Raw genomic sequence first — 979,202 nt, forward strand, 5'->3', positions numbered from 1 at the left:
GAGCTAAAAGATCATCGTTAGTGTGCCCATCTATGTACAATGCTTATTTTGTTCTTTCTATTGGACGGCAACCTCATCAAGACACACAGTTTTTGTACTGGAAGGCAACCCCATCAAATTCAATTTACTGCCGGCACGCCCCAGGCCGCCCCAACCCTTCCCACAAAGTGAGCGCCCAGAAAAACTATCTGGAATTAACTAGATTAGTGAATGAACGCACACACAGAGAGAAGTCGCTCTGGGGTCTACAGAAATTAGTAAAAATCAGGCTCAGGGGGGGAAAAAAGTAGGGGTAGAATAAGAATGGAAAGCGCTGGAGAGAAAGCGGACATCAAACTGCAGACTCTCGAAAGAGGCTGGTCAAAGCCACACCAGCTCTGTTGTCAGTAGGGTTTTCTAGAGCTGGAAATAAAGCACTCTTGTGGCCTCTAGGAGGCGTGTCTCACTTACAAAAGTGGCCGAGCAAGGCTCTAGTGAAGGCAGTCACTAGAAACGAAGATCACATTGAAATGTTCAAGTTTTGGAAATGCAAAGTATATTGAAACAACACCAAGTATCAACACCTACCTAGCAACGGCCAAACTGTGAGTGGCACTGATTTTGTATCAGGATGTGTTGTTCTAAGTGATTTACATGCCAACTCATTTTATTTGCAATACCACGTGAGGTAGATTCTATTATTAACCAATTTTACAGATGAGGAAACTGCAGAATGAAGAAGTTAAGTGACTTCAAAGATCTCAACAAGTGACACAGCCAGCTTCCAAGTCAGACAGACTGTCTCCAAGCACCACAACGCTAACTATCACACTTATGATAGCTGTACCTCTCTGTAATTCCTCCTTGTATCAGACAAATAACTGATATCATCTGGCCCAAAAAAGATACCTGAAAGCATGAAAACTGCCTGAAAAAATCTAGAGCGCAGACCATAGGAATATTTACATAAATATCTGATCTCTTGATAGGAAGGAAACTAAATATAACAAGTTACAAGGAAAAATCCAAAGATTTGACTTTAAAATTATAAAATTTGCATCTAAAAAATTACGAAAATTTTTTCGGTCATCAAACTGTAGGAGATGTTCACCATAAATATATATCAAAAAAGCTAATACTATCAAGATGTGAAATATTTCAATTAATTTGAAAAAATCCTAAAATACAAATTGGAAAATGAGAAAAGAACAACAGATAACTCATACAAAATAAATAATGATAAAATGTGAAAAAATGTTTATCACTGACAGCAAAGAAATTACTCTCTACAAAATTGGCCCAAATAATTACAGTGAATACTCAGTGTTGGGAAAAGTACAGTACAATAAGCTCACATAGGAGTTTATTGTGGTGTAATTCCAGAGTACAGTATAGTAATGTGTATTATAATCCCTAAAAGAATTTATACACTTTGACCAGATAATTTCATTTATATAAATCTGTCCAGAAATGGACACCCAAATTTGTGTTCAAGGAACTTCATTGCACCATTGTAGGAGTGAAAACCCAGAAAAAAGAATAGATAAATTATGGTATATTCATACCATGGAACATTACACAGCCATTCAAAAAATATTATGTTTTGAAGAATATCAACCCGCCAAAATGCCCAGAATACTTTAAGTTAACAGAACAGAATATATAAAACCACATATGCCATATGATCCCAATTTTGTAAAAAAAAAAAATTACTTGACAACATTAATTTTTTAATTATTTTTTCTAGTAAATAAAAGTACTATATATCCATTGTGGACATTAATATCAAAAAGAAAATCCAGCTACTGTGCTGCTATCCACTGACGGCTTCACCCAGTGACACTGTTAACACTTTGCTTCCAGCAACAAAGCTTCATGGTTGATGAGAACTAATGGAAGTTCCCATTATTTACATTTTTCTGTGATGCTTCTGACTACCATGAGGAGGCTGCCCTCTGCCACTCCTCCTGTCCAAACATTCACTAATCCCTGACCTCCCCTTATTTTACAGTCTCAGCAGATGTTATTCATTATGATCAGAATTTTAGGTGCAAGACAGCCCCTCTGATCTATACTGATTTTTATTTAATTTTTCTTGGCTTTATCCTCAGTCTGGCCTTTCATTGTCCCACCTTTACTGCAAATGCCAATGCCCCTTTCTCTACAATAGTTAATGTCTACTAAATATTTCTTTGGACAGTTAAAAATAGCCTACCACAAACAAAAATGCTTACATTAGTGGCAACTAAGACACTGGCAGTGGAGTAGAATATATGAGCATTTTATGATATTTTTAAAGTTCTATTTTAATCATTCAGCAAACATCTGAAGGCTTCCCACCACATGGTACCAAGGTTTGGTGACTTTATTGCCTACTCATGCCCTTCAGCTTGACAACCAGCTCTTCCCCAAACAAGGCCTTGCACTTCCCTGCCTCTGTCTCTCTTGACAGTGGTCACTCCACATCAGGAGATTTACCCCTCCCTACAGTGAGACTCCCACCTGTCCGTCAGTAGCCACATACTGCCTTCATCCTATTGAAAGTTTGCCATGCCAGCCGGGTCGCTCCTTGTTTACACCCCATGTTCTTTGTAATTTCTGTACAGTACAGTTTTTCTCTACTGGTATTTCTTTACTACATTCGTTCTTAACCTTTTGGGACGATGAACCACCGGATGATCTGATACACACACCCCTCAGAAAAGTGCACCTGCATACCAAGTTTGTACACTACTTCAAAAGGTTCACAAACACACATGCAGCAAGTTAAGCATACTAGCACTACTAGCTTTTAAGGTTTTTTCCACCAATCCTTTTGTTTGCCTTTGTGATCCCGAAAGTGCCTGCCGTACAAAGTATCTTCCAAATTAAAAGGTGAGGTAATGTCGTTTTATGACCAACTCAGAGACAACTGGAAAAAAATGCTCATGCTTAACATTACCAATATCTAACTAAACATGTCTCGTAATAGTTGCCTTTCATCATTTTAAAAATCTATTTTAAACCTCAGAGAACAAAGTCGTCTTTGTGCATAAGCTATTCCAGCATCTTTAATGTTTGCTAAATGCCAGTTTAGTCCTCTACCTGTGAAGGGGGTTTTCCGTACCTACAGGCAATTGCGGTATGAATCTGCAAACTATAGTACCAATTATGCACAATGTTATATGTTTCGGTAGCCATATTTGGTAAATCACTGCAAGCTGTTTAGTGTATTTCATCAACAAAAGTGGGTTCACACGATGGTCACCCCTGGCAACCAAGATGTGCATAAGTTACAAACCCTGACCACACAACTGAGGTAAAAAAAATACATATAAACTAACTGTTACTTCCACTAGGCCATAAGAAGCAGCCCCAAAACAGGAACCACTGTATTGTTTATCTTTGTAACCCCAGTGTCTGGCACTCTGTAAGCCCCCAACAAATATGTATTATACTAACCTGACGTAAAATGTGAGAGAGGTATGAGAGAAGTGATGGGTTCAGCTTGACAATTCAACAGATGGTTTTAATCAAATGTGACTCCAACCTATAAAACTTCAAGTCCTCATCTGAAAATTTCATACACATTCCTTCCAGAATGGCTTGGCTCCTTGGTTTATCCTGTAATAAAGCACAGAGTATCTTCTCTGACAGAATTTCCATGAATCATCACTGCTCAATTCAGGCCTGCCCTGGGCATTACTCAGCTGCAGACAGTCTGTCCCACAGAGCAGGCACCTCAAGATGACTCCACAGTTCCAGGAGTCCTGTCCTGTAGTGTGTCACACTTACAGGTGGGGTTTTAGTTGCCATGCTTGGTAAATCAAAGTGAGTGTCCATTTCACCCTAAAAACCAAAGGCAAGGTATGTTTTTTAACCCGGTGAGGATGCTAGAAACTCTAGATCCTGCCCACTCTGCTTGCCATGGAAAGCAGGACAGGGGGCATTTCCAGCACAGTAGGTACCCATAAAAGCTACTGTACAGCTAACCAGCCACTGGCCCCTCCACCTTTTCTATCCCACTGCCCAGCTCTGGGACATGGCTAGGGAAGACACCTTAAAGAACACATCATTCTTTCTTCCTTTGCTTCAGATTCCTTTCATTAATATAACATCAAGGAGCAAGAGAACTAGAGAAAAATCCTATTCTTAAAGGGAAGGATAGGGAGGAAGGGTGACCCTCCCATTATCAACATTTATTGATAATTTATTGTAATTTATTCCAGAAATACTAATTGAGCGCCTTCTAAATCCCATGCAATGTTTTCTGTGCTGGGGATACAAGAATGATGAAATAGCCCCAAATTTCTGACCTCATCAACCTAATGTTCTAGTAAGAAAGAGAGACAATAAACAAGAGAAGTATATACATTACTATGTTAAATAATGGTTTTCTTATTTATGGGTATTTTTCTAGAGAGAGAGAGAGAGAACATTGATTTGTTGTCAACTTATTTATGCACTCATTGGTCGATTCTTCTATGTGCCCTGACTAGGGATTGAACCCACAACCTTGGTATGTCAGGACAACACACTAACCAACTGAGCATTCCAAACAGAGCTGTTAAATAATAATTTTGAAGAAGAAAAAAGATCAAGCAGAGAAGGAGGATATAAAATTTTTGGATCAGATATTGATATTTTAGAAAGAGTGGCCAGGAAAGGCTGACTAAGGATATGACCATGAAGGAGAGACCAGAAGACAATTAGCAATTTAGTAGTGTGTATATTTAGGAGAATAGCATTTCAAGTACATGAAAGGCTCAACATAATTGCATAGTATTTAAGACAATGTGATGTTGGCACAAGAACAGCCAGATAAGCAATGAAACAGAAGAGAACACAGAAATGGACCCACGCCTGTGAAGAAACGTGGTACATGACAGATCCACTGTACAAATCAGTGGAGAAAACATGGACATTTCTAAACGGTGCGGGGACAATTGACTATCTATATGGGGGTGAAATATGTTTCCTACCTCCCGCTAGACACAAAAATCAATTTCAGATGATTTAATGACTTATGTATGAAGGTAAAACTTTAAGAATTTAGAATGAATATGCAGATGCTCTTGATATAGCAAAGAATTTCTTAAACAAAACATTAAGAAAAAGTACAAGCAGTTCTGGAGATGATGGTGGCAGTAGTTGCACAACAATGTGAATATAGTTAAGGCCACTGAACTGTGCACTTGAAATGATTAAAATAAGTTATGTATAAATTACATCAATTTTTCTTAAAAATCACATAAACATACATTTTTACAAGATTTTATTTATTTATTTTTAGAGAGGGGAAGGGAGGGAGAAAGAGAGGAAGAGAAACAGCAATGTGTGGTTGCCTCTCAAGCACCCACTACTGAAAACCTGGCCCACAACCCAGGTATGTGCCCTGACTGGAAATTGAACTGGTGACCCCTTTGGTCAGCGCTCAATCCACTGAGCCACACCAGCCAGGCACATACATTTTTTAATGAGCCACAAATTGGGAAAAGAAAGTTGTCAGTTATAATTAACACAGGAGTAATATCAGAATACATTCAAGTGAAAAAAAGATAAAAACATAATAGAAGAGAAGGAGAAGCCTGAATAGATATTTCACAACAGAGAAGACATAATGGCCGAAAAATATATGAAAGTATGTTCGACCACATTAGTAATTGAGAAAATGCAAATAAAACCACAATAATAGCCTTGGCTGGTGTGGCTCAGTGGATTGAGTGCCAGCCTATGAACCAAAGGGTTGCTGGTTTGAGTCCCAGTCAGGGCACATGCCTGGGTTGCAGACCAGGTCCCTAGTAGTGGGCACGTGAGAGGCAACCACTCATTGATGTTCCCCTCCCTCTTTTTCTCCCTCCCTCTCCTTCTCTTTGAAAAATGAGTAAATGAAATCTTTTCACAAATCACAATAATATAATATCCTGGATCCACTAATAGACAAAATTTTAAAGTCTGAAAATATCACATATTGACAGGAACTCATGTACTCAGGTAGAAAAGTATTAACTGATGCCACTACTTTTGACAACAGGTTGGCATCATCTGGTAAATGTGACCCTTTGTCTCAGTGCAGTCAATCTACTCTAAGTATATTCTCTAAAGAAATTCTTGTGCATAATGATCAAAAAACATTCATAAGAATGATTACAATCATATAAAAATAGTAAAACATTGGAAACTACTTATCATCAAGAAAATGGGTAAGTGAATTGCAGTCCATTCACAGAGGAATATGAAAAGAACAATGAGAATGAATGAACTACAATTAATGTTAACATAACATGGATGAACCTCCAAACAAGTTAACTGAAAAAGCAAACCACAGAAAAGTACATCTGTGTGCTAGATATCTTCCATTCCACCCTTTACCTACATGCCCATCCTCTCCCCTGCTCTCTGCTCCTGACTTGTATGAACCATGCGAGGTCTGTTCAGTAAAAGTCCAACCATTGTTAATATAACAAGAATGTTTTGCTCAACATTAGTGTAACTTGGCAGCCAAGGAGAGTGGACTGGAATGAGTATGAGTGAACAATGATGACTTCACTGTACTTGTCAGTGGAGGTGGTTGACACCACTGAGTGCGCATGTGTACTGTGTGGCCATCACATTCAAAATGACTGAGTAGAGCAACAAATCTGCATCAAATTTTGAATTGAGCTTGAACATTCCACTGTGGAAACTATTTGCATGATTCAGAAGACCGCAGCCATGGGCAACTGGTAATTGGCAGCTTCATCACAGCAATGCACTGACTCATGCATCACATCTTGTGCAGAGTTTTTTGGTGAAACATCAAATCACCCAGGTGACTCAGCCCCGCTACAGCCCAGATCTGATGCCCTGTGACTTCTGACTTTTCCAAAACTAAAATCACCTTTGAAAGGGGAGAGATTTCAGACTGTCAATTAGATTCAGAAAAATATGACAGGGCATATGCTGATGGCAATTGGGAGAACTCTGTGAGGTCCCAAGGTGCCTACTTTAAAGGGGACTGAGGCATCATTGTCCTATGTACAATGTTTCTTGTATCTTCTTCAATAAATGTCTCTGTTTTTTATACCCCAGGCTGGACACTTTCTGGACAGACCCCAATATGTCTTCCTGTGCTATCTGCTTCCAGGACTTCTAACAGTCACCTAGGGGCCCCAATAGGAAATGGGGAGGAAGGAAGGAAGGGAGACGAATGTATTTACTCCCCTAGCTGCCTCTCCACAACTGGCATTGCTCCTCTGATGGTGACTGACTCGGAAGGAGTCCCTCACTCTGGGTCTGCTAACAGCTCCCTTCACTCTGCCTTTCAGGTCTCGACACAGTGTAGACTTCAATGAAACCCTAGTTGATCTAACTACGAATCCTTATGGTTCCTGACTTCTACACCTTTACAGATAACTTCTCCAAAAAAAAAAATCCACCTTTGAATTAATCTATACTGAGTGTGCCACCTGTCTTTTCTTAGATCTTGATGATTACATTCAGTATTCCTATATAATCTTTTTTAAAAAGTGAAATAATATATGGTTCACGGATACATACTACAGGTAGGAAATTACAAAAAAAAATTCAAGACAGTTAATGCTGAGGAATGGAGAAGGATGCACTGTTGGGGCACATGAAGCCTTGAAAGTTCTGGTAATGTTCCAGTGCTTGTGCTCAATTGTGAGAACATGATCCTCTTATTCTTCTTTAAGCAGTACATAATGCCTAGTGGGAATTTTTAAAGGAAAAAGAATAAACACAGCGTGACAGCCCAAGAAACAGGAAAGTCCAGTTATTCTTCCTTCCCTTAGTATCCCATTGGAAAGTGTTTGAAATAGTTTTCACCCTTATTCCCTCCCCCTTTCACCCCACAACTCACCTCCACTTCTCATCCCCCCAAAGCCCTCTATCCTCTCCTTTCTCTCCCTATAAGACCCAAGACAGACCTGGTGTATGATAGGGACCCAGACTTTTTCAGAGCATGGACTGCTGACAGCTCAGTGTGGAGGTGTCCTGCAGACAAACATACACATGAGGACCCCTGCCACTTCCGCCCTTGGTCCTGGGACCAGGAGCTCACCCTGACAACAGAGGTCCTCTTCCTTGTCTGTCTCCCTTATCTCTGAACCACTAGGTGACAAGATCCAGAGGTCCTTTTTACCAACAGCTACCAGCCAAGCCTAAATTCTCACCACCCCCCTGCCAGTGCAGTTCTCCCTTCACTCTAATGACCTGGTAGGGGGATGGCCTGAACCCCCACACAGCTTGTCCTGCCTGGAGCTCCTCAGCACCCTGCACACCTCTGGGAGGACATGGTATGGTAGATGCACTAGTCTGGCCTTCTCACTTGGGGTAGCATGGTGTGGAGCTGAGCTCAGAATCCTGAATCTGGGTGGGCCCAGGAACTCTATGAAGTTTAATTCGATACCTTTGCTTCAAGTTTATCCATGTGTTGTATGAATAGGAGGGGCGTGTGAAGTGAATCTCACAATGAACATACTATTGAGTAAAAACTGTTGTTCTTGGTATATATATCATATGTATGTATGTATAAGAAGCACAGAAAAAGATGACTTTGGGTTGGCCATGTGGAAATAACCTTACTTGTATTTATGAGCACCACTTATCATTGATGGATAATTACCCTATGCACCATGATTTTAGGTATTTCATTACTCTGTTAAATTAATTTTTTGCCCAATTAATTTTATTATAGTACTAATTCCATAAGCTAGCTCAGAACATCCAAAGACTGTAAGAAATATCTATTTTAGGTAAGTACACAACAGTGCCTAACAATTTGGCAGACTGTCCCTGACTGTTTTTTCCCCTATTTAGGCCGACTGGAATCCACTGTGCTAGACCCGCATACTTAGAACCACCTTACTGATGCTAAAAGGAATTTATCTGAAGGAAGAGATCATGAGAAAAGAATCTAAGCAATTAAGGAACTGCCCTCTAATGCAATTTTAATTTGTTCTCTTCATTAATGACATTTTTAATATACTGTCTATATAACATGACAAATGAGAACTCCTAAAGTGAATTGGTTATTTTACATGAATTCAACAAGATCTCAGCAACATCCATTGTCCTATGGGCCAGAACTACTCTGAATACTTGAGTTTTTAATAGGAGATCGGTTATTAGACCATGCACCCCTGGAAACCAAGCTACTGCCTCACTCATTTTCACACTCCGCCTCTACCACGGCTCCTGGCGCAGGACGGATGTTCCATAGTGTCTGCTGAACTGGACTGAACTCTTCCTGTATTGACAGCCCACTCCAGATGGGCTCTCATACGCTTCATGATGTAATCCTTCCTGGAAGATGTGTTTTCACTTTAGGTTTTGACTTTCCCACTGAAATTCCTGATCAAAATATTTTCTTTCAGTTGGCCGATTTTTAGAAACTGAAGTAGGTGTAAATATGATCCTGTTAAAGGGCCAAGATTTAGTGCCAACCGGACTGACAATAATGTCCAATATTAGGATTTTTAGAAAATCATTTTAACATTTTAGAAAACGGAAATTAAAAAATAAAAGTAAATCTACCTTCCTCTGACTAATCTAAACATTTCAGGATCCATGTTCAGGGTTATCCTAAGCAGAGAGAAAAAGGGAACTTCCTAACACATGTGGAATAATCACCTTATCTGCACATTCTTCTCCTTGAACAACAAAACGATCTGTCAGCCATGGGCCCATGTGGTAAAAACTTCATCCATCTGGAAGGAACATGGTTTTTTCCTATGAAGTTAACTATTTTAGGGTCAGTGCCCAATGTAGCAGGTACTTGGGACTTCACTCTAAATAGGCTTCTCACCTACTGCTCTCTCCCCAGACCTCTCTGTCCCTTGGGGGATAAGGCCATGAGCCCCCAAATCAACTGCTACAACCTCTCTCACAGAGACAGGCTCCTTTTCCTCCCCGCTCGATACTACCTTCCCTTCACCCAACACACACACACGTGCTCAGGCCGCACAGGCAACTCTTCGCACCGAGCTCGGTCTTCCCCAGGGTACATTTATGAAGGAATTAGGTTGTTTTGTGCTCTTTCCAGTGGGTTGATAGGAGCAGATGTTTTCCTGGAAACTCTGTTTAATGATCTCCACTGTGGGAATATTTTGTCTGCTATGTAGAGTTAATCCAGTTGTTTTTATATTAACTCCAGACTTTTCCAATTATCTTTGTTTCCTAATAAAAACGGTATTGGCATTTGTGGAGCACGTTATAGTTTTCAAAGCAATTTCATTTACGTGCTCTATCCAAGGATTTCTCAAATCATTTGAATCTCTAGGGTCCTTACTATGCTCTTTATTCAACTATAATTTCCATTTTTTCTTTCATTTTTATGGTAAGCTTTAAAAGTTTAATACAAAGCACATCCTGGGTCATCTGTGAGACTCTGCTATTTCCAAACAGTGGTACACGACTTCAGTGATCGCCTTTGCAGGTGACGCCAATCCCCCTGGTGTCGCATAATCATCTGAAAACACACAGGGTGGCTTGTGTGTATCGGTAGATGCCCTTAGATTACCAGCAGGTTCTAAAGGCAAAGTGTCAGTCATCACCCTGCCTCACCAGTGTTCTTAATTGGATTTTTTTAAGTTATAAAGACAAAACTAGCTTTTATCTTGCAGTCATAATTTGTCATTGCAAGACATTCTATTCTCATGAATAAGCCTTTAGTTTCTTAAGACATTTGATAAGTTGCGGTTTGGTTTGCTATTGTGAAAACAAACCAACATAGAAAAATAAAGTACTATTGAAAAGGTGAACTTCAACATGAAAATGATTCCTTAAAACCAAATAAGATGAATAATACTTCAGTTCATTGAACAAACCGATTTCATAGTAGTTGAATAGATATTTGTGGTAGAACGCTTGGCTTTTCACCAGGTTTATAACTTAGTGATTCCAAAGAACCTGTGGAGCCCGTCCAGCCAGTACTCATGGTACTGCAAAGTGGGAGGATCCCTCCCATTCTGCCTTTGTAAATGCAGACTTGCGACAGTGTACCATCAGTATAAAACTTTTGTTTGCATTTTGCAGGGAACGATTAAATTGATTGACCCTCTCATCCATTGTAGTGGTTAGAAACAAATTCATTTTTTAAATAGAAAAATAAATAAGCAACCATGGTAAAGACAATGATACAGAAAATGAGTTAACTGTGATCAAATAAAAAATATCAAGTAAAAAAGTGACTAAATCTGCCCTGGCTGGTGTAGCTCAGTGGATTGAGCACGGGCCTGTGAACCAGACAATCGCGGTTCGATTCCCAGTCAGGGCACATGCCTGGGTTGCAGACCAGTTCCCTGCAGGCCAATTCCCAGCAGGGGACGCATGAAAGGCAACCATACATTGATGTTTCTCTCCCTCTCTCCTTCCCTTCCCCTCTAAAGATAAATAAATAAAATCTTAAAAAAAAAAAGTGACTAAATCTTTCTATAATTAACCTCAACATCATATGCTCTTTAATTTTAGCAAAACATCATCCAGAAAAATGAATTAATACTGTTAATTGGAATTGTATTAATTTTACAATTTTGTGTTTAACATATAAATGTATTTAGATTTTATGTGGGTATCTTTAGTAGACACATATAAAAACTATCATAATGGCAATGACGTCAAAATGAAATACATCAACTCTGGATATTCTCAATTATTTTCTTTCTATTAAGGGCTTATTTACATTACTCAAGTTTGAGAAATTCTAATCTAATCATAAATAAATTTACAGTAAATATTTTGATTTATAGTGTTTCTCAGTATAAGTGCTACCCACAGTAACTTAAAATGGTTTTTGACAAACTTAGAAATTTGAAATCAATTTAGATTTTAGAAATTTAAAAAATTAATCAGTTCTTACTTTCTCCTTCAATAATTATTTCATTTGAATTACAGAGCACGGACTTTTATAACTGAGTTATTTCCAGAATGCATTGGCTTGAGAATAAAAGTACTGGGGCTCTGAAGTGTTTAGTTTGTGGGAGGCAATGCTGTTTTATAAAAACACTCTCCCAGATGACTCAAGGTTGTTTAGAACATCCACTAACCCTAATGGAGTTACAAAGTATTAAGGAAAAAATGTGTTTTAGTAGGTGTATCTTTGAGAGCTGGAGATAAAACATTTTATATATTTATTCTTTAGTTGTGTGTGGATAACCAAGCAACAAATTCATATCTCGGTTGGGCATACAATTTTTAATGTGCTATTTAAAATTCTACAGCTACTTTGAATTCAATGAAGCATATGGAAAACTGCTGGGAAAAAATTGAAACATCAAAAATGTTTGCTAATGATTCAAATATGCACTTAAAAACTCAAGAGTTAAATAACCTACAATGAATATATACTTATATATATTCAAATGTTAGTAACTCTGCTAAAAAAACTAAACTCAATATTAACTAAATTATGTGGCAGATATTTATATTTAAAGTATGTTTTTTCCTAAACAACTTCATATTATAAAATGCCCAGATGAGGCAATATGTCATAGTTGGTGGTTTAAATTTGGAATTAAAATTAATTCAAATGTGGAAGCAAGAATTTTCTGACTCTTCACCGCTCCCCCACCCCCACCCCCGCCAAGGGTAGAGACTGAAAGTTCGGTCTGAGCTTTTGACCTCCCAGCCAGTACCTGGGAAAAGGCCTCTGAAGTATTTGTCTTGATGGGCGCTGCAGAGAAAGCAAAGGAAAGTAGAACCAGAGTTGCTCTAGGGTTCAGTCTTAACTCATTCTTAACTTCAACACTCATGTAATCAATAATTCATAAAAGTCTTTTTATGTAAATGCTCATTAGTGCACGTGTGCAGGAAATCAGAGTCTGGCTGGCAAACTTTTCCACTTTGCTCTTAAGACTAATCATTTCAAGGCATCAAGTATAAAGCTTCTAGGTCTGTTTCTCTCATTCTTAAGATCACCAAGACTGACAACAATTTGAGCTCTGGGCCACCATGAGCTTTAGCTCTGGCAACAGTCTTTCAAAGGAGAGGTAGGAAGGATAATAACACACAGAAGAAAAGGGTTCTTGTCCACACCAGGTACTGAAACAATTGCTACCCTGTGCTTAGGGTAGTCAGACATTACTTCCATTCTTGCAAAAAAGAAGAAAAAAAAGACCTTTAAGGGAAAAAAAGACCTAAAACATGTGTTTGAAATCAACGACCCATTTCTACAAAATCAACTTCTTTCACACCAACATTAATAGTAGGGTGGAAAAGAAAAATCTTCCCTACCCCTATAAGAGGGAAACCCTTCAAACCAGGATACTTTTGTAAAGAGTAGCGTCTTGCACAAGGAGAGACAGAGAGCATTAAATGTCCTCTGTGCTGCTGCTGCTGCTTCCCTTGGGTCAAAACTGGAAAGAAGTCTGGCTTTGCCTCTCAGCATGATGATTAGGACTATTGTTTCTGGAGGTAGAACCACAGCAATGCTCGCTGGGAAAATAGCAATATGGGTGTAAACTAAGATTTATCCAGAAAAATTAATGTCTGTCTTTAAGAAATATACTCATTTGTTGTCAACAAATCAAGAAAACAGCAGCCCTATTACTCTTACTGAAGGAAGACTGAACTCCAACTGGAAGACACACATTGAACGACACTCAAGGGACTGGAGCCCATTCACTTCCCAGAGCCCAGACCTAACACACACACACTCACACACCACATTACAGTATTGCACAGCAACTATATTCATACTTACCCAGCTCGCATACCCAGATCTGAAGCCCAGGTGTTATTCTAATCCAAATCTCATTACATGCAGAAAGGCTTCATTTTCCCCAGAGGAGTCAAAGTTGCTAGGCTGAGATACATGAAGCTGGAGGTGCTTGTGAGGATGGAAGGAGTACAGGGTGCAGTTGCAAATGTAAGAGCCAAAAAGCCAAGTCCGAAGTGGAGGAAGCATTGGCAGGGCTCAGCTCCTGATGCAAGAGAAAGTCCGAGCTGGCTAAAAATGTAACATTCCTCCCTCATATATTGTAAAGGCCTTTTGAAATTACCCTCACCCTTCAGTAAAGGACTTCATATATAGATATACAGGGTTAGCTGATAAAAAGTGTGTGTGCACATGTCAAGGTATCTACTCTACCTCACTCCCTCCTGGGCTTCGGTAGAGAATGGGTAAGGATTTGCCAAACAGTGCTTTGCAGAGAAAAGACACTCACACACTGTACCACCACCTTCACTGTCTGCAGAATGAACTAAACCTGTGCAGACCTGAAGACCACCTCCCCAGCAAGGTTCTGCTACTTTCACCACATATCTCTGGCTTAAGCAAGGTAACTGAACAGCACATCAGAGAATATGGGAGCAGGGCAGTGGGAAATAGATTCTCAGATATCTTCTCTAGACCAAAATTTAAGAGCATCCTGGCTTATCTTTGGCCTCCAACAGTTTCTCCCTTTAATTAAATGCAAAGGAATCAGCCTCATTTCTTCACTGGACTCAAGACACGTATATCTATCTATTCATTTACTGATTCATTTCACAAAAGTTTGCTGGATGCCAAGCATGGGTGGCTGGGAAAGAAGGCAAGACGGATACGAGGAGCTCAGAAAGTTATCACTTTGGACAGGTTAGTCCAGTACATTCATCCCCAGATGCTGGTCCTGGAACCACTGATGGTTTGGAGCCAGTCTGCAGACAAATGAAAAAACTAAGGATGAGGTGATTTAGAAAAGTAAGTCAGTACAAGGTTAAGAGGGATTGTTTTTCATGCTGACAGTATGTCCTTCAGCACTTTTCTGTTAAAATGTCCTGCCTTTCATGAAATGGTGTAGTAAGGAAGATGTATCTCTTTATTTTACCAAGTGGAAAATTCTGTCATTTAATCAATTTTTTTAGTTTCATAAAATCATAAAATTGGGGAACTGCTCATCAAAAAAATAGATAGTGAAGCCCTGAATAAAACCCTGCGTTTTTATAGCACCTTACATTTTACAAAGGGCTCTCATGTGTGTGATTTCAGTGAAACTTACCCACTCTCCTCCCCCAAATACACACGTGCACACACAGAGGAACGCGAGCACTGAAGGAAACGTCCAGTCCTAGGACTAGTAAACACAAAGTGAGGATGAGAACCCAGGCCTTCTGATGCCGATCCTAGCAGGAGAAATCGTGTAAGGATGGAATTGACAGGGCCTCGCGCAAACGGGACATGGAGAACAGGGTACGGGAGGCAGGGAGGAGAATGCAGATCAGAATGACTCAGATTTTTGGTTTTGGTTTTGGTTTTTTACTATTCTCAAGTGCAAAGTAAAAATACATAACTTTTAACTTCTGTAGCAATGCACAAGTTTGGACAGCTTGACAGTCATCTTACACAAATGAAACTAACTGAATAAAATGACTATTTTTACTGTTTAAAGGAAGCCAATGCCTCTCATAATTTGGAGGGGGAGGAGAGTAAAGGGGAATACACTGCTTTGCCTGAAGGCCCAATTCTGCAGCTGTTAAAACTGCGCTCTCCTTGGCGACATTTAAGTCCTCTCCCACCCGCCCCCAGCCCTGCTGTCCAGGGCCATCCCCCTCCCCAGGTGCCCTGTGGGTGCCCAGCATCCCAGCTTGGGACGCCCTTCCACTCCTCGTCCCTGTGGTCTTGTCGTGCTGTTAGCACAGAGAGCCGGTCTGCAAATTGACATTCTTTTTTTTAACTGATGTTTACATTTTTTAACTTTTTGCTTTGAAATAACGCAGGCTTATACACAAAGTACAAAATGGCACCCCAAATTGCCTGTCAGCCTTCATCAGCTGACCCCAAAGACATTGTCCCACTGATGTCTTTCTTCCTCGTCCAGGATCCCACATCACACATGCAGATCATGTCTCCTGCCTCCTGTATAAAAGCCATGTCCCAAGACCTTTTTGTCCTTCATGTCCTCTCTGCTTTTAAAGAGTATTAGCCAGTTATTGTGTACATGGCCCTTGTTTCCTCATGACGAAGTTCAGGCTGGACAGCCCTGGCAGGAGTGTGTCCTCCCAGGAAAAGGTGAGGGGCCCATTCACCCACTCCCTCCACACAAATTCACATGTTATTTCACTCTGGGTGTGGTGGGGTTTGCTCTTAGGTATGTGAAGAAACCAAGGGACAGATGGCAGGCACGTGGGAAGAAGGTAATGTCTTCGATTTTGCGAATGAGGGGTTAAGGTACCCGCCTGTGGTCCTGTTCACGTGCAACGAACATCAAGATTTCGGCGATTAAGGTTTACCCCTCAGAAGAGATTTAGAACAAAAAGACAAACAGTCCTTCCTTTAGGTCCCTGGAAAATGTGTATTTTCTTCAATCCCTTCCATATATTTTCTTTTTATTTTCCTGAACCAATCATTCATTAAGAACAAAGCTCTAGATTATAATTCTATCTCATTAAACTACAATATGTTATCCAAGAGACACATAAGTGGCCTTTTTTCATGCCAAATACTTCCTTTGGCAAAAGAAAGATTTAAGGCTATTTTTTATTGAATTGGTGTAGACTAATTCATTTCAAAACAAAATAGTAGTCGGCTACTGGTTAAATCTCTAGGCACTGGATCAGATATTCTGCATCTAAACTGCTATTAATATAAAGCCCAACTCTTACTGATTAAAAAAATCTTGCTTTGGAATGTAGCTGTATTTGTTATGTAGGTGTAATTATTGGCACCAAAAATGTTTGCAGCATTTCCTCACCCCAGCTGGGGGGAAGGAAACAAATAACTCTTAAATGGATGACTTAGAAGTGAAGTTTGAAAACTGGAATTCTCCTCCCCCCCCCCCTCTATATTCTTTCTTTTTATTCTTGATCATTATTTGTCCTTCAATTTTTTAAAACAAAAAAATGTTTCTTTTTTCTGATTATAAAAGTAATATACCTTTACCAAAAATTAAATTGGTAGAGAAAATATGACAGAGTAAAAAAATTCTAAGACTCTACTATTTAAAAATAACTATTATTAACTTTTAAAAAATGTCCCTTCATGTATTTTATTAGATACACATAAATAGTAAAAGTTATTATATACGTGTATGTGTTAACATATATTTATATGTATAACCTACATATATAGAAACATATATGAATGTGATTATACTTTAAAACTGAGCCTAATTTTGTTCATTTAATGACATGTTGTGGACCTCTTTCCATATCAATAAAAGTAGTGCTAATACTGTCATCTTTAATGACTCCATATTGCTCTATTGCATGACTGTACCATAATATATTAAACCAATTTTCTACTAATAACACATTAAATCATGTCTAGATTTTCATGACTATAAACTACATTGCAATGACTATCCTTGTATGTACATCTTTGTATGATTACCTATTTCTTTGAACTGAAATTGCTGAGTCAAAAAATATGCATTTAATATTTTGTTTTTGCCAAATCGTCTTTCTGAAAGATTGGACTAACTTATTACGATTATAATTTGTTGCATTTATAGAATGTTTTAATATTTATAATTTATTTGTGCTCTTTATTTTATGTTTTTTTTAATTTAAATAACAAATGTAAATTGGCTTACATATGAAAAAGTGAGATTGGATGGATAAGAGGTGATGGAGGGAGAGGCATTTTTACTCTCTTCAATCCAATATCATTTTTTTAAATATTTTATTTAGTTATCTTTAGAGGGGAAGGGAAGGAGAGAGGGAGAGAAATATCAATGTATGGTTGCCTCTCATGCATGCCCTGCTGGGAACTCACCTGCAACCTAGGCATGTGCCCTGACTGGGAGTCGAACTGCGATCCTTTGGTTCACAGGCCTGCACTCAATCCACTTAGCTACACCAGCCAGGGCCTAATCCAGTATCATTTTACTTAGACACAACAAAACTATACACATGTATAACTTGGGTAATTAAAAACAAACACTCTTTCAAATCAGAATATAGACTACATCTTTAACTTTCAACAGCACACATTTTAGTGGTATGATTAATAGCTTTTCAAGCTGTCTAGCATCCAAGTGTATCTGCCAAAAGTTAAACTCAAAGACTAAACTTGGCAATGTTGTGGTGAAGTACAGCTGGTTTATCTTATCCAACATACAACTATTTAAGGAAAATAAATTTACCCACAGGCTTGATGATGTCCATTAGCAGAAATATTTTCCCAAATAAAACTTTTCCTTTTGGGTTCAACTCTTTTTGTCTTCAGACTTTTCTTTCTTTAGAGAAAGTTTGCCTTGTGTCCCTTATGTTTTCATGAAACAAACTACCACGGTTCTATTTAAGCAGGGTCACTCACTGGGAGAGTGACCAAATATATTTTATTGTCCAAATAAGCAGACTTCTGAGAGGAAGGGAGGGACTACAATAATTATGCTGGAATAACAAGAGTAAACCAGAACCATCTCATGCAAATTAGATTGAATAATCACCCTACTGGTAAGTATTTCTAACTACCGTGACTTAAGGGGTTGGCTTTTTTAATTTTTTCAAAATTCAATAAGCAAAAACCAGGTGCTGTAGGAGTCAGAAATAATATATGACCCAAGATCTGGTCCTCCAGGGAAGTTACCAGGCACTTAGGAACACAGGACCAGTGGCAATAGAAGACATCTTGGCAAATGTAAAGAGGGTTGCTTTCACCAAATAACACCAAATGCTGCTTTCTTAGTGCCTTACCAACCCCTCGGATACTGATCTACCTTTCTTCATAATACACAAGTGAAATTAAATATTATTACTTTCACTTTAGAGTTGAGGCTGAAAAAAGCCATGCCTCTCCCAAAGACACAAGGGTAGTATAGATGGGGACTAAACCCAAAACTCTAACATGACCCAACATTAATCTTCACTACCAGCTACCTGTATGTATGGTATACTATACGGAGAAGCATCTCTTTGATTGCAGGGCTTACAGTGTTGGTTATATATTTGAAACTATAGCTGATGTAGGAACAGAGCAGAGAGACAGGTTAGGAGGTTGAAACTAAGGAAGTCAAAGATATATTCCAAAGTCAGAAATATAGGTCAGATGAGAAGTTGGCAAAAAGGCATGCAGTTATACATCTAGGTCCACAAATCACTAATTAGGTCTTAGGAAAGAGAAGCAAGGACACTCCCAACAAAGGCAACAGTATGGACAAAAAAGTGCTCGAACTGTCAATCGTTCAGTATGATTTGCACTCAGAGTTCATATGGGAGATCATCATAAAAGATAACTCAGATACTGAGATCTGTGTAGAAAGAGAATTGTGTTCAGCCTTTTAAATTAGAATCACAATTGAAGTAGACTACCCTTGGGTGGTGTGGCTCATTGGGTTGAGCATCGACCTCCAAACCTAAGGGTCACTGGTTTGACCCCTAGTCAGGGCGCATACCTGGGATGTGGGCCAGGTCCCTAGCTCTGGGCATGCAAGAGGCAACCGACTGATGTTTCTCTCTCACATCAATGTTTCTCTTTCTCTCTCTCTCCTTTCCTTCCCCTCTCTCTAAAAATAAAATAAATAAAGTCCTTTTTAAAATAAAAAGACTTTATTTTATTTTTAGAGAGAGGGAAAGGGAGGGAGAAAGACAGGGAAACATCAATGTGTGGTTGCCTCTCATGCACCCCCTACTGGAGACCTGGACCACAACCCAGGCATGTGCCCTGACTGGGAATCAAACTTACAACCCTTTGCTTCACAGGCCAGCACTCACTCCACTGAGCTACACCAGCCAGAACTAAATACAATATTTTTTAAATGTTTCTTAAAATTGAGGTAGACTAGAATAATAGCAGTGCTGATAAAGGAATGAAAGGAAACAAAAATATTTAGTCATGATAAATGGAGTTGAGAGTATTGAAAAAAGACCTCCAAACATTTATGCCTGAGAGAACATTGGTAAGTGACAAAAATGTAGAGGATCACTGGTAAAGCTGGCCACCCACTCTGTGGTACTTTGAGGTGACTGGGCTACCATAACAGTACTGCAACCTGGGTGGCTTTTGCTTTCTCGCCGTTCTGCAGACTAGAAGTCCAAGATCAAGGTGTAGACTGAGTTGGTTTCTTCTGAAGCCTCTCTCCTTGGCTTGTAGGTGGCCATTTCTCTCTGTGGCTTCACGTTGTCTTCCCTCCATTCCTCTCAGTGTCCTAATCTCCTCTTCTTATTAAGACAACCAGTCATAGTAAATTAGGGTCCACCCATGTGGCTTCATTTTGCCTTAATCGCCTCTGAATATAGTCACACTCTGAAGTCCGTGGGGACTTCAACATTAGAATTCGGGGGACACAGTTTAGCCCATCACAGTAAGAGACTAAGAGGAAGGATTACTTTAATATCAGCTTTCTGGAATTTGCAATGAAATTATGTTATTGAAATAGAACCATGTAGGAAGCATTTTGTGATACCCAACAGAATTTACATACTGAAAGATATTACTTGAAACTCTGAGACTCCATGGTTTCTACAAGGGAAAGGACTCATGGACATGGACCGCAGTGTGGTGATTTCAGTGTAGAGGAGATGTAAGGGGCATAAATAGTCACGGGAAAATACAATAGAAAGTAAACTTAAACAGTTAAATAAATTTTCAAGTAAAAAAAGAAAATTAGTAAGTTTTAATTTAAAAATATTTATTTAGCACGTAATAAGTAGCAAGGCATGGTACTGAGAACTGTGCAGTACTTAAAAATGAAGAAGATACAGCATAAGTCACAGGAAATATATGATAGAATAAGAAATAAACAGCTCATGCACACGTGAAAGGCATAGCACAAAAATGGCCCTAAGAGAAGAGAAATAAGTATTAAGGATGTTTTAAAAAGAAAGAAACCATATCAGATGGTAAAAAGGAACAAGCAGAGGATCAAGGACAGAGGCTTGGGGATAGTTTGTTTCTATCATTAGTGATGACTCTTGCCAGCATTTGATGTTTTCCTTAGATGATCTGTGAGGACCAAGTGATTAACCCAGTACTTTAGAACTGATCATAAATCATTCAGCATTGGCTTTGAGCAATGCCAGTAAATGTTGGATCACACTCAGGGTTTAAACTACTCAAGATAAAGCAGAAAGTCACTTTTATTACTTTTCTTAAATATAAAAAGAAACATCTGCAGATCACTTATCAATATCTTAGTGAGTCAGGATTCATCTGGAAGTAGGACTCACAGCTGCTCCCACGTGCAGGCTGAGCTGTAGGGTCCTGAAAGTCCCCTCCCTGCCCAGGAAGCTGCTTTTGCCCGGAATTTCCACTCTTCCAGGTTAATGGACTGTGACTCCCCGAGTACAGTTGTGTTTCAGGCTGAGGAAGTCCATTGGCTCACAGTACTATGGCCAGTTTTCCAGTTTAGTTAGTAGTCACTTTAGAAAGCTCAGTGGAAATATAATAGAGGTAAGTACATTTTCACCGAGAGATGAGGAGATAGGAAATAAAATGTAAAATAAACATCAGAGAGCTGGGTGAAGGACACACAGAAATGCTTGCACTCTCTTTGGAAAGCTTCTGTAAATCTCCAGTGATTTCAAAATTAGAAATTTATAAATAAAAATAATATAAAGTGAGAAAATGTCCAGGAAATAATGTTAATGTAAAAAGCAAGCTATAGTATTATCTATAAAATGATCACAAACTTGCAAATAGATAATACACCAAACATGCCAAAATATTAGCAATGGTTGTCTCTGGGTGACAGAATTCAAATTAATCTTCTGTTTTCTGTTTATACCTTTCTATAAAACTTCTAAATTTTCTTTAATGAGAACTTTTAAATTTTGTAAGTGAAGTAAATAAAGATGATAGAAACAAAAATTTTTTTAAAAAACCCTCTTTTAAATGCTCACAGCCTTAGCTGGCCCCTCAATGTCCCTGTGCAGTGTTGAGGAGGCCGTTCAGCTTTCTCAGCGTAGTGAAGGAAGGTCTCTACTTCAGCCTCATCTCTTGCATTCTTCCCTTACCATCCTGAACCACTTACAGGCAGGCCCTCAACCTACCTCGTGCATGTGGAATGTCCTCGATGTGGAAAGCTCTTCCCCAGACCCTCTCCTACTTAGGCACCGCACCCTCAGGGTTCAGCCCAGGACCTCCCTGAGATCCACTCAGCCCACACTACTGCAGTACCGTACTTGGACTGATTTTAGCACTTCCCACACGCTGATCTGTCTCACCCGCTTGTCTGTGAGCTCCTTGAACACAGGGCTCTTTGTTATTTTCCCCCTTGGAGCGTAACAGTGCTGACACCTCCTAGGGACACAAATATTTTTTAAGGACGCTAATTTTATTCACTACATTCCTTATCTCTCCTCTAGCCTACCGTGACCCACCTTCCTAAGTCCCTATATGCAAAGAGAAACTTCCCTCAGTCTAGTCGTACGGTTCTCCAAAAAGGAGGTGTTTGCCTCCCACCTGGGGGAGATTGATCCAACATCTTGAATTCCTGGAAATTCTCCCAAGGGCACCGCAGTTACTGACCCACAAAAGGTTACTGTGTTCAAAATGCTGAGTGAATTTTTGTCCAGTAGTTCCCTAGGCTATTTCCCTACAGCTTAAAAGCAAACTAGCCCTGGCTGGTGTAGCTCAGTGGATTGAGTGTGGGCCTGCGAACCAGAGGGTTGAGGGTCGATTCCCAGTCAGGGCACATGCCTGGGTTGCAGGCCAGTTTCCAGCAGGGACCAGTTCCCAGCAGAGGACGCACTAGAAGCAACCATACATTGGTATTTCTCTCCCTCTCTCCTTCCCTTCCCCTCTAAAGGTAAATAAACAAAATCTTAAAAGAAAAAAAAGCAAACTAACCCACCTGGGAATTGAAAATAGAAAAAGCAGGGATTTCCTTTTCCTACCAGACTTAGCAAATGCAGTTTCCAGAAGTTAATATATTTTTTAAAATTTTTAGATGAAAGGAGACCAGTAAAGTAAGCAGTCAGATCTTCCATCTCTAATGTGCAGTTTCCCTTACATAAAACCTTAACAAGTACAAGTCCTTCTTAAGACTGGACGTGGAAACAGGATTTTAAGCCATTTTGACAGCCAAACCTCAAGCACCGCGCCTCCGGTGAGTTGGGTTCAGGGTTTCACAGAGCACAGCTTCACTCCGTTTGGTCGTGGAACACACACTCTCAGCACGCACAGCCCACTGCCTTCACTGCAGCTGCAGGCCCTGCCCTGGTGCCTCCCACAGTGCCTGGCGCACGGAGGGCAAGGATAGGCACATAAAGTCATCACTGAATGAATAATAGTCTCTTTTTCCTTATGTGTTTCATTGTAACACCATAATTATCACTTGGAGAGTGGGGAATATTCCACAAAGTTCCAGAGCAGCCTCGATGGAAGAGGTCTCAGTTTGTAACTTGGTTCACTTCCACACCCCCTATTCCCTCCCTAACTGCCGGACACCCTTTCCCACCTCCTTCACGGATCCTGTCCTGAAGCCACTCCCTCATCCACAGCTCCTCTTTTCCCTGGGGTACTCTTCAAGTCTTAGAAGACTTGCAGAAGCGAAAGAAAGTAAGAAAGATCATGGATACATCATGTCCAATTTTGTATTGTATTGTATCTCTCAGAATATCACAGCTCTTTATGTGTTACTGCCAACAAAACATTTGGGGACATAGCTCTTGTCAAAATATTAAAGCTACAAATTAGATTATGAAGAATTTATTTATAAAATATCTTCCAAAACAATAGTGTGTTATTCAAAATAATAAAAATGTGTTGAGGCAATGGAGTGGATTTCTAACAATGACAAACTGTTGCGAGGAGAGCAGATACAAAGGTGAGGAGAGACAGTTTGGGATAACAGGCCCTCCCAGAGCCCTAGAGCAGGCCTCTCACCTGAGGCATATGCTCCACAGGCAGAATCTTGCATCCGTGCTCACGAACTGAGGCTGACTCTGAATTCCCATCATGGCCCTCAAAGGTCATCAACTCTATGGCCAGGCAGAAGCAGAATCCCAACACTGCCTGCCCACCACGTCCTCTGTGTTCCAAAGGTCCCTTGCGCCTTCCTCCAACACACTGAACTGCAAGTATATGTGTGGCTCTCCTCACTGAATTATGCGCTCTTCAAAAACAAGGATTCAATCCATATCCCTAGCATCTAGCAGTGTTTGCCATCTATGAAATGTTCAACACATATTTGTAGAATGCATCAATCTCTCTCCTCCCCAGGTGCCCAGCTGGAAAGTTCACACACAGACAGATTGCACACTGGAAGAATTTACCTGCCAAACATCTCAGCTCCATAAGGGCAGATTTTTGGCTGTTCTGTCCACTGCTGCATCCTGCACCAGTGCAGAGCACATATAGTGAACAAATACATTTTGAATGAATGAATCTGCTCCATTTTTATCCTTCTGTTTCATCCGATTTTCCTGGCAGTCACGCACAGACCTCAGATTCATCCCCTCCGTGTTCCTTCCTTTTGCACTGAGTCTCCATGGTGGTGACTCCTTGCTAAAACCGCACGCCTCCTAGAGGTCACTGGCCTGCTGCTTCCCACTGCTGCTCCTTCCCACGTGGTCTTCACCCTCTTCCTTTCCTCTCCTCTTCTCCCTTCCTTTTGTCCTCATCCTCTGCTCTCCTCCTCCTCCTTCTCCCCTGTTCTCCTTAAGATCATTTGAGACATGCCAAAAATACATATATTATATCTTTTTTCTTTTTTATTGAACCTTTATTGTATTTTCCCATTACCATTTTGCCCCCTTATATTCCCCCAGCAATCACCACATTGTTGTCCATGACTCCTTTTACCTTTTTGCTCAGTCCCTGCACCATAAATTATATCTCAATGAACACATCTCCACCCGCCATTAGCTCACATATTAAGATATTACAGTAATAATTGAAGCCCCTGTAGCTTTTCTCTTCCTAAAAGTAGCCACCATCTTTTTAAAATATATTTATAGTATTGTTTCCCAGTTTTTAACATTATTATATACACAATGCATAAATGCATACTTGTTTACATGTGGCAACATGGAGCTATAACTCCTTCTTCATCAGTGCTGTATGATATAATATTCATTGTACAAATATATCACAGCCGATTAATTTATATTGCCACTAATTGATGTGTAGGTGGTTTTTACTTTCTGCTCTTAGGGACACTATTGCTATGGACATTTTTGTTACCCTTTAGGCGGGAGCAAAGTTGGCCCTTGGGGAGAGAGTCCAGTTGGCTTTTTCGTGAGGACTCGGACAGAGCCAACACCCTCTAGCCACCTGAGACTCGGGACCTGGGAGGCTCAGGAGAGGGTCTGACAGGGACAGTGAGGAGGAATGCATACAAGTTGCCATCTTTTCAGAACCTCCACCGTCTACACAAAGCCTTGACTTTATAATAGCACCAAACTGTCCTGTTACGAGATGCTTCCTTGGCAGCCCGGCAGTTCCAGTGTATGACTGGAGAAAACAAATTTTTGGATTGATTCAGGACTGGGGTTGTAAGAAAAAAAATATTTTAAAATTGTGCCTCAGACAGTTTTAAACCATCCAGTAGCGACAGCATCTACTTTAAACCGTAGTGTTGCTTTCTTACCTCAGTAATTAGTATTTCATTCTGCTTGTCTTTTATTTCCCTTTCCCCCCAAATCACTGCTTTTGACAGAATTATCAATCCATATCTTAAATACTTTGGAGAAGACATCGAAGGATGAGGCATAAACATGGAAAAACAACTTTTTAACAGTATTGGCACCAAAAGATATAATAATATAAATAAAAATCCTCATAAATGACTCCAAATCTAGTACATTAGAATTCTTCTTAAGCTTAATAGAAAAAATGTGGACAGACATTTTAATATCATGGGATATTTTAAAAACCATTGATAGTCCTCTCAACATATGAAATCTTTATGTGTTGAGGCTAAAATAGTTTAATACATTCTGCTTTTTGGTTCTAAGAGTGCATAGCCTTATATCCTCCTGAAGTCATGGAATTCTACACAGTCATTTGAGCACCACCTAGTGGTCACTCCGACTACATTTTTGACCTGAAGGAAACTAATAATGTGGTTTAAGGTATGTGGAGCCTAAGAAGGAATGTGAGTAGCAAGATGCCTCCCCTCCCTACTTCAGGAGACTGAAGCAACAACTTACATAATGCATAGAACCTTCTATCTCTCCACCCCCAACACTTTAATAATGATCATAGGCTCTTCTAAATTCATCTTACTTAAAATGTAAAGCCAGAAACCAAAGCCATTATTCTTTTAAGGCCCAAACAATGCTGGGTGGACTAAAAGGATTGTGCTTCTGCTCCCATATGCTTGACTCCCACAGTTCAGCAACCTGTTTTTACAACAGGCTTCATCTTGTGCCTCTCTCAGATCTTTTCTGGGACACAGATCAGCACAATCTGTCCTGCATTTTCTGTGTCTGGACTTCATTATTGTTTCCATTTCTAGCCTTTAATAATTTACAGCCTTTTCTTGCTTGATTTTTTAAATCACCTCTGGTTCTTTTAACTAGTATTGATTCAAACAGCATATTTTAATATAATTAAAGATAAATACTAACAATGAATGCTTTTAAACAATTAACAAAACAGTTTTATTAGTATCAAATCAAAGGTATTTCAAAAACACTTAATGGCCATTAAAATTAACAAGAACTTAAATTCTTAATTTAAGAAATGAACAATTATTAAATTAAAGGTGGCGCTGAGGGTTTAGCAGATGACACTTACCTCACAGTATTATGGCATGAAAGCAGAAAGCTTGGAAGTCATTGTTCTTTACCATGACATACGGATCCCTTTGAATTTTCAATTGAACACCAGTCACTGCTTGAACACTTCCTGAGAGAGAGAATAATCAGGTCTGAAACAAAGAAAAGAGAATGGGTCCCAACATCAAACACAATCAAGTCCTGGTCTTTGCTCTTGGCAGTCCAAGCTTTGCAACCTTGGGTGAGTAGCAAAACCTCTGAAATGTCCCTTTTATGTTCTGTAAAATAGTTTGGTTGGGGGTTGAGGGAAAAAGTCAAGATCCTCATTCACGTGATTATTACAAGAATTAAATGAGATACTGTGCTAGGTGCTGCTCTTCGCAAGCAGTCTATTTTGCTTTGAGACAGCTCTGATAAAGACTTCTATTTGCCTCCCTGTGTTTTTCACCTATTCATACTGGTTTTACTGGATTTCTGTTTCCTGGACAGTTTTTCAGTATACAAAGACCCCAAACTCCAACTTCTGACCTCATAGTCTCTGACCACACTGCCTAACTTACAGTTTCCTTTCTCATGTTAGGTCTGCACTTTTCTCTCAAAGATTCTTTATCGCAATGCTTCCCCAACTTTTCATGTGGTAACACTCTTAAAAGGCAATAAGATTTGTACAATACTCAGTTACATGCATGAGGTTGCTCAAAGTCAACAGGTTTCTGCTATCTCTCAGAGGGGCCCCATCGGGACAGAGATCACAAGCCCACTCTGGTGGTAGCCATCTTACCAGGGTACCTTTAATGGCACTCTGCTCTTGCAACTCTTACTCTCCCATTCCAGGTTACGCTTGCTGGGATCACTTCCCAAATAAACCACTTGCACCCAGATTCTCATCTCATCATCAGAGATAATGAGTGCCTCCCCCAAAACATGACAATAAAAATAATATCCAAGCAAAGTGAACCTTTGTGCATCAAGCTCGGATAAAAAGTATTTATCAATCAGTAAGGTAAACAAAGTCTCGAGTAATTAAGGAAGGTAACTGTTTAAATTCTATACTTCACTTTATGTGTAGAAGCACCATATTCATTTTAAGTACATTTTCAGGCTTATATCAAGATAATTGTCTTTCATAACTAAAGAACTATACTACAAAGTTTTAATGACTTCCAAATACACATCTTTAATAGTAAAACTAAGAGAGTTAAGATTTATTGAGCATTTACTATATGCCAGGCCGTGTGTGAAGTACTTTGTACCATTCCACTAATTATTGCAGCAACCTTATTATTATTTTAGAGGCATTATTTTATCCACTCTGCACATGCAGAAATTGAGACTTAAAGAGATGGTCTAAAGTGGCACCAATCAAAAATTAAAGAAAAAGTTTTATACAGGTAAATGGAGAGATGTGGCATGATAAACTATCTTCAACCTACAAAATGTTATTTTGATAAAGTCTGCACAAACATCCAGAAGTGAGGTGGAAGATCGAGGTAAGTAACTAGATAACACAAGAGCAACAGATTATTTCTTTCCTTGCCAATTTATGAAGAATAAATTACCCCAGGGGCTAAACCATCCATGTGGTTTAATCAAATTTGTACTACATATTGTATGTTTAACTAACTTTGGACTTTGTCTTAAACAAATAGTCACTTTCGGCAATTTCATCAGCAACTATGGCTACAAAAATTGTCAAGATGATTATTTGATTAGATGGATCTGAAAATTCTGATATTGTAGAGCTGACATTATTGACACTATAGTAAAATGAGTTCTTCATTGTTGACTTTGAGGGCTGCCTAGGTTTATTTGCTAGAGACAGAGAGAGAACTTGTTTCAAAAATCTAAATATAGAGAAATAGGCCTGAGCATATGGCCAAGTTTTCATGCTAAGTTGCCTAAATACTTGTGTGCTCACATGAAACTTCTGTTGTCTTCCATAAAGCCTTGGTTTCTCAATTTATTTATACTGCCTCACATTATAACCACTTGATACTGAAAGTGAAATGGAAATTCTGCTGCATTCTACTCAAAACCATGCAAATTGCAGCTTTTCCTTTCATTTCTGGGTATTTCATTTATTTAAGTGTCTGATAATAATAGTCCTGAGCCTGAAAATTAGATTTCTAAGTGTTCTGGGTTGTTTTTTTTTTAATTTACAAATTAGATCATCATACTTCATCTACTTTTGTAAGTGGGCAGAAAGTCTGTTTCCTGTTAAGGATGAGCTAACCATGTTCGGACCACATTTTGAAGAAGACTTGGACAACCTGCTGGCAAGAGAGAGTGAACTGAGGAAAAAAGTATATTTGTATTTGGAAAATGAGTCAGTGCTAGAAGCCAACTGCATTCGACACAAAAACATTTGCTAAAAATGAGCAAATTGAAAAGGATTCAAAGAAACCACTAGAACTGATAAAATAATTCAGCAAAAGAAGCAGGATACAAAATTAATGTCCAGAAATCAGTTGCATTTTTATATGCCAATAAAGAACTACCAGAAAGGGAAACTAACAAAACAATCCCATTCACAAGTGCTACAAAAAGAGTAAAATACCTAGGAATAAATCTAACCAAGGAAATAACAGACCTGTACTCAGAAAACCATAAGACACTGAAGAATGAAATAGAAGAAGATCCAAATAGCTGGAAGCACATACTGTGTTCATGGATAGGAAGAATTAACATTAAAATGTCCATAGTACCCAAAGGAATCTATAGATTCAATACAATTCCTATCAAGATTCTAATGATGTATTTCACAGAACTTCATTAAAATATTAAAAAAATTTATATAGAACCACAAGAGACCCTGCATAGCAACAGCAATCCTGAAAAAGAAGAACAAAGTTGGAGGAATCATGCAGTTAATATCAAACTCTACTATAAGGCCATAGTAATCAAAACAGCATGGTACTGGCATGTAAAGAGACATGTAGAACAATGGAATAGAATAGAGAGCCCAGAAATAAACCTACACCTTTATAGTCGACTAATATTTGACACAGGAAGCAAGCACATACAATGGGCTAAAAATGGTCTATTCAATAAATGGTGTTAGGAAAATTGGACAGATATGTGCAGAAACATGAAACTAGACCACCTTTTTACACCACACACAAGAATAAATTCAAAATGGATTGAAGCCTTAAATATTAGACCTGAAACCATAAAAATAATAGAAGAAAACATAGGCAGCAAAATCTCAGACACTGCTTGTAGCAAGGTTTTATTAGATATATCTTCCCAGGCAAGGGAAACTAATGAAAAAAATAAAGAAATGGGACTACATCAAACTGAAAAGCTTTTATACAGCAAAGGAAATCATCAACAAAATAAAATACAACCCAAGAATGGTAGAACATATTCACCAACACATCTATTAAGGAATTAATGTCCAAAATTAATAAAGAACTTACAAAACTCAACTCCCAAAAAACAATCCAAATGAAAAATGGGCCATGGCTGGTGTGGCTCAGTAGATAGAACGCCAGCCTGTGAACCAAAGGGTCACTGGTTCCATTCCCAGTCAGAGCACATGCCTGGGTTGTGGCCAGGTCCCCAGTTGGGGGCATGCCAGAGGCAACCACACAATGATGTTTCTTTCATTCTCTTCCCCCTTCCCTTTCCCTCTCTCTAAAAATAAATAAGTAAAATCTTTTTCTTTCAATGGGCAAAAGACCTGAATAGAGACTTCTCCAAAGAGGACATACAGATGGCCAATAGACACATAAAAAGATGTTCAACGTCACTAATCATCAGAGAAATGCAAATTAAAACCATAATGAGATACCATCTCACACCTCTCAGAATGGCTATCATCAATAAATCAATAAACAACAAGTGCAGGTGAGGATGTAGAGAAAAGGGAACCCTTTACATTGTAGGTGGGAATGCAGATTGGTGCAGTCACTGTGGAAAGCAGTATGGACCTCAAAAATTAAAAATGGATCTGCCTTTTGATCCAGCAATCCCACTTCTGGGGATATGTCTGAAGAAACCCAAAATATTAATTTGAAAGAACATAGCACACCTATGTTCACTGCAGCATTATTTGCAATCACCAAGATATGGAAGCAGCCCAAGGGTCCATCAGTAGATGAGTTGACAAAACAACTATGGGGCATTTATACAATGGAATACTACTCAGCCATAAAAATAAGAAAGTTTTACCCTTTGTGGCAGTATGGACCTGGAGAACATTGTGCTAAGTGAAATAAGCCAGTCAGAGAAAGACAAATATTACATGATTTCACTCATATGTGGACTTTAATGAACAAACTGAACAAATTGAACAAACGAGGAAAATGGGGACAGACTCATAGATGGAGATCAGGATGATGGCTGAGGGGGTGGGCAGGTGAGGGGTGGAGGGACTGAGCAAAAAGGAAAAAGGACTCATAGACATGGACAACAATGTGGTAATTGCTGGGGGAGAGGCTTTAAGGGGACTAAATGTATTTGAAAAAATGCAATAAAGATTTAAAAAGAGTAAAAAAAATAATAAAATGCTTCAACAACCAATGTCACCCAAAAAAATTGAATAAAAAGGAAAAAAGAAAAGAAAATGCTTCAAGAGAAACTGTGTAATAAGTATATCTAGACATGTCAGGCAGCAAATTCTTTATTAAGAATTCTGTTTAATCACAATGACATCCATTTTTAGAGCATCTCCAGAATAAATTAACAGAATTGTAAAACTAATATATATACATCAAATCACTGAGTGTATTCAGAACTTTGCCCTAGAATTTTCCAAGTCTGCACACCTAAATGGGTTTTAGTAAGAGATTGAGTGTCTGCCCTAAACCAAAGTCCATAAAATTTTTTTGAATGAACAAAATTATAGTAGCATATGCCAATATGCCACAAAAGAATAGATTTATCAGAGGGACTTTATTTCATTTTTATTTTTTAAATTAATTTATTATTGTTCTCTTTTTGAATTTTTGAGGTGTCTCCATAATGCTTTCCAGAGTGGCTGCACCAGACTGCATTCCTACCAACAGTACATGAGAGTTTTCTTTTCTCCACATCCCCACCAGTACTTGTTTGTTATTGGTGATGGCCATTCTGACAGATGTGAGGTCATATCTCATTGTTTTGCCGGAGATTGTTTCTTCCCATGGTCACCCAGGTCAAAGTCACATAGGTCAAAGGCAGAGCCAAGACTATTAAGATTCTAGTTGCTGTGACTTCCGGCCAAGATGGAGGAGTAGGTAGAAATACTGTGCCTCCCTGCACAACCAAATTTAAGGACAACAAAGATTTAGAAACAAAAACACAACCAGAACAGACAGAAAATTGAACTATACCCAAGTCCAACAACAACAAACTATTTATCCAGACTGATAAGAGGGGTAGAGTTAGCAGCCAGTGGAGAGGGGTCGCAGCAGAAAAAAGCGGTGGCTGGCAGACCCAGGTGCGGGGAGGAAATGAGCAAACCCAGTATGGTGTGCAAGGTGCTTGGCTGACCACAGACACACATTTGCGTGCAGATAAACCAAGCAGAAAACAGGCAGTGAGACAGACCATGCAACCCAGGGCCCCAGCAATGGGAAATAAAGCCTAAAAGCACCAATTTAAAAAAAACTTGCAGGGTTGAGGTGCTGGGAGAGACTCCCAGCCTCACAGGAGAGTTCGTTGGAGAGACCCACAGGGTCCTAGAAAGTACACAAGCACAACCCACCCGGAACCAGCACCAGAGGGACCCAGTTTGCTTGTGGGGAGTGGCAGAGGGGACTGAAATCTGAGCGGAGCAAGTGCCACTGCTCCCTCTCTGACCCCACCCCCACATACAATGTCACAACCCAGCAACTGGGTTGACCCACCCTAGTAAACATCTAAGGCTCCACCCCTCATATGCAACAGGTGCAAACAGACCAAAACATTATGGCTCAAACAGAAGAACAAATCAAAGCCCCAGAGCCAATACTTTTAAGTGACCAAGAGATAGTCAATCTATCAGATGCATAGTTCAAAACACTGGTGATCAGGATGCTCACAGAACTGGTTGATTTTAGTCACAAATTAAATGAAAAAATGAAGGCTATACTACATGAAATGAAGGAAAATGCATAGGGAACCAATAGTGTTGGAAAGAAATCTGGGGCCAAGTCAATGGAGTGGACCAGAAGGAAGAAAGAAGCAACCAAACGGAAAAGAATAAAGAAACAAGAATTTTTTTTTAAATGAGGAGAGACTTAGGAACTGCCAGGACATCTTTAAACATTCTAACATCCGAATTATAAGGGTACCAGAAGTGGAAGAGGAATAACAACAAGTGGAAAACTTATTTGAACAAATAGTAAAGGAGAACTTCCCCAATCTGGCAAAGGAAATAGACTTCCAGGAAGTCCAGGAAGCTCAGAGAGTCCCAAAGAAGGTGGACCCAAGAAGGAACATACCAAGGCACATCATAATTACATTACCCAAGATTAAAATGAAGGAGAGAATTCTAAAAGCAGAAAGAGCTAAGGGGACAGTCACCTACAAAGGAGTTCCCATCAGACTGTCAGCGGATTTCTCAAAAGAGACCTTACAGGCAAGAAGGAGCTGGAAGGAAGTATTCCAAGTCATGAAATCCAAAGACCTACATCCAAGATTGATCTATCCAGCAAAGCTTTCATTTAGAATGGAAGGGCAGTAAAGTGCTTCTCAGACAAGGTCAAGTTCAAGGAGTTCATCATCACTAAGCCCTTATTATATGAAATGTTAAAGGGACTTATCTAAGAAAAAGAAGATAAAAAATGAACAGTGAAAGGACAGCAAACTCACAGTTATTAACAACCACACCTAAAACAAAAGCAAACTAAGCAGACAGCTAGATCAGGAGCGGAGCCACAGAAATGGAGATCACATGGAGGGTTAGCAACAGGGGAGTGGGAGGAGAAGGGGGAGAAGGTACAGAGAATAAGTAGCATAGATGGTGGGGAGAAAATAGACGGGGGGAGGGCAAGAGTAGTGTGGGAAATGTAGAATCTAAAGAACTTATGACACATGGACATGAACTAAAGGGGGAGAATGTGGGAAGATGGGGTGTGCAGGGTGGAGGGGAATGAAGGGGGGAATGGGATAACTGTAATAGTATAATCAATAAAGTATATTTTTTTAAAGATTCTAGTTGTTGTGATTCACAATGACATTTGTGAGCATTTATGGCACCATATAGCTTACAAATTGCTTTCCCATGCATTAATCACGTGGCCTTTATCACTATCCCATCAAGTAGGTGGCACAGGTATTACTATTACTGTTTCCATTTTACAGAAGCAAACAAATCTAAGTCTCCCAATAGCACAGTTTTCTCTCATCCCATTACTCAGTCTTGATTCTGAAATGGTACATCCTTAAAAGATTGCAAGAGCTCTGACAAGCCTAGATCACCCCTCACCACACTGATACCGAAGGACGGCACCCACTTACTGATTTACTCGGTGACAGTATGGGCTGGCCCTGCCATTATATTCTGTGAAATCATGGCTTGATCATATACGAAGGTGACGAGCACCTCAGAGCCAACAAAAAGGGAAAAACAAACCAGTGTGATAAATGAGGCAACCAAAATAAACGCATATCACACCCCTGATGACAACTAATTACTAAGCCACAAAACTAGCAAATGCAACCCACGACTTGAGCATCATCATAAATCTGCACTAAAGCAGGCTCCAGGCATCACCCCGCCCAGCACTGCAGGGAACTCTAGAGTACTTCCATGGCAACTGTAACTAAGGACATCATCAGGATGCTGAAAATTAAAAAAAGGAGAAAAAAGAGCCATAAACTGGAGGCAAACAAGATCGTTTCCCTGGTAGAGTGAAGTCTGCTGTTCACTCCCAGAAAACATAAATGTTTAACTACCTGAGTCAGGCAGCAGCCAGATATTTCAGCCAGCCAGACCCACCCTCCTGATCTATATTCTTTCAAGAAAGAAAAATGAACCAAAGAGCTGAAAACACAAGGAACTCAGAAACGCATATACCAAGCAGGCGGCAGCATGTTAAAGTCTAATGGATTGGCTGTGAGTCGGGAAAGAAGCCCAGTGATTTATTAACTATGAAAGCTTCATGGGCAGGCAGGTACTGTCGGGGCAAAGAGAAAAATTAGAAGTAGATTCTTCCCTAGGGGGGTCGTAAGGAGAAATAAAAGATAAATTACTTAAAAAGAAGCTAAAATGTGATGGGTGTCGAAAGAGAACTAGGTTGTTGCTATTAGATTTTAGATTACTGAAGGGTATTATGAGTTCAGTTATGTACCTCAAAAAGATATTATAAAGTCCTAATCCCCAGGGCCTCAGAATGTGACCTGATTTGGAACCAGGGTCTTTGCAAACATAATCAAGCTGAAATGAGGCCCTTAGTGTAGCCCTACTCTGACAGGTGTTCTTATGAGAGAGGAGAACACTGTGTAAAGATGAAGGCAAACAGGGAGAAGATATCCACGAGATAATGCAGATAGATGGGGTGATGCAGCTACAAAGCAAGGGACACCAAGGACCGCAGAGCACCACGAGAAGCCAAGGAAGAGGCAAAGAAGCATCCCTCCCAGAGCGGGCAAGAGAAGATGGTTGTGCCAACACACTGATTTCAGACTGGTAGCCTCCAGAACTGCGAGGGCGCACATCTCTGTTTGTTTCAGCTGCCCAGGGTCTGGTCCTCTCTAACTGCAGCCCTAGGAAACTGACACAGAGGGAGAGTTCACTTTCTACTAAAGAGTTTACAGCCAGGCTTCTTGTAAGGACTGACATCTAAATTGAACCTTGAAGCACTTGTAGCATCTGAATGCTAAGAAATGAGGTTCCTTATTTATATGATAATGCCATCTACCATTTATTGAGAATATACAATTTCCAAGTATTGTTGCGGGAATCATTCATGTGTAACTGGAGTGATGCCCTCTGACTCATACACAGAGGACATCTGGAGCTCTCCTCCCTCGGTGAGCCTGCTTGTTCCATCCCACAATGGGTGAGGTATACAGAAACTTCAGTTTGGACAATGGATGAAGCAGCAGGGTGCTGGGGTTGGGGGAGAACTCGAGGGGAAGAGGAGAAAATGGAGCAGATGGCAAATTCCTATCTGTCTCCATTCTAAGCCCTGGCCACGACCACCCTTTAGAAGAGAAAGTGGAAGCAAGTTCTAGAACCTCTGTGGGTTGTTTCGTTTTCATGTGGAAGTAGGTGAGGAACAAGTTAGAGTGACTCTCAGAGGCTCTGCATGTTTGGGACTGAGATGGCTTAGACCCATCCCCCATCCTCTCCACAGAAACAGGCCACATGGAGGCTTCCCAAGGACCAGGCTCTTTGGGAGCAGTAAGAGTCAACACCCTTGGCACGGGCTGTGTTCTCCTGATGGACAGTGACCCTGGATAAACTTCAGCCTTGGCGAAGCCTCAGCAAGTGGCCTTGCAAGCAGATGCTGGCCATGTGGGAGTTGGGGCAAAATAATAATAATAATAACAGGACAGAAGCCCATGGCAACTGCAAAAAAAAAACGTTAGCAAGGGAATTTGTGGGAATGGAATCAATTTCCTGAAGTCAAGTATGATGGAAATTCATACCACAAAAATTGAAATATAAAAAGAATTTGAGCCTGGCCTTGTTTTGTGATAACAGGCTGATGATGAGGCCTGGAACACACAGGCTAGGTCCAGATTTTCCCCTTTAACCCAACTAAAATTCATTATTATCCCCACTTGGAAGGCAAGAAAACCGAGGCTCAGGAGGTTAAATCCTTTGCCCAGCCAGTTACCTAGTCATTAAGTGATTCAATCAGAAGTAAAGCTGCGCCTCTGTCTACCACAAAGGCCGGGGCTCTTTCTGCGGTGCACACTGCAGATCTAGGAAAAGGAAAGTCAGGATGTTTGCAAGGAGTTCGGGAAAGAGTGCAGTAGGTCAGGGAGTCAGCCTGTGACCTGGCAGGAAACAGAATGCAGCCCAAGTCGTTCAAATGAAGAGACTTTAATAAAGATACAACTGACATAGCTGTGGGCATAATTAAGAATACCAACAAGGGCTATTAAGCCCCCCTGAGATCAGCAATAAATAAAAAGCTATTATGCTCCTAGTGAGTCCTAGTGAGACCTGGAGCGGTGATAGAGAGGCCGCCAGCAGGACCTACAGTTGTGGAGTGACAACACCCCTGCCAGAGATGTGGCTCCACAGCAGAGAGAGAATAAGGAAGAACAATCGACCTTGGCTCTCATCTTACAGTGTCCTTCTGGTGCCACCTACCAGCTGTGCCCAACTGTAAACCAGCTGTGACGAGAGCCTGGGCGAGGCTGGTGCAAGGATCAGAGACTCGTAGAGATGGAAGAGAAGGAAGATATTTCCAAGGAGAGGAAGGTAGTTGAGGCCGTGTGCTGGCCTTGACTTATTTTTGCCCTCAGATGCATCCCCTGCCCTACTCTGTCCTGCTCTTTATTGAAAAGAATTACTTTTCCCAGCTTCCTTTGCCCTCTGCTTCCAGCATCAATTCAGCCAATGAGAGCGGCCAGGGGAGTGAGGGGGGCCACAGGGTAGGTATTGAAGGAGGACGTTAGGCCAAAAAGGGAGAAGCCGGGGTGTTTCTGTCCCTCTCTTTCTGCTTCAGGCATTGTCTGTGGCAGAGGCTGTCTCTTCCAGGGACCCAGTGCTGCCACAAGGACCGCTGTTACCCCAGCTTCTGCTTGGTGGCCCTGGATCCTTTCTTCCCTTAAGCTTTAGGCAGTGGTTTCAGCTTCTGCTCTTAATCTCAAGGATTTCACACTGTCCCACTTTAGACTCTTAGCTCTCTTGTCTCCTGTATAAACAATTTCTTGAACTAAATTTTCTCTGTGTAAAGCATCAAGAATATTTCCAGGACCCTGGCTGATACAGTAAACGTAGCAGAGAACCCCAACTCTCCCAGGAAAGTAGAATGACAATGAATATAAACAAGACTTGCATCTCACACTATTGTGAGCCTGTTCCTTCCTGACACTGGGGCCTCCAGGCCCCCAGCCACCAGTGTTCTGACTGACTTTCTGGCCTGTCTCGCCATTTTCACTCCTGGAGCTCACGAAGAGCGTGGAAGCAATCTTCAACTGCGGCCCTTAATTCTCTTGCTGACTTGTTCTTCTGTAGCTGTCTTACGAACACCCATCCCTGACTAGGACAAAGTATCTTTCTCTATTCTTGCTTGTTTAGTGCGGAAATACTGCTTGGCCCAAAGTTTCTTCTCCTGGACTGTCTGTCTGTTCTATTCATTATTTGCATAGTACCCATTTCCAACAATGCCACACCCAGATCTTTCCAGAATCCCTTGAATCTGCTAAGGTGCATACTGGTTTAAAATTAATGCAAAAGAAATCCACTAAGAATCAGAGCCCAAGAATAAATTTATCACAACATGCTATAATTCATACATGAAGTTGTAAAAACCTGAAATGACTTTATAAAAATGAAGTAAAATACTGATATATGAAACCTGACATAGGAAAATCAATGTGTTTACAGTGATTATCTACAAAATAAATTCACTGCATGTTTTACTTTAGAATATCGACATTTGGAATTTAATTCAATTTACAAAATTTCTATTTGCCCACAACTCTGCCTTTACAAACTGAGTTTCATCTCAAATACATAGCACTGACTTAAATACATATAACAACATTTCAGACAAAGACTCAGTGTTTTCTCCAATTCAAATTTTTTGTTCCAAACTGGGATGCAGTTTAGCCTAGTTGTTAACTGCAAAGTTGTGGTAAATTGCATTATCGGGTGTGATTCTTTCCTATACTCTATCCAGTCCTTGGCTGTTGTCTTTGGAATCCCTCCCATGTGGAAGGTTAGATTTGCAGGTGATAATTATTGAGGTGTGCTCCTAGGAACACAAGATTCGGCAGAGAGAAAAATCTAATATATTGAAGGCTTAAATATTAATAGAACAAAAGCCAGAAGAAGAAGAAATTCGCCCTTTTTTCCTGCCTCACTACTTGACCTGGGACACTTCATTTTACCTTCTCCTGCTCTTGGACTGGAATTTACAACATCGTCTCCTCCGGTTCACAGGCCTTTGGCCTTGGCCTGAATTACACCACTGGGTTTCCTGGGTCTCCAGCTTGTGGATGGCAGGTATCTTCTTATGGGACTTCTCAGCCTCCATAAATGTGTGGCTCAATTCCTCATAGTAAATACCTCTCTCCTGTTCGTTCTGTTTCTCTGGAAAACCCTGACTAAGACAATGATCTACCTGTGACCTTAAATAATTTGCCCAGCTTTTTTTCCTAAGCCTCAAGTTTACCTTTGATGTAGAAATAATAATGTCTGCCCTACAATGTTTGTGAGTTTAGTACATAGCAGCTCAGAGGCACTCAGTTACTTTGAGTTATGGTCAATATTTGTATGCTTTTATTTCTAGTTACAAAACCCACAAACCTAGAAAATATTGGTTGGTGAAGTGGGGGAGCAAAGGCAGGATGAGTTCCCACTGATCTCCAGTTTCTTAGGCTGCTCCTGTCCTGACCTCGGTTCTCCAAACATTTATATTCTGGTGGTAGAGGTGATGGCAGAGTTGGGTCCAGCAATGTGATGGTAACCGGAGTATCTGGCCTCTGATTCCTGGACCACTGAGCCAAAGATAATATCAGATGGAGGAGGCAAGGAAGAACAGGGGACATGTCCCCTCTAGTCCTACACCAGCGCTTTCCTGTGCCTTCCAGGCACTGGAACTTTCTCATCTTTACATAATATGATGTTCTGATGCCGCAAGAATAGTGTGTGGGGCCCTCACTGTGCAGCTACTTCAAACATTGCTGTAGGTGGAAAATTTTTGTTCACTGAAACTCTTCAGCCAGGTTTCGGCAGGGTGGCCGGGTGCTTTGCTTTTTTCTCTTCCTTTTAAAGCTGACAAGGAAAGCAAAGTGCAGAAGTAATGTTAACCAAATAAAGAGACACTATGCTTTTTTTTTAAACCTCACTGGCGTCAGAAAATTTATTCCCTAATGAGCCATAACCAGAGGGATGAGGCTACACATATCCCAAGTCTTACGAGAGAAAGTTTTAATTACAGACTTGATGTTTTATGAAGAGTGGACCAAGTCTAGTTCCTGAGGAGAATTGAGACCTTCAAATCCTTCACTGTACCTCTGAAATCCTAACTATTGCACTCTATTTCCACTTAACAGGTTATTTTATTTTAAACATGAATGAAAACCCAGAGTCATTCCTCCTCACTTCCTAAATTCCTAAAACAGCTACTCTCTGTTTTTAATGGTGCTGTGAAAAAAAAGAAAAGAGAAAAGAAAACAGTGCATTCCTGAAACATTACGAAAGATCCACAGAAGAGAGGCAAGCGCAGCATATCGGAGAGGATCTTGGGGAAGAGCTTCTCAAATGTTTTATGCCAAGACACCTTAACAAAAGGGGAAAGAGAAAAACTGCCCCTGGAATGTCAGGAAGTATAAATATAAATGCAAACAGATAACATTAGTGGGAGCTCACTATGTACCCGCCACTGTTCCAACACTTAACATAGATTTATAATTTATGCTCATAACCCTATAAAGGAGATGATATTATTATTTTGTTTATAAATATGGAGACTGAGGAACTGAGACCCAAAGAGATTAAGCCACTTGCCCAAGGACACACAGTTTAAAAAGGGTAGAGCTAGGATTTCAAGTCTTGCTCAAAAATTTGGCTTCAATCACAAGTTGCCTCAATGGTCTACTACCAGCTCCCAATTTCACTGAGCTTTACCTTGAAAATACAAATGAAGATCTCATTCAATTCCACAATAGTTTCAAACTTAATTTAATATAAAATACTCCTTCAAAAGATTCTAATCTATATTTTCAGTGTCCTACTTCGTCAAGTAAATCCTCAAGTAAAAGTGATGCTGCAGGAAGATAGACCAATTATTTGAGACGTTGTGCTCAGTGTGAGAAGTGTTGGCCCAGGGTAGCTAACTTGCCCAAGAAAAATGAAAACACCTTTATTGTTTCCATCAGGATTAACTTCTCTAATTAACCAAATATTTAAGACTGAACCTTAGTTTCTTCCCCAGTGTAAAGGCAACTTATTCTAAAGGGTTGTGGGTAAAATGGAATTGAACAGAACACATGAACTGAGTAAATCAACAGGAAAAAGGAGACTAACACAGTTAGACAGATGAGGTTTACCAACTCAAAATAAGCATAAGACTTGACATGAGGCAGACCATCTTATTAGCAGGATATTTTTAGTCTGTGCTGAGATGAGGAGCATGTGAGAGAGAAGAGAACGAGAGAAAGAAAATGTGTGTGTGTGTGCATGTGTAAGAGGGAAAGAAGGAAAATTTGGAGAAGGAGCAGAAAGTCTGGTCTGCTTTTGTAATAAAAGATGATGCAATTTGAAGGGGGAAAAGTACAGGATTTATAGCTAATTCAGCCACGAATGAGAACATTATATGTAATATTTAATAATAGTGCAATTTATCTTATTTTATTGAATTCATTCAAATTTCAAAGATTTAAAATCTTTTTTTAATTTCATCTTAGAATTGATGAAATGCAGTAATTCTCTGAATTCCTTTCACAAAATGAAGATAATTCAGCCCCACAGAATGATGGTGAGAGGTGAGGCAACACAGGCCTAACTAATACAGGTTCTCAGGAAACATAGAAGGATTATTATTTCCACCCCTTTTTGCCAAAAGCAAGTTAATACCATGCTTCCCCAAACTAACATTTTATTTTTTAATGCAAAAGTTTAAATTACAAAAGGGTGCATTAACCTCATCATAAATGAAAACAATATGCCAATGGACAAAGCAAGACAATGTTTCTCCTCCCCAGGGTTTCCTGTGCTTCCAGAACAAATACCTGTGGGTGAATATCCACACATAGAATGTGATACAGCTCTTTAAAATATACTTTTAAACATATTTATTTGAGCACCCACAGAGTTTTTCACACTGCATAATAAATAAAGAAGCACATTAGAAAAGACATGATTTATTAATTCTTTTTTTTAAAGTACTAGGAACTATTAGTGAAATGAATATACATTACACCATGCCTGTACTTAAAGAGCTTTAGAGGCTAATAGCGTTTTATTCATATTTGTGTCTCCCATAATAGACTTGAAACTTTTTCCTTTTCTTTTTTTAAAAGATTTTATTTATTTATTTTTAGAGAGAGGGGGAAGGAGGGAGAAAGAGAGAAAGAAAAACATCAATCCGTGGTTGGCTCTTGCACGCCCCACACTGGGGACCTGGCCTGAAATCCAACCATGTGCCCTGATTGGGAACCAAACCAGTGACCCTTTGTGTCACGGGCTGGCACTCAATCCACCAAGCCACACCAGTCAGGGCAAAACTTTTTCTGATCATCCTAATTAGATGTAGTCTTTCTCACCTTTACAAGCTCAAGAATTTCTGTATTATGCTTATCATTTTTCATCAGAAACTACTGCTTACTGTGGTGCCAGACCAGTGGTATTAGCATCACCTAGGAACTTTGTAGAAATGCAAATTCTAGGCTTCGCTCCAGATCTACTGAATCAGAAACTGAGGGTATGGCTCAGAAATTGGTATTTTAATAAACCCTCCAAATGATGCTGATGCTTGCTGAAGTTTGACAGCCACTTGTTTAGAAGTTGCCATGGAAAAAACTGAACGAGTCAGCACCCACACATTTTCTATTACAACCATATTTCAGCCTACTTTGAGATTTAGATTTCAATCGATACTAAGCACTGGAGGAAGCATTACAGAGAAAGGTAGTGGATAGAAGAGATTGTTTACAACGGAACAAGAGTTCCAGAATCAGGTGTGGATGTTGACTTCCTGCCATCCTATTCTAAGCCTTTATGTGACTCACTATCCTAAGATTTTGTGTGGGCTCAGACTTTCTTTTTTTGAGAGAGAGAGAGAGAAAGAGAGAAATGGAAGGAGAGAAACATTGATAAGAGAGGAACATCAACTGGCTGCCTCCCATACACGCCCCACCCCAGGACCAAACCCAAAACCCAGGTCCTGACCAGGAATCCAATTGCGACCTCTGGGTTTACGGGACAATGAGACACACCGCTCAAATGAGACACAATGCTCAGGGCACTCAGCCATCCTTTTATTTTATTTTTATTTTTTTAATTTTAGAGAGAGGGGAAGGGAAGGAGAAAGAGAGGATAAGAAACATTGACATGAGTGAGAAACACCCATTGGTTGCGTTCTGCCTGCAACCCAAGAGACCAAATCTGCAACCTTGGCATGTGCCCTGACTGGGAATTGAACTGGCGACCTTTAGGCTCACAGGGCAATTCCCAAACAACTGAGCCACACCAGCCAGGGCTTAGCCATTCTTGACAGAAACTAGTGACTGATGTGTACAAGGAAGATATCTGGATTAATAACTATAGTATTAATATTTTATAATAATAACTATATATTTAATAACTATTAATCCAGATTCAATGCTAAAAACCAGCAAAAGGACAAGCTCCATGGTCTCCCAGTTCTGATGGGCGAAGCATCTGTTTGCACAAGTCTAATATCAGATGGAACAGATATGGCCAGATAGACTAACAATTATTCAGTTTATTCTCAGACTAAGCAAATCATAGGATATTAAGCCCACAGTACCTAAGAAGCACTTAAGTTCACAGAGGATTTTATTTATTCATATGGGGAAGGGAGGGAGATAAACACTGGTTTGTGAGAGATACATACATTTGTTGCCTCTTGCAGACCTCCATAGCCCCAGCTGGGAACCTGGCCTACAACCCAGGCAAGTGCCTTGACCAAGAATCAAACCAGAGACCATTTGGTCCATAGGCCAGCACTCAATCCACTAAGTCATAACAGCCAGAGAGAAACTTTTTGATTTATACGCCATGCTTGTACTCATGGTCTTTCCTTTTCTGTGATGCAAACCCTTCCCAATCTACCACCAAGAGCATTCTCCAAATGGAGCCAACTATACCACTGGTGGCTTCAGCCCTAATTATACAGGTTACTTCACACTTACTACTGTTTACGTCATTTGTATTTCGTTTTTCCTAAGAAATTGATGAGGGGATCCTGACACCCAGACAGCTGGCCTGTTATAGTCGGGCCCTCTCCCCTGCCTAAGCATCAGCTTTGTTCTTGGCTCTCAGTGCTCTCAAGTCACAGGAATGTAAACACTGGGAAAACTCATCCTCTTTATCTTGTCTCTTACTTCCTATGTCCCCCGAATTTACTGACCTAACATATTTCATTTATAATAACTACTAAACCAAATACATTTCCTCCGTTCAATAAAATACATCTCCTTTTTGATTAAAACAACCCACAATGGACAAGGCAAGAAGGTGGGCCAGGCATCCATAATGAAAAGGGCGAGAACTGGGAAAGTAAAGAGCTGCCATGGGAATGCAGGCTTAGCCAGTGTTTGAATGTGTGTCAGTACAGAGTTGTGGCTGATGCAAGAGCTTGGCAACTTAGACAGACTTGGACTCCCGAATTAGATAAGCCAGTTTTCGCTGTGTAATCTGGGAAATAATAATAGCAGGCTCATAGGCTTGTTGCAAAGATTAAATGACAAGAAATGCACAACAGAGTTTCCAGTACAGCGTGAACCTCAATAAATAGTAACTTGGAATTTCCATTTCTTATGAATAAACTACACCACTTCTGAGACGAGTTAAAAGACAATGCACAATGCAGATTTAAATGATAATTGAGTTTTTATTGGTTTCTATAAACATAAAAGTATTCCTGAGGAGGGAAGTATTATTAAGACTTTGGATAAGATTCAGGAAGGAATTAGCATTATGCTGTAATGGATTTAAAGGGAGAAGACATGGTCTCCAACTTCAATGGGGCAAGACATGGAATTTTTCAAAACTTTGGTTTTTTAAAGGAATTTTAGGTTTACAATAAAATTGAGAGGTATATATGAGTTACGGAGATTTCTGATATATTCCCTGCTTCCCCTCATGCAGAAACTCCCCCTTTTCATCATTACTCACCAGAATGGTTTTTTCGTTTCTTTGTTTGTTTGTTTGTTTTGGGCCAAGGATGAACTTATACTGATACATCACAATTACCCAATGTCTGTAGTTTACTATGCAATTCTCTCTTGGTCATTCTATGGATATCAACTAAAGTATAATGACATACATCCATCATTAAAATATTTAGAATAGTTTCATTGCCTTAAAAATTCTTTATGCTCTGCCTTCCACCCCTGGCAAACTTTGACCTTTCTATTTTCTCCAGAGTTGTGCCTTTTCCAGAATTCCCTATAGTTAGAATTATATAGAATGCAGCATTTTCAGATTGGCTTCTTTCACTTAGTAATGCACATTTAAGGTTTGTCCATGTCTTTTCATGATTAGATAGCTCATTTCTTTTTAGCACTGGGTAATATTTCCATATTCTGGATGCATCACAGTTTATTTATCCATTAACTTACCGAAGGACGTCTAGTTTGCTTCTGAAACTTGGAAGTTTTGGCAATTATGACTAAGGCTTTTATATACATCCATGTGCATGTTTTTGTGTAGAGAAAAGTTTTCAACTTTTGGGGGCAAATACCAAGGAGTGAGATTTTGCTGGATTGTATGATAATAATATAGTTAGTTTTGTAAGATATCACCTATCTTCCAAAGTGGCTGTACCATTTAGCATTTCTACCAGCAATGTATGAGTTTCTGTTGCTCTGCATCCTCACCAGCATTTGGTGTTGTCAGTGTTTTGGACTTTGACCATTCTAATAGATGTATAGTAGAATCTCATTGTTGTCTTTTTTTAAAGATTGTATATAGTTATTTTTAGAGAGAGGGGAAGAGAAGGAGAAAGGAGAGAAACATCAATGAGTGGTTGCCTCTCAAACACCCCCCACTGGGGACCTGGCCTGCAACCTAAATATGTACCCTGACTCGGAATTGAACCAGCACCCTTTGGTTGACAAGCCAGTGCTCAATCCACTGAGCTACATCAGCCGGGGCCAATTTTTTTAAAGATTTTATTTATTTACTTTTAGAGAGAGGGAAAGAAAGCAAGAAAAGAAGGGAGAGAAACATCAATGTGTAAGAGATACATGAATTGGTTGCCTCTCACATGTCCCCAAATGGGGACCTTGCCCACAACCCAGGCATGTGCCCTGACTAGGAATCAAACCAGCAAACTTTTGGTTTGCAGGCAAGCTCTCAATCCACTGAGCTATAGCACTCAGGACACTGGCCCAATTTTTAATTGAGCTGTTTTCTTATTCTTGAGTTTTGAGTTCTTTGTATGTTTTTGGTTAATATTTAGCAGATGTGTCTTTTGCAAGTATTTTCTCCCAGTGGTTTGTCTTCTACTTCCTTTGATGTTGTCTTCCACAGAGCAGAAATTTTTTTTTATTTTAATGAAATTAACTTTGTCATTTATTCCTTTCATGGATTGTGTCTTCAGTGTTATATCTAAAAAAGCATCACCATACCTAAGGTCATCTAGGTTTTCTCCTATGTTAGAGTTTTAGACTTTTGCATTTTACATTTAGATCTATAATCCATTTTTAGTTAATTTTTATGAAGGATGCAAGGTAAGACTTGGAATTTTAAAAGGTAAAGATTAGTGCATTGCAACTGTACAAGCAAGGTTAAGGGTTACTTGGTTAGTGAATAAAGCCATGCAGGAATTGAGAAGTAGGAAATAATTAGTAAAGACTGGAGTTAATTAAGAATGTCTTTCTAGAGGAGGTAAAGTTTGAAGGAAGACATAATTAAAACTTTAGGAGGGAAGTTGATGAGCTGGTATAAATAACCCAGATTGTGCAGACTCTAGAAAGCATACAGTGTTCACTCTGATTTTAAAAAATGAAGCTGGTGGGAAAACAGAAGATGGTTTTCTGCAAATATATAAAGATCTATCTTATGAAGTACAAATGGCTGCCTCAACAACACCTAGTCTGATGGTACCTGCCCAGCTCATTTCCCCTTCTGTATAAATGGTTCCAACCCACAAAAATGACGACTGCACCCCTTAAGTAGTTAACTGCTCCACCATGGCCCCAGGTGATTGAACAAAGATAGCATCTAATCCAAGTTAGGCATTCAGATCCTTTTCTAGAAATTTGGGATGGGTCAGGGGATAACTGAGCCACCAGATGAAAGTGAACCAAACCACTAAATGAATGAATGGAGCAGAGCACTCTCCTGACAAACCACATTAGACGGTGACCCAGTGAGAAATGAACATTTATCATATTACACCACCAAGACTTGGGGAGTGATTGCCCAGTGGTTCACCTACCTGGGCTAAGAAAGTAATTTGACTATATCACCTTTAAATAGCTGTTCAAACTCTTAGATTTCTTAATAAAGTAAGACTTTTAAAAAATCTAATCTATGGATGACCAGAAAGATGGATCAAAGGGAAAGAGAAAATGGAAGTAGATCAAGTAAAAATCTCATACAAAAATTTAGCATGCACATGTTAGGGGCCTAAATCTGGGACTAGGGTAGGGTAGGAACTAGGGTAGGGTAGAAACTAGGGTAGAAACACAAAAATAAAATATAGCTGAGAAGATTACTAGAGAGAAATCAATAATAACTAATTGTATAATCATGCCTTTTTATTTCCTGTATTTCGGATGATTTGACATTTGGGGTCTTACTGACCCAAGGACAATGATGCTCCCAGGAATACCCAATTCCTAGGGGTACTTGCCTATGAGCACAACTCTATATGCAAACTAACCAACCCAGATCTTACATTCCAACTACCTCCTTTATAGGGTGCTCGCTCACAGGACTCTCACACTGACCCATTACCCGCTTGCCCTAATCACCAAAGGGCCAGATAGTAAACAACTAGAGACAGCTCCTGTGCCCCAGAGCCTGCTGAAATTATTCAAACTAACAAAAGCTAAGCCTGCTCACTCTGCTTCATTCATTTCTTCCCTTGAAAACCACAATAGAGACTCTTACCCACATTTCCCCCTCACTCCCACAGCCTCCTGACCAGCCCTGTGCTTCCCTATATGGCCTGGTCTGGCATGGCGTGCCCCTCCTTTTGCAACTGTGAGTAACGAACTAACTTTTCTGTAACAGTTGTCTCCTGGTTTGTTGGCCTTAACATGCCTGAATAGTAATAACACCCACATTTAAAAACACTCATTGGGTGAGATGGGCAAGAAAGAAACGGTAAAACACTGCCTCATCTCATATCACTCTCCACCTGCCCACTGTACTTCAGTGGGGTTTTAGTACCTTGAACACACTAAATTGTTTTCCATGTCAGCATATTAACACGTAACCTTCGTTCTGGCTAGAATCTTTGTCCTTTCTCTTCCTGTGGCTAACTGCTGGCTATTTCCATGTCCTTATTCAAACATCATTTCGTGAGAGGCTTTTCTTGATTCCTCAATCTAAATTATGTTGCCCCCGACATTGTCTTTCACATGCCCCTGAATTTTTTCTTTCATAGTATTTACTACAAATTACTATTTGATTTATTTGTATCTATTTAATTGTACCTATTTAATTATACACATATAATGTATATATACATAATATGTATATCTGTAAGTGTTTATTTAAAGTCAGTCTGTCCCCCTGAATTATAAATATCATGAGGACAGTGGTCATGTCTCTTGTATTTCAACATTTTATACCCAGTTCCCAATATAGTACCTGATACTAGAGTAATAAAAGCCAAATAAATATTTGATGTGTGAGTGAATGAATAAATTCCCAGATTTCTAATCAGAAACATTGGAGAAGTGATACACATTGTCTGAGTCAGTATTCCCATATTAAATAGTAGTATTTGTAGAACCAAATAATTAAAGACTTAGGGAATAAAAACAAATCAAGGAATATCAACTGTCTGGCTCAGTATCTGGTCAATCAACAAACAGTAGTTATGTCTCTTTATCTCTTAGGATTTATACCCCAAACCACCAGATGCTACAGTGGAACTTGCACTGAAACAGAAAAATACAGGGACCAGCAGAAGTAAGGCCTGCTTTAGTGTGCTTAGAAGAGTAATAATATGGGTGTAATAATTTATAGTTTTAATTTAAATATTTCTCCTAAAATGTCATATGGTGTGCCTAAGTATGATAATGTTATTACAGAATTACATGCTTATGGTTTTATAATTAAAAATTTTGTAATAAAAAAGGAGCATTGTTTGTTCCAGACCCCTGTATAGACTTTTAGATACTGCTCTTCTTAATACCAGAAAGGGCAATAAATACTCCAAGCAGGATGTAACAACTTTAGAAGCATTAGGCCCATAAAAGAGCCACAGTCCACCTGGTCAATAATCAATATTCCATTTAAAGCCTTCCCATGCATCTCAGTTCTCATACTCATTGTGCCACCTCTAATCTCTGCCAACCTTTTGGCTCTAAGCCTTCAACCAGCACATTAACCTGAGCATTCCTATATCTATTTAGATAACATATACTCATCTTGGCAAACTTCACCCTACTCTGACCAAGTGGACGTGCTATTCTTACTTCCATCTTTGAGAGATCTGAGCTTTTAAACAAGTAATTCAACTAGAGAAAGACCTCTTTCTTCCACAGCTGACCCATTTTTTTATAACAAACAAAACTTACTAAGCACATTGGAGACACTGAATTTTCTACTTGAGAACTACTTTATATTTTACTGTAATTAAAAAAACCATTTTGATATGTTTGTTTTTATGCAAAGAAAATCATATTTACAGGTGCCTTCTTGTCCAACTATATTTCATTGATTATGCTATTATAGTTATCCCATTTTCCACACATTGCCTCCCCTCCACCCAGTACCCCACACACCACTGTTCATGTCCATTAGTCCTACATTTAAGTTCTTTGGCTACTCCATTTCCTATTCAGTACTTTACATCCCCATGACTATTCTAGAACTACCTATTTGTACTTCTTAATCCCCTCACCTCTTCACCCCCACACTCCCACAGCCCCTTCCCATCTAGCAACCACCAAAACACTCTCCATATCCATGATTCTGTCTCTGTTCTTGTTTCCTTAGTTCATTTTTTAGATTCGATGATAGATTGCTGATAGATTTGTATTTATTCCTGTTTTATTGTTCACAGTTTTTATCTTCTCTTTTTATAAGTCTTTTTAACATTTCATATAATAATGGTTTGGTGATGATGAACTCCTTTAGTTTTTTCTTATCTGGGAAGCTCTTTATCTGCCCTTCAATTCTAAATGATAGCTTTGCTGGATAGAGCCATCTTGGCTGTAAGTTCCTGCTTTTCATGATTTTAAATATTTTTTGCCACTGCCTTCTAGCCTGCAAAGTTTCTTTTCAGGAGTCAGCTTATAGTCTTATGGGAATTCCCCTGTAGGTAACTAACTGCTTTTCTCTTGTTACTTTTAAGATTCTCTCTTTATCATTAACCTTTAGCATTTTAATTATGATGTGTCTTAGAGTGGGCCTTTTTGCATCTATCTTGTTTGGGACTGTCTGTGCTTCCTGAACTTGCATGTCTATTTGTTCCACCAAATTAGGGACATTTTCCTTCATTATTTTTTAAATAGATTTTCAGTTTCTTGCTCTTTCACTTTTCCTTGTGGCCACCTCTATGAGGCAAATGTTGTCTTGCAGTTGTCCCAGAGGTTGCTTTTACCATCCTCAGTTTTTTAATTCTTTTTTTTCTTGTTATTCTGATTGGTTGCATTTTGCTTCCTTATGTTCCAAATAATTGATTTGATTCTCAGCTTCATCCACTCTACTATTGCTTCCCTATAAATTGGTCTTTATTTCAAGCAGTGTATCCTTTGTTTCTGACTGGATCTTTTTTATGCTGTGGAGGTCCTCAGCATATGTTCCTTGAGCATCCTTATAACCAGTGTTTTGAACTCTGTATCTGATAGATTGCTTATCTCCTTTTTGTTTAGTTCTTTTTCTGGAGTTTTTATCTGTTCTCTCATTTGGGCCATGTTTCTTCGTCTTCTCATTTTGGGAGGCTCTCCGTGTTTGTTTCAATTTATTAGGTAGAGCTTCTCTGACTTCCTGTCTTGGTAGCATGGCCTAATGTAGTAGGTGTCCTATAGGGTCCAGTGGCACAGCCTCCCCTGTCATCCAAGCTGGGTAATCATGGGTGCACTCTTCATGTGGGTCAAGTACACCCTCCTCTTATAGTGGAGCCTTGATTTCTATTGGCAGGTCAATGGGAGGGATTTACCCAGGCCAGTCATCTGCAAGGACTGGCTATGACCACTGACCATCACCCCCTACCCTCTGGGAAAGATCAGCTGTGAAGACATAGGGTGGTGGTGCTCTGACGTTGTCTGTAACTCTCCACTTTTTGCTCAAGCTCTGGAGTTTCTCAGATCATGCAGACCATTGTCAGCTGCAACTCCTCACTCCCAAAATATTCCTCCTGAATTTTTATCCACCACTCTTGGGGATGGAATCCATTTGTTCTGTATCTCTGCATCTCTGCCCCACATCTCTGCATCTCCACCCCTCCTACCAGTCTGGATGGATGTGGTTTCTTTAATTCTATACTTGTCAGAGTTCCATTCTACTTAATTTCTGATGGTTCTGAGTGATGGCTGTACTATAGTTTAGTTGTAATTTTGATGTGGTATATGAGGAGGCAAGTTCTGTTTACCTATACCTCTATCTTAACCAGAAGTCTATAGGTGGCTTCTTTTAAAACATATAAAGCAGGAATGTTTGTGAAATGTCACATTTTATTGTATTTGCAGAAAATTAGCTTTGAAATGGAATAAATATAGCTTTTTGTAGTTTTAAAATGCCTTATCGGTATCCGTTAGAAATTTCTTCTATTTTTTTATATACTTAGAACTTTTAGAGTATAGGATTTTACATTTACATGCAAATGTATTTATATGTGTTCTATGTGTGTAAAATAGTATTTTCTCCTGGAGGGTGTTGACTAGAATAAAAGGCCTGGCCTTTTTCTCATTCCTATGATGTTGCCTACACTACTAGACTATAGGTTAGTATTGCTTTGTATTATGAGGCTAAGAAATTCCATGTTGCTTATGAATAAAATAATTTAAAAAGCAATTAACCTTTATTGAACAAAAGAGAAAAATTGATCAGGAAACATGTGGTGGCAATGTGCTCTTTTTTAAAAATATATTTTATTAATTATGCCATTACAGTTGTTCTATTCCCCCCTTCATTCCCCTCCACCCTGCACATCCCCTCCCCCACCATTCCCCCCTTTAGTTTATGACGTGTCTTAAGTTCTTTAGATTCTATATTTCCCATGCTATTCTTGCCCTCCCCCTATCTATTTTCTACCTACCATCTATGCTACTTATTTTCTGTACCTTCTCCCCACTTCTCCTTCTCCCACTTCCCTGTTGCTAACCCTCCATGTTGCTGTCCTCTTAGCTTTCTTTGTTTTAGGTGTGGTTCTTAATAACTGTGAGTTTGCTGTCCTTTCACTGTTCATCTTTTTTATCTTCTTTTTCTTAGGTAAGTCCCTTCAACATTTCATATAATAAGGGCTTGGTGATGATGAACTCCTCGAATTTGATCTTATCTGAGAAGCACTTTATCTGCCCTTCCATTCTAAATGAAAGCTTTGCTGGATAGATCAATCTTGGATGTAGGTCTTTGGATTTCATGACTTAGAATACCTCTTTCCAGCCCCTTCTTGCCTGTAAGGTCTCTTTTGAGAAATCTGCTGACAGTCTGATGGGAACTCCTTTGTAGGTGACCATCCCCTTATCTCTTGCTGCTTCTAGTATCCTCTCCTTCATTTTAATCTTGGCTAGTGTAATGATGATGTGCCTTGGTGTGTTCCTTCTTGGGTCCAACTTCTTTGGGACTCTCTGAGCTTCCTGGATTTCCTGGAAGTCTATCTCCTTTGCCATATTGGGGAAGTTCTCCTTTATTATTTGTTCAAATAAGTTTTCCACTGGTGGCTGTTCCTCTTCCCCTTCTGCTAGCCCTATATTTCGGATGTTGGAACGTTTAAAGATGTCCTGGAGGTTCGTAAGCCTCTCCTCATTTTTTTGAATTCTTATTTCTTCATCCTTTTCTGTGTAGTCATTTTTTTCTTCTTTCTGGTCCACTCCTTGGATTTGAGTCCCAGTTTCCTTTCCATTACTATTGGTTTCCTGTGTATTTCCCTTTATTTCAATTAGTTTAGCCTTCATATGTTCCTCTAATTTGTGATTAAAATTAACCAGTTTTGTGAGCATCCTGATCACCAGTGTTTTGAACTGTGCATCTGAAAGTTTGGCTATTTCTTTATCACTTAGATTTATCGGCTCAGGGTCTCTGAGTTGTTCTTGAGCCATGTTTTGATCTGTTCATGCCTGTTACGTATGAGGAGCAGAGCCTTAGTTGTTCGCCAGGTTGGGGCTACCCAGGTCGCTGGTTTGTGACGCTGTATGTAGGGGCCAGGCCAGAAAGGGACAATGGTGGTTCCCTCTGCCCCTTCCCACCACTGGGTCCTGCATGGTCCGTCTCACTGCTGGCTCCTTCACCGGTTTATCTGAGCACGAATGTGTGACCGCGATCAGCCCTCAGTGGGTCTACCACCTTGCACACTCAGTGGGTTTGCCTGCTTCTCCACACCTGGGATCCACCCACGGCTGCTGGCACACTTGGGTTGCATGCCTGGGTCGGTCTGGTGGATCTTTCCTGCCCGACCCCACTCTGCTGCTGGCTCTGCCCCCTTACTAGTTTGGCTGAATGGTTCGTTGTTGTCAGACTTCCCTGTAGTTCAATTTTCTGTGGTTTGGCTGTGTTTTTGTTACTAAAACTTTGTTGTTTTTAAACTTGGTTGTTCAAGAAAGTACAGTGCTTTCACCTACGCCTCCATCTTGGCGGAAGTCACAATGTGTTCTTATTTAAGCAGAGGAAGAAAAGGAAATACTAGTTTTGATTTTCCTAGAACATTTCACTCCTTGCAAAATGTTCACTGGAATAGGCGTCTTATGCTCAAGCTTCAAACATTTTTGGAGGACAATTTTTTTTTCGTTAATAGCATCATATTAGATTCAGATTCACATTTCATAATTGTCCTTTAATTGTTGTTCAAAGCTAACTGAGGTTGTTTACCCAGAATATTAGGGTGGCTTCAAAAAAGGAAGGAGGGAGTGGCGGCCATCAGTTCTATAGAGACCAACGCGTGGAGCAAATTGACATCAGCGCTGTTCTGTGAATTCTGCCATTTCAAAGTAATAACTTAAGGATATTAAACAGAAATCACTAATTCACTGTAAGACATCTTTTGAATATTGTATTCCACCTCAATGTCCAATTAAATGAAAGTTAAAGGAGTACAAGGCTGAATATCATATTGCTAGCTAAGGACAATTAGGTAAGGTAATAGGTAAAAGTGATTTATTTTTCTCCATGGATAGCAGTAATGAATTTGAAGATTGCTTAGTAATATAAAGATCTTGGCTCAACTTCAAACTGCTTCTATCGTTATTTTCAGTGTTAATTTGCTGAATATCTGGGACTGCCCTTTTCTGACCAACTCTCTGCAGTTACAATTCAAAACCACACATAAATACAATTGGATACTGTCTTATGCCATGCAATGTTTATAATATATGATTGGGATATGCCACATGATATATATGATTTATATAATTAAAGATTTTATGTACATTCCTTAATTCCCTCCTTGGTCGCATTCTAACCATTGGTCCCTATAAAGGATCCAATTCTTTTTTAGTTAAACTCAAAATTTCCAAGGATAAATTGCATTAGATGCTGTGGTAACTAGTGTTATTACACCCAGTGTCTTGCTTTTTCTTTAATCTCACTATTCTCTAAAGATTTCAAAATAATCTCATTTTAAATGTCATATTACACCACATTTTCCTAATAGACATTTTTTTAACTTGCAGGTGACACATTTTTCTTAAGTACACATGGAACATTTTTCAAGGCAGACCATATATTAGGCCATAACACAAACCTTAATTAATTCAAGAAGATTGAAATTATATCAAGCATAATTCTTGACCAAATTAGCATGAAACTAGAAATTAACTACAGGAATATACCTGGAGAAAACACAATTGTGCAGAGATTAAACAACAGGCTAATAAACACTCAGTGTATTGATGAGAAAGTCAAACAGAAAATCAAAAACTACCTTTAGGTAAATGAAAACACATCTTTACAAAATTTATGGGATGCAGTAAAAGCAGTTATAAGAGGGAAGTTTACAGGTATACATGCCCACCTTGAGAAGCAGGGAAAATTCCAAATAAACAATCTAACTTTGCACATAAAAGAACTAAAAAAATAAGAACAAATAAAACTCAAACATAGAAGAAAGGAAATAATAAAGATCAGAGTGGAAATAAAACGAAGACTTGAAAAACAATAGAAATAATCGATGAAACTAGTAGCTGCCTCTTTGAAAGGATGAATAAAACAGATAAACCACTAGAGTCATCAAGGAAAAAAAGATAACCCAAATAAATGAAATCATAATTGAAAGAGAAGAGATTACAACCGACACCACAGAAGTACAAAGGATCACGAAAGAATGCTATGAACAATTATATGCTGACAAATTGGAAAATCTAGAAGAAGTGAATAAATTTCTAGAAACATATAACATTCCATGGCTAGACCAGAAAGAAACAGAGAATCTAAACAGACTAATTACTAGCAATGAAACTGAAGCAATAATAAAAAAAACTCCCAATAAGCTAAAGCCCAGGGCCAGTTTCACAGGTGAATTCTACCCAACATTTAAAGAAAAGTTAAATAAAATTCAAAATGCATATGATTTATAGTACATATACCCTTTCAAACAATGGGTAAGAGTACCCTTACTGTAATATAAAGCAGAAAAAAAGAAAGTCACTGTTTAATAAAATAAAATGCATTTTGATAAAAAAGCTTGGGTATAGCCATCCTAGAAGATGAAATCAATCATCAGATGCTTTCACCTGTGTGCAGAGTCACTCAGATGCAGATCAATGTGTTGTGTTGGTGACATCACTCACAGTGTTGTCTGGGGGGTTATTTCCTGAAATGGTGGGCAGCTCTTGGTAAAGTTCTGAACCCACACCTTACGCCTGGGCCCTGATATACACAGTAAATGTGTCCCTGGAGTAGTCGGTGTATATTAAAACCATTCAGCAATTACTTTGCGCTGTATGTTAAAAGGTTATTTCTAAAGTCTCACTAAGTAAAGAGAATGCTAACATATGAGGGGTTTTTTTTTTATTTGAATATGAAAATGCATGGCCTGGTTTGGAAAAAGGTCACCTGTAACAGTTTATTTGCTCTGCATCCTGTCTGGCCATGAGCTATTTCTCAAGTCTCTGATTTGAAGTGTAACCACAACAGGGAGTGGTGAGTGCTCTAGAATAAGTTTAGGAAAGAATCCACAAACCGAAGGAGGCTGACCTGTACTCATTCCACTTGGGTATGTGCCTTAACCTCAGTGACTTTGAAGAATGGAAAGCTCTTACTTCATAATCTGGGTAAATAATAGCTTCTGTATTATTGGTTTAATATCAAATAATAAAATTGAGAAAACGAGAAAAAAAAAGAAAAGTTAATACCTATCCTTCTCAAACTATTCCAAAAACATTGAAAAGGAAGAAACACTTCCAAAGTTTTTCTACAGGGCCAGTATTACCCTGATACCAAAACCAGATAATGACAACATAAAAAAAGAATATTATAGGCCAATCTCCCTGATAAACATAAATGTAAAAATTATGAGCAAAATATTAGCAAACTGAATTTAACAATACATTAAAAGGATACACACCAGGGATACAAGGGTTCAATATCCACAAAACAATTAACGTGATCTGTCACATCGACAATACCAAAGATAAAAATCATATGACCATCTCAATAGATGCAGAAAAAGCATTTGATAAAATTCAATATCCATTTATGATTTTTAAAAAAGTCTCAACAAAATTCATACAGAAGGACCTTACCTCAACTTGATAATGGCTATATATAACAAGCCCACAGCTAATATACTCGATGGTGAAAAGCTGAAAGATTTTCCTGTAAGATCAGGACCAAGACAAGGATGCCCACCCTCACCACTACTATCCACCAGAGTATTAGAAGTCCTTGCCACAGTAATTAACAAAAAATAGAAATAAGAGGCATCCAAATTGGAAAGAAGTGAAACTGTCACTATATAGAGATATCATAAGGTATATAGAAAATCTAAAGAATCCACCAAAAAAACCTTGAAAGTTTCTAGTATTCAAAATAACATTCTAAGATAGAATTTCAAAACACTTTCTCACACAGACCAGCCATGTAAAGGACATGTCCACTTTGTCCACAGCAGCTATAAATAGGAATTTATGCTATTTCAGTGCTTTTTACTATTTTATTGTTTTTTTCGACATTTATCTGGTGCTCAAAATATATCAAAAATAACGTTTCTCTGAATGAGCTTCAATTATAACTGTCACTTATTTCACAATATTTTTTTCTTTCAAAGCTTACTCATTCATGGATAATTATTACACACTTTTCAAATCACTAACAATGTATGTGGTATGAAACAGAGCCTTGAGATTTGACAAGCCCTAAAATTCATTGCCATCTATTCAAGCCAGAGAAGTGATGAATAATTTTATATATCTCAATCCATGCCACCCCCAGATGGGATGGCAATGAAAGAAGTCTAGGCTGAAAGGGTTAAGACACTAGCCTTATATACTTCCAGCAAAGTGGAAGAGAGGATGGATACCTTAGGTCTAGGCAATCAAGAAATCATGCACAGGGATGTGCGGTGGACAGGAGGGAGCATATGAGGACTAGAAGTACAGCAGCAGAAATCAGCAGGTGAGAGAATCAGCAGGAATGGTTACCTTAGTATGCATCTGCCTGGCACTCCTTGCGAAGATAAGCTGCCTCTCCTTGCTCCAGTCTGGTGGTTTTGGCAAGGGCTACCTCTCCTATCCCCATTCCTCATCTACCTGAGCACAGGTATGGATTTACTAAACAGGCTGAGTAAATCCCAGCACCAATACATTAGGAGAAACCGTGCTCCCTTTTTCTGAGGTGGTGCAGCTCTATCTTACTTTTAATACCTGCTCCTCCCCAACACCAAAACCAAGTATCAGAGCAGTGAGCGGAGATTGAAGAGGGGAAGCTGTTGGTAAGATTTGTCCCAGAACAGGACTGAGTCAGGTTTTGTTTGTTTGTTTGTTTTTGTTTTTTCTTTTCAGGTGAAGCATTTCTGCAGCCATATCTCATTACCATCTTAAGAAACCCAGAAACAAGCTTAGGTAGAATAGCAGTATCTCTAGTTTCGCAATCATTTTCTCTTGGCCTCTAGGAGAAAAAAAATCAGGTAACTTTCTGTTGTTTTCCACTTGAAGATGTAAAAAGTTATACAGGAGCCAAAAGAGTGGATGCTTTTAAAGTACACGCCAAGAAAGCCTGTAACACCCTTTCACTCACACATGGCCTTTAGAACAAATCACAGCTTTTTATAACACAATTTAATATTTAAATTAGTTACGGAAAGAAGGAGAAGATAATTCATTTATATGAAAATTAAGTTTTTTACAAGATTGAGACATGATACATAGGTAAATAGATACAGCTGTGACACAATAGGAGAGCAACCACTGAAATTATAGGACTATGACACAAAACCAGAATTAGACTTACGTTTTCTATGGCTAAAGTGACACTCCAAATAATCGTCTCATCTTTTGCAATAATTTGGAGATTGTAATTTTCAAATCAATATTCAATGTTCTGTATTTCAGGAATATCAATGTCCTACCATTTCTAAGCAAGGGCTCCAGGTGCACTCCCACTCCCCCCACCTCCACTTCCACTCACTGGCACCCAGAGCCGTTCCATCTGCGGGGACTCAGGATCTGATCATCACGTTCTCTCTGAGCTGTTGTCTGATACCTCTGAACTCTGAAATCCCAGAAAATGTGCTGGACCAAGAACCTAGATTGGCCAGCATCTCAGAGCTAGTGATGGGAAATCTACGCTAAAAACGGGGCAAACTGCAATGGGAGTTGGAAAAAGGCAAGGCCTAAGAGGATAAAAAATGGAGCCTTGTTGCAGTTTCCTGAGCTTACTTGGTGATTTAGTTACCAGCACCAAGGCAAAGTTGCCCTGTGAGTTTACTGGCACACCCCCAGAGATAAGAGATATCACTGTTATATAAAGTGTATTAAGAGGTAGGCAGCCTGGGCTTTGTGGATGTGTGACCTGGGGTCAGGCTTTCAGAAAGGCTTACACTGTCTTGAAATTATAAGTAATATTTCCCTGACCTGTGTGGCTCAGTTGCTTGGGCATCATCCCACACAGTAAAGTTCACCGGTTTGATTTCCAGTCAGGGCACATACCTGGGTTGCGGGTTTGATCCCCAGTCAGGGTGCATACAAGAGGCAACCAATTGATGTTTATCTCTCACATTGATATTTCTTTCCCTCTTTCCTCTTCCCTTCCCCATTTTCTAAAAGTAAATCATCTTAAAAAAAAGAATGATTAATAACTGTATCTTTGAACTTGTTTTGTAAACAAGATAAGATGGGACAATGGGCACATACTCTAGCTGCAGAGAGAATGGCAGCGTACACCTTTGGGCTTGGGACCCCCAGCAAGGCCTACAGCGCATCCTGGTGACCTGGGTGCCCCTGCATGCGTTGGAGTAGCCCAGGGTTCAAAAGGACACCAAGGTGATGGGGGATTGACTGTGGCAAAGGTAGTGGCAGAAATAGCAGAAGAGAGAGGAAGGGCTCCATGAGGAGCAGTGCTGAGACCCGCAGTGGAGCAGCTAACACCCGCCCATCCCCAGAGCCTGTCCATCCCCATAGACGGTTCCTGGGGAGTGTGCGCAAATATTAACTCTTCAACCTTTGCATTGGGACAGGAACCACTGGCCCTCAGGAGGTAAACTTTGTAAACTTTGTCTCTAATAATTACACAATAAAAGCATAGGTCCTGGCCAGGTAGCTCAGTTGGTTAGAGCATCCTCCAGATACGCCAAGGTTGAAGGTTTGATCCTCATCAGAGCACATGAAAGAAGCAGCCAATGAGTGCATAGATAAATGGGACACCAAATTGGTGTTTCTCTCTCTTTCAAATCAATAAATAAAAATTTAAAAAAAAGAAATGAACTGTTATGAAAAAATAAAAATAAAAAGCATATTCATGGATATTGCCATAAAGCATTTTCAGGAAGTTATTACTATTCAAGGAGTTTAGAAACTTTGGTTTTGAAAACTCTTGCAACTAACTTTGCAGAGCAAATTCCCTCAGGATAAGAAATAGAAATTAAGTGCAAAGATTGTCATATTCAATGGGGGAAAAAAGCTATTTTTATATGAAGCTTTGAATGAAATAATTATTAATAAATTAAGATAAAATTAAAATTAGGTTTTTGTTGTAACCAAAGATACAGCAATACAATGCATAAGTGGGCCTAATGAACTATATGCCAATAATAAAGCCATTTGTAGGTCTCTGTACAACCTCCGCAAGTTTAGGAAAATGTCAGAAGAAACATGAAAATGCTATCATATAAATTTCATCAAAATTCAAATTCATACTCAGACTTACATAAAACAGATTTGTCTAAATATTTCTAGAAAAATTGTTCCATGAGAATCATCAGCTCCAGATGTACTAAAACATACTTCAAAAGAACTGATCAGAAATTGATCCTAATGTTGTCATATCAGGATATTAATTCACATTAATTTTTAAAATCATGTGTGAACTTGCATTTGGTAAGTGAGACTGACATTACTTTGTTGTATCAGCTGAAAGTGAAGTTTCTTAGGCTGCATTTTGATGACCTAATAAGTTAATCTGTAGAAATCTGATCCAGAAAAATCTCATAATCAATCAAGATATAACATTAACCAAGTATAATTTATTGTATTAATAAAATTATGACAAAAAATTACATGTTTTTCCTTTGTAATTTATGTTTTTTGTTTAATTTTATTTATTTATCTTTAGAGGGGAAGGGAAGGAGAGAGGGAGAGAAACATCAATGTATGGTTGCCTCTTGTGTGTCCCCTGCTGGGAACTGGCCTGCAACCCAGGCATGTGCCCTGACTGGGAATCAAACCGCGACCATGTGGTTTGCAGACCCGCACTCAATCCACTGAGCTACACCAGCCAGGGCTGTAATTTATGTTTTTACTCAAGTATCACTACTATCCCAATTACTTCTCACAGTTAAGAAAAGAATTCTTAAATGAAAAATCTTTATATTTTAGTTCTTTAAATGATACATTTTCTCTGCTTTTTTAAACAAGAGGCTCCTCAGTTTTATTTTGACTGAGCCCTGCCAATAATGTAGCCATTCTGGAGGTAAGATTAGATCAAAGAATTGGACTTCTCACAATTCAATTACAATTTCCACATGATTCCAGAGCTATGGGAGTAATTTTTCTTTTGAAAAGAGATGGAGGAGACAAGGCATTACAGTGTGTCAAAAGTTACATTTCAAAAGTGACTCAACACCCACTTGGCTTATAAATAATTCTCTACCTGGTGATCTTATTTGTATCTATGGCTCAAAAAACACAAATTAATATTCCAGATATGGAACAAAAACAATCAAGACAATTATACTTTGGTTTCGCAGATATTATCACAGTTAATTAATTAATTCAACAAAATATTTAACCAGAAAACTTCCAATCAAGATGGAGGTGTAGGTAAACATGGCTTGCCTCCTCGCACAACCAAGCAAAAATACAACTAAACTGTAGAACAACCATCACTCAGAATCATCAGAAATTGAGTTGAATGGAAATCAGATAACTATGGAATTAAAGACACCACATCCATCCAGACTGGTAGAAGGGGTGGAGACACAAAACAGGCGGGTCCCATATCCACACGTGATGGATAAAGATTTGGGAGGTATATCTCAGGAGTAAGGGGTCCCAGCCCTGCACCAGGTCCCCCAGCCCAGAGGTCCAGGTCCAGAAAGATAAGTCCCCACAAGTTCTTGCTGCAAAAGCAAGTGGGGAGTAAGTCAATAGAAGAAACTTCTGAAGTTCTAAGCAGTTCCTCTCGACGAACCTACATACAAGCTTACTCAGAGTCACTCCCTCTGAGCTTCAGCACAAGGGCAGCATTACAAAGACCCCAGTGGCATACAGGGAGGAACTGAAGTATCTAGCACCAAGGCAAGAGCTGGGGGACAACATCCTCTCAGACAGAGGGGCAGTCAGTGGCTGTTGACCCTTTTCTGAATGCTTCTTTCACACAGCCACAAAGCTGGCAGGCAGGTGCCAAATCTGAGACTCACAACCTGGCTGACACTGTTTGCCCTGCCCTGGAGATCTCCGAGGCTCTGCCCCACCCAACTTATGGGCCCACCAAAACTGTTAACAGTGGCAGGTGAATAGCAGGTCTTGGTTCATGATTCACAACTTCCTAAATCTTCACAAACAAGCAATGCCAGCCTCAGTAAGCCTCCAGCCTGCATACCTCTTGCTAAGTGGCCCCAGGCCCAGCACTAGCAGCAGCCAGCCTAAAATCATAGCTTGACTTTATCTGGGAACCTCTGAGTGCAGAACAAGTAGCAGATGTCTGCTTTGTAGCTCATGGAGGGTGGCCCTGGGCAGAACACAGGATGCAGCTGACCTTGGCCTGCATCATCTGGGAAACTCCAGAGCCTGAGCAACAAGTGGACAACTACAGACCATACTGGAGCACCACTGCCCTGCCCCTGCACAGCTGACCCTTTACAGAGGGCAGAGGTTGATGGTTAGTGGTCACAGCCAATTCTTATAGCTGACTGGCCTGGGTAAATTCCTCCCTTTGACCTGCCAATAGAAATCAAGGCTCAACTACAAGAGGAGGGTGTACTCAACCCACATGAAGAGCACACCATGAGTACCCAGCTTGGGTGATGGGGAGGCCATGCCACTGGACCCTACAGGACACCTACTACATTAGGCCATGCTACCAAGACAAAGCATCCCTACCTAATACATCACAACAAACACAGGGAGGTTGTCAAAGTGAGGAGACAAAGAAATATGGCCCAAATGAGATAACAGATAAAAATCCAGAAAAAGAACTAAATAAAAAGGAAATAAGTAATCTATCAGATGCAGAATTCAGAGCACTGGTATAAGAATGCTCAAGGAACTTAGTGAGGACCTGAGCAGCATAAAAAGACCCACTCAGAAAGGAAGGACACACTAATTAAAATAAAGAACAATTAACAGGGAAACAACGGTAGAGTGGATGAAGCTGAGAAACAAGTCAATGGTTTGAAACATAAGGAAGCAGAAAGCACCAATGAGAATAACAAGAAGAAAAAAGAATTTAAAAAAATGAGGATGGTACTAGCAGCCTCTGGGACAACTGCAAAACTTTCATGTACCAGTAAATAAAGTAATAAGACACCCTGAGGGACAATTATTCAGAGTCAATTATATCTTGTTACCACAAATTTGAAAATAATTATCTACCATAACACCTCAAAAAAGTCAATAATTATTCTTCTTCTTTTGTTATGTTGGATCCTAGAAATCTCAGTGCTTAATTTAAAGCTTTATCACAGTAACCAAATTAGTTTGATACACTTACTGTTTATGTGTTTTTAATATTTCCATTTTCATTTTAAAGATATTAATCTGTATGTGACATGAAGCTTTGATCCATATAGAAGAACCAATTTGTTCATCACCTGATCACAGTGGTTGGACAAGGTGAACCAAACTAGGCCCATCAAATGTTCTCTACCGTGAATATGAATCCTGGGAGATTTGAAAGAATCTGAAGAACAGACCTGGGACAAGGCATTATTCCATGTGGTTATTCACAAAAACAAATAGAGAAGTGACATCTTAAACAAGGATGCATTTTCTCTACAAAGAGCATCTTTTCAAAAGGAAGGTCATGCCCTAGCTGGTGTGGCTCAGTGGACTGGGTGTGGGCCTGTGAACCAAAAGGTTGTTGGTTCAATTCCCAGTCAGGGCACATGCCTGGATTTTGAGTTAGGTTCCCATTTAGGGGCGTGTGAGAGGCGACCAATAGATGTATCTCTCCATGTTGCGACTATTCAAGGCTGGACAGATTCACTCAGGGCTTGGGCAGAAGAAAGGAAATGCGTGGGGCTGTGGGGATGCCTGACACACCTTTATTCAAGGGTGGGCAATCCACACATGCTGCAAACCTGGTGTGCCCCCCCCGCAGGAAGCCCCTAATTCCCTTATATACTAACTGCACACAAAGCCAGCAGGGAGCCAGCGTTTTACATAAAACAGCATGATTCTGTGCACGTGAGCTGATTCAATGTTATGGGAACCGTTTATCGAACCCAGTCTCAAGGCTATGAGAGCACTGCTTTTCTTGGTTCCCCAGACATCTGGGTGAGGAGCCAGACTGCCTTTGTTTACCCTACACTCTCACACATGGATATTTCTCTCCCTCTCTTTCTTCCTGCCTTCCCCCTCTCTAAAAATAAACAAAATCTAAAAAAGAAAGTCATGAAAGAGCTAGCAGTAAGATACAATAATAATCTATGCTATTGTCTGTCTTTCCCTTTAAGGGAGATTATGAGGTGGTCTAGCCACCAGATGGGCAGCCATACACTGATTGGTTAGATTTGGCAGTCTCAGCAATAAACTGTGAGTAATATTCTGAAAATATTCAATGACAGATCAAGGATTTGTTATTAACAGTGGATAACTAGCCTCAAACTGCTGTTATTGCAACCTAAACAATATGGGAGTATTTAGGGGATCTCTCTTTCACATGCTGATTACTCTCCCATTTGGAAAAGAACAGTTCATTATTTGTTGCTTACATTTTTTCCTCCCACAATCAAACGGAATTTATATCAGTAAGAGGCACTGCATTTACCCAAATGAAATACAAAAGAAAATTAATGCTCTGGGAAAAAATGCCTTGTATTAACCTTGTCTTTTTATTTTCTGTATTTTAATGCTTTGAAACCAACCAATCCAGAGCCCACGCCCCCAGTCACTTTCTCACTGGGCAGCTCTTCTCCTGCCCTGATCACCCCAGGGCCAGCTGCCGGACAACGAACCAGGGACAGCCCCAGCGCCCACTGAAACTATTCAAACTAGACGCCCTAAACCTGTTTACCCTGTTTCATCTGTTTCTTTTTGCGTAAACAACAGTAAATGCCCTCGCCCACATTTCCCCCTATTCCCTCTGCCTCCCGACCACCTGATGCCTCCCGGACAGCCCGCGTGGCGGAGCGTGCCCTCTCCTCTTGGGATCTGCGAATATAGCAAACTCCTTCACAGCAGTCACTTCCTGATCTGCTGGCCTTTCCATGCCCAAACAATAATGAAAACTGTATTTTAAAACAGTCCTGGAAACTTCAACCTTAATTGTTCTTTACCTAATAATAATTCATTGCAGTAGAGAGACCTATATAAATAATGTATTTCAACCCATGCCATTATGAATTTAATAATAGGCTCTGGGAAGCCCACTGGCAAACTATGTTCACGTCCTGACAGCTTTCCTGCTGAATGTGAGGCGGCCCCAGGGCCCTCTGACAGGAGCACTACAGGCAGCTTCTATCAGTCAGGGGTTTGGCTTAAAGATGAAATACACTTACCACGCATGGATTAGCCCAACTATAGCAGTGCCCTGGCTGGACCCAGGTTTTCCGACCTCTACTTCGGTGCTCTTTAGGGTACCCCATCATCTTCTTTCTCCTCTCACAGAGAAGAAGAGATGTTGGGGAAGAGAAGCTTAGGGAAGAAAAATAGCCTTCACTGTTATCTCCCTTTAGATCTGATAATATGTGAGACTTAAATTTTTAACACCTAAGTACATAATTATGTACAATGAGCATACATTGATTTAAAATTAGAAAAAAGGGAAATCAAATAAAACAAAAAATCTGTTCTAATAGTAGCATGAAGACTTCGTAATTGCCTGGTCTCATGTCCTAACTACTAAGAAGCAACAGATATAAAGCTTGAAAATCTTTCTCAGTTCAGCAAGAATTTATTAAATGTCTACAAAGTGCAAAGCATTAATATAAGTCTGGTGAGGGACTTGTCTAAAACTCTCCAAACTTTATAGCTATGGTTTCCAATAGCTTAGAGAAAATGTAATAGCCAACAAACATAAATTCAATTTCCAAGCATTTATGAAACTTAGCTAGTACGATCTTGTTTATCCTTTTTGTCTTCATTTCTGTTTTCTGTATTTTTTTCAAGATTTTGGCTTACTGCTTTTATTTACATTTTAGCTAATCCAGATTTTTTATTATTTATATTTTAACCTTCATGTATTTCAAGACTACTTCTAATTCTTTGTGAGACAAGTAAGAAAATGACCAAATAAAAGAATAAGTCCTGTAAATTATGAAACTTGAAAAGGAGTCTTTATGCAAACTTACTTTTCACTTTATGTGTGCTACATATTAATTTTCCATTCTTTTTTGATCCTCAGAGTGTCTGTATTAACTCCAGCCTCTGCAGGATTTTATTTTAAAAGTTGAATGTTATTTCAAATAACTTCAGTGAAAATGCCTCTGTCCTATAAAGAGAGAGAGATAAATTTTGAACCATTAACCAACACAAAAACTTTGAGGAGCTCTCCTTGTCAGCTAAATGTTTACTCAATAGGTGGGCCATTCATAGTGACAAAAATGCTAAAAATGTAGATTTTGTTGGTTTATTAATTTTAAACCTGTTATATTCATTTTAATTATTAATTTAATTTATTCTTTCCCATTTTTCCTCACATTATAAATATGGCTCCTTTGACCAATACATAAATGGTTGTTTCCTACAAAATAAAACAACACAAAAAGCTTCACTATCTTTTCTAAGTAAACAAGAAAAAAATCCAGGGGAAACAAACAAAAAAAAAAACCCTGGAATTTATTTATTTATTAAAAAATGTGTATTTACTCTTACATGTTTAAACTTCAGCCACCTCCACAGTACTCTCCATTTGATGCAATACACCTATCAAGGCTATTCCACTGCTCAAAACAGTTTTTGAACTCATTGATTTTGATGCCTTTTAGTGCTTCTGCCGTTTTTTATTTCACCTCTTCCAGATCAGCAAAATGTTTCCCTTTGAGGACTTTTCTCATCTGCATGAGAAGCAAAAAGAAAAAAAAAGTCACGTGGGGTGAGATCAGGTGAATAGGCATGGCAGGGCATGGGGTTCATGCTGTTTTTTGGTCAAAATTGATTAACACAGCACGGCGTGGGCAGGTGCTCTCATAGATCACCCATCATAAAATGGGCAAATGCATTGAGTCTTTAAAAAAATTCACTTAAGCCAAACATAGCCTCTAACGACAATGCCAACTGGTACACTGAAACAGATATGTTCCTAAGACACTCACCTAGCAGGGTAAGCCTATACTAAAAGGGGCCCACCCTTCAAAAGATAATTCCAGGTTTTTGAGGGTCCCTCCCTCATATAGTGTGCCATTTTCCCCTCAGACTCCTGCAATGCTATTCAAGAATCATTCTTTAGTACTACCCTCCTGGCAAGAAAAACACACGCTTAATGAAATGCTTTGTGTCATTGGGCATTTCATTAAGGTAAATAGAATTTACCTTTGTGTTGCAAGATAAAAAGAAAAGTGTTGTGCAGAGTAGCATCTGCCCCTGCTCCAATTCATCAGAATGTTTCCGGGACATTCTGCATGTGTGGGCATCTGCAGCAAAAATAAGGTGGGGGCCACTGCTGCCCTAGCTTTTTACTCCATCCTACACTGCCTTCTCTACCTATTAACTCACCTCAGGTGATCTCCCCCAGTCCCATGACTTTACATAAAATCTACCCAATGACAACTCATATTTCCTACCCCCAGCTCTCCCCAGAGCTACAGGCCCACATATCCAGCTGCCTATTCAATGACCCACTTGAATTTCCAACATGCTTCTCAGTCCCAGCATGTCCACTGTACATATTCTGCTCATTCTCCTATTTCAGTAGTCCCCTGCAGTTATAAGGCAGAGCCACTTTCCACTACAGAAGCTAAGAGTGCAGGGAGAGATTAAGAATGATATAGGAAATGGAGAAGCCAAAGACTTATTTGAACAACCCAATGACAGGACCTAAGGGGAGGAGGGGGAATGCTGTAGGGAGGAGGGTGCAAGGCAGAGGAAGATAAAAGGGAGAGAAAAAATGGTATAATGTAATAGCATAATCAATAAATATATACTTAAAAGCTGTCATGGGGGAAAAAAACTATCTTATACTAAAATTATGATTTAACAGCATTTTATTTACAAACAGTTATTCATGAGTACAACTCTAGCCAAGAGCAAGGCATACCTGTACAGATACTGTATCAACATGGGTGAGGACAGAATCTTGGCTGGTCATGGTGGGGGATTCAATTTGCCTTATAGTAAATTCTTCAACAAAGATGCTAAGGAACAGGTCAGAGTGGTCTAGGCCAGGTCATATATGCAAGAAGCTTATTCTACAATTGCTTTTGTGTGTGCTCAACCTATTTCCCAAAGTGTATGAGATCTGAACTACATATGGTATTGGGAACCTGACTTGTTAATAACTTGGTTCTCAGACTGACCCTAGCTCATCGTGTCCTCAATATGGAACGGCACTCTTGTGAGTACTCTGTAAGGTTCCAGGGGGCCTAGCTATAGGATTCCTAGATGTGTGAAGTGTGAGGTCTGGATCCGATCTATCTTCCCTCAACCCCCATGCCATTTCTATCTCCTGGCATTAACTGTACATTCCCTCCAGCCTCTGGTTCTACAGTCCCCTTACCAGCAAACTGCCCTCTGGTGATGAGGCATGGGTGGTGCAAGGGGCAGGATACCAGCAAGGTGGCTCCAGTCATCTTAAGCAGTGACCACTTACTTGCTGTAAACCACCAATCCTGCAACGCCAAATCACGGGAGTGCAGGTCGCACCTCTGCCACTACCTCTCTCCTCCCTGAACTCACGTCAACTTCCCTGTGTTCACTCAAGTAGGCACAGGGCCATCAGTAACCCCCTCTGTTGGGAACTACCCTGCCTGGTTTCAGAAGCTGTAATCCCCCGTGGCTAAGGCTGAGTAAAGGACCTTGGGACCATACCACTAAGAAGACAAAGCTTATCTCCCTGGCTGGGGCGATGCCTCTGCTGCCTTTCACTTCACTCTGCTTGGCCCTGGGAGGATGACTGGTTAGCTAATGATGGGTAAAATTCCTCAAGGGAAGGGCTACCTAAGACAGGCACAGTCATGAAGAGGCCCTCAGGGGAGGACTTGGGGGGCTATAGAAAAAGGAGGTAATGAACCCTTACCCCGCAGTTTTGACATAGCCTGAGTCCTCATTCCGTCTGCAAGAAGTCTCCTAATCTCTTGGCTGCCTTACTTCCCCTGCCTGACTTAAGCCTGAAACAATGCTGGAGGAGTGTATGGCCTTGTGCTGGAAAGGGCAGGTTTCCCAGGGCAATAAGGCCTAAGAAAGAATGCATAAAATCCTGTGAAACCTGCTTTTCTAATACCCTCGATTTAAATGATAAATACCAAGCATAGAATAAGTTTGTTTCCCCAAAGTTTTATGGCCCTTTAGCTATCTGACTCTGACTCAGAATAAGCCCTCATAGTTCTTTGAATGTTATCTATTGTTTGATCATTACTGCCTGACAATGATTGAGTTTTACATATAAGCCCTGTATTCCTATGCAAATTAAACCCAATAAAAGCCCATTGAGGAAGAGGCTCAAGGCTCTTCTCCTTTGAGAGACTGGCCACCTTTCCTCCCCAAGCAGATCATGTCTTGGTAGACTTATTCTTGTCCCGTGGTAGTGGTGGGTGGGGGCTCTGCAGGTGGAGCCCCCCACAACTCTCCCCTCCCTGCACGCACCCTCAGTCTTTCTGAATTGTTTTGTTTGCAGTCTCCCCTCTTGGTTTGGGAGAGAGGGTAAGAGCACCTCCCTGCAATGGAAGGGATGACCCTCACTGTGGTCCTCATTCTCACCAGGCTGCCACCCCCAAACTCAAGGCCCCTCTTCCTCTTCATCAACCTTCTGCTCACATGGGCTGGAGTGAAGAGGGGTGACTTTCTAGTCATGGAAACTCTCTTCGGGACATGGGGTTCTTAACACCTTTGTCTTTGGCATTAGCCCTAGTACCATTCCTGGAGCAATAAGAGAGTCCCATTTATCAGTCTGTACACAATTATTTCACCAAAGTGCACTGGCCACAAGTTGCTTCCACTCTCCTCTGTGGCAAACATTCCTTTTGACAAGAAAATCCAAAGTCATCACGAATGACTTTTTAGTGGTAGAATCCATTTCGTTAAAAAATATTTTTCCATACCAGTGACTTCTATTGGATTGAGGTGATTTTTCCAGTTAAAATGTATTCTTACTGATTCATTCAAAAACTATTCATGGAGAATCTGGGATACAGTTGCTAGTCAAAAAAGACAGGTGCTTTTCCTCAAGGGACTTGTAGTCTAGTAAGAATAAGATAAAAGAACCACACAAATATGTGTAAAATTTAACTCCAAAGAAACTATGGAAAGAAAAGAATATAACTGGGTGGATTAGGGAGGTCAGGAAAGGTCTTTGTAGGCAATTGAGATATGTGTGCTTCCCCATTTTACTAGCTGGAGTCAAACGCTCTATAGATAGGGACAGACTGTGAGCTTAAACACTGAGTCAAGGCCTCATTTTGCACACTCAGTTTTAAAACAAAACTTAACCCTTTCATTTTTGCTAATATTCCTATTCACATACCCTTTTAATCGTGGGACGCCCTGTCCCATGGAGCTCTCGGGCCACCGCGGATGAGAATAAGTCGTCCCAGACACAATCTGTTGCTCTGGCAGGAAAGGGGGTGGCGATTCCCTCTAGTGGAGAATGCCCCAAGCCCTTCTCCAAGGCGGCTTTTATTAGGATCGGTATGTGCAGGGGAATACAGCATACATGCACAGCTTATCAATCGATGTCCAAATGGCTATAGTCATAAAAAAAACTGACATTATCTAAAGATGACAATTGAAGAAACACAGATATCATCTCAGGTGAGGGTCTGGAAAACATGCTGATGCCAGATGGTAGTAAAGGCATATTTCATGAAGCAAAGAGTTCATTCCTTATCCTTTGAACTTAAACATCTGGTTTATACCAACAGGGCTATACCAAAGCAAAGCAAGCCTCAAAGTATACAATGTATACTTCAGGCCTGATTTCCCACGGGAACCCTCGGTGCTAGTATCGGGTCATGCCTGCCTCCTTCAATCCTGGTTTTCCAGTCAAGTTTTACAGGCCTCTTTCAAGGCCTGCTTGTATGGGGCTACAGTCTCCAAAACCACACAGAGTGGTCCCCAACACTTAATCTTTATCTTAGGAGACCAGCACCATTTCTCTCCACATCCTTCTTCCCCCTTCCCTATGAGCACACAACGTCCCATCCTGTGCTCTGGCTCTCCGTAGCCACCGACTCTTCTAATTTCTCATCTCTCCACTGCAGATTCCTTCTTGTGATTCCAGTCATTAAGGGGAAAGTATTGGGTACTGAATGACCATCACCACTTGCATTTTTTCACCACTTGCATTTTAAAAGGATCTATAATATTGACATACAAAAAGTGTACAAATGTAAAATGATGAATTGTGGAACTGTAGATTTCAGATGATGTCAGACATGAACATAAGGAACCTTCTGAGAACCTCTTATATTTGAGATATGGTTGGCCTTTGTAAATGGTATTGATAGTTGATACCGAATTGGGGAACATGGTTTTTGGAACAAATAATACCATACTGTTTGAGAATATCAAAGTTCACAGAAGGCATTTTTTTCATAGTTGTTCAATTGCAGTTGCTTTCATTTTTCTCCTATTACTCTCCCCTGCCCTATGCCCCACCTCCCACATTCAATTCTCACCCCCATTGTCTTTGTCCATGGGTCCTTTTTACCTGTTCCTTGACTTGATCCTTCCCCTTCTTTCCCCCATTAGGCCCCTCTACCCTCCCCCATTGTTACTATCAGTTTATTCTTTATTTCAATGTTTCTGGTTTTATTTTGCTTGCTTGTTTGTTTTGTTGATTAGGTTCCATTAACAGGTGAGATCATACGGTATTTGTCTTTCACTGCCTGACTTATTTCCCTTAGCATATAATGTTCTCTGGTTCCATCCACACTGTCATGAAGGGTAAAAGTTCCTTCTTTCTTTCTTCTATCTAGTGTTCCATTGTGTAAATGTACCACAGTTTTGGGGGTGTTTTATCCACTCATTTACTGATAGGCAATAGGCTGCTTCCAGCACTTGGATACTATAAATTGTGCTGCTATGAACATTGGGGTACAAAAGTTCTTTTGAACTGCTGTTTCAGGATTCTTAGGGTATAATCCTAGCAGTGGAATTGCCAGGTCAAAAGGCAGTTTCAGTTTTAGTTTCAAAAAAATTCCATACTATTTTTCATGGTTGCTACACTAGTCTGCATTCCCACCAACAATGTAGAAGACATTTAAACAATAATTTCTGGAAAGTTTTTTTTTATGAGAATTCATTCCTAACACAAAAATTCAAGGCTAACCTCACTGTGAAATTGCCTGTGATTACTTCAGACACAAATCCAGATCAGATTACATAATTGCTTAATTATAAAGAAAGGAACCTTGGCTTTTAAGAACTCTAAATAAAGTTGGGTAGCAACTTAGTTAAAAAAAAAAAAAGAAGAGAAAAACAAGCACATGATATGTTACTAATCTTCCTCTGAGAGTTAAGAAAATACACACCCTAAGATGTCATACAGTAAGAACTTTAAAATTGTTTATACCACATTAGGAAAAAAGCTTATGCTCTGATTAACTAACATGTTTTTCCTTTTGATTTGCTAACCATCATGTTGGTTTGGGGAAACACAAAACAGTTTAAATCAATTGTAAGTTATCTTATTTCCATGTTGTAGTTACAGAACTATAACTTTTTCCAGTATTAAATTATTATTCTTAAAGTAACCTAATTTATGTTATAATAGTATTTGTTGATAGACAAAAAAATAAAAACTTCTGAATTTTTTCTATTAACACAAATATAATATGTTTTCGTGGCAGAAAGTGTTTAATACTTTACTAGAGACTTTGAATATATTTTGACATGAAGAAAGTTTTAGGTGCTTTTGTTTAGAGGTAGTAGAAGAAAGACATCATTATTTTTTGAGCATTTACTATATGCCAAACAGTGTTCTGAACATTAATGTCTAAACTCTCATTTAACTAGCATAAACATTGTACTAAATCAACAGTCATTAACAATATAGTCTTTATTCATTACTTTACTATTCACAAAAAAATTTAATGTAATTTATTTTTATCAGCTTATATATTCATAGTTTTAAAAATTAGTTTCACAAGTTGATGAATATCAGTAATATAATAGCTTCATGTGCTTCCCTCCCAAGTGTAATTTCCAAAGCACTAATTTTTAATCCTTTTTTTCTGTTTCTTTTAGTCATTACAGCCATATTTCTATTCTTGTTCATATTGCTATTCTAATTTTTTTTCAGTTTTATGTATCTAGCAACTAACTTCCCATTATGAAAGATGGGAATACGGTTCTGTTACACACTTACTGCCCCCCCACACCCCCACATATACACCCACATAGCTTTTTTAATAATGGATTATTGTCTCAGCAGTTGATTACATTAATGGTCAGTATTTACACTGTTATGACCATGAGACATTTTTCCTTGCTGAGCCATGTAGCATAGTATGATTATATTTCCTTTCTCATACAACTTTTTGTTTTCCTGGTATTTGTTTTGTCATTTGTTTAGTTTTCTATATACCTTACATTAATTTACCCTAACATCTCTTCTAAAAGTGTAAAACTCTTAACACATTTTTCAAAGATTTTAGGTACTCTATCAAATCTATTTGCACAGAGAAAGCCATCCTGGAGCCTCTCCTTCGTCTACCAATCAGGACTTGTGGTTCCCTCTGCCCCACACAGCTGCTGGCCTGGGGCTTTCTACCTCTCACCGGTAGGCGATCCCCCATTTCCTGGATCTCCTGTGGTTGGATCAGGAATCATTCACCTTCAGAAGTCTGAAGATCCTACCCCATTGTCATCTGGCTTCCTGTGTGACTGCTGACAAGCCTCAGGCCATTCTCATCCCTGATACTTTCTATTCAACAGTTGTTCTTTAAGGTCTTTTCCCAAGTGTTCTGAAATTTTATGATAATGTAGTTTGATTTAGGTGTTTTCTCATCTACTGTGCTGGGAAAGTGGTGGGAGCTTTCCATTTACAATGTCAGTCCTTCTATTCTGGAAATTTTTCTTGAGTTCTTTCTTTTATAATTTATGTCATTTTATATATCTTTCCATTCGTATTCTACTTTCTGAGAGATTTCAACCCTTCTATTGAGATTTTCATTTTCTATTACCATATTTTACATTTCCAAGAGTTCTTTATTATTCTCATAATTTTTCTTTTCTTACTCATCTATTTTTGTTTCACAGATTTGTTATTTTTTCTTATCTCTGTAGATTTTAATGAGCTGAGCTTCTTTTTTTAAACCTTTTCTTTTCCTCTTAGTTTCTGTTTTCTCTAAGTTCTGGCTTACACTTGGATTTTGTCTCTTATGTTAGAGGCTTTGCTAAAATGCTTAGAGTGTTCATGAAATACTCATTCATATTTGAGAGTGGAGCGTTCAAACCTGACTCGAACCTACACACGCAGGGATTGTAAACTGGTGAGATTTACTATAGAGTGATCTGGTTGAGATTATTCTTGGGGAGACCTGCAATCATTGGTATCTTTAGGCTTTTCTTTGGGGCTTCTTAGATTTCCAGAAAACAACAAGAATGACAAAAATGTATCCAATGTTCTTCATGAACCTCTAAGCCTGATGCTCCTGATCTTGGAGCTGAATGAATCTAGAGTTTATCCCTTCAATATGTGGACTTGCGTTTGCTACTTTTGTTTTCAGTGTGGTACCCTCACTCAACTCTGGTTCACTTTTATTCATAAAGTAAACAAAGTCTTCTGCTGTAGTGGAGAGGAGTTGACCAGCCATGTATGGTGGTAGGCAAGGAGGGTGGGTGGTAGATAGCAAAGGAAATCTGGAGTATCTAACTGCTTCTTTTACAAACTTTCAAGAAATCCCCCCATTCTTCTGGTCCTTTGCAGGGATTCCTGGTGTTTTAGAATTTGTTTTTTAATTAAAAGATCAGGAAGCAACTTCCATTGAAGATAGTTTGTTATGCACAGTTGCCAAGAGGAGGAGGCATGCTATAGGACACAGAGCCCCAGGCGAAGCACCAGGGGGTCAGAAAGCAGGAAGTGAGGAGAAAATACGGGCAAGAGCCTTTTTTGTGGTTTTCACAAGAAGAATGGGAGAGGTGGGGTAAGCAGGCTAGGATTGGCTAGTTCAAACAATTTCAACAGGCTCTAGAACATACGGGCTGTCTCTAGGGACCTGCTACCTGGCCCTGGGATGATTAGGACAGACTGGCACAGAATGTGAGAGCCTGAGAACAGAGGGACGGGGTGGTGCGGATGCTGGATTAGTTTGCATGCGAAAGACACCGTGAAGGGGAATTGGCTAGCCCTAGGAAGTACATAAGGAAGGCCTCAGATGTCAAAACATCAGAATATTGTGCCCTGGCTGGTATGCTCAGTGGATTGAGCGCGGGCCTGCGAACCAGACAATCGCGGTTCGATTCCCAGTCAGGGCACATCCCTGGTTGCAGTTCAGTTCCCAGCAGGGGCCAGTTCCCAGGAGGGGACACACAAGAGACAACCATACATTGATATTTCTCTCCCTCTCTCCTTCCCTTCCCTTCTAAAGATAAATAAATAAATAAATATTTTTAAAAAACAGAATAGAAAGGAGTGCTTAATACACTTGGCACTGCCAATTTCTGAGCCTCTGGGACATCTGTGGTGCAAGGTGGCCTGCTCTGGGGTTTCTTCACTGCCTGTCAACAATGGTTCTGCTTCCTTGGAGATCATATGATTATAACAAGTGAGAACTTATCACTCATCCATCTTCTCTCTCTTTCTCTCTCTCTTTCCACTCTCTCTTCCTGTCATGCAGTTTGAAAGGGAGCATAAGGGCCCCACTAGCCCACCATGAGGTCTGGTGTATAAGGAAGTGCCACACTGTTTTGGATTAAGGGCCAGACAGCATGGCAACATGACTGGTGGTGCTGGGAACTTTGGAACCTGCCCAGCCAAGCACAGAGTACTGGGAGAAGCAGGAGATGCTGAACTGTGACTGGGCGTGCTGAGCTGAGGACTTCCGTGTTTTTTAGAGACCATACCTCTGATGGCATATTCTGAACTGGCCTGATTTGACCAAGGGAGGTAGGACTGTGTGTTTGTGGGTGTTTTAAAGGGAGTGAGAGTTAATAGCAGAATTGCGCCATCATTCTAAATCTATATAATGTTTTAAGTAAACAGTCCCTTTCCTTCTCACCAAACTCTGGCATTGGCAGTCATGCTTTTTGGTAGCAGACAATTAGACCCCTCACAACTGTTTCAGAACTGCATGGGCTGGGGTTCTGTAACAGTTTGACAATAAAGAGGCAATGAAAAGTTATTCAAGACTCTTAAGCAGAAGATCTTACAATTTAATTTAGAAAGGTCATTCTGGCAGCAATGTGGGGGACGGATGAGAGATGAGGAGGCCAGAGGCAGGGAGGCCAGTTGGAAATGTGAATGGTAGAATAAAACACTAGGGCATGAACACAATTCAGCCAAGTTCTTTGCCACTTTATACCAAGTACTGCCTTTCCTCCAGTTCCCAATAACAAGTTCCTTATTGCTGTCTGATACCTCACCAGAATGGCCCTCCTGCCAATGTTTCTACCAACATCCTGTGCTGAATTACTTAGAAGATAAAGGATTTCTCTATAGTTCTCATCTTTTCTTTCTGAGCTCTCACCACAAATACCCTCAACGGTCCATTCACAGCCATGTAGACTTTTTCTAGCATTTACCTTAGAACTTTTCCAGCCTCAGTCCCTTATCCCACTCCAAAGCCACTTCTTCATTTGCTACAGCAGGTCCCCACTTCTCGGTGCTAATTTTCTCTCATAGGCTGTTTGAGCTGCTATTACAAAGTACCACAGACTGGGTGGCTTATAAACAACACTATTTTCTCACAGCTCTGGAGGCTGGGAAGACCAAGATCAATGTCCTGGCAAAAGATCAGTGTCTGGTGAGAGTCTGATTCTAGGTTCACGGGGGGTCATCTTGTGACAGTGTCCTCATATAGCAGAAAGGGCAGGTGAGCTCTCCAAGGCCTCTTTCATAAGGGCACTAACCTTATTCATAAGGGCCCTGTAAAGGGCCACACCTCCTAATACCATCACATGGAGGTTAGAATTTCAGATGTGATTTTAGGGGTGGGGGACACAAACATTCAGTCTATGGCACCTGGCATCTTTAATTCATCAAAGATAGAATCCACCTTATCTCTTGCCCTGCTGTCTGTTTCCAGTTATTATTTATGGAATTATTCTTCATTACCAATCTACAGACTCCTCCAGTGTTACTGCTCTGATTCTAACCTACCCTTAGCTAATACTGCTTATGTCTTTATCCCCAAGGGTGTTATGATATGGTTCAGGGTGATAGTAAACCAATGGTGCTCACTCAGTTCATGTATCAACAGATATACTCTGCATATTACTTTGTTGCAGTTTAAAATTTCATGTTTTTAAACACCTAAACAAATAAAATATAGTTTTAATGAAAGAAAATATTTTCCTCCAAAATATTAAACATGATTGGTTTAAAAAACAATGTCACTATTTACAGTGCTTGGTATATAGAAGGCACTCAATAACCTGATAAATGAACTTTTCAGGTCAGTAAATCACAGTAAAATGCCCAAGATGGCAAACTATGGGTATGTTCTAAAAATAGCAACAGTATAAATATCAATACATGAAAGCTCACAGTGAGAAGGCGAGCAGGTGTGAAACTGTGGGGAGCTCTGAGTCATTTGGATTTTATAGAGAGCCATTAAGATTGTTTATAATCAGATATCTGCTTATGAAAGACGATTCTGAATTTTTCTATTTCATAGGGAAAGTATTTCGATCCTTTCAAATGCCGTTGGAATGATAATGTAATGTAAACATAGGAATGATTCTGTTTCCAGGACAGAAAAAGAAGGTATAGGCCAGAGAAATTTCTATAAAACAAAATACAAATAGGACCAGATTGGAGAAAAAAAAAATTGAGCAGCCTGCAAGTCAGTAAATGAGAAAAGGAAACACCTGCTTGGGAAATAAGTAAATGGTGTCTAGCATAGAAGCAGCCCCCCATGCTCTGAGTAAAATAAGAAGGGGCGCAGGGCTGTCGGCAGAAGGCCCTGTCCGCCCAGAGCAAGCGGGCCTGTGTGAAGTGGAGCAGAAAGGGGGCCGAGCCAGGACACTTCTAAACTGAGGCTGGTGCCCGCTGCCGGGGAGAGTGTAGGAAGGTGGGGGAGGGGCATCGCCAAGGAACAAACCACCTTGAGAAACAACCAAACTCGCACATCAGTGAATTTTGCTGAGAAAGCTTTCTCTCTACCTCAGACAAGTTATCAATATTTCAAATCTTGCAAAATTACAACAGAAAATACAGACTTTCACCTCTTCTTCTTTGGGACCAAAAGATTCGCCCAAGGACCTAGATCATCTCCAACACAACTCATCTCAAATCCCAATACTGGACCCACATAGACACTCTGTTAGGATGAACAAAGAGAAAAACAAATTTTGAAAAGTTTACATACACACACACCACAAAGACTTGAGTAAATAAAGTGATATTATGATGTTCCTGAATAGAAGGCTCAATATGATAAAATGACAATTTGCCCCAAATTAATCACTAATGTTTATGCAATCCCAACCAAAATCCTAAGGGGTCAGTATGGAGAATTTCACCAGAATTTCCTCTGCTTACTCTCTAAAGCCCAGCGCTTCTTTTTTGGGAAAAGAATTAAGAGCAAAGCCTACATATTTTCCTTTGATCTGGTTCCACGCATACTGTTTGAGAGAAATTTCTTGAAATTTGTGGCATTTAGATATCAGTTTTCTTCATATCCCAGACAGTGCTAATGATAAATTGTTTTAATTTTCAATTGCTATATAAGATGCAAGCCCAGTATTTAATAACTTGAAACAATAATCATTTGTTTGCTTGTTCAATGGGGTTGAATGGGGCAGGTCATCTCTTCCCCATAACACTAAAGAGGTTGATTGGACCAAGGTTGGGAGACCAGTTTCCGAGGTGGCTTCAGATTGCTTTGCCCCACAGGTCTTTCCATTTGACTGCTTTAGTTTCCTCACAACATGGCTACTGGGATTGAGAGGGAGGAAGCAAAGGTTTGCTAATGCCTAGGCTCAGAGTCCCAGAATGTTACTTCTCCACATTCAACTGAACAAAGCAGTGACAAGCACAGATCAGATTCAGGAGGAGAAACCCTAAACTCTCTCTCCTGATGGAAAAAGCTGCATACGTGTATAGGGAGCGGTGAAATTATCTGGGGACCAGCTTTGGAGACTATTACTCAGGTTGTTTCTCGATTTTTTATTCCATTGGTTATTTTGGTCAGTTTCCATAAAGGATATGCAAATTGTTTGTGTTTAAGCCATAACCATTAATTAAGTTACAACTCATATTACAAAAATGGTTTTTCCCAGAAAAGAACACACATTGTTTTTCTAAGTTTTTAATGAGGCATAATTTGCATGCACTGGTAATCAGTGTATGCAAAACACTGGTAATCAGGATGCTCACAGAAATGATTGAGTACAGCCTCAAAATAAAGGAAGAAGTGAAGGCTATACAAAGTGAAATAAAGAAAAATATACAGGGAAACAACAGTGGAGGGGAGGAAGCTGAGACTCATCAACTATTTGGAACAAACAGAAGAAATAAACATTCGACTGGAATAGAATGAAGAAACAAGAATTTTAAAAAATGAGGAGAGGCTTAGGAACTTCTGGGAAAACTTTAAACATTCCAATATCTAAATCATAGGGGTGCCAGATAAAGAAAAAGAAGAGCGAGAAATTGAAAACTTATTTGAACAAATAATGAAGGAAAACTTCCTCATTCTCACAAAGGCAATAGACATGCAAGTCCAGGAGGCTCAGAGAGTCCCAAACAAGTTGGACCCAAAGAAGAACACACCAAACACATCATAATTAAATTGCTAAAGATTAAAGATAAGGAGAGACTCTTAAAAGCAGCAAGAGAAAAGGAGACAGTTACATACAAAGGAGTTCTCATAAGACTGTCAGCTGATTTCTCAAAAGAAACCTTACAGGCAAGAAGGGGCTGGAAAGAAGTATTCCAGGTCATGAAAGGCAAGGACCTACATCCAAGATGATTCTGTCCAGCAAAGCTATCATTTAGAATGGAAGGGCAGATAAAGTGCTTTCCAGATAAGGTCAAGTTAAAGGAATTCATCATCACCAAGCCCTTATTTTATGAAATGTTATTAAAGGAACTTATCTAAGAAAAAGATGGAGATCAAAACTATGAACAGTAAAATGACAACAAACTCACAACTATCAACAACAGAACCTAAAAAGACAAAAACAAACTGAGCAAACAACCAGAACAGGAACTGAACTACAGAAAAGAAGATCACATGGAGAGTTATCATTGGGGAGGGGGTGAGGGAGAATGGGAAAAAGGTACGGGAAATAAGAAGCACAATTGGTAGGTACAAGGTAGACAGGAGAAGGTTAAAACAGTATAGGAAATGGAGAAGCCAAAGAACTTACATGTGCAACCCATGGACATGAACTAAGGGAGGGGGAGGAAGGCTAGAGGAAATGAGGTACTGGGTGGAGAGGGATGAGGAGAAAAAATGGAACAACTGTAATAGCATAATCAATGAAATATACTTTAAAAATTTTGTTCCTTTTAGTAATTTCATTTTATGATTATACTACAATTTGTACAACTATTCATCTGTTGGTGAATATTTGTGTTGTTTCTGGTTTGGGGTTAATTCAAATATAGCTCCTTTGAACATTTTCATACAACTCTTTTTCATAAGCTTAAGATTGTATTTCTCTTGGGTAAATACCTAGAAGTGAATTGCTGGGTCAAAGACATAATATCTCTTTACTTTTACAAGTAATTGCTAAGAGTTCTCCGAAGCATTTGAACCAGAATTCCAGTTGCTCCTCATCCTTGCACATACTCAGTGTTGTTAGTCATTCATTTTAGCCATCCTAGAGCCCTGTGATGGTAACTCACATTTGCATTTCCCTGATAGCTAATGACGTTGGGCACTTTTTCATGTACTTACTGCCCATTCATATACCTTTTCTTGTGACGTGCCCATTAAATTATTTTGCTCATTTTACTTGGGTTGTTTGTTTTTTCATAAATGAGTTTTAAGTGTTTTTTTATGTCTTTTATCAGATATAAGTCTGGCAGATGTGATTTTATATTTTCTTCCAGCCTGGGTCCTGTCTATTCATTACTTCGACCATGTCTTTAATGAGTAGAAGTTTTAAATTTTTATAATATCCTATTTATCAATATTTTCTTTTATAGTTGGTGCTTTCTGGGTCCTAAGAAAGATTTGCTTACCCTAAGGTTTATGAAGGTAATCTCTCTTCTGTTTTCTTCTAGAAGCTTTAGAGTTTTGGCTTTTACAATTAAGTTAAAAATTTATAACATTACTTTTTGAGTATAGTGTGGGGTAAGGATATATATATATATATATATATATATATATCTTGCAGTTGGATAAAACATATTTTATATATTTATTATAAAATTTATTTATATTTATTATATTTATATATAATATAACATGTAATATATTATGTATAAAATATATATATGGCAGCTGGATAAACTATACCAATGACAAAATACATAGCCTAATCAAGAGAAAAAGAGGGAATCACTAGAAGCCTTGGCAGTTCAGGAAAATGCCACACCTGAGGTTTAAAACAGAGGTTTTAATGTCCCAGGGGACTGAAGACTTTTGCTGGACTAGATGAAAGATGGAGCTGGACATGAAACACTGACAAAGACGAGACACTAGAAATGCTTCAACTTGGTTAAAAGGATGTGAGAAAAATTTTGTCCAGGGGAACAGAGAGGCCCCCGCGAAGCTTGCTGTATTCTAGGGCAGTGATTTTCAGCCTTTTCCATCTCATGGCACACATGAACTGAGTACCAAAATTCTGTGTCACACCAAAAAATATATTACATTTTTAGCCGATCTGACAAAAAATAGGGATAATTTTGATTCATTTACATTTGATGGCTATTGTATTGACTGTTGTCATTTTTTATTTGACAATCTAAGGGAAAGGAGGCCAGTGCCCTGACTAAGTAGTCAGGTATTGCATGTTTTAAAAATTCTTGTGGCACGCCAGTTGAAAATCGCTGCCCTAAGGTTCTGACTGGAGAAAGAGTTTTTGGGAAGAATCAAACCTCAAACCTATACCACAGGTGGGTATGGTTTCTGAAGTCAAACTACCAACATGATACAAGAATTATGAGGTGAGAATTTTACATAAATGCTGGTTCCAGATCCATTTTCAAGCCCTGGATTTGGAAAAAGCAAACATAAAAAGAAGATACCAAACCGTTGAATAGGAGCTGAGCATATGGATGTCTCATAGAAAACATAGCCACAGTGAAGATGAATTCACATTCCTAAATTGCAAGGATAAATTGTATTCCTACAAGGATATATGGTGAGGGAGAGCCATCAAACGGAGCAAAGGGAGAGAATTAGAAATAATGAAACCATACAAAAGGTTCTATAATAATGGCATTCAAATTACTAAAACAATGCAAGAAAGATCGAAAAAGCATAATGAATAAAATAATTTGACTACAGGCAAATGAAATAGAGATTTTTAACAAGATAGTAAACATCTGAAATTTTAAAAATATAGTTACTGTAATTATAAACTCAATGAGCAAATTCGAACTGTAGAATCTAAATAGCTGGAGAGGAAATTAGCAAACTGGAAGATGTAATCACACATAGTGAAGCCATAAAGATATGCAAAACATGAGAGGTTAAGGACCAACTTCTTTTCATAGGAATTACATAAGAAGAAAATATTATAGAAAGAATAGGTTAGAGGCAATATGTGAAGAGACAATGACTGAAAACTTTCCAGAACTGAAGACATGATTCAAGTAGCAAAGGAAACATTGTGGGTTAAATGAGCACAATCCATACTCAGACACTACAGAAAAGTAAAGAGAAGAAAAAACACTTAAAAGCAACAAGAGAAAAAAATGTATATCATAGGCAATACCATTGGCATTTCTGGTAATGCATCCATTTGTAAAAATTTCTATGCAAACAAGACACATTGTTATAGTGTCTTTCAAATTCTAATACTACTTCTATCTTTGACCCTCCCACACCACATAAAGTATCAGTATAGCATTGTCACATATATCTCATTACTGAATCAACTCTTTGTACTCTTCTACAGCTCCTTCCCCCCATTTTTGTCCCATAGCTACTCAGTTTTTAAAATTGCTTTAGCCATGAAACTCCAATCACTGAATAATGTGCAAAGGACTATATAATATTTGAGAGAAAAATTCTGTTGTGGGCATCAAGTATTTGATTGTTAGCATAACTAGAACATTTCCCCATCACTGTATGTGAGTTAATAATTGCAAGTCCAGGTAATGGACAACTGAATGAGTTTATATTTAAAATTGGCCATCAAGAGAATTGGATTCTTTCTTGTACCTAACTTACCTACAGGACATGTGACCTTTATTTACTTTGTTTGCATCTAAAACTACAGTTAATGGGTACACTATATTAACCTACTTATTTCATGAGAACACTGAGAGGAGTTTAAATTAAGGACTGGCTGACAAAATGGTGATTGTGAATAGACTTTTGAAAATGCATTAAATGTTAGAAAATTGGTACATAAACAAATGTCCCAATAGATGTACAAGAAAGATATCACACAGATGCCCACTCATGTACCATCAGTGAAGTCCTTAAAAATCAGAGTTGCACAAAGAGACCAGACATTTGAAAAGCAAATGTATATATAGGGAAGAGTTAGACACTGAAGGAAAAAAACAGAAAGATCATTATGGCCTAAGAAATGTCTTTATTGGTAAGTATCCTAAATCCAGAAGTGTGTATGATGGTATGGACTAGCCCATCTGAGACCAGAACAATCGGTGACAAAGGAAAAGGAATCTAGAATGAACTGAATATTTCCAGACTCACATTGTCTAGGATTTATACTAGTTCCATAGTGACCCTACCAGCAAGGTTGTGTGATATTGTGATATATATTAATAAATACATATTTGGTCTTTCTTCCCAGTTCCTTTATGAAACAGAGTTCCTAAAACCCTTGGGATTACTTAAGTGATGAAAGCCAAAAAGATGTGTTTTGTTACGTCAGTGAGATGGCTTTTGCAAAGCCCCTAAATTCTCTATGGGTGGAGGTTGGTTACTAACAGAACCAACTACTTGATTACATGGCCATCAGTTCCATTCCCTGACCTCAGAGAGGGGGAAGGGGCTAGAGATTGAGTTCAGTCACCAATGATTTAATGAGTCATGCGTATGTAATGAGGGCCCCTAAAAAACCTGAAGGACTGCCCTGGAAAGTTTCTGGGCAGCCTGTTCTCTGACAGCCTGCTGTCAGAAGGCAAAGAAAGTCTGAGTTCTTTCCCCTTGTCCTATGTATCTCTTCCATCTGGCTCTTCCTGAGTTACAGCCTTTTGTTCAAAACGGGTAAGCTAGTAAGTAAAACGTTGCTGTGAGTTCTGTGAGCCACTCTAGCAAATTAACCAAACCCAAGATGGGGTCCTGGGACATAGCTGGTGGTCTGTCAGAAGCACAGGTAATTCATTACCTGGATTTGAATCTGGCATTTGAATTGGGGTGACAGATGTGGGAGGGGCAGTCCTATAGGACTGAACCCTTAACCTATAAAATCTGGTGCTATTTCCACATAGATAGTGTAGGACTTGAGCTGAATTGTAGGACATCCACCTGGTGTCCGAGAATTGCTTGGTGGTGTGCACAGGGAAATACAGATGTCAGAACTGGGTGCCAGAATCTCAACTGGTCATTCAAGAAACTTGTGTGTCAAGTCCAATAGATTCTACTTTCAAAATTAAAAACAAATGCATCCACTCTTCTTTTTTTTGTTAATTTGTTCTTTCTACCTTTATTATTAATGTTGACACCATTACAGATGTCCCCATTTCCCCTCTCTTTGGCCATCTCTAACTAGGCCCCGCCCCCATTCCTTCTGGCTATCACTACACTGTTGTCTGTGTCTAGGGGTCATGCATATATGTTCTTAGGCTAATCCTTTTCCTTCTTTCATTCAGTACCACCCTCCCCCACCACTGACTGCTGTCAGTCTGTTCCATGTACCCACACCTCTATTTCTATCTTGTTTGTTTATTTTGTTCATTAGATTTCACATAAAGTGAGATCATATGGTATTTGTCTTCTTATGACTGGCTTATTTTATTTAGCATAATAATCTCCAGGGGCATCCATGCTATTTCAAAGGTAAGATTTCCTTTTTTTTTTTTTACAAGTATGTAGTATTCTATTGTGTAAATGTACCACAGCTTTTTTATCCATACATCTACTGATAGGCACTTGCACTGTTGTAAATAACACTGCTATGAATATAGACATGCATATATTCTTTCAAATTGGATCCTTAGGATATATTCCCAGAAGTGACATCACTGAGTCAAATGGCCATTGCATTTTTAATTTTTTGAGAAAACTCCATACTATTGTCCACAGGGACTGTACCAAACTGCCTTCCCACCAACAGTAAATGAGGGTTCCCTTGCCTCCACAGCCTCTCTGGCACTTGTTTGTTTCATTCACTTTTTATCACTTCTGTTACCACCTCAGTTAAGCCTCCATCATCTCTCACCTGGACTAGACTTCCACTGGTCTCCCATTTTCCTCTATGCAGTACTTTTGCTACATAGCAACCAGAAAGATCTTTCAAGTGGCTCTCCTTATTCCTGCACTAAAAATCCTTCAAAGGCTTTCTCCAATGTACTTGAGATATAAACCAAACTACTTACATGACCCACAAGGTCTTCATGACCTGGCCCCTGCCTCTGTCACTATTTCATTTTGTACCACTCACCACCTCATTTCTGCACATTACCTTGCTTTCAATTCCTCAAAGCCACCAAATTATTTCCTGCCTCAGGCCATTGTACTTGTTGCTCCCTCTACTTAATATCTTTTTCTCCCTATACTTTCCCCAACTAATTCATTTATCCTTCAGATGGTGGATTAAATGTCACTTTGTCCGAAAGACCTCTCTGGCTCTCCAATTGAAATTAGAGCTCCCCCCTGAAACCTATATAATTTTATTAACCAATATCACCCCAATAAATTTAATACAAAATTAGGGCCCCCTTTCATATACTTTAATTGCATTTGTCACTTAACTTCATATAATTATAAATATCTATGTATGTATGTACATATGTATATTTTTCCTTACCAGACTATAGACTCCAAGGGGTTATTAGTCATGTCCCCTTTGTCTACCACTGGATACCAGTGCCCAGCACAGTACTTGGCACGGTAAGTATTTTTGGAATGATCCTGCAAGGTGGATAATTCCATATTTTACATGAGGACACTAAGATCCAGAGTGAAACAACTTTTAAGAACTAAAACAGTATTTTGATGTCTGATTAGAAAACATTAAAATAAGTTTTCCCACATGGTTGATTTGATTCTTCAGACTACTAGATTATTCACACCTTCGGAATAGAGTTGTTGGGGAGAGAGAGGCTCCACCCCAGACTTAGTATGTGCTGAAATCTCACCTCAGGTGTTGTGTCCTGTGTCTGGTTAAGCGTCCCACAGAAGGAGGAATCTCCATGTCGGCATTGAGCCCTATACTGTCTACCTCTGAAATGGTACTAATCACACTTCTCAGGATGCTTTGTTGCAGTCAAGCTTTTTGACTTTCAACAGGCAGGGCATACTGGGAAATTTAGTTCCCTAAACTGCCTTATCACAAGGGATAAGCCATTGTATGCCTTTTGTTCTTGAGTAAGTAACAGCACCCTTTTTACTCTCAAAGGTATCCCAGCTGGATGATAAATTATAGGATTACATTACATATCAAAGTCTACATTTAGTCTGTGTCAGAATATGATCTGTTTTTCCCACCCTGACTTCAAGAGGACCCATCCCTGGTGAGGTTTAGTTCTCAGGGTTACAAGGTATTAGAAGTAAGACAGTGTAACTTGGAAGTCAACTTTTGTGATTTAGGAAAGCATTCTTCTTCTTCTTCTTCTTTTACTATTATTTACTTTTGTTGTTTTTCAGGTGCAGTTGTCTCCATTTTCCCTCATACTCTCCCTCCCTCCCACCCCACCTACCCCTACCTTCCATCCTCAATTCTGTCCCCCTTTGGATTTGTTCATGGGTCCTTTATACAATGTTCACTGACAACCCTTCCCTTTCTTAAGGCAATAGAGGATTTACTTAACTTAGATACTACTTGACAGGTTAAAGAAAGAATTTTAAAGCTTTTTGCTTTGCTAAACAAAGCCTCTAAAAATTCAAATTACTCCCTTGATAAACTTTAATAACGGAAAAAATAAAATAAAAGGGCAGGTTTCTGTGCAGGCTTTCCTTATCACGGCATAAAATCTGTGCTGCGTCCTTGGGTACAGCACTGAGTCAGATAGAAAGCTGACTTAACTGCACTGAAAATGTACAACAATCTCCTGGAAATGGAAAAGGGAGTAAGGAATAGTCTTGAGGGCTTCTTCAAGATGTTTCTCTCAAATCTGAATCCTCAGATTTATACTCTAAGACATACTTAGATTTTTCTCTTTTTTACCCACTTAAAAAAACTGGTAAACTATGCTAACAGAAAATGTACCGTTATGACCATTTTCAAGTGTACCATTCAGGGCCATTAAGTACATCTACATTGTTATGCAACCATCACCGCCGTCCAACCCCAGAACTTGTTTCATCTTGGAAAACTGAAACTCTGTACCCATTAAACCTGGACAATCAGAAGCTCATTTAATAGATAGTGCCATTTTTAAAAAGAGTGGTCCGTTTTACATTCCAGTAGTTGGATAGAAGAATTCATTTACTTCACACCCTCGCTAACATTTGGTTTTTTCCTTTTTTTTTTTTTTTTTTACCCCACTATTCTATTTGGAAATATAAAAATAACTGAAGCAAAGTTTAGATTGCCTTTGGGAACCTTTTAATTTTTGGTTTGGTTCTCTGAATTATTAACCATCTCAAACTTCTATTTTGTCCAGCCACAACGTGCAGACTGTGAATGCGTTTTCGACTTTGCTCCACATTTTATGCTTACTTTGCCCCTTGGATGCCATCCGGTCAAGAAACTAAGGTGTGTGTCCAAGGCGTGGAAAGTCCTTTGAGGACTGGGAAAGTCTGAGCACTGTGTAGGCGAAATTTATGAAGACCTTTTTCCATTAGTTTATCTTTATTAGACTCCAATCCATGATCTAAGAGGTTCTGTCCGCCTCTGGTCACCCCAATGCACACCCGGGTCCCGGGAATGCAGAGAACCCCGGACCTCCGAGACTAGCCAGAACCCGGGTGGAGCCGGGCTGGGGACCTGGTCTCCGCGGAGCATGCGCAGACCAAGCCCGGCGCATGCTCGGCAACGCGGCGGGTCTACAGATGAGGGGAGTCGAGTCTCCCGCGCCCCACCATTCCCGGCGGACCTGCGGCTGAGCCGCTTGTTCTGCGTCCTGACTGCCAATAAAGTTTGTTAGAAAAATCATAGTCATCCTTAAAAGAGCGAAAGAGGGCTCGAACCTGCTGGGCGGACGCACGGAGGGAGCTGGCGCGCTAGGAGGAAAAGGTGACGGCGGCGGCAGCGGTTGCGCCGCGACCAAGAAGAGCCGGTCTCGCTGGGCTGCGGGTCCTCGGCGGCCAAGGGGGACGGTGAGTGGCGGCTCACTTTCACACAGTAGCGTCCTGCACTTACTAGTCCTCTCCAAGAGATGAGGACGACTCCGTCTTCCCCGAAGAAGGACCCGCCTGTCTTCGGGGTCCCGGAAAGTGCCTTCCTCTGGGGACTGGAGAAGGGTTTGGGGGTCAGGGGCCTCCAGGCCCAGGCTCCCATCCCCCGGCCCAGGCCCCCCGAGCGCTTGCTTGCCCGCCTCTGAGCGCGGGGTCTAAGTTCCAGCTGGGGGAGGTGGGCGGCAGCGCCTGCCCGGCACCCCCTCCCAGTTCCCAGCGATCTGGTCTTCCTGGGTGTGGGTGCCTGGAATTGCCCCTTGGGCGGGAATGCGCGAGGTGGAGCGGGGTGAGGTGCTGCGCCTCCATCCTAGCGGAGTTCCTGCCTGCTTGCTCTCCCCCTGTCCCCAGGGTGGGAAGGGGCGATCTCGGCGGGGTGGGACACCAGCTAAGGGGCATTAAGTACCCACCCAGGTTAGGTTTGATGGGGAACAACAGCTGGTCCCTGCAGAGGGCCTCTTCCTAGCCCGCGGCCCCACCCTTCCCTAGTTTCTCGCTCAGACTGGTGGAATATGAATGAGTCGTACTGCACTATTTCATTGACACTGGAAGCCACAGAATTACTTTACTCGAACTGAGAAGCCCTAGTTCCCAGGCGGAGGAACCTGAGGGTGTGTGAGAGAGTAGGTAGTAAACTGAGCTATCAAGTAGCGGTAGACTCAGAAAAGGGCCGTTTACCTCTCTAGCTTTTGTGTAACGCCTAACATGTAGGTGTGAATATAATCACACCTGTACTTAAGTACAGGCTGTGATGTAAAAAAACAAAAACAAAACCCTTTTGATCAGTGAGTTACTCTACTAATTTATAAAATTGCATTGACAAAATCTTTTAAATTAAATTTGGAGTAAAAAGTAGGTAGTGTTACTGTCAAGCTTTTTAATTATGGTGCTCAGAATTATGCCTATTTTTGAAGAACTTAATTGTTTTGATTTAGTATTTTGAGAGTAGTAGTGACAGTCACAAACGTTACACTGCCTGTGTTGAAATCTGATTGCATTTTTTCTTCAAATTTTATTATTTTTTAAATTATCATACAGTAAAATTGACTTTTTTTTTTAGAGTTGTGTTCAATGAATTTTAGATTCAACTAACCACCATGACACTTAGGATATAGAATAGTTCTATCACCTCCCCATCAAAACTCATGCTATTTTTTTATATCCTTTCCCTAACTCAGCAATCACAGGTGCCCCCCCCCCCCAGGTTACTGTGGGGTTGAGACCTGATAAACCCCATTGTAAGTTGAAAATAAGCTGATGTCCTGGCAGGTAGGCCCGTAGGTTAGAGCATCGTCCCCATAAGCCAAGGTTGTGGGTTGGGTTTGGGTTTGGGTCAGGGCACATACAAGAACTGACTAGTGAATGCATAAATAAGTGGAACAAGTAATCGATGTTTCTTCCCCACCCTCCTTTTTTCCTCCTCTCTCCATCCTCCTTCCACTCTTCCTTTCCTTCTCTCTAAAAATCCATAAAAAAATAAAATAGATTGAAATCCATTTAATACCTATTGTACTGTAGGGTATCAGTTGTTTACCCTCCTGAATTCCTGGCTGAGTTGGAGTTGCAGCCCTAACTGGATCCCAGCATGACAAGAGTCTATCATACTGTATATTACTAACCCAAGAAAAGGTCAAAATTCAAAATTTGGGTATGGTTTCTACTGAATTCCTATTGTTTTCACACCATCATAAAATTGAAAATTGTAAGTCAAACCATGTAAGTCTGGGACCATCTGTACTGATCTTTTCTAGAATGTCATATACAGTAAATGGAATCATGTAACACATAATCTGATGCTGACTTCTTTCAGCATAAAGCCTTTGAGATTCCTCTGAGCTGTTGCATGTACCCCATTGAAGGATGCTTGGATTGTTTCCAGTTTTTGGCAATTATGAATAGAGCTGCCCCTATATTCATAATGTGTGAATCCAATGTGTGGTTGCCCCTATAAACATTTGTGTACAGGTTTTTTTTTAAACATATACATTTAACTTTATCATTACCATTTAAAGCTTGATTTTATAAAACACAAAAAGACATTTTTAAGAATTCTGTATCACTTAAATAGTAGAAATAGTGATAGCTTTGTAAGTGTAAATTATATACATTAAATCAAGTAATTGGAGACTTTTTTCAATATGGAAACTGCAAATGAAATAAATGGCAAAAGGACCTAATAGCAATATTTTGTTATTGTGCATTATCAGTTACTTTAGGACCTAAAAAAATTCTGAATAGTCAGACTTCTTTTGCTGTGTTTCATATTTACCTATATTCTGAGTCAAGCTACTCAGACCAAAAGGTCTGAAAACAAAGGCATTTAGCTTTATAGCAAAAGTTTTCCCACCTGGTTTCTACCTTCAAAGGAAATGACATGACAGTGCTAATGTCATCTGCTGGTTCCCCTGTGAACAGTATGCAAAAAATTACACCAACTCTATGGAAAGTCAAAGAATTACCCCAAAGTGGAACAGTTATGCACAGTTCAGTAAATATAGCATAATGTTAAGTTTTCCCCATCTAAAAATTAATCAATGAAATACATCATGAATTATAGTTAACTTGGATTCAGGAAACATTTGAGAATTATGTTATTGTTCCTGGCTCATCTTCAGTCAGGGACAGGAATTTTGTAGGCCACCATGCTGTTTACTTTGTGGACTGTAGTAATGAAGGAATGCAGATGGACTTGCTCAGAGTTGATAATGAACTGTGTGTGGTCCTGATTCCACCCACTTATCAGGTACAACCAAATCTTTATATATAGATCAGCAGATCAAATGAACAAGAAACTTCCAACAGTGGCAAAAATGTCACTGTAGCTGTGATCTGTCTGATCACAGCAAATTTCATCTTGGATAGCTTTCTGAGATTTTTCTCAAGGAGTACTGTCATCGTTGGCAGTTTTGTCACACTTAGTATCTCTCAATATTCCCCTTTCAAGGACCCCTTCCAATATTCAAGATGACAACCACCAGTTTCTGAATCGAAGCACTTGTATAACCAATATTTTAGTTGTTCCACCACATTATTTATGTATGTCATGAACTCAGCATCAGTAGTTATAAGCAAGGTGAGTCCATATTTTTATGCTTGAGTACAGGTTTCAGAGGGATAAACGCCACATTGGTACAAAATGCTATTGATGCCAAATGAGACTAGGCCATGATTTCAGCGCTCCCGTGCAGGGTGATGCTCTCCCCCCCGGAGAGCTGCGGCACCAAGGCCAGGACCGCCTCACCCCAACCCTGACAGGTGACCTCAGGGCTCCGATGATGGTTTTTTAAAAATTTTTTTAAATGAACATAAGCTTTCATTTCTCTAGGGTATGGTAGAAGTGGAATTGCAGGTTCACGTAAAGTATGTTTAACTTTATAAGAAATTGTCACATTGAGTGGCTGTATCATTTTGAATTTAGACTATTCTAATAGGCATGTAGTGGTATCTTGTGGCTTTTTAAAGTGTCTTTAACTAACGGCTAAAGATGTTGAATATATTTTCATGTGCTTATTTGGCATATCTTTGCTGAGTATTTGGCCAAGAGTTTTGCCAATTTTTTAATTGAGTTGTTTGTTTATGTTGAGTTTTTAGGGTTCTTTATATGTTCTACATACAAGTTATTTGGTCAATATGTGTTTTGCAAGTATTTTCTCCCAGTCTGTAGCTTATCTTTTCATTCTTGTAACAGTGTCTTTCACAGAGCAAATGTTTTAATTTTGGTGAGGTGTAATTTATCAGTTTTTTGTTTTGAGGATCTTTTGTTATGATGGCTAAGAAATCTGCCTAAACCTAGGCCATGAAGATTTTCACCTTCTAAAAGTTTGTTTCTAAAAATTATAGTTTTACACTTGTGTCTGTGACACATTTGGGGAATTATTTGTATAAAGTGTGAGGTTTAGGGAAAGGTTTACTTATTTGCATATTAATGCCCAGTTGTTCCATTGAAAAGGCTGTCATTTCTCCGCTAAATTGTTTTTGCACTTTTGTCAAAAATCAATTTGCTCTATTTGTGTGGGTCTAATTTTGGATCCTCTGTTCTGTTCCATTGATTTATGTATCTTTCTCTTTGCTAGTATCACACTTTAAAAAAAAAAGATTTTATTTTATTTTATTTTCAGAGAGGGGGTAAGGGAGAGAAAGAGAGGGAGAGAAACATCAATGTGTGGTTGCTCCTTGAGTGCCCCTTACTGGGGATCTGGCCTGCAACTCAGGCATGTGCCCTGACTGGGAATCAAACCAGTGATCCTTTGGTTCACAAGCCGGCACTCAGCCCACTGAGCCACACCCGCTGGGGCACTAGCATCACACATTTTTGATCGACAAAGCTTTATAGTATATTAATATCAGGTAATAGGATCTCCTCCAATTTTATTCTTTCTCAAAATTGTTTTAGCCATTCTAATTCCTTTGCCTTTCCATATAAAATTTAGAATCAGCTTGTTTCTAACTACAAAAAATCCTGCCAATACTTTGGAATTGCATTAAACCATAAATCGATTGTGGGAGAATTGCTGTTTTTACTTAGTCATCTCATCTATGGACATGCTCTATCTTCCCATTTATTTAGGTCTTTGTTTCATTAGCACTTGTAATTTTCAGCATACAGATCTTGTACCTGTTTATTAGATTTATTCCCCAGTAATATTTTTGAAACTCTAGTAAATGTCATTTAAAAGTTTTTGGTTTTAAATTGTACATTGTTAGGATATAGAAATACAATCGAGTGTTATGTGTTATGCTTTATCATGTGTTCTTACTAAACTCATTTATTAGCTCCAGGATTTTTTGTTTGTTTGTTTTAATTCCTCGGAGTTTTCTACATAGACAGTCATATCATGTGTGACTAGAGACGGTTTTATTTCTCTTTTCCCTTATCTAAGCATTTAATTTTTTCTTTTTTTCTCTATTACTCTAGCTAGGACTTCATGTATGATAAATAGGAGAAGTGAGAGTGAAATGTCCCATAAGGGGGAAACAATCAGTCTTTCAGAATTAATTATGATGTTAGCTGTAGGGTTTTTAAACAGATGCCCATTATCAGGTTGAAGAAATCTTCCTGTTTGTAGTTTGCTGAGTTTTTCTCATAAATGGATGTTGAATTTTGTCCACTATCATCCTTGCATTAATTGATATGGTGATGTGGCTTTCCTTCACCTCCTTAATATGGTGGATGATATTAATTGACTTTTGAGTACTGAACTAGCCTTGCATTCCCAGGATACAGCCCACTTGGTCCTGGTTGTTCTTTTTATATGTTACTTAATTGGTTTACAAATATTTTGTTGAGGATTTTTGCATTTGTGTTCATGAGGGGATATAGTCTGTTTTTTTTCTTTCAATACTGCCTTTGTGTGGTATTGGTATCAAAATAATGCTGACTTTATAAAATAAATTGGAAAGCATTTCCTCCTCTTATGTATTCTGGAAAAGATTGTATCATTGGTGTTAATTCTTGAAAAGTTTTAGAAATCTTTGATGTAATTATCTGAGCATGGAAATTTCTTTTTTGTTTGTTTGTTGGTTGATTGGTTGGTTGGTTGGTTGGCTGGTTTTTGAGAGAGAGAGGAAGGGAGAGAGAGAAACATCTATGTGTGAGAGAGAAACATTGATCAGTTGTCTCCCGCATGCACCTGGCCTGGGGACTGAATCCCCCAACCCAGATATGTGCCCTGACCAGGAATCAACCTTGTTAACCTTTCAGTTACTGGGCAACACTCCAACCAACTGAGCCACATTGGCCAGGGCTCTTTTTGAGTTTTTAAAGTTACAAATTCAATTTCCTTAATAGTTATGGGGCTATTCAAATGATCTATTTCATAGTGAGTGAGTAGTGGTAGTTATTTCTTTTCCAAGAATGGATCCCTTTCATCTCAGTTGTCAAATTTATATGGGTAGAGTTGTTTGTTTTATTACCCTTTTGAGTATGTAAAGTCTGTAGTGATATCCCTATTTTATTCCTGACACTGGTAATTTGTGGGATGTTTTTCCTATTTTCAATTTTATTGATCTTCTCAAAAACCCAGCTTTTTGTCTCATTTTTCTGTTTTGAATTTCATTGATTTCTGCCCTTATGTTTACTATTTCCATTCTTTTGCTCACTTTGGGCTTATTCGCTCATCTGCTTTCTTAAAGTGGTAGCTCAGATTATTAATTTGAGACTCTCTTCCTAAGGTAAGCAGTCACTGCTGCAAAATTTCCCTCTCAGCACAACATTATCTATGTCCCGTAAGTTTCGACATGTTATTTGTTCATTTTCATTCAGTTCAATTACCTTTGTTTAAAGATTATTTATTTATTTATTTACTTACTTAGTTACTTTTAGCAGGGAAGGGAGAGAGAAAAAGAGGGAAACATCAGTGTGTGGTTGCCTCTCACATGCCCCCACTACTGCGGACCTGGCCTATAGCCCAGGCATGTGCCCTGACCGGGAATCGAACCAGTGACCCCTTGCTTCCCACGCTAGCACTTAATCCACTGAGCCAAAGCAACCAGGGCTCAGTTCAATTACTTTTTAAAATTTCTCTTGAGCTTTTTCGTAAGCCCACGAATTGTTTAGAAGTCTTTTTTTTTTTTTAGTTTCCAAATGTTTGTAGATTTTTCCATTGTCTTTTTATTACTGATTTCCAGTTTGATTCCATTGCAATTTCATTAAGTTTCTTGAGGTTTGTTTTATGGCCTAGTACGTGTTGTATCTTGGTATATGTTCAGTGGGTGCTTGAAAGAAGTATATTCAGCTGTTGTCATGTGGACAGGTCCCTTCATGTTCATTTGATTATGGTAGTTTTATTGTTTTTAGAATTTCCATTTGTTTTATCTGTAGTGTTTTTAATATATCTTATTGTAAAACCTTTTTAGTGCTTGCTTTGGGTGTTACATTATATATATGTAATTTATCAGAACCTATTGGTGCCAGCGTTTCATCAGTTCAACTGAAGTATAGAAACTTTACATCTCGTTATCCTCTTCATTTGCATTAATTGTCTTTACTATATTTTCTACATATATTGAAAACCACATTGGTTATAACTTTTGTTTCAGTTGTCAAACATAATGTAGAGCACTTGAGAGAAGTCTGTGTATTTACTCATATTTTTGTATCTACCATGTTCTTTTGTTCTAATATTCTCAGTTTTTAGGTTTTTTAAATTACTTAATTTTTGTCTGAGGTGGAGACTAGAACTAATACTTTAGCAAGTATTTCTAGGTAATTCTTTTGATCATGCAAATTTGTGAAGCACTGAGGACAATTACTGAAACTGTGTTAGGGACAAAGAAAGGAATGTCGTCACATTGCAGACTTTGTGCTGTGGTGTGTAGATGGATGTTCATTTAAGGTATAATGCAATATAATGGCTAAGTAGACAGGAACTTAACTAGTAATTTTAAGAAATAATATGAAGAAGTTGACTTTCTGTTCTTTTTAGTCTAAAATACAAACAGTACACACTATTACTTTCATTATATGAGTAACAATAACTAATCTGAAACTAAATTCTAAAGAAAGAATGAGTGGCATAAGATTATTTGTGGAGGATTCATTGTCACCTGAACACTAAAGCACTGTAACCAAGAGCCTGCTGTGGTCATGCAGCTTTACATTGTTATACAAAACCTTTCTTTGGGGTGCTTTTATTGGGGATATTATTATTACTTGTGAGGTTGAAAAGCAGTTTCTGTAGATTTTGCATTTGTTGAAAATTTGGTGGTAACTATGGAGAATTTATTATGTTGTATGTACCTACCATTTTTTGCATGCTTAACTTTCATTACGCAAGGTGCTTTATAACTATCACTGATCAACAATTCTGTGAGGTAAACATCCTCGGAAAACTGAAGCTTAAAGAGGTTAAGCAATAACTTCACTAAGAGTACCAAACTAGTAAATGCAGTTTAAATCAGGCCTCAACTCTAACCACCCATAGTCTAAGTCTCTGTGAAAGGCAAAACTATGCAATCTAGGCATGTTTCACATACCTGGATGTTATACATTGTGCTATTGATAAGGATTCAAAAATGAATGAATGAGTGAATGATATTATTGCCCCTCCTCTTAATGAACTTATATTAGCTAAACAGCCTGGTGAGGGGGCCTTCATTGTGGATAAATTCTTGACATTTAATATGATTATTCCCTGATAAAACAATTATAGCCTATTTTACTTTATATAGTTTTTGTGTCATGAAAATTATTTTATTTTTCATTTTAAACTGCAGATTTAAGAAAGATCTGATCACCTGGAATTAAAGTTGGTACAGAAACCTTTTCAACTCCAGAAATGCTGGAGGAAGATATGGAAGTGGCCATCAAGATGGTGGTTGTCGGGAATGGAGCCGTTGGAAAATCAAGTATGATTCAGAGATATTGCAAAGGCATTTTTACAAAAGATTATAAGAAAACCATTGGAGTTGATTTTTTGGAGCGACAAATCCAGTATGTACTTAGCCATTTTATCCTCTTGGTTTTGAATTGCGAACTGTGCCCAAGACTTTACAGTCCAAGGTTAGGCTTCTAATGGCAGTGGCTCATGAGACAGTTGGTGGTGGTGTGAATTACTTTTGCTCTGTGTGTCTTTATCCTTCAGTCTCCTGCCCCGCCTTCATCTCTCTTCCCTTCCTCTCATCTGTTTTGTTTTTTTCCTATTTGCCTTCCCCATCTTTTTTTAACTTACCTTGTATCTGTTTTATATTTATTTGTGGCACTTTACGTACTTCTTCAACACAAACTGATGCTTGACCAGTGAGATTTCTACCCACTATTTTATTTTGAAGGAAAGTTCCTTGTCTATCAGAATAGTTCTCATCTCTTATATTATGGGATACTTTTGTTTAGAATATCTTTTCTCTCTTTAAAACTGGACAAGACTGTATAGAAATTAGAGAATTAAAATTTGTTTTTATTCTAAAGAAATGAGAAAAGATTTGGATTAAATACTCCTACAGAAAGGAAATCTTCAGAAAATCCAAATAAATTTTAAAACACATCAAAATAACACTTTCTGGAAAAAAACCACTTTTTGTCATTAGTCTTGACAACTTTCTAGGATATGTTAAATTGTAAGAGACAAACTAAAGTGCATTACAAAAATAAGTGACATCGGGCAAATCTGACTGAACTAGCTTGGGCATTAGCATCAAAGATAATTGTGTTTATTGTTTTAAAGATTCTTGAGTTTTTAATTTGTATTCTGTTTTTATTTTTGTATTTTCTTCCTTTAGGTATTTTAAGAAGATTCATTTTACGACTTGATGATATTTGTTTTTTGTGCTTGTTATCTGAATCAAATTAATTATTTTTTTAAATCCTTACATGAGGATACATTTATTGACTTTTAGAGAGAGAGGAAGGGAGACAGAAAAAGACATCGATGTGAGAAACATCGGTTGTTGCCTCCCATATGCAGGGATTGAAGCTGCAGCCTATGTATGTGCACTGACTGGGAATCGAACCCACAACCTTTTGGTGTGTGGAATGATACTCCAGCCACTGTGCCACTGGCCAGGCTGAACCAAATTAATATTTTAAGGATACAGTTGTCATTATTTGTGGATTCTGCATTTGTAAATTCACCTACTTGCTGAAATTTATTTGTAATCCCACAATCAATACTCCCAGTGCTTGGGTGATCATTCATGAACATGTGTAGAGCAGCAAAAAATTTGAGTCATCCTGCACACACATTCCAACCTGGGTGGAATAAGGCAACCCTCTATTTCATCCCTCATACAGTAGACAGGTGTTCTTTTAGTGTTCTGTTTTTGTGCCACATTTTTGTGCCTTTTGTCGGTGATTTCACTGCTTAAAATGCCCCGCAAGCATAGTGCTAAAATGCTGTCTAGTGATCCCAAGTATAAGAAAGCTGTGTATCATGTGTGTTACAGATAAAATATGTGTTTTAGATGAGCTTCATTCAGGCATGAGTTACAAGTCCTGCAGGCTGTAAGTTCAATGTTAATGAATTAACAACATATATTAAATGAGATGTCTTTAAAGAGAACCACATAAAAAACATTGTTATGTGTTGATCAGTTGATGAAAATATAACCAGGGGCTTGCAGGAATCTAACCCTGTATTTCTCCCAAAGAGTAATAGTTCAGTATTTGCTATTTCATTGTTTGCTGTGACTTTGTACAAAATAAGTTCAATGAGTAAGACAATGAACTATGTAACAAAATAGAGTAAATTTTTGAGTTAAAGGGCAACCAAGCAGGTAAACTACCGCTTTCCTTTCTTATTCTATTACTTGTGTGCCAAAACTTGGTGGAATGTTGTGAAGAGGAGAGCAAGCCCTGACCTGAGGGGATCCCTTTTTCCCTACTGCTAGTCTTATCGCCACCACCATCTGTGGCTGCTGTCAAAGGACACAATGTGCCAGTGAACCCAAATCCTGTGTCAAGTTATAGCTTTGGGGGAGTGTCTTTTATGCTTACTTACTTTCACTATTGGTAATTGTATCAGCATTTAAAAGCACTCAGGCATTTTCTGAGTGAAACCATCAATGTTGTTATAATACCTCCATAATTGAAAGATAAAAATATACACACAGCTATATTACTAAAGCCATTTCCTTTACATACGAAACAAATTCATCTCTTGTTTCAGAGTTAATGATGAAGATGTCAGACTCATGTTATGGGATACAGCGGGTCAGGAGGAATTCGATGCAATAACAAAGGCCTACTATCGAGGTAAATTATGGCATTTTTGTTTGGGCATGTTCTTTTAGCTAAACAAAGAATTTTGGGGGTTTTTTGTTGTTGTTTTCTGTAAAAAGGGTTTTTTTTTTTAAGAATACTTAAATTATTTTCAAAGTATTTTTTACAGTGCCAGGTCATTATTCTTCTAAAGATCCTTGAGTGGTGACTAATACTTTGCTCTATGGACCGGAAATCTCTGCCTTTAGAATTATATGACTAGGTATTCACAGACCTAATCAGTCAGAAACTGTTAAATTCCTACTCCTGACCCCAAGGAAGTGACTACATAGTCAGAGAGTGGAGACTCTCATATGAAAAGGTGAAGTCCCTGCAAACAGGATTGACATTCAGTTACGGCACATGAGAGTTCATGGGTAAAGCCTTTTCAGTGCTGCAGAAGTTTAAAGTGTGAGATACATGTGAAAGGAAAGGACTACCCTTCTAGGATTTAAGAATCTAAAATGCAGGGTTAAATTCCTCAAGAAATGCTTAGATCCCAAAGTTTCCATTACATTTTCCTATAAAATTTTGTCCTTTTTTTAAAATTTAAAACAGTATTTTAGTGTTTCTCCAACTCACTGCCAAGGTGATTATAATGAGAGCAAAGTCACTGAAAGCTTAACTTAGTACCATGTAGGGTACAACCTATTGGTGCTTCTGAACTCGTGTATCTTGTTTTTTTCCACTTTGGAAAATCTGGGATTTATTATAATGCAACTGAGGTCTAATTACACTAACATATAAGCCACCAAAGGTTCTTTTCTAAATTGGTAACAAGGAAAATCGACTTTCACTGCCTGCTCTAGGAAGACATCTGGTTCTTGGAGAAATAAAAGAGGTACATCTCTCAGGTGTCATCTTAATAATGCCTCCACTCCTCACTGCTCGTTCTGTTTACTGTGTCCTTCAAGGCTTCCCTTCTGCAGCAGCTTTGAGTATGGCTGTGCTGTGGGTGCCAGTTTGGATCTTGAGCACTTGTGTCACGGTGTAAGGTGAAATTATGTTCTTACTCCCCAAGACTCTTAAAACAGATAGTATTCTGATCAAATTATGAATTTCATGAGCATTTACACTGTTGATTAATGAGTCCTCAATGTACTGTTTATTCCTGAGTAAAGGTTATTTGTATTTATTTAAGTGGGGTTATTATCACTACAACTGCATAGGAAAAACACAAAAAACAAGGTGGAAACATTAACATATGGTAGGAATGCATATAGTTGTCATTATTTTCTTTTTACCTACCTACCAGCTTTTTTCTCTAAAGTGTTGCAATGAAATACATGATCTTGTTGTGAGAAAAAAATAGGTTGGGCTATTTCTTTTTAAACTTTTGACAACATGATATGGTAGTATTTTTAAATGAGTATCTTATTTTTGGAGACTGTATTTATTGTTTCTTATCTGGTTTAAAAAACAAACAGCCCTGGCTGGTGTGGCTCAGTGGATTGAGGATCGGCCTGTTAACCAAGGGGTTGCTGGTTCGATTCCCAGTCAGGGCACATGCCTGGGTTGCAGTTTCAGACTAGTATAGATTCTTAGTCTGGGTGTGTGTGAGGGCAGCTGGTCATGTTTCTCTCTCTCCCTCCCCTCCTCTTCTCTACCCCTCTTTCCCTCTATCTCTCCCTGCTCTTCTCTTTAAAATCAGTAGGTATGTCCTCAAGGGAGGATTAAAAAAAAAAGCTTTTCTTAAAATGTTAAAATGGCAAAGAAGGTGGACTGAGATAGGTTTTCAGAATAAATATTTGTTGCATCTCAATTTGAATTAAGGACCAAACAGTGGCCATTATACATAAATTTGAGAAATGGCACATTAAACATTCTTTTGAAGCTTTCCTTTGAGGTTCCATCATGATACTTTTGGTTGCTGACAACAGAAAAGCAATTTCAATCTGACTTAAACTACTAAGGTTAATTGACTTATTTAATAGAAAAGTGGAAGTAGCATAGCTTTCAGTTCTTCTGACTATAACCATTTGTTCTCCTGGCTTGCCTCCCTCCACGGGTCGGCTTCCTCCTCTGCTGATTTTCTTCTTGGTTGCAAGGTTGCTACCATCAGCAGTGGAAGCTACTTAGTTTTCACATCCTTGTGGAGAGAGAGTTGCTCCCCACAACAGTGGATCAAAAGTCCTAAGCTTGTATCTGATTAGATCACCCTTGACTAGATTACAGTAAATAGAGGATTGTGATTACCCTAATTGGCTTGGTGCATTTAGAGACTCAACTCCCAGAGCAGAGGGTACATTTAGCCTGGCTAAACCGTGGTTGAAGTACAGTGGGGAGAGATGTTCTCAGGAAGGGAGGTGAGCTGGGGTGTCAGTTAGGCAACCAGGTAATATTTGCAACTAGTGTAGATTCAGATGATCATGTAATTAAAGAGGAATAAGGACTAGGAAAAGAAGGAACGGGCTAGGAAGCATGAATTAAGATACGGATATAGTGGGGAAACACAGTGCTTTATGAAGTTATGACTGACTGGTTTATGTCCTACAAGTATATTATTCAGGAAGCATTAAAATGTTGTAAATTTTGTTTTTAAAAAAGAAAAATTTAACTATAATACATTTAAAAGACCTGTTATACCAAAAACCATTGCTCAAAGGCATTCTTATGTTTTTGGAATGCTGGCGTAATTGTTCAGTGAGACATGTTGAAACACAACCTCCTTGTAAATAGGTTAGAACAGAGCGCAGATCATACTAGGAATCCTCTTGGGGTCCCAAATTATTTCTCTTAAGCTCTTAAAGAAGTCTAACCTAGACATAGAACCCATACTTAGAACAGAAAGTTACATATAACATAAAATAGGTTTTCATTATACTTTTTTACTGTGCTTGGTTCTAAGAAAAAGATGCTTCTTTCTAGCAACATACAGAAATGAAGTTATAGACTTAAGACCTGTTATCTAAGATCATGCATATAAATGGAAGGAAACCCTGGTTTATAAAAAATGCTTTCGCAAACAATATAAATTATTGGAAATGAAATAGCTCTGGACAAGAAGCTGTTTATAAAAGTGATAAGTGCAAGAATTAGGAACAACAATTAGGCTGCGCAAGTCTCTCAGATTTGTTTTGAAATTGTATGAGCGGGGAATCTGTGATAGATTGGTTCAATGAATAATTTGTATGTTTTAGGTTATATAAAGTGTCTACGAGAATAAAGGACAAACGCTTTAAATCTAGAGCAATATCTGTAAAAGTACATAAAGCCTTGCTTTCTGACTGGTCTTTGCCATCGTCAGATCTGATGCCGTGTGCCCCAGAGCAGTGTTTCTTCCATTTTATGTGCAAACAAACCCCCAGGGAGCTTGTTCAAGTGCAGAGGCTCATTCAGTAGCTCTCAGGGAGGCTCCGTGAGAGTCTGCATTTCTACAGCCTTCCGGGATGCTGGTGCTGCTGGCCTTCACCTATACTCAGAACAAGTCTAGAGACCATCTTGCAGGGTCTTTCAGTTACTCAAGAATAAAATTACTCTCTATACATAATACGTCTTGCGGAGTATTTTCTGAATTGCATTCAGAAATATTAACATTTTTTAATGATCTTATCAATTAGAAATAAATATTTGCTATTGGTGGTCTCATACTTGACACCAAAAATTTATTTTGATCTTCTTTTCCTGATGTGTGGATAATGGGGTAGTTTGTTAACTATTAGAAGTGGTTCCTTTGTGGGTGGTTTACTGGCATTTATGATGATGAAGTAACTTTTCCAACAGTGTGATTTTTAGGGAAGTATAGAGGGAAGAAGATTGAATAGTAGGAAAATAAAGGTTTATGTAAAATATATGGATAGAAAAACACCTGCTGTCTTTAAATATCAAAGGCCTAAGATGTGTTTAAATGACTACAACTGAGAAATGAAAACATTGACTTTCCTAAGGATAGCTGGTACCAGCACAGAACTGGAAGTCAAGGAAGAAAAAGAAAGGATAACAGTGCAGGGTCATCTTTGAATTAGGAATATTTATAGTAGTTAGTATGTTGAACAGGACACAGCTTATGAAGTTACCGAAATGCAACTTTTTTTTTTGTTTCTCACCATCCTTTTATATTTGATTACACAGTAGGAGGAAATGAATTCTTCTTGACCCTCAATAATAACCCCTTCAGCTCATGTCTTTTTTGGTTACTCTCCAGTAATTCCTTCACTTGCCTCATAGTTATTTCTAGTGATGAACATGATCTCAATTTGGTAATTAGAACAGCCAGGCCTGTATATTAATCAAAACTCCAAATGTAATTGAGTGTTAAATCTCTTACCCTCTCTGGGACTTTACCAGGCCAGTACCTGTAGTTTGGGAAGGGAGTGCGGGCAGCTTTCCTCCTCCGACTTCCCTTCCCTAGCTTGTCAGAGACGCTTCTTTATGCTCCTGGCTCATCCCAGGGGAAGACCACATTGGGAGACAAGAACACTGGTGGGTGCTGCTCTCTGATGGTGGGGCTTCTGGGTGGCAGATGTTTGAAGATGATACTCTAGGAAATTGTGCTGGATTCCTCCAAGGTTCCCATTGTTGGGGATGTTTCTTCAGGGCAAATGTATACTTAATTCAGCAGTTGCTCTGCCTCTTTGTGGGACTCAGCATTCCACCTTCCTTCGTGCTTAGCTCTCATCACCTGACAGATGGCCCTATTGGACATGATTTAAAATTACCCCATGCCTGCTTATCTCTTAGATGTGGCTCCATACTTGTGGACAGTTTCTGTTTATTCTTTGTTTTGCTATCAGTGGGAACACAGTTACCCCAAAATGCAGCTATCTTCTTTTTTGTCTGTTGGTCTTGTCTTTTCACTCTTGCTCCCAGCAACTATGTCTTAGGCTTGAATCAAGGCAGGATCAGTCCAGAGTGTCCCTCAGTTGCTGGAAACACATATCAAGCTCCTTAAGTGGTCTGCTGAAATCCATTCCTGCCAGGTTGAGTTGGAGGAGGTAATGGTAATATTCCACCGCCATCTGTTACTTAACAGAAAGGGGGGTTTGCTGCCCACTGTCACCAATAGGCAAATTCTAGAGGCAGAGGTTTGGTGAAAAAGGAAAGGGGTTTTTTATTCAAAAACTGCACAATTTGGAAGAATGGCAGGCTTCTGTCTCAGAGCCCTTGAACTCCAGGAAACCCAAAGAAAACCCCCCACCACCCTCTGTCAGATCTCCCACTTAAAAATACTGCCCTTTGGGAAACCACAGGTGGCCAGCAGACACAGTCATCAAGTAGCTCAGCTTCTTTTGCTTCAACTGTCTGGCCTCAGGCTCCTTTCAGTAGTCTGTGTGCCCGGCAGGCCCGGCTGGCTGCACTGCCACTTCCTGCACTGGGGGTCCAGGACCACTGCCAAATGCTGGGGCTGGCTGTGCAGGGCCTCTGTAGGGCCTGCCACCTGGTTACACTACTTCCAGGGCCCTCTGGTCTGCAAGCACTTTGGCCCAAATGTCCATGCTGGAAATGGCAGAGGAAGAGATTCTCCCTTCCCTCCATTTAAATCTACCAGCGCACACTTCTGTGGGCTCAGAGAGGGTCCAGCTCCCCCAGCCAATCCTGCCCTTTTCCCAGGCTGTACTGACTATTCTGCACCTCCTGCTGCCACCTCGTTAACCTTTATGGTACTCATGCTGCTATGACCTTTGTTTTTCCCTTCAGTCTGGTACTGGAAGGAGTAGGAGGGCCTTTCCCTTTGTCCATGGCTATCTTGTGTACCTGGGGAATGCAGCCTGTTCCACACACACGAGACCCCTCCCCTCTGCTCCCGGCACCTCGAAGGTATCATATCTAGCCCACCTTCTTGAAAGAGAGAAGAGTTGGGGGTGGATAGTATTTTCTCTACAGAAATCCTTTAGAAATCTTTTTCTCTTCTCAATTCTTGAAAAAAAAATTCTTGTAGTTCTTGAGGGACTTCCAAAGTTGTGTCGGAGTTATAGCTATTTCTTTTGTAAATTCTGTAAATGATGATCTTCTTACACACATTTTGCAATCTGTTATTTGTCACCTGTTTTATTGGTGCCTCAACCAAAAAAGCCCTTTATTAGACAGGGATTTTTTTGTGTGGCTCTTCAGACTTTTCCTACATGTAAAAGGACCATAATGCATTGTAATTTGACAGGATATTTTTTCTATGGGTGGATAATTTTAGTTAGGGGTAATTAAGACAAATAGTTGTCCAACATTTGTCAGAATTATTATAACTGCAAATGTAGTGCAGGTTGTCTGTTTTTGTTTTTTGTTTCATTTTGGTAATATATTTAGGTTAAATAAGATGAGCTGGGTGCAGCATTCAGTCTGAAGGCTTAGTATCAAGTGAACCATCCTGCTCCAGAGATTTGTGTGCCATTTATTCTGAAGATTATAATTATTCTTGCTATAACTTATTTCTGTCATCTCATGCAGATTTTATATTTTGTAGGGGTTTTTTGCCTCCCATCACCCCTCCAAGGAGACACACAAAGCAATTCTTGGCACAACTAGGTGAGGGTAATTTACTGGGGAAGTTATCCAGGAAGTAGAAGTGAGAGACTGGGGAAAGAAGGAGAAAAGCATGAAGAAGGTGTATTAATGAGCTACTTAAAACTAGGCAGTTGGGGGTCAATCCTAATAGGCAGACCTCAGAATGGTCCTACCAAAGTGAAGCTCATGCATTGATCCCATCCCCCGTAAAGTGAAGCTTCCTTCAGAAGCATCCGTTCCCCCTAGAGGATTCAATAAACCTGGGTCGCTTCTAAAACATCAGAAAAAAGAGGGCCAGCTGCAGCGTATGCCCCAGTAGGACACTAGCAAAGGCAGGAAGTGTCTGCACAGCTACAGCGACACCAGGGCTGAGGGGACAGTAGCAGGTCCTCCATCATCTGTTATGTAGGTGGTTATTTGCCTCCCTTAATACTCACACATATCAATATTGTATGTTCCGCCTCTTCTGACAGGTACTTCCACACACTCCCACATTCCTTTGGTCTCTCCCTGCTCAGGACCCCACTAAATAATTTGGGGGTTATGGATATACTTTTTCTTTTATCCTTTGGTCCTTAATTTTGAAAACATTGTGTTTTTCTTAATTATCTTTGCTGCCCATATTTCTGGCAGTATCTGCATAGTTTTTCTTTTTGTGTTTTTTAAAATTATGTACTTCTTCTAAGGGTTTTTTGTTTTTTTGGTTTTGAAGTGGGTACCTGAAAAATACCTTATTTAACCTTCCAAAATAAATGGCAGTTGGTTAGATATAAAATTCTAGGTTTAACACTAACAAATAGTTTTATAATAAAACTTAGTTAAGTAGAAGTTAAAGTATGATTAGATAATGTTTTTGTTTGTAGTTTAAGTAAATATTACAGTTCAAGTAAATATAAATTTATTTATCAATACACTAGTGACCTCATCAGTTTTATTCCTCTTTCAATTTTGATAGTCTCAGGGTATATCTGCCGTTCTGTCTTCCCCTTACACGTTTCGTATAATTAATTTAATCTTGGGTTTAAAACGTGTCCAGATTAGGGAACAGATGAAGCCCCTGCTGTTAGGGTAATACTGAACTGCTAATTTCTCTTTCATCATACGCTCTTTTGCTTTCTATAGTATTCCCTCTGGTGATAAACAAACCTCTTTTGGCTTTAAGAGTGTCTTAGGGTAGCCCAGGCCTGCCTGTCTGAGTCCTCCTAGGAAACTCTCACACCTGAGTGGTCTGGAAGGAAAGTGGAACAGCGAGAAAACACGCCTTCCTCCCAGGAAATCCTCTGGACCTCAGGGCAGCTTTTCTTGTCACCTACACATCTGCTTTTGTCACAGCTAATCATTTGTAAGAGAGCTTCTCCCAGAAGGTTGCTGCTTATATTTTATTTTAGATAATTATCAACCTAATGTGATAGTTGATAAGCAAAATATTGTCCATGAATATAGAATGGGAATTACACATTTAAACAGGGTAAAAAACTAAAACTTTTCCTTGTCTGTTGTGTATTGATTCTCTTTTGTCATTGGTTCTTCAATGATGTTCATTAGCATCATTGGTATTCTACTAAAATAATACTTGTATAGTTTTTTAAAAAGTAAATAGGATGAGAAAATTATTACTTTTTTCTCAGATTTTTCTTAAATCTGTGCTCAAAGAAACTAAAAAGCAAATGACAAACACAGGTCCAGCAGAAGTAAGGCCTGCTGCTGAGTGTGGCTGGCAGGGTAATGATATGGGTGTAACAATTTATAGTTTAATTTGAACATTTCACCTGAAATGCCATTTGGTGTGCTTGAGTGTGATATTGTCATGTTACAGAATTACATGCTTATGACTTTTTAATGAAAGATTTTGTTATTTAAAAGGGGGTGTTGTTTGTGCTGGGCCCTGTATTACAGGAAGAAGGTAGCGAGTGCCTATCACTCATCCTTAGTTCACCATTCTCTCTGGTTCTTAAACTATAACTAAACATATCAGTATTTCGTGCTGTCCCCCACAAAAGGTATATAATTTCAAGGGTACTTTAAAATTTGTACAAGTTTGAGAACTACTGCTCTTGGTAAAAGTTGGTTCTTTGAATTAGAAAATGGTTTATATGTTATAAAAAAAATTAGCAGAGTGCTAAGTGATGAACTCAGTATTTATTTACATAAAAATTATTGTGACAGGTAATAGTTATCCTCACCCTGCATAGGATTGTTTCATTAATATAAATAACATTTTTATTTTGTGACCTTACAGGAGCCCAGGCTTGTGTGCTTGTATTTTCTACCACAGACAGGGAATCTTTTGAAGCAATTTCCAGTTGGAGAGAGAAAGTAGTAGCTGAAGTTGGAGATATACCAACTGTACTTGTACAAAACAAGATTGATCTCTTGGATGATTCTTGTATAAAGAAGTAAGATGGCTGCTTTTGAGGGGGTGGTGATAGCTCTATAAAGTTGAAAGTTATTTTAATTTTTGCATAGATTTACAAAATTTAAGGAAGTTTGTATAAAGAGTTCCTTACTGAGAGCTCATCTTTATGATTGGTTTGGTTTAAAAAAGTTTATACTGAATCATAAGTAGAGAAAAATTAAAGGAATAAAATTTGAAGGCTCTTTTAGAATTCTTGTTTCAGGTCTTTATACCACAAGTCCAGTTATTTTAAGTCAAATCCAGATATAGTAAAAATATTAAGAAAAACATTCTTATATATAGTAAGAATGTTAATAAAATGCTTTAATATAGAGTAAGTAGTGTCCTATGTTGATGAGTTTAAATAGATAAGTAGTATAGATTCATATTGTTTTGTATATTCACAACTGTTATGCTCTAATTTGTGAACACAGCTTAGCATCCAAATAATTTTTTATAAGTATTTGCTCGCTGTATTATTAAAGTGTTGCTAGCTTTAAAAATCTTTGCTTGGTTTTTACCTTATTGTTTTATGTTCTTATGTTATCTGTTGCCATATTAACAAATTAGCCTAAAACTTAGTGGCTTAAAACAACAGCAAACAGTTATTATTTCAGTTTCTGTAGGTCAGGAATTTGTGGTGTCCTGGGGTGGTTCTAGTTCAGAGGTTTTCATCAAGTTTCAGTCAAGATGCCAGTTAGGCCTAAAGTCAGTCACAGAAAGGCTTGACGGGGGCAAGGGGGCCCATCTGTGTCCAGGATGGTTCACTCACGTGGCTGTTGGCAGGGGCCTTAGTTCCTTGCCAGGTGGATGCTCTCTGGCCTTCCCCAGCAGGCGGTCCAAGAGAGGGCAAAGCAGAAACCACGTGTCTCCTGTAACCTCGTCTCAGAAGGCACATACTATCGCTTGTGTATATTATTGATCACATAAACCAACCTTGATTACAGTGTGGGAGGAGACCTCACAACAGTGTGAAGACCCAGAGAGCAGGGGTGGGGCAATGCAATGGAATCATTGGGAACCATTTTGGAGCTTAGCCACTACAGTCGTAATGAAACCAGGAGTCCACCGTCAGGAGTCGTAATAAAGTAAATCAGGGGTTCGCTCTTGTGTAGAGACAGTCATTCCTGTGTGGATTTGGACTTTGGCAGCAAAGCAGTTTCATAACTAGTAAGTAAAATAAATAATGAAGTGTATAATTTTCAGAGTGTAAATTCAAATGTTTCTAAAAACAGAAGAGAGAAAACTAAAGTACTCATAAAGAAAAGTGATATTTCACTATTTTAAGGCTAGAGTTCAGTGACTTTGTAGAAAAATGTCTGTTTATAGTTATAGTATAATGTTTGGTGTGTATCCCCCCAAAGTAGTGAAAACTGAAAACCCTGTTCCAGCACTGAGGGCACAGCTTTAACGAGTCTGGGGGTCTGCTGCCCCCTCCCCAGGCTGTGTCAGTAAATGTAATAAAAGTGTTCTTAAAAACTAGTTACCAGAAAGTACCTCTATAAGCATTTTTTTTAATTGATGTATAGCGAGGAAGCTGAAGCACTGGCAAAAAAGCTAAAGCTGAGATTCTACCGAACATCAGTGAAAGAAGACCTAAATGTGAATGAAGGTAAACTGCCTTTTTTTAAAAATTAACAGGAAATTTGTTTTAGTTTTCTTACTACTTTGCTATTGTGTTGTTTAGAAAACATTTATAATAAGAATAGAATTTTCTTGACACCTACCATGAAGAAAAATTTAAAGATACAATGCCTCTTTGAGTTAGTTTGTAATTATTTACTAATGTCTTGAAATACTTATTGGTCTACAGCAAAACCCTGGTTTTTGTTTTGTTTTCTTTAATATAACTGTGTGAGTGTGTATGCATGTGTGTTTTTCACGTGTACCTCTTAACATTACTGAATTTCCTTAGAACTCCACAGTAGTGGGTATTCCATTAGATAGTCACAGTGACCTTAATTTGTTCACTAATATTTCCTACTTTAAGAAAGTGAGAGTAGAGAGAGATGATTATTATTTTTCTCATTCCAAAATTTCTACTTTTATTACATAACAACTAGATTGTTGGTCAGGTATCTTCTGGGTAGTATTTTTTTCACTTAAAGAAATGAAACATCTTTTCAAAACTAAGTCAAAACTAAGTTGAGCCAGTGATTACAAATATTATTTCATTTCTTTATTAATAAAAGGCCATTATCTACTTGTTAGTATTACTATTCATTGTACTTAGGTATTACTCAAATAAATTTTAAAAGTTGAATTTTTCAACTCAGTTGTATACTTCTAATTATAATTTAAATTTGTTTAGTAAAAATAAATATTACAGTAAATGATGTGAAATAACACATTTTGCTTGTATAAGTCACACTGACCTGTTAGGGTTTTTGTTCTTGTTTTTATTCTAGTTTTTAAATATTTGGCTGAAAAATATCTTCAAAAACTCAAACAACAAACAGCTGAGGATCCAGAATTAAGGCATTCAAGTAGTAACAAAATTGGTAAGTATACAGGATATTTTATGCCCATATTTACCTATAGTAAATTTATTTTCCATTCATTATGATCATGCTTACTATTTTTTAATACACTGTGCTCATTTAAGAGATGTGATTAGAAAGTATTAGATCAGTGATTATTCAGGAGCATCAGGTCTCTTACTAAAAATACATCGATTCCCATTATGGAAAACATTAGATATAGGATCTCTTCATTCCACTACTTAGACAGTTTTGCCCACCATTATACATGTACCCCTTTTACCTGTTCCACCATATGTCTTGCTCTTTCTTGAATATGCCCCGTGCTGTTCACTTTTGCTCATTTTGGTTCTTCCATCAAGAAGGACCTCTCTGTCCTGACTGGTGTGGCTCAGTTAGTTGGGCATCGTCCTGCAAAGCAAAAGGCTGCGGGTTCAGATCCTGGTCAGGGCACATGGCTGCATTGTGGGCCCAGACCCTGGTTGGGGGCATGCAAGGGGCAACTGATCGATGTTTCTCTCACATACCTATCTTCCTCTCCCTTTCTTTCTCCCTCCTTCCCTTTCTCTCTCTAAAAATAATTAAATCTTAAAAAAAAAAAACAAAACAGAATGATCTCCCTTTCCCATCTTCTGTCAAAAAACTATTCTTTCCTCATGGCTATGTAGAAAGCTCACTCAGCTGTATAGCTGGCCTCATTCTTCTGTTTTAAAAGAACAGAGATCTAAGTCCAGGACATTGCTAGTTGTCTAGTTCCATCTTCTCCACGTAATTCCTCCTTTCTTACAAAGTAGATGTAATTGGTCCTTCCTTTGAACCATCTATGGGATCTTGTGTCTCTCTTATGGCACTTTACATATAATATCTTATAGCACTACTTTGTGTACAAACTCATCTCATTAGATTGTAAATATCTTTTTTTTTTAAGATTGTAAACATCTTATGGGCAGAATTGGTCATGGTCATCTTTGAATCATTGATAGTGTCTGTGGCCCAGATACTTTGAATCATCGATAGTGTCTGTTTTGTATTTATCAATAGCTCATAAGGACCAGCACAGTTCCAAAAGGAAACTATGATGGTTAAAAGGCTTTTTAAAAATTCATTCCTTTTATCTACTCATGACTTTAATTATCTGTAGACCATTTTGTTGGTTATTTTAGTTTGGATAGGAAAATCCTGCATTACTACCAGCTTTTACGTGTGTAATATTGTGGGGGCAACTTTCCTCAAAAGTCCCCACAGTTGCTACGGATGAAAGTGAATATGAACCGAGACATGATGTGATCTGCTTAGGGAGGAGAAGTGAGCAGTGGCCAGTTTCTCTGAGGAGAAAAAGGCCTCGAGCCCCCTCCTCTAGAACCTTTTATTGGTTCTAGAATAAACACAGGAATACAGGGGGGCAAGGATCAAACAGTAGATGACATTTCAAAGAAATCTGAAGGCTTACTAGAGTCAGAGTTTGTTAGGAACAGAGTTTTAGGGTTTCCTGCTTGAAGCCTTAATATATGAATGAAAGCACTCTTAGCAGAGCAGATTTCACAGGTTTATCAGCAAGTCTTTGTAATGCCAGATTTTCCCCCAGGACACACTCCAGCAAGGCAAGGAGCTGCACCCCTCCCCAACAGGTATTCAGGCTTAAGGGGATTAGAGCCAGGAAGCCCTTCTCCCAGAGGACATGGGGACTCGGGCTTTGGGCTTTGTCAAAGAGGGAAGGGGGACGAGAGTCCATTGCTCTTTTTGCAGCCCCCAGGTCCTTCCATGAAGGCCTCCCAAGTGATCGAATCTGGCTTAGGTTGCCCCCCTCCTCTTACTTATCAATGACTTCCGACCAAGCTTTGGGGGCAGGGAGAGGAAACTGAGGCAGTGCTTGCTACTAGAGACAAGCTTTGTCTCCTGCTGCTTGGGTTGTTCCTCACCCTTAGCCACAAGGGGTGGAGATACAACTCCTAGAACCAGGCAGAGCGGTCTACAACATAATACTTTTATTAACGTAAAATTTCACGAACAGTATTGTTAACTACAAATCATGTCTACATATGCATAAAATATCTTTAGAAGGAGACATAGGAAAACATGCTGCATCGGGAGAACCATGGGTAGGGGAGGGTTAGGATGGAAAGGAAAACTTTGAACCAGGTGTATTGGCTAACTAAAAATAAATGAAGTGAAGACAAAAACTTAGAATTGTAAATACTTGGAAATATTATTGATCCACCAAGAAGCTGGATGCAGTTTTCAGTAGGTGGCCCTGAGGCATATCAGTGCTTATCCCTGTGTCTCCTTCAATTTGTTGCAGGTGTCTTTAACACTCCTGGTGGGAGTCACTCGGGCCAGAATTCAAGTGCCCTCAATGGTGGAGATGTCATCAGCCTTAGACCCAACAAACAGAGGACCAAGAAAACCAGAAATCCTTTCAGCAGCTGCAGCATTCCCTAAAATGCTTTAGGCAGTAACAAATTGTGCAATTCCACAAGAACTACTCAGTACGTCAAGCTGTCATGGTATTACAAGTGTTTTTTAGCAGACGTTGTGTGGCTCTCTGGATGTTGACAGCCTTAAATATGGATCTGCAGTGCTTTTCAGGATGGAGTAAGATCTTTGGTGGAAAAATTACTGCCCTAGGGACTCATTTTTAATTTTTTTACATTAGACGAAGCTTCTCCTGTTTTTGAGGGAATACTGTGAGATGTCCAAAAAAAACAGGTTTTGCTGACTTTTAAATGCTGGAAAACATAAATGAAATATCTAAATATATTGCTATGGATTTTAATGTTATGGGTCAAGGAAAGATAGCAAGCATTCTTTTTCTGAAATTGGTCATCTAACTTTTCTAGAAAATAGTATTGAATCCAGATACTTACAAAAAAAACCATAGAAAGGTAAATGCTAAGCCTTGTCCAACTGCGATGTTACTTGTGCAATAGCTGTGTAATGTGGAAGGTGGAGGTCTGTATGCGGATGCTTGGTACTGGAGTAAATGGGAAGTGTGTGCAGTATTTACGGAAACAGACTCTGGTTCATTCATTCATAGAACCCCTTACACATTGTGTGTATGTTGAAAGATTTTATTTTCAATTAAGAAATTCCAGACATATTTTGCAAAAGAGAAGTGCTTTGTGCCAAAATATCATATCTAATTTTTACAGTGCTTTACTGGCAGAATTTATATTGTTTATGATATCTTTTAAAAGCAGTTTTCCTCTCTGACAGGATAGGTAAAAGAGGAGTATAACTGTTTTAGTGCTAGAGCATCTCCCAGGTGAGATACTTTGCAAACTCCTTCTCCTGTGTCCCTGCAGAAGGAGGTCCTTAGGCAGAGCGCATCTGCGGTTCCTCCTCTGGGCTGGGAAGTGCGGTGGTGCTTCCCGTGCCTCTGGCTGCTGACTGAAAATGCCATTTTGAACTTCTAGGATTATGTTAACAATTTTCTTAAGTGCACAAGAGATGATCTGTCGTAATCCACATTATGGATTCTATAAATGCCCTGTAACTGTAAAGCATCTTTTTGTTTACACATTTTTGTATGGTATTTTAAGATGATCACTTACACATTTCTATAACCTTTGATTTTTACAGCACTTTCTTGAGACCTCTGCCAGGACCAAATATAAAATAATTTCTTTTAATAAATAATTTTAGTATGTATCATGTGGCAGAGCATAAATGTGACTTGAGACATTAGCTTTTCAACTAAGATAATTGCATGAACTCTGTTAAAACTAATTATCATTCATCGATGATTTTGTTTTTGACCCCTTACAATATACTTGGTTTTTACAGGATTTTGGAAGATGTAAAATAACTTTCCTTGGAAAATGTGCTATAATGTCCTTTTTCATTATTTGTACTAAATGCATAATGTTTTATATATTCCTTTTGTATGTTGTCTCTCTTTGTTGTCTAAGTCCTCCATCTGCACCACTCTCATCCCCTGTCCAGACCAATGCTAAGGACCTAGTAGAGTTTTCTGGGCATGTCCGTGTTAAGTCAAGAGTGGACGTTTGGTGGATGTTTGCTTTTCACAATACTGAAATGATCTGGCACTATACATTTCAAAGTAATATAACATGTTTATTTTTATGTCACCGGTTGTCACCGCTCCCGTTGCCGGGCAGGTGCTGGGCAAAACTCCTGACGATGGTGCCTGCTAGTGATTCGTCTTTCCTTCCCTGCTCTCTTCAAATACAACTCTCTAATTTTTGCACAAAATGTATTTTGAGTTTTTTGGTTTTCAGTAGCAGAAAAATCACATTATGTAATATGTTGTAGTTGTACTTCATGTTAATTAAATGTGTGTTGGTAAAAGTTTGTTACTGTTCTATATAAAAAATGTAATCTCTGATGGTTGCAGTTCCCGATATTTGTAATACAATTTTATGTACTTAGTTTTGTCATTTCTTGCAAGAACTGAAAGAAACCTTTGTAACACATTTGAATTTTTAATTTGCACTTCTGTATTTTAAATCTAACCATAATTAATCATTTAAAATAATTAAGTAGGCCTGAAAATCAGCCACTAGTGATAATGTTAAATACATCACAATTTAATTAATTCCAAAACCTGAATTGACATTAGTTTTCCCCCCTGAGACCCTTAATTTTTTAAAATAAGTTTACTATTAATTTCTAATGAACCGTGGTTGCTGAAGAAAACTTGTCTTAAGCTCCAGTATGTTGTAAATTTGTGTTCTTACGGGTTTTTTTTACATTGTGGCTGATTTTTAGCAGACAGACATACAGCTCTGTGATAATTGCCATATATCAAAATTCCTGAGGCTCCTTTTCCTATTTCAAGCTGCCTATTAAATAAAATAGTATATTGAATAGCCCATGCAAAGCAATATAGTTAAATAAAACCAGGCTAAATGGTTTTCTTTTCATCTGCCCAAAGTTGATAGCATGCATGTAGTTTTTATAAATAAAGTAAAACTAACATTACCGAAAAGAGGATGGACAGACACCTTTCCTCACCGTGAAGTGAAGTTAGATGGCGGTTTCAGAAGTCAGCAATATGGGGCTGGAGAGAGCACTCATCAGTGCGCTCCACAGAGCCGGGGCTTCTAGGGACTGGGGTCTTTCCTGAAAATCTTAGGATGGAGAGTTGGCCTCAGGGCCTAATGTCCCAACTTTAAAAAAGTGAACTACTTTATTGTAAACGGTTAATTTGATAGAATCCTTCTCAAAACCTTCGAAATAGTTAACTGGTAATTTGCTAAAGTGCTCCCATTACTGTGTATCTGTTTCTCTGAAAACAAAATGAACGGTAAAAATTTGTTCCACGTTGCACAACATAATGAACAGGTAGATTTATTCAGTTTTAACTTTTAGTTACGATTATGAACATCACCTGTGCTGTTCCCACTCTTTAGGTTTTCACCCTAAAACATGTCAGCCTATCATGTAGGTGAATTTATTTGCTAAGAGAAAATGCTTAAAAGGACAGTGGACTCTGAAATGTCCAATTACCTAACTCCCAGGTGATTGGATGGTTTAGCTGTAATAACCTTTATTACTACTACTTTTCTTCTCTTTCTTGAAATATCTATATTAGGATGTTAGTAAATTGTCTCAAAAATAAAACTTTGTATTAAAAGGAAAGCTCAACTCCTATATTTTTGTTACTACTAAATAATGCTTTTGTAAATTTGGATGGAACACTACTTGTATGTATTGCTGTTGGGTTGCAATTATGCCCTTGAGCTTAATTTAAAATATACTACTTAATAAAAATTTCATGGAAGATAAATTCCAATAATAAAATATAAATGCATTTCATAGCTTGACTTTTGTGTGATATGTATCACCAGTGTGGAACCAAACTGTAAAAGGTATTAATGTGACTTCCTTAAAAACCAAAATAGCTTGGGACTTCCGCCAAGATGGAGGCATAGGTGCATTTGCCGGGCCTTCTCACGCAACCAAGTTTAGAGACAACTAAATATTAGACACAGAAAACACAGCCAGAACACAGAATATTGAACTTTTCGGAATTCTGTTAACAACAAATTCTTCAGCCTGACCGGTAAGGGGCGAAACCAGCAGCTGGTGGAGCGGGGTTGCACAGGAAAACTCAGTCAGACGGACTCAGGCGCGCGGAATCCAGGCGCAGGGTTGGACCTAGTGAGCAACCAAGCGAGCCACCGCGGGGAAACAGCGAGGGAGCAGGGCTGCGGGTTGACTGTGGTCGCGCCTTTGTGCGCGGATAGACAAGCAAGTGAGTGGGCGATTGGACCGGAACCCAGCAGGTCCCCAAAGCAAGCTGCAGGAAGGGTGCCCCCATTTCCCTGCTCTGACCCCACCTCCACATGCAGCATCGTAACCCAGCGACTGAGTGGCCCGGCCCTGGTGAACCACCTAAGGCTCTGCTCCTCTCCCAGTGGTGCAAAACAGCAGAGGGCGCCGCCATTTCCCCGCTCTGACCACGCCCCCACATACAGCGTCACAACCCAGCGACCTGGGAATCTAAGGCACCGCTTCTCACACTTAACAGGGCGAGAACAGACCAAAAATGGTCACAAGATCTCAAAGCCCCACAGCCTATAAATCTAAGCGATGAAGAAATAGCAAAACTCTCAGACACACAGTTTAAAACACTGGTGATCAGGATCCTCACAGAACTGGTTGATTTAACCGACAAATTAGACAAATATATGAAGGCGAAACTAATTGAAATGAATGGAATTGCACAGGAAACCAATAGCAATGAAAAGGAAACTGGGATGCAAATCAATGTAGTGGACCAGAAGAAAGCAAATAATGGCCAAACAGAAAAGAGTCAAGAAGCAAGAATTCAAAGAAATGAGGAGAGTCTTAGGAATGTCCAGGACATCTTTAAATGCTCCAACATCCGAATTATAGGGGTACCAGAAGGGGGAAAGGCACAGCCACCAGTGGAAAACTTATTTGAACAAATAATAAAGGAGAATTTCCCCAAGCTGGCAAAGGAAATAGACTTCCAGGAAATCCAGGAAGCTCAGAGAGTCCCAAAGAAGTTGGACCCAAGAAGGAACACACCAAGGCACATCATCATTACATTAGCCAAGATTCAAATGAAGAAGAGAATCCTAGAAGCAGCAAGAGCTAAGGGGACAGTCACCTACAAAGGAGTCCCCATCAGACTGTCAGCAGATTTCTCAAAAGAGACCTTACAGGCAAGAAGGGGCTGGAAAGAGGTATTCCAAGTCATGAAATCCAAAGGCCTATGACCAAGATTGCTCTATCCAGCAAAACTTTCATTTAGAATGGAAGAGCAGATAAAGTACTTCTCAGATAAGATCAAATTCAAGGAGTTCATCATCACCAAGCCCTTATTATATGAAATGTTAAAGGGACTTATCTAAAAAAAAGAAGATAAAGAAACATGAACAGTGAAAGGACAACAAGCTCACAGTTATTAACAACCACACCTAAAACAAAAGCAAACTAAAAGGACAGCTAGATCAGGAGTGGAAACATAGAAATGAAGATCTCAAGGAGGGTTAGCAACAGGGGAGTGGGAGGAGGAGAAGGGGGGAGAAGGTACAGAAAATAAGTAGCATAGACAGTAGATAGAAAATAGATAGGGGGAGGGCAAGAATAGCATGGGAAATATAGAATCTAAAGAACTTGAGACACATGGTCATAAACTAAAGGGGGGTAATGGTGGGGATGGGGGGGTAGGATGGAGGGGAATGAAGGGGGGAACAACTGTAACAGCATAATCAATAAAAAATTTTAAAAAATAAAAATAAAAAGGAAAAAAAACAAAATAACAAAAATATTTCACATCTCAGATGCTCATTGTGCCAATATTTAGTGCATTTATTTTGTTGATAGTGGATAATTAATGCAGTTTAGTAGCACTGGTTTTTAAGTCATTCAGCCTTGGAAACTAAGTTTCATTTCTAATTTATCAGTATCAGCCTGTTTTAAAAGTGGTTTCATCTTCTTTTGACCCTTTCACCTCCTGCCCCTGCCCCAATAATACATTTACTTTGTCCTGTGGTACAAAATATAATTATAGTGGTACCTCAGTACTTGTAATTCGTTCCGGAACTTGTGTTGAGTACCAAACAAGCAACGAGCAATGAAGTATTTTCTCTCACGAGGTGATGTTGTAGCTCGTACAAATTGTAGCAAGTGGGACTAGTCCCAAGCAAGTGAAGTGCTGAAACATTTTTTTCTTGTCAAAATGCAACCAGTACAGGGGTTTGACGAGTTCTGAAACCGAGTACCAAGGTATGACTATTTAACAGGTGCATTTTTTATTGCCCACTATACTAAATACCTTGCATGCTGTTGTGTATCTTATTTAAAGTAACTCACAGAAGCATTATCTTCCCCCATTTTACAGCTGGGCAGGCAGAGACGTGCACGGGGACCTCTGCTGGCAAAAGAAAGGGTTGGAAGCTTGTGCCAGGACTTCTGCAGCAGCTAATGGTCTGTGTGTGTTGTTCTGTCTCGGGCCTCCTGTCATCTTCAGTCCTGAGGTGTAATGATTACATTTGGAGGTGTATTTATAATACTCCCTGCATCCAGATGCTGTACCAGTTTTCCAACTCCAGGGTTTTCAGTCTGTTCTCACAACTTTGTCAAATTCCTGCACAAACTGTGCCCTATTTAAGCTACTCTGGTCACCCCTGATTAAGTTGTGTTAAAGCTGGACTAGATACTGAAGTCAGCCCTCACCAGTGGGAGTGAATGCCAAAATGCCATAGTGATCTGAATGCCCACTACATGCACAAGGAAGCATGTTTGCTACAGTATTTAATGGTTTGTCGGTGGGTAATTAAAAGATTTGTGTGGTCCAATTCAAATTCTTTACTCTTAGCTCATGACTGAAGAATGTCGTCAGGTTGTTACCGAATGGAACTGTGGTGGGGTCAAAATACTGTTACCGAAACAAGCCTCCTCTCCCGGGGTCTGTTACTGTGGGTTCATTGCCTGCCACCAGGTGTGAGAAATCATGACTCTCAATGCCAGAGTTTGGTGAAAGGAACTATTCAGAAGTTACATAGGTTGCTGAATAAAAATCCCAAAATTCCTTTAAAACACCCACAAACAGTCACACAGTCCTTCCTTACCCTCTTTGTCCAGCCAGGCCAGTCACGGGTACCGTATCTCAGGCAAAAAGACAAAAGTCTGCGACTTGTCTAGGCTCCCATTTTTCCGCCAAAACCGCATCCTCATAGTGAACCAGGGAATCCTTCTGCATCTTCCGAACTGCTAAGAGAGAGCTCTACATGGCTGCTACATCTTGCTTTCCTGCTTCCTAGGCCGCGTGGTCAAGGGAGCCCCCTCTCTGCTCCCCAAACATGTGGTTAAGCTCCGGCACGGCTGCTGTGCCTGGATTAAAATCGCGGCGCAAATCTTCCTCTGTAACCCCATTTCCGACTCCTCCCACAACTGGCTACACCTGCCAGCACTCCCAGGTTTTCTGCCTTTCTTGCCTGCCCTAGTTAGTCCTGGCAGGTGTGACCCTGTGGTGTGGAGCAAATCATCTCCAAGCTCTCAGGCAGGCGCTATAAGGGGAGCTCCCTCCCAGTTACATCACAGGCCAAAGTCATGCCCAACTCCCTAGCTAGACTTGATATGCAAAATAACTTTGTGTATCGAGTATGAAGCTACCCTGCTGTTATTGGTATGCACAGTAACTCTCAATGGCCCTGCTCCATGGGTCCCATCCCCCAGCCAGACTTGTGTGGGGGAGATCCTATATTCTGGGACACCCCAAGTTCTGGACACTTACAAATCCCGTTACAACGTCTGTAAGCAGAAGGTCCATTTCATTGTGCTTGCTTGTGTGAATAGACACTAAAAGCAGCTCAAGCTTACTACTGTCCTTGTCTTACCTTTTCCAAAACTCTTGGCTCTTTGACTTTCCATTTTTGTTGTGGAATAATTATAAAATCCAGCTTTCAAAAGTAGCATTATTATGTATATACACTCCAGAAATTAATTAGTGTTTATCACAGTATTGTGAAAGGGACAAATGCTTGGGTGTTTCCTAGTTAAAAGTCACTGCATGTAATTTTGTTTGCCAGGTCCTTCCTCTGCTTTTCAGTGGTGGTTATATTCTCTCATGTTTTCCAGTTTTAAAATGTTGAAGCAGAGTTCTCTTGTTGATCACCTCTTCAGGGTGAAATCTGAGGCAGGGTACTGGACAGGGCTCCAATACAAAGGGTCGTGCCGACGTTCATTGTGTCCTGCATAATGCCTCACTTGGCTAATAATGTTTCGTTAAATTAGAAGACGCCAACCACATAGAATGCAGTGTGAATGCTGCCCCCTGGAGGATGCAATATGGTACTGGGAGGGAAGTACAGCTGGAAGCCAGCAGTGCACATTTAGGGATTTTTTTTTTCAATGTCAGGGATTCCTATATTAAAATAGCAGGAAGGTCGCTTCTACACCTGCCAGGTTGAGCGCTCTGGTCAGCTCCTCTGCAGGTGCTGCTTGCTTACCCAGGGGGAGCTGGGGTGGGACAGGAACACCACAGGGAAGCAGTGCTCAGGAGGGATGGCAAAAACCGTACACTGCGTGGGTATCCCCGTCCCACTTGGGGAATATATCAACGCAGACAAAACATAGACCCTGAATTCCCTTAGGAGCCTTTATAAAAGATGACAGTTTAAATGAAGGTAAAAATGTGACGTTTGGGAGTTTCTTTTGAAAATGAATCATACTTCCATTCTTAAAAATAAGTAAGAACCTACATATTGAGGTCAGTGCCCCCCTGTAAATGGCTCAAGTTAGAGGTATGGAGGGCTGGAGGCCAGCAGACCAGGGACTAAAGCAGCTTGGAGATGGTAGCTCTGTGATAAGGAATAACCTCTAATAAACTCCACTGCAAAAAGTGAGCCAAAGCCAATGCAAAGAATACAAAGGTTGAGGAAGCGAAGCTGGAATATTCCGTGGTAACCTCTGGGCTGACCAGGAGTCAGTGAGAAGGGGGGGTGCTTCGCCGTAGGGGAGGGATGCACAGATGCCGACAGTCCTTGAGAACCTGAGACAAACGGGAGCACCTGTTTAATTTTCAAAAGGCTAATGAAGAAACAGATGGCCCAAAAACATCTTTATCCGACAGGAAACCTTATAACAGTGAATTAGAATCTGCTGAGAAATCGAGAGGCTTTGCCACAGTTATCAATGAGAATTAATATTTCCCATGAAATGGAAAGATTTACACGAGGGGGACTTGGGGCGGGCCACCAAAGCCACCATGAATGTCCTTAGACTGTAACTGTTTTTAATGAAGAGAGGCTGACTGGTTATTTTTGTCCAGAAAACAAAGCTCAATATTGTTTTCATTGTTATGTATATATAAATATACATTGATATAAATAAATAGATCTTAACTTTTTAAAAATTGATGTTCAAGTACAGTTGCTACATTTTCCTCCCACCTCTCCCTGCGACCCCAAGATCTTAACTTCGTTTTCAGTGTAAAAGAAAACTTGTGTTCTAATAAAAACCAAGTTTGAAATATTTGTGTTTTGCAGCAGTATTTGGGGAAGTTGAGGGCTTTGTGTATCAATAACACTAATAATAAATAAAAATATTCCATAGTTGCTTCATTTGTTACAAATAAAAGAATAATCAATATATTACGCAACCTTATTAGCAAACAAAATGCAAACTAAAGGTGTTTCATTATCTCATTAGAAAAAAATGCTCAATGCTGGAAAGATTTCAGTGAAATGGCTACATTTTAATCATTGAAGACAGTATAAATTGATATAATTACACACACACACACAACTGGAAATACTTTAGGCTATGAAAATTTATATACCCTTTGACCCAGCTGGGAATTTATAAAAGAAAATCGAAAACGAAAGAAGGAAAACGATCTATGTACACGAATATGTTGCAGTAGCAGCAACAAATGGGAAACAACCTCAGTGTCTAGTAAGGAGGCCGGGTAAGTCAGAGGTTCGAAAGCGGACAATTGAAGCAGACTTAAGAGCAGCATTTAATTTTTTAAAGGCAAGTTACAATATTGTACTTATATAATGATTAAAATTTTAGAGATGCATTTAGAAAAACAAAGTGGATATATAGTTGTTCACAGTGGTAAGATTAGATGTGAATTTTCTCACATTTGTCATGTTTTCATGTATGTTGGGAAATACATTCAAATGAGATGCATAAATCTTCAAGTTCAAAATAATTTGACACATGTCTAAAAAACCTGCTGAATGAGAATGCTGGGAAAGGCTCTTACTGTGTGATCTCTTTTACCCCGGTGAGCACACTGCTTGGCTAACACTAGACGTGTGTAAGTGCGTGCTGCTGTGTAAAGAATTTCTAGCCAACACACGCCCCCCCGTGTCCATGTGTCTCCACACCCGAAAAAGCCCAGGGAAGAACAGTGATTCTTCTGCCCCTGGCTGAGCACTCACCTCCCCCCGACACAAAGTGCTCATCCACAGAATTATCAAACATACAGACAGGCTGCTAGCTCCTAGTACAGGTATTCCACCTAAAACTTACAGGGAGAGAATGAAAACATTTCTACTTCTAAATGTTATTCACAAAACTGATGACACTGGACTACTTTCATTATCTGAAACAATTTTCAGTATCAAATGAGTGGTTATGCCCGGCATAAAGTACTCGTTGTAATCACTTAAAATAGTATTTTATCCCTTTTGCACCCTAATTTGTAAGTGCTCTCAGGTCTGAAAATTAATTAAATCTGCTTTCAGCATTCTGCTGCAGAGCTAGGGAGCTGGGTCCTTTAGAATGCTCTAACAGCTTGATGGCCTTGTCAGAGTTTTCAATATTTCTGAGCAGAGTCTCTAATCGCCTCTTAATTTTCTTCTGATCTTCAAGAGCACAGCCGATCACTATGGACTGAAACTTCTGGTCAACCGGCCCAGGCGGCACCTCAGATGTGCACGCACTATACAGCGACATCAAATGACTCTTGGCATTTCCCAGATCATCCAAAAACTTACTGACCACCTCATCAATAATCCTGGTGGCGTGCTTTAGGGACTCCTGCTGCTGAGGGTTTCTAATTGTTTCTACCGAAACTTCAACGGTGAGGGTCCGTCCCATCAAACGGTTTGCAGTCAGATTTAATTCTTCTCTTTCTCCTAAACATAAAAAGGTCGAAATATCAGTCAATATGAGACATAAACTTAAGTAATGTTGAAGGGGTTCAGAACAGGCTTTCCCAAGATGTGCTATGCTGGGATGTGTGGGGCCAGCTTTTCTGCCAGAGGGGCTTGTCCAGCACGGCCTGGGCTGGGGAGCACAGGGCAAGGAGGACCTCTGGGTAAGCGGCTCTTCTGATAAAGTGACAGCGGCAGCTGCTGCTCACTGCTCACAGTAACTGCTGAAACCCGGTGTGCTCACACCGCAGCTCAGGCAAACGCCAGCCCACGCTTATCATGAACCCCCTAAAGGGTGGAAAGACGAGCCCACACTCGTGGGAAGAGCTCTCACCATCGCTGATCTGCCTCATGTCCTGGCTGTTTTGGATGCTGTGGATCATTTCCAGGAGGATTTCTTTCTCTTGCTCAATAGCAGTTGCTGCTTCTCTTAAAGCTTCCACCCTGTATAAATTGGGAAAACACAACAGTTGCTGCATGGAAGACGAGTCTTCCTCATCTTTCTATCATCATTCAGCTCAGGTTTAAAGATCAATGGACTTCACCTCCATTCACACTCACCTCTCCCCGCAGGTCTTCCTCACTACAAATACCACTTCAGCGACTACCTGCCCCTCAGGATACATCCCAGGGCAGAACCACTGAGACACGGAGCCTGTTCCCGCAACGTGACTCGGTACTAGGACTGCTCTCTAGAATGGCAGCCCACCAGGCCATGTTCCTGGCGGCAAAGCCCAGGAGTCCCTCTATTCCCACAGCTGTGCCAATACCCAGCATTTTCCCATTTTGTAACTACTCGTTGCATCTAGTAAGTATAGTGAAGCCTGATCACAGCCTTGCCCTTTTTCGTTTTTTTTTTTTTTTTTTAAACAAGCATTGCTGTTCTCTTGTTGACTTGCCTACTCACAGTACTAACCCCTCGGTGGCACAGACCACAGTACTAACCACTCAGTGGCATCATCTCCTCCCACCCTGGCATACATGACCTTGGGGACATCCTTCACTGGACAGAGATCCTTATTTTGAAGAGATCAAATTCAGCTTTTCCTGGTTTTATTTTGCTTTATGGTTTATGCTTTTGAAATTTTGTTTCAGGTTCTTCCCCATCCCTAGGTCATAAGATGTTCACCTATATTTCCCTCTATGAACTATTATTTTACCTTTATCATATTTACATGTTAATCCATCTAGAATCCACCCTTGCATACAGTTAGATGTTGTTTTATTTTTCTCCCAATAGCAACCCATTTTCTCCAACATTATCGACCAAAAACCCATCTTTCCCCCAATGATTTGTAGATGGTCAGCCTCTGAAATCTCTATTCCATTTGACTGTTGTGACACAAACACCCATTTTAAGAAATAGAACTGGTCTTATAAAATGCCTTAGTAGTTGGCAGAAACAGCCCCCTAGTCCTCTTTAAAGAAAACTTAGCTACTTAGACTTTTATTCCTCTGTATAAACTCCAGAGTGAGTACGTTGGGGTTTTCAAAAACCGGGGTAACTCTGACACCTCTGCGGTTCTGCCATTCCACGCAAAAGCGTGCAAGGTCTCCATTTACTCAGATCCTCTGCTATATACTCTATCAGAGTTTGAAGTGTCCTTAATGATAGGACTGTGGGCTCTGGAGTGTTCTAGACACATGGTGGCTATTGCTGCTACTGTGAATAATTTATTTTTAATCATATTTTCTAGTTTGTTATTTCGGGTTAGAGACATGCTGTTTTCTAGGTTTATCTTGTAACCAGCAACCATGACTTACACCTAATTTTAATGATTTGCCTTTTGATTCTATTGGTTCTTCTAGATTGATGATCATAAAATCATAGTTTTTATCTTCTCTTTTTCAATGCCACTAGCTCCTATTTTTCTTTATATAGTACTGACTAGAGACCGCCAGTGCTGTATTAAATAAATAGTGATGGTAAGAGAGGGCATGTTTGCCTTTCCCAAATTTAAAGCAAATGCTTCTGTAAGTTTCTGGCACAGAGCCACAATCAAACTACAGAAGCACCACTTTCCCCAACCCCCAACCATACACACTCACACACTGTGACTACACACACACACAGATATACCCAGTCACTGAAGAACTAGGCTGTGGAATCTTGACAGCAAGAAAAAAAAACCCGGTATATTTAAAGCGCTCTGTTTCCAGGGTACCTTCTGGCTGTAGAGTACACCACAGCGAAAGAAGTTGCCAGCTTTTCCAAAATAAACAGCGGCAGACTCATCCCCAGTATTCAGGTGGCCTTAGAGACACAAGACCCTGGAAGATCTAATCCTGGGTGCTGCCTTAAGGGGGCACAGAAGGAACAGACCCACCCGTGTTTCAGCACCTGTCCACTCCATAGAAAGGTCCCCAACCCCCCACCCCAACCACACACATGCCTTTTCCCCAACGGTCACCCACCTGTTATACCCCGAAATAGCACGCCTAAGCAGAAAAGTCACAGGGGCTCTTGATTCATCAAGATGCTAAATATATGTTGGACTTAGTGTTTGTAAGAGCCAGTCAAAGCAATGAGCAGTAAGAAGCTTACTATGTAACACATCTGGCTAAAAACACAACAATAAATAATAATCTATAACATAGAAAAACGCAGCGTCAGGCTACTTTTAGCACCATCGGACACATTTTACATTTGCAAACTCTCAGACAGATAACCTGGGGCCCAGTACGCATGACAGAGACTGAGTCGGCACTGACATGAAATATTCATGCTAAAAACACAAACCCTGACCCTAGTATTTAAATGACACAGATGGACCGTGGACTGGTAAATGAGAAGATGCTGAAAGAAGAGATGAATTTTTTAACACTCGAGTTTGTATTGAAATGTAAGATGATAAAGGATTGAGTTATCTAAAAAGTGAGGCTTTATTTATAACAGTTACAATAGTAACTTCATGGTGTTAATAAAAATGGTTTAAAAGGGGACACTCTAGAAAAATATGACCTGTCATATGAAAAAGTATATTTTCTCATTAAATGAGACCAAATATATAGGAAACTAGATGGAAATTTTATGGCCCCCCCCAAAAGGCTAGATATTGATTGACAGGGCATATTCCTGGTGAAGAACAGATTGCATCTTTTACAAAGCTCATATTTGTTTTCATGTAATAGCAGAGGTAAAATATCCTTCTTCGGAACCAAGGGTTTTTGTTTTGTTTTGTTCCTGGCATCCTTGACCTTCTACTTGCTATTCTCTTGTCACAAACTTTCTTTTTTTAAAAAAATTGTATTCATTTATTTTTAGAGAGAGGGGAAAGGAGGGAGAAAGAAAGGCAGAGAAACATCAATGTGCGGCTGCCTCTCGCACACCCCCGTCTGGGGACCTGGCCCACAACCCAGGCACGTGCCCTGACTGGGACTTGAACCAGTGACTTTTTTGGTTCACAGGCTGGTGCTCAATCCACTGAGTCACACCAGCCAGGGCGTCTGCAACATTCTCTATCCTTGACCCTTGTCTACTGGGGATCCTTTGTCAAACCCCAATCCTTTTGGCAGGTTCCTTACCAACTTGCCCGCCTCTTCCCTGAGGCAATCAGTGTCTTCCTCCACACTGTCTGTCCAGTGTACATCTGTCTAGTGTATGGACTACATAGTGTTTTTAATCTTTTCTTTTAAAAAGCTGTACCTGGATCTCTACTTACCTTGTTTAAGTAGTATTCGTACTGTTTATCAGCTATTGGTATTCTTTTTCTTTTTAATCGTCATCTGAAAATATGTTTTTTAATTGATTTTAGAGAGGACGAAGGAGAGACAGAGAAAAGGAAAACATCCATCGATTGCCTCCTGGGCCCGACCGGGGATGGAACCTGCAACCGAGATGTGCGCCGTGACTGGGCATCAAACCTATAACCTTCTGGCGTACGGAACAACGTTCCAACTAACTGAGCCACCCAGCCAGGACTATTGGTATTCTTAAATCCAACTCCTATAATCTGTTGGTCTACCTTTCCATTAGTTCTAGCCAATTGTTAGCTGTTATGTCTTCAAATATTTCCAGTCCCCTATGCCATTATTTTCTTCTGGAACTCTGGTTAGACAAATATTAAATGAGGTTGGACCACCTCACTTAATCCTTCAAGTTTCTTTAACACATCACTGGACAGCACTTCTCTTGGCGGAGACGTGCAGTTCTGTTTTTACTAACGGATCCTGGAAGCAGCTACAATTGGTGAAGGAACTTCTCCTCACATCAGGGCTGGCCTGGGCTGTGCTTCTAGGAAGCTCTCTGCATGAAATGACAACTAAGCAGGCTTTAACCAAAAGGAACTGTCATCAGAATATTCACAGGGGGACAGAACTGAAGTGCACTCATGCTCAGCCAAGTGCTCTGGTCTCTGGCATCTCACAACCCTCTGCAGCCTGGCTATCAAAAGACAACTTATCAGGAGACTTAGGAGAGACCCAGCAGTGATTTCACAGACTGGGGCTACTACAGTGTCAGCTAGTCCAGGACACCTGGACCCTGCGGTGGCTTTTCAGTCTAGCTCTCCACCCCCTGAGTAGTTACGGAAACATTCCTCGCCTCAGTTTCCCTCAGAGATGAGGAGGAAGAATTCAACACAGTGACAACACTGACTTAAAAAATATATACATGAGTTAATATATGTAATGGGCCCCAAATTGGGGCTGGCAAACATTAGCTTCATGATATTTATTATATGCTAACCATCATGAACACGGACTTACAAATAACAGGAATTTGTGTCTTTATAAAAAGGGATGAAAATGGAAAGTGCTCCTATCGTGGATTTATTTCAAAGAAATAATTTCTAAAATAGGTTCTTAAAATCAGAGTCCTGTCTCTTATGCAATACTCTGGTGTCGAAAGAATACTACAATGATCACCCCTATTTTCGGCAATGTAAGATTTTGAAGGGTTTTCCTGATCATGACGAAACATTGAAGCACATTCACTACGGAGACACTGGTATAAAGATGGGACTGGTGTTCGGTGTGAGGGGCTTACTCGTGAGCAGCACGGCCTCAGGCAAAGCCACTCAGACCCTCTGGACCTCAGGTCCAGAGACAGCATCTGCCCTCCTAGTAAAAGGGCTGTGCAAGGTTCAAATGACAATGTTTATGAAAAGTACTCTTTTTAAATTATAGGCTTTTATAAAACATTACCCATGACAGCATCTTCTTTTATGACTCTTGGGACCCTGGCACACCCAGAGGAACAGGAAACTTTCAGTGAGACAAGTGATCCGTATCACCTGCCTTCATCCCCCCCACCCTCCATTCCGCCGAGGCCCCGTAAGCCCCTGCAAACGGCTGATAAGAGGGAGAAGGAGCCACAGTGTGATCAGTGTGAGAAAGTTTGTGAACAGCCAGCCTCCCGTCCTGTCCCTTCCCCCTGTGCCCTTCTCCACGAAACCGTGTCCCATCCTCATTACCGTCCAGAGCCTTCTAGAAGCCACTCAGTCCCTGGCACTGAGTGGGTGTTCAATGGTTACTGAATTCAACAGTGGGCTTTACAGATCTTTCAGTAAAATCATATACTCAGCCTTATACTTCCCACATTTGAAAACACGACCTATTTAAGAAAACTAGTACTACAGCATTCAGCTCTACAGCCAGTCTTCCAGGGTTCTAGCCATGTGACCTGGGGCAAGACATTTCACTTTTTAAGATTCCATTTCCCATCAGAAGAATAGAGGTCCTAACTTCCACAAAGGCAGGGACCTGGCACACAGTCAGTGCGCATCCAATGAATAAATGTTAGCATGTATTATTTATAATGAGGGCAACTTAAGCAAGGTGTTTTGAGCCACCAAGAATGCAAAAACCAGACAACCATGTAGAACTGGTGATGACATGAAGGGTTAGCAACAGGGGAGTGGGAGGAGGAGAAGGGGGGAGAAGGTGCAGAGAATAAGTAGCATAGACAGTAGGTAGAAAATAGATAGGGGGGAGGGCAAGAATAGTAGGGGAAATATAGAATCTAAAGAACTTGAGACACGTGGTCATGAACTAAAGGGGGGGAATGGTGGGGGAGTGGGTGTGCAGGGTGGAGGGGAATGGAGGGGGGAATAGAACAACTGTAATGGATTAATCAACAAAATAAATAAAAAATAAAATAAAATAAAATAGAACTGGTGATAAAACCAGGAGATAGAGGGATCATCTTATTAGAAGGAATCAAAAAAGAAAAGCTAGTGACTTGGTAAAATGTTAGACACAAATGGGGTTTCTTTACTGATTTGCAGAATGTTGCCAAATATCTGAAAGCAGTTTAAACGTAACAGTCACCAACCAGTTCAACTACCAGGTCCTAAAATATTTGGCATATTTGTTTTCAGTTTCATAAGAAGTTTCAACCACAATCTATAAAATTAATACTGATGAGAAACTATAAATGCAAGCTTCTGTATGTAAACTCTACCTAAATCACTGCTGTATTACTCATCCTTGATACAGAATTAAACTATTAGAGCAAAATTACACATATCATGTTTTCTTTTAAAAATTCACTTTCCAGGCATAAGTCTAGTTTTTCACAGTGTAGTACTCTGTGATTTTGCCCATGTGGTTTCAAATAAACTTTAATGGATGACATTTGCATTTTTCTGTTTTTACTTACTTTCTGAAACACTTCCCTACTGTTCAGTCAATGTTACTTTTTTTTTTAAAAGAAAGAAACAACAGTCTAAAACTATGAGAATCGTAAGTCATTAAAATGAACAATTCAATACAATCAGTTTTTCCTCCTCAGGGGTTAACCTCAAGGGTTAATTAAGAAAGAGATTAATCATTTGTGCACAGCAATCAGAATTCATTTTATATTAATCAATATTAGAATATAATAATACTCAAACCCAGAGGCTTTCTTTCAGAGATGAGTACTTGACTTTTGTACCTACCACAAATGAGGCATTTATTCAAATTTGAGGACAATGACTTAGTTTGAAGACGGAGAGGGAAGCCTTCATTCCTTTCAGGAAAAATTATTTCTTTCTAATTAGGGGAGAGAGACCTTTGAAATGGTTGAAAACACACCCTCAAAGCTGTAAAGATGAGGGGAGGTGTGTAGTTACTTGTTATACTGCAACGTAAAAGAAATATTCTTCAGAGGGCGTTAAGTACCCGAGGCCACTGACCTCTAGTTTTGCTCCCCTTTCTCTGGGGGTTGATGTAAAAACGTTAATGTTAAAAGTAATGGAGAAGCATTACTTTTTCTCATTCTTGTTCTATTTTTTCTCATTCTCAGCAGAACCCCAGAAAGTGGTTTTGGCTCAGGATTCTCTAACTGTTGCCATCCATGAGATCACCGTGGGCGGAGAATTCCTCTTTTCTGACTCCTTTCTTGGGGTGGTGATAATGAATGCCTCCTTCGCTAACATATACTGTGGTTATCAATGCACTGCTTTGGAAAACAGATAGCTTTTCTTGTTTTGCTGTATCAACCCGGGGAGGTAACGCAGCACGTACTCCTTTGCTCACCCAGAACCTGGTGAAAACTATGGGAAAAAATTCCGTGTAGGTCCAGAGGGCTGTGGGTGCCTTAATGAGACTGTCATTTAACTACACGTGCACACAATTTACACAACAACTTTAGTGACATAACATTTACAGGAAGTACAATACATAAAAGTTTTCATATACTGTTAAAGGAGGTATTTCCAAAACTTAATATGACTTGCTTCGGAATTCTATACAAGCCTAGCACCTCATTACTGAATAAAGTCGTACTCAGTGAAGAGGGAAAAACGGCAACTATCTTATCCTGTCCGGCTGGTAGCTAGCACTCTGAAGAAGGTGTCAGCACAGCACCTCCTTTAGGAGGTACACACCATCAATACCGAGTCTACAGAGGGCTGAATACAGGATTAGGGAAAACGGAAGCTGCAGGGACTTCATTCCACAAAGTACCAAGCTAGCGTTCACCCTGAAGTGCCTGGTTTGTCCTACTCTTCTCTAACCCTTGCTGTCAGATGGACTGCTGGATTTAAAAATTTTTTTGCTCTTAAGTGTTTCAGAGCAGAGAAACTGATCATTCCCATCAAGGACAGCTCAGCTGCTGCCTCTGTTCGAAATGTACAATAGGTAATGAATAAGTTGAAAACATTTGGGAAGACCATACGCTGGCACCCAGAAGGTTCCAGAAGTTCTGTAGATTGTGCGTGTCACCGTCCCTAATCTCAAATGACGTTTTTTATCTTCTCTGATTTTTCTGCGCTCTCAAACGCTCAGGTCTGTTAAGGACCACGTGGCCGCCAGTACTGGGCTCATGGGTTCTGCTTAAATAGAACGCGTTTTCTCAGACCAGAGAAGAAAAGCCACCCAAACACGACTGCACCTTGTCCAAGGAAAACAAGTCTCCGGTGCGCAGTGCCCCTGGCCGTCGCCGCGCTCACCTGAGCTCCAGCTGGTCCAGGCTCTCCAGCAGGCGGCTGGAGCGGTCGGCCATGGAGGACGAGCGGCAGAAGCGGCCCTCGTTGGCTTTCGCGTTGATCTTTGCTTGAGCCATCGGAGCCTCTGAGGCGGGACAGCCAGGAGGTCACGGCCTCTCCAGCGGCGGTGGCGAGTGGAGAGCTCCTGTGGCCGCGGGTGGCGTCGTCACCGCGCGGGCTCCCGCCTCCTTCTGACGCCCGCGAGGGAGGGGGCAGCCCGGAGGCGCCGCTTCTGCCGCTGCCGCGTGGCCAAACAAGGGCAGGCGCAGCGCCCGCGGCCTCGGGGGGCTCCGGGCCTGGCCGGGGGAGCGGCGCGGTGGTGAGAGACGCCTGCTGGACGGGCAGACGCAGAAGGGGAGGCCCTATGTGATCCGCGGACCCATCTGCCCCTCTGAGCCTGATACAGATCAAACCGCTGCGGAGGCACGCAGAACACTCCGCTCCCCAGGCCCCGAAGCTCCGTGCAGCCCCAAAGTCACTAACTCCCCGCAAGCTAATGGTAGGCTGTGGCTGTGTCTGTGATGGCTTCGCTTAGTTCCTCCCAGCCCCCATAATTCACAGCAAAAACAAGAACGTCAAAGTCCAGGGATACATGGGGAAAGGGTCCTCTTAGGGGAACGAACGGAAAACATTTAAGTCCAGCCGCTACACAGTCTGTACTTGCCCCGTTACCACTTCCCTAAAATGAGAATGACACAAGGCAGGTAACTGAGGGAAAATAAAAATCTACCCAACTTTCCAGTTGGATGTAGGAAACAAGGTGAACTGACTTCAACACATTCTAATGAAAGGGTTTTTAATGGCTTTTTTTCTCTTAAAAAGTAATTCGTTTTGGAATGAGTGAAATGATTGGCTTAATTAAAGCCATTTCACACCTAATTTATATCAATCTGTCAAGAATGAAAAGGTGCAGTAAGTCACTAGGTCAGTTACTATAAAAGGTCGGTAAAATGGAACAGGGCTGGGAATTCAAACTTGTGATTTGCTCCCATCTCATTATGGCGATATTCTTCATATTGCAAGGATGAGAATGTACAGGACACAGAAAATGGTAGGTAATAACAGCTTAAAGCTGAATCGCAACCTCTAAGCTGAGATCAAAGCCATTTAAATACATGAACAGAAATGAGGCCCTTAACACTGGTACCCAATTCCCTCAGACCTCAATCCAAACACTAATAAACTTTTGGCACTGGGGACTACTTGACATCATTAAATATATTTTGTCATGCCATGATACAAACTTGGAATTCGAAGATATTCTGTGACTGGCTTAAAGGTATATTAAGTAATTTTAGAATCATCCTAGATGCTCTACTTTCAGAATATATCCAACTCAGTCTCTCCAGTTTCACTGCCACCACCAATTCTCACCCGGTGATACTGGAGCACCCTCCTGCCTGGTCTCCCTGCTTCTACTCTGGCCTCTCACCTATGCTGCCACTGCAGTGCCTTCAGTAATCTTTCTACAATAAATGAGGCAAATCACAACTTATTCTCAGAAACCTTCAATGGCTCCTCATTTGAGTACAAGCCAAGGTCCTTAGAAAGGCCTCAGGGTCTTCGTCTATTACTCTCCTTCCTCCTGACAGTCTTCTTGCTTTTCCATGGACATATCAAGCTGACTTCTAGGCCTTTCCCCCTCCACGTGGCACTCTTTTCCTCACACTATTTGCATGGCTCACTCCATCAACTTCAGGTTTTTTTTGCTCAAGTTCATCTTGCCAGATTCTTTCAGACCACCCCATTAAAAACAACAATGCGCCCACCCAGCCCCCACCCTATCTTTCCCTTCCTCATATTCCTTACTCTTGAATCACCATTGGACACACTTGCTTATTATATCTAACACTATCCGACCTCCTCTCCTAAGTGTGTGCACTCCACAGAGTGTGCTTGGCTTTGATCACTGGTATATACCTCAAGTGCTTAGAACCGTCACTGGCACATGGAAAATATGCAGTAAGTATTTTGTGAGTGAATGAATAAATGAATGATAAAACAAAAAGATAAGCACCTTTATATCAATGTTAGAAACATTTACTTTGGTACCTGAGTAATCCATATAATTTTCTGTAACATTATCCACTGATTACACCTCCCCCTTGTATCTAAATAAATTTCAAATTATAAAATAATTTTTAAATGATTTTAATTGCTTAACAAGTAGAAATACAATCAGTATTATAACTTTCTGTAACGTTAGCCATTAGTTATATATCCCTTTTATGTCTAAATAAAATTCAAATTATAAAATAATTTTTTAATGATTTTAATTGCTTAACAAGTAGAAATACAAACATTAAACAACTCAATTGCTTTTTAAGGGTTGTGATGAAAAGCTTCAGTTACTTTCTACCATATACACTCCAAAAACTAAAAAAAAAAAAAAAATCTTCACTTGAGGATATGTTCATTGATTTTAGAAAGAGGGAGACAAAGAGAAATACCAATGTGAGAAAGACATTGGTCGGTTGCCTCCTATATGAGCCCTGACTGGGGACTGAACTTGCAGCCCAGGCCTGTGACGCAACCAGGAATCAAACCCACAGCCTTTTGGTGTACAGGATGCTGCTCCAACTGAGCCACCTGGCCAGGGCCAAAAGCTTAATAGAACATCAAGGTACACCGCACGTGTGCGGCACCTCTGGCACAGAGGTGTGGTTTCCTCTTCTCCTTATCTCTTTAACCACGCTCCTTTCTGGAATGTCCTCCGTGCGCTCATTACTGCGCAAGCTCCTGCAGATGTCTGTTAGGTCTGGCTCAGAGACTACCAACTAAGGCCTCGACCACTTTAACATATAAATCAAAAGCACGATGTGGTCATTTTGGGAAAATGACTGGTAAACTCTCAAGCTATAAAAAAATAGTTAAAAAAAATGCAAACAGGTAGAACAGAACTGACAACTTAAGAAATAAAAATCACACACTGATTTCCAATGTAGACTGAAAATACTAGACTAATACAAAAATACAGCAATGCTATTTCACACAAAAATGTGTAATTGCACAGGAAAAAAACAAAATTGTAGCCATGATTCTTTTCTTTAAAAAATTTATAGAAAATCTGCAGTTTAGTAAGCAGTTACTACTCAGAAATTCGGGAGATGACATTTCCGGTCAAATAACATGAAGTATATACACAAAGATAGTATGACCAGTCCTTCTTAGGCTAATTATGCAATATTTTAAAATTATTCACAGTGGGGTCTCAACATTTAAAAATGAACCATGTATAACAAATGTAGGAAAATGAAAAAAGTTTAATGATTATCTAAAATTAAGGTACTTTTATATGAAATAAAAATTTTAAAGGGTTAAGGAAGATTATTCCTGAGTAGACCTTGAACATTATTTTTTAAGAGTATGTTCACACAAATATATAAAAAGGATTAATATTACTAAAAATAAGTGTAATGCTATGCAAATATTTTGACACCATTCCCCTTAAACAGTAAGTAATATAAGTCACACAAAAGTCTAAGCAGGTAAAAGGAATTGAAAAGGTTTCTTTTTAATTATTTCAAAGAAATTAGGGTGTTTTTATTCCAGAACTGTGCAGTTCTAATTAAAGCAAAAATACATATCTTTGTGAAACCCACAAGGAACAGTAAATTTTTTATCTGTTTCCATTTCTCTGTTCTAATAATCATAAGTGAAGATCTCAAAAGTTATTATATACATGTATTAGTGTACATAAGAAGTAGAATTTACAGAAAAACTAATCTATGACAGCTTTATTTATATTCATTTTCACTTCTAAAAAATATAAACTAGAATCATCTGTACAGTACAAATAAAGAAATAATGGTATTTGGGAAACATATAAACAATAGTCAAGAGCTTTTCTACTTTTTTTAATTCTTTTAATCTAAATATATGAATTCCAAGTTAACTAGGGAACTGTTAATATAAAATTTTGAACATGAGAAAGCATAAAAGCAGGTTTTCAAATACATCTGCACTAGCAGACTGCTCGCCTCCTTTAGAAAAACAATTCAAAAATTCATTATCCTGAATATCTTCAAGGCTACTTGCTGCTGTGTGGTAATACAGTTAATTACATTTCCTCAAGGCTTCTTCTAATAGCTTCTTCTAATTCCACATCTGCATTAAAAAAACAGAGAATTTTAATATTCAGGGCAAAAAAAACTACTAAACATGTGCTTTACATAGATCCCATCTCAACTACACCTGTCTTTTCTTTTTTAATTTTTTAAAAAGATTTTCATGTATTTATTTTTAGAGGGGAGGGAAGAGAGGAAGAAAGAGAAGGAAACAGCGATACAAGCGAGAATCATTAATCGGTTGCCTCTCATGGAAGCCCAACCTGGGACTGACGCTGCAACCCAGGCACGCGTCCTGACTGGGAATCGAGCTGACCACCTTTCGCTTTGTAGGGCAACACCCAGCCAAGTAAGCCACAACAGTCAGGGCTACATCCATCTTTTCAAGAAGTAAACAAATCAAAATGGAGAAAATTGGGAGTCTCTCCATAAATTTTGAACATTTCAAAATATGAGAATCTGGATATAACCTCAAACTGAGTTATAACATATGTGAACTTAATGTGCTAAGGAACTTGAAAGTTATTTCCACTTTGGAATGTAGAAGGTCAACACTGCTAGAATACTGATAGGTAATCACTAAATTTATATTAAAACATCTACTCACTTAATTCCAAGAAGAGTTGAGGTAATACAAATAAGACAAAATAGAAGTAGGCAAAAACATGAAATGGTAAAATATCACAGGCTATTAAAATTTTACTTTTAAGCTTTCTTGCATCTAAGGCAGAGAGTCATGGCTATGCTATAATATGTCTTCTGAGAAGCCTGTATTACATACACATTTGCACTCATTTAACAAATATTTATTCAGTGCCCACTGTACACCAGGCACAGAAATACAACAGCGAACAAGAGACATTCTTGGGTTCAGAGGTGTCTCCATTCCCTCCCTCAGACTGATGCGAAAGCCCAGAAGGGTAGAATTAAGTGCTAGCTTCCCACACCACATTTATCTCACCTCATCAAACCTATGGCTCTCAAAGTCTACTTGGTTCACAGGACTAGTGCTTCTTCGAGAATGCAGCCACACTTTCCTGAGCTGTCTGTCATTTAAAATACAAGGTCATATATACCACGTGTTCATTTAAACCTGGATTCTAGGTCAGTGAGTTGCCCTCAGGTGAATTCAGAGGGTTGAAGAAGTACAAAGAAAAGCCAAGATGCTCTTAGCAAAGAGGAATTAAAATGAAAAGATAAATGTAAAGATATGAAAACTCATTATGAAGTTATAGTAATTAAGAGAGGTGCTAGGGCACGACGAGATGAACACACCAAAGGAACAGCACGGATGTCTCAGAAACAGTTCCCACACGTCCACGGAAACTTGAACTAGACTAAACAATTCAAAGATTAGTGAAGATGTGGATCAAGAGAAACTCATATACAATACTGTAATGAATGAAATTAGAATTACTTTAGAAGAACAATTTAGCATTACATACTAGAATTGAACATAAGCAACTTCTAGGTATATAATCCCAGAAATGTGGACATACGTGCACCAAGATGCATGTATGAGATGCTTATAAAAGTATTATTTGTAATATCCAAAAATACAAACCAAATGATTATAAATAATAAGTTCATTGTGATATATACATAGAATAGATTACACAGATTTTGGAAATGAAGAAGTCAAAATTCTATGCTAATATCCACATGAATATGTAAAAATACTGAAAGTATACAACACAAACGAATACAGACCACGCCTATTTAACAGACTGTGCTATTTAATATGATGGACACAGTCAACAGACCACCCTCCAAGATACTCAAGCTGTTGGAATTAGCAGGAAAGGGTTTTGCAAAGTTATATTTTCATTTCAAAGACTTAAGGATGAATGCATAGGAAATCTCAACAGAGAAACAAAAAGTATACGAAGACTCAAATAAATCCTAGAACTGAGAAATATGATATTTAAAATGGAAAATTTACTGGGTAAGTTTAACATTGGAGGCACAGAAGAAAGGATCAAGAAATTTGAAGGTTGAAATCTTGCAAAATGAAGAAGAGAAAAAAGATGAGAAGAAAATGAACAAATGTGTATTTAAGCTGCCTAACACATGTGCCATTGAAATTCCAAAAGAAAAGGAGACAGAAAGTGAAGCAAATATTAAGAAATAATGAGAACTTCTGGTCAAGGTGGTGGCATAGGTAAATACAGCTCACCTTCTCACACAACCACATCAAAATTACAACTATAAGGTAGAAAACCATCACTCAGAACCACCAGAAATTGAGTTGAATGGAAGTCTGACAACTATGGAATTATAGAAACCACATCCACGCAGACTGGTGAGAGGACAGAGACATGGGAACAGGCTGCTCCCACATCCAGGTGTGGTGGATAAAAATTTGGAAGGGTCACCTCAGGAGCAAGGAGCCTCAGCCCCACACCAGGCCCCCCAGCCCAGGGTTCCAGTGCCAGGAAGATAAGTCCCCACAACTTGTAGCCACAAAAATCAGCAGGAATTCAGTCTGTGGAAGAAACTGCTGGAGTATAGAGAAGTTTCTCTTAACCCACACACGGACTTAGACTCACTCCCTCTGAGCTCCAGCACCAGGGTAGGAGCTAGAAAGGCACCAGTGGCATACAGAGTTACTGAAATGTCTGGCATCAAGGCAAGAGCTAGGGAGCAGCTTCCTCCCACACAGAAAGGGGGGCAGAGGCCATGGTGCCTTTTCTGGAACCATCCCCTCCACAGAGCCCTGCAGCTGACAGGATGCTGCCATATTTGAGACTCTATCAACCTGGGTAACACTGTTTGCCCTGCCCTGGAGAGCCCCAGAGACTTGATCCCACCCAGCTTCCACCCAACATGGTTTTCCATGTGAATGGCCCATCTTACTTCATGCTTCGTAACTTCCTAAATCCTCTCAAACAAGCAACATTCAGCCTCAGTGAGCCCTCAGCCCCTGTGCCTCTTGCTAAGTAGCCCCAGGACTGGCACTAGCAACAACCAGCCTAGATTCACATTTTGGTTTTGCCTGGGACTCTCCAAGCCCAGCACAAGTAGCAGCCATCTCAGACTGCTTTACATCTCAGGCAGGGTGCCCTGGGCAAAACACAGATGGGAGCTGACCTTGCCTGCATCACCCGGGAACCACCAGAGCCTGCACACCCAGTGGACAGCTTCAGACTATGTCAGAGAACCACCACCCTGCTCCTGCACAGCTGATCCTCCACAGAGGGTGGAGTTTGGTGGTCTGTGGTCACAGCCAGTCCTTGTTGTGGTCCATGGTCACAGCCAGTCCTTGCAGATGACTGGCCTGGGTAAATCCCTCCCATTGATCTGCCAACAGCAATAAAGGCTCAACTATAAGAGGAGGGTATACTCAGCCCACAAAAAGGGTGCACCTGTAGACTCACTCAGCTTGGGTGACAGGGCAGGCTCAGCAACTGGAGGACACCTACTACATTAGACCATGTTACCAAGACAAAGCAGCTCTACCTAAAACATAGAAATAAAAACAAGGAGGCAGCCAGATGAGGAGACAAAGAAACATGGCCAAGTGAAAAAAACAGATTGAAACTCCAAAAAAGAGCTAAACAAATGGAGATAATCAATGCATCAGATGCAGAATTCAAAACACTGGTTATAAAGATGCTCAAGGAACTCAGTGAGGGACTCAATAGCATAAAAAAGATCCAGTCAGAAACAAAGGATATATTAACTGAAACAAAGACCAATTTACAGGAAAAGAACAATAGAGTGGATGAAGCCAAGGATTAAATCAATGATTTGGAACATAAGGAAGCAGAAACCAACCAATTGGAACAAGAAGAAAAAAGAATGCAAAAAAACCCCCAAAAAACAAAAAACCCAAGGATAGTGTAATCAGCCTCTGGGACAATCAAGAGTTACAACATTCACCTCATAGGGGTGCCAGGAGGAAAGGAGAAAGAGCAAGAAATTAAAAATCTATTTTAAAAAACAATGAAATAAAACTTCCCTGATTTGATTGAAGAAATAGACATGCAAGTTCCAGGAAGCACATAGAGTCCCAGATAAGATGGATGCAAAGAGGTCCACACCAAGACACATCATAATTAATATGCTAAAGGTTAAATGATAAAGAGAGGAACTTGGAAGAATCAAGAGAAAAGCAGTTAGCTACCCACAGGAGAGTTCCCATAACACTGTAAGCTGATTTCTCAAAAGTAAGTTTGCAGGCTAGAAGGGACTGGCAAGAAATATTCAAAGTCATGAAAAGCAGGACCCAGAGCCAAGATTGCTCTACCCAGCAGAGCTATCATTTAGAACTGAAGAGCAGATAAAGAGCTTCCCAGACAAGAAAAAACCTAAAGGACTTCATCATCATCTAACCATTATTATATGGAATGTTAAAGGGACTAATTTAAGAAAAAGAAGATCAAAACTATGCACAATAAAATGGCAATAAACATATAAATCTATCAACAATTGAATCTAAAAAACTAAACAAACAAGAACTAAGACAGAATCATGGACAGAGTGTTTTGATGGGTGCCAGATAGGGGGGAGTTGTAACAGAATGGATAAAGAGCTGAGGGGATTAAGAAGTACAAATAGGCAATACAGAGTAGCCACGGGAATGTGAAGCACAGTATAGAAAACGGAGTGGCCAAAGAACCTACACATGACCCATGGACACAAACACTGGTGGGGGGTCTACCTGAGGGAGTGGGAGGTGCTGAATGGAGGGAGGCAGAAGTGAAAAAATTGGGACAACTGGAATAGTATAATCAGTAAAATATAATTTAAGAAAAAAAACAATGACTGGAAATTTCTGTATCTGGGGAAAACCTAGAAACTTAGATATACGAGGAGCTAAGAAAACTCCTAGTAGGATAAATAGAAAGACAACTACATCTAGGGATACTACCAAAAACTGCTAAAAATCCCAGAACAAAGAGGAAATACCTAAAGCAGCTAAAGGAAAAAAATGACACACTACAGACAGGGGAACAATAATGCAATTAGGGTGACTTACCATGGCAAACAATGGAGGTCAGAAGATAATGGAATGAGATCTTTAAAGTGTTGAAGGGAAAAATATTAGTCAGCCAGAACCTTAAGCCAGAAGAAATATCCTTTAAGATTAGTGGAAAAATAAAGATGTTTTCATACAAACAAAACCAGCATGTTAACTACTAGCAAAACTGAGTTATATGTAAAATGAAAGGAAATTCTTTAGGCTGAAGTAATATAAAACCAGCTGAAATATCTAATCTACTGAAAAGAAGGAAAGTCACTGGAAATTTAACTAACAAATCTACAGTACTGGAACATTTTTATATTTTGGATAAAATGGAATATAGTAGCTGTCAGTATAATGTAAAAAGCAATGAATGTAATCTTTGAAATTTTTTTTTGTCCTTTTTTGAATTGATTCTAGAGCGAGGGGAAGGGAGGAAGAGAGAGAAACAGCAACGTGAGGGAGAGACACCGATCGCTGCCTCCTGCCGGTGCCCCAACTTGCACGAGCCCCAGTCGGGAACTGAACCAGTGACAATGCCCTACCATAAGCCAGGCTGGCCAGGACTATGCTGTAATCTTTAGAGCAAATATTAATGCAAGGGATCTAAAGGAATAAAAATATATAATAGTGATTATGAACAACTTTACATCAGTACATTTGACAAAGGTGGTAAAATGGGCTAAAATCTTGAAAAACACAATTCTCCAAAACTGAAACAAAATATGAATGTATATAAAAGAAAATGAATTTATTATCAAAAGAATTCCTCGAACGGGACTCCAGACAAAGATAATTGTACCAGTGAATTCTATGCAACATTTAAAGACATAAAATCAGTCTTGGAGTAAATTCAACAAAATGGTAGCTCCAAAAACCCATCCAGCCACAGAAACACTGAAACACGAGCAGAAACCATTAGAAACAACTTTGTCAAAAGTCTGGAAAACACTCAAAGGTTCGAAACAATGAACGAGAAAAAGGACAATGTAAAAACAGTAGAAAAGCCTTGTGACATTCTTACTTGCCCTTGCCCTGCCACCTCCCTGACTTGGCAGCAGCCCATGTTCCTAGTCTGGGACCCTAGTCCTTGGCTCCAGATGGAGCACAGCAGACTATACTCACCGGTCACTGTGTTTGTGTTCTTATCTGTCTTGGGGCTACCTGAAGGACTGACACCAGGCATTCGTCTTTGTTCTGCCTCCCCGAGAACCCACTCAGGGCAGAAAAGCAGCAGGCATTGTGCAGCAACACTGTAAAGTGAACAAAAGCCTACAGCCTGGAGCAAAAGACTATGGTTAAGACTGCCTAATACCTAGGAGGAAAAGCCATTTAGAAAATTTCTTCAAAAGATGAGGGCACTCAAAAGCATTTCTGTGTACTGTGGAATTTAGGAAGTCAGGGACACGCTCAAGAAAGGATGCATGCTCAGAAACTACCTGAGAAGACTCTTGGGCTTTCACCACAGGATGATCTGTATGCTCAGTGTAAGCCTGGCTAAGCGTCCGAGGGCCCCAGCACAAAGCCAATCTATAAACACTGAAGAATTTTGTGTGTGTGTGTTCCTGGTACAAGGAAATCTGCCAAAATACTAGCTGAACACATGCTAAAGGAACAGAGGCTTTAGTGATAAAACATGACTAGGAATAATATTTTTGTAAAGAACAGTTGGGAAAAGTTAACTAAATAAATAGACAACAGCAACAACCTTCATTAATCAAGAACAGCAAAGTCAGTAAGAGATAAAAATCTGACTTCCAGAAGTACTACCTATAATTTTTGCATATCTAGTTTTCAACAACACACATACACACAAAGAATACAAAGGAACAGGAAAGTATGGCCCATGTGAAGAGGAAAATAATGAATTAAACTGTCCCTAAGAACACCTAGACATTGGACTTACTAGACAAAGACTTTAAACCAACTATCTTAAATATGTTCTAAGCAGTAAGCCATGGACAAAGGAAACCAGAAAAACAAAATATAAACAAAATGAGAACATCAATAAAGAGAGAAACTGTGGAAGACTACCAAATAGAAATTTTGGAGCTAAAAAGTACAACTAAAATGAAAAACTCACTACAAGAGTTTAACAAATTTAAGCAGGAAAAAAAAAAGAATCAGCAAACTTGAAGATAATTTATCTGATTAGAAGAACAGAAAGAAAAATGAAGGAAAGTAAGGAGAGCCTCGGGGACCTCTGAAGTGCCATAAAATGGATGAAGACACACATTATCAGGGTCCCACACAGAGAAGAAAAGGGCAGAAAAAATATTTGAAAAAGTAATGGCCAGAAATATCCCAAATTTGATGAAAGATATAAATCTATACATCCAAGAAGCTCAACAAACTCCAACCCCAAGGAGGAGAAAATCAGAGACCCATACTGAGACACATTATAGTCAAATGGTCAAAAAACTAAGAACGACAGAAGCAGCAAGAAAGAAAGAATTTTCTCACATATGAGACATCCTCAGTAAGATTAATTGCTATTTCTTTCTCATCAAAACCCACAGAGGCCAGAAGTCAGTGAGGTAACATTTAAAGTGCTGAAAGAAAAGAAAAATGTCTATATCCAGCAACACCAATCTTCAAGATGAAGGAAAAATTAAGACAATCCCAGATTAACAAAATCTAAGGGAGTCTGTTATTAGTAGACCTGCCCCACAAGAAACACAAAAAGTAATCCTTCAGGTTGAAACAACAAAATATTAGACAGTAACTCCAAGTTATATGAAGAAATAAAGAACACTCGTGGAAAATATGTCTTTGTTTTTCTTTTCTGTGATTAAATCTATGTTTCTCTTACTCTCCTTTGTCTTTGCTTCATTTCAGTGTCTATGAAAGAGAAGTCATTATGGCAATAAGAAAGAACCCAGTAATGGGAGTTAGAAGACCTATTTACAAATCATGCCCCATTCATTCTGTGGCTGTGCATCTGAAAGCAAATTATTGAAATACTTAATGCTCAGAACAGTGATTTACAACTGGGGTGCCACAAGAACTTAAAACACACAATACCTGACTATTTACTCAGGGGCACCAACCCCTACTCCCTTAGACTGTCAAATAAAAAAGAAATGACAACAGGCAACACAACAATCACCATTTGATGTGAATGAATAAAAATTATACCTACTTTTTTTGCTCAGATCAACAAAAAATATAATTTCTTGTGTACCACAGAATTTTAGTAATTACTTTCTGTGTGCCATGAGATAAAAAAGGGTGAAATCTCCAGTTTAGAGGACTAAGTTTTTATGTAAAATGAGAATATTCTGGCTTTCACAAGTTGTTAAGATTAAAAGCAGTTCATAAACATTAACTGAATTAAAAAATTAACACACTAGTCTTCTATCCTTTCTTTGGTTTTTAAACAGGCCACAATACGGACTTTTACTGCTGTTACATTATAATATTAATATTGATAACTGCTATTAACTGAAGGAACTCTAAGACAAATTGCTGACATTTACAGAAAGATGGTTTTGCATTGGCAACCATCCACAAAAAGCTGCCCTCTCTCCTTTTTAGAGATTCGAGTCAGACACCTGTCTAGTAGGTGTATCTACATGGAGAGGCCTCAGATGCAGGTAACAATGGGTAACGATGATAATAATGATCGAAAATTACAATAACTGCAGCAGCAACCAATACCTTGTGCCAGGTTACTCAAGTACAATAGGTGTACCAGAATTTCCATTTTTAAAATGAGAAAACAGTGAATTACATGACCTGCCCAATATTACAATACATAACTTATAAGTGGAAGAACTAAGTTTCAACCCAGGCAGTCCAAACCCAAAGACTTTACTCTTTACCAACAATACTATTTGGCCTCTATTTCCCATCTCGTATACAAAATAGCTTATGAAGGATCTTTAGGATTAGCTTGGGCAGTCAGAGACTGATGGTCTACAGAGAGCAGCAAAGCATATGACAAATCATGGCAGGAGCAGATGGGGGGCAGGGAGATGGAGACCATAAGGGAATCTACCTTTCCTCAAGGCAAAAAGCCACATGCAAATTTATCCTGACTTCTACCACCATTTGTCAGGCATTTATGGTATTGTGTTGGGAAGGGCAGAAGGAGAAATGTAGGAAGTTATGTGAACTTTTTTGAGTTTTGCTATCAGGTCTGGACCATATATCACTTTGTTTTCATGGTACTGGGTCAACAAAATCACCAATCAAATGGCCTCTGTCTTAATTTCCCTAATCCAACTAGAGAGAGATGGGTGTTGGTAGCTCTAACATGTTTAAGTTTGTTACAGGCTTACTCATTCAATAACCAATCATTTACTGCCAAACTCTGTAAGATCCTATTAAAGAAAATAAAACATGATCCTATCCTCTGAAGAGCTCATAATTCAATGGAGATGAGAAACACAGGCAGAAATTTTTTTCTGTACCGTACCATTTGGTACCATTTGGTACCATTTGGTATGGTACAGAGGAAGCCTGGGAGGTAGGAATTAGCTCTCTCTAAAGATGGAAAATCTAGAAGAGACAAGATTGCCTAAAGAAATGACAAATGTATGATCCAAACTAAGAGATGATATTTAAGTTAGTTCTTGTTGGGTGAAAAGGAGAGGAGGAAAGAAAGGGTATTATAGGAAAATGCCAGATTCCTTAACTTACATGGACCACCGTGCGCATCTCACTTTCATTGTATACATTATCAGGAAATGAAAGACAACACACACGTAACAACACCCTTTGATTTTTCTTGGAGTTAAAGCATTATGTCCATACCTTATATGACAACTACTTAAAAGTTTAAAGTACCTTCTCTTTCACCCTTTCACAGTAATCCTTTTTCTGAAATAAAGAATCACAAAATACAAAACCTCTGCAAACCTCCAAACCATAAAATTCATTACATAAGATAATAAAAGGCTAGAAACTCTTGATACACATTCAGTATATATACATCTCAGATTTTTGAGCTAGCTAGCAGCCCACAAAACTGCGAAGCCTTCCAAAGTGTGGTTATTTAAAAGCTATAATTTTGTCTGGCATTTTCCATAGGATTAGTCATGGGTGGCAAATAAAGGTTGCAAAGCCTGAACTACTTAGATACCCCAATGGTGTTTATCTCTTAGTGGCCTTGATAAACAACTTAGCTGGCAATTTTTGTTTAAAACTCATAAAAGTTCATTTGTTTAATTTATTATTACATGGCTGCTAAGCACTGAGCTAGACCTTGCAAGACGGTGTTGGTGAAAACAACTGGTCAAAAAGCTTGCTTCCAATCAGGCTGTAGATTTAGTGCGACCTTCGTTTAACCAGTGAATTCTGGCTATGAGAGAAAGATGCGTGTTTTCTACTTCACTGAATGGATGAATCAATTCCACTGCCAGACTCAAATTCCCCAACTCCTAATGATCTAAGTTCTAGTATGCTCTTGGCCAAACAAAATTTTTTATGTGAGAAACCCTGCAAACACACACAAAACAAGCCAGTCAAACCATCTGTCTGTGCACGTCCGGCCACCTTTCCCTCCTCATTTTCTGTTCCCCACATTCTCACCCCTACTGTTGTCATTTACGTCCCAGAGGCCAATGTTAATGTTGCAACCTCTTCAGTGAAGCTTCAAGTGTTCTCTACAATCTGTTGCTTCATTTTCCCCCCATGGTTATTTAAAGGCAACATCTTTTGGAAAAACCAAAGTACAAAAATGGGACTATGACACAACCAAACAGTGGTCTAGTCAGTAAATTATTTGCTGTAAAGTAACACAAAAGTTTCTCTTTAACCTATGGAAGGAAATAAACAGATTTTTTCCTTTGAAGAAAGGGGGAAAATGTTAATTTGTAGAAACAGCCCATTAATATTTGGATGTAAGTGCTTGCTTTCATATTTCTTCTGCATAACTTTTAATATTCTTAATTTGATACTCCTCAAAATTAAGTACAAATTAAAAAACTGAAATCTACTCCTAGCCCAGGGGTTGGCAAAAGTTTTTGTGCAAAGGGTCAGAAAATAATTATTTTAGGCTTGGAGGGGTTAATTATACAGTTTGTGTAACAGCTATTCAACCTTGCTCTTGTAATGTGAAAGCAACGATACAGTGAATACTCAAACAAGAGTGAGTTCTAACAAAACCTATTTACAAAACCAGGTAGTCACCTGGATTTGGTCCAAGGGCCATAACTGGCTGAGTCTTGTTCTAGCCTCCTAATTTGGTATTATCACTAAATCACCTTACATGAGAAAATGCAACCTATCCTTTGAACAAGTTAACAACTATTTTTAACCTCGAGGGTAGGAGGAAGTACAGGAGATGAACAGGTGGAGGGTAGGGGGGCATGCAAGATACAATCAAATAGGGAAAGGATTATTACATTAGGTTACCTTCTGTGGATCTGAACTCTTCTGTTGCAGAACTTTTTATGCCCGGGTTGTCATCACTGTCACATTCTGTGAGGCAGAAAAAGTAAATGCAAATGTACTTATGAAGAAATTACTGTGCCATAATTTGTGTACTCTCAAAGAACATCATCAATGACTTCTCCTGTACCAAACCTTAGTAATTACAACTCATTAGTAATATGTCACTTTCCCTTTAGGGTTGTATGTTTTGCTTTTTTAAAAACACTATCAAATTACATGACTTAAACCAAGAATAAAGAATAAACTAATGAACTAGGCATTTCAATTTTAGTTCTGTATTCAAAAATATTATTTAAAAGTTCTTTTAACATAACTGTCGAGGAAATAAAAAATTCAAGTATTTAAGGAAACTAAATTTTAAAAAACCCAGTATGTTTACTTGGATCTGGCAAATAAACTCCAAAGTTTCACTTGCATAAAACCATCTTAAAATTTTGGTACTAGATAAAATTCTCCTGTATCTTTAAAGTCACAGGCATTCATTTCTGTAGACAGCACAGGATTTCATGAACAATGCCTCTGCATGACATTTACCTGATGTCTTATATGCTTTCATAATGAGACCTACACCTTTATAAAAATTATGCGACTGACCAAGTATTGCAAAAGTCACTTAAAATCTGAACCATGGTCTATCAGTGACCTAATGTTTGGCTTTCTGGCTTATTACTTTATTTAATTTATTATTTTTTAAAGATTTAAGTATTATTTATTTTGAGAGAGGGGAAGGGAGGGAAAAAGAGAGGGAGAGAAACATCAAGTGTGGTTGCCTCTCATATGCCCTCTGTGGGGGACCTGGCCTGCAACCCAGGCATGCGCCCTGACTAGGAATCAAACTGGCGACCCTTTGGTTCTCAGGACAGTGCTCAATCCATGGAGCCACACCAGCCAGGGCCTGGCTTATTACTTTAATTACAATTATATTACACACACACACACACACACACACACACACAGGGTGGGGCAAAAGTAGGCTTATAGTTAGGAGTATGCAAAACAGAGTTTATTCTAATGCTATTATTTATTAATTACTGTATTATTTTCCATACAAACTGTAAACCTACTTTTGCCCCACCCCATATATAGCTCAGAGTGACTGAACAAGGTTTAAGTAATGAAATACAAGTCAAATGGACACATCTGCTTCTCTGAAAGCATGTAAAAACATAAAATACATATTTAAAATTTAGATTTGTAACATTTATAAAAATCACTATAATACCCTTCACATTGTTTTGCAGCAAAAACTTGTTCTTACAAGTTATATTATTGCCATTCCAGCAAAAATATTACTCTTTTTTTCTATACACTGTTATATACATCTGCTATACTTCAAATATTTCAAGTAATGTTTTAAGAAAATAAAACATTACAGTTACAATTTGAAGAACAAATTAAGTCTTAAAACATTAGGTACAAAGATAAAATACCCAAGCTTTCTGTTATTATAATTCAAAGTCAAGGCCAGTCAAAAGAAGCATGTCTTAACTGGCTTAAACAATTCATTACTGACAGCCACTGCAGTACACCGAACTCCACAGAAACAGCATGCCAGGGCAAGGGTGAGCCAGACCCACGCTGGGCAACTCTGTGTTCGCTGAGGAAAAGCGAGTAGATGAGGGCAAAGGAGATCCTATGAAACCGAGAGGTGAAATACCATCACAGGCTTTCTCTGTGCAAACTTGCTGAGAGAAGCACATGAAGAAGCACCCAGATGCTTAAGTCTGCTTCTTAGTTTTCTATTAAGTGCTCAGAGAGGTGGAAGACCATGTCTGCTAAAGAGAAAAGAAAATCTGAAGACATGGCAAAGGCAGACAAGGTCCATTATGAAAGAGATATGAAAGCTTATATCCCTCCTATACAAAAAACCAAAAGGTTCAAGGATTCCAATGCACCCAAGAGACCTCCTTCAGCCTTCTTCCTGTTTTGTTCTGAGTACTGCCCCCAAATCTAAGGAGAGCACCCCAGCCTATCCATTGGTGATGCTGCAAAGAAGCTGGGAGAGATGTGGAATCACACGGCTGCAGATGACAGGCAGCCTGATGAAAAGAGGTGTCTAAGCTAGAAGAGAAATATGGAATGGAGACTGCTGCACCTCCGGCTAAAGGAAAGCCTGATGCAGCAAGGAAGGATGTCGTCAAAGCTGAAAAAAGCAAGAAAAAGGAGAGGTGGAGGATGAAGGTGAAGAGGAGTAAAATGAAGATGTTGATGAATAAGTTAGTTGTGGTGCAGTTTTTGTCTTATCTGTAAAGCATTTCACCCTCCTTTATACAACTCACCCTGTTTAAAGAAAAAAATGGAAATGTAAGGCTGTGTAGAGTTTGTCTTTACACTGCACAGCGTCTTTTCTATAGTTCGCATACTACCAAATGTGTCTTTAGAGAGGCCTGACCTGGTGGTATTTTCAATAGCCACTACCCTTGCCCAGTACAGTATGGGAGCTGTAAATTGGCACGGGCATTTAGAGCCAGTTCTTGTTAGTCCAGAGCACAAATTAGTTATATATGAGGATGGCAGCTTTATCATCTTCAGCTGATGACGTTTATATGAAATAATTGTTCTGTTAACTGAATACCACTCTGTAATTATAAAAAAAAAGTTGCAGCTGTTTTATTGACGTTATGAACGCTTCTAAGCAAATACAATTTTTTATTAAAATATTCATCATTGCATACAAGGCCTAAGGCAAAACTGTAGGTTTGAATTTTGAGGGCTAGCTTGACACTAGGCTGCAAAAATTAAAAATGGTTTCCTTTGCCTCAATCAGCTCCACCAGTAGCACAGAATTATTTTGTATTTTCAGTACTTTGCACAGAATTATAACATATACATTTTGGGGGTGGTGTCCAAAGCAACAACCTACAATTTCATTAATAGGCTGAGGAAACGACAGCGAGATAAACTTTTAGAATGAAGTTCAACCATATTTGCACATGACGCCTACTCCACAGAGCTTTCTGCTGCTTCGATCGTCTGCACTTTCACGACGTGGGTGGACTTTTACATTCAGTTTTTAAGAAGGCTTTTAAAATCTGCATAATTGTTATGATTCCATAGATGCTAACTATGTTAACGCCCACACCCCACACACTCCCAAAGACACAAACAAAATGTATACAAAAATGTCCTAGGCCCATAAACCAGATAGTCCAAGGAGAGTGTTCAGATTCAAAAAATTATCCTGAAGCATAGGGAAATGCATCAACTTTAATTCACTAATACATAACAGCTTAGGCTCAAGTTCATCCTTTACCTGGGAATTACCTATGAAAAAGTATTCTAGATGAGTTAATACTTTGCATAAAACCATAATGAGGATATTTAAGAAATAGAAATTATTGAATATATAAAAATGTCTTTAAAATCTTAGCTTCTGGTCAAGATGGCAATGCAGGCAAACATGGCTCGCCTCTTTCCACAACTACATCAAAATTACAATTAAAATGCAGAACCACCATCACTCAGGAATGTCAGAAATCGAGTTGAATGGAAGTCTGACGACTACGGAATTGAAGAACCCACATCCATCCACACTGGTAGGAGGGGCGTGGAGGTGGAACATGCTGGCCCACACCCATGTGGATAAACATTCTGGAGGGATATCTCGGGAGCAAGAAGTCTCAGACCCACACCAGGCCCCCCAGTACAGGATTCCAGTGCCAGAAAAGTATGTCCCCACAGCTTCAGGCTGTGAAAACCAGTGGGGATTGAGTAGGCGGAGGAGGCTGCTGGAGTCTCAAAGAGTTACTCTTGGGGAACCCACACATGGACTCACCTATTCAGACTAGCTCCCTCTGAGCTGCAGCACCAGGGTGGCAGCTTGAAGGGCACCAGTGGTATACAGGGAGAGACTGCAATGTATGGCACTGAGGTGAGCAGAGACCACTGTCCCTTTGCTGAGCCCTCCCCTCAACAGAGCTGGTAGGCTGATGCCATATCTGAGACTCCATCAACCTGGCTAACACTGTGTCACTCACCTTGGAGATACAAAAAGGCTCCACCCCATCCAAGCTTTTCCATAAGAATGACTCCACTTGGCTCTTAAATCCTATCAAACAAGCAACAGTTGGCTTCAGTGAGCCCAAGCAGCAGCTAGACTAGAGTCACAGCTTGGCTTTACCTGGGAATCTCCAAGCCCAGCACAAGTACCAGCCATCTCAGATTGCTTTATAGGTCAGGCAGAGTGACCCAGGCAAAACACAGATGGGGGCTGACCTTGGCCTGTACCACCGGGGAAACCCCAGTGGCAGTGGACCCAGTGCACAGCTACAGACCACGTCAGAGAACCATGACCCTCCAACCAGCCTCCTGCACAGCTGATCTTCCATGGAGGGTGGAGGGTGGTGGTCACAGCCAGTCCTTGAAGCTGACTGGCCTGGGTAAATCCCTCCTATTGATCTGCCAATAGCAACCAAGGCTCAACTACAAGCGGAGGGTGTATTCAGCCCACAAAAAGGGTGTACCTCGAGTGCCCAGCTTGGGTGATAGGGGAGAGTGTGCCATTGGACTGACAGGACAGTTACTATATTAGACCATACTATGAAGACACTGAGTCAAAGCAGCTCTACATCATACGTAGAAACAAACAGAGAGGTTGTCAAAACGAGAGACAAAGAAACATGGCCCGAATGAAAGAACAGATCAAAACTCCAGGGAAAGAGCTCAACAACATGGAGATAAGCGATCTATCTATCAGATGCAGAGTTCAAAACACTGGTTATAAGGATGCTCAAGAAACATAGTGAGGACCCCACCCCGGCAGCATAAAAAATATCCCGTCAGAAACAAAAAATACACTAACTGAAACAAAGAACAATTCACAGGGAAACAAGAGTAGAATGGATGAAGCCAAGAATCAAATCAATGATTTGGAACATAAGGAAGTGAAAAACAACTATGCACAGCAACAAGAAGAAAAAAGAATCCAAATAAATGAGGACAGCATAAGCAGCCGCTGGGACAACTGTAAAAGGTCCAACACTTACCTCATAGGGGTGCCAGAAGAGAAAGAGCAAGAAATTGGAAATCTATCTAAAAAAACTGTGAAAGAAAACTTCCCTGGTTTGGTGGAGACAGACATGGAAGCACCGAGAGTCCCAATTAAGATGGATGCAAAGAGGCTCACTCCAAGACACAGCATAATTAAAATACCAAAGGTTACAAATAAAGAGAGACTCTTTAAAGCAAGAGAGAAGTTAGTTACCAGAAGGTTGCCACAGGAGGGGGAATGAGGAGTATAGGTAAAAAAGTGAGGGGATTAAGAAGTACAAACGGGTAGTTCCAGAATAGCCATGGCGATGCACAGTACAGGAAATGGAGTAGCCAAAGAACTTACACACATGACCCATGGACATGAACAACAGTGTGGGGATTGCCTGGGGGAGTGGGGTTTGCTTTGTAGAGGGGGACAAAGGGGGGAAATCAGGAAAAGTGTAACAGCATAATCAATAAAATACAATTTAAAAATAAAGGTTAAATTAAAAAATAAAAGCAAAAAATCTTATTGATTACATTAATCAAGATAGTTTTTCAGCTAAGCTACAAAATATGGTCCAGTTCTATTATATAAAAAGCTCATTAAAAGCACACAAATTTTTTTTTATATAAGCAATGGTCATCACCAATGAAACAGTGAGAAACTGTAGTTCAAATTCAATCAAGAAGTTTGGCTGAGGAAGGTGCAATAATCCAACACTCTGGAAAGTAGAACAAACAAAAAACCCTTAAAATGTATGGTTGGTGTATTCTAAACAAGCATAGTCATTTAATTTTACAGAGGATGTATTATAAGCAGGGTAGCAATATTATACAAGGTAAATGAAAAATGGTGCTTGCATGGTTTCTATAACTCAGCATGTACTCATCACATGTAGACTGTATTTCTACAGTCGAAAGAAAAAAAAATGGGGCTTAACCGTTTAATTATGAGACAAAAGGTCCGAGGGATCTTATAATGCTGATCACTTTCCTTGGCTATGTCTGACGAATAATCAGCTTACTTTTTTAAGTACCAAAACCCACAATCAAATCTTTTTATTTTCTGGGGGGAAAAAGAGATCCACATTTTTCTGAATCTTACTTTAAAAAATGTCTCATATTTAATATCTTTACCAAACTGATTCTGCAAACATTAGAATGCAGAGCAACTCTCATCTTCATTCTTCAGGACAGGTTGAGATAATTAATTCATCCTGGTTTCTCTCTACATCATAAAATCAGTTATTTGTATTAGTGATACTGAGGAAGAGAAAAACACATGTGGTCGCACGTAGCTTATTTTTAACTTTTCTGGACCTCTGCTTCCGCATCTATAAAATGGGGTCACCTAACACACTAAGTCACAGGATCACAAAGAGGATTAAATAACATTGGAAGAAGTTCTTTAAACATCTCCAAATACTACAAATATAAAAAGCAGCTAGTCTGGTGGCTGGTACACAGTAAGTCCTAAATAAAGGTTAGTTCCCTTTCTCTGCTCTCAGACAACATTTGCCCTGGCCAGTGTGACTCAGATGGTTGGAGCACCATCCTGTACACTGAAAAGTGCAGGTACAATTCCCCATCAGGGCACATGCCCAAGTTGCAGGTTTGGTCCCGCTGGGTCACATATGGGAGGCAACTGATTGAAGTTTCTCTCTCAGGTCAATGTTTCGCTCCCTGATGCCACCCCTCTCTCTAAAAGCAATGAAAAAATGTCCTCCACTGAGGATTAAAGATAAATAAAGCATTTATGTGAAAAGTTATTTATATTTTTGAAATATGAGGCTTGGGACAAACGTATTTGTGAATAAAATGTAAAAAATCTGTATGGCTGGCTTATTTCACTTAGCATAATATTCTCCAGTAAGCCAGCTGGTGAAAACACAAATACCCTATGATCTCATCTGTAAGAGGTATCTGATGAACAAAAAACCTAATGAACAAAGGGGAACCAGAGGCATGGAAACAAGGAATAGACTGACAGTGACCAGAGGGAAGCTGGGGGGCGGTGGTTAATAGTGGAAAGGAGGAGATAGGACTGGTTAAAGAGCATATACAAACGACCCACAGACATGGACAACAGTGTGGGGATTGACTGTGGGAGTGGGGGGTGGGCTGGACAGAGGAGTGCAAAGGGGAAAAAACTGGGACAGCTATAATAGAATAACAATAAAAAAATCCTTTAAAAAATTTCAAATCTCAAAAAAAAAAAAATGAAAGGTCTAGAAGAGCATCTCTCTGGCTTCTCTGATTAGGATTACCGTTTTTAAAGGATCCATGTGTCTTGGCAAGTTTTAAAGGAGTGAAGATAAGTGTGTTATAAAATAGAATTGATGTAGGATAAGAAGGTCAAGGGTGTCAACTAAGAGGTAAATAACTCTAAATATCTGTAGAAAGATACAAATATCTTCTATATTATAGCTCTACTAAAAAGTTTGGTGCAAAAACCCTGATGCTTAGGAGAGAATTTAGAGGGCCAAAATCATGACACATTTAAATCTCAAAATCAGTATAAAGACTCACCCTGCTACAAAGAATAATTGATCTACCTTAACTAACCAAGTCAGAGATATAAAAAAGTACCAGTATTAAAGCTATTATACTTACCTACCTACCCCCTTCCTACCGAGCAAAAGAGTGGGATGTTATGGCCAAATGACTGGACGACCAAATATGAAACAGCAACTCTGAATATCTCTATTTTTACTGAGATAATTACCTCCTGAAAAAACTTTCATTTAACTGAAAATTTAGCAAAAATTAAATTCTCAAAATATAAAATATTATAAGATCACTGATTCTCCTGACACTATTCAACAGATTCTGTTTATACAGGAAGCTCCAATCTAACAAAATCACATGCTGGTCCTAATGATGAAAAATCTCTGAAAAGTTAGAAAACAATAATAAGAGCTTCAAACTTATATCATTTATCTCTACTATGATTTTAAAAGCCTGAAAAAATTGCCAGATTCCTTATAAAATAATGATAAATATGGGAGAGCTTCTATTTTGTCACTTATATTATGAACTTTTGTCATATCCTAAAGATAAGAGCTGTACAGGTTGGTTGGTTGGTTGGTAGGTAGGTAACCAGGAGCCTTGAGACCACAATCCCCTGAAACTGTACCTGATATTCTGTATACATGTTCATTTTTAGGGAAAGAGGCAGAGATGGTCAGATTCTCAAAAGGTCCACTGACTCCTCCCCAGAAAACCACAGTGCTTTAAGAAACTGTCCAGTTGTCAAACCTGAACACTATGCTAAGAAGCTATCCGGGCATTCTTGTGATAATTTAAATTACCCTAAAGGCCCAACAACAATTACAGTGTTTGTGGAGATTGAGAGATTTTCAAAGTCCCAATACATATTAAATACCATTCCTTAGCAGAAACTATGACTCTACTATTTGCAAAGCCATTTGTTAGGAAGCATGTTAAAGTTACCTAAAAAAGTGATTGCTCTCTGATTTTCTTACCACAGTAGGACGCCCTTATCCATGGTTTCACTTTCTGTGGTTTCAGTTTCATGTGGTCAAAAATATTACATACAAAACCCCAGAAATAAGCAATTCGTAGGTTTTTAAATTGTGCACTACTCTGAGTACCATGGTGAAATCTCATGCCATCCAGTTCCACATCCACCCAGACAGAACACAAATCACACCTTTGTCTGGTATTTATGCTGCCTAGTTGACCCTTGAATAATATTGGCTTGAACTGCACGGATCAACTTATAGGTGAATGCTTTCAGCTGACCTGCATAAATCAAACCCATATTGTTCAAGGGTCAACTCTATGGTTGGGAATCTAATATATTCAGAGGGCTGACTGAAGTTACACAGATCTTCAACTGCAGGAGGTAAGCACTCCTAAGCCTGTGTTGTGCAAAGGTCAACTGCATATGCTACCTGCCTGTTAGTCACTTAGTCTTAGTGTCTTAGTTATCATATTAACTGTCATGGTATCTCACAGTACTTGTGTCAAGTACTCCTTAATTTAGTTAATAATAGTCCCAAAGCTCAGGAGTAGCAATGATGGCAATTCGGATATGCCAGAGTCAAAGTACTTCCTTTACGTGAAAAGGAATGTATGTATATATAGAAAAAAACATAGTATACAGGGTTTCATACTTACTATCTGCAGTTTCAGGCATCCACTGGCAGTCTTTGAATGTAACACCCGCAGACGGGGGGGAACTATTGTACAGAGTTCACTACCAGAGTAGTTGATGCCTTTAAGTCGTCCATGAGGAAAAAAATTTTGTCTTCAATCAGATAACTGAATCTGAACATACTACAATTCAGCATAACTTGATTTTTTAAATTTTAGAATTACAAAAGTATCTTTAAATCTAGATCTAAATAAAATACTATGACTTAAGGGCTCTTTACTTCTTTAGCCACTTAATAATTTTCATTACTTTTAAAATGTAGTGGCCACAGCACATAAAAAGATGCTCAGCATCACTAATCATTAAGAAAATACAACTTAAAACTAAAAGTGAGATACCACTTTGCACCCCTTGGGATTACTACTATGAAACGCAAACAAAAATCAGAAGATAACAAGTATTAGCAAGTATGTGCAATGTTGGTGGGAATGTAAATAAAATAGTACCGTCCCTGTGGCAAACAGTATGGCAGTTTCTACAAAAATTGAAAATAGAACTACCATGTAATCCAGAAATTCCATTTCTAGGTATATAATCGAAAGAGCTGAAAGCAGGTTCTTGAAGAGATATTTGTACACCAATGCTCACAGCAACCTTGCTCATTTCACAGTAGCTAAAATACGGACACGATTAAAGTACCCTTAAGTTAATAAATGAGTAAGCAAATGGGATATATTCATCAAACAGAATATTTTCAGCCTTAAAAAGGAAGGAAATTCTGACACATGCTATAACATGGATGAAACCTGAGGACATTATGCTAAGTGAAATAAGCCAGTCACATAAAGACAAGTGTTGTGTGACATCACTTACACGAAATACTAATAGTCAAAATCATAGACAGAAAGTACAGTGGTGGCTGCCAGGGGCTAGAGGGGGATTGAAGAGTTAAGGTATAATGGGTACAGAGTTTGTTTTGCAAGATGAGACGAGTCTGAAGATGGATGGTGGTGATGGCTATACCACAATGCAAATGTAGTTAACACCACTACACTATACACTTCCATAATGGTTAAGAAGGTAAATCTCAAGTTATATGTATTTTACTATAATAAAAAAATTGGAAGAAAACAAAAAAATCTAGCAGTTAGGAATCCCATTTTCTTTTTACAGTATTAATAATAAAAACAGCTGCTATCAATCAAGCACATACAGCACTCTATACATATCAAAGAACAGTAAGTTTGAAAGAGCACTCATTATGAAAAAATTTTTTAAAAAACCCTACAGCCTAAGAGGCATTCAGAAGGGCACAATCAGCATATAATAACCCGTATCTTACCTCCAATCCTAATATACCCATGCAGACCTACTGTATTGCAACTCTCATTAGAAATAAAGTTGAAATAAGGGCAAATCCATAACAGGTTTCACATTCTAAATTGCAAAAGAAATATTCCCAAAAGCATCAGCAAGAGAGAAGAAAAAGGGGTTGGTCCATGGTGTCAAAGGTAAAAATTAAGTATTTTATAGGATATTAAATAAATGTCAAGGGAAAGAGGATGGCAAAAGAGTGGAAGAAAATGAGATATTTTTTTAAAGCCAAGGGTTTCAAAAAAACAAGCGGATGAAAACAAAATTTACAGACTAGAAAGATTAAAGTCACTACTGAGGCATGACATAAACATGTAAAACAGAGTTGATTTTCTTTTAAAGCGCATAGTTGGGCTCCCATTAATGACTCCTTCATTTGTAGAAGTGAATTAATTCACTGTAATGAGTGATACAGTAAAATTCTTCAGAATAGGTTTTCAATCAAAATGTGGCTCCAAAAGTTGAAGGAGAAATAGCTACAAGGTGAGCAGAGCTGGAAAATTTAAAGGCATGAAATAAAAAATCCCAAAAAGTCATCAGTTTTCATTGAGGTCATTCATCAATACCTTTGAATGTTATTCATGGCTGCAAATTTTAGGATATTTAAAAAGTATCTTATTCTCTTCTACTCACATTTATTTCAGAAATTGTGAGAAAAAATCTTTCTGAATCTCTAGAATTACTTTGATTTTTAAACACTGGTTAGTGAAATTGGACATTAGAACTGTTTCTTTGAACAAGCAGGCATAGGACAGGAAGTACGTATCCCTTCCAAGAAACTAAAGATCTTTCAGGACTTCATTTTGCCACTGTCAACCTCTCGAATGGCCTTTTTCATGGGAGGGGGCAGGTATTGACATACTATTATTTACTGCTTTCTAGATTCACCTGTAAGAATTTTGTTTTCTAAAAAATTAAAGATAAATTTGGAATTTTAGAAACAAAGTGAAGATCTGAATTCTTCACTTTGCAAAATCATACTAACATTATTTCATACCATGAATATGTTAAATACATTAATATAGATTTTTCTCTATTAGATCAAAAAGGGTCCAGAAAACTATGAATCCATCCTATTCTAAAAAACTAAAGAATGGAAGTGAGATAAGGAAAAATAAATAAGACAGAAGTGTGAAAGCATGCAGTTCAGTGAGCAGGCAAGAGCTGACAAGCGGACAGCAGTTTATTGATTTCTCTCAGCAGTGAAGTCTCCTCCTCTTGGGTGGTTTGCACTGAGACTGCAGCGGCATACCTTTGGTGGTATCAGATATGCTATTTAACAAGGCACACATCATATCTCCCTCTAAGTGGTGAGGGTTTAGTATATGTGCTGGCCTCTGAGTCTTCTTAAATTGATTCTCTAGCTCCAGAAAACCTTGATCTCCTGAGAGGATGGTGAAAGGAATTTGCTTGGGTAGTTGTTCATCTAGACGGCCAGCCTAAGTTGAAACAAATAGCATATGTTGATGAAAATCAGTATCTGAGTTTCAAATCAAGTTACATCTATTTCAGAATGAACACATGTAGGAAGGTATATTTAGCTGGCTGCCTAGTTCCCACCAAAGTAAAGATCTTCATAAATGAAATATACCACATTTAATCAAGTATAAAATGCTATCAATTAAAAGATAAGCTATTTTATGTGTCACTGAGAAAGAAACACAAAAAATAAAGCCAAAAGGAGTCCAACAGGAGGCTCTCATCCTGCTGATACACTATAAATCAATCACAGAGAAAAGGTAAGCAAAGTAATGTGCACACTTAATCTTGGCACTGGATAGGTGAAAAAAGAAATCTCTTCTGATTTAAAACATAAGCATCACTCAACAAGTTTGCAGAGTGCAGTCATGTTGTTAACTGTGACATGTAAACCGTTCAGCAGATAATGTAATTTAAACTTGGTCTCAGGTCAGTTGTTTCTCTAAGGTGACTAGCAGAGACAGAAGCAAAGGCAAATCCCGTCTGGTCAACAGTGATTGTTAAAGTGCCTCCCAATTTCAGAGATTTTAAAATGTGAAAGTGTCTTAGTACATCTCAAGTACAGTGTCATCTCTTGACACATATTCCATAAACAGTTGACTTTGCTATGATAGCTAAGAGTCCGCTAGAAGTTAGGGATAAAGCAGTAAATATTTAAGCTCTGGGTCCCTGCCCACGCAGTAGTCATAAACAGAAACTGATGCAGAAGGTTTTATACAAAAACATAGTGCTGCAGAATGGTCTACAACGTCATTACGATTAAAGTGGGGGAAAAATACGACGGGTCCTAGATTCACATTAGATTTTGAATAAAACAATGACTCACATGCATACATATGGCAAAATCGGCAGCATCTTTTCTTTTACTACAACGAGGGTGAAGGAAGAAGCATCCGATCCTGTTCAGGTAATTATAGACCTTACAGTTGAGCGGAGGCTTCCAATTGGTGTTTCCTCCTATTATTTTTAGAAAAGGCAAAAATGGTCATCAAACAGGAGAAAAGAACAGAACACTACATACAATGAAAATTTTTACTGAGGAAAGACACTAGAAAAAAATTCTTCTAAAGTAATACGTGAAAATTCTTTAAATGGTATACGAATGTAAGCATTAGTGATTTTTAACAAATGTGTCATGGCTGTTCAGTGGAGAGACATGACAATCAGCAAAGCTAGACTTACTAGAAGGTTGGACTGGCTAATTTATCCAGGTTAATATATTTCTATCTTAAAGTCTAATCCTCCTCTTTAGATGTGACTTCTTATCAAACATGAAGTATATTAGGTGCTCATTACACTAAACTTCTATAAATTAAAGAAGTCTTTCTCCAAGGTTTGGTCAATGCTTTGTAAACACATTTAAATAAAGTCACACATTTGTGAGCAGTAACATAGTTGCCACAAGACCCAAGTTCAAAAGCTAACTCTGCTATTTATTAGTCTTATACTTTGGGAAAAGTAAACTTCTCAGCCTACTTCCTTATATTTTTAAGTAAACATGTATTAACGCCAAGTATAGTACCTGGCACACTGTAGGTATTAAACAAAGGCTTTTTCAACCTGTACCTATAGATCCACAAACTCTGCATCACCAAATAGAGCTAATATTTTTTACAGAGATATGCAAAGAGAAAAATATTCTAGCAGAGTAACTATAATGCAAAGTGCCAACATTCCAATTACATTCCTACATTCTATTTAGGAAGGGTCGAGAGGCATCCTTTAAAGTAAACCATATTCTAAAAAAAAAAAAAAAAAAAAAAAACAGAGTGGGGGTCTCGAATGTTTTCATTACTAACCATACCTTGAAAACCCCAAATAAATGTTCCTTGGTTAAGATGCCCTGGTAGATGACCAAAAAAGTTTGACCAGTTATCAAAATCTACAAAGACTATATGAGTCATGGTTCGCAGGTAATCCAAATCTGGAAGCTCAACAACTTCATCTAAGAAGAAAGAAACATTAACATGGATTCAGTAAGAATTAGCTTAAAACATTTTAATTTCTCAAGTTTAAAAGACATCAGAGAACTAATATGCAGAACATTAATCTTGTATGTTATTTCTATCTAAACCTTCCTGTACAATCCAAACCTATACATGATATAGTACATTTAAATCAGATAGAAATATTCTAAATATTTCAGAAATATGAGTATATATCCTTTCTAAAAATATAGGCAATTGTTCCTACATTTTTCAAAATATCACTTGTAAAAGGAACTTTAAAAATTAACATACTAGAAGAACAAGATTTTTAAATAACTTTTATAAAAGATTTTACTTATTTATTTTTAGAGAGAGGGGAATGGAAGGAGAAAGGAACAGAAACATCGATGTGTGGTTGCCTCTCACATACCCCCTACTGGGGACCTGGCCTGCAACCCAGGCATGTGCCCTGACTGGGAACTGAACCAGCAACCCTTTGGTTTGCAGACCCGTGCTCAATCCACTGACCTGTACCATCCAGGGTTAGAAGAACAAGTTTTAAGGCTAACCGGTATCTTGTACCATCATCCATCAAAATAAAATTTCAAAGTTACCTGCTAAGAATGTTCTCCCCACCAGAATTTTGTGAGCTTTTCTTAATCTAGACCAATTTATTAGTAGCCCTCTAGCTCTGTGATTAAACAACTTATAGAGCAGAAATGAGATAACCTATAGCCCTGCTATCATAAAATGATACATAATAGGTACTGGTGGCACTTCAGTACCTTCACCACAAATACATCTTTCCTGGTTCTCTCAGGTTCTTCCATCTTTCACAATTCTCCAACTCTCATTCTTCCTCACGTTCCCTTCTTTCATACTTTTCTACCTTGACAGTCTTGAAGTTTCTAGTGATAGCAATATAAGCCTTAAAATCTAAAATTATTTTTAGAATAGCTTCTGCTCCACCTAATAGATTCCTTCAAATATACTACTGCATCCCTTCCCACTTCCAAGCCCCCCATCATCTTATATATTTTCTTTAAATTCTCACTAATTATAAATTTAGATAGTACAATCATCTCTTATTAAATATAGACCAACCCAAATTCCTAAAAAGTAATCAGGCTCCAGCAGTGTGGCTCAGTAGATTGAGCACTGGCCTGTGGACCAAAAGGTCACTGGTTCAGTTCTCCACCAGGGCACATGCCTGGGTTGTGGGCCAGGTCCCCAGTTGGTGGCTTGCATGAGGCAACCAATCAATGATTGATGCTTCTCTCCCTCTTTCTCCCTCCTGTGTCCTCTCTCTAATAATAATAAATAAATAAATAAATAAATAAATAAATAAATAAATAAATAAATAAATAAAATCTTTTTTAAAAAAGTAATCAGAAAAGCAATAGAAAAAAAGTACAAGAAAACAAAATGGGGTGACCCTGATTTACTTTTTGGAAGAGAGTTACATAGGTCTGTAGTGTGTCAGTTAATAATTTCTTAAATAAAATATGCCATGACTAAAGGTGATGCTGAGATTTACATGTGATAGAGAACAAGTTTGTGAAAATTCAGTATTTCATAAAATATTTTATTAGTCGAAATTTCACCTATCCTCATTGTCTCCACTCTACTTGGTAAAATTTACCAAAAGTTAATATTTACAGTGAAGAGATTAAGCAAAGAAAAAACAAAACCTCATAGACAGAGAGAACAGTATGGTGATTACCAGAGGGAAAGTGGGGTGGGGGAGATGGATGAGGGGAAAGGGGGAAGAAGTGGTGATGGAAGAAGACTTGACTTGGGGAGGTGAACACAGAACGCAATATACAGATAATGTGTTACAGAATTGTACACCTGAAACCTATATAATTTTATTAACCAATGTCACCTCAATAAATTCAATAAAAATTTCAATAAGGATATATACTTATGTTATACTCTAAACAAAACAAATTATACTTCCAAACAAAATAAAAACATTGCACTCTTATAGACTGACTTACCTAATCTTACATATGGGAGAAGAAAATCCAAAGTACAAATAAGGGGATCCTTAACTCATTTCTCTTCCTGGTTTCTTGCTACCACTTGTAATTTTACTTCTAATTCCTATTTTAACTATAAGTTAAAGCTTTGCTTCCAACTAAATTGTAACAAAAGTACACAAATCCTAAAGTGACCTTTAAGATTTCCGTTAAGATACTTAACAGAATAAGGCCAAAACAGAAACAAAAAGAACTCTAGTTGATTTATCATCTTTTGAATGAACCAAAATCTAAATAATAATGTGTCTAGGATAACTTTCAAAACATCGTAAATTTCCTTCATCTCACAAAATTTCCATGCCTTTTATAAAAAAGAAAATGTTATCTAAAACACATCTTATTTCAAGCTAACATACACACTTTGTCCCCTTACGTTTAGAAAACGGCTGGCTGAATGCAGCAGTGGGAATATAAATCCCTATAAGGCATGTGCTATGGTAATGAACTAATATATCATTCTATCACATTTTTTGCTTTAAATCTGCATAATTATTAGCTTTCACAAAAGTAATGGCTATAGTACATAGAAGTTTCCACGTTAAAATAGAAATCTACATAGAAGTTTCCACGTTAAAATAGAAAAGACATTACAGTTGTAAAGCCATACCTATATTCTGACAACTGAGGTCACTGTCAGCTCCTTTCTCCACGTCTGAATTTTTGGGATAGCTTACTGCTTGTTTCAGTTTTCTCTCTGTACGTGGTGAGCCAATGGCAACAAACTTGTACAGGCTTGTTTTTTCACATCCAAAGGGAGCCACACTGGGTTTCTGTAAAAAGCAATGTTTTGTATGGAAGTGCTGCTGAGCACTCTCGGGATCATGAAACGTTTTGGTGCAGGTGCCACACTTGATTACGTATTGCTGCTGCTCCTCCTCACTCTTTTCTTCTCCATGCGCTTGATGGATATGAGTGTTCATGTCAGCTACTTTCTGTGCTGTTGCTGAACACAAACTGCAGCGAAACCACAATTTACCTTTATCCAGCATGATTTGGAGACATCTGCTATAATCTTCCTTTCTGTTGACTTTACAAACGTAACTCTCACGGCAGCCACAGGTTAACAAGTTACTGGTCTCTAGCACTGGAAAATCATTCTCAGTTTTAATTGAAGGTTCAGTTTTTTCTGACACAAACACATAATCTATGCTGTGTTGCTCCTTATAATGACTCAAAAATGCTTCTTCCACATTAAAGGTAAGATCACAAAGCCCACAAAAGTACTTAATCTTTATCTCATTGTTATGCTCATCTTGGCAATGTCGGTATAGTGTTTCTACCTTGTGAAAAGTCTTTTTGCAATGGGCACAGCTATATCTATGAAACTGGTGACTTGCCAAAGACATGCAGTGCTGTTTTACACATTCTTGGGAATCAAACATATCTTCACAGATCCGGCATTGCCATTTACCCCTTGGAGGACTGTTTACTGGTGAATGACCAATAACAGTAATGGATGAAGGAGGATTCTTAGCAGTCAAATTATTCCCCAATGCTGTAGAGGATGATGGCACGGTTGCACTTTCTACCTCGTCCATCTCATAAAAATATCTGTGACCACTGTGAAATTCAGTCACATGTGTCATGATACTCTCTTTCCTTGTTAACTCCTTTTTGCATGTTCGACACCAGAAGAGAAAGTTATTTAAATGTGCCCCTCCATGAATCCGGCTCATATGTAAACGGATGACCCCTGAATCTTCACACACCTTTCCACAGACCACACACTTATAACACATTGTATTTGCTGAGAAAACATGCTTTTCCACTAAATCTTCACTTGGGAATCGTTGATGACATTCACAAAACCAGGTTTTAGCAACTGACTTTTCTTTATGGACACAAAACGTACCTTCATGGCTTTTATCTCCTAAATTCATCTTCTTCTTTGGAATGGTATTGCAATCTTGTGAGCTGGATTCTTCAAGAGACATAGTTCTCTTAAGTGATGAAAATTTTGATTGATCTAACAACAGATTCAAGTCAGAAGGAGGTTTGTTCCCTTCACTGGTGTAGCAATAAAGTAAGACTGACTCTTCCATTGAGTTAATAACTCGAACTTTGTGTCCTAAATTCTGCTTGTGATTTCGGGTACTGGTTTCATCCAGAAAGACTTGGTTGCAATTTGGACAATAACCTCTTAATATGAATTTCTCTGCAACCTGGGCAATGCTTTTCTCAGCTACAGCTACAGGACCAGCATTCCGACAACGAACTCTAAAGTGGATGAGAAAATAAACTCTTTCATAAATATTTTCTAAGTACAGTATCCCTGTTTTATTGCAGAAATTATAACATAAACAATGTATACACATAAGCACTAAGAGATATTTTTCAATAAAGATGCACACTATATAACATTCTATCATCTCAAGATTCATTTTGTCTCTTTCTATTCTTTATACAAAAGGGTAAAACTAGAATCAGAAGATCAAAAAAATTTTTCAGGAAAACTAAAAACAATATCAAATGCAATGATACAGGACCTTATCAGACAAGCAAATTATTAACTTCTCTATGATAATTAAACTGTGTGGAGGAATACTATGGTAAGATTCTCAATAACTTGTTACCTATTCCTTAAGAACTGATTTACTTTATGTGAGAATTACATCATGTGCATAGTTACTTTTATACTAAAAAATCAGCCCCAATTAAAAGACCATACACTACTCCAAAAATAAACTCAAAACAAACCAGCTTCTCTAGGGAAAGGAAAACGGAACTTTACTCCAACTGTCTTCCTTTCACTTGACTACAAAGAGAACAGACCTCCTACCATCCCATCTCTTTAACATATTTTAAAAGTGGAAAATTATATAAAGTATGATCTTTAGTTACAGTGGAATTAAATCAGAAACACAAAATAATAATAAAAATCTCTAAATATTTGGAAATTATATCCCTAAATCTTTAGAGATTCAATGACACATTTCTAGTAAACCTATGGGTCAGAGACAATATCAAAAGAGAAAAAGTATTTTTAACTTGATGAAAATAAAAACAAATTATAAAAATCTGAGGGATGCAGATTTTAACTTTAAATGTTTACTTGGAAAAAGAAGGTCCAAAGTCAATCTAAATTTTTACCTTAAGCTAGTAAAAGATAAGCAAATTAAAAGTGAAAAATAAGTAAACAACAGAGAATCAATCATCAGCGAAATCAAATGCTGGTGGCTTAGATCGACAAAAATTCTTTAAGAGACAGATTATAGGAATACATGTAAAAGCTTTTAAAAAGCTGAACTTTTAAAAACAATGAAGTAAATAGAAAAAATATATTCCTGAAGCAAGAATAAACAAAGGTTTCTCAGACAGGACAGCAAAAGCAAACCCCCCCCAAAATAAAATCAATAAATTATACTTAATGAGATTAAAAACTTCTGCTCATCAAAAGACACAATTAGTAATATGAATATGCACCAGAGATTGAGAAAGAATACAATCTCACAGTACATTTACCTGACAAAAGATATAATATATAAATAACTACAACTCCAAATCTAATTTTTAAAGTAGGCAAAAGACTCAAACAGACACTTCATAAAGATAAATGAATGGCCCATAAGTACATGAAAAAAATGCCCAACATCATTATTCATCAGGGAACTGCAGATTAAAACCATAATGAGACGCTCAAAATAGCTAAAATGAAAAAGACTGGCAATACCAAACGCTGGCAAAACTATAGACTACCTTGCTGCTAGAAACACGCACTACTACAACTTTGAAAAAATGTTTAGTTGTTTATAAAACTAAATACACAACTACTCTTTGACCCATCAATCCCAACTCCTAGATATTCATCCAAGAGAAATGAAACATACATCCATAAAAAGCAGGAGCTGTAACAGCATAAACAACAAATAAAAGAAAAAAGACTTGTAAAAAACGTACATACCAGCTTTATTCACAATAGCTAAAAACTCAATAATCCACATGAAAATAAAAAAATTGTGCTACATTCATAAAATAAAATACTCTCACCAGTAAAAAGCAACAAGGTACTAAACAATATGGATCAATCTCACAGATACTATAACAAACACAAAAGAGTACGTGCAATACTATCTGATTCCATTTACATAAAAATCAAGAAGAGAAAAAACCAAATATAAGCTATAAGAACTATTAGAACAAAGACTACCTGAGAATGAGAGGGTAGAAAAAGATTGGGAAGGAGCACAAGGGAATTTTCCACAGAGAAGTAACACATTATGATAAAGTATGGGTTAAATAGATGTATCCATTTGTCAAAATCATGAAAGTTAATATTTGTACACTTCAGCAAATTTAAATTCTATCTCAAAAACAAAGAATTTAAAAATTTAAATAAAATATAAATTTTATAAACAAATAAAATAAATAAAACAAGACGTATAAATACAATGAAAATGGCAGTACTGATTATTATTGTAGCTGGGTGATGGGTAAATGGAGATTTATTGTACTAGTGTACTGATTTCATACAGTTAAAAATTTCCATAAGAAATTAATAGAAATAAAGGTAGAGTCAGGATTTGAACTCATAAAATATAAGTCAGAAGCAGGACCTGTTAACTTCAGTAATTATACTGAATATACACAAAATAATCATATTGTGCAGTTTTATTGAGATATTTTACTTGAAGAGTTATGAAAACAATTATTCTGTTTAAACCAATTCAATTGTAGATAAACTTTTAATGCATTTTAAAGGAATAAGAGAAAAAAGGAGACCTAAGAAACAAAGCATCTAAATGCAAAGAACAGACTATGTTTGAATCAGGATTCCAAAAACTAAATGTAAAATATGTCAAGAGATAGAGAAATCTGAAAGTTAACTAGGTATTTGATGACATTTAAAAACTATTAATTTTTTAAGGTATAATAATGCTATTAATTTTTTTAAAAGAAGAGTCCTCATCATTGATGTATACATAAGGAAATATTTACAGATAAAATGGTATGATTTGCTTCAAAAATCGGCAAAGGGTTAAGAATATAAATAAAACACCACTGCCGTGTGTTGATAACTACTAAAGCTATGTGAAAGGTACACAGGGGTTTATTATACTTTTTTTGCTTTTTATACTGCTTGATAATTTCCATTGTAAAGACAAAAGGTTCATACTGAAATCTTCTTCATTTTTTGATAAATTTGGCCTTTCATTGAAATGTAATCTTTCATGTGTACATGATATGTTCCATTCTGGTTGACTTAAAGCCAAGGCTTTATTTAACCCTCTCCTTCCCTACACAAACACAGAACACACAGAGAAAAATTACATACAGAACTTAGAACTATTAGCTCGTTTTACATTCAAAGCAATATCCATATATCTACTGTTCAACACCTCTAATTTTTCTCATTATGCTAATTTGGTTAATTTACAGCCAGGCAATTTCTCAGTTTAACATGGAGTGGAACATCATTTGTTCAATCCCACCAGTGAATAGCCTGTTAGGCAGGATTCCCTTCCTGCCCAAGACTAGACCTGTACAAACCTGAAATGGGCTGTGAGCTCCATGTGGGAACGCAGCGCCTGGTGGCAGGCCACACACTTAACTTGAAATGGAACATCTTTGCACAGAGAAATCAAAAGTTTCTTTGCAAAAGATGGAAATGATATTGGATATGGTATTCCCTTGCCATCTGAAAGACAAAATAAACCATCACTTGCAAAGACCGGAGAGTGACCAACATTCCCTCCCTTTTACCTTCCTCAACATCATTTGGACTAAGTAGAAGACAGTTGTTCATGTAACCCAAATCTAAAGCCATTTCCTAGCCTTGGGCACAAACTATGCTGAAAAACTCTCAACTTCCCAAATATCATGGATATTTAAAAACATTATTCTGAATGAATGTTTTCTTTCCAGGTTTATCTCCATTCTTCAATATAAGTAAGCCCTATTCTTAGGTACAGATAAATATGATGAATCTTTTTTGAAAAAAAAATTAAAAATCTTTCACTTTCTAATTTTCACACTAAAGCGAGGAATAAGTAACCTCAAAAATTATCTCAGAAGTATGGTAAATCTGCAAAAATTAAAGCAGTTTAATACTTTCCAGATAACAGAGTGTGAACATACCACCTAGTTTAAAATGCTGATAGAAATGATTTTTTCCAGACATATGCTTCAAACACTCCTCCTTGCTGCTAAAAAGAAGGAAGCAATTTGGACACGCAAAACACTGAATAATCTGAGGAAGAAGGTTGTTTTTATGTCCATCATCTGCAGCTTCCTAAAACATAAAGCAAAGCTGAATTATAGACAACTGAAATCAATCAGTATTCAACTTCTTAAAATCAACTTTCAAAATATTTATTACTTGGAATATTCTCTATCAGTTGGAGCATTTTTTTTAACATACAGGAGGTCCCATATGTAAAATATTTAACTTTTCCTTGAAAACAAATTATAACCATCCTTCTGTGACAATAAATGTACAAAAGTATATTTGTTCTCTATATTTTCCTCTCTCACATACACATATACATGCAATGTTATATAGATGTATAAATGCTTTCGTATCAAGTACTTTTTCTAAAGTTTTGCTTTGTTCACTTTACTATGCAATATAACCTATGTTTACAAATATGTATCTATCCATAAATTGCTCCATGCTTAATAACTTATACATATATATAAATAAACATACAAGGGGAATTCCTAATGTTTTATCAAATATTTTCAACTTAGACTTTTCTGCCTCTTAGTTTTCAAATTCTACAATACCTAATGCAAATCCCTAAAAATCAACTGGTATTGCCTTAGTTCATTCTTCTTAATGGTTGCCAATTACTCCATGCTGTGGATCTGCTATGACTGAGTCAAGTATTCATTTTGAGGACTATAAACAACGATGTTGTAAACGTCCTTGACTATATATCCTTATTTATAGGTGCTTTAATTTCATTACCACGAATGGTCCTGTTGGGTTAAAAGGTGTATTATTTGAGTATTAAAAGACCTTGTACACTTACTTTTCAAAATGGCTCTACCAATTCACCTGCCTCCTACCCTGGCAGCAATAGCTATTATTTTTGTAGGGTGACAGATGTTGTGACATTCATTGCTACTTTCATTGCATTTCCTGTCTACTAGTGAGTGTGAGCATTTATTCACACAATTCTGTGGAGACGGCTTATTCACCTTCTTTAGCCTCATACTTCATGTTTTTATTTTCTCTCCTACTGATCAACTTTATTATCAAAACTCTTTTTTAAAAGATTTTATTTATTTATTTTTAGAGAGGGGAAAGGAGGGAGAAAGAGAGGGACAGAAACATCAATGTGTAGTTGCCTCTCATGTGTCCCCCAACCGGGGACCTGGCCCACAACCCAGGCATGTGCCCTGACTGGGAATCACACTTATGACCCTTTGGTTCACAGGCCGGTGATCAATCCACTGAGCCATACCAGCCAGGGCTATTATCAAAACTCTTTGTCTTATCCTCTATTATGCAAATATTTTCAAACATCTGTTTATTAACTTTACATATGCTCACTTTAAAATTTTGATAGAGTGAAACAGGTATGTCTTTTCTAGAATCTAAGTTTCCAAACTTGGTAAGAGCCTCCTTTATCCCAAAACTGGAAATATTTTAAGTGAGTATTTGTGAGTGTGTGTATGTGCATGCATATATATATATATATATATATATATATATATATATATATAATTTCACTTCCTATTAATAGTCTTTAGAATAATAACTTAAATGTTGTACTGTGTCTTTTTAAATGTACTATCTTAAATTTACATTAGGGATATCACAATAGTTTGTGTAGTCTTATGAAACGCAACAAGAGGAGGAAGAGCAAATTTACATTTATACTGAGCACATGTCAAGGATCCTATTAGATTCCAGATGTGTTTTTTCATTTAATCCTTATAATAACTCCATGAATTGCTATTTTCATCATTTAGAAATAAGAAAACTGAAAATCAGATAAGTCAACAAAATTACCAGTCCCCACAACCAAGGTATAACCTTAGAAGAGACAGAGCTACCACTTAAACACAGCTTTAGATCTTTGGTTATAAATTCTATGCTCTTTCCATTATTCCCCAACTTGTTTTAATTTGGTGAGTACCACACAAAAGATCACACTGTGAAGATATTTTGCATCTCATTAGAAGTTTCTAAATTATAAGAGCACTAAAGGCATTTATTAAGCACAAATTTACACAAATGTGTCATAATAAAGAACACTAAACTAAGAAAATAAGGTAATTTTTAGTTCGACTATGAGTTATAAATGTATTCCATATGTTTGTTTAAAGTTTGCTCAACAGAACAGAAATGTGGTTCTACGTAAAATTTTATTGTGATATACCTATTATATAAGTATAGCATATTTGCAAATACTGTCTACAAAGTAGAAGAAGGAATGAGAAATACAATGTCTGATTAAAGTACTCACTTTTTTCCTACCATTATGGTTACATTAAAATAAAATATACCATAAAATTGTGTGTATATACATTTAAAAAAGTAGAACAACAATAAGATACTACTTCATACCCATTAAGATGGCTGTGTTAAAAGATAGATAATAAGAGTTGGCAAGGATGTGAAGAAATTGAAACTGCATACCTTGCTGGTGGGAAAATAAATGGTATAGTGTGTTGTATAATAGCAATTCTTCAAAAAAATTAAACAATAATGTTTAAACAAAAATGACCTAATAATTTAACTCATCTAAGATGTAAATCCATATGCCCATACAAAGACTTGTATGCTTGTGTTCACCAACTAGATGAACTGATAAACAAAATGTGGCATATATCTGTACAATGAAACTTTATTTGGCAATAAAAAGGAATGAGGTACTGATACATGCTAGAACATGGAGAAGCCTTAAAAATATGTTAAGTGAGAGAATCTTGTCACAAAAAGGCCATATATTCTATGATTCCATTGACATGAAATGTCCAGAGAAAGTAAAAACATAAAGACAGAAAGCAGTTTACTAGTTTCCTAGGGCCAGGAAAAAAGGCTATCAAGGGGGAAAATAACCTTTGATGATAGAATGAGAAACTATCTAGGAACAGAATGAGAAGGTGGTAGTACCCACTGACCCAAAAGTGACTTTGAGGTACACTGAAACTTACAATATGTCTACCACCACCACCACCACTACAACCAAAAAGAAAAAGAAAAACAGGAAGCTATCTAGTGATATATCCATCGGATAACTTTAATGTAAAAAAAAAAAAACACTAGACATTTGCTACTGAAAGTATGACCCAGCAGCACTGACATCACTTAGAAGCCTGTTAGAAATCCCGAATCTAAGGCCCCACCTCAGATCTACTGAGTCAGAATCTGCATGTTAACAAGTGATTCATGTGCACATTGAAGTTTGACTCTCAAATAATTTATGAGCACATTAAAGTTTGAGAATAATAATCTAGATGGAAGGAATTGGAGATGAAAAGGGGAGAGAAGCATAAACAATGCAAATTATGAATTTCACTCTCATTGAAGAATGCCATCTTTACAAAATAGAATTCATTGTTATACAATCTTCTAGCAACCTTTATGGCTGATTCAAGACAGGCAAGTATAAGCTAATACATACTAGTTTTTTGTAGTGTCCTTATGACACATTCCAAAGAATACGAAGCATTTATTAAGACTTCCAGCCAGGATGGAAGTGCAGGTGGATATACTTTGCCTCATTGCACAACCAAAAGGAGGACAACAACTTTAAAAACAAATGGTGCGGAGCATTTGGGGGGTAGGCTGGGACGGGAGTAAAAGACAGAGAACTGTACTTCAACAACAATTAAATTTTTTTTAAATTTAAAATAAAAAAATAACCAGAACTGCCAGAAAGTCTAACTATATGGAAGTCCGACAACCAAGGAGTTAAAGAAGAAACATCCATCCAGATGGGCAGCCGGGTGGACAGGACACGCTGCAAGGTGGTGGCTGGTGGACCAGGCAGTCCCACATTTGCATGCAGAAAAACTGGGAGGAACAATTAAGAAAGTGAGGCAGACTGTACAACCCAGGGTTCCAGAGCAGGAAATAAAGTATCAAAACCTCTGGGTATAAAAACCTATGAGGGGTTGCAGTAGTGAAAGAAACTCCCACCCTCACAGGAGAGATCCACGGGGTCCTGGAACGTACACAAACCCTCCTTCCCGGGAATCAGCACCAGAAGGGCCCAATTTGATTGTGGGTAGTGGGGAAAGTGACTGAAAGCCAGCTGAGAGCCAACCTAGCACCACAACTCAGCAAAAAGGGTTGCCCCTCCCTGGCAAATACCTAAAGTATAGCCCCTTACAACATAACAGGCACTCCAAGACAAAAAAAAAAAAAAGGCCCAAAAAAAGGCCCAAATGAAAGAACAGATCAAAGCTCCAGAAACAGAACTAAGTGATGAAGAGATAGCCAAACTATCAGATTCAGAGTTCAAAACACTGGTAATCAGGAAGCTAACAGAAATGGTTGAGTATGGATGCAAAATTCAGGAAAAAGTGAAGGCTATGCAAAGTGAAATAAAGAAAAATATACAGGGAACCAACAATAAAGGGAAGGAAACTGGGACTCAAATCAATGATTTGGACCAGAAGGAGAAATAAACATTAGACCAGAACAGAATGAAGAAACAAGAATTCATAAAAAATGAGACGAGGCTTAGGAATTTCCAGGACAACTTTAAACGTTCCAACATCCAAATCATAGGGGTGCCAGAATGAGAAGAGGAAGAGCCAGAGATGGAAAACTTATTTGAAAAAAATAATGGAGAACCCCCCCCGCAAAATCTAGCAAAGGAAATAGATTTCTAGGAAGCCCAAGAAGCTCAGAGGGTCCCAAAGAAATTGGACCCAAGGAGGAACACACCAAGCCACACCATACTTAAATCACCCAAGATTAAAGATCTTAAAGACAGCAAGAGACAGTTACCTACAAAGGAGTGACCATAAGACAAAGAGCTGATTTCTGAAAAGAAACCTTACAGGCAAGAAGGAGCTGGAAAGAAGTATTTGAAGTTATGAAATGCAAGGATCAACAAGCAAGATTACTCTGTCCAGCAAAGCTATCATTTAGAATGGAAGGACAGATGAAGTGTTTCCCCGATAAGGTCAAGTTAAAGAAGTTCATCATCACCAAGTCCTTATTACATGAAATGTTAAAGGCACTTATCTAAGAAAAAGAAGATAATAAAAAATATGAAAATGACAATGAACTTACAACTATCAACTGAACCTAAAACAAAAACAAACTAAGCAAATAACTAGAACAGGAAGAGAATGATAGAAATGGAGATCAATGGATGGTAATCAACAAGGACAGGGAGGGGGTAGAATGAGGAAAAAGGTACAGGGAATAAGAAACATTAACTGGTAAGTAAAAAATAGACAAGAGGATGTTAAGAATAGTATAGCAAATGGAGAAGCCAAAGAACTTATATGTATGACCCATGGACATGAACTAAAGTATAAGAATGCTGCAAGAGGGGGCTGCAGGGCAGAGGGGAATAAAGGGGAAGGAGAGAAAAATAGGACAACTATAACAGCATAGTCAATACATTTTTTTAAAAGAAAAAAGAACTAAAAAAAACAAGGATAGTGTAACCAGCCTCTGGGACAACTTCAAGTATTCCGACATAGAGGTGCCTGAAGGAGAAGAGAAAGAGCAAGAAATTGGAAATCTATTGAAAAAATAATGAAAGATAACTTCCCTAGTTTGGTGAAGGAAATAGACATACAAGTCCAGGAAGCAGAGAGTCCCAAACAAGATGGATGCAAAGAGGCTCACTCCAAGACTCATCATAACTAAAATGCCAAAGGTTAAAGATAAAGAGAGAATCTTAAAAGCAACAAGAAAAAAGGAGAGAGTTACCTACAAAGGAGTTCCCATAAGACTGTCAGCTGATTTCTCAAAAGAAACTTTGAAGGCTAGAAACTTTGGCAAGAAGTATTCAAAGTCATGAAAAGGACGGACCTACAAGATAAAGTGCTTCCCAGACAAGGTAAAGTTAAAGTGGTTCATCATCTCCAAACCATTATTATATGAAATGTTAAGGGGACTTATTTAAGAAGAAAAAAAAAGAGCAAAAACATGAACATTAAAATGGCAATAAATACATAACTATCAATAACTGAATCTAAAAACAAACAGGCAGTACAGAAAGAGAATCATAGATATGGAAATCATTGGGATGGTAGCCAGTGGGGAGGGAGAATGAGGGAGAAGGTGAGGGGATTAAGAAGTATAAATTGATAGTTACAGACTAAACAGGGGGATGTTAAGAGCAATTATAGAAAATGGAGTTGCCAAAGAACTTCTATGCATGACCCATGGATATGAACAAAGGAGGTGGTCATAAGAGGGAGCTGGGGGTATGGGTAGAGGGGGGAAAAAGGGGAAAAATTGGGAGAACTGTAATAGCATAATCAATAAAAATGTTTTTAAATAAATTTTAAAAGAAGCATTTATTGAGAGCTCTATCTAGTTTCAAATATGGTAAATACTTGTTACAGAGTTCTCCATTTCATGGATTTTCATATACTGGGAATCAACTCATGCTCCTTGAGACGTTATAACACTTAATGAAAGTTATGTAATAATGCCTTCTAAGTACTAGATCTCTTTCTTAATACTAGCATTAATAAAAGAACTGTTATTCACTACATGGCTCCAACATTTTAACAGGCAGTGAAAAGCAGTGGACTTAAGACTAACTCACAGGGCATCTTAAACAAGGTAAGGTAACTTCATAAAGCAGGTCCATAAAAGGCAGAGTTCTGTGATTTAGGACTGCTGGTTTTCCACTATCAAGTTTACCTGCCACAAAATTTAATGTTCCAATTCATTTTACTCTTCAGACAATCACAATTTTCATCCTACGTGTATCACTGGTGACTGTAATCTTAACAGTAGCAAGAAATATAATACTTACTCTTAACTTAGGACATGGTCTTACCTTAGAAAAAAGATGCTCCCTATACTGTTGTTGAGTAACAAAATTTTTATAACATACTACACAAGCAAAGGAATTGATGGAAGGTCCATGTAGTGTAATTGTTGGGTCACATGGAGAGTGATCAAACCTACTTGGCAAAAGGGAGGTAACATTAGAAAAGCCCACATTCTAGGGACAGAACTATTTAGCTGCATTTGTTAAGCTAATCATACACACACACAGACACATTCAGAACTTTATACATTTTTACTGAAATATTAAATGTTCTTCATATTTTGAAAATGTCAAGTGACTTGCATAAGCCAAGCAATCCCCTCAGACAGTGACTAACAGCTTAAGATTTCATTAATGTTTTCAAGATCCCATAAAACATATTTAGGAATGTCTGGCCTAACTGGTAAACTTCCAGTTTGAAAACTATACAGTCATCATCTTTTGTTCTTGACTTGTTTACCATAAAGCTCACAAATAATTTAAAATGAACCACTGGAGACCATGAAAACTCAGGAAGAAAGGATATTTGCTATGACCTTGGCTGAGTGTCAACAGAAGTTACACTTTCCTTGAGGAGATAAAGGCATCCACCAAGGTTGCCTTTCTCCAAGACAGATCACAACTGTCAAATGTGAATAGGCAGCAATTCTCCTAATTTAACTTTTTTCTTTGGTGAGCTGTAAAGTCTTAATTACTTAAGGACATCAAATCTCATGAAGTTTCACCAAAGCACAACAGAGACTCAACTTTTATGCAAAATGTTTATCAAGGAAAATAAAGGTGCCACTTTGCTTAAGAGTAAGTAAAATTTAAACTATCCGTGTATGAAAAGTTCAGTATTGTACCAATAACATGTTTTTTAATAATGTATATATTTTAAATTAACTATTTTTGATGAAATGTATAATTGAAAATTAAAAAATAAAAATAAAATAAAATGAACCACTGGGATAATAAGCTCATGTCAAGATTTCTGGCACACACCTATTTCCTAAAAATGGCTTTTAATCCTTCCAATGTTCATTTTAACCATATAAAAATTGTGTCATTTTAAACTGCCTTGAAGACTTTTTTAAGTAGTTAAGATACAGTACACTACCCACTTATTTACAGAATGCTGAAGCTGCCTCTAGAAACCTCTCTTGGTAAAGTAAGGCATAAGTAGGATGGCACATATGGAAAACACAATGACTCAGAGCTCCTCTCAATTCCCATCTTTGAACTAGTCAATGTCAGAAAGGAACTGTGAAGATGAGAAGCTTAATGACTTTAATACTGTCTTTCTTGATATTTATTTTCTCATGCTCTCCTATTAAAAAATCTAGTAAATTAATAAGATGGGTTTCATAAATAGAATATTTTTGTTAATTTTGCTACATGTGGCTTGTATTTAGCATTTATTTTACAATATTGTATTAGCTTCTTTCAGCCTAAACATCTGTGTTTCATGCCCCTTGAAATTTGCATTTATGGGGTGGATATCTCTAAAACTGATCCAACTGCACAACAATGAAAAAACTGTTCAGATTTTAGGAGAAATTTTGGAATAAATACATATTTAAAAGCTACATGCCTTTAAAGACACAATATCACTAGAAGAAACTGACTTCACTAAGCCTTCTAGGAAACCTAAGAAATGTAATTGTAAAGAATTATATTATAACCCCACAAAACAATTTGAATTTGGAATATAAAGCTATAATCACAATGACAGAGGCACATCATGCTTTCATTTGATGAAGTCACTTTGTAACTCACTTGATCTTCAGTATCCACTATTCTGAATATCATGCTTACCTTTTTAAATGTCCTAAGAGAAGGTGCCCATTGTCAAATTCCTTGTTACAGTGCATTATGGGACATGAAATTGGTTTCCCAGATATCTGCATTTGGCCTCCTCTTCGGAATGAACTTTTTGTTCCAGAATTAATTGTGCCTGCTTTGAGTCCTGTATCATTAGAATACAAAATCTTAAGTTCCTATTTCAGATATTTATCCTTTGGACTGGTGATCAAAATTATGACAAAACAATGAAAATTATGGTATGGCATCAACCAGGTGTATCATAATTAAGTGTTTATAAGCTTTCTCATAAAAGAGATAATAAACTAAAAGTAAATAGTTATTTGGGACAAGGACAGTAGTCAACATCTTCAAATAGCCTTCTCTTGAGGAAAAAAATCTGTTTCCTTAAATTAAACATCCAAGAAATATCAAAGATCAAACGCATTAGAAAATCAGTTGCTCTACAGAAACCTTACCTCCCTTCTTTTCATTTACAAAAGTTTACAAGACCTCATTTATAAAAGATCTTTTCTTCTCTTATTTTCTCTTTTAACTATTTTAAATACATCATAGTGGCTATATAATATAGGATCTGGGTTCTACAAAAATTGCGTTCAACAATGTAACTGAGAGGGTGGGGAGAGGTAGAGAGAATAAGGAAGCTCTAACCTGGACATCAAGTAATGCAGGTGTCAACAATAACATATTTATAGAACACACAGCAAAGATTTACTTGTCATTGTCTTCTTTGTATTAATCCTATTTTGTCCCTTCCCTTTTACTCCTTTCAAAACCAATTAGAAAATACTGAGTTGGACAAAAAGTCCATTTGTTTCTTCCATAAAATAAAAGACACACTGTTTATTTTCACCAATAACTTTACTGATTTGGATATTTTAAGTGTTGGCTATCTCCAGCTATTGGCTTCTAGTGGGTAGATACCAAGGGTGCTACTAAACATCTTCCAATGCACAAGAGAGCCCCACAGTGAAGAATTATTTGGCCACAATGTCAATAGTAGCAACAAACTTTGCAAGCCACTTTTGCATGTCTGATCAGTCACAGCACCTTCTCCACACACTGCACAGATCTTTTTTTGTGTTTCAGTTGTATTATTACATTCCTTGAAATCATAAAGCATAATATGATGAAAATGTTACATATCTTCAATATTAAAATGGCTGCACAAAATTTCACCAATTTTTTTTAATGCATGCTGTTATGACAGCTGCCAGAATACAGTCTAACAAAATTATTTTGATGAAGTTAAAAATAACTAAGCACTACTAGAATCATTGTACAAAAAACACTAAACAAACTTTCTGGCCAACCCATCAGCTTGCCCATCATTACCTTCTCTTAATTCCCTCTTATCCTGGTCCATTCCTCATCCCTTTTCTTTCTTTGTAATTTTGATCTTACAGTCACACAACTCTTGTATACTAATACACTTGGCCAAATATCATTCTCATGGAACTCCCAATACAAAGCATAAGTGTAAAATTTAGAATTATGTTGTATAATAATTATACAACTGAAGATTCTAATATAAAGATAGTTTGATTTTTGACTCTCTTTTATTATTGTTTCTTGTGGATTATTTAAATTAAATGTCCTAAATACTTCATATGACAGAAAACTGGTTATTTATCTTTACCAATTTCTTCAAAGCCCCCAAGCATTTAACTAGAGTAGAATATTATTTCTTTAGCCTGGCTGGTATAGCTCAGTGGACTGAGCGTGGGCCTGTGAAGCAAAGGGTGGCAGGTTCAATTCCCAATCAGGGCACATGCCTAGGTTGCGGGCCAGGTCCCCAGTGGGGGGTGCACAGGAGGCAACCACACACTAATGTTTCTTATCCTCTTTCTCCTTCCCTTCCCCTCTCTCTAAAAATAAAATACGCAAAATCTTTTTAAAAATTTTCCTTTAACATCACTAGTTTTAAGATCCCCAAATGGTTATATATGTTTAAAGTTTCAACTGCCTTGCTGCTGTTTTCATGCTTCTGGGGGGAATGCCACATGGAAAAGCTGCCAAAATGCTTATGAATGTGCTCCGCCAACAAACAATGAACAGCACGGCATTACTCACACTTTAATCTTAAAGAGGTATTACATGACAACACAATTTTTAAATGCAGTCAGAATTAGGGCAATTCTTTAAAGACTTTGTTTATTCACTTTTAGACAGAGGGGAAGAGAAAGACAAAGACAGGAAGAGAAATATCAGTGTGTGGTTACCTCTCAAGTGCCCCAAACTGGCTAGGGGCCTAGCCCACAACCCAGGCATGTGCCCTGACTGGGAAGACCACTGTCGACCCTTTGGTTCGCAGCCCATGCTCAATCCACTGAACCACACCAGTCAGGGAGAGCAATTTTTATTTACTGTACATCCACATTCCAGATGTTGCCCATTAAAACCTTTATTTAGCCAAAGAGAAGCTCTGGGTAACAGAAAAAACAATTGAAAGAAAGTAAGTTTTACCTACCTATGGAAAGGCAAAGTACAGAGAGATTTAAACAGATCTTTTCCTTAAATGGTATAAGAGAGCACAGTTTTTAAGTTATTAAGTATTCAAATGTATGCAAACTGGCCTAAATGTAAAGACCTATAAAAGATATTGATAGATTTTTAAAGTTAGAGTAATTATAAATAAGGCACTTAAATTACTTCTAAAAAAATGGATTATAATAGCTGGATACTATGGAATAGATTGAATGAGTCCCTTAATGTTACTGAGAAGTAGAATCTCACTTTTTAAAATTAAAGAGTACATGGCTCATCTCTTTTCCCCCAGCTATACACTTGTTCAAAGATCTCATCACTCTAAAGCCCATTTATGGAAAATAAATACCCATACTAAATACAGAACAATGCTAAAGCAGCTGTCCTAGCAGTCGATCCCGGACTTCAGTTTTACAGTGTTGCAGGGACCAAGCAGAAAGATGAAACAATCACATAAAAAGAGCATCACAAAAGACCTTATCTCCAGGCTCAAGCTCATCGACCACTAATGAACGAGGTGTGACCAAAAGATATATAAAATGCCAAGTCTTGCCAAGAATCATAAAGACAGCCAAATGACTCATTGTTCCCATCTGGCCTGCTCAGGCAAATAACACAAACATGCTCATAAATTCAATTTACAATGAATTAAAATATTCTGACAATCTGGAGGCCAGGGGTTAGGCCTAAAAGAGCATATTACCTGCCCAATATCATTCCAGACAGGACATGAAAGTGTTAGATTCATATGAGGGGAATGACTTTTAGAAATGATCTTACAGGTGATAAAAGGCTTGTAGTTCCAGCCCATTCTCCTATCAAAATCACCTAGGAATCTTCTCCAAACTACAGATGCCTTAATTATCTCTGAAGGTGAGGCCCGGGAAGTATTTAAAAGCTCCCAGGTAATTAATTCTCAGGCAGCTAAGGTGAACCTCAGAGCTAGTCATAAACAACTACTGCAAAGTGAATGCATGGATATCAAGGAGGATTTTTTTTATTATAAGCAATATCTGTAAAAGAACACTCCAGGAGGCAAAACCATTTACCATAATTTCTAAGTCTCTTCTGCTAAAGTACCATAGTTATAGAATGCAAACAATTCCTTTACACAGCTGAATGAACACACACTTAGAACCCAAGTTCTAGGCTTGTTTTCTGTGTTCACACACAAATGTTTATACAGACTCCTTTGATACAATAATACTCAACTAATATGTACTGAGCATCTCTATGCTGAGCATTCTTTTTAGGCACTGACACTAAACAAGATTAATAAGCACTGGTCTCCATCCTCACAGAGCATACATACGGTGTGGTGGACAAGACAGGTAAACATATCAATCCAGTACAACAGGGTAAAATCTACGTTAGAAATGAATAAAGCACTGTGGGATCAAAGAAGGCAGAGCAACCAAACTTAAGTAGAATAAATAAACCTAGCGACCTGAAGTGCTGAGTACTATCTGTGGGGCTAACCCCACAGGAAAGTAAGAAAAAAGAGGAAAGGGCATTTAAAATGGACATGGATGAGGAAGAAACTTGCCAGACACAAATAGATTGAGTGATAAAAAGAAAATAAAGTTGCAGGGAATGGCCAAGTGTCAAAATATCTATAAATTATTACAGTTATTTTATAAGTGACTCTATTTTTTAAAACATAGAGAACTAACTTAGTTTTTGAAAACTAACTTCAGAAAAGATATCCATGTTCAAAGTTGAGAATTGCATACATAGATATTTCTAATGAGTTTCTGCAGTTAAACGTCCCGCTGAATTAAATCCACATTAAAAGTTTCTGTGGCTATCCCAAGTTTTTAAAAGCTTAGTGGATCTTCCACAAGACAGACTAGAAAAGTTGCCATAGTGAGATAGTTCTACTGGCTCTTAAAAATCCCACCAAATTATCTAGTAGGGGAAACTATTTCAGTGAAACTCTTCCAGGAATCTCAGATCTGCAAAATAAAGAAGAGGCTACCCCAATGCTGTAGCTGAGCCTTCCATGTGGACACTTACAAAATATCTTCATAGGCTACCCTGACACATGAGTAAACTGTAACCCTTTAGATCTCAGCTTAAATTCCATTTCCTCAGAGAACCTTCCCTGACCTCAAATAACCTATTACACACCCTCTAACAGACACATGTACTATTTCATGTGATAACTGTAAAATCATAAACGAAAAAATAAGCAATACCTAATGAGCTCTAGGATGACCTTTGTTACTTACATTCATGTTATACTTTTGCCAAGCAGTAAGATAATTGGTAAAGTAGGCCATTATTAAGAATCACTAAAATTAAATTTCAATAGTTTATATGCTCATTAGCAACAAAATAAAATGAACATAATGTCTTAAATCTTAAAGTTTTAGAGAAGCTAGGTAACCTTAGCATTCCACTCTGAGCTCTAAAGAATACCTGGCATTTTTAGCCACTGGTCCACACACAGTCTTGCTGCTTCTGTATCAGAATGTCCTCGAATAAATTCCAATTCTTGTAACCCATGAGCATGCTGAAAATCTACTTTTTCCTAAAGATATTAAGGAAAAAATCAATTAACTATGATTACTAACCTGGTTTCCTTGAGAAAAAGATTTTGACACATTGGTGATTAGAAAGTACTAATTACCCTTTATTTCTGGAATTCCACATCTAGGTCCCAAAGAGATAAGTCAAAAACAAAGGTTCATGCTCTAAGATGTTGATGCCATTTTATTCATATCTGCACAAAGTTCAATACAACTCAGATCTCTAACAATAATACACTGTTTAAGTAAATTATGATAAGCACATTTCAGTAAAGTCAGTAGAAACACTAACCAAACTTTTTCAAAGAAGTTGGAGCACGCTTTTGATATCAAGCTGGCCACCAAGCAGTATTAAAAAAATAAGGCCAAATATAAACAAAGATCACTTTAAGCTATATGTAACTATATCTGCAGAGGGGGGAAAAGGTTGAAAATAAATATATTAAATTCAGTGGCTATCTCTAGGGATAAAGATATTAATAAGTAGTTTCATTTTTTAACTTTTATATTTTCTGCCAATTTTCCATATACAGGATGTGGCAAAAGTAGGAATACAGTTGTTTGTATGGAAAATAATATAATGATTAATAAATAACAATGAGAATACACTGTTTCATGTACTCACAACTGCAATCTACCGTTGCCTTACTCTGTATAGTCTGAACTCACAGAAGCCTACTAAAAATTTGTCCAGTGACTAGTATTACTTTGAGCAGACACGTATTAGTACTTAATATGTGCCAATACAAACCACTTATTGACATTTAGACCAAAGGTTGGCAAATTTTCCCATAAAGGGCCAGATAGCAAATATTTTAGGCTTTGTTGCCTGTACAGTCTCTATTGTAACTACTCAACTCTACCACTGTTGTAGGAAAGTAGCACAGACAATATGTAAACAAATGGGCAAAGCTACATTCCATTCTGTTTATAAAAACAGGCAGCGGCCAGTGCCAATCACTAAATTAGACGCTTCAGACTGCTGAAGTCTCTAAATCTTTCTAGTTATATTACTTGTAAATCTATTTGCACATTCTCTAATTATGCTGTATCTAACAATACTTATTAACCACTTACCATGTCGTAACAACAGTTCTAAAAGGATTTTAAATTCTCACAATAACTGTGCAATAGATACTATTGTTGTTCCCATTCTATAATGGGAAACAAGTACACAAAGGTCGAACAAATTGCCCATGGATAAAAAACAATGCCAGGATTTAAACTCCTGCAATGATTCTAGGATCCATGCACTTGAACAGTACATCATACTGCATCTCAAAAAGCCTATGTTTTTAAAAAGAAATGACAAATTCACAAACATTAGATTTGCAAGACATGAGTCAGTATAATGAATGGCCTAGTCAGCAACAGAACAGGTTCTTCAGTTAAGTAGAAGGACAGGGACATTTAAAATTTTAATCTGAAAAAAAAGTCTTACAACACTGTTCAAAGCATAGACATAGAAGATGAATTCTCAAAAATGTTAATGTGTATTTTATACATAAAAAACTCTCTGTAATAAACTTAACTAAGTATAGAAACAATGGTTTTAAAATTAAGCTTAAAAGGTTCATTTAGTGCAGAACTTCCAAAGCCTTAAAGTACTAACGTGCCTGTGATTTTTTCCATCCAGAGAATAGACAGTATCTTAATAAATCACCTATTTTTTTCAAATGTATCCTACAGGATCAATGTTCTGAATAACATACTATGGGAAACAAAGCTAGTTTATTCAAAGATAAAGATTTTTTTCTTATTTATAAGATTAAACCACTTATCAATGTTCCTTACAAAAATCTATCATAATGAAAACCCTTAAATTACCATGAGATTAAATATTACTTGTAGCCTACATATTTTAAACAATTACCAATAATTTAAGAAAAAACATGCTTTTAAAAAATGTTTTCTGGCACTTTTCACAACAGAATTTTAACTCTATGGTGAAACACAGTCAATGCTCAAAAAAAAATTTGCTGGCTGAAATCACCTCCAAATAAGCTGCCTTTTTTCTGTATCACAAAGCCACTTCCACAAACTTTAGGGTTACCTCACTTCTTGCAAGTCTTAACTCCGGAAATATCAATATGCAAACCTGTGGGCTTCTTAACTAGTCAGCACAGCACAATATCCTGCTGTGATAAATATCCTGAAAGTGATTTATCCTGCAAAGATTTTAATGATTTTCTTTTTTTTCTTTAAAATCACTCCATCATAAAAGATGGACAATCTACTCTAATAGTGAGACACCTACCACTCACAAACACCTAGAATACTTGAAAGACTTCTTCTGCTATTATCTATTTTAGTCAGTTATCACTAAAATTCTTCAAATTTTTTTTATTTTAGTTTCATTATCTTCCTTTCTGGACAGTTTCTGTTTTCTGTCATTTAGTTTTTTAAAAGTAACTTATCCATAAAGGGAACCAAATAGGAACAACAAAAAAAGTCACAAATGTTTAGCAAACAATGAGCTAAACCACCTGTGTGAGTTTCTCTCCTAGAAAAAATAAATTTACTCTTTACAATCAGATAAACAAGAATTTCAAAAAACTCTTCAATGCTTAGGTAAAATCTGATTCAACAAATGAACATTTACATAGATGGAGGCTAAAACTACTTTTGAGAAAAACCTTAGTAGTCATAGTGACTATAAGAATCTGAACTCATCATGAAAGTTTTATTCTCTGACTGGGGAAAAAGCTACCATTGCTCAGGAAATTTGCAGAAAGCGAGGGCAGCTTGCAAACCACTCCTCTCTCAAAAACATCATCCCTATGACCCATAAACAACACACCATAACTTTAGAAAAGAATCTTCCTTAAAAATGAATAGTGTTTCTACCAGAAAAAAAAATTCTGTTTCAAAATATCTTTATGTCTTCAGCATTTTAAACATACAATTAGAATACTATGCTCTAATTTAATTGGTACTGCATGATAAAGTTAAAGTCCCCAAACAAACCTAGTTCTTTTTTTTGGTCAGCTTCTTTTTTTAAATTTTATTTAGTTATTTTTCAAGTACAGTTCTCTTTTTCTCCCATCCCAGTCCACCCCGCCCCGTGCTCCCCACCTCCCTCCCATTTCCACCCCCCTTAGTTCTTGTCCTTGTATCCTTCAAACCTAGTTCTAATTAGTTTATTCTTTATCAAATTAGATGACACTAAAACAGGCTATAAAAATATGTATATATATTCACTTATAATAACCAATGAATAAATAATCAAGGAGTCAAAAACTGATGTTAAAATTATAAAGTCGTGGTGCTTATCTCAAGCTGGGAAATCATCTTCAACTCCGCTCCTTTACAGACTGAAGCTCAAAGTCTATAAAAGCTAAGTGACCTGCTAAAATCCAAACAGCTGCTGCAAGATTCTGGATTTCAATTTTCATTTTTAAAATCCTACTATGAAACTTTCTTTTAACAAACTCATTAACATTCTACTCCTAATAGATGTAATGGGGGAGTTACTCAATTAAGTAATTTCATTTGGGACTTTCTAAAGCAAGTCAAGGAAAAAGTTGACATCACATGAGTTTCTAAACTAGGCTTCATTTTCCACATAGCTCTTCTATAACCCTTATTCAAGTTTCTTCCCCTTTAGTAATCTATTTAATCTGAAAGGACAAGCTAAGTTTGAGAAAGTAATATGGCTCTATTTAGTAGAAAGTAACTTTGCCACAGCTTATATTTACAAACCTAATAAGCAATTTTCACTCTTGCAATAAAGTAACTATAAACCCTTTAATTGCTCATTTGCTTTGAGTAACCCAATGATTTTTAATTCCCAGAAATAAAGTCCACCCAAGTAATTCTATTTTTCCTTTTTTTCCTGTACACATATATGATCAGAATCCAACAAACTAAAAACAGAGATGTAAAAAGTTATTATGAATTACTACTAAATTGATGCACTATCTAGAGTCCTTGCTGAACATGGATTCGATTATACATTTTTATTACAAATCTCTCCTTACAGCTTTATTTGTAAGCAATTCCGTAGTTTGCCAAAACACCAATTAAAATAGCTACATACCCTAAATGCTCTATTCTTCTCCTCCTTCTGCTGTTTCTCCACTTCGACATGGCGGGCCAGACGAGCCAGAGTTAAAGCGACTTTATCCTTCTGATGGTCAATATGGTCTTTATGCTTAACATTACCCTATAATTGAAAACGAACAATTTTCAGTCCTTTTAACAAACAAAATTAGTTTTAGGAGAACGTATATCCATTTACCAAAGAATTATTGTATTAAAGAACTACTTACATTTACCATTATCAAATTTCTAAGAAACTGTCTTGTGTATTTTATACCTATGCAGTGTTTTGTAGATCAACCAATCATTCACCAGCACCACTGTTTTCAAAGTTAGATAGACTGGCTGCTAGGACATTTATCATCTTTATTTACTTTCCAATCACCTGGATATTGAAAAGGTTGGCATTGCTTTGCACTGAGTGGATAAGGTAATGCCATCAAGCCATTAATCCACAGTCTAAAAACACAGGTGGCAAACACAAGGGCCACAGGCCGAATCCGGCCTTCCGCCTTGTTTTATCCGGCATCTTGTTTCTATCCAGTGGCAGCGCCGAGCTCTCATTTAACTGTTGAGTAGTTACATTTATAGAGTCCTAAAATTACATTCGGCCCTTTAAGGCAACCACGAGGCTGATGTGCCCCCCCCCCCCGTGAAAATGAATTTGACACCCTAAAGTACAAACATCCTTAGTTTTGTTTTTTCAGCAATGGCAGGCCACTATTTACTTATGAGAAACTACTGATTTTAACGTATACATTGCTGATCCAATATATAAGTAGCTTAGAAGTTGCCACTCCATCCTAACAATGAGCAAAAAGCTAAACAAACTGATGAATCAACACCTCTTCTTAGATTAATCAAAGTCAGGTCACAGTATAAACTGCTGTCCCCCAAATGAGAGAGACAGGAGGCAGACACAAAGAATCACATCTTAGTGCAGAGGAAACTCATGAGGAGAAACAGTAGCAGAAAGCAATACTGAGTAGGAAAACCTGAACCATAACTGATGAATTGCCTGTCAGTGTGGACAAGTCTGAGTTAAAAATTCCAGGGGAACCCAATGTCTGCATCAATTCACATTGCCACCACCAATGTATCAGGGTTCCCCTTTCTCCACATCTTTAACACTTACTTCTTGTCTTTTCGATAATACCCATTCTGACAGACGCAAGGTGGTACCTTATTGTAGTTTTGACTTGCATTTCCCTGACCATTACAGTGACGTTGCACGTTTCTGTGTGCCTCTGGCCATCTGTATGCCCTCTTGGGAAAAATGTCTATTTGTATCCTCTGTCTGTCCCCTTTTAACCAAACTATCTTTCTGTTATTAAGTTCTCTATATATTTTGGATATTAACCCCTTATTGAATACATAATACGCAAATATTTTTCCTCCCATTCAGTAGACTGCCTTTTCATTTTGATGGTTTCCTTTACTGTGCAACTTTTTAGTCTGATATAATCCCACCTGTTTATTTTTGCTTTTGGTGCCTTTGCTTTTGTAGTCGGATCCAAAAATTCAATGCCAAGACTAAAGTGAAGGGGTTTACTGCCTATTTTCTTCTGGGAGTTTTATAGTGTCAGGTCTTACATTCAAGCCTTTAATCCATTTTGAGTTATTTTGTGTATGGTGTAAGATAGTGGTCTAGTTCCATTCTTTCAAATGTAGCTGTAACTACCATTTACTGACAAGGCTGTCTTTTGTAACAGATTAACTGATCATGGATGTGTGGGTTTACAAGTATTTCTGGACTCTCTATTTGGTTCCACTGACGTATGTATCAATTTCTATGCCAAAACCACACTGTTCTGATTAATATAGCTTTGTGATATAGTTTGAAATCAGAGAGTGTGCTATCTCCAACTTTTTTCTTTCTCAAGATTTTTTGTATGTGGTTCCATACAAATTTTAGAATTATTTGTTCTAGTTTTGTGAAAAAAAAAAAAAAAAAAAAAAAAGCTGTTTGAATTTTGATAGGGATTGCACTAAATCTGTAGATTGCTCTAGGTGGGACATTTGAACAATATTAATTCTTCCAATATATGAGCACAAAATTACCTGTCCATTTATTTGTGCCTTCTTCAATTTCTACCACAATGTCTTAATAATTTTCAGTGTATAGGTCTTTCATCTCCTTGATTTCTCCTTAATTTCTTTTTCTGATAGTTCACTATTAGTATATAAAACTCCTGTATATTGGCTTTTTTATCCTGTGACTTAATAACTTCATTAGCCCTGGCTCATGTGGTTCAGTTGATTGAGTGCTGACCTGTGAACCAAATAGTCATTGGTTTGATTCCCAGTCAGGGCACATAACTGGGTTTCTGGCCAGGTCTGCAGTAGGGGGCTCAAGAGGCAACCACACACTGATCTTTCTCTCCCACTCTTTCTCCCTCCCTTCCCCCTCTCTAAAATAAATAAAATATTTTTTTAAAATTCATTTATTAGTCGTAACAGGGTTTTTTGTTGGAATCTTTCATGTTTTCTATAGACAGATGTTCCTTGACTTATGACAGGGTTATGTCCAAATAAACTCATCTTAGGTTGATAATATTCTAAATCAAAAATGCATTTAATAGCCCTGGCTGGTGTGGCTCAGTGGATTGAGCGCGGGCCTGCGAACCAGACAATCGCAGTTCGATCCCAGTCAGGGCATATACTGGGGTTGCAGGCAGGTTCCCTGCAGGCCAGTTCCCAGCAGGAGATGCATGAAAAGGCAACCATACATTGATGTTTCTCTCCCTCTCTCCTTCCCTTCCCCTCTAAAGATAAATAAATAAAATCTTTTAAAAAAATGCATTTAATAGCCCTGGCTGGTGTAGCTCAGTGGATCGTTCGTGTGGGCCTGCAAACCAAAGGGTTGCCGGTTTGATTCCCACTCAAGGCACATGCCTGGGTTGTGGGCCAGGTCCCCAGTTAAGGGCAGAGGCATGGCAGAGGCAACCACATGTTGATTGATGTTTCTCTCCTTCCCTTCCCCTCTCTCTAAAAACATAAATAATTTTTAAAATGTATTTAATATACCTAATTTATGGAACATTATAGCTTAGCCTAGTCAGTTTCTATGGAATGCAAATCACTTTCACACCATCCTAAAGTCAAAAAATTGTAAGTCACATAAGTTGAAGACCACCTATACAGATTGTCATCTGCAAACAGTGTGTTTTACTTCCTTTCCAATCTGCGATTAGATGCCTTTTCCCCCCTGGCTTAGACTTCTAAAAACTACATTGAATAAAAGTGGCAAGAGTGGACATCCTTGTCTTGTTCCTAATCTTAGAGGAAAATCTTTCAAACTTTTCATTTTTGATTATGTCCCCTAGAGATCTGTCATTTTTGAATGTTGAAGTGCATTCCCTCTTTATCTCCTTTCTTCGGTTTTTTTTTTTCTTTCCATAAATGGATGTTGAATTTTGTCAGAAGCCTTTTCTGTTTTTACTGTGATGACCATATGATTTTACCCTTCATTTAGTTAATGTGGTGTATCACATGGACTGATTTGCAAGTACTGAGACATCCTTGCATCCCTGGAATAAATCCCACTGGATGGATCATCACGCATACTCTTTTCAATCTACTGTGGAATTTGGTTTGGTAACATTTTCATGAGAATTTCTGCATCCAAATTTTCTCAAATATTAAATACAGGCTTTTTACTTTACTTTTTACTCATCTGCTCACCCAAAAGTTGAGCCTGTAAGTCTCTTCTTACTGCCATAACTAGCTAAACCAGTTGTCTAGAAATATTTGCCAAGATCAAGTCAAAGGGAATGGAGAATATATGCAGCAATCTGCTTTTGTAAAGCAATGTCTCAAAACTCCATACTGAAAAGTGGGACTTCGCAAGAGATATTGTCATTTTACAAGAGCTTGTAGTAGTGTTTCATTTTGTGGTTTCATGCTAGACAAATTATTTGTATTTTAAAGTCATTATTACTAATCTCTAAAAAAAACTTCAGTTCTAAACAAAAAATGATCAAATTAAGCATTTTTACAATATTACTTTTTAAATGAAAATACGAGTAGAGTCACTAAACTTCTCTGTGAAACAGAATAAATCTGCTCCAGGTACCACACTGGGTGATATAATCCATGAGAAAGCACTCTGTAAAAATAGCTGTTATCCAGAGAAGTGATAACAGCAATCCAGTTCCGACTCACCAAGGCATTTTTTGGCTACTAAAAAAGCCAGTAATAAAACAAGATGAAATTCGGAGGAGGAAGGGTGTGGGTGAAGAAAAGGGAGAGGGAACACAGACAGAACCATCCAAAGCAGAGTGTTATTTACTCTTGTTATCTCTCTGAATGTGACCTGGCACTGATTAGAGGAACACCAATTGGAAGATGATTATTCCCTCCTACCTCTTTATCTTCTATGTAAGGGATCCCAAGTTCAAAAAAGCTCAACGGAGCAACCAACTGCAAAAAGTGGCATAAATTAAGTTTGCAAATTGTCTTATTTATCTACTACGATTGGTTTGAACAGAACTCCTAAAACTGCATTACGCCCTACACAGTCAAGTTTCACAGCCTGATTCCGGCCCGTCCTACAGTGTGGTCCACAGTTGGTCCGAAGTCTGCATCCCTGGAGGTGTTTCTTCTACCCAACTCGTAACCCGAACCACATCCCAAACAACATTTTGGAAAGCAACAATTTTTCTCAATAATTCTATATTCAAATACAGATGGAAGAGAAGAAATGAACACAGCAAAGCAGTACAGTATTTATTTACCATCTCCAGCAGCAAACCTTTGGAACCAGGAAACGACCCTTTTGTACAAAGCAATCTCCTTCCCACCCCCAACTGTTATTGTTTACAAATACAAAGCATACAGAATAACTGCTTTATATGAGCAAATTTAAAAACATACATACAGATATACCCCATTCTGTAAAGTAATTTAGTTAAGAAGGCTACAGTACCATCGAGCCTGTTAAATAAGATTCCTCTTGTATCGTCTTTTGGGTAAACTGCCAATATCTATAAAAATTCCCTTCTTGAAAGAATGACTTTGATTATCCTTCAGTATAGGTTTAAAATAAATAACTAAATGTATCCTTGGATTTTCAAGGAATTCAAAAAATCTCTCAAAATAAAGAAAAACAAAGCAAAGTGGAGTCACAACTTTTTGACCCTGAATGCCGCTGCTCTACCTCTGGTACAGGAAATAAAAGGATAAATCATGCTGAGAGAAAAGGTGACAGTGACAACAGCCGCAAGGAAAAAACCTCAAACCAGAGAAAAAACAGGGATTTGGCAAAATGTGCTTTGGATGCTGCTGGAGTTACCACTGGCACAAAGTTCACGGGTCCTTCTTTAATACAACACCTCCAAACTCCAATGAAGCAACATTTTTAGAACTCTATTTTCCCCAAGTCCACCCCCAATTCATCTGTAAGCCAACAGACAAACCACCCACATTTACTTACAATGAGGATACACTGCCAATAGGTGGTCCTGAAATATGCAACCATATACCCATAATGGTATGTCACATTCCACTTCAGTGACATGATCCTGTTCATCTTCAAAGTTGTTCTCTACCAGTGCCTCAGTTCTATTTGAACACTAGAGCTGTCCCTGGGGATAGAGGTGCACTGACTGAGAGCTCTCCTTTGGCTAGGTGCAGGTAAGAAAATAAGTGCTCTGGATGTATATAGTGGAGTAGGGTGCAAACCAACTACTATAGACAAGACTATTTCTATAACCTTACACAGGTAAAGGCTATACCAACAGAACAGTTTGAATAGGTAGGAACCAATGTTTTCATGGGTAATGTATCTTTCTTCAGCTTAATCTCCTCCAATTATGGCCTCATAAAGGCTGTTTCTTAATAATTTTAAAACCAGAAACACAATGCTGCCCATGCCCTTGCACACAGATTCCTTCGCCAAATGCCTGGCTCCCATTTCTCCACTAATCCAACTAACCCTTATCTGATCATGTTCAATCAGCTCAATCAGAAATTTCACAAGAAAACCTTCCTCGACTCCTCTACATGGACATCTCTTCTGTCCCAAGTGCATCACAGGCCTTCCTCTTAACAGCATAATTACTTCCACTGGCATTTCTTTCTCTAAAGATAACATACCATCTCTTAACTGCCAGTATCCCAAGAACTTAGTACCTGCCTACACATGGCAAGTACTGAAAAAGAGGTTTGACAAATGAAAAGATTGTTTCCAGCATTAATGCAAAAGGACAAAATACCATTCACCAAAAATTGTATATACATACCTACATATCCTAGCTCTTCAGTCTATATTCTCTTTTATTTTTCTTACTGTTTATTACAAACATTTCCTAGCCTACACTTGAGAAAAGAGACTATTTTACTTTAAATGTTTTTCAATGGCGTAGTCCACTGCTGGGTTTATGATATAGTTTAATGGTTCAGCCTTAAAAAAATACTGTAAATAAGGAGAACATGATCTGATGACATGAAACAAACTACTGCATGCTATTAAATACATCTTGAAATGCATCTGTATTTGTATCCAGTACCATCCCACGGTTACAAGAAATCTATGAATGTGGATAGAAACAGCATAACTACTAAAGGAAGGAAATCAATACTAGGCTTCCAAGTTTTCAAAGTACTTCTGGGCACTGCCTCATTTGAGAGTAGGAAAGCACAGGCTCAGAAAATTAGTGACTTGTTAGTACTCAGACCAAGGTGTTTATAATTCAAACACAATGTGCTCTGCATCATTCCACCTTCCTTCCAATAGGCCAATATCCTCACGTTATCCGTAAAAAAAATGTTCAAGTGTATATCTCAAACAAAACGGGTGTAACAAAAAAGGTAGAAGAAAAAAAAACTAGCAATGACAATCATGACTAAAACATTCAGGGCTAAAAACAAATGGAATGCAAGTAAGCAACACAGAAAAGAGCAGCCAATGACTACGCATCAAGAATCTTAGTCCAGCACTATAAAACCTCAATGGGAAAACTAAGATGTTAGAGTTTTTAATCCAATGAGTGAAATAACCAAAAATTAGTTAATAGAAGACATCAAGTACTCAGTGATGAGAGTACAGACATAAATACTACAAGATTTAGTATATATCAAAAATCAGTGTATATCACGGAAGACATAGATTAGTATATGGCAAATTAGTTTATCAGAGAGGTAAGACTTGCGTGGGACCCTGAAAAACACATGGAGGCAGCCTAGTACAATGTTGACTTGAGACTACAAAGGAGCAGACTCTATATTCAAAGTTCGATTCCACCATTTGAGCATGTTGCTTATTGGTAAATTTCATTTCCTCATCTGCAAAATAAGGGTGAATTTCTGCCTCAAGAGTGTCTTGCAATTAGCACAGGGTATAGTAAAAATAAGCTCTATAAATGAAGGCTCTCTCCTCTACTTCCTTGCCAGGCAGGAAGATGACATTTAGACCCAAGGATATCAAGGTGCTTCCAAGATCTGTCAAAATACATTTTTGCCAAAAGTAAAAGAAATTAGGTGCTGTTACAAGCTATTAAACAAAGACCGGCATTCATGCACTTAGCACTCTGCGCTAAGATTCTAAATGAGACTAATTACAAATTAACTATCAACATACTCTACCTGAAATAGAAAAGAATGGGCTGCACACCTAACAGCAAGAAGCTTAATGTAAATAAATGTTAAAAAAAATAGAACTGAAAACTTGAAACCAGTGAATCAAAAAATGTTTTTCCCCATCATTTACATCCTTGTTGCTTCAATAACTAAAAGTGGTATAGATAAAGAGACCACACAAGTAATAAGTTATTTTAGCACATTACTACACTATAATTCAAGGTAGTGTGAAACACAGCCATCATAGATATAAATGGGAGTTAACAAGAGATCTAATTGTAGCCCTTAAAATTGAACACTGTGATAGAACCACTCTTATGGGTTATGGGAAAAAAACCTGAAAGCATACGACAGCTCCTGGGGAAAACATAGCATATGAAAGTTAGTCTTATAAAGGGACAGCTAACAGAACTCATAGTAACACTTTAAGTATTTAAAGTCAAAGGAGAACTCTAAAAATTATCACCAGGTATAAAACATTTACCTTCACCTTCTACCAAGGAATATACTCAGGTATATTTGAAAACTCGATACAACTTGAGAGAGCTCCAAAGTCCTAAAAGTACAGACAACCTGAGAACTCTTATGAATTCTTAACAAGGCATGAGAAAATCTAATAGAACATTTGAAATAGACAGTTACTCAACAAAACCATTAAAGCCCTTCCAACCCATGGAAAACTTGGCTAACTTTAAGATACAGTATATCTCAAGCTGTACTGTAAATTCATGGTGAAGAGCCTAAAAATCTTTATACAGAGAAAAGATGCACTTGACCATAAACTATATGTAATAATACATTTGTGTGAATATGTAAAAATGAGAAAATAATACTATCATTAAACAAGAAAGCATTAAAAACTGATGAAAATTCAACAGCTCAATAGCTAGGGAACAGGTTGAGACTGGACAGGGTACTTTTTTTTTAGGGACATTATTAAGACAAAACTAGAAAATCCCCTACAGTAATGCTGAAGGCATCATATTTAAATATACAAATATAAAGCCACATCAAAATTTTGGCTAGTTTATACTGGCAGAATGGAAAATTTAATCTACATTGAAGAGATTAAAGGAAGATCAGACATCCTTCTAGAAAGAGGTGTTTTATAAAAAGAGAGAAAAGAACAATACAAAGAATGGACCAATCTGCTAACACCAAAAGGACACAGTGGAACTGGGACGACTTCCAGACAGATCCAACTGGAAGCAAACATAATTTCCCACAATAAGATACCTCAGTGCTACCAAACACTACTATTAAAAAGTTCTCATTGTATAAAGTCAAGCAAATGAAAAGACAAAGTTATACAAAAATATCATCCCACTAATCTATAAGAGAAAAAAGATTTAATAAAACAATATTCTCATCATTTACTAGGAAGGGAAATTCCATAAAAGGATATTTTAATGGCTTACAAAACTTGGTCTATCTGAAAAAATAACTGAAAGATTTGCATTCAATGCCATGATCATCATCAGTATACTATTAGCTTCCACCTATACATTTTCCTAAGTGAAAAATGAAAAACTGGTCGGTTTGTGTACCCACTAATGAAAAACTATACAGAATGGATCTGGCCAACTGACTAATAAATATACAAAAAACGTATACAGTTATGACAACTAATTGGACTAGCCGCTAACATCAAGTAAAAAATAAATTTCCAAGGATGAGAAAACCTAAACAGTGCAAGTCACAGACAAAATATGCCTCACATTTAAAAAAAAAAAAGGTTTCAGTTACTGTAATCTTTAAAACTCTTTCAACAAAGATCTAATCCATAATTTCTAGTATCATTAGAACCAGTCAATTAATTGTATCTTCAAGAATACTAATATGGCATTCAACTGAGTCCAATTTTATAGCCAGAAGCAATTCTGGATTGTGTCTATTGCAACCTCCTTGTTTATAGTAATTAAAAGGTTATCCTGGATGTACTGGGACCTTAAGGACATTATCAATATGGTCAGGTATCATTAAGTAAATTACCTGTACAGTACTAATGTAATACACTAATTAGTATCCAAGTAGCCTGAAAGAGTTTATGCTCCCCTCAAATGTCATTTTGAGGGCTAAGTAAATACTGGAATTATACTGATAAAGGAGCTATCACACAATTTTAAAAAGTTGAAGTGCAGTTACAGTGATAAGGAAGTGGTTACACAGTCTTAAACAAATAAGAAGATAAAGTGTCAGCAAATTTACTCCTTTTTCCTAATGTCCTTGTTTCTTCTTACCAACTAAGCAGATCCACTTATCAAATATAATTTTATTCTACTATGGCTGCATGAGACAAATGACTCAGTCAAAAGCCTAGAATCTACAGATAGAAACAAAACCCACCTCAATGCCCCCAAAACTGACCCAATCACTATTATTACTAACATTTACTACTGTGAAGTTATTTAAATAAAGGAGGGACATACTCTATAACCTTCTGAAATGCATTAACAGTGCTATAAAGAAAACGAACATTCAGAAGGAGAGTACATTTAGATAGTGCAATTGTACAAATGAATAAACTACAAGATTAAAAATTACTGTACAAAATTCACGTATCACTAGCAACATATGCAAAACATCAAAATGTTAACTTTTAAACAAGAGTGTGAAATTTAAAAAGGCACTTCATGTAACAATTAATGGAAACAGTATTTCTCTGTACACATTAACTACAAGAAATCACATTGTCTCCACATACATTTTATGTCTAGTCAAGAAATAACATTTTTAAGAAAAAGTATTATTAGACACATCCCTTTTGAGAATACCAAATTATTAAACTTGCAATAATTGCAAGGCCTCCTAGAAAACCTGTTCGTATTTAAACGTACAAGGTTGGCTAATGGAACACTTTGTTACAGGCTCTGCACATGGCAGGCACGATACGAAAACTTACTATCTGACCAATTATGAGTTCCACACACTGTTGGGGTTGTCTCCCTAGACAAAGCCCTCATTTTTAGTTTTATAACACCATTATAATTCAAGTATGTCAGAGAAAGACTTTAAAATAATAAAAACCAAACAGGTTAAGGATAATGTTTCTTCTGTCGTCAGGAGATTATAGCTAAAACCAGTCCCAACTCTGTAGTATTTTCTCCCTATCCCCATTCAATTATCAAATGCCTTCAGAAGTGAGCTACTTGATCATCAATTTAGTAATTTCCCAATACCTCTTTACTTTTAGGAAAATTCTCTGGAGAGGGTTGGACATATCCATTAGTGATAAAGCAATGTGTTCAGCTTTGTTACTGAGCAATATAACACAGGAGGAAGAGAATAGCAATGTTGTTTTAGAAATATTTAAGAAAGGAGGAGCTGCAAAGCAATGTAAATATAGTTAACACTATTGAACTGTACAGTTGAAAATGGTTTAAGATGGTAAATTTTAAGTTGTCTTTTTCTAAACCACAATAAAAAATACAAAAATTACAGAGGAGAAGCATATTAAGCAGAGGTGCCAAAGCCGTTTCAGAGAATCATACCTTCAAGCATCATTTATTTTGGTTTGGTTTCTGGAAAATCAGAGTACCTCAAAGACCATCAAGTTTGTGACCCAGTATTTAAGTCAGGGAAGGAGAGAAATGGAAAAGCAGAAGCAGTTTAAAGTAGCCTCGGCTAATTTAATATGCACGTGCAGCCAAACAGAAAAGTTTCAAGGTCTTCCTCTCTCTCCAGTGACTAGTTCTTTCACAGAATAAACTAGGGACAACTCATGGACTATAAAAATCTTTGTATGATTTTGTAGGCCCTTGTTTCTTTACAGGAGAAATGCTCTTCTAGAGTTCAATTTGAAAGACAGTGCCTATAGCACTGGCATGGACCTAAAAGATTAGAAAACTATGGAAATATAGAAAAAATAAAGATAAATGTTAACTGTAGATATGACTTAACCTACTTTGCAACATGATCTCTATCAAAGACTGTAGATTAGGCTTAATCTACAAACAGGACCAATACAGTATCAACTTATCTAACAAAATAACTTATTCCAAGTAGGGATATTTGCCTCTTCAACCTCTACAGCACAAATTTGTTTCTGAATATGGTTATGATGGGAAGAATGAGACTCCAATAAACTATTAAAAAGTGGGGCACAAGGAAAACTGTCAATCACCACTGTGCAAAAACTATACCAAGAAATGGAAACCACATGAATCCTAAAACAGTGTTACATTCCATTAACAGTATACCCAAAGTACTTTGATCAAGCAGATGAAAAACTGTAGATGTTTGACAAGTTACAAAATTATAAGTCTACTGATAAAAAAATGTTTTTGATTTCCAAGCAAATAATATTAGGCCATGTATCCAGATCCTACAAACTTGACAAGTTTCTCCATTCCTGAAGTCATGCTACAAAGACAAGGTCGAAGGGCTGATATATAGTACAGCCACTGCCTTGACATTAAAAAGATCATTGTGGGACATATAATTGAGGTATCTGCTGCTAGTTCCAGGACGGTAGAGAAATATTAATTGAACCAATTGAGAGCAAAACAGTCAGTCATCTCTCATTGTAAGAGTCTGACTAGATTTAGGAACCAATAAACCAAGATGTCTCTGAAGTCTTGATTTTAGATTTTAAGAAATCAATTAATGGATATCATCATTTAAATAGATATCCAGAACCAGAACTGTGTGAGATACTCTCTTTACTGCATCCATTGTTACACTCCAAGTCTTAAGGATTTCTCAGTAACATCGATTGATGGCATCCATCTTTATTATAGTAAGAGGACTGGATTGTCAGGCATGTTTGGAATTCTTGCTCTTTTAAGAGTTGATTTGCATGCCTGGATGGTATGAATAACATCCTTTACTTCCAGGGCACCAATGTACATTATCTTTTTTGTATTTATAGTGTATTTATCAAGCTCAAAAAAGTTAAATATTTAGAAGGTGGATGTTTTAGAAGGTCATCTTGGTAAAAGTTCCAGATTATCCTGACAGAACACCATTACTGGGTCTCCCAGTTTGTGGATATGAGAGCCTGACAGGTCAAAGGCTTATGAGTGATAAGGGCAAAAAATTCCTTCATACATAACTTGAAGTGGTGATGGCACTATAGCCATCAGTCTTGACGAAGATAGTTACTGTGAAATTTTTAGAGACGTTACAGGTAGAAAAGTATTTTTCCAGCTGGTGCCCACAGCAGACCTGTGACGTCTAGTCATTCCACTAGAAGCAAACTGGATTTGGCAATATCTCAATTCCAGTTCTAGATATACAGCTTCATGGTTGATGTGAAGTCTCATAGAGCTTGAGAGTAGCATGGACTCTTAGTGAGTTGATCATCCTGATATAGACAGATTATAACAGATTTGTCATTTTGTGAAGATCTGACAAGTGAAGCCTGAACAAGGAAGTACTGATGACCTAAAAACAAAGGATTTGCCTCTGTTACACAGAGATCCAGTAAGTAGTAGGTTATTTCCAGACCCAAAATCTGCTAGTCCTCAGTTTACCAGCAAGATTTTCCTGAGGAACAAATCTTTATATTTTTCTGTAATCACAAGAGGATTCAGATTCCTGAGTACCTTCCTCTGGGCTTACTCTGAACCAGAAGTGATGGGTAAATCTTCGTCCCACCCTACTCAGATGAAAAGTCTCTGCTGCTCATTTGGCCAATAAAAGACGATTATCTTTAGTATATACTTCATTCCAAAAGTCTAGAATTTAAACATCAGCTGTGGTAATTCTAGACATTCATTCAGTTTTGGAGGTGACCTCCTAGCTGTAAATCCTGTGTAAGTCAGGAAGAGCAAATAAATACTTAGGATGTTGGATGGCTATACTGCTGAAATTCAGGCTACTAATTCTTGTACCCATGGCGTTCTGGAGATTCTCCCTTTTTCCTGTATCTATAGGGATGGTTTCGGGGTTTGTACCAATCCCCTTTGGAGTACCCTCTGCTGTGATAATGTACTTTCTGATCGTGACCATAAAAATATCGATGTTGGTTATAGTATTTGCTGTGGTCTTTATAGTCATTTTCTTTTATACTGCTTTCTTCTGCAACAACAGCATTCACATCTTGTCCAAAGAGGGAAGTGCCATCAAAAGGCAAGTGTGAGATCTTTTCCTGGGTTTTCTTAGTGAGAGATGTAAGTCGGAGCCAGGCTTGCCTTCTGTAGTCGACTGCCATTGCCATAACTCTGACTACAGAGTCCATTATGTCCCTAGTGGTACAAAGCTGCCAAAGGCCTGCATCCATACCATCAGATATGATACATCTTGCTTTTCCACGATCAAACTCTGGGTCATGAACCAGATCCTCCATGTCTTCCCAGAGTTTACGCTGATACTGAGTCATATAGGCCATGTAGCTAGCAGCTCGGGCTGCAATGGAAGCAGCATGGTAGAATCTACAACCCATGACCTCCATTTCTTTTGAGGTAGAATCTAGAGGAGATGCTGTGCTTCCTCTTTTGCTATGCTCTAAAGCTTCTACAATGGGGCCCTCAGCTGGAGGATTTGGTTGGAAAGGAGAGGTATCCTTGGCCACAGGATAAACCCTGTGTCCCATGAAAGAAGAAGGATGGCAATCAGCTGGGTCTTTAAAAACCTCAGTGGTGGCAATTCTTAGAAGAGGATGCAATGGAGGAACCAAACGTTTTTTAGAGGTCACACAATCAGGTTTCCCATCACATGATTCTCCTTCAGATTGTAACGTTACTCTCTTTATAACACCTCTCTGTTCCATTCTCTTCAAAAGACCTGTGAAACTAGTCTGACTGGGGTCAGCTGGCTGCCCTTTGTCATCTGCTGAAGGGGATTTGCAGTCAGCTTCTTCTTCAACTGTGGATAAGTTTTCTTCCTTGGAGGTGATGTCCCAAGGTACTGAGGAGTTCTCACTTGGCCTAGAATGATGAAATCTGAAACAACTCCTAGACTGCAGGTCACGTATCACTCGGGACATCTCAGCCACTTGTGTCTGGAGATAGAGGATGGCATCCTGTCCATGCTGTGGTGAAGAAGACTCTGGAGATAAATCCTCCTTGACCTCGGAAGAGACCAAAGATTCTTGGGGGACCAAAAGTGGAGATGAAGGCAGAGTCTGATAATTTTGTGATGACTTAAGTGTCTCTGTCTCAGAGATCTTAACATCTGAATTATTTTGATCATTTTTCTGGTTCTCCAATAGGTTCTCAATAGAAGAAGGTTGAAAAACTATCCTTTGTGGACTGCTGGTGCAACTCCCAGAGGAGCTGCTCTTTCCAATGGGAAGAGGAACACTGCAGCTAGAGCACATTTCTGGGCGATGATTCTCAGAGGATGGCACCTTAGACTCAGGCATTCTCTGGGTTATCCACATGAACAAGAAAACCAAGGAAGAAAAAAAAATGCTTTTAATATGTTAACTTTCAAGTGCAGAGATGCATGTCCAGTAAGTAGAATTCAATTTTTTTAATTATTATAATTAACAATGAAAGATGCAATCCACTATAGGTCAGCAAGGGGTTCCCAGAAATCAAATCCACAAGCTTCACTTCCCCAAAGACCCAATACCAATCACGGGAATTAACCTGGCACTCTGTCTCTGAAAAAGCGAGTACAAACAAACCCAGTGGCGCCATCCTAGCTTGCTGCTTGGTCCCATGCTAGGATAAGAAAAAGTAGTGAGACCATTGGTGACGGTAATTTTTTAATCCCATTTAACATATTTAAGTCAACGAGTAGGAGCTAATAATTGCAGAGAAAACGTGGGTAAAGTTTCACTGAGAAAAACATGGTTTCTTCTAAAAGTCCTCCAATTGTAGAAATCACTTTTAAACCTCTTTAGTAAGTCTCTCGTTCACTCTCCATGAACAACAAAACTTTCCCATTGCACAGTCCTACTACATAGTTTTCAAGGAGCTTACATGTTTTTGTTACCCCATTTCATCCTCACAACAACCCTGTGAGGTAGGTACTATTCTTGTTTGATAAAGAAACTAAAGTTAAAAAGTTACTTAATTTATCCAAAGTGACAGAATTAATAAGGAATAAAGCTGAGAATAAAACCTAGGTATTTTGATTTCAGGTCCAAGTCTTAATTCCCTACTATCACAAAAGAAGACGCTTCTGGTCACCCTGAACAAGAGCCAGGAATTCTCTAATCCATCAAGTAAATAGCCTATTAATAGCAATTCGGGCTACAAATGAAAGACAAGAGTGCTACAAAAGACTAAGCTAATTTGGTTCTCCAAGTAAGGAAAGTATTAGCTTAGGGATCAATCCCACATCCAAAAAAATTGTATGTAAAAGAGAAAACTTCAAATATATGGGGGATAGAAGAGGTTAAAAGATACGACAACTGAAGTAATTTATCACCTATAACCCTTCCCCACAGACCAATTTTTAAAGGATCTTCACATATCTTTTCTTTCAAAATAAAACAATTTTTCTGTGGCCACATAATTGTAGATGAAAAGGATCAAGTTATATAAGGCACCTGAAGAGAGACAGGAAAGGAGAAGGACACAGGAGCCAAAAAGCTTGCAGTTTTTATTCCATTTCCCTTTCATCAAATATCACCTCCAAGGCTTAGAACTTCCATGTGTCATGTCATCCTTTCACATCCTCACTGAAAGTGGAGGAACAAAACTGAAAGTAGGATATTCTGTGCAAAGAACTCCTTGGACTACCTATCACGGCCCATTCTAACAGTAATGGGCTATTCTGTAAAGCACGAACCACAGTCACCCAGGATCTGATAACTCTCTTTAGAGAATGCCTCTTAAATGACAAGAGTAAAGCAATGCAAATCAAATATAACGTACTTACATCACTATGAGAGGTGCTAGGCTCTTCGTCATCACTGCTGACCAGGTCGATGTATTCAAGAACAGGTCTCAGTGGTCCTTCCTATGAAAGAATTGAGCAAATTAACAATGCATAAACAATTATTCACATGAAACTAGCATTTAAAAGAATCATCTTTGTTGGGATTGGCAAGAATTCCTCTGAAGAGGACACCTTATGGCTGGCAGAAAATAATCAGGATCAGAATAAATGCAGAGAAAAATATTTGGAGTATGTATTGGGTTGGCCAAAAAGTCTATTACATTTTTTTCCATAAAATAGAAGACTCATTTTAATTTTCACCAGTAACTTTATTGATTTGAATATTTTGAGTATGCCGGCTATCTCCTGCTATTGATTTCTGGCCCCTATTGAGCAGGGTCCAGTGGTGCTGCTAAACATCTTCTAATGTGTAAGACAGCACCACAGCAAAAAATTACTTGGCCAAAATGTCAATAGTACCAAGAAACTTCACAAACCACTTCTGACACAGTCAGTCAGTCATAGCACCTTCTCCATACACTGCACAAATCTTTTGTGTTGCAGCTGCATTTTTACCTTTCTTGAAATAATAATGCATAATACACTGAAAAGTGTTGTGTATCTTCTTCCGTCTTCAGTATTAAAATGGCTGCACAAAAATTCACAAATTTTGATAAGTTTTTTAAAAATCCATGCTGATATGACGGCTGTCACAATACAATCTAACAAAATTTTTTTGAATGAAGTTAAAGACAACTAAGTGCTACCAGAGCAATCATATGGAAAAAACATAGCCCGGGCTGGTGTAGCTCAGTGGATTGAGCGCAGGCCTGATAACCAGAGGATTGAGGTTTGATTCCCAGTCAGGGCACATGGCATGGGTTGCAGGCCAGTTCCCAGCAGGGGACACACTAGAGGCAACCATACATTGATGCTTCTTTCCCTCTCTCCTTCCCCTCTAAAGATAGACAGACAGACAGACAGACAGATAGATAGATAGATAGATAGATAGATAGATAGATGATAGATAGATAAGACTTTTTGCCCAACCCAATACATGAATAAGAAATGATGATGAGACCTAGAAGGAAGAGGCTAATACCAGTAAGATTATTAGGACTGTGTTACTTGGGGGAAGGATGATTAATACAGAAGCGAACTATAAGGGCATAGATATTATGATCCAATGCTTTTCAAATGGAATGGGTATCAATGATTCGTTAGATATCCAAGCTTAAAATTCTAGAGTTCTCTGACCAATAGCTCCTTTTTATCTCCCACTTCTACAGATTCAAACATTAAAACCTCATTGTTCTTCATCCTTTCCTTCTATCCATACTGACTCTATTATGAACCAGACTTGAATGCTAGGCTTAAAAGCCTCAATTTTATTCCACGGACAAAAGGGAATCAATAAATACTAAAATAGGAGTAACAGCCTTGACCTGAGTGGCTCAGCTGGTTGGGCATCATTCTGCAAAGCAAAAGGTCGCTGGTTCATTCTCAGTAAGGGCACATGCCTGGGTTGTGGGTTTGGTCCCAGGTAGGAGAATGTATGAGAGGCAACCAATCAATGTTTATCTCCCTCTCTTCCTCCCTTCCCCTCTAAAAATACATGAATAAAATCTTTTTTTTAATTAACATAAAATAAAATAGTAGTAACTATTAGTAACTAAATAGTATTTGAGAGTTCTGTTTTAAGATTAATTACATAAAGAAGTATAAGGAGTAGGGAAAGCAGAATAATTAGTACAGAGACAAAATAATGTAGAACTAAAATAGTGATGGCAAGAATAGTGTTGTGGTGCATATACAAGAGAGTAGTACATGGGTATAATGGGGGGAAAAAGAATTGGCAATACAAAATGAAACCCAACAATAACCAGAAATCAAAGTGGCACTCAAGTTTTCAAGCTTGGGTAACTAGAAGGATACTGATGTCACAAATATAAATTTGGAATACAAAAATACAAAGCTGATATTCTTTTGCATATAATGATTTGATATGCCAAAGGTACACAGAGGTATTTGGCAGAGAGCTGGAAATGCAGGCCTGTGATCTGGATGTATGAACATAATTGAGAGTAGATATTTGGGAGTGGCTCCCCTAAAAGACAATTAACTCTAGTTTTAAACTGAAACTACGTTGTTGCTAAGGAATAAAGCAAAGAGCAGAAGAGGTTCTATCTAGAAGGCTCTTGAGGAAATGTTGGAATTTTAGGATTCAAGGAAGAAGAGCTAAGTAGGAAATGAGAGATTGGAAAAGGATCAAAGAATTTATAAACTCAAAGAAGCTAAAAATAGAGGAAACCTCAACAAAAAGTTATCAATGTTAAATGAAGCCAAAAACACCAACCCCCCCCAAAACTAAACCCCAGAAAGCCACCGAATCTGGCAGTAGATTTTAAAATGCCTTTGAGAGAGCAACTGTCAAGAAAGTAGTGAGTATAGAAGCCATTCTAATTAAAAAATTAGGTAGAAAATAAGGCAGTAAAGGACATGAGTAAAGAGTATTTCTTAAAAACAAACAAACAAACAAAACCTAGTATGTTGAGAACCAGAGAAAGGAACGCAGAAGGAGAATACGGCTGAGGGAAGATGTCTTAGGACACAGAAAACTGACTGTTGGCAAGCGAAGTGATTAATTCAGTGGAGAAGCTAACAGAAAAACACTGGAGTCTGGAGACAGAAGCTACAATCTAGTTAAAGACCCTGAAAGAAGCATCCAGTGTCAAAGATGGCTTGTTTCTCTCCCTAGGCTACCCTTTCTCTACAGGCAAATTGCTCACCTTGCAGGCAGTGATCCAGTCACCAAGAGAAAACCAGAAAGCAAAACTTCTGGGTAGGAATCATGTAATAAGTAACTGAGATTTTTGCCTAAACTATAAAAATGCAAGTTTAAAAAAGAGGCAAAGAAAACAGATATTCTCTAACGTGTGGTCAACAGAGATGCATCACCTACTCTAAGTCGAAAACCTACCACTGGTATTAAGATTATCAAAATCATATGTTAATCTAAGAAAGAAGTAGAATAGTTAAAACCAGCTTCTACTGTTCACGTAATTACCTGAGTTTACCCTCTTCAAGAAATGCGCATTACATAATTTTCTCACATACCCACAGAAATAGCAAACCAAGAAGTCCCAAGAAGTCCCCAGGTCACCAGAAACACAGAGGTAGAGGTGGAACTTCCATGAACAGAGAGTAGGTACAGAAATAAGGGAGATGAAAGTATGTAACAGGGCACAAAGTGAAAAGTAGAATGGGCAGGAAAAAAACAGAATAAGGAAACTGGCCACAAACAGGATTAAAAAGTAAATGTAGAAATCGTATATGGGGTAGGATTAAGAACAGATGAAAGAAGACTATCAGAAATGTACTACTGGAATGAACCATTAAAATGATACGTACAACTAAACAATGACAACCTCACATAATTCACACTAATGAAAAAGACAAAAGAGAATCAAGGTAGGAGATCTAAAAATGAGAAAAGGCAGGAGTCAATGACAATACTTATTCACTGAACAAACAATTCTGAAGTTGTAGTGACAGATGGTAGAAAGAGAAGACAAGGGTCTGGGACCTCCAAAAGGGCAAAGAGGCTGAGCGGAAAAACAGGAGAAGGATCCTAAAGGAAAGTATTATTTTATAAACAAATACTCTACGTTTCAACTAATTTCCACAGTGGATATGGAAAAACTTCCACCATAATAACCGAGTCAAAACATTTTAGTACTGCATTTCTTTTCCTATTAATCGGTAACATTTGTCATTGTGTCCCGTACAGGGACTGTGCTAAACTATTCAAGCACTTGATTTTATTTAATCTCCACAATTATCTGACACAGTAAAATACTGAATTACTATTATCCCACTTAACAAATGTGAAAACTAAGTGAGGTATATACCTGGTTCTCTAAACACATAATTGACTATGTGGTCAAAGCAACTGAGGTATTAAAAATATACATATATGTACTATTTTACTTTTTAAAAATACTTTATTTAGAGAGAGGGGAGTAGAGAGAGAAAGAGAGGGAGAGAAATATCAATGTATGGTTACCTCTGGCACCCTCTACTGGGGACCTGGCCTGCAACCCAGGCACGTGCCCTGACTGGGAACTGAACTCGCAACCCTTTGGTTTACAGTTTAGCGCTCAACCCACTGAGCCACACCAGCCAGGGATATACGTATTATTTTAAAATACATGCTTATTACCTAAGTTTCTAAGATACAACACCTGTTGATAAGAAAAATAAGACTACCTACTATTATCCCCAACACAGAGTAACTCAGAACAGTAACAAAAAAGTAAATTAACTCCCCTAAAAAAGCAATGTTTACACTGCAAACACCAAGGAGAAATAAGTTCTTGTAGTTATAATGACTGCTCATATCCTAAACAACTATAAATGCAGGTGGTCCTCCATTTACAAGGTACTTTATTTGAATTTGCTCCATTTATCAACTAGTAAACCACCATTTTCATCTCCTCTGTACCAATAACAAAACCAAAGGATTGTACTTCCAAGTAATTCTACTTGGGGCACACAATTTAGGGGCAGAGTACGGACACAAGCAAAACAGATCAGTATTAATACAGATCATGTATTAATTAAATTAAATTTTTTAATTAAGTAAAAAAAGGTTTCATTCCTGTTATTAGAACACTGATTCTCATACCAAAACATCAACTGCTTCTTAATTAAAAAATAATGTCAACATACTAAGATATAGTATACAAAACAAAAATTACCCCAGTCTAAAACAAATATGGATTTAAGACAGATGCAAAAACCTAATCTAAAATCCTATATAATTCATTTTTTTCCATATAGAGAAGTTAGGGACTGCCCAGTTCTAAAATTTCAATGGTTCTCAATTTCCTACTCTAAGTTCATATTTTGTCCACAATTCAAGATCTATATATCTGGACCATCATCTTTTCTCTCACATTAAAAAAAAATTTTTCTTTATTCACCAGAACTACACAAATCCTGCTTTTCCAATTTTGATGTCTTTCCTTATTTCTTCTCAAAATGACATTTTAAATACATACAAATACTAAATGCTATTTATGCCAAAGTCATAAACTGAAAAGTCTTTTTTTTTAAGTACCATGTTCTTTTTATAAAAGAACTTTCCACTGGAACTATTTACATAGTTCTCATCTATTTCATCTCCCTCACTGAAATACTGATACTTATGGGTAGAATATATTTCCAATGAATATTTATAGCTCTACTGTACTTAACTCATGACTTTGCATGCTATGAGCTCCAACATTATTTTTATTAAGTTCATTACAGTCCTAAGATACCCAAACAAAAGGTACCCTAATTTTTTTCTTGCCTATAACCCACTCTACTGCAGGTAAAGTATTATCACTTCACCTATGTGCTCAAGTTATTTATGAAATTATACCTTAATTTCCTTGATTATTTTCACACGTTCAATGATTCCACAATAAACCAATAATCTTAGCTGAAACCTAAATCTCATGTGCTGGTCTCAAGATTATGAAAGGCTGCCTCAGCAGTTTTTAATAGCTTTGTATCCAGAGCAGGACCGTGAAAAATCATATCATCAGCTCTTAGCTAAAACAGTTTTGGGGAGTCTATTAAAAGATCTACTTTCAAAGAAAGACATAAAGATGGTTGAATAAAGAGTCATATTACTAAACTAAACAGGAAATGAAAGAAAAAGATCTAAATGAAAAGTAACATTCTATTTCTTGATTTGAGCACTGTTTACACAGGTGTATTGGCTTTACATAAATCAAACAGCACACTTATGAACTGTGTTCTATTTTACATTTTAATAAAATATTGGGTTGACCCAAAAGTTCATCATTTACTTTTTTCCGTAAACTAAAAGACACATTTTTCATTTTCACCAATAACTTCATTGATTTGGACATTTTGAGTATGCCGCCTCTCTCCTGGTATTGGCTTCAAGAGGCCAGGGATGCTGCTAAGCATTTTCCAATCCATAAGACAGCCCTATAGCAAAGATTTGGCCAAAATATTAATAGTTCCAAGAAACTCTGCAAACCACTTTTGACACATTCGACTGGTCACAGTACCTTCTCCAAATACTGCACAAATCTTTTTTCGCGTTTCAGTTGCAGTTTTACCTTTCTTGAAATAATGCATAAAACGCCAAAAATGTGTACCTTCTTCAATCAACATTAAAATGGCTGCACAAAAATTCACCAATTTTGATTTTTTTAAAAAATGCACACTGATATGACAGCTGTCATGATACAATCTAACAAAATTGTTTCAAATGAAGTTAAAGACAACTAAGCACTACTACCAAAATAAGTACCAAATTTTCAGACTATAAGATGCACCAGACCATAAGACGCACCTAGGTTTTAGAGGAAAATAGGGAAAAAAAAACTTTGAAGCAAAAAAATGTGGTAAAATATTTAATAACATAAATCACACAGGCCGCCACCCTCACAGCAAGCCAGGCAAGCGACATTCAGACTGTAAGACACACACCCCCTTTTCCTCCCAAATTTGGTGGGCTGGGGAAGAGGATTTTATAGTCTAAACTGACTTTTGGCCAATGTAATATAAAGAAAAGGGTTATTTTGAACCCCCACATTTATATTTATCCTTTCCTTCAGCATGCTGTTCGGTTTCAGAGTATTTTGGAAACCACAGAAAGACTATGGCTGTGCACCATGTGGATCGAAGATGAGAAAATTTAATTAACGGCAAACTAAGAAATCCAAACCAGAGTAAATCAAGGAATGACATCATAATTGTCTTTTTGTATCTGAATGAATCTTAAGCATTATCTTTACTGGATAAGCATTACCTGGAAGAATTAAGTATAAGATTAGGTATCTGACAAAAAGAAATAGAAGGTTCCATCTCTAAGTGTATTTTAAAAGAGAATTAACGTATCATTGTCATTTAAGTGTTACCACTAAAAAGACAGAGGGAATGTTTTTAATAGGTTTCTTCTAGGATTATAATTGCACTTGATATAATTCATTTCTCCACATGGAACTATCAAATCTTTGAACCTCTATTAGAAAACTGGGATAAATGTAAAACATTGTATCAAGCTCAATACACAAAACACTGATTGTGTATTTTTTATTCTAGATGCATAGATTAACAAGTTCTCTACATTTAAAATAAAATTTCAAGAATATTTTTAAACCTCAACTTATCAAGCTTATATTAGTTACAAGCTGCAATTCTTCATTCTAGAGTACAAAATATATATATATTATTTCCCAAATCTTATTTTAGTAGATTCCATCTGTGACTTTCAAACTAAGACATGTGGCTCATAAAGAAGTGTGTCATTCTTACTTATGTTTATACAAAATATCAAGATACTCTCCATTCACAAATATATCAATATTCAGGAAGAACCTGAAATATCTGTCCTAAAGAGCCATGGAACCCTGTTATCAAACATACTTCGGTCCACAGTGACTGAAGGGGCCTGATACAATTCTTCTAAGCACCCCCCACCCCCAAACCTTCAAAGTTTAAAATGAAAAAGAGTGTCATAAACACTAGCACTGGAGAACAAGGCATGAAATGATCTAGTGAAAGACTCCTACACAAACCCATTAAAACGCAAAACAGTAATGAATCACCAAAAATGGCCCTAATGTTGGGATACTAGATGATACTGTTTAATAACCAGTTTTACTAAGTTGCCCCAAAATGAATACAAATATACACCTTTAGTGTATTCTAAATAAAAATCACACTTTTAATAGCAAACCTCAACCATAGTATTCAGAGTAGTTTAGAGTAAAGGTATTCTCTAGGTAAGATACTACTTCAAGTGTATCATTTTATACTTTGTTATACTTGACAATATAACAAAACTATGCTTTAAAGCAGGGGAATCGAACTCATTTTCACTAGGAACCACATTAACCTCACGGTGGCTTTCAAAGGGCCAAATGTAATTTCAACTACTTAACAGTTAAGGAGTAGTTACATTTATACAGTCCTAGAATTATTTCAGCCCTTTGAAGGCAACCATGAGGTGATGTGTCCCCTAGTGAAAATGAGTTTGATAACCCTGCTTTAAAGTGTACCTTGTTATGCTTTAAAAGTTTTGGGTGAAAATCATCCTAAAATACATCATACCCACTATTTCCCTAAATCAGTGCTTTACAGAGAGTGGTTCAGAGACTCTCATCTTTGAATTTTTCCAAAATGAAGATTCCTAGGCCCACATTCAAATTCTGTAGGCACAGAGTGAGGCTTAGGAATCTACACTTACTAATGCTTGAAAACTCTCTCCAAGAAAATAAAGTCAGAAAATACTAAATAGTAAGTTCCTGGTAATGCAAGGACCTTCACTATGAACATCAATTGTTGTACTATGCTGTAACATCATGACCTCAGGGATTAGTGAGACCTTCAGGCTATCTGCCTCCACCTTATGAAGGGGCGTAATCCTCGGGTTTCGAGTTCTTACAACATTCCTCTTTTCTACATACTTCCTCATTCTTAGCAGTCTCCTCCCTCACCTGTGTCTCATCTTAGAAGACACTCTTGCCCCATTTCAATACCCAGTCTAAAGAGACCAGAACTTTGCGTCGACGACTAAGTATAAAACGGCTCTGCAGGAAGACATGAGAAGAGTCATTAAGCTGCAACATATACTTAACCAACAGTCCTTGTGATGGCTGCTGCGGCTGCTCAGAGCCCTCTTTCGGTCCTTGCTAATCTCGTGCCACGCTCCACAACTGTCTAGTACCTTAGGACGTGCAAATATATTTGTTGCATGATGAACGAACAGGTGAGGAGGTGTAGTCTCCTAATTGCTTACCACGCAGGCTTTGACTCTGGGAAAAACCCAAATATCGTTGCTACTTACACAAACAAACTGAATGTCATCTTCATTTTCATCCGTTGTGGACTCAGTTGCCTCAGGCCCGGCTGGAGGAACGGATTCTATTATCTACAAAAATAAGCCAAAACATGCTTATCTGTACAGCCACAAATATGCGGGTGGAGATTTTCCCCAAAAGGACAAATTTGCAAGTGGAGATTTTCCCTTTAAAGGAAACCTAACGGCACAATTCCACACACACCGACTAAGAACAGAATGGAGTTGGATTATGCCTCTGCATACGTGGAGCTGTAAGGACCAAACAGCAAAAGCCAGTTACTGGCTTCTCCGGATTTCCCCATCTGCCGAGAACGGGGGATGCAGGCTCACTGCTGAACTGCAAGCCTGTCGGCCAAGCAGCGGCAACGAGAAACTCAGACCTGGTGCTGGGGCTCGGGGGCGGCTGGGCGGCCATTGTTTCTGCTAGCTCCTGGCTCAGACCAGCACAGTCCCCAACACCAGGCTCGGCCACAGACGCTGAAGGTATCGTCCCTCCGCTGCAGCTGAGCACCAGGCCTCACACCCAACAAAAATACAAAACCCTTCGTGGTTCGCCTACTCACCTCTGACCCTGGGTCTCCCATTTCTCCGACGGCCTAACTGACAGCACCGCTGCTCCTGCTGTCCCTGGGGCCGCCGCTGTCGCTGTTGTCCCCGCAGACGCGGCTACCGCCACGACCTCCCTTCCCGCCCAGCACCGCTTTGCGCTGCCGTGACCCGCCCCTACGTGAGCGCTGACGCCGCCTGACGCCGCTAGCGGAAAAGAGGTGCAAAACCGCTTCAGAAGGAGGAGCAGCCAGCTCTGGCCCTCCTCCGGAGCCTCTTTCCCACAGTCCCCACCTTCCCCAAACCGCGTAGGACTCTGGGAGATGTAGTTCTCTTAGAGCCCGTGGACGCCCAAGCGTCGGTGGAAAGGAGCGAGAAAGTACCCCAAGGCACACAGCATGCCTTTCGCCATGGTGACGTCACAGTAGTTCCGCCGAGCGGTGGGTGGGGTAGGTACTGTTTAATAGAGAAGGGCGGGGAAGTGGATGTGAGGAAGGTTTCCAGTTGGGTTTTGTTCTGTTGGTGCAATTAAGGGCAGTGTTGGGGAGTACTCAGTTTTTTTTTCCTTGTCGTTCTTGTTTGTTTGTTTAACGGAGGGTCAGGAACGTAGAGGTTTAGCTGAACCGTAAGATCGGAAAAGAAATCTGTTGTGTCTTTACTCAACTGCTCTCAAGCTTCAGTTTCCCAGACACAGCAGGTAATTAATACAACCTAAGGAAGAAAACTGAGAATCAGATCTCCATTCTCCATGTTAACTTGAAGAAAACTGGCAAAGCTAGAGAGCCCAGGGCCCACTAGGACAGGAAGCCAAGGCCTAGCAAACTTTATCACAAAGCCCTAGACCCGTGATACTAACTTGTACTTTTAAAAGATGTTCTCAATTATTACCATCGTAAAATAAAAGTTGACCGTTTTACAAGGTTCGCACTCAGAAATCAGTCTATAAAATAATTCACTCATGTTCAACTACGTATGTGTTTTTAATTTTTTTCAACTAACACCTTACCAGAAAAAAAGGCCTTTTTTCACGCCAACTGACAAAGGTTTTGAAAAAACTTCAAATGGAAAATTCTTTTAAATCTTACATTCCTGTTTATATCTGTATATATATAAACGTATACCACATGACCAACTTACCTATGCTTGCAGTAATTATTGCTTTACTATTTCATATTTTCTGCATTTCTTTCAAGTACTTTATGATATCAGTTGCTTTTCTCCTTAGTCAGTTTGAGAAATTTAGGGGCAAACTGAAAATGAGAAACCTCCCTATTGCGTTCCTCAAAAGCTATGTGTAAATGTCTAAAACTTTTAAATGTATAGGTAAAACTTATATTTAAGTTTCTCCTAATGTGCTGGTCAAAGTTCAGTGGAATATTTACTTGCCAGGTTACAGGTAGGAGGAGTTCACTGGTAAAACTCTTCAAAAGCAAATGTTATGGGACTAGAGCCCCAAAATACTCACATCCTTCAATTCAGGTGTCATTGCAAGGATGCATCCTGAGGACATAATTTAATCTGTAGGAAAGCTTCGTTTAAAATATTTATCACAGGTTTTTTCTGTAATAGCAAAAGTGGGAACAAATCTAAATGGGGAAAGAAATGGTTCAACTTTGGCATGTACTCGAAATAAAACAGTATGAAGTATTTTTACCATTGTTGAAAATGTTTAACAAAAATTTCTAGAAGCATATTTCTTAAAAACACAAGATATATATATATATATATATATATATATATATATATATATAATATGAGAATTAAGTAAAATTACCAAGCAAACCATGCCTGAAATAGGAAACCCACTTATATAAAAATGATTTTCTCCAGATAGCTGGACTATAAATTTGTAAGAGAATCCTTTGAAACCCTCTAACAGATTTAGCAGCATGTCTGTTGTTCCCACAAAACCAGGTTTATTTAGGTTCATGTAACAAAAGACAACAAACCATAGGCAAAGCCTGGGAGTCTATCAGTCCTAGGACATTTAGAAAAGATTGGGCTGGATGATTTTAAAGGCAGGTTTTGAAGTAGGGAACTGGTAAGGGAGAAGCAGAGTTGTTTGCCAATTGGTTCAGGATTCAAGATGGAGAATTAACTATGAGGAATTTTTTTAATGTTTTACTTGGGATGCAGATCCATTATTTTGCTTTATAAGATCTTTTCTCTCTCTCTTAGTATAATTTTTCCCCTTTGCCCCCCTCCATCTGGTATTCCCCTTTTGTCTAACAATTCATCCCCTGCCTCCCCCACTTCATATCTATTAGTTGTTTGGTTTCTCCATTTCATATACTGTTCTTAACATACCTCTGCCTATTTTCTGCTTACCAATTATGCTTCTTAATTCTTGTACATTTTCCCCCACTTTCCCTCCTTCCAGCTGATAACCCTCCAAATGATCTCCATATATATAGATCTGTTCCTATTCTGGTCAATTGTTTGTTTTCATTTTTAGTTTCAGTTGTTGCTTATTGCAAGTTTGTTATTTTAATGTTTATAGTTTTTATCTTTAAAAAAAAATAAGTACCTCTAACATTTCATCTAATAATGGCTTAGTGATGATGAATTTCTTTAGCTTTACTTGTCTGGAAAGCACTTTATCTGCCCTTCCATTCCAAATGCTAACTTTGCTGTGTAGGGCAATCTTGGTTGTAGGTCCTTGACTTTCATCACTTGGAATACTTTCTGCCAAAATTTCTTTCTTTTTTTTCTTTAAATATTGTGACTGGCTTTATTTTAGTTTTATACTTTTATTTTATTTTTTTTAAGATTTTATTTATTTATCTTTAGAGGGGAAGGAGAGAGGGAGAGAAACCAATGTATGGTTGCCTTTCATGTGTCCCCTGCTGGGAACTGGCCTGCAGGGAATCAGCCTGCAACCCAGGCATGTGCCCTGACTTGGAATTGAACTGTGATCCTCTGGTTCGCAGACCTGCACTCAATCCACTGAGCTACACCAGCCAGGGCTCTGCCAAAATTTCATGCATGCAAAATTTCTTTTGAGAAATCAGCTGATTAGTCTAATGGGGACTCCTTTTAGGTAACTCTCTGCCTTTCTCTTGATGCTTTTAAGATTCTCTCTTTATCTTTAACCTTTGGCATTTTAATTATGATATCTCTTGGTGTGACCCTCTTTGGATCCAAGTTGTTTGGGACTCTCTGTACTTCCTGGACTTGTTTGTCTATTTTCTTTGCCAAATTAGGGAAGTTTCTTTCATTATTTTTTCAAAAAAGTTTTCAATTTCCTGCTCTTCCTCTTTTCTTTCTGGAATCTCTATGATTTAGATTTAGGTACTTTTGGAGATGTCCCAGAGTTGTGTTATACTCTCTTCATTTTTTCAAATTCTCATTTCTTCTTTCTGTTCTGGTTGAATATTTTTCATATTCCAAATTGTTGATTTGAATCTTGGCTTCCTTTCCTTCACTCTTTGTTCCCTGTTGATTTGTTTATTTCACTTACTCTAACCTTCATTTCTTCACTTACTGTTTTTCTATATTCAGTGTATTCTGGGAGCATCCTGATCACCAGTGTTTTGTACTGAGCATCAAAGTGTTTTGGCTATCTCCATTTTATTTAGTTTTTTTTCTGGGGTTTGTTCTGTTCTTTCATTTGGGCCATATTTCTTTGTGTCCTCAATTTTGCAGCTTCCCTGTGTTTATTTTTGTGTATTAGTTAGAGCTGCTTTGACTTCCTATCTTAGTATACCTGTTAAGTTGTATGGGATGGAGCCTTAGGTATTTGCCAGGGTGAGGCAACCCACTTCACCACTTTGTGGCTCTATATGGTGGGAAGGGTTGGAGAGGGAACTGTGCCGCTGCCTGGCTTCTGGAGGTATGCCCGACATTCCCCCATTTCCAGTCACATAACCCACCTCCCATATGCAATTTGCACCCTTCTAGCTGTTGCCTTGGTAGAGATTCACAGACCGGGTGGGTTTGTGCACATTCTAGGTATGTGTGGGCCCTTTAAATGGACCCTCCTGAGAAACTGGCAGTTTCTTCCACCACCCCAACCCCTTCTGGTTTTTACAGCCAGAAGTTTTGAGGCTTTATCTTCTTGGTGCCGGAACTTGTGGCTGTGCAGTCTGGCTTGGGGCTGTGATCACTCACTCCCACAGTAACTTCTCTGATTTTTTTTCCGCCACACATGAATGTGGGACTGCCTGTTCTACCACCATCACCACCGCCTCTCTACACCACACTGTGTCCTCTCCACCGTGAATTCCATGACTGTGTCTTTCCTCTGTGACTCCACCCCTCTTACCTGTTTAGATAAACATGGTTTCTTTAACTCCTTGGTTGTTGGACTTCCATGCAGTTCAGTTTTTCTGGCAGTTCTGGGTGTTTTTTGTTTTCAGGTTAGTTATAATTTGTGTAGTTGCATGAGGAGGCAAATAACATCTCCATCTTGACCAGAAGTCTCTATGAAGTAAGACCTTGAAGGGAGCTCATCAATGGATTTGATAACCATTCTAATTTAATTGTCTTAGATTTGTCCTAAGCAATATCATAATAGATTTCCTGATCTACGTTCGAGGCATTATGTTGATATTCTTCCTTCAACTCATTATGCAACAAAGAAGTATCTTCAACTTTTGTTTTCATTAGTTTTCTATTGACTTTCTTGATGTTCTTGGTGGATGATTATTTATAGAACCTTCTGTCTGAACATTGGCTGCACAGCAGGATTTAAGATTCTGGGGACCAGGCTCTTGCTAAGGGTAGGTATCAATAAGGCTCAAGCCTCATTAAGAATCATTATCCAATATTCCTAAATCTCAAAAAAAAGAGAAGAAAGTATGGTTAGCATGAGCCTGTAACTTACTTAAGGATCATTCAACTTGGGCAAAAGAGTTCATGAATACACAGCATCAAATCCTGTTATACATTAGTAAAAGCACAAATACTTCCAATGCAATTCTATTTTTAAGAACTATATTTGGTTTGGATTAAATGCTCTGGTTTTAAAATCTGGCAAGTGGAATGATGTCTTTGACAATGTCTGATAAAGTGAGAAATAGCTTTATATGCATTTATTCCAGAACAATACTCTTCCAGGAAAAAGATGGCTTTTTATGGAGTCAGTTGTCATCATCATCTCCTAGGAGTTATAAGATTAAAACAAAGATGTTTTGGTTCTGTAAGAGTGTAAAACCTAATCTGGAGGTCTATAGAACAACTTTTTGTTCCTCTCAAGTCTGGAATCCTGTACAAGTGTCATTCATAAAGAAAATAAGCCTGTTAGAGCACAAGACAAAAGAGAGTGGCTTATTTCTGGGCTTGGTTTGTAAGTGCAAGGTACTTTTCTCATTAGAGCAAGCTATGTTAATTACTTCCTTAAAATATTCCCTTCCAGCAATAATGTATTTGCCCTATGAGCAAACTGAAAACAGTGGTTTTTGGTGCTAATATTACACATTTTGAACAACTTGCAAAATTTCCTACCCCCTTTCTAGAAATATCTGAAGGATCATCATTCACTGTATTTGCATTATAGTAATACTGTTCCTCCATGTAATGCTACTGAACAAGAATTCTGACAGTTCAACTCATAATGGGTTCCAAGGGTTTTGAAAAGATCAGGGACATCCAAAAGTATTAGAACTGGTTTGTATTTATTAAGGGAATTAGCCTATTTCATAGTGTTAAGTGTAGATATAACAATACTGCTGCCAGGTCATAAGTTTTAAGAGTTATTTAACCTCTTTTATGATAATCTCTGTGTTAGAATAGTTGCAAAAAACTATTTACTGAAGAGTAACTATGGAGGAAGTTAAGTAACATAACTAATATTTGTTTCTTCCGAGAAGCTGAAGAGTGAAAAATTCTAAGCAGAAGTCATCTCTGTATGACTTCACACTTAACAGAAAAACTACAATAATATGTATTGTCATATTCTCGGTCTCTATTTATATATACACAGAGATGTACTTTTTTTTTCTGAATCATTGTTGAGTAGGGTGTTGTATTGTGCTTCCTTATCCATTAATATTCAATGTATAGATCCCAAGAATCAGGACTTTCTTTGACATAAACATAGTACTTATTTAGACTGCTTGGGTTGCTATAACAATTAACCATAGACTTTGTGGCTTAAACAATTCATTCCTGACAGTCTGAAGGCTGAAAAGTCCAAGATCAAGTTGCCAGCAGAAATTGATTCTTGGTGAGGGCACTCTTCCTGGTTTGCAGCCTTCTTCTTGTATCTTCATGTGGTGGACAGCAGAGAAGTGAGCTCTCTTGTGTCTTTCTTATAAAAACAATCCTGTCATGACTTAATTACCTCCCAAAGGCCCAATCTCCAAATACAATCCCATTGGGGATTAGGGTTTCAACCCTAATGGGCACACTTGTGGTCCATAACAGTACTCATATCAAAATCTGGAAATTTAACACTTATTTAATGCTATTTTTTTAACCTACAGTCCTTATCACATTTTTTCAGTTGTCCAGTCCAGGATCATGCAGTGCATTGAGTTGTATGTCTCCTTATTCTTCTTTAATTTAGGGCAGTGTTTAAGCCTTTGTCTTTCATGATATTGATGTTTTTGAAGTACCAAGGCCAATTATTTTATATCCTCAATTTTGGTTTGTCAGAGTTTCTCTTATAAGATTCAAATTGTGCATTACCAGACAAAATAATATGTGATGTTGAAGTGTTCGATGTGAGTATCACATCTAGGGGCACATGATGGCCATCTGCCCCTCACTGAGAATATTAATTTTTTAAATTTTATTTTTCAGCCCTGGCTGGTGTAGCTCAGTGGATTGAGCGCGGGCCTGCGAACCAGAGGATCGAGGTTCAGTTCCCAGTCAGGGCGCATGCCTGGGTTGCAGGCCAGTTCCCAGCAGGGGACCCACGAGAGGCAACCATACATTGATGTTTCTCTCCCTCTCTCCTTCCCTTCCCCTCTAAAGATAAATAAATAAAATTAAAAATTTTTTTTTAATTTTTCAATTACAGTTTCCATTCAACATTATTTTGTCTCAGTTTCAGGTGTACAGCATGGTGCATAGAAAATCAAGTACTTTACAAAGTGTTCCCCCCATATTTCTAGTACCTTCCTGGCACCATACATTATTATTACAATAGTATTGACTGTATACCTTGTGCTATAATTTATATCCCTATGACTTTTGTAATTACCAATTTGTACTTCTTAATTCCTTTACCTTTTTCACCTGGTCCCCCAACCTCTCTCTCATCTGGCAGCCATCAATGAGAATATTAATTTTAATCATCTTCTCAAGGTGTCATCTAGTATCATGTAGTTTTTCCCCTTAAAATGAATAAGCAATATGTGGGGATGTACTTCACCACCATGCAAATATCATGCTCCTCATGAAACTTACTGTATTTCCTTATATATAGCATATTCTGATGATGTTTGCCTTTATGATAATGGTTACAAAATAGTAATTTCAACTCTACTGTTCTCTCAACTTTTTTTAATGGCATTTTTTTTTTTTTTTTGTAATAGAGTCTTACATTTGTTCTTTAAAAAAAATGGTATTGTGCCCTGGCTGGTGTGGCTCAGTGGGTTGAGTGCTGGCCTACAAACCGAAAGATCACCAGTTCAATTCCCAGTCAGGGCATATGATTGGTTGTATACCAGGTCCCCAGCTGGAAGCAAGCAGGAAGCAAACAATCAATGTATCTCTCACACACTGATGTTTCTGTCCCTCTCTTTCTCTCTCCTTCCTCCTCTTTCTAAAAATAAGTATATAAAATCTTTTAAAATTTTTATTTTAACTATGAACTCACTGACTTCCTACTTTTTTAATTTTTGTTTTTTAATTGATTTGAGAGAGAGGAAGGAAGAGAAAGAGAGAAATGTTGATTTATTGTTCCTCTTATATATTTATTCATTGGTTGCTTCTTGTATGTGCCCTGAGTGGGGATTGAACCCACAACCTTGGTGTGTTGGGATAATGCTCTAACCAACTGAGCTACCCAGCCAGGGCTGATTTTCTATTTTTTTAACCTTTCATTACATTTTTTTTTTTGATGTGTGCACAGAGAATAGAGATACTCAGAATCACGTCAAGAGTCTTCACTGCATGTTACCTGGTAATCACTTTGTAGATATTAGGGGTTCCAAATATCAGAGATGATCGATTAACAGCTTTTCTTGTGGGTCTACTTTTTCTATCAGGAAACTTATAACACTTATCTTAGAGTTTATCCATGCTTTGTATTTATGTTCTGATTAGGGGTTTTTTGGTTTGTTTTTGCTTTTGTTTTTTTAGGTAATTTTACATTCCCATGTAGTTGTAAGAAATAATATAGGGTACTGCTGGTATAATAGCATGAGAAGCTGTGCTGACCTGCTCCCAGGTGAAACTGGTAAAAATTGCATTAAACCATTTAAAGCCTATGGAAGTGATACTAAAGACAAACAGCAAATGAAATATCCATTCAAGAAAATCTATGAAAATTCTGCAACAAAGGCAAGAGTGTATGGTATTTGAACCAAGACAACTTCCTATCCCCCCGCTCCTGGCTCAGAGAGACAGACTCCACTCCAGACTGCTGCAGACAAGAACCAAGGGCTCTCTCTCCACTCCCTCGCCTCCAACTCACAATCAGAGAATGAGCAGGACGTCAGCATTTTTCATCCTGTCCCCAGATTTGGTGCTGAAGCTAAGTCACGGATAAGTGCAATTGACAGGGGTACTCCTTTTCTGTGCAAAAGGCACTCATGGACCAGAAATTCTACTTTGAACACGGAGCACTGAGAATACTGGGGCCTCTATTACCCTTGTCCTACCTGGTAAGGTGATGATTCTATGTCAAGAAAGATAAGACCAGAGGAGCTCAGGCTAATGCCTCTACTCCTCCACCAAGTGTTCAGCTCCTAAATAATGGGATGTTATTAAAAGAGAAGTTTGCCATTGTCCCTGGTTTAGAGATTCTGCCCGGAAGGAAAAGTAGGCTGTAAAGCAGGTAGCTCTTAATCTCCTCACAGAGTTGACTTCATTTGCAATAGATAGTGAAGGTCAACCCCTTGAATGCTGTCTACAACAGAGGAAATTGTGGTGAAAGGCAATGGGGAGGACATTCAAGATACAAGATAACACTGTGGTTGCCAAGCTTTCAGAACCATGGGATAAAAATAACTAAAAAGGAGTCCTCTTAAAGAAAAAAAAAATGCCAAGCACTGATCTCAGAAAATATCCCTACCCTGGTCAGGTAGCTAAGTTGGTTAGCGCATTGTCCCAAAACATCAAGGTTGTGGGTTCAATGCCCATTCAGGGCACCTATAAAAAGCAACCAAGGAATGCATAAATATCACAGCAAATCAATGTCTCTCTTTTCTTCTCTCACTTTAGAATCAATAAATATTTTTAAAAGTTAAATATTAGCCCTGGCTGGTGTAGCTCAGTGGATTGAGCGCGGGCCTGCGAACCACACGATCGCGGTTCGATTCCCAGTCAGGGCACATGCCTGGGTTGCAGGCCGGTTCCCTGCAGGCCAGTTCCCAGCAGGGGACGCACAAAAGGCAACCATACATTCATGTTTCTCTCCCTCTCTCCTTCCCCCACTTCCCCTCTAAAGATAAATAAATAATAAATTATTTTTTTTAAAAAAAAGTTAAATATTAAAAAAAGTATTTCTTCAGAGACATAATTTGATTGGATCACTTTGTAGAATAACTTATCCCCATAGGAGTGTTGATAACAGTAGAGCGAACAGCAGGAATTAGTGTATTTTAACTGCTGCATATGCTTAGGAAAAGAGGAAGAGAGCTCTACCAAAACCAATGTCAGCCCATGGTGACTGTGGGATGTGGTACCTCCCTGAGAAGCAACATAAAGGCTTTTACACTGGGGAGCAGTAGGGAATAGAAGTCACTAAAATAATCTAGCCAGTCACTATACAAAGAAGCAAATAAGAGTAACAACTCCTGGAGGGGAGTACTCAGAGCTGCTACAATGTTATCTAAAATGTCCAGTTTCCAACAACAACAACAATAACAAAAGACAAGCAAAGAAATAGAAAAGAATTACCCATACAACTGAAAAAAACAGGCAACAAGATGACTGTGCAAATGGACTTGTAAGAAAAAGCCTTCAAATCAACTATTGTACACATGTGCACATGTCCACAGAACTACAAAGAATCATGACTGAGAAGTAAAAGGGACTTGACTTCCAGTCAAAACGGTGGTGTAGACAGACGTAGCTCACCTCTTCACACAACCACATCAAAATCACAGCTAAAATACAGAACAACCATCACTTAGGAACATCAGAAATTGAGCTGAATGGAAGTCTGACAACTACAGAATTAAAACATATCCATCCAGACTGATAGGAGGGATGCAGATGTGGAATGGACTGGTCCCACCCACATGGGTAAAAATTTGGGAGGGATATCTTGGGGACAAGGAGTCCCAGACCCACACCAGGCTCCCCAGCCCAGGATTCCAGTGCCAGGAAGATAAGTCCCCACAACTTCTGGCTGCAAGAACTAGTAGGGGTTGAGTTGGTGGAAGAAACTTCTAGATCCCCAAGCAATTCCTCTTAAAGAACCCATACACGGACTCACCAACTCAGACACACTCCTTCTGAGCTCCAGAACGGAGGTGGCAACTTGAAAGGCAACAGTGGTATACAGGGAGAGACTCAAGTATCTGGCATCAAGATGAGCAAAGGCCACTGTCTCTTAGCTAAACTCTCTCCCCACAGAGCCGGCAAGATGGTGCCATATCTGAGACTCCATCAACCTAGGTAACACTGTTTGACCTGCTTTGGAGTTCCCCAGAGACGCAATCCTATCCAACTGATGAGCCTACCCAAGCTTCTTTTCCATAAAAATGGCTGGTCTTGGCTTCTAAATTCTATCAAACAAGCAACAGCTGGTTACAGTGAGCACCAGGCCTGGTACTAGCAGCACCCAGACTCACAGCTTGACTTTGCCTGGGAATCTCCAAGCCCAGCACAAGTAGCAGCCATCTCAGATTGCTTTATAGATCAGGCAGAGTGCCCCAGGAAAAACACAGGTTGGGGCTGACTTTGGCCTGTACCACCAGAGAAAACCCAGGGCCAATGCATCTAGTGGACAGCTATAGACCACATCGGAGCACTACCACCCTGCCCCTGTACAGCTGATCCTTCACAAAGGGTAGAGAGTGGTAGTTAGTTGTCATAGACAGTCCTTGTAGCTGACTGACCTGGGTAAATCCCTCACACTGATCTGCCAGCAGCAACCAAAGATCAACTACAAAAGGAGGGTATACTCAGCTCACACAAAGGGCACACCTTGAGTACCCAGCTTGGGTGATAGGCGAGGCTGTGCCACTGGACCCTACAGGACACCAACCTACTATATCAGGCCATACTACTGAGACAGGGAGTCAAGACAACTACACATAATATACAGAAACAAACACAGGGAGGCTACCAAAATGAGGAGATGAAGAAACATGGCCCAAATAAAAAAAAAAAAACAGATCAAAACTCCAGAAAAAGAGCTAAACAAAATGGAGATAAGCAATCTATCAGATGCAGAGTTCAAAACACTGTTCACAAGCATGTTCAAGGAACTTAGTGAGGACATCAACAGCATAAAAAAGACCCAGTCAGAAACAAAGGATACACTAATTAAAATAAAGAACAATTTACAAGGAAACAATAGTAGAGTGGATGAAGCTGAGAACCAAACCAATGATTTGAAACATAAGAAAACAAAAACAACCATGCAGAGCAACAAGAAGAAAAAAAGAATCCGAAAAAAAGAATCCAAAAAAATGAGGATAGTATAAACAGCCTCTGGGACAACTTTAAGAGGTACAAAAATTCACATCATAGGGGTGCCAGAAAAAGAAGAGAAAGAGCAAAAAAGTGGAAATCTATCTGAAAAAATAGTGCAAGAAAACTTCCCTAATTTGGTGAAGAAAATAGACATGCAAGTCCAGGAAACACAGAGTCTCAATTATGATGGATGCAAAGGGGCCCACTCCAAGACACATTATAATTAAAATGCAGAAGATTAAAGATAAAGAGAGAATCTTAAAAGCAGCAAGAGCAAAGAAGTTAGTTACCAGGTGGTTGCCAGATGGGGGGGGAGGGGAGAATAGGGGAAAAGGTGAGGGAATTAAGAAGTACAAATAGTTAGTTACAGAATGGCCATGGGGATGTAAAGTACAGTATAGGAAATGGAGTAGCCGAAGAACCTATACACATGCCCATGGACATGAACAATGGTGGGGGGATTGAGAGAGTGGGGGTGATGGGTAGGAGGAGGCGAAGAGGGAAAAAACCAGGACAACCATAACAGCATAACCAGTGAAATGGAATTTTTGAAAAAAGTAAAAGAAATTATTATGACAATGTCACATCATATGAATATAGAAATGTTAAAGAATCAGGCAAAGGATCAGAAGGGGGATATGGAGGAGGAAGAGGAGGTGCAGAGGGGGGGAGATAGTCCAAATCTTGGGAAGATGGAGGAGGAAGGGAAGTAGGTGTAAATGACAGCATGCGACAGGAGGTGTAGAGATCAGGATGATGAGAGTTCTAAAAAGGCCTGAATGTAAGCAACGTCAGACCATTTCTTAAGATGGCAATAGTACAGGTCAAGTTGGAGGATAGTATTATAATTAAGAGATTTGTTCATAGGCCAGACCTCCTAATCATCTGGTTTGTTTTGGGACCAGGCCATATTGCAGTAGAAAATCAAGAGCTTGGGCTTGAGGCTGTAAGTCCCTGAGCCTTCAAGTTCTTACGGAGATATCCTAGTGGGGAGTCCTTGGGCAGGGTCAATTGAGTGTTGCCCACGGCGAGAACTCTAAGAAAGAAAGAAAGAAAGAAAGGAGGACATCTCAGGGATGGAAACATGCTGAGGGAGGGAAAGGTCAGAGAGGACGACTCTGATGACCTAGACAGATGTGACCCCAGGAATCAAACATCCCTGAGTCCAAGACCAGACCGAAAACACAGAGATCTGTCCTAGAGTCAGGTGTCCCTGAGTCATAGGACAAGACTAAGATTAGAAGGGAGGCAGTCAAGAGGCATCCCTCATATCTGAATCTGGGAGGAAAGCAATAGGCTGGCGGACAGGGCAGGACTAGAAAACTGTTGCCTTCGGTTATGTGGGTGTTAGCGGCCTGAGATCCAAAGAGACTTGGCGATCACTGGCCATGAAGCTGGGTGAGGACGCGGCAGTCTACAGAGTCCAGAGAGATGGAAAAGTATTTGAATCCTCTCTCCAATTATGCTGGCCCTGAGGGGTTTGGGTTTTGAGCCTTATTGGATTATAAAGGGTGGGAGTGAGGGTTGCTGTTGTGTGGCTGCGGGGCTGTGAGGGGTGCGGCAACACAGGCGGTTTCGACTGGTTTTGCTGCAGTTTGCTCAAATGTTATCTTTTGCCTGTGGCTGTGGGGAGTGGTTAGTAACAATCTGTTCTTGCTTTTCCAGTAATTTTCCAGTCCTGGGAACATAAGCTCAGAAGAGTAAAATGGCAGTGCCGTTTAACAAGGTCATAGGCCTGCTAGGCAACTGATGCCACAATAGCAAATGATATTAGATTCGTCCTTTCATGTGACCCCTTTTCATCCGCAGTCATCAGGTAAGTGCAAATCAAAACCACAATGAGATACCACTTCCTGCCCTTTCCACTTTGGAAAATAGGATGGCACTTCCTTGAATGATTTAACAGAAGAGTCACCATATGACCTCCCCATTCCACTCCCAGATATATACCCAGGAGAAGTGAAACCACGTCCATACAAAAACTTGTCCAGGAATGTTTATAGCAGCCTTGTTCACAATAGACAAGAAGTGGAAACAACCCACATATACCCATCAACTAATGAATGTAAATAAAATGTAGAATAGTCATATACAATGGAATACAGTAGTCCTTCTCCTGCCTTTTCCATAGTTTTGCTTTTTCCGCAGTTTTCAATTGTCTATAGTCAACTGTGGCCCAAAAATATTAAATGAAAATTTTCCGAAATAAACCACTCCTAAGTTTTCAATTGTGCATTGTTCTGAGTAGCCTAGTGAAATCTTGGACTGTCCTGCTCCATCCATCCTACCTGGGATGTGAGTCATCCCTCTGTCCATCCCTCTGTCCACATAACCATGCACTATGCACTATACACTAGTTAGTCACTTAGTAGGCTTCTTGGTTATCAGAGTGACTGTCACAGTATCACAGTACTTGTGTTCATGTAACTCTTATTTTACTTAATGCCCCCATAGTGCAAGAGTAACAATCACACTGACAAGAAATGCCAAAGACAAGCCATAAAATGCTTCCATTAAGTAAAAAGTTATGTATGTGTAGGAAAAAGCACAGTTTACATAGAGTTCTATACTATCTTCAGGTTCAGACATCCTTTGAGGGGTCTTAGAGTGCAGGGACTAATGTATCATTCACACATAAAAAGAATAAAGTACTAATACTAAATCATGGACGAATCTTCAAAACATATGCTAAGTGAAAGAAGGCAGTCACAAAGTACCACATATTATTCCGTTGGTATTAAATGTCCTTAACACTAAGTAAGTGTTTGCTTAGGGCTGGAGAGGGGATGTATGAACAAAGTTTTACAGTCTAAAAGAGATTTTAGAGCTAGTTGTACATATCTGTGACTATACTAAAAATATTGAAGTGTACACTTTAAGTGAGTGACACTTGCTTGGTATGTGTTTTGCCACCCTTCAAGGCCAGGCAGGTTCATGGTATTTGTGCAGACAGGAGAATATTCATGGAGCTGTTGGGATGTCTGGCCTGCCTTTATTCACAGGTGGGCGAGCCACTCATGGTGCAAGCTGCGTGTCCATCTGCATGTCTCACGTGGTGGCCCTTGCTCCCCAGCATGGCACCCATTAAGGCCACTGCCCCCTTGCGTGCCTCTCCTCATCATCGCCCCCAGCAGGGAGTCCCTACCTGTTTAAGTACTGGAGGGGAACAAAGCCGGAAAACTGCCAGAACATTACATAATATAAATCTGCGCATGTGAGCTCACTTCATGTCACGGCAGCAGTTTATCAGACCCAGTGTGAAGGCTGCGAGAACACTGCTTATCAGGCCCCTCCAAGGCTGTGGGAACTCTGCTTCCCGTAGTTACCCAGACACCTGGGTGAGGAAGCCAGACTGCCTCCACTTACCCTACAGTATATAAATTATATCTCAATAAAGCTGTTTAACATAAGAAGTAAATATGATAGGTACTATGTGCACTTTTCCTAGTTTCCCTCGATGGTAACATCTCACAAAATTCTAGTATCACAGCCAGGATATTAATAGTGATACAAGATATTCCTATTTCCACAAGGACTCTTCCTGCTGCCCTTTTGTGTCCATTCCATCTTCCCTTCCAGCTCCACCTCCTCCTTAACCCCTGGAGACCACTAATCTGTTCTCTGTTTCTATAATTGCCATTTCAAGAATGTTGTACAAGTGGAATTATTCAATACATAACCTTTGGGGTTGGCTGTTTTTGTACACAAAATAATTTGCTGGAGATTCTTTCAGGTTGTTTCATGTATCAATACTTTGTTTTTTCCATTGTTGAGTAGTATTCCATGGTATGCATATGAGAGTTTAACCATTTATTTGTCAAAAGACATCATCATTGGGTTGTTGCCAGCTTTTGGCTATCACAAATAAAACTGCTATAAACACTTCTGTACGAGTTTTTATGTGACATACGCTTTCATTTCTCTGGGCTAAATACCCAATAGTGCAATTCCTGAGTCATATGGCTTAGCATATTTACTTAAAGAAATAGCCACTGTTTTCCAGACTGTTCCTGTACCATTTACCTTCCCACCAACAATATACGCATCAGGTTTCTCCACATTCTTAGCAGTATTTGGTGTTGTCACTGTTTTTTATTTCAGCCATTGTGATACATGTGGTGATGTCACATTGTCGGTTTAATTCTTATTTTCCTAATGAAAATGATATTGACCATCTTTTCATGTGCTTGCCATTTGTGTATTTTGCATTGAAATGTCAGTTCATGTCTTGTCCATTTTCTAATTGGATTTTTTATTATTAAGTTTGAGAACTCTTTACATATTATAGATATTAGTCTCCTATTGCAAATGTGGTCTGTAAACATTTTCTCATAATCTAACTTGTCTTTCATTTGTCAATAATGTATTTCACAAAGCAACTGTTAATTTTGACCAAGTCCAGTTTGTCCATTTTATTTTTCCATCTATGGATCATGCTTTTGGTATTAAGTCTAAGAACTTTGTGTAGCCTTGTTAGATCCCAAAGATTTTATCCTATGTGTTGTCTGAAGTATCTATAGTTTCCCATTTTACATTTTGGGTCAGGTCATGACCCATTTTGAGTTAATTTTTTATGAGGTGTGAGGTTCATTTTGGTGGTGGGGGGAATGCTCACTTGTGCCAACAGCATTTCTTGAAAAAGCTCTTCCCTCCATTGTTTTTGTACCTTTTTCAAAAATAAGCTGTAGATATTTGTGTATTCATTTGTGCACTTATTTCTGGGTTTTCTATTCCATTTCATTGGTCTGTGGCTACCTGCTCCCCCACCAACACCACCCAGTCTAAGTTATTGTAGCTGTGTAAGTCTTGAAATTTCATATACTAGTTACCTACTTTGTTCTTTTTTCTCAAAATTGGTTTAGCTATCCAGTTTCTTTGCCTTTCCATATAATTTTCACAATAATCTTGTCTAAATATTCAAAAATCTTGTGACTTTGATTGGAATTGCATTGTAGCTGTATATCAATTTCATGAGAATTAACTTTTATACCATGTTTACTATACCAATCCATGAACACAGCACATTTGTGATTTTTTTTCATTAGCATTGTGCAGTTTTCAGCATATAATCCTATATACATTTTGCTAGATTTGCATATAACCCAGTATATATTTTGTTAGACTTGTACTTAAGTGTTTTTCTGAAGTGGTGGTAAATGGTACTGTACTTTTAACCTGGGTGTCTGTGTGATGGTCACCATCACTGTCGTCCACACAAACGCAATTGAGTTTCACGCATTGATCACAGTGATCTTGTAACCTGGCTGAACTCACTATTTCTAGCTGTTTCTTTATCTCTCTCTCTCTCTCTCTCTCAATTTTTTTTGTAGATTTCTTGAGATTACCTATATAGTCAACTATCTTCAAATAAGAACAGTTTTCCTTATCTCCATGTACTCGCTGGAATGTCCAGCACTATGTTGAATAAGAGTGGTGAGAATGGAGATCCTCACCTTGTTCCTGATCTTAGAGAGAAAGCATTTTGCTCTTATACCATTAAATATTAAGTACTGGTGTTTTTTATAAGTTTTTTTTTAACATTTTCATCACAAGTGAGTGCTGAATTTTGTCAAACGCTTTTTGCGTGTGAATTGATGGTATAATTGCTCTTTACATGTTCAGCTTAATTACTAATGACAGAATAAAATAATGCCAAGCAGATTACTTTTTAAATCATGAGGTATAGTCTCCACACACTGTTCGTGTGATCATAAAATGGAATTGTGTGGGAAGCAAAGGACCCTGGAAGTGGTACCAGAATTGTGTGGTAGATAACTCCAAGATGCTAGATAGAGCCCTTCCCTCCCTCTTCCCCTCCCTTTTGCCTCTGAGTCCTGCCATTCTCAATAGAAAATTGGTCACTTTTCTTCTGAGAATATAGCTAGATTATCTATCACAAAGGTCTCAGATATTAGAATCCCAATAATTGTCTTGTTTTAGTTAATAAATGTGAGATATGTATGTGTGCGTGCTTTCTTGTACATTCTTGCTTAACACAGCAAAGCCATAATACAAATCAGCTTGATATTTGTTAAACAATGTTTTATCTCTAACCCAAAACAAATAATTAAAACAAACAACACTAAAGACACTCCTATTCAAGCAAGGGAAAAAATAAACATGTCTGTAATCACAACTCATATCTCTGGAAGTCATAAGCAATGCTATAAGAACAAGAAAGTAGCAAAGGCATTAGAAAAAGGAAGTGAAATGATCATATCTGAAGAAGATGCATTTCTTTCCCTGCCTAGGAAACCCATCGAAATAGGAAAACATATAAATATCACTATTTTTCTATATAGTAATGACCAAATATAAAATTAAAAATAATGTTCCACTCAGAGTAGCAAAATGTAAAATATGAAAAATATAAAATACATGAGAATTAAATTCATGATTGTATAGGACCATTATGAAAAAATGCAAAAATTTACTTAGAAAAAAAAACTATAATTTAAGCTGACCTTGTTTGTGAATTAGAAGAATCAGTTTTGCAAAGACACAACTTCTTCCCAGATTTGAAAATTACTTAAGCGTAATTCCAATAAAAATTTCAAGGGTAAAATACTCTTTTCAAGGGGGTTGGGGAAGACCAATCTACATGATCGTAAAATTCATCCAGATTAAGAAATTTATGAAAATAGTCAAAATTTCTTTTAAAAATAAAGAACACTGAGTTATAATTAAATATTGTTATAATTTATAAATCTCTACTAATTAAGACATTGAAATGGCAGAATTAAAGCATGAATTTCTTTTATTTCTCCTAGTTTTAAAAAAATTATTTATTTTCAGGAGGGGGAAGGAGGGAGAAGATAAGGAGAGAAATATTAATCAGTTGCCTCTCATATAGGCCCTGACCAGGGACTGAACCCGCAACCTAGGCATGTGCCCTGACAGGGAATTGAACAGGTGACCCTTCACTTTATGGGACAATGCCCAAGCAATTGAGCCACACCAGTCAAGGCTTTCCTAATTTTTTTCCTAATAAGTCCACAAAACAGCAATAGAGGAGATTTGGGGGATGCTATCACTACTGAATTAATGTGCCTACTAGGAGTGTCAGGGATTTTGAAAGGTTATGTAACACAAATAACTATCATTTGTTGGATGATTGCTACATGCAATATGCTGTGTTATACATATAACATACATAACTTCATTTGATCCATATAACTTTATAAGCTATTATCTCCACTAGACAATTGAGGAAATTCTGAGAGACAGAAAATAGATGTAACTAATTGCACAGGGCATAAGAAGCAAATCAGTTTGCCCCAGAAAACCCAGGACTGACGCAGAACTGATACTGGGTACAATGAATGATGGAGATAAGGTTCTACATAACAGAGGTTGACAGATTGCATGTAGTAACTGGAAATTCCTCGTCTTATACATCTCCACATACTACTCACAAGACATTCTCTGCATCAAATTAAAAGGAGATACCCAGGGCCTAAGACACCAGATTTTAGTTGTGGGCAAGAGTGAGAGCTAAAAAGAGAATTCATGGTGTTTCTTTTTGAAACATTGTTACTTCCAGCCCCATTTTGCAGGAGAACCAACTGATCTTCTGGTGAGCAATTTGGCACCAACCAAAACTCAGTATCGGGCTGATATGTAGGATACCCCCCAAAAAACAGATGGCCTGCTACATACACAGTGACTCACAACTGAAGCTCCCCAGGCAATAGATTAAACATAAAAGGCTATGCAAGGATAAAATAGAAGGCTGTGGAGAGGAAAATAAAATTTAAGATAATGAGAAAAAGGGATCTTGGTGAACAAATAGTGCCCAGAAAACAATATTTTTAAAGATTTCCCCCCAGAGGAAAAAGATAACTAAAATAACTACAAAATAACAAAAGGGCATCCAGAGGTAAGCATAGGATTTTAATGAAGAGAAACCATAAAAGAACAAGAAAAAGATCCTGTAAATTAGAATTTTGAGTTGAAATGAAAAATTTAATAGATGGCTGCAAGTTTATAACCAAAAAACCTCTCAAAAACAGAAAAAAGGAAAGAAGTCCAGGGACTTAAAAAAAAAGTAGAGAAGGGATAGGAGAAGTGGAGATCCGGCACATGATCACTGAATTCCAAGGATAACTGGAATTCCAAGAGATAGAATGAAGAGTAGGGAGAAGAATGTTAGATGGATATTATGCAAAAAGTAATAAAATAAATTTTCCCAGAATTGAAGGATGCAATTATCCAGACTAAAAGGGTCCATCATGTACCCACAACAAGGAATAAACAAGAAGATAAACAACAGACACGTTTTTATCCAATTCTAGTATATCAGAGAGAAGAAGATTAAAAGAGCCTAGGGAAGTATGAGGACTTTGAATAAAAGAATGAGGATCAGAGTTGCCTTAGGCTTGGGAAGAGCAATGCTGGATGGAACTTCCTGGTATGAACAAACTGGTGATAGTCTTTTCCCCTCTTCTAAGAAATCAAACAAAGCAATGAGAAAAAAAAAAAGAGAAACAAATACAGACCTAAAAAAACATTGCTCCACTTTTTTAGCAAGTGGGTGACAGACTAAATCAGCAGAACCCAAAAGAATTAAATGAAAACTAAACAGAAAATGCAGAGAGTGTCAAGGTGCCTACTGAGTGGCAGATCTCAGACAATACAACAGAAGTATACAGAAGATTAAAACTATGAACAATAAGCTGACAATAAATACACATCTATCAACAATTGAATCTAAAAAAACAAACTAAACAAACAAGAACAGAGACTGTCACTGATATGGAGAGCATTTTGATGGCTGCCAGATGGGAGAGGGAATGGAGGAAAGGGTAAAGAGGTGAGGGGATTAAGAAGTACAAACAGGTAGTTACAGAGTAGCCATTGGGATGTAAAATACAGTAAAGGAATGGGAGTAGTCAAAGAATTTAAATGCATGACCCATGGACATGAACAGTGGTGTGGAGATTGCTTGAGAGAGTAGGGGATGCTGGGTAGAGGTGGGCAAAGGGGAAAAAAATTGGGACAACTGTAACAGCATAATCAATAAAATATAATTAAAAAAAAAGGAGTATAAACCTTTTTCTTTTCCTTGGAGTTTCAAATTTATATCATTCACATCATACTGAGGAGAAAACTACCATTTTTTCTTTATTATGTGTTTAGCTAGCCATTTCTGTTGTAGCAAGAAAATCTTGAACTGGTGTTACCAGTACATTTAGTAAGTTTTGTAGAACCCTTCCACAATTCAATGAACCGACTAAGTACACATGACCAAATGCATTGTCTTAATTCTTCGACAGTCCTATAAGCTGATGTTGATTCATAGCATTTGCACTTATATAATGGACACTTAACAACTATACCATGACACCTTCAAAAACTATTTTAGAAAACTTAGCATAAATATTTTTAAACTGTATCATATTGTCTTAGAACAAAAATAAGGGAAACATTAGGCTCACTTAAAATTTCCAATGAAATGTGACTTTTGACCTAACTTTGCTGGGATGACATTTATTGTGATAGAAATAATTTTTTCTCATCTTGCCGAAACTATTCTGTCAAATGTAAAAGGTTAAATAATCTTTGGTTATTTAAAAAGTTGGATAAAGTTTGATCTTTTAAGGTCATGAATCAAAATTATTTCTTGCATAAATTTAAGTCCTATGACACAAAATGTATTCCTAGATTACTTGGGTTGTGTCTCTTATATTACATAACTCATCTAAATCTAAAGAAAATTAGTTGCAATTCTTCAGATTTTAAATAAATTAATCTCTAATATTCTTAGGTCCTATATTCTATAAGCAACATTTGGTGACTTAACTAAAAACTTCACACTTTTTTTTCTTTTTAAAAAATTTTATTTAGTTGTTTTTCAAGTATAGTTTTCTGTCTATTTCTCCCATCCCAAAAAACTTCACACTTTTTACAAATAAAACATGTTGAGGCTTTAACTCATACTTTTCTAGCAATTTCTATAACTGAAACAATTTATTTTACTGCCTATCCATCTAAAACTTGTTCTTTCTCAAACTTGGATTCTCAAAGAATCCAAGCTGTTTTATATCTGGCTAAACTTATAGGCTTGATCCTTTTAAAAATTGTTTAAAATTTTTGTTAGACATTTAATTGTAATTTCAGGCAACTAAATTTCAATTCTTTTTCAACTTTTAATAGACAGCCTCATTAAGCATTTACTGAAACTGTCTCAATATTGCCCACTTTGCAGTCTTTAATTGGTTAAATAACAGCTTGTTCTCTGCCACAGCAATCTGGAATTGTCATTCAGTATTAGGTATGCAACATACCTTCATAGAGTTATTTTGTTTACTATTCCAGTTGTAGTACTAGTTCTGAAACCAGAAAAGATACCAGTGTTCGGCCTGCCTGTCACTACCAAACCCAATAAGCAATGACAGCGATTGAATCTTTATGGGAGCTTTATTCAGATGGCCAGTGATCTGAGAACCTGGTGGATTCATACCCTAACACACCATCTTGCCTTCTCTTTCCAGGCCACTCTTTCTTTTCTTTTCTTTTTTTATACTGACTTAAGATGTTTCTTTTTTATTTATTAAAAAATTTTTTAATTTAATTATTTTTCAAGTACAGTTTTCTGCCTTTTACTCCCTTCCCAGCCCACCCCCCTCCAGGCCACACTTTCTATACCAGGGAATAAACAAGGTGTGGTGAAGGCTTTTTAAGATTTAGGGAGGATTAGGTGATAGAAACTGCAACATTCCTGTCCTGGGCGGTGGTCTGTCTCTCCCTGGAACACAAAGGCCAGGATGCCTCTAGTTGTCCCCAGGCAGGGATCTTTAGGAGTGCCCCAGGAGGTCAGGTGTTTTCCCAGGAGCCAGTAAAGGCCTTATCTGTAGTTTCTGAAACAAAAGCTTTAACATACACATTACTTATTAGACTTACAACTTTTTAGTTTAAGCTAAAATTTTCGAAGTCTTGAGTCCCCTATCAGTTCCTGTATCTCCAGTTGGTTATTTTTCAGTATGCTTTCATTTTAAACTTTAAAATTTGTTCAAATTCATATCTACTATAGAAAGATGATTTAATTATGGTTATTTCAATTACTAAGTGCAATTTGCATAATTATCACCATAATCCCTGTTGTGTGTATAAAATATTTAGATAAACACGCTATGTTTACATTGCTTTATAGAAAAAACTAATTTGCAGTGAAGTCATCTGCCTATACCAACTCAATCAGTAATGTTCTTCTGTAATATTACACATGGCACACGAGTTTGACAGGCACACTACAGCTATCACATTTTTAAAAAGGTAATAGTGAAACATTTAAAAAAAACAAAAAATTTTGAGTCAAAACATTTTTTCACTGTGTTTATTTTTATTTAATAAATAAATAATTTACTGCCTTAGTCCTGCTGAATTCGAGTTCTTAGTAGTTCTTAGTAGCTCATGGTTATGTGTTAGTGCAGATATGGAAATGAGAAAGACAAGAGCCAAAAGGCTTACAGTTTTTATTCCATTTCTCTTTCATTTGATATAACTTCCAGAACTTTGAACTCATCTAAGTCATGCTATTCTTTTGCATCCTGACTAAAAGTAAAACAAAGCAAAAGTGGAAATCGTTGGATTTTCGGTACAGAGCTCCTTGGAACATATATTGTGGACCACTCTAGCAGTGTTGGCCAATCTCCAAAAACCTATAGCTCCTAAAAAACAATCATCATCAGCTTCATCTCTTTGATAAATTCCTTTTAAACAGCATCATGTTGATAGAAGTTTAACATTTGGCTTTCAAGAAATTTATATGAGAATGTATAGCATACAATTTACGTATGATAAAGCATACAGTAGGTCCTGTACAGCTAGCTAATTCTCATAGCAGGCTTTTGTTGATTTTTTGCCAAACACTTGTATCTGTAGTCCACCTATGGTTGCAATTTGACCAGGATTTTACAAATGGAGTTGCATTCCAATTTGCTCTTCCCCCAATAAATTTATTTTCATTAAATCTGATATGCAACCGATTGTTAAACTATTTCTCACTTTTGTACAAATTACGTTCATTAAGCTGAAACCACTTTCAGCTTCAGCACTGTTGACTGTAACAGTGCTATCTTTTTAGCTTTTTGCACAATTGCAGGAATTGAAAACATTATTAATTTTACATTATTTACAAATTCCTAAAAATCATTCAAATCCATTTTATATTTTAAAATTTCACATAAATGAAATACCTTTTTTCACTAGTAACACATGTTGAAGTTATTTATAAAGCCATGTAGAAGGTTCTAGCAACTCAAAATAATTAAAAATACTTTAAGCCAAGCCCTGGCTGGTGTAGCTCAGCGGATTGAGCACGGGCCTGCGAACCAGACAATTGTGGTTCGATTCCCAGTCAGGGCAACATGCCTGGGTTGTAGGCCAGTTCCCAGCAGGGGACACACAAGAGACAACCATATATTGATGTTTCTCCTCCTTTCTCCTTCCCTTCCCCTCTAAAAATAGAAGAATAAAATCTTAAAAAAAAAACCTTTCATTTTGGTTTCTATCAGATAGAAGATATAAGTTTATGTGTTAAATTACATTTTTGAATAACATATTCTTAGGAAAAGAATTACATTTATTATTTTATTAAATGGAGTATCTTTAAACTTATCTAAATCAAAGCTTTGATTTGAGACTCATGATTTCTAGTACCAATTGTTAAATTTTCCAAAGCTCATATGCTGTGTTTGATTAATTCTTATGCTTTCTGAAATGTTAGTTGATCTTGACTGTGATGCAGTAGACAGCAGTGAAAATTCTTCAAGAAGGTCAGTCATTGTAGCAACAGCTTGCAAGAAATTAATGGTAGCTAATCTCTACCATTTCTACCAGAATAAGAATGATGAAAATTCGTGTCTAATACAGGATGTGTACACCCTACAGCAGTAGCAGCTTATAAACTACATGCTGCCCATCTGGGTCCCATACAAGGCCACATTTAAAAATTTCGATTTCAAGGTCTTTGGCTACAGGTTCTAAAAGCTTGTGTTGATTTTTATTAGACTGATGATAAATGGAATAACTTTTATCAAGAAATATTTGGAAATGATTAACTTGTTTTATTTCGGATATTGAATCATCAAGTGACAATTGCAATTGATAGTTTAAACAGTTCAGGAAACATTTCAAAAACCTTTCTAACATCTTTGTAGCTACAACAGATTTCCTTCCCAGCATTATGTTAGCACGATCAGAACAAAATGCAATTAAGTTTGCTTTCACATATTTATTAATAAAGCCACAATCACTTAAAGTATTCAATAGTGTATTGACAATGCACGTTACTGTAGTTGACACCAATTCCTTTCAAGCAACAAATAACACAACTGGTGCAGGAGCTGACGGACATGTGCACTGGAGAGAAGTCGATAGGGTGCCTTTTTTCAAGATTGTAGATGCTTCGTCAGTTATGATACAGATTTTGGCATTCTCTTCTATAATATTCTTAAGTATTTTCACCTTCATTTATTTTGAATCACATTCTGTAATTCTTGTTGTGCTGTAGCATGTATTTAAACAACTGACCTCTCCATTTCTTTTCTTGTAATTCTATTTCCCCCTCATTATCAGATAAAGGCCTATACATTTTACTAAACTGTAAATAGTACAGAAAACTTTTATAGTAGCATCAATATTTTTTTAATTTTGTTTATGCACTATATTAAAAATGGTCAGTAATGGATTCCTTTAACAAATCCCATGGGAGAGCTTTGGTCGCAGAGGCCCCTCATCTGCCACGGATGAGAGTAAGTCTACCAAGACACGATCTGCTTGGGGAGGAAAAGTAGCCAATCTCTCAAAGTAGAAGCTATTTTGGGCTCTCAATGGGCTTTTATTAGGTTTAATTTGCACAAGAATACAGTTAAACTCATCAATCATCGTCAGGCAGTAAGGATCAAACAACAGATAACATTCCAAGAACTATGAGGGCTTATTCTGAGTCAGGGTCAGATAGCTAACAGGCCATAAAACTTTGGGGAAATAAACTCATTCTATGCTTGGACCCTTTTCATTAAATTGAGGGCATTCCTAGCAAAGCAGGTTTCACAGGACTTTATGCATTCTTTCTTAGGCCTGATTGCCCTAGGAAACCTGCCCTTTACAGCACAGGGCTGCACCCATCTCTGGCATTGTTTCAGGCTTAAGGCATTGTTTCAGGCTTAAGTCTGGCTGGGGAAGTAAGGCAACTGAGAGATTAGGAGACTTCTTGTAGACAGAATGAGGACTCAGGCTATGTCAAAGCCGAGGGGTGAGGATCCATCATCTCCTCTTTCTATGGCCCCCCCAAATCCTTCCCTGAGAGCCCCTTCAAGACCACGCCTATCTTAGGTCATCCCTTGAGGAATCTTACCTGTCATTGGCTAATCAGTCATCTGCCAAAGGCCAGGCAGGGTGACGTGAAAAAGGGCAGAGGCGGTGCCCCTACCAGGAAGATAAGCTTTATCTCTTTAGTGGCTTATGGTCCCAAGGTCTTTTTACTCAGTCTTAGCCATGGGGGAGTTACAGCTTCCAAAACCAGACAGGGTGGTTCCCAACAAAATCCTGAATTTTATTATAAGATTTAGAAATATCATGTATGTTCTGTAACTTTTTTTTTCACAGAGAAGCTTGTCTAGTAATTTTATTACTGCCATTAAGCAGTTACTAAATATGCAATCCATTCCATGGATATATGAACATGCTTTTCTGCTTTTGGTCCCAAATATGGAACTGTTAAGTAATCCTTACATCCTAACTTATCTTCTTTTATTTCAAGCCATTTGTACCGTGCAGTAAATACAAGTGCTTGTTTTTCATTCCAACAATCTGGAAGCAAAAGATGATCTATTTCTTCCTTAGATGAGCATGATGGCTTTTCTTTAATGACTGGTTTCTTCGACATACAGAAAATTCGATTCCTTTGACAGGCAACCCACACTGATTCGTGATTCCATTATCACTTCCTGTGTCTGTTTTCACCTTCTTCACATTAAAAAGACCCCACAAAACTCACCCTGGCTTTCTGGCATTTTAGGGAACAGAATGTGAAAAATAATTTTACATATGTAAGCTAAATTCATGATAATACTCTCAGGGTTAATATAGTTTTGTTAGTGATTTCTGTGTATAATTATTGAAATAAATATTAATTTAAAATACTTGCCTTGATTTATAGTTCATACTTATAACATTGATACAATGTGCTACTTCTGGAAAAATCCACTATCAGTTTTTAAAATTCTATAGCCAATAATTATGCCACAAAATCTGTTTATCGTCCAATTTAACAAGTAAGTTGCTCATATGATTTACAAATAAGTACAGTTCCAATGTAAAGAGTGGTTGATATTTTCATTTACATTAATGAATAAGATGGAAGTGAACTGGCGAACTCTTTGGTTCGCAGGCCGGAGCTCAATACTCTAAGCCACACCAGCCAGGGCTATATACTTTTAATTTTTAATAATGGCTATGTTTAACAATCAGCTCATACAATTCCCGAACACTTAATCAGTTCTTGCAAGCCAGTTCAAGCCACCTCCAGCACTAATGACTGGTCTAAAAAAACATAAATAAAGTATACTCACATCAGTATGAAAGGTACTAGGTTCTTTATCATCACCACAGACCAGATCAATATATTCAAGAACAGATCTTGAAGGTCCTTCCTAAAAAGGAAGTGAGAAAATGTGCAAGTCATGAACACTCATTCAAAGCAAACTTTCATTACCAACCAGTGGGAATTGTGTTGTTGTTCTCGTTGTTGGAATTAGCAAGATATCCCGAGAAGAAAGACTTGGAAAGTGGCACAGAATAATCAGAAACAAAAGCATCACAGAAAAAGATTCAGAATAGATGAGTATGTATTTAAAGAAGAACCCAAAAGAGTCTAAATCTACACAGAAGAATAAAGCCACATGGATTCCTTCGGAAATGGGAAATAGTATATTTCCCATTATACTAGGAAATGGGAAATGGGTAGTGTTAAAAAACATGTGTCATGGAAAAGTATTTTTTTAGCTGGATGGTTATCAATAATCTCAGATATCAAAGCTCAGAGTCATGGAGTTCTTTGATAGCTCTGCTTCACTGTACACATTCTCACACAATCAAACATCAAACCCTAAATCTTCTCAATCCTTTCACTACGTGCATCCTACCTTAAAATAGACCAGGCCATAACCACTCCAGTCAAAAGCCTAGATTTTATTAAATAGGCAAAGGAATCAATAAATAGTTCTGAGATGGGAACAATATTAGAGCTGTTTCAAGAACATCGGGAGAGTATGATGTGTAAGAACACTAGTAACAAGATAATCAGTCCCCCAAAATGATAATGAAGTGGGAAAATAGAGCAAGGGCAAGGAGAACAATGAAGAATTATATTCTTCTATCTGTACAGGGTCCAGCAGAAATAAGTTCTGCTTGAGTGTTGTTGGTAGGGTAATAATATGGGCATAATGATTTACAGTTTTAATTTGAACATTTCACCTAAAATGTCATATGGCGCGCTTGAGTGTGATATTGTTATGTTACAGAATTACGTACTGATGATTTTGTAATAAAAGGTTTTGCAATAAAAAAGGGGAGTTATTCCTGCCGGACCCAGTATAGTTCAATAAAATGCAAAGATAAGGGCTCTTTTTGTACTGCCAATTTTTTATCATTCCTTTCTTTTAGCACATTGTGTTTAGTTCGAGGTTATGTTCATAACAGAACACAAAGAAGACTCTGTGCCACAATGCAGGTTGAAGGCTGGAAAGTGAGATTTACATGAAAAGACTAAGGAATCCAAGCCAGAACACATTAAGTTGTAACATAATTCTTGATAAAAGGTATAAAAGAACACACATGGCTCTGGCTGGTGTGGCTCAGTGGACTGAGCGTCTGCCAGCGAACCCAAGGGTCACTGGTTTGATTCCCAGTCAGAGCACATGCCTGGGTTGTGGGCCAGGTCCCCAGTAGGGGGTGCAGGAGAGGCAACCACACATTGATATTTCCCTCCCTCACTTTCTCCCTTCTTTCCTCTCTCTAAAAATAAATAAAACATTTCTTTTAAAAAAGAACACACTCAAAAAAATGTTCTTTTTGTATACGAAGAACCCTCAAGCAGGGAGCTGTACCCAGTGGCATTTCATCTTTATGGGATGGCAGTGTTAAAAAACACAGAGAAATACCCCTGGCTGGTGTGGCTCAGTGGATTGGGTGCCAGCCTGAGAACCAAAGAATTGCTGGTTCCATTCTCAGTCAGGGACCATGCCTGGGTGGCAGGCCCAGTCACCAGTAGGGGGTGTGCTAGAGGCGACCACACATTGATGTTTCTCTCCCTCTCATTCTCTCTCCCTTCCCCTCTTTCTAAAACTAAATGAATAAAATCTTTAACAAAAACACACAGAGAGAAATAAGAATATTTTGGTGGATCCCAGCATAAAATAGTATAACGAAGAAAGTAAATTCTGTCTCAATGTATTTTAATGGAGAATTAAATAATCATTTTTTAAAGATTTTATTTATTCATTTTTAGAGAGAGAGGAAGGGAGGGAGAAAGAGAGGGAGAGATATGTCGATATGTGATTGCCTCTTACGTGGCCCTCACTGGGGACCTGGCCTGCAACCCAGGCATGTGCCCTGACTGGGAATCAAATTGGCAAACCTTTGGTTTGCAGCCTGCGCTCAGTCCACTGAGTTATACCAGCCAGGGTAAATAATCATTTTTTTTCATGTGGCACCATTTAGAAGCAATAAGAGTATTTTTTACTAGATTCTTTCTGGTACTGCAATTCCACATAGAGCATACAGGGTGGGTCAAAAGTAGGTTTATAGTTCTGAGTATGCAAAACAGTATTTATTCTTATAATATTATGTATTAATTATTGTATTATTTTCCCACAGGAACAAATATAAACCTACTTGTGCCCCATCCTGTATAATTCACTTCTCCTTAAGGAGCTAACAAATCTTCCATCCTCTATTTGGAAACAAAACTAAATGTATAAAGCTGGATGTACAAAACTCTAGATGCAAGGATACAAAAGATTCTCTACGCTTAAAATAAAATTTAAATGAAGGCTTTTCAATCTCAGCTGAACATAAGCTGATATATTAACTCAGTCAGGATTTACAAAATAATTATTTAGTCTTCAGAATATTAAACGTATACCTATTTATTATTTCACCCTTAATTTTGTAGATTCCTTCTGTGTTTCTCGAGGCACAAAGACCATAAACACATGTCACTCCTATCAGTTACACAAAGCCCCACCAAGAACAGCATGTCTCACATTTCTGTGATACACCACACTCAAGGCACCAAAATTATTTTTCCTAAAGACACATAGAATCCTCTTTGGAAATGTTTTTCTGTACAAAAACAGACACCACTGCTCTTCGATTTCCATAGCTACCCCATTTACTCCTCACCACAAGAAGGCAGTCAGCAACAAACCCTCTTGGTACCTCCAAATGTATGTTTCAAGTGTCAAGAAAAGAGTCCCATACGCACTATTAGTGGAGAAGAATGTCAAGGAAATGACCTTGTAGAGAATTTCTGTACAACTGCTACTAGAACAACAAACAACATTACGACATTGCCATGTTTAGGGAGGAAATTTTCTGATTTAAAAAACAAGTAATTTATGAAGTTGCCCTAATCATAAAGTGAATAAAACGCACACACAAAATTAAACATGCATTTATTTAGAAATATTATACACCTCAACTCATCAGAAAACTTATCAAAAGAATTGTTTGGGTTAGAAGTGATTTTAGCTAGCTAAATGATCACTTTAAACAGGGACTTTGTAATAATATATGTTTTTGGTGAACATAAAATTTTCTAAATTCTAATCATTGCACCTATAAATCCCTTAGCTGTAGCCCCGAACTGGGTTTGGAGTATGAAGCTGATTCTCTGTGTCAAAGTGACTAGCCAAGGGAGAAAGGCTTCACTATTACTGATGTATTTTTTAAATTTTTTTCTTTTTAAGACTTTGTATTTATTTATCTTTAGAGGGGTAGGTAAAGAGAGAGGGAGAGAAATATCAATGTATGGTTGCCTCTCTTGTGTCCCTTCCTGGGAACTGGCCTGCAACCCAGGCACGTGCCCTGACTAGGAATCAAACCGTGATCCTTTGGTTCGCAGGCCTGCGCTCAATCCACTGAGCTACACCAGCCAGGGCTACTGATACGTTTTTGAACAACAAAGTGTCTGATACTTTATGACTTCAGAGAACACAGTTTCATATTGAGTATGACAGCAGTAGTCCCCAAAGTCACCTTGACTCTACGGTATTTCTTTGGGAGTAATATCGGCTTAATATTTCAGCTGACTTTATTCCTGTCTGTTATTTGACCCCAGCAGATATTTACCTTTTCAGAGGCATGTGACTATTTGTGTTACATGAAGGTTCTTTATTGGTTTGAGGAAATTTCCTTTGAGTCTTAATTTTCTAAGCATTGTGCGTGCTTGTGTGTGTGTGTTTAAGCAGGAATATACATTAGGCTCTCTGACTGACTCCTAAAGGGACAGGCGGGTGGAGTAGGGGGTGAAGTTTCAGCCACACAACAAACCCACTGCCTGGCACAGGGACGCACAGCCCCTGCCTCTGGGGCTCCAACGAACATCCAGGCAAAACCTCAGTTTGGAAATAGGTTTCCAGCAGCTGGCAAAGAAGCTTTACCGCCACCCTTAGCACTGAAGTGAAGCTAAGAATTCTGCTTATGGCCTGAGTAGAAACAGAAGGTGGTCTATTCAAAAAGTTGTTTTTCACAAAATACCTCCCAACCAAACACTGTTCTCAGCACTATTGAGACAGGCGGAGAAGGTATCGAATTGCTCCTTTAGTTTTCAGATTTGGGACTTGCCAGGACATAATGACTTTTTTGACTCCACATTTGACTGTGACGTGATCTTCAGGAAAACAGCAACACTGATATGTTATTGAATCCCAGGATCATTATTACATGGAAGGGCTGGCCAGCCTCTGCCTCACAGTGACCAGGGCTTACAAAGTGAGCATCGACAGCAACCTTGAAGTGCGTATTCATAAAGTGGATGGTCTGTTTGATGACCACAAACTGGAAACCCAAGGAGATAGTCAACAGAGAGCAAATGATGACTTTGCAGATGCTGAATTAGGAAAAAAAAAAAGACTCCTTAGCTCGTACCTGACAAGAATGTATGATCATCCAATATTTGAAGCTTTTAGCAAATGGTTCAGATATTGATTACCCATTTCCCAACCTGGGAGAAGTTGCCAAACTTCTTTATGTCAAATTTTGGAATTGAAACGGCATTTCTGTTTATGGTCAGTAAAATTTATGTTGTAACTGATAGTGCCCCAGTAGATACGAATCTACGAGCTCTGTTGACATCTCTTGTATTCATGGTCTCAAAGAAGGTGGAGCAGGAACCTGCAGGGGACCGGTTTGTCTTGGCCTGGCAACTGTGACTCAGCTCTGTACAGAAAACCTACAGAAGTGAGGTGGTGGGCAGGAGCCAGACCTTCAAACCGAGTTTTCCCGTAGGAATCAGGCCTAGAAAATACATACAGACTGTTATGGCTTGCTCTTGCTGAAACTCCATCACCCTGGTCTAAAACAACAAATGTGTATTGTCTATCTTCAAGGTAACTTCCAAAGCCTGTGTGAGTTTTCCCAAGGACAGAGCTAATCAACTCACCGCCATTCCCCTCTGCATGTTATTTTCATTTCCTTGATTTGTACCTAAAATGTAGACAATAATATTCTATGTAATAATAAATCCTTCTTTGATGTAAGACCCCCCCAAAACAATAAAAGCCTGTCTAGGCAAGCGTCCAGGAGCTCTCCTCTTGAGAGAGTAGCTGATGCACTCAGAGGTGCTCTCCTCTTGAGAGAGTAGCCATTCCAGTCCCTTTTTCTCCACAGGATTGCTTTCTCCTGTGCATTCATTCATTCTTGTCTTCAGTCACAACAGGTGGACTCTGCTGGCTGGAGTCTGCCACAGGGACCCCCTACAAAGAATCAACAGCCATTATGAAGCTGGATATTACAACAGGCCTCTATTTAAAAGAAGCGACAGTGTTTCTTGCCCTGGCTGGTGTGGCTCAGTGAACTGAGGGTCTGCCTGAGAACTGAAAAGTCACTGGTTCAATTCCGGTCAGGGCACATGGCCAGGTTGTGGGCCAGGTCCCTGACTACAGCTGTGCAAGAGGCAACTGATCAATATTTCTCTCTCATACATTGATGTTTCTCTCCCTCTCTTCCCAGGGCCCTGAGTTCAGTCTAAATATGTTAATTTGGTCTTAGGTTTCAGGGGGAGCACCTGAGGGTGGCCAGGCCAAACAGTCCTGCTTGTCCACGGTACTGACTGACACTCTCACATACTGTGCACTACATTTCACACAGCGTGTTCTAGGAGAAAAATGCAGGAGTTTGGGCTCTGGCCACTGGCTCAGTTGGTTGGAACGTCATCTTGCAGCTGCAAGGCTGTGGGTTTGATCTCCTGCAGCCTGCCTAGGTGGCTGGTTTGATCCAGGTAAGGGCCCAGGCATGGGCAAAGCCCCATCCAGACTTGTACAGACCCCTGTCCCGGGTGCGTACTGTAGGCAAACCCATCAGTGCTTCTCTCTAACTGAGGTTTCTCTCTCTCCTTTTCCTCTCTCCCTTCCTCTCTGTCTAAAGAAGCAATGAAATAAAGATGTCCTCGGGTGAAGATAAACAATTTTTAAATATTTAAAAAATGCAGGAGTTTGGGCAATCTTCTGCTGTTTCATAGACAAGAATGGCAGGCTCAGTAGCCAGTTTAACATAAGGTCTTATAGTATTTTGGGGAAAAGCAGTGTCTGGGCACTTAACTTCTCCTTGGTTTAATGTCCACATCTGTAAAATGAGGAAATATACCCCATGATCTCTTCTGGCTTTTAACAACTTAAGTTAACAAGGAAAGACATGAACAGATTTTTTTAATAAGAGAAGTAATACAAATGCCCCATTAAACACACATCGATAGGAAAGTGAAAACTAGTAAATAATGAGATAGCTACCAGTCGCCCCCCTCCATTATATTGAGTCCAAGAGAGGAATAAAATGAACTTGCCTACTACCACTACTATTATTTAACTTGTTTTAGAAATCGTAAGCAAGACAATGAAATAAGAGAAAGTAGCAAAAAAAATTTTAAGGGGGACAAAACTATCATTATTTGAAGAATTTCTTTAGGCTAGAAGAAACAAGAAAAAAAGAAAAGAACAAGGTAGATGCTTAAAATATATAGTAAACTATATACATACTTTAAAAAGAAAGTCAAACAGTAATTTTTCTATGTAGCAATGATCAATTACATAGCAACAATAAAAATAAAATATCTAGGTATTAAAATTTAAAAATGTGCAGGAGCTATATAAAAAAGGTAATTCTTTACTGGGGAATGAAAAAACCATAATGTAACTCTGACCTTGTTGCTATAGCAGCAACAGTGGCTGCAACTCTTCGGTAAGAACATGCAGGTAACCCTACTTATATTTTCCTTACCTGCTGCAGCTGCTGCTGTGAATGACCTGGGAAGGCAGGGCTGGTGACAGAAATCCTTCCAGACTTAACCTGGGTCAGAGAAAGGAGGCAGCAGGGCTACACTAAAAATTTCTCAGAGGAGTCATGCCGGCCTGAACCAGTGGTCTCTATGACAGGAAAGAGAGGTCCTTGGAAAGGCTTGAAGCCTGAAAAGGAACTCTGGCCCGTCCCACCATCCATGAACCCCTGTGTAAATAGCTGGACCCGGAAAAAATTGTGTCATTAAAAAAATGAGTTCCCCCGGGCACCAATGTGGAACCCAATCTGGGTACCCACTCTCCTTCACTGCGGTGGGACCCTGAGCCATCTGCGATCTCCTGATTGTTGCCCCAGTTTCTTTAAGATCTGTTCTTAGCCTTAGGCTGGGCTGGAAAAGGACGAACCTGCCCAGAATTTCAGCAGGACAGGAAAAGGAGGGAGCGTTTCAACATGGAAAAACTTCGGCGAAAATGAAGGAATGCCTGAAAATCGAGGAGAGATGGAAAAACAAAGAACAGCCTCAGAATGCTGGAAAGCCAGAAGTAGTGCATACTCTGGAAGATGAGGAAGAGTTAGAAAATGAGGGAAAGAGAGGAAGCAAGAGAAAGACAGAAGCTGAGGAAGTACCAGAGGAGAGGAAAAAAACAGAGAAGGGGGGAAAGTCAAAAGAAGGACAGCCAGCGATAGAGGGAAAGTTGGGAAAACCAGTGTGTGAGGGAAAAACCAAACGAAGGAAAACCAGCCATGGAAAGCACCCTGCTGGGGATGATGTAGCAGGAAAGCCCAGTGCCTCCAGGAATGTTAAGAGGCCATACACCACGAGCATTTGAGCCATGAGGAGATGATAAGAGAATTTGAAGAGATGGCTAGGGCAGAGCATAAGATGAGGAAAACCAGACAGAAATTGGAGGAGAGGAGGGTTATGTGGATGCAGAAAAGTTTACAGGACCCTTTTACCAAAGGGGCCCAAGGGAACTCAGGGGTGGCAGTAGGGCCCCACAAAAGGGCTTTGAGGGCCTTTCGAATAGTGCACCCGGCAGGCATTTGCCAGCCCAGGGCTTCAGGTGAATGCTTAGCTTCAGGTGTCACTCTCATTACCCAGCTGCAGCCCTCTGTGTTTCAGTAGCAGATTTTCATCTTTGCATGGAAAAATGTTTATGGTGCATTGCAAAGTTAAAAGAAAAATACAATTTGCAGAACCAATTAAAAAAATGTGTTCAAGAAAGGCTATGGTCCAGCATCTGTACAAGATTTTATTTTTTTAAGTGTGAAGAAAAGCTGCAAAATTAATGAATGCATGAAAAATGTTCACAAGAAAAATGGCATTAGAATAAATGAAAATGCTGACCATACACTGGGATGAAAAATCTTAACAAACTATGACACCACATGTGTAGGAAGACCTCAGGACGGACATGCAGAACTCATATGTTAGTAAAATGTTCTTTGACACTTTGCAGTAGTTACTGTAGATTTAGATATGCTTTCCCATTCAGAGAATACAAAAATAGTCCTTTCATCTTAGTCCCATTTTTACTTTTTGTTAATTGGTAATTCTTCATGAAATATGCCTTAAAGTAGAAATTTAATTTTCATTCACCAGTTTTTTTGTATCACTTATTGGATAAACATCCTTTTCCCCAGTTATTAAAGGTTCTACTTTAATCATATTCTAAATTCTTTTTTAAAAAATATTTTATTCATTTATTTTTAGAGAGAGAGGAAGGGAGGGAGAAAGAGAAGGAGAGAAACATTAATGTGTGATTGCCTCTCACGTGGCCCCCACTGGGGACCTGGCCTGCAACCGAGGCACATGCCCTGACTGGGAATCAAACCGTGATCCTTTGGTTCACAGGCCTGCACTCAATCCACTGAGCTACACCAGCCAGGGCCATATTCTAAATTCTTATATATGTGAATACATAATATGTACATTACACATATATGGCTGTCAATTGCTTTCTGGGTACTCTCTTCAGTTTCAATAGTTTTCTTAACTTGTAACTAATTTAGAACCAATATATAAAGCTGAATTAAAAACAATACATACATTCTATTATCCATAAAAATATCAGCCTATCTCAAAATACTTTCTAAAAATTTTATTGATTGATATTAGAAAGGAAAGAAGAGAGAGAGAGAAACATCAATATTTTTGTTCCATTTATTGATACATTCATTAGCTGATTCTTGAATGTGCCCTCCCTGGGGATCAAACCCATGACCTTGATGTACTGGGATAATGCTCTGACCCACTGAGCTATCTGGCCAGGGCTATCTGAAAACACTTTAAGGAAGAACCATAGATGTTTCATTTGAATAATACAGTTGTGTTTTGCAAAGTAAATTTTATTTCCATTGACTAGTCAAAACTTATATTACAACTTTTTTTTTTAAAGGAAATAACATGTATAATATTAAGCACCCTGGGCATTGTGCGTATCTCCCCCATAGAATGAACATTTACTATGGGTATTGTGTGTATATTCTACACAGCAGAGCTCTTTGGAGGACAAACAAGGCAGAGCCACATAGCCTTGATGTGTGGGTAAAGAAGCCATCAGCATAGAAAGGGATCCTCACACCCGGATTCAACACATTAATGAAAACAAGCAAATACTTTTTATGCTTTCAATGGTATTTATTTATATTTAAGTAAAAGTAGCAAATGTTAACATAAGTTATTTCCTTAAGAATATTCATTTTGTATAACTACATTATCATCAAGCAACATTTATGGAATGTTCCCTGGGTCCCCAGTACTGTACTTTCTGTTATATTTACAAGTTTTTACCTAACTCTGCGCACTGAAGAAGCGTGGTGTGGCCATGCAGAGTTGTCACGTGTGACAACCTGACATCGAAGGGGAAGCTTCTTGATGAAGAATGTTTTAGATTATATTGATATTTGACATTACATATCTATAATTTTACTTTGGGCAATAAAAAGTTAGAAGCATGTAAACATAAATTTTTTTTTACCTGAAAGTTGATGCCTTGTTTTCACAATCATAAAAATTAAATTTGGGTTTATTTCCTTTTTAGAATTACAATGAAATAGTTTCATATTAAAATAAAAGGTCTTGCTGCTCTCAGTTTTTGCTTCTACTTTATACATTTTAAGTACAGAATTATCCTGAGTTTTATTGCTAAAACCCTATTGCTCGGTGAGATATGGTTGCCAGGTTTTGGGATGACTTTGCTGCTCTGCTGGTCGTGAACACTGCTTATTTCACCACACGGCTCCACACGTGTGCTCATGCGAAGGATCCGAAAACTGAAACGGAGAGTGACTGGTAATGATACAGGTACAGCAGTCGACTATCGTGTTAACTGAGCTGTACAGGGGCATTTGGGAATAGAAAAATGCAAGAAATCATAACGCATGCTTATTCGCTAAAAATTCTCTAGTTTGATGCATTGTGGGTATTTAGGGTGGAATCTCCATGCAGCTTCTTCAGCAGGCTTGCTGCTCCCTCGGAAGAGTCCATCGATGTCACAGATGTCTCACAGCCTGTCCCTGCCGAGTTTCTGTGCTCACTGCCAGGCAGGTGGCAGATTCTCCAACAAAATCCAATGTTAAACTTAAAACTGGAGGTGTTTTAGTTCAGATGCTGATAGTACCTATAAGACGCAAATTTCAAAAAACAAAGCAAATTCATTTTAGAATTCTTATAGTATGTTAACAGTGGTATGAATTATTTACTGTCATGTCCAGTACAAATTTCTGCTTAAAAATACAAATTGTTAATAAGAAGTATTACTATTGAGGTGACTTATGAATTCTTTTATGATGTATTCACAGAATTTCAGTTAAGATAACATGAAATATTTAACATACATTTTGATTCAAAATGACTTTTAAGAAATTTTTAATAGGTAAAATTTCAAACACACTGAGTAAAATGAACCATTCCCACATACCCATCAGCCATCTTAAAAATTTATCAACAATTCTTTTTTCATTCTTCAGTAACATTTATTGATCCTTAAATATCAGGCAATATCCCCAATATGCTTTACCTCTTTCAAAACTCAAGAAAACCAAATGAGCTAAGCTGGTCAGAGGCAGAGTTACTCTGAAGCAAATAACATTTACTTGCATTGGGACCTTGCAAGAAAGAGGCTCTATAATGTCCTCACATGTTTATGTGTTTCTGTTAAATCTGCCAAAATTAGGTACTTCAGCCATAATCAGTTAAGACCATTGTCTCTCTCCATGGTAACTGCCCCTCGTTCACAGTCTGTCCTCTAACTGTACCCACAGAGTGTCAGTGAGCATTTCTGAGATTTGGTTAAGGACTGACTGGGAGATATATATATTTTGGCTTTGTAATATATATTTTGGCTTTGCAATCTCGTTCATGTATAGTTCCATTATTGCTGGTCATTCCAGTTTGCAATGTCTTCTAGAAATGCTATGAACATGGTCAATTCAAAGAATGTTTAAGAGTACTTACTCCACAGAAAACTTGAAATGCCCTGAAATCTTACAGCTCAGGTATCAAAGAAACTCAATAGAGGTTTCCTGAACTTGACAACAATCCTACAAATCACATTTTTAATAAAGAGTTGAGAACTTAAAACAAACCTCTGTAAACTGTCAAAAAAGGAAACAAAAGCACTTTTCTATCAAGTATGCTAGAGGATAGTCTAAATTATTTTTCTATTCTTTTTATGGAAAAGGCTTTACAAAATTGTTTTCAAATGAAGAGGCAACTAATGTGTATGTGATCACCCCCAAATAGAATAAAAGTGTTGTAGAGATATTAACAACAGTATTATGTAATTTCCTCTACATAATGGGAATTTGAGAAATTTGTTAACTTTTAACCATTATGTAGTTTGCATGACTTATTTATTCAAAATTAATATATACTGTTGTAACAAATTATATATTAATAATTTTTGTGTTTCTTTTCTTAAAGAGAATTTTCCACATTCTACATGCTATAGGTTCCACAGATCCTGGATCCATTCCTGAGCTAGGTAAATTCAGAGAGGTCTAGTACCTTTCCAAAGGTGCAGGAGCAAATGTTTCTGGAAGTTTGTGCAGCTTCAGAAAAGCCACACTGAGTTTGGAGGCCTTCAGCTCGGGACTTGCTCGTTCTGGCTCTGCAGAGGCTCCAACAGTATGAGAATCTGGTTGTTGCTTTGGTAGAAAACTCAAGTCCCAACTTCCCTGAGCACTGGTAGCCCACGTGGGCTGTTTGGTTAAAAAGTGAGACTACCCAAGAAGCCCTTGCCACTGAGCAGAAACAGAAAAATGACCAGCTCCTCCAGCATGTCCAAACTCTGTTCAGTGGACGCCAGGCAAAGGGGCTGACCTCAGGTTGCTGGTTCCTACACCAGGGCTGGCTGATGCAGGAACCAGTTGGTGGTGCCTCCCCCAGGGGATCCTCTCCCGAATGTCCTTCTTGTTCTCTGACTTGCCCCTCATGGCCAATCCTCAACCTGTGTTCCATCTGCTGCAGAGTGGCACCTTTGCCTGGCAGTCCCTCTACCCCAAGGCCCAATGTCTACTCCAGAGTCTCTGGCCACACTGGAGGTCCTTGTGGTTGTCTGCTCAGCCTGTCATTTTTCCAGGGGAGAAGCTAATGCTATGTCCACAGACCAGGAGGTGCTGTTGTGCTGGTAGCACAGTCTGACCTTGCTCATCAGAAGCCAGAAGAACTAGAAGAATGTTACAAAGTCCAGAACCCAGGATACTTCAGGGATAGGTCAGGGTCAGAGTACAAAGGAATTTTCTTTAGTACTAAGTGAAACACAGAGTCCTTCATGATTTGAGAAGGGTCATTTTGTGTTTGCCTGGAACTAAGCCACACTGAGTTATCTGGCCAGCTCTTAAGAGCCAGAAACCAAGTCTTATGCAATTGAACCTGTCCTGTACTGGCCCCTCCAGCAGAGATGAGGAGATTTGGGACTGACAGATTCCACGCCTTGTCTACGGCCAGGTCACCGCTTTGCAAACGTGGCCATTTTTATGTTGCATATGGTTTCTGTAATTTATTTTCCTTGTGGATCCCAGTAAATTTCTTTTTGTGAAGTCCCCCGCCACCAAAAAATAAAAAAGAAAGAAATATGAAAAACTGTACCCTAGCGTTGGCTCTCTGAGAGTCACTAATTGTATAACCCTGTCAGTTCACTTTGCCACTTTAGGCTTTAGTTTCATTATCTCTAAAATAAGGAAAACATGTTAGACTAGGATTTTTCAGCCTTGGCACAGTTGGTATTCTGGGCTGGGTAATTCTTTGCTGTCCCTGTACATTGGAGGATGTATCACAGCATCCCTGGCTTTATCCACTAGATGTCAGTAGTATCACCCAGTTGGAACAACCAAAAATAACTTCAGCCATTTTCAAATAACCCTCAGTGGAGAGGCAGCAGAGAAAAGCCCTGCTATCCTGTTTCAGCACTGCTATGATAGATCATCTTTAGCTTATAATATACACATATGTAATATCATGGTAGGGATTATATATACTGAGGCAGCATTGGATATTTCTGGAGAAGGCTGTGGACCACTTAGTGGGATGTTATAGAGGTGGTATTCTAGTATCCTGTTATTCTTATAAATGTAATTGTCTTTAGCTTCTATAAGAGAGAAGCAAAAAAATGGAGGAAGGCCAGAAAGGTTGGCAACATCAAGCTCTTGGCAACGTGCAAAGCTGCTGGCAACTTAAAGGCACTGAAAAGAAGAATTTAAATGGAGCCACTTTAAAACGGAGTCAGAGCTGCCATCCCCAAGGAATGGCCTTTGCACGTCTTATTTCTCAAACCCTTGGAATGTTAAACTGGGCAAAATAACCTTTGTCCTGGGCCTAAAGTAGCATTGTGTCCCAAACAGCTGTAAGTAAAGATAATAAGAAAGTAGGTGTTATGACTACCAGAGTAAAAATTAAAACCATTCTTTAGAATTAGCATTACTGTGTTAGATCCTCTGAACAATAGAAATTCCTTCTGTTCATGTAATTATTTCCTTTCCCTTTCTCATAAATAATCCTTGCCTTCCCTTCTACTCAGAACACTATTTGGGTTTCTGCCTGAATCGATGCTTTCCTAACAGCTATTCTTTTGGATCTCAAATGTTTGTTGCCTCTCACTTTGGCCTCACAGCAGTCAGAGAAGTGAGAGAGAATAGATGAAAAAGGAGGGAGGATGAAATGTGGCACTAATCCTCAAAGAGGTGAGTCTTACTTGGGAAATGGTTGTCCTTTCAGATCTAAACTACCAGTGGCAACCTTGAGCTCAGTAATGGGTGGCAGCCACAGTCACCACAGCCCGTCAGTGGGGGATGCTGGGCTTTTTGAATGAATAAGAATTCATGTAAGTACATATGATTTTGAAATATAGCACCTGTTAATAGTAATGCAAGGAAAAAATATTTTTCCAAATAATATTTGGGGGGAGTAAGGACAGGAGCTGAGCAGGAGGCATGGTTTGCCTAAAAGTGTAGTCACCTTTTGGGTTCCAATGACCACTAGATGGTGCTATGTCTGGCTACTACCTCAAGCATGGCTAAATTGTTAGGGTATTTTCTGAGCTTCCTAGCTTATTTTCTCAGTCTTTTCTAAATAATTTTGCTTTTGCTATCCTTCAAGGGAAAGATGCCTGTCAATTAAAACAAACTTTTTTCCATTCAAAACATATTTACTTCCAACACCTTGTTAATCTCTACTTCTGATTCAAGACACACCCATTTCTGTCACAAGCATCTTGGCAACAAAGGCTCAGGCTCAGAAGGCACTGGGACATATTGTGTCCATAGCAAAGGATTTGTTCTTTTTGAGAATTTTAATTAAGGCCATATCCAGGTGATTTAGCAACACTACTATTGGCAAGTACAAACAAAGCTGATATAAAAATCTTTTAACTTCAGTTTCTTCAACACTGCTGACTGATCTTGTCAGAGATGAGATTTGTGCTTACCCTGGGCAGTCTGAGATATTAAAAAAGGAGGAGTTAGACTATTGTTGTGCTTTGAGAGGCTCTGAAATACAATAGTGTGCTATAAAAGATAGCTCTATGACTTGTGTGTCTGGTCGAGTGGCAGTTGGAGAGGGAACATGGCCATGATATACCAGAGTGACAGGGCAACCCCGTGTCAAAGTGTTATGTTCCAAGGGCTCATTTAAGCAGTTATCTACTAACTGAGAAGTTGTGAAATTCACAGTCTACTGAATTGGACTTGGGGATTAGATGTCCTTATCTTTTGTAAATCTTTAAGCCAGCCTACCCATTATAAATGAGCCAAGGGAATGGACATCTGAAGTTGCGATAAGTGGTTCTGTTTGATTTTAAGGAAGAAAGATTATTGCTGCCCCTCATCACTAGCCTTACTTCTATAGCAAAACAGTAAGGGACCCTCAAGGAGGACAGGGTGCTGGTCAGCAACAGGTGTAAGACGGGTGGGTTGAATTACCGCAATCAGTGCACTTCCATGTTCCATTTAAAATATGGTCAGACGAAAACCAGAGACGGACTCATAGATAGAGAGCAGGCTGACAGCTCTTGGTCGGGGATGGGGGTGGAAGGATAGAGCAAAATAGATCAGAAAAGAGAAAGAACTCACGGACACAGGAAAAAAAGACAAAACGATCTTAGAGGTGGCTAGGGTTAGGTAGAGAACAGGCAGAGTAGAAGTTAAATGAACCAAAACCTCCCTCATGTGTTTACTAAATACCTCTATTTATGAATTAAAATATTAATAACACAATAATGCATATTTTTTCACATATTTCCCATCAAAATAATGGAGAGGAAAAGTGAGCACAAGTGAAACAGCCAGGACTTTGGGTTGCTAAAGCAAGCATGAAATTCCATTTCACACTCTTATCTAGGGCAGGGCTGGAGTCTGAAATGTATCTCCCTCAGAACTCACTAAAAAGAAATAATTCTTTTCTTAGCATAGGACAAACATCTTGGTAAAAATCTTTATCAAACCAACAAACGATAACACCTGATTTAAAGATCTAAAGACAACGAGGAACAGAATGGGGGATGGTGTAGAAAACCCCTTAATACTTCCAGCCAGGAGTTTGTGCACAGGTCAAATCACTGTTTTAGGGTTGTGAGATCAGTCCCATTGATGGCCCACAGATTTCCCCCAAGGGTGTGCATCACCTCTGTTCTGAAGAAACACTTCCTACATTGTCCCATGTCCCTCCTTCGGCTCCTTGCTATCGCTACCCACAACTGAACGTGTTTTCTGTGGAGGAAAAAATGAAGTTCCTCGGTAAAACCCGTTTGGACAATACTACATACTATATAGCCTCTTCTTAAAGATTCCCAGTGCACTTGAGCATATTAAAGGGTATCAAAATATCTGAGAGGTTCTAGGAAAAGAAAATCTGTGTAACTGAACTCATTGTTCCCAAATCTAAATACCCTTTCCTGTCCCCGGCCTCACCCCCAGGAATACCAGCATTTCACAGACCACCAGATTCTGCAGTAGAGTGTTTGGAACATGCTTTCCCAAGGATAAAAGTGTTACATCTTCTTGCTACGTTACAAGGATTGTGAAGATTTAAGGTACTTACCAAAAGGATCTACTTAATATCCTGAGAGTTCATATTTTTGCTTAAATTTGGCTTCTTGGTGCAGTTGTTCAGCTTCTGCCCTATCATTCTTCTGATGGAGACGTCATCAGTGTTGGGAAATAGCTGTTTGGTGACTCCTGTAAGGACCACAGTAACATACAAACACTCGATGAGACCTTTGCATCTTACGGTATGAACTGAGATAAGACATGAAGCAATCCACATTACAATTTTGCCTTCATTTTGCGAAAGCAGCCCAAACACCCACGAGACATTTAAATACATGAATATACAGGCAGGTTTTACAAAGCAAAGCAAGAGATAACAAAGGTCTATGCTATATATTCAGAACATACATATTTGTCTTCCTGTGGTACCACTGGACTTTAACTTTGCAACTTGCTCTGAATCCTGTCTCCTTGCTCCAAAATGTTAGGAATTTAATTTTATCCATCCCAACATCAGCTGAGACAACTAGAGTCCAACTGACCTTTTTCCAAGTGAGAAATTACATGCCATTAAAATACAGAGAGCTGCCATTCCATCAGTCCCTGAATTTGTTGGACATTTGCAACAGATTTAGATGAAAATCTAAATTATTATACTTAAAGAAGTTTATTAACTTAAAAACCATAAGTAAGAATTAAATTAACCTCTGGCTTTCTAGAATAAAAAAATAAGGAATAGAACCAAGATAAAAAAGACAAAACAAGATACAAACTGCTACTGAAATTTTGGTTGAATTTTAAAAATTAAATTTACTTTTCTAAAGCTATACATTTTATGAAGCCAAACATTTCAATGATATAAAATTTAGTTTTAGTTTAATATCTACTTTTAATGTAAAAATTTTCTACAAAGTGTTCCATATTTAATAGGGTTTAGACAATCCTGAGGTTGCTTCTTTCATAGAAAAAAATAAATTTGAAGAAAAAGATCATAAAGGAATAAGTTAATCTTGAGGGTAAAGTAATTTCAAGTTCCTGTGACAATGTAATACAGTCACATTATCACCTATAATTTCTTGAACTTCATTCTGATTCATAGCGGGTTTGACAGCTTTCTCCCGTGAAGTGGAGGATTTTGCACCCGTCAGGCTGTGTGTGGCCATGTACTCGTTTGTGTAAAGCACTTGCATTAAATCATTAATAAACTTCTGAGGCTTGCTCTTGTTACAGCGGGCAATCTGCCATTTTTCAATCTTGAACTAAAAAATAAAAGCGACAAACAAAATTGGAAAAAGAAAAAGAAAGTGATATCTGGAGAAAGATATTACTCATTATGGCATACCAGAAAACAAAATCAACCTTCTTTAAGGTGATGTATTATACTTTTAGGATATACTTGGTATTTCAGGGGCTTGGGTTAATATTACCTTTGATATGATTCCCAATATGTATGAGGTGGTTGTTCAAGAGTATTATACACAAAACTTGCTATTGAATCTAGATTTGGTGCTTCAGCGAAGTCTGGTGGGCAGAATAATGGCCCACTGAAGATATCCACACCCCATGCCTTGGAGCTGGTGAATGTGTTACTTACATGAGAAAAACAACTTTGTAGGTGTGATTAAAGTTATGAGACTGGAAGATTATCCTGGATTGTCCAGGTGGGCACCATCTCATCACAGGATCCCTTACATGCAGAAGAGGGAGGCCGAAGAACGGGGCAGGAAACAAGACAGGAAGCAGGAGAGATTCAAAGAGTGGGAGGGATTTCGCTCGCCCTGGCTGGCTTTGAGGGCAGTGGAAGTGGGCCTCAAAGCAAGGAATGCGGTTGCCTCTAGAAGCAGGCATGGCGTTCAGTTTCCAGTCAGCAGGGAAACTGGAACTCAGTGTCTACAACCACAGAAACTGAATTCTGCAACAACCCAAATGAACAGGAAACAGATTCTTCCATCGAGCCCCCAGAAAGGAGTGCACCTGCCAGGAGTGGTGACTTTATGTCACCACCCTTCTGACCTAACAACTCTGAGACAATAAGTTTGTATTATTACAAATGATTAATTTTGTGGTAATCTGTTATATGGAAACAGAAATCTAATACACTAAGATTCAAATATTCTGCATATTAGATTTTTCATCTTTAATAACTGCTCGTAAAGTCATATTTTCCAATGATGATACCCAATTCAAACAAAACTCTTGCCCTCTTAGCTTCTGTTTCTTCATGAGAAGAAATTAAGAAAGTAGAGAAGGAATTTTGTCCAGACAGTACGCAGATGATGAAATTTACTCTCTCTCAATGACATAATTTCAAATGCATAGCTTTCCTTCTGTCACTGGATTAAGAATTTTTTACCTTAAAAATTTCATCACTATCCGCCATTTGATTTTAGTTTTCTAAACTGGATATTTGTTTTACAAATATTATATTTATCATAAAAAATTGTTTCATGTAATTGGAATGTTATGGTTATGACTGCAAATTTCCTAAAGGTATCTGATAAAACAATGGTTATTTTGTGCTCTTATTTTAGTTTTTGTATTTAACTATGTCCCAGAAAGAGACAGGGTGGGTGTTTCAACTGACCTGCTTCTCATCGGTATGATGCTCCTCTTCAGCTCTCAAGGAGACTGGCGAACTGGAATTAGAATTAGAGTTAGAATTACTGCACATTGAGGCAAACGAATCTGGCGAGGAGTTGTTTGTCGCTCTCCAGAGGGTGGACGCAGATGTGACCAGGGCTCCTCTACCCTTAAGCACGGCCTCCGCCATACCAACCAATTCTTCAAACTGGGTGACTGCTTGTGGTAACACTAAAATGGCAAGAAAGAGTAGCACTTTACAAAGACTTTTAATAACAGGGGCATATATACATTTTCTATTGTGTGTATATGCATAAAAATATGTGGGACAAATTGTTAACATTTGCTATCTCTGGAAAAGAAACACAGCAAGAAGAGTGTTGGGGACATATTTACTTTATATTATTAAGTAATGTAATTGCTTACTAATAAAAAATCAATTTCAAAACTTTTAGAGATCATATTTAAATGTTCATGCATTACACTGTAACTAAAATGAATGTTTCAATGAGTTGATTCTTTTTCTAATTGCTAACAGTATTATTTGAAAGTGTTTAATCTCTTATTTGGAGACATTACTGATTCTGTTATCAATCACCTTCCACATACTCACATTAGGCCAGCTTTAAGATAAAACAAGCTGTTTTTCACCAATTAAAATAAATTTTATATGACCTTTTTGAATGGTTTGCCAGGGAGTCAAATTCCATCAAACTAATAAAAATTCATTGCCACAAGTTAAATCTATTTTTTTCACATATCGAAGATGAATTCTGGTAATTAACTGAATTTATTCTTTGTTCTGTTTTTCAATAGAAACTTGCACATTCAAAGGTTTCATGTCTCCATGTAACATGGTTTTCTCTGTTGTTATATTTAGTTTGCTTCCTAAGAACAAATAACAGTTTGTTGGAGTTGGAAGTCACCTTGAACCCTATCTAATTCAACTCATCACTTTATGGTTGAGGGACAAAAAGATTGAAATTTTTTGTAATTAAGCATATTATTGAGCATATCTTTAGAATAATATAAGGTTTGACTTCCGGCCAAGATGGAGGCATAGGTAAACACACTGTTTCTCCTTGCACAACCAAAATTAAGGACAACAACAATTTAGAAACAAGAAAACAACCAGAACTGACAGAAAATTGAACTTGCAGAAGTCCGACAACCATTCATCCAAACCAGTAAGAGGGGTGGAGTCGCCAGTGGAGAGGGCTCGCGGCAGGAAAAAGCAGTGGCTGGCAGACCTGGGTGCACAGGCGGCAGCTAGCTGACGCCAGGTGTGGGGTGGCAATGAGGAGACCCAGTGAGGCACGCAAGGTGGCTGGCAGACAAGGGTCACACATTCGCATGCAGATAAACCAAACAAAAACAGACAGTGAGACAGACCGCGCAACCCAGGGCCCCAGAAATGGGAAATAAAGCCTAAAAGCACTGATTGAAAACACTTGTGGGGGTTGAGGTGCCAGAAGAGACTCCCAGACTCACAGGATAGTTTGTTGGAGAGACGCACAGGGTTCTAGAACGTACACATGCCCACCTGCATGGGAACCAGCACCAGAAGGGCCCAATTTGCTTATGAGAAGTGGCAGAGGGGGCTGAAATCCAAGAGAAAATGGAGCAAGTGCCGTTGTTCCTTCTTGGACCCCACCCCCACATGCAGTATCACAACCCAGCCACTGGGTTGCCCCGCCCTGGTGAACACCTAAGGCTCTGCTCCTCATACATAACAGGCGCAGCCGGACCAAAAAAAAAAAAAAAGGCTCAAACAGAAAAACAAATCAAAGCCCCAGAGGCAATATATCTAAGCAACCAAGAGATAGACAATCTATCAGATGCACGCTTCAAAGCACTGGTGATCAGGATGCTCACAGAACTGGTTGATTTTGGTCACAAATTAGATGAAAAAATGAAGGCTACACTAAGGGAAATGAAGTGAAATGCACAGGGAGCCAATAGTGATGGAAAGAAAACTGGGACTCAAATCAAAAGAGTGGACCAGAAGGAAGAAACAACCAACCAAACAGAAAAGAATGAAGAAACAAGAATTCAAAAAAATGAGAGGGCTTAGGAAAATGGGACTTCCAGGACATCTTTAAATGTTCCAACATCCAAATTATAGGGGTACCAGAAGAGAAAGAGGAACAGCCACCAGTGGAAAACTTATTTCAACAAGTAATAAAGGAGAACTTCCCCAATCTCGCAAAGGAAATAGACTTCCAGGAAGTCCAGGAAGCTCAGAGAGTCCCAAAGAAGTTGGACCCAAGAAGGAATACACCAAGGCACATCATAATTACATTAGCCAAAATTAAAATGAAGAAGAGAATCCTAGAAGCAGCAAGAGATAAGGGGACAATCACCTACAAAGGAGTTTCCATCAGACTGTCAGCGGATTTCTCAAAAGAGACCTTACAGGCAAGAAGGGGCTGGAAGGAAGTATTTCAACTCATGAAATCCAAAGACCTACATCCAAGATTGCTCTATCCAGCAAAGCTTTCATTTAGAATGGAAGGGCAGATAAAGTGCTTCTCAGATAAGGTCACGTTCAAGGAGTTTATCATCACTAAGTCCATATTATATGAAATGTTAAAGGGACTTATCTAAGAAAAAGAAGATAAAAAATACAAATAGTAAAAAGACAGCAAACTCACAGTTATTAACAACCACACCTAAAACAAAAGCAAACTAAGCAAACAACTAGAACAGGAACAGAACCACAGAAATGGAGATCACATGGAGGGTTAGCAACAGGGCAGAAGGGGGGAGAAGGTACAGAGAATAAGTAGCATAGACAGTAGGTAGAAAATAGACAGGGTGAGGGCAAGAATAGTATGGGAAATATAGAACCTAAAGAACTTGTGACACATGGACATGAACTAAAGGGGGGAAATGTGGGTGGGAGGGGGTGTGCAGGGTGGAGGGGAATGAGGGGGGGAAATGGGACAACTGTAATAGCATAATCAATAAAATATATTAAAATAAGGTTTAAGAGTAGAAAATTAGGCATATTGATACATCTGGTATTATATTAAAAGAAAAATTGGAAAATCTACTAAAAAAGAAAATCATGAATTTTATATTCATTCAATTAATATTTACTAAGTACTTCTCCTTTGCCACACTTATTCAATCATAAATTACTCATTGGGCATTTAATAATATTAAACACTGACCTAGCTTTTACTCTGTACCACACATTATCCTGGGAACTTAACTCATGGTTATTTATTTAATCCTCACTGCAACTTTCTGAGATATGCATTATCATTACCCCAAATTTATAGATGAGGACAGTTAGGCAGTGAGAGGTAAATAACCCATCCAGGGTCAACCCAATTAGTGAAAAGAAGAACCAAGATTCAAATTCAGACTCTGCCAATTTCACATTATAGACTGCAGCTGACCCTTGAACAACATGAGTTTGAACTGCACAGGTCCATTTATACTCAGATTTTTTCCATAAATAAATTTGGAAAAATTTTGGAGATTTGTGACAATTTGAAAAAACTCACAAACTGCATAACCTAGAAAATTAAGAAAACTTTAAGTATGTCATGAATGCATATAATATAATACATATACAAATGTGTTAATTGATTGCTCATGTTATTGGTAAGGCATTGAGTCAACAGAAGACTATGGGAGGTTAAGTTTCTGGAGAGTCAGCTATAAATGGATTTCCAACTGCGTGGCCAGCACTCCTAACCTCACATCGTTCAAGAGTAACTGTGCTATATCATGCAGACTCTCAACATTTTCCAACCACTATGTTAGGTGATGAAACCAAAAGCAAACCCAGATGTGATTCCAGCTTTTTGGAAGTAAGAGTGGGGTGAGGGATATTATTTATATAACCATTCTGTGAAATAAGAATCTCCCCTGCTCAAAGAGAGACCTACCCTGCAAGCCCCCAAGATTCCCCATTAGATCCTGGGAGGCAATCCTAAATCCTTGGAAATTCCTCAGTAGGAGTGTCTCTGCCATTTATGGTGAGCCCCTCAGACTGCACTTTATAGTTTATGCTAAGGGGTTTCTCAGGGCAGGAATGATCGTACTCAGTAGCCAGAAAGATTTAGAGACTGAGTTCAGCTATGTAGGCAATCAATCAATCAATCAATCAGTCAGTCATGCCTATGCAATAAAAACTTTGGACACCTAAGCTCAGGGGAGCTTCCTGGATGGACGACACCGCGTGTACATTGTAACACATAAATGCTAGTGTAGCAGGCAGTTAGCCATGAGCGGAGCAGGAACAATAGGCCAGGCACTGAAGGTTCCTAGGGCAGAAAGCCCCAGGTACCTACATATGGACAAAACTGGGGTAGGAGCTCCTCCCCCAGCCCCTCGGGGTAGCCTTTCTTCTCCTGCCATATCACTGGTCATGCGGTTTAGAATCCCTGGCTTTTCATATCACTGGTCATGTGGTTAGGACCCTCCCCTGACCTTCTCTCCCCTGGCATGTCACTAGTCCTGTGGTAGAAGCCCTTAGGGGAGGAACAAGGGAGCCAGAGAACAGCCACATGGACTCACGTACAAACCTCTACACAGCCACTTCCCTAAGCATTAAGTCCTGAGGCCAATGAAGTTCTGACCCACATCAAGTAACCTTAAGAACAAAGCCTCATGTCTGTTGGCTACAGAGGTAGAGTTTTGGCCAAACTACAGATAACATCTAGGCCTCAGTTATGTTTCTGCTCCAGGCCCAGAAGAGCAGCAAGGCCCAGTGGGGCAAGGCTGATATCAGGACCAGCTGTGATGACTAATGACCCCCTGCCCTAATGCTGACCAGTCAGTGGGGACCATTACCCTGAGGAGACACACCTGGAAAGCTGATGAATAGTCTATGGAGATCTTCCAGTAAAGAGATCTCCCCTGAGATCTTCAGGTAAAAACCCTCAAGACAAAGGACTGCACCCATCTGCTCTCTCCCTCTCCCTTCCTCCCTCTCTCACACAACCCACTCCTAACCCACCCCCTTCTTTCCTGAGAATTCTGTTCTCTCTAGAGCACACCCGAGCCTTTCCTCCCCCTTTCTTCCCTCAAGTCTTGTACCTTTGCTCTCTTTCTCCTAAGCTCCAAGGGCCCTTTTTTTTTTTTTTGTCTCTGTAACTTATTTCTTCTACCTCTGTGACTTTCTGAAAAAACTTGCACCTGTATTTGAATTTCTTGGCTCTGAATTTGTAGTTGAACTCAGGGACCGAGGTCTAACACCTGGTGCCAGGCTCTGCTAACACAGAGGGTAATGCATGATGTAAGGACAATGTTCGGAAGCTTCACACTTGGAAGCTGCCCAGATTCTGCCCTATGTGTCTTTTCCAACAAGAACGTTTGCTGGTTCTAATTAGCATTCTTTCAGTGTAATAAATGAAACTGTGAATATAATAGGTTCCAGTTAAGTTGTGAGTTTCTCTAGCAAATTATTGAAACTGAGGGTGATTTTGGAAACCCCCCGAATTTGCAGTTGGTGTAAGAAGTCTTAAGCAGACTTGGCAGTCTAGAGGACAGTGCTCTTAAACTTGCAGTTTGGCTAACTCGAGGTACACTTAGAGAAATGAAAAATTACAATCATTAAGTATGTAAAAAATGATACAAATGAAGCCACTTTAAAATGGAGTCAGCCACCATTCTAGAGGAACTGCCTTTGCAAATCTTACTCCTCAAACATTTGGAGTATTAAAACTGGCTGAAACAGCCTTTGGACTGGACCCAAAGGAGCATTGTAACCCAAACAACTGTTTGAAAAGATAAGAAAGCAGATACTATGGCTGCCAGATTGAAATTTAAAAACGTTCTTTAGAACTAGCATCACTATGTTAGCTTATCTGTATCTTTAGAAATTCCTTCCTCCTACTGATGTAATTATTCCCCTCTTTCTCATAAACACCCCATTGCCTTTACCTCCTAATCCAAACACTACTTGGGCTTCTGCCTGAATTAATGCTTCCTGAATAGCTACTCTTTCAGATCTCAGAAAAATGCTATTGCCTCTCAGTTTGGCCTTTTATATTTAGGTTAAGTGCCACAGAAGAGAAGCATAAAATGTGCTTGACCCAGCATGAGAAGGGAGGGGGCATAGGAAGCTTCCATGAGGTCAAGACCAACATGAGTGCTGAAGGCTGAAGAGGAATTCAATAGCTAGAGGGAAGGAGGAGGTCGTCAGAGGCATAGAAAATGCAAGTTTTGTATTTGAGGAACTGCAGGAAGTCCAAAGTTAGTACATAAAGAAAGAAGGGAATTTTGTATAAAGAGAAGTTTCAAGAATATTTACTGTGTTTTCTAATAATTAAATTTGTACCTGTTCATTAGAATGTCTTTGTCATGTCTGTGTGTCTCTCTATATATTCACATATTTTCTTTTATATAATCAGGACCATGCTCTATATGCAGATTTGTATCACTGTTCTGTTTTCCAATTAAGACTGTAAGTTGAATATTTTCCTATTTTATGAAATTTTCTTGGAAATACGAATTTTGAGATCTAATTTACATTGAATCAAAGACAAGATCTTACATAAAGTCTGAGCAGACATTAAATAGATTAAGTGTGACAAAAGGATCCACCTGGATGGTGCACACCCATCCCAACGTAGAATATTTCCATCTTCTCAGAAAGTTGCTTCATGACTCTGCTAAGTCAATCCTTGGACCTGCCTTAGAGACAACCATTCATTTGATGTCTTGAGTCTTAGATAGTTTTACCTGTTCTAGAATACCACATAGATGAATTCAAACATTATATTCTCCTCTTTTTGTCTGACTTTTTTTTCTGTATAATGTTTTGGGATTCATTCATGCTATTTTGGTCATTCATGGTTTTTGTTGTTACTGATATTCAATTACATGGATACTCCACGATTAATGTATCCATTTACCTGTCGATAGGTTATTTTCCATTTGAAAATACAACTTTAATGGTTCCTTAAGATTCTAAGGTACTGATGTTCTATTATTTATTTAAATGTTCCTTTTTTTTTCCTTTTGGACTTTAGGTTGCTTCCATCTTTTCTTTATTACAAACAAAAATCTGACAAACTGCTTAGCACATACATACATCTTCATATGCATCTATAATCATGTCAGTGCTATAAATTCCTGAAAACATAATAATAGGGTCAAAGGTATAAATGATTTTAGATGCAATGAATATTGCTGAATTGCTTTCCAGAAAGATTCTTCCAGCTTAAGTGCCTACTAGCTATGTAAGAGTTGGCCACTTCACTGCACCATCAATAACAAGCATTGATCACTAACAACAGTCTTTACTATTTTGATAGACTAAAATCTTAGCACTGTTTAAATTGCAGTTATTTGATTATTGTGAAATTAAATGTATATTTGTTTAGGACTCGAACTTTTTCTGTGAATTACCTGTTAGACCATGGAATATTAGTACTTTTTCTATTTTATAAGAACATAAATGGTTTTTGTAAAGTGCTCATATGAGTGGCCAGTACATCATAGGCACTATATGTTAGCTATTCTTATTAACATTGAGCATTTTAACCTTTTATTTCTCATAAATTGTAGTTTTCTTAGAGTGTTTATCTTTTAATTTTGAGATTTTTTTTGAAGCACACACATTTTTAGTTTTTATTTTGGTTAAAGTAGCAGTAAACTGCTACTTTATTTATTTTTAGTATGTTATTTATTTTATGCTTTATAAGTCAGTGATCATTCAGATCAGTTAAATATTCCCCAAATGTCTGCAGAGTTTAAACATCTTTTTACAAGTAAGCTCTCCCCAAATATAATTTTCAGACTATCAATGGAAAAATTTAAACACAAAAATAGTAAACGCCCATCTTCTTGTTGTAACTCACAGCAATCTTTTTTCATCTATATGCCCTTCACTTTTTCTCCACCCTCAAAATTACCTGAAGCAAATCATAGGCATTATCTCAAAGCATCTGTAAATATTTTCATATGTATCTCTAGAAGGTAAGAAATTTAAAATATATAACTATGACTCCATTGTCACAGCCAGAAATACTTAACAATAGGTCTTTAATGTCATTAAAAAAAACTAGTAATTGTTCAAATTTCTCTGATTGTCTCATTTATTTTAAAGTTAGTTTGAATTAGGAATCAAGTAAGGTCCATACATTACAACTGGTTGTTGTCTCTTTCATCTTAACTATAAGCTTCCCCTCCCTAGTTTTCCTTGCAGTTTATTAGTTGAAGAAACTGGGTCATTTGTCCAGCAAAGCTTCCGATAGTCTGGGATTACAACCCAAAAATGATGTTTAATGTATTTTTGTGTTCCTTGTATTAGTTACAAATTGATCATATTTAAGTAGTTTTTTAGTTCCATCACATGGCAGTTCATTCATGGTAATATGATAATATTACCTTTTTTGATAATATTTGCAGTCACTGATGACCCCTGGTTAGATTCACTAAGTCATAGGGGTCGCAAAATGTATTTGAAATTTTTCTTCTCTGTTTATTAGCTGGAATTCTACAAGGGGAAACTTTCTCTTTTCAACTATTTGTTTATGTGGAGGTTCATTTCACATAATAATGGTAGAATAAACATTTGATTTTTTTGGTCATATTTGCTAGCTCTCAAAATAATGTTGGTTCTTTCAGATGACCATCAAGTTTTTTCTTCTAAGCAAACCATTACGAATCATGTATTTAAACATATGTGATATGTCTGTCTATTGTGGTTCTCATTCTTACTGGTGCTCAAATTGTCCCACGTTTGGCCACTGGCAACCTCTCCGAGTCGACGTGTCCACATAGTCTTTGCTAACTTCCTTGCTTTCAGGTATGAAAAGATGTTCATATATAGTAAGTATTTCCTGTTCAAGCCTCCTGACAAGGCTCATTTTGTACATCTCCTGTGCAAGACTTCGAATTAGCCATTTCTACAAAGAACCCTTACTCTTTTTAGTGAAAAATGGTGTTAGAAGACTGTATCCAGGTGCTAGGAGGGCTTTTTGCTCTTGGATTCTTGTTTGTAGGCCTATTTAATGAACAATATTGGAATATATTTATTATTAATTCTTGAAGATAAAATTCATCATGTTTAAACAGGTACTTCCCCTTTAAATTCAGAACATGGAGATTTCATTTAAACTCTAGTTATGTGGTTAATATGCCACATGGTGTTAAATGAGGACCTGACTGGAATCTGCCCCTTCCCCTACACACTGGGGTTGATTTGTGGAATAATTCATCCTTTTCCTCATTGACTTGTAGGATGCACTACATAAATTATCAAGCCCAGTGCAAAATGAAAATGCAGGACTCTTTGTTGAAAACTTCATAAGAATTTTAATATGGTATCACCAGAGCCTGTAACCACTGAGTGGGGCCTTTCTGAGAGCAGGGCCCCGTGCGACTGCACAGGTGACACACCCAGGCAGCTGGCCCTGACCACCTGTGACAGTGAGCACCACAGCAGCAAATACTTACAGAGCATCTGCTACAGCCAGGCTCTGTTCTGGATGCTTACATGTCACCCAGGTCATTTCTTTTATTATTTCTATTTTTGAGGTGGCTAAACAGCTTGTAGAAGTTTATACAGCTAGGAGGCGGCAGAGCCAGGGCTTGTATCCAGTGTTCTGGCCTCTCTAAAGCCACACTCTTTACCTCGCTGTTGCAGTTTTTCAGGATCATTTATCGCACACATGAGGTTCTGTTTGGGAGACATTTTTCTGTCCATTATCTGCCAACTCTTGGAGTTGCTTTTAATTATTGGAACTTTATCTTGTTTAATGTTGAAAAGTTATGTCCTCACATTCCTTTTCAGAATGTTATTAATTGATTTTGCCTATTATTCTTTCAGGTTAACTTTAGAATAATTATTGTCAAATTACCAAAAGCCAACCCCCAAAATTACTGGTATTTTGATGGAGATTCCATTCAATCTAGTAGTTATTTGAGATGAATGGGATCTTTGCCTCTCGTGTTGGAATGAGACATATCTCTCCATTTAGTTGGGCTTGTATTATTTCTCCATTGAGTTTTGAATTTTTCTTCCTAGACCCCACACATTTCTTGTTAAAATAATTAGTAGATACTGTGTAATTGTTTGCAATTAATGAGATTTTTCATTCTTGAAGGAAAGTAACTGACCATTTTTGCTCTGCATATAGGAAACAACTTACTGATTACTGATTTCAAAAAAACGGTGGCTACTGGATTTGGACCATCTATTATGTACTAGGCATTTGTTATTTTTTTTAATAAAATAAGGCTTTTAATGAAAAACAGGAGGCCTCTGTCACTAGCACCCTGATTACCACTCCTAGAAGCCAGTACCTCCAGTCCTGTTTCTTCCAGTAGTTACCTTCATAGTCTTAAATAACACTATACACATACAACTGTTTATTGATTTTTTTCAGATTCACACAATTATTTACTGACGTGCGGCTATATAATATAACAATGCAGCTCCTTTCAATTTCTCCCCCAGCCACATAGAAACACACACACGCACCTATTACTCACTTGCAAACATATACACAATCTTCACCTTTTCCATCATTCCAGTATAGTGGTTACACAATTGTTAGTTTAATAAATATTGCGCTTCCATTATTTTAGTGATATAAATATTATTCACAATTCCTTTCCTTTAAAACAAGATTTTTCCCCCTAGAATTAATAGTCATTTTTTTAGTTGCTTTTAAATTTTTTCTTGCTTTTTAAATTTTTTCTCTTACGTATCTCTATATCTCCTACCAAAGGTGTAAAATTCCTTTCAGTATGTTTTGATACATTGTGTTATTTATCAGTTTCATATTTGTCTTTAAGATGTCTCTGCAGGGACCTTCCATACCCCTCCATAGTCTGGACTAGCTCCTTCTCGGTGACCTGTCATCCTGGAGCTTCCCCTCACTGTCATTCTGTGGCTCCTCCTCCTGGTCGTTCTGAATCCAACCACTTGTTTTCTGGATGCTATGTCTTTCTCTGTTCACTCTCTCATTTTGGAGGAGACATCCTCATTAGCTTTTGAAAAAGAAAGCACAGGAAGAACATATGGAGAGGTTGTAGGTGTGAGAATATTGCTTTACCCTCACACTGGGTTGATAATGATGTCACTGGGTATAGAAATCTAGGTTTAAATCATTTCTCTTCAGAATTTTGAAGGCATTGCTTAATTACCTTGGGGCTTCCAGTGTTGCAGGTGGGAAGTTCAATGCCATTCTGACTCCAGATTCTTAGCATAAGACACGCTTGTCGTCTCTGCAAACTTTTCAATCTACCCTTTATTTCTGGTGTTCTGACATTTCACAATTTATGCTTTATACATGCCTTTTTGCTTTTCGTGATATCTTTTAATTCAGAAATTTGTGTTATTCAGTTCCAGAAATTTATTGTTCAATTTTAAAAATAGCATCTTCTTCTCTTTTCTCTCTTTTAGGAGCTCTTGTCTTTGGAGTTTCTACCTCCTGGACTAATTCACTATTTTTCCAAAACTTTTCTATTTTACTTTTCTTTGTCTTCTTGCTCCAATATCTACAATAATTTTTTTGGATTTAACTTCCAGACACTTTATGGAATTTCTAGGTCTCCCCTATCGCTTTGTTCTTTAATTTTCCCTTGTTAAACTACCCTGTTCTTGCTTCATGAAAATTTCTTCTGCTCCTTGCGTTTTCTGTTTTCTTTGACCTTATTTTTCTCTGTTTGTTCTTATCTTCATGTTCCATGTTAGAGAATTTCATCATATAATCACACTCCTTCCCTCTGCTATGCCCAGTTTCCTTAAATCCATAGCTCTGGGTCACCCTCTCCTGAGAAGAAAAGCCTGTCTTCTGCTGTGGTGAAGAGGGGTAGTCGCAGGCTCCACAGGAAGAATGTGTAACTTTGTGGTCCACAGCGTCTTTACATATGTTTTGCAAAGACTCCTCCAGGTTTCACACTTTGGCCCTATTGTAATCCATTTCATAGCACAATTCCTAAGCCTTCCACAGCTGTGTTGCATGATTTGGCTTCTTTTTAAAAAATTTTTTAAAAATTATATTTTATTGGTTATGCTATTACAGTTGTCCCAATTTTTTCCCCTTGGTCCCCCTTCACCCAGCACCCCTCATTCCCTCGGCAACCCCCACACCGTTGTTCATGTCTATTTTATGGGTTATGCGTTTAAGTTCTTTGGTGGCTTACTTCTTTTTAATTTCTTGGCTTCTATCTTCTCCCCACCCCCATAGAGTTTTCAGATTTCTCTGGTCTTAGTCAGTCACGATTCATCAACTTGCTTTTCAGCTTCTAAAATTTTATTGGTCTCTTTCATCCGCTGTGGTCTTCTCTGGAGTGTTCTTACTGTGCTTTTGTGCATTTTTAGTTTATTTTTGGTGGGAATTCAAGAAAAAAGGGAGATTCACACATATTTAATTTGAGTGTTCTGTTATATTTAAACAACCTGGGGAAAAATGTAATTGATTTTTTATTCCTTATTTAAAAAATATTTTATTTATTTATTTTTAGAGAGAGGGGAAGAGAGGGAGAAACAGAGGAGAGAAATATCGAGTGGTTGTCTGTTGAAGGCCTCCAACTGGGGACCTGGCCTGATTTCAGTTTGTGTAGTGACGCCCAACCCACTGAGCCACACCAGTTGGGGCAGGTTTTTGATTCTTTACTGAAATCTCACTACTTATAAATGTTGAGTTTTTTTGTCAATGCTTTGTTTTTTCCTAGGTATATGTTCATCTTCTACAAATAGTGACAATTAAAAACCCTTCTATAAATGGTACATAACTGTTTTCCTTTTATATCTTATTCTGAGGATTAGCTGTGGCCCACAAGGTATGTTTCAAATGCTTACACACAGACTAGCCATTCTGAATGTCTAGACAGGCATATATATTCTGGTATTTTTCTTAGCTATTAGGCTTAGGAAAACTGAGAGACAGCCCTGGTCCTTAGTTCAAAGAATTATCAGGAACATTACTAAGTAAGAGATAAATAACCACTCTCTGCACTCTTCTCTCAGACCCCTTTCTTATTGGACTATCCACGAAATTTCAACTTCCTGGTACCTTCCTCGTTCCTGACTGTGGCTTCACAAGGCAGCCTACTAATGCTATGTCATTTAAATTTATAAAACACTTCCTTCTCTCTCAAATCCCAACTCTTCTCCCCTACCCCTATTTTTTTCACAGCACTTAATACCAGCTAACATTTTGTATAATTTACTTAATTTAAAAAAAAATTTTTTTTTTAAAGATTTTATTTATTTATCTTTAGAGGGGAAAGAAAGGAGAGAGGGAGAGAACTGGCCTGCAACCCAGGCATGTGCCCTGACTGGGAATCGAACCGTGGTTGCTTGGTTCCCAGGCCCGCGCTCAATCCACTGAGCTACACCAGCCAGGGCCTAAAAAATATTTTTGAGTGTTCTACTCCACTAGAATGTAAGCTCAGTGAGAGCAAGAATCTTGGTTTCATTTACTGGATTCTCCTTGGTACTTAAAGCAGTGCTTGACATATAGTGGGACTTCATACATATCTATAGAATGAATGAACATATGCACGAATGCTGCAGCGGCAGCTGGCAGCTACTGACTTTTCCTGTTGTCCGAAGTCCAGCCAATAGAAAACTTGACTACTTAGTTTCTAGGGGTACATTCTAGTGTGTATGTATAAAGAGGGCAGGCAGTGTTAAATACGTAATCGATTAGACAGAGTTGTAAGTGCCAGAGAGGAAACAAAGCAGTGGATAGGGCTACAAAACAGTGAAAGGAAAGAGGTTGGAATTTTAGATGGAGGGAGGAGGTCAGGGAAAAGGCGAATTTAGAGTGAAGGTTTGAAGTAAATTAGAGTACAAGCCACATGGACATCTGGGGGAACAACATTCCAGGCCAAGGAAATGGCCATTACAAAGACACTGAGGTCAGATTATGTCTGATGTTTTCAAGGAAAAGTAAGTGTTGCTGGATTACTGAGAAAAGGGGAGAGAGTAGTAGACAATAAGGCCAAAGAGGTAAGTGGAAAGGAGGTGGCCAGATCATCCAAGGATTCAAAGATCTTAAAAATGACTCCTATTTTTACTCTAAGTGAGATTAAAATGCACTGAAGGGGTATGAAGAGAGGAGTGACATGAACTGAGTGATGTTTAGTAGGATTGTTCTTGTTCCTACATTGAGAACAGATGACAGAGGAGCAAGAGCAGAAGTAATGATGCCAGCTAAGAAGTTGCCATCATAATCTAGAGACAGTGGTGGCTTGGACCAGAGGGGCAATAGTCAGGGTGGTCGAAAGGACTGTATTCCAGAAATGTTTTGAACGTAAAGCCAGTAGGCTTCACCAATGGACTGAGCGCATGGCATACAAGAAATATAGAAATGGAAAACAGCATCATGGTTCTTGGCTTAAGAAACTAGAATGATATAATAAGCACCAAACAAGATGAAAAATGAGAGAGACAAATGGAAGGAGAAGGACAGGAAGGTGACTTGGGACATGTAAGTGTGGGATGATGATGAGTCATGTCAAGCGTGCAGTTGGACAACGAGCCTAAAGGTAAAGGGGGAAGTCCAGGCTGGAGACAGGAAGCCACTAATCATCGCTTACGGGTGGATTTTAACACCATATGGTCGGACAGGATCACCTATGGAGTGAATGCAGAGAAAAAGGAGAAAAAGGAGCCTTGGGCTTCATCAAATATTTGGAGGGTAAGATGATGAAAGGAATCAGCCAAATAGACTGAAATGGAAAGTTCAGCAGTATAGAAAGAAAACCAATGAATGTGGTATCCTAGACGCCAAATAAAAAAACTTTTTCAAGAAAGGAGAGGTGGCCAAATGTACCAAATGCTGGTAACAGGGCACCTAGGATGACCATTGAGAAATGACCTTTGGGATTAGTGGTATGGAGTGCTGTGGGTTAAGTTGTGTCCCACCCAAAAGATGGGTTGGAGTCCTAACCCAAGTACCTCAGATTGTGACCTAAGTTGGAGATAGAGTCTTTACAGATGTAATCAAGTTAAAATGAGGTCCTTAGAGTGGGTCCTATTCCGATACGACCGGCATCCTTATTGAAAGGGGTAAGTGAGGATGCAGAGAGACAAGCGCACAGGGACAACATCGTGAGAAGACCGGAATTATGCCGCCTCCAGTCACAGGAAGACCAGGAGCTGGACAGAGGCCTGAACGGATCCTTCTGCAGTGCCTTTTGAGGAAGCATGGCCGGGCTGGCATCTTGATTTCAAACTCTGTCCTCCAAAACTGAGGGAAAAATAAAGAAATTTCTATTGTTTAAGCTCAGAAAGTTCTATTGTCTAAGCCCAGTGTATAGTGCTTTGTCACTGCAGCCAGTGCGGACTAATACATGGAGGTGCTTGGCGGTGATCATACGAAAAGAAATGACAATGGAACGGTAAGGACCTAACTGAAGTGAGAGCCAGAGAGAATACAAGGGGAAAACGGAACACAATGTGTAGAATCAAGTCATTTAAGGAGTTTTCCTTTAAAGAGAAGGACAGAAATAGGGTGGAAGACAGAGAATCAAAACCCTGAAAGAGGGTTTTTCTTTTTTTATGGGAGAAATAACAGTACGTCTGATGCCAATGAGGATTATTCATTACAGAAGGAAAACCTGATTGTGCAGGAGAGAGTGAGGAGAAACGCTGGAGCCATATCCTTGACTAGGTGGAAAAGGATGGGAAGGGATGCAGAGATGGAGGTGCTGCCTTTGGCTGGACAAGAGAGTGGGTCATTCGTGAGTGACGGGAGAGAACGGGGAGCTACAGGCCCAAGTACAGAGAGATGCTAGTCTCTTCATATCCTCCGCTTTCTCACTGAAGTAGGGAGCAAAGTCATCAAGTGAGAGTGAGAACAAGGGAGGGGGTGTGGGAAGTTGGCAGCTGCGGAGGAAATGAAATGGCAACCCCGGAGCGTGGGAGACAGGAGAAACTGGTCATCGTAAATGAATCTTTTCACACTGTTGAAACTGATTTGCTACTCTTTGATGTGAATTTTCTCGTCTATATTTATAACAAAAGTTGGCCTGTAATTTTTTGGGTGGTGTTTATATATCGAGTTCTGGTGTCAGTAAAGGCACAGACAATAATAATAACTACCATTACCGAGCACCTATCATGCACGGTACACTGGGGATTTCTTTCAATTATCTCATTTTAACCCTCATAAAAACCCTCTCTTTTACAGATGAGGACATGGAAGCTGGGTCTGAGGGGACACAAAGTGACATGGCCAAAGTCGTATAGCTGGTAAGCAGAACTAGGGTTCAAAGCAAGGTCTGTAACCCCAAACTCAATACTTTTCACCAACAATTTATATTAACCCTATGTTTATAAAGCTTTTTTTATCTTACTCTAGGTTTTGAAACAAATTAACAGGTTATATGAATATGAGCAGTGTCTATTGTTTTTAAATTTTCTATTCATTTATTTTTAAAAGATGGGCAGGGAGAGAGAAATGCTACCTCTTGTATGCCCCCAACTGGGGATCTGGCCTGCAACACAGACATGTGCCCTGATCAGGATTCAAAGCAGTGACTTTTCACTTTGCAAGCTGGTGCTCAATTCACTGAGCCACACTAGTCAAAGATGTTTTTTTTTTTAAAATCCCAAAATCCTCACCAGGGAAAGCCATCTGTTATACAAACACAATGTTTCAAGTTGAAAAAGTAAAGAGCTAATGGCTTGTTATAAGCATCATATAACCATTCACATGTGGCTGTTTCTACTTAAAACTATGAAGGCTTCATAGTTTTAATAAATATTTTAATAAATATTCTAGTGGTCATTACTCTATTACTCTCACTCATCACCATGTTCTGTCTCACCATTTCGGCCTCTACAAATATTGTTGAACTGTCCTGTTTATTTCCAGTGCCACTGCCCCCGGCCAGGCTGCCACTGTGTCAGTCTGGATGACCGCGACACAGTGCAAGTTCCTCCCCACCTTCTTTCTGCTGTCACTTGTACTCATTCTGTACACAGCAGTCAGAGAGCTTTGTTTCAAACTGTTCTATTTACTGTTTCCAACAGCATGCTGCCCACCATAGGATCTACAACTATTCAGCTGTATAATATAGTGCATGGTGCTAAACTACAGATGGAAAATGTAATATTTGAAGAATAAACACTTAAACACAACAGAGAATCCTACTGAAAGGCATTGTGCCAAGTGGTTTTTAATTCACTTATGCTGATCTTTCTCCTTAATAAATCTTCAATTAGTGTGATTATTTTTCCGAATCACTCCTCCCAACTCCAAAGCTGCCATTTAATATATGGACTCTTTAATTCTAATAGTTCTATAATGTAGCAATTTTCAACCAATTGCAAGCGGTACACTGGTATGGCACAAGAATTTTTAAAACATGCAATAACTGACTATTTAGTCAGGGACACTGGCCTCTTTTCCCTTAGACTGTCAAGTAAAGAAATGACAACAGCCAACACAACAATAGTGGTTGGTGTGAATGAATCAAAATTATACCTCATTTTTGTCAGATAGGCAAAAATATATACATATATATTTTTAGTGTGCTTCAGAAGTTCAGTAATTAGTTTATGTGCTGTGAGATGAAAAAGGTTGAAGATCACTGTTATAATGCATGAGAACAGGCTCCATTTTCTAGTGTTTACCTCAGCAAAGGGGATTGAGACAAGTACATCATGAACGCATTAACATATTTGTTTTGTTTTACTAATCTTTTCTCTCCAGGGCTTACCAGTGAGTGGTGTACATATTAAATGCTCAATAAATGTCTGTTGAACATTGTTAAATGAACAGAATACATGGTATTTTGTAGGAATAATTAAAAACTTTCTACACAATAAACTAGCAGCTTCAATAAGTGCCTCCATATTAAATTATGTAATCACAGATTTTCTTAAAATATGATTGTTTCCCCTCTGAGGTCTTGATTTTCTTTTCCACTCTTGACAGCTTATTTGCAGTATTTTCCACTCATAATGTACTTTCCCTTTCATGTAGAGATGTCAATTTTCTCAAAGTTTACCTTGAAGCGTGACCAACGACTGTCGAAGTCGACTGTTTTCTTTCCGGATGTTCGTTAGTTTTTGTTTCAGGCTTTTTATTTTTGTGCACAATTCCTCCTTTGACAATTCTTCTAAAGGCTCTTCGTCCTCACTGGAGCTCTCGCCAGGCAGAAAGGCGTTTTCCGAAAATGGGTCTCTCTAAAATACAAGGCAGGTATGATAAAGGAAGCTTGGAAGTGACGTCAGTGACTCATCCTACATCCTGCACGCTGAAGGGACCTACACATTCCTGCTCTCCCAGGCACGTTCTGCCCAAGAAAAGAGCTGGGCTCTAACTAATGATGTGGCCTTGGCTTTGTCTTTCACTGTCCGGGGAACTCAGAAGAAGGGAAGAACATCAACCTTCTATGCACATGTATTGTGAAAATCAGAAATCAGGATTCTGACTCTCTGCCTAGCTTCTGTGAGAAATATAAAGTAGAAAAATAGTCTTAACAGAGTAGAATCGACAAGATTCTACCATTCAGATCTTTGTAACTCATCCCCATTCTTCATTTCTCCCCTACTTCTCATTCACACCCTCTCTGTTGCCATGAAGACAAATTTGGGTTTACTGCATCAGAAAAAGGAAAGACAAGATTCACTTAGAAAAAAGCATTTGTGTTTGCCTTTGAGTTTTAAAATGGTTCTGAAGGTCAATAGCAAGACAATAGCACACATGCACTTGAGTTGTAACACCCAGGCTGTGTTGAGACAGAAAAGAATTGTCTCCAATTACCAAGCTGTCATTTATATATAGCCAAACCTGAAAAAAGTGGAGCATAGAGTGGAACTAATAAAGATCCAAACCTAGATGCTTATAGTATAAAGTTTTTTTAAAAACATGCTGTATAGTAGAAGAGATAAAAGCATGAATAAAGAAAGTTCCTCTCATCAAAATAAAAAGCTTCTGTGTGGCTAAAGAAAACACTATTAAATTAAAAAGACAACCAACTGTATGGGAAAACATATTTGCCAATGATACCTCAGACAAAGGTTTAATCTCCAAAATATGCAAAGAACTCACATGACTACACTCTAAGAAGACAACTAACCCAATTAAAAAATGGGAAAAGGACTTGAACAGACACTTCTCCAAGGAGGACATACAGAAGATCCAGAGACACATAAAGAGATGCTCAATATCATTAGCTATCAGAGAGATGCAAATTAAAACCACAATGAGATACCACTTTACACCAGTCAGGATGGCTATCATAAACAAAGCAACAAACAACAAATGTTGGAGAGGTTGTGGGGAAAAGGGGACCTTAGTTCACTGTTGGTGGGATTGCAGACTGGTACAAGCATTATGGAAAACAGTATGGAATTTTCTCAGAAAAACAAAAATCAACCTGCCTTTTGACCCAGCAATTCCACGCTAGGATTATATCCTAAGAATCCTAAAACATCAATTTCAAAGAACCTATGCACCACAATGTTCATAGCAGCACAACTTACAATAGCCAAGAGTTGGAAGCAACCTAGGTGCCCGTCGGTAAATGAATGGATCAAAAAATTGTGGTACATATACACAATGGAATTCTATGCAGCAGAGAGAAAGAAGGAGCTACTACCCTTTGCAACAACATGGATGGAACTGGAAAGCATTATGCTGAGTGAAATAGGCCAGGTGTTGAAAGACAAATACCCTATGATCTCACCTTTAACAGGAAGCTAAACAACAAAACAAACAAGCAAGCAGAATAAAAACAAAGACACTGAAATAGAGAACAAGGGGACAGTGACCAGAGGGGAGAGGGAAGGGAATTTAAGGGGAGAAAAAGGGGAGGGATTTGGAGGAACAAGTATGAAGGACACAGGGACAAGAAGTAAGGGGGGGTGGAAATGGGAGGGAGGTGGGGAGCACGGGGTGGGGTGGGCTGGGCCGGGATGGGAGAAATAGAAAACTGTACTTGAAAAATAACTAAAAAAAAAAAGAAAGTTCTTGCTGCATGGGAAGGGAAAAGACACCCTGGTGCCAGGGAATGGAGTCTAGGGAATCAAGAACTGGAGTGTCAGGATATCAGATTCACTTGTCCTTGATCTTCCTGCCACTGCCCTTTGGGATGAAGGAAGACAGATTATAGGGGTAGGGACATACGATATAAACATCCAGATAAATAAGGGGCAATTCTAGAGCAGCAGGGCTGGCCCTTGCTTCTCAGTCCATTATAAACTCCCTAAAGAGGTTCCTTGTTCAGCATAACATTAGGGCAACACAGCGCCTCTCTGGGCTGTAGATGAGAAATGGCCAAAATTAGCATCTGGACAAGCAGACCTGAGACAGCATCCAGATTCCCCAGAGCTCATGCAGAACAGCTAGAGAATCCAAATGGTCCCAGTGTCCTGGTCAGGAAATAGGTAAGTGCGCGGGAAACTGGTGAAACAGAAATAGTTTAGTATGTACACAGAAAGGTCACTGGGTGCCAGAGCCTTATGGAACATGGCAGCAGGTGCCAGGATGGCAAAGTTCAGTAGCAGGTGCCAACAGAACCCCTAAAGAACCTAGGAGGCCTGCCTGTAACTCAGCAGTGACAGCACTGGACATCTGGGAACCAGTCAGGAAAGTTAGAACCTTGGAGGAAAACCAGCTACCCCTGCCCAGAGGCTGGGGTATGTAGATTTCTGAAGACTTGCTTGGATCACTTCCCAGGAGAAAAAAGTAGAAAGTGGGGAAGGCAGAATCTAGGATCCACAGAGGCTTAAATCCTGAAGTGACTGAAATTATATTAATGGTTCAAAGAAACTTTTAAAAACCAGAACATTCTGTCATTCACTGTGAATGGACAAGTTTAAGCTTTTCTTTCTTTCCTTCCTTATCAAGCAGGGAAGGACAACTGAAAGCCAGATGAGACCAATTTTAGGAAATACAATTACATTTTTGCATGATTTGTAATATATGCATTTACCCTCACTCCTTATTTTATAAATATATAAGTATATGTATATGTATATATATTCATTATTACATATACTTGTATAGGTGACATATATTATACAAGGTCTGTCTGGAAAAAGTCCAGCCATTGTTAATATAATGTAAATGGCGTACACAACAACTATGTAACCTGGCAGCCCTGGAGAGTGGACTGGAATGCACATACATGAACCAAGACACCTTCACTGTACTGGTAAGTGGGGCAGTAGATGCCACTGAGTGAAAATATGTACTTTGTGGCTGTTGCATTTAAAATGACTGAGCAAGTTGAACAATGAATCTGCATCCAATTTTGCATTAAGCTTGAACGTTCCTCTACAGAAACTATTCTGATGATTCAGAAGGCCACAGCTATGGGCAACTGGTGATTGGCAGCTTCATCTGACAACATGCCTGCTCATGTAAATGCCTCGTGCAGAGTTTTTTTGGTGAAACATCAAACCACCCAGGAGACTCAGGCCCCCTAGAGCTCAGATTTGGTACCTGTGACTTCTGGCTTTTCCCAAAACTAAAGTCATCTTTGAAAGGGTAGAGATTTCAGATAATCAATGAGATTAAAGAAAGTAAGACAGACTGGGGGTGTGGGCTGGGATGGGAGTAAAAGACAGGGAACTGTGCTTGAACACCAATTAAAATAAATTTAAAAAAAAAGAAAGTAAGACAGGGCAGCTGATGGCGATTGGGAGAACTGTGTGAGGTTCCAAGGTGCCTGCTTTGAAGGGGACTGAGCTGTCATTATTTTATGTACAATGTTCTTGTATATTGTATCTTCTTCAGTAAATCTATCTTTCATGTCACATGGCTGGATATCTTCTGGACAGACCTCAATGTATATATAAAATGGTAATGAAAATTACTATTATTGTATGTGGGCCAGTAGCTAATGTACTGACTCTAGATATATAAATCCTAAAGAAAAAAAAATGGATATGATTAAACAGAAATGAAGAATTTTTTAAAACTCAAGCATGTCTATTGAGACCATAGTTCTAGGAGCGTACAGTAAGTCCTCACTTAACACTGTCAATGGGTTGTGCAACTTTAAGTGCAATGACATACAACAGAACCCATTTTACCACAAGCTAATTGATAAAAATGAGAGTTAAGTTCCTACAGCATCTCATCAATGTTATAATGAAACAATGCTAAAAGAAATAACATTATTCAAGGACCTGCTGTAATTAAAATAATTAGAATGTATAGTCTAGTTTTGCCACTTTTAGCAAGTACCTACAGGAAAGAAATAAAAATCAAGCAAAAGCCTACCCACTGACAAGCAACAATGTAAGACATAAAGTTAAAAGACAAATTATCAGACCAGGAGAATATATTTGTGAAATCTAAAACCACAAAGTATATACTAATTTCTATCATAAATATTTATGCAAATCAGTAAGAACAGAATGGGAACCCACTGGACTAGACTAAGAAATCTAACAAAAAAGAATAAGAACCCAACAGAAAAATGGACAGGGAAGAGACTGCTAGCTACGTCCAGGTATTACTCTCAGATTCTCCTTCAGTAATAGGTGTTCAGCTGGGCCAGTAGCTGTCAGCTAAAGACTACATTTCTCAGACTCCCGTGCAGCTCAGTGCAGCCACAGGGCTAAGTTCCTGTGATAAAATACGAGCAGAAGCAATGTGTACCACAACCGCATCATGACCTTAATAGGAATGAGCAGGTCTTCTCCTGCTGTATTCTCCCTTTTCTCCTGTTGGTAGAGAGTAAGCCATGACTGTGGGAGCTGCAGCAGTCACTTTAGCCCCAGAGATCGAGGCTGTGTGTTGAGAAAGGCAGATCAACAAGACTGGAGGGATCCTCAGCATGGTGGCGCTGCCGTACCAACCTTTGACTGCTCTGGCTGTTGTGTGAAAAGGAATCAACTTCCATCTTATATAAGCCACTGTTGTATTTGGGTCTTTGTTACAGCCTTTTCAACCCATGTAATAACTAGTCCAGACTTGGATGCCTAGAAGCAGGATAGCCCAAACCTGAGAGGGGTCATCTTGTGGGCAAAAATACGTAAGTGTGACATGCTGGAAAACTGTTGTTAGACCTTGGTGACATATTCAGTAAAACCCTCACCTGGAATACTTTGGAAGGCTTACTGAGTCTGGAAAAAAGAACGTTTATGTATATCTTGTCAGGGTTGGCCAGTTTGCAGAGGTGAACTGGTTTTCTCCTTCTATCTGTATTTAGAATGCAGCCTGCCATCTAAATCAACTGAGAGTCTACTCGTGTTAAATCTTCAAGGCTTGGGAAAAGCCAATTACCTCTACATTTAAATAGCTGGAGGTCAGACTCTGACCTCAGGCTTTTTAAAGAACTTCCGTTTAAGTTCTCTGCTAGACACTGAGATCATTTCCAAAGGGAAGCATCACATTCAGTGTGTGACCTTCAAGCCTTTTGTTTCGCATGCTCTTTAGGTAACTGGCTGCTTCGGAGAGAAAAGAGGTTGAGTGCAGACGCGGTAGTGAAAGAGGAGTGTCCGGGCTTACTTTTGACCAAATAGGATCTGTGGCTGTAGTTGCTTGTGATGGATCCAAAGTGGAATAAATAGTTTGGAAAGCTATTCTGTTTTTTTTTTTTTTTTTTAATATTTCATTTATTTATTTATTTTAGAGAGAGGGGAAGGGAGGGAGAAAAAAAAAAGGGAGGGAAACATCAATGTGTGAGAGAGAAACATCCTTCGGTTGCCTTTCATATGCACCGTGTCCAGGACTGAACCCACAACACAGGCATGGGCCCTGACCTGAAATTGAACCAGTGAGGCTTTGCAGGACAACGCCCAACCAACTGAGCCACACTGGTCAGGCGCTATTAAGTTTTTGAGAGAAACAAATTGCTGAAGAAATCACAATACTAGCCCATAAGAGCATGTGACTATTTTACCCCTCAAGGAACCATGGGTCCCCCAAACCTGCACCAGCACATTAAGACAAGATATAATTTTTCCCATTAACTTTCAAAAATATGAAAGATGGATATAAATGCAAAGTATTGGTAGAGAAGTACAAATATAGGAACCCCTCATGTACTGCTGCTGGCATTGTAGACCAGTGTGGACACTTTGGAAAGCAACATTATGGTATCTAGTCAAATGAACTACAAATAAACATATAATTTATGAGCCACAAATCACCCTCCTATGTATTTAATCCAGAGAACTTCTCATACTGTCTCTTAAAAAATGTATATGAGGATATTTATTGTTTCAGTGTTCATAGAAGCAAAATGCCGAAGGCTAAGTGTTCACCATTGGAGGAAAGTATAAGTAAATATGGTGCTATGGTTAGACATAGCAGATCAGATATATGGTAGTGGTATAGACAGATGCTAGAAATAGGGCCAATTGAAAAACCAGAAAGAGATTGAGGCGCATAAAAACAACATACTACTAAATGATGTACCAAATGATGCATCCATAAGATTGTATAGTGACACGTGATTTGTAAAAAAAAAATAAATAAAATTGGGAACAAACCATATCTATCATAGGGGACTAGTTAAATAAAGAATGGTAAGAATGGTACATACACACAGTGGAATAATATGGAGCTGTACAAAGAGAAAGTTCTTTATGTACTAGTGGAAGGATCTTCAAAATATATTAAAGTAACAAAAGCAAAGAACAGAGCAGCAGGTCTCGTAAGTTACCTCTTCTAAAAAAGAGGGGATAAGAAAGTCTATATTCATGTGTGCTTTATTTGAACAAGAAACATCAAAAGGATAAAACAAGAAAGCAATAAAGGTGGTTACCTGAGTAGGGAGACTGGGAAGGGAGGGAGACTTTTCCCTGTTTACCTTAAAATATGTATGTTATATAAATCTTAATTTTTTTTAATTATTCAAAATGCTTTATTTTTAATTGAATTCTCTGATTCTGTGCTTGTGCGTTCAGTCAGAAACAGCCACTCGAGCCTGCCCCAGGCACATTGCGCACACACGGGACCCCCAGAGGCACTGCTGTCTCATTCTAGACAATCTGCCAAGAGCTTTAGGTCTCAGGGCACACACTCCTTCCTTCCAATTTGCCTGGGCACACGCCAGGGGTGCATTTTGGTGCTTCCCAGCCTTCTTGGTATAAAGGTAAATAATTCTATTTTCCCAGACAGCCTAGTTTTGTTAGAGGTTGTATTATAGAATACAGCCTAATACAGTGTGTCAAATGCTGGACCATTCTGAGTGCCTCTAGACCCATTCATGAAAGAGTAAAACTATTTTAATCCATGAGAATGTATAGTATATAATTAAAAAATTAAGCATACATGCACATAAAACACTATATGTGTTACAGAGATATACGCAAATATGTCTCTGTAGACAAACAAAAAGACAAACAAAAAGATACAGAATAAATACATTGATAGGTTGTTCAGGGCCATAGGAGAGTGGGAGTGACACTCCAGCTCACAACGGAATCAATGAATAAATAAAAAGTAGGAAAGATACCCTGACCAAACCAGTGATGAAGATGGGCTACAAAATGTAGTAAAAAAAAAGAAATAAAGAAAAAAAAAAGAAAAAGAAGACAGTACATGTTAAAGAAGAGGTATTTCAGTTTCTCTAGTGTATTTTGAAAGGAAAAAATATTTTCTGACCTTTAATTTTATACAATATTAAGGAAAGTTTAAACAATGGCATAGTTGGCCATTCTTATACAGAAGCAGGTAAAATGTCTTTTGAGTATGTTTCTAATTCAACTTGTTCAACATTAAAAAAAAGAACATGCAATTTTATTCCCTGGTTAAATAAAAAAAATAAAAGAAAGAATAAATTAATAGAACAAGGGAGAGTACTAGTAAGTTATGAGAGGAATTATGGGATTGTTGTAGAGCTAGACAAAATAAAATTCTATCAAAGCAGCAGAACACTGACCTGTCCTTTGTCCATGTCACTGTTTGCATTCTCTGAATCCATGGTCTCTGTCCTTTTCCTCTTTCCTTTTCTAAGAGCCTGGGTATCAGTAATTTCATCTCTTTGCAAGATCGTCTGCATTTTATCAATTAGTTACCAAAAGTTTTCTGAAATTGTAGAAGGAATGCCCATGTAGACGCTGCTATTCCAGATGTAACCCTAAGGTTAATGTTCTTCCTTAAAAAAAAAAAAAAACAACAAAGAGAATGATACATATTATATTTACAACTGTATGTTTCATAATGGCACTAGCTCCTCCAGTTAGTAACTACTAATACTAGATGTTTCCTGTCATTTTTTCCCACTGACTAATTTAGCACACATTTTCATTTGATTTAAATCTTTCAAATTCATCATCACCATCATCATGACATCATGTTTCCATGTGATATAAAGTGAGTTGTCACTTATAAAATCAAATATTTAAAATTTTTTCATATGTACAAGTGTGTTCTTGGTAATCAGTTATGAGGAGTCTAAAAAACAAAATAGAGATGTTATAAGTTGATACAAAAATATTACAGAGGACTGAAGTTATAAATCTTTAGGAAAAAGACATTAATAATAGCAGATCTCATTAGGACCAAAATATTCCGAAGTAGATCATAAATTACTCAGAAGTTTGTTTGTTTTTCCCCCTGAAAACTTGAAAGTTTTGAGATAGAAAGTTTTCTTTTGCATAAAATTAAGAAGAATTGTGCCATAAACGATTGGAGGGAAATATCTTAAAGATAACACATTTTATAAAAAGTTTAAGGGATAATCATTTTTCAAAACCTGATAGAGCAGATGATAGCTCTTAGGTAGCACAGGTTGAAATGACAGAATTTAACTTTTGCTACAGATGATGCAGCACATTTGGTCTTAGCATCCTTATTATTTACATATATTGGTTTCTTTTCATGAGAATACATTTAATTATAAATAATAAAACATTACAGAAGGGACTGGACTTAAAGGGAACTCGAGAAATATGAGGACTGTTGAGCAGAAGGTAACATATGTTCCTTACCAAATTACATTATGTAACTATGTTGAAAAATATGGTCTTTTACTTATTTTAAGAGAAATTCATTATTTTCTACCCCAAGCATAAAACAATACTTCGGATGGTTTTGCCAGAATTGTTTATTATGACTCTTTGAAAAGTAACTTTAGGTTTTCAAATACATAAACAGTATTTGAGCTAACATATAGGACTGATTCACAAATATCAGAGATCTTACCTAGTATCAAGCTTTAGTAGTAATTTCAAAGACACAAGCAACCAAGAGGCACAGGCAGAGCAAAGAGAGGTCTAAGACTCCTATGGGACCAGGCTGGCTTGTAGGTCCTTCCTTCTCTCACCATAGAGGTTCTCTGTGGTCTAGAGTAACAGGTGAGGTCTCTAAATGAGGTTTGGGGGTCACCTCACACCATGGGGAGTGTTTAAGTTGTGACACATCACCATTTTATGCCTTAGAGTCTAGGAATTTATAAATCCATAGGTTCTAGGTAATTTTCTCTAAGCAATCCTAAATTAGGAATAAACAGTTAAGAACATTCCATGAATGGAAATTCTACTTTTAGTAAATATCATTAGTGTATTTACCCAAGACAAGGTCAATAAATATTTTCTGTAAAGGGTCAGATAGTAAATATTTTAGGCTTTGTGAGCTAAGAGGCAAAATCGAGGATATTATGTAGGTACATAGCAAGAAAGAACAAATTTTCACACAATTTTTAATTTATAAAACTGAATATATACTAATAATAATTGAGTAAAATTTGTTTTGTAACACAAGTCTATTAATAAGAATGGAATTTAAAAAATAACATCTTGCTTAACTGGGGTTCAAAGTGGTTTTCTACCATCAATATCAACAACAATATCTACCAACAATGAGCAATTGCAAATGCTCATTGTTAATGCGGACCTGTAATGATATTTCTCTGTATTTCTTCTTTGGAAAAGTCTTGCACACTGATCGGTACTGCCATATACTATGAATCCAGGGGCTTATAATTTTCCTATTGAGATACAATTCGCATAGCATAAAATTCACCATTTTAGCTATTTCAAGTGTATTCCTAGTTTTTTTTTAGTATATTCATAATACTGTACAACCATCACCAGAGAAGTCCATACCTCCCAATATGAGCTTATAATTTTAATTGAGCACATTCATCTCACAGAATTCTATTAAATTCTTTTGATATTTTCCGGTTAGTATGCCATTACATTACAAAACCTCCCATTAAAACCTTAATGGAATCTCCTTGATTGCACGGTGAATGCGTGGCACACTCCGCGGTACTGCGGGTGCAGTGCCAGACCACCACAGCCTACTGGGTACACAGAACAGTGAGTCACACAAAGTTTTTTGGTTTTCTGGTGCATATAATAGTTATGTTTACACTGTACTGCAGTATATTAAGTGCACAATAGCATATGTCTAAATAACAGTGTACATACATTAGTTTAAAGATACTGTAATGCTTAAAAAAAGGCTAACTATCATCTGAACCTTCAGTGATTTATACTCTTTTTTTTTGTGTGTGTGTGTGTTGGAAAGTCTTGCCCCAGTGTTGACGGCTGCCGACTGATCAGGGTGGTGTCTGCTAAAGCTGGTATGGCTGTGGCAATTACTTAAAATAAGACGGACGCCAAGGAAGTTTGCTGCACTGTCTGATTCTTCTTTTCCTAAACGACTTCTCTGTAGCTTGTGATGCTGTTTGATAGCATTTTTCCACAATAGAACTTCTTTCAAAATTGGAGTCAATCCTCTCAAACCCTGTTGCTGCTCTGTCAGCTGAGTTTACACAACTTTCTAAATCCTTTGTTTTTATTTTGATACTTTTCACAGCACCTTCACCAGATGTAGATTCCACTTTCTTGGCTAGTCCACAAGAAGCAACTCTTTATGGGGTAAAGTTTTGTCATGAGATTGTAGCAATTCAGTCCCATCTCCAGGCTCCACTTCTAATTCCAGCTTTCTCGCTATTGGACCATACTTGCAGTTACTTCCTCCACTGAAGTCTTGAACCCCTCAAAGTCATGTTGCTATTTTGGCCTCTTTCTATGAATCATGAATGTTCTTAATGGCATCTAGAATGGGAAATCCTTCCCAGAAGGTTTTCAATGTACTTTGCTGAGATCCATCAGAGGAATCACTATCTGTGGCAGAGGAATCACAAGCCTTATGGAATGTATCTTTTAAAATAATAAGACTTGATGGGAGACTGGGTGAACAAAGGTGAAGTGAGTGAGGTACAGATTGGGAATTACAGAATAGTCATGGGGATGCAAAGTACAGAATAGGGAATATAGTCAGTGATATTGCATATGTATGGGGTCAAGTGGAAGTGGAAATATGAGGGGGGACACTTTGCAAAGTATAGGATTGTCTAACCACTATGCTGTACACCTGAAACTAATAAAAAATAATGTTGAATGTAAACTGTGATTTAAAAAAAAATCCTTGAAAGTCAAAATCACTCCTTCATGCGTGGGCTGCAGAAGGCATGTTGTGTGAGCAGGCATGAACACCACATTGGACTCACTGTACCTCTCCATCAGAGCTCTCGGGTGGCCAGGTGCATTATCGATGAGTGGTGATATTTTGAAGGGAATCTTTTTTTTTCTTTTTTCTGAGCAGTAACTAGGTCTCAACAATGGGCTTAAAATACTCAGTAAAACAAGATGTAAACAGATGTGCTGTCATCAGTCTTGTTGTTCCACTGACAGAGCACCAGCAGGGTAGATTTAGCATCATTCTCAAGTGCACCAAGGAATTTTAGAACAGTAAATGAGCCTTAGCTTCAAGGCCCCCAGTCAACAGCTGAATTAGGCCTTAATGAGAGTTAGCCCGTCCTATAAGTTTTGATGCCAGGCATTGACTTCTTTCTAGCTATGAGAGTCCTAGATGGCATCTTTTTCCAATATGAGGCTGTTTTATCTGCACTGAAAATAGTTTCTATGTAGTCGCCTTCTTTGATTACCTTAGCTAGATCATCTGGATAACTTGCTGCAGCCTCTACATCAGCGCCTGCTTCCCCTTGCACTTCTATGTTACGGAGACGGCTTCTTTCCTAAACCTCAGGAGCCAACCTCTGCTGGCTTCAAACTTTTCTTCTGCAGCTTCCTCACCCCTCTCAGGTTTCACAGAATTGAAGACAAGATTTGTTCTGAATTAGGCTTTGACTTAAGGCCATGTTGTGGCTGGTTTGGATTTTCTATGCAGACATTAAAACTTTCTCTATATCAGTGATAAAGTTGTTTAACTTATGATTTGTGTGTTCACTTGAGTAACACTTTTAATTTCTTTCAAAAACTTCCCCTTTGCATTCACAACTTGGCTAATTGGTGCAAGAAACTTAGCTTTCAACATATGTTGGGTTTGGACATGTCTTCCTCACTAAGCTTAAACATTTCTTACTTTTTATTTAAAGTGAGAGGTGTGCAACTCTTCCTACAATGGCCTCTTTACGTGAACACTCAGAGGCCATCGTAAGGTTATTAACTGGCTTAATTTCAATATTGCTGTGTCTCAGGGAACAGGGCCAAAGAGAGGAAAAGAAATGGGGAAACTGCTGGTTAATGAAGCAGTAAAAACACAAACAAGTTTTATAAATTAAGTCCACAGTCTTATATAGGCATGTTTCATGGTGGCTCCAAACAATTATGATAATAGCATCAAAGATCACTGATCACAAATCACCATAATAAATTATAATTGTAGAAATTTGGAACATCACTTGCAAGAATTCCCAAAAAATGACATAGGAACAGGAACTTAGCAAATGTTGATGGAAAAATGAGGGTGATTTACCTGGTTGATGCAGGGTTGCCACAAACATTCAATTTGCCAAAAACATAATGTCTGTGAAGCACAATAAAATGAAGTGCAATAAAACAAGGCATGCCTGTATTTTGAAATATGGAAATTTCCTTTGTATGTGTGTTGAAGTCTGAAAGACAATGCTGGAACTGTAATTTGAACTTGGAAAATACGTAAAAATATGTGCAGTGTAAATCTGAGTCAGGGTGAACATCTCACTTGTCATTTCAACTATTGACAGCAGGGGAACTCTGTTGCTACTGATCCAGTGCTCAAGGTCTGGGGTATCCTGGGTAGTGCAGGCTAAGGTCAGTCACCACCTGTGTTCTGCCCTGGGGGCCATTCTGCATGAGCCACAAAGCATCTGAGATGGCTCCTTCTTGTGCTGGGCTTGGAGATTCCCAGGTGAAGCCAAGCTGTAGATCTAGGCTGCTGCTCCTAGTGCTCAGCCTAGGGCCGCTTAGCAAGAGATACAAGGCTGGGGACTCACTGAGCCTGGCTGTTGCTTGTTTGAGAGGATTTAGGAAGTTGTAAAGCCCAAACCATCCATTCATATGGAAAAATCTCTGTTAACAGCTTAGGTGGGCCCTTAAATTGGGTGGGATGGAGTATCAGGGGATCTCCAGGGTGGGGCAATCTGTGTTAGCCAAGTTGATGGAGTCTTAGATATGGTACTGGCTATGCAGCTCCATTTGGGGAGGGCTTAGAAAAGGGACATTGGCCTCTGCCACCTTTCTGTCTGAGAGAAAGTTGTCCCTCAGCTCCTGCCTTGATGCCAGACACTTCAGTTCCTCCCTGTATATCACTGGTTCTTTCATGGTGCTACCCTGGTGCTGGAGCTCAGAGGGAGTGAGTCTGAGTAAGTCCTCATGTGGGTTTTTTAAGGGGAATTGCCTGGGACTCCGGAAATTTCCACGGACTCACTCCTGATGGGTTTTGCAGCCAGAAGTTGTGGAGACTTATCTTCCTAGCACTGGAACCCTGGGCTGGAGGACCTGGTGTGGAGCTGGGACTCCTCACTCCTGAGATATCTTCCTGATTTTTTAAAAAAAAGATTTTATTTATTTATCTTTAGAGGGGAAGGGAAGGAGAGAGTGAGAGAAATATCAATGTATGGTTGCGTCTTGTGCATCCCCTGCTGGGAACCGGCCTGCAACCCAGGCATGTGCCCTGACTGGGAAGTGAACCAAGATCCTTTGATTCACAGGCACTCAATCCACTGAGTTACACCAGCCAGGGATCCTTCCTGAATTTTATTCACCACAAGTGGATGCAGAACCAGCTGTTCCACGTCTCTGCCCCTCTTACCAGAATGGATGGATGTGGTTTCTTTAATTCCATAGTTGTCAGACTTCCATTTAACTTAGTTTCTGACAGTTCTGAGTGACGCTTGTTCTAAATCTTAGTTGTAATTTTGATGTGATTGTGTGAGGAGGTGAGCCGTGGTTACCTATGCTGCCATCTTGACCAGAGGTAGAGATGAGTTATATTGAAAAGAAGTGTAAACCATGTCGCTCCTTCCTCTTCTGTTATCTTCATTCCTTTTCCTTGAGAGCAGGCCAGCTGCTTTAACTTTTTACTCCCCTTATTTCACAGCTCATTATTACTCCCAAATTAAGAACAGTACACAACAGATAGCCTGAAAGATTCTAAAGGAAGTCTTGTGGGTTTTTTTTTATATATATAACTGAAACTTGCCAGATTTAACTGATAGGGACCTGTTAAATATTACTTAGTGATGGTGACAGATTCCAGATTCCTGGTTCTCTGGGACTGAGGACAACCCAGGGTTGGGGAAAGAGTGGGGAGTTATTGTTCAATGGGTATAGAGCTTCAGTTCTGCAAGATGAAGAGAGTTCTGCAGATAGTTGGTGGTGAAGATGGCATCACAGTATGAACGTACTTTATGCCCCTGAACTGAACACTTAAAAATGGTTAAGATGCTAAATTTTATGTGATGTGTTTTTACCACAATAAAAAAATGAGAAAAAGGTCTGTTTGCAAAACCAGTTTTTATAGTATCCCTAATGTACTAATATTCTTTCTTGCTGATGCCATTTAGTTAAAGAGCAAACCCTCAAGTTTCTTCATAAATAACTTACTCAAGACCAAACAGAATGGATATATTGGACCTCTTTTAGAATGACTCCTTTTGAGTAGATCTCAGGCCAGTGTTTTGTTATAACATCCATAAACAGATAATTCAGTGTTTATATTACCTGCCAATTAGCAAATTCAAAAGGGATGTTGATAATATACTATTTATTAAACACTACTAGTTTCTGATAGTGAAAAAGTCAGTAGGTAGTAATAGGCCCTCCCTCACCTTTTTTTTCTTTCTTTTTTGCCAGTAGAAAGCATTTCATTAACTTCCTAGCTAGGTGCAGGAGTGAGTTTAAACATAACCACATCCATGAATACATCTAATATATGTGGTTGGATGAATAACATAAGCCAATAGTTTTGAATCTCTTTTTGAGCACAGCTTATAGTAAAAAATAATTTTACATTTTGATTCAAAGCATACATGTACACACACACAATAAACCTAAAATGAAATTTCATGAAACATACTCACCCTTACTGTACATGATATACTTTCTCAGTTCCTATTATATCTACTGTATTTTACTTCACTTTTAAAAGTGCTGCTCCAAGCACATTAAATTGATTTCCTAACTTGCTAATGGGTTATAGCCCATTGTTTAAAAATAATGCTCGAAGCAACATCCAAATTTTAAAAACCAATATCTAAGAAGTAAGAGAAAGGGAAGTTAGTAACTAACAAAAGCAAATGAAGTTAATAAAATATAAATTCTTAATGCAGATGGTTTACTTTAATAAATCAATGAAGAAATTAATGCAGGAATTCAAAAATGCAAAAGTCACCTCTAAAATTCTACAAAACAAAAGTCACCAAACTTCAGGAAACCAAATGAATATAAAAATATAATTCAGTTGTCTCTTTGGCCTTTGCATTTAAATATAAATTCTCTATTATAAATTAAGTAAAATTGTAAGTCAAGTATAGCACTACAATAAAACTTAAGTACCCTTTCATAATTTTCAAGAGCTTCGGATTGCTCTCTATACGTACCAGTTTTGGAACATATAGACATAAAAGGTCTCCTGCAATACTCAGCTCAGAATATAAACTGGGGACTCTCTTCTAAATGGGCTCCAAAGTGTCAGGAAAAGAGTGTCAATGTCATTCTCAGTATTCAGTGGCTGTTTTAATGTTCTCTGTGAAATGCTCTACTAGTTTCAGGCCAGCTCTAGCTGGGGAACATGGGGGAGGAGTGTATCCCTATTATTATTTTTAATATATACATATTTGAGGATGAGAAATCAAGATCGGAATGGCTCTAAATGACTGGGTGCCTTCGACAGGACGGACAGCACCCTGAAACAAGTGCTTGGATGGCTTTCTTCTCAAAGTGTTCTTGACTACTGGACAGAAGTTACTAGGTTTTACTGATGTCCATTAAGGAGCAATTCAACTCACTGTTTTTCTTCCCTTCATTTCCAAATGATGTCAAACATATTTTTAATTTCCAAGTTGTTCCACCAATATCCTGTTTAAGAAGATGATTGATATACTTTAGGATGGTTCAACAAGGCTGTCAAACTATGACTGCATTACTTAGATTGGATGGGACACCATGCAAGAGCCTAAGAAATGTTAAATGTGTTTGAGAGACTATCGACCTGAATCATTTTCAACTTTCCATGATTGAAAGGGAAAGAAAAAAAATTCTTCTCTAGCCAGAGTCTGTGGATGTAACTTTCATCTTATTAGATGGAGTTAATTTAACTAATAAGCAGTGATATCAGGCATTGCCACGTATGTAACCGTTATCTAGGGAAGGAATTCATTTAGTCCTTATAATCCCCTATGCAACATCCTCAGATCCTTCCAATTCTGACTTTTTTACTTAATGAGAATAAAAATATAGCTAATTTTTACTGAGTGCTTACTATGTGTAAGGTACTGTTCTAAGCATTTAATCTGTAGTAACTCGTTTAATTCTCATAGGAAGAAATTATTATTTGTAATTTACAGATGAGGGAACTGGGGTTCCAGGTGGACCACTCCCAGTTGTTCACCCATAAACATGCTAAAGAAAGACTCTAGAGCCATAACTCAAAAACTAATCATCAGGTCAGCTTTGCAACAGATTCCGTCAATTCCAGTACCTAGGTTTTGCTTTCTCCGCTTGACCAAGTGTCTAACAAGGCTCTCCTTGCCTAAGTCCCTTTCCCTGATAGTCCCTTTCCCTATAGACAGAGGTCTTGACTTGCTCACCAAGTTCCTCTCGGCACTATAGTGCTGCTCAGACATGAGTGCTGGAGATTCTCTCTTTGCCCCTCTAGATCCCTTCTCCAGTCATCTCTATTCTGCTCCCTAATCTGGGAGGTCGACCTGCCTGGGTTCCTTTGCCCATTTTCCAGCTTGGTTAAGCAGTGGAGTGTCCAGGCAGGAGATCAGAAGGAGGGAGGACAGGGAGTTAGGGGAATGTATCCTCCTGGCTCCTTTTCCCTTTTGGTCTAGGGACACTTCCACCCCGAGGTACAGCACTATTCTTCACGGTGTCCCTATACCCAGCTGCAGTGGTCTGAATGTGTCTTCCCTCACCACACCCCTGACCCTGACCGCCCACCTGGACCTCCCACCCTGACTCATGGGTTGAAATTCTAACTGTCAAAGGTGGTAGCATTTAGGTGATGGGCCCTTTGGGAGGTGATTAAGCTCATGGATGGGATTTGTGCTCTGAGGCTCCAGAATCCTTTGGAAGGATTCTACCATTTGAAGGCAGCAGCCTACAGCCTGCAGGAGGGCCTTCACTAGAAGCTGAGACCCTGAACGTAGACTTCCAGCCTCCAGAACTGAGAGCAATAAATTTCTGATATTTGTAAGCTACTCCATCTCTGGCATTTTGTTATAATATCCCAAACATACTAAGACACTAGCCACACATGTTAGCTTCATCATCCACTCCAGAGTCTCTCTGCTGCTCCTGACCTGGCAAGAGAGCCAGACACTGTGACCCAGACTCTGTCCTGCCTATAACTAGACAGTGTGACTGGCCTAATTTCTTCATTATGTGCCCAGAAAAAAAGACTTCTATGGCAGATAGGTAATAGCACAGAAATCAGGGGCTGGGAAACATAGGAAATAATCTTCACATGCTTCCCGATGCCAGCTGTCCCAGTAATTGTCTATGAAAAGCCTGTAGCCACGTGTGGGACCGCCCGAAAATTTGCATAAGCAAATGTATGCAAACTTCGAGGGACTTTGGGCAAGGTTTCCTACAGTTCTAGAGCCTCCAAAATCTTTTTTAAGAAACACCAGTTTTTGTGAGTATTTTCTCCTTGTTATTACCTTTCCCCTGGCCCCCTGATGTTTACATGGTAAATATTATTAAAAGATATTCACACCTTTCCCCCATTTATCAAAAACACAAATACAGGGTTAAGCCTAAACAATAGTAAGAATCGGATGAAAAGTTCTATTTTAGGAAAACTGTAAGTCATGCAAATATATCTTCTACTTCACATTTTTTTGATTAATGTAGTAATTCTATTCATATTAAAAGCTGAGACCAAGATGAGATCATCATGCTTTTTGCTTTAACTAATCATATTCTAAACCATTAATGTTTCAAACCAATTTTAAAAATTCACAAAATGTAATAATTTTGACATAACAATCAATCCCTATGCATAAAAATCAGGATTGGTCTAAATTTCAAACATTAATTTATCTTACAATTAAGTATGAAAGGACAAGCTAATTTCTCTTTGAAATATTTACCCCATTATACCTTATATTAATATCATATATTAATGAAATAATTCATTGCCATTTACCAATATCCCTATTAATTTTGTACTTTTATAGTTTCAAAAGATTAAGTCTAAATATAATTAATGTGCTGAGACTCACACTTCAGATAATTTACTTAATAAATCATCTTAACTGGTTTTCCCCCTTACATACTACTAATTTTCTCGCTCTGATATTCTTTTGTACCACATTAAAGCAACATTTAAAAAATCAGCTACATTTCACATTTTTAGCATTTCTCTGCCTCCTATGTATAGGACTACATTCCAAAAATACATACGTAAGTATAGTCTTGACTGGTGTGCTCTGGCTAGTTGACGTATTGTCCCATACACAGAAGATTCTTGAGTTGATTACTGGTCAGGGCACATGCCTAAGTTATGGGTTCTGTCCCCTGTTGGGCAAGTTGAGAGGCAACTAACTGAGTGATGTTTCTCTCCCTCTCTCTCTGCCTTTTCCTTTCTCTAACATCAATAAGCATGTCCTCAGATGAGGATAAAAATAAAAATATGTAAGTACATATTTATGAGTGATGGTATTTTTTTTATTAATAAACTCACAGAATAATAAAATGGAAGGGAATGTAAGAGGCCATTTTCTCTCTGTTACCGGAATTGCCAAGCCTGGGTATAGGCAGCTATAGGGCAAGTTAAAACTAGAAAGCTAGTTAAGGATGGAGAATGCAAGTATTAATCAAAGCAGGAAGCCCAAAGAGATGGATTGGATCTCCTTAACATTGCTGAGACCCAGAAATTAACATAAAAGCAAGGAAGAGGGTCACTGGTTCAACCCCCAGTCAGGGCAGATGCCTGGGTTTCAGACCAGGTCCCCAGTTAGGGGAGCATGAGAGGCAACCACACATTGATGTTTCTCTCCCTCTTTCTCCCTTTCCCTAAAAATAAATAAAGTCTAAAAAAATCAAGGAAGGATACTTTGGGCTAACTGCTTGGAAGCCAACCTCAAGGTTCAGGAGTGTCAGAGAGTGAAAGGAAGAGGGGACTCAACATCAGTGGCATTTGGGACAATGTTGTGACCCCACATCCTATAGTAGAGAAGTTGCTCAGTCCGGGAGAAACAGAACTTCAGGCAAGTGCACATCCTGTTCACGAAGAGGGGAAGCCGGCCTTCTACCCAAGGATAGAAAGCTCATTGAAATGCTTTTTTTTTTTGGTAGAGGTCAAGTCTTGCTATATACATAGGTCCAGATAGTCTTTCGGTCTGAGTCTCTACAAAATGTATTAGATGATGAATCAGGGTCATGTTAAGTGGTGATGAACACAAGCTCTAGAATCCAAGTGTCTGGGTCCATAACCCTAGAACCAATACTGTCTACCTATTTCTTTTATTTTCTATGCAACATTTTTGTGACTGTTTCTCCCTCTGTGACATGGTGGTAATAGCAGTCCCCATTATGAGTTGATATGTACCCAAGGTGTTTATAAACTGCTGTGGAGAGAGGAGGAGTCAAGAAGCATAGTTAATTAACCTGGATGCCTATGATGCTATAATAGACAATCTCACCTATAACAGGAGCCTAATGAACAAAATAAAGAAATGAGCAAAATAGAACCAGAGGCACAGGATGATGGAACAGACTGACAGTAGCCAAGGGGAGGAGGGAGGGAGATAAGGGGGGAAAGAAGGGGAAGGGTCTAGTCAAGGAACAGGTATAAAGGACCCATGGACATAGATAACAGGGGCGACTGACTGTGGAAGCAGGGGTTGGGTGGGGCAGGGGAGAGCAAAGGGGGAAAATTGGGATAACCGTAATTGAACAATGAAAATATATATGTATATAAATAATTATTAGAGCTATCCCTTTTATGAAGGATAGCCAGCTGGTCTCCAGTAGAGGCCTTTTCCCCAAAGTAGGCATCTGTCTGCCCTCCCAAGCTTGTTTAACTTTTTGAAGGTGCTGGGTCAGATACACTTAAGTGACAGTGATGGGGACACACCACTGAAATGGTAAGAACGGGTCTATAATTTTTTAATGAAAGGAGTCTTGTTAGACTATGGTATTAGAGGAGGTGGTGGTCTAAGCAAATTCCTCACAGGCTAAAGGAGAGGATCAGAACTTGTTGCTAGAAGACAGCTGATAACTGCTGGAGTGTCCAACAGCTAGCCCTCCCTCACTGGGTAGGGGTGGCCCAAGGACAGTCAGGAGAGAGGAAGAGTAGCTGCCCAGCGAACTCTAACTGGGAAGAATTCCTTTAGAGGAGGGGATGGAGTGCAAATGAAAATACACAGCAGAAACTGCAAAGGTTTTGAAGCGCCTTACACTACTTCTTGGCTGTGTGATCTTGGGGTAATTTCTTATACTTGGGCCCCAGGTCCTTACCAATAAAATAAGGATAAGACTAGTAGTTACCCACGGCGGCTGTGAGGACTAAATGAGAGATGTATGACAAGCATTTTGCAGAAGCTTAGCAGAAAGTGGACACTCAATAAGTGCTAGCTACTACTAAAAACACAACTTGGTTGTCCACACCAGGGTAGCCACTCAGTAGTGAGGAAGCCCAGGCCATGTTGTCTGACACCCTGTGAGAGAGGGGGAGAGGTGAATAGTTATTATGCCAACCAATTCCCAGGGTGCTGGTGGTGCCCTTAATGCAGGTGGTGAGACCCAGGGGATGGCAGCAGATGGCAGGGGGTCAGGTACACTAAGTGCAGTCCTATGGTGTCCCTTCAAGGTGGATTCCTGCACCATTACAAATGGTCACAACATAACATTGTGCAAATAGTGTTCGCTAGAGCCAGAGGGGTCTGAGGCACTTAGGGAATGGCATTGGTTCAAAACCTGTCTCTGCATAGAATGCATGAATATTGTGTCACTAAACCCTGTACAGCCTGGAGGGTCAGAAGGGACCTTAGCAAAAATACAACCAGGCAGACTGAGCGATCAGGACCCCCTGTAAACTGTACCTGCCTATTGGAGTGAAAGTCACATGAGGAAATAACCAGCTGCTTGATGTGACAGAATGTGATCACAGCAATGGGACACTGGGACCTAGTGTCCTGAGAACATGTTGGTGGTGAGAGAGTCAAGTTTCACAACTATTTCGAGTATGGGAAGCTAGAAAAAATGGGTAGTTGGAGCTGAGCACTTGGTATGTGAAATTATCCTGGATGGATTGAGGGCCCCAGTTACCAGGTCTCTGCAGAAGGCTGCATGTTGAAAAGCCTCATAAGCTATGGACTGGGGCAAGGTTTAGGAAGAGGAGGTGCTACATCACCAGGATGTCTAGGAGTAATTTCCAGGAGTCTGATATTAAGGCCTTCTACCTCTCTTTTAAGCTTTAAGACCATGGAGATCCTTATAGACTCTGAATTCAAGACTACATTTTAGAACTACTGTTTTGGCTCAGAATATGCTTATGCATTCAGACTTGTAGATATACATTGGAATGCTTAACTGGCCCAAAGGCAGGTTACAAATTGAGCTAGTCCTTCTTCTTGTGACCAAAGTCCGTGGAAGTGGTCCTAGATAGTTAACCCAGTTTTCCCCTAGCAGGGTAAGGACCATCATCCCAGTGACAGTTACCCTAAGTAACTCACTTATCTCTCTCCCAATGTGTTTAAAGGTCCTTTAAAAGAGGACTAAGTCACAGCACACTGTCTCTAGTTAGTCTTAGGATGGGCAATATTCCTGTGCATTTGGGAGATGTCCTGGAACTCTTACAGGTTAAAAGTCCACAGTTTCCTCTGTTCATCCTTGACTGACAGCGCTCAAAGACACTTGTCCCAGTCTTAGAGGAGGTGCTTGGTGATGTTAATGTTGCTGGGCTGAGAGAATGATTTGATATTGCAGAAGCCTTGGAGTCTGTGTAGATTTGTATGGTTCTGATGTATGTCTCTCTCTCTCACTTAAGAATCTGATGAAAACTATGGATCATGTGCCTCCGAAAGAGACCCATGTTTTAATATAACTTCAGGTCCCTGGAAGGCTGTCCATGAATTCCAGGTTAAGAACTCCTACAACAGAAATAGGACTGGCAAGAGCAGGCTTTAGGTTTTTGGGCTTTCTTCTTTTGAAATATAAACTTTACTATATTTCAATTTAGTGTTTGCTGTTTGTTTCCCTGATTTACTTCAAGAAGTATTTTGGGACTACTTTTTAAGATGTACTTTTCTTTTTGTTTCTAGATCCACAGGATGTTATTACATTTGCATAATTTCAATAACCTCTGGAACTGTATGTTATTGAAACATGTTTTACTAATCACCAGTTACTTGTCACAATTCTGTTCTCCTTGGTACACTTGGAACCTCTGCTCTCTTAGTGACATTATTCTTTTGTCAAATGGAATCATTAGCATACAAATCTATTAACACTAAATATATAACACAAAGTCCTACAAAAATTATTGTAAGAAATGGAGGATCTTTAGCTATTAAATGCTGCTGTTGTTTTATTAAGACAATATGGACTGTAATTCATAAATGTTAGTCAAGGTTTAATTCATCTCATATTCTAACATAGTTATGATGGAACTTTAACCCTCCGTCTTACTTTTCTTTTCTTTTTTTTTCACTTAAGAATGTAAAAATGCTTGTAACTTATATGGCAATTCTTATCTGGGATCTAGAAGGCAATAACTCAGCTTTCAAACTTGCTTTATAAATTACCCATTCTTAGAAGTGGTAGAAATATTTTACACTATCTGAATAATAATGAACAATGCTCTCAGTGATTTATAGCTCTAAGAGCTTTATAATTTGATTTATGAACAGCTCTCAAATTTTCCATTGGCAGCTCATACAACTATGAGTAAATTTTCTGGCCAAATGACTCAGTATTTTGCTGCATGACTAATCCCACACTGAGTGTGGAAACTATATAAATGAAGTCTATTTGCTTGTGGATAATAAATGACTACTTTCCAAAAACTCTCTGCAAAGCATTATGAGGTAGATGAAATCAATTACATTGACATTTTAGACTCTCAAACTTAGACTTTTTTGAGAAGTCTGTAATGTTCACACACACACACACACACACACACAAGAATGCCACAATAAAACCATACAACATTTTCTCCACAGCGTTATCTTGGATTCCACAACCTACAAGGCAAAAATCCTACATTAGGCTCTACTTTTTCTGAAATGTTAAAGGGACAATTTAGAATGATTCCATTTGAAATATTTTCTCTTACAATGTCTTTAAATTATTAAATTTTTTTATTATGGTAAAATGAATATAAAGTACTTTCCCAGGGAATATTTGCTGCATTTGCAATTACTGTAAATAATAATTGTTTTTTCTTCAAAACTCAAAATTTAAAAAGATAGTAGTGATCCATCCACATTACAGCCACCTCCAAAGTTATATTAAATGAAGTAGGTTTTCCCAAATGATGTAGTTCCTTTACCTTTCAATGCCAGAACATGTATGCTGTTGTTGGCATATGTCATGGAAAACCACTTGGAAACAAACAGGCCCCACAACACATTTCCTCTGATTCCTTTCAATTTCTTTCATGTCACTTAATTCTGAGAGTAAAAAGCTTCATTTAGGAACAAGTAGATTACCAGCCCCAAATCAATATGATTTATCTCAAATTTATTGCTGGAGCCATGTGTCCATGAAACTTTTGCTGTCAAGGAAGTAATATTTCAATGTAATATCCTTGAGGGACTACCAATTGGGTAACTTACTCACTTCCATATATGTTTGTAATTAAAAACTTATAGGCACTCTGGACTACACTCCAAAATATTCCTTACCTTGCCCTCAAAATCATTCTTCTAGTCTGAGCAGTAACAGTCAGGGTGAGTGGAGAAGTGGGCACAGGCAGGAATCCATCATACTAGTCAGGGTCAGTCTTAACTACAGAGTCAAAAGTAGCCTGAGAGCAGAAAGAGCCAGTTCTGGGGACTCAAGGTATGTCAAAACAAATAGCTCAACCACAAGTGCCCAGGAGAATGTCCTCTTTTCCTCTCTCTTTACCTCTCCATTTCCTTCCCACTGCTGGTTCCATCCTCCCAGACTCTTGTTTAGGGACTCCTATTTGTCAAGAAACTTTTCCTAGCCTTTATGCAGGCTTTAATTGAATTTATCCTCATCCTCTTTTGAGTTAAATTTCTCCCAAGATTATAGACAGCAGCTCTCCTGTGTCTCACCTATCTCCCCCTCTTCTACCCATTAATCTGTTTTTGGTCTTTCCCACCACAGTGAATCAGTTCTCTGGAAGGTTACCAGGGGTGTCCTAGTCACCGGTCTGCAGTCCTCACCCTCCTAAACCTCCCATCTGTGCAACTGTTCTAGTTAGCCACTGAACTGGAACACTCCCCATTTGACTTCCACGGTTTTGCCTCTCTCTCTTTCTCCAGTCCACACATGGAAGCAGTTTCCAAAATTCCAATTTTTCCTGATATCCCTTTCTTAGTCATTTAATCCATTTCCATGACATCAACTGTAATTTCTGTTGATGACTCCGGTCTGTCTTTAGTTCTGTCCTCTCCATCCACATTTCCATGAGCCTGCTGGATAATGTCCCATGGTTGTCCTTCTGCTACCTCCACCTCGTTGGGTCTAAAACTCAATTTGCCATCTACCCCTTCAAAACTCTTCCTCTACCTCAGCTCATAACTTGTTCTCTTTACTTCCTCCCTTTTTCTCAGTTGGTCATTACACAGCTTAGGGTGGAAACTTCTTCTTCTGATTCATAAGTTAGATATTTGGGCCACAATTTCCTACTTCTAGGGAGGCCCTGCAGATATTTCTGTCATCTTATTATAGCCCTTACTCTTATCTTTGGGAGGTGGAATGACCAGCTGATGAGGGAAGTTGGGGAGGGCCTGCCAGCTACTGATGGACAAGGCTGGTGTGTAAAAGGTCCCTTCTCACACATGGTGCTGTTTCTTGCTCACTCTTGCAGAATGCCTTGTGGATTGGAGAGTGTAAGGCTCATCTTAGCCCCTGGTCTCTAGGTAAGAAGTGTAGGTAGGGTCCTTGCTGCCCAAGTGCTGGGGAGGATTATACAGTTGACCCTTGAACAACATGGGGGTAAGGGTGCTCACTTCCCTGTGCAGTTGGAAATCTGTGTGTAACTTCTGAGTCCCCCCAGACTGAAGTACTAATAGCCCATGTTGACTGAAAGCTTTGACAATAACATAAATAATCTACTAACTCATATTTGTATGTCTTGTATATTGTATACTGTATTCTTATAGTAAAGAAATGAAAACATTATTAGTTTTTACTTACTTATTTTTAGACAGAGGAGAAGGGAGCGAGTAATCGAGGGAGAAACACATTAATGTGTGGTTTCCCCTTTTAAGCCCCCAACTGGGGGCCTGGTCTGAAACCCAGTATTTGCCCTGACTGGGAATGGAACTGGCGCCCCTTTGGTTCACAGGCTGGCACTCAATCCACTGGCCTACACCAGCCAGGGAATAACTGAAAATATTATTAAGAAAATCATATGGAAGGTAAGATGCACTTCAAGTATTTATTTATTTTTTAAAAAATCCACGTATAAGCAGACCTCACAGTTCAAACCCATGTTGCTAGAGGGTCAGCTGTGGTTCTTCAGCGACGACTGAGGGGGCAGGGCACGCGGAGTTGGGGGAACAGGAATATGATGCCCCTTTTTGGTCTTGGGTCTAAGCCACGTTCTTCAATCTGACTTTACTCTCAATAAATTAATATTTTAATTTCATTTTGGTTCCTTGTATGTGTTCTCAGTTTGGTTGAGAATCCAAAGGGAAGAAACAGGGCACAATGGACCATCTTCTACATTCCTGGTTCAAAATTCTCAACCATTTCCCCCAACACACTGTCTTCTTTTGGGTGACAGTGCTAACTCACTATCATAAAACACTGAGAAGCTATATATACTTTTTCATTTTGATTTTTTACTTCTTGGGATGTGTCATCCTCACCCCCAAACTTCAAAATTTTTCTGACTTGGATACAATGTCAATTATTCTTTTAAAATGACAACCTAGCAGAAAGAAAGGCATGACTTCTACTAAATTAAATTCCAAAATGGATTAATTAGCCGACTTAATATTTATTGAATTCTGCAATGCATTAAGCATCACAGAAACGCACGGAAAGAAGCAATTAAGAACACCATTATTTGGAGACGGAAATGATAAATTAGCAACAAAAAATCAGAAAATAACAACAGAACCTAAATACTAAATACTTTCAATGATTTGGTTTGCTCATTATAGGTATCCTTGAGATAACTGATGGAAAGAACAGAAATGAATGCATGTAAAAAGAAATACCTATAGTCCTATTGCATGGCAGTTAAGCATTTGCCTGCCAAATGAGATAAATGATGTTCTGGTGTGCACTTGAAACTTATAAATGGCTGCAGCAAGACTCAGGATGATAACAATTGTGCTGAAGTAATAGTTCAGAAAACCATAACTTGCTATTTAGTTGCTTTCTGTTGTTAATTAAAAGTGCAGAGTTTGGGGCAAACTGGTTACCATGCTGTGTTGGTGGTCTTAAGACATGTCTCAAGGGTATTTATTTAGGCCATTTTTGCTCACTCACAAATTTTAGTTAATGAGAAGCATAAAGTAAAATGACCTTCCTAAATTCTTAGTCTACAGCCATACCACCCTGAACGTGCCAGATTTTGTCTAAATTCTTAGTTACTTCTCCCAGTGTTTGCAGAAGGTTAATTCAGTTTTGTTGTTTTAAATTACTCCACTAGGCCACTGAGTTGATGCAGTAAAGAATTCTTCCTTTTCCAATGTGCCACACATTGCAGGCTCTCAGGATTCTCTTCAATAGTCCCTGCACTCTGGACAGGAATGCACTCTTTCACTGCAGTGGGCTGTGGTGTCAGGAAGCCGCTAAGCAAAATGCACCTGATACAGTGCTGCCCGTCAGCCCAAGTGCCAGGGACTTTAGAAGCCTCTCCTGCCTTGAAGTGCAGACTACACTCTGACATTCAACATTCCCACCTTATATATACAGCGTCTGCAAGCGAGGTGCAACTCAACGGAATGAGATGCAGCATGTCAACAACTTGAATGTTTATTTTGTTTTATAAAGTTGTAAGTAAGAAAATAATCCATTGCTTCCCATGCTTATGTATCTGGCACTTAAGAAATGCATTAGGCAATGCACTTTTGAGTATCCTTTACTGCTTACACATGGTAATATGTTAACGGTCTTAAGAACATCAATGGTTAAGCTTTTAAGCAGAGATACACGATTGATTTTGTACCGTTAGAAACCACCACCAATATAGAGATCCTTCAAGCACATACGAAACTTAAGTATTGTCATGGGTTCTTGCTTTTCAGAATTTTATAAATTACGTTTTTATGACAAAATTTCTTGTTTCTTAAATATTCCAAAGAGTCCGCCTTAGTAATTATTAGAATTCACAAATGCAGTAATAGGCTACCTTGCCATTATTACTGCAGTTTCCTTATGCAAGTAAATAAAACAAAACAAACAAAAAATATCTCCACACAGTATTGCCTAGGGAGGAGCATAACGCGGTGCCGCACTTGGCCGGCCGGCCAAGGCTGCAAGATGCCGCAGACTGCGGCAGCGGCGGCGGCGTCCTGGCCAGGTGGCAGAGGCCGTGCACAGAACGGCGCACTGCAGCGCACCCGCCATACCTTCTGCGTTGGCATTGAACCAGCAACTACTGAAAAATCTCCCAGCCATCAATATACTTTTAGCTCGTTATGAAGAAATGAGAGGGGGCAAGAGGGACAGAAGAGGGAACGTGTGCATTTTGTGTAATAGATCATTATTGCCTCCCATTCTTTAAAAAATTTCTCCTCCAAATATTTACCAGCCAATCCTAATTTCCTTCATCTGCCAGTTCTCTAAATCTGAATTTGCCCCTCCTTTGCAAATACACTAAAATGAGTCGGATTTTACAGTAAACGCACAGATACATGAGATCTAAAGTGCCCGTCTCGGCTAGGAAATTGCACCAAGTTTGGGGTATCAAGGTTCACGTCTGCAGACCGGAGCGCTCTACTGGGGAGCGCTCCCAGTTAGAGGGGCTTGGAGACGGGTTGGCCTCCCGTTCCTGGAGGACCCCAATTCCCAGGGAAGGCCCTTCCCGGTGTTCACGCTTCGGCGTGCGAGGAACCCCCCCGCAAGCAATAGCTCACCCGGCTGCATCTTCCAAAGCCCCAATCTCGGGGCGGGGCGCGGGGAGGTAGGAGGTTGGGGGTAGCTCAGCACCTTACGGTTTTCCCCCTGGCTCCTTGGCGCCCCCTGACGCCGGACTCCCCTGAAACTCGGCCAAGGGAAGCTGGATAGGTGGAAGCCCCAAGCGTCGGGGAGCCTAGAGGCACCCGGCTGGCGTACCCTCTGACGGAGCGGACTGGCAGCTGGCCCCACAGGAGGGCGCTGGGCGCTCAGGCCCGAGCACAGTCCGCGGCCGCCGCCAAAGCCGCTGCAGCCATGTCCGCGCGCCCGCGCTGCCGCAGCCCGGCTGTGATGTCATCAGACGAGCCCCCGCCGCGGCGCCCCATTCCCGCCCCCCGCGGGCTACCGAGGCTGCAGCCCGAGCGCGGCGTCCCCGCCCCAACCCACGTGCGCCCGTCTTCGGGATGCCGAGGCCGGCCGCGGTCGCGAGAGGATGCACAGAGCCCGGGTGGCCCCAGCGGCGGTGCAGCTCCTCCCCGCCCGCCGCGTCCCCGGCGGGGCTGCGCCCGGGGGCTGCGCATGGGCGGGGGCGCCTGGGGAGGGAGGAGAGAGGCTCGGGGCCGCCAAATCCCTGCCTAGTCGCCGTCTGCTGAGTCATGGCAACCGCTGCCCGCAGCCCTGGATCACTCGCTTAGTGCTGTTGGCACGGGGTGCGCAGCCATTGGGCTGGGCGCGGGTCCGTGTGCGCCGGGCTTGACGCGCTGATCCGCGCTCGCCCGTGCCCGCCGCTTGTGTGTGCGCCCCGCGCTGGTGCCTGTGCCGCCGCCTTCCAGTCCCGCCGCCGAGCTGCCCCCGCCTTGCCCGCACCATGATCGCCGCGGCTTTCCTGGTCTTGCTGAGACCCTACAGCATCCAATGTGCCCTGTTTCTCTTGTTGCTTCTGCTGGGCACTATTGCCACCATCGTCTTCTTCTGCTGCTGGCACCGCAAGCTCCAGAAAGGGAGACATCCGATGAAATCGGTCTTTTCGGGTCGTTCAAGGAGCCGAGGTAAGACACGCCGCGACGGGTTTCTTCGGGCTAAGAAGAACGTTTAAGCCGATTTGGAGAGTGAAGCGCAGCTCGCTCCCTTTTGCGCTGCGCCCTATCTCCATCATTGCCTACTCCCCAGGCTGAGTACGCTTCTAGGTTTAACGTTCCTCGCCCTTTCCCCCCTCATCTCCTACCTTCAGTCTCCCGGGTTGGGGGATGAACACAGCGATTATAAGAGGTGGGAGGAGAGGCGCGGACGCAAATTCTTAGTGTCAGTTTGTTTAAAGCCCCTAAGGGTAATTGGAGCGCAGCCCAAAGCCTTCTTTCGCCTATCCATTACTGACTTTCTTCATGGAGAGTTAGGGGCTCTCCAACTCCCCCGGAACTTTTCCTAAAACTTCTCGTGTTGGAATCATCTAGAGACCGATGACCTAGTAACCTCCCCGCCCTACAGGATGTCCCCACTGAATTCGAGGCATTTGGAATATGCCTTCCTGATCCCTCACCCCACAGGTAAGGCATCGGTTTATTCGGCTGGGAAAGAACAGGGAGTTAAGTGAAGTCTTGTTTTTTCTCTTTTTCTCCACAGATGCTGTTATGAGATCTCACCACTTTCGTTCTGAGGTAATTTATTTAGCGCGCACGCTCAAGGTCAGAAGAAGTTCTCTTTCCTGAGTACCAATATTAATCATATTGTTTAGACACCAGTAGGGCATTGCATGGCGAGCATGCTGCCCCCAACCGAACTAGTGCCCGGGGAGCAGTTGTAGCAAATTTCTTGTGTAGTGGAGCCGCTGTAAAAGAGGGAGAAAGACAGCCTCTAAAGGCACTGCAGACCTTAGAAAACTTAGCCTGGGGGTTGATCTCAGTTTCATTTAAATCTGTAAGTTGCCTGTGGGAGCTTTCTGGGTGCTGTTAGCTGGGGTTGGTCACTTGGATTATCCAACAGCAGAGCTTTTTAGAAGTTAGTGCAGAGCAATTTGATCCACATGCATTTCATTTTAGAGGTTCATGTTTACATTACTGTTCACTGATAAAGCTCTCCATGCTTTATTGGGCCCATCTGATTTTTGCAAAGTGATGATGGTACTGATTGAGCTTTATCTGGTTGTGTGCGCAAGCCTCTACTCTCAAAGTGTGGACCATCCCTCCAACGAGCAGGTGGGACTGCAGAAGCACCAGCTCCACTGAAGAGAGAACAAAGTAAAACAAAAACATAAGCTCTCCCCAACCCAGCATTTCTTTATATGAGTTTCCAGAACAATCCCACTTAGTATGAGATATTTTTCCGTGTTTTAAAGAGTTTCACACAGCCAGGTTTGGGAATTACTGGTACCAATGCTTGTTGTGGTTTACTCAAGTTAGCAGACTTCTTAGTTAGACACCCTCCATTTACTTGCCATTTATCTGAGAAGTTATTTTACATTTCATTTCACTAGTTAGTCAGATATTTTATTGGACTCTGGTTGCTTGAAAGCTTTAACTGCATTATTATAACAGTCTTCTAATGTTGCACAATGAATAATTCTACTGCAGGTAGCCCTGGAGAGTGAGAACTCTGTGCACAATTTAGGATACTTAAGAGAATAAATTAGCCAGTCAGATAACTGGTCCATCCCTGGCTTTCCTCTAACCAGCTGTGTGGTGCTGGGAAACTCTCTACTCAGCACCTCAGCTTTCTCATCTGTAAAATAGGACTAATAGGACTGACAGGGTTGTAAGGGGGAAATTGATTTCAGGTTTACAAGTAATTATGTTAAAAAACCTACTTAGTTCATAATAGGTATTCAGTACTCAGTAGATATTATTACATTTTGTAAAATTGAATTAAAAATGTAAAAATAAAAATTTGCAAATTTTAAAGTCTAGATTAAATTAATTTGAATCTATGGGAAACAACACAAACCACATCTATCACGAAGCCACACTTTTTAAATATGTAATTCATTTACTAGATTAACCTACATAGATATGACGAAAATAATGACCAGGGTGCAAACATCAAAATTTAGGATGTCGGTTTTAAAAAGAGATTACCAGTTCAGTACACACACATGGTAGAACCAGAATAATAATCCTGTTACAGAATATTTTATTTCCCATCAGGTGTTTTAATTACAGCACAAACAGAAAAAAAAATGATATAGAACTAAGTCTTGTTTACTTATCTTTCCGTTAAGCACTTGTCCAGAGCTTGCATTTGGGTAGCAATGGTGGGAGCAGTTGTTTAATGCCTTAACTCATTTCACAAGAATGCTGGTTCTGTGTGACATTCTGTTTCACTTCATATTTGCCTCATCTACTAGACTGTGAGCTCCTTGAGGGCATGGACCATATCTCTCACTTAATGGTGTATCCCCACTGCCTGGGATAGTGGGTTCTTAATAAATACTTACTGAATGAATGAAAAAAATTCTTCGGTGGGTGCCAGTTCCTATAACTGGGCAAATAAAACTCAATTTGGGCAGGAAAGAGAAATGCACATTCTCAGGACATTGCTCAGAATTCCACATTGGCTGAATCTCTACTCTAATCTTTCTAGGCTCTTAATAGTTGCCATGGACTTTGTATTAAAAATGTAAGTCACTGGTTATAACAAAATGGATTTGCCCAAATTATTTATCTCAGAAAATCAAATGCAAAATTAGCTTAATTTGTTGATGGGCTACCTGTGTTCCTTTGTGTACTAAGTTCCTTCAATAAACAACTGAAAGAATGTTATTTTTTAAGTGAAAATCCTGAGACTGTGTTGCATGAGAATATCATATTTCATCACTGTTTTATGTTGACCACAAATAAAACATTTTCTCTTAAGGGTAATATAGGGAATGCTTTCCTCTTCCCACTTTCTTCCAAAATGTCGTTTCCTGTAGTATTTTCTCCTCAAGAAATACCTCTGAATATTTTGTGTTCCAGTATATTAAAAACTTAGAATTTGAGTGGCATAGTGGATATTCTTGGTTTTTTAGCAGTAGCCGCTACAGACTATTAACAAAACGGTTTTCATTTTCTGACATGTCATAATCATATTGAATTAAGAAGTTAGTGCCTTGTTGTTCCTCATTCCAATCTTAATAAGTAGGTAATTCATGCTCAGCATTTCCATAGTGGTCAAGTAAGAAAAGTGAGTTTAGGATCTCCTGACTTATTTTGAAATCTGGAAGAACTTTGGGAAAGCCCTTTAACATGTGGAAGAAGTTCAGTTAGCACTTTGCTGTTTCACTTGGAAGAGGATATTGCTTCTGCTACCCACATGCCCAGCAAGGATTCCAGCTGGGCAGGGAATTTTAGGATGTTCCTTCCCAGATAGAGAAATACATCTCCAGGGAGGAAAACCACGGCATTGGACCCAGTTTGCTTTGGGAAAGTTCTGCAGCAGGGCAGGAGGCCACATCTCTCATTCGAGGAGCTCCAGCTTTTTTCTCTTCACCAAGAATCTAATAAATACATTTCTCCAACTTCGATTCTTCCTCCTGAAGCTAGAAATAAATAGTGGAGATGTTGATAAGATGTTTTAGAGCCTAACCACCACCAAGTCTCTGAATTTTCACTTGCTTGCAAAGTTATCTTTACTAGCTTTTTATTAATCCTCTAAATTTTAATAATTAAGATGTGAGAATGTGAAATTATTAATCCATCCAGCAAGGGCCAACAGTATAACCCCAATTCACTGACAGATAAAAAAAAAGACAATTAGATTAATAGAAACAAGTGTTTTGTATATGCAGATAAAGAACACATACAGCTAATTAATTAATTAATTAATTCTAAATTGCTAATGAAGAAAAGTGATTTTGCATTGATGTAGGATGCAGTCTAGAAACCAAATGCTCATTCTGTGTCTAATTCTGTGTACTTCTCCTGAAGATTTATAATGTTTTATGCTATGACTTTATACAATGATTAACTGTTACCCAAGATTCCTGTGGTGAAAATCAGGCAGTGACAATCTTGATTTTCAGGAAATTTCAGAAAGTGATACGGGTAATTGAGGTACCATTAGGTTACAAGAAGGAGCTTTGGGAGTACTTCAGTAGGCTGAAGACAATTATAATGCCCTTTGAGAATACCCAGAGCGAACAGTGGTAAATGATCCCCATTCATCAGCTCAGTGGAATAAGGGAAGCCTTGTTTGATCAAAGGAGGGGAAAGAGTGTGTTTTGTGTCCATCAGGATTTGAGTAAATATCTGCACTTCCCATTTTCAGTTAAAGGAACAGAAAGAGTTAACTCAAATTAAGCAGTTCTTGAATAGTCACATAGCAAGATGACTGCATAAGACAAGCACTCCCTGCCACATTTTGTCTGCCCTATGGTGTTGAACTGTCACTTACAGCTGAGAAAATAATAATATGCCTGAAATTCTTGATGAAAGAGAGGAGCTAAGCTGAGTGACTTTTTAGTGGACATTTCTTAAAAACTAAATAGGCGAGTCCTTTAGTTTTTTCCAGTGATTATTCAAGTTATTCTAAGTGAAAGGAGTGTCCACACAAACCCTCATGGCCTCATTATATTCCCAGAGTGACCCTGTACCGAACCATTGAAGATGGTCAATAAAATAACCACATTTCACAGCTTCTCACTAAATTTACATCTTTCATTCAGAATCACCCAACTCAGTGGATTAGGAAAAAAATGATAGTTTATTATTTAGTTATCTCTTGCAATTAGTTTATCGTTACAAATAAATTCTTTGTGTAGAGTTAAATTCCAGGTCTAAATTAATTTTTACTAATTAAATCAGCCTTAATTTGAACTCTGCACATGATATAGTGTTCATTTAGTGTCACACAATTATATTTAAAAAAAACCCAAAACACTTTTTTGTTGTGTATGAGGTTCGGTGTTAGATACAGGGCTAACAAAGGGTTCAGGTTATAGACCCTGCCCTTGACAATTAGTTCTAGGTCACTCCCAATATCAGTGCTGAAATTTTATAGTTACTGGTTTCTTCTGTTACAGTAACTGAACTGCTGTGTTGTTTCCAGCTATGAGTCACAAATGTGATGAGAGCATCAGGGACTGAGGTACAGCCTGCACATTGTACAAAACTCACCTTAGTAGAGGTTTATTAGAACAGAGTCCCCACAACTATAGTTTACCCTTCAGCAACCTGGTGACAAAACAAAATGCTAAGAGGAAAAAAAATAAAGGAGGGGAAAACTTCTTTTTTTTCATGCATTCAAACTAATTAAACACAAGCTCGATGAAGTTGAGAAAAAGCTTTTCCAGAGAAGTTTGACTCTTTGTCTAACCTTAAGGTTCAAGAATGACTCTGTGAAATTTGGATTATAAAAATATAACCAGGCTAACAATGACACGTATTGGTCTAATGAAAGGAATACAGGAGTAAAGTTCAAAAATCCTGATTTTGAGTTCCAACTCTGCTATTAGCTAACTGTAGTCTTGCTCAAGTCTCTCAGTGTCTCCAAGACTTATGTTTGGTGTCTTACTGGTAACGTGAAGATGATCTCTGAAGCACCTTCTGGAAGTAGCAGGCCATGTTTCTGGTATGTGTAAAAGCATCATGCTAAAAAGGCATTATGTAAACCATGATTCCTGCCTCTGACCAGCTTAAGGCAGGCAAAGATAAAATATAATTAGGAATGGTTGGAGTAGTTCTGATGAAATGATTGCTCCTAGCTGGAGAGAAGGAGACGTCTCCTAGCCCTTCAGAGAAGGGCTCCAAGCGGAGGTGATGTTTATGCTGATGCATGGGGTTGAGTAATACATTGCTAGAGAGAGAGAGAATGAGAGCAGGCCCCCAGTCCAGCAGAATGGTGTGAAAATAGGCAAAGATTTAGGAAGGCACACCTGTTTGCAGAGCTCAGGATGCACCAGTATGATTAGAATGATGGGTTCTTGATACTGCGTAGAGGAATATAGAGCTGGAAATACAAGTAGGTTCCAACTACAATAAAAACATTCTTGTATAGTATTTAACAGTTGACAAAAGCCTTTGACATAACATTATTTTATTTGAACACCTTAGGAGGCTACCTGCTAGGAGCCCTTTCAAAAGAAACAAAAATTGCCATTTTTTTTTTGGCACTATAGCAAAACGGCCTCATCAGGTTTTTTTCCACTCTAAAGGAAAATGAAGAGTCGTGGCTTCTGCTGTAGAGGGCCTGGGAAATGACCCTGAGGCTCCACTTTTGCAGGGCGCCATGCTTTCGGGTCCAGTGCACAGGCACCGCTGGGTTATATCTTGACTGCAGACACCATGTGTGCAGGGATTTTGATACCCTGCTCATGTGTTCGGTGTTCATGACAAATCCCCACACAAAGTATAATAAATGTGCAGGTAATTCATTATGTGCAAGACCATTTTTATCCTCCTGAAATACATTACGTTTTTATAAAGTATTCGAAATGCGTGTGTCTATATTTAAACTTCTTCCTTGAAAATTCCTTCCTTTTGCACCCCCCTCAAATCCTCAGGCCTGCCTCTTCACCCTCAGCCTCTGACCTTTGTCTCTTAACTCACAGAGAACATGAGGACCACCAAGTAATAGCACCTTAAACTTCTTGCCCCTAAAAATTAAGTGAACATCTTAGACTTCCCTCCCAGTCCAATGGAAAATTCATCTGTTTTCCATGCTGGTATTTTATGCTTATGTTGTGAATTCCTTTTTAAAAAGATCTTTTGGGGGATGTTGTTCCATTATTCCTTACCTCCTTTTCTCTGTATCATCAGCTCTTCTCTTGGCAAGAGAAGTTTCTTGAAAAAGGCTCTTTATTTTTCACCTCCTCTTCCTCACCTCTCATATTGTTCAACATAGTATAACGTAGCTTGCACTACAGCTACTATTTAAAGTCACTTAAGCTCCCAGTGATTTCTAAATTGCTAAATCAAATACAGGATGGGGCAAAAGTGGGTTTATAGTTTTCATATGGAAAATAATACAATAATTAATAAATAATAACACAAGTATAAACTCTGTTTTGCATATTCACGGTAAACCTACTATTGCCATATCCCATATTTCAGTCTTTACCATAACTGACCTATCTTATATCTGATACCATTGGACAGTATTTGCTTCTTGAAACTCTTCCAGGTTTTGGGGTAATGCTTTTTTTTCCTTTTTTCTTTTGTATTTGATAGGTGTTGACATTTATTAAACATTTTCTTTTTTAAGTATATTTTATTGATTATGCTATTACAGTTGTCCCAATTTTTTTCTCCCCTTAACCCCCCTCCTCCCTGCACCGCCCACCTCACTTATTCTCCAGCATCCCTCCCCCCACAGTTCATGTCCATGGGCTGTACTTTCTTCACTCCACCCCCTGCCCCTTCCCTTTTCTGGCCATCACCCCCTCTGTTCCTGCACTGGGTCTTCCATTTGTATGTTGATATTCCCAAGGTACTGCCTTGGGCCTAATTTTTTGAAACAGCTTTATTAAGATACAGTTCACACACTGTACAGTTCATCCATTTAAAATATACAATTCAGTAGTTTTTCATATATTCCCAGGGTTGTGCCACCATGACACAATTGAATCTTAGAACATTTTCATTACCCACCAGAAGAAACCCCGTGTCCATCACTCCCCACTTCCCTCCCACCTTTCCCCACCAACCCTAAGAAACCACTACTGTATTTTTCCTCTTAATAGATTTGCTCATTGGGTTTCACTTTTGCTCACCCTTTTCAAACTTTACTTGTACGATTGCATCATGCTCACTGTTTTCGGTTACCTCCATACAATGACTACTCTGAAATCTGTATCCCAAATTCAGACTTCATCTTGACCTTCAGATATGGAGAGTCTATTGCTTTCCCTTCATTTTCACATGACATTCCATGGGTGCCTCAGACTAAATGCTGAGCTCATCAGTCTCTCACCACATCTGCCTCTGTTTTGGAGAATAGTACTACCCCCTTCTACCCTCTACAATTGCTTAAACTAGAAATCTGAAAATACAGCAGACAACTTTCTTATCCACCCTTTTCTGTTTGTCTTTGAACTATGCAATGTCTCTGGGGTCTGCCTTCCTTATTATCCCCATTGTGGTTATCTTGGCTCAAGCTCTGTAATAAAACACCAGACAAATCTTGCTTCCCCATCCTCAATCCATACACACTAATTTTAAAAGGATCATTCTGAAATATCAATTAACTGTTAAACTTTTATCACTCCTGGAGACATTCAGATTCAACTAATCTCAATATAAAATGGGTGATTAATAAACAGGGATTTACAATCTCTTGCAGCAAGAAGTCTAAAGATGTTGCTGGCCTTGCTTGAGCCACTCTGCTTGCTATTGCTAGTTTGTTTGGGATAATCCTGGCCTCTCCCTCAGGGTTGCAGGGTGGCCAGCACAGCTCCAGACATTACGTCCAAGTTAACGATGGAAGGAGGAGAAGGAGCAAGCAAGCCAAGGAAAGATATTCATCAGGAAACCAAAACCTTTGCTAGAAGCCTTTCCAGATAGATTTCTTCTTACCCTTGACAGGTCAGAACAGTGTCACAAGGCCATCTCTAATACTGAATGCAGCTTGGGGTACGAGTTTTATTTTCCTAATCATCTGCAGTAGAGGTAGGCAAGAAAGAAGAAGTTGGGTGAACCATATTCTTCTCCTGCTTAAAATCCCATAGTGATTTTCTACTACCTTCAAGATAGTGCAGGTCAGCCTTCTTAATACAACATCAGAGGGATGGATCCCTATACCGATGTCCTTGTGATAGTTCTAGTGTAGCCATTTGTCTGCACCTGTAATTGTCCAAGCGGACCATGACCTTTTAGGATTATTGTTTTTGTCATGGTATTTCCAATCAAGGAAGCCTCTTTTACCTTTCCTCTCTTTGCCCACCCACCCATAACATCAACCAAAAAAAATATTTGTGCGCAAAAGACTAACCCTGCTCTTCCTCTAAAACCCAGTTCATAGGTCATCTCCTCCAGGAAACTTTCTTAGTTCACTCCTCATAATCATAATTGAGGTTTTTGTTTGTCTTTCCTACAGGATTGTCTTTTTTTTTTTTTTTTTTGTATTTTGGGGATTTCCATTTAATATTCTTTTTTAAAAATTATTTTTAATTGATTATGCCATTACAGTTGTTCTATTCCCCCCCTTCATTCCCCTCAGGATTGTCTCTTGAACATAGTAAAAATCTCTAGTTTTAGCTCAGTGTCTGGCACTGACTGAAGCTTGGTAAATGTTCCCTGAATGAATATTTGACATTTTCTACAAGTTAGTTTAATTCTCAGTTCTCATGGATTCTGTAACTTTCTAGATATTCCCACATCCCTCTTTTACTTAAAGGGAAAGAGACAGATGCTTTTCAGTTTTTATTTTAGATACACAGTTATGCCTTTTTTTTAACATCCTGTGTTTACTTCCAAAACACACAGATTCAGACACTTTTTAAAATGAGTTGAAAATAGTCCCTGACATTTTTATTCATTATTAAATAGATTTTCATACTTTGATGTGAGAGTTTTGAACAAAAATTTTAATATTTAATGTTTTCATTTTAGTATAATCTGAAAATCAATGTAAGTATAGTACAGATGATCTTTTAACCAATTTACCTTATCATCAATATTATCACCCAACTCCAGTGCCTGAATTTATGTTTTTTTTAACAGTCACATTGGTATCAAGTGGCACTGATTTAACGGTCATGATCTTACAAGAAAAGATCAGGGGCAATTTTAGTGAGTAATCTGTGTGTTCTTGCCTGGTGAGGGTCAGACGGTGTGCTTTGGTAATCTTTGTTCAGTTAGAGACATGCAGTGGTGAATTTGAATGCAGAGCATCAAAATGCCAAATATCAAGGCAAATAGAAAATACTATTTTATTTCTCTTAATTAAAAAGTACATGTAATTAAGAAAAAGTTTAATCCTCACCCAAAGATATGCTTTTTTATTGATTTGAGAGAGAGGGAGAGAGAGAGACATCTTTGTGGGAGAGAAACATTGAGGGGTTGCCTCCAACTGGAGACCCACCCACGACCTAGGTACGTGCCCTGGCTGGAATCTAACCAGCAACTTTTCAGTGCATGGGATGGTGCTCCAACAGAGTGACCCAGTCAGGGCAAAAATACATATATTTTTTTATTTTATTTTATTTTTAAATATGTATATATTTAAATATATATTTTATTTTTAGATCTAGGGGAAGGAAAGGAGAAAGAAGAGAAACATTGATGTGCAAGAGAAACATCAATCAGTTGCCTCTCTCACAGCCCCAACAGGGCACCTGGCCCACAGACCCAACCCAGACCTGTGCCCTCACTAGGAATTGAGCCAGTGACTTCTCAGTTTGCAGGTGATGCCCAATCCACTGAGCCACACCAGTCAGGGCAAAAAAAATACATAGAGGAATAAGTGAACTCCTTATATAACTGCAAGGATACATATTTAGGATGTATATTTTAATTCCATGAACAACCAATACAAAATGGATAATAGATAAACCCAAACTAAATACTAAAAAATATCCAAATGATCCAAAGAAGGAAGGATAAAGGAAACAAAGGAAAAAAATACAGAGGGATGGATTGAAAATAAGATGTGCCTTAAGTGGGAATGGAATCAGGGACCTTTTTGTTTGTGGGATGATGCCCAATCACTGAGCCACACCAGTCAGGGCAAAGACTATGATTTTTACCTCAGTGTGCATGTCACCTTGCTCATGTTCAGTTATTTTTTTTTATTTATATATATTTTTAAATTGATTATGCTGTTACAGTTGTTCTATTCCCCCCTTCATTCCCCTCCACCCTGCCCCCCAACCCCACCATTACCCCCCTTTAGTTTATGTCCATGTGTCTCAAGTCCTTTAGGTTCTATATTTCCCATGCTATTCTTGCCCCCCCATCTATTTTCTATCTACTGTCTATGCTACTTGTTTTCTGTACCTTCTCCCCCCATCTCCTCCTCCCACTCCCCTGTTGCTAACCCTCCTTGAGATCTTCATTTCTATGTTTCCACTCCTGATCTAGCTGTCCTTTTAGTTTGCTTTCATTTTAGGTGTGGTTAATAACTGTGAGTTTGTTGTCCTTTCACTGTTCATGTTTCTTTAACTTCTTTTTCTTCGATAAGTCCCTTTAACATTTCATATAATAAGGGCTTGGTGATGATGAACTCCTTGAATTTGGTCTTATCTGAGAAGCACCTTATCTGTCCTTCCATTCTAAATGAAAGTTTTGCTGGATAGAGCAATCTTGGTTGGAGGTCTTTAGATTTCATGACTTGGAATATTTCTTTCCAGCCCCTTCTTGCCTGTAAGGTCTCTTTTGAGAAATCAGCTGACAGTCTGATGGGGACTCCTTTGTAGGTGATTGTCCCCTTATCTCTTGCTGCTTCTAGGATTCTCTCCTTCATTTTAATTTTGGTTAATGTAATTATGATGTGCCTTGGTGTGTTTCTTCTTGAGTCCAACTTTTTTGGTACTCTCTGGGCTTCTTGGATTTCTTGGAAGTCTATTTCCTTTGCCAGATTGGGGAAATTTTCTTTTATTATTTGTTCAAATAGTTTTTCCACTGGTGGTTGTGTCTTTCCCCCTTCTGGTACCCCTATAATTCGGATATTGGAGCGTTTAAAGATGTCCTGGAGGTTCCTAAGACTCTCCTCATTTCTTTGAATTCTTGCTCCTTGACTCTTTTCTGTTTGGCCATTATTTGGTTTCTTCTGGTCCACTCCATTGATTTGAGTCCCAGTTTCCTTTTCATCTCTATGGGTTTCCTGTGGAATTCCATTCATTTCCCTTAATTTAGCCTTCATATGTTTCTCTAATTTGTGGCTATAATCAACCAGATCTGTGAGGAAGCTGATGACCAGTGTTTTAAACTGTGTGTCTGAGAGTTTTGCTATTTCTTCGTCGCTTAGATTTATCTCTGGGGCTTTGAGGTCTTCCTGCGACATTTTTGGTCTGTTCTGGCCCTTTAAGTGGGAGAAGCGGCGCCTTGGAGTCCCAGGTCGCTTGGTCGTGACGCTGTATGTGGGGGCGTGGTTAGAGCGGGGAAATGGCGGCGCCCTCTGTCGCCTTGGCTGCCGTTTATTGCCGCCGCGGCCGGTCCAACCGCCCACTCCCTCGCTCGCGTGCAATTAGGCAACCGCAGTCAACACGCTGCACTGCCTCCCCACTGTCTCCTCTGTAGTCGCTCACCCGGTGGGTTGCTCGGTCGCTCACTAGGTCCAATCCTGGGTTTGGAACCCGGGCGTCTGGATTCCGCGCCCGGGTCCGACCGAGCCCTCCCTTGCAGCTCCTCACCAGACGCAGGTTTCGCCCCTTACCGGTGGGGCTGAAGAATTTGTTGTTAGCGGACTTCTGAAAAGTTCAGTTTTCCGTGTTCTGGTTGTGTTTTCTGATGCTAATATTTAGTTGTCCCTAAACTTGGTTGTGTGAGGAGGCACGGCATATCCACCTAAACCTCCATCTTGGCGGAAGTCCAGTTATTTTCTTGTAGTTTACAATTTTTTAGGGGAAGGACACTAACAACATTATTTACAAAATCTGAAATGTCAAAATTTTTAAAGTAAGACTTATATGTTGTATATTCCAGAAATTTTACATATTATTAAGTAACACTATTATACTGTGTGTAAAATTCTTTTATTTAGCACTCAGATTTCACATGGGGATTTGGTTAGCTATTGACCAATGTTTTTAAAAAATTATTTTGTTGAATAACTACTAAGTATATAGACTATACATACTGCAGAATATTAGTACTGCATGTACTATATTAATTAGTACATGTATTAATTAATACATGTATAGATTATAGGTCAACTGAAAGCATTATCCTCTTAAATTCCAGTTTTTTAATTTTTATTTACATTTGTGCTACATAAAGTATTAATAGACTAAACACTCCAATTGAGAGATAGAGATAAGCAGCATGGATAATAGCAAGACCTGACTATATGCTATTTATAAGAGATGTGCTTAAAGAAGCAGTTAGATTGAGAGTAAATGAATGAAAAAACATAAATGATACAAACGATAAGCATTAGAAGATTGGCATGGCTGCATTCAAATCAGATAAAATAGATATCAAGCTAAAGAGTATTAACAGATATTAGAGGGATTTCTATTATGGTAAAAGGGCTAGTTGTCCAGGAAGACATAATCATAAATATATATGTACCAAATAGCAGGGCCTCAATATACAAAATTAAACATTGTCAATTTTTAAAAAAATTATTGTGTTCTATTACAGCTGTCTGCATCTACTCCCCACTACTCCCCTGCCCCACCCCAGCCATTCCCACCTTCCTCCCCTGCTTCCACCCCCCATTGGTTTTGTCCATGTGTCCTTTATAATTTTCCCTGAAAACCTTCCCCCTCCCCTCATTATTCCTTCCCACCTCTTCTCTGGTTACTATCAGATTGTTATTAATTTTAATACACATTGTCAAAATTAAAAGGAGAAATAGACAGTTCTATAATTATAATACATTATTTTAACATCCTCCCAGCAATAGATAGAATGAATGTCCACACAGAAAGTCAGTAAAGATATTACTGACCTTCGTAACTCTCAACTGTCCTGACCTAATTGATATTAATAGAACATTATACTTACACGATGCCTTCACAAAGCCAGACTATATTCTGAGTCATTAAACAAGTCACAATAAATTTAAATTTAAGAGGATTTAAGTCATACAGAATATATTATTGATTATAACAGAATAAAGTTAGGAATCAATAATAATATCTCTAGGAAAATTTCAACCATTTGGAAATCAAATAACATCCTTCTAAATAATTCATGCATCAAAAAATAGGAGAAATTAGAAACTATTTTGAACTGAATTATGATGAAAACACAATATTTCAAAATTTTGTGATGCAGGCAAAACAGTCCTTAGAGGAAAACACATAGCTTTACCTGCTTATATTAGAAAAAAAGAAAGCTCTAAAATTTTAAAAACTTTTAAACTTTAAGAAGCTAATGAATAAAAAAGGCAAAGTAAACACAAAGTAGGTAGAAGGAAATAATAAAGATAGAGCAGATATTGATGAAATAGAGAAAAAACATGCAATAGAGAAATTTAACCAAGCCAAAGTTGGTTCTTTGAAAAGATCCATAAAGTTTGTAAACATCAAGCTAGGCCGATCAACACACACACACACGCACACGCACACTCACATGCACACACGCACACGCACACACACATACACACACACCAGTGTTAGGGCAAATGGAAGAGAGGTTATAATTGTAGAATCCACAGATATTAAGAGCACAAGACAGTATTCTGTGCAACTTTATGTCCAAAATTTGACAAGTCTCTAGAAATGAACAAATATCTATCCATAGTTCTCTGATTATCTATTCTTTTATCCATCAACCCATGTATATGTCTTCAGGCTGCCGTAATTCCCGAATCCTGAATTCTGAAATAGCTTTGACCACATCTGCCCATCTCCACCCCCTTATGTGCTCTTAGTGAGTTTCTTCCTTACCTTATCAGGACCTCCAGTCCTAAACTTTCCCTAGGTTTCAGACTGTCTGCACTTTGTGACTTAATTTCACTTGCCTTTCCAATCAGTATAGGCTCTTAATCAATTGTGCAGAGAAGTTTTCACCTTTATTGTCACTTTGATCATGCATTTATTTCCTCTGACACATTGACTTTGACAATTCCCAGACCAGAGTCTAACTCACTGACTGCATTTCTATTCTTGTGCCTAGGAAATTTATTCTTGAAACCCAGTCATTTGGTTTGTGTGTGATCCAACAGTCATATCTGCTCCTTTGTAGTGTTTCAATTAGCTTCTGCTTTGTAAAGAACCACTTAAACTGTTACCTATTTAGTGTACAGTTTTGGGGATTGGCAGTATGGGCTATGCCCAGATGGACAGTTCTGGCCTGAGTCAGGCTTGACTCATCACAGCTGGAACTCCCTTATGTGTCTTTGGTGAGCTTCTGGCTGACTCACTTTCCCTCTGCTTGGTCTCTTTTCTTCCAGCAAGCTGACCCAGGTTGGTTGCAAAAGCAGCAAGAGTAGAAGTACATGAGGCTTCATGAGGTCTAGGCTCTGAACTCTTACAGGACCTCTGCTCACACATTGTTTTGGACAAAGCAAGCCTCAGAGAGTGAAGGGAATAGAGTCCTAATGGGAGAAGTTGCATAGTATTGTGGTCACTTTAGCAATCTGTCATAGATAATTGTTTATTTATAACTGACTGTACTGCTGTCTACTGTCCCCCAAACACTCATTTAAAGCTTTAAAATTCTTTTTCCTAGACATTCTTTTCCAATATCCTGGCTTTTATATATATGAAAATTACTTCCACCTGGAATTTCTAGGTCTAACTTAAATCAAAAACATTTTGAGAGATAGATAATTTCCAGTTTTACAATATTTCCCATCACCCTAGAATTATTTCCCATGACTGTTTGCAGTCATGAGAAGTGTTTCTACTGCTTGCCTCAACAAAACCACTAATCTGCTTTAGTGTCTATAGATTTGCATTTTCTGGACATTGCATATAAGTGAATCATAACATGCAGTCTTTTGCATCTGGCTTCTTTCATATAGTTTAATGACTTTGAGGTTCATCCATGTTGTAATATGTATTGTAGTGTAGCGTATATCAGTACTTCATTTTTACTGCGGGGTAGTATTCTACTTGATGAGTATACCACATGTTTATCCTTTCATCAGTTGATGGACTGGAAAATTGGAGTTCTCCCCCCCAATTTTTAGCTATTATACTATGAAAAATACTGCTATGAATATTTACTTAAAATCTTGTGTGGAGGTATGTTTTCATTTACTTCAGGCAGACATCCAGAGTAGAATTGTTAGCTTATGTTGTACATTTATGCTTATTTACATATTTTATCCTCACTCGAGGACATACTCATTGATTTTTAGAAAGAGGGGAAGGGAAGGAGAAAAGGAGGAAGGGAATCTATGTGAGGGGAACATCGATTGGTTGCCTTTAATATGCACCCCAATTAGGTAATGAACCCGCAACCTAGGCATGTGCCTGGACCTGGAATTGAACCCATGACCTTTCATTTTGTGGGACAACACCCAACCAACTGAGCCATATTGGACAAGGCTTTGTTTAATTTTTAAAGAAACTGTCAAACTTCCAAGTAGGTGTACAATTGAACATTCTTACCAGCAATAGGTTCCAGTTTTTCACATCCTTGGCAATGCTTGTGATTGTCTATCTCTGTGATTATAGCTATTCTAGTGGGTCTAAAGTGGTATCTGTGGTATTTACTGGCTTGTCCATAATGACTAATGATTTTGACTACTTTTTTTATGTACTTATTCACAATTCATAGATCTTTTTTGGTGAAATATTTTAATATTTACCCATTTAAATTTTAATTTAATTTTTTTACTGTATCAAAATATTGGGTTTACTTCACATGTATATTTTTGTCTCCTGACCATTTTAATTTGTCTGACCACCATTACTACTATGTCCTTCCATTATATTTCATACATACTTAAAACCAAGCAAAGGGTGGAGTTCCGTCCTTCCTTTAAAAGATAAATAGGTGGACTTTGGCCAAGATGGAAGTGTAGGTAGATACACTTTGTTTCCTCACAGAACCAAAGGAAGGACAACAACAAATTTAAAAACAAAAATCAACCAGAACTGCCAGAAAATTGAAATGTATGAACGTCCAACAACCAAGGAGTAAAAGAAGAAACATTCACCCACACTGGTAGGAGGGGCAGACACTGGGAGGTGGGGTGGAGAGGACACACCACAAGGCGGTGGCTGGCAGACTGGACAGTACTACATTCATGTGCAGAGAAGCTAGGAGGAACAAATGGGGAGCTAGACAGACCACAACCCAGGGTTCTAGTGTGGGAAACTAAAGCCTCAAAACCTCTGGCTGTAAAAATCTGTGAGTATTGCAGCAATGGGAGAAACTCCCAGCCTCATGGTAGAGTTCATTGGAGAAATTCATGAGGTCCTAGAACATACACTAACCTACCCACCCAGGAATCAGCACCAGAAGGTCCCAATTTGCTTGCAGGTAGTAGAGGAAGTGACTGAAAGCAGGGTAAGAGCTCAGAAGATGGCATTGTTCCCCTCTTGGACCCCTCCCCCATGTACTGCATCACAACACAACAACAGAGATTGCCCGGTCCTGATGCATACCTAAGGCTCTGCCCCTTACTATGTAACAACTGTGCTGAGATGAAAAAAAAATATGGCCCAAATGAAAGAACAGATCAAAACTCCAGAGAGAGAACTAAGTGATGAGGAGATGGCCAACCTATCAGATGCAGAGCTCAAAACACTGGTGATCAGGATGCTCACAGAAAAACACTGGTGATCAGGATGCTGAGTATGGTCACAAAATGGAGGAAAAAGTGAAGGCTACATAAAATGAAATGAAGAGAAATGTACAGGAAACTAACAGTGAAGGGAAGGAAACCAGGACTCAAATCAATGATTTGGAAAAGAAGAAAGAAATAAACATTCAACCAGAACAGAATGAAGAAACAAGAATTCAAAAAAATGGCCGACTTCCGCCAAGATGGAGGTTTAGCTGGATGTGCCTGCCTCCTCTCACAACCAAGTTTAGGGACAACTAAATATTAGCATCACAAAACACAACCAGAACACGGAAAACTGAACTTTTCGGAAGTCCGCTAACAACAAATTCTTCAGCCTGACTGGTAGGGTGCGAAACCAGTGTCCGGTGAGGACTTACAAAGGAGGGCTCGGTCGGACCGGCGCGGAATCGGCGCGCGAATCCAGTTACGCGGGTTCCAAACCCAGGATTGGACCTGGTGAGCCGCCGAGCAGCCCACCGGGGGAGCGACACAGTGGGGAGGCGGTGGCAACGAATTGACTCTGGTTGCGCGCGAGTGAGGGAGTAAGCGGTTGGACCAGCCCGGCGGCGGCAGCGGCTGGGGCGAGGGCCATTTCCCGCTCTGACCACACCCCCACATACAGCGTCACAACCCAGCGACCTGGGACTCCAAGGCGCCGCTTGTCCCACTTAAAGGGCCAGAACAGACCAAAAATGTCGCAGGCAGAACTCAAAGCCCCAGAGATAAATCTAAATGACGAAGAAATAGCAAAACTCTCAGATGCACAGTTTAAAACACTGGTCATCACCTTTCTGACAGATTTGGTGGATTACAGCCACAAATTAGAGAAACATATGGAGGCTAAATTAAGGGAAATGAATGGAATTCCACAGGAATCCCATAGAGATGAAAAGGAAACTGGGACTCAAATCAATGCAAGGGTCCAGAAGAAAGCAAATAATGGACAACCAGAAAAGAGTCAAGGAGCAAGAATTCAAAGAAATGAGGAGAGTCTTAGGAACCTCCAGGACATCTTTAAACGCTCCAATATCCGAATTATAGGGGTACCAGAAGGGGGGAAAGACACAACCACCAGTGGAAAAACTATTTGAACAAATAATAAAAGAAAATTTCCCCAATCTGGCAAAGGAAATAGACTTCCAAGAAATCCAAGAAGCCCAGAGAGTACCAAAAAGTTGGACTCAAGAAGAAACACACCAAGGCATATTATAATTACATTAGCCAAAATTAAAATGAAGGAAAGAATCCTGGAAGCAGCAAGAGCTAAGGGGACAGTCACCTACAAAGGAGTCCCCATCAGGCTATCAGCAGATTTCTCAAAAGAGACCTTACAGGCAAGAAGGGGCTGGAAAGAAATATTCCAAGTCATGAAATCTAAAAACCTACAACCAAGATTGCTCTACCCAGCAAAACTTTCATTTAGAACGGAAGGACAGATAAGGTGCTTCTCAGATAAGACCAAATTCAAGGAGTTCATCATCACCAAGCCCTTATTATATGAAATGTTAAAGGGACTTATCTAAGAAAAAAGAAGATAAAGAAACATGAACAGTGAAAGGACAACAAACCCACAGTTATTAACAACCACACCTAAAACGAAAGCAAACTAAAAGGACAGCTAGAGCAGGAGTGGAAACAGAAATGAAGATCTCAAGGAGGGTTAGCAACAGGGGAATGGGAGGAGGAGAGGGGGGGAGAAGGTACAGAAAACAGGTAGCATAGACAGTAGATAGAAAATAGATGGGGGGGGCAAGAATAGTTTGGGAAATATAGAACCTAAAGGACTTGAGACACATGGACATAAACTAAAGGGGGGTAATGGTGGGGTTGGGGGGGCAGGGTGGAGGGAAATGGAGGGGGGAATAGAACAACTGTAACAGCATAATCAATTCAAAAAAATAAATAAATTTAATTAATAAATAAAAAAAAAATGAGGAGAAGCATAGGAACCTCTGGGACAACTTTAAGCATTACAACATCCAAATCATAGGGGTACCACAAAAAGAAGAGGAAGAGCAAGAAATGGAAGACTTATTTGAAAAAATAGTGCAGAAGAACTTCCCCAATATGGCAAAGGAAATAGACTTCCAGGAAGTCCAGGAAGCGCAGAGAGTCCCAAAAAGTTGGACCCAAGGAGGAACACACCAAGAAACATCATAATTAAATTATGCAAGATTAGAAATAAAGAGAGAATCTTAAAATCAGCAAGAGAAAAGGAGAGAGTTACCTACAAAGGAGTTCCCATAAAACCTTCAGCTGATTTATCAAAAGAAACCTTGCAGGCAAGAAGGGGCTGGAAAGACGTATTTGAAGTCCTGAAAGGCAAGGACCTACACCCAAGATTACTCCGTCCAGCAAAGATATCGTTTAGAATGGAAGGGCAGATAAAGTGCTTCCCAGATAAGGTCAAGTTAAAGGAGTTCATTATCATCAAGACCTTATTATAGAAAATGTTATAGGGCTATATCTAAGAAAAAAAAGATCAAAGCTATGAACAGTAAAATGATAACAATCTCACAACTATCAGCAAGTGAACCTAAAGAACAAAACAAAACAAAAAAAGCAAACAAATAGAACAGGAACAGAATCACAGAAATGGAGATCATGTAAAGGGTTATCAGCAGGGAGGAGGGGAGATGGGGGAAAAGTCCAGGGAATAAAAAGCATAACCAGTAAGTACAAAATAGAAGGAAGTTAAGAATAGTATGGGAAGTGGAGAAGCCAAAGAACTTATATGTATGACTCATAGACATGAACTAAGGGTGGGGCATGCTGTTGGAAGGGAGAACAGAGGGCAGAGAGATAAAGAGAAGGAAAAAATGAGACAATTGTAATAGCATAATCAATAAAATATACTTTTAAAAAGTTTTTAAAACTTTTCTTTTTTTAAATATATTTTATTGATTATGCCATTACAGTTCTATTCCCCCCTTCATTTCCCTCCACCCTGCACACGCCTCCCCTACCATTTCCCATCTTTAGTTTATGACCACGTGTCTCAAGTTCTTTAGATTCTATATTTCCCATACTATTCTTGCCCCCCCATCAATTTTCTATCTACTGTCTATGCTACTTATTTTCTGTACCTTCTCCCCCCCTTCTCCTCCTCCCACTCCCCTGTTGCTAACCCTCCTTGAGATCTTCATTTCTATGTTTCCACTCCTGATCTAGCTGTCCTTTTAGTTTGCTTTTGTTTTAGGTGTGGTTGTTAATAACTGTGAGTTTGCTGTCCTTTCACTGTTCATATTTTTTATCTTCTTTTCCTTAGGTAAGCCCCTTTAACATTTCATATAATAAGGGCTTGGTGATGATGAACTCCTTGAATTTGATCTTATCTGAGAAGCACTTTATCTGTCCTTCCATTCTAAATGAAAGTTTTGCTGGATAGAGCAATCTTGGATGGAGGTCTTTGAATTTCATGACTTGGAATACTTCTTTCCAGCCCCTTCTTGCCTGTAAGGTCTCTTTTGAGAAATCTGCTGACAGTCTGATGGGGACTCCTTTGTAGGTGATTGTCCCCTTATCTCTTGCTGCTTCTAGGATTCTCTCCTTCATTTTAATTTTGGCTAATGTAATGATGATGTGCCTTGGTGTGTTCCTTCTTGGGTCCAACTTCTTTGGTACTCTCTGAGCTTCCTGGATTTCCTGGAAGTCTATTTCCTTTGCCAGATTGGGGAAATTCTCCTTTATTATTTGTTCAAATAAGTTTTCCACTGGTGGCTGTGCCTTTCCCCCTTCTGGTACCCCTATAATTCAGATGTTGGAGCGTTTAAAGATGTCCTGGAGGTTCCTAAGACTCTCCTCATTTCTTTAAATTCTTGCTTTTGACTCTTTTCTGTTTGGCCATTATTTGCTTCCTTCTGGTCCACTCCATTGATTTGAGTCCCAGTTTCCTTTTCATTGCTATTGGTGTCCTGTGCAATTCCATTCATTTCAATTAGTTTCACCTTCATATATTTGTCTAATTTGTGGCTATAATCATCCAGTTCTGTGAGGATCCTGATTACCAGTGTTTTAAACTGTGCGTCTGAGAGTTTTGCTATTTCTTCATCGCTTAGATCTATATGGGCTCTGGGCCTTTGAGATCTTCTTGAGCCATTTTTGGTCTGTTCGCGCCCTTTAAGTGTGAGAAGCGGCGACTCGGACTCCCAGGTCACTGGGTTGTGACGCTGTATGTGGGGGCGGAGTCATAGTGGGGAAATGGCGACCCCCCTCTGCTGTTTCTCGCCGGCTGGGTGAGGAGCGGAACCTTGGGTGGTTCACCAGGGCGGGGCCACTCAGGTCACTGGGTTATGACGCTGTATGTGGAGGCGGAGTCATAGCGGGGAAATGGCGGTGCCCTCTGCAGCTGCTCGCCGTGGGGCCTGCTCAGTCCCATAGTCTCACCGCCCACTCCCTCACTTGTCTACCTGCCCACGAATGCGCGACCACAGTCAACCTGCAGCCCTGCTCCCTCGCTGTTTCCTCGCGGTTGCTCGCTGGGTTGCTCATCAGGTTCAACCCTGTGCCTGGGTTCCGCGCACCCGCGTCCATCCCACCAAGTTTTCCCGTGCAACCCCGCTCCACCAGCTGCCGGTTTCGCCCCTCTTACGGGTCAGGCTGAAGAATTTGTTGTTATCAGACTTCCAAAAAGTTCAATGTTCTGTGTTCTGGCTGTGTTTTCTGTTGCTAATATTTAGTTGTCTCTAAACTTGGTTGTGTGAGAAGGCACGGCTTATCCACCTATGCCTCCATCTTGGCGGAAGTCTGAGTCTTTTTTTTATTTTGGTTTGAGTTTTGTGCATTTTTGGCTGGAGTATTTCATATAGATTTCATTAAGGGCACTTTCGGTTTTTTTAGCTTCCTCGTCATCAAAACCATCATCTTCATCATCATCTTCAGCAGCAGCCAGTTTTGCATTTTTTTGTGGAAACTTGCTAGCACTTTGAGGACAGATCACTTTCCTGATGTACTTCGGGCTTTCACCTTCTCTTCATCTTCTGACTGCATCCCCCCCCCCCCCATAGCTACAAGAGCTATCCATTAATCTGCACAGTCCTTGAACCACACTACAACCCTTAGATCTCAGTACTCATAGGCATCAGAACTTGTCAAACCCTGTACTCATTGCATTTTGACAAGAAAAAAGAATGTTTCAGCTCTCAGTGCTTTCTTGGGCCCCCTTTCACTGCTAGCACTTGTATGAGTCATGATGCCACCCCAAATGAGAAAATGCTTCATTGTTTGGTACTCATCAGTTTTGTCACTCCTCATGAGTTCCTCAACAAATGAATGATAAGTACTAAGGTACCACTGTATATGTCATTTCCAAGCCCCCAGGGAAACTGTTGGCTTTATGGGCATTTTCAAAGTTGCCAGTGTTACTGTAATTGGACTACCTTCATAATTCATTGCCTCTGCTTCAATGATACACAATTCATCCTTTGCACCAGCCCCTAAACTGACCATTCTTAAGGAAGACTGGTGCTAATTTTCATCATCATCCATCTCAAAGTGATGATTTTTGTCAGCCTTTAATTTACCACCAAAAAGATAGCTCTGAGGTCTCATGCCCATGTCCATTAAATGGCACACACTTAGGTGGGAGAGAAGGCGGATGGAGATAAGTGAGTACTCTCCAGAGAAGAGCTGTGCAGAACACAGTCACAGCAGGTCTACCCTTTGCCCATTTTTAAATGGGGTACATGTTATTTTCATTGAGTTGTAAGAGTTTTTTTATATATTCTGGATACAAGTCCTTTAACAGACATGTGAGTTGCAAAGGTCTTCTTATGCTGTGGTTTGTCTTTTCATTTACTTAATGGTATCTTAAGTGCAAAAGTTTTAAATATTTATTAAGTCCAATTTATCAGTTATTTTCCTTTATGGATTGTAGGTTTTTTTTTTTGACAGGGGTGTCATATCTAAGAACGTTCATTGTCTCACCCAAAGGTTATGAAAATTTTTCTGCTGTTTTTTCTAGAAATTTTATAGTTTTGATTCTTATATTTAGTCTATGATCCATTTTAAGTTTTTCTTTATTCTCTGAGTTTGTGAATTGTTGGTATTATTTTAATTAACTATTTGATAGAGTTCATCAGTGAAGTAATTTGAAGCTGGTATTTTCTTTGTGGTAATATTTTAAGTTATCAGTTTAAAATTAAAATGTTCAATTTTTACTTTTTATATGCATATTCAAATTTTCTATGTCTTCTTGAGTCAGTTTGGTAATTTGTGTCTTACTAGGAATTTGTTCATTTTATCTAAATTGTCTAATTTGTTGGGCTAATAGTATTCCCATGTACTCCTTTTGATTCCTGTATGGTTGGTAGTTTTTACAGATTCTCTTATGTTTGGGTAGAAAATTGCAGTTTTTGTTAGCCTGTTCTGTTGCACACTTCTGTGACTGTACTTGCGTCCAGGGCCAAGTGGTAGGAAGAGAGAGAATATATAGAGGTGGGATGTGTCCCACTGTCTCGAAATCAGAGGAAGGTTTCCTTCCAAAGAGTTTTGGCTCCTCTTCCACTGGGACTTTTTTAAGAGAGCTCAGAAAAGAAGAAAAAAATGAGGCATTTCTGCATTGTAGTCTTAAGAAGTCCCTTTCTCACTTCTTAAGCCAGAAGAAGGGTGTTTTTCCTGGAGCTCTCTCTGTCTGAGCCTCAGTGCCCAGCCAGCTTTGGGTTTCAGGCTGCATGGATGCCTTGTTTTCAGTCTGGAGATAAAGATGACAAACTCACCACTGGTTTGGTGGCACTTCAAATGCTGGCTTTTTAAAAAACTTCAAGTCTGTTGCTACTATTTACTTTTTGGAACCCTCAAGTGTCTGCTCACTGCATTCTGTTTAGTTGTGTAATTGCATCCAGTGGGAGACAGTTTATTTTATGATAACTAGAACCATAATTTGTTTTGAATTAGTCTACCCCACCCTCTACCTTAAGCTCATTGCTTTTCTCTTTTTACTTATTCTTGAAAATCTGGTAGCATGTTGTCAGCTAATAAGATGATACTGTGAGACATGTATTGTTACACACAACCTGTGCAATCCCAAAGATTCCATTTATGTGGTTATCACACAGAACTTTTAGAACTCTAATCTCAATACATTGTCATTTGAAGAAAAATTCTGGTATTCTTCAGATTTCTGGATTTCCTTTCAATTTCTGTAAGCCAAATAGATTGAGATTACAAAACTACCTATAGATTTCATAGAAAACTATATATTTAATTGTGATTGATGCTATTTATAAAGAGAACAGAACTCTCACATTAAGAAGTAGCACATTAACAAGTTTATATATATATATATATATATATATATATATATATATACACACACATATATATATATATATGTATGTATATATACTGTGGTTTTTCAAGTACAGTTTTCTGCCTTTTCCCCCAGCCCTCCCCACCACCCTGCTCTCCCCATCTCCCTCCCCCATTTCCACCCCCCTTGTTATTGTCCATGTGTCCTTTATAATTGCTCTTATAAACCCTTCCCCCTTTTCCCCCTTTATCCCCTCCCCTCTTTCTTCTGATCACTGTCAGCCTATTCTCAATTTCAGTGTCTTTGGCTATACTTTGCTTGCTTGTTCATTTTGTTGATTAGGTTCCTGCCATTAACAAGTTTTAAATAACTAACTGACAGGTCTCGACAATCATTAACAAACATTGAATAAATAAATTCCTGCCACTGCCCACTGTGTGTTGAACTACTTGCAGAAGGCAGCAGGTATTTGCAAACATCTCAGACCAATCTAGGGTATAACAGCCTCTTGTTTTGAAAGCTACTGTATAGTGTCCCAAAGCAGCCCCAAATATATTTGTAAATATTTGGTGAAATTGTCTAGCTTTTTATTCATATTTTTATTTTTATTGTTGTTTAATTATAGTAGTCCCAATTTTTAACCTGTTGCTGTCTCTTGCTTCTCCCACCACCCACTCCCACAGTCAATCCTCAACCTGTTGTCAGTGTTCATGGGTCCTTTATACATGCTCCTTGACTAAACCCCTTCTTTCTCCCAGTTATCCCTCTCCTCCCTCCCCTCTGGTCACTGTCAGTTTGTTCCTTATTTCCATGTCTCTACTTCCATTTTGCTTGTTTGTTTTGTTCATTCGGTTCCACTTATAGGTGGGATCATATGGTATTTGTCTTTCATTGCCTGGCTTATTTCACTTAGCATAATATCCTCCAGTTCCATGCATGCTGTCACAAAAGGTAGGAGTTCCTTCTTTCTTTCTGCTGTGTAGTATTCTATTATGTAAATGTACCATAGTTTTTTGACCCACTCATTTACTTATGAGCACTTAGGCTGTTTCCAGCACTTGTCTGTTGTAAATAGTGCTGCTATGTACATTGGGGTGCATAGGTTCTTTTGAATTTGTGTTTCAGGACTCTTAGGGTATAATCCCAGCATTGGAATTGCTGGGTCAAAAGGCAGTTCCATTTTTAGTTTTTTAAGGAATTTCCCTACTGTTTTCCACAGTGGCTGCACCAATCTGCATTCCTATCAACAGTACACTAGGTTTTGCATTTCTCGGTATCTCATTGTGGTTTTAATTTGCATGTCCAGTGGCTAGTGATGTTGAACATTCTTTCATATGTCTATGAGCCCTCTGTATGTCCTCCTTAGAGAAGTGTCTTTCAAGTCCTTTATCCATTTTTTAAATCGGATTGTTTATCTTCCTGGTGTGGAGTTGTATGAGTTCTTTATACATTTTGGAATTCAAATTCTTGTCTGAGGTATCATTGGCAAATATATTTTTCCATATGGTTGGTTCCCTTTTCATTTTGATGATATTTTCTTTAGCTGCCCAGAAACTTTTTAATTGGAGGTAGTCCCATTTGCTTATTCTGTCCTTTATTTTCATTGCCCTAGGAGATCTATCAGTGAAAATATTGCAGCCTGAGGTATCTGAAATTTTCCTGCCTATGTTTTCCTCTAGGACTTTTATGGTGTCATGGCTTATGTTTAATTCTTTTATCCATTTTGAGTTTATTCTGTTGTATGGTATAAGTTGGTGGTCTGGTTTCATATTTTTACATGTAGCTATCCAGATTTCCCAGCACCATCTATTGAAGAGGCTATTTTTACTCCATTTCAGGCTCTTGCGCTCTTTGTTAAATATCAGTTGACCATAGAGACATGGGTTTATTTCTGGGCTCTCTATTCTGTTCCATTGATCTATGTGTCTGTTCTTATGCTAATACCAGACTGTTTTGATTATAGTGGTCTTGTCATGTAGTTTGACATCAGATATTGTGACCCCCTCCTACTTTGTTCATCTTTTTCAAAATTGCTGAAGCTATTAGGGGTCATTTATGGTTCCATAAAAATTTTGAAATAATTGTTCTATATCTGTGAAATACGTCATTGGTATTTTAATAGGCATTGTGTTGAATCTATAGATTGCTTTGGGTAGTATGGACATTTTAATGATGTTAATTCTTCCAATCCATGAACACGGTATATGCTTCCATTTATTTGTGTCTTCCTTAATTTCTTCAGTATTCTGTAGTTTTCTGAGTACAGATCTTTTACCTCCTTGGTTAAAGTTATTCATAGGTATTTTATTTTTCTTGTTAGAGTAAATGGGAATTACTTCCTAGTTTCTGTTTCTGATATTGCATTGTTGGTGTAAAAAATGCTTTTAGCTTCTGAATATTGACTTTGTATCCCACTGTTTTGGTAAATTCACTTATTAGGTTGAGAAGTTTTTTGGTGGAGCCCATAGGGATTTCCATGTATGCTATCATGTCATCTGCAAACAATGACAGTTTTACTTCCTCTTTTCCAATTTGGATGCTTTTATTTCTTTTTCTTGTCTGATCATTGTGGCTAGAACTTCTAATACTGTGTTGAATGAAGTGGTGAAAGCAGACACTCTTGTCTTGTTCCTGATCATGGGGAGAAAGCTTTTAGTTTTTGCCCATTGAATATGATATTGGCTGTAGGTTTCTCATATATGGCCTTTATTATGTTGAGTATGCTCCCTCTACTCCACTTTGCTGAATGTTTTTATTATAAATGTTCTTTATCATATGCTTTTTCAGCATCTGTTGATAGGATCATGTGATTTTTGTCTTTCCTTTTGTTTATGTGACAGTATTATGTTTACTGATTTGCAAATATTGTACTGTCCTTGCACTCCCAAGGTGAATCCCACTTGATCATGGTGTATGATCTTTTCAGTGTATTGCTGGGTCTATTTTGACAATATTTTGTTGAGAATTTTAGTGTCTATGTTCATCAGCTATATTGGCCTGTAGTTTTCTTTCTTTGTTGTACTTTTACCTGGTTTTGGAATTAGAATAATATTGGCCTCATAAAAAGAGTTTGGGTGTCTTCCCTCTTTTTGAATTTTTTTGGAGTAGTTTGAGGAGGATAGGAGTTATCTCTTCCCTAAATATTTGGCAAAATTTGCTTATGATGCCATCTGGCCCAGGGTTTTTGTGTGCAAGGAGTTTTTGATTACTGCTTCATTTTCACTAGCTGTTAGCAGTGTGTTCAGCCTCTCTGCTTCTTTTTCACTCAGTTTTGGAGGATTGTATGTTTCTAGAAATTTGTCCATTTCACCCAGGTTGTCAACTTCTTCGCATGTAGTTCATAGTAATTTCTTACAATCCTTTGTGTTTCTGTCATATTGGTTGTAATTTCTCCTCTTTCATTTCTGATTTTATTTATTTGGGTCCTCTGTCTTTTTTTCTTTCTGAATCTGCTTAAAGGCTTGTTGATTTTGTTTATCATTTCAAAGAACCAGATCCTGGAATTATCGATCCTTTGAATTGTTGTTTAGTCTCTGTGTCATTTAATTCTGCTCTGATCTTGGTTATTTCCTTCCTTCTACTCTGGGCTTTGTTTGTTGTTGTCTACCTTTTTAAAAGTGATGCAATATAAAAGAAACTTGTGGTATAAATAGACGCTTAAAATTTAAAAAATTCAATAATAACAAGGTCTAATTTCTACTCTTCTGAAGTCCTCTTGCAGGATCTTAACCTTTGGAGTACATTCTCAGAATCTGCTGAAAGCTACAGTCTACACTTCTAGAAATGTTAGGGATAGATATAGCATATATTTTTGCATATACTTTCAAGTATCTGCTGTCTTAATGCTCATCTGTGGATTCTCAGGGCAGAGGTAGATCCCAGCAAAGAACTCCTGCAGTAAAATGACTAGATATCCTTGTCTTGATGGGACTGGGATCATTTTTGAAAATCTCTGCCAGGTGAAATTTAGGTCTTGGGTAATGCCTTTGTTGAGCATTAGTTCCTACCATGATTCAGGTATGAGATGTAGATAACATTCTGTAAATTATCTGTGATACTTGGAAAAATAGCAATTCACAATGTTGTCCCTGATCCACAATCTACAATTTGAAATTCTAGCTCCAATCTTCTTCTTGCAGCATAGGAGATACGCTTCAGTCTGATGTGCTCCAAGTTTATTTATTTATTTATTTATTTTATTTTTAAAATATATATTTTATTGATTATGCCATTACAGTTGTTCTATTTCCCCCTCTTCATTCCCCTCCACCCTGCACACCCCTTCCCCACCATTCCCCCTCCTTTAGTTTATGACCACGCATCTCAAGTTCTTTAGATTCTATATTTCCCATACTATTCTTGCCCTCCCCCCTATCTATTTTCTACCTACCATCTATGCTATTTATTTTCTGTACCTTCTCCCTCTTTCTCCTCCTCCCACTCCCCTGATGCTACCCCTCCATGTGATCTTCATTTCTATGGTTCTGCTCCTGATCTAGCTGTCCTCTTAGTTTGCTTTTGTTTTAGGTGTGGTTCTTAATAACTGTGAGTTTGCTGTCCTTTCACTGTTCATATTTTTTATCTTCTTTTCCTTAGGTAAGCCCCTTTGACATTTCATATAATAAGGGCTTGGTGATGATGAACTCCTTGAATTTGATCTTATCTGAGAAGCACTTTATCTGTCCTTCCATTCTAAATGAAAGATTTGCTGGATAGAGCAATCTTGGATGGAGGTCTTTGAATTTCATGACTTGGAATACTTCTTTCCAGCCCCTTCTTGCCTGTAAGGTCTCTTTTGAGAAATCTGCTGACAGTCTGATGGGAACTCCTTTGTAGGTGACTGTCCCCTTATCTCTTGCTGCTTCTAGAATTCTCTCCTTCATTTTAATCTTGGCTAATATAATTATGATGTGCCTTGGTGTGTTCCTTCTTGGGTCCAACTTCTTTGGGACTCTCTGAGCTTCCTGGATTTCCCGGAAGTCTATTTCCTTTGCCAGATTGGGGAAGTTCTCCTTTATTATTTGTTCAAATAAGTTTTCCACTGGTGGCTGTTCCTCTTCCCCTTCTGGTACCCCTATAATTCAGATGTTGGAGCATTTAAAGATGTCCTGGAGGTTCGTAAGCCTCTCCTCATTTTTTTTAATTCTTGTTTCTTCATATTTTTCTGTTTGGTCATTTTTTTCTTCCTTCTGGTCCACTCCATTGATTTGAGTCCCAGTTTTCTTTCCATCACTATTGGTTTCCTGTGCATTTCCCTTCATTTCAATTAGTTTAGCCTTCATATGTTCCTCTAATTTGTGGATAAAATCAACCAGTTCTGTGATCATCCTGATCACCAGTGTTTTGAACTGTGCATCTGATAGGTTAGCAATTTCTTGTTAGCTTAGATTTATTGGCTCTGGGGCTCTGAGTTCTTCTTGAGCCATGTTTTGGTCTGTTTGTGCTGTTACATATGAGGAGAGGAGCGTTAGTTGTTTACCAGGGTGGGGCCACCCAGGTTGCTGGGTTGTGATGCTGTATGTGGGGGCGGGGTCAGAGAGGGACAATAGTAGTCCCCTCTGCTTCTTCCCTCCAATGGGGCCTGCACAATCTTTCTCACTGCTAGCTCCTTTGCCTGGTTTATATGTGGGAGAATGTGTGACCGAGATCAGCCTGCCGCCTTGCGCCCTCAGTGTGTCCACCCGTTGCTACTCCACACCTGGGATTCGCTCTCGGCTGCCTGAGCACCTCGGTCTCACACCTGGGTCACGTGCCTGGGTCTGTCTGGTGGATCTTTCCTGCTTGACCCTGCTCTGCTGCTGGCTCTGCCCCTCTTACCTGTCTGTTTGAGTGGTTCGTTGTTGTTGGACTTCAGTATAATTCAATTTTATGTGGTTTGGCTGTGTTTTTGTTGCTAAAACTTTGTTATTGTTAAACTTGGTTGTGCAAGAAGGTAGTGTTTCCACCTATGCCTCCATCTTGGTGGAAGTCCCTATTTGTTTTGTTTTAACAGTGAAGAAATACTTGTTCAAGGATTGATGTGGGGGGTGTACCATATCTCCCCTGGGGGGATGTTTTTCAGAGTTCCTTCACCACACTGCACTGCAGTTCATGGCCCTGTGAGAAGGTGGTGGTGTAGTAGACAGAGTCCCGCCAAATGTAGTGATATGGTGGAGGGGTCCTGTGTTAGTGTTAAAAGGCCCAAGTCCCTGGCTGGTGTAGCTCAGTGGATTGAGTGTAGGCCTGGGAACCAGAGGGCTGCTGGTTTGATTTCCAGTCAGGGCACATACCTGGGTTGCAGGCCAGGTCCCCAGTTGGGGATACATGAGGGGCAACCACACATTGATGTTTCTCTCCCTCTCTTTCTCCTTCCTTTCCCCTCTCTCTAAATAAATAAAAAATATTTTTTAAAAAGACCTGAGGTCAAGCCTTCTTGCTTAGCTTACCTTGGGTAAGTCACTTAATATTCCTGAGGTTTATTTTCTCTTTTGGTAAACTAGAGATAGTAATACCTATTATATTCTTTTACAAATCATTGTGAGAATCAGTAAAAATAATAAATGTTATTTTAAAAAATACTTAAGTTCTATTGAATTAAAAGATAAAGGGACACATAATATAATAGCTACAATAGAACATTCATTCATTCACTATGCATTTGCTCATTAGTAAATACCTATAATCTAGCATGCACAGGGCACCTTTAACTTCCCTATTTTTCTGGTTGGAAATATAGCCCTTCTATCTCTCAAGTTCTCTTTAGAATATCTTCATCTTGTGCAGAAAAGAGAATAAAAGGAAGTTTAGTGATACAGAATAAGGAAGTTTAAATGATTTGCATAATACTTAAGTCAGAAAAATCAGTATAATTGAGTAGTTTATATTAGCTCTTAAAATGATAGCCAAAGGAAGCAGGGTGCTTTCAAGCTTTTCTGAAAATTGTGAGATCTCATCCTGCCCCACATCCTGTCCTGGAGATGACCTACTTATGCAGAAATGATACCAGCTGCCATTTTCTGAGAGCTTTCTTATCTTTGCATATGTCCTACCTCATTTAATCATCACTTGGCTAAGGTCAGTTGGCTCCCAGAGCTGAAATTTCAACCCTGTCCTTTTACCTGCACAGTACATGCCCATAGCTACCTAGAAGCAGGGAAGTGAGGCTGAATTACCAGGAGCTGAACTGGCATTTGCCTTTTCTAAAGTTCATGGGGATCAGTGTTAATTTACATTCTTTAACATTGAAAGCTCAAAATAATCTTTGAGCTTGCCTTTCAAGACTTAGAGATAGTGGTAATTGCCACCTGAAAGCAGGGTAGGAACTCAGATGGAATCAAAGTTTTAGCTTTAAGAAATAAGGTTCCCTGAACTCCACTTTTAAAAAACAAAAAAATTATTTTTTGATTTTAGAGAGAGAGAGGAAGTCGAGGAGAGAGAAAGATCGAGAGAAAGAGAGATTTGTTGTTCCACTTATCGATGCCTTTATTGGTTGATCTTTGGATGTGCCTCAACCAGTTAGCTGGCCAGGGCTCCTCAGCACCACTTTAAATTTTTGATTCTTTAAAGAAGTTACTTTCCATTTTTTAAACCTGTTTTCTGAGAGTTCCTTATTCATGCATATTGGAATTTATATTTCTGAGTTATTAGAGAATATAAAACAATAGATTATTATAAAATGTAAATACAGTGCATGTTCTTCATTATTACTAGAAAGAGAAATGGTGTGGTGTTTTCCACAGGTGCAGTGTGTGTTCGGCTGAATTGCCCCTTGGTCTGCTGTCCTCGCCTAAGCTGCAGTCTGCTGGCTACAGTACCTGCCAATGTGGCAGAACGGAAGAAACCAGAGGCTGAATTTTAAACAGCATTCCTAGTTGTTTAGACTCTCTTAAAATATTTAGAATACCTAGTTCTATGTCTGAATATTATGCTGTGCTGGGTGGGAGGTAAAAATGGGAAATTTTTGGCTGGTGACTGCTATATACAATTTCTCTAGAAACCTCAAGAAAATAATGGACTCAAGCATGCCTTGAGCTGTTCTCTGAGAAACTATGGCAACCGCGTTTTAATTAAAGCTGAAGTAGTGTGTGTAGCTTAGAAAAACAGTGATACTGCCAACTGATAAGGAGAGGGTCTGGGAATAATTCAGACAACTAAAAAAAAGATCTTTTACATATATTTGGTAACTTTATTATCTATAGTGTTCAAAGAAATAAGAAAAAAATTTAAATCGAAATTTTAAACTGAGTAGCATTGGATAATAAAAGTATACAAGTTGTAGGTGTACAATTCTATGATATCTCATCTGTGTACTGTGTGTTCACCACCCTGAGCCCAGTCTTCTTCCGTCACCATTTATCTTCCCCTGCCCTATTCTCTCTCCCCCAAGGAAACTCTTTTAATGGATATCAATATTTGGCTTTGGAATATGTTATAACATATTTTTAAAAGAAAATACAGTCTTAAGTTATGTTTTTTTAAGATTCAAGTTAATGTTTCCTGAGTATACCTTTTCACCAGTAGCTGGAAGGGCCAGCCTGGAGGTGCCCTCAGCAGCAGGGGGCAGCCAGCCATGCTGGGAGAGGTACCAAATGGGTGGTCTTTCCATTTTGATCATGGAAACCCTGTGCAAGCCCCAGCAAAATTCACTGGTGGGCCGATGATTAACAAATTATAAACCCATCCCTTCTCAAGCTGAAACATTTACAACCAACATGTTAGAATGCATAAACTCAGTGAGTGCAAAAACAGTACCTTAAAAAAAAAAACTCAATGGGAAAGCCAGAGTTGCCATTTTTCTTGGATCAGAATATGTGTTAAGCTAACAACCCCAATGATGGAAAGTCTTTATCATCCCCTTTGCCAGGGTAGTTTGGGTTTATGCCTACTATTTTAGCATCCTCTCTGATTAGTGCCTCCATTCACTGTTAAGAATGTACCTGTTTAAGGGTAAGTGGTAGGGCAATAACTGGAAATATGTAATATATAGTCACAAATATAACGCTTGCAAGCCAGAGACCATGCAGGAACTGGCTCTTGCAGTACTTTGTGATCCTGCCTCCTTGGCTCTGGCTTCCAGTTCACCTTCATTATACTGTTGGCAGAGCTACCTACCTAGAATCAGATCTGATCTTCTGCTCCTTTTGCTGGGCTTCCTATTGCTTCCAGGGTTAGTACACCTTTTCTCTGTCTCAGCTCCAACCTACCTCTAATGCATGCAGTACTCAAACAAGGCTCAGCTTCTCCATGTTCACGCTCCCCTTCTGTGTTTTTATGCTATTGCCAGTGCTGGAATTCCTCTACTTTGTGTGCGTGTATGTGTGTGGCAGACACCTACTTATACCTCAAAATGAGGATTAAACATCACCCCCTTTTTCCCTTTATCTCACAATCCTTCCTTACTCCCCCCAAACATTCTCTCCTCTGGAACTGGATGAGGGCACCAGAGATGAGGATTTACACATCCGTCTTCCGAAGGCAGGTACTATATAGCTTTTATCTTGTCTCCATAGCCTGTGTGGTATCTTGCATGGAAAGCGTACTTACTCACTATTCATTGAATATTTGATGTTTAGTAAATATTTGATGAATGGATGAATGGGATTAAGTGGGTAAAATGATTGGAGTCACTAGGGCATATCTGAGAAAACACAAAGTGGTTGAAACCTGGTCCTGCTGTTTGCCCAGCTCCCCCTTTCTCACTCTCTTGCTCCTCTGGGTACCCTGTTCCTTGGCTTCCCAGAACACCTTCTTCAGGGACTTTCCTGGGCTCACCCTACCCCTGAGTGCCCCTCATCTTCTAAAATACACTTTGCCCTCCTTCCCCAAACCTGGACCCTCATCTCCAGTCAGACTGCCATTTCCATACTGAAGCTAAATATAATTAGACGGTAATCACTTCAGCCTGTTTCATTCCAGATTATGAAAGACACATAGGGAGACAGCTGGAAGTGTCTGAAATTTGAATTCCACATTATAAGGGGGTGCTGGCCTGTTCAGGTTTCTGACTGTGTCTATAACCTTCCCTTTCCATAGTACAATATATTAATTCTGTCTCTAAAAAGGTTTTCATGCCAGGGTTTTGGATTATGTCATCTATCATGACAAAGGAATATTTTGAGAGCTGCCTGCCTGAGAACAGTTTCAGCAACATTGCTGTTTTTGTTCAACAGCTCTTGTGCAATTATTTGAATATTTTATTGCTTTTTTTGTACCTCTTTAAATATAAATGAATGAACATAAGGAAATTAGATTTCATACAGCTAATGCACTATAGACAAAGATATAAAAAAATCACTAGGTGAAGCTAAAGAACCAGTTCTTAGACTGAAATGGATGCTCCCTGAATTTAAGCCCATCTATAGCTTTTTATTACATAGGGGAAAAAAGCAAAGAACATATAGAGTTCTAGAACTGTGTTCTAGAAGGTTGTATACAAAAGAGGGAGGTATAACTTGGGATTTTCTTATATTTTAGTTTCTGGACTTGAAGCCTAAGTCTCTCATGTGACTTCTGCACTTGTCATTTTTTGTGCTTTCACAAAAAACATTTTATGGGGCACAGGCACCTGGAAAAGGTAAAGAAGGTATGCCTGGACTTTTCTTCAAGCTGCCTCTTCAATGTTATTAACACTTGTTTAAATTCTTCTAGCAGCTAGAATTTAGCTAATACCTTTGTTTCAACCTCTTCAGTAGATCCTAAGATTAGAGCCCTGTAAAACAAGGGCGTGGTACAGGCCCTTGGGTTGTGTGCTGAGACCTACAACAGGAGACCAGAGGCCCTGAAAACCATTTCCACTTTCCTCACTGTTTTCCTTACCTGTCCAGGAACCAACAGGGCCATTAGTCCCAAGGGCTGGGTCTCACCAGAACAGTGCACCCAAACTATTGAGCCCTCTTAGTAGAAGTTTATTGCTTTATTTTTTAAAGATATATTTTATTAATTATGCCATTACAGTTGTTCTATTTCCCCCCTTATTCCCCTCCACCCTGCACACCCCTCCCCCACTATTCCCTTCTTTAGTTTATGACCACGTGTCTCAAGTTCTTTAGATTCTATATTTCCCCTACTATTCTTGCCCTCCCCCCTATCTATTTTCTGCCTACAGTCTATGCTACTTATTTTCTGTACCTTCTCTCTCTTTCTCCTTCTCCCACTCCCCTGTTGCTAACCCTCCATGTGATCTTCATTTCTATGGTTCTGCTCCTGATCTAGCTGTCCTCTTAGTTTGCTTTTGTTTTAGGTGTGGTTGTTAATAACTGTGAGTTTGCTGTCCTTTCACTGTTCATATTTTTTATCTTCTTTTTCTTAGGTAAGCCCCTTTAATATTTCACAATAAGGGCTTGGTGATGATGAACTCCTTGAATTTGATCTTATCTGAGAAGCACTTTATCTGTCCTTCCATTCTAAATGAAAGATTTGCTGGATAGAGCAATCTTGGATGGAGGTCTTTGGATTTCATGACTTGGAATACCTCTTTCCAGCCCCTTCTTGCCTGTAAGGTCTCTTTTGAGAAATCTGCTGACAGTCTGATGGGAACTCCTTGGTAGGTGACTGTCCCCTTATCTCTTGCTGCTTCTAGGATTCTCTCCTTCATTTTAATCTTGGCTAAGGTAATGATGATGTGCCTTGGAGTGTTCCTTCTTGGGTCCAACTTCTTTGGTACTCTCTGAGCTTCCTGGATTTCCTGGAAGTCTATTTCCTTTGCCAGATTGGGGAAGTTCTCCTTTATTATTTGTTCAAATAAGTTTTCCACTGGTGGCTGTTCCTCTTCCCCTTGTGGTACCCCTATAATTCAGGTGTTGGAATGTTTAAAGATGTCCTGGAGGTTCCTAAGCCTCTCCACATTTTTTTGAATTCTTGTTTCTTCATCCTTTTCTGTTTGGTCATTTTTTTCTTCCTTCTGGTCCACTCCATTGATTTGAGTCCCAGTTTCCTTTTCATTGCTTTTGGTTTCCTGTGCATTTCCCTTCATTTCAATTAATTTAGCCTTCACATGTTCCTCTAACTTGTGATTATAATCAACTAGTTCTGTGAGCATCCTGATCACCAGTGTTTTGAACCATGCATCTGAAAGTTTGGCTATTTCTTCATCGCTTAGATTTATCAGCTTTGGGTCTCTGAGTTGTTCTTGAGCCATGTTTTTATCTGTTTGTGCCTGTTACATATGAGGAGAGGAGCCTCAGGTGTTCACCAGGGTGGGGCCACCCAGGTTGCTGGGTTGTGATGCTGTATGTGGGGGCGGTTCCCTCTGCCACTTCCTGCCACTGGAGCCTGCGGGGTCCATCTCACTGCTTGCTCCTTCACCGGTTTATCTGCACGCGAATGTGTGACCACGGTCAGCCCTCAGTGAGTCCAACGCCTTGTGCCCTCAGTGGGTCTGCCCTCTTCTCCACACCTGGGATCCGCCATGGCTGCTGGCACACCTGGGTCGCATGCTCGGTCGGTCTGGTGGATCTTTCCTGCCTGACCCGACTCTGCTGCTGGCTCTACCCCTCTTACTGGTTTGGCTGAAGGGTTTGTTGTTGTCAGACTTCCATGTAGTTCAATTTTCTATGGTTTGGCTGCATTTTTGTTGGTAAAACTTTGTTGTTTTTAAACTTGGTTGTGTGAGAAGGCGCAGTGCTTCCACCTACGCCTCCATCTTGGCAGAAGTCCTCTTAGTAGTTTAAATGGAATAAAATCAGGTTGAATAAGACCTGTCCAAACCCTTGAAGAACTCTCTTTTTCTTCTATTTCACAGTGATGTATGATCCTATTAGAAATTTATCATCAAAGTTAGGCACATGCATCCTTTTTTCTCTTCTTTGTTTATACCTGTATTTTTCTGAGAGATTCTGTGTCTTATGTGTAGAATCAAAGGATAAATTGGGTTGTTGTTATTCATTTGTTTTTTTTTCCTCTGGTACTACACCTAAGATTTTAGTAAGAGAATTAGGGGAGTAGAAAAAAGTAATGGGAAAAACTTTTTGAGTGTTGTTATCTCTTTGTTCTAGGAATTAAAGACTTAGTTTGGCAGCATTTGCTTGCATAGGTAAAACAGTCACATGATTAAAAATTAAAACATAAAAATATATCAGTGAGAATTCTTTATCTCATATTGCTTCTCAGTTTTAAGGGAATCTCTTAGATAATTTGTCTTCTTAGTTCCTTGTGAATCTTTTCATTATTTATTTTTCTATATACGGGGAAGTAAAGCTCCCCCTTTCTCACTCTTCTGCTTCTCTAGGTACCCTGTTCCTTGAAGAGGAAAGAAAAAAATACTTTATTTTTCTCTTTCTTGTGTGGATAGTAACATACTGCATACACTGTATTACATCTTATTTCATTCACTTTGTGTTGCGCAGAGAGCTTTCTGAAGAGAGTGTTCTAGTTTTTATAGCTATGTAGGATTCCATTGGCTGCATCACTATAAATTCATTGACCATCCCCCTATTAATGGCATTTGATAATTTTCTAATCTTTTATTATTATAAATGATGCTTAAATGTAAAACTATAGTCATTTCACAGGTATGCAGATGTTATCTTTAGAATGACCTCTCGAAAGGAAAAGTATGGGATCAAAGTTTATATGTTTCAGGTTTGTTAAATATTATCACATGACCCTCCATAATGGTCTGTTTTGATTATTGAGGCTTTATAATATGTTGTAGTTTTCTCTTACTGGGATACTGCCAGGACTGGTCCAGACCAAACTGTGCAGTAAGCAATGTGTCTCTCGTGCCTCTTTAAACCCATATATTTTGTACTTATGTCTCTGAGTAATTCTCCCTCTTACCTGTTCCTCTTTTCCATTCTATTTTGAAGCCAATCTCTTCTGAAGTTACCTACTACTAACAGATACAGCTTTTGAGTTATGACCCTGAATAGAAATATTTGCATCTTAATGGTAGGATTCTGTATATGGTCATGACAGAATCTCAGGCCCTGGTACTTTATGTTTTGCATCCCCCCCTTTTTTTTTTCTTCAAGTTTTACAAGTATACTCATGATTGAGGTGAGGCATAAGGGTACCAGATGGAGGAGTGCATCCTCCCATTGACTCAGTGAGGCAGGTTTAATAAGCTTTCCACTCAGGATCTTTAGGGGGTCTTCAGTCTTCTTAAAAAACAAAACAAACATCAGGCACCACCTAACTACCTCGGAGAGAGTAAAGGAAAAAACGAAATACTACCTCATTCAAGTTTCTGATCTCTAGTCTTCTAGCTCATCGTTATTTTCAATGCCTTTATGCATCCTCTTCTCTGTAACCAGCAGGCCTTGCCTTGCCATTGATTCTGTTGAAACTTCATTTGCTTTTGAAGTCGTGGCCCTGGTTTCTGTCACACAGTGGAATCCCTCCTCACCTGCCCCCTTGAACTGACCACCTCCTCAATTGCCCAGTAATGTCTCCTGATATTCACGTTACCTTTGGTGTATTATTTGAATTTTACTCTGTGTTTTCCAACGGACTGGTTGCTCCTAAGGGTGTGTTCTGTGTGTATTCATTTTTGTTTCCCATGCTTTGTACAGTGCTGCACACACAGGAGGCCTCAAAAACTATTTGGCAAATTACTGAATAAATGAAGCCCAAGTAAAAGTGCAGAAGAAGAAAGATGAAAGGCAAATCAGTAAATAGACTCTGAAGGGACTTCAGTACTATGAGCCAGATGCTAAAAGCTGGGTTTTAATAATCTGGTGGCACTGTATGAAAGTAAACAATGTTTTCATTCAGAGTGAATTTAATTTATATTTGATTTATGTTTATGTTGCACAGGCTTTTCTGGCAACACATTTTCTAAATCTGCTTACTCAGAAGATGCTTATCAGCATAAGTCAGAAAGGCAGCTTTCAAGTCTAAAATCCTCTGGTAGCTTTATAATTCACCTTTTGTATCAGGAAATTTGTGTGTACCCTTCCTATGTCAGGAAATTTTGTCCTGCTTCCGGAAATGATGATAATGGAGGCCGGGATTCAAAGAGAGTAATAAGGGATGCTAAAAATAGACCTGTTGGGAGATGAGATGACCTGAAAGCAGAGAATTAAGCTGAGGGGTTTGAGGGAAATAAAAGCTCTTTCCATGATGCCTCCATCTGGAAAGTATAAATATAAATGGAGCATGGGATTATGTTTAGCTTGAATTTTTTCCCATCTTTGAGCTGCTGGGAAAATTCTAATTGGCAATCTGTGTTTGAACGATAAAGGGAGGGTTTAGAATTCTTTGGAGTCAGTTTAGCCACCAGAATTATTCAGGAACACATGAACATTGTCATCCTTATTGATGTTATCTGCCCAAAGTACATCTTTATATATTCTTTATTCTCTACTCTCTAGGTAGATATTTTATGTTCTGTTTTCTTCCTGATGTATCAAACTATTTTTAGTCATGCTGAATTATGTAGGGACAGTTTTGGAGAAGATTTACAAGCATATCTACATGTATTATTGAATCACATCAGTAGTTAAAATTAGTCTTTTTAAAGAGTTTAGCATTATCCCCACCCAAAGGAGGAAACATTATTTGATGGTGACAGTATAAATATGCTGATTGTATAACCTTACTTCAGAAGTGTCATTCTTTTTGATACGACAAGTTGATTTTATGAACTGTGTTGTAAGAAGGCTAACTCTTTCCTATAAATCAATATGAGTGCCTGCATTTGTATCCCACAGGGCTGGTTTCTGTCTTCTTTGAGGGAGTGGGGAAAGTGGGTGCAGGAATGAAACAGAGGGGAATAGATCTTACGGTTTCTCCAGTGGGAGTGTCCTTCCCCGGGGAATGCGCCTCCTATCCAAAAGGTACACAGTATGGAGACCCCTGCTGCCTATTTTCCTTGAAGTAAATGCACACTGGATCCCCATGAAGGTTCTAGTGGTCTGGGGCTTGGCTGAATGCTCCACAACTCTGGGGGTGTGAGGGAGGAGGGTTGAGGCTCTGTGACGAGCCGGGTCACGGCCCATGCCTCTAGGTCTCATTCATTCTTTAACTGTTCTGTTTCTTCTTGGTATCTACATCTAAGCAGAGGAGTTGGTGCGTTTCTCCTTGTCTCATCTGCTGCCATCCCTGAGAAAGGCAGGGTGGACTTTGACTCGTCACTGCTGGCTCTGCCCATTTCTGCAGGATTTAATGAGAAAGTAACACTCTCCTTATTTAATGTTATTTTGACTATATATTTTTGTGACCTGTTGGTCCCGTGGTACTGCGTTAAGAAAGCTTTTAAAAGTAGCAAACCATTAAGATGTCAAAATCAGTTAATCTCTGTAAAAAAAAAAAGGCAGACACAAATGTAATGTAAACCAATTCAAAGTCTGGCATGAAATGGCATGCCATGGTCCCTCTTCTTCTATCTCAGAACATTAGTTTTTATTTCTTTCTTTCTTTATTTTTTTTTTTTTAAGAAAACACTTGTACTTTAGGTTTTCCTTTAAACTCAAATGGCCAAGTGGAAGTGATAGAGCTGCATGCTGGGTCAAGACCTTAAAAGAGAGCTGCTTGTCTGTCAGAGTCCGTTTCTCTCTTCCTGTGCTGGGAAGGGAACTGAGCTGTTGGTGAGCCAGGTTCAACTCTCTGAACAGGCAATACCCAAGGGGAGGGCAGTGCAGTGGGAGGGTGGGACCCTGGGTCTTTGCATGACCTCATTGATCAGAGCACCTATCCACCGTGAAGTGGCCACGAGAAAGAGGAATTTCTTTCTTGTTCCAACTGCTGTATTTTTGGATCTATTTGTTATAGTAGTTGGCCTATATATTACTATGCTTTTGATCTTATTATAATGCAGTATAAAGAATATGTTTCAATTGTTTTTATAGAAATATTTAAGTATTTTTATATTATTATATAACCACATTAATTAAAGTAGAACAGAACAGAGCAATTGTTCAGATATATAGCCAAGCATATGTACAGGTTTATTAAATATTAAAAATAGTATTTTAAATTAATAGAGATGGATTGATAGCTGTTAAAGCTGGGTGATGAATACTTAGAGTTCATTATACTCTTACCTTACTTTTTATATTTTGGAATTTTCTATAATAAAAAACAAACATAAAAAAGTGAATACACTTTTTGGAAAAAATAGATAATTCAGTGGATGATGTTATTCATTTGGAAGAAAACAGTATTTGTCTACACCTCACACTGTAGTCAAGGTTAATTTCAGATAGATTAAAAATATGCATGTAATTCCTGATGGATGATAAATGTGTGTTTAAAGGACTTAAGGAATAGAAGAAGATATAGTAGAACATTTTGTATTCTTGTGCTCCGGCCCGCAGAGCAATCAACTGGGGCTCGACCACCTACCTAGAACAAATGAGTTGGGGGGACAAGAGGCGCGAAGAATGGCAGCAAGACAAAAGATTCTGATCAAGCTGCAAACTTTATTTTTCCGAACTGGGTATATATGGGGGGGGGAGGGAAAGAAAGGAGATTAGGTTGCTTGCTATTGGCTAGCTTGAGACAAAGGAGGGCCCGCTTATTGATTACTTGGGTGCAGCTGGTACTCGTGGACACCTCGTGTGCCTGTAGCTGATTGGCTTGTGGAGCGCATGCACACCTCATGTACCTGTAGCCGATTGGCTCGTGGAGTGCACAGGTTCCTGTAATCAATGCAATGTTTTTAGCTAGAAGCCAGGTGTAAGGTTCCCAACATTCTTGCAGTTGGGAAAAACTTTCTAGGAAACAAAATTAGAAGTCATAAAGGAAAGATTGACAGTTTTCCAGAAAAGAATTGTAAACTTCTCTACAACTAGATTAAGAGACAGGTTGCAACCTAGGCAAAAATACTTGCTGCATATATAGCAAATATAGCTGCATATATAGCAAGTAATTGTCAGGTTTCCACTGGAGCTTCCATAAAATCAATACACCAAATGCATATAACTTGTAGGAAAATGAGCAAAGGACATGAGCAGACAATTCAAAGAAAACAAAAACAATGGTTTATAAAAATATTTTCAACCTTACTAAATAAAAAATGCAAGTTAAAGCTAGTTTTTTGTCCATCAGCCTAGCAACAAGAAAAAAAATAGATACTCTCCATTGTGGATGGGGATAGGATTAAGGGGGAACTTTGATAGTGCTAGAAATGTAATTTGTTTCAACATTTTTAAAGACAAATTTGGTGGTAGTTTTACAGTGTGATTTTTTTCTATAGCTTGACAACTCCATTTCTAAGTAAAGATTAAAAGATATATACACATATGGTGTATTATGCTGTTTATAATAGGAAAAAACAGGGACATCCCAAATTTTAATCAGCCAGGGAACAGTTAATTAAAGTACAGCAAATGTGTATACTAGAGAATTTCAGTTGCTAAAAGAAATTGGTATCTGGAATGTTGTTTTTGTTATTGTTAAATAAAAAGAGCATAATGTAAAACAATAGGTACAACAAGATCCTATCTTTGTCTATAAATATCTGGATCGGCATAAGGAAAAATCAATGTGATATTTACGAACCAGGCATTGCTCTAGAGGGATGTGTTTGGAGGTACTGAGCAGGGACATTAACTTATTTCTATAGTTTTAAAAGAGGAACTGTGGTATACTCCTTTTGGTGGGTTTGAGTTTCTAATTTGTCCTTTTCTACAATTTTTAGACAAAGAGATCTTTAAAAAAAACAGAAAATCAAAACCAAGACGTATTGAGAATCTACTTTGTGCCACATAGAATTAAGAACAATGAAAGGATACCTAAGGGAAAAGAAGCATGTCTCAGCCGGTGATGTAGGCTGATTTTTTTATATATTTATTATTTACAAATAAATTTTAGGAAAGCCAAACTGTGATATATGCTGTGAAAAAGCCACACTGAAATAAACACCACTTAGCCCTGGCTGGTGTAGCTCAGTGGATTGAGCGCGGGCCTGCAAACCACACGATTGCGGTTTGATTCCCAGTCAGGGCACGTGCCTGGGTTGCAGGCCGGTTCCCTGCAGGCCAGTTCCCAGCAGGGAACGCACAAAAGGCAACCATACATTGATGTTTCTGTCCCTCTCTCCTTCCCCCCTTCCCCTCTAAAGATAAATAAAATCTTAAAAAAATAATAAAAAAATAAACACCACTTAAATTAATCTCCTGGAAAAGGTCAACAGGGTCATATGATCTAAGTTAAAAAGTTCATAGCTCTTGCCCAAATAACCACAGAAGAAGGTAACAAAAGCTTGAAAAAGCTTTTAGCTAGCATTCAATAACATTAACTTAGGGAAAGGAGTGAGTACAAGGTGACTTTGAATGCAGAGTTTTAACTGATGTCCACCTGATACGTGGAAGAGTAGAAATGCACAATAAAAGATGTCAGAATGGACCAGCCACACGTATTCCACACAAACCTCTAATTCACTGTCTTTGTTTGGACCCTGGTCCTCTTAGCTCTATCTGCTCCTTTTTCTCTGTCTCTTCACTTAGTATAAATGATCGGAAGATTGTAGGTCATGAAAACATTTTTTCTGCTTCTTGCTGATAAGAATGTCTTCAGAGTAAGCAGATTTTTGAGAGGGAATGTGCTGCCAGAAAAGCATTTAAGGCTTGAACACAGACCAAATACACGTTCAATTAGTCTCTTCAGGGGTAAAGTTTCAGCTTCCAGACTGGGGGCAGGAATGGCCTGTCCTTCCTATTCTGTGTCCTCAGTAGGGACTGTTGATGTTCCTGAGACATTTCTGAGCGGAGCAGTTTGTGCCGGAAGCCTCTTCCACCGTGTTTTTAGGCTTATTACACAGGCATAGTGACTGGGGCTTGGTGGTGAGATTGGCCAGCGGTTACCCTCTGACTCCTGGCCTGGGGGCTCAGTGAAGACTACCTCACTTCCCTGTGGCTAAGGGAAGAAGTTAGTACGGAAGAAGTTAGAAGTTTCACCTTTGGGACTTGAAATCCTGCACTGAACTCCAGCCCCAAAGCCTAAATAGCTTTTGTTCATTTTATATATTGGTGGGGGGGAGTGATGGTCGAAATAGTAGAAAGTGGGCATTGACCAATCAGAACAGATGCCAAACAAGAACATTTTTGTCACTAGATCCTGGAGGAGGTGTGTGTGTGTGTGGGGGGGGCCGTGGAGGGGAGGCGAACACCAAGGAGGACACTCAGGGGTCTGGAGGCCTCTACCACTGTGGCTGCCCAGGCCCTGTTCTGCCTGAACTAATAATCATCTAGTGTCCTAATGTTCCTGCCCGCCTGGCTTTGAGGATCTCATGCTTGGAGCCTCTGACAGCTTCGCTGACTCATTGCCACTTGCCTGTACTTACTCACGACCCTTAGGCCCTAGCTGATACTTGTGCCCATTACCTGTCCGCCACATGGGTGAGTGTGGCTCCATCTGCCTCGTGGCTGAGTCTGCCTGCGTCATGATGGGGTTTGACTCAAGTTTAGAATTTCTCATAGAAATAGTACCTTACTGGGATTAAGTTAGACCTGGAGACGAGGTTACCACTTGAGATTAATTAATTTATTAGGATTCTATTGATATAGCTGTAGTTGCTAGGTTAGTTTAACCGCCAGTTCTTTCTTTCTTTGTGTATGGCGATAGCCATTCAGTTTGCATATGCATTTGTCAGTATTTTGACCTCTTGGTCTTAGTTCATTGTCCTCTCCTGTGTCTTGAGTTGTTTCAGGTGAATTATCTGATAAATTGGCCTCTTAAAGACTCTGATTTCATAATGGGTATTAAAAATACTTAAGGATGACCATGAAAAAGACTCAGTGACCATGAGCTAGGACTTTGCTGTGACTTGTTGCCAATGAGCACAAATTGTTTTTTTCTGCATTCTTATTTTCTTCTTGTTTTCCATCTTTTCTTTCCCATCTTATTCCCACCTCCACATTTTCTCCTGTGCACTCTGTAGACTGCACAGCCTTGCCCATCTCCCTTACCTTTCCTCCCTGTGTGCTTTCTTTCCCCCTGCCCCCAACCCCCATTGCTGCCTTTCTTAAGACTGGTGTCTGTGGCCTTTGCTTAGTGTGACTAATGGCCTTTGCATAGTGTGGCCATGTACCACTTCAGAAATCTTACTGTTTGGGTGCTCTTTGGCTTCTCGGTATTTGCGATGGGGAAGTAGCACCTATGAAACACATTTATTTTATATTTCCTAGCTTCTTATCTTGACAAGGACATTGTCTCTGATGTATTTATATTTTAAACTGTGACTTTTAAAAAAATCTGTAGACACGGCAGCTGGTGATATTGTCTGTGAGTTGGTTGCTCAGAAAAGGGCTACATGCAATTTACAGAATTATCTATAACACCCCTGAGTCTGTAATTATGAAGGCTGGGTTATGATTTGCTGGGTGCTCTGCTATTTATAGAGCCTGTCACTGCGCATGACTGTCTGCGCCCAGGGCCGGGTGCCTGGTTGCCGAGAGGGGCTGAGCTCCAGCTGCGTGAGAGAGCAGACTGCTGCTCCTGTTTCCCAGGCAGCCTTCCTCACTTGCCCTCCTTAGCTTTGAGAGGAGCTTCGGCTTCCCTCTAGAACTGTCGACTCCCAGTTCACTTCTCCAGACGGCTGCTGCTCCTGTCTCCTGTTGGTACCTCTTTTTGATGTATATACTGCCCAGTATTTTGCTGTTAACTCTCATTTTTTGTCCTGATGGATTTGCTGTCTTCTAGATACTCCTTATTGCTGATTCTTCCCTGCCATTGAATGTTAAATATGGCTTGGAAGTTATTGATGGCACTTTTTAGAGAACCAGACTTCATGTTTGTTGCAGGTCCTCTGCCCAGGGAAATAGACTTTGAGAAGATTATGTGCAGGAGATCAACTGCGGGGAGTGTCCTTGGGATAGCACTTAAAGGGAGTGAAGGATGAGGTGTTGGGCACAGGGAGAAGTTGAATTGTGATGCAGCGAAGGCCTCAAGCTGGTCATTGGGAGTTCTGGAGCTAAGAGGCTCTGAAAAGTGGCTCCTAACTGAGGCAAGCACTGTCTCCTTCCCCCTGACCAGCATCGGCCCGAGGGAAGTGGGTTTGACCCTGGGCCAGCCAGCTAGCTCTCAGGCTGGGGGCAGTTCCCACATTGGAATTCAGTCAAGAACGAGGAACTGCCACCAGTCCTAGGCGCTGGGGAAATGAGCGCCTGCCTCATGGAGGTGAGGTTTGGGTGGTGCTCTGCAGCGGCCATTAAAATGTTGTCGGTATAGTTTTGTGGATAGATTTCTATGCTATTTTTAACTTGATCATAATACAAATGCAATCAATGTTGGTTCCATATTCTGAGAAATCTCAGAAGCCAAGCATACTTATTTGCCTTTTTTACGGTTCATTTTGGTACAAAACACGTTGTTAATTAATTCCATCTGAGACAGATAAGAGTATAGGCCTGTTTCAACAGAATAAGCCATGCCTTCCTGGATAGCCACTGCCCATAAAATTCGATGTTCTCCGTCACTCTGCTGACGGCTTTATCTCTAAAAACCCAAGCAGAAGGTGGCAAGGGTGAAGGCATGAGTCCTGTTGTACTAAAACCAGTAGAATTGATGAATTTGTGTAAACCCTTTGCTTGGTAATGACAGTCCAAATATAAAAAAAAATCTAGGAATAAGCATAATTATTATTAGAAAAATAATGCAAATGCGTCCTTTGGTAGTAACATCTATGTGTTTGACGAAACAGCACAACAGATGTTGTTTGATCTGCCTGTGAAACCACAAACAGATGGAGTAGACATGGCTGCCAGAAAGGAATCAGACTGACCTTGTGCTGCACAGCTCAGGTTGTTGATGGAGACTACAGATTAGGAGGCCAAAACGTCGAGTCAGAATTACTTTTCACTTTGTGAAAAGCACGCTCAAGGCCTGCAGGACCTGGGAGAGCAGGGATTGGCCAAGGTTTTCTGTAAAGGGCCGTCTGTTCAAGATTCTTGACTTTGTCAACCATATGAGCTATGTTGCACCTACTCAACGCTGCTTTTGGAACAGAAATAGCCGCAGACCATATGTGCATGATTGGGCCTGGCTGTGTTCCATTCAAACTTTCTAACACAGATAGCGGGTCAGCTTTGGCCTGAGGGCCATAGTTGGCTGACCCCGTATGAAGAGCACAAATCAGGTTGCCTGAATTTCAGTCCTAGGGTAGATACTAAGTCTTAGGCAAACTTTTAAGTATCTTGTTTTACCTGCCAAATGGGCATTAAAATAGTATTTACCTCCTAGGAATAATACAAGAAGTAATTAGATGATGCATGCCCAAAGGAAGTGCTTGGTAACTGGAAATTATTATTATTCACACAACTGTAAAGAGTTAGCGAGAGTTAAATATAGTTAACCAGTTGAAAAATGTTGAAAAGTATTAGATCAGTGAAGCTCAAATTAGGTTTGGCTCTGTAAAAAGATGTGTAAATAGAACTCTTTTTGTTGTAGGTTGTCTGAGGCCCCACGTACTGTGGCTGATAAGGATCACGTAGCCCGAGAGAAGAGCTAGACCCTATGGGAAACTCGCAAAGGAAGTGGTGGTAAAATTGGCTTTGCCACTAGCTCTGGGGCCACATCTGCTGTTGTTCACCATTATCTGTGTTCCTTTCTTCTGAACACACGGCCTACCTGTGTTTCCGAGCTTCTCTTGCAGTTAGGTTGTGGCCATGTAACTGAGTTCCAGTCAATGAAATGTAAGGGGAGGTGATATGTGCTATTTGCAAGCCCACTCATTGAAGCCATCCACACAATCTTGGCTCTTTTCCCATAAACTAGCAGAGTGGAGAGGACACTGAGGACTTCACGAGCCACAGGGAGAAGGTGCTTGGTGCCCTACATGACTGCATGGAAGAGAGCACTTACTGATCTGTTGCTGATCTGTGGTGACTGGGACGGGGACACACACTTCCTGTGCACAGATCCTGGGATTCTGTTGCTGCTCGCTGTAGCAGTTAGCTGCTTAGTCACCATCACCAGCTTTAGGCTATGTCCATAACGGCTGAGAATCCAGTTAGGAGAGGGGAGAGCAATGCTGTTCAATAGAACTTTCTGTGATAATGGAAGTGTTTTATCTGCATCATCCACCACAATAACCACTAGTCACACATGGTATTGAGTACTTGGAATGTGGCTAGTAGGCCTGGAGAACTGAATTTCTAGTTTAGTTTTAATTAATTAAAATTTAAATGCAAATTGCCATATGTGGCTATTGGCTACCCTGTTGGACAGCTCAGGTTTAGAGATGGGGAAATTTCCTAGTCTCGCTCCAAGTCCTCTTAAGTCTTAGAACAGCTTTAAGGAAACCACTAGGTTTGACTCATACCCTCGAGTCTGTGTGCCAAGGCTGGGGCCAGACCACATTACAATTCCAAAAGACCAGAGATGGCATCTGACTACTGCTCTGATGGTTGAGTGAACAGAGGAGGCTGTCCTGGGAACAGCTTGCTGTCCCAGAATGTGTTGGGGCAAAGGAAGCATGAGTATTTCTTATGGATCTCTTGGGAGAAAAAAACCTGAACTCATTGTAGACCCTGTCCAAGAAGAAATCAGAAGGAGTGATATGATCTCATTGGAATGGCATTGTTTTGGTGACTGGAAGGGGCTAGAAAACTTTTCAACTGTCTAAGAAACACCAGAAAAATTATAGGATCTACCCCAAATTTTATGTAGAGTTGGGAGAACTGACCCTTTTTGTGGGTTTGAAGGAATGCCAGGAAAGAGAATATATAGTTTTCTGAGTGTACCCTATGATCCTTGTTTAGGTTAATCTCACAGTTATAATTAAAAAGTGCTTCAAGCTCCTTAAAGGAAAAGACGCTATATCTCAAGTAGTTTCAACTTCCAAGTCCGCTTTTATTCTTTTCTGCATTCCTACCCGGAGGCCATAGTTTCTGTCTTAAGCTCATTTGGGTGCAGAATCAGAGACCTGTTACATTTAAGAGCATGTTGTAAGGGTGTATGTGTAATTTAATGGACTTACTTTAAGAAAAAGGCCCACGTAGGATCTGGCTTGAGAGCTGGTTGTAGATTTAAGGCCTCCGTGCTGCAGTGAAATGCCAGAGGTAGGAGTCAGATTTACTCCACTAGCTGCTGCTTTTTTTTTGGGGCTATCAATCCTTTTTCATTCCTCACTGTGGTTTCTATACTCTATTATCCCCAGTCTTCATCAAGCCTCTACATCTTGTTACCCCATTTGGTCTGCAGACCAGTGATACTGGGATCCCCTAGGAGCTTGTTAGAAATTCAGAATCTGCATTTCCATAAGAATCCTAGGATCTGCATATGCATATTTTGGTCTACAGTGTGACTTTTTTTTCAGTTTCAGTTTCTGTGCCAGTGGCCCAGGCTCTCAGTATTTCTCTATGGAATTCTCCAGGGATAGACTCTGACCAGGTAACCACGGCCTGGTGGTGTTGAAGGTGGGAGTGTTGAAGGTGGTGGTGTTGAAGGTGGGGGTGTTATTGTACAACACACGCTCCCCCAGGCAGCAGGGACTGTGTGCAGTGGGGAGACAGATGTCCAAAAGGGAATGACAGACAGCAGTAAGAGACTGAAAAAGATTTCTATTTACAAAACTGCATTTAAGTTGTAATTCATTTGCAACTTGAAGACATCAAGGCTCTGCCAGTTAGATTTTCAGATCAGCAGAAACTACTGACCGGTTTCTATAATGTCAGTCAGTATAAAAGAAATACTGTATAAAATACTTCTTTTATATAGTCCGTATAAAAGAAGTAGCCTGCGAAACATTGTCTAATGTAAGTGGTTACTGCCTTATATTGGCGGCAATAATGGCAACAGAATGTCACTGCCAATTAGACCTTGATTCAGCAACCTCAGTTTTTTACTTCTGGCTAAAGAGTATTCAGAGGTAAGACTCAAACTAGAAAAGAATGTTTATTTAGAAAGTCAGAGGTAGGGAAAGTGAGCCAGATGGGCGTGGGCTCAGGAAACAAGTTACAGAGGTAAAAGAAGGGCCCTTGGAGCTTAGGAGAGAGAATGGTAAAGGCAACACACCCAGGCAATGGGGGGGGGGGGTGTGGGCATGTTTCTGGGAGGGAGAGCCTCACTGGGTCCTCCATCTTAAGGGTATTTATCTTGAGGTCTCAGAAGAGGGTCACAATAGAATATTCATCAGCTTTCCAGGTGTGTCCCTTCAAGATCATAGTCTCTGCTGATTGGCTGGCTGATGTGGACACTGCCCGCAGTGTTCCTGTCATTATGGATGATATGAGACATTCACACGGGCTACTGAGTCCAGTGGAGGAAAAGGGACAGCATGGCTTTCTCTCAAGGGAAGCAAAAAGCCTTGGCCTTTGCCGTGACTGGCCTTTATTGGGTTTCTCGGCACATTACATGATGGTCTCATTTACTAGGCACAGGTTGCTTTAGGTGGTTACCTTTTACAAAAATCAAAGCTGATGCCACTAATGTAATCATAGAAGAGGAATATTTGAAAATGGAAAGGGAAAAGTGGTTGGACCAGTTATACTGGTCCTAGGAAGGTTTAACATGGATTTTAGGAAGTTATTTTGCAGTAAATGTTTGCCACAAATCCAGGTGAGGGAGTGGCCAGCAAAAAGCAAGACTCGAAGCGGCCTAGGCACATTGCAGGCCTGATTCCCCACAGGAGAACCTATCCATGGGTGTGGGTCCTGTGCATCTCTGAGTGGGAGCTGGGCCCACACCACGCAGAATAGTCACCTACAGCTGGCACCAGAACAGGGGGCATTAGTCCAGTCAGCTGGTCCTGAGGCCAGCCATGGCATCCCTGGTCTGGTTTTGCTGCTTTTCTGGTACAAGAGCTGAACTGAAACTGAGGCCTAGCTGTGATCCCAAGGGGTTAATGTTCAAGGGAATGATCTTTTAAGGGCCCTAAGTGGGAGTCATATGAGACCACTCTTCTGCTGTGTGACTCCTTCAAGGAGTTACCATATGACTAGGGATGTGCCAGGGGAAGAAAGGTCAGGGGAGTGTCTGAACCACATGAGCAGCAATGTGAAAGGTCAGAGGTCCAAACTGCAAGACCAGCAATGTGCTAGGGGAAGGAAAGGTCACCCTGGGGTAAGGCCTTTGTTTTCCCATTTCGCCCTTTGCTAGGCACCGGGGCTTTCTGCCCTGGTGACCTTCCATACCTGGCCGCTCATCCTTTCTCTGCTCATGTCTGTATACTGCCTACCAGAGTTAGACTTTGCAAATATTCAAAAGAGGAACCAGTGATCTTTACCAAAGAATGATTATTGATTATAAAATAAGACTTTAAAAATAATATTTTGCCTCATTATTCTGTATGTCAGAGAATACATTCTCTCTGAAAATAGAAAGGTAGTTCTAGATACACTATGTTCTTATCCAGCCGACAGAGTAGCTTCCACGCCATTCTTTTGATGAAGGATTATTAAAACCACAAGGGACAAAGTTGGCTTAAACCTGGGGGTCCTGCTGCACACGGCACTATGGAGAATAATGTTATTATTGTTACCATGAGCCACTTGGGGCTCTGCTACCTGCTGCTCATAACTTACTCCCCAGCAATCTGGGGAGTAACTCTGTTACATTGGGATCAAAATCACTCACTAACCACATGGTAAGGGGCAGGGACTGGTATTGGAGTCAGGATTCTCATACTGTAGTTTGGGGAGGGCAGCATCAGCAGCACAGGAGAACTCCTTAGAAATGCAAATGATTAGTCCCATCCTGTGTACTCAGTTGAAGCCCAAGGGAAGGACTCAGCAATCTGTGTTTTCACTGGCCTTGCTGGTGGCTCTGATGATTGATAAAGTTGCCAACCACTGATTAAAGTAGTGCATGCTCCTATGGCAAATATACTCTTCAACTTTTAACAAAATGGAAATATATTTGTTGTTCATTTAAAGGTAAAGGTAGGTGAACAGCTCAGCAGAATGGCCTCTTCTATGCAGTTATTCAAGGACTCAGAGTGTTGAAGGCACTGCCGTCTTTAATATGCAACTTTCAAGTTTGGTCTCATGGTCGTTCTAGCCAGAAGAGAGGAGCATGAAGAGGTGGCTGTGGAAAGTGTTTATGGGCTAGGTGCAGAAATGGCAACGGTACTTATGTCCATGCTCCATTGGCTAGAACTCAGTCACATGGACCCACAAAGGAGGCTGGGAAATGTAGTTGAGCTTGTGCCCAAGAAAGAGGCAAAGAAGGATTTTAGAGGGCAGCTAGCATTCTCTTGTTATAAATTCTCTATGGAAGTTTCTGAGACTTTCTGCATTTTGGACCTGTTGTATGCCATAAACCCCACTGACAGTCTTGTAAAACTCAGACTCATCCTCAGAATGTTTCAAAATGTGTAAAATAATAGCCTTGGTCAGGTAGCTCAGTTGGTTGCAGCACCCTGCGATGTGCCAAGATTGTGGGTTGATTCTCAGTCATGGCACATAGAAGAATGAACCAATGAATGCACAAATGGCTGGAATAACAAGGCAATTTCTCTCTCTCTCTCTCTCTTTCACCCCCTTCCTCTCTCTAAAATCAGTAAATTAAAACAATGATTTCTCAAAAATAAAATAAAATGTATAAAGTAATAAACAAAATTATAAAGGAAGCTAATTATATTGGAAAATAATTATGAATTATAATGAATAACAATGAATTAAATTTTAATGGAATAGGATTAAAAGCACTTTTTGACAGAGCAGTATACGCACTACCTTATCTATGTATTAAATAGCAAGATCTGATGGCAGGTTTTCTAACTGCGTACTGTGATTTCAAAGTAACACTGAGTATAAATGATATTTCAAAATATCTGCAGCCACTATAACTTAATATTTAAATATTTATGATTTATTTTGGTGGCAAAAGTCATAGGTACTGCTAATAATACCAGGTTTATGGCCTATGGTCATGATTGAGTAATAATGTTAAATTAGTGGGTTCTGAAAATAGACACAATTTTTCCCTGTTTAAGTTTATTGACTGCACTCAAAAGGTTCTGATAAAATAGGGTAGCCTTAAAAATGGCAGAAGTCCACTATCAAGATACTTCCAGGTGTCCATCACCTATTGGTTCAAGGGTATCCAGGCAAGATCAAAGACATTAGAGAGAAATTGATTTTATACTCACTCCATCAAATCCAGTTAACACTTGTAAGAGCTTATAGCACCACCTACTGTTTTAAAATAAAATTTCCTGCTGTTAAAAGTTGCGGCTTAGGACAAGCAAGTGTGATAAACCAGGACCTAAAATTCCATGCAGTGACTTAGAGAAACAAGAAAGGTGACTGTCTGTTGATGACTGTCAAGTTGTTTATAGTGCTTTTGGTCATAGCTTTGAACTGCTGGCTTTAAAAGCCAGGAAGTGAAACAGTAATAATTGTGATAATTTATTGACTATTATGATTGTAATCTATATAATGTTCTGAGTACCTTATGTGGATTATCTCATTTAAACACCATCATAACTTTTCAAGAGAGGTTTTATATGCACTTGACAAATGAAGAAACTGAGAAGTAACTAGGCCAAGATCGCACACACGGAGTAATGGGAGAGGTAGCTTTGAAGCCCAGATAGTTTGACTCCCTGGAGAGTAAGTGCCTGGGACTCTCTGAAGCAAAGAACTGTCTCCTGATGACCAGTGGTGTCTGGTGTCTCAGCACTACCTCATATGTGTCTGTCAGCAAGGCACACCTGCAGGGATCCATTTTCCTTGTCACATCTGATTAATAATGCGCTGTGTCTTTAAGAATGTCTTTTATTCTTAAAAGACATATACAGAATACCTATACTTAATAGTCACATACATAATAGTCATAGACAACACTTTATATAGCTATGTGCCAGGTGCTCTTCTAGGCACTTTATGTAGATTAGTTCATTTATTTTTTCTCAACATCACTATGAAGTAGGTACGAGTTTAAAACTCGTTTTCCAGACAAGAAAACGGTTAAGTAACTATCCAAGATCACACAAAGAAGAAGTGACAGAGGCAGTACTTGAGCCCAGACAGTCTGGCTGAAGTCTGCATATTATACTACAGAGCTTATAAAAAGTTATTTAAAAATAGTACAAGTGTATTTGGGTATGAGAGAAATCACAGAGGCCTACATGGTGGTGGTCAGATTTTGAAAAATGAATCTGGAGTGGAAATGACTAAAGTTTAAGAAAGACTGATTTAAACTGTTTCTAATTTTTATTATAAGTAATGTTTGAGTATCTTCTTAGAGATTCTGGGAAGAATTTCTCTAAGAGCAGATACATGGATGTGGATTTACTGGGTTATTGCTCTCCAGCATGGCTGTACCAATATCTTTTCTTTTTTCTTTTCTCATCAGTCTAAGGGAGTTTTATGTAGTTTTTTCCTGTTTCTAAAATTTGTAGGCCACTGAGGACTATTGGTAATAATACAAGTTAAGCAAACCTTGGTTGCTTATTATTTATAAGAGCAATAAGAAAGGAAATCTGGCGCTAGCTGGTGTGGCTCAGTGGATTGAGTGCTGGCCTGCAAACCAAAGGGTGGCCAGTCTGATTTCCAGTCAGAGCGCATGCCTGGGTTGGAGCCAGTAGAGGGCGCACAAGAGACGACCACACATTGATGTTTCTCTCCCTTTCTGTCTTAAAATAAATACAATCTTTAGAAAAAAACAAAGAAAATTTGCATTTTTGTTGAAGGCATATACTCAACTCACTTCACTATGACAGAAGCTAGTATATTATCAAATACTTCATGAATCCTGCCAGCACACGGGTTTCTGGAGAGGGCAAGGTCTGTGAAAGTTAGTGCCACCTAGTGGTTAGAGTAAACTTTGGCTCCTAGAGGTTCTGTCTTCAAAGTGCTGAAAATTAGCAGAAGAGCTGGTCAAACACTCAGGTCTTTTGCCTTACCCCTGGTGGCTCTAATTCAGAAGGAAGAAGAGAGGGGAGAGAGGAGGGGAGGGCTGGGGGGAGAGAGAGAGATAGAGTAGTGGGAGTATTGTCCAGAACCAGCATATTTAAAAGCAGCCCATGTGGTGGTTGGTTCTTACCCATTCAGTCCTAACTCTGCTCTAGAACGCAGTTTACCAATTGGCCCACCTCTTTCTTCTTCTTAATCTTCTTCACCGGCAGCTGCAACAGTAGCTCGTGGATTTTGTGGGAGCTATGGGGATCCTCTGGGACCATTTTGGGTTGAAGGGGATCCAGCTGAACTTGCACACAGAGGAAGGAAGGGAACAGGCTAAGTGTTTGGGGATGAGAAGAAATCACCTAAACTGTGACCACATCCATTAGCATTTCCTCCCTACTTATTTCTGTTGACCTCAGTGCTACTTTTGACTCTGTGGGCCACACCCTACCTTTGTCTCCTTCTTCATATCCTTCAGCTTGGCATTCAGGGTCTCCTCCAGCAGACTCCTTCCTGCCACATTCCTCGGCAAGACGCCCATGTGCACATTAATCTTCTAGTGTCCCCACAGTCATGCTGAGGCCTTTTGTCAGGCTGCTTCTTCCCTGAGATTCTTACTCTCCATTCTTCATGCTTTCACTGCAGTCTTCAAGTGTTTATACATCCTTTAAAATTCAGAAGACCCCCAACCTCCAAGAAGCCCTCCTTGGAGCATTATTAACACCTCATCCTTTCTACATTCCCACCATACTTTATGTGTAGCTTGTACTAGCATCCTGGCACATCGCCAGATAATGTTTCCTATTGCTACATAAATATTCCATCCATCCATCCATTCATCCATCCATCCATCCATCCATCATTTTACGTACTCATTTATTTCTTATGTTGTTTCCCTGGCCTGGAATATAAATTCTATTCATTCTTCAAGTGCCACCCACTCAAAATGAAGCCAAATATAGACTACTCTCAGCTTCATTGATTGATTTCTCCTCCGAGATCTGTTAGCTCTGAGAGTCCTCAGCTGCCTGCTCTCACCCTTGATTATACCTCCTGACGGGCTCACAAACTCTGTTAGGCATCTTTTTCTGCTCTTCAGTAAATTGTAGCTACATAGGACAGAAACTATTTTATGTAATTCTCTGGTATTTTCCAGAATCATTTGCACATTCCCAAGTGCATTTTATGGCTCAGTTGGACCTTCTTCCATCGTCTAGCAAGTCGTCCTTGTGTCTGGGAATGAGAAGAAACCTTACACTAAAAGCAAAGAAAAATTAACATTTTATTGAACATCCGATATTTGCCAGATGCTGTGCTTAGAATTTTACATATATTACCTTATCTAAAACCTAAAAACCTTTTGAGTAGAGTGCTATCCATGTCTTAGATTAAGAAATGGATAGACTCGTAAATGCTTGATAAATGTGTAGCTATAATGAACAAATCAGCATGTGGACCGGGGCTCATCTGACCCCAAAACCCATAGACTTCACGCCACTGATTTGCCGCCCTGTGGTTTCAGAGCTCCCTCTTACAGCATTTTATAATGATGCTGTGCATTTCTGCCTCTTTCCTTGAAAGAATCTGACCTCCAGAAGGTAGAGGGGCTCTTCACCCTGGAGCGGTTCTCAGTCCAACTCCCCATGTCCTGCTTTGTGCCTAAGTGGAAACAACCTTCTTCACATGTAGTCTGATTTCTATATAAAGAATAAAGCAATGTGCTCCCCCTTTTTCTGGACTGGCTTTATGGGATGGAAAACATTTCTTAACGTGGAATAACTCGGGCCCTGAACCACTGAGGTGCCTTAGAGAATACTGTGGACGAGTCTCGCTGGCCTGCTGAGCCTCCTTCTCTGTCTCACTTTGGGAATGTAAGTGATCTCACTGAGCTTGGTGGCTCTTGGAGCTCTTGGTAGAAGGAGCCCCAGAGAGTTTCCAAACAAACTGAGCACTAATCGGGATTTGTCCGGCTGTTTTCTGCTGCAGGGATTCAGAGCGAGCCCCCGGCACATTAGAAGGCGTGTGGCAGCGGCCGCAGCTGCCCGCCTGGAAGAAGCCAAGCCCGTGCTGGAGGTTCACCATCAGAGCGAGCAAGAGAGTTCCCTGAGGAAACGAAGAATCAAGAAGAACAGCCGAGTCCAGCCAGAATTCTATCACTCTGTTCAAGGGGCTCCGACCAGAAGAACTGTAAGTAGAGAACTGTCTTTCATAACAATGTTAAATACACTGTCATATGCTGTGGTCATTCTCTTAGTTTTAAAAAACGATCAGATTAACTTCAAATAATTGGATTTTCCTCCTTTCACCCCAACAAGTGACAGTATACTCTCATGTGTTCCAGCAAGGAATGTGGTTACACAGGTTTCACCAGGGCTCTGGGGCACAGTCAGTCACTGTCAGATATTGACTTAAAAACTGATGAATTCCTCTCTGGCCAAGTGGCTCAGCTGGTGGGAGCGTCGTCCCATACACCAAAAGGTCGCGGGTTTGGTCACCGGTCAGGGCGCAGACCTAGGTTGTGAGTTCAGTCCTGGTCTGGACACGTATGGGAGGCAACTGATCTATGTTTCTCTCTCACATCAATGTCTCTCTCTCCCCCCCCTCCCCTCTTTAAAATCAGTAAAAACATATTCTTGGTGAAGGTAGAAAAAAAGACTCATCCCAGAATGAGGCCCCATTCTGAGCCTCAATAGAGCCAGGGTCTAGCGGGGGTCTGGACCGAGGACAGGGGCCAGCAAGCTGAGGTGTGGCAGTGGCAAGGCAGAGTTGGCACTGAGGGTGACAGCAAAGCTAGTGTTGGGGTGGGAGAAGCGTGGAGGGGAAGGTGGGCCCGGAGTCTGCAGTGGTAGCTGAACCCCTCCTGGGGCTTTTGGGCCAGTGAGGCCTGGTCTGCCCCCTGCAGCCAGCCGCCAGCCAGGGTGACTCTGTAAGGGTGCTGGGCTTCTCAGGTGGGGCTTTTATATTTTTTCGTGTCCTAAGCGTTGCTCTTTTCTCTAACCAGGCACCCTGTGTCTCTGCGGGCACAGTGCTATCTTCACAGATAACATGACATCACATTGCTTAATATATATCAATAATAATAATAAAATGTCAATTGTCTGCACTGATACCTGGAAATTCGGGGCTCAGCTGGAAACTAGTCTCCACCTCTTGCTCACCCCCTGAGCAAGAGGGGGTGCTCCGATTCTTTTTTCTTTTCTTTTCTTTTTTTTTTTTTGCTTGGGGTTTTTACACAGGGACTTTGTGCCAACACTGTGACAGTGAGGATTTGGGCTTCGGGAATGACCCTTTAAAGCTTTTAAACACCTATTTCATGATCGTGATAATTTTGCATTGCTTTAGCATTAAAAAGGTTGCCTGTGGTTCACTCCTCTACTGTAGGGACCCTGTTTTTGTTGTTCCTCATGCCAGCCTGGCAGAGCCATCAAGATTTGACCGGATAATAAGTCTTCGTAAATCATGAGAACAGAACTTCCTTTCTCTGAGAGTAAATGTATGGCAGGCACATGTGGAGATTGCTAGAAAGCCAGGGGAATGTCTGACTCAGTGATTGGGCCAGTGACCATGGCAAGAAAAAGTCTGGGGTAACTTTAACCAGTTGTAGAGTAAGTACATACAGGGGTAGGCAAAAGTAGGTTTACAGTTGTGAGTACACAAAACAGTTCATGCTTGAATTATTATTTATTAATTGCTGTATTTTTAATATAAACAACTGTAAACCAACTTCTGCCCACACCTGTGTTTAGAGATGAGTCTTCATGATTTAATGAAACAAAAGCTAAATAGAATTTGGTATCTATATGAGCAATATGAAATAGTAGGAAAATTTATTCCTTTAACAAACTTTTTTGTACAGGAAATAAGGGATGCACATATATTACTAACTAATAGTTATTAAGGGCTTACTGTGTAACAGGAGTCATTCCATTTGACCCACGTGACAACCCTATGAGGTAGATGTTGTTATTTTTCCCATTTTATGGATGATGAAACTGAGGCCCAGAGAGGGTAGGTAGCTTGCCTAAGTTTACTTAGTTGTTTGTGGGCAGAGTCTAGGATTTGGATCCAGGCAGCTCACCTCCAGAAACCAAGCACTTATGTCTATAATCTACCTTTTGTTAGTATGTGGTCTCTAGGAACTCACAGTTGAGTAAATGGACAGATACGTGAACAAGTAAACACAGTGCATGTCTGTATTATGAAAATGCTACTGTAGGCTTATGCACAAGGCACGATGAAAGCATCTTAGAGGGCCAGAAATATTTACCAAGAAGCAGACCCCTGAGGTGAGTCCTGCGGGCACGGAGTTTATCAGGTAGAAAGTACAGGTCCCTATCTCTGATGAGAGGAACATGTGTAAGAGCACAGAGGCATGAAAGGGAACGGCAGACTCAGGGAACAGCTCGAGGTGGTGCTGGCTCAGTCAGGCAGGGCCCAGTCACTAAGGGTTTGTATGTTATGCTAAATAGTTAGGTTTACCTTTTGTGATGGGGATCTGTTAAAGGCAGGGAATAGGCACACTGATTGGTTCTGTTGCTCAGAATCTAGCTAATTCTTTGCTTCTTCTAATCTTTCCATGTGGATCAGAATGCAGAAGTGAATCTCATCAAAATTTAGAAACCCTCAGCCACCATCATTCTCTCATGAGCGTAACTGCCTTAGGTACCACACAGTGTATTCCTTATGCCTCTGTGACTTTGAACTTGCTGTCTACTTTGTTCTTGAATATCAGTCCTCACTGTTTGCTTTCCTGGTGAATTTCAGTTCACCTCTTATGACTGGCTCATGATCAATGACTGTTTAGAAAAATATTTTCTGATCCTTCCTTTTTGTTTTGATTCTCGGCACTTTGTACTCAGCAGACATTCCAGTGAAAAAGTCAGGCTATGCAGAAAGACAGACATGGGTTCAAATCCTACTCTGTGTGTCTGACAGGAAATACTTGGTGCACTAAGAGAATTTAACTGAAGAGAGTTTGATGAAAGGACTATTTACAGAGGTGTGGGCAGGACTTGGTGCTCCACCAACCCTGCAGTAGAACCCGCCTGCCACTCTTGCCTAAAGACAGTGGTCTTACTGACCCTGGTGGGAAGAGCTGGTGGGTCTTACTGACTCTGGAAGAACCTTCTTCAGGAGCTTCAGCTGAGAAGTGCAGCCACAGCCTGAACCCGGGGAGTCAGGAAGGGAGCAGGGTAGTAAATGAACTGCAGGTGCTTTCAGTTCACCCAACCGAACTGGAGGCCAGAGGGCAGACGAGCTTGGGTGACACAGATGATAGAGTCAGCATCCCGAAGACAGAGCGAGGCAGGGATGGGCAGAGACTGAGACGGCACAGGGCCAGTGGAGAATAAAAAGCATGGTAACCTTTGCAACTCCATGAGACTCAGCTTTCTTATTGTAAAGCGATAATAACAATAGCTACCCCACTGAGTTGTGAGGATGAACTGAGCTGACACGTGGAAATAGAAGGCACAGTGGCCTGCTTAGGTTAAACTCTCAGTAAGTGGTAATTCCTTTCTATCCTTTCCTCCCCTAGACCTTGACTTCTTTGGGAGGCCATTCATCTTGTCTAGAAAAATCTCATCTGGATGCATTTTACTGAGTGAATGAATGAATGATATTTATACATGACATAAACTTATGTGCTGTACAGATATTCAGAGAATGGAGAGGGGTTTTTTTTTTTTTACACACCCTTCCCTAGTAGGATGGTCAGGAAATAACTACTTCGTGGAAAAGGTGGGATTGAGTTGGGCTTTAAAATCTGGGTAGAAATTGGCAGTAGATGTTAGGTCTGGGAAGCAGAGTAAGGAAGAGTACCAAGAACCATTTGGCTGGATGTGGGGATTTATGCAAAGGAAGTACAAGACAGAGCTGTAAAAAAAGAGATTGGGGCCAAAATACATTCCAGACAACTGGTGCATTTAAGCTTTATTTCCTGTGCTTCGTGGAGCTGCTGGAAGAGGTGAGTGGCATGATGGAAGCATGGTTGTAGGAAGACTGGACATGAGCAGGGTGAGTCAGAGGGGAGCAGGACACAGCCAGGTCAGCAGCTACTGCAGAGCATAGGAGTGCAGTGATTGGGACCTGAACTTGGGTCTAGCCCATGGCATGATGTTCTCTGCCGGCATCTGGTCATCCTCCATTTTCCTGCATCTCCCAGGGGTCGTTTTAGGGACTAGAAATTGCCCACGTTGGTGGTCAGGACGCTGTTGGCTCCTTGACTATTATGATTCCTCCTCAACCTTCTGGAACCGTACGGCCTCTGCAGACATTCCTTGTTTTCATGCAGCCTTGTGTCCTCTTCTGGACTTGGTCAGGTGTCATAGGTCATGCCCACTAGAGCCACACTACTCCACATGGGCCTGAACCTGAGACTTTTCTAACTTGCCCATTTGGAGAAAATCAGTGTTACCTCACATTGCCCTGAAGGCAGCTCTGGCTGTGGTGACTCAGGTTATCTGAGTGAGTTTATGTGAAGAACCCAGGCATTTCCAGGGGCAATCCAATGAAGAAACAGGATGGAGAAAGACTGAAACAGGGTGTAGCTGCAAAGGAGATGAATCAGAAAAGGCAGCAGTGCAGTGTTAGCCACTTGCAAGAGGACTGTTCTCTTGTGAGGGGGGCCACATGCCATGGGAAAGGTATTATACTCTAGCATCTTTACTACTCTGACCCCTCGACCTACTGTGAATTTATAAGTTGTACTCAAACACGTCTGCAAGAATTTATAATGGATGTGATTAATATAAACTTAATAATATACATGCTTTTTATTTCACTTCTTTGGAATGTTCCTAAGGATGGGCTAGCTAAAAATTTATCCTGACTTTCTCTTGTCCTGATTTGTCTTGGGATTTATGCTATACATGAAGACACTGGAATGCTTAGGACTTTTCTACCACCTTAAATCAGAAAAGATAATTAGATCCAGATCTCCATTTGTTCTTTAGTATTTTGACAGGACAAAGAATATTTTTTTTGCGCCTGAATCCTAGAGTTTTTAAACACCATCATCGTCATCATCATATTCAGAGCCCTCCATTTATTGCATGCTCACTCTGTTGGCAACACAAGGGCATTGTTCTTTGTGCACTTCCCTGTCTTTGTTTTTTTTTCCACTTAATCTTCCCAGCAACTCGCTGCGGTAGGTACTCACTTTTCAGAGGAGGAAACTCATCAAGGTCACAGAGCTGGTAGATGATGGAACTGGGATTTAAACCCAAGCACTCTGACGGGAGCACTTTGAGAACAGAGAAGTTCAAACCATCACGGTTCTGGTGCTGGATGTTCGTCCTCATCAACCCGCCTCAAGTATTTTAATGGCTTTGAGTCTCAGTTTTCCTACCTGCATAGATGGTAGATATAGATGAGATCTTGTGTCTTTCAACGATTACATCATTCAAAACCTATTTTTAAATGGTACTGAAAACCATAGATAAACCCCAAACCTTTTTGCCGTGCATTTTATTGATCCTCTATCTTTGTGGCAGAGCACTTAGGAAGTAGTGAGAGTCTTTCTTCTGTATTGCCCGCTCATGTGACCTGTTAATGTGTAACAACTCTCAGGCCTAAGAGGAATTTCTGTGTTTGGTATCAGGGGTGGAGTGAGGGGAAATGAATATTTTAGATACTTGAAAATAACCACGTACACTGTCTCTATTCCTGTCACATTTTACTGATCACAATTTTTTGCACACTGCAACACCATCATGTACATTTTCTCATGTCTTAGAATCTCACACTTTCTCACGGAGGTGACGGAATGTCTGATGAAAGTTGCTGGAACTCCCATACCATTGCCTGAGCTGTAGCTTGCTCCCCTGGCTGGCAACACCTTAGCCCATGAACTTCTGTCTTTTCTCCCTGGGGCTCCAACCACAAGTAAGTGATTATTGAGCCTGATCATTTTGACTTAGGAGTTGGAGGAAGAGGCAGACTTTGCACAGATGGTTGATGGCCCCACTCGCTGCAACAGCTAACACTGAGGAAGAAACAGGTTTCAGTTTGACAAATCTATTAGATATCCTACTGTCTAGATTTCATGGAAGACGTAAGTCTGGATTGGGGGTCATTTGTACATTGATATTGTCAAATCCATGACGCTGGATGGGATGAACCAGGAAGTGAATATTGATAGAAAAGACAGTTGAGAACCGGACCTCGGATGCTCCAGCGTTAAGAGGCTGGAAAGAGGACTGAGGATCCCATATAACTTCCATCTCTTCGCTCAGCACGACAGCCCTTCAGCAGAGATGGGTCCAGGCCTCCTGACTTTCCCTAAGGATACGCACCTTAGGCCAAGAAAAGGCAACTCAGGTAGAGACTAGAGAAAGCAGCAGAAAAGGATTTTCTAACATACTGATCAGTCTTCTCTTTCCTGCTCTCTCTGGTCCTAAAGCACTTCCTTGACCTCACCCTTCTTTCCCTTCTCTTTTTGGATTTTGTTTTTGAGTCTGGGGGAAATTTTCCACTTTTCTGATAGCAGCTCCAGTCATTGTAGGTTGCAAGATATCATGAGACATTGCATAATTTTTATTTTTTGAAATTACTATTAGCAGGATTTCAGGTCATTTTTGTAGTTGGAAGCCTGCTTCAGTATAGAACAGACTAACTACATGTCCTTGGTCTTGTTGAAATATAGAAGGATGCTTCTCTGTTCCTTTCCTGCTGAGGTAATTAAAAGGTTTTCCTTTTTCCTCTTCTTTTCAAATCTGTAGGACCAGGCAGCTTTATCTGAAAACCCCAGGACCCTTCCCTTTTAGTGGAAGGCTTGACTATACAACTTGTACCCTTCCTTTGGCTTAGTTAATCAACAAATACAAAGTTTCCAAAGGAAAGCTTTGTTTCCTCTTCCTCTTTGGAATTCTAAAGCATAAATTGAATTAATACAGTCAAATCTCTTTTGCTAACTTCCTCAGAAGGATTTTATTGCACTCACTATGTTCATTCAACAGACTGAGTTTTTGCTACACATTGCTATGCCTCCCTTATGAAATCTTACAAACTATTTCACTTATTAAAAATTTGCTATCAATAGATATACAGAAGCATGAAAGGAAGGTGAGTTGTATTAAATGAACCATGCTAATAGAGAGTTTAGTTTCTCAAATAGTTCATGAACCAAAATTAACTTGGTAAAGGGATTCATGTTCTGTGCTTGGAGAAATATAAGTATTCCTGTTTCTCTTCAAGGTCAGTGGTTTGCTTGTCATTCTTTTTGTCTGTCTTGTACTTGGGATCCCCCCTTAAATTTTTTAAGACCCAAGCTAAGGACACTTAAATGAAACTTTTAGGTAGCTACTTATAATTCACGGGCAGCTTGAGAATCAAAGAACTGATAAGAGAGCCTCTTCAAAGTGGTCTAGTTCATTACTTCACCTCTAATAAAAACAGTCTTTAAATTGTTGCAGAGGATGGGTATAAATTCCTTTATGTTAGAGGACATAAGCATAGTATCTTTGGAATTCCTAAGCCATCTCCTAGTGAGTACCAGGGGCCTGTCTGATCTCTCAATAGTGCCTCTTTGTTCTTCTAAGGTGATGGGTATGGTTGAAGAAAATCAAAGTGGACCTTTGGAGTTAAGTAGTACTTCAGATTTTAAAATTATGCTCATATTCGTTATCTCACTTAATCTGCACAACCGACTTGTGCATTGGATAGAGCGTATATTATTCACCCAATTTGACTTTTAATAGCTGTCTTTGCCTCAGATGACTCCTTGATCTTTGCCCTAAATTCCATGAGTTACAATTTAAGATAATTTCATGTTGTATTTTTTGTGAAGAGGGTAAAAAGTTTAGCCCATCTGCTACTGAGTTCCCATCAGTCCTTATGAAATCAAAATGTTAAAGTTTGAGGGAATCTTAGAGTTTATCTGATTCAACATTCTCCTGCTGCTAGGTTCTTTGTTACTTGAATACTTTTAATGACTAGATCTTTAATTGTTAGATAGTTGTAATTAGTTGCAAGTTAATTGTACTTGAGAATAGAAAAGCTCTTTTCTAGGCTCATGGTTCCATTTCTCTGGACCTTTTCTCCTATAGATCTCAGTTTATCAAAGGTGATATTATCTCCAAATATCACCTTTGCTGCCCTCTCTTAAGCCATCTCCTAGTGAGTACCAGGGGCCTGTCTGATCTCTCAATAGTGCCTCTTTGTTCTTCTAAGGTGATGGGTGTGGTTGAAGAAAATCAAAGTGGACCTTTGGAGTTAAGTAGTACTTCATATTTTAAAATTATGCTCATATTCATTATCTCACTTAATCTGCACAACCGACTTGTGCATTGGATAGAGCGTATATTATTCACCCAATTTGAGAAAACTGAGTCTCAGAGGGTAACAGACCGACCTAAGGTCCTAAGTTTAGGTGGAGGCAGATGGCCATCACCCTTGCAATCTGTTTGGGAGAGCTCAGGTAACACTTGGGGAATTGGGTGAGAGATTTCAGGGACAAGAATTTAGATTCCAGCAGCCTGGAGAAATTATTTGTTTTTCTCAATCTGACTCATTCCCAGGGAGTAGCTACAGGTCTTTGAGAGCCCGCTCACAGCCTGCATTATCTGTGCTGGCCCCTGGCGTGCCAGTGTGTTGTTGGCAAGTCCACGCTGCAGCTTCCACCCGTTCTGCTCAATTATCCAATGTAACGTGGGTTATCAAGTCCAAGGCTGGGGAATATCATTGCCTTAGCACCACTGACCCCCCACTGTGTATCGATTGCATCACTAAGATGGAAGCAGATCAGATACCTCATTTGATCTGGTGTTAAAATTAGATTTAAATACTCTTGGGCACTCTTACTAGGAGTGTAAAATCATGCAGCTGCTACGAAAAACAGTATGGCACTTGCTAAAAAATTGAAAATAGATTTACCATAAGATTTAGACATTGCACTTCTGGATAGATACCCAGAAGAACAAAAAGCAGGGTCTCAGAGAGATATTTGTACACCCATTTTCATAGTAGCATTAGTCACACTAGCTAATAAGTAGAAGAACCCTGTGTCCATTGACAGATGAATGAATAACCAAAATGGGATACGCATGTATGAAAGAGTATTTATTCAGCCTTAAAAAGGAAGGAAATTCTGACATGTGCTACAATATGGTCGGACCCTGAGAACATTATGCTACGTGAGATAAGCCAGCTACAAAAATGGGAATACTGTATAGTTCTAGTTCTGGGAGGTGCCTAGAGTCATAGAATCATAGAAACAGTATTCCACTGGCGTGCCCAGGGACCGACTAGAGGAGAGGATGGAATTATTGGATGAGTATAGAATTTCAGTTTTGCCAGATGAAAAGAGTTCTGGAGATTGGTGGCACAAAGGTGTGAGTGCAGTTGGTAATACTGAGCTGTGCATTTAAAAAAGGTTAAGATGGTAGATTTTATGTTTTGTGCATGTTACTAAAATGAAAAAGAAATTGAATTTAAACAGCCACTACAGGAAAGGAGACAGAGGAGTAACAATAAAGGTTCATAGAGTAAGGGCCCAGATGATAAGGGGACACTTATCATACTTCAGATAGTTTTAAGTAAAACTATCTGAAGTGTCAGAGGCGCAACATAAACCAGATGCAGTAATGAGTAGGGAATGCCGGGCAAAGGACTTAATTATTCATTGGAGGACATGTTCCTACACAGAGTGTGAGCATGACTGTGGGTCGGATGAATATCAGATGGCAAGACGTGTGGTTTCATATGAATGAGATGACATTCGGAATCATTGTCCTTAAAAAGAGAGAAACTGCTAGAAATGTAAACTCTTAGTTGAGGTTTTAAGGGCTATTGTATATGTATAATGTGTTTGCATGTAGGTTAAAACATTCTAGAAGAACAGTATTGACCTAAAACAATGTAAACTTGCATATTAATTCAAAAGACTGTATTATTTCATTTTTGGTTAGTGTTCTTGTGTCAAAAAATTTCAGAAAGTTAACTTAGTAAATGAATATTTTGATGTTGTTAGGAGCCAGGATTTTTAGTGGCAGAGAGAAGAGATGTAGGTATAAAATCAGTGGAGTTAAGTAAATTCCTATACTCCTAAAATTGAGTTGGAAATATCAGTTTGAACTGGTGGTGAATTTTTTTTGTTGTTAAAAAAGTATTTCCTGGCTCTGTGTACAAAACAGGGCTAGAAACAATGACCAATCCAGTAGTAATGCATATGTCTTTGGTTGGGTTTTTTTTTTTAATATTTATTTATTTTTCGAGAGAGGGGAAGGGAAGGAGAAAGAGTGGGAGAGAAACATCAATGTGTGGTTGCCTCTCGTGAGTCCCCTGCTGGGAACTGGCCTGCAACCCAGGCATGTGCCCTGACTGGGAATCGAACCTCGATACTCTGGTTCGCAGGCCCGCGCTCAATCCACTGAGCTACACCAGCCAGGGCTGGTTGGGTTTTTGAAGTAGAGCCTGAGAGGGGGCATGCTGGTGAAAGTGATTTACTGAGGGAGTGCTGTCAAGAGGAGAATAAAGGAAGGAGGACAGGGAAGGGGGCAAAAGCTAGTAAGCAAGGACGCAGGCTGGGATGGAGACTAGCTTCAGCCTGGTCATACACTGGGCTCTGGTATACGAATTACACTACAGAGTTAGTCTCAACTTGAAGCAAGACTTTTGTCCCCCACCTCAGTTAGTTGTTGGCCATGGCTACTGAGCTGGGGTGTGTGAAGCTCCATTTAGCCTAGTGAAGTTCTTTGAAGAAGATGCAGCTGTGAGCCATTAGCGGTCAGCGGTACAGCAGCTGGGAGCACACCAGCTGGGTGGGGCGGACACGGTCAGAGCACCCACAGCAGCTGTCACAGACTCCTTGTAGAAGTGGCCGGTGCTAGATCTGGCACAAAGAATGTAGAACAAGCACAGTGCATCTTTTCAAACCGGAGAGCAAGGAAGCATCAAAGATTTCTGTGGTCTTGTCAGAAGGGTCAGGGGTCAACTTGGAGAAGCTCTTACTGCCCAATCAATAAGAAGAATGATTGCAGTGGATTGAAACCTACCAGTCTATTTAAAATCCATGACTTTATGATATTAAAAAAAAAACAAACCTACCTCATTGGTTACCTTTGCAAAATGCTAAATGAACCAACTCACTGTTTTGAACAATGGTAAAGGGAAAGAATCAAGCATTATCCTGTCTTTGCTATAGGGCTTTTTCTACTCCATAATCACATGGTTGCTGAGAAAGGTGGAATGATGAAATTGGAGTGCCACCATTTTACAAACCCCAATGAAGTAATGAACCTGCACAGTGATCATTGTAACTCTGTCCCCTGTAAGACAGATAGCCACACATTATGTGCCTCCTGATGAAAACATATAAGGACACAAAGTAGTCTTGCCAACAACATGGAACCTACATCAGGTCAAACTGCTAGTTTTAATTACAGGTTTACACAGGATACAGAGGACAGAGGACTATGTTAAACAATGTGCTAGAGGTACAGTTAGCAAAATCGGGACTGTGGGAAGCTTTGGAGCAAATATTCCAATTTCTTCAAATAAACTGTAAGAAAAAAAACCAAGAGGAGTAATCTATAAATGAAAAGATTTAAGAGATCCACCAACCAATATCTAATGTGTAGGCCTTTTTTGGATGAACAAACCAAGAATTGGTAAAAAAAAGAATTCTTGAGAAAACTGGTGACTGACTAGATATTTGATGATATTAAGAATTTATATTAATGTTTTAGATTGGTAATGGTATTGTGGTTTTGTTCAAAGGAGTCCTCATCTTTTTAGAGATATGTATTAAAATACTTGGTAATGAAATAATATTAGAACCCTGGGATTTGCTTAAAAACAGTCTAGTGGGTGGAAGAGGAAATGTCGGTAGGAAGTTAGTCCAAACAACACTGACAAGAATTGGGTAATTTTCAAAGCTGGGTGATGGGTGAATGGTAGTTCTGATGTTGTAAAGGCTTGAAATTGTCCATAATGAAAAGTTTGACATTAAAAAATCTTTTTTTTTTTTTTTGAAATTTACATCCTTAACACTTTGCTTTATCAAAGCCTCTTCTGGCTTTTGTTTTTCATAGAGTGAGCCTCATTTATTGTTAATAATATTTCCAGATTCCAGATATTTACTATTAGAAGGTTTTTGGAAAAGCAGAAGTGGGGGCACGATTCCCATGGCTGTCTTTCCATGCTTTTTCTTATTTCTTTTAACAAAGGACGATTTTCTTATTTGCCAGCTTTCTACTTAGAACACTTTATAATACCATGTCAGTGAATGGTGTAAAAATGTACTTATTTAAAATTTAAACAAATAATGTAAAACAGACAAGGAATCATACAGGCATCTTCTTCCATTTTAATATGTAAAAGCTGATTTTTTTTGTTCTTTGTAGATTTATGGATATGAAAATAGAATTATTATTGAAACAAAACTGACCTAAAAGATAACATGCCATCACATTGCTTAATATATATCAATAATAATAAATATCAATAATAATAATAAAATGTCAATTGTCTCGATTGATACCTAGCCTTACACAGTTTTTATAGTAAGTAGAATTCTTATATCCAGCAGTACTTTCTCCCAGCACATTACACTTGCATCTTCTCACAGAGCCCATGAAATTTTGATGATGGCTGAAATGCAAGCCACTGAATAGTTGCCTAATCGATTTGAGCTAATCTTTATTATTGGCATCGTATTCCATTATGTGTCTCTCAATTCAGGAGACAGTTTTCCAGAGGTAAGATTGTTGGCTTTTATTTTGCTGCTCATATGTCTGCTTTTCTGTTACTAAATAAGGAGGTGAGATGGTGATTTACACATTTCTACTTCTGTTTAAAGCTTATTTAAGAAAACTTGAGACTATCATTAGTTAAGGTGCTTTGAAATTATCTGTGAATTTTATTTATATATTAGCCCTGTTAGAAATGGGCATCAGTAATTGAGAACAAATTATATTTTTTAGCTGCCTTGTCAAATGGAAAAAAAATTACTCCATTTATCTTCACTAAAATTGGATAGCTAGGCATGGATCTTTAAAAGCAATGGGGTCCTTATGGGCTTTCATAGTACTAATTTTTATAACTTGCAGCTGTAGAAAAAAAATTATTTTAAAATAGCTAGCATAAGTGTTGGAAATGAGCTCCTCTTTCTTAGCTGTCAGAGTAACCATTTTCCTTGAATGGTGATTATGATCAGTTTTGACATATAGCCTTCAGCAAAAGGCTGAGAAGCTCCTTATGCATTCTAAGAAGTTTAAACATGGTCGAGCATAAAACTTTTTTCGAGTTCAGAATGGCAAAAATTATGCATTCAACCTGAACATATTCTTTAAAGGGGACTTCTGTGTGCTCATTCAAGCTCTTTGGAGTTAGACAGAAGAGATGACTGAAAGTCAGCAGCCAGTCGCTGGCCTGCTGGTGCAGTTGGCTGGAGTGTCATAATGTACCCTAAAGGGTCACAGGTTTGTTTGATCCCTGGTTAGGGTGTGTCTGGGAGACAACAGATAGATATTTCTCTCTTACACTGATGTTTCTCTCTCTCTCCTCCCTCTCTCTAAAACCAATAAACACATTGTTGGGTGAGGATTAAAAAGAGGTCATTATCCAAGATCCTTGGCACATTTTTCCATTCTTTTGTCTGGTGTTTGTGAGAGGTTTTTTTTTTGGTTTGTTTGGGTTTGTTTTGTTTTGTTTTGTTTAGGTTTTTGTTTTTTGGTGTTTTTTTGTTTGTTTTGTCTCTGTGAAACATAAGATTAACCTCCCATTTTAAAAAGTGTGAATTGGAATTAGAATTGATTTCTTCCACTGATGACAATTATAGAAATTTATGATTTTTACCAATAAAGAAAAATTACTTGAATTAAATATGTGATTATTGATCTGCTTTTGAGTTGTGTTATTGTCTGTTTTCAGGCATGAGTGTCTGAGTATGGTCGGAGAGTTTTAGAACTCTATGGCCTACTTCTAAAAACACAATTTGTTCCTTTTTAAGTATAAAAATAAACTGTTGGTCTAAAGGTGGGAGGTGAAGTGGGAGGCTGAGTCAGTTAGATGTCAGGCACTGTCTGATTCTTTTGGCAATATTAGTGTATGCTTTATATTCTTAGTTATTTCAGTGGTTCTTTATATTTCCCTAGGTACCTATAACTTTGAGGAAGAGAGTATTTTATATTGTTAGGCTCTGTAGAAATGTTACATTGTTAATCTTTTAAAATACCTTTTATACTAAATATGGAACTAGGTGAGTTGAAAAACAAAACAGCACTGCTTTCTCAGAAATACACTAAAATTGTTTTTGCAAAGTCCCTTCCTCATTGTATTTCTATCTCTTGTTCTGATTTTAGTAATGAGAAGAATTATGTGACCTTACAAGAAAGAGATTGTGCTTTGTGTTCTAAACCTTAGCCCTGGGGAATTGTGGGATTTCAATAAATTTTTAATAAGGAATCTGTGGTCTACTTTTTTCTGAATAGTTATTGCTTAGCCATCATGGAGTAAAAGAAAGTTGTAAGTTGAGAAATCAGAGTGTGGAGGAATGGAGAAAAGGAAAATTATAAGCTCAGTTACTGTGGCAAATTGCCCAATTAGATTGTATATTACATCTCCAGAAGTACCTTTCTTGATACTCTTTTTAATGTTATCTATTCATCATGGGAACAGAAATTAAAGGTTTTTATATTACCTGATACAAGACCATCCAGGTTATTAATGGGCTGGGCCCAGCTTAATTTTGCTTGAGCTAGGATTTAAACCTTTCAGCAAACATAAACAGGGGGATGGAGTAGCTAAGACAGTCTATTTTGGAGCCATTCAGCTTTGTGTGTGTTCTTTAGCACTTACTAGTTTCGTGCCTTTGGCATGGTGAGTTATTCAGCATCACTATGGGTCAGATTCTACAACTGTAGAGTGTGGATCATAAGTTTATAATGTTATTGTGAAGATTCACCTTTTTATAGTGCTTAAAACAGTACTTGGCATAGAGTGAGTGGTATATCTGTTTATTACTATTATTACTTAACAACCTATGCGTGGGATAGGATTCTAGATGTACTGCAATTATGGAAGGGAATAACATAAGATCTCTGATCTTAGGGATTTTACAGTCTTGTAGAAGTGGACAAACAGAGGGTTACAATGTAGGGTGGTAGGGGCTGCTCCAAGAGAATATTAGAGAGTCACTCATCTGAAAGTAAGAAGTTTAGAGGGGGCTTCCTGGAAGAAGTGGTTGCAGAGCTGAGTATTGAAGGACTACTGAAGAAATAGAGAAAAGACTTCCAAGCAGAGGGAGTAGGATGTCCTAAAGGAGCAGTGAGGCAGGGGGGGAGAGAGAGAGAGAGAGAGAGAGAGAGAGAAGGAGAGAGAGAGAGAGAGAGAGAGAGAGAGAACATATGCTTTGTTTCCTTTTGAAAAATAGGAATAGTTCTAAAGGAAGTTGATATAGAGTATGAGGCTGGTGGTGGATAAGGTTACAAAGGGCTCTGTTTTCCATGCAGAAAGTTTGGATTTTTATCTTTTGGCATGAAGGGCCCCAAAGGATGATAAATAAGGGAGGGCTGGAATGAGAATTTCAGGTTAGAAAGATTAGTGTGGTTCCAGTGTAGCAACGGGATTGGGAGAGTGCAGGGTTAGAGTCAGGGAGACTACTGCTTTGTCCAAGCGAGAAAGTTAGGGCCTGAATTAAGATAGTAATAATGTTAGGTGAAAAGGGAGGAATTAATTTGAGAGCCATAAAGGATTAGAATAGATATAAGTTGGTAACGAATAACGTGTGGGGTGAGGAAAAAGAAATCATATATATTTATTTACATGTATTTTAATTTTTTTTGTTTCTAGCTTTATTTAATGGGTAGATTCTAGAGTCTTTCATTAAAATGGGAATAAAGCAAAATGAGAGGAACAGGACATGGTGCAGGGGAGGAGGAGGGTATGTTGGATTTTGTATGCGCTGATTTTGAAGTGCCTATGAGACATCTGAGGAGTGATGTTTAGAGAGCAGTTGAAGCAGATGACAGCTGGTGGGGTGAGAGTTTAGGGGGTGGAGGGATTGAACAAGAAAGAAAAAGGACTGCCCTGGCTGGTGTAGCTCAGTGGATTGAGCATGGGCCTGCGAACCACATGATCGAGGTTCAATTCCCAGTCAGGGCACATGCCTGGGTTGGAGGCCAGTTCCCAGCAGGGGACTCACGAGAGGGAACCATACATTGATATTTCTCTCCCTCTCTCCTTCCCTTCCCCTCTAAAGATAAATAAATAAATAAATCTTAAAAAAAAAGGACTCATGGACATGGACAACAGTGTGGTGATTGCTGGGGGTAAGAGGGAATAATGGGACTAAATGGTAATGGAAAAAATACAAGCTAGATTTTAAAAATACAAAAAAAAAAGAGAGAGAAAACAACTGGATAAGAATAAAAAACAATATGGATGGATTTGGTGGTCTTTAGCACATAGGAAGTTGTCAAAAGCAGGAGAGTGAATGAAACTAGCCAAAGAGAGTCTATAGAATGAGAAAGGAAGACGAGATCCCATATAATATGATGAGATTCTGGATAATAATGCATGAGGGTTACATGGTGGGAGAGAAAGCTATTGGGTCAGAAGAAATAAAAGAAGCATTCAGAGAGGAAAACTAGGGAGAATGGTGTCATAGAAGCAAGAGAAGAAGAATTCCAGGAAAGGAATGATAATGATATAAAATATTGCCAAGAAGTCAAAGAAAGGTGAAGATGGAATTTGTGCTCTGAATTTTAAGCAACAGAAAGAAAATTAGTGTATTTGGGAAAAGCAAAAGTTATACATATAATGTTAGGTAGAAACCAGATTTCAGTGGGTTAAAGAGTACACAGGATTTTTGATTTCAAGATGGCAAGTAAAAACCTTTTAATTTATGACTCTTCTGACAAAATTACCCCCAAACAAGAAGGGGAACAAGAAACTGAAAGACAAAGACAATCTTTGAGGAAAGTGAGAGAATGTGTAAACTTGAACCACAATACTTGAAGATGAAAGCAAATGGAGAAAGGTAAATGACTTAGGCAAGAAGAGGAAAGGTTGACAGAGACTCTAACCAGTGCCCTTCCCAGCACCGCAGACATGGTCAGGAACAGGCATCACCAGGCTGTGTTGTGAGCAGAAATGAGGTCCGGACTGCAAATATTAGAAATTGTTTAAAAATCTTCCTAGGGAGCATTTTAACCACGCCCCTTCATTACTCTGTCAGAAAAGTTCTTCCTGCCCTGGCTGGTGTAGCTCAGTGGTTTGAGTGCTGGCCTGCAGGCTGAGGGGTCACTGGTTCGATTCCTAGTCAGGGAGCATTCCTGGGTTGCAAGCCAGTTCCCCAGTAGGGGACAGAGGAGAGGCAACCACACATTAATGTTTCTTTCCCTCTCTTTCTCCCTCCTTTCTGCTCTCTCTAAAAATAAATTTAAAATATTTTCTTCAAAAAGTTCTTCCTGACTCCCAAAAATATGGTTTCTGAAGAAACAGAATCAGAGAGACTATGGACTTAAAACAACAGGCCATTGAGAAATGCAGAAATGAGAGGTGGAGATGGGCGAATCTGATAAAACTTCTATACCCCACCCTTGCTGGTGTGGCTCAGTGGACTGAGTGCTGGCTTTATGAACCAAAGGACTGCTGGTTCAGTTCCCAGTCAGGGCACATGCCTGGGTTATGGGCCAGGTTCCCAGTAGGAGGCATGCAAGGAGCAACCACACACTGATGTTTCTCTTCCTCTCTTTCTCTTTCTCTTTTCTACAAATTAAATAAATAAATGAAAGAAAGAATGAATGAATAAATAAATAAATAAAGTAAGTAAAATAATTTTTAAAGACTTCTAGCCCCTATACCACCCCATAACCCACTCCCACTGGCATCCAGGCTTATGCTTCCCAGGCAAGAGACCGGAAGACCCTTCTCTGAAGAAATTGAACTGCTCCAAGGAAGACACAGATGTTTGTGAGTATCCTGTGAAAAAGTCAGCTGCCGTCTAATTACCTGGTAGCAACTCTCACACGCTGACAAGTTTTAATCTGTCATGTTTCGACGAAGATCTTCAGTTGAACAAGCCTAGGTCATGTTTCCAGTGAGCTTTTTAGTATCTCAGTTCTGAATGTGAATAATGGATAACCATCACCAGATATTGAAAAAAGCCTCCAACACAAAGGAGAGAGGAAGACAAAAAAACCAACAAAAAACCAGACTAACAAAGAGAAAAGAAGAGGAACTCAGAGGAAGTAGTGACAGGCTAGGGAGAGGAAGAGAATTCTTACCATCCTCAGAAGGGTGAAGAAGACATTGGATCTGTTAAAATGTAATTTTCAAAAAATTAAAAACATGGCCCTTGTGTAAATATAAAATGAGCATGTGTTGAAGGTTTTATTCAACTCAGTTAATGGGGGATCTTGTCAGATTATAGATCAATTCAAAGGAGAAGCTAAAGGATGCAGATACTCAGTCAAGGACGCAGAAATGAATTTGCTGATAGACATAAAACAGGTTAATATTCTACAGGTGAATGGTATGCAATTTTTGGGTTACCATTTTTACTGGGTGGAAATTAAAATAACCAAATCATGGGACAAAATTTATTTTCATTTCTATGGATAAAAATCATTTGCTTTATTACAAGTTAACTTTACCCTTACAGTGTTGTGAAATAGTCCAGTCTTGTGGATCCCAAAGTATGATTTCTGGTCCAGCAGAATCAGAAGAAAGGAGGGAAAGGCAGAGCAGGGGAATGAAGAAGGGAGGAAGATAATAAATACAAAGGATGACTTCAAGTGGACTGATTCATTTCATATAAACTTTTCCACAATAGAGTTGATTTAAACAAAGACTCAAATGATGGGAAAAAAAAATCATTAGATTTAAGAACAATACTGGAAGCTTTAAGACAATGGAGCATTGTCCTTGAAATTCTGAGCAAAAGTGATTTCTAATCCAGGATGTTATACCCAATCTGTCAATGAAGTATAAGGATAAACACATTTTCATGCTTGCAGGGATTCACAAAATTTATCTCAAATGAACCTATTCTCACTTGATTAAGTGAAGATGCGTTCTCTCAAATGACAAAGTGAAACAAGAAAGAGAAAGACAGGGGAAACCGGAGGTGTGATGCAGGAAGGGGAGGAGGAGAGGCTGTAGGATGATGACTAAGAACGGTACCAACATGGTACGTGTGCAGCAGACCCAGGGGTCGGCCATCGGAGACAGGAGCAGGGGGATGGAGGATTCCAGAGGAGATTTCTTCAGGAATAAAAAGGGAACAGATCTGACCAGATGGAAAGTTCACATTGAGAGCTTTACAGAGCCCTTGGTAGAAAACATACTCAGAGGTTAAAATAAAGAAAATAGAAATGAGGTAATTATTAAGTCTAGGGAAAATAAAAGTTTGAATAAGCAAGAAAATTTAATCATGATACACTTGGTTCAGCAGTGAATGCTATCAACATGGAATTGCTTATGAAATCACTGAATGTGGATTTAAGTAAAATTATGACAGTTATAATCTTTGTCTGCCATAATAGGAACTCAGTTGATAATATCTTAAACTAATGGATCTAGAGATTCCACTGAGTGCATATTATGTAGAACTGTAAAGATCAATAATGCCATGAGAATCATTAAGTTGAAAGTGGTTGCATTCTGGGAGGGGGAAGGAGAGCCAGAGACCACTATGTTCATGTGTGATCTGTTTATTGACTAGGATGCAAAGAGAAATCAAATGATTTTTATTCACCAATTTTCATTTAACTCACTTTCTTCTGCTCCTGAGGAAAAGCTCAAGACAGGTTCCACAACTTCTCTGGTCACTCTTAGATCATGGAAAGTCCTCAGGTTACTTTCAAGCATTGCAGATTTTAGCCCAGGCTAGTAATAACGTAACTCCAGTCTGGTCTTGTTTATTATCAAAACTCCATATTGAAAGTTAACGTTTTCTCTCTTCCCTCAGCTTGAGTCAGTTTCAGGCCGAGGTGCCAAAGGACATGGTTGGCCTCTTCTCTTTTCCTTCCTCCTTTCCTCCTGTGCTGTCCCGTTGTTGCTTCTGACAGCTCTAGACCTGGCCCAAGGAGAAGAGCGGATTAGGGCACAAGAGCCTGGCTTTGCACAGCCCCAGCAGTAGTGATTCAACATCAGTGTCCTTGCCCCTCAAACTTGTGATATTTCACCCCCTCTATCCAGTTCCTTGTTAAATCTACAAAATCCTCTTGGATAAGATCCCTTGCATAGAAGTCTGAGTTAGCTCCCTCTCCACTGGGGACCAGATTAGGTCCCCCCAAAGCATGTGCCTTTGCCTGCCGGTGTGGTGCAGCTCAATTCTGTGCAGCCCTTTTACTCCAGCTGCAGTCTTCAGCTTTAGATTCTCTTAGAGATACTTGTATTCCAGTCATATGATCCCTAACCTCTGGGGAGACAGGTTTTGCCCTTGAAGAGGTCTCCTTGAAGGCCTCTTCCTTGGTTTAAGGTACAGAGTTAGCACCCCAACCCCTCCTCCAGGAGGAAACACTCAAGACATCAGTAGCTTTCTTCAAAGCAGTCTTTCTTTTGGTTTCTGTCTTAGAGTGGGAGATGGGCTCTTGTTGCTGATTAGGTGTTATACTCATTTAACATGGCCCGCGTAGATGGTCTAGCACAGTGCCTTTATAATGTTTGTGTGGAAGATTTTTAAAAAAAAATTCTATTGATTATCTACACACAGTTCTTTAATGCATGACTGGTCTTCCGGTGACATGACAGGTGACTCACCACAGGATTGAAACAAGCACCAGAAACGGTCTGTTTAATGAGGCAAGTCTGCTGATGGTTGCATTTTCAGGACAATGTCAAATTATTTTAAAAGTTTCTAAGTACTCTCAACATCTGTATTTACCTTGTAGCAAACTGGGGAAAACAGTTACCAGACTGGCACCGGTACATGGACGTATTTTGAGTTGAACTGTTCCAGCATTTCCCTTTAGGGCTGGAGGATGGCAGCATTTCCTGTATCATTCCTGGCCTTTGGGGTATCAGCTAAAACAGATCCTAAAAGTTCTAGTTTATTACTTTACTGTATTATAATAGTTGTTTATTAATTCACATATAATTATTACGTGACTACGCTGTGACACAGATCCTACACAAACAACTCCTATTCTAGGAGTAGGGGAGGAGATAATGATTAACTAAATATATGTTATGGTAGGAAACAAGTGATGTAGAAAATACTTCAGGTCAGGGGGAAGAGAAAATTGGAGGTGAGATGGGAAGCTGCGGTTTTATGTTGCGTGGCCAGGGACTATCCTTTGATAATGTTTCATTTGATCAGAGATGGGTATCAGTGACAGAACCATGTTTCTGGGTCAAGAGAATTTTAGGCCAAATATTTTTTAGCATTATTTGCTTCTTGACTGAAGAGTATGTCTTACTTTGATAAAAAATAAAAGTAAAATTTAAAAATAAATTGGGAAAAATGAATGGGAGACGAGGACATCTCATTTTTTACATTTAAAATAAAATTTCATAAGGGAATGAGGAATTTAGGCAGTAAGCTAGAGAGGATGTAGGATTCAGAAAGGTCTTTCTTGGAACTGGAGACGTGAAATGTTTTGGTAAGAAGGAAGGGGGCCTTCTCTGGGCCTGGACAGAACGAAGGTGAGGATAAGAGCAGAAATAGATACATTTTGGGATTAATAGATGTTGTTAAACAGAAATGGTGTTACCAAACAAAAATGGGGGTTTGGCAGCCTGCTGCTACTGAAAGCAAACTCTAGAGACAGAGGCTGGTAAGAAAAGAAAAAAAAATTTATTTGGATGCTGAAGGAACTGGGAGAATGGGGAGTTCCCTGTCTCAAAACTCATCTCCTCTACAAAACCCAGACAAAACCCAGCCATCCTCAGCAAGACTTAAACAACAAGCAGTGCCTGGAGTGCCTGCTCCATTTTAAAGTGCTGTCCTTTGGAGCCCGAGGCAGCTGATAAGCGATCATCCAGGTGGCTTAGCTTGTTCCCAGCTGCCGTCTGGCTTCAGGCTCCCTTCTGGAGGCTGTGAAGCTGGAGCCATCATTGGCCATGTGGCTTCTAGTGCTGCAAGGTCCCTGCCCCCAGTCTGCAGAGCATGTCAGCTCATTGGTGAATGCACCACCAGGTCAGAGAGAGAGAGACAGACAGACAGACAAATTGACTGACTTTCCCTTCTGGAGGCCATGGGCCATGTGACTGCTAAGGTCACATGGCCTGTGGAGAGGGCAGGCCAGTGCACCATCTGAGGGCAGGTTCCAAGCAGTGAACAATGAGCCAGAGAGAGTTTCTTTGTTCCCCTGAAATTATGTTAGCTTTAGGTGCAGAATGGACCAGGTGCTTTCCCAAATGACCAATCAACTTACCAAACTTTCATGTGCTTCAGGTGGGTTCACCTCCCAACCAATCTCTTCCTTCCTCAGGCTAGACTGACAGTCTTAGTTGGTCCAGCACCACCCCTGCACTATTTTGACTTCTATGGCCCATGCACCTGCCTTCCCCTGGTCACACCCGCACTCTTGTACTGGTTGGGGGTAGGAGGGCTCTTCTCTTATACAATTATCTTGCTAGTCTTGCCTGTGTTCAGTGTAAGAACTTCCTCCTGCTGCCATCTTGCCCTGAGGGTGGGGGACTTCTAAAGCACTCTGACAACTCCATACCTTGTCATGCACTAGGCTCTATATGAAGCCAGTTGACCACACTTGGGGCCCATTGGCAAACATCCTAAGTAAAGGGAACCTAGAAACCCCACATGGCCTCTCAGACAGCAGGGGTGGCCTCAGAGGGAAGGGTGGGGCATCTGCAGCCTAGAGCAGGACATCCACTGGGGATGGAGTATCCGCAAGACATGAACTTGGTTTAATAGCCTCACAGTGTTGTGAAACTCAGTGTCCTTGCCATGGCCCTGGGCTGTTTGTGAAAGTATTGTCTGGCGGCATACCATACCCTCAGTGCTTGAACCTCTGGCCTCTTTCCCTGGGGAGTGTGGCTTGATGCAGAAACGGCTCCCATGTGCCATTCCTATGACCTGGCTCCAGCTCCCTTTGCAACCCTTCCTATTCTGAGACCTCAGCCTGGTCCCACTAGTCCAGATCAATATCAGTATCAATGATGCTCAGGGTCCAGTTGATGTCAGATACTTTTATATTTGTCCAGGTATCAAACTATTTGATTGCAGGTTTCAAAGCAGGTTTCCTAATTAGGGATTAGGAGTTAAGGTGAAGGTTTTTGCTGATCCAAGATAGAAGGTGGAATGGATAGCTCTAGGGAAGGTGGCTGGGATATTGATGACAAGAGAATGCTTGAAATGATGCATCACGAGACCCAACAAGGAAGGACAGGAAATCACAAGGACAGTTGTGCATCCAACCAAGAGCAAAGAGGATTGGAAAGCTGATGAATTTGAAAAGGGGTGACAGAATTGGAGAGCCAGATATTTGAGGACATGTTGTTGGGTTAGAAAGAGTGTTTTCAGATTTGGTTCATTTCCAGGTGATGTCATCATCCAGAGAGTAGCCAAGGGTCAGAAGAAGAGAGAAGGGGAAGATTATTTGAGTTCAGGAGATTAGGAACTTTTGTGGTTGAAGTGTTGGATGGCTCAGCCAACTGATGTGGAAATCTTCCTGGATGATGACGGCACTCATTGTGGAGAAACAGCAGTGAGTCAGGTGCCAAGTCCTCTGAATGAGGAGATGTGGCCAGAGGTCAGAAGGGTCAGAGAGAAGAGACTGGTGTTGGATGATGACTTTAGACTTCACATAGGGGCAGGCTTTTGATGGGGTGCCTGGGAGAAGGAACAGCCTCTGCTGGAGAAATGCAGGTGTGCAGAGAGCAGGCACTTAACACATGATTCAAGTACATGCAGTGGAAGTGGCACTTTCTTTTTTTCTTTCAGGAATTTCTTTTTTTTAAATTGCTGTTCTATTACATTGTCCCAATTTTCCCCCACTGCTCTTGTTTGCCCTGCCCACCTCCTGCTCCCACAGTCAATCCCCACCCTGTAGTCCATGTCCATGGGCCATTTATATATGCTCTTTAACTAGTCCTTTCTCCTTTCCACCATTATTCTCCTCCCACCTCCTCTCTGGTCACTATCAGTCTGTTCCTTGCTTCCCTGCCTCTGGTTCTGTTTTGCTTGTTTGTTTGTTTTGTTCATTAGGTTCCTCTTATTGGTCAGATCATATGGTATTTATTTTTTGCCACCTGGCTTATTTTACTTAGCATAATACTCTCCAGTTCTGTCCACGCTGGCATGAAAGGTAGGAGCTCCTTATTTCTTTCTTTCTGCTGAGTAGTTTTCCATCATGTAAATGTATTACAGTTTTTTTATCCACTCATTTACTGATGAGCACTTTCCAGTGCTGTTTCCAGCACTTGGCTATTGTAAACAACTCTATAAACATAGGGGTGCATAGGTTCCTTTGGATTGGTGTTTCAAGATTCATAGGGTATAATCCCAGCAGTGGAATCTCCAGGTGAAAAGGTAGTTTCATTTTTAGTTTTCTTAGGAAATTCCATACTGTTTTCCACAGTGACTGCACCAGTCCGCATTCCCACCAACACTGCACTAGGGTTCTCTTGTCTCCACATCCTCACCAGCACTCGATTGTTGATTTATTAATAATGGTCATTCTGACCAGTTTGAGTCAGTATCTCAATGTGGTTTTAATTTGCATCTCTCTGATGGCTAGTGATGCTGAGCATCCTTTCATATGCTTATGGGCCCTCTGTATGCCCTCCTTCTCCTTGGAGAAGCTGGAATATTTATCTTCCTGGTGTTGAGTTGTATGAATTCTTTATGTATTTTGGAGATCAAATTCTTGTCTGAATTATCATTAGCAAATATGTTTTCCCGTTCGGTTGGTTACCTTTTCACGCTGATAATATTTTATTTAGCCATGCAGAAGCTTTTTAATTTGAGGTAGTCCCATTTGTTTATTCTTTCCTTGATTTTCCTTACCCTAGGAGATATATCAGTGAAAATACTGCTGCATGGGATATCTGAAATTTTACTGTCTATGTTTTCTTTTAGGACTTTTATAGTGTCATGGCTTATGGTTAAGTCTTTTATCCATTTTGAGTTTATTCTGGTGTATGGTGTAAGTTGGTTGTCCAGTTTCATTTTTTTGCATGTACCTTTCAAGTTCTACCAACACCGTTCATTGAAGAGGCTATTTTGACTCCATTTTCTGCTCCTGCTTCTTTGTCGAATATTGATTGATCATAGAGACATTGGTTTATTTCTGAGCTCTCTATTCTGTTCCATTGATCTATGTATCTGTTCTTATGCCTGGATCAGACTTTTTTTTTTATTACAGTGGCCTTGTACTATAGTTCGATATCAGAAATTGCAACCCCTCCTGTTTTGTTCTTCTTTCTCAAGATTGCTGAGGCTATTTATGGTCATTTTTCGTTCCATTAAAATTTTTGAAATAATTGTTCTACATCTGTGAAATATGTCATTGGTATTTTAAATAGGAATTGCCATGAATTTATAGATTGCTTTGGGTAGTATGGACATACTACCCATAATAATGTTAATTCTTCTAACACATGAACACAGTATTTGCTTCCATTTACTTATGTCTTCCTTTAATTTCTTTATCAGTGTTTTATAGTTTTCTGAATACAGGTCCTTTACCTCCTTGGTTAAGTTTACTTCTAGGTACTTTATTTTTCTTGTTGCTAAAGTAAATGGGATTTTTTTCCCCTAGTTTCTGTTTCTGATATTTCACTGTTGGTGTACAAAAATACCTTCAGTTTCTGAATATTGACTTTGTATCCCACTGTTTTGCCAAATTCACTTATTAGGTTAAGTAGTTTTTTGGTGGAGCCTACAGGGTTTTCAATGTACACTACATGTCGTCTGCAAACAATGACAGTTTTACTTCCTCCTTTCCAATTTGGATGCCTTTTTTTCTTGTCTTATCACAGTGGCTAGAATTTCCAATACTACACTGAATGAAAGTGCTGAAAGCAGATACCCTTGTCTTATTGCTGATCTTAGGGAGAAAGCTTTTATTTTTTTGTGTATGATATTGGCTGTAGGTTTCTTGTATATGGCCTTTGTTATGTTGAGGTGTGCTCCCTCTAATACCACTTTGCTGAGCGTTTTTATCATAAATGGATGATGTGCTTATCAAATGCTTTTTCAGCATCTATTGATATTATCATGTGAAATTTGTCTTTCATTTTGTTTATGTAGTTTATTATGTTTATTGATTTGCAGATATTATTTGCAGTCCTTGTATTCCTGATATGAATCCCACTTGATCATATTGTATGATCTTTTCAATGTATTGCTGGATGTGGTTTGTCAATATTTTGTTGAGGATTCTAACATCTATGTTCATTAGTGATATTGGCTTACAGTTTTTCTTCTTTATTGTGTCTTTACCTGGTTTTGAAATTACAATAATACTGGCCTCATAAGAAGAGTTGGGTGTCTTCCCTCTTTCTTAATTTTTTGGAATAGTTAGAGAAGAATAGGGGTTATCTCTTCCCTAAAAATTTGGTAAAATTCGCCTATGGAGCCATCTGGTCCAGGGCTTTGATGTGTTGGGTGTTTTCTGATCATTGCTTCAATTTTGCTAGTAGTTAATCAGTGTATTCAGACCTCTGCTTCTTCTTAATTGAATTTTGGGAGATTATATGTTCCTAGAAATTTGTCCATTTTACCCAGGTTGTCCAATATTTTTGGCATATACTTGTTCATATTAATTTCTTACAATACTTTGTGTTTCTGTGGCATTGGTTGTAATTTCTCCTCTTCATTTCTGATTTTATTTATTTGAGTCCTCTCTTTTTTTGATGAGTCTGGTTAAAAGCTTGTCATTTTTGTTTATTTTATCAAAGAACAGGTCCTGGATTTACTGATCCTCTGAATTGTTCTTTTAATTTCTAGCTCATTGAATTCAGCTCTGATCTTATTTCCTTCCTTCTGCTTGCTCTGGGCTTTGTTTCCTGTTGTTCTAGTTCTTGTAGATGTAGGGTTAGGCTGGCTATTTGATATTTTTCTATCTTTTTTAGGTAGGCCTGTATTGCTATGAAATTCCCTCTCGAGACTGCCTTTGCTGTGTCCCATAGCATTTGGACTATTGTATATTCATTTTCATTTGTTTCCAGAAATGCTTGGATTTCTTCCTTGATCTCATTGTTTACCTATTCATTATTTCATAGCATGCTATTCACTCTCCATGAATTTGAATGTTTTGAGTTTTTCCCTTGTGGTTGGTTTCTAGTTTCAAGCCATTGAGATCCAATAAGATGCTTGATAGAATTTCAGTTTTCTTTACTTTGTTGAGGCTTGTTTTGTGTCTTATCCAGTGGTCTATCTTTGAAAATGCTCCAAATATATTTGAAAAGAATGTATATTTTGCTTCTTTGGGGTGAAAGGTTCTGTATATATCAATTAAATTCACTTGATCTGGAGTGTCATTCAGTGCCACAATATGCCTGTTGATTCTTTGGAAGACATATCCAATGTTGAAACAGGGTGTTAAAATTCCCTACTATGAGTGTGTTACTGTTGATATCTTTCCTGAAGTCCTTCAAGGTTTTCCTTATATACTTGGGTGCTCCTATGTTGGGTGCATATATGTTTACAAGGGTTATATCTTTTTTATGGATTCTTCCCTGGAGTATTATGAAGTGACCTTCTGGGTCTCTTTTTATAGCTCTTTTTTTTTGAACTCTATTTTGTTTGATATGAGTATTGCTACCCTAGCTTTTTTTTTCATAACTGTTTACTTTGAATTTTTTTCCATCTCTTCGCTTTCAGTCTATGTAGATCTTTTGTTCTGAAGTGGGTCACTTGTAGGCAGCATATATGTGGTTCATGTTTTTTTATCCATTCAACTTCCCTATATCTTTTGATTAGAACATTTAATACATTCACATTTAATAATAATAATAAACATTATTATTATTTTATTTATTTATTTTTAGAGGGAGGGGAAGGAAAATAGAGTGAGAAAGAAACATCAATGTGTGGTTGCCTCTCATGTGTCCCCTACTAGGGACCTGGCCTGCAACCCAGGCATGTAACCTGACTGGGAATCAAACTGGTGACCCTTTGCTTCACAGGCCCATACTCAATACACTGAGCTACACCAGCCAAGGCTAAGGTTATTATTGATACATACTTATTCATTGCTACTCTTCCCTTTGTACCTCTCTCTTTCTCACTCACTCTCTCTCTCTCTCTTCATCTTCTTAAAGCAGTTCCTTCAGCATCTCTTGCAATGCTGGTTTGGTGGAGATATATTCTTTTAGCCTTTGTGTGTGTGTGTGTGTGTGTGTATGGGGGGAACTCTTTATTTCACCTTCCATTCTAAATGAGAGCTTTGGTGGGTAGAGTAGTTTTGACTGCAAGCTTTTGCTTTTCATTACTTGGAATATTTCTTGCCATTCCCTTCTGGCTTATAGTGTTTCTGTTGAGTAGTTAGCTGATAGTTTTATTGGAGCTCCCTTGTATGTTACTTCTTGTTTCTCCCTTGCTGCCTTTAAGATTCTCTCTTTGTCTTTAATTTTGCTGTTTTGATTATTGTGTGTCTTGTAGTGAGCCTCTTTGGGTTCATCTTGATTGGGACCCTCTGTGCTTCCCAGACTTGTATAACTTTTTCTCTCATCAGATTAGGGAAGTTTTCTCTCATTACTTTTTCAAATGGGTTTTCTATCCTTTGTTCCTCTCTTCTCCTTCTGGTATCCCTATTATATGGATATTATCACTTTTCATGTTGTCCTGCAGTTCCTTAAACCCCTCTTCATTCTCTTTGAGTCTCTTTTTTGTTTTGTTGATCTGACTGGGAATTTTTTTCCCCAGCTCACTGCTTCAGTCTTCTGCTTCAACTAGCCTGCTTTTAATTCTTTCTACTGTGTTCATCATTTCACATATTGTATTCTTCCTTTCCTCCTGGCTCTTATTGATAGTTTCTATGTCCTTTTTCATACTGTTGTAGTTTGCAGTAAGTTCCTTATAGCTTCCCTGTAGTTCTTTGTAGTTCTCACTGCGCTCATTGAGCATCCTTATAACCATTATTTTGAACTCCACGTCTGATAGTTTGCTTGCCTCTATTTCATTTAGCACTCTTTCTGGGGAGTCCTCCTATCTTTTTGATTGAGGGTTGTTTCTTTGTCTCCCCATTTTAGATGACTCTTCTTGTTTGTTTCCCTTTCTTAGATTGATCTGCTTTGACCCCCCTGTCTTCGTGGTGTGACCTTCTGTGGTAGGAGACCTTGGGATTCAGTGTCAGTCTCCTTGATCTCCTGAACTTGATGCTCTTTATGCTGTTTATGTGGGCTCCCTGGTTGTAATTGTCTTTTGGTTATTATTGGGTCATTCTTTTGGGCCCTTCCTGTTGGCTGGCTGACTGAGAGTCACTCCACCCACCATGTCTTGTGTGCTGTTGTACAGACACTGCCAGCACAAAACCAAAAACCCCAGGAAAGAAACCCACACCCACAAAAATGACCCCCATCCATAATCACGCTATCAACAGCAAATGAGCCAATATTAACAAAGGTGTTAAGACTATAATAAGAAAGGAAAAATGCATATGAGATAACTAACTGAAAGAAAAATGATTTTGAGCAGCGGGGGGAAGAAATAATAAAAGTAGGAAATAGAGACAAGGCAAAGACAGAAAGAAAGTAAAATTTACATCACAAATAAAAAAGAGGGAAGAAAGAGGAATGGTGTAAAAGAAGGGAAGTATATAGGGTTAGGTTTAAACATAAATTTAAAAAAATAGAGAGAGAATGAAAACAAAAAAATAGAAACCAAATTGGAGAAAAAGATCCACCTAAGGACCATAAAAAACAAATAAGCAAAGATTAATATAGGTGGGATGGGAACAAGAGGGATAAAAGAAAGAAAATCTTAAGAGATATAAAGAGGAAAGAGAATTGATTTTGAGACTACAGAGGAAGAAGGAATACTAGGAGTGAGGAATGAAAACCAGGATAAAACAAGGAAAAATTATACTTCTGGCCAAGATGAGGAGTAGGTAGACCCACTGTGCCTCCTCAAACAACCAAAATAAGGACAACAACAATTCAGAAACAAAGTCACAACCAAAACTGAAAGAAAATTAAACTGTATGGAAGTCTGACAACCAAGGAGTTAAAATAAACACATTCATCCAGACTGATAGGCAGGGAGCACTTGGGCGGCCAGCGGAGAGGGGTCACGGCACAGGAAGCAGTGACACCAGGCGCACAAGGTGGCACCAGGCTGACCCTGGGCACCCAGGCGGCGGCTGGCAGACCTGGGGCATGGGGTGGCAATGGGCAGACCCAGCACGAGGCGGTGATTGAGAAGTGGGGCATTGTGTACAAGGTGGCTAGCTGACCGGGCAGAGGTCCCACATTTGCATGTAGATAACGGGAGTGAGACAGACAGCCCAAGCCAGGGTTCTAGCGCTGGGAAATAAAGCCTCAAAACACTTATTGAGGGGGTTGAGGTGCAGGAAGAGACTCCCACCCTCACAGTAATGTTCGTTGGAGAAACCCACAGGGTCCTAGAGTGCACACAAGCCCACCTACATGGGAATTAGCATCAGAAAGACCCAATTTGCTTGGGGGAAGTGGCAGAAGAGACTGAGGTGCAACAGAGAGTGGAGCAAAGCGCCATTTTTTTTTCCCTCTCTGACCCCACCTCCACATACAGGCTCGCAACCCAGTGGCTTGGGTTGCCCCACCCTGGTGAACATCTAAGGCTTTGCCCCTCATACATAACAGGTACAAGAAGACCAAAACATTATGGCTTACGCAGAAAAACAGCTCAAAACCCCAGAGCCAATACTTCTAAGCGACCAAGAGATAGCCAACCTATCAGATGCAGAGTTCAAAACACTGGTGATCAGGATGCTCACAGAACTGGTTGATATTAGTCACAAATTAGATGAACAAATGAAGGCTAAACTAAATGGAATGAAGGAAAATGCACAGGGAACCAACAGTGATGGGAAGGAAACTGCATCTCAAATCAATAGAGTGGACCCAAAGAAAGAAAGAAACAACCAAACAGAAAAGGATGAAGAAACAAGAATTAAAAAAAATGAGAAGAGGCTTAGGAACCTCCAGGACAGCTTTAAACGTTCCAACATTTGAATTATAGGGGTGCCAGAAGAAGAGGAAGAGCAAGAAGTTGAAATTTTATTTGATCAAATAATGAAGGAGAACTTCCCCAATCTGGCAAAGGAAATAGACTTTCAGGAAGTCCAGGAAGCTCAGAGAGTCCCAAAGAAGTTGGACCCAAGAAGGAACACACCAAGGCACATCATAATTATATTAGCCAAGATTAAAATGAAGGAGAGAATCCTAGAAGCAGCAAGAGATAAGGGGACAATCACCTACAAAGGAGTTCCCATCAGACTGTCAGCAGATTTCTCAAAAGAGACCTTACAGGCAAGAAGGAGCTGGAAAGAAGTATTCCAAGTCATGAAATCCAAAGACCTACATCCAAGATTGATCTATCCAGCAAAGCTTTCATTTAGAATGGAAGGGCAGATAAAGTGCTTCTCAGATAACGTCAAGTTGAAGGAGTTCATCATCACCAAGCCCTTATTATATGAAATGTTAAAGGGACTTATCTAAGAAAAAGAAGATAAAAAAGATGAACAGTGAAAGAACAGCAAACTGACAGTTATTAGCAAACACACCTAAAACAAAAGCAAACTAAGCAGACAGCTAGATCAGGAGTGGAGCCACAGGAATGGAGATCACATGGAGGGTTAGCAACAGGGGAGTGGGAGGAGGAGGGAGGGGATAAGGTACAGAGAATAAGTAGCATAGACAGTGGGGAGAAAATAGACAGGGGAAGGGCAAGAGTAGTGTGGGAAATGTAAAGGCTAAAGAACTTAAGACACATGGTCATGAACTAAAGGGGGGGAATGTGGGAGAAAGAGGGTGAGCAGGATGAAGGGGAATGAAGGGGGAAATGGGACAACTGTAATAACATAATCAATTAAATATATTTTTTAAAAGGAAAATAATATAACAATACAAGAAAAAACAAGGAAAAATTAAAATTTAAAATAAAAACAAGAAAGTACAGGCAGAAGGCAAAATGGAGTAGGAGAGGGGAATAGTAAAATTTGAGATTTAAAATACAAAAATAGTGAAGATATAGAAATAAAAATAAAGAAATGCAACAACAACCACCCTGTCCACAACCAACAAGCAAAGACTGATAAAGGTGGAGAGAGAATAAGGGTACTTTAAGAGCAGAAAAAAGAATGTGAGATGACTAATGACAAGAAAAATGGTTTTGAGAGGCTGGAGAGGGGAGAAATGGTAAGAGTGTGGAATGGAAACAAGTTGTAGCAAGAGAGAAAAAGTCTAAAACAAAAATGAGAAGAGGAAAGAAGCTAGTGAAATGGAGTCAGAGAAGGGGGGAGCAAAATATGAGATTTGAAATCAACTATTATATAAAAACTAATGACCTAATTGGCACAAACCTGAAACACAAGAAATAAATGTTAAAAAGCCACGTAGGAGAGAAAATAATGCAACTCATGAGGCAGGCTGTGGTGGCATTCGTTTCTGTAGAATCTAATGTTTACAACTGTCTTCTCTTTCTGGATCCTCAACTGGTCAGATGGTGTCCCAGTCTGGATGGACCTAGGCAGCCTGTTCGAGACAACTGGTGATCCACAGTCTGTGCCTGTCCCCTTCAGTTGTTAATCTAGTCACTCTGTAATCATCAGTCAGGCTTAAGCACCACAGGGTGGGGCAGAGCGACTCCTGGGGGTGGCGATGTTGCTTCCCTTCAGGCTGATGATACTCAGAGAGGAGTGCTCTGCCTGAGAGAGATGGCTTCTGCATTACTGGGGATGACTCAGCATAGGGATCCTGGCAGCTGCTCCCTTAGTTCTTTCCCCAAGGCCACTGTCCCCAGACTCTCCTCAAGCATCTCTGGTCCACTCCGGCTGTCTTTTGCCAGAGCCCAGGTAAAAGGTTGCAAATAAAATTTTATGAATTGGTGTTTTAAGAGGCTCTTGTGTCTATCACCATCTCTCCCTGGGAGACAGAAACCCTGCTGCTTTTCTCAGCTGGATGTTATCTGGGTTCCTTTCTGGCTCTGGTGCTATAGGCTGGAGAGTCAAGTTTGGGTTTATATTCTGCACTTCTTAGGGAGAACACCCTGGCTGCTAAAATTTCCCCCTGGCACTTCAGCTGCCGCCCATGGAAGCCCAGCCAGCCCTCTCATATATTTTCCCACTCTGTACCAGTCACACTGTGGTGAAGCTTTTCTTTTGTCTGTCCACTATTATAAGGCCTTCTTCCAGCTATTGTTCAATTGGTTATTCTGGATGATTTCTCTACAGTTTAGTTGTAATTCCAGATTGGTGCTGGGAGGAGGTTAGTGCAGCTTCCACTTACTCCTCTGCTGTCTTGGATCTCTCATAAAAACCTGAGATGGCACTTTCTGTGATGAAGTACAGCTTGTTGACTTCATGGAGTCAAATGGAGGTTCCAAAGAACACCTTAAAAAAGTTGTCCAGGTGGGCAGCAGCAAAAGAGGTACAGATCGCAGGAGGATGCTAGTCTATGAGATGAGAGTTGCCTTTGGGGCAGCAGCCAAGGGATGAGCAGTGTGGTGGGTGAGTTCACCTGTGCTGAGATCTCAGCAGCTCTGGGATGGACCTCAGGCAGCCGTCTGCCATCCATGCCAATAGTCTAGCCTTTGCTCCTGGCTGGGTTCTATGTCTACTCTAGTCTGTGTTTAGCATGTGAGACCTTGAAAGGCCTTTGGAATGACCAAGACCTAATATATTACTGATTCTAAAATATGAACTTTGGAACTTGAACTTTAAAACGGTCTTTAAATAAATGATGACAAAATATATCATTATTTTAACTGGGCAGTTGCGATTCAAGTTTTACAGAGTTGCACATAAGTAAAATTTAAAATGATAAAAAAGGCATTTCAACAGACTTTATTTAGATAGTAAATCACTTTCAAACATTTAATGGAAAAGTGTATTACATGTGTCTGATCGATCATAGGTCTGATGATATAGATAGAGCCTGTCAAAGGGTCCAGGACCCTGAGAATAGCTCAGTAGTCTTTGGCTTGGGTTCCAAATAGAACCTCAGTAAGAACTTGTTCAGAGGTGTTTGTGTGTAATGGAAAATTGTGTGAGGAGAGATAATAGGCCTCCAACGTGAACCTCTTCAAGCTGGGAAGGGAATCCTCTAGTATTCTGAGGAAACTTCTCTTGAAGGCATTAGTTTTGGCATTTGCCTTGGTGATTTGGAGGTGTAATTTTATTGTTTCTTTATGATCTCTTAAATATTGCATGATTTTGAAGTAGGTGATGGGGAACATTAGAGAAAATAGGTATTCTTCAGGCTCACATACAAAAGAATACAAAATTTGGAGTTTTAAGACCCAGATTTAAATTGTAACAATAGCTTTATATCTTTGAGCCATAGTTTTTATTGATGCTGACAGAATGAGGTTAAGAGCAATGTATGCCTCATAGGATTGATTATTGCAGGTGTTAAATGAGATAATATTTTGACAAAGTTTTTTGAGCTATAAAATGCCCCACAAATGTAGTTATAAGCGACAGGGCTTTTAGGTGGTATGAGAGTGATAAAGAGGGATGAAAAGAGATTAGGATGGCTGATTTAGGACATACTGCTGTCATTGGCTGATGCTGGCCCTGTTTTATTAATTAATAAATTAATCTGGTAGGCACCCACAACCCTCCATTCAAAACAGAAGCTAGGACTTTGGCAGTAACCTACATCTAACCATGTGAACTCTCCCTTCCAGCCAGCCACCTGCCTCTCCCTGCCCATTCTGAAACACCTTTATTATTCTCATTTCCCTTTTCACAGTCTGTTACATATCTCTATATTTCTTAAAAGTTTATATTTGAGAATTATAGTTGCTTTTAACTAAATAAAAAGATTCGTACTTTATGTAATTATTTTTCTTAAATTAATTTATTTTTAGAGCAAAGGGAAGAAAGGCAGAAAGAGAGGGAGAGAAATATCCGTGTATGAGAGACACACGGATCAGCTGCCTCTTGCATGCCAGGAACTGGCCCACACCCCAGGCACGTGCCCTGACTGGGAATCAAACCAGCAACCTTTGGGCTCACAGGCTAGTGCCCAATACACTGAGCCACACCGACGAGGGCATGTAATTATTTGGGACTCAGTTTTTTCACTTAAAACTACATTGCTAGTATTTAACATATTGTTGCAGGTCACTGTTAGGGTATTCATTTAGAATCTTGTGTTAATGTGGCATTACCTGTTCATTCACTCTTTTATAAATGCACATTTGATTCTAGACCTTTGCAAATTATTTAAGTGCTACTGAAAGTTTTCTTGTACATGCTTCTTACTCTACATGTGCAAGAATTTTTCTTGGCCCTGGCTGGCATAGCTTAGTGGATTGAGCGTGGGCTGTGAACCAAAGGGTCACTGGTTCGATTCCCAGTCAGGGCACATGTCTGGGTTGCAGGCCAGGTCCCCAGTGGGGGCCACATGAGAGGCAACCACACGTTGATGTTTCTCTCTCTCTTTCTCCCTCCTTTCCCCTCTCTAAAAATAAATAAATAAAAATCTTTTTTAAAAAAGAATTTTTCTTGGGTATATGCTTAATGGAAGTAGACATGTATCAGTACATGATTCATAGGGTATACCTGAATATTAAACATTAGGAAACAATACCAGACTGTTTTTCTCTTCTTTTTTCTTTTTTATTCCAGAAATATTTTAATATAATTGTAGTACCATTATGAAGTCACATCCAATCCACTGAATATATTCAGGGGATTAATAAAAATATTATACCTCTTTACTCATTACCTTAATATAATTAAAGTATTTGGTTCTTATAGATCAGACTGATTGCCTGGTTCATTCGTATCTGCACTGCTGGTCAAACAGCATATAAGTCAGTCTATGGATTATAGTGTGGGGCTTCACTCCTTATTGATCTGAAGTCCAAATATCAAAATGGAATGTTTTCTCTTTAAATACCACAATGTTTGACTCGTAGAAAGAACGATTAATCAATTTAAGGCAAGACATTGAAACTTTTATACAGCTTTAATTTGAAAAGATAAAAGAATACTTTTTCAAAGATCATACATGCCTTAACATTTAGATACCTACTGATTCTTATAAAGGCAGTAATAAAACATGTCAGGACAAGTTCTACATTGGGTTCCTCAGTAGAGAAAACAATAAATAAAGGTTTTCGGAGTAAATGATTATTTTCAGATCTCAAAACACTCCAAGAGGAAAGAATTCTTCTGGTGCAGGACTTACATATAGTATAATGGTTTTTTCTCAATAAAGATAGATATATAACATGATTATATGTAAAAATTAGTGTCTTGGCCAGTTTGTTTAAGCTTTTATTTGATTTACTGGAATGTGAGCTTTAAAATAATGATTTAAAAACCAACCAATTTAAAGTCTATTAATAGTAGTACAAAAACAGGGTTGAAGATTAGCATTTCACAAAGAAACAACTTACATTAAAATATATGTAAAGTGTGTGTGCAGTATTTTAATGACCAAAAAAAGGCACAAAGTGAGTTAAATTAAGAGAAAACATTAGCACTTGTTTTGAACTTTGGTTAACTGTGAAATAGTAATCATGGTATACACTTTTAGATAAGAATCCAGACTTCCTGTAATTGGAAAGTGATATCATATTTTCTAGCTGTTATTTGTGCTAACAGACACTGCGGTAAGACTGCAAATAGGCCGTCCACGTTACCAGCTGTACTTCTTCAGTGGCTGAGTGACAGCTCATGGAATGGAATTGGGTCTCAAAAGCTTAAGTGAAAATCTGTACTACTTTTCCGTTTGCAAAGCTGCTCACACACTTGAGGAAAATGTTTATGGTATGTGAGAAAAGAAAAATAGTGGTGATTTGATATGCATTTTAATTAATATATTAAATAGACAACACATTTTAACATTAAAAAAGACATTCGCATATCACACTCACGAGGTTTCCCTCAAATGGACCATTAGTGTTGGGCACCAAAAATTTCAAGATTTTCTCCTTTTTTTAGCCTGTCCCACCAATACATCCTCAACTCATCACTTTCAACTTACTCAAGACAAGGCATTATGTACACTTATTAGTGTTTTTCCCATAGAAAGATTATTTTCTCCACTTGTGATGTGTGATTTATTTAAAGTCAGCCATTTGGTTTATGTTTTTGATACCCAGTAACTGAATGAGACTCAGTGTAATGGTACACCAAATGTCATCGTTCCGTTATAATCCTACATTGGATTCCAGGGGTGCGAGTTGAAGGCCGATAGTTTCACTTCCATATACCTATACTCCACTCCCTCATTAAACAAGTGAAAATTGTTTACCTATCTACCCATTCCTGTTTGGCAGAAGAACTCCAATGAGTAGGGCTAAATCTTCACAACAGGCCTAGGACAAGAATTCTAGGGTCCAGAAGGAATTTTTATGTAGACTTTTATGACAAGTTGGTCTTGTAAGCTGTCTTACATTTGTAAACTTATACATTAGAAAGTTATTTTCCTTAATGTAAAATGACTCCAAATCATAAGGGACATGATTGAAATTATTTACAGTAACCATTAAGAATAAGATTCATTTTTTGTTGCTGTTCAAGTTCACACAGTTTTGTGTTTAGTTGGGATAAATGTGTGTGTGTGTGTGTGTGTGTGTGTGTGTATTCTATGGCTAAAATAGAAATGATAATGGAGATCATAGCAGTCTAGGTACTGTGAAATAACTGACAAAATATGCAATGTAAATGACCAAGAAAGAAAGCACAGTTTGCAGTTTAGTTGTCCAGAACAGAATGTTTGTGAACTGTGCAAATGTTCAATGTATATAGTGATACCTGCAGGCTGTTTTTCATCACTTATACTTCACTGGCTATGAGCCATGCTGCTTTAGGCACATAGTAGTATTAGACTTAAAACTTTTTACCAATTGAATACATATAATATGTTGTCTCACCATAGGTTTGGTATGCTTTACTCTGATCACTAATGATGCCAAACGTCTTTTCATATGTCCACTAGCCGTATGTGTTTGCATTCCTGCAAAATGTCTGTCTGTCCGTTTCATTTGCTCTTTTCCTCATTTTGTTGTTTGTGGTGCTCTTATTGGTTTGTAAGAGTTCTTTATCTATATTTCTGTTCACTGGGTTTCAATTTAAATTATGCTTGGTTAAGTTTGATAGTATCTTTCTTCTAACTCCTATTTTTGAGGCCCTCTTCCATTTCTTTAAATATATAAAATATATTTTATATTTAATATCTGATAATTAATATATTTGAAGTTTTTGTCTATGGGTTGTGTCTGTCTTTTGTCTCTGTAGTCCCACCTGTGAGGTTTTGTTTCATTATATGTTTTTCAACTTAAAAAAATTGAGGTATAGTTGACATACGACATTATATTAGTTTTAGGTGTACCACATAATGATTTGATATTGGTACATATTATGAAATGATCACCACAATAAGTCTGCTTAACATCATCACCATACATAGTCATGGGGTGTTTTTTCCTTGTGATGGGAACTTTTAAGATTTACTCTTAGCAACTTTCAGATATGCAACACAGTACTATTAACTTCAGTTGTCATGTTCTGTATTACATCTCTGCGGCTTATTTATCTGACACTTGGAAGTTTGTACCTTTTGACTCCCTTCAACCATTTTGCTCACCCCCCTACCCCTGATTTGCAACTTTTTATCATGAACTTTTCTTTGCTGGAACGTCATGGTTATTTTTGTGGCTTGGAGGGAAGGTATATTTCTCCAGAAAGGATCTCCTTTTACTTCTGCCCAGGTTTACTAACTATGGGAAATAAGTGGTCAGCCTCAGAGGTTTTGCTACAGCTTAGATAGCATTACCGCATTACCAGTCGCAAAATGTAAGAATGAGCTTGTGGTCATGAAAACGTTTTTCCTGTTTCATCCAGCCTCAGGCTTGAGCCGAACACATGTCCTTACTATCTCAGGATATTTTGATTTGTTTTCCTACATTCTTTCCTGGCTTTATTTGTGAATGTCTCAGTCAGACTTCCTCGTTTTTTTGTCTTCTGTCCCCTCCCAGGTGCTTGGTCTTCAAAGGGGAAGCTTTAGGTCACAGGGATCAACACTTCATCTTTACTTCTCTTGCTGTTGAAGATTTTCCTTATTTTTTCTGCCAACTTACTGATGCATAAAAAATGTGTGTGTGAGTGTGTATATGTATACATATATTTTAATTATATAATATATATTTTAGTCATATATATTATATATAGTTGTTATAATATATGTTATATATATAAAATTGTTATTTTTGTCCAGCATTTTTAGATATTGTATAGTAGGAGGGCTTATTAGGTTATCAAGTCTGCAATATCTCTGAGAAACCATTGTCTTGTTTTTTGGAAAACTAAAGAGGTCCCCCAAATTGGTTCCTCTCGATTCAGAGGTATATATACCACAGAGTTCTGGGGTTCTTGACCTCATTGTCAAATTACATTCCCACGCTCCCCCAGCCAGGGAGCCAAGACATGGCTTCTAATTCTCCTCTCTAGTGTAATTTTATTTCTGCTCAGGGCTGTGCAGCAGCACACTGAGCCAACCATTTCTCATCTCTTAGTCTTGGAGCAGATGACACGGCACCTTCATTTCCCGCAGACTTGGAATTCATGCTTACAAGGGGTATTGAGAAGTCCTCTAGTGACTCACTCATTTCAAATCTCAAATTTTAGTTCGTGTTTGTTATTTCAGCTAAGCCACGTCAACCTTCTCATTACACAATGTTTTGTTATAATTTGGAGTTGAACATAAAACCTCAAATAGAGAAGATATTGATCATTATTTTTCTGGTGAAAAATCCAGATAAATGATAAACTAGCTCTGGGAAAGGGAAGGGGTGTAGTTTTTAAAATTATATTTTATTTTTAATTTTAGAGGGAGGGGAAGAAAGGGAGAAAAACATCGATGTCAGAGAGAAACATTGATTGGCGGCCTTATGGACCAGACCTGCAACCCATTCATGTATCTGCATCAGGAGTTGAACCCGTGACCCTTCAGTTCACAGGATGATGCCCAACCAGCTGAGCCACATGGGCAGGGGCCAGGGATGCAGTTTTTTTAAATAACTAATCATAATGTGTCCTGATGCTTAAATTTTCATCTAGAAATTCTATAAACTTCATGATGGGCCTTATTCTAATTCACTCTAGTAAGAGTAGAATCTATAATCTACTCTTGGTACAGACATTTTGGAGCACAATTAGGCAGTATCTTTCAATTATTAAAAACAAGATATTTTACTTATTAATTTTAATGGTTATTTTATTATAATATTATTTAATTTGATTTTAATAAAGTTATTTTATTTCATTTCCAATGAATAAGAAACCAAATTATTTTGTTTAATAATTTTTATTTATTGTTTTTGACAATCAACAACTTTCTAAAAAAATGAGTCTAAAACACATTTTTTTTTCCCCTAGACGGGGGGATGACTTAGGTGATTAGGTGGGGATATTTTTTATTTTCTTTCTTAAATGTGATACTCAGTGCATGATATCTCTAATCCATTAGCTTTTAAACTTAGTTCAGGATAGATATACTAATAGGCTTTGTATAAGCTGGAAAACAACACGTGCAATTTGGGCATTAAAAGAACATTAGAGGTGAGGGATGGACTCAGGGACAATTTAGGAATCTCAGAAATTATCCAGCCTGGCTTGTCACTCTGAGGAAACGAAATGACCCAGAAAAGTGACCTGAGATTCCAAACATCCTATCCTCTTACTTTCAGAGTCACAGCTGGAGACATGACTTTGTGTTGACACACTCTTTACTATGCTGACTTGTTTCCCTCTTTACATGCCCTGTTTAGCAAAGCAATTCAAATTTTTTATATTTATAAATTAAAAAAAATATGCTTTGTAAAATGAACTGACGCCCCTCAAGTTTAAAATTAATTTAGAAAACCCAGACATTTTACATTTAAAATATATCATAATCTTTGGAATTTATAGGAAGATTAAGAGGGCAACACAGATGTTTAAAGTTTATTTCTGTAATATGTGTAATCACCACGACTCCAGGCAAATTTGTCTGTTTATTAGAGCAAAAGAATCAGGAAGTCTGAGATGTTGATGGTTCAGGATTCTAGGGAAGTGAAAAAACTTCTCCTCTGAAACGCTGCTTTTTATAAACAAATGACTATCATTTCCTGATTTTTAACCCTATTAAAACTCTTTTGAAACATCATCAGCTCTCTGTAGCCCCAGAGATAACCATAAATAAGTGAAACTGCACAAGAAAAGAAGTTATGAAAACACAGATATTTCACGTCAACAGCATTTTTATTGTTGCTGACTAATGATGCTAGTAATTGTAGCTGTTATTTCTTAGGCCCTTCCCCTGAGCCAGGCACTGTGCTCAGCGATGGGCATTAGTTCACTTAATCCTAACAGCAAGCCTCGGAAGTAGATTTGCTTTAGCAATTAGAAAACTGACGCTCAGAAAGGTTAAGTACCTTGTGCAAAGTCAAGTAGCTGATAATACGTGGTGAAGCAGACTTAGGACGCACAGCGATCTGCCAGACTCCAGGGCCACGTCTAACCTCAGTTCTCTATCATCTCCAGAGTCAGCTTGTGAGAACAGCTTCATTTCTGGTGCAAGGCTAGTACAGTTTTACCATGGGTCATGAGACTATGTGAGTGCTTTAAACCTCTTTTTCCAAGACAAGCTTCAGGGCAACTATGAGAGACAATGATTGTGGAGAGAAGGAGGATAAGAAGGAACTAATATTTATTGAAGGGGTATTGACTGAGTTCTTACTGTGTGTTAGGCAGTACAGATGCTTTTGCAAACGTCACTCATGATTCATGTTTCCATTCCACAAATATTTACTGAGCACCTGTTGTGGGTTGGTCGCTGTGTTAGGAACTGGGGCTCTAACTGTGAAGGAAACACAGGTCCGTTCTCCCAGAGCTGGTTATCCAGTGGAGCAGACAGACAGCACACTGGTTAACATGGAAATATATAACGTCATGTCGGGATAAGGGTTTTGGGGGAAAATGAAGCAGGTTAAGGGGTATCAAATGATGGGAGCGGGGGTAATACTAGCCGAGGTTGTTTGGGAAGAACTTTCTTTATAAAAGTGACATATGAGCAGGTATCTAAAGACAGATCATGAAGCCTTGTCGGCCACAGCACAGGCTTAGGATTTTACTGAGTGTAGTGGGAAGCTATGGGAAACTATGGAGGGTTCCAAGCGCAGGCCTGACGTACTCTGACTTGTGCTTTTACAGACCTGGTGTGGCTTCTGTGTGGGAATAGACTGCTGAGGGACAAGGAGAAAATGCGACTTAGACGCAGGAGTCACCATCATTTGCTCAATGCCTACTATGCATTTTATGTATATCACCTCTAATCATTTTAGGAATCAGAATTGTCGGTCCCATGCAGATAATAGGACTAAGGAGTTTCTAGTGGCTTAGAAATTTGCCGAAGGCCCCACAGCTGTGACTGTAGGACTTCTTTATCACACTGACAACAGGGCACAGCCCTTGAAAATGACAGCTGACATTTAGGGCGGCATCCTGTATGCAAGATTTGGTCCCAGGCGCCTTGAATACATCACTCTTTTACAACAGCTCCGAGAGGTAGGCATTATTTTCATTTGTAGACAAGGAATCAAAGGTCCTAAGAAGTTGGGACTTAATAACGGGCAATAAGGCCCCATAGTTAGTAAGTGGCAGAACTGGGAACCGAAGCCATGGTGTGTGGACCTCCTACGTAATTATGGCAAGGCAAAGAATTTACAAAATTGTGAACAATTCTATTCTTCTCCTTTCTGCCTTTTCCCTTGTGGCTTTGGTTGCTTTCAGGTGATCCACACGCCATGTGTTTTGGAAGAAATTGCCCGATAAATTATTAATAGCTTAGGATTCCTTTAATATAATATGATATCTTTTATTATAGTAAAATATTAAAATACAAATGAAATATATTACAAATACCATATTAAATATACTATTAAAATATTAAATATAAGATATTTTATTATCCATTCCAAGTAGTTGCATTTTGTGAGTTTATCTCAGGAAGGAACACTGAAGAGTGAATCTCTAATGGAGAATTTTAGACATTGTGGTGCCTGTTTTTGGTAGGATCTTCTGACTCCATGAGATGCCATGAAGGCCTGTGTTCTTCCTGGAGAAACAGGCAGGGGAGAAGACAAGGCCACCTGTCTTCATCACGCAACAGAGTGGTGGTGATGAGCGTGCACGCTGAACAAGGGAAGTGAGGAGTGGTTGTCACATTCGGTTAAAAGCGTGTAACCCTGGCAGCACTCCTCCTGGGCGGGATTCTGAATCAGGGCCGGGCTGTGCTTCTATTTGCACAGACTCACGTGGTTCCTCGAATCTCTGTCTCTGGGATAGTCAGAACCGGCTCTAGGAAACACAGTGAGGTGAAGTTGATCAGGCTTTACCTCTGGGGCCCTCAGTGTTCCCTCTCTTTATAGCAAAGTATTTCCTCAGGGTATAGTCCCATGACCTTGTTCACTGTTTTATATTGATCAGAATCTAGAAAAGAAATAAAAAGCTTTAAACCAAAATAATGACTCTTTAATATTGGAATTTTAGGCATCATTATGCAGGTGATGTGAAAGGAGCTGAAAATTTTCTTTCGAGTCCTCAAAATGATATACTTTCTGGTCATATAACCAGTGATTGTATTGCCAAAATGGTAATAGTTTGGTGACTATAATCACTGATATTTTAAGTACTTTTTACCAGGTTTTCATTTTGTCTTTTCATCTTAGAATGAAATGCTATAAAAATGTTTTGAGTATTATGTGCTAGGCAGACATTATATGAGATGCTTTATATACATTATATCACTTTAATATTCTCTAATATCCAACGAAGAAAGTGTGATTACCCACATTTAGAAAATGGTCAAAGACTTCTGCCAAGATGGAGGTGTAGGTGGAAGCACTTTGCCTTCTCGCACAATCAAGTTTAAAAACAACAAACTTTTAGCAACAAAAACACAGCCAAACCACAGAAAATTGAACTACATGGAAGTCCGACAACAAAGAACCCTTCAGCCAAAGCAGTAAGAGGGGCAGAGCCAGCAGCAGAGTGGGGTTGGGCAGCAAAGATCCACCAACCAACCCAGGTGCGTGACCCAGGCACGCCGGCAGCCATGGGCAGATCCCAGGTGTGGAGTTGTGGGCAGACCCACTGAGGGTGCAAGGCGGTAGGTAGACTCACTTAGGGCTGACCACAGTTACACATTCCTGCGCAGATAAACCGATGAAGGAGTGGGCAGTGAGACAGACATTGCAGGCCCCAGTGGCGGGAAGCAGCAGAGGGGATTGCCATTGTCCCTCTCTGACCCCGCCCCCACATACAGCATCACAAACCAGTGACCTGGGTGGCCCCACCCTGGTAAACATAAAAGGCTCCGCTCCTCATACTAACAGGTGGAAACAGATTAAAACATGGCTCAAGAACAACTCAGAGCCCCAGAGCCGATAAATCTAAGCTATGAAGAAATAGCCAAACTTTCAGATACACAGTTCAAAACACTGGTGATCAGGATCCTCACAGAACTGGTTGATTTTAGTCACAAATTAGAGGAACATATGAAGGCTAAACTAATTGAAATGAATGGAAATGCACAGGAAACCAAAAGTAATGGACAGGAAATGGACTCAAATCAAAGGAATGGACCAGAAAAGGAAAAAAAATGACCAAACAGAAAAGAATGAAGAAACAAGAATTCAGAAAATGAGGAGAGGCTTAGGAACCTCCAGGACATCTTTAAATGTTCCAACATCTAAATTATAGGAGTACCAGAAGGGGAAGAGGAACAGCCACCAGTGGAAAACTTATTTGAACAAATAATAAAGGAGAATTTCCCCAATCTGGCAAAAGAAATAGACTTCCAGGAAATCCAGAAAGCTCAGAGAGTCCCAAAGAAGTTTGACCCCAAAAGGAACACACCAAGGCACATTATATTAGCCAAGATTAAAATGAAGGAGAGAATCCTAGAAGCAGCAAGAGATAAGGGGACAATCACCTACAAAGGAGTTCCCATCAGACTGTCAGCTGATTTCTCAAAAGAGACCTTACAGGCAAGAAGGGGCTGGAAAGAAGTATTCCAAGTCATGAAATCCAAAGACCTCCATCCAAGATTGCTCTATCCAGCAAAGCTTTCATTTAGAATGGAAGGACAGATAAAGTGCTTCTCAGATAACATCAAGTTGAAGGAGTTCATCATCACCAAGCCCTTATTATATGAAATGTTAAAGGGACTTACTTAAGAAAAAGAATATAAAAATATGAACAGTGAAAGGACAGCAAACTCACAGTTATTAAGAACCACACCTAAAACAAAAGCAAACTAAGAGGACAGCTAGATCAGGAGTGAACCATAGAAATGGAGATCACATGGAGGGTTAGCAACAGGGGAGTGGGAGAAGGTGAAGGCGGGGGAAGGCACAGAAAATAAATAGCATAGATGGTAGGTAGAAAATAGATGGGGGGGAGGGCAAGAATAGTATGGGAAATATAGGATCTAAAGAACTTGAGACACCTGGTCATAAACTAAAGGGGAGGAATAGTGGGGAAGGGGTGTGCAGGGTGGAGGGGAATGAAGGGGGGAAATAGAACAACTGTAATGGCATAATCAATAAAATACATTAAAAAAAAAGGAAATGGGCAAGTCAGAAAGGTTAAATTCTCACAGTAGTGTGGGTGGTGAGTAATGGGGCCAGAGGAGACTGTGGCGTCCTAACAGCCTGATAAAAGTCCTGTGTGATCTTTCTTTCCATTAAATTATACAGTGTATGAGTTACAGTAGTTGTTTCTACTTCCCTGAAATGCAGTAAAGGTGACTCATAACAGTCTCATAAAATAATATTGTAGCCAATTGAATTTATTAGGATTCTCCAGAGAAACAGAACCAATAGGACACACACACACACACACACACACACACACACACACACACACACACTTTAAGAATTTGGCTCACTGGATTGTGGGCTTGCACATTCAAAATCTGTAGGGCAGGTCTGCAGGCTGGAAATTCAGATAGGAATTGACACTGCAGTCTTGACTCTGAATTTCACCAGGCTGGAAACTCAGGTGGAGCTTCCATGTTGCAGTTTTGAAGAAATTTCTTCTTATCTGGGAAACTGTAGTCTGTGCTCTTAAGGCCTTTAACTGTTTGGATGAGGCCACCTGCGCTACAAGGGGGTAATCTGCTTTATTCAAAATCGCAGCTTAAAAAAATACCTTCACAGAAACATCTCGACTGGTGTTTTGCCTAAAACTGGGTGTCATAGCCCTGCCAAGTCAACGCATAAATTAACCACCATACCCAGTGATTTTCACTGAATAGGGTTTTGAAGGTACCGGCTTCTTTACCTACTAACTTTCTGGCTGGTTTCTGTGGCATGGATGCAGACACAGAACCAGCCCAGGAGGAAATGAAGCAGCCACACAAGAACAGCTATTATTGGTTTATTCCATTATTCCATGGTGTGTGCGTGTGTGTGTGTTTCTGATAAAATTCATCATATTGTTTTGGGCACGCAGATACACATTAAAGAAATTCTTCTTGTGTTAAGTTGTTACTGGAGAAAGCTATCAGATTGGCTGGGAAAGCACCCATTAAGAAAGGAAGGAGAAAAAAACCTTAAGGAATATTTCAGGGTCAGGAGTACAGCTGAGAAGGGGAAGAAGGTCATGCGATTGGAATTCACATAAACCCTAAGTGCACAGTATGACTAAGGAGGAGCAGGTTGGGTCTGCAAAGCCAGAGCACAGGATTACAACTCGATCAGAGAGCCCCGTGGTGAAAGAATGAGTGAATTTGCGTTAGAAGCCCAGTGGGAAGAGTTCACATACTTTCTCGTCATAGACAATTAGAAGTAAGAAAAATATGAGCGTTACTATTTTTGTTTTTAATTAATATAATATCATAGCTCATATACTGATACAACAATGTGTGTAAATGGCATGTCTGTTATAATCTACAGTACAATTCCTGGGTAAAAGGGGGCAATGAACAAGATGGCCTATACAATCTAGTTCTCTCTGTGTGTGCAAGAAAAGGCCAATGGAAGCTCAAGTGCATAGTTTTACCTTGATACCAGCATGTCACCCCATCAGCAGGCCATTGCGTGACACTGACACTGCTCTTCTCCAAGGAGCAGGTGTCCTTGGTCACTCCTGCAGTGCCTGGGCCAAGGCTGGAGTTGGAGGGAAACTGGGGTCTTTTGAAGGTTGGGGTCTAGCCACTCTTCTGGATCACCGTGTACTCTGTGGCTTATCAGAGAGACTTGGCATCTCAGGCCTCCTTGTATGACCCCTCGGGGCCCCACTCATTTCTGTACCACCCTCTTCTTGTCCCCATAGTTCCACTTCTGCCTGATGTCTAACCTTATTCCTTCTAGGTAAACTATGTTGACTTCCTACTCTGTTGGTCATGGCCCAACCTTCTTCTCCCTTTCTCTTTTTCTAGCCTCTAAATATTTCTCAAACCTATCCTCTCCTGTCCATCCCTAATTCAGAGATTTAGTTCAGGCTGTCATCATTTGCTGAACTGTCACAAAAACTGCAAACTAATTTTGTCTGAGGTTGACCCCTCTCCAGTCCATTCTCTCCATGGCTATCAGAGTCACCTCTCTAAGAACAAACTACTTCTAGACCTTCAGCAACAATCTGGCTCCTACAAGCTGAAGTCCAAGTTCTAGCATGCGGGCCCTCTATGATCTCCATCTGCCACCTGCTTCCTCAGTCTCATCTGCTGCCACTTCCCCCTCCTGCTTTCTAAGCTCCTTAAGATTTTTCTACATCTCATTTTGTGCTACTGGTTACTGAACTCATAGCTAACAACATCTTGCCTCTCCCCACTAACTTCTCATTAGTTACCTTAATACCCATTTTGGAATAAGGTGGCAACAAGCAAGCAAGCAAGCAAGCGAATGCATTCCCCTTCTTCTCTGGTTCCAGAGTAATTCAAAGTAGCCTTAAAAGGAAGAATAATGCTGAGGAAAGGAGGAGATATAGGAGAAGGTAGCTGTCATGGTGATCTTGTGTGTGTGTATGTGTGTTTGAGTGAGAGAGACAGGCGGACAGATACAGAGACGGACATCAGGACAGACCAATACTCGGCATTTCTAGCCCTGGTTGGCAGAGCTTCCTCTCCGTCTCTGCTCATGTGGCATCCAGCTGCTGAAGCAAAGCTGCCAGGTGAATGGAATTCATTCAACACAGTCATGGGGTCCACTCCCAAGAATGAGATTCGGAAGTAGATGAACAGTCACTGCCCACACAGGGGATTCGAATCTTAGTCTATAAACTGTGGTGTAAGACATCCCTTTTTGTTTTCTTCTCAAGTTAGGTTCTGACTCCCAGTCTTACATGTTGCCAGGCCTCGTGCTTGCTTCTCAGTTCATCCACCTCAGAGTTTTCTTAAGGTTCTGGGGTCGTAGATGCCAAAGTGTCAGCAAATAGGAGGGAACATTGGTGCCTCCAGGTAATGCTGGCATATCCATGTTACTGTTCCATAGGGCTCTCCAGGCTGCTCGGGTTGCTGTTAGGACACAGGGACCTTTTGAAAGGTTAACTACGTGACTATCCTTCCTAGACTCGCCAGGCATCTATCTCTCAGAGTCTTCTGGATTCACAAAGTCCCCTGCTTCAGGATCCACGGGTGCTCCCTTGAACCCAAGGGGGACCTCTTTGTAGGCTGGGGAAAGTCTTTTTCACTCACTAGAACCTTCTTCCCTTTTCTGTAACCTTAGCCTCAGTGGTTTTTTGTTTGTGGAAAGAAAAGGCAGGTGTGCTTGCAGCCGGTTTCTGCTTCCTGCCCCCACACATACTTTCCCCAGGGACAAAGCAAGGAAGGGACAGGCCCAGGTGACCCTCTGAAAGAAACATCTATTACAAAGGCAGAATGAAACCAGAGGTAGTTCTTATTACAGACATAAAGGGTTTGGGCCCCATGATTGTTCTGGATGAATTGCAAATGCTCTAGGACTGGAATGTGCAGCAGATCGTAAGGAAAACCCAGATATTAAGGACATTTATAATGCACTTAGCATTGATTCTTCAGAGGGGAGGCTGCAGTTGAACTGGGTTGTTGCCATTCAGTATGAAACATCTCTTCTGGACAGAGTTTCCCACCAAACCAGCTCAGAGGCAGTGGCCCTCCTTGGGTCTGGGAACCACTCCCTGGTCCTGGTCAGTTGTGGCTCATGGTGTCAAGGTTACTTCCCGTCAGCACATGTGGAACAAGCCCTGTTTTGCTCAGAAGTGGGCAGTGGAAGTGCCAGGCATTTAAAGTTTCATGGACTTAACTTCAGTGCAGTAAGAGAAACTACTTTTTAAATGAAACAGTAATTCTTCCACTTGATTTAAGTAGTAACTGAAGTGAGAGAACAACTATGTAAAAGCTATTATCAAAAGCAATTTTCTGAAGTCTCATTAATAAAGACAGGTAATGAAAACAACGCAATAAAGACACAACCCCACTTATGTTTCAACTGGGGAGAAATGAATATAATTGCCTTTTTTTATGGTTTTAGAAGGCCTTTTATTATTTTTTAATATATTTTTTAAGATTTTATTTATTTATCTTTAGAGAGGAGAGAGGGAGAGAAACATCAATGTATGGTTGCCTTTCATGTATCCCCTGCTGGGAACTGGCCTGCAGGGAACCGGCCTGCAATCTTGGTATGTGCCCTGACTGGGAATCGAACTGCGATTGTCTGGTTCACAGGCCCGCGCTCAATCCACTGAGCTACACCAGCCAGGGCTTATAATTGCCTTTTTAAGATAATGTGTTTATCTGCATTTTTGTTGTTGTCTCCAACAGTGGGGACAATGAATTAAAACAACAACGAGAGGAATGTATTGGAGGAATGTGTCTGAAGAATCGAAGGTTCAATATAACCAAGCTTGGGGAGGGATAGGTATGGGAACTACATTGGCCTTGTCTCCTGAGAGCTGCTAATAGTATGACCTTGTTCAGTAACTTCCAGTCGCTGTGTTTCTGTTTGTTGTTTTAAATTTCCTGGAGTGACAATCCTATTGGCTCATCTGGAGTTCATCATCTACCCCTGGGTCGTACACTGGTAAATAGGTAACATCACTAAATGCTAAAATTCACTTAGTGCTTTCTACATTTTGGACATAGCTTTTAGCACTCTTCAAGTATTGTTTATTCTGGCTACAATAACCCTGTGTCTTATGTACTATTGTGTTTCCTATTTCTCAGATGAGAAACCAAGGCCCAGAGAGGCCAAGCAGCTTTCCAATATCATATAGCTTTTACCCAACATTCAACCGTTGGCATGGCATGCACACATTTTTAACTCTATAGGTGGGTAGGGTAGGTGGTAGTTGCAGTTTGGTCTCTGGGAACCTCCTGAGTTTATACCTTGGGCCCCACGTGGGTGATCATAGACAACATCTTTTTTCCAACAGAAGTCAGAGCCAGGACTTCTAGCTGTCTGAAATCCTTGACCTCAAAGCCTCCTCCATGATCTAGACAAGAGTAGGAGAGACACGTGGGAGCAGGGTTGATCACAGGTAGGGGCAGGAGCAAAAAATGGCAGGATCAGCAGCAGCAGTGGGGGGTGGGTAGTTGAGCTAGATTCATGGAGAGCATGAGCCAGCATTTTTTGAGCTATACAGTTCGGGTTCTTTTCCTGGGCTTTAGTAATGTTAACCAGGGTTCTCAGGATGGGGAAGAATCCATGGAACAGATGGAGAGATCAGCACTTGGGTGTCAATAGAAACATGGCATCACCTAATTCCGCTTGTCGCTAATTTAACTGAGCTTTTTTAGTAGACATCTTCTTTTTGTTTTGTTTTGTTCCCTCCCCTCTAGTTTTCTTCTCTTTATTTTTTCAAGCTGTCATCCTTTTTCATTGATTACCATTATCCCTGCTGTCCCTGCCCCCACCATTGTTCTTTTACTCTCTGAATGCAACAATGCTGCCCATTCCTTTGATGCCAGGGCCCCCAATTCATAAGCCTACAGGGAACAGGTATCATAAATGAATGGAGTGGGCCAGGTAAGGATTGTGTCAGACTGAAAAGCACATGCCTTTTCTAATTAGGGGAAACTACTACCAGGTCATTGTTCCTCCTCTGAATTTTAATGCAAATTCTCAATTTTTAAATGTTTGTCATTAATTAGTTTTTTGAAAAAATCAGCAGGGAAATCACAACACATCTACAGGATGGCTCAACCAGCAGTCAACATTTTTAGATATTGATACCGTTTGAGGAGAGAAGGAGGTAGGGAACACCTGTATCTTCATCCTGACTCCTAAATGAACTATAGATGCTCCATCCTGCCCGGTGTGGCTCAGTTGGTTGTCACTTTGTCGCATAACCAAGAGGTTGCCAGTTTGATTCCTAGTCAGGAATAAACCACGTTGTTGGTCCCATCCCTGGTCCAGGTGTGTATGATGCCCCATCAAATTCCCGGTCTGGGTGCCTATGGGAGGCAACCAATTGATGTTTCCCTCTCTCCCTTCCTCTCTCTCTAAAAATCAATGAAAAAAATGTCTTTTTGTGGAAAATGAAAATAAAGGGATTATAGATGTTCCTGTTGATTTGTCTCCCTCCGAATTGACTTTATACTGTAAATCATATTTTGTGTGTATCTTTAAATTACCCACTGGAAGCCATATTTTTAGCCTAATATACAAAATGATAATTTTGTAAGTGTAAGTTGACTATTTATGACCTTTACTCTTCTAGTTAGAGTTTAAGCTCTTCCCAAGCAGAAGTCTGAGTGCTTAAGACATATTTTTAATTGACCAATATAAATAAACATCCCTTTAAAATATAAGATGAAATACTCCTAGTTAAAGAGATGTTTTCAGTATTTGAGTTTGTGTTCTTAATGTGTTTCTGTTTCGGGGGGCTGTTTTCAGAGTTATGTTTGATTTTCTTTGAGGCAAATTACTCAAAGTTTCCTCCTCAGTTTGGAAAGACTATAGATGTTTAAATAGACACTAGTTCTTGATGTCTCTATTTCTGGAATTTTAATGTGATTGAATTAAAGTCGACTTGCAAAAGAAAGTGTTTATGCCATTTAAAAAAAAGTTTTTATATACTTATTTTTAAAAAGAGGGGAAGGGAGGGAGAAAGAGAGAGAGAAACATTAATGTGTGGTTGCCTCTCACGTGGCCCCCACTGGGACCTGGCCTGCAACCCAGGCATGTGCCCTGACTGGGAATTGAACTGGTGACCCTTTGGTTTACAGCCCATGCTCAATCCATTGAGCCATACCAGCCAGGGCTTTTCTATGCAATTTTAAAAGATTTTTACAATTTTAGAAAAATTTGGTATTTCGGTACTTAACATAGGTTTTCTCTTATTTGTGATCTACTTGGGGAGAGGATTTAGGGAGGTGTAGGAGCACATAGGACCAAGGATTCTCAGGGTTGGAAGAGAGCATGGAGTGAACCCAGCGTTTCACAGTGGAGGTCTGGCTCCTTGCAGTGGGAAGATACTCACTGCGACACAGAGTGGTCCTTTCCGCCTTCGAGTAGTTGCCTATTTTGGGGTGTTTTTTCTTGCTTGTGAACTGAAACCTGTCTTTGGTCATTTCCATGCTTTGGTCCTCGTTCTGAGCACAGAACAAGTCTAATGCTTTTGGGTTCCCCAAATACATGGTAACCGGGTTCCTCCCAGTGTCTGGGACCATGTTTTAGAGTGCGCAGTAACCTGTGGTTGAGAGCACAGGCTTTGAGGTCAAAAGGACCCAGATGGAAATCCTGGCTCTGCCTTGTACTGACAGAATAACTGTGCACAAGTTACTTCACCTCCTTAAGCATCTGTCTCCTTATTGGGTTACACTGAGTATTAAATAAGATAGTGAGTGAAAATGCTCAGTACACTGTCTGACTACACTCATTCAATAAATGATGTGTATAGTTAGAACAAGCTGGTTGTCTTAATGCTAAGCCAAGACCACCTAGATTATGAAGCCGTGCTTTTCATGGAAATGAGTCTCTGCCACTTGTAGAGCTTCTTACACAGATAGAGGAGAATGGTGTTGGAAATTTCTTCCCATGTCCCAACACTGAGTTCAGTTTTCTCAGAAATATAACACCAAGGGACACTCTAATGCACAATCTTTATATCTTAGAAAGACTTTGTGTCCTGAATTCCAGTGGTCTTTCATGGGCTGGTGAACTGGGCCTCTCCTGCTAAAGAAACCTTTGACTTCCTTAACTCCTTTCCCAAAGACTCCTCCCTTGAGTCAGATCCAAGTACCTTCCAGCTTCCCTCCCTCTGACCTCCCTTTCCTCTCTGGCTCCACCCAGGCTGCGCTTCCTCTCTGAGTTAAGGGCTCCCACGGACCTCCCCTAGAGGAGGGAGCTGGCTGAGGCCTCACCAACCCAGAGCCTCCGCCCCTCCCCTTACTATTTAAAGGTGGTTTTCAGTGGCCAGGCTAATGAAGAGCTATTTATTCAATGAGAGAATACTTGAATTGTTTGATTAGTTTGAAAAAATTTTAAACTAAAACAAGTACCCAGTTCCCAAATTTGCCATTGCTCATTTTGTTTTCAAGGGTTAAACAGTTTTGTACATTTTCCTTAACTGTTTTCTTCTATATTTATTTATTTGTGGTAGAGATGGTATTCCCTGGAGTCTCTAAAATCAGATGACGTACTTTTGATATTTGACTTATTTCCAAATAAAAAAGCAAGTATACAAGGAGGGATAGATGGTCTTGGGCCATGTCATGGATTTTTATACTCCATGTAAGAAGTTAGTGTGTATACATACCTAAGGAAGGGGATTTTAAACAAAATTGGGCCTTCACATTTTCTAAACTTTGATGCCTTTTGGGTTTATATAAAATATTAAAAAATATATGATAGTGGACCAACACTATGTTCACCATGCTGTATATTAAATGAATAACAGAAGGAGCTTCTTTGAAATCCTTCTGTCTAAACTTATGCTTAGGACCAAGGCAAGCAGATGGCTTCTATCTGGTGTCTTATTGACACAGGACAGCACTTCGGTGCTTCTCTAAGGTATGTGAAGAGCAGCTACAAGAAACTACTTAGATGGACACTTTCACTGTGTACTTGAACCTGGGGATCCTGATTTGTGAAAATAGGCCTAAACCAAGTGACATTTTAAAAAAGCGAAAAAGGCCTTTTATGTGTTTTCCCCTCAACTCTTCATTTTGAAAATATTCAAATTTACAGAAAGTTGAATGAGTAATACAATGAATACTTTTTGTTAACCTGTTGCTACATCTTTCTGCTTTTATTGAAACAATTGAAAGTGGAGGCATCATGAGTTTCTTCAGCCTGCGTCTTCAAGAACACTTTCCGACGTGATCATGACATCATTATCCAGCTTTAGAAAATTAACAATAATGTCCAAATATTTTCTGATAAACAGTCCATGATCCATGTTCAGGTTTCCCAATTGTCCCTAACATTTTTTTTTAGCTTAAATAAAACAAAACAAACCAGAATCCAGTCAAAGTTTGTCTTTTAACTTTAGAATAGTCCCTGCTCTGGGGTATGTATGTTTCATGACACTGACCTTTTTGAAGAGGACCAGACAGTTAATCTGTAGAATATCCCACAATCTGGATTTACCCAATTGTTTCCTCATCTGCTTTTTGTTTTTTTTTAAAGTTTTTCATCAATTTTTAGAAATATACCTGTGGAAATATGCATACATCATAAGCATGTGGGTTTGTGAAAGTTCCCTTTCCAGCCTCCGGGGTTCTAAAAGTCTGGCTCCTTCACAAACCCTTATCTCTGCACTTGTTTCTGCGTGGCATTCAGAGCACGCCTGGCGCAGAGACAACTTCCTGGCACTTTCCTACGGATCTGGGTGCTAAGGCTGGGTGACTTCCAGATTAGGCAGTTCCATTGTACTTATCTCAGATCTCTCCGGGGGGGGTTTCCATCAGAGAAGTTATTGTTTAGTTCCCCTTCTAAAAATGTTGCATTATGTAATTATCCTGGCTTAGGAGCTTCGGGTTGTTTTTATACCACATGAATGAATTGGCTATTAGGAAAGTCATTTTTTAAAGCTTTTGGTGATCTAATTCAATTGTTAAAACTGCTTTAATAACTAGGTTGTAATAAGATACTAGGCAGGGTTTTTCTTTGGTTTCTCACAAACTACTATCTTGTTGTTGCTGTTGTAGAGATCCAACATCAGTCTATAGGTGGCCCATGATCCTTCATTAAAAAATAAAAGAGCCAAACATTAAATATATTCTGATGTGTCAACTTTGTCTTTGCTATCTTAATTACCCTTTCCCCAACTTTGCCTTTATTATCTTAATTACCCTTTTCCCTCTTTTCTTGGACTCCACAGCTCTTTTCCTAGTTCTCTCGTTCTCAACACCCATGCCAAATGGTGGTGATGACAGATGATGGTGTAAATTGGGGTCTTAAACTTGGGTCAGTAGGTCAATGACCCCCCTTTAAAATTTTATGCAAAGTTTGTGTGTATTTACTTAAGTGCTTTGCTTTGGAGAGAGGTTTCCAAAAATGTCAACACTTTAGCCTGTCTTTGGGCCCAGAATGGTTACAGCACTGTCTTAAATAGTTACTTCTTTCTGGAGACTTAGATATTTTCTCTGACCTTTGACAGGGTATCTTTTTCTTTTTTAGTAATCTTTTTGTGTATTTGTCTTAGATTATAAGATTAGAAGGATACAATAAAATCCATTATCATCTTGTCATCACCCAGAATAAACCACTGTTTACATGTTGATATATGATTATTTATCTATTACTCTATCAATCATACCCGTCTTTCTCACCATCTACACACACACACAGACTTTTTTTAAAGGAATCATTCTATATGAATCATTTCCATTTTGCTAAACGTGGACCAATAACACTTTTGTTTGATTTCTGCAGAGTAGTCCATTGTATGAATATACTGTAATTTATTGACAGACACAGATATTTGTATTTTAATAGGAATCAAACCTTAGGCAACAGAGTAGAAGAAAAGATGGGAACTTGGGGTTTTGCTGGTCACCAGGGCTCTCTTCCTTTGTGTGACCCTTCCAAGGTTAGGCTCTGGACTTGGGGTCAGAGAAAATGCCTTCTTTTTCCAAAAGAAAAGAGAACTGTACTCTTACACTCTTCCCTCTAAGCCCCAAATAGTGACATGAATTGACAAGTCATTTCAAATCAATGAAGAGTATGATAGTTTTAGAGGGTCGATAGACTTCCAAGCAGCTTTGTTTAACGATATCACTTCTCAATTTTTAGGATTCAAATGGGCCTAACTTGATATTGTTTACATTTTATTTTGTAAAGCATTTGTGAAAATTATTGTCAAGAAAATCTCATACTTTAATTGTTAAAATGCTCGAATCATGTAGCACGGGGAGAGATTTTATTGTGTATAAATATGCATGATTTCTCTCATTCTGTCTGTGTGTCTATATTTTGCTGTGATGTATTGTAGAAAGTTGTTGCCAATTGTCCTTTCTTTCTTTTCTCTCTTATCTGCTTACCAATGACACTACCAGATTAGAGGCTGCACCAGTCAACACCCTTGGGTTCAAGGGTAGTAACCGTTCCCATCTGGCCACGTGTGATTAATGGTGTTTATGTCATGACATGAATAACATTTTGCTGTTCAATCAGCTGAGACTCTGGCCATTAATTTTTTTTTACTTTACTAAAATCAATAACCTGTGAGTTTTGGAAAGGCAGTTCTTTAACAGTTATTCTCTAAGTCTGTAAAGATAAACAATCAAATTACCATAGTCATTGAAAATAGTTCAGGCAACAAGAAGAAATATAATATCACAGATAAAGGATGACCTTAAGTAAGGACAGGTAGAAAGCCTTTTTAAGGAAGACAGAAGGCAACCAAAGAAACCCAATACCCTTTTGAAAGTCTTTAAGAATGTCACCCTTTCACAGATCCAGCCAACTACACAGCCTCAGAGAGCTCAAGATGAATTTCCAGAAAAGCATGGAAAATAAATTAGCTTGATGAAAGCATCCTGTGACTGAAAGCATCACTTACAACTCTCTATGGACTTTAGCTACAATACAAAAAAATCGATTTTATTTATTTATTTGCCTCAAGTGTGCCTAGTACATTATTTCTGCTAGGAAAACATACACAATCTAAATAAACAAACTTGCCAAGGCAATGAAAATTTCAGGTAAAATAAAACAGAAGGCTGCTTTTTTCAGGAAAGAATATAGATAAAGATAAATCTTAGATACTCTATTTTGCGGGGAATATCATGTCCTTTTACAGTGATGGTGTTGACCCTGTGCAGCGGTATGTCTGAGTGGAATGAGGTACAGTCAATAATCCGGATTCTCTGGTAGTTTGTTTTACATGCCTCCGGTCAGTGCTTTGGGGTGTTGCTCACACGGCCTGGTTTTGCTGTTGTCATCGCCACTGCTTTTGTGAGCAGTTCTGTGTTTCTGCTCAAACTGCAGCACGCCTCACGGATTTACACCGGTAACTTGCGTCTTAAGAATCTGTGGCTGCAAGTTACATTTCAGGAATTCGAGTTAAACCACTTTTGTATCTTTACCACGAGCTTCCGCAACGTAGAATTCTCAATGGGAAAGTGAAGATTTCCCTTGATGCTTTATTTTATTTATAAAGTTGTTCACAGCACAGATGGTCAGCATCCTTGTTTCAACTGTCCGCCCTCCAGATAGTCACAAACTTAACCCCACACAGAAGGAAGGACTAGCATTGTGGGCACCTCTTCTCCGAATAGGAGACATAATGAAAGGTATGACCCTGCAGATCTGCAGCAGCCGGAGGAAGGGGTGGCTAACCTCAGGCGAAGTGCTCTGGTAAAAGCATCATGTTTCCATTCCACTGTGTAATAATGACCGGGAGCTGAGAAGAGCTCTGTTTCCGGCCACGGCACGGCATCATTCGCATTTACATTATTGGCAGCTGTTACTTTGCTAGAAGTTGAAATGATCTCAAGAGCTCCAAACTGAGTTCAGATGTTTGTTTATTGGAGCTGCCTTAGGTTTCTGAAAACCGTCTCTTGTGTTCTCCCAGTCTTAAGAAAAGGCTCTTCTCAGAATCGGCCCTTCCCCCGCCCTGCTCTGTTCCAGTAACCTGCTTCACTCTCATGAAGGAAAGTAAATAGAGCACAGGGGCTCAGACCTGGTCAGAAAGGAGACTCCAGCAGTGAGGCGACCAGAAACAAAAGGGAACTGGGACTCGACATCCTGTATTTGTGCTTTGTTTTTGAAACTTAAGAGTTACTTGCGTTAATGAATTAACCAGCAGTCTAGTTTGGAAAATGTTTCTCCTGTCCTGGTGGGGGAGCCAAATACTATAGATTTGTAACAGGAAGGCTGTTGATTCTGGCTTCATTGTTGGGCCAGTCATTTGTGAGCTGGTGGCCGGACCGCAGGCCACACACTCCTGTGCAAACCTCCCATGCATTGGAACTGCCCGGGTATTGTTTCTGCTGTCGGAGTTGTGGAAAGAACAGATGGTGAGCGCTGGGTTTCATTTCTCGTGTGCGTGTCCCCTCAGCGCCGAGGAGGGTGCAGGATGCCAGGCTCAGTTTGGGGGCAGGGAGAGCGCTGTTGAAATCCATAAGCATATGCGAGTGTTCTGTGGTTGATGCCTTTCTCTGTGTCATCCTCCGTAGAGTTCCGGGAACGCGTCCTATCGCTGCTCCATGTCTTCCTCTGCGGATTTTTCTGATGAGGATGATTTCAGCCAGAAATCTGGCTCGGCATCTCCTGCTCCTGGAGATACCTTACCCTGGAATTTGCCTAAACATGAGAGATCGAAAAGAAAGATTCACGGGGGCTCGGTGCTGGACCCCGCCGAGAGGGCCGTGCTCAGGATAGCAGGTAAGAGCATCCGGGAAAGGGATGGAGCCGGGACGAGAGTTGCGGAAATTCACCCATCTGCGCCACCGCGGGGTGTGGGGGCGGCAGAAAGGAGGAATAATATCTGGGAGCTGATGCACTGGGCTCCGATTTGTGGTCATGGTGGGGCAGGAGGATAACCACGTTCACTTTGTGCCCCTGTTTTTTGATAGAGTGATTAGCCCTGTCTGCTGGTGACTAAGCTGTTTGGCCCATCTTCTGGCTGGATGAATCGATACCTTTAAAACGCAAGGAGATATTTAGATACCTGCATTAAAGTTTCCTATTTACAAACAGTAGCCACCGTGAGAATCTGAAAGTACATTGTTAACTCCAGTGGGTACTAGTGTGCTTGCCCGAAGCTGTGAGAGCCTTCCTTTGCATCTTTGCCCAGGAGCTGGGGCTACGCAGATTTAACCAGGGCAGAGTCCTGGTTTTTGGTACCCAGGATGCAGAGGGTATTCCAGCAACTCAGAGGCCATTTCTTTCTTTCTTTTTTTAAGTGTAACATCCCTGTCAGTATCATGTATGATCTTTTTTTTAGTGTAACATCCCTGTCAGTATCATGTATGTGCCTTTAGCGGCTTACTGACGCCTGTGCTTTTGAGGGTTTAGCCATCAAGCATTCCTGATTAATTAATATATGGGAGGTGCCAATGTTTCTGTTCTGTGTTAACCCAGTCTTCCCTTGCACTGGCGTAAAAGTGGAGCCAGGAGTGATGGCTTGTTTTACCTAGCCGAAAGCTGAGAACACCTGGGAAATCAATCCTCCAACCCTGCAGCACCTGTGTGGTTTGTGCGTCTGTGTTCTGTGCAGGAGAGTTGCTTCTTGGGGTGGCTGTTGCTCCCTTCCTTCGATAATTGTTTTCTCTCGGAAATGGCAATGGAGTAGGATGGAGTATGTCCTTGGGGCTCTCTTGCAAAGGCCAAAGGCCAGATGTTTTTCCAAATTGGTTTCTGTGGCCAGCTGGTCAGACCTCCTTTCTTCCCCCTCCCACTACGGGTTTTTTTGGGCCTCCTTCTATAATGCAAAGTTGGTAGTTCATCTTCCTCTGAGGGGGCTCTAGGGGGCAAGCCAGGAAATCAGCCACCCTGGCAGCTGAGAGTCCCCCTAATGTCCCCCTAGTGGGATTTTCTGATTACGGGAAAAACAAACAGCGCCCAGCCAGCCATTCTCTGTTCTGGGTTTCTGGGGCAACAGCCTGAGCTTCTTCTGGCTTCCCTTGTGAGGTGCTGGCTGGTCTCACCCAGGCCTTGGGAGACGCTGGGCAGAGTGGGGAAAGGGAGGGAGGAGGCAGGATGGAGGATGGAGGGACTGTTTGGGAGCCAAGGGAGAGTGAGCCGGGGTGGCTAGGGAGAACTGGGGCAGACCTGGCTCTCAGCGCCTTCCTGGAGTACAAAAAAGGGTTTAGTCACTAAGGCCTGGTTTCTCACTAAGGCCTGTTGAGACATCTCTGGCCTGACCCCCCCCCCCCCCCCCCCGCCAGCAGGTCTGAAGCACCAGGATGGACAGTGTGGGTATCAGATATTTGGTCAGCAGAAAGGGAAGATAGGTGAAAGGAAGATGGTGAGAGAAGTTGGAACTTGGTGGAAAACCCGGGGCATCAGAATGGGATATGCCTGTATGTTGTGAATTTTTATGGAAGGTAGAAGGTATTTCTAGCTTGAGAGTTTTGATAGTGGTAGCAGAGGTAGATATTGTGATTTTAGTTGTACAGGAAGGGTTTTGAAAGAAGAATGGAACAGATATGTGTCGGGGGAATGAGATTATGTAAATTGAAGACTACTAGAGAGAAAGTCAAGGGAAGCTGGTGGAAGTAACTCTAAGTGTAAGGTTAAGGTGCAGAAGAACTTGGCCTCTAATGGGATGCAGTGGACAAGCAGATGCTGATACTAGTAGAGCAGCGGCCATGTCTTATTTTTGGTAACATGTTTGTTGAGTGATTTGTGGGGAAAGCTACAAAGTTAGTGGTAGTCGATGCACTTGAGACCACAAAGTTACACACTTTGAAGATTATATTAATCTACAATGGAATACCACAAAGTTAAACAACAAATCATAATCAATAATATATAGACTTGGGGGGCAGTCCACAAATATCTGTTTAATTATAATGTGGCTAAAATATGAATTCAGATATACTATGTGTTAAATTTGCCACTAAGCACCCAGTGTGAGAGTCAGGGAACAGGACATCTGAGGGAATTTGGTGCTGTGGATTGTTTGAAAATGTACTGTTAATTAAGATTTGGACTTGTAATTTTATTACTAATTTTCACACTCTCCCTAAAACTTACCTCATCTCTGAAACCAGCCCTAGTAAGAGATGGGGTGAAGTTTAGAAATGGGGTGAGGATGTCCACTACTTAGTAATAAAGAAGTTGAAGGTTCAATATTTTTGTTTTTAAGGCCATAAAAATAGAACTGAATATGAAAATGTCTAGAGTCAAAAAAACTATATGGTCTGTGGAATCCCTTAATTCACTCCCATTTAATAAATGTTTATTGGGCCCTGGGAATAAAATGAAGAAAAGCACGCAGTTCTGCCTTTAAAGAAGTCATAGTCTAATATGATAAATGGATGTGCTGTTAGACAGTTACAACATGGAGTGAGAGATTAAGCGTAATGGCTAAAAGCACCTCATAGTAACAGAACACAGCAAAGAATCTAATTAACTTGGATAGAGAAGGAGGGGCATGGGGGGGTTTCCTGAAAAGTTTCCGAGGGGAAGCACCATTTCAGGTGAGATTTAAAGAGCCTTTTAGAATTAGAGTGAAAGGGAAAGCCATTTCAGAGGGCTGAAACTATAAGAACAAAGATAGGGAGATATGTTTAAATGGAAACTTCTAGTAATGTGTGTAGCTAAAGCATGGGGTTCAGTAGGGAGTAGCAGAAACTGTAAAGATGCTTGTGTAGCAATACTGAAGAGATTGGAGTAACTGCTGAAAGACTTCTAACCTGTGCAGTGACATAATCAGGCTTACATTTCAGAACAGTCTTATTGGTGATGGTGTCATATGTCAGAAACCTTATATTTATATTTATATATTTTTAAAAGACTTTATTTATTTATTTTTAGAGAGAGGGGAAGGGAGGGAGAATGAGAGAGAGAAACATCCATGTGTGGTTGCCTCTCAAGTGCCTCCCACTGGGGACCTGGCCCACAACCCAGGCATGTGCCCTAGACTGGGAATTGAACCGGCGACCCTTTGGTTCACACGCCAGTGCTCAATCCACTGAGCCACACTAGCCAAGGCAACACTTTATATTTTGTATTTATTATAGTTTCTGCATTGGCTATAATGTATGTCTTTCCTATCTCTCAGAGGGGTCAAAGTGAGAATAAGATAACAGAATGTAAGGAAATACCCACTGTATAAGTGCCTTTTACATAAGAACCATCAAGATCTGCTGTTCTTAGTTACAGGGTATTGTAAGTTAGGGTTTTCAGTCTTCAGCTGACAGAAATACATGGTTTTTCAGTGACAGTGCTATGGTAAAATACAGATTTTTTTTTTTGTCTCAGATGAATTCTTTGAAGTTGGAATTGAAGCAGAGTCAGACTTTGGACTCAGGAAAACTTGGATTTTAATTCTCCCTCTATCACTAACCAGTTATGATTTCTTGGACAAACTACTAAACTTTCATTTTTTCTATCAGAGGGTCATGGTTGTGGTTATTAAATAAAGTTGTGAATGTAAAACAATTCACAAATTTCTTGGTACATGAAAGATGCTCTATAAATGATGGATTACTGATAGCCAGATGCTCTTATAAGCATTTACTATTGTTTCACTTAGGCCTCCCACAACCCTATGAGGTAGGTACTATTATTTTCTTCATGTTTAAGTCCAGAAATCTTCTCAGGGAGGGAGAGACTTCTCAAGGTCACCCAGCTGGGAAGTGGTAGAGCTGGGGTCTGAATTCAGCCAGTGTTAACTCAGGCCCAGCTCTTAACTGCTGTGCTTTTGCTGCTTCCCTATGGAATATACTATTATTATCAGCAGTTTGACCTGATATTACCATTCCAAGAATGCATGGGGCAAAGGCTGTTTTTGTAGACCACTCCAAATGCTATTTCTGTCCATTTTGGCTGGCTCTTTAAATGGGTAGTTAAAAATCACTTAAATGTGCACTGATTATATTCATCAAACGTGGATACTACTGTGTGTCAGTCTCTGATGAAGACTCAGATTACTTCCTCAATGACCTCAGTCATTGTGAGGGAACAAGAATTTCTGAGAGTCTACATGTGTGGTCTGTAAAGGGGATGACTTTTAGGAATCTAATTACTAACCCTTTCATTTCAAGTACATGTACCATAAGTGTTCATTACTTCATGAACCACTACATGCCTACCAAGTTGCAAGAAAACTCTAGTGATCCTAAAGGCTTAGTGGGACATGGTATGAAACTCAGATTCTAAACTAATGGTCAGAATAGAAAAGAGAGATGTGGTCTTTCTTTGATTGGAATAAGCCAGTTGCTGAGTAGAAGTGAAGCATTCCAACTTAAACTTAAGTTTTCTTTCAAGAGTATACAGTTTTTTTCAGGAGTACTCATCTCCATCTAAGAGTTAATGGAAGGAAAATGGTCCAGATGTACAACATGGAAAAAAGAAAGAAACAAAATCATCAAGGGCAAAAAGTCAGTACATATGAAAGGAAGACACAGGGAGGGAGGATGTAGGCAAGAAGTGAAGTTGTCCGAAGTCAGATGGTGAACAATGAGCGAGTTTATCTAATGATAATAATAGCTAACACTTAAAGATATTTAATATGGCCAGTTTATGAGGTAGGCACTGTTATCCCCATTTTACTAATGAAGAGAGGCTCCGAGAGGGTAATTTGCTTGTAACAGAGTTGGCAAGGTGCCAGTGCCCTGAAATATATCCATTTACCCGCCTGGGTACCAACTGGTTCCTCCAGTCGACCCTTACACTCAGCCATTTGAGTATATGATATGCCGGGGTTAAATGAATTGTACCCATTTTTACTTAAGTTCAGTGGATACCAGTACCTTGCGGACGGGTGAAGAAGAGGGAGGTGACACAGTAAGCTGGGGGAGTTGTGGAGGGGCTGGGGCCCTCGAGGAGCACAGCGGCAGATTCTCGCTCCGGCTCTGGGGGGCGGAAGGGAGGGACCGCGGGCTGGTTCTGTTGCAGCCGCTGGGTGGCGCCGGGCGCGCAGGCGCAGAGGCGCCCAGGCTGTCAGGCCCTGACGTGCCGGGCCACCTGCAGAGGCCATCCGCCCCCAGCCCCTGAGATGTGCCCTAGACGCGAAGCCCCTGGCCCTTCCCACTCGGCGCTGCCACACCGTGACCCGAGTCCTTCTGTGCCATAAGCTGGATTGAAAAAAGTATTTCCCACTCTCCTTCCCGCCACCCTTTCCCCCGGGAGAGTCGCCAGCTCCTCTGCAGGGGGCTGCGCGCGTGTTGGTGGCCGCAATCTGCGGCTTTGTTTCACAGGCACCTGTTGTGGGTCCCAAATAGAAACCTCGTCCTTGGGGATCCGGGGCTGGCCGGCCAGTGTCCGGGGGTGGGCGTGCTTGGCTGCGCAGTCAACCTGGGTGGGCGGACGGGGGAGGGGGCCTGGGGCTCCGAGGTTCTCCTTGGAAGGGAGGGGCCGAGCGGTGCCGGGGTCGCAGCCCAGCCAGCCTGGGCGCTGGCCGCTGCGCTTGCCCGCTCCCTTCCGCCCTCCCCCCACCGGCCCTCCCTTTCTCCGGGGGTGCGGGCGAGTGTCTGCAGCGCAGCGGCCAGGAAATGCCGCAGATGCGCCGCGCAGCATCCCGGGCTGAGGCAGCGCGCCTGTTCTCCCGCACGGCCTCCGCGGTCTCCACCCGCCCCGGAGCAGGCGCCTAGTGCGGCCAGGGTGGCAGCCGTGGTGGCCTCAGAGGGTCTCGGCGCCTGTGGTCCCCTGCCCGTTCCGCCCTGCTCCTGGCTCCCTCACCAGTCGTGGCGTGGCGCTGCAGGTCACCGCCCCCGGGGCTCGCTGAGATTTGCTGCTGCTGAAACCCGAGAGTGACTCTGGCTCCCCCGAGCCAGGCGGCCCAGCACCCACGGCCAGGCAGGGGGCCTGGGCGTTTCCTCTGCCGGCTCGGTGCCCCTGGCTCTGCGTCTCCGGCTTCAGCGCTCTCCCCAAGCCGGCTGCTCCTTCCGCTTTCCAGTTCTCCACGCTGCGTCCTGCTGACTAAGATACTATCCCGGTTCCGAATAGGAGAGGGGAATTGGCTAGTCATCGCTTAGATAAACTTCGGCATGGCGGGGTACCTCTCCCCAGCCGCTTACCTGTACGTAGAGGAACAGGAGTACCTCCAGGCCTACGAGGATGTCCTGGAGAGGTACAAAGGTATGTAGCTCCCCTCGCTCGCTCGGGCTTCGGGGCTTGGCACGGACCAGCAGGGTAACCGTTACCTTTGCTTAACCAGAGCCACCACTGCTTGAGCACAAGTAAACAGGTGTCTGGAACCAATCTGGGGAATGGCCCCGGTCGTTTTGGATGGGATTCAGCATCCCCAACGCTGGGAGGGTGGAGGGTGGGCTACGGATCAGAGATGCCCTTGGATGGGCGGTAGAGTCGAGGGAAGGGTTGTGGTTTTCAAGAGGCACATTGCATTTTCTCTTCCGTGTAAAAGCTCTTAAGCACTAGGCATGATCATAATTCTTACTGGGAGGGTGGGTACCAATTAATTGTCCGTGGGATTACTGAGGCATTGCTGCCCTGGCCTGGCACAGAGATTTGGTTGGTCCTACAGAAAAGGTTTTTGGGTTCTTAAATGGACTGTTTCACCACTGAGAGCATCACCAAATCATTTTTCTTAAAATGATCTTATTTGAAAAAAAGTTTATGGGCTGAGGCTATACATCTATTCTTATGTATCATAAAAATTATTTGATAGTGATGAGTGTAAGACTGTAGTCAGTGAGACTGTTATAAATTTAAATATAAAGGAGTATATTTTGAGATGTTATTCTGCCTATCTTTGTGTTTGGGGAATTCTATGCCAAATTGATAAATATTGGTATTTTAGTATTATGTGTGCTTTGACTTTATGGTTAAATATAGGGCATTAGACAAAATGCACCTTCTCATCTTAAAGGGTGTTTTTGTCTCAGGAAATACTTTTCAGTGTGTACAAATGATCTTCTGGCTCCTAAAACACTCCATACCCAAAGATAGCTCATGGAGCCTTATATTAATAGTGAATAGTGGCCTATTTCATAGGTTGAATTCAAATGGCTTTGCATCTGGAATATTTGCTTTGGGTTTTAGATACTCAGTTTCTGTAAATTGAATGGGGGTTATATAGTTAAAATGCATGCATTAATAGTTTCCTATTAGTAGAAAGTGGAAATACACAATCCTGAACTGAATATTTAAATTCCAGTTCTCCAAGAAGCTCAAAATTCACCAACAAATATGTCCTATCTCTTTCTAGAACATGAACTATTACGGACATTCTTCTAATCCATGTAGAATTTGTAAACAGTACAATCAGAACTCCTTTGTGCCAAGACCCTTTTGTGTATAATGCTGCCACTGAGCAAGTGCAGTGATGTTTTAGGATAAAGCACATTTGTAGAATTTTTGTACATGTGTAATATACTCATGTTTACATCTATCTTTCCATTTTAAAATATAATTCTTCATCATTTGTCTCTAGAACTCTACAAATGAGAAATAGTGATATAGATTAGTAAACCTTATTGAAGACATACACCTGTGCTTTTTAAAGTCAGGAATAACAAAGTCTCAAAGTCCTAAAATATATACATTTTTTTTACTTTTGAAAAAAAACATAGCTTGATGATTTTTTTTTGTTTCTTCAAGTTTTTCCTCAGTGACAGTGGATGATTTCAGGTGATTTTGAAAACTGATATAGTTAAAGTGCTGATTTGACTCATCTGGAGGAAGCAGACATTATTTTAAAACTTTCCTTCATTTGTTTTTGGAAATTAAAGATGTACAGGTTATTGTAGTTCTCACTACACTTCATTTTAATTATATGCTAATGATCAGTGTTGCACTTGAACATGTTCTTTTTCAAACAAACGGGCCAAAATTTGGCTGAAAAAAAGGAGGGTTCTTATCTTCATTTTCTTTGTGGTTTTAAAATCACTTTGTAGTCAGCTTTATAGATGTTCCATATTTCATTTAGTCTTGGGAAAAAAAGTAAGAGTATTGGCCAGTATATTATATGAAAAGCTGGAGACCTGGAAAACTCATTGTTTCCTGATGTTTTGAAGCCAATTATGATTTCCCATCAGTATCCAATATGATGACTTCACTACAGTGCTTATTATCCTTATGACTTGCTATGGGGCTGATCTAATCAGAAAAGAATTGTAGGCTTTGAATAGGGAGTGTCAGTTTACTGAACTTTCAAAGTACAGTTGCTCATTTTCTGAAATCATGCATTGTTTAAAACATTTTACATTGCCGTTTGAACTTAAGAGAGGCTATTTTGCTTTTTATTTCTGGCAAAGTTTCTTGGTTACAGAATGAGTTTACATTTAGCTAGAATATTATCAGGTTGCCAAGTTATCATATGCCCAGCTGTTGAATAGTGTAAGTGGTCGAGTCAGCTGAAACAAATTCAAAATCTGTTGTCAGAAACATAGCATTATAATCATCTACAAAATTAACATTTAGGAGTATTAGATTCAAAAGCTGAGAATTTCATTGGACTTACTTAGTCCTTAGATGGCCTTGGAAGGCCTTCAAACTTAGCATTTGCAGAAAAGCAACAATAGTGGTCATCAAGGCCGAAGTATTTATGGTGTGGTCTATTCCGGTATTTTGCTTTGGTCCTTAACTTCTGAGTAAAAATAGGCAACTGATTGCTGTATTTGAATAACACAGAAAGAGCTATTTGCTATACACATATAGATGGGCACAGTCTTTTGATTCATATTCTAGTCCTTTTACTAATAAAATATATTCACAACTAGAACATTCAGAGTATCTGATTTAAAAAATCACATTACTTCAGTTGATGCCACAGTCAGTGTGAATAAAGGAATTTATTTATGAATAAAATATATTTCTTTGTTATTGTTTATGCTAGAAATACCCATGTTAGTGGCTTTCTTTTATATCTGTAGTAAAATACCCAGTTTATTTGTCATGGACTAGAAAAAATTTTTGTAGATTAGCAGGAAAGATACAAATGGTCCCTCTTGTTTTTCTTGTCAGTATAAGAAAAATAACCTATAACTGCTATTATAATGAACTATTATTTATTATATTATTAAAATTAGTTAACTGCCACTTTAATCTATGAAATTCTGCTCTTTGAGCCTGTCATTAGAAAATTTTATATTCTCAACACATTATACCTTTAAAAAATATAATGATATTAAGTGTGAAAATGAGCTCATTAATGTGGACCTAATAAATTTTATTCTTTATATTTTAGACTTAAGAAGAAATCAGATTATTTTGGTACAACAAAATGCAGTTTTTCACCACTGACATGGGAATTAATTGTTCTCAAACAAGTGTAAAATGTGTTTTATTGTTACTCTCTATGGAAGTTGAATGGCAGTTATGTGATTTGTCTATAATATCACTGAGAAACCCTGTTCAATTATTCAGAAAAAAGTCAAAAGTCAAAATTTTCTGTTTCTCACAAAACTTTTGAGTAATTCCTTTAGTCTCTTCCCTCACTGGGCAATACAATTCTGTGTGTGTGCAATTCCACGGTGACAAAAGGAACCAAGAATACTCCAACGGTAGTTTTCATTTTCAGTTCAGTTTTGCATTACTCAGATACATGATTGGTAAAAATTCCGTCTCTACAATGTAAACCAACTCTGGTGCCAGTTGAACTGAAAGTTGGAGTACAGTAGTTTTCCAGTAGTCTTCCCTTATCTACAGGGGATATATTCCAAGAACCCCAGTGGATGCCCCAAACTGCATATAGTACTGAACCCCATGTATACTATGTTTTCTCCTGTACATGCATATACTTTGTGGCTTCTCATTGGCATATCTGAACTTCCAGCATCACTACTCTTCTACTTTGGGGCCATTATTAAGTAAAACGAGGGTTGCTTGAACACAGGCACTGTGATACCATGACAGCTGATCTGATAACCAAGATGGCTACTAAGTGACTTAAGAGGCAGGCAAGATGCTGGAAAAATGGGGATTCACCTCCTATGCAGGACAGCGGGACAGGAGACATTTCATCACACTACTTAGAATGGCACACATTTTATTTTATTTTTATTTTTAATCCTCACCGGAGGATATGTGTTTTGATTGATTTTAGAAAGATAGGAGGGGAGAGAGAAAGACACATTGATGCAGGAGAGAAACACTGATTAGTTGCCTCCCCATCCCCCCCCCCCCCCCCCCCCCCAGGTCTAACCTGTAGTCTTTTTGGTGTGTGGGAAGGCGCTCCAACCAACTGAGCAACCTGGCCAGGGCAGAATGGCACACAGTTTAAAACTTATGAATAATTTATTTCTGGAATTTTTCATTTCATATTTTCGGACTGTGACTGACCATGGGTCACTGAAATCACGGAAAGTGAAACCATGGATAATGGGGGACTAATACGGAAACATCTACAGGAATTACTCCCCTGCCCCGCCCTCCTAGTCATATATCATACAGCTTAGCTCCGTTTTTCAGTGGGCTTCCAGGATTCTTCAAAAACTCGATTTCACATTTCATCTGCTCATGCTCTGCTCGTGGCTTAATAGCCAGTTGTGTAATAAGTGAACTTTAACTGTGTTGCATCATGATGGTGTTATTCTGTAGCTAGTTGAAACTGTATTAGTTTGGGCTTTTTCTTTTCTTTAAAGAAAATGAAATAGGCTGAATTTGATTGTAAGTGTTAGTCAAGATTGTGTTTGGCCGTAATGGAAACAGATGCTAATTCTGAACCAAGTAGATGCTTTCTTTCTCTCAGGTATGGAGAGGCCCGAAGAAGACAGGCTCGGGCTGTGGGGGACCTGTTTGCCAGCAGGACCCAGACTCCTGTGTTTCTGCCTAGTCACTTGTCACGTTTCCTGTGGTGGTTCTGTCATCGCAAGATGGCTACTTCTCTTCCAGCCCTTTTGTCTTAGTTTCACATGGGAAGAAGGGAAGTAGAAGGAAAAGGAGAACAGATGCACCCTAGTTAATTCAGCTGCCTTTAAAGAAGCTTTTTAAGAAGACCATTTAACAACTTTCACGTGTATCTCATTGACCCAACTGTTCCAGGGGCCACCACTATCTATCTGCAAGGCAGACCAGGAGACTACAGAGTTTTCAGCTGGTTCCACTTACAGCCCTGAACAGAACTGAAGTTCTGTTTGTAAAGCATAGGAGAGAATGGGTGTTGGGTCTGGCACACAGAGGGTGAAGTGTCTATCCTGAAATTAAAACTTAAAGTTTGGACACATCAGCATCCATAACGCAGCATGTTCGATTTCACTGAAGTTGGAGAGACCATCAGAGAGCTCCTTTGAAGTAGGAGGAATTTCAAAATGACACCATTAGATGTTTTTATAATGATACAACATGGGTTTAAAAAGTAATTTCTGCCAACTAATCAGGATTTAAATTGGCCAAAGAACTTGTTCATTGCCTCACTTCACAGTAAATATATATCAAGTTCTGAGATGTACCCAGTTATTAAATATTGTTAGTGAATTCAACTTTGAACTCCAAATGCCATGTCGATGCTCCTTTAGTTTATTTTGTTTTGACTTAGCCTTGATAATTATCTCAACATTTATTTAGTCAGGGGTTTTTAAAAAAGCTTTATGCTTTTTAAAACTTTTTGGGGAGCAATTTGGAAAAGCTTCTTTTCTGGGTCAATGACGATTTTAGGTAATAAATAACAGGCAAGGTGAAGTGGTGAGAATGATTTCTTGTCTTACTGTTGTTATTTTGTAGCCAGGCAAGGAAGCGCTTGTGTTTCTGCCTTTGGGTCACAAGTCTGGCTCTGTGGGGAGCTGGAGAATTTGACTGAATCATCTTTGTGAAACTGCAGATTGTAAAAACATCTGAGGCTAGAGAGGTGGCAAAAAGATGGAATATCAATGCTGTCCTATGTTCCTTTCTTTTCATTCCACAGATGAGTATAAAAATATATAAAACTCAGTAAGATTATTTGACACTGTAAGCCTGATGAACTGAGTAAGAAGGTCTGTAGTTCAGAATGTTTAGTGTTTCATGTCAATTACAAAGAAACTCAGATGCTTCTGTTACATGGAACTCTTCTTTCTCTAGAATGGCTTTCGAAGAAAGGCCTCTGTGTCCATTCCTCGGCTGTTAGTAATTTAGGGGTCGCATTCTACCTACTTCCAAAGAGAAATTTCACATTGCTGTCAGCTGAAGTATATCATCATTTCCATTAGTGATCAGGCAAGGCTTTTATTTATTTATGTTTTGGTCTATCGCTTTAACGCAAATTTATGTGTTATTATTTTCCACCCTACTCTCTCTCAGAAGAGGAAGCAAATACTTCTTCTCGGGTTGGGTGTTGGGAAAAGCTTTGTACTTAGGGTCAAATGAGATTTTGCCCTGTCAGAAGGTGAAGGTAAAGTTTCCTCAGTTTTCAGAGAGGAAAACTCCAAGAGGAGGAACTAGTATGATTTTTTGACTTCATGAGCATAACCACTGAATCTCTTTTCAATGCTTGGCTAAAGTGCACGGGAGGTTTTAGGGATGGGAGAGGATAGAGGTAATTGGAAGATGGAAGTGGGTGAGTATGGAGGTTTATGTTGGACCAGATTGGGAAGGGCCTGAGTGTCATAACCAAGGCCAGCCTCGGGGTTGATTCTGTAGGCAGGGAGAGGGGCCGTGATGATCTTCAGCAGGATATTAATAATGAGATAGTTTTTTAAGAGATGGTGGTAGTAACAGTGTGGAGGATTGAACGAAAGAGAAGACTCAGGAAGCAGGGAGACAGGTCTGTAAGATTCTGGTAGTTGGAATGGAAGGCTGGATTCAAAAGAAATTTCAGAACTTGACAGCTTGGCTGACTGGTAGGCTCTGTAACGTGGGTGCAGGAGGGAGGCAACAACCTCTGTGTTGAAGTTATACTCTTATTTGGAGAAGCTTGGAGAATTTGCTTTTTCATTTTTAAAATGAGTAGTTCTTTTTAATAAGTAAAAAAAGTTCATTAGAAAGAATGTTTTGAAACACTTTTAATATTAGTCATTATTAGATGTTCTTTGGTAGTGAAATGTAGTGAATGCTGTTTTACTTGGCCTTGGAAATACACCAAACAGAGTGACCTACAGAAGTGGAATGTTCTCTTGAAGATGTGACTGCATAAGTGATACCTTATCAGTCCACTTTCCGGGACCCTCTGAGCGTGGTCTGTAGTGGATTACAGCAGTGAATCTGTTTTGTATAAGCAAGAAAATTATTGGCTTCAGATACTTTTTAGATGTAACTATAAGTGGTCAAAAACCAAATCTTATGATATATTTCAACAACTTTGTCCTTTAATTTTATTTCAAAAGCCTCCTAATTTTTTTTTTGTACATAAACCACAGCAAATTTGTAGTTAGTTTCATTTGGTGTATAAGAAGTTTAATGGTTATATGATGATTTAATATCCTAAACCATCCTTGAATTTATCTGTTAAGCCCTTAATTTTTAGCTTAAAATAATAAATAGCTACATTTATATGTCTATCTACTTATACACTAGGTGTAGTGCTGGGTATCACAAATGAATTTTTATTTATTTATTTATTTATTTATTTATTTATTTATTTATTGTCTGTTCAGACAGTATCCAACCATGTACTATGAAAACCAGAGACATTTATTGAAGGAGACACAAGACACAAGAAACATTGTACATAGGACAATGATGCCTCAGCCCCCTTCAAATTAGGCACCTTGGGACTTCACACAGTTTTTCCAGTTGCCATCAGCTGCTCTGTCCTATTTTTGTGAATCTCACTGATGGTCTGAAATCTCTTCCCTTTCACGGGTGGTTTTCGTTTCGGGAAAAGCCAGAAATTGTAGGGCACCAAATCTGAGCTGTAGCAGGGCTGAGTCACCTGGGTGATTTGATGTTTGGCAAAAAAACTGCGTATCAACTGAGACATCACCAGTTGCCCATAGCTGGAGTCTTTTGAATCCAAATAGTTTCCACAGAGGAATGTTCAAACTTAACGCAAAATCTGATGCAGATTCATTGTTCTACTTTCTCAGTCATTTTGAATGTGGTGACCACACAGTACACATGCTCACTCAGCTGCATCTACCACTCCTGCTGAGTGGTATAGTGAAGTCGTCATTGTTCACACATGTGCATTGCAGTCCACTCTCCTTGGCTGCCAGGTTACATTGATGTCATATAAACCATTCTTGTTATGTTAACAACTGCTGAACTTTTTCCAGACACACACACACACACACACACACACACACACACACACACATTCTCATAACTCTTTATCTTTGCTCTTTACTGCCAATGTGGAAATTGAGGCTTAGAGAAATTAAATTTCCTGAAATCATACAGCTATAAGTGGCAGGACATGTACTAAGTGTATTTTTGATATAAACTCTATATTTTGATTTTCATTACATTGACTGGGTAATGTTGCAGCAGTAGTTTTTATGAAAAGTTTTTATTAGGATTATGATTTTGATTACTAGAACTTTCTGAGATGTGTTAATGCATAAAATCAAAATTAAGTTTAAAAATTCTTAGAGATTTATATCAATTCAAATATTAGACAGACTTGGGAGCCTGAACTGTTGTATTGTAGCTGGATTATTAATTCTAATAAGATCCATGAAAGGCAAATAAAATTTTAACGTGAGCATTTCCAGTGTGTATACAGGTTGAGGAGATTTTGAAAAGAACTGCATTCTATAAATGTCACCCGTGTATGTGGCTGCTCTGCTACATGCCTGAAATGTTTCCTGGAAAGAATCGTCAAAAGGAGTTGACAAAGTTCTGATTTTTCTCTAGTGGGTGAAAATATTTCCCAGTGAGTCCTGGTATTAAAGACATTATACAAAGATGCTATTGTCCCAGTGAATTAAAAAATGCCCCTAATTCAGTGCTAAAGTTCTCCATGCCAGCCATGCCAGTGTGACAGTTTGTATTCTTGATTTTGGGGATGAAATAATACTGCTTGGTGGCTTATTTTTACCCCACTCTTAGGAAGCCGGTTAGTTATATGTGGTAGTTGTGCCTCACTGCCTACCTCACTGGGCTAACAAAGGTAGGATAAAATAGTACATATGAAGTATTTTGGGCAGTACAGATTATAGAGATAGTTAATGAATGGGATAGACCTAAGAACTCCAGACCTCTGGCTTCTCTTGGCCAGAAGCCTTTAAAGAAATTAACATGCTAAGTTTTAGAGCAGTTTCATGATTACAGAAAAATTAGGCAGAAAGTACAGCATTCCCATGTACTTCCTCCTCTCCCCCTGCATTTTCCTCTTTTAATATTTTGCACTGCAGTGGTGCATTGTTATGATGGATGAAGGAATATTGATTATTATGTATTAAGAACCATAGTTCACATGAGGGTTTACTGTGTTGTACAGTTCTGGATTTGACATATGCTTATCATGTGTATACTATTACAGTATGATGCATAATAGTTTCACTGTTCTGTATTCTGCCTATTCATACCCCCATCCCATTCTCTGGCAACTAATAATCTTTTTATTGTCTCCATAGTTTCACCTTTTCCAAAATGTCATAGCACACAAAATGCTATACACATCTGTGTGCAGGTTTTTGTGTGAACGTAAGTTTCCACCTCATTTGGGTGAATACCCAGGAGTATGACTGCTGGGTCACGTTGTAAGGCTGTGTTTACCTTGTAATGAACTGCTGAACCATTTTTCATTTCCACCAGCAATGAGTGAGAGTTCCTGTTGCCTCAGATCCTTACCAGCATTTGTTTTTGTCCATGTTTTTTAATTTAAATATTTTATTGTTTATGCTACTATAGTTGTCCCAATTTTCCCCCTTGCCTCACGCCCCATCCCTGACTCCCACAGTCAGTCCCCACACCGTTGTCCGTGTCCATGGGTCTAATCCTTTCACCTTCTTTCAACCAGTTCCTACCTCCCTCCTCTCCTCTTACAGCTTTCAGTCTGCTCCATGTTTCTATGCCTCTGGTTCTGTTTTGCTTATTAGTGTATTTTGTTCATTAGATTCTACTTATAAGTGAGATCACATGGTATTGTCTTTTCACTGACTGGCTTATTTCATTTAGCATAATCTTTAGTTCTATTCATGCTGTCACAAAAGGTAAGGATTCTTTATTTTTAACTGTTATGTAGTATTTCATTGTATAAATGTGCCATAGTTTTTTTATCCACTCTTTTATTGATGGGCACTTAGGTTGTATCCAGCACTTGACTATTGTAAACAGTGCTGCTATGAACATAGGGGTGCATATATTCTTTTGAGCTGGTGTTTCAGGATTCTTAGGATATAGTCCTAGCAATGGAATTGCCGGATCAAAAGGCAGATTCATTTTTAATTTTTTGAGGGAATCCCATACTGTTTTCCATAGTGGCTGTACCAGTCTGCATTCCCACCAACAGTGCATTAGGGTTCCATTTTCTCTGCATCTTCGCCAGAACTTATTGTTTGTGGATTTATTACTGGTAGCCATTTTGGCAAGTGTGAGGTAGTATCTCATTGTGGTGTAAATTTGCATCTCTGTGATGGCTAGTGATGTTGAGCATTTTTTTCATATGTCTGTGGGCTATTTTAGGCATTTTTATAGGTGTGTAGTGCTGGCGAATTTGCAATTTCCGAATAATATGTAATGTGGAATGTCTTTTCATATGCTTATTTGCCCAGTCTGTATATCTCCTTTAGATGTCCAGATCTTTTGCCCCCTTTTTAATTGGGTTGTTTGTATTTTTACTTGTTGAGTTTTAAGATTCTTTATATGTTTCAGATAACAGTCCTTTATGAGATACGTGTTTTGCAAAGAGTAACTTTTTATACCACTATCTCCTTTTGACACCCTGAAACCATTGCACGTTATAGATATTATTTAAATAAGTGAGGCCCTAATAATTTCCTTTCCGATGGTCACATTGTTCTTAAGTACTATTCGTTCTGGATGTTCACATCGTATTTGTACACACTTCATAGAATTGCATGTGGTGTCTCGGAGTTCAGCAATCTGACAGTTTGCTTTAGTACAGCTACATACGCTGCTACAATCAGGTATCCAGTTAGCTGGCTGGCAGCTATGCTCTGTAACACTTGAGTCTAAAATTAGTTGACTGTTCTATTTCAGGGATAGACTGAAATTAGTAGTCCGAGGCCTGCAAAACATATGAAAGTTAAACTCTTAGGATATCAAATTACTTCTTTTACAATGTAATCAGAGGTAGCGTTAGGCAGAAAGCAGTTTGTTTCAATTTTTAGAAAGTTTTTGTTATGGTGATTTGGTTATTGCCTGCGTGTAATGCTGTATGTACATAATACCTAAGAACACAAAGTTTTACTATTGCCCCTAAGGGTCAAGACATTGCTTTTACATGAATGATTGTGTTTGAGTTTTGAAACCATATGGGTTAAGAGGTAGAACAAGACTACTTGATTTTCTTTTAGAAAAGTTTAGAGAAGTCACAGTCCATAAATATTTATGAATGCTGGAACACCATTGACTGCCTTTACTAAGAAAAAAAGTGAATGATTAAAGGTTTGTGATTTTTGTGATAACTTTATGTAACAGAAATCAGAGAATATTGAAAATTCTTAGTAGATGAACCAGCTGAGTGATTGAAATTCAGAGTTTAATTTTGCATGTACTGTTAATTTTATAATCTCTTTAAATGAGGGCTTATGGTTATGAAAGCATTTATAGGGTTATTTTAATGTATCCTTCAAGAAATCTCAGAAACTATAACAATTTAGCTACTACAGATAATCTGTAGTCTTTTACTTCAGAAAATTTTGGAGGGTCTATAGAAGTATTGAAGAATTCTAAGTTACAGAAAGCAAAATGCAAGGATGCTTTACTTTTCTTGTGGAAAAACAGACCTGTACTTAATCTGCATGCTTTTGCATTTGGAAAATTATATGGAAATTTAAATTTGTGCTTTAGTACAATTAAAATGCTAAACAGAAGGAAATATTTTTGTAATTAGCATTTCCTTGAAACATTCCAGCAGCATTGTACCTAACCTCATATTTCTCATAATTTCAACCAGAAATTAATTGATTACATGCTTCAAGTGATCAAATTACCATGTAATATACATTCCCCTCCCCCCCCCGGCTTCCATCACATTTTGTACTCAATATTTCCCTAGAAAAGCTGGGAAGAGGTAAACCACCTGGGGCCAGGAGAAATTGATTCTCACTAAAATGGAATATTTGGTTTAGTTCTAGTTATTGATGCTGTACTTTAAAAGTGTGCAAAGGTTCTAGGGTCTACGGAAGGAAGAGGAACACAGGGCTAATGGACTGTAGACCCCTGGAAGAGCAAAATTAGTGAGGAAGGTGGACCAGTTCCACTTATTATAAGTGAGTGCTACACAAGATCAGTAATCTGAGCATCGGAGAGTTTTGCAAGCAGGGCTGGCATTTGAAGGAGGCAGAGTTTCCATTGTGGAGAGGAGCTTTGTGGTGTTTATGTGGGAGTGGGTGGTGTGGAAAGAGGGCTTTCTTGACTTTAGCATCTTATCTGGACAATCTGACCTTGCATTTCACTCTCTGTGTTCATTGTAAGAAAAGTATTATCCTAATGATTTAATTAATGCTTTAATGTAAACCAGAGCAATTTTTTAATAGAAAATCAGGATTCAGTTGAAAATTTTATCCTCTCTTTTGAAGAACTCTGTTAATACCATAAATATATTGTAAAATCTTAGGGTTTAGTAGAGAGAAATGAGTTTTAGGCATGGCTCAGCAAGTGTAAAGATTGATGAGACACTCTTAACATGGTGTAGGAAACTCTGAATTAGATCGATGGCCATGATAATAGTAGTGCTGTAGATTCTTACATTTTTACATATATGATATAATTTAATTCTATTCCAACTCCCTGAGGCAAGTAATATAAGAGCCAGTTTTATAGCTAAGGAATGCTGGCTTCCGTGATTATATTCACTGGGTGCTGACTGGAACTACTATAGAAAACTGTGGCTCTTCTTTGTATACATTCAAAGTTATTACTGAAAGTATAGGTTAAGTAATGTATGTGGTGAGAGGTGAATAGTCTCAGTTTAAGTAAATAGGCATTGAATATGTTCTGGAGTTGCTCGCAGAGGTATATATTTAGAAAGAAGAGAAGTATGGTTTACCTTTTATTTAATGTGGTTTGGGGCTTTCCATAATCTATAAATTTTAGTGAAAAGTTCTCTTGCTGGCTGTTGAGAATTTAGTGACTTGAGGAAAAAACTCCAACCACTGTTAATTGAAGTAGCTTTTAAAATTATAGGGTTTTAAATGTAGACAGTTATCCCATTGATTAAAGATGTAATTTCTGTATTAGTCAGTGGAGAAGGAGGAACTATGTAAGTGGTTGGTGGAATGGAGAAAGAAAAGTCTGTATCATAAACTTGCTGATGCTTTCAGAAAATAAATGTACAAAATACAGATAAAAATAATTGGTAGTTTCATTAGCCAACTATGTGAATTGATTTCTGACATATTTCCTTTTCCTTTCTCTTTTTTCCCTAATGTATAACATTGAAAAATTTGGACCACTGTGTATAAAGTTCTGTATCTTGCTTATTCACTATATATCATGGCATTTTCTAATGTCATTAAATATTATTTAAAACACTTTTAATGACTAAGGCTTTATGTATTCTGTTATGTAGTGGTGGTAAACAATACCATGAAACCATTTAAACAGTGTTTGATAATAATGGGCTTTGGTTAATATTATTATGTTGGTATATTTAAATCTAATTAGAAATTCAGAAATATAAGTTTTTAGGAAAAGAAAGTAATCATATGGATTATATAAGTTACTTAACAATAAACTGTTTATAAGATATTGCCTAATTCCTGATTGAATAGATTATTGAGTTATGTATGCAGTTTAAAAATTCAAATCACTCTTGAATTCTAGAAATTTCAACAGTAAAGGAAACAATGGCTAATAATCAGGAGATCTCATTTTCATTTCTGGCTTTTACCCTAACTAGCTATTCTTAGATGGATTATATATTAAAATGAATGCAAGTTTCCTCATCATCATGTAATACCTTTCTTAATGAAATAATTCATCATTTATTCATTTAGAAAACACTTACTGAATTGTATGTTAGCAAGTATGTTAGATCCCTAGGGTAATAGACATAAGAAAGTTAGTCGTCTTTCATGTTTTTTGTTGAGCTGTGACTATATCACTTATATATATACTGATATATATACTGATATAACCTGTCCAGATATCCTTGACTTAACTTTCTGAAGTACATCTCACTTATTGTTTATGATATATACTTCATTTTTATTTTTAAAATGATCATATTTGTGAGTTTTATTTTTTCAGAAACTTATATTTCTTTTGAACACCTTTAAAAAATGTCTTTGGAGCTTTTGATACAGGCTATAATCATTTACATTTCATTACTTGTGCTTGTCTTCAAGACTGTATTATTTATTAATGGTACTGAATGAAGCAGTACTTTGAGGGATTAGGTTTATCTGTAACATTGATTGAAGTAGGGCTCCGAAAGAAATTCATAATTTGAAAAATTTTTCAACCTCATCACATGCATTGATGATATATAAACTTAGTTTCTTTGAGTGTAGACAACTCACCTCATCTTGAAAGTTTTAAATGATTATCTATCTTAATCACTGTGTGTTGTTCTTGCATGCCTAGGTCCTTGTTTCTTTTGTGTTTAGTTAAATGACAACCATACACAACTTGAGGACAGGCCTGGATGTTGTCCTCTCTGAGCTTCCTTCTTCCACCTGTGGTTAAATGAAAGATTTCTTTCATGTATCTTTAATTCTTTGCTTTAGAAATGAAGGTGAGCAAAAACTTCCTTTTCAGTCATTCTTTGAGTTTGAGATGGAACTACAGCTTCTGGTCTAGGGGTTATAGTCTTCAGTGGTCTTCAGTTTTGAAGGGGCTTTATTTGGGGGCATTGCTTAAGCTATTTGATTTGTTTTTCCCTTTCCTTGTCTAACCCCCCAGCTTCTCCAAAGAACAGAATGATAGCTCTGTATCTAACCCCGATTCTGCTCTCTTACCTGCTGGTCTTTGAGAACTACCATTGTTTGTGGTTGATACAGGGAAAAGACAGGAACATTGAGTGTGCTGATTTTTCGTCCTTGCATTTTATGCTTGAAAAATCTGAAGTCCAGAGAAGGGTCAGCAAAGAGAAAAGCAAGATCTAAACTGAGGTCTCCTGATTTCCATTTTCCATGTGTTCAGTTGGCTTTTTTTACTTGTAGGTAGATAGCAGATATGATTTCATTCACTGTATCTAAGTCATTTAATGAAAAAGCCATGGCTTACTAAAGAATCGCTAAGGAAGATAATATAGAAGATATGAGCAGAATAAGTGAAGCAATAGCAGAGGTAGAAGCAGTGATGGCAGTGCTTTTCCAGATAGGCGGTATGAGGCATGCCAAGTTTTCAGTGTGGCACTTGATGTTTATGGATTTTAGGGACCAGTATAATGTCAATGATGACAAATTGCATGCAGCAGGCTCATCAGTATTCTGGAGCTTTAAAAACTGATTAGGCTCAATATAAATAGGAGGGATAACATGCAATTAAAGTATTCCTCTATTTTAAAAGGTTCATTGACAATTCGGCTGCAGGTCTCAGGCCACAGTGTGGTTATTTACTCGTTATCTGCATGATACATGTTTACTCATTAACTACGAGAGGCAGGCTCCAGGCAGGTAGATCCGGGCCACCCACCACCCACATACTTCACCCCTTCCCTATGGCCTTTCTTCTCAGGATCTGTTGAAATCTAGAACTTTCTCTTCTGCTGTGAATCAGAAATGGATTGAGCAGAGTATGATGCTCAATTCTGATACCCTTAGAGAATAGGAGTAGTGGTGAAAGGGATGGGGAGTTTGGGTTTGCTCACACCTCAAATGGGCACGAAGCATGTGGAAGGAAGGGAGTGTGGAGGAGAAAGGGGCATGGAAAAGAGGAGAGGGAACTGTCTCCTGGTTATTTGCTGGGAAGATGAGCGACAGAGGTTTTTAGGTGAATGGTGGCCTGACTCCCTTTCTCACCGTCTGTGTCTTCGTACATACATTTCACCTGCCCTGACCTCCTTCCAGGCTCAGTTGTGTTTCTTCTGGCTGGCTCTTCCTCCTCACTTCCCTCCACAGTAACTGCAGGTAGGTACAGAGTTGGAGAGGAGGTGATTTGGAAGGTGTGTCTCCAACAGGAAATTGCCTGTTACCTGTTTCCATTAAACGTTTTTAAAAAATAGATCCAATGTTATGTATTTTAATTATTATTCTAGATTGACTATGAAATGTCTGTGTATATTATACATCAATAATGTTGTCTTATTATTTATTTAAATTAAAAATATAGCCTTGCATTAGCTAGGGTTATTTAATTTTCACTTAACTAGCAATTTTAAGAAAAAATGTCTTATAATTTTGTTGTTTGGAACTTGCAAATACATTTCTAAAGCACAATCCATTGGTAAATTGAAGACAACTTGCAAATATTTGATGGCGGGCAAGTCTATGGGGAAATTTAAAGAATTTTAGAAAAAAGATGTATTTTTCTTAAAGTTAGTAACCACTTTTATTCTTATCATCATCTTCCAAAAGTATTGAGTTAGCATCAAGTTAACTAAATGCAAGAATGTGGGGAAAGAGTTCTCTCATGCATTGCTTGTCCCATGTGGTAATGTTACTGTCTTTGAGGAAAGAGGGGTGCTGAAGGTACATCGGCTCTGGACCCACAGAAATTTCAGAATATTTCCTACAGGTAGAATTTAATATTTATAATTGCAAACACTGGAAACAACCCAAATAACTATCAGTGGGGGGTAGTGAATACATTTTGAAACTTCCATACCTTGGGATGTTAAGCAACTAATAAAAATTATGACTTAGATCTCTTAAGTATTGACCGATAACATTTCCCTAGTAGGTTACTAAGGAGAATTAAAAGGCAGAGGGCTAATGTATATGTTACTTTTATAAAAGAAGAAAAGAGAAAGAGATCTGTATTGAAACATAGGGAGAGATATGAAAGAAACTACATTATTAATCATTATTAGTAGTGGTTAGCTCTAGGGGGAGGGGGATATTCAATCTCAGTGTTTGACATTTTAGAAAAGTATCTGTTACCTCTGTAATAAGTATAAATACCACCAGAAATAAAGTAGAAAGTTTAAAAGAAAAAAATTATTAAATATATGTGTGTACATGATGACATGATGAAACTGCTAGTTTTTGAGAAAAGCTTCCTCCCTGTGATTCTGATGCATGTAATTTGTAAGCGGCATTGTGGGTTAAGTGACAGTGACTTAATAGACCATCTGGCACTTTCATAAACAATTTACAGACTTATGGGTTGTATGGTGGTTTATAGCCGAGGTGGTTCATCATGATATCAGCTATCATTTTCAGCATCTGATTTGATCACACACTTGCAGGCTGGCTTCTTAGGTGAAATCCAGTGGGGCGAGAAGGCGCTGACTTCAGTAGATCAGGCGAGGAAATGTAATAACGGTTTCAGGGGAGAGCCGTCCTCGCCTGAGTTCCTGTTTGTTTTATTTCTTATCTGACTTCATTTTTAAATTCATTTATTTAACAAACTGTGTAAAAACATATTGGGTGTCCATGACATACGCAAAGAGGAAAAAGATGATCTTCCTTTCCTGTAGGAGATCTCAGTCTTTTGGGGAAAACCAGCAAGACAGTTAGAAGACGATTAAAGTGGAGCACACAGTGTGAATAAAGTAACCTAGGAATAACGTCCTTACACCTTTACCTGGTGAGGCCAGTGTGTCCTCTGTTTTTCAGCTGTTTCTTCAAGTTTTATTTCTCTGACAAGTAGGTAGGAGTAAAGGCATCATAGCAGAATCCTATTTTAGTGCAACATTTTTTTTTTGTAGATTGGAATATAATGTAACCCCAGGAAGTACTTAATACTAAGAGATGATATGGAAGTAAAGTGGAGAGATTGAGAAAAACGAATTGTCTATTTGTTTATAGGATCATCAGATAAGAGAATATTGAATACTTTTGAAGTTTAAAAGAGTGAGTTGGGAAACTGTAGAAAATATTTTTTATTTGAAACTTAACTATTTTCAGTGCCCATCACAGTACTTGGCATATTATAGATGCTCAATAATTATTTTGTTTTTAAAATTATTGAATGTATGAAGTTCTACTGAGGGTTTTGGGCTTTAAAATTTTCTGAATTCATTTTCTTAACCACAGGAAGTAGAATTATTTTGCTCCATTAACATTTTAATATTTTGGTTCATTAATGTTTTCTCTTGCAGTGTCTAATCTGCTGTTAATTTCATCTGGTATAATTTTTTTTTAATCTTTCGAAGCTGATTTTGTGTCTTTTAACATTTATTTTGTGTCTTCAACATACTCATGCTTTCCTCTATCTTTTGAACATACAGAGTATATTAATAATAACTGTTTTATTATCCTTGTCTACTACTTCTATTGTCTGTGCCATTTCTAAGTCTGCTCCTCTGATGACTTTTTCTCCTTATTATGTGTTATATTTTCCAGCTTTATTTTGCATGTCCAGCATTTTTTATACAGATGCCAGCTATTGTTAATTTTATTTAGGTGATTGCTAACGTTTTAAAATGTGTTAAGTGGTTTTTGAGTTTTGTTTTGCAATACAGATAAGCACTTAGAATAGATTGATCCTTTCAAGATTTGCTTTTTAAGCTTTGGTAGGCAGGACCAGATCAGGCTTTATTAGCCTAAGGTTAATTTTTTTCCTGTTACTGAGGCAATACCCTTTTCTGTTATGCTTGCTCCTTTCTTGGTGGTTCTCTACTTGACTTATGCTGGTTTCCTTGCACATATGTATACAGTACTCAGATAAAGATGTAACTCTAGCCCTGGCTGGTGTGGCTCAGTGGACTAAGTGCCAGCCTGTGAAGTAAGAGGTTACTGGTTCGATTCCCAGTCAAGACATATGCCTGGGTTGCTGGCCAGGTCCCCAGTAGGGCGCACATGAGAACCAACCATACACTGATGTGTTTCTCCCTCTCTTCCTCCTTCCCCTTCTGTACAAAAATAAATAAATAAAATCTTATTTAAAAAAGATGCATCCCTTGCTGGTCTTTAGAATAGATTCTTGCGCAGTTATTTCTGGTTCTTTGCCCTGCAAACTCTAATTATCTTGACCTCCTCAGATTAACTCTGTCTCCTTAACTGAGGGAAACTGCTACCCTTGCCCTCACCAGCCCTGCACTGTACCTGGAAACTGTATCTAGGCAGTAAGGTGGGGTGAGCGGAGGGCTCACCTTGTAGTGTTTCCCTTTGCTCAGAGATCATTGCCATCTGTTTGTCTGTTGTCCAGTGTTCAAAAACTGTGGTTTTATAAATTTTGTCTTTCTTTTTGGAGACAAAAATGGTTGTGTAAATGGAAGAATAAATGTAGTCCTTATTACTCTGTCATCCAGAGGTGAAGCGTCCCCCTTTCTCTTTAAATAGGTTCATATGCATATGAATTTTGCATTAGTTTCAAAATTATAATTAGATAGACTATAGAAATGTTGTAGACTTAAAATTCTCAAATTCCTTAATGTACAGTTTCTTTGCATGTTTATTAGGTTCTTTCTGTTGGATGACAATTTTGGATTCAGCTTAGAAAGTACAGAAGGGAAAAAAGTCTGGTCCTTGGTCATGCATTTGCCTTTGTGTTAGTATAACTCTAAAAATGTAAAAGTTGTTGTGTAGCTGGAGAATTAAGACACAATGCATAATATTCCCATATTTTCACATTATCTTGAGTGTTTCCATTTACGTGATATTATCTAAATATCATAGTAGGGTGGGCAGAGAAGAAAAATCCTTTCTGCGGTGATGGCGTATTTATTCTGAAAAATAGAGCAGAATCATAGAGCTGAGACTGTGTAATCCAGCTCCTGCATTTTATATCTGAGAAAAATTAGGCTCAGAGATTATTAAGTTCATGGAGAACTAATAAGAACCAGACTAGGAACCGGAACCCCAGTATTCTAATTCTAGTTTAATGCTTTTCCACTCAATCATGTTGCCAGAAGTCCCTTAAGTGCCCAGATGAGTGTGCTGTGCTTCCTCTTCCTCCTGGGCCTGAGTAGGGAGGTCTGGAGGGCCCAGCCTAGTGTTTCCTGGAGAGCTTCATTCTGGGCTGTATAAACACGGCCCCACTTTTGACATGTATCTAAACATTTAGCTGGTCCCTTTGAACACATTATTTATGTATGTATTGTATTAGTTCCTAACATAAGACATGACACGAGCACTTGGAAGGCATTTGAGTACTTGACCATTATTATTTTTTTTTCTTTAAAAAATTTTTTATTAAATTTATTGGGGTGAAGTTGATTAATAAAATTATAAAAGTTTCAGGTGTATAATTTTGTAATACTTCATCTATGTATTGTATTATGTGTTCACCATCCCAAGTCAATTCTCCTTCATCTTCTGCCCATTTTTAATCAGATTAATTTTTTGCTGTTGAGTTGTACAAGTTTGTAATTTATTTTGGATATTAACCCCTTTTGAAATATACGCTTTGCAAATATTTTCCCTCATTCAGTGGGCTGTCTCTTTATTTAGTTGGTTTCCTGTGCTTTGCAGAAGCTTTTATTTTTTTTTCTGTTTTGTATTTTATTTTATTTTTAAATATTATTTTTTGAAAGTTAGTATTTGTGTTTCAGCTGCAGTGACTGTGGGCCTGTATGACATTGACTTGAGTTGCTAAGTAATGTCAGAAGGTCAAAACAATTTGAGATGCGTGGGCTATATCTGAGGACAGCTTGGCACTTAGCTTGTGTCTCCTTCAGGTGGCCTCCATAATGAAGCAGGACAGATTAGCTTTGTTATTTTTAAGGAATACTGGATCTGTGTGGCAGCACGGAAAGGGCAGGCCCCTGTCTGTTGCCATTATAGACAAAGGTGTGTGGTCCTTTAGGGGTACAGTTTTGAAAAGGAACCTGAACTGGGCAGTCAGATTTGCCTGTACAGTACCATGCAGGCACAGGTAGACTAGAGATAAGTAACATTTTGGATTGCTACCTTTTTTCTGTGAAAAGGAAAGAAATTAAAGATAATTTATTATAATAATCACTGTAATAGTAAGTAGTGGTATGCTGATAAATATTTGACATCTAGGATAAAAATCTTGCTTTACATAGCATTTGCTTTTCTCAACGGTGTAAATACATTCACCATGGTCGATTTCAGGTTCCCAACTTGATATCACTCAGTGCAGATTCAAAAAGAGATGTGTGACAGGATCCTATACGATAACTGAGTCGTGTCAGAGACAACAGACCAAAACCACAAGTCATGCAGCTGGAGCACCCACAGAGGAGAGAACTTTGCCTTTCAGCTGTTTCCGGAATTAAAGTTCTGTCCCTGGTTCCCATGCAACCAAAGGACAGTGACCTAGCCTGAACTTAGACACTGGAACCTTTTCAGAAACAAAGGGTCCGCTGTCCACGAAGGTCCAGTGCTGAAGCCCCTTACCATAAATGGCCGAATTCCAAGGTTCTCCAATTAAAACTTGCCCCTCCAGCACTTCCACATGCTTGTTCCACCTAACCCTTAACCCCCAGTCTTTACCTTTAAAAACCCTTGATTAAAAACCATTGGGGAGTTGGGGTTTTAAGCAATAGCTTCTCTTTCTCCTTGTTGGGCACCCTGCAAATAAACGACTTTAATTTCTCTATTGCATACCTTGATGCTCAGTTTTTGGAATTTGCTGGTAAAATACCAGACAGCACAAGTTTTTCTATATTAGTTGCTCATAATGGAAACCCGAGATGGTGTCCACTAACCTCAGAAAAATCATCATGATTTCCTTTAACACATAACTATGATTTAAAAAAAATAAAATATGACCAATTCAGCTAATTCGTTTTGTGCTATGTTGGGAATGCAGAAACTTTCCCTTAGTTCTTCCAGCTGGAAGAATTATTAAAATTACACAAGGCAGATTAACAGCAGATAATCAAGGTTTTAAATATACACATGGGGAATTGATGGAAGCCTAAAAACCCAAAGACAGTTAAAGCAAAATGGGGTGTGTGTGTTCTTCTAAACTAAGGAGGAAAAAGTAGGGGTTTAGGGCTTCAAAGAACAGTAAGAGAAAGTTACAAGGGGATGAAAACAGTTAATATTTAGTTAACATTAATGTTTGCTGGGCCATCTTGAAACCAGGGACATAGGGAGGAGTTTTTGCTAGTTTTCTCCCTGTCTGCCCTGCCTGGTTCAGATTAAACTATAGTTACCAGTGATGTTATCTCCCTTCCCGGAGCAGGTCCTTCTTCTTAAATTATTTTAGGCAGTCAGTGAAATAGTCAGAGTTCTTCCCTGAGCCGTCTGAGCCTTGACTGTTTTTACCTCAGAATAACCCATGGGCCAGAGAAGCCCATCTCTGGGGCGGCTCATCCTGAATTCCTCAGGTCTTCTGTATTAAAATGGGGAAAATGCTCACAGGAAATGTGACTTGATATTTTGCTGTAAGACTTTAGTGATAAAATACTAAGGCTATTGAAAAAATAAATAAAACATTTATCCCACAGTATCCCACCAAGTCTTATTTTCAAAAATTATTTTTCAAATATCCAATCTATTTATATAAAGAACACCTTGTTTTCCTTCATCTGAAAGGGAAAATAAAATCAAATGGGCCTTAGGAGCTCTTGGAAAGGCTAAGCTGTTTCCCCATTTTAGGTTCTGAACTTGCCTTTAGAACGATTTGAATTCTTATCTGAGAAAATGATGAGGTCAGCCAAGTTACCTGAAGAGAGGCTATCTTTAGACAGGGACATACCAGAGTGGAAAGCGATAGTCCTCACTGAAGATTTTTAAGAAGTATTTTTCAGGTCTCTTTTTCTTCCTTCATTTTCCACCAATGTCTATTTAATTCCTTGTACTTTTTTTAAAGGGCTTAAGACAGCACTCACTTATAATCCCATGGTTTCTGGCAGTCAGGGAGCTGGGCATTACTTGGTAGGGGAGCTCTCCGTCCAGGATCTCTCAAAAGGCTGCATTTGTACTCGGTGTTTGGAACCCTGGAGAATTAGAATTGAACAGAGACTACCAGCATTGTCGGTAGGACAGAATTTTAATATTAAATACGGACATTATTGTTAACAAGTTATACATTATACTTTATGTACTTCTTTATATAGACCCTGGAAGGTATATAAAAAGGAAAAAATTCGAACAGTTTCTTCTACTTAAAATGTATATTTCTGGACATATGAGATTTGAAATTAAGAGAGATGTAGATGAATCAGACTGTGAAGTTGGAGGCTTGTTGAGTGTTTCCTGCTAAGCACCAACACCCACGTGAGCCCTGCCCGGGGCCAGGGGATTCCTTTGGTACTATTTATTTCACAGATAAGGCCTGTTAATAAACTGCCAGAATCTTTATAGTGAGTGACCAGAGCAATGACAATGGAGTGCCGTTGCTATGCAGTTGAACCATAGGTCTATAATAATACTTCGGGGATAAAAGTAAGTGTCCTGACACGTGCCATAGCTCTTGGGCGCTCTGCTAACCCTCTCCACTTGTCTGTGTTTGTGAAGTAGATGAAACCTCCTCATGCAGTGTGGGATATGTCTAAGGGTTTGTAGAAACACAGGTTTCACTATTCCCCTGAAGGGAGTATCAGGCAAATTTCTGCATCAGTTTGATTTTATAGGAAGCTAAGAAGTATGAGGTAAGCAGTTTCTGAAGGTCCATAAATCTCCATTAGTTCATTAACACCTCGCTTGCTGTGACTTCAGGTTCATCCCGTGTTATGGAACTGAACTCATTAAAGGGGATGCAAACTGGAGCGAAGTCAGCAGACAGCATTAGGGAGATGGGAGTGGGACCAGGACAGCAAGAGTGCGTGTTCCTTTTAGGGCACTTTTTTCACCACTAAGTTGTTGCTTTGGTGAAAACTCGGTAATACTCAGTACACACATTTTATTAGTATTATTAAGTTTTCATGGAAAGCAGAGGAAGAAAGAAAAGCAAAATAGATTTCTCAGTCCTAATAGTGTTTAGAGTTGGGAAATGAGGTCATAAAGTCCCATCATTTTATAATCAAATACCTAAATCATATGGAATAATCATGTGTCCCCAATGTCTGTATCTATTTAGATGTTAGCAAATATTTGTTAATAGATTAAAATACATTTTATATGATTTGCAGTGCTCTTTATTTTAATATAATTGATAATATTGTTGGGGTCCTCATTGGCTAAGGTATTTAAGTTAAAAGGAGTGGGAAATCCAATGTTTACAGTGTTTTATAATTTACTTTCAGGGGTAGTTTAACCTCATTTGCTCTCCTGTCATCCTCTGAAATGGCCTCAAGCCCTAAACTTGGACGAGGCGGAGGTGCCGAGGATCTGGGTTGCAAAGGTATCTTCCATTCCCCTTTGCGGGGATCATCTTTAAAGAGCACGAGCCCAGACCTTTCACCCAGTTCTAAAAGTGGAGCACTTCCACGGTGCTGTCAAAATTGCCTGAATTGGTCATACTCCTTTTTGGAAAGATGTGGCAAACTCATGTCTGCTAAATACAGTGCATAATTAATTTGGTTAGTGGAGACATCACACACTAAAGCTGTCTTGTCTTACAAAAATAGAATGGTGTATAAATGGCCCAAATTAAAAATTTGACGTTTTAGCCCTGGCTGGTGTGGCTCAGTGGATTGAGTGACAGGCTGCCAGCCGAAGTGGCACCGGTTCAGTTCCTGGTCAGGGTGCGTGCCTGGGGTATGGGCCAGGTCTCTAGTAGGGGGCCTCAGGTGTCAACTACTCTCTCTCTCTCTCTCTCTCTCTCTCTCTCCCTTCCCCTCTCTAAAAATAAATAAATAAAACCTTTAAAAATTTTTGAATTTTTATACCTTGGTATAAAAAGACAGATAGTATGGATAAAATAAAAACAAGTCTTATATACCTATTGGCCTTTTTTTTTATGGATCCATTTTCTACTCCTGCCTGGTTTCCCCCCTCCCCTGCCCAACTTTCCATCTTTGGGTAACATTTCTATAAAACTTACTCCTTGCCAGGTACTGTTTTAAGTGCTTTACATACGTTGCATTAATCTGCACAACAGCCCATGTGGTATCACCATCCCATTTTACAGATGAGGAAATGGGTGCAGAGAGGGGATAAACGACTTGCCCAAGATCACCCAAGGTCACACATACGATGGTGAGGGGCTCTGCAGCCTCTGCCCCTCCTCTCCCACCCACGCCATGCTGCCTGTACCCGCGTCCCACCTCTAAATGATAATATCTTGCTGTAATTTTGTAAGTAACCTCATCATTTTTGGAACATGGTGAGAATACTAATAAACAGATAGATAAAACCCTTTAACATATATTTTGCTTCTATTTTTCTTAAGTAATATTTTGATTAAGGCATTAAACTTCTAAGAGCTGATCAAGAACTTTGACCAAAGTATATCTTTATTTATTTTTGAAAAATTTAATTATTGTTCAAGTACAGTTTTCTGTCTTTTGCTCCCATCCCAGCCCACCCACCAAGCCCTCCTCACCTCCCTCCCATTTCCACCCCCCTTAGTTTTTGTCCATGTGTCCTTTACACCAGTCCCTGTAAATCCTCCCCCTTTTCCCCTGAAATTCTCTCCCCCAAAGTATATCTTTAGAATCAGCTTTGGAGGCCTCTGATATTTTGTCAGATGTCTTAAGAGTAAAGAGTTTGTTTTTCCATTTTTCAGGGTTTGCTTTTGATAATTCTGTTGTGTGCCGCAGTTAGGTTTACTTTGAAAGCACAGCATAACAAATGCTGGTGAAGGAAAGCCCTGCGTTGTGAGCAGGGATGAGGAGATGTGCTTCGACCAGGTGTTTTCTTTGGTCCGTCATAGATTTATTTAATAAGAGGTCAAATCCTACTCTGAGGGACTGTGAGTGGCAGGTGCCGTTTGTGTCACCAGGATGGTCTCTGCTAATTTTTAATGCAGAGACATCCCCAGATAGAAGCACTATGTCATTCTTTCTCAGTCCTTCCACTTGTGGAAGGATGTTGATCAAAGAGTGATTTTTGCTTCTTGTTTACTGAGACACAGCATCATATTTCATATAAAAATACCTTGTGTAATGGTAAAAATGAAATTTAATAAGGTAGAGTAGCTCATTTCCTTTGCTTAACTTTTACGTACATGAATTTTGGACTTTAAAGATGAAGTTAGAGACATTGAGTTCTCATGAATTCTCCCAGGAACCTCCACTCTTCCTCTTCCCGAAAACAGCCAGAGATGACCTCTGAAAATGTTTCACTATTCAGTTTACACAGAAAACCCCAGAAGATCATGCAAATCAAGAGTTTCAAATCTTCAAGTTCACTTTAAGAATACTCATGAAACTGCTCAGGCCATCAAGGGTATGCATATTCGAAAAGCCACCAAGTATGTGAAGGATGTCACTTTAAAGAAGCAACATTTGCCATTCCGTCCTTCACAATGGTAGAGTTAGTAGGTGTGCCCAACAGTGGGGGTGGACACAGGTACGTGGCTCAATAAAGGGTGCTGAATTTTTGCTGTTCATGCTTAAAAATGCAGAAAGGAACTCTGAACTTTAGGGTTTAGCTGCAGATTCTCTGGTTATTGAGCACATCCAGGTGAACAGAACTCCCACCATGCGGTGTAGAACTTACAGAGCTCATGGAGAATTAACCCACACATGAGCTCATCCCCACAGATGGTCCTCCCTGGAAAAGGCCAGCTGTTCCTAAACCAGAAGAGGAAGTTGCACAGAAGGAAAAGATATCCCAGAAGAAACCAAAGAAACAAAAGCTTGTGGCCCAGGAGTAAATTCAGCATAAAATAAATACTAATAAAAGAAAAAAAAAGATGGAGTCATATCAAAGCACATTTTCCCTGTATAAACCTCTGTCTACCTACATAATAATAAATAATAATGAGTAATTTTGTTTGTATGTTGGTACCATCACAATTACTGCATTCATATTCTTAATGATTTTCTTTTTGGGAATCAACTTATTCTGAGTTAGCGATACGAAAATCATGTGCAGGCTCAGTAATTCTTTTTTACCTTTATTTTTTATCCTCACCCAAGGACATTATTTTCATTGCTTTTTAGAAGGAGAAAAAGAGGGAGAGAGAAGTGGGGAGAGGGGAAGGAGGGAGAATGACAGGCGGCGGGGCGGGGGGTAGAGAGAGAGAGAAGAGAAAAATGTCCATTGGTTGCCTTCTCCTGTGTGCCCTGACTGGGGATCGAACCGGAACCTTAAGGTCTACAGGGATGGTGCATCCGCTGAGCCACCCAGCCAGGGCAGGCTCAGAAATTTTAAAATATGTGATGAAAAATACTGATTTCATGTACTTTATTTGCAATCTAGTAAAGATTGGCTGTTGGGGAATAAAAGAGCTGGAATATTTTTAGTGTTTATCGTTTGTTTAGACAAATACCTATTAAGTAGCATAAAATTAAATATACTAAAGTTGAATTTTAAAAAATACTTGCTTCATAAGTGAACAGCTCAAAGGAAATGAGTATAGTTGCATCAAAGGTTGTTTAAATGTATATTATTCTGAGGCTTGAAGATGTTTGGTCATGTTGTGACTATTTTAGTTTGATATATTATAACAGAACTTGAGAGTTTTCATATTGTCCTTTATTTTTAAAAATTAGTCTACTTATCACAAATGTTTTTAGAAGATTAAAAGTTTTTTTTTTAAAAAAAACTAGATGTTAATGTAGATCTGCGATTTGAAACAAATTCCCCTGTATAGTACTTGCCTCAAGATATTTTCTCCTTTTGTGCAGTATAGTTTATGTTTCAGGTTTACACTTTTATTTTTAGACTTTTTCTGAAAAAATTATTTTAGACTTATTAGTAAACTCTTATCTTGGTTATTAGTTATGATCTAATTTTTTAAGCAGGCAAAAACATTTGCTTTTATTTTTAAAGAGTAATTTTAATTTCAAACAAGCATTTAAAGTAAAAGCCTAATTTAAAGTTAACTGTTTAAATGACATAATTACCAAGCATAATTGCTCAAGCAATTATCAAGCATATTTGTTGTTTTGTTACCCAAACTTCATATTCCCAACCACATTTTCTGTTAGAAAGTGCAGTCTCTTGTTTTCAACTCAGTTTTGACATTGATGTATTAGAATCCAACTTGCTGGAAATGAGGAAGATCTTTGACAGGTCATGGTGTTTACTTCCCTCATGGGAAAATGAAGTTGACACAGTTTCATTAACAGCTTGCAGATCACGTCCCTATTTAGAAGAATAGTCAGTATCAAATTAGCAAAGGGATTTGTTTCAAAGTTTCACTTTAAATTGGCTTTCTGGGCCTCATATCTCTTTCCTTAAGCCAAGGCTTCCTGTTGTAGTGCTACAACATCCAACATCGTAGTGTTTATGGGAAAAGTATATCCCTTAGTTCCATTCAGAATGTCAGACACCTGGATGCGCGACCCTTCCTCACCTCAGCCCACGCTAACTCATTTCCTTCTGGCAGCTTGGGGAGGAGAGCTGACTCTTCTCTGGATTCCTCCTTGTTGTCACCTGAGGCTCTTTTGGCTTCCTCCTTTATATCCCACAAGGAGCCCAGTGCTTCCTGATTTCTCTCTCTGGCAGGGACTGGGAATTCCTTCCCATCCCGCTTTCTCCCAGGGTGACAGCTCCGCCCTGTCACTCCAGCAGGTGCAGGGGGACGCAAGGTTTTTGGCTGGTCAGGGTCCCTTGTAAACCTGAGGCTTTTCAGCCCTTGGTGGGCTAGTGGGGGAAGGTGCTGCCTCTTGTTCTGTTTAATGATGACAACATAATGTAGCAGGAGGTATAAAACACATGGAGTCAGGATACCCGGATGCTGTTATTTCCTTACTGTGAGACCTTGGTCAAAACATCGCGTGTGTGTCTGTGTGTGTGTGTGTGTGTGTGTGTACATGGTGGTGTCTCGGATCTGAAGAGTAGGTTGCGTTAGGTTGACGCTAATGTCCCTTCCTGCTTTAACATCATATGCAGTGATCGCATATTTCAGAGGGGGGTTGCAGATGATTAGATGTTCTCAAAAGATAGGAAAACAATTATTTAACGCACAAAGCTTTACCCTTGGTTGAACAAGAAAATTGTTAGAATTAGGATGGTTAGAGTTGATATTATCAATTCCTGACACTGTAATCTCAGTGTATTCCTAGTGAAACGCCCTCATGTCTGGTGGGGCTGCTCTCCTGTTGTACAGAAATACGATATTAACGTTATGCCTAAAATGTTCTGTTTAGCTGTTTTCGGCGAGTTCAGCTGTCATTCTTTTATTTCTGCAAACCTAACACACTGAGTGCTTGCTGCTGGGAGACGGACATGCAAGGAAGTGATACTGGTAAATAAAATTGCCATGTTTACAAAGTTTCCAAAAGTTTGCATAATTTAAATGGTTCATGGAATTTTTTTGTGTGCAGGTGAAGCTGAAAAAGGATTTTTAAAAGTCACGCTTTTGTGATTGACAATCTATCTAAAATGCGTCAGTTTCTCTTTCGGTCACAGTTCAAGGTGGGAGCCGTGACTGAAGCAGTGTGTCGCCGCAGAGTGAGTCATCTGTGGGAACATTCGCTAAGACTTCACCAGCTGTCCATCTGGAGGGTGCAAGGTTAAGTGAGATGTGTGCTAACACCAACCAACCATCAACTTATATTTCAATCATATACATTTTTAAAGTAAAATTATGAGAGACTGTATATTGGAGGCCATTTTTTGTTGGGTTTCTAATGTTTTACTACATAATAAATTAACTATAAGGCGGCAATATTTTAAAATGTAATTTACAGCACTATCCCAATGCCTCAATTATGAACAAGGGAACTGTATTTAATACAAGGTGGGGCAAAAGTAGGTTTACAGTTGTGAGTACATGAAACAGAGTTTATTCTCATATTATCGTTTCTCATTGCTTTATTTTCCATACACACAACTGCAAACCTACTTGTGCCCCGCCCTGTATAGCAGTGAAAAGACTGTGTGCTGTGTGTCAGACAGCAGCACCCTGGCCCCCGATGGATCGAGATGCTGGGAGCCCTTCTGCGGTTATGCCTCACTCAGGGAGGGACAGTTGAGGTTTGTTCCCCCAGACCAGCCCCATTCCTTGAATACTTGTGACTGATGAGGCTGATGTGGAGGGGTGAGATTGAAGGAATTCGTGGTGGCGTGGTATCATGGGCACTTATGTGAGAGCCTAAAGAGGCAAATCATGGGGCAGAGAGGGATTAGTGCCTTTTAAGAGAGGGTGGGGAGGTTTGGGAGGAGTGAGCCCTTAGTGTAGGTAGTCCTCAACAGCCCTGCCTCCCAGCTGTTCCCTTTGCCATCAGATGCTGAGTGACTGGACCCTGCAGGCAGTGGGGGAGGCGGAGGGGGATCAGGAAGGCTAAGCGGCACCATGGGATCCACACCACACACTCAGGCATCTGCCATTGTGTTCGGCCTCATGCAGCAAATTTGCCGACTAACCATTATTTAGAAATTATTGAAATTCTCACCACTAATAAACACAGACTACCGGCAGGTGGTAAAAAGTGTTGTTCAATTTCTATTATTAGATTGTGTCCCATCTGCTCATTGTAGAAATGTCAGTGGTTGTGGGTTTTTTAAATATCTTAATTGAGGATTATAAGGCAAACATATTGTAGAATATTTCTTACTGGTTATGGGAAATTAGTCTTCTTTAAATAGCAGTTAATAAATAGAATGGTATTTTCATGCTGATTCTAAGTAGCCATGTCCATAGTTTTCCTTATTAAAAAATGTTGGTTGGACTCAATTGTGTGTTAAGAAATGATCACAAGATATTAGGTAATTGTAGACCATTTTTCTGCTTTCTTGTCCGTTATTTTTTCTTTATAATAATAGAAAACATGCATTTTAAGGGTTTTTCCCCTCCACTGTATCAGATTTTATTAATTCATGACTGGTTTTCTTTGTTTTCATTTCAAATCATTCATTTCCCCTTGCCCGTTTGGTTCTCAGACTTGCTGGAGCATTCAGTAGCAAATGTTAACTACTTCAATAGACCACAATGAGATTTTCATATCTTCGGCAGGGGGGCAGCGGGAGACAGTGTGGGAAATTTCAGCTGATTTCTTATCCTGGTTTTCCAAAGTACTGTTGCTTATAGTTAAAAAGTACATATGTATATAGAGAGACTTTACTAGAGTTTGGGTGGGTGGTCTAGGCGTTGGGGTGCTGTTACCTTAGAGCAGTGATTTTCAACCAGTGTGCCATGGCAGACACACTAGTGTGTCTCAAGAATTTTGAAAACATGTGATGCCTGGATATTTAGTTGGGACACTGACCTTTTTCCCCTTTCATTGTTAACTAAAAAAAAATGACAACCACAATAATAGCTGTCCGGTGTAAGTGAATCAAAATTATACCTATTTTTTTTCTCAGATTGGCAAAAATTTTTGTTTTTTAATTTTTTCGGTGTTCCACAGAATTTTAGTAATTAGTTTATGTGTGTGCCTTGAGATGAAAAAGGTTAAAAATCACTGACGTAGATAGATCAAGTCACTATAGCCCAGGGTATGTTTTATAGTTTTATAGGTGTAGAAACTGAGTCTTGTGAACACATCCCACTCAGGGAGACTGACCTGTTCTGGGTAAATGAACTCTCAGGATACTGATGTGTAAACCAGAATGTTGGTTTATTAACATACAGTGAAAAGGAAGAAATGCAGCTGCCAAGTAGACTGGACTGGGCTGGGTGGAAGACCAGTTTGTTCTCCCCATCAGAAAGGGGAGGGATTTGGAGGAACAAGTATGAAGGTCACAGGGACAAGAACTAAGGGGGGTGGAAATGGGAGGGGGGTGGAGAGCATGGGGCGGGGGGGGGGGGCTGGGATGGGAGAAATAGAAAACTGTACTTGAAAAATAACTAAATAAAATTTAAAACAACAACAACAAAAAAAGAAAGGCTATTGGAGAAGCCACGCTGATAGGAAGGGTGAACATTTGTCATTTTGATGAAGTCCAATTTATCACTGGTTCATGCTTTTCTTGTCCTATTTAAGAAGTCTTTGCCTAACTTAAGATCGTAAAGATTTTCACTAGTATTTTCTTCTATAATTTTGTCTCTTACATTTAGGACTAGGGTCTATTTTAGATTAATTTTCGTATATGACGCTAGGTACATATGGTAGTTGCATATGAACAAGTTGTTCTAGCACCCTTTGTCGAAAAGACTGTCTTTTCCCCATTGAACTTCCTTGGCATCTTTGTTAAGAGCACACTGACCATACATGGCTGGGTTGGTCTGGGCCCTGTTCTGTTCCACTGATCCATGTGTCTAATTTTGTGCCACACCATCTTGATGGTTGTAGGTTTAAGTGTTGAAATTGGGTAGTGTGAGGGCTACAGTTTTGTTCTTTTATAAAATTGTTTTGACTTTTCTACTTTATCCTGTTTTCATGGAAATACTAATTTCTGTTAAAATGTGTGCTGTGATTCAGCCCTGGCCAGGGGGTTCAGTTGGTCAGAGCATTGTCCCGTACACCGAAGGTTGCAGGTTTGATCCCCAGTTGGGACGCGCGTGAGAGGCAACTGATAGATAGTTCTCTCTCTCACATTGTTTCTCTCTCTCTCCCCCCTCCCTCTTCCTCTCGCTCTAAAACAGGGATGTCAAACTTACTTTCACCAGGGGCCACATCAGCCTTGGGGTTGCCTTCAAAGGGCCAAATGTAATTTCAACTCCTTAACTGTTAAGGAGTAGTTACATTTATACAGTCCTAAAATTACATTTGGCCCTTTGAAGGCCACTGCGAGGCTGATGTGGCCCCAGTGAAAATGAGTTTGATACCCCTGCTCTAAAATCAATAAGCAGGTGAGGATAAAAAAGAGTTTGCTGTGCCTGGCTGGTGTAGCTCAGTGGATTGAGCACGGGCCTTCGAACCACACGATCGCGGTTCGATTCCTAGTCAGGGCACATGTCTGGGTTGCAGACCAGTTCCCTGCAGGCCAGTGCCCAGCAGAGGACGCACGAAAGGCAACCATACATTGATGTTTCTCTCCCTCTCTCCTTCCCTTCCCCTCTAAAGATAAATAAATAAAATCTTAAAAAAAAAAGTTTGCCGTGATTTTGATCGTATTAAACCTGTCTTTAGCTAGTCAGGGAAAATTGAATGTTAACAATATGGAATCTTCCAATCTATGAACACATTTATTTAGGTCTCCTTCATTTTCTCTCAGCAACCATTATTTTAATGGTGAGCGGGGCATAGACTGTGGACTCCGATCTGTGTTCAGGTTATGGCTTGGCCAGTTACTATGGCAGTGCCAATAGGCAAGTTACTAAGCTTCCGTAAGCCTCATTTTCCTCAGCTACAGAGATAATACCTCATTGGTTTTAGTAAAGGTTAAATGAAATAATGTATGTAAAAGGCCTAACATTTCGGCTGGAAGAAAGTTGAGTGCACAATAGAAGTTAGTTGTTGTCATCATTACCATCATTGTTGTTTTTTGCCACCCACCAAGGACAGCCTGGCACGGCTGTCTCTGCCAGACAGTTATTCTTGCCCAGTGACCAGACAGTTTGCAGCAGCTGCTCTGGGCTCCCCTTTTTGTTAACATGGCTAATGAACACTGCCGAGCTCCTGCTCTTTGGGCGTCTCTTTTCTCGGTGCCACGCTGACATTCTCCAGCTGTAGCTGTTACATGTTCTTTGTTTGGATTATGTTAATACCATTGATGAGGCCACAGCTTTCCTTTGCATTCAGCCCAGTCTTTTTCTGAGTTTTCCAGTCTTGCATTTGCTTTTGCTTGGAAGATTGTTGTCCTAAGTGTTTTTCTGTCATAAGTATGCTGTCAAACCCTCCTATTATGTGTTTGTTTAGTGAGTTTCACTATTAGATATTTGGCCAGCCTCACTCACAATTAAAAACTTATCCTAGTTTTTAATTGAGTACTTTGTAGATTGTGCAATAACTTACGTATATTAAGAAATTGTATTTTAAGTGTTTACACATGATTTGTATTTGTAAATTTTGCCTCATTTATGGGAAAGTGGGGAAAAACAGGATGAGATTTTAATTTTTAAAATGTTTTAAAGATGTTAGTGTTGTAGTAGAAAATAATTGGATATTGTCTAAATTAGCTTGCAGTGGCAATATTACTCCCAGGCTAATGAGTTTGGAAAATCCATTGTCTGGGAATCAGAACCTTTCCTCTTTCCCCTGTGTCCACGAGGTTTGCTGGTCGGCACTGGGCATCACCCTCCCTCCTGGGGATCATCAGGGAAGTGGAAGTGGGTGCTCAGGGGAAGATTCGGGATTTTTATTCTATGTCTACATTTTTGTACAGTCATGATTTAGCTTTAAAAAGAGTATGCTGTGTTTGGCACTGAATATTTTACTGTTTTCTGAATCATCAACTATTACTATGTTTTATTCAGTGTTGGTTTTAAGAACAAAATATGCCACTTTATAACCATGTACTTCTGGGCCGGGGAGGTACCCTATTTGTGCACCAGTTTCTTTCTCTCTAAAATGGGGATAAATGGGAAATAGTACCCATCTAGTTTGAGGATTGAATCATTAAACTTTCAGGACAGTGCTGAAAATGGCAGGAGCTCAATAAACATCAGCAGCCTGTGTTATTCTAGTTCTGTGAAGAGTGGCATCCTATGCTTAATTACTTTGTTCAGTAAAAATCATTTAGCCAAATTGTTGGTTTAACCAGTTGTTTCATTCTTTAACCATGCTGCTTACAGAGAACATACCGAAGGTTTGATTATTTTTTTCTATTTGAATGTATGTATTTTTACTTAAGAGTTGTAGGAGCTCAGAGATAGTCTCTTGACTCCATGGTGATATTACTTGCAAATAATTGGTAACATAAAGTTTAGTTTTATTTTTTAAAATAACATGGAAAATTTGTCTTCAAATGTTGAATCTGATTTTCCACAGATCCGGTGTTTTACCTTGTTTCTACATAAACTAACTGAGTCACAAGGAAGGCATTTGGTTTGCGAATAGCCACATAGGAAATCAAAACACTTGGCTCCTGGTTTGTTTCCCCAGTTTCCGATGACTCGGTTCCCTTAGAAACTGTACAATACACGTGATTTATGTGTTACTATCAGCTAAGCTTAAGAACTCTCTCAGTTGTTTGAAACTTGTTTTAAACACTTGAGATAAACTGAGTAATTTTAATGAACAAATGCTCACTTATGAATACATGTATATTTATTAAAGATTTAAAATTAAAATACAAAATTGAAAGCACGGAAATTATCTTTATATAATAAACACCCTCCAAATTTTGTACCCCAAAGGAAATTTGATGGGAAAGAATTTAGCATTCAGAGGAATCCATATCATTTCTACATTTTTTTATGGAGTGATTTCAAAATCAGTTAAATAGTTTCAGCTTGAAATGATGGTTTTGGCTTAACCTAAAGTCCTATGGCAAACCCCAGGAATGTCAGTTAGATATCCATTCAGGATCATGGCACTTGGAAAAAAGTTAGTAACAGAAAATACTGCCGGTAAGAAAAATATTCCAAAAAGGGAAAGTTAAAAGGGAAGAGAGAGCACATTAAGGTAAAACCCAAAATTCAGTTTTCACATGCTAAAATACAGTAGCAAAGGTGCCAGTTCTACTTGTTATGAGTCAGTCATGGAGAAAACTGTTCTTATTTTTAAGGGATTACTGATAATTGTTATCAGATTAGTAATTAAAAGGCTGGCTCTAACAAGATCTGTGGAGGGTCGGGTCTGGTTTAACACAGTTCATGCTCATCTTGTCTGCGAAAACACATTTGATGGGGCTACCTCAGCGTGGCCCCTAGGATCCCGCTGCTCACGATCTGGGCCTTGAGAAATGTACCACTGCAGTGGCATTTCAGGGAAATCTGCATTTTACCTTTCAAGTATTAATAGAAGAGACTGGTACATATCTAAAAGCCACAGGAGACTGAGAATTTTTTTGGAGTAAGCAAAAATATTTCACGCTTCTTCTTTCTTTTTAAATTGGTATGTCAGTGAGAAATGTAAGTGGTGCCAAAACATACATTTCTGAGTAACAAGGGCCATAACAACCTTAAGACTGCCTTAAAGGTTTTTTTTTATAACATTTAATTTTTAATCTTATTCCATGACACCTTTTCTCAGAAATGGATTTCAAACTAACTGTGATAACTCGGTGTTCAGAATTTGGAAATTGTCTAAATCCTTCTGATTGCAGGGTAGCAGATCATCTCTGTCTGTCTGATTGCCACCCATTCAGTCTTTAAGGTAAAAACTAATTGTAGTCAGAGCCCTTCGCATGTTTGCTACTTAATTACTTAGTATGTGCGCATCAGTGCAGCCTGTATCTTGATAGCTTGATAGAGTAAATGAAATCTGTGGTTTAATATGTTCCGATTCCTGTGGTAAGTAAAACAGCTAAATTGGATAATCTCAAAGACTGAATTTGGTCCTGTGTTTAATATTCAGGAGTTGAGATCCACTGAAAAGGGATCATGGCCCCCAACTTCTGTTCTTTGCATCTGTGTGCTGGGAAAACCTCCTTTGTTTCTAGTACCATGACTTCCAGTTTAGGAGAGCAGGTTACATGAGCCTGTGTCCGCACTGTCCAGATTCCCCATGAGCCACAGAAGTCCCTGTGGCACTGGACTCTGAGGAGCTGATTGAAAGCTTTAATAAGGGGCTTATGACATTTGTAATAGTCTCAAGGTCTGGGTCACCACACTGTCAAACAGTGTTTGAGCTCTTGCTCTTGTAGGATGGGTGTTGATTGGCTTGTCTGTTTCATCTGCTTGAAAGGTTCATATTAGGGGTTGTGGGAGACTGAGCAAATTTTCCCATCGCTCTCTCACTGAAACGGAGGTCAGCCTCTGGCAGTCAGGAGAGTGGTTGCTGGCAGTTTGACAATTATATCAAAAGAAAATGTTAATTGTGAATTTAAATAAACGATGTTTGGTCCAAGACTATGTGCTACACACATTTATTATTATTTTGCAGTCTCCTGAACACTTAAGAGACTGAAAGTGTATTTATGCAATTGTGTCACTACTGTAGACATTGAGGAAGGAAAAAGGAACCTGCCCAAGAAAACAAAGTATCAAATTTAAGATTGTAGGATAAAATTTAAAAGTGATTTCCAAAGGCTATTTCCAAATATTTAGTTAATGTCATTACCCATGTTTTAGAGTTAATGTTAGATACACCATAGCATTTTAAGAGCATATAAATTTTATAATGTTGGCGCTTCCAGTTTACCTAAGTTTCACTTTCCTCACCTACAAAATATGGATAATATCCACCCACGTGATTTTTGTGAGAATGAAATGGGATGATGTATGTAAAGCACTTAGCTTAGTGCTTAGCACATAATAAACACTTCAAATGGCAGCTATTATTGAATAGATTTTCATGTCATCCACAGCAGGGGGTTTTTGATCCTTTGTCAGCATTGTACCATAACTGTACGATACTGTGTTTTAGGTTCTGGGCCTTCTTAAGTATAATGATTTTCCTCTTTTCGAATTGAGTTTTGACCTTTTCAAAAGTCTGGAATTCACAGAAGACAAGGGATTATCTTAACACTTCATGAATGGTGATGTTTATATGGGATTGGCTGGGAGCCAGGTGCAAACAACATTCAAAAGCAGACATAAATTTTCCCTTTAACAGAGGCCAAATGGTGCTCCATCCCTGCATCAGGGCTTCATGCATCTCAATGGGTGTTATGTGTGTGGAGCAAGGGAAAGGTCTTGCCACTGAAAAGTAGGGCAATGTGTTGTATGAGATGAATTAGTATGTTCCCATGAGCTCATGTTTGTACTAAAGGACCTCTTTGTCTGGAGGACCTGTCAGAGCCTAGCTAGCAGTAAAGGGTCAATATTTGGTCTGATTCTCAGTTCGTTGAATGTTACCAGGATGTTCTTTCTGAGTTTGTCAAGAAACTAGTGGTATTAAAGCCCTCCAAAAATGTTTATTAAAATCGTATATACTGCACATTGTTTAAAGTGATACTTGCTAAGGAGTTTATTCTTATTAACAAAAAGGCTGACAAATCTTTTCCCCAAAAGTTTTGATATAAGTGGTACTTAAATCCATAAAACTAAGAAAATTTTTGTTCATTGTCCAAAGTTCAGAAAATATAATTCTAATGATTTGTAGAATTATATTCTAAAATTTAAGTATACTTCTTATTATGCCATTTAATTCATAATTTATTCTATTCAATAATGCCATTTTCAACTCCATTTTATGATTATTTGATAAATTAATGAAAAATAATCAAGAATTAGATACTAAGAAATTAGGAATTAAGAATCAATTTAAATTTTTCCCTTTAAGTTTTATTATGTGGTATTTATCAGTAAAATTAGAACATTTAGTCAGTTTTAAATTACCATTTCTTTGGACTTATTGTGATTTGCCCCCCCTAAATTTTCTTAAACATTTTATTATATACAAGTCTTCTATGAACATGACAAGAGTCTTTGGTTTCTCCATTCAGTTTTAAAGATGAAATTTTACACTTAGGGGGAGAAGGAGGGCTTTAACTCTCTTCTGGACATTTTATGAGAAGACATTTTTGATCCTTGTCTAATTTGTGAATAATACATATTAAGCAAGTACACACTTCCAGTATGGAAAACAAAGTTTATACGGTCCTTTCATAGGTATTATTAGATATCCTCAAATAAGGGTATTTTCTCATTTTACAGCAAAGGGACCTGAGGCCCAGAGAGGTTGAAATGCTAACTTTAACAGTGTACATTGCTTAAACAAGTTTTTCCTGAGAATAAGTGAAAAACAGCCCTTGAGACCGGGGAGACATGACTACTAAGTATTAAATGCATTTTTGTACTCTGGATCGGATCTAGGAGCAAAACATATATATTATGGGGAAAAATCGTGAAATTCAAGTTTAGTTTTTTAAAAATGTATAAGAAGTTAAACATTCTTTGGGGAACACAAGATAAAAAGTGTGAAGACAGCTAAGTATATGAAAGCTTACACATGTGTAAGTAGATATAGGGTTTTTTAATCATACTGTTTTTTATATGAAGACTTTGGAAATGACCCCAAAATGCCTATCAATAGTTTAATAGATAAATAAACGATTGTGTAATTGGGCAGTATGTACAATAAGCCCTTAGTTAATGTTGATATGTTCTGAGGCCTTATGTAAAAGGACATCAAATGAAACCAGTTTTACTGCAGCAAATTGATATAAACAAGGATTAAATTCCTACAGCATCTCATCTACATTATAACAAAACACTGTTTGAGGACCTACTGCACTACATCATCAGTTAAAAGATGAACCAGAACGGTGTCAACAGAGTTACTTTAAAAAAGTTAATGTCAGTGAATAAAGCAAAGTATCAAAGAGAAGCCTAGGAATAATTTGTAAACACTTTATTTAAACATCATGTTATCGTACGACAGCAGACTGTGCAGAAGGATTTCTAATAAAAATGAGTAGGTTCAGCTTCTCTTCTTTCCTTTTTCTACCCTGCCCCTACAGTCATTTGAAATCATGATTTAGTTTTTCCAGTGGTCACTTCCACATCTTGGTCACTGTGAGCAATGCTGCAGTGAGTATGGGGGCGCTGATCTCTCTTCTCCGTCGTCATCTCGTTTTCTCTGGCATGTACCCGAAAGTGGGGTTGCGAGATGACGTTGTAGTTGTTTCTTACTTTAAAAAATTAAAACAAAAATTAGATTAAAATGTTACATTAAACTTAAAAAATTAATCTTGTATACTTTTTTCCATCACGACTGTACTAATTTACATTTTCTCCAGTAGTGCATACATGTTCTCTTTTCTCCAACAGTTCTTACCTCTTGCCTTTTTGATAATAGTCTTTCTAACAGGTGTGAGGTAACAATAGCTCAAGTTGTGGTTTTGATTTGTATTTTCCTGATAATGAATGATGTTGAGTGCCTTTTCATGTACTTGTTGGCACAGCCTCCTATTCTATCTCCCATACTCTGTGAGGATATTAGTAAGCTTTTAAGTTTTATCTCCCCTCCCAGGTCTGATTCTTCTCAATTACTTTTTTAAAATCTTTCATTTGTTCAGTGTCTCCCTTTCACATTGGAGGCTTTTCTCAGAAGGCTTCCTTGGCTGCCTACCTCCTGGTGTTCTGCCCCTGGCTGTGGACTCTGTCTGTGTGGGGGACCGTGGTTGCCAGCTTTGACTGCGGGATGACCTTGACTGCAGTAGGAGAACCCTTGCCATCTGAGCCTTAAGGTCATTTCTCTTGCACTGTTCAGATTCATCAGAGAAATCTGTTTTCAGCTCCAGCCAAGGGAACAGAATGAGCAGAAAATTGTTGGCGAGTCTTCACTTTTACTATATGAATTCACACTTAATCTCCTTTCTCGTCTGTGTCTCTTTTCATGCAAATCAGAGGCCCTGTCTCTGTTTCTCTGTCCAGAGAATGAACCTCCAGCCTTGCCAGGGTCAGGCAGTCATTTAAGGGAGGGAAAGATGCTTCTTGGACTTTGCCCTCCCTATCAAGGCACACCCTCACCCCAACATCTGCAGCTACCTGGTACCATTAATTTCTGGTGGGAATTTGGGGGGTTTCAAGGTGTGAATCAGGTTGCTTCTCTCAGTGTGCCTCACTACTGGCTTAGGATTCAGCTCTGTTCGATAGGTCAGGTACCACTTGTTCTTTTGATTTTTAGCTCCAAATGTTCTTAAAAACTGCCTTCCTCGTGTTTGTAAGGGTACATCCTAAAAACAAATCCTATTTCTGTCAATATACAGAGTGGGGCAAAAGTAGGTTTATAGTTGTTTGTGTGAAACATAATTACAATAATTAATAAATAATAACACAAGAATAAACTTTGTGTTTTTTGCGCTCACAACTGTAAGCCTACTTTTGCCCCGCCTGGTAACGTCTTTGTAGGAGAGAATGGAGGTAAGCTATTCGTGAGTTTCAGTCTGCTCTGTTTATTCAGAGCCCAATAATCTGATTATGATAAGTGAAAAATAAAGAGATGGTGGTGTCCTCAGATTTTTTAAAATAATAATTCCATTTCACATGTAAACTCTGAATTTCAGTCAAATTACTTGGTGTGTATATTTATAACGTCTGCAGAGCCTTGGCAGTAGTTCCTGCTTGGTGCTCTTTGGTGGTGGGTCATGCTGTAGTTAGTTGGACTGAAAGTTAAATTTGGAAGAGTTATTCAGACTTCCTCTGCTGCAGTGAAAGTCAACAGCCTGTATTAAAATACAATGTTTAGTTTAGAAACCCTAAACTCTGACTGTTGGTTTCAGCCAAAGGAGCTTGAATTAAACGTTCTATTTTCTCAATACCATGAATACCTCTACCAGATATCACAAAGAAAATTTAGAAATTCCAATTCATTTTTATTCTTTTATCATACTTTTAAAGTGTAAACTCTATAATATAATTTTTTATTTTAATGATGTTTTCTTTCTCTAGGGAATTGATAACATAGCATCTTAAGGGACTTTTAATGAAAATACTATTTTTCTTTATTTTCCCTCCCCCCAAAATACTATTTTTTGATAAGTTGGCTATCATTACTTATGTATCAGGGAGAGTGTGTACATTGTTTATTACATATTCATTTAAATTGAGAAAGCCAGTCAGAAATTGGGATATATTTACTAATTTATCCCAAAAGCCATATGAAAAGCCATCTTTTTAATGTTTGTATTAACCAGAAACTGCCATTTTGTTTTGTATTTTTCTCCTCTTAGAAAAAAGGCATTGTCTATCTCAGAACCATTTTTTGTTGTTAGACTTCTCTGTGGGCAGTTTGTTTTCCCTCCACTGTTTTATTTCGAAATCCTTAATATCTGTAGAAAGTTGAAAGAATGATAAAATGGACCCTGTGTCTACTTCACATAGGTCCACTGAGTGTTAACACTTTGAGCTTTTTCTCTATATTTTCAATTTTTACTGAACCATTAAAAATTAAGTTTACATATCATGACACTTTGTCCTTAGATAATTGTGTATGTCTTTAAAGACATTCTCTTCTATAATCGTGATACCATTTGCATCCCTAAGAAGCAGTTCTATATCATCTACTATATAATACATGTTCTTCCATGATTTTCATCAGCCTTTTAAAAAAAGTCCTCACGGGAGGGTATGTGGATATGTTTATGGATTTTAGAGAGAGGGGAAGAGAGAGAGACAATGTGAGAGAGAAACATCTGTTGGTTGTCTCCCACATGTGCCCTGACCATGAACTGACAACCTCGACCCCGGCATGCACTCTGACAGGGATGAGACCCTCCACCTCTCGGTGTTTGGGGACAGTGCTTCAACCAACTGGCCAGGGTTTCCCCAACCTTTCTTAGCCCTTGGCTCTCCAGCACTCCCTAAGATCCAATTAAAGATCTTAGAGTGCATTTGGTTGGTGTATATATTTAGTTTTATTTATTCTAGATAAGCCCCCTCCTCACCAGTTGTTTCATAGAATGTTCCACAATCTGGATTTTTCTTATAATCTCTTCATAATTGGATTCTGATTAAACATTTTTTTTTGGCAAAAAATGTGCCAAGGTGATGGTGTGTGTTTCCTATTGACAGTGTGTGTATTCCCATCGTTTCAGGAGGCACACATCAGTGGATCCCCTTAATGATGGTGATAAATCCCATTACTTAATTAAGATGGTGTTTACCAGATCTCTTTTTTGTAAAAGTACCTTCTTGGGTGCTTTTTCTCTCACACTTAATGTGTTATATGTGAGTAATTTGTGCACATGCTGTTCCCCAATAGACTTTTACCCAGAGATTTAGTATTCCTCAATATTTCCTTTATTCACTTATTAAATTGATAAAATGGCAATCATTTTTTTCTCAAGTATTGGCTGGAATTCTTCTGATAGAACTTTCCTTTACCACCCTTTCCTCTTTCTTTTTAAAAATATCAGTGTTTACTCGTGGATTTTTTTTACTTGGTGTGTTAGAAGCCATTATCATTACTATTTTTTTTGATGCTTAAATTATCCCAAATGTGGTTAATGGGAACACGTTGAGGCTGGTTTTCAGGTCTTTTTTTAACCATATTCTTGTTGATCCTTAAGCATGTCTTTGCCTTCTGGCATAACAAGATATTTCGAGCTCCCTTCGTATTCTTCCCTGGCCCAGATCTGGAATCCTTATTTCTCCAAGGAGTCCTAGTTCATTTCAGTGGGGATTTGTGTTCAGAAGTCAAGATCTGGGCCTAGATGTGCTTATTGCTACCTGGTAATCACTGCTTTTAGGCCCTTTTAATTGAAAGGGTTAGGAAATAGACATCTATGCTTTATATACCAAGTTTATTACTGATGTTCTCTATTTTATTCTTATAGCATGGAGTACTTCTTCACCTTTTCTCATTCTGTATCCCTGGATTCCTCACAATATTAATCTATTTATCAACTTTTTTCCTACAATGTATATACAAAATAATTTCTCAATTACTACACCCATATCCTTCCTTACCAGTCGTACTTGGTTCCAGGAGACAGAGATTCACTCAAGCTACTGGGAAAGGTTAGAAAACAAAGGCGTTAGTGTAAGGATGTACAGTGGCCTAGATCTAAGGCAGCTTTTGGCATTAGCTATTTCTATCCACCTGCTTTCTTGGCTTTGATTGGCATTTTTTCACCCCAAGCATCTGCTTCTCATCTTCAGTGTTCCCAGGTGTGGAGGAATTTACTCAGTAGATTATTTACCTTCTCATAAGTAACATTCTTTTTTAAAAAAATTAATTTATTTTTTAAATTATTTTTCAACTACAGTATTCTGTCTTTTACTCCTATCCCAGCCCACCCCCCAGTGCTCCCCACCTCCCTCCCATTTCCACCCCCCTTAGTTGTTGTCCATGTGTCCCTTATACTAGTTTCTGTAAATCCCTGCCCTTTTTCCCCTGAAATTCCCTCCCCTCTCCCCTCTGCTCGCTGTCCCCCTGTTCTCTATTTCAGTGTCATTGTTTATATTTTGCTTGCTTGTTTGTTTTGTTGTTTAGCTTCCTGTTAATGGTGAGATCATATGGTATTTGTCTTTTACTGCCTGGCTTATCTCACTCAGCATAATGCTTTCCAGTTCCATCCAAGCTGTTGCAAAGGGTAGGAGCTCCTTCTTTCTTTCTGCTGCATAGAAGTCCATTGTGTAAATGTACCATAGTTTTTTGATCCATTCATTTACTAATGGGCACCTAGGTTGCTTCCAGCTCTTGGCAATTGTAAATTGTGCTGCTATGAACATTGGGGTACATAGGTTCTTTTGGATTAGTATTTTAGGGTTCTTAGGATATAGTCCCAGCGATGGAGTTGCTGGGTCATAAGGCAGGTCCATTTTTAGTTTTCTTAGAAAATTCCATACTGTTTTCCATAATGGTTGTACCAGTCTGCATTCCCACCAACAGTGAACTAGGGTCCTTTTTTCCCCACAACCTCTCCAACATTTGTTGTTTGTTGCTTTGTTTATGATAGCCATTCTGACTGGTGTAAGGTGGTATCTCATTTTGGTTTTAATTTGCATCTCTATAAGTAACATTCTTGTTGAGCACCTAGGGTACCATTGGCCAAGGTCAGGGCAATGGGGATTTCTTTAGTTGCAAGCATCTGGCTTTTTTTTTTTTTTTTTTTTGGTTTGGTCACTGTAATCATGGGGTTGCTTTTAGGTTTCATGGATTAGGACAAATTGGTTTTTATTTTCCTTAGTATAGTTATAGTTCTTAGTATAGTTACAGAAATGTGGTTAATGGTACATTTTAAGCTTATGAGTAATTTAGAAAATCAGATAGTAAAACATGTTTAGTTTCCAGCTTGCCAACTAGCAAACCATACTTTCTTTCTGAACAAATGAAAATTAATACACAGTGTAGATATATTTGGTTATTGGTGACATATTCTTTGAGGGAGCCCCAAAGGAGGAGAAAGGAGTGTTTTCATTCTAGATTTCTATTTTCTTTAGTGTGTGGATAAGTAACTGTTTTATTTTATTTTATTAAATTTTAAAAATTTGTTGATTTTTTTAAAAAGATTTTATTTATTTTTTAGAGAGGTCAAGGGGAGGAGAAGGAGAGGTAGAGAAATATCAATGTGTGGTTGCCTCTCACACGCCCCATACTGGGGACCTGGCTGGCTGAGGACCTGGCATGTGCTCTGACTGGGAATTGAACTGGTGACCCTTTGCTTTGTAGGCCAGCACTCAACCACTGAGCCACACTAGCCAAGGCTTTATTTTTATTTTTTGATTTAACCTTTATTGTATTTTTTTCCATTACCCTCTAATCCCCTTATACCTTCCCCACCCCCAACAATCACCTCCTTGTTGTCCATGTGTCCTTTTTTGTTTTTGCTTAACCCCTCCACTCCCTAACTTCCCCCCACCCCACTAGCTGTCATCTGCTCTCCATATATGAGTCTATCTTGTTTTGCCTGTTAGTTCAATTTGTTCATTAGATTTCACATATGAGTGAAATAATATGGTTTTGTCTTTCTCTGACTGGCTTGTTTCACTTAGCATAACGTTCTCCAGGTCCATCTATACTGTTGAAAAGGGTAAACATTTCTTCTTTACAGCTGAGAAGAATTCCAATGTGTAAATGTCCCATAGTTGTTTTACCTGTTCATCTATTGATGGACACTTGGGCTGCTTCTACATCTTGGTGATTGTAAATAATGCTGCATAGATTTCTGAGTTAGGAGAGCAAATTAGTGCCCAAAGTGTGTAAACTTGATGCTCTGAGAAGAAAAGTGGTTTTTATGTACTGTAGGTGACTGAGAATTAACAAGAGAATTTGTAGAATGTAGCATAAACTTATGAAGAGAACATGAGCTTTTTCTTTTTAACCATTTAGTCCCCGTAAAAAACATGAACTTTAAATCTTAGACACTTAAGTTCCAAATTTGGCTTAGCTCATTCAAACTTTGTGACATCGGATAAATTACTGATATATTGTTAGCTTTGGTTTTCTCTTCTGTAAAATTAGCATCATAACACCTACCATCTGTTATAGTGGAGTGAGAAATCGTAGAGAATTGGACAAAAAAAACTTGTTTCTAACTACTTTCTGGCAAGTCAGAAATCCCAGCTCTGGAGAAATAATGGAAAAGTCCTTGATGTTAGCAAGTGAAAACTCGATCAGGAAGAGGAACAGAAGGACAGTCTCTAAGAAGTGTGATCTGAACACCCAGGGGGCAGCCCATGGGTGAAGAGAGATGAGGTATCATAGCTCAGGTGGGCTGCTGGACTGTATGTGGTTGAGGCTGGAGCCTGAGACCACCTGAGGTCAGTCTGGGAAGAGTCCCTGCTTCCTCCAGTGACCCTGAGTGGTTCCATTTCCAATGTGGGAGCTCCAGGGACTGAGAGGTGGAAAGGGTGGACCTTGCCATCTCTGCCCCTCAGTGGAAATAATGTTCACTAATTTTTCTTGTCTGGTGTGTGATTTCTTTATAACGTGTGATGTGCTCACAAGTGCCTAGCTCTGGTCTAGCCAGTAGGGTGAAGTTGTGAGCATGTAAAGTGGAATTATCCTCTTTCTTTAGTGAACTAATCAGAATTCTTTGTGCCAAGGACTCCTAGCATAAGGTTTTATTGTGCTTATGAATATTTGTAAATAAGCACAATATTCTATACTTAGTAGCATTATTCTTGGTAGCCAAGAGGTAGAAGCATTCCATGTGTCTATTGATGGATGAATGAATAAACAAAATGTGATTTATACACTCAGAAATACTGAGCCTTAAAAGAGGAAATTCTGACACATACTACTGTGAAACCTTATGCTAAGTGAAATAGGCCATTCATAGAAAGACAAATACTGTATGATTTCACTTATATGTAGTAGCTAGAGTAGTCAGATTTATGGAATGGGAAGTATAATGGTGATGAGTAAGGGGTTGGGGGGCAGGAATGGAGGAGGGGTGGTTTCAGGGGTGTAGAGTTTCAGGTTTGCAAGATGAAGTCCTGGGAGTTGGTCCCACAGCATGTGAATATGCTCCACACCAATGACCTGTACATTCGAAACTAGTTAAGATGGGAAATTTTGTTAGATATTTTTATCACACTGAAAATATCCATAAAAATAAGGACAGTATTTTAAAAGGTGCTGTTTATATAATAGAGATATGCGTGATTATAAAATACAAATATTTAAAAGTGAGTATAGACATGTATTTCATATTGTGCTATTTCAAACAGTATTTCTACTGAGACTGAGAATGATACAGTTGTTCTGCAGGATGAAGTACACATTCATGTTGACTCTGAAATTACACTTTTAAGAATTCGTTACAAGGAAAAGGTAAATATGACCAAAGGTTTAACAATAGTATTGTCTATATTATTTATAATAATAAAGAAAAGTTGGAAGCAAATATTATTGCTCAGTATTGTGGAACTGGTTAAATAGATTAGGGGCAGCTGTCATCTCATTGGAATAAAGTGTTGCAATAACATATTTCGACATTGAAAAGGTACCTTAACTATTAATGCTTGGAAAAAATCTAGGTTCCGCATATGAAGGGCAGAGCTCAGATTTCTTAAGTCCGCGTATGGTATTGCAGCCACTCTAACAGAGGGTTTCTCCTGAGGTCTGAGCCCTTTTTCAGAAGCTGTGTCTTACACAATTAAGTATAGTAGAAGTATAGCTTATACAATAAACCATTTCATAAACTTTTGCTCCCTAAAATATTTGATAGGGAGGAAATTAATGGAGCATTTTTCTTTATAACTGTCATAGTTAAATTTTTTTCAAAGTCTGATTTTAAAAGTGTGTATTTCATGAAAGTTATATTTTCTTTCCTAATACTCATTTTATCAAGTTAACATTATAGTCACGTTTAACTGATAGCTATTAAATGATTTGATGTAAGAATCTCTTTTTTTTTTTAATCCAACTGCTGTTTTTCTTTTCCAAGCCTTTCCTTTTGCGAGTACTGCATCTTTATATTTCCAAACTTTAAATAATGAATGGCTAACTCCTCGGTTTGCCAAGAACAGTCTTGTTTGTTTGTTTGTTTGTTTATTTATTTATTTTTAGAGGGGAAGGAGAGAGGGAGAGAAACATCAATATATGGTTGCCTTTCGTGCATCCCCTGCTGGGAACTGGCCTGCAGGGAACTGGTCTGCAACCCAGGAATGTGCCCTGTCTGGGAATTGAACCACGATCCTCTGGTTCACAGGCCTGTGCTCACTCCACTGAGCTACACCAGCCAGGGCTTGATGTGAGAATCTCTTAATAAACATGTTTCTTCCTTTAACAAAGTATGGCATTTATTTGGTCATTAACAATCCCCAAAGATGATGATCAACAAATATTCATGTGTTGTTAGTGTGCTTCTCTGTAAGTTTGGATTTGTAATTCTGAAGTGATGAAAATTTACATGTTGTCTTTTGTGGTATATGTTACAATGTGTCGTATTTTTCCTTACTAGCCCTGGTGAGAATTGCAGTCAGTCTTAGATAATGAAGTACTTCAGCTCATAAAAGCTATTTTGTAACATTTGATACAGAGTCTAGGAATGCAAACCATTTAGCCTAGTTTGTTTTAGAGATCCTGAACTTCCAAGTCAACTCTCAATTTTAGTGGCCATGCTTAATTAAATACTTTGTCTTTCTCAGCATCAATTTACTCATATGTAATAAAAGCAGAGATGATAATAGACATCATTCTTGGAATAGAATATTATTCATTCTAGGCTCATTTACCTTAGGCTCTTTTCACTGTTACATGCTCAGACGCAGAGCCAGTTCTGTCATCTCATGCTCTGACAGTTGGACATCCTTATGCCGCAGGTCCCTCATTTATAAAATGGGAAGCATAATTGGACCTGCATTACTGGGTCATTGTGAGATGAAATGAGCTATTGCAAGTGAATTTCTTGGAAGAGTGCCTGACACATGGTTACTCCATACTGCAGTGAATGTTACCCTTATTATCTGAGTTCAGAGTCTGTGATAGTTGTTTATAACTTAAAACACTTCATATTTCAATAAATGAGAACCTACTGTATATAAATATAAAATATAAAAAATATATGTGTATATATTTTTACTGTCCAGCAAATCATGGTTTTGCCTAGTGAATCAACTTAGTTTTTGCTTTTTCAGGGAACTAATATCCAGTTGTAGTAGACTAATCAGAAGAAGCAGAAGATTCCTAAATAATCAAGATTCTCACTGACCTTTGAGTTGAGAACTTAGTCTATTTTCTTCTAGAAATAATGTGATATTCCATGAAATCTCTGTGCATGCCTTTCTCAGGCATTTGTGGGTGTGGGACCCTCTAGTGCGTGGGGGGAAAGGCAGCGCGTGGCACACGTTCAGGTGACCCCTGAGTTTCTGTCCCATCAGCTGCTGGACCCCTGGTGTTAGTTCATAGAACATTTGGTTGTTCTCACCAAAGGTGCATCTTGGGGTAAAATGTGCCAGGACTGGGATGGGCCAGGCACGAGGAATGATCCGGGACCTGCAGCGCTTGGTGATAAACACACTAAGCAGGTCAGCCAGCAGGTTCTTTGGCTTTCATTATGGACTGATCAGGAAATCAGACTTTGAAACAAGGTCAGACAAGATTAATATTAAATTCTGAAAAATGTTGGCTCACCATTTGTGACTCACCACTTACTTGTGACTCTGTGAACAAGCTGTCCATAGCTTACGGCCTCTCCCACCAGGCTCTGAGTCTTCGGTGAGCAGGCTGTCCCCACGCCCAGGGCACCACCCTGCCTGTGACGGGAAGGGCAGTGTCTGTTCAGTCGTGGGTCTCGGTATTTGGAAACCACCTCCTCGTCTGTAGACACATTCTCTCATTTAGGTTTTATTGGAAGTAAAAGTGACATTTTGGTACTTTATCTTATTTCTCTTATTTTCTCCATCTGTCTAAATTATTTCTTTTTACTCATCTCTCATCTATTTTATCTCATTTCTCTAGTGGTTCAAATTTCGGGCAGGAAACAGGGCTTCCTATTTGTTGGATCACCTTATGACAGAAGTGCCTTGTGCTTTTTTATGCCTTACATTTCTGAGTTTACTTACATGCCATTTGTCATTCATGTAGAGAAACTAGGGTTGATTCAAGTATCAGGAGCCACTGCAAGTAAAGAGCACTGGGCAGTCAAGATAAACACTTTCATCTTTGCATAGAGATGAGCAACATTCATTCTCAATTTCTAGTAAATTAATTTACAAAGTATAATCATGGGCCCTGTTCCTGCTACCAAATAGTATTTGCATTTGTATTCCACTACTATAAGTGTTAAAATTGTAAATGAAGCTGTCACATGTCTGTCTCCTCTAAACTGATTTTCTCCCTGGTATGTAGAAAACCTTTAAGTCTTGATTTGACTATGGTTTTTAAATAGACAATTTGTTTTTGTAATAAAACCTGTAGACATGATAGAAGACTTTTGATGAGTAAAAAAACTTTAAAGATATTTAAAATAAAAAGAATAATTTAGGTGTCATATTTGTTGTTTTTTTTTAAATTAAAACCTCAGGATAAAGTTTGAGTCTTATTTTTCACTCAGAAGAGTTTTCAAAATATGGCACCCCTTTCAAATTCTTTAATAATTTAAATGAACTTTCAAAAAAAGTTTCTTTTTTTTCTAAGATTTTATTTATTTTTAGAGGGGAAGGGAGGGAAAAAGAAAGGGAGAGAAACATTAATGTATGGTTGTCTCTCATGTGCCCCCTACTGGGGACCCGGTTGACAACCCAGGCATGTGCCCTGACTGGGAATTGAACCAGTGACCCCTTACTTTGCAGGCCTACCCTCAATCCACAGAGCCACACCAGTCAGGGCTTACGTGAACTTTTTATTTGAGAGTAGTTTTGAATTTGTTGGAAGTTGCAAAGGTAGTGCCGATAGTTCCTGAATACCCTGTGCCCAGTTTTCCCTGTTGTTACTGCTGTAAATTCACTTGTCACAACTATTGGGCCCACATTGGTACATTGCCTGTAATTAAGCATAATATTTGACTTGGATTTCCTTAGTTCTTCCTTAACATCCATTTTTTGTTCCAGAAACTCGTCCAGGGGATACCGCATTGCGCGTAATTGTCACCTCCCTTTAGTTTCCTCTGGTCTATGGTGTTATCATAGACTCTCCTTGTTTTTGATAACCTTGACAGTCTTGAGGAGTTGTAGTTGGGTATTTTGTAGACTGTCCTTCAATTTGGATTTGTCTGATTCTGTTTTCGTGATTAGATTAGGATTCCCTGTGGGAGTATTAACACTTTATGTGTAAGTCACTGTCCCAGTGTCTTACAGGCTAGAGCCCAAGTCTAGTAACCAACTATGCAATGAGATCCTGCGGTGGGATTTTCTCCAGGTTAGAAGTGTTGAAGCTGAGGTTAAGAATCAGGCATTCTCCGAGTCTGTGGGTAAAAGTTTGCATTCATGTACTATGTGCATTTGGAGGAGATCCCATAGGTTGTATCAGAGTTTTGAAGGGACCTATGACCAGAAAACTAAAAAACTTTTAATGTGTCTTAGTGTTTGACACAATTTTGGCCATTTCCTTGTGATTAATTTTGCCTTTATGTATGTGCAGTTTGTGTGCAAACTGTACAGATTTCTAATTGTTTTGCACAGGGACGTGGAGTCTCAGCATTCTGTTCATAACTGCTTAAAAACAACACATACACGTCGACCCAGGGATTTTGTACTTATCTGATGATTCTTTACACACTTGTAATTGTTACAAATAATAATCTTTACAGTTTAATGTGTTATAAACATTTTAATACTCTACATTCAGTTACAGAAAGTTATCGTGTCTCCTTAAATGACACCACATTCTTTACCTATTATGTTACAGACACAGCCAGGATGTCATTGGGACAACTGCTCTTTGCAGACAATTTTAGTCACATACCAGTGGGAGGATTATCATAAGCCTAAATTGGGGTCCCAGGGTAAAAGAATTTATGAACTTCCAAAGTAATACCCAGTTGTTTTAGGTAATGTTTATCATTCTACTCCCTTTGGAAGAGACTCTTATTATCTAACAGGAATGTAGTTATCTCCCGATAATTTTACTGTCAGAGTTATTTTAAAAGGTAAGTTATTCTGGGTTGTAGGAGCGCTAATCTAAGACTGTGTATATAGTCTAGAAGAGATACTTTTATATGTAAAGCTTCCTTTTTTCCAATTGCTGACTTACCCCTTGATAATTTAGGTGTCTGGCTGATTATTTTTTTTTGTTTACATTTTTAAGGGCAGCAAATTTTATTGAGAGTCATATTTTAAGGGTATAGTAAAAACTACTAGTCTGGGGAAAATTCTGGTAGATCTTTGCAAGCCCTTGTCCCTTTGCAGGTCTGGAATACATTGAACAGGACAGAGTTATGTTCTATCAGTAGTGGACCTGACCTCCCAGTGCTGGGCAGATTCATGGAAGAAATAAGATGTCTCACACTTTGATTTTAATTGATTAACAAATTTAAAAGTATGAATTATGATCTTGATTCAGTTAGGCTGATACCAGGCTTAACCACTAAGTTACATTTACTGAGTCACTTGACCTTTGGCAGCTTGAAGATAACATAGTACAGAAATTATGCTTGGGAGGGGGCAGAGGGGGAAAACTGGGAGACTTATAAAAATGTTTAACTTTCAAAAAAATTATACTTTATGGTTAACAACGCCAAGACCATGAAGTCTTTGGAGTCAAACAGAACAGGTGTTGAAATCCTGGCTAAGTCATTTTTAAGGGGGGGGGGCTTTTGTTATGTAAGTGCTCTGTCCCTCAGTCATCTCACCAAATGTATGGTTTCCTGGTTACTGCTGCATCACCAACCCCCATTATCTGCTTTTAAAGAGTCTGATGTGGGGGCAGATTGATGAAGTCATCCCACATGGACCTGTAAAGTTACAATTGGAATAGGTGCTATGAAGAGCAGGTTCATGGAACAATGATAGAATCTATGGTCCTCCCTCAGTATCTCCTGGGGATTGGCTCCAGGACACCCCTTGAATATTAAAATCCAAGGATGCCCACATCTGTTGTATAAAAAGGTATACTATTTGCATATAACCTATGCATATCTCCCTGTATATGTTAAACAATTTCTAGATTACCTGTAAAACCCAATACAATGCAAATGCCATGAGTTGTTATCCACATCGTTTAAGGAATAATGACAAGAAAAGGTCTGGACCTGTTCAGTTCAGGTGCAGCCATCGTAGGCCTACCTGTGTAGTACACACCAGGAACAATGTAACATTTTCTTGCCAAATATTTCTTATTGGACGTGGAACCTGTATATGTGGAGGCCAACTGTAATGAGGTTTGTCAGAGGGAAGTCAGCAAAGAGATAGTGGAAAGTAATGCTTTATTTTAAATTTTTGGTACAGTTGTATTGCTTTCCTTATACATGGTTTTGATACTTTATTTCCACTTTTACTATCCCTTTTGTATGTGTTATTTTAACTCCATTTTGGAAGTGAGCAGGACTTGGATGACTAAGTTTTTTGAAGTCAGGAATACATTTTTTTTTTTTACTAAATAGACTTTTAGATCAGTTTTAGGTTTACAGAAAAGTTGGGTCGGAAGTGAAGAGAGTTTCTTCACACACCCATTCAGATCTTTTGCCCACTTTTAGTTGGGTTGTTTGTTTTCTTATTGTTGAGATTTGGAATAATAGTCCATTTCAAATATGTGTTTTGCAAATATTTTCTCTCAGTCTGTGGTTTGCTTTTTACTTCTCTTGAGAGTGTCTTGTGCAGAGCAGGAGTTTTTAATTTTAATGAAGTCCAACTTGGTACTTTTCCCTTTCATGGTTTGTGTTATTAGTATTGTATTTAAAATGTCATCACCAAATCCACAGTCACCTAGATTTTCTCCTGTGTTATCTTCTAGAAGTTTTATAATTCTGCATTTCACATTTAGGTCTGTGACCAATTTTGAGTTAATTTTGTGAAAAGTCTGTGCCTATATTCATTTATTTTTCCTGCCTGAATGTTCAGTTTTTCTAATATTTGTTGAAAAGGTTAACTTTTCTCTCTTGAATTGCTTTTACTTTGTTTTTTTGTCAAAGATCAGTTGATTGTATTTGTGCTAATCTATTTCTGGGCTGTTTTCTGTTCCATGGATCTTGTTGTTCTGCCACCAATACCACACTCTCTCAATTACCGTAGCTTTATAATAAGTCTTGGTGTCCGGTAGTATCAGCCCTCCAGCTTTGTCATTTTTCAGTATTATGTTGGAATTCTCTATTGTCAGTTGGAATAATTTTTTAAAAGACTTTATTTATTTATTTATTTTTAGAGAGGAGAAGGGAAGGAGAGAGAGAGGGAGAGAAACATCAGTGTGGGGTTGCCTCTCATGGGCCCCCTACTGGGGACCTACCTGGCTCACAACCCAGGCGTGAGCCCTGATTGGGAATCCAATCAGGAGACCTTTGGCTCACAGGCTGGAACTCAATCCACTGAGCCACACTAGTCAGGGCTGGAATAATATTTTTATACCTCAGGAGAAAGTACTTGGTAAATATTTTGTATTGAGAATCTTTTCTTTTAATATAGCAGCCATAGTGATCTTTTAAAACATAGGTCAAATTTGTTACTTTTCTGCCATATCGTTCCAATGGCTTTCCATATCAGTGAGAGTCAGATTGAAGGTCCTCAAAATGTCTTACATGGCTCTTCAGTACCCAGCTCTTCTGTTACCTCCCGGACCTCAACTCTTAAGACTCTCCTCCTCGGTCTCCTCCATCTGGACACAGTGACCTTGATCTTGCTTGAACACATGGGGCATAAGCCTCATGTGTTCTATAGCCTTAGCAAGACTATTGCCTCTACCTTGAATGTCTTTCTCCCAGATACCTGCATGGCTAGCTCCTCCATCTCTTTTAAGTCTTATTCTAATGCTACCTTCCCAAAGAGGACTCTCTGACAATTTTATTTGAAATTCTTCCTCCCCCAGCCTGTACACTCTCAATCTGTTATCATGCTCTAATTTTTTTATAGCCACCATTACTTTTAACATCCTATATAGTTATTACGTTTATTGTTCTTGCTTATTGTCTCTTTCTGCTAGAATTTAATTCCAAATGATAGGGCTTTTTGTCTGTTTTGTTAATCAATGTGTCTTCAGTTTATAAACAATAGTTTTTCAATAACTATTAATTTTCAAAAATGAATGAATGAATGAATGATTTGGTGACTTCAAGCCAGGTGAACACTGGCTTGAAGATAATTCCTCTAAGTTTTAAGATGTTTCATTTCAGTGTCCATATCAATTGTGACACTAAAAATATTTTGAGACATAAAATTGGGAGGGAAATGACATCTGCAGAGAGGGGAGCAGTAAAGGAGGCAAGGCTTTGCTTTCAAAAATCTCACCGAAAACAGGTGTTTCCTGTGGTGACCTTCACTAGCATGGGGAGCATTTGTGTAAGACAACAAGGTATTAGACTGTACAGGTTGTGGAGTCTCAGAGGTCATGATGATAGTCCAGCAACCTCACAGCTGATGAAACTGGGCCCAAAGAATAAGTGTCCTTGCTCCTATAGCTGGCTAGTGGCAGCTAATCATAGATTTACTGAGTCTAAATTTACTGTCTTTGGATTCTTTCTTTGCCTACTGCCTAACATCCCTTTATCCTGATGTCCTTCCTAGCTCCCTTTTCTGTCATTTTCTCCCCTTCTTCTAACAAATATTTGAATACCTTCTTTCAGCTAGGCATGTGCTTGTTGCTGAGAATACAAAGATAAATGAAACAAGGCCATTGCTCTCCAGTTTTAGCATGAGTGTTCAGGGAGCTGGCCCTGACCCTGTAGCTAGGGGATCCAGTCCAATAATGCAGAGGGAGCATGGAAGGCCTGGGAGCATTTGGCGGGCACCAGAAGGTTCAGAATATTGACAGTGACCAAAGGAGGTAGAAGAAAAGCCTTCTGGCTAGGCAGAATAGCGAATGGTGTTTGCTGTTAAGGTGATTTGACCACAAATGGTCCTGGAAATATGTTTGTTGCTTTACTTGCTGGTGACTTGCATTTTTCAGGTTAGCCACTGGGGTGCGCAGGAAAACTGAGCAGTGACTTTCACAGTTGGAAGTTCTTCCAAGGCATCCTTGACTCTCTGTGTGTGCTTTCTGGGAAAAGGTTTTGCCTATGAAGAAACGTACTGAAGAAAGGTGGTTAGGCTTTAGCTGGAGACGTCTTATTACTTGATTTTAACTACTGTTAAACTCTTAGTTTATTATTTATGTATTTATAGTACTCAGTTACATTAGTGGGGGATTTCTGTATTAGATAACATAATATTTCCGATCCTTAGGTAATTGTATACTTAATCTAAGTACACTCTCAGACATTAACAAATGTAGGTTATATACCACTAGAGTTCTTAGTGAGAATGGACCAGTATTTCTTGAGACCAGTAATACTTAGACCGGTATTCCCTCCCTCTTCCCTTCCTTTCTTTCTCCTCCCCCCCCTCCCTCCCTTCCTTCCTTCCTTCCTTCCTTCCTTCCTTCCTTCCTTCCTTCCTTCCTTTTTCTTTGTTCTTCTATTAATGTCATTTTAGGCAAGAGGAGTGAGTTGTTAACATTATGATGGACAGAGACATTAAAATTTGCAGAATGTGGATAAAGGGATATATGGGGATTATATTGTTTTTGTGACATTTCTGTGAGTATGAAATTGTTTTATTATAAAAAGTTAAAAAACTCATTCAAATATAGTATCTGTAGGTAGATTTGTAACACACTAAGATTGCCCACCTTCATGGATTGTAATATATTTTACTTGAACTTAAGGAATGTTGCTCTCCCTTTTATTTTAAAAATGAGAATTTATTACTCCTCCTATATAAGAAATTAAGACAGAGTTAGCTTTTCTATATGTAATAAACTCATCAATTAAGTCCTTTTTCTGCAGTGTTATTTGGAGGTGTCATATCTCTATAGTCAAAAATATAATTTTAAGCATAAATTATTCTACATATTAATTTCTGTAAGGAAGATGTTTATAAAGAATTAACTAACTCCTAGTTCTTTTTTTTGGTAATAGCTTTGTGGAAATATACAGTTCACCATTTAAAGTGTATGATTCAGTGATTTTTAGAATATTCACAGAATTGTACAATTATCACTGTAATTGATAATTACAGCGAAGAAGAAGAAACCCAGTGCCCTTTAACACTGATTCCCTTTTCTCTCCATCTGCCCCAACCCTAGGCAACCACTAATCCATTTTCTGTCTATAGATTTACCTGTTCTGGACATTTCATACAAATGGAACTCTGTGATATGTAGCCTAGTGTAACTGGCTTCTATCTTTATTTTCTATGGAAAAAGGTAGATTGGTCCTCAGGACCCTACTGTAATCACTGTGGCTTCTAGAAGAGTTGGTCCTTCAGTGAAGCACTGCTGCTATGATGGAAAGATCAAGGATCCAGAAAGAGCATGATTTACAGAGAACATCTGAGGTGATGCTCCCTATATGTGGGAGAACCATTCTTTAGTCATTAGTCATCTTGGGATCATTGCAATTATTTGATTCTTTTTTTTTCCTTATAAAGGCAGTTGTACTTTGTACTGTACTAGCATTTATTGACCTGGTTGGTAGATTTTGGAATAATCTATACCTGAATTTTTTTCTGTAGGCTGTGTTTGTGTCTTGTTTATGTGCTGCATTTTTACTTTAAGTTTTCATGTTTAAAGTTTCACAATTAGTGTTCACTGATTTTTTTCTGTTAGAGTAAGGTTCCTTTTAAATCCATTTTCTCACAACTGAACGGAGTATCTCAAGGCCATGGTCCTTAGTCCTTTCCCACCTCCTGATCCTGAGCCAGGATTGTACTAAGGGCCAGCGGGACTTCTCTTGCAGCACAGCTTCTGGCTTCCTTAGGTCTTCTTTTTCTTAACCACCTCTGTCTCCTGTAGTGATTCAGAGCTAGTGCTGGTAACTTTCTGCTTGAGCCACTTAGATAAATAGTCACACACATCTTTTGTTAGTTTTTCCTCACATTCAAGTTTCCTTTGGCAATTAGCACCTGGTTTACCAGAAAGATTTCCTAACTATAAACCAAAGGATTTATACCAGAACCAAAAGGTTAAACTCTAAAAGAAGCTTAGACTAGTATATCCAACAGCTTAATTTGCTATGTTCGAAATTGAACATCTTTCTTTTATTTTTAAAAGAAAAGGAATTAAAAACCCCTATTTAATTACCAAACAGTTGAAGTCATTGCAATGCTATTTAAGAAAGCAAATGGAAAATTCTCAGAGTTCTGGTGCACACTTTTGGTACATAGGGCCCGTGGGCTTCCTGAAAACAGAGTCAGTTCTTCCTTGAGCACCTCCTCTTGTACAAAATAAAAGGTATTCACTTGTCATTTATTCTCCCCGGTCCTGTTCCTGGCTTAGAAAGGGGTTTTGTAGCCTTTTGTCACTTTTCAGCCATCAGTCCTTCAGCAGTGCCCACACGGGGGCTGGAATCCCCCTTTGTCTCTTCACTGCGGGAGTATCGTATCCTTTCGGCATCTAGGAGGGAAGGAATCTCCCATCCTTCGTTGTTCAACGTACTCTACTGTAGCTGTCCATCATCACCTTTCATGTTATGAAAGCAAAACAAACTTGTTGCAACATGCAGACCAGTCCAAAGCTGTTTCCCTCTCTTCCTTTCTGCCTTTCCTGTGAAAACTTAAGTTTATTGTGCATTTTCCTGTCTTATAAAACATATGAAACCATATGTTGACACTTTTCAATTTTTCCTATCCGTATGTTTGTGTGTGTGTGTGTGAGAGAGAGAGACAAGATCATACTGTTTTTGCAAAATATTATTTTAACTTATTACTTATAGGGGAAAAGTAAAAACCAACACCTTATTTCCTACAAGACAAAACATCTTTTAGTTTTTACTTAGGTTTCTTCAAGTTTCCATTAGCAATTAGCATCTGGCTTACCAGAAAGATTTTCTAATTATAAACTAAAGGATTTATACCAGAACCAAAAAGTTAAAATCTGAAAGAAACTTAGACTAATATATCTAGTTGCTTAACTTGTTGTGTTTGAAATTGAACAGCATCTCTGTTAAACTTTTCTTGTGTTCTCTCAAACCGAAAACATGGCTCATGAAAATCTAGAAATTTGGGGATGTAAAGTATTTCTCTTATTTCTTTCCCTTATTTGTTTATCAGTCACCTAGCTCTGGAAAAGTCTGGGGAACCAACTCATAATTTTGAAACTTAAAAATAAAGGGAAATAATCAAGCATTTACATGTATGAATTATACATATTACTTAAGGTAAATAGATATTTGATGAAAAGGAAGATTTACCTTATAAAATAGTTTAGTTTGAATGAAAAATGAATTGTAGAATTAGAGTGCTGTGTTCACAACACCTAATGCACTCTAGGCAGTGGTCACTGAATGTCTGCTAACATTAAGGAAAGGCACAACCAGACTTTATGTGCTCGAATATTTTAATTATCTAGATCTCACTTCTAATTTACGGGAAATATTAGGAGCATATTAAATGGTACTATGGGGATGCAATCACTAAAATTTAAACTGGGAAACTGCAGGACAACAAATGATTCAGTTGCTTCACCAAAGAAATTAAAGGACATGAAGATAGAGAGGGAAGGATGGAGAATTTATTGGTGGAGAGAGACTAAGGGGATGTGGCAGTCAGTTGCAATATATTGCCCTCAGTGGGATTTTGAATCAAACAGACACCGTGAAAAGAAATGAACAGATTATTGGAGAAGTGTGAACACTTTGTTGCATGATACTAAGGAAGTCTGTAGAGTTTAGAGACATGCTGAAACATTCCTGGGTGGAATGACATGCTGCCCGAGATTGACTTTGCAGCAGTTCACGGTGGGATTGAGTGGGTGCGGATGTGGCTGGGATGGGTTGTGAGTGGGAAACTGCGGAGGCTGGGGGACGGGTATGTGGCAGGTCACTATACCCTTCCCAGTATTTTTGTCAGAATTTTTTCGTAAGTAAAAGTTCTGATAAAAAAGTAATGTTTAGACCTTTTCTAGGGAGCTGAATATTTTGAGTTCCATCTCACAGGTGAAGTCTCCTTTTGCATTAGGTGATAAATGTATGTTTCACAAACCACAAACACAACTTTTCTTCCTCCCACTTCATTGAGATGTAATTGACCTATGTGACATTGTATAAGTTTAAGGTGGACAATATAATTTCATATATGTATATATTGTGAAATGATTACCACAGTAAGTCCAGTTAACACCCTTTACCCCACATAGTTATAAACATTTTTCCCTTGTGACGAGAACTTTTAAGATCTACTTTCTTAGCATCTTGTAAATATATAGAACAGTATTGTCAGCTGTAGACATCAGGTTGTACATTACATCCTCAGAACTCATTTATCTTGTAACTGGAAGTCTGTACCATTTGACAGCCTTCACCCAGCCACAAACCCAACTCTTAATCTAAGTTGCTAATTGCAGGTGGGAACCTTGAAAAAGGTGACGCCTGGAGTGCTGTTGGAAGAATCACTGCTGACATTACCTGGCCAGCGCACTGTTGTTGGCTCACTCCCAAGAAACCACTGCCACAGGCTCTTCCAGGACCACCTCAGTCTGTAGATGAATCAGCGTTGGTCCTGCCTGAGGTGGACAAAGAGGGACAGTAAAGGGGACACAGATCTGTAGGCTTCCTTGGAGTATATAGTGTGACACCCAGCAGCAGCAGGTCATGAAGTGGTCTCCTTATAGTGCAGTTCTATCAAAGAAAATCAGTGGCTTTTCTGTTTAAGTCAGTATTGCCAGCATTTGCTGCTTGTTCCGACCCCAGCAGTTTTATCCAGCCTTCTAGAAGTGCAGCTGGATGTGTCGTGAGCTGGAAAGAAAGCTGGCGAGAGTACGTGGTACACACAGTCGTTCAGTGAGTTAGCAGTCCCTGACTTGAAGGAAGAGCTAACGTGCGCTGGACGTCTGCTCCCTGCCAGGTACTGTGTTTAATCTTGTCATGGGCCTTGGCAGCTGGTTCCATTTTAGGGACCTGTGTGAATTAAGGCTCAGGGACGTTAAGTATCTTCCCTCAGGTTAGTCAGCTGGTAAGTCATGAAACTTGAATTTTTATTTTATTAATACATTTTATTTTATTTATATATTTTTAATATATTTTATTGATTATACCATTACAGTTGTCCTATTTCCCCCTTCATTCCCCTCCACCCTGCACACCCCATCCCCCACCATTATCCCCCCTTTAGTTTATGACCACGTGTCTCAAGTTCTTTAGATTCTATATTTCCCATACTATTCTTGCCCTCCCCCTATTTTCTACCTACCATCTATGCTACTTATTTTCTGCACCTTCTCTTCCTCCCACTCCCCTGTTGCTAACCCTCCATGTGATCTTCATTTCTATGGTTCTGCTCCTGATCTAGCTGTCCTCTTAGTTTGCTTTTGTTTTAGGTGTGGTTCTTAATAACTGTGAGTTTGCTGTCCTTTCACTGTTCATCTTTTTTATCTTCTTTTTCTTAGGTAAGCCCCTTTAACATTTCATATAATAAGGGCTTGGTGATGATGAGCTCCTTGAACTTGACCTTACCTACGAAGCACTTTATCTGCCCATCCATTCTAAATGAAAGCTTTGCTGGATAGAGCAATCTCGGATGTAGGTCCTTGCCTTTCATGACTTGGAATACTTCTTTCCAGCCCCTTCTTGTCTGTAAGGTCTCTTTTGAGAAATCTGCTGACAGTCTGATGGGAACTCCTTTGTAGGTGACTATCCCCTTATCTCTTGTTGCTTCTAGGATTCTCTCCTTCATTTTAATCTCGGCTAGTGTAATTATGATGTGCCTTGGTGTGTTCCTTCTTGGGTCCAACTTCTTTGGGACTCTCTGAGTTTCCTGGATTTCCTGGAAATCTATTTCCTTTGCCAGATTGGGGAAGTTCTCCTTCATTATTTGTTCAAATAAGTTTTCCACTTGTTGCTCTTCCTCTTCCCCTTCTGGTACCCATATAATTTGGATGTTGGAATGTTTAAAGATGTCCTGGCGGTTTCTAAGCCTCTCCTCATTTTTTTGAATTCTTGTTTCTTCATTCTTTTCTGTTTAGTTGTTTCTTTCTTCCTTCTGGTCCACTCCATTGACTTGAGACCCAGTTTTCTTTTCAACACTATGGGTTCCCTGTGCATTTTCCTTCATTTCATGTAGTGTAGCCTTCATTTGTTCCTTTCATTTGTGACTGAAATAATTTGTAACAGGTGGGAACAGACCGAAACATTATGGCTCAAGAAGAGCTCAAAGCCCCAGAGCCAATAACTCTAAGCGACCAAGAAATAGCCAATCTATTAGATGCACAGTTGGAAATACTGGTGATCAGGATGCTCACGGAACTGGTTGAAACTTGAATTTTAACTTCACCTGTTTTAAAAGTCTTTATTTTTTTGAATTCTACATTCATAGATTTTACTATTAAAGTATTCTCCTCTAAGAACATATTTCAAAGTAAGATAAGTGGTTTAAAATATACTTTGACATGTTCTGAGTTTCACAGTTTTCTATTAAATGTCTGCTCTCAGAGTGTGTTTTCTTTGTTTGTTTTGAGAGGACTTGAAAAACACCAGTGATCCACTTACATGCTTTGTTTCAAGTGGGTATGAGGGTGTGAAAATCCTATTGTCCATTATTTTAAAAAATATAAAGGTGATAGGATGAGAATGTGGAGTGATTCTGTGCTACTAACGGGTTCTTCAAGGATTCACCTTGCTTAGTTATCAATAGACGACAAGAAGGGCAGTGGAACAAGGCCTTTCCTTGGCCTAGAGTAGGGTGTCTGGGGCGTAGCTGTCCGCTGAGAGGCGTGAGGGCCCATGCAGTCAGTCACAGTCACACAGGGCGTCTGGATCTCTTTGTGTTTCAGGCTGCAGTTTCTTGGCTATGTCAGCATCTTTATTGTCTGGGCTCAGAAAGCTTTTACTGCACCAAACCAGGAAGGGAAACGGACCAAAGGACTGATCTCTGTTAGTGGTTTCTGATGTTCATTTATAATTTTGAATGAGGAAAACATGCCAGCAGCATAATATGAAATAAATTGTAGCTAAAAGGTCATTGTAGTAGTTGCAAAATCAGTTTCTTGGGATATTCATTGTTGCTACTTGTGATTGATGATTTAAAAAAAAATTTGGGTACACAGTAGTTAAAAATTTTTTTTTTACAAAGACCCACAACAGTGACTTTAAACTGATCATTTCTATTTCCAGTCAGGCAGCAATTCAGGGGTGGGAGGACTGGGTGGAAGGCAGCTCAGTTCTGTGAGTTCAGCTGGTGCTGGTGTGATGTTCAGGGTGACAGAGTGTGGTGGTTTTAAAACACATGTGCAGTTTCTTTGCTGCTTTTCCCATTGAAAAGTCAGAGTCTTTGTCTTCTCCCCTCAAACCTGGTGGGGCACCTGGCTCACGTGTAGCTAAAAAAATGTGGCATTGGTAATCCTACATGACTTTCGAGTTTAGGACTGGAAAATGGTGCAGCTTCTGCCTTGTTCTGTGGGACCTCGCTTTCAGAACCCCAAATGACTACCCTGAGGCACCATTCTGTCAGGCCACATGTAGAGACCGCCTTGTGGGTGTTATGGCTGACTCCCCCAAAGGAGGTCCTAGATAATAGCTGACATCAGTCACTAGATCTAGGAGTGAAGGTACCTTTGGATGACTCCAGACTGAACCTGTCCCAGCCATTCTAGCTGTTGAGTTTTACCAGCCGAGGCCTAGACATCTTGGAATAAGCCGCATCCCTACCACCTCCCTTTCTGTGGGTTTCTGTGCGGTGGTTTGTTACATAGCAGTAGTAACCAGAACAGAGACTCGGGTTCCTCCTGTGGTGTTGGCTTTGCCATCTATGCTCACATGGTTCTTAGATGTTTGGCTACCGCAGCTGCACTCCAGGCATCTGGGCTGAGGAAGTACAGAAAAAGCACTGTCTTTCTCTTCAGGGACACTCCCAGAAAGTACCACGGTCACTTCTGTGCACATCTCATTGGCCAGGACTTAGCTAGAACATGGCTACATCTAACTAGAGAAAGACTGGGGAGAGTGTATTATTTCTGGTGAGTGTGCACCCACCTGAAAATTAGAGAATCTAAAAAGAAAATAGGGAACTTATTTCTTTAAGAGGCAAAAATACATGGATGTGGGGAAAGGTAGAATTTCGGTTACAGTTGTATTGGCTTGATTATGCTACATTCCTTACTTTGTAGTTTGTAAATGGTATCTATTTCTCTCTGAGAAAAATTTTCATTTCAAAGAGCTTTCAGTAGCAGGTTTGCTGGAAAACACTATGTTTTGGTTAGGATTTGAATCAGGTAATAATAATCCTGTTTTGCAAATTAAAACAAAGCAACAGTGACTTAATGAGCATTAAGCTCACTTCTGTCTCATGTAAAAGAAGTCCAGCAGGGGGCAGTCCAGGGCTGGCTAAGGACGGCTGTACACATACTGGCTAATGGCTCCATCAGCAGCAGCCCAGGCTCTTTTTATCGTGTTCCTGCAGCCCTAGTTGGGAAGGTGCTGCTTGTGGTTCAAGATGCTCAAACTTTATCTGTCAGGTGGGCTTCCCAGCCAGTGGAAAGGAAGAAAGAGGGAAGAAGATGTAAGAGGTACAGCTGGTGCTATTCATAGAAAATTCCTTGACGTTGCCATGTGACAGACACTTCTGCTTTTGGTTCATTGACCAGAACTTTGTCGTTTGGCCATGCCTGCGGAGAGGAAGCTGGGGAAGTATAGTTTCATTTCCAGGCCACCGTGTGACCTCATCCAGATCAGGGTTTCTGTGATACCTCAGGAGTCATCAGGAGGCTAAACAACTATTTGGTTCGCCAGAACTTGGGCCACATTATATATTATGACACAGACTGAAAACAGTTATAAAATGCAGAGTAAGTTTAAGAATGTTTTGAGCTACATTTGTGTTCACATGAGATTTTCAGCTGTTCGTTCCCCAGTATTATAAACACTTGAGTTTGTAGGGACATCTGATGTTTACGGGCAGAACTGCACGAGGCCGGATACACAGACTGTCACTGTTTTAGCCTCTGTGCTCAAAGACTTTCCTGAAAAAGAACAATCCCATTTTTCGTATATACATAATAGGGCCATCTGTCATTGTTTCTCAGTGGTGGAAAGTTGCATTGTTTGCGGTTTTGCTTTTCTGAAAGTATACTCTTTTTCTTTTCTGTTCTGCTCCCTGGAAGAATTTTTTTCCCCCTTGCTTCAGAGTTGAAAGCGTCTGAATGAATATTTTAGCCACTTCTGGTGCAAGACTGAACTAGATGTGAGGCCTTGATTCATCCCGTACCACATACAGTTGCTGTAGAGCTTTTGTCTTGTTAATACCTCTCTTGAACCATGACTCTTTGTTGTACTCTGGATAAAGTGACTTTTCTGCCCTCTGTAGTAGGGTTGAAAGATTTAATTCACTATTAATAACTTGGAAATGCAAAGAAAATATTTTCTTTCTTTTTCAGCTTCTCTGGCTGTCTTCATGATTCCACCTTCTGATTGGTAGAGAAAATGTACTAAAGTTGAATGTGTTTTGAAGCTTAGTCTGATGTGGTCATTTGAACAGCCTGTCTGTGGTACTGACTCTCCTGGATAGAGATGCTTTTTTCTTGTACATAGCTTCCCTCTCTCCCTTTTTTCTCTGGGCCTCTATGGGGGAGGGATGTGGCTTCTGCAATCATGTCTTTCTGGGGAAGCAAGATGCCTGCACCTACCAGTGCCTTTATCCTCCATTCTAGTACCTCTGTCTTTCGGCTGGTGTCCCCCTTTTGCCTTGTGCTTGCCACCCCATTGGTCACTGAGTCCCAAGTCAGCAACCAGTGAGCTTGGGGCCCACTGTTATCTCTCAGGCCACACTCTTCGTGTACTCAACTCCACCCTGGTTCCTACTGGCACCACGCACCCCTCTGCAGTCTCGCTGGGATGCTCAGTTGTCCCTTGACCATGTGATCTGCTCTGCAGCCCTGGCTAGAAAACCCCTTCTTTCTGCCAGGATGGCCCCTCTGGACAGTGCCCCTAGCTGGAGTCACAGGCGCCTCTGTGTCCAGGCCGTATCAAGTAGAGCCAAGGACGGCCTCCTTCCAGGGCACCCAATAGGGAGTAGGGCTGAGAGCCCGCGTGTGCCTTCCACATCACTCCTCACAGCATAGGTCTCCTTTTCTCAGCACCAAAGCCTGGAGAGGGGAAATTGGCCCATCTTCTTGACTCTTTCTTCCCACAGTCTACTTGTTCCCTCTCCTACATTCCGTATGTCACGTGTTCCTTTTAGCTAGCCCTGGGACTCTGCTGTCATAGCTGGAAGGGGTGTCTTTTCTACTCTGGAGAAGACTTCTGTGAGTGGCATCAGGTCCCTGAATAAAGGGCAGGCAGAGGGGAAAAGGAATAAAGCAACTTGTAAAATTCTCTTTAGGTAATAGGATGGCTAGTAAAGTTATAGTCTTTTTGAATAAACCAGTTTTGTAATTCAGAAGTGATTATTCATATTTTGTAGAATTTCCATCATCTCTTTTTTTAAAGGCTGATAACCACTTGATGCTTAAAGGCTAAAGAGCATCTACGAGTAATTTTCAAAATATTATCTTACTATACTTCCTTTTGAGGTGTGGGAAAATTTTAGCCATTTTAAACTTCCCATCTTCTAAATCAGTGTCTTTGCTGGTAGGGTGTAGCAAGAATGTGGAGCTTTGTAATCCAAAGACCTGTGTTCAGGTCCCGGTTACCAGGTACGTGAGGGGTGGCAGAGTGATCTCATTTCACAGTCTTCGTCTTCCAGTGTGAATAAGAATCTACCTCACAAAGTAAATGTGAATATGAAGTGAGGAGATTATGCGGAAGCGGTCTGCCAACTCTGGAGTGCCATACGACTTTACTGAAACTAGTTTTCCCTGCTCGCATTATGCTTATTGATATCTGTGTTCTCCTGCTGTTGTTCTTTCTCCTTAGAGCCTACAGCTCCTCCTTCATGCCCGCCAGTCTGTCATGATACTCAGAGGACTCTGGTCCTGCTGCTCTTACTTCCCGTGCTACATGTGCTCAGCAGTCTTCTCATCGTGTGTCTTACAGTTCATGTTTGTTTGTTTTCCTCTGTATTAAAATACTTCGATAGAAGAACCCGTATTTTATAGCCCTTTCATAGCCCATAATATCCTTGTATCACATGCTCCTTTTAGCTAGTCTTCTTCACTTTCTTTAGTACATTAAAAACATATTTTGTATATTTAATTTTAGAGAGAGAGGAAGGGAGAAAGAAAGAGAGGTAGAGAAACATTGATCGGTTCCCTCTTGTACACCGTCAACTGGGGACCTGGCACACAACCCAGGCAGGTGCCCTGACTAAGGATCGAACTGGCAACCTGTTGGTTTGCAGGCCGCAACTCAGTCCACTGAGCCACACCATCCAGGGTCCTCTTCACTTCTCGTATATTTCATGGTTTGGGGGTATTTCCTATGATTCTAGGGCTCACTTTGGAGCTGAAAAAGAACAGGCATTGGTTGGTATTAGTATAGGCTTTGAAGTACAAAAGGTCCAGTTATATTTATTTCATAATCCTCTTTCTTATCTGATTCCTTTGTGGTTTTGCAAAGTACCCTACATCTGAATAACTTGTAGCTAGCTGAAGTTATTCAGAATTTATGAAATAAAAAGCATACGTTTTACTTTAAATACATTATTACATGTAGTTTTGACTGTTGGAAAGTATTTTTAGCTGTTAGAAATTTATCTTCAAGCTACAATATCCTTTCTTTTACCACAATAAAATATTTGTGGCTCAGAGGTATATATATATTTAAATATTTTATTTATTTATTTTTAGAAAGAGGGGAAGGGAAGGAGAAAGAGTGGGAGAAAAACATTAATGTGTGGTTGCCTCTCATGTGTCCCCCACTGGGGACCTGGCCTGCAACCCAGGCATGTGCCCTGACCGGGAATCCAACCAGCGACCCTTTGCTTCACAGGCCCGTGCTCAATCCACTGAGCTACACCAGCCAGGGCGCAGAGGTATATTTTTACAGTTGGTTTGTTTGAATCCAGACCTAATGTATGTGAGATTTCAATATTGGTGACCATGTTTACATTACAGTTCTTGGATCTTCTCAAGGGCTGTTTCTTATTTCTTCAGGTACTGTAATTAAGCCATCTCAGATTTCTCATATATATAGCTAATAAATATTTATTCTCAATGTTTCCTCATTTATAAATAATAATGGTTCTCCACTGTGAAGTTATAAAATGCTTAGGACGGGGCCCGGTACACAGTACGTGCTGTATAAATGTCCAGCACTGTGCTTACTACGTCAGAACACATGAGCGTTTTACATGTACTAAAGCTTCTTTATCTATATGGCCAACTTCTCGTAAGGCTCTGCCGGTGGAGTCTCCCATCGGCACTGTGAGGGTGCCTGTGTCTCCCACACAGAAGTAGCTGTTAGCAAACTTGCTCATGTGCGTCTGTTGTTGTTGGCACATCGTCATTTACTTTCTCTTCTTTGCTCTACTGGTCCTGATTCTTGTGTGTAATTTATCTACTCATTAATGAAAGTATGGAAACAACAACAAAATGCATTGACTCTGCTTTTTTATTTATGGTTTCCTTTTCTAGGGGCTAGAACAGGACGTGTTATTTTTTCATGAAGATAAGTAGTGTTGTAGACCACTCTGCCCAATCCACAAGGCAGTAGGAGGTGTCATGGAATTTAAACGTTTGGGTACAGTCTTCTAACTGTAGGCAGTAAAGGTGCATAGGATATTTTAATAAATGCCAGGAAGGATATCTGAGAAGAGCATCCATTTCTTCAAAATTTGCTTTTGGTTCTCAAGGAGAAAAATGTGGATGTGGTAAGAGCCCTGTAGAAAGTTGATGTGGGGAAATGCCCAGCCCACCAAGTTACTCTAGTGGGCAACTTAGGGAGAAGCTCTTTTCTCCTTCGACTTCAGCCAGAGCTGTTTTTTCCTCCCATCTGTTTCATGTTCTGAGTAAGCTGTGGTTGGGCGAATGTGCCCTTGGTTGAGAAACAAGGGAGAAGCCTCCTGGCACCCCAGACACTAGGGTGTGTGCCTTTCCATTTGCTCATCAGTGCTCATGGTGCGGCTGCGGGGAGCGGGGAGCGGTGGGGCAGACTTTCTGGTGTTCAGTTTGGGTCACCTGATGTGTAACTTCTGAAGCCCACCGGGGCCTGCGTGGTAATCCGGTAACTAAAGCGTGGTGATCCAAGCTGTAAACTACATTTACATTTAAACATTTTAAGTGGAAGGCAGTCTTATTACGAAATGAGCCCAGGCCGAATTTCTTTTCCAGTGGTTCCGAGGAGTTGCCTTAGGTGCTCCCCACCCTTACATCCCTGCTGCTGACTCACCCTGTAATTTCCATGGACTCGAGAAGTGTAGCCAAACAACCTGAAAATAGACACTTGAATCCTTGGTCAAAAGAAAAGAGAACACAACTGTATGCAAGGTGTTACTAAGAATTCTAGATGTTAGTTATACCTCAATTAAAATAAGAAGACTTCTAGATCTCTTTTTGTTTCATAAAAGTGGCATTTGTTAGATGAGTTCTAGACTATGTAAAAAGACGTATTCGGCTTTGTTCCTTGGACCACAGTGACTAATTCATGGTACGAGTCAGCACTTATCAAGGAAGACTCTGATTATATTCAAGATAAAAGGGATTAGAACATTCCATGTACATTTACCTATAGGAGCTAGTACCAGAGAGAGACAAAAACTCCCAGGCTCTTATTTTTGTCCCCGTCACTGTGCAGATTGAGAATTTCTCTATACCTTTTTCTAATCTACAGTATAGAGAAATTTTATGCAATTTATTTGGTAAAGGGATAATTTCCTCAATACCTGAAGACATTTTATTTCCACTTTTCTTTTTCTGGAATTGATAGGGTAAGACATTAAAGCACCTTATGGTCTTATGTTCCTTTCCACGTTCCTTGATTTTGGTGACTACAAGGGTTTGATTCGCTCCTCTGTCTGTCCCTGTAGGAAGGGCGTTAGAAATCTGGATTAAGCCCTAGCTCTGCTGCTTTCCTGCTTAGAGAAACACTGGGCCAGGTTAAGTCTTTGAAATTTATTTATTTATTTTTGACCAGTAAACCACAGACAGTGATATGTAAATATAGTTCTAGGATTGTTGGGAAATTCTGTGAAATTCTGTAGTGCATACCATAGTAACTTTGATGTAGTTTTTATGTTCATTCTAGGTGTTCAATTCATATGCTCAAATTCAATTAGAGTATTTGCTGAGGACCTGCTATGGCTCCTTGTACTATATCATCTTATGTAATGCTTATAATAATTCTGTGTTATAGGTGTCTGTTAAAGTGTCTGAAGAGCTTGACTCTACAGATGAGGGACATTGAGTTTCGTGGGAGTACAATCATTTTCTCAAGCTGCAGTTGCCAGCTAGCGTTCATTCCCAGATTTGGACCCATTTTTATTTAGGTTCCTTGTCCTCCTGCCGACTCTTCAGTCTCTTCTCCATCCCCATCACTCCTACTTGAAATCGAGCAGATGGTTAACCATATAGACTCTTTAAAGTTTCATGGTACCTAATTACTTAATGAACATATGTGGGCATGTATTTTCTAAATAGGGTGTTAGTTGGGACAGGGCATGACTTTCTCTTTCTAAAGGTAAGAGAAAATTTGGTTCTTTGAGAAGCCAGGAAGTCATAAAATTTCAAAGAAATCTGTGGAATTATACACATTCATTAGAGTTGTTTTCCATTTTTATGTGCACTAAAAGAGGTGTTACTTTGATATTTTTTGAGAGTATCTTTATTAATTTAAATTTTAAAGTGAATGGTTGTGTTTTCCTGATATAGAGTAATTACCATTGTAAAAGTTTTCAGAATTAAAGACCAAAACCCCAAATTATTTAAGGTATTCACAAACACAGTAGATTTATCTCATATATAAATAATGTAGAATAGCTGTTTAATTATTTTCCTCAGTTTATATAGTACCTGTACACATTGGAATATGTTCTTAATCATACCTCTGAATCTGGAAAAAGCTAAGACTAAAAAAATTTTTATTGAACAACAACTAAATAAAAAGAATTGAACAATTAAATTTAAAAAATTTTTTCAAATAATTTTTTTCAGTTACAGTTATATAATATTCTATTAGTTTCGTGTGTACAACTCAGCAAGGAGACGTTTCTGTAACTAACAAAGTAACCTCTCTGATGAATCTAGTGTCCATCCGACGTGAAACGTAGTTATGACAGTGTCATTGACCATATCCCCTGTGCGGTACTCCCACAGCCCCGTGACTGTTCTGTAACAGCCGGTTTGTACTTCATCCCTTCTCCTTTTTCACCCAGTCGCTCAACTTCCCTCCCATCGGGCTCCTCTCAAAATGTTCTCTGTGTCAATGGGTCTGTTTTCTGTTCTGATGGTTTGTTTATATATGTTTTTTAGGTTTCACATATAAGCCAAATCATAGTATTGAAAACTTTAAAAGAACTCAAATTTCTTTAAGTTGGTGTAACGGATAAAGTAATTGCAGGGACTTCCTGTTCTTACCCTGTGACTGAACAGTTAGATTATATGTAATACTTTGACGTGCTAGCCGTGTGCCTGTGATTGGAAGGCTGTGTTTTTAGGATGTCAGTAGGAGAAAGTAGATTAAAAGCAGATTCTAAGATTTTCATATTCAATTCTTGGCCAGTTGTGAGAACAGATATCAGTGAATTTTTCTTCTGAGCGGAAGCCAGTACCCCTTTGTTCCCAGCCACCCAGGCTGTTGATGGGCAGCCACACAGCCTGGGCACTGACCACCGATGGCAAAGCTTGGGTCACTCACCGTGGGGAGGGGTGGCAGGCACTGGGGGAGGGGTAGCAGCCAGGGGGTACTTAGGGGAGGCAGCCAGGAATAGGCAGGCAAAAAAACATGTGTGGGCAGAGGTCTGTGGTGTCTGTTGTTCTGCACCATTTATGCCTCAGCTTACTTAGCACATTCTACCCTTGTCTCATTTCTGGTTCCTGACGAAGCTAAAACTACACTGCATTTTCTTCTGTGACAGTTAAACTTAAAACAAGGGTATCCTCTAAGCAGGGTAATTTTTGAATATATTCTGTTATCGATTCTCCTTTTAGAGACTTTCTTCAGCCTCATCCATTTTGTGTCCCAGCCTGGGCAACCGTCTGTTGAGTGTGGACAGTGTGCCTCCACCCTTCTCTCAGCCTCTAGCCCTTCCTATTTCTCTTCCCCTCATGCCTCCTCCCTCCACTCTCCTCTCCCCTCTCTTCCCTTTTGCAGCCAGCAGCCTAAGAGTAAACCTAACCATGCCTGAAGTGAGGGGACTCTGTCTTGTGTCTTAGTTTTTTTCCCTATCCCTTCAATAGAGTACCAGAGTATTGAATGCATAAAAGAATTCGAAACACTTATTCTCACAGTTATTAGTAATAGTAATATATTGTGAGGGAGGAAAAAACTTTTCTAAGGTCTTCCAGCTGGTCTAATAATCGAATAGGCATGGGACAGATGAACAGGAGAAAATGACCAAATTAATTACATAAGTATGCGTAGGAACCTGAGAGAGACCCCACATGGATAAGAGGGTTGGAGACTTCAAGTTAAAATGAGGAATACAGGACATTCCGAGTTAAGGGCGAGGGTAAGGCGTTTTGGGGGCTTCAGAGGAGAGGAGGGCTAGTCTCGGGGTAATAAGAAGAGCAGATGTTCAGTCATTAGAAGTTTTCCCCATCCTATTGATAGATTATAAAAAATTATTTCTGGGAATAACTCTTGTTATGAGCAGGGCCCTTAATTTAAATTCTTTAAAGGAGAGGTAAGAGTTTCTTAGGAGTGCAGTGTCTCGAATTGCTTTCAGCTTAAAGTATTTCACATGCCAAAGTGACACATCTCGTGATAGCCTTTTCTTGAAGCCCTTCGACACAAATACATCTTTGTAAAGATTCAGTCTGGAAATACGCAGAGTGAAATATGAGACATATCGCACCAATCCCCTCTCCTTCTAGCTTCCACTCTCTTTTCCTGATGAAACTGTTCTTTTTCAATTTGTTGTGCATCTTTTATATATTTTTACTTATTTGCACTTTTTCACTTAACTGTGTATCTTAGACTCTTTCTCATTTCACTATGTGCAGGATATGTGAACTATATTTCATTCATCTAGTGTTCTAATGACTAACATTTCAATGGCTTCAAATATTTTGCTGTAGTAAACATGCTTGTATGCTAATCATACATATATGCAAGTATTTGCAAGTGGAATTGTTGGTTCAGAAAATATATGCATTTATCTGTAACAGAAAAGTGTCAAATTGCCCTCAGAACAGCTTTTGCCATTGTACACATCCACCGGTGTAGTTTAGGATTACCTGCTTCTCTGTGTTAGTTACTGTCATTCTTTATGCCACTATGAACTAATTCGCTTTGCTCCCAGTTCCTGGTGATTAGTGTGCATGAGCATTTCCCCATGTCTTCATTGGCCATTTGCATTCCTTCCCCTGTGCATTGTATGCTCACATCATTTGTACCTGGTGAGGGTTTTTTTCCCTATGGATTATGGGAGTTATTGGAGATTCTTGGTGCTATCTATCTAGCAGATATTTTCTTTCAATCAGTCATTTTTTTAAACTTCATTTATAGTATTTGTTCTTATTTAAGTTTCTTATCAAATATGTCACCTTTTATATTTCAATCTCTTTTGGATTTTGTAACTTGTTTTGAAATAATCTCCCTAGGTAGATATTTTGAATATAAGAAAACATTGTTTCATAATTTTTTTAATGGTTGTATTTGTTTCTAAAAATTTCTCATTCTCATTTCTGATACTGTATAATTTTCTCATGTACTGTCAGATAGTATATATCTAAAGATTTTATTGTTGCTTTGTGTATGAGATGCATTGTGCATTCCATGCTCATCTTGAAATACTTCTTTTTTTCAGCTATCTTCTTTTCCTTGACAGATAAGGGTGGTAAAGAGCTTCTTTATGATTATAATTTAGACATGCCAGTAACTTCTTTTCAAATGGGGATTTGAACCATACTTAGTATTTAGCACAAAAGCTGTAGGTTGATTATGCTCTGGTCAAGGAGGGACTATAGCAGAAATCAATGCCAATTTAATTTAGATCCAAGTCCTAATGAATAATGCTTACACTGAAACAAAAGCTAAGAAAATCATCAACATTGGGAATTTAAAGTTTAACAGCCAGTAATAAAAGGGAACCCTAGAACCTTTTCATGTTGTCAATGCTTATAGAAGAGGAAGAATTCTGTTTAAGTCCTGGAGAATCAAACTTTGAAAATGAAAAAAGAAAGCCTCTTTCAACCAAAGTTTTTAAGTATTGCTTTGCATCATGCAATAGCCTAAGAATTTGCTGTTGCCAAAAGCACTTGCTGTGGAGGCAAGAACGATGCTCATTATTGGGAGATCAGCTATAGACTTTGCAGTAATGGCTATGCTAAGAAGTTTTTGGGGAACTCATTCCCTGTCTGGTGTGGCTCAGTGGATTGAGTGTCAGCTTGTGAACCAAAGGGTTGCTGGTTTGATTCCAGTCAGGGCACATGCCTGGCTTGCTGGCCAGGTCCCCAAGTGGGGGGTGCTTGAGTGGCAACCACACATTGGTGTTTCTCTTCCTCTCTTTCTTCCTCCCTTTCCCTCTCTCTATAAATTAAAATTTTAAAAAAGTTGTTGGAAAATTAATTCACAGTTATTAATTTAGCAGTGTCTTTTCCCTTGGCAAGATGCAGTTTGCTGGTTTTCTATTGCTGAAAATATGTAGTGATCCTTTTCTGTTCATTGTTATTTTGGAGTGATTTTTGTATAGTTTCTATTCAGGCAGGTCCATTCGATGTTTCAGACAAACACAGGAGAGTTGAAGATACTTGGGCTGTTGCTTCTTTAGTATAAGGGTTCTTGTTTTAAACATTTTTTTCATTTCTTCATGCTCAGAAATGAAGTACTTATAAAGTAGAAACTCCTTGTTTTGACTGCATTATTAGAGAAGGAGTTCTATCCTTTGGTGATGGAGGAAGAAAGTGGGTTTTGGAATAATTTTTTAAAATTTAGATGTTATTTATTTATTTTTAGAGAGGGGGAAAGGAAGGAGATAGGGAGACAAACATCAATGTGTGGTTGCCCCTCATGTGCCCCCTACTGGGGACCTGGCCCACAAGCCAGGCATGTGCCCTGACTGGGAATAGCACCAGTGACCTTTTACTTTGCAGTCCAGCGCTCAGTTCACTGAGCTGCACCAGCCAGGACTGGACTGTTTTAAGACCCCACTTAGGCTGAGGAATCTTAGTCTAGTTTCTTAACCTCTCAAAACCTTGGTTTTTACATCTTTAAGAGGAAGATATACCATCTAACTCAAAGAGTTGTTAAGTTTCAAGTGAAACTGTATGTGCAATAGACATAAAGGGGTACTTGATAGTGGTGTTCTCCTGAAGGATAGTGGTTAGGCTGTAAAACTGAACTTTCCAAATCACCTCCTAGCAGGCATGGCAGGGTGAGTTGAACAAGTCAGGCTGGGTGTCGTCCCGTTCCAGGGGAATTCTGCCTGGGGTGTCAGAAGAGAGAATGCGATGAGCTAGGTCAGCAGTGAATCCAACATCCTATTGTTTTACCTCATTGTCAAGAAAATTAGAGAATCAAAACTCTCTTTCTAAGGGACTCCATATGAACGACTTTAAAATTAAAAGGAGATACAGACAATTTAGTTTCTTTTTAGTAATAGCCGTGTATGTGTCCCCTACCAAATAATGGAGGAGGCTGGCTTTGCTAATGTTTGTTTAAAAGGGGGAGTCAGCAAGTTTTCAGCCTGCAAGTGGGAGTGTCTAGCAAATGTTTTCCTTTCTGCACAGAAAGTTAACAGGACTCTGACACATCAGAGTTTGTACTGAAAGAGTTTAGGGAACTGTTGGACAGATTTCTCGCAGAATGATGGGGCAGTGCATGAAAAATGATCGAGACTGGAACGCGAGGCTGGTGGGGCTGATGTGCTGCATGGGTCAGTAGTATCACCACTTTCGTGTTTTCAGAACTGGGAAAGAGAGGCCGTGCTGTCAGCGTTCGTGCTGGCAGGTGAGCAGGCTGCGGGGCACCTTTCCGGAATCTGGACAGGTTCCCTACAGAGAATTTCCCTTCTCTTGCTGTGCATAGAATATGCCCTTAAATAATCTCAGTATTGTGTGTGTGACATGGTACTAAGGGGGTTCAACTTTCATCGGATTTTCTGAAAACCAGTCAGTGTAGGTTATAATAATAATTAATGTTCTTTTTGCACATCTGTTTTACCAATTTTTGTTTTTAATTGCATTCTGAGTTATTATGTATTTTCAGCCACGTTGTACTGTATGAGGTGGCCAGAAATTTATATTTTCATTTAAAACTTACTCTATAAATGAAATAATTTCCCGATAGAGGAATGTTTTAAAACTTTATTCAGAAAAATAACTAAATAGTCTATGAAATCAAATGACTCGGTTTAAATCTCAGGAATGATTTTCCCTTTTGTTGTCATGGCAGCAGTGCCCTAAATATAAATCTCAGTGTTAGCCACCACTCACTGAAATGAAATAAAGAACCATTATGAGACTTGTAATTGGGAAATGAGATGGTGCAATCTGGAATACTCCCTTTTGAAATAATGGATATTATGGAAAGTGGTAAATTACAGTCTCCCCAGACTGAAATTACTCTCTGATTATAAGTTGCTTTCCTGAAAAAGGTTGAGGCCCTCAACATCCACCTTAAACATTTGAGAGCCTAATAGAGAGCTTCCCTTGGTATACTTGATGGGACTCCTGGAGGTTTGTCATGGTTAAAAGATTTGGGTATTACTGTTAGAAACTTGTATCAGAATTTACGAATTATGTGTGTTAATTAGTTAGCTTTAGTAATTGTACCTAATATATTGTGAACTTTAGTTGTAGATTATAAACCTCAGATATTACCTCTGTGTTACCTGTCAAATATTTAGCGCCTAACATTTTCAGCATACTTTTGAGCTTCTAGAATTAACCACCATAGACAAAACCTCAATGGTCAGAATAACGCCTTTATAGTTAATTATTTAAGGGAATGTCTCATCTGTAAGTGGAGATAAATTATTTGATTAAGTCAGTGTTCTTACTATAGCTCTTTGTAAAAAATTAACCAACGAGTGACTGGTTTTTAGAATATGGCTATGTTCTATTTCTTCATGTTTCTTAAAATATAGGACCCATTTTAATTTATTTTTATGTTTTATTAAAATTCTTTAATCACAATGTATGGACTTTATTTGGATTAATTAAAGCAAATGAACTGTTGAAAAAATTAAATAATTTGAATAATGTGAACACTTACTGGGTTAGAGATAATAATAAAAAATTAGTGTTAAATTTTTTTCGGTGGGGGCCAGTTTTCATTAGTTTAGAAAAGAAATAGATTTTATTAATTGTTATGTAACATGAGGAGAGGATTTTACATAGGTACATGTAACTGTTAAATTTAGTGGGAAAGTATAAACTTGTTAGCTATTATGTGGTGATTCAATAAATTAATGAACTTGGTATGAAAGCTATCTTTTTGAATTATGAGGCTTTTAGATTAATAATACATTTAAATTTTTTCTTGATGATTTTATATTAGGATCCTAGGCTATTAGTTATATGGGATAATATAGATATTGCCTAGGAAGTAACCTCTACTTTTTTCCACTCTGTTTTCTTTTTGCTGGTGGCTTAGACAAGCTGAAAATGTGATGTGAGTAGTAGCCATGTGCACAGAAGTTCCATTGTTTGCATTACTTGTCCAAAGTTCACATCACACAGCAGGGCCACATTCCTCAGCACCCTGCCTCTGATTGAGGTGTGCTCAGCACTTCCGTTTGAAAGATGACAGTGTCTGGGGGTAATGGAAGCAACTCTGGAGGGAATCACAGTGCTTGGGTTCTGACTGTGGCTCTTTCAGTCTTTAGTTATTAAACCAGGGTTTCTTTTTGATGGAGAAGCCTGCACCTGGTTGGCTTCTCTGTCTTGCTACCTTAGTTCCTTTCCTTTAAGCACAGCCTAACTGCCCTGGACAGGGTTGGTCTTTCTCTCATTTGTACTTGCTCACATGGTGAGCGTGACATCCTTTGTTTCAGCTGGGATGCTTATCACACTGCCTTCTTCTCAGGTGCCTTCTCTAGATGATGAGCTCCAGAGAGCAAGGACCAGTGCTCTTTCTGTCCAGTAAGGTCGTCCCAGCACCACCGTGGCTCTGGGCTCATCCAAGGACCTGCTGGGTGCTGGAACGAAAGAGTAAATGAGGGAAGTATAGAATCTTCACTTTATCAGTAAGGAGGACTAGTAGATTGCATTTCTTTCTTTGTTCTTGCCTTAGATACTAATTAGAAATTTAGTTTCATTCCGACCTCATTAGGAATAGCAAGGCTGAAAGACATTTAAAGCACATTTCACTTTAAGAGATATAGTGGTGTATCTCCTGTATATAACTAAATAAGCGATTATACATTGTTATTCTGAGTTGGATTGTCCTTTTTGAAACATAATCCACATCATGATGTTTATATGTTGAGTGCATAAAAACATGATTTCTACTACAGGATAGACAAAGATGAGTGAGGTGTAGATGATGTCCCAAAGGGGCCAACAAATGATTAATAAATATTTTATGGATGATATTGGTTAACAATTATTAATATCATTGATCTTGGCATCGTAGTTACAAGCAAAGTGTCTGGGGATTTTACATTGGGAATCAAGCAAATGGAACAATTTTAACAAATTCTAGGCATTTGTATTCAGATTTAGCAAGCATCTGTTTTCTAGATCTGTTTTCTGTACTCTTCCACTTTTTAATACTCAGTGTTAAACCAAGAAGTAGACTGGATGTTTGGGGCATGAAAATGAATTTGTTTGTGCACAGACCAAATGCTAGGCTACGTTTAGGTGGTTTTTTGTTTGTTTGTTTGTTTCTCCATGATGATGGAGGGAAATAGAAAGGGTTTCAAAGAGGCATTTTGGAGAATAAATGCTTATGAAATACAAACTAGGTTATACAATCCCCTTTCCTGTCCTTTCTGATGTTGGCATTAAAGTGTAGGCGAGCTCTAAGTTGTGTGCTGTCGCTGAGTAGCTTGACAAAGAACTGAATCTGGACAAACCACGGGATTGTCCCACTGAAGTTCAACAATTTTTAAAAATCACTGGACACGTATTTTTGCAGAGCTTTTATTTTGCTATTTTAAACACTAGGATTTACATTCTTACAGGTACAACCAAATTTTAGAAGTAGACTTGCTGGGAAAGTGTCTATATTTTGGGGGCTTTGGATATTTATGGGCAAATTGTTCTAGAGCAGTGATGTCCAATAGAAATTTTTATGATGATGGGAACGTTTTCTATCTGTCCTGTCCAAAATTTTAGCCATTAGCTGCATGTGACTAGTGAGCACTTGACGTGAGTAGTGTGACCAAGGAAATAAATTGTTAATTTATTTTGTTTTAATTAATTTTGGTGTAAATTTAAATGGCCGTATGTGACTAGTGCCTACAATATTGAATAACACAGATCTAAAAGATTTAAAGCAAATTACATTTCCACTAACGACATATGTATATGTGTGCGTCTTTTCCCTGTGTCCTTGTCAACATTAATATTGTTCCATAAAATCTTGGCAATTTAATAGGTTAAAAAGCTTGATTTGTGTTATTTTATATCGCTACTATTTTCTAGTGAGTTGTAGTACCAGTGGGTATTATTTTTTTTCAGTGGATTAACTGCATATATTAAGTTGATCTTTTTATTTCTTATTTGTTTTTTGTATTAATATTAGTAATCTTTGTCTCACAGATACTATTTCCCAGATGATTTATTTTATATTTTTGTTTATATTTAAATTATCATAAAGCACATACATATTTTTAATAAGTAGGACAAGCATTTTCAAAGAAACTTTAGTTCCATTAAAATAGTTTAAGAAGGTTGAGGGATAAAGAAGGAGAAAGAGGAGAGATGAAAAGACCAAAACATGCCCTGCCCCAGGGAGAGAACAGAGACACCTGAACTGGAGAGAGAGGAAAGAAGACTCCCAGTGGAAAGGAAAGAGGTGCGACACCCCGGACGGACGGGGCGCAGAGGGAGGGAGGGAGGAAAAAAGAAGGCAGGGAACTGCCTCTTAGAGGCAGGGATGGGGAGGGCCGTGTAGCTCCGAATGTTAGCTCTGAGTGTTGGAAGATTATGATTCTCTTTTGAAATAACATGTTGATGAACCAGACCATTCCAATTTTCTTTCTTCTTAAATCATAAGAAGCCTTCTCTGTTTCGTGTCTGTAGTACCTACAAGGAGTATCACTCTCCAGTAAGGATCTAGCTGGGGTATTTTTTTAAAAACCAGACAATTCACAATTAGAAGTGTAGGAGAGAAGCCACATGGTTAGTAATTAAACTAGAATTCACTTCAAATCAAAGGACCAGAATATAAACCCTTCCTTTTACCTCAACTTTATACAACTTGCTGAATAATTGTGGACAGTTTTTTTTTAACTTTGTAATAGTCTCGGTTTTCCATTCTGTAAAATGGGAATGAAACTACCCATTCAGTGCAAGGACTCAGCGGAGGCTGTCAAGTTTAGATTAGACATCTGTGTGTTGCTGGCGGTGGTGATGGGGATCGTGCTACGGAAGGCACAGAGGACATTTGTGTGATGCTGTAATAATGTTGGCAAGTACAGCACTGGGAAGAGACCAGTCTCATCGCTCTTTACCCCTTCTTACAAGTAGCCTGAAGTGGCAACAAGGAAATTCAAGTGCACTAAACAGTATTTTTGAATACCTTATTTTTGTTTACATGCATAATCACAAATAAAGCCTGTTAATAGATTTTACCAACCTTGTTTTATATCTTTTTTCCCCTTCCAGATGAACGGGACAAAGTTCAAAAGAAAACGTTTACAAAATGGATAAATCAGCATCTCATGAAGGTCAGTTTATATTTCACATGTTGGAATTGTTTTGTATACTTCATTGTGCGGCAGTTATTGATCGTATAGTTCTGAAGTACAGCTTTTCAAATTGACTTCCAAGTTTACATTCTAGAGCATTTCACATGCATGTTAGCTGTATCTAATGATTTGCTGTGTGGCCTCTGGGTAGTGACGGAGGTGGGACTGTGCATACCCAGTGATTACGGTGCATTCTGTGACATTAGTAAAACCTGTTGTTGGAGTCTGAAAAATCTCAGCTGGTCAAGAAATATGTAAATAGTTATATGTTAGAGCATGGAAAAACTCCAATTCTCAGTGAGATTTTTTTTTCAAGATTCAAACCAAGTTCTGGCATCAGATTTACGTGGACAGCAGAGGGTTAAATGAGAATAAAGGTGGATTGTAGAGACATAATTCTAGACGCATTTTACGTCTCATGCTTACTTTGACCCAGGAAGTGGCATTTACATATACATTTCTCTGTCTGTGCAGCAGTTAATAGCTGTGGTTCTTAAAATAATATTTATTTGTGTGCCATGGGTCATATGATATAAGCTTTCCAGAAAAATACACATGTACCCGGAATTTACATACAAGTCCATGGAGTTACGGGATCCCACTGAAGCCCTTCTCCGAATCTCAGCGAAAGAACCCATGGGACATTACAACTATTAGTTACTCTTTTCCTTTTCTATGGACAGTTGAAAGTTGGAAATAGATAATGTCTTAAGCCTGTTCTTCGGGACTGGGAAGAGGTTTACTATGCAGAAACAGTATTTAGAACATGGTTATATTGTTAAGCTATTCTACAAGTCCTAGTTAAACCATCATGTAGCATAGTGGGACCAATAAAGTAAATAACTTTCTGTAAGTTATTCTCATTGTAGGGGACATATCAGAATCTCCTGAGAGGTGTATTGGCTCCCTCTCGCTCACCACCCATTGACAAAATCCTTTTCCTGCATTCTGATACGTTCTTCCAGGAGGCCATGCCATGCACTCCCTAATCAGGAATCACTTCCGTAGGGCACTTCTGTTACTGCTGGGAGTTTAAAACCCTCTGGTGTTTTGGCAAGAGATAAAGGGATAAGATCCTCAGCTTTTGTGAGGAAGTGTACTGTGAATACCACCGAAGAATACCAGCAGTTTACCTGCTCTCTTCTGAGCTCTTGTCTCATCTTACGTGGGATACAGATGGGCTGCTGTGAGCGTTGTGATGTGGGTGTTTGAAGCCAAAGGCTCTGACAGAACTTTCCCATTTCAGAGGTGCATCCAAGGGAAGCAAGGGTTTTGATGAAGAGGTGCCCTCATGGTGGCTGGGCATCTGGGCCGGGGGTGTCACAGAGCGAGGCCCCATGTCTCCTGGAGTGTAATTGTTATGGTTCCAGGCTGGTAATCAAGTCCACTGGCAGTGGATGCTGGAGAGAAAAAGAAGTGCAAGTGACTTCCTGGGGAACCACAGCACTGGCTTTACACAGTTAGTTATTAGGGACCTACTATGTGCCAGGCATGTTGGACTAAAGCAGTCTTATGAGTAGTTCCAAAACCGGATGACTGAGTGTAAGGAGACTGCCTCTGCTGAAAATGTCACAACACTAGCCGAGCTGTTTGCGGACAAAGGCTGTATTACTCCCTCCTAGGGCCCACTGCAGTGCTGGCGAGAGTGTTCTTACCGTGTTGCACATTCAGTCATGTGATCATTCCCACAACCCTCCAATGTGGTTTACTTTAGTAGTTAGTTGCACAAGGGTTCAAATCCTGATTCACCTGGCATGCATGACCTCTTTTTGTTTGTTTCAATTTTTATTCTGAAATGTAAAGGTCTTTTAAATTAGAGTTGAGATACAATATTATATTAGTGTCAAGTATATAACATAGTGATTTAACATTTATATTAATTTACAAGGTTATCACAATGAAAAGTTTAGTAACTGTCTCTCACCATACAAAGTTATTGATATTACTGCCTATATTCCCTGTGCTGTGCCTTACATCCTTGTGACTCGCTTATAAGTTTGTCCCTCTTAATCCCCTTCACCTTTTTGCTCGTCCTCCCACTGCTGGACCCTCTGGCAACTATCGGTTTTTCTGTATCTGGACGTCTGTTTGTTTTATTTTTTCTTTTGTTTGGTGTTTTAGATTTCACATATAAGTGAAATGATACAGTATTTGTCTTTCTCTAACTCATTTCACTTAGCGTAATACCCTCTAGGTCAATCCATGTTGTTGCAAGTGGCAAGGTTTCATTTCTTTTTCATGGCTAAGTAATATTCCCACACACCCACTATACACTTGTATGCACACACCCAGAAATACGCCATTCTCTATCTGTTCATGTATTGATGGATACTCAGGTTGCTTCCATATCATAGCTATTGTAAATACTGCTGCAGCAAGCATGGGGTGCATAAATCTTAACAAATTAGTGTTTCATTTCCTTCACATTATTGCCCAGAAGTGATATTTCTGGGTCCTTCTTTGTCTCATTTTTTATCTTTTGTTTTAAAGTCTGTTTTGTCTGATATAAGTATTGCTACTCCAGCTTTTTTTTTTAAACTCATTTCCATTTTCATGAAGTGTCTTTTTTCATCCCTTTGATTTCAGTCTGTTTGTGTCTGTGGCCTCTTTTTTTAAAAAAATAAAATAACAAATCTCAGAGATTTAAGTCTTAACCCTGCTGTAGCAGAGAAAGAATTGGGGAAACATTTTAGGCACCACAGCCAATTGATAGCTGCCAGTGCAACTGGGTAGGGTAGAATCAGATTGGTTTATCTGCTTCTTGAAGTATGTTGTAGGCCAGAAATTAAAATGGACTCTTATTACATGAGGAGCCACTTTAGGGAGGAGGAAAGTTAAACAATGTAGTCTTTGGCTAACTCCCACTGTTAGCTGCTTATGTTCCTGTTTTGTTCTAAAATCAGCTCCAAGTAGCCTTTTCTTATAATCTTAAGACTTATACACTGAAATTAATGGCATAAAACTCAAATATGTGAGAATGTAGTTTTAGATCTTTCATTCTTTTATGTCGAGATGCTATAGCATTAGCCTCAAGTGAAGAAAAATAATGAACTATCCCAAACATTTTGGGCACCACAGTTTACTGGTTAAGCAGAGTAAGCGCAGGCCCTGTGCACTTGTTTCTGGGTCCCACCCGAGTGGCGGTGAGGGGTTGTCAGCCTCATTGTGTCTCAGGGACAGGAAGGCTGGGCACAGCTGTTGGAAGTGACTGGTCTTAATCCAATCAGTGGGAAATATAAAATACATGAATGAATTTTAGATAAAAAGTCAATATTAGAAATAAATATTTATTCTTTTTTGGGTTTCTCACATTCTTCTCTTGAAATATTGAACATATTTGTGGAGAAGCTGGGAAAGGAGAGAAACAGATTTCTTATCTCTCTTGCCTTACCATATTCCTTTTCCATTAATTAAAAGTATGTTATTTGAAGTTTTCAATAAAATGGGATCTTGACATATGTGAATGTTAAGGGAAAGGGTGATCATAAAAAGCAAGTGAATAAAATGAAGGAATAATTGATGGATAAGGAGAAAATAAAGTGGGAATGAAATAATTTGGATAAAATTTGAATAATTCTATTTGTATTCTCTGTTTTGTTAGTTTTAACTATAGTCACAAAGTAGTCCTTAAAGCATGGGGGAAGGAGGGAGGAAAAGGGAACTTCAAGGAGAGAAGAGAGAGGAGATGGGGGGCTGGAGGGGGGAAAATGGGGATGAATAGCTGCCTTGTGCACCAAGGGCACTTCCCTCACAGCCCTGGAGGGGCCAGGGCCTGGGGACTCTGCCCTTGGCTCAGCTGCCTGGGAGTGCTGACTCACACTAGGGCTGCGTTCTCCATCTTTTGAAGTAATTCTTTTTTTTTTAAGATTTTATTTATTTTTAGAGAGAGGGGAAGGGAGGAGGAGAGAGAGGGAGAGAAATATCAGTTGTGGTTATCTCTCACGTGTCCCCCACTGGGGGCTTGACCTGCAACACAGACATGTGCCCTGACTGGGAATCAAAGCCCACGCTCAATCCACTGAGCTACACCAGCCAGGGCTGAAATAATCTTAAAAATTTCCCCCCTTCTAAATAGTTAATTAATTTTATTTATTTTCATTTAGTATTATTTAATTGTTCCTTTTTTTTTTCTTTCATCCTAGTTAAGGCTCCAGGGAGAACAACTTGGTAGTTCTGATTATTCGGGCAGTGAGGTGACTGAGAAGTTCATCCCAGAACAGAGGTTTCATCACTGCATTTTTCTTTTTTATTTCATAAATACTATATTCTGCTAACTTGGATCACGTTGTCTTTCAGATAACCCCACAGGGTTATCAGTCTGTGACGTGAAAGCCAAAGATGGAAAGCAGTGAGGCCCAGGCAGACAGGAAGTGGTAGCTTGGTACTTTATTATTTGTGTGACATTAATCCTCTTTGTCTTTCATCTGTAAAATCATGGTAATGATAGGTTACTGTGAGGATTTAAATGACATAATCTATCACGGTACTTTGTATATTGTAATTATTCAGTAAGTGAGAGCTGTGGGGTAGAGTGGATGGACTTGGGTGGCTTCAGACAAAGTAGGAAAGTGGGCATAAGTTGTCCTGGGCACCCTTCTGCTTTTGTTATCCAAATCCCTTTTCTTAGCTCAGTGCTCTCTTTAGTTTATTCATTTTAGGAAAAGCTGGGGCTTGGGGTTCAGAATCTATTGAGGAAGTGGACTGGCCTGTTGTGCCCTTGCCTTAGAGTCCTGCTGGGATACTGAAGAATTGCTTGAGTTGCCCTCTCTCCCCGCATCTCCCTCCCTAGACATTTATGAGTTGATCTTGGTGCCCCAAAACCTATTTTGCTTGCTCCTCTTTTCCCACACACTCTCCTCACAGCAAGGGAGTCAGCAAGACTCTGAAGATTCTGAAGGTTCTGAAAGGTTGGCAGCTTTGGGTCCTCAGTTGCAATTGCACTTAGCGTCATACTGCGGGAGTGCACCTTCCAAATCCTCTTGTTAGCTTCCCTTATTTAACAGAAAGGGAAACTCGCCACAGCTGCTCATTGGAAGAGCTGCCCTAGTGGTCACGAAACAAGAGTAAGGGTTGGGGTGAGGGGCTGTGCAGTGGTTGATTTCTCTGTGCGCTGTAGGATGTTGCCTGCCTGCTAGCAGGTCCCCCTTGGCTATGAGATTGTGTTTACTTTTCTCTACCTCATAGTTTCAACTATGTGCTAATTAATTCCCATGATTTAGGAAGTTATGATTTATGCAGCTGTAAAATAGCACATACCCAGTGCCTCGGGGATGAATCTGGCATGGTCAATTTTAAAGGATTATATGTTGGAGAAAAGTAAATATTGTGGAGTTTTAAATGATTACTCAAGTTACAGTTATGTCCATATGTGTAAACATTGGTACCTTAAAGTATATTGGTTAGGGTTTTTTAGTATAGCTTTTTCTCCAGAAAAAAATTAATGTAGCCTATTTAAAATTTATCAGAGCTAAAATTACATTTGTTTAAAGTGAACAGATTGCTTAATTAAAGCTTATATTTGTTGGTGAGCAGATGTCTCTGGCTTCTTCCCAAGTGTGTTTAAATTTTAGTGTCTGGTATTTCAGTTGTATGACTAAGCCTGACCTTAAACTGGTTGTTCTGGCAAGAATGTCTTCCTTTTGATTCATCATTCCTCAGAGTCCTTTTAAGAATAAAGTTCAGTTAACACATTCAAGTCTGCTGCCTCTATAAGTTTCTTTGAATGCCGGGTAGACCAGGTGTCACCTTGCAGTTTGCGATTGCTGGGGAAACCATTGATGTCAGTAACGTTCATGTATTATTCTTTAGCATAATTTTAATTACTGTAGTAAAACATGAGCTGATTGTTCTTAAAAATACCTATGACTTTAGTTAGCTAAATTTTACCCAGAGAAATTTCTAAACTTTAAAGTTTATGACATTCTTTTATTATTTTATACCCATTCTACCTATGCATTGTATAACTAGGGGGTCTTATAAAACTACTTAGTTTTTTTTATTACTGGTCACATGAATTCTGTCTTGGTGTCTAGAAACTGGTAAGATGGTAATGTAAGAGATGGCACCTAAGATTTAAGCACCTGTGATTGGGCTTTTGCCTTGTTCTCAGAAGAAAAAAGAAAGAAGGAAACCCTTTATTTTCTGAAGCACTTTAAGGATCTGAAAGAAGATTCCTGCTTAATTGTTTCCTTGGATGCAGAATTAGAACTTCAGACATGATCTACAGGCTATATTCAAAAGAGATAAGTTAAGAAGATAAATGATTTTTAGGAGAAGATGGGAGTCTGAAGAAGCCCATATAATGGGATTTCCTTGTGTTGGACCCAACTAGGTGGCGATAGATAGTGGAAGCATATTGTTGAGCACTGTCTGGCTATACCATACATTTATTCCTTAACGTTGTATAATAGGATATTTGGCCTAAATTTTAACTTATTTTTTTTTGATACCTAAATGCATTTGGAGAGAAAGAGGCCCTGGGTTCCAATATTGAACCACACCCTGCTTGTTAGTCACTTCTTGATGACCACGTGGGAGACACCCAACTGACTGTCAGATTTTTGGGGTGTTCATCATATCTTCGGAAGGGTTAATTTACTCACGGCACAGACATCCTTTGCCCATATTATACAGTCAAGGACTTCATGGCTCCACTGAATCAGTCACACTGTTCTTTATTTTCTGATTCGGTGTCTGGAAGGAAATGTAAATTTCCAAGCTGAGAACATGGTGATAACGTTTAGGGAGTAGATAGAAAGCTCTGTCTGCTCTGTGTTCTTGGTTATTGCAGCTTACTGAGTAATTTTACATCTGTGGGCACAGATGAAATAGAAGAACTCTGGGAGCATTGACTTTGTAAAGGGCTAATGAAAATCCCCATTCAGAAAGTATGATGCAGTGTTTTCATTCTTCAGATCTGCAGATAAGATCTATATTTTTTAAGACTTCAGACTTACGTGAGTGGTTCTGAAACTTGAGCTGCATCAGATTCACTTGGAGGGCTTGTTAACAATAGGTTGCTGGGCCGCGCCCCAAGAGTTTCTGATTCATTAGATCTGGGGTGGAGCCTGAAAATTTCCGTTTCTAACAAGTTCCAGGAACTTGTGTTTCTAACAAAATGCTGGTGCTGCTGAACCAGGGTCACATTCGTAGAGCCTCTGATATAGAGAAATGGATAAATATTATAATTAACCATCAGTTTCATTTGGTATAACTAGTAAATATTCTAATATGGTTTAGAAAATAAAAGCAACTATATTTTGTTGTGCCCCTATAGTACACCAGGTACTTTACAATATCAATACCAATATTTATAATAGTAGCTGCTAATATTGTCAGGTATCCATGTGCCAGCATCTGTAACTTTTATGTCTTAAGGTACTTAATTCTCACAACAATCGCTTAAAAATTTTTTTCTTGTATTTTTTATCACTATTTAATCCCCTTATTCTCCCCTTCCCCTCACAATCACCACACTGTTGTCCACATCTGTGAGTCCTTTTCCTTTTTGCTCAATCCCTCCACCCACTAACCTCCCCCGCACTTAGCTGTCGTCCTGTTCTCTATGAGCCTGTCTCTATTTAGCTTGTTAGTTCAGTTTGTTCATTAGATTCCACATATGAGTGAAATCATATGGTTTTTGTCTTTCTCTGACTGGCTTATTTCACTTAGCATAATGTTCTCCAAGTCCATCTGTGCTTTCTCAAAGGGTAAAATTTTCTTCTTTTTTATGGCTGACTATTCCATTGTGTAAATGTCCCATAGTAATTTTATTTACTTTCTACTGATGGACGCTGGGACTGCTTCCATACCTTGGTGATTGTAAATAATGCTGCAGTGAACCTAGGGATGCTTTTGTTCTTTCGAATTAGTGCTTTGGGTTTCCTACAACAATCTTTGTGTACAGGTGCTGAGTAGTATTATTATCCCTGTGTTACAGATGATGAAACTAATGCACAGAGAGGTTCCATAATTTCCCAAGGTCATTCAGCTAGTAATTCTCAGGGTTTGTGTAGAAAATAAGGCTAAGATAGATTGCACAGTTTTTTATGTATTGGACAATAATCTAAGGAAGAAGTGAAAATTACATCCCAGTCAACCTAACTCTAGATCTTTTGCTCTCTCTACTATACTAAATTGTTAAGGGTAAATTTCAAGTTGCATGATTAAAGCTGAAAGGGGGAAGCTGAGCTAGACACATGAACACTGGTCTGATTTCATTACAAATGTGATTTGATATTTAAGTTATTTCTCTTACAGTAGAAGATAGCAGTGTATGTAGTAGAAGAAGGGTTAAAACCTTTTTAGGGGAAATGTCTGATTAAAGACTCAAAGTTTAGAATTTAGAAGTAGATCTTGAAATCTGGTTTTGATAAATGTGAAAAAATAGTTCCTTTTGTAATCTAGATAATTCTAAGATAGTATGAGATATATAGAAGAGTGTAAAGTTACTCTGTAGACAAAGAGTCGCTTGGGATTGAAGAATTCTGAATGTCTTCTCATCATGAGGAATAATCATTTCTTGGTGATGAATTTCTCATCAGAAAAATGCAGCCAACTAACTCAGGCTAACACCATGCCTGAGTGAGGCACGCCTTCAACAGGACCGTATTGAACTCCTGGTGTAACCTGGGCTGTATTCGAAATACAGTTTGGGAAGTACTCTGTTTTCATGCAGCTCGTTGTTTGGTTGAAGATATTAAAAACACATATGTGTAAAACTATTCCATAGATATGTAGGTTAGCATAGGATAACGTGCCAGAATGAATGGCTCTGGGGAGTGAGGGACTGTGTCAGGCCAGGGAAAATGACTTAGGCAAGGTGTGGAGAAGGGGGTGTGTCAGGAGTGGGTGGGTGGGCACGGTGAGTGTGATGTACTTGGACTGTGAGGTTTGCTGGAAGAAGGTCAGGTTGGGTAGGGAGTGGTGAAGCCAGGTAAGAAATAGATGTGACTGGTTAGCCTAGGGTATTGTCGGAAGTTTCTGTGGGCAAGAGTGACATAAATAACTGACATTTTAGAAAGAACCTTGAATTTCATTCATAGGTAGGCATTAAGGAACTAAATGTAAATTCTCTGACACATCTTCACATAATAATAGCTACATGTTTGCTAAATGAGAACCTACAGAGAGATGACTACTGGCTTAACTCCAGGGGACTCTCTTAATTTTTCCCTTTACTTTGTAGCAGGTACCTGGATGAATCAGAGAAGGCATGCTGACATGCATCTGTAGCCTACAGGAGGTCTGGAGTCACAGTAGTTCATGCGATGAGACCAGGGGGGTTTATGGGCCTCAGATCTACAGCAGTGGGACACCTGAATGCAGGCTCAGGCTGTCTATGTAAAGCTGAGAGTCCACAGCTCTTTCTGCTGTTCACTCCACACCCAGAAGGCTTTGCTTAGTCTTTGACAATGCACTGTAAGTGAAGTGTCCAGAAGGAGGCAACCAAGAGGACGAGGGTCTGGAAACAATCTCTCAGATGAGGAATGATAGAAACAAGTGGGGAGGTTAGCTTTGAGAAGAGAAGGAGAAGCACGATGGGGGTTTTCCATTTATTGATATGCAGTCTTATAAGAAAGAGTGCAGTTTTGGGTTTATTTGATCCAAAGAGAAGATTGCTGGATAATTCCCAGGTCCTAAGCTCATATAAAAAATATCTGCAAGCACCCTCAGGGCAGAGTCCAGTTTGGGGTCAGGTATTGCATTTAGTTGTCACATCTCTTTAACCTGCTTTAATCAGGAACAGTTTTGTAGCCTTTTCACAGACTTTATGACATTAACATTTTTGAAGAACACAGAACAGGGGTTTATTTACACAGAATGGAAGGTGAATTAATAGCAAAATATATTTTGGACTTGAAGTTATTACATGACAAGTAGACAAACTCTTTTTTTCTATGAGAATCATTTAAACAATTACAAGTGATTTTATTATTTGTTGATAGAATACCAACAAAAAAACAGTCTGAACTACCTTTTCAGACTAAGAACACCAAGATTTTACTCAGTATTTTCACCAAATAACTTGAGTTCCATCTTATAGTCAGTCATAACTTTTCTTCTTTTTGATTTCCTTATGCATTATTACCTTTATTGCTTCCTTCCTCATCACTACCATCTGTTGAATGCTCACTACGTGCTAGATCCTGACCTAGACCCATGACAAATGTGATCCGATGTAATTCTCCTTTTGCTGGTGAGGAAATGGAGCCAGTGGGGAGAGTTCGTCTGCCTATCATGAAGTAGCTAGAATGTGGCCGGGCTAAGATTTTGTCATTGGTTCTCTGGTTCTACAGAAACACTGTGTCATATTACCATATCTTGCATAATAGAAAGACACAGAGTTAGGGAGTGATCAAAAAAAAAATCCTGGCCTGGTAGCTCAGTTGGTTAGAATGTTGACCTGATATGCCAAGACTGTGAGTTCGATCCCCCATCAGGGCACATACAAAAATGAACCAGTGAATGAATAAGTAAGTGGAACAACAAATTTATCTTTCTCTCTCTTTCTCTCTCTTGCTGTCACTCTCAAGTCAATGAAAAAAAAATTAAAAAATAAAAAAAAGAAATGTAGACACAGAAGTGGGGAGGAGCGGGGAGAAGAGCAGTATGTCATTTTACTCAGTTCTGCCTTCCCTCAGCGTTATTCCACATACGTTAAGCCTTGTTTGTCTCAGCCTCATTATATGGTCATAAATTTTTATTCACATTCTTTTCTATTTGGTATATTTTACCAGAATTTAGAAACATAGATCAAAGTGAATGAAGAAGTCAAGCAGCATTCCTGAAGGTCATTGTTTAGCTGGAGAAAGGGCACTGACCAAGGCATTTTCAAAGATGAAAGACATTACTTTCTGATCAGTGGTGCTAAGGTTTTAAATCATGTGTAGGCCTTCACATCAGAGTGTCTTCGTTCTGTAGTAGGTTGGTTAAAGCAGAACACTGGTTCGTTATTTAATACTAGACTTTAAACCAGGGAGTGGGGCTGTGTCTGACTTACTAAACAGTACATCCCTGGCACCTAACCCCGCTCCTTTCACAGACCATAAGAAATTTGTTGTTTAATGGATGAATGTGAAACCTAATGAAGCTTCCCCCCTAGTGTATGATATAGAACTAAACCCACAATGATGGGGGAATGGTAGGGCGGTTTTGGTAGGAATCACAAAAAAAGTTAGTCTGGAGGAGAAATAAATTTATAACATCTTCCTTTTTTTTTTAAAGCTGAAAAGACCTATTTCATAATAGGTATAGAGACTGAGGCCCTAAGTCAAACAGACCATGACTGGCAGGGCCAGACTGAGGGCCCCTTCTTCCAACCCCTTTCCACTGTGTCTTGTTTCTCCATTTGTGACTAGGGAGTAAAAGTTTACTCATGTTCATAGAAGAGATTAATTTATTTATCTGAGTTTACTAATTAACTTTGCTCTACTTGTTCACATTATTTTCATCAGTTCAGAATGTAAAAGAATATTGGCTCTAGCTAGATTCTTCTCACTTGGAAATTCTCTGATAATATATTAAAGTTAGTAGATTCTATGTAGTCTTAGCGCATGTAGGGGGATGAAGAAAAATGTTTTTTTCTACCCTTCTGGGTTTTTGACTGGGCTTTATTACAAAAGACAGATTAACAAGAGAAAAACATACATTACACTTAATAAAATTTCATGTGATATGGGAGCCTTCACAAGGAAATAAAGATCAGAAGGCATGGTTAAACCTTAGTGTTTTTACACTAGATTTGATTAAGAGTGAAAGTGATGGAAAGTGTGAAGGACGAAAGGGTATGAGACAAGGGCGGTGAACTGGGAGATACTCAGCAAGGCCTGTTTGGGTGCTTTTCAGAGTCTCTCCACCTTCAGAGATGAGGGCGCTCCTCTCCTCCAGGTGCAGGGGGGACACTTCTTACAACAGGGTCTGAGGACCTGCTGCCAGAGGGGGTTAGGGTGAAGGCACAGAGGCCTTCCAGCATCTGCTCTTCCCCAAATTCCTTCAGCTTAAAATATTTACTGTGTCAAGGTGCCATATTCTGAGATAGCGTGTCCTGAACCCCCCGTCATGAGGACGCACTTAGGTTTCTTTGAAGATACTTTCTAAAATACTTCTTTCCATAGAAGCCAACAGAACTCCAGACCCTGGTCAGAGTTTTCTGTACTGCAGATCTGAGGGAAAATTCAGAGATTAGTTTTAAAGGGGCTGACAGAGGAAGACAAGCAGCAAAGGACGTGGGAGCTGGAGCTTGGAGAGGGATGAGAGAGCTGTGCTCTGCAGGGAGACAATCTGATAATGAAAGTGGTCGGGGTGTCAAGGGCGGTGATGGGTCACGTTGAACTTGCCAGGAGTTTGGAAACTGCTACCCATATAACAGGATCATTTGATCTTAACATAATAGAGAAGAAGTTTCTGTGTTGTGGGAAAGAGAACGGGGGGTGACCTCAAAGGTGTTGAAGCTGGGAAAACTGTTGCGTACTTCTAAAAATGCTGAAATAAATGCCTGATGGCTCTGCACTGTTGGTTTACATTGCTAACACGTTCCAGCACTGATGTTTGCTTAAAGAATTTCTTACCAAAGTTGTTCAAGTATTCTTGCTTGTGATTTTTTTAAGCTTGTGGAAATACAGTACCATTTTTCAAATAAAATTTAAGGAGCCCATAACACTTATTATAAAGTCAGTTTTTGCTACTACATATGTACAGAGAGTCCTTGAGATACAAAAGGGGACTTCTGCAAGTCATTTTTAGAGGACTGGATTTCTCTATATGGTTGAAATATGTTATAATGCCGGACTTGTTTTCAGACTAGTGCATTAGCCTTGTTTTGTGCATACCCTGTTTACAGATGTTAAGTCCTAAGATCAAGGAGCCATAACACCCTAGAGAAGAAAGAATGGTCCCCCTGCCCATCCCTGAGTAGGCTTTTTTCCAAACTTCACTCTCTTTCTCTGTGCATTCTTTAGAGTCACCCCCTTTTCTTCCATCAGGGGCCAAGGGACATGTGTGTCCTCCTAAAACACTTTCTTTTCTAGCATGTTCGGGTTCCATTTTATGGTAGCTGGTCTCATGTAGGGTCAGAAGCACAGCTTGATGGGAAACTCTGATGGGAACCTAAGTCACTGAAGTCTGTAAATGATAGAGCACTCTAGCCATCCTGCTGGAAAAGAAATCTCTGTTGGTGCAGACAAATTCAAGAAGAGTCAGTCGTGGATAAGAAGGCCAGCATGGAAGTAAGCTAATCATGCCTAGAATTGGCCTTGGTGGCTAGATTTTTCAAGCTGCTGCTACGTTTTACAGCATCTTCCCTCACTGTACTTTGGAACCCAGGGAAGGTGGTATAGAGTGGTGCTGAGGAGCACGGGCTGTGGTCTGAGCTGCTTGGATTCACATTTTCCCCAGGACTGTTTTCTAGAGAGGTGACCTTGAATCTTTCTAGGTCTTTGTTTTCTCATCTGTAAAACAGTGCTAAGAATAATGCCCTCTTTATATCCGTACACAAAAATATGCAGGTTTGTCCTCCCATCTTCCATAGCAGTGACAGTTGTGGTCCTGATGTTTGCATTTTTTATGAGTTTGAGTCTAAATATTGCCTGTATAATGAAGAGGGGAGATTGCCCATACTGCAGAGATACTGTGGTTTTATGATATTGCAGTAATGGATGCCAGTGAAATGGTGAACGCTAACCAAGGAACATGATTTTCATAGCCTGGCTCAGACCCTTACAAACAACCTTTGTTTTTTGTACTATGGATGTGGCAGTTTGAGGTGAGATGCTGTGAGCATTGGCTAGTCGGCTGTTTGGATTATGAGTGAGCTGTCATGTCACTGGCTGAATTCAACCTAGATAAAACAATTCCCAGAACATTAGCCCAGTAGAGCCACAAACACTGCATAGCATTTTTATCTCCTGCCTGAGCAGAAAACGTGGCATTTACATTTTCTTATAAGAGCAGCCTTCCAGTATTTTTTTAAAACCAAAATCCAAAATCCAAATCTTACAGTTTGTCATTATTCCCAATTTTTTTAAAATTTTAATTTCATTTTAGAGAGAGGGGCAGGAGGGAGAAAGAGAGGGAGAGAAACACTGATTGGTTGCCTTCTGCAAGTGCCCTGAGCAAGGCCAGAGCACAAAGCACAGAGCAACCCAGGCATGTGCCCTGACCGGGAATCAAACTGGTAACCTTTTGATTTGCAGGTGATACCCAACCAACTGAGCCATCCATACTGGCCAGGGCTATGCCCAAATGTTTTAACATCTAAGTTTTATTTTACATAAACTTAAACTTAAGAAGCTATATTTGTAGACACTGTAATTTTGCTTCCTTTTTGTGGGGGCAGAGGAGCAGTAAACAATCAAGTTTAGAACACATTCCCAAGAACACTAGTGTTGTGAGACGCCCTGGAAAAAACAAACAAACAAACCAGTTTCAATTGCCAAAGAAATTTGGAAAGCAGCACTCTCTGGTTCCAGAGATTTATGATACACATTAGCATATCAAAGACTGAGTGAGGACTTCTGTGGTAAAGAACCCTGTTTAACCCAGTGTTCCGCAAATTCACTTGGTCATGCAATCCTTTTATCAAAGAATATCTATTAACATCCCTTTGGGAAATCCTGCAGGAGAGTTTTAAAGTGACTGCTTTTAAGCAAATTTAATTAAGTGCGTGTTAATTTGAATTACAGATCTGGACAGGATCTAGTTAATTTAATGTCGTTGCAGACTGTTTTCTCATAGCCTTTCTTGTGGGTCGTTGGTTTTCCTCTGTGTGGACAACTTAGTATTTTGTTTGACTCAGTGATGATGAAGTTACAGTTCATGATCTAGAATTTGCTTACTGTAACTCCCACCCACTTAACCTTGGGACCACCCTCCAGAATGATAGGACACAGATGGCAGCTCTTAAATATCCGAAATAACGATTTTGTCCACCTTAAAAAAACACAAAAAACGTTTCTTGTCACTCAAATGCTCCCATTTACTTTATTTAATTTTCACGTGATAATGATTTTTATATCACATTCATTTATTTGTTTATTTATTTAATCCTCACCCGAGGATATACTTACTGATTTTAGCGAGAAAGGAATAGAGAGAGAAAGAGAGAAAGACAAAGGGAGAGAGAAAAAAAACGTGTATGTGAGAAACATCGATCAGCTGGTTGCCTCCTGGACGGGCCCCACTGCGGGTCTGTCTGACCCACATCCTAGGCATGTGCCCTGACCCGGAATCAAACCCACCACATTTCAGTGCACAGGATGGCACTCCATCCAACTGAGCTCCCCACCCAGGGCCATACATTCCTTTTTTTCTATCATGCTCTCTTTCAGTTCTTGCCTTTGTAGTTTTTATTTTTATTAATGCTGTATTTATCTTTTATTAGTGTGTAAGACCATTTGTAGAGGCATAAGTGTTGGTTACTGTGATGTCAGTTTTGCTTCTAGGGGATAAAGGCTTATTGTACAGCTTATGACTAATTATTAAGTTGAAGGCAGAAAATGATTCTTGTTACCAGGTAACAAGACCTTGGGGACAGTTATCAATAGTAGGGTCTCAACTCTGTTTTTATTATCTACTTACCTTTCACCTCCCTACCTTTGTACATGTTTAGCTATTTAACCTGTTTAATTTTCTTTACAGTGGTTTTATTTTCCCTGCATTGTAAGATGACTCTTTCAGTTTGAACTATTTTCCAACTTTTCTACAAAGTATTGCTGTTATTATCAGAAAAATAACCAGGATGATGTTATTTTATAAAAACTGAGTCTTTTCCACTCTCACTTTGCTGTATAACAAGGGAAAGCAGTGGGATAAGTCACCCCCTTTGCAGGTGAGAGGGAATGGTCAGACTCCTGTGTTGCAGTTCCTAAGGGTATTTGCATTTCAACCAAAAACTCTTAGGTGCTGGGGTCAGGGTGGGGGATCTGTAATTCTCTGTGGCGAGGGCCAGATTTTGCCACAGCCTCTCTTTTGGTATTGATAGCCCATGAACTAATATTTATTTTTTAAATTTTAAAGAATTGAAAACCATTCAAAAGAATAATAATGTTTTGGGACACATGAAAATTATGTGAAATTCAGAATTCACTGCCCATAAATAAAATTGTATCAAGCTCAGCCACTCTCATCCGTTTATCAGTTGTCACCACATATGAACCTAAAGCCCAGAAATCTTTTGCTGTCTGGCTCTTTACAGTAGAAATCTGCTTACCTTTGTCTTGGGGGAGGTTTCGTATGTATTTAGGATAAAGTTTTGCACATATTTACTTTAGTGGTGAGGAATGGCCTTTTGTATTTCCCTGAGTCCATTTATAAAGGTGACTTTCTTTTCCTATATGTAAGTAAGATCAGTTATGGTTCTACGAATATAATTTTATGCCATAGCAGCTTTTCTGAATGAGCTTCCCGCTTTGATTTATTTAACAAAATATTTGAAAAGTTCAGTTTAGAGTATTGCTTTACTAATTAGACAAAGTTTTATTTCTGTGATATTCCTCTTTGAGTCAGGGTGTGGTCATGAAAAATACACCCATTGCAGCCCTGGCTGGTGTAGCTCAGTGGATTGAGCACGGGCCTGCGAACCAGATGATTGCGGTTTGATTCCCAGTCAGGGCACATGCCTGGGTTGCAGGCCGGTTCCCTGCAGGCCAGTTCGCAGCAGGGGATGCACGAAAGGCAACCACACATTGATGTTTCTCTCCCTCTCTCCTTCCCTTCCCCTCTAAAGATAAATAAATAAAATCTTAAAAAAAAATACACCCATTGCAAATGCCACTTCAGATAAGAGTTCAGTAGTTTTGATGTAAAGCTGAGGAAATACTTCTTCAGTGACATTGGATCTGTTTCCTGACTGTGTCACTTGGGAGTCCTGTGAATATGACAGCTCCATTTGCTTTTTATCTTCTTAATACACTTCCATTTTGGTCTATATTAAAGGTTTTATCTTGGCATGGCCAGCTGTTCCAGCTTTATTAGAGTTATGATTGGTTCTTTTAAATTAAGTATCAATTAATTCTCTTTGGAACTATTTAAAAATTTTTTTGTTGGTATTTTATTACAGTTGTCCCATTTCTTCCTTCTTTGCCCTCCTCTGCCCAGCCCATCCCCCAGTCCCACAGTCCATCCCCACACCGTTGTCCATGTCCATGGACATTCTGGACGTTCTTCTGCTTCTTTCCATTAGTATCTCCCTCTCGGCCCCCCTCCGGTTGCTGTCAGTCTGTCCCATGTTTCCTGATGAACAAAAATAAATTAATGAGCAAAATAGAACCAGAGGCATGAAAACATGGAACCATTTTTAAATAATGAAAATCATACATCCTTTTAAGTGTATTTTAGGTGTGCATACTGACCCATATTAGAACAGTCTAACATCCTGTCCTGCATTTGGACACTATTATTAATTCTTGTTGAATTGTGGTGAGTTTGAACATTTTCCATGTATAAACACTGCTGCCACTCTGTCAAAGGGAGTGTGATTAAAATGGTGTTAAGAACAGCTTTATTGAGGTGTGACTTGAACACTGTAAAATTCACTCGTTTAGGTGTTTAATTGAACAATCTTTAGTTAATTTACGGAATTGTGCACCTGTCATCATGCTCTGATTTTAGAATATCTCCATCACCTCCAAAGGGAACCTTGCCCCCATTTGCCCTGTTTCCCTTATCTCCCCTCCCACACCCCACAACCCTAGGCAACTGCCGATGTACTTTCACTCTCAATAGATTTGCCTGTTCTGGGTATATTGCACATAAATAGAATTATACAATATACGTTCTTTTTGTCTGGCTTCTCCCACTCAGCATAATGTTTTAGAGGTTCATCCATGCAGAAGCGTGTATCTCATTCCTTTTTATTGTCAAATATTTTATTGTATGGACATATCACATTTTGTTTACTCACTTACTAGTTGATTGGCATTTGGATTGTTTCCATGGTTTTGGTATTATGAACAGTGCTGCTACAAACATAAACATGCAAGTCTTTGTATGAACATATGCCTTATTTCTTTGGGATATTTATCTGGCAGTAGAATTGCTGGGTCGTATGGTAAGTCCAATGTAACATTTCAATAAAACTGCCAAACCCTTTTCCAAAGTGGTCGAACCACGTTCTATTTCCACTAGCAGTGTGTGAGAGGTTCCAGTTTCTCTCAGTCCTTTCTAACACTTGTTACTGTCTGTCTTTTTTATTTTGGCTATCCTAGTAGGTGTGGAATTCTGGCTCATGGTTTTGCTTTGTATTTCTCTAGTGACTAGTGATTTTGAGCATCTTTTTATGTGCTTATTGGCCACTTGTGTATCTTTTTTTATGAAATGCCTTTCCATATCTCTCCCTATTTTTAAATTGGATTGTGTGCCCTTTCATTATTGGGTTTTCTTTCATTATTGGGTTGGTTGGGTTTCATCTGATGCTTTTGCTGCCACACACAGGAAATATTTGCCTGACCCAAGGCTACAAAGATTTGATATATGTTTTCATCTAACAGTTGTGTCGTTTTAGCTTTTACATTAGATCTATGATCTCTTTTGAGGAAAAGGTGCATATGAATCCTTTCACATGTAGATACGTATTCAGGTTTCTAGCACCATTTGTCGAAAGGACTGTCCTTTGTCAAATGAATTGCCTTTGTTCTTTTGTTAAAAACCAGTCATCCTTAAATGTGTGGGTCTTCTTCTGGATTCTGCATTTGTTTCAGATATATAGTAAAAACAGATATATAGTTTTTACTGAAAATATTTTGTCTTCAGGTCCCATATTAAGTCTTGAAATTTGGTTTTTCTGAACACCTTCCTGTCAGTCATTTATCAAACTAATTTAGACGCATAAGGGGAAATACTTAGAAGGTTTGGCAGGCAGAAATGGACGTCACCTCTGTGTGTTAGTCACTGAGTGGGCACTCCCGGGCCCACAGGCCAGGGCATGGCTCAGGTCACAGATGACTAATCTTTGGTTCATTGAATAAAACCAAAGAATATCTACTGTCTAAAAGGTACTGTGCAAAACATGAGACATTTTCAACGAGAACTGGGGACAGGGCCCTGCCCTTTTTAGGGGCTTATTGTGTACATCATGGAGAGGTGGGGAAGGAAAAATAATTTTTGAAATTATTTCAAAACATCTCCCCCACCTTTTGAAACTCTGGCTGGACTAATAATCAAATTAACATGGTGCAGATTAACATGAGAAAGTGACCACATATATTACATGTGTACCTGCATGCAGTGGTTCCCTCAGATTAGGAGACCGAGGACAGGGGGCAGTTAAGGTGTACATGCCATCTGGAGCTCAGGAGAAAGGGGAGGGCTGTGGTTTGAGACTTCAAAGGGCAGGAAGGCAGAGTTTACATGGAGGAGGAAAAGCACGTGTTTGTTAAATGAATGTTTGTTGGGCCATCTTTATCACTGGGTCCCAGAGAGGACTTAGATTAAAGGATCTTGCTGGTTGCTCTCTATTATACTTAGTTCATGGTAAAATACAGTTATCTGTGAAAATAGCTTCTTTCTTCAAGCAGGTTCTTTTATATAATTTCCTTGAGGCAGTTAGGGGAAGGTTGAAGATTTTCCTGAGTCATTTCTTGAAAATAACCAGCTTAAAATAATCAATATCTAAAATAGGCATATTTCGTGGTGGCAAACTCTGCTTCCCCTCAGAGATAAAACTGTTTTATGAGGAAAATGATGATTGGTATCCTGGTATAAACCAAAGAATGTGGGCGTGCAGAAGAGGGACGCTTTCACACCCTGGGCGACGTTAAAACCTGACCTTGAAGGAATTAGTGAGACTTCAACAGCCAGAGGAGGAGTCGAAACAGAACAGTGTTGTGGGTAGAAGGAATATGGTGAGAGCAAGCGGGGAGCGTGACAGCAGTGGTTTCGAGAACACGACCTCATCTGTTTAGCTGCCATTCTTTTCAGATTCTCTTAGCCTTTCAGACTGGAAGTGAAACTCCACTGTTAGGATGCCGGGACCTATGTGTCCTGCGGTATGCCCACAGCTGTGTTCTGCACTTCACCTTCGCAAGCGTGGCCCCCAGTTTACTAGGTGTTAACCTGGCTCGAGCCTACTCTTGGCCGAACATGAGTTTAAAAGAGAGGGTGCTTGTAACAGGGGCTAGAGACAAAATAACTTCTGCTTAGATTTTATTATTATTATTATTATTTATTAATTAATTTATTTATTATTGATTATGCTGTTACAGTTGTTCTATTCCCCCCTTCATTCCCCTCCACCCTACCCCCCATCCCCACCATCACCCCCCCTTTAGTTTATGACCATGTGTCTCAAGTTCTTTAGATTCAATATTTCCCATACTATTCTTGCCCCCCCCCATCTATTTTCTATCTACTGTCTATGCTACTTATTTTCTGTACCTTCTCCCCCCTTCTCCTCCTCCCACTCCCCAGTTGCTAACCCTCCTTGAGATCTTCATTTCTATGTTTCCACTCCTGATCTAGCTGTCCTTTTAGTTTGCTTTTGTTTTAGGTGTGGTTCTTAATAACTGTGAGTTTGCTGTCCTTTCACTGTTTTAGACTTCAGTGTGAACATGAATGCGCGTCTTTTCTGACTAGTCACGTACGACTGGGAGGACGATGGTGAGCACTGTGGTCTGCAGACCTCCGTTGAGTAGATTAGAATTGGGAAATGTAGCAAAATTGTAAAGTCATTTTTGACATTATCACTTTGCAAAAATTGATTGCATCTTTGAAAGTCTTCATCTTCCTACAGAAGGTATAATTCTGTTTCAGAGATGAATTTTAATGTGTCAAAATCCTTTGTATTAAAGGATCAGTGGAATAAGTTTGAACTCATAATTCCATCCAAACATAAGAGTTCTCTAGATATGTTTTACAGTGCTTTTATTTTAGAAAATGAAAATCATGATTCTGGGGACTTAGAGTTTCATCTGAATTTAAGGCAACAAAAAATGTTAAAAAATAACGAGAAGAGGTGTGAAGCATTAGCATACATTCTGGCAGAGGCAGTGGAATCTCATCATCTGGGGGTGTCTTTAAAAATAGTTTCATCTCCCTGCAACAGTTGCCGGGATCGTAATCCTGGCTTATTTCAAAGGTTTAATGAAGAGGATACAACCAGTTGTTCTCAGTTGTTTATTTGTAAGGACTTAAGGAAGTGGGCTTGGGTTAAAGTAAGAGTGCATTAGTCTGCGTATGAAGTATTAGAATATTCTAAAGGTCTTAAAACTGTAACATATGCTAATAAGAGACCCTGTAAACTTTCCTTCATCTTTTAGACTTAAAAAGAGATGAAGCAACTGCTTGTGTCATCCCTGCCCTTGGTGGCAGCTTCCCCTGGCAAATATTATTCTGCAAGGGACACCAGGAAGCGCCCCTGGAGGTGTGACCAGAAGATACCCACACTAGCCAGCTCTACCTCTCCTGGGGCCTTAGCCACAGGTGGATTTTATTACTTGCCTTAGCACACTGCCCTCTCTGAGCACCTGGCTTCCCCCCAGCCTAGAGCCTGACTCATTATATTACATCCATTCCAGCAAGTGGCTCCCTGCTCCGCTGAGGAGTGGTGGGCTGTGCTAGACATCATCCCTGAAGCAGATGGCTATTTTTGAGGTCTCACGTGGTTCTTTGATTTTGTTCTATGCATTGAGAGTATAGCTGTTTTCTTTTCCCCTGTAAACACCTATGCTGTAAAAGGTACTTTAAATGGTGCCAGAAGGAGGAAGGATAGTTCTTACTTGGGACAAGTATCCACTTATTTGTTGAATCACTGTGTAACAAGTCAGGCATTAACAACCTATTAATCATTAATAATTAGTGCATTTGACAAAAGCCCCGAAGGAGATGATTCAGCTCAGAAGTATTCAGTAGGCAGTTGGCATCACCAGCACTTCAGCCAGAACTGCAAGGTAGCTGAGATTCTTGTTTGTCAGTTCTCGTATCCCTTTCCCGGACCCTTCCCGCCCCACTCGCCAGCTGCCCGGGTGCTCCCACGGCCTTCTCACGGTGGAAAGCTCTTGCTCTGGAATGCAGCCCTTCCCCCCCCCCCCCTGCATGGTCTCCTCCAATCCACCCTCCCACCTTGTTCCGTCTTCGAAATCGATGGTGTGGCTAATACACAGGTGTTAAGAAAATTCGTCTGATAAAGTGACCTGGCATTAAGGGGCAAATGACTGTGATCGGTGGCTCCATCCAAGAAGCTGCCTTTATTTTTATATAGGAAATGGATATATTTACCCGAGTGCATCTCCAATTTATGAAGATTAGTCTGATCCTGACTTAATCATTGGTACAACCTTACCAGACAATCTTTACTGAGAATTTATTGAGGAAATACACATTTTTAAAAACTGGTTGTGAATTTTGGTCATGACTATAAACCAATTTAAATTTAAATAAAACCAATGAAAATTCTTTAAAGTATTTTTACATGATTTTTATTGAAAAATATGCACAAGTGTAGTTCACAATTTTTTCAATAAAAAACTAGAATTTGAAAATATAGTGGAATCTGTTTAAAATGTTGATGGTTAAGGACAGGACTTTGATGCTGTAGCTGGAGATTCCCGAGGCTCAATTGACTCTACATTTAGTTATATTTTTTGGCACTTGGTACAAATGAACTCATGTAAGTAAGTCTGTAGAACTTAGTTATTATAATAGCATTCTCAGTTGTCATTGTATGTCTTGCTGTAGTCACATATTTATATTTATATCAACATTTAGTTTTGTGGACTGTATTATTTGTTAGAAGCATTGAGTGATTATATATATATATATTATTTTTTTAAAGATTTTATTTATTTATCTTTAGAGGGGAAGGGAAGGAGAGAGGGAGAGAAACATCAATGTATGGTTGCCTTTTGTGCATCCCCTGCTGGGAATTGGCCTGCAACCCAGGCATGTACCCTGACTGGGAATCAAACCACAATTGTCTGGTTCGCAGGCCCGCGCTCAATCCACTGAGCTACACCAGCCAGGGCATGAAGTGTTGAGTGATTATAAACCCCCAATGCCCCAGCTCTTTCTCCTCACGGCCCAGGTGGTGAGAATGGGAGAGGAATAGAAGAGAGGTGAGCGTAAAATGCCAGTTACTGGTTCCTTCTCTTTTCATTATGCTGTTATTGAAAACTGCTCTTGGTAGAATAGTGCTTACCACGATCTCCTGAAGTGACAAGTTGTTTAAAGATTTATATAAGTAATGAGTTAGGAAGGTATTTGAAGAATTTTTAGAAGGCAAGAACTTTATCTTTCTATTGTTTATCTGGGAATTTTCACCCTCTGTGACAGAATTCTGGTCCGAAGCAGCCTTTAATCTCCCCTAAAATCTCTCTTACCCCCTCATTTGTAAAGACTACAGGGGATGAACGATGCTGATGTCTTTATAAAGCAGGGCTCATTGGTTTGCCATTTTAGCAGGGAGGTTCTCCAGAACACGTCTTTAATAGAAATTAACTCCAAAACCAGTGGGCAGATACAGACAAATTAGGATGCAAAGTAATTGGTTTCTGAATTCATTTTCCTCTTTCAGTTACATTATTTATAAATGCCTGGCACTAAGATCTATACAGATCTGCAGGAGGAGGGAAAAACACATGCAAAAATAATTTTTTGTCTGTTTTCCTATTGACCAAAGGGAAGAGCTGGCTGTAAAGGTACAGGTTCAGACCCTAACCAGACCAGACCAGACCAGAACTCATCACCAAAACCCCCAAACAAATTAGTATAGATAGGAGTGACACACTGTTACATTTTAAATTTGAAATAGTCTTTTAAAAAGATCCTATGACAGTGATGAACCTGGGCACAGGAGTTGAGACTACAATGCCCCCCTCCCCCCAAAAAATTGAAATTTTATCAGTAATATAAGCTTTTTTTGGATTGCAGATTATCCCCCTGACAGTTTAAAAGAGGAACCTTCTCTGTCATAGAAGTAACCAGTTCCACGTGTCACAGGCCCACATTAGTGTGTTTCAAACTCGTCATTATTTCATTTACTGGTACCTTAAGATGTACAAAAAATATCTTTATAGTTTAAAAACACAGTAAGAAAGATTAGTTACATTTAGCCTTAGTGACGACTGAACATATTGCTTAAAAAAAGCATGAAACCTCTTTATTATTGTACATCTCATAAAGATGTTTCCCCATTGTACATACCTGCACCATTATAAAATTTATGGTAATTTAGGTATAATTTGAGCTGTACTTTTATTCTTTCACAACTCTTAAAGAAATAATACTGAAAGAAACTTGTAATGAACAAAACTGCTCAGATAAGACAACTACCTAAGAGAATACTTTATTTTTAAGCATTTCTGTATCTTAAAAGCATCAATTTACTTATCCATAATTGATCATGGTGATATTCTGATAGATTATTTTTATTTATTTTTTTGAAGTAGAACTTTTAAGGAGCTATTCCAGGAGAATTCGGTAGCTTATTTTTTTATTAATGTATTTGTTTGAAGTAATAAAAACATTGCATTGAAAATTATTTTATTCATTTTCACTGAAGCTGACTGTTCCCTTTCTCTTTACCTAAGTTTATGCAAGGCAGTGTGGTGATCTTATTTGGGACAAGCCTTCTTTTATTATTTATGCTCCTTTCTAAAGAAAGCCAGTTATTTTCCATAATGCTGTGTCCTTTCGATGGAGGACTTCTTTAAGAGAGGGCTGTGGATCCTTCCTGCTATTTCCCTTCTTGCTGCTGTGCTGGGATGCACGCGTTTTGCCCATGAGGACTGAGTGTCCTCTATAGTTTGCTTTTTTTTTTTTTTGGAGGGACCTTTATTGTGATTCAGATGTGCTCAAGATAATAGTTTACAGGGAAACTTATGTATTTATTGGTCAGAGATGCTATGTGATCATTCTGCTTAAAAGCCTTCAGTGGTTCTCTTTGCTTAGCAGGAGTCCAACCAAGCCCTTTTCCAATGACATGCAAAGCCGCCACGTCTCCTGGCCCACCTTTCCTGCCTCTCATTTCATTGATTTCAGGGACTGCTTTCCCTCCCTGGAACTCGTCATAGAGTAGCATGCATCCTTATCTTTTCCCTTTGCTCTTGTTCTTCCCTTCATCTGGAACATTTTCATATCTTAGCTGGGAGGACTTCTTAGATTCCAGACTTGTTTAAGGCTCCTCAGAGCTTTCTGAACAGCCCCTGAGTATATTTGTACTGAAATTTCCTCTCTAACATTTCTACCATCTGGGACTGCAAGCCTCAGAAGGTGACACTCTCATATTATTTATCTTTGTACCCTTGGAAGTTAAATGATTCCCTGGCATATGGGGGATGCTCTGTGACCTGAATTGATCTGCCCTTATATGGTAGCAGTATGTTTAAATATGGAAAATAAAACTTCTGGCAAATTTGTCTGGATTAACAACAACCACTATAAAGTCAGACTTTTTAAAAAGGTTGTTTTAAACATTAAATAACTAGCTAGAGAATGATCTTATCTTTAAAGCTGAATTTTATTTAGCCTACAGAAAACCAAATATTACAAGTTAACACAATACAAACTTTAGAGTGGTGTGTTTCCTCAGTTAAGCCATGTCCATGATGCAGACCTGGCCTCATCGCTTCTCTTCTCTCTCCAAAATACATTTGACATACTTGTTGCCTCAGTCATCCTCACTAGCACCCTGTTCAGAGTCTCCCTCCCCTCCACCCCTCACCGTTCTTTTCTGCAGTAGTTTATTTTCCTGTTTTTAAGATACTCTTAAGCAAAAGGTTGGTGCCCTCTAGGGGTGTAAACTGCACGCACAGTGCAGTACACAGCATCTTAAAAAGCACTGCAAAATTCTGGGAGAATTGTATGAAATATAAAAAATGATATTTTTTTCCTCTTTATGTAATTCACGTTATATAATTTAATCCCAGGGTATCTCAAAGTGCTTTCACTTTGCTCATCTGCTCCTTTAGCTCCATTTATTCAGACAGCTCTTTGTTCCACAGGGAGAAGATATCCAAAATGAGAAGAAAGGCTATTTTATTAAAAATTGAAAACGGAAGGGCACGACTATTGGCAGTTAGTGCAGCCGTTTGTCAGGAAGGTTGCCAGTCCAGATGTCTCTGACTCAGACTCCGGACAAAATAAAAAGCTTTTCTGTGTCAGCTTAACTATTTAATTCCTTTCCTCCTTTCTCCTAAATTTCATATATTTCTCCAGCACCCCATTTTTTCCTCTCAATTTATCCACTACCACTCTTTCCTCATAGTGTCAATTTGTCATTTTTAATTAACGTTCTCTTTCATCTCATTGTTTTGTGGTGAGGAGAATGATCCAAGATTTTGAAAGATCTTGCATAGGGTCAGGTACCTAGTATTAACTTATGGTGTGCACATTTTTGTTTATTACTAATAATGGCGACATTTGTTTTTCATAGAGTGATAACGATATTTTACATTTATGTAGTCTTTCTTATGTCCCATGTTTTTGTAGACCCTCATAGCAATGACCCGAGGCAGGGAAACTAGGCAGTCGTACATGACAGCCAATGCTGCAGACCGTTTTCAGCCACAACAGGTGTTAACTGGTCTATTTCTGCATTTCCCCCCAAATTCTTAAGTAACTAGGACAAAAGGCTTCAGAGAAGCTTTCCATTTTCCATATTTTCTAAGTTGACACGATGAATGTTGAAAAGATGACAATTTTATTTTCAGATCATAGGGTTTTGTTCTCTAATTTGAACAGAGGCCTTTTGTTTTCAGATTTTTATTTTGCTGATGAGAACATTGAAACCTGGAGAGTATCGGCAGTTGGTACTAGTTTATGGGACCCGTGGCAGAAGCAAGACCGAAAGGCTTTCTCGTCTTCTAAGTGTCGATGGCATACTATTATTTGCCTCTTACAAACATGCCTAATTTAATTTTCTTTATTGTTGAGTGAATATGGAGAAGAACAGCACCTCGTTTTGGAAAATTTCTCTAATAGGAGGTTTAGTTCAAACTGGCAAAGCAAGCTGTGAGATTGTCTTCCTATGAAATAAGTGTTCACAACCACAGCCCATCTTTAGCCGTCCTGGAGTGAGAAAGACAAAGGAAGTGGACTAGGGCGTGTCATGTGCCTGGAGCAGGGAGTGTGGGCCCAGGAGGGCCAGCATTTACGGGAGATTGGTCTCCTTGGCAGACCGAACAGAGAGGCTGGGGGAAGTCTTTGGTGGATTGAGCTGTAAGATCACAAGTCTAAATCAGCCTTGTGGGGTGGAGAGGGGAGTGAGTGTAGGCTGAGGGCTAACTTTGTGTTGGTGATAACGTGGATTTGAAAACCTTGCCCCACAACAAGATTCCTGTGGTGCAGAGGAGGGTTTGGACAGAGGTCTTCTAACCTCACGTGTGTGAATTTTTTAAAAAACATTTTATTTTGAAATAACTATGGACTCACGGGAGCTTGCGAAAATCGTACCCCTCACCCAGCTTGCGCCTGTGGGTTTTGGACGTGGGGAGTGTGTGTTGCTGGCTTCCCTGACCTTATGGCCCAGGGAAAGGAAGGCCAATGGGGATACACAGTTGCCTCTCCTGCTAAGTTGGCTCTGGGTACTGTCTTAGGAGTCATGAAGAAGGTCAGGGTGTTGCCTGCAATTTTTTAAAATCTTAACTCCAGTCCTGGCTGGGTAGCTCAGTTGGTTAGTGTGTTGCCAGATAAGGAAAGGTTGTGGGTTCAAACCTCAGTCATGGCTCATACAAGAAGCAACTAATGAATTTATAAATAAGTGGAACAATAAATCGATGTCTCTCTCTTCCTCTTTTTCTCTCTCTCTAATCAATAAATAAAAAATAAAAAATTGTAATTTCAAGTAGTTGTATAGGTTTATATTTATATAGTATGTTAAAACATGTATTCAAAAGTGACTCTGTTTATCTTTATGAGTTATTTTTCTGAAAATTACCTTTTGAGTGTTGAGGTTTTCCATTTAACTTCAATTTTTAAGTAGTAAGAGAATAAAAATGTAAAAAATTATTATGTGAATGAATACCACATAAGAAATGTTTTCTGCGTTGTCTCCTTTCTTGTTTGAGTATAAAGGATGATCCTGGGTTCTAGGACCAAAAGTTAAATTGCCTTTTCTGTGTAGGTTCGAAAACATGTGAATGATCTCTACGAAGACTTAAGGGATGGACACAACTTGATCTCTCTTTTAGAGGTTCTTTCAGGAGACACCTTGGTAAGTTGTACATTTCTTATTTTGATGAACATGCGCATATGACTAGTATGTTTTCAGCACCGGCTGTTCAGATTTTTACACTATTCATCTTTTGAGCTGCAAATTCTGCCTAGGGAAAAAAAGAGTTCTGGTTGGATTCTTAAGCATTTTTAGACTTCGATGATGTGACTTTGGGGAGATTGAAGCACTTAATTAACCTTGCTTATATAATTGGTTTTATAATTAAAATACTATTTTTGTTTTTGCTTTTTTTTCTTTTTTACCTTTGGGTTTTTTTGCTTAGCAGAAGTTGCATACAAAATATAACCACATATTAAAAGACTCACAAATAGCAAGGAAATAAACATGGCTTTCTGAAAAGTGGTCTAACCCACTCCACAGGTGTCATTTCCTTTTTTTGTGAACATTACGTCCCCCCTTCTCAGTTACCTGTTCTCCTTCATTATGTTCTGTTCATGCTCTTCTTTTCATTTCTGGTCTGTCTTGTGTCTTTGCTGTCCTTTCTTCTGTCTGTTATATTCATTAGCCAAGGGAGCGGGATTTTTTGAAGACCTTACGATTGGTGAGTGCAACAGAAGCATGCGAATATGAACAGCATGAGGATGTGGAGGATGAGGATAAGGGGGTAGGTGTCGGCCCCCATAACTCGACTAACCTAGCCGTTACAGTGCGGTGAGCGCTAACGTGGTGAAGTAACCCACGGGTTCGGGTTCCTTTTTAGAAAACCATGGAAAGGACCAAAACCCACAGTGAGGTGGATGTGTGTGTACCAAGAAATTGGACAAAGGAAATATTTTCTCTTTAAATTTATTTATAGATTACTGTGCACTGCATGGTAATCGAATGTAAGCACTTAAGTGATGAGATGGCATTTTACCTAAAGGATTTTATGCAGTTACAGACAACTTGACAACTAGCCCGCAAATTTATTCTACTTCTGGAATACCTGTTGGCAGTAGGTATTTGATGGACATTCTTTACCTACCTTCTGTTTCTCGTGTTATTTAGAAAGAGGGAAGGTTTTAAAGTCTGGAGTCCTAACAGAACCCACAGAGCTGTTTCATCTCGGTGACACTTAGGTGACTGCCAGACAGAGGTGCTTCTTTTGCCATCTATCTCCCCAGCACCCCTGATTTCATTCACTGGGGCCAGTGGTGAACGCCATCAACACCATTCCTGCCTGTTGTATAGAACCTAATTTCCCGTTCTGTGGTCTGCTGTCTGCTTTATTATGGTGCCTTTGGCTTCAGCAACCTCTTCATATTTGAGAAGCGACGCTGTCCGTTTTCTTTTTCTTTTTCCCCTTTTGGAAGATTTGATGTGGTAAATTTCAGCTCCATCCTTTGTATTTTTTGTTATGCGTTTTTCCAACTCTGTTTCCTTATGTTTTCCTTCTGCCAAGTTGCACTGTTTCCTAAGGAAAACAGTATCAAGGAACAGAATCACAGTTTATCAGCTTTCCCGAGACAGTAAATAACCATGTCCATCCGCCAGCAATGTAAATAGAGTCCATCTGATTTTGTGCAAAAAACTAAAATAAAATGAAGAGGAAATATAATATATGGCTTTAATTACTTTTCTGTCTTCCTCTATCATGGCTAAGTAAAACTCCACTGTCTTTCTCCTTCTTGGTGATTTTTTTATACTAATTGCATGCTATTTTACCTTATTTTCATTTACATGCCATAAATATATAATTTTAAAAATCATCTTGATAATAGAGTTTCATTAAGAAGGGAAAAATGGAGACATTTAATTCTTTTGATGCATTAATAGTTTAATAATTGTAGGCTAGAATTGTAGTTTAGTGAATGTAAAAATCTATATGTTCTACGGTATTTTCTTTTGGAATAAAGCATCTGTTTAAACAAAATACATTTGGAAAAACCCCTAGTAGTTTAAATTTAATCCCAGATGATACAAAAAAATTAGAACTACCTTTGAAAATTGAATGGATTTACCCAAACAGTAAATATTGTTTTGACATATTAAGATGAACATGAATTATATTTATATAATATATTTAGCATGATCAGTGGTATTAGAAACTAGTGTTTTTTATACCCTGCATTTTTCTATCCTTAGCCCAGAGAAAAAGGTCGGATGCGTTTTCACAGACTACAGAATGTACAAATTGCACTTGACTATTTGAAAAGACGCCAGGTATGATGTTTTTCAAAAATTGTAATCATATAAACATATGTGACTGAGTACATCTACACAGGAATCTGTTAGGGAATGAAAAAGTTAAAATGACTATGAATTATAATCATTATATGCTTGTGCTTTTGTGAGACAAATGTTTTGAAATGGTTTTAAACATTTACTCCAGACAAAAGAAAGTTAATAGCTGGTGTAAGTTTAGAGGAATTATAAGTGGCTATATTTCCATTTGAATAAGAGCTACCAATTTTCCTTCTGTGAGAATTGGAGTGCTTTTGCCTAGGAAGTTAATAACAGAATGTTAAGAATGTCTCTGAACAGTTCTTAGTAGTAAGGAGGCAATACCTTAATTTTTATACTTAGTTTATAAAATTATTTTTATAAAAATACTTTGTATAATACTTAAAAAATAGTGTATTTTCAGTATTTAGTTGTGATAAGGCAGTAATTTATTTTTTAGAAATAGATAATACTGGGTAATTTGTAAGTGGCTAAAAATAAAACATTTCTGGCAACAGTCTCCAGCTGGCTTGAGGTTTCAGAAGAAATCACAGAAAAGAATGAACATCATGCTGGATATGATCTTTTTAGGTAGCATTGTGTATTATAGTCATGTAGACTGAATAATTGGTTTAATTCAGGAGAATTAAAAGTTGCTGAAAACAATGGGAAAGCAGAAGTGACAGCAATTTTGACTTTTTATGGAGTAGGAAAAAGGAAGGGAGGGAAAAGGGGTGAGGGAAACTATCTTATATTAGTCCTTTATTTAGGTTGTTATGAATATTAAAATGATTTTTATTTGTTAAATTCTAGTAAATACTTTATGCTTAAATATTATTTGGTATTTACATTATTATTTTTAATTCTAGTGGAAGTCTCATGAAGGATTAATTGTTAATTATGTCTCCTGGTGTGAAATGTTTTGGGCAGTATCTAGTTTAGAAAGTAAAATGTTAGATATCGTTGTACTTAATTTTTGATATTCAATTCACAATATTTAATTATTTTGTCCATTCAGGAGGTAAACATTAGATGACATCATTACATTTATTTACCTGATTATGACATATATGTTTTTATGTTTAAATAGCTGTCCAAATGTCCAGTCACTCATATATTTACTTATCTGGGTAATAGTTTAGGATAAATAGAAAAATAATGCTAGCGTTTTTCCTTTTGTGAAGGAAGGGGGAGAAAGTTTTCAAAATTATTTTATGGTTCAGAATAGTTTCCTGCTTAACTATAAAATAATGCTTATTTACAAACTTCCAATTTTAAAGATCTCAAGTACTGAGGACTTCTCACTTGAGTTGTATTTTGTTTTTGACAAATGAATAATTTTATTATTTTATCTAGAAGACAAAACTAAAGCAATACTCATGTTTCTTTGTGATTACTATATAATTTGCAATAAAACATGAGTGAAGATAGGAAGTAAGATAATATTTTGAGGATTATGGTATTTGAATCATTCAGTTTTTTCTTTGTATAATTTAGAATCGCTTTTATGTAGGTAAAGATAAGTCACATGATGGTTTGAAAAACGTGTTGTTTTCTCTCTTCTTTGCAAATAAAACAGGTGAAATTAGTGAACATTAGAAATGATGACATAACAGATGGAAACCCCAAATTGACTTTGGGATTAATATGGACAATAATTTTGCACTTTCAGGTAAGCTCAGTTTTTCTTGATTGTCATTTCTTTTAGCTTCTTATTGCTAGTTTTCAGATAGTTCACCTCAAAAGTGAATTACACATGCATATACTATGGGAGGAAATAAATTTACGGTTCTTTTCTTATAACAATATATTTGCTATTCCTTTCAAGTAGCTACTCGTGAGCCCGGTACCCCATTTCCTGTTGTTGCCACCCTTGACCGTTGTTAGAGCAGCACTCGTAATCTCCGAGTTGGAAGACAAGATTCTTTTTAACTGGGTACAAACACATTTTTTTTTTTGTTTATTGGAAGTATTACCTGGCTTAGATATATGAAAATTTTATTACTCAATTCTTAATTTGGAATGGTTTCCCGACTATGCAAACTATTTTCTTTTGTTGATAGACACTAGATGGCAGTATAAACATGATAAAGAGGTCTGAATTAGTATTCTTGTTTTCGTATGGAACTACACTTTTTCAAACAAGAGTTTAGGAGAGTAAATGCAAATAAATAAAAATTGATCAGCTATGAATTATTATTTAATAATTCTTGTGCCAATTGAGGGTTGCTTTCGTAAAATTATACATTTTGACAAAATCATCTTCACTCAAATGCAGTCCTAATTTGGGGACTTGCTGTAGTTCAGTGGGGCACTCACACCGTGTTCCGTGTGCAGCAGAGTCTGACCCACGGCAGGCGCTCGACACCCCTCACTGACTGACTGCCATGCGGCTGGACTGTGAAAGGGGGAGAGATAGATAGCTTGCCAGCTTCAGAAAGGATCTGGGATTTTAAACCAGATTCTGAGAAAAGTTAGATTTATTTTTTCTTTTGAAAAACTTGATCAAGAGCCCTGGCCAAGTGGCTAACTAAATTGGTTGGAGTGTTGTCCCATTCACCAAAAGGTGGTGGGTTCGATCCCTGGTTGGGGCGTGGACAGGAGGCAGCTAGTTGATGTTTTTTGTTTGTTTGTTTTTTTCTCTATCTCTCTTTGGGTGAGGATTTAAAAAAACAACTGACCGGGGTATAGGATTTGTAGGAGAATGGTGGAAAATAATGTACCTGGGGCTCATTGGGGAATAGGAAAAACATGACAGGGATAGAGAGTTAGAGGAATTAGAGTCTCGGCAAGTTCCAGGTTTTGAACGGGCAGCTGAGCAAACATGCAGCAACCAGAAAGCAGAGGGGCAGACTCGGGTGCCCGGAGACCCAGGTAACCAGGTGCCAGGCCCCCAGACTACAGGGCGGCTAATACAGGTGAATATCCACTCAGCTGGGCATTATGTCAGGGAAATCCAGAAATAGGAACCGGCAGGACCCTCAAGGCCTGTGGGTTTACGTTTTTAGAGCACCCCATCTTGACGGGACCCAGAGCACTGAGCACCCAACCAAGACTGGGATTTGGGCATGGAGCCAGACCTTGTTGCCAGAATTGGGAAAAGACTGAGTAGAACTTGCCAGAAGCTGATTTCACATGGAGTTCCTCAGCCACTTTCTCAGGGATTCATTAATTAGCCCTAAGTGGTTCACGCCCCTCAACTTTTAGTAGGGTTGAAACTGCAAGAAGCCCGCTTTGGGGGGTTAGAGGCCTATTGGGACAGGGAGCCAAATCATATCGCTACCGTCAGAACTGGTAAGACAGGCTGTGTCTGGGTTTTGAATTTCAGAGTAAGAAGCCCCGTGGGGCAGAGGGAAACCCCTCAGGTTTTGGAGGGAGGCAGAGCTGCATTTCATTGCCAGCTCTTTTATGTACGGCTGTGCCGGCACTGAATGAGCCATTTAATCACCCTGCACCTGAAAAGTGGTGTTTTAGGAAACTCCATGTCCATTCTGTGTAAAATAATTAAAACGAGCAGAATCCACAGTCAGGGAGATAATCTAAGAAGTTGAGGTGGAGATCTCTGGGTAAAGTGATAAAGGCCAAGGCTCAGGTGGGGATGAACAATTGAATCCAAGAGATGACATTTTGAAGAAAGGGACTTAGTGAATAGAAGATGAAGGAGAAGGAATAAAGGTGATGACTCTAAACTTTCAGCCTGGGAGGTAAAAACCAAGCAAGCAACCAACCAACCAAGAAAGAACAGAAAATAACATTCAATATTAAGTCTTAGAAGAGAGGAAGTCAAGACAGGTAAACTTGGGAGTTACCAGTATACAAGTGGCCGTTGAATCTGTCAGAGACAAGGTATCTTTAGAGGATCTAAGAGATGCATGTACATGGAGAAGGGCCTAGAGCAGAGGACAGCACTTTTGGGGAGGGCTCATGATTAGGGGTGCAGGAGGAAGAAGATCCATTTGGGGAAAGAGAAGAAGCATGTTTGGTGAGATGGGTGAAATGACAAGGATGTGTAGTATTGATGAAATCAAGGGAAGAGAATTTCAGGTGGAAAGGCGTAGTGAGCAGTATGAAACGGTACTAGCGAGCAGGAGAAATTTAAGACTGAGTGCACAGGGTAAGAATTTGTATACAAGGAAGGCATCAGAGACCAAGGAGAAAATACTCCCAATTTCCTGGGAGCAGAAACCAGAAAATACAACAGACCAAAATAAGAGTAAATGATTGTGAATTAGAAGTAGTATGTTTAGACCTTAAGTGTGAGAAAACTTAAGTGAGATGTCATTCAGAAAAAGAATAATGTATTAAGAAAGCCCTTTGGGGTTCAGGTGTCTTTGGGGAAGAGAGGAGGACCCGCCACAGAAGAACCAGAAGAAGTTTTGATTCTAATATAATCCTGTGGCCTCTCTTAGGACCACTGTGTTTTAGCACCTGAATTAGAAGATAATGACTGTTGCATTATCAACAATATTTAAATATTAGACCAAGAGCTATTTAAATGAAACACATCAATGTTTCTGTAAAACAGAAATGTTCCTTATTTAGATGCAATGACTTGTTTTAGTACTTTGATAATTTAATATTAGAACAATTTTACTGGTTATGCCAAGCTACAAGGCTGTTTATAGTAGTGGTAGTCATTCTCATTCAAAGTGACTGGGCTTTTTTTCCTTTCTTTCTTTCTCTCTATACTTTACATAAGTAAGGGAAGTAATGTCAGAAGACCAGCTTATTTATTTTAAACTATCTGTTATGAGCATCACACATTGAACCTATTTTCTAGTCAGGCTGGTGGAAGGTAAGCAGTATCAACCCACCACTCCTGTACCATTAGCTACCATATGCTAGATCCAGAGATACTAAAATAATGAAATATGTAGTTCTGTCTATTGGGAGAATGTTCATAAAACTGAGTATAGTCTAGGGGAGTAAATTTATTGCAATATAAATACAAATAGGGATGTAGAGGAAGGAGTGTTGCAGTAGGATTAGGAAGGTCTTAAGGGAAATTTTCACTGATGTTACGGATTGGCTCTGCAAGGTGATGGCCAGCTACCAGGCACGGAGCAAAGCTGGGCCGTTTCTGAGACAGGGAGTGCTGTGCAATGGTCTGAGCCTGGACAGCTGGTCGGTGTGGCAGGGTGGGGGGCGGGGCAGGTGATGCACAAATCACTGGCTGCGCCTCCATCGTGTTGGTGCAGATGCCAGCTGTTCTGCTTGTAAATTCTCTTGGAAAATGTTTAATTGCCATTGAAGACACTGAAAATCAAATAAAAATGAACAACAACAGAAAAAACAAATCAGAGGCTTCGGTTTTGGCAGCTTGTCTTCTAGGATATTCACTTTTTGCCATGGAAGTTTGTTTAATTTTCTCTTTAAATGACTAAGGAAAAGCTCACCATGTAGGCTTACTAATGACAAATATCGACAACATTGCTAACCTGACTCTTTAATTATGTTTGTATTTAGAAAAACCTCACGAGTTTCATCTTTTGATCAGTCCAAGCACTATGTAGAAAAAAGCAATTAGCAATTTATTTTTATTAGATGATTTCTGCTTACGTGTAGGTCCAGCCATGCCCTACTGATTTCCTTTCTGCCGAGCTATGACTCAGTGTTGGAAATATGCACACTTAGATAATCAGCTTCCATGCTGGCTCATTATTTTTATAGCAAGGTCCTAGAAAAACTATGTAATATTTAACTAAGGTACAATTGTAAAAGTTACATGTAAAGTTTAACTGCCCTAATTCATGTAAGAGAACACGCAAGTGTTTCTTTTGGCCAAGTGTTCCATGCTTTAAATCATAAAATTTATCAATTTGCTTACACGAATATCCTAATGAGCACATAATGGAAATGGCTAGGAAAAACATTTCAAACAATTTGAAAAATAGGTTTTAGAAACAATTTTAATAGAATATTTTAGGCATTATGCATTTATTATATCTTCTTCAGCTGTTAAGTTGTGCTGTTACTTTTTTTATGGCTGTTTTGAATACAACTTCTAATGTACTTTACAGAGATTTTTGAGTTTTCTTTTCAACTGCCAAAATTAGTTGGTGTTTCTTAAGGAAAAAAGTTAAATGGTAGAGACTGTCTGAAATGAAATTCGAAAGGCACTTTGAAACGGAATGTGAAAGGCACTTTGGTAAATGTCTCCTCTCTGGCATTTGCTTTCTGTTTGCACTCAGATGTGTTGAATCACAAACAGTTTCAAAGGTTAACACAAACTTGGGTAGCGTAGCTGCACTTCAGAAAAGTGAACGTTACAGTGGGGGTTGGAACCTCCTTGTATAACAAAGCTGAGCATGTGCCTTGCGAGCTCATCAGTGCTGCAGTTTGACAGTGAGCAGTGATGTTTGTCTAAGAGGATTGGTGGCCAGAAATAAGTCACACTGTCTAATGAGACACAGGGACACAGCCGGGCAAGATGCCATGGCATTTCTTGCGTGTGCCTTTCTCATAAGCAAAATGGCCTCGTGCTGAAGAGGATGGTCACACAGTCTGAGGAATTACAGGTCAGAGTGGAATTTTCGGGTTTAATGGAGATCTAAGTAAGCTCTAGATTTGGAAATGAGTGAATCTGTGGAACTGTGATCTCCTGCAAATCCAATGGGGAATGTCTGTGGATGTGTAAAAGCTGAGAAAGAAGAACAGTATTTAGATCCTGCCAAAACTCCTTGGAGCCCTGAAAAATATTCTCCCGGAAGAAAATATTTCAGAAGAAAACCAATCAAGAAAATTGTAAATGACACAGAGCCAGGAGAGCCAAACAATGAAAATGAAGGAAAGAAGAAGAGCAGCATTCAGCTCTCTAGAGAACAGCCGGTTCTTTTGTCCAGGGGACTGGCACAGGGAGAATCTGCTGCCCCAGACCTCACATTGGAAGATGGTATTCGGCAAAAGAAGGCAGAAGTGGTAGCTGACGGCGTTAAGCAGAAACTTTTGCCGAGTGCTGTGAGTAGTTGGCCTTACGGTGTGAACATTTCCCCTGCTGAAGGCAGTGAAACAGAAATAAAAGTTAGTGAGCTGGACGAAGGGATTTCAGAAAAAGACAGCACTCCATATTGTGCAAAGAGGAAGAAGCATGTAGATGATGTCAACACAAGAGAAGTAACATTCCAGTGCAAAACTGATGTTTTTTCTTTACGAAACGCAGCCAGCGTCAGTTCCACTGACTGTGGTACAGAGAGAGCACTTGAAAAAAGTGAGTTCTCTGAAGACCCATCAAAAACTTTTAGCAGTGGTCAGGAAAAACAAAACACTGAGAGATTTTGTCCTCATGAAATACACCATTTTCAGCTTGGAAAAGAGAGATGTCATTCCCTCTGTACTAACGTGCCCTCTACTTCCAGGGACACTAATGAAAATGAGGTAAGTGAGATGTGACACCTGAGTTTAAGGTGTCAGTATGTTCTCCAGGTGCTCACATCTGACTGCGGTTCTGCCAATTTTTTTTAAGTTATTTTCGTATTAGTTTATGTGAAAGCTGTAGAGTTCTTGGTGCATTTACTTTGTAGCTGTAGGTTTGATTTTTATGATTTTATTTCTTGTGACATCACTTTCTTTAATCACACTTTAACTTCAAAAGCCCATACATTTTTGTTATTGTTGGACTACCTCTTTAAGAGAATGTGCATCTTTTAAAATTTCTTTAGTTCATATTTCTTCACTTTTCCAATGGAGTAGCCTTTGGAAACTTAGCAATACTGTAGGCAAAAATTAAATCAGAAAGTGGTCATGATGAGACAATAGCTTCATGACAAATGCAGGGAGGATAGAATCCAGTGATTAGTAGAGACTTGCTGATCGGTGAGTTTGAAAAGCTGAAGTCTAGTTCTCTATCAGTTTTTGTGTATAGAAACACTCATATATTGCTTTCAAGTCTCCACGTGTGTGTATGTTGGGGGCGAGGGGCGCAGATAAAATTGCCCTGATCTATTCTGTGTCTTTGTTATGAGTTATTCCCTGATCCCAGTCTAAAATCAGAATCATTTGGGCAGCATGTCCTAGGAATTTGAATATGACACAGACTGCCAGGATGTTGAGATCTTTATTCCTAACACTAATCTTTAGCTTTAGACACGTTACTTCCCTAGAGTTTTTAGTTTTCTTTAAAATGTAAGTGAGTATGTTTTACTTGCCTGAGAAGTACATTACCCAAGCAACCTCCTCTACCTATTACTAGTGGGATTCAATGGCTTTTTTAAAAAGCTATTTCTACCTTTGTCTTTTAGCACACATTCTGGACGTGAGTGGTACATGTGATGTTAAATGCTCTTGGCCAGGTCGTTGCATCATGGGGTAGAGGTCAATTGCATGGTGACAGGATGAGGCTTTTATTAAGGCTAGTGTACACGATCATCATTGGCCTTAGCCTCGGGTTCTCCTGAGCTGTTCCTGTTTATATATACACCGCCACACCTTGCCAATATTATGTCATCAACTCTATTTACATTTTACAGTGTCTGCGTTTTACAAAGAAAGCATTCAGGCTATGTTATTATCTGTGTAGGTCCAGCATAAAGGTCAGTGCGAGAGGAAGCGACTTGGCTGCCACGTGTTTATGAATGGAACCACTTGGTTTGCTCACATATGTTTTCCAACTGTTTTTTTTTTTTGCATAATTTGGAGTCAAGTAAGGCTTACATATTTTCATTAATGGAAACTCTTAAAATCTGTTTCCTCATGGTACATAAGCCCCTTTTCTCTTCTAATTGTGTATCTAATAATTTTTGAAACTTCAGTGAAAAATATGTGTGAAAAGAGTCATCAACCTGCCATTCAAATTTGTGAAATAATCATGATATGGATGTACTTAACAAAGTCTCACACATTTTTGGTAAAAGGTGAGCAGGGCAGTTTTTATTTGCCTGAGGAGTTTGATGTCCATTCCTCTGTAGTCCAGATAAAGACTGTGTATTTGGTGCTGCACAGAGTCAGAACCAACAGCTTAGCTACTGCTCATAGGACATCCTTCCTGTTGCTTTGGAGGTGTTTGACTCGGTTTGCTTCATTACCTTCCTTTTGAACTTTGCACAGAACTCTTTATTTTGCATTGGAGTTTACATGCTTTCTTGGAGAATTAGGTGCAGATGAGAGCCTTTAGCCCTTGATTAGTATTACATCCCAGAAATGGGCTGTGGCCCCTATTCTTTGTACTTAGTCCTTCAAGAATGTTTTCAGATCCTTTCTATTTGATCCATTCTTACTCTGAGACATTGGTATGCGGGATTGAGCTTTATGACTTTTGAGTTTGCTTCCAAGTAAAGTAGAATGCAAGTCTTTGAACTTTTCTTAACCTCACCGATCCTGTGAAATTTGTCTGTCTTCGTATAGGCGACCAGCCTGTGTCGTCTTTAAATCACCTTGGTTGCAGTCACATGCTGACCTAGAGTGGCCTTCCAGGTTTAGGAGTTCTGTGGCGGGGGCTCAGCCAGACCCTCCTTCAGTGCCTAAATGGTAGAAACTCACAGCATACCTTCACTAGGATAAGGAGGTATACATGTAAAAAATGAAAGAAACACCTTAGATTTGTACATTGCTTTAGAATTGAAAAAATGCTTTTGGACACGTGCTTTTGGATCCTCATTACAACTGCTTGAAATAGGCAAAATGTTCAGTTTTTCTTTTATAGAATGAAGCAATAAAAACTCAGAGAGGTTAAAGAATGTCCTTAAAGCAACAAGTGACATTAGCTGGATTAAACTGTGTCACCACACCCCACTTTGATGAATTGTCAAAGTTCTGAAAGGGACTGATGTGAGTCAGAGCAGGGGTGGGTGTTTATAGGAACACATATCCATCTATGAAGGGTGAGTGTTACAAACAGAGGTGGCAAAGGTGGGCCCTGTTTGGGGCAGGGAGCAATGAGCTCACTGTCCATCCCTTCTCAGCGCCCCTTTATTTGTCTAGACTCATGTGCTTCCTGTACCTTCTGACAGTCTCCAATCTTTGCATGAGAGCTTTTCCCACAAAGCACTCTTTTTTCTTTAGTTTTACAAATCTCACCTCATCCCAGTCTTTAGATTGATTTCAGCATAAATGGTTGTTTCCTCTGTTTATAGGCCATTGGTTCTGTAACTGACCACATGTATGCTGTGAGTTTCTACCATTTAGACACTGAAGGAGGGTCTGGCTGAGCCCCCACCACAGAACTCCTGTAACTGTCACCTAAGGAACTTTAAAAAATATAGATGCCTGTTGTCACTCCAGTGATGATAATGTCATAGAGCAGGTGGGGCTCCGAGAGTGATTCTCACGGTCATGGCTATCGATAGGGAGCTTGTGACCCTTATCATCCTGTAGCAGTGCTTCTCAAAGTGTGACCCCAGGGTCCTTGCAGTAGAATCACCTGGGACATATGTGAAAACACCTTACCCTAGATTTAAATTGATCGGAATACCTTCTAGTGGGGCCTGAGAGAGCACTGCTTATGTTTCAGGCACCCTCCCACATGTTTCTTAAAAACACTAATTTTGAGAACCAGCATCACTCGAGCTTAGCATGTGCCAGCCTTTTCTTCTTAAAGTGGGTTTTCTGATAAGCAGTGTGGATTATGGGCTGGAAGGCAGGAGGTGTGAGTTCTAGTCAAGCTTTGCCTCCAGAGAGCTATGTGACTTGGACAATCTCCATTTCTCTAGGTCTTTGGTTTATGTTCTAGAAAGAAAGGATATTGGACTAGACCATGATACTACTCTTAATAATAATGGGATTTGTCGAGTCCTACTGTATATCAGACACTCTACCATTCTGTTATTTAATCTTCAGAGCGAGCCAAGGAAATGGTTCTATTATTAGCTCCATTTTACAGAGGAGTCAACCAGTAAGTGGAAGAGCTTAGATTTCACCCCAAAGTATCTACTAAACTGAACATTTAACTGATGCAGTTCTCCCACATATAGTCAGTTTTAAATTTCTATGAATCCATGTATTTATATGCATAGCTTTTTGATTATTTTGTGTTCTCACTTCCTCCTCCATCCCTCCCCTTTTTAATGTCTCTACCAAATATTTATTATTTACTTGTTATATATTGAACCAAAAGTTGCTACTCGGGGAGAAATAAAATATAGTCCTTTCTGCATGCATTATACCCCATTGTTTGTTCATAACAAATGACCAGGGACCATGGCTGTAAACGGAGTCACCTGAAAGTTAAGCTTCTAAGATGATGATCATGAGTGATTTTAACACTTCCCCTGCGCTATACTGTGTAGCTGTCATGAAAACTGAACTATCCTTGTACTCCTTTCATCCTTTGGTGAATTGACAATGAATAGCAGATACCTAAGTAGGAAAGAAGCAGAGAAGGAGTATGGACATTGTACTAATTATGTTATCAGTGTCCGAATAATTAAGAGTTGAATATGTTTATTAATTGACTTTCACATTATAAGCACTTAAAAATTGAGAATGTCTCAACACGTGAGAATACATTAATCTTCAAGTTCACTGAAATATAACATTTATTCAATTTTTTCTTTTTTAAAAAATATTTTATTTATTTATTTATTTATTTTTACAGAGAGGGGAAGGGAGAGAGAAGAGAGGGAGGGAGAAGAGAGAGTGAAACATCAACGTGTGGTTTCCCCTCACGTGGCTCCCACTGGGGACCTGGCCTGCAACCCAAGCCTGTGCCCTGACTGGGAATCAAACTAGCAACCCTTTGATTCTCAGCCCATGTTTAACTCACTGAGCTACACCAGCCAGAGCCAATTTTATTTTCTTTAACAAAGTCTTTCATGAAGGTTAGGCTACAGAATCTTAGAATGCAAGGACTATGATAAAATCTAAATGTTGCACCTTTCATATGGTACAGTTCCTCTACAGATCTTGAAAACAAAGGTCATTTGACTTACAGTTGACTAACTCATTTCTTTTCAAATATTCCATCTTTTTAAATGAAAATTTTTTTTACTATTTTTAGTCATTTGGACTTTAGTTGGTAAAAAATTTAGTTATAAAATAATTACATGGATTTTGGGTCTCTGTCAGTATTATAATGCCTCTGTCTTTTCAGTTAAATGAAGCATACAGAAGTTTAGAATCCTTTGCTGTACAAGACTAATTATGTCTATGGATAGTTCTCCCCATATATGAATAAGAAATAAATGAGCATTTGCCAAAGGCAGCTATCAGTTTAGGGCATTAGCCCTTGAAGCCTATCAACCTTTTACTTTTATCCTCTATTTAACTCTTCCTTTTAGGGAGGCAAACCTTAAGCAAATACAATTTAAAAAACATTTTTGCCATATTTATGGTAAAAAATATTTTGTGGGGCATTTTCACAGATTTCTTAAACTTGGAAACAGACACTAAAAATATGTTGATTACATTTGTTTCTGCCAAAATAGTTCAAACATCTTTGAAGAGATTGTCTTTGGAAGCAAACATCTTGGCTTGGAAATTCTGCCTGTGTTGACAAAGTCAATATGGAACTTTGTTTGCCTGACTACAGTGTCAAGTATTGTGAATAAAAGAGTTGAAGCAACAGTATTCTTCCTGGTACACAGTTACCTTCGCTCACTACAGGCAGGCACTGTACTGAACCCTGTGGGCAATGTCATCTGAGTCAGCATCTTTGAGGCGGTACTTCACAGGAGAGGCAACTGAGGTCCAGGGGAGCCACAGGGTAGGAAAGCGGTGCTGTTGTAAGTTGCACACAGGTTGCCACCCTTCACAGCTCTGTGCCAGTCTTCCAAAGTAAACTTCTACTCTTGGAATGATTATGTTAAGAGAAGCGTGAAATAGAGGGATCTTGAGATCCACCTTTTCTAGCCTGCTGCTTTCATTCTCAATAATACCTAAAATCTCTCAAGTAGTATAAACTCTATTTTTTAAAATTTTAACAAACATATAAAAGGAATTGAATTTCCTTTGATAATGCTCTTGTGTCCAATCCCCTAAACCAATAGGAATTACATGTTTTGTAGGGAAGAACAGTGGACTAGCTATCAGTTCTTTGTCTACTGTGTGTCCTTTAAATAGTTTTTGCTCCTGTGAAATGAGATGGTTCATCAATCGTTAACACTCCTTCTGGAATGTTGTAGGGTATCACTATAGATTTGGAATAGTAGAGGAAAGAAAACTTACGAGATCTTGAGTCAGAAGACTTGAAATTAACCCAGGTCTTTCCATATTTGTAAAATAAGGTGGTTTCCTCTTTTGAAGATTAAATGAGGTTATATATTTGAAGAAGACTTAGTAGATTGTCAGCACTTTATGACTTTTATCATATTAATATCTTCTGCTCTTGTGAAAAAGAGAACGCCTCTTGTAGCTGTCTATTGAGTGGAAGAACTTTATACATTTTCAAAAATTTTAACGGAGTACTACTTGCTCTCTGTTGGACAAAAAGTGTTCTGCGCAGGCAGAGCGGGCTGCTGCCTGTTGTCCCGAGCTTCACATGTCCTTGCACTGTTTCTTCAGCAAATGTTTACTGAGTACCTATTATGTCTCAGACATTACATTCCTTTAATCCCATAATTACCTCAACATTTTGTCCACCCGTCAGAAAAGAAATAGCCTGGGGAGGAACCAATTTTTGAAGGTAATATTGGTTATTTACACCTGAGCACAGATACATTTCAAAGGCATTACTGATAATAAGTATGAGAGAGGAGGGAAGGTAATGCCAGGGGCAGAGCGCTCTTACGTGGGGGTAAAGGCTGTCAGTTAAGGCAGCGTGCCTGGTGCAGTGAGGAGTGTTTCTGCGAACCCTGACGTCCCAGGTGTATCTTCCCCTGAACACGTGTAGTGTGTGTGTCAGCTGCTTTACCGATATGGAGACTGATCAGCTCCAGTGAGAAGGGCCTTGACTGTCAGGGGCTGAGGGGAAGCTGGGCAGTGCAGTGCCCCTTTGTGACCTATGTGTGTGAAGCCATTTTCCCAGCGGTCAGTGCCCTGAGAGGAAACAATCTTGGTGGCTACTGACACAGAGGACAAATTAGTCTGAGTTGTCAGCATAAGTTTCTTTTTTAAATATGCAGGAGAAATATCACTCTCTTCTTGCAGATCTGCACTGAAATTGCGGAGACCTAAGGCCATACCCTAGTCCTCCTGCTCATGTGCTGTTAGACCCTGGACCGTGGCCCCGCTTTCAGCCTAGGCTGGGTCACCAGTGGGACTAGGGAGTTCACCAAATGGCTTTGAGCTTTTTTGGTTCGAGTTCCCCTGGTTCCTTAATGCGTCACTATATTTATGGCCTGTTCAAAACTAAATATTTTAGTTTGCTTAACTTTAGAGATATTTTCCAATGTCACACATAAACATTTATTTATTTAAATTTCTTGTGGTGACATTGGTTATAATTTTATAATACATTACCTGCATATTGCACTGTGTGCTTACCACCCAAAGTCTAGTCTCCTGTCATCACCATACATTTGACCTCTTTTACCCTTTTCATTCTCTCCCCACCCTTCTTTCCTCCTGGGAATCACTGTACTGTTGTCTGTGTTTATGAGTCTGTTTGTTTTGTTTGTTCATTTGCTGCTTTCTGTTTTATATCCATCCCTCCAGTGAGTGAAATCATATGGTTCCTGGCCTTTTCCATATGACTTAACTTCAGTTAGCATGATATTCAAATAGTAAAGTTTATTTAAATGTTTTAATCTTTTTAATATGTTATAATTATTTAAAAACTTAAAGACAAAAGTTTTATTATTTGCCTTACAGAGAATAATGAAATGCATACATTTTTTAAAATGTGCATTACCTTTTAGGGAGTCTGTGACTCAACTTTGGAAGTTGACTGTTCTTGTGTGCTCAGTGCATACCAGAACCGTGACAACATGGGTAAAAATAGGGCGTTCCTGTCGTCCAGTTGTCTGGTGCCATTGACTTGGCTCAAAGGACTTTCACATTTACAGCCTCAGCTGACCAACACAGTGAGGCTTTTGCAATCCGTTTAGCAGTAAGTGGGTCACCTGGCAACGAGCTGTGCATGAAGGCACATTGTGCAATGAGATGGGATGTGCTGGCTGGTTTTCTTTTGTTGGAAAGCCATTTTGGTGGGAAGCCACCAAAGTTCGACAGTGTCTCAAATGTATAAAAACTGCTTTAGATGAATGATTCACTTGCAGCTGAGGTTCACTACTGGACACTGGGTTCTCACTGAGTAGTCTCTGGGCCTGTGCCCTCCCTCTCCTGGGCACTTTATGTAGTGGTCAGGGCATTCTGTTATTTTGGAAAGTGAGGCTAATTGGAAACTATTTTTCTAAGGTGACAAGGCTTATATGACAGTCATACCAAATGAAAACTTGAAATATGTTTCTAATGTCCCTCCCTCTCTGTGTTCCCTTCTTATTGAGAAGGCAGTTAATCCATGCCATGTTGGGCAGAGTGTGGGGAGGATGTTCCAGGGGGAGTAGTGACTAGAACGGAAGACTGTGGGAGAGAGGAAGCATGTGGTTCACATGGTTCGAAGTTTATATGGTTTGACCATAGACTAGAAAGAGAATGTCTTGAGTCTGGAAAGATCAGCCAAGACTGAGCTCCATGACTGTGCAATGAGCTGGCAAACTGGAGTAAAGCACCACCTGACCTGGGAAGTGAGAACAGGGCAGGACGTGGTGCAGTGATACTAGCTAGGAGACTGCTACTAATCCTGACACGGAGGCTTAGTTCCAGAGGAAGCTGCAAGCTCCCTTGTCCCTAAATGTCCTTCTAGGTCTGTTATGACTGTGCCTGAAAGACGACATTTTCCCCTGTGCTCGACCCGAGAGCCTCTCCCACAGCCCCTGCGCCTTCTTCTTTTAGTTCCAGTTATTAGGGTTTCAATTGTTGAGTGTTGTCTGAGCTCTACCGAGAGGGAGAAGGGAAAATATACCATAAAGTACCTGTGCTATGTGTCAGGGCAGAGGCATTGTGGGAAAAGATAATATTGGAAAGGGCATGAGGGTTTTTTTGTTCTTGGTAGTATGATTTTTTAGGCTGAGTTAAGTTTTTGGGTTTTTTAAATTTTAGTTTTGGGCCTGCTTATATGGAGTGAAAAGATAAAACAAACGGTGAATTCTTTGTTCTTAAGGCCCAGAATCCTGAACTATAAAAAATGACTTTATATATTGAATGTCTGAATTATTTTTTATGCTCTGAAGGGCTCAACATAGTTTCTTCAAAAATGTAGCCACTGGCCAAGTTTCCAGTTCAGTGGGTTGAAGACCTCCTAGCCAAATGGTTAGATTTTCTGAGCGTTTGTTTTATTAATCAGTAGGAACAGTACCCTTGGAATTACATTGGGAGAACCTGCTTTCTAACATGACCAGACAGTTTTGCGAATGCCTAATGTTGAGGGTTTTTATAGCCCAGTACTGTTTTCTGTAAACCAGCTTTTGTCAGGGCTCTGGAAAATATTTGCCCTTGACATCAAAAGCTTGCAGATTCTCTTTTTCTAATTTAGGCTTGGATTATCTAAGAAGAGGAATACGTGTAAGTAGAGTGGTGACAAAGAGCAAATTACCCTTCTTTGCTGTGGCCCTGTAGTGATGTCACCCCATTCTGGGCTCTACTGTGTGGGGAGGAAATAACATGTCCTCTGTAATTCAAGTGAAATAAAGATTTGGCCTTTCATGCATGTGATACGTACATATAGCAAAAAGGATATGAAGGTTGGGTGTTTTCCTGTTACTTTTCTGTAACCATTTTCATGTGGGACTTGAACTTATCTGATAATAATAAATAGTAAAATATGATTACTTTTGCAGAATCTGTGATAACTTACTGAAATTTCACATTTAAAGCAAATAAGCCAGAAAAAAAATTCAGTGAACTTTCTTAGTTAAGTAAAATAGGAAGCTCCTAAAGCAGACCAAGGCATGATATTGCCAACAGTGAAACTCAGTTCTAGAAGAAGATGGAAGCTTTGGTGACCAATATCATTCTAGACGTATTGTAATTGTGTCCTCAAAGATAACTGTTGAAATTGAAGTTGGAGTTCACTTGGTTCCTATGGTTGTATGGTTTTCTGTAACACATCTTTATAACTGAAAGCTTAAGGCAAGAGTGGAGATGACAGAGCTGACTTGATCAGGACCGAGGTTTGGCTGGGTGGTTGCAGGCTAAGGAGAAAGGTGTGAGGGAGTTGAGGATATTGAAAGTGACAGATTTTGTAGTACAGGCCAGATAGAGAAGGATGTAATGATAGATGAGGACTCATAGACTGGGGCAAAATTTGGAAAGATAAGAAATCTGAGATGTTGTCAAAGCCTAATAATTGGCTTAGCTAGAGGTTAGGGAGGGAAAGTACTAGAAGAATGGAAAACTGCTATCAGAAGGTAAATATGTAAGCTGGACTTGCTCTGGTTCAAGATGCCAAGATCTAGGATGTGGTATGTGAACAGCTAAAGTAGAGAGAAGCTCAAGGACTGTAAGGATGAGGTCCTAGGTGAAGGAAGGCATATACTCAGCCAGGTACCAAACCTTTGGGATGTGGGGATCATTTCTGAGGAGAGGAAGAAGGTGGTAGTGCAAGAGTGGCCTATAGTGTAAGCAATGAGGTCTTCATACACATGAATAATGATTTGAAAACTATTGGCTTTGCATCACAGGGGAGTTAGAATACCTGTGGTACCTGAGACTTGAGTTAATGCAGTGGGGGACACCTGGAGTCCAGTACAAAGGTAGAAGCAGTGTAAAGTATTGAAGGGGTAAGAGACTTTGTTTGCTTTGGAATAAGTATTTCTGGAAAGTTTAGGCCTGGTGGCAAGCTGGGTCAGGAGAGATGCAGCATGAGAAGCTCAGTTACAGGAAGAACTTGAATTTGGGTGGTAGTCAACAATGACCTGGATGTGAGGCATGAGGGCTTCAGATTTCCAAAAGGAACTCGGGTATAAAGTATTTCATTTGTTTTTGACACTGGCTGACAGATTGCTGGTGAGAAGCTTTAAGCAGCAAACACTATGAATAAAAATGCAAACATTTAGTTTTTGACAAGCCAGGCACTGTGTTAAGCACTTGATGTAGATTATTCCATCTAATCTTTAAAACCACGCAATAAGTAGAAGATATATTTTGTCTTATAAAGTTTCAAAATGAGGAAATGGATTTTTGAGAGACGATGTGAATAGCTCGGGTTCATAATTTTAATTGGAAAGAAAGAAGTAGAACTCTCATTATTTGTAGACGACTTGATGCTATATAGAGAGAACCCTAAAGATTCCATCAAAAACTACTAGAACCGATAAATGAATCCAGTAAAGTAGCAGGACACAAAATAAAGATTCAGAAATCGGTTGCATTTTTATACAATGATAATGAATGATCAGAAAAAGAGAATAAAAACAATCCATTTAAAATTGCATCAAAAAACAAAATACTTAGGAATAAATTTAATCAAGGAGCTAAAATACCTGTAACATGGAAGATTATAAGACACTGAAGAAAGAAATTAGCCCTGGCCAGTGTGGCTCAATTGGTTGGAACATTGTTCCATAAACTGAAGTGTTGTAGGTTCGATTCCTGGTCAAGGCAGATGCTGAGGTTGTGGGTTTGGTCCTGGCCATGGTGCATATGAGAAGCAGCCAACCGATGTTTCTCTGTCACATCAATGTTTCTCTCCCTCTTTCTGCCTCCCCATCTCTTAAAATTAATAAGCATGTTCTTGGATGAGGATAAAAAAAGTACTTGCATGTAGGACAACTTAGAATGAATGAATGGAATCTACTGTATAACAAAAATGCTACACACCATTAAAATAAAAGACAGAAACTGAAGAAGATACAAATACATGGAAGCATATACCATGCTCAGGGATAGGTAGAATTGCTATCATTAAAATGTCCATACTACCCAGAGTCAACATAATTCCTATCAAAATACCAATGGCACTTTTCACAAAACTACAACAAATAATCCAGAAACTTATGTGGAGCAACAAAAGATCCTGAACAGCCACAGAAATCTTGAGAAAGAAGAACAAAATTAGAGGTGTCACACTACCTGATATCAAACTATACTATAAAGCTATAGTAATCAAAACAGCATGGTACTGGCATTAAAAAATAGATTAAAGGAACAGAATAGAGAACCTAGAAATAAACCCATGACTATATGGTCAATTAATATATGAAAAAGGAAGCAAAACATACAGTCGGGTAAAGACACTAAATTCAATAAATTGTGTTGGGAAAAACTGGAGAAATACATGCAAAAAAATGAAAGGTCACCTTCTTATACCATACACAAGAATAAACTCAAAATGGATTAAAGATGTAAATTTAACATCCAAACTCATAAACTCAAAGAAAACATAGGCAGTAAAATCTTTAACAATTCTTTTAGCAATATTTTTTCTTATATATCTTCTTGGGCAAGGGAAACAAAAGAAAAAATAAAGAAATGGGACTACATCAAAGTAAAAAGGTTTTGCACAGTAAAGAAAAACATCAACAAAATGAAAAGACAACCTACTGAATGGGCGGAGACATTTACTAGTGATACATGTCATAAAAGGAGTTACTGTTCAAAATGTATAAAGAATGCATGTGACTCAACATCAAAAAACCAAATAATCCAATTAAAAAGTGGGCAGAAGACCTAAATAGGTACTTCTCCAAAAAGGACATACAGGTGACCAATAGACATATGTAAAGATGCTCAACATCAGCAATTATTAGAGAAATATAAATTAAAGCCACAATGAGATATCGCCTCACACCTGTCAGAGTGGCTGCCATCAATAAATCAATAAACAACAAATGTTGGCGAGGATGTGGAGAAAAGAAAACCCTTATGCACTGTTAGTGGGAATGTGGATTGGTACAGGTATGAATTACTACATGCCTTAGGGCCCAGCAATTCGACTTCGGGTATATATTTAAAGAAAGGTAAAACACTAATTCAAAAGAATATATGCACCCCTGTGTTCATTGCAGAGTTATTTACAATAGTCCAGATGTGAAAGCAGCCCAGGTGTCTGTCCATTAATACATAGGTGGATAACTAGGCCAAAAAAAAGAATGAAATCTCACCATTTGGGACAGCGTGGGTGGACCTGGAGGCTATTATGTTAGGTGAGATAAGTCAGAAAAAGACAAATGCCATATGATTTCACTTATATGTGGAATCTACAGAACAAAATAAATGAACAAACAAAATGGAAACAGACTCATAGTTACAGAGAACAGACTGTGGTGGTTTACAGAGGGGAGGAGCCTTGTGGACTTGGTGAAAAAGGTGAAGGGATTAAGAACTACAAATTGGTAGTTACAGAATAGTCATGGGGATGTAAAGTATAGTATAGGAAATATCAGGGGGATCACTTTGTAAAGTACATGATTATTTAACCACTGTGCTGTCCACCTGAAAGTAATGCAAAATAATGTTGAGTATAATCTGTGATTGAAAACTAAAGTTAAAAAAATCTGTTAACTCGTGGAGAATGGGATGTGACCCCAGGCAGCAGGAATTGAAACATCCCCTCATCATCACTGTGTTGCCCCACGATTTGAGGGAAGAAGGCCTCATTACTTCTAGTGCCCAACCTGGCCGGTCGTTATGGCTGGGGCACTCGGGCTGTCCGGATTTTACATCGGGTCACAAATGACAAGAGCAGGTTTACAACTTTCGGTATTAATTTACTTTTCTTTTTAGTTTTGGCTACATGGTGTCACCAACAGTTTGATACACTCTATAGATAGTGAATGATGGTTCAGTATATTTTAAAAAATACCTTACATTTCTTCGTGGGGGATAATATTCAGTTAATTGGAAATAGCAGGAGAAGCTGAAAATAATGTGTTAATAGTCTTTGATACGTTGAAGTTTGGTTCATAATGTGTTTAAATCTGTATTTTTAAATTATAGCCTTTTAAATAGTGTACGCATGTGTAATACTGAAATTTTTGTGTATATTTATCTATTGCGTATCATCTATTTGCCTGAAGTTTATCTATTAGCAAGAAACTTATTTAATAAGAATATGTGATTTTCTTTTGGTTGATGTTTAGACTATTTTCAGACTTCTAAACTTTTCCTCCTTTAACATCATTTCTTGGGTAAAGTACTGTTTAGCACTTGAACCTATTAAACTTAAATTGGTACCTTGCAGTTGAAATTTACTGACTTCCCTTGTTCACTAGGTAATTACTTTTGTGACTGCACTGGCCTGGACTGTTCCTGACCCGGGAGAAAATAGCCTCCCCTCCCCCAGCTACCCCCTTTTTCTTTATATAGTTATAAATACCACCCATGTAGATTCTTCTGCATTGTAAGGGTTCCCCATGTAGCTAGTTTTATAATTTGTAAAGGTTAAAAGGGACTTGCGAAATTTTACCTAGAGGTTTATTGTTTTCATTTGCATGGTTTCCTGGGTTAGTTTCACTGAGCCCTTGTGTTCATAGATTTTTATTATTTTAAGGCAGCAAGTTTAGAAGCTTTACCTTTTACTCCTCCTCACAAGAGGAGGAGAATCGGGAGGACAGTGAAGCCAAGATCATGCTTCTCCCTTTGTCAAAAAGAATAATAATCACAATAAAAGAGCTGACATGTTGAGCGCGCACTTACTACACACCAGGCGCTATGTTGTGGAAGTCTCACCACACAGTGTAATAAGTATTCCCATTATTATTTCACAAGTGTTGGAGATGTGATTGAAGCTTACACAGTGTGCTAGAAAGGTTCTCCAGCATAATCTTAAACCGGAATGTCAGTTGGAAGTTGGATGGAAAAATACTGGTGGTTTTTCAGCCTTTTCTGTCTACATTAAAAAAAAAAAAGAAAAAAAAGACATTCCTTCTGTATATCCTTTATAATGTGTTCACAAACACAGTCTTTTTGCATGCTCCGGATTTGAACACAGAAACGCAGGAGAGATGATTGAAATCCTGGCCATCTGTCGAAGAGCATGTCCCTGCTGTGGCCCTGAGTGCAGCCCCACAGGGCATGGCTGCCTCTGCTGAAACAAGGCAGTGTGGGCGTGTGTGGCCATGGTCCCCAGGTGGTGGTGTTGGGGGCTGCCAGGCCTGGTGTGGCCTTGAGCTGCTGCAGAGTTCTGGCCCCAGGTCCCTGGGTTGGGCACCCCTCTGGCTCTTGTAGCAGCTGGGAGGCATAAAGGGCTTCCTGTTTGAGCTTGGCATTGCCACAATGACTAAAGGCTTTCTTTAGTATGGAGGGTTTGTGTATTTATTTATTTTTTGGTTAATTCTCGACTTGTTTTGCTTAACTCTGCCTATTTTGACCTCTGACTCTGTGTTGTATTTGTAATCTCATAGTAAGACTTTTAGGCTGAAAGACTCGAACATTATTTGCTTCTATCCTCTCTACCTTCTCATTTATAGATGGAGAAGTTGACTCATAGACATGAAATAAATTATTCAAAGTCATGGGACTGGTGGCTGGGATTAGAAATCAATCTTGTGACTTTAGTGATTTTTTTTCCTGTTACCAGGTGACTTGTCCCTCCCTGTGTCTTACTTCTAATCTCTTATTTGCTCTTCTTGATCCTGGCTTGCTGCCTGTCTTCCTAATCCTCTGGATTTGTGCCTTGCACTGAATGAGGAACAGTTGTTTGTTGGTGTTAATTGCAGCTTTGGAATTACAGTGCAACTTCTCTAAAGGCACTTCGTGCCTTAATATCATTATCAACAGATTAAGTAGGACAGTTCTCAAAACATTTCTTGAGAAAATGTAAATCATGTGAACTAGTGACTGACCTGGTTTATTTTTTTTATATCATTATTATTATTATTATTATTATTATTTAATGGAAGAGACTTTTAGGAAATCTAATGAAAACCAAAAGCATGGGGAAAAATCAGATGAGAAAGGTTTAACATTCAGTGGGCTGAGCAAGGACGCATGAGAGAATTAAGGAGACCTTAGGCCAACCTGTTATGCAATGCACTTAATTGGATAGGGCACATTTTTCTGCTTTGCACAATATCTGTTGGATCAAATTCTGCTCTGCAGGTGGAAATGTAGATTAATTTGTAGGTTTTACTTTTGTTCCATTTGAATTTGGAAAAACATTTGCTCGAGTTGTTTTAACAGATCTGATTAACAGGAGGGATGTAGATTTTTTTAATGCTGTGATATTTGGCTATAAGAAGAACAATTAGATGCGTGGATTTAATCTTTTTCAGTCTATGAATTGCATTCTTTTTAATCCTCACCTAAGGACATGTTCATTGGTTTGGGGAGTGGGGGCAGAGACACTGATAGGTTGCTTCCTGTACGTGCCCTCAGTGGGGATGGAACCTGCAAACTTGGTGTATGGATGGATGCTCCAACCGACTGAGCCACCCAGCTAAGGCTATTAACTTCATTGAAACTCAGTTTCCCTAGATGTAAAATGGGGAAAATATGCTTAGTTTACAAGTGACAAGTTACAAAAATTAAGTTAAATAGCGCTTGTAGAGTGCTTGGCACATAGTAGGTTCTTAATCTGAGTTGGCGTCCTTCCTTTCTACTGATTTGCCACTTCTCCATCATGTTTAGATCTCTGACATCCATGTCACCGGGGAGTCAGAAGACATGTCTGCTAAGGAGAGGTTGCTCCTGTGGACGCAGCAGGCAACCGAGGGTTATGCTGGAGTACGGTGCGAAAATTTCACTACCTGCTGGAGGGATGGAAAACTATTTAATGCCATCATTCATAAATACAGGTATGGAATTTGTGGAATTTTTTCTGTAGACAAATACGAGTTTCTTTCATTTCCAAATTTTACAATAACCTTTTATTATTACAGAGGCAATACATGTGCAGGTGGAAAAATTAGAAAATACAGACAAGTAAAAGTAAAAACATCACATTCTGACCACTCAAGAGATCTTCTCTCTAAGCTTGGAGCATACACACAGACCACACAGCTATACTATGTCTTTGGATTGTGCTAGTAATCTAGCAGACATTAAGGTCTGATATGTAGAAAGTGACCAAGTTTGTGTATAAAGATAATTGATGAGTAGTAAGATAAGGGTTTAGTTCAGGCTTAGAGATCATAAATGTCCAAACTATAGTCTCCTACTCTAGTTACTCTTGTGAGTAGCTGGGTTTAGCAGTGACCAGTTGTGAGGATTATTAACAACTAAATCCAAGTTAACGCTTACCTAGTACTTACTAAATTCCAGGCACTATCCTAAGCAGTTTACATGTATTAATTCATTTAATCCTCACCACATCGCTAAGGGAATATTGTCATCCCGACTAACAGAAACTGAGACAGAATTAGTGCCTGCTTAACCAGCAAGTGGCCAACTTCAAATTCAAACGCAGGCACTGTGGCACTTGAGTCTATGCTTCTATTACCTTGGAAGAAGCTAAATTCCAAGCAAATATTTATTGAACACTACATATTTCTTGATCTCAATTATTTTTCCTAGTTTTTCAAAGATTATATCATAGGGTTGAAGAACTGAATATCTCCCTAAATAGAGTAAACCTAAGCAATAACTCATGAAACCATGACAAACTTACTTGATACACTGAAATAATACCTATATAGAATAGTTAATATTTTGATAACTTCTAAATGGCAGGTATTCTGTACATGGTGTCCATGTGTTATCTCATTCAAATCTCCCAACAGTCCCCTGAAGTGGGAACTGTTACTGTCCTACTACTTCACAGGGACCTCTAGTTTGCCACATTGCTGCTGAGTTACAGAGTTACTTTACCCCTGGTCTGTTTGACTTAAAATCCTCTTATTTGCTTCTCCTCTCTTTTGCCTTTGTTTCTTTCCTCTCACTCCCTTTCTTTTCTCTCTCTCTTATAGTTTGGAAACATTGGCATCTATGAAACTGTGATACATCTCACACCAGGGGCCCCTTTTAGACACTCTAGCTGTCTGTTTCCTGTACGGAATGACATGTCAGTGGATGGAAGTGTAGGCTGCTGAATTAGGAGGAACCAGGATCAGCTTGCCTACACTTGCCCAAAATAAAATACAGTTCTTCTTGAGTAACACGACAACGGGAGGGTTTAGTGGTTACGGACACTGTGATTATCACACTGCACTTCCCATGTGACTTAGAACACGAGGCCATCAGAGGCCTGTGTAGCTGGACACATTCTGCACCTGAGATGATAAGATCTTCCGGGTCTTTGAACAGAAATATTTAAATTCTTTAAACTCTTTTAGGTAGAAGTGAAACATTTAGAAACTAGCTATTCTAAGATAATTGACTTCTAAAAACAATGGTCTCTAGGCATTGTCTCTACATTACTAATGAAGGATTGTAAATACAGATTAGTATATGCATGCTCTGCATTTTTCTCCTAAGTACTCGAATAAGTCAGTGTGTATGTCAAAGATTCTAAAATATCCCAGGGAAGTTTAATGTTATAGAGCTTATATTGCTAAGGAGATAATTTGGATGTTTTGAATGTTACTTCTTTTGAACTTTTAATTTGGCAAGAATGGTCATTTTAGAAAATTGTTTAGCCTTTACTTTGAATTTTGATTTCTTAGTTTGCTTTGTTTTCCTTTGTTAGAATTTATTTTAAAGATTCTGAGTGTCAGGTCTCACTCTTACAGGTATTCTTTGTTGCTAAGTTTTGTTAAGTTATCTGGTGCCTCATAAAATATTACTGTGGGTTTTTTTGGTTTTTTTTTTTCCACTACAAGGAGCTTTTCATCGGTGGAACTTTGTTTTAATTAATGCCCTCGGGCCTTTTATTTTTACTTAAAAAACATTTAAAGTACTTTTCTTCTAGCATGTGTAAGAATTAAATGGATGGGGTTGAACTACACATAGTTTTCACTATTGAGTGTCTTGATTTATTCTAAAAACAAAAGAGACAAAGTTATAGATAATTGAAAAATCAGTATGTGGAGATATTTGGATATTGGACAGTAATCACATCTAGAGAGTAGTGTCTTGTTTTACAGTTGATTTTACTTGACAATTATTTCCATAAATTTTGTGATATATTTGTTTTGGGCTTTTTGGATATTTTTAGATAAAAATTTTCTTATTAATATGAATTTTATTTGACTTTTGGCACATGAGTTTCATTTCTACTCAATTATCGAGTCCAACCCCATGGAAAACTTTGTTGAGAAAATTGTAAGCATAAGTGGGGGTGTAGCAGGAGAGAACCACGCAATCGCTGTAGTGGCCAGAAAGGGACATGATGCCCCTTCTTTGCACAGCAAGTCTGCCTGCTCTAGAGAGAATGCAAAAGATTTCCGTGGAGATTAGAAGAAAAATAGGTGACATTTGTCATTTAAAACTGATTTGTCATTGTAAAAAGTGACTTAAGATTTCTGTCTACATAACATGTTCTAAAGATTTAGAAATACTGATCTGAAATGAAAACAGAGTAATAACATTGTCAGATTGTATTATTGCAAATACTGTCAAATGTTATTGAGTGCACTAATTTGGATTTTATAGCATAGTTTTATTGTTCCCATATAGAATGTGGGAGCAATAAAAGTAGGGAGAATGTGACTGTAGTAAGTAGAACTTTGCTAATAGTTTAGGTATCCTAAAATATTCCATGAAGTGAAATAAAAATGAAGATAAATTCATATAATAAGACTAATTTATAGATATTATACAATAAAATGACCCATAAAGGTAAAAAGAAAGTAACTGTCATATAATAGGTATCTGAGAAATATATGCAGACTATTGACCTTGTATCAGTTTCTGACATGTTATTTTTTATATGTGGTAGATTTTTAAATGATCAATATCCTATGAAATAGATGGCACTTCTTCCATTGTATCAATTTATTAAATTAGCAGATTATTGAGTTGAGGCTCCAAAGGTAACTAACATGCTCAGCATCACCTACTTTTTCAGTAGTGTAGGTGATTGCCTCGGCTGGTGTGATTTGGTTGGGCATAGTCCCATAAACTGGAAGGTGGCCAGGTTCAGGGTTGGGGCACTTGCGTGGCTTGCAGGTTTGGTCCCCAGTCAGACCGTGTACAGAAGGCAGCCAGTTGATGTTTCTCTCTCTCTCTTTCTCCCTCCCTTCTGCTCTCTCTCAAAAAATAAATAAGTAAATAAATTGGCCCTGGCTGGTGTAGCTCAGTGGACTGAGCACGGGCCTGCGAACTAGACAATCGCGGTTCGATTCCCAGCCAGGGCACATGCCTGGGTTGCAACCCAGTTCCCTGCAGGCCAGTTCCCAGCAGGGGATGCAGGAAAGGCAACCATACATTGATGTTTCTCTCTCTCTCTCCTTCCCTTCCCCTCTAAGGATAAATAAATAAAATCTTAAAAATAAATGCATTTAAAAATAAATAAATAAATAAGTAAATAAATAAACATAAAAAATCAATAGTGTAGATGATTGCTTTGGATTCTGAAGTCCTCATACATTTCTGTGTAACTGCTCATGTGATTTCCTATAGGCAAACTAGATATCAAGAAATGGAGCTGTTGGCAGAACTGCTGTGGTATTGCAACCTTGAAGATTAATGATATTCAGCAAAGATATATGAAAATTCTTGATGAACTAAAGAAACGACTAAATGAATAGAACCATATAACTGCCAGCTAAGATCTTTGTCCCTTGTAAGAAATAAATGAGGGACAACCCTGATTGCTTAACTTGAATTAGCCATCGATGAAAATAGCTTCAGCAACAAGCCTAATGTAGTGAATAAAATTGTAAATAAGGGAACATGGAAAACACTTAGCATTAGTAAGAGAAAAATCACCAACGAACTGTTCTATAGTTTTAGTATGTCATATTATCCTGAAGAGGCCGGATTGTACAGTGGATAATAAGGATGAAAGAGTATTCAATAATATGATTTTGTGGAAGAGATTACAAGGGTTAGTTCTATAGGTTCTATTTAAATAGGTCATTGATAAATACATTATTTTGTTCTATTTTCTTAGGAAATGCTGTTCCTCATTCCTTCTAGGAATGTCTGTCTATGTTCAGTTTTCAGTGGAAAGGATTCAAATAATAAAAATACTACACATGTGTACTAGTTTCTACTTGTTTATATAGTTTGAATTTTCTTTAAAGCATATTAAAGTTTTTTTCACTGAAAACCACAACTGGTAAAAGATCTTAGGTAAATAAGCCTCACAATTGCCCCTGGCCTTGATTTTTCATTCAGAACAACAAGGAAGACTGGATTTGATGGACTTAGATCAAAAGGATGTCATGAAAGTATTTGATAAGTGAGTAGCCTAAAAGCAAGAGAGGATGAAGTAGAACTAACTGAGAACCAGCAGCCAAGGGATGGGAGTATCCCCTAAATACTAGTAGATTAATGAGTCACCAAGAGTTGAGATAGAAATAAAGGAGTAGAATTCCACAGTAGTTCCTGTTCTTCAGAGGCAGGCATTACAAGGAGAAGTTTCAGCCGGTAGCTCTGTGGTCTTATGTTTAAGTTTGTTCTGGCATCAGTAAAATTGACTTTTTTCTTTCTGAGAGAAGTAAAACTCTGTCTTCCAACTTGAAGTTCAGCTCCTGATTTGTCTTACATTATCATTTTCTCCAAGTGGGTATCTACCCCTGAAAGCTGATGAAAGCCAAGTTCCAAAACAGCAGTATCCAGCGTCTCCGAGTGTGGAAACATGTTCGCCTGAGCAGGCACGAACATGAATGCGGCCCACAGGCCAGAAAGGAGAGCACAAAGTGTGCAGTGGGACCAGATGAACCTCAGGTGGCGATGTGGAAAGATACTGCGTGTGTCAACACTAAAATGCCTGGGGCTGGGGGGTGTTTTGAGAGATGATTTCCGTTTGCTAGTTTCTGCTAGTCTTATTCTTGTTTTTAATTTATTCCATTCATTTAATTAATTTTTCTTTAAGCCCTCTGGCATTCTTTTCAAAAGCATGTTTTAAATATATTACCCAAGGAAGACTCCACATTTTTGAAGTAGGTCATATTCAGGAGCATGCCTTTTAAGTATTTTCTAGTTAGGCAGCTAGGAATTTTTCACATGTCTGAGTGTATAGTTGGGAGGGTAGCAATTATTTTGTTCATTGTTGGCCTTTTGAATTAGAATTTAATGGGACCATCGTATTTCATTATTTTAAATGTTTAAAGATGCTGTAATTGGGAAGGTCAAACCGTAAGGCTGTGGTCAGAACCCTCTGGCTTAATAGTCTGACCCAGAGGCCTGTGATTCAGCCTCATGCTTGGGTTCAGTCACACCTTACAGGCTGAACTGGATCAGACTGGTTTAATACAGCGAGGAGGCCCTTTAGGGTTTGAAACGTTCCCATAGGAAGTTGAATTAGTGTTGAGTAGGTGATTCTTATCCCTCAGATCTGGTCAGCCCTCAGGCTGCAGAACCCAAAGGATGGATGGGGGTGTGTGTGTGTGTTTGCATACTGCACGTGGGTATGCGTGTTGGTTTGTGTGGCTGTGGGCTAGACACAGAGTTCTGCAGGTTATGAATTTTTAAAAAGTCACAAGTACGTGTACCAGTTTGTCAGGCAAAATCAAATTGCTTATTTACCTTACCAAATAAATGCAAAACACTTGAACTCTGAGAGCATAAATGGTTGACTTCTAACCATTATCATGAATTTAAACCCTCAGAGAGCTGGCACGCACAGCTTGTACTGTGTCGGCATGCAAGTGAGGTCTGTGAGCTTGTGTCCACATCCGGTGGCAGTTTCTGTGAATCCGTGTATTTTTACATGTAGTTTTGGGGATACTGTTTGGCATGTAGAGGAAATATCTACTTATTTTACTTTCTTTGTATGTTCCTGGCCCTCTTGCTGAAATTAATTTATAGAAATTCTCTATAATACTAATTCTGTATAGTACTAATTGTATGAGATAGCTCCTTACAGATAATAAGTAAGGCACAGCTGAAATTCACTTGGTTCCATTTTCTGAGTCAGAAAACTGAGAAAGTGATGCTACCATAATAGGAAGGTGGCTCACCGGGCCGTGCTCCCTGAGAGAGCAATTTCTGCAGTGGGTACTCCTTGCCATGGCTCTACTTTTTCCTGTGCATGTGATTAAAAAGAAAAAGCAACCAGCTGAAAATACAATATATGAATGTAAAACACTCAGAGCAAAAGGGATGGTATCAAAATGTGATCCCCCCAATTTCTGAGGCAATTGCTGTTAAGTTTCTTTCATATTCTTCTAGAAATTTTCTGTGCATATACAAATACCTGTTTTTCCTTTTTTAGGGGAAGAGTCAGCTTTATTGAGATAGAGTTCACATAAGCACCTAATCTTGAACACATATGTTTTATAAATACAAATGAGAGAGCAGTATAGATGTTATTTTGCATTAATCTTTGATTCTCTTTAATTTATTTTAGACATCTTTCTGTATTGGAACAAATAGATTTACCTTATCCTTTTAAATGCTTCATAGAATTCTTCTATATGCATGTCATATAATTTATTTTATAGCATCTTATTGATGGACATTGTTATTTATTTGCTACTTAAAGATGTTGGGTTGGACATTGTATGTGTCTTTGTGCAGATGTGTGAATGTGTTTTAAGGGTAAGGTCCCAGAAGTAGAATGACTGGGTTAAAAGATATTACATTTAAAGTTCTAAGACATATGTCTGAACGGTCTGCCAAGAGTCAGATTGATATACACCCCTTCTGTGCTGTTTCCCCTCCACAATGCCTTTTAAAAAGAAGCAATTCCTTCCTTTGTTCATTGTGTTGTAGCAATTTCAACCTCCCCTTTAATTTTTCTTCAGCTTTAAAATATGTGCCAGAGCTGAAATTGCAGATCTGTGTTTCCCTGTGCATGGTGTGCAAGCTGTTAGTCTAAACATGTATGTGTTAAAAGTTTAGTGGGAAAAATGGCCAAATAAGTTGGCAAATCTGAGTGATCCAGTCATTCAGAAAGAATGTCAGCAGTGGGGGCTGTCTTGGGATAACATCGCTGTGCGAGAGGTGTGGGGAGTGTGCAGCGAACGTCAGCATCCCGCCCTGCGCGCTGTTGCCGCTCCTCCACTGGCACTCGGGCGCCTGCCTGTGCGTCTCAGGAGAAGGGGGCTCTGGTGAAAGGCTTTGCTTACTTGACAGCTGACCTGTTCTTCCTCCACCACCTTTCCTGTCAGTATCCTTACATTTCTCTTACATGACCATTTCTTTTACGCTGCAGGAGCAGCGGGCATGGGGTCTCTCCATCTACTTTTCTTTGATAGGTCCATCTATTTTGTTACACCACTTTTATTTTGACTCATTCATGGGTTAATATTCTCATGTTATTCTGTGAAGTGAAGTAGTTTAATTGTTTTTTTTTTTTTACCAGAGTAAAACATAAGTTGAGCCATCCCCTTTTCTTGGGTGGTGGTGAGGGGTGGGGAGAGATGATGGTGTTTATCCCCTAGTCACTAAGGCTTACGTATAATTTACTTTCATAAGTTTACTAAAATGTAGTTACTGAAGGACTTACTTCACTGTCAAAATCAATGCTATTTTCTATATTTCTTAAAGTCTGTGAGGCTGTTATGGAATTGTTTGCAAGATGAGTCACATTTTATTAAATATTTCTTAATTTCTGAGGTTGTGAGATTCCAATCTTGAAGTACTAATAAAGCTTGCTGTAACTTAGAGTGCTTCTCATTTTTCGCTTTCTCCCTTGTTGTTAGTAGAGAGTCAGTCTGTAGAACAAAGTTGGAAAAACAAAGTCAGGCATCTAGTTTTGAGAAAAGGGAAAATTACCCTCATAGCTTGTTGCTTCCTTGGAGTTCTTGGCTGTGTTTCTTTCAGCCATATGTGTCCAAATATGAGCATAAAGGAATGTCTCTACCTAGTTACGCAACTGTGGGTGGGGCTCCGGCATGTTCGTATTTATTTGTGGGGAGGAGAAGGGAGGACCTGTTACAGGCTTTTTTTTTTCTTTCTTGGGGGTGAGGTGGGGAGGTGAGATGCTTTTTGCACCAATAAAAACAGTAGGAATATGCTAAGCCCGAACATGACTTAATCCAAACAGTCATCTTAGGGAATTTGTTATGGCAACAGCTCTGCCATCGTAGGTTAAGTGAGGCATATTCAGTGAATATTTTCATTGTGTGATTTATTGAAGAGCAGATGTTCAGTGGCATATGTGGCTTCATGTATGTGTGTGAGTTGGTAAGTCGTGTTCTAGAGTACAGAAGTTGTTCTAAATCTGACCTCTAGGTAAAGGAAGTAAGTTTTTTTGTTTTTAAACTTCTGTAGAGTCCTTTTTAGTTCCTTGCAAGCTGCTGAGAGCATGCTAATTTCTCAGGAAAGCCTGACTCCATACAAGCGCAGCTATCTGCTTTGTCTGTGCTTGTACCCAAGCAGTGAAGCACACCAGAGAAAGTTAGACCAGAATAGATGGGTTTCACTTAACCTCATGGTTAGCAGCCTCAAATGGGGCTGTCGCCAAACAGTCTTTCTATCCATGTTAACTTACCTTTTCTCTCCCTCACACTACCTTTCCTTCCTTCATTGTTAACTGATGATCTCAGTTCTTGATCTCAGAGAAAATGGGAGCCAGACAGTGTAAAGTCTTTCTTTGTGCCTCCAAACTTGCTTTGCATCTGTCCTAGCCCCTGTTAACAGAGGAAGCCTCTCTCCACTATCCAAGGCCTGTCCTCCTCCTGTGTTCTGGATCCCATCTCAGTGATTGCCCCTGAAACCTTCTGTCTCGTTATATTAAACTTTTCTCTCTCAACAGGTCTTTCTCATTGGACTTTAAGCTCATTGAAGCTTCTTTGTTAATAAAACAACAAACAGCAACCTGTCCCCAACCCCATGCTTTTTCCCCATCTACTGTCTTATATTAATACTCCTTTCCTTAAAAGCCAGACTTCTCAAAAGAGTTGTCTGTACACTCCATTTTAATTTCTTCACTCCATATTTATTCCTCAACCCACTGTAATCTGGTTTCTGGTACCATAATCCACCAAAACACTTCTTCTAGGCCCATGGCTGACTTCTGTGTGGCTAAATCCTATGGACATATTTTAGATCTCACCTTTCTTACTGCTTAGTATTTGATTCTCTTAACTAGCCTTTTCTTCTTGAAATATTCTTTTTCTATAGCATTACAGCACTACACTCCCCTGGTTTTTCCTCCTGTTTCTTGGGCTGTTCCTGCTCACGTCCCTTTGCAGACTCCACCTCTTTCCTGTGAGGCTGGTAGGAAGTTTTTCAAGGAGGCCTGTTCAGCTTTCTCTTTTCTGTCTGTGTTGACCCTCATCCATGCTGATACCCCTTATTACTATAACCAGTGCTATAAAACCACACTCCGTGGATTTGACCTTCTAAGTATCTCCTGGCCTGTTCACATCTCCCACTGCTACCACATTCTTCTCCAAGTCACCGTGGTCTCCTACTGGATCCTGTGGGAATGCTTTCACCACTTTAAATCTTTAAACTTCTTCTCCATCTGACCTTGGAGCCGATCATTTAATCTTTTATACTCTTAATGCATTTTAATGGTTTTCTGTAGTTCTTGTAAAAATGTTCAAAATCTTTGCAGAAGTTCATGTGATTCTTTTTTTTATTGAATCCTTACCCTAGGATATGTTTATTGATTTTAGAGAGAGGAAGGAAGGGGAGGAGAGAGAGACACAGAGAAACATGTATCTGTTGCCTCCTGAATGTGCCCCAATTGGGGATCGGTCCTACAGCCTTTGGTGTACAGTATGATGCTCCAACCAACTGAGCCACCTGGCCAGGGCAGAAATTCATAAGATTCTGCATCATCTTGGCCCCTGCCATCCACCCAGCCTCATCTCTCACCGTGTCCCCCTTGCTGTTGGCTGCTCACCCATGTGTTGATCACCTTGTTCTCATGTTCCAGGTACAGAACACATGTGTGGCTTTGTCAGCTACCTGGGTTCTGTCCACTGGGTTCTCTCCTGTTTTATTCCCATGCTCCCTTTGGAGCTCTGAGCTCTGCATATACACAGTGCTTATATCCTAAGTGCCGTGGGGCTTGAGCACATGGTAGATGCTTCTTAAATATGAAGAAAATATATGAACTTGCTAGTTTATTGACTGGGAAGAATTATTTGTAATTAGCATAACACAGCACCAACTTCCGCCTTCTCTGATTATATATTCTTTACATTGTTTATGATGTAAACAGGTTTATGGTCTTTATAACCCATCTGCATTGCTCATTATACTGAATTTCACAAGTACTTTTACATGACCGCTCTCTTGAGTCCTTGGGCAAATCCATTAGGTTCTCCAAACCTTTCGGCAGTAGCAGCCCCAATATCCTCCCTCCACTCCCACACGTATTTCCAGAGGCTCCCTAGGGGGAACTGGAATTCTGAATGATTATTGTAATTCCTGATTTCCTGTCATTCCTGATTTTCATTTTTTTTTTTGTAGAAGGGAACTGAGACATTAGTGTTCTAAGTTAAACAGCAAGTTAGGACTAAATCACAGGATACTGGAATCACATCTTTTAACTTTTTTTCACGTCAATATTGCCTTTATTCTCAATATATAGAAAGAGTCTTAAAGGATGTGGTAAACATCCTTTCTTAAGCATTGTGGTAAAATACACATAACATAAAACTTATCATCCTAACCATTTTTAAGTGTTCAGTAAAGTGGCATTAAGTACATTCACATTGTTGTGTAACTATCACCACCATCCATCTCCAGAACTCTTTCCATCTCATGAAACTGAGATAGTAAGTATATCCACTAAACAGTAACTCCCCATCTTCCTCTCGCCCCTAGCAACAGCCATTCTGCTTTCTATTGCCCCTTTTTAAAATTACTTTATTGTTGTTCAATTGCAGTTGTCTGCATTTTCTCCCCACCACTCCCCCTTACCCCAGCCAAACCCACCTCCCTCTTTTGCTTCCACTCTGCCCCTTGGTTTTGTCCATATGTCCTTTATAATAGTTCCTGAAAACCCTTCTCTGTTTCCTCCCTCTTTCTCTCTGGCCATCGTTACATTATTCTTAATTTCAGTGTCTCTGGTTATATTTTGTTTGCATTTTTCTTTTGTTGATTAGGTTCCAGTTAATGGTGAGATCATATGGTATTTGTCCCTCACTGCCTGGCTTATTTCACTTAGAATAATGCTTTCCAGTTCCTTCCATGTTGTCCCAAAGGGTAGGAGCTATTTCTTTCTCTCTGCTGTGTAGAATTCCATTGTGTAAATGTACCATAGTTTTTATTCCACTCATTTGCTGATGGGTATTTAGGTTGCTTCCAGCACTTGGTTATTGCAGATTGCGCTGCTATGAAAATTGGGGTGCATAGGTTCTTTTGGTTTGATGTTCCAGGGCTCTTCTTGAGGTATAATCTATTGCCCTTTTTCTCATTGAAAAAGAGGATTGTTGCTCACCCTCCTTCCAGCTGATTGGGTATCACTAATCACAGAGTTTAAATGCTTTGGTTGTGATTTAAAAAATGTTACCAAATGCTGTCTTTTCTAGACTTCATCATTTACTATGTATTTCAGAGTTGGGCTAACATGAAATGCCCCCAACCCCCAATCCTAAATGTGTTCTTTTCCTCTAGATTTAAACACTAAAAATCAACACTGGAAAAGAGATAAAAATGTTGCTGTCTCTTACTGAGGGCACATTTGTGTTTATGTCTCTTCATGTTCGCCTTGTAACACTTATTTGATAATATTGTGGGATTTTTAAAAACTTGAAGTATAACTGACATGTAACATTATATTAGTTCCAGATGTAGAGCATAATGATTCAATATTTGTATATATTACAGTGTCCACTGAAATAAGTCTAATTAAAATCTATCATCTCACATACTCATAAAAATTTTTTTCTTGTGAAAAGAACTTTTAGGATCTTTCAGCAACTTTCAAATATGCAATACAAAGTTATTAACTATAGTTGCATTTTCTCTCAGAATTGTATGTAGTTCTTATGCAAGCTAATAAATTCATAAAGTGAGGACTATCTGTGCCAAGTTTAAAAAAATTATTTTATTGATTTGAGGGAGAGAGAGAAACATTAATTGTGTTCCACTTATTTATGCATTCTTTGGTGGATTCTTATATGTGGATCAAACCCACAACTTTGGTGTATCAGGATGAACTTCTAATCAACTAAGCTAGCTGGCCAGGGCAAAAAAAAGAATTTCTTATGCAAATTTAATGTTTTGCTAGTTTGGTTATCTGTCATGTATCCACATATACACATATGGATACATGTGATATCAGTGTGTACATGTGCATGCATGTGTGCATGTGGGTATATATATATCTATTTTGTCCATGGAGAATACTTTTTTAAAAATGCATGTTGTATAAAAGATAAGCATTACTTCTATCCAAATTATTTTGTATAGTGGCAATAACCATTTTTTTGGTACCTTTGTGTCCTGTATTTTTGGAACAAATTACTGCACTAAGCATGCATATATAAGTGGTTTGTTCTTTTTGGCCTCATTTGAAACTTTATTATATGGCCTGTTTTGGTTTTCTACTTCTAATTTAAAATTTGTTGTTTTTTTACATTCTCCTTTTTTTGTAAGCTGTTTTTTAAAATTTATAGAAAATGGTGGCATATAAACAATATGTTTTTATAATTGCAGTCCATGATGGTGAGTCATTCAGAAAATTTTGCATTACCATAGAATAATGACAAGTAAGAGTTAGAATGGCCTCCTTTTCATAAAAGGACCATCATATATTATTTTAGGTACAAAGGATTATCTTATGTGATTTCGAAAGGTTTCCAGAAATTAAGGAAATCAGATTAGTTAATGCTCAACTCTCTAAACTATAATACAGGAACATGGTTGCTGGCTTCTACATGATAACAGTATTATGTCATCCTTGGTTAGTCAAACCTGAGATGGGAATGAAATTTCCTATTAAAATTATAGAAAAAGGAAATATGACAATGAAATGAAACCCATCTTCTTTATGTGGAAGATAGCTGAAGCTTTTAAATACTATATTATCCGAGAAAGACTACAAAGAAAGAAGGAAGGTAGACAAGTCACAACACGTGTGACTTCTCGAGGCTTCAGACACACGGAGGCAAAGCCAGATGAAGACTGAAATGACCAACCTTAGCAGATGACTGGGGAGGGACAGGACTTTACTTTTTCATCGTGTTTTTAAAATTGTATCCTTTTTACTTTTTGCTTAATTTTGTCTACTGTAATTTTTAATGGTCAAAAACCATTTCAGTTTTTATTCATTAAAGTATTAACTCTCATGATAAAGAGGTGATTTATCCAAACTCATGTATTATCCAGCTTCTTTTGTGCTGAAATGACTGTGTCATTCAGGAGGAAGGTTTATGTTTCATTTTCTTACTCAAAAACTTGATTCTTCTTCAATGACTTTATTCATTCTGCCTGGAATTACTCAGTGCTCACTTTCTTTGCTAATGGCAGGGTTCACATAGCAACATGCTCTATCTTGTTGGGATATTTGGCAAACTCAGAAAGGCTGGTTTTTATTTCTTCAAAATGTGTGAACTTTATGGAAGCAAAACAGTTTTTTGAACTTTAGATATTTGTTTTTGTCAAGAATGTTATACATACCTGTTTAGTAATTTTGAAGTGGGCAGATTCTTCAAAATGGGTCATGTGAAAAGAATGCTTTTATGTGAATAAAAAATATTATTTCTGGAGGCATGTCACTTAACTCTTCTATTGTTGTCAGTAGATTTATTGTTTCTATAATAAATGTAAGATCGCTTTTCAGTGATCAAATTGGTGACATTTAAAAAACATGAAAGAATTTTCTAATAATTTCCTGGAAATAAGTAGGTGGGTGATGGTAGCTATAATTCAAGGTAATGAACACTTCAAAGAGCTGTAAAAATAACTAGATTTCTTTGGAAGTCTGTATTCTCATCAGATAAAAATAGGAGTACAAATTGCTGTTTACCTTCCTAAGATTAATGGCATATTTTCAAAGAGTTTCTCATATAGACAGCCTTCCAAGTAGTATTCAAAGTAACATGCATTTCACTGTTCCACACTGCCGCTGGGCCCTCCCACTCTTCTGCAGTTAAACCAGGATGCCTTCACTTAGCAGCTCACAGATAGGTTCTAACTCAGTGAGTTTGGGACTGGGTGCCACTCTTTTTAAAGGCTTTACTGTTTCAACACTGTTTCTGCATTCTTTTAATGCTTTATTTTTGAGATAAAAGTTTCCTGACTGGCTTCTGACCTTGAGTAAAGTTTCCAACTGCTGTATTTTACCTCCTAACTTAAGGAGTAGTTTAGTCTTTTCTTGTCTCAGAGAGATAGAGCTAGGTATCCTTGTGGTTTAGAGTATCATGTAAGTCTCAGAAAGAGATGAAGACCAAGGTGTAAGAGCATGTATGTGTGTGTGGACATGCAAATATAGAACCTAGTGCTTAGTTATTTATTATTCAAATGCCTAACTAACCAACCTGTTTACTGACTTATCTGTAGGTATTTATTGAATGTCTACTAAGTATGTGCCTCTATCTCAGCAGAAGTATAAAATACAATTGCGTATTAATACACGGTTCTTGCCATCCTGATGTCGACCAGTTGGGAGAAACAAAGATGTGCACATTAAACAGTGAATGAATAGGGCAAGGAAGAGTGTGATTATTCTAAGTGCCAGATTGACTGACACAGACCCAGGAGTATGAGGAGTTTAGGGAACAGAGAGAGAAAACTGAGAGTTGGGAAGGTGAGGAGTCCATGGAGGAGGTGGGGCTTGATCTCTGCTTGCAAGGATGAGTAGGATTGTGGGAGACAGCAGTGATGGGGAAGGACTTCTGGGATAGGAGGACTGCCATGGGCATGCCATTGAACTGAGTACAAGTTTTGTGTTTGGGGAGAAACATTGAGAGGATGCCGGTTGGACTGGAAGGGTACTGTTGAGTAGTGGAAATTACACGGGTTGAAAAGGACAGATGTTCATATAGATTCTGATTTTGAGGGGTTTGTAAACCTTGCCAAAAGTTATACATGTTCAAATTTTTATATTTCCCTCATTATACTTGCCTTTGCCACACAAAAGTTTCTGAGAGAAGTAAGCAATGTTTGATAAAAATCTTAGCACAGACTTGGTATTAATGTTTGCAGCAGTTGCTATATAAATGGTTACACATGTAAATATGATGTTGAATTGGCACATGAGAAATGTAATTGACACAGTGAATTTCTTCCTAGGCCGGACCTGATAGACATGAATACTGTTGCTGTTCAAAGCAACCTTGCAAATTTAGAGCATGCTTTTTATGTAGCAGAAAAAATTGGTGTCATCAGACTTCTGGATCCGGAGGGTGAGTTGTTGCCGTGACCTGATGTAGACTGGCCTGCACGTTTGATCAAAGTGATCTTGCAACGTTTTGAAATAATTTCTGTTGATGCTTTTAGATGTTGATGTCTCCTCTCCCGATGAAAAGTCAGTAATAACGTACGTGTCATCTCTTTATGATGCCTTTCCCAAAGTCCCGGAAGGCGGTGAAGGCATCGGTGCAAATGTGAGTGTTGACTTTTCCATACTAGAGGCTTCCGATTCAACAATGCCCAATTGACTGAATTCTTTGATAGTGCTTTTTAAGTCATTCCTAACTATCAAATATTTTTAAAGAATTCGAGTTAATAGGCTATTTATTAAACTGATATTGCATGCATTTTAATGGTACCATTCCACCATTAAAATTATAACAAAAATGTGTTCTGTGTCATAAAGTAGGCTATTCAGAGTTATTGGTCATTTTATAAAGAATAGCTATAAACCACTGAACTTTGGAGATTCTCATTTTTAACTTGTTGCTATTTTATAATGGCTCTATTTGGTATATTTGTATAGAATATCTCACATTTGAAGTCACTTTCAAGTTATCAGCTCTAATGCTTGTGTAAGAGTGGTTGGCTCTGTACTTTCTGACTGAACAGTGAGACCCAGAAGAAGGTTATGTATTTTGCCAAGTTGGCAGAGCGACCGTGCATGCATGGCAAGGTCTCTGACACATAGCTTTGGACTCTATCTACCAAGGTTTGTGTAATGCAGTTCAATCATGCATTTTTAGTGGTCTTGCTAACAAGTGCTTATGCATTTCTGGAAGAGGCAGGAACCCCTATATGTGTCATGCATTTTGGGGTGATCACCTCTCACTCTGGGCTTCTCCCTTCCTCCTTGCAGGTACCATTTTTAAAAATTTACTTTGAAGATTTAGGAGCTCATTTTGGTGAGCTCTTTTTTTCTGGTCTTTTACTTCACCTCTGTATGCCGTTGTTTTTAGACTTATTGCCACTCTCTTCCTCTTGTTCTTTCTCTCAAAAGTTTTGTCTACTCCTTTTACTGATCCCTCAAAGGCTCCAACTTCAAAGACCTGTGTTCACTACTGCATAACGTTACCACTTCAAATGCTGCTGACGGTGTCATGTGCATCCTCGCGGATCCCCGTTCATCCTCTCTGATTCAGTGCAGTTTCCCAGTGACGCAATGTTGAGTGCCGCTTGCGAGTGTTTCTGGTGGCAGTCCTTGCTCCACTGTCTCCCTCCCTCCACACCATTCCTGGCTCTTACCCCTTCATACCAGAACCAGGATGATCAATCGCTTTCTTATGGCTTTACTTCTCCCATTATTTTTCTCTTCCCACAAACCCCGAACACTGTCACCAAATTAGCTTGAAAACTTTCAGTGGCTTCATGTGGCTTGCAGGACTAAATCCAGTCCAGATATTCTGACATTCAAAATTCTGCATATATGAATTCAGCTTGCTTTCATTTTGAGCTCTGACACCTCAACCTGAACTGTTTGCTGGTAGCCAGGGCATTTCTGTTTCAGATTCCTGACTTGGGACTCCCTTATCTTTTACTCAGTCTTCCCCCTCTCCTACCAACAATTGCCGTATTTTTCCGTGTATAATGTGCTGCCATGTTTTTGGCCCAGACTTTCGGGAAAAATACTTATGTTTTAATTTTGAAATCCAGCTATTTATTTATTTATTTATTTATTTAGTTACTTAGTTATATTTAGATACTTGTTTTGGGGGTATTGTAAAGGGAGTTTAGCATTTATTTTTGAACATATTATGGTAGAAGAAATTTTATGTAATAAGGAATTACAAAACATGAGAACAGATACAAAGTATTTCAGGTACTCTGTGTGTGTGTGTGTGTGTGTGTGTGTGTGTAATGTGCTTTCTTATTTTTCCCTCAAAAATATGGGCAAAACAGTGTATGTACTGGAAGTTTCAGGACTGCTCGGGACCACCTTGCCCAAGCAGCCTTTAGTGGGCAGTTTAGGCACACTTACACATCTCTGCTTCTTGTCTCAACTCCTGGCATATACCTCCTGTTTCAGTTATTTCAGCACTTCATTAAACACTGCTTTTTATTTTGCTCAGCTGTTTATATTTTGAAACCTCTCTTGCATCACTATGTAGACAGTAACTGTTTCATACTAGGTATTAATTATGTCTTAAAGCATTACATTTTTATTATAACAGCGTAATGCTTTAAACATAATGAGCACTCATCAATTGAGTAGAGCAGTTGACAAACTTGCAGTTTCTTCCATTTTTAAAAAGTTTGGTAAATGAGTACTTGAAAAATCTCATCATACACATTTCTTGTAGTTTTCATTCCTACCTAGTTTCTTACATAATGGGTAGGTCTTTTGAGTTTTATACCTGCAGTAGACTTACATCTAAAAAGGTTGGCAGACTGGCACTCAGCTAGGCTTATGCAAGCTTATCATTTCCCCTTCCTGAGCCCCTGACAAATCGATTGTGGAAGTGTCTTCTGCTGTGCTTGGGTGCTGCCTCAGAACCCTTCTCAACACAGAGCTTCAGGCAGCTACTGTCTCTGGATCAGAACTGGCGCTCATTAGGCTGCTCTGAGGCTCCAGTGTAGATAGCATGCATTTGAAGCTGTTTATGTGGAAAGGACTGGGACTACATGGAAAGTTAAAAAACATTTAGCCGGTTGTCTCTGCCAGGCTTAAAGATGTAAATTCACAGAATGACCTCTGACTAAATTGTGTTGGATATGGATGTTATTATCTACAGACAAAGACCTTTCCTGTCATTTTATTGTTCTAGGATGTTGAAGTCAAATGGATTGAATACCAGAACATGGTGAACTACCTCATCCAGTGGATTCGACACCATGTGACCACAATGTCTGACAGAACGTTTCCTAATAATCCTGTAGAACTGAAGGTCAGTGGCACTCAGGAGTGAGGTGGGATTGACTGGATTATTACACTGCTAAGTAATGTGGCTATAATTCTGTTACTTTAGAAGTCCAAGAAAAAATGCTTTTGGCATGCCACTAATAAGTAGGCGTTAAAAAATGTCCTCATCTCCCTATTATACAGAGAAAACGCTGGTAAACATTAGTTATTAAAACATAATAGCAATGACATCGTAAAGACATTTATAGTCCCTTAGGTTTGCATTGAGAGTTTTAAGGTCTGAGAGACTCTCTGGATGTGACTTTGCCAAATGGTTTCCGGTGTGTGGGAAATGCTTGGTGCCCACCAGATGGCTGGGGTGGGAGGGACCCTGGGAAGCTTGCACAAGGGTGACAGTGGCTGGGAGTGTGCCTCATCAAAACTGCTTCAGAACCTTCTCCTGTGTAGCAAGAGGTATGTGCTATATTTCACTATGAAGTTGAAAACACATACCTGACTCCCGGTATAAATGAATTCATGGTCTAGTAAAACATTTGCTACTACCTAAAAACAAAAACAAAAAAAACCCAGGTCTAACTCTTTAAGGCAAAAAATTTTTAGAAATATAAAAGACATTATACATATAGACATTTCATTGAAGAATATATTGCCTCATTTTGTATATTAGGATTTATGGTTGCAAAATAGCCTGCTTTATTTCAAGAAATTGATAATGCAAAAACGTTAACAACAAAGTCTAATTCCTTGAATTATAAGATTTGTTTTCATGGTCAAACTGGAATCACAAAAATTCTTATAACCCAGCATGGGCCCTGTTGAAGTTATTTACTGTGTTCAGATATCCGTACAGAACATCTGTGAAACAGCTCTTAATTCACACTGCCACAGGGACTTTGTCCTTGGCACAGAGTCACTGGGCCTGTGCTGCTAGGATGCTTGTTAAGTGTGCTCAGGTTGTTTGTGTGAGGCTTCCCTGTGTGGACAAGAAACTTCCCCTGCCATCACCACACCGACCACGAATAGCATTTCCCATATAATGGTATTCTGTGCTTATTTACTGATGGGCCTCTAGAAACATTGCATTTTAAGTTCAAAACAGTTTTCAGATTTCAAGTGCGAATTACTTCCAAATGGATTCCCGTCGTCCAGACACTTGGGCAAATTTGTACTGGCTTCTGATTAATGCAGATTCTTAAAGTTTTGGAAAACATTTAAGTGATTATTCAGATTACTTGCTTAGGTTAGGATGTAATATAAAAAAGAAAATATATGTGGGGAAAATGCCTGTAATTTGATTAGCCAGCAAAACATTGCATGGAATCCTTCAGAAATGTGTCTGCCTGAAGATTTAAAAGGACTAAAAAAAAGCATGAAATAATTAGTATACACTTAGTACATGTGGAGATATTTTATCTACATAATTTTCATGAAGGTCCTTTTTAGTAAATATGATAAATTATATATACGAGATTCTAAATTAATATCTGCGAACTAGATAATAATTTAATTACATGGTTGAAACATCCATAATAAAGCAGTAATCAATGACATTTATCTTTGTTTACTAAGAGATCTGTTTAACTTGGCCAGTAGGACAGTAAAACCAAATTTTAGCTCCATCTAGCTGATAACTCTGCTTTTAAGGGTAGATCCATGGTATACACAAGGCAGATTTTTTTCCCTTTATGGGAAGTGCATCAGATTATTTTTCCAAAAGCTAATTTTCCACAGTTGGAAAGTACATCTTTTAAAGGCTGTGTTTTCTCGTTTGCATGATGAGAGGTTTTTAGTAGAGCCGCAGTAAACACGACCAGGGTTCATTATTACCCGGATGCCTGTGGAGCATATGCTGAATCACAGCACACATCACTACTTACACCTCATCAAGTCTGTGCGCTGGAATCTGGTTGCCGACCAGCTGGCAGTCGGCATGGTCCCGGAGAGTCTGTGTTGTGCAGGACTCCCCCTGGATGCACATGACACCGTCAGCAGCATTTGAAGTGGTGACCTTATGCAGTAGTGAACACGGGTCTTTGAAGTTGGAGCCTTCATGGATTTTCCCTTTCATTTTAGGCACTTTACAATCAGTATTTACAGTTTAAAGAAACAGAAATTCCACCAAAGGAGACAGAAAAATCAAAAATCAAACGCCTATATAAATTATTAGAGGTAAGCAGAAATTTCCTTTGTATTGTCAAGTAGAATCATTTTCCCTTTATTTTCTTATTTTTACATATTTACTTTGTTTTTTTTCAAGATATGGATAGAATTCGGACGCATCAAGTTGCTTCAAGGTTATCATCCAAATGACATAGAGAAAGAGTGGGGGAAACTCATCATTGCCATGCTCGAGAGGGAGAAGGCCCTTCGGCCTGAGGTGGAAAGGTAAGCTGGAGTGACTGCCGCCAGGGGAACGGGGGAGGGGGGTCTCTTTGTTCTCACGGAAAGAAATTATGTTTTGGAGCCAGGGTGACCTGGGACCAACTTTCACCTTTTCCATTTCCTTAACTCTGTGACCTTGGTTGAATCATTCAGTCTTTCTGCTGTTTCATTTTTCTTATCTCAAAACTCTTCTAACAGCGGGCCTGCCAACCACACGATTGAGGTTCAATTTTCCAGTCAGGGCACATGCCTGGGTTTCAGGCCAGTTCCCAGCAGGGGACTCATGAGGGGCAACCATACATTGATATTTCTTTCCTTCTCTCCTTCCTTCCCTCTCTAAAGATAAATAAATAAAATCTTTTAAAAATCTTTAAAAAATAAAAACTCTTCTAACAGCTTTCAGAGATTTGAAATCAGTGAAATGTACTGTTCAAAAAGGACCTGATAGGCTGGGTTGGTATGTGAAGTCTTATTAGTGGTTATAGCTTTAAAGCCTGTTAAAATTACCCATGAGAAATTTTCAAACTAGCTTTTAAATGGCCCAGGGCCTGGATCTGGAAGCTTCCAGGTCACTAATTAACATATTTTATTTTTTATGTTCTTGGCAATGACCCTCTTTCTGTGGGGCAGTGGAAACCAGAATCTTGTCTGCCATTACAAGGGCAGTGAGGAAGCTTCTAGAAAACACTGATTATCTCGGTGTAAGTTCCCTTTCAGACACTTCTACAAGTGCATTTGTTGCATGAAATCATCACTGACTCTATCACTTGGTCCCTCCCAGTGTGACCAGTTTCCCTGGCAGGTACCTCAGGGGACATTCGTTGAGTCCATTCGTCTTCATTCTAATCCCTACCTCACAGCTGGACTTGGTGGCACTCGGGAATGGCGATCTCTGTTCCTCATTAGCTGTGGGCTCCCCAAGGGCTGGGTCTTCTGCCTCACAGTCTCTTTCCACACCACACCCTCCAGTGCCTCCACGCTGGCTGGGAGTTCTGAAGTGCCGAGGTCCCACCCTCCTCCCTACCCAGGATGTTTGCAACCCTCTGTGCCTTTGGCAGGGATGTCTGTCCATCCTCCCTGCTTCTCTTTTCTGCTAATCATTCTCAGATCTCGGCTCCAGCGTTACTTTCCCAAGAAGCTTTCCTTGGTCTCCTGGGCTAGTCCAGATGTCTTGTTTATTGCTCTCGTATTTACATGTATTGTTCCTGCACAGCACTTGTCTTAGCAGTAATTTTATATTTATTTCTGTGATCTTCGATTGAGGGCTATCTGTTCCACTGTTATGAGCTCTGAGAATGTGGAGACAAACTCTTGTTTTCACTGCTTCTTGTTTTGCTGGTGTTGAACACAGTGCCCGGCAGATACAGGGCTCCCTGTGTACTCAGGTTCTCTGTGCCCTGTGCTTGACAGCAATGTTGTGGAAGCAGGAAATTGAGCATTGACAGTGAGAAAGCAAGTCTAACTTGTCAGCCCTTTGTTCAATAACTGACTACACTCTTGTTTAAGCTTAATTTTATATCCGTATGACTGGGTCATGTAGATGACCTGAAATACATGGGATGGACATTTTATAAAGGAGGCATTGGTAGGCGATTTAAGTGAGACGCTAACCTTATCATCTGAAATAATGGCAAAGCCTACCAGAGAAAGGATACAGAGCTGATTTTCAGTCATCAGAATAATAGCTGATTCTAATGTGTGTTAATAAAATAATGCAGTGGTTGAGTTCAAGGTCCAGGAATCAGTGGATCCTGGATTAAAGTATTAGCTTAACTTGCAAGCCATATCATTTTAGACAAACTTATTAACCTTCCTAAGCCTCAGTTTCCTCATTTGTAATCAGGATGTAATAGAATCTACCACATCTGGTGGGTATGAGTATGAGAGGAGGTAATGTATTTAAAATGGTTAGCTAATCTCCTGGCACATAATAATTACTTAATAAACCTTAGATACTGCTGTTATTATTTTGAGATTTTCTGCTTACTAACAGTACTTGATATGGCACTCGCAAATGTCCTATTTTTTGTCTTCCAAAAAGGATATATCAGCCTTAGAAGTAGAGAAGCAAGTTTGGTTTTGCAGTGATGGGGGTAGCAAAATATTTAGGGGCTTGTTTGAATAAATACCTTCAGTTTTCTTGATGCTACAAGTTTTTTTGGCATTAACTGTATGTTGCAAATAATGTGGCCTGGGGATGTGTGAGAGACAAATGAGAAGTGCTTATGCCAGGTAGCAACCTAAATAAGCGCAGACCAATTACATTTGCAAGCATTGCATCAATATTCTACTTACCATTTAGGCTTTTAAAAATATAAAGTAACTGTAGTAAGATTAGAGTAACATACCTAAGAGCACATCAAAATTAAGAAAGGTAAATGTATCATTTCTTAACAGTTCATTTAACCTAACAAACAAAGGACGTGGTTGTTAAAATGGGAATGGACTTTGTTTCTTATCAAACAAATTTGTTTATACATACTTTGAGGTGCCAACTTTTAGCCTCGTGTTATTCAGTACATACCTGGCCCTTTACAAAAGTCAGGCTATAATTGAATGTTTGTGTTTGTTTAGCTGGTGATTGCTGTAGACTGAATAACTGAATAACTTTGACTAATTGTACCTGGGCTTTGGTCAGGCATCTGAGTTGTTTTTTAGGTGGTTGCAATTGATGACTCCTGGTGAAAATATTTGGCCAGTCTTTTTCAGTGACGCCCATCAGCCTGCCTTGTCTGTACTTGTAGGGTTTTAATGCAAGCTACAAAAGGCAGACCTCAGCAAGCAAATGCATGGCTTTGGGCGAGATTCTTTTGAATAGTTATCAGCGTATTATTTGCTGTGTGTTGAATATGCATGTTGGAGCATATTTAAGGAGCCATTAAAGCCGTAACATTCTGTTGCCACTTTGCACTGTTGGAAGGAGAGCCTTTTGCAGGCCTACTCTTTTGTCTACTTGTAATGGTCAAGAAGGAACATTTCAGGAATAAAAATGCACAGTAGTAGTTATAGTTACCGTAGTAGCGATTCTGTGTTCAGTAACACTACTAGCACTAGAACAAGTCTTGATTCAAATGAAAATTTTGTCTCTGTTCATTGTGGTCCGACACTGATCAACTCCTGCATTAGCTTTGGCAATGAATCCTTGGACGGACACAGGTATTGAGTCACTGGCGTGAGATTGTGTTTTACTTCTGGTGGGCAGCCTTTTTCAGTGATTGTGAATTCTGCAACTTCAAAGGGAAAGCTGTATTTAATTTTGTTCCTTCTTTCAGGTTGGAAATGTTGCAGCAGATTGCCAACCGAGTTCAGAGGGACAGTGTCATCTGTGAAGACAAACTGATACTTGCTCGAAATGCTCTTCAATCTGTAAGTTGATTTTGGGAGCCAGTGGGATTGTGGTAGAGTGGGGTCTGTGCATTCGGATGAACTAAAACTTTTGTATAACATTTATTTGGTCAATTCTTGGTATTTTTATCAACTGAAACTTAGAGTTTGTTAAAGATTATGAGCACTACTTGCTCTATTGAGGGGATAGTGAGCAAAGGCAAAACATACATTTGAACTGAAAGGAAAAACAGAGAACCTCAGTAGCCCTGTATTTCCATATTTTGAGTTTTACATTTGACACTAGTTTTGAAACTTTGTTTCAGAGAATTAATATTGACTTCTTTTAAAACACAGGATTCTAAAAGGTTAGAATCAGGGGTGCAGTTTCAGAATGAAGCAGAAATTGCCGGGTACATACTTGAATGTGAGAACCTTTTACGCCAGCATGTAATTGATGTGCAGATACTCATTGATGGAAAGTACTACCATGCAGATCAATTGCTACAGAGGTCAGTGTGCTACTTACTAATTCATATCCTGTCCTTGTGCGTTACTATTTCAGGGCACTTTTATGATAGGAATGGAGAGTATGACAATTTTATGAATTTCATTTCTTAAGCTCTTTTCAGTTGTGAATGCATGTCATTAATTCTGCTATGTATATTTTTGTGTTAAACAGGGTATTTGTTTTTCAAATATAAGCAATTGAAAAATATTTTATAATACATACAATATTTAATATTATAGTAATGAACATGCAGTTAAATATGTGTGACATTTGAAAAGGAATATATTTGAAAAGTATCTTTTTAAATTCCATTTTCTAGTTTTTTCTTTATATGAAAATGTTTTATAACAAAATATTGGAAAATATATATGTATAAAAATCTATATCTCTGGGAAGTAGGTTTGGGGTTAGAGATGGAACCTTTTGGGTTGTATGCCATATATACACATATATGTGTGTATATATACATATATATATAAAATATATATAAATATTATATATATATAAAGCAAAAAATGTAAATGATGCTTTGATACAGTTCTTCCCCTTTCAGGAATCTATAGTAGTAATTATAAAAATAAAACATATTAAATAAATATAGACAAAAAGCTTTTTGTTCACATGAGAAATGTTTTATAATAACAAAAATTAGGAAATACCTTAAAGGTCAAATAATAGGAGAATGGTCACATTATAGTTTAGTAATTATATTATAAATGGCTGTGTGATAATGAAAGTACTCATAATACAATTCAGTAGAAAAATTGTGCTGTAAAATTTTATCAATATGATTATTACAATGACTTTTCAAATAATAGACTTTATTTAGCAGTTTAGATTTTAAAAAACTGAGTAGAAAGTACAGAGGGTTCCTGTATGCCTCCTTGCAAACCCTCTTCCCCCCGTTAACATCTTGCACTAGTGTGATACATTTGCTGTAATTGATGAGCCAGTACTGACACATTATTGTTAAGTAAAGTCCATAGTTTACCTTAGGGCTCGCTCTTTATGAAAAATGCCTTTTATAGTATAGCTTGACCCTTTTGATTTTCTTTTCAGGGTTGCAAAACTGCGTGATGAAATTATGGCCTTAAGGAATGAATGTTCCTCAGTGTATAGCAAAGGACGCATGCTGACAACAGAACAGACGAAGCTCATGATATCAGGAATCACTCAAAGTTTAAACTCAGGGTTTGCACAGACCTTAAACCCCAGTCTGAACTCAGGGCTGACCCAGAGTTTCACGCCTTCCCTGACCCCTTCTAGTATGAAATCAGGCCTGTCCTCAGGTTTGTCTTCCCACCTAACTCCATCCCTCACTCCAGCTTATACACCTGGTTTCACAACTGGATTAGTTCCAAATTTCAATTCAGGAGTAGAGACAAATTCATTGCAAACCCTGAAGTTGATGCAGATCCGGAAACCCCTTCTAAAGTCTTCTTTGTTGGATCAGAATTTAACAGAAGAGGAAATCAACATGAAATTTGTTCAGGATCTTTTGAATTGGGTTGATGAAATGCAGGTAAAAAAATGTTTACTTTACCTGGGATTTTTACTCTTTATTGCTATCAGTTTCTTTTTTAAACCTAGTGTCTTTCTGTTTAAAGGGGCAGCTGGACCGCACTGAATGGGGATCGGATTTGCCAAGTGTTGAAAGCCATTTAGAAAATCACAAAAATGTTCACCGAGCTATAGAAGAATTTGAAACTAGCCTTAAAGAAGCTAAGATTAGTGAGGTATATAAATTTAAAATCTGAAAATATTTTATTTTAGCTTACTGTTTTGCTTTTTATATAAAGACCCTGTAACAAGATAATAGGTACACTGAGTATGAGTCAGAATTCTTTAAGATTCCTAACGGCAACTTTTTATACCACATTTTAGATCCAAATGACGGCACCTCTTAAGCTAACTTATGCAGAAAAGTTGCACAGATTAGAGAGTCTGTATGCAAAACTCTTGGTAAGTTTTTTAAGCTTTCTTTTCCCCTTACCTTTATTTGGCAAAGACGTGAATTCTTACAAATGATTCTCCTTATAAAGAATACATCCAGGAATCAGGAACGGCACCTTGACACACTCCATAATTTTATAACTCGTGCTACGAATGAACTTATTTGGCTGAATGAAAAAGAAGAGGAGGAGGTTGCTTACGACTGGAGTGAAAGAAATACCAACATAGCTCGGAAAAAAGAATACCATGCTGTAAGTGATACTTTTGTAATTGAACATTGGAGTTGTATATCTGGGTTAGATCTGTTTCTAACACATTTATGAATTCTTTCTTAAATTAGGAATTAATGAGAGAACTGGAGCAAAAGGAAGAAAATATTAAGTCAGTTCAGGAGATAGCAGAGCAGCTACTTCTGGAGAATCACCCAGCCCGATTAACTATTGAGGTAAGTCAGGAGGTGTTCTAGTCATGGTTGATTATTGACATTTGATTATTACCCTTCAGATTATTTTACTGCTGGTAAATTGAAAAATGGAAACTATCATTTTTATTACCACCTGTCTCAAAAATCACATTTCTGACAAGTCATGCTGATCTGCCTTCACTTCTTTTGCTCCAAGCGTGTAACCCCCCCACCCCCGTCACTTTAAAGTAAAGGTGATTTTGTTAACCCCTGTGGCCCAAGAGACATATTGCAGGGAATAGGAAGGACCTTGACTTGACAGGCTTTGATGCTTCATTTCCTGCTGATTCTGTGACATTGCACAAGTGATGTAACTTAGCTAAACCTCGTCCCCCTACCTACATGGGAAAGTTGTTTCTGACCCACTGAGTTGTGGTGACAGTGAGGGCAACAATGTAGTTACCACTTTGTACAGTTCTTGGTATGCAGTATGTTCTTAAAAAGTATTATTTAACTAATAATCATTTAACTATTAATTATTTAAGTACTAAGTATTATCTAATTAGTAATTATTTGATTAATGACATTATTATTTAATTAATGATTTTACTTATGACCTGGTTTTGTGAAGTGCATTGAAATAATACCCTGGCAAGGCCTCATGGTACAGAGTGCACATGTCAAATCCAGAAGTGGAGAGTTGATGTGGGATTTATCAGGTTGCCCACGCAGTGACGCTGGTGGTGGTGTGGCAATGTCGTGTTTAATTTTGGGGGGCCTGATATATATACTAAATAGAGTTAGTTACTTTATAAATGTGAAGTGAGGATAAGTAAGAGGGCAAGGCGCATCAAGGATGAGTAGATGTGGTATATTTCCAGAGGAAAAAAAGGTACTTAGAATGTGACATGCTTCCAACTATCTCACTTGAGGAGAGGAATGTCTCTGTTCACTGAAATCATGATGACACGAAAGATTTGTAAAATTCTAGGCCTCGTTAGGAAGTATGGGAAAGTTTCATTTGACCTTCTTTTATGTGAAAAGAGGGTTTTCCATGGACATGAAATGCTACCTGGGAATGTCACAGACACAGAAGAGTACGAAGAACAACAGGGGTAGGAAATTAGAATAATGGTGCGTCTGGGTAACTTTGTACAGTGATAAACTAAAAATGGAATATTCCTGAGGGATTAAAGCTATTAGAGAATATGATTATAGGTTAAGAATTTTGCTGAAAATAGAAAATGTGGATGTGAACCTGATTATTTTCATGTAGAAATTTTAATGTAATTAAAAGTTTCTTGAGGGATGAAATTAAGCCTTAGTCATCTTTATGACTCCATTGGCCTATTCAGTGTCTTGTGGGTACATGGATAGCAGTTAATTATCAACAATATTCATATTTTATATGAAAAAGAAACTAATAATCTAACAGTGCACGATAATGTCTTTTATAGCCATTTTACTCCAAGTAGCTTAATTTGAGGGAGCAGGTAATGTAATTATGATATGTTGCCACATTTCCAGTGCTGTTGGAAATGCCTGTCTGGGCAAGCTCAGCAGGAAGTGAGGTTTCCCAAAAGGAGCAAGGATGACAGGCTGAGTTAAGGTAGCCATTGAAGTATCTGGAGCACCCTCTTCTGGAAGGCAGTGAATTGCACCTTCAGTGTAAAAGGGTGTTTCATGTTTCCCTGAGGAACTAGGTGTCTTCTACAATATATTTGCCCTCTTGAAAGATACACTTTATCTAAAATAAAATGAAAGCAACACAATATTTTTAATAAAAATTTCTAGTATTATAATGATAGATTCAGAATTACAGTGATATGGGATTGTATACTCTCTTCTCCACCCTCCCCAAACATTTTCCTGGTAAAACCAAACACATAAATTAATCTCTGTCTCCGGTCCCAAGATCTTCTGGCCTGGGTTTAGAAGCAAAACAAGGAGAAATCTAGGGAACCATATATTTTGTGTCAAAGGTCTGTCCTGTGATCCAGTAATGTAAAATTCAGAGAAAAGAAAGAGAGGTGAGGGGCAGGGGCAGTCGAGTGAGGGTTCCACAGAGTGGAAAAAGGGTGGGTGGGAAAGGGGCCAGGGTCCATTGGCATCCACTTGAAATGTTAAATATTTTGTCATGTACGAATAACCAGAGTTAGCTTTCTTCATATATTTTAAGGAAAAAAAAAGGGAAAGTTTTAAATTTGAAAGAAATTGACCGGAGTGATTTAAAAATATATATTTCAGCTTTTAGGACTGGCTTTGGCAAGTGATAGTTTGAGATTAGAGGGACATTCACTACTCTGACTTTCAAGTCTTAATCTGCAAAAACAAAGCCCCACCATCTGTGCAGATAGTGGAGTCTCTTCCCCTTAGCAGCACTGCCATGCACGCCGGCCCTCGCCCAGCAGCAGTGACCGTAGCTGTGCTTTGTCCTCAAGGCCTACCGCGCGGCGATGCAGACGCAGTGGAGCTGGATCCTGCAGCTCTGCCAGTGTGTGGAGCAGCACGCCAAGGAAAACACTGCCTACTTCGAGGTATGGGACCGGAAGCGCAGCTCCCGTTGAGGCCACTGTGATTGTGGCTGACCTGCAGGCAACGTTGTCACAGTCTGTTGTAAGATACATGTCTGTGATGTGCCGGGGAAGCACACCGAATTTTGATTGCTGTCGGATATAAAGCATGTATGTTCTGTAGGGCACACGGAAGCATTCTGTTCAGGAGGAAATCCTTGAAAACCCTCAAAGTGTCAGAAAAATCTTTATTTTACAAATGTATCTCTTATTAAGGAAGTATTTTCATTACAGATAGCCATTGTAGACAGCTCTTCTTTTTTGTTATTCTTCAGAAGTTTTAAATTATTGTTGGAATTTCATCCCGATAATTGTTTCAAATTTAGTAAACCTTGGACATTTAGTATTCATAATTATCCAAGTACAAGAGTTATTTTATTAAAGGAGGGATGTGGCTAGTAAGTTGTATCAATTTGCTTTTATGCTCTTCTCACTGATGAGGGCTACACACAGGGCCCTTGTAATTGAACTTGGTAACGTGTGCTTTACTGGTATTTAATATACTTGAACTACCAGTTTTTGTCTTTCCCTAGTTTTTCAATGATGCCAAAGAAGCTAATGATTACTTAAGGAATCTGAAAGATGCCATTCAGCGGAAGTATAGCTGTGATAGATCGAGCAGCATTCACAGGCTGGAAGACCTTGTGCAGGAGTCAATGGTACTACTAAGAAAATCTAGGGACTTCATTAGTAATGCAACATGGGGGTTAGGTCGTTTTTATTATATTTTTATTGGTGCAGAACTTTATATTTTATTGGTAGTCTTGATTCCACCTCATTTAATCAAGCATTTAAACATTGTTTTAGTAACAAACATAATAAATATTTTCTATGTGATAGCCTTGTGATTTTAAAATGCTTTAACAGTGTTCTGGGTGTGTGCGTGGTTGTTCATTCCACAAATACTTGTTAGGTATTTTCTATGTTGCAGGTACTGTTTTAGCTCCTGTAGGTAGAGGGTGAACAAGACAGACAAGAATCCCTTCCCTCATGGGGCTTGCATGGTAGAGGGGGAGTAGACAATAAGCATGGAAATAAGTAAAACATATGTGTATGCTGAAGAGGAAAAACACAACAAAACAAGGGCAGAGAGATACAAGAGGGGGTAGGGAGGGATCGAAAGTTTAGATCATGGGGTCAGGGTAGGCTTTTCTCATGGTTCCATTTGTGGAAAGCCCTAAAACAGCACAGAATACAAATCTTCTACCATTTAAAGTCCATCTCATTTATTACTTAGGAAGAGAAAGAAGAACTTCTGCAGTATAAAAGCACAGTGGCCAGCCTGATGGGGAGAGCAAAAACCATAATTCAGCTGAAGCCTAGGAATCCGGACTGTCTGCTCAAAACATCTATTCCAATCAAAGCCATCTGTGACTACAGACAAATTGAGGTACTTACGACTCCTAGAAACAGACCAGTTTCTGGCATTTTGCATATATTTAAAAAATGAGGTCATATTGCTCACCGGTAAAGTTTTCCACCTCAAAAAACAAAAACAAAAACATGTACACACACAAATAAACCCAAGTTTGGGTATGAAAAAAAGATTAGTCAACAGTGATTTCATTTGGCTATTCTTCATTTTAAACCAGATAACCATATACAAAGATGATGAATGCGTTTTGGCGAACAACTCTCATCGTGCTAAATGGAAGGTCATTAGCCCTACTGGGAATGAGGCGATGGTGCCATCCATGTGCTTCACAGTCCCTCCCCCAAACAAAGAAGCAGTTGACTTTGCAAACAGGTTCGTATGCAGCGGCTAAAAACTGACCCCTGGTCTTGGAAGCTCTCTGAAGGTTAAAGAAATAACCAGCACCTCATCTGGGCTCACAGGATTGGAGGGATCTAAAACTAGTAAACATGGGATATTTCTCACACACACAAGAAAAAAATTGGAGTATGTTTCCAGAGGGAGTGAAAAAGCATAATCTGTGTTTTCTTTCGCATATTTCAGAATTGAGCAACAGTACCAGAATGTCCTAACTCTTTGGCATGAGACGCATATAAACATGAAGAGTGTAGTATCCTGGCATTATCTCATCGATGAAATTGATAAAATCCGGGCTAGCAATGTGGCTTCTGTAAGTGTAAATCTGTCATCAACCTAATCTGTCCAAAAACGTGGGGCACCTTGTTATGAAGAGTAGATTTTGTTTTTACTATAGACTAGGATAGAGCTCAGCAGAGCCAACGTTCATTCACTCAATGGCTAGTTGTTATATACCTATTATATACAGGGAGCTTTTGAAGAATTGGGAAAATCTGGGAGATCTCACATTTCGTTTAGTGCTTAGTATATTTTGGTAGGGAGACAGGATATAGTGTTTGGACTTCAAGAGATGAGTACAGTTTAACTTCATTTACAGAATTTTGTAGTCTTGGTTTTCTTTGCCTTTCAGAACCTGAAGTTGTTAGTGAAGAGGAAAATTAATTTCAAATGATTATTCTATTGATGATGATTAATATAAACAGGCCTATACCATGAGACCCTAATTTGAGATCGGTCCCATCTAAATTTAGCTCTGAGGACTATAGTCACTGAATTGTATGGTCATTGTTCTTTTTTAGATAAAGACAATGTTACCTGGTGAGCACCAGCAAGTTCTGAGTAATCTGCAGTCTCGTTTTGAAGATTTTCTGGAAGATAGCCAGGAATCCCAAGTATTTTCAGGCTCAGATATAACACAGCTGGAAAAGGAGGTTAATGTGTGTAAGCAGTATTATCAAGAACTTCTTAAATCTGCAGAAAGAGGTAAAGTATGGGAATCCTTGTTTATTTCCACCTCCCATGTGTGTTTAGTACAGGCCATTTTCTGCCCTGAGTGGGAATTTCAGTCTTAGGTGTGTTACACCCCTCAGCCTGTGATGGGCAGACACAATTGTTGGACTGTTGACAGCATGCTTAAGTTGAGAACATGCAAAAAGGGATTAACTTATTCCTAAATGATGAATTAATTAAAAGATGCCAACCAAATAGTATGACAGATGATGAAATCTTAATGCATCTACTTTTCAACATTTTCACTGTTTCGCAATATCATGTTCAGAATGATGATCTTTTCATTTCAGAAAGATTCAGTTGTTTTTCTTTTTTTATTTATGGATTTGAGAGAGAGAAGAGAGAAAGATTGATTTTGTTGTTCCACTGATTTATGCATTCATTGGTTGACTCTTCTATGTGCCCTAACCGAGGATAGAACCCGCAACCTTGAGGTATCTAGCCAACACTCTCTACAACTGAGCTACTCTGCCAGGGCTTAATTATTTTTCTAAGTATCAATCTTGGATTTTAAAGAATGATATTCTGCCCTGTCTGGTGTGGCTCAGCTGATCGAATGCCAGCCTGTGAACCAAAGGGTCATCAGTTTGATTCCCAGTCAGGGCACATGCACAACCCAGGGATTGTGGGCCAGATCCCCAGTAGGGGGCACTCAAAAGGCAACCACAGCCCTGGCTGGTGTAGCTCAGTGGATTGAGCGTGGGCCTGAGAACCAAAGGATTTGGTTTGATTCCTGTCAGGGCACATGCCTGGGTTGCAGGCCAGTTCCTAGCAGGGGATGCACGAGAGGCAACCATACACTGATATTTCTCTCCCTCTCTCCTTCCCTTCCCCTCTAAAGATAAATAAATAAAATCTTTTAAAAAGTAAAGAAAGAAAGAATAAAATAAATTAAAATAAAAAATTCATTGAAAGTGCCCTGGTGGGATAGCTTAGTTGGTTAGAGCACCATCCCAATATGCCAAGGTTGCAGGTTCAATCCCTGGTCAGGATATATATAAGGATCAACCAATGAATGTATAAATAAGTGAAACAACATATTGATGTTTCTCTCTATCTCAAAAATCAATAAATAAGGCCCTGGCTGGCGTAGCTCAGTGGATTGAGCGAGGGCCTGCGATCCAGAGTATCGCGGTTCGATTCCCAGTCAGGGCACATGCCTGGGTTGCAGGCCAGTTCCTAGCAGGGGATGCACGAGAGGCAACCATATACTGATATTTCTCTCCCTCTCTCCTTCCCTTCCCCTCTAAAGATAAATAAATAAAATCTTAAAAAAAAAAAGGCAACCACACCTTGATGCATCTGTCCCTTTCTTTCTCCCTCCCTTCCCCTCTTTCTAAATATAAATAAATAAAATATTTTAAAAAAATAATGACATTCTTTTTTAGAGCACTTCTAGATTCAAAGTAAAAGTGAGAGGAAGGTGCAGGGTTTTTCCATAGCCAAACTTGGATTTTATGCAGAGGTTAATGGAAAAAATTTTGTGTAGTTAACTTTTGTTAAATATAAATTTTATTCCATAGTCTTTTGAAGTTACTTAGAGCCAAAAGCTGTACTAGTAATACTCTGTTTTTAAAAATTGAAAACACTAACGCATTTTAATCTATCTTTTATTTTGAAGGATTTTAATTTAATTTTTATAATCTGCAACTAACATGATTGACATTTTTTGTGAACATAAAAGATCAATATATCACTTCCCTTGGATGTGATAAATTAGAAACGAGTACTCCACATGGCATTAGGGGAATTTCATTAAATCTTTGTAAATTGTAAAGTCACTATTTTAGGGTTTATATCCTTAGGTTGGGTTTGCGATGATAGCTGGTAACGTTCCTTTGACTCACTGTGTCCCAAGACATAGTAAAACGGCCACATTAAAACATAAGCAAGAGCATGCAAAAGATAGAAAACAAGGTACTTTCTGAACATCATCTTTGTTTTCACAGAGGAACAAGAGGAGTCAGTGTACAATCTCTACATCTCTGAAGTGAGAAACATTAGACTCCGGTTAGAGAACTGTGAAGATCGGTTGATTAGACAGATCCGAACTCCACTGGAAAGAGACGATTTGCACGAAAGTGTGTTCAGAATCACAGAGCAGGAGGTGAGATTTATAAATGTATTGGGACAAAATTTGACTTAAGATAAATTACTATCTTAATGACTGTCAAATCCTGTGACTTCTTACATGCTCCACTTTACCCAGCAGCCACTTTGTGAGGTCTGATTATATATTTATTGCATATTATAAACTTGGATTCTGTAATTCACCTCTACCTCTGACTCACATAAACAGAGGAATGTACGCCCTCCTGCCCACTTTGGTGGAGGCAGTCAGGGCTTCTCCCAGTGGAAGTCATTAGACATTTGTTGATCATCTGCTACGTGCAAAAACACTAGGTAGATGCTTGGGCCTGAAAAGGTGGGCAGTAAAGGAATTACTGATGATAAAACTTGAATGCTGTGACTTAGGTTTCTCACATAAAGAAAGAGTAAAGAATATGTAGAATTTTAAGGTAATGATCATAATGTAAAATGTGAATTTTAAAACTGTTTAAAGAATGATGCTCAGTCTGGAGTGGAAACTTAATACCGATGTTTGTTCTCTGTTTTATAGAAACTAAAGAAGGAGCTGGAGCGTCTCAAAGATGATTTGGGAACAATCACAAATAAATGTGAGGAATTTTTCAGTCAAGCCGCAGCCTCTACATCGGTTCCCACCTTACGGTCTGAGCTCAGTGTGGTTATTCAGAACATGAACCAAATCTATTCTATGTCTTCCACTTACATAGACAAGTATGTACCCACCGTCTTAATATAAAAGTGCTTCATACAACTGTCCTGTTTTTATGTATAAGCTGTACATTTAAAAATATTCATTTTTGTGAACATAAATATCTACTTTTATTTCTCATGACAGTATATTAATTATTTCTATGGATTTCTAGTGCTTCTTCACATTGAAAGAGCATGTGCCACAGAGATCAGGAAATAATGTATGATCTTCTCACATTGAGCCTGTATTTTGGTAGCTTAGCTGTTGCAGCCTGTAGGCTTTTCCCCTCACGCGTGGTCTGAACAAGGCTTGAAGAAGACCATCTTATCTTGGAACCTCTGGTTAAACACTGCTTATGGGTCAGGGCATGGGTTGAGCCCATGCTGTCTATTAAGAGAAGAGTCAGATGAATATTAGTCTTGTAGTTAATATGTCAGTGATTCAAGATGAAGAACACGCTATATTATGTATTATAATGGTGCTTCAGGACTGCCTTAATGAAAAATAAACATTTACCCTTAGAAGACTGTTTAATTCTCCTTATTAGGTTGAAAACTGTTAATTTGGTATTAAAAAACACTCAAGCTGCAGAAGCCCTTGTAAAACTTTATGAAACTAAACTGTGTGAAGAAGAAGCAGTTATAGCAGACAAGAATAATATCGAGAATCTCATAAGTACTTTAAAGGTATGTCTTGATTTTGGCTGTTTTACAAGATCTTACTCTAAAATTAATTTCTCTAGCATTTAGATCTGCAAAAAATCAACCATTAATTATTTTAGCTTGATTATGTTTACAGTCATTCCATTGCATATCTCTATAATACCATAGCTAACTGCAAATAAATATGTTCAGGCATTTTTAATTTGAAGCAAGTTCTCATTGAACATTTGAATCTTCTTTTTTTTTTAAAATTTTATTTATTTTTAGAGAGAGGGTAAGGGAAGGAGAAAGAGAGTTAGAGAAACATCAATGGGTGGTTGCCTTTCACATGGCCCCCACTGGGGACCTGGCTTGCAACCCAGGCATGTGCCCTGACTGGGAATCGAACCACCAACCCTTTGGTTCGGCGACCCTTTGGTTCACTCAATCCAGTGAGCTACACCGGCCAGGGCAAAAATTTGAATCTTCTTGACTGTAGTTTTTTATAATCAAGAGGAGCTAAAATTAAAAATTAAATCATGGGTAATATTCTCTTTCTGAAAGAGGCATTATTTGAAGAGCTCAAAGAGGCAAGTAGAGGAATTAACCCAGGGAAGGAAGAAGACTGGTGACTGTACTCATCTGTGTCTATAGATTTGCATAAAGAGTCGAGTAAAACTGTTGCAAAAACAATTGTGAAAAGTTATCTCAGTGATTTTTTAGTGCATCCACTCAGTTTTAAACAACGAGATTAATAGATATTTTAGAAATAATCAATGAAAAAGACGTTTATAGAGGTAGCTGACTTGCTTATGGAGTATTGATATGTAAATTCCATTAGACTGAATTTTATTAAATTGTCAGGGTTTTTTTTTAGATCAAAGTACAGTCACATATTGGCAATTTAGTAAGGTTCGACCTCATACATTATTTTTGTATATGAAAGATAATGTTTCCTTTCTCTGACTTTATGTCAGTCACTTGTAAATAAATTGTACAGTTAGGTAAGTAATGTGTTTACCCAGTGAGTGGTTGACACATTTTTATAATTTTCACCAATTAATGTCTTTAGCAATGGAGAGCTGAAGTAGATGAAAAGAGAGAGGTGTTCCATGACTTAGAGGATGAGCTGCAGAAGGCGAAAGCCATCAGTGATGAAATGTTTAAGACCTACAAAGAACGGGACCTCGATTTTGACTGGCACAAAGAAAAAGCAGATCAGTTAGCTGAGAGGTGGCAACACGTTCATGCTCAGATTGACAACAGGTTCGTGTCCTTTTGGTTCCGTTTTGGCCCAGATTTAATGTCTGTCCTTGGAGTCTAGGTCAAACCTAAACTTAGGCTGTTTCTTTCTAAACTTTTATATGTAGGTAATTTCATTTACATAGTTAATTTCCAAATACAGTTAATTGTGATAATTTCAAGATCTTTAATCATATTTCTTTGTTACATGGTGGACTTAAGTAAGACATTTAACTTCAAAATAAATATTTTTAACTATGTTATTAAAATTATTGATATACTCTGGCATTTGTGTAATTAATCTACTTGCTTTCTATCTAAAGGGGAAAACAATATCGTTCTCTACTTATTACCAGCTTATGATATTTGAACACAATATTTAAGTCATTCAAAATTATCACCAACTTACAGGACTCAGTAGGAACATGGATCACGTGTTTTGCGGGGCCGGAGCACTCTATACCAGACCTCAGAGATGCTCATTTTTTATTAAAGACACAGAACGTTGAAATCATTTTCCCAGTGAGTGAAATTAAAAAGTGAAAGGAAATTTGATGGTTTAGGGCTCATCTAAAAAAAAAATGGAATAGTGTCTTTTCTCATTCATTTCATGTTTCTATTAATGCAGATAAAATCCTTTTGTGATGTAGTACCATTCTTGAGAAGTAAAATTATATTCAAATATAACATATTTCATCTCTAAAATATGTGATATATAGGTTTAGTATAGTGATTTTAACTCATAGAAACTGAAATATTTAATCACAACTCCTGGAAAGTACTCTGTCAGTTCATGCTGAACCACTCAATGGACTATCATGTCATTATTTCAAAAGCAAACTGCCATTTGATGCAAGCTTTGGTTAGTTAAGACATGTCGATTGATAGTAATTATGGTTAAGTTTCTACTTTTCCTGCTTTTTAGCTTTAGTCTCTTGGGCTTGTCCCTAGGATAATCAGGTCCATGACTCCCAAAACAGTATAAGTTGTACAACACCAGGAATAAAATATTTAAATTCAACCTGAGCCCCATGGAATGCCCCTGGAGATGTTCCTCAGGGTGCTGTAACCTTGAATTTTTTACCCATACCCCTGTAGTTGTGCTTAGTGCATTGGAGAACAGTTATTTTGACTCTCCCTTCTCTATTCTATACCTTTCACCTTCCTAATGGGTACTATTAGAAACTATAACTACTCTGTTTTGATTTTCTCAGGTTACGGGATTTAGAAGGCATTGGCAAATCACTGAAGTACTACAGAGATACCTATCACTCTTTAGATGACTGGATCCAACAAGTTGAAATTACTCAGAGAAAGATTCAGGAAAATCAGCCTGAAAATAGTAAAACCCTAGCCACCCAGCTAAATCAACAAAAGGTATCTGAACACAATTCCTTGTACTAAGGTTATATCTGCATTTGCTCATTAATGACCCTTATCTTCCTTACTCTTGTTAAAAGAAATAGCCAGAAGCTATTTAGAAGAAGGTGGGAAATAAATCATAAATATTAAAATCCTGCAATCCAAACTTACATACGAAGGGGTCCCCCCAAAATCCAGAATTATCTTCTGGAGGGCGGGCCTTTTGTAGTGCAGGTTTCTGCTGCTAGGTGAGCGTTCTAGGAACCCATCTGTATCAGTGTACCAGCTGGTATTGTTGTGAGAGGCTGTGTTCCACCTCTGAATTTTTTTTGATGACTCAACCTGTTCACCTGTTTCATGGTGGGTAATTTACAAGCGCACCTGCCCATGCTGCTCTGCGTGTCCAGCAGTTTTTTACCAAAAACAGCACAACCCCTGTGCCCCATCCTCCCTATTCACCAGATCTTGCCCCAAAACAAATATTTTTTTGTTTCCCTGATGAAAAAAGTTCTCAAAGGGAAACGTTTTGCCCATGTGGAAGAGCTAAAACAAAAAATGTCAGAAGCACTAAAAGATATCAAAATCAATGACTGTTCAAAAACTTTTGAGTAGTGGAAAAAACATTTTGGTAGGTGTATTGTATCAAATGAAGAGTACTTTGAAGGTGACTGAAGTTTAAACATTAAGAATAAACATACAATTTTAAAAAATAATTTCTGATTTTTTGGATCCTTAATGTCACCTACTTTGATTTCTTGGAAATCATATTTGAAAGCACGAGGAATAAGAAAGTAACACATTGGGGCAATTTTCAAATTCCTAACGCTCATTTAATCGCAGGTATGAAAATCTCTTTTGACACTGAGCTGGTCACAATAGTTTTGTGGGATCCTGAGTAAATGAAAATGGTTAGTGGTAGAACATTAAACAGCCATATTTGACAAAAAGTTCAATGCTTTGAAATTTTTTTTCCGTCTTGATGGGCCAGTAATTTCTAGCTGTTTTGATCAGGAATAGGTAGGGGCCTAGGACTACAAGTCTACTTCTGGAAGATGCCTATGAAGTTTTACAGTTTCTGCTTCGGAAGCTCCATGTGGGTGGGTCACTTATATGGGCTATTCTAGAAGTTTGTGATTTATCCATAAGGCACGTTGCATGTTATGTGCTAAGGGCTAAGGAACTATACTGTTAAATGATGTGGATATTTCTTAGTTCCTGAGCATTTTAAGTAGTTCAACAGCACAGAAATTCCTTGTCATTTTTCTTTTAAATTGTGTGTCCTTATAGATGCTGGTGTCAGAAATAGAAATGAAACAGAGCAAAATGGATGAGTGTCAAAAACACGCAGAACAGTACTCAACTACAGTGAAGGTGAGAGGATCCAGTTACCTGCCTCACATTTAATATTTGGGTTTGTGATTCTCTATCGAGCTTTTTAAAGCCTGTTCAAGTCATTTTACTCTGTGTTAAAAAGTGAAAACAGAGAGCCCTGGCCAGTTTGCTTAGTGGATTGGAGCATCGTTTCATACACCAAAAGGTTGCAGGTTTGATCCTGGTTGGGATGCATATGGGAGGCAACTGACTGATGTTTCTCTCTCTCATTGATGTTTCTCATTCTCTCTCCCTTCCGCTCTCTCTCTGAAATCCTAAAACATATCCTCAGTTGAGGATTACAATGAAAAGAGAGGATCTTTTATTTGAAACTTTTGGATACCTGTCTAATACTTCTTTGAAATCTGAGTCACACAACAGCCCCTGGTTGTTCATTTTCTCTGTCTTACCTCTCAGGCACCCATAGCCCTCCAACCACGTAAGAAAGACCGAGCTCTGAAATTCATTTCATTTTGCGCTTCCTCCCTCCTTCCTTTGCCCTTGATTGCTCTCTCTTTCCCTCTCTTTCTCTCTAACAATGCTATAGTATTCCCTGAAAGGACCTCTAACTTTCTGAGTTCTCATGCTCTTTGAAGTCTTTAATAATAAATCAGCTTTAGCCATCCAGATGGACAGTGCACTTGCCTGACTAGAGGAAAGAGCGTAACTAGCAGGTTGTACTAAATGTTTCCACGAGCTTATAAAGAGACTTAGGAACTTCCCTAACTGCCCTAAACGTTTCTGATTTTATTGCCACCTTTTAAACATCTCAGGGTTGGATGGATTTGTGATAGAGTCACAAAAACTAAAAACTGTTGTTTTGTAATATTTTCTTTGAAAGTTATTCACTGAAACTAACTTCCAGTTTGGATGCTTTAGCACTTTGCTTCAGTTAATTTAATCTCATTGACTCCTTTATCCAGGACTACGAATTACAGACAATGACCTACCGGGCCATGGTAGACTCCCAGCAAAAATCCCCAGTGAAGCGCCGAAGAATGCAGAGCTCCGCCGATCTCATTATTCAAGAGGTAATAAAAGTTCCATAGACAAGGGAGGGAGTGTAAAACAAACAATGCCTTAAAAATTCAGATATTTGCATTGTAAAATAAAATGGTAAATTTACCATTTTAACCATTTTAAGCTGTATAGTTCAGTGGCATTCAGTTCATTCAGTGTTGTGCAGCCTTGGCCACTGACCATCACCAAAAACTGTTCATCATTCCAAGAAGAAATTTCCTACCTAGAAACTACATTTTACTCAATTTTTTAAAAAAACCCTTCGAAGGGGAGATTAATGGGGGGAAAATGGGGACAACTGTAATTGAACAACCACAAAAAACCCTTTGAAAATCTTTAGTCAGGTTTAATTATTAATTGGAGATTATAATAAATATACTTCCTGATTAAATTTAGAAGAGAATTGCCATTTAGAATGGCTTGCGCAACAGTAATAAGCTCATGCCCGTCACCGTTATTGGGGAGTGCGTACTTTGCTGTCATAAGACCTAGTTAATATTATATTATTACTTACCATTACTCATTTGGGCACTTGGAGGTTATGTTTGTATCATTTTTTCCTTACTTGCAGTTCATGGACCTACGGACACGATACACTGCTCTGGTCACCCTCATGACGCAGTACGTTAAATTTGCTGGTGACTCACTGAAGAGGCTAGAAGAGGAAGAGGTAACCCTTAACTATGAACGACTAACTAAAAAGGAAGTATGTAGCGTGGTTTGGAAAAACAGAAAAGGTTTTACGTTAAATTTACATGGTTAATAGCTGATATGTAAGTAAGTATTTAATTATAAAATTAAAATGGAAACAAGTAGACGCTTAGGGTTTTTTGACTTGTATTAAGGTTTTCTCAAGTAGAAAAATAATGTTTTTATTTTCACTGTAGGAATCTAACATGAACCATTTGATGTCTTAAATGGTTCTACTTAAATCATGAAATGGTGACACTGGCAGAATTTTTCTGTTTTCTCACAGTTGAGAAGCATACTTCTTTGAAGTATAGTGACTACTGCTATGTCTACAGAAATACTGTGTAAATGCATCTGTTTTACATAGTATAATTAATTTATACCTTCAAACATAAAACAGATTTAAAACATAAAAGGCATTCATTTAGAAGTATAGGTGTTTGTACAAAACAATAGTACATTTTAAGAATTGTGAAGTTGTTTTTGTTTTTATTTTTATTTTTAACCAAAAAGGTATGGTATGTAATAAGAAGACTGTTTACCAATCTAATTTTGAGGCATTTTGCATTTTAAAGTATATATTCACAATTAGAGTAAAGAGTTATTTATGAAAATATCTTGTCATACAGGCTATTGTATATACTTTTGAAGGGATTATACCCTGCTTTATCATCTTGGTATGCTTTCTATTCCTAACCTCAGAACAGACAAAAATAGTAGCTGAATGCTGAAATTATTAAATCGTCTGGCATTAGTCATTCTAAATTAGTCTGTTGTTGAAATTTTGAAGGTGATTATACTTAGTATAACTGTGCATATAATGAGCAAACTAAAACAGTAGTAAATGTTACATAGATGTTACTTTCTTAGTTTCTAAAAATGAGACTGCTTTCATAAACTATTTTAGTCTGTTCAGTATTAATAATTTTCTGCAGCTAACTTGCTAACATAGCTAATTGCAAGTCTGTATAACTAGCTTCTTTTGTGCTTAGAAAGGAGAGCCAGAATATCTGTGACCATCCAAATAGTTGGCATGCACCTCTCATTTATGAAAAAAATCCCTAATTTTTATATTTTGACTTTTCAATAGATACAGTTCCATATAAATGGCATACAGATCTTTTAAATTGTATTTTTAGCTGTTAAACTTAAGTAATTTAAGTCCTTTTCTTTGTTTTATAATATATAACTTTTATTGCACACATACGAGTCACTTTGCTCATGTTTATCTTATGAGGGAGGATACTAATTACAGAACCAAATCATATTTCCACAAAGCCTGAATATATACAAATTATGCTCGTCATCCTTTGAAGCATAAAGGAATTACAGTGAATTGAAAGTTAAAATAATATAGACAATACAAATACTATAATGTAAAATATATTTAAAAAAATTCCTGAATAAAAATTCATCACTTAAGAGTTATATCAGCGGAATGTAAAAGGTGTATCTTATAAAAGACCTGTAGCTCACTCAGCTTTTAGACTCCAAAGAGTAGTGTTTCTGCTACTGAGTCTGTAAAGATCCACACGAGAAACCTTGGTCTTCTGAGAGTAGAATTTTCCACAATGAACATGAAATCGAAGAGGGATGTAAGTTTATTTCAGAAGATAATATCAAATTAGAAATGAAAGTAGAGTACCTATAATGGATTTTAGGCAGATAAAGAGATTTTTTTAAATCTGTGTTGAGAGGAAAGTATATTAAATATCAATTGCTGAGATTAAAGGACAGTATATCTCCTTGGAGAAAAGTTAGAAAAAACCTGAGGTATTTATTTTTATATGAATAAGCTTGAAATCTATAAGAAAGCCAATCAGCAATAGGACTAAATTATTTATAGTAACTTTTCTAGTATTTGCCAAAAAGTTTAGAGTATCTAGACAATGTGAGCTTATTAACAATCAATAAAATTACTTTAAGATGCTGAGGGTTCAATAACATTTTTTTCTTGAGAGAATTTTTAATTTTTTAAACCCTAAAACATAGCTAAGAAAAAATAAGCTCAAATCTTCTTAGCCATAGCTAACTTTTAAGGGGAGGTTGATAAAAAATTGAGAAAGACCCTATTAGAAATAAACTCATCAAAAATATTGGTATTTTAACATTTAAACCGAGAAAATGCTTAAGTGTCACTAGAAGTTGGCCCTGATAACAAAACAGAGCACTAGCACTAAGTATTGCAGACTGTGGTAAGATCCATTTAAAATGAATTCTTATTTTAAACCACATTTAGGTAAGCAAGGAAACAACTGAAATGTTTGTCAAAATTATGGAGGTCCAAGAAATTTGAGGAAGCAAAATAAGATACATGGTCTATAATGTAAACTAAATTATCAAAATTTAGCAAAGCTTCTCAATTTAAAATATATGTTCTAAAATAATTTCTTGATGTTTGTTTAAACTGTTTATAGTTATGGTTTGGGGCTGATGATATGGAACTAACAACTTTATGGTATTAATAAAGAGAAACTAAATAGTAATTGGAAACGAGCTCTGACCGTGTAGTTCTGTAGTCAATGCCAAGTGTGCTCCTCCCAGCTGGTATTGATTTTATCATGAACAAGGTAAAAAAAATCTTCTTAAATTTTATTTTATCCATCGATGCTAAATCCCTAAGTAGATTTTTAAAAGCATTGATATTTAATGAATATCTTTGTGTTTATGGAGTATCTAAAGGTACATGTCACGGTGGATTTATATGAGGCATGTCTTTATCAAGAGCACCAAAATCTGTGAGTATGTGAAGCACATCTTTTCCAAAGCCACCAGGGGCTATAGCTGCCTTTGCATTAGCAACTCTGATTATGGTTGTCTTAATATAGCAATATGAACAAGTTAGAAATTTGATTTTAGGAATGACAAGTTTTTGTATAATTTTTCTTCTACCTCATGTTAAGTATTATTTCCTGATTTGGCTCTCAGTCCCAAAGTTCTGTTTTTGTTTCTTTAATCATAAAACAGAGGGATGCGAACATCATTTTAATTTCCATTGGACTAAATATGGCGAATTAAATTCTTTAATGTCATTCAGTTTCTATATGTTGTATGTTCTTCTCATCTTGGACTAAGTTTTGGGCGAGAGCAGAAAGAGCACTGGTGAGAAAGCTTTCAAAATTATCTAACCTCCCTGTACCTCCGTTTTCTCATCTATTAGCAATATGTTTTAGAAGGTCCCTTCTTGTTGTAAAATCCTGAGCTAGCTAATTTTTACAACTGAATTATTTCTGAGAGATAAAAAAAGAATCTGAGAGATTCTTTGGTTTAGAAAACCCATTATGAAGTGTTTTTACCTTCTCCTTTTGCTGACTGTCCGAAGCTTCCTTTCCAAAGAAGGTGGTGGTGGTGGTGGTGGTGGTGGTGGTGGTGACGGTGGTAGTGCTTGTTCTGCATTTCGGTTCACTTGTTTTTGCAAGTACTTTTCTGGGCCTGGCTTCAGATTTTTAAAGACAAATTGGAGAAGCAGGTTTGACACTTTTAAACATCTCTTGTAGATGAAAAGGTGTAAGGAGACCTCTGACCATGGGGCATATTCAGATCTGCTGCAGCGCCAGAAGGTGACAATGATTGAGAATAGCAAACTTACAGGAAAGATAAGTGAACTGGAGAAAATGGTAGCTGAACTAAAGAAAGAAAAGTCCCAGGTAGAGGAAGAACTTCCGAAGGTCAAGGAGGCTGCGGAAAACGAACTGAGAAGGCAGCAGAGAAATGTGCAGGACATTGCTCTGCAGAAGATCAGAGCTGAGAGTGAAGCGAAGCAGTACCGCAGGGAGCTGGAGAGCATTGTGCGGGAGAAGGAGGCTGCGGAGCGTGAGCTAGAACGCGTGAGGAGGCTCACAGCCGAGGCTGAGACCAGGAGGGTGGCCGTGGAGGAAAACCTCTGCAAATTCCGGAGCCAGTTAGAGGAAAACACCTTTACAAGAAGAACCCTGGAAGATCACCTAAAAAGGAAAGATTCGAGTCTCAGTGACTTGGAGCAACAAAAGAATAAGTTAATGGAAGAATTAAGAAGAAAGAGAGACAATGAGGAAGAACTCTTGAAGCGGATAAAGCAGATGGAAAAAGATCTGACTTCTCAAAAGCAGATCGCAGAGCAACAGCTGAAAGAAAAGCAGAAAATTGAGTTGGAAGCCAGGAGGAAAATAACTGAGATTCAGTATTCATGCAGGGAGAGTACGCTGCCCACATGTGCTGTCCCCGAGAGAGAGCAGGACAAACAGAAGGCAGAAGAGCTCAAGCAGCAGGTACAGGAGCTGGTAAGCGCCAACAGAAAGGCCGAGAAGGACATGAGGGAACTCAAGTATGAGCTCAGTGCCCTCCAGCTTGAAAAGACCTCATCGGAAGAAAAGGCTCGCTTGCTCAAAGAAAAACTAGATGAGACCAATAATACACTAAAGTGCCTTAAGTTAGAGTTGGAAAGGAAGGATCAGGTAGAGGAAGGGTATTCTCAGCAGCTTAGAGAACTGGGGCGGCAGTTGAACCAAACTGCAGATAAAACTGAAGAAGTCATGCAAGAAGCCAGTGATCTGAAGAAAATAAAGCACAACTATGAGTTAGAATTAGAATCTCTTCAGCAGGAAAAAGGGAAACTGCAAAAAGAAGTAGACAGGATCACCAGGACGCACGCGATAACTGAGAGGGATATTCTGCACTTAAATTCACAAGTGAATTCTTTTCGGGATGAAAAGGGATTCTCTAATGAAAGATTACAATTCTGCCAGAGAAAATCAGATCATCTAAAAGAACAGTTTGAGAAAAGTCATGCACAGTTGCTTCAGAATATTAAAGCTGAAAAAGAAAATAATGATAAAATCCAAAAGCTTAAGGAAGAGTTGGCAAAAAGTAATAAGTGTGCAGAAATGTTAAAACAGAAAGTAGATGAGCTTAGTAGGCAAAATAATGAAACAAAGTTAGTGATGCAGAGAATTCAGGCAGAATCAGCCAATGTAGTTTTAGAGAAACAAGCGATCCAGCAAAGGTGTGAAGCACTGAAAATTCAGGCAAGTGGTTTTAAAGAACAGCTACGCAACACAAATGAACATTTGCACAAACAGACGAAAACAGAGCAGGATTTCCATAAAAGAATCAAATGCCTGGAAGAAGACCTGGCCAAAAGTCAAAGCTTAGTGAGTGAGTTTAAACAAAAGTGTGACCAGCAGAACATTATCATACGGAATACTGAGAAAGAGGTTAGAAATCTGAATGCTGAGCTGAATGCTTCCAAACAGGAAAAGCGACTGGGGGAGCAGAAAGTACAACTACAGCAAGCTCAGGTAGAAGAGTTAAATAACAAGTTGAAAAAGGTACAAGATGAGCTGTACTTAAAGACCATAGAGGAACAGATGACCCACAAAAAGATGGTCCTATTTCAGGAAGAATCTGATAAATTCAAGCGTTCAGCAGAGGAGTTTCGGAAAAAGATGGAAAAATTAATGGATTCCAAAGTCATCACTGAAAATGACATTTCATGCATCAAACTTGACTTTGTGTCTCTTCAGAGGGAAAACTGCAGAGCCCAAGAGAATGCTAAGCTCTGTGAAACAACTATTAGAGAACTTGAAAGACAGCTTCAACAATATCGTGAGCAAATCCAACAAGGGCGAAATGTGGAAGCAAATAACTACCAAAAATGTCGGAAACTCGAAGAGGAGCTGGTAGCCCAGAAACGTGAAGTTGAAAACCTGAAGCAAAAAATGAATCAACAGATAAAGGAACACGAACATCAATTAGTTTTGCTCCAGTGTGAAATCCAGAAAAAGAGCCCGATCAAAGACTGTACCTTCAAACCAGATTTTGAGGTCTCAGTGAAGGAGTGTCAACAGTCTGGGGACCTCTCCTCTAGGAGCACAGGACAGTCTCACCCAATGGCCAGATCTCCTCTGTTAAGATGGACTCAAGAACCACAGCAGTCGGAAGAAAAGTGGCAACATCGGGTTGTGGAACAAAAGGACGTCCAGTGCTGGCCAGCAGGTGCTCCACTGGAGAGAGAGAAAAGCCAGCAGTGTTACTCTGAGTATTTTTCTCAAACAAGCACCGAATTGCAAATAACTTTTGATGAGAAAAACCCTAGTTCAAGACTCTCAGAAATTGAGAAGATAAGAGACCAGCCTCTGTACAATTCCAGACAACCTGTTAGATACAAAGATGACAAATGTGAAGTGGACCTGGTGAAGCTTTTGGCACCATTAGAGGTACAATCTGGATTGTAAGACCCTATCAGCTACCTATGTTAAGTTTCCTCTCCTGTTTCCTTTCTCTGGGGGACCAATTAAAAAAAAATAATGTTATCTGTGATTGGCTCTTTGTCATTCTGACAGAAAAATAATACTGTCATTTTCTAGTGATTTACTTGCATCTTTAGTACAAATTATCGATCTTTAATTTTTAAGTGAGATTAAACACACAGATATAATGGTTATACTGTTATATCTATGGGATTATGTTCTGAAAAATATGCCCATTAAAAAACTGGAAAACTAGAAAACCAAGCAGTTAACTTTAATTTCTGACATGTTCTCTGGATACATTTTGTCTCAGTCTTTTTAAAACTGCATTTATTGGGGTGACATTGGTTAATAAAATTATAGGTTCCAGGTGTTCAGTTCTGTAACACATCATCTGTGTGTTGTATCGTGTGTTCACCGCCCCAAGTCGGGTTTCCATCCATCACCATGTGTTCCCCCTTTACCCTCTTCCATGTCCTCTCTCCCCCTTTCCCTCTCATAGTCCCCATACTGTTGTCTGTGAGTTTGTTTTTTTCTTACTCCCTTCACTTTCCTACTATTTCAATGCCTTAATTGTCATCTGAAGTAAGCTTCAGACTCTCAAAATATATTACTTGTTCCTGAACTCTCTTTTGGTTTGAAATTTTTCGTGTCTATACTTATCTTATCTTTGTCGTTCTAGGAATTATATTTGGATTAAGAATGGGTAAAGTGACATAATATTTTTTAGATGACTTTTAATGCCTTATAAATTCCTGTTACAGATAGCTAAGAACAAGCAGTATGATATGCACACAGAAGTCACAACATTAAAACAAGACAAGAACCCATTTTCCAGTGCTGAAGAATGGATGTTTGGACTCAAGAGAGAGTTTCTTAAGAAAGGCTTAGAACTGGAGACCTCCCAGAACTCTGATGGCGACCATGCATGCTTGGTTAGGGATGATGAGTTTACATTCCAAGGGCTCCGACACCCTGTGACTGCCAGGCAGTTGGTTGAAGCTAAGCTTCTGGACATGAAAACAATTGAGCAGCTGCGACATGGCCTTAAGACTGTTGAAGAAGTTCAGAAAACTCTTAGCAAGTTTTTGACAAAAGCCACCTCAATTGCAGGGCTTTATCTGGAATCCACAAAGGAAAAGATTTCATTTGCCTCAGCAGCCAAGAAAATCCTAATAGACAAAATGATGGCTTTAGCTTTTTTAGAAGCTCAGGCTGCAACAGGTTTTATGATTGATCCCATTTCAGGTCAGACATACTCTGTTGAAGATGCAATCCTTAAAGGAGTGGTTGACCCTGAGTTCAAAATTAGGCTCCTTGAGGCAGAGAAGGCAGCCTTGGGATATTCATATAATTCTAAGACATTGTCAGTGTTTCAAGCCATGGAAAATAGAGTGCTTGACAGACAAAAAGGTAAACATATCTTGGAGGCCCAGATTGCCAGCGGGGGCATCATTGACCCTGTGAGAGGCATTCGCATTCCACCAGAAATTGCTCTGCAGCAAGGCTTGTTAAATAATGCCATCCTGCAGTTTTTACATGAGCCATCGAGCAACACGAGAGTTTTTCCTAACCCCAATAACAAGCAAGCTCTGTATTATTCAGAATTACTGCGAATGTGCGTGTTCGATGTCAATTGCCAGTGCTTTCTATTTCCGTTTGGGGAGAGGAACATTTCCAATCTCAATGTATCCAAAACTCACAGGATTTCTGTGGTAGATACTAAGACAGGAGCAGAACTGACTGCCTATGAGGCTTTCCAGAGAAACCTCATCGAAAAAAGTACTTATCTTGAGCTCTCAGGGCAGCAATACCAATGGAGGGAAGCCACGTTTTTTGAATCCTATGGGCATCCTTCTCACATGCTGACTGACACTAAAACAGGATTACAGTTCAACATTGATGAGGCTGTGGAGCAGGGAACAGTTGACAAAGCCTTGCTGAAAAAGTATCAGGAAGGTGTCATCACGCTCACAGAAGTTGCCGATGCTTTTCTGAGCAAGTTAGTTCCCAAGAAGGATTTGCATAGTCCTATTGCGGGGTATTGGCTCACTTCTAGTGGAGAAAGGATCTCTGTCCTAAAGGCCTCCCGTAGAAATTTGATTGATCGGATTACTGCCCTCAGATGCCTTGAAGCCCAAGTCAGCACAGGGGGCATAATTGATCCTATTACTGGCAAAAGGTACCGGGTGGCTGAAGCTTTGCACAGAGGCCTGGTTGATGAAGGGTTTGCTCAGCAGCTGCGACAGTGTGAATTGGTAATGACAGGGATTAACCATCCTGTCAAGAACAAAGCAATGTCAGTGGTGGAAGCTGTGAATGCGAATATCATAAGTAAGGAAATGGGAATCAGATGTCTGGAGTTTCAATACTTGACGGGGGGCTTGATAGAGCCACAGGTTCACTCCCGGTTGTCCATAGAAGAGGCTCTCCAGGTCAGTATCATAGATGTCTTCCTTGCGACTAACCTCAAAGATCAAAAGTCATATGTCAGAAATATAATATGTCCCCAAACAAAAAGAAAGTTGACCTATAAAGAGGCCTTAGAAAATGCAGATTTTGATTTCCACACAGGACTTAAACTCTTAGAAGTGTCTGAACCCTTGACAACAGGAATTTCTAGCCTCTATTATTCTTCATCATAGGACATGTTGAGTAGCTTTGCACAGGAGAGATACTGTCCAGTTCATGTGATCTGTCCAGGGCAGATCTGTCCAGGGTGGTGTCAGCTACATGAACAGTCTAGTAATTGTGCAACATACTCAAAGCAGTATTTACTCCTGGAGGGCTGGAAATAGCTGACTGTTCAGAAGAGAGAATGGTTTTTAAATTGAAAAAAAAAACCCAAAAGATTTACTGCTCTTAAGAATGGTTTCATTTAGCTTTGAACTTAGTTCTTTCAATCTTGCTCACACCAAACTAAAGGTATTTTACTGAGAATACAGCATAAACTTGATGAACTCCAGTAAGTTCAGAGAGAGCATCCTTTCTTCAGAACTCTCCATCACTGAATAGATCCTAGGGTTTCCCTTTATTAAATGGTCCCTTACACTCACTGAAAGAGCATTTTGAAGAGCACCATGGAATCACAGAGAGATGTACATTCTTTCCCAGTAACCCTGAGGTTAGTGTTTTAGACTGCCTTAAAAAATGAAAAAGTTTTTAGTTTTGTGTATATAGTCACGTTCTTTACATATTAAATGTTTACTAGTCTTCCATTTCTAATTAGACTTTGTGAAGAATGGATCGTGTGTTGGAAGGAGGGATAAAGATTTTTCTTCATTCTATGTATTTTTCAAAAGTGTGCATGCATTCTCTGTTCTTTCAGCTTTCCGTGGTCTTATACAGTGCTGTTCTGTCAAGACCATTGTGTTTGTGATGCTAATGCAAAGGCAGCAATACAGATATTTTCTAGTGATTCATTAATAAAATCAAGGTTTTGTGTGTGTGTGTTTTCAAAATTTGTCATACTGATAGACCAGCTGGGAGGTTAAAAAATGTTTGTCACAGCTTCCTTTGTTACCATAAACATTTTGGGAGTACACCCATGAAGGGACATGGTAAACACGGTTAAATGAATGAATAAAATAACTCAGTAACCTGTGTGTGAGAAAAACCTTTTTTACACTCTTGTTTTCTTTGGAGATGTCAGGCTCAGTCATTTACTGGAATGTATCTTTTTTTTACTACTCACATCTGTCAGAAATCACTGGAAGAAGAAAAGAAAGAATATGTTGAAAAAGCCAAAGAATTACAGAAATGGGTATCAAATATCAGCAAGACATTGAGAGATGGAGAGAAGTCTGGAAAATCTCCCTTCTCTAAGCAAAAGGTATTCACTGAGGGCCTGATTAATAATAATGATAATAATAATAGTAGGTAGAATTTATAAGATGATATGTACAGTCCATCTAAAAAATGTTTAATTCTTTACCTTAATCCCCCCTCCATTTTTATAGGCAGTTGTAATGTGGATCAGAGAGGTTGAGTCACTTGCCCAATGAATCACAGTATTTGGCAGGCAGAAGAAGGTGTTTTCTGATTTCAAAGCCTGACGTGTGTATTAGTCTTATGATTTGTGAACTAATATGCTGTGCTGTTTTTCCAGCACAGTAATAGTTAGCTCTGCTTCTCAATTATTGTGATGAGCATTGCGAAGAGCAGAGGCATCCTGCTTTGTGCCCAGAGAAAAACCCATGCACTCCGTCTCACACATGTATGCAGTCTGTTTCTTCACAAATGTAAACCGAGCTTACAACAATTACAAAAATACAAACTCAGATAAACATTTTTGAGGATTGAATTTAGTTGTACTTTTTTGGACCTCTTCTGTTTTACGAAGAAGTGTTCTCCAGTCAGTGACTGGAAATTCTAGATTCTTTCCCTTATTTAGGTGGATTCTTTAGCTCTGCGAGCTATTTCCTGTACCCCAACTGCCTGGCATTAGCTGGATGGCTCCAGCTCCTGAGATGTTAGTGTTCCACGCTGTCTGTTGGACTGCCTCCACTTGAAGCTCCAAGGTCATTGGCCTGAATTCCAGTATTGCAGCGGCTGCTGGTGATAGTACTGGGATTGCAGCTGTGTTCTTTAAAATGTCCACTAAGTTACACAGCCTTTTTCTTGAAAACTTTTCCTACACTGCCCCTCAGCCCCTGCCTGACCTTTGGAAATTTTAGGGGCTATTGTTAGCTATCATTAGCTTCCCTTTCTAGCTCTGCATCAATACTCACTTGTCATCAATTAACATTGCTGACATCATTGTGTAGGGGGGAACTTCAGTGTCTTGTCTAATTTTCCCTGTGGTATGAGGCAGATGTAATTCTTTAGCTACCCCGCCCCTGGAGTTTACAGACCTGGCCATATACTTGAATTATTCAGTTGAAATAAAGCTATATTAGCTCACAGTCTTGCATACCATACTTCATAAAGTGTAGAAGAAGTAAGAAGCTTGAAAGCAATTACATTTGGTGTAAAACTGTCAAAGTAATGTTATGCATACATTTAGTTTAAAATATCTTCTTTCCTCCCCACCCCCTGCCCCATCAAATAGGAAAAGAACTAAACTAGGGACAACAACTTAGCAAGGACATCTTGGGAGAACAAGTTGCATTTGAGAAATGTGGATTATAAGCCATTGGTATTTTCTCATTCTGTGGTTTTAAATTCTTCAAAATTTTACCACATCTGTTTTAGACCTACTGGACATAAAAGTAGATACTTTTTTAGTGAAGATCTTGGCCTAAATTATAAATCTCTAATAACACTGATAAAGGAATTTACGGCAATTTGATGTGAAGAATAAATGTCTTTCGAAATATCATTATGGCCTCATTATTACCTGTAACTATTAAAAAATAGACCTTAGTTGACTCATAATAGAATACATCAGGGGGAAAGACACATTTTCATTGGCCCATCATTAACTCTCATTTCTGCTCATTTAAAAAAATGGCAGTTTCTGATATTAGGTATTCAGAAGTGATATACTGAGGAATTAGGAGAAAGTGTCACTATCCTCAAACAGATCAATTTTATTCCCCTGACCATCATGAGCAACATTTGCAACTGAGTCTTAGCAATAAAAATGATTTAATCTTGATCTGCAGACATACAGATTAAACCGTCACCATAATTTTTTCAAAAGTAGCATTGTATTCAGGAACTTGGGCGATGTAACATACTCATTGGGAGTAGTGTTCTTCAATCATGTAATTTGGGGGCACAAGGATGACACTGGGCCAGTGCTGGATCTGTGGCCACCTGGGCTGTTAAGGCGACCTTGATTCATGGCTGAGCTGGGACAAAAGCGAGAACCATATAATGCTGCATTACTATTTCCTCATGAAATAGTAAGGCTTTCCTTAATTACTCATTCTAAACATAAAGTACTCCTTTTATCCAGGCCCCTAGATTGATGATAAGTGATGAGTTACTGACTTGAGTCACCCGGAAAATAGACATCATTTGGGTCTTGAAAACTTGATTTGTTTTTAGAAATTACTGTTGTGTTAGTTTCTATGAGGGCGGAATTTGAGTGTGTTTTTCATGCTTTGCAGATTTCCAGTGAAGAAATATTAACCAAGAAGGAACAGTTATCTGAGGCACTTCAGACTATGCAGCTATTTTTGGCTAAACATGGAGACAAGTATGTTGGTTTTCACTAACCTTTTATTCAGGGTAGGAAAGTGGTCTTAAAAATGCTCAGGAAAATAGAAGATGGTACATTTTATTTGAGATTTTTAAAAATGAAATTCAATCACAAATTTACTTAGTAATGTAATAATGTAAGATTATAAATTCAGCAATTTGAGTAATTGTCATTTTTAGTTACTTTGGTCCGTGTTTACCTGAAGCCTGACAAGTACTTATTTTCCCCATATATTACTGATAAGAAAACAGGCTTAAGAGGTTAAGGATTAATAGCTAGTGAGTTGTGAAGATTCCAAGCCAAGTCTTAATACAAGTAGCACTGTCTGAGATTTGTTTTTTGGAAAATATCACCTTCATTTTATTAAATATGTGTAACTATTTCCTGAGACCTGAAATGACTCTTGTAAAGTCAAATCATTCAGGTCTTGTGGCTTCTACTCCAGTACTCTGTCATTTCATCTCGTGGATGTTTGGATTAAGGCAGAAGAAAAGGAGATGAGAGAGGAAAAGGGAAAAAGATAAGGAGATAGTGGAAGAAAATAGGGTGGAGAAAAAAGGCAACATGGTAGGCTGTCCCATGCAGAAGCAGTGAGACCGGCACGGCGGCACGGGCAGGCCTTCCCCGGCAATACAGGCCAGGGTGTTTCTGTACGGCCCCGTCACTCACTCCGGGAGAGAAGGTTAGAATAAGGGGTGCAGGAAAAAATGTCTGAGTATGTTCCTGGAGTCTTAATGGAAAAACTGGCCTCTCATACATTGGTCTTACTTTCCGCAACAAGGCACTTCATATATTTCAGCTAATACCTCAGGCAGGGAAGGAATATACCCTTAAACCCGTTTTGACTGTCCAATATTCCAGAATGATTTTTTATTGTACCTTAGAGAATTGGTTAATTCCTTCTCTATGCTTCATCTTAAACAAGTTTCACCTTGAGTAATAATGGTACTTAATTGTTCCTTTTCCTTGTTGGGACTAACAATGCCAGCTTTCCCTCTATCACACAACAGCTATTGGTATTTCAGAATCTTGTATATGACAGAGAGGTGCTGATGTAGTAGTTCACACCCTTTCCTTCAGTCCCATTTTTTAGATGAGAGAAGGATTCCTGGATGTGTTTAGGGCCATCCTTAATTTTCATATGCAGCCATTTGAAAATCTGAGTTATCTGAGGTAATATTAAAAAGTTATATTTTATTATATGATTGTGTACCTGTTTTAAAAAGTACTTTATAAAATCATTGAGCCTAATACATCATCTTTATCACCTGAAGACTTGTGCTCCTCATTTGATACTTTCTGATTATTTTAGAATGACAGATGAAGAAAGAAATGAACTGGAAAAACAAGTAAAAGCTCTTCAAGAAAGTTATAATTTATTTAGTGAATCTCTGAAACAACTTCAAGAATCAGAAACTGTGGGAGATGTAAAGGTAGAGGAGAAGGTAATGTTATTAAAACATGAAGCTATTTCAAGATTCTTAGTTTTATTGCATGATGGTAGAAGTGTATGTCAGTGGTAAGGAAATGACCCTGAATTGTGTACATGGAAAAAAAACATGGAGTTGACTTATTTGGAGATTTCAGTGTTGTTTATTAAATGCAATATTACACTTGCTGTCATCAGTTTTTGTGACATCTTAATCTCTGCCTTGCATGATAAAAAAAAGAAACATTCATTTTTCTAACTCTTCTCTTTAATAGCCATTCTCCTACTGCTAATTAGGTATTTTTATGGTATAAATGTGATGTTATACTTGTGAAATAGCCTGGGAGTCACCTCTACCAGTGACATTGGAGTGTTGTGGGTTTTTTTTTTTTCCCGAAATATCAGAAATATCATGGAATTTATTTGAGTAATACAGGGCTATATGTTATAATGAGGATGCCCTAGCATCTTCTTAAAATATAACAGAAATCACTTAAAATTTGGCCTCTTCTTAAGTTTTTAAAACTTGATAATACAGATTCACAATATTCAATGTTCAAAAACTCATTTCTGCATTCGATTCCCTTACTCCCTGGAGTACTTTACACACTATTTGCCTCACTCGGGATTTTGTGAAAATTTTTCCAGTTCATTACGTTCCGACTGGGAAGAAGTCTGTATGCTGTAAACATCAGTAGCATGGGGTTTGACACACTCTCTGTCGTGTTAGTAGACTAATCTCACCCAATTGCAGAAAGCATGGTTTGCCTTCTGGGTATGTGTTCTATTCTCTCACTGTCATCATTTACTCTGTTGTGTCTTCACTAACCTTGTTAATGTACACAATATTAAGTTTTCAATTCACAGATGCATGTTGTTTTCAAAGCTTTTATCATATCCTGTGCTGTTGAATAGATCACTGACATAGATCACTTGTGCATTTGAGCTGCCTAACATTCACAGCATTGCCACGCCTTGGTAAGTAGAGGATTTTTATGTTGAAGTGCGTTACTTATTTTTTTAAAAAAATGCACACTAAGTTTCATGAAACTCTGGCCACCCTTGAATCCCAAACTGACCTGAGAATTTTGTATTTCCCTTTCAGCTGGATAAAGTGATTGCAGGCACCATTGATCAGACAACTGGAGAAGTCCTTTCAGTCTTTCAGGCAGTTTTAAGAGGCCTTATTGACTATGACACAGGAATAAGGTTGCTTGAGACACAGCTAATGATTTCTGGTCTAATTTCACCAGAATTAAGAAAATGCTTTGACCTCAAAGGTGCCGAAAGTCATGGCCTCATTGATGAACAAGTTGTATGCCAACTCCAAGAACTTTATCAAGCCAAAGAGATTATTTCTACTGTGTCTTCCATCACAGTTCCAGTGCTGGATGCTCTGGCTCAAGGCGTGATATCAGAGTCCATGGCCGTGAGAGTCCTGGAGATACAGCTTTCCACAGGCTTGCTAGTCATTCCAGCCACAGGAGAACAGTTGACCCTGCAGAAGGCTTTCCAACAGAACTTGGTTTCCTCAGCATTATTTTCTAAAGTCTTGGAAAGGCAAAATACATGCAGAGATCTTATTGATCCATGTACCTCTGAGAGGGTATCTTTGATAGATATTATGGAAAGAAGTATTTTACAGGAAAGCACTGGGATGCGGCTCCTACCTGTGAGACCACAAGAAGGAGGCAGAATAACATTAAAATGTGGGAGAAACATTAGCATTTTAAGAGCAGCTCATGAAGGTCTCATAGACCGTGAAACTATGTTCAGGTTATTAGGTGCACAGCTTCTTTCTGGAGGTCTGGTCAACTGCAGCTCTGGTCAAAGAATGACTATTGAAGAAGCTGTGGCAGAAGGGGTGATTGATAGGGATACTGCCAACAGTATTCTAACCTATCAGGTTCAGACAGGTGGAATCATCCACTCTAACCCTGCTAAACGTTTAACTGTCGATGAAGCAGTCCAGTGTGATTTAATAACCTCGAGCAGTGCTCTCTTGGTGCTAGAGGCTCAGCGAGGCTACGTTGGACTCATTTGGCCTCACTCTGGTGAAATATTTCCCACATCTTCTTCCCTGCAGCAGAAGTTGATTACAAATGAACTGGCATACAAAATCCTGAATGGTAGGCAGAAAATAGCTGCTCTGTATATTCCAGAAACCTCTCAAGTCATTGATTTAGATGTTGCACAGCAGCTAGGAATTATAGATAATAACACAACATTGATTTTAAAAAGTATAATACTGCCTGATAAAATGCCAGATTTGGGAGATGTAGAAGCTTGTAAGAACGCCAAGAGATGGCTCTCTTTTTGTAAATTCCAGCCATCTACAGCCCACAATTATGGACAAGAAGAGGATACTTGTGATGGAGAAGAGCCCGTGGCAGCACAGAGCTCAGAACAGACTAAAAAATTATTCCTGTCTTATTTGATGATAAACAGCTATATGGATGTGAACACAGGGCAGAGGCTTTTGCTGTATGATGGGGACTTGAACGAGGCTGTTGCTATGCTCCTGGAAGGCTGCAGTGCAGACTTTGATGAAGATACGTCCATGAAAGAATGCACTGATATCCTAAGGCTCCCTGGTGTGTTTCTGAATAATGCCCCAAGTAAAGAGAAGGATAACAGTATAACTTCACCAGATAGTTTTGAGCAATGTTATTGCAGAGAACCTAAACATAAAGAAATGCCTGAAAATAGAAAGCATGCCTTAGATGAAGGGTTTAATGAAATGGGAAATAATGTCCTCAGTGAGTGTGACCAGTCAGAAAACCGGGCAAATGCAATAGTAACAGAACATACAGTTGAGAATCCATCCAGTGTGTATCTTCCCAATTCTGGATCATATTTTACACAGTCTGAACTTGCCAAAGTTAGCAGACTTAGACGAGGCTCTGGAAACACACCTAAAAACTGTGAAAATCAAAGTCAAGTTGAAACAAAGGAACATGTAGATGAATGTAGTCATCCTAAAAACATTGATAACCTTGCAAGTAATTTGATAACAACTTCCGTTGAAAAGTCAAAAACTAGTAGAATGTGTGACTTGAAAGAAACAGAGATTGAAGATAATATGAACAAGGACTCTGCTATCTTTGACTATTCCCCAAGGCTGAGTGCCTTGTTAAGTCATGATAAATCGAGGAACGATCAGGGAAGCTTTAATAATTTACACACCACAGAGAGTGATGGAAATAAATGTGAAGACTCTACATTGCCATCCAATGAGCAAACCACTTTATTGGGACCAAGAGTGGGAGAAAATCTTCAAGGCCAGTTTCTAGGAATTGCAGCTATTAACATCAGTTTGAAGGAGGAGCACTGTGGACAGAAACCTTTAAATATTGGTTATAGTGATCCTCAGGTACAATATCACAATGGTAAATACATTTCAGATACTTGTGGAGAAGGTGAGCAAATACATGCTGCTTCTCAACAGAAACCTAAAAACACGCAAAATGAGTCCAAAGTGGAAGAGCACTCCTGGGCCATAGCACCGAGGGGCGATGTAGATAGTACCGACGCATCCTATGTTTGTGGCACACCACTGTGTGAAGAGGCCATCAGTGCTGGTGACTATGAAACGTCACTCCTGGATGACCAGCAGAGGGACACGGAAACAGACAGTGATAGTGACGATGATTTTTATGATACTCCCTTGTTTGAAGATGATGACCATGATTCTTTGCTCCTTGAAAGTGGTGATTGTGATGGTCTGCAACCTGAGGACTGTGACACACTGCAAGAGGAAAACGATGGGGCTGCTTCTCCTGGCAGTATTTTCTATGATGTTCCAAAAGAGAATGAAAATTCCATGGTGACTCAGGCGGGGCTAGTGGAGAGCTTAAGAGTGAGGAGGAAATCACAGTCTTTTCAGGATTGTCTCATAGGTAGTGAGAAAGCTGAATTAGATGCTGATGAAAGAATACATTTAAATTCACTTGACTCATACAAGGTCAATGAACAGTTGCTGGAAACTGTGTCAGACAGGGAAAGTGCAGATAACCCAGAAAGTGATGAGTCTGACTTATTGACTGATTCTGAAACTGTAGGAGGGAAAGAGAGCTTCAGTGCCTCTTTAAAATTCGATGACACTGGCTGTTGGAGAGGGAGAGGAGAAGAATATATAACTGGAGAAGAATTTAATTCTGATACCGATCATTTAGATTCTATGCAAAATGAAGACAGTTATGGGGATTACATATGTGACAGTAATGATCAGGATGATGATGATGAAGAACAGGAAGAAGAAGAAGGGGGAGATGAGAAGGAAAAGCCCGTGTGCCAAGATGAGGCTGAAGATATAGAGATGCAGTTGTGTGTTACCACCACAAATGAAAAGGAAAATAGCCTTGAAAATCAAAGTACTAATACAATGATTCTCCTGCACCAAAAGCACAATTATAATTCTTTAGAAAAACAGCAAATTGTAAATATTTTACAGCTAGGATCAAGCACTAAAAGTAGCTTAGTTGCTGAAAGAGACAATCTTCCAGAATACACAACTGAGGTTGTTGGGAAAAAAAAAGAAAATCTGTTGAATCCTGAGATGGCCCTAAAGGATATATCGCTGCCTATCACTGAGTCAGAAGACACCTTTGGCCCTGTGGATGTTTTACATAATACTTATATCAGTTCAACTTCTGATGAAACCGTTTGTTCTGAGCCTGATTTAACAGGAAAACCTGCTGAGGGAGGCCATTTGTCATCTGTGGACTCTGTAACTGATAAAGATCAGCAAGGAAATGGAAGAGATGTAGTTGAAAAGAGAAATGACAAAAACAATATACTAACAGAAGATAAAACATCAGTTCATAAAATGTGCTCAGGAGAAGAACCCATAGAAGGTCCAGTAGAAGATAATGAACATCTCAAACTTTTGCCTAGTGAAAGGATGAGGGAGAATCTGAATTTAGTTAGTAGTAAGTTTCCATTTCCACAAATCACAAACAGTGAAGAACATAATCCTAAAGGAAGCCTTAGAAAAGCAACTGTAGCTGTTAAAGATGAAGCAAAGAATCTAAAAACAGTTGGTAGTCAAAGTCCTGTTCACTTTGAGAATCTTGCAGAAATATTTGACTCATCAGTTTCCAAAGTGATCAGTGATGTTACTTCAGACATATTGCCTGAAGGGAATACAAGTACTGAGACAGATTCACTCACTGACAGACCAGGGGAAGAGCCTGATCTGTTTACTTATTTAAAGCATTGTGCAAAAAATGTAAAAGCAAAAGATGGACTGAAGTCAAATGCAGAAATCCCAAGCTGCAATCTAATAGCTTCCCCTCCCATGAAAGACCACTTAGAATTAGGAATTGATAATGCAAAACGGAAGGCAGCCTTCACTCAGGAAGACTCTCCTGTAAATGAGACAGTTCAGCAGAATGACCTTTGTACTAGAGAAGATGTCTCAGAAGGAGGAACAGAAATCCCTCAGCTCACATCAGTGAGAACTGAAAGCACACTTTCGGTCTCACCTCTGAGGAATGTGGAATGCCTTGGGGAAAATACTGATTCTGTGCCATCGGGCCTCAGCACAAGAGGAATACGAAGTGATAACTCCAGTAACACTTTAAGCACTAACTACTCATTTTTAGAAATGAACACTGAAAAAAAAATAATTGAGCAACAGCCACAAAAGGAACAAACCTTGTCTCCAGGATTTCAAGAAAAGGAGGTTCACATTCCTGAGCTGTCTCAGATATTTGTTGAGGATGTAAAGCACATCTTAAAGAGTAGATTGAAAGAAGGTCATATGAATTCTCAAGAGGTCGGAGAACCTGCAGCCTGTGCAGACACTAAAATTTTAATTCAAAGCTTAACTAAAAGGATGAGCACATCACAGGTGGTAAAGGAAGCATCTTGTGTGCCCAGAGATGACTCGAAGATCAGTGACTCTCCTGGAATTTCCCCAAACAACCCACCAGAAATAAGACCAGGGAGTAGAGATGATCCATTCTCTATTGCAGATCTTAAGTCTGAGCTTCTCCTTGATGTACTTAAGCAAAATCAATATACCCAAAATATTACAGGAGCATTTGAATTGACAAAGGAATTAACTCAGATGGGATATGATCTGGAGAAAATAGGCATTACATCTAATGTAGTTCCACAGCAACCTGAAAAAATTTTCTGTAAGCCGCTTTCTGATGGCTGTTCAGACAAAGCAGGACAGTTTGGAAACTTGACTCAAAAATCATCTCCTACTTCTGAGGTGGTGGATGGAAACCCACATCTTCTTGATGATCTTAAAAGCAAAGAAGAACACCATGGTTCTCTTAATTCACAAAATACAGAAGAAAGTGGACCAGAAAACTTGACTGTACGAGCATCAGCCTTACCAAGAGACAAGAAGCTGGAGGAGAAATGCAATGATTTCCCGGACCATTTGGAATGTATTTCAGGGTCAGAAGAAATGACTTCTGGGGAGAGCTCAATGGAACAAGTAAGTTGACTTTGTATTTCATGTGGAAGTAGCTGCATGAAACATTTGGGAACCATCCCATATATTTTATTTGCTCTAAAAACCTGCATAGAGGCTATTGAGTTAAAATGTCCAAATTGTGTTTAGTTTTCCAAGGAGTTACAGCAGTGTTTACAGCACACATCAAAAATGCACGAGTATTTGGCTTTGCTTCAAGATATGAAGTCTCCCTTAAACACTCCAGAGTCTCTGGATAACAGTCTAGAAGTTTTGAAGAACCAACTTAAACAGTTAGAGGTAAGAATTGATAAGAGTATTTGCCTGTTATGGGTAATAGTCCACTCAGTTAAGGTGGAAAAATAAGCAAAGCTTTTTACATTTGTGTTTTGAGTATTTGTTATATTTGTGTTTGTTTGTCACTAAATGGTTCTGTCTGGGATATGGAAATTATGTATCCATATAAATATATATTTTTATACTTTATATTTTGGATTTTATGTTTTATATATTTGTATATATATATATGTATTAAAGTCTAAACAAAATTTCAGTTTCTTAAGTGACAGATCTTTGGTTTACAAATAAATGTTTACCCTAAAATGCTAGAAGGTGCCTAGGTCTGGTGTGTCAGGTTTATTCCAGATTAGATGTGCCAGTAACCGAATTTATTCAGTAAACACTTGAATCTTGTACTTGTTTCATCTGATTTTACTACTCTTAACCCACAAACAGTGGTGACTCTCTCATCCTCTGGAAATACTTAATGCTTACAATCCTGCTTTGTGTATCTGATTTAATTCATTATAAGGTAGCACTGATTTTTAACATATTAATGTGGTTTCTTCCTTGTCCACTGTGGTCTGCATTCAATCTGGAAAGCTTCCCAAAGATTCCTGTCAAGTCCTACATATGTAAATTGTGATTATTTTGGGAAGAAAATATATACTTCGTTAGTTTACAATATGACAAAATTTCACTCTTGAAAACCTGTTGAGTTCCTATTGTTTTTTTCTTTCATATATATTAAATTGATTTTTCTTCTTTTACTTGAAAAACTGTTTTATTCCTAAATATGGTCCATATTTACAGCCTAGTTCAGAGCCAAGTCTTAAACTGTACAGAATTTCCACTGTAATTAAGCTATTTAGTGTTTAGTTATAATTTGCTTCAAAAAGCTATATTCTCCATTACACTGTCTACTGGCATTACACAGCCCATGGTTAATGTATGTTTCTGCATAGCAAAATAAAAATGGTAAATGCAAATATATATATATATATATATATATATATATATATATATATATATATATATATTTTGCAGGCATTCGAGTTGGGATTGGCTCCAATTGCTGTTATCTTAAGAAAAGACATGAAGTTGGCAGAAGAGTTTTTAAAGTCTCTTCCCAGTAACTTTCCTAGAGACCATCTTGAGGAACTGAGTAGAAGCCACCGAAGTTTGCAGAATGCCTTCTCTTCCCTCAGCGAAGCGTCTTCAGAGAGAATGGGGCACATCGTGCTCGCAATTGACTGTGAAATGGTAGGTGTTGGCACGTTCCACACAGAGTCAGAGTTGAGTGTTGAAGAAAATTTGATTGTTTAAAAATTTAATCATAAGCTGAAGTATTTTGTTTTCCGAGTGTTAAGCCTTTAAGGCAGAACTGTCATTTATAGGCATTTGAATTTTAAAGACAGAGAGAAATGAACCCAATTTTGTTTTCTAGTCAAAACTAGCTGTTTCCCAGGAAGAATTTCTGCACAGACTGAAGTCGTTCTCACATTGGATAGCAGAGAAGAGCAAGTCTGTGAAGGATATGGAGGCTGGGAATGTTCAAGGTACCCAGCACGTAAGGCAGAGTTTGGAGTTTCTTAAGGCAAGTATCAAAAGAGTGAGACAGAAAGCACGTTTAAAAACCTGTGGATTTAATATAATAAATGTTTACAAAAATGCACGACTTTGCTAGAGCTCTACAGTGCTGTCTCCTCTCTTTGTCTCTCCAAAGTACTTGTTTACGGTTGACACAAGTATGAAACAGTCTCAACTGGTGATCATTCTGTTGCTGTCCCAGTGGCCTCCTGTGACTCTTACGGCCACTGACATGCTGAGATTTGTATTTATGTATTGATTTATATAATATATATGTATTAATCACTTGAATACATCACAGTGTAAGGAGTATTTTTGTGTTGGTATTAGTCTTTTTTGTCATGCCTTCCCCCATCCCACAAGTTAGTTCTTAATCTGAACAGCATGCCCCATGAATGATGGTTAGGCTCTTGACTTGGAAGCCAGAAAACTGAAATTCTGGCCCACGTAATTTATGTTTCAAATTCCCCATAGTCTCATTTATGTTCCACCACAATAGCATGGGTACTATAAATATTGGCAAGCAATATTTTAATGTTACCCTTTAGTGTGCTAAATTTACATAAGTTGAATCCTTTTGTGAGAGTTTCATTTGAAGTATGATGTGGTGGGCAAGGTTAAAATATTCTCAGAGGGTTTATCTTTTTATATATAGTACTAATTACCACAGCATTTAAGTGATTTCATCATTACCATTTTTACTAGATGGTTTTTGACTAAATAAAAATATCAATAAAACCTTGAGTTTGATACAAGAAGCATATTTTTAAAATAAATGTTATTGTTGATATAGACTGTCTGTTACGGCTTCACTCCCTGTCAGTAACTGGTACTGCTTTGTCCGCAGGGTGTGCTGAAAGACCTTGGCCACACTAAAACGCAGCTGGAGACGACCGCCTTCGATGTGCAGTTCTTCATTTCTGAGCACGCGCAAGACCTGTCTCCCAGCCAGAGCAAACAACTGCTGCTGCTCTTAAATAAAACTCAGAAGTGCTTTCTTGATGTGCAGGAATCAGTAACTGCCCAGGTGGAACATTTAGAAACTCAGTTACAGCTAGAACAAGACCTGGATGATCAGAAGGTTTGCCCTTCTTTGTGGATTCTTCGTTTTGTAGTTCTTCACTGTGAAATCTGTAATACAGATACCCGAGGATTATGCCATGATGGGAGAGATTTTTCTGGATAGGCAATTAATAGGGTATAATGCACAGATTCTACAATATACAGCACTATAACTTCTTGTGATAATGGCTATAATTCATTGATTTTAATTTTTATGATTCCCTTGAAACTACTGTTTTCAGGTGATAGTCTTCCCTTTTTTTCTAGGAGTAGAGTATGTAGATACACTCAGAAATTTCAGGGGGGAGGTTGCTGAGCATACATGTAAAGAAGGTTAAGGGTGTCCCCCCCTGGAGGGCGGCATGAGACAGCAGGGCTCTGGAGCCAGACCACCTCCTTCCACACCGCAGTGGCACCACACACTCATTGTGGGACCCAGAGCAAGTCACATGACCACAGTTATATCACCGACCAGTTGGAAATAGTAACAGTGCTTACCTGGTAGTGTTGTGAGCACTGATAAAATAATGAATATAAAACATTCAGCACCTTGCCCAGCATATGTTAGGGTCCTGGTAAACACAGTCTGTGGCTGTAAGATGAGTAACTAGTGTGAGTGTGTGTAATAGGAAAATGAAAGATGCAAGCAATTGACTTAGGAAATAAATCTCTTAGAAAGATTTAATGAATTATATTAGAGTGCCGCATCCAATAGCAATGAGTAATGAAAAGGTGGGAATGGAATTAGACGGAGTGATTAAGTAAAAATAGTGCATGCAACAGTCTTTTTATTATTTCTTGAAGCATCCAGGCATTGTCTCTAGCATGATAACCTATATGCACATATCAAATATATTAACAGACAAACCATGACTAACTTCTGTTTTGATATCCTTTTACAGAATTAATTGTGTGTGTCGCAGGTCTCAAGAGCTTAAGAAAATGGAATGTTTCTTCCTGTCGGTCAGAAGTTCCATCTCTGACACATGTGCATGGCCAGTATTCTGTTGAGCAGTTTCTCCCAAACACGATCACTTTTCCTTGTCTGTGGGACAGCCTCTTCCTTTCTGTGTCACCTTGCTCCATTTGTACCCCACTGCTATCATGTTTACAGCATACTCAGAAAGCTTTTGTAGAGGAAACTTGCAAAAAATGTATTCTAATAAGGCGCTATCAGAGTCGTGGCTGCATGACCACCATTACAAATGCTTTGGTTCTGTTCCCCTCCAGAACGTGGCAGAGCGTCAGCAGGAGTACAAAGAGAAACTCCAGGGCATCTGTGATCTCCTGACCCAGACTGAAAACCGCCTGATTGGGCACCAGGAAGCCTTTGTGATTGGAGACGGCACTGTTGAGCTAAAGAAGTACCAGTCCAAGCAAGAGGTAGAATTTAGTTTTGCGTGATTAGTTCTGGGTTGATAAGTTTGATTACTATTGTTTGGAAAGTGGTTAGGATTATTGACAGATAGCTGCCATTTTAGCTTTTCTAAGACAGGGCATACTTCAGGACTCCTGAGCTGTGTGCACTTTATACCAAGAGTTACCTTTCCCACTTCAAGCAAGTCAGATAATTTTCTTGACTGGTTTTTGGTGAGATATTGAGTGGACAAAATACAAAGGTTTGGTAGTGGAAATACTTTATGTGATGAATTCAGACTTGGATACATTTAAGGCCAGTCCACTCACTTTCAAATCAGGTGAAATGCCCATCAACTGAGGTTCTCTCTCTTTCTTAGCTCTTTCCTATTCCTTTCATCTGTCCCTGCAGTTCATCTCTTTCCATGGAGGGAACACACAGTAATGACAGGTAAAGGTATCTTTATTTTGGTGTCACAAAAAAGAATGTTCTCATTGTAATTAGCTGGCTCCAAATCCAAATCCCAGACATGACACGTGTTAGCTTTGTAATTGAATCTTTTTAAGCCTCAGTTTCTTCATTGGCCACAAACCCATTACCATGTCATTATAAAAGTTAGGTCAATATTGGTGTTCAGTGATGGGTACAGTTAATGTCACAGTGTTGTGTGGTTCAGTAAGTATCTCTTTCAGTTCAAATACTTAGAAAACTTTGAGGAGTCTTTCCCGTGGAAAGCATGGGAAAATAATCTGAAAGCTTAAACCAAGTACGATATAGGGAATTAAAATGCCAAGTAAAAGAGGAACAGAAGAACAAATACATAGAGAAATCTGGACAGAAGGAAGCTGTCCCTGCTGAGGAGAATTCTTAATGCTAAGCTTCCTGACACCTGAAACCAGGGGCAGGCACTACATGTCACGGAGCTCCAGTGTTTGGAAGAGATTATTTTAGTAGAGACATTGTTTTAAGGGACAATTTAGCTTATAACTTACAGAACTACCTGTTTTTATCCTGAGCACATATTAAAAATGAATGTTTAGAAACAATAAACAATATGGTCATGTATTTAAAAGCTTTTATAAATGCACTCCCCTAGTGTAAAACTGGTATGTGTGAGTTTATATAGATCATGTACTGAATACTTCATTGTTTTCAATGTCTCGCAAACCGTGTCTCTTTGTCAAAGATGAAAATCTCATACCTTTCTTTAATGCTGTTTGAGATTTCTAATTATATTAAATATTGTAATTTAAATAAACCAACTGTAATGAACATAATCAGTGTTCTTTTTCAGCCTGTGTGTGCTGGATTATCCTTCTTTTGCTCACCTCTTTTTTTAGAATTACAACTTTGGAAAAATTAAATAGTAATTTCATAAGACTTATTTTTTCTATTATAAGGAATTACAGAAAGATATGCAAGGAAGTGCACAGGCATTGGCAGAAATAGTGAAAAACACAGAGAACTTCTTAAAAGAGAATGGCGAGAAGCTGTCACGAGAAGACAAGGCTTTGATTGAACAGAAGCTCAGTGAAGCTAAGACAAAGTGTGAACAACTTAATTTAAAGGCAGAACAGTCGAGAAAGGAACTGGATAAAGTTGTGAAGACAGCAATCAAGGAGGAAACTGAAAAGGTCCTTATTCGATTATGTGGTACACTGTTGCTTTGTTGGAAATAATTAGTATAGCAGCCTCTGGATTCATTAAGTGCCATCAGGTAGTGGTAAGCAACAACCAGCACCAGGAACCAGGATTCTGGGTTTCCAGGTTTATAATGAACCAAATACCACACAAAGTTTGAAGAGTTGGCCCTGCTTAATTTTTTTCTTTATTTTTATTGTTGACACCGTTGCAGATGTCCCAGTTTCCCCCCCCTCCACCTGCTCCCCCCTTCCCTTGGGCCATCATCTCGCTGTCTGTCTCACACAGATGCTCTCTGGCTAGTCCCTTCACCTGCCTGTCCTCCGGTCCCCCCTCCCCCGTTAGTTCTCTATGCCTGTTTCCATGCCTCTGTTTCTGTTTTGTTCTTCATTTTGCTTAACTTTTTTAAAAAGTTTAAGTGTGATTTTGAGACTTGGGAAATGTGTGGGGATTCAGTCATGACTACAGTTAAAATTTTGGAATGTATTTTTAAGAGCAGTGGAAACTTCAGAGTAACTTCCTCTTTCTTAAAGGTTTAATTTTACTGTGTTGTTTTCAGTGTATGTCAGTTTTTAGTATCCCCACTCTAGTTTTAAATGATATAAATATGTACATTGGGGATGTCTTAAAGCTAATAATATCTTTGCCATATTCAGAATACCCATTGTCCCTCCCCCCCCCCACCCAGGTTGCAGCTGTGAAACAGCTGGAAGAGAGCAAAACCAAAATAGAAAACCTTTTGGACTGGCTGTCAAATGTGGACCAAGACTCGGAAAGGGCAGGGCTAACACAGAAACAGGTCGTGGAACAGAATGGGACTCATTTTCAAGAAGGTGACGGCAAGTCGGCGATCGGAGAAGAGGATGAAGTTAATGGCAACCTGTTGGAAACAGATGTGGATGGGCTGGTTAGAGAGAAGAATTCCACAGGGGAGAATCTGAACCAGCAGTACCAGAAAGTTAAGGTTTGTCATCTTAATGACATTGTAAAATTCTTTTTTTGGGTTTATAAAGATAGAGACAGCTTAGCACATGAGTTACCTTTTCAAACCTTAATGACTATTGAGTATCAGGTCTCTTTTTCCTAGGTTCATTATTATGTCCAAGGTAAATTGTGAGAATTCTAAGCAAGTCAAAAACAATGAGGAATAAGTCATTAGATGTGGCATTCTTATAAGTAAAGCAGGGTTAGAAGGAATTAAGAGAAACAATAATACCAAAGCTAAGATTCATAGAGCAGTTACGTGGACCAGGCACTCTTCTTAGCTCTTCCCAGTTTAACTCATTTACTTCTCACAGCTACTCTTTTGAGGTTTTTATTCTGATTTTACGGATGGGGAAACTATAGCTTAGGGAGGAAAAGTAACATGCCCAAAATGGCACATTTAGTAAGGGATGGAGTTTGGACTTAAAACCAGGCCATGAGCTCAGCCACTCTGCTAACTTCTAATTGGTGTTTGGAGACCGGCTGGCTGTGCCTTCTCTGTACCTCAGCCCCTCTGGGCAGGGAATGCTGTTGTTGGGAAGGGGAGCAACAGCCCTTCTAAAAACTCACTGCACATCTGAATCAAAGCTAACAGAAGCACCTCCACAGGAGCAAAAGAAGTTTTGGAAAATCATTTTAAAGTGTCACGTAATTGATCGTTTTATTTCAGGGTTTGGCCTTTGGTAGTAAGACCAGACTTGAGGAACTTTTGCAGTTCTTTGTGTTTTCCTCCAACTTGGAGTTTTGGGAATAGAATTTTCTCTGTGAGGTAGGTTTTTAATGTTACAGGAAATATAAGTTAAACCAGAGGAAGTGCAGAAGTATTTACTGCATCACACCGTCAGGGGGCAATTACAGGCCATATTGTAATTGCCTCTTATAATGAAAAATTGGATGTATTTTGAAAGGATTGTGAGTCAGTTACAAACAAGTCAGGAAAGGTTGGTAACTTGACCCAAGTAGTGAAAAACACCAGTGGGTTGACTCAAACATATAGAGGCCAAATAGGAAAGCCTGTGTTTTTAGCCACAACATGATGTTTGTCTTCTGATCTTTTAACTTCTAAGAATATGAGACTCTGAAAGTGCTTTAGAAATTCCGCATCTCCTGGTAGAGTGGAGAACTGGCCCGAGGGCCGGGCCGGGGCTCTGTGTCTCGTTCTGTGTTTGTGGCACATGTCCGGGCCAAGCTGTTCTCCTGACCCTGAGTTTTCTCATCTGTACGAGAAAGGCGATGGATCAGATCATTTGTAAGGTATTCCTTGTGTCCTTCCAGCCTACTGTGTGCAGGGGACCTACTGGAGGATAGTATAAGAAGTTAATTCAAATATCAAAGACATAGCCTGAGGGGGAAAGTTATTAAGACAGAAATATTTATCTGTTGCCACAGTGGCAGGCATTGTTGTAGACAGTGCAGATACAGATACTAATGAGTCTGTTCTCAGCTGACTGCCTGGGATCAGACCTATAAGAGAATAATCACCCTGCAGTAATGCTTCTCAGCCTTTTAGTTCGTAGCATATATTTATCCACCATGTGCCAGCACTGTTCCAGGTCCTTGGGGCCCCCCAGGGAGCAAAATAAATTCCCTGTCCTGGTGCTTACACACTAAGGAGACAGGCGGATGGGGCAGGCAATAAATAACCAAATTCTATGGGATGTTAGAAGGTAACTTTCTGCTAAGAGGAATGTTGAGTTGGGTATGGTGGTTAAGTGTAGGGTCGGGAGCAATTTTCAGAGCTAAAAAGGATCATCGGAGTAGACCACAGTGAGATGGTGAGATTTGTGCAAAAACTTCAAGTAGGTGGGGGTTGCCAAGCAGATGTCTATGGGCAGAGCTGTTTTTAGGCAGGAGAGCAACTGGGGAAAACGCTCAGGAAGCACCTAACAAGGTGGGGTGAAGGTAGGGGTGGGAGAGCCTGGAGTGTTCGGCACCGGCTGGGAGAGGGCAGGCGTGCAACAAGAGCTCTGGCATCTAGTCGTTCGGCTGCATGAAAGCCAGCATGGGAAATGTGGGAAGTTGCCCGTAAGGTTTGTTATCCTTTTGGTCATATTTGCATGGCATATGGGGGTGAATAAAAGAAGCTACTTCTGGCTGGAGAGAAAGGGTCTCTCAGCCTCTTCGAGGCCCCCAGCTTCCCTGAAGGCTGAGCTGATCGCCAGCTCTGCACAACTGGGACCTGTTTGCAGGTGCATTTTGATCCCTGGCAAGCACCAGGCTCTTGGGGCAGTGTTCTCCCTGTGTGACACTGGAAGCTCCTTTCAGCAGACCCGTGCCATGTAGCTCCATTTTCTCCATTTTCCACATACAGGCCACTGAGGCCCAGGGAAGCTAGTTAGCTGCAGTATTCTCTTTTATCATGTGTTTCTCTAACTTCATTGGGCTTCTGTGAATGTGTATTGTTCTTGATTAATTATTGCCATAGTGTTTTTATATCTTTAAAACTGAAAAAAATTTTTTCTATTTAGGTGTTCTTTCAGGATCATTTCATAATAAATAATGTTATACCCATTTGCTCAGTGATTAGGTGAAGACCTTAGCAGTTTCTTTTAAGGTGATTGTGAGGAGGCAGTGAGTAAAATGAGATCTGATTGTAGATGCTTGTTTTAGAATTGGAAGAGAAATCTGTTACATTTCCCTCCCAAACTTCTCAAAAACAGTACTTACCCTATGTGATTATATAAGTACTTTCATATTTATATAACATAAATTAGAAGATTGGAAATTTGCTAAAAAATGAGATTAGAATGTTCAAAACGTACCTTTTGCTATTCTGAAATTCACCAGTAAAAGGCAAAATACTGTGCATTTTGGAAAGGTTAACAAGAAGCAAGTTGTCTGTCCGTAGATCATTTAAGTCTGTAGGCTCTGAGGCCACAGAGAGCCCCCCCAGCCTCCGTGCCACCCCACACTGCCCTGAAGTCACGGCGCGTTTGATTCCTTTCACGCAGGCCCAGCATGAGAAGATCGTCTCTCAGCACCAAGCTGTCCTCGTGGCCACTCAGTCCGCACAAGCCTTGCTTGAGAAACAGGGTCACTATCTCTCTCCCGAGGAGAAAGAGAAACTGCAAAAGAACATGAAGGACCTGAAAGCGCATTACGAAACTGCACTGGCTGAGTCGGAAAAGCAAATGAAGTTAACGCATTCTCTGCAGGAAGAACTGGAGAAGTTTGATGCCGACTACAGCGAGTTTGAGCACTGGCTGCAGCAGTCGGAGCAAGAACTCGAAAACCTGGGGGCAGATGCAGATGACTTCGCTGGTTTAATGACCAAACTGAAGAGGCAGAAGAGTTTCTCAGAAGATGTCATTTCTCACAAAGGGGACTTGAGGTACATCACAATTTCTGGAAACAGGGTGTTAGAAGCAGCCAAATCTTGCAGCCGAGGAGACGGAGCTGGCAAGGCTGACCAGCAGAGTAACATCGACACTTCGGCCACTCACAGAGAAGTCCAGGGCAAACTGGACCAGGCCACCGATCGGTTCAGGTCTCTCTACTCTAAGGTAATTTTTTTTTAGATTTTATTTATTTATATTTAGAGGGGAAGGGAAGGAGAGGAGAGAAATATCAGTGTATGGTTGCCTCTTGTGAGCCCCCTGCTGGGAACTGGCCTGCAGGCATGTGCCCTGACTGGGAATCGAACCTCGATCATGTGGTTCGCAGGTCCGCACTCAGTCCACTGAGCTACACCAGCCAGGGCTTGTTTTTGTTTTCTAAGGGGAAGATCAGTCTGTGATTATAGTTTTTATTCTATCCTCTTAACTTTTGGTTTTGGATTAGAAGTGAGAAACCTAAAAACTAAAGCAGAGAAAATAAGATAATTTTACATTTTATCTTGTTTACCTCAGTTATATTTGTTTTTTTTTTACTTAAAAAAAAAGTTTTTAAAGATTAGGAGCCTAAAGTTATTTTTTTTCAGTTTTGAGTGATTTCTAAAACTCAGTAATACCCAATTTGACCACCAGGTGGTGTTTATGTTTTGTCTCCAAGCAAACAGAATGGCTTGCTAATTTTTTGCGGCTTCTCAAGTTTGAGAACTAGTTTTGTCTCAGACGCTTCCCTTCACAGATGCTGCCAGTGTTTGTTTTACAGACATATTTGATCAGTGTATTATTTTAATACTTAATGAGTCACAGACTGTTTCAGCTGCATATTCCCTTGGGCAAGTAAAAGAGTTGCTTTTTTCTTCAAACAAAAGTAAGAAAACATTCCCCTGATTGTATGTTGAACAGCCTGACCAAAGCTGCACAATTGATATGAAGAACATTGCTGGCTCTTGGTCTTTGCTTCATTTTGTAACATATAGAAGTGATTCATTAAGCACCTTGAAAACCTTTCCATCAAATACATATCTAGACGCGTGGTGTATAAAACCTAATGGAAACGGGCCTGGTAGATCAGCCTCCTCTGATGACTGATGTCCAGATCCTCAGCTGGACTTGGTCAGAGCATGTTTCTTCGTTTAAAGGCAAAAATCTTAGCCCTATAGCTTCAACTCACATTGGTCAAAGTCTGGTGTTTTTTAAGTTACAGAACTCAGGTTCTAAGGTTATTTATCACAAATAACAATAATAGATTTTAATTCTCCACCCTTTTACTCTTGATTTTTTTTAGTGCAGTGTCCTTGGGAATAATCTTAAAGATCTGGTGGATAAATACCAACACTACGAAGATGCTTCATGTGGACTTCTTTCTGAGCTCCAGGCCTGCCAGGTCACAGCGAGCAAACACTTATCTGAACCCATTGCGGTGGACCCTAAAAATCTGCAAAGGCAATTAGAAGAGACCAAGGTAAAGAGGAGAGAGACACACACACACACACAGAGACAGGGGAGGACCCAACCCTTCAATAGTCATACTGAAAAGCTTTCACTTTCCCAGTCTTGTGGTAGTTTCACCTAAGGAAGGAGAACAAAGGATGGAAAAGTGTATTTCTCCCTCTAGAGGGAGTTATAACTTCAGTTCTCAACCATCTTTATCTCTCTTTCCAATGACCTTGTTTTTTCTCCTGTTGTTGAGCTGGGTTGACATTGCTGTTATGGCTTCTTCCCTGCATGCCATTGGTCCCACCTCCACAAACAAAAACCCAGACTGTCTGGGCCACTTGTTTATCTCTATACATATTTATTTCATTTATTGTTTTTCTCTAACATTAGAGCTAAACTCCATGAGGGCAAATGTTTTTGTTTATTTTGTTCATTGCCATATCCCCAGCAGCTACAACAGGACCTGACCTGTTGTGGGTGTTCAGTAAATATTTGTTGAAGAAGGGACAGCTAGCAGGGGAGAAGGGGTCTCACTGTCACGTGTGGGCTCTGAGGACCAGGATCAGTATTCCTATTGAGATTCCTGTGATTCATAGGGATACAAACTTTTGTTACCCAGCTCAGTTCTCAGAAAGTCTACCTGCTTCTTCAAAACTGCAGGCTTGATATGGGAACAGCATAACTGTGGAGGCCTCAACTATACATACCCACAGTAGCCGGGAGAGTCTCTGTTTCTTAAATTGAAAGCATATTTTAGCATCCTAATGTAAGGGGAGATAATTTTTGAAAGATCTTATTCTTAATCCATATGACCAATACTTTTGAGTTTGAAAGTTTAATTTCATAAATACACTCTTCAATTCTTTCCTTCCTGTAGTGTTAGCACCGCCATAGCTAGAAAGTAACACTGTATTGCCAGTTAAACAACTGCCTTTCAGAATTTAGTTACATCTGTTAGTTACAGAATCAAAAATCATTACCGTGCTGTTAACAAGGAGAACAGGTCCTGAGTGAGCTTCACATTAGGAATTGCCTGAGACTGGTGCCTTGAGGCTGGAAGAAAGCTAAGTCATACCCTGGGGCGCAGTGTGGCCGTTGAAGACCAAGGCAGAGAGAAGGGGGCTGGAAGCAGGGGGTGGGAGGAGGGAGGAGACATGTCGGGAGGAAAGGGGAACGGTGACCCCTTTCTTTCTTGGACTGGGCTCGGGACCAGCCATGGGGCTAGGTCATGTCGACTGACGAGTCTACTGTCCAACCTCTCAGTGGTCTCTGAGGTGGCTATAAGTCAGGAAACTTTTATGAGCTGGACAAGTGCCCAAGTTCATCCCTTTCTGGTCCAGGCTAGAGATCAAGGTCATAATCTTTCAGTATTCCCTGTCACTGATGCTTCTCTCATGTTTTAATTTCACTGAAGTCCACTAAAAACAATATATGGTACTCATTTGAATACCTTAATTTGTAGTTTTCCCCCCAAATTAGTACTATAAACCACCATTTTGGCTAAATTATAACCCGATACCATATTAGGAATAAAAACTCTTGACTCTCTCAAGCATAATTATGGACAGAGAAAGCATGGGATGTTTTGAAGAGACAGATGAAGAAAGAATGCTTCTTTTGTAATCCATTTCTAAGTTCCACAGTGATGGGGGTGCTGCTTTGATACTGGATGACTTTCTAGAACCACAGCGGCACTCGCGCTGTGTGTGTGTGTATTGGGTAGACCCTGACGTGCCAGGCCCACTGTTGGGTTTTGTGAAGACCCAAAGATGTTAAAACGCTACCTCTGCCATTGGGGAACTCACATTCTAAAACCGCTGTGTTTTGGAGGAATCCTTAACCTTTTTTTATATCCTGAATAACCACACAGTACAAATGAGCTGTCCCTGCGGCTTAGGTTTCAGGCTGGTCACAGGTCAAGTTCCTTGAGGGGTTTCTCATATAATACTTCTCTGTAACTAGACTTCTGGGAGACCTTCCCCAGCAGATTCCCTCTGACACAGACCCTCTGGCCACTTGGAGCAGCTGCAACATCTGTAGTCAAACCAGAGACTGCATGCCGGTCGCGGTTCGGTGGGCTTGCTGACATTGTGCCATTGCCTGGACATTGCCACCGTTTCTTGGCTATAAAAATAAGTTGAGGAAATTGTTGCTGTTGCTTAAGGCATTCATGTCTCGTTTATTTTTCTTCCTGTGTTTGTCATCAAGTGCTGAAATAGAGAAGGATCTTTTAAAGTCTTCCACCTGATATCTTCATCAATTTACTCATTCATTCACTCATTTATTCCAGAAACTTTTTTCTAAATGCCCCTTTGTTTTTTCCTTAAAATATTTTTTTTTATTTTTCAGTTACAGTGGACACACAATATTATATTAGCTTCAGGTGTACAACATAGTGATTAGACATTTATATACCTTATGAAGTGGTCACCCTGATAAATCTAGTACCCCCCTGACACCATACATAGTTGTTACAATATTATTGACTAGATTCCCTATGCCGTACTTTACGTCCCCGGGACGACTGTGTAAATGCCAATTTGTACTTCTCAACCCCTTGCCCCTTTGCACCCGTCCTCCCAACCCCCTTCTCCTCTGGCAACTGTCAGTTTGTTCTCTGTACCTATGAGTGTGTTCGTTCTGTTTATTTTGTCTTTTATATTTCACATATAAGTGAAATCATATGGTATTTATCTTTTCTCCAAAATAGTTCACTTAGCATAATGCCCTCTAGGTCCATCCACGTTGTCTCAAATGGCAAGATTTTATTCTTATCACCAAGTCATATTCCATTGTATATATGTCCCACATCTTTTCCCACTCATCTACTGATGAACCCGTAGGTTACTTCCATATCTTGGCTGTTGTACATAATGCTGCCATGAACATAGGGGTGCTTGTATGTTTTTGAATTAGTGCTTTGGGTTTCTTCTTACTCTAGGAACTTTAGTCAAGGCCTACTCTATTGCAAACACTGGGCTAGGCAGTAATAATAGAAACCTGAACAGGATAAATTCCTAATTCTTGAAGAAGATAGTTTGATAGAAGAGACAATCAACCCAGTGATATTCACAGGAGCTCCTGGAGGGGGAGTACTTAAGTAGGGTTCAGGAGAGAGCCAGGGAAGGCTTCCCAGCTGAATTTTAAAGAGGGAATAAGAGCTAAGCTCAGGGTGATGGCCGGGGGTAGGTTGCATGTGGGAAGATTGGTGTGTAGAGATGCTAAAGCATTGGGTCTAGTTTGAGCAAATAGCTAAGAAATAGCTGTGTGTTGGACATTTCGGGGACAGAAAGTAGAGAAAGATGAGATTAAAGATAGAATTAAGGAATGGATTTCACTGGACTTTTTATAGCATGCTCAAGTTCTGCATTTATTAGGAAGGAAATAGGAAGCTTCTGAAAGAGTTTGGAGAGAGGAGTGAAAACACAGAGAGCTGTGTTTTCCACAAAACGCATTTTAGGGAAGATGTTGGAGCAGGAAGCACAGTTAGAATGCTGTTTCCAATTAAGTGAGAGATTATCCTACAGTGATCCAGATATATGAAGCAGAAGTCTGATGTTTAAAAAAATTAGCAGGTAAAATTGTGAGGTCTCAATGGTGGATTTGCAGGTGGAAAGGAGGGAGTTCAGGAGGAGCCTTAGGTTTATTACCTGGGTAATGAGGTGCAACCCCAGGAGGAAGTGCAGGTGGAGGGAGTGAGGGGATGGGTTCAGATTTAGCTTTCTGAATTTGAGGTGACTGTTTACACCCAGATGGAAACATTCAAGAGGCTGTTGGAAACCTGGGCCCATGGCCAGGGATGAGTTCATCGACAGTCAGACATATGGGAATTTGGATTTGAAATCCAAATGTGAGACGAGAAGAGGAGCTTGAGTACCTCAAGTGAAAGTAAAGCCAAGCCTGGGGCCCGGGTGGCCAGGCAGCCCATTTGGACGGAGGTGTTGGGAAGGCAGGGCCAAACTTCTGCAGGACTTTATGGTTCCCGTCTCTACCTCCTTTCTCCTCACTCTTGCTGTTCACGTGCATCTGCTCACTCCAAGCACTCCAGGGACCTCTCTGCAGCAAACTAAAGGTTACATTATCCTTTTGAAGCAGCTGACAGTTAACCGTTTCCACTTTCTCTCTTCCCTCAAACTTTGGGGACAGAATTGTTCTGGGCTCATTTCCACCTCCCCGATCACTTCTGGTCTATCCTTTTTCCACTCCTTATCACTTCCATACGTAAGTACTCTCCATGATTCTTTAGGGCCTCCTTCTCTGGTATTTCTGTGCTTTCTCCCTTCAGTCTCATCACGGGGCTTGACTCCCAGGGCTTTGTGTATAGTTGTAGCCTGTGTTCAGAGTCTCCTTTACGGTGGCTCTGCTGTGCCTGTGCGAGTGTCCCCCAAATCACTTTGAAGTCATGAATTCCCAAACAAACTCTTGTTTGCTCCTTAACTTGCTCCCACTTTGGCTTATGAATTCCATTCATTCCCTGGGCTCAAAAACTTTGGGTACTTCTCAAGTCTCACCTGTGTCCTTTGTACCTGCCCTTGCAAGCAGAGATGTCTACCGAACATTCTGTGATGGCGCAAATGTTCTTTAATCTGCTCAGCCCAATGCGGTAGCCCCCAGTCACACCTGGTTACTTAGCACTCGCAGTGTGGCTAGTGCAACTGAGAGTGAATTTTGAATTCCGTTTGATTTCAATGAATTTAAGTTTAAAAACCACATGCAGTAAGTTGCTTCCGTATTGGACAGCACAGCTGTAGATGATCAATCATCGAGTCCCATGGACTCTTCCCAACTCTAACCAACTCTGCTTTCTCAGCTCAGACATGCCCTCTCGGCTTTATTACTGCGAAGCTGCCCTAACTGGTGGTATTCATGCCTCCTTTTGTCCCCTTGCGTGGATCCCACACAGTGTTACCGACTTGGCCTTCCGTGAGACAGCTCAGAGCATGACACCCCCTCACTCCAGAGCTCTGAGTGTCTCCCTATTGCTGCAAGATAAAGTGTAAACTCCCCAGCCTGACATTTGAGGCCTTTTCAGTCCTATTAGTATTTATTCGACTGTATACATTCTCACACCGGGCGGGACTCTGGTTTTCCCCAGATGTTTCTGTTCCCATCTTTGCTCCTTCTCTTTGTTCTCCACCTCCCCTTCCCTTTGCCCAAATCCATGCTTTCTCAGGACCCATCTCAACGCCTCTGTCCCAGAGGTGACACCATTTTCCTCTCCCGTTATTCCTTCTCTCAACTTCTGGTGATACTTTTTTAAACTCATTTTTGGCATTTAATCACTTCCTGTCTTAGGCTAGGGGATCCCTGTGAGTAAGCTCCATGTGTGTTTGATTTCTGTATTTCTCACAAAATGTAGCAAGATCTTTTTTAATATGACAGATATTACGTGACTCTTATTGAAATAACAGAAAGAAATGTGACTCAGGAGCCGCTGAAATAGAGGTCCTTAATTGTATTTTTAAGTGGAGATACTTGTTTTTCGTTTGTTTTTGTTTCGTAGTAGTAGTGGGAGTATTGTACAAAGCCTAAAAATGGGGGTTAAGGGGCAACTTGGGTCAACGGTGGGGGGAGGTCACAAGGTCAGAAATAAGGCCAGTTATCATGAACATATGCTCAAGATTAATTTCAAGGCTGAGTTTGTATTATGCTGACTGGCTGATGCTTCTGCTAATGCTACTCTATAACTGGCTGTAGTCTAAGAATTCTGGAGTGAGTTTATGATGATGAAGGGTTTCCTCTGTCCACCTTAACTCTACCTTTTTTCTGTGAGTCATTTTTCTCCTGTTGGAAATCTGTTACTTAGTCCTACCAAGTGTAATTGAAGCATTCGGTCCTCTAGGCTCTACAAGGACAGATATCAAGTCAACAGGTTGCTGTAGAGAAACTGAAAAAAACAGCCGAAGTGCTTTTAGATGCCAGGGGATCTTTGCTTCCAGCCAAGAATGAGATCCAGAAAACACTGGGTGAGTGTTCATTTCCTTGTTTTAAATGAAGGGATTCTAATGGATATGGGAAAAAGGGTCACCAGCACATGCTGCATTCACAGCCTTTCCCCGTGGAATGGTGCTTCTCGTTCTGGGAGAAGGCATGCTTCCTTTGGCAGGAACGTTAGCATCTGGAAATGGGGGCTGTGTACATTGAAAAGAGTCTATTTAGAGATATAAATAAATTTCAATTTTATATTCAGACAATGTAACAGAAAGTCTTTATCTAATCGTCACTACAGAAAGCGGGGCTTTCCAAAACAGACTTTCAGTGGGATCTTTCTCTCTGGAGCAGGAGCACGGGTTTAAGGGGTCGAGAGATGAGCAGATGATCAGACATGTCCTTCCCCCCAAAGGGAGCATGAACCGAAATCGCAATAGAAATTTCAGACAAAGAATAAGCTTTGCTCTTCCAAAACCACTCTACGGGGGGAACCTGTACAGAGACAGCCAAACTCTTCTGATCTTGCATCCTTATCCAAGAATTTTTAGTATGTGCCCTCATATATGCACACATATCCATAAACTACATACACATATCACTGTCTTATATTATGTGTACTGTAACTGTAATACACACAAATATAATGTTTCAAAGTGTAAGGCAGAAATACCAGTGGACGCTCTGACCTTTGTTTTCAGCACCCCAGGGCGCTGTCCCCAAGCCCCACGCAGGCCGAGCCACTGTGAGGGGCTGAGTGCAGGGACCGGAGGGGAAGCACAACTGTGTTATACGTGTTTCTGTTATTTGGACAGGCACTTTCCCCATTGTTAGTCATACTTAGTTTGGCTTTTATTTGTTTACAGTCCATATGTTATATAATTTTAAGACTTTAAAACTTCTCTCAGGCATAATTTTCTAGGAATATGTGTAAGTATATTTAAGATTTAGAGGAGTTTCTCTAGGATCTATATAACTTCTAAAAAAATCAACCACTTAAAAATAATATTTTAGTACATTTTGTTCTGTACCTTTTCCTAAAATAATTGTATTTACTGAAATCAAGATTTTACTTCAGTGATAGTATTTCTTTACAAAGAGGTCCATAAATACCAGTAACACCAAAACTGAGTTAATGTAATTAAGATGGCTGCTCAGGAAATCACTAGCAGGGTTCAAGGGTGGCCGATGTGACCAGAGGGTTAGTTGCCCATCTGAGAAGCAGCTCACCTGCCCATGACCACCTGCAATTCAGAGTATTTGCTCTTTGGAATTAGGACTTCTACTTGAACCCATTGCTTATTCCCCTGCCAGTATCAGGCTCATTCAGTGCTGTCTGCCTCCCCTGTCAGCATTCCAAGGGGATTCATTGTGTTTTAGTGATGGGAGCCTAAATGTCTGTCTGAGTCATTGAAATATAATATCTCACTTCAGTGGAAATTTGCCTGTTTTCTCATGATACAATATCAGAACGATTAAGAAGAAATATTGTTTGTTTCTATGGATTACATTCCCTGGGCCAAACACAAGCATGCAAGATAGTTCATTTTTATAGAGATGTTTTAGGTCCAAATTTTCTTTTACTGAAGCATTCTACAGTGCATCAGACTAAAGTATTCAGAGATAATTAAAATACTTTTCAAATTCTTGGAATATAACCAATAAATTAACAATTAAAAGCAGGTTGTTTCAGAGAGAGAGAATGTTAAAAACCGTTGTCCTTGGAACTTTTCATTGTTCTGCAGCATAGAATGTAGGATGTTAAAATATTAACATCCTGCATTGATGTAGAATGTTAAAATATAGAGCTTTACATGCAAGTGAAAATTAGACCAGAAAGGTTTTTTTTAAGCATTTCACAGCTTTAGAATTAAAAGTATAGTTAATCTCATCTCAGATATGTTGACCTGTTAACCTTGTTTATTTTTCCCTTTTGTCTGGTATTAAACTTTTTAAATAAATTCTATTTGTGTATATTTTAGAAGACTAATCTCAACCTTCTTTATCTATTTATTTTTATTGTATTGTGTTTTTTTCATTGCCATTTATCCCCCCTGCAATCACCACACTACTGTATGTGTCCATGAGCCCTTTTTTTCTTTTTGCTCCATCCTTCTACCCCCAACCTCTGCCCCCCATAGCTGTCATCCTGTTCCCTGAGTCTGTCTCTGTTTTGCTGGTTAGTTCAGTTTGGTAATTAGATTCCACATATAAGTGAGATAATAAGGTATGTCTTTCTCTGACTGGCTTATTTCACTTAGCTTGATATTCTCCTGGTCCATCCATACTGTCACAAAGGATAAAATTTTCTTCTTTCTTACAGCCGAGTAGTATTCCATCCTATAAATGTCCCATAGTTGTTTTATCCACTCATGTATCGATGGACACTTGGGCTGCTTCATATCTTGGCGTTTGTATATAATGCTGCAATGAACATAGGGGTGCTTATGTTCTTTAAAATTAGTATTTTGTGTTTTTCTGATATATTCCCAGAAGTAGGATCACTGGGTCAAAAGGCAGATCTATTTTTAATTTTTGGGGGGTATCTCCATACTGCTTTCCAGAGTGGCTGCACTGATTTGCATTCCTACCAATGGAGTCCCATTTGTCCACATCCTCACCAGCACTTGCTGTTTGCTAATTTATTGATGATAACTATTTTGACTGGTGTGAGGTGATATATCTCTTTGTGGTTTTAATTTGCATTTCTCTGATGATTAGTGGTCTTGAGCAACTTTTCACATGTCTATCATCCATCTCTGTGTTCTTTTTGGAGAAGTGTCTGTTCAGGTCCTTTGTTCATTTTTAAATTGGATTGTTTTAAGTGGATTTTTATTGTTGTATGCTTTCTCAGTACATTTGCATTTACAAATTTCTGTGCACTTGAGTACTCTCCTTAGGTGGTGACAGAAGCTTAATTTATATACGTGTGAGAGGGAGAGAGCTAGTGCAAGGGAGGGAGGATTTTTACACCTAAAGGTTGATTCTTGGCGAGTCTTTATGATGATATACATTGTTCCTTGAGAACAGCAGTGTGTGAGGGTGTCTTTTTACCTTCCATATAGTCATTAGTAAGTGTGGCTCATCTGAAATGTCTGACTGGGAATGTGCATTTACTCCAAAGATTTGCTGTGTGGACTGCCCTCATCTCTGTCTGGGACAACTGAAATGTTCATGCATCTAAACTGTCTTTGCAAGTGCCGACGATACATGTATGAAGTATTTTTAAAAATATTTTTCATTTTCCAGTGTGACCTTTTCTTTCTTTCTTAAGATTTTAGGTGGTGCTCTAACTATGCATTATGAATTTATCATTTAAATCTTTTTCTCTTCCAGCTTTGGTGTGGAAATTTTGTGATGTGATTTCCTCCTAGTGTATTTTTTAACAGGACTAGGGCAAAGGTAACTTTGTGGATAACATCTCCTGATTTTCCTGGACTAGATGACATTGTTGGGAGATACGATGATCTGGCCAAGTCTGTTAATGAACGCAATGAAAAACTCCAGATAACCTTGACCCGCTCCCTGAGTGTACAGGACGGCCTGGATGACATGCTCGGCTGGATGGCAGGTGTGGAAAGTTCTCTGAGAGAACAAGGTCAAGTGCCCTTAAACTCTGCTGCTCTCCAGGATGTCATCAGTAAAAACATCGTAAGTCACATATAAAAAAAAAAAAAGAATGCCACTTTTAGGTTAAAAAATAAACCCAATTACATAGTTCTAAGGATAAGTAAACTTAAGATAAATTTAAGGATATAGAAGAACAGACATTTTCCAAATGTATCTGTGGAAAGGAATGCTTGCACAGAAAGGGATGTGCAAAATGAGTTCTCTGTGAGGGAGTATAGAAAGAGTTCTGTGTTCTTTTTCATGAATATTATTCATTATAGGGGCTTACACACACCTCGAGTCCCATCGTGGTTGTCACTGCCACAGCCAGCTGCACAGGAGGTTAATCAGATCAATCTTGTTGTTGTCTAGCCTTTTAAAAATTAGGACCGTGGATAATCCCCAGGCTCCACTAGATCCCCCGGGTTGCTGAGGAGAGGCCGCCTCCTGCCTCTCTCAGGCAACCAGCCAGCTGTTCCCTGCTCTCCCTAGAAGAGATTTGGGATGGGATTCCTCAAGGGACAGATCAAACTTGTCAGTCAGCCCCAACCGTTAACCTTCCTTCGTCACAGGTTGTTAAGCTTATGTTGTTAGGAAGAGTAATTTTTAAAACTCTGGGACATTATTTGTAAACATTCTTATAAAACACATGCAATACTTGATTCGTTTCAGATGCTGGAACAGGACATCGCGAGTCGCCAGGGCAGTATAAATGCCATGAATGAAAAAGTGAAGAAGTTTATGGAAACAACAGACCCGTCTACCGCATCCTCACTGCAAGCCAAAATGAATGACTTGTCTGTTCGGTTCTCAGAAGCAAGCCATAAACAGAAAGAGAAACTTGCGAAAATGGAGGAGCTGAAAACCAAAGTAGAACTGTTTGAGAACCTCTCAGAAAAGCTTCAAACGTTTTTAGAGACAAAAAGTCAGACCCTCACTGAGGCAGATGTGCCAGGAAAAGATGTTACTGAGTTGTCTCAGTATATGCAGGTGTGTCTTCCTTAGTGTTCACAAGGCTGGTCAAGTACATGAACAGTTGAGACAAGCTCATCTGTTTACTGGCAGAATTCTAATTAGCCATCATCATTTCATTTGCTGATGGATTAGTAAAGAGCTCTGCTTTCTTTCTTTACAAAGCACAAAGCCCAGCTTCTCCTCGAAGCCTTTGCTCACTGATTAGAAATGAACACCGTATCTCGCACATACACTTTTCACATCTCTTAAATGATGTAAGCTTCTCATGTGCCAGAACTCACAAAGGGACAGATGTAAAAAGTGAAATTTTCAATTAAGTGAACTTCACTGTGTTCTAAACAACCTGCTTGCATGTTTATTTATATTTAGAATACTGACCATAGGGCAGGATTGTGTTCATGTCAGATTCTGGTCACATTCGTACTTCTTGATGGGATGCCATTTGAAGCTCTAGCAACATCTTACATTGATTGGATATCTAAATGCTTTGTAGGAATCAACTTCTGAATTCTTACAACGCAAGAAAGATCTGGAAGTTTTGCACAGTCTCTTGAAGGAGATATCCAACCATGGCTTGCCAGGTGATAAGGCCCTGGTTTTTGAAAAAACAAATAATTTGTCCAAGAAATTCAAAGAAATGGAGGATACCATCAAGGAAAAGTAAGCACCACTTAACAAATTAGATTTTATTCTGTGCGATACTAATTAGAATGATTTATTTTTATATACTTACATAGATACCTGAAACAACTTTGAACACTTGTGAATAAGCACAGACTACTAGATAAGTGCTTTTGTGTTGATTTTTTTTTGCTATTACAATTAAGTGTAGTTTTGTTAAAATATTTGTAGGGAAATTCAAGACATCATACATAAAAGTAGAAAGCATTATGTAAGGAAAATGGTGGTGATAGTGTATTACTGAAAATAACCGAAACTTACCGGAGTGTCTGCAGCCTTTGGCAAATACCACCTTTTTATTTGCAAGGCTCAGTATATGGCAGAAATAACCTTAAGATAGCTCATGATTTGTTGTTTTCTGGGTTCAATTCAGAGCCTGGATTTTTTTTTTTGTAAAATAATTTACTTTGTTTGAGTTGTTGATAAGACATGACTCTATGAACAGTCAAGATAAGAAACAAGAGAACGAACCTAAGCTGAGCTCCAAAGCTGTACAGGGCTTAGCCTGGTGAAGGAACTTTTGTGTTTCTGATCTCATGTTAGTTCAGCACACATAGAACATCTGGTTTTGCTAACATTGATACAGAAGACCCCCCTCCCCAAATAGAAAATTGTCATTTCTCTTTCAACTATTTGTTATTTCTTCATCATTCTCTCCCTAGAGCTTCTGAGCGCTGTCTGTACTTCTCATGGAGCTATATTTCCCATCTTGTCATATAATATTTGATCCATATTTTACACAGAAGAAACGGTCTTGGTTGTCTTAGGTAAACTCTAGGTTGTTTCTCTCAAATGGATTCGATTCTAAAACCACGCAGCCATCAGCAATTAGTCCAGCCGCAGTGTGCTTTTATGTGCCAGTATTCCACACGCTTGCACATGTGCACATGGTACCCACATGTCGTCCACGTTCACAGTCTGTCTCCACAGCTGTTCTGGTGCTAGGCATGTGCCCCCCTCCGTGGTGTGAGGTACAGAAAGATCCACATAGTTAACCTAGGAGCTTCCTCAATATCTATAGGGGAGACAGCCATTAAAACTTTTCAGCCACTAAGGTCTCACCTCTTTTGGCGCCTGAAATCCATGCTTTAAAAGCACCTGCTTTTATCCATCCACTAAAGTGATTGTAGTATAGTATAAGAACCAGTAGGTGGCGTAACGTTTTCCTCATGTCCGTGCTGTGTAAACGTTTCCCCTCTGGTTCTGTGCCTGCTAGCAGTAAGCGCCAATAAAGTGGACAGATCAAAGCTCATTGAATCTAAATAATGTTAAAACTGTTTATATAGGGTTTATGTAGCATTATGGAGTGCCATTACATATGGGGTACAGATTTCTTCTCCCAACTTTATCTATAGACCTTGCCTTTGAGAATTAGACAAATTCTCAGTCGATTTCATTTACTACCTATAAACCTTTCCTCCTGTATCAAATGGTTAGAGTGTATGTGGGGGAAGATTTTTTCTTAATATTAAATCTGATTTTAGAAAAGTTATTTATTAGTAATTAGTCCTTTGGAGTGTCTTCTTTCTGTGGCTTAAATTCGTCAATAATTTCTGTATCTAGGAAAGAAGCTGTGTCTTCTTGTCAAGAACAGATGGATGCTTTCCAAGTCCTGGCTGAATCATTAAAGTCATGGATAAAAGAAACCACAGAAAGAGTTCCCATTGTGCAGCCTTCTTTTGGTGCAGATGACTTAGGAAAATCTTTGGAAGAAACTAAGGTGCATCGTCATGTCTAATACTAATTGCTCATTTGCCTGTGTTGGTAATTAGAGGTTCAGATGAATAGTGGCTTCCTTGTTTTTAGCGTCACATAAGTTAGATCTTCGTGCAGGTAGGGTATGTTTTTAATGTATTTGGAAATCATGGCATGGGGCTATATGATCCTTTGAGGAATTAATTTGCTTTTTTTAAAGAGATAGTGAGTTGTTCACTCTTACAGTAACTAAGTTCCCTTCTTCACAAAATCTCTACTTAGTTTCAGCTATTTTTATGCCATGTCTCATAATGTTAAGTAACAGAATCTCTCTTTAACTCAGCATTTCACTGTAGCCTGAGCATAACACTATAACCAATATTTGAAGATAGGGGTTAATTTAATCTCCACTACAACGTGTGCAAGTCTTTTTGTCATCTGACTCGTCAAAACCTACGACCAGTTGCACCAATTTTTATACTCCAAATTTGTGGAGGTGTGTGTTTTTCAAAGTTCACTGAAATTTTGATGATTAAAACACACTCTTAAATGGAATTTTGAATTCCCATTTTTTAAATTGTTTCCAGTACTGTTCTTCTCGTAACCTGCCTGTTACCGGGTGTAATGCTCCATACTTACAGTTGACAGTTTAGAACCCATGGCAGCCAGGCAGAGCGGGGCTTCCACTGCGGCTGGGAGCAGAATGCAGGCTGACCCTGCTCCGCTCCTCCCTGCTAACAGTGTCAACGGTCACCTGGGCTGTTGGAGCAAATAGGGATGCTACCTTGTTCTTCCATCCACCCCCCCATGAATCGGGACCCACAACCATTATTGTTTTAAAACATGTTTAAGAAATTGGGTTGTAATGTATAACTCTGAAAATATGAAGACTGAAAAATAATGTGTTTTTATACCTCAAGAAATTGCAAGAAGAGTGGAGTTTAAAAACACCAGAGATTCAGAAGGTAAACAGCAGTGGGATCTCACTATGTAACCTAATAAGTGCCTTGACCACCCCTGCAAAGGCGGTAGCGGCAGTTACATCAGGTATGTGTTTTGTTTCCATTCATGGCAAGACCCATAAGAACTGGGCTGGCTCATGATCATGTTCTTTCTCTGTGTTATTCATCAATGCATAAAATAATCTCAGAAATACAAGGGGAAAGTAAGAAGAAAGATGGCACCCATAAACATGCTAAAAGCTCTGATGGAAAATTATCTGTGGTGGTCAGATTTTAAATCCTGCTCATGTTTTATTTTATTAAAGACTACAACTAAAATATAGGTAAATTAATTTGTAAGAAGGGGAGAAGCATGATATTGGGGAAAGGGAAAGATCAGATTTGATTTGTTTGTTTTTTTACCTTAATGAATGGAGATGTTAAACTTCTATTTGTAATACTTGATCTAGAAGTGAGTCGGGCCTCCTGGGAAAGAGGAGGTGAGGGAAGGAAACAGGTGCTTTTCTGTAGAGTGGACCTCTCATTTCATTCCCAGCTGCTTCTACTCCTCACACTATTCACAAAGAAAACAATTATGTAATATGTTAACCAGTTAACATCTAAATCACAATCTTTATTATGGGTGAATCACTCTTTTCAACAGAAATGGAGGCTTGTGTATAAATAATGATTCTATTGATAAAATTAAGTTGTGGGAATAGTTTTAAATTTAAACATACTTACATTATTGTCAATTTCAGTGTTTTTAATCTTTTTAAATCCAAGAACAGACAGAAGGCAGATCCCATATCTTTATTCCGAGAGTTGCTGTGGTTTCTGGGTCCTGCCCAGCCCCCGTCTGTCCCTGCTGTGAGAGACGCTCCGTCGGGCGCTCAGCCAACCGTTTATTCTGCTCCATGAACCCCATCCCAGGGAGCGCTCCTATTTTATGTGATGTGATGATCTCTCTTTCCTCTCCTCATCAGATTTCTTGAAATGTCAGGTTTATTTTTAAGAAAAGGAATTCTGCAGTGTTTTATTTTAGTTTTTCATGTCCACTTTCTATTTGCAATAAGTAAAAATGGAGGGGGCTGCAGAATGGAAGAAAGATGGTGAAGGGATTAACCAAAGAACCTTGTGAACGACACATGGACACGGACAGTGACATGGGGATTGGCTTCCAGGGGCGGGGGTGGGGCTTGTGAGGGTGGGCAAAGGGAACAAAAAGCGGGGACAACTGCAGCAGCATAAACAATGAAAAGATGAAGTTTACATTGCCCTTTTAAAATATTTTTCGTTCTTGATAACTGCTAAACATGGTAAGAATTAATCTTGAGCATCTTCAGGATATTTTCTCATCCATCCGAAATGTCATTGTGTGTGTGTGTTTTTTAAAGAGACAAAACTTAGATTAAGATTCAGATATTTAAATGTTTTTGTTTGTTTAGAATTGCTCTCATGTGGTTAGTTTTGGGAAGTGTCTTTGCGTGTTGGATAGATTGCCAATGCATTCTTGGACAACAAAGTAATTATTTGTTTAATATTCTAATTATGGAAAAAGCTACCAAGGCTACATGTTTATATAATTAAAAGAAATAATAATGACTACTCACTGAGCAGTTTCTATTTTATAGGCAATATAGGTTTACTGCGTTTAATTCTTACTGTGGTCTCATAAGGTAGGCATTCTTTTCCCTGTCAGCTTGGCGAAGTGGTGACTAATTTGTCCAGTCACATAGCTAGTGGTGAGTGGGCCGGGGGCCCCGCTCAGGTGAGTGATGTGCAGACACCCAGGCCTTCAGCCCCTGCACTCTCCTCTCTTCCTGTTGCAGACACAATGTGAATGTAGCAATAGGATTTTTTTCTTTTTTTACTTTTAACGTTTCTGCCCTGTCTTTTTACATCGGTCTACCTCTGTGCGACCTGTGATCACACTGTGTCAATGCACTTATGGGTTTCAGCTTCTTAAGTAAGGTAAAAGCTCTTTTTGTCCGTCAGTCTTGTGTGCTTCCCGCGACTCTCTCATTGGTCAACCCCTGAGGTTCAGAGACTTGATCACTAACGTAGCTGCCAACAAAGACACTTCATCGCGGAATCATGTTCTAAACTCACATTTAATGAGTAACGTATGCATGTACATTTACTGAAACTCTCATGTTTAAGGTGATCATGTCACTACTTGAAGGATGAATTTTGTAGAGAAGAAACGATATGGCTTGATCTTTACATTTCGCACCTTCATTTAATTTTGAAATTAAATCAGTATTTTATATTTTCAAATAGTAACAACATCTTAAAATAATGACTGCTTACTGGGGTTTGATTTCATGTCACCTACTATCAATGTGTAGAAATACTATGGAAATCTGTGATGACTTCAGTGATAATATTTTCGCAGGTGGAGTAATGTTAAATGGTGAAGGAACAGCCACAGATACTCAGGAAATTTTGGCAAATAAAGGTGAATAGTAGCTTTAAGTGCTTATTGATTACAATAAATTGGTAATCTTTTTGAGAGGAAGTCTTCTCAGAGGTGAATAGTAGTTATATTAAAACTTCTAATGAAATTAAATTGTTTTAATATGATAGTCGCATTCTCTATAAATATCATATTTATATGGCATCTTATGTAATTTTGTTCATCTGAAATTAGTGAAACCCAGTAGTTCAGTTTGGCCTTTGGTTATGTTTCCTTCTTTTTGATTAATATGAGGTATTTTTTCTCTGGACATATTACTTAAGCTATTTTCTTGGGTTTGATACCTAAAGAATTAATAAGTAATATGGCATGCGGTTTTTTTATTATATTTACAATATCTGTTTTATTTCACATGTATTACATAATGTCCCTAAATTATTTGTCATTAAATAGCATTATAAGATGATCTAACCTATTCTAAAGATTCTGACTTTATCATAGTAGGCTTAATATTGACAAAATAGAAGGGAATATCCTATAAAGCAAACTTTTCTTTTTAGAGCTCTACTCTAAACATCCTGAAAACGTGTCAACATAATAATTTGTCTTATTCATAGGATTAACATCTATTAAAAAAAATATGACCGACATAAATCACGGTTACGAAGAGCTTGGCCTCTTACTTAAGGATAAAATAACCGAACTGAATAGTAAACTCACCAAATTGCAAACGGCTCAGGAGGAATCAAGCGCCATGATGCAGTGGTTACAGAAGATGAACAAAACCGCAACCAAATGGCATCAGGCACCCACACCTACAGACACCGAAGCTGTGAAGACCCAAGTTGAGCAGAATAAGGTATATTCTGGGGGTGCCCTTACCGAAGACGTGGAAGAGAAGAGACGAGTGTCTGAAACTGAGCCCTGGAGCTTAGGAGCCCTTGTTGTGATTTCTTGCTCCATTACCTTCAGGAAATAATTTGCCAGTTTGGTTTAATGTGCCTTTCTGAACAGATTGATGATAATGATTACCTATTTTTGTGCACAGACATTATAAAGATGAGTGAACTGTCAGTTATAAGCAACTTTGCCACCTTTAAATCAGTTTAAGTCTAGGATTTTCACCAGTCAGCTGTTGGAAAAGATTTATTTAAGGGCTGAGTGTACAGTGTAGCAGGGATCTGTTCTGTCTAGTATGAAATCATGCTTTCCTGTTCTTTAATAGACGGTGTTTCTTTCTACAGCCATCAGTATTGGGGGAATGGTTTTACTTTGTGGCAACGATGGCAAAAATGTCTACAAGTGGCCTATATTTGAACTCTTACATTGAGTTGTCCAGAAAAGTGTTTATTCACTAGTACATTCTCAAATCTAGCAGTCTTTGTCAAGACTGATTTTCGTGTTAATTACAGTCTTTCTGATGCCATCTTTTTTTTCCCAAAATGATTTATTTGAGAATAATATGAAATTTTTTCGAGGTATTGGGGATGAGCCATTATCTCTATAGCAATGGCATTCTTTGGGATTCTTTTATCAGATAACTGAAGACTAGTGAGAACAAGAAGGAAAATAACTAACTGTTAACACAGATCCTCACCCATGTCAGCATTTAAGAGCAAAACTTTTCTGGTCAAGCTAAAGAAAAAAAAATCTATCAGACTTGTGTTGTTGTCTTTTGATATGGACATGCTTTAATGTAGCTACTTTATTTCCCTCCCCCTGGTTAGTCATTTGAGGCCGAACTGAAGCAGAATGTAAACAAAGTGCAGGAGTTGAAAGACAAGCTGACAGACCTGTTGGAGGAGAACCCGGACACTCCCGAGGCCCCCAAGTGGAAGCAGATGTTGACTGAAATAGGTGTGTTGTATGACTTACACCAGAGTCTGTGAGCAGGAGCTCGGTCTCTTTTTAAAACACCCTAATCTTCATCAGAGAATATGTATCCAGTAACCTCCCTTATCTTGAGATTTGCTTTCATGTTTCACAACCTACGTTTGCATATTTAAAAGTGTCATTTCAAATTAAATTGTGCTAATGTGGCATATTTTATATTACAGGTTTTTTTCTAAGCACAGTAACTATATTTATTTTTATGAAGAAGATAGATACTAGTTAATAACATGATCATTGAATGACATGTTTTCATTATTGCTTATTTTTTTATTAGATTGTTGGTGCTTCTAATTTTTTGTGCTTTATTTTATTTTAACTTAAATATTCCTTTTAGTTTATTGCTCTGGAAAAGGTAGGCTCCCTGCTCCTCCACAGGGGTCCTTTTGGGTCTCCTCCAGCTCCTACTCTGTGCTCTTCTCTTCCCCAGCCAGTGTCAAAAAGTAGCTCCCCACAGAAGTATTATGGTTTCACTTCTGTATTCAGAGTTATCCTCTCATATCAGTCTTGTCCCGATGTAAACTGTTTCTCCTAGGTAAAGAATTTTTACAAGCCCTGTTATCTTACCACCCTTTTTCATTTCTATAACAATAGGGAAAACAAATGTAAGACAATGATACTAATTTTCCCTACTACATAGAATTGCTTTTCAGAATTCAGTGAGTGTGAATACTGCCTGATGCATAGTGAGTGCTCTGTGTTCGCATGGATGATAATAAGAATTCTTTTACTTTCAAGCATTCTATTATATTTAGCTAAAGATTGTCTTTCCTTAGAGCCAGATACGTTGTGATAAATTTAGAAATGTGTAAGTACATCGTACTTTGAAAAAGGTTATCCAAGGGGATCTTTAATGTTCAATAGTGTATTTAATCCAATACAGAGAGTACTGTTGCATGAAAATGAATTTGTCCCTAATTCACTGGCTCTTACCTGGAATATGAGTTACTTAGGGGAATATTATTAAGCATTTTACAATAGGGGTTTGAGTGAAGAATGCATATTTCAAAATAGCTTCCTGATAAGATTTAGATATTTCTCCCTCTCAGTCTTTTTGTTTTAATTGCATTGTCTTGTGAGATTGTGTTTGACTACCACATGCTATATAGAATGATGCCATTAGATAGGGTTCAGCGGTGGGTCCTGTTAAAATCATGCCTTTAGTGTATAGTATGCTAGGTGAAAACTGTCCATCAGATCAACTAATTATACCCCTTGATGAATATTGGTTGAGTGACTTGTGTTCAAATGCTGGTCAGTAACTTTGGGCTTCAGGAGCAGGTCTTCTTGAGGGTGGGGAGAATAGGAATGGCTTCCTAGCAGAAGGTAAAATCCAGAAGAATTGTGAAGGAGGGGTAGAGCTGAGATATATGGAGAGGAGGAAGAGCATGTCAGGTATGGGGCCTGTGTGAGCAGAAGCCTGTTTGGATGATGTGAGTAAGTTCAGCAGTATTAGATCAGAGGGTTCATTTTGAAATGCAAACCTTCTAAGATGAGTAGAGTTAGGTCAGTTTGTGGGAATCCTTGAATGTCAAGCAGAGTTATTCAGATTGTATTGTCTAGATGGTGAGTAGTTACTCAAGAATTTTAACACAGGAAGTGACACATTTAAAAGTGATTTTTTTAGAGGTATTATTTCAGAACCAAATGGATTGTAGCTTAGAAACACGAATGGCAGGGAAACCAGTTAGAAAACTGATAGTTTGGGTCCTTACAGTGGTTCTCAAAGTGTGTTCCTGGGAAGAGTAGCAGCAACATCACCTGGGAACTTGTTAGAAATGCAACATGTCAGGCCCTGTTTTGAACCGACTGATGGGAAACTCTGGGTGTGGGCCCAGAAACCTGTGTAATCATCTCTCCAGGTGATTTTAATGTAGCTGAAGTTTGAGAAACACTGGTCTGGGCAAACCATGATGAAGACCAAAGTGGAGTTAGGCCACTGCAAATATGAAGGGATGTGTTTAAGGTGTTGGGGTCAAGGCTGTACGAGAGCTGGGAAAGTCACGAAAGGGCGTTCTGAATTATTGCCTCTCCATGACACAAGTGAAAAGGTAACCTTTGAAAAAAATCTACAAGTCAGAAAAATACACCAATTTTGATAGGAATTTTAAAAAATTTTTATTAAATTTATTGGGGTGACATTTCTTTTTTTCTTTAATTTTTTAAATTTTATTTTTCAATTACAGTTTGCATTCAGCATTATTTTGTATTTGTTTCAAGTGTACAGCATGGTGGTTAGACAATCACATACTTTACAAAGTGTCCCCAATGGTTCAAGTACCCGCCTGGCACTGTACATAGTTATACAACATTATTGACTGTATTCCCTGTGCTGCACTTTCAAACTTCATGACTATTCTGTAACTACCAATTAGTACTTATTTATTTATTTATTTATTTAAATTAATTTTTAATTGATTATGCCATTACAGTTGTTCTGTTCCCCCCTTCATTCCCCTCCACCCTATCTCCCCATCCCCACAATTACCCCCCCCTTTAGTTTATTACCATGTGTCTCAAGTTCTTTAGATTCTATATTTCCCATACTATTCTTGCCCTTCCCCTATCTATTTTCTATCTACCATCTATGCTACTTATTTTCTGTACCTTCTCCCCCCCTTCTCCTCCTCCTACTCCCCTGTTGCTAACCCTCCATGTGATCTTCATTTCTATGGTTCTGCTCCTGATCTAGCTGTCCTCTTAGTTTGCTTTTGTTTTAGGTGTGGTTGTTAATAACTGTGAGTTTGCTGTCCTTTCACTGTTCATGTTTTTTTAACTTCTTTTTCTTAGGTAAGTCCCTTTAACATTTCATGTAATAAGGGCTTGGTGATGATGAACTCCTTGAATTTGGTCTTATCTGAGAAGCACTTTATCTGTCCTTCCATTCTAAATGAAAGTTTTGCTGGATAGAGCAATCTTGGTTGTAGGTCTTTGGATTTCATGACTTGGAATACCTCTTTCCAGCCCCTTCTTGCCTGTAAGGTCTCTTTTGAGAAATCCGCTGACAGTCTGATGGGGACTCCTTTGTAGGTGACTGTCCCCTTATCTCTTGCTGCTTCTAGGATTCTCTCCTTCATTTTAATCTTGGCTAGTGTAATGATGATGTGCCTTGGTGTGTTTCTTCTTGGGTCCAACTTCTTTGGGACTCTGAGCTTCCTGGATTTCCTGGAAGTCTATTTCCTTTGCCAGATTGGGGAAATTCTCCTTTATTATTTGTTCAAATAAGTTTTCCACTGGTGGCTGTTCCTCTTCCCCTTCTGGTACCCCTATAATTCGGATGTTGGAGCGTTTAAAGATGTCCTGGAGGTTCCTAAGCCTCTCCTCATTTTTTTGAATTCTTGCTTCTTGACTCTTTTCTGTTTGGCCATTATTTGCTTTCTTCTGGTCCACTCCATTGATTTGCGTCCCAGTTTCCTTTTCATCGCTATCGGTTTCCTGTGCATTTCCATTCATTTCAATTAGTTTTGCCTTCATATGTTTGTCTAATTTGTGGCTATAATCAACCAGTTCTGTGAGCATCCTGATCACCAGTGTTTTAAACTGTGCGTCTGAGAGTTTTGCTATTTCTTCATCGCTTAGATTTATAGGCTCTGGGGCTTTGAGATCTTCTTGAGTCATTTTTGGTTTGTTTGCACCCCATAAGTATGAGGAGCGGAGCCTTGGACTCCCAGGTCACTGGGTTATGCTGCTGTATGTGGAGGTGGGGTCAGAGCGGGAAATGATGGCGCCCTCTGCTGCCGCTGCCGCTCGCTGTGGGGACCCGTTGGGTCCTGTCTAATCACCCACTCCCTCGCTTGTCTATCCGCTCACGAATGCACAACCACAGTCAACCCATAGCCCTGCTCCCTCGCTGTTTCCCTGAGGTCGCTTGCTGTGTCTCTCACTAGGTCCAACCTTGCGCCTGGATTCTGCGCACCTGAGTCCGTCTGACCAAGTTTTCCTGTGCAACCCCACTCCACCAGCTGCTGACCTCTTACCGGTCAGGCTAAAGAATTTGTTGTTATCAGACTTCGGAAAAGTTCAATTTTCTGTGTTCTGGCTGTGTTTTCTGTTGCTAATATTTAGTTGCCTCTAAACTTGGTTGTGTGAGAAAGCACAGCGTCTCCACCTATGCCTCCATCTTGGCAGAAGTCTGGGGTGACATTTCAAACACACAGTTCTATGATACATCCTGTGTATATTGTATGCCCAGCACCCAAAGTCAAGTGACGAATTTTGTTTTTTTTAATGTTGAGTTTTAAAGGTTAGTGAGATGACCTACTATAATTTTCAAACAGCTGGTAACTAATGTGCAGTTTGAATAGAAGAGAATGATTGGGTAAACGTATAAAAATTTGGGAGTCACTTGCCTAAAATTAACTGATTGGTGGAGATTTAATATTAAAGAAAAGGATTACTATTTATTGTTCTAGCAGATTAGTTATAGCTGGATGAACAGACTGTGGAGGACTTCTAGAAGGAATTAGGGAGCTCAGGGTCCTGCTTGCTTTAAGGAATATTCCATACTCTGCATTATCCTCTAAGATCAGATTCAAATTTAGTTTTATTTTATTTTAGGTGATACACAACCATCAGGAACATAAAATCTCTATCAATAAATGCAATCAATTAGATTAGACTTTAATCAGCTCTGTAGGAAGAGTTTTAAATATGGAATGATAGCTACTATATATCATTTTGAGTCACATCCTACAGTCTTCCTAGATATAGTCACGTTAAATGTATGAAAACCAAATACCAGTTTTATCCTTTATTTTTTTTTCCTTTAGAATCTAAGTGGCAAGAACTCAATCAATTAACAGTTGATAGACAACAAAAACTGGAAGAGTCCTCCAACAATCTAACTCAATTCCAGACTGTAGAGGCTCAGTTAAAACAGTGGCTTGTGGAAAAAGAACTGATGGTCAGTGTTCTTGGGCCCCTGTCAATTGACCCAAACATGCTGAACACACAAAGGCAGCAGGTGCAGGTGAGTGTCACTTGACTTAACAAGACAAATGTTTTCATTTTAAATATGCCAGCTTTGGACAGTATGTGCTTTAATTGACTTGGAGTGTGTTTGTAATGTTTCAGACGTCCGTAAGCTACTATCCTGAAGTTCATGAGATGCCCCAGAGACCCAGGGCTGTGAGGCAGCCCAGAGTGGTCTGCTGAGCCCATAGGGGGTCAAGTCCATTGACCATTTCAGTCAGACTGTGGTTTGTGCAGACCCTGTTACTGAGGGCCTTCTTTGAAGTATTAATGTGATTGAGTAATAACATTTTTATGAGAATCTAGTATATGCTTTTTATTATTTAGAAATTACTGCTTTGAGGTTTTGTTTATTTTGGGTATGGTAGTAGATAATGAAACTTGAAAAACTCATGCAGTACAGCCTTGATATGGGGGTGGGGTGGGGAGAAACAATAAGAAGAGGAGAAAGAATAAGAAAAGCAGAGAGGGAACCTTGAAACCCAGATTAATTAGATAGTCAAATTATAAGCACATAAATCCATAAAGGGAAAAATCCACAGAATTTAAGTAGACTGTACTAGCAGAAGCCCCTTTGTAGCTGCAGTGAGATTTCTTTATGTCTGAGTGGTATTGGGGCAGTAAGGCTGCTCCTGAGCCCTGAAGATACTCTGAAGAGAAGGAAAACATCAGAAGCTGTCAATAAACATCTCAGAAGAAATAATTGCCCCCACTTTTGGTAGTCTGTCAGAGGTATATAAAATATTGTACTAAAAAAAGGAGGAAATTTTTGGATTATTCATTTTATAATGAGAGCCAACATTGAGCTTGCACATTCTTAGCAACATGATTTATTGGCTAAAACCATTCTTATAATGGCTATCAATAAATCTTACGTTAAAAGAAACCTTCGTAAATCAATGTACCATGAGGTAACATATTCTAGCACTATTATCACTATGCACTTGCTTTGATATAAAATGCTGTAATTTAAAAAATCCTACAAAGAGAAAAGTACAGGTAGGAAAAAACCAATTTGTGTGAGTATGATTGTGACCTTGTCCAGTAGCAGTATTTTCCTTTGTATATGAAAATTCACACATGAATTTTTGTTCATTTTGCCCAGACTGCTGAAAATTCCCTGTTTTCCCCTTTGGGGGATACTGTTGTGGGCAAAATGCTATCTTTGTGAAGCTCCGTAGCTTTTTGGATTACTTTCAGATGATCTCACTGTCCTCAAACTGAAAACTGGGAAAGCAGTAACTCAAAATCAAAAATAAAAACTAGATACATAAGTAGCATTTCCATCTCTTTAGAAACTTAAAGCTGTGTTTTCTGCAATTAGTTATTCAATAATTTGTCTGTTTATTTGCCCTCATTACCTCTTTACCTTAGATTCTGCTGCAAGAATTTGATACTCGGAAACCTCAATATGAGCAGCTCACAGCAGCTGGCCAGGGCATTCTGAGCCGGCCTGGCGAACACCCTTCCTTCCATGGAATTGTGAAAGAGCAGCTAGCAGCTGTGACCCAGAAATGGGACAGCCTAACAGGACAATTGAGTGACAGATGTGACTGGATTGATCAAGCCATTGTTAAAAGCACACAGTATCAAAGCCTGCTGAGAAGCCTTTCTGATAAACTGAGTGATCTGGATAATAAACTCAGCAGCAGCACGCCTGTGAGCACACACCCCGACGCTGTGAAGCAGCAGTTGGAAGCAGCCCAAAAAATGCAGCAGGAACTAGAGCAGAAAAGGAAGCAGATAAAAGTGGCCCAGGCCCTCTGTGAGGACTTGTCAGCCCTGGTTAAAGAAGAGTACTTGAAAGCAGAACTCAGTAGGCAACTGGAAGGCATCTTAAAATCATTTAAGGATATTGAACAAAAAGCAGGTTTGTCTTTCTTCTTTGAACACATATATTTCCTAGAACTAGAGGTCACATAGATAGCCTGTGTGCAAGCTGTTCCCAGAAATCTGGGCCCTAACAAGAATCTGTTCGCATTGGAAGCACAAGCGAAGAGGCAGCTGCTCACACGAGTGCAGAGAGCGGTTGTGTTCATGGGCCCACACAGAGGTAGGGTCGTCCCACACAGATAGCGGAGGGACAGTGTTGGCAGAGGCCACTTAATGAAGGCCTGTTAAAATTTCAGGTATTCCGAATTGACTTTTAAAAGATGTACACGTTTTGGCTGTGTGACAGTCTTATTTCACTAGAAAGACAGATGAAGACCATTATTAAAAAGGTTTTGGGTCGTTTTCTCATCTGCCATGATTTTGTTTGACTCCATCGCAGAAATTCGCATTTCTAGAGAAATATATGGAAGAGGAGCATTTGGGGCTGTTTCCCTCTCCTCTGCTGTGGCCACGGTTCTGTGGCCCACGTGTCAGTGTTTGTCAGAGGCGGCAGCAGGGAGTACGTCACCAGGGCCTGTCAGAGAGGAGCGCATTTCACCACCAAGTTTGTTCTGTTTGAAAAGTAACACGGGGTGTCTTTTGCCTAGTAAATTCTCAGTCTATGTTTGTAATTGATTGGATTTGCTTTCTGATGAAGGCCACCATTTAGGCTGACTCCTCTTTTTTTGACGTGATATTGGTAATATTAGCTGTTAAGGTTATGATTATTACTGTTATGAACTCTTATGTGATGAGCATTAAGCTAAGAACTTTACAGGTACTATCCCTCAGTTGCCACAACAGCTTTTATTTATATTGCCAGTTTACACTTGGGGAAATGGGGCTTGGAGATTTGATCATTTGCCCTGGGTTGAGTTTTCTAGATCCTCACAGGTTGAGGTGAGACCCAAACCCATGCCATTCCTATGAGCTTCACTGTATTGCCTCCCTGGTGATGTAAAAAATCATAGGAGTGAAACCATCATGTTTGATAAGAGATGCATTATTTATCAGCATAGAACTGTGGACGGTTGCCACTTTCACTCACTGGAGCAGAGATGACTCTGCACAGCAGGTCGTGTGTGTGACTGTCCTTCACCGCCCCGTACCTCTATGCAGTTTTGCTGATTCCCGATATCTGTTTTGGGCCTCTCATCCCACCTTGATTGTCTCTCTGCTTTGCCCACCCCTCGCTCCCTTTCCCCCCTTTGTCAATGACTTAAGCTCACTTGTGGTTCTGATAGTCAGTGCTCACAACCCTTGCTGTTAGGCAGTCCTGCACATTTATTTGGTGACTTCCCTTTTGGCTTTTCATAGATTAAAGCAGCATTTTGATGTAAAGTAAACATGCCTGTAATTTAATTTTTAGAGAATCATGTCCAGCACCTTCAGTCAGCCTGTGCCAGCTCTCATCAATTTCAGCAAATGTCTAGAGATTTTCAGGCGTGGCTGGACACAAAGAAAGAAGAGCTAAGCACATCTCAACCGATATCAGCCAAACTCCATGTCTTGGAGTCATTAATTAAAGATCAGAAAGACTTCCGTAAAACTTTGACTGCTAAGTCCAGTATTTATGAAAAAACCATTGCAGAAGGTGAAAACCTGTTATTAAAAACACAAGGGTCTGAGAAGGCAGCCTTACAGTTACAACTTAACACAATTAAAGCCAGTTGGGATGGATTTAATAAGCAGGTGAAAGAAAGAGAAGACAAAGTGAAAGATTCATTGGAAAAAGCCCTCAAGTATAAAGAGCATGTGGAAACTCTTCGGCCATGGATAGATAAGTGTCAGAATAACCTGAAGGAGCTAAAATTTTGCCTGGATCCTGCTGAAACAGAGAAGTCGATTGCCAAGTTAAAGTCTCTGCAGAAGGAAATGGACCAGCGCTTTGGAATGATAGAATTGCTGAACAACGCAGCCAATAGCTTGCTCAGTGTTTGTGAGACAGATAAAGAGGTTGTTACAGATGAGAATAAGTCACTGAACCAGAAGGTAGATGTGGTCACTGAACAACTTCACAGTAAGAAATTCTTTCTGGAGAACATGGCCCAGAAGTTTAAAGAATTTCAAGAAGTGTCCAAAGAAGCTAAACGGCAGCTCCAGTGTGCAAAGGAACAGCTAGATGTCCATGATTCTCTGGGTCCCCAGGCTTACAGTAACAAGTACCTGACCATGTTGCAGACTCAGCAGAAATCACTGCAGATCTTGAAGCATCAGGTAGATTTGGCCAAAGGGCTTGCACAGGACCTTGTGGCGGAAGCCTCAGACTCAAAGGGAGCCTCTGATGTTTTATTACAAGCAGAAACCTTAGCTCAAGAGCATAGTGCCCTAAGCCAGCAGGTTGATGAGAAGTGTTCATTCTTAGAAACCAAGCTTCAGGGCATTGGGCATTTCCAGAATACCATCCGAGAAATGTTTTCTCAGTTTGCAGAATTTGATGATGAACTGGATAGCATGGCCCCAGTGGGGAGAGATGTAGAAACATTGCAAAAGCAAAAGGAGACTATTACAGCCTTCCTGAAGAAACTAGGAGCCCTCATAGCTAACAATGACAATGCCAATAAAACCTGCAGGATGATGCTGGCCACGGAAGAACCGTCTCCTGATCTTGTTGGAATCAAAAGGGACTTGGAGACTTTAAGCAAACAGTGCAACAAGTTGCAGGATCGAGCACAAGCCAGAGAAAAGCAGGTTGAAGGGACAGTTGAGCGTCTTGGTGAATTTTACAGCAAACTGAAGGAATTTTTTACTCTGCTTCAGAAAGCCGAAGAACATGAAGAGTCTCAAGGCCCTGTTGCTATGGAAACAGAGACAATCAACCAACAGCTTAACGTGTTCAAGGTAGGGAATTCTTCATTTTTACTGAGCACTTTTATTATTAAAGGAAATTTTTCATTGGTGTAGAAAGGAGATGGTCTGTTTTGTGGAAGCCTCTCCTATGACTGTTAAATGGTGTTGGAGCTTGAATGGGAATGTATGGGGGTGAGATGCAGATACAGGGGCAGTTCCAAGCTTCCTGGGGATTTGGGCCCCCATTGAGTAAGGACTGAGATGCTATAAAGAGATCAAAAGGGTGCTTGAGGAGTTGCAGTGCTTTTCCATGAAGCCTGAAACTGACTTGGTGGAGTCCGTTTATGATGTCATTCACGACTGACATCTGGAGGGGCCAGCCAGAGCCATGTTTTGAACTCTGCAGCAGAGGCCATTCTGTCACATAAAAAGCTCGTTCTCCTCTTGCTTGTCTCTCAGCATTTTCTTTAATGGTGAGTTAGAGTCTTTTCCTGCCCTTTCCTCTTTTATGGTCTTATCCTTCTTAATTGAATTTCTTCTTTGTAAAATCTTTTCCTCCAAAAATTCATATTTTTAAAGAGGGGCATTTTTTTACATATGGAAACTTTATTAGTATTTTTGATGCATTTCCTTATAGTGTGCTCCTGCACATGTGTTTATGTAAGTGTGTATGTACTTTTTAATAGCTTTATTGAGATATAATTTGTCTACCATAAAATTCACCCATTTAAAATGTACAATTTGCATTTTCTAGTACATTCACAGGGTAGTACGACCATCACCACAACCTAATTTTAGAACATTTTATTCACCCCAAAAGAAACAAACCCCTTAACATTTAGTTAGCAACCGCTCCTGATTCCCACCTGTGGCCAGCTCCCAGCTCTAGGCAACCACTAATCTACTTTCTCTCTCTATGGATTTGCCTGTTTTGGGCATTTCGTGTAAGTGGATTCATACATTCAGTCCTCCTCTATGACACATTCCTTGATGACTCCTCCCCTTCTTTCCCCCAATATTTCCCTCCTCCATCCTCTCTGGTCACTATCAGTTTATTCTTTATTTCCATGTCTCTGGTTCTATTTTGCTTGCTTGTGTGTTTTGTCGTTTAGGTTCCACTTATAGGTGGGATCATATGGTGTTTGTCTTTCACTGCCTGGCTTATTTCACTTAGCATAACGCTCTATAGTTCCATCCATGTTGTCATGAAGGGTAGGAATTTCTTTCTTCTTTCTGCTGCGTGGAATTCCATAGTGTAAATGTGCCACCATTTTTGAGCCACTCATTTACTGAAGGGCACGTGGAGGTGGGTAGAGTGGAGGAAAGTAATGAGGGGTAAGTGGGGATAACTGTAATTGAACAATAATAAAAAATAAAAATAAATTAAAATTAAAAATGGATTCATATGATATGTAATATTGTAATCTGCTTCTCACTTGATACAGTGTTTTCAAAGTTTACCATGTAGCATATGTCAGTGCTTCATTCCTTTTTACAGTTGAAGAATATTCCATTGTATGGATGTGCGATATCGTGTATTGTATTTATCCATTCATCCATTGGTGGACATTTGGACTCTTTCCACTTTTTGACTGTTAGGAATAATGCTTTTAAGAGCATTCACATACAAGTTTTATGTGGGTGTATGTTTCCATTTCTCTTTGGTACATACACACCTGGCCCTTGAACAATGTGGGGGCTAGGGGCACCAACCCCCTACATACACAGTCAAAGGTCCACGTTAACTGACACCCACCAAATTTAGTTTTCCTTCCATGGGGGATTGGTTCCAGGACCACCACGATACCAAAATCTGCCAGTATGAGATAGCATACATCAGTGCAGGCAGTCGGCTCTCTGCACCCGTGGACTATGGACCATAAATCAAAAACAGTGCAGGTATTTACTGAAAAAATTCCCATGTAAGTGGACCTACGCAGTTCAAATCTGTGTTGTTCAGGGGTCAACAGTGTACGGAGGAGTAGGATTGCTGGGTTACACAGTAATTCTATGTTTAACAGTTTGACCAACGGTTAATTAAACTCCTTGCAAAGTGGCTATACTATTTTATATTATAATCCTCATTTTACAAAACAAAGATCTTGAGTTCCTGCCCGAGAGGGTTAAGAATAAATTATGTTTGATAGGAGGATAAGTTCCTCAGTGCCAAGGAATGTCTGTCACCACTCGACAGCACACAGTGATGCTTCTCCATGAATGGGACATAAGGAGAAATGCTGGGCCCGGTTCAGTGTCACTAGGATTGGCCTCATTTATGATAATAAGAACAGAAGCTGCATCTCAATGATAAGAACAGTAGTGGATGGTCATCCCTGCACTGAGAAGGTTCTAAATAGCAAGCATTTGCTGCCTGGGAGTCTTAGGAACCTGCGAGGTTGGCGTGTCTCCTGTTCTATTTATGAGGTGTGTGGGTGTGGTTTACTTTCCAGTAGAGACCAGTGAAATGGTAAGTCCCACCACTAGCACCTAAACGATAAAATAAGACCAAATGAAAACAGAATTTGCAAAACCACACATTGCTTCCCATAAGAAATGAATTGTAACTGAAGTGGACTTCCAAATTCTGTGCTGTTATATTTGATACAGTGTTTCCCTTGCTCATCCTTAATGACAGTGTTTAGGTGCCTGAATTCTGAAAACTTCAAAATAACTTTATTTTCTCCTTTTAAAAAAATTGTGGTTATTTGCTGTTTATAAAGTTCCTTAGAAACCCAGTTCCTTCAGGGCTGTGATTCTATCTTTAGATCTTCTTTCCTGAAAGTGAAGGAAACTACCTACTGTTGACTTCACTTCCTTCATTACTCTGCCAAACTTCCATATTTCTGATTTGCAAAATAAAGGTTCATCTGAGAGAAATTCTGTTTGAGAAAAGCAAAGTTCTGTGGCAGTTGCCGCTCCAGAGACTTGAGTAGGGAGTGTTCCTTAGACAGAGGATGTTGGAGTCCTCTGCAGACCACTGACAAAACTTGAAGGCTTAAATGACAGTAACCAAGTTGTCTTTTTACTCATGAACTTTAAGCATATTCAGTGCCTTTTTGAAACATTTTTATTTCTATAGATTTTTCCATGAATTTGTGTTGAGAAAAAGAGTTTGTTCATTTCTCTTTACCACTTCAATACCTCTAAAAAAAGGGGGGGGGCAAAAGTAGTGGTGCTGCTGCATGAGGCCAGTGAGAATGTGTCTCCCCAGGTGGAGAATTCTTTTTTTTTTTTTAAGATTTTATTTATTTATATTTAGAGGGGAAGGGAAGGAGAGAGGGAGAGAAATATCAGTGTATGGTTGCCTCTTGTGTGTCCCCTGCTGGGAACCAGCCTGCAACCCAGGCATGTGCCCCGACTGGGAATCAAACTGTGGTTGCTTGGTTCCCAGGCCTGCGCTCAACCCACTGAGCTACACCATCCAGGGCTCGAGAATTCTTTTGAAAGTAAGAAAAAGCGAAAGGAGGAGGAACAGTGTTTTCCTCCCAGTGTTTTCGATGCCATTGCATCAAAAGTGTTTTTCAGATTGAAAAGTGCTAAATTGAGCATCTTTGCCATCAGTGGTTAGAGAGATTGTTTTATTCCATTGTGAAGAAAACTAAACCATTTAGCACACTGTGCTGGTCTGTTTTGTGATTTCTTTGGAGGGAGTTGATTGATTTTAATGCCATTCATACCAAAGACTATCATGACACACCATCAGTGTCGTGTGACCCAGTGACTAAAATAAAAGTTTCCAAGTGGAAAAACCACCTGCATTTAATATATTCCAGTGCCATAGGTAAAAAAGGGCAAGAATATTATTATGGTAAATAACATAACTTATACAGTTACTGATTCTATTTATTTATTTGTGCTTTAAAAAGTAGTCATGACAACAGTTAACACCTAACTGTGCATCAAGCGTTTTTCTAAACTCTCAGTCTTTAATCTTGTTAACAGTCAGGAGAGGTGGGTGCCCCATTTCACTGGAAGGCAGCCGAGACCCAGGGAGGTTAAGTGACTTGCCCAAGGTCAAGCAAGTAGTAAGTGTGAGAGCCTGCATGGTTTCGATAGAGCTAATGCAGCGTGTGGTGTCAGCTGTATTTATCACGTTGCCCATCTGATAATTTCTCTGGGAAAATTTCAAATCGTTTTCGCTGTAACCTACTTTGGGGGCCTGAGTAACCAGCCATTGTTCACTGTAATCTGAAACGCCAGGAACACCCCCCTGAGGAACGTGTTCCAGTAGACAAGCTGCTACGAGAAATAAGAGATAAGCGTGAATGGAACGGACTTAGAAACTGGTGTGTGGACGCTGTGATGACACCAGTGATGATTGCCAGCACTGCCAGAAAGAGTCACACATTTCGTTGTCTTAGTGATTATATCTTAAGTGATGAATTAGTTTGTGATTCACAACTTAATTTAGTTTGTGTTGGGCACTAGGCTTTAGTTGAATATTAGTTTTAATGTAATATTTTAGAAATATGTTTTAAAAAATAAGAGGAATAATTTAGGTAGAGGGGAAAACTAATAGTTTGCTAAAAATAGCAAACTACTAGTTATTCTAATTTCTAAAAACAGAGAAGCACTGAAGGTACTGGGTTTCAAGAGTCTATCTTTATTATGGACTTCAAAATATAATCCTGTTTGACATTACTCTTTCTGGTAGATTTAGTTGAACTTAATGTCATTGATGAAATCTTATAACAGTTTTTCATAACATAAAATAAACTGCCTTTAGAACTAAACTTTAATAATAGCTATTACCTGTTTACTTAGTAACAGTTGCCTTATTTTCACTAGGAACTTCATGAGTTATTTAAAGTTGGTAGGACAGACTTTCTCAGCTTCCATTTCCGCCCCCTCTAAAATTTAACGTAAGAAATACCAGTTAAGGCCCTGGCCAGGTAGCTCAGTTGGTTAGAGCCGCATGTGGATACGCCAGAGTCATGGGTTCCATCCCCAGTCAGGGCACAGACAGGGATCCACCGATGGAGCATAAATAAGTGGAACAACAAATTGATGTTTCTCTCTCTCCCTTCTCTCTCTTTCTAAAATCAATTTTTTAAAAAAGAAGTAACAGTTAATATCCTTAAAGGACAAAATTCATGTCTAAGATACCAACCCAAACATGATTGAAAACAAATGCTGTTCTGAACCACATTTCCTAATTCACTGTCAGTGAAAGCTATTCCAAGTTTTGAAAATTGATTGGTATTACCTTTTGTATTAGCTTAAACTTTTAAACCTTTTTGAAATGAAAGTTCTGTTTACCATGCTTTTTCTACTTCTGAATAGTAGTCATTGGACTAAAATGTCTGAAGAGCAAGGTGTTTTTCATTACTGTTGATAATTCAAAGTACCATTTTTCTGCTTACACGTTGCTATGGTTACATCAGATTATATGCACACTGCCATACATTCTGAGGAAGAAAGTAAAAACGTTGGGTGTTCCCCTAGCCCTGCCTTCTGTTGAAGACTCTAGGTCAAATTTAGCTTCTAGTCTAAATTACATTAAGTAATATTAATGTTTCCACACTTTTATTTATCAAAGACATATGTAATCAACTATATAGAAATGTGTCCTGGCAAGTCCTATGACGTCATCAACAGCCGATTAGATTTTTCTAATTATCCCGAAGTAATTATTATCACCATATTGATCTGATTTAGTTTCAGTGAAGATCAAAGAAACTTGATGTTTTAATGAGTATATCCAGTCACATTTTAGCTAAATGGACACTTCTCTCCACCTCTATCTAGGCCATGGTAAAAGGTCCTAAAAGGTCCTAAGCAGGACCTGCTTACTGTTTACTTCTGCCCCGATTGCAATTCATTTTGTTCCCACAAAAATAAACGTCACTGGTAGAAATCTCCCTGAGCCGAAGATTTGTTTTTTTTTTTAATTTCCAAAATGAGAATAGTGTTATACAGAGCAGAGAATTTTTCAGCCAAGTGGAAACCACAGAGACCAGAACACATGCCTAATTATACTGTAATAAATTCTCTCTGGTCCAGGTGAAGACATTGTGTAACCTCACTTGCCACCATCATTTGAATGTTGAGTAAACTAAACGCCAGGTGTCCTGAGGCTAGAGAAGCCAGGCAGTTTCAGCACTCTTTGTAAATAGTATTGCTGAAATAAATTACTTGCAAGTATCTTACTAAGATATTTATTAAATCATCTTAAAGCAACCTCTGCAATATCACCATATTTTTAAAGATAAACTGCCCAACAAATGCTTTAATCGTGGTTAAGTGTGACCACGTTGTTATTTAGAGGTCAGTGATGAACTGCTCACTGTTCTGTTGAGAACAGGGGAGGATTAGAAAAGCTGATGCAGAAGAGGTTTTTTTTTTAGGGAAAAAAATTCTTCCTTGATTTTTGTCAATGAGAGTACATTAATTAGCAAGGAGGTTGTATGATACCTTCTTCTAGCATTTTTAAAGGTGAAAATATTTTTACTACAGAAACTGTAACTTGATGCACGGGCTTTACAGGAAGGTCACATTGTTCAATCAGCTTTGTCCAAGTGGCATTGATGATTTGGGGAAGAAAGACTATCGTGTGAGATGGATAAGAGAGAAGCCCCGCCGAAGCAGAGACCATTTCAAACTACTAAGGGGTGGAGCCAATCTGCTGTGTAGTAATAATACGTACGTCATATTGTCACTTGCCCAGGGCAGGCATCAGATGGGTGCCTTCCTTCTCCCATCACACACTCTGCTCCAAAAGGGCTGTCAAAAGTGAACTTGGCAATGTGGGTTCCACTGTTGCTACTAACCAGTGTTGTGACTCTTTATGGTATATTGCCTCTCTTAACTTCTTTTACTTTGTTTAAGATGGAGAGATGAAAAATAGGTTGTTCTGAGGGCAGTTCTAGCCAGAGATTTTACAACAGATCTTTTAAATGGTTTTGTGGTGGTTGTTAACAGGATGATCCTATGTTACTATTTTAAAGTGATCCCCACCAAAGCATCTACTGTCATCATAGGCATCTCTTAGATAAAAGAATACTTACATAATATATTTAACTAACGTGGAAAGTTACTTAAGTTGTATATATATCCGTGTGTGTGTGTATGTGTGTGTGTGTGTGAGAGAGAGAGAGAGAGAGAGAGAGAGAAGAATTTGCTCTGTTGTTAGTTTGACCGTGAAGTAATAGCTGAGGACAGGTCAATGCTATGATTGTAAATTAAGTGAAAAGCATTTAGAGATGTTAAAGAACCATGACTCCCTGAGAAGATGTCTGTGTGCTCACTTTCCTGTTCCTTACATATCTGTGTCTTAATTTCAAGATTGCTTTTTTATGGTCCGGGTTTGAATATGAGAAGTGTTTTTAGTTTTTGTTTGGCTTGGGTTTTGTTTCTCTGAAGGAAATTAAATGAGGTCATTAATCTGTGTATTGGTTTTGCTTCATGGATGACTTTTTTGTTTAATCAACTTTTAGAAGTTATATGTACATATATGCATATATTTTCATTAATAATGTTTACACATAGAATCATTCCATGTTATATAGAGTATTTTCTTTCTGAACAACATTTTGAAGATGGGGGGAAACATAGTCTTTGTTGTATCATAGTAACTTACAGGAAGAATAGCAGGTGCTTGTTAAAGATATTTCCATCACAAGCACACAATAAATCTATGAAGAGTTTCTGAACTTGTTTGCTTTTGTGGTGGGGTCTGAATAGTCTACTTCTGTTAAATATAAACTATTTTCCACTAAAATAAGTAGCTGTTGTATAGTTATCTGATGAATGTCTTTGTAAACTCTTTTAGCCATTTGTGAAGAACTTTGTTAGTCTGAACACTGAAAATATAGGATGCTTTCAGTTTTCATTAGCTAATGGCCTGTTTTAGAAAGAATAGGAGAAATTGTTGTTCTTAAGGCCTATTTTTTTACTCCCAGGGGAAAAAAATCTCTAGTTTCTAACCCAGATTTCAGGAGCATTTGGCCAGGAGGATACTTTTGTCAGTTTTTATGAATAATGCTGCATTTATTCATGCAGACATTTTTCCACTTATTACACATTGATTTTCTTAATATCTCCAATCTGTCAGTTCTAAAACCTAGATATTGCAGTCGATGAAATTAGTCTTTTAACATTTGTATGAAGGGGACTGTTGTACTAAGTGGGAAGATTCTTCAGAAACTTTGCTTTTAAACATTTAACTGAATTTAGAAATATAAAATGAGAAAGTGGTGCTATTTTGCTTATATTTCATTTCGTATTTGTGTACTTTCCCCAAATCATTTGTCTGCCTTTAGAAGATCCTTTACCTAGATCACATGTGGTAGACTCTGCCAAAGTAATGTTTTGAGAACATTTAACATTTTATAAAATAATACTGTTGATGGTTTTTCAAAAAAAACTGCTCATTTTATTCTGTATTTCTCCTGTGAAAATGTGAGAAATCTAGATATAATGATTACTGTTGGACATAGTTTAATAAATCTTGATTTTATTAATGTCAGAGACATTAATAGTTAAAGTAGCTATATAAACCAAACTTGGGAGGAAAAGATAAGCCAGTTCAGTTATGTTCTAAATATGAGCTCTTTCATAGTCTCTAGTCTTCAGAATGTGGTTTCAGGTAACAAGATATATCTATGTATATCTACATATAATTGTCATCAGTACTCATGTAATAGTGCAAATTTTAACTTGAATCAGAATGTATTAGGATCATGATTAATAAAATTAGCCAAAATCATTTGAATAAAATAGGAATTCTGTTTTTTTTTAATGGCGCATACTTCAGCATAATCAGCCAGAGGACATTTTTTTATAGTATGTCCTCCTTCTAAACAGTGTCACACCCACTTCCCCACTTACATTTTCCGTGGCACTGTAAATTGTGGAAGGACAGTGGCACTTCGTCTCTGTATGTGTTTTGCTAGTGCTTACCATGGTATTCGGCAGACAGAGAGCACTCTGATGATAGGCTGAATTTATGAGTGAGTTAGCATTGTAGTTTTGAAAATGTACTATCCACCTCAAATGTGAGGTTACATGTTGCTCTTAGTTTTACGTAAGATTAGAATAATATTGCATGAATGATTCAGAGTTAGAGTGTAAGGTGGACTGAATTAGGGACATTCTTTCATATGAAAAGCTCTGTGATTGTCTCAGAATGTTTAGAGAAAGGCCCTCATCCACATTTCATGGAAATGTAATTATTAATATTGCCATGAATAAGTAGCTTCCCAGGGTTATGTGTCAAGATAGTGGCAGTTGGGAGTAAAACCCTTATTCTCTACTAATTCCTGGCCTGGCGGCCAATGCCACTGTTCAAACATGGCAACTTGTGTGCGTGTTTTTCTGTCTCTTGCCATCAGCACCTCAGAACAACCTATGTGCTCAAATCAATCACAGGATCCAGTGCATGTTGAAATATTTCCTTCTTGTCTGTAAAAAAAGGGCATCGATATTGTGTTATTGTTGGGTATTTTTTTTTCCTTTACAGATGGCTCCGTATGTATTTTAACGACTTGATCAGCACACACTGAATTGTATCTAATAATTATTGAATGGGTATGTTACAGTACTTACAGAGTTTTGGTTATGGATAGACTTTTTAAATTTACTTTTTATTGTATTTCTTTTTGTTTCCATTTGTCCTCCTTATTACCTACTCTGCCCCCCACCCACCCAGCCTCACCATCACCCCATTGTCAATGTCCATGAATTCTTTCTCCTTTTTGCCTGGTCCCTCCATCCCCTAACTCCCCACCCCTAGGTGTTTTCTTTTTAAGATTCAGTTTTTAGGTTTATAAAAATAGTTTTGGAATAATGTTTTCTCATTATTCAAAACTCACATATTTTTCTGTAAAAGTATCAGAGAAAGTATAAGGTTGTTTTGGCTAGAACTGCCTTCTTCACTTGGGGTCAGTGTCGTTTTATTTATGTTCAAATTATTACTTTGTGAGATGGAGAAAAGACAATCTGCTCTCACTTATAACTCTATCTGCTACTCTGGCAACGTTGCTTATTTAAGTAAAATAAAGAATGGGTAAATTTTATTTAAATAAAAGTATTAAATTCCCCCCAAAGGCTAAAGGCTTGGCTTGATTTTGTTTCCAAATAGTATTTTAAAAGACTGTTTGTTCAATAGATAAAAATCTGTGCATGTGATTTTGTTTATGAAATATCTGGAGTCACTTACTACTGATCTCTTAACCTCAAGAGGACTGCGTGGTTATTAGTAACTACTAATACTCATGTCAGCGGTGCTCTGGGCACCCTGCCATAGAAATCATCTACTCTGGACAACAGTTAGATTTGAACTTGGGCTTTAAAAAGAATGACACAACAGGACTTCAAAGTGATCTGCACTTCGCGTGGCAGATCCTATGTACACAGAGTCTGCAACCATATGAGAGTGTGGTTTCAACAGAAGGACAGGGACCTGTTAGCTCTTTCTCTCCCTGTTTAATATTCAAATGAGCACGGTCACCGGATGTTCACAGAAATTATTTCTTCGCGGAGTTCCTGGTGTCAGGTTCTGCTTCTGCAAGCCCTTGGAATCCCTTCCTATTTTGAACTAGGTGGTGCGCTTGGGGCGATTCTGAACCCGTGCTGCCTCTCCCCCCCGTGGGTCTGATTTGCGCTGATGTCACCACCAAGCTGTTGCATTGCAGCCTCTCAGGCCTCTGGGAACCTCCCCCTGAAACCGCTCGCCACTTGGAAAGGAGGCAAGGAGTCAAAGGAAAGATGACTGCGAAGTTAAGTCACGGGAGGGCGTAGCAGTGAAGTGCCGGAGAGCTGCGCGTCCCCAGCGCTCCGAAGACGAAGGGACGGAGCAGATGTTGCCTAAAGAGAGAGAGCATTCCTGGAAGCGCCCTGGCTTGGGAGGATGCCTGCCCTGCCAGGCACCGGACTGCCTTGAGGAGCTGGGGACAGCGCAGGAGGTCCCTGCCGGAGTTCCTTTTCTGCCTCCTCCGTCGCCACCTCTGCCTCTCTCCAGCTGTAGCTAAAATGAAAGACAAACTGCGGCCACAGTTGGTCAGTTTCAAAGGACAGAGCAGTCTCGGTTTTCAGCTTGAATGTGAATGACGCTGCCTGTGCCTTAGAGGAAACCCGGAGCTCTTCTTTGCTGCAATTGCCTCAGGTGGAATAAGCCTTCTTAAGGAAGATCAGATAAGACCCTAGAAAATGGCTTTTTTTTTAAAAGGAGAGTTTATAGAACACCATGCTTTCTAAACTGTTTACTTTAAACAGTTGCTGGATTGTACTGGCCTGGCTGTCCCAAAGTTGGATTTTTTTTCCCCTTTGGATAGTTCTGACTAGCCTCAGAGAAGCTTAATATGGGAAGAAAAACTGCCGGTTGAATTCAGATTATTTATAGCTACTCCCCCAAAAAAGTAATAGAAAATTTTAACTTTCTTACAGCATTAGACTTATTTTTCTCAGACTATTGGTTCCGTGCCTTGATCTGAACAATACACAGTCCCTGTGTTTGTTTTTTAAGTTTCTAAAGGATGGTTTATTTATAAAGGAGATGAAGTTTTGCAAGCCACCTTTAAGTGGATTACAATTAACCAGAGCTCTGCCTCAGTTAACAGTCAGCCTGTTAAAATGCTTGCTCATTTGGGAATTTTAATATGGAAATCTCAGATGCAAAATTCGACTGAAAAGGGAAATGGATTGACAATGGAATGTTCTGACTCTTTGAGCCACTGTTAAGTGTATGTTTGTGGGTGTGTGTTTTCTGTGTTTTGGAGTATGTGAAAGGGAACTTTGGGGTGGGGAAGGGGGAGGAAGGAGATTTCTGCTCTGTGTTCTTGATGCACTTTATTTTTTTAGAATCACTCTGAAAGCTACCAGCTGAAAGGATAGTTGCATTTAGACTGTGGCACTGATGATGACCTTAAACACCTCATCTGTTACGATGTATGTTATTTGAGCATGTGTCTTTATGCTAAAGACACTTTATAGTTCTGTTCAGAAGTATACTTTTGTGAAAGATGCTTTGCCTTATTTCTTATTTTCTGTTTTAAGAGCTGCAATATTTGCTTTAACTGTCTACAAAATGGGGAAGCCACTTAGCAGACCAGACTGTTTACGTCAGAATCCCCCATGTGTAGGGAAAGGTGAAGAAGAGGAGGACCTAAATATCGAAGACTGTTATGTCCCACAGCGGTCGATCTATGATACTGTTAGACTAAATGAACAGATAGACTCTGGTTCAAAAGGTAGCCTGTCTTCCAGGCATTTTGCTGATCGGACCTTACCCTACAGTCACAGGACACTGGATGTTAGTTCTTTATGCTCCAACGGTGCCCTTGCTTCTTCCAGTGGGTTTGAGCTGAGAGGTCGTGAAGCTCACACACTAGATGAAAGGATGATCTTTGATGCCCTCAAACTAAATAGCGATATCATTCGAACCACAGGATTACCCAAGGCCAAATCTCATGCAGAAAAGAAAGAGCACAGACGGTCATGGCGAATGTTTGTCCCAGCCAATTTTATGGATTATGTAAACAAAAGTGAAAGCTCCTTCGTTGAACCTACTGATATGTCAGATGCTGTTACCAAGGCCAGCAAGTGCAGGTGGGGGACTAATTCTCTTACATCGGAGGAGGACGACTCTGGTTTATGTAGCCCTCCAGCAGAAAGGGAAGAAAAACCGGGCATTTTAACTGGAGACCAGTCGCGCATTACAAACTTGTCTTCTGCTGAAGATATTCATATAGCGGAACGACATACGCCATTTTTTCCTGTCAATTCCATTAGTGAACAGAAAGTCCCATTGCTTTCATGTAGAAGTGGCCACCCTGATGAAAACTTCAAAATGATTTTACAGGGTGTTTCTCCACTAGAGGAAATGAATGGTGTAAATGGGCAGAGGGAAAGCCCTGGTGAAAATTGCTGCCTGCAGAGTGATTGGAGAGAGAGCAGAGTTAAGTGTGACCCATTAATTATGCCAAGAGATGGAGAAAAGGTGTGTATTTCTAATACCGGAGAAGAAGGGAAAACATGTGGACTGGGAGAATTCCAAATCACAGCCCAAAGTAGGGAACTTTTGGAAGATTATCCCGAGGATTTAGGGCTTTCTCCTTTAGATCTGGGGGGAAATGACATAGATTGTGGTAGCAGAAGTTTAGAAGAAAATGTGATACTGTTAACACCATGCAATTCAGAAGAATCCAACAGAGCATCTGAAGAGGAAGTGGAGGCACCTCTTTCTGCCCAGGAGACGGAGGTGATCCATATGACGTGCTCCCCGAAATTTGTAGCAGTGAGAAAGAAAGCAGCTCCCAGAAAAACAAGGGCCCAGGCAGGAGTATTGGACCCAGTCTGTAATGGCTTTCAGTCAGTTCAGGTAACTAATGTAAACCTGAAACCCTGCAGTGCCAAAAGTTTGTGCTTCTGTTCTCAACGGGTCACTCGTGTTTCTAATAATGATCATATCCAGTCTTTTGTTGGGGGGTGGGGGGTTGACTGGTATCCTGTAAGATGCCAGATATTGATAAGTTGATCATTACAACAGACTAATTAGGGACCAGTTTTGAGAATGATTGTTCCCAGCTGTAGAGAGCCCTGCTATTGATTGTGCAGATGGAGGCTGTTTGCTGTCACTTAGAATGCCTCCACTGTGACTTTATGTTAACATTCGGCTTTTACACAAATTGTGGTTTAAGACACTGCCATTTAAGGGCAGCTACATTGGATTTATTAAGCTTGAACAGGCTTAGTCATAAAGGTACAAACACAATATTATATCGTTGTGGTCTGTAAAGTACTCTATTCAGATTAAGGACGTTTTAAAACGTGCTGAAAGTTTTCTCTCAGTAGCTCCGCGTGTGGAAACAGAGAAGTTACATTGTGCTGCATTTTTCAATCTTGATAGCTCCTATCCTAACTTCTCGTGAGTGGTGAGTGAGGTAAGAAAGTAAAGGGTGCAGCCTCGTAATAAGTAGAGGTTGTTTGTCAGGCCTGTAATTTTTTTCCTCCCACTTAGACTGAAGTTCAGCTATTTTGGTACTTTTACTAAGCTCTTCTGGTAAACTTTGCCTCAGAGGTCATTGTATTTTATTTTAAGCTTCTCTGTGTTTGTGTGCTTATGATTGGGGGAAAGGCTTTCTCGATAGGCATTTTGTTACCACTGAGAGATAAGGAATTTGGACAATATTAGAAAAGTTTCTCTTCTCAGCCCATGAAATGATTGCTCTGATTAGCGATGCCCTTTCCTTGAGCCTCCTTTAAATGGCACGCTAGTGTAAAAGCTTGGCAGAGTACTTCTTTATGTAAAGGATCTTGCAGTTTATTTGTAGAAAGCAATGAAGCTCTTGGGAGCATGTAGATTCTTTAGTAACCTTTTTAACCCTTAGTATATTTTTGTAGCACTTTAGAAAATCATGACAAACTTACCTAGATCTACTTGATATGTAATTCTAAAATTAATTTCTTTGAAACCAAGGTAAGAGGCTAAGGCAATTGACTACAACATTTTATAAGGTTTTTGGTTTTTGTCCTGAAAGTTCTCTAAGAGGGAGACTAGAACTTTTCCCTGAATCCTTATCCACCAGACAAGTTCTTGGGCTTAAGAATGTAGCAGTCCCTGCCCTCACCCCCTGACTTTTTTCTTTCTTTCTTTCTTTTTTGGAGAGTAGTGAAACAGATCCACAGCTCTTCATTCCTAGAAGTAGTAACTTAGTGGTATAAAAAAGAAATCATACATAGAATCATACATAATACAGCACCAAATTCTATTTTCACCACCTTGTCTCAACTTTCTATTGCCTTATGAAGTAAATTGATGCCTTTTAAAAAGGTGTGAAAACTTACTTTTCTTCTCAGTCATTTGGGGAATTCTTATAATTTCTTTGGTTATGAGTAGTTGAATTTTTATATATGGTTGTGCTCTATAGATATAAGTCTCCAGTGTGAAATCGTCTATATAAGAGGGGGCTTCAGGAGGAAAGGGTCATTTATTTGTTTGCTATTCCTAATGTACTCATTCATACAATAGCACGGGAGCATCCTGCTGTTTGGGGCTTTGTACCAGCAGAGGCTGGAGAGTTTGTCTCCCTCGGCCTCTGTATCTTTCAAACTTACCTTCCACACCATGCCTGAATTTTATCAAGTCCCGTCCTGATATTTGCCTTTGTTCTGTTTTCATATATTCTGTTTGATTGCTTACATACTTGGACTATGGACATACCTATGTAGTGCCCCAAACCTTGTCTTACTTTACCTGAAACTTTCCTTCCAGGCTAAATGAACTTATTTTCTTTATGGCATCCTCCAATCCCTGCATTAAAAACATTTGTATTATCTCTGAAAGTGTTGATCTACCCCAGGTATTATCTGTTAAGGGGTTGATGTCATTCCTTCCAAGACATAAATATTATTTTTCTGTACTGATGTTCATTTGGCAAATGATTACCAAGTACATATTGCATGCTAGGTAGTGTGGTGGGTCCAGGGCACGAAACTGTTTTAAGGACAAACTGTTTTAAGCAAGTTCCTGCTTTCACGGAACTTTGCTCTGACACATTAGATCTTTTGACAGTTACAGGCAACCGGGGACCATAAATTGGATGGGATGAGGAATCGGGGTTGGGAGGGTCTGGAAAGCTGCTGACGGTGAAGGCAGAGTCTCTGGCTGGCCCTGTGTGTGATCAGGTCCAAGGGGAGGTCTACATGCCTCTTGCAAGGCCATTGGCCTCCTGATAGACGTGGAGGGGGCTGGATGTATGGGCATCCATGCTACTGCAGGGCCAGCCCGTATCACTTTTTTATTTTCCTGTGCCTGTGTTTTGGCCCCTGTGGTCAGCCACAGGTTGGCATCGTGGCTCACACCATCATCTTGTGAGTGATTCTCACATCCAATTCGAGTCTCAAACTTCAGGCCAGCTAACAGCAGGCATTCTCAGAAGAGCCTATACGAGTCCTTGCCCAGGAACTGGGTTTAGCTTGGGCCCCATCTTATCATTTTGTTCCTTTGCATTTTTCATACATTTTTGCATTATAGTTATACTGTAATGATAGGCAATTTCTAGTGCTATGATAATAAATCTGTAAAGAAAGGACACATGTACTATTTTCTTGGTTTTATAGGTAATTTGGTTAAATGCACCTGAACTATTCTTTAATATTCCCAGGTAGCTTTGATAATAAGTATTATGAATTTGTATTTAGTTTGCTTTCTGGCTGTTATTAATAAGGTTGCTATGACATAAATAGGCAACCAAAATTATCTTTACCTCCAGTCATTGCTATCTGATCACTGAACAGGTGTTTATGTGTGGTGGTTATTAGGTACTATGAGTCATATGATGACTGCTCTTCCGACTGCAGGTATTCCAAAAGGAAGAGATCGAACCCTTGCTGGTTAAACAGCAAGAAGTAAACTGGTGGGGTCAGGGCCTCATTCAGAGCGCTGCTAACAGCACCAGCACCCAGGGTTTGGAGCGGGACCTGGATGATGTCAACACAAGGTGGAAGACGCTCAATAAAAAGGTAATTTCCTCCACCCTTCACTGTCTTTTCTGTTTGTTATCACTCACTGGCATTTGTCGTGAGTATGAATCACATTTATAGTACCTGAATGTCCCTAACATGACCACATTTTATATCGCTGTGAGCTGGGTGGCCCCAACTCAGGTGCCTCCAGAGCTCATTAGGGAACATAAATAAAGGGATCCAGCCGGATGAAACAGGGCCTCTCCCTGTCATTATCTTGACTGTGATAGACGCACACTAGCGCAGGTGTGGTGGCAGGTGGCCCATGACCTTGTCCTGTGTTGAGAGACCACACACCCCCCTGAAGGCACAGACGGTACTCAGCTCCAGCGGGTCTCTGCCGTGGAGGGGTCTGTGCTCCCTGTCCCACTTACTTTCAAAAGAACCTGGGAATCTCACTCCGTATGTGAAATCTTCTAATTTTCACACGTCAGCAACTAATTTCACACTGCACATAATAGGTCACACCGTGCCGGGCAAAAGAGAACAACTGTGCCTGTCTGTCAGCCCCGGGCTAAGTGTTTGCCACCCTTCTTAGGAACTATTAACACCAAATATTATTTTACTTCTCAAGTACAGGGCCAACCTTTAAAAAAATGTACCCATGAGGGAAAACACTGGCAAATCATGCTCTGGTATCTTAAGGAGATAATGTGGATGTACAGCGGGAGGTCTTTGCTCGGCGCGGCGTGCATTTTCAGGAAATGGGTGTTGGGTGGCAGTGCTCCTTGTCTGTCTACAAGCTTTTGCTGCATTGACATCTTTAGCATTGCCGGGCCTCAAACTCACACTTATCATTCTTAAGAGCCTGATTAATATTGCAGTGCTCTCTAAAAACAGTTGGAGTGCAGCGGCAGGTGGAAATATATTCCGTGTGTTTAGAATATCTTGCCAACTACTTTCTTTGTCCAAAAGGAAAAGAGGCACGAGAAGGGCAGCCGGGCATTGTGCGACACAGAGACTCCATTGACTAGACGACAAAGCCCCTGGTCTGGTAGAAAAGGACTCGGAGCTGGGAGCTAGCGGGATTTAATGGGATGCTTCATCGTTATTTTGCCTAGCAAAACATAATTCTGACTCTCTCTGTTGTTTTTTTTCAGTCTTAGTCATTTTATCATTATCCCCTGATATTCATCAGCAGGACATAAAAAAATGAACCCCAGGGATAATAATAAAAATGACTAATGCATTATTTATTTCTGTAACCTTAAAATATTTGGATCGTTCACTGCCAATCATTAAAGGCATTGGATATTCCCAAAATCTCAAAGATTTTTGTCTTTCACATTGACTGTTTATGATGGTAAACTTATCTTCTTGGCTTACTTGCTAAAGTTTCACGCCTTTCTACCTCTGTTCTGTCCATGATCAATGCTTTGGTTAGATTTTAAGTGACAAGGAAAAGAAAATTTGTGACCAAGTGGGGAGAAAGACATGAATACTGGTGGCTAGTGGGCAGATTTCATTGTTTCAAGCACATAAATAAGTTGGAAAAACTGGAACTTGGCAGGTGGCTCAGAGAGCAGCCCAGCTGCAGGAGGCCCTGTTGCACTGTGGGCGGTTCCAGGATGCCCTGGAGTCCCTGCTCAGCTGGATGGTGGACACGGAGGAGCTTGTGGCCAATCAGAAGCCGCCGTCGGCCGAGTTCAAGGTGGTGAAGGCCCAGATACAAGAGCAGAAGGTAAGGCAGTGATCCTTTTGTATTGTGTTTCATGTTCTATATTAATGAGAGTAAAAAATTAACTTGTGGCCCTTTATTTATGTCAATAGGATATCCTAGTTAACTGGTTATTGGTGTTCTAGACATTATTTGTTGGCCATTTGACAAATATTTATGGAATATTTGATCCACCAGGTGCCGTGGATCAGGCATTGTTCCAGGTGCTGGGGATAGACATCACCAAATAGAAATGATCAGAGTTCTTCACTGAGTTTGCGTTTTCATGGGAAAAGAGGGACAGGGAGAGAGAAGCAATAAAGTAAATAAGTACATTGTGATAAGTTAGCAAGTGATAACCAAAGAAGGGAAGTGAGATATGGATTAGAATGTGGTAGCCAGAATGAGGGACAGCAGGTGTCCGAGTGGAGCGTATGTGTGCAATTTTAAACAGAGTGGCTGAGGAAGCCTTCATTCATGGTGAAGGTGACTTAGGACAGAAATACCACTGTTCCCTTATATATTAGGTTGATCCCTATGAAATAGCCTTTTGTGTAGATTAAACACGGGGAGTTTCAACCTGCACTAAAGAGGAAAATATTTGATTGACATATGCTAGAGAATGAGCTGTTGTGTCTTTTGACACGGAGTCAGGACCATGTTGGAAAGGCACACTTGTTCGAGGGGTGGTGACTACTTGGGGCCACACATACACCGTGGTGCCACTGACGGGGACACTCGCTCAGACGGGAAGCGCTTAGAGACGTGGTCAGTGCCCGTTTTTCAGCCATGACATGAAAGCACATATGGGGGCCCCAGACCCCAGCACATTGCTGAGTGTCCTCCTGGGGGAAACCTTCCAAAGAAGGGACTGGATTAAGAGACTTAATTTAATTTTGGTGTTCAGCACTTAGAAGACTTTAGTATATTGGGAAATACAACCTATTGAAAATAGATTTAGAGATAAGAGTTAAAGAAATGTCACAGGAAATTGCGCATGGCTTTTGTGCGATTTTTGAATCATGTATAGCATATGCAATGCAATAATGTATATCACAATATTCAAAATGTTATTTTATACGTAATAATATAATTTTTGCCAGTCACAATTTAATTTAAACCTTTGTAATTCTCCCAGAGTTATCAAACTGTGCTTCACCAACAAAACCTATTTTCTGATTTTGTTTTCGTCATTGCCATATGCTATTCTTTTATCAAGCTACCGAGGAAGTGTAGCTCAGTAGATTTTAGTGCAGGCCTGCAAACCAAAGCATCACCAGTTCGATTCCCACTCAGGGCACCTGCCTGGGTTATGGGCCAGGTCCCCAGAGGGGGGCACATGAGAGGCAACCACATGCTGATGTTTCTCTCCCTCTCTTTCTCCTTCCCTTCCCCTCTCTCTAAAAATAAATGAATAAATTCTTTTAAAAAATAAATAAGTAAAAAAATAAAGTTTATCAAAAAAGTAATCTACTTAATTGGTTTTCTCTACTGCCTAAACCACCTGGTAGACTTTGATTTTTATAATGACTCTGATGTGTGTCAAGAAAGTTTACGTTTCTTCTTTTTAAACAAGGTCCTTTACCTCCTGCTTTGGTAGTCTTGCTCTCGAAATGAAAGTGAGTGAACAGTCTCCTAGCTTGTTACTTCTGGGTAACTGTCCCTATCTGTACTCCTTAACCGTCAGTGAGGATCACATGAAGGACACAGGGAAATAGTATTTTATGCGCCGTGCCCTCCTCGTTGCTGTTAGTAAACTCGGTGCCTGTGCACGGACAGCACTTGCTTGTGAAATACTTGAGGAGATAAGAGCAAAGGAACCCTGAGCTCTGGCTACCTGTACCAACATTCCATCCCAGGCTTCTCCAAATGTTTTCTTTGGATTGAGTTGATTATTTTCTGCTGCTAAACCCTAAAATATCAGTCTTATTTAGCTGGCTTTGGAGACTTCTCACATGTTCCACCCTCTATTCCGTTGGGAGTGGTATTTAAAAGCTCTTTTTTAGTTTTCATCCACATGAGGGATTTTAGGAGCTAGCCCCACCTAGTAAAAAGAGCCAAAAGCCTCTCATTTTCGCCTCACTCGCTTGTGAACTTGGTCAGAGTCTCAACTTCCCTGTCTATACTGGATTGTTCAGCATCGGAAATGGTTGGGAAAACAGTAATGATTTATAACAATCTGTTTTGTCTTAATGGGACAGATCATTGTTCAATGTGTAGGACATTCCCATTTCATTACAATGATTGGAATTTGTCACTCTCAGTGCAGTGGATTTATCCTAAACAGCACCTACTACTCCATTGTTTTACATTACAAAATTAAAAATGAATGGTTTGGTGGACTTATCAATATTGGTTTTGCCTACCCAAAAAGCCTCTATCACAGTGTCTGACCCAGTAGTAATGAGTCATTAAGCAAAATGAATTACTTTTAAAATACTACTTTTCAGATCCTTTTATATTGTGAATCCACACAAAATATATGTTTTGGTCACATAGCAAAAGTGCCCAGAATATATTTTCCTTTGTATTGGTAAGTTTATTCCTTTGACTTTTTTGCGTGTGTATTTGTTTTCTTTCCAGCTTCTGCAAAGATTGCTGGATGACCGCAAGTCCACTGTGGAGGTAATCAAACGGGAAGGAGAAAAAATTGCTGCCACAGCAGAACCTGCAGATAAAGTCAAGATTTTGAAACAGCTGAGTCTCTTGGACAGTAGGTGGGAGGCATTGCTCAGTAAAGCTGAGACAAGGTAACTGAGACGCTACTTCCGATCTAGAAGAGTAGCAGTGGCTTTAATGCTGATGTTTTGTATTTTAGTAGTACTTTCCCTGTTATTCTCCTATGTTTAACATGTGTGTGAACATAGACAGCAAAGGCTACGGTGCCTCTCTTCTCATTCCACTAATGGTTGTGTCTTGGAGTCACCAGACACATCCCAACTCTTTAAGAAAAGCATTTCTCTCGGGGGTAATTTCCTCATTTGTTAACTTCATAGTTATTGCCTGCCTTCTGTGTATCAGGCACAGGCTTGGTGATGCTATGCAGGGATGAGTGGTGTCCTCAGGGTGCAGTCTAGTAGGGGTTTAAGAGCAGCTGAAAAGTAATGACAAATGTGAAACAATTTCAGAGCAAAACTACAGGGTTCTGTGGGGGCATTCAGCAGGAAGAACCTAGTCTCGGGGCAGGGAAGTGGCAGCTAAGCTATCAGAGGAAGAGGAGGAGTTAGCTAGGACACCTGGCGGGCGGGCGAAAGGGTGCTGTAACATATATACGAAGGCCAGGAAGCCTAGAGCACGGCTCTGCTGGGCTTCTGGGCTCAGCCTCTTTCTGTTACATCTCCGCATCCTCTCCATTGACCAGTTTTGAGTAGTAGCGGCATGGAAGGGGAGGCACATAGACTTGTTGGGTTGAAACTAGATGGACCACTGAGCAGAATGGGTACTTCCATAAATTCCTACCTCCTTTGGAGCAAAACGGTGAAAAGAAAAATTGAACGATGGAGTAAAATTAATCATAGGTCTAGGATCATAGAATAAGGAGGCTGCTAAGGAGGTTCAAGTCTTCCTGTTGGCCTTTAGAATGTGTCAGTAGGTGACTCCTTCTCTCTGGTGCCCCAGGACATTGTGCCCTGGTTCCCGTGGGAAATGCCCTCGGCTTTTTTCCCTAAAATAAATGTGTTCAGTAAATAATATCTCATTGTCATGACAATTGATGATATTGTTGTTGTAACATTACTGTTGTTATTGTAACTGTTGTTATTTTTAAGTATTATAACCTAGTTACTTAGGACTTTTATAAGATTCAGGCATTCAGGGTTATTCTGTTGTTCAACTTTAGTTTTATTTAACAAAACTAGTTTAACATGTTCTTCAAATGTGACAGATTTGAATTCTAAACCTTAGCAGTTTCCTACAAAAATGTTTAGAACAGAATTCAGGAAAGCATGAGTGCAGATTTGTGTTGAACATTTCACGCAGTCTTTATCCCTAAGGGACCTCTGTGTCTTGGCACATTTGTAGGAATCGTCAGTTGGAAGGTATCTCGGTGGTGGCGCAGCAATTTCACGAAACCTTAGAACCTCTGAATGAGTGGCTTACAACCATAGAAAAGAGGCTGGCGAACTGTGAGCCCATAGGAACCCAAGCATCAAAACTCGAGGAACAAATTGCACAGCACAAAGTAAGATACCCGCCACACATTAGTAAGAGTTGGTCCTCCTTTTCCTTCCTGGTTTGATGCCATAAATTTGAGTTATGTATTGTTGTGTTAACGCAAGTTGCGACTTAAATTCATTTCAAGTGTCATCTCTTCATTCTATTTATGTTTTCATTTTTATTTGTCCATTCTGTTTGTTTCTCCTTCTGTAAACTTTGTTTAGGCCTTAGAAGATGACATCATCAATCACAATAAACATTTACACCAGGCTGTTAGCATTGGCCAGTCCTTAAAGGTTTTGAGCTCCAGGGAGGATAAAGATATGGTGCAGAATAAATTAGACTCCTCTCAAGTGTGGTACATTGAGATTCAAGAGAAAAGTCACAGCAGGTCTGAGCTGCTCCAGCAGGCCCTGTGTAATGCTAAGATTTTTGGGGAAGACGAAGTGGAACTGATGACGTGGCTGAACGAAGTGCACGGCAAACTGAGCAGGCTCTCAGTCCAGGACCACAGCACCGAGGGCCTGTGGGAGCAGCAGTCTGAGCTTCGGGTATTTTGATTTCTTTTATTTTATTTCACTTTCTTTTCATTTCGGTTGTCATTATTTTCTGGGTCTTCCTTATTTCTGTGTTATTTTGTGTTTGTAACAATTCAGGCCTGTTGCTATTCTCAAGAAAGACTTTGCCTTTGTATACAGATTGCTTTTAATGAAGTTGCTTTAAAGAAGAGATTGAGTGTGTCCAGTAGTGGGGCTTTTTACTTTTCCTTTGTTATTTCATTTTTGTGTGTGATGACTGGTGCTCCAGTATCTCCACACAGCCCGGTATTTTCTGACAAGGAGAGTGCTGCCAGTTGTGGTAGGTGGACCTGGGACATGAGCCACAGTGACGGAAAGAGGAGGGCAAACGTGGGAACAACAGTGTACATAAAAAAAAAAGCGGTGTTTGATATATCTCACCCAGTTAAAGACATTGAATATTGACTAATGTTAACACTTACTTAATTTTTCTTTTCCCTCATAAAAATGATACCTGCATTTTAGGTTCTGCAAGAGGACATACAACTCAGAAAACAAAATGTAGATCAGGCATTACTAAATGGCTTAGAGCTACTTAAACAAACAACAGGTGAGATATCTTTCAAATATCACAGAGTTGACATTTTGCTTTGCTTTCAAAATATTTTAGGGATGGGGAAAATATTATAATTTGCATGTCACTCCAAAACTTTACCATAGAGAATGCTTTGAAGACAGACCAAGGGTGTGTGGAAATATGATCTCATTTTTTTTCTCATGACCTCACTTGAGTGCTTAATGAAAGCTGTGCGTATTACTCACAACCCAGAGCACTGAGGCACAGGAGACGGTGGGAGAAGCTCACGATGGAGTTGCATTGGTTTTCCACCTGTGGGAGGCAGTGGTTCTAGATGAGCACATCAGATGGAAAATTTTTTTAAATATTAAGATGGACTGCATTCTGTGACACACACTGTGGCTAAACCCAGGCTTCATGTTTTCAGCCTTAAATTTACCAAGGAAACAGATCCAAACCAACTTGTTTATTTTTTTATTTATTGATGAGAGAGAGGGAGAGGAACATTGACTTGTTGTTCCACTTATTTGTGCATTCATTGATTGATTCTTCTATATGTCTTGACCCGGGAATCGAATACACAACCTTGGCGTATCAGGATCATGCTCTAACCAACTGAGCTACCTGGCCAGGGCCTCCTATTCCCCCTCACCCCCCAGACAATCTCATCAGTATGTAATAATATCCAAAGAAACCCTTCTCCCTTCCCTCCCCACTTCTTTCCTGTCATGAGCTTTTAACATGCCTTTGAAACTTTAGGTGATGAAGTTTTAATAATTCAAGATAAATTGGAAGCCATTAAAGCAAGGTACAAAGATATTACTAAATTGAGCGCGGATGTAGCCAAGACTCTGGAGCAGGCCCTGCAGCTCTCAAGCCAGCTGCACTCCACCCACGAAGAGCTCTGCACCTGGCTGGACAAGGTGGAGGTGGAATTACTTTCATACGAAACTCAGGTTCTGAAGGGAGAAGCCGCAAGCCACGCACAAGTGCGACAAAAAGTACGCTCTGATTTATGCATTTTGGATCTGTTTGTTATCTTTGGGGGAGTCTTATCACACAGGCATGAAATGGTATCTTTCTTGTGTCATTACTAATATTCTGAAGGATGCCTTGGTGGGCGGGGACCCAACAGAAGTTGGCAGCCGGTCAACTGTTTCAACTTTTAGGAACCCAAAGATGAAAACAGTGTATTATAATTTGTTTTCAGAGTCATATAGTTTATTACACTGCCCAAGAGACAGAATGATGAAAACAGAAAAAAAGGAAAAGGGTCATTGTTTCCTGAGATACACATAATTTGGTTAGAATAACAATATTTTTATGAGACAGATACATAATATGAAGTGGCTTTTAAAACTGTATTGCAAATGTGATCTTCCACCATGCTAATCACTTTTCTTTTCAGAGCTATCAGCCCGTTTGTGTCATCTCTGTGGCACTGTCACATGTGGGGGAAGGGGAGTCGGTGAGGTCAGTCTTGCCGAGCTGTAATGATTCAGCTGGGATGATTTAAAGCCCGTGTGTCCTCATTCTGAGGATCACTTGATTCTGGCTTGGACTTCCCCCTGTATTTTACTTTTCGGGTACTAGATTGCTTAGAGGGTACCAGAAAGCAAAGAGCAATGCGTACCTTGCTTGCTCTTGTTTCCCAATTTTTCAAGATATTAAATGTCTAAGATAAAATCTTGCCATGTGGACAGATGAATTGTTCTTCAGAACTTTTCAGGAAACACTTTCCTTTTTGCTTTAGATAATGAAGGCTTATAGAACTTAGCTGGGACTAAGGGGGCCAGGGCATCTCACTCTGGGCCTGCAAGTGACTTTAGCCCCCAGGATGGTTACAGGAAAAGACTGCTCAAACAGAGAAACATTACCCACGGGCTTCTATGTTCTCGTAATTCTGTTTTCAGGAGCTGAAAAAGGAAGCTAAGGACAGCAAGGCCTTACTGGACTCCCTTAACGAAGTGAGCAGTGCTTTGCTGGAACTGGTCCCGTGGCGGGCAAGGGAAGGACTTGAAAAGATGGTGGCCGAGGACAATGAGCGCTACCGACTGGTGAGCGACACCATCACTCAGAAGGTGGAGGAGATCGATGCTGCCATTCTGAGGTCACAGCAGGTAGGGGCAAGGGGTTTGTTATCTAGGCAATAAATTTTCTCCAGTTGTTCCCAGAGCCTTTACCTGAACAAAGGTTTCTATTAATAGTGTTCCCGTTCATTTGTTCTGCTTCAAAAATGAAAGGAGGAATTTGAAAAGCATTTGGGTTACTTTGACATCTGAGTGCCTGGGCAAGGCTAATCTGTACATTGTATACAGCCATCTGCCTCATTGTTTCCCAGACTTGTCCTTACCCAAGCAGCCCCTGGGAAGGTCAACCGTGCTTTCCAAACAAAAAGCTTTTTGTGTACATATATATGCATATCGCTAATGTTAATTTTATGCATTGGCCAAGTCTGATCTGCATGGGAGTCGATATTTTGAGCTATCCTGTAAGTCAGTATTAACTGTTCATTTACATGCAGCCATGGAACAGAGAGGCCATATTCTTTCCCAAAAGGAAACTGTTGTGCTGGCAGAGTTTTTCCTGAAGGTGACTGAACAGGGGAAGTGCTGGTTGCTGACCTATCTGTGACTCACGCAGAGCTGTGGTTCCAGAGAGTTTTATGCGCAGCCCGCTCTTAGTCAGAGCTCCCTCAGAAAATTGTGGGCAGTGAGGGGGGTCCTGGAGATAGAAGTTTATAATACATGTTTTGATTAACTTTTATTGAAATCTCCGGATATTTACATGAAGTCATCAGTCTTTTATTGCAAGCTGTCTGTGCTGGGGTTAGCGTAGTGTTACAGTGTGCTTCAGAGCAGAGCTCAAGAAGGTACACGGCTAAGCTTCTACTAGCTCAAGCCAAAAGCAAGAAACACAAGCACATTGCGTGGGAGCATCCAAAATTAATTTTCTCAGTTGCCGTAAAAGTGTTATTTATATAGTTCTGAGGCAAAATGCTTCACTGCTCATCCCAGTGCTCTGGAATCACCAAAGCTGGTGAAATACAATGCCAGCCGAAAGCCTGCCTCAGAAATTTTTGCGAGGGAGGGCATTCATGCCTGAGGAATGTATTTTCACGGCTGTTTTCAAAGTTTGGAGGAGTTTGTGTGCCTCATTATTCTAGGAAAATAAGTGTGTTGCTTTGTGAAGTTTATTCAAATATTTGAGAATACTGACATTTTTTTCACCAAAATTATTCTAACATTTTAGAATTGGCCCTGGAGACTTCTATAAATATCAAGACAAGTATTCTGTACTACTCTTGGGAGTAGTTAACTATGGTTGGTTAGTTCAGTGCAGCAGGACAGTAATAAGGGCAAGGAGAGGACAGGTCGAGCTCGTGTTGGTTAGTAAGCTCTAATATGTGCCAAGGTCATTAACTATTCTGGGCTTTCCAGTGTTTTCCAAAGTTAATAATAACCAGGTCGGTATATGTCTTCTAGAACCCAAAGTATATATCCCGTAGGAAAATAACAGTCACTTTTTTTCCTGATAAAATCCTTACAGAAAAATTTAAGATTTTCTGAAATAATACAGAAAAACTCATGGAAGAAAGGAGACATGAGTGGTGTGGTCTCTGTCCTTCCAGCCTCCCTTTTGAGAGAGAAAATGTGGGTCATAGAAGAATTTTAGTACCAGTAGGTCCTACAGCTAATGTCAGTGCCATTAACGTCTTCTGGTTGTTCATCTGTATTTATTCTGTATTTATATGTGCATTCCTTTGGAATGCCTACAAGTTTGTCCAATGAAATACTTCCAGTATAAAGAAAACCAATAAAGTATACCCAAGTCATCAAAAAAATGGAAGAAAATAAAAGGAAGGAAAGAGAAAAACCTCCAGGAAGGCCAGAGACACACACAATTTCGAGCTGGGAGGAGCATGCGCAGTGAGCGGTGCCACGACTTGCCAGTGGCCCCGCAGTTAGTGTGTGGCGGAGGCGCGGCCACAGTTTCATCCAGCCTTCGTGTTACCGCACCAGAGTGCCTCTTTATAAATTAGCTAGGGAGGGAGAATCCGGAGGGCGGTCCATTACTCTCTCATCTGCTTCATTAATCTGGGAGAAGGTGCTGTTTTTGTAGCAAAATGGAAGTGTGCAGTGAGAGTACTTCCGGTCCATGAGGACTCGGAAACGCGCAACGCAGCCCCCAAGGGGTCATGAAAGGTCACTCACTCTGCAAGCAAGTTTAAGATGAAATGGGTACCTCTCTTTTTGATGTGGCAGAGAATTTAGTTTTACAATCAAAGAGCAGTTTCTAAACTCGTAATTTTCAGGTTTATGAAGGAGCTAATACATCACCGAAATTACTTGGCAACCTTGCCCACTTAGAGATGTTTGGAATTAGGACCAGAGTACAGTTTGATTCTGAAATGTTTGTTTTCATGTTAGCCAATAATAATACACCACTGATTACAGGAAGGGAATGATGAAAGAAATCTTCAGACCTAATGTTAGCCATGTGTTTTGTTACTACCTGTTTTTTGATGTATAAACCAATCATCTACCATTTTGTATTTTCCATTTGAAATATCGACATGATCTGACCACGGTCCATTTTTTTAGACACGTCTCTTGACACACACACACTTTGTTTCATTAACATCACTCACAGGTATTGGGATGAGGGTATGTGCCTTAATATGACTTGGAGATTCTTAAATTAATAGAGTAACCTGGCCAAATTAAACTAGATTTTGAATACCTGTTTTCCAAGCAAATTTCCCTTAAGGTGTTTCATCTTTTACTTACATTAAGGTTGTTTATGTACAGACCTACTGCCTTTATAATGTTACAACCTGCCTTTGGGATCCAACAAATGCATGGGGACTTGGCGAGCTGTCAGGCCACGATCACAGAGAATGTTGGTTTTTCAAATATTGATGTGAAATATGTCCAGGAAAAAACATTGAAAAGAATAAAAGTTTGAAGACAGATGGGAGCATAGAGATGTTTTTAAATTTATGTTTACTTTGTAACTACCCTGTGTAAGTTGTTTAAAAAATTCTGATTTGGCATGGTTATATTTTCCATGTTAATCCTATACCACAGTAGCAGTTGTGAAAAGATGTGCTATTAAATTTTGAAATCATAGGGTCAAGAGCCTAAGCAAATTTGAGTGTTAGCCTTTACTATCTGGGTAGCAATTAAACAGCCTCTATTATGGGCAAATGAATGAGGACTGTATACATTCAGCACTACCAGTCAGCAAGCCCCCAAATCTGAATCTACAGATTTGCAGGCATTGATATTCTGAAGATGATGTTCTTTTTTTTTAAATATTTTAAAAATATTTTTAAAATTTATTTATCTTTAGAGGGGAAGGGAAGGAGAGAGGGAGAGAAATATCAATGTATGGTTGCGTCTCATACATCCCCTGCCAGGAACTGGCCTGCAACCCAGGCATGTGCCCTGACTAAGAATCGAACCTCGATACTTTGGTTCACAGGCCCGCGCTCAATCCACTGAGCTACACCAGCCAGGGCCAGAAGATGATGTTCTTTTAAAAAAAAGAATTGGCTCATTCTTGACTTTTAGGAAAAATTGGAGGCGAACAAGGCAGCTTTGTAAATAGTGGGGTGAGCTTTATTACAAAAATAAATAAATAAGCAAACACAACAAGGCATCTACCTCCTGACAATGAATACCATTGTCTGAGCTAGAAACGGTTAAGTATGTTTGCATGTTAAAACCACACAGAGTAACATATCTTCATTACTTTCTTTGTTGAATTGCAAATTGAACCAAATGAGCCATGTGGAAATGAGGAAAGGCACTTTTGATTAAAAAATGTACAAACTTCTGGCCTGAATTCTGACTACTCCGATTGTTTAGACCTCAGAGAAGTTTGTAGTCATTTGCCTCTTATTTTAATGTGCAGTTGTCAGAAGTCGCTAAAATGTGGCCATCTCTCTGGGACCGAAAATACCAGCCACTCCTCAGGAGTTCTGATTGCCTAGTTTATTTTAGCAGGACCATCGTAACCCCTCTATAAAGGCACATGTGTTGGCGATTTGGGTGCAATTAAAATAAACAGCTCATTCCGTCATTAGGAATCAGCCTTGGAGAAAAATAACACCTGTTTATTTCTTTTAACGAGCTAGAAGGAAACCTCCCCCACGGAAGTGAGATTTGTTTAGGTTCTCCAGGTGTTGGGGGTGGGAAAATATGGGCTGTGTTATTAATAATATGCAGCAAAATGGAAGGAAGTGCTAATCAAAAGAAAGTGATAAGATCCTCACCAGTGGCAGGGAGTAAAAGGATTTCCTTGAGGTAAAAGTTTCTTATCGCTATCTTTCTCAAACCTCCATCTCCACTTAACAGGAACTTTCTAGATAAGTGTGAGAGCAATTTGTCAGAGATTGGAGAAATGTTTAAATAGAAAGTTAAAACCTATCACTTATTAACGGTTGTAATATTAGAGCCATTTTTGATGAAATCACATAAGTATTTTAGTGCCCGGGGCCAGAGAACAAGGGATAAAACATGGTGACTAAGACTGCAGCCTCCCGGGGTCAAGTCAGACCATCTCAGGTTCAAGTCTCAGACCCGACCTTTGTTATGAGCTGGGTGATCTCTGGTACCTCAGCTGGTTTTTCTCTGCCTCAGTTTTCTCAGCTGTAAATGGAGTTAATGGCAGTACCCAAGTTAGAGAATTGTTGTAAGGATCAAAGGAGATAATACATGGTAAGCACTTCATGTGTTCAGTGGAGGCCTTGCTGTTACTGTTTTAGAGAGTGCTTTTCAGGAATATTAAGAGCAAGCCAATTAAAACATCTTTCTCTAACTTGTAGAAAAGTTCTAAAATGCCAGTTCAACTACAATAGAAGTTACAGACAGTAGATAAAGTTGATGAACAGACTCTACTGATGATGCTATTAAAGGATTTCCCAGAATTCAGTTATGTATGCTCAGTTATGGATGCTATCTACAATTTGTTTGAAGTCAACTTTTACTAGCTGTATGAGTTGTAGGCAAATTCGTTGAAATTTGTCCAGTAATCTTGCTCTCGTGTTGCTCACATGTAAAATAAGCAGTTTTTATGGTTCATTAGAAATACATGCTAGTAGTTATTTAAAAGTCATAGGCCTGAATAAAATCTCTTAATTTATTATAAATTGCTTAATGTGGATCCCGTGGCTATTCCATTTGTTGCTAAATAATAAATATTTGTCAATTTAATGCAAAAAATAAGATAAAAAGACAGAAGGGAAATTTCTGCTGGAAGTCTTGTTTTCTTTCAGCAGAGCAAATATTTGCCTGGTTAAAGAAACAATGTTTGACTTTCAGCTTTCCATTTTGGCAACTTAGATGGTATCATTACACTGTTTTTCAATGGTTACTTTTTTTAAAGGGAGGGAGATGTAGTATTAAACGAACATGAACACTAACAGCCTGATTTTCTTCATTAGGACTGTCACATAAATACTAAAGGTAACATGAACACAAACGAGTGGGGTAGTGTGTCACTTTATTTTTTCAGGAACTAGCAGAAGAAAAAAGTCATAACCATTAAATTGTACGCAGATATCTTGCAGCGTTCGCAATCACGTAGAAAGGTCTCGACTGTCTCTCAGTTTGTGCTCTTTAGGTGAATCGTATAACAAAGTTCTACCTTTGAAGTCCATTGTCTATGGCCTTAAAGCTAACAATCTATGCATAGAAGACTCTTCCACTTGTTTAATTTTTATCAAATTTATTGTAGTGACACTGTGTGATAAAAGTATATAGGCTTCAGATGTGCAATTCTATAACACATCCTCTGTATACTGTATTGTGTGTTCACCACCCAAAGTGAAGTTTCCTTCCATCACCATTTGTCCCCGCTCTACCCTCTTTTTCCTCCCCACATCCCTCTTTTTTTCTCTGATAATCACCACACTGTTGTCTGCTAAATAATAAATATTTGTCAATTTAATGCTTGTTTGTTTGTTTGTTTTGGCTTAATCCTTTCACCTTTTTTACCCAGAACCCCACCAGTTTCTTCTGACAGCTGTCAGTCTGGTTGGTCTCTGTATCTATGAGTCTGTGTTTTGTTTACTTTGTCCATTAGATTTCATATATAAGTGAAATCATACAGTGTTTGTCTTTGTCTGACTGGCTTATTTCACTTAACACAATACATCAGTTTCTGATAATAATCCATGCATAGAATACCCTTCCACTGGTTTTTAATGAAGATTTATTTTTTCACATCTGAAGCTGCTAAATTAGTTGATGAATTTTTCTGTTTCACTTTATCCTCTCTTCAGTTTGTGTAATGTTGCATAGTATTTAAAGAGTAAGAATGATTTTTTTCATTCTAGTTTTTTATCTCCCCTCTTCTTGCCCCTCACCTAGTTGTCCCCCCACCCCATCTGGATTTCCAAGCCCTCTTCAACAATTAGAAGGTCTGGCCCTGGCTGGTGTAGCTCAGTGGATTGAGCGCGGGCCTGCGAACCAGACAATTGTGGTTCGATTCCCAGTCAGGGCACATGCCAGGGTTGCAGGCAGGTTCCCTGTAGGCCAGTTCCCAGCAGGGGACGCACGAAAGGCAACCATACATTGATGTTTCTCTCCCTCTCTCCTTCCCTTCCCCTCTAAAGATAAATAAATAAAATCTTAAAAAAAAAATTAGAAGGTCTGGCAGTAATGGATTTGAATACTCCCAATGTCCATTCCCTGTCGAATCTTCCAACTGAGGCCATTGCTAGTTACCACTTATTATTGGTGCTGGTGGTGTCACTTACCCACTGTACTCATTTATGACTAAGTGCTTGGCCCTGGAAGGCACTGGGATTTATCTTGATGCAAGGCATTGAAAATGTTCATGCTCTTTGACTTGGTAGTCAACGTCTAGGAATCTACCCTAAGGAACTAATTAGAGATGCCAATGGAGATTTATATACAAGGGTATTCTTTACAGGATTGTTTGTATAATAGCAAAAAAATTCAGAGAACCAAGTGAAAATATCCAAGTGTGCTAGAATACAATGGTGTTACTTAAAAATCATGCTGGAAAGAATATGACATGGGCAGTGTTTATAATAAAGGAACAAGCAGGATATGAAACTATTTATACAGTATTATCCTAGACCTTTATAAATCTTTTTCAACTCCTGGAAGAAAATTCACTAAAATACCAACAGTATTAACTCCAGTTTTTAATTTTCTTCTGTATATTTTTCTGTACTTTATGAATTTCTACCATGAATTACTCTTATGATCAGGAAAGTAAAATCTCTTGAAATATTTAAAAATGCTCTTGAATGTGGTTTCTGATGTTATTAAATGAGATGTAGGAAATTGTACATGAGTCCTTTGGGGATATACTCTGCATACATAGACACCTTTTGTTTATACACTTATAAGACTAGATAATAAATAAATGGAAATGTTTCATTCCTTTTGCTAGAAATCATATACTTTGATAGCAGAATACCTGCATATCATATGGGTTGAAGTGATGAGGAAATGAGTGAAATGCAGTGTGCAGCTATTGACTTTTGACTTGACTTTGATAGCTGCTCAGTTGGATAGTGCTCCTTAGGAGAAAATTCCTAGGACTCTCAAAACTAAGGCAGCAGTGTTTGGTGTCCTAAAATCATTAATGCCGTGCTATGGAATCAACATGTTTTAAGCTTGTGTTTACTTGTTCTGTGAAAATTCTCCTTTCTTTATAACTTCAGTCATTATTGTGAACTATTTTAGGATGCCATGAAGAGGTAAGCTCAGATTTTCCACTTGTGTAATAAAGATATTTAAAAGAAATAGGTACTTTCCTGGCACCAGTTACAGAACCTTGCTGACTAGTTATTTATCTTTTGTTTAGTTTGACCAAGCAGCTGATGCTGAGTTATCCTGGATTGCTGAAACAGAAAAGAAATTGATGTCTCTGGGTGACATCAGGCTTGAGCAAGACCAGACCGCTGCCCAGCTGCAGGTTCAAAAGGTGAAGGACATTTCCAGTTGTGTCTAAATTATTTGCTAGTCTAGAAAATGTGCTCGTGTGATTTACTTTGCAAGACCCAACTAGGGTAACTTGCTATTTTCAGCTACTTTGCCTAATTGTTTTCATTTTATTCATTTGCTCTCTCTAAAAAAATATTTTGTTTTTGTAACTCACAGACATTCACCATGGAAATTTTGAAACACAAAGATATTATTGATGAACTTGTTAAATCTGGACATAAAGTCATGACCACATGCAGTGAAGAGGAAAAGCAATCGATGAAGGTATAATCTTGTCTATGTGACTGGCAGTGACACTCTTGAATAAAGGCATGTGCTGTGCTTTCAGTCCTAGAAAACCATTTTTCCTTATCCACAGCTGCCATTTACAGAACTAAGTCATTATTTGCAAATAAGGCTCTTTTCAGGCTTCCAGAATAACAGTGAAAGGAATATTCCTTAAGGGACAATCTTTTTAATGTACAGAAAAGCTATTAAACTTTGAGCCCTTCACTAACTGGTACACATTAAGCTTTCAATTAATGTTAGCTGTATTATTGCCATTATTATCAGGATAAATATCAATATATGTCAACTGTTGTATACATGCTCCAGAAACATTTGGATCTCTTGAGCTAAAAGAAAAGCCAAACTATGCGGTTCTCTCTAATGTTGATATTCTTTCTTTGTAAAGTTACTATAAGCTGTGTAGGAAAAAAAATGAGCTGAGTAATTAAGGAAGCATCTAGTTTATGTAGTTTTAATGATTCTTTAAATTGATGAAAAATCAGCCACAGTAAAAATGTTTAGTTCAATTTATATTCTGACATCTGTACAGCCTGAAGAAATTAACACTTCTGGTAGGACAATATGCCATGGTAAAAACAAAATTATACAAATATTTATTCTTCAGTCACATTTTGAAGAGTATGCATTGCTTTTAAGGTATAACATAGAATAATCCAGTGCATACTATACAAGTATATTGATACTTTCTCTTTTATTTATCCTCTACAATGGCAATTTATTTGTTTATAATTTAATCTTTCCTTTATTATTTTTGTAAAGATTCTGACATGCAAAGCACAGGTCATCATGAAATAATTGCTCTTTCATTCTTGGTTTATTAGATTACTGCTGCACTTCATCTTCTGCTATTAGTTTATGATGCGAATTTATACCATAATCTAGATCACTGTGATTGCCCCTTCAAATCAATGGGTAGCATATTATTCGACATTAATTCTAACATAGGTAATTAATTTTGCTGACTAGCAGTTCCTCTTAGAATTTCATTAGTAAAAGGTAGTCCTTTTTTTTTTGAGAAAGTAATATAAATGTTTCTAGACTTAGGAGACTTGTTTTCTAACCTGGAAGACATTGTAAAAATGGCTGGAGAATTTTGCTTATTATGTTTGGAGAGCTGAGTGTTTTACTCTTAAAATATTGAGGCCTTGCTTGCTTGCTTATTTATCTATTTGCATAACTTTTTTTTTAAAATTATGTTTTTTTTAATTATTATCTCTTTCACACCCCCCCCCCCCCCCCCCCCCCCCCCCTCCCCCCCCCTCTATTTGCATTTTCATATTTGTCAGTTAATATATTTTTTGTGAAGTTGTGTCATTAAATTCCATGATTTTTGATGATTGTGTAGAATTCCATTGTATGAATATATCAATTTATTTGCCTGATCTTCAACTGTAGTACTTTTTAAGATGTTCCACATTTTTGCTCTGTTTTACGTACATAAATATGTATATATACATGAAGGAGGTCCCCAGGTAAAAACCGGAATTATCTTCCAGAGGGCGGGCCCCTTGTAGTACAGGCTTCCCCTGGGCTAAGTGAATGTTCTAGGAACCCATCTGTTTCAGTGGACCAGCTGGCGTTGTTGTGAGAGGTGGAGTGTGTTTGGCTTCAGTAAATGTTTTTTTAAGATTCTTTCATTACATTTGCCCATTTCATAATGGGTCATTTACAAGTGCAACTGCCCACATCTTACTGAGTATTTAGCAGGCTTTCACCAAAAATGTCTTGACCTCCATGCCCCTATTTGCCCAATCTTGGCTCCAGCAACTTTTTTTTTTTTTCCCCTGGGTGAAAAAAGTCCTCAGAGGGGAACATTTTGTCAGTATAGAAGAGGTGAAACCAGAAACAGCAGATGTGCTAAAAGGCATCAGAATCGATGCATTCAAAAACTGTTTTGAGCAGTGGAGAAAGCGTCTCAACAGGTGTATTGCATCAAATGGAGAGTACTTTGAAGGCGACTGAAGTTTAAACATGTAGGAATACACAATTTTTATAAATAAATTTCATTTCTGGGGGGGTTCCATACACATACACACACATTTTCTAAATTGTGGTAAGAACATGTAATATTAGCATGGAGTGTACTACTACTCAGTCTTAACAAGGAAGGAAACCCTGCCATATGCAACAACACAGTGAGCGTGGAGGGCCTTTCTGTAGTTTAAAATGAACTTTTAAAAATACAGACAGTTAATCTAAATAGCTTTTATTGGTTTATTCGTTTAACATACATTACTGAGTGTCTGCTCAGTGCTGGACAAACGTTCTTCAGGGCCTGTGCTGCTTGGCCTGCCTCACCAGTGAAACCTGTTTCATCGTCTTAATTTCTAGAAAAAACTGGACAAGGTGTTGAAGAACTATGACACCATCTGCCAGATAAACTCAGAGAGGTATCTACAGCTAGAAAGGGCACAGTCCCTGGTTAACCAGTTCTGGGAAACATATGAGGAACTTTGGCCATGGCTGACAGAAACACAAAGAATCATCGCTCAGCTTCCTGCCCCAGCCCTTGAGTATGAAACTCTAAGACAACAACAGGAAGAACACCGGGTAAGCTCGGTGTCAAAAAGAATCTTGTATTCCTCATAAAAGAGAACTGTAATTTTTTTGTTTTTATTATGTTGTTAGACACCTTTGACAGGGTTAGGATATCTTAGCAATATCATGCTCTGGTCTGCACAGTTTGCTTTCCTTGGAGTTGCTTACCTGTTATCCAGTTTTACAGTGAGAGGACTCGTGTGGGAAGACCACGCTGAGTATGTCATTAATTATATCGCAGCTTTTATAGGATAGCATGCAGTATAAACCATCTGGGCACAAAAACAATTTCCACTTAGAATGTTAGAGAAATAAGCTCTGGAAATACTTTTAATGTGTGCATATTGACTGCTTTTCATTTATATGTATCGACTAAGTTTCATGCTTTATATGTAGTGGTGAGAGCAATCAAATGTCAGCAAAGAGTAGACACACATGGCGGTGACATCACGCAGCTACACTGAGCTGGGAGAAATTGTGCAATAGAGGAAATATGATAGATAACACAGCAATGTCATGAAAGCTAACTCTGTTAAAGGAAGAAATGCTGAGTGAAGTATGAAGACAAACTTCACATTTCACCCTATGTACGTGGAATGCATTTCAGGCTGTTGCTTCTGTAAGCATGCAGGGGTAAACTAGAGAGCATATTTACATCTACAAGTGTTAACATGTTTAAAAAATACATAAAATGGCATAATGAAGCTGTCATGCCAGTGGTCACTTAAATGTTAACATATCTTCAAATTTTACAAAAGTTTGAGTGAAAGAGGATGTAAGACTGTCAGAAAAGAAATCCAGACTTCTTGCTATTTATGTACTTGAACCTAGTTGTTTTCCCAGATCTGTACGAGATGTACTCTGAGATTGATTGGGGGGGGGGGAGTGTGTGTGTAAAGTTTAACTCACAAGTATGTTACGTCATTGTTTGAAGTATCTGACATACTTATTAATCTTGTTTGTTTACTTTTTTAATGTATTGACAGTGAAGAATATCTCTAACTAAAGTATTTATTTAGAACAGATCTTTAGATAACACTTTATTATAAAATTGAAATTCTTTGGAGTTCTAGTTAAATCATTCATCAGGAGAAAAACTTGCAAACTATGTAGAATTCAATTGGATTTTAGAGTAAAGGTTGATTTGTGGCAGAAATCCTGATGCCTACCCATTGGATGATTTTTAATATAAAATTTTTTATGGATTTCTTCTACTCTGAGGTGAGAGTTGATTAGCTTTGTTACTAGCATAACATCAATTATTATTGAACCAAGAATTTCAAAATCAAGTAAATATATTTGCATACTATTCAGCTTTCAAAACAAATTTATAATTTTCTATATAAGGAGAACTATAATACTTTGTAGCCAAGTTTTTAAATTATTCACACTAAGTTGTTCAGAATATTTACCACCTTCTAGGATGGCTCTCTATCTATAGCTTCACAATATCCTCTTCAGCTATTTTTGGAAATACCTTCTAATTCATCCTAACCAAGAATAAAAATGTCTCCAAGAGCCATATTACCAGATGGTAGATAGATTGAAGTTACATTAGGTTTCTCCAACACTCGTATGCTGGACTCATATGGTAGTAGGATGCCAAGATCATTTTGTTACTAGTGAAGCAGAAGGCATCTACTGTGGGCCGCTTTCCCCATGCACAGACGTATACACAAATAGGCACCCAGGAGGTGTTCTCTTGTCCCTCATGAAGTGGACTTACAAAGGCTCATCTCACTACTTCCCAAGCAAAGGTGTCTCATACTAGTGTTACAAAAATGAGATCTTCTTAGACTCTAGGCAACTGAAGCACTCTTAGATTTCTTGCCCTGGCTGGGTAGCTTAGTTGTTTAGAGTGTCATCCTGATGTGCAAAGGTTGCAGGTTCCATCCCTCAGGGCACATACAAGAATCAGCCAATGAATGTATAAGTAAGTGGGACCAAAAAAAAATCAGTGTTTTACTCTCCCTCTCTCTTTCCCCTCCTCTCTTTAAAAACTTAATAATTTTTAAAAATTAAAAGAAAGAACTTCTAGATCTCTCATTTTACTTGTGAGCTTATTTTACAAACATGCCTCATAGAATATTGAAACCAAAATGTATGTAAAACACTTCTTTTCCATGAGATTGTGTGTTGACCAGCATTACCATTGCCACCTCTGTTCTGTAGAACAGCATGAAGCTATGTCTAATAATATAAAATAAAAATAAGAAAATCACAGTCTGGACCCCCCAGGAGCTAGACTGTAGCTATGTTCTTATGTGCAGCATGTTACATTAGACCCCCTCCATTTTTAAAAAATTGAATTTGTAGTTACTTAGCTCTTTTCCAAAAGAGTTTTGAGACCACCTTCAGAAAAACTTCAACTATAGTGTATTACACTGGAGATTGTTAGTGTTCTAATAAAGTAATGTTCTCAAGAATTTTCAAACTAATTTCTCAACTGATTTTAGCAAGTACTTTCAATAAAATCAGTATGTGGCCATCCTGGTGATTCTTCTTGGTGAATGATAGAAAATAAAGTATTTGCAGGAAAAGATTGGTAGCTTTCTCTAGACTGTCTTCCCTGAATATAATCTCTCTCAGAGAAGCTTTTGTTTGGGCTAGACAGCAGACAGTTTGGGGAATGCCTTCTGGTGAGAACTGCTGCTCAGAGAATCAAATGAATGACGTGGAGTAAATGGAGCACTCCTCAGTGGTGCGTGGAGGCTGGCCTCAGCGAAACCTGCATGCAGTGACGGGGCTTTCCCGAGAGTGGTTTGGGATTAGGCCCGTGGAATATGTTCAGTATTCCATGGAGTATAGATACGGGGGATTTATTCATCTCCTTAGAAAGAATAGGGCTTCACTTGGATTTTACATTCATTCATTAATATAAATATTGTGTCTATTGATTAGATATCGTTCAATGTACTCATGCATCACATGTTTTTCTTTAAATACACCTTACAAATAGTGCTTAGTATAGAGCTGTATTTTATGAATTGATTATCCTTGCAGTCTTTAACATTTTAAAATAAGTACAAATCATTCATGTGTATTTATCATATATGTACATAGACTAGATTAATACATGTACCTGTAATATAACACATGTATGCATTTTTATATTGGCTTATATATAATTACAATGCCTTGTGGGCTTACAGCATCTAATGCAGCTTTGTGCATAGTTTTTTTTTCTCTCAGCATTATTGTTCTCTTCTACTGAAGTTATTTTTCCTTGCTACCTTCCTTCCTTCCTTTTTTCTTCCTCCTTTCTTTCCTTTCTTTTTTTCTTCTTATTTTCTTTTAAATAATTTCTGTGTATAACATGATTGTGTGTAAAGGGATACCAAGAGTTATGGCTTGGTCTCTGCAGGTTGGGGACATACAGTAAGTTCAGAATCCTTTTATGTAATGTGATCCTTGGCCAATACTCTCATCAACATATATGATGCTATGAAATGCATAATGAACTGGGGTTTGGTATTTCACTCAACCAACATTTTGTATGTACCCTTAAAGGGACTTCAACATGACCAAACTGTTGTTTAATCTTAGTGTCAGGGGCACCTCTTTCTGGCAGAGACGTATAAGCCATCGTGTATTTAAATGCTTTGTGAAGGTAGGTTGTTTGGAGTTTTGAGAGTTGAGTACTTTGCGGTTGTAGGCAGCTGTGATACGGAGTGTTGACCCTGAGATCCTGAGAAGCTGTTTGGTTTGTTATAGCAACTGCGAGAGTTGATAGCCGAACACAAGCCTCATATAGATAAGATGAACAAAACTGGGCCGCAACTATTGGAATTGAGCCCAGAGGAAGGCTTTTCTATCCAAGAGAAGTATGTGGCAGCCGACACCCTTTACAGTCAAATAAAAGAAGATGTCAAAAAGCGAGCTGTGGCACTGGACGAAGCCGTTTCTCAATCTACTCAGGTAATCGTTTGCACCAGAAATAGGGTTCAGTTCTGCCAAACAGCAGAGCATGGAAAGACATTTTCCTGGGCCTCCTGATTAAATTTCAACTAAAATTATTTCACTGTATTATCTTTAGAGTACTGATATCTTTGTCTCTCAGAAGTGATAGTTCCTTTAGTCCAGTCCTAATATTTCTCTGCCTGCTTATAGATAAAATGAAAAAACTTTCAATGACTTGAGAAATTTATAGTTTTCCACATTGTCCAAATATTTAAATAAGAGTCCAAATAGAATGCAGTATTCGCCATTGGGAGGAATAATGCCGTATTGTTATTATGAGTAAAACACTCCCAAGAAGGCAATAAAAAAGAGTGAATGACAGGCAGAGTGAGAAGGAAAAGACATCAAGCTGGAAAATGATATTTTAAAAATTTCAAAGATATCTTTTTTAAGAAGTTGCATTTAAAATTTCCTGGAAGTTTTCAGTTTTCAAGATTTGGATTTTATTATTAGATATACTGACATTAGACTGGTCCATTTTCTATAATCCTGAGTGATGATTCCTTTAATATTGAGAATAGTGTAGAATCTACGAATTAACAAGTTTTTATAACTTTGCTTCATTATCTATGGTACTTTTGCAAACAAAAGTTTAAAATTCTTTCATTAACCTGATTAATGTGTTTGATCCTGAATTACTGTAAATACAAACTCTCATTACAATATCAGGGAGGTTTAACATTCTTTCAGTTCAGGAAACTTTTTTTTTTTAATTTGTTTTATTTAATTATTTTTCAAGTACAGTTTTCTGCCTTTTACTCCCTTCCCAGCCCACCCCCCGTGCTCCCCACCTCCCTCCCATTTCCACCCCACTTAGCTGTTGTCCGTGTGTCCTTTATACTAGCTCCTCTAAATCCCTCTCCTTTTTCCCCTGACAGTTCAGGAGACTTTAAGAAATTCTTTTAATCAAAAAATGCTCATGCATTTCACATTTATTAATATAAAAAATTTTAAGGTGCTAAAACAGTCAGTAAAAGCAAATAAGACAATCAGTTTTGATAGAAAAACACCCAGATTATTGAGTTTACTTTATGAAATTAGAATTTAAATAACAAGGCAAAACAGTAGATAAGATGCTACTGAGAGAAGACCCATTATACTTTAAAATACACCATTTCTTAATGAATATACTCAATTACTTGCAAGAAGCATCCCAGTCCACATGAGTAGTGTGGTGCAGAGAGTGCCATGTAAACCACGATTTTAGGAAATCTTGGTACACCTGCTGTAGAATTCTTTGGATGGATATGTCATCTGAAGGACTAAGATTTAGTTCTTGATCATGACAGTAAATACATTTTTTTTCTTTTCATTTAAATTTTTGCATTTGGTATCACGGGTCTTTTCTCACCAAGTGATCCCTTTATTTTACTGCTAGTTCCATGACAAGATAGACCAGATTCTTGAGAGCCTGGATCGCGTCGCGGAGCGCTTGAGGCAGCCGCCCTCTATCTCTGCCGAGGTGGAGAAGATCAAGGAGCAGATCAGTGAAAACAAGAACGTGTCGGTAGACATGGAGAAGCTACAGCCATTGTATGAAACTCTTAAACAGAGGGGAGAGGAAATGATTGCTCGGTCTGGGGGCACTGATAAAGACATTTCTGCCAAAGGTAATAATTTCAAGATAAGGAAACAATTGAACTTTACTTTTAAAACAATTATAAACGTTCATGATATTTACTGGCGGTCCAATTGCATATCAGGGTGCCAGACATTAGAAAAGGTATTACCAATATGGCATGTTTGGGACTGAAGGGCTTTGTACATTAATCCTTGTTAATGTCTTCCTGTGTTTGTAAAATAATGGGTTAAGTACAAAGTGTGCCATTATACAAAAACTATTCATTCTCCAGACTTTTTAAACCAGCTGATTAAAGCATAACACCAATAAGATTAACCCTAAGGATTTTTTCCTCTTTACTAACTATACTGCCTCACATAATGGGTACTGTCCCCCATAGTCACAGAAATAGCAACCATGACCACAACCAGCCATCCTTAAAGATATGAGTTGGGGGTCAAAAGAAAAAATGTGTGTAGGTTAGTGTAAATTCATGTTAAAAATGCTGTAGAAACAAGTCCAGCATGCATATCCTATATCATTATATTCCTGGGACTGAACAGATATCTTTACTCTTGATTTGAGAGCATAAAGAATGTAGTTGTATGGTTATTTCACTTTCCTTAGAATTAAGGCCAGCCTTGGTGAACTAGAAAGGCAATGGACTTAGTCTACTGTGAACTCACTTGCCCTTGAGCACACACTTTCATCGGGAAGAGCCTTGGTTCAGGAGGAGCTGGACATCCTCCCATCTTGCATTTGTCTGGAATAGTCCATTGGGCCCTATGGTACCCTGTAGACTGAGATCAACCAAAATTTGGTCCAATTTCAGATACCGTATTGAATCACCATTTCTCTGTGAACCAAAATGTTCTGCTTTATTGCTTAAACGTTGTTTTGTTCCCACAGCTGTTCAGGATAAGCTTGACCAAATGGTTTTCGTTTGGGAGAACATACACACGCTGGTGGAAGAAAGGGAAGCCAAACTCCTGGACGTGATGGAATTAGCAGAAAAGTTCTGGTGTGATCACATGTCATTGGTGGTTACCACTAAAGATACTCAAGATTTCATCCGGGATCTGGAGGAACCTGGAATTGATCCCTCAGTAGTGAAACAACAGCAGGAAGCAGCAGAGGTGAGCAGAGTATCCCATTTGAAGTGAAGAAATAAAGTTGTAGTACAGTGTGAATCCTTTTGGTAAATATTCAGAATTATTCCATTGAAATTTATATTTGGATCCGAAAGTGGAATGCATAGTGATATATACATATATTAGGAGTATATATTTTAACATCACTCTCCATCCCTACTGCTTTTGCCTAATGACAGGACCTCATTATCTTTCTTGGTTTCTAAAGGCTTTCCTTGCCAGTCTTCCAACCTTGTTACCAGTCACCTCCCTAAATCTGCTCTTAATTGTGTTGCTGCTTGAAACCCTGCAGAGGTGCTCGCTGCCTACTGCACAAAGTCCAAACTCCCTGCAACAGGGTGTGGGCCTTTACATCCTAGGTGGCCTGTGCCTCTGTTTCCAGAGCAGTTATTTTTCCTGCTGTCCCTTTACCAAGCGCCCTCTCTTCTGGCACACATGTGGCTTTCTCCAGAACTGCTGTGCTCTTTCAAGCATCTGTATCTTTGCACATTTTATTTTCTTACCGTTGGATGTCATTCTTACCACTCTACTGGCAGATCACGCTCAGATTCCAAGGGTCAGTTGGATAGTTACCATCTATAAAATCTTCTCTTGGATACTTGGCAGAGTTAGTCTGTGTTCCCATAATATTTCCTCATGCAAAGGGTCTGTGCATAGTTTGACTTATCATTGATTATGACTTTGTCTTTCTTAATGGACTCAAAGCTCATGAGCAGAATGGTCATATACCTGTTTTTCTTGGCATTTTCAATACCTTGTTTAGGACTTGTTTCATGCTTGGTAAAGGCTTCTTGAATTAATCAATATATTTAACCAAGAAGATAAAAGCAAAGTTAAAATACTGCGCTTCTGTCAGTTTTTGTTTGTTTGTTCATTTTTTTGTAGTTTACATGCACCAGAGTGAAAACATAAATCCAGAGCTAGGATATCCTGGCTCTATTAAACACATTATTTGGTGTGAGGTCTCTAAACTCATGTTTTACTTATGTCTGTTTTCTATATGTATTGCCAAATGAGTCAGTTTGAAAAACAGTATCTTTCTATGCTTTTTAGTATTGTTGTGTTTGTATTTTAAAAACTTGTTGTAGTATTTGTTACGCAGAATTATTTTCTAAATATTATCTTTTTAATAAACATTTGACATTTGTTACTCAAATTATGCTTTTTTCTTTAAATATTCTTGTTATCTTTTCTCATTGAAAAGATTTATTGCAGAAACTTAGAAAACAAAAATTGATCATAATCCCACCTCCTAGAAATAACTCCCATTGATGTTTGTGTGCATCTTTTTAGTTTTAGTATAGTTGTGCTTAAAACTCTAAGGCTGCCATTTCTTATTCTAGGCCATAAGGGAAGAAATAGACGGACTACAGGAAGAGCTGGACATAGTTGTTAACCTGGGTTCTGAACTCATCGCCGCATGTGGGGAGCCTGATAAACCCATTGTCAAGAAGAGCATAGATGAGGTATAACTAGTACATGTTCTGCTCTCACCAGAATGCTATTTTTAAAAAGTTCGTTACATAAAGCGTGTTTAATAGGAGTGTTTGAAAAATTAGGACAATAAAAGAGTTCTAATGTTCTCGTTGTAGTTAAATTCAGCATGGGATTCTCTAAATAAATCGTGGAAAGACCGCGTGGAGAGACTCGAGGAGGCGATGCAGGCTGCGGTTCAGTACCAGGACGGACTGCAGGTAAGGGGACTGCAGTGTGTCTGCTGGGAGAGGGAGTCCTGCTGATTCCTGTCTGCAGATGTACACGTGGCGCCAGCTCAGGGCTGCAGAGGTGTGTGTCATCTCCTCACCTGCTACAATTCATGTTTGCCCTTAGGAGGTACTTCTGTCACTTGAGGTAGGTGTAGACTTATATACCCATTTAAATGTGTTTTTATATACACATTCGGTGAAATATCCTTTGAAAAGAAGTATTTTAATTTTTTTAAGTTAAGAGAAATATTCCCACACAGTGTTTTCCTAAATGGCTTAGCACCAGACACTGAAATTGAACTGAATCCGAGCTCTGTTCTGAAGTTGAGTGGGGTCAGATGAAAGGGGTAAACACCATCTAAAAATACCACCAAGTTTAACCAAAGTCAAAGTGAAGAAATTTGATTCGAAGCCAGTGTTCGCCAGGAACTCAAATAGATTTCTAGTTTATTAGGTCATAATCTGTTTTATTCTTTTTCATGTGCATACTTCCTTTCAATAGTTGTTTTCCATGTCCCTTCAGGGTTCTTCTTCAGTTCATTAGCCATTTTTAAGGTTTTTTTTTTTTTTTTAATATTAAAAGTTATCACGTCTGTTGAGGCCAACTCTGGGCTATTTCTTGCCCTACCTTCCTTCACTTCCTTTCTCTAATGTTAAGGCTGGCAAGAGTTTAGTCTTTTATCCCTCTTACCATATGGAAAAAGTATTTCCATAACACCAAGTGAATATTATTTTTAAAGCTCAGATGAGAACATCTTTTCCTTTTTATTATGCCACTCCATTTCTATATTTATAAAAATAAATATCATAAGCCAGGCCTTATGCCAGCTGAAAAGTGTTTTGAACTTTGGAAATAGATGAAAAAATTCACTACAAATAAGACCTTATTAAATATAACTTTCCCCCTCCATACCCTTCCCTTTTTTACCCAAACTGATAAATTATTGGTTAGATATCACTGACCAGTAACTGATCAAGCTCCAGTTCTTGGTCTGTAAGGCCAGGTAACGATATTCACGTACTTTGTTGAGTTATCCCCTCCTTCCCAGCTAAAGATGTCACTGTCACCACTTACAGCCATTTGACCTCAGGAGCCAATAACGTAGGAGGCGGCAGGCTAGACACTGTGATTCAGACAGTCTCATTACTGCTGCTTTGAAAGCAAGGCCCATCCTGGGTTAGCAGCATTGCCTGTGGGAGTGAAGGGCAACTTGACCTATTGCCAGCTGTAGCCAGAGGCCGAAAGCTCTCGAAGTCCCAGAGGTTTCAAGGGGGGTTGTAAAGTAAAATAAATTTTATTTCCCAGGTTGCTGTTTAAGTTCTTAGGATTTATTAATTATAACTTTAAAAGATCAGATATTTTCCATGAGTGTTTTCCCCCTACTATATGGTTTGGCACCCTCATTAAAGTGCAAAATAATTTTATGTATTCAGTACCTGAAAAAATGTGAGTTGAGTCTTTTTAGGATGTTTATATTACCTAAAAATAAGAAGAAAAATAGGAGATTTTGAAGTCTATGTTGCAATTTATAATAATGGTCATAATATTCATCATTACATGTGCAGGATTTTAATACTAAATGATGCACAAGGGTTTAGTTGAGCCAAATATTTTCCTCCATGCCAAACAGTAAACTTCTTGATTGCTTGAATAGCACGTGGGTTTGAGTCTTTTTCTTTCAATACACGGGGTCCAGCAGAAATAATGCCTGCTTGAGTGTGGTTGGTAGGGCACTAATATGGGTGTAATAATTTATAGTTTTAATTTGAACATTCACCTACAATGTCATATGGTGTGCTTGAGTGTGATATTGTTATGTTACAGAGTTACAGGCTTATGATTTTGTAATAAAATTTTTTATAAAAAATGAGGGGTGTTATTTGTGCCAGACCCTGTATTTATGCAGTCTGCTTTTAGAGGAACATAAGAGGACATAGACAATTTTATTTCTTGTGATTGAATTTATAAAACTTTTTTCAAATGAGCATTTTCTTTAAGTTCATAATATTCTAACATTCTATTCAAAATAGAATTTCCTTTGCAAACTTGGATACAGAATTGGAGGTTACATCTAATTCATATTGTGGTCAACTTTCAGTATATTGCTGCTTTTACCTATTTAAATGAACCTTCTTTATGATTTGTGAAATAGACTCATTGCATAATCTCTTCACAGGTTTATGATTGTACTTCTCTATAACATCTAGATATTAAAGCAATTTCAAGTGCACTATTATAATAACACATGGACTAATGTGTTTTTCAGGCAATATTCGACTGGGTAGATATTGCAGGTGGTAAATTAGCTTCAATGTCCCCCGTCGGAACAGATCTTGAAACTGTAAAGCAGCAGATTGAAGAATTAAAGGTATGGGCAGGGGCTAATGTATAAAAAACGTAGCATTTTTAAGTTTTTGATTCACAGGATTCTTGACACAAATTTATCTTCCATAATTGAAGTACATTTTGATTATAAAACTGGTTTAATGTAGTACCTGCACCCAATAAGCAGTACATAAGTGCATCTTCAAGAATATAAAATATTAGTGGTTTTCTTCTTATTAAATCAGTAGCGATTTTTTTCTAGAAAAATTGGGAAATACAAAGAAGTAAAAAAGGTAGGGTTTTTTTTGTCCACCCAGGTTGTTAGATCCCCAGAGACAGAGTTATGGTTTTGAGTTATGAGTTATGAGTTACGGTTTATAGTCGTTCAGACATCCTCACATAGGGGGCAGAATGAGGTGTAGGGAATGTATGTGTACTTTATACATATGTAGATAATACTGTTAGGATTTTTATAACTTCATTGTTTGATAGTTTATTATTGTCAATATACATATAGCAGTATTTTTATTTTCTTTGTTGTGTTCAGAATAATTCATTTAGTTTTACAAGCTAAAGAGCCACACATAGGATAATTATGTTTCTCAAAATGTTTTATAAATGTTTCTTGTTTTCCATCTACTTTCCTCTTTAATTTTTCTTCTTGGGGTTCTTGATCTCCAGCTGTGAAAATGGCTGGCTTTCTCTTTGCATCCTCTGTGCCAGTCGCTTATAAAAGTGAGACCAGATATCTCTTTCCGAATTTTGTGTCCATCCACAGACACATCACACCATTTTCAACGAACTCTACTAGCTTTTTATAGAAAATTATTACCTGGCTTTAAAAATTGCAGCATTTTCATCTCCAAGTGTGATAACAGAATATTTCATTTAGAAAAAATGTGGGAGTTTTAAAAATAATTTTACTGTTACCATCATTATATTGGGCTTTTTTTATCTGATCATGTAGTAACACATCATACTTTATATACAGGTACAGCTGCGGAGGACTATATTTTGGATACTTACACGTATCTCAGTGGTTTTGTGTGGCAGGCGGGTTAGGAAGGCTGTGTCTGAAATTAGGTTGACTGAGATGGCTCTCTAGTTCATCCACTCACTAGCTAAGTGAGTTCAGGAACGTTGTCTACCTGGTTTCCCTTCTGTGTCCTTAGCTTAAATTGAGAATACAATTATTTTATTTATTGGTTTACTGAGAGTAAGTTGAACATAACAAGTGCTCACTTGACCATAGTCATTATTTTTTAATTATTATTTTTATATGTTTGAAAAATTGAGGGGCTTCTTAGTCATTAATTACTATTTAATTATTTACTATTACACATTAAATATTTTATAAAAGGACAGTTTCCTATTACAAGCAACCATTTGTTAACCTGTGTGGATTGGCAAAGGCAAGACTGCTAAATATGTGTCAGGAAGCACTGGGAGGGAGAATAATGTTATTCTGGGTCAGCAGTGAGTATGAGTCATGGGGAAAGCTACATATTAATGGACACAGCACAGAAAACAAAATGTTCAGTGGATGTAAGACGTGTGTATATTTGAGCAAGAATATTAATTTGAGGCTCTTAGAGATCTTTTTCTTTTATTTTCATCTTTTTCATAATTTTAAAATATATTGAACATTATAATTAGACATTAGAATAAGTTCATCCTTGAAATTTGTTAAATTTTTATTATAAACTGGAAAAAGTGAAATAACAAAATTATAAATAAAAACATCTTTCCATCAGAAACACTGAATAAAGAAAAAATATTTCCCCTTTTTTAATCTACAACACTTATAGTCATAAACCGTGTATTACATTTTAATTCCTTTTCACCCCACCTGCCCCACAGTAAGAAGTGTGAATTAGAATAAAGATCTAACTCATAGACTTATTTTTGTTTCATGTTACTGATTTATAACACGTTTTTCTTATGTATGTATTTTTTTAAATAGCAATTTAAGTCAGAGGCCTATCAACAACAGATAGAAATGGAAAGACTGAACCATCAAGCAGAGCTTTTGCTGAAGAAAGTAACAGAAGAAAGTGACAAACACACTGTGCAAGACCCACTCATGGAACTGAAATTGATATGGGATAGTCTGGATGAGAGAATTATCAACCGACAGGTAAACAACAACACTTTTGTTAGGAATTTATAAAATTTCAATTTTGTGTATTAATGTAAAATAATTATGAAAAACTAAAATTAGGTGATTATGTACATAAACTTTTGAAGCCCTTAAATTTTCTTATTTCAGAACTCTTTCTGTGTCTCATATGCCATGTTTTAACCATAAAGCATTTCAAACTGAGAATGTGGAAGTGTATGATGATTGGGCTTCACTGGATATACTTACAGACTTATGCTGCATGAAACAATTGATTCGTTGCTCATGTTTTATAAATGTATGATATTTTTAATAACAGAGTCATACATGGATTTTTTCCTCTCTCCTTTTTCGGTAGCATAAGCTGGAGGGTGCCCTATTAGCCCTGGGGCAGTTCCAACATGCTCTGGATGAGCTGTTGGCCTGGCTGACGCACACTGAGGGATTGCTGAGTGAACAGAAACCTGTCGGAGGTGACCCTAAGGCCATTGAAATTGAACTTGCCAAGCATCATGTACGTAGCTGTTGTTGCATATTATGTTTCTTCTCTGTGCATTTCTGGTTTCATCCATTTTTTATGTTTCTTCTTTATGCATTTTTCTTTAAAAATTTTTTTCTGTTTTTAATTTAAAAAATTTTTATTGTTGAATTACAGTTGTCCCCACTTTCCTGCCATTACTGTCCCTTGCCACCTTAACCACCCCCCTCCTTCCACATTCACTCCTCCTCTCCCCCCGCCCTGCACCGCACCCACACCCCCACCCCCATCTTTGTTCATGGATCCTCTATACAAGCCCCTTTACTTGACCCTTCCCTTTTTTCCCCCTATTATCCCCCTCCCTTCTCCCCTCCAGTCACTGTCAGTTTGTTCTTTATTTCCCTGTCTCTGGTTCTGTTTTGCTCACTTGTTTGTTTTGTTGATTAGGTTCCATTTATAGGTGAGATCATATGGTATTTGCTTTCACCGCCTGGCTTATTTCACTTCACATAATACTTTTCAGTTCTCTCCATGCTTTATGCATTTTTCAAGTTTGTAATTTTAGCACAAGTTTGTGTTTGACATTTATAACTAAAGGTTAACCTTCTTAAAACATTTCTTAAAAGATTGTAAAAATATTTTTCTCATTGCTCAAGGCAGAAATTATCAGAAAAGGCAAGGATGGGAAATTCCTTGCTAAATTTTACTAGAGCTGCCTGGCAAACAACACATGCAAGTTTAAATCCCTGATTGCCCCTGTCATCTGGTTAATGTGCCATGGTTTGAAGAGTTCTTGGGAATACGTTATTTCATAAGTTCTAGATTCAAGTGTTGTTGCACTGCAGGTTGAGTGTGTATTTCCTCTGTTCACACTTATCTCCGTGGCTCTCTCACAAAAGTTTTTGTGTGTCCTGCACTTGATTTAAAGCTTATAAATTGAAAAATTTTATCTTGAGATCTAGGCAACACGATTTTATATTGTTGTCTTGTTTGTGACACTGATAATTTTTAATGGAAAATTCCTGTCTCTTAAATTACTAGGCTTAATGAATAAAAGTTTATGTGCTCAGTAGAGTTTATCCTGACATTGAACAGTCTTTCATAGAACCCTACCATTCCCATTAACAGTGGTATCTATTCAGGTTAGATCCTAAATCCTAACCTAAAATAAGTTTTATTAGTTATCAAATAGAAAAAGTTTGATTGTTTTACATATTTAACAGCGTTTAGAAATAAAAGATGTTTTTTAGCACTCTAAGATTACGGTACACAGTTTTTGACTATTCTTGCTTTAGTTCTCCTTTTTCCATACCCTTTCCCACAGTAATTTTTTTCTAATTTAAAATTTTATCTCTTTTTTAACCTTGTTCTGTCTATATTTATAGTCATTGCTCAACCATATTTGATTAAGCAGTTAGAACTTATGCATCATTAATACTTCTCATTATTTAATGTCCATATTATATCTTCAATAAGAGCAGTAATGACTAGCCAGACTGACTCTGCATGTAAACAAAACATGTTTATTCTCATAGTGAGGGTTTATAGCATTTACATTTCATAACTTAGCAATTGTCCTTAAAAGTCACATACATCAGTGACAAGAACTCTGTGGAATATAGTAAAAGTAGAAAAACGAGGCACCGTGATCCAGTTATTTTGGTGAGTGATGAGTTGGGGACCTTTCATTTCTGTTTGTTTATCTTTGAACAGTTAAAAATGGGTCCTTCTTTCATTTCTCAAAGGTCAGAAGTTACAGACTCAGGATTGCCAGCACAAATGCTGTGGGGAGTGGGGGGCGGGGCGAAGGAAGTGTGCCTTCTCTCTCATGCCTCCTTCTCCTGCTTCTAGGTTGTGGCTTCTGTAGGACTTGGGCCATTTAGAAGAATGAATTTTATAGAATTATTTTTTTATATTTTGGCCATCAGAATATTTAAATCTTACCTTTCAAAGGTGATTCCTAGTGTTAACATACCAAAGAGCATGCTTATTATAAAAAAGACTTCTTACTCAGTTGATTTTATAGTCTCTGAAAATCACTTCCTCACCAGGTGCCTCAGAAATGAGCACATACAGAGAAACAGTGATTGTAGATGGGTGTTGCCCTTCAGTGAAAACGCCCCTTGTCTGCATTTCCCTCCAGATGCGAGATGCCTTACCTAGGACAGGAGATGATGTTTTTTTTCTTTCCCATTGACAACCCGCAGTCTACGTAGAGAAGGATTATCAACTCTTACATACATTAGAAGAGGAGTTCATCTGGTTTCCAAAAACAAAACCACAGTCTTTCTCAAAGGAAACTATTTATTACCAAGCTGTACTTGTTCTTTAAAGTAATTTTTTTCAGTATAAAAATTGATCTTTTTAGCCTTGCAGTTGCTTTCTGTATGTAATCACTCTTGCCCTATGTTAGTACATTTAAGTGTTATTAACCAATTCTGGTATTTCTACACTGTACAGCAGAACAGAAAGGCATTATTTACTGGGGCCAGTAGTAAGAATTTCATGTGTATATTTTCTACTAAAAGAATAGCTTGACTTTGGGATGCTGAGCTTGAGTATCCCTGATACACAGGGAAACAAATCTCTTTCCCTTTAGTGTTAGAGCTTCCCAAGATTCCTGTCAACTTAGTCAGTTCTAGCACCATTCCACTGGGAGAAGATAAAAGAATATTCCATGGCAATTTTTCCCTTTTAGAGTGCTAATTGTAAAATTTGGTGCTGTTTTTCTTAGAAATGTAATAATTTCATATTTGAAAGTGAATATTCAGAAACAAGTATCTTTTAAATTGTTTACTTAAAATGTTAAAATAAAGTTCCATTAAAATGAGCTTGGATTGAATGAACTCCTTTAGAGCCTTTTAATCATAATGCCTAGTTACTTAATGTCATTAATTGCAAAGCTATTCTAATGGGAAGAACTAGCAGTGGTCTCACATAATCATTTCAGGGGTTGCTGGTAGACAGGAAAGCTGCAAAGGTAAGGGAAAAGAAGTCTCCTCATTTAAAAACTTTATTAGTATTAAAATTCTGTGTATGTGATGCTTTTGCTTCAGAATTTTCCAAAACCAGGAAATCAAACAATCGCATTAAAAGTGATGTTAAAATGTTATGAACTAGCAGCCATGTTGTTATCCTGATATTTTCAGGTGCTCCAAAATGATGTACTAGCTCATCAGTCCACAGTGGAAGCTGTTAATAAAGCAGGAAATGATCTAATTGAATCAAGTGCTGGAGAAGAAGCAAGCAGCCTTCAGAGCAAACTGGAGGTTTTAAATCAACGCTGGCAAAATGTTTTGGAAAAAACAGAACAAAGGAAGCAGCAGCTGGATGGTGCCTTGCGCCAGGTAAATAAGAGAATGCATTCTGAAATTTTCTATAGCCTTCAAAACCAAATTAGCATGGAATTCTTTCATTGGCTTACAGGCCCCTGCTTAATTTTTCTACCTCAAGGAGAAGAGTAAAAATAAGTGGGATAAAGAAGAGAGCTGGTGAGAACATAGCTCCCTAGTTCTTAGTGTAATAGCCTTATCTAGTAGCACTCTCCTGAAGAAGAAATGCAAGGCCAACCTGGGGGCACCTGGCTGTTCTTAAGAATTCATAAAGAGCTTAGCAGTCTGGATTGTTTAAACCTTGTTTTCTGCTGGGAAGTGACAGTGTTTATGGCCCAAACTCAAAACTCTCTGTCACTCTAGGCCAAAGGGTTTCACGGCGAAATTGAGGATTTGCAGCAGTGGCTGACCGACACAGAGCGCCATCTGTTAGCATCTAAACCCCTGGGAGGTTTGCCAGAAACGGCCAGGGAGCAGCTCAATGCCCACATGGTAAGTGTGTTATTTCCCACAGCTCTGGCATCAGAGTAAGAAACTGATCGTTTCGTATGGGCCCTGGTGATAAATAAATAGTGGCAGAGGGTTTAAAGGATATACAGTTTCATAGCAGAAATCTCCCTGTGTAAGTGCTAGAATTGCCATTTATTGATTAAAATTTTCAAGTCAGAAACTATTTTTTATTTCAAAGGTTAGTGTGTCAGTATATGAGAAGAGGTTTTAGAAGTCTAGACATTTTTTGAAAGTATACCTTCTCCCATAAAATGATAAACTAGTGTGGGTAAGTAATAAACATTGCATGAGTAAAAAACTTGCTTTTCGAATGATAAGAAAAATCCCTAAAGTAGTCAGAGTTGACCTTAAAAATATTGCTGTAATCATTTTATTTCCACCTTGTTTCCTAGGAGGCTGGAAAATATGTTTTTGTTCTGTTAAAACAAAGTTATTCATGTATTTCAATGGTGATAGGGCTGTATCTTCAGCTTCACACCTATACCAGACATGGACGAGAGGAAGCTTCTGTCCGATCATCCAGTCTGAAGCCTTCTGCCTGTGGGCAGTTCCCACCCAGACTCGGTGGCACTGGCAGCTCTGAAGGACAGGGAGGAAAACGCGATTAAACTTGAGGGTCTGGCTTTCTTTCACAGATACATGGACTGACAAATTAAATTTAGACTGCTTTGGATTTATTGACATTTTTTATTCATTTCCTATTAATAATTCAACTCTAAAAGTTCTAAGAGAAAACAGTCTGTTTTAAATTTTGAAAACTAATCCTCTAATTTTTACACTTGTGAATTTGCATCAGGAATTCATTTTAATATTCAAATGCTGATAATTAAATGCTTATGAAATAAAAATAGAAGTATTTAGAGATTTGACGAAAGAAATGGGCCACTGCACATTAAAGTCTATATCCTTTAGCACAGGCCTAATGTTGTGAGAGCCTCTTCAGACTGTAGTTATTTGGAAACTATTTTGAGTTTGGTGATTTGGAGAGGAAGTAGGCATTTGTAGGTATTGTGAAGAAACACAACAGAATTAATATCTTAGTCACCTCACGATTGCCATGAGCATTTAAAATAAATCTTATTAGTCCTGTATGGAATTTTCTAGAAAACTTTACTGTATATTCATTATTTTAGAAAATCATTGTGTTTGTGGTTTTTGTTGTTTTTACTGTTGTATTAGATTGTGTTTTTGTGTGTGCCACTAGGGACCGTTTGTTCAATGAAAAAGTAATTGACTAAATAATAACTTGGGAGTGTTTATCTTTTCCATAAAACCTGACTGACTTCCAGAGATTTCTTTACTTTTCTGGAAGTATCTACATAGCTATTATAGTGTTCATTAAATATAAGTTTAATGAATTCTTGAGCAAACGTGCCTGAGATTAATTTCTAAAAATAAATATTTAAAAAATGTTAATTTAGAAGCATATAAGTAAAAAAAGAGAAGAAAGCAAAGAGTTTATCTTTAGGATATTTTACTTTTAGAAAAATGTTAGGTATTAGCTTATGTGGTGTGGGTAAGATGTTTCAAATAAATTTGCTATAATCTGACATACTTTACCAGATTATAGAAATTCCAAGATTTAAAGAATTTTAAAGAGTTATTGATATTTATAATACATTTTTAGTCATATTCTTTTGATTTGGTTATATTAGAATTGAAAGAAACCAGAAAACCTAGAATATTACAGTTTTCTGAGATTTAGCTATGTTTAAAAATTTTGCTTTAGGACTAAAAGTTTTCAGTAATTGATTCTGTAAATATCTTTAAAAAGGGTTTTTATGGCTTAAGAAATTTTAAAGTTTTCAGGCAATGAAAATGTTCTGGAGTTATAGTGATAGTTGCACATCCTTGTAATATATTAGTAAAACACTGAATTCTACACTTTAATATGGGTGAATTCTTTGAACTACATTTTACTTTTAAAATACAAAGTTGAAAATGTTAGACATAGACTATATACTTTTTCAGTGGGAGCAATGATTTGACTCACATTATAATTGAATCAGTGGACTAGAACAAGTCTTAATTTTTTATATGAATGCAACTCTTGTTTCATTGACTTTAAATGCAAATCTGTTTAAGTAGTATTTTTTATATTCTCTATAGAAAAGATATACACTGCATTCTAGCGGAAAGCTTTAAAAATGTTATAATTAGAAAAATATTTTCACAGTACTACATACAGGTTTGTCTTTTGTGATTCCGAAGACTGAATGATCAACTTAACTATACTGGGTCTTTACTTTCTGTACACTGGGTGTCTTCTGAGCCCCAATTTAATTATACAAAAAATATGACAGTCATTGTATTACATAGTTTGGGGAGAGACTTAGGGCCTGCTTTACAAGGGAGAAAATTGAGGCTCAGGGAGGTTAAGTTACTTACCCAAGGTCATAGAGCTGATTGATTACTGTACAGTGAAGGCTTTCTTGATACAATAACATTTAAAATATTGCTTCACAAACCTTTTCATGATGATAGCAGCATTTCTGAGATTCTTCAGTAGACAGGGTATGGCCATAGGTTCAAATGTTGTTTCAATACAGTGAAAAGCTCAAATGTGTCAGAGTCATTCTCTATGCTGGATAGAGTTGAATATGTGATAAGGGACTTGGGATTGATGATCTGGAATAAGAACTCTTAGATCGTATTCTCTTAAAAATGATATAATGTGGGGGTATCTCAATTTAGGAAATCTGTGCTGCCTTTGCTGTTAAAGAAGAAACGTATAGGAGTCTGATGCAGAAGGGCCAACAGATGCTTGCAAGATGCCCCGAATCTGCAGAGACAAATATTGACCAAGACATAAATAACTTGAAAGAAAAATGGGAATCGGTGGAAACCAAACTCAATGAAAGGAAAGTATGTGCCTTGATTAATATAATGGAATGAATGTTTTAGTTGTTTCATTTCATGAGTCTTACCTTATCTCTGAGTAGCATGCTCAGCGGAACTTTTACTGGTTTGTGTTTGAATTTTCTTTGTATACATTAGGAAGTTTTGTGGGGGTCAGATGAAAACAATACTCCTTCTTTACATAGAAGGATAGAGTTAAAATAATCTATACAAACATAGATAACGGTATAGCATAGATCACTTACTGGTTATATATTTAAATTTGTGAACCACTGGAATTCTGGATTGTTAAATAATTCTACCCTAATCATACTTATTAAGCAAAAGGGAATATGTAGGGAGAAGGAGAGAGGGAGATCAAGAGAATGAGATAACTGTCTCTATATAATAATCACTTACATAACAAAAATCCATAAGATGGGATTAAAAATATTACTGTTTAATGCTATAAGAAAAATTATTGGATGGGAATAGTAGATTGCATGCCCTCACTGACACATCCTAAATGTGTTTCTTAGTATCGCAGTCCCAAAATTAGTTGTGTGACTGTCAAGCATTCTTGTACAGATTCTTTTTAGTAATTGGGTTCTGTGGTTAACTGCCCCCAAACCACAATTTGATGTATATTAAAATGTCTTTAGCTGGAGTGAGATGCTTCTTACTATACTTCAAGGGATTTGGTTTGGCAGTATCTTAGTGAAGACCCATTACATTCATAAACCGTTTAGGTAATGGAGCTTGTGCATATATAAAGTATAGATGGGAAGGAAATATGCCAGAGAGTGGTTTAGCTGGGCGGGTAAAAAACTCTCAAATATCATCAAATACTAAATCATCTTTCTTCACAGATTAAACTGGAAGAAGCCCTCAACTTGGCAATGGAGTTCCACAATTCTCTCCAAGACTTCATCAACTGGCTCACCCAGGCTGAGCAGACCCTGAACGTAGCTTCTCGGCCAAGTCTTATCCTGGACACAGTCTTATTTCAAATTGATGAACACAAGGTATGCTGAAACTCAGATGGATAGCACTCCGATTTCATACCTTTGTTGACAGCAGGCTGTTTTAATGTCAAAAGCATGAATTTGATAGTTTGAAAACTTTCTTTTATCTTTTGAAATAGTTTCTGCTTATGACACCAGAAGCATTTTCAAGCTAGATTAGTTTCTAATTTTACCTTTTCTTATGAAAGGTCTTTGCCAATGAAGTCAATTCTCACCGTGAGCAGATAATAGAGCTGGATAAAACTGGAACCCACCTGAAATATTTTAGCCAGAAACAAGATGTTGTCCTCATTAAGAATCTACTTATCAGTGTACAAAGCCGATGGGAAAAAGTGGTTCAACGGTTAGTAGAAAGAGGAAGATCTTTGGATGAAGCAAGGAAGAGGGCCAAGCAGGTAAACCTTCATACAAATTCTCTGAACTTGGCAATGAATCAGTTCTAGCTGTTGAAATACATGTTATGTTAGTAAAGTACTTTTATCGCAGACTATCCTAGGTGTAACAACCCTGGCACGAAGCCAAGGTGTCTGTTTCCTAAGACAGTGGCCTAAATTGGGATGAGGACATCACTTTTTGACCTGGCAGCAACATCAGGCCCCGGGGGACTATTCCTGAAAAGCCTGGTTATAGCTTGACTTCATAGATGGACCATTATCATAAGGCCCCAAAAGAGGCTCCAAATTTTTGTTCCTGGGTTTGCTTTGCTTTTTTTTCTCTGTCCTTTCAGCCCCCACTCTCATATTCAGAGTGAGACATCATACTTTATTATATTACTACCTTTTGTTTAGTTCCTAAGCCAAACTTTCTTCAAATGTCAGAGCAGAGCGCCAGACAGCCTCCTGGCCAGCTTTCTGAAAGGGTGTGTTCTGTGTCTGAGTCGTTCAGACTCCTCTCCACTCTGACTCCATATACTTGCTGGCAAGCCTTAACCTCTTTTCTAATATTTTGATACAGGTCCATCCCACTTTTAAATTGTTTGAATCTTTTGGGGCTGCTTTTAAAAAAATCTAGAAACACAAGAACTTGCCTTATTTCCTTCACTTGTTATTAATATTCTATTCTAGACTAAACACAGAGAAAAAGTAAAATTACATGTCTCTATTCTCCAGAGAAGACAAAGATGCACCCACCTTGCTTGGCATGTATCTTTGATTTTTACTAGAAACTAGAAAGTGTCATATTGAGCCTGGATCTTATGACTCCTTCTGTCCCATTTAGTTGCATTTGTCTGTCCGTGGTGCCGGACTCCACTGTTTTGGGGAGCTAGGCTCAGTTGGGTGATAAGAAGGTTTCCTGGGAGTCTAGTGTTTCAGTATTTAAAGCTATCAGCATAAGCTTTTAAAGTCTTTAGGAATGACAAATTGCACTGTTATAGGATTACAAGCCCTATATCCCTTTGTGAGTGGGAGGTATGATGTATGCAGTGTTAGAAGTGAGTCTCTGGAATGGAACTGGTCTGTAATGATTTCATAAGACAGTACTAATGCTGAGCCGGACATTTTTCTCTCCAGATATATAACAGTGTCATCTGCAGTGTAGGCTTTTATGAATTATGAACATCTAGCTTATAAAAGCCTCTTGGCTGCCAGAAGGCCAGTTGCCCACCCTCTTCCCCCTTCTCCATTTAATCAATTTTATCTTCTCAATTTGGTTAATTAACTTTAAAAGGATTTTCTACCAGTCTCAGTAGAAAAGTATAGCATTTCTTGTGTTTGAATGACTTAAACATGGTTGTGAAAGTAGGAGAAACCTTAGGACCTGTGTGTTTATACCATCCAGCTCCGCATCTCACTGTTACAGCCAAGGTTATTTGTAGTCAGAGTACCTAAGACCATGGCTAGCTGTATGTTTATCTGTTTTTATTCTAGTATCTGAGTTTTTCACTCACATATCGACCATAGTTGTCTGACTTTGACAACGTATGTTCCTGTTCTGGCCTCCCTGTTTTCTTGTTTAAATGGATTAGAACCTCGGGAGGGGCGCGTGGGGAGAGCAGGCACTGAGGAGATGGGCCCAGTGGGCCCTTGCAGCTCCGTGACTCTGTGCTCTTACTGTGCCGTTTTTGTAAGAAGTGTCTTTCTGTTATTTCATTATTGAATGAGAATAATGAAATAACAGATATAAAACACATTTATTTTGATTACTTAAGATTTTGCTCTGTATCTGTTCACTTGAGTTTTGATATAAAACACTTTTATTTTGATTACTTAAGATTTTCCTCTGTATCTGTTCACTTGAGTTTATTATGAGAAATAATGTATAACCATTTTCACAATTTGATCTCCAAAAATAGTACCCACTAGTTAAAGTACCCAATGATAAACAGAAAGTAGACTGTGGGTGAAATTAAATATATGTAGCACCAGACTTTTTCAAAATTGTAGTTGACAAAGAGAATTATATTTAGTTAGAACTCAAGTGTTGTACACACTTCTTACATATTTAACCAATATATGAGGCACGGGAATTAATTTGAGGATTTTGATAGCAACAATAAAGATGTTAGCTGATCTTCATATAAAATAGGAACAAAATGACCCCTTTTCATTCTTGATACTTCATGAAGAAAGCCATTTTGCACACTTTTTCTTCTCTATCCCATTTCGTTCCTTCTCTTAATGTAAGAATTAAACACCAAGAAGTCAACCCAGATTCGTCAAGAGAGAGCAGGAAGCAAATACAGCTCTCCCAGAGTTGGTGTTAATTATTACACAAAAGAAAGGGAGTCCTCCCTGGTGCTCCCTAACATTTCTATCTTTATTAAACTTTATGTGCTTGAGCGAATTATAACCAAGTGAGCAAGGGACAAGGACCATAAAAGCCAAGTGTTAACAAGAGAGTCTGTAAGCTGCTGATGAAACTACTACTTTTTTCTACTTCAAGGGAAATGTTGAATTAGTGAATTTCAACATTTCATTAACATTAATTTTTATTTTAAATAAATAGTAGATTTTAAATATAGTGAGTATGCCAGAAAATTTTCAGCACACAATGTGAATTTCTTTACAGTTCCATGAAGCTTGGAGTAAACTCATGGAGTGGCTGGAAGAGTCAGAAAAGTCTCTGGATTCCGAACTGGAAATTGCCAATGATCCAGACAAAATAAAAACACAGCTCACGCAGCATAAGGTGGGTCTACAATTAAGAAAAGCATATGGTGTCTTTATACGTACTTCAGGCTCACTTGATCAAATTCTTATTTGATTATGTATTTTTTCATCACTCAAGTAAGGTTGATCAATGCAAAGTACATGAAATTGAAAACCAGTTGCCCTTCACATTGGTGAGGTGGCAGTAGCATCTTTACTCTCCAGGGACCATTCCATTATGATCCAGAGTTAATTGGTAAAACAGAAAATTAAAACTAGAAGTCTTCTACAATCTAAAACATATAAAGGATTTGTAGGAGTCCATTGGTGATTCAAGTTTTAACCATTGTCTTGTCTTGTACTTTCTTTCATAGGCCATGCAGAAGATAATTCTATAGTAAAAAGTAGTATACATTTTCTCATATAGGTTCTTTTTAACAGTGCATTGGGGAAAATCGTTTTTTTTTCTGCCTAAATTGGCATTTTATTGTATATATGTGGGAATATGAAATTCTATCCTTACCCTCAACCATAGTGGTTTCTTCTATTGATTAGAAGATATAGGCACATCACATTTTGTATTTTCTACCTCTTCTACCATGCCTACTGCATGCCTACCATGCCTACTACATGCCTACCATACCTACTACATGGCATTTCCCCAATCTCCTCCAATCTATTGTATTTGGGTCTCTGTAATTCTGTTTGACCATCAGCACTCAGAGGGAGGGTGTGGGCAAAAGGAAAATGGCTCTTGCCAGTAGTTTGACAGCTTAGGCATCTATAAATAACTCACTGCTTTAACAGTGGTAATTTATAAAAGGCTGGAAAAAACCGAGATGATGTAAGGTCCTCATCAGAAAATTCTGGCCACCATCTTCACTTAGGTTGGTTGCTTCCACTGGGAAGCTAAGTGACCTCAGAGGGTCATGATCCTGGGGTGATGGAAGCAAACCTATTGAGCATCTGTTTTTGTCTGGATGAGAGCTTATGAGTGGCTCATTTTGCTGCCACCCTGTGTCCCTGGGCTGCCACATCGAACATTGGCAGCACAGTGACAGTGAGCAGTACCTTCCTTCCTTCCCCTCTGATGGAAAAATGACAGCCTCCTTCTCAAAATAGAATGTCTTATTTGAACTTGATCGTAGATGTTGTGCCATGTAGTCTTATGAAAGTATGCTGAATATTTAAATTTGAAAATTCTAGTAATAAGGATATGCAAGGAACCCTGTTAAATTCTGTATTTTCTCTAGTGCAGCTTACTGCCAGTTACTATTTCTGAGATACACGGTACATTCAGCCATTTTTTATAGTATATTTTATTTCTTACGTCATTACAGTTGTCCTAATATTTTCCCCTTTGCTCCCTCTGCCAGGTACCCCCACTCCCTCGAACAATCGCCACCCTTAGTTCATGCTCATGGGTTGTGCATATGAGTTCTTTGGCTTCTCCATATCCTATGCTTTTCTTTACATCCCCCTGTCTGTTTTGTACCTACCATGTAGGCTTCTTATTCCCTGCACCCTTTTCTCCCCCTCCCTGCTGATAACCCTCCATGTGATCTCCATTTCTGTAATTCTGTACCTGTTCTATTTGTTCACATAGTTTGTTTTTGTTTTTTAGATTCAGTTGTTGATAGTTGTTTGTTGTCATTTTACTGTTTATAGTTTCGATCTTCTTCTTTGTCATAGATAAGTCCCTTTAACATTTTATATAATAAGGGCTTAGTGATGACAAATTCCATTTAACCAATTTTAAAAGAAGTCCTTTGTGTTCATTATTTAAAAAGTATTAACTTACCTTGTATTCAGCTATAACATTTATTAAGTATCTGCAATGTGAAGAAGATCTATCAATACCACGGTTATAAAACTAATATCCTGTTTAGAATAACATGAAAAAATTATATCTACAGAAAACGAACTGCAAAAGTAGCATGATATTGTAATGGTGTTCATTGCTAAAAAATTCCCAGATGTAGTTGTCTTGTGTTAGAGGACAAAATAAATATCTTAGTCATTATAAGACATTTAAGGTGTCTCACTTTTAAAAGCAATAAAAACTTATTAAGTAATTGTAACTGGGGTTATTTTGGAAGATTACTACATTTGCATAGCACTTTACTCTCTGGGGTGATTCTAACTAATGTCCTTCCAGGACTGAGAATCACTGTATGTGTTCCCATTTTTGTATTTGAGCTTATAGGCTGCCTATTAAGTTGACCTCTTCCCATCCCTGGGGTTATATTATATATGCAACAGCAGTTGTCCCATTCTTTCTATTACATAGTTATAAACACACATAGAATATAATCTGATAGTGAGGAGCCTACAAAGACAATATCCCTGCTCCAGACAGGCGTGTAATTGAGTTGTGTAGAAAGTAGAATACGCCCCTCCCACACATATACACACAAATGTGAAGATTAACAATGTAAGAAGTAACAAAGCATAGATTTCATGTTAGCAGTATAGCTTTTTGGTACTTAGAAGAGTAATCCTTGGATCTTTCAGACTTCATAGGTCATCACAGAGGTGGAGAGGAGGGTGCAGACCTCCCAAGTGGTGCGAATAGAATGACCAGTAGGTCCAAACATAGAGGTCTATAGATGTGGTTCTTATTTGTCCCTCATCCTAGTTCACAGATGAAATTACACGTAACATTATTGTGACTATCAAAAATAAATCTGTTTGACAAAAAAAAAGTAAAATTTTACATTATTTAGACACTCTGTGTCCTTATTGGACCTGTGGTTTCTCATAGAATGTCAATTTTTCCTTAAGCCACAGGATTTTCAGTAGTTTATTAGCAATTCCATCTTATCATAACTGTTTGTGGTTTATAGCTACAGAACATTCAGAATTTCTTTGTTTTGAAATTATTTTCTTGACCATAGCAGGTGCTTGTGGAGACACCTGGCTTCTGAGAAAAGTGAAACCTTCAATTTGAAAATGTGAAGACCCTTTTTTACCCTGATGCTTTCCTATGCAGAGTCCAGCACTATACTGTGTGACTCGATTGTTCGCTGATGTCTTCTCGTTAGGTCCCATCTGTTAGAGATGCCTCTTTTCATGTCTCTTACCTATTTGTTTGTTAGTCCCAAGTATACATGCACATCGTTGTCTTGTATGTGTAGGAGTTTCAGAAATCGCTCGGAGCCAAGCATTCTGTCTACGACACCACCAACAGAACTGGACGTTCTCTGAAGGAGAAAACCTCCCTGGCTGATGACAACCTGAAACTGGATGACATGCTGAGTGAACTGAGAGACAAATGGGACACTATCTGTGGGAAATCTGTGGAGAGGTAAAATGTTCTGTAAGGCAGTTGGGTTACTTTGTCGGACCTCTTTCAGATACACAAGCACCATGCATTTTAGGAAGCTTAAGTGTGTCCTTTGCCTGGGGAACTTCTGCGGGTCCTTAGTTCCCCTTGTACATACTTCCTGCACCAAGAAGGCTTTGCTGTTCATTATCATTTGTTTTCGCGTACCCAGTTCACTCGAAAGTGAGACTATTCTGCAAACTTCTGTCATCTCACACTTACTACAGCAATTATCTTCTGACTGGTCTCCCTGGGTCTGCTATTGTCCTTAATCCAGTTTCTACATAACTACTAGGGTGGTCTTTTTCAAGTGGAAACGAAGCTTGCCATTCATTCCCCTGCTTCGTACCCCTTAGGGACTCAGCATTGGTGTGAACTAAAATATAGGCACTTTCTCTGCAAGGTCTACTGATCTGACCCCTGTGGTCTGCTCCAAATTCCATCTGCCCACTTCTATTCACATCTTTCTCATTATACTTCAACTGTGAAAGCCCAAAACTTATTTCAAAATTTTTAAGTATTTAAGAAGGAACAGTAGTATGAAAGAGTTCGAATATCTTTAAAATGTTTTCATAGTTTTTATTGATCCTTAGTCTAATTACTTTTGTGTCAGTATCAAGAGTAAATGGAATATTATATTTTACTCTAGGGAACTTTACAGTAAGTTGGTGTATGTATTTTTTATTTAAAAAATCTCCAATTTCAAAAGCTCATGTTTTTACACTGTCACGTAGTCAGGTAAATCATTTCTTTTGTATGACATTCTGGAAGAGACCAAAGATCAGCGAGGGCAGACAGATCTGTGAAAGCCGGGGCTGAGAGGTGGGGGCAGGCTGTGCCCATAAAGAGACAGCCCGGGGGAGATTTTCCAGGATGATGGAACTGTTCTGTGTCTTGATTATGATGATAGTTATGTGTATCACAGTTCACATAACTGTATACCTAAAGACCTTGGTTTTTGCTGTATGATAATTTAAAACAAAATTATAAAACTTTTGAGTTAAAAAGCACATTTTCATGAAGAAATGGAAGGGTCTGTGATCTCCAGGGGTAGTGATGAGAGAATTTTCCTGGAACAGATGCCATGTATCTAAGGAATAAAAGAGAAAATTTGAGAACAGTGTCATTATTTTCTGAAGGAAGCACAGAAACAGCAGTGAATACCAACATATATTTCTTTTGTCTTTTCAGTATGGCTTAAACTTCATAAATGAATTTTAGCTGTTGGGCTGCATAGGCTGGCTTTTTTTGTTTGTTTGTTTCTCAAATTGATTTTTTATCCTTTCCCCCCTCCCCACCAGACAAAACAAATTGGAGGAAGCTCTGTTATTTTCCGGACAATTCACAGATGCCCTGCAGGCCCTCATTGATTGGTTATACAGAGTTGAGCCCCAGCTGGCGGAAGACCAGCCTGTCCATGGAGACATCGATTTAGTGATGAATCTGATCGATAGCCACAAGGTATTGTTTACCTGGGACATTTTATTCATCTCATTTGATTATTCTGAGTATAGAAGAAACTGTCGCCACTTAGCCTTTGAAAATCCTAGAGATGGTATCTCAGACCACATCAGTCTTTAATAGCGAAATGCATGTACATTTGAGCAGAAGCAGGGAGCCAAGTTTAAAAACGATGTAGGAAAATTATTTTAGTATCAAAGAAATACTTTTGTGTTTAATTTTCCAGATTCAAGAGCTTTCAGAACTTGGAAAGTGATTTTATTCTGTGGTACTTTAGAACATGTTTCAAGAATGTTTTACTATGCTTTTTATTCATTTAAATAATTATGTAATATAATTTAAAATCATTCAGTCAGTGACCTGGAACTCGGTCACTGCGTAAATGCGCAGATTTGTGACATGATCTATGGGGGTCATGGTCAGCTGCTTTTTTTTTCTTTAACCGTTTTAACCTTGCCCCTTGAACTACAGCGATTTATGAGACAACAGCATATGCTGGAAGGGATTCAATTATTACTTCAAGAAAATTGGTTTCCTTGTAATCTCCGGATATGTATGTTAAACCATTGTGCAAACCAGAGGTCGTATGTGAGAACGCCATCCGTCACTGACTGTGCGGGGTCCTCAGTTCTGATCCAACGCTGGGTCACCACTGAGCCCTGAAAACAGCGTGAGGCGCGGCACTAGGTAGAATGGTTTTTATCAGCTGACTTTATATCAAGTGATATCTTACAGTGCTGCACCTGAATTCGTGCTGTATTTCCCCTCTATAATTTCTGGGTTCAGAAAATCTATTTTATTAAAAAATGTTCTCTTTGTACTTCCCTGGTTGTGCTATTTTGATCTTGTTCCTTTTTACATCGTCGGTCCTTTTGCATATTCAGTTCCCCTTTTCTTGTTCTGTTATCTCACTATAGCAGTAAAGGAGACTTGGTTATTTTGAATGTTAGAAGATAAAAGAATAGATAAAGAACATTGATCAGGCCTGCAAAAATTTAAAATTTTGAAAATTATGTTGATTTGCCTATATTAAAACAAATATTTTGTGCATGATGGATATAAACTTTTCCATTCCCTGGCTTTTATTCAATGAGTAATGAATAGTGTAATGTTCCTTTTTACATAAATACCATTTTTGTAAGCTCACTGTCTAAATATTTACTCCCCTAGGCACTTGCCAGGTTTTTTATATATTGAAGGTCATCAAGAATGAATTAATCATTCAGCATTAGTAATACAATTGGAAGACTCAAGAAGATGTTTAAGTATACAAAGTAAATTAGAAAGTCTGCTCAGAAATATTGGACTAGTCCTCTCACAGACAGAATGTTTAGATCCTGCACCGTCTGTGCATGTGTGTGCACGCACACATGTGTGCACGTGCGTCTGTCTGCAGGCACATCTCATTTAAAAGTGACGGAGTGAAATCACCAAAGAACTCATCATACTGTGTTTGCATTGGTTCTGAAGGGCTGTCTTTTATAAATGATCTAAGTATCAAAAGAGAAAGCCACGGATATAGCCACGGTTATAAAATGTGCTCGGTAATATTCATTTGTGACTTCTTTAGAAAAATAAGACAATTTTATTCCATACATAAAGCCAGTTATTTGAAAGACTTGGTTTCGTACACAGACTCTTGGATCAGAAGGAAAGAATCCTGGACTATTTCTTGGATCAAGACTGTGGCCAAAAGAAGCCAATCTAACTCCTGACACATCAGATTTCACCTGAATTAGATGGAAGAGAAACAGAAAAAGCTTCTCCTCCAAGATGACGAGGATTGAAGCCACTAAAATTCGACATTGTGGGTCATTAGTACTCAGGACATGTTATAGAATAAATGGACTACATGCCAGCCTCCATGAGATTTCCTGCCATTATACCTAAGGATCCCCATGAAGTACCCCAAGATTGCTTAGTTATTTGTTAGTCTCTTAGATCTGTTTACTAATTAAGAGGAGTTTGGTAGCCAGCACACAGATGGAACTCAGTAATGATTTGAGTGGAACCGAGGCACCATTTTAAAAAATCAGAGAAAAAAAGGAATTTGATGCATTATTTTGTGGAATTGAAATAATGAAGGGTGGCCACCATTATTTAAGACCAGTGAGTAATTAAAAAAAATAAGGTTGTTCACTGGAGAAGCTGTTAAAAGATTGAACCGATTTATACGAGACGGTCCTTTTTTTTTAAAGAACTTTTAATTTTATTTTTCAATTGAAGTTTACATTCGGTGTTATGTTGTATTAGTTTCAGGTGTACAGCATAGTGGTTAGACAATCACATACTTTACAGGGTGTCCCCCTCATATTTCCGGTACCCACCTGACACATACATGGTTACTGCAATGTCGTTGGCAGTATTCCCGAAGCTGTATGCACATTCCATGTGACTGTTTTGTAACTGCTTCTCAATGCCTTCGCCTTTGTCACCCACCCCCTGACCCCCCTCCCTTTGGCAACCACCAGTCCGCGCTCCATGTCTCAGACATAAGACTACTTCTGACAGTGCTGTGAAGGTGGCAATGGGTCATGTCTTTCGAAGACTGTGTGAAATGTCTGGGTCCTTCAACCACAGGGCTCGGGGATCTGTACGTGATGTTATTTCCACACGTATACTTCCAACTATGTTTTACTGTTTTGGTTTTGTAGTTAAAAATTAATTTCTATAAAAATACGGTTCTCTTAGGCCTTCCAAAAGGAACTGGGGAAGAGAACCAGCAGCGTGCAGGCCCTCAAGCGCTCAGCCCGAGAGCTCATAGAAGGCAGCCGAGACGACTCCTCCTGGGTCAAGGTCCAGATGCAGGAGTTAAGCACACGCTGGGAGACTGTGTGCGCGCTTTCGATATCAAAGCAAACACGATTAGAAGCAGCTCTGCGCCAGGTAATCGTCATGTAAATTGTAGCAGGGCATAGTGAGAGGGCATGAAGCCTCAGTAGGAACTGCTTTTGTGAAGAACGGAGAAGCTCCTCATTTCCCAACCAAGACAGCCGTGGAGAAGGGCGTTCTGATAGCATCACTGCCCTGGTCCTTCCCTCCAACCCCTCTCCACAAGACCTTAATTTACTACTGAGGGAGGTTTTCTAATCTTCATGTAAATGTGCTGCTTGAGTAATTTTTCAACTTGAAGGTATAAACGGGCTGCCATTCATCTAAAATCAGATTATTAAAATGGTGAGTTATTCTTCTCACATATAGGCCTTTTGATATATTAGATGTCTTCTTATATTTGTAAAAGGCAGCACCATATAGCTTTATCTTTTTATGGGGGTAATTCATTGAGTCAATTTAAATGTAAAACTTATTTTTATTAAGAGGAAGAATCTACTATACTAACAAGCATATTTGGGACTGTCGTGTGGGGTGCATGTGTGTGTGAACCTTTAGGCGGAGGAGTTCCACTCGGTGGTGCACGCCCTCTTGGAGTGGCTGGCTGAGGCGGAGCAAACCCTGCGTTTCCATGGAGTTCTCCCGGACGATGAGGATGCTCTTCGGACACTCATTGATCAGCATAAAGTGAGTTATATAAATGCCAAGTAAAACTAAGTGAGAAAATCAGACAAAGTAAAGAAAATAGACTTGTCCCTGCAAATATCAACTGCTTGAATATTTTCCTTCTTCAGAACTAATTAAAGATCTGGTGCATTTGAGAATTTACCTGTGTTCTCGTTGTATGCACAGGTGTGTCCCTGTGCACCTGTACATAGGTATGTGTGGCTAGCTTTTTATGTTTTCTTGATAAAGAAGATGGTCGTTCTTCAAGTTGAGGAACGTGTATATGAAGGACCCACATGTAAGGACCGTGCGAGGGAGGGTTGAATGTGGGGGGGGGTGCCGCAGTGCAGGGGAAAATGGGGACAACTGCAATTGAACAATAATGAAAAATTTTTTTAAATGCAGAAAATCCAAACTAGGAAAAGAAAAGGTGGTTATTCTAAAATTAGTCACTTGGTTTCCTGTCTTTGGGAAGCTCATTGATTTTTCTAGGGGTTATTTGGCTCCTGACCAAAATTGGTCAATTTTGTTGCACTTTAATGTGCATTTCAAAGATAAAACTTCCTTAGTAAATAGTTTGGTGTAGTCACATGATTGGAATTAGAAATTAATAACTTTGACTTTCAAGACAAGCAAGTAATGTAATAATTAATTGGTCTGCAAATTTTATTTTTAAGCCTTTGTCAATTCTGTTTTTAATCAAGAGCCACCTTATATTCTTTTGAGGAGTAACTGTAGTACAAATTATAAGTCGATAAATGAATTATATAAGTAGGCATACTATTAAGTAAGTAAAAATCTGGCCATTGAGTTTTAGATCAAGGTGTTTCTTGTGATAATGCATTGAAATAGCAGAACACGGAAGAGAGTGATTCAGATAGATCTTAACAGATTCTTTTTAAAGCTTTAACTCTAAATATCAGGAACTTGCAATGCTAACACTCAGTGTAGTATTACTGTCAGGGTCCCTGTTAACTTGAAAGGATCTGTTTGACCACTGGGTAACCTCGTCTTTCAGGGTCAAGTTAGAAATACGTCAGTAATTCCAGCGTAGCATGGATTACATCATCTATGGAGTCTTCTTACTTTAATTACAATGCTTTCTCAATAACGGGTTGTGTGACCTATGGCAATGAAACACTGCCTTGTCACTAAGGGAAGTGATGTGATCCGGCATGACATTATCTGGAGGAATGAAATGCTTCCTGCGCCATGTAAAGTTGAAGCTAGAATGCAAGAGTAGGAAAGTTACATCAAATTTATTGTAAATATTTTATTCAGTCCTGTATTTTGAAAACCCAGGTTATACAGGGTCTGCCATAAGTAACACCTCATGAATGTAATTGGTAGGCTAATAATATGGGAGTAATAATTTATAGTTTTAATTTGAACATTTCACCTAAAATGTCATATGGTGTACTTGAGAGTGACATTGTAATGTTAGAGAATTCCATGCTTATGACTTTGTAATAAAAGATTTTGTAATAAAAAAAGGGGCATTATTTGTGCCAGTCCCTGTATTATATTACTGTAGGCTGACCGGTACCCCAACCTGCTCAGTCCTGGGTCTCAGAGGAGCCCCTCCCAGCCCAGGGTTCAGATCTATCCCCTCCCCGCCACGGAAATGAGTCCACTTGTGGTCTCACCACCTGCACAGCAGGACCAGAAAACCCCCGGAACCACCAGGAGGCAGGTATCCAGAGCAGTGGTAATGGCTCATATAAAAATAGTAGGTCCTCCAGTAATGTCATTTTGTTACAATATTGATGAGATGCTATAGGAACTTAACTTTTGTTTGCATCAATTAGCGTATGATAAAATCAGTTGTTTTTACTTAAAGTTGCAGAATCTATTGACAATGTTAAATCAGGACTTACTGTAATTACCTTTAAACTTTTTAAAATAATATAAGCTATTTAAAAAACATAAGTTTATAAAGAGCTTCTTAGTAATGATATTTAACAGTAACATTACTCATTCTTTTTCAGTTCCTCTGCTTCCCTTCACACATTCACCAGCGGGGGGGGGGGGGTGCGGGGGACAAGAGTATCAGCCCCAGGAGTGGAGCCTGCTCAGCACATTTCACTCTCTAAAAATGGGCGTGTGTCCCCATGTGAGCACAAACCACGAAAGTAGCACTCAGGTGACAGCGGAAGAGCAGAGAACACAGTGGGGAGCTGCCTGCCAGTCCCCAGTGTTCAGCAGCCCCAGACTCTTCCAGGTGTCGAAGTGATTAAAAGTGCATGATCAGGTCAGCTGGCCTCTGGAAAAGCACAGCTGTTGTTGACCTTCCTAGTGAAGGGTTTTTTTTTTCTTTCATTTAAGGGGATATATATTGAGGGAAATTACAATATTTTTAAAAGTGGGTCATGATATTTAAAAAAGTAGGTCACATTAGTGGAGTATATTACTAATTGAACCTTGACTCCACAGCAGTAAAAGTGTGTAAATAAAAGGCGAAAAAAGCATTTATTCAATCACAAAGACCCAAAATGGAATAAGGCACAGACTTTTGATCATGTGGACCTTAAACTCTAGTAGATAAGTATGTAAACAAACTATGTTAGCATAGCAAACCTCTAGCAGGAAGCACAAGACAGAGCTGCTTCATGGAGGCTCACAGGGTCACTAGACTCTGTGGTCAACACCCGGTTTCACAGGATCGCCCCTGCTCAGAGGACATGAGTGCCCGCTGTGTTTGCAGCCTCCGGGGCCCCCTGACACTGTGATCCAGGAATCCTTTTTTCCCTTTTTTAAAGATTTTATTTTATTTATTTATGTTTAGAGAGAGGGGAAGAGAAGGAGAAAGAGAGAGAGAGAAACATCAATGTGGGTTGCCTCTCACACGCCCCCTACTGAGGACCTGGCCCACAACCCACGCATGTGCCTGAGACTGGGAATTGAACCGGCGACCCTTTGGTTCATGGCCTTTGCTCAGTCTACTGAGCTACCCCAGCCAGGACTCAAGGAATACCTCCTAGTGTGGGGGTCTAGATAGACTGGGGTGTCTGTGGGTTCTTGAAATTCAGTGTATGGTTTGGGAAGCATTTCAGCTGTTTTGAGGTAAAGGACCTGATTTTTTAATGATGCTTGCAGAGTTCTATGATTCATGTATCTGTAGATACAGTTCTGGACATTTTGAGGCTTATCCGTCCTGCTGGGGTGGAGAGTGGCTCTCACTGGCCTTTGAATGAGAGGGGCAGTTCTCACACAGCTGGCCCGCTGTCCGGCCCACTCCCTCCTGCCTCCGCCTGCCTCCTTCCTGGTTGTACGTTTGTGCCGTCTCTCCCACACCCTCAGCCTTCTATAGTGCCTTGCCTGGCTCTTTCTTTCTTGTTTAGAACATGTTCCTATCTTTCCTGACACAGTGAATGCTATTTTAAATACTAACCTCCTTGTTTTGTTAGGTTATTTTGTTTCAGTCAATATTATTTCTGTGTTGGTAATACTGTCTCTCTCAATCCTACTCTCCATTAATAATGTAATTATAAAAATTAGGAGAGGATATTTCTTGCCTAGTATATTTTGTAAAGCATGGGATGCTATCCTATAATTTTTAAAAAATAGATATTAGAAAGTACAGGGTCTGGCAGAAGTAAGGCCTGCTGAGTGTGGATGGTAGGGTAATAATAAGGGTGTAATAATTTACAGTTTTAATTTGAACATTTCACCTAAAATGTCATATGGCGTGCTTGAGTCTGATATTGTTATGTTACAGAATTACATGCTTATGACTTTGTAATAAAAGATTTGGTAATAAAAAGGGCCATTATTTGTGCTGGACTCTGTATTTATTTTCTGCTTTGGGGCCTTCTCCTCCTTTAACTCCCTAATTCGTGGATTATTTCCAGCTGTGAACAAACCAGTGCAACTTCTTGTTTATTTGTTTAACTGACAGTCAAATGAGTGCCACTGGAGTTTTGTTTTCAGCCAGTGCTAGCAGCTAATTGAACTCTGTTTCTGCTGTAGGAATTCATGAAGAAACTGGAAGAAAAACGAGCGGCCCTCAACAAAGCGACCAGCATGGGGGATGCCGTTTTGGCCATCTGCCACCCCGACTCCATCACCACCATCAAGCACTGGATAACGATCATCCGGGCCAGGTTTGAGGAGGTCAGTGTGGTTCAGGGCTGCAGTAGCCTGGACAGTCAGGGGGGATGAGAACTTCAGCAGTTAAGGTGCACTTACGGCCATGCCAACACGAGGGCTCTGCAGAGAGACGTGTTCTTTAACATGCCCTTCCCATGTGTGTCACCTGTCTCTGAAGTCCTTCCTTCCTTTGTTCCCTTCCTCCCTCCCTCTTTCCCTCCCTCCCTTTCTTCCTTCCAGATTTTTTCGATCCTCACCTGAGAACATGCTTATTGATTTTTAGAGGGGAAGGGAGGGAGAGAGGGGGGTAGATAAAAATCTGTATGAGAGGTAAACATCAGTCAGCCGCCTTTCAACCTAGGTATGTACCCTGACTGGGAATCAAACCTGCAACCTTCCAGTTTACAGGATGACATTCCGACCAACGGAGCCACACCAGTCAGGGCAGTCCACTTTTCTTTAAACACTGAAAGCAGTTTTGCAGCCATGTCCCTGAAACTTGAAAAGGCACATACTTGCTTCACTGGATAACTTTCTGCCACTTCCACATTGTGTCTGCTGAATAATCCGGCAGTTGAATAGTATTTCACAGAAGCATAATATATGTTTGTAGACCGAATTGCGGTCTACAAACATTAATTCAATAATTGAATTAATTCTGTATTTAAGATCTTAGCTACTTTTATTTCTACTCTGCTCTACATGGAGTAAGCACATGTGATCCTTCAGAATGCATATTCAAATGCATGCTAGCAAAAGGAAAGCTGGACGGCTGACGTCCACCTCTGAACTTGATGACCTTCCTCAAGGGCTCCCATATCCTCCACCCGCTGGGTCTTGGCACCACTGAGGGGATCTAGAAAGGCTTCTAGCCCAAGTTCCTAGTTTACATGTACATTTTGTGTATTTTACATCAGTTGAATTACTCAGCAAAGTGGAAGAAATTCAGAGAACTTTGTTTCTCAAACAGGTGCTGGCCTGGGCGAAGCAACATCAGCAGAGATTAGCAGGCGCTCTGGCTGGGCTCATCGCTAAGCAGGAATTGTTGGAAGCTTTGCTGACATGGCTGCAGTGGGCTGAAACGACACTTAGTGAGAAGGACAAAGAAGCCATCCCCCAGGAAATTGAAGAGGTGAAAGCCCTCATTGCAGAACACCAGGTAAAATAAATGTCATTCTGAGCCCTGGCCTCCTCAGGTAGTGTCTTTCTTGCACTGCTCCGGTACCCAAAAGAGTGCTCTGTGCTTATTACCTTCCCTTCCTCAAACGCAGTCCTCAACCCCTTCCCACGGGTTTCTGGTCTGTCCTGTATATCCTGCCTGTTTTAATCTCTGAAATGATGGGCATCACCCTAACTCTCATTTGTTTGCTTGTTTACAAAGGGAAAGTTGTATTGGCTTAGTTGGTTAAACAGTTAACATTGCTATTATATTTTAATAAAAATAGAAATACCAGTGTCTGCAGTGGCCCTGTGCTGTCTCAGGCCATGCTCTCTGTGATCAGAGGTGTTAAAGTGAGTAGTTTTCCAGTGCGAAAAAGACTCCAGAAACGTGTCACTTTGCACTTTCACCCACCTCCTCCTTTCCTCATTGCTTTTTACCTCAGTCGCTGCTTTTGCCAAATATCCAGATACAGCAGTACTTATAATAGTAGTATTATTTATATAATCGACAATATCATTAATAATAATAAGCCTAAGGACATGAGATAAGAAATGTCCAGCTCGTTGAACCTTTTAAATGTAAACTTCAACCAAAACAACTTTTAGCCTCCTTGGCAAAGCACATTCATTGACAAAAATATATATATCCACATTTAATGTGGACACTTTTTGTCGCTGTATGTCACAGCCATCTTAAATGTTTTCCGTATGTAGGTGAAGTGTGGCACAAAAAGGTCTCAGGGACCACTGCAGGTAACTGGTTTCTTAGCAGACAGATGCTGCCTCTGAGACCCTTCAGGAAGAGGCCAGACACTGGGCCCTGGCTGGTGCACAGACAGGCTGTGTTGCTTCCAGCGGCCCCAGGTGTGGTGTTGAAGCGAAAACCAATTACCTTTGTGATGCCATAGTTACTTACCAGCTATAACCTTTTGCACTCTTTAGAAATTAGTAAATGCTGTGTTACGATGGTTTTGATTTATATCCCCTAGAGATAAAACTTGGTGGTTTGTTTTATAGAAACAATAGCATGGTCTTTTTTTTTCCTTTTGTTTTTAGTTCATTTCTGCAGGTGGCTTTCTCTGATATACTTGTATTTAATTGATATAATTTCTTTCGCTTCAGACCTTCATGGAAGAAATGACCAGAAAACAGCCTGATGTGGATAAAGTTACCAAGACCTACAAGAGGAGAACAGCTGACCCCTCCTCACTGCAGTCCCACATCCCCGTCTTGGATAAGGGGCGAGCAGGCAGTAAGCAGGGGCCGGTTTCTTTAAAACGAAGATGGCTAAGCAAGGAAGTTGTTTTTATTTTATTTTGATTTCTGGTTTGAAATTTGGGAGCAGCTGGTGGTTCTACATGAGTTCTCTATCACAGAAAGTTTTCTTGAAAGAACACATGGGCATACATTTTAGGCAACTTATTTAAAAATAAAGAAAAAGATCTGTCCAGGTCACAATATGTAAGTGTTTTGGCTTGAATTGTGTATCTTTTCGATTAGCTAGAAGAAATTGAAAAATAGGCATCAAGAACAGAAATCATCAGCCCCTTTGAATTGTCTCATTTTGCTTCTAGTATATAAAAGAACCTTAGGGTAGAATGTAACAGAAATGGCCAGGACCTGGATAAAGTTGTGACGTAACCGTTTAGTAGTGTCCAGGTATCCAATAGATTTTTTCCAAGTTCACATGACTTCAGTCTACCTTGACCCAATGAAGAGACATTAAAAAAAATAATAGCCAGCTTGGAGGTGATTTAAAAGAAGCACAATTTATACCATGCATTTTGTATATTTCTGAAAGGTGCCGTAACTTAAAAAATGGTCTGCAGTCTATTGTAATTACTATATTTCACAAGGAGGCAAGGTAACAAACTCTGGTGCAGAAGTCTGGAGACAGACTCCTTGGCTGTCCTCACCACTCACCAACTGGAAAATGTAACCTTGGACAAGTTACTCAAATTCTTTCTGTCTTGTCTCTCTGTCTCTCCACACCAACCCCCGCCTCGGCTCCCCTCCCTTCCTTCCTTCCCCTCTTTTTCTCTGAGCCTCAGTTTTCTGTAACAGGGGATAATTATAATCTGATGGGACTTTGGTGAGGAATAAATAAGCTAATACTCATGAAGCGCTTAGCTTACTTTCAGGCATATAGTTAAATACTCAGTAAATACTAGCTATTGATATTCTGGTATATGTAGAGCCCTCTGAGTTAGGAATTCCTGGCAAGGCCCAACTGGACAACAACTTCCCATGTGACCTTAGGCCAGTAATTCCTCTAGGCCACATTTAACTGTTCAGTTAAGTGAGAAAACTATATGGAGATCATTGTGCTGTGAAGTTTCAGAAACTTGTGAAAAATAGAGAGGGAGAGAGCATCAGTAAGGCAGGCAGCTGTGCTCTGAGACTATGTGGAAGTGTGTGTGGGGGTCCTAGCTTCCGCCCAGGTCCATGTACCCCATTTGATTGGCACTGGCAGATATCTTGCTCTGACTCTGATGAATGCCCAGTGTCTCTTGCCCTCGCTTACCCTCACCTCCCCCCCCCCCGATCTAGCCTTATTCTCCAAGAAGGGTTTATGTAACTGATTCCGAGCTACTCTTAACTACCCTGGGAGATTGATTTTATCACGCCTTAACAAAGAGGCAGATCACAGTATAATTCATTCTCATTGAAATCGCATGCATTTTAAGCTAAAAAATGTTTTAAGTGTACATTTATTGGGAGAGCTTTTCAGTGTTTGAATGCACCTGTTAAGATATATTTCTGTAATCTACATGGAAAGCGTATGATCCTTAATGCATAGAACAGACTTGCACCTTGACGTCAGGCACTGTCTGAACAGGGCACTTCTGTTTGTGATGCCCAGTAATGACGTGGATTTCAGAAGCCCGGGAACTGCCAACATAACCAAAGTTATATTTTAACAGGAAAACGCTTCCCAGCATCGAGCTTATATCCATCTGGGTCACAAACACAAATTGAAACCAAGAATCCCAGGGTCAACTTACTGATGAGCAAATGGCAGCAAGTCTGGCTCCTGGCGCTGGAAAGGAGGAGGAAGCTTAACGACGCCCTGGACAGACTGGAGGAGGTTAGAAAACTCACGCACATGCAGTGCCGTCTTGTGCCTCACTCTGTTCACCATAACACATGGCCAAAACCTTGATTTTTCAACTCTTCCGCAAATATTTTAGCAAACTCTTGCTATTGGAGTGCATGATTTACTTCTAAAACTAATACTAAAATATGTACGTTTTTGTGAAGTGGGGAACCCCTGATATTTAGAGCTGGGATTTAGGGAAGTAGTAAAGTGAAAAACTAATACATTTCAACGTAATCAGAAGCTAAGTCAAGAGAAGATCTAGCTTGACATGCATTTGTTTGGTGGTATTAAGTGGCAAATACAACCGTTTATAATTCAGATATTTTCATTATATATGTTCTTCGATCTCAGATTTAGAGTTGCAGATGGTGAAACTCGGAAATCGTTGGCAGTCTAGGGCGTTAGAGCAGCAGTGGCAGAGAGTGAGGAGTTGTGTCGTGCCTGTGGGCTGGGCTGCCACCGTGGGCACAGAGCTTCTTAGTGGTGTCACATTAGGGCACACCGCCACCTTTGCAATTTGGGCACTATCACAGATTCTCAGTTTGACATTTTTGGGGGGGTGCTTATTTTTTCCTGTATTTGTAAAGAAAAACCACAGTGGCCACAAGAACAAGCATGAAGCAAACTTTACAGAAAAAAAATTTTCTAGCTTCCCCTTTGCAAGATTATACTTTGAAGTAGGAAAGATGTCCTTACTAGAGGCTTATGAAAAGTAACCTTTTCATATAAGCTGAGCACAGCATTAATTAACTCGACCAAAATATCTTTTGCCCTTTTCAGCTGAGGGAATTTGCTAACTTTGATTTCGATATCTGGCGCAAAAAATACATGCGATGGATGAATCACAAGAAATCTCGGGTGATGGACTTCTTCAGGAGAATTGATAAAGATCAGGATGGGAAAATAACCCGACAAGAATTTATTGATGGCATTCTTTCCTCAAGTAAGTCCCAAGAGAAGTGACTGAAACTGATGTAATTTTTAAAGGAAATAAGCACAGTTTAAATTGTGGGGCCAGCAAACTTGTGTTGCCAATAATGCTTCACCTTTAAACCTGGCTGTGAAATCACCACTCTCAAAAGAAGTGTCTTTGGTATAATTTATGGCTGTGGATTCAGGCACACTGTAATAATTGTGTTACCACAGACAGATGCCTCACACCACCGAAGTAGTGTCCTCATCAGTACAGTAAACTTAATGATACTTGATTCTTAGATTGTTTGTGTTACTTGGCACAATGGGAAACCAGCAAGTTGGTCTCTTTGTCATTTTGATTGACATTCTGCTCTAACATCATCATCGGTAGGAAATTAGAACTCTGTGGTATAAACTTCTGAAGGTACGTGCCGTCCTCTTGTTTGGTGGTTCAGTCACGTGTCTGTGGAATCTCTGGCTCATGTTACTGGAAGTCATTCCTCAAATAAATTTCACATAAATGATTGCTTAAGTAGAGTGGTAGTTAAACCATTTGAAATTTGCTAATACTAAACAGTTTTCAACCTAGGAAAATAGCAATTTCAAATGATTTACCCTAGTAGTAATTAAAGATAAATTTAGGTCACATATACAGTGGTTTTCTTTGTTATTATGTAAGTCAGTTTTTTAAAAAGGATTTTAATACATTTGATAACCCTGATAAATTAATCTGCCACATTAAAATTAAAATGTACAACAAAGGCAGACTTAAGTTATACTTCTTACTATTTTTTAAAGACTTAAATCTTTTTTATAAAGTGTTATAGTAAGTAGCAGGTCTTACAAACTTTTAACTGGGACTGTTATATGGCTTATACTGATAGTATCTTAATTATTACTGATATGCGGAATCTAAATACAAAGTCAAACTCACAAAAACAGAGAAGAGGAGTGGTTGCCAGGGCCTGGGGGAAATAGAAGAGGTTGGTGAAAGGATACAGACTTTTAGCCCTGGCTGGTGTGGCTCAGTGGTTGAGTGCTGGCCTGCAAACCAACGAGTCGCTAGTTCAATTCCCAGTCAGGGCACATGCCTGGGTTTCGGGCCAGGTCCCAGTAGGGGCATGTGAGAGGCAACCACACATTGATGTTTCTCTCCTTCTCTTTCTCCCTCCCTTTCCCCTCTTCCTATTGGGGGAAAAAATAGAATACTTGCAGTTGTAAGATGAGTGAGCTCTGATGAGTAATATGGTGACTATACACAGTGGCTATAGTTGATAACACTGTGTTGTGTAATTGAAACTTGCTAAGAGAGTGGTGTCCTTAAATGTCCTCTCTCACACACACACACAAAAGACAGGTGAGGTGATAGATGTGTTAATTAACCAGATGGGAGGAATCCTTTCCCAATATGTACATACATGAAATCATTGCACTGTGTATTTTAACTATTGTACGACTTTGTCAGTTACGTCTCAGTCACACTGGGTTCTGTTGCTTTGAAAATGTCAGAGTTCCCAACCAGCCGCCTGGAGATGAGCGCAGTGGCGGACATCTTCGACAGGGACGGCGACGGGTACATCGACTACTACGAGTTTGTGGCCGCCCTGCACCCCAATAAAGATGCATACAAACCCGTCACTGACGCTGACAAAATCGAAGATGAGGTACTCGTCTCCTTTCCACTGCCCACGACAGCGATACTGTAGTGTGTCCTGGCCAGGGTATCACGCACAGTTCATGCAGCCCTGCTATTGTCGCGTTTAGCAGGTGTCGAGGTTTTAAGGGCCCACTCTGTAACACTGACATTAAAGCGGGTATGTCGTCGTTGTTTTTGGCAGGTGACGAGGCAGGTAGCTAAGTGTAAATGTGCAAAACGATTTCAAGTTGAACAGATTGGAGACAACAAATACAGGGTAAGTTTACCGAATAACTTTGTAGTTCTTTTAAATTGAGGTTTGTTTATAATTTGGTCTGCATTGTTTCCTGGGAGTGCTAGTTCCTTGTTTTTACCTCATATCAAAATGTAATGCTCTGTGAATTTCTAACTCTCATTTAAAATTATATAAACATAGCCTGCATTTTGTATATAAGGACATATCTTTGACATGCACAACATGTACATTACTTTTAAAAAGAAAAACATTCATAGAAAAACACATTTCTTATATTTACGTTGCTTCATGTTACTTTGTAATATATTTTATAATGATTAAAGGTAAGTTTTCATATTTCCAATAACAAAGCTATTCCAAGCCAGAATCACAAAGTTAAAAATGTTGACTAATTTTTATAAAACAAAAAAGAGGCAGTGTTTTCCACTTGTGCTGTAATTTTTTGTTTTATTCAAAATCTCAATAGCTTAGTTCAGCTTCCTCAAAACAATTACTTGAAGATGAGTGTGACTTCATCACTCTTTCTCCATTTTGGAACATCTCTTACATGTAGTAACATGATAAGAAATGGAGTGAATGTCCCTAATATAGTTTATTACTTAAAAACGAAACAATCATTTTTATTCTTATAGTTCCACATTTTAAAATAGTCATCTAAATATCTGAATTTTTAACTTAAATTTGAAACCCAAGGATTAAAAAAAAATGCATAGAAAATGCTCGGATTATTGGCTGTGCAGTTGGATACCTGCACATCTCTGAACTAGATGCGGTATCTGGAAGCCCCGCGTGTGAAGTGTGTGTGTGTTCTAGAGCCATGTAGAAAGTTTCCTGCTGAACTAATTGTATCTTTCTTCCATTTTTTTCATTTTTTTATCAGTTCTTCCTGGGAAATCAGGTATAATTCAGTGGAATGTATTCTCAAGTTCCCAATGATTTTTTTTTTTTTAACTTTAATTCATAGTCATTAAAGCTTGCCATGGCCAATCTTCCCCATGCTGCCCCCTAGCTACTACACTGTTGGTTGGCGTGGTGTTTCTGTAGACGCTGTAAGGGTCCTTGATCCAGGACTCCTTTTTGCCTTGTGTCTCAAATGAGGAGATTACTTTTAAGCAAACCAGATAATGAATTGTAGCTTGGCTGGTGACAGCATTAGAAATATAATTTTCAGTTCCCACTTTTGATAAATACTATTAGCAGATATTTTATGCCAGCACCCGTTGGTGCACACATCTGCACATGGCTTCTCAGGTGTTCACCACCGAGGACGTGTGGTAGGCAGAACCTACAGGAGCATCGCATGAGGCAGGGACACAAGACAGAATCCCGAGAGGTCTCTGTGGCACTCGGCCTCAAGGAACGTGTTCTCCCCAAAGCAGCTGTGGTCCATGTGTTCTAAATCATTAGTGTAGGGCTTTGCATCCTGTGGGTAGAAATTTTAACCCTGGGAGTTTTGAATGTTGTAATTCCTTGTGAGGAAATGTATCTCCTGTAACTTACAAAGTCTTACAGTCACATTTTATGCCATTTTGACCTCACATTTAAGTCAGTATTAACAGTTCAGTGGCACTGCACGTGATCAGAATTTGAGATCTAATAAGAGTAATCGTGTTTTGACTTAAAGGAGAAGAGTTGTTTACTCTGTGCTCTTAGAAAGAACTGGGCTATGCATAGTTCCTGACTACATCATATTAGTTATTACTCTGCCTCTCAGTTTTTAAGCCCATATTACTACATCTTCAGCTTCAAATTAGCTGTGATCCCCATTTATTCCATCCCATACTTATTTCAAATAGATCAGTTACTTTAAAGAGTTGTTTTTAAAACTTCTTGATATAATACATTTTGGGGATAGCATTTGAGATGTAGCAGCTTTTATTTTTAGAAAGGATAAAATACCTCAAAAAGTTTTCTTCATCGAAAGCACAAAGAACAGAATTAGCCTATTTTTTCTTGTCTCACAATTTGGCTCTTGGGAAAATTAGGGAAATTCTGAAGATAATGTTCATTGTCTAGATAATGCCATCTCAAAATAAATTCTAAAGTCATTCCTATTTATCAGAATTGAAATTTCATCTCTATAAAGTACTTCAGTTAGTTCCTTAAAACGTTTGTCTTGAATGTCATCATGGACCAAAAGTGTCTGGTCTAATTATCTGGTTACTTAAGGGTAATTTTCTTTAACTCCCCTCCTTTCCCTTTGCTTATTAGCAGCACCAAATTTTTTCTAACAAAATATATTTTGATTTTTACACTTTGATTACATTTCAGGAGCAGGTTCAATTGTAGGAAAGTTTAAATGTCAAGGCTAAAAAGTGGACTTAGAAATAGCAGTGTAAAAGGTTTGATGTAAAAGGCATGAGTTGCAGCCGGTGCCTCTTCCGTGCTCTACAGGTTCTTCTGAGTTTCGGGGTCTTGAATGTGGGCTTTGTGCTGGGGCCCGCTTCCTGAAACTCAGTGGTAAAGCTTATTGGAAAGGAGCAAATTGTCTGAAACTCAGTGGTAAAGCTTATTGGAAAGGAGCAAATTGTTTCTACTTAAATTTTTCTGTTTTTATCTATCATGAGCCCAGACCAATAGTCAAAGTCACAACAATATTCCACTTTCCCTAAAAAAACGAAGCTATTTTTGTTTAATCGAGTGTTCATTTTGCTATGGTATCTTCTGAGTTGGCAACCGTGAAATTCAATATGGTACTTTTTATGAGTTGGACATGAGCCTATTAGAAATGATTTAAAAGTATGAAATTATTTCTCATGGGCTTTCAAAACAAATAAACCTTATGATGAGAAACTCTGTATAGTCTAGACATTTATTCCAGACTTGCAGAATTTATAGCATTTCCAAGTGATTAGAGACCCATTGAAAGGGCAGGGGAGAACCGATTGCTTATTAATGTCAGCAGTTATGGTACAAACAGCTTTGAGAGAAAGCCTTTTCGATTTGAAAGCTGTGTCATTAATGTGCCCAAGACTGTTCTAATATTACAGCAATATAAAATGGCACATTAATCCAGTCTTTAACAAATTGTTTTACCAGATTATTAGTGATGCAGAAATTTTATTTGACTATGACATTTTTATTGGTCATATTCACTTACAACTTTATCTCCCTGATAGTTTAGGAAGATTCCTCCTCACAGATTTCAATGACAAAGTTTTAGTATAAAAGGAAGGTTTAATAAAGAAAACTCAGAGTTTCTTTAATCTTCTTTAGAGAATCATTTTATTTTGTATAAATCCTGGCAAAGTGGACCAGTGCTTATTTTCATGGCTGTTTTTAATTTCTAGAAACATTTTTAATCACTGCCTTACTAATGTTGTGTCTGTCCTGAGAGAGAAAAGTCATTTTTAGAAGAAATCCTTCATATTATACTTGATTACCTTTGTTATCATTTTTCAAACTATTTCCTTTGGGCTAAATCAGCATGCAGCAGTCTAACGCAGATCATTACAAACCCCTTTTTCTGAGATTTTACTAATCGCTGTGAACTAAGCAAAACATTCAAGTTGGTTGCTTCAGCTACTGCAGACTGTCCACCACCCTTTCGTTCAGAATGGCTACTGACAATTAGAGGTTCTTCTTTCCTCATCTTCACAGTTTGGAGACTCCCAGCAACTGCGACTCGTTCGGATCCTGCGAAGCACCGTGATGGTCCGTGTTGGAGGTGGATGGATGGCACTGGATGAGTTCTTAGTGAAAAATGATCCCTGCCGGGGTAAGGAGATACTTCTGTCGAGATGATAACACCGTAAAAGTACATCAACTTTGTATTCATCTCCAGCATCGATGACATACTTGGATACAATTTTGGTCATTTATTACAATAGAGTGAGTGTTTCACATTGGTCTGTCAGCCTGAAAGTTCCAGAGAACTTGGGGCAGCCATGTAAAACATGTTCTTCTCATTGGCTTTTTTACTTCTCTGGGTGAATGTGACACTGGTAGGCAGGAAATACTAGACTCGATCTTCCTTATGAGATGGTCCCACCTGCAGTTTTCAAAACAAGCAATGACACCCACCAGGGAAAGGATTTCATCTGTCATTAAATAGTAGAGTGGGAGGAAAGAAAGTTGAGGTGATGAAGACTGAAGATACTGGATAGTAAAAGTGTAAAAGTGAAAGTTTTTATGAAATTAGGGGACGGTGAGGAAAGTAATACTTAAAGATTAAAAAAATAGGAACTGCTAATTTGACTCTTACTTTGAAGTGGCAGATTGGAACATTAAAAATATAAACATAGACTATAATCGTGCTCACCATGTCTACAGCCTAAGAACCTCTGGCTAGCTTTTAATTTTCCTTATTTTTTCAGATCTTATTATCAATTTTTGAATTTTTAATTGATTTACTTTACACATGATCTCAGTCTCATTTACAGAATAGGCCCATTTTTCTCTGAAAAAATAGTAAGATTTTTGTGCTTTTCCTGTGACTCGTTTTAATCCTTTTAAACAAATAAACAGCAAAAAAAATGTCTGTGCCTGCGCTGTTAGGCTCCCAACTAGGAGGTCTTCCCTGAGCCTCTTGTTTCGGTGCTGGCGTCTATTATCTTCTGTTTGTTTTGTTTTTTAAAGATTTTTTACTTATTTTTAGAGAGAGGGGAAGGGAAGGAGGAAGAGAGAGAGAAACATCCACGTGTGAGAGAGTCTCATGCCCCCAACTGGGGACCTGGCCTGAAACCCAGGCATGTGCCCTGACTGGGGATCAAATCTCTGACCTTTTGATTAACAGGCCAGCACTCAGTCCGCTGAGCCACACCAGCCAGGGGTCAGTGCCGGCATCTGAATACACAGGTGGTGTGGTGGACTGAGTTCCTGTGCGGTCAGCAGCCCCTCTGATAGGGCCACAGAGGATTGCTGCACCACCACACTCAGGAGCTCTGCTCTCTGCAGGTCAAAGACACAACCACAAATGGCAGTCAAATAACAAAAGCTCCCTTTTTGTTTTATACTTTGAAAATAATGCAGCCTAAGGTAACGTAGTTCTGTTTATGAAACAAAGAAATGAGAACATGTAGTGTTCTGTTAGCAAAGTTAGCGTGACTGTGGCAATGTCTTCCAAGTACATTTTTCTTCTTGAGTCCAACCTTCGAATGCTTGTCCTAATGCAACTCTTCTAAATTGTGCGCGCTCCAGGCTGGATGTGAGCACCCTTTGCGTATTCAACTACTGTACTTTGTTTCTTCTCCTGCTAACAGTGTTCTTTAATGTGATCGGTATCCTGTGTCATTTTTTCTAGTTCATCATCATGGGAGTAAAATGTTACGTTCGGAATCAAACTCTTCAATTACTACTACTCAGCCTACTATAGGTTGGCAACCCCTCTCTTTGCCTCTCCTCTCTTACCTTTGCTCTTTCCTACGTTTACATTCTTGCTTTAATTATTTGTTTGAAAATAACACGCTTCATCCATTGCGTATGGCTTAAGTCACATCCAACTGAGCTGGTGCTTCCAAGTTTAAATTCGGACAGTTTCACACACTTGCGGTGTGTTGCAAATGTAGGTGCTGAGGAAGTGATCAAACACATGCTAACCCGTTGCTCATTGGGTTCCTGTGGAGTGTTCTCCGTGTGCACATGTGTTTGTACGAGTGTCGCAGCACTGATTACCTCGCGGATCCTTGGGTCTGGTGTTTGTTATTGCATGTTGGTAAAACAGAGCCTTTCAAGGCATAAAATAAAAATACTAGCCGCCTCCTTTAAAGAAAAACTTGAAAGTTTATATGTTGTCGTCATGATTAACAAGCCATCTGTCCTTCTGTGTAATTCTATTGTTTAATTAATCCCAGTGTTATTAAAATGCTGGCATTCTCTTGACCTTGACAGTACATGCAAAAGACACAGTCCCTGCTTCCCTGGCTTGTCTTCTCAGTGTGCAGAAGGGGCAGCGAACCCATGTGGGCATCAGTAGCTGGTGGATTAACAATATTTTAGCATGAGCTTTCCATTTTCATGCTGACTCTTTCTTTAATAGTGGTTATTCTGGCTGGTGTCTAGTGTTAGAATAAACACTTTTTTTTTTCTTCCCCAAACTTACTTGTATCCAAAAGGAATGCATTGTAAGGGAATGCATTTACCTTTTTGTTGTGCTGAGTTGGGGTTGGCATGGCAAAGAGATGTACTTCAAATCCTCAGGGTAACATGTGGTGCCAGGTGGTTGTTCGTCCCATAAAGGATTGACCTCCTCTCTTTTTTCTTCCTCTTCTGTTTGTGGGCACTGTCGTGTGGTACGCAATCCAGCTAAAGGAAGGACGAACATGGAACTGCGGGAGAAGTTCATCTTGGCAGACGGTGCCAGTCAGGGTATGGCTGCTTTCCGGCCCCGGGGCCGAAGATCGCGGCCTTCATCGCGAGGAGCTTCGCCCAACCGATCAACGTCCATGTCCAGTCAGGCCGGCCAGGCGGCCTCCCCGCAGGTCCCTGCCACCAGCACACCCAAGGTAGGACTCGGGGAGGGAACGTCTTCCTCTTCCCATGCAGTCAAAGTCTTGAGTATACTTTTGAGTGTCTTAGGACCCTAGAATTTGTGAGCTTTCTCCATTTGTGTTTCTTCTCACAATATGGGAAATGAAGGGTTTTTAAAAATATGTATATATTTTTGCCTTATGGCCTCTAGAGAGACTGTCTCTGTAGGTGCTGCTTTGGTTACCTTTCAGATTGTTTTTCTTTGTAAAGCTTCATTCATTTTTTTGGTGTGTATGATTTGTCATCAGATCTTTTCATTCATTTTTAATTATTGTTATTCTTACTTTGAAATGTGAGTCTTGGCAATGAGTATCTTTTTCTGTGGCTTCCTTTTTGATCTGCTCTCCTTTACATTTGATTTGCCATTGTTCCATACAGATTCTCCATCCTTTAACACGCAATTACGGTAAACCATGGTTGACAAACAGCAAAATGTCAACTCCTTGTAAGCCAGCAGAGTGCTCAGACTTTTCCGTGCCATCTGCAGAGGTATCGTAAGGCCCCGGCTTCTAGTCTAACAACAGCCTTCTTTAATCGAAACTGTCACCCACTAACATCGCTTTACCTCTCCCTTAATGTATGTGCTTTAGATAATACTACATTGTTTTAATTGACTTCCATAAAATAATTATCGACCCAGCAATTCTTGGAAGGCATGAGAGTAACTGGTTAACAGTAAAGACAGTTTTTTGCTCCATTAACAAGGTCAGCTTCACATGGTCACAGCTGCAAGTGCTGTACCTCCTTTGTTTTTTTGTCATCTTACTCATACTTAAATTATTTTTCTGTCATGGGAGAGTACAATACAGGCAATCATATCCAGCCTGAAGTAAAGTTTCTTTTAGAGCTGATGGTATACTATTGCTTGGAAACATAAAAAGTACAACCAACCCCCTTTAGGTGAGAATGAGAGGCAGTGTCGTTTGCAAGAGCAATCACTTCAATTAAAAGAACATTTATTGAGTGTTTGCTATAGCCGAGGTCTTTCTGAATGTCTGTTACATTTATTGCTGCCCAAGAATGGTAACCCTTTCATTATTAGAGGGGATTTGGAGCTTTGGTATATCAAAAGTTATGTGCCATTTTCAAAAGGTATGTATATTTGTTAGACTTTAATGGTTATTATCACTCAAGCAAGCTCGAGCTTTCAATACAGCTTGATATATGGGGATAAGGTATTTAGGTGATATAAAATTTGCCGAGATTGACACATAGATCATTTACATTCAGTTGAAAGTCACCCTAAAGGACATTCTCTGTAAAATGACAAACATAGACACCAGATAAGCACATTTGATCAACAAGAATCATAGTGATTAAGGGGGGGATCCCTAAATAGCTCCTCTTGAATTAAAAGAGGTATTTCATGTTCAAGGCCAGGGTCCAGGTATAAAAGTGGTAAGTGGCTTTAGAAAGCCCTTGACGCTTTTTGTAACACTTTCTTACCTAGTATTTAATCCTCTCGTCAGTGATAACAGGCAGACAGAGAAAATCTTATTACCCTCATGCCTCAGGTGGAAATAGCATTAATGATAGGGGTTGAAATGGGACGGAATCAATCATTCTTCAACCCTTCCTCATTCCCCCGGCCCCTCTTGTCCACCTCTTCCCTCCAGTGAGAAATGTGACTGTCACACATTACATCTAGAGACGTCTGCCACTCGTGCTGGGTCTGTTGTGGCAAAAACTGAGAGCAGTTTGAGGAACCTCGAGCAACATGATTTTTAAAAATATTTAGAGCTGATATGTTAGTTCAAAGTTTTAGAAAGTAGAGAGTCCCCAAAATTAAAGTCTAAGTATGCTATTTTGATTAGTAGAAAACTGTGTTTTATTTCAAGTAGCCTAATCAGAGAAAAACCAACCAAACGAACACAACAGCCATGTACTTTTATAGAAGGGTCTTTAAAGGTGGGGCTTATAACAAGAAAATCAAAGCAACCAAGAAAGCAATGTATTCTGAGCAGAATGATTCAGGTCTTTCATGGTAATGAATTCTGCCACCTGGGGTGATACTTCGTAATTGTGGGTCCTTGCTGTCTTATGGATTCTTGAGATTCTTAGGAGTTTAACTAGATGAGAGTAGTCAGATCTTGGGAAAATCACTTCCCTCCTCAGACCTCATTTTTCACATTTGTCAAAAAAGTTATGATTAGGTGAATAGGGAGATTAATTGTGGTCATACATGTGAATATACTTTGAAAGCTTAAGTATATTATATGCATGCAAATATATAAATTCTATATTGAAATATATGTATAGAACACTTATGTACGTGAATTATGGATATTCTGTTAATGTTACAAATTTGTAACCCTGCTGTATCAAAAGGTCTTACATATGCTTTATTAAATATTTAAAACTACATAATAAAGGAACAATTAATTTTGTTAATACACACATAATTTAATTTCTTCCAGATAACTCCCTGTGACTACGAGAATCCCTACACTTCTTAGGGCATTTGTTGTTGTTTTTAACTTTGGGAGGATTGTCAAAATGTTGTAGTGAGCTATAAAAAAAATGCCATGGTTCTAGACTTACAATAAAATTTCATAGTTGTGATTGCTTTAGACAGACTCTGTGAGCTCCTGTAAGAATTTTAAAAGAATTGTCCCCAGTGTGGCCTAGGTATCTTGTGTGTAAGAACCAGAGAAGGCGACAGAGCCAAGAGACGAAGGGGCACTGTAGCAATTTATAAAACGTCACTTTCCTTGCAGTTAATGTGTTTAAATTACAGCTCTCTGGGCTTTGCTTACTTATCGTTCTATTCCTGCTGGTTCAGTTTTGCCTGGTTCCCTACGGGCCGTGCTGCAGCAGAACAGCCGAGCACAGTCTCTCAGGGGCCCGTCTCCTCTGTCTGCCAGGCAGCCAGAATCGTTGTACCAGTCTTCTCTTTAACTCGGTAGCATGTACGAACAGACTGGAAGACGCTCAAGTACTCAGTTTCATTTGTCTTTCTTTTTTCCTTGCCATCCTTTGGGGATCTCAGTTGTTGTGTTTCTCTGCAACATGAATCCATGTTCTTTAAAAGTTCCCTTTGAATTCAGGGAGAGTATAAGAAATTAGTGGAGACAAGCAGGTGGAACCCATGCCTCATTGATGAGGTCTAGTAGAGGGTTTGCAGCCGCCTGTAAAGTGTAGTTGGTGTTACGTCACAGAACACGAGCAATGTCTTGAAATCTCTTTTCACTGGTTGAATACAGGGAACACCTATACAAGGCAGCAAGCTTCGACTTCCGGGGTATTTATCAGGGAAAGGCTTCCACTCCGGGGAAGACAGTGGCTTGATCACAACTGCAGCAGCCCGAGTCCGGACACAGTTTGCTGGTGAGTGTGGTACGTTTCCTTCTTTAATGCCTTCCGCAGCATCTTCTGAAGATGAAAGTCCCCTTACTCACCTCCTCACTTGGAAGAAATTATGAGTCGATAATGCTGTACTGTATTCTTTTGAAATGACACAGAGCCTCAGCCCTACCACCAAGGTAGGGGATAAGTGAGTCATGGGGTAAATAATTAGAAAATCCCTTTTGGAAAGTTCCAGAGAAAGATGAGAACAGAAGAAAAATTATGAGAGTATCCCATGCCTTTTTTAGCTCCGAAGTCTTGGTTCTTCTATTTGGAAAATGTCCTGGGCTTTATTTTGGGTGGCTGGAAAAACCCAAGTATTATGAACCAGCACTTCTCATATTTCTCATATAAACCCCAGAACCTGGGATTCTAGGCTCAGCAAGCATGAAGCTTCTTTAAAGTTTCAAGTCTTTTAAATTCCTGTGTGCTTTCAATGACTTCTCCTTGGGCTAGACCTGCACCTAAAAGTTTGTTTCGTTTTGCACTGCACACATCTGGGTATACACACTACACTTTGGAAAGGACAACCTTTGATTATAGCTGTTTCCGTATATCTGTTTGTACTGAATGGAATCCTGTTTTAAACAGGGTAAGCCCAAACCTCAATTTCATTTGTAAACCTAGCTTTTTCTATACTGCGTCTACTTAGAGTGAGGCTGCCCTACCCTTGTGGAAGGGAGAGAGGCCATGAATCCACAGTATTTTCTGAGTGCCTACAGGGTGTCAAGAGAAATCACTGAGACCAAGGGGGCATTAGGTTGCAGGAGTCTGTTGCAGATGCACCCGTGATAAGGGTGACCCACCTCTGCCCTTTCTCCTCAGACCCCAAGAAGACTCCCAGCCGACCAGGAAGCCGAGCTGGAAGCAAGGCCGGGAGCAGGGCCAGCAGCCGCCGTGGCAGTGATGCGTCAGACTTTGACATTTCAGAAATCCAGTCCGTGTGCTCAGACGTGGAGACTGTCCCCCAGACACACAGGCCTTCGCCCCGAGCGAGTTCTCGGCCATCCACAGCCAAGCCTTCCAAAATCCCCACACCCCAGAGGAAGTCACCTGCCAGTAAATTGGACAAATCCTCAAAGAGATAGTGCAATTGGTTCCACCAAGGTCCTTCCTTGAGCATTTATTATTTAAGTTTGAAAGATGTAAAATATGATGTAGAAATTATTGTGAAATATTGCAAGAGGTGAGTTTAAAATTCTGCAGATGGCCTTATTTGTGTATTTGTCTTTTTATTTTATCTGTATAATTTTTTTGTCAGATACTCTGGGGTTAAAGTCACGTCATATGTGAGGGGGAGGATAGAGTTTAACATACACTAACATTTCTGCACTGTGCATCTCGAGTACACACTAAAATCAATTCCTGTACCTGCAGGTAAGTCCACACCCTCTGATGTAAGCCACAGCCCTCCATCGGTAGCTAACGTTAAGGATACCTCATGACTTTCTCTTGCTTTCATAAACGCTCTGAAATGCAGATAGACACACACAGATGCATTTCGATATGATTTAAATATAAACCCAAAGCTGGAGGGCAAAAAGATAAACACATCTGCACAGGTACTCAAGCTGTGTGTGACAGAGAGCAGAGAGCTCCCAGGTAGTCACTGTAAGCACTTGCCCGTGCTCTGATGTCAGGAACCTTACACCATTGCTGTGCCATTGCTTCCCATGAGGCCAGAGGTGTCCTGGATGTTAGAACTATTATACTGTAAGAATATAATTATAAAGTGCATTCATATAAATGTGAGGTTTTCTTTCGCTTGAGTGGACAGCAGCACCTGTATCATCGAACTCATTTTTGTATCAAAGCAATTTTGCTTGCAGAAAGCTATGAAATAAAACATGTCCCTTAACTACACTGCTATGGAATTAATTTTTTTCCCCCAGGGAAAAATCAGTGTATTTTTTTATGAGCAATATCAATTTGGAGTGACCAAAAAATACTTAAAAATGGGTTTATTTTGATTTCTCATCTAAAATAATCATGTTCTGGTATTATATCTATATTTAATAAATATATACATTTTAACTTATTATGTATACTCACAATAGAAAGATACTAGTATGCATTTAATAAAACATATTCACTTGAACATATGGAATACCTGATTATTTAAAGTGAACTTTTCTGTTTGTTTTTTTGTTTGTTTAAATTAAAACTTATATGTACGATATATTTTTTACTAACAATGTAACTAAGGCTAAGCTCAGGGGACATCAATTGCAGGAATATGATATTATAATAAATATATAATAAAATTACATTACCCACTAATTTACAAATATATTTAATAAGGGCCAACCGTGTGCCATCCAGTTGGTGACCTTGAGGCTGCAGGGCCCCAGCCCTCTTACATTCAAGGGGGAAAGAGTTAATAAACAAATCACCAAAAAACATGAGCTAAAACCAGGGTGACAGGGTGGCTGATTTTATGACAGTAATACAATAATAGTCTTCTGGTCTATGTACCTTTAGAAGGCAAATGATAGAATTTTCCTAAATATAAAAATGGTATCAAATATAAGTACAAGTATGGCAGATTGTTACTTTGGGCATGACAGGTCATGACTCTCTCTATAAATTTGTAAGTTTATTTCAGCAAATGGCAGCAGTGGTGTTCAGGTTCAAGGGGAAGTACTGTGTGTTCCCCGCGCGGCCTTTTTCATGGAGGCCAAGGCAAAAGAGACTGGAATTCCCACTGACGGAAATTAGGTGCCACTTTTAAGTGATAGTAATTCCTTCTCTCTGAAAGCATGGGTCTCAGGTGGTAGCCTTGATGGGAAGGGTAATTCTAACCTAAGAGATCACATGCTATGATGCATGCATTTGAGTATAAGCCTGTCACCCAAGAAGACAGCTGAAATTGTTGTTATTCCTTTGGTGCCTTTGCATGTGATCCCGTTTCTACTTCAAAGACAAATTTAAGAGAATGATTTTATCTCAGCCCTTTTGAATACCACCCCTGTTAAAGACCTAGGGGTTTTACTTTTTTTTTTTTTTTTTAGTAATAAAATAACCTCTTGGAGAAAAATATGTGGTTTAAAAATTTCAGAGAAATCTTAAGGAACTGCTCCTAGTTATCAGCAATTGCCCTCAGGGGTAGCTTTTCAAACTCTGATGCCTCACTCATACTGTTTCATCTTGAACTAATCCTGGAGCCTTAGGCCGAGTTCAGAAAAGTCCTGCAGTTTCAGTGAACACAGCAGGCACACACACCTCTACTCCTCAACGCATTTCTGTCCTTTACCTTTTCTTTTTACGTTTTCTTTTTCCTTCCTGCCTGCCTTAAAGAAAAAACAAACTTTGGAATGAATCTCAGTTCTAAATATTTTAGTGTAAATATTGGTTCTGTTAAGAGAGGAATTTAGGCATATTAAAATTTTTAAGAGTTTATTTGAGCAAAACCTGATTGGAATCGGGTAGCTCCAAACCGGAAGTGCTTAGGGGTACTCCACTAACAGGAGCTCAGAGACAGACTTGTAGAAAGAAAATGCAGGAGCAAAGCCAGGAAATTATGGATGGGCTATACAGCTTTAAAGCCTAGTTGGCTGGCTGTGCACCTTTGTCCTTAGCGGTTTGATTTTGTGACCTTGAGGAATTTACAGGCTTAGCTTTGGGTTTGCTTACATAGACTACAGTCCACCATGGCGTTGGAGCCACCTCTGTGTAATGGCCTCCTCATTGAACACTTTCAGGTTAAAAGTTCTCCACTGTGGCCATGGTAATTCAAGATGATCTTTGGTAAGGTTAGCCTGCTTGTTTAGCTTTGAAACAAAGTATTATATCACCTGAGGCCCCTCGCTGACCCCAGCCTGGTTTCTGTGCCGGACCCTGTCCACCCCCCCGGACTGGTCCGACCTCAGCTGGTTTCCCTACACAGACAGGAAGAGAAATGCTTCAATTAAGTCTGAAATCACAAAACACAAAGGCTGTGGACCAGGGATCAGAGGGAGACTTAGGCGCCACCCCCAGAGGCAGCTCCAGAAAGCAGGCGCTCCTGCGGCCCAACACGTACCTTTGCTGGTTCCTCCTAGCTATGGGGGCGCAGACTGGGGACCCCTTTGGTTTCCTCTTCAGACACCGGAACTCTCAAAACATAAACATATTAAAGTTTGTGAGAGTTTGAGCAGAAATCAATTTGAATCCAGCAGTGCCAAGCCAGAAGTGGTTAGGAGGGCTCCCCTTACCCAGCTGGAGCTAGGGAGAGACCTTTATAGTGGAATTTACTTACTGGCCACAGTTTAAAGACTAGTTGGCTGCTTCTGGAGTTTGCCCCTTAGCGTTTTGATTTCCTAACCTTGAAGCCTTTACAGGCTTAAATTTGGGGTTGCTCACCTGAGCAGTCGCAGCATTAGAGCCACCTCGGCCCAAGGGTCTCCCTGTTTATTTAACAGTTCTTAATCATTAGAGAATCGGGATCATGGAGTAGACTTTTGTGTCTTAAAAACTCAAACGACTAATTCTTATGTATTGCTACCTCCTTTTCAAATAATAGGATATTCTTTTTTTGTACCAGTGCAGAAGTAGACAGGCCTGGACAGATCTCAGGTCTGGTTCCTTTGGTAGCAAATCTGGGTCAAAGGGCCCCGGAAGTGCCCTGTTGGCCGGAGGGAGGTTGACCTGTGAAAATGAAACGGAAAAAAGTCTGGGAAAGGATGTTGTTTTCCTTATTTTGATCATTTTAAAACTTGTTAATATTTGCAACAATAAAAATTGTAATGAGCTGCAGTTGTTTTCTCCTTTTAACAAAGTGTTTTGAAACGCATGTGCTTTACTGTGAAATGGGTGGTCTGGTGTCACCCACCAATGCATTTGCAAGTGCCCAAGCTATTGTGTCTGATGACACTGCCTTAGACTCCACCTTCTCTGCCAGTTGTGTTAGTCTTCTCTGGTGGCGTATTTCCATCAATAAAAGTTTTTCGAGCAAACACTTCTAATGAATGTACATTAATTTCTTTGAAGTTATTATTTGCATATATTCATTATTAACCAATTTCTCAAGGCTCAGTACAATCTTGGAGTGAAATTTATCTTTAATGACATTGACATAGGTGTACCTACATATTTTTTTCTAGAAATGTATTTATTTCATCAAGATTTTCAAGTGCATTTACAGAGTTGTGCAAAGGAGCCTCTTTATGGTTTTTTAAAATTTCCTGTTTTGGTGGTTTTTCCATTCTACATTAACATTATGTGTTTGTTTGCTTCCCTTTTTTATTAATTAGGTTTGCAGTTTGTCTGTTTGATTATTTTTAATATATTTTATTGATTATGCTATTACAGTTGTCCCATTTTCCCCCTTTATTACCATCTGCCCTGCATACCCTCTCCCATCCGCATCCCCCCCTTTAGTTCATGTCCATGAAATTATATGTTGCCCATGGATCATACATGTAAGTTCTTTGGCTTCCACATTTCCTATATTATTCTTAGTCTTTGGTGAGTTTTTTGGCCAAATTTTTATCAAATCTGATTAGATCCACCCTGGTTTAACTCACGATGTGGCTGATAAAAGGCTTGTTCCAGAAGCATCATCTTTGCCATTTTCTTAGTTGTTTTTTTCATTGTGTCTTCAATCCATGTTGATTTTTAAAAATGTGCAGGGATCTATATAAGCCATATTTTGTAAAGATTACTTAGTGAAAAAGAGATAAAATATGTAATCTCACCCGGGTTGGTATAAATAATCTGCAGTCTACTGCACGTGCTGAAAGCAAACTAGGAGTTTGGGAGCTGTTGGGACACCCACTGTCCTCATGTCACCTCAGATACTGAGCATGAGAGGACACTGGGGATGTCCCTGAAGGACAGGCACCAGCGTCAGTCTGTAGTAAATGTTCATGAAGGTCAATTTGCTGCTCCTCCTTTTAGATGGAATGTAAATATAAGTTGACATCTTATTTTTTTCCCCATATCCTATGGGTTCACCTTTCACTCATCCTGTTTTGAGGATCACTACTGAATCGATCCTTAACTGTCACATTATTGTTCTATACTATTTTCTTCTTTCTCCTGTTTCTCAGCCATCTTTGTGAACGGGGTAAAGGAAGTTTATAAAGTTCTTTTCCCCTCTGCTCCTAGTTGTTCAACAATGCACATGTGTGCTCGGGGTTACGTGTAATTGCAGGCATACCTCGTTGTATTGTGCTTCTCTTTGTTGTGCCTCACAGGTGTTGCGTTTTTTAACAAACTGAAGGCAAGATCCTCCACCAGCGAAAAGGTCACGACTTGTTCTGTCGTGGTATTCGCTTTATTACAATGGTCTGGAACTCACCTGACGGTGTCTCTGAGGTATGCCATGTAGTCCTGGTTAGCTAGTCTCCAAAAATTCAGTAGGGGTGTGGGGGATAAGCCACAGTTTAGTTCTGGCCCTTGTTACCTCTCACCTGTGCTACTATAATGGCCACCTGTTTAGATAAGTCTCCTCCTCATTTCCAGAGTTACCTCCAGACATCAGTTTGGAGAAATGGACATCAGAGAGAGGGGCCTGCCTTTGATCTGAAGGACTGGAAGAAAGGGTGATTAAGGTGGGACAAGAGAAGCTGAGGGAGTTACCCTGAAGTGACTTAACTATTGTCGGCAAAGTAGATGTGCCCTGCTTGGCGTTGAGGAGACGGTTATAGTTTAATGTATTTGAGTTGAGCAGAGATGGTTTGTAAGAGCTGAGACCATGAGTTTATAGTTGCCCTGATCTGCAGGGTGCGGCCTGATGTACAAACAGAGGGCAGGAAGTTTGTTGATCCAGAGCCAGGGTTTTTCCAGCCAGGCTCAACAGAAAGCAAGGGATTGGAGCAATGGAAGGGAGCAGAGGGCGAAGGATGGGTCGTTACATCAGATTCAGGTGTTAGGTACCCAGCAAAAAAAGGTCTGGGAGGAAGTCACACTAAGGGAGGGAGTTTGGATCCAGATGGCAGGACTCTGGAGCAGTCTGGACAAGCACACAGGAGGGATGTATTATGAAGAGTGACATATTTGGGGCATTGTCTAAGGATTGCAAGAATGTGAATTTTGGTGTCCTCAGCAGTTTGTTAAAATTAGTCTCAGCTGTTCCAAGTCTTCATTGATTATTATTGTGCTTGTAGCAGAATTTGCATGGAGAAAGCAACAGTCACTCCCTAGAGTGGGGGGAGGGTGGAAGAGCCTGCCCTTCAGCTGGGATTGGTTATGCTTCAAAGCCCCAAGTAGGCTGACGTGCATTTGGGTGTGTGGCTCTGGCTCTTCAGGAAGGCAGGAGCCTCAGGCTTCAGGAGTATGGTATGTTGATGCATACTTTTTAGATCTATCTGTGGGCCTGAATTAAAAATAGGTTACCGTAAAGGCTACCTTTCTTAAAGGGGGCCTGACCAGGGAGAAAACCAAACATGGTTAGGTTTTTAATTACTGTCCTAGTGTAGAAAAGTTTAACCAGTCAGCGGACATATGTTCTGGTCAACAGTTTTGTCACAATATAGCTGCCTGAGAAATGACCAGTGAATTCAGGCGAATGGAGCAGGTTTGAAGCAGCATCTTCAGATGTAAACCATAGACTTCACAATGCCATTTCTGATCATGGGTTGGTTTGAAGTTGCTTCTCCTGGAAAATCTTTTGCTTCTTCAGGTACTTGATTATGCCTACATTGATTTTTATCTCTGTTTTCATTTATAAAGATATATGTGTATATATATATATATATATATATTACATGAGGTTCCCAACCAGTCATTGAAATACCAGATAAGTATTATTTGAATTTTATGAATAACTTAATGAAGCTAGAGAGGTTGTTATTAGTCTAGGCTCACACAGCTAGAAAAATGACTAAAATAAATCTTTCCGTGCTGAGACAAGTAATCTTTCTACCCTGCCTCACCGTTTTCCCAGGATCTCTGCATTCTTTTCTAAAGATGGTAACTTCACAAAGACATGGTCATGACCTCTCTCTCTCAAAACACACACACACACAGAAAATCACATCTGGATTTTCCAGAGGAGCAAACACAACAGCTTTAAAGCTGTTGTAAGATAACTCTTCGCTGGAGAGTTGGAAACGTCTGTGTTCCACAACTACATTAATTTTCCGTTGTGTCATGTCTCATTGAATTATCTGGTTCCAGAAAAGTGGTGACCTTTTGAAATTGGTTTCTTCAGTAAGATAGTATAATTTGAGACCACTAATATCTAACACCAGCTTTCTGGGCAGCCATTACAAGACACAGGAGTTCCTCTGTAAATCAGATAACTCTGTAATCAGAGTTATCTGATTGCTTCAGCAGATAACTACTAGAGTCTTTGTTCTTTCTGTTGCCAAATTGGTTCCAAAAATGACTTACTGGAATTAGAGTTGTGAATACTCTACATTTTGCTTAAGTTCATTGACAATATATGTGGATAAATGCCGGGACTCTTCACTACTATGTCACTGTGTAGTATTTTCAGATCAAGTGGTTTTCGAAAATTCATTTCAGGTGTAGAGACACAGGTATATGTGATTTAACCAAAAGACTGTGTATGATCTCTATCGTCCTGGTTTGTTCTCGGTCACGTGGACTACAGTGTGCTACAAGATGGTCCTAGGCATTTATTTTCATTCTATTGCTCAGATTAGGTAGTTCTTTCATACATGTGTTCTTTTGCTCATTCCTACTCTTATACACTTCTGAAAATGTATCTTTTAAATATCAGTTTAGTATATCAATGTCAGAATCATTTGTTTTTGCCAAATGAAAGTTGTTAATTCAGTGGAGAACTTTTATTTAGGACGATCCTTTGACCTATATTAACTGAATTTTGGGAGTGGGATATTTTGTGCATTCTGTGCATAAAATTAGTACATTTTTAATCAATTTCTGATTATACAACTACTCTTGTTAATTGTAGGAAATTCAGTAAATACATAAAAGTACAAAGAGGAAAATCACTTATCACCCCACTACTCAGAATAAACCATTGCTAAATTAAATTTGGAGGGGTTGTTAATTTGTTTTAAATTTTTGATGTCATACTTACTTTCAGTTTGCATCTTTAAACTCCAAAAGGCCAATGACACTGTCAGTTACTTATCTGTAGTTATTTTAGTCTTAAAACTTAGCAGAGGATGATATTTATATTGCTTTTCATTTCTGTAGAACAATTGCCCTAAACTGGGTAATTTCAAATAATTTATCTAACAGTTTCTGTGATCAGAAATCTGGCCAAATGTTGCAGACCCTGTCCAGCAGAGTCTGCCTGTTGTGGTTGACAGTGAGAATCAATGCACAGCAACAACAACCCTGTGTGGAAAAGGGACTGGCAGAACTACTCTCTCAAGGGGAGAGTGCCTGTGGTGCTTCCGCCACTCCCTCAAGACGGGAGCACCATGACCCTTGCCTAGACAGGCTTTTATTGTTTTCCTGGGGTCTTACATCATAGAAAGATGTATTATCTATCACACAGAACATTATTGTCTACATTCTAGGTACAATCAAGGAAATAAAAATAGCATGAAGAGAGGGATAGCAATGAGCTCATTAGCTCTGTCCTTCGGGGAGAGCTCACACAGGCTTTGGAAGTTACCTCGAAGATAGACAATACACATTTGTTGCTTTAGACCAGGGTGAGGGAGTTTTATCAAGAGCAAGCCATAACAGTCTGTAAGTATTTTCTAGGCCTGATTCCTGCGGGAAAACTCGGTTTGAAGATCTGGCTCCTGCCCACCACTTCACATCTGTAGGTTTTCCATACAGAGCTGAGTCACATTTGCCAGGCCAAGACAAACCAGTCCCCTACAGCCAAAGCCTAGTTGGGTCCTTCATTCACTTCAGGATCTCTTATGAGGCTGCAGTCAAGGTGCCAGCTAGGGCCTTAGTCATCTGGGTCTCGGTTAATTTGGGGCAAGATTCACTTTTAAGTTCACTCATTGGTTGATAGGTTATCAAGGTTCCACTCCTCATGGGCTGTTGGACTAAGGGCCTTAGTTCCTTGCTAGCTGTTGGCTGGAGGCCACCCAGTTTCTTGGCACAGGGCCCCTGCAGCGTGGCAGCTTGCTTCACCAAAGTGCTCAAGCCAAGAAGACAATAGAGCCCATCAAGATTGTAAGCCATAGTCTTCATAGTCTAAGCACAGAAATGACATCCTGTCACCTTTGCCATACGCTATTAGCAGCAAATCACTAGGTCCAGGCTACACCCAAGAGCAGGGGATTATACAAGGGCACAACTGCCAGCAGTCAGAGACCACTGAGGACTGTCTTTGAAACTGTCTACTGTAATACTAAATCAGAAAAATTTTATTCTAATCCTTAACTGTTTTATGTAATGGAGAAACTGATTTAAAAATCTCAAAGTCCTTTTCACCACACATGAAAAATATGACACTTCAATGTTTAATTACTGATTCGACACAGCCTGGATGGGAAGAGGAGTGTTTCTTCAAAACTTTACTAAAAAGTTACTTATAATATTGGAAAATGGGCAACACAGACATCGAAGCAAAGATTTCTTATCCCAACCCATAGGGGGAGTGACATGTGAAATGAAACAAAAACACGTTCCATTACAAATGGACAACAGTGACTCCCTAGCAGGATGATACAAAGGCACAGGGAAGTTAGTGAACATTCTTCAGTTACTGTGAGAGGACTGATGGGGTGAAGACTCTAGCTTGGGAACTCACCCACCGCACCCTGGTTAAATGCTGCTGTGCCCCATTCTCCTTGACTCCCTTTCCTTTGTAACCAGAGGTTTTAGTTATTAGATGAAGACATTCAGTTCTCTCCACTGGAAAACACCTAACTCTCATCACTGGGAATATGTGCTTGTTGTCACTGGGACCTACATGCTCCTTTGCTGCCTAGGAGCTTGCAGAGTTAATTAGCTCTTCAGGGTTCACACCACTTCAAATTTTCTTCATGGGATCCTGTATTTGGAGCACATGCATTTTATTGGGTTGACCAAAAATTTGTTTAGCTTTTTTTCCATACAATGGCTCCAATAGTGCTCAGTTGTCTTTACCTTCATTAGAAACAGTTTTGTTAGGTTGTATTGTGACAGCTGTCATATCAGCGTGCATTTTTAAAAAAGCTTATCAAAATTGGCGACTTTGTATGTATCCATTTTAATACTGAAGTGGGAAGAAAATATAAAATATTTTTATTGTATTATGCTTTATTACTTCAAGAAAGGTTAAAATGCAACTGAAATACAACAAAAGATTGTGCAGTGTGTGGAAAAGGTGCTGTGATATATCAAACGTATCAAAAGTGGTTTGCAAAGTTTCTTAGTACTTACTGATATTTTGGCCAAATAATTTTTTTGCTGTGGGACTGTCTTATGCATTAGAAGATGTTTAGCAGCACCCCCGGCCTCTACCCTCTGGAAGCCAATAGCAGAATATAGTCAACATCCTCAAAATATCCAAATCAATAAAATTATTGGTGAAAATGAAAAATGTGTATATATGGAAAAAACCTAAACAGACTTTTTGACCAACCCAGTAAAAGACCCGCACTTTCTTGTGAAGCAGGAGAAATGAGTTTGGCAACAGATAAAACACACTCCTATGAGCCTTCCCTCTTTGTTTGCATGTCCTGCTGTGGTTTTTTACATTTGGTTTGTGCCCAGTGAGGTCACTTTCAAATTCTGAGGAACTGCTTCATTGTGTTCTCTAGAAAACTGAAGTGAACAAAATGCCTCATGAACCAGCACTGTTCTGTGGACTTTGAACTGAAGTTTATCCAAGGGATCTGATGTAGAAGGAAGCAACACTGCATAGAGGGTCTTTGCAGCAGCCATGAGCCAGCTGGTCTGTGTTATTGTTAAGCAAACTATGTACAACTGAGAGAGTGCTTTTCATTACCATGCACATACATTGACTTTCAGGGGACAAAACTGTTTTCTAGTTTTTATTACTTCTAGAGAAGAGCCAGAAGAACACTGGAGACATTTTGGAGAGTTTAGCACTCCCCAGCCCACACATCACAGATAATGAAAAAATGAAGAAACTTGGGTCTCTTGTGGGTCTCTGTGCTAGGAACCATGTTCGCTTAATTCTCACTAACCCCTTAGAGATAAGTTATCCTGAAATTTGAAGAGACTGAGGCTCTGAGAATTACATGTCCAAAGTCACTCAGTTGATAAACAGTCATCCATGTTTACTAGCCCAGTCTGTCTGAACTCAAAACCCTTGATCTTTCTACTGCACCACGCTACTTGTATGACCATGTTATATTTTTAGATTTACTTTTTATGTCCTGGCCTACATCTTACTGATCAGTTTTTCACTTTATTTGTTCCTAATTTGAGTGCTTTTGTAGCTTAAAAAAACTAAAAATATATTTTCTCCATCGTGCTTCTCCCACCAACAAAAAAAGGTGAAATAAAGCACTATTTGAAAAAATTTGCCAACTTCATGCAAACATTACTCACCTGAGAGATAAATGTGGGGAAAGATTAGAAAGGGGAAGGTGGAAGGACTTAAAAGGCCAACTGGGAAGCCACAGAAATGTGGGGCTTTGACACCATGATGTATATTCAAAACATAGTGGATTTGTGCTTGGCTGTGGAGGGAAGTCCTTGACTTCAGAGAATGATGTGTAAATGCTGATTAGGGTCAGGCTGAATTATGGCTGCAACTGGGTTGAGAGTCCGTCTCTGTGCCAAGAATCCGTGATCTTGGCTTAGTTGCCTCTTATCTCTTCGCTCTGTGGTGCTTAGGTCTTTTAAGATCAAGGGTGGCTTTTGGAATGAAATGCTTTTTCTTCGTCACTGCCAGATAGAAAGTTGTTCCAAACCTAGATATATGAGTGTAAATGTTAGAACCACGTTATGTGATCGCACCTACTGACATGTTGGCAGAAAAATATTAGGAAAGAACAACACCTGATTCTAGTACACATTCTAAAACACATTTGAGAATGCAAAATAGAGCTTATCTACCTTTCTACTGAGCTCAGAATGCGGCAAAGACCCGCTATCATCTTTGTCAATTCCCTTTCCTCCAGGCCTGCCTCCTTGTGAGGCAGATGCTCTGGAGCCACTACCCAGCCGGTCGCCCACGTCGTCTGCTAATTGGCCTGAGTGACGGTTACCAAGCCCTAACTGGTAAGAAAAACCCCCTCACTCTGATATAACACTACACAGAGGGGGTCTATTTCAGTTTTTACACCTAAGATCCCTCAGCCATCCTTCCTCAGACCTTGAGTTTCTAAATTGAGAAGTGCTTTAAAAACAAATTGCTGGCAGATGAAGATTTAGAAGAGTACAAAAACAATCTGGACATGTTAGATTGGCAACCTACAGATAAAAGCTAAAATGTAACAAGATTTAAAGTTTGGGAATGAGGAAACCAAAGGCAGGATATGAGAAATTTTTCCCCGCATACGTAAGCAAGGGGAAAACCAGTGGTTGCAGTTGACAGTGGAAGTGAGCTGTGACGAGTTCAGTGATCTTGACCTGCATGAATGCACATACAGGGTGGGCAAAGTAGGGTTGCAGTTGTTTGTGTAGAAAACAATACAATAAATAATAATCCAGGAATACACTCTCGTGTTTCGTGCACTTGCACCCGTACACCAGACTTCACCTCCACCCTGTATACCACCCAGAACAAGCGAGTTGGAGAAAGTTGTGCTCCACTGTGGCACCTCATTATAAGATGGGGGCAGCTGGTCAGCTTCTACAGGTGAGGGACCAGGATGTAGCTCGGAACTGCACTGGAAATGGACATCGTAATGTGGAAGAGTAAGATTTTATGTTATTTGTTCATGTAAATGCCTGCATGCTAATTATTCCAAAGAAATCTACTGGTGCAAGAGAATCTGCATAGTTTGCATACTGCACTGCTTATTTTAATCATAACAGATCAGTGAAATTATAATAAAGAGGTTACTTATTACAACTCTGATTTTGAAAAATCCACTAATCCCTGTCTTTGGAGTTGGTCTGTTATGAGGGTCTCCCTTCCTCCATCTCTGTTGGGTCTTCCCAGCAGCTGAGACAGCGAGGGCTCAGGGATGTTGAGTTTCTTGCCCATAGCCACCAGCCTGTTCAGGGTAAAGATTCAAATCCCAAAGGAATGCCCCAAAACCCAGCCCTGATTAGCTTGCCCAGGCCTGGGGTGAGCCAGAAGGAGCTAGAAAGTGATTAGAAGGGTTAGAAGAAGGGGCTGAGGAAAGGGGAGGAGCAAGTCACTGGCAAGACCAAATGAAAGGAAGTCCCGCCCTGTCAGGGTCCTGTGGGGCACTCTGCCACCTGTGGAGGTGTGAACCCAGTCACATTCCATTCCTAAGAATGGAGCATATGGGTGCCCAGAACTTCATGGTAGCTCTGAATTCAAAGTTACCTGCAGAAAGATTTGTGCCCATGAGATCCTGAGTGAAGCCCTGCTCCACCTTTGCCTGACTGTCTGTGAGAAGGTGGGAGAGGAAGCTCCATCACTGTCAGAGGAAAGCTCAGAGCTGAGTCCTTTTTGAGGACATTCTGGGAGAAGGGGTACCAATCTGCAGGAAGCAACAGATGGGAGGGGTGTAGAGAACCACCTTTTGGGAGTAAAGTCCCTACCTGAAGAAGGCACATTGTCAAGGTCTAAATCCCACTTTGATATGTTATTGAAAAAAAGAACAAAGGAAAGAAAGATCACTTAAACTTTTAAGTGGGCTAACAAAAATTTTCCAACAACTAGCATTTATTCTCTATAACAAACAAACAGAGTCTCCAGGTTACCATAACTGTACTTGAAAAATGTACAGGAATATTTTTACAGGAATTATTACAGAAACATTTTTTGTATTTTTGAGATAACAGACTTAGGATGATGACTATATACAGAACATATGTAGAGTAATCAGCAGGTAAATATTCTGTAACCACTTCTCTGATATCCCTCCTTATTCCCCAAGAAAGGAGTAACAAAGGATCTTACTATTTTATGCTGGTAAGAAGAGTCTTTTCTAAATGTCCAATATTATTCAGAATTGTGGCTGATTAGAACTACCATTTTAACTAGGCCAAACAACATTATTTGGGGCTTATAAGAATGATAATAATGATTTACCTGAAAGGTCAAAATACCTCATTTCAGAGATGACAAAACAGAGAGGTTACAGAAACTGGCCAAGGTCACAAAGTAACAGAACTATACCAGGTCTGTCTGACTTTAACATTTCCGTAGCTTCTTTAAAAATCTGAAGGACCACCAATGGGTAGGAAACTTTTTTTTTATTTCCCCATGAGGAAGACCTTTTTAGTCATGATAGCTGTCATCCTAACGTGACTGCCTTGGAAAGAGAGTTATGGGATAAAATATAGGACACCAGCTAAATTTGAAATTCATATAACAATGCAAAGTTTTTTCAATATAAGTAAGTCCAAAACATTGCATAGGACCTTCTTATATTATGATTCACTGTTTATTTGAAATTACCCTGTACTCTTATTTGCTTTCCCAAATGCTGTTTGGGAAAGATTTGCTTCCAGGTGCTAGAGATTGCATGGAGATCAGGAGGGGCACAGCTGGGGTTGCATGATGAGTAGGAGCATGATTCTATCGTCTCCCTGGGTGTCTTCATCGAGAGCAGCTGGGCTCTGTGTGGGAGGGGCGCCGAATGACTGCAGCCCGTGGCTTTGTGGAACAGTGGCCTTTTATGGTCTGTCCGTTTCAGTGTCTCTGGTTCCTCTGACAGGATCATCTCAGTGCTCTGCAGCCCCTGCTGGGGAATGGTGGACAGTACAAAAGAAAACAACATTTTGCACCTTATCAATATTTTTAAAAATGTGTTGGTGGTAGGAATCCTGAGAAACATGTCTATATGTAGAGCTGTGTTTCTACCAGGAGTTCTGGAATTTTCACCAAGATGCAACATGTCCAGTATATTTTCCATTTTGTTCCCAAAAGAAGGAAGCATTGGAAATATCTTCTTAGAGATGGGGATCAGGATAAATAACTTCTGGCAGACCATCCAAAGCACATAAGAAGATAAGTTAAAAGTTGGCCCTGTTTTGAAGTTGATGAAACCATTTAATCAGGAAATGTTTCTTAAAGTTTCTGAATAAAACACTTTAGAAGAATTGTTCTTTAATGGACGTCATATAGCCCATAGTATTAATGACTGTCACATGAAATCCTTGAAGTGGCTTCATGTTGCTAATCAACAGACAATGGAAGTTCAGCTGAGGCCCCCTTTCAAATTTGGTTCTCCTGTGCTGGGTGACGTGTTTACTGGAGACTGTTGTTAAGGCTGAAAACAGTGCCTGTCTGGCTGCCAGAACAGAATGCGGGCTGCCCAAAGCATGAAAAGTCCGTTGTGCATGCGCCCAGTGGTTTCTATAGATATATTTTTAGGTTCAATTATGAGAAATACTTGAAAGTGGCCTTAGAGAGGCAGGGACCAGAGCCATGATGCCTTCAGGGGAACCATTATATAAGAAAAATACCCAGTCTTATGAAATGTTTTTTTAACTGGTGCACACCTGCCTTCCATCAAACTAAGATTCTATTAATGTACCCTACCAAGCTGAAAGTGAAAAAGCCTGATGATATGAACATTTCTCAACATATAATTTTAGAGTGCTTTTCTAAGCAAGACACAAAATAGGGACCATGAAGGAGAGATGGCTAAATATCTACCCATCAGAAAAATACTACAAAGTCCAAAGACAAACTGGGAACATATTATAATAGTAAAGAACAAAAGTTTCTTAATGAACAAGAAAATACAATTCATGTTAGTGTATTAATGGCTAACCTGACTCAAATATAAGAGTTATGAGATCACATTCTCCCTGAGTAGTTTGGCAAACACAGACAAGTCTGATCGTGCCCAGTGTTGGCGAGAACATTAGGAGAGGCCCTCAGAACGCTCGGTTGCCGGGAGTGAAGGCTGACGTGGGCTCTACAGGAGACTCTTTGGCTGCATCTGTCAGAGCTTTAAGTGTACAGACCCTTTGATGTAGTAATACTAGTTCTGAAATGTATCCAACAAGCATGTGTGATACCCTAGAAACAGCTTCCCAGGCAAAATAATAGTCTCCTCACCTGATGTGTGTTGCTTTGCCAGCCCAAGACCCAAGGAGTAAATTAGCATTGCCTGGAGGAAGAAGGAGAAAGAATCACAGAGAACTTCTCCTTGGTTTAAGCTTTCCAGGATGCTGGTCAAGCTGAGCTGGAGTTCAAAGTGACTGTACAGTTTTTCAAGTGAATCTCCATAGAGAGCTGGTCCATCAGGTACTTAGTTGGAGATACTATTATTTGGGGGTACTGTATTTCCATACGGGGAGAGAGAACCCCTGTGTACACTTTTTCCTCTTGAAAAGAGTGGCGTTTGAGACACTCCAGGATTTTTCCTTTTTGAATCTAGCCAATATTTAAATCTTTTTTTCTCTTTCCCCTTTGATCCCTATGTTCCCTGATCCCTACATTCCCTATGTTCCCTCCAGCCTTCACTCCCTGCTGAGACCATGGTTTCCTTCAAATGTGACATGCAGTTCTCTGAGCACATTTCCAGCCCCATAGTCCTCTGTATTCTTCCGTCCTCAGCAAATGCTGGGCTTCGTGTGGGCCCGGGCAGGATAGCTCGGAATTGCTCTGGAAATGCCCTGCAGTTCTGAGGCCTTTGCAGCCTGTCTCCTTCAGTGTCACATTTGTCTCAGCCTGAGACAAATGGACACGGCAGATACGTCAGAAGAAGCCACTGTTGATGTGCCCATTAAACTTTAGGCCCTAAGAGACCCAGGAAGGGTCAGCCTTTGCTTCACTGCTTCCTCTCTGTCTTTAGCTTTGCCTGTACTTAGCTTTTTTTGGTAACATCTTAATTTTATATTCATTTACCTTTTAAAATATTTTATTTATTTATTTTTAGAGAGACAGGAAGGGAGATAGAAAGAGAGAAAGAGAAACATCAATGTATGGTTGCCTCTCATGCATACCCTACTGGGGACCTGGCCTGCAACTCAGGCATATGCCCTGACTGGGAATCGAACTGGTGACCCTTTGGTTCACATGCTCAATTCACTGAGCTACACCAGCCAGGGCTTAATTTTATTTTAATAGGCAATACATTTATATGATTCAAAAGTCAAAGCTCTAAAATAGATGTACACAGAAGTCTCAATCCCACTCCCCTCCATCCCATTTCATTAGTTTCCTGTTTATTCTTCCAGTGATTCTTGGCACAAATAATTGTGCGTTTGTGTGTGTATACATACAAATGCATATGTCTTTAATATCTCTCTAGCCTGTCAGAAACAGAGTAGAAAAAAATATATTTTTCTACCCCACCCTGGAACCTCATCTACAGGCAGGAATACACATGAGCCAATATTAAGTTTAAGGCTTGTTAGAAAAGCTTTGGAGCCTGTTTTCTGTGATTCTAGAATTCTACTAAAAGTTACCTATTTCTAAATATTTTCAGCTAGCATAGCTACTCTGTTAAAGATACATATACAGTTGAAAAGGCAAGAACCTTCTGAACCTAGCAGACAGGTGGATAGTAATAATACAAGAGGAAGACTGGCGATCTGAATGCTTTGAAACTAAGTCAGTCTGCCTCTTTGGAAACTTCAGAATGTTTTGCTCTCAGGTGTTCCATGTCTAGATTCCTCTCTACTGATTCTCTCTGAGCAGCACCATTCTCAGCTTACTCATGGCCTGTTTCAGAGACTGCTGGTTGTTCTCCAGTTTTCTCTTTTTTCTCTTCACAACAGAACCTTAGTATTTAGCTGACTGTGGGGCCTCCCAGCTAAAGATGATATTTTCTGAACTCTCTTGCAGCTGTTTGTGGCCATGTGACCAAGGTATGGTTTGATAGGGAAGTACTATACCCAACTTTGTCTTTACAGGTGGAGGTGTACTTCTTTCTCCATCCTCCTGTCTCAGACAAGGGAGGGAGCTATTTTGGAGCATGTAACTGTGAGGATGGCTAAGCCACAGATAAAAGGAGCCTGGGTGCCCAGCAATGAGGTGTTGCTCTATCAAGTCTGGACTATTTCTGTTCAGATTATCCTCTGGGATAGAAAATACCTGTAGGGAAAAAAAAAAACAAAACACAAGATCACTTATCTTGTTTAGGCCGTTTTATTGCAAGTGATTAGATCTCATATGGAATAGCTGAATGATTTGGTGTTATATGCTTGTATAAATTTACTCATCATTGTCCCACTGACTCAAACTTTTAGATTTCATTTCTGCATTCCAATAAGAAGGAATCTGATTGGCTAAGCTATCCGACCTGGTCCAATCATCTGTGGTTGGGGTTTTGGGTGGAGTGGAAGAGGAGGAGATCACGTGGTACAGAGAGTAGTCCTATCCAAAGTCTGTCAATACTGAAGTTTCATTAATAATAGAATATGGATGTTAAGGTGATTACTGACATGCCAGAAACCCTGTGATGTAGTGCATATGTCCAGAATACAAGCTTTTGGTGATTAAAAAAAAAGCTTCTGGGATACGTTGGAGATCAGGAAAGATTCAATCCAAACTTTCAGAATCCTCTACTTGTGTAGGGCAGTATAATAATCACTGAAAACAATAATCCTGCACAAATAAACAAATCACCACAACACTCTCTACTTATGTCTTTCTATTGAATTGACAAAGCCGAAAAAGTATACCTATAGATATTTTTAGCCTAAATGAACCCGAGTTAACCAGAAAACTAATATGTTCAGGTACTTCATACCCTGGGAAATTTAGGTTACTCAGGACTTTGCTGTCTGTGAAGTTTTTTAGCTGTGACATTTTCAAAATGGTTTTCTGTGATAATGTAATTAAACTGGGTACAGTAGGTACATTTGGCTCCCATAATTTCATGCTTAAGTACAAGTGTCACACTTCATCTGCGGGACTCACTTCATCAATGTGAGATTACTGGGGGACACCTTCTGAGAGTCTCTTTGTCTTTAGCAGTGAAGCCATTTCATTTTCGTCGAGCCTGTAAGAGTAACATTTCAAACATGTGTTCTGCTGACCATTGGACCCATAAATACTCCAGGAAAAGAGGAGTTCTACCGTGAGATAAATTTGGCAAGTTGTGGTTCCCTCTCGGACGTTCATCATGTTGTATGTAACTAAGGCTCTGAGACATCCTGCTGAAATGAACTGTAGGACATCTGTTGGATGTTGTTAAATCCTGTGCTTCTCCAAGGCTTCACACTGCAGAAAAGGATGTGTGTGTAGATGTATTAGCATTGGGAGGGTCAGATGCAATAAAGAGGCCTTGGATAGAATTATAAGAAACAGAGGTGAAAGTAGTGAAATCAAAGGTCATGGTGCTCAAGAAAGACAAAATTTGCATGCTTTTAACTTGTGAAGGACCATAGACATGTTTAAATACAGATACATTTTGTTTCATTGCACTGCATTTTATTGTGCTTCACAGATACTGCATTTTTTTTTAAACAATAGAGGGTAACACTCTCCATCAGCAAAAATGCTACAACTTGCTGAAGGTTCAGGTGATGTTTAGCATTTTTTAGCAATAAAGTAGTTTTTAAATTAGGACTTATGTTACCTTTTTAGAGATAATGCTGTGGCACACTTAATGGACTACAGTATAGTGTTAAATGATTTTTATATGCACTGGGAAACCAAAATATGTGTGTGACTTGCTTAATTGTGACATTCGCTTTGCTTGCAGTGGTCTGCAACTGAACCCGTAATACCTCCCAGGTATGCATACCCGCGGAACGGAAAGCGTGAAGAGACATGTGCATTAATCATGACCACTAGAACTAGGCCCGTGCCTAAAACATGGCCACTCGTAGGCTTTGTCATTTACAAGGCAGTTATATATGTAAATAAACTTTTACTTCCTCCTTATGTTAACCTCATGATTCAGCATTACTCTGTTTTGAAAATGAGAATGCTGAGTGTTAGAGTGACCAGGCCTGAAACGTGAGGACACACTGCGAGGAGAAGATGAGGATGAGATGCTCTGCAAACACAAACACCCACACAGCTTTAAAAGGCTACTTTCAAATAAGTTTGGAAAGGAACAATACACAATAGGCCACTGACCACGCTCAGTGCTGTTCGTAGGAAAACTCACTTTTAGATTTCGCCTGACACTTGTCAAACCTATTTGCCTGTAAGCCCTTTGTTTAAAGTTATTTTTCCACATTAATTTCCTGTTAACTTTCTGTGGAATACACTTTGAGAATGGCTGCTCATTCTCGTGAGCATTGATTTCTTACTGGCCAAATACAAGAGTCGCTGTGGCCACAGCCCTTACATAAATCACGGCTCGTGAGTCCAGCTGCATTACACAGAAAGGTCTGAGAAGTCCTAAAAATGGATTAAAGTTTACCTTTGTGGTTTACATAAAGAACACCCTTGCTAAGTAATTAGTATCAAATAGATTGCCGTCCCCACCGCAATCTGCCCTAATTATTCAGGAGTGACTTAGCTCATAAAGGTTTTTCTGTTGTAGGTCCTTTCCAAGAATTGAGCCAGGTCCATGCCTGCCACGGGTTGCTTTGAGTATTTGGAATCATATATACCTTCTGAAAAATAAATGGGAAGCATGGGCCAAACTTTAAAAATAAATATTCCAGATGAAAACAAATTGATAACCATACCCAGATGTTAATTCAGTGAATGCATCTCATGTAATGCCATTATAATGGCAAATTCCAAGTTTTGAGTGGCTGAAGTGGGGAATTTTTAGTCTTCCTGTCTCCAGTTAAAAGCTACATGTCCTCTGTTGGGGAGGCCCTGCTTTTTCAGTTGCTGTATTTAAACAGACCAGTCTCCAAGTAGTCTATGAAAAGTAATTTTAAATATGTTGAAGAATAATTTCAGGAAAGGTACCTCACTGCATACTGTAAAAAGCAAAGACCAAAAGACCTCTAAGACTTCATTCTAAAAGCAATGTGGGCATGGATGTGGGGAGTTAATGCCATTTAATTTTTTTTATTTAAAAGAGTTAAACATTTCTTTAATTCATGTTCATTCTACATGACTGAACAGAAGAGCAGTCACTTGAATGTTTTTACACATCAGATTTTTGCACTTTCCCTAGCTTTATTGAGGTATAATTGTCATATAACACTGTGTAAGTTAAAGTGTATGATGTGAAGATGTGATACACATGTATATTGTCAAACCTTTCCCACAATAAGTTAATTAACGCATCCCCCACCTCATGTAATTACCATTTTGTTGTGGTGGTGAGAACATTAATGCTCTGCCACCAGAGAGACTTTCAAGTACGCAGTCCAGTATGTTAGCTCAGCCGCTGTGCTCCACCGGAAGGTCCCAGGACTTCCTCATCTTATAACCAGAAATCGATGCCCCTTGACCAATACCTCTACCTTCCCACAACCCCTCAGCCCCGACAACCACACTTCGCTCTTGCTTTCTACAAGTTCAGTGTTTTTGCATTCCACAAATAAGGGATATTACATGGTGTTTGTCTTTCTGTGTATGACTCATTTTACTTTAGCATCATGCCCTCAGGGCTCATCCATGTTATCACAAATGGCAGGATTTCCTTCTTTCTCGTGGCTGAATAATATGCAGTTGCATATGGATATATACATGTATATCTGCTGATAGATATCCATTGTGAATAATGCCACGATAAACAGGGTGCAGACTTCTCTTCAAGATAGTGATTTTATTCCCTTTGGATATACAGTAGTCCCCCTTTAATTGTTGGAGATATTTCCAAGCCTCCAGCAGATGCCTAAAACCCCAGACAATACCAGACCATGTGTACTGGTTTTTTTCTTACCTGTACACACCTTTTCACTTAGGTAAAGGGAAGCACTTTACAGCTCCTCTTTAGCATATTGCCAGCATAACTACTCTTAGGGCTGCTAGGTGACTAACCAGCAGGATGAATATACCGGGCATAGGGGTGACTCATTTCCAGACTGGGATGTAGCAGGATGGTGTGGGATTTCATCACTACTTGGAACAACATGCAATTGCAACTTAGGAATTGTTTATTTCTGAAATTTTCTATTTAGTATTTTTAGACTTTAGTTGACCGTGGGTAAACAAAACTATGAAAGTGAAATCACAGATAAGGAACGAGTACTGTCTGCATAGGGTGGAGTTGCTGGATCATACGGTAGTTCTATGTTTAAATTGTTACTGATCTTCCACACTGTTTTTTTTTTTAAATTAAATAAATTTATTTATTTATTTTGAATTGTTTATGCTGTTACAGTTGTTCTATTCCCCCCTTCATTCCCCTCCACCCTGCCCCCCCCAACCCCCCCCATTACCCCCCTTTAGCTTATGTCCATGTGTCTCAAGTCCTTTAGGTTCTGTATTTCCCATACTATTCTTGCCCCCCCATCTATTTTCTATCTACTGTCTATGCTACTTGTTTTCTGTACCTTCTCTCCCCGTCTTCTCCTCCCACTCCCCTGTTGCTAACCCTACTTGAGATCTTCATTTCTATGTTTCCACTCCTGATCTAGCTGTCCTTTTAGTTTGCTTTCGTTTTAGGTGTGGTTGTTAATAACTGTGAGCTTGTTGTCCTTTCACTGTTCATGTTTCTTTAACTTCTTTTTCTTAGATAAGTCCCTTTAACATTTCATATAATAAGGGCTTGGTGATGATGAACTCCTTGAATTTGGTCTTATCTGAGAAGCATCTTATCTGTCCTTCCGTTCTAAATGAAAGTTTTGCTGGGTAGAGCAATCTTGGTTGTAGGTCTTTAGTTTTCTTGACTTGGAATATTTCTTTCCAGCCCCTTCTTGCCTGTAAGGTCTCTTTTGAGAAATCTGCTGACAGCCTGATGGGGACTCCTTTGTATGTGATTGTCCCCTTAGCTCTTGCTGCTTCCAGGATTCTCTCCTTCGTTTTAATTTTGGCTAATGTAATTATGATATGCCTTGGTGTGTTTCTTCTTGAGTCCAACTTTTTTGGTACTCTCTGGGCTTCTTGGATTTCTTGGAAGTCTGTTTCCTTTGCCAGATTGGGGGAAATTTTCTTTTATTATTTGTTCAAATAGTTTTTCCACTGGTGGTTGTGTCTTTCCCCCTTCTGGTACCCCTATAATTCGGATATTGGAGCATTTATAGATGTCCTGGAAGTTCCTAAGCTTCTCCTCATTTTTCTGAATTCTTATTTCTTCATTCCTTTCTGATTGATCATTTTTTCTTCCTTCTGGTTCACTCCATTGAGTTGAGTCCCAGTTTTTTTTTCATCTCTATGGATTTCCTGTGGAATTCCATTCATTTCCCTTAATTTAGCCTTCATATGTTTCTCTAATTTGTGGCTATATTCCACCAGATCTATGAGGAAGCTGACGACCAGTGTTTTAAACTGTGCGTCTGAGAGATTTGCTATTTCTTCGTCACTTAGATTTATCTCCGGGACTTTGAGGACCCCCTGCGACATTTTTGGTCTGTTCTGGCCCTTTAAGTGAGAGAAGCGGGGCCTTGGACTCCCAGGTCGCTGGGTTGTGACGCTGTATGTGGGGGCGTGGTCAGAGCGGGGAAAATGGCGCCGCCGCCGCAGCCTGTCCCACCGCTCACTCCCTCACCCGCGCGTAACCGGGCACCCACAGTCAACTAGCTGCCACCGCCTCCCCACTGACTCCTCCGTAGTCGCTCCCCCGGTGGGCTGCTCACTAGGTCCAATCCTGGGTTTGGAACCCGTGCGACTGGATTCGCGCGTCTGGATTCGCGCGTCTGGATTCCGCGCCCGCGCCCGGGTCGATCGCGTTCTCCTTCGTAACTCCTGACCCGCCGCCCGCCGGTTTCGCCCCTTACCGGTCGGGCCGAAGAATTCGTTGTTTGCGGACTTCCGAAAAGTTCAGTTTTCCGTGTTCTGGTTGTGTTTTCTGATGCTAATATTTAGTTGTCCTTAAACTTGGTTGTGAGAGGAGGCAGGCACATCCACCTTAAACCTCCATCTTGGCGGAAGTCCACACTGTTTTGATAGCAACCAGTCTAACAGGTGTGCGTTGATGTCTCATCGTAGGTTTGTTTTGTATCTCCCTGATGATTTGTGACATTGAGCATCTCTTCACATACATGTTGGCCATATGTATGTCTTCTTTGAAAAAATGTCTACTCAAGTTCTCTGCCCATTTTAAAATTTAATTCACAATCAACTTTTTTTTTTACTATTGAGTTGTTTGAGTTTCTTATATATTTTGGATATTAACCCCTTATCAGATATGTGGTTGATAAAGGTTTTGTCCCATTCTGCAGGTTGCCTTTTCACTTTGTGGGTTATTTCCTTTTCTGTACAGAAGCTTTGTATTTTGATGTATACCCACTTGATGATTTTTATTTTTGTTTCTGTGCTCTTGGTATTATATCAGAAAAACCATCTTCAACACCAATATCAAGGAATATTTTTCCTATTTTTTCTTCTAGACATTTTATGCTTTAAGGTATTACAGTTAATGTTCACGAGTGGTATAAGATGGGAATCTAATTTCACTCTTTTGCATGTGAATAATCAGTTTTCCCAGCACCAGTTATTGATGAGATTGGCCTTTCCCCACTGTATTCTCTTTTTGCTCCCTTGCCAAGTATTAGTTGATTCTATATGCAATGGTTTATTTCTAGGCTCTCAGTCCTGTTCTATTGGTCTACTTGTCTGTTTTTATGGCAGTATCTTGCTGATTTGATTACTATAGCTTTATTTGAAATCGGGAAGTGTGATGCCTTCAACTTTGTCCTTTCTTAGGCTTGCTTTGCCCATTTGGGGTCTTTCGTAGTTCCATATGCTCTTTAGGATTGTTTTTTCTATTTCTGTGTAAACCACTGTTGGAATTTTGATAGAGATTGCATTGAACGTGTAGATCGCTTTTGGTAGTGTGGACATTTTAACAGTATTAATGCTTCTGATCCATGAAATGGGATATATTTTCATTTATTTGTGTCTTCTTTAATTTCTTTCATTGAAGTCTTATAGTTTTTGTCTTATAGTTCCTTGGTTTAATTTATTCCTAAGGTGTTTTGTTTTTGGTGCTATTGTAAATGGGTTTATTTTCTTTATTTTTTCCAAAAGTTCATTGTTAGCATATAAAAACACAAACTTTTTTTGTATGTTGATTTTATATCCTGAAAGTTTAATGACTCTGTTTATTAATTCTAACAGGGTTTTTTTGTATAGTCCTGGTGATTTTCTACACATGAGATTATGACATCAGCAAACCGGCACAAGTTTACGTTTCCTTTCTGTTTTTGATTGGGCATGTGGTAACTGAGGGGCAGGGGAGCCCTGTGTCTGCAGGGATTTGGCGCTGCTGAGCACACTGCAGTGGAGACTGGTGATTGGAGTTGGGCCAGCAGGGCGCAGGTACAAAGCTAGTGAGGCAAGTTGCAAGTAAGCACAGCAGTGCAGACCAGTGACAGGAGACAGGGCCACATCCAAGCCCAGGAGCAGCTGTAGGAGCCCTGACTGTGTGTACTCCTGTGGCTGCAACATCCCCCTGTGGGCATATGCATAGGCAGGAAGTCGGGCCAGGGCAATCCAGGTGCACAGCCAGAGGAGCCTCAAGTTTGCACATAACAGTGAGGGGAACTCCAGGCTTACATTTTGCATTTTCCCTGCAGCACAGGCTTAGGCTGGCTGCTGGTGGGGATCCTGGGTTCTGGTGGGAGTGGAGCAGGTTAAAGAATAGGGTGGGACTCAGGTTGCTGACAAAAACCTATGGTGTGAAAGCCCGGTAAAGTATGTGGAGGATCTGTGGTGACTATGCTTGCCATTGCTTTATTCAGGAGTCCAACCAACAGGTAAAAGCTGTTGGTCGGGCGCCTCTGCAGAGCAGGTCACTGGGAATCATGGTTACTTCTACTCATTGGCTAATACTCATATGCCTGCTCTTCCTTGTCCCTAGGCGTCTGTATACATCTCAGTCTTGCTGGTCTCTGGATGGGTCGAAACTGAGTCCCTTGAAAGGCTGGGGAAGCCAGTTGCTCACCTTGCTCTCCTTTTCCTGGCAGGGTGTGAACTTTTTTTAGCTGCAGAGCTCCCTCTTGGCACTGAGTGGTGTGGACTTGGGATGAAATGATGCAGGCAAATGGAAGCTGCCCTTCTTTGTTCTTCCCTTCTTTAGTGTACCGGTGGTCTCACTCTGTTTGTCGTTCCATTGTGCTGCTGAAGTAACTGAAGTGGACTTTTGAGATCTCCCAGAGTTATTTTCGTTTGTGGACTGCTGTCTAATTGTTGATATTTTGTGGGGAGATGGTGGCTGAGGTCTCTTACTTCATCATCTTGGTGACATTAACCCCTAAATGTCTTAAAATAAAAATCCATGGATTCATCATTTTTCCTATTTTGTTTCTTTTCATCTTATTTTTTGGGGTCTCCCATTCATAGTTGACAAGGATAGAATGCCCCTTATTTTAAAGCCCTTAACTTCTGTGAGCCTCAATTTTCTCATATTCAAATGAAATGATTGGGCCAGAAATGTTTAAGATCCCTCATTCTATGATTTTAGTGCAATTCGTGCTCCATGGTGAGTACGGAATAAATACTTGTTGAATAATTCTGGATATTTAGTCACATATTCTGAACTCCACCAGCACAGTAGTTCCGCCATCTAGCAGACCAAGGTTAATATCATGGCTCCGCAGTTTATTAGTTCTGTAAACTTGAGCAAATTTCCCTCTCCAATATGATATGTTTCTTGTGGCCAAACCAATAATGTAGATTTAAATCATGCCCCCATCGTTAGGTTAGTAGAGGAGGAGATGAGGCAGCCAGCACAGTCAGGATCTCAGTGCAATTTCTGATACAGAGCAAGCATACAATAAATAGTTGTGGCTATTATTATATTAAAACATACTTATAAGAAATAATTCTCACTACACCGACTGGTTTGGCTCAGTTGGTTGGGCATAGTCCCTCAAAGTGAAAGGTTGCATTTTTGATTCCCAGTCAGGGCAAATGCCTGAGTTATGGGTCAAATCCTGACTGGAGCACTTGCAAGAGGCAACTGATGGATGTTTCCCTCCCTCTCTTTCTGACTCCCTTCCCCCCTCTTTAAAAATAAATAAATAAATCCATATTCTTTTAACAGAAATAATTTCACCAACAAAGCAACTGATGGATGTTTCCCTCCCTCTCTTTCTGACTCCCTTCCCCCCTCTTTAAAAATAAATAAATAAAATCTTTAAAAAACATAATTCTTTTTTAAAAAAGAAATAATTATCACTAACTGTAGCTCTATGAAAAAAATCCCTGAAAGCCTTTGCTAGAACAGCTGTCTTTATGGGCACTTACCTGCCTCACATAACGTTCATTACATTGGGGAATGAGTTTATAGAACGTTCTGGTATCGCCTTGCTAGTTCCTAGAAAATCACTCGCCTCCCTATGACTGATCCTGAATTATTCTTCCACAGCCCACTTTCTCCATCTCCCCCTGGTCCGTCTCTGCCCCCCTATCTTCTGGCCAATTCCTGCGCCTCCCACTCCGGCCAGCTTGGCATTCTGTGTTTCTCTGGTCACGACACTTCCATACTTTGCTGTTATTCTTTTCCCACTTTCTCACTGAACAAGAACTGCTGATCCTCATGATTTTGACTATCTCATTTACCACTCGGAACCAAGCAGCTAAGCATGTAATGGGTGAACAACAAGTATCTGTTGAGTAAACAAATAAATAATGTATGTTATCAAGAAAGTTTGGCCCCAGGTAAATGTTTCAAAATAGAAAGCAGGATCTTGGCTCTTCCCATTATTGCAGAAGCTTGTGGGTGTGGATTATCTGAGATCACGCATTGACTCGGAGATTAATGGTCAGTTTTTCCATTTCCCCACTTTTCTGTACCCTCTACGGGGTGTGGCACAGCAGCGTTTCCTCTGCCCAGTGCCCAGCCTGCCCGTTTTATCCTTCCACCGAAGAACCAGAGTGTGGGCGGGCACTGCGGACTCACAGGCTCGCCTCCGCGGTGTAAAGTGGTACCGGGGAAATCAGAAGTCATTAAGTAATCAAGTAGGAGAAACATGTTGATTTTGTACCATTTCCTAATAGATAAGAGGACTGAATGTGCTTTTTGGAAAAAAGAAGCTGAGAGTAAACTGCAAGGTTAATTTATTTTAAAGCACAGTTTTCCTGTACTTTGGTAAGGGAAAAGAAATTTCACCAGTTTATAGGTATGGCTCTGCTGGTTGTTAAAGCAAATGCTTTCTACGAATGAACATCATCTTTGTTTGCTTAAAACCACCCACAATTTCTTTTTACTCTCTGTATCTAATGTCCATTCCTTGCAAATTACATTATGAACTTAGTTTACCTGAAAGCTAATTCCAAAAGAACACATTTAAGCTTGGATCATCTTTTTTTTTTAATTTTTATTTTTTAAATTGATTATGCTGTTACAGTTGTTCTATTCCCCCCTTCATTCCCCTCCACCCTACCCCCCCATCCCCACCATTACCCCCCTTTAGTTTATGACCATGTGTCTCCAGTCCTTTAGATTCTATATTTCCCATGCTATTCTTGCCCCCCCCCCATCTATTTTCTTTCTACTGTCTATGCTACTTATTTTCTGTACCTTCTCCCCCCATCTCCTCCTCCCACTCCCCTGTTGCTAACCCTCCTTGAGATCTTCATTTCTATGTCTCCACTCCTGATCTAGCTGTCCTTTTAGTTTGCTTTCGTTTTAGGTGTGGTTGTTAATAACTGAGTTTGTTGTCCTTTCACTGTTCATGTTTCTTTAACTTCTTTTTCTTAGATAAGTCCCTTTAACATTTCATATAAGAAGGGCTTGGTGATGATGAACTCCTTGAATTTGATCTTATCTGAGAAGCACCTTATCTGTCCTTCCATTCTAAATGAAAGTTGTGCTGGATAGAGCAATCTTGGTTGTAGGTCTTTGGATTTCATGACTTGGAATACCTCTTTCCAGCCCCTTCTTGCCTGTAAGGTCTCTTTTGAGAAATCAGCTGACAGTCTGATGGGAACTCCTTTGTAGGTGACTGTCCCCTTAGCTCTTGCTGCTTCTAGGATTCTCTCCTTCATTTTAATTTTGGCTAATGTAATTATGATGTGCCTTGGTGTGTTCCTTCTTGGGTCCAACTTCTTTGGGACTCTCTGAGCTTCCTGGATTTCCTGGAAGTCTATTTCCTTTGCCAAATTGGGGAAATTTTCCTTTATTATTTGTTCAAATAAGTTTTCCACTGGTGGCTGTGCCTTTCCCCCTTCTGGTACCCCTATTATTCGGATATTGGAGCATTTAAAGATGTCCTGGAGGTTCCTAAGACTCTCCTCATTTCTTTGAATTCTTGCTTCTTGACTCTTTTCTGTTTGGCCATTATTTGCTTTCTTCTGGTCCACTCCATTGATTTGAGTCCCAGTTTCCTTTTCATCGCTAATGGTTTCCTGTGCAATTCCGTTCATTTCAATTAGTTTTGCCTTCATATGTTTGTCTAATTTGTGGCTATAATCAACCAGTTCTGTGAGGATCCTGATGACCAGTGTTTTAAACTGTGCGTCTGAGAGTTTTGCTATTTCTTCATCGCTTAGGTCTATGGGCTCAGGGATTTTGAGAATTTGCGACATTTTTGGTCTGTTCTGGCCCTTTAAGTGTGAGAAGCGGGGCCTTGGACTCCCAGGTCGCTGGGTTGTGACGCTGTATGTGGGGGCGTGGTCAGAGCGGGGAAATGGCGGCGCCCTCCACTGCCGCTTGCCGCGGGGACGCCGGCCCCGGTCCAACCGCCCACTCCCTCGCCTGTCCGCTCTCGCACAAATAGGCGACCCCAGTCAACATGCAGCACCGCTTCCCCGCTATCTCCTTCGCGGTCGCTCGCCTGGTCACTTGCTGGGTCGCTCACTAGGTCCAACCCTGCGCCTGGATTCCGCTTCTGGATTCCGCGCCTGAGCCCGTCTGACCGAGTCCTCCTGTACAATCCCGCTCCACCAGCCACTGGTTTCGCCCCTTACCGGTCAGGCTGCAGAATTTGTTGTTAACGGACTTCCGAAAAGTTCAATTTTCCGTGTTCTGGCTTTGTTTTGTGTTGCTAACATTTAGTTGTCCCTAAACTTGGTTGTGTGAGAAGGCACGGCACATCCACCTATACCTCCATCTTGGCGGAAGTCCTGGATCATCTTTAATATGGTAAATAACCTAAAAACTATCTTACCTCTATTAATGTCTTATTTTTGCATGTTACTATCTGAATGTGTAGTATATAAGTAGAGTTTATCGAAGCTACTACAATGATTAAGAAAATGTTTGTGCAGTGGTGAAATTTAAGTTAAGCTAGAGATTTGTGCAACAGTCTAAATGGCATTAAGAACTTAGAAATAAGAGTATGACTCTCACCAAGGATCAGTGACCATTCCTTCACTCTTTGTTAAGTAGTTACTCTGTGTTAGGCACTGCATTATACTCATCACATACAACCCACTCATTTATAAGTTCTTTCAAAAATTACACATTGACTATATAGATGCCAGGCAAAATTCTAGATGCTGTGAATGAACAAGTCACATGCCTATCATGCGGTGAAGGAAATGGGTGATACAGTCATGCAAGAAATGTGTGCTCGGGGGCTCGAACCAGGTCTTCAAGAGCAACACTAAGATAAACAACTACATTTAATCAAAAATTGCAGAAGTATAAATCAATGGAATGATATTTTTTAAAGTTCTGAAGGAAGAAAAACTGTCAATGTAGAACTCTGTATCCTAAAAAAGTCTTTCAAAAATTATGGCAAACTAAAGACATTTTCAGATAATTAAAAGTTGAGCAATATTGTTACTGGCAAACCTTCAGTATAAGAACTCTAAATGAAGTTGTTTAGAGTTTAAAAAAATGATCTCAGGAATCTGTAGCAAGAGAAGAAAGTCTCGAGAAAGGGTAACTGGGAGTAAATATGAAAAATATGTGTGACCGGCAGCAACAACAACGGTCATGTCTTGTGTGCTTTATAACATTTGTGAAACAGTAGCACAGAGGCGGGATGAGGATGAATGGACTTAGCCATTTTGCATGATCCAAGCAGGGGTAAAAGTGGTAATTTAAGGTAGATTGTACTTAGTTGCGAATGAGGTGCACGTTATAATCTTTGGAGAAACCATGAACAGAATACTATTAAAATGCTTAACTAAAAGCTAACAGAAAGGATAAAACATAATACTGAAAAAATATTTGATTAATTAAACAGAAGTTTAGAAAACAAAAACAGAGGGACAAAAAAACAGATGATTAAATAGAAATAAAAAGGAATGTAGCAGACTCATAGTCTAATATGTTAGCAATTATATTAAATATTATTATGAGAGAGAACTATGATTGAAAGACCAGGCTTGCTAGACTAGATTTTATAGATTACCCCAAATATTTTCTATTTGCAATTTACATATTAAATATCAACACAGATTGGTGAAAGTAAAAGGATGGTAAAAGATATACTATGCTAACTAACCAAAAGGAAGCTGGCATGGCTCTGTACACTTTAAGACAAGATTTAGTGATATAAAGAAAAAAAACATTTCTTGCCCTGGCTGGTGTAGCTCAGTGGATTCAGCGTGAACCTGCAAACCGAAGGATGGAGGTTTGATTCCCAGTCAGGGCCCATGACTGGGTTGCAGGCTACACCTGCAGGGGACGCATGAAAGGCAACCATACATTGATATTTCTCTCCTTCTCTCCTTCCCTTCCCCTCTAAAGATAAATAAATTAAATCTTTAAAAATAAAAAAGAAAAAGAAAAAACATTTCTTAACAATGCAAGGGTCAGTTCAAAAGGAAGACATGACTCTAAGTGTGTATGTTTCTAATGGTCTATACTTAAATATATAAAGCGCAAGTATTTTGTTAGTGTGGTGTGTCACGTGATTGGTTCACAGTTGCTGAGCCATCCTTGCATCCCTGGAATGAATTCTGCTTGATCTTGGTGTCCTTCTAATGCATTGCTGTGTTTGGTTTGCTGCTGTTTTGTTGAGGACTTTTGCATCAGTGTTCATCAGAGATGCGTGCCTGTCATATTTTGTGTGTGTGTTGTCCTGCTTGGTTTTGGTATCTGTGTAGCGCTGGCCTCATAAAGTGAGTTAGGAAGTATTTTCTCCTCACTAACTTTTTGGAAGAGTTTGAGAAGGGTAGGTATTAAATCTTTGAATGTCTAATAGAATTTACCAGTAAAGGTATTTGGACCTGGACTTTTGTTTTTCGGGAGATTTTTGGTTACCATTTTAATTTCCTTACTATGGATTTAATGTATTCAGATTTTCTAGTTCTTTATGATTCAGTCTAGAAGGTTGTCTGCTTCTAAGAATTTGTTCATTTTTTTTCTAGGTTGCTCCATTTTGTAGCATACAGCTTTTCATAGTAGTAGTCTTATATATTTGGTATTCCTATGGTGTTTGTTGTAACTTTATTTCTAATTTTATTTGAATCGTTGTCTTTTTTCTTCCTTAGTGAGTCTAGCTAGGGGTTTGCCAATTTTGATTATCTTTTCAAAGAACCAGCTCTTTGTTTTATTAATTTTTTTCTATTGTCCTATTATTGTCTATTTTATTTATTTCCTTCCTTCTACCTTGGACTTTGTTGATTCTTATTTTTTCTAGCTCCTTAAACAATGTTAGATTGTTCGAGGGTTGTTTTTTTTTTTGAGTTAGGCCTGGATTGCTATAAACTTCCCTCTTAGTACTACCTTTACTGCATTGCCCAAATTGTGGTATGTTGTACTTTCATTTTAATTTGTCCCTGTGTATCTTTTGATTTCTTTTTTAATTTCTTCTTTGACACAATAGTTGCTTAGTATTGTGTAAAAGAATTATACAAATCCACAATTATATGTGTAGATTTAAAAACACTGATAGGAAGGGAAAAAGACAGCATTCTGGAACCAGAGGCTACAGAATATGTATTCTTTTTAAATACATATGGTGGAACAGTCACCAAAATAGACCATGTGCTCGAGCAAAAAAAAAAAAAAAAGTTTCAACCAATCAAAGGATTGAAATAATTCACTGTGTATTCTTTGACCTGAGTAGAATTAAACAAGAAGCAAAAACAGAAAGATAACTTGGAAACTCCAACTGTTCAGAAATTAGAAACACATTTCTAGCCAACTCATGAGTTAAAGAAAAAAATCACAATAAAAGCTAGAAAATATTTTGAAGGGAATGACAGTGAAAATATGACACATCAAAATCTGTCAAATGAAGATAAAACAGTGATAGAGGGCGATTTATAGCCTCGAATACATAATAAAAGAAGTTTAAATGTTAACAATCCAAGCTTCCATCTCAAAAACCGTTGATAAAGAATAACAAATTAAACCCAAAGAAAGTAAAAGTAACAATATCATAAAGCCAAAAGTAGAATCAGTAAAGTATAAAGAAGTTGTAAACACAGAAAATCAGTAAAATTCAAAGTTGGTTCTCTGAAAAGAGTAGTAAAATTGATACAACTCTGATTCAAACTGATCAAGGGGAAAAAAGAGAAAGAAAGAGCAATTTTCCAAAACTGCCTAACAAGAAATAGCCAATCTGAATAATCCTAAATATGTTAATGTAGTTGAATCTGTCATTTAAAATATTTCCACAAAGTAAACTCCAGGCCTACACGGCTTTGCTGAGAATTCTTCAAAATATTTAAGGTGTAATAATGCCAATCTGAAACATAATTTTTTAAAATACAAAGTAAAGGAGAATATTTCCCAACTTTGTGAGTGAGACCAAAGCTGACACAGGAATAAAAGAAAGGAAAATTATAGTCCAATATAGCTCAGAAACAGAGAAAATATCCTGAAGAGAATATTAGGAAATGGGACCTACGGTAATGTATCTTGACCAAGTGGTGTTTATTCTAGGACAGAGAAGCTATTTTACTATTCAAAACCATGAACCAATATAGTCAATTAGTTGACATTTGTCCCTGTCCATAACATTCTCTGAGCCTTGACTGGAGTGACTCAGTTGGCTGGGCATCATCCCGCAAAGCAAAACGCCTCTGGTTTGATTCCCGGTCAGCACGTATGTCTGGGTTATGGGTTTGGTTCCTGGTTGGGGCATGTGGGAGAAGCAATGAATGGATGTATCTCTCTCACATCAGCATTTCTCTCCCTCTCTTCCTCCCTTTCCTCTCTCTAAAAATAAATAAAATCTTAAAGAAAAACATTCTTGGAGATATTTGGTTCATTCCAAATGTCCCTGAAGTTTGGTCTTGTCCAAAATCTCCATGAACATATTTGGCCCACGGTAAGTGGTCCTTGATATTTGGCCTAATCAAAAATAATCACACTTAGAAAACGTCTCTAGGTTCCAATAATCCAAAACATTTATTTGTATTTTTGGTTTATAGGATTAATACATAAAAAATAGTATCATGTTTTATTGGTACAATAATTTTATTGTGACTGTATTGCTAGTAATAATCCTCCTTGCCTTGGTAGCTTACCTGGTAATGGCAGGTGGGATTAGGTAGAAGGAAGGGTTGGGGTTTGAATCTTGCAGAAGAGTAGGGTTTATATTACCTTTTGTTGAGTATTTTGGACAGGAGCAAACTTCAAAACCCTTGTGGCATAGACCGGATGTCCCCGTGGATATTTCGGATAAGACTAAATGTCCTGCAAGGTTCAACATTGTTCTGCAGGTTTTATGCAGGGGTATAAGGTAAGGAAAAAAGGGTATAAAAATAGAAAATGAAGAAATAAAATTCATATTATTCACACATGACATAATTATTCACATAGAAAATTCAAAAGAGTCTATACATTGTTAGATTTAATCAACAAATTTGGTATGATTATTGGATACAAAGTCAACCTATAAAAACTGATTGCATTTGTAGATAGTAAACAAACCATTGGAAAGTAAATTTTAAATAAACTACCTTAAACAATAGTATCAAAAAATTAAATACATAGGAATAATACTAATAAAATATGTACAAGATCTCTACACCAAACACTATCAAAGTTTGCTGAGAAAAATTTAAGAGTGTCTTATGTAATAGAGAGACATATCATGCTCTAGATGAAAGACTAAATGTGGGTATTATACCAGTTCTTTGCAACTGATCAATAGGTTCAATGTAATCTTAATAAAAATCTCAATAGAGGGTTTTTTTTAATTTAAAATTTATATGCAAATGAAAAAGACCTAGAATCCCAAAACAGTTTGAAGAACAGAATTGGAAGACTTGTATACTACCAAATTTCAAAAACTTAGGAAACTATAAAATTGCTGTAATTAATTCAGTAGGGTATTACAAAGGATAACCAAATACACCAGGGAACAGAATCCAGAGTCTAGAAACAACCTCATACAGGGTTAAATGATTTATAACAAAGGTAGTTCTGTAACTCAGTAGGGCAGGTATTTTCAACCTTTTTCAACTCATGGCACACTAAAACTAATGACTAAAATTTTGCAGCACATGAAAAAAAATATTTTTACTGATCCGACAAAAGAGTAGGTATAATTTAGATTCATTCACACCAGATGGTTATTGTTGTGTTGGCCGTTGTCATTATTAAATCTGACAATCTAAGGGAAAAGAGGTCGGTGCTCTGGACTAAATACTCAAGTATCACATGTTTTACAAACTCTTGTGGCACAGCGGTTGGACATCACTGCAGCATGAAAATGACAGCCTTCGATAAATAGTAATGAAGCCATTAGGTTTGTGTGTGGACCTGTGTGTAGTTTATTCCACACAGAAAGTACATGTGAAACAAACCATAGAATTAAGTATGAAAAATAAAACAAGCTCCCAGAAGAACATAGAAAAATGTCTTTATTTTTATGAAGTCTAAGAGCTCACAAACTAGTGATAGAGTGCTTACCTTTAGGGGGCAGTGGTTTAGGAAGGGGTGAAGGGAGCTAGAATTGTTTGTTCCAGATCGTGATGTGGTGGTTAGAAGCATTATACATAGGTACAACTATTTGGACACTTCACTCAATAAAAAGTACACATAAAAATTAACCAATGCCTCAAAAAAGAGCACAAATGGAAATGAGAAAATACTTTGATATTTGTTCTCCTCTTCCCACATCTCTTTCCCGGCACCAACCCCCAGTGGACCTTGTCAGTTTCTTTTCTCCATACTAACAAAAACACTTTTAACATCATTTCAGTGACAAAATCTAAGTTTCTGTGAGCATTCCCCTTGATTTTAACTCTAAATAAGCTCAAAAAAAGTTCTTAGATAATTTAGTAACTTGGCAAAAAATCAAAGTTATATTCATTGATAAGAAAACTCCTGAATAAAATAATGCCACCAAACAGAACCAAAATTACTTGGGAGTTTAATTACAGTAACATGTAGTACCAGTCACTTCACTAAGCCTGAGGAAGTCCATAAAAATGAGATGCCGCCTCTTCCTTCAATGGGCTCACCCTCTAATGATAATAACCAAGGTTCATATAGCATTTCTTCTGTGCAAGGAATTATTCTAAATGCTTTATCCGTATTAATTTATGTCATTCTCCCAAATAAGCTAATGAGGTTATTAGACCTCATTTTACAGATGACAAAACTGAGGCACTAGAGGTTAAGGAATTTTCCAAGATCACCACTAACAAATGGTAGAGCCGGGATTTGACCACAGCATTCTGGTGCTATTCTATGATTTTTACTCCCCTGTTGTCCTCTGTGACAACAAGGCCTTCTTCTCCCTTAGGGTTTGTTAGGAATATATTTGGGGGAAGCATTCTTTACAGCTCCTTTAAAGCCCAGCTTGTGCTGTGTGCAGCCAGGAAGGGGGCTGCCAGCCCAACCCCCAACACCTGGAAGCCTGGTCTGCAGGAGGTGGTCTCTGGGTCCATGTTTAACCTCTGAATAGGGCAGGTATTCCTGAGCCAGGCATCCTGTCCACCTCAGGTTTAGAAGTCATGTTTTATTTTAGATGAAGCAGTTTCTCATTCTAGAACCTCAGCCCTGTAGCATGCAGAGTAGCTAACTAACATATTTTCCTAAGAGAATTTCTGGGGGAGGCTGGAAATTGAATCTTCCTTCTTTCGGCACCACTAACAGCATTTGTGAAATTTCCAGTAATTAGATTATTTGCCAATACTGCAGATTCAAGGAGTATTTTAAACTTGATTTTATTTGGCTGCATATGCTTTATTTCCTTAACAGTGCTATGTGTTTTTTTCCCCTCAGTTTTACACAGGGCTTTTCCCTGAGCAGATGGAGAGGAACCCCCTAAATGAGAGCTTTTTTTGGTTCGTCTTTGATTTAAAAAAATGAGTTACCAGTATATTTGACATGCAACATTGTATAAATTTAATGTGTACAGCATATTGATCTGATACATTCATACTGCAGTGTTATTGCCTTTGTAGCATTACCTAACACTTCTATTATACCATATAGTTATCATTTTCCCTCGTGTTGGGAGCAATTAAGACCTAGTCTTTTCTCAAGGTTAATGTTTATGTTGTATTTTTATTGTCTATAATCACTGTATTAGATTTCTAGGACTTATTTATCTACTAGTTTCATCTTTGATTTTTTGGTACAGGTTTTTTTCTTTATATTCTTCAGCTTGGCACTGTTGATGTTTTGGGTGGTATAACTCCTCATCCTGGGGGCTGTCCTGCCCTGTGCACGGTGGGATGTTCAGTGGCATCCCCGGATTCAGCCACCTCATGCCAGCACCATCCATACCCTCAGGTGTGACACCAAAAAAAAGTCTCCAGAGAGTGCCAAAGGAGGGGGTCGGAGTCATCTTACATTGAACCACAGTTTAGTTCATGGCTCACAACGGGATGAAAGCCAAGTATAGTTAGTAATAAAATCTTAGATGTGACATTTCTATACAAGCAGCCCCAATGCAAGTTGTGGGCACCTGCCGCCACACTGGAATGCTCTAAGCCAACTCTCAAGGATAGGAACTCGTAGCTTCTAGCCACGGGTGGCAGAAAAATTTTTGAATGAAAAAAGTGAATGTTGAATGTATAAACAGTCATTCTAATTCTTTCATTACTTACTAGCTATGTCATAGGCATGTGATAAAACTTCTCTAAGCCTCAGATTTTGAAAGTTAAAATGGAAAGAAAAATTCCTATACCTCACAGAATTGCTGTGACAGTTAATGTGCATGATGATTATAAGAGCTTAGTATACTGCCTGTAAGAGCATTAATAATTATTCTAAAAGAGGGGCTAAATTTCAAAAGAAAAGAGGGAAATAGTACAAGTATTCCGGAGGAGATGATGCTGGTTGCCTTAAATGGCTTCCTTACAATTTGTCGGTGACAGACCTGGGTGACGATGGCTAGCACAAGAGGCTGGCTGGCACCTACTTGGTAAAAGTATGCCGAGTGACTCCCTGGTACTGGGCACACCTGTGTACAGGAGATAAAATAAGTAGGATGCACCCTCTGCTCTCAAGGAACCCATATTTCCATGGGGAAGGCAGGCCTGTACTTCCATGGGAAAGTCAGCATTGGCAGCACTGAGTCTGGTGCCTGCGGTCCCTTCTGGTGGCCGTAGTTGGTAGAAGCACAGGAGGCAGAGGTGAGGGAGCGGAGGGGCTGGGATGGGGCACAAACTGGGCACCCTTGAGCCAACTTTTTAAAGTGAGCTGCATAATGTTCAGCTGTTAATTGGAGCACTTGTGAGGGTTAGAGGGACATTTTAAAAAAGGACAAGCAATAATAATATATAGTTAAATTGACATCTTTCCTACCATTTCTCCCAAAAGCCAAGTTGTTTGAGAGTTGAGTGTGCATGGTACTTTCACAAAGCACAGGCAAACTTTTTCCTCATTTTATTCACATGCAGATTTTCTACTATTGCTCTTTGACCTCGGCTCTTCCCTTGACTCCGAACTCACCTCCAAAATGGGCCCTTATAAATCCAATTGGTGCAGAGGGTCTCTTTTCCCTTCCCCGTCTACCCCAGCACAACTCTTTACTGTTGTGAGCTGACTTTACCTCCAGTGAGTCTTTGCACTGGTGTTGGTTCCCACCCCCTGGATTTTGTATAATCAGGGACCTGAAGCTGATTACGCTGGTCAGCACCTTCCCTACTTGGGAACATGGGGCAGGGAGGGGGGAAAATGGCCTTGTTAGTATCCTTCTTAGAGGTAGAGACAGAGGAAGAGGCATCAAATATGCATCAGCTAGTGATTTTTTTATCCTGTTTTAAAGAATGATTGGGAGTAAATCTTAACAGAAATTTGACAAATTTCCCACATTACCTTTTTTTTTTTTTTTTGTATGAGTATATGTAGCACAAGGAAGCTACCGGCCTCAGTTTGTGAACTGTAAGATTGTGCTGGCACTTCAGTCTGTTATTATATGGATGGTGCCCTCCCGTCAGAGACCACCAGGAATCCACCTGTTGTGGAAGAAATTTGGATTTATCAGTTCGTTCCAGTGGGGGCAACCTTACTCCACGGGTAGTTGTGGGGACGTCTTAGCAAGGGGGTGTGAGAAAGAAGTTATTACAGAATTTGGACCTGAGTTAGGTGATTTGGGTGAGGGTTCAAGGGAGCAGGCTTTTATTTCTGATTGGATGCTGTTAAGAGCAGAGGTAATTCTGTGACTGGACATAATTCTTCTCGAGAAGGCACAGAAGTAAAATTGCCCAGTGCTTTAGTCACGCACCCAGCTAGCCCCTTGCTGCCCAAAGCCATAGTCTGAAAACATCATGGAAAAGAGTCTCTTTATGAATTTATTTTTGGAGGTCCTTTTAGATAATCCCAATCACAACTCTTGACCTGTAAATAGAATGTTAAATGGCAATATTTTCTTAGTCCAACGAGACTCGTTGCACAGTGAAGTACCCAGTTTTTCAAGGAGTGTCTCCCCTATTTTAATTTTCGAAAGGCATCTCAGAAAGTGATAAATTGTCTGCATGGGGCTGGCCACAGTTTGCCTTCAGATACAATTTCATGGCTTATTGGGCAGGTTTGTGGTCCGCTGGAAAGTAAATGAACTGCTTGAGACAGGGCTCGTTTTTTGGGGTTTGTCCATTTCAAAAAGCTGTGTGACTTTTCTGTCACCTTGAGCACATTGGCCCAACTAAGTGCTCCATACATTTCATTTCATCTGTCATCTCAGCATATCTCCCTTGGAGTCAAATATTTGTTTGTGAAATTTTCCTTCTGCACTTACTTTGTTTATGATGCAGATCCTTTAAACACCGGACTGCCAACTTAATTCTCCTCAGCACAGGGTCATTCTTTAACAAAAACACCCATTACACTTACCAGAAATAGACTGTAATTGGGTGGTGTGCGCTGCACCACTCTTGACCTCCTCTTGAACTCAGTAATCAGAGTGACTTTGCCAAGGTTATTCCGCGACTCCTGGCTGTTGGGGGAAGTGGTACTTGAGGAGGTTTCAGTGCATCTGTTGCCTCATGTCCCCAGAGGACTGAACCAAACACAGTCCTATCAAGAGTCCAAAAGCTTTCCTCGGCTCATTGGTGAACTTAAGAGACAGAAGACAACAGAGTCTCTTAAATGTTGTCTATGCTTTTACTGTTTGAGAAATGCCAAATGCTTTATCATCTTTTAAATAGCAGACGAAGAATATTTCGTAGTTCTCTTATCGTTCGTTAGTTCTCTTACCCATCAATCTATTCTGTGCGACACCAGATGATTCTTTTTGGCCTCTTAGTGAGATTCCTTTCTAAAACTGTAAGAATTGCCACTGTGACCAAGTCCTTGATGAATATTGCAGGTCAGAGCTGCTGGGCACACACATACTTGGCTTTCTCAGGTCCTTTGGGTCTCGGAACTGAAGTCAGAGCTTATCTAGCTTCCAGCGTTCAGGGGAAACTGAAAAGAGCCTACAGGCTCCTTTGCCTACAGGCACCAGATGCAGAAGAGTGGCTGAGCCTTCGGTGCTCTGAGGACTCTGACAGCATCTTCGGTGTGAAGACAAGAGATCACTATGCAAAGGGTCCATGCTCAGACCACATATAAAGATAGAACTTTGTCCCACAGTCGCTAGTGACCATTCAGGGAGCCCGCTGTTGGCTCTCATGGCCCCTTCAGTGTGACAGCCCCATGGAGGCAGAGGGACTCTGTTCACCATAATTTCCACCCATCACCCCCAGAGCCAGCCAAGAATAAGGAGGAGTGCCTCCCATAGCCCTTCTGGGGAGGACGGTCACAGCACAGGGAGCCTCAGCAAATGTGGGCATGCTCTGTCTCGGAATGTCCAGAAAACCCTAGTGCTGGCCCTCCAAAGGGATGCGTTGAAACTAAAATGCTTCCTTATATTATCTAGCAGAGTCAGTCTGAAGAAGTAACAATGCTAACTAATTACACAGCTCTATTACACTGGATAGATGTTTACTAAATTAAAAGGAACCTGGTAGAATTGAACTTGTGTAGGATCGGCAATTTTGACAAAGTTTTGCAGTGTGGAGGCATATTGAGGATGAGAAAAGTGCTAAAGTAAAAACTTTTTTGAGAGTACTCATTTAAACTGACTTAGGTAAGGACAGGTTTTTCTACTGAAGAGAGGACGCTTATTTCTCTTCCTCTGCCTCCGCTCTGCCCCGCCCTGTTACCACAGACCCCTCCCCATACAGTTGCAGGCACCCGGGGACAGAGAGGGAACCGAATCATCAGGAGTTATGTAGCTGCCAGGTTTTTCTTCCTGTCTTTGTTTCATATCCAGGAAATAGGTCTGATAAATTGAAGAAAAGTGAAAATCCCAGACACATTACAAAGCAGGCATGTTTGTCTTCTATGTTTCCTGGTGCCTAGTGACCTTAACCTTGCCCCAGCTCCCAGGAGGTAAACTTCACCCTCCTCAGCCATCACTTTGACCATGTCTCTTTCCGCGTAGAAGGAACATCTCATTTTCGAGATTTTCAGAGCCCTGTATCCCCATTTCTAAAGTGGCAGGTGTCTAGGCTTATAAGTAATGGGCGTAAGCCTACCTCCTGCATTTTTGTTACCCATGTTTAGTGTATTCTAACATGGCACAGAAACAGCACTAGGGCAGTGGCTGTCTAAGTTCATGGTGTGCAGGCTGGACTGGCCATGACAGAGCCCTGGAGGGCAGATCAGGCCTACATTCCTCCGCAGTCATTCTGAGGAAGGAGTTGATCATCAACCAGCTTTGTACCTTGGGCACGTTCTCTCTCTGAGCATCAGTTTTCTCATCTTTAAATTTGGTGAAATAATAGGAAGATGTCACATTTACTGAATGCTTTCTCTTTTCAGGACATTGATTAAGGCATGTCATATCTATTCACTTACAAAAACCTCACAACAAACTTAACTTTAGGCTCATCACTTCCTTCTCCATGACTTTTGTGTGTGTGATTTAATCTGGAAAATTTAGCTAATTTTATTAACATCTAAGAGTTCCTGTAAGTATGCAAGTGAAAAAACAGTGTAATATGTCCTGCTGATAATGAGTCTGCATGTGATAGACATGTGTATATGAAGTAACATTCACTGTTACTCTCTCATGGAGAAAAGCTTCAAAGGAGCCTCATTTTTTTTCTTCATGAATTAATAAACTTTCTCCTCATTGTTAATCAATAATCTACCTCAATTTATTAGTTTTGGGGTCTTGCACCTTTAAATAATTACTTAAACCACCTTTCACACTTAATGCAGCACAGAAAAACTAAGCTGTTTGCTGGTGATGGACTCATAAGTAAATGGAAATATATTAAACAGTTATATTTTGCCGACGAGGATGTAAGTACTGTGAGGACAGGACCTCGTCCACATCTTTTCCCCACAGCCCTATTCTCAGAGTTTAGAAAGTCTGGCACGCAGCAGGCAGTGGGTTTTTACGGAGCCGATGAGTGAATGGGACGGTAGACACAAATGCACCCCCTCTCCTTGGTGGCAATGCTCTAAGCAGAGCTGTAGGAAGCTTGTTTTGTTTTCTTATCAAATGAATTAGTGCAAGTAAATGAATGAGTGCTCTTTATTAAATTCATATCCATTAAAGAATTTTGAAAACTGTAAAGCACTGCAGAAATAGAGGATGTAACTTTTATTTCCTTTTGGGCGAATGTTTGAGGAAAACAAAGTTTTATAGGACACAATGTCAGGCTTCCTAAGTTTGTTCTTAGTTTATTTAAAGAACGTGCATGCAAGCAGTAACTGGAGCACTGTATCCTATTTGAGAATTGAAAAGGGTCCACGAAGTAAAACGTGAGGAAAATCTGACTTCTCCAATAGTTTGCTGAGTGTGTGGCAGATGTGTTTGTAATTCAGCATAATTGTTTTTCCACCAAAAGCCAAAACTAATCTTTTAACAACTTCTTACCACATTAGACTCAGTCTTTCACTTTCTATCAATTCCATCTGAAGAGTCATTTTGTCAATTTAAAAGAAAGCAGAATGACACTCGCCCAGATGTTCCAGAAAAGTGCAGGGAGCTAGTTGGATCGCTGTCCTCTCTTCTTAACTTGATGTGTTGGGTGTCAATCCTGGCAACTAGCTAAAGCCCACAGCAGCTTGAAACTACCTCTGTTAGGTCCCTACTCCATGTTTTGTTCATTAAAATCAAACTTTTTATCAGTAAATGAGGGGCTCTAGCTGTGTAATCTAGGTCTCTATCCCATAATGTTCAGTAACCCACTTAGAAAAGTATGAAGTGCAGATTTTAATGCTGATGACATACTGATGATAAAGTTGTTTATTGCTGATTTTAAAACATGATTTACTTAGCCCTGGCCAGTGTCACTCAGTCGATTGGAGCATCATCCCTGATGGCAAGGTTGAGCTTCCATTTCCGGTCGGGGCACGTACCTAGGTTGTGAGTTTGATGCCTGCTCCTGGGTCCAGGTGCTAAGGATCCTGGGTCCTGGCACAAACTGGAGGCAACCAACTGATGCAAGATCTCTCTCTCTCTCTCTTTTTCTCTCCTTCTAAAAGCAATGAAAAAAACCTGTTCTATACAAAATGTCCTCAGGTAAGGAATGTATGTGTATATGTGTAAACATACACACATGATTTATTTGGAAGTGTAATCTCTCAAGCAAACTATATTAAGTTCTCCTTGCTGGAAAGAACTATATCTTTGTACTTTGTTTTTATTTTTTTCAATTTATATGTCTCTATTTTGATGACTCCTGGGCAGTTCTTTTTTTATTGTTTACCTGTTTTTAGAATGTAACTTTTTTTCTTTAAGCACCCAAATGAATGAAAATGGTTGATCTGAAGGTTATTGCCTACAAGTTCACTCTGTAGGGATGTTACACTATATCATTAAAAATTATTATAGCTTAGTTTCCAAGCTTTTTCCAAAGACATATCTTAAGATATTTTTAGGAAACCTGGCCCATTTCTGATGACCTTAATGGAAATTTTATGAGTGTTCTAGCCTAGGGGCGTTTTTCCCTTTGGTTAATTTAATTGCTTATTATACTCTGGGGTGGGGGTGGTGAGGATACTAGCAAAGAACAGAGCAGAGACTGCAGAGGAATGGCTCTCAACAGAGATCTTCGGGGTGTACCCTCTGGGAATGTTAGGCTGCAATCTGGTGAAAGGATCAGAAAACCTGGACCCAACTGGCTCAAACAGTAAGGGGGTGTGTTAATTTTACATTATAAGATGTCCTTAAGCAGGGCAGGTTCCAGGTACAATATTTTAGACTCTGTCTGTGCTTTTCTGGGATTCCCTCTTTGGCCCTACCATCCACTGAACGGTGGCTTTATTCTTGGGCTGGTTAATGAGAGGCTACCACAATCCTAGGTATCACTTTCAGATATGACAATATTTCCAAAAAAAGTGTGTGTCTTTTTACTCCCCTCTGCATTTTTTTAAGGGTATGACATTCCTCCGTAACCCCTAGTAAACCTCTCTTGGTGAGGGAGTGGCCAAAATCTCGTGATAGGACTGATCCTAAAACCAATTAGTAACAAGGAGACTGGGATTGCCCTGGAAGATGGGTGAAACCTTTGACTTTTTGGAGGAGGCGGGTTATCCAAATAAAATAAGGGTTTAGTGTGGGTACCCCCAGCCTTGAGCTGTGCCCTTGGGGGAGCATCATGGGAAGACTTTTGAAAGATAAAAAATGTAAATGATGTTCTTGACTTGTTCCAAGTGAACAAAAAGCAGTCTCTTAAATATGTGAAGGAAAGGGGAATTAGTGAGGTAGACTCTAAAACACAGGGGTTACAGAGCTGAAGTAAATTTACATTTTAGGTCATGCCACCCAGGAAAGCATTTTAACACTAAAAAATTTGATAGTCCCATCCATCTTCCAGTTGACAAACCAGTAAATAATAGGGGTCAGCTTTGGTAATTAGGGGTGTTAATGACATTAGTGCAAACAGAGCTTCTGAGTTAGTGGAGGACTTCATCTGTTTTTCCAATTGCCTTCCCCCATTATTTAAAAAACTATTGTTAAATACCCACTTGCAAATGATCCTTTTTCTAGGTACTGAGGTAGATTAGTTAAAAGATAGTTGGTAGAATAAAAGATCTGCTTCTAGTTTGCCTCCAATGAAGAGCATATGGGCTGGTGAGGTGGGCTGGGGCCGTGGCATGGCTGGGCACTGTTCGGAAATTCTGAAGAGCATGGAGATTAGAGTTACAGAGCTGCTTCAAGTCCTCTCCTCTAGACTGCTGTAAAGGAATCACCTCTTCCATGCTAAACTGCTCAGTGTCTTTAATCATATCCCTATGATTTATTGCATGTGATTAATAGATACTTTTTTTCATTTTTATTTTTAATTCTTATTTTTTAATTTCTTTGGTATTCTTTGTATTTTGTGGGAAAACATGTAAGAGAAGCATCTTAACTGATAGTGAAAAATTCAAGGGTGACCCCCCAAAATGGAAGTCTCTTCTCGAGGGCAGACCCTTTGTGGTACAGGCTTCCCCTGCTAGGTGTGTTCTTAGAACCCATCTGTATCAGCGTACCAGCTGGTGTTGTTGTGAGACTCTGCCTTCAGCCTCAGTGAATTTTTCTGAAGACTCAACTCACTTGCCCATTTCATAATGAGTGATTTACAAGTGTACCTGCCTGCACTGCACTGAGTGTTCAGCAGTTTTTGACCGAAAATGGCATGGTCCCCATGTCCCGCCTTCTTTATTCACCCAGTCTCACCCTGAGCAACTTTTTCCCTTTGGATGAAAAACATGCACAAAGGGAAATGTTTTGCTGGTGGGAAGCGGTGAAACAAAAAACGGCAGAAGCACTGAAAGGCGTCAGTGCTTTGAGCACTGATGAGTTTGAGAACTGGAGCAGTAGAAAAAACCTTTTGATAGGTGTGTTGCGTCCAATGGAGAGACCTTTGAAGGTGCCTGAAGTTTAAACATTTAAGAATAAATACACAACTTTTTAAAAATAAATTCTGATACTTTAGGGTCCCCCTCATAATTTCATTAAATATTTCTCTTCACGAAGGTCCTTTTTTTTTGGAAAGAGGAAAGGAATGGAGAGGACTTTGGTAAAATTCAATCAAATACAGGCCCAAATATGGAAAATTAGTACTTTCTGAGGTCACTTTTTATAATTTAAGAAAGGGGGGAGGGGTCAGGGGGTGGAGGAGGAGAGGGTAGCTTTGCAATTGACCAGTTCTAAAGAGGTTGAAAAAGAAATGAAGTTTCTTTTGTTTTCTGTGGGTGTCTGGCAAAATCTTAATTTCTTTCTTTCAGGTAGGGAGGTCTGCCAGCATGATAAAAACGAGAGACTTAAATTTTCTTCTGCATTTTGTAATGAATGCAGTTTGGCATCCTTTTAGTGTGGCAGCAGGCTCTGTGTGAATTATAGATTAGTGAAGAGAGCGATTGGTGTCAAGTCTTACCCCACAGATCACCACTGCGTATCTGTGAGCACTCCCTGGTTCAAAGCCCCTCCGAACTAGTACTTCCCCTAATGCTTCTTAATTTCTTTTTTTTTTCTCTCTGTGTATGTCTTCTCTGATATGCCTCAAAAACCCTGCAATGGACCCCTGCAAGGGACTCAAAATCTGGAAAATATGCTTTCCTGGCCAACTCTGGTTCACCTCAGTTAGTGTTTTAAAGACTTTCTGTGCTAAGTGCAAACATCCATAGATCAAATTCCATGGGGCCTCCATCGTTTTTAATGTGAAAAGAATCTGGTTTTGGTTTCTTTAATCTTTTATGGCCAAATTGGGTCCAGAAGATGAAACTGTGGACCTACACTTTCTAACCAAGCAAAGCATTGCTAGTGGAGAGGAAATGAGTGAGATCCTGCACAGTCAAATCTCCAAGGTATATGCTTTCATTGTAGCAAAGAGATCTGTTTAATACATGAAACAACTACTGCTCTGGTCTTAAAACCACTGGGAACAGGAAGTAATTTCAGGGGCCCAAAGTCTCGTTGTATTTGAGATCTACTTGGAATAGTACACCTGCATGAAAAAATGTAACGGCTCCTTCTTGCAGTGTGACCATAAGCCAATTTTATAAATGCCACTCAGGTGAGTAAAGAAACCCTTTACATGTGGCCCATTCTAAGGCTTTGACAATATATTTGCATATTTACTATTTTCTCCAAAATAAGCGTTCTTAAATTGTGACTTGTGGCTGTCTGGAGGATTTGTGAATGAGTTCAGGAAATCTTCGAGACTCTCTGGAATTCTAAATTCATTTTTTCTTGGTAGAGAAATCTTAATTTGCATTAGATCTGGAAGTTGTAATTAATGACCCTCTGAAGTTATCATTTCTAAAAGACTTACACTCAAGACAGTTAGAGCCTTTGTCTTTTTTTAGAGTTAAATACTGAATGGTGGCTAGAATTGAATTCTGAATAGATACATATTTCTTCCTTTAAAATGTATATTTTAAACAAAGTTATACATATTTTCACGGTCAGTCAGCTCCATGATGTTTATTATAAAAATTCGGTGATTTCTCAGTCTATTTCTGTTTTGCATAAGCAACCACTTTAAACTTTCATAGCTACTTCTTTTGGAGTTTACCTCCATATTTCTTATTTTTAGCAGTGTTAGCTCTATTATCTAGAAGTGGATGTAGCCCTCATAACACCATCCCAAATAGGCCTGGCATATTGCATGTGTTTGCACAGGCAAGTACTCGCACACTCACCCACTGTCCCTCCCCCATTCCTCCAGTATATTTACATAGTAGCATTTAGTTAGCTCAATATTCATGGCTTACAATATTATTCTCATGTCAATTTTATTCATTGCTAGGCCACAGAGTACACTATGACTATATTTCTTATTTTGTATGACTTTTGTTTCTCTTGGGCCTAGTAATTTTCTAATGTTCTGGAGAATAATTTTTGTTGTGTTTTACTCCCAAACTCTCTTCCAGAAATGTATATTTCTTAAAATATTCTTGCCTATCAGGCTTCCCATCACTGTCTTCATTTGCAGAATACCTCCTGCAGTCTTCTCTCTTGTGGCTGTTCTCTGGGTCTATTGCCCTTGGATTTGCTTTCATTATCACCTTGGACTCCTTTCACCCCTCTTCTGATTGAATCATATAGTTGATGGATTTATGCTATCCTCTATTTTGGTTTGCTCCCTTGTTTTATGAGAACAGATTCTTTGATAACTTCCCAATAAAAGTTGCAAGGGTAATAAATTTTTTGATAATTTGCATGTTAGAAGGATCTTATTCCTCCTGCCTGCACAATTGATTGATAGTTTGGCTTGTTATAGAGTTCTAGGTTGGAAATCATTTTCTCTCAGAATGGTTGAAGATATCTAAGCGATAATGTTTTATTGATAAAAAGTTAGTTATTGAAAAAAAGTTTTAAAATGTCCATAAGATTATTGTTTAAAACAGTGTTCTCAAAATACATTTTTATAAATAGAGGTTAGTAGTATCTTGGTAAAATAACATATAAGATGTCATTAGCAAAAGCATTTTTTAATGAATCTAGGCAGCAAAATAAAAAGTGATAGAAAAAGTATAGGTTCCCCCCTCCGATAAAGATCATTAAATGTTAACTTCCACACAGTAATAATTTTGCTCAAACAGGAGGCTTATTAGTTTAGAGTTGTGATTTACAAATAGATATTTTAAAGCAGTTGTATCTAGTGTAAATTACAAATGTCAAAGTAATTAAAATAATTGGCCTTCCATATAATGTACTGAAATCATAGAATACTTTCTCTTGGTGAGAATGTACATAATTCAAAGGTAACATATTAATAGAGTTCATAGAGGTAAATACTGAAAATGTTCCTTAAAAGCAAACTATATCACATTGGGTCATTCATAGTTATTTAATGGTAATGGTGCAGTCTTAGTGAGATACTCGAATGTTTTTTGGAAGTAGTATACTTTCAAAACTAATATTTTAAATTTATTTTTATTTTGTTTTTTTTGTCTATCCAATTATTTAAAAAAAAATACCTCAACCTTAAATTAAACTTCTTTTCAATCTCAGTATATTCCATTGATGAAAAGGAAAATACACAAAAATCAACACACCCTGTTGTATTTATTACCATTAATTACCTTTAATACATCAATTTTGGGAGGCTAACTTCAGTGCATCAGTGGAAAGTTTCAAAAAAGCAAGCCCTTTGAACACATGAACTTACATATTAACATACTACAGTAAAATGCATTTAGGTAAGTGAGGATAAAGGCCATGCTTTGCATACAGTGGGTAAAAATAAATAGCTTCCATCATCAGTTTCAGATAACACTGATTCCAAATACTTTTATTCTCATACAACATAGGAATTTGTATTGTTCAAAATGAAGGGAATGACATTGGATGACAGGATTTAAACAGAACACAGCTATCATTACTAATCCCCTTTTATCAGGAGACTATGCAAACAAGGGGCAGTGTTGGGTGAGAAGACTTGATAGGTAGTACAGCTCCATTTCACTAAAGCCACAAGGAAATCTCTGGTTTGGGATCTCAAAAACTCTGTCCTCAAATCTGATGGCTGTTGCCGAGGCTGATCTTTAAAATAATGTTTGAACATGTCCACTAAGGCTTTAAAAACTGCTATTAAAAAGAGAACATTGTTTTCAAATCTACTAAAAATACAATCTTCCTACCCTGGCTGGTGTAGCTCAGTGGATTGAGTGTGGGCCTGTGAACTAAGGGATTGTGGTTCGATTCCCAGTCAGGGCACATGCCCCGGTTGCAGGCAAGTTCCCAGCACGGGACACATGAGAGGCAACCACACATTGATATTTTTCTCCCTCCCTCCTTCCCTTCCTCTCTAAAGACAAATAAATAAAATCTTAAAAGAAAATACAGTCTTCCTGGCTCATTTTATAGATAAGAATCTTAAAATCCAACAATTGGAGCTTATAGGCTATTTTGCTTTTACTCCACCGTACCATTGTGTAATCTGTATTAACTTTCTATGAATAAACATTTTAGGAGAAGACGATAAACTAAAGATGGCTTATGATGAGTTTGCTGCAATCACGGTTTTAAAGTTATTTGGCATTAGAATCCAGAGAATTTTTAATAGTTGCCCCATAAATTTATTATGTTTTTAAATCTACCTAACCATGACCATATATACCTCACTGTATGGTTTTCCACTGTTTCACTCAGTAAGAGATAGATATGTAGGTAAGGTTTTTTTGTTTGTTTGTTTGTTTGTTTTTTTTGCCGGGGCCTCACACTGGCAGGTGCGCTGCTCAGGTGCCACCAGGTGCAGGAGGGTGGTGCGCGGGGGGGGGGGGGGGGGGGGGGGGGGTTCTCTGTCCTCCCCTCCCTCCCCTGCCCCCCCCAGCTTTGCTGTGAGCCCGACACTGCTCTAACACATGTGGGCTTGTGTTTTTAAGAGCGGGGCAGCAGCGGAACCTGCGGGCCCCACTCCCTGGCTCTTTTCCCCCTTTCTTAAAAAAATATATTTTATTGATTATGCCATTATAGTTGTTCTATTTCCCCCCTTCATTCCCCTCCACCCTGCACACCCCCACCCCCACATTCCCCCCTTTAGTTTATGACCACGTGTCTCAAGTTCTTTAGATTCTATATTTCCCACACTATTCTTGCCCTCCCCCTGTCTATTTTCTACCTACTGTCTATGCTACTTATTTTCTGTACCTTCTCCCCCCTTCTCCTCCTCCCACTCCCCTGTTGCTAACCCTCCATGTGATCTTTATTTCTATGGTTCTGCTCCTGATCTAGCTGTCCTCTTAGTTTGCTTTTGTTTTAGGTGTGGTTCTTAATAACTGTGAATTTGCTGTCCTTTCACTGTTCATCTTTTTTCTCTTCTTTTTCTTAGATAAGTCCCTTTAACATTTCATATAATAAGGACTTGGTGATTATGAACTCCTTGAATTTGACCTTATCTGAGAGGCACTTTATCTGTCCTTCCATTCTAAATGAAAGTTTTGCTGGATAGATCAATCTTGGTTGTAGGTCTTTGGATTTCATGACTTGGAATACTTCTTTCCAGCCCCTTCTTGCCTGTAAGGTCTCTTTTGAGAAATCAGCTGACAGTCTGATGGGAACTCCTTTGTAGGTGACTGTCCCCTTAGCTCTTGCTGCTTCTAGGACTCTCTCCTTCATTTTAATCTTGGCTAATGTAATGATGATGTGCCTTGGTGTGTTCCTTCTTGGGTCCAACTTCTTTGGGACTCTCTGAGCTTCCTGGATTTCCTGGAAGTCTATTTCCTTTGCCAGATTGGGAAAATTCTCCTTTATTATTTGTTCAAATAAGTTTTCCACTTGTGCCTTATGGCTTCCCCTTCTGGTACCCCTATAATTCAGATGTTGGAGAATTTAAAGATGTCCTGGAGGTTCCTAAGCCTCTCCTCATTTTTTTGAATTCTTGTTTCTTCATCCTTTTCTGTTTGGTCATTTCTTTCCTCTTTCTGGTCCACTCCTTTGATTTGAGTCCCAGTTTCCTTTCCATTACTATTGGTTTCCTGTGCATTTCCATTCATTTCAATTAGTTTAGCCTTCATATGTTCCTCTAATTTGTGACTAAAATCAACCAGTTCTGTGAGCATCCTAATCAGCAGTGTTTTGAACTGTGCATCTGAAAATTTGGCTATTTCTTGGTCACTTAGGGTTATGGGCTCTGGGGCTTTGAGTTCTTCTTGAGCCATTTTTGGTCTGTTTGTGCCCTTTACATAGGAGGAGTGGAGCCTCAGGTGTTCACCAGGGTGGGGCCCCCCAGGTGGCTGGTTTGTGATGCTGTATGTGGGGCCGGGGTCAGAGAGGGACAATGGCGGTTCCCTCTGCCACTTCCCGCCACTGGGGCCTGCACGGTCTGTCTCACTGTCTGTCTCACCACTTGCTCCTTCACTGGTTTATCTGCTCGTGAATATGTGACCGTGGTCAGCCCTCAGTGGGTCCACCTGCTACTCCATACCTGGGGTCCGCCCATGACTGCTGATGCGCCCAGGTCGTGCACCCGGGTTGGTCCAGTGGATCTTTCCTGCCCAACCCTGCTCGGATGCTAGCTCTGCCGCTGGCTCTGCCCCTCTTACTGGTTTGGCTAAAGGTTTCGTTGTTGTCAGACTTCCGTATAGTTCAATTTTCTGTGGTTTGGCTGCATTCTTGTTGCTAAAACTTTGTTGTTTTTAAACTTGGTTGTGCTAGAGGTCGCAGTACTTCCACCTACGCCTCCATCTTGGCAGAGGTCCCATAGGTAAGTTTTTATATTGAATGGAAGCCACAAACTGGCTTTCAGTGTTGTGCTTACAGGCATGCCCTGAAGACCAGGGGGTGAAGGACTTAAAATGGTGACACACCCTAAGTAATGTCTTCATCAGTGGCCCCATCAGTGAGTTTTTCTGTATCAATAAGTAGATGTGCTACCACTCAAAAGTGTCTTAGATAAGAATAAATTTTTTATATAAATTACTCATCCTAATCAGCGATTAGCTAATTCAGCCAGTTTACCTCAAAGAAAATCATTGAGATTCATAGTAGCTGAGCAGTCATGGAAACCAATTCCAGCATTTGTGGTTAAACAGGAAGGAAAATAAAAATAAGTAATTTATAACATAAATAAAAATCATAACAATAATAAATAATGTTAAAATACATTTTAGGGAAAAATGACAAAACATCTAAAGATAAAGCCAAAATCAGATCCTACCAAAATTGTTAAAATGATAGGCATTCTTTCAATGATATCATGAACCCCATACCCAGACTGATTCCCACTCTGCATATTTTCTTACACAGGTGCCCAGGGACACTGCTGTCCACATTCCCGTGCCTCATTTGCATCTGCATCTGCATCTATGCTTGCCTTCCTGTACACGTCCCTTACACTTGACAAGTTTCTCCAGCAAGGTCTGGTCTTTATTCATGTCCTCACCTTTAACTTTTTTTTTGTTTCTCTTAAAGCCCCTCAGAGTGAAAAGTTTCAGAGTGGAGGTCCTGGGTTACCCCTTCAAGATCTGCAGGTGAGCAGTGAGTTCTGTCTTCCGCAGTTCTGGGGTCTCTACCTCACCAAGGCCCAGAGTGAGAGACAGACATTACTTCTAGCCTCTTGTCACTCACTTCCATCATTTAATTGGACACTAACACAAAAACTGGAATCCTAGATGTGAGAGGGCCCAGCCCCATTTGTTTTTTCTTTATTTTTATTGTTGACTCTGCTCCAAAGATGTCCCCATTTCCCCCTTTTGCCCCCTTTCTCCCAGCTCCAGCCCCTTTTCCTCAAGCCATCACCACACTCTTATCTGTATCCATGGGTCACACATATATGTTCTTTGGCTAATCCCTTCACCTTTCATCCAGTCCCACTCCCTCTCCCCTCTGTGTCTATGCCTCTGTTTCTAATTTATTCATCTGTTCATTTTGTTCATTAAAGTCCACATACAAGTTTTGTCCAGGAGGTTTACAACCATGTAATATGAAAAATAGACACTTATTAAAGAAGATACAAAAAACATTGAACATAGGACAATGAAACTTCAATTTCCTTCAAAGTAGGCACTTTGGGACCTTACACAGTTCTCCCAATTGCCATCGGCTGCCCTGTTTTACTTTCCTGAGTCTTACTGATGGTCAGAAATTGCCTTCCTTTCAGAGGTGATTTTAGTTCTGTGAAAAGCCAGAAGTCACAGGGCCCCAAATCCAGGTTGTAGGAGAGTCGAGTATCCTGGGTGTTCGATGCATTGCCAAAAACCCTGTATGAGATGCGGTTGGTGCATGAGTGGGCGCGTTGTTGTAATGAAGCTTCCAATTACCACTTTCCCATAGCTATGGCCTTTTGAATTATCTGAGTAGTTCCCACAGTGGAATGTTCAAGCTTCTTACAAAATTGGATGCAGATTCCTTGCTCTATTCATTCAGTCATTTTGAGTGTGACAGCCACACAGTACACATGCCCACTCAATGGTGTCTATCACCCCCACTAACTAGTACAGTGAAGTCATCATTGTTAACACATGCACATTCCAGTTCACCCTCTTTGACTGCCAGAATACATTGATATCGTGCAAACCATTCTTGTAATATTAACAATGGCTGGACTTTTTCCAGACAGACCTTGTATGAGTAAGATTATATGATATTTGTATTTAAACTCTTCATCTTCAATTGATTCTTCTTCAGGTAAGCAATAAACTTTGATGTTATATTTTTCAGTGTTATCAAGAATCCATCCCTTCAACTACTGTCATTTCTTTAGAGTGGGGTTGTCAAGCTTTTGCAATTACAGGTACAATAATTTACCTTGATAAATATTATCCTCATGCACTTAGCTTCTAAGCATTTAAATGTATGCTGAAAAGGTGAAATAGAATGAAACAATAATGAATTGTGTTCTCTATGGTATGACCACATGTTCAAAACATTTTCATCATGCATAAAAGCATCAAAACTGTTCATCAGTGTAAGAGATAATTTTAAATTTAAAAAAAGATGTTATTTATTTTTAGAGAGAGAGAGAGGGAAAGAGGGAGATAGAAAAGGAGAGAAGTATCGATATGCAAGAGAAACATCAATAAACTGCCTCTTGCGTGCCTGCAACTGGAGACCTGGACTGAAACTCAGGCATGTGTCCTGACCAGGAATTTAACAGGTGACCTTTCAGTTTGTGGGAAGATGCCCATCAGAGACACATCAGTCAGGGCAAGAGATAATATTTTTAAAAATCCAGCCAAGATTGTGGGGTAGGTAGATAAGCTTCACCTCCTCGCACAACCAAAAGAAGGATAACAACCAATTCAAAAGCTAAAAACAACCAGAGCTGTCAGAAATTAAACTGTGACAACCAAGGAGTTAAAGAAGAAACCATTCATCCAGACTGGTGGAGGGGTGGAAATGGGCAGCCAGAGTGTAAAGGACATGCAGTGAGGTGGTGGCTGGTGGACCAGGTGGTCCCACACTTGCATACAGATAAAATCTGGGAAGAACAACCAGGGAGCAAGCATTCCCAGCCCAGGACAGACCATGCAACCCGAAGGTCCAATGCTGGGAAAATAAAGCCCCATAACCTCCGGCTATAAAAACTGTGGGAGCTGCAGTGGTGGAATAAACTGGCAGTCTCTTAGGAGAGTCCACTTGAGGGGACCATGTGTTCCCAGAATGTACACAAGCTCTTCCACTCAGGAATCAGCACCAGGACAGCAACTAGAAGGGTGCCATTTCCCTGTGGGAAGTAGAGGAAGTGACTGAAAATAGAATGAGAGCTGAGCAAGCAACATTGTTCCTCTCTGACTCCTCCCCCACATACATTGCTACAATGTGGCAAAAAAGGTTACCCTTTCCTGGTGAATACCTGAGACTCTGTCCCTTACAACATAACAGGTGCACTGACAAATTGAGGAGACAAACAAATATGGCCCAAATGAAAGGACAGATCAACTCCGGAAAAAGAACTAAGCAACAAGGAGCTAGCCATCCTATCAGATGCAGAGTTCAAAGCATTGGTAATCAGGACGCTCACAGAAATGATTGACTACAGCCACAAAATAAAGGAAGAAGTGAAGGCTATACAAAGTGAAATAAAGAAAAATATACAGGGAACCAGCAGTGAAGGGAAGGAACCTGGGATTCAGATCAATGATTTGGAACCAAATGAAATAAACATTCAACTGGAACAGAAAGAAGAAACAAAATTTTGAAAAAATGGGGAGAGGCTTAGGAACCTCTTGTACAGCATTAAATGTACCAACATCTGAATGATAGGGGTGCCAGAAGGAAAAGAGGAAGAGCAAGAAATGGAAAACTTATTTTGAAAAATAATGAAGGAAAACTTTCCCAATCTGGTGAAGGAAATAGATATACAAGTTCAGGAAGATTAGAGAGTCCCAAACAAGTTGGAACCAAAGAGGAACACACCAAGTTACATCATGATTAAAATGGCAAAGATTAAAGAGAGAATCTTAAAAGCAGCAACAGAAAAGAAGAGTTACCTACAAAGTAATTCCCATAAGACAATCAGCTGATATGTCAAAAGAAACCTTGCAGGCAAGAAGAGACTGGGAAGAAGCATTTGAAGTCATGAAAAACAAGGACCTACATCCAAGATTACTCTGTCCAGCAAGCTATCACTTAGAAGAGAAAGGCAAATAAAGTGCTTCCCAGATAAGGTAAAGGAGCTAATCATCACCAACCTCTTATTATATGAAATGTTAAAGGGAATTATTTAAGAAGAAGAAGTTCAAAACTATGAACATTAAATGACAACAAACTCACAACTATCAACCAGTGATTCTAAACAAAAAAACAAAAAAAAACTAAGCAAACAACTAGAAGAACAGAACCACAGAAATGGAGATCACATGGAGGCATATCATCAGGGAGGGGGAGAATGGCAAAAAAGGTACAGGGAATAAGAAGCATAATTGGTAGGTACAAAATAGACAGGAGGAGGTTAAGAATACTATAGAAAATGGAGAAGCCAAAGGACTTATATGTACAACCCAGGGACATGAACTTAAGGGGGAGGATTGCTGGAGGGGATGGGAGTACTGGGTGGAGGGGGACAAAAGGGAGAAAAAAATGGGATAACTGCACCAGCATAATCAATAAAATATACTTAAAAACAATGCAGTTGGTTGTATTAGCAATGTGTAAGTCACAGTTGACTCTAATATTAACTCTTAAAGCCTCAATGTAGATATTTTTTTCAGTTTTCTCTGTTCTATGTAAAATTATTTTGAGTTGGAGATCAGTCAAGGCTATCTATGAGTATAGATTTTTTAATCATTAGTATGAACTCAGAAAGCATTTTTACTGGACTTGATTGGGAAGATTTTAAAATCCGAAAAAGCCAAGAGTTTCTAGATTAGTAAGCTGAGCCAACTTCTTGAATATCTTTAATGAAATTAGTTTTAATAGCAGACAAGTCACAGAGTGGGTACCAACTGACTATCCCACCCATAATCATGCCTTCTAAGTTTTAAAATAAGAGTTTTTAGGGATGGAAAGAAAATACACACAACTGAACAACAATAAAATAATTTAAATAAAAATTTTTAAAAATAAAGTAAGAGCTTTATTGAGATATAATTCATACACCATAAAGTTCATCCATTTAAAGTACACAATTGAGTCATTTTTAGTATATTCACAGAATTGTGCACTCATGACCATGATCTAATACCTAAATATTTTCATTATACCCAAAAGGAACCTTGAACCATAAGCAATCATTTTCCATTTCCCACATCCCCTACTAACCACAAATCATCTTTATGTTTGCATCAATTTTCCTATCCTGAACATTTCATGTAAATTGAATCATAAAATCTGTGCTTTCTGTGATTGGCTTTATTTTTTTCACTTAGCATAATGTTTTCAAGCTTCATCCATTTTGTAGTGTCGATACTTCCTTTCTTTATATGGATAAATGATATTCCATTGTATGGACATAGTAATTTTGTTTATCCATTTATCAGTTAATGAATGTTGGATTCTCCTTTTAGCTGTCATGAATAAATTTGCTGCAGACATTCAAGTACACATTTTTACACGAATATATGTTGTTGGTTCTCTTGCATATGTACTCAGGAGGGGGACTGTGGGTTATACAGTAATTCTAGGTTCAACAGTCTGAGTAACTGTCAGAAAGGCTGTATCATTTTACAGTCCCACCAGTAATGTTTAAGGATTTCAATTTCTTCATAGCTTTGCTAACACTTGTTATTGTCTGTCTTGTCTTTTCTTTCTTAAATTATAGCCATCCTAATGGATGTGAAGGGGTATCTGAGTTATATTTTGGTTTCTGTCCTTTAATGACCCATGTTGCTGGGCATCTTTTCATGTGCATCATGGCAATTTGTGTATCTTCTTTGGAGAAATGCCTATTCAAATTCTTTGCTGATATTTTAATTAGTTTACTTGACATTTTGTTATTGAATTATAAAAATTCTTTTTACATTTTGGATAAAGGTTGCATCAGTTATATGATATTTTTAAATAAGATAACTTTCACATATTTTCTTCTATTTTGAGGGGTATGTTTGAAGGAACTTTTTATTGTCTTCTGGGGTCAAGTTTGCTATTGAAGAGTCCAGTGCTATTGTAATATTTATTCCTTTTCACAAGACCTTCTCTCTCTTTCTCTCTCTGACTTTAGGACTACTATTTTGTCTTTAGTATATATTAATTTTTGAATAATGTGCATTAAAAATGGTAATTAAAAAATCCATTGTGTTGAGATTGTGTGTGTGTGTGTGTGTGTTACATTTTTATTATGGTGATTTTCAAATATACACAAAAGTAAAGAGAATAATGTAGTGAATGTCTATATATAGTCACCTGGATTAAGTAATTAAAACATTTTGCCACCCTTGCTTCATCCATCTGTTTCTTTTAAATTTTTTCCTGGAATACTAAAAAGGCAATACAAGACCTATTATTTTTCCCATAAGTTCTTCAACATGCATCTCTAAGAGATGAGTTTTCTCTTAACATATTTATGATGTCATTATTACCTCTATAAAAATAAATAACAGTGCCTTAATGTTATCTAATTGTTCATTTATAGTCATATTTTTATAATGTTTAAAAAATTTATTTACAACTGGATGACATAATTTACTTAGTCATACCCCTATTGATAGACATCTGGATTATTTTCAGTCTTTTATTATTACAAATAACTCTATAATAAATATCCTTGTGTGTGTCATTTGGCTTATTTGCAAGTATTTCTTTTGGATACAATCCTAGTGTATGATTGCTTGGTGTAATGGTAAATGCATGTATATTTTGTTAGATAGCCCAATATCCTTACATGAGTGTTGTATAATTTTGTGTTCTCTTAGTACATATATTAATCTAGAAACACATATCCTTCACTTCTCTCTTGTCTCTTATCTCACTCTTTGGAATTCCTGGTATTTAGGTACATTCCCTTCTATCATGATCCTTTAATTTTGTCATGCCCACCCCCCATCATTTTCCATATTGGTTTTTTTCTTTTATTTTCTGGGATAATTTTCTCCACTTCATCTTCAAACCTGTCTACCAGATTTCAATTGCAGCTGTCATATTTTAATTTTCAAGAGCATTTGGTTTTGTTTTCAAAATGTTCTCTTTATAGTCTTCTATTTTTATTTGTGGGTGTTAATTTCAATCAGTAATTCATTTAACAATAATAATGAAGCACAAATTATTATGTCCCAGGTATTGTTCTAGGCACTGTAGAATTGACAGTGAATCAACAGTTAAAATCTCTGTCCTCAGGGAGCTCACAATAAAATAGTGGGAGGACGTATTTGTAAACATTCAATGTGTCATGTAATACGCCCACCAGAAAAACATGCAGAGTAAAGGAGGGCTGACAGTGACTGGAAGAGGGGCTGTTGTGTTACTTAGGGGAGCCAAGAAAGCCTTCACTGATCATTTGCAAACAGAGTAGAAAAAAAAGGAGCAAGTAAGGAGTGATATGGGAAAAGAGCTTTTTAGGTGGAGGGGACTGAAAGTAAAAAGGTCATGAAGCAGGGATATAGAAAGTTTATGGAAAATCAAAGAGACCAGCGTGATGGGAACAGAGTCAGCAAGGTGGGAAAGTGATCAAAGATAATATCAGAGAAAAAGAAGGGGTGTAAGATTGTGGAATATTGCAATCACTGGGATGGCATGATCTGACTTACACTTTTAAAATATTCTGGCATCCTCACAGCCAGTCAACCTAAAGGTAAGCCCCAGCCACTGAGGTGCCAATAGCAATCAAGGCTCTACTATAACATACAACCCACACAAGGGACACTCCTGGAACACTGACTCAGGTGACCAGGGAGACTGCACCATTGGGCCTTACAGGACACCACTGCATAAGGCCAACCTGCCAAGGCTGAGATGCATAGAAGATATACCTAATGTATAGAAATACACACACAGTGGCAGCCAAAATGTGGAGACAAACACTTTCCCAAATGAAAGAACAAGAGAAAACTCCAGAAAGGGAACTAAATGAAGTGAAGCCAAGCAGTCTACTACATATGGAGTTAAAAAAACACTGGTTATAAGGATGCTCAATGAACTTAGAGGAAGAATAGATGAACTCAAAAGAGAACTTCAGTGAAAAGATAGTAAACATTAAAAATGACATAGAAACCATAAAAAGAACCAGTCAGAAATGAAGAATGCAGTAACTGAAATGAAGAATACACTAAAATAAATCAACAGACTAGATGAAGCAGAGGATCAAATCAGTGATTTGGAAGACAGGGTAATTGAAAAATCCCAGCCAGAAAGGCAAAAAGAATCTAAGAAAAATGAGGGTAGTTTAAGGAAACTCTGGGACAAAATCAGGCTTACCAACATTTGCATCATTAGCGTACCAGAAGGAGAGGAGAAAGAACAAGAAATTGAAAACCCATTTGAAGACATAATTACTGAAAACTTCCTTAACCTTGCAAAGCAAATAGACATACGAGTCTAGAAATAATAGTCCCAAACAAGATGAAGCCAAAGAGGCCCACACCAAGAAACATAATTAAAATGCCAAAAGTTAAAGACAAACTCTTAAAGCAACAGAAGAAAAGCAGTTGCCAAGTGAGCTCTCAAAAGACCATCAGCTGATTTTTTAAAATATTTTATTTATTTATTTTTCGAGAGAGGGGCAGGGAAGGAGAAAGAGTAGGAGAGAAATATCAATGTATGGTTGCCTCTTATGCGTCCCCTGCTGGGAACTGGCCTGCAACCCAGGCATGTGCCCTGACTGGGAATCGAACCGTGATACTCTGGTTCACAGGCCCGTGCTCAATCCACTGAGCTATGCCAGGCAGGGCCATCACCTGATTTTTCAAAGAAAATTTTCAAGCCAGAGGAGTGGCAAGAATCATTCAAAGTAATAAAAAGCAAGGACCTACAGCTGAGATTATTTTACCCAGCAAAGCTATCATTTAAAATTGAAGGATAAAAAACTTCCCAGAAAGAAAAAAGCTTAATGTCTTTATCACCACCAAACCAATATTAAAAGAAATGTTAAAGGGACTTCTTTAAGAAGAAAGATGGGAAAAAAGAACATAAATATGAATAACAATATATAGTAACTACATATTTATCAAAGATCAGTTTAAATGTAAGTGGATTAAATACTCCAATCAAAAGACATAGAGTGTCTGAATGGATAAGCAAACAAGACCTATATGTGTACTGTCTGGAAGAGACCCACTTCAGATCAAAGGACACACCAGAGACTGAAAGTAAAGGTTTAGAAAAAAATACCTCAGGGAAACACAAATGAAAAAAAGCTGGGGTAGCAATACTTATGTCACATCAAATACACTTTAAAACAGAGGCTATAACAAGAGATGGAGAAGGACATTTAATAATGACAAAAGGATCAGTCCAACAAGAGGATATAACACTTTTAAATATTTATGCTCCCAATATAGGAGCACATAAATATATAAACCAAATAATGATGGACATGAAGGGAAAGATTGGCCATAATACAGTAATTGTAGGGAGCTGTAACACCCATTGACATCAATAGATAGATCATTCAGACAGAAAATCTACACTGAAATAAGAGGCTTAAGTGACACTTTAGAGCAGATGAACTTAATTGATATTTTTAGAGCATTTTACACCAAAGCAGTAGAATAGACATTCTTTTCAAGTTCACATGGAACATTTTCCAGCTTAGACCACATGCTAGGACATAAAACAAGTCTCAATAAATTTAAGAAGGTTGAAATCATATCAAGCAACTTCTCCAACCACATGGTATGAAACTAGAAAATAATTATAAGAAAAAAACTAAAAAACACTCAAACACATGGAGGCTAAATAACATGCTACTAAATAATGACTGGGTTAACAATGAGATTAAGGAAGAAATCAAAAGATACCTTGAGACAAATGAAAATGAAAACACAACAACCCAACATTTATGGTTCACAGTGAAAGTAGTTCTAAGAGGGAAATTCATAGCAATAAATCCACCCTCAAAAACAATGTAAATCTTAAATAATGTCTAACTTTACACATAAAGGAACTAGAAACAATAACAAAGCCCAAAGTGAGTACAGGAGAAATAATAGCCATGAGATCAGAGATAATCAAAACAGAGCCGAAAACACAAAAGTTCAATGAAAAATTAGAGTGGTTTTTTAAAAAGATTAAAATTTGATAAACCTTTAACCAGACTCATCAAGAAAAAAGGAGAAAGGACCTAAACAAATAACAATTAGAAATGAAAGAGGAGAATAAAAACTGACACCACAGAAAGGCAAAGTATTATAAGAAAATACCACAAACAATTACATGCCAACAAATTGGACAATCTGGAAGACATGGAAAAATTCCTAGAACCACACAATCTCCCAAAACTGAATCAAGAAGAAAACAGAAAATCTGAATGTACTGATAACAACTAATAAAATCAAATCAGTAATCAAAAAACCCCCAAAACAAACGTCTGGACCAGATGTTGTTACAGATAAAGTTTAACAAACATTTAAAGAACAGTTAACACCTATACTTCTCAAACTATTCCAAAAAATTTAAGAGAAGGGAAGGCTCCCAAGCTCATTTTACAAGGCCAGCATTACCCTGATTCCAAAACCAGACAAAAGACATTACAAAAGAAAATCATATGCTAACACTTCTGGTGAACATAAATACAAAACATTAGTAAATTGAAGAAAAACATTTAAAAAAATCATATACCATGATCAAGTGAAATTTATTCCTAGTATGCAAAGATGTTGCAATATCTACAAATCAAGTACCGTGGTATACCACATTTAAAATAATATAAAATAATATAAAAAAATAAAAATCATATAATCATATGAAAAGATGCAGAAAAAGCATTTGACAAAATCTAGCAAAGTGGGAATAGAGGGAACGGATCAACATAATGAAGTCCATATATGACAAATTCACAGTTAACATCATACCCAACAGGGAAAAGCAAAAAGTATTTTCTTTAAGATGAGAAAAAAGACAAAGATGTCCACTTTCACTATTTTATTCAACATAGTGTTGGAAGTCCTAGCTTCAACAACCAGACGTCCTGCCAAACATGAACAAACAAACAAACAAATAAATAAATAAATAAATGGCATCCAATCTGGAAAGGAAGACATAAAGCTGTAATTATTTGCAGATTTATAGAGACTCTCGGAGAGCAAGAACCCTAAAAAAATTATTAGCACTTTAAAATAAATTCAGTAATGTGTCACAACGAAAAAATTAATATTTAAAAATTAGTTGCATTTTTATACACCAACAACAAACTAGCAGAAAATAAAATTAAGAAAACAATTCATTTTACAATTATATCAAAAGAACATACATAGGAATAAATTTAACCAAGGAGGTAAAAGAACTGTACTTAGAAAATTATAAACATTGAAGAAAGAAATTTAAGATACAAATCAATGGAATGATATACAGTGCTCCTGTATGGGAAGATTTAACATTGTTAAAATGTCCATACTACCCACAGCAATCTATAGATTCAATACAACAATCCCTATCAAAATAACAATTGTGATTTCCATAGAACTAGAACAAATAATTCTAAAATTTATATGGAATTACAAAGACCTTGAATACCCAGAGCAGTCTTAAGAAAGAACAAAGTTGGAGATAATCACACTACCTGGTAGCAGACTATATTATTATACAAGGATATAGTAACAAAAACAGCATGGTACTGACATAAAAACAGACACATGGATTAGTGGAACAGAATAGAGAGTCCAGATAAAAACTCACACCTACGTGGTAAAATAATGTATGACAAAGGAGGGAAGAATACACCAGGGGGTAAAGACGGTCTATTCAATAAATGACATTGGGAAAACCGGACAGATACAGGCACACAAAAAAAAAAAAAAAGAAGAAGAAAAAGAAATGAGACCACTTTCTTATACCATATACAAAAATAAACTCAAAATAGATTATTAAAGACTTAACTATAAGATTCAAAACTATAAAGTTTCTAGAAGAAAGTGTAAGCAGTAAATAAACTCTGTAACATTGCTTTTAGTAGTATATTTTTTAAATCTATCAACTCAGGCAAGGGAAACAAATGCAACTACATCAAACTAAAAAGTTTTTGCATTGTGAAAAATATCATCACCAAACAAAAGGACAACACACTGAATAGGAGAAGATATCCAACAATCATACATTTGATAAAAGGGGTTAATATCCAAAATTTATAAAGAACTTATACAACTCAACACCAAAAAAACCAAAACAATTCATTTAAAAAATGGACAAAGGACTTGAATAAACACTTTTTCAAGGAGGGCATACAGATGGACAAAAACATGAAAAGATTCTTAACATCATTAATAATCACAGCAATGCAACTGAAAACCACAATGAGATATCACCTCACATCTGTCAAAGTGGCCATCATCAATAAATCAACAAACAAATGTTGATGAGGATGTGGAAAAAGAAGGAACCCTTATGTACTGTTGGTGGTAATACAAATTGGTACAGCTACTATGGAAAACATTATGGAGGTTCCTCAAAAATTAAAAATAGGACTACCTTATGACCCAAATATTCCACTTCTGGATATTTATCTGAAGAAAACCAAAACACTAATTTGAAAAGATATAGGCATCCCTATAGTTGCAGCATTATTTACAATATCCAACAGAAGGAAGCAACTTAAGTGTTCATATATATACAATGGAATATTATTGGGCCATAAAAAAAGAGTGAAATCTTACCAGTTGCAACAACATAGATGAACCTAGAGGGTATTATGGTAAATTTAATAAGCCAGACAGAAAAAGACAAATACCATATGATTTCACTTACATGTACAATCTAAAACACAAAATAAAACAAGGCAGCAGAAGAAATAGATACAGAGAACAAACTGATGGTCGACAGATGGGAGGGGGTTGGGGATTGGTGAAAAAAGTGAAGGGATTAAGAAGTTGAAATTTGCAACTACAGAATAGTCATGGGGGGATGTAAAGTATAGCATAGGTAATATAGTCATTAATATTGTAATAACCATGTATGGAGTCAGCTACAAGATTTATTGGGGGTTCACTTTGTAAGTTATGTAAATGTCTAATCACTACTCTGTACATGTGAAATGAATAAAATGTCAAATGTTAACTGTACTTATAAGGTAAAAAAATAATAAAAAATAAAACAAGGTATCACTCTGGCTGCCCTGTGGGGAATAGACAGTAGGAAGGGAATGATGGCGATACAGGGAATAGATGGAAGGCTGTCGCAATAGTGCAGATGAGAGGTATTGGTGACTCACACCTAAATAATGGAGTAAGAAGTGCCCAGATTCTGAATATATTTTAAAAGAGGAGCTGGTAAGACTTGACTCCATGACAAGGGCCAAAGTCTGACTACAGTGGGTTCAAGGAGGATTGAAAGAGAGGAATTGGATACAGCCAGTGTAGGTGTCTTTTGTGGGTTTTGCTGAGAGGGGGACAGAATGATGCAGTAACAGCTAGAGATATACATGAGTTGAGGGTGTTATCTCCTCTCCTTCCTCTTTTTCCCCCCCTCTTTCTCCTCCTCCTCCTCCTTCTTAATTGAAGTCCCTGAGGGAATGATTGACGTAAAGGGGGTAATTGATGACACAGTATAGGGAGTGGGCAATTATAGCACATCTGTTCTTGAGTAGGTAGGGGTAGTGGTGGAATCCAATAAATATTGAACAAGTTGGCCTTGAGGTGAAGCTAGGATCACTCATCCATTTTTAATGGAAGTAAAGGCAGAGGGTAAGGAAGGGTACCGGTACAGGTAGACTAGGAGATTTGGTGGTATTAGCACATAGAAGATCTTTTCCAACTATTTCTGTTGGTGAAATAAGAAGCAAGAACATCAACTGAGGCTAAGGATGGGGATCAAAATGTTACAGGTTTGAGGGAAAGGAGATGGTTAGAAATATTCATCTAGAAAAATATGAGTGAAAAAGAAAGGAAGTGTTTTGTTGCTGCAGTTCAGCTTTAAAGTAAGGCTACTCAGCACGATTGCCTGTTTTTTTTTTTCTCTCAGCCATGGCCCATGTGTGGAGTGGACAGAACTGGGGTTTGCCTGAGATAGTATGGCAAAATGAGAGAGTTGAGCATGCAGGCAGGATTGTAGTAAAGGACTCTGGGGCAGGTGGCTGGAGGAAAGGATTGTTGGAAGAGGGCAGTTTGAGGAATGAGCAAGCAGGGTATTGAATAGATCATCTACATATTGATACTTCTAAGTGTTATGACTGTAATAGTATTGAGGAAAGTGACCACAAGTTAGATGCTAAAATCTTCATGGGATGAAGGGAAGCGACCCAGAGTAGTCTAATTAAGATGGTGGATGATAGGGTGTTCATGCTTGAACTTCAGAGGAACTGAGGGGAGTTAGGGAGGAGAGACAGAAAAAAGAAAATGGTGATGGGGAGCAAGCAGAGGGGTGACCCTTCTTTCCTCCTGGCTCTCTGGTATGGGAGATAAAGCAGCTGCCATGTGCAGAAAGCACTTGAGAAGCTATAGCTTCAGGAGAAGCGTTGTCTCTCTGAAGACCAGGAAGTAAAGGGGATCTTCAGAAAAGAAGTTAAGGTTGTAGAGGTTTTGCTAGTGACTGAAGTTGTATCTAATCTTAGATTCAAGAGATTTCAGTGGAGGCTTAGGGGTAGGGGACAGAATGTGGTTTGGCCAACCTAAGAATATACAGAGGCATTGGGCTGAAATTCTGGTCTTGTTCTTCTCAGGCACCAAAGGATACAGGTTCGTGCCTAAAGGTATTAGAATTTTAGGGAGGCAGTTTCTGCCATGAGCACTGGGCTCTGTGGGATCTGTCTTCAGCCCCACCTATGGTGGTGTGAAAGCTTGTGGCAATGGGAGTATGTGGAGTCACCTGAGACAATGGGAGCATGAGACAACTCTGAGGGAGCCCTGTTTACTCTGGCCAACGGTGCTGCCTAGGCCAGGCCTGAGGCCAGGTTCCTGGGAGGAGATTGAGCTGTTAGGCCTCTTAGCACTATCTCCTCCTGTGTGTATGAGAATACCATATATAACGTGGCTTGTTGTTTGTTGTTTTCTGTTTTCCATACTGTCTGTTCCTCGAGGTTTCCTTCTCCTGTTGGTTTTGAACTCTGTTTTGAAAACCTCAGGGAAGAGTACAAATGAAAACCCACAAACCACGTCTCTATAAACATAAATAGTGCTAACAAATTATTAATGCAATGTGTTCTACCTTGACAGCTGCACCTTGATAACAACTGGGAAATTTAGGCTCAAATTTATTGTGGTAATCATACTATAATATACAGGGTAGGAAAAAAGTAGGTTTATAGTTGTTTTCATGGAAAATAATACAACCATTAATAAATAATAATATGAGAATAAACTGTTTTGCATACTCACAACTGTAGACATATTATTCCCCTACCTTGTATAATGTATAAAATCAACACGTTATACACCTTAAACTTATACAGTGCTATATGTCAGTTATATCTCAATTAAGAAAATCAAATTTAGAATTCTTTGGGGAAAGGGGCTGAAACTCACCTTTCAGTATAGACCTCTACTGAAGCTCAAATGTTTTCAGAACTATGAGGTTGGTCTAGAAAAATTGCAGTCGTTGTTAATATAATGAGAGTAATTTCCACAACATTGATGTGACCTGGCAGCCAAGGAGAATGGGCTGGAATGTGCATGCCTGAACAATGACTACTTCACTGTACTAGTCAGCAGGAGTGGTAGATGCTGTTGAGTGAGTATGTGTACTGTGTGGTCATCACATTCAAAATGAATGAGTAGAGCAAGGAATCTGCATCAAATTTTGTGTGAAGCTTGAACATTCTTCCTTGGAAACTATTTGGATGATTCAGAGGCTGCAGCTACATGCAGCTGGTGATCAGCAACTTCATCTTGACAACATACGTGCTTATGCATCACATCTCATGCAGAGTTTTTTGGGGGAAATATCTAATCACCCAGGTGACTCAGTTCCCCTACAGCCAGATTTGGTGCCCTGTAACTTCTGACTTTTCCCAAAACTAAAATCACTTTTGAAAGGGAAGAGATTTCAGACCATGGATGAAATTTAGGAAAATATGACAGGGCAGCTGATGGTGACTGGGGGAACTGTGTGAGGTCCCAAGGTGTCTACTTTGAAAGGGACTGAGGCATCATCGTCCTATGTACAATGTTTTTTTGTCTCTTCAATAAATGTCTCTATTTTTTATATTACATGGCTTACCTTCTAGACAGACCTCATGTATCCCTACACTCAGCCATGCCTAGTCACCATATTTAGAGTCTCTCTACAGACTATACCTCCAGTCTTCTACCTGAGTGCTTTAAGGCCAGTCCCCAGGCTATGGATTGGGTGGCAGGTCTGGACATCCATCTACTTCTCTAACTTCTATCTGATTCTTTTTCTTTCAGCCCCACATGAACTCTTCCCCATGCACCTAAACTTCTCATCCATTCTGCTTTGATTTGACATGTTTCTGGGTCTCACACCTCCTTTTTAGTTTTCACAAGTCTTATTCATCTGCTTTCCAGCTTCCACAATCTTTTTTGCTGTCATCTCTTGTCTGATTCTTTTTGTACTGCCAGGTTTATGCTTAAAATTTAAAAAAAAAACTGTCACTTCACTGAACTTTTGGAAAATAGATGAAATAAATATGTTCCTTTAACTTTAACTGGAATTATTAACCTTTCTTTTCCATTGGTTCTAATCTTCAAAGCAAGATACTGCACAGGTATGTATGATGACAATATATTGTTTAAAGAAAGAAGTACTTGGGGGTATCTATTCAACACAGTACAAGTTTTCAAATGTTTTCCACTGAACTAGTTTGCTGACTGAATCATTTGGTTTATTTGAGCCCAATAGTGGAGTAAGAAGGCTAAGAGTCTAATGTGGTTTGACTCTCCAAACTTTCTAAGGAGCACAGTAGTATTTACTTTGTGTATCTGTCCATAATACATCACCACTTTCTGGCAATCAATTTTTTTCCATTGGGAATTACTACCCGTCTCCCACTCTCTGTCCAAGTGTTTAAATAGGACGAAACTTGGAGATACTGATGATTCAGCTTGTTTAAAGTGTAGAGTTCACCCTCTTGCCACAGTGGTTGGTTCTGGGATGAGTACCTGATCCAAACCAGTCCAATGTAGCACCAAGCTAAGGAGGGCATAAGGCCAAAGGTGCTGCTGGTTGTTCTGCCCCCATGTAAGCAAATATCTGTGCATGAATAAAGAAAAGGACACAGAAATTGAGACTGAAGTCTGATTGAAATCTTCTTGCTAGAGACCCCAGATGCATCCATCCCTGTAAATCTGTTCTTAGACATTCCGTTTACACGAACAAATGAATTTTTACTTGTTGAAACTAGTTTGTGTTGGGTGTCTGCTTTGTGCAACCTCAGGGCTCATAACCAAAGTATGAGGCCTTGGATATGTGTGTGTGAGAGAGAGAGAGAGAGAAGAGGCGGAGAGAATGAATTCCAAAGAAGTGACTGTTCATTCTCACTTTCGTAAGTGTAAATACAATGCCATTGTGCTTGTAGAAATCAGCTAAATTGTTCATATGAATATGGACTTTTATATGTGAATAAAATAAGAAAGCATGATGCTAGAGGTATGACTATTTGATAAAGTTCTTTTCATAGCCTTGAGGATGATTTCATCTACTGCTAACAGCTCACAAGGGAATTTCAGAGAGTAAAAAAAAGTGAACATTACATGATTCTACCAGATGTGGGATAAGGGAATAATTTTAGGATTTAAATAACTAAAAAGTGCCTCTGGTGTCTCTCTAATGTTTCAGTATATGCAAATTAGATTTTATATAGTGCATCTCATAATACGGCCAACAAAGGAGTGAAATTGAACTTTAATTGAAAGCAGAAGGAGAGGAAAGCTGAGATTGGGAAGCACAGTTTCCAGTTCCAACAAAAGCCATTTACACTGTACATTAAAAATAGGCCATAATTTTAAACAAAATCAGAAATAGATCAGTAGAAAGAGAACAAAAAGTGAAAAAAAAACTAGAACACAATATCCAAGAATTGTGGAAAAGCTATAAAAGGCACAACATACAGATAATAGAAATACCAGAAGAGAGAAAGGAATATTAAGAAGACATAAGGAATAAGAAGAAATATTTGAAATAAAAATTACTGAAAACTTCACTAAATTAATGTCAGATACCAAACCACAGATCCAGAAGACTCAGAGCACACCAAGGAGGATTTAAAAAACAAACAACCCACCCCCTGCCCAACCACCACCACCACCAAAAACATGTGGGCATATTACTTTCAATCTACAGAAAATCAAAGACTGAGGGAAAAGCCTGACAAAGGCCAGGGGGAAAATCACTTTACTTTTATAGCAGCAAATGTAAGAATTACATCTGACTTCTCAGAAGCCATGCAAGCAAGAAAAAACTGGAGTGGAATATTTAAATAATTGAAAAAAAACCCCATCAAACTAAAATTCTGTACCCTGTAAAATTACTCTTCAAATGTGAAGAGGTAATAAAGACTTTATCAGACAAATAATAAGGAGATTTATTGCCTTACAAGAAATGTTGAAAATTCTTTAGAGAGAGAAAGAAAAAATGGTATCGATTAGAAACTTAGATCTATATAAAGTAAGGGAGAGTAGTAGCAAAGAAGGAGTAGGTGAAAGTGAACAGAAAACTTATTTTTCTTATTCTTTTTAAATTACTTTATTTTATTTTTAAAGTGTGTTTTACTCACTATGCAATTACAGTTGTCCCATTATTTTCTCCCCTTTGTTTCCCTCTGTTCCACACTCCCTACCGTCTAACATTTCCTTCCCCCCTTAGTTCATGTATAACCCCCTTGGGTTCATGTATGGGTTCCCCCCTTAGTTCATGTATGACCCCCCCATATAAGTACTTTGGCTTCTCCATTTCCTGTACTATTCTTGACCTCCCCTTGTTTATTTTCTGCCTACCATTTATACTTCTTATTCCTTGTACCTCCCCCCCATTCTTTCCCTTCCTCTACCTACTGATAACCCTCCCTGTGATCTCCATATCTATGATTCTGTTCCTGTTCTAATTGTTTGCTTAGTTTTTGTTTTTGTTTTTTTAGGGTCACTTTTTGATAATTGTGACTTTGTTGTTATTTTACTGTTCATAGTTTTTGATCTTCTTCTATTCTTAGATAAGTCTTCTTAACATTTAATATAATAAGGGCTTGGTGATGATGGACTCCTTTAACTTTACCTTGTCTGGGAAGCACTTTATCTGCCCTCGCATTGTAAATGATAGCTTTTCTGGATAGAGTAATCTTGAGTGTAGGTCCTTGCCTTTCAGGACTTTGAATACTTCTTTCCTGCCCCTTCTTGCCTACAAGGTTTCTTTGGAGAAATCAGCTGATAGTATGGGAACTCCTTTGTAGGTAACTGTCTTTTTTTCTTGCTGTTTTTAAGGTTCTCTCCTCATCTTTCATCTTGGGTAACCTAATGATGATGTTCCTTGGTGTGTTTCTCCTTGGGTCCAACTTTTTTTGGACTATCTGAGCTTCCTAGACTTCCTGGGAGTCTATTTCCTTTACTAGATTGGGTAAGTTTTCCTTCATTATTTTTTTCAAATAAGTTTTCAGTTTCTTGCTCTTCCTCTTCTCCTTCTGGCACCCCTATGATTCAGATCTTGGAATGGTTAAAGTTGTCCCAGAGGTTCCTCAGCCTCTCCTCATTTGTTTGAATTCTTATTTCTTCATTCTTTTCTGGTTAGATGTTTATTTCTTCCTTGTGTTCCAAATCATTGATTAGAGTCCGGATTTCCTTCACTTCACTGCTGGCTCCCTGTATATATTTTTTAATTTCACTTTGCAGAATCTTCATTTCTTTCTTCATTTTGCAACCAAACTCAATCATTTCTGTGAGCATCCTGATCACCAGTGTTTTGAACTCTGCAGCCAATAGGTTGTCTATCTCTTTGTTGCATAGTTTGTTTTCTGGAGTTTCAACCTATTCTTTCATTTGGGTCATATTTCTTTGTCTTCACAGACTTGTTACATTGTTAGGTATTCACCAGAGTGGGACAACTCTCTTTGCTGTGTTGTGGTGCTGTATGTGGGGAAGGGATCAGAAAGGTTACACTGCTACTTGCTTGGCTCTCACCCCACTTTCCATCACTTCCCACAAGTAGATTATGCCCTTTCGGGTGGGATTGTGTACATTCTAGGTTCCTGTGAGCCCCTCCAGTGGACTCTCCTGTCCATTTCTCCAGCAGCTGTAACCCCCGCAGGTTTTTATTGTCAGGGGTTTGGAGGCTTTATTTCCCTGCACTGGACTCCTGGGTTACACTGTTTGTCTCACTCCCCAGTCGTTCTTCCCGGCTTATCTGCATGTGAATGTGGGAAATCCTGTCTGCCAGCCACCACCTCACCCACCCAGTCCCCACCTTGCCACGCATCCTTCTGCCCCAGCTGCCCATCTCCACTCCTCCTACCCGTCTGGATGAATATTTTTTGTAGTCTTCATTTCCTTCTTCATTTTGCAACCAATGTTTTGAATTTTTTCTCTGTAACTTCTTGGTTGTCAGACTTCCATGTGGTTTGATTTTCTGGCAATTCTGGTTGTTTAATGTTTTTAAATTGGTTGTTATCCTTCTTTTGGTTGTGTGAGAAAGCAAAGTGTTTCTACCTACACCTACATCTTGGCTAGCCCTTCATAATGCAAAAGTTCATTCTTAAAAAGATCAATAAAATAGATAAGCCTCTTACCCAACTAACTAAGAAAAAAAGAGGAAGAATACAATTACTAATATTAGAAATAAAAGAGAAGACATCACTACAGATGCTATGGACATTAAAATGATAATAAAGAATACTATGAGCAACTCTATGTCCACATTTTTTTATTTCTTTTTTAAAAAAATTTTTAGAGGGTGGGGAAGGGAAGAGAAAGAGGAGAGAAACATCAATGTGTGGTTGCCTCTCACATGGCCCCCACTGGGGACCGGGCCCACAACCCATGCATGTGCCCTGACTGGGAATCAAACCAAGATCCTTTGGTTCACAGCCCACGCTCAATCCACTGAGCTACACCAGCCAGGGCTCTATGTCTACATTTTGATAACCTAAATGGACCGATTTCTTGAACAACACAATCTGCCAAAAATTACAAGAAGAAATATAACATCTGAATAGGTCTAACTCTATTAAAGAAATTGGATTAATAATTAATAATCTTCTAAAACATAAAGCACCAATCTCAGATGGATTAACTGGTAAATTCTACAAAACATTTAAGAAATAAATTATACCAATCCTCTACAGTCTTTTTCAGAAGATAGAAGCAGGGAGCATGCTTCTTAACTCAGTCTATGAGGCCAGCATTATCTTAATATCAAAACTAGAAAAGGCATTACAATAAAACCACAGACCAATATGTCCATGAACATAGACACAAATATCCTCAATAAAATATTAGCAAATCAAGTTCAACAATGTATACAAAGAATTATATACCAAACAGTGGGATTTACCTTAGGTATGCAACGCTGGTTCAACATTCAGAAATAAATTAATGTAATTCATCACATCAACAGGCTAAAGAAGAAAAATCATATGATCACATCAAAATATTTAGAAAAAGCTTATAACAAAATCCAACACCCATTCATGATCAAATCTCTCAGTAAACTAGGAATAGAGTGAACTTCCTCAACTCAGTGGAGAATATCTACAAAAAAACCTATAGCCAATGGTGTGGTTAAAGGTGAAAACTAACAGCTTTCTCACTCCGATCAAAAATCAGGTGATGATGCTCCCTCTTAGCACTGCTTTTTAACATCATGCTGGAAGTGCTAGCTGGAGTTGTAAGACCAGAAAAGAAAATAATAGGTATACAAATTAGGAAGAAAGAAATGAAAGTCTTGTTTGCAGATGACATGAGTGTGTATAAAAAAACCCTGAAAGAATAAACCAGCAACAAAAAATGAGTTTTTTGTTGTTCATTCCAGGAGGAACTAATAAGTGATTATTGCGAATTTGTAGGACACAGGGTTAATAAAAAATTCATTGCTTTCCTATATATCTGCAATGAACAAGTTAAATTTGAAATTAAAAGTACAGTACCACTTACATTAGCATGCCAAAATATTAAATATTTAGGTATAAAGCTAACAAATCTGTATAAATCTGTACAAGGAAAGCTACAAAACTGTAATGAAAAAAATCACAACTAAATAAATGGAGACACATTTCATGTTCATAAATAGGAAAACTCAGATTCAATATATTCCCAATCAAAATCCTATCAAGTTATTATAGGGAGATGGGTAAACTGATTCTAAAGTTTATACAGACTGGCAAAAGACTCAGAATAGCCCATATAATATGAAAAGACAAAAATAAGTTAAAGGATTAATGCTATTTGACTTCAAAAATGAAGGTAAAGCTACAAAAATCAAGATGGCGTAGTACTGTTGTAAGGCCAGAGAGACAGATGAATGGAACAAAATAGAAAGCCCAGAAATAGACCCACATGAATTCAGTCTACTGAATTTTGGCAAATGAGCAAAGGCAGTACGACAGAGAAAAAAGCAGTTTTTTCAGAAAATGGAACAGAACAACTGGACATCACATGAATCTAGATGCAGATGATACACCCTCCACAAAAAAAGTTAACTCAAACTGGATCACAGATCTAAATATAAGATGCAAAACCGTAAACCCTTTAGAAGAACATAGAAAATCGGATGACTTTGTGTTTGGTGAAGACTTTTTAGATAATTGCCATAGGTACAATTCATGAAACAAATGATAAGCTAGATTAATTAAAATTAAAAATTTCTGCTTTACAAAAGACACTGTAAAGAGAATGAAAAGACAGGCCTCCGACTGGAAGAAAATATTTGTACTAGACACAAGAGAGAAAAGACTATTACCCCAAATATACAAAGTAATCTTAAAACTCGACAATAAAGCACACGACCTGGTTAAAAAATGAGGCAAACACCTCCCTGAAGGAGCTATGCAGATGGCAATTAGGGTGTGCTTCACACCATTGATCATCAGGGAACCACAAATTAAACTAACAAGGAGGTGCCGCAGGCATCTATTAAAATGGTCACAGCTCAGAACACTGGCAGCACCAAATGCTGGTGAGGATATGAAGTAATAGGAACTCTTATTCATTGCTGGTGGAAATGCAAAATGATACAGACACTTTGGAAGACCGTTTGGCAGTTTCTTACCAAGCTAAACATAGGCTTATTGTATGATTTAGCAATCATGCTCCTTGGTATCTAGCCAAAGGAGCTGAGAATTTATGTTCACACAAAAACCTGCATACAGGTGTTTATTGAAGCTTTATTCACAATTGTCAAAACTTGGAAGTAAGATTCCCTTAAGTAAGTGAATAGATATTTAAACTGTGGTACAACCAGATAATGGAATGTTATTCAGTGATACAAAGTAATGAGTTACCAAGCCATGAAAAGATATGGAGAAAACTTGAGTACATATTACCGAGTAAAAGAAGCCAGGCCAAAAAAGCTACACTGCTTGATCCCAGCTATGTACCATTTTGGAGAAGGCAGAGCTATGGAGACAGTAAAAAATGTCAGTGGTTGACAGGGTTTAGGAGGAAGTAAAGAATAGATGGAGCACAGAGGATTTTTAGGGCAGTGAAACTATTCTGTATGATATTATAAAGGTGGATACATGTCATTATACTTTGAAAAGACACTGTATGATTTTATCATTATGGATACCCATATGGATATCTCATATGGATACACTCATATGGATATTTGTCCAAACCCATAAAATGTACGACACCAAGTGAACCCCAGTGTAAACTGTGGACTGATGTGTCGGTGCAGGGCCCTCAGCTCTAACAAACATACCGATCTTGTGGGGGATGGTGACCACAGCAGGGCTAGGAATGTGTGGAGACTGGGGGCTTATGGGCAATCCCCATATCTTCTGCTCAATTCCACTGTGTACCTAAAACTCTTCTAAAGAATAAAGTCTATTTTTAAAAAAAACAGGCCATTTTTGTACCAGGTATTTAAAACCTTAAAATATATATATACCTCTTATCCTAAAAAAAACTATGCTTTCTAATTTATCAGAAGAAAACAGAGACTTCTGTTATAGGATGTTAACCATAGACTTATCTGTGTAGCAAAGCAAATAGTCCACATATCTAAAATTAACTAAACTTGGTTAAATAGATTATGATGTCCATCATGCTCCCCTTAAAATTATGGTGTGAAAATATTCATGACTTGTTAAATTCATTCAGCCAACAAATGTTTATTGCCACAGGAGATACGCATTTACTTAACAGGTATATTGCAAGAATGAGATTGGCTATCATGTCACATAGTGGAGACGTTACTGGTGGAGATGATGTTAAAAATTTTCATAATTTTTCTTAGAAGTGGTTCATTCTTCCTTATTTATTTATTCAACTATTCACTTAGTTCCTGAGATCCTGGGATTTTAAAACATGTTTACAAACTTAAAAATTTTTTTCAATTACAATTTACATTTAATATTATTTTGTATTAGTTTCAGGTACACAGCATACTTGGTTAGACAACCAGATACTTTACAAAGTGGTCCCCCAATATTTCCAGGGCCCACTTGGCACCACACGTAGTTGTTACAATACTAATGGCTATAATCCCCATGCTGTACTTTACATCCCCATGACTATTTGGTAACTACCAACTTGTACTTGAGAATTCCTTCGCCTTGTCTCCCAGCTCCACTCCTTCCCTCTGACAACCATCAGTCTGTTCTCTGTACCTCTGAGTCTGTTTCTGTTTCATTTATACTGTCAGAAACTCTTTGACACTCCTTCCAGGAAGGTGAATTCCAGTTTACCTTCCCCATGAATGTAGACTGGTTCTAATGATTCATTTGTAATAAATAAAATGAGGTAGCAGGGACACTGTGTACTTCCAAGGCTAAGTCATAAAAAATGATTCAGTACAAAAGTCTTGGGAAACACAAGTTGACAGGTAAGAAATCCAGCTCACTGAACCCGCCGTGCTGCAGACACCATGAAGACAAAGCACAGAAAACGAGACGTCCGAGGACACCCAGTTGCCCTGTCCCGGCTCTTTGTCCTGCAGCCAAGACACCAGGCAGCTGAGCAAGGAAGTCTTCACGTAAAGCCAGCCCCAGCCTTGGAGCCACCCACGCTGGCTGGCATTGAGCAGAACAAAGACAAACCGTCCCCATCAAGCCCTGCTCAAATTGCAGATTTTGAGGAAAATACATATTGTTGTTTTAAAAGCCACTGAGTTTGGAGGTGGTTTACTATTCAGACTTAGATAGCTGGAGCAAAGCTTGACCTGCTAGGCAGGTGACAATCACATGTGCAAATCTACAAAGGTACAATCTCTCTTTCTCTCTCTCAAAAAAAAGGCCCCTAGAAGTACATAAAATAAAAACATGTTGGTAGGATTATTTTTGGGTGGTGAAATTCTGCAGAATTTTTTGCTAGTTCTTTGTGCTTTTCTGTGATATACACATTATCCAATATTGATAATACATTTCTATCATTGGATAATAAATGAATAAATGGATAGTTGAATAAACAAATAGAAAAGGATGAATCGCTTTTGCCAGGGCCATGATAATCTCCTAATGAAAATTACCTGTGTATAGGGTGATACATTACAGGCCATCTCATTCTTAAAATATGCTTGTTAAAATGCACATGTTCTATGACAGTCACAGTGTGCTGAGCTCACTGGTTCACAGAGGCTGTGTTCTCAACATGGGCAGTGCGGCCTGGGAGGAGAGACACACAGCTCTGCGTGGCCGTCTAGTAAACGTACCCACTGGAAATGCTGTTGACCCTATTTTCATCAATATTTATGTGTTTTAAAAAATAGCTGGACTGTCTCTGGGTTCTGGGTGCTGTTTATGATCATGTTCTTTATTTTTCTTATAATGACCCATGGAAAAGAGAAATGAACAAAGCTCAGATGGATGTCTGCAGAGCTCTCCCCAGCGTACAAATGCCAGGAGAAGACTGCTGGGAAGATGATCATTGGTTTGCTTTATATGCATTTCAGATGCTCCTTGCATAGAGGGGAAAATATGAAAATATATGGAGCTTCTTGGCTGTTTGGGCAGTGATTGTGCAGAGTGTTTGGTTGGTGATGACATTTGCTTTCTATTTCCACATCAAATAAGGCAGTCAAACATGTTGGGGAAGCTGCTCTTGGTAAAGAATAATTAACATTTTCATCCCCAGGGAGAGCTGTCAAGGACAAAATAGGCCTGGATTTGGTCTAGAAACATCAGGCTATTCTTGTAGTAACCTGCGAAAGTGTGTTTGTTGCATCTTATTACTGTGTCAGGATGAGGGCCAAAAGTAGACAAACAAGAGTATAAAATTTATCTTTGCTTTCAGAACCCTGGAATATGTCCATTTTAATAATGTTTGAGGCGAGGGAGAGCTGTTTCCCAGCTCAGCTATAAATAGCTTGTTCTTTAGTTCAAATTCAAGCTGCAAAAGACCTCTGGGCATCCTCTGGCCAGCTGTGCCCACCCTCTCCGTCACAGCAGTGCATTTCCCCCCTTTCATTTCCTTCTGTTGTGAAAATGTTGGCTGTCGTGTGACATCAAGTGCTTTGGGGAATGACAGCACTCACTTTCACTCACTTCCTGATTACTATGTGCCAAACACTGTTTCTCACGTACTAAATCCTTACCTAATTTTCCCACTAGTCCTGTGAGGTAGAAAACACCTGTATCACCATTTTAGAGAAGAGAAAACTAAAGCAACGAGGGAACACTGCCTAAGATCACCCAGCATGTGGAAGAGATGGCATTATAAAGATAGACATAATAAATATGCTGTCATAGTTTCAGTACTTATTTTGTAGCAGGCTCTGTGCTGAACACCTTATGTGTATTAAAAAAAATTATCCAAAACTTGGAAATAAGGCAAAATGATGACTGCATGTCTTTTCACTCTTGGAGCATTGTCTAGCGGGACGGGACCCCCAGGCATTACCTAATTCATGAGCAATGAATCTTTATGTGACTATTTACTGTTGGTTCAGGCCCAGGTGGAATTAAATGCCAACTCACAGCACACTGATACATTTCAAGTAATTTTGGGGTGGTGAAGATGCAAATCATTTCTATAGAAAAGATAGCCCCAAGTGTTAAGTTTTATTACCCAGTAGGATAGTCAACAGTTTTATAAATAATCTGGCAATCCTATTCCATCACTTCTTTTATTTATTATGTGAATTAGTTTTTCCCATACTCCTTTAATTTAGCTTTGTCATCCTGCGCATTTCCTCATTAATGAGTTGAATAACTCTTTATCTTATGCTCCCTACAGGTTTGGGGAACAGCTCTCAGAGAATCCAGTGAAGTAGGCAATGTTTTTTCTCTGTTATACAAAGAACCTGAGGACTGAAGAGGTCAAATAACCAGCCCAGGGTTTCCCACTAATAAGGAAGGGAGCTGAGATGTAGGCTTGGGCTGCCTGACTCCACAGACCGTGTTTTAATCGATGTGCTCAGCTACCCATGTGTTGAGTCACTCAGGGCAGGACCTTCTTCTATTCGTTTATGTAAAAGCCAAAATAAACTTTTGTACCAAAATGAATTTCAGAAATAATCTCAAACCTTATTGGAATAAGGTGGTGTATAAAATTTTAAAAATAATTTAAGGAAATTTTCAAACTCCAGATGTGATCTAAAGATAAGGCTTTGAAGCTCCTATTTCTGTGAAAGGCTTCTGAAGTTCTAAAGGCTAGAGTTTTCTTTAAAATTGTTTGGAGTTGGGAAAGTTAGTCATATTCAGGGTAATGGTCTAATTAAGATAATGTTCTTACTTAGTTCTTATTAAGGATAGAAACTCTGTGGTCACTAAGCCCTTGCTTGGAGTCCTTACTCTTGATTCCATACTTGTAACAATATTTCTATTAAAAAATTAAGATATTTTCTCTTTTTATTTTTCATATTTGGTTTTGCTTGGCCTGGCAGTTCTCTCCCAAGTGCTTTTGAACCTACAACTAATTGCCTGTTGAATTACTGTTCTTAGATTCTGTAAGCTAAAATAATCTGAAGTGCTGTGAAAAATTCACATTCTTGGATTTTGTCTCAGTTGTTTTGGATTACAATGACTGAAGCCAGGAACCTGAATTTTTAAAAAAATCCTAGATGATTCTTGTACACATTCAATAACTTGTTTGGTTAAAATTCTGAAGATCTAGTTTTTTTTAGTCCCTTATTTTTGGAAGAATTACTGCTCAATTCTAGGTTCTAAATTTCTCATTTATTTAAAGCAAGAATGATGGCATTTGCCATACAGACAGTGGATGGTTGTATCTTGAATTCAAAGATGCTGGTCAAACTTCCATGAAAGTTGGTAGAGCTGAGGTCCCGGTATCTCCCAGCGGAGAGTAACTGGGGGTCGGGCTTTGGTCACTCTGGACCTTGAGAGCTTGTTCGGAGGTTCTAGCAGGGGAACGCAGCTACTCGTATACCCTTGACCGAAGACCGGTCCTCTTCTCTAGTTGGGAAGGTCATCCTCTTCGACCGAGCGCGCAGCTTCGGGAGGGACGCACATGGATCGGTGAGGGCGGAAGGGGACACCCGCCAAGCCAGCCAGATCAGCCGAATCAACCCTGGTGATCATGGGGGTGACAGATGTCACAGCAGATCACCCTCACATCTGGGCTTTGGTACTCTGGAAGGCAGAACTGAACTGCTGGGTTTGGAAAAAGGAATCAGCAGGAAGTGATGCCAAGAACTGTTCTGATAACAATCCACTGGAGGAATTCAACAGGGTAGTATTTTTACTGGTGGGAGAAAAATATGTGCAGACTTGAATCTAGATCAATGGAAATGGTGAAGTCCAAAAATAAAAGTAGCTTAACAATGAAAGAATGGTATGCATTTTTTTACACCAAATACGCACTTTTTTCCCACACCAGTTCTCCAATTCTTTCAAACCACCTGGATGTCCAATAATTCAATTCTATTCTGACATCATGTAACTAGAGTTAGCATCAGACCCCACAAGTTAAAGGACGTAGTGCCAAAAGGCTGCTCTACTTCCAATACCAGCTGCAAGTGCGGTTCCCAGGCAACCCACATGGCCGCCTCATTAACAGCAAATTTGGGGTTCCTTCAACACTTCACTGTCACCTCACGTTTGATAATTCCTGAGAACAACTCACAGAACTCAAGGCAGTGTTCTACTTATTATTACTGTTAACTCTATAGGATACAAACTCTCAGACAAACAGGTACATGGACTCGGGTCTGGAGGGGTATCATACAGACTCCACCTACAGGAGCCCGTGTGCCCACGGAGTCTGGACGTGACGCCCTCCTGACACATGGATGCATCTGCCCACTCGGCAGATCTCCAAACCCCATAACTTAGGGATTTTTATGGAGATTTCATTATGTAGGCACAACTGGTTAATTTATTGGCCATAGGCGATTAAACTCAATCTCCAGCTCCTCTCCCCTCCCCAGAGGTGGGGGATTAGGGACAACAGTTCTAACCCTCTAATCGTGTGCTTGGTTTTCAACAACCAGCCTCTACCACCTCATTAGCATACAAAAAGAGAGTACATTACAAGGGTTTAGGAGCTCTGCCAGAGACCAGAGAAAAAGACCAAATATTTTTTTTTCTTTTTTTAAATTTTATTTATTTATCTTTTACAGGGGAAGGGAAGGAGAGAGGGAGAGAAATATAAATGTATGGTTGCTTCTCGTGCATCCCTTGCTGGGAACTGGCCCCTGCTGGGAACTGGACTGCAACCCAGGTATGTGCCCTGACTGGGAATCGAACCGCGATCTTTTGGTTCACAGGCCCATGCTCAATCCACTGAGCTACACCAGCCAGGCCAAATATTTATTTTTTATTTCACTGCCGGTAGAAAAAGATATTTCATGCAAACAGCAACCACAAGGGAGTCAGAGTATCTATACTAAGACGAGATAACATAGACTTTAAGACAAACAGTGTTGCTGAAGACAAAGAGGGACACACGGCGATTCCCCAACGTCCTGTGAAGAGAAACTGGTGGCTGAGAAGAGAGTGGGGTCAGAAGTGACGATCCTTGCTTACCCCTGCAGGACTGGCTCGGGAACTGCGCCAGCCCACTCGGGTGAAGGAGTTCCAGCCACCTTAGGTGAGGGAGCCCAGACTGGCGTTGACGATGTTTCCTCTAATTCTGTTCCTCACAAACCTCTGTTTCGCCTTTAACTCTTATCATGGCCTCCTTACGACCCCTCTGTGGAAATCATTTCATGATCAGGCTGAGTCCTAGAAAAAAAAAATGAGCATTTTATATCTTATTAGGAGTAAGATGGAAAGAATATAAATTACTTGATAGGATGGCAACTCAATTTAATGGTTGAATGGAATGTGTGCCTCCAAGAGGACTGAGCTAAGAAAAAGGAATGATGAACAATAGTCAAAGGGTGGGAGAAAAGTACTTGAGAAAATGAAAGGTGTTTGAAGATAGCTTATGAAGGGCAAATCCTTCAATTCTCTGGCTATCTTAATGACCTACTGACAATAAAACCTCAGGATTTATAAATCTTCCAAAGAGATAGTTTTCTAGTGACCAGGTGGGTTTACCATAGCATGACCTAATTGTAGTTATTTAGTATTAACACACATAATAAAATTACCACTTTTATTTCTTGCTCAACAGCTGTTCTTGCTTGTTGAGATGATTCTACTTAAAAATTTATTTTATGAATTAAATTCATTCCTAAATTGTTAAAAGGATTGAATAATAAACCATCTTTCATTGATTCATTTGTAACTTTGAAGAAACATTCTTAATGAAATTGTTTTGACTCTAAGTTATGAGTAAGGTACATTTTGAAGAGTGCCAACTTTTGTGTTTTTCTGTAAGAATGGAGAAGTCATAACCCATATTAAAAAAAATTGCACCTTATAAAATCTGTTAATCCTAACGTAACCTTGGTCCCTCTTATCAGGGAATTATGTTATTTTTGAAGCACATCTTCTATGCCTTTTATTGGGGGTTGGCATCAACTTATTTCCATTGTGCAGACTGGGAAATCCCTCCATGTCGAGCCCATATTATCATTTTGATAGGGCAAAGGCTTACTTAGGGCGAGAATTGCTGACATTGTGAAATGTTATGAAAAACACAAAGATTTGGGGGCTACCTTGGTTAAATTAATTACCTAAATTAACAATTAATTTTAAAATAATGAAGTTAAAATAGTTTCCATTTAAATGTTGTTGTGCCTCAGTTATCCCTGCAGTGAGAAGGGTTTAGTCTTAGAAACAGTTAAAGTGTGTGTGCAACACACTGAGTCAATTTCACCTCATAAACCTCTTTGATATTTGCAAGGCAAAGGCACTTGGAGAAAGAATGTTAATGCCCGGAAGCACTCTAGGTCCTGTGGCTCCGCCCTTTTACTTTATGGATGAGGATGGCGGGGTGCTTTGGCTTCTTCCTTGCATTTGACCCTCTTTGGCTGGTCCCAGATTCTGACAATTTTACTTTCTAAATGTTTTCCCAATTTGGTTTTTCTTCTCTTTCCTACTTCCATTGTTCATTCATGGCGTTATCAGATTTACCCTCAAAAGCTGGTTTTCCTATCTTCTTTTTCACTCCCTTTTAAATCTACTTTTCACACGACCTCCAAATTCAGTTATTTAAAAAGCAAATCCTAAAATGATACTCAATATCATTAGTCATTAAGAAAATGCAAACCACAACCACAATAAGATACCACCTGAAACCAACTAGGCTCTCTCTCTCTCTCTCTCTCTCTCTCACACACACACACACACACACACACACACACGCGCGCGCACGCACGCACGCACGCACCCCAAAACCAACACCAACAAAAAAAGAAAAAAGTGTTGGCAAAGATGGGGAGAGATTGGAGCCTTCATACATTGTTGGAGGAAATGTAAAATAGTGACGCCGTTGTGGAAAACAGGTTGGTGGTTTCTTAAAAGTTAAACAGAGAGTTACCATATGACCTGCAATTCTGCTCTGAAGTATATACTCAACAGAACTGAAAACAGGCACAGAAGCATCATTCACCTTAGCTAAGAATGGAATAGGGTGAATGGATAGATACAATGTGGGATATTCATACAACGCACATTTATTCAGTCATTAAAAAAAGAATGAAGTACTGATAGATGCTGCAACCTTGAAAGCATCTTGGTAAGTGTAAGAAACCAACCATGAAAGGTCATGTATTATATGGTTCTATTTACATGAAATATCTAGCGTAGGTATATATCGGGAGAGACAGAAAGTAGATAAGTGGTTGCTGGGAGCGGTGCTGGGGGTGGGCAGTAACTGCTTATGGATACTGGGCTTTCCTTCGAGGTGATTAAAAAGGTTTGGAACTTGATTAGATAGCAGCTGTACAGCGTTGTGAATATACAAAATGCCACTGAATTGTACAATTTATAACAGTTAATTTATGTTATGTGAATTTCACCTCAGTTAAAAAGATGCTCAAATAAAACTAATCAACAAAGCAAACAAGCAAGCAAAATATAACCAGAGACATTGAGATTAAGAACAAACTGGTAGTAACCAGAGGGGGTGAGCAGGATAATGGAGCAAAAGGGGGAAGGGTTTCAGGAACACATGTAAAGGACACATGGACAAACCAAGGGGTGGTAGGGATGAAGGGTGGAGAGTGGGGATGGCTGGGGTGGGGAGAAAATGGGGACAACTGTACTTGAACAATAATGAAAAAAGTGAAAAAACGTGGGCAAAAATATATAGATGGAAAGAATAAAAATATTTTCTGATTTTCATTAAAAAATAAAAAGTAGATAAGAAAGGCAGGAAAGGAACTTACAGTCATGCAGTGTGGAAGGACTCACATGCCTGTGCCAGCTTTGAAGACTGAAGAAGGGGCCCTAGCTGCTGTAGCTCAGTGGATAGAGCACGGGCCTATGAAGCAAAGGGTTGCCGGTTCGGTTCTCAGTCAGTGCACATTCCTGGGTTGCAGGCTAGGTCCCTACTATTTCTTTCCCACTCTTTCTCCTTCCCTTCCCCTCTCTCTAAAAATAAATAAGTAAAGTATTTTTTAAAAAGTCCAAAGAAGGGGTCATGAGAGAAGGATGTTCCCAGAGTCCAGAAGCTAGAAAAGGCAGGGAAATGGATTTTCCTTTAGACCTCCAGAAGGGAACTCAGCCTGCCGATACCGTGATTTTAGCCTAGTGAGACCTGGGTCAGACATTTGACCTGCAGAACTAGACAGTTATATACATTTGTGTTGTTTATGCTGCTAAAAAAAATGTTAGCATGTGACTCCTCCTCCCAAAGCTGTTCCGAGAAACTTCACTGCTACTAGGAGACAGTGCCAGTTCACCCTGGAGGGTAACCTGCATGGGGTTGGATTTTGCCAGCCTTCCCAGGAACCTCAGCCATCATTCCCGGTGCTAGTGCCACCTGCGCAGTGCTGTCCTTCCAGCGCCTCGGCCTAGGTGTCGTGCACCCTGCAAGGTGGACTCAGACTCTCCCTTCCGGGCCATGTTAGGTTCCCCTCCTTGGTGCGCCAAGCACCTTGGGTTTGCGCTATCCTTGGGATTGCATTCCTTCATCTTATGCACTGATTATGTACAACTGATATCAAAGCATATTTTAAGCCCTAGAACTTATACTACATACTTCCCCAAATTCCTGCAACCTTATAAAACTTTGTTGCATTCATGAATGGATGAAAGTGAGTTCAAATTAGTGAAGTGGTTTATAGGAAGTTACAGCTGCGAGTGAGTCTTCCCAGGTTGTGTGATTACAAGCTGCCTAGTAATACCCAGCAAGGAGAGCTTGCCTGAAATTGTACTATATCCGAAATTCCCTCAAAGGACCTGTTGTTTGTGGACCAGGATAATTGAGGAAAATATCACTTTTTCTCTGTATTTTCTCTTTTCCAGGTCACGGTGTAACCAAGCTCTTGATGCTCTCTGGGCCCAGAGGAAGTTTTTGTTATTGAGCCGGAAGCAGAAGTTTTCAGTAAGATATTTCTCTTCCTGGCTTTTGTTTTTCTAAAGCCTCAGCTTTGACAAATTCATGTGGAGTTCTTTTCAGGACAATCAGAGGAGGAGAGATTCATTTCCTTAGATCAAATAAAAAGGTCAGGGAAGAGAAGTGGAGTGTGAGAGGTGGTTTGTACATTAGGCGCTGGACCCTGGTCATGGTACAGAAGCAAAGAGATGCCCATTCAAGGAAGCACTTGCCCTGTGGCCTCACCAGTGAGGACATTAGAGGCACCTGGGAGAAACTGACCATTGCGGGGGATCCCCCCCACCCCATTGTCATGCACTACCTTGCCTTTTGGGTTCTGGTTTGATGGCATGCTAAGAAGGGGGTTTGGGGGGTGGATGCCCCACCAATTAGCAGGAAGGGGGCTAGGAGTTGTATTTAGTTTAATCTAAGGAAAACAAACCATTTCAACATAGGTGTTCTTGCATCTTTAAATTTGTGGACTGAGATTCATAGTCACTTCAATAAGTTAAATGGAATAGAAGTATCAGGTTACAAGGAAGATGGTCTAAAACACTGGCTTGCCCTTTAATATCTCTTCTGGTAACCTGCTTCAGTGTCTGAAATGATTACATCTTAGCCTTCTGAAAATTATTATCATCATAAAGTCACCGAAGGAGGTAGCTCGTAGCTGTGCTGGAAGGACTATTAAACAGGAAGCCAAAAACCTGGGTCGTTTCCCAAGAGCTAGGGACAAGATTATGAAGGAGGTGGTTTACCTTGCTTGTTAACCTTTCCGGTGGTCCTTCTTAGGACCATTTCCTCTTCCCAGCTCCAGACAAGCTCAGGGTTGTCAGGTGATGTCTTTCGCTTATCAAGATCTTGGAGGAAGCAGGACAAGTTTCAGGAGACCTGCTCTGCCCTTAGATACCTGGGTCAGGAGGCAGGTGGAAAGAACATGACTTCACATCATTAGCAGACATTGACGCTGTATCATCCAGTCATCTAAGATAGCATGGTGCCAAGGGAACAGTAGCCAGAAGAGAGAGGTTTTGACAAATTGGGAGGAAAAGGAAGGAAGTTGCTGGAAAAGTTAGGACTGTGGGTGCTGCTGAGGCAGGGCTTGAGGATGGTGTGGGAAGATGTGTGGCTATACACAGGGCTGTTCAGAACCAACATAGAACCTCAGGCCTCCTGAGCCAGGGAGACGCAGTGCCTTAGCTCAGGTTGCCATAACACAATACTACAGACGAGGGTGATTAAACAGCAGATGTTTCTATTCTCACAGTTCTGGAGGCCAGGAATACAGGATCATTGTGCCAGCAGGGTCAGTGTCTGGCGAGAGCTCTCCTCCCAGCTTGCAGATGGCCACCATCAGGATGTGTGATCACATGGCCTTTTCCTGGTACGTGCATGTGGGGAGAGAAGGAGGGAGCAAATGAGAGCAAGAGTGCATGTGGAGTGGGGAGGGCAGACAAGGTCTTTTTCTTCTTGTAATACCACTGGTCCTATTGGATTAGGACCCCATATTTATGACCTCATTTAACCTTAATTGCCTCCCCAAAGTCCTATGTCCAAATTCAGCTACATTGAGGAATAGGGCTTCCATATATAAATTTGGGAGGCAGCGGCACAATTCAGTCTCTTGCAGGTAGAGGAGGCTGGGGAAGGATGAAACCTATGCCCTGACTTCACCTAGACAGTACCTGCCTCTTCCTTAAAGAAGGCAATGCTTTTCTTCTTTAAGAATAATAGCAACAAATCCACTTGATTTGCCTATAGAATTATGGGGATGTGAGGACAAAACAGTGCTTCTGTTCCATATGAAAGACAAGTATTTGGAATAACCAACGGTGAATTAGAGAACATGAGCACTCCCAATATAGTTCTAAGGCAAAAAATACAGTATAAATCACCAACAAACTGAAAATTCAGTGTGTTGCTGTATACATCATATATAATAAAGCTGACCAGCTCTTACAGGTATGGTCTGCTTATTGCCCTAGTGGCAGTAGACTTGACTGCTTGTCAAATCAGATGTTTTTGTGAGTCTCCCTTTTATAGTTCTGTATCCGTGTCATCAGGAATAATTTGCATGTAGGTCACAGATTCATATCTGTTGCTGAAGTCAAATTACCAGCAAAGAGCACTGTGGACAAGGGCTAGCTCTTGTATGGTTCCATTGTGAGGGTGTCACAATCAGAGGCTGAACATCAGGAATCCCCTGAGATCTGACAAGGTGAGGGGCTGGATGTGTGGGTTACAATTTGGAATCAATTTGTCACTTTTGGCTTCGTGAAAATACAACTTTTGGACTCTCTTAGCTGACAATTGACAAAATATTCCGCACTTCACTAGAAGGTAGTTTCTTGTTCCTTTGGGGATGATTCCACTCAAAATTGATTAAAGGGCAAGTTTTATTATGAGTGCCTCAAGCAAATTTTGCAACTTACATTGGGTGAAGGTTGATGTGACACCAAAAATATTCAATGTTCCTAGTGCAAATTTTGTGAAAATAGAAGTGAAAGTTTTTATGAATCTCTTTGTCACTGGGGCCATGGGCTCATTCTATCCCCAGATAAATATTTCAAGGATGAAGTGAAATAGTACTCCTGGGAGTCTAATTGCTCGCCTTTGAAGTAACAGTCATATAATCTCTCTCTTCCTCTCCCTCAGGTAGGCTTCAGTTAAGTGGATGGAGAGATAGCTTATTTCTGCTTGGGCAGAGATCCATGGGCCAGATGGCAGTTAATACCTGGATTCAGGTGTTTATTCCACTCATTCATTTTTCCTTTCTAACTAAATCACAAGAGCCATAGGTGTATAGTAAATAGTAATTTCATAAACTTGACCACATGGAAACATAAAATGTATATCCTTGCCAAAAGAAAAGTGAAATTAAAAGACAAATAACAAACTAGATGCAGTAACTGCAACTTATAAAACAAACGAAGAGCTAATTCCCCAAGTGGTTGTCATTATTCACAGTAGTTCTGTTCTATAAAGTCACTTTGAAGGCTGAATTAGCAGATACTGAACCATTGCTCCTAGGGGAAACACAGCGTAATTTCCTGTGATCCTTTGGTCACAACACTTTTGTCAACTGATCAATACATAACCTCATTTTATATGTGTTTCTGTTTAAAGACACCTTATTTAATGTATATTGCTGGTTCATTAACACCGAACTCACAGCCAACAGCACCACAAATCATGCCTTAAGAAAGCTTTAACATACATATTTTCTCCATGAGGCACATCACAACCTTCTTGCTCTTGAGGACACTAGACAGCACTTCAGCAGTGGGCTTGTGGGGCCATTTTAAACAGCCAAATCACCAATAAAAATCACACATGTGGGAAATGTGGCACTAAGTAGACCATGAAAAGAACTTTTGTTTACAGCGTGAAAGCTGGAATGAGGAGGCAGAGGGCGGCCCTGTTCGAACTCCGCTGGGAGCCTCTATGCTGAGCGACTTGCATTTTTCACCTCACTGTGTGTATGTGAACGGCCATGAAAGCGCAGTGTTTGCCAGTTACAAATAGATTTTAGTGTGTGGGTGAATTTGCAAACATGAGGATCTGTTGCATATAAAAAAGTTTACAAAAAACAATGAGAAAAAGACCAACGACCCAGCAGGAAAATGGGCAAAGGCAGTGAATGGTCTGATCTTACAACAGGAAATATAAATGACTCCTAAGCATATGAAGAGATGCTCAATCTCTCCCATAGTAAAAGCAATGCAGATTAAATTAAAATTGCATTGAGATGCCATTTTAAAACTGACCAGATTAGTGAAGATAGAGGTCATGAGGAAATAGGCATACTTGTATTTTGTCTGTGGGAGTGTAAAATTATAGGATATTAAGCTCCAAATCACATGTCCTTTCACCTGGCAAGTCCATTTTGAGGACTTCATTCGATAGATATGTTTGAATCTATGCAAAAGGCCATACATAAAACATTATTTTCCCTGCAGCCTTATTTATAAAGGCAAAAGTCTCGATAACAGTCTAAATGTCCACAGTAACTTCTTGGTTAAAGAAATGATGATACAGATACATCAAGAGTATGAAATGTTATTCAGCTTCATGAAGGAATGAGAAAGCTCACTGCGATATATTGAAAGTATACAGTATCTTACTACTGTGTGTATACAGTCTAAATGTCATAAAAAATTAACATTCTAACTTCCAGTTTATTTAAAATACATATTGTGTGATTACATCTGTGTACCTGAGGATACTGGAGCACTCGTTTCCCCATACCCCCTGCCTCTAAACTTACAGTTTTAACTTTTATGAATACAAATTTCTGGCAAGGAGAGCAGACTGGGAAGGTGGGAGACTGATGAAAACAAATTGTCTTGCCTTAGCCTACTTATTTACATATTATATACATTTATCTATATTTTATTTGTGTTCAATTCTTTCTTTCTGCTAAAGACCACTCCTCTGGGTCTTTAAATATAAAAATTTTAGGTCGTGCATCCGCCACCTTTTAGACCAGTCTTAGAGTGCTTCCAGATACCTCTTCCTATTTGGTTCTCTATTCAAACTCTCCTGGACCTGTACTGTATTTCAACGCCTCACATTAGATTTCCAGGCTTCCTAATTTATGGAGAATATTGAGGCCAGAGTGTATAAAAAGGCCTCTATGTGATGCCCCTCTCTGAAAGATCTGTCTGCACAACATCAGCTCATCCTTATTTCCCCCTGTTATACATGAGGGATGAGGTTCCTTCTTTTCAAGTTCAACTTGCTGGGTCCTGCCTCTTCTTGGACTTTTACAGGAGGAAATTTTTTCTTTGTACTCATTAATTCCCTCTGGGGATAAAGATGGTCACATTTCTCTCCTTTAAAAATTGTTCTTCTTCCCCTTACCCGGTTTTCCCTCTGGTTACTGTTATTTCTTACTCTGTCTTCGTTTGTTAACCAGGATGCCCTGAACCCAAGTTTCTACACCTGCCTCCATCACCCATCTTCCTCTGCAGTGTGGGATCCCAGCTGCTGTCTACAGTCCTACTCTTTGGAAACTGGTCTGGCAAGGTTATAAATGTGTTCTCAAATGTTGCAGACAATGTCGCAGTTTCAATTATTACCTTAAGAACTCTTTCCTTAGATTCATGCCACTAACCAGTCAGTTCTTTCCTCTGAAAAAGCTGACTCCTGTACTTGAGCGATACCTCTCTACTGTCTTATGCCCGCTTTTTGCCTGCTCCTGTCAGCCTCCCTCCCCCTCCTGTGGGAAAACACTCATGTTCTGGGGAGCCCATCAGCTGCCCACAGCTCTGCTCACCCTACTTTCTTCTCTTTTAAAAATCACCATCGAGTTATAAATTTTGTACAATAAGTAGCATCCTCTTAAAGTGTACAGTTCAAAGGATTTTGATAAATACATACACTCATGAACCCATCACAATTCAGATGCAGAATAATTCCATCATACCCCCAATTTCCATTTCTGTCTATGTCTCCATCTGATCCCTGACTGTGGCAGCTAATGGAATACACATTTTTCCACTATAGACTAGTTTACAATTTCTAGGATTCTATTCGAATAGAATAATATACTGTGTACTCTAATTTCTGGCTACTTTTACTCAGCATAATGTTTGCAACTACTTCATTGTATGGGTATATCATATTCTGTTTTTCCATTCAACTTTGAAGGGCATTTATATTTTTTAAACCCTGTTTTGATGTTTTTTCACCAAATCTTGTTCCAAGTGCCACCTGCTAATTGTCTCATGTTCTTAAATTTCATTCCACTTTGCCATTTACTATGCTATTTGGAAGTATACTTTCTCTATATACTGTCAGGAAACAAAAAGATGATTAAAAGTATATTAAGGACATGTATACTTAAGGGGAATTACTAAGAAATTATTAAAATTTTGAGTTCTTTTTTTTATATTAAATTTTATTTAGTTACTTTTCAAGTACATTTTTTTTTATCTATTTCTCCAATCCCACCCCACCCCCCCGCCCGGTCTCCCCCCTCCCTCCCATTCCCCCCCCCCCAGTCCTCATCTCTGTGTCTTTCATACTTGTTCCTCAAAATCCCTCCCCCCTTTTTCCCCTTAAGTTCCCTTCCCTCTCCCCTCTGGTCGCTGCCCACTTGTTCTCTATTTCAGCGTCTTTGTTTTTATTCTGTTTGCTTGTTTGTTTTATTCTTTACCTTCCTGTCAAAGGTGAGATCATATGGTATTTGTCCTTCAATGCCTGGCCTATTTCACTCAGCATAATGCTTTCCAGTTCCATCCATGTTGTTGTAAAAGGTAGTAGCTCCTTCTTTCTCTCTGCTGCATAGAATTCCATTGTGTATATGTACCACAGTTTTTTGATCCATTCATTTACTGATGGGCACCTAGGTTGCTTCCAACTCTTGGCTATTGTAAATTGTGCTGCTATGAACATTGTGGTGCATAGGTTCTTTGTAATTTTGAGTTCTTGATGGTTTCTTTCCCACATGAAATTGCTTCTAATTAAGAATGTATAATCTTTCCCTCCAGAGGTCAATCTTATGTCTGTCATTTTGTCACCTCGATGGCAGAAATAATGGAAATTTGTGTAGAAATGAGTATGACATAGACTGGAAGTTCTCTGACAAAGCATTTCCTTGATTCAAACAAGAAAAAACCCAGGCAAACAGTGCATAACATTTATAGGTATTTCAGTTATAAAAGTTGATAAATGAAATGTAGGGTTTTCTGTTACCCATTTGAAATTTAAGCTCTTTGAGACTTTTAAAGTGACAAACATCTCTTCTCACCCTGGTACTGGTTCCTGAACAACCTCACGTACCTTCCTAGTTTCATTTACCACCTACTTGTGGAAAGTCCTGAACCCCCATCCCCACCCCCGGGGACGTATTTGACATCTCCACTTCACGCAGTATAGAAACATGGCTGGCTGAATGCAACACATGTACTATTCTCATTCCCATGCTCTTTTCTCTCTGTCTGCCTTTACATTTATCCATTTGCTCCCTTTACTCACCCACCCCAAGCCACAGGGGGTCAGTTATTAAGTGTTTCCAAAATGATTTCATTTTGCATAGGTCAGGGTCTCAGCAGGAAACTGATGGTATGCTCAAATGATGTGACTAAGGGGTATGAAAACCACTGTGTGAAGGGACTATTTACAAAGTGTGGCCATGTTTTAGGAAAGCCAGCCAGGGAGGGAGCAGCGCACTGGGCCTAGGGCAGCAGAGAGTGCCACCCACTCTGGTCCTGGGAGGGTGAAGGGCAGGGGCGTGAGTAGTGAGCAGTAGTGAGAGAATGGCTGTGTGGAAAAGACTGCTGATGGGAGTTGTGGTCTCATGGGGAGAAAATTGGGGAAGTAAAATCTCAGACCTCACTTTCCTCCTACTCTTATCTCTTTTCCATTGGTGACTCCCTCTGGCTGAACCCAGCTGGAGGCAAGCAGACAGACAGACAGACAGCTGATTAATGCAGTTCACACAGCTTGTCAGTGAGCAAAGTGGAGAAACAAGGGGAGCAGATCTGGAGCGTCTAATGGAAAATAACAAGCACAGGCTCCTTCTGCCGGGACTCAGCATACAGCTGTCACTGTTTATATTACAGTTTTGCTGACCCTCGTGCAATTTGTACATGTCCTCCTTCTCACTCTCTAACATTCTTTCTGTGCTATTCCCTTTGGCTCTGGCTTTCTCCCACTTTTCTTCTAAACTAGCTTTCTGCCTCGAGCTGAACCCATACTTCTCAAGAGTTCTAGCAGCATGTGAGACTCTACAGCAGTTCCACTACTGGGATCATACTCTGAAACACCAATTCAAAAGAACCTATGTACCTCAATGTTCATAGCAGCACAATTTACAACCTAAGTGCCCATCAGTAAATAAATGGACCAAAAAACTATGGTACATTACACAATGGAATACTACAGAAAGAAAGAAGAAACTGCTGCCTTTTGTGACAGCATGGATGGAACTGGAGAACATTATGCTAAGTGAAATAAGCCAGGTGATGAAAGACAAATATCTTGTGATCTTACCTATAAGTGGAACCTAATCAGCAAAACAAACAAGCAAGCAAAATATGACCTGACATTGAAATAAAGAATAAACTAACAGTAACTGGAGTAGGGGATGGGGATAACAGGAGAAAGAAAGTGAAGGGTCATCAAGGAACATGTACCAGGGACCCATGGACAAAGCCAAAGGGGGATAAGAATGAGGGTAGGAGGTGGGTATGGGTGAGGAAGGGGGGAATGGTGTTGGAAAAATGGAGAGAACTGTACTTGAACAACAATAAAATTTAAAAATGTATTTTATCTTTTGTAAAAATTTAAAAAAAGAAATATCTTTTCCATGTTTCTCGTCTCCATATGGGATTCCAAATACACATCATGCTAGTCCTAAACAAACAAAAAAAGACTCTGCTAAGCATCTGGTGGGGTTCCTGCTCTTTGGGACACAGTGACACTGTGTGATAATTGAAGTTATTTCCCTCAGCAAAGACTGGTTCTCTGGAAAACATTTTCTAGAAGATTCAAATTTCCATAAGACTCTGAAGAATCTTAATTGTGTTTAGGTGAACAGAAAGGGGTAGAAAGTTAAAGAAAGTGAGGTGCGGATTTTGTTTGGAAGCAGCGGTTTCCTTATAATGTCTAAATGTTACTGAGAATATTTCCAACAAACTTTGCAAGGTTCAGAGACAAGAAAACACAGTATATCTATTCTGAGAAATTCCATGCACAGGATCTCATCTACTCATGGCATTTCTTGGTTTCTTCAGTTTAAGGCAGGAATGTCAAATTCATTTTCACCAGGGGTCACGTCAGCCTCACGGTGGCCTTCAAAGGGCCGAATGTAATTTTAGGACTGTATAAATGTAACTACTCCTTAATAGTTAAGTGAGAGCTTGGTGCTGCCACTGGGTAGAAACAAGGTACCAGGGTGGAAAAACAAGGTGGAGGGCTGGATTCGGCCCTCGGGCCATGTGTTTGCCACCTGTGGTTTAAGGTATCATACTGTAGTTTGTTCCTCTGGGGAGCCGGGACCAGCAAACAATGTTTGTTCTTGCAGTTCTTCGTGTTTGATATTTGTGCATTTTTAATCAAATTTATTGGGGTAATAGTGGTTAATAAAATTAAATAGGTATTGGGTATATATAATTCTATTAAAAGACTTGTGAACAATTAGGGAAAATTCTGTATAAAAGGTAAATGTTTATTGACAGCTATTCCCATGGGAAATGTCACCTCCTCCATTTCATAAGGTCTTTGAGAGATTGTCATTTTTGAGCTCTAGTGTCCTTGGCCATAGAAAAGGACATTTCCCATGGGTTGGACTGATCATAAAGTCCCACTCTTCTAGGGTGTCCAACCTTTGGTGTCTCTGCACCACACTGGAAGAAGAGTTATCTTGGGCCACACATTAAATTCACTGTGACATATGATCACACACACACAAAAAATCTCTATGTTTTGAGTAAATCTACGATTTTGTTACAGGCCACATTTATAGCCATTCTGGGCTTCCCGTGGCCTGTGGGCCACAGGTTGGACCCCACTGTGACATGACTGGGGTAGAGATGGCATGTGATTCCCAAAAGATCCATAGGAATTATTTCCTGGATTGATATACACACCCAGAAGAGGGAATCTGGGGTCGTTAAGCTGGAACAGTGTGACTTCGGGGCAGCTCTTTGCAGTCAGGGTCTCACTGCAAGCAGTAGAAACCCACTCCGGATGAGTTAAGTGGAAAAGAAATTTCCACTTGAGTGGACAAGGCTACTGGCTAGCAGAAGGAACACTGGGGATGGACACAGACCCAGGTGTTGTGTTCAGCAACCGGGAACATGGCCCCAAATTATTCCCCAGGACGGGCCCAGCGAGGACCCTGTCACCACTATGGCTGAGCAAGAAACCCTGTACCTCCAGAGCTGACCCTGTGAGCACAGACCCCTACCTGGGACTGTGAGCTTGTCAGAGAGAGGGGTTCAAAGTTTCTGAGTTTTAAAAAATCTTTTCTCTTCCTTTTGTGTGTCTGGTTCCAAATTTAGGAGGGTTGTGTTTGGCTGGCATTGCCCGGGTTATGTGCCTGAGCCCCAGCTGCATAGGAGTTTAGGAAATCAGGCCTCGGACAGTTTTCCTTTTCTGCAGTGGGAGGGCACATGCCCCACCAAGGCGTATGAGGTGGGAAATTCCCAAAAAGAGAAATAAGTTCCAGGTGCTGTGGAACAAAAGAGTGACCAGTACCTTTACAACAGCTACTTTTCCTGGTCGTGGGAGAACCGGTCTGCAGAATTCAGCCAAGGTAGAGAAGGGAAAGCCAAGAAATGATGAGACAGACAAAACCCAGATGATATTAATGAAGCCTCTGAATCGAGATGTGCCTAAGCCTTAAAAAAAAAATAACCAAATAACACTGGCCTGTTTATTTAAGCTGATAAGTTCCCCCATTGGCTTAAGTTACGAGCTCCCTTCTGAGTTGAGCATCTGTCACTTGTAAACAGGAGACGCCTGCCTTATATGGTGCTACTTTCATTATTAGTGTTGAAATCATATTCTTGCTCCTTTATTGGGGCATTTTTACTGAGTTTCCTCTGCCAGTACTTTCTGAACACCCTTGACATGTCGGCACGCGGACAAGCCTGCGTGAGGAGGGAGAGGACCACCGTGCCTGGCAGCCAGCCTTCTCCTCTGTGCATGCTCCCTCAGATGAAATTCCCAGCTTTTCTGTAACTTTTCTTCGGTCTCCTGTATTTCAAAGAGTATTGTTCTCCTGAACAGCCGAAGAGACTGTGAGAGCCAACTTTGGGTCCAATTGCAGGGTCGAGATGTCTACTTTGACTCTAAAATCTGTAGATTTGTACAGGGATCCATGTCTAAGCACGGGATCGGGGCCTGAATCCTTCCCCTTCAGGAACTGACTTACCTGGGGTCCTGTGGAATTAGTGTTCTGGTGTGGTACCCGTCCCGAGGATTTTTCCTCTGGAGGAGTGAATGCCTTGGAGTTGTCTCCTCATTCCCCAGGACACAGTGCCTATTGTCTAGCCCCCTTTGCCCTCTGGCCAGCCTATTGCACGGCTTCACCCGGATCACAAGGGAGCTCACTTCATTCAGCTCTGCCAGGCAGGGACTTGAGGATGGGTGCTGGACCCTCCTTTCTGCTTGTCTGATGTCTTCCCTTCTCTGAAGGCCTAGGGGGCTGGGACCTTTAGGGCTTTAGCTCAGGGGAGAGGAGTGAGAGTCAGGAATTTAAAGAACTGAAGAAGGGGATCTGTAATGTCTTCTTGATATCCGAATGGTACTCATGCCTCCTGAATGGCTGAGACCCTCCTGTGAAGAGTGTGGCCGTCTCAGCAGAGATCGCTGAGAGACTGGACTGCAGATTCCATGTGTCTCTGGCACTTTGGGGTCTGTGAAAGCTGAACCCTCAACCCAAACTGTCATTTCCTAGGGAGCTGTGATAAACTCCAGGCTGCCAAGAGCTGGTGAACTGTCAGGAGAGGAAAGGATGATCGGTATGTGTGTGATAAGTCTGGGCTGGAGCTAAGGCAAGTGAGACCTCTGACCCCTGGCCTGGCCGCCAACGGCTCAGGCCTTTATCGTCAGGATGCACCAGTTGGCCTATGATGCTCTGTTGTTTAACTGAGCTGAAGTCAAACAGCCTTTAAGACATCCCTTCTCTTACCCCGTCTCAATGTACACATCTAGACTCTAAATCCTCTTTCTGCATTAGAATTTGTAGTGAAGCTACTGAGTAAATAGCAGATGCTGAAGGACTGAGTGGGGATACATTTTTAACTTTTCAAGCACGGATGGCATTTAACTTCCCTTGAAGCTCCCAGACTCTGGGATATATCACACTTGTTGGCTAGATTTCCCTTTGAACCTGCAGGCTTTCAGCAGACATGAGTAACTGGTGAGCAGAGGCTGTGGTCAGCATGTGCTGGTAGGTCCTGGGGGAAGTGAAAACAGGTTTTTAAAACGACCTTTCCATTCTTCAAGGCATTTCCTTTCCTCATAACAAAATTATATAGTAAGCTGATTAGGAATATGTAAATAAGCTGGCCCTTTCCTCTTATTTTCATCTGTTGGTCTGCAAAATCTGTTCTTTCTCTGGAAATGGAAGGAACTGATGTAATTGTTCTGGGTGGAAGACAGTGAGGAGCCGTGGGATCCTCGCCAACAACATTTCCTGCCAGGGCCCGCTCCTTCCCGCAGTTTAATTATGAGCGATTGTTTGGGCTGGGATGTGAAGAAATATTAGAGAATGGAAAAAAAGAAGAACAGAGCTCAGAATATTCTGCTGCAACTGATTCATGTTTTGGCAAGAACTCCTAACTAGATTTTATACTTTAGCCTTGTGACGGTATCACAGGGAGCAACCTTGCCATATAAGCACATGAAGCCGAATTCCACGGTTTATTTTGAAAAGGTCCGAGTAAAAGCATTTGAAAAATGCAGGAATAACATTAGCCATCGGGTTAAGTTCTGTGTTAATCAGCGCAGTGCCCTCGTAGAGGGACCAAAGTTATTTTAAACTGGATGTTAGCACCCCTATATTTAGCTGGTGTGTCAAATTTTACTGCTTAGTTTTCATATACTTGAAAAATCTCACATTTCACAGAAAGGCTGTGATGAGTTCTCACTGCGTGTGCTTGGCCGGGCATGGACACAGAGCCAGGGGAAGCCGAACCCTGTGAGAAAGGCTGGGAACAGAGACTCAGTGTTTTTGAGATTCCGATCTGAGCCCACGATGCCAGAGCCGAAGTGCCCTCAGTGGCTGCTGGGGGGTCAGAGACACAGGCGAGGGGTCTGACATCAGATGCTACAAGGGGCATTTTGTGTTTCTGTTTTTTGATTGCTAAAGTAAAATATAAATACAAAAAACACAAAAAGAAATTTAAAATAGCCTTGTATCCTACCACCTAGAGATAAATCCAGTAAGCCTTCAAGTCTTTTCCTATGCATGAATTTACACATAACTGTATATTTTGGGGGTAATTAACACACATTCAACATAAAGTATACTTTGTAATATACCTTTCCAGTTAAAATATGTCATGAGCATTTCCCTTGTTTTTAATGAAAAGGCAACAAGTTTTAGAGGCTATGATTACATTATGGTTGTTTTAATTTGTGTTTTTTCATATTTATAGCTATTTATGAAATTCTTCTTTGGTGAGTTGGCTATGTCCCTTACCCATATTTCTGTTGGGGAGGACACTGAATTCATTCAAACTGTTTTGAAAGATCTCCCTGTTAAATATATTCATCCTTCGATTATGTATTGCAAACAGATTGCATGGTTGTTTGCCTTCTTTTTTGTTCAGAATTTTGTATCTTATTTTACTTTTAATTTACTGACTTTATAAGAGAGAGTATGGGAGGAGGAAAAACAGGGAGACAGACAGACAGACATCAATTTGTTGCTCCACTTATTTATGTGTTTATTGGTTGCTTCTTGTAGCTTCCCTGACCAGAAATCAAACCTACAACCTTGGTGCATCAGCACAACACTAATCAACTGCACTGGGCCAGGAATTTTTTCCTTTTAAATAGGAAGATTTGCATGCTTATTCAGTCACGTGCATCAGAATTTTCTTTATGTATGTATGTATGTATTGTATGTATGTATGTATGTATGTATTTATATTGTTATTCTACTGAACTTGTCCCAATTTTTCCCTTTGTTCTCCTCTGCCCAGCCCACTCCCCGCTCCCACAGTCAATCCCCACACCGTTGCCCATGCCCATGGGTCCTTCATACATGTTCTTTGACCCACCCCTTCCCCTTCTTTTCACCATTACTCCTCTTCCCCCCTCCCTAGTGGCCAAAGTCAGTCTGTTGCATGATTCTATGCCTCTGGTTCTATTTTGCTTGTTAGTTTATTCTGTTCATTACATTCCTCTCATAGGGGAGGTCACATGGTATTTTTTTTCACCAACTGCCTTATTTCACTTAGCATAATATTCTCCAGTTCCATCCATGCTGTTGATAAAAGGTAGGTGCTCCTTCTTTCTCTCTGCTGCATAGTATTCCATTGTGTAAATGAACCAAAGTCTTTTATCCACTCATCTACTGATGGGCACTTAGGCTGTTTCTAGCACTTGGCTGTTGTAAATTGTGCTGCTATGAATGTAGGGGTGCACAGGTTCTTTTCAATTGGTGTTTTGGTGTTTTGTGAGTTTTCTTCTGCTTTTATGCCCAGAAAAGCCTCTGGGTCCCAAGGTCAGATACTTTTCATCCAAGTTTTCTCCAGATCTTTCCTGGACTTACTTTGTGTTTAACTGCTTCTTACATCAGGAATTTCTTTTACTGTGTGAAGTACAGGTGGGTTTCTGGTTGCCCCCACTATTGCTGAGTACTCTTGTCTGTTCTGAACTGATCTATGTCTATTCTCATACCATTACCACAGTGATTGAATTATTATAAGCTTTATAATGGGCCTTTATATCTGAAGGTAAGATCCCCCCTTTTTTACTATAGCTTCAGAATTTGCTTGGCTATTTATGCTAGTTTAGTTTTTTAAAATAAAATTTAGAATTCTTTTATTAATTGTCTTTAAGAAGTTTTCCCCTTCAGAAATACAATATTTCTTTCAATTATTTAAGTACTCTTTTATATTATTCTTTAAGATTTTGTAGTTTTCTTCACAACAGTCTTAATACAGGTAGTCTGTTAAAACAAACAAACAAACTTAATTTAGTGTTGAAAAAACACTTTGATGAAAATGAAACAAAGTAGCTGACAATTTCCTATTGTGCAGATCACCCATGCATTCTTGAGATATTCCATACATTTGTAGATTACAGAAGAATTAATTCTTGTATCTGAATAGTATCAAATCAAATGTTTTATAAAAATAAAAAGATTTTTCTTTTTTATCACATATGTCAAACAAGGTCAGATATTTAAAACTTTCTATAATTTAATGTGTTTACTGAAAAATTTTAATAAGCTTTCACCTTATGACCTTGAATATTCAGTCAGAAAGTGAAAGCTATCATAATATTAACAAATTGTTCCTTCTTTAGAAAGCGATCAATGGTTAAAATAATTTTTAAATTAACTGAGTTCTTTTAATTGAACCACAGGTCTGTTGTCTTTGGTTAATGAAGATGACCAAAGCAATCATTTCTTGATATTCAGCTAATAGTTGACATCCTGGATTCAAACCTAATACCTACTTGCGTTGACTTCTAAGTGACCTATACTCAGCCTAGTTAATTTCCAAAGATGGAAGAAAACACTGTGCTGCCCATTCTATAGATAGAGTTCATCTCAGCAAGTAACAAACTCAATTTGTACTAGAGAAATTATGTTGACTTTTTTCTTTCTACCAGAATAGTCACAGTAAAATGGAATGAATTGGTGTACTAGCTCATACTTGAAGACTGCTGTGGGGGATTAAAAGTGAGAGGCCATTGGAAATTCCTCTTGCTCAGCACTGTTGAGAATATGAACAGGAAATGCCCTAAGTGACACTCCCTGACAGGGAATTAATGGTAGGAAGTGACCTTGAAGCTAAGCTCCCAAGAAATATAAACACGCTCTCCCTATCAGCTGAGGGCAGATCGTTCTGAAACAAAGGAAAGTGTAAATGAATGTTAATGGCAGTGAGAAGGAGCCCGTGTGGAGTGAGGACCTGGTTCCAACCAGGACATTCCAACTGTGACCAGCAGCAGTGCTCTCTGCCCCAAGTGCCCGCTCCTGTACCCTTAACCAAGGTTTCCTCCCAGCTACAGAAAGGTTCAACTGCTTAATGCTGAGTTTTTTCCATTGCAATGTCAAGTTGTGTGTTTCATCATCCACCTAAAATCACTGTGAAAAAAAATGCCATTTTATTTCTTCCTTATTAATCCACATACCTAAACAGCATACTTTTAAAGGCTATAAATGCCAAGATTTAAAATTTTATTTTTGCCTAGTCTGTTAGTAAGAAATTACAATAACTTAAAAGGATAAGGTTCTTCTAGAATAATTTACCTTAATTTTTAGAATCATTTATAAAATATGACAATGCACATACTCTGACAATACCAACCCCATGCCCACCAAGTGAGTCAAAGGAGAGATTTGTTGATCGATTCCTGATTAAAGTTGTTAAGTACACATTGAAAATGCTTCATTTCATTGTATAGTTTTTAAAAGAAAGTGATTGTATTTAAATGGTTATGTGTATTTATGATGTGCCTTTAAAAATTATTCCACTTCCAGGTAATAGAAGACTCTGGATGAATGGGCTTAGACAACAGGGTATTTGTTATCTCGAATAACAAGAAGTCCAGTGGTAGATGATCCAGAACAAGGCCGATTCACTGGCTTGGGCACCTAGGTTCTCTGCTCCGGCATCCTCAGAGTATTGTAAGGGATCTGTCACCTCCCCTCATTGCCTCAAAGCATTATTTCCAGACACAAAGTTAGCTGTAGAAGAATGTGACTGTTCTCTTATTTCTGTTTTTTGAGAGGAAGAAAATATTCTCCAGAAGTCCCTGGAAGACTTTCCCTCACATCTCATTGGCTAGATCTGGGCTCCATGCCCACTCCTAGATTGATCACTGGCAAGGAGAATAAAACGGCTGTTGTGGGCTCAGACTAATCAGGATCTCTACTCTGAATCACATGGAGAAGTGGCAAATAAGCAAACAAATTTGGGATTCTACTAGTGAGAAAGAAAGAGAAGGCAATTGAATAAACAACTGGCATTAGAGAGTTATTTCATCATACAGGCAGAGTAATCAATGAATGATTTTTTTAATCAGTTTCAAATATTTTAACATTTTAAGTAAAAAGGAAAAGCTACTAAATTTACATTTCTGTTGTGCCATTAAACTTTGTATTTATTTGCAAGATCACAAAGACATTATGTATTCTTGAAATTTTAAACTAATCTGGGTGTAACGTTGAGGAGATTTCATTTCTTGTTAATAAGTTAAGGTAGAGAATCTACAGGTGCATTTTTAATAGTACAAAGGACATCCAACAACTTTAGAGGTGTCAGTCATTCATCTTCCATGGGTGACCACTTCCCCTCTAAACACAGATTAACCCAGTGCGAATGAAACTTCTAACAGGCTGTTACTTCATCAGCTGCTAAAATCATGGTGCCCTTTTTCTTGCTATGAAATAATTTTCCACCCATGGTACAGTGGAAACACTCATCTGGAAGAAATCTGCATTTGTCCTTCTGAGAGGTGTTGGCCTAGAGTTCAAACCAAATCTCATCAACCTAATTGCTCTTGCCACGTGGTCTCAGGAGTGGAGAATTCTCCCTTTGCTTACAACCTGACAGAGGGCCGAGCTCCTCGAGATATATTGCAAGAGAAGAGAGAAAAATGACTTTTCATGACATCCTCCTCTTGGGTAGTTGCTTTTTTGGCACTGTTAGTTATGCACTTGGATGTTGCTACACTTAAAAAAAATGTAAGTCTTTTCAAATGGGCTCAGCCCATTTTCACTTGTGATACTCGGCTTCTGAGAACTGATGTGATCTCAGCCAGACATGCGTCAGATGTTCCTGTTGTAAGACTTGACCGTCCAAGACGAAAGCCTGCCCCTGCCCGGGCCCCATGGCCTCCACGGGTGGCAGAGGGAGGTGTCCCTGGGGCACCACCTAGACTCAGCCTTGGCAAGACCGTGCCACGATCCAGGTTTTGTCTGATAAGCCAGACTGTCACCTGTTAGTCAGTCCTTTTTGTGTGTTCATCTCCCCTACTGTGTCAGCTTGTGTCTCTGTTTCTTTCTTTATCCCTTTGCTCCATTCAAAGTGCCATCTCAGGAAAGGACTCCAATAACCTCAATAGCACACAGCGGTAAATGCCATAAGGTTAGGGACACATCGGCATGAATCCTGCCCTTGAATGTTCGAGGGAGGCAAATCTGTAGGTCAAGGGATACATTTCTAGTCTTTAGTAAGAGCCAGTAACAAAGATTTCTTTCTTGGTTTTTTTTTTCTTTTTTTAAGGGTTGGAATTCTTCCTGGGGATCTTAATATCCTCTCACACCCCAAGGTGCCTTCCTAGCATAAGACAGGGGGGCTGTGGGGAAATGAAAACCAACTTGGAAAGAATGGATTGCTACAGAGCATGTCAAGGTTTAGACTCAAGCCCATCATCAAGGAAACTGTTCATTGACAAACCAGCTTCCCCGCGGCCCCTCTGTGTGGAGATTTGGCAAACGAGAGCTGGGAGAGCGTTTCACCACCATGTTGGATTCATGGGCTTGTATCCTTGGGTGGGCCTCTGGCCTCAGTGAACCAGACTGTCAGGAATACATTGGACTGAAGTAGTTATTTGAATAAACTAAACTATTAGAAATATCTTAGAAAATCCCAAGCACCATATTTATGTGCCTCGTACACCCAAAGGAGAGGGAAGGCACATTATATTGAAATATTGCAAGAACCTGAAAAGCAAAACCATTAAATCCAGAAGAAAAAAAAAGATTCGAGAACCAAAAGTTAAAGGATAAGAGTAGTTTTATACCACAGCATTATTTATATGAAACTATTCTTTGATGGTTAAAACTTAGCACTGCTCTTAGTATCAAGAGACAGTTGAGGGCACACAGGGCTTATTATCACCCTTGTTCATTCATTTGGAGAGAAAAAAATCTCCACTCTCATTTCAAGAACCTCTCATGTAGAATTTTATACGGGGGACATTGAACAACACAGCAGATACGGCGGTTTATTACTGGTGAGCCAGGTTGGCTGGTCAAGTGAGGATAGCTATTTAGGAGCATTAGAGATTTGAGAAGCTGGGGAGAGGTTCGTGGCGAGGGGTAAGTGGGTTTTCATGGTAAATTCGACTCTTGACTGTTTACAAGATTAAGCAGTCTCAGATTTAATCCTGAGATGAAAGAAGGTACCAGAATCTATTTTAGGAACCTCAAAATATATGTTTTCTGGAATCATTACCTAGGAAGCAAGGTTCCGGAGAGATTACATGAACACCCACCTCCTCTCTTGGGGAAAGGGCTTTAGACAACCCCACGGGGCTTTCACAGTATTCAATTCACTGGTGGCTCGGAAACAAAACTGGGATCAAAGTGCTTTCTTGGAGCTCATATAGTCCCTCTTGTACAAGAGGCCCAGTGATAGCTATGGTACACCGTTTTGCCCTCTCCAGGACAGAGCAGACTGCTTGAATTTCTGAATCTTCTCTTTCTGGGCCTTTAAAAAGAGAGATGACATCTAGTAAACTGGGTAGAATAAGATCTGAGCTGCTTTTGCCCTGTAATCTTTCCTCAGGGAAAAAGCAAATTGTAGCCCCACAGCTATCCGAGAGAAAATGAAAGGAGCCAAGTTCATCTGTCTGAGAACCAGGCGAGGCTTTGGATGGGAAAAGCAGCGCAGCACAAAGCCCCTTTCACCAGCTGCTCCCGTGATGCAGATGGTTGGCTATGGGTGGAGATAAGCTGGATTTATGGGAGGGGTCTCCGCAAAGGGTCTAGCACGCAATCTCCTCTGCTAGTCGAACAGGAAAGCTCATTCATCTGTTAACAACATCCAGGAGAAAATGGCCCTTGAAGATGGTATCTGGAAAAAAGCATTGTGCGCTGCTGAAAGATACTGCTTGTTTCCATGGAGGCGGAGGAGTCATCCAGGCTTCCCGTTCCCCTCTGCCTCTTCTCTGAAAGGTCGCTGCCTAGATGTTCTCATTCAGAGCACCTGACGCTGCAGCTTCTGCCAGGATCCATTAGTTCCGTCTGGATGGCTCCCTTGGCGGATTAGAAAGAATTTGACGTTAATGAGGGTTTGGGACACTAAAGTGCTCCGCATCAGCAACTCAGCTGGGAGAGACACGTACTCCGTCGAAGACGTGGATATTTGTTTTCTTCCATTCTAATGAAATTATACAACACTCATTATGCTTGTAATGCATTTATCTTGGCAGCCGACCTATTGAATGCTTGCTGATTACATCAACCATCAACTCCGATGTCCTGAGCATACTAGGAGTTAGTCCAGCTCGATCTAGTTCCAATTATCTGCCCTATTCAGTAATTATTATCCTGTTGATCTAATTAATGTTCTGCGTTGCCACCTATTAGCAATATAGGCATTGCTTTTAAGTCAGAGGATCTCAGATTCCCACGTGGTTTTCATCCGGGGAAGGCATAGTTGCCCAGGGAGTGTCTGGAAATGTGTGTGCATGTTGGGGGTGGCACTGTGGATTGTTCAGATCAGATTTTTGTAGGCAGGGAGCCAGGATGCTAAACACCCCGAAATGTGTGTGACGGACCCTTCCAATGAAGGACTCCCCCGCCCCAAATATCCAAGTTGATCTACAAGCAGAGAAGTATTGTCCCATACCCACCTCTGAGGCCCAGGTTGGCCCCTCCCTAGGCATTCAACTCATCTCTGCCTGGAGCCAATCTCCTAAAATACACGACTAACAGCAATGCTACAAGTGATGAACCTCAGCACCTCCCCCACCGTGAACAGTGCTGCCACAGAGATCACCTGGTGCAAGGTCAAAAGACTGGTGCTTCAGGCTCCTTCAAATGTTTGCCAGAGTCTTAACCTCTGTAGGCCTCAGTTTCCCCACCAGTCAAGTGAAGTCATCAGAAGTACCTGACACAGATGTTAGCATTAAGATAGATGAGGAGTGTGTGTTCACTTTGTAAATAAGAGGGATCTGTATACATAATACCTATTATGTTTGTGTGGCCTGGTGTTTCTGCTGCTTGTGACACTCAAGGAAAAGAAGCGTAAGTCTGGTCCCCTGAAGTTCAAGAGAGTGGGCCTTTGGTCTTCCAAAACAGGCATTCCTTTACAAGTTCAGGGACGCCGTTTATTCTCCATCCAGGGCTGAACACAGAAAAGGTGTCGGCCATTCATGTGTCATGAAGGAATGCACCAGAGCAGTTACTGAGCAAGGGCTAGTCTTCTCTGGCCTTGGTCATGACTGGCCCTGGTAGGCATTCAGGGCAGGGAATCAAAAGAGTTAGGGTAGAGTCAAGGCTAAGGTAAACCCTAAAGACTGGGGGGGGGGCAGTGTAGGGCAGGGCGAGTTTCAAGGCTGATCTGCCACGTGGAAGAATCGTACAGCCTCCCAAGAGGCACTGATCTGGGACCTTTGTCTGAAGGAGCGGACACCTAGGGACTTGCACAGTCACGGGGGAAGACTGCTGGTGCTGTGGTCCTTCCCAGAAGGGCCGGGAAGCTGGGGGGTTAGCTGGTGGGAGTGAAGCAATTGTGTTTAAAGGTCAGAAGGATGGGGGTCAGAGGGGGAGTGGATGGGGGGTCAAAAGGTACAAAATTCCATTTATAAATAAGTCACGGGGGAGCAATGTACAGCATGGTAAGTGTAGTTAGTCTGCTGTTTTGCACATTTCAAGGTTGCTGAGAGAGGAAATCTTAAAAGTTCTCATTGCACCCTGGCTGGTGTGGCTCAGCAAGCGGGGTGTCCTCCTGCAAACCAAGGGTTGCCTGTCGGATTCCCAGTCAGGTAACACGCCTGGGTTGTGGGCCAGGTCCTGGTCGGGGGTGTGCATGAGGCAACTGATTGATTTTGCTTTCTCTCTTTCTTTCTCTCTCTTCCACTCTCCCTTTCCCTCTCTCTAAAAAAATAAACAAAATCTTAAAAACAATTCTTATCACAAGAAAAGCATTTGTAACTACACATGGTAACATGGTAACTAGACACATTGTGGTGGTCATTTCACAGTGTATACAAACACGGAATCACTATGTTGTACATCTGAAACTAATATAACATTATATATACTCTGGTTTCTCTTCAAATCGTATAAATCTTTCGCCTTTTACTAATATAACATTATATGTCAATTAAATCTCAATTTAAAATATCAGCAGAAATGGGAGGGCCTGTGCCCAAATGTAAAGTCAAAATGTATTGGGTTGGCCAAAAAGTCTGTTACTTTATTTTCTGTAAAAAAAGATACATTTTTAATTTTCACTAATAACTTTATTTATTTGGGTATTTTGAGTATGTTGGCTCCCTCTGGCTATTGGCTTCTAGTGGGAAGAGGCCAGGGTACTTTTAAACCACTTCCAATGCATAAGACAGCCCCTCAGAAAAGAATTATTTGGCCAAAATGTCAATAGTACCAAGAAACTTCACAAACCACTTTTGACACATTCAATCAGTCACAGCACCTTCTCCATACTCTGCACTTTGAGTTTCAATTGCTTTTTTTACCTTTCTTGTAATAATTAAGCAGAATATGCCAAAAATGTTGTGTATTTTCTTCCACCTTCAATATTAAAGTGGCTGCACAAAAATCACCAGTTTCGATAAACTTTTTTTTTTTTAATGCACGCCGATATGACAGCTGTCACAATACAATCTAACAAAATTGTTTCTAATGAAGTTAAAGGCAACTGAGTGCTACTAGAGCCATCTGACAGGGAAAAAATAATGTACTGGACTTTTTGGCCCACCCCGAATCTTGGTGTGGGTGACTGTGGGGAGGAAACAGTTCAGTTTCTTCAGGGAAGGGCCCCAGATGGGACGTCAGTGCCGTGCAAGTCAGACCTGCCTGCCTGCAAACCCAGGGGCACTGCTCCTGGGAATAAATTTATTAAAAATTCCAGTGTTTGAAACCATTCAGTCCTTCAGAGATCTATTACCTATGTTGGTCTGTTTGTAAATATGGGATCAACTGAAAATTATCAGCTTGATTACATAGACAAAATAATTCATTTAAAAATTATAAAAAATACATGTGATAGAAAATTATAATGAGATAAGCAAAAGTTTGAAAATTTAAGGCACTCATATTTGGGTGAATTTCTTTCACGTGTTATTATTGTTCCATGTTTTTGAAATGGAAAAAACTGAGGTCACACTTTCTATACTCTTCTTTTTTTTTTTTTTGCTTGTAAAACTGTATCTTTCTGGTCTGAATCTGGCCCCTGTCAGTGTTTCACCCTCTAGGGAAACCAGAGGGGCCCATGGGGGGTCAGGCGTGGGCTCCAGGGGCCGGGGCTCATTGTGCTGCCTTGGCCTGGAGACCTGATTCATATCCTCCCCGGGGCAGGAAGGTGGTGCTCCTTGATGGGAGGCCAAGCTGCTGGTGAGCCAAAGGAAAAGGCTACCTCGGCTGCAAAACAATAACCAGTGTCCCTGTGGGTGAGCCACGGGCTTCAGTAGAACCAGGACTTCTGCACTCTTCAAAAAGGCCATGCTTTGTTTGATTTTTTTTTATATTAAATTTTATTTAGTTACTTTTCAAGTACATTTTTTTTAATCTATTTCTCCCATCCCACCCCCCCCCCCCCGCCCGGTCTCCCCCCTCCCTCCCATTCCCCCCCCCCCCCGCCCGGTCTCCCCCCTCCCTCCCATTCCCCCCCCCCCCCCCCAGTCCTCATCCCTGTGTCTTTCATACTTGTTCCTCAAAATCCCTCCCCCTTTTTCCCCTTAAGTTCCCTCCCTCTCCCCTCTGGCTGCTGCCCACTTGTTCTCTATTTCAGCGTCTTTGTTTTTATTCTGTTTGCTTGTTTGTTTTATTCTTTAGCTTCCTGTCAAAGGTGAGATCATGAGTGAAATAAGCCAGGTTTGATTTGTTAATTAGGTTCCACTTGTAGGTGGGAAAGTGGAGGCAACCGTACTGAAACAACAATTTAAAAAACGATTTAGAAAAGGTATTGGTTGTCTTTCTGTTGTTTGTGTTACAGAAAAACACACGCACGCACAAAGCACATAAAAATCATTCATAAGCCCACAAAGCGGAAACTGTTGCTGAATTTTTATTTCTGTGCTTTAGTCATTTCCGTTCATTTAAAAAATCCAGCCAACCAGAGATCAACATTGTTACCATTTAGGGGTCATTTTTAAAAAAATATTTTTTTAATTTATTTTTTGAGAGAGGGGAAGGGAAGGAGAAAGAGTGGGAGAGAAACATCAATGTATGGTTGCCTCTCATGTGTCCCCTGCTGGGAACTGGCCTGCAACCCAGGCATGTGCCCTGACTGGGAATCGAACCTCAATACTCTGGTTTCCAGGCCCGTGCTCAATCCACTGAGCTATGCCAGCCAGGGCAATTATTATTATTATTATTATTATTATTATTATTATTATTATTATTATTATTATTATTATTTTAAAAACAAAACCGTGGTCGTTCTGCCCGCAGCCTCCTTCCCCCTGTAGCAAATGAGCGAGAGTGGTTGCCCCAGGCATGGCCTCCCACACCCTTGTCCACCTTCAGGTGGATACCTGGTAGTTTACTGAATGTATTACAATAATGGAAAATAGTATCCTATCGTTGAGTATTTAACTTATTTTCAACTTTAGACTTGTTTTCAAATAATGATTACCATAGAACAATGCAGGGAGGCAAACAACTGTGTAACCTACAAACAACCTACAAACAAAGCCACCGGGAGTAAATGCTTAAATGCTCCGGTTACTCTTGTGGGCGGCAGAGTGTGAACGGGGAGACACCGGGGCATAGACAAGCGGCCCTGCTTTAGAAGGAAGAGTCTACTCTGTCTAACCTTCCTACTTTACACTGTGGGGAAATTGACAGTCAACAAAGCCAAACTACCTGTCCTGGTGACATTGCACACAAACAATACAGACTGTAGCTTTCTGACTTCCCGTGTTGTTGCTGTTGTTATGAAGTTAATGCTTAAATTCAATGTTCCTTAGATGACTAAAAATGAAACAAGAAAAGAAAAAAGTGGGGGGGGCTGCTAACAATTCCAGCATTCTATCTACCCGAGGCTCATAGAAACATGAATTTGTTATTCAAATATATTTGCATTATTTCTGAGGAATAATGCAAAGGTATTGTATTTGCTTTCTTCACACCACATGATTTTTATTTTAAAACTTTCCACTGCCCTTTTAAATTCATGCTGCAAGTTTCCTGCCAAGACATTTTTACCTGTTGCTCATTCATTGTCCGATCTCCTGCTCTTCTCGTTTCTATTTCTGTGAACTCTTGCTGCCACACCATTTCTGTTAGTTCTCAGGTCCACAGTGCTAACTGTATTGAATAAAAGGACCTTTTCGTGCCTTTCATCAGGTTTGCATAATCCCTTGCACACCCCTGAGTCTGTGGCATCTGTTCTCCCTGACACTGCAATTTTGAATTCCGCTATTGTAGCCTTCCGAGCAGCCCACGTCACCACGCCAGTGTGAAGCCAAACAGATGGCTGGCAGGGTGTGCCCGGCTGTGCTCCCACTTTGTGGATGTGACACCCACTCTCTCGTCCTTTCTTCATTGCCTGCTCATCTCTGCCCTCTGCTTTCTCATCACCTCTGTACCTACAAGGACTCCCAACTCCAGGAGAGCAATTTAAAACCCTGTGAAAAAGAATCACTGCTACAACATCATGGTCTGTCCTTCTTTTGGGGATCATCAATGAACCTTCTTTCACTTATTTACAGTGCAAATCACATTATTATTCATTGATATTCTGAGCACATCCTATCTCATTAGGTCATTGGATCTCAGTTTACCATGACTTTATATTTAAAGAGGACCACAAATTAGATTGTGGAATTTGAGGTCTGTCCAGAAGGTATCCAGCCATGTAATATGAAAAAATAGAGACATTTATTGAAGAAGAAAGAAAAAACATTGTCCATAGGACAATGATGCCTCAGTCCCCTTCCAAGCAGGCAACTTAGGACCTCAAACACAGCTCTCCCAGTCACCATCAGCTGCCCTGTTGTATTTTCCCGGATAAATACATCGATGGACTGAAATCTCTTCCCTTTTTTTTTAAAATTTAATTTTATTTTTTATTGATTATGCCATTACAGTTCTATTCCCCCCTTCATTCCCCTCCACCCTACCCCCCATCCCCACCATTACCCCCCTTTAGTTTATGACCATGTGTCTCAAGTTCTTTAGATTCTATATTTCCCATACTATTCTTGACCCCCCATCTATTTTCTATCTACCGTCTATGCTACTTATTTTCTGTACCTTCTCCCCCCTTCTCCTCCTCCCACTCCCTTGTTGCTAACCCTCCTTGAGATCTTCATTTCTATGTTTCCACTCCTGATCTAGCTGTCCTTTTAGTTTGCTTTTGTTTTAGGCGTGGTTGTTAATAACTGTGAGTTTGCTGTCCTTTCATTGTTTATCTTTTTTATCTTCTTTTTCTTAGGTAAGTCCCTTTAACATTTCATATAATAAGGGCTTGGTGATGATGAACTCCTTGAATTTGACCTTATCTGAGAAGCACTTTATCTGCCCTTCCATTCTAAATGAAAGCTTTGCTGGATAGAGCAATCTTGGTTGTAGGTCTTTGGATTTCATGACTTGGAATACCTCTTTCCAGCCCCTTCTTGCCTGTAAGGTCTCTTTTGAGAAATCAGTTGACAGTCTGATGGGGACTCCTTTGTAGGTGACTGTCCCCCCCCCCCCCCCCCCTTAGCTCTTGCTGCTTCTAGGATTCTCTCCTTCATTTGAATCTTGGCTAATGTAATGATGATGTGCCTTGGTGTGTTCCTTCTTGGGTCCACCTTCTTTGGGACTCTGAGCTTCCTGGATTTCCTGGAAGTCTATTTCTTTTGCCAGATTGGGGAAATTCTCCTTTATTATTTGTTCAAATAAGTTTTCCACTGGTGGCTGTGCCTTTCCCCCTTCTGATACCCCTATAATTCAGATGTTGGAGCGTTTAAAGATGTCCTGGAGGTTCCTAAGACTCTCCTCATTTCTTTGAATTCTTGCTTCCTGACTCTTTTCTGTTTGGCCATTATTTGCTTTCTTCTGGTCCACTCCATTGATTTGCGTCCCAGTTTCCTTTTCATTGCTATTGGTTTCCTGTGCAATTCCATTTATTTCAATTAGTTTCGCCTTCATATGTTTCTCTAATTTGTGGCTATAATCAACCAGATCTGTGAGCATCCTGATTACCAGTGTTTTAAACTGTGCGTCTGAGAGTTTTGCTATTTCTTCATCGCTTAGATTTATAGGCTCTGGGGCTTTAAGATCTTCTCGAGCCATTTTTGGTCTGTTTGGGCCCTATAAGTATGAGGAGCAGAGCCTTGGACTCCCAGGTCGCTGGTTTGTGACGCTGTATGTGGGGGCGTGGTCAGAGTGAGGAAATGGCAAACCCCTCTGCTGTTTCGTGCCACTGGGTGAGGAGCAGAGCCTTAGGTGGTTCACCAGGGCGGGGCCACTCACGTGGCTGGGTTATGACGCTATACAGAGGCGGGGTCAGAGTGGGGAAATGGCGGTGCCCTCTGCTGCCGCTCACAGCTGGGGCCTGCTGGGTCCCATCTCACCGACCACTCCCTCGCTGGTCTATCTGCTCACGAATGTGCGACCACGGTCAAATTTCGGCCCTGCTCCCTCGCTGGTTGCCCGCAGTCGCTCACTGGGTTGCTCACTGGGTCGCTCACTGGGTCCACCAGTTGCAACCCTGCGCCTGGGTTCCGTGCACCTGAGTTGTCTGACCGAGTTTTCCTGTGCTACCCCGCTCTGCCACCTGCTGGTTTCACCCCTTACGGGTCAGGCTGAAGAATTTGTTGTTATCAGACTACCGAAAAGTTCAATTTTCTGTGTTCTGGCTGTGTTTTCTGTTGCTAATATTTAGTTGACTCTAAACTTGGTTGTGTGAGAAAGCAAGGCGTATCCACCTATGCCTCCATCTTGGCAGAAGTCTCTGAAATCTCTTCCCTTTTAAAGGCGATTTTAGATTTGGGCAAAGGCAGAAGTTGCAGGGCACCAAATCTGGGATGTAGGGGGGCTGAGTCAGCTGGATTATTTGATGTTTCACCAAAAACTTTGCATGAGATGTGATGCATGAGCAGGCATGTTGTCATGATGAAGCTACCAACCACCATTTGTCCATAGCTGCAGCCTCTGAATCATCACAATAGTTTCCAAGGAGGAATGTTCAAGATTAAAAGAAAATTTGGTGCAGATTTGTCGCTCTACTCACTCAGTCATTTTGAATGTGATGGCCACACAGTACACATGCTCACTCAATGGTGTCTAACGCCCCCACTGACTAGTACAGTGAAGTCATCATTGTTCGTACCTGTACATTCCGGTCCACTCTCCGTGGCTGCCAGGTTACATTGATGCTGTGCAAACCATTCTCATTATATTAATAATGGCTGCATTGTTTCCTGATAGACCTCATCATATATTTCATTTACTGCTATGTAGGACTCAGGCAGGACTTCAGAGGCTGGCAATTCCTTTATCTTGTTTTTCAGACTCACATAATAGTATATTAATTTCGTGAAGAATCCTTCTTTCTGCCAAAATCACCCAGTTGAGTTTAATAGGCTACTTGGTTAGGACTAGAAGTCTTTAACTTCCACCCTATACGAATATGCCAGTCCTAAGCACTAATAAAAAATGGGAACATTTTTCATAAAAATAAATTTGGGTGTGTGCTCAGACATATCTTTTCAAAAAATCAATGACAAATGTCCTAACACCTAATATTTTTAAGTTTAAAAATGTAACTTCATTAATTAATATAATAAAAGGCTTAGAAGACTTAAACAGAAAAACACACTGGAATTCCAGGATCTGGCTAGAACTGAAAAGGGGAGAAAGTTATTAAGAGGTGCTTTGCCGCCCTCTGGTGGCCAATTATCTCAATAACAGACTGCCTTAGCAGCTCATTCAGAATTCCCAGGCTTTGTAGAAAAGGAAACAGCACATGGGGTCCTGTGACTGGTCCAGATTGCAGTGGTCTAATTTAAGGCATTCTTATTAAGGTCACTGGATGTTTTCACACACACACACACACACACACACACACAATAAGGTATATACACACATACACATCGATGCATATGTGTGTGCATGCACACAGAGAAGGTCCGTGAATGTTTCATTCAACTTAACTCTTGTTTATATCAATTACCCTATGGTAAATCTGGTTTTATAGAATGTCACAGAAACTATTAATGACAAGTGAGAACTTAATATATATATTCATATATTCAGAAAATAATGAATATCAGGAAAATTCTTCCACAGTATTTTTGATGTGGAATGAGCTGACATATTCTAATGACAATTTGACAGAAAGTTATAATTTGGAATGGAATTAATAATCCATTAAAATTCTTATTAAAGTAAATGAAGATTTTAAGAAAAATATTTAGTATAAGGAAAATTAATATTGAAAGAATATAAAATATGCTTTGCTTTAGGCAAAAATCTGTTAAATGGAAGTCTTCTGTCATTCAGAAGGGACAATACTCCACATTTTGCTGTTTGTGTAAAACAAAGATTCCATACACATTCCTATATTTCTGTTTATTCATTTAGTGATAACAGGTATTTTGTGCCATTTAAAAGATTATTAATAAATGTGACTTTTTCCAGAATATTTACAGATTTTGGATTTTTTCTTTCCTTCTTTCATTTATATTCTTTTAATAGTATTCCTGACTTGCAGCCATGTTTGGCAAAGTTCCATATTCAAACATTCTTCCTTTCTTCTAAATTCCTTTAAATTCCAGTGAGATTTAATTAAAGGTATTAGATGCTTAAGGAGATTCAGGGTTGAGTCATGGATGTGAGAGCCAGTGGGACAGAGTGGTCTGGGCTCCTAGTTCTGTTGCTCTGCTGGCCTCCTCGATCTGCTGGAGACAAGATAGCTGCCGAAAGGGGGAACTCGAGGGTGACCGAAATTGCACTTCACAGTTATTTGAGGATTCCAATTCACAAACGAAATCAATAGCTTAGAGGGGACATTAACATTTACATTATAATATAGCATCTTCTGGCTCGTATTTGAATTCCGGGATTTTTTTACTTAATAAATTCACAGATTATCCTCAAATATTGCCTCTTGATAGAACTAGACAGATAACTACAAATCGTAACATCTGCAGTGTGTTGAGAGCAGACTAGGTGCCTCTGTGCCGGCCTCTGTGCCGGCCTCCTCTGCATTGTAGTCCCTTAAATCTAAAACAAACACGAGGTACGCCACCATTTCATGTATTTCTAAAGAATAAAAAAAATGTGCGATTAGAATATGACTAGGTGCTTTATTATCACTTAACATTTTTGTCGTCTACATATTCAAAAAGTTGTTTTGCACTTAGCTAAATGACAATTTAATCATGCATCACTTGTGCGTATATGAGAAAAACACAAGGAAATTCAGTTGGTTGAGAAATTCTTAAAGGTTTTTAAAGAACCTTTAAAAACAGAGTTTCCCTCCCCACATTTTATTATATTTTTATTATTTATTTTATTATATATTTTTTATTATCATTTATCCCCTTTACAGAGTCTATTTTTAGTAAATCACTTTTTGACTCAGAGTGGCTGGAGTTCTTGTTTCTCTGTTCAGTATTGTCTTCTGCACTTTGAAAATGTAGGCGGCAGAGCATTTCTCAGAAAGCGCTCCCCAGGACCTCGGGGATTTCCTTCCACACTGCTGGCACCTGTGTGGTGCAAGGCTCACTGCGGTGCCTTCCTGAGGTGTCAGCAGGTTTGTGCACAACTACAGAGCCCACACTCCTTCCTCAGGCAGATCTGAAGTGAACTGAAAGTCAAGCCGTCCCTTGCCAGTTGCCAGCCAGGCTCTGGGGTAAGGGTTAGTTTGTGCATACGCAGGGACAACTGGTTGTGACTACTCTCTGGTTGTGACTGCTCTCTGGCTAACGGGGAGTTAGGACACTGTGGGTTGTTAGATACATTCCCATTCTGGAGATGCTGGGAGGTAGGAGCAACGTGCTTTTCCAGTTCAGTGAAGTAAGGTGTGCTACCCTTTAATCTATCTAGTCTTTAGTTTAATTCGGTGAGGTAGGTATGACATCTTCTGATTTACAGGTCACCTGGGGTAGCTCTAGCAATGAGGGAAGATTCAGGAAAACAGAAAACAGTCTTCACAGAGGGATGGTAAAGTCAGCCCTTTCATACATAATTAGAAAAACTGAAAAGTGGTTGTACGTGTTCAGGTTCCCAGACATCACGATTCCTATCAACAGGGAAACAAGTGTGTTATACATGGAGTGTTCAGAGGAACCAGAAAATGATATTTCACAGGTACTGCAGATATTACAAAAGCTCTGATCAAATGTAAGTAGTTTTTGGTTCTGACTTTTGAAAAACAAAGAGGCATTCCTTTTTTTGTTTGTTTGTGTTTTTTTGGTGTCAAAGATGCCATGGCTGCTTTGGGCTCTTGGTATTGTTTTTGTAAACAGGCAGCAGGGCTGCTCCATGGAGAAATTTTATTTTGCAGCAAAGACACTAAAGCCTTTTCAGAAGGAAGTGATTTGCAGCAGGACTTGGTGGCTAAAGGATTCATCCTGCGGAAACAAGAATGTGTCAGCATATTTCCCCAGCAGCTCCGGGGCAGTGCTGGAGGCGTTGAAGCTGTTAGCAGGCCCTCAGCACCTGGCCGCAGGGATACCTTTGATGAGGAAACCACACAGCTATTCCGTGAGGCAGTCATTGTTTCCCATCGGTCACATTTCATGCAGCACCCCTCTTTTGTTGTTAGGAAGCCGGGTAGAAGAGAGAGCTTTTGGGGGGACCCTTTGGCAGTGTCAGTGGACACTTTTGATTTGCAAGGTGGTGGTGGTAGTGGATCTAGTGGGTAGAGGCCAGAGATGCTGCTGAATCTCCAGCAAAGTCACAGGACAAAAAATTCTCAGGCCCCAAACGTCAAAGGTGCTGAGGTTTAGAGTCCCTGGTTTAGCCCCTGATAGTTCCTGAGCTCCCACAAATAGCGTCTTTTCTGGAAAGCCTGCCTGGGCTCCTTGGCCGGCCGTGGGCTGCACAGCACCCTGAGCTCACTGCCTTCACAGAGCTGGGCTCTCTGTTCTGAAACCAACGACACTGACCTGCCTGTCTTCACATTGGCCTGAAGCTCCTGGAGGACTGGGAGCTTGGTTTGGTCACTATTGTGTCCCCAGACACACTGGCATAGTGTCTGGGAACATTAATTACTGCAAGTGGATGACAGAAACCCAATTAGAGCTAGCTTAGGCAAAAGGTTGAAAAACCCAACTTCGGCAGGGTCAGGGGTATAGCTGGAGTTGAGGAACAACAAAAGTTGGCAAGGCTCTCTCCCTGTCTCTTGTCTCAGCTTCTCTCTGTGCATGACTTTTAATCCTCCACATTATGGAACGTGGCCCCAGGCAGCTCCTGAGTTTTCAGTCCTGTGGCTGCCGCCTCTGAAGAGGAACATGCCCATCTTTTGGGGCCTCTAGTTCAAAAATTCTGAGGAAGGGCTAGGTTTCCCTTGTTGGCTACTTTGGGCCAATCATCCACCCTGAACTATTCAATTGTGGATAAAGCTAAAAGCAGGAGCAGTTTCTAGAAAAAGGGAGAATTGGCCAGGTGTGCACTGCACTAGAACATGGTAAACCTTCAGTGACTCTCTTCAGTGACTGAACAGGAGAAGCCCAGAAGAACACAGCATGGGCCATGCTGTGTAGAACAACCTCCCAGGACCTCTCGTTTTCATGGGAAATGAATTTCTGATGAGAGGTGTTGTGGTTGGCAAGCACGTGTTTGAAGGAAGGCTTCTATTAGTTGTGGCTCTTTGGCCAAAATTTGCTAAAGCCTTATTTATTGAACTACAACAGAAACATTTTGCCCATGTGACTCTGAAGTCTGGGATAGATTAAACTGCAGGCATGATTAGATTTGGGATCTCAGACAATGTCTACTCTTATCTTTGCTTGACTTAATTCTGTTCGTAGACAGTGTCCGTACTTTGGGAAGTGTGGCCACAGGAAGTCCTAGACTTCCCGGTTTAGCCATGAAAAAGAGAAATATCTCACATGTCAGTATCTGAAAAGACTCTGTTTGACTTTTCTTGGGTCTTGGGACCAACACTGACCCTTTCCTTTGGTTAGGAGAACAGAGGCTTCTGCTGGGTGCATCTGCATCTCGGCCCACTCCTGTGATGTAGACCAAGTTTGTGAATGGCAGCCCAGCAGTTGCCACGTGGAGTTGGATTCCTCAAAGTGATCAGAAGGGAGCTGAGAAAGCATGAAAGACAAAAATGTCCATTGTGTCTCTCTAATGCTTCTATCCAGGTGACTTTGGAGAAAGAAACTTAATAACTTTATTACTATGTAAAATAAAAACAAAGGCTGCCTACTAAATATAAATAATAACCATAAAATTGTAGACATTTTAGTTAGTACTACTTAGTCTTGTACACTGAATTGCCATCTGGCTTGGCTTTGACATACTTTTTCAAGATAACAACGCCTGTTGCTAACTGGCCAGGAGAGGGGGGAGAGTGATCAACACACGATGGCCTGTCTCCCGTCTCTCCCTCAGCTTCTGAGCTTTTGCCCTTCCCCCACTTGGGAGCTCAAATTTGATGCCAAAGCCTCTGTTAAGGGCTTATAAGCTGAGAAGCTTCATCAGTGTTCTTTCCTTAGTAACTATAATACATGAGATGAGAAAAGGCCTTTATGTTACAATAGAAAAATAAACAAGAATAGAGAGAGTCATGTAAGAGTCCCTTTGGGCCCATCGCCCTGCCCAGCAACCATCAACTCTTGCTACACACTGCACCGTTCCTGTCACCGTGCCCTCTGTGCACTTCACCAACCACCTTGCTGCACATTTGACCTGCACTTCGTGCATATCTCTGAAAGAGAAAAAGTCTTTTAAAAAATCACAGTGCTATTATCATACCTGAAAAATGAGCAATAATTCCTTAATAACATCCAACAGCTAGACAGGGTTTACATTTCTCTGATTGCCTTGTTCATTCATTTATTCAGATTACTTATTTATTAAATTATTTAATTTATTTATCTTTTATAATTTTTTTAATTAGGGTTCAGATAAGGCCCATACATGATAATTGGTTGATGTGTCTCCTAAGTCTTTTTCAGTCTATAGCTCCCCACTTCATCTTTCTCTCTCGTTTTCCTTGCAGATTTTTTATTAAAAAACCAGTTAAGGCATATTTGTCCTTTAGAGACCTGCAGTCTGGCTTTTGCTGATGGTATCCTTGTGGTGTTGTTTAGTGAGCTTCTCTGTTTACTGTTTCTGGAAATCGGCGACTGTGTTTCAAGGTTTGATCAGACTCGGGTTCAGCCCCCTGAGCAAGCCCACCCCATAGCTGGGGGGGGCGGGGGGGGGGTGAATGCTTCCAGCACAAGGCATGGAGTGATTACTTGTCTCTGCTCCTGGGATCCTAGCAACCGTTCATCTATTAATATTTAGGGACAGCAAAATGATGATGTACTGATTGTATCACATCTTCTGAATTGATTAGCTGAAATGATAATTGCCCCATCACCTCTTAAGTCCCTCTGAGGTTTAATATGTGTGGGAATGACAGAATAAAGGCCTGATTCTTTCCCTTTATTAAATAATGTATTGATTTTCCCATCTCTTTCCTGATGGCAAATGAAAACAGCTTTTTATTAACAAGGACTTAAAAATGTTGGTTATATTTTATTCCATTGTATTTCTTCTTCTTATTGTTACTTTTAATGCTCAAGTTAAGTGGTCCCATCTGTGGCCAGTGGAAATCTATTCAAGTTAGTTCCTAAGTCTTAAAAAAATGTAGACAGCTTTTTTATTTCATTTCTAAAATGGACACTAATATTAGCATTACCATGCAAAATAAATGCATGGATTGGTTTTCTCCCTTAACTGAAAAAAAAGTTTTTTGAATACTCTTTTTATTGAAGTATAACATATATACAGAAGAAAATGCAGAAGTCTTGAATGTGTAGTTCAAGTTCGCATGAGGTGAACACACCAGTGTGCCCAGTGCCCATGCCAAGAAACTAACTGACCAGTGTGCCTTGGTGCTTTCCGGTCACTAGCCTTTCAGAGACAGCCACCACCTGACCCCTGGCTCCATAGGTTCATTTGTCCTGTTTTGTCTTTATATAGACAAAATCACATAGTATGTTCTTTTTAATTATATCTGGTTTGTTTTCACTGAAAATAAAACCAGATATAAAACCAGATTCAACCTTTAGTTCATGAAATGCACCCACGTTCTTATCTGTAATAATAGTTCATTCATTCTCTATTATCAGATGTTTGCCCTCTTGGATGAGTTCTCTGCCTTTTCAGTTCTCTTCAGACCTGGGCTGGGGAACCACGCCCTGTTACTCCCACAGCTCTGTACTCACTCGGAGTGACCCCCTAAGTCAGTCTGCATTTAAATAGAGAGAATGAGACTCCACTTCTTGACGGGATGAATGCTCAGTAATTTGTACACATGTATTATGACCAGGGCAGTTAATACATGCAGGTCTTTTCTTTACGACTCTTAAGTTCTTCCCAAGGTGAATTCTCTAGTCTACTGGTGAGGATGGGAGGTAGGTCTCTACTGGATATGCCTGTGTGCTGGTATTCTTAGACTAGGGTGCAGAAAGAAAGGGAACTGCAGCTCACTTGTGGGAGCATGCATGGGTCCAGATACAGATTTTCATTTAATCCTCCTTTCTTCAACTGCATTGGTTTTTCCTGAGCCTCTTTCTCTGAGGTCAGATTCCCTGGGGGGCCAGGAGTCTACCTGCTCCATGTAAAAACCCTCTCAACACATCTCCATTCCGATGTCCACCTACCCGTCTTCATGATACCCAGTGCTTACAAGTCTTTCTAGGTGTTTTGGGTATCTCCCATCCCTCTCTGGATTCACTTTCCACTTCTCTCTCTCCTGTTCCAGGGCCTCTTAGGGCCTCTGGAGGCTGATGGTGTGATGATGTGCAGGGCTCCCTCTGCTCCGCACGCACCCTCGGTAATGGGCTGTGCCGAGCCCTGTGGGAGCCTGGCTCGCACCAGAGGGGAAGTCAGCAATCCTGATCCCATCTTTATCAAAAATGCTGTTATTTTAAAAGGCATCCAAGTTGGAAAGGAGTAAACAAAGCTGTCGTTGTTTGCAGATGACACGATAGTGTACATGGAAAATTCTATAGACTCTATCCCAAAACTGCTCAACCTAATAAATTAATTTGGCAAAACAGAAGGATACAAAGTCAATATCCAGAAATCAAAGGCATTTTTGTATACTAACAATGAAAATGCAGAAGCAAAAGTCAAGAAAAAATCCCATTCGATATAGCAAAAAGAAAAATAAAATACCTAGGGATAAACCTAACCAAGGATGTAAAAGACCTGTATGCAGAAAACTACACAACACTGAAGAAAGAAATCAAGGAAGACACAAACAAATGGAAACATATACCATGTTCATGGATTGGAAGAATTAACTTCATCAAAATGTCCATACTACCCAAAGCAATTTACAGATTCAATGCAATACATATTAAAGTACCAATGACATATTTTACAGACATAGAACAAACACTTCAAAAATGTGTATGGAACCATAAATGACCCCAAATAACAGCTGCAATTTTGAGAAAGAAGAACAAAGTAGGAGGGGTCACAATACCTGATATCAAACTGTATTACAAGGCCACTGTAATCAAAACAGCCTGGTACTGGCATAAAAACAGGCATATAGACCAATGGAACAGAACAGAGAGCCCAGAAATAAACCCAAATCTCTACGGCCAATTAATATTTAACAAAGGGAGCAGCAACATAAAATGGACTGATAATAGCCTCTTCAACAAATGGTGTTGGGAGAACTGGACAGCTATGTGCAAAAAAAAATGAAACTTGAGCACTGACTTACATCAGACACCCAAATAAATTCAAGGTGGATGAAAAACTTAAATATAAGCCATGACACCATTAAAGTCCTAGAGGAGAACATTGGCAAGAAAATCTCAGATATTTCACGCACCAACTTTTTTATTGATACGTCCCCTATAGTAAGGGACATAAAGGAAAGAATAAACATATGGGATCTCATCAAAATTAAAAGCTTTTGCACAGCTAAAAAATAGTATTAAAATACAAAGAGATCCAACTGTATGGGAAAACATATTTGCCAATGATACCTCAGACAAGGGTTTAATCTCCAAAATATACAAAGAACTTACACGACTCCACTCTAAGAAGACAAGCAACCCAATTAGAAAGTAGGCAGAAGACTTGAACAGACATTTCTCCAATGAGGACATACAGAGGATCCAGAGACACATGAAAAGATGCTCAATATCGCTAGCTATCAGAGAGATGCAAATTAAAAGCACAATGAAATACCACTTTACACCGGTCAGAATGGCCATCATAAACAAAGCAACAAACAACAAGTGTTGGAGAGGTTGTGGGGAAGAGGGGTCCTTAGTTCACTGTTGGTGGGATTGTAGACTGGTACAACCATTGTGAAAACAGTGTGGAATTTTCTCAGAAAACGAAAAGTGGACCTGCCTTTTGACCCAGCAATTCCACTGCTGGGATTATATCCTAAGAACCTTAAAACACCTTATAACAATGTTCTTGTTAAAGAAGACTTCTCTGAAATGTATTTTAGCTTGTCTTTTGCTTGTTCTTTCAGTGCACATTGCTTAGTGCTTATTTAGTGAGAGGCAATGCCTGACGGCCTCTGAGGGATGAGAGGAAATACTTGTGTAAACAGCTGTGGTCATCGCCACACTCTCCTCTCCCCTCCAGCTAACACTCGCCGGCAGGTCAAGACATCCAAGTTCTGGTGACATCGCAGGTGCTCTGAGAGCTGCCAATCTTCCCCTGTCATCTTTGCCTGCCCTTCATGTCATCCTCTCCAGCTGCCCAGCCTGTCACCTCAGGCAGTCGTGTCCCTGCTAAGTTCCTGGAGGGCCACATGACCCTCAGCAGTCCCCTCACCCTTCTCCCGAATTTGTAGTAGACTAGAGGGGGGCATCCTTGACCTAGCTGGCCAGTTAGATTCCTTCTCCTGATACTTTCAATTCAGACTGAGTTCTGAATTGGCTGGGCTGACATGCTGATGTGGACTTAGATGGAAAACTGCCAATTTGACCAGACCGTTGGAGCTGGGTGGCTAATTTCTAAGTAAAATGTATTGATCTGCACTGTGGATGGAGAGAGGACCTTAGCAAAGAGTCCATGTCAGCTCCTGAGAGAGATGGGGTGAGAATCCTGCCTGGTTCTCACTGGTGGCCCAGGCCCCCACAAGGCGGCTCTACTTCTGCCTTGGATTCCAGAAGATGCCTCAATTTCTTAGGGTAAAACTAACTCCTTTTAGTGCCAGTTGGAGTAGATTTCTGAGTTCTTTGTTTTCTTTTAACAACAGACAGCTTCTTGATTAAAATGACAAAACAATAAATTATGAGCTACATAAAAATAACAGCAATAATGTAAAAGAAGACAGCAAATGATTCTCACTGGTTAATTAGAAAGTCAGGCATATAAACTTCACATCTTTTCCAAGTTATCACTATACTCCCCCTCCCCACATATCTGAGAATAAATGTTAAAAATTGGTGCTTTGAAATTTTAAATTACTTTATTTTTGACTGATGACTTTTAAACATTTAATCCTGTGGGGATATCTATCACCACTTTGGTGATAGCCCTTAGCATCTCCAGTTTCTCTGGTCAAAAACCACTTTTTGGCAAGACTGCCAACTTGAGATGATTATGGCTTTTCATGCTGAGTTTGTTTTCTAAGGTTATTTTGATTTATGATGACTCAACTCCTCAGTCTATGTGGTTAACATTTTTCTTTGTGGTGGCTGTGGTCTTCATGGATTACCAAACTCTGCCTTTACAAAATATGAAATGAGAAGAACCGTAGTTCCGTTTCTTACCTCAATTCATTTACTCTCTCTTGGCTATTTGGCGTCAAGGTGCCAAATGAGAAAGGGACTTCTCACTAAACTGATCGTCATCATGTAGTGAATTGTGTTCAAGGTTCTTTTTCTTCGAGGGTTGGCAATCCTTTCTAAATTCTCTTCTTCAGAATTTATTCTTTCTTATTTTTTCTGCTTTAGGGATATGGTTTCCTCCAAAGGAACATTTCGTAAAGGGAAAGCCTATTTCCTCTTCCTCTCTTAGTGATAGAGACAGTGTAGCATGTTGATCTTCAAACCCGACCCTTCTAAACTTTCCCACTGAATCTTTAACCCCCACCTTTCTCCATTTTCTTCAAATTAAATAAAAATACTGATCCTTTTCACCTTTCTGAAGTTCATAGACACATGATATGAAAATTCTGATGGTGATTTCTGGTTCCAATGAGAAAAGCCCCCAAAAGAAGCAATTATAGTATTGTAAAAGACCACCCCCTTGTCCCCGCAAAGGAGAAAAATTTCCCTATTATTGAATCCCTTAGTGCCCCTAGGGAGACTGTGCAAAGGAGATCATTTTTGTTTTCTTTGCTTTCTGTTACCATGATTGCAATTCTTGGCTGTCTTCACTGATCAACTCATTCTGGTCTCCCAGAGACTTGTCCTTTCCCACTGGCCTCTTTCACCACCCTGGGGGGCCACCCAGCTGGCCTTCCTGCACTACAAAAGGATCTCTCTCCCCTTCTCATTCTAACAGAACTATTACATTGGCTGGAAAAATTTCAGATGCCTGAGGCAAGGGCTCCCACATAGCAGTCATGAGGGAAATGGCTCCCAGGGGCAAGAGTGTGGGTGGGGAAAGTAAAATGGAAAGGAGGGAGAAGCAACGCGAGGTGTGCCCCTAGCTGGTCCCCACATCTCATCTTAGAACTCTTGAGAATCCTTTAGTCCCTAGTCCAACATGATTGCCTTCTACTCTGGAGGCTAAGCTTCTTAAGGAAAGAGAGCAGGGCTCTCCACTCTGCCCTTCCGATGTGCTAAAGCTCATGACCCCAAGTAAGCACTCAGCAAATGTTTGTTCAGTGAGGAATAAATGGCGAAGGCCCTCTTGTTGCTCCAATTATAACATGCAAGTGACTGTTTATTCCTCCTCTGTTTAGAGTGGTTCCTGGTCATTCCCTTAGGGAATGATATGAGCCATACATAGTGAATAAATGAATACATTTAAAAAATACATGGAATATGGGGATGATGTTTTAAAAATAGTAAACTGATTTTTAAAATTTCCCTAACCTATGATGCCCCTCAGCTCTTCCCACACATGGAATCAATGGGCTTTGTTATTTTAATAAATACTCTTAGCCTAGAAAGAGAAGTTATATATTTTTTGGTTTTGATTCTCAGAGCTGACATTCTTGAGTCTAATGTCATCATTAGGAAGAGATTTTATAAATCTCCAAAGTTCCCTTTTACTCATCAAGAGTTAGGCCTGACTGACTCAAAGCAAAGAGTTTTATTGTAACCATTAGGATCTGACCCTGTCTGCATATCATAATCACTTGGGGAGCCTTAGAAAAACACTAATGCCCATGTCTTCCTTCTAGGGGCTCTGATTCAATGGTTTATTCTAAGATGAAAATAAAGTTTCCCACATTACTCCAATGTGTAGCCTAAGTTGAGAGCACTTCTGTGAACACTTCTGTGGTGTTCCAAGGCCTGACAAGGTGACGTGTGGCAGGACCCTGTCACAGGGGGGAAAAGCAGGACAGCAGGGTAAAGAGGTCAGACAGAAAGAATGTGACTCCCTCCCAAGGGCTGAACCCTGGCATGGGGGTGGGCGATGGATGGTAGGAACACCCAGAAAAGTTGGGGGCTGCCTGGGCAGTAATAGTTTCTCAGGCATTTCAAAGGAGAATTCGAAGCCACACAAGGAGTCTTGTAGTCAACAGGATGCTCAGCATGGGGCTGCCTGGGTGATATTTTAGAAATATCTGAGGAATGTGACTAAGTGGGTGGGCCAGAGAGAAGCCCACAGCACCCATCACCCTTCCCTTTGGTGCAATCAAGGTAGCTGGGAGTTTCTGGGACTCAGTGGGGTGAAGAAGTGGCAACAGAACATGCTGACTGGAGAGGCCTGAGGTTGAGATGGGAGACTGCTGAACGCAGGGACCTCCTTCAGAAAGCTCTGAGAGGCAGCACTACAGCAAGTGGCATCCTGGTACCCAAGAGACTGGGGGGAACAGTCTCTCTCAGTGGGCAACTGACCAGCAAAATCCTGGTGGGAAACTCTTGTCAGATACTCTACCTCCTGCTACCACGAGGGTAGGGACATGGTCCCCTCTGTCCAGCCATGACTCTGCAAATACATAGCCCTCATGGGGGCTGGAGCTTTGAGTTGCATTAATATATACTCCAAATCCATTAAGACCAATATACACTGGTTTGAGCCAGAATATATTGTTATTTTTAATGATCATATCTATGTTTTTCTTCTGTTACTAATAAAACGAGGGACAAGAGGGTAAAGTGAGAACAGTTATAAATAATACAGTCGTGTTTCTTATGTGCTTAGGTTTTGTTATGTAAGTTGAGATGACACAAACAATATGAAAGAACTTAGATATTGACCAGGTAGATCTAAGTAATTTCTCAGTTCTATTTCATATAAAGTAACTCTTAGTACAGCGGCGTAGTACTTAGCAATAAAGAGAAATTGCTAATATATGGAGTGACATGAGTGAAATGCAAAAGCAATGATCTAAAGAAGTCAGACTCAAAAGAGTACATGCTCTGTCAATCTATTAATATGAAATTGAGGAATAGTCAAAACAATCTGTGGTGACGGGGTCAGATGGTGGTAACTGCTGGGGTGGGGGTGGTCTTATTAACTGGAAGGGCATGCGGGAACTTTGGGTGATGGGAATGCTCTATATTTTGATCTGGGTGGCAGATATATCTATGTGTACATACGTAAAATATCACTGAGTTGTCCACTTAAGAGTTGTATATTTTATCGTATATAAGTTATAACTTAAAAGTACTAAAAATGTAGGGGGTAAAAGAGGAAAAGAGTCCTATTTATTTTTCACCCAAAGTGTTTGGCTAAATTGTCAGGATATAAAGCCAAGTGTTGAAAAGTGAATGATGACAGATAAAAATATATGTGGTGCTTAAATACGCCAGCAGTTGAGTCAGTCAGCCCCCTGGAACAGTGGGGAGAGAAGACAAAAGACTCAGACATGAGCTATGAAGAAAATGTGTTTTCACCAAAAGCTCCTGGGCCTCCTCTGACAACTTCTTTCTCTCTCTTGGAAAATTTTAGATGCCGTTATGTTACCACAACATTTTTCCAAAACTCTCCTCCTGGAATTGATTTGTCTAAAGACATTCTGGCTCCTTTAAAATAAAAACTAAGCTGTTAACACATCCTAATGACATTTTTTTGGAGGAAAAATTAGTGATATAAGTGGCCTTAGAAGACCCAGGGATCACACGTGTGTGTGCTCTGAGCCCTTGGGAAAGTTGCTTCTTTCATTGTGGTGTAGTGGGAAAAATATTGGTTTCAATATCAAAAAGATGTGAATTCTTGCCCTGGCCAGTGGGCTCAGTTGGTTGGAGCATCGACCTGTAGACGGAAAGGTTACAGGTTTGATTCCTGGTCAAGGCACATACTCAAGTTGTAGGTTCAATCCCTGGTCAGGGCATGAGCAAGAAGGCAACCAATCTATGTTGCTTTCTCACATCAGTGTTTCTCTCTCTCTCTCTCTCTCTCTCTCTCTCTCTCTCTCTCTCTCTCTCTTTCAAAAGCAATGAAAAAAATGTCCTTGAGTGAGGATAAAAAAAAAGATGTGAGTTTAGCGTCCAACTTCACCATTTCCTACCTGGTTGATATTGGGGAGGCCACTTGATCTTTCAGAACCTTTGTTTCTTCACCTGTGAAAAGGAGATAACTTCTTTACAGATTGCCCTATGGCGATTAAATTGGATCATGTATAAGAACTTGGCATATGACAGACTCTCAGCAAGTGAGTGAGCATTATTTTTGGTACTATAGGATAGTAAGCAGCTACCTACCCAAGTATCACCATCCGTCATGAACCTTGGGTTACACAGTGGTATGCTTTTAGAATTCTCCTTTCCGACTCTGAACTCAAATGCTTCAAATTGTATTTTGCCTTTGGTCTCCCTTATTACTTTATAAGGTGCCTAAAGAAGAGTCCCTTTTCTGTTTGTGTGTGCATTGTATCCTGACTCAGTGTGAATGCAGATTACATAAGGGCATGTATACCAGGAGGCAAGGATCACCGGAGCTGTTCCAGAGGTGAGCACCATATTCTGGCACTAGGGATGAGGTGGAACCCATTCCACATGCTCTCTGAAGGGTGGTGGGATGCACTACTCTTGAGTCCTCTTGCTAGACTGCTGGGCAGTACAACTGCAGACGCTGTGTTGGCAGCTGAGTATGTGTAAAAGTAGCGTACTGGAAGATGCTCAAAAGGCCCATTTTCAAGGGACTTCTGGACAGAAATAAGGGGACTAGAAATTGAAAAGGCAAAGTACAACATTAGAAAACACCCTCCTGTGGAATAAGTACCCTGATGGAGGGTTTTTTCCTATTTGTGCACAGCTGCATCTCCATAGTCAGAATAGTGCCTGACATAATATACATTTAAACAATGTATGTGGGCCCTGGCTGGTATAGCTCAGTGGATTAAGCCCGGGCCTGTGAACCAAAGGATCACGGTTCGATTCCCAGTCAGGGCACATGCCTGGGTTGCAGGCCAGTCCCCAGGAGGGGATGCATGAGAAGCAATCATACATTGATATTTCTCTCCCTTTCTCCTTCCCTTCCCCTCTAAAGATATATAAATAAAATCTTTAAAAAATGTATGTGGGATAAATGGATGAATGAATGGGTTTGAAATCTGCTTAATAACTGGTCTCTAGTATGACATTATAAACAAATATAGGAAATTTAGTCTATTATGTAAATATATGATACCATTTATATCATTAATGCTCAGAAAGTTGTTTTACAGTTAGATGAGTGTTACTTAAATTTTTAACTTAAATATCTGAAGAATTTAGTTTTATAAAAAATTTTTACATGGCATTTTCTTATAGAACATCTTTCTTTTTCTTGTTTGTATAGCATAGTTATGAAGGGAAATAAGAAAATTTTAAGTCTACTGGAAACACTAGTTCTGGAAATTGAGCTTTTAGTACTTTCATTATAATAGTGTGTTTTAAGAAATTATTATGGCAGGCACACTGGGAAAATGTTCTTGGTGAAATACACAAGAAAGTTAATAAATTCAGTTACTCCAGGTACACAGCTGTAGAGAAAATAATTTTTTCTTTAATCTCTATGAGATTGAGTAATGTATTTTATGTGAGTAACTTTAGCCACAGAAATAGAATTCAGGAAAATTTTGAAGGCAAATTTGAACTCTGAAATTGGAATTGCTCTTCACAATGGAAATTGGCTGAACTCAACAGGCAGGTGTGATTATCTGCCACTCTCTTAACCTCCTGTTGGTTTATGATCAGTTATTCTTTTTTTAAAATTTTTTATTGATTATGCTGTTACAGTTGTTCTATTCCCCCCTTCATTCCCCTCCACCCTACCCCCCCATCCCCACCATTACCCTCCCTTTAGTTTGTGACCATGTGTCTCAAGTCCTTTAGATTCTATATTTCCCATGCTATTCTTGCCCCCCCCCATCTATTTTCTATCTACTGTCTATGCTACTTATTTTCTGTACCTTCTCCCCCCATCTCCTCCTCCCACTCCCTTGTTGCTAACCCTCCTTGAGATCTTCATTTCTATGTTTCCACTCCTGATCTAGCTGTCCTTTTAGTTTGCTTTCCTTTTAGGTGTGGTTGTTAATAACTGTGAGTTTGCTGTCCTTTCACTGTTCATGTTTCTTTAACTTCTTTTTCTTAGGTAACTCCCTTTAACATTTCATATAATAAGGGCTTGGTGATGATGAACTCCTTGAATTTGACCTTATCTGAGAAGCACCTTATCTGTCCTTCCATTCTAAATGAAAGTTTTGCTGGATAGAGCAATCTTGGTTGTAGGTCTTTGGATTTCATGACTTGGAATACCTCTTTCCAGCCCCTTCTTGCCTGTAAGGTCTCTTTTGAGAAATCTGCTGACAGTCTGATGGGGACTCCTTTGTAGGTGACTGTCCCCTTAGCTCTTGCTGCTTCTAGGATACTCTCCTTCATTTTAATTTTGGCTAATGTAATTATGATGTGCCTTGGTGTGTTCCTTCTTGGGTCCAACTTCTTTGGGACTCTGAGCTTCCTGGATTTCCTGGAAGTCTATTTCCTTTGCCAGCTTGGGGAAATTCTCCTTTATTATTTGTTCAAATAAGTTTTCCACTGGTGGCTGTGCCTTTCCCCCTTCTGGTACCCCTATTATTCGGATGTTGGAGCATTTAAAGATGTCCTGGAGGTTCCTAAGACTCTCCTCATTTCTTTGAATTCTTGCTTCCTGACTCTTTTCTGTTTGGCCATTATTTGCTTTCTTCTGGTCCACTCCATTGATTTGCATCCCAGTTTCCTTTTCATTGCTATTGGTGTCCTGTGCAATTCCATTCATTTCAATTAGTTTCGCCTTCATATATTTGTCTAATTTGTGGCTATAATCAACCAGTTCTGTGAGGATCCTGATGACCAGTGTTTTAAACTGTGCATCTGAGAGTTTTGCTATTTCTTCATCGCTTAGATCTATGGGCTGTGGGGCTTTGAGATCTTGCGACATTTTTGGTCTGTTCTGGCCCTTTAAGTGTGAGAAGCGGTGCCTTACGAAGACGACTTTGCTTTTAAGCACAGGGAGGCGTCTGACACAGGCTGAAGCAGCCTCCACCTCTATGCCAGCAAGTGTGTGAAGAGCCACAGACAAAATCAGATAAACAAGGCTCTCCCAACAAGAAAGAACATGTGGTCAAAATAGAGTTGTTTCAGCATTTAAATTGGGGTGGAAATTGACAGTTATTGCTTCCATATGTAAGAAAAATATAAATTTTTTAAGCTTGGCATTAATTATTATTGGGGTTCTGGAGGCTATTATAATGACAGACTAGGAAGGCAGGGGATAACTTCTCAGGCAATGGGACTAGAGTAGCGAGTTGTAACTTGCACTGGGGAACTGCTACTCTTTAGGGCAGAAAGTGAAATATAATTCACAGAGTTGTGGATCTTTTCAAAGGCCAGATATAGACACTGAGTTGTTTATTAAAAGGCTTGCCTCATTTCTATATGTGGCCCCAAGGATGACTACTTTTGTGTGTGTGTGATTAAATTATATATTTTTATGTTAGTAGAGTTGTCCTAATTTTTCCCCTTTTGCCCCCCTCTACCTCACCCCCCCTACTCCATCAGGCAATCTCTACAGCTTTGTCCATGTCCATAGGTCATACATATAGGTTTTATGACTACTCTATTCACTATGCTGCACTTTACATCCCCATGACTATTCTGTACCTACAAATTTGTACTTCTTAATCCCTTCATCTTTTTGCCAATCCCCTAAACCCCCGTCCCATTTGGCAGCCATCAAAACATTCTCTGTATTTAGGATTCTGTTTCTGTTCTGCTTGTATTTATTGCCATTTTATTGTTAATACGTTTGATCTTTTCCTTCTTAAAGAAGACCCTTTAACATTTCATACAATATTGGTTTGGTGATGACAAACTCCTTTAGCATTTTCTTGTCTGGGAAGCTCTTTACCTGTCCTTTGATTCTAAGGGAATCAAAGTGGAGTGGATGGGGCTGAGAACCAAACCAGCAATTTACAATATAAGGAAGAGAAAGCACCCACTTAGAACAACAGGAAGAAAAAAGGATCCAAAAAATGAGGAAAGTGTAAGGAGCCTCTGGGACATCTTCAAATGTATGAACATCTGTATCATGTGGGTGCCAGAAGTAGAAAAAAGAGACCAAGAAATTGAAAAACCTATTTGAAAAAATAATGAAGAAAATAGAGATACCAGCCCAGGAATCACAGAGAGTCCCAAACAAGACGAACCAAAGATACTCACTCCAAGATGCATTATAATTAAAAATCCCAAAGGTTAAAGCCAAAGAGAATCTTTTTCTTTAGACAAAGAAAAGACAAAGCATCAAGAGAGAATCAATTAGTTACATTACAGGGGGTTTCCCATAAGGCTGTCCGCTGATTTCGCAAAGGAAACTTTGCAGGCCAGAAGGGATTGGCAAGGAATTCAAAGTGATGAAAAGCCAGGACCCACAACCTAGATTACCCAGCAAAGGGTGACTACTTTGTTTCACAGATGGGACCTCAGGAATGCAAACAGCATTTTCCTGCAGCTGTCTTGGGAAACCATCCAAGGTTCTGTCTCAACATAGGCAAGGAAGTCCTCCAGTTAGCAATTTTCACCTTAAAATTTTATTTGAATTGATAGGTATGGGTTGTCAGCAGTGTGATCCACAGCACCAACAACCCATAGCTATTGAGTCGAATGAAATTTTAAGGTGAAATTGCTGAGTTTTACTGAGTCTCAGTACTCAGTGCTGAGCTTTAAAAGAGTCTCTTCCTGCTGAAGAATTGACTGAGGCTCCCAGAGAGTTTAACCAGGAATGTTCTTCAGGATTCCTGCCCCATGAGTGCTGAGAACTGAGAACAGAAAGCCTCGCCAACGCAGACCTTTCTGTGTGACTTGTTGAAAAAAAAAAAAAAGCACATGGAAGAAAGGAGATTCAGATCAAGGGTCCACTAGTTTTATTAACCTGAAGAGCTTTATAAAGTGTCTCTGTCTCCATTTCCTGTTCCACTGAAAGAAGATCATAATGTTGATTTAAACTAGTACATAGGGTACTAGTTTTCCAATACTAGTATTTACTAGCCATGCCACTTTGGGCAAAACACATTGGAGTATTTTCCCATCTGTAAAATGGAAGTAGATGACATATAAGCCAGGTGGTAAAATTCTAATGTATTTGAAAATGTTCTGTGAAGGGTGAAGCAAGGTGCACACACTGATTTTGTCTTGTCCGTGTGGCACCAGGTAGTCAGGACACAGGTCAGCCACCCTGCTCCTTGGGGATCCTTTGCTCACTCCCATGTGTGGACAACCAGGGGAGTTTGTGTCCTCAGGTCAATGGGATTAATAACATGACCTTAGGGTGAGTTGGAGTAAAATAACAAATGCTTAGGTGGTCTAGATGGTACTCAGTTGTGAAGAAATAATAATACAGGGCATTTAGAGCAGCTTTTCTAATACAAGCCATATATACATGTCTGAATCAAACCTTTATTTTTCCAAAGTCTGCCTGCTCCCAAATTATTCTCTCCTTCCCGAAGATACAGCAGAAACCAAGTTATTCTGTTTATTAAGGTTTTATTTACAAAATTTAGAACCACAACTAGAGTGCATATTCAGAACTTTCAAACCCATTCCAACATCCCTGTTTTAGTATTAAATACAGAAGAACTCAGTCATATGCTATTTGGAACAAGGGAGGAAAAGGCACCATTGTAAAAGCTGGTTACTCTTAATGACACTTCAGGGGAAGAAACGAGCATTAAAGTAAATGTGAGACTATAATTTTAAATTGGCCTGGATTAGATGAGATGTTTTAACTATAATTCCTGCAGATGACCCCAATCAATGGGATATCTCCAAAATGAAGTTAAAGTCTGATTGATGTAGAATACCATGAGGGCAGGACATGGAGGAAAAAAATCACATTTGTATTTAACTGAGTTTAGACACCTTAATACACTATTTACACATGCATCATCCCATTTTGTCTTCACTACAACCCTGTGAGGTAGATATTATCTTTATTTCACTGACATTACGACTGTGGTGCCAAGAAAGGCCAGCGATTCCATGACAGGGAGCGGGAAGCGTGATTGAAACGCTGAGGCCCAAACCGGAAAACCAGCTGCTGGTCGAGAACAAGACTTAAGTATCACAAAGATGAAGCATTTTGATATTCATAATTCTTAGGGTGGTGTATCATTTTCACATAAAGCGAAGGGCTGTTTATAGGCAGAAAAGCTTGAAGAAATTGTCTTCTAAGGAATATATCTTTTCATCTAGAAGCCTACAGGGTATAGAAGAGGGGTGGAAGGTCTTGGAACATAATTTATTGAATGGTAGAGGTAGTTATTGCCATTGTTATTTTTATTATGTAGTGGAGCTCTTGAAAAACTCAATTTAAGTAAGAAAAAAAGGTTAATTTCCCAGGAAATTTTTAAAGCTGGGGATGTCCAATATTGTTTACGTCCACTTAGTGACTGCTATAACGATGCATCAAGAAAAACATTGAAGAGACTGCAGGCCAAGATGGAGGCATAGGTGGAAACATTGTGCCTCCTCACATAACCAAGTTTAAAGACAACAAAGTTTTAGTAACAAAAATGGAACCAAAACACAGAAAATTGAACTATATGGAAGTCTGACAACAAAGAACCTTTCATCCAGACAAGTAAGAGGGGTGGAGCCAGGGACTGGCGGAGCAGGGTTGTGCAGGAAAACTCGACCAGACCGACCAAGGCAAGCGGGTGGCGGTTGACAGATCCCAGGCATGGGGTTGGGATGGGCGGACCCAGTGAGAGCTCAAGGCAGCAGGCTAACCGCAGTCACACATTCATGCACAGATAAACCAGGTGAAGGAGCAAGCAGTGAGATGGACCACACAGGCCCCAGCAGTGGGAAGCAGCAGAGGGGACCGCTATTGCCCCTCTCTGACCCCGCCTCCACATACAGTGTCACAACCCAGCGACTGAGTTGCCCCACCCTGGTGAACACCTAGGGCTATGCCCCTCATATGTAACAGTGCAAACAGACCAAAACATTATGGCTCAAGAAGAACTCAAAGCCCCAGAGCCAATAATTCTAAGTGACCAAGAAATAGCCAACCTATCAAATGCATAGTTCAAAACACTGGTGATCAGGATGCTCACAGAACTGGTTGATTTTAGTCACAAATTAGAGGAACAAATGAAGGCTAAACTAATTGAAATGAAGGGAAATACACAGGAAACCAATAGTGATGGAAAGAAAACTGGGACTCAAATCAAGGCACTGGACCAGAAGGAAGAAAAAAATGACCAAACACAAAAGAATGAAGAAACAAGAATTTTAAAAAAAAAGAGGAGAGGCTTAGGAACCTTCAGGACATCTTTAAATGTTCCAACATCCCAATTATAGGGGTACCAGAAGGGAAAGATGAAGAGCAACAAGTGGGAAACTTATTTGAACAAATAATAAAGGAGAATTTCTCCAATCTGGCAAAGAAAATAGACTTCCAGGAAATCCAGGAAGCTCAGAGAGTCCCAAAGAAGTTGGACCCAAGAAGAAACACACCAAGGCACATCATCATTACATTAGCCAAGATTAAAATGAAGGATAGAATGCTAGAAGTAGCAAGAAAAAGGGGACAGTCACCTACAAAGGAGTCCCCATCAGACTGTCAGCTGATTTCTCAAGAGAGACCTTACAGGCAAGAAGGGGCTGGAAAGAAGTATTCCAAATCATGAAATCTAAAGACCTACAACCAAGATTGCTCTATCCAGCAAAGCTTTCATTTAGAATGGAAGGGCAGATAAAGTGCTTCTCAGATAAGGTCAAATTCAAGGAGTTCATCATCACCAAGCCCTTCTTATATGAAATGTTAAAGGGACTTATCTAAGAAAAAGAAGATAAAAAAGATGAACAGTGAGAGGACAGCAAACTCACAGTTATTAAGAACCACACCTAAAACAAAAGCAAACTAAGAGGACAGCTAGATCAGAAGCAAACCATAGAAATAAAGATCACATGGAGGGTTAGCAACAGGGGAGTGGGAGGAGAATGGGGGAGAAGGAACAGAGAATAAGTAGCGTAGACGGTAGGTAGAAACTAGATAGGGGGGAGGGTAAGAAGAGTAGGGGAAATATAGAATCTAAAGAACTTGAGACACGTGGACACCTGGAATGGTAGGGGAGGGGGTGTGCAGGGTAGAGGGGAATGAAGGGGGGAAATAGGACAACTGTAATGGCATAATCAATAAAATATATTTAAAAAACATTCAAGAAAAGTAAATTGGTAGAACACGTTTGAAAGAGGAATAAATGAGATAAATCTCTTGAAAGAGCGAGCTAAGGTCTGAGCTAAGGACAGTTCCATGATACAACTAAGGAAGATTCATGATGATTTAAACGTGGAGAAAGGCACAGAAAGTATTTACTTAGTCAAAACAAAGTGACCAAGACCATATTTGTTTCGTCAAAACTAGATGAAAAACGACCCACCTGTTGTTTTGGACTAGACGGTGCCAAATAACTGGTTTGACAGATTTCTTTCTGCCCCTGCATTTATCAAAGTCTTGGCCCTGAGAAGACACGGCCTAAATCACAGGGCAGGGAGAGATACCAAGGAGGATCACTTTACAGACACTTTAACTGGTTCTTAGCTAACAACAATGGCAGTAACTTGAATTTGTATAATTCCTTACAAAGTATTTTAACATAAGTGATCTCATTTGGGTGAGACTGACCTCAATTTGTGATCTTCAGTAATTCACTGTTACATGGCCTTGAGGAAAAAATGGTTACTGGGAAAATAGTTGATCTTGGAAATTTATGTAAGTGCTAAGGCTTTGGGGAAAATCTTTAACATCAGAACATGTTTTCATCTGTTTATTTTTCTGGAATTTAATTACATAAAGTCTCACAAAGTGAATAGTATTCACATAGACTAACTGGATAAAGACAACTGAAAACTTTTCATATCTTTCCTTGTAACTAGAGAGGCAGTATAGAGAATCAGACTGCCCAAGTTTGAAACCAGTTTTTATTCCTTTCTAGCTGTGTGAATTCATGCGAGTTACTTAGCTGCCCTATGCCTCAATGTTCTTATCCTTAAATGATATGGATTAAAAAGGAATTCATGGGGTATACCAGTGGTTCTCAAGCTTCTGGCTGCCTTGAAATCACCTGGAGGTTGAGTTAGAGGCAGTTAGGGAGGGAAGGGTCTAGGCAGTACGGAAGGGACAGAGAATTGGCATTTCTAACAAGTCCTCAGGTGAGGCTGATGCAGTTCAGGAACTCGGGGAGTATTCAGTGAGATCATTATGTAACTAAAGTGCTATCAGAGGACCTGGCACATTGCAAGTTTTCAATAAGTGTTATCCCTGTTGTCTTCTCCACATTATTGTCATCATCATGGTCATCAAACAGCTAATAATGAAAGAAGTCAATGGAAAAGCAGTCCCCAAACACTCACAGTTAAAATAACAAAATTAACATAAGACGAAGGCATTTTTCAGCATTCCTGAGCCATTACAATGGAAAAAGTAAACTGGGTATTCATGGTGGCCTCCTTGTGGGCTGCCCAGCCTGGTTCATAACAGACTGTGGAATAAACCAAGACTAACCAAATGAGAAACACAAAGGCTATTTATTCTGATCTTGCAATAGCAACAGAGTCAGACGTGTTTTGACAGAGAATCAGAGAAGTGATAAAGGAGTGTGGCAGGAAACCAGAAGGGCCCCAGGCATACCTTGATTAGAGGCTGATGGCATGGGGCAGTCTGAGAACTTGGGTTTCTAAGTTCACAGGTGATGCTGATGCTTTTGGTCTTGAGGGTCCCCTTGAAACCAGTGTTCTAGAATAACAGAGAAACACATATGTATACATTTAGAAATTGTGATAAACTCTGAAAACAACACAGAGGATCACAATTTGATTGGCTAGTCAGGGGGAAAGTCCTCCCAAATAAATGACTTTCCTTCTGTTCCCTCTTTCTGTTGCCCTTTGAGATCTTATGACTAACTGGGCTCTTGAAATATAGTGATGATTCCCTGGCACTTTTAAAAACATTTATGAAAGCCTAACTACCATGGGAATCATGACACTGAGGAATTTAGAGCTGAATTCTATGTTTAAATGTCTTTGGGACCCATAGACCCCAGTGTTGCCTTTATATCCACCCTTTTAAATCTCTCCTCCGTACTTGGCACTGTTGACCAACCATCTTTCCTGAAACTCTCTCTGTCTTCAGATGCCATGATGTTGCATTTAACTGGCTGTCTTTGACTTTTATTTTTCCTCTGTCTTCTTTATACCTTATTTCCTAATAGTGGCTATCCACTAGGATATGTTCTAAGTTCTTGGTCCCTTGTCACATTAATTAAACTGTCTTTCCATTTGCATGATCTTAAAGGAAGTCTTTTAAAGCTCCATTTCCAAATACATTTTATATCCCATCTGTCCCACACTTCCAATACAGGGTGTCTTTCATCATTTTATACTTATCACGTGGGATCCAGAAGAGGGGTAAAGGTTAAAGATCCAGGAGGCAAAACACACGACTGATAGAGGAGGACTCCTGAAGAAGTGATATGAGTTGGCTCTTAAAACATAGTGAAGAAATTATTGTTTGACAGGAGGGAGTTCAACTTTCTTTATGTAGATGAAGATGGAAAAAGGAAAGGAGAAAAATAGTTGAGGATATGCTTGTAAGTGTGGGGAGAGTGATGAAGCAGCAAGACCTCATATCTGAAAGCCTTCTTTTTTCCAGTGAATTATGAGTCTAAGTCTTCTAATGGTGAGGAGGAAGATGGCAGGGAATAAAGTCTGAAAAGAGAGGGAGAGTTAGAGAGAAACTGGACAGGTAAAGTCCAGAAGAATTTCTGAACACAAAGTAATTACCTAATAAATAATCATTAATTTCTTTATATTGTACCATGGCAGTATATTTTTATAGTGATCTTCTTGAGTGAAATCTAAGAATTAATGTTCAGCTTATTATCCAATTTGCTCTGGAAATACCATTTGACTTAATGTCAGTAATTTTTTTTAAAAGATTACCTATTGATTACAGGATACTCTTCAAGGTCTTCTGTATTTTTTTCCTGATTAATCTCTCTGCTATTATTTTTATGTACTTAGTGTGAGTCTTTTCTCTGGTAACTGGTCTACTCTTTTTTCTCCCAAGTGCCTTTCTGTCTACACACTTTATTTACAGCATTTCCCTGGGTGGGATTCATTGATTCATGAGTTAATTTGTTTATACAAATTTTACTCATTCAAAAAATGTCCATTTAGTACCTGCTATATGCCAAACATTTGACAGGTGGGAAGGCTAGAAATATGAATAACAGAGATTCCTGTCCCCAGTGAGTTCACATTATTGCGGGAATGGAAAGGAAACAAAATAAATAGCATAGGACACTAAATATAGCAAATCACAGTAGGTAATAGTGAGATTTTTATCTGTGCCTTAAAAATGAGAAGGACCTTTCCTATCAGAAAGAAGGGTGGTGAGGGGAGGGTTATTGTGTAAAAGGTGTGTTGCACAGAGGTCTACAGCATGAAAACAGCTGTGTGGTGAGCACAGTGGGGAAGTGGACAGTGCAGGGAGGGAAGCAAGAGAGTGTCAACTAGGCACTGGGATGAAGAGAGAAGTCCTGTGGTGAAGGTCCTCATGAACATATTCAGGAGGAGAAGGCATGAAGTCTAGGCTACATGAGTCTGGCAGGAATGTATAGGGTGATTTAGCATAAAAAGAGCCTGAAAGCCTGCAAGTTGAGTGGCTATTGTAATAGTTTAGGTTAGGGGTTAGCAAACTTATTCTGTGTGGGGCCAGATAGTAAGTGTTTCCAGCTTGTGGGCCACATGTGTCTGTTGCAACTGCTCACCTCTGCCGCAGTGTCAAAGCACTTGTAGATAATTCATAAATGGATGAGCAAGGCTTTGTTTAAGTGCACATGGCAAGGGTGGTGGGTAGAAAAGTACTGTGTGATAGAGTGATGTCTAAAGTTAATTCTATTAGTTCTAATTTAAGAATCTAGCTGATGGTGACATTATTTACTAAAATATTGTCTTGGCCAAGAAGTCTTTAGTTTTTTTCATAAAATAAAAGACACATTTTTCATTTCACCAATAAGTTTTTTCGATTAGGATATTTTGAGGATGTCGGCTATCTCCTGCATGCTATATAACCTTGGTTGTTCTCAATTAATGTCTCAATTTGATTGTTACCAACTTTGACTGGTCTACCTGAATATGGAACATCATTCAGCGAGATGTCTCTAGCATGAAACTTGGAAAACCACTTTTGACATGTTCAGTCACAGTGCCTTCTCCATACATTGCACAAATATTTATTTATTTATTTGTGTGTGTTTCAGTTGGGTTTTTACCTTTCTTGAAATGATAAAGCATAATATGCTGAAAATGTTGCATATTTTCTTTCATCTTCAATTTTAAAATGGCCATACAAAAATTCACCAATTTGTTGTATTTTTAAATGCACGCTGATATGACAGCTATTACATACAATCTAACAAAATGGTTTCAAATGAAGTTTAAGATACTAAGCACTACCAGAGCCATTGTACAACCCAATAGAAAACACCAAGGAGAAGAGATAGGTTTTTAAGGGAAAGCCATTATTTTTTTTTATTTTTTATTTTTTTTAATATTAAATTTTATTTAGTTACTTTTCAAGTACATTTTTTTTCTCTCCCCCCCACCCAGTCTCCCCCCTCCCTCCCATTCCCCCCCCCCCCAGTCCTCATCTCTGTGTCTTTCATACTTGTTCCTCAAAATCCCTCCCCCTTTTTCCCCTTAAGTTCCCTTCCCTCTCCCCTCTGGTCACTGCCCACTTGTTCTCTATTTCAGCATCTTTGTTTTTATTCTGTTTGCTTGTTTGTTTTATTCTTTAGCTTCCTGTCAAAAGAGCCTGTAGAATATCTAAGTAGTTTTGATTTCATCTAGCTCTCATATTTTCCTTATTTATAAAATATCTTTAAGAGATAATTGGTTAAATAATAAAATAATGGATGATGAGGCTTATAACTTGCATGAAAGTAAAATACATGTTAACAGTAGTACAAAGCTTAAGTTGAAGTGAAAGTATACTATTTTAAGGTTCTTACATAAGAACCTTAAGTGGTATGAACCATAAGTGGTATGATATCATTTAAATAAATGTACACCGTAATAAGTTAAAGGGGTATACTTTAATATGAAAGTAACCGCCCTGGCTGGTGTAGCTCAGTGGATTGACCGCGGGCCTGCAAACCAAAGGAATGTGGTTTGATTCCCAGTCAGGGCACAGGCCTGGGTTGCAGGCCTGGGTTGAGGCAACCATACATTGATATTTCTCTCCCTCTCTCCTTCCCTTCCACTCTAAAGATAAATAAAGTAAAATCTTTAAAAAATACTAAAGTGACCACTTAAATGATTTTAAAAGCATTTAGTTAATAAACCAAAAGAAAAAAAAGAAAATGGACCTGCAACAAAATAGTCAAAAGAAGGCAGAACAAGAGCAAACAAAAATCAGAGAAATAGGAACAAAAAAATAGATGAGACAGAGAAAATAAATTGCAAGACAACAGATTTAAACCTAACCCTTTTGATAGTCCTATTAAATGTAAATTATCTAAACACCCCAACTAAAAGGTAGAGCTGGTCAGATTGGATGAAAAAAAGGTCCACCTATATGCTATAGAAGAAATATACTCCAAACATAAAGATGAAAAAAGTAAAAGGATGAAAAAAATGGAAAAGTAATAGGATGAAGAAAAGAAACACCATGTTAATACTACTGAAAAGAGAGTGGGAGTAGCTATTACCAAGGTGAGACAGAGTAGTATTTCAGAGCAAATAATATTGTCGGGGGTAGAGAAAACCATTTCTTAATAATAAGTGGGTCAGTTCATCAAAAGGACATAATAATTCTTAATCTTCATTGGGAAAAATGTTTTGCCCCATTTATAGCTAAGTTCAACCCTGGCTAGATGATTTTTTGAACATTTTCCTTAATATTCCACCACATTAGTGGTCCTGTGAAGTAGCCTCTCCCAGCTATGAGCTTGTATAACTAAAGTAATGGCTATGCCAATATTTTTGATGGTTTACACATATTTACTATTACTGGATTTTTTTTAGTGTTTAGAAATGCTATCTCTGTATCCACTTGCAAATAGTTTTATTTCCATTTTTTTCCTGATGTTGTAGTTAATTTGGTTTGTACTAAAAATCCAGTTTAATAATTTCCAAACTTATTTGGAGTTTTGAATAACTCCAAATTATTTCCAAATAATTAAAAAATTTTTAATTTAATTTAATGAATTATATATTTAAAACATGAATGGAGTGTTTTGAGATATATGCATATATTCAAGGAAGAGGAGAATTGACTTGCTTTTTATAATATAGAAAACCAAATATCCTTCTAGACTTCCTATGATTTTAAGATATAATTGAATGTTATATTGAGTAGAAAACTTTTTTAAAAGCAGGTAGTAGTTTTCATTTTCTTAAAACTATTTTTGTGTGTGGTGCTTTATAGTGAAACTATGTTCTATAGAGAGTCTTCATTAGTAAAATTCTATCCTCAATTAGGTTCTATCCTTGTAGAAACTTAAACTTGTGGTAAAGACTGCATTCTCTACGTGTCTATGCCATATCTTCCCCATGCTGAAATTACAGTGGTCTAGACCATCGTAAGAATCATGGATCAATACGTGGAACTTTTATTGACTTGGTTCCAAAACCTGGGATCCTCATGATAAGATAGGAAGAGTCTCTAAGTCACCCTGAGAGCTTTGTGCATTCCGAGCCTGTGACAGCATGGCCTAAACCTGTGACTTGCCTTTGTGAACCTCCGCCAGCACTTTGCTGCACAAACAGCTTTCGTTGGGTGAGTGTTCTCAGCTGAATAGAGACCTTATTTCCTGACAAACAACCCTTCTCATTTCCTCTCACCTATGAACTAAACTGTTATGAAGAAAGTAAAAAAACTCAGCTGCCTTGTATTATTCAGGCAATAGTATAAAAATCAAGATAGGAAATGGTCCATTGTGGTTTCACAGATTTGGCTTATGACTGGTTACTAATGTAAATTCCATTTCCTGACTTCCTCCACTTCTGACTTCCTTCATCCCCTTTTGTCCTCTCAACAGCCCTGCAACTGGAACCTGTGTGTGTGTGTGTGTGTGTGTGTGTGTGTGTGTGTGTGTGTGAGAGAGAGAGAGAGAGAGAGAGAGAGAGAGAGAGAGAGAATGATTTTAAGCATATGTGAAATACTGAATAAGGTAGTTCATAAAGTTAAAGAACCATTAATCTTGAAATAACAGTAGAGTCACATCTTGTAATAATGGTAGTAGTAATAACTATCATTTTTTGAGCCTATACTATGTGTTTTAGGCTGTTATAAGTTGTAAATAGACATTGCTTTTTCTTTTCCTTTTTAAAATATTTTAATGTTTATGCTATTACAATTGCCCCACATTTTCCCCCTTCACACCCCCCACTTCCATAATCAGTCCCCTCACTGTTGTCCATGTCCATGAGTCCTTCATACCTGTTCTTTAACTAATCCCTTCACCTTCTTTCAATCAGCACCCCCTCCTCACCACATCTCTTATAGCTGTCAGTCTGTTCCATGATTCTATGCCTTTGGTTCTATTTTGCTTATTAGTTTATTCTGTTCATTGCATTCTTCTTGTAAGTGACATCATATGGTATTTTTCTTTCACTGACTGGCTTATTTCACTTACCATTATAGTCTCTAGTTCCATCTATGCTGTCACAAAAGATAGAAGTTCCTTCATTCTTTCTGCTGCATAGTATTCCATTGTATAAATATACTGCAGTGTTTTTTATCCACCCATTTATTGATGGGCATTTAGGCTGTTTCCAAATCTTGGCTATTATAAATAGTGCTGCTATGAACATGGAAATGCATAAATTCTTTTGAATTTGTGTTTCAGAATTCTTCAGGAAATTCCATAGTGGTTTCCATAGTGGCTGCACAAGTATGCATTCCCACCAACAGTGCACTAGGGTTCCCTTTTCTCCATATCCTTGCCAGCACTTGTTGTTTGTTGATTTGTTTATGATGGACATTCTTACTAATGTAAAGTGACATCTCATTGTGGTTTTAATTTGCATCTCTCTGATGGCTAGTGATGCTGAGCATCGTTTCATATGTCTCTGGGCCTTCTGTATGTCCTCCTGGGAAAGTGTGTATTCAGGTTTTTTGCCTATTTTTTGATTGGCTTGTTTGTCTTTCTAGTGTTGAGTTGTATAAGTTATTTATATACTTTAGAGATTAAACCCTTGTCTGATGTATCATTGGCAAATATCTCCTTCCATGCAGGTAGTTCCTTTTTCATTTTGATGACGGTTTCTTTAGCTGTTCAGAAGCTTTTCAATTTGATATAGTCCTGTTTGTTTATTTTTCCTTTATTTTCCTTGCCCTAGGAGATATAGTGGAAAAATATTGCTATACAAGGTAGCTGAAGTTTTACTGCCTGTGTTTTCTTTTCTTATTTTAACAATAAGAAGGCTGAAGTTAGATGCTGTGGTCCAGCCACAGCAGGGTCCAGGGGTTCCTGAAAGGTGGGTAAGGCGTCAGCGATGGGTAACAGACAACAACATGCCTCAAAGGACAGTGAAGCTCTGTTCCGTTTATTGCAAGCACAAGAAGGCTTTTATATTTTCATTTTTGGTAGTGATTAACATTTGCAGGTGCATAGCATGATCAGTTAAGCAGAAAAAAATCAATACAAAGGTAACCAGGAAAATTACGAAAGTTCCCATGGATTCAGTTATATTAAACAAAGATTATTTTGACCAGGAGAGCCATAAATCAGACAATTAGAAGTAGCTGTATGTACAGAATTTGAATGTCTTATTGTTTATTAAAGTTCTCAGAATTTGTCATGGGGCAAAAGGATATGCTAGATTGAGTAGAGGTTATAGGAATTATAAAGGCCTTATTATAAGGCCTTTGTGATGTCTAACTTAGCTATCTATCCTTTTCTGTCTAAAATGTTTCTCTGTGTACTATAAACTCTGACTCTCTAGTAACTGTTTCTACGTGTTTAGTTTGTAATAGCTAACCAGCTCTTCTTATTTCTTTGCCTGTCTAATTGATATATATCCCTATTCAAGGTAAAGGAGGGGCTGTTACTCCAATAACTTTTAGACATACAGGGACTTTATTCTCTGGTCAAGAAATTATTTTGTACAACTTCATTGGAATTATGCTAATCAGTGAACCTGAAATACAAATATCTAACAATCCCACCACCTTTTGATCACCCAAACAAACATGTAAGAAGAGATAGACAGGAAATCCAGCCACAGTTGCCTCTGCCTTGCAGATGCATCTCAACTGTCCCAACCATATCCCTGGGCTGTGGGTAGGGGTCTATATAGTTTTTACTTGTCTTCTTGGAAGACCTTTTGTATCTGTGGGTAAGGAACAGGCGTGGGAAAGTCTTTCTAATCTGTTCTTCCACTCCCTCAACTGTTGGCAGCACAACCTGTGTTTGCAACAATAACCTGGTTCTTTATTAACTGGCCTTAACTGTTGATTTAAGAGATCTAACCTATTTTTCTTATTTCTGGTACACCATGGCAGTCCTGATCACTTTAAGTTGCTCAAACCAGGGTAATTTATACAACTTGACATGTTTTCCTTTATGGTTAACAATTATATTATCCTGGCTGTCATACACCCCTATATAAGGGAGAGGGGAATGTGGGGATTTTTCCATCCTTTCAGTCAGTTCCATGGAGAATACTAATGTTTTCCCCTAAACTGTCCCTTCCTCTTGGGTGACTTTCACAGGAATAAGTAAGTACAGCATAATGCCTATATTCAGTAGCAAGAGGAAAATAATTAAAATAAAACGACCAATTGTTAACCCATTTTGGATGCCACGTTCTCTTCTGGGGAGACGAATTCCTTGAACTTGAGTCCTCCATGCCCGGACCTTGTCAGACAACATGGTTGGAAGAGGATGTGGCAGTTAGAGAGGTTACATCACTTCTTCTAGGTCACACAGCTGGTAAGGTGGTCAAGCTAGGGGAATTAATTTATTAATTTATTATTTATTTATTTTAGAGAGACAGGAAGGGAGGAAGGAGGAAGGGAGAGAAAAAGAGAGATATCCATTTGTTATTCTGCTTATTTGTGCTTCATAAGTTGCTTCTTGTATGTGCCATGACTGGTGATCAAACTCACAACCTTGGTGTATTGGGATAATGCTTTAACCAACTGAGATACCCAACTAGGGACCAAGCTGAGATGTGAACTGAGGTTTGTGCTGGGCCCTAAACCTCAGCTCTGTACTATATGGTCCCACCACATCCCCCACATCCCCCACTCCTGCTTCTTGTAATTATCTCCATGAAGTAGGAGTCTCTGCTGCTGGAAGATTAGGATTCAGCTGGCCAGGAGGTCACTGTGTAGCAGCTGTACCCCATGAGCATAGGCAATGAGCACAGTTCGTCTTTTGCTAATTAGTATTTTTCTCCCTACCAACCATTAGTATGCTCTTCAGTTACGTATTCTTAAGTAGTAGGCAAAAATACATAGTCTAATAGGAGAGATCAATATTTACAGAATAATCCTTTCCAAGAATTTGCAAATATTTTTTAATGAAGTAATTTTAAGTTTTATTTTGCCATTAGTCCTGCCAGACGGTTTTGTTAGGTAAGCTGTCGAGTGTTTCTGCCTTTGCTGCATCTGTAGATGTAGCTTTCATCAACTGCAAGATGTTTGGCCATTCTGTGACTCATTAATGCTTGAATATGACTTGTCATTCATTCACAGTATTTCCTGGGCTTTGCAGGTTGTGTGGAAGACATGACAAGGGAAGTCGCTACTTAATTTTTTTCCAGTGCAAAGACAGATAAATAATCAGCAAGTAGCTGGAGAATAGTAACCCCTTTCAGCTGTTTGGTACAGGGGTAGTAATATATTATGCCATGCCTCTCTTACGGTTGGGAGTGTGTCTTAAACTAGTAGCAAATAAAGAGACGATTATACACTGACTTTGGTGGTGCAAAAGGTTTGCTTGTGTTGTGGCTAGAGTTCACTATGCATATTGTCATATTGAATTTGAATCGAAATAGCTTTAAAACTAGTTAAGCATCATTAATTGAAAAGAATTGCTATTTTTTAAAAACTTTGACCTTAAAAGTATTTGTAGCTGCCACTGGGAAGACAGTTTGTATTCTTGGTTTATGTAACTTTCAATTTATTTTGACTCATGTAATTAAAGATCTGAGAAATAGTTTAAGAATTCAGGGGGTAAATCATAAACTCCTTAAAATAAAAACATTTACAATTTTTGCTTTTAAAGGCAAAACATGACTACCCTTTCACCAGAATGCCAAGTATCTGCAGCTATTTGATTACTTAGTTTCCATATTTGATATTGGAAGTTGGGGATAAAAGAGAAAAGGGGGATTTTTACATGTAGAAGGTAAAGAAAAGTATTTTGCAAACTTTGATACTGAGCTGAGCCTAATGTATATGTTGAGAAAGGCATGTGGTTATTTTTCTAGATGAGAGGTTATTAAATTTCATAGCCCAGGCTGGAAGTTTAAAGAGAATTAAGGATCTAATGATATGGAAGAAGGATTTGTAAGATTAGGATAGAAATGATTCTGCTTAATTTAAACAAAGCAGGATTTAAAGACAAAATGAGGGCTGTCAGAAAAAATGACTCATACTAATTCTTCAGTCACTTTCTAGAGACCATGTGATTATGAATCATAGTAGGTGAATTATTGGAGTAATGATATAAATATAATTAGAAGTGGGTTGCTAACAACCTCTGGGCTGAGTTTTAAGTCACCTGTGCTATCTCTTGCATCTTTGGAATATGTAAATTTTTTTTACTCGGGTAGCAAAGGACCCAGCTCCCAGCTGCACAGTGGGCAGCCAGACCCCAGATATATGGGTTTGTACTCTGTCTTATTTATATTCTGTAAGATAGCAAGTCAGTTCCTCATTACCAACTTACCTCTTCTCCAGGAACATCTTCTCAGCTACAGGTGCTGGGTTAGTCCCCCTGTGAGATGGTCACATAGCCAAAGCTGTGCTAAGTGCATTATATAGATGATTCTCACAGTAGTCCTCACAACAACCCTAGGAAACAAATACTGTGATTATCTCTACTTATATTTTGAAGAAACTGAAGCTCTTAGGACAGTAACCTGCCCAAGAGTAGCTAGTTAGTAACCGGTAGAGCCAAGATTTGATACCAGGCCTGTGTGATCTATTGAGTTCATGCTCCTGACCATTATTTCAAGGTGGGCATAATTCTCTGAGGTTTTTCTAAGTGCCTCACTGACTTCAGACCACCCCTTTCTTGCCTTGGCCTTCCCTACCTGGGGGCTTCTTGCTACTGATCTGTTACCTGAAATTTCTTCTTATGCTTCATTTTCCCCTTCACTATGTGTGGGCTTTTGGGAAAATGTGCATTTTTTTTGTTTCTGGATCCATTACTTCAGTCTCTTCCATGCTTAGGCCAAACTGTCTTATTTCATTGTCCATATTTATCATAGACCTTGTGGCATAAAGCTCACATTTTAATTTAAAAATATAATGAGATAATAATTGTTTATTCTCACATGTAAGCCAGACTTTCTGAAACCTAGAGCTTATTAGTCAAAACCAAGTTGTTGGACTTTAAAAATGTTTACAGAGTTTTAGAGAATTTGTAGAAAATACATGACAGTAAGAGAGGTTCACAAAAAAGTATTAAATGAAAGTAATAATGTTTTATATCATCTATTGCAAATTAGAAGGTTAACTTGATTATACTGGTTTATATAAAAACAGAATATAATCCATTCTGAAGATGCATATGTCTCCACAAACCATTTCTTAAATGTGTCATTGAAATGAAAGTATTTTTTCTTCTTTGTTAAGGTTTTCCCCTTACGGAGTCCAGCAGCCCGATGGAAGTAGCTTTGGGTACAGGCGCAGGTGTACATGTCTAGTCTCAATTAAGACTAAGCTACACCTGTGTCTCACACTATTGCCTTGATCAAGTCACAATAGAATTAAATATGTTTTAAGTTCCATAGATTAATAGAAGTGATAGGACATTTCATAATTTTTTTGGTAATTTTCTATATAACTTAAAAGAGTTGCTTTACTACCAATAAATGTCTCAAAATTTTTGAAGAATTGTTTCAACTGATCACTATGTAATATTGTCAAGCAGAGAGAGAAACAAGGCTGTCATTTTGATTCATGATGCTGTATTAGTGTGATTCATTATTCTACATTAGTGTGATGCAACATCACTAAATTATAATTAGATTAGTTTTTAGAATCTTTCTTCTGGCCAGATTTGAGAGCCTGATCGAATTAGGAAGAAGGGAGTTCTGTGTAAGAGAGAAATGCTGGGTGTCCCAGGGCCCACGCTGCAGCTTCTTTCTGGAGTGGGAAAATGTGATTATCCTGTTGCTTATAATTCAATATATTTTTATAATTTTCCAGGTTGTTTAAATTAATATATGTTCATTATAAATTATATTTCAATACAGTAAACTTAAGCTAACTGGAGAACCCAATTATTCAAATTACTGCCATTGACTAGTTTCAGAAAGGTTAAAAGTTTCAAAATTTAAATATCTTTTTAGTTTGTATATATGCATTTAATTATAATGTGTGAATAACTTTGGTAATGAAAGACAACATATCTATCTAATCAGATATATTAAAATAGAATAATATGTTTTTCCAAACTGCTCTTGCTTTGAGTTAAAACTCTTACTCAGTTACTGGAATGCATATAATTAACGACTGTGGGAAAATGACACCATCACAGAGAGTGTCTGAATTATCATATTCATGTGAAAGAGGTGGGTGGGGTGCAGTTCCATGACTGCCCAGATGTGGGACATCTGTTTCCACCTTGCTTTCCCCTGATTAGGTGTTGGGGTGGGTCCTTCTTCCATGCCACTGACACCTTCCTGTCCAGGTGTCTAGTACCCTTGTCCGCCTCATGTTTGGGGCTAGTGAAGGGAGAGACAATGACTTTTATGACTCACGGTACAGCAAGCAGCATGTTTGTGCTATTTCCTCTTGCCCAAAGTTCCCTGGGGGCCATATTTTGGGTCCAGATTGAGACCTATACACACAGTAGCTTTCATTACAGGAGAGAGACCCTGACCTCACGGAATCTTACTTTCTTTTAATGGGTAGTAAGCATGCCTTTCCTTTGATCTGAAGGGAGAAAACATTTCTAATTTCTAGGGTGGATCAGAACACAAATACCCTTGAACATACAATCTGAAACAGGGGACAGTCAGTGCATCTGCTCAAAAGATGTGCAGAAACATGAGACTCCCATGAAGAACTGGTTCCTAACTGTGCTGTGATAAAGACCTGTGCCTAATTACATGTTTTTGCCATTTCCCTCCATTTTCTACTCCTAGGGAATGGACCTGTCAAGTTTTGTGTCCTCATCTGTAAAATTCAATGTTCTGTCAACCACTATGTATTTAATGCTCCTGGAGTTCAGGCACTGTTCTAGACACTTAGAGTAAAGTACTAAATAAAGCGGACAAAAAGTCTCTGCTCTTACAGAGTTTTCATTTCACTGGGCTTATACTGATAATTAAAGAAAATTCAAAGGTCTACAGTGAATCAAAGATATTAATGCCCCAGAAAAAATAAGACAAAGAAGAAGGACAAAGAGTCCCTGGGGGAGTGTTGGGAAAGAAGGAACTGCTAGAAAGAGTTTGCTAGGTTTTTTAATAAGGTGACAAACAGAACTCTGAAAGAGGCAAAGGTGTAAGCTGTATGAATACTAAAGGAGAGAGTTTTTAGCCAAACAAAACAAGAAATGTGAAGCCTTGAGATTGTTCCTAATTGGTGATTTGGGGAAATAGCAAGGGTCACATGGCTAGTGGAGCAAGTGAGAGGAAGAGAAGTATAAGGTAATGTGAGAAAGTGGTGTGTGTATGTGTTATGTTAGACATTGGAGGTTATTGTGGGAACTTTGGTATTTACTCTGGGTGACATAGGAAGTCATTGGAGGGCTTTGAGCTAAGAAATGCAAGCTCTTATTTTAAAATAAGAGCGTGGGTTGAAAATACCCTGGTGAAGTACAAGAGAAGAAGCAGGGAGATCATTAGGAGGTTATTACACTAATTGAGGAGAGAGTTGGTGCTGATCTGGAACAACATGAAGAAAAGTAATTAAATTTTAGATGTATTTTGAAGGTAAAATGAACAGGATTTGCTGAGGAATTAGATACAGAGAAAAAGGGGAAGAAAAGAATCAAGGATTATTGTGGTGTTTTGGACTGCGCACTTAGAAGGATGGAGTAAGAATGTGGAAAGCTATGGGAGAAACAGTTTCGGGGGAGGGGGTAGGACCAATTGTGGGTGTGTCTTCCTTTGAGAGACATTAAATATTCAAGTGGATGTGTCACATTAGAAACAGGAACATGGGGTGTAAATATCTGGATGGTGTTTAAAGCTGAGAGGCTAGAAGAAGCAGCTAGTGACTAGATTAGAAAAGAGAAAGAGGTTTAATGGTCACAGGAGGGAAATAGTAGAGACCTGGCACAATCAAGGAGGATTTGCTAAGGATCCTGACAGATATTACATGAGGCGGCTTGTCAGGTGTGCTCCATGGCTAAAGCCCCAAGTTTTGATGGAGGACTCCAGATGAGGCTGATCTCTTTGTTGCCTGCCAACTAATCAGTTTGCCCAAAACTGCATGAGAAGATCCATTGTTCCAGACTTCTCTTTCCTCTTCACCTCTGCCTAACAAACATGTGTGAGGACTTGTGCATGCAAAATAACTAGAGTGCCAAATAACTGCCAAAATGTCTCTGAGTTCTTCCTGGACAATGGAGATAAGAGTCCCCAAAATGTGGATGGTGGTGTCATAGAAACCAAGTAAAGAAGGAGTTCTGAGAAGGGACATGGGATCATCCGGTATGAAGTGCTGCCGAAAAGTCAAGGGAGATGATGACTGAGGATTCACCATTTGACTGAACACTTTGTAGCTGATGGTGACCATGACAAGAGCAGCTTTAGAGAAGAGGCAAAAGTTTAATGAAGTGGGTTTAAGAGAGAGAGAGTGAGAATGTGAGAATGTGTGTATGTGTGTGTGTGTGTGTGTGTGGGTGGGTGGGTGGGTGGTGTATGTAGGAGGAGTTTCAGATAACAAGTACAGACAATTTCAAGAAATTTTATTGAAAAATAGACCCAAGAAATGGGGTAGTAGCTAGTAGTGTGAATACTAGACACATACTTTTTTTTTAAGATGCGAAAATGTACAGCATGTTTATAGGTTGATGAGAATAATTCATTAGAGGAGGGAAAATCAATGATGTCAGGAGAGGTGTGGTTGAGAAAGTAAGGGGGGAGAGTCCAGTGCACACATGTGAAGGTTGCCCTGGCTTAGACACAAGACGGATTTTAACAGGGGTGATAGCAGAGTGTAGGAGAGCAGGTGCAAGGTAAGTGGGTAGAGGTAGCTGTGAGAGAGCATGGCAGTTTTCTCCTAATGGTTTCTTATTTTTCCCTTGAAATGGAAATTGGAAGCACAACCATCCGCTGACTAAGGAGTGGGGTAAAGGTGTTGAAGGTTTGATGACAGACAATTTTTGAGGAAGAATTTAGAGGAGTGGGAAATATACTAGAATTTCCAGGTAGTGCTCAGGATTAGTGAACACATATTTAACTTAAGACCAATCAGTGCGATAGACTATTTTTCTTTAGTTGTATTTAGCTTCACAGGTATAGGTTAGGATTGGGCAGAGCTGGATTTAGCCAGAGTGTGGGTCCCTCTAAGAGTAAAATGAAGAGGACAGAGATGCGAGGCTGTGTGCAAGAGAACCATGATAAGGATGGAGCATGGGTATGGAGGAAGGTGCATCAGGGAGGTGACAAGAGACTGTGAAAACTAGAATTAATGGGCTGCACATCTATTGTCATTGAAGGATTATGGGGACAGAAAAAGTAGAGGGATTGAACCAGGGAGATAAGAGGTGGTGGTCAGAAAAGGCAATGTTTGAAAAAGAGATTATGGAGGGACTCGTATTCGTAACAGCAGGCATGCCATTGATATGACCACGGGGTGAGGGAACTGAAATAAAGTAAAGGTCATGGTTGTCTGAGGTGAGAGGGAGGTCAAGAAATCAATATTCTGGAATGTCGGGCAAGTCATTTACAGGGTTTTTAAAATTTCTGAAAGTCATGAGAGGGGTAACTCCTGTATAGGGAACTGAAATCTTCACGCATTGAGGAGGGGTCTCCTAGGGGTCCGTGGTTGAGGCAACAAGGGGCTGCAGCAGAGGGGCATTATGTTATAGGGAGAATTAAAGACATGGGAGCTTCTATGTGGATCCAGGCACACAGTAAAGTTCAAGGAATCATTTTTGAAGTTATTTCTTTAATTCTGAATGTAAAGAGCTTAGAGGTCACGGCTCCCATCCTTACAAGAAAAAGCTGAACAAAGTGAAGATCAGTTGAGTCTTTTTGACCCATCAGAGAACTGAAGGTGTGGGGCAAACTGCCACTGAGACCTGGAGGGAGCGGGATTCCAACTCCACAGGCAAGTTCATGCAGGTGAGTTCAGAGACCTGCTTAACTGGAGCGGAAGCTGCTAGAGCCATGAGCCAGTAGAAATCCTCACGTGATCATTTTGACGACTTGCTGGAGGTTGAGTGTGGACTAGCATGACAATGAGCGACTCTTAGAGGCTGCAGTCTTCAGTCCTAAATGACACTTCTGGAGAAGTAATGAGCCTCAGCCAGGGCTTGAAACTGAGCACCCTATAACCCAGTCTGCGGCTCAGAATTTTTAATGTCAAATCTCTGAGTATTTTTTGTGAAAGTAAATTATTTTTAAAAACGAGAAAATCTGCTTGAAAATATTTTAATTATAGTTTTATAATTTATATAAAATTTCTAATTTATTATTTGAATCCATTGCAGTTCAGGATACGCTCATGCAATTGCAATAGAGAAACAGATTAAGTACCATGTGCAAAAAGAAATTGTCAGTGACATCTCAGTTACCACGGATGTGCTTTTAAGCTGTTATTTCATGGGGAAGGGAAAAGGATTCAGTTAGCCTAGTTCAAGTAAAGATGGGTGTGCAAGAACAGAGTTGGGATGGGGAAGAGGGAGTGGAGGGAGGGAAGGAGGAAGGAAGAAAGAGAGGAAGCGAGAAATCTCCTAGGAAGCTAGGCACAGCCTCTAGAGAAGAATGGGAACTGCCATTTGGAAATGGGAAGATTCAAGATTCAACATAGATCTAAAGATAAACCTTTCTAATGGCCCCTCAGAAGAAGGAATAGGAGATCATTGCTCTTTATTTCTTCTCATAATATTTCTGCAGGCAACTGACTGATTCTCTCCATAGCTGTAAATTTAAATTTCAGAAATGAAGAATCTTATTGGTGCAAGCAGTTGGCATTGGCCACGTTTGTGTAGAGCTTTTGTATCAAGTTACCTCACGGCTGCCTGGGCAGTCTCGGGTGCTCTGTCCTGGTGGGATCCATTCCAGAGTCATGAGACGGATCCTGAGGAGAAGGCAGGGCCATTCCAGGTAGAAGGCACAGGCACCCTGCTCACGGCCCCTTCATGAGGCACTGTCCCTTCAAAAAGGACCGAATGTAGCTGTCCTGTGTTATGTAGTTAGACATTTGGATAAGAAGAAAGTTACTTGTTTACATTCACGCTTTTGCCTCATTTATATAGGCACTCAAAATGTCAACATTCATTCTGGCATTAAATCTAAGTCACATTTTTTTTAAGTTATTTAGTCTGTGTTTGCTGAGACACTCCATAATATTGCTAGTGGTGAGAGATTCCAGCAATTACGTCATGTCTACAGCAGAACCACTATAGGATGAAATAACAAGGTACCAAAGAATCTACATTACTGTACTGCCCTCTTGTGGTTGCCTTTTGGGTTTATGGTTACTGTACTGCCATATGTAGAAAGAAACCTTTAGAACTAATTAGAAGTTATAAGGAAACTCTTTGCTTCTGTCCCATTTAAAGAAGGCACTGAGTAATATCACAATATTTATCTATATCTTACCATGGGAAAATCACAAACTAGGTCCATCAAATTCTAAAAAGAGATCCTGAATTGGAGGGAATGAAGTTTAAGACCATTGAGTTCAACCCAGTCCTTTTACAGTTGAGAAAGAAAGGTCTGAAAGCTCCAAAAGCTCCAAGATTTAAGTATTTTGGCCAAGGTATCACAGATAATTTCCTATAGAACTGAGCCTAGCGTCCAAGTTCTCTGTCTCCTAGGCAGGGACTCTGTTCCACACAACAATGTATCACAATTACACCCATTCAGTGGGGAGAGGTCTCAGGATCCAGACTGTTATAAAAAACAACAACCCCCCCTCTTGTGATATCTTAAAAAGGAAAATTTATCCATCAGTTGACTGAAGGAAGGGGAGGATATATGCTTTCTCTCTTTCAGGAAAATAATACAATTAACACATTATCTTCTTTATTGAGTGTGAAACATTATTACTGGGCAAAGCAGGAGAAAGGAGAACAGAGACAGAGTGTGGCAAAGGCAAGTGGGGGAAGGTCTGCAGGAATGTCTCTATGCACGTTTCTGACCTCAGGTGGTCTTTCTTATTCAAAGAACAGGTTATGTGGAAAGAAGGCAATTTGGCTGGGGCAACTATTCTCCTGCTATCAGGATACCAATGGCAATGCTATGGATTGAATGGTGAACCCCTCCCCCCAATTCATATATTGAACCCTAACCTCTAATGTGACTGTATTTGGAGATAGAGCATAGAAGGAGGTAATTACGATTAAGTAAGGTCATAAAATAAGGTTAGGGCCCTAATCTGGTACAACTGTCACCTTATAATAAGAGGAATAGAGAGGGAGCTCCTCCCCACCGCGTTAGGACACAGTGAGACGATACCATCTGCAACCCTAGAAGAATTCTCACTAGAGCCCAACCATGCTGACACTCTAATATTGAACTTCCAGAACTGTGAGAACATAAATTTCTGTTCTTTAAGCCACCCAGTCTGTGGTATTTTGTTATGGCAGCCCAAGCGGACCAAGACAGGCTACACAGAGGTTCTCTTTCACTGCTCCGCTTTCCTACCCTTTTCCTACCCTTTTCAGGACACCACCGCTTTCCTACCCTGTCCTACCCTTTTCAGGACACCACTCCCAGAAATAATGGAGGGTTGTGCAGAGTATAGGAGAAACTCAGCATCTCTACTACAGTCTCCAGGCAAGTGGTTGCTTTTGATTTGCCTTGTCTCACATTCTGGAAGCTGTAGAGAGGGATCACAAGAAATAGATTCTTCAATGCCACCTTTACCAGGTATTCCATACCTGGCCCTTTACCAGGTAAAGCACCTACTTTATGCTAATCACTGTGCCACACACTTACTATCATTATTTAATTTTAATTTTGCAAATTTTGGAAACTAAGGGTCAGAGGATAATTTACCATCCTTGTAAGTGGTGGGACAACAAATCAAACCAAAATTTGCATGATTCTAAAGCCCTAGATCATTCATTCCATATCACTATGCTTTGCCCATGTTAGTTCCTTTAGTGGCTGCCTGTAAGCTGACCCTCCTGCCCAATACCACCTGGAATGACCCAAGAGATCAATGGAGGTACATCAAACATGGCTTAGTAGTCATAACAATATAAATACATGGGCCTTGTGGCTGGTCTTCCTGGTGTGAGAGTCTGTAGGTTCCACCTTCTTACTGACTTCTCTGATGGTTTTGCCACTGTGGACCATCCACGGCTCACCTCCCTTAGTTTCTGCGATACCAGTTTCTATCTGCTGTCTTTCTTCCTGTCTAACTCTTTCTTGCTTGTCTCCTCAAGGGCACTCTTTCTTCCATGTGTGCCATAGGTGTCCTTGTTTTTTTTCCTTCGGGCAATCTAATTTCCTATGTATAATTATTATTATTAATTTTACTACTATTCATATTCTAAGGCCTTCCAAGCAGCTTTCTCTTTCTTTTCTTTCTGTCCTGAAGTTTCTCCTGAGATTAAGATCACTGTATGAAGTATATGTTGGTTATTTCTCCTTGCATCTCTAGCAGATATTTCAAATCATACATCAGAACTTAGACATTTTCATTCATTGACTGTTTTTACTCAAACACATCATTCTCAAACTCAGAACACAACAACATCCCTGTCACCCCAGGAAGAAAGCTTGGCATTAGTCTCCATTTTTTTTTCTTCCACCTCAACTCCCTTAACCAGTCAATCATTATTTTCTATGAATTTTATCACCAAAATAATCACAGACTTTATTCTTTCTCTCCTTCCTTGACCCTTTAATCCATCTCTCTGCTTTCATTATGGATGCACTTAAATCTTTCATGCTGCAGCTAGACTAAATAATCTAAATAATCTAGAATACAAATATAATCCATTGCAGAGGACAAAGTTCAGTCTCTACAACAAGGTGCATACAGTCCTTATAATCTAGGTGCTGCCTTTCCTTCCAGCCTCATCTCTAGTCATGGCTATAGCATTCATCATATTCCAGGCTTGCTAAATTGTTTTATAGTTCCCTGTTCATAAAATTCTGTGGCTTTTTCCTCTGTTCATTAGTCACTGTTGTTTCAAACCCTTAGCCCTCTTCCTCACTCAGCAAGAATAATGCCTATAACTTCTCATTTTTTTCAAGACTCACTTGAGGTGTCATCCCCTCCAAGATGCCTTCCTGAGATTGCATTAGGCTGGGTGTCCTTCCTGTGTGCTAATGTAGAGTCCTGCATGCTCCTCTGCCATTGGACCTGCCATTCTGTAGTTCATGTCTGTCTTCCACTGTGCCTCAAAGGCGGTGGGCTCAGCCTCATGCTTAATGGGCCTTAGTAAGTATTCGTTAGACTGAAGTTATTTAAGGGTAGGTTTGTTTATGTCAAAGCCTCTCATTTCAATATCTTGAAATTGCTATTAATTTTTAAAGGGTATATTATGTTCATTATAATTATTAATTATGTTATATAGATAATAATATGTTATGCATGTACATTTATACAGCTATAAGCATATTAAGTAATTGCTGCCTTCAAAAGTATAGTAACACTGTTATAAATGTCTAGAGCTATGCTATAGTTCATTTGAAGGAAAATTACTTTGTCAAGGTCCAATCCTCTTATGAATAGTTTTTATTTACCTCCCATTATAAAAGATTTCAGCAGCATTATTCTCAATGTTTTTCCCCTTCCCATTGTTTATTCGGTAAAGAACAAGAGAAGGCCCTACAATAAGTAGGGTGGCACTGCAGAAGCCCAAGTGACTTGACTCTCTCCCTGCCTCTGACCTGGACCACTCCCATCCCTCCATCTGCAACACATGTTTTCAAACAAACATTCCACTGTGACAACTGGAGTCCTGGAACTAGTCTGTACTCACTAATGCAAGACTTACATTTTCTAGTCTAGTTGTGAGTTCTACATGAACTTGTATGTTGCAGCACTAGTTGTGCATTGCACCTTGTGTGTTCATCTTGGCCAGAACAGAAGTCCCTGTAATCTGTGGGACTAGTGTGTGTGATGGGCTACCATGAGGGGTTTTGGGATATTTTTTCTTATAGAAAGGTGCTTTAAAAATACACTGGCATTTCATTGGTAAACCCATGTCATATCTTTTTAAAACTGAAGCTGTTTATTATTCCTAGCTTTTGTGAGTTAAACCTGTTAATTTGCTACATCTGTGCAAGGGATTAAAACCAATGTATTAAATGTCTACTCCTAAAATGTGCTCATGGGCCAGCTAAATAGTTGGATTTCTGTTGAAAAGGAAGTATATTAATGTATGTACTAATATCAATGCTTATGAGAATATTTCAAATATTTTATAACTGTTTAAATATTAAACATATTAGTATATTAATGAATACATACTTATTTATTTGTTCTGGACAGAGCTCTGGGCATTGGATATTAAGGTTTTTGCCGTAAGACTTAATTAGCCAAACGAGTTATTCTGGCTAAAATTATCTATTTGTAACAGGGCCTCCAAGTAACTTTTATAAGCAAAAAAGAAAGATGATTCCAATACTAGAACATACAAATTTAATAAAGTTACTGGTCAGCAGTAATTACGGGGCACAGTTTTCAGCAGCAGGAAGTTTATTTCTATTCTGCGGAACTCCCTACTTGTCAGGAGTTAGTATGCCTTTAAGACAGTGGTTCCCAATCTTGGATGGATATCAGCATCATCTGGGGAGTGCTAAACAATTCTGGTACAGACTCAAACTATTCTTCTAGAGATTCAAATGCAATTGTTTTGAATGAGGACTATAGGCACCTTGTTGAGCATTTTCACCTCCCTGCTGTGCAGTGCATTCTAGTGTGGAGCCAGCATTGATAATGAAATGCTGATGGAAGCATGATTCACCAACAACTGAAGGTCAGGTGAAAGGATCCTCATCTGCTCCATCCCTCTGCCCTCCACCCTGGCCAAGACGTCAATCAAAAGCATATTACATCCCAGGGAATAACAAACATTATTGCCACTCTTCAGGATCTAAAGCCAGGCTTCCCCACCCCCAATTTTTTGTAATGATGGAAATGTACTATGGCTACCATGTCCAGTAGAGAATGCACTAGCCACACATGGTTATTGAGCATTTGACATAAGAAACTAAATTTAAAATTTTATTTTCAGTTAAAATTTAAATTTAAATAACCATACGTGACTAGTGGCTATGCAGAGGTAGTGACCTCATGTTCCACTTAATCTCCTCCAGAAAACTGTTTCTGATGTCTCCAGTGAGAAATAATCTTGTTCCTATCTGTACGTTTCCCATTGCTGCTGTAGCAAATGACCCCAAACTTAGTGGCTTGAAAGAACACACCTTGATTAGCTTTAGTTCTGGAGGTCTGGAGTTTCTGAAGGTCTGAAGTCCAAAATGCATCTTTGTAGGCCCAAACTAAGGTGTTGGCAGGGCTTTGTTACTCTCTGGAGGCTTTGGGAGTGAATCTGTTTCTTCGCCTTTGCCAGCTTCTAAAGTTCACCTGTATTTCTTGACTTGTGGCCTCTTCCTCCACCTTTAAATAGTGTAGCATCTTCACATCTCTTCCGGCCTCCTTCTTGCACTTACCATGACCCTGTTGACTATATTGGGCCTACCTAAATGATCCAGACAATCTCTTCTTCCCAAATTTTTAAACTTAGTCATATCAGAGGTTTCAGGGATGAGGATGGGGGCACCTTTGCAGAGTCATTATTCAGTCTATGCCATTATTATAGTGGTTCTGCCTTGCCTTATAGATTTTCATGTGATCTCCTATCTAATTTCTTGAGAGGAGCATGTGGGTATTACTGATTTTAATCCCTAGGATAAAGCTGTGGCTTTAACACCATAGGTACTCAAAATACATTTGTTGGAGTGAGTTGATTAAAGTAAATAAAAGAAGAGAGGGTATTTTATAGGGGACCATTTAATGTTGTGTGGGAATGTAGCCTAGCCCCCACTCTGAAAGGCCAGTGGGGAGCGAGGTCCAGCACACAGGACCCACACCCACAGATAGGTTCTCCCCTGGGGAATCAGGCCTCCATTGTAGCTAGGCTGCTATGAGACTTGCTTTTGCTAAAACTCCCTCACTCTGGATTGAGGCAGAAAATGCTGACTGCATATCTTCAAAGTAACTTCCTAAAATCTGTGCTAAACCTCCCAAGTATGGACTGTAACTAGTTCAATCACTTTTTCCCTTGATCTGTAACATCCTTCTCTTTGAATTAATTGGCAACATTCTTTCCTTTGTTTTCTGTAAAAGGTAATCACCTACAGAGAACCTGTGTATATAGTAAATGAGGACCATCCTTGATATAATGTACCCAGAAAAGCAATAAAAGCCTGACCAGGCAGGGGTCAGGGCTTTCTCTCTAACTTAGAGAGCGGCCATGCTGACCCTTTTTCTCCATAGGACTTCTGTAGTCCATGTGAATTTGTCTCTCCCAGCCAAGATCCTGCTGGCCAGGGTCCTCATCAGTATTGGATAGACACTGACTGAGCGAATGAAGCATTGAGGTGGGTCCTGATGCAGTAATTTAATTTTGAGCATCTTCATAGATATTCAGCAAATCATTGATCAGTCAACCTATTAAGTAGATTTTGGAGTAGTATTCATCAACCACCAATCAAATATAGATTAAATAATTGGTCCCTGATCTGTTTATTTTAGCTAAATATGTATCTTGAGCTCTTGCAAGCAATGGAAACATAATTCTTTAGGAATTAAGTCAAGAATTTACACATTACGTGATGAAAGAAGTTAGTGTATGAAAAGTGTGGTTGCTTTATTAAGCATTCATGTCTAATTAGTAAACAAATTGCTCTAGTCTTAAAAAAAAAAGATATTCCAGGATGTCCATCATACTTATTTATGAATTAAGAACTTAACCCCACTTTATTCTACAAAAGTTGAACATACATGGAAGTAGACAGGAATGTATGACAGACTGTATGAACTGTGACCCAGCCGACACCACTGCTGTCCTGAGACCAGGCTTATTTTGATCTGTACTTCACTCCACACTCTGTCCTGCCTCTACCCCAACCCCAGTTATTTTCAAGAAAACCCCAGAATTATATCATTAAATCTATACACTTAATCATTTATAAACTCATTTGGGCATGTTTGTTAGTGAATTTCCTCACATTCATTTGGCTTCCTGCACATTTTGCTGGCTTCATAATCTTTCTGACATTTACTGTCTTTTCTTTGCCTTATGTGGACTTTTGTACTGAAGGACAAGTGTGGCTAAATATAGAAAGTGCTAAGCGGGCAGCCTTGTTTGATTTTCCTATTACTTCAATTCATATTTTAGAAAGTAGTTTACAGAGTGGAAATATATGAGATTATAAGTTGAGCTAAAACAATATTTGCATTTTTACTCAGGGTGAGAATGGGGCTCTTAACCACAGGGGAAATATGAGTGGAAAATTCAAGCTCTATTTCATCCTATTTGAGGAACATATGAAATAATCTTAAGGTAAAACATTTATAATTCAGTTTAAGAAGGAACATAGAGGGTTTTCAGGAGTGAGAATCTTCTGAAGGAAAATTTCTTATAGAAATAGGTGAAGTCCAAACTAGAACTGAGAAAGAAAATATCAGTGAAAATGAAAGTCTGATCGTGAAGCCATGCAAAACAGTTTTATAAAATGCTGTTTTCATATCTACCTGTATACAGTTTTTGTAAATGACCTTCCTCACTGTATTAAATATATTAACAAAGGTGCGCATTATCAGGGTTGACTGGGCTGAAGGAGGATGTCAATTTTATTATTTTAAAATCACATGTAATTTATAATTACCTCCGTCTTTCTGCCATTGATCTCTGTCTTGTTTTATTAAACTACCAAGAACCAGAGTTAATTTATCCACTCAATGGATCTCAGTCACAGTACTTTGTTAAAGAAATACAAATGAAATATTTGGATAAACAAAGTCAATTTCTAATTTTTCATGTCCAAATTTGTCGTTCTAAAATTCATCAAGCTGAAATTCCCTGTTATGCCACTGTTCAAAAGCAGACAGTTTTATGTATGAGTTTTATCCATAGACTCATTAATATTTTTAGCTGAATAGAATACACAAAATGATGTAATTCAGCTCTATATTTGGGCTCTGAGATCTCTTGATTAAATAGATTGCTGAAGGTCCCACAGCTAAAAGGTGCCAGTTCAGAGACAATACACCAACTTCTTTGCCTTTCAGGTTGGTGTCCCTACCCCAGATATCACAAAAGATTAGTTTTTCATCTTAAGTGACAAATGAACAAAATTTTTGAACCTGTTAACTATGATGACATAGAAATCAGTACTTAAATAATATGACTTTCCAAAAAATTTATTGATTTGAGAGAGGGAGGGAGCAAGAAAGAGAGGAACAATGATTTGTTTTTCCACTTATTTATGCATCCATTGATTGCTTCTTGTACGTGCCCTGACTGTGGATTGAACCCACAACCTTGGTGTCTCAAGGTGACTCTCTAACCACCTGAGCTACCCAGCCAGGGCCTACATAATATAACTTTCGATATTAGTTGTTTCAAGGAGTTATAGGTCCCCCACCATCCAAAAGTAGAGCATTCCTGTGAAACATTCCATAAACTGAAATGGCGTTAAGCTAAGAAGCAATTATCATTATTTAAGTGAAAAATTTTTTGAGTATTTTCAGACCCCCCAAATAACAAATTATACCAAATAACACATAAAACCTAAAATAACGCTAACATTTAGTAAAAGCAGGAATGATATGCTAAACACATGGCCTGTATAAGGTAGAGATAATGTATGTACAGTACAGTTTCACCTACTGGAAACTGGGAAGACAGTGAGCACAGGGGGAGGCTGAGAGGCAGTGATGACGGTGTATAGACTGAGTGGTGGGAGATACAGGAGACTGGGGTGGAGGAGAGAGAGGAAGAAGGTTATCTATTAACAAATCATCATCTGAATCCATCGAGGCAGGCAAGTCATTAGCACGTACACCTTCTTATATGTCTGTCTGCCTTGATGTTGAAGGTTAAAGTTTGTTTTGTCATCTGCTGTGGCTGGTGTGGCTGGTGTAGCAGACTTGAAATACAACAGTATGCTTGACTGCTTAGCCTCATGCATTTTTCAGCTATACAGTTTTTTTGGGCACTCAAAACATCCTGCAAACTTTCCCTTAACCTATGTGCCCTATCAACACTGGGGAAAAAACTCTGGAAAAACAGCCACATTTTTCTGCAGTCATTGTAACACTTAATCATAGCAAAAATCTCATGCGAGGGCTTCATGTTCAGTTCCTAGATGACTTCACTTTTGAGCTGCTGCTACGGTGATTTGGGTTCTGTTTGCATTTTGTGCTCTTGCAGTTGAATCAGCTCTTCATTTGTCAGTTCTTGGTCACCGGATGCCAAACCTCCCTCAACATCATCTTTGTCAATTTCCACAAACCCAGCCTCCTTAGCCAAAGTCACTTGCTTCTACACATTCTATACCTTCTACACCTTCTCTAGTTACCCTCTTCAGTTCTTCTGGGAGCTTTTCAGCAGCTTCAGTGTCAGCCCAAGTACTCTCTCCAGTAATCTGTGAACTGGGAAGCTGCCCTTGCCTCAACAACTGATCAAACCACCCATGACTGCCTTTAAATTCCACGTTTGCAAAATCTTCAGTTATTGTCAGCACTTTCTACTTCAGCTTATTAAAAAGACTGATTTCTCTTTAAGTATAAGATTACCTAACAGAACACCCTGCTTGAACACTCATCAGTCCACTCAAACAGTAGACTTCCCATTTTACCCATTGATGGATGCCAACTAAAAGAGAGCAGTTTGCTTCTAGCAGAACTAATGGTCACTTTGGCCATTTTCAGCATTCTTTCTCTCTGCAGGTAAAAAGTACAGATGGTGGATGCAGGCAAGTTCAAGGCTCACACAATATCTGTATTTCATTCACCACAATAAAAATAGCTTAATTATGTTCAATTTATGCTAAGTGTAATACCCTTATGAGCTCCTAGGCTTTTCTGATACCTTAGGACACATTTTATTAATGGGTGCACAAAATATCAATAAATTAAGATAAAGCACACATGCTCTCAGACTCCGTTCCAATCTTTGGTAACTTGATGCTGAGATGCTGGATGTGGTTCCGTGAGAAGGAATTTGGCCACTCTCCTGCTCAGAGAGTTGCTGTCTCCATAATGGTTCACTGCAAAACAAACCTGAACTCTATTTTTGCTTTTTGTCTATTTCCATAAAAGTGAAAAATCTCCCCTTAGGATTTCTTTCTGTTGGCAGTGCTAGGTACTAATGGAGGTCTTTTGTAAAAGTAAAGAGGCAACGTGGACTTTTGAAAAGCTAGGGGGTATTTGCTTATGACTTAAAAGGCTGCTTCAAGCTCTAAGATGAATTTATAAGATGAGATACTGGTTTGAATTTTTAAAAAGTTGAACACTAAGTTTTTGCATGCTAATCTAATAAAACTATGCCAAATATTTCCAAAAGATCCAATATAAATAGGGGAACGAAGAGAGGGTTACGAGTCTGCTTCTGGCTTCTGTCACTGTTGATATTAGTGAAGGTGATGGTATGTTTATAGTTGTGCTGAGCAAAAGAGTTCTAATAACAGCAATCTCCTCACACCCTCGGCTTTTTCTCTGAAGATTTCTTCACTTTCTTGCTTTAACTAAACTTTGTTCAGCCTTGAATATACCATCCACTGACCAATTCCCTAGACTCAGGACTGAGAGTGGGGTAGTATCCTTCTCACTCCCCATTCCCGTTCCCATATCATTTCTCCCCCATCCTCAGACCACACAGCCAGCCTCTAACTGCACGTGTGGTTTTGTACAGGCACAGCAAACCCGATTTCTCCTAACCCCCGTTTCTCCACCATCCCACTGTCTAACCTCCTCTGTGTCCTGTGCTCACTGTCTCACAGAAGGACATCAGGGTTTGCAATTGCTAAAAAGAGAAACCTGGGGATGATACTTGGCCCCTCTCTATGTGACCTGATTCAATCAAGTCAAATTCTACTGGTTCTACCATAAATATATCTCCAGTCTGTTTGCTGTTCTCCAAACCTGTTGACATGGTATCAGTTCTCGTCAGCATCATTGTTTTCACGCCCAGTGGCCACAGCTTCCCTCCCCACCAGACTTACTGCCTCCCGGTTTATTTTTGTACTTGGTGACAAGCATGTGCATTGCATTTTTTCTTGTAGCGTCATATTGCTTTCATAATAGGAATGAACTTCAGGAAAGCCAAAATGTTTTCTCCCATTAACATAACTCTCGCATGTTAGAACCAGATACAATGACTTTTTATAAGGGGTCCATTAACTTCCAAAAGTCTCTTCTGCAGGTCTAAGATATGTATACCCTTGAAGGCCTACCCACAGGGTAAAGTTATAGAAGGCTCTGAACTTTTAAACTCTAACTGTAACAATGTTCAGCTGCTTGAAGGACAAAGTCTGAGTCATAATAATGGCATTGAGATGCTATCAGTCCAGTGTTGTGACCTTTTCAGAACCGTAACTTCATTGTGTATAACTTGTTCCTACTTTCCAATATCTCATTTAATTATTATATAAATCACACTTGTTTTAAAATAATTTTATTTTCAGGTTACCAAATAAATGAAAAAATAAATTATATGGTTTGGGCAGAGTTATAACAATCAGTTGCCCATGAAGCCAAATAAAAATAAATTACAATCAAGGAAAGGACATAGTAAGTATCTTAACTTTTCTTGACTACTTTTTCCCCAGTTTGAAATTATTTCACAGTATGACAAAACATTAAGTACAACAAAAATATATGTGTTAGCCCCACATACAGGGACCTGCCCATCTTTGTAAGAACAGATGGCTACTGATTAAATTTTAAGGTCAGTGAAAAGTAATCTCAAATTTCACTTGATTTAAGCTGAAAACAATAAAAAAAACAATGAAATAAGAAGGGAATTCTGAGATATGCCAGTTTTGGGAGGGCTTTACTGAGATGACTTTGAAGAGCAGAAAATGACAGAAACTAGTTTTTACTTGCCCAAGGTTTTATTCATTCTGCATAGCTCTACTTCATTGTAACGTGATCTGTATTGTCATTTTTCTGTCACAGTGTGTTATCACTTTAGCCTATTTTTAACGTTCCATTCCTTTTAAAAATTAGAAAATATATGGGGTCCATATTGGATCTTTATGGGATATTAACAATTTAGGATGAAACTGGACTATGTTATAAAGCTACAGCAACAATTCTGATGACTGAAAATTCAAGGGGGTACCTAGTCAAAGGGGCCTCAGATGTCTCATGGATGGTAATGGCCTAGGCTGCGACTTCCTTGGGTTGTTAGACTGTCAGTGACCAAGAGCCTGTGGATAATAAATCATCATGGAAACCCACCCTTGCTTTGATCAAACGTGCCATATTTTCATTCTTATGCTGTTTCATACATTTAGTGCCTGAGCTAAAGCATTTTTAAGTATGCTCTTGACAGTTATGAATGCTTTTCTGATGCTGAAATGTAAAAGTGGTTCTTTGTTCCTGAAAAACTCTTTCTGGTGGTTAGTAATACAGGAATTTTGCATGACGTCTTTCAATCTGGCCATTCCATGTGTTGGTATAGTCCTTCCCAAGGGTTAGTTACTGTAATGGAGGCACGGTCTAAATAGTGTCCCAGGATGAAGCTTAGTGTAATATTCAGCATATCTGCCAAAAATTTAGAGTGCATGAAACAAGTGACAAAATTGCCTTTGGATCTTTATTACACATGGTACCTATGTGTGTTTCAAGAGAAAATCAGAAGAAACATAATACTAGTTTTAAAATGTCATTATATGTGTAGAGTTAATTGAATAAATAGCTAAGTGTCATGGATAAAATTTTAAAATAATTAGTATACACAGTAGTTTAAAGAAGTGATTTTTTACCAGGAAGATTGGAGGGTAATTGTGCTTGAAGACAGAAAAATGCTGTTGCTACTTAACTATACCCATTAGAAATTAGATTGATTATTTCTTATCTTCATTTCAAAATATATATGTTGGATATAGTGTTACTTTAGAAGTTTTAGGTTACACAAGGAAAGATGATACATTATCCACCATGTTTTAAGACAGATTTTATTTAATTTAATGCTGAAACATGCTAATATTTACGTGAAAATAAATCAAGAACTCAGCAAAGTAGGAATGGAAAGGAATTTTCTCAACCTGATAAAGGGCGTCTTAAAAAAATCTATAGCTAATCTTAATAGTGAGAAACTAGATGCTTTCTCACTTAGACCAGAAACAAGGTAAGGATGTCTCTCACTACTATTCAACATTGTACTGTAAGTCCTAGCTAATCCAGTAAGAGAAGACAAGGAATTCAAAGGTATGCCAATTAGGAAGGAAGAAGTAAAACTGTCTTTGCTCATAGGTGACATGACTATTTATGTGGAAAGTCAATAAAAAATTTCTGGAGCTAATAAGGAATAATAGCAAGATTGCAGGGCACAAGGTTAATATAAAAAAGGTAATTGTTTTCTTATATACCAGCATGAATAATTATAATTTTAAATTGAAAACATAATGCCATTTATATTAGCACAAAAAATAAAGAAAAATGGGTATAAATATAATACAATATCTCCAAGATCTATATAAGGAAACAACAAAACTAAGATGAACCAAATCAAAGATTTAGATAAATAGATAATCCATGCACAAGGAGAGGAAGACTCAATATTATGAAGGTATCTGTTCTTCCCAAGTTGACTTATAGATTCAACACAACACAACCCCAAAAATACTCTAGCGAATTATTCTGTAGATATTGACAAACTTATCCTAACATTAATGTGAAAGGAACAAAGGCCAAGAATAGCCAATAAAATATTGAAGGAGAAAAACAAAGTCAGAGGACTGATACAAGTAAACTTAAAGTTTTACTAGGAAGTTACAGTAATTGAGACAGTGGGGTATTGAAATAGGTAAGTGAAACAGAATAGGAAGCCCAGAAATTGACCCACACAAATATAGTCAACAGATCTGGACAAAAGGGCAAAGACGAGTCAATGGAGAAAGGACAGTTTTTTCAATAACTGGGTGTCTACATCCCTTCCCCCCAAAATATGATTCTGAATACAGACTTTCTAAAAAAATTAACTCTAAATGGATCACAGACATAAATGTAACATGCAGAATTAAAATTCCCAGAAGATAACATGGCAGAACATCTAGACAACTGTGGCTCTGGCAATGACTTTTTAGATACAATAACAAGGCAAGTTTCATAAATGAAAAAACTTGAGAAGTTAGATTTTATTAAAACTAAAAACTTCTGCTTTGTGAAAGATTTTCAAGAGAATGAAAAGACAAGCTACCAACTAGAAGAAAATCATTGCAAATCACAGATCTGATAAAGGGATCATATCCAAAATATATAAAGAACTCTTAAAATTCAGTAAGAAAACAAGCAATGTAACTGAAATTTACATTGAGCGAGAGATCTGAACAGACACTTCATTGAAGAAGCAAAACAAATAAAATTCTCAACACCATTTGTCATTTAGTAAATTTAAAACATCACTAGACACCTATCAGAATGCCCAAAATCCAAAACACTGACAACACCAGATATTGGCGAGAATGTGAAGTAATAGGAACTCATTCACTGGTGGCAGGAATGAAAATGGTACAGCAACTTTGGAAGACAATTTGATAGTTTCTTACAAAACTAAACACACTCTAACCATATAATCTGGCAATCCTTCTCCTTAGTGTTTACCCAAAAGAGATGTACATTCATGTCACAAGAACATGCACGTAGATATTTATAGAAGCTTTATTTATAGTTGCCCAAATTGGAAGCGACCAAAAAGTCCTTCAGTAGGCAAGTGAATAAACTTTACATCCAGAGAATAGAATATTATTCGGTGATAGAAAATGAGCCCACAAGCCCCAAAAAGACATAGAGGGAACTTAGATGCATATTGCTAAGTAAAAGAAGCCAATCTAAAAATATCATCTACAGTATGATTCCAATTATATGGCATTCTAATAAAACGGTGGTGATAGTTAAAAGGATCAGTACTTTCTAGGGGCTCCAGGGAAGGGAGGGAGGGAGGATCAAGTAGAGCACTGAGGATTTTTAGGGCAGTGTCACTCATCTGTATCACACTGCAATGGTGGATACGTGTCATTCATTATAAATTTGTGGAAACCCATAGTGTACATGATCAACTATGATGTAAATTATGGACTTTGGTTGGTAATAAGTTACCAATAGTGCAGCAATTATAACAAATGCAATGCATTGATGCAAAATATTAACAATAGAGGACACTGCATACAAGTGTGGTGGGGTGGGAGGTGGATGGAAACTCTCTGCTTTCTGTTCAGTTCTCTGTAAACCTAAAAAGCAGGAGCGTGAAATTGCATTTGAAAATGCATTATATAATTTCTGAATATTATTTATTTTCAAAAACAACTTTACTAATATACAATTGATATATAAAGAATCACACATATTTAAAGTGCACAATTTAAAGAGTTCAGACATAGGCAATCACTGTAATATGACTGCCACAGCCATGGTCATTGACATATGTAACACCTCCCCGAGTTTCCTTGTGTCCCCCTTGCAACCGTTTTGTGGCAAGAAAACTTAACAGGAGATCTACCATCTTAACAAGTTTTGAAGGGCACATGTTCATTGTGCTGGTAACTATCATAGGCAATGTTGCACAGCATACCTCTGGAACTTATATTAATGTAACACACTTGAAACTTTATACCCATTGAACAACTCCCCATTTAACATTAAAAACATATAAGAGATTCCTACAAATCCATAACAATAAAATCCCAATAACCTTAGAAGGCAACCCATACAATGGGAGAAAACATTTGCAATCCATTTATCTGGTGAGCATTGTTTCTCAAACTTTTACAAGTTCTTGCTCTGTGGGGTTGCTTTATTTATTTTTAGTTTTGATGGAAAAGGCCAAAAAGTTGTGTCATCACACATTGCAGTAACTCACAAAGGTAGCAGAGACTTCTTCTTAATCAATCTTGCCTTCCTGTATGATTCATGTCAACATACAATAGCCATGACAGCCTCAATATTTAGTTTAACAAAATGAAGGTAGGAGTTTGAAATTACCATGATTGGTAGAATAACACAATTTGGGTCCAGTTATGGTTCAACTAAATTGTCATTTCAAATCAATTTTCTGGTTTTATTTTAATTGAGTTTGACTCACCATATGCAGTTTTCACCGTATGTGCTTTGCAATGAACCAGAACAAAATCCAAAAGGAGCCAGCACATCTCAGCTGTTATAGTTCAAGTTCAGTTGAAATACAACACAGTAGAGACCTTCCCCCTTTTCATCAAAGTTTCTCATTCCTGAATGGACTTTGTATAATTAGCCAACTGTTTTGAAATTTTCATGTAAATTTTTCTTATTTTGATAAAGTTTGAAAATTCAAATAATTAGCTTTCATGTGTCTCCTTTGTCTTCTTAAAATTTTCTTTATCATTCTTACATTTACCTGGTAATTTTTTAAATTATTTTAATTTTTCTTTATTTTTGTTATTACCATTATTACAGATGTCCCCATTTCCCCCACTTTGCTCACCTTCACCCAGTCCCTGTCCCCCTCCCCTCTGGCCATCACCACACTGTTGTCTGTGTCCATGGGTCACACATACTCATTCTTTGGCTCTTCCCTTCATCTTCTTTCATTCAGTGTCCCCCTCACCGCTGACCTCTGACAGCTGTCAGTCTCTTCCGTGTACCCATGCCTCTGTTTCTATTTTGCTCATCAGTTTATTTTGTTTAATAGATTCCATGGATAAATGAGATCATATGGTATTTGTCTTTCTCTGACTGGCTTATTTCACTTAGCATAATAGTCTCCAGTTCCATCCATACTATTGAGAAAGGTAAAAAAAAGTTCCTTCATTTTTAAACCAACAGCAGCATTTCTATAATATGTTTGTTAACAACTAAATCAGAGAATTTCATAAGTTTTTAATTTAAATTTTATGTTTTATTTTGTTAATTATCAATAAACAATACGTTTATAACATAATTTAACACTGGGATTTTTTTCTTTTAATATAGGACACCTGGTCTTCTACTCTGTATATAGTAATGTATGATCATTGTAAGTTACAATAGACAACATAGATTGTTTTGTTGTTCTTTGAAGAATGTCATATAGTTTTATAAGCATAGTTAATCACCTGCTTACTCATTCCCACTCACATAAAAGAATCAGTAGATGTCAGATGAATACTTTTAAATAACTGAAAAATCTCACAGTATATGGCTGACAAAACTTGTGAGGAAAACAACACTACACACAAGCAAAACAATCTTATAAAATAAAATTGTTTTGGCAAGCCTGTTACAGTTACAGAAATGTGAACCTTTGATTCAAAATTATCGACACTTTTAATGTTATTTAATTTTCTTAAAGTTAAAAGAGAATTTGTGATATTTAGAACTAAAACCTGAACACGTACACAGAGATGAAACTGGGATGCTCTTAGTGCATCTTTAAACTTTAAGGAATCTCTGCACATTTGAAAGAAGTTTGTTTTCTTTCATTCACACTTGGGTGAGTGGTGTTCTCATTATAAAAGTATACACTAAATTTCTGTTCTTAAAAAAATTGAATATGTATGCATATATAGTTTATACTAACCCCCATATGTGAATATATTCCATTTTACTTTATTTTTTAAATAGCCTTCTCCTGTGCCTGTTAAGTTCTTTGAGGATAAAATATAAAAACTGGGTTTCAGAAACTGGCCTTGGAAAAGTAAAGGAGCCTTTCTCCCACAGCAAGTAAGAGAAAATTCGGTAGTCTTGCCGGGTGTTTTTTGGCCAAATGGGTTTCAGGTTTTTAATATGAAAAATAGCCTTATCATGTGAACTGCTAAGTACTTTGAGGCTAAAATATAAAATCTGGGATTGAAAACTGGCCAGGTATACCTGGAACAGTTTTCCAGGCCAGTTTTCAACCCCACATCCATCTCAGAAAAGGCCTTGTGACTGAGAAGTTAAGACAACACTCAGGAGAATGACAGGGCGGCAAGAGGATTCTGTGGAATTGGCTCAACTTCTTAAAATGAAAAATAGCCTTCTCCAGTACCCGTTAAGTTTTGAGAGACTAAAATATGAAAACTGGGCTTGCAAACTAGACTGGAAAATGTAAAGAAGCCCTGCTCACTCACCAGTTAAGAAAAAGCTCAGGAGTCGCTCTGGACATTTATTTGCCTAGTGGATTTTTGGTGGGTCAGAAGGGAAATAGCCTTCTCCAGTGCCACGATTAAGTTCTTTGAGGGTAAAATAAAAAACGGGGCCTAAAAAACCAGCAGGAAAAAGTAAAGGAGGGCGTCTAACACTGGAGGTAAGACGATACTCTGGAGCCTTGCCCGGTGTTTTTTTTTTGCCAAATGTCTTTCAGGTCTTTAATATGAAAAATAGCCCTCCCCTGTGCACTCTAGAGTTCTTTGTAACTAAAATAGAAAAAGGGGGCTCGGAAAACGAGCTTTGTAAAAGTAAAGGACCTTTCTCACACTGCAGATAAGAGAGAAGTCGGTAGCCTTGCCGGGTGGTTGTTTTTTGCCAAATGGGTTTCAGGTATTTAATATAAAAAATAGCCACCTCCTGTGCCCTGAAGTGTACTTTGATGCATAAATATGAAACCTGGGCTTGAAAACTGTAATGGGAAAACTTCGGAAAACTCCAGTTTTCCCAGGACAGTTTTCAAGCCCAGATCCACCTCATAAAGAGCCTTGCTCCCTGAGAAGTTAAGACAACGCTCGGGAGCACTACAGGACAGCAGGAGGATTTGGTGGAATTCGGTTCAAGTTCTTCCTATGAAGAATCGCCTTGTCCAGTGCCCCGTTCAGTTTTGAGAGACTAAAATATGAAAACTGGGCTTGCAAAGTAGACTGGAAAATGTAAAGGAGCTCTGGTCACTCACCAGTTCAGAAAAAGCTCAGGAGCCGGGCCGGGCGTTTTTCTGCCTAGTGGATTTCTGGAGGGTCAGAAGGGAAATAGCCTTCTCCAGTGCCACGATTAAGTTCTTTGAGGGTAAACTAAAAAACGGGGCCTAAAAAACCAGCATGGGCAAGTGAAGGGGGCTTTCTGACACTGCTGTTTCGTGCCACTGGGAGAGGAGCAGAGCCTTAGGTGGTTCACCAGGGCCGGGCCACTCAGAGTCGCTGGGTCATGACGCTGTATGTGGAGGTGGGGTGAGAGCAGGAAAATGGCGGCGCCCTCGCTTCCGCTGGCTGAGGGGACCCGCCTGGTTCGGGTCCAATGGCCCACTCCCTCGCTTGTGTATCCGTGCACAAAGGCGTGACCACATTCAACCCGCAGCCCTGCTACCTCGCTGTTTTCCCGCGGTGGCTCGTTTTGTCACTCGCTCGGTCCCTCACTAGGTCCCACCTTGGGCCTGGATTCCGTGCACCTGAGTTGGTCTGACCTTGTTTTCCCGTGCTACCCCGCTCTGCCACCTGCTGGTTTCACCCCTTACGGGTCAGGCTGAAGAATTCGTTGTGAAGGGAATTCCGAAAAGTTCAATATTCTGTGTTCTGGCTATGTTTTCTGTGTCTACTATTTAGTTGTCTCTAAACTTGGTTGTGTGAGAAGGCCCGGCAAATGCACCTATGCCTCCATCTTGGCGGAATCCCGCCCCCACCCCCGTTAAGTTTTCAGAGACTGAAATATGAAAACTGGGCTTGCAAAGTAGAATGGAAAATGTAAAGAATCCCTGGTCTCTCACCAGTTAAGAAAAAGCTCAGGAGCTGCGCCGGGCGTTTTTTTTTTTTTTTTTTTTTATTTTTTGCCTGGTGCATTTCTGGAGTGCCAGGAGAAAAATAGCCTTCTTCAGTGCCACAATTAAGTTCTTTGAGGGTAAAATAAAGAAAAACGGAGCCTAAAAAACCAGCATGAAAAAGTAAAGGGGGCTTTCTGACACTGGAGTTAAGACAAAACTCTGGAGCCTTGCCCGGTGATTATTTTTGGCAAATGTCTTTCAGGTCTTTAATATGAAAAATAGCCATCCCCTGTGCCCTCTGCACTTCTTTGAGACTAAAAGAGGAAAAGAGGGCTCGGAAAAGTAGCCTTGGAAAAGTAAAGGAGCCATTCTCACACTGCAGGTAAGAGAGAACTCGGTAGCCTCGCCGGGTGGTTGTTTTTTGCCTAATGGGTTTCAGGTTTTCAATATGAAAAATGGCCTCCTCCTGTGCCCTGCAGAGTTCTTTGATGGAAAAATATGAAAACTGGGCTTGGAAACTGTCCTGGGAAAACTGGAACAGTTTTCCCAGGCCAGTTTCCAAGCCCAGATCCATGTCAGAAAGAGCCTTGCTCACTGAGAAGTTAAGACAAGGCTCGGGAGCATGACAGGACAGCAGGAGGATTTGGTGGAATTTGGTTCAAGTTCTTCCTATGAAGAATCGCCTTGTCCAGTGCCCCGTTCAGTTTTGAGAGACTAAAATATGAAAACTGGGCTTGCAAAGTAGACTGGGAAATGGAAAGGAGCTCTGGTCACTCACCAGTTGAGAAAAAGCTCAGGAGCCGGGCCGGGCGTTTTTCTGCCTAGTGGATTTCTGGAGGGTCAGAAGGGAAATAGCCTTCTCCAGTGCCACGATTAAGTTCTTTGAGGGTAAAATAAAAAACGGGGCCTAAAAAACCAGCATGGGCAAGTGAAGGGGGCTTTCTGACACTGCTGTTTCGTGCCACTGGGAGGGGAGCAGAGCCTTAGGTGGTTCACCAGGGCCGGGCCACTCAGAGTCGCTGGGTCATGACGCTGTATGTGGAGGTGGGGTCAGAGCAGGAAAATGGCGGCGCCCTCGCTTCCGCTGGCTGAGGGGACCCGCCGGGTCCCGGTCCAATCGCCCACTCCCTCGCTTGTGTATCCGTGCACAAAGGCGTGACCACATTCAACCCGCAGCCCTGCTACCTCGCTGTTTGCCCGCGGTGGCTCGTTTTGTCGCTCGCTCGGTCCCTCACTAGGTCCCACCCTGGGCCTGGATTCCGTGCACCTGAGTTGGTCTGACCCCGTTTTCCCGTGCTACCCCGCTCTGCCACCTGCTGGTTTCACCCCTTACGGGTCAGGCTGAAGAATTCGTTGTGAAGGGAATTCCGAAAAGTTCAATATTCTGTGTTCTGGCTATGTTTTCTGTGTCTACTATTTAGTTGTCTCTAAACTTGGTTGTGTGAGAAGGCCCGGCAAATGCACCTATGCCTCCATCTTGGCGGAATCCCGCCCCCACCCCCGTTAAGTTTTCAGAGACTGAAATATGAAAACTGGGCTTGCAAAGTAGACTGGAAAATGTAAAGAATCCCTGGTCTCTCACCAGTTAAGAAAAAGCTCAGGAGCTGCGCCGGGCGTTTTTTTTTTTTTCCATTTTATTTTTATTTTTTGCCTGGTGCATTTCTGGAGTGCCAGGAGAAAAATAGCCTTCTTCGGTGCCACGATTAAGTTCTTTGAGGGTAAAATAAAGAAAAACGGGGCCTAAAAAACCAGCATGAAAAAGTAAAGGGGGCTTTCTGACACTGGAGTTAAGACAAAACTCTGGAGCCTTGCCCGGTGATTATTTTTGCCAAATGTCTTTCAGGTCTTTAATATGAAAAATAGCCATCCCCTGTGCCCTCTGCACTTCTTTGAGACTAAAAGAGGAAAAGAGGGCTCGGAAAAGTAGCCTTGGAAAAGTAAAGGAGCCATTCTCACACTGCAGGTAAGAGAGAACTCGGGAGCCTCGCCGGGTGGTTGTTTTTTGCCTAATGGGTTTCAGGTTTTCAATATGAAAAATGGCCTCCTCCTGTGCCCTGCAGAGTTCTTTGATGGAAAAATATGAAAACTGGGCTTGAAAACTGTCCTGGGAAAACTGGAACAGTTTTCCCAGGCCAGTTTCCAAGCCCAGATCCATGTCAGAAAGAGCCTTGCTCACTGAGAAGTTAAGACAAGGCTCGGGAGCATGACAGGACAGCAGGAGGATTTGGTGGAATTTGGTTCAAGTTCTTCCTATGAAGAATCGCCTTGTCCAGTGCCCCGTTCAGTTTTGAGAGACTAAAATATGAAAACTGGGCTTGCAAAGTAGACTGGGAAATGGAAAGGAGCTCTGGTCACTCACCAGTTGAGAAAAAGCTCAGGAGCCGGGCCGGGCGTTTTTCTGCCTAGTGGATTTCTGGAGGGTCAGAAGGGAAATAGCCTTCTCCAGTGCCACGATTAAGTTCTTTGAGGGTAAACTAAAAAACGGGGCCTAAAAAACCAGCATGGGCAAGTGAAGGGGGCTTTCTGACACTGCTGTTTCGTGCCACTGGGAGGGGAGCAGAGCCTTAGGTGGTTCACCAGGGCCGGGCCACTCAGAGTCGCTGGGACATGACGCTGTATGTGGAGGTGGGGTCAGAGCAGGAAAATGGCGGCGCCCTCGCTTCCGCTGGCTGAGGGGACCCGCCGGGTCCCGGTCCAATCGCCCACTCCCTCGCTTGTGTATCCGTGCACAAAGGCGTGACCACATTCAACCCGCAGCCCTGCTACCTCGCTGTTTGCCCGCGGTGGCTCGTTTTGTCGCTCGCTCGGTCCCTCACTAGGTCCCACCCTGGGCCTGGATTCCGTGCACCTGAGTTGGTCTGACCCCGTTTTCCCGTGCTACCCCGCTCTGCCACCTGCTGGTTTCACCCCTTACGGGTCAGGCTGAAGAATTCGTTGTGAAGGGAATTCCGAAAAGTTCAATATTCTGTGTTCTGGCTATGTTTTCTGTGTCTACTATTTAGTTGTCTCTAAACTTGGTTGTGTGAGAAGGCCCGGCAAATGCACCTATGCCTCCATCTTGGCGGAATCCCGCCCCCACCCCCGTTAAGTTTTCAGAGACTGAAATATGAAAACTGGGCTTGCAAAGTAGACTGGAAAATGTAAAGAATCCCTGGTCTCTCACCAGTTAAGAAAAAGCTCAGGAGCTGCGCCGGGCGTTTTTTTTTTTTTTCATTTTATTTTTATTTTTTGCCTGGTGCATTTCTGGAGTGCCAGGAGAAAAATAGCCTTCTTCGGTGCCACGATTAAGTTCTTTGAGGGTAAAATAAAGAAAAACGGGGCCTAAAAAACCAGCATGAAAAAGTAAAGGGGGCTTTCTGACACTGGAGTTAAGACAAAACTCTGGAGCCTTGCCCGGTGATTATTTTTGCCAAATGTCTTTCAGGTCTTTAATATGAAAAATAGCCATCCCCTGTGCCCTCTGCACTTCTTTGAGACTAAAAGAGGAAAAGAGGGCTCGGAAAAGTAGCCTTGGAAAAGTAAAGGAGCCATTCTCACACTGCAGGTAAGAGAGAACTCGGGAGCCTCGCCGGGTGGTTGTTTTTTGCCTAATGGGTTTCAGGTTTTCAATATGAAAAATGGCCTCCTCCTGTGCCCTGCAGAGTTCTTTGATGGAAAAATATGAAAACTGGGCTTGAAAACTGTCCTGGGAAAACTGGAACAGTTTTCCCAGGCCAGTTTCCAAGCCCAGATCCATGTCAGAAAGAGCCTTGCTCACTGAGAAGTTAAGACAAGGCTCGGGAGCATGACAGGACAGCAGGAGGATTTGGTGGAATTTGGTTCAAGTTCTTCCTATGAAGAATCGCCTTGTCCAGTGCCCCGTTCAGTTTTGAGAGACTAAAATATGAAAACTGGGCTTGCAAAGTAGACTGGGAAATGGAAAGGAGCTCTGGTCACTCACCAGTTGAGAAAAAGCTCAGGAGCCGGGCCGGGCGTTTTTTTGCCTAGTGGATTTCTGGAGGGTCAGAAGGGAAATAGCCTTCTCCAGTGCCACGATTAAGTTCTTTGAGGGTAAACTAAAAAACGGGGCCTAAAAAACCAGCATGGGCAAGTGAAGGGGGCTTTCTGACACTGCTGTTTCGTGCCACTGGGAGGGGAGCAGAGCCTTAGGTGGTTCACCAGGGCCGGGCCACTCAGAGTCGCTGGGACATGACGCTGTATGTGGAGGTGGGGTCAGAGCAGGAAAATGGCGGCGCCCTCGCTTCCGCTGGCTGAGGGGACCCGCCGGGTCCCGGTCCAATCGCCCACTCCCTCGCTTGTGTATCCGTGCACAAAGGCGTGACCACATTCAACCCGCAGCCCTGCTACCTCGCTGTTTGCCCGCGGTGGCTCGTTTTGTCGCTCGCTCGGTCCCTCACTAGGTCCCACCCTGGGCCTGGATTCCGTGCACCTGAGTTGGTCTGACCCCGTTTTCCCGTGCTACCCCGCTCTGCCACCTGCTGGTTTCACCCCTTACGGGTCAGGCTGAAGAATTCGTTGTGAAGGGAATTCCGAAAAGTTCAATATTCTGTGTTCTGGCTATGTTTTCTGTGTCTACTATTTAGTTGTCTCTAAACTTGGTTGTGTGAGAAGGCCCGGCAAATGCACCTATGCCTCCATCTTGGCGGAATCCCGCCCCCACCCCCCGTTAAGTTTTCAGAGACTGAAATATGAAAACTGGGCTTGCAAAGTAGACTGGAAAATGTAAAGAATCCCTGGTCTCTCACCAGTTAAGAAAAAGCTCAGGAGCTGCGCCTGGCGTTTTTTTTTTTTTTCCATTTATTTATTTATTTTTTTGCCTGGTGCATTTCTGGAGTGCCAGGAGAAAAATAGCCTTCTTCGGTGCCACGATTAAGTTCTTTGAGGGTAAAATAAAGAAAAACGGGGCCTAAAAAACCAGCATGAAAAAGTAAAGGGGGCTTTCTGACACTGGAGTTAAGACAAAACTCTGGAGCCTTGCCCGGTGATTATTTTTGCCAAATGTCTTTCAGGTCTTTAATATGAAAAATAGCCATCCCCTGTGCCCTCTGCACTTCTTTGAGACTAAAAGAGGAAAAGAGGGCTCGGAAAAGTAGCCTTGGAAAAGTAAAGGAGCCATTCTCACACTGCAGGTAAGAGAGAACTCGGGAGCCTCGCCGGGTGGTTGTTTTTTGCCTAATGGGTTTCAGGTTTTCAATATGAAAAATGGCCTCCTCCTGTGCCCTGCAGAGTTCTTTGATGGAAAAATATGAAAACTGGGCTTGAAAACTGTCCTGGGAAAACTGGAACAGTTTTCCCAGGCCAGTTTCCAAGCCCAGATCCATGTCAGAAAGAGCCTTGCTCACTGAGAAGTTAAGACAAGGCTCGGGAGCATGACAGGACAGCAGGAGGATTTGGTGGAATTTGGTTCAAGTTCTTCCTATGAAGAATCGCCTTGTCCAGTGCCCCGTTCAGTTTTGAGAGACTAAAATATGAAAACTGGGCTTGCAAAGTAGACTGGGAAATGGAAAGGAGCTCTGGTCACTCACCAGTTGAGAAAAAGCTCAGGAGCCGGGCCGGGCGTTTTTTTGCCTAGTGGATTTCTGGAGGGTCAGAAGGGAAATAGCCTTCTCCAGTGCCACGATTAAGTTCTTTGAGGGTAAACTAAAAAACGGGGCCTAAAAAACCAGCATGGGCAAGTGAAGGGGGCTTTCTGACACTGCTGTTTCGTGCCACTGGGAGGGGAGCAGAGCCTTAGGTGGTTCACCAGGGCCGGGCCACTCAGAGTCGCTGGGACATGACGCTGTATGTGGAGGTGGGGTCAGAGCAGGAAAATGGCGGCGCCCTCGCTTCCGCTGGCTGAGGGGACCCGCCGGGTCCCGGTCCAATCGCCCACTCCCTCGCTTGTGTATCCGTGCACAAAGGCGCGACCACATTCAACCCGCAGCCCTGCTACCTCGCTGTTTGCCCGCGGTGGCTCGTTTTGTCGCTCGCTCGGTCCCTCACTAGGTCCCACCCTGGGCCTGGATTCCGTGCACCTGAGTTGGTCTGACCCCGTTTTCCCGTGCTACCCCGCTCTGCCACCTGCTGGTTTCACCCCTTACGGGTCAGGCTGAAGAATTCGTTGTGAAGGGAATTCCGAAAAGTTCAATATTCTGTGTTCTGGCTATGTTTTCTGTGTCTACTATTTAGTTGTCTCTAAACTTGGTTGTGTGAGAAGGCCCGGCAAATGCACCTATGCCTCCATCTTGGCGGAATCCCGCCCCCACCCCCGTTAAGTTTTCAGAGACTGAAATATGAAAACTGGGCTTGCAAAGTAGACTGGAAAATGTAAAGAATCCCTGGTCTCTCACCAGTTAAGAAAAAGCTCAGGAGCTGCGCCGGGCGTTTTTTTTTTTTCCATTTTATTTTTATTTTTTGCCTGGTGCATTTCTGGAGTGCCAGGAGAAAAATAGCCTTCTTCGGTGCCACGATTAAGTTCTTTGAGGGTAAAATAAAGAAAAACGGGGCCTAAAAAACCAGCATGAAAAAGTAAAGGGGGCTTTCTGACACTGGAGTTAAGACAAAACTCTGGAGCCTTGCCCGGTGATTATTTTTGCCAAATGTCTTTCAGGTCTTTAATATGAAAAATAGCCATCCCCTGTGCCCTCTGCACTTCTTTGAGACTAAAAGAGGAAAAGAGGGCTCGGAAAAGTAGCCTTGGAAAAGTAAAGGAGCCATTCTCACACTGCAGGTAAGAGAGAACTCGGGAGCCTCGCCGGGTGGTTGTTTTTTGCCTAATGGGTTTCAGGTTTTCAATATGAAAAATGGCCTCCTCCTGTGCCCTGCAGAGTTCTTTGATGGAAAAATATGAAAACTGGGCTTGAAAACTGTCCTGGGAAAACTGGAACAGTTTTCCCAGGCCAGTTTCCAAGCCCAGATCCATGTCAGAAAGAGCCTTGCTCACTGAGAAGTTAAGACAAGGCTCGGGAGCATGACAGGACAGCAGGAGGATTTGGTGGAATTTGGTTCAAGTTCTTCCTATGAAGAATCGCCTTGTCCAGTGCCCCGTTCAGTTTTGAGAGACTAAAATATGAAAACTGGGCTTGCAAAGTAGACTGGGAAATGGAAAGGAGCCCTGGTCACTCACCAGTTGAGAAAAAGCTCAGGAGCCGGGCCGGGCGTTTTTCTGCCTAGTGGATTTCTGGAGGGTCAGAAGGGAAATAGCCTTCTCCAGTGCCACGATTAAGTTCTTTGAGGGTAAAATAAAAAACGGGGCCTAAAAAACCAGCATGGGCAAGTGAAGGGGGCTTTCTGACACTGCTGTTTCGTGCCACTGGGAGGGGAGCAGAGCCTTAGGTGGTTCACCAGGGCCGGGCCACTCAGAGTCGCTGGGACATGACGCTGTATGTGGAGGTGGGGTCAGAGCAGGAAAATGGCGGCGCCCTCGCTTCCGCTGGCTGAGGGGACCCGCCGGGTCCCGGTCCAATCGCCCACTCCCTCGCTTGTGTATCCGTGCACAAAGGCGTGACCACATTCAACCCGCAGCCCTGCTACCTCGCTGTTTGCCCGCGGTGGCTCGTTTTGTCGCTCGCTCGGTCCCTCACTAGGTCCCACCCTGGGCCTGGATTCCGTGCACCTGAGTTGGTCTGACCCCGTTTTCCCGTGCTACCCCGCTCTGCCACCTGCTGGTTTCACCCCTTACGGGTCAGGCTGAAGAATTCGTTGTGAAGGGAATTCCGAAAAGTTCAATATTCTGTGTTCTGGCTATGTTTTCTGTGTCTACTATTTAGTTGTCTCTAAACTTGGTTGTGTGAGAAGGCCCGGCAAATGCACCTATGCCTCCATCTTGGCGGAATCCCGCCCCCACCCCCCGTTAAGTTTTCAGAGACTGAAATATGAAAACTGGGCTTGCAAAGTAGAATGGAAAATGTAAAGAATCCCTGGTCTCTCACCAGTTAAGAAAAAGCTCAGGAGCTGCGCCGGGCGTTTTTTTTTTTTTTCATTTTATTTTTATTTTTTGCCTGGTGCATTTCTGGAGTGCCAGGAGAAAAATAGCCTTCTTCGGTGCCACAATTAAGTTCTTTGAGGGTAAAATAAAGAAAAACGGAGCCTAAAAAACCAGCATGAAAAAGTAAAGGGGGCTTTCTGACACTGGAGTTAAGACAAAACTCTGGAGCCTTGCCCGGTGATTATTTTTGCCAAATGTCTTTCAGGTCTTTAATATGAAAAATAGCCATCCCCTGTGCCCTCTGCACTTCTTTGAGACTAAAAGAGGAAAAGAGGGCTCGGAAAAGTAGCCTTGGAAAAGTAAAGGAGCCATTCTCACACTGCAGGTAAGAGAGAACTCGGGAGCCTCGCCGGGTGGTTGTTTTTTGCCTAATGGGTTTCAGGTTTTCAATATGAAAAATGGCCTCCTCCTGTGCCCTGCAGAGTTCTTTGATGGAAAAATATGAAAACTGGGCTTGAAAACTGTCCTGGGAAAACTGGAACAGTTTTCCCAGGCCAGTTTCCAAGCCCAGATCCATGTCAGAAAGAGCCTTGCTCACTGAGAAGTTAAGACAAGGCTCGGGAGCATGACAGGACAGCAGGAGGATTTGGTGGAATTTGGTTCAAGTTCTTCCTATGAAGAATCGCCTTGTCCAGTGCCCCGTTCAGTTTTGAGAGACTAAAATATGAAAACTGGGCTTGCAAAGTAGACTGGGAAATGGAAAGGAGCCCTGGTCACTCACCAGTTGAGAAAAAGCTCAGGAGCCGGGCCGGGCGTTTTTCTGCCTAGTGGATTTCTGGAGGGTCAGAAGGGAAATAGCCTTCTCCAGTGCCACGATTAAGTTCTTTGAGGGTAAAATAAAAAACGGGGCCTAAAAAACCAGCATGGGCAAGTGAAGGGGGCTTTCTGACACTGCTGTTTCGTGCCACTGGGTGGGGAGCAGAGCCTTAGGTGGTTCACCAGGGCCGGGCCACTCAGAGTCGCTGGGACATGACGCTGTATGTGGAGGTGGGGTCAGAGCAGGAAAATGGCGGCGCCCTCGCTTCCGCTGGCTGAGGGGACCCGCCGGGTCCCGGTCCAATCGCCCACTCCCTCGCTTGTGTATCCGTGCACAAAGGCGTGACCACATTCAACCCGCAGCCCTGCTACCTCGCTGTTTGCCCGCGGTGGCTCGTTTTGTCGCTCGCTCGGTCCCTCACTAGGTCCCACCCTGGGCCTGGATTCCGTGCACCTGAGTTGGTCTGACCCCGTTTTCCCGTGCTACCCCGCTCTGCCACCTGCTGGTTTCACCCCTTACGGGTCAGGCTGAAGAATTCGTTGTGAAGGGAATTCCGAAAAGTTCAATATTCTGTGTTCTGGCTATGTTTTCTGTGTCTACTATTTAGTTGTCTCTAAACTTGGTTGTGTGAGAAGGCCCGGCAAATGCACCTATGCCTCCATCTTGGCGGAATCCCGCCCCCACCCCCGTTAAGTTTTCAGAGACTGAAATATGAAAACTGGGCTTGCAAAGTAGACTGGAAAATGTAAAGAATCCCTGGTCTCTCACCAGTTAAGAAAAAGCTCAGGAGCTGCGCCGGGCGTTTTTTTTTTTTTCCATTTTATTTTTATTTTTTGCCTGGTGCATTTCTGGAGTGCCAGGAGAAAAATAGCCTTCTTCGGTGCCACGATTAAGTTCTTTGAGGGTAAAATAAAGAAAAACGGAGCCTAAAAAACCAGCATGAAAAAGTAAAGGGGGCTTTCTGACACTGGAGTTAAGACAAAACTCTGGAGCCTTGCCCGGTGATTATTTTTGGCAAATGTCTTTCAGGTCTTTAATATGAAAAATAGCCATCCCCTGTGCCCTCTGCACTTCTTTGAGACTAAAAGAGGAAAAGAGGGCTCGGAAAAGTAGCCTTGGAAAAGTAAAGGAGCCATTCTCACACTGCAGGTAAGAGAGAACTCGGGAGCCTCGCCGGGTGGTTGTTTTTTGCCTAATGGGTTTCAGGTTTTCAATATGAAAAATGGCCTCCTCCTGTGCCCTGCAGAGTTCTTTGATGGAAAAATATGAAAACTGGGCTTGAAAACTGTCCTGGGAAAACTGGAACAGTTTTCCCAGGCCAGTTTCCAAGCCCAGATCCATGTCAGAAAGAGCCTTGCTCACTGAGAAGTTAAGACAAGGCTCGGGAGCATGACAGGACAGCAGGAGGATTTGGTGGAATTTGGTTCAAGTTCTTCCTATGAAGAATCGCCTTGTCCAGTGCCCCGTTCAGTTTTGAGAGACTAAAATATGAAAACTGGGCTTGCAAAGTAGACTGGAAAATGTAAAGGAGCCCTGGTCACTCACCAGTTCAGAAAAAGCTCAGGAGCCGCGCCAGGCGTTTTTTTGCCAGGTGGATTTCTGGAGGGTCAGAAGGGAAATAGCCTTCTCCAGTGCCACGATTAAGTTCTTTGAGGGTAAAATAAAAAACGGGGCCTAAAAAACCAGCATGGGCAAGTGAAGGGGGCTTTCTGACACTGCTGTTTCGTGCCACTGGGAGGGGAGCAGAGCCTTAGGTGGTTCACCAGGGCCGGGCCACTCAGAGTCGCTGGGACATGACGCTGTATGTGGAGGTGGGGTCAGAGCAGGAAAATGGCGGCGCCCTCGCTTCCGCTGGCTGAGGGGACCCGCCGGGTCCCGGTCCAATCGCCCACTCCCTCGCTTGTGTATCCGTGCACAAAGGCGTGACCACATTCAACCCGCAGCCCTGCTACCTCGCTGTTTGCCCGCGGTGGCTCGTTTTGTCGCTCGCTCGGTCCCTCACTAGGTCCCACCCTGGGCCTGGATTCCGTGCACCTGAGTTGGTCTGACCCCGTTTTCCCGTGCTACCCCGCTCTGCCACCTGCTGGTTTCACCCCTTACGGGTCAGGCTGAAGAATTCGTTGTGAAGGGAATTCCGAAAAGTTCAATATTCTGTGTTCTGGCTATGTTTTCTGTGTCTACTATTTAGTTGTCTCTAAACTTGGTTGTGTGAGAAGGCCCGGCAAATGCACCTATGCCTCCATCTTGGCGGAATCCCGCCCCCACCCCCGTTAAGTTTTGAGAGACTGAAATATGAAAACTGTGCCTGCAAAGTAGACTGGAAAATGTAAAGAATCCCTGGTCTCTCACCAGTTAAGAAAAAGCTCAGGAGCTGCGCCGGGCGTTTTTTTTTTTTTTCCATTTTATTTTTATTTTTTGCCTGGTGCATTTCTGGAGTGCCAGGAGAAAAATAGCCTTCTTCGGTGCCACGATTAAGTTCTTTGAGGGTAAAATAAAGAAAAACGGGGCCTAAAAAACCAGCATGAAAAAGTAAAGGGGGCTTTCTGACACTGGAGTTAAGACAAAACTCTGGAGCCTTGCCCGGTGATTATTTTTGCCAAATGTCTTTCAGGTCTTTAATATGAAAAATAGCCATCCCCTGTGCCCTCTGCACTTCTTTGAGACTAAAAGAGGAAAAGAGGGCTCGGAAAAGTAGCCTTGGAAAAGTAAAGGAGCCATTCTCACACTGCAGGTAAGAGAGAACTCGGGAGCCTCGCCGGGTGGTTGTTTTTTGCCTAATGGGTTTCAGGTTTTCAATATGAAAAATGGCCTCCTCCTGTGCCCTGCAGAGTTCTTTGATGGAAAAATATGAAAACTGGGCTTGAAAACTGTCCTGGGAAAACTGGAACAGTTTTCCCAGGCCAGTTTCCAAGCCCAGATCCATGTCAGAAAGAGCCTTGCTCACTGAGAAGTTAAGACAAGGCTCGGGAGCATGACAGGACAGCAGGAGGATTTGGTGGAATTTGGTTCAAGTTCTTCCTATGAAGAATCGCCTTGTCCAGTGCCCCGTTCAGTTTTGAGAGACTAAAATATGAAAACTGGGCTTGCAAAGTAGACTGGAAAATGTAAAGGAGCCCTGGTCACTCACCAGTTGAGAAAAAGCTCAGGAGCCGGGCCGGGCGTTTTTTTGCCTAGTGGATTTCTGGAGGGTCAGAAGGGAAATAGCCTTCTCCAGTGCCACGATTAAGTTCTTTGAGGGTAAAATAAAAAACGGGGCCTAAAAAACCAGCATGGGCAAGTGAAGGGGGCTTTCTGACACTGCTGTTTCGTGCCACTGGGTGGGGAGCAGAGCCTTAGGTGGTTCACCAGGGCCGGGCCACTCAGAGTCGCTGGGACATGACGCTGTATGTGGAGGTGGGGTCAGAGCAGGAAAATGGCGGCGCCCTCGCTTCCGCTGGCTGAGGGGACCCGCCGGGTCCCGGTCCAATCGCCCACTCCCTCGCTTGTGTATCCGTGCACAAAGGCGTGACCACATTCAACCCGCAGCCCTGCTACCTCGCTGTTTGCCCGCGGTGGCTCGTTTTGTCGCTCGCTCGGTCCCTCACTAGGTCCCACCCTGGGCCTGGATTCCGTGCACCTGAGTTGGTCTGACCCCGTTTTCCCGTGCTACCCCGCTCTGCCACCTGCTGGTTTCACCCCTTACGGGTCAGGCTGAAGAATTCGTTGTGAAGGGAATTCCGAAAAGTTCAATATTCTGTGTTCTGGCTATGTTTTCTGTGTCTACTATTTAGTTGTCTCTAAACTTGGTTGTGTGAGAAGGCCCGGCAAATGCACCTATGCCTCCATCTTGGCGGAATCCCGCCCCCACCCCCGTTAAGTTTTCAGAGACTGAAATATGAAAACTGGGCTTGCAAAGTAGACTGGAAAATGTAAAGAATCCCTGGTCTCTCACCAGTTAAGAAAAAGCTCAGGAGCTGCGCCGGGCGTTTTTTTTTTTTTCATTTTATTTTTATTTTTTGCCTGGTGCATTTCTGGAGTGCCAGGAGAAAAATAGCCTTCTTCGGTGCCACGATTAAGTTCTTTGAGGGTAAAATAAAGAAAAACGGGGCCTAAAAAACCAGCATGAAAAAGTAAAGGGGGCTTTCTGACACTGGAGTTAAGACAAAACTCTGGAGCCTTGCCCGGTGATTATTTTTGCCAAATGTCTTTCAGGTCTTTAATATGAAAAATAGCCATCCCCTGTGCCCTCTGCACTTCTTTGAGACTAAAAGAGGAAAAGAGGGCTCGGAAAAGTAGCCTTGGAAAAGTAAAGGAGCCATTCTCACACTGCAGGTAAGAGAGAACTCGGGAGCCTCGCCGGGTGGTTGTTTTTTGCCTAATGGGTTTCAGGTTTTCAATATGAAAAATGGCCTCCTCCTGTGCCCTGCAGAGTTCTTTGATGGAAAAATATGAAAACTGGGCTTGAAAACTGTCCTGGGAAAACTGGAACAGTTTTCCCAGGCCAGTTTCCAAGCCCAGATCCATGTCAGAAAGAGCCTTGCTCACTGAGAAGTTAAGACAAGGCTCGGGAGCATGACAGGACAGCAGGAGGATTTGGTGGAATTTGGTTCAAGTTCTTCCTATGAAGAATCGCCTTGTCCAGTGCCCCGTTCAGTTTTGAGAGACTAAAATATGAAAACTGGGCTTGCAAAGTAGACTGGGAAATGGAAAGGAGCCCTGGTCACTCACCAGTTGAGAAAAAGCTCAGGAGCCGGGCCGGGCGTTTTTCTGCCTAGTGGATTTCTGGAGGGTCAGAAGGGAAATAGCCTTCTCCAGTGCCACGATTAAGTTCTTTGAGGGTAAAATAAAAAACGGGGCCTAAAAAACCAGCATGGGCAAGTGAAGGGGGCTTTCTGACACTGCTGTTTCGTGCCACTGGGAGGGGAGCAGAGCCTTAGGTGGTTCACCAGGGCCGGGCCACTCAGAGTCGCTGGGACATGACGCTGTATGTGGAGGTGGGGTCAGAGCAGGAAAATGGCGGCGCCCTCGCTTCCGCTGGCTGAGGGGACCCGCCGGGTCCCGGTCCAATCGCCCACTCCCTCGCTTGTGTATCCGTGCACAAAGGCGCGACCACATTCAACCCGCAGCCCTGCTACCTCGCTGTTTGCCCGCGGTGGCTCGTTTTGTCGCTCGCTCGGTCCCTCACTAGGTCCCACCCTGGGCCTGGATTCCGTGCACCTGAGTTGGTCTGACCCCGTTTTCCCGTGCTACCCCGCTCTGCCACCTGCTGGTTTCACCCCTTACGGGTCAGGCTGAAGAATTCGTTGTGAAGGGAATTCCGAAAAGTTCAATATTCTGTGTTCTGGCTATGTTTTCTGTGTCTACTATTTAGTTGTCTCTAAACTTGGTTGTGTGAGAAGGCCCGGCAAATGCACCTATGCCTCCATCTTGGCGGAATCCCGCCCCCACCCCCGTTAAGTTTTCAGAGACTGAAATATGAAAACTGGGCTTGCAAAGTAGACTGGAAAATGTAAAGAATCCCTGGTCTCTCACCAGTTAAGAAAAAGCTCAGGAGCTGCGCCGGGCGTTTTTTTTTTTTTTTTTTAATTTTTTGCCTGGTGCATTTCTGGAGTGCCAGGAGAAAAATAGCCTTCTTCGGTGCCACAATTAAGTTCTTTGAGGGTAAAATAAAGAAAAACGGAGCCTAAAAAACCAGCATGAAAAAGTAAAGGGGGCTTTCTGACACTGGAGTTAAGACAAAACTCTGGAGCCTTGCCCGGTGATTATTTTTGGCAAATGTCTTTCAGGTCTTTAATATGAAAAATAGCCATCCCCTGTGCCCTCTGCAGTTCTTTGAGACTAAAAGAGGAAAAGAGGGCTCGGAAAAGTAGCCTTGGAAAAGTAAAGGAGCCATTCTCACACTGCAGGTAAGAGAGAACTCGGGAGCCTCGCCGGGTGGTTGTTTTTTGCCTAATGGGTTTCAGGTTTTCAATATGAAAAATGGCCTCCTCCTGTGCCCTGCAGAGTTCTTTGATGGAAAAATATGAAAACTGGGCTTGAAAACTGTCCTGGGAAAACTGGAACAGTTTTCCCAGGCCAGTTTCCAAGCCCAGATCCATGTCAGAAAGAGCCTTGCTCACTGAGAAGTTAAGACAAGGCTCGGGAGCATGACAGGACAGCAGGAGGATTTGGTGGAATTTGGTTCAAGTTCTTCCTATGAAGAATCGCCTTGTCCAGTGCCCCGTTCAGTTTTGAGAGACTAAAATATGAAAACTGGGCTTGCAAAGTAGACTGGAAAATGTAAAGGAGCCCTGGTCACTCACCAGTTGAGAAAAGGCTCAGGAGCCGGGCCGGGCGTTTTTTTGCCTAGTGGATTTCTGGAGGGTCAGAAGGGAAATAGCCTTCTCCAGTGCCACGATTAAGTTCTTTGAGGGTAAAATAAAAAACGGGGCCTAAAAAACCAGCATGGGCAAGTGAAGGGGGCTTTCTGACACTGCTGTTTCGTGCCACTGGGAGGGGAGCAGAGCCTTAGGTGGTTCACCAGGGCCGGGCCACTCAGAGTCGCTGGGACATGACGCTGTATGTGGAGGTGGGGTCAGAGCAGGAAAATGGCGGCGCCCTCGCTTCCGCTGGCTGAGGGGACCCGCCGGGTCCCGGTCCAATGGCCCACTCCCTCGCTTGTGTATCCGTGCACAAAGGCGCGACCACATTCAACCCGCAGCCCTGCTACCTCGCTGTTTGCCCGCGGTGGCTCGTTTTGTCGCTCGCTCGGTCCCTCACTAGGTCCCACCCTGGGCCTGGATTCCGTGCACCTGAGTTGGTCTGACCCCGTTTTCCCGTGCTACCCCGCTCTGCCACCTGCTGGTTTCACCCCTTACGGGTCAGGCTGAAGAATTCGTTGTGAAGGGAATTCCGAAAAGTTCAATATTCTGTGTTCTGGCTATGTTTTCTGTGTCTACTATTTAGTTGTCTCTAAACTTGGTTGTGTGAGAAGGCCCGGCAAATGCACCTATGCCTCCATCTTGGCGGAATCCCGCCCCCACCCCCCGTTAAGTTTTCAGAGACTGAAATATGAAAACTGGGCTTGCAAAGTAGACTGGAAAATGTAAAGAATCCCTGGTCTCTCACCAGTTAAGAAAAAGCTCAGGAGCTGCGCCGGGCGTTTTTTTTTTTTCCCATTTTATTTTTATTTTTTGCCTGGTGCATTTCTGGAGTGCCAGGAGAAAAATAGCCTTCTTCGGTGCCACAATTAAGTTCTTTGAGGGTAAAATAAAGAAAAACGGAGCCTAAAAAACCAGCATGAAAAAGTAAAGGGGGCTTTCTGACACTGGAGTTAAGACAAAACTCTGGAGCCTTGCCCGGTGATTATTTTTGCCAAATGTCTTTCAGGTCTTTAATATGAAAAATAGCCATCCCCTGTGCCCTCTGCAGTTCTTTGAGACTAAAAGAGGAAAAGAGGGCTCGGAAAAGTAGCCTTGGAAAAGTAAAGGAGCCATTCTCACACTGCAGGTAAGAGAGAACTCGGGAGCCTCGCCGGGTGGTTGTTTTTTGCCTAATGGGTTTCAGGTTTTCAATATGAAAAATGGCCTCCTCCTGTGCCCTGCAGAGTTCTTTGATGGAAAAATATGAAAACTGGGCTTGAAAACTGTCCTGGGAAAACTGGAACAGTTTTCCCAGGCCAGTTTCCAAGCCCAGATCCATGTCAGAAAGAGCCTTGCTCACTGAGAAGTTAAGACAAGGCTCGGGAGCATGACAGGACAGCAGGAGGATTTGGTGGAATTTGGTTCAAGTTCTTCCTATGAAGAATCGCCTTGTCCAGTGCCCCGTTCAGTTTTGAGAGACTAAAATATGAAAACTGGGCTTGCAAAGTAGACTGGAAAATGTAAAGGAGCCCTGGTCACTCACCAGTTGAGAAAAGGCTGAGGAGCCGCGCCGGGCGTTTTTCTGCCTAGTGGATCTCTGGAGGGTCAGAAGGGAAATAGCCTTCTCCAGTGCCACGATTAAGTTCTTTGAGGGTAAAATAAAAAACGGGGCCTAAAAAACCAGCATGGGCAAGTGAAGGGGGCTTTCTGACACTGCTGTTTCGTGCCACTGGGAGGGGAGCAGAGCCTTAGGTGGTTCACCAGGGCCGGGCCACTCAGAGTCGCTGGGACATGACGCTGTATGTGGAGGTGGGGTCAGAGCAGGAAAATGGCGGCGCCCTCGCTTCCGCTGGCTGAGGGGACCCGCCGGGTCCCGGTCCAATCGCCCACTCCCTCGCTTGTGTATCCGTGCACAAAGGCGCGACCACATTCAACCCGCAGCCCTGCTACCTCGCTGTTTGCCCGCGGTGGCTCGTTTTGTCGCTCGCTCGGTCCCTCACTAGGTCCCACCCTGGGCCTGGATTCCGTGCACCTGAGTTGGTCTGACCCCGTTTTCCCGTGCTACCCCGCTCTGCCACCTGCTGGTTTCACCCCTTACGGGTCAGGCTGAAGAATTCGTTGTGAAGGGAATTCCGAAAAGTTCAATATTCTGTGTTCTGGCTATGTTTTCTGTGTCTACTATTTAGTTGTCTCTAAACTTGGTTGTGTGAGAAGGCCCGGCAAATGCACCTATGCCTCCATCTTGGCGGAATCCCGCCCCCACCCCCGTTAAGTTTTGAGAGACTGAAATATGAAAACTGTGCCTGCAAAGTAGACTGGAAAATGTAAAGAATCCCTGGTCTCTCACCAGTTAAGAAAAAGCTCAGGAGCTGCGCCGGGCGTTTTTTTTTTTTCCCATTTTATTTTTATTTTTTGCCTGGTGCATTTCTGGAGTGCCAGGAGAAAAATAGCCTTCTTCGGTGCCACAATTAAGTTCTTTGAGGGTAAAATAAAGAAAAACGGAGCCTAAAAAACCAGCATGAAAAAGTAAAGGGGGCTTTCTGACACTGGAGTTAAGACAAAACTCTGGAGCCTTGCCCGGTGATTATTTTTGCCAAATGTCTTTCAGGTCTTTAATATGAAAAATAGCCATCCCCTGTGCCCTCTGCACTTCTTTGAGACTAAAAGAGGAAAAGAGGGCTCGGAAAAGTAGCCTTGGAAAAGTAAAGGAGCCATTCTCACACTGCAGGTAAGAGAGAACTCGGGAGCCTCGCCGGGTGGTTGTTTTTTGCCTAATGGGTTTCAGGTTTTCAATATGAAAAATGGCCTCCTCCTGTGCCCTGCAGAGTTCTTTGATGGAAAAATATGAAAACTGGGCTTGAAAACTGTCCTGGGAAAACTGGAACAGTTTTCCCAGGCCAGTTTCCAAGCCCAGATCCATGTCAGAAAGAGCCTTGCTCACTGAGAAGTTAAGACAAGGCTCGGGAGCATGACAGGACAGCAGGAGGATTTGGTGGAATTTGGTTCAAGTTCTTCCTATGAAGAATCGCCTTGTCCAGTGCCCCGTTCAGTTTTGAGAGACTAAAATATGAAAACTGGGCTTGCAAAGTAGACTGGAAAATGTAAAGGAGCCCTGGTCACTCACCAGTTGAGAAAAGGCTCAGGAGCCGGGCCGGGCGTTTTTTTGCCTAGTGGATTTCTGGAGGGTCAGAAGGGAAATAGCCTTCTCCAGTGCCACGATTAAGTTCTTTGAGGGTAAAATAAAAAACGGGGCCTAAAAAACCAGCATGGGCAAGTGAAGGGGGCTTTCTGACACTGCTGTTTCGTGCCACTGGGTGGGGAGCAGAGCCTTAGGTGGTTCACCAGGGCCGGGCCACTCAGAGTCGCTGGGTCATGACGCTGTATGTGGAGGTGGGGTCAGAGCAGGAAAATGGCGGCGCCCTCGCTTCCGCTGGCTGAGGGGACCCGCCGGGTCCCGGTCCAATCGCCCACTCCCTCGCTTGTGTATCCGTGCACAAAGGCGTGACCACATTCAACCCGCAGCCCTGCTACCTCGCTGTTTGCCCGCGGTGGCTCGTTTTGTCGCTCGCTCGGTCCCTCACTAGGTCCCACCCTGGGCCTGGATTCCGTGCACCTGAGTTGGTCTGACCCCGTTTTCCCGTGCTACCCCGCTCTGCCACCTGCTGGTTTCACCCCTTACGGGTCAGGCTGAAGAATTCGTTGTGAAGGGAATTCCGAAAAGTTCAATATTCTGTGTTCTGGCTATGTTTTCTGTGTCTACTATTTAGTTGTCTCTAAACTTGGTTGTGTGAGAAGGCCCGGCAAATGCACCTATGCCTCCATCTTGGCGGAATCCCGCCCCCACCCCCCGTTAAGTTTTCAGAGACTGAAATATGAAAACTGGGCTTGCAAAGTAGACTGGAAAATGTAAAGAATCCCTGGTCTCTCACCAGTTAAGAAAAAGCTCAGGAGCTGCGCCGGGCGTTTTTTTTTTTTCCCATTTTATTTTTATTTTTTGCCTGGTGCATTTCTGGAGTGCCAGGAGAAAAATAGCCTTCTTCGGTGCCACGATTAAGTTCTTTGAGGGTAAAATAAAGAAAAACGGGGCCTAAAAAACCAGCATGAAAAAGTAAAGGGGGCTTTCTGACACTGGAGTTAAGACAAAACTCTGGAGCCTTGCCCGGTGATTATTTTTGCCAAATGTCTTTCAGGTCTTTAATATGAAAAATAGCCATCCCCTGTGCCCTCTGCACTTCTTTGAGACTAAAAGAGGAAAAGAGGGCTCGGAAAAGTAGCCTTGGAAAAGTAAAGGAGCCATTCTCACACTGCAGGTAAGAGAGAACTCGGGAGCCTCGCCGGGTGGTTGTTTTTTGCCTAATGGGTTTCAGGTTTTCAATATGAAAAACGGCCTCCTCCTGTGCCCTGCAGAGTTCTTTGATGGAAAAATATGAAAACTGGGCTTGAAAACTGTCCTGGGAAAACTGGAACAGTTTTCCCAGGCCAGTTTCCAAGCCCAGATCCATGTCAGAAAGAGCCTTGCTCACTGAGAAGTTAAGACAAGGCTCGGGAGCATGACAGGACAGCAGGAGGATTTGGTGGAATTTGGTTCAAGTTCTTCCTATGAAGAATCGCCTTGTCCAGTGCCCCGTTCAGTTTTGAGAGACTAAAATATGAAAACTGGGCTTGCAAAGTAGACTGGAAAATGGAAAGGAGCCCTGGTCACTCACCAGTTCAGAAAAAGCTCAGGAGCCGGGCCGGGCGTTTTTTGCCTAGTGGATTTCTGGAGGGTCAGAAGGGAAATAGCCTTCTCCAGTGCCACGATTAAGTTCTTTGAGGGTAAAATAAAAAACGGGGCCTAAAAAACCAGCATGGGCAAGTGAAGGGGGCTTTCTGACACTGCTGTTTCGTGCCACTGGGAGGGGAGCAGAGCCTTAGGTGGTTCACCAGGGCCGGGCCACTCAGAGTCGCTGGGACGTGACGCTGTACGTGGAGGTGGGGTCAGAGCAGGAAAATGGCGGCGCCCTCGCTTTCGCTGGCTGAGGGGACCCGCCGGGTCCCGGTCCAATCGCCCACTCCCTCGCTTGTGTATCCGTGCACAAAGGCGTGACCACATTCAACCCGCAGCCCTGCTACCTCGCTGTTTGCCCGCGGTGGCTCGTTTTGTCGCTCGCTCGGTCCCTCACTAGGTCCCACCCTGGGCCTGGATTCCGTGCACCTGAGTTGGTCTGACCCCGTTTTCCCGTGCTACCCCGCTCTGCCACCTGCTGGTTTCACCCCTTACGGGTCAGGCTGAAGAATTCGTTGTGAAGGGAATTCCGAAAAGTTCAATATTCTGTGTTCTGGCTATGTTTTCTGTGTCTGATATTTACTTGTCTCTAAACTTGGTTGTGTGAGAAGACCCGGCAAATGCACCTATGCCTCCATCTTGGCGGAAGCCCGCCCCCACCCCCCGTTAAGTTTTCAGAGACTGAAATATGAAAACTGGGCTTGCAAAGTAGACTGGAAAATGTAAAGAATCCCTGGTCTCTCACCAGTTAAGAAAAAGCTCAGGAGCTGCGCCGGGCGTTTTTTTTTTTTCCATTTTATTTTTATTTTTTGCCTGGTGCATTTCTGGAGTGCCAGGAGAAAAATAGCCTTCTTCGGTGCCACGATTAAGTTCTTTGAGGGTAAAATAAAGAAAAACGGGGCCTAAAAAACCAGCATGAAAAAGTAAAGGGGGCTTTCTGACACTGGAGTTAAGACAAAACTCTGGAGCCTTGCCCGGTGATTATTTTTGCCAAATGTCTTTCAGGTCTTTAATATGAAAAATAGCCATCCCCTGTGCCCTCTGCACTTCTTTGAGACTAAAAGAGGAAAAGAGGGCTCGGAAAAGTAGCCTTGGAAAAGTAAAGGAGCCATTCTCACACTGCAGGTAAGAGAGAACTCGGGAGCCTCGCCGGGTGGTTGTTTTTTGCCTAATGGGTTTCAGGTTTTCAATATGAAAAACGGCCTCCTCCTGTGCCCTGCAGAGTTCTTTGATGGAAAAATATGAAAACTGGGCTTGAAAACTGTCCTGGGAAAACTGGAACAGTTTTCCCAGGCCAGTTTCCAAGCCCAGATCCATGTCAGAAAGAGCCTTGCTCACTGAGAAGTTAAGACAAGGCTCGGGAGCATGACAGGACAGCAGGAGGATTTGGTGGAATTTGGTTCAAGTTCTTCCTATGAAGAATCGCCTTGTCCAGTGCCCCGTTCAGTTTTGAGAGACTAAAATATGAAAACTGGGCTTGCAAAGTAGACTGGGAAATGGAAAGGAGCTCTGGTCACTCACCAGTTGAGAAAAAGCTCAGGAGCCGGGCCGGGCGTTTTTTTGCCTAGTGGATTTCTGGAGGGTCAGAAGGGAAATAGCCTTCTCCAGTGCCACGATTAAGTTCTTTGAGGGTAAAATAAAAAACGGGGCCTAAAAAACCAGCATGGGCAAGTGAAGGGGGCTTTCTGACACTGCTGTTTCGTGCCACTGGGTGGGGAGCAGAGCCTTAGGTGGTTCACCAGGGCCGGGCCACTCAGAGTCGCTGGGACATGACGCTGTATGTGGAGGTGGGGTCAGAGCAGGAAAATGGCGGCGCCCTCGCTTCCGCTGGCTGAGGGGACCCGCCGGGTCCCGGTCCAATCGCCCACTCCCTCGCTTGTGTATCCGTGCACAAAGGCGTGACCACATTCAACCCGCAGCCCTGCTACCTCGCTGTTTGCCCGCGGTGGCTCGTTTTGTCGCTCGCTCGGTCCCTCACTAGGTCCCACCCTGGGCCTGGATTCCGTGCACCTGAGTTGGTCTGACCCCGTTTTCCCGTGCTACCCCGCTCTGCCACCTGCTGGTTTCACCCCTTACGGGTCAGGCTGAAGAATTCGTTGTGAAGGGAATTCCGAAAAGTTCAATATTCTGTGTTCTGGCTATGTTTTCTGTGTCTGATATTTACTTGTCTCTAAACTTGGTTGTGTGAGAAGCCCGGCAAATGCACCTATGCCTCCATCTTGGCAGAAGCCCGCCCCCACCCCCGTTAAGTTTTCAGAGACTGAAATATGAAAACTGGGCTTGCAAAGTAGACTGGAAAATGTAAAGAATCCCTGGTCTCTCACCAGTTAAGAAAAAGCTCAGGAGCTGCGCCGGGCGTTTTTTTTTTTTCCCATTTTATTTTTATTTTTTGCCTGGTGCATTTCTGGAGTGCCAGGAGAAAAATAGCCTTCTTCGGTGCCACAATTAAGTTCTTTGAGGGTAAAATAAAGAAAAACGGAGCCTAAAAAACCAGCATGAAAAAGTAAAGGGGGCTTTCTGACACTGGAGTTAAGACAAAACTCTGGAGCCTTGCCCGGTGTTTATTTTTGCCAAATGTCTTTCAGGTCTTTAATATGAAAAATAGCCATCCCCTGTGCCCTCTGCACTTCTTTGAGACTAAAAGAGGAAAAGAGGGCTCGGAAAAGTAGCCTTGGAAAAGTAAAGGAGCCATTCTCACACTGCAGGTAAGAGAGAACTCGGGAGCCTCGCCGGGTGGTTGTTTTTTGCCCAATGGGTTTCAGGTTTTCAATATGAAAAACGGCCTCCTCCTGTGCCCTGCAGAGTTCTTTGATGGAAAAATATGAAAACTGGGCTTGAAAACTGTCCTGGGAAAACTGGAACAGTTTTCCCAGGCCAGTTTCCAAGCCCAGATCCATGTCAGAAAGAGCCTTGCTCACTGAGAAGTTAAGACAAGGCTCGGGAGCATGACAGGACAGCAGGAGGATTTGGTGGAATTTGGTTCAAGTTCTTCCTATGAAGAATCGCCTTGTCCAGTGCCCCGTTCAGTTTTGAGAGACTAAAATATGAAAACTGGGCTTGCAAAGTAGACTGGAAAATGTAAAGGAGCCCTGGTCACTCACCAGTTCAGAAAAAGCTCAGGAGCCGCGCCAGGCGTTTTTTTGCCAGGTGGATTTCTGGAGGGTCAGAAGGGAAATAGCCTTCTCCAGTGCCACGATTAAGTTCTTTGAGGGTAAAATAAAAAACGGGGCCTAAAAAACCAGCATGGGCAAGTGAAGGGGGCTTTCTGACACTGCTGTTTCGTGCCACTGGGAGGGGAGCAGAGCCTTAGGTGGTTCACCAGGGCCGGGCCACTCAGAGTCGCTGGGACATGACGCTGTATGTGGAGGTGGGGTCAGAGCAGGAAAATGGCGGCGCCCTCGCTTCCGCTGGCTGAGGGGACCCGCCGGGTCCCGGTCCAATCGCCCACTCCCTCGCTTGTGTATCCGTGCACAAAGGCGCGACCACATTCAACCCGCAGCCCTGCTACCTCGCTGTTTGCCCGCGGTGGCTCGTTTTGTCGCTCGCTCGGTCCCTCACTAGGTCCCACCCTGGGCCTGGATTCCGTGCACCTGAGTTGGTCTGACCTCGTTTTCCCGTGCTACCCCGCTCTGCCACCTGCTGGTTTCACCCCTTACGGGTCAGGCTGAAGAATTCGTTGTGAAGGGAATTCCGAAAAGTTCAATATTCTGTGTTCTGGCTAGGTTTTCTGTGTCTGATATTTACTTGTCTCTAAACTTGGTTGTGTGAGAAGCCCGGCAAATGCACCTATGCCTCCATCTTGGCGGAATCCCGCCCCCACCCCCGTTAAGTTTTGAGAGACTGAAATATGAAAACTGGGCTTGCAAAGTAGAATGGAAAATGTAAAGAATCCCTGGTCTCTCACCAGTTAAGAAAAAGCTCAGGAGCTGCGCCGGGCGTTTTTTTTTTTTTTTTTTTTATTTTTTGCCTGGTGCATTTCTGGAGTGCCAGGAGAAAAATAGCCTTCTTCGGTGCCACGATTAAGTTCTTTGAGGGTAAAATAAAGAAAAACGGAGCCTAAAAAACCAGCATGAAAAAGTAAAGGGGGCTTTCTGACACTGGAGTTAAGACAAAACTCTGGAGCCTTGCCCGGTGATTATTTTTGCCAAATGTCTTTCAGGTCTTTAATATGAAAAATAGCCATCCCCTGTGCCCTCTGCAGTTCTTTGAGACTAAAAGAGGAAAAGAGGGCTCGGAAAAGTAGCCTTGGAAAAGTAAAGGAGCCATTCTCACACTGCAGGTAAGAGAGAACTCGGGAGCCTCGCCGGGTGGTTGTTTTTTGCCTAATGGGTTTCAGGTTTTCAATATGAAAAACGGCCTCCTCCTGTGCCCTGCAGAGTTCTTTGATGGAAAAATATGAAAACTGGGCTTGAAAACTGTCCTGGGAAAACTGGAACAGTTTTCCCAGGCCAGTTTCCAAGCCCAGATCCATGTCAGAAAGAGCCTTGCTCACTGAGAAGTTAAGACAAGGCTCGGGAGCATGACAGGACAGCAGGAGGATTTGGTGGAATTTGGTTCAAGTTCTTCCTATGAAGAATCGCCTTGTCCAGTGCCCCGTTCAGTTTTGAGAGACTAAAATATGAAAACTGGGCTTGCAAAGTAGACTGGAAAATGTAAAGGAGCCCTGGTCACTCACCAGTTCAGAAAAAGCTCAGGAGCCGCGCCAGGCGTTTTTTTGCCAGGTGGATTTCTGGAGGGTCAGAAGGGAAATAGCCTTCTCCAGTGCCACGATTAAGTTCTTTGAGGGTAAAATAAAAAACGGGGCCTAAAAAACCAGCATGGGCAAGTGAAGGGGGCTTTCTGACACTGCTGTTTCGTGCCACTGGGAGGGGAGCAGAGCCTTAGGTGGTTCACCAGGGCCGGGCCACTCAGAGTCGCTGGGACATGACGCTGTATGTGGAGGTGGGGTCAGAGCAGGAAAATGGCGGCGCCCTCGCTTCCGCTGGCTGAGGGGACCCGCCGGGTCCCGGTCCAATGGCCCACTCCCTCGCTCGTCTATCGTGCACAAAGGCGCGACCACAGTTACCCGCAGCCCTGCTCCCTCGCTGTTTGCCCGCGGTGGCTCGTTTTGTCGCTCGCTCGGTCCCTCACTAGGTCCCACCCTGGGCCTGGATTCCGTGCACCTGAGTTGGTCTGACCCCGTTTTCCCGTGCTACCCCGCTCTGCCACCTGCTGGTTTCACCCCTTACGGGTCAGGCTGAAGAATTCGTTGTGAAGGGAATTCCGAAAAGTTCAATATTCTGTGTTCTGGCTATGTTTTCTGTGTCTACTATTTAGTTGTCTCTAAACTTGGTTGTGTGAGAAGGCCCGGCAAATGCACCTATGCCTCCATCTTGGCGGAAGCCCGCCCCCACCCCCCGTTAAGTTTTGAGAGACTGAAATATGAAAACTGGGCTTGCAAAGTAGACTGGAAAATGTAAAGAATCCCTGGTCTCTCACCAGTTAAGAAAAAGCTCAGGAGCTGCGCCGGGCGTTTTTTTTTTTTTCCCATTTTATTTTTATTTTTTGCCTGGTGCATTTCTGGAGTGCCAGGAAAAAATAGCCTTCTCCAGTGCCACGATTAAGTTCTTTGAGGGTAAAATAAAGAAAACGGGGCCTAAAAAAGCAGCATGAAAAAGTAAAGGGGGCTTTCTGACACTGGAGTTGAGACAAAACTCTGGAGCCTTGCCGGGTGTTTATTTTGGCCAAATGTCTTTCAGGTCTTTAATATGAAAAATAGCCATCCCCTGTGCCCTCTGCAGTTCTTTGAGACTAAAAGAGAAAAAGAGGGCTCGGAAAAGTAGCCTTGGAAAAGTAAAGGAGCCATTCTCACACTGCAGGTAAGAGAGAACTCGGGAGCCTCGCCGGGTGGTTGTTTTTTGCCTAATGGGTTTCAGGTTTTCAATATGAAAAACGGCCTCCTCCTGTGCCCTGCAGAGTTCTTTGATGGAAAAATATGAAAACTGGGCTTGAAAACTGTCCTGGGAAAACTGGAACAGTTTTCCCAGGCCAGTTTCCAAGCCCAGATCCATGTCAGAAAGAGCCTTGCTCACTGAGAAGTTAAGACAAGGCTCGGGAGCATGACAGGACAGCAGGAGGATTTGGTGGAATTTGGTTCAAGTTCTTCCTATGAAGAATCGCCTTGTCCAGTGTCCCGTTCAGTTTTGAGAGACTGAAATATGAAAACTGGGCTTGCAAAGTAGACTGGAAAATGGAAAGGAGCTCTGGTCACTCACCAGTTCAGAAAAAGCTCAGGAGCCGGGCCGGGCGTTTTTTTGCCTAGTGGATTTCTGGAGGGTCAGAAGGGAAATAGCCTTCTCCAGTGCCACGATTAAGTTCTTTGAGGGTAAAATAAAAAACGGGGCCTAAAAAACCAGCATGGGCAAGTGAAGGGGGCTTTCTGACACTGCTGTTTCGTGCCACTGGGAGGGGAGCAGAGCCTTAGGTGGTTCACCAGGGCCGGGCCACTCAGAGTCGCTGGGACATGACGCTGTATGTGGAGGTGGGGTCAGAGCAGGAAAATGGCGGCGCCCTCGCTTCCGCTGGCTGAGGGGACCCGCCGGGTCCCGGTCCAATGGCCCACTCCCTCGCTTGTGTATCCGTGCACAAAGGCGTGACCACATTCAACCCGCAGCCCTGCTACCTCGCTGTTTGCCCGCGGTGGCTCGTTTTGTCGCTCGCTCGGTCCCTCACTAGGTCCCACCCTGGGCCTGGATTCCGTGCACCTGAGTTGGTCTGACCCTGTTTTCCCGTGCTACCCCGCTCTGCCACCTGCTGGTTTCACCCCTTACGGGTCAGGCTGAAGAATTCGTTGTGAAGGGAATTCCGAAAAGTTCAATATTCTGTGTTCTGGCTATGTTTTCTGTGTCTACTATTTAGTTGTCTCTAAACTTGGTTGTGTGAGAAGGCCCGGCAAATGCACCTATGCCTCCATCTTGGCGGAAGCCCGCCCCCACCCCCGTTAAGTTTTGAGAGACTGAAATATGAAAACTGGGCTTGCAAAGTAGACTGGAAAATGTAAAGAATCCCTGGTCTCTCACCAGTTAAGAAAAAGCTCAGGAGCTGCGCCGGGCGTTTTTTTTTTTTTTCATTTTATTTTTATTTTTTGCCTGGTGCATTTCTGGAGTGCCAGGAGAAAAATAGCCTTCTTCGGTGCCACGATTAAGTTCTTTGAGGGTAAAATAAAGAAAAACGGGGCCTAAAAAACCAGCATGAAAAAGTAAAGGGGGCTTTCTGACACTGGAGTTGAGACAAAACTCTGGAGCCTTGCCGGGTGTTTATTTTTGCCAAATGTCTTTCAGGTCTTTAATATGAAAAATAGCCATCCCCTGTGCCCTCTGCACTTCTTTGAGACTAAAAGAGGAAAAGAGGGCTCGGAAAAGTAGCCTTGGAAAAGTAAAGGAGCCATTCTCACACTGCAGGTAAGAGAGAACTCGGGAGCCTCGCCGGGTGGTTGTTTTTTGCCCAATGGGTTTCAGGTTTTCAATATGAAAAACGGCCTCCTCCTGTGCCCTGCAGAGTTCTTTGATGGAAAAATATGAAAACTGGGCTTGAAAACTGTCCTGGGAAAACTGGAACAGTTTTCCCAGGCCAGTTTCCAAGCCCAGATCCATGTCAGAAAGAGCCTTGCTCACTGAGAAGTTAAGACAAGGCTCGGGAGCATGACAGGACAGCAGGAGGATTTGGTGGAATTTGGTTCAAGTTCTTCCTATGAAGAATCGCCTTGTCCAGTGCCCCGTTCAGTTTTGAGAGACTAAAATATGAAAACTGGGCTTGCAAAGTAGACTGGAAAATGGAAAGGAGCTCTGGTCACTCACCAGTTCAGAAAAAGCTCAGGAGCCGGGCAGGGCGTTTTTTTGCCTAGTGGAAGATCTGGAGGGTCAGAAGGGAAATAGCCTTCTCCAGTGCCACGATTAAGTTCCTTGAGGGTAAAATAGAAAACGGGGCCTACAAAACCAGCATGGGAAAGTGAAGGGGGCTTTCTGACACTGCTGTTTCGTGCCACTGGGAGAGGAGCAGAGCCTTAGGTGGTTCACCAGGGCCGGGCCACTCAGAGTCGCTGGGTTATGACGCTGTATGTGGAGGTGGGGTCAGAGCAGGAAAATGGCGGCGCCCTCGCTTCCGCTGGCTGAGGGGACCCGCCGGGTCCCGGTCCAATGGCCCACTCCCTCGCTTGTGTATCCGTGCACAAAGGCGTGACCACATTCAACCCGCAGCCCTCCTTCCTCGCTGTTTTCCCGCGGTGGCTCGTTTTGTCACTCGCTCGGTCCCTCACTAGGTCCCACCCTGGGCCTGGATTCCGTGCACCTGAGTTGGTCTGACCCTGTTTTCCCGTGCTACCCCGCTCTGCCACCTGCTGGTTTCACCCCTTACGGGTCAGGCTGAAGAATTCGTTGTGAAGGGAATTCCAAAAAGTTGAATATTCTGTGTTCTGGCTATGTTTTCTGTGTCTACTCTTTAGTTGTCTCTAAACTTGGTTGTGTGAGAAGGCCTGGCAAACGCACCTATGCCTCCATCTTGGCGGAAGCCCGCCCCCACCCCCCGTTAAGTTTTGAGAGACTGAAATATGAAAACTGTGCCTGCAAAGTAGACTGGAAAATGTAAAGAATCCCTGGTCTCTCACCAGTTAAGAAAAAGCTCAGGAGCTGCGCCGGGCGTTTTTTTTTTTTCCCATTTTATTTTTATTTTTTGCCTGGTGCATTTCTGGAGTGCCAGGAAAAAATAGCCTTCTTCGTTGCCACAATTAAGTTCTTTGAGGGTAAAATAAAGAAAACGGGGCCTAAAAAACCAGCATGAAAAAGTAAAGGGGGCTTTCTGACACTGGAGTTAAGACAAAACTCTGGAGCCTTGCCCGGTGTTTATTTTTGCCAAATGTCTTTCAGGTCTTTAATATGAAAAATAGCCATCCCCTGTGCCCTCTGCACTTCTTTGAGACTAAAAGAGGAAAAGAGGGCTCGGAAAAGTAGCCTTGGAAAAGTAAAGGAGCCATTCTCACACTGCAGGTAAGAGAGAACTCGGGAGCCTCGCCGGGTGGTTGTTTTTTGCCCAATGGGTTTCAGGTTTTCAATATGAAAAACGGCCTCCTCCTGTGCCCTGCAGAGTTCTTTGATGGAAAAATATGAAAACTGGGCTTGAAAACTGTCCTGGGAAAACTGGAACAGTTTTCCCAGGCCAGTTTCCAAGCCCAGATCCATGTCAGAAAGAGCCTTGCTCACTGAGAAGTTAAGACAAGGCTCGGGAGCATGACAGGACAGCAGGAGGATTTGGTGGAATTTGGTTCAAGTTCTTCCTATGAAGAATCGCCTTGTCCAGTGCCCCGTTCAGTTTTGAGAGACTAAAATATGAAAACTGGGCTTGCAAAGTAGACTGGAAAATGGAAAGGAGGTCTGGTCACTCACCAGTTCAGAGAAAGCTCAGGAGCCGGGCCGGGCGTTTTTTTGCCTAGTGGATTTCCGGAGGGTCAGAAGGGAAATAGCCTTCTCCAGTGCCACGATTAAGTTCTTTGAGGGTAAAATAAAAAACGGGGCCTACAAAACCAGCATGGGAAAGTGAAGGGGGCTTTCTGACACTGCTGTTTCGTGCCACTGGGAGAGGAGCAGAGCCTTAGGTGGTTCACCAGGGCCGGGCCACTCAGAGTCGCTGGGTCATGACGCTGTATGTGGAGGTGGGGTCAGAGCAGGAAAATGGCGGCGCCCTCGCTTCCGCTGGCTGAGGGGACCCGCCGGGTCCCGGTCCAATCGCCCACTCCCTCGCTTGTGTATCCGTGCACAAAGGCGCGACCACATTCAACCCGCAGCCCTGCTCCCTCGCTGTTTGCCCGCTGTGGCTCGCTTGGTCGCTCTCTCATTCGCTCACTAGGTCCCACCCAGGGCCTGGATTGGGTGCACCGGAGTTCTTCTGACCCAGTGTTCCCCTGCTACCCCGCTCTGCCACCTGCTGGTTTCACCCCTTACGGGTCAGGCTGAAGAATTCGTTGTGAAGGGAAGTCTGAAAAGTTCAATATTCTGTGTTCTGGCTATGTTTTCTGTGTCTACTCTTTAGTTGTCTCTAAACTTGGTTGTGTGAGAAGGCCTGGCAAACGCACCTATGCCTCCATCTTGGCGGAAGCCCGCCCCCACCCCCCGTTAAGTTTTGAGAGACTGAAATATGAAAACTGTGCCTGCAAAGTAGACTGGAAAATGTAAAGAATCCCTGGTCTCTCACCAGTTAAGAAAAAGCTCAGGAGCTGCGCCGGGCGGTTTTTTTTTTTTTCATTTTATTTTTATTTTTTGCCTGGTGCATTTCTGGAGTGCCAGGAGAAAAATAGCCTTCTTCGGTGCCACAATTAAGTTCTTTGAGGGTAAAATAAAGAAAACGGGGCCTAAAAACCAGCATGAAAAAGTAAAGGGGGCTTTCTGACACTGGAGTTAAGACAAAACTCTGGAGCCTTGCCCGGTGATTATTTTTGCCAAATGTCTTTCAGGTCTTTAATATGAAAAATAGCCATCCCCTGTGCCCTCTGCACTTCTTTGAGACTAAAAGAGGAAAAGAGGGCTCGGAAAAGTAGCCTTGGAAAAGTAAAGGAGCCATTCTCACACTGCAGGTAAGAGAGAACTCGGTAGCCTTGCCGGGTGGTTGTTTTTTGCCCAATGGGTTTCAGGTTTTCAATATGAAAAACGGCCTCCTCCTGTGCCCTGCAGAGTTCTTTGATGGAAAAATATGAAAACTGGGCTTGAAAACTGTCCTGGGAAAACTGGAACAGTTTTCCCAGGCCAGTTTCCAAGCCCAGATCCATGTCAGAAAGAGCCTTGCTCACTGAGAAGTTAAGACAAGGCTCGGGAGCATGACAGGACAGCAGGAGGATTTGGTGGAATTTGGTTCAAGTTCTTCCTATGAAGAATCGCCTTGTCCAGTGCCCCGTTCAGTTTTGAGAGACTAAAATATGAAAACTGGGCTTGCAAAGTAGACTGGAAAATGTAAAGGAGCCCTGGTCACTCACCAGTTCAGAAAAAGCTCAGGAGCCGCGCCAGGCGTTTTTTTGCCTAGTGGATTTCTGGAGGGTCAGAAGGGAAATAGCCTTCTACCAGTGCCACGATTAAGTTCCTTGAGGGTAAAATAGAAAAGGGGCCTACAAAACCAGCATGGGAAAGTGAAGGGGGCTTTCTGACACTGCTGTTTGGTGCCACTGGGAGAGGAGCAGAGCCTTAGGTGGTTCACCAGGGCCGGGCCACTCAGAGTCGCTGGGTCATGACGCTGTATGTGGAGGTGGGGTGAGAGCAGGAAAATGGCGGCGCCCTCGCTTCCGCTGGCTGAGGGGACCCGCCTGGTCCCGGTCCAATGGCCCACTCCCTCGCTTGTGTATCCGTGCACAAAGGCGTGACCACATTCAACCCGCAGCCCTCCTTCCTCGCTGTTTTCCCGCGGTGGCTCGTTTTGTCACTCGCTCGGTCCCTCACTAGGTCCCACCTTGGGCCTGGATTCCGTGCACCTGAGTTGGTCTGACCTTGTTTTCCCGTGCTACCCCGCTCTGCCACCTGCTGGTTTCACCCCTTACGGGTCAGGCTGAAGAATTCGTTGTGAAGGGAATTCCAAAAAGTTCAATATTCTGTGTTCTGGCTATGTTTTCTGTGTCTACTCTTTAGTTGTCTCTAAACTTGGTTGTGTGAGAAGGCCCGGCAAACGCACCTATGCCTCCATCTTGGCGGAAGCCCGCCCCCACCCCCCGTTAAGTTTTGAGAGACTGAAATATGAAAACTGGGCTTGCAAAGTAGAATGGAAAATGTAAAGAATCCCTGGTCTCTCACCAGTTAAGAAAAAGCTCAGGAGCCGCGCCGGGCGTTTTTTTTTTTTCCATTTTATTTTTATTTTTTGCCTGGTGCATTTCTGGAGTGCCAGGAGAAAAATAGCCTTCTTCGGTGCCACGATTAAGTTCTTTGAGGGTAAAATAAAGAAAACGGGGCCTAAAAAACCAGCATGAAAAAGTAAAGGGGGCTTTCTGACACTGGAGTTAAGACAAAACTCTGGAGCCTTGCCCGGTGATTATTTTTGCCAAATGTCTTTCAGGTCTTTAATATGAAAAATAGCCATCCCCTGTGCCCTCTGCAGTTCTTTGAGACTAAAAGAGGAAAAGAGGGCTCGGAAAACTAGCCTTGGAAAAGTAAAGGAGCCATTCCCACACTGCAGGTAGGAGAGAACTCGGTAGCCTTGCCGGGTGGTTGTTTTTTGCCTAATGGGTTTCAGGTTTTCAATATGAAAAACGGCCTCCTCCTGTGCCCTGCAGAGTTCTTTGATGGAAAAATATGAAAACTGGGCTTGAAAACTGTCCTGGGAAAACTGGAACAGTTTTCCCAGGCCAGTTTCCAAGCCCAGATCCATGTCAGAAAGAGCTTTGTTCACTGAGAAGTTAAGACAACGCTCGGGAGCACTACAGGACAGCAGGAGGATTTGGTGGAATTCGGTTCAAGTTCTTCCTATGAAGAATCGCCTTGTCCAGTGCCCCGTTCAGTTTTGAGAGACTAAAATATGAAAACTGGGCTTGCAAAGTAGACTGGAAAATGTAAAGGAGCCCTGGTCACTCACCAGTTCAGAAAAAGCTCAGGAGCCGCGCCAGGCGTTTTTTTGCCAGGTGGATTTCTGTAGGGTGAGAAGGGATATAGCCTTCTCCAGTGCCACGATTAAGTTCTTTGAGGGTAAAATAAAGAAAACGGGGCCTAAAAAAGCAGCATGAAAAAGTAAAGGGGGCTTTCTGACACTGCTGTTTCGTGCCACTGGGAGAGGAGCAGAGCCTTAGGTGGTTCACCAGGGCCGGGCCACTCAGAGTCGCTGGGTCATGACGCTGTACGTGGAGGTGGGGTGAGAGCAGGAAAATGGCGGCGCCCTCGCTTCCGCTGGCTGAGGGGACCCGCCTGGTCCCGGTCCAATGGCCCACTCCCTCGCTTGTGTATCCGTGCACAAAGGCGTGACCACATTCAACCCGCAGCCCTCCTTCCTCGCTGTTTTCCCGCGGTGGCTCGTTTTGTCACTCGCTCGGTCCCTCACTAGGTCCCACCTTGGGCCTGGATTCCGTGCACCTGAGTTGGTCTGACCTTGTTTTCCCGTGCTACCCCGCTCTGCCACCTGCTGGTTTCACCCCTTACGGGTCAGGCTGAAGAATTCGTTGTGAAGGGAATTCCAAAAAGTTCAATATTCTGTGTTCTGGCTATGTTTTCTGTGTCTAATCTTTAGTTGTCTCTAAACTTGGTTGTGTGAGAAGGCCCGGCAAACGCACCTATGCCTCCATCTTGGCGGAAGCCCGCCCCCACCCCCGTTAAGTTTTGAGAGACTGAAATATGAAAACTGGGCTTGCAAAGTAGAATGGAAAATGTAAAGAATCCCTGGTCTCTCACCAGTTAAGAAAAAGCTCAGGAGCTGCGCCGGGCGTTTTTTTTTTTTTTTCCATTTTATTTTTATTTTTTGCCTGGTGCATTTCTGGAGTGCCAGGAGAAAAATAGCCTTCTTCGGTGCCACAATTAAGTTCTTTGAGGGTAAAATAAAGAAAACGGGGCCTAAAAAACCAGCATGAAAAAGTAAAGGGGGCTTTCTGACACTGGAGTTAAGACAAAACTCTGGAGCCTTGCCCGGTGTTTATTTTTGCCAAATGTCTTTCAGGTCTTTAATATGAAAAATAGCCATCCCCTGTGCCCTCTGCACTTCTTTGAGACTAAAAGAGGAAAAGAGGGCTCGGAAAAGTAGCCTTGGAAAAGTAAAGGAGCCATTCTCACACTGCAGGTAAGAGAGAACTCGGTAGCCTTGCCGGGTGGTTGTTTTTTGCCCAATGGGTTTCAGGTTTTCAATATGAAAAACGGCCTCCTCCTGTGCCCTGCAGAGTTCTTTGATGGAAAAATATGAAAACTGGGCTTGAAAACTGTCCTGGGAAAACTGGAACAGTTTTCCCAGGCCAGTTTCCAAGCCCAGATCCATGTCAGAAAGAGCTTTGTTCACTGAGAAGTTAAGACAACGCTCGGGAGCACTACAGGACAGCAGGAGGATTTGGTGGAATTCGGTTCAAGTTCTTCCTATGAAGAATCGCCTTGTCCAGTGCCCCGTTCAGTTTTGAGAGACTAAAATATGAAAACTGGGCTTGCAAAGTAGACTGGAAAATGTAAAGGAGCCCTGGTCACTCACCAGTTGAGAAAAAGCTCAGGAGCCGGGCAGGGCGTTTTTCTGCCTAGTGGATTTCTGGAGGGTCAGAAGGGAAATAGCCTTCTCCAGTGCCACGATTAAGTTCTTTGAGGGTAAAATAAAAAACGGGGCCTAAAAAACCAGCATGGGAAAGTGAAGGGGGCTTTCTGACACTGCTGTTTGGTGCCACTGGGAGAGGAGCAGAGCCTTAGGTGGTTCACCAGGGCCGGGCCACTCAGAGTCGCTGGGTCATGACGCTGTATGTGGAGGTGGGGTGAGAGCAGGAAAATGGCGGCGCCCTCGCTTCCGCTGGCTGAGGGGACCCGCCTGGTCCCGGTCCAATGGCCCACTCCCTCGCTTGTGTATCCGTGCACAAAGGCGTGACCACATTCAACCCGCAGCCCTCCTTCCTCGCTGTTTTCCCGCGGTGGCTCGTTTTGTCACTCGCTCGGTCCCTCACTAGGTCCCACCTTGGGCCTGGATTCCGTGCACCTGAGTTGGTCTGACCCTGTTTTCCCGTGCTACCCCGCTCTGCCACCTGCTGGTTTCACCCCTTACGGGTCAGGCTGAAGAATTCGTTGTGAAGGGAATTCCAAAAAGTTGAATATTCTGTGTTCTGGCTATGTTTTCTGTGTCTACTCTTTAGTTGTCTCTAAACTTGGTTGTGTGAGAAGGCCTGGCAAACGCACCTATGCCTCCATCTTGGCGGAATCCCGCCCCCACCCCCGTTAAGTTTTCAGAGACTGAAATATGAAAACTGGGCTTGCAAAGTAGAATGGAAAATGTAAAGAATCCCTGGTCTCTCACCAGTTAAGAAAAAGCTCAGGAGCTGCGCCGGGCGTTTTTTTTTAAATTTTTTGCCTGGTGCATTTCTGGAGTGCCAGGAGAAAAATAGCCTTCTTCGGTGCCACAATTAAGTTCTTTGAGGGTAAAATAAAGAAAACGGGGCCTAAAAAACCAGCATGAAAAAGTAAAGGGGGCTTTCTGACACTGGAGTTAAGACAAAACTCTGGAGCCTTGCCCGGTGATTATTTTTGCCAAATGTCTTTCAGGTCTTTAATATGAAAAATAGCCATCCCCTGTGCCCTCTGCACGTCTTTGAGACTAAAAGAGGAAAAGAGGGCTCGGAAAAGTAGCCTTGGAAAAGTAAAGGAGCCATTCTCACACTGCAGGTAAGAGAGAACTCGGTAGCCTTGCCGGGTGGTTGTTTTTTGCCCAATGGGTTTCAGGTTTTCAATATGAAAAACGGCCTCCTCCTGTGCCCTGCAGAGTTCTTTGATGGAAAAATATGAAAACTGGGCTTGAAAACTGTCCTGGGAAAACTGGAACAGTTTTCCCAGGCCAGTTTCCAAGCCCAGATCCATGTCAGAAAGAGCTTTGTTCACTGAGAAGTTAAGACAACGCTCGGGAGCACTACAGGACAGCAGGAGGATTTGGTGGAATTTGGTTCAAGTTCTTCCTATGAAGAATCGCCTTGTCCAGTGCCCCGTTCAGTTTTGAGAGACTAAAATATGAAAACTGGGCTTGCAAAGTAGACTGGAAAATGGAAAGGAGCTCTGGTCACTCACCAGTTCAGAAAAAGCTCAGGAGCCGGGCAGGGCGTTTTTTTGCCTAGTGGATTTCTGGAGGGTCAGAAGGGAAATAGCCTTCTCCAGTGCCACGATTAAGTTCTTTGAGGGTAAAATAAAAAACGGGGCCTAAAAAACCAGCATGGGCAAGTGAAGGGGGCTTTCTGACACTGCTGTTTGGTGCCACTGGGTGAGGAGCAGAGCCTTAGGTGGTTCACCAGGGCCGGGCCACTCAGAGTCGCTGGGTCATGACGCTGTACGTGGAGGTGGGGTCAGAGCAGGAAAATGGCGGCGCCCTCGCTTCCGCTGGCTGAGGGGACCCGCCGGGTCCCGGTCCAATCGCCCACTCCCTCGCTTGTGTATCCGTGCACAAAGGCGTGACCACATTCAACCCGCAGCCCTCCTTCCTCGCTGTTTTCCCGCGGTGGCTCGTTTTGTCACTCGCTCGGTCCCTCACTAGGTCCCACCTTGGGCCTGGATTCCGTGCACCTGAGTTGGTCTGACCTTGTTTTCCCGTGCTACCCCGCTCTGCCACCTGCTGGTTTCACCCCTTACGGGTCAGGCTGAAGAATTCGTTGTGAAGGGAATTCCAAAAAGTTGAATATTCTGTGTTCTGGCTATGTTTTCTGTGTCTACTCTTTAGTTGTCTCTAAACTTGGTTGTGTGAGAAGGCCTGGCAAACGCACCTATGCCTCCATCTTGGCGGAAGCCCGCCCCCACCCCCGTTAAGTTTTGAGAGACTGAAATATGAAAACTGTGCCTGCAAAGTAGACTGGAAAATGTAAAGAATCCCTGGTCTCTCACCAGTTAAGAAAAAGCTCAGGAGCTGCGCCGGGCGTTTTTTTTTTTTCCATTTTATTTTTATTTTTTGCCTGGTGCATTTCTGGAGTGCCAGGAGAAAAATAGCCTTCTTCGGTGCCACAATTAAGTTCTTTGAGGGTAAAATAAAGAAAACGGGGCCTAAAAAACCAGCATGAAAAAGTAAAGGGGGCTTTCTGACACTGGAGTTAAGACAAAACTCTGGAGCCTTGCCGGGTGTTTATTTTGGCCAAATGTCTTTCAGGTCTTTAATATGAAAAATAGCCATCCCCTGTGCCCTCTGCAGTTCTTTGAGACTAAAAGAGAAAAAGAGGGCTCGGAAAACTAGCCTTGGAAAAGTAAAGGAGCCATTCCCACACTGCAGGTAGGAGAGAACTCGGTAGCCTTGCCGGGTGGTTGTGTTTTGCCAAATGGGTTTCAGGTTTTCAGTATGAAAAAAGGCCTCCTCCTGTGCCCTGCAGAGTTCTTTGATGGAAAAATATGAAAACTGGGCTTGAAAACTGTCCTGGGAAAACTGGAACAGTTTTCCCAGGCCAGTTTCCAAGCCCAGATCCATGTCAGAAAGAGCCTTGCTCACTGAGAAGTTAAGACAAGGCTCGGGAGCATGACAGGACAGCAGGAGGATTTGGTGGAATTTGGTTCAAGTTCTTCCTATGAAGAATCGCCTTGTCCAGTGCCCCGTTCAGTTTTGAGAGACTAAAATATGAAAACTGGGCTTGCAAAGTAGACTGGAAAATGTAAAGGAGCCCTGGTCACTCACCAGTTGAGAAAAAGCTGAGGAGCCGCGCCGGGCGTTTTTCTGCCTAGTGGATCTCTGGAGGGTCAGAAGGGAAATAGCCTTCTCCAGTGCCACGATTAAGTTCTTTGAGGGTAAACTAAAAAACGGGGCCTAAAAAAGCAGCAAGGGAAAGTAAAGGGGGCTTTCTGACAGTGCTGTTTGTGTTCCTGCCACTGGGTGAGGAGCAGAGCCTTAGGTGGTTCACCAGGGCCTGGCCACTCAGAGTCGCTGGGTTATGACGCTGTATGTGGAGGTGGGGTGAGAGCAGGAAAATGGCGGCGCCCTCGCTTCCGCTGGCTGAGGGGACCCGCCTGGTCCCGGTCCAATGGCCCACTCCCTCGCTTGTGTATCCGTGCACAAAGGCGTGACCACATTCAACCCGCAGCCCTCCTTCCTCGCTGTTTTCCCGCGGTGGCTCGTTTTGTCACTCGCTCGGTCCCTCACTAGGTCCCACCTTGGGCCTGGATTCCGTGCACCTGAGTTGGTCTGACCTTGTTTTCCCGTGCTACCCCGCTCTGCCACCTGCTGGTTTCACCCCTTACGGGTCAGGCTGAAGAATTCGTTGTGAAGGGAATTCCAAAAAGTTGAATATTCTGTGTTCTGGCTATGTTTTCTGTGTCTACTCTTTAGTTGTCTCTAAACTTGGTTGTGTGAGAAGGCCTGGCAAACGCACCTATGCCTCCATCTTGGCGGAAGCCCGCCCCCACCCCCGTTAAGTTTTCAGAGACTGAAATATGAAAACTGGGCTTGCAAAGTAGAATGGAAAATGTAAAGAATCCCTGGTCTCTCACCAGTTAAGAAAAAGCTCAGGAGCTGCGCCGGGCGTTTTTTTTTTTTTCATTTTATTTTTATTTTTTGCCTGGTGCATTTCTGGAGTGCCAGGAGAAAAATAGCCTTCTCCAGTGCCACGATTAAGTTCTTTGAGGGTAAAATAAAGAAAACGGGGCCTAAAAAAGCAGCATGAAAAAGTAAAGGGGGCTTTCTGACACTGGAGTTGAGACAAAACTCTGGAGCCTTGCCGGGTGTTTATTTTGGCCAAATGTCTTTCAGGTCTTTAATATGAAAAATAGCCATCCCCTGTGCCCTCTGCACTTCTTTGAGACTAAAAGAGGAAAAGAGGGCTCGGAAAAGTAGCCTTGGAAAAGTAAAGGAGCCATTCTCACACTGCAGGTAAGAGAGAACTCGGTAGACTCGCAGGGTGGTTGTTTTTTGCCTAATGGGTTTCAGGTTTTCAATATGAAAAATGGCCTCCTCCTGTGCCCTGCAGAGTTCTTTGATGGAAAAATATGAAAACTGGGCTTGAAAACTGTCCTGGGAAAACTGGAACAGTTTTCCCAGGCCAGTTTCCAAGCCCAGATCCATGTCAGAAAGAGCTTTGTTCACTGAGAAGTTAAGACAACGCTCGGGAGCACTACAGGACAGCAGGAGGATTTGGTGGAATTTGGTTCAAGTTCTTCCTATGAAGAATCGCCTTGTCCAGTGCCCCGTTCAGTTTTGAGAGACTAAAATATGAAAACTGGGCTTGCAAAGTAGACTGGAAAATGGAAAGGAGCTCTGGTCACTCACCAGTTCAGAAAAAGCTCAGGAGCCGGGCAGGGCGTTTTTTTGCCTAGTGGATTTCTGGAGGGTCAGAAGGGAAATAGCCTTCTCCAGTGCCACGATTAAGTTCTTTGAGGGTAAAATAAAAAACGGGGCCTAAAAAACCAGCATGGGAAAGTGAAGGGGGCTTTCTGACACTGCTGTTTGTGTTCCTGCCACTGGGTGAGGAGCAGAGCCTTAGGTGGTTCACCAGGGCCGGGCCACTCAGAGTCGCTGGGTCATGACGCTGTATGTGGAGGTGGGGTGAGAGCAGGAAAATGGCGGCGCCCTCGCTTCCGCTGGCTGAGGGGACCCGCCGGGTCCCGGTCCAATCGCCCACTCCCTCGCTTGTGTATCCGTGCACAAAGGCGTGACCACATTCAACCCGCAGCCCTGCTACCTCGCTGTTTGCCCGCGGTGGCTCGTTTTGTCGCTCGCTCGGTCCCTCACTAGGTCCCACCCTGGGCCTGGATTCCGTGCACCTGAGTTGGTCTGACCCCGTTTTCCCGTGCTACCCCGCTCTGCCACCTGCTGGTTTCACCCCTTACGGGTCAGGCTGAAGAATTCGTTGTGAAGGGAATTCCGAAAAGTTCAATATTCTGTGTTCTGGCTATGTTTTCTGTGTCTAATCTTTAGTTGTCTCTAAACTTGGTTGTGTGAGAAGGCCTGGCAAACGCACCTATGCCTCCATCTTGGCGGAATCCCGCCCCCACCCCCCGTTAAGTTTTGAGAGACTGAAATATGAAAACTGGGCTTGCAAAGTAGACTGGAAAATGTAAAGAATCCCTGGTCTCTCACCAGTTAAGAAAAAGCTCAGGAGCTGCGCCGGGCGTTTTTTTTTTTTTTCATTTTATTTTTATTTTTTGCCTGGTGCATTTCTGGAGTGCCAGGAGAAAAATAGCCTTCTTCGGTGCCACAATTAAGTTCTTTGAGGGTAAAATAAAGAAAAACGGAGCCTAAAAAACCAGCATGAAAAAGTAAAGGGGGCTTTCTGACACTGGAGTTAAGACAAAACTCTGGAGCCTTGCCCGGTGTTTATTTTTGCCAAATGTCTTTCAGGTCTTTAATATGAAAAATAGCCATCCCCTGTGCCCTCTGCACTTCTTTGAGACTAAAAGAGGAAAAGAGGGCTCGGAAAAGTAGCCTTGGAAAAGTAAAGGAGCCATTCTCACACTGCAGGTAAGAGAGAACTCGGGAGCCTCGCCGGGTGGTTGTTTTTTGCCTAATGGGTTTCAGGTTTTCAATATGAAAAACGGCCTCCTCCTGTGCCCTGCAGAGTTCTTTGATGGAAAAATATGAAAACTGGGCTTGAAAACTGTCCTGGGAAAACTGGAACAGTTTTCCCAGGCCAGTTTCCAAGCCCAGATCCATGTCAGAAAGAGCTTTGTTCACTGAGAAGTTAAGACAACGCTCGGGAGCACTACAGGACAGCAGGAGGATTTGGTGGAATTTGGTTCAAGTTCTTCCTATGAAGAATCGCCTTGTCCAGTGCCCCGTTCAGTTTTGAGAGACTAAAATATGCAAACTGGGCTTGCAAAATGGAGTGGAAAATGGAAAGGAGGTCTGGTCACTCACCAGTTCAGAGAAAGCTCAGGAGCCGGGCCGGGCGTTTTTTTGCCTAGTGGATTTCTGGAGGGTCAGAAGGGAAATAGCCTTCTCCAGTGCCACGATTAAGTTCTTTGAGGGTAAAATAAAAAACGGGGCCTAAAAAACCAGCATGGGCAAGTGAAGGGGGCTTTCTGACACTGCTGTTTCGTGCCACTGGGTGAGGAGCAGAGCCTTAGGTGGTTCACCAGGGCCGGGCCACTCAGAGTCGCTGGGACATGACGCTGTATGTGGAGGTGGGGTCAGAGCAGGAAAATGGCGGCGCCCTCGCTTCCGCTGGCTGAGGGGACCCGCCGGGTCCCGGTCCAATCGCCCACTCCCTCGCTTGTGTATCCGTGCACAAAGGCGCGACCACATTCAACCCGCAGCCCTGCTTCCTCGCTGTTTGCCCGCGGTGGCTCGTTTTGTCGCTCGCTCGGTCCCTCACTAGGTCCCACCCTGGGCCTGGATTCCGTGCACCTGAGTTGGTCTGACCTCGTTTTCCCGTGCTACCCCGCTCTGCCACCTGCTGGTTTCACCCCTTACGGGTCAGGCTGAAAAATTCGTTGTGAACAGAATTCCTAAAAGTTCAATATTCTGTGTTCTGGCTGTGTTTTCTGTGTCTAATGTTTGTCGTCATTAAACTTGGTTGTGTGAGAAGGCCCGGCAAACGCACCTATGCCTCCATCTTGGCGGAAGCCCGCCCCCACCCCCGTTAAGTTTTGAGAGACTGAAATATGAAAACTGGGCTTGCAAAGTAGACTGGAAAATGTAAAGAATCCCTGGTCTCTCACCAGTTAAGAAAAAGCTCAGGAGCTGCGCCGGGCGTTTTTTTTTTTTTCCATTTTATTTTTATTTTTTGCCTGGTGCATTTCTGGAGTGCCAGGAGAAAAATAGCCTTCTTCGTTGCCACAATTAAGTTCTTTGAGGGTAAAATAAAGAAAACGGGGCCTAAAAAACCAGCATGAAAAAGTAAAGGGGGCTTTCTGACACTGGAGTTAAGACAAAACTCTGGAGCCTTGCCCGGTGATTATTTTTGCCAAATGTCTTTCAGGTCTTTAATATGAAAAATAGCCATCCCCTGTGCCCTCTGCACTTCTTTGAGACTAAAAGAGGAAAAGAGGGCTCGGAAAAGTAGCCTTGGAAAAGTAAAGGAGCCATTCTCACACTGCAGGTAAGAGAGAACTCGGGAGCCTCGCCGGGTGGTTGTTTTTTGCCCAATGGGTTTCAGGTTTTCAATATGAAAAACGGCCTCCTCCTGTGCCCTGCAGAGTTCTTTGATGGAAAAATATGAAAACTGGGCTTGAAAACTGTCCTGGGAAAACTGGAACAGTTTTCCCAGGCCAGTTTCCAAGCCCAGATCCATGTCAGAAAGAGCTTTGTTCACTGAGAAGTTAAGACAACGCTCGGGAGCACTACAGGACAGCAGGAGGATTTGGTGGAATTTGGTTCAAGTTCTTCCTATGAAGAATCGCCTTGTCCAGTGCCCCGTTCAGTTTTGAGAGACTAAAATATGCAAACTGGGCTTGCAAAATGGAGTGGAAAATGGAAAGGAGGTCTGGTCACTCACCAGTTCAGAGAAAGCTCAGGAGCCGGGCCGGGCGTTTTTTTGCCTAGTGGATTTCTGGAGGGTCAGAAGGGAAATAGCCTTCTCCAGTGCCACGATTAAGTTCTTTGAGGGTAAAATAGAAAACGGGGCCTAAAAAACCAGCATGGGAAAGTGAAGGGGGCTTTCTGACACTGCTGTTTCGTGCCACTGGGAGAGGAGCAGAGCCTTAGGTGGTTCACCAGGGCCGGGCCACTCAGAGTCGCTGGGTCATGACGCTGTATGTGGAGGTGGGGTCAGAGCAGGAAAATGGCGGCGCCCTCGCTTCCGCTGGCTGAGGGGACCCGCAGGGTCCCGGTCCAATCGCCCACTCCCTCGCTTGTGTATCCGTGCACAAAGGCGTGACCACATTCAACCCGCAGCCCTGCTACCTCGCTGTTTTCCCGCGGTGGCTCGTTTTGTCACTCGCTCGGTCCCTCACTAGGTCCCACCTTGGGCCTGGATTCCGTGCACCTGAGTTGGTCTGACCTTGTTTTCCCGTGCTACCCCGCTCTGCCACCTGCTGGTTTCACCCCTTACGGGTCAGGCTGAAGAATTCGTTGTGAAGGGAATTCCAAAAAGTTCAATATTCTGTGTTCTGGCTATGTTTTCTGTGTCTACTCTTTAGTTGTCTCTAAACTTGGTTGTGTGAGAAGGCCCGGCAAATGCACCTATGCCTCCATCTTGGCGGAATCCCGCCCCCACCCCCCGTTAAGTTTTCAGAGACTGAAATATGAAAACTGGGCTTGCAAAGTAGAATGGAAAATGTAAAGAATCCCTGGTCTCTCACCAGTTAAGAAAAAGCTCAGGAGCTGCGCCGGGCGTTTTTTTTTTTTTTCATTTTATTTTTATTTTTTGCCTGGTGCATTTCTGGAGTGCCAGGAGAAAAATAGCCTTCTTCGGTGCCACAATTAAGTTCTTTGAGGGTAAAATAAAGAAAAACGGAGCCTAAAAAACCAGCATGAAAAAGTAAAGGGGGCTTTCTGACACTGGAGTTAAGACAAAACTCTGGAGCCTTGCCCGGTGTTTATTTTGGCCAAATGTCTTTCAGGTCTTTAATATGAAAAATAGCCATCCCCTGTGCCCTCTGCACTTCTTTGAGACTAAAAGAGGAAAAGAGGGCTCGGAAAACTAGCCTTGGAAAAGTAAAGGAGCCATTCTCACACTGCAGGTAAGAGAGAACTCGGGAGCCTCGCCGGGTGGTTGTTTTTTGCCTAATGGGTTTCAGGTTTTCAATATGAAAAATGGCCTCCTCCTGTGCCCTGCAGAGTTCTTTGATGGAAAAATATGAAAACTGGGCTTGAAAACTGTCCTGGGAAAACTGGAACAGTTTTCCCAGGCCAGTTTCCAAGCCCAGATCCATGTCAGAAAGAGCCTTGCTCACTGAGAAGTTAAGACAACGCTCGGGAGCATGACAGGACAGCAGGAGGATTTGGTGGAATTTGGTTCAAGTTCTTCCTATGAAGAATGGCCTTGTCCAGTGCCCCGTTCAGTTTTGAGAGACTAAAATATGAAAACTGGGCTTGCAAAGTAGACTGGAAAATGGAAAGGAGCCCTGGTCACTCACCAGTTGAGAAAAAGCTCAGGAGCCGGGCCGGGCGTTTTTTTGCCTAGTGGATTTCTGGAGGGTCAGAAGGGAAATAGCCTTCTCCAGTGCCACGATTAAGTTCTTTGAGGGTAAAATAAAAAACGGGGCCTAAAAAACCAGCATGGGCAAGTGAAGGGGGCTTTCTGACACTGCTGTTTCGTGCCACTGGGAGGGGAGCAGAGCCTTAGGTGGTTCACCAGGGCCGGGCCACTCAGAGTCGCTGGGTCATGACGCTGTATGTGGAGGTGGGGTCAGAGCAGGAAAATGGCGGCGCCCTCGCTTCCGCTGGCTGAGGGGACCCGCAGGGTCCCGGTCCAATCGCCCACTCCCTCGCTTGTGTGTCCGTACACAAAGGCCTGACCACATTCAACCCGCAGCCCTGCTACCTCGCTGTTTGCCCGCGGTGGCTCGTTTTGTGGCTCGCTCGGTCCCTCACTAGGTCCCACCCTGGGCCTGGATTCCGTGCACCTGAGTTGGTCTGACCCCGTTTTCCCGTGCTACCCCGCTCTGCCACCTGCTGGTTTCACCCCTTACGGGTCAGGCTGAAAAATTCGTTGTGAACAGAATTCCTAAAAGTTCAATATTCTGTGTTCTGGCTGTGTTTTCTGTGTCTAATGTTTGTTGTCTCTAAACTTGGTTGTGTGAGAAGGCCCGGCAAATGCACCTATGCCTCCATCTTGGCGGAATCCCGCCCCCACCCCCCGTTAAGTTTTCAGAGACTGAAATATGAAAACTGGGCTTGCAAAGTAGACTGGAAAATGTAAAGGAGCCCTGGTCACTCACCAGTTAAGAAAAAGCTCAGGAGCCGCGCCGGGCGTTTTTTTTTTTTTCATTTTATTTTTATTTTTTGCCTGGTGCATTTCTGGAGTGCCAGGAGAAAAATAGCCTTCTTCGGTGCCACAATTAAGTTCTTTGAGGGTAAAATAAAGAAAAACGGAGCCTAAAAAACCAGCATGAAAAAGTAAAGGGGGCTTTCTGACACTGGAGTTAAGACAAAACTCTGGAGCCTTGCCCGGTGTTTATTTTGGCCAAATGTCTTTCAGGTCTTTAATATGAAAAATAGCCATCCCCTGTGCCCTCTGCAGTTCTTTGAGACTAAAAGAGAAAAAGAGGGCTCGGAAAACTAGCCTTGGAAAAGTAAAGGAGCCATTCTCACACTGCAGGTAAGAGAGAACTCGGTAGCCTCGCCGGGTGGTTGTTTTTTGCCTAATGGGTTTCAGGTTTTCAATATGAAAAATGGCCTCCTCCTGTGCCCTGCAGAGTTCTTTGATGGAAAAATATGAAAACTGGGCTTGAAAACTGTCCTGGGAAAACTGGAACAGTTTTCCCAGGCCAGTTTCCAAGCCCAGATCCATGTCAGAAAGAGCTTTGTTCACTGAGAAGTTAAGACAACGCTCGGGAGCACTACAGGACAGCAGGAGGATTTGGTGGAATTCGGTTCAAGTTCTTCCTATGAAGAATCGCCTTGTCCAGTGCCCCGTTCAGTTTTGAGAGACTAAAATATGAAAACTGGGCTTGCAAAGTAGACTGGAAAATGTAAAGGAGCCCTGGTCACTCACCAGTTCAGAAAAAGCTCAGGAGCCGCGCCAGGCGTTTTTTTGCCAGGTGGATTTCTGGAGGGTCAGAAGGGAAATAGCCTTCTCCAGTGCCACGATTAAGTTCTTTGAGGGTAAAATAAAAAACGGGGCCTAAAAAACCAGCATGGGCAAGTGAAGGGGGCTTTCTGACACTGCTGTTTCGTGCCACTGGGAGAGGAGCAGAGCCTTAGGTGGTTCACCAGGGCCGGGCCACTCAGAGTCGCTGGGACATGACGCTGTATGTGGAGGTGGGGTCAGAGCAGGAAAATGGCGGCGCCCTCGCTTCCGCTGGCTGAGGGGACCCGCCGGGTCCCGGTCCAATCGCCCACTCCCTCGCTTGTGTATCCGTGCACAAAGGCGCGACCACATTCAACCCGCAGCCCTGCTCCCTCGCTGTTTGCCCGCGGTGGCTCGCTTGGTCGCTCTCTCATTCGCTCACTAGGTCCCACCCAGGGCCTGGATTGGGTGCACCGGAGTTCTTCTGACCCAGTGTTCCCATGCTACCCCACTCTGCCACCTGCTGGTTTCACCCCTTACGGGTCAGGCTGAAAAATTCGTTGTGAACAGAATTCCTAAAAGTTCAATATTCTGTGTTCTGGCTGTGTTTTCTGTGTCTAATGTTTGTCGTCATTAAACTTGGTTGTGTGAGAAGGCCCGGCAAATCCACCTATGCTTCCATGTTGGCGAAGTCCGCCCCCACCCCCCGTCAAGTTCTGAGAGACTGAAATATGAAAACTGGGCTTGCAAAGTAGACTGGAAAATGTAAAGGAGCCCTGGTCACTCACCAGTTCAGAAAAAGCTCAGGAGCCGCGCCAGGCGTTTTTTTTTTTTTTCCATTTTATTTTTATTTTTTGCCTGGTGCATTTCTGGAGTGCCAGGAGAAAAATAGCCTTCTCCAGTGCCACGATTAAGTTCTTTGAGGGTAAAATAAAGAAAACGGGGCCTAAAAAAGCAGCATGAAAAAGTAAAGGGGGCTTTCTGACACTGGAGTTGAGACAAAACTCTGGAGCCTTGCCGGGTGTTTATTTTGGCCAAATGTCTTTCAGGTCTTTAATATGAAAAATAGCCATCCCCTGTGCCCTCTGCAGTTCTTTGAGACTAAAAGAGAAAAAGAGGGCTCGGAAAACTAGCCTTGGAAAAGTAAAGGAGCCATTCCCACACTGCAGGTAGGAGAGAACTCGGTAGCCTTGCCGGGTGGTTGTGTTTTGCCAAATGGGTTTCAGGTTTTCAGTATGAAAAAAGGCCTCCTCCTGTGCCCTGCAGAGTTCTTTGATGGAAAAATATGAAAACTGGGCTTGGAAACTGTCCTGGGAAAACTGGAACAGTTTTCCCAGGCCAGTTTCCAAGCCCAGATCCATGTCAGAAAGAGCTTTGTTCACTGAGAAGTTAAGACAACGCTCGGGAGCACTACAGGACAGCAGGAGGATTTGGTGGAATTTGGTTCAAGTTCTTCCTATGAAGAATCGCCTTGTCCAGTGCCCCGTTCAGTTTTGAGAGACTAAAATATGAAAACTGGGCTTGCAAAGTAGACTGGGAAATGGAAAGGAGCTCTGGTCACTCACCAGTTCAGAAAAAGCTCAGGAGCCGGGCCGGGCGTTTTTTTGCCTAGTGGATTTCTGGAGGGTCAGAAGGGAAATAGCCTTCTCCAGTGCCACGATTAAGTTCTTTGAGGGTAAACTAAAAAACGGGGCCTAAAAAACCAGCATGGGCAAGTGAAGGGGGCTTTCTGACACTGCTGTTTCGTGCCACTGGGAGAGGAGCAGAGCCTTAGGTGGTTCACCAGGGCCGGGCCACTCAGAGTCGCTGGGACATGACGCTGTATGTGGAGGTGGGGTCAGAGCAGGAAAATGGCGGCGCCCTCGCTTCCGCTGGCTGCGGGGACCCGCCGGGTCCCGGTCCAATCGCCCACTCCCTCGCTTGTGTATCCGTGCACAAAGGCGCGACCACATTCAACCCGCAGCCCTGCTACCTCGCTGTTTGCCCGCGGTGGCTCGTTTTGTCGCTCGCTCGGTCCCTCACTAGGTCCCACCCTGGGCCTGGATTCCGTGCACCTGAGTTGGTCTGACCCCGTTTTCCCGTGCTACCCCGCTCTGCCACCTGCTGGTTTCACCCCCTTACGGGTCAGGCTGAAGAATTCGTTGTGAACAGAATTCCGAAAAGTTCAATATTCTGTGTTCTGGCTATGTTTTCTGTGTCTACTATTTAGTTGTCTCTAAACTTGGTTGTGTGAGAAGGCCCGGCAAATGCACCTATGCCTCCATCTTGGCGGAATCCCGCCCCCACCCCCCGTTAAGTTTTCAGAGACTGAAATATGAAAACTGGGCTTGCAAAGTAGAATGGAAAATGTAAAGAATCCCTGGTCTCTCACCAGTTAAGAAAAAGCTCAGGAGCCGCGCCGGGCGTTTTTTTTTTTTTTCATTTTATTTTTATTTTTTGCCTGGTGCATTTCTGGAGTGCCAGGAGAAAAATAGCCTTCTTCGGTGCCACGATTAAGTTCTTTGAGGGTAAAATAAAGAAAAACGGAGCCTAAAAAACCAGCATGAAAAAGTAAAGGGGGCTTTCTGACACTGGAGTTAAGACAAAACTCTGGAGCCTTGCCCGGTGTTTATTTTGGCCAAATGTCTTTCAGGTCTTTAATATGAAAAATAGCCATCCCCTGTGCCCTCTGCAGTTCTTTGAGACTAAAAGAGAAAAAGAGGGCTCGGAAAACTAGCCTTGGAAAAGTAAAGGAGCCATTCCCACACTGCAGGTAGGAGAGAACTCGGGAGCCTCGCCGGGTGGTTGTTTTTTGCCTAATGGGTTTCAGGTTTTCAATATGAAAAATGGCCTCCTCCTGTGCCCTGCAGAGTTCTTTGATGGAAAAATATGAAAACTGGGCTTGAAAACTGTCCTGGGAAAACTGGAACAGTTTTCCCAGGCCAGTTTCCAAGCCCAGATCCATGTCAGAAAGAGCTTTGTTCACTGAGAAGTTAAGACAACGCTCGGGAGCACTACAGGACAGCAGGAGGATTTGGTGGAATTCGGTTCAAGTTCTTCCTATGAAGAATCGCCTTGTCCAGTGCCCCGTTCAGTTTTGAGAGACTAAAATATGAAAACTGGGCTTGCAAAGTAGACTGGAAAATGTAAAGGAGCCCTGGTCACTCACCAGTTGAGAAAAGGCTGAGGAGCCGCGCCGGGCGTTTTTCTGCCTAGTGGATCTCTGGAGGGTCAGAAGGGAAATAGCCTTCTCCAGTGCCACGATTAAGTTCTTTGAGGGTAAACTAAAAAACGGGGCCTAAAAAACCAGCATGGGCAAGTGAAGGGGGCTTTCTGACACTGCTGTTTCGTGCCACTGGGAGGGGAGCAGAGCCTTAGGTGGTTCACCAGGGCCGGGCCACTCAGAGTCGCTGGGTCATGACGCTGTATGTGGAGGTGGGGTCAGAGCAGGAAAATGGCGGCGCCCTCCGTGCCGCTTACTGCGGGGACCCGCCGGGTCGCGGTCCAATGGCCCACTCCCTCGCTCGTCTATCGTGCACAAAGGCGCGACCACAGTTACCCGCAGCCCTGCTCCCTCGCTGTTTGCCCGCTGTGGCTCGCTTGGTCGCTCTCTCATTCGCTCACTAGGTCCACCCTGGGCCTGGATTCCGCGCACCTGAGTTCGTCTGACCCAGTGTTCCCATGCTACCCCACTCTGCCACCTGCTGGTTTCACCCCTTACGGGTCAGGCTGAAAAATTCGTTGTGAACAGAATTCCTAAAAGTTCAATATTCTGTGTTCTGGCTGTGTTTTCTGTGTCTAATGTTTGTCGTCATTAAACTTGGTTGTGTGAGAAGGCCCGGCAAATGCACCTATGCCTCCATCTTGGCGGAATTCCCGCCCCCACCCCCCGTTAAGTTTTGAGAGACTGAAATATGAAAACTGGGCTTGCAAAGTAGA

The 979,202-nt window shown here is 39.7% G+C and overlaps 5 protein-coding genes and 6 pseudogenes across 33 annotated transcripts; 6 read left to right on the top strand and 5 right to left on the bottom strand.

Annotated features, from left to right (window-relative positions):
• Positions 1–88,070: 88,070 nt before the first annotated feature.
• RAB23 (RAB23, member RAS oncogene family) lies at positions 88,071–116,217 on the top strand. Its single transcript, XM_037136416.2, has 7 exons — positions 88,071–88,367; positions 96,657–96,873; positions 99,044–99,129; positions 107,813–107,969; positions 109,498–109,580; positions 110,377–110,469; positions 112,748–116,217. The coding sequence occupies exons 2-7, from the start codon at positions 96,719–96,721 to the stop codon at positions 112,885–112,887; spliced, it is 714 nt and encodes a 237-aa protein (XP_036992311.1). The 5' UTR covers positions 88,071–88,367; positions 96,657–96,718; the 3' UTR covers positions 112,888–116,217.
• LOC119042660 (mitotic spindle assembly checkpoint protein MAD2A-like) lies at positions 91,054–91,849 on the bottom strand (annotated as a pseudogene).
• Positions 116,218–122,386: 6,169 nt separating the features above from the next.
• BAG2 (BAG cochaperone 2) lies at positions 122,387–132,366 on the bottom strand. The gene is made up of 3 exons (XM_037136439.2): positions 131,927–132,366; positions 123,886–123,995; positions 122,387–123,533 (listed from the first exon to the last, which is right to left on the bottom strand). Exons 1-3 carry the CDS (start codon positions 132,037–132,039, stop codon positions 123,121–123,123), a joined length of 636 nt encoding a protein of 211 aa, XP_036992334.1. The 5' UTR covers positions 132,040–132,366; the 3' UTR covers positions 122,387–123,120.
• On the bottom strand, positions 123,907–213,190 carry ZNF451 (zinc finger protein 451). 8 transcript variants are annotated; one of them, XM_053664964.1, is made up of 17 exons: positions 212,906–213,161; positions 212,328–212,411; positions 203,453–203,533; positions 187,098–187,223; positions 182,949–183,060; positions 178,035–178,185; positions 176,244–176,370; positions 169,387–169,540; positions 168,799–168,946; positions 165,164–165,528; positions 163,919–164,395; positions 161,146–161,286; positions 160,168–160,298; positions 159,115–159,301; positions 156,512–156,609; positions 147,356–147,421; positions 134,167–136,069 (listed from the first exon to the last, which is right to left on the bottom strand). In XM_053664964.1, exons 1-16 carry the CDS (start codon positions 212,924–212,926, stop codon positions 147,392–147,394), a joined length of 2,433 nt encoding a protein of 810 aa, XP_053520939.1. In that variant the 5' UTR covers positions 212,927–213,161; the 3' UTR covers positions 134,167–136,069; positions 147,356–147,391. The 8 variants fall into 8 exon arrangements, with proteins under 8 accessions (XP_053520937.1, XP_036992325.2, XP_053520939.1 ...); XM_053664962.1 differs by lacking the exon at positions 134,167–136,069 and adding an exon at positions 123,907–123,995 and having other exon boundaries at positions 163,919–165,528; XM_053664960.1 differs by having other exon boundaries at positions 163,919–165,528; positions 212,906–213,160.
• LOC119042653 (high mobility group protein B1-like) lies at positions 147,506–149,610 on the top strand (annotated as a pseudogene).
• A 12,093-nt stretch (positions 213,191–225,283) lies between the features above and the next one.
• LOC119049748 (ras-related GTP-binding protein D-like) lies at positions 225,284–247,110 on the top strand (annotated as a pseudogene).
• A 4-nt stretch (positions 247,111–247,114) lies between these two features.
• LOC119042658 (transcription elongation factor A protein-like 4) lies at positions 247,115–248,231 on the top strand (annotated as a pseudogene).
• Positions 248,232–249,921: 1,690 nt separating this feature from the next.
• On the bottom strand, positions 249,922–306,090 carry BEND6 (BEN domain containing 6). The gene is made up of 7 exons (XM_037136414.2): positions 305,826–306,090; positions 285,012–285,227; positions 277,173–277,350; positions 259,234–259,460; positions 257,716–257,908; positions 256,702–256,838; positions 249,922–250,786 (listed from the first exon to the last, which is right to left on the bottom strand). The coding sequence occupies exons 2-6, from the start codon at positions 285,129–285,131 to the stop codon at positions 256,711–256,713; spliced, it is 846 nt and encodes a 281-aa protein (XP_036992309.2). The 5' UTR covers positions 285,132–285,227; positions 305,826–306,090; the 3' UTR covers positions 249,922–250,786; positions 256,702–256,710.
• Positions 250,337–252,839, top strand: LOC119042656 (rho guanine nucleotide exchange factor 39-like; annotated as a pseudogene).
• A 387-nt stretch (positions 306,091–306,477) lies between the features above and the next one.
• Positions 306,478–759,500, top strand: DST (dystonin). Of its 22 annotated transcripts, XM_053664966.1 has the most exons (104): positions 306,659–306,854; positions 307,426–307,460; positions 364,066–364,266; positions 422,743–422,950; positions 509,952–510,013; positions 538,086–538,175; positions 538,702–538,800; positions 540,261–540,338; positions 541,918–542,010; positions 563,775–563,941; positions 579,333–579,445; positions 579,540–579,646; positions 582,218–582,337; positions 584,386–584,481; positions 584,570–584,697; positions 587,967–588,060; positions 588,376–588,530; positions 589,589–590,051; positions 590,137–590,265; positions 590,414–590,491; positions 590,572–590,733; positions 590,823–590,927; positions 593,327–593,422; positions 593,992–594,117; positions 594,696–594,848; positions 595,051–595,205; positions 595,416–595,542; positions 596,030–596,213; positions 598,190–598,347; positions 598,861–599,039; positions 599,567–599,705; positions 600,733–600,926; positions 602,117–602,279; positions 603,552–603,635; positions 604,559–604,666; positions 605,227–605,325; positions 615,276–615,404; positions 617,629–617,717; positions 619,033–619,165; positions 620,255–625,603; positions 625,730–625,879; positions 626,906–627,121; positions 627,306–627,455; positions 628,296–628,529; positions 629,741–629,893; positions 631,268–631,501; positions 632,197–632,472; positions 635,444–635,995; positions 637,107–637,283; positions 643,101–643,224; positions 646,629–646,837; positions 647,468–647,785; positions 648,264–648,430; positions 650,015–650,171; positions 651,067–651,193; positions 653,486–653,548; positions 654,124–654,365; positions 655,234–655,363; positions 660,166–660,365; positions 661,742–662,237; positions 663,609–665,080; positions 681,329–681,490; positions 683,004–683,174; positions 685,734–685,900; positions 687,171–687,330; positions 687,530–687,856; positions 688,349–688,433; positions 689,160–689,401; positions 690,314–690,520; positions 698,250–698,369; positions 698,546–698,653; positions 701,009–701,227; positions 704,930–705,133; positions 706,554–706,785; positions 707,646–707,872; positions 709,231–709,353; positions 709,480–709,581; positions 711,861–711,962; positions 713,883–714,056; positions 714,397–714,552; positions 717,666–717,863; positions 718,212–718,340; positions 721,053–721,223; positions 722,066–722,221; positions 722,410–722,616; positions 725,231–725,350; positions 728,448–728,617; positions 729,937–730,096; positions 732,788–732,982; positions 733,487–733,615; positions 737,564–737,707; positions 738,654–738,842; positions 739,967–740,096; positions 741,769–741,932; positions 742,725–742,887; positions 744,369–744,523; positions 744,698–744,772; positions 745,632–745,649; positions 748,352–748,469; positions 749,994–750,065; positions 750,995–751,194; positions 751,598–751,708; positions 754,423–754,546; positions 755,390–759,500. In XM_053664966.1, exons 1-104 carry the CDS (start codon positions 306,674–306,676, stop codon positions 755,650–755,652), a joined length of 23,325 nt encoding a protein of 7,774 aa, XP_053520941.1. In that variant the 5' UTR covers positions 306,659–306,673; the 3' UTR covers positions 755,653–759,500. The 22 variants fall into 22 exon arrangements, with proteins under 22 accessions (XP_053520957.1, XP_053520941.1, XP_053520942.1 ...); XM_053664967.1 differs by lacking the exon at positions 749,994–750,065; XM_053664968.1 differs by lacking the exon at positions 538,702–538,800 and having other exon boundaries at positions 754,423–754,555.
• LOC128627381 (nucleophosmin-like) lies at positions 328,876–329,679 on the bottom strand (annotated as a pseudogene).
• Positions 759,501–979,202: the final 219,702 nt, after the last annotated feature.

Source organism: Artibeus jamaicensis, unplaced genomic scaffold (genome assembly GCF_021234435.1).
Source record: "Artibeus jamaicensis isolate MK-2021 breed Jamaican fruit bat unplaced genomic scaffold, CSHL_Jam_final contig_388, whole genome shotgun sequence".
NCBI lineage: Eukaryota > Metazoa > Chordata > Mammalia > Chiroptera > Phyllostomidae > Artibeus > Artibeus jamaicensis.

What these genes read in the sequence shown, in the direction of transcription:
- RAB23 (XM_037136416.2), top strand. Translation starts at nt 96,719, where the DNA reads ATGCTGGAGGAAGATATGGAAGTGGCCATCAAGATGGTGGTTGTCGGG. An exon ending in TTTTTGGAGCGACAAATCCA is followed by an intron (nt 96,874 to 99,043) that starts GTATGTACTTAG and finishes CTCTTGTTTCAG; the next exon opens with AGTTAATGATGAAGATGTCA. An exon ending in AGACCTAAATGTGAATGAAG is followed by an intron (nt 109,581 to 110,376) that starts GTAAACTGCCTT and finishes TTTTTATTCTAG; the next exon opens with TTTTTAAATATTTGGCTGAA.
- BAG2 (XM_037136439.2), bottom strand. Translation starts at nt 132,039, where the DNA reads ATGGCTCAAGCAAAGATCAACGCGAAAGCCAACGAGGGCCGCTTCTGC. An exon ending in CTGGACCAGCTGGAGCTCAG is followed by an intron (nt 123,996 to 131,926) that starts GTGAGCGCGGCG and finishes CAATTTATACAG; the next exon opens with GGTGGAAGCTTTAAGAGAAG. An exon ending in CATGAGGCAGATCAGCGATG is followed by an intron (nt 123,534 to 123,885) that starts GTGAGAGCTCTT and finishes TTTTATGTTTAG; the next exon opens with GAGAAAGAGAAGAATTAAAT.
- ZNF451 (XM_053664962.1), bottom strand. Translation starts at nt 212,926, where the DNA reads ATGGGAGACCCAGGGTCAGAG. An exon ending in CCAGTGGCTAAAAATGCCAG is followed by an intron (nt 178,186 to 182,948) that starts GTATTCTTTAGA and finishes CTAATGATACAG; the next exon opens with GACTCAAAGCAGGCACAATT. An exon ending in TCAGCATTTTAAACTAGGTG is followed by an intron (nt 168,947 to 169,386) that starts GTATGTTCACAC and finishes TTTGTCTTTCAG; the next exon opens with ATGGCAAGGGAATACCATAT.
- BEND6 (XM_037136414.2), bottom strand. Translation starts at nt 285,131, where the DNA reads ATGCAGACGATCTTGCAAAGAGATGAAATTACTGATACCCAGGCTCTT. An exon ending in GTGACATGGACAAAGGACAG is followed by an intron (nt 277,351 to 285,011) that starts GTCAGTGTTCTG and finishes CTTGTATTTTAG; the next exon opens with AGAGACCCATTTTCGGAAAA. An exon ending in ATCATACCGATGAGAAGCAG is followed by an intron (nt 257,909 to 259,233) that starts GTCAGTTGAAAC and finishes TTTATTTTTTAG; the next exon opens with TTCAAGATTGAAAAATGGCA.
- DST (XM_053664966.1), top strand. Translation starts at nt 306,674, where the DNA reads ATGATCGCCGCGGCTTTCCTGGTCTTGCTGAGACCCTACAGCATCCAA. An exon ending in CCATTCTGAGGTCACAGCAG is followed by an intron (nt 690,521 to 698,249) that starts GTAGGGGCAAGG and finishes TCTTTTGTTTAG; the next exon opens with TTTGACCAAGCAGCTGATGC. An exon ending in AGCAGCTCAATGCCCACATG is followed by an intron (nt 718,341 to 721,052) that starts GTAAGTGTGTTA and finishes ATCTCAATTTAG; the next exon opens with GAAATCTGTGCTGCCTTTGC.